The sequence below is a fragment of the Prionailurus bengalensis genome, chromosome B4 (assembly GCF_016509475.1).
Source record: "Prionailurus bengalensis isolate Pbe53 chromosome B4, Fcat_Pben_1.1_paternal_pri, whole genome shotgun sequence".
NCBI lineage: Eukaryota > Metazoa > Chordata > Mammalia > Carnivora > Felidae > Prionailurus > Prionailurus bengalensis.
In genome coordinates, this window is record NC_057358.1 from 30,845,053 (window position 1) to 31,951,992 (window position 1,106,940).

The window sequence follows — 1,106,940 nt, forward strand, 5'->3', positions numbered from 1 at the left end:
AGGTGCTTGTGAAGTGAGCATCTCTCCCCTCCGTAAGCTGAAGTGTGATCATTTCTCTGTTCACCTCATTTGCATTATCTAATGAAAAATGCACTATGTTGCACTATATTTGAAACTACGAATTTATTAGGCCATTGCAATAAAAAGTCAGACCCGGTCTGGATGTCTTCAGCTCTATGCATGTTGAATGAAACAGTATAACATACACCTTATTTAAAGATGTTGATGTAATGCTTTATCTACTTACAAAAGTCCATGCATTTATTCAATAAACAAACACTACGAAGATAAGGTAAAGACCTTACACTTCAGGAGAAAGAGATAAACTTGGAGTAGAATGGAGGGCCAAACATGCTCTAAGACAAATGGATGGAACCTCAGGAGAGAGATTGATTTTATCTTGGGCCAGAGGATGGATGGACTCTCAGTATATTTAATGTAAAAAGTTGGAAAGATAATCTAAACAGGTTGACTCTATGAATGTCATTCCTTCCTTATTCAAACATGAAAGCTTTCAAATGATGATATCTATAGTAGAGATACAAATATGTTTTCCCCCTATAATTGAAAGTATGTTTGGAAAACTCAAGTGATGAGTTACACTGAAAAATCATTTTTCCAAAATAGAAAAGGAGATCTTACTTTGTGCAGATGCATTACATGGGACAGACTTCCTATCTGCATAGTGCTCGCCTTTTCTAACGTAAGTTACATGCTGCAGGTGAGCTGATGACACTTTCCCCTTTTCTCTTTTGAGGATGAAAATGGCAGCTGTACCTAGCACAAGGCATTTCCATCTGTATGCATTAAACTAAGCCAATTTAATTTTTAGGATAATAGGACTTTCCAAGCCTTCAAAGCTAAAGAAGAGGGATAAAGACCATCTTAGGCTCACTGAGATTCTGGAAGTGATTTTTCTCTCTTATGTGAACTATTAAGGTAATGGAAACTATCAATATCACTGTATTTACTCCATAAGATCCTGTCTTGTAATTGCATCTGAATGCATATTATAAGAAAGGAATAATAAAAAGTAAAGTGGGATGATCTGTCAGTGTTGGAGCTAAAGAAAACACACACTTCACTGCAGACTGGGCTTCTGTGTGGAGGGTTGTGAATGTCAGAACATATCAAAGGGATCAGGAGCAGTCAGCAAATCCAACATGTTGAGAATGTGGGAAGTTGTTCTGTGTTTCCTATGGAAAGGCACAAGCAGAATCAATCAAATTGGGCTTTAATTAGGACACGAGTCAATCAGGAGACTAAATTCTAAGGCTAATTCTAGCACTGTCCAAAACAAAAACACCAAAAAAAAAAGCTCAATTAGACATTGTCTTCTGGTCCTCAGCTAAAACTAAAGCATCTGCCTAATTAGAAAAAGACATCATTCATCCAACACAAATTAGGAGATTCGTCCATGAAGGTTGCATGCAAAATTATGTGAGGATGGGTAAGAATTTCTATGACTCTCAAGAACATGTTTACAGAATTATACAGCCTTTGATGAAATTCTCATTGCATCCTGCTTGCAGGGCTGTGTGAAGGGAGTTATCCTTATCTTTAAATGAACAAATGCCAAGAATATCCCACCCCAATAGCCTCTCTCAGCAGAGCAAGAAAATGTGTAATTTTTTTGACTGAATGCACATTTAGCTTCCTTTTTCTGAGCTGATTATATTTTCAAAATTCATTTTTTATTGAATTGGTCCAGCTTAAAATTTAATTGGCTTCATATAAGACAAAAATAGGTCTTAGAACAGTTGTGCTGAATTTAAAAATGCAAAATTAGAAAAATAAAATAATATAAGCACATTTATTCAAGGGTGTGAATTCTCTCCCACATCTTACTCTACATGTATGTGGTTTGATCCAGACTTCACACCTATCGTTTTAAAGGTGTCCAGAAAATTGTTACACATGTGACCATCTTAAGCATCTTATCATTTGCTTTAGAGGCAGTAAGGTTATCTACCTTACAATTCTGCATTTTAATATGAAGAAGGCCAGTGCATACAGTCACACATTTACCAAGAAGTCATCAACTAAGAACATCTATTAAGGATCCACCTGCACATATGGCTGTATAAAGTGCTAAACAGAGTCACCTGTGTCTGAGGAAACTGAAATGTCAGTGCCTGCAAACAATATAACACACAAAGATCATATTTTGTTCACATGGAATTCAGTTTTCATGTGTAGACTAAATTTGTAATGCAATATTTTACTTTTTCTTACCAGAATATTATTCCCAGAATATCCTTAAGGGGCAAAAAGGCATGTAATATCCAGACTCGTCCTTTTTTTTTCAGCTCAAATTGCACTCTTATATTAAGATCCTAATAGAATGACTATGTGAGCAATTATGTCTCTAGTTACCTATGATGGGTTGGTTAAAGCTCTTGTACTCCTTAATTATGAAAGATCTGTCCTTATTTGAGAGGAAGTCACGATACTTCATGTGAATCACACCCTCAACCTAGAGAGGGGCCCATCAGGTGAAAGGTCATGGGAATGACTCAATCCCTGACACAAAGAAAAATGGTAAAAATGGCCCACCCATGAAATCTTCCTACCTTGGGGTGCCTGGGTGGCTCAGTTGGTTAAGCATCCAACTCTTGGTTTTGGCTCAGGTCATGATTTCATGGGTTCGAGCCCTGCATCAGGCTATGTGCTGACAGTGTGAAGCCTGGGATTTTCTCTCTCCCTTTCCCTCTCTGACCTCCCCTGCTCACTCTGTCTCTGTCTCTCTCAAAATAAATACATAAACTTAAATTTAAAAAAAATCCCTCCTGCCTCTTTCCCAATTTCCCTTATAGAATGCAGCCATAAGCCCTTGAGATACTTGGAAGGGAAAATATTCTTTCTCCAATATTTCTGTGAAAGATTGTTACAGGGCAAGAAATAGCTGCCCTTGTAGGCACCCCTGGCAGAGAATTTGGTGTAGGCCAACTTCACATGGAGAAGTTGTGACATCCTTCTTCACTCCTCATCTCCAAGTGTCTTTCTTGCTCTAAGCACCTCTCTTTTCTTAGATTCTAAAGTATACCTCAAATCCCCTCCCTCAGCATGGTCTAAAATCTAGAATGCGATTCAAGCATTCCAACCATCTTTATCCCTTCCAGAATAAGCCTCAATAGAATTTCTCACCTTTTTCATTGTCAAAATTTCCAGTGTTTGCTCCTTTGCCAAAAAAATGCCGTAATGCTTGTATTCTGCCCATTCTTTTTTGTTTGTGAGACATTGAACATCCACACTGAATCAGCAGTGTTGACATGTTGATAAAGCCAATCAAAGCTATATTCCACCTGCGACTAACTGCCCCACCCTCTGCTACTGTTCAGCAGCACAGGATTTGAGCTGCTTTTTATCTAGAGATGTCCAGTGATAGGACAAGTGGAGGCATCCCACAGATAGTCCATCCAGGGTTCAGCTTTGTGTCCTCAATAACCCTGAAGAACAGGGTCTACAGTAAATAGCTACAGGAAATGTTCAATTGGTATGGATAGTAAAATTGAACAAACAGAAGGAGATGCATCATGACAAAAAATAATGTGCATATCTCAAGAGGGCACCTGATCTATCTCTATTTCTGTAGCTTCAATACTAGCCAACATCCATCTTGAGTGAGTCAGTTGCTTAAAATAGAAAATGCCTAATTAAATATGCACTAACCTATCCACTTTGCTTTACATTTTCATCCTTCTCCCCTTCTCCTACATCAAAAAATCCCAACACTGTTGCTCATGATTCTAGAACCTTCTTCCCCTCACTCTACCCCTGCTCCTTCAGCAATGCATCCACCCTCACCAACCATGGACCTTGTCAGAGACAGCTAAAGGCAACAGTTGTATTCCATCTGCTGAATATACAAGAAATGTTCTAAAGAACATTAAAAGGCATTGGCTAGCTGAATATATGTGAGAACAGTTGGGAAAGTTGTATATGAAATATAGCAGGGAAGCAGTTTGGAGAGGCTGAACCTAGAAAGGTTCTCTGGTGAGAACCAGAACAAGTAGACATGTATTAGCTCAACCAGTTTCAGAAGGCAGTCTAAGCAAATGAAGAAGATTGGGGGTAAGAACCATGATTAAAATTTTGTTCAAAGTAGTCTTTGCAGGCTGGTGGTAAATAGGAATGATAATTTAAGTACCATTTGGGAAATGTGATATGAACATGAGTGAAGACAGTTTTAAATGATGACAATTTTCACCTCACTAGTTTAAGTGGCAGATATTTCTTTCCTGGAAATCGTATTTTTATGTCTATTCCTAGTTCCTGGTATCTGATTAAGAGCAATGAAATCAACCAATCTTAAATTGTGCTAAGTACTGTTTAGCACTATGTTGCTGTGCAATTTATTATCTGGGTCCTCTTTACCACACTGGTGACAGAAATGCAGCTTGCTTTGCTGTTACCATTGTAGTCTAGTCCATTTTGATAAAGGATAGAGCCTGTAATTAACTCCAAAAAAGGAATGAAATTCATGTTTTTATGGTAAAATAAATGCCTTTTTATCTTTTAAGCCAAAAAGACTCTTTCCCAAAAACCTTTTAATTTCATTCAACTCTGAAAAATTATCCCATTTCCTTGTTCTCACTGGAAGATGGTATTTTTATTTAAAAGCTAATGTAGGCACTTTGATATCTCAACCCAAGTCTCTATATCCTGTGTCCCAGCAAGCGCTACAGTGCAGTTGTGATGGTTACAAGGCAGCTCTTCATCTCTTCCCCATCTACTACATGACTCGTCAGCTCCTCCAAACAGCCCATTCTCAGCAAAATTCAAGGATACCAGGAAGATCCCACAGACTAAAATTTCATTCACTATAGAATGTGAGTTGAAGGGAACCAAAGTGTCATTAAAATCCCCGTAAAGGAGTAAACCCTATCTACTGATATTTACTTTGTGGTAGAAAATGTTCCTTGAAATCAATCAAAAAACAACAGTAACTATTTGATGATGCCTGAACTAAATGGAAACATCATTGGCTCTACTTAAATTTTGTAATTATCTCAAATCTCTCTGGACAAATTAATTTTAATTTGTGTGTGTGTGTGTGTGTGTGTGTGTACAACTATAGATTTCACAAAGCACCTGATGAAAAAAGAATGGCATGAAAAGCATCATGAAGCCAAAGAATACTAGAAACTTCTTAAAAATTTTGAAGTTCCTGGACTAGACAATGTGCTCAAATTTTCCCCTTTCCTTTTTTTTTTTTTTAATTTTTTTTCAACGTTTTATTTATTTTTGGGACAGAGAGAGACAGAGCATGAACGGGGAAGGGGCAGAGAGAGAGGGAGACACAGGATCGGAAACAGGCTCCAGGCTCCCAGCCATCAGCCCAGAGCCCGACGCGGGGCTCGAACTCACAGACCGCGAGATCGTGACCTGGCTGAAGTCGGACGCTTAACCGACTGCGCCACCCAGGCGCCCCCCCGTTACTTTTTAAACAAAATGCCACTCTGTCCGCATAATACCCAGTTCCCTTATTTCTCCAGCTCTCACACAATCACCTCATACTTAGCAGAATACAACTTCAATATGAACTAGAGCAAAATAAGATGCAGATCATTCTGGCTCTCTCTAAAGATTGCCACAAGCACAGGACTTTAGGGTCAATGCCTGGCCAAGAGGGAGGGGTCTTCTCAGGTTCAGACATCAGGACACAGCGGGTGGCCCTGCTGCCTCTCTGGCCACTACAATCCCTGTGAAATAGAGTTATCCTGGAGAATGACAGATTAGCAGCCCTAGAGGCTACAGCCCAATGCTGCCTCCAACAGACAGCGGGGACCACGCAGAGGTAAAGGAAGCCACAGCACCTAATCTGTGACCCAGAGAAGCTACTCTAGGGAAAAGGAGCAGCCACATTTCAATTGGGTCAATATTTGGTCTTTGTTTTCAAAGGTGCTCTCAGGCTACAACAGTCTTAATTCATCTTTACTTTTGTGTGGGCTTTGGTGGAATAAAATGTGAAGCCATTTCCTGCAAACTGGCTTAAAATGATAGGCAATTTCAGACCATCTCAGCTGGCATCAGTTGAATAAACATTTCCCTCATAAGAAACTTTTGCCTTCCTATTCCATGTCATGAGTTGTGTTCATTTTAGAATTGAATCCCTTTTAAGGAATACACTATCTGTCTTAGGATCCATTTACCCTGACAGAAAAATGACAAAAATGTCAGTAAAAGTGTGTTATCCTTCTCCAATCATGTTTTTGGGTCTCTTAAGTATGAAGGGTTCTGATAGCTGATACATAATAATGATTATTTATAAGGAGAACAGAATCTGGCCCCTGGGTCCAAGTAACATATACAAAATTAGATGACCTTATCAACTATTTGCATCTAGAATCAACAGTTCTCCCAATTGGGCCTCCTTCCCAGTCTGGTTACCTGGTCTGCTAATTGACACTGTCAACATTACCATCCCCTTGTTAATATCCTGCCTTCAATATATAAGATGAAACAAGGTGCTCTTTTTTAATTCTTACTGCTCTAAGGCAATCCATGCACTTGTATTTTGACTAAAAATGTCCTCCAAAACACTTATCTAAAGAATCTTCTTCTCACTTAGACACTAATATGTTAAGAAACAAAAAGTCAAATCTTCGCATCAAATATTTATCTGAGTTAAACTCCGTGAATCACTGAGGCATGACACTATGCGTTATTCATTGATTGCATGCAACTTGGGAAGGGTCTAAATGACACAAAGACAAATTGTTAGTGTTATTTGGGAGAAAGAAAAGTGATACACACCTAAATGTCTAGAACATAAAAAATACCTGACAAAGTGTTCCTTTGTATCCCGATTTTTGTCCTAATTTTACCTAAGTAAAGTTGATTTACTGAGTAAAGAACAAAGCAGTTCACCACTTTCCTCCCCCACAAGGGATACACAAGCACAGGGACAATTACTTTGGTTTTCAAGTTTTGTACATTTTGGCAAATGGATCACAGAAAACCCTTATTTATTCCATTTCCATTATCTAGTTAGCTAGTGCTGGGTCCCTTTAGGAAAGGAAGTATTGAGAAAAGTCATAGAAAATGAGCACTGCCAGGGAGGACATTTGGCCATCTGCCTATTAAATTACATTGCAGAAAGAAATGAAAGAAAGAAAGAAGAAAGAAAGAAAGAAAGAAAGAAAGAAAGAAAGAATAAAGAGAGAAGGAAAACATGTCCAATATTTTTGCCATAAGCATCTTTGTATAGACATCTTTATTGCAAGCATTTTTGCCACAGACATTTTCACTGCATAGCTAATTGGCCATTTTGCCAATCAATGGAAGATTAAAATAATAATAACTGGTTGTCTGTTCCATTTGATAGTTTGGTTTCATCAAACTGATTGACAGTTTGGTTCTATTTCTCCACTGACGAGGTATACCCCATTTGTATATTATATAAACTCTAGCCCTCACCATAGTCTATACAGTGGCTCAGACATTTGAACCCACATTTCCCACAGAACTTTGGAAAGTCTATCAATGAACATGCCACAATACTCCAAGGCCAAACAGCGTAAAAAAGGCTTTTACAGCACAATACAAAGCTCAGTTACAAATCTGCATCTCCATATTTGGGAACTGATGGGAGGTATCTTCATTAATGAAGAAAGAAATTTTAGGGAAAAAATAAAAAGTGCAATGCCAGATGAGGAGACAAATCTGCAACCATAAAAAATAAAGTATAATACTATAATGAGAGACTTTGAGTGCTCATGTACAATCTACAAAATAAAATCAATTATTTGCAGTTTTGCCATGAATTTACACTACACATTTTGAATGTATTTAAATATTTCACAATAAATTCTTATTATTCATTTTTCACATTTCATTATGTCCTTTTTAATGAATGTCTCTCTTATTTTTCATGATTTTACCTTTTACAGTAAAATTGCCTTACGGCCAATTAGTTATGCAGCAAAAATATATGCCACAAAAATGCTTGTGGCACAGATGCTTATGGTAAAACTCCCTAGAACCGAAATAAACACCTTTGAATGAAATAAGCCACTTCCAGTATGTCAGACAAACATAATGCATTTTGTTCACACCTTTTCTTATAACAAGTTTCTTTCAAAGGTAAGGTATATTTTTACACGAGCAATTCTTTTTAAGATCAGTAAATGCTGAGTTAAAAAAAATCTGCAAAGTACCTAATTCACATATGGACATTTTAGGAGGGGATGGAGTTGGTTAGACTCAGAAGACATTCAGCATTTTCTAAATGCATACCAGTTCATCACTTCCCTCAGGAGGAAAGGTGAAAGCTGGCTTGCATTTTCCCTTGCTGTAAACATCGGTGTATTCATTTTCTGAACATAAAATAATAATGATTTATAATAGCATCCCCTCCTGGTGTAGAATCTATTGGCTAGAATCATGTTACTAATGGAATTTAAGCTATTTTCACTTATTATTCATAGTAATACTCAAGTTCAGCTCCAGGCAAAATTGTTAAGTAGGCAAAACTTATCTTTGGTGACTTCCTCTTCAGTAGAAATTTCCCCTGGTGAAGAGAGCTAGACCCATACTTACTAAGGAGTTTATAGCTAATACAGCAAAATATTCAGTATTACCTCTTCTGGGAATATTTGCACACTAATAAGGGATTTTTAACATTCCAGGAAAAAAGTGACTGTAAATTTAAGATTTTAGGTCCTAATGGCCAGCCAGAGAAGAAGTATTTGGTCCAAAAGAGCTCTGTGTAGCACTCTTCATTGTCTAACATGCTTTCCTGTCAATATGGAGGCTGACTTTTGTAAAAACAGCAAAGCACTCAATTTTAAGCATAAATCTAGCTATTACTTATAAGTATATATTATTTCGATTCAACATTGTAGAATAGCACTTTGCAAAATGTTATAGAATCTGGTTATGAATGTGCATTCCTGTTCTCTATGCTTTCTCAAAATACAGAAAGCAAGACGCTTAACACATTTTGTTCTTTGTTTATCTTAAAGGAAATTTCCATTAACTAAGGAAGAGAAAAAAAGCAATCTCACTAGTCTCTTACTTACCTTATCTACAGATGTCTCATTGATGAGAAAGAACAATACAATTTCCATGGGTCTGATGAACAAGTCAGACTCTCCATTTTCAGAATCATGCCTGGAGAAAAAAAAAGCATTAGAATGGAATGAATTTGGGACTAAAAACAAGAGTTCCAAGTTCTACTTGTGGAACTCCCACCATGAGATCTTGAGCAAATCACACCTTCCTGGGCTTTGGGTTTTCATCTAGATGAAGGACTAGATTTCAAAAATTCCTACCAGGACTAAAAAGCATCTTAAATTTAAGAACACCACAATAGACAAACACAAATAAGAATCCATTTGAAACCTCAACTTGGAGTTACAAAATATGACTTTAAATATTTGACTTACTGAGTCTAGATGACTCAGTTGGTTAAGTGTCCAACTCTTTTTTATTATTATTTATTATTATTATTTATTTTTGAGAGAGAGAGAGAGTGCAAGCAGAAGAGGGGCAGAGAGAATGGGAGACACAGAATCCAAAGCAGGCTCCAGGCTCTGAGCAGTCAGCACAGAACCCGACGTGGAGCTTGAACTCACAAACCTCAAGATCATGACCTGAGCCAACGTCAGATGCTCAACTGACTTAGCCACCCAGGTGCCCAAGCATCCAACTCTTGATCTCAGCTCAGGTCATGATCTCACAGTTTGTGAGATCAAGCCCCTAGTCCAGCTCTACGCTGACAGTGCAGAGCTTGCTTGGGATTCTTTCTCTCTCCCTCTCCCCCTCCCACAGTCGTTCTCTCCCTCTCCCTCTCCCTCTCCCTCTCCCTCTCCCTCTCCCTCTCCCTCTCCCTCTCCCTCTCCTTCTCCCTCCCTCTCTCTCTCTCCCTCTCAAAATAAATAAATAAACTTTAAAAAATAACAAGTATTTGAATTACATAGAATAATGAATGACATCCTATTTCCTCTTCCACAACTTCACACTTGCACCTATTACATACAGCCTTCCTATTATGATTCATTAAGAAGGAAAAAATCTTTCTTCCTGATTTCGTGAAAGGCCCATTTTAAATGTAATTCAGGTCAAAGTTTTCTTTTCTGTGTTGGGTGAAATTACGTAACTAACTCAGAAACAGGATTACAGAATGGGTAAGATAATAGCATTTCCAATAATTAATGAGTCTGGTTGTCTTGGTCTATGCAATAAACATTTCATACAGATCTGTATTTATTCTGTAGTCAAATATAGGCCAAAATGAGACAGAGGCTGAATAACAATTTTGATTTGTACATCATAGTGGGGGGAAAGCCCTGCCAATAGCACTGCTTAGCCTTGTTTCTATGAATTGCTTAATAACACTTAAGTGGCTTTTGAGAAATCGGATTTTCCCCACTTCTCCTCGGGCAGGAACCAGAAACAGGAAAAGCTCTAAATACAGTTAACAGAACACTTTCCTCCAGACAATTTCCTGAAGCTGAATACAGATCATAGGCCAGGTTGGTTCCTTTATTTTAATTTAACATCATCTTCAGATGAACACTTTTTAATAAGACTACTGTTTGAGTCTCTGATTTAAGTAGTGACTATTGATTGACTAGTTAGAACTTCCGTGTGCTATGAATTGTTCTCTAGAGGTGATGAAATGAGGAAATCAATGTTCTTATTTGTGTTTATAGTCAGTCTACAGAGTGAATTGGATCTTCAAAGGATATTTTAGAATGCCATTAGTTAAGGAATAAGGTTTTTTAAAAGCTAATCATATCAAGGCAAATGTTTCTTAAAATATTCCTAAATGTTCTGAAATCGGTGATGAATGTGAAGAGAGTCAGCCTTCAACCTGTTAAATATAACTTTCTTTAAAACAGGAATTGTCGTATTGGTCATTGTTTCCTTGCTACCAAACATTTGCAAAGCAAAAGCCATCTGATGAGTAAAAGCATGGGCTTGGAGTCATATAGACTGGCTTAGCCCTCTCTGTGTGATCTTGGGCAGGTGGCTTAGTTTATCTAAATATTAGTTCCTTTTTTTTAGAGAGTGGAATAATAATAGTTCTTCTTCCTAGGATTGTAAGGAGGATTAGATAAGGTAATGTACAACATGATGTCTGGCTTACAAAAGGTAGCATCATAAATGTTGGATTACTACTGCGACTACCTCCACGACTATTAGTAGCACATAGGAGGTAGATAATAAATGTGGATGAAGTGAACTTTGGAAACAAGTTTACAGACGTCTGCTTCTCCCTGGCCTGTCCCTGGTGTCTCTTCCATGTCCCATCCTCACCACCACTACTCCACCTTCAATCATTTGGAAGTCGGTAGTCCAAGCCAAGCCATTGTCTCTTGCATTTGATATGTTCCTCCAACTGGATTCACCTGAGCCTTTCTTTATACTCGTCCCATGAAACTAACTCTTGTCAGCTGACCTCATTTCTGTGGTCCATGACCATCAATTCCCTGGATTTAAACCCTACTTTGATGTGAATTCCTTTTGTGTTTAAATCCTAATCATGCTCAGCTTTAATCCTCTGTAGGCTCATTCTGTCTATAGTGGCTAAATCTTGGGACGCACTTCTACCTTTGATCTTCTAGTTCACAATCATCCATTCTCTTCCTCCAACACAGCCAGTGACAACTCCTCAGTTCTTCAACATTCTTAACCCTAGCAATATTTGTTCACACTCCACTATCCAGATTGGGACCACATCAGTACTCTGAAACACTCCCATTTCTACAAGTGTCCAACTATGAAATCCTATGCCTTCCTGTCCTTTAAAGTGAGGTAAAGAGTTCTTTACTCATGAACACTTGTATCTAGACTTCTCCCTTTTCTTTCTGGCCATATGGTCCTTCTATCCTCCCTTACCTCCTTCTCTTCTTCCCTCCCCAATCATTTCAGTGAATTTCTTTGCAGAATCTTCAGCTCACTTGTTTACTTGTCCATCTTCTCACATTGTGAATTTCTAACTTTAGGTAAACCCCCATAGCCCTGCTTTTTATATTTTGATCAGAGGCATCCACTGAGTGAATCCCTGAAAACATATATGATTTCCCTTTATTTGATACTCTGCTTTTCTTGGAAGTGTTTTTATTTATCTTTAATTTATTTCTTATCACCATTCCCAAAGTTGTCATTTATGTCTTTAAACCCTACCTTCGTCCTGACTTTCATAGGAATACTTGAACCTCTCCTTAACATACATACACACGCATGCACACATGCACACACATTTCTTTAATGCTTATTTCAAAAGAAGTATCTCTTCTTCTTTGCAAAACCAACCCATCTCTCATGTCCCTAAGCAATTCTTTCTGCTTGTTGTTGATTCTATGTAAATTCATTATTTCTTTCCCTTTCTATAATTTTTTTCTTGCCAAAATCAGTTTCCTTACTCTTTGCAAAGTATGCTCAAATCTGCCCATTACATAACTTTTCTCTACTTTTTAAATTTTGTTAATGTTTATTTTAGAGGGAGAGAGACAGAGTACAAGCAGGGGAGGGGCAGACAGACGCACACACACAGAATCCCAAGCAGACTGCAGGCTTCAAACTTTCAGCACAGAGACCGACTCAGGGCTCGAACTCATGAACCATGAGATCATGACCTGAGCTGAAGTTAGACACTTAACCAACTGAGCCACCCAGGCACCCCTATATAACTTTTCAAAAGTTTAAAACATTATCTCCTCTTTTGACTACTCTATTTATCTGCCATCATCTCTACCTTTCTAACAAGAGAAGTCTACATCTACCAATCACTCATTCTTCTACTCTTCCTAAAACTGCCTACACCTTCTGTTCCAGAATCATCTTCCATCTCAGAGATAATGAGCCATGAGTTCTCCAATTTCCAATTCCCATCCCCTTGATTTCTCTACAGCATTTGAAAATATATATCGTTCCCCTTGCTCCCACAGTGCTTCTTTTTTCTCCACATTCTTCTCTGTCTACACTTAGATGATTTCTATTTCTTGGCATTCTCCAAAAATTTTATTCTTGCTCCTCTTATTTCTCTTATTCTTTCTTTTGGCCATTTTATCTACTTCCACCACACCTTTGAGGGTACTGAATATATGCCTCAAGCTCACACCCAAGCTCCTGATCATAAGGCATATCCACCTGGGTGTCCCAAAACCTCCTTATTTACAACAAATCAAAGAGCTTTATTCATATATCTATTTGGGAAAGCTGATAAGAAAGCCCAGATGTTTCTCCTTTGGTGCTGGTGAGTTCAAATTACATGCAAAAATCCTTTCAATGGTCTTACCCCTTAATCACCATAAAAACTTCAAGTCAGGTTCACACGTTCTTGGGAACTGCCTTGTTCTCCCTCATAAAGCTTCATTATGTGAGTAATTAAATTCCTTATACCTCTTGGTGTGTGTGTGTGTGTGTGTGTGTGCGCGCGCGTGCGTGCATGTGGCATCATCAGTCTCGACATCAAAACCAAATTTTGGGGGGCACCTGGGTGGTCTAGTCACTTGAGCATCTGACTCTTGATTTCAGCTCAGGTTATGATGCCACGATTGTGGGATCAAGTCCCATGTCAGGCTCCATGCTGAGCATGGAGACTGCTTAAGATTCTCTCTCTCTCCCTCTGCCCTGCCCTCCCTACTTGTGTGCTCTCTCTCTCTCTCTCTCTCTCTCTCTCTGTCTCAAATAAAAAAATAAATAAATGGAGCGAAGATCCATCCTGGTTCTGCAGAGATGTCATGACATTTACTTTATTAACTTTCTATGTCTTATTACAAATGTCTAATTATTCTGCCACCCCCAAGTATTGCCTCATTAAATTCGTCCAACATTCACCATGAAGCTCAGATACATGTTCTTCTCACTTAGAATATTTCATTTTTGTTTGTTGCCTCCCAAGTAAAATTTTTGATCAAGAATTCAAAACCTCCCATGACTGAATCTCAACCAAAATATATATATTTTCTATTCTCCTTAAGGTACTATAAAATTCTACTAAATGGTACCATCTACCTTTCCTCAATAATCCGTGCATTTTCTACAGCTGGCACCTTGTTTTCATTCTATCCTGAAGATTAGATTGTCCTCATCCCTTTGCTTCCTGTCCAAATCCTAACTGAATAGATTAGCTAGGATATTTTTGGTTGCAAGAGATATGGACTCTGTCTCAGAATGGCAAAATGACAACATAATTTATTGGCTCAGATAATTTTAAAAATCCAGGAATATTTCAGGCTTTGGGTGAGGCTTGATGCAGAGGCTCATACAACATCCTCAGGATCCAGTTTTGTCCCTCCAACTCCAAGTTCTGTAATAAATCTAGCCCTATGACTTCACAATACTCAGACCAGGGAGAAAGTGGAAGGTCTTTTCCCAAAGTTCCTGAAAAGCTCTTGAATTCATTCTGATTGGATCATCATAGGTGACTTGTTAACCCTGGAACCAATAAGAGCTAAAAGGAAGAAAAGTATTGAATAGCTCTAGCTGGGGTTACATGTTCCATCTGTGGAACAGGAGGCAGAAGGCCACCCAGACCACAGGCACCAAGAGTGGCACCACAAGTGTGCCAGACCACAGGGACCAAAGGCTGGATTCCTCCAAGAATCTATAGATGTTACAGGAAGAAAGGGAAATGGGTGCTGGGAAGGAAAACAATAAATGTCCACTAGATTATCTGTCCAGACCCAGCTCACACGAGGGGAAAAAAAATTCCAACTATGTATGGTGATGGATATTAACTAGACTTATTGTGGTGATTAGTTTGCAAAATATGCCCATATTAAATTGTTATGTTGTACACCTGAAACTAATATAATGTTATATGTCAATTATACCTCAATAAAAAAAGACATGGCTCAAATTTCACTTCCTTAATGTATAATTCAACCATCAACATTGAAAATAATTTCTTTCTCTTCTAAACTCCTATCATATTCTTGTATCTACCTTTTTGATAATATCTGATAACACTGTGCTTTGTACATGACATTTCTGCAAACTCCAAGGGCAGAGATCTTTGTACTTGCCACTCTGTGCCCATTATAAATAGCAGGTGTTTCATAAATGTTTATTAAAAGATAAAGCTCCCCAATGAAAGTATTGGAATCAATAATTTTCATTAATAGTGGTTATTCCATATTATTTTTTATAATTTTACTAGTTATTCAACTTTGCAATTAGTCACTCCCTCTGAGAAAAAAATAAATAATCACCTGCAAAAGCTTGAAAGGTTTGACTAAAGTGCAGGTGAGCTTATAATATTCTCACCTAAGGGTATATATCAAACTAGAAGTGGTTTTCTTTCTCTTTTTCTCACTGTATTCTCCAAAGGAAAATGGAGTCATTTTAATGGACATACTCATAAGCAAAGGCATACTGCTATAGGCCTACAAATAATAGTAACTGCAAATATACCCTTAAAAACCTCTTGGACATCTTCTGATCTTAGCCAAGTGAAAGCAGCAGAATGTTAATGAGAAACTACCTGCATAGTACTTCTGGTAGGCAAAATTTCTTCCTGGGAACAAAATCTCTTCCACACTCCAAACTCTACTGAGTGTAGGGCAGACCAGGGAGAGAAGCTGAAAGAGATGGCTTCAAGGGAAGACAGAGGGAGCACCAGGGAACTGAGGCTGGACGTGCTATCTCCCAACTGACTGCTGTTCCTCTTTCCATCGTGAGCAGTCATGTCCCAAAAGGTTGGTTGGGTGAGCAAGAGCCATGGTGGGAAAGAACGCAGAATGTGTGGAAGAGAAATGACCAAAGGAAACAAGTTTGTGTAACTAAAGGTTATCTTCTTTAATTACTGTTACAATTAAAAGTATAAAACATGACAAATTAAATTATGAAATGTCCAAAAGATCTAAAAAATCATTGGTGTATCTCCCCCACAAAGCTAAAATAGCCACTAAACTTTTATTTTTCTCTGTAAAATAAACATCATTACTATACTCATTAATAGGATAGTGGCTGGTTTTAGCTCTTGAGGTAAATATTTAATCACAAAGGTGTATTTTCCATTCCATCTTGCCTTATAGTTGATCAGAGTAACACCACTTAAAAGTGTGTTTAAATTCCTCATGTGACCATTAACACACTCTAACACATTTTCTAATTTTCATTACAAATTATCACAAACACTTTAAGTGGGTTTTCTTCCCAACTGGAAACTCTATGCATGATATTTTAAGGTCCTTCCCTTATATCAACTAGCCTAGGAGCTAGCTGTAAACAATGTGAACAAGAAACAGACTCACCAAAATCTTTAAAAAGTTACTATTTCGGTTAACAACCTGCGTTCCCCTCCTTTACCACAACAGACCCTCCAGGTCTCTGATGACATTTGTTATTCTTTGAATTACTGGGAGTGTGAGGTAGCATTCTGTTAATATTCTTTATTAACTATTTTGAGGTTATACATGTTATCAGTTTAAATGACTAAATGAGTTCCAGCGAGGAGAGAAGAGAATAAGACTTTTATGGGCCGTTTTGTGGTGTTCTTTGTTTTTAATTATTTATAAGGCTAGTAAAATATATGTTCAATCTTGTGATCTCAATCAGAAATACAAGTGTCCTCTCATTGCTGCATGCCATTACTTCTTAGTTCAGTGAGCTTTACAGAATTTCATTCCATTTAAAATAATCTTATCTTACAAGTAAAAGTGACAGCTCTGAGTGAAAGAAAGACATTTCCTTGAGTAGAAGCAGTAATTATTTCCATTTTTCATTAAAGTAACCCATTCTGTAACAAGGATCAGAGGAAATAACTTAAATTATAAAATAAAATTGCCATTACAGTAGAAATGAGCTAATAGAAGGAAACATATAAACAAGATGAATACACTTGAAAATTAAAAAACAAACAACAATAAACATAAATAACAAACAGTTTGCATTTCTAAAATACCTTGTATCTAGAAACCCTAGATATTCAAGATTCTAAGATTCAAAAGGAAATGAACAAATATTTATAATACATGGGAAGAATGGCAAAAGAAGATAGTATTCCCTCCAATCTTCCACAAAGGGAAATAGAATCAAAAAGGAAAACAAAAATTCAAGGAGTTTTTTCTGTTGTGCTCTTCAAACTTTAACATTCTTCTGAGAAGTGAGTTTTCTTTGAAGATATTTTTCTCTCAGTGGGTTTTCTATACTCCAAGAGCTCCCTTGGATTGAAGAGTAAGATAGGCTGGGTGTGGGGGCCAAAATGGTAATGTGTGTGTATTTTGGAAGGAATACACTCTTTTCTCACTCTGATTCATTTTTCTTCCTGCTACGGTGTTTCTGAGAGGAGGTCAAAGGCGGAATGGGGAGGCAGGAAGTAAAATCCCTCCAGTCTAGCTACGGACACCTCCCATGAGTGACTTCAACCCATGCCAAGCTCATCTGAAAACGGAGAGGAGACCTGGAAACTAGAGCATTGCCTGGCTGTGCCAGGTGGTAGCTCTATAATAACTCAGTCTCCCCATGGCATTTTATCCCCATAGGCCATGACATACCTTTATTACCAGAATAAATTGTGGCTGTACTTTTTCCCACAAAGTAGAAACTCCGGAAATATCTGAATCCCAGGTTAATTTTATTTAAAAAAAAAAAAATAGGAATCTGTTTTAAAAAAAATCTCAAAATCCTCATTCAGGATTATGGAAATTTTATCTGTTCTTCTGGGTATACACACTTCCTAGGGGAAAAAAATGTTAAAGAAAACAGTTCTCCAAACAAAAATGAATGCTGATTTTGAGCATTCGACCATATGTGGCAAGTGCTGTCACATCACAAAGCACTGCCTCTGCCTGTAAGGATAGAGCTGAAATGCCCTGTCAGGCACCAATTCAGACTTGAGGGTCATATTTCTCACATGCGAACTTGGAAAAGTCACTTAACTTCTCTAGGCTTTAAGTTCCTCATCTATGAAATGGAATTAAATTAGATAATGTAGCCTGGCACATAGTCAGTGCTCACAACTGTTCTATATTAATTATTAATCCTAGCCAGCAATCATTAAGAAGAACGGAGGAACACAGGAATTAAGGTTAAAAACTTAATGAAAGAAAAAAGAAAAATGGAGGAAAGAGGGGACATATTAGTAATAAAGAAGCAAGTCTCTCTAGAAACAATTTTAAACTCACAACAAATTTAAATTGTATAATGAGTAGTTGATCTTCCTTAGCTCAAAAGGAACTGAATGTAACACTTCTAACTGCAGTATCAAGTACAGGGGGCATGATAGATAACAGGCATAGGCTCAAATGCTTTTTTAATTTTTTAATGTTTATTTACTTTTGAGAGAGAGAGAGGCAGAGAGAGAGAGAGGGAGACACAGAATCTGAAGCAGGCTCCAGGCTCCGCACTGTCAGTACAGAGCCCAAGGCGGGGCTTGAACTCACAAATGGTGAGATCTGAGACCTGAGCCAAAGTCCGATACTTAACCTACTGAACCACCCAGGCACCCCAAATGCTTTTTTTATTCTCATTATGAATTCCTCCAGATTCTCATTAACTAATAGAAAAGGCAATCTACAGAATGGAAGATAATATTTGCAAATCATATATCTGATAAGTAGTTACTATCCAAAATGTATAAAGAAGTCACACAACTCAATTTCCAAAAAAGATGATATAGAAAATCCAATTAAAAAATGGCAGAGGACATTTGCAACAACATGGATGCAACTAGGGTGTATTGTGCTAAGCAAAATAAGTCAGTCAAAGAAAGACAAATCTCATATGATTTCACTCATATGTGGAATTCAAGAAACAAAACAGATGAACATAGGGAAAGGGAAGCAAAAATAAGATTAAAACAGAGAGGGAGGCAAACCATAAGAGACTCTTAAATACAGAGAAAAAACTGAGGGCTGCTGGTGTGGTGTTAGGTGGGGGATGGGCTAAATGGTGATGGGCATTAAGAAAGGCACTTGTTTGGATGAGCACTGGGTGTTATATGTAAGTGATGAATTACTAAATTCTATTCCTGAAATCATTATTTCACTATATGTTAACTGACTGGGATTTAATTTTTTTTTCTAAAAAGATAGATTTTAAAAAATGGCAGAGGAACTACATAAACATTTTTTCAAAGAAGACACGCAAACAATCAGCCGGAACATGAAAAGATGCTTACCATCACTAACCATCAGGAAAAAGCAAATCAAAACCACAATAACAGATCACCTGTTAGAACGGCTATCAAAAAAAGATAAGAGGTAACAAGTGTTGGTGAGGATATGGATAAAAGGGAATCTCATGCACTGTTGGTGAGAATGTAATTGGCAAAGCCTTATGGAAAGTGGTATGGAGGTTGTCCAAAAAATTAAAAAATAGAACTACCATATATTCCAGCAATCCACTTTCTGGGTATGTATCCAAAGAGAATGAAAACAGTATCTCAAAGAGATATCTGCACTCCCATGTTTATTGCAGTATTATTTATAATGGCCAAGATATGGAGACTACTTAAGTGTCTACCAACAGATGAATGAATAAAGAAGATATGATATAAAGAAGATATGATTTCATACATACACACACACACACACATATATATATATATATATATATCACAAATATAATGGGATATTATTGAGCGATTCAAAAATAAAAAAGAAATCCTGCCACTTAACAACAACATGAATGGACCTTGAGGGCATTATGTGAAATAAGTCAGACAAAGAAAGATAAATACTGTATGATATAACTTAGAATGTAAAAAAGACAAACTCACAGAGAGTCAACTGGTGATTACCAGGGGCTGGGGAGTTGGGGAGGAGTGGGGAGATGTCAGCCCAAGAGTACAAACTTCCAGTTATAAGATGAATAAATCCTGGGGATCTAATGTACAGTGTGGTGATTATAGTTAATAATAATAATACTGTAAGTCAGACAGAGAAAGATAAATACCATATGGTTTCACTTGCATATGGAACCTAAAAAAACAAAACAAAACAAATGAACTAACAAACAAAGCAGAAACAGATCCATGAATACAGAGAACAAACTGATGGTTGCCAGAGGGGAGGGAGTGGGAAGATGGGCAAAATGGGAAAGGGGAGTGGGAAATACAGACTTCCAGTTATGAAAAGGCAAGGCACCGGGAATATAGTCAATGGTATTGTAATAGTGTCGTATGATGATGGGGTGCCTGGGTGGCTCAGTTGGTTAAGTGTCCGACTTTGGCTCAGGTCATGATCTTACAGTTTGTGAGTTTGAGCCCCGTGTCAGGCTCTGTGCTGACAGCTCAGAGCCTGAAGCCTGTTTCAGATTCTGTGTCTCCCTCTCACTCTGTCCCTGCCCTGCTCACTCTCTGTCAAAATAAATAAACATTAAAAAATAAAAATTAAAAAAATAGTGTTGTATGATTACAGATGGAGGCTACACTCATGAGCATAGCATAGAGTACTCCAATCACTGTATTATACACCTGAAACTAATGTAACATTGTGTGTCAATGGTGCTTCAATAAAAAATACTGTATTGTCCACTTGAAAATTGAGTAGATCTTAAATGATGTCACCACACAAAAGAAATGGCAATTATGTGATATGTGGGTGTTAGATAATGCTATGGTGGTAATCATTTTACAATATATATCAAACCAACATGTACACCTTAAACTTACACAGTGTTATGTGTCAATTATATCTCAATAGAACAGGGCAGAAGGAACCCTGTGAGTCAATCCCCTAGATTCCCCTATTGCCTATGGAAGGCTGTGGTTAGAAGGGACATTACCTCTTCTGCCAAGGGAGGGTACCCAAAGAGAAACCCAAAGAAAAGCCTGAGGATTGTAGGAATTCCAACTCATCTCTCTTATACATCTCTGCAGCCTTGGGCATGTCACTTCATTTTTTTAAGCAAGGCTCTGTTTCATCATCTATTAAATGGTGATTTTAGCAGGCTCTACTTCATTGGTTATTTCAAAAAGTAATGTAAACTCTAATGCTTGGCAAATAGTGGGCTTTCAATAAATATTAGCTGTTATTTAGTAATATTGCTTCTCTCCTAAATTAGAAAATCTAGACAGACTAAAAAAATATTTTTTCCTAATAAGGTCACTTCAAGGATGCTGCTCTTGGCCCCAAGCCTCCCCATTCCTGGACCTACCACAGCACAAGCCCTATACCAGAGTGGCTACGTTTCACACTACTTTCTTTTTAATGTTTATTTATTTTTGAGAGAGAGAGAGAGAGAAAGTGCAAGCAGGGGAGGGGCAGAGAGAGAAGGAGACAAAAAATCCAAAGCAGGCTCCAGGCTCTGATCTGTCAGCACAGAGACTTGAACCCATGAACCATGAGATCATGACCTGAACTGAAGTCTGACTCTTAACCAAGTGAGCCACCCAGGTGCCCCAGACACTTTCAAGTGAGACATCACTTGCCTTGTCTGAAATTTGAACAAGGAGTGAGCTCCTGGCCTTTGGTTATAAAACAGTACTCACCCTGTTCATTTTAGTACACCTTGACCCTTCCCACAAATCCTTTCCCTCTCTGGCTTGCATGCTAACAAGGATGTCCCACTGTGTGGCAATACCTAGAGCCACCATGACTTCAAAGTGAGGAGGAAAGCATTGTAGCTTGAAGCTGTGTTATCTTTTAGCAGATGACTAGAGTCCAGAGGCAATAATCATTTCAAACTAGCCAGGAGAGGGAGAGCAAGAGAACTATAATAACGTAGTCAGGTAGCGGTTTCTACCTTATCAGCCCCAGCAGATGTAAACATGCGCTGACAATGCCACACCAGAGGGTAGGATAAACGTGGAATTAGAAAATAACCACCTTCAGGAGATAGTGGGCTTCCAAATTCGATATGCAATTGTAATATAGATAACATGGAAAAACAGATAATAAATACAGCTTTTAATTCAAACATGACCTTCAAAGAGCTTTTCCCTTAGAAACACAAATGAAAGGCCCCGAACCTTTGAAAGAGCAGATCCAAACAATAAGTATCCTCCCTAGTCCCCCCCACCACAACCTCAACCCCCGATGCAGGGCACATGGTAGACCACTTTTCTCAATAATGGCCTCGCAGCGTGCTTTTATCACATTTTATCACATATTCTAAAGTTCTTTATCACATTGGAAAGATATGCTTCCTTTACCACATTTTATCTCATTCCAAAGGTATCTTATCAATATTCACTGGGCGAGCCTGCAAGAATTTCTAAATGACAGCACAGACCAGTATATGATAAAACGGGAACATTGCTGTCACCCTGATGAGCTGGTGAGATACACAGAATGTGGCCAGCCAGAAACATCGGCTGGGCTTGAATGAAGTGTCAGGATCATCTGTAACGTGGCAGGGGATGATGCATCACTGAGCCCAGAGACCCTCCCAAAGACGAAGAGGACCAAGCAGTACAAGGTCAGAATGGTCAAAGTCCCTGTAGGAGTGGCTTCTAATGGCAGCCAGTGTGTGCTACCCACTCTCCTTGAGAGGTGAATGAGCCTCCACATTGACGGTTTCTCTCCTAATGCCATATTTTATGGGTGCCAGAGCATTTTATTTGAGCTGAACTACAGAGTGCGGGCCTCTCAAGGATCATGTGGGTTCTTCCCACTATGACATTGAAACATAAACTGTTTCTGCTCCCTAACAGTTTGTAAATCACATAGAAAATCCTTCCATAGAAGTCCCTTCAGTGTCCTTGATGTCTCAATCACTCCCTCTTCTCTGCCCCATCTCTGGTTTCCATTCTGGGATTGAGCATTTGTGTCTTCTGTAGAAATCTCTCCATGGGATAAGAGGGGTAAATATGTAGCTTGCTTTCTCGAACAGGCGTTCAAAAATTCAACCGCTTTACTAATTTCCAACAGCACTGTCAAACATAATTTTTAAACAAAATCATATGCATGATCTGGTTAAGAAGGACTGTTACACAAAGGACTTAAATTCCAGAAAATGTAACAAGATACACATTCTCATTTCTGAAGTTAAGACCTAAAAAGAATTCTGTGATTAATAGAAAACCATAAACTCGATCTGTAAAAAGTAATAAGAATTTGAGAGTAATAATGAATATATTAATTGATAGAAATGCAGATAAAGTGATACTGTTTGGAAAACTTCCTAATCTGATCTGTCAAGTGCTTGTAGACCAGGTGCAAAACCAGCCAAAATGTTGTAATGTTACAGATGACCTAGAAGGCAGGTCACTGACCCCAATAGACACCAGGATCCCTTTTGCTGGACAGAGGAATAGCAATTCACAACCAATTGAGCGGAAATTATTTCCTCTCTGGGGCAGTTGAACTAGCATAACAAAATCACGAATGCCATGACTGGGTTAGCTTAGATGTTTCAAAAACAATGCTAATGATGTCAGGGTTGCAGGGTCAAACCCCATATGGGCTCATTGTCTTTGGGGAAGGAGAAATGATGTTCCATGGCCAGGGTGGCTTCAGGAGCAAATGTCTCTGTTCAAATGGGGACCTAACACCAGGACTTCACCAAACTCATCAGGACTTCTAGAAAGGCAAGCAGTTCAAAGGACAATGTCTCTCTTCCTAATCATGCCCACTAAGTATGATCCCTGAAACAAAGGCACAGGCTGTGACAGAGTCTTATCAAAAAGAATACAAAAGGACAGGGCAATGATATGTTTTTACCTTATATTATCAAAGAAATCAGAGGGAAGAAAATTGAAAAATCAGGGCCAGAAGCCTGATTGCTTTAGGAAAAGGGTCTCCCAAAAATAAACATCTGATAGAATGATCACTAATGATCCCTAAGAGGAGAACAAGAACAATTTTAAAAGGCCAGTGTGGTCACACAATTTGCTCCGAAGAAAGGAAAGTCTCTCACAGGTGCTTCCGACATTCAGTGAAACTCACTATGAGGGGCCCATAACTGAACTCCAAAACCTTAACACAGTCTCCCCATTCCACCATTGAATTGCACAACCACTTTGCAAGATAAAGCAATTTTAAGAAACATGGCCCTTTCTTTTTGGATATGATGCATTCTAAGTATAAAGCACAATTGCCATTCAACATATGACTGGACATAATGAATAAGCACAAAATTGTAAAGTAACTTACTTATCCTATTTTTCAGTTCTTTCTCTGCATCATTACTAATTAAAGATTAACTACCACTTCTAAATAGAAGTTTGGTGAGTCAGCTCCCGGAAAACAAATTATTTCAACAGCAGCAACATCAAAGAGCTGACAGTTTAGAATCACCACCAGTTCAGAATTCAACTCTTTTCTATAAATATGTTTAGACCATGCTTTCCTGCCAGGCTGCTGAATGTGCCAAAAACAATCCTTAATTCTATTTAAAAAAATGAGAATATGGAAAGGGACGTGTTGGCTGCCCAGGCATTAAAAATGGCTATGTTGGATTCTGAACGCTAGCTTTCCTCCAATACAACATTTACCAGCAAAAGGCCATTCTTAAAAATGTGAGATAGAACTGATGGGGATGTCAGAAAACAAGCAATGGATATAAGGGAACAGAATAAGATTTGATAGCGAAGCATGAGAAATCTGTTAAGTATGTCTGTGAAAAAGTCAATAATTCAAACCTCAGTTTCCCTAAAGGATTACCCCTATCTTCAGACCTACAAATAAATTCTCTGATATTTTGCATAGCCTTGATGATCAAGATGTACTATGGGAAACAACACAAGCCCTCTCTCAGTCCTGGGCCATCTGATGGTACTCCAATCAGAAACTGGTTGGGGGAACACTACTTCCAAATTAAAGAGACCTTCAAGACATAGGCCCAGAAAGCAAAGCCAACAGAGAAATTCAGACACATACCTTTATAAATCAAAACTATAATTTGATGAATATTCTTCAGATTGTTTTCCTTGATAACATAATTCTAACTCTAATGAGGAGAGAAAAGGTCAACAGCCAAAAAGATAGTGCTGACATGTCAGAGGCTCCAAATAATCAACCTAAAAACAAACAAAAAAACAGCCTAGGTTTAATAAGGAAAATGAGAAATGTACTTAAGCTTTTCCTGTTTTATTGTAAACTGAACAATTCACTCTCTTGGCATCTTACTGACTGTCTGCTAGATACCTGGACAGAGTGAGGCTTTCTACAAAGGACTCAAGCCAGGAAACTTTACTCTATGCATGCTGACCCATCTTGTCCATCAAGCCCTTCTGACTCATTGTGTCCCTGCCATCTGACTTCTGCCTCAGCTTTACTCCAGTCCCTTCTAGGAATGTGTGATTGTTGACCTGATGTTCAGGGAAGACAGATAAGGAGCAGAAGAGTTGATTCTGGGTCTGGCATCCTACACAATGAAGTCTCCTAATAATCTTCAAGTCTTTTTCCTGACCAGCCCAGCCCAAAGTCACTGCTCTCTTCCTTCCTTCCCACCAGCTCTTATCTCTAACATTCACTTGTACCCTAACTGGTAGACTAAGCTGGCTGCTTATGTAAATGTATCATTCTTTTAGTGTGGACAGTAAACTAGTTGACACAGGTACCATTAAAATGCGAAAACATAAGTGATTAATGTCACTCTCCCAACTCCACCCAGAACAATACCTTGTATAGTAAAGAATCAACAAATATCTGCTAACTAAATATATATATGTAAGGCATTTTGTTAGATAGGCAAAACTTCATTACTCAACTACAAAGTCAGGTATTGAAATTAGTTGATCTTTAAATTCCTTTTGAACTTTAATTGTCTATGATTCTTGTTCATTAATTTGCAATCAAATTTATACTAAGGTTTATCTTTGCACAATATATAAGAAAAAAGATTTAGCTGGGGTGCCTGGGTGACTTAGTCAGTTAAGTATCCAACTCTGGATGTAAGGGCTCAGGTCATGATCTCACAGAGATCAAGCCCCATGCCAGGGTCTGTGCTAACAGCGCGGAGCCTTCTTGGAAATCTCTCTCTCTCCCTCTCTCCCTGCCCCTACTCTCCCCCCTACCAAAAAACAAACAAATAAACTTTAAATAAAAAAAGAAAAAAGTATTTACTGATGAACTAATAGAGTCTAACAAACAACACTTGGAGACAATAGTTAAGCGAAAGTTTTTGGTTTTGGTTTTGTACTTCAGGTCCATCTGTTTGGTTCAAATTGATAAGTTCATTATAAATCCTTCTTACTCACTTTAACAACTGTTGCCTATGATGCTTTAAAACAATAAAACTATATTTATTAAAAATATAACCTATGGCTCCGTGTCTGGATTCCTGAAATGGATTTTACCCCACCTAATTAGTGGCAAAGTCAAGCTTCAGTCACTGATTCATTTCCCCAAGCCCTACAGCATTTAAAAAATACTAGAAGGGGGAAATATCCAAACCATCTCACTAAATTGGTTATTCAAGTTGCCATTTTTTTATCTGCAAAATCTAATTGTTTATTCATAGCCAATTTAATAAGTACCAACTAAGAGGCTATTACTTTTTTAGGCATTGTACTACACACTAGAGTCAAGAAAAATTTGTGTCTAGATAACAATTCAGGAAAGGTAGGCTGAATTATGCAAGCAGCTATGATTCAGTGTCCACATGATACAGAAGACTAGAATGCTCTCCTGGCATCAGGAAAATCTCGTGAAAGAGAAGCTATCCCAGGTGAAGTCAGAAGAAATAGAAGCAAGTAGTAAGAAGTGATAGTTTTGTCAAGGCATACTTTCTAGGCAGTAGGAACTTGTCATATAACACTGAGGAGGTAAGAAAGAATATGTTGTTAGAGCAACAGTTTTAAGTTTTAAGCTGACCTGGAGTACAAGGGTATAGAGAGGGGAGAAGTGAAGTAAAAAAAAAAAAAAGAAAGAAAGAAAGAAACCAACACACCAGAGAGATGAGCAGTCATAAGATCATGCCAAGATCTTGTAAGCTATATACTTTACCTTCTGGGTAATGGAAAAACCCACCAAAATAAATGATGAAAATGGTATAAAGTTATAGTGTGGAGAATAAATGGAAGGTGGTCAAGACTTGGCACAAGGAGAAAAGTTAGGGCACGAGAGGTTGGTATTCTGGGCCAGAACAGTTCTGGAAATAGAGAGAAGTGGTTGGACTTCCCAGATATTGAAGAAACATATACAGAGTCAGTGATTGGTTGAATAGGGGGTTAGCAGGTGGAGAAGTGGAGGATGATGGTCAGGGTTCTAACTTAGGTAATGGATATATAGCAGCAGTCAATGAATGAGAAGAAAGAAGGTGGTGGTTTTGTGGGGGCATGAAGAGGATGAGTAGAAAGGGCAAGAAGATAATATACTGAGCTTTCATGTTGTTGAGTTTGATATACCTGTGGAACAACCATTTGGAGAGGTCCAGCAATTGGCCATGTGCTTGTGAAAACCAGACAAGAGCTCAGACTTAGAGGTTGGATGTCACTGGTGGATAGAAACAGAAACCTCAGAGGAGGAGAGAACAGAGACAAAAACCTACTTAAACAATAATATTTAGTAATGATTGGAAAAAGAGGAAGTCAGAAAGAGGACTGAGTGGGAAGAGTTTGAGAAGTAGAATGAAAACCAAGTGAGTACAGTCCCATAAAAGCAAATGAAGAGAATATTTCAAGGAGAAAACTATTGATAGTGCCAAGTACTACTGATAAATGAAGATTAAAATATTACCATTGGGGTTTTTTTAATTTGTTTTAAGTTTATTTACTTATTTTGAGAGAGACAGAGAGAGAGAGACAGAGAGAGAGAGAGAGAGAGAATGAGTGAGGGAGGGAGGGAGGGCAGAGAAAGGGAGAGAGAATTACAAGCAGGCTCCACACTGTCAGTGCAGAGCCTGATGCAGCACTTGTGTGACCTGAGCCAAGCTCATGAGTCAGACACTCAACTGACTGAGCCACCGAGGGGCCTCAGGACCATTAAAGGACAAAGAGATCATTGACAGCCTGGCTGAGAACAATTTAGCAGAATGATGGTTGAAGGTCAAGTTGTAGAGACCTCCAGACCTCTCTGCAGTGCTATAAGCAGCCAACCATGGTTGCCCCCACTAATTTCCATTAGTATCTGGGTTCTGGCATTCTGCTAGCTTCCTTATTCCATCCCAGATGGATCATTTCTTCAATCCTTTTGCTTCTGCTCACATCCACTGAGCATGAGCACCCTGCAAACTCCAGCTCCAGACTGCTCTGCTCCTCGGCACCCCCCCACCCCGTTCCTCTCTTTTCCTCAACCTCAGTCAGGAATGCTATCTTCATACCTCTATGGCTTCCATGGTTCAAACCTTAGCTCCTATAGCTACCTCCCAAGTCTCTGGATCTCCTTCCCTCCCTTCCTCCCCTTCAACTCCCTCCCTCTCTGTCTCTGGCAGAGACCTCTGTGCCTCACACCACAACCACAGTTATCTGTGTCCTTTGCTTCTGTACTTTCATCAACTGAAAGCATCTTAAACTCAAGATAACCCAACTGAACTCCTTCTTCACTGGCCTCCTCCTCCTCCCCACCCCTCAGATTCTCTATTCTCCCATTTCCCCATTTCAAAACAGGGAAATAATTTTTCACTTCTTTCTGGTCCATGCATGCAATTTTTTGAGAAATCACATCTACCTTATTTTCCCAATTTTACTAACATCTTTCCCTCCTTCCATTATATATCTGCCATTCTAGTTCAGGCCGTTCTTATCCTTTCCAATAGTAAAACAGGTTTCTAATTAGTCTTTTTACATTCTGCCTCTTGAATATGCTATACATTTTGGTCTAAGGTTCAACTCCAATCATGTTTATCCTGCTTAGAAACTTAATGTCTCCCCATTGCCTGGTGAATTAAGTATACACTTTTCTGATGTGCCTTCAGAGCCCTCCATAACTTGACATTTTATATCCTACCTTTCCATGTACTGTTCTGCTACCTTCTCTGTAAGTTCCAAGCCATGAGACTACTCACCCTTCAGCAAATTAAACCCACATTTCTCACCTGGCTTCTGTCATCTTGCTCCTCTCTGGAAATCCTTCCTTTCCATGAGGCCCATCTCCAATGTTATCCCCACCCACCGTGAACTCCTTTTTAACAATACCCCAAAAGATTCCCCCATCAAAAAAAAAAATCCTCACAGTATTTTTATTGTACATTTCTTGTGGTACTCACTGCTTCTATTTTAATTACAACAATTTGTATCTTGAAATTATCACCCTCTACTCAACCCCAAATCCCTATAGGTCAAATCTACGTCTGCTAACCTGGCAGGTTTGGTGGGAAGTAATTGTCTGTTGGCAGTAATAAATGGGATTCCATTCCATATGGGTAAGCATTTGTTAATAAGAGTTAATTTTTCCTTTTCTAGTGGGCATCTAGAACAGAGGTCCCAAATTGGCAGCTGGAGGCTGAATCTGGCCCACAGATGTGTTTTGTTGAATCTGCAGTTATTTTTTTAATTGAGTCAACATTTTTAAATGGAATATTTTATATAAAATGCCAGATTTCCAGCTTCTCTGAAAGTAGAGTATTCTGGCAACAGTGAGCCCATGTTCACTTCTGACAGTAAGCAACTGAAACTGGGGCCTACCTGCTCCCCTTAGATCCATGTGTACTGCTCACTTCATTTCACTCCCCAGCTCTCCCTGATCCAGCCTCTTCATTGGTGTTTCTATTGTGTCCCATGAAAGCATCTGAGATTGCAACCCCTGGTCTAGAGTCCTTGCATGGGCAATCTGTACACCCTATGTTGAACCATGTTTCTAGTTTAGGATTGTTTCTGGAATCAAATTTGAGGGGTAAATGAATAGAATCACGGCATTCATTTTCCCTTCGGTGACAGCCCCCATCCTTGTCTGTACCCTATAATGCTCTCGGGTTTCCAGCTGGAAAACTCTTCTGTGTAATGTGCTATGCTCTTTTCTCATCAAAATGTACCTGCTTTCTAATGCAAGCTGGATGATTAACATGTGTTCCAATGTTAATGAATTAATAATGATATTTCCTGCATGAGTATAAGTATGACAAATCTGTGTCAAGAAAGATGTGCTACACACACGCGCGCACACACACACACACACACACACACCATGGCAGACATCACAAATCACAGTTCCCTTTCCAGCTATTCCAGACATGTCCTCAGAAATTATCTCAGTACAGCACTTTAGGAAGCTGCCACCAATGGCTTAGAGCTTGCACTAAAGCAGGCACCCTGCATCCTTCACATATATCACATCTTTACTCACACAGCAGGAATGAGTGGTGGACAGAAGAGGTATCATCATTTTCATTTTGGAGATTAAAAAAAAACTGATTCCAAGAAATCTGTTGCTTGTTCAACATGAAGTAAGATAAAGGTATTTGAGATAAATTTAAAATCCTGCCCTAGGAGGATTTTTCAAAATCAGTTCCCCTACAGGAAAGGAGAAGAATGACATCATCTCACCAGGAAAAAATTTAGAGCTTTTAGTTGATTTTAACTCGAAAGGAATAAAATCATGATGTGGCTCCCCAAAATTTCGTGCAAACTTAGACACTCATATAGCAAAAGCAGTGATGTTTCTGCCCTTTCAATATTCTTAGAGCACCTGTGGTGACCACTGTAAATATCCTGGTTGCTTTTAACAGAAATAAATACATTGGAGACAGACAACAGGGCATGAGAAGAAAGGCTGAGGGGATTGGGGGTGTCTCAGGAAAGAGAAGAAGCAGTAATCACATAAAAGATACATGAAAGTTGACCTGGACTCAATAAAAGAAGGACATGAAAATGAATACTGTTGCTCACTTTGTGATCCTAGTTATTAGAAATATTCAAAGTTTTAGGAAAATTTCATACACTGGGTACATAGCCTTAAGATTCCTTTCATTGCTAGCATTCTGGGCTTCCATGTAAGGGTCACTTAGCTAGGAAGGGCTGAAGCCAAATTTGCTGATTCTTGGTCTGGCACACTTTCGTCCATACTATAAGACTTCTCAGATAATATATTTGCATTTTAACAAAGAACATCAATGCCTCAGAGCAAAGGAATGTGTATGTGGTGAATTTGAACAACATGACAAGCCAGAGCAATACAATTTCTGCTCCTTTATTTTACAGGGTAAGTTATCCTTAGTCCTCATATCATACCTCACATCTTTGTGTCTTAACCTATACATAAGCTCAATCCTGCCAACAAAACTATAAAATGCCAGGATATTTGCCTTCCAAAGAACTCACAAAGTTTCAGGGTAAATTTAGCCACTAACTGTAATCCTTGGGTGCCTGGTCCTTGGCTTTGTGTCAATAAATAATCCACATTGGGGGGTTTTGGCCTACCTTTGTGGTGTCTGGGTTTGTAGGAGTAAATCCACAGACTAGGGGGGGCTGTGCCAGGGTGGGAGTGAACCCCATAACAGAAAGTTATTACAGTGAATGGGGCCTGTGGACAGAGAAGCAAGACCAGGGCTCTCCCCAGATGGACAGGCCTAGATCTGAAAAGAGCTGAGCCAGAGGGCAAGCAAAAGAGCACATCACTGGAAGCACCAATGAGAGTACAGTGTTATTTGCTTCTTTTACTACAATTTGTTGTGGTTGGACTTTTACTGAGATATAACTGACATATAACATTGTTTTACACAACATAATGATTTGATACACATATATACTGCCAAAAAATTACTGCAATTAATTAACATCCATCTCAGTGGTTACATTTTTTTTTCTTGGGATGACAACTTCTCAGATCTACTGTTACCAACTTTCAAATACATAATACTGTATTGTTAATTATAGTCACCATTACCTCCCCAGAGCTTACTTACCTTAAACTGGAAATTTGTAGCTTTTAACTACTGCTACCCATTTCCCCCACCCTACCCCACACACATCTCTGGAAACCACCAATCTGTTCTTTGTTTCTATGAGCTTGTTTTTTGTTTTTTTATTCCACATGTTAGTAAGATCATACAGAACTCATCTTTTTCTGACTTATTTCATTTAGCATCATGTCCTCAAGGTCCATCCATGCTATCACAAATGACAGGGTTTCCTTCCTTTTAAGGCTGAATTATTTCTAATATATATATATATATATATATAACATATGTATATATATAACATATGTATATATATAACATATGTATATATATATAACATATGTTATATATATATAATATATATATATATAATATATATATATATATATAACATTTTCTTTACCCATTCATCCTTCAGTGGATAATTAGGTTGCTTCCAAGGCTTGGCTATAGTAAATAATGCTGCAATGAACATGGTGGTACAGATTCTTTTCCAGACAGAGATTTCATTTCCTTCAGATATACATCCAGAAATGGAACTGCTGGATCATATGGTTATTCTCCTTCTAATTTTTTGAGGACCCTCCATACTGTTTTCCACAGGGGCTGCACCAGTTTATATTCCCACCAATAGTGTACAGGGTTCCCTTTTCTCCACGTCCTCGCCAACACTTGATATTTCTTGTCCTTTTGATGACAGCTGTTCTAACACGTGTGAGGCAATATCTCACTGTGGTTTTGGTCTGCCTTGCCCTGATAAACAGTGTTGTTGATCACCTTTTCATGTACCTGTTGGCCATCTGTATGTCTGTGCCTTTGGAAAATGTCTATTCAGATCATTGGCCATTTTTTAATTAGATTATTTGGGGATTTTTGCTATTGTGTTGCATAAGTTCTTTATATATTTTGGATATATATCCTTTATCAAAATATTTTCTCCCATTATGTAGGTTGCCTTTCCATTGTGTTGATAATTTCCTTTGCTGTCCAGATTTTTAGGTTGCTATAGTCTCACTTGTTTATTTTTGACTTATTGCTTTTCCTTTTCAGTGTCAAACCAAAAAATCATTGCCAAACCATTTTCAAGTTTCCTCTACAATTTTTGTGGCTTTTATGGTGTTATATACAAGCTTTATGTTCATTTTGAGTTGATTTTTGTGCATGGTGTAAAATAAGGGTCCAGATTCATTTTTTGGTATGTGACTGCTGGTTTTCCCAGTACAGTTTACTGAAGAAATTATTTTTTCCCATTGTACATTCTTGGCCCCTTTGTCATAAACCAATCAACCATATATACATGGGTTTACTTCTGGGGTCTTTATTCTGTTCCATTGATCTGTGTGTCTGTTTTTATGCCAATACTATAGCTTTGCAATATAGTTTGAAATCAAGAAGTGTGATGCCTCCATCTTTCTTCTTTTTCAAAAATTCTTTGGCTATTTTTATAGTACCAGAAAAATTTGGAATTCTTTTCTACATCTGTGAAAAATGCCATTGGAATTTTGATAGGTTTGGTTTGAAATTGTACATCACTTTGGGTAGTATAAACATTTTAAAATATTATTTCGATCCATTAGTACAAAAAATCTTTCCATTTACTTCTGTTTTCTTCAGTTTCTTCCATCAATAGCTTATGGTTCTCAGTGTACAAATCTTTTACCTCCTTGGTTAAATTTATTCTCAGTTATGTTATTATTTTTGATGAATTGTGAATGGGATTATTTTCTTAATTTCTTTTTGTGATAGTTGATTTTTAGTGCATAAAAATCAACTGATTCTTCTATGTTGATTTTGTATCCTCCTGCAACTTAATTGAATTTGTTTTTTAGTTCTAACACTTTTGGTAGAAACTTTAGGGTTTTCTTCATATAATACTATGTCACCTGCAAATAGAGACAGTTTTGCTTTTTCTAATTCAAATTGGATGCCTTTTATTCCTTTTTCTTGTGTAATTGCTCTGACAAGGACTTCCAATATTATATTGAATATAATCATTGAGAATGTTTCTGATATTAAAAAAACTTTCAGCTTTTCAGTAATATCTATATTAGCTGTGGGCTTATCATATATATGACCTTTATTATGTTGAGGTATCGTCTCTCTATAGCCAATTTGTTGAGAGTATTTATCATGAAAGGATGTTGAATTTTGTCAAATGCTTTTTTTGCACATTTTAAAATGATCATATGATTTTATTCTTCATTTTGTTGATGTAGTGTATCATATTGATTTGTGGATGCTACACCATCCTTGTATCCTTCAAGTAAAACCCACTTGATCATGGTGTACAATCTTTTTAATGTATCATTGAATTCAGCTTACTAATATTTGATTGAGGATTTTTACATCTATGTTTCTGAAGGTATTGGCCTATAATTTTCTTTCCTTGTAGTTTTCCTGTCTGCTTTTGGTATCAGGGTAATGCTGGCCTTATAAAATGAGTTTTGAAATATTCCCTCCTCTTCTACTTTTTGGAAGAGTTTAAGGAAAATTGGTATTAATTCTTTAAATGTTTAGTCCTGGAATTTTCTTTGTTGGTAAAGTTTTGATTACCAATCCAATCTCCTTACAAGTAGTTGGTCTGTTACAGATTTTCTTTTTCTTTATGATTTGGTCTTTGTAAGTTGTTCATTTCTAGAAATTATCCATTTCTTCTAGGTTCCAATTTTTGACATATAATTAATTGTTCATAGTAATTTCTTAGATTTTTTTGTATATGTGTGGTATTAGTTATAACATCTTCTCTTTCATATCTAATTTTATTTATTTGACTCATCTCTATTTTTCTTGGTAAGTCTACCTACAGGACTGTATATTTTGTTTATCTTTTCAAAAAATCAGTTTTTAATTTCATTGATCTTTTCTGTTAGCTTTTTAGTCTCTACTTCATTTATTTTCACTGTGATCTTTGTCATTTCCTTCCTTCTACTAACTCTGGGCTTAATTTGTTTCTCTATTTTCTAGTTCCTTGAGGTATGAAGTTGTTTATTTTAACTCTTTCTTTTTTTTAATGTGGTACTTATTGCTATGAACTTCCCTTGTGGAACTGCTCTTGCTGAATCCCATAAGTTTCAGTATGTTGTATTTTCATCTTCATTTGTCTTGTTATTTTTTTTCTCTTTTGATTCTCATTTGACCCAATGGTTATTATGGGCATGCTGTTTATTCTCTACATATTTGTGAATTTCCAGTTTTTTCTTGTAATCTATTTCTAATTTTATACCTTTGTAGTCAGAAAGATCCTTTATATGATTTCAATCTTCTTAAATTTATTAAGAGCTGTTTTGTGGCCTAACGTGATCTATCTGGAGAATGTTCACATGTACTTCAGAAGAATGTGTATTCTGCAGCAGTTGGATAGAATGTTCTGTAAATGTCTGGTAAGTCCATTTAAGCCCAATGTTTCCTTATTTATTTTCTGTCTGGATGATCTATTGTTGAAAGTAGGGTGTTGAAGTCACCTACTGTTATTGCATTGCTCTCTATTTCTCCCTTTGGGTCTGCTTATACTTGTTTTATATATTTAGGTGGTCCTATGTTAGGTGCTTAAATATTCACAAAAGTTATGACCCATTTATTATTATATAATGACCTGGCCCTCTTTGTCTCTTTATTACAGTCTTCATCTTAAAGTATATTTTATCTGATATAAGTATAGCTACTACCCTGTTTTCTTTTGGTTTCCATTTGTATGGAATATCCTTTTCCATACCTACATTTTCTGTGTGTATCCTTGCATCTGAAAGTGAGTCTGTTATATACATTTCTGTCGTACATAACAAGCTGTATTTCTTTTACTTTTATGATTCTCTCCTTGGCTTAAACTTTAATTTAAGTTTAATTATATTGTGTCTCAGTTTGGATTTCTGGATTCATCTTTTTAAAATTATTTTTTATTGAAGTAAAATTAACATAGTGTTATATTAGTTTCAGATGTACAATATAATGATTCAACAATTCTATACATTCCTCAGTGCTCATCAATATAAGTGTACTCTTAATCCCCTTTATCTATTTCATCCACCTCCTCCCCAGTCACCTTCCCTCTGGCAATAACCAGTTTGTTCTCTGGCAACCACCATTTTATTCTCTGTATTTAAGCATTTGTTTTTTTGTTTGTTTCTTTTTTTTCTGTTTGTTTTGACTCTTAAATTCCACGTACAAGTGAATTCATATGGTATGGTACTTGCCTTTCTCTAACTGATTTATTTCACTTAGTATTATATGTTCTAGGCCCATTCATATTGTTGCAAATGACAAGATTTTATTCTTTTTTCTGGCTGAGTAATATTGCATTGTATGTATATACCACATTTTCTTTATCCATTCAACTATCAGTGGACACTTGGGTTACTCCATATTTTGGCTGTTGTAAATAGAGATGCAATAAATATGGGGAGGCATATAGCTTTTCAAATTAGTGCTTTCATTTCCTTTGGGATGCTCAGTAGTAGAACTACTGGATCATATGGTAATTCTATTTTTTAATTTTTTGAGGAATCTCCATACTTTTTTCCACAGTGGCTGCACCAATTTGCATTCCCAATAGTGTACAAGGGTTCCTTTTTCTCCACATCCTAGCCAACATTTGTTACTTTTCTTGTTTTGATTTTAGCCATTCTGACAGGTGTAAAATGTTATCTCATTGTGGTGTGATTTGCATTTCCCTGATGATTAGTGATATTGCCTCTTTGCCATGTGTATGTATTCTTTTTAAAAAAAAATGTCTACTCATGTCCTCTGCCCACTTTTTAATAGAGTTATTTGAGATTTGGTGGACTTTTTTTGGTATTGAGTTGTATAAATTCTTTATATATTTTGAACATCATCCCCTTATTGGATATATCATTTGCAAATATCTTCTCCTAGTCAATAGATTGTCTTTTTGTTTTGTTGATAGTTTATTTTGCTGTGCAAAAGCTTTTTATTTTGGTATATTCCCAATAGTATAATTTTACTTTTGTTTTTCTTGCCAGAGGAGACATATCTAAAAAATATTTCTAGAGCCAATGTCAAAGATTGCTGCCTGTGTTTTCTTCTAGGAGTTTTATGGTTTCAGGTCTCACATTTGAGTCTTTAATCCATTTTGAGTTTATTTTCATGTATGGTGTAATAAAGTGGTCCAGTTTTTTTTCTTTTTCTTTTTTCTTTTTCTTTTTCTTTTTTTTTTTTTGCATGTGACTGTCTGGTTTTCCTAGCATGATTTATTGTAGAAATTGTCTTCTCCCCACTGTATATTCTTGCCTCCTTTGTCATAAATTAATTAAACATCTATGCGTGTGTTTATTTCTGGGGTTTCTATTCTGTTCTATTAATCTATGGGTCTATTTTTATGCCAGTCTCATACTATTTTGATTACTACAACTTTGTAGTATATTTTGAAATCTAAAATTATGATACCTCCACTTTTGTTTTTCTTTCTAAAGATTGCTTTGGCTATTTAGGTTGTTTTGTGGTTCCATACAAATTTTAGGATTATTTGTTCTAATTCTGTGAAAAATGTTGTTGATATTTTAATGGGGGTTGCATTAAATCCCCATTGCTTTGGTAGTGTGAACATTTTAACAATGTTGGGTCTTTCAGTCTATGAGCATGGAATATCCTTACATTTATTTGTGCCATCTTCAATTTCTTTTATCAACATTTTAGGTTTGGAGTACAGGTGTTTCACCTCCTTGGTTAAATTTATTCCTAGGTATATATTATTTTTGGTGCAATTGTAAATAGATTATTTTCTTAATTTCTCTTACTGTCACTTCATTATTAATGTATAGTAATGTAACAGATTTATGTATATTAATTTTATATCCTGCAACTTTACTGAATTCATTTATCAGTTCTAGTAGTTTTTTGGTGGAATCATTAGGATTTTCTAAATATAGTATCACATCACCTGCAAATAGTGAAAGTTTTACTACTTCCTTACCAATTTGGATGCCTTTTGTTTCTTCTTCTTCTTTTTTTTTTTTTAATCTGATTGCTCTGGCTTGAACTTCCAGTACTATGTTGAATAAGAGTGGTGAGTATGTATATCCTTGTCTTCTTCCTGATCTTAGAAGAAAAGTTTTCAGTTTTTTACCAGTGAGTGTGATGTTAGCTATGGGTTTTTTGTATATGGCCTTTATTGTATTGAGGTATAATTCCCTCTAAATCTTCTTGTTGAGAGTTTTTACCATGAATAGATGTTGTACTTTGTCAAATGCTTTTTCTGCATCTAATGGGATGATTCTATTATTTTTATCCTTTCTCTTGTTAATGGGATGTATCACATTCATTGATTTGCCAATATTGAACTACACTTGCACCCTGAAATGCATCCCACTTGATCATGGTAAATGACTTTTAAAAATGTGTTGTTATATTCAGTTTGCTGGCATTTTGTTGAGGATTTTTGCATCAATGTTTATCAGAGATACTGATCGGCAGTTTTCTTTTTCTTTTTCTTTTCCTTTTTCTTCCTCTTTTTGTAGTGTATCTGTTTTTTCTATCAGAGCAATGCTGGCCTTGTACAATAAATTTAGAAGCTTTACTCCCTCTTCTATTTTCTGTAATATTTTGAGAAGAATGAGTATAAATTCTTCTTTAAGTATTTATGTACTTCTTTGTATTTATGTACTTATTGCCATTTTTTTTACTTGTTTTATAGTTGCATATATAGTCCTCTCTATTCCTTTCTTCTTCTCTTGCTCTCTTCCCTTTCATGAAGTCATCTCATTTGGAACCCTCTGGGATCCCTGGGTCTGGATGTGTGCTTCCCCAGGCTCACTGTTATTTTTTTAAATAACCTTTCTGTCCTTTTCTCTCTCTTTTCTCCTTCTGGATGCCTATAATGCAAATATTGGTCCACTTGCTGGTGCCCCATAAGTTCCTTAGGCTATCTTCACTTTTTTCATTCCTTTTTCTTTTTTGCCTCTGACTGGAAAAATTCTATGGCCCTGTCTTCAAGTTCATTGATCCTTTCTTCCATTTCATCCAGGCTGATGTGGAACTACTCCATTGAATTTCACATTTCAGTTATTATATTTTTCAGCTCTGTTATTTCTGTTTGATACTCTTTTTTGTTTTCTATCTCTTTATTAAAATTCTCACTTTGTTAATGCATTGTTTTCCTGACATCAGTAAGCACCTTTATGATCATTATCAGGTAAATCACCTATCTCCATTTCATTAAGATCTGTTTCTGTAGTTTTATCTTATTCTTTTGTTTGGAACATATTCTTCTTTTTCTTTGACTCATCTCCTGAGATAAACCTTATTGTTCATTCCATCTCTAGCTCTTGGTTGTCGCTCACATTTTTTGTGATTATCCAAGCTCTCTTCTTTGTTGTTCCTAGTAGTTGAAGGTATGTCAAAATATGGCAGTGTCCCAAAGGAGAGAATCCCTATCAGCACTTGGATGTAAGCTGATTAGAAAATAGACCCACAGGCAGTAGCATTTAAAATATGTAATTATGCTTCTTTCAGGTAAGACTGGGAGATTGGTGTTCTGTCTGTTCCCTCTGCATTATGTCCTGATGGGGAATGGTATTAGCCAGTAAGGAACTTTTTCTTTATTACAGTCCTGTGGGGGCCCATGAATTGAATACAAGCTCCACTGGGTACCAGAGCCATGTAATCAAGGGCTGTGTCACTTGGATGACAGCCACAAAAGCCAAGGCACAAAATGTGTGCACAAGCTCCTTGCCGGGAGATACCAGCTACCTGAAGCAGGGAAAAGGGAAAACATGGAGATGGCTCTCCCTGGCCTCCTTGGTCTTTCAGGAGGATCACTAGATGTGTACTTAAAATAGTATCCTAACACTTAGGACACAGATTTTAAGTTATACTAATAGGCATCATTCAGAGAAAGACTGAGAGATGGGCATTTCTTTCTGCTCCCTCCGCACTGCACCCTGGAAAGACATCCATGGCAAGAACTTGCAAACCTGTTAAGAACTATTTCTTTGTTTGCTATAGTCTGGTGGATTTCCTGAGTGCAAAGCTTTCACATCTAGGTGCATCTTAAAACTCTTGCTTAAACACTCACTAGATGTTGTGTTCAAACCCTTCTTTTTTTAGGGAAAAGTTGGGAATTAGGAGTTTGCTTCAGACTGTATGCCACTGTGTCAAGAATGGGGTTTATGGTGAGAGTTGTATTTCAGCTTTTTCTACCCATTTCAAAGTGTTTTTTTCTCATTCAGTTGATGTGCAGGAATCACTTAGCTAGTTTCTGGATTTCTTTCAGAGAAAATTGTTCCATATATAGCTACAGATTTGGTGTGTCCATGGGAAGATGGGAGTTCAGGAGCCTGCTGTTTCCATCTTGGATCAGAGCTCACAGGCACATTTTAGAAACCATGGTCCCAAAGGCATTTTAATATCTTAGAGGAATAGAATTACTCCATTAAAAATATGTTGTCTGAGTTGCCTGTGGCAGTCCTATGCTATCTTTGTACTGCTTGGTCCTTCCTCACAGCCAAGGTACATGATGGTACATAAATGATGAAGCTGGGGCCTGGGAAGGCTCAGAAGGGCCCTAGAGATAAACTATTATGCAGCTTGCACCTGCAGCCTAAAAGGACACTCCAAGAAATCAGACAGTAAATAATGTAACATGTCACTCAGGAAGACCCCACAGAAAATGACACTTCACAAAAACAAGATAACTAACTGTAGCCCAAAATAAGCATAACCAGGGACTATAGAAAAGAAGCTTTAGTGAAGCAAGACAGCAAAGGAGGAACCATTAATGGGATATTATTGCTTTTGTATTAACATTGGGAATGGAGTTAGGGGATGGTCAAATGTATAGAGTTTTCTGAAATAAGATATGGCAGGCAGACCTGACAGTCATCCTGAGGAATCAACACTGGTCTGCATATGGAGGCAAAGTTCTGAGTCAACCAGGAGGTTTGGGTGTGCTTCCTGTGGGGTCAGAAGCCAAACCCATAGCAATTGTAGTCCAAAGTTTAAAGGGAGGAGTTAGAGAATATGTCTGCCAGGATTGGAAAGAATGTGACAGCTCAAGGACAATTCTGACCTATCATAATGGAAACCATCTCTCAGATTCAAGGACCTTCTTCACAAATTCCTAGTCACAAAATATGTTGTCTAAGTTCTCTAGAACTTAATTTGAAAACGAGCAATTACTTTTTACCTTTCCAGAACTGAGATGTAATAAGTACATCATGGCTAGTATATATGCACATGTTCACATGGGTCCCCATGCATGTGAATGAACATACACACACACACACACACACACACACACATACACACACACACACACACATTCACATCAATACCTTTTTACTTCCTGGTATTCTAAACCAAAATATGGCTCAACTCCATAGCTTGACAGAAACGCAAAGAGGGGAAATTAGAAAAGATATTCCCACATATCATAATCTGGCAATACTAATCTTACTCCAGTCTACCTTTCTAGTGGAGTCTAAGCCTCACCTTCTGATACATTTTCAAAAGTGGTAAAAAGCACACATCCCCAGAAAGCAGATACTTCTTTGTTTCTTATGTGGCCATGTCCTACAAAGAACCATATGCAAGGGGTTGCCTATTCATGTCTTTTAATGATTCTGGTGAGATACCAAGTATCATACAATCAGTGCAGAGATAGCAGGTTTTCTGGTCTGTGTTCTAAGATGTGCTGCATCCCTTTAGCATTTTATGCTTAATCCACGGAAGAAAACGGGTTAATGGCATCTACTTTCACTTAAATATTAAGCAAATAACTTTGTCCAAAAGCAAACTATAACTGAAAAATAAAAGAAAAAAAGTTTGCTTGTAAAAAAATTTAAAAATAGTGATTAATGGACATACTTAACAGGGTATTGCCTACATTCATCTCTGTCATAAGTTGCCTTGATAGCTTTTGGAGACTTTATCTGTGTTAATTTTGAAAGAGATTATCATGAGAAGTATGTTTTGAGACGTCACCTTTCATTTCTTAGGACTGGGTGGTAAGCTCTCTAGGAGTGTAGCCTGAAGCTTAATGAAGATGCCACCTCTGTGTCACTGCAGCCCAGAGGATTGGAAAACATTGCTTTCTCTTCTCTGAGCAGAAAATGCCACTGTTTCTTCCAGTGCCACATTCAGGAGCAAGATCAATATCTAAGAGTCAGGCTTGGGTAGTAACTCCATATTAAATGCTTGACTGAATAGGGATCTTTCTAATCAGCTACAGTAGATTAAAAATCCCCTTCTAAGGATACATAGAAAAACAGAACTGGGTCTCAAACAATCCATACACTGTCTAAAGAAGGGACATGAGGTCAGCTCTGAGTAATCTGGTTGGATTAGCTGGCATGACCCTAGAACCCTAGAACTCTAATGAAGCTCTGTCATACTTTGGAGAACTGCTATGAGTGACAGAGAACTTAGGTTTAGAAGCTTGTAATCTTGATTTTCTTTCTGAGTGTCTTCTAAAGTAATGCAGATTTTTGTATACCACTATTCAACTTATCTAATAGAAGAAGTAATCTTGTGGACCAAAATGTTCAACTGAGATGCATGGGCCCACTACAACCTATAAGAAATTATAGGAAACAAGATACAATTTTAAAGAAAGTTCCAGAAAGAAAAGGAAAGGACCCAGCGTGTCCAATACCCTCCTGATGCTTGGCATCGATGTTTGCTTCCATTGTGCTCTTTGGTTGATGGAACCAACCAAAGTTTCTACTGGAACTTCCAGTAGGCCTATCCACACACGTCTATCACCACACTTACAGTCACCATGCTCTTCAGACCAAATCCCTGAGTCATCATCTAAGATGGCTTTGTTAGAAGCAGAGATGGATCCTTTCCCTAAATGGGACATTTAGGAAGTGGTAGCATTTTGCATCCAAACAGCAAATAGCTATTATACAAATCTTGATTCAACATGAACATCACAGTTATCTTTTCCCTATTGGTTCATAGATTCAGGCATGTAATGACATTTTACCAACTATTGACCCAATCCCCTGACGGAAAGGCATGGTCATGTGTTGCCTACTACAAGTCAAGTGCACTGATGAGCACTATGACAGAACTAAGGTTTTTGTGACTTTACCTATGATAGAACTGGGACTCCAATGGGGATACATAACTTATATAGTGCCCCAGGGCAAGTAAATGTCTGAACTAGGGTTCAATTCTGGGTCTGCATGATTGCAAAGTTCATGCTCTTTCCACGTAATACTCATTGCCAACTGGTTCACTCTAAGTTCACTCTGAATGGAGAAAAGGCTAGGAAAAGAGAATGGAGAAGAGGAAGGAAGATCAGGAAGACCTGAGACTGAACAAGCAAACAATGTTCAAGACGGAAGTTAGGGAACTTAAGACAAGAAATCCAGAATCCAAACAAAGATTGTCAGGGACTGTTGAGCAGAGTGGGTCATGGAAAAAACATGGCAGACAAAGTGTCAGAATCCCTGCCCCAGGGCAGGATTAGTTGGTAACTGGACACACAGCACAAGGGAGAGACATAACCCTGATGCCGAGACAACAGACTGCCCCTGAGACCAGATGCTTTCATTCTCTTCTCACCTTGGTCACACCAATCCTCAGTAAGTCTGGCCTAAAGCCCTACAGGTGAGAAAAATGGGAAACAGCTGACAGGCTAGTGCGTGAAGGAGCAGGGAGCAGACCCTCTTCTCTGGCAAAGCCATTCCCCTGACAGGTGGCAAGAGAAGAGCCTGTTCCCAATCAAACTGAGTTGGATGGAAATAGCTAAGATGAAAAACAAACTCGATGCCATCCCTTCAAAATCTCCACATGCGGCGGGAAGCTGCTGCTGAGCTGGACCTTGGTGGGAGAGAAGGAAACCTTCCCAGTTGAAAACTGACACATAAATACCCATGGCCAGCTCCCTACAGGTAGGAGAGTCCTAGATCCAGATGAAATCCTGGCTCATAGAATAGTTATGATAATGATAGCAGCAACATTTATTGGAAACTCCTTATGGCCATACACTTGGCACACATGTCTTTATTTTGGGCCCCCAACAATGCTAGGGTCTCCCCATTTTACAGGTGAGGACCCAGTGGTCCTCAATGGTTAAGTGATTCACCCATTATAAGGAGAAGCACATACTCCTGTAGAAGAAAGTCCCAACGTGTGACTAGAATATCAAATTCCAAAGCCTATGCCCTTCCAACTGCAGCCTATGATGGTATTCTTCCCTAACCAAACAGCAAAACCTGGGGTGCAGAGCAAGAGGGGCACAGACCCTATGAGTGCCACCTATCTACTCACTGAGAAGCCTCCCCTCCACCACACACACAATTTTTATATCGAACTTTACAAGATTTCCAAATCTTTTTATTTTTTTTTAAGTTTATTTAATCATTTTGAAAGAGAGAGCAGGGGAGGAACAGAGAGAGAAAGAATCCCAAGCAGGCTCTGCACTGTCAGCTCAGAGTCCCTCACAGGGCTCAAATTTACTAACTGTGAGATCATGACCTGAGCTGAAATCAAGAGTCAGATGCTTAAACAACTGAGCCACCCAGGCATTCCTTCTTTTTATTTTTAAAGTGACCATATACATCCCTGTCCTCCCAAAAGATATATTCTAAAACAAATTTAACTGGAAACACAATTTTTAAACAAGAATATAAGATAGTTCCTTCACACTCCCCTTAAGGGATAGATTGCTTAATAATCTTTTCTCAGAATTTAAGATTTTTAAAAATGGAAATGGTTTTTAACTTCAAAAAATAACACATCCATTTGTTTTTATTTAAACAATGTATTTACAGTTACTAGATCCAAATTTTTGAACCAATATTTCTCCATTATTCTAGCTGAATTCCATAATAGTTATGGAATAGTTATGGGCAAATTTTACAGAAATATTCCCAGCTAACACATTTAATCCCCTGATTTGGGGCTAGGAATTGTGGGATCCACCAGTCAAAATATAAGTTACTTCTGTGCCAGAAAAAAAATTAAAAGACATTTCCCCATACCATTAACCAGAATGTAGACTATTTAGTACATTGGCCTTTCAACAGAACAAGAATTAGAAAGCTTCACATGAAAAAATAAATGTATTTCACTAGTTTATCTAAAAAGCTCTATTTTCAATTTTAAGTACACTGTATCTTTCAAAAATCTGTTTTATTGAAGTTGCTTTAAGGGTATGTACACATTAGTTGGTCATTCTTATCAGTAATTTTACTACCAACACCAGTAAGACTCTTCAAAGAAACTCCCAGAGACTTTTGTGCCTAAAAGAGCTTCATTTACTCAATTGAACTGTCTTTGTTCCCAAATTCTCTTCCAAATAAGCACAGAAGCTGAAAACAACATCAGAAAAATATCCTGGAAAAATGGTTCACAACATTCTAATGGGTTACAGATGGGTTGGGAACCTTCCTGCCACTTTTATTGTTTGCTAGCTTCCTTTCTTCTGTCCGGAGTTTTATTGCTTGCTTTCCTTGTTAGCCCCCTTGATGCTTGAATTAACCCACTGAATCTTTCCACACCAGTGGGCAGGACCAACAACCCTTTGCCCTCCAGCTGACTGAGAAGGTCCTCAGGCTTTGGATTGTATTTCCACAATCTGGAACAGAGGATATTTATATTAGTCAGGCCGAGAGAGGTGGTTAGAAAGTATATTTCTGTAAAGATATTAAACTTACTTTAACAAAAAAATATTTTTTTTAAGTCTCCACAGTTAGAATAATGTCCTTGGAGACCAGGGAAGCTTATCCAGATCAGCTTTATTAGGTCGAATATCAATCAGTAAAGCTCAGGCTGCCAGAGGATTATTATGTTAGGAAAGTAAGTCAGCATGTTAATGGTTCTGCCTGTTAGCAGTGTTAACTGGTTCACAAGACTGAGAAGGATTATTATCTGACACTTGTGTATCCTTGCTGAATTTGGAATGCGACAGCTCAAATCCAACCTAAATTAACTACGTCAGGTGTCGTGGACTTGGAAATAAAAATTGATGAACCCAAACAAAAGAAGACAAGATGGAGTTTGGGAAGTATACTGGATCAGGAATCAGAAAACTTGGATTCAGTCTCAGTGGCCACCTCCAGGTCTGCAGGAGGCACCTACATTGTGTTTGCCCAGCCTTCATCCCAGTTTCTACCAGGAAATGCTCATCTTTACCATTCCACCAAGTGCTTCTGGTGGGGCTGTTGATGAGATGCTTGCTGTGTGTGACACAAGCCACCAGAGTTCTGCCCTAGGATGTCTTACTTTGAACTAAGTGACCGTGGCTCTCTGTCCTATGCAGCAGGATCTGGGAGCCACCATTGGTCCTAATTCATCCACATGCAAGCAGCAGTACGGTAGGAGGAAAATAGGGTGCTGATGCACCGAGAGCTACAGATGAGAATCAGAAAATCCAAAAACTGTCCAGCTCCAGGTCCATCGTTCTGAGACCTCAATCTAAAGTTGCTCGTCCCATAGTTTGAGTTCATGAGCCACTACATTTCTCTCACACCTGAGCCTACTTGATGTGGGTTTCTCTCACTTGAAATTAAAAAAAAAAAATGACTGATGGACAGGAATGCTATGAATTAATCTCTCTGGGCCTCAGCATCTTTGAAAAATTTTAAAAGCACTATATTGCTGGGGATGTAGGTTTCTCTGTTGTAAAAAGGACCTGAAATAAAAGTTTCTTGCTCACAGATAAAACTTCAAAGCTTGGCTTGCCACTCTGCTCTGTGCATTTGTCAGGCGCTCAGTCTCTTTCTCTCCAAGGGTGCCTACCAAGGAAATTATTGCACAACCAGGGCAGGGATTTGTTGCTGTTTCTTCTTGGCAGGATTTGATCATAGTAAGGGACTGATGACCATGTGTGTTTCTCATTCTTCCCTCTTGTGAATGGGAGTTCTTACTGTCATTAATTTACACTCACTATCACTATATGATAAGTGTAAGGAAGAAACAGATGACTTGTCTTTACTATGTAAAGAAACCTCATTTAGATGTGATGGAGATGACTACACCCCCCCCCCCCAGAGATCTTAGACTTTGAGCTGGGTGCAGGGACTCAATGGTACATTGGGATGGTCTCTCATGCACAAGGGCTGGGTGTGGTCTATGAGGGACAAAATATGCATGTGAATATTTGAGCAGCCAAAATGTATATGTTGATAGAAATGGCTAATAATTCCCAAATATTTCCTTATTAAGAGAATATCCAGTTTTTATCTGGGTGGACCATTGCAAAATAAATAGTGCATATCCCTGGCTCCTTGCATCTAGGATGCCATGTGATCAAGTTCTGGTTAATGGGATACAGCAGAAGTGACATGCTCACCTCTGGATCATGCTCCAAAAGAGAGAAGCATGCCTTACTCTCCCTCTTATCCTCACTCCTGATAGCAGATATTCTGACGGGTGGTAAACCATCTTGGACAGTGTAGATGCTAGCAACCCTTTATGGACAGTGAGCAATTAAAACAGGAGGATCCTGGGCTCCCAATACAGTAAATCTGCCATATCAGACATGGACTGATATGAGAAATACTTCTGTCTTGTTTAAGCCACTTTCCATTGGTCTCTGTGAAGGCAACTAGATGTTATTTCCTAATATCACAAGTACCATGTAAATACATATCCAAGTAGGTACTCATTTCAACTTGAAGTTTCTAAAAGCCAAGGACTGGGGCCAATTTCCAATGTGAATAGGAAACTGTGATGCATGCTGGAGGCAAAATTTTGAGGGTAAAGATGGGTAACAATGCTTTTGTCTGTCCTTCCTTAGTTCCTTGGGGCAGCCATGCACTTGTCTTCTTCTTGGAAACAACCCCTTCCCAGGATCCCCCTCAGTCTTGCCATGCATGAAAGGCACTTGTTGCCTTGGTCTCACTGAGGCCAAGCAAAATTTGAAGTAAGCCTTCTCCCATAGAATCAGATCACTAAGGACATAGGTGTGCTGCTGGTACACAGCAAACTGATAGGGCCTCTGCACCACTGTGACAGAAATAAGCCAGGGGGTAGTCCTAGGAGTAGGACTGATCTTCATGTCCCTACACCCCCTGTCCTACCCCATAGTCCCATTGTTCAGCAACTAAAGGATTAGCACCTAACTCACTTGGTTAGCAACCCTGACTCACAGGGTTACCAGGATCCTGCTTCAAGGATAAATCTAGTGTCAGTTCTGATTTATTGGGCCCCAGGTACATAAAGAACTAATTACTTTGAATCATCTTTGCCTCTATGCCTATATTTTTCCATCCACCTGCATGATCAGGCCATTCAAATGAGTTTCCACAACTGAGTGTCTGCTTAGTTCCCCTGTCTGTTATTCCTTATTCCCACTGGAATTGGAGCTCTGTCTTCAAGCCCATGTCCTGATACCCTGCCACATTCTTGAAAATTTCCTTCCTCTTTGGGACTAGATGGGTCTTACCATGAATGGAAGAGACTATTAATACCATTTCCCTTCCTTCCACTTTGACTCCTATGGCCAAGCATAACTCACCATATGAGAGCCCATTCACAGACACCTACCTAACAACACTTGGGGATGTTACATAGATTGTATTTGAAAGCCTTGGTATCAGGAGACTTGGCTTCAAATCCTAGTTCCAACACTTAAAGTAATGAATGTGGCCCTGGAAAAATTTATCTAAGTTTCAGTACCCTTATCCTCAAAATGAAAAGTGTATTGCTTATTTCATAAGCTTGTAATTAAGAATTGAATGCTACATAGTAAGCACTCGAGAAATGGTAGTTGATCTGTGTACCACCATATCTGTGCTCTTCATCCACCAGGATATTACTCTTCAGCCATCAAGCTGTCTCTCAGCAGTCAGCCTTCACAGGTGAAATATTCTCCTTGATCCATCTGGTCCATCCTTATCATACCTGACAGTTTTGCCAACCCCCAGATAAGTGTGCTCAATCCCACCAAAAGCATGATGAACTTGTTTATTGTAGGTCCTCAGCACATGTTTATGGAATCAATGAATGAGTGAGAACATGAATTAAATATGGTGCCAATATCTATTGTTTTCTAAATACATGTGAAATATTTACTATAAGCAAAGACCTGCTCCAATTGTTGTGGGGAGTACATGAAGTTGGGTACCCCCAAGGCATTCATCATCCTCTGTCCCTCAGTGTCATCGTCAGGAAGGATAGGATGAGTCAGTTGACATATCCTCTCTTCATCCTCCACACTCCCATCAACATCCTAGAAGTCACAGGAAGAGAACCACTACAAAGGACATTCATACCTGCTTCTGAGTTCCTAGGATTAACCCATCTCTTATGCTCTGGTGGCCTCTGTGGTAGACATGAGTCAGTCAGAGCAATCTGTGCTCCCTCTCTACAGAGGGACTACCTCACTCCCTGCACTCATGGAGGCCTGCCCCACTGAGGGGCCAGTCAGCAGGGAAGAAGGAGGTAAAAAGAATATGAGTGCCACCATGAGTTCCCCTGCAGGGAAGGAATTTCCAGGCTCTGGCACAAAATCTAAGAGCAGCTGCTCCTGCCCTGGGAACAGCGCTGGCCTCTGGTAGAGATAGAACTGAGAAAATATCAGAAGGGGAACATTCCCTGCTTTTGGACTTACAAATATGCCACCTGTTCCATGAACTGGGACAGGTCCCATTCCATCACCTCAGAGCCTCACCCCTCAGCACAGCCCTAGAATTTAGAACAAAGAAAAATGTTTATTTGGCTTTGCTCCAATGATTTTCTCAACCTTGCCTTGAGGATCTGTATGCATAGATAAAAACCATCTCTTTCCCTTTGTTCTCCATTCTCAAGTGTAAGTATCAAGTTCTGAAGACTATTTACATCATTTTGGAAAGGGGTGGTAACCAAAGTAAAGTTGTGAAAGGCTGGAGTAACCAAGGAAAAGAAAGCAATGTGATGAAAGAGTGAATATTGAGATAAATAGAAGCATTAATCCTGAAAGAACCGGTTGATGGTCTTACATAACAAGCAAAACACAGGCCAAAGACACCCTGTCGGGCCTATGGTTCCAAGAACCCTTCTTCCTGTAGACCTACAGATGACTGAACTTGGATCTGAGTACATCATGGAAAAGTCAGAAATGCTATCAAAATATTCCACAATGATTTTCCTCCTCAGTGGCTACAAGTACAAGCAGTATCCATGGAGAGGCTCCAACCCATCAGGACTGTGGCTGCTAGTTCAGAATTTCCCTGTGGATGTTCTCTCCCCTCTTCTTGCTCACACAGCCTCCAGCCACTGGGTTTGCTCCAGGCAGAGCCATGTTCAGCAGACTGTGTCCAGCAACTTGGCCCTCCAATTTGGCCTAGAGGGCAAGCATGTCTGGTGGGAAGATAGGAGATTAGTTGTGGCTAAGGAATCAAGGCTTCCCTAGAGCTCTGTCCACCTTAGGCCCAGACCTGCATTTCAGTATATTCTATAAGTCAACTGAGTGATAAAACAGAAGAAGGGACAGCCATGATTTGGGCACTTAACTTTATTCATTGTAATAATCGATTAATTGCTGTTGCATATTAGCCTTTTTCTCTGCACCAGTTACATTGATTTTTTAAGGATAAAGATCATGTCCTAGTCATGGTGACTTTCTGCACAGTGTTGACCAGAGTGGCAGCTATGTGTTCGAATATGAGTTTGAAGGTGGACACACAGATTTTGAGTCTCTCTTTTCAGTCTAGTTCACCATCCTAATTGTCCTTTATGTATGGAAATATGACTTCCATTTGTGGCAAAGGAGCATGAAAGATTGCCAAAATTTTCCCTGCTGCAGAGCTTCTCTCTGGCCAAAAATGACTCAATCAGGTCTTAAGCAAAAGACCTGGAACGTCTGTCACTTCTAGGGGCATCATGCCAAGCACAGGATGTAAAAAGCTTGCTTCTTATTCTTGCTGCCCATTTCTTATTCTGCAAAACATAAATCTCCTTTCCACTCTCAGATGACCTTCCTCTCAGAAGCACAAAGGCACTAGCTCACTTTGGGCTCAGCTTTGCCAATAGTCACAGATTTCTGCACCATGGTGTCTCCTCTCTTTCCCTGGAGAGCATCCCAAACTTCCTCTCACCTTGGAATATTTTGGGCACTGGGAACCGGATAGGGATGACAAAAGGAAGGACTCAAAGTAGCTGAGCTTCCTACTTTCCCTTCTTCCTTGCTACCACTTAACTTTTCTTTGGCACAGTAAAAGTAGAACCTAGGGTAATCATGGCAGTATCTAGCACATAGAAGATGTTCTATAAATGGCTACTGAACTATTTGGCACAAAAACACAAACTGGGATTGATTTTCAAGCATTACTGAAAGACTGTTAGGAAACTACCTTCCTTATAGGATACCTCCTGGAATCATGTTAAGTCAGTAATCATCAAAGAATTATTTTCCTATTAGTTCAGTTAAACTCAGAAAACATCCATTGAGTGACCACCATGTACAAATCTCTGTGCCAAGCATAAGACCAGGATGAGAAGGATGCAGTGTTCACCCTCACAGAGCACAACTCTATTAAAAAGATGTGTTGAGACCCACTGCCATGATTCTCCACAGAAGTGGGGTTGGTGGATGCAGGCAGGGCAAAGTTGATTTAAAAAGTGATGTTTTCCTGAGCTTTGAGTGAGGCTAAAGATTTTCTTAACTCTTGGATGTGTGCACGGTGTGGCTAGGGGTGTTGGGGTGGAGATTGGTGGGGGCTGAGTAGGGTAAGTGAGGGTAAGAAAGAACCAGTGCTCCCAGCAGAGGAATACCATGAGAAAAGGTATGGAGGGTGGAGACACATGGACTTCAGTGGATGGTGAGGAGAGGCCAAAAGCGCTGAAATGATGCTATGGTTTGAACAGTAAAGGGCACCGCACTCTGCACTTGGGAGACATCCTGGAGGCCCCTAACTGATTTTACATTGGAAATGACCTGATTACAACTGTGTTACAGAAAAACTAACCCTAGCAGAGGAGTCTATTTCCCCTGTTAATGAACTACAAGAGACTGAGTATCTACTCTCACCTCCAATGCCAATGTATAGGCATAAAAATGGCATTGTGACAAAGAAAAAGTGCCTAGAAATGTGCCTATGTAAAGGTGTGTGAACTGTCCTGGCTGAAGAGGCCCCTTAGCCATGTATGGGGGTGTAAACAGTGTCTCTTTCCCTTTTTTTGCCCAGCTAGATGTCCAGAGCCCCACATCTTTCACTTAAACATGTTCAGGGACATTTTAGGTAAGCACTCCACCTGGGGTGAATCAACCTGGAAGACACTGGGGAGGGGGGCACAAGCCAGACCTCCATCAGCTGAGCAGCTGTGGGAGGGCAGGCGGCTGGGGCTTGTTCCAGGTGAGGCTGGGTCATGAGTGCACTGCTTGCGCTGATGTCTGCTTGCTCTCTTCTGCTCGTGGGCCCTCCAGCCCTTCATCCATCCATTGCCTCTCAGGGCACAGACATGTGTCCTTATGCAGGAGGCTGAGGGAGAGAGGGACGAGATGGAGACCTTGCTCTTTCTCATGAGGTTCTCACACAATTTTACCTAGGTCACCTCCTTGCTTTGCTCATTAAAAGAAAAACAATCCAAACAAAGGTTTATTTTTCTCTGCTTTCCTCTTTTATTTCCCCTTCAAGAGCCCCTGGTCACAGAATAATCCAACAGCCTCAATGAGGGACAGGCCAAAGTAGAAAAAAGAAAGCTAGAGAAAAAATGTTTCATTGTTTCATATCTCAGAAATATTATCCTATAGCAAAGGGATTCTTTTAATGTTGTTGGGTTTTATTAATATATTCACTATATGCATGAAATGCGAAATCCTTGAAATGCATCAAATACCTTCCAATATGCTTATAAACTTAACCCAAGTTACCAGAGCATAGGTATTTATAGACCAGTAGATACTAGTAAATCCATGTGAATCTTAATTAATACAGTTACATTTTCACACAGACAAAACTTCAGAGTGCTTATTACAATCATTCAACCAGCTGGCTGGTCCCTCCTCAACGACATCACTACTCTGAATAATTGTACATATAAAATATTTTAGCAAATCATTAAAAAAAAAAGATCTTGAGATACAGATAAAATTCACTTCATCCCTCACCTGTAAATCCTAATCCAGACTAAGTATATTCACATCTTTTAAATAGTCTCTTTAGGCCCTTTAAGCTTTCTAATCTCTTCTTTCAAAAATTTACTCAGTTCTGAAAAATGTTTCTCCTGGCATAATACCTGGTCCTATGATTCTTGCCCTGGACTTCTACCAACTCTGGAGGCCCCACCTCTGGAAACCATATCCCTAAGGAGCCAAATCTGTTGGTAAAGTCTCTGGGATGCCGTAATACTGTTCTCGCACCATATTTCACCTCCTGAAAAAATGCCAGAAGGTTTTATTTCTGTTCTGCTAAATGACATGGTTCAAAATGTTTGAACAGGATCACCCTAAGTGTGGTCTACCCAGGAACCTACCTCCGACAGTGACACAAATGCATTCACAGCATGACAGAGGTTGGGTTTTTTGTTTTTGTTTTTGTTTTTGTTTTTGCCTTTCGATAGATCATTTTTAGATAGACTTTGGATCCTCTCCAGGTTCAGAAGAAACTTTTTTCAGGAGTAAGTGGGAGATAGTGAAGTCATCTATTGAAGATTTTTGCCCTGGCTTTATTTTTCTAAAATGAATACATATATTTTAAAAACTTCTTCTGCCTGGTCACCCAATCCAGGCTTTTTTTCTGATGATTAGAGGAGAATGGTCTGAGAAAGACACTTTTGACTTGGTCTCTTTTCATTAATTGAAATTAAAGAATGCTGTATGTCTTGCCATTTTTTAGTATGCTTGATTTTCATCTTACACTGGTCTTTCCAAAATGATACATAAGTGTAGTTATTCACATGGTATGGTGACAGGTAAGAAAGCCCATATTCACTTAAAAACATTTATGCACAAGTAAGTGCTTGTGTGTGTGTGTGTGTGTGAGAGAGAGAGAGAGAGAGAGAGAGGGAAATTTTTTTTTTTGCCTAAAAGCCCATAATTAATGAATCACTCACTTGAAATTAAAAAATGTATATTCTTGACTGTGAAAGAAAAACTTTCAAAGTATACTTCTAATAGGCTTAACTGATAAGGTTATTTTTTTCTACAAATATCAGAATCCCCTGGGATGGTCTTTAATACTACAGCTTTGGGGCCCTACCCCAGGCCTACAAAAGCAGAGTCTCTGATGGAAAAGGCCAAGGATCTGGGCTTTTAACAAACACTCTAAGTATTTTTAAGAACCCTAAAGCCTGAGAGGCATTAAGATTAAATATTAAGAATAGCTATTATTATCCTAGTCTATGTAATCTCTCCATACACACACATACACACACAAAAAAAAATCCTGGGGTCTCCCAAGACTTACTCTTTATGTGGACTTGCATTCAAAAAACAGTCTGATTCCAGAATCCACAAAAATATTTTACAACAGACATCATGACGATGGCAGGGTGTGAGCCTCACAGAATAATTTATACCAAAAATATTCCCAACTATCCTCTTTAGGAATCTCTCACGCTCCTCCAATTTTTCTACTCTCAAAAAATATATGTATCTGTTAAAAATCTTTCCCTCTCATGCACTGAAAAACAAAAGTTACAAGAGAAATCTCTGGGTAGTTGAAGACATGTGAATATGAACTATGTATAGCTCATATGTTATTACAGAATTATTAGTTTAGTTAAGTGTGATAATAGTGTGATTGAGCAAGTGATGTCTGTAGTCTTAGGAGATATATTTAGGGGTGAGGCACCATGGCATCTTCAACTTACTTTAAAATGGTTCAGAAAAGAAAAAGCATATATCTGTGTATCTGTGTATATATGCACACACACACACACACACATATATATACACACATACACATGTGAGTATACATAAATATGCACGTGTGTATGACTGAAAGCAAATGTGGCTAAATGCTAATGATTGGTTAATCCAAGGTAGTTATATTATCTTCTATTTTGTAGATTTTAGAATTTTCAAAATAAAAAGTTGGGGGAAAAAATCTCCTTCTGTTTTTCTTGCTGTGCTGTCCCGCCTCCGACACCCCATCACACACACTGCCCACCTTCCACCTGGAAGTGACTACCACTTCCATGACCACATCAAACCACACAGTCCGAGGGCACCATACATTTCAGGCTTCCCTCACAAGCTGTGGAAGCAACTGGAAGGATATTTGTCTGCTCTCACTCTGATTGTTTTCAAGAAATTCCAGCGTATAAGATTCTCCACCTACAAAAGCCCATGCTTTTGGTATGCTTATCATTTAGTTTCCAACTAACAGCTAAGTGAAAAATTCCAGAGTGCATAGGAGTCCTAAGGGCATGGAGAACTAAAATCCTGCACATAGTCCAGGATACTATTGGATCTGATTGCATTTTTAGATGGCTGTGTAGAGGGCGCATTGGTATCTCTGGTCTAGACTGGCCATAAGAATTCTCAAGAACAAATATCTTTCATTTACCACAAAACCTACTCATCACTGAAATCCTTTCTCTCCCAACAACTGTTCTCCAGTACATTCTTAGCATGATATGACTAAGTATAACTGTCTTTGAAAGGCCAGAGAGGCAGTTTAACAGTGTTCTAGAAGGCATCCTGTCATTTACACCTGCCAATTGCTGCACTTTAGAGATCTCAGGAACGACAGGCCCAGAGCCCTCAAAATCAAGGGGGAAAGTGAGACATCGCATCCAGCAGCCATTCTGGAGTAGTACATTACAGACAAAATTCTAGCTAGAATTTTGTGGAGTTTTTTGGAGCTAAGCCAAACCTCATCAGCAATACCGTGATAAATGTCACTATAGTTAAATGCACTCTGATTATGTGTGTGATACCAGAAAGCAGCACCTCAATGTAGAACCTCACAGGAGGGGTTGGGTTGGGGGAAGGGGGGCTAAGAGGGCTGCAGTTTGCACTTTGCACTGGGGGGTGAACTAGATGACAAGAAGCAAGAATTAAAATGAGACATAAAAACTAAAAGAGATGCTGCACCTGGGAGAACAGACACTGCCCTGAGCCCTCCCGCCAGCAGCATTTCCGGATTCCTTGTGAGGAGGAGTTTAGAAATAAACACCAGAAACTACTGGCAGCATGAAAAACTGCCCCCCAAAGATATCCAAGTCCTAATTCCCAGAGTCTGTGAATATTACTTTTTACAGCTAAAGAGGCTTTGAAGGTGTGACCAATCAAGGATCCTGAGATGGGAGGATTACCCTGGATTATCTTGGTGGGCCCTAAATGTTATCACAAGGCTCCTTATAAGAGAAAGGCAAGAAGATCAAAAGAGAGAGGAGGCTCATGTGATGATAGTAGCAGAGATTGGAGTGTTGCAGCCACAAGCCAAGGCTAAGGAATATCCGCAGCCTCTAGAAGCTGCAAGTGGCCGGGAACAAATTCTCCTCTGGAGCCTCCTGAAGGGACCAGCCCTACTCATGCCTTGATTTTAGATCTCTGACCTCCAAAACTATAAGAGAATAAATTTGTGTTGTCATTAAATCTGTGGTTCATTTGTCACAGTGGCATCAAGAAACTAGTGTATTAGTCCTACACATGTTTACTCTGTGTGGTTAGCTAATGGTGGCTAAATAGCAAACTGCAGCTCTCATGTCACAGTGTAGGCCAGCATTTCCCATAAACTCCCCACACAGTGTCTTCATAAAATTTTGCCTTAATAAATTCTATCAAGAATTGGTATAGACTATAGAGCTCTCTCTGGGAGAGAGGTGTAGGCTCTCCCCACTATCGCAACCAAGGCAGCTCCAGCAGCAGGAGGAAAGAGCTCTGTCAGGGCTCCCTTCTGTAGGGGTCACCATTGTGACTTCCTTTCCCGGCTCCCACCTGACCCCACCGCTGAGGACATCATGGGATACTGGAACTGGGGATGGGTGGGGACTTAGGGTTGTTTAACAACTGGCCTTAACAAGCCAGTGAGAGACAGTCCATCTAATAGAAATGGAACAGACACACGTGCATTTGAATCGTAGTTTCACAGGGACTGACTATAAATTCTGAGCTTCTTTTTTATCTGAAAATCAAAAATAATACTTCTTTCTGACTAGCTTTCTTGTGCGGATGAAATCATATTATGGAAAGGCCCTGGCATGGTAGCTCTTTGGAATGTTGTTATTAATAACAGGTGATGACTTCTTTGCGCTCATACAGACTGTTACTGCCAGGAAGAGGGCTGCTTCTCATGTCCCTCACCTAACACAAAACCATTTCAGGGGGCCCAGGCTGCTTTGGACTACTTTGGAGCAGCTAGGTGTATCACCTCCCATCAGTTTCTCTGGCTACCCTCAACTGCTGCCTGGACAGCCCTCAGTCAGCCCTGAGTCAATGTTTGCTCAGCACCAGCTGTGTAACACAGGAGGACAATTCAGGCTGGGCTAGGGGATGGAGGCACTTGGATGAGCCAAACAATGCTCTGTCCTCAAGGAAATTATAGAGTGTCTGGATAAGAACAGAAGTGACATTTACGGTGTAGAGTGACTGGAGAGCCATAAGAGGGGCAGCACAAGGTACCATGACCAGTTCATGGAGAGATGAAAAGCTTCAAGAGGGCTGTGGTTTATGTGGGCCCTGGAGTTGGGCAGGACTGTGACAGATGATAGAGAGACAATGAAGAAAAGGGAACATCTGGGGCCCACTTAGACAATGGCAAGCAGTCTGCCATGGGTGGCACTTAGGATAGTAGACATGCTTATACCCACCCTACTCCAAATACAAATGTCATTCCTCAGTCAAGAGAGTCCTGCTTTATTCTTGGTGGTCAATGCAGCGCACTGAGAAGGGCAGAGTGCTTAAACCAATGCTCAGCTGCTCCTCTAGATTGAGCCAACAGGTAAATGTGGGGCTGATTTTCACTCTTAGGGGAGGAACAGCCTTATCTCCTTCTCTTAAACAATTGTAGAGCCAGCAGGTGCCCACTAGCATGAGGAAAGCCCACAAGAGACACGTGTGGCTGGAAGAAGTCATCCGCAGGAATGCCTTGATGTAGAGTTCTACAGAGGGGCTATGCCAATTTCTGGGGCAAACCTAGACTCTTGTTTCCCAATTCTGGGAATTAGAGAGGTCTGCTGACATGGACTAGTGTCTTTTGGCTATCATCTGAGACAAGAACAGAAGCTACAGATGCCAACAGGAAGTTTACAAGAGGGAAGCATACCGGTAACTAAAGCTTAGTCAAGGGCCTGAGGGTCCTGGGAGATGACTGGTCCCAGCAAGGCAGGAGCCTAATGAAGGCAGGAGCCTTTCAACTTAAGAGGCTAGCACAGTGCGCTGTTTCAGAAAAAATGCCTGCGGGTGTAAGTATGAACTAAAGGGGCAGTAATCTTGGAGCCAACTCAATATGGGATATACCACTGAGGCATAATCAGGGATCCAGACTGGGAGGCCTCCCCCAAGCTCTACCAACAGAAGAGGAGCATCCACCAGACAGTGCAGGACCATTCTTCTGGATGGAAACAACTTTCTCCTGAGCAGGAAAGAGGCTGTACTAGCTTAGTTAGAAAAAAGGAAAGAGTGTTTATTACATTAGTATGTGTTGGTCAGAAGGGTGTTCAAATACAATTTCAGCACACCACTATTTACATGCAGACCTGTATCAATGAGATCACATTCACATGCTAAATTCCTAGCAAGTGTTCAGCATGGAGGGTGGGAGCCACCCAGGTTCTGGGATGCTTTTTGATGAGGACATTGATGAGCAAGTTCTTGTTAAACATCTTAAAAGTCTTTTCTAGAACAGGTTCTATGTAGATTATATTAAATTCATAAGTGAAATCCTTGTCAATTTGTCTCATTTATATTCAATCCTGATAAAGGTCCCTCTTCTCCACAGCTTCCTGTCATATTTTTTAATCAGATAATTTAACATCAAACTACACTGGTGTGGAAGAAAGCAGATGAATATAAGGGAGACTGGGCTAATTTCAGTTGGTCTTCTGAAGTTCAAAACAGGGCACTGGATGGAGCATCTGGGAGTCTCAAATTCACCGAGATCAATAACTGTACTTTCTCACTAGCCCTTCTTATCTCCAATCTGTCTCCCCAACTGAACCACTTAGTGTGATCACAGAGTGAAGGATGGCTTCCCGGACCCTTCAAGTAAGGTCCTTGTGGGACTTCTACTGTGAGCATTGTTGTCAGAAGGAACTTCAGGGGAAGCAGTGGCAATGACCCGGGGCTGCTGACATAGGGGGCTCTGTCTCCCCATTTTGCCAGGGAGACACAAGGACAAACAGCTGTTCTGGCCATGTCTGTGTATATGTAAATATCGATATACTCACTCTGAACTCTGAGAGAGCAGTCGGGCCATCTGCCACAAATTCATCGTGTGTCTCAACTGTATAGTCAGGGTCGCAGATGGAGATGGAGTAAGCACCGGGCATCTTTACCCCAGTCTCAAGCATGCAGACAATCCCAGAGCTGAATTTTCGAGCCTTTGAGGTTTTCTCATCACACTACTACAATAAATGGCACAATTCAAATGAAATGTTGTGTTACTGTTCCATTGTTGTAAATGGGGTGAGGAAGTGCCAAAGTGTTATTAACAAGACAAGGTTGAAAATGCCCAGACAATAGGACATCCAGACACTCTTTCCCTCTCTTGTCCAAAGCTGTTCTCTGAACACAACCACTAACTCTCCCTCTCAGATCCAAATCAACAGCCCATTGAAAAGATTCAGAACTCAAAGACAAAAGTGAAGAGCCAAGTATAGTCCCAAAGAAATCCTATTATGCCTCCTCCTGCTCTCCCTCCCTCCCCCACCTCAAAGCTTTGCTGTCTTAGCTCGTCTGTCTTTCCCTGGATTCTCAGCACTGCTGCCTCGTTTCCATAGAATCACAGAAACCAAAGCTAAAGACTTTGCATGATTTTTTCTTTTACACAAACCCCAAAGGGCAAAATGTTACCAAGCTCATACTCTTAGATCTACAACAGACTTTCCTGAGGAAGTTGGAGCTGAGCACAGAGTCACATGTGATTATTGAGTCCTGTCATACATATTGGAAAAAGGCATCAAGGTTGGCAGGTATAAGATGGCCATGATAATGTTTTCTCCTTCCAAAGGAGCTTTCATGCCTCTATTCAGTTCTCATTTTCTGCTCAGGATAAGAAACCTCATGTTCATGTACATTTCTGAGCACTCTCATGATATACTCTATCTATTACTAATACATAGAGCATACTCCAAGCAAAGAAGCATTCAGAGAGATGGATGGGGCAGAAGCCAGGGAAGTAGGCAAAGTGCATGAAACTTTGCCCTGTCTGTTCCACAAGGTGACCTTGGAAGGGGACTCCAAGTACAGTTCCTAGACACATGCAAGCAAGCAGAAAGCCAAATGTTCAGAAAATGATGATACATCAGAGCACCTGCCTTGGAGCATTGGCCTCCTGTGACCCAGTTATAGGCCTTACCTTCCTTTCCCCAGACCAAAAAGCATCTACTTCTTGTGCCATTATTTTGGGGTCTGCTTTGATTGGCTTTACGGTATTAGAAGAGACCTTGGTTGCATTTGAACACCTTTAATACCTTAACAATAAGAGAATTGCTTAATGATATAAATGTAGGGCACTGAAAGCTGGCCAGTGTGAGAAATATTTAAAAACCCAAAATAATTATGGTAGATGACCATCAACTGCCTGGTGCATTCTTGTGCTTATTCGTAAGCAATAGAGAAATATTAAATTGATTTTCTCTATGTCTTCCCATTACATTATTTATCTTTCAGAGATAGGAATGACAAGTCTTTAGGAGGTGCATCAACTACGTAGAAGATAGCAATAAGAAATTGTCCCCAGACCCTTCCATCTATCAGTCTAGCCATGTGTGTATGTCACATGGCTAAAGACAAGTCCTTCCTGCTGGACCAGCTCACTAGGGCAGCTTGGCCCACTGATCCTGTCCACCAACAGGGAGCAGGTTTACACACGAAGAAGGAACACTTATCATGAGCTGTCCAGTTTCAAAACTAGGAGTTTGCTTTTCACACCCGTCCAAAAATCACGATCAGACCATATTGATCACTTCTCTAAGGATCTCTTCAAGTGATTCTCTAGATACACTTGACTGAGCTGGATTTAATTTAAGCACTTTGCTATCTACAGATCCTATCAACTTAGTTTTGTGAAAATTATGACATTAAGGACCAGCTTCCCTAAGGAGTTTTGAGTGCTGATGTTTCTGATGTCTTGAATTTCCCCAGCTCGAGGAAGGATTTGGGTAAGTCTGCCCCTCCTTTTGAGGTGAACCCTGCATTGCTGTCACCTTCCTCATCATGCCATATTGCCACCCAGATTTCTCTTCTTGACAAGCCTGAGACTACATACCCAACATTAACATATTCCATTCAAGTAGGAAAAGCAACTCCCCTGTCTACAGAGAGAAAGAAATAAAGCGATTTGAAGGAGCCATACACCTTTCCTACTGTTGTTTTTTTTTTAAATCATCTTTGACACCTCTGGAGAAGGTCATTGTAGCTAACATCTGCTGGCCTGATTCTTTGATTCGTTGACAGTGGGGCAGAGTGGGAATTACAGGTGTGCAGAGAAGATATATTTTCAACCCCTTTATTTTCCTGAAACTATTTGCTCTTATCATGTGAATGGAATTTTAAAAATGATATCTAAAGCACAGCAGGAAAATAATGTAAATCTAGTGCTGGGAAATTCTTCCCTCCAGGTACCATTCAAAAGCCACGCTCATCTCAGCGAAGTTCCGGGGGTTAGGGACAGTTGAGAAGGCACTTGCTCTGCCTTGTCTGATGACAGCAAGGAGAGAGAAGAGAGTGTGTGGGAATGAGCACTGAGACCATGAGCTCTGAGCATGGAGCTGTGAGTCAGCCCTGGAGCCACCCACTGAAAACAAGCATTCAGCCTTGTTGAGATGATATCTGGAGGTGTGTGTAGGTGGATCTTGTGTTTCAGATGCTTTCAGAGTATTTTGTCATGTCATTTGTTCCATTAAGAATTGCTTAAAAGAAAAAAATAATCCAGGAAGCTAACGTCAACAACTAAGAGGATTTTGTTAATACCCTTCCTTCCATTTCAAGTGGCAGTGCCTACATCAACACTTACCATACATCAGTAATGCTTTTGAAAGGAATTATGCAAAAACAACCGTCAAAGTTCCTATTATTTAGGAAGCTTTTTCAAACATCTACTTTGATTTCACACTTCCGAACACAAGTAGCCATGACCATATTTTGAAGTGGAAGCCCTGTTCTGACATGGATGAATAATATTGCCATGAAACAAGAAGCTGGTATGCAACAAAGCACAAATGGGACCTGGGAAAGTGACTTCTGTAAGAGGCTGTTTTCACTCTAATATAATATGTAATGTGGGGCAAGCCTGGATGACTCTATAACCCACCCAAAAGGGATGTAAAGCTCTTAAGTACCGATAGGGGCTGAAAGTTCCCTTAGGGATGGGATGGCTGTAGTAAGACACAGAAAACACCAGAGGTGAAAATGAGGTTGCATCAAATGGTAGTCTTTTGGATGACACTTACACTTTTATTTTTGTCTTTTTTCTCACCAAAAACTATAGCGTTATAGTCTTTCCACACTGCATCAGCAGAAGGCATTGAAGGGTGTGAGTTTTGTTTGTTGGATCTGAGAAGTGAAGACCAGAGAATAGTAACAAGCAATAAAAATGCAACTGATGAACAAGGTGAAGCTGGGAAAGGAAATCTTTGCTCCTGATGGTCATCTCAGAAAAAATGCAGAGGGTGTTCCTCCACTAGTACAAAAACAAGAGCACCCTACTGTAGGTCTGTTGTGGTTTCTGTCTCATCCTAGGGATGGGTTTGAAACTAATCATTGGGGCTGATTTAAACTAATTGGGACAATCTTTCAAACTAAAGAATGATTTGTATTCCAAATCATAAAAACCTGGTATGGTCTTTCCCATCTCTTCCTTTTACTTAGCTATCAGTCGTAGAGTTATCAGATGAAGCAGAGCAAGGGATGGAAAGAAAGAACCACAGTGGCCCAACATGGGTTGAGGAAGCCAAATAAATAAATAAATAAATAAAAACAAAAACAAAAACAAAAACAAAACAAAACAAAAGCCAAGGAGAGAATATCTACATATAAGAGTTGCCTGCAAGTGATGTCGGAGTTCAAGCAGACCAGGAGGTCATCCACATGAGGGTGGGGGAAGGGGCAGCAACAGTGGTCCAGCTCAGGGGATTAGAGCCCTAGTGGGGTAAGGGGTACCCATGTGAGGATAGCATCAGTGGATCTCACAAAGAGATTGATCAAGTAAGCAAATGTGTTAAGGACAATAAGATTCAGGTTTTTCACTGCCTGAGAAGGGAGTTACAAATAAGGAAAGAGAGGAAACTAGAGTGAACCCCATGGTATTGGATTGGAATTAGAGGTATTGATATTGGGGTTTTCAGAAATTATGAATACATAAATACATGTAAAGACATGGATGTAGCTATAGAGGTAAATATGTGTATATACATATATGTATTTTTATATATGTATGTGTGTGTAGCTATATGCACACATATATATTCTATCTTTGTCCATGGAGAGAGCAACATTTCAAGAGCAATAAGTACACCTAGAACCCAGATATTGGCTTCTAAATACTCTTCTCCACTAAAAATAACCAGAGTTCCTTGGAGAAATAGGTAATCCCATGGCGGGGGAAGGGAAAGTAATAATGACTCAGGAAAATCTAATTATGCCAGAAAAGAAGGAAGTGTTCAAATAATGACTGGGGACATGATAAAGTGTAACAGAAACCAGTTTGAAAATCCAGGAAAATTAGAGAATGAAAGTAAATAATGTTAGTAATAGATCATAAGCCAATCAATAAATAAAAACATGAATCCATATTGATACAAAGAGGCATCAATTGGAAGTTTATAGAATAACAAGGTATTCACATAGTTTCAAATTGTTGTCTTCAAAATACTAATTACAAAGAGTAAAGGAACAAGTTTGGTGTGGAGAAGACTGGCAGACACCATGATCAAATATCTAAATGAATCATATCATTAATGGGACAATCTGAAGTTGTGTAACTCCTGGTAGGGTGCATTGAGAAGAATACAGCATCACCTTTGATATTTCTAACAAAAATGCATGACCAAAATCTAATTATGAGGACATATCAGACAAACCCAAACTGAGGGGCATTCTACATTATACTAGGCTGTCATCCTCAAAAATGTCAAGATCTTAGTGGGTGATAGGCATTGAGGAGGGGACCTGTTGGGATGAGGACTGGGTGCTGTATGGAAACCAATTTGACAATAAATTTCATATTTAAAAAACAAACAAACAAACAAACAAAATGTCAAGATCTTGAATATCAAGCAAAGACTGAGAAACTGAGACTGAGAGATTAATGTGGCATGACAATTAAATGCAGTATATGATTTTGGGTTGGATCCTTTTGCTATACAGGCCATTACTGGGACAATAGATGAAACTGGAATGAGGTCGGAGGATTAGATTGTAGAAATGTATTGTTGTTAATATATTAATTTTGATGGTTGCATTGTGGTTTTATAGGAGAATGTCCTTTGTTTGTAGGAAACACACGCTAAAATATTCAGAAATGATGGAGTATTAAGTTGGTATATCTATCTCAAATAGTTCCAGAAAAATAAAATACTGCATTTGCAAATTTTCTCTAAGTTTGACATTCTTTCAAAAAAATGTTCAAGAATCTTTCAGGGAAAATAAATTCTACAAAGATTTTTGCATAAATTAATAAAGCAGTGGGGGCTTTCTGAATAGTAATTCTAAGCTTTACAACAAGTATAACAGAATTATCTAAAGAATTTTTCAAAGCATCTACATACACACACAAATACCACATGCACACACACACACAAGGAATCATTCAAATTTAGTCACTGATCCTAGATGAGTGAGCACTAGTAAGAAGACACTGATGCCAAACCAAAGAACTGGCCTGTGGTTATATGTCCACTATTGTGACACAAAAAAAGAGTTCAAAAGACCTTTTGAGTTAATGAAGAAAAGCAATGACTATCTTCCTGTTGATATGATACCCAGATTAGTACATGAGAATGATAACCTCTTTTGTAATTTACATGGTTAATTCTCAAAGTTTAGGTCAGCAAGTATCAGGTGCTTAATAAATGACAGAATAGACATTACTATATGCCAGAAGCTGTTGTCCCAAATATGTACAACATAGCAAGGCATATATTAATGGAAATATAATTACCCTCTAAGTGATAATAACCTATCCACCCAAGGCTCAGTGAGGCTGAGACTCTTGCTCAATGTCACACAGCTAGGAATATTGTTAGTGCTTTCTCTTCCCAACCCTGGATAGAAGCCAGATTGCCCTCCTTCTCTGGTACCTTTCACTCAGTTCGACAAGCCCTACTCCCTAGGTAGAAAAGACATAGAGAAAAAACATAGAGGGATTCTCAGTGTGCCATCAGTTAAAAAGAAATCCTTTCTCCCATCAGAAAACTTTTGAATTGAGTAAAGTCACTTCAGTGTCAAGACACATTGCTGTTACTCCAACCTGGGAAAGAGACTGAGAGTATGGGTCTACCCTTCCCTGCAAATGGAATCACACAACAGCTCTGGGTGGGAAGCTGAGTTCTGTCTGCTTCCCAGCCTAGAAGAAGAGGGAAGAGACACACTTGTCCCCACTGCCCATTCTGGATTACTCTGCTTTCCCTCTAACTCCTGCCATCAGTCCCAGTCATTGCTCAAGCTCAGAGTAAACGTGATTGGACAGATTTTGAAGACCTTACTCTCACCTGGCTTCTTTATCCAAGCAATTCTAAAGCCTCAACACATCAGGTCTTTCTATAGCATCTGTAGCTAGGTTACATCATTTGCAATTTTATGAGATGTACTTACATTAGCTATCAGCAAATTTCCAAAGGAAAACCCCAATTGCTGTTATTTAAAAGAAGTCTGTAAACTGGATACAACTGGATTTCAGCCCATATCCTCAGGTCCCGATTTGATAGACACTTTCCCTTAACAAACTAGTAATTCTTGGATCTGCTCAGGTTTTAGAGGATCCCATCAAGTAAACAGGGGAAAGAAGTGTTGGGGCTTTGTAGGCGATGTGAAATTGGAAGAAGTGCAAAAGGTTAAGTGATGCCAAATGGGCTCAGTTTCAGTGGTTACCTCCCAGAAATGAATGGTCCGATTCATACATTCAACAAATATGAATCAAGAATCTGCTACATATCAACACTGGTCTTGCTTCTGGTCTTGCATACACAGAGAAGAACATGACAAGCAAAATCTCTGTCTTATGGAGAATCAATTGTTCAGTCATTCACTCAACGAAATGGTTATTAGCTCATACAATATTCCAAACACTGGGCTAACATAGTTTGCTTACTTCTGGCTCTCTCATCTGTAGTTCCATCCAGCTGCGTAGCTTTTGAGGCTGTGTTTGTCACCCAGGATCACCTCCTCTTGTGTGATATGGCAACAGTACAGCAATAGTACAGAAGTCAGGAGTTGACAATTTTGATTTCTAGCTCGAAGAAAAGCACAGTGATACCAGATGCCAGAATCATGTAAAGCTTTCGAGGATTTCTTTCATGAAGAGCAACTACAGAGGAGTTGTACAGGGTCACTTATGAAAATCAGGCAGTCTCATTTACTCTATATGGATACTAGCATCACCTAAATGTAAAGCTTCTAACGCTCTGGTAAGCAAAGCTAAGATTGGACTCCCTTCTGCAGTTTGAATAGAGTGAAACCCACCACCAGCTGGTTCCCATGGCCAATTAACTGGCCAGCCTGTATCCTGTCTGGGTGCAGTGAGGCAGCTCTCAATGAATTCCACTATTTTTATGGCAAAGGCAAACTTCTAGAGTTGTCTGTGATTTATTTCAGACCTTCTTTATGATGGGAAAGTAAAGCCTCCCTATTTGTACAAGCTACTGCGTGTTTACAGAGGGATTCTAAACATACTGCCAACTGGATAGCATGGGGTTGGCCTAGTTTCGAAGAGAATCTTAATTAGTAACACCAGCAAAAATCCCATTTGGACCAAAATTTCATGTTCCAAAAGTTTTCATCTCAATTCCCCTAAGGCTTATGGATGACTATTTCTGGAACGATCTAGTGAAGAGAAAGAGAATCCAAAACCATATATTTATCTCATTATATCAAAGTAAAAAATTCAGGCAACTCCAAATTCACAAGTTGTAGCATGAGAATGAATTCATATAATCACTGTGGAACCCAAAGAGCTTTGGGTTTCTTTGAGAGGTCCTTCTACCTTAGGAAAGAGTTTACCAAGAACTTCTGTCTACTTCCTGGAGACTCCACGGGATCATTTCTCCAGACCCGCCTGAAGAAAGGCATCTTCAGTTAGAACAACTTATCTGCTCTCTAGGTCAGCATTTCTCAAACATTAACGTACATCTGAAATATCAGGATGTCCTGTTAAATTTCACATTTTGATTTAGGAGGCCTGGGATGAAGCCTGAAAACCTACATGCATAAGAAACCCCCAGATTATGCTGATGGTTCTGGTTCATGGACCACGATTTGAGTAGCAAAGTTCTTAGTTAATGACTATGAGTGTGAAAACTTGGTACCACTTCACTCAGAAGTAAACTAAGGTGGAGCATGCAGTGCTAGAGAGCACAGTGATTAGACTGAGCAGACTGGAGGAAGAATGTACCCTGGCTCCTGAAACACTTAGCCTATCTATGGCTTCTCCCAGCCTCTCATGAGAGATGTCTACCAACAACATGCCACCTACTCCCCAGCAGTATCACTTCCAACATCTTTTCCCCACACCCATCTAGGGCTGCTTAAACCTATGATGCTGAAAAATAGGGGATCCCATGTGTGACTTAGCTTTACCAGTTAGAGTCTTACTTTAGGGATTTTCCTCAAAAAATCAAACAAAAAATCAGCAAACTTGCTGACTTGTCTCACTCTTCATTGAACTGATCTGCTTTGAAGAAGGGACCTGTTCTATTTAGCAGGGCCTGTATGAAGAGTCCTCACCTAAGACTTGAGGCTGTTGGTATCTGTGGCTTGAAGATTTCCAGTACCTTTTCTGTTCCCTACATGTCACTGACTTGCAGGTTGTTGATTGGGCAGCCTTGCAAGTGGCAGATCTGACTTTGTACATGAAGGAATTGCTCTTCATCTTCACCCCTCATTCTCCTCCACATATAACTATTTACCTAACTAAAAGATGAAGCTCTTCAAGTAAATGTTTTCTTTTTTTTTATTTTTTAACGTTTATTTATTTTTGAGACAGAGAGAGACAGAGCATGAACAGGGGAGGGGCAGAGAGAGAGGGAGACACAGAATCGGAAGCAGGCTCCAGGCTCTGAGCCATCAGCCCAGAGCCCGACGCGGGGCTCGAACTCATGGACTGCGGGATCATGACCTGAGCTGAAGTCGGACGCTTAACTGACTGAGCCACCCAGGTGCCCCTAAATGTGTTTTCTTAAAGGAAGCAAGGATTAAAACAAAAATAAAACGATGGATCTAGGGGAAAAAAAGAAAAGAAAATAAAATTAAATAAGAGCAACCATTCATTAGTGTGTTCAATGAAGTCAAATGTAAAACTACTGACTGATTTTGGTTTGGGGTTCTGCTTCCATAGGGGAGTCATGATGCATTTTGCTTTACTCATATTGCTGGGCACCAAGGAGATAATTCCAGTTGTGAGGACATGAATCTGCTGTGCAGCTATGAACACCTAATTGCATTGCCAATTGAGATGACTCCTCTTAGGATGTTTCAGAGATGTATATTCTTTAACTTTTTTTTAATGTTTGTATTTATTTTTGAGACAGAGAGAGATAGAGCTTGAGCAGGGGAGGGGCAGAGAGAGAGGGAGACAGAGAAACTGAAGCAGGCTCCAGGCTCTGATCTGTCAGCACAGAATCCGACGCAGGTCTCGAACCCACGAACCATGAGATCATGACCTGAGCCAAAGTCTGATGCTCAACTGACTGAGGCACCCAGGCACCCCCAGAGATGTGTATATTCAAAATTAGTTTTTCCTGTGTGTGAAAGCCTGATATATAGAAAGAATACAGATCCATGTTCACTGGGAAATATTCTGAGCTATAGACCTTGCGACTCAAAGTGTAGTTTGGGGATCAGCAACAGTGTTATCATCTGAGAGCTTGGTAAAAAAATCAGTATGTCTGGCCTACTCTTACACCTACTGAATCAGAATCTTCATGTTAACAAGTTCTCCACGTGAGTGGCAAATGCATTCATCTTTGCAAAACAATGCTATAGAGTTTCAGTGTTTACATAACATGATGTTTGGGCAACTCTCATTTGAGGCAAATTTGCTTGCTCAAGGAAGCAATTCTGGAACTGCAAATGAATGGGCCGCATAGCTTGCAATGCCAGCCCACAATCTCCAATGTGGGAAATAAGACCCAGATGCCCCTTTCAGATAGATTCTTCTAAAGAAAATGAAAGTTTTGTTTTTATTGGCATAGAAATTCTAAATTATCTTTTAAAAGACTTTCTATGTTATGGAGCAACAAAGTGTAAAAAAGTTTATCTTTCACATAACTGCCTCTTGTCTTAGTGCAATAGTCTTCTTCTCCTGCTGACCATTCCTGAAGCACTTCTTATATTGGTCATTTCCCTGCTCCAAACTATGAAAATAGAAGTGCATTCCTATTTTGAAGAATGATAACGCAGGTTATTTGGACCAATAATTCTGCTGCAAACAACTAAAATGTGCTAAAATTTACTAAAATAAACTGTATTCTTAATGATATGATAAGATAGAAATCTGCAGGCCAAAGAGGCAGGTAAAGACAGAAGAACTTTTTCCTGGAAAGCATTTGCCAAACTGGGCAGATAATTTTTATTTTGATATTTTGTGATAAAGGAGAACACAAATCATAGTTCAGACTTTACAAAAGGTATGGTGACCCCCAAATGGTGGTGGCCAAAAGAGGTATTACCTTAGGGTAAGAGTGAACCAGAAGTAAACAAAACCTAAATATTTTCATCCAGGTTCATACTACCTCAAGCTTTACCCTTGGTTTAAATGTCATACTGGTAATGCCTCAGGGCACTTTGCTGAAGCAAACACAAGCTCTTTATGGAGGAAAATACCATCATGGTAGACCTCAAATGATTCAAAAAAATAATTTTCATGGGCAATGACTAGTACTCAGTCAGAGATAACCTGGCAAACAGGAAAGCAAGACACCATAAGCAGGGACCAAGAGAATCAAGAGACTTCAGATATTGGGATAATCAGAACATACTTATCAAAAGAATGTTAATTATATTTTAAAAAATAAAATAGAAAATGTTATCTAGAATGTGGCACAGGAAAACAAAAATATGGAGAAAAGGACAGAAGTAAGGTTAAGATGCATAGAAAACAGACATAATATCTGATATCCATTGTATTTCGTATTTCAAAAGGGTAAAACAAAGAGAAGGGGGAAGAATGAATATTAGAAGAAATAATAACTGAAAAGTTTCCAGAATAATAAAAGATGCCAAATTATCAATTTAAGAACAGTAGATCCCAAGTAGAGTAAATAAAAAGACTCACATCTGCATACATCACAGTAAAACTTCAGAAAAATTAAAGGCAAAGAGAACATCTGAAAACAAATAAAAAATGAAAAGGATGCAGTTAGATTGACAGCTGACTTCTCAAAAGTAACATTAAAAGCGGAAAGCCAATGGAAAATATGTTCATATACTAAAGAAAATTATGTTAATGTAGAATTCTGTAGCCAGTGCAACAATCTTCCAGACATGCAGGTAAAATAAAAATGAGTAACTTGTCACCAGCATACCTTCATTAAAGGACATCCTAAAGCAGTACTTCTCAAGTTTTCTGTGGCAAAAGACCAGGTTTTTTATTTTGTATCTTTTTAAATGTCCAATCTGTCATAGACTTGGTCCTTTGGTTTATACCTTGTTCAACAAGTCCAGTACAATAATCACATACTTGGATATTGCAGCAATATCAAATCACTATACAAGTTTTAGATTTTCACTTTCTGTACTTGTCTTGTGGTGGACTGGTAACTGACAGTTTGCAGACTGGCAACCATTCTGTGGACCACACTTTCAGTAGTATAATTTTAAAGAATGAGCTGTAGGCAGCAGAAAGAAAATGTTCCCATATGGGGTTGTCTGAAATACAAGAAAGAATAAAGAGCCAGGAAAATGATCTGGTTGAGGACACACTAGTAAGAAATCTGAATGTCAAGTTTTACATGGGAACAATTTTACATCTCCTTTTAAGTTAAATGAAACTGAGCTGAGGGGGCTCTTTAAAGCAGTTTTCAACCCTGCTTTTCCTGTATGACAGGAAAGAGTGAATCCCATTGCAAAGAGAAAGGGGTGGGGTGACTTCTTCCTCTTGTTAAAATCAAATACATTATATAATCATGCACGATCTCTTAAGTCATTACATTTTCCCAATGATATAGGTAACTGTGAAAAACCACTTGAGAAAATTACCCCAGAAAAGCCTACTAAAACAAACTTTAAAATCAACTATATTGTCTCTCTTATATTGTCATGAATAGCAAGCTCAACTAAACTGTGGCTACAGTGTTTTCAGGTAGAGATCCAGTTGGGACATGGCTAGATCAGGAGAAAAGCTTCTTTTTTGATTGCTTTCATAAATAATAATGTCAACATGTAAAGGAAACATTTATAACTCAAGTCTAGTATACTTTAAAATACCTAGAATTTAAAAATAAGATTCCTGGGGTGCCTGAGTGGTTCAGTTGGTTAAGTGTCCGACTTCAGCTCAGGTCATGATTTCATGGTTCATGGGTTCCAGCCCCACATTGGGCTCTGTGTTGACAGCTCAGAGCCTGGAGCCTCTTTCGGATTCTGTGTCTTACTTTCTCTCTCTGCCCCTTTCTCACTCACACCCTGTCTCTGTCTCTCAAAAATGAATTTGATTCATTAAAAAAATTTAAGGGGTGCCTGGGTGGCTCAGTTAAGCATCCGACTTCAGCTCAGGTCATGATCTCATGACTCATGAGTTTGAGCCCTGTGTCTAGCTCTTTGCTGACAGCTCAGAAACCAGAGCCTGCTTCAGATTCTGTGTTTCCCTCTCTGCCCCTCCCCTGCTCCGACACTGTTTCTCTCTCTTTTCTCTCTCTCTCAAAGATAAAATAAACATTAAAAATGTTTTTTAATTAAAAAATAAAACATTTCCACTGTTGACTACTGAGGAGTTTTTTACTTCCAAATAAATCAGAAATTGCATTCCACTATTTCATGTCTTTTATATGAGTATCAAAAAATATATATTTGAATCTCATTTTTTCTTTTCCCTATCTCAACTAGTTAATTTATTTCTTCTTTTTATCCTCATACACCACTCCTACTTCCCTACCACTCCACACTGAAAGCCTTTCAGTTGTATTTCATGAGTATATAATCTTATAAAATGTGTAGTCTTACAAAATTCATATTGTTTTGTCACAGGTATTTTTATTATATGCAAATAGTGTTGTTACGCATTTCAAAAATCTGGATGCCTCCTTATTTAATTGACTCATAGATCCACAAAAGTTAAGTTGACCTTTGAAATCAAATCCATCCTTCCTCCCAGGATGCCCTTGCCCTTACATCCTCCATATGAAAGACAGGATGGATGTCCAGCATGGCTCACTCTTGAGTAATGAGGATTTCCACCTTGTAAGGGGGCCAATTTCATGGTGATGGTCAAATCCATTAAAGGTGTCTTCCTTCTGGGCTAACATGTCAACCTAAAAGCCGTCCATCATATGGACTCTGAAAGAGGACCCACTACAACACTGTAACACAGTGGCTATATCACCAGGTCATCATTCTGACATCTAGTTTTCCATGCTGAGACGTAGGAATTGGGTTTTTAAAGACCTACTGTGTGACTTATCTTTATTAGCTTTATTTCCCTCATGTCATTTCCAATTCAGAAACCTTCCTCAATTCCTCTGTTTCTGCTATGCTACAGTGCCATTTCTATCCTGGCCCCTTACACACAATCCCTTTCTCTCACACCTCCCTTATGCATACCTGCTGCTAGACTCAGGCACTCTCTTCCATGTGTCACATGTTCACTTTGCTTGTTCCTGCCATCACAGCTTTGTTCACACTGCTTGTTTCTCCTGACACCTTTTTTTCCCCTTTCCTCCAAGACTCAGGGCAACTTCCATTTCCCCTCTGAAGTGTTAGAAACACACTGAGGGAATAAAAAATCCATGGAGAAAAGCAGGTGAAAAAAAAATAGCTCCAATATAAGAAGCCTAATGTAGTATGTGCCCATGACTGCTCTGTATTGGAAGTGACAGACTTAAGCTATAAAAAAATGTAATATTAAACTACCAAGTAGCTCATAGAATCTACGTTCACAACTAGAGAACATGATTTGGCAAATGAACTGGAGGGTAGAGAGTGGGAGAAAGAGCCAAAATGGCATCATTGGATGCCACCATCACCACCATATCCCTGCCACTGGTAGGTACTCAGCACCATTGCTGGCTCCCAAGTGAGACTGGTGCCATTGGACTTCTTCCATAGATACTTTTTCAACTGTTAGTCTCTTTTTAACTCACTTCCTGAAAGTTCAGGATCCAGGCAAGAGCGTCTGATTCCCAGGCCTGGGTCTTCTACCTATACCCCATTTGTCAGGAAGTGGGGAGAGGGAATAAATGGTCTTTGGAAATCTCCTAGTTAGAAATGAGGTTCTACCTCCCACCAAACTTCACACAGTTGGACTCTAGGCAGCCAGAAACTAAATGTTCACAACGGCAGTTAGAAAATTAACTTATTCTTTTTGAGGTGGGTCCACATTTCCCAGCCCAATGTATAATACACATTTGGGGGAACTTGGGAAAACAATCTCAAATAGGATTCGTGGTTATAGAGGGAAAGCCAAAGATCTGCAGCTTCTTGAAAATATCTTAATTCCCTCAAAAAGAAACTTAAAATATTTACTGTTTGATGATTATAAACAAGAAGTATCAGCAGCTATGTGAGAACAGGGACTGTAGTTACTACTTCTCTTATTTTATTGATATCAGATCAGAGTGGAGCAGATTGACTTTCAAGTCAATCACACAGAAGTTTCCATTGCAAAGATGGTTTCTTATTTTTCTAGCTCAACCTACATGAACATCTATTATCATTTCAGACCTTTTGCATGATCCTCTCTGGGAACCTAAGTAGTTAAGACCCACTTGGTTTCTAGTGAAGTTCTCAAGGCCCTCCTTGAACAAAACCAAATGTCACTCTTGGGAGAACACCCAGAAATACCTCCTGCCACTGTTTACATAGTCTGGTGTTAGTAAGGTGTAAGATGCCCAGGGATCTATCTTGGTCAAATGGCTGGGGGGTGGGGGGTAGCCCAATGAGCTGCTATTGGAGGGGTCATTTATGAGGAACTGGACTGTGGAACTAGTTCTTCCCACTGCACTGCAGCAGGCTCCAGGGGATGCATTATCGGCTGGAGAAGGAAGGAAAGCAAACTGGCACAGGGTCCACAGGGTTATACCAAGAGAGCACAGGGGGTTCTCCAACCAGTGGTCAGCCTCAGTCTCAACAGGTGAGAAGAGTAAGATGTTGCTGAGAGTGCTGTGTGCTTAACCAGAACCAAACTCCCTGTTTCCCTGGTATCAGCATGCCCACCCTAGTCGGTGCAAACATGTGCCCAGGTGAGGGTCTATACGGTCTCACCACTCTTGCGGTTAGAAGTGAGCAAAGGAAATATAAACGGAGACCACTCCATAGGATCTCTGTGAGAGCCCCCCTAGAGCTGCTTGTCCTTTCCTTTTTTGTTTAGAATATAGACATAATGGTTAGAGTTCCTGCAGCCATCTTTTAAAGCTGAAGATCTGAGTCATCCTAAAGTAAGCCACAGAAAGACTGAAGGAGCTTGAGTTTCAATGACTTGAAACCCACCACAGGAGTCCTGGACTGCTTACCTTCAAACTGGTTTGTTTGTTTTATGTAAGTGAATGAGTACTTAATTTTATTATGTCATGTATTTAGGTCTCCGTTAGTCTGACAATCCTCATTCATACTGTGAACAGAAAAAAAGCAGGGGACAAGAGAAAGTCAGAAGCCCAAGCAGGGCAGCAGTTGCAAATGGCAAGAGAAGGTTAGTAAGAAGCAGGGCTTTAGCCATTACCCTGTGTGAAATGGGAGGCTCTCCCCCCAGGGTCCCAGGGAACTGGGCTGCCAGTCATGTCACCCAGATGCAACTTAATCTAAGGAGCTAAACAACATCCAGTTTCCAGAATTTGTATACACAATGGGAACTTAGTTCCAGGAACAAATAAAAGCACAGTTATCAGGACCAGATGCGGCCCACAGTTAAAGCTGCATGAGTAGCAAAAGGGATTTGATGCCAAGTTCTTAAACCCCTCCCGTCTCGAGTCAGAACTGGTCCAGAGACCAGAGTGAGGGCCAGCGTGAGGGCAGATGACAAGTGGCTTCACCCACGATGAGGCCCAGAGATCATTCGTTTCAGGCTTGGTTAATTCAGGGAAGTAAGTCACCAAGGACTGAGGTCCTTCATGCCCAGCTCAGTGGCACTCCACCTCAGCCTGGTCCCCATGGCCCCAAAATGGCTGCCGCAGTTTGTAGCATTATATTTGTATTAGTGTTTTTCTCTTTGACTTCCTCTTGTATCTAATTTGGCCAGAATTAGGTCATATGAGCTGGCTGCAGGCAAGAATGCCAAAATAAATATTTGCCATTTTTTGAGCCTTTTGTGAGAAGTGGCTTCTGCCAGCAAAGGAGGGGTTGGAAATCGATGTTGAGTAGATAAGCAATTGTATCATCATGAGGAGAGTAGCACTGCTCTAGAAAAAAGGAATAGCTGTAATTTGAAGCCTGAAAAACTATCCAGACACCTATGTCATGAGATTTGCCAATATGTTTTAAAAAGATGGGATAGAAAGAATCTGGTGTTTTCCTTTCCTAATCTTGAAGGAATCGTCAGTCAAGGTGCACTCCGCTATTGTCAGCCAAGGGGTGGCCATGTAATCTTAGCACTTAGAAGTGACTTCAGGTGTTACAAGTCACTCAGAAAATCTTCCATCAGCCCCCCCACATCCCCCCTCCACAAAATACCCCGAACATGTGCTTGCCATTGTACATTCTGACCATATAACCCCCATAAGTCTCTCATACATAGAAATTCTGGATCTGCCATTTACAGCAATGGAACAAATTTATCTCTCCTAATGTTTGAATCTCAAACAAATAATTAAAATGTAGCAAATGGTTGAAGCTACTACGTTCAGATTTAGGTGTCTTTTAGGTACCCTAGCACATGTTCTTCTGGATCCTTGGTTATTCAGACATTTTTTTAAAGATATATGAGTCACTCAATATCATTTTAATTAACTCCTTTTCAGATTAAGGTCAGCAGAGTTGCTATTGCTTGTAGTAAAGAACCTTGACTGTCACAGATGGAATACCACCTGCTAGCCAGGCAACAGAGAGGGGATATAACCCTCACTTTAAAAAACAAAAAAAACAAACAAAAAAAAACAACTCTAGTTCTAACCACTAAAAGATTTTTAAAAGCCAACTTTCGAACTATTTTCATGTTATTCAAGCCACTCTTTTCACACAACAATCAGCCCACCAAGGTGAGAAACAAAACATCTGGTCTCGAACTAATCGACATCTTAAACTTGACTATGCTTATATCTGATTTCTTAGCAAATAGGTACGCACCCAATCTTGCAGCCCACTATACCCGTGTGCTAGAAAATTGCCTGGCAAACAATGCATGAACCTCCTTCTGTCTCTAAAGTAAAAGAACACATTAATTTTATCAGGGCATTCAGAGCCAAGATTATTTGTTCGCTTCTCTCCCCTCCCCTTAGAGATTTGGCCAAACAATGACTCTGGGTTGTGAAAAACAAAACAGAGAGCAATTACTGTTAGGAATATTAAACTTTAATCTTAGCTTTTTAAATGACACTAAAGTCCTTTCTCCAAAGAGATCTTCAATCAGGTACTTGTTCTATTACAAAAGGAACCAAGGATGCCTCTGTTAAGCAGGGATTATGAGATAAGGCCCACAAAAGACAGCCAGCCCTATTGAGGTAACAATATTTCATTACCCTGCATCAAACTAATGCCCCATTATAATGATCTGATCATTAGGATAGTGGCTCATTCAGACTAATAGCCCACAGAATATCAGTCTATATATAAAACAAAGCCAAGTTCGGTTACAGGCATAGATAGCACACTGCAGGGCCATGTCACAGCTATAAGGAGGGAATCTGGCATTTGCAATCACAAATCAATGCCTCAGCACCTTGTGAGGAAAATCTGGAAAGGCACTTGCGTATTATGACATGCTTGTTTTGAGAAATGGTCTGATTGTCACTTGGGCACGGTGCTATCCCCCCGACATCTGCATGGTCTATTATCATACTAGAGACACTCAACCCAGTATTCAATTAAAAGAGGGTCTCTTAGCAACCAAAACAATATTATTGTGCAGCCGAAGGAAAAGCATCAGATTAGCAGAAAATCCAGATTTCAAGTTCTGAATCAGGACTTCTCTTCCTGCCAAACATGGGTTCTGCCCTTGATGCAAAGAGATCTCCAACATTCCACATGGGGCTTTCCTCCCTGGCCACAGCATGGCTGGTATTCTTCAGTGGGTGGGTGCTGGTGCAGTGCCAGCACCAATACTGGAAAACAGCCCAAGGCCCACAAGTGGCCAGATGGCCAGTGTAGTGGTGTAAGTGACCCAGAAGTCACTGTCCCAGAAAGACCTGCAGTGCACTCACTGTCACAGAGAAATCTTCAAGGTTCAGATTGTCCCAGCACAATCCCAGGCCTCCTTGTACTGTCTATTTCTGTAGGCACACCCAGCCCCTTGTGCTTCTCGACACCATGTTAGTGGATGTAACATGATGTCCTCAGAGTTCTGCTCTTTCCACAACTTGAATCCCTCCCCCAGGGAGCTGACATCCATCCTTATCCCAACGGAAACTTGCTGGGACTGAATTGGAATGACTGTCTGGAAGGAGGGACTTGGCCCAGTGTAATTCTTCTGCATGAGAGTCTGCAGGGGCTCTGAGTGGGCTCTGGGTGTAGGGAAATGATGGAAAGGACTCCTCGTGTCCTTGTCTCCACCTGCCACTCTAAACTCAAGGGTAGGGGACAAAATAGCACAAAGGCACTCCCAGATCCTTCCCTGAGCACTAAGTTTGGTGAGACATCACCCATCACATGTTTTCAGAACAACCTATGCTTATTTTTGTTATTTCTTGCTGTGGTAGCACCAACCACATCTTTGGGTATTGAAAATGCCCAGAATCTGTGCTTTGTGAGAATAAAAACTTTCCTTAGTCACAGTCTATCCCCTCTGTGTTATACAATGCCTGGCAAGGAAAAAAAGGAAAAAAATTAATTCACTTCATCCAGGGCTCAGTAAGGTTGTGTTGAAAGGGACACAGTGGTGTTCTCACCCTCTAAGAGCTTGCAACCTAGGAGAAAGTGGGTTGTGCCTGAGTACAGAAGTGGGGACTCAGGCACCCACCATGGGGGGCCAGAGATGCCAAGGCCAAGGAAGAAAGGGCTTGGCCAAGACCCTGAGCTGTTGTTTACATGTACTCACAAGTTGAGGAAAGAAAGCAGTGCCTCCAAAAGAGGGAAAAATAAAGTGTGCTTCTTTCTTCCCTCCAGAAGAGCCCTGTAAACACTGATTGCTTAAATATTCACTCCTGACATTTTATGTCTTTCTCTCTAAGATGCCTTTGAAAACGTCGACTCAAACTAAATTAACAAATGAGGAAATTGGCCATTCCCCTTGGCAGGGGGCAGAACAGTACAGGGAGCTCAGGCCTCTGGCTCTCTGACTCTGCTCTTCTCCTGCTCAAACTTGGGCTCACCCTGGGGCTGTTGCAACATGGCTGGTGCAATTCCAGGTTTCATGCCAGACAGGGAGGGTAGACTGAATTGTGTCCCCCAGACTCACATGTTGACTCCCTAGCTCCTAATACTTCAGAATGCCACTGGATTTGGATATATGTCTCTACAGAGGTACTTAAGGCAAAACAAAGTCATTAGGGTTGGCCCTAACCAGACTAGTGTCCATATAAGTTGAGACTGGGACACAGACACAGAAAGCAGACCATGTAAGAACACAGAAGAACATGGCCAATGACAAGCCAAGGAGAGAGGTCTCCTCCTGCTGACACCTTGACCTTGGAATTCTGGCCTCCAGAATTGTGAGAAATAAATTTCTGTTGTTTAGGCCAGTCTGGTACTTTGTTATGGCAGTCCTAGCAAACCAATACACATGGCTGCATCCAGAAACACAAAGGGCACACTCTCTCTTCCTTGAAATTCTACCCCCAACAGACTTTGCTGCATGTCTCGTTGGCCAGGATCAAGTCTCAGACCCTGTCCTGGTCAATTTGACAAGACAAATAGGATTGCCATCACCAGATTACAATGCTCAACTGAGATGGAATAGATGCAGGAATGTAAACCCCCAGGGTCACTGCACAGCCCCAGGAAGAACAATTCTCTCTCTGCTTCTCTGTCCTTTACCACTTATACATAGGAAATAGCAGGATAGAAAGACTCCAAATGTGGGGAATATACCATAGTACTACTTATTATGGCTGAGTGTATTTCCTTTTTAAGTTCTTAAAGTCTATTTGATTTGTGTAGCAACCAACAATTATTTACCTTTTGTAATCAAATCTGATTTATAAAGAAAGATACTGCCTCTACAAAAAAAAAAAAAAGAGTCACTCAACATTTGTCCTTTGAGATCACATGGCAAAACATTCTTTGTCATCTGTTAAGTAAAGATCACCTGGGCTGTTCGCAGTGTCTTGAACATACTTGGTACTTAATAGTTGAATGAATATTCCTGGTTACTTTAAGCACCTTGGTTTTATGAGAAAAAGGAAGACTTGAATGAAAATCTGGGCAATGTTTGGGAACCAAACAGAGCCAACCAAAGCTAACCAACAGAATGAAATATTCAATTTTATTCCTCAGCAATAACTATATCCAGAATTTGGTTTGTCCCTCTGCCCAGAGGTGACTATATAGTTTCTTTGCAAACGGGTTGGGAATTTTGTAAATTTGAGGGAAGACATCAGTTATGTTGTCCTGCTATCACCACATACATCAATGCTAGAGTTATCTACCCCAGAGCCTGCCTCACCTATAACACTCACTAAAAGGAAGTCCATAAGGAACCACCTTTTAAGTAATACATCCCTTCTCCACAGCCCCATTATATGGTATTATCAGTAGACAACAAATCCACAGGCAAGCCAATATCTCTGCTGGTAAATTATGTCCACCTTGGATGTGCTAATCAGATTTTTTGAGGGAGAAATATGAACTTTTAAGCTGAATCAAGTTAGCAGCAAGAACAGTATCTGAAAGGACATGAAGAGACTGCTCCCAGAACAGCAGATTCATTGAAAGGGTGAAAGGAGCTGGGAGGTAGAGTTGGGCTCATGGCAAGCCTAGTTCTGAAGACGCAGGAACCAGAAGGTTCAGATCAGGTGGACAACATGGTGGCCCCGTTCCAAAATCAGCTCCAAATGCCATACTCTGACAAAAATGTTGCTGCTGCTTACACTATTATGGGAAACCTTCAGGGATTTTTCTTTAGGGCAGTATGTTCTTTTGGGTATCCCCAAATGTGCCATGTTTTTCTCTTGGTAATGGATTTACCTTTACCCCAGAGTTATATACAGCCAAGTTTTATGCATGTCGTTTGTGAATCAACTGGCTAGAGAAAATGATTATGTCCCTGAGCTTCAGTTTTCAGATCTGTGGAATAGGAGTGTGGACACAGATCACCAAGGTCTATTCAAGTGCTAACATTCTGTCACCATGATTTTCACCAATATTTTCTTTTTCTCCCTATGTCTAGACATGAAGAAATCCAAGAAAATCTTCCAGGAGGATGTGATCCTTTAAAATGCAGATATTGGGAAACTTGATGGAAAACACAAAATTTAGAAATCACAGCTACTCCCAGCAATATCAGCCAGATTATTTTCTTCCTCTGCTTCCCTGCCCCACCCCTGAGCTTCTGGTCTTGATCCAGCGTCGCAGGCCACTCTTCTCTCGTGTCCTTGGCTCTCTTCTGGGCATGAGATGGTTGGAATTACTTTCCTCAACATCTCCAACATGGGCTGTGGGACAACATGCCAGATTTCAAAAGGACATCTCACCACGGGAATGTGTGATTACAAACATAAACTTTCAATTTTCCGATTTCCTCTGTTAGGATATTTCCCATAAACCTAATCCCATGAGTACAAATACAAACTCACAAATTGAACCAAAATTCTCCTGAAGAAGGAAGCCAGGGAACTATGGAGAAAATAACAAAGAGAATGGTGGCTGTGCAAAAAGAAAGCAGAATACTGCTCTTGGTTCAGTGCTTGGAAAACTCATGCCCAGTTCCTTGGCAAATCAGACCTCAGTATTTTCTGAACAGACACATCTGGCATGCCTGTGTTTTCTTCCTAATCTTCTTTGGTGTTGGCTGCTCCTGTCGTTCGGGTCCAAGGCTGAGGGTGGGGATTAGACATAACAATCTCCCCTGTTTTGGAGGCATGTTGTGGGGCACACATTTGCTCTCTCAATCACCACATTTTCAAATGCCTATAGAAATGTCAAGAAAAACGAGGTTAAAAAGGTCTCAGAAGTAAAGGCTGGTCAAAGGGAAATAGCAGGAGTTCTTTATTTCCCTGTCTGCTTTGCTGGGCCACTGGAGTATAATTATGCAGTCGGATGCAGGACAAAGCAAGGTGGGTGGCTGGCCAGCTTAAAGAGGAAAATGTATGCAAGGCAGGCTTTGGGACATGATGTGAGCTGTTTTCTGTAATCCTCCTCACTGACAGATGCATACATTTGGGAAGGATTTGGTCTTGCAAGGTAGATAGAATTGAAACCTCTCATGAGGAAAAATGATAAAGGAGCGGTGTCTATAGCTCACCAGCTTTTCTAAGAAGAGCCGTTTAAAAAAGCACCAGCCTGGCCTCCATATTATGTGATTGCATGGCCGCCAGTGGGCTCAGCGAAGCTTCCCAGCATGAGCCATCAAGGCTACTCTTGCTCTTACCATGCCCACGCTGAGCTGGTGGCCTGGTGACTGGGCAGAGGTGGCAGTCGGGGGCTTCTGTGACTGACTGCTCCGCTCAGCTCTCAAGACCTTGGGGTCCCTTACACTCAATGGCAGACAAAATACATATACCTTTTATGAGGATGTAGAAGAAATGGAACTCCCCTACCCTGCTGGTAGGGATGTAAAATGGTTAAATCACTTTGTAAACAGTATGTCAGTTTTTTAAAAAGCTAAACACACACTTACCATAAGATCCAGCCTTCCCATCCACAGGTATTTAACCAAGAGAAAAGAAAGCTACTTCCATGCCAAGATTTGTACATGAATGTTCACAGCAGGTCTCTTTATAATAGCCCAAACCTGGAAACATCCCAAATTTCCATAAACAGGGGAATAAACAAATGGTAAATCCATACAGTGGAATAGCACTCAGCCAAAAAAGGGAATGAACCATTCATATATACAACAATACGGATGAATCTCAAAATAATGATGCTGAGTGAAAGAAGCCAGACCAAAAAAAAAAGAAAGCATGCTATATAATTTCACTTATGTAAATTATAGAAAATGCAAACTCATTCATAATTAAAAGAAAGTATATCAGTGGTTGCCTGGGGATGGAGTGGATGGCAGGAGGGCATTACCAAAGGGTGTGAGGAAACTTTGGGGATGATGATCTTTCTTGTGATGGTGATTTCACAGATGTATACACATGACAAAACATATCAGTTATATCCTTTAAATATGTGCAATTTATCGTACATCAATTATGCCTCAAAAAAGCCATTTTAAAAACATACATGTCCTTTACACTTTTCTGCAATCACCTCTGTTTTTTTTAATGTTTATTTATTTTTGAGAAAGAGAGAGAAACAGAGTGCAAATGGGGGAGGGGCAGAGAGAGAAGAAGACACAGAACTTGAAGCAGGCTCCAGGATCTGAGCTGTCAGCACAGAGCCTGACGTGGGGCTCGGACTCTCCAACTGTGAAATCATGACCTGAGCCAAAGTCGGTTGCTTAACCAACTGAGCCACCCAGGCGCCCTATCCTGTTTATCTTTTAAGATACAACTTAAGCAACCATCAGCTTCTCCTTTCTTGGCCACTGCCACACACAATCGGTCTAGGCCAACTCTGTGTTCCTTGTTGCTCTACAGTAACACTCATTAGGGCATTTTTAAAAAGGATTGATTAGCTTGTGTGGTATTAAATGTCAGGGCTCCATCTTTCACATTTGTGTCCTTGGCACCTACCATGATACCAAGCACATAGATATTCAGTGACTGTTGAATAATGAATAAATAAAAGAATTTAAAATATTTACCGTGCATCTTCTAAAACACTAAATACCAAAGTTGGGATATAATACAGGCTTATCATTCAATAAAGAATGGATGGATGGATGGATGGATGGAGATGCACTGGCATGACAATCCCTGAGCCTATAGCATCTGAAGCTGTATTTCCCCATAACCTGGAGTTAGCCCCTTCTGACATCTCCCCTTAAAACCTTCTCAGTAGATGTAATGTCCCAGGTAAGCATCCCAGATTCCTTACTTTCTCCATATCAGGCATCAGTAGATCCAGTCCACTCCAGAGCTTTGTTTCAATCTCTCTTGTGACACCAAGACTTTTTCCAGGACTTTCCAAATCAATACGTCACCTGGAGAGTGTTCTACTTTGTCATGGTGCTAAGTGGGGGAAATGGAATAAATTATTCCAGTCGGATGCCTTCTTTTCTTCCTAATAAACCCCAATTTCCCAAATTATAATTAAAAGGAAAATATTAGAGCACAAACAGAATTAGAACATTGAATTGCTGTATTTGGTGGAGTTTCTTCTCTAAATCCACATCAATAGGCAATTTAACAATAGGAGAAATCTCAATGGGAGTTCAACAGATGAAATTAACACAGCACACAGCTCTGGACTAAAATATTTCTTTGCCCATGTAATTGCTTGCAGCCACCCTTGTGTAAAAGCCCCCATCAGATTACAGGATTTGTTGTATGTAAATTTAAGACTAAATGGCTGGTAGCACCTTTCAGCTCTGCGATGCTGGAAATGAGTTTTTTAATAGGAAATTAGATTAGTAATATTTTAGTCAACAAAAATGTGGAAAAATTCTGCATAAAGATGAGAAAATCATTCATGCAAGGAGACTTTTAGAATCAAGAGTGAACAATTGTTGAAATTTGTGAATGGTTACTCACAAAAGGATTCCTCTGCACTTCTTCTGGCCAAAGTCCAGGGCAGAAAAAAAAATGATTTTCTTCATACCTTTATCACCAGATTCCAGTACAATTAGTGTTCTGGATAATGGCAGGATAGTCCCTTCCTCCACAGCTCCCTACAGTTTGCCTATAACCTGGGAACTTAAATCAGCTGCAGGGCAAATAGAGTGCCTTCTGCATCTGAATGTATGGGATATGGGCAGGGATGCATCCTAGAAACATTAGCATGTGGCCCCTGGAAGGCTGAGTGGGGACACAAAGTGGGAAGGGTGATAGGGGGAGGGAAGTGGAATCTGTGTGTCTGGTCTCCTTGCTCCAGCAAATGTACCTGGCTGGGAATGGACCTGGTTCTTAGAACCAGGTCCAGGCAGGCCTTACCTCTGGTTCTAGGCCAGCAGTAAAGGAAATTTGACACCAGGGTCTCTCTCACCCCAGGAAAAGTGGACTTGGAAATTTAGTACAGAGCCTGCAATCCCAGTGAGGAGGACAAAACCAAGGCGGAGAGAATCATACTTAAGGGCCAGGCACAGAAGCCCCAAGTGCCATGTTAAGGAGGAAGACCAGAGGTTTCTTTTTTGGAGACAATGCCTAGAAAGATCACTTGAGCAGGGGAAAATCTATGTTTTTTGGAGTATGAAACTCATACAATTAAAGGAGCTCTCTTTATAAAAGAATAGAAAATTATGAATGTCCCACTGGGCACAAGGTCTTGGAAGGGGCCTTGCAAGAGAGCACCCCTGGAGCTTAAGCTTCATGAGTTCTCCTGTTAATCTGCCTCCGCCCACAATACATACATGCAAAAAGCGGGAGAAACTGTTTATGAGTCTGTGACCCATGGCTGGGGAGAAAACTACAGCAAGAGATTGGTTGTTTTTCTTCACTGAGGTTGGGTAATGTGGAGTGAGTGTGCAGAGCACTGGTGTTGGGGTCTGGTCCCAGACGAGGAACATTAAACTAGCTGGAAGTAGCCTGTCCAGCCCTCCTCCACTGGAAGCAGGGAACACATGGTGTGTGTCCTGCCAATAGGCACAGGCCTGAAAAATGCTGTGACCCTCTCTTCAAAATGGCATTTCAGAGAGCTTCTTAGAGGAAGCATGACAGCAGAGGACTAGGTCGAATCAAAGGGCCAGAGGAGCCTGAAGAAGGGGTTTTTGGTCTCCCCTGCTTCAACTGTGCAACTCTAAGGACCAAAATAGAATATTGCTGCACGTGATGTGCTTCTATAAATTCAGACTTCCTAGCTACTTTCCAGAATTTCTGATAGTGGAAAATAGCCTTAGAATTCCCACCTTCCCAAACATAAGCACCTACTAGGGACCAAGCATGATGAGACATGCACTACAAACATATAGATTGGCATGTCACTCAGGTAATGTTTTTTTAAATTTGTTAATGTTTATTTATTATTGACAGAGAGAGAGAGAGAGAGAGAGAGAGAGAGACAGAGCATGAGTGGGGGAGGGGCAGAAACAGGGAGACACAGAATCTGAAACAGGCTCCAGGCTCTGTCAGCACAGAGACCAACATGGGATTCGAACTCACAGACAGCGAGATCATGACCTGAGCCGAAGTTGGATGCTCAACCAACTGAGCCACCAGGCACCCCCAGGTAATGTTTTTTAAATTGTGTAATTCACTTGAAGGGAATAATGCTTCAGGAACCTAATGGCAGGTCAGATTTCAACCACAGGAGAAACCACATTTGAAAGGGGTCCATAATTTAAATAGTGCTCCATAACAAATTACTCCCCAAACGGTATTTGCTCTCATAGTTTCTGTGAGTCAGGAATCTAGGTGAGACTTCACTGGGCTCTCTGTTTCAGGCTCTCTCAAGGCTTCAGCCATGATGTCAGCTGAGCTGGGATATCATCTGAGAGCTCATCTGGGGAAGACCTCTCCCTCACACTGTCGCTGGCAGCATTCAGCTCCTCACATGCTGGATAGAAAAGGCCCTTGGTTCCTTGACAAATGGGCCTCTCAATACGGTAGCTTGTCTTCTCAGAGGGAACATTCAAGGAGAGCCGAAGAGAAAGTGCCAGCGTGATGGAAGCCACAGTCTCTGATAACTGAATTGTGGAGTAGACAACCCATCACTTTTGCTGTAATTTATTCATTAGAAACAGGTAGGTGGGGATCATGGGATGCCATTATAGAAGTAGCCTAGAACAGGTCTCTTTCCTAAGTTGAACACTTCTTCCCTTTCAAACTGCATCTTAAGAGAGGAAGAAAGTGGTCCCTGGCTGCCTGGGGACTGCTCTAGTGAGGTTCTTCTCTGCCCTGATGCACCAGCTGCTCTGAAGGACAGTGCGTGGCCTGGGCTGGGAACTGCCTATGGATAAGCCACTGAACCTCTCCTAGTGAATCTTCCTCTGTGATAGGAAGATAAGATATGCCTTGCAGAAACTTATGAGGAACAAATGAGTTGGCATCTACATAATGCCTGATCAGTAACTAGTATTCAATCATTTTATTTCCCTTACACATGTTTTAAGGTATTTCTTGTCCCTCTGACAGAAAACATCACCCATCCTGTCCTCTACCCTAAAACTGTTCTGGGCTCCCTCCTGTGGCTACCTCCCTCACCTTGGAACCCACACCACTTTCCACCTATTCCACACATCTCAACTTTGGAGTTCAATCAATTAACACTCTAATGGAATATGGTCTTTTATTTTGGGCAAATAATGTTCCTTAATGCTTTCATGTTGAAAATGACATCTCCTCCTAAACAGTTGGCTGTTTGAAGGTAGGAACTGTGCCCAAGATATTTTGTTGTTTTTTTAATGTTTGGCACAGAATTCAGTCCATGATGCCTGCCCAATTGCTGAACTGACTTATCCCTCAATCAGAATGAAATTGATCCTATCATGTTGACTTTCTGCACTGCTGTTAGGTGAGGAATTATCCCATTGACAAGCTGACAGGTCCCCAAAGAGTCTGGACTTGCTTTAAGTTAATCAATGAATCAAGAACATTTCAGGGAAACCACCATAAAGAAAGGCCCTTAGGGGGATACAAAAACACACAAATACAGTCTTGGCCTCCAGGAAGCCAAGAGACCAATGAGAGCAATAAGATGCCAGCACACAAAATCATTACCAAGAATGAAGAATTAAGCATAAGAAGTGCTCAATGGAATATGTAACTGAAGAGCTCTGTGTGGAGAGAAATCATGAGCCTAGAGCAGCTGGAAGGAATTTTATATCAGGAGATGGAAACTGAGTTGGACTTTGAAAGGTGAGTAGGATTCAAGAAGGAGAATGGCTGATGGTGAGGGGTGGTGGTGGGAGATCTTCTGGTCCAGAGTGACATAGACCCAAAAGTCAGGAATGCAGGATGTGATGATAGGAGGTAAAGTTTAGAGGTGGGATATAATGAGAGAGAAGTCTGGAAAGATAAGTCTGGGTCATAGCTTCAAAGCCAGACTAAGAAAGTTGGACATCTTTTCATAGACCATGAGGATCTGCGAGCTCCTTGAACTGCAGAATGGCTTGATAATGTTGGCCCTGAAGAAGGATGGCTGGCTTCAAGTTACTGGAAACTATTCAGATGGCTCTGAATAGTCTAGAAAGTCACCCCTTGGTCAAACTGGTCCTGACCACCAGGGACTATTAGGGCTCAGAATGTTTGTGTTCCTCAGTGCTTGTGTGTCTGCCTAAGTTGGACACTGTTTACTCACAGTTGGGCATTACTTCTACATGCTGGTCTATTTTCATGCAGGGAGCCCTTCTTGTTGCAAAAGAAACAAAACAAAAACAAAAGCAAGAAGGAGTCATTTGAGAATTCTTGCAACATCTGTGCAAGCTGGGTAATGGACAAATATTCTCTTACCTGGGACCATAGCCTCACTGAGCTGCAGAATCAGGAAAATTAAAGAATGAGTAGATTTAATAGGTTTTTTTAGTGTGTCCCCCAGATAGTACCCAATTGTTCCCCATAGTATAAAATTAAATTACTCTGAAACACTACTACTTCCCAAGAAACCAGATAATCTTAATAATTTAAGAAACTTAAAGAGAATAATAAGCTTCAAAAAACAAATTATGATTTTATAGTTATTTATGAAACTACCATACAAACATGTGGGGAAATCCCTTAGAAGCATAACAAACCCAAAAAATGAGTCAAAGTAAATATTCTGAATGCATTCATCTAATCCTCAGAAAGCAACAGTGCTATCAGTCATCAGCAGGCCCGGCCAGATGAGCAAGCTCTTCTGGGAACAACAGTGGTGGTTTCTGCTCATAGAGTAAAAGTCAAATCCTTAATCCTGGAAAGATTATTGGGAACAGGGTCCCAGCCAGTGCAGGCACTCTGAGTGCATGATAAATTGGAGACAAAAGCTTCCAACAGTAAGTTTGTGTAAAAGTCTTCTGCTGGAGAAAAGGAGGAAACAGGAAAGAAGGACCAGTGGATGGGGGATGAAGAGCATAGAAATGATCTCTTCAGGATATAGTTTTCTGAACATCCATGTAAAATCCCTTTTGAGCCCCTTGGATAGAAGTGACGACCATAGGAAAAACCTAAGGAGATAATTTCACAAAGGAATAATCTGTGAAGAATAAAAACTAACATTTGGGGGGCACTTACTATGTTCTAAGCATGGAAATAAGCCATTGCCTTACAAGTTAATCCTTTAAGCAACCCTGTGAGGTAGATACTCTTACTGTCCTTATTTCACAGAGAAGGATACTAAAGTTTGGAGGGATTAAAGTCCAAGATCACCTAGTACTAAGTGGCAAAGCTGGGATTCAAACCCAGATCACCTAACTCAAGTCCAGTCTCTTTGACATTGCAGTAAATTGTATCACAAGCAAGGCTAAGAACAATTCCACTCAGATCAGGGCAATCAGAGGGGAACAGTGAGCCTCAGTGGGTCATTGAGGGCTCCAGAAAACCAGATCTTGGGCACAAGCATTGGTGAATTCACAGAGGGCAGTAGCAGCAGAGGCAGTGGCTCCCTGGGTAACAGACAGGAGCAAGGCAGGCTAAATGCAGACCTTGAGAGAGCAGAGGGTCACAGAGATCCTGGGGCTGGGAGCCCTCAACATTAGATGGCAGGGGAAGAGACTGTGCAGGGAGGTGACAGAACGATAGAAGAGAAGAGGGTCCAGGACAGATCCTGGAGGAATACCACTATATCAGGGATGAACAAAGGGATCCCAAAATCAAAACTGAGAAGGAAGGGGGTCAAAATTCCACCAACCCAATTCTATTAAAACATGTTGAATTTCATTTAGGGATAACTCTCAAATACAGTCACTGAAGTTCAGGATTTTATTTATTAATTAATTAATTTATTTATTTATTTTTGAGAGAAAGAGAGAGAGAGAGAGAGAGAATCCCAAACAGGTGCCAAGCTCAGTGCATAGCTCAACATGGGGCTCGATGCCCTGACCCTGGGATCATGACCTAAGCCGAAATCAAGAGTCGAGCAACCAACTGAGCCAGCCAGGCTCCCCAGGAGTATTTGTCTTTTTAAGTTTCTCTTTAGAGTCATACCAATATCTCTTTTCTTATAACTTCCTCTCCTGCTCTATTATTGTTTACAGAAAATACTACATAATTGCTTTAATTGAAAAAAGGAAAATTAAAAAGTCACTACAGGAAGAACATTTTTAAAATTCTTTTATTTATTTATTTTTAAACGTTTATTTATTTTTTGAGACAGAGAGAGACAGAGCATGAACAGGGGAGGGGCAGAGAGAGGGAGACACAGAATCTGAAACAGGCTCCAGGCTCTGAGCTGTCAGCACAGAGCCCGATGTGGGGCTTGAACTCACGGACCGTGAGATCATGACCTGGGCTGAAGTCGGACCCATAACCGACCAAGCCACCCAGGCGCCCCCTAAAATTCCTTTAAATAAAGTTTCATACAAAGCATTCACTCAACAAACATTGAGTGCCTACTACAAGAAAAAAGCCAGGAGCAGCCAGGTTAATTTCATGGTCAATTAATTTCCCAAAGTCAACCTATCAGAAGTGATGGATGTAGTGCCCTTGGGTGCCATCTGGGGACAGCAGAGTGTCATCCCAGCCTGGGGTTCATTTGGAGAAAGGCAATCTGAGCTGTTGGGTCAAACCAAAAGATAATGGAGCATGGGTCACCAAAGAAGGACCTGCTCAGGGTAGAAGTAAAGCCAAAGCCAGAAACAAGCCTAGAATACATACGAGGATTAAGCAAATCCTGATGTTAACTGGATGAAAAGAACAATATGGAGATCAAGGCATCAGAATCATGTCTTGGAGCTAGCCTAAGATCAAGAATACAGGATGCTATAATGGGGTATCAAAGGGCTCCAACTATCTTTAAGACAATGGCCCAAAGTATCTGCATTTGAATGGACCTGAGTCTGCTGTGGCATGTGGATGAATCACTTTATAAAGTGTTCCAACATGCCTTTGGGAATTTCACTTTCAGATTCACCAAAATGGGATTTAACATGTGTGTCCCTAAAACCCCTAGTATTCGTGGGGTTTTTTTTCCCAGCTGATGGTCTCATTTTCACAGTAAAAGCCACAGATCTTAGTAAAAAAAAAAACAAAAACAACAACAAAAAAGTTTATTTAAAAAAATGGGCAAAGAGAAGATGCATGATGATTAAGTCGGACTAAAGGATACAGCATCTGAAAGGACAAAAACAAACAAAAAACCAGTAATGGATCCATTAAAGTTACACTGTGGCAACAACCAGAATGTGGATTCTGGCAACAGATACTCCTTAATGTAGAGATTTCTTTAATGTAGGCTATTTAGCATGCTAACAACCTTAGGCCTTTGTTCTCCTTTGTAAGAAACTTTTAATCAGAGAGGGAGTAGCATTTCTGACCATTCAAGTATGATCAATATATCCACCTGTGCCAAGAGGCCATCTGCCAAAGCCAGCATTTTTGCCAGTCTCTCCAAGACTCGAGTGGAAATTTGGCACTCCTGACCAGAACATGACTTTTTGACGGTCTCCTAATGGCCATTATTAAATAGTAATCATATGGCTCTAGACTCCTAGGCTTCTGGTTATCTCAAGATTCAAAGGGCTGCATAAGGGCCAGGTGCCCGTTCTTTGTCCCATCTCCATTTTTCTCCCAAGAATGAGCTGGGAAACTTATACCCCAAATGTCCATTGTGTTACACAAGTTCTCTATATCTCTGGCTCACTCTCTATTTGAACTCTAGTGAAAACCAGTCATCATGTGGACACATGTTAAAAAAGTTGTGATTTGAGGCATAAATGGGAGGAGAGAGACCCTGGGCTGATCTTTGCCCTGTAGAGAACATCTGTAGCCTACAGGTATCTCCAATGTTCCTTCTTCACTACAGTGTGACTCTTTAGCCTAGAAATCAATCACAGCTAAGTGAGAGCTCTTATTTCTGAGATTTGTAAAAGCTGAACTTTTAAACAATTCTTTTTCTGATTAAACTTTAAAATCTTTCAATAAAGGCCACTCAGAAAAGATCAAGCCAAGAGTTCATCATAGCAAGGGAACTTTCACTTATTCTAGCTACTGAACCAGTGATTAAGAAAAGGAATTTCCAGGGGCAGCTGGATGGCTCAGTCAGTTGAGCATCAGACTTTGGCTCAGGTCATGATCTCACAGTTCATGGGTCCGAACCCTGCATCAGGCTCTGTGCTTGACAGCTTGGAGCCTGCTTCAGATTCTCTCTCTCTCTCTCTCTCTCTCTGCCTCTCCCCCACTTGTGCTCTGTCTCTCAAAAATAAATAAATGTTAACAAAATTTTTTTAAGTAAAGGGGTTTCTGAACCAACATGAGGATTTAGAAACTTTGGGCTCCTCCTTTTTGCACTTAGCTTTTTTCAGAAAAGGGAAACAAGAACCTCTTCCAAACCTCTCCAACACATACTAAGTTGCAGGTAGTTTATTACTTTCTGCAGTCTAGGTCGCTGGTCAATTACAACAAATTCCCACTGACCAAGGGGGTTTGGAGAGCAGCCAGACTAATTTTGATCAGTTATGCTTACCCATAGAGCATGGAATGGTTACCAGTTAGGAAGAGAGAGTTTTTTCCTAGACAGGAGCCAATCTAAATATTGGCTTTAAATTGGCAATAACTTGGGGGTGGGGAGGAGCAGCCATTTCAGATACAGAGTAGACTATTTGCTACTCCCAATCTGTAGGTAAGGAAACTCAAAATTTTGTCAAAAGTCACCCAGTTGGAGATGGTTTTAGAGCACATCTTCTTTCTCTGGGGCTTCTTGCAACATACCACAAAACAATAAGACTTTATGAAAAGAGAATGGTGAAATGTGACGCTTTTTATCATTCTATATCAACATTTCCAACTTCAGTTATTACTCTTAATAGTAAGCAATATCAGAGAAAACATCTTCACTTCTTAGAACTTTCATGATCTGCACAGTGTTTTATTGAGAAAAAATGAACCAGATAGTACCCCTCTGTCTTGCCATTCAGTCTCAACTATGTTCTAAGACACATGAACTGGGTAGGAAGATATCCCAGGCAAGAGGAGGTTAGATCAACACAAAGTCTAGTGAATGATAGAATGCAGATGGTTCTGGAAATCATCATGAATGGAGAGTTAACCTCAGATCTGCAACCCTAAAGGTGAGCATCTAGGATTCTCTACCAGTTCCCCAGTGTAGTTGACTGAGGGCCCTTGCTCCAGTCCCCTTGAAATCCACCCATGTCTCTGTAACAAGACCATGCTTTCCATGAGCTTCTCCCAGTCAACAGTGCAGAATAGACACTAAGAAGACTTGTTCTGGGTCTCTTCTGATGGGTGACTTTGGCACAAAGACTCCCCATGGGCCTCATCAAACATTCCCAGAACTTCATGTAGTCTATGGCCTTTCTTTCTCCCCTCTCTTCCTCACAGCATTGCATCATGGTCTGATGTCTCTCTCAAGTTCCCTTGGCTCCCTCCCCATCACCTCCCACCAGCATCCCCCTCCAATTCATCTATTGTACATCCAAGCTCATCTTGATGTCTGCCCCTCAGAGACCCAGACTAAGGCACACACTAATCCACCGAAAGAGGATCATGTCAATACACCAAAGACAAAGTACATAAATGTCATCACCACCACCAAATATTTTGAGCAGGTCATTCATTAATCTCAAGACAAACCAAGTTGCCCTCCAAGAAATTCAGTTGCATTTCTTTGGGTTTCTGCAATATCTGATACTGTACAGCCTTCCATCTTTTAGTTAATCTTTCTATCCATCCACCTGCATATGTTGTGCCGTTAATTTTCCTGAGATGTTGCTCTTATCCTACCTCTTCCCTGCTTGTTCTTCATGATGGCTTCCCCAGACATCCTCAAATCCATCCACTGGGAGCATTCCTCATGAGTCAAAAGTGACCCTGGTGTCCTGGTGTGAAGACCATGACTTCTTTCCTTCAATGGGAGTCAAGAGGAGGCATAGGCTCAGAGTATGTCATAGCTTCCCCAGATCTCTTCACATCCATTTATAGGGGCTAAGAGAGGGCCACAGACACCTTCCCATCTATACCCCAAGTCATGGCTTTGCCACCACAATGGTCCATTTTTGCTGTTTATGGCAGTCATTGCAAGAGGCCCTAGATTCCCAGGGCACCACTCACCCCACACATTCTAATCCCCAGAAAACTCTGTACATCTGCTATTTTGTTCTCAGTTCCACCTTTTTCATTTTAGACACCATCCCCAGTGCTTCAGGAATTCACTGAATGCAAAATCTGCATTCTCAACCTCTGCTCTGAATCCCAACTATCTGGGGCCCGGCTTCCCTACAGCCAGCACAAGAAGAAGCAGTTCACCTCATGCACCTCGCAGTCCTGGATTTAGAGCAAGAGTAGGCCTCTTCTGGGGTGCCTTGGTGGCTCAGATTCTTGATTTTGGCTCAGGTCATGTTCTCATGGTTAGTGATATGGAGCCCTGTGTTGGACTCTATGCTGACAGCAAGAGGTTGCTTGGGATTCTCTCTTTCCCCCTCTCTCTCTCTGCTCCTCCCCTACTGACAGTCTCTCCTCTCTCTCTCTCTCTTTCTCTCTCTCTATTTCAAAATAAATAAATAAACATTAAAAAATAAGTGTAGGCCTCTTCCTTTACTCCCATTACACTGCAAGCCTGCATTTTCTCCTCAAAACTCATGTCTTTGGACTCCACCTCCAACCCAATCACTCTACATAGGTCTTATCGCATCCTGCCTCACTGCCACTTTCACTGGTGCTGCTCCTGCCATCCTTTGTGTTGATGTCAGTATTCACAGTGATAACATCTGTGCTTCTCTGTGCCTTACACACCAGTCTTCCAGTTATCACTCATGTACCTTAACCACTCTCTCTAGGATTCTTCACTACCAACAACTTCAGCCCGGCCTCCATCTGTCTCTACAAGACTCAGCACCCCTGCTTTCCAGCCTTTGCACAAGTGAGACCTTGTGAGGCCTGCCATTACCCCCAATCAGTATGGCGACCAGCCCCACCCTCTACATACATACCTGCTCATCATATGCGGCTCATTTCCCCTCGACCATGCATCACTTTTCTTACACTCTTAACATTTACTTATTGAGTCGGTTGTTTATTGTCTGTCTCCTCTCACCGCCCACCCCACTCCCCTAACATACACTCAAACGTAAGCCAGATGAGGGCAGAGGTTTTTATCTAATGTATCCCAAGCTCCATAAACGGTGCCTGACACACTCAACAAGTGTGTGGTGAATTAATGAGTGAATGCTCAAGAGTCTACCATTTCCCCGCTATGGGCCCCTGGTGTCTACACCTCTCTGCAGCTGGATCCACCCTGCTTCGTCCAGCTCAGGTGCCCATGCCTGTCTCCACAGAGCTGCTCACACAGGCTAAGCCCCACTTCTGCAAGTTGCACATGGTGGTTTTTCTTACACAAGTCCTCCTCCCTCCTCTCCCCTCCTCAATGCCACCCTTTCATGGAAACATAAGCCCATTACCCACCTCCCCCCTGAGTCACCCTGACTCACCTCAAGCCAGGTGACCTTCCCTGTTTTGACCTTAAATGTCCTCCCACAGTCGTGGAGAAGGCCCGGGTGCCCTGGGGGTTCAATAAACACTTGCTGACTGACTATTGCCATCACATGTGACCAACTCCAAAGCCAAAGAGTGAAAAGACAAAAGCTAACTACAAAGTTTTGAAAATTTTTTTAAATTTAAGAATAATTTTTAAATAAAGTGATTATCTTTATTTCAATGGAGACACAGAAAAAGAAGTAAACACAAATCCTGGTCCAAACACTCAGTGAAAACTCTTATTAATATCGGGCGTATTGGTTCCCTTCCTTCACATGTACACATATGCACACACTTGTGCATACATACATGCAGATGTGTGCAGTCAGGCTGGGGCACAACCTCACGTCCCACTTTCTTTTATTGAGCATTATGTTTTCATCTTATTTCTGTGTTGGTGAAATGTATTTAGAAGTATTGGAGAAACTGATAACATAGCGCCACATTTTATACCATAATTTACTTAGCTTTTTCCCTATTTTTACATGGTTAAGTCCCATTTTCCTTTTATAAACAATGTTTGTTTTTCTAAAAAAAAAATCTCTGTCCACTTTTTGGGCTGTTTCATTAGCTAGATTCTAATTCATGCCTAATCTAGCTAGCTAGATTCTAGAAAATGAAACCTCAATGTCACAGGGGATGAAGTTTCCAGGTTCTTGATATATTGTCAAATTCTCATTCAGCCTTCAGAACCCTTCAGGTCTCAGCTTACAAGTCACTGTCCCAACCTTTTGCTGTCCTCAGCTTAAACTACCTACCCTGCCCCCACCTCTTGCTCCCAGCAAATTTGTTTTGAGAGCTCTTGTCACAGTTTAACATACTACATTTATTAGTGTGTTTATTTAATTAACGTTGGCTTCTGCCTTTGAACTGCAGTTTTTATAAGAACATCAATGTCTTGTTAGTTCACCAGTGAACACACAGTGACACACATTGGTATACATTCACCTCTGAATGAGTGAATGAATGCGTGAATACATGTATCGTCAAGACTCAGGTGCACATGGCGTGAAGCAAGTTTGGGGATTTGGACTGCAGAGAAGCGGGAAGATACAGCATTGCCCTCAGGCAAGGGGGCCCATAATGTTCCTTGCAAGACTCTTCCCTCTCAGCATCTGAGAAGTAGGTGATAATTAGAATTGAATGTCTACCACCCCTCAGACCTCAGCTTTGCTTCCCTTTTTCTTCAGACCTCAGCAGCAGCCAAAGACTTCTAGGATTCCCTTATTATGTAGTCTGAAGTCCCTAAAGAGCTTTGCCCAGTGTCCACCTGCTTCTTGTCCTAATCAACATGCCCAGCCTTTTCAGAGGCGGTTGGTTTTTGTTCACACAGCACATATTTTGGGCTTGGAAATGGGATAGGTGTCTCACTCCTTACCGACACTTCCAGGTCATGATTCCTCCTTTCTCCATAACCTCCCACCCCACCCCCAACACACACACACTTCTTTGAAGCTGTTAATTAGATATAATATGTGTTATTTCACTCTTGGTGATGGTTTTCTATCAATCTCCATTCTGTGAAGATTTTAGCACCGGAATTGCTGTCTCACAACCATATGTATTGTTGTTGCTGATTTCAACACCCACGAAGAAGATCCTACTAACATATTGGTCTCTCTGTTCCTTGACTGCCTCACCTCCACTGATCTCGTCTTCTGCCTCACAGTCACACCTATCAGTAGTCCCTCCAAAACTCTCCTCAAAGTGCCCACTCACTGCTGACTCCAATTCCCCAGCTCCAACCATTCCTTGACCGGAATCCATTGACCAACATTGTTTTGTGTCCTTACCTGACTCCTGTCCTCACTTTTCTCCTTGTCCAGCTCTGATCACGACTGTGGAAACTCTCTTGCTTCTCTCTTAGCCACCCTCCCCTGACAGAACACTAAGCCTGGCCCCCTTACCGTGCCGTAAGTGTACCAGGCACTCTGCTGCCTCAGGAGTTTGCACTTGCGGTTCCTTCTGGGCATGCTCTTCCTTCAAACAGCCACGTGGCTCCCTCACCTCCTCAGATCCCTGCTCAACTGAGATCCCTGTCTGCTTGAAGTAGCAGCCCCCTCACTCCCTTTTCATTTTCCATCCCACAATCCTCCTTTACTTTCTTCCTGCCAAGTTTCACGCTCTGTTATATAGCTATTCCCCACTAGAACGCAACTGTAACATTTACTGGCGTATTCTCAGCATCTAGCACAGCACTTGGCGGACTACGGGAGCTATAAATGAATGAATGAATATGAGATAATTATCTTTCCTAAACTGACTCCACATTCTACATTGCACATTTCAGGCCATATAAAGTGGCATCTTCCTTAAAAATCAATATTGGGCTCTTCATGGCCTTACAATTACCTTGAACGAATCACACAAACAGGATATCCGAGATTTTCAATTAATCCAGAGGGAACACCTAAAAGGACTGAAGATAGGCAGCAGAAGATACTAGCATAGTATATGAAGTAGCCAATCAGAGATAAGAAATCCCTGATGAGCCATCCCCTACAGAATGGAGAGAACATTTCCTGGCTTACGGGAAGGAGAGCCGGAGCCAAGGGAAGTGCCTCATTCAGCTGGATTAGTTATTGGAAACTCGTTTCCTTAGGCCAGCCAGTTCTTCCAGACACTGAGTCTGTGGCTGTCTGTGTCTCTTCTCTAGGGGCAGGGGATCAGAGGAGAGGGGACTGGAGCATTGGCCACTGGCTCCTGCCTCACAACACAACTGTTCATTTAAAGGAGCAAGGAACTGCGGATAGACAGGGCCCTCTCAGGGGAACCCCAGGGAGCGCCCCCGGCAGCACTGGGCCTGGGATGCTGCACAAAATGCCTGCTGCTCTGAAACATCTCAGTGGCTGCCAGTGTTTCTCTCTGAGATGCTGAACTGTGTTTGATTAGGATCTTGATTGAAATAAGCCACTCGTTTCCTTGGGAATGTTTCAGAGCTAAAAGTTTCTTTCCATGCATAATTAATATTCTACCTCTTTGAAGATAAATTTTATCTATCCAACTCTATAAATGGATCATTTCCCCCTGGCTATTACTATGTCGTCTCCTTAACAAAAATAAGATAAAATACAAAGAATAATGATATGTAAAGAAAAAAAAAATCATCACTAAAAATGATTTACATTTTTATTCCCAATGCGAAAGCTTAAGAATGTTTTTAATGCATGTCCAGCTTGAAACCCACTGCACATGTCTTACAACATTTCGTAACAGGCTTTTCCCATCTGTGCTGAAAACAGCTGATGATTTAATGCAAATTGTTATTGTTTCACAATCTCCCAGTGATCTTTTCTATTTTGTTTCAGGATTTGGGGTCTCTTTTGCATCTGCTTCAGAAATGCGGCTGCTAGGATTGGCTTTTTGTCATGGCCACTCTGTGCTCCACTATATCCTCTTTTCTTCCTATTTCAGATACTAATTTTATCATTTTTTGAAATTTCGCTGTCTTCAATTTCATGTGACTTCTTTTCTTTTCTGAACGTTAAAACCTGGCTTAGTTAGGAATGAATACCTTCTGGTCTAAGAGATTTAAATAGTGAAGCAGAGGACCCAAAGCATGGAACAGTGGTTATCAACAAGGGAACCAGTGGGGTCTGCAAATCCACATGGAAGCCTGGCATGATCTATTTCAGTAAATATTTGAAATTTAAAACACACTGGCCCTACAATGTGAATAAACCATTTTGTTTATGTCATGTAATGTATATATTTACAATATGTGATATATGCATATGGAATTTTCAAGTATATGTAAATGGCATGGTGGTTACCAAATTTATTTTCAAGACATTACTACCTTCATCACTCTTTATACATTATATGGTGTTTCTTTTCCCAATCAATGAGTTATCATTAAGTAAGGACCTTAAAATTGTTAAAAACAAACAAAAAAACCTCTACTTTTGATACTTTACACCGCAAAGGTGGGCTGCTGTCAGAACAATGGGTTTTATGTTCTGATGGAGCTCCTCACCAACTGGCAAGCCACGAACTCTGGGAGTCTCAGTTTCCTCATGTGTAGAACTGGGCTCTCATTTCTCTAACCTGCTTCACGGGGTTTGGAGACTCAGAGAAGATGAGAAAGTTGTGCAAAATTGTAAAGTGCTACATGAACAAATCAAGCAAAGTGGAAGCCAGGGGTGGCCTGTGTACTCTCATTGCAGGTTCAGATTTTGTGGAATCTGAATCTGTAGAATCTGGTTGCCTGAACTAGAGTGGGAGCTCCTTGGGCTCAGATGGGAGTCAAGCCAAGCAGATAAAAGGAAGGAAAGTTTGGAAATGGAGTTGAAGGTTGGGGCACGTGTAGGACAAATTCACTCTGAGGCTTCACAAGGCAAGTTCAAAGGTTTGCATTACTCAAAAATACCCCCATTCATTGGCGAGCCCTAATCTGACCTGTCTCTGGGTTGTTACGTTAATGTCTTCACCCATTTCATCCCAACATAAACAGCGGTGATAGTATGTTGCCACTGACAACTAGAGCTAAATAAAAGCAAGTCAGATATGAACTGAACCCTGAAACCAGATCATTAGCCAAGGTCACGACTGGTTTAGAAATTTGTGTTGTTTTCCTTCCTGTCACTTGCCAGCAATATATGGCACTTTTCCCCCTTGTAGTTTGCAGTCGGCTGGGCCCTGAGCCATGGAGACTGTTTTTAATGGCAAAATCTTCAAAGTTGTACTTAAAATATTTGCATCATAAAATCCTTCATGGGAGCCAAACTTCAGCTTCGGGAGGAGCCTCCTAGCAAGTGGCAAACTTGCCTTCAGAGACCGGAGAAGGGCTCCTGCCACCAGCACCACCTTCCAGCCGTTGATCTGCTGGGGCCGACGACACCCCGGGAATAGAGTCGGAGCATCATGAGACATCCACAGTGTCTGGGAACAAACTCCAAATGGCTTTTCTAAGCCAACAACAGTGTGAGGTGACTCAGCAGTTAGTTGAGCAATTCAGAAAAACGTGTTTTTCACACATTTAATTGATCCTGTGAGCAAATAAGCGCTGAGGATGAAAGATGAGTAATTGTTCAGTCTCGCCGTGGGAGGGCTCTATCCTCGTTTCTTATACTTTCCTCCTGTGTCCAGTACGGAATGGATCTTCCTGGGGAGTGACAGGCCAATGCACATATTATTTGCTTTAAAAAATTAAAAATCAGAAAATAAAAACTTATCATTTACATCTGAATTCAGAAAGGAAGAAAAAAAAATCTTGTCTTCAGCAAAGGATGCCTGATCTTATAGGACTCATAATGGAAGCCTTTCAAAATGAAATTCTATAATATGGGGTTTAGCCTACAGAAATGAGACGTATGAACACAGGACACCCATGTATTTTTTACTTTGCTGAATGGGATATGAAAACTCGAGGAAGAGGAAGAACAGGGGATGAGCACTGGCTGGGAAGATGGTGAATTTTGGAGAAAGGCACCCATCTAATGGGAAATAAGTCCCTTCCACATGGAGTTCAATGACACTCTCCCCCCTTCCCCATGAGATTTAAGGTAAAATATCAGTTTCTTGTTAAAAAAAAAAAAAAGCTTATGCTCAAAATTATAACCCTCATCCTCCACACATTAAAAAAAAAATAAATTTAATTCAACCAGCATTGTGATCTAATGATTACTCAGAGCTGAAGGTGGCTTTCCATTATAGCATCTCCGTCACTCTCACTTTCTGACCTGTGAACGTTCTTATTAGCTGCCTTATTAAGATGATATCCTGTGTCTGAAGTAAGAAAAGAGGATTATCTCCTTACCTGACATGTCGCCAGTGGAGTAATCTTTGTTAAAAAGAAAAGGAAAGGAAAGAAAAGAAAAGGAGAGGAGAGGAGAGGAGAGAAAAAAGAAGAAGAAAAGAAGAAAGAACTGAGTTACATAGACATTTACATTTTTGGCACACTATATGATCCACAGAAGACATCCATAATGGGATATACTTAGAGGTAGTTAGATGAACCTTAGTGACTTATTCTTCCAGGACGAGCAAACAAAACCAGAAGCAAAGTACTATCTGCTTCATCTTAGGTTGATTTCAACTGGGGCAAGACCTGGTGTCAAGGACTCATAGGATGAAATAAAGAACACATTAAACTAACCAGAAAAATATAGAATTGCATACGCGTTTTACATGTGCTACATATGCCCATTACACTCACATGCAAACACGTGTACTTTCTAATAAAAACTATTGGAGAAAGGAGGGAAGTTTGGAAGATGGTGGCCCTATTTGGGTTAATCACCAGCAATGATGTGGACAGAAAAGCCTTGTCCCTTCCCTCTGGCCTTGTTTTCAGACTCATGTGGGAACAGGATCACAAAAGCACACTGCTGGCCAAGTGGTCAGCTCTGTTCACTTGTTTGCTGCCCTTCTTCAAAATGGGTTTGCAGTTAAATCAATTGCCCCCACTCAAAGAAACAGAAAATTCATTTGGTTTATGGTCCTTTATTGGCTACATTTGACTTCTGTGGCAGAAGTGAGAAGCCAAGGTGCCACTTTCCTTCCTATTAGTGGGACAGCCCTATCAGCCATGGGATGCTTTGACTTCTGAACTGTCTTTGGTCTAACCAGCCACAGGGAGAAGAGATGGGTGATAGCGTTTAACTTACATATGATACAGAGGTCTTATATCATATTATCTTATAAACTAATTATAAGTATTTATAAGACTTTATATAACCTTGATGGACTGAGTGGTGATAATGTAACCGTGGGACCATCTTTACTGAGGGACAACAGAGTCACTCCACTCCCATCCTCATCTGAGTGTGGGCCTTGGTGGTGCCACTGACCCCCTTTTGTGACTTGGGACTACCCCCCTCCCCCCAAGGCCATAGAGCCCAGTGCCCATGCTGACTACCCTTGGCCTGGCTCTTGCTGTAGATACGCTCTTCCCGTGATCCTGCCGGGTCTTTTGGAATTGCTCTGGAGCCAGAGGTCAGCCATTTGGACAAGACTGCTCTGTAGAGCATGTCCCCCTTCTGTGCTGATTCATATCTAGTTCTACTTCTCTCAGTGTAGCTCAAATTGTCAGTTTTAATCTACAAATCCCTTTGTGATTGGGGTCCCTGAACATACAATATTACCTCTCCTGCTCCACTTCTCACTGTCCGTTGAGATAAACAACCTGTGAGTTTTGGCATTTGCAATGGGCCTCCTGGTCAGTGAGAAAATTAACAAATCTGTCCATCTTCTCTTTTCTACTTCTCCACACCTCGCATGCATATAAGAACCAAAGACGTGCCATTTTCTTGGCTTGCTACACACCTCTCGTAACTAATCCTGAGGTGACAGAATTGGATTTAGTGACAGGCCGAAGGCTGCTATGACAACCAGCTGATGCAGGCACCCCCACACAGAGGGAATTTGCAACAGGTCTGTGCAAAGCTTGCCCTTTGTGGGAGGCGGGGGGGGGGGGTGGTGTGCACAGGGATATTTGTGCGCAAGACGCATCTAGGGTAGATCTAGTGCCCTTTATGCCTTCAAAGTACCATATACATATTAATGAATCTAAAAAATATAGCAAAGCCTTATTGTGTAATTTGGAAATAAGAACTGGTTGGTATTGAAAGTGGAAAAGAATCTGGACTTTTCTCTGGGCTCATGGTACGCAAGGCTAGGGCTCCCTCAAAATGTTTGGCTTGCTGAAATGATCCAGAGGGAGCAAAGGAAAATAATGGGAATATTATGTAGCTTTCTGAATAATTTTTCTTTTATTTAGCTCTAGAGTATTGGCTCCTTCAATTCCAAATTCCCCAGGCTTCTTTTGGCAGCCTGGGCCTTCCAGTAAACTCATTAAGCAGGTCCTTTTCTCTTTCTTGTCCCCTCCTCAGGTGTTCAAGTAAGCAGTCAATCATGCACTTCCATCTCTGCACACAGATATAAGGAAACTTTCAACTTTTTCTAAATACGAAAAAAGAAATCACATCTGCTAATATACTTTAAAAAAATAAATGAACAACCCAAAACCCAGCTAGGAGTTTCCACAGGAGCACTAGAGATACCACAAAGAACAGGAAGAAATATGCCTTTTATTAGAAGTCTCATATGTACAGGGAAAGCTGTTTCTCACAGCTCAAGGAAGGCTGTAAGAAAAAGCTACTGTCATCCAAGGTCACTGTGCTTACATTGGTAACACCATTTAAACATTGCCACACATTATGAACACATAGAACCATTACACAGAAATGCAAAAGAGACACAGGTACGTGTGGACACTTCACATATTTTCTAAAAACAAGTGGACACAAAAATACAATGTGCCAGTAAAAAAAAAAAAAGGCATATCGGTACATGTCTTTTTTTGTTTGTTTTCTCTTTTTTTGTTAATACATGGTGTGCTGAGCTTTCATCTCAAGCTTTCTTCACATCGGGATTTGCAGGCACTTTAGCAACCCAGCCATGGTTCACAACACATGACGTTCAGACGGACAGCTGAAAACACAGGAGCAATCGAAGTCCTTGTGACCCCCACACACATTACAATATTGACATGAGAGCAATCTTTTGTTACCACTGTTTGGTGATATAACAGCTTTTCCCTTATCTGTCTTCGTTTTGTGGCAGAATTATCTAGTAGCATGGATGGCATCACCAGGCAGAGATACAGCATCTGGGTGTGCTAAACAAACGTGATTTCCAACTGACTTTAAAAACTGTAGCAAGCCGATGAGTTTTTAGAATCCCAAAACGACCGTCTGATTTATCTTTGTCTCACTCTATGCCCTTCCTGCCAACCTGTCAAACGAAAACTAATTAAAATAATTACTGGGATGTTGTGGGCCAGAAGCTCATCCTGGGAGAATTCTTTTCTTAGCTACCACCTCCCACGTCATGATATGCACAGGGCCGGTGGGCGGGCTCCATTCTTCCCCGACCAGAAGTCACTCCCTGTCCCTCGTCCCCCACACAGAGCTGCGCTGACTCAACACACGTGTCAGGAACATGACCAAACAAGTGTATTTATAAACACAGACTACAATGATCGCTTTATTGGTAATGTCGAGTTATAAGGCAGTTGCAAAAGGACCCCCATGATAACCAGACAGTGTTGGATATGGCTTAGCTTCTTTACTAGGATGAAGGAACTTTCCTGTTGCAAGGAGCTGGGAGAGAACAGGGAAAACCACACTGATTACAAAGTACCATAAATGACTGCTGTGAAGTACCATAAAGCCCCAATTTCTGGTGTATGTCACCCACTTTGATCCACCAGAGATTGGGATGTCGCCTCACATCAAAGAAAACCGAAAGGGGAGAAGGAGGGATCAATATCACCTTCAACTTCAAGGTAATTTGTCACAAGTTGCAGGGGGGTGTAACATAAAGCCACGGACATCTCATGGGGGAGGTGAACATTCCTGGTACTCCAGAGAGGTGCAGAGCATGTGAATGCCTCGAACAGATGATTGTCAGATGGTGGGAAATCCTTCCATGAAATAGACACTTGAGACATACTGGCAAAGACATTAAGGCCTTCCATTTCTTCGCCCATACTGCTTAAAGGCACTGATACCAACAAACAGAAAAATTCCATAGTACCATCAAGGTTTTAAAAAAACTCCCAAAATACAAGTCTTCATAAGAAAATGTCCTTTATTGCATGACATGAAGCCTCCACTCTTCTCCTGTTCAGGAATAGAAGGGTTTCCCTTTCTCAGGAGTCTGGAGTCTGTTCAGCCTAGCGACCTGAGAAGGGGAGGGGGGCACGTCCTGCCGGAAGGGCCCCTTGGGAGGGGTGTAAGTGGGGTCCTGGACTTTCTTGTATGAGTCATAGTTGTTGAGCCCTTCGGGAGGAGGAGGCTGCTTCTTCATCTGTTGCTCTTTCCGCCTCTGTTCCTGGCGAAGGAGCTCCTGGGTCTCCAGCATCACCCTGGCGTTGAAGCCGTGCCCGCCCAGATAGCCGTTCCTGGAGCCCTGGTAGCTGGAGTATCTGGGGTTCTCCTTGGCACTCTGGAAGCCTTCCCCAGGGGGGTAGTTCTGCTCCCAGGAATCCTGGGACACAGAGCTGGCGTTTTTCCTGCTTTGCCTAGAAAAGCAAATCCCAAAGGTTAGTGTGAGGCTTGGGAGAAGGGGAGAGAGAGAAAGGAAAGGGAGAAAGGAGGTGGGGGAGGGGGGAAGTGGAAAATGCATTTGAACCTCTCAGCCAGTAGTGCTGCACTGCAATCATGTGTCAGCCACAGTGATGCGGGCTGGAGGATTAACACAGGACTGTCCTCAGCAAACAATGGCTAAACAGGAGAGAGCACTGAGGGCTTGGGTGGCTATCGAAAAGTAAGGGTCCTCCTTCTGTGTCTCCGTAGGCACTATTGATCCTACATAGGGTAACAGTACCTCCTGCAATTTAGACACACTGGCAAGACTCCGTACAGGGGTATTAGTGATCTGGCAGCTTCTACCCCAGCAGGAATTGCTTGTTTTAGAATGTTGCAATTCAATCCTAAACAAGCAAAACAAATATTTTACACAGCTGCCACCATAATGCCCGAGACACTAGCTAATAGGAAGTACATGTAATGGATTACAATATGAGTTCAGTTATGAAAGATTTAAGTCTAGACTCCTATATGATTAAAAATGCAACAGGCAGTCCCTTAAAGTCCTGGCTTTCAAGATGTATATGTCAGCAACCGACACTCTCCAGCATATATGCTCATCAGGCCTGTAGAACCTGGGAAGTCTGTAAAGTAAGCACTATTTTCCTACACACCATACCCTCCCTGAAGGCAGGGATAACCTACTTAACTCCCATTCTGTCACTCCAGGATAGGGAAATAAATCAGAGCCATATAGAAATTTCTAAGTCTTATCACTTCTGCAATAAAGTTGCACATCATTTCAGGAAACATTATTGTTTTGAAACATCTTTAATTTACTATCAAGTCTCTAGATGCTTTTATGAATTTACAATAAGATTGGCTATGATAAAGTAAAACAATTTGTGCCAGAAAGGAAGACATGTCCTAATTTTTCGCCTTAAAAATGGAAGAGAGGAAGAGAGAATTGAGTAATAAAACAAAATATATTGCTCCATTTATCAATAAGAAAATCATTTGGCGACAGTATGTATTGCTCAGGCTTTCACATCAACACACACAACATGACAGGATGTTCAGAAAGACTCTGAAGGGAAAATGCGATCTATGCAGACACTGGGGCTCCCACAGGAATGAAGCATTTGCATTTTTGAACATTAAGAAGTGCCATCAGTATGGTTTGGGATGAAATCTCCCCATTTTCCACATGGCCTAAAATGTAGTTGGGGGTGTCCAGCATCATCTCTGGATATGACTGTGATTAACTGAACAGTGTCCAGTACCTTTATCTGGTTCTCTTTTAATGGGAATCAGACCATTCGTACAATGAGCCCAGGCAAGAATCCTTAGATTTGATGGAATAGTTTATTTGCCTAAAGCACTGATTATCTTCACTTAAAAAGTCATAAATTAATCTGCCCAGGGACATGAATGATGGAAAGTGCCAGCACGAAACCAGGGATTTGACATTAATCATGAAACTTTAATTAAAACAACGAACTTGTTACTGATGTTACAGCAACAAAAGTGGAATTCCTTCATGGGTTAGTAATCAATTTAAAGATAACCAGAAGTAGGCCACAGAAATTTCACCTCTTTTTCATCCTTAGCCTACTGAGATCCACTAACCCTCTCCAGCCCCCAACCCCCAACTCTATAAAGCCCAAGGCTTCGCTCTATGGCTCTCATGCACCGTAAGCTGAGTTTTGAATCATTTCAGGAAGACAGAGTCTTTTTTTATTTAAACACATCAAGAAGTCACTAAAGGTTTGTTAGGGACAGAAATTATGATGATGTGAAAGAAGAATTTCTTGTAGCTAAAATTTTCTTCAAACTAAGCTGTCTAGAGGGAAGAAAGAAGACCTCACTGAGGGTTGAAGTAAGATATGTGGGGAAAGAACATATACATAGATACAGGTACACAAACACATATATACACATGTTTCCGTGGTAAGTGTGGTATCAACAAGCTCTCAATTAAGGAGAGGACAAGAAATGATCAGATCATAGAGAAACTCGAGAAAATAGCAGACAATGAAAGTTTTCTACATGATGCTTAGGTTCAGGTAGACAGAGATTCCAATCCTGTCTGCCACTTGCTGGCTGTGTGACCCCAGGAGGGTTATACTGTTTGGGCCCAAGTTGTCTCACCTGTGAAACAGGCCAGATATCTAACCTCATAGGATACAGGGAAAAATAAGTGAAATAACACATGTAAAATGCTTAGAAAAGTGTGTCACACAGTAAATGGCTGACTAATGGGTGTTGGAAGAGTAGTTTGAAGGCAAAGTCACTTTGTCATCAAAGATTAGCCTCTGGGTTTTGGGAGACATCTTTGTGACCAACGGAAAACAATAAACAAAATATTAGCTTTCCAGGGCGCCTGGGAGGCTCAGCCATTAAGTGTCCGGCTTCAGCTCAGGTCATGATCTTGTGGTTCGTGGGTTCGAGCCCCATGTGAGGCTCTGTGCTGACAGCTCAGAGCCTGGAGCCTGCTTCGGGTTCTGTGTCTCCCTCTGTCTCTGCCCCTCCCCTGCTCATGTTCTGTCTCTCTCTCAAAAATAAATATTAAAAAATTTTAAATAAAAATTAAAAAAAAATATTAGCTTTCCACCCTTTGTGAGAAGGATTGGTAGAAATCAAGAAGCAGGGAGAGGCACCAAAGAATAACTGAAGAAGCTTCTCTAAGTGAAGACAACTCCACTTTCTGAGAGACTGGAAAGAAGCTTTTTACTGTCCCATGATTGCTTAGTCAAAGGCCACAAATAACAATAGCAGCAATCTCTGTTCACTGAATTTCTTTATAACCAACACACAGGTATGTCTGGTCCTAGAATGAGCCTACTAGAGTTTTCTGAATCCACTCAGGGCAAATGCCCTGGTTTGGCAATAGCTATCACTTAATGATTGTAACTGCTTCCAATATGGCTTGAAGACCACCATCATGTAGACCATCATCTTACACCAAAGACCCAATGCCTCAGGAAAGCAAGTTAGTCTCTAAGGTGAGGAGGACACAGAAGGATGAAGAAAGATATAAATACCAAGGCTGACAAGTTGACAAGCAGCTGAGAGACATAATAAATGGGCCTGGTGGGGAGACCATGTCTGGGTGCGGAAGACAGAGGGGAAGTGAGGTTTACACAGAGAAGTCTACCACCAACAGACGGAAAGCCATGGAGAAGGAAAGATGAAGAGCAAATAGAGAGTCAGCAGGAGAAGAAAAAATACATATATTTCATAAAGGATCTTCAGTAAGTCTTTCTATCAGTGACTATAACTGAACATGCTTCTACTCAGTTTTAGAGTTGCCTTTTGAACACTAAGACAGTAATCTAGAAATTTTAAAAGAATTAAAGAAAAGAGAGTAAAGAAGAAAAAAGAATAAGTAGTTTAGGAATAAAAAAAAAATTAAAAAGGAACCCTATTCTGACCGAATATTAAGTGTGGGTCCTCTCAGGTCTCCTTTCCTCCCGAACTAGTGATACGACTTGACTAGCATCCCCTACCGACATTTCAAAATGTAATTTGAATTCCGTCTATAAGTTGGTTATTCACAGTGAGAATTTACACACCACTTCGGCTTGTATACGTCCCTTCAGTTCAGACCCCTTTCTCTAGTGCTACTGGTACAAAGTCTTGACCATTTGTTTTATTTTACGCTCCACTTTTCAAGAGAACTTCTGTTGTGTGTGAAGTCTTTTTGGTATTGAATGCCATACCAACTTGTTTAGACAAAACTCTGCTGTCAACATCTGAAAAGCAGAGGTCAAGCGTCTTTGAAGAATATCACGTCAGAAATCTGGTTTTGACTCATGCCCATGTAGGTTCTTGCTATCTCCCTCTGAGCTCCTCTTTGGTCTTGTTACCTTCCTCCGGATCTCCGCACACAGCCTTTGTCAAGTGGTGCCTAAGCTGGGTGTGGCTGAGCATTCCTAAATCTTCCCACAAATATACACTCCCATCCAGAAACTGTTCTCTAAAGGCAGAGAACAGGCTGTAGGGACCTCCCAGACCTCTTGCCTGAAACAACTTTTTCATCGTGGGATTTCTGCTTTTGTCATATCAACACAGAATAAAATGCCTAGTAGTAATAAGAGGGCTATGCTGAACCCAGAGGGAGTTTTTATTATTTAGGGAAACACTCCAGATGGCAGCAGTACCAGCAGCAGCAACCTTCCCTTCCATGAATTAGATCCTTCTACCAGGTGCTTCAGAAGGGAGAAGGGGAGTGAGGAAGGGCAGCCTAGAGGAGGAGGTGGAAAAGACAGCGGAGCATCAGTTTGGAATATGGAGCTACCTGGGAACACGACCAGGAGAAAGCCAGTGATCCCTCTTTGCCCTCTTCCCCAGGACTGGGACCCTGGCGGTTCTTCTCATGCCAGGCTGTGTACACTTCTGGGCCCTCATCCACCATCTCTCCCACTTCCCTTCCTCAGCCCTGTGCATTTCTCACCTCACTCCACCTCTTACATGTGCTTTCTGATATTTCTCCTCCATTTCTTATACTCTCAAACACAACTAAAATTTATGAAGTCAAACAATTTGCCAATCAAATAAGATCACAGCCCCTGCATAGGCAATGCCATTCGCATAGGCCGTGATGTGCTACTGACCGTCAGGTATGTCAATCCATCGACCTGATCACACTCATCCATCTGATGGAAAGCAAGCCAAACAGGCAGGGTGGAGGGATTTTATACAGAAGAACCTTTATGTATAATCCTGGAATGTTTCACATTTGATGCATGGGGTGGTTCATACAGCGGCCTTCTTCCATATGCTAAGGGAAGTAGAGCGCAGAGAGGAACTTTGCACCTATACCCACTGACATTCCAGACTTGGGAACCAAAACCCTCGGTAGCAATGAGCCTTATGAAATCAGGGTTTAGGGAACAGGCAGGTGTGGGTTTGAATTCTGGCAGAAATTATGGACCAGCTGTGGGACCTTGGGGGAAGTTACTTAATTTCTCTGAGCTGCTTCCTTGTAAGACAACGTGTTCAAGGTCCTGTCCAGACCTAAATTTCAGTGACTCTTACCCAGAGTGGGCTAAATAAATAGTTATTCTCCTATGTGAAAGAAAAAAAGCAATTCTCTTATTTAAAAGAAAAAAATAATTTAGTTTTCAAAGGAGATAGAGCTTTCTAGATGAAAAAAGAACAACTGAATGAACAATACTACAATACTAGTAAACTACCATTAGGAGAATGACGCTACTCATCCTGGTAGATTTTCATTCACACCCTCATTCCCTTGTCTGATCCACGTCAATGTAGCCAAGTCCCTCGCTGTTATTATAGGGATTATTTAACATTTACAGGGACTCATCCTTATTAAAAATTAGAAGCAAATCAAGACCACTTTTGTATAGGTCAGTCAAGTTTACACAGAGAAACATTGCCTCCACACTGCTCTGCTCAAAATCAAAGCAATCTACTTGATACAAACATGGTAAGTGGATTTTTTCCACCAAAATGTTTTTGTCACCTGGTTTTGAAATAGAACAAATGCCTGTAAGAATTGTGATTATAGGAGTGAATCATAGGAAGTTTGGGAAGATGAGTATTTTTAAATAGGTACTTTTATTCTTCACTGTGCACGGAGGAAATACTCAGATGGGAAAAGGGCTATCATTTCAGGGTATTAGGGCTCGGTCACCTGAATGCTCTCCAGGCCTTTGGCAGAGAACCCGTGGGGCTGAGGTACCTCCTTGGGGGGAGCCCGGCAGATACCAACCCCCCCCCCCCCCCCGGCCCGGGCTAGTCTGCTCATGAGGTGGGCATCCCTGGGACTCTGAGGATCCGCACTGAACAAGTGTAAGGATGGCGGGAGAGCAAGAGAGATCCTAACTGGGCACAGACCGTGGAGCACCGCCCCGCCCCGTTTCACGGAGCTCTAGGTTTACACAGCATCAGACACTCTAGTCACCCCACCAGCCAGGCAAAATAAGCGTTAGCTTTCCATTTTTCAGATGAAGAACCCGTCCGGTCCGCGGCCACCTGGGAAGTAGCAGAACCAGTACCAGAGCCCGGGTATGACCCCTCAGCCCAATGCTCCTATGGCAGATCATCTCGCTCGCGGTTAGGGAGCTTGGGGGTGACAATGCCGGCATCTTCTGCCACACTTTTCTTTCTTCCGGGGGGCCTCTTTCCAGGGGTCAGATGGGGGGCAGGCTGAGCAGCGCCCTCTGCCTGCCGGCTCCCGCAGGACGAGCGCGTGGAGGAGGGGCTTCCCGCGGGGCCGGGCTGGGACTTACCGGGGCAGGGAGCTGTACTGGCGCTGGGCCTGCTGGAACCCCTCGCGCTCCTCCTGCCTCTGGCGCTGCATCTGCACCTCCACCGACACCGAGTGCCTGCCGCTCTGCGCCGCCGCTCTGGAGTTGGGCTGAAGGGCAAAAATGCGACACGCTTAGCGAGAGAGGCAGTCTGGCTATCATGTGGCCGGTGGGCCTCATTCCGATTCTTAAGGATTGACCTAGAAACATGTTACAGATGTGGTGAGTTTTTAAAAAGCCAACTGCGGTTTTCCCAAGTGTGAGAAAAGAGGTTATCTATTTGCTTTTATGAGTCCCAAATACTCAAGCATCTTAAATTTTGATTATGGCTTCAGAATGGTCTGAAATTGAGAGGCCAACTTTTCTTTCTCTTTTATTTAATGTTTATTTTTGAGGGAGAGAGAGAGAGAGCGAGCACAGGGGAGGGGTAGAGAGAGAAGTAAGGGACAGAGGATCAGAAGCAGGCTCTGTGCTGAGAGCCGTGAGCCCGATGTGGGGGCTCAAACTCACCAGAAGATCATGACCTCAGCTGAAATCAGACCCTTAAGACTGAGCCACCCAGGTGCCCTGAGGGGTCAACTTTTCCAGTCTTCCTGATGGTTTGGTAAATACCAACATTAGACACCAGTTTGCATCCCCTGTATATCCAGCAAGTACAGGGGAGCAAGGCTCCTCAGGAGAGCATAAGATGCCAATGTCAAAAATAAATAAGTAAATAAATTTTGCTACAATAATTCACAGAAGTGGGAAAGTCCATGGGTGTGCACTTGCAAGTTGGCTGTGTTGGTGAATTTTCTCAGCGGTTACCTATTTTAGGCTAGCAGTAGGGCTACAATAGAACTCATTCCCCTTCTCCTAAAGGGTGATGGCTAAATTCTGAATGGAGATTCGTTGACACTAGGCACCGTTCGCCATGTATAGGTCTCCTCCAACCCAGGGGTGGCAGTCAAATGGAAACACTCATCAAAAGAATAAACCCTAACAGCTAACAGCTAACAGCTAACAGCTCCTTGAATTGGTTATGAGACAATACATTTTCCCTTACTTATTAGGAAATGGCATTTTTACCTAGGTTAATTATACCCTATAGAGAAATTTCTACTCCTTCTGGCTAAATACTTTGGTCAGCAGGTCATCCACTGATTGCTGCCTCTCAGCAAACTCAGATATTTGGTTGTGTATATTGTGCCATGCAGATCAAGCCCCTGTGGATGCTTCAGCTTCTCACTGACAGTTTTTAGCTTACCTTCTAGATCTGCCCTTTGAAAATGAAAGTTGGTCTGCTCAAAATAGACAACGATGCCTCTAACTCTACAAAACACCAAACAGTGGTTTATCATAGCATCAGTGACATTCACTAAGTAATCCTTTTTGGCACTTGCTAACCTCTGCTCCCCTTTGTGTGACGCAACATTGTGCAATAGGCATATTCTGAATGAAGAATGCCTCTTAAAAACAAGATATTGATTTTCTCTCGTAGACACCAATGGCAGACTTTGACTTGATAATAGTTTCCTAAAATAACAGTCTTTGCTTTCATTTGGAGAGTTGTAAGGTAGCATGTGGGCTTGTTACTTAAGGAGTGGCTCCTGTGGTTGGCTTTTGTGTGAACAGAAAGAAAGCATCATCTATTGTTCTCTTTCTGCCTGGCCAGCATTATCTTATTTGTGGGTAAGCAATAATAAGGATTATATGGGGCAAAAATTTCAAAGCATATGGGCATAGTCAGTGGGCATATTAAAAATATCCCGATACAAAAATAATGTGTGAAGAGATTAGGCTTTACAATACCCCAGTCTCTACTAGTGGATGTTTATAACCACACTCACTGGAACAAATGTGTGTTCTGAGACCCGCTCCACAACACCGTTCAAATAACACATCAGTGGTGCCTTGAGCGAGGAAAACACTTTGCCGAGTGAGTTCTGCTTATGTAAACAAAGCGTCAACCAATTGTTCATCAACTACATTAAAGAAGACAGACATTTTCTTCCATTACACTTGATGAGGCTGGCCAAAAAGAAAACTGAGCGGCTCTATTGTTCAGGGTGAGGCTTGGGAAGCTTGAGAGAAGCCACTGGACAGAGGGAAAGCAAAGCAAGAAAATACTACACCATTTTCTTTCCACCCTCAAAAAGAACCACGTTTCCCTTTCCTTTTCACTCAGTATAAGCTATATACATGTGTCAAGCAGTCTTGAGAGATCTGGCATTCTGCAGCAGGATTTAGTAACGGGCTTCTTAAGCTCATGCTGTTCTGTGACACACTGCTTGTGGAGATGTGAAAAGAAAATGCAAGGTCTTGTAGACATTTCAGGTGTATTTTTAAGTTGTTTCTCCCAGAGGCCTGAAAATTTGATTCTGACAGAAAAAAAAAAAAGTTGAAAGGCTTTTGTTTCCTCAACTGTGTGTTTTCTGACACTGTGCACCTCAAACCTTATCCATGGCAAGGACCCAGTTGGATCTTGATGAACTCCAATAATAAAATTATCATCACACAGGATCTGAAAACTTAACATGAGTGAATGAGTTTGGTATTGGCAAACTGACATATTTCATACTAGTCTGCCCACTACGATGACTTTTATTCCATTTATTTTTTCAAAGCATGCAGAAGGGTAGGTTCTTAAGAAGAATTCCCCTTATCTTTAAGATGAAATGTTACTGAGCCACAGATCTCAAGGAAGATTGTATACATGACCAGCCTAGAGCAACACTGACGTAAGTTTATCCTGTCAAGTTTTATACTTGGCCCGAATCAAAAATAACCTGATTCATGACTTCAATGATGATCTCATAAAAATGTAAATTGTGGGAGCAGTATTATAATCGACAATCCTGACTTTTAAATATAGTGGTTTCCATCTCTATGGCAGAAATAGAATAATGTGTCTGGAGTCCAAAATAATAAAAATAAAGAAATGAAGAAAGGTAATTTGTAACCCCAGGGAGAAGTTCATGTTTTCAAAAAGAACAGCATTAACAGCTACAACCACAAAGTAACATATATACAGGGAAACACACAGGTAAATTATAATTGTAATAATTCTGGAGATCAAAGGGTGCCTGGGTGCCCAGTCAGTTAAGCGTCTGACTTCAGTTCAGGTCATGATCTCACAGTGTGTGAGTTCGAGCCCTGCGTCAGACTCTGTGCTGACAGCCCAGAGCCTGGAGCCTGCTTCAGGTGCTGTGTCTCCCTCTCTCTGTCCCTCCCCCATTTGCATTTTGTCTTTCTCTCTCAAAAATAAATAAACATTAAAAAAATTTTTTTTAATATTAATTCTGGATATCTGCCAGGCAATAATAACTCTGTTTTCAGAATACAAATCTCAGATGACCTGGCTTTGTTTATAATGAAATTTGTGACAAGCAATGACCTTTTAAGTAAAAAAATTGCCAAGGCTGGCAGGGCCATAATAATGTAGAGGTAGTAAATAGAAATAACTACATGGTTATCTGTTACACAGTACACTGGAGGACCATGATATGTAAATTTCTTCATGGCTTATGTTTAAAGCCACAAGCGAAAACTATACATGTTGCTTTTATAAATGAGCTGCAAAGTATTGGTCTCTATCATGATTATGGAGACACAGTATTTATACAATACAAAAAATTATATAAAGTTTGGGAAAGCTACACAATTTGGCTATCACTTATTAGTGTAAAACAAAATATCAAAAATCACTGGTGAAAACATAGTGTTTGCACCAGATTTCATTAACTAAACATTTTTCTCAGTTAAATAAAATCATTCTTATTTTTCCAAAATAAGAATATAAAACAAAACTGTTAAGACTAAAGAAAGAACAAAAAAAACTATACAGCATACAAAGTGTCAGTACCATTTAGAGCCAGGAATATTGGAAGACTTTTAGAGCTTAATCTATGAGTGCATGTGTCACTTATGAAATAAAATTCATTTCTCTTTTATTAGCATTTATAGAAAATAATTTTTAATTACTCTAATTTTTCTTCACATAGTGTGTAAGCATATGTGTGTGTGCACCTGTATATCTTCACATATACACACATATATGTACTATTCTTACAAATGATACTTTTGAGTGAGTTTTCTATTCAAAATGAATAAAATTTTCAAATTTTCACCTATGTTCAAGGGCACATATGGAAAACAAAAATAAGATACAAGTTCAACTGCTTCAGAGGAAAAGTGATGATAAAGATAATGATGGTGACAATAACTAAAGGACACACATCCACCTGAGATTTGGAATTCCTATGTTGGCAATTCAAACTTGCTGTAACCCTAATATAAATTCCACATTCTGATAAAATGGTAATTTAAAGATTTGGTAGAGGGTAGGAAGACTTTTATGCCATTGAATCATGTAAAAAGCATAAACTGTTCACTCTGTTTAGAAGTGGCAACTGCTGGGGCGCCTGGGTGGCTCAGTCAGTTCAGCGTCTGACTCTTGGTTTTGGCTCAGGTCATGACCTCACAGTTCACGGATAGAGCCCCGATCTGGGCTCTACGCTAACAGCATGGAGCCTGCTTGGGATTCGCTCTCTCCCTCTCTCAAAATAAATAAATAAACTTAAAAAAAAAAGTGGCAACCACTAAGCTTGGTAATTATTCTGTATAGTAGATTCATTTACAACTTTTAATCAAAACAAAATTAACTTTTGTCTATACATCCTGCCTTCACAGCCTTCCACCTCTATCCCATCACACAAGATACTGTTACAACTATTGATCGAACTCTTGTGGGTTCTGAATGTTGAAAAGCCTAATTGCTACTAATGATGTGAGTAATGCTTGAAAAATCTGCAGAGCAAACCAGTTTCCCTCATAAAATTTTCATAAATACATGTTTGTTTTTTACACACCGTTTGTCTTTCTCTCGTCTTTGCCAACCAGTGTTTGGATCTACTTTTCCCCCTCCTTAAACAGCAGGTATACTGAAAATTGCAGCTCTAAAAATAAGCCAGCCTTCTAGTGTCCCATGCTAATGATGACCAAAGGCAACTTCATTCATTTCTACTACCTGAGGTCTCTGCCGGTAGCATGGCCCATGGGTCATGGAGCCTTCAGCTGGGAGATGGGTCATTGGAGCTAGAAGAAAGGGGTCTACTTTGCAGCAGCACAGAGGCTTTTGCCATGAGTAAAGGGTCCCTGTTTCCTTGCAGGAATGGCTTTCTCCAGGTTGATTTCCAAGGGAGGTGATTTCCACCCAGTTTGAACTGCAAAGCTATCAACCGAGAAGGCATTTTTTGAGTAAAGGCATGGAGCCCCACTATAAGGAAATTACAGGAGATATCCTTGAAGTCTTAGGAGAGATGAAAACAAAAGGATAAGCATCATTTTCTCAAACTTCCCAGGTACAGGGAAGGCAATCCAGGGGTTCAGGGTGGCTGTGTACTACAGACTGGCTCTCTAATTAAAGCAGACAAAACCCTAAAAAAGGGAAGAGGAGCCATTAAAAGTCCCAGACAGAAAAATGGAAAAAAGGACAGACCTTTTTTTTTGTTGTTTAAAGACAGACAGCTGGGAAGAAAGCTTGGGGGAGAAGAGGGTATTCACATCGCAGAGGATCAATTTTCCATCTGAAGGACTAAACTACTTTGAGTCACTACCAACCCGGGATGGAAAGGATTTAGCAATATAGCTATTAAAGGCTCCATTATCCCATCTATCAACCGCCTCAGCCAGCAAGTCTCCTTGTGGGCAACACTCAGGTATCTACAAAGTTTTAACAGCATACTGTACTTATGTCTGCAGCGTGCAATTTAATTCTTTTAAAAGCAACACTAAGTTCTGTCCATATCTGAGCTCTGTGATAATAACCCTAACCTCAGCTATTGTTCCATTATCTTAAGAAAGATTTAAAGCAACTTGCTGCTTTATTTATGCTGCACCTGGAATTACATGGTGAAGAAGTTGCTTTTTCTCCCCTCCTCCTCCTCCTCCTCCTCCTGTTCCTCCTCCTCCTCCTTCTCCCCCTCCTCCTCCTCCTTGTCATCGTCGTCCTCCTCCTCCTCTTCTTAACCAACTTGGGAGAGAATGCACTTCAGTTATGGAGCTAAGGGAATTTCCTGGGCCTCTGCTCATCTAAAGACCCTTTGTGCCACAAATCAGCTCCCTCAGGCCCAAACATTATTTTGAACAAAAACCCAGGAACAGGTGCATTCCACACTGCTAGGGTTTAGGGAGAACATTTTGAAAATGGATGAACTGAAAAGGGCTACTTGGATGAATTTTGTGCAGCATCCCTCTCTGTATGTAAAGTAATTGGCTCGGATCTTCTATATGATACATCTGGTCACACTTTGTGTGTGGCATTTCCAACAAGCATGACAACTTCAACTAATATGGAGTAAGAGGGACACACAGCTTGAAGACAAATATCTGGTTCCTTACAACTAAAATGATTGCAAACCATTCCAATGGGTGAGATCATAGTCTCATCCTTTCCAAACAGACTGACCTTTTAAGGTCAGAATACACACAGAAAAAGAAAAAAAAAAAAAACTAAGATACTCAAAGCTCATTTTGTAAAACAGATAATAAAAACCATAGACTCAGCTACATTTTGAGGCTCTTATTGAGGCAGACAAAACCTTATTAAGGCAACAAGGAGAATTGGTATGAAAGTTAATACACTAAGTAGAATTATAGTCACTTCAAGCTCATTTATATGATCAGTAGAAAGGAGAAAAAACAGCAAGAGCCCAATTGTTTGAAAATTAAAAAAAAAAAGAAGAAAGAAAAAGAAAAGGTCAACTTCTGACCCACAATTTAGGAAATTATTCCATTCCTAAAGTAATCAGCCTGTCATCCAAATAATTCCCTGCTCACTCATTACAGGAAATGATAATACAAGCCAAGTGCTCAGTCTAAAGTTGCTATGGCATTTTGATATACAACAATTTGGCCTATGACCTTTTGTAGGTGAGTTTCTGGATGTATAAGATTTTCTCAAACATTTTCCTAACATGATTGTTCATATTAAGTAGCTGGCATGGGAATGTATGCCAACATATTCACCACTCCCATTAGGAAAAAAAAATCATATAAGGGGACCAAAATGGATATCAAATCATTTCTACATCTCCCAATGAACAATATCTACAGCTAAGAAGTAAGAAATGCTCATTTAGTCTCAAACTTGGACATTTCACATGTAGATACAATGTCACCAGCCAGAAAAAAATCCCATCAATCTTAGTTCCCAAATATATGTTTCTCTCTTTCTCAAAGTTATGTATTTAAAATATATTCCAAATTTAACGAGGTGTTCTTTCCTTTCCTTTCCTTTCCTTTCCTTTCCTTTCCTTTTCTTTCTCTCTATATGGAATGCTTCATGAATTTACATGCATCCTTGTGCAGGAGCCATGTTACTCTTCTTTGTATCCCTCCAATTTTAGGATATGTGCTCCCAAAGCAAGCACTGAGGTCTTCTTTCAGGCCTTTCCTAACCACCCACAATTTATTTGGGCATGGTTCCTCTGTGTTTAATACTCCATGTATACCTGTATCATAAACTGTACAAAATATTCTTTTCTGTTGTATCAGCTCGACTGTAGGGCTCTAAGGATATTCTTTCTTCCCCATCTTTGTTCTCTAGCACCAGACACACTGACTGAACATAGTCCATACACCCAATACATCTGATCAATTAAATAACTAACTACACAGCAATGCTGCAAATATGCTGGTTTGAAATCCACATTCCCAGGCAAAGTCAGGTGGCATTCCACTGCTCCTCATGGTATGGTATGGAGACTGAGAAAACCCCTGCAGGGCCTTGCAGGCTAGAACTCTGTGTTTGAGAACCATTTTCATATATACTTGCTTTTCTCCTTCTGGTAGCCACTGTACTGTTTCCTCTTTTCAGCCTTTCTGTGCAAAAATACATTGCTAGGGATGTTTACCACACATCAAAAAAGAATCCTGCTTCAAGTCAATCAACATGATATATCATATCAATAAGAAAAAGGATAAAAAACATATGATCATTTCAATAGATACAGAAAAAGCATCTGATGAAGTACAACACCCATTCATGATAAAAAACCCTCAACAAAGTAGGTTTAGAGGGAACATACCCTAATATAATAAAGACATTCTATGAACAACCCACAGCAAACATCATATTCAATGGGGGAAAACTGACACCTTTTCCCCTAAGGTCAGGAACAAGACAAGGATGGCCATTTTTATTCAGCATAGTACTAGAAGTCCTAGCTACAACAATCAGACAACAAAAAGAAATGAAAGCATCCCAGTTGGTAAGTTAGAAATACAACTTTCACTACTTTCAGATGACATGATACTATGTATGGAAAACCCAAGATTCTCTCCCTCTGTCCCTCCCTACTCACCCTCTCATGCACACTCTCTCTTTCTCTCTCTCAAGAAAAAAACAAAAGAAAGAAAAAGAAAAAAAGAGAAGAAAAAAGAAAATCCAATAGACCCTTCCCAAAAGCTATGAGAACTGATAAATGAATTCAGTAAAGTCACAGTATACAAAATCAATGTATAGAAATATGCTGCATTTCTAAACACTAATAATGAAGTCACAGAAAGAGAAATTAAGAATACAATCCCATTTGCAATTGCACCAAAAACAATACCTAGGAATAAACTTAATTAACCAAACAGGTAAAAGACCCGTACTCCAAAACTATAAAACCTTGATAAAAGAAATTGACGATAATACAAAGAAATGGAAAGACATTCCATGCTCATGGATTGGAAGAACAAATATTGTTAAAATGTCCATACTACCCAAAGCAATCTACACATTTAATGCAAACCCTGTCAAAATACCAATAACATTTTTCATAGAATGAGAACAAATAATCCTTAAATTTGTATGGAACCACAAAAGATCCTGAATGGTCAAAACAAGCTTGAAAAAGAAAAGTACAACTGGAGGTATTACAATTCCAGACATCAACTTATATTATAAAACTGTAGTAATCAAAACAGTATGGTATTGGCACAGAAATAGACACATAGAAATGTAACAGAATAGAAAACCTGGATGTAAATCCACAATTATATGATCAATTAATCTTCAATGAAGCAGTAAAGAATATCCAATGGGGAAAAAGACAGTCTCTTCAACAAATGGTGTTGGGTAAACTGGACAGCAACATGCAGGAGAATGAAACTGGACCATTTTCTTTCACCATACACAAAAATAAACTCAAAAGGGATTAAAGACCTAAATGTGAAAACTGAAACCATAAAAATCATAGAAGAGAGCTCAAGCAGTAATTTCTCTGATATTGGTCATAGCAACATTTTTCTAGATATGTGTCCTGAGGCTAGGGAAATAAAAGCAAAAATAAACTACCGGAACTATAAAAACTATTTTATCAAAATAAAAAGTTTCTGCACAGCAAAGGAATCAACAAAACTAAAAGGCAATCTACAGAATGGGAGAAGATATTTGCAAATGATATATCTGATAAAGGGTTAGAATCTAAAATATAAAAAGAACTGATGCAATTCAACATCCCAAAACCAAATAATCCATTTAAAAAATGGGCAGAAGACATGAACATTTGGCCAAAGAAGACATCCAGATGGCCAACAGACACATGAAAAGATGCTCAACATCACTTATCATCAGGAAAAATGAAAATCAAAACTCAGACCTGTCAGAATGGCTAAAATCAACAACACAAGAAACAAGTGTTGGCAAGGATGTGGAGAGAAAGGAACCTTGTTACTGTCGGTGGGAATGCAAACTGGTACAGCCACTGTGGAAAATAATATGGAGATTCCTCAAAAAGTTAAAAATAGAACCACCTTACGATCCAGTAATCACATTACTGGGTATTTACCCAAAAAATACAAAAACACTAATTCAAAGGGATACATGCACCCCAATGTATCTATTGCAGCATTATTTACAATAGCCATATAATGGAAGCAGTCTAAGTGTCTATCAACTGATGAATGGATAAAGATGTGGTATATATATAATGGAATATTACTCAGCCATAAAAAGGAATGAAATCTTGCCATTTGCAACAACATGGATAGAGCTAGAGAGTACAATGCTAAGCAAAACAAGTCAGAGAAAGATAAATGCCATATGATTTCATTCCTATGTGGAATTTAAGAAGCATAACAGTTTAAAAAACATAACAAATGAGCAAAGGGGAAAAAAGAGACAAACTAAGAAACAGACTCTTAACTACAGAGAACATCCTGATGGTTACCAGAGAGGAGGTAGGTGAGGAGATGGGTGAAATAGGTGATAGGGATTAGGAGGGCACTTATTGTGATGAGCACTTGGTGTTGTATGAAAGTGTTGAATCTCTGTCTTGTACACCTGAAACTAATATAACACTGTTTGTTAACTATACTGGATTTAAAATAAAAAACTTAATTAAAAAAAAAAAAGAATCCTGCTTTAGGAAAGCTGGTAGGAAGAGATTAAGTCAATTATGGCAAACAGTATAAGTAGATTAACATAATTCTGTCATGTTGTTACATGGGGATGACTCAATTTACTTGATCATCTAAAAATAAATGTTTTAGGGGCACGTGGGTGGCTCAGTCGGTTGCGTGTCCGACTTCGGCTCAGGTCATGATCTCATGGCTTGTGAGTTCCAGCCTCGCGTTGGGCTCTGTGTTGACAGCTCAGAGCCTGGAGCCTCTTCAGATTCTATGTCTTTTTCTCTCTCTCTCTGCGCCTCCCCTGCTCACACTCTGTCTCTGTCTCTCTCTCTCTCTCTCTCTCTCAAAAATAAACATTAAAAAATTTTTTTAACTAAATAAATAAAAATAAAAATAAATGTTTTAGAAAAACAATACCTTTAATAGTAATGTTGTTGCAGAAACACAATTAGAGATTTTTTAAGGTATTATATCTGCTGAAGTTCTTATATAACCTCTGAAAGTTAGGCTAGGATCGACTTCATGGGGAGTTTTTACTCTTGGATGGTGGTTTCATATGGCCAGTTGGCTGCTCTAGGCTCCTCCTTCCTCACCTGAACAGAGGCAAAGTCCCTCAAACTAGTACTGCTTTTCCCATTTTTCCATCTTCTCCTTTCTCAAAATTATCTTCCACAGACCCCAATTTGGTCACTAAGCCCCTTAATCAAAACGTTTATAGGTTTCTGCCCTTGTATAGAGTATATTGAGGGTGTTGGATTTTAGGAGTAAAAAGGACCTCAGAGATGATTTAACTCTAGATCACTGCTTCTCAAAGTAACATGCTTCAGAATCACCCCTCCAGGGCTTGTTAAAATACAGATTCCTGGGCCTCACCCAGATCCAGGAGGTCTGAAGGGAGCTCCAGGTGATGCTGATGGTGCTGGTCTGTGGACCACACTCGGAGAAGCTCTACTTGTATTGCTTTACCTGACACATTCAGCTTTCTCTTAAATTTTCATTATAACAAAGGGTTTAATAACTGACACTCAACCATCTACTCTAAGTCTCTTGGTTTAACATAGAAGAAAACAGTCCTGAAGAGCTAGGTTGCCTGGCCAGTGGGCCAGTGTTCTGTCCTCATACCATCTTTCTTCAGCCTTCCAATCTAGCGTTGAAGGCTCCGACTACATTTCTACCTTTATCTCTCCTTCCCTACAATATAACTGACCTCTCAGTTCTGTGGCAGTTGGGTCCATACCCTTTCCAAAATAAATCAGGATTTTTTTTTTTTTTAACTGTAAGCCTTTTCTAACACTACTCTTCCTTCTAACCTACCTTCCCATATACCTAATGTAATTATAATCCCAACATTTTGAACTGAACTCATTGACTCTTTGGACCTTAATCTCTATTCTCTCAGGAACTCACATGGATGGCATATCTTTGACCTCAAATCATCATGAACTGTCCCACCTCCAAGATCCAGGAGTCCAAAAAATATATTGTTTTGACCACAGCCCCTAGGCTTTCGAACCCCTAGAGTACTGACCCTTCTTGCATCCTCCCAGGCAATTAGGATATACGTCCCTGAGCTGTACTCACCATCCTACCCAGAGTGGGTGATGCTCCACCTGCCTCTTCCCCAGGCCTCCAGAGTACCTTCCTTGACTTTCTGCCATGTCTGACTCGTTAATCCCCATTGCAGAAGTAATAAAAAAATTATTTTTCTATTCCCTCTAAGCATTTTTAGCTATGGTCACATTACCATGTTGATCACTAATACTCTCAGCTAGAATTTCCTATCTCAAGTAGCCTGTATGTTCATGTCTAATTGAGTCTCCCTCAAGTTTCCAAAGATATTCTTCAAAATTCCCATCATCGGGGGCACCTGGGTGGCTCAGTCGATTAAGTGTCTGACTTTGGCTCAGGTCCCGATCTTGCAGTTTGTGGGTTTGAGCCCCATGTTGGGCTCTGTGCTGACAGCTCAGAGCCTAGAGATTCTGTGTCTCCCTCTCTGCTACCTTGCTCATGCTCTGTCTCTCTCTCTCAAAAGTAAATAAACAATATTTTTTTTTAAATTCCCATCATTTCTAACACCCCCAAACCTACCCCAATGCCTCTCATTCTCAGCAGTGCCATCATCTCCAAGACAAAACACAAGAACAGAGAGAGCACAAGTCTGGGGCTGGACTGGGGAGGATTAGCAAGCCACACTGTGGAATTTGGACTCTCTCTCTTGGGCATTGAGAAGCCATTCAGAGTTCTGTTTTAGAAAAATCACTCTGGGGAGCCTGGGTGGCTCAGTCGGTTAAGCATCTGACTTTGGCTCAGGTCACAATCTTACATTTTGTGAATTCAAGTCCCATGTCGGGCTCTGTGCTGACAGCTGAGAGCCTGGAGCCTGCTTTGGATTCTGTGTCTCCCTCTGTCTGCCCTTCCCCTGATCTCTCTCTCTCTCTCTTAAAAATGAATAAACTCCAAAAAAAAAAATCACTCTGATGGCTGTGAGGAGGATAAACTAGAACAGGGATATGGGCAGATAAATAAGAGGGATTCAACAAATACACAAAGGGGATAAGGGAGAATAAAGAATCAAGAATTGCTTAATACTGTACTTTGTGTATAGTAGATACACAATAGACATGTGTTGAACTAATTTATTCTGGCTCCAATTCTGAGGAAAATGTATATAGAAAAATATTTACTAAACTTTAAAAAAAAAGTGCATAGCTGAGAGCAAGAATCCTTTTGCTATGTCTTGTCATAAGGCGAATAAAACTGATTATGCAATGGACAGATGGTGCAATAAGATATAAAATGAAATTAGCAATGATGCAACCCAGATGGAAATGAGGGAAAGGTCAATATGTTAAAGGTCAAAGGAATTTGGCTCCATCTTGTCTTGTTTCATAAAGGGCTAAGGTCACAGCTTGGGGGCTCTTACTGCAGGGAAGTTGTCAGACTATTCGCTGTGCTGAAGAACCAAATACTCACCCAGGGTTGTTCAAAGCTATAGGTACGTCGCCGATCTTCTACATCTTCATCCTGCTTTGCTTGCTGAAATTCTTGCCGTAGACGTTGTATCCGATCATGGTTGCTAGGAGTTGATCTGTTGCTAAAAGAGAGAAGGGGCAAGAATGAACACCCTTCAGAGATACAATCTGTGAATGGCAGTTGCTAGGGAAAAAAAATGGCAGCTTGGTGTGAGAGGACACTGTTTAAGAGGAAGTGAATTTATAAAACAATATTTGGGCATTTAAAAGAAGTTTTCATTTTGTTCTTATGATTAAGACTTACTGAAGTTATTTCAGGCAGATATTCAAGAGGGCAAGCGGTATTTTTAGACATTCCTTTTTTATGCGGTATTTTAAAAGCCTCATTTCCTTTCTGTAATCTGACAAGGTGTTGGCAGCCAATTTTTTTTGGAAAGGACATTGTATTACAAATCAGAAATACCAGGGCCCTGTCCTAGCTCCTCCACCTTCTTAGACGAAGGCACTTAATTTGAGTTGTGGGATTTTTTCATACATATGAAGTGGACATAATAATCACTTTTTCTCTGAGTATCATACTTGCAACAATCAAGTAAGGTGACAGCATACACTGTAGCCTTACAAATGTGCAGTATTGTTTTCGTAATGCCATGATACAAAGTTCCTATTTAGGAGTTATCAAAGGTCTGTACACAAAATGCAGTTTCTTACAGCATAAATGAAAAGCATTTTAAAAATAACTTTGAATGGTAGTTGGATTTCATCAGTTATTTAATAGTAATGTTGCCGTTTTTTTTTTTTTTTTTTAAAGTAGGCTCTGCCCCCAGCATGGAGCCCAATGCCAGGCTTGAACTCATGACCTTGAGACCAAGAACTGAGCTGATATTAAGAGTCAGATGCTTAACCGACTGAGCCACCCAGGTGCCCCTGCCTTCTTCTTCTTCTTCTTCTTTTTTTTTTTTAATAGTGTTAATTTGTTTTATCCTCACCAAAAGCTTGTAAGACAGGTACAGATGGTAGTATTTCTCTCTCTTCCACACACACGTGCGCGCACATACACATGTAGAAACTGACATCCAAAGAAAATAAGTGACTTGTTTGAAGTCTCTCAGCTGACCAATGGGGAGGCGAGGCTGGAATCCAGATTATTCTGGTGTCCAGTCCAGCCCCCATTTCACTATGCCATGTTGTATCACTTAGTAAAACATATATCAGACTCCAAAGCCCCTGCTTTATAAAATCATACAGACTTTAAACACAGTATTTTGCAAGAGTTGTAGAGATGGCCAAAATCAATCTTAAATCTCATGGCACTTTTGGTCTATGTTACTCCCTGAGGACTAAGGCGTATCCTATCAGGGGATTTATTCAAGCGTATTAGGCACATGCTGTCTCCCCAAGAAAACATCAGACTCCTTGAGGACAAGAATCAAGCCTTATATTTATCATATATACCCTCCAAATTGCTAGCAGAATGGGGAGCTGTAAGCTATTAGAAGACCAAGTCTCTTCATTGAAAACATGTTGCCCTGGTTATTTGGTGTGAATCTGAATTTTTCTGGCTGCCCACCCTCCTGGGTAATGTAATTTGAGAGATGTAGCTTGTAAAGAGAAAGTCTGTCATAGTAGAGTATATAAAAATCTCAAATTCATATATGTCTTGACATAATTCTATGCCTTTTGAAGAATTCCAAAGACTTAAAAATCGCAAATTGAAAATATTTGCATATAGAACCACAATATTAATGTCTTCCAAGAATATGGGAGAATCATTTAAACTATGGGGTAGATCCCTATCACCTTTATGTTTCTATTAATTTCATTAGAGCTTCTGGAACATCCTGTCAATACTTTCAATTTGATTATTTTCCCAGTCAATAAAAGCTTGCCTTCCCTTTGTTCTTCCGACAAATATTTTGAACTGATTGCCCTAAGAACATTAAAGGTTAATGGGCCTATAAAATGTGCTACTTGGCATGATGCTTCAGTCTACATTTGTATACAGCTTAAAAGTGCCCTCCATACTCTTAAGCAGGTTGTTACTGGCTTTTACTTTTTTTTTTTTACTTTAAAAAATTTTTTGTTTATTTATTTTTGAGACAGAGAGAAACAGAGCATGAGTGGGGGAGGAACAGAGAGAGAGGGAGACACAGAATCTGAAGCAGGCTCCAGGCTTTGAGCTGTCAGCACAGATCCCGATGCAGGGCTTGAACCCACAAACCATGAGATCATGACCTGAGCCGAAGTTGGATGCTTAACCAACTGAGCCACTCAGGCCCCCCAAGGTTGTTAATTGGCTTTTAAAAAACATATATGGCAGCTTATAGTTTTGAACACAATGATTTTCAATAAAGGCTTCTCAATGTTAACACTCAATCTCTGGAACTCCTTGCTTTCCATGTGAAACAGTGGTAGTATAGGCATGAAGACAGTTCATAAGACAGGAAAGTAAGTGAGCATTCATTAACCTCATTGCCATTTCTCCAACTGTGCCTTTTTTGTTCCTGGAATACTTCTTCATAGCTTCTAATAGAAGGATTATAGGAGGCTTGACTGAAGAAATATTTTATAGATCTAACCAGAAATATTTCCTATTATTTTCATGTACCATTGTGAATTTTAACCCTATAATTATTAAGTTCATGAAGTCCAAGCCATTGATGAAAATTGATGTCCTACTATTTGTAGTTAATTGAAAGTGCAAATCTCCCAACAAGGGAAGTTGACCCAGTGTCCTTAATTCTAAATTCTGGTGACCTTGATGTTTTTCACAGTATAAGCCAAGTTCTGGAAGTCACTTTTGCCCTTATTTCAAATCTCAGCAGCTGGTGATACACTGCTTCACTCTCTTTTCTTTTGCTTCCTTTCTTCCTCTGCTCTAGAGAATGGCAACCAACTTGCCTAAGACTAGCAAAGCCACTCTAAGGGCTGAAATTGAAAAACAGGCTGCAATGGTTTTCATGATTGATGATGACTTCCAAAGACTGGGAGACCATCAAGCATCCTTGGGGGACACCAGTTGGCAGTCTGAAGGTGAAATCCTGGCTTCAAGAATGAAACCATTGCAACTGCTCACTCTGTTTCTCAGGCCAGTCTACAACAGGCCAATAATTCACATTTGGACTTCTAAAGTTCTTGGTTAGCTCTTCTGCCAAGACAGCCAAAGGAAATTTTAAATATTCATTAGCATTAGTGGCTAATCCCTACACATCCCAATCAACTTATATTTAGGTTCGTTGCCAACTTCCAGTTGCTCATTATTTTTGTGTGTGTGATGAATATAATAAAGATACCATGAATCGATCAGATGAGTGAGAGAGACAATTCAACTTAATGACAAGCCACTAAATCATAATTTCTACAGAAAGGAGGGATGAAGAGAGGAATTATAGAGATGCTTTATTTTTTATAAAGAATCCACACAGACAGACATAAGACAATTTAAGTCTAACACTAATTCAGCCTTCCCTTGCACATTGTTTTTTTAGTTTTACTCCAGCTGGAATTTTCTTTTATACTTTTATGTGTGTGTGTGTGTGTTGTGTGTGTGTGTGTGTGTGTGTGTGTGTGTTTATATAAATTTTACACTAAGTGCAGAGGGTTTGTTTTGGTTCAGTGATATCTGGGATTCTTTCTGACAGCACTGGCTCACACACTACAGAGATTCCTAATCCGGCATGCACAGTGCAGCCCTGAATGATATGGAACTCAAATCTTTCTCATCCATAATTACCATGGTGATTGTACCCTCTCCTGGTAGAGGTAGATCACACAGAGGACTAGGCTCTGCAGCCTTCAGAATGGACCACTGCAATGTGCTTTGCAAAAGTAGCTGAGCATACCAGTTCATGCTAACTGCAGCAAGGATCCTATTTGCAGGTAAGGGCCAAATCCTGTCCTGCACCTGTGCTCCACAGGCCATGCTATCCAACCATCTCCTTAGGTACAGTGAATGAGAAGAGAAACGTCAACAGTAGTGCTCGTGTATACATAGTATGTGTATGAGACTCATCCAGAGTGCTTGTTTAAACCTGCTGATCGACTGAGACTCACCTAGAGAGATTCTGATTCAGGCAGTCTTGTTCAGGTCCTGGGCATCAGTATATTTTTAAAAGCACTGCAGGTGGTATACAGACAGTACTTTGAAAACAATTCAGCCTGCAAACTTCATGGCTGGGACAAATTCCAATGCCTATGGGGCAGTTAACTAAAGAGTGAACGAAACTTGATGGCTGTGGCAGTACCCACGTACATTCTGTAACAAATGGGAGTAATATGCTAGGTCTAGAAAGGGAGACCCTTACTCGGTCCCAGTAGATTGCTTTCCTGAAGGGATGTGAGCCTGGTGTTGCCTTCTAATTTTTTTTTTTTTTAAACAGAAGTCAGAACTATAGTTTTCTCCCCTGCTGCCCAAATTTTTAATGTTGGCTTACTTTATTTTTTTGGTCCTATGTGAGACAAAACAAAAACCAAATACCAAACAGGTCTGTGGCCAGCTAACTTCCAACTTCTATTTTGTATTCTGTAGATGTTGCCTGTTTTATATGTTGCTTTTCTAGGCTACTTACTTCCACTGCACCAAGATAAGGCCAGTGATCCCCTAGTAACAGGCCAAAGAAACAACTATTTTTTAAAAAAGACAACTCAGCCTTGTCCATATAGTCCTGCCTCTCCTAAATTGTTTGCTCCTTCGGATCTAAGCCTGGGTATATTGCCCTACAGGCTTGAATTCTGACCTATCTTTCCAGATGAGCATATGCTGAAAGAGAAGAGTTTGTGATGTGACTGATTAATTCTTTATGGACTAAAAATACCTTAACATTTGCATTTTTAATTATGCAAAAGGAATCTGGAAAACTGGAACAGAGGCCATAGCTTGAAGAGCCAGAATTCAATAGTAGGGATAACCAGGAGGTACCATCTTGGTATACACTATCTTTTCTGCACAAAGAAGAAAAACATGAAAGGGAAAGGAAAAGGTAGACAGAAGGGAGAGAACGAACTGAGCCAGCCTTTCCATGGTGCCCAGAAGGGAGAAATGATTAAGATCTCTAGTATAAGAAAAGAGAGGAAGGTAAATTCACTCATATCTTTCTTCCTGTAATATCCTCTCGTTTCCTTTCCATCTTCTGATTCTTCCAGCAAACACTGTTTCAGAGTGTTTATAACTTACCTCCACATGTGTTTCTCTTTCTTAAGCTCATGCCTTCATCACAATCATTTAACACATATATATTCTGTATGTCACGTCCCTGTGGCAGGGTAAGCGGATCTGCAAATGTTTGTAATGGACAGACTTCAAAGTGGCCCCATGATCTCCGCCTCCAGGTATTTGCATCTTTGTCCAACGCCCTCCCCGCCCCATACCTGGCCCCCACCACTGAGTGTGGGCAGGGCCTGTGACTTGCTTCTATCCAGTGAACTGTGGCAAAGGTCAAGGAATGGATATGATTACATTTGTGTGATTATATAAGAATGTAGTGTCCATCTTGCAAGTCCTTATCTCTCTTTTCTGGCTTTGAAGAAGAGAGCCGCCCTGAATCCTACAGCTGTAAAGAACAGAATACTGTCAACAACTCCAGGAGCAGGGAAGCAAATGCTTCCCTAGTGGAGCCCTCCAGTGAGAACCCAGCCTGGCTCACCCTTTGATTGCACCTGGATGAGACCCTGAGCACAGGATTCAGCTGAGCCATTGCTGGATCATAGAAACTGATCCATAGGATCTGATATAATAAGCTGTTTAGCCTGTGTTAACTTGTTATGCATCAATTGAACTAATACCCATTGATGTTGGCTTTGGCCATGTGTCTTGATTTGGTCCACAGGATGTTAGCGGATGTGATGCAAATGGGGGTTTGAAATGTGATTGCACAGTGGGTCTGCTTTCTTGTGTTCCACTGCAACAAAAGACAACAGAAAGATAACTCTAAACCTCCTTCCCTTAAACACACACATGCACACCCCCCCCCACCACTATCATATCACCTTAGACAATGTTGGGGGAGGGAGGTTGTACATACTTATTAAATGAAATAAAGTAGCCTAGAAGCACAAAGACCTATGCCCTACCCACTGTTGCAAAAACATGTTGGTTAGAAGAGCAGAATATAAGAGAGGAATCATATTTTATGAATGAGCTTTACCACTACCATTTATATGGTTAGTCACTCCAAAGTTCTAGCCTCTGAGAAAAATTGCAGAAAGTAAATACTATTGCAGAAGATGTCCCTGAAAGATGGTTACTGCCAGATCTTAACACATGAAACCAATCAAATGTGCTTTGCACTGAGCACCAGTATATAGCCAAGAATGCTCCAATAGAAATCTACCCAATTGCTTAGAGTGACTCCTTAGGTCAATCTCCCCATCACTTCACTCAAAATGCCCGTTCTGGCTCTGTGATCTCCAAAAATTAGTCCTCATGAAACCCAAAGCAGCAATGTGGGTGTTTTCTTAGGGTCTGGTGAAAATAGACCTGCCAACCAGGTCATTTGGTAAAACTGAACTCAAGGGCTCACTCCTTGTTTCTCTTCCTGGTAGAGATTGGTGACCTGCCAGGATCTGACGCGACTTATGAGGAGATATTCCTGGTTCAAAACTGGCTTTACTTAGTCTACCCAGAGTTCAGGACTTAGCACATGTCCCTCATATCCCCCATTTACTAAAGAACAGGCACGCAAGGTAAAGATTTTGTTAACCATATCAGCTTATATCCTCAGCCTTTTCATTTTTGCTACATACCTCTCAGCCATAGCAATTTACTTTTTGGCCTAAGTACAAAATTCTATCCCAAATGCTACTGAATTTCACACCTGCACTTGGCATCCAATTACCAGAAATGCAGAAGGACATTATTCTTTTCCCAATTAAAAAAAAAAAAAGAGTTAATTTCCAAATTCTATCTGAGATCCTGGATATCATGCAACTCCACACTCGCAGCTTATTCCCGTTGAGGTATTTCCAGCACTCCCTCAGGTGTCACATGCGTACACCAGAGGGGGACCCTAGAGCTTTGCTGCTTAAGGAACTCCCTGCTTAAGGAACTATTTCTTCTCCACCTGCTAGCGCTTCAATGTCCTACCGTCTCCCAGACTCTGGGATTTTGCAATCAAGACGTCTGAAACATCAGTATGGTCTGCATCCCAGCACACTTAGGAAGGAGAAGATAGTAAGTTAAAGCTTCCAGGACACCGCTTATTACAAGTAGAGACCATGTTTTCCTGAACTCTGGCTCTTCTGAGCCTTTGATGATGTCTTTAGATAACTCAACCTTCACAGGATGTCCCTATGTTTTGGTCCACTTATTTCAGGGAAATGTATCTCTTTTTTGATTTCCTTGGTAGGTCCACAAACAAAAAGACTAAAGATCTACTACATTGTATAAACAACCCTTCAAGTTTAGCATTACTTTTCAAAATATTTTCACTAGAGAAAAATTAAAGCACCTTTCCCTTCTTTGTCCAATTCCTTATTCTCCTTGCATCCCTAGAAAAGGGCAGACTTTTCGTCCCTTTATTCATATCAACGGCAAGTCTACAATTCAGCTATTTCATGGATGTCACTTGAAACAGACACCAGGGCTGGAGAAGGCAAAAAGTGACACTGGAGAAAACATATGTAGGGCAGAACTGTCACATAGTTTTAGAAACAGGCAGCCAGCAATGACCACAAGCGTCTCAGATCATTAAGCAATGTCTTACTGTGATGTCATGCACGGATGTACAGAGTTGTAATCCTTTCAAAACAGACAGATTGTCAGCATGATAAAGTGGATACAAACAAGTTCCTGAACAGTGTTGGGGGGAGAAATGTCACTGAACGAGAAAGGGATGGTAGCACGACTACTAGGGGCTGGTGTCATTTAGAGACTACAGGTACACCACATTCTTCTCCCTTAGTGATTTCTCTCTACTGATTAGCAATTCCATAAACTATTCCTGATCTTGTAATCGCCAGACAAATAGTTATAATCTACAGATGTCAGAACTGAGTTCTTAATTGCTGTAAATTAGTGAGCAAACACAGGTTTCTCATTAAACCCATTACACCCCGTATGTTAAAATGGAAAACTTGTCATGTGTTTTCTTTCTTGGCACTCAAATCAGGAGCATTCTTCGTAAAACCCTAGGTGCAGAGAAGCAGAGTGATATTGCCAGGGAGTGTGTGGCAGGATCCTGTTCCTGAAGGTGTATTTATTCCTGGGGTAAAAACCTTCCAATGGCAATGGCTTTGTTGACTCAGTTTTAATGATGAGCTACATTGCACCTCTATCTTTGTTTTCTTAAGATGGAGTAAAGTGGTGTCACCCCTCCGTGAAGGCTTTTGCTTTTCTAGGAGGAACCTAGAGTGCTTCCTCCCACAGCACTTGGGTTTGCCTCCTGTTACTTGTGCAGGGAAAAAGCACAAATTGATAGATTAAAAGGGATGGGAGGAAGGAGCAGACCGAAATACTGTGAAAAAGCATAGCTGAATTTTCATATTAGGTAAGCATTAGTCTTCTGGCTAAGAAGACTAGGGCTTTCTACTCTGGCTCTCTCTCTCAGACTGGAAGATTTATGAGAAATGGGGGAAAGGCTGGGAGGGTTAAACCAAGAAATGTATCAATTACTAAACTACAAATAAAAATAGCTCCTCTGCACAAGCTTCATTAAGTTTTATCAGCAAGTATCTTGGGGTTTTACACTCAAACCACAGGTCATAAATTCACAGTAAATCCCCCATATGTTCACCAAACACCTGAATTCAATTTCTCTTCTGGTTGTGAAGCAGGAATATGGTGCCCCAATTAATTATGCATGCAAAGTTAGTTTCTAACAAGGGGAGATTTTTTTTTTCAATGCTGATGGGTATTTATAACATCTGAAATTTTGGGATAGAGGTTTCTTCAATCTTAGCAATTTTATACTGGCACATAGGTATAAATTCTCTTCTGGGTTTGAACAGTGAAGAAATAAAGTTGGTAAACACTTTGTTATAATGTTTGCAGTTTTCTATAGATAATCTCAGACATTTGTGAGATGTGACGATGATCTTAATATTTACTTTAAGGTTTTTAGATAAATGTCGCTGCGGGTATGTACAAATCACTATGAATTATAGAGAAAGTCTAAAGTGAGGCTAACAGGCTATATTTATATGTGTCTATACGTACATGTGAAATTAGCTACTTAGGAAATATCATGTCATTTTCAGTTTATTTTCACAGTTTTGCTCATCATCTGTAATATGGAAAGAATTATGAGAAACTTATGCAAATCCCAAAGGCACTCACTTTCCTCAGCTGATAAAATTCATTTTCAGATTTTGACACCCATGATTTGTTGTCCATTTCACACCAATTTCAGTGTAATAAATCATAACAAATTAAAAACATACAGCTATGTTCTCTGGGTTAAAAAGGTAGTCACCAAAGCTGTTAAGACAGCATTTGCTTCTGATGTGATGAGTCACACAGAGGGTCACCTCTCTGCATCAGAAAGACTCAAGCCTGGATCTCACCCTGGGTCCCAGTGTGGTCATTTGGTAACAGGGCTATCATTTTATAAGCAGCAAAATCTCAGGAATGTACCCCTCGCCCCATTTTATTACTATCATCACTCTTCCTTATTAGCCTGTCACTGGTCTCAGGCAGGAGTGAGAAAAATTTAGCTTTACTCTTTCGAGGGGAGTTCCTCCAGCTACAAAGAACACACACGTGCACAGACATACATAATATCAGGACCCAACAATAAATACACAGAAAAAGACATTCTATTGTGAGGCCGAGGTCATGTTTCCTGACTAGTAAATTTCACAGAAATAATCCAAGCTGTTTTCTACCCCAAAAGATTGCAAAATCTATTGCAGTCACACCTTCAGTGAGGCATTTGCTTAAAACTTGGCACAAAGTAATACTATTTCACAGGCTTTAAAAGACTACCAAAGAAAAACTAATTATCAAAGTTTTCGTTTCAGAAATCACGTTCTCATAAAACTTCCCAACAAATGAACTTTGAGTATCATGAGCCCAAATGTTAGAGCCTAATACCCCAGAGATGGTTGGAGAAGCCAGACTAAACCTCCCGAGGCCCCTAGAGGAGAGTGGGCGAGGGCAGTGGAGAGCAGTGAGTCTTCCTCATTCCCTAGTAAGCTACTCTACGTGCCTTGAAAGGAATAAATGTTTTCCAGGTAAACTCATGAATTTAAACACATTCTTGAAAATCAAATGTTATTGCCTATAAGAAAACACATATGTCATTTCTCTGCACAATGCAAGACGCTGTTGTAATTTGGGGCTAATGCCCCAAGTGTACTTACTTTTCGTAGATCGTGTGATTTTCAGAAACTGTCTAATAAACGGCAAGGACATATATAAGGTATTCTAATAGGTTAGAGAGTTGAAGGAAGTTTATGGATCAGCTATTCTTTCAATAAAACCACTGGGGATATAAAGGTTAGCCAGTTGTGACCCACAGCTGAAGCCTGTGCTTCTAACTAAAATATACATTTGTGTGTCTGAATAAAGAGCAAAGGAATTCAACATTATAAGTGAAAATTCTGGAGAATGAAAAGAAGAATGAAAATCAGAAGTACATTATGAAAATTTGAAATAAAACAGCAATGGAAATTCAATTACAAAACCTGATGGGTTTTGATGACAAAATAAAACAATTATCATGTTCCTTTTCATATTAGAGAGGTTTTATCATACAAGCATAGAAACTAATTATAGAACCATTATTTTAATTCTTTAATCATGAAATGATTACATAGAATTCAAGGATAACATTCCTTTGGTTTTTGCATTCTCTGTCTTTAATGACAGCATAATTGCAAAATCCTATACGAAACTAAGCTATGTTTTTTTTTTCGAAGATAAAAATTCCAATGCAATACAGTGCTTAATGCTCAAGTCAATTCTAAATTATGGATAAATTCTATATGGCTTTCCTGAAATGATTTAAAATGGAAAATAATGTAATAGGAGATATAGTGCCTGTGATTTCGTGACTGGCTAACTCTGAAAGGTTTTTGAAAACTAGAATAAAAGCAGAAACATATACTTACTGGTTTTCTAAAAAAACAGACATTGAATGTGCCCAAATGAAGAGTTTATACATATCATTGATTTTAAAACATTTTTAAAGATCATTGGAATACTTCTACTGACTGATAGTTTTTTTACATCTATTTATGTTCTTAATTAACATCATAATTATTAGCTAATTATTTTCTAGGTTTTTATTAAATTCACGATTTGGCCATGTCCCAACTTACAAATAATTTATCTGGATAAAGGAAATAAATGAGATGGAAACATCAATCAGTTTGACTTCCCATTTCATGTTTAGTTAAACTGTTATGAGAAACACAAAAAGTGTGACCATATTGATTTGGAATTATTGACAAATTCCGAAAATTGCTTGCGTCATTGTTTTGTAAATTACACTTTTTCAAAGTAAAACTTGCATATACATAGTTGATGTTTTTAAACACTAAAAGTCTTAAAAGATTCTTCTGCTTCCTCACCTCTTGTCCCTCTGTCTACCCAGTCCCAAGATAAACACTTTTAAAGCTTTTCACTGTTTTCTACAATAATCCTTTTTAATTCAACCTGAGATACTCAGCCCAGATCAATCATAATTCCTGGTTTGTGATACAGTTTGCTGATGATTCTTGCATGGATCACTTTCTTCCATACAGTTAGTGATTTTTAATACTGTACTCAATATTATTAAAAGTAAATTACACAAAAAGTTTTATTCCACAAAACAAAAGCTAGGGATTTAACAAACTCTCATATCTAACTAAATACCTCTGGTATTTCACTACATATTTATTTTTTTTAATTATTTTAAATGTTTATTTATTTTGAGAGAAAGAGAGAGAGAGAGAGAGAGAGAGAGAGAGAGAGGAGGAGTGGGGAAGACAGAGGGAGAGACAGAGAATCCCAAGCAGGCTCCATGCTGCCAGCACAGAGCCCAATGTGGGGCTTGAACCCACAACCTGTGAGATCAGGACCAGAGCCACAATCAAGAGTCAGACACTTAACCAACTGAGCCACCCAGGTGCGCTGCTGTTTTTTTTTAATTTAAATTCAAGTGGTTTACCATATACTTAATAATAGTTTCAGGAATAGCATTTAGTGATTCATCACTCACATATAACATCCAGTGTTCATCCCAACAAGTGCCCTCCTTAATGCGCGTCACCCATTTAGCCCATCCTCCCACCCAACACCCCTCCAGCACCCTCAGTTTGTTCTCTGTATTTAAGAGTCTCTGATGGTTTGCCTCCCCCCCTCTTTTTTTTAATCTTATTTTTTTCCCATCCCCTATGTTCATCTGTTGTGTTTCTTAAATTTTACATATGAGTGAAATCATATATTTGTCTTTCTCTGGCTGGCTTATTTTGCTTAGCATAATACTCTCTAGTTCCATCCACGTTGTTGCAAATGGCAAGATTTCATTTTTCTTTTTGATCACTGAGCAATATTCCATTGTGTGTGTGTGTGTGTGTGTGTGTGTGTGTATTCATTCATCAGTTGATGGATATTCACTACATATTTCTGAACAATTTTAAACATTATCTGTTGACTTCCTGTGAAGGTAGAGAAAGCATTTGCTTGCTTGCACACTGCAATCCCAATGTTATCTCCCACATCCTCCTGAGTAATAGCACAGCTTTTAAATAAAATTTTTGTATTAACACTATTTATATAAATATTGTTCATTACTGATTCAAATGGAGCACTATGATTATATTTCCTTTCTTCTATGACATTCTTGGTTTTTCTTTTGCTTCATTTTCTTAGAGCCTAATTTTTTCCACCCTTGATAGTCAAGCAGTTTTAAGTTCACAGCAAAACTGAGAGGAAGGTATAGAGATTTCCCATAGATGACCTGCCCCCACACGTGTGTAGCCTCCCCCATGATGAACATCCCCCACTAATGTGGTACACTGGTTACAACTCATGAACCTACATTGATACAACATTATTTCTCAAAGTCCATAGTTTACATTAGGGTCTGATCTTGTTGCTGTGTATTCTATGGGTTTGGACAAATGTATAATCACATCTATTTATCATTATAGTAACATACAGAGTATTTTCTCCATCCTAAAATCCTCTGTGCTCTGCCTATTCATCCCTTCCTCTCCCACCTGGCCTGGAAACTACTGATCTTTTTACTGTCTCCATAGTTTTGCCTTTTCTAGAATGTCACATAATAGGAATCACATAGTAGAAACCTTTCCAGGTTGGTTTCTTTCATTTAGTAATATATATTTAAGTTTCCTCCTGTCTTTTCATGGTTTGACGACTCATTTATTTTTAGCTCTAAATACTATTCCATTGTGTGGATATAACACAGTTTATATCCATTCACTTACTGAAGGACATCTTGACTGCTTCCAAATTTGGGTAGTTATGAATAAAACTGCTATAAGCATTTGTATGCAGGGTTTTGTGCTGACATAAATTTTTAGCTCTTTGGGGTAAATACAAAGGAGCACAAGCGCTAGATTTATAAGTTGTGTTTAGTTTTGTAAGAAATTTACAAATTTCTGTCTTCATTTTTGCATTCCCACCAGCAATGATTGAGTTCCTGTTGCTGCACATCCTCACCAGCATTTGATGTTGTCAGATTTTGGTCATCCTCCTAGGTACGTAGTAGCATCACACGGGTGTTTTAGTTGGCGTTTCCCTGATGACACGTGATGTGAAGCATCTTTTCACACGCTTACCTGCCATCTGTGTACCTTTTCTAGTGAGGTAACTCTTAAAGGCTTTGGTCCATTTGTAAAATTGGGTTGTTGGTTTTCTTATTGTTGAGTTTTAAGAGCTCTTCGTATATTTGGGATGAAAGTCTTTTATTAGATATGTCGTTTGCTAATATCCTCTCCCTCTTTATAGCCTCTTAATACAAATTTCCACATAATCAAACCTATCATAGTTTATCCATTCCAATTTTTTTCCTGGAGCCCTTCAACTCAAGTGTTCCATCCATGCTCCAATCTGCACTGGCTCTCTAGTTTTCTACACAGTGGAAGTTCTGGCACCTCCCTTCATCATCATCCTGGGATTTGTTAGAGGATACATTCTGTAGCTCTCTAAAAGAAGATGTATTGGAAGCAAAAAACAAAACAAACAAACAAAAACCAAAAACATGTATTTTTACATGCTTAAACTATCACCACTTATTGACAGTTTGGTTAGATATAGAATTGCAGTTTCGAAACATTACCCTTCAATGTTTGAAGGTGTGGCTTCATGGTCCTTCTAGGTTCCAATGTCGCTGTTGAGAAATCTAACATTCTGATTCCCAACTCTTTATTGCATATGTTTTAAAAGGATCATCTCTTTATTTCTGTTATTCTGAAACTTCACAATGCTGCTTCCTTTTAAAATGGATTTTTCAGGGCACTAGTTAATTCTTCAACTTAGAATCTTAAGTTCTCCAGTTCTGGAAAACTTTCTTCTGTTATTTTTCTGATAATATCTCCATCATTATACCTCTTTTCTCTTTCTAGAAAACATATTAGTTATATGCTGGACCTCCCAGAATGAAATTTTGATTTTTTTTCTCTCTTTCCCACTATATTAGTTTTTTCTTATGTCTCCTGTTCCCCAATAAACCTTAGAATTATTTCTGTTATTCTTTTAGAATTTATACATATAAATTACTTTTTTAGACTATTTACATATTAACACATTACATTTATATATTTTATATACAGTAATATATATGTAAATATGCATATATATGTGTGTATGTATATACTTTAAAAATATTTCTATATATATTAACTTGAAGACTAAATTTTTAAAGCATTGGGTTTGTAATCTACAAAGCTCCAAATGTAGAGCAAATCTTATTTTTATGATTTAGCCAATTCCTCCAAACTTTTCTTCCCCAAACACATGTGCTGGCATTATACACCAAGTAGTTTTCCTTTCTTTGACATGTAATGAAATTCACAGTTTGACTTTAGATGTTTACTATACAAGTTTACTCCCACTGCTCAAAGTGGTGATTATGATTTATAATTTTTAATCCTCTGTTTCAATATTTGCTGGCCTCTACTCTTAATTCTCCTGCCAAATACTGACCAGCTGCCACTTGAATCTCTTAAAAATTATCCCACTGGTGCTCATGGTAGAATGTTTCATGACTTTTCGCACAGTGCGGTCCTCACCATAGCTACTGAAGCATAATTTGAGAATATAGGCTGAGGCTCCAGCCATCCCCACCACACACAGAGCTGATGCCATTTTCTAAGACAGAGCATAGTTCTATAGCTAATGCGTGTGAATTAATATAAGCAAACTGAACCTAGTATAAGATCCTGGAGAATCACAGTCTTAGAAGAACCAACTGATGTTCTGATTAACTAAGAGTTTGCCAAAGGTCTTTTTTGTGCGTTTGTTTTAATCCTTGAGTTTGAATATCCTTCTAGAAAGCACTAAAGTGTCTTCCATTTTGGAGAAAAGGAATAATGGATACTACTTAAGTTTTTTAGGGAGTTTTAAGATTCTCATGACCTTTAGTTCTCATTATTGAGTATTTGACTAGAAAAAGGAAACAACTAAGCTGAATCTTATTCCATCAACTACAGGATAATACTCAAAAGCTCTTTTGTTTTCTCGCTGATTTTTTTTTTTTCCCTACAAACTCCCATAGCAGCACTTTGTAGGCATCTACCTCTTTCTCTTAAGAGTGTAACTTGCAGGGGTGCCTGCATGGCTCAGTGGTTTGGGTATCTGTCTTTGGCCCAGGTCATGATTTTGCTGGTCCCAGGTTCTAGGCCCACATTAGGCTCTGTGTTGACAGCTCAGAGCCTGGAGCCTGTTTCGGATTCTGTGTCTCCCTCTTTCTCTCTCTCTCTCTCTCTCTCTCTCTCTCTCTCTCTCTGCTCCTCCCCCACTCACACTCTACCTCTCTCTCTCTCAAGGATGAATAAACGTTAAAAAAAATTTTAAAAAAAAGTGTAACTTGCAAACACATTGGCTAATTGTGGATCTGTCTGGTAGACTTCTAGTTAATTGAGACTTTTTGTATCATATTGCTTACACATGATTTTAAAATTATACTGCAGCGGCAACAAATGAGAAGATCTTTATTTATTTTGGGGCATAGGATTTACAGAAGAGTTTCCCTTCTCTAGTTTGACTTTTTCTCTATTTGAGGCATTTTCACATAAAAATGTGAAAAAAATCAATAATACTGACTTCCAGATACAAGCTGTTTAAAATATGAATTTAAAAACCCTTTGACCTTTGTAAGTTGATTCATACAGTCAAATTTTCACTTCTTTCTATCTAAAATGTTGTTCAAATACTTTGACACTTCACTTTTAAAATTTTTATTTTTATTCTTTTATTCAAGTATGTATTACATACCATGTTATAGTAGTTTCAGGTATATAATATAATAAGCTTCAATTTTTAATGCTTCTCTTTAATTTTTATATATAATTTTATATAATATATAATATATATATAATATATATATAATTTTATATAAATTTTAAAATTTTATATTAATTCAAGGTAGTTAGCATACAGTGTAATATTAATTTTAGGTGTACAATATAGTGATTCAACACTTCCATACATCACCTGGTGCTCATCACAAGTGCCCTCCTTAATCCCCATCACCTATTTCACCCTCCCCATCAGTTCTCTATAGTTAAGAGTTTCTTAGGTTGCCTCTCCCTCTCTCTTCTCTTTTTTTTCCTTTGCTCATTTGTCTTGTTTCTTAAATTCCACATATGAGTGAAATCATATGGTATTTGTCTTTCTCAGACTGACTTATTTTGCTTAGCATAATACACTCTACCTCCATCATTCTTTTTTATGATTTTCATTCTTTTTTATGACTGAAAAATATTCCATTATATATTGAATTTGTAATCTACAAAGCCATATATATATATGGCATATATATATATATGGCTTTGTAGATTACATATATATACATATATATATATGGCTGCTTCTATAATTTGACTATTGTAAATGCTACTATAAACATCAGGATGCAGATATCCCTTTGAATTATTATTTTGTATTCTTTGGGTAAATACCTAGTAGTGTAACTGGTAGATCATAGGGTAGTTCTATTTTTAACTTATTGAGAAACCTCCATACTGTTTTCCACAGTGGTTGCACCAGTTTGCATTCCCATCAACAGTGCAAGAGGGTTCCTCTTTCTCCACATGCTTGCCAGCATCTGTTGTTTCTTGTGTTGCTCATTTTAGCCATTCTGACAGGTGTGAGGTGATATCTTATTGTAGTTTTGATTTGCATTTCTGAATAAGTGATGATGAGCATATTTTCATGTGTCCGCTACCTATCTGGATGCCTTCTTCAGAAACATGTCTGTTCATGTCTTCTGCCCATTTTTTAATTGGATTATTCATATTTTGGGTGTTGAGTTTTATAACTTCTTTATATATTTTGGACACTAATCAGATATGTCATTTGCAAATATCTGCTCCTATTCCATAGGTCCCTTCGTAGTTTTGTTGACTGCTGTGCAGAAGCTTTTCATTTTGATGTAATCTCAATAGTTTATTTTTGCTTTAATTTCCCTTGCTTTAGGAAACCTATTTAGAAAAAAGTTGCTATGGCTGATGTCAGAGAAATTCCTGACTGTGCTTTTTTCATTGTTTCAGGTCTCACATTTAGGTCTTTAATCTCTTTTGAGTTTATTTTTGTGTATGGTGGAAGAGAATGGTCATGTTTCATTCTTTTGTATGCTGCTGTTCAGTTTACTCAACACCATTTGTTGAAGAGACTATCTTTTTCCCATTGGATATTCTTTCCTGCTTTGTTGAAGATTAACCACATAATTATGGGTTCATGTCTGGGTTTTCTATTCTGTTCCATTGATCTATGTGTCTATTTTTATGCCAGTACCATACCGTTTTGATCACTAAAGCTTTGTAATATAACTTGGAGTCTGGAATTGTAATGCTTCCTGCTTTGCTTTTCTTTGTCAAGGTTGTTTTGTCTATTTGGGGTCTCTTGTGGTTCCATAAAAATTTTAGGATTATTTGTTCTAGTTCTGTGAAAAATGCTGTTGGCATTTTGATAGTGATTGCACTAAATGTGTTGACAGCTTTGGGTAGTATAGATGGTTTAATATTTAATAGTATTTGTTAGAACAACAAATAAAGTCTAAAGCCAACAGAAGGAAGGAAATAATAAAGATTAGAGCAGAAATAAATGATATAGAAACTTAAAAAAAAGAACAGATCAATGAAACCAGGAGCTAGTTCTTTGGAAAAAAATAATAAAATTAATAAACCTGTAGCAAGACTTATCAGAAAGAAAAGGGAAAGGACCCCAATAAATAAAATCACAAGTGAGAGAGAAGAAATAACAACAAATACCACAGAAATACAAACACCTGTAAGAGATTGTTATGAAAAACTGTATGGCAACAAATTGGACAACCTGGAAGAAATGGATATGTTCCTAAAAATATATAAACTACCAAAACTGAAATAAGAAGAAATGGAAAACTTGAACAGACCAATAACCACAAAGAAATTGAAACAGTAATCAAAAACCTCCCAGCAAACAGAAGTCCAGGGACAGATGGCTTTACAGGCAAATTCTACCAAACATTTAAAGAACAGTTAACATTTATTCTTCCCAAACTATTACAAAAAAACAGAAAAGGAAGGAAAACTTCCAAATTCATTCTATGAGGTCAGCATTACCCTGATACCAAAACTGGATAGACACCACACAAAAAAAGAGAAATACAGGCCAATATCTCTGATGAATATAGACACAAAAATCTTCAACAAAACACAAGCAAACTGAATCCAACAATACATTAAAAAAAATCATTTACCATGATCAAGTGGGATTTATTCCTGTGTTGCGGGGGGGGGGGGTTCGATATCTGCAAATTAATCAACATGATACATCACATTAACAAGAGAAAGGATAAAAACCACAGGATCATTTCAATAGAAGCAGAAACAACATTTGACAAAGTACAACATCCATTCATGATAAAAACCCTCAAGAAAGTAGTTTTAGAGGGAACATCCCTCAACACATTAAAGGCCATATATGAAAAACTCACAGCCAAGATCGTCCTCGATGGGCAAACGCTGAGAACAAGATGAGGATGTCCACCCTCACCACTATTACTCAGCACAGTACTAAGAGTCCTAGCCACAGCAACCAGACACAAAAAGAAACAAAGGCCATTCGAATTGGTAAGGAAAAGGTAACACTTTCACTCTATGCAGATGAGATTATACTACTCATAGAAAGCCTGAAAGACTGCAACAAAAAACTGCTAGAACTGATAAATGAATTCAGTAAAGTCACAGGATATAAAATCAATGTGCAGAAATCGGTGACATTTCTATACACCAATAACAAAGCAGCAGAAAGACAAATTAAGGAATCAGTCCCATTTAGAATTGCACCAAAAATAATAAGATACCCAGGAATAAACCTAACCAAAGAGGTGAAAGATCTGTACTCTCAAAACTATAAAACACTGATGAAAGAAACTGAAGATGACCCAAAGAAATGGAAAGACAGTCCATGCTCATGGACTAGAAGGACACTTTACTAACTTAAATAACTTTGTTGGGGAAAATAACTCAATTTAACATGATTACAGATTATAATAAAGATTTATTTTTCTTCAACAAACATAGGATTTTTGATCTTTCAATTACTATCAAAGTGCTGGGAAATAGATAGAGTAACTGCCTAGCCAGGGTGCTACTGAATCATGAGCAGAAGGGGTAAAGGTCACAGGAATTCAGGTGCACATATCAAAACTAGCTTTGATGCCTGAACGCTCACCAAGGCAGGGGTAGTGCCAGCTTATACCTGAGAAAAGAGGAGAAAGGAATGGAACAAAGCATCTGTTAAAACTCAGTATGATCCTTTACCAGCAGATTGCAACACTGTCTTTCCTGTATTTTTACGTTCAACTGATGTCCAAATACTAGTGTGCAGGGAAGCTAAGCCAAGACCAAATAGAACTAATTATGTGTGCAGCAGCAACAGAAGCCCAGAAGGAATCTAGTCAGAGATAGACATGGACACTGATTTAGATCTAGACACAGGCAGAGATGTAGATATAAATATCAGCAATAACATAGATATTTATACCATAGAAGCAGTTCTGGATATTTTCTGGAGTTGTGCAAAAAAAAAAAAAGAAAAAAAAAAAAAGAAAAAAAAAGATTTAGGAAATATATACAGACATCCCCCGACTTATGATGGTTTGACTTTAATGATTTTTTCTTTTGTTTTTACTTTATGATGGTGTGAAAATGATAAGCATTCAGTAGAAACTGTATTTTGAATTTTGAATGTAGATCTTTTCTCAGGCTAACAATATGTAGTGCGATGGTCCCTTGAGATGCTGGGCAGTGACAGGGAATGCAGTTCCCAGCCAGCCACGTGATCACGAGGACAAACAATGGAGAACGGCCATCATGCGCCCTTACACCATTCTGTTTTTCACCTTTAGTACAGTATTCAATGAACTGCACAGGATATTCAGCACTTTATTATAAAATAGGCTTTCTGTTGGGTGATTTTGCCCAACTACACACTAATGTAAATGTTCTGAGCACAGTTAAGGTAGGCTGGGTGAAGTCTGAGGTTTGGTAAGTTAGGTGTATTAAATACATTTTTGACTTACAATATTTTGAACTTAAAATAGGTTTATCTGGACATAGTTCCACTGTAAGTAAAGGAAGATCTGTACTGAAATATTACCCGTGTGTGTCACAAGCCAATTATCTGACATGAAGGTATATTGAGACTCAGAAGTCACAGGCCTCAGTAGATATCATTTTGTTTTGTCTTTTCTCATATTGTAATGTCTCTACAGACTGGCACAGATATTGTTTCATTTTGATATCATAATAGTGTCTCCATGGATTTTGGCTGACATTTTGTTTTGACATTATGCTACAATAGACCTCCATTGACATTTCATTTTGTCACTGCAACATTGTTTCTATAGGTTCCTGCTACATTATTTTGTTTTGACATCAAAAATGTCATCTCCACAGTCTTGGCATGACATTATCTAGAGAACTTTATGAAGAAGTATGGAATCTATGGAATAGATGGATAAAATGCAGAACATCTAATGACCTTGAAAGTGTATTTGATTAACACAAATCTACATGAAACAATGCAAATTTGCCAAATTATTTCCATAAAGTCAGTAAGGTTTCTTATAACATGGATTCAATTAAGGTGTTAATTTTCCATTTTTCCAATAAAACGAAACCATACAATTCCTTTTTATGTCAAAACTCTCAGAGAAGTAATCCTCTACACTTTTGTTGGCAGAATCAAGATTTTTTAATTAATATGGTCTGGGTTTGTGTGTGTGTGTGTGTGTGTGTGTGTGTTGTAAAAGGAACTAAAATATAAGAAATATGTATGAAGTATATTTCATTGAATTCAGTATTCATTGATGGTGACACATTTGACAAATCTCTAAGAAAGGAAGAAAATGCTGCCAATTAAACTGGCCTTGGTTGTAAGAAATATCTTGATATTAAAGATTTTAAATTGGGAAAAATTGTGTGTCTTACAATTGACAAAAAATGGTAGTACTATGGAATTTGATAATATCAATTTACCAAAATGGCAATAAAAATAATTGATGATAGTTTGAATATTCTTAAAAACCATGAACCTTGAACTGGTTTGGCAGTTTTAGGTATAAATTGTTGGTGACTTTCCCGAGAGAAATCTGAAACAGAATTGTTCCTTTATGTCTTCCCTTTCCTTTGGGGGTTTACAAAATTCTTTATGAACATTTTACTATTCATAATAAGACCAAGAATATTGATCAGAAAGCTAAATACCTATAGGTTATATTAAATTCCCAGGAAAACATTTTTATAAAAAATAAAAAGTTCAGAAGTCTGTATGACAAATGGTTATAATGCGAACATTTATGTTTTTGGCAACCCTATATTTGCAAACATTATTCAATTTGTTATGCAATTTCTATTTTAGAAAGTATATATGTAAGATATTACTACTAACATATAATTCCAGAGAAGGTATTATATAGACTCTCTCCTGTATTTCCATTTATCACACAGTTGATCATAATAAGAACACTCGTGAATCTTACATAAACCATTTGAAAATGGTCATTTTGTTACACAATTTCCCTTATACAAGTATGTAAGTTGAAAATGACTTGGAAGTTAGTGAAAACATTTCTCCAGATGAACATATATTTTCTTTAGTTACAGAGTAAGGACTTATGTTATACTTTTTGCCTTGGCTACAGGAACCTCTGAGGTAATGTTCAAGTATAATTACTCAAACCAATTTCCTAGTATACCTTTTATCTTTTTGTGTCCTTTTAAACTTTGACAGCTACTTTTACAAACTGCTTCAAACAATTTTTGGAAATTAGATGGTTGTAACTCCTACATGAATAAACTTTATGTCCTAGAGGGTCACAATGACCACTCTACTAAGTATGGAATATAAAGCTTAGGATTCCTTCCTTCCTTCCTTCCTTCCTTCCTTCCTTCCTTCCTTCCTTCCTTCCTTCCTTCCTTTTTACAGAGAGGAAAAGAGAGAGAGAGAATCTTAAACAGGCTCTACACTTAAGCATGGAGCTTGGCTCCACCTTAAACAAGGTGGGTCTCGATCTCATGACCCGAGCCAAAATCAAGAATAGGACATTCAACTGACTGAGCCACCCAGGCACCACCATACTTCTCTATTTTGAGTAGTTACTTCTGATTCTTCTAATAGAAATAATAATATTTATGTCATGTGTATGTAAATAGTATGAGATCTGGCATAAGAAAGCCTCTAACCCAGTGCTGAGCACAGAATAGACACTTCATCAACTCTGAATACAATGAATTAAAATGATACCTCTACAGAGACACAGAATAGGTTGTTACAAATCCATGCCTGCAGTTCAGGAGAGAAGTGAAATTGAAGATATAGCTTCAGTGGTCATCAACATATATACAGGCATAATCTAGGTTGTGGAGTGGATCAGATCACATGGAGCAAGCATATAGAAGAAGAGGGATGAGACTCTGTGATAAATCCAACCAATACCCTTACAAAAGAACTGTTCTTACTTTTCACGGTGGTTATACAATAGCAATAGAGAAGCAAAAAAGAAGACTGGGTTGCTTATGATGTGGGGATCCCACGGGATATAAAAATGTGCTGTTTGAGAACGGGCTATGCTGCTAAAGGCTCACTGCAGGGAATCCCTTCGAGGTCCCAACACAAACTTCTCTGCTCCCTCCAGGCTGGGCCTCAGGCTTGTGATACCTGGGCTGCTGGCAGGCAGCATCTCTTTTACTGGTGACAGAGTCTTTCCTGAGGGGCTGTTGATCTGATTCCTTTCATGAACTCTAAGGTTTCGCTAATTGAAAAAACTTTAAAGAAAATTAAAATTTTAAATGAACTAAATATGACAGCTGTGATGGAACATTGTCATGATTACCCTAAGTCTAACACTCGAAGATTAACCTTCCCATTTTCCTGATGTTAGATTAATATTGTGACTGAATATGTTCCTTATCCCACCTGTAGTTTGGCTAACTGTTCTCACGAAAAGAATAGAAGAGACAGTACAGGGTGTGTCCCTCTCTGGACCAAGACTTGTGCTCACTTTTATAGTATTTTTATAGATGAGCTACTTAGTGTATGTGGTTTCTAAGTCCCAATGGATATTAGAATGAAAGAGAGATTTTTTTTAAAGCTGATTGGACATCTTCAATTAATTTAATAGCAACATCAAAAAACTTTGAGGAGCTTTACTTTTTGTTCTTGTAACTTAGAACCATGATTCTCTGCAGGATCTTAGAAGTACTTAAAATATTAGCAAAGGTTTCACCAATAATACAAGTCTGATTAATGACAAAATGGGGCACAAAAAGACAACAAGCTTTTGAATTTTTCAGAGAAATAACGGGATTTATTAGTAACTGGGACTGCAGACTATGTTTGGAATATCAAGATGTTTGGCCTTGCTTTGAAGAGATGCCTGCCATTTTGTAACATTTTAAATAAAATTCTTATTCCAAAAACATGAATAGCAAAATTTCCGGCTAAGGCTTCAGTTTGACTTACACATTTACTATCCTTTTTGAATGGTCCTGGGGTGGGGGACTGAAATCCTACTCAAATCCATGAACCAACTTCAGACTAAGACACACTGTTCACATCTTGCCAAGTCATAACTGACAGTATAGTGAGTTGAAAAACTTAAACTTTAAAAAATGCAGGCATTCTCTACTTTTCACCACAATGTGAAACCACAATATAAAGTGGATCACATTTTCCCATAGGAGCAATATTATAATTGGAGGTTATGTTTCTGACCAAGGAGCTGGCTCAAGATGACTTCATGATATAGCAACAATGGAGCACATAAACAAAGACATAATAACTCTAAATCTTTATAGTAATGTTGGTAGTAAAAGTAGACTGCTAGTACTATAAGTTTAAATATAGTCTATGTGCAACTTATACAAGATTCTTCACAACATATATATAGTACGAAGAAGTTTTTAGAAATTGCCATGAAAAGAACATGCCAACTAAACATCATAATACTTTTGCTTTCTTTTCTTTTAAACTTAAAATGGCTTTGTGGAAAACTACGACCAGATTTTTCTGAAGAGAAAGAGGCCCATCTTCTAGTTAAACCCTTTAATTTTACCCTGGAGACCCAACATGCATTTTACTAGACTTTTCACAGGATGGTCCTTTTACTTTGAAAAAAATTCCCTGTAGCTAGCAGACTTTCAAAAAAAAAAAAAAAAAATCATCCCATCAACTTTAGAACTATTCCGAAATGCTGGAGCCAGGACACCACAGATTGTTTAATTATGTGTTTGAGGGTGTGTTGATCTCCATCATGGCATTTAATATTTTATTCAAATGCCATTTTAAAAAAATGCTGGCTTTAAAAAAGGAATATTTAATCATTCCCCAGATAATTGATAGAACTGGCATAGAACAATATCCAATCTGTACTTGGACTATTTGCCCTTCTGTCTTCCAGCTCAGACGTGGCTAGGGAAAGCACTGAATGGAAGGTTAAAGGCAAAGAAAAGGAAAATTTAAGAGTTAACTACACAGTATGGAAGGAATGACTGGCCACTCAAAATCTCATGCTATAGACAATACTCAGTGATCACAAGGGTCATTGCTTTTAGAATTAACGAACATTCAAATTATAAAGCAGCTTTGAAATCATTGAGACCAACTCCTCCACTTTATTGATGAGGAAACTGAGGCCCGGGGGAGTAAATGACAGGTAACAAGCTAGAATGACAGACCTAGGAGAATGTAGATATGTGGATATTTAACCCAGAGCCATTCCAGGCTAGCTCATGTTTTAACATTCTATTGCTCAAATCTTCTGATACAAAGACATTGGGGGGAAAGCTTTCTAATCTGTACCACACTTGAATTAAGAGATCTCTCTCTCCTTCTCTCTCTCTCTCTAACACATACATGTATATATAATAAACTTTCAGTTCATAATATGAATATAAAGTAACATGATACTTTTTCATATTTATTCCACATGGGATCAGTCAATTGATGTGTTTAATGTATACCATTTCTAAAAGAGTACCATATTTGCTGTATAATAAACACAGAAATAAGAAGAAAACTAGCATTTGGCAATGTAATTCAAACCTTCTAAAGTAAGTCAAATTTATACAAATCCTTTGTCTAAGATGTATTTTTGTTGGTAATCAGTTCAGCTCAAAGTTTTGCAGAAAAGAAAAATTAAATATTAATCAAAGTCCAGAGAATTTTAAGTGTCTATTCCATTATCTTAAATGCAACACTAGACAAACCACCAAAGCAAATCTCCTTCCCCCCTTATCTTTCAACATAAATAAGCTTTTTAGTCTTTTCCCTGATGGTATAACTCATAGCAAATGATGACACTATTTACAGTATCTGCTTTAAAAGGGCATAGCTTCTATTCCTATTTCAATTAAAGCCATTGTGCAATTATGCTTTCAAGAAACAATTAACAGAGGAAGAAATCATTTCCCTCACTCTAACCTTTTTAGAGTTGGGTGGTGAGTACCCTTTCTTACCACTAGTGGCTTTGAAGCAAGTATTTAATGTTAAGGTTCACTTCCTTGGATGTAAATTTTGGTTTTAGTTGACACTAAAAAGAAACATCAATTTATTAGGAGATAAAACTTGTTCTCTAGTAATGGAGCAGCTGCGTACATAAATTTATTGCAGTTTAATGTTCTCACACATAAAGCAATTAGAGTTTTCTGACAGACAGACTTGCCACAGAAATGACAGTGTAGACTGTGGTGGGGACGGTCTGCAGGATGGGAAACTATAACAGGAGTCTGTGATGACAAACTCTCTGTGGAAACATAAGATATTAATATGCTTTGGGCAAATTCAAGTGAAAGTTTCTCCTCGGTGAGTGAGTGAGAAGAGATGCTGCAAATCTTGTAGCCATGGTGAATCCCCTCAGCACCCACACACTGTGGCTTTCCTGACAAGGGGCTCACGGAACTATGCCTGGAATGAAGGCTGCATGGATTCTGAGCCAACGGATGGAACAGACAATCCAAGCTGGCATCACCTCATCAGGAAGGCACCACCATGGACAGGGGAGCATTAAGGTTACTTCCAAGTGCTGAACATCTGGGCCACACCTGTATTGTAAGAAACTAAAGCACATTTGCTCAAGAGTCTGTGCACCTCAGACGGCGTCCCCATCTTTCATTTTTAATGTGCGAGAGACAGGGTGGCAGAAGTGGTGGGGACATCCTCCTGGCATCCCAACTACACACACAACACCCTGCCTGCCAGTGTAGTGGCTACCCTCAGGTGTTGGTCCTCACTGGTTCTGGTTGAGAATGAGTCTTCCCAGTTACTATGGGAAGATTAGTTAAGACTTAAAACCACTATAATATACTTCTGTAATTTGTAGTTTTTAGTGACAGTTACCATGGTTATTTATGAAGCACCTATTAAATGCCAGGTAATATGCAAATTGTTGAGAATATGTAGATGTGGAAAACTATTCCTAAATTCAACAGTCAGCTAATGTAATAATAGATAAAGTCTTAAGGGAAAGTAAATTTGTGTGCGTATGAAGATAAGAGAAGGTAGGGACCAACTCTGAAGGGAAAGTGGAGGCCTAGGCCAGATGCATTTCCAAAATCCCTGCATTTGGGCTGGGCTTGGAGTGAGGAATCAGTGTGGGCTGTGCTGAGATATCAGACCACACGAAGGGGAGGCAGCAAGTGGTTCGGGGTCCTGGTCTGGATGGAGCTGCTGTGGTGTCCAATCAAACATGACAGACTGAACTCCTACATGAGGCCAGATCGCTTCTAAACCCCCTCTAAAATGACAACAAAGAAATGAAAGTCTTACAACCACAAGGCTAAAAGAGGATGACAATAGAGGAGGCCACAATAAATAAGATTTTAGAATCTTAAGCACCTGACTCTTGATTTTGGCTCAGGTTATGATCTCATGGTTCGTCAGTTTGAGCCCTGGTCGGGTTCTGCGCTGACAGGACGGAGGCTGCATGGGTTTCTCTCTCTCCCCCACTCTCTCTGCCCCTCCCCTGCTCACGTGCTTTCCCTCTCAAAAATAATAAACATTAAAAAAAAAATAAAAATGTGTGTGCATACACATAGGTATGTGTATACTTATAGTTATGTTTTGGACTCCCATGGCAGCAGCAAAGAGCCAAAGAAAGGAGTCCTGTGGAGTCATGGCAGCCACTGGTGGACAAACAGGTCCTCTGGGAATTGAACATCTACATGCTGACCATCCTATTCAGAATTACAAAGCAGATGCAACACTGTTCATCCAAGGCGATTGTTTTACAAAAGCAGGACAACAAAATACAGCCATTCAGCACAGTCTAAAAAGGGTTGCAGCTCACACCTCTGACCTGCTTCCCACTCTGATAACTGTGCCCATGACCGAGATGCAATAAACAGGCAAGAAACTAAATGATTACATTTCATATTTTATAGAGCAGCCACAAGTCTTCAATTCTGCTGAAAATCCACAATTTCAAATATTCTCGTCCACAAACAGACTGCATGTGGTCAAGCTAGATGTCCCAGCTTGTAAGTGGGAACTAACGGTCAAAAGGGGGTAAGGGGTTAAAAGGAAAGGGCTTCTTTGTAAGTGCTCCTTCAAGAAAACTCAGATGTGATGGCTGAGAGTTGCCAGTCAAGGTTCTGCGTGAGGAGGTCCTGCTCCTGGCCCCCACACAAGTCCCCAGCAGGAGCTGGCTGCTTCTAGCCTGTGAGGAACAACCTCCCGGAAGCCCCACTGGGCTCCAGCTCACCCAGCTGCCATTTCGATGCTCTTCTCATTAGACCAAACCACCACCCAGGCACTTACTAAATTCCTTGTATCTTGGGTTTACATGAATGGGAAGAACAGCTTCTGCACATTTAATCTTCTTACTATAAATACTTAAGTGAAGAAAAAAGGTGACAATGAAGGCTCATCCCACTCAATTTATTCCTGTTAGCATTCTTTCAGCGAAAAAAAAAAGGAGGAAAAAAAAGCAGCCCTTGAGTCCTTGAGTATGAATGTAACATGAAAAAAACCTGTGCTGAATCATGAACATGATTATTATATGAAAAGACTCAAACTGAATTTTAAAATCTCATTTTATAGCTACTTATAAATCCTGTGAATGGTTGTGCATTGATCTTCAGTGAACTTTACACAAGAACATACATTATCAAGGGCAGAGATTTTCAACTTGGTGGGGAAGATGAGGGTGACGTGGGGCAGAAAATTCTGGTTTGGACAAGGCAAGGTCCCAAGAATGAAAATACCCCTTTTCTGCCTGCGTAAGATGCATCTACTCCCACCAGCCCTCTGTGCTGTCTTATACTCATGCTACGTTGCAGGTGCCTGTGCACTGGACCGGTCTCTCTCGAAAGACACAACAAGCTTTTCAAGGGGAGGGACGTCATCATATTCATCTTTGTGTCCTTAGCCCTGATCCCAATGCCAGTCAAGTAAATACTCAACGAATTTGTTGAACGAATGAGGGCCTCTGATCTATGTTTTCCAGGGATGAAAATAGATCCCATTTTCCTTAATTATCTTTTACAAGTAGTTATAGTCTGTGTGTGCAACACAGAACATTATGAGCACATATACAGCATTTCCCCCTGTAAAACCAACCAGAAAGGATTCCTTCCACTCAAATCTGCAGATTTCACAATAAAACTATTTCCATCATATATTTCCAAGATTTCCAAACTTGTGGCTCATACTTAAAGATTTTAGACCATAAAATGGCTTCTATGTAGGATTTTTCATGGTTCTGATACCCATAAAAGGATGACATAAAACATGACGAAGCAAGTGTAGTGCTATCATGGAAATAGGCATTGGAAAATTAGAAAAAGAATTCTATTTATTGTGCTAACTATAATTCTAACCCAGTATTATTCAGACTTTGAACACAACCCACAGTATTTTACATAGCAACCAGTGAAAATGTACATAAATATATATATGTATAAATATACATATATATAACTAGAGATTATGAAAAAAAATTTCTGTATCTAGTATACTCTGACATTATCTATTCTACCTCACTCTCTTTAAAAATTGTTGATGTCAACCTACTAAGATGATTTCATAACCTGACAATGGGAGGTGACTCATGGCTTAAACCTAAAAGTTGTCCATCTCTCATTTCTTTTCAAGAAAGAAATTGTGGAATGATTCAAAGGCAAAATGGAATCATTAAGACCCAAAGGTAGACAATAACTTTCATGGGAGAAGCTAAAGACCCTAGAATCTTATGGATAATCTCTCTTGGGTTTCTTCTCTCTCTGGCTTCTCCACTCCTGTGGATCTCTTAGACAGCTTCCAATCTCTTCTATGTCATACTGCCCACATGCTTAAGAACAGGCAAGATGCAGGTGGGGCCCAGGAGAAACAGAAAAGTAGCCTCTGCTCAGGCCTGACTCTGGTCAGTCCAGGTTTCATTCTGAAAGGCAAAAGGAAGCCTAGAAACTCTCCTGAGATCCTGTCCTATGTGCCACAGTGAACTTAAAATGAAACCAGGTCCCAAACCTTGGCTAATAATACTGTGTATGTGCTATGTGTCCCTGTGAATATCCCTCTACAACACTGTTCAACAGAACTTTCTGTCATGATGGAAGTATTCTACATTGGTGCTGTACAGTATGGTTACCACTAGCTACATGTATCTATTGAGCACTTGATTTGGCTAATTCAACAGAGGAACTGAATTTTTTATTTCAATTAATTACTTGAAATTTAAAGAGTCAATTTCAGCTGGTGGCTTTTATATTGGATGGTGTAGCCCTTGAACCTATTAAAGATGTGTAGAGTTGGTGAGGTTGAAAGACTTATGGGGAGGTAAGAATTTGGAGATACTGATTATGATCGTATCATTCCATCTGATACTTCCAAAATTCAGGATGGAATTGTGGCCTTTGGCATTCTCAAATCTTGAAAGAGAAACAAGAGTATATGGAACCAAACAACCATAGAGTTTCAAGTGTGGGATTCTGTCACTGGTAATAAGCAATCCCTTCCAACTAGACCCATGGGAATAGGTGCTATACAAACAGCTGCATGTTCTTTGAGGGGTAGGAGAGGCAAGAATCTAGTTCATTGTATGGTTTTAGAAAGACCCAAGTTTAGATTCTTCTCTGTCACTGGCTGGAGGACCTGGAGCAAGTTACAAATGTTCTTTTTAGTCTCTACAGCTGGTGATGGGCTGTTCTGAGTAGTAATAACTTGGTGTAAGGGAAGCACTCAGTGCCATGGTTGAGGGTAGGTGATTGGCTATTCAGTGTATCCAATAGTGTATGCACACAGGCATATATGCAAATAACCCTCACTCTAGGATAACTACCAATTAGATTACATAGGTAGAAACAAGGCTTCTACATCTGTGTAACTTCTAGAAAAGGGTAGGGTAATCTGAAACTTGTGGGAGATAGGATAATAAATCCACACTGTGAGTAAATTGTCAAACCTCCAATCTGGCTGGCCAAAATCCGAAGGTCTCTGAGGTACCTTATCCATTAGTTACCCACAACAAAAACAGCTAATACAGCTATTTAGCTCCTTCCATACACTAGACACTCTCCTATGCACCTAATCCTCATAGTTCTAGAAAGTGAGTACTATCATGCCCATTTATTAGATAAGTGAGGAGAGAAAAGGAAAGATTAAGTAACTTGTCCAAGATCAACAGCTACTAGGTAGCAGGACTGGGATTAAAATGGAGTACACACTTGTAATCAGTATACAATGCTGCTTTCACGTGAGGAGTGGGTTCTCTACGGACTATAGTCAGTCATCTTAACATACTCACCCTGGAATTGTATTTAACATAAGATAGCATATTAATAGCATCAAGGATACAAGAGTAGGAGTGAAAAATCATAGATGGCTACATGAAGTCTTATAAAAACAAAGTAAAATAGTTTAACAACCTGAAGTTATTTGATACAAGTGCAATCAGTTCTTTACATCTTAATAACCCAGCGAAATAATCAATACAAATAGATGACCTAGAACCATCAAGTAAGGTTTAATTATCATTTGAATACATTGCTGAAGAAGTTAAGGAATCATTAAATATACTTTAAAAGACTCCCCATTAAATACTAAAGATAGCGTAGAAAAATATTTCAGTTTTTAAAAGTAGCAAGCTTTGATTATTTGGAGGATTCACTATATTCAATGCATGATATAGTACTGCAAATTAACAAGACTTCAATCAACAAAAAAATTGATCTCTGTGTTCTCTAAGTGCTTATACTGAAAAAAGTGTGTACAGCTTGCTGCAATCAGTAGGCACCGACACAACAGTCTTCAAGAGAACTGCAGTTTCAACATTGCTGTTGGGTACATTTTTAAAAATGTGCTAAAATAATGGGCAATTGAGGCATTCTGAAATTAGATCTAACAAGGTGAGTAATTGCTGTGCAAGTCACACTACATTTTGCAGACTGTGTTCTCACACTGCACAAGATGCAGAGATTGCCTTTAAAAGGTATAATCTTTTGTAATCGTTTTGTGGTGTTCAAAGCAATTGCTTTCCAGTGGTAAAAGAACACAAGAGAACAATGGTGCATACCCCCAGACTTCTTGCTGACATGTAAACTCTGACCGTTCACACTCTGCCATTATTGACCAGCTGGACCAAAGGATGATATAGCCATTAACTTACTACAAAACTCGTCAGAAAAGGAGTAAAATGCGTTTGGGACCTGTTTCTAGTACAGAGGCCCAAGTGAGGGAGCATGTGGAGGACGACTTAATCATCCAGGTGAGGTTCATTTTTGGGCCAGTGCAAACTAAGGAGAAACATCATAACAGAGAGAATTGGTTAGCATGAATTGAGAAGTAATAATCGAAATTCAATGCCAAGAGGGTAAGGAATGGATCCATTCAAACTTTTCTGTAGTGTACAGTGAGTGAAAGGCACTGTGCTACCCTGATGGGGATAAAAAGATGAATAAGACATGGCCCCTAGAGAAAGAAAGATACGAGATTTTATATATATATATAAATATGTGCTGATGATTAACTAGCATTGTATTATGTGCTAGGAAGAAGAATGAGGTGTACCTGGATTGAGTTAAGTTTGCAACACTCACCTGAATTCTGACTTCGTGAAATAAGTTGTAGTGATTAGTAAGGAAATTCCAAGAAAAGTTGACAGAGAGGCTAGAAGGACCCCACAAGTAACAGAAGTGCCCTCTGATGAGTGTTGAAAGCCAGTCACATACTACTGGCAGGACTGTGAGAATTCAGACTCATCCCCCAAATCTGGGGTGAGCTGCCCAGTTAGGGGCCACGACCACATGGGAGTCTGAAACCCCATCATTTCAGAGCTGGAAACATTTCCCAAAACAAGCAGGTAGAGTTCTAAGGAAATGAGGGGGACAGAAAAATAAGAACTGCCTAAGACTCCATTAGTATAAGTTAATTGAAATGCTTTTGTGATTATTGGGTGATTTCATGTGACTTCAGAAACAAATGATTTGTCACCCACTAGACTCAAGATGGTGGGGATTTAAGCCCAACAGCCCAAACTGCGTGGGACTCAGAGCAGATGCACCTGGAGGGCCAAGCCCTTATCTTGGAGGTTAAGTCTGGGGAGAAGACTGTGTTCATGGACACTCTATGGACTGGAATAGGAAATACCTGCAAAATTCAGGATTACTCTATTAAAAATAGAGTAATCCATGCTAGTGGAATCAGTAAGATTTCTTGGGTAAGAAAGCATGTGTACAGGATCTTAAAAGAGAAGAAGACCTTGGAAAGGTCAGAAAGGGCATGAGACCAAAGATAACACAGGCAAGATGCTGTGGATAGATTTTTTTTTTTAAAGGAAGGTCAGTTTGGCTGGGACACAAGATTCCCAACTGAAGAAGAGTGAGACAAGAGTAGGAGACAAAACTAAAAAAGACATGGGGCCCAAATAATTTACAGTGGGATGGAGAACCGCTAGCAATCTTTTTCTATAAATGGCCAAATAGCAAATATTTTCAGCTTTCTGAGTCAAACAGCCTGTGTCAACTATTCAACTATACTTCTGTCGTGCAAGAGCGCCACACACAAAGGCTAAACAGATGGTGGGGAAGTATCTGGGTCTGTGGGCCATGGCTTGCAGACCTCTGTGTTACAGGACTTCAGAAAGCTGTGATCTGCACATGTACTGCTTGGGCTGCCAACCATGCATGCGCTGCAGTGAGCCCCCACCCCCACCCCTGCAACCCCACCCCTGCCACTGGGATGGGGATCCAGTGGATAACAGTAACTCTCTGTAATCGCTTCTTGTTACTCTCATACCAAATGGTTCCAAAAACAATACAGGATGGAAAGTAATAATAAGCAAAGTAATTAAACGGGAGTATTATTCTATTTGTTACTTTATGTTAGTATTTTTTTTTAATACTTAAAAAGTGAACCTGTACTGAGAAGTGATTAATGAAAGCACCACAGACTTTGGTCAACTTGAGGAAGGCAATGAAGAGCAAATCACTCATACAGCCTCTGCCTAAAGCAGAGACATAAACAGCTTTTTACTCAAACAAAGAGCAACCAAATAATGAAGAAAAGGATGGATGGCCATAAAAAAATTCCTTCCATTTCTGACTAAGTGGTGGCAGATTAGAGGAAAAGTTTCTGTTTGTCTCAAATGTGGACTTTTTTCACTGAGTTGTTAGTAGTATTAAACACGTGGAAGCATGATCAGTTTACTTTTCCAAGGGGCAAGTGCATACAACCTCTGCCTGTGAGTGCCAGGATTCCTGTGATCTCCAGGAATGAACACAAAATGGGTAACTCCATGTCATCCAATACCATTGGAATACACTTCTAACAACCTGTACTCTATCTGAATATTCTAAAGCTTTTAATGAATAGCCCTTGTTGAATTATTCTCACCAGAATATAAGACAATGCAATACAACAGAATCAAGGTCAGAAGTAGAGGTCTGAATGAACTATAGACTTTTTTTTCTTTAATACTTTGAGAAACATTTAAGCAAATTCCAATGACAACTTCTGCAGATGTGTTTTACAGCCACGGCTGAAGACAACCTGTATTTTTACTGTATGCAAACAATCTAACACTAACATGTAAAAGTAGTTTTTCTGTTTTCAAAATTCATAAAGTATGACTTTAATGTCCCTCCTGGTTGGACAGAGATGTCACAGATACACACACAGTACTTTATTTCCACAGTTTTTTGGTATGGGTTAAAAAAAAGCAAGTAGACTGCTCCTGGATAGGAAGAACAAATATTGTTAAAATGTCGATACTACCCAAAGCAATCTACATATTCAATGCAATCCCTATCAAAATAACACCAGCATTCTTCACAGAGCTAGAACAAATACTCCTAAAATTTGTATGGAACCAGAAAAGACCCTTAATAGCCAAAGCAATCTTGAAAAAGAAAACCAAAGCAGAAAGCATCACAATCCCAGACTTCAAGCTACACTACAAAGCTGTAATCATCAAGACAGTATGGTACTGGCACAAGAACAGACACTCAGATCAATGGAACAGAATAGAGAACCCAGAAGTAGACCTACAAATGTATGGTCACCTAATCTTTGACAAAGCAGGAAAGAATATCCAATGGAATAAAGACAGTCTCTTCAGCAGGTGGTGCTGGGAAAACTGGATAGCGACATGCTATCCAGAATGAACCTGGATCACACCATACACAAAAATAAACTCAAAATGGATGAAAGACCTCAATGTAAGACAGGAAGCCATCAAAATCCTGGAGGAGCAAGCTGGCAAAAACCTCTTTGATCTTGCCTGCAGCAACTTCCTACTCAACACGTCTCCAAAGGCAAGTGAAACAAAAGCAAAAATGAACTACTGGGACCTCATCAAAATAAAAAGCTTCTGCACAGCAAAGGAAACAATCAGCAAAACTAAAAGGCAACTGACAGAATGGGAGAAGATGACATATCTTCTTGCAAATGACATATCAGATAAAGGGTTAGTATCCAAAATCTATAAAGAACTTATTAAACTCAACACCAAAAAACAAATAATCCAGTGAAGAAATGGGCAAAGACATGAATAGACACTTCTCAAAGGAAGACATCCAGATGGCCAACCAACACAAGAAAAAATGCTCAACATTACTCATAATCAGGGAAATACAAATCAAAACCACAATGAGATACCACCTGACACCTGTCAGAATGGCTAACATTAACAACTCAGGCAACAACAGATGTTGGTGAGGATGTGAAGAAAGAGGATCTCTTTTGTATTGTTGGTGGCAATGCAAGCTGGTGCAGCCACTCTGGAAAACAGTATGGAGGTTCCTCAAAAAACTAAAAATAGAACTACCCTACAACCCAGCAATTGCACTACTAGGCATTTATCCACAGGATACAGGTGTGCTGTTTCGAAGGGACACATGCACCCCCAAGTTTATAGCAGCACTATCAGCAATAGCCAAAGTATGGAAAGAGCCCAAATGTCCACTGATGGATGAATGGATAAAGAAAATGTGGTATATATATATACAATGGAGTATTACTCAGCACTCAAAAAGAATGAAATCTTGCCATTTGCAACTACATGGATGGAACTGGAGGGTATTATGCTAAGTGAAATGAGTCAGTCAGAGAAAGACAAAACTCATATGACTTCACTCATATGAGGATTTTAAGAGACAAAACAGATGAACATAAGGGAAGGGAAACAAAAATAATGCAAAAACAGGGAGGGGGACAAAACAGAAGAGACTCATAAATATGGAGAACAAAGTGAGGGTTGCTGAAGGGGTTGTGGGAGGGGGGATGGGCTAAACGAGTAAGGTGCATTAAGGAATCTACTCCTGAAATCATTGTTTCACTATATGCTAACTAATTTGGATGTAAATTTTAAAAAATAAAAAATAAAATTAAAAAAAAAACAGACAGACGGATTGAATTCACCCATTGTGAAGTTATCAAGTCACTAGCTGGAAAGTTTTCAAGAAACTGCTGACCCTTGACTTCAACCAACTGGATGTATGTTAGTTAAAACAGATAACTTTTTTTTTCTTTAAAGATTCACCACAGCTCATTGGTATCCCATCCTACAGTTCTTCAAGTTCTTTCCGAACACAGACAAAAGAATCACCTTTAATTTAAACTCATTTCCCCTGATTTTGGCCTTCATAAGAGTAGGAGAAAACTAGTCAGACTCATCCTCATAACACCCTTGTGTTTCTGAGAATAAGAACAAGGTCTTCACCCAGTTTTCTTTTTTATAAGCAGAGTAAATCTCTGTTCTGTCACTTTTACATGGAGCCTCTCTCCCATCTCTCCGGTGCTGCCCGTTAAGCTTGCCAGCTCTTCCCCTTTTGCTATGCAGACACCAAATTTTACTTTGGCCTTCCTTTATACTTCCAGCATGCCAGAACATCTTTACATTAAAATCAGCAAAATTAGAAATGTTAAAAGCCAGATTCATGTGTTCACTGAAATCTTACTGAACAGCTCACATTTTATAAAATGCTGTGTGGGGGACAAACTTTATCAAGGCCCAAGAGGAAGAACTGTTGTGGCTGGTAACCCTGTCTTTGTGTCTGTGATTTCACAGTCTCCTCCTCCCACCTGCCAACACACCTCCCTCTCTACCTTTGCTCATTCTGGATGAGTAATTAGGACTTCACTGCCTGAGTTACTTCCCTCTTGTATCATTCAATGCCTCCTTCATTGCTGGTTGATTTATCTCAGCATAATGACCTTTCCTTGACCTTCCTATTCAACTGAGTCATAAATACCAAGTTCCATTTCTACTCTTCTATACCCAACATCGCACGAGGGTCACTGACACTCCACTCTCACTTATACCGTCTTCTTAACATCCAGAATTTGGCTTCAGTGGCTCCCACTGCAATCTCAAATGATTTTCTAAAAGTTTAATGCTATGAGTGGCTTCTTTTTGGTCTTCATATTTCTTGCAAACATCAACCCTGTCAATTCTCTTTCTCTTGGCTAAAATGTGAATTCTCTACATCTTGGGGAGAAAACCCCAAATTATGACTCATCTGTCATCTCTGCAGCCATCCATAGACTGGTCCATCCTGTGATAATTTTCATGCAGGGGAATCTACCTCTCCAGCTCTGACTGCTCTTAAAAATCACATCCATTAACCTAATTGCCTGATGGGTATCTCACCTGGATATGCTGACAACAGTTTCAACCTGTTAAATATAAAAAGGAAATCTTTCTCCCCAAGCCTTCCCTACTTCTATTATCTAGATTGGTAAATGCTCTCACTTTGTCTTTAAAAATCAGCCACTTTTCTCTTTCTTTCCCTAATCCTTCCCTTAAATTCAATGAGCTGGACTCAGTGGCATGTAAATAGGAGTAAGGGATTTTACTTTATTGCTGATAAAATATTAGCTTTGAAAACACTTGTTCTATTGGATAACATTAATTGGAAAACAAAATTAAATTTAGTAATAAAGCTTAGTGTGTGCCAAAGCATGGACTGTGCTCTTTCTTAAGAAGTATTGATGAATGTTAATTCTTTCCCTGAGTCTCAAGATAAAATTCCATTTTGAACTGGCAGATGGAAACATCAGATATTTCACTTGCATTAAAAAGAGCTCAGTAAGCCTTCAGGACTCCAAGCCCATGGCTGGGACAGAAGAGAGGCCACTTACAAAACACTATGCAAACCCTTTCCTCACCCCCACAATACACAATCTCTAATTCTCCCCGAAACACTTCTCTTTTAAAAACACAAAGTAAAAATAAATCTTAAAGATCTTGGTAACCTGTGTTTTTCTCCATCTCTAGTTAAGGAAAGGTGGCTGGTATGATGCAATATCAACATTCTGCATATTCCATCTGAAATGATACACTCTGTCTGGGTCACTATTTGCAAAACAAAACTATCAAGATAGTTAAGAGAGTGATTTGTGAGAATAAAAAAGCATGACCAATTTGTCTGGGCATTAATGATGTAAACCTGGTGTACCACGAAAGATTTATACCCACTGCAGTGCGGGTTCAGTTTCTTCACTGTCTTTAAATCTGTTGCCAGCAGGCCTGTGTCTGTGTGTCTGTGTGAGAAGATAGGGGACAGGTAAACTTGGCTGCCGAAATCTCCCACTTATCCATAATGGCCAATTATATATTGTTTACTGATAATTATTTGTATATCTTACTTCCAAAATGTCTATCATAAAGTATCCTTAGCTCAAAATTATACCGAACAACTCAGGGTCATTATGAACATAACCACCATTGCTCGAGTCCGCCAGCATTCACGTTCTGGTGTGTGATGGGTTACGATGCTGGGCTGCATGGTGTGCCACACACAATTAGGCTCTCAGAAATGCCTTTTCATTATAACAGTCTATGTGAGGAACACTACTGATTTTCATGAAAAGGTGCTCCATAAATGACAAGACTTTTTCATTCTCGAAAGAAATACCAAAAAACAAAAACAAAAACAAAACAAAAAACCTCAAGAAATTACTCCTATGGTTTGTAGAAAATGGAAAAAAGTAATATTCAGGTAAATGGAAAGAAGTACATCTTCTGAGATGAAAAAAAAATTAGAAAGCAAGCAGAACTGACTAAACTACAAAAATGTCTTAAGGGCAATTTTTCCTTGATATATTCTAAACTTATTCTACCAACTTCAAATAGAATAACTTGTTTATACTTAAACAGGTCTCCAGTCATGGAAGACCTGTCATAAGACCTATTAATTTCTAATTTGTTTTCTAATCTGATCATTTTTATAGCTACTTATTTGTGTCCTTTGGTACAATAATAGACTCTTGGTACTAATTGAAATATCCACTGACCCTGTGTCCTAAAATCACGTAGCACCATTAACAGAAAGGGCTGCCCTTTGGCCTTTACCCCTCCCAGGGGTGCAAGAGTGTTATGTTGAAACATGGATCTTTTGAGCAAAGGTCATGCCACTAGTAATGGCTTGATGTGGGGTTTTTCTTTTCTTCTTTTTTTTCCTTAATGAAAAGGCCGGGTATCTGACAGCACTGTAACATGTAAGCTATCTTCATTTTATAGCTTTGGTGTCAGTTACCAAAATAGAGTTCTGAGATGTATAGCTTACATATTGAATAAAAGATGTCCCCTCCAATGAAAAATGTTAATAATTTAATACATGATGCACTAAGTTCTGGAAATATTTAGCAATATTTTTGTATTTGTCATGGGAGTTTAGTAGGCAATTGTCTTGCTGTGAACTTTGATTTAAAATGGGGTGGTTATTTATTTTTTTTCTGCAAAATTATGTCAGTATAAAACATGTCATATTGAACTCTAATTTTAAAATGAGTTTCTGACTTGGGTTTTTTTTTCTTTAATCCAGAGAGCTGAGAGTATGTTTTTGGGTTATGCCAACATATCTTGCCAAAGCGTGGTTTTGATGTTAAATATTCAAGCCCACACATAGCTATGTGGTTCCACTTAGCCAAACACTTCCTAGGACATCAGGGGAAATCTCCAGGACAGGCATACAATTTGGTAAGTCATCACAAGGGTGATGTGCTTTACTCTGATTATCCTGACAGGCTCTTCCCTGCACAGGGGTCCCTGGCTCTGAAAAGAGCATCTCAAATCAACAGCTGTGTCCTGATGTTTTGCCACCCTGTGTTCATAAAACGTGATGTTTGGTAACATATTTCAAACACAGTTTGCTTTTGTCTTTTCAACACCCAAACTCCCACTTCTGAATCTTCTTTCATCCAAGAATTCCTAACTAGTTTGAGGGCATTTATTATGCCATACAAAATCCTTTCACGGTAATTCTGGGTGTTACTGTTATCCTAATTATCTGTAATACCGACAAATCCACTTTCTATATTGGATTGCACCATGGAAATGCACTTCACAGAACATGCTTTAATGCTACCTAGAAATGTCCACTGCCTTGTTGATGAATAAAAGACTCTGAAATGTATATATGCTGCGGAATCTTCTCTCTTCTGCATTGTGCTTTTCACATTAAATTTTGGTGCGGAGCTTCTCTTTCTAAAATGCCTCTGCTGTCTACAGACTTTTTCCTATGAGTCAGAATTAAGTTCACCAGCTACATGTTCTGATCAATTTCAGGCAAACTGGGGTGAGGTACGTCAAAGAAAAGAGTAGCTGCTGAAAATTCTGTTTCTACATATGAGGCACTGCAGACAATGCAAAGAAGAGTCGTGCAATCTTTGCTTTCAAGAAGCTTACAACTGCGGGGGAAGACCAAATGCAGAACAGAGTGCAGGAATAAGTTTGGTTTCCCATGATGTTCACAGAAGGACACAGAACACAGCATGGGCGAAGACCCAGAGGAGAGCGGAAGGTGACAAAGGAAGCTGAATACTCTGGTGATAAACTCAGGAGTTGAAAGTTCAAGTTTTATTTTTACTCACAAATATAATGAGAAACTTTTGGAAACCCTAAGGAGATGATACATGATCCAAGGGATGGATAGAGAACACTTTGAGGTGGCCAGCTGTTCCCCCTCTCTACTGGGGACCAAATGGAGGAAAATGGGCATTTTGGGATTTAGATTAGAGCAAAAGAATACATTTCTGACAGCGAGACTTATTAAACAAATAATGGAATAGGTTACAGAAGGAAACTGTGAAAATGTCATCTGTGAAAGTCTTTAAAACTGGGATGTGTTTTCAACAAGCTAAAGAATGGAGTGAGGTATGGAGCATACCGGTCTAATGGAAACCACACAGCATTACCTTCCAATGACTGAACAAAGCCCCTTTGGAGACATCTGCTTGGGATTCTTTTTCTAGTCATGATGGCCACAGTGAGCCACCATATTCCTTGACACAGCCTCCTCAAACCACTGTGGGTTTGTGCCAGGTGGCCAGTGGAGAGGAGCCCCAACTATACTCAGAGAAGCAAGGTTTGGCTTCCACATGAATCGACAACACTAGATTCATTTGCAGAATGCTTAACAAATTCAGTCCACAAGCTCAGATTTTAAGTTGGGCATCACTAGAAGGTATTTAGCATGTAAGAGCTGGTTTCAGGCACTGCTTGAGTTCCAGGTTTATACATTCAACAACTTTACTGAGTATTTCCTTTGCCATAGGTGGTGGGCCTAGTGGTACAGAAGGCATAGTCCCTGCCCTGGGGAAGACAGGCACAGAAACAGTTAATTATACACCAGAAACACAAATGTTAGGATAGGGGTAAGCCCAGGATATGTGGGAAGCACAGATGGTGGCTGCCGCCAGAGACAGAGGGCAAGGGAAGGCTCACAGAATAACGTCGGGGGATCCTGGAAGGAAAGAGTCAGGGAGCTGATGACAGAGGAGGAAAGCTTTCTTTCTAGAAAAAGGGCATGGCATGTTTGAAGGCATTACATGCCACAACAAAAGATGATCATGTGAATGCCTACAGCAATGGGGAAGCTGGCAAAATCACCATCTTGGCTAGCATTTGCTTTCCCTTCTGGCACCAAGGTTGCTTTTTAAAATATTTAAGTAAGACCTTCAGCCTTGATTAGAGCATCTGTCATATGAATATGTATTTACTGGTTCCCAGGAATAATGTGTTAGACATGGAATTCAAATGCCCTTTCGTTTATCAATGGCCATTAAAGAACCATAATCAAGCCAAGTCCTCTTACCTAAACAAACTCACTACACATAGGGACAGAGGTCTAAATAGAAAACATGATTCATTTGATCATTGTTTTTTCTCACCATAAACCCTCACTCTTTACTCATGACATATATTCTCATGTGTACACATACAAAAAAGGTGTCACAATGAATAGGAGTCAATGAGGCTCGAAGGCAAGCTTTACCAAGAGGCAAAAAGAAGCTTAATGAATTTTCAAGATTCTCTGGTTATACATCACCTCAAACTATAATACTTGAAGCAGAGGTTGCTTTTTTTAATCCTGTCACCCACGGAGGCTTTCCCAGCAACCACGGGCAGCACTTTGTCCTCTTATCCTTTGTCAGTGTCACTAAGAGGTTGGCTAACACTAAATATGGACAAAGTCTGCAGGGGTCATAACCCAGATATCTCACAAATGCAACTGGAAGAAGAAAGGGAGAGAAATGTTAAGGTATGGTTAGTAAAAATATGGATTCTGTCTATGCTGTGTGACATACACATGTCCCTGTTTTTTTGCAGCATGTGAGACCACACAGTCACCACCCTTTACTCCTGCCAAAGATGTGTAAAACAGAAGCTGTCTACTCCTGGAATCTGCACAGATCCTCTTCCAGCTTGAGTGCTGAACCCAAACCCTGACTTCTCTGGGGTCTTTCTAATGCCTTCTTTCCATTTCTCTTTTCCCCATCTCTCTACCCATATGAAGGATTTACTAAAAGACTGAGATTTTTTGGACAGGCAATTGCTGTTCTAACACAACCTTCTCAAGGGTTAAGTGTAAATGAATCAGAAACATGTGGCTTAAATTTCCCACAAAATTGAATTCATATGGACTTAGATATAAAAGGGAAAATGGGTGTCTTTCAAAGCATGGTTTGAGTTTTGAAAGACTCCAAGTGCTGGGAAAATAGTTTAGGTATTCACTTAACTTAGAGCTATGGCCAGGATCATTCATCCATAATACTACAGAACTTTGTTCTATCAAGTAATGTGTCACACTCAGAGAAAATTACGTATAGAGCAATTAAACACCCATGTTCACAATTTTGTAACGAGCTCCAACAGAATTAGATGAGAATGGAACACTAAATGCTTAGTAAGAATAACTGAGGAAAGTGACGATTGAATGTGCATGTGTGTTATTTGGGGATCTTGTGAAAATGCAGATTCTGGTTCAGCAGGTCTTAGGCATGGCCTGAAACTCTGCACTTACAACAAGCTCCCAGGTGATGCCCGTGCTGCAGGTCCATAGACCACATTTGAGTAGCAAGGACTTGGGTCACCCATGCTGCGTGTCACCGTTTACCACATAAGTCATTTTGCACTATATTACATATCTCCAGGCTTCCAGAGATTCCTATTTTTTGGTGAAAAATAAATAAATATTCAAGCAAAATTACGTAAATGGGAATTAAAACATGCTGCTAAAAAGGTATAGATAATTGCTGTGAAATTTACATAACAATATCCACTGATTAGAAGTAATGAGTAATGTATTCATTATTACACACGAACAATGAGAAAACAAACACGAAACAGTAAATATTCATCATTACCAGCTCTGCTACTACTTTATATCCTATTCCAACTGGGAATCCTTTCATAAAATCTTCCAAGTCACTTCAGACATCAGAGATACAGCCTGTTTTGAATTCAAGCACTTTTTTGTTTACCACATGACTAATTAGTAAGGAATCATCTAGCCCTTTTGCATGCATTAATCTTGCACATATGGATGCCTTATTTTCACAAGGAGATTTTAATCTCTGTGAGGGTGTGGCCTTTTTCCTTTCTGAACACCCCAGAGTCCCTCAACATGCTTTCTTAGTGGATTATGGAACAAACTGCATGCCCTTTATAGGTAGAGAGTACTAGCAAACTTCAGCTTAAACTGTTTCAAGGCTGATCGCCATACCCATCTCCACAATGTTGGAATTCATGCTGTTCATGTTGTAATAAATCCAGTTCCATTTGTCAACTGGAGGTAGGGGTTGAAGGCAGGGGATGGATGTTGGAGGTGGGTAAGGAAACATCCGATGTTCTGAGAAAACATTCAATACTCATCCACAAAGTTTGATGAAAAATTTGTAACTTCTTTCCTCCCCCAGGGGTTGAATGAGCCCATTTTTCATATATGCAGCATTACAGGAAACTTGTTAAGATGAAGAATGTTATCATTTTCCTCTTGGGTAAACTTAGCAGAAAAGCAGCTTACTTTTACGTATACCACACACACACCACCACAATGGAAAAGCTAAGAAAAGTGTTTATCAAACCCTCCAACTTCCAAACCATTATTGTCCCTCTCCTAGCAGGAAGGCATATATTTAACTGCTTCTCTAAGGGCAAGGTCATTCCCAGGTTCTGGAAAAGCCACTCATACACCCTGCCACTAAAGGAGCCACTGGGTCACTGTTCTTCATTCTCCACATTAGAGCACCTGGGCTCCGAATATAGGAAGGTCTTGGTCACAGCAGAGGAAGAAGGGCAACAAGTTGGCATGGCCCAAAGAATCCTAGCTATCAACTCTCATCCCTGCACTGAGTTCTTCTGCAGCTAAAGCCCCAAGGCCATAAGCCCCCATCATGAAGGCAGCAGCACAGAGATTCTGCTGACCCTCTCTGGCCAGAACAGGAAGCATTTCCTCCAATCAACACATTACATATGGTTGGTTCTGGAAGCAATGTCATATGTGGCATTGGCTGGGTGGGTGGACCATTAGATCTCCATATCAGGTATGTCACCAAGCGTAATGAAGGTCTCCAGGAGAATGGAGGCCAGCTTACACAGGCCCAAATAGAAATAAACTTGTGCTATCTACTCAAGAAGGATACCTCGAAATGAATTTTTTGAAAGAGATGGCTGTCATAAATTCCTCCTTCAAATATTAGGTAAACAGCAAGTGCATGCACAGCACATGCTAGGTTAAGTTTGGGGAGAGTGTTATTTTTTTTTTTCTTATTTTTTAACCAAAGGAAATTTGCAATCATGATGGGAAGACAACACATACACATATAAGCAGTTAAACAGCTTTACAGAGCCAAGAATATTAATACAAGACATGTTATGAAATTACATTTCATAATTATAAGAAAGAAGAGCTTGAGCTGTGTCCTGAAGGTCGAGAAAAATGTGTAAAGAAAGGGGAGAGGAATAGGAGTCCAGACTGGCGATGTGTAGTTACGAAACCCTGAGGCTCAGGACACAGGGAGTCAACCCATCTGGCTGGTATGAAATGGACAACATCAGGTGGAGATTTAGGTGATGGTTCAAGTAAAAATATTATCATATGAAAGAATTTGGATACCATTTGGTAGGTGGCTGTTTTTCAAATGATGTTTCTCAGAATCCTAAGATTCTACAAACATGACTCGATATTCTCAATGATTAATTGTAAGAACATATAAATGTAATACTTCTGACCTTAAAACGAAATGTTTCCTAATAAAGTAAAATTGTTTTGATTAGTCTTATATACTAAAAGTCTGTGTACAACTTTATTGAGAAAAAAGGAATGACCTTGATAATAGACAGCTACCTTTTCAGTTATCACAGAAATGAATGGCACTAGTTAATTTGAAGCATTTTATTTATAATGCAAATTCACCTCAAGATTAATTTAAAATTCATCGTATTTAGAAAATAATACAAATGCTTAAAATGTAATGCTGGAGTTCCCAGTATCTATAATGGTAAAGTTACTAGCAATATCATTATTAAACGTATCAATCTGGCGTCATTGCCTTAGCTGATGAGGACTAACTGATCAGAGCATGTGTTGTTAATGGGAATTAACAGCACATTGTCAAAAAGAATTGCTTGCTTCCCCCCACCATGCATCCTTGTATATACAAAATCCACATTAACTTCATGGAGAGCTAAGCATCAAGCAGGGCTGGCAGATGATGGGCTTTGGTCCTTGATGACTCTAAAGAAAGATATTAAATTCAGTTTTGCAGCTCATTCAGAAAATTGCCCTAATAACTTGGAAAAGCCCCGTTGATGCTTTCTGCTGGTGGGGGGCGGGGGGGGGGGGGTCTGTGGGCCCCCGCGCATGCGTGCATGTAAGCGGATGTGCGTTGTGTCTGAACCAAAAGAAACCATGCCAGCCATAAAGGAAATTAAAAACAAACTTAAATATGCTTCCATATGCCAGTGCAGGGGCCTCCAGAGACTTGATCATAAACTTGCACATTTAAATTGTCTACATGAATTTTTGATTCAAAAAGTGCACTAAGCAATTTTATCAGCACAATCACATAAAATAAAATATATTTTCACTTGGGGAAAAATATTCCTCAGGCAAGAAATGGGATTTTTTATTTAGACATCCAAGTATCAATTTATAATAAATGAATGCTCTGGATTTTAAAAAGCCTAATAAAGCTACTACTTTCCCTTGTATTAGAAGGTAATATAGAGTGAATAATACAGGAGATACAAGAAAAGGAATTTAAAACAATCAATTTTATGGGATGATTGAGAATTTTAAAGTAAAATTATATTAACAATTTAAGTGTTAAATCCCCATGTGTCAATTCATTTAAATCCCCTTATATTGTTAAACAGAAAACATGTGTTTAAGCTACTCTATTCCTCATACTTACACTGTTCTCTTCCTCTCACTCCATTAAGATAATTTTCAAATAGTGACTTCAGTTACTGAGCATCCTTCATACACTAGTGGAGAACAGTCCACAAATACATAGTATGTGATTCAAATATTTAACAAATATGTCTCTCTGAAACTTTATTTCATCTTTTTGGACAAAAGTGATCTATTTGGCAGGATTTTAAACCAAGGTGTCATTATAAAAAAGGAGGCTCTTCCCATGCTCCTAAAATGACTAGGTCTTACGTGCATATGGACTTCAGTGGCTGCCACTTCCCTTCCTTGATTTATTAGAGCCAGGAAAATAAAAAGAGTTAAATCGATTTCATTTTAATTCCAATTAAAAAATGCACGAGGCAATCAAATGGCAGCCACAGACTTCTATGCCAAGAGGATGCAAAAATAGAGACATAAAGTATTACTAATATGTAATGTTATTAAGAAAAAGTTTAGTGAGCGTAAATAACATGGGGGAAGGGCAGAAAAGCATTGGCGATTAAGTTCATAAAAGTGCTTGTTAGCAGGAAGTCCACTTGTTTATTGAGAGACAGCCTCAATTAGCTGATTGTGGAAGTGGATAATTTGTTTATTGTTTCCACTTTGAGGAAAGGTTTTCTTACGTATTTCCAACCAAAATAATGGGCCCAGTGGTGTTGTGTTTTGTCTCTGGGGCAACTCTTGCCACCTGTACCCGTCACTGCAGCCCCCACCCCCACCTCCTCTCAGGCTTGCCAATCAGTCTCTCTAACACACTGGGAAAAGCCTTGGAAGGGGGCTGGACTTCTGGGGTAAGGGACTTAGGTGTCGCAGAGGCTGGTGCAATCAGATCCGGAAATGACTACAATTAAAAGACAAAACCAAAAAAAAAAAAGGCGGGGGGAGGTGGTAAGCCCTGATAGAGGGATGAAAGTCAGCCAATCATAAAACCCTACATGACAAAGGAACTGAATTCACAGGGCTTTCCCAGGTTACAAGATTGTCAGTGGAAAGAGATTTGCAATTGTGCACAATCAAGGTTGTTTTTTGCTGTCAAAACCCCGTCCTAGTTGGATTGGCCTTGAAACATGCCCATGCCACTCTTAGCTCTTATTATCAAGGTCCTCATCTTAAAATCCAAGGTTAGTATATATAGGTGTGCTGAAGACAATAAAGTAGCAAAAGGACTTATAGTATTTAAAAAAAAAACAAAAACACAACAAATATTTAAAATTGCCCTCAGCAGAGCAGAGGTTGAAGGATGCAGCAGGAGATAACAGCAGCGATGTGCACTGTCTGACCCTGGACCTAGTCCACTCCCCCCACCTCCCCAGGCAGCCCTGTGCTGTTATTCTTTAGGGGGGGTGGGGAGCATACTTGGTCTCAACCTCCTTTAGAGCTGGGCTTTTCATTCATGATCTGATGGAATAAGAAAAAAGAGAAGACAAATACCGCAAATCAACTTGACAAGTATTCATCAACCAGATTTCAAAATGTTGAAGAAAGGAAACCTCTATCTTAGACAAAATAATTTAAAAAAAAAAAAAAGAAGAATAAGAAGAAGAAAGAAGAAGCCATCCTTCATTCTCTTGCGTTTGGTCTGCTCACTGGGTTGCCAGCTTTCAAGCCTGACCCTTCCCTGATATCCACTTATTGTCCCCAGACCTCAGCCCACTGGGCAATTAGAACACAAGAACTGCTTTCCAACTGCCTGGATTTAGTCGAATGCATGATCAAGGAGTTCCCTTGAAAGGGCGGTAAGCCTGCACCAGTCTCGGTAACATCACAGACGCTTTAAAGATCCTGCGACATCGCCCTTGCAGTTAACAGAGCGACACCAGAAAGAGGGAGTTCTTGCTTCCTTGGCCCTCGCCCCTCAATCTGCTGCACGCCACATTTCTTTCCCTGGTGGGAATTTCTAGCCTTCAGCCATTTTACTTTCTTCAAGTGCTTCCGACCTCATCAAGTTATTTACATGAGTTACTATCCTTGGTCCTGGGATGAACTATAATTAAAAAACATAACCTAAACCATACACACCAATGACTGAGAAGCTACTTTCTACTGGCTCTGCAATACAAAATAACATAAATAAATTTTTTATGCTTGACAAAAGTGACCTAATTAGAACAATCCATTTTTGGCTGCAAATCTCTGTAAATTGCGCGTTTACCGAGACAAGGAGATAAAAGATGCACTGCAAATAAGCCAAGCCTTCTCTCATAAAGTAACTATAGGAAAGTTGGTTTCTTTTATTCATAAATCCAAGTTCAGCAAATGGAAATCCTAAGAATTCAGTAGCAAAAGGGGAGATTAAGTCAAGGCGTTCCAGGGAACAATCAGCTCAGTCAATGGGCCACAGCATACTTTCCACCAGACCACAAGGACATGAGTGCCAACATTTTTTTTTCTTTTTAACAAGATAATGAATTTTAATCTCTTTGTGAAAAAACAAAATCCATGAGAGATAGCATGCTTCATAAGTACTGACCTTCCCTGTGAGAATTCCTCCTAAGGAAAAACAGGAATTAAAACAAACCTCACGAGGGCACCTGGGTGTCTCGGTCAGTTTAGCATCTGACTTCAGCCCAGGTCATGGTCTCACAGTCCATGAGTTCAAGCCCCACATCGGGCTCTCTGTTGTCAATGCAGAGCCCACTTCAGATCCTGTCCCCCTCTCTCTGCCCCTCCCCCACTTGCACACTAATGCGTGCGTGCATTCTCTCAAAAATAAACAAACAAAAAAATCCACACATACACACACTCAGAAAGAAAAAAACAAAACCTCACATCTCCTCCTTAATGGTTTCTACTGACTTATCTGCAATCACAGTGTAAAATGGATTGGTCTACACTCATCATGAAATGTTAAACCTTGAAGCACAGGGGTTGGGGTTTACAAAGAGACGGACATTAGCCAAACCGAAAAAGAACACTTTGTGGTACAATGAAGGGAAAACCGGTTTGGTGATAATGGATATAGTAATTTTAACTTTCCATGCTTTGTACAGCAGTCCACGGATACAGTGCTTTTGAAATTTTAACAAGAACCGACTACATTATTGCAACTATTCTACTAATGATGGAATGGAGGGTCACAAAAGACAAATGATTTGGTGAGGATGTAAAAGGCAAGAGGCACTGGGGTCAGACAGCCAGGCAAATACAGAGGCCCTGCCCGCAAGGCCTCACCTCCCCAGGAACTAAAGACGAGAGAAAGCAAGGAAAAACACGAGAGAAAGCAAGGGAAAACACCAAGAAGAGGAGAAAAGAGGTTGCTATTTCTTCCAGCCTTCTAACACAGAAATAACACATAGGAAACTCATTTTCAGAAAGTATGCATGCACACACCACATAGTTTAGGGACTGTATTTTTAAATTTACTGCAGGTCACAGAGGCCCTAAGTAGAGGTATCTATAAATAGCATGGAGATCTGGAAGGATAGCCCTCTGGTGGAACATTCTAGCTGTGTGACTACTGCTGTTTCACAAAATATGTGTGGATATGCTGCCATTCTTCAACTTGAGAAAGCAAAGCCTCTGAACGCGGAAGGCAAGGGGCAGAGAGAGTGGTTTCTATCACTGTGGTAACATGAGAAACCAGAGTGTTTCAGTGGAGGAAACACAAAGCTTCATATAAATCAACTCAAAATGTAAACATACCACTTAAATATTAATCAAGGTAATTATAGAAAAACAATCCAGAAAATCTCTGTAACAATCCAAGATAAATAAATGTCCCCAGACTGAAATGAAATTCAGAACTCATTTGTTCCTCACATAACTTGACTTTCTTCACTAACTCCTACCAAATACCATATGCTTGGCTACAGCAGTCCTAAATGAAATTATCCTGTAGCTGTTATCAAATTCTAACCCAGCAAACCTACACAAAACCCATATTCAAGTTTATGAAAGGGGAAGACTAAGTCCAAGGCAAAAAAGCAATGAAAGCAATCACAACATCCCTCAAACAGAACCACAATTATATTTGTAATAGTCTGTTTCTCAACTGCTTCCTTTAGGAATGTGTAAAAGAAGAACAGGCACACGTGCAGGTGAAACGGCACATTTTAGCCAGACTGTGCTTAAAACTCCTTCATAATACAGAATGCCACTAACATAGGCAGGTAATCAGGAAGGGTAGTTCTCAGCATTTACAGGGAGTAGAGTCTCTCTTGGGTGTTTGAGATGCAATTTTGTTGAGGGAGCGTGGTCAGTGTGGGCTCTCACAAGAGGAGAAAGTTGAGTTCTAAACAACAAAAAGTACATTATATGGTGCTTTGTGGAAACAGAAGGGCAGAAGAAACAGCAAATGCAAAGGCCCTGAGGCAACAACAAATGTGCATATGGAACAAAAGAAAAGTCTCTGTGGCAGAAGCATCATTAGCAAGGGGAAGACTGTCCAGCTCAGTGCTTGATAGTCCACTCTGTATACTCAAGATTACCAGCTTCCTTTCTTCTCCTGAACTCTTTAAAATTGGAGGAAGGGGGTCTAGGCTAAATTATCCAAGATTATCACCTAGGCTCTAATATATTTTTGGTCACCAGGGAGGCAACTAACACAGGAATGTACTTGCTGTGTAACCTGGGCCAGCCACTTCACCTCTCTGAGCTTCTATGTCGCATGAGGTAATTACTACCATCTTGATTGGATTATTGTGCTATTATATTGTGTATATATACATACATATACACACACATACACATACACACCTGGCACACAACTGGTGTACAAAATTACTCCTGACACAATATAAATACTCCTGGCTTTTACCAGTCTGTTTCAAGACTTTCTCTAGTGGATTTTGTTTTAACAGGTCATTAACTTCTTGAGACACTTCAAGCTAAAGCAGTAGGACCAATGACAAGAGCGACCAATTATAAACACTGATCAGTCAGCTCTGAAGTCTTAACTCAGTGGGAAGCCATGATCCAATTAACAAACATTTGGTTTGTCTATCGCTGTTCGAAAATATGCATCTGTACAATGTCCATTTAATAAGTTAAAAACATTGGTCTGCTAAAATTCAGACACAGATCCAGACTGAGCGCCTCACCATATCCCCACCTCTTCTTCATGCAGAAGAAATACCTTGCTGTCAAAAGGTCAACACAACCAAAGACTATCACCTTAATTTGTCCTTGTTTGTCAGTATGTATCCAGTAGATAAATACAAACTTTTCTACCATTTACAGATTTTCTTTCCATTATTGCCTCAGAAATCAGGTAACACCAGAAGTCGAGGGCTCTTAACAGCAACAGGTAACAAGTCATGTTTTGGAACCTGCTGACATCTGGTTACAAGCGATTGCTCTAACTTCATAACTCAGGAAGTTCCTACAGGAAACACGGTGTTTGACCTCTATGCAAATGACTCTGGGTACTTTCAGAACTCAGGATTGACATTGCATTTGAAAGCCTCAAATAGAGGCACAGGCTCCAAATTTTAAAACTAGGATTCTTCCAAAGGCAGGTTAAGGAGAGAAAAGTTGCACAGCTGGAAACAAGATTCATCCTTAGAAATCGCCCCAACTTATCACATTAGGGTCAACTCAGTGTGTCAGATAAGAATTTGGTGAATTTACTTCAGCTAACACTACTCTCCTTCTGAGTACACATGGCTGGTGAAAAGCCAGATGTTTTCAATCTGTAAAGCTTAACACTACCGCACAGCAAAACCAGCTGGCAACAGCCTGGAAAAAAGTGTGTGTCTTGCTGGGAGAAATCCCAGCTCTGGAGTGTTTGATCTTTCACACACACCAGAGCTCTCCCCTTCCTGAGTCCACTCCTATGTTGCTGTCCTGACAGCCAGCTCCTGCAAGGATGTTGGGAGCAATAGCATCATCTCATTCTTTTTCTAGAGCTCAAAACTACTTGAAAAATATATACACATTTTTACCCCAAATAATATTCTCCCTCTATACTAGTTAACTGGAAGGTAACATAAAAATGATTTAACCACCTGCACCGAAATCATTTCATTTCATCTGAGTTACACCTTAGTAGAGACACGTGTGTGAACAGAGAATACTTGGCAATAATGCACATTCCACTAATTCTTATAAGTTGGAAAGAGCTAGATTGAAGGTGGCATTTGCACTAATCTATAAAGGGCATAAGCACAAATGATCTGCATTTTCTGAAAATCTCGTACAGTGGGAATCTATTCTAGGAAACAAGTGTTCTAACCAATTCCTAGCACTTCCAAAGTACCCATCTGTTCCAGGTGATACAGGCCAGAAGATCACAAGCACATTTTGTCTACTCAGGACATGCATTTGAGTGTCACCAACAAGCAGCACTTTGGCTAGCTTCAAACTACACTTCTAACGAAGGAAGGAAGGAAGGAAGGAAGGAAGGAAGGAAGGAAGGGAAAACTGCCACATTTCTTTTAAAAAAAAAAAGGTTAAAATTTGAACTTTTCATAATTTCCAACAGGCCTTCTAAGAGGCCACAATTAATGAAATTTAACTATATACATCAATGGGTTATTTTATGACACATCATTACTATCTTCTATGCATAGTGTGTCTTTCTCATAAGAAATTCAAGTACATAATGTTTATTGGCAAATTACATCCAAATTGCAGAAACATTCCCATGATCCTAACATTTATGTCAAATAAGCAAACTGGGGAAATGAAAATATTTACATGCCATGGAGAGAATAAAGAAAATAGCACTGAGCCGCTAGACCATGAACAGGCAGTTGTTTTTCTCTTATACAAGTCCTCAGGGATAATCCCAATATCTAACAGGGAACAAAAATTCAAAAACATGTGCTTATCAAATAAAGTAGTGATTGAGTGAATCAATCAGTCAACCAATCAATCAATGAATCTTTGAATTGACTATTCGAACAGCTACACGAGTACTGACTTCCAGTATGTTCCAGCTGCTGCATGTGCTCATCTACTGGGCACAGGTGAACTGAGCCCTGATCTTTCCTCTGGGCTCTCAAAGTACAAGCAGAGCTCTGAAATGAAGAGAGCACAGCAGGAGGCAAAGCTGTCACAGAGCCCGCTTCACCACAAATGCCTGGAATCACAGGAGAGAAACAAAACTGTTGTTGATAGACCTCCATCCCCGGTCATAATATCCAGGTTTATTTCCCACACACAGGCTGATCAACATTCTACCTTTGTTGTTCTTTCTCATAAAAATTCCACTCCACCTCCTCGGCTCCCAAGCCCGCAGTGTTCTCTAACTTGCATATCCACTCTGGCAAGAATCACTGGCCCTCCTTCATGATTAGTTACCGATGGCACCCCCTGGCTCACGGGGGGGCTTAGAGAATTAATTAATGTTTGCAAAGTGCTTGTAGATCCACAAGCCAAGGGGTATTATATAAATGCAAATTATTAGCATTATTCTGTTCTCCAAAGGGGCAGACTGCCCAGAGCACTTATTCATGCCTTATAAGAAAACCAAAGTCTCCTTAACTAGGTCTTCTTACGTTAAAGGGACTGTCGATTTACAACCCCAGATCACCATGTCTGCATATCAGCCTGTGTTCCAGACCCTGAGGCTGTGGGTTGTTTTTTTTGTGTGTTTTTTTTTTTTCTTTCAAGGAGCTATTTTTGGACCCTTGGTTCTTCTGCTCAAAGCCTGCAAAAGAGATCAGAACCTATCATTAAAACAAATCTCACCTCCAGAAAGGAGTTTCACATCTCACTTTCTCATCTTTGGAAGAAGATAAGACAGAGGTCTTGACTTTTTAGAAAGTTCACTGTGTCCCTTGGTGGGACCCCAGAGGCCCCGGCTGAACACCACTTTGAGTGATTACATTCTGCTCACCTCAGGGTCTCCTGCTGCTCCAACCTCATGTAGTATTTATTGCTGCTTCCTGCCCTTGAATGTTTTGCAGTCTTCCCCTGTTCTGTTTAAACAAATGCTGTGTTTCACCTGTCATAGCCCTATCCTTGGGAATGAACGGGAACAGGACATTCGACACCATGGCTATCACTTCTAGGGTCTAGAATCCTGGTTTATTTTGTTAAATGGAGATTGGATGAGCTATTAGTATATCACATTTACACATGTAGCTTCTGCCTTTATCTCTGTTATTTTCACTTTAAACCTGGGAAAACAGTTGGAGGTTATGTAAGCATTACCCTGGGTCCTAATCTGCAAATATCTTTGGCAACTTTTATTGGTCTTTGAGAATTCCATTCCTTTGTACTAAAGACCATGGTCTTTCATATCACGTCATTAGTATTACACAATATTAGGAGCAAAGCTGTCAAAGACATCTCCAAACACATTTAGAGGAAGGAGAAATGGCTTTAAATTAGCTTTCCTGTATATTAAATATGGAAACAAAAACAAAACACAAAAGGAAAAGAAAGAACAAATAATTTCAAGTAATTCCTTCATTTTCTGGATGTTTACTGAACTAGTACATGCAATACAGACATGGCATTGATTTTCAGGATATTTTTTACCTTTCACATTTCTGCTCTAGGACATAACTTTGGTAGGAAGGGGATAGGGTGAGCAAGGACTACAACCTACTCAGGGCTTCATCTCAGAACCAGAACAGCTACAGGGAACACAGACAAGCCCTGAGCAGGCAGCAGGTAAGGAGGAATAATAGAACTGAAAAGTAAAACGACACCTTACATATTATATTACATGTATACCTATGTGCATATCCATAGATATCATGTAATAGTTTTCCAGTTTAGAAAGTGCTTTAATATCTCATTTAATGCTCACAGAAACCCCATGAGTGAAGTATTGTACTCCTTTTACAGATAGGAAAACTTTGCCCCAAGGAGCTGAGTGACTGCCTAAGAGCGCACAGCCAGTCAAGGTGCATATCCCAGGGAGCTGCCAAGAACTGGAGAAGGGTTAGCCTGCACACACTAACTCCAAGGATGGGCAAGGTGTGAGAAAAGAGAGAGAAGAAACGCAGGAGGAGTGTGCTGGACGAAGGTTCAAGTATAGATGACACAACTTTCATAGAAACCATCCAGCTTCTAGAGTGCCCCAATCAGAAAGGTCTCCAAACACTGGGACTTGCCATGTACAAGTTGACTATGAGCTGGGAGTCCCATAACTGTTGTGACCTTCAGCCACACCTCACTGTTGTAAGGTCCCCTGGACTCTGACAGCTGCTCTGAGAGTCCTTTTGAAAGAAGTCATCACAGAGACCATGGCTGACCTCAGATTTTATGCCTCAGTTTCCCTCTCATCAGCCTAGAATGAGCTTGTGCTCCCAGAGAGCATTGAGTGAAGCAGTGGAGGAGGGTATAAACAGAGACCGCCTTGAGGGTCCTTGTAGATCCGCCAATCTGTGACCCATCAACCTCTCCTTCCTCTTTGCTGGAAGACCTCGCCACCCCCCTTCTCACCCTTAGCCCTTCTGGGGCCAGTGCCTTCCCTGCTGTGTTCCCACGTCTGATGTCTCACCTCTCTACTCCAACCCTTCCCAACGGGGCTGCGACTGTCTGTGGACAGAGGCAAGGCTTCATTTTTCTTGGTCTTCCCCGTAGTGCTAATTCTAAGCCAGACATTCCAAGAATGTCTCAACTAGCTCCTGAAAAAAAAAAACAAACAAACACAAACCATGTCCTTTTCAAACTCATCTTTCCTCTCTCCCACTGTTTAATTGATAGTGTGAACTCTATTCAATGCTCAAGAACATTACCTTCTGGAGACAGGACACTGAAAAGGCTGATAACAACGAGTTGGCGTTTCAGTTTGTTGGTGTGGGAAGTCTTAGGCCCAGGCTTTGGGTGTTCTGTGAGTGGAGGCGGTTGAAGAGCTGGCCTGGAAAAAGCTGCTGAACGCCTTAACGTTTTGCCATTTGGATGTGCTACAACAACAGCAAGAGGCACCACATTGGGCAAGAAGCGTAACACAACATCTCAATGTTAGTTGAAGGGCTTCTACGATGACAATTCAGGGAACTGTCGTTTAAAATTCCCATCTGTTAGAATCATGTCTTAAAGTCCCAGGCCAAGGCCCACACATTCCTGTACCCTCCACAAGTACAACAAAAACAGATGCTTGGAAGCTCCACTGGGGAACAAAGGCAAGGCTCATTCCTGGTGCTGATTATTTTCTTCTGCATCTCTTCTCACAGAAAAAAAATATCAAACCACAACATTCATCAGGACATTGCCTGAAAGGGCAAAACAACAAATCCCAGGTTGGAAAGCCTTAGCATAGGGAAGCCACAAAGCATCTCCAAAAACTGCAACAATTGGGGGAGTACTATAAGCCTTGCCTCTGAAATGCTTCACACCTTTATGTCCTTTCAACGATTCTGGTGTCCCCATGTTTGCAGGGGAAATTGACTCACGACATTCACTATCTGCTATAGCAAACTGCTTTCCAACTGAATGGTAATTGACAGTATGTTCCTTCTCTTTCCAGGGCAATGCTAACTATACTCTCCAAAGTAAAGCCATATGCTTTGTTTTTAAGGTATTTAAATCACTTTAAATCAACTTAGCCAATCAAAGATGAACCATATATTATCTTTGTACCATGGTAATGAACAACTTCCTGTCACCCTTGCCAGAATGGGAAAGCCTGTTACCTGGGTAAATTCGGCTAAGAAAGGAATACAGAGCTGAAGATAATTAAAGTGCTTTAGACCAGTCGCCAATTGATTTTCCTCTTGTAAAGGTAGCTCAATTGAAATGTTCAGAATAAATCATGTGTTAGAATTATCTTCTGAAGTAAGAGCTGAGAGCATATTGATTAATAATTATTTGCACTAACAGACTCAACTAAGGCAATATCATCAATTACCTTAAAAATTGGCTCAGATCAATCACAATGGAATCATCTGAGTTTGAAGATTCATTGTCTTCTGCTTAGTATTTTTAAAGAAATCAACAGAGAGGCAGGACTCCTGAATGGAGTCCTAAGCAAACACTGCTAGCCTGTTTAGAATGATTTGTGATTATTCTGAATATCATATTGACCTAGACCTTTTAACTGAGTAATGAGTCTCCCACGCTTCCACTGAGTAGGAGGTCTCCATGGTAAACAAATGTTTTCCACATATGAAACAGGATAGATGTGTACAGTGCAAGAAATGTACTGCTGATGATAAAACACAAAGTGGGTCAGAAAGTAATGATCCGGGAGGCCAACGAGCCAGTGATGTGCACACATCCAAGTTTTACCTCCAGATCCACGCCCAATATATGCCCATTTACTGAATGACACCTACAGAGCAGAAATAAGAGCACCAAGAAGTACCTTCAACCTAGTACATTCATGCAACTGAATGTGATTTGAATAACGGCACCACTCCAAAAGTGTTTAAACACAATCGGGCTTACTCAATCTTACTGGCTAGTTTTTGGCAATAATGTCCAGTTCCCACTCCCTGACTCCCCAGAAATGCTCCACTCTGCTGCCAACACAGGGACTCCAAAGTCCCAATGTGACCTGCCACTCGTCCCCTCACACCCTTCCTGGCACAGCACTAACTTCTGTAGTCCCTGTCAAGCGCCTCTGCCTGACTGATGACCCTGGTGCTCAAAGTGTGGTCTGTAGACTCCTGGGGGTCTCCAAGATCCTCTCAAAGGGTCCACAAGGTCAGAACTACTTTATAATGATACTAAGACGTTATTTCCCTTCTTCACTGGATTAACATTTGCATGGATGGTACGCAGTGGGCAAGGGAGCTGATAAAACAGCTGGAAGTTTGGCACCAGTCAAGGCAGTAGCACCAATAATCCTGGTGGTCATTGTATTCTTCCCCTCGAAGCACTTGAAGGGAGATAAATGCAGGTTTCACTTGGGCATACCCTTGATGAAGCAGTAAATATTAATTTTAGTAAATCTTGCCCCTGAGTACATATCTTTTTTTTTAATGTTTATTTTATTTTTGAGAGAGGGAGAGAGAGAGCAAGCACGAGCAGGGGAGGGGAAGAGAGAGAGGGAGATGCAAAATCTGGAGTAGGCCCCAGGCTCTGAGCTGTCAGCACAGAGCCTGACATGGGGCTCGAACTCACAAAACGTGAGATAGTGACCTAAGCCGAAGTCGAACGCATAACTGACTGAGCCACCCAGGCACCTCTGAATCTTTCTAATGTTTTGTCAGGAGAAACCAAGTACACAGAAAGCTGTTGTGTTATACACCAAAGTATGTTGTCTGACTCAAGGAAAAGCACGTGTGTGACTGAACTGTGAGCCGAACTAGTCATTTCTTTTCACAGAGTACCATTTTGACTTAAAAAGAACAACTGACAAAAACCTGTTACTCAGACTGAGGTACTTAAAAGGCATTTTGAATAGCAGAACAAAAAGTTTATCCCTGTAAGTTTTAGTTTTCACATCACAATGGCATGTAAGAAACTATCACTTTTCAAGTTTGGATGTAGGAAACACAATCAAGGTGGACTGTCTTCATAGGCTTTAAACAAAACAACCCAATGAACCACATCAAATACAGAAGCAGTTATGAGAATCCAGCTGTCCTCTCTCAATGAGCCAGACATCAAGAGCTTTCTAAAAATGCAAGATGATGATCTTCTCGCTTTTTTTAATGTTGAAGAATAGTTATTTTATATAAACATGTATCATTTATAGTAGCATGTAATAGGTTTATTTCTGTTGATTTTTAAAGGTCTTAGTAAGTAATTTTTAAATCCCTCAATTTAAATTTCAAATACAGTAAATATCAATAGGTATTTACCCACAAAATAAACAAAAAGCTCTTTGAGGCCCTCAATAATTTTTCAGAGTGTAAAGGGATCCTGAGACCAGAGAGCTTGAGAATCACTGATCTGGTCTTATCCCTGGGCACCTTCTCAGCCAGTGCAATTCCTGCCCTCAGGAGCTCACAGCCTAATACTGAGGCATGCCAGGGAACAACAATTTACAATGCTGTTTGATGAATGCTGTAACCAGAGGCCCTACATGCAAGCAAAGAGAGCATGACAAATTCAGGCCTGGAGGAGGGAGAGGAGAGGCCCCGCACCCCCACCCCACCCCACCCCACCGAGGAGCAGGAGGCAGGGGAGGAGGCTCCCAGGCAGACACAGAGGATGCCGGTGGGCAAGGAGCATTTCAGGCAGAGAGACAGCAGAAGCAATGGCATACACATAGGCATGGCTCCTCACAAGCCCTATAGTGCAGCCAGCCTGAGCAGAGACTGTGGGCAGAAGAGAGTGAAATGGCTGGCAGGGCAAGTAGAGTCCAGACCATTCCAGATCAACAAAGTTGATGATGGGCCACCAGAAAAGCCTTTAATCAGGGATGTGAGAGAGGTGTCAGGTTTCAAGCAAAAAAAAGTTTTGTCAATGATGTAAAAAAGAAAGGAGTGAAGAGGCACGTGATGACGAGAGGCAGGAGAGCAGGTAGGAGGCTACCATAATAAGTTCAGGTGAAAAATAAAGCTTTATCTGGGGCACTAGTGATTTGTTAGCAGATGGGGGCAGGTCATAGCATCATTACCCAGTAGAGACCTAGAATTGGGAAGGAGCCTGTCTGGAGGAAAGTTTTCGAATTGAATTGGGGTGCGCTGATGGTGCTGAAACATGGGACCTCCAGGAAAAATACTAAGTGGGCAGCTAGGTATATTCCGTGTGGAGGATACGGCCATCACCACACCAATCACTGGCTGAGATTGCCACTTAAAGTACCAAGGAATCAGAGAGACAGAGGAAGAAGGGCTCCAGCAGACAGGAAGGTATAATCCAAGGTCAACACAGAAAACATCCCCTGGCCCAAGGAAGACACAACTATGACTCTTTAGATTGAACTTGAACCAACTTGTTGGAGATTCAAAAACAGACCAGCCAGAAGATGATTTCCAATTCACAATATCAGTGGCTCAGTATGTGGTCCAGGCTCAGTGGCAGTGATGAGCATGGGGACTGAGGCACAAGGGGAAGAGAGGGTAAATGCAGATAGGCACTGATTTGGAAGGATTTCTGCCCCTGCTTGAAAGAGACAGCCAACCTTCCAAATGAACGACAGTATCAGCTTCGCCTCCTGGTTCCTATGTCAGACGCAGACAGAGGAATTTTGGATGAGAGGACCCAAGACTGAGAGAGTTTTATATATTAAATGTGATCAAAACTGTTTCCTAACAATGAACTAATTTTATATCTGAAGCCAGGAAACAGATACTCTGGGCTAAAACATGGATGCGTTTGAAATCTGAGGACTTGGTCTAAGCACACAATCTGGTGGAAAGTAAGAGTTCTTACCATGTGAATGGGACTTAGCAGAACGCTTCAAACTCAAGCATTCAAAATCTAGCACAAACTACTTTCCTGTCTGTTTTTCCATCTGCCCTTTAGGTTGTTGCATCTGGGGCAGGAACAGCGCTACTCTTACAAGATAGTTTATGTCTTCTCAACACAGATCTTCAACTTTTCAATAATTTCATTGCTGCTTTATGCTTTGCAAAGAGTTCTTCCATTTATTTAAACCAAAGGCTTTTTTTAAGGTTTTTTATTTATTTTGAGAGAGAGAGAGAGAGAGAGAGAGAGAGAGAGAGAGAGAGAGAATATCCCAAGTGGGGATTCTGTGCTGACAGCACTGAGGCCAACATGGAGCTCACTGTCATGAACCGCGAGATCATGACCTGAGCTGAAATCAAGAGTCGGAGGCTTAACTGACAGAGCCACTCGGGCTCCCCTAAACTAATTCCTTTCTTCTGTCCCAGGCAGGACTGGAAGATGCCTGAAACTGCCAAAAGAATCAAGAATGTGTCCACCTGAGTGGGGTAACCGCATGGCAGGGGGTTGTTGATGGAGTGCACCTGCATCCTTCCCATCTTGCACAGAAAATCTTCGGATCCAGGAAGCACTAGCTGGCTCTTGTCTGTGTGTCTCAAGGCTTTCGATGAAGCCATTACACGGAAGTACCACAGGGGCTCCATGTGAATGGGACAGAAACAGCCACATCACTACCATCCTCATTCTCAAATGATGACCACCCCTGCCTCTCCATCTGGGTTAGAGGCATTAAAACTAGAACATATTGTTGTAGAATTTGAACTTTTAGGTTAAACTCAGTTTTAAAATATAACTGAGCCAGCGTGAGCCCCTAAAACTGATTTTTGAAGGAAATGGGAATACCGCTAAGGACAAGCCTTCCCTGAAACATACAAAACACCTTTTGAATTAAACAAGTAATTCTTTCCACTGAAGTATCTAATTTGAATTTAAACATTTCTTTACATGCTACCTTAATTAGATGCACGTTTCTCCCAGCATCTTAATTTTATGCATTTTACACTTCTAAGCAGTTTGCTAGTGAGGATTGCTTATTTGCATTCATTTACATACAATTTGCAAGAAATGTTGAAAAACCTAGAAAGGGAGAGATTGTAAATTCATGGATTTTTTTCCCTAAATAAAAATGTCAATTCTATGAGGAAACAAACAGTGCATTTTTTCCTTGCTTACCTAAAGTGCTTTCAAGACTACTTTTAATATTTGTACACACAAAGAGATCCATTTAATGAATACTGGAGTAGGAAGATTTTCCCCTGCAAGTTAATAACAATGATGAAAAAGGCTCCAAACTTCTAATCGCCTTCTTAATAAGAACATGAAACATTCTCAAGCAGATGATGCCTCCTGAAAAATATTATTTGCAAAGTGCATCTTCTCATACAATAAGGACATATTTTATCAATTCTACTTTAAAGATTCATCCAATTTAAAAACTATTTCTTTTAGCAGTGGGTAGTTTATTCTGTATGACATTCACTCTAGTTAATTGGATTTTCCCCACATCCCTCTCCCCTCTTGAGCTTGAATTTATATTCACAATAATTCTGCCTTCCTTACAGAAGTGCTAACCGAAGCTAGAGGACCAGTTTGGGACACTCTTTGTGTCAGAAAATTTAGTTGGTTATTTTTTTGGAGATGGAAGTTCTTGATACTTTCCTGGGTTGCAATGCCTTGTATTTCTACTAACATCACAAAATATGGGGTGCTCCTCTCCTTGTGATCTTGAACATGAGCCTAAACAGGGCTCTGGGAATAGATCTCCTACAGCAGCCATTTCTGCAAGAACAGTAGAGGGAGCAAAATGGTGGAAAACGCTTAAAATATAAGTGCTTTCAACATTAAAATTTTATCTCCCTGATTTCTTTGGAACATGATCGGGAGCTCCCCCACCCAAGCTTCATAAATAACTACTGCACTTACAGAAGGCTCTCCCCTTTGCATATTGAAAGTAATTTTAGGTTACTGATCTTCGCTTCATGAAAGAAAGCCGCCTGTCCAAAATAAGACATGCCTAGGCAAAATTAGAGTTTTGACATTCTTCAAGTTGTAAAATAATGTTATCTGGCAGATGGAGTTTATCCTTGAAAAACAGTGGAAAGGCTAGGCATAGAAGTTGCCTCTCTGAAGCAGTAAGGGAGGCAAGGGGCAATCCTGGGAGGTGCAAGTTCCATCAGACTCCAGGAGCTTCCTGTGTGGGCTCTGGCTGGTCACGTGACTTCCCCGTGCCTCCGTCCTGATGTAAAACCAAGATCGCGCAGAAAAAGCAAAAACAGATGCTGCACTTGAGACGATCTCTCTAAAGTAAACAAATTAGGGAATTTATACATCAACTGTGGTCTCTGGAAATCAGAGAGAACTGAGTTTCCTAAAATAATTCAAGAAATCACGATGAATACCCTATAACATGCGAAAGCTATTTTTTTTTAAGCAAACACTTTTCTCCCTCCATTCTCAAGCCACTGTGAGGTGGATGATGGAGGACACACTGTGGATTGAGGATGATATGTATCTAAATTAGCACCTGTAGTCCCTGAAGAGTACCAGTGGGACTGTAGCACAAGAAACACTATTTTTATCTAAATGCTTAGGAAAAGTCTGTCTTTGTAAACTCCACTTTTATAGCAGGAGTGATTACATATATTAGAGAAAGGTCTGGTGAACTTATCCATTAAGTTATAATTCAACATATGCTTATTTACAAAACAGATTTGCTACTTTTGCTGTAGCAGAATAGAATAATTGAATAATGAAATGATCCTCCATCCTAATATTGTAACACCCTAAATTGTCTTCAAATATCTCTAGATGTGCCAAAACGATTTCTCTATGCTAACAGGAGACTCCAAATTGCTTTATGGTACAAATAATATGCCAAACAGTGTTTTAAGGAAAAAACAGGTTGATAATTAATCCAACAGAAGAGCTGCAAAAAGGTTGAACACAATTGATCCAATGTTTGTGGTTTCTACTTTAAATTTTCATCTTATTTAATCCCAATCTTAAAATAAACTTGATTTTTTTTTATGTGCCCATTTTTATTTAGTCTTAGACAAATAAGATCCTCAGCACTGACGGTGGACTTTCTTTATCCCACTGAGCAAGGTGTCTGGCTCTTTTCCGTTCAAGCCCTGTCTGGCACTTGGAACAGACATTCTGTGACTATAATGTATATAGTAAGCAGTGCACAGAATGCTTGCTATGAATACACACACACACACACATTAAGATACAAAGTGAGTATTAACTGACAGTACATGGTGACATGCTAGGTGCTTGTCAGAGAAAAATTCTTTAAAAGAGACAAATGATAAGCATAGACTTCAAAAGCAAACATTTATAGTGTGTTTATGTGTTGGGACAGGAGACACATTTACCATTCTCAAGAAATTAGCTCCATTTAGGAGACAGGATATATTTATATAACTAAGAATATCAGACATCATATGTTACATAAAAAATGAGAAGGGACAGAAGGTTCCATAAGAAGCAACACTTAGAAATGTATTTAGAGTCATGTAGATGGGCGCAAACACCCCAAACGGAATTTGAGGAAGAGGTGTGTGATGTCAGCAAGTGGAAGAGGGGGGGGCTCTATGTATGCACACAAACGAATACATATTTGCATCACCCACGAGCAGAAAGCTTGCCACTCATTAGCTACAAAATCTTGGGCATGCTCATTCACCATCTCTTTAAACCTTAGTTTCCTGATTTATGAAATGTGGATAATAATAGTAACTCACTGTGAAAGAGAAATGTAAAAACCGACGGAATGCACGCAAAGCGCTTACGTGGTGGCTTGGTGCATAGACTATGCTTTCAAGAAATATGAGCTATAATAGAGCTGATTTACATTAAACTTACCTCACCCCCTCTTAGCCCAATTATTCATTCTTATGTCATTTAATTTGTTCTCATAATGACTTTTCTCATCCCTTTAATCAGTTTTGTTGCTGGCCTGGGAGGCCCCTTGTCTACACTTTCTAGAAATAAGTGACCCAGACGGAGTTCAGCATTGAAGTGCTCCATGGGGTTACAGACTATACAGTGACTCCATCTCAGCTTTGTGACATAATGCTGTATCTAGAGTGCATTGAATTGTGCTAGTCTCTACCCCCTCAAATCTAATCTAGGAGCATCGTAATTGGGAGTCACTTTTACAATCACCTTTATTCTTACTATTTCTGCATCTCCGTATATTGTGTCCTAGCTCTTGTGTTTTTGATGACTTTGGATAAAATACAGGATGGTCCTAACTCCCACCTTATGTTGAACAATGTATGAAATACATAGACTTTCCAGGGAAGCTTTGAACTCATTCTGTCACATGACTTTCATGATAGTGGCATTTCTTGTTACTTACTTTTGACCTGTAGTATCTTTTAAGTTAATACTTTGTAATACTTAAGTTAAATACTTCATACTCTTCCTGTTCTGATTGCTAATGAAGATAAGAGGAAGACCAGAGCTAAAGCCAATTATCTGTGTAACATCCTATGAAGTGCCTCCGTCAGCTAAGTCTTTTGTTTTTGATGTTACCATGTAATGTGAGCTCTGTTCATCCACCTTATGAAATGGCTTCTTGTATCTGGAAACAGGTAGACATTACACTTTATGACCTTGTGCTTTCCCAACTGCACTCCCTAGATGAGAAAATATTCAGCTCCGAACTAAGTTAAATTAATTTGAATAGTGCAGTACTTTCAAACAATGTATTCTATTCCAAATTTAAAGTGTGTGTATATGTATAGGGCATGCATCCACAAACACACACACACACACACCCCTACCTAGCTCATATCTTGAACAATTTTTTGCAGTAACCAAATACTATGTATATATTCTTAGGAAAAACACTTGCTTGTTTTTAAGATTCAGTTGGCTTCTGAGTATTCACAGATGGTCTGAATGTTGTAATTACTCAGTCTGAGGGACTGATTGGCCCAGGGCTGGAATGAACCCTCAGCTTCCTGGTTTTTGTCCCACTGGCACTCAGTTCAGACTGAACTTTTAGGACGATACATTGTTTTCCTCTAAGAAAAAAATAGAGACCACCTGTCTGCCTCCACCAAACAAATAAAAACCACAATAACAACAACAACAAAACCAACCTCCAAGTTCCTGGTGTGTACATACTCCTTTGTGGAACCTTCAACAATGCAAAAATCATTAGTTTGTGTTTAATTACTTTAGGATATCAAAGTTGCTCTTGCCTTCACTCTTATTCACACCAGATACTTACTGAGTGAATACCAAATCCAGGACTCCAGGTTAACACATCAAGGTACTTTTTTTTTTTTAATATAAATCATCTAGTTGTCTCCTTGAATTCTCCCCCGTAGTTTACTGTGCAACCCTACCTCCTACCACGAAGAATATGAATCTGTTATTATGTAATGAGATGGATGAGACATGATCTTGGACCTTGATGTCTACATCATACCTCTTCACAGCATACCTCTTCACAATGACGGCAGCAAGTTTTTAGAAGATGATGCAGTAATTAAAATTGTGAAAAAATTCTATAAGCATAATTACTGACCAAATTAAATTTTTCTCAATGTGTTTTTTTTTTATTTTTGAAAGAAAGAGTGCAAGTGGGAAAGGGGTAGAGGGAGAGGGGGCAGAAGATCCAAAGCAGGTTCCGTGCTGATAGCAGCAAGCCCAATGTGGGGCTCGAACACACAAACCATGAGATCATGACCTGAGCTGAAGTCGAATGCTGAGCCACCCAGGCATCCCCAAATTAAAATTTTAGATCACTTTATTTCTTCATTATCAAAGAACGCTAATAAATTCAGATGATAAACAGAAGATAAAAATCACTGGTAATCCTGACAATCATGATTTTAATGTTTTGGTCTTTTGTTCTTATAGTCAATATTTAGTGAAAGATTTATCATATTTCAGTAAGTTTTACCAATTTACCAATTTTTAACTAAAATTAATTTGAAATCTAGAAGAACAACCATTTGAAATCACTGGTGGGCATGTGCATATACACAGGAATATCCGGAGATCTGTCCTGGAGGGATCTTGATAGACCATGGTATCATCTTTATTTTTCTTTATGCTTTTCTACGATTTTGAGTGTTTATAATGAACACAATCCCCTTTATTATTTTTAAAAAAAGAACTATTCTGTTTTTTGTGGAAAATTTTCACTGGCTGTTATTTTGTTTTATGACAGTCAACTGAACAACAAATACACCCTGATACTCCTTTATAGATTACAAAATTGTCAAAAGCAGTTAATTCCCTCAAAAGGTGTCACAAAGTAGGCAATTACAAAGGGAAAGCAAAATTGCCAGATTAAACCCAGACCAAGGATTTATTTGGGCAGTGACCTGATAGCTACGAACTCACCCTAATATGTGTGTCACCCTACTCCACGCGCAGAGGGGCTCCCTTAATAAAGACTGACCTGCAGAAGCCACAGACAAGCCACACACAGAACTGGAGAGAGAAGCACTGCGTGAGGACCAACAGGTAATAACAAGTGCTCTGAGCAGGTGGTCCCCTGTGGCTGGTTAGCGCAGGCAGAGCTGAGTTAACAAAGCCAAAGTCATGGTTTCAAGCGGGTGACCAGGGAGCTTTGCTTGGCTCCAAGGCCATTGAGGGCAGTCCTAACTTCAGTTACCTGTCAGCAAGGGTGGGTCTGTTGTCTTGAGGAAATACGAATAATAACATGAACAGAAGAAAGCATTCACAGTTTTCAAAATTCACCTTTGGACCAGGTGTATAGAACAACAGCACCTTCCTTCTTCCTTTTTTTCATTTTTATTTTTTTAAGTTTTATATATTTGTTTTGAGAGAGAGCATAAGCAGGGGAGGGGAAGAGAGAGGGAGAGAATCCCAGGCAGGCTCTGCACTGTCTGCACAGAGCCTGATGTGGGGCTCGAACTCACAAAACGTGAGATCAGGACCTGAGCTGAAATCAGGAGTCAGATGCTTAACCGACTGAGCCACCCAGGCACCCCCTCCTCCTACTTTTGAACACAGAAGATGCAACCGTTCTCTTCAGAGTGACTAATCAGAACGGGTGAATCAACTGGGCCCAAAGAAGGGCGTGAGCTTTTCATTACAACCTCCTAGTACCAAAGACTATTCTTCAAGTGCGAGGAGCAATCGCATAGCCCAACAAAAAGTCGAATATTATATCCATGAAAAAATGGTCCAGTGATGCCAGGAGATTACGTGTATATCCTGAATTGCGCTGAGGCAAGGAAGTAATCAAGACAGCCAATGGTAAGTAAAGGCCTGCTCAAAAAAAGCAGAATTGTATATATAAATTATCCTTGAGGCTATGATCATGTAGATCTTTGTTATGAATGGTGATGATAATGGTAACTAATTGATCTCTAGCTACGTTATCAGCTTATATTCCTTGTCTCACTTAGTACCCCAAGCCCATGAGACAGGGAGAACCACGACTCTTTTTCACAGCTTAGAGAGGTTAAAGACCTGGCCTAACGCCACCCAGACAGTTAGAGCCCCTGTGAGTGCTGGCTTCCAGATCCTCCTAACAACAAAAAGGAAATCATACATTTCCTGTAGACAGTTAATACATTTAGGGATGCGTGGTATTTGCTGATGTGGAGAAGAGGTTAGAGGAAGCTGGCTGCTGCCCTGTGGAATGCTTTTTTTTTTTTAAGTTTTTATTTATTTATTTTGAGAGAGAGAGAGAGAGAGAGAGAGAGACAGAGAGAGAGCATAAGCAAGTGGAGAGGGGCAGAGACAGAGAGGGGGAGAAAGAATCCCAAGCAGGCTCCGCATTTTCAGCACAGAGCCCAACATGGGGCTCGAACTCACGAACCATGAGATCATGAACTGAGCCGAGATCAAGAGTCAGCTGCTCAACTGACTGGGCCACCCAGGCACCCCCACCCCATGGAACTTCTGCCAGAAACTGAGGGAGTTAAAACCTCACAAGAGTGAAGAAATGGGTCAGGAAATGGATTTGTGGCAACACATGGGATCTATCTGCTTATTTGTTCATCTCTGGTTGAGGAGTCTTAGTCTGTATCAGAAAAAGGAAACTGTTAACAGCCTTCCATCACAGGGCTTAGTACTTATTGTCCGAGAAGGTATCAGTCGCCCATCAGGTATCAGGTGCTGGTCCAACTGCTCGGCTTGATGTATAATAAGGAACCAGGGCTAGCTGGGCACTGAACATCAAGAGATACCAAGTAGTGACAACAGGAAGAAGGGGACAAAGCATTGGTCACCAGGCCGCTGGCTCTTCCCACACTAGGCCTACTGCCACGTCATGGAACAAAAGCTCACATGCAGACACCAGGGCTCCAATAGCAGATGGTTTTTCAGCTGGCTGCCGTGGTCAACACAAGCATGTAGATGAGTGTGGCTGTCCCTGCACCCGCCTCTGCTATTTCATAAACAGGGTAGACGTGCAACAAACTCTTTGGCAGCTTCTTGGCAAATCTCCCCTTTCCCTCCCTCCAGGACACGTGTGGGTGCCTGTGTGTGCATGCGAACACACACACACACACCTGCCACATCATCTTTATAAATGGTATCTGCTCACAGGGAGGCAGCCTGGAATGGGAACGGGGCAAGATTTGAAGACAGAGTCCTGTCTCTGTCCTCATGTACTATGCAATCATTCCAAGTCTCTCATTTCTCATCTGTCAAAGAAGGATGTCCACTCATCTACTCTGACGGGGCTCCTGGGATGAAGTAAAGGAACCTGTGTTACATACAGCGAGCAGTGTTTGGCACACAGTACACTAAAAGAAAGCAATTCACTAATATTATTGTTAGTAGCTGCTCCTCAGGAAATGCTGATAAATCAGATCTTATTTCCACTGTGAGAACCTTCTTAAAAGAAAACAGGTATTCTCTCATTTAAAAAAAATTTTTTTTCAATGTTTATTTATTTTTGGGACAGAGAGAGACAGAGCATGAGTGGGGGAGGGGCAGAGAGAGAGGGAGACACAGAATCAGAAGCAGGCTCCAGGCACTGAGCCATCAGCCCAGAGCCTGACGCAGGGCTCGAACTCACGGACCGCGAGATCGTGACCAGGCTGAAGTCGGATGCTTAACCGACTGCGCCGCCCAGGCACCCCTCTCTCATTTTTTAAAAATAACACTTTATAACAGAGGAAGATCCTTATCTCAGCATACATACAAGTTGACTTAAATAAATTAGTAGAAAATCAAAGAGAAATTAAAATTGAGTTTTTGGAGGCTCTGAATGTTAAAATTCATAGTTATATACGCCAAAAAATGTCAATTATATTGTTAAAAAAATGAAATGAGTGTTGATACATGAAGAGATTAAACAAAAAAGAAAAGGAAAAAATTAAAATGAATTAAAAATAAAAGTAAGAGAAATTTAAAAAATAATTTAAAAAGCAAATGAATTTAATAATTTTAGAAGTAAAATGCATTTTACTACAGCAAGAATGAATTTAAAAATAAAATGACCTGATTTTTAAAGAATGAAATTTAATATATTTAAGAGACTCATGTAAGCATCCCATCAGGATACAGAGCTCTCGATACCCTAAAAATCAAATGAGGAGACATGGGGTCTCATCTAGCAACTGAGTGCTGAGTGCTTACTTCTGCTGATAACTGCCCTGGGTGCCAGAGAGACAAAGTTGAACGACAGGATCCCTACCCCAGAACATCGCTCTGTTTAGAGAGAAGGATCAGAGAGCTTCTAAAATATTTTAAAGACTTTTCAAGCATGTTCGGTACACATCCTCTTTTCATCTGACAGTGAGAGGTGTGAAGAACTTACTAAGATTGAGATCCACTCTTTGGAAGAAGAAAACATCATTTCTTGCCCAAAAATCATAGAGTAGAAGTGAGGATGAAAATAGAGGTACAGAGAAGTTAAGTGACTTCACACAGCAGATCCAGAACCAGGGCCATGGCCCGTGACCCAAACCACTTCCCAATGTATCTGCAAACACAGTAAGATAAACCTCCTCTTCCTTGTATTTCAAGTGATGCTTTTGCATATTGCGGCATTCATCAAATTTCATTGTAGAATCCATTCTTTTTATGAGTTTATACTCAACTTAATAGGAGAAGAAAAAAAGAAAAATAGGTCTAAACATGTTTAATATGTCTCCTGGTAATAGTTAAGGCACAATACATGGATCTTTTTCTCCTATTGTTATTCACACACGAGAGACAAGTGGCTTAGATCCAGAAAAAAATAAGATTAGCAAATCCACTCAGTGACAATGGCCACCTGATCTGGCAGTAATTGAGAATGCCTGGCATTCTGAGGGTCCAGAGTTTGTATCCACTGAGGTCTGCATTTGAATACAACCCAGTGGGCATGGCTCCCTTTCTCTAGTGTCACCTTCCCCACCACCCAGGCCCTGCTGCCAGCTTCAGTTCCAGTGACACATCTCCAGTTTCTCCCTCTGCCTGTGCCAAGACACCATGGCAGTTTAATGTCTAAGGTCATTTTTGGGATGGGTATAATGCAAAAGAGGGCTCTGTTTCTTTCTGCCTCTACCAAGAGATAGAATGACAGAACCCTCCAATGTGAAGCAAGTGTTCCCAGAGTCAGAGAAATCACTGCCCCCAATCCACTCACTTGAGTTCTGCTGATATATCAGTGACTGGGTTTGCTATAGTATAAAATATAATCAAGTTATTAAATAGGGATGGCGTGAAAGTGCTGTGCTCATATGCAAGAGAAGTTTGGGAGATAGCTGATCTATTTTGAAGAATGCTTTGAAAGAGTTCAAGATTTCTCTCATGTTCTAATTAAAAGTCAGTGGCAGCTCGATTACAGTTGGAATATTCATGAATTGAAGTTCTATTCCATCCCTTGATTAGAGCTCTCTTTATAGTAAATGTATTGACTAAGCCTAGATCTCACTTGGGAAATGGAAGGTTGATGCTATTGATAGTATTGATTTCAATGATGGATGAAAGTTAGAAGAGAAATCTGAATTAATTTTCCAATTACCTTTTTTAATGTGGACATTGCCAGAATATGATTTTTCTTCATAAGTAGAACAACTGTTTGTTTAGCAAACTTTGGATTTGCTTCTCTTATATCTAATTACAAGCTCATTAATTTTTATGATCATATTAAAGAACTCCAATAAAACTTTCAGTGACTCAAGGGAAAGGTAGCTTTAGACAGTCAGCCATAATGAAGCAAAACAATTGTACTGCCATCATTAGGACAAATGTAAGGCATAATTTGAGTCTGGGGACAATAATCTGCCAAAAAAAATTAAAATAACACACTGTAAATGTTTGCATCATAAGCACATTTCGTCAACAGCAACCTCAGGGCTCCAGTGAAATCAGTTTGATGTGTTATGTATTTAACAATGGAAAAAGTCTTTGATTTTGTATTTCTCAACTAGGAGACATCTGATGCTGGAGTTATTGGAACTTTCAGGTGAAAATCAGCAGGAGCTGAGATCTTGAATACCTGCTTATTGAACTTGCCTGATCTGACTATATTGAGTCTGTTATACTGATATCTGAACTTGAGTTTAAAAATACTCTTGTGCTGACCTAATCTCTAATAAAATGCTATATTTGGCCAAGTTTAATGAGCAAAAAATTTTCAATGTATTAGTAAAGAAATTAAATATTCAAATACTTTTGTAGTGTTTAAAAGTGTAAATCCATGAACTATAATCACACATGACTCTTATGAGGTATCAGACACAAAGACAAGGACACAGGCTTGGATTTTGGAGAAGGATGCCAAGCCCTGAGGAACTGAGGCGAGAGGGCAGGAAAAGAGGGCACGGTGATAGAAAAGGTAAAAGTGGGGGCAAGAATGGAAACAGAGACCAGGTCCTCAAGAAATGCAAAGACTCACCTCCTGATACTGTTCCTCAGGGCTCCTCACTTTTTCAACCTCATCTGGGGCCCAGGAAATGCAACAGATCCCAAGGATTCTCTGGCTTGTTTCTGCTGTGGCTGTCTCGACTGGGAGGAAGCAGCACACTGTGGTGTGTACTGTGTATAGAGTCCCCTCCACCCCCTGGGGCTAGGTATCTGAGGGCTGCTGTCACCAAACCCCACTGGGTCATGGCTGAGGACCAATGTGAAGGTGGGGGTAGGCAGGGAGGGAGGAATGGAGGTGAAAAATCCTTTGCTCGGGTATACAACCTGATAGTCAATCACATACATATTTCACTGGACTCTTACTTCATTCTCGCGAAGACAGAAGGAGGGTTGGAGGGTCCAGAAGCAGGTGTGAGAGGAGGCTGCTGGGTGACAAGGAGCAAGCACTCTGCCAGATACAATGGCTCAGAGACAGCAAGTGAAAAGAACAGGGCTGGACAGGAGACCCATCACTGCTGGCTACTAATGCCAGATCTGTAGTACCTTGGGGTAGGAAACGAGACTTAAAGATCTCAGGTGTCACTGGTCACCATGACAATGTTCCAGCAAACCCAGCACTGTCAGAAAATAGGAAATGGTTACCTTTGCCTTGGGTGAGCCCCAAATGGCCCCCTTATGCCTTTCCTTGTGCTACTGAGATTTGTCAAGCTCCTACTGGATCCAGGCTTTGTCCTGTTTGTATGCTTCTGGAGGAAGTTCTCTTGAAAGTAGTCAGAAAAAATAGTGGTACCACCCTATAATTCAAAAGGCTCAATAGCGGACTCTACAAGGTTTCATCAACCAACAGGCACCCAGGTGCCACTTCCTTTGTGCCCAGCATGAAGCCATCATCTGTCATGGTGTGTGCATGACTGCAGGTATGTTAGTCCGTGTATTTGGTGAGTCTGGGGCAGGTAATGCCTCCCTGTTTGTAATTTAATCAGATAAACAAGACTTATTAACCTTATACCCGCAATTTGCTCCAAAAATATATTTCCTCTTTATATTATACAGAGACTCATGATTCATTAAGATTCAGTCTTCTGATTATCTCCCATTCAAATGGCTGTTTTGCAACTCTTGGGTTAAAAAAAAAGTAATAAATAAAAATAAGCACAGCAGCCATGGTTTTCAGTAACAGCCTTACACTAAGTGCTGGAGGATATAGCTGATGTCCCGCAAGCTAATTTAATGTAAACAAATCAGCGTGGAGCAGAAGTGAAACCCCAGCCCTGGGGTTCCTGGTAAAAGCATTTCCAAGGTGGGTGAAGAACAACTGCCCTCTGCCCCCAGAGGTAGTGTCAGAGGTCACTGCTTCTGGGACACCATGGATTGAGTTTCACTTACTCAGGGCAACGCTGCTTACATAAATAATGCCTGCAGTCGCTGAAGGGTTAAACGCACATACCACCTTCCTTCAACCAAGAAAAGATGATTTTCCCTTTTTTTTGTAACAAGTCCCCCAAAATATGCACTAATAAAGACACAGTAAACCTAATGGGAATTCTCAATTGCTATTTATCAAAAGTGTTTCTTTCATTTTAAATTTCTTAATCCCAACTTGAAATAAAAATAACCAGTATAATTCTAGTTCTTAAGGTGATTTAAATTCCCTTCAGAGTGGACACGGAAGCATTATTAGTAAACTCTGAATGGCTGATGTAAAAAGAAAAAAGTGTGCCTCCTGTCCTTTTTCAGAAAGTAAAAATTTTATGTCAAAAGAGGCCATGGTCTAACTTTGTATAAGAGAGGAAAAAGTAATGAGCTCTCTCTGGACAAAATATGCCTAGGATTCTCATGGAAAGAACATACTTCTCCAATTTTTCAATGCTTAAATATTCTCTATGGTGTAAAACAATTCTAAGTACTTTTGCTAATTAATGAGCTGCTTTTAGCTATAAGTCAGCAGAACTGCATTTTTTAGAGACACATAGCCATGAACATAAAATTTACCTTTTTTCTTACATGTATCATCTTTTTAAGAATTCAGTCGCCATCATGGACACAAGTCAAATCAGGAATAATGAGCCGTTCTCTAAAGTGCAAATAATAGCATTCATTAAAGAAGTATTTTAGCAAAGAAAAGTAACTGACAATAATGATGACGTATAAGTGAAGATTGCCTGCAGGTGGCCCCAATGTGGGAGGCTGAGCTGAATTACAGAGGTTTTGCATATGACTGTTCAGTTGTTCAAGATGAGAACAGTAATATTAGTGAGTTCTCATAAAAATAATGCTAACGATATCCCTCTGTCCTCTACCTTCAAATCCTTGCCAACACCACTGGGGTGTGCCAGGCCTTTAAATTCATTTTTAACAAGACTGTTTACTAATATACCACACCTAGTGACACAGGCACATTGAGAGAGGATTTCTCGGGAGTCTCATTTTGCACAGGGTGAAAGATAACGGATAAGGCAGGAAAGAGTCATAGCAAGGGTGGCAACAGGAATGCGTGGTGCATGGCAGGCCTGTTCCCTAGTACTCCTCCCTCAGGGCAACAGAGCAGTGAGCAGGAGCAGTGAGCCCATCTCCAGCAATCAGACCTTTACTGCCTCGATGCGTCAACAGCATCCACCTTAGAGCTTCACATACAAACCCCAAGGAGCCAAAGGCCACCAGAATGCCAGGCTGCTCTGTAGCTACCAGCGGGGTTCAGGACACGCTCTCTGGGCGCCTTTCAGATGCTGACAGACATAGGTTTTGATATCTTAAAATTGTAGGGGCGCCTGGGTGGCTCAGTTGGCTGAGTGTCTGACTTTGGCTCAGGTCATGATCTCACAGTTCATGGGTTTGAGCCCCGCATCAGGCTCTGTGCTGACAGCGCAGAGCCTGCTTGGAATTTTCTCTTTCTCCTTCCCTGTCTGCTCTTCCCCTGCTTGTGCTCTCTCTCTCACTCTCTCAAATCTAAATAAATAATTAAAAAATTGTAAAGGGATTCTGTAATTTTTTTAATGAACAGTGACGGTTTGAAACCTCTGTAAAAAACAGACCCTTTAGCACTTCTCCAAGAACTTAAATGTCTCAAGTTCCTTAAACTTTCAGAAATATGAATATTTTGACCAAAGGACAAAATTAATACTATTTGAGGATAACCACTTTAATGCACACTAAATTTTCATATATTTTGACTCCCCCCCCCAAAAAAAAGGTAAAACAAAGGAAACCTTAATTCTGTCATTTAAAATGAACTAGAAGAGGGGGATAATGACTTCAAATGTTCTTTCCACATCAGTAACCTAAGAATCCCTGATTCTTTTAAATTTCATTTCTCGGGTCAAGAGATGAACAGCATATGAATGTCCTGGTTGTTTTAATGAAAAACAAACTTCAGTTCGTAGGAAACATCTTCTCATCAAGAAGTCTAGCAGAATATTGGTTGGGCGATTATTTGTCAGGATTCAATATTACTTCTCTCAATGTCATGCTATTAAACGTTCCAGAAATGAAGGAGGGGTAGAAGTCACATGGAAGCATGATCAGTGCCAGTGTTAGAACTTGGGCAAGGAAGCGTTCTGAGCAGCAAAGCATAGCTGATTCTGTCCTTTGTGAAATAATATTAATATTAATGTTAAATACTAACAGGGAGGAGCTGCCCTGGGAGTAAAAATTTAACACCTTCTATAAACAGGGAAAATATTTCTCAACTCCATTTTCTTAACTAGGAACAAAGATGCTGGAGTCCGAGAGACATGGGTTCCAATGGGTTCAAATGCTAACTCCACTGCTTGGTAGCTCCACTGCTTGGCTAAGCCATTTCTCTAGGTCTGTAAACATGCTGTGTACTGCAAAGTGTTTTTGTTGTTTGTTGTTGTTGTTGTTGTTGTTTATAGTGTCCACTTTACAAGGATGCTGTGAAATCTGAGGGAATGTATACAAATTCTTGCAAGAGAAAGCACTTAATAAATGTTAGTTGTCATAATTAGTTATCATTAACATTATCATTTTAATCACAGAGTTGTGGTAATGATAAAACTGTATGGGGTAAGACGTTTATAGACAGAAATCCAAAACAGGTAACCAGTTTATCATTTGTGCGTAACCTTCACCCTCAGTTGCCAAAAATCCTACTTAGCGCAGATTAGATTCACTGACTTTTTAACACGTATCTTTCTAAAAGTATCCACATATTGCAAGGATAGGAAGAATTTTTTTAGAAGTTATGTCAAATTGTGAACATTCGCATGATATTGTCTTGGTGTGATATGTGCAAGGCCAGGACTGAGGATTTCCCAACACATAACATAAGAAACTATCTTGCATATCTCCTCTGTTACCACGATCAATGTAAATATGAGTTGCGTGCGCATCCGTCCATATGCGTACATGTTGTGCATACGTGTGTTCATGTTGTGGGTGGGAAAGAGAGGAGAAACTGGAGGAATAGCAGTAGAGTTGACCCTTAAATAATGTGGGGTTAGGGTGCTGACCCCTGTGTGGTTGAAAAATCCATGTATAACTTTTGATTCCCCCAAATCTTAACTACTACTAGCCTACTATTGACCAGAAGCCTTACTGATAACATAAACAATTAACACACATTTTGGGTGTTGTATGTAGGATATACTGTATTCTTAAAGTAATCTAGAGAAAATAAAATGTAATTAAGAGAATCATAAGGAAAATACAGTTATAGTCCTGTACTGCACCCCAAAAAATCCACATGCAAGTGGATCCACACAGTTCAAACCATGTTGTTCAAGGGTCAGCTGTATTCAGGTTTTATTTCTTTCCTCTGTTCATCAAGGCTGTGGTTTAATCTCTCAGTGATATGTTAACATAAATCAGAACTGTTCTCTCATGTGTGGATTGCCCCATATATGTTGCATGTAAATGTTGGATAAGAATTTGATGAGACCAGTGGAGATGGAAAGATTTCTTGTAGGATACCATCCCTGCATTGAAGCCTATGACTTCTGTAGCATCTGGAACAGCTCAAGTTGTTACAGCTTTTCTATATACAAGGAAGAAAGATATACCCATTGGTAGCAAACAAATAATTTATCATTCTCTCTGGACTGACATAATAGATATTAATTATCACAAACCTGCTACCTGAGAAGATGCTGTTACTGTGAAACAGGAGTGACCTCACCTCTGCATCCTACCTCATTGCCATTACAGCCACAGCCTGGATTCATTTCCCGGGACATGCAGTGGGCTGGGATGATCTCAACCATCTGATTCCTAAGAAAACTACAATTCAGCCCACAATACTATTCAGAAACAGACAATTGCTTTTTGGCCTAATTTTTCAATATAGTGTGACAGTATGGGGTATGGTGCCAATCCCTGCTGTGATCTGGCTCCCCCCAAATTTTAGGAGGTGACAATGTACTGTTCCCTACTTGCTATACCAAGGTCTTTACATGTGTTATCTCGTTTAATCATGCCTACTTCACCCGGTTGTCATGAGAACTGAGAATGCATACGCAGCCCTTCAGCCTTTGACCTATGACTGGCACATTATAAATACTGATAAATGTTCATTCTCTTCCCTTGACCCTTAATTCTTACACTTCTGTGAGGTCAGTGTAATTGCCCCCAACCAATAGATATGGAAACATGTTGAGGGCCCTAAAGACAGGAAGTGGCTGAGTAAAGCTGTAGGCCCAGTCTGGCCCATCTGACCCCAAAGTGTGGGCAGGCCCTTTCCTCTCTACCAAGACACCTTCTACAAAGTAGGTGTTTCCTCTTTAAGTTCAGAGTCATGATATCGGGAAATGACTGTACACTTAGAAATGCTCAGAATCTGGGGAGGGCGTGTAAGCAGACAGGAGAGAGGACAATGGCAAAGCCAAAAAAAAGAGGCAGAAATAAGAAAAAAAGAGCAGGGAACATTGCATTTCCTCCTTTCCATCAATGGGAAAGGCCACTTTGTGTTATATCATGTAGCATGTTATATATTTAGAATTTATAAAAAAAATTCTTTTTTGCTCCTATGTATTTTTGGCCTATATTTTGCTCCCATGCATATTTCTGCCCATTCTACTTAAGTGTGCTCAAATCACTATCACCTAGCTTAATTTATGATGCTATCTGTTGAGCCATACTGGGAAATCAGACAATCGTAATTAGTATTCCTTCCCCATACTTTTATTTCCCTACATTCCTACAACTTCACTAATATATATTAAAAGTATCTCAATAAACTCATGCCAGGATTTGAAGTCCTGTTAACCTTGGCCCATTCTTCTGGATCTTGTGGCTGTCAACACCTCCCTAAGCCGCCGCCTTCTGTCTTTTCCATTGTTTTAGCCTGATCCCTGGTGGCAGTCTCTTTTAGCCCAAATTGGCATCATGATTTTGTTTTCTGTTTTCTTTTTTCCAGCTTTGTTTCCATCATTTAGAAGTGAGAATACTCTGCTTGGCTATGAGGACTACAACGATATTCAGAAATGAACCTCACTTAGGGAAATAACTCCCAATGTAAAACCATAAAATGTTAAAACCATAAGGCAGACAAGGCCAAGACATGCCTTGTATGTCCTTTAGCCCCTCATGCAATAGGGGACGGTGGAAAGTCGGTGGGAGAGTTTACAGGGGGTGCCAGGGAGAGGCTGCAGCCGTGGGGTGACAGCGCTACGTTCACAGTAAGAGTTTAAGATGCCTGGATACAATCCTTTAGCTAATGGGCTAAGAAAGGCTGTTCATGAATCAAGAGTGACACCATACGGAGGATGGACTGGAGAGAGGAGAAACTGGTGACTAAAACCAACTAAGAAGCTCTTAGCAGAGTCCAGGAGAGAGGTCTTCAACAACACTCCCACCAAACGGCAGGTTCACAAGAATCCTGAAAGCCCTGTCGTTCCTCTTCTATTCCACCCTTAATTAAATTAACCTAAAACTTCAATCAATGGCTCCTCTTATGCTCTTCACTCCACTGTAGGCCCTTACAATCTGTCCCATTCCCCTACCAAGTCTTCTATCAGACGAAGTCAACCTTTATTTTGTCCTCACTCCCTACATTCTACCCAGACACAGAAAACTTACTGGCCTAACTTGATTCAAGTCAATGATTAAATAAGTGTTTACTGAGGATTCTAAGTATATGGTCTCCTGTTTGGTTAGGTTCTGTGGGGGATATGAAGAGGTCCTCAAAGGATTCACCATCCTGGAGTAGAGATAAGATGGGTATGTAAATAAAAGAGATGAGGACAAGGTACCAGCCCTTGGGTAGCTCACAGGGTGAGAGGTGAAGCAGCCAGTTCAACCCCACATTTTCGGACTCTTTCATTTGACAATGACAAACCACCGACTTTCTTCTGTTACACATTTTTCAGCTTATTTTGACTTTTTACAGGGTAACTTTTCATGCTGATTTTTACATATAGACTTTTTTGATTAAGTAGAGTGCCTTAATTTATATCTCTTTGGGGTCTACAAGTTGGGAGCAGGTGGGTGTTTATGATTTCAGAGAATCATACTAAAGTCACTGGCATTATCAATGTGGCTACACATGCAATTCCTATGAAAACGGTTGGTAATTCTTCCTTCCACATCATAGTGACAAGGTAAATTGACCACAAAGACCTCTACAGCATCACACAATGTGAGTTGGGGGTACCTGTTCTGTGCACACAGGAGAGAATGGCTCATGAGCCTCCTCCCATCAGCCCTCCTCCTTGTTGCCACCACCACCATGTAAATGGGAAAAAATGTTTATATTTTGTCTGTCATATAATGAATGCCTAAAAGTACCCTCCCTATATGGAGGGCCTTTCACGAGTCTTTCTTAGGATAAGTCTAATATCAGAAAGTGGTATTTTGAAGGTAATTGGGACCTTCATATGATCAGGACTTTTCAATTAAAAGAAGACTATGACATGAGTCTTCAGCATTTCAAACAGTCTAGGCAACTCCCCAAACCTAAAATGATCAGGCCTGGTTTCCTTTAAGTATCAGGCCCAGTCAGGAAGTTAACCCACTCGCTTTGCTAACAGATGTCATATTAGCATTAATTGTAATGGCCCATTTTACTTATTAGGTCCCTCTCGCCTATTGGCATTCCAGGCACCTTGCATAAATCCTGCAATAAAGCCAATTAAAATCCCATTAAAAGATAAAACCTAAAACTATGCCAATAAATGCTAAATACATTTTAAATACATTCATTTTGTATCACTCTTGGAATATATAAAATGGAAAAGTACGGTGTAAATGTTGCAAAGCCTTATTGAGGACAGTACCAATCTCAGGAGGTCAACCTGGAAAATACAATTAAATTAGTAAAATGTGCCCTGACTTGTCACATTTCCAAGTCTGGTTTTCATCAGCGCTGTATTTAAGGGATTTCCTAAGTTTTATATGAAACTCTGTTTCTACCTGTAATAAAGTAAGGAAGATATTTCTGAGATAAATGTGTATTGAAAAATACATAAAATGCCATGATAGGCAAGCTGAAATGTCACTTTCAAAAATGTATCCTTTTATCCAATTCATACCACATAGGTCTTAGCAGAGAGCATAGAACTTGCTTTCTGAATATTTCTTATAGGAATAGGGAGTTACATTTCACATATGAAACAACTTGTATGAACAGATGTAAAGAGCTGATCCATCAAGAATTTTTTAAGATTTCCACCTCCATGGCTTAAAAAACATCTTTCTGTTACTCTCTACAGAAGTATGTAAACGTAGGCTCAACTTGCATCCTTTCTGTAATGTTTGAAGTAAAGTAAGAGGTAAGAACCTTCTAAGAAAAGTGATACCTCCTTTAACTAAGAAGAAAGAAAAGAAAAACAAATTATATTCTAACTGTAAATAAGTGCTTAGTAAAGACATGGGGGGGGGGAGAGAAGGCGAGTCACATATTTTAAAATAATACCTGAAATACTTGTATCCAAGAACAAAATAATTATCATTGGGTGATGACATTTGTGTTTTCCACTGTGCTTTTCTGTATTCTCCATGCTTTTTGCATTATAGATGTAATATTTAGCATTAGGAAAGTAAGTACTCTCTAAAAACATACGAGTGGGTATTAGAAATACAAGAAGGCAGTTGACTAAATCTATTCAGTTGGTCCCAGAAAAAAAGAAAACAAAATATTCGCATCAGATGGCTGACATTTATTTCTTACATTAACTACATTCTCTCATTTGGGCACAGCTGATGGTCTAAGATGGCTCCATACCATTGTTGACGTCCTGCCACCCAGTTCAATACCTTGATGTAAATATTTAAGAAACACACATGAAATTGAGTAAGTGGGTTACACTGCTTTAACAATAAGCATTCATAATGCTATTTGTACTACTACCTGCAGAGAATAACACTGGATGATCTCTTTGGAAATTTTATAAATGGAACACTGTCAAATTTATAAGCAACATTTTAGACAGCAAATATGTTGCTTGGATTTTAGCAGTCTTAAACACTGCAAGCAGCTTAACCTTATCTCCCAGTGCCACTGCCTTCCTGGAGTAATTGATGCTTGGAGTCCCCAATTTCACATAAACCAGGCCACTGTGTTATTGTATACAGCAATCTGACTGCTGGCAGAGACAGGAAACTGCACTGAACCCAGATCAATAGACATGTCAACAGTAAGCTGCTTAATCTAATTCAGCCTATCTCATCTCAGGGCACAGAGTTTGCAATTTTGCTGTTGGGTCCCTCTGGCAGGAAATGGTTTGGAAAGTTTAGTCTTACGAAGTTTAAGTGATATGCTTATCCTTCAGACTCTTGAATGTTTATTCAGCAGAATAGCTGTTTTAAATGTTTCATAAATGGCAGTAATGTAAACAAGGCACCTCTGACTTCCCTCACATGTGAAAACTATAATGGTGATTTCTTTGACTATGGACATAGAGATTAACACTACAGCCAATTACACTTTAGAGGAAATTGCTTTGGTTCACATGTTCTGGGTTAATGTCTTCCTTAAAGTCTATCCCCACCTTAACCGCTGGCATTTTTCTGAGAAAAAGAAACTATTTGTTTTGAATAAATACTTGTTTCTTCTTTAACTATATATTGGGCAAATGGCTTCTTTAGTTATGATTACCCATCAAAGCATCATTCTTGTTCCTTAGACTCGTGTGGGTGATCAGGAATTATTTCCAGCATGGAAGATCAGAGTCTGAAATCCAGGAATTCTGGTCCTCCTTCAGACATCACCCTCGAGGGCTGGCATAAGCCACCTCACTGCTGTCCCCTCCCTGGGCGCTCGCTGGCTCTCTCCAGGAAGGCAGAGCTAGATACTACTGTCATCACTTGGAAGACAGTGAGTGCTAAGTACTTGATACTGCCTGTAGCACTGGTTCATGCTGTCCTTGATTTATCAAAATAAGAAGGGCACAGATAGTTTTCCACACTCGTAAAAAGACTCCATTTGTATAAGACCAATACTTCTGTAAACCTTTGGAAATAACAATTTATTACCACTGTCATCCTTAAAGTGACTTTTGTAATAGGTGATATAATCCTACCTTATGGAAGGAGAGGGCAGGGAGTGTGGGATGGAGAAGGAAGGCATGGAGGGCAGGGAGAAGGGTAGAGGGCATGGTGGATGGGGATGAGGAGGACAGGGAGGATTAGGGATGCAGAAGGAGAAAGATGATGGGGATGAGAAAAAATGAATTTGTTTTCTAATCAGTGGCATCTGAGAATAACACATCATAAAGATATTTTAAGATTAGGTCTCTGCTTTTGGATCTTGTACTTAACTAAACTAACCCAACATTTTCTAAGGCCAGACAGTGAGGAAGCCATGCCAAATATGGGCTGAAAGGGAAGCTCACAGAAGATGTGAAGCATTCAAGAAATTTCCAACCAAAAGACATGAGAGTTCAATTGGAAGAAATCAAGTCAATGCTGGTGGCAGTACTAAGAGCCCTGAAAAGTAACAATTCATGATGCTTATGAGATTCAGTAACAGTGCAGTGAGGGCCCAACATTTGGAATGCCTTCTTCAGGGGGGAGACAAGGTGGACAAGGGGACATGTGAACAAGCTAGTTCCCAAATTCTAGTCTCCTGAGGCCTTATGTGAAGCTAACACACAAGACCACATATCAGGGTAACACATGCTAGTCCATCAAGGACAAAATAACTTATTAAATACTAGACACTGATGTTGAACAATTTGCTTCATTGGTAGGTGCCTGAATTTCAGCACTGTAAGACAATTTTTATCAAAATTTCATTTGTTAAACCTCACTTTTTATTAATCTAAAAGAAAATGGTGACAAGCTAGGATTCGTAATGATGAACTTTTCTGCCTTACAGAAAGCATTCAGAGTAACACCCCCCCAAAACAGACATTAGAAATATCAACAGCAAAAATATAAAAGAGTTATAATATAAAAGTTATTTTCAGTGAAGCCCATCACAATCTGAAGTGATTCTCTCTCCAATCAAGAGTATTTTGGTAGGGGGGCACCTGGGTGGCTCAGTCAGATAAGCATCCAATTCGTGATTTCAGCTAGGGTCATGATCCCAGGGTCGTGGGATGGAGTCCCACATCACACTGTGCTGACAGTGCAGAGCCTGCTTGGGGTTCTCTCTCTCCCTCTCTCTCTGCCCCTTCCCCTGCTCCCCGCCCCCCTCTTTCTCTCTCTCAAAATAAATAAACATTAAAAAAGAGTACTCTGATAGGAAAATTTGTAAAGCAAGTATCAAAATTCTCTCTTCATGTAGTGAGTACTGAAAGCCCTGACAACAGAGAAGACAGAAGCTAATGTTGCTCTGTGTGTGCATGTGGCACTCATACTTACCTGGCCGGGAAGTGCTGTTCTTATTTCTAACAGATAAGCAAACAGTCCCAGAGGCTAAACAGTTTGCTCAAGGCTGCATGGCTAGTGAGCAGCAGACCCAGGATTTTTATTCTGAAGCTTTTTTCATAATTTCTTTATTCTTATCTCATACAGATGCCCAGGCTGCGCACTGCATAAGCATGCCATACTAAGTGGGCGCCATTTGCATCACAGACAATGTCAATGTGCAACTGTGGTGACGATTTTATGGCAGGTGACAATAAGTATGCTGTTTTAGTAAAATGCCACACAGAGAGGAAATAATGATTCTGGAGGAAGGGGTGTCTTTTCTAGCAGGTGCAAAAAGGGGTCCTGGAGGCCCTGACTGTAGGGATATCTAGTCGAGAAGGTGAAAGAACAGAACTGGACCAGATAACACACCAGAAAGCTTTGGCTGTCTGCCCAAGTTCTTGCTGCACTTCAGCTCTTCGGACTCCCAAGCCCATCAGCAAACACTGAAGAAGCAGTTCGTATTACGGCAGTAGGAAATGGCAGAGGTGGGCCAAAAAAAGTAGCTATAGCATTCACAGACCTAAAGAAGGAGGCCAAGCCCACTTTAAATGTTCACGTAAAAAATCAAAATCCACTGGGGGCACCTGGGTGGCTCAGTCGGCGAAGCATCTGACTTCAGCTCAGGTCATGATCTCACGGTTCGTGGGTTTGAGCCCCGCATTGGGCTCTGTGCTGACAGCTCAGAGCCTGGAGCCTGCGTTGGATTCTGTCTCTCCCTCTGTGTCCCTCTGCTGCTCGTACTCTGTCTCTCTCTCTCCCTCTCTCAAAAAATAAACATTAAAAAAAAATTTTTAAAGCAAAATACACTGAAGGTTTAGGAATTATTAGTTCCCCTTTTCAGTTGGGTCTGCCCATTTAAAACAGTAAGGTCAAAATGAAAGGATCTAGTAACCTTTCTTCTGGATTTCTAGATAATCTCAGCCTCTTTTGTTCTTCAAGGTTAATCATACAAGGCAATGCTAGGAGGCTTATCTCCCAACTGTGGGGAAGGCAAGGCAGGAGGAAGTGTTGTACAATACTTCCTGAGAAACTGAGAAATAATATAATGACAAATCCTATTATACCAGAAAAATAAGAATTCTAGGGAAAAAAAACTGGTTCCATTTATTTATGGTACATATTCTTAATTAAAGAGGAGAAAGAACCCTGAAGAAATATGCCGTTAGCTCTTTCACTTTAGCTGGAACATGCATCCCCCCTAATTATGAAACAAAGCGCACCTTTATGCACCTGGTGATTTTCTGTGCCACAGTGTAGTGTAATGTACAAGGGGGATTGTTTTAATAGGGCTGGTAATGAGATCTGGGTGGAAAGTCTCTCTGTTAATTTAGCAGTCCTCCTGAGATGTTAGAATTCTAGTTTGCAGGTGTTTTAAAGTTCCTCACCAAGCATGACCCCAGCCTGCCCCCTACTTTTGACATCAGGTGTTAAATATCACCTGAAAATCTCTTCCTCAATTTTTCCTCCTCAAAAATCACTTCTACGTCTTCTTGCCTCTTTGACAGCTGAGTTTCTTTTGATTTGCCCAGTACTATCTAAAATGTTATTAAATTAATAACTTGATGCTGTAATAATCCATAAACCTTGAAAACAAGGCTCTACAGACTTTAAACCTGTCCCATCAAAGGCATCTCAAATAGCCAGAATCGCGTCAAGCAGCTGCTGTCACTTCTTGACCTTTTTGTTTAAGGAATACATCAGTCCCTGTAAGCATACTTAAATAAATGACTTGCAAATTAAAAGAAACATTTTTATGATTCACTGCAGTAGCTTGCTTTTTGGGATACAAGGTTAAAAGTGAACAGTAAACCTTTTAAGGTTATTGAAACTAAATTATTAACGCTGTGTTTCACCTTCCTTTTGTCCTCTTTATGGCGCTCTCCCTGATTACTCACTGCGACTCCACTCCTACAAGTTGTAAATCAAGTGAAAAATCTTTAAAGCACAAAAACAGCTGATTAAAATGTTCAGCCACAGGGGAACTACAGAGATGATGGGGAGGGACACACTGCACTTTTTTTTTTTTAAATATGAAGCTTCTGATAGCTTTTGAAGAAATACGTTGTGAAAAATGCGCACTTTCATGTCCAGAAGTGAGCGAAAGGGACAGTCCCGCTTTTGAAATCCATTTGCAACCTTCAAAATAATGAGTACGTTCTTCCACTTGGATTGCACCTGGTACCTCACACCAGCGTGCCTTTCACCTGCATGGTTTGATGCTCAAACGTGAACTGCCTCTAATGGGGCTGGTGACTCGTGGCAGACGAAGGGATTCTCTTCATCCTCTGATTAGGGATGACTGACAAAGCTCTGAAACCAGAATACGGGTGGGGTGGGAGAGTTGTAATGTAACTGAGGAATGCCGAACTCCATTCTACCTATGTGGGGCCTCGATCTCCTCAGTTGTAAAATGGATTGATGACACTTTCTTCTCAGGTCATAGTTGTGAATATTATTTGCACCTCCCATCACACACTCAATAAAATATTCATCGGGTAACTAATGCTTTCCACGTCTTATAAACAGTTTGGATTTGTTAAGTGTATTCTGATGAATACAGCAAGTCCAATCCTGTCCTAGGCACTTAGCACATCACATCTGGGATTCCAGGAGGTAGCTCCCAGCAGGGAGAAATGGAGTGGAGTGAAAGCAGGGCCAGGGGGCACCTGGGTGGCTCAGTCAGTTAAGCATCTGACTGTTGATTTTGGCTCAGGTCGTGATCTCAAGCCTTCTTGGGATTCTCTGTCTCCCTTTCTCTCTGCCCCTCCCCTTCTTGTGCACTCTCTCCCTCTCTCTCTCAAAATGTGCTCTCAAAATACGTAAAAAGTAAACATAAAAAGAAAGAAAGAAAGAAAGAAAGAAAGAAAGAAAGAAAGAAAGAAAGAAAGAAAGAAAGAAAGAAAAAAGAAAAAGAAAGCAAGGCCAGACTTTGGGGGACAGACCACAGGACTCCACGTGGTCTGACTGAAGGGGCATGTGGATTCCCTTAGTATCCTTCCTTCCTGAAATGCTGTGTAAAACATCTACCATGAGCAGGGCCAAGCTCCTGGTGCAGCCTGGGCAGAGGGCTCTGCTGTCACTGTCCTGAAATCCTTACTAATTTATCTGAACTTGTGTTGTAGAAGTGGAGTCTGATGGGACCACGGAGTGTGAGGAGCAGAGATCCTGCAACGCACATGTGCTGTGTGGTTTCTCTGCACCCCATCAGCCCTTACCATTCTCGATGGGTGGTAGGCCTGTGACATGTGGGAGTCCAGCCGAGGTTGTACCACCCCAAGGGGCTGCTCTTCCCAGAACCTGCTTTGGATGCAGAAGGAAGGCAGTGGTGTTCCGAGAAACAGAAATGAGCAAGGAGCCCTATCATATCCTTTCTGACTTGTGTTCATTTCCATAATTAGCCAAACACACTGTAAAGGATGGCACAGACGGAAAGGGAAAGATGGAGTGACCTTTCACTCCTTCCTTACTTGACAGTAAGTCAAGGGTAGAGAATGAGTGGAGTGTGGGCTTATCAAGAAGAGAGTATCATCAGTTGAGTTAGTTTTGTGTGACGTTTCACTACTTGGTTGACAAGGCAGTACGTATGCATGTATGAGCTATGAAGCACAAATTAGGTCATTTCAGTGATTCGGCATGCAAGTTAAATGCTTTTGCATTTGTATTTAAAAGTGGCATTAATCCCAACAATGTGAATGCGCTTAGGACTACTGAGCTTAAAAATGGTTAAGATTGGCAAATTTTATGTTACGTGGATTTTACCATAACAAAGAGAATGGCATTGCATGCTACAAAGATGAACGGTAAAATCCATGCTGATAATTTAAAACTTCAATGTTTCTCTACTTAGAACAACATTCCATAGTGAATTAAAAACCTCATGACAGGCCAGAAAAGAAACTGTAAAAGAAAAGAAAAAGCTTTCTATTTTTATACCTTTAACAGCACTTTTTTCTTGCATTTTAAACAAAGGACATAGAGTTTTCATTTTGCACTGGGCCTCACAAAGTACGTAGCTCAAATTGAGCATGAGTCAGTGATCTGAGTGGAAGTCTTTGTCCCCGGCGTGACCTAGGCAAACTGAGGCTTGCCCAGGAAGGACCAGGAGCTGCCCTTCTTGCTGAATGCGGCAGAAATAGAGCACACAGCCCCTCCTCCAGGAGACTGACAACACTGGGCTCCGACAGGGGAGACACCGTAAAGATTTGGAACCCTCTATATATGCTAGTGCTCTGGCAATAAATGTGATAACAGAAGCAACAGCCACAGCAGCAGCTTTCTGGCATAACTAGGATAATAATATATTGAGAGAGGGAGAGATCCATCTGGTGGTGGTGAAGGGAGAGAGTTGTTCCTTACCTTCCCGAAAGCTATCCCAGGTCTGCAAGCATCTGGGGTGTCCAGAAGGAGCTTGCCAGAGGCCCAGGATGGACAGCATTTGAGCTCTGGGGACAGAAGCCACCAGCAAGGCCCTTACCTAACTTTTAACCCTGAAGAGAGCTCTTCTGCTCACACAAGCATTCAGAATCCATTGCCTCAGTCTACTGCTCCAGTGTCTCAGCTGCACCGCTCCTTCTGGACTCCAAATCACACAGGATAAATCCAAGAAAGTGAAATAAGACACCTAGCCCTCCAAAGCACGTGCTACCCTGGACAGCTCCCATTTAGGATGCTCTCCACTCCCATCCTCTGTGGTCCTGCTAGGCTCTCCTCTCCCCTATCTGACCAACAGCTCTCTGCTATTCAGATGCTGAAAGCCTTTTGGGGGGGTCTACCATGTGCCTAGAATTACTGACCTTTGTCTACATCATCTCACTGGGAACTCCTAACCATCCCCCATAGTGTATGTTATAGGTCTCCTGTTTTAGATGAGAAGCAGGTTCCCAAAGATTGGGGAGTGCATGTGACGTCGAAGAGAAGCAAGGGGCAGAGTAGCACATGCACCCACACCTGCAGACCACACTCCCATCATCTCACAGTTCTCCTGGGTCATGAGGAAACACCCAGGCACATCTGCACTATGAAACACTATAAAACAACTGGCTCAGACTCTATACCAGCAGCACCGTCAAAAGAAATAAAAAGAGGGTGAGGAGAGAAAGAATATTTTTTTTATTTCAAAAAAAAATTTTTAGCGTTTGACTTTATTTTTTTGAGACACAAAGAGAGACAGAGCATGAGCAGGGGAGGGGCAGAGAGAGAGGGAGACACAGAATCCGAAGCAGGCTCCAGGCTCCGAGCTGTCAGCACAGAGCCCGACGCGGGGCTCGAACCCATGAATGTGGGATCATGACCGGAGCTGAAGTTGGACGCTCAACCAACTGAGCCACCCAGGCACCTCAAGAAGGAATATTTTAGATGACAAGAAACTGAAAAACACATTGCAATGATATGCATAAAACTTAACTGTATCTTGGATCCCAAACTATACTAGTTGGGGGAACTTGAATATGGATTATATATTCTATATTATTGAATCAATATTAATTTATTGGGAGTTATTTTTTTTTAATTTTTTAATGTTTATTTACTTTTGAGGGAGAGGGAGACAGACAAAGTGTGAGCAGGGGAGGAGCAGAGAAAGGGAGACACAGAATCTGAAGCAGGCTCTGAGCTGTCAGCACAGAGCCTGATGTGGGGCTCGAACTCACAAACTGTGAGATCATGACCTAAGCCGAAGTCAGATGCTCAACTGACTGAGCCACCCATGCGCCCAATTTATTGGGAGTTAGTTTTTTAAAAAATGGACCAGAGGAGGAGAAGGCTTAAGGGGGAAAGATGAATGGAATGGGAGACAAATCTGACTGTATCTGTAATGTTATTTGTCTAATAAGAAATGTAAAGCATACATACAAAAAACTCAAAGCAAAGAACACTATATGAGGCACATAAAGCTATGGAGAGATCATACAGGCTTAACATGATCAATTTCAAGTCAGCACAGAAGTAGTTAAAAACATTAACAACGACAGCCATTTATTAGCTTATTATGCACTAGGCTCAGATCTACACAACTCCTCCATATTCTTTAGTTAGCCTTTAAACCTCTCTGCGACAGATGTGAACCCCATTTCCACAAAACAGGAAATTGGGGCTCAGAGATGCCATGTAACATGCACAAGGACACACAGCCCAAGATTCCAACCCAGGACTTTATGGCTCCAAATCCCAGCCTCATCGTTATTCTAAACTGCATATTTTAAAGTAGATGAAAGGTGAGGAAATAAAGGTGGATATTAAAGAGCTTGTTCTGAAACCTTGAGAATATACTTGATCCCTACAGTTTGATAGGATCAAACCTCTGAGTCGGTCAGCCTCAGGAGGGAGAAGTCTCATTCTGAGAGCCTATGCCAAATCCTAGGATCATTACTGCCCTTATATTCCTGTCTCGAGACAACAAACCTTAAGAGATTGATAAAAGCTTTTCATAAGACATAGTTAAGAAGATCAGTATCCAAATACATTGCTCACTGAATCCTGCTTAAGTTGACAATATGGAAAGATTATTTCTCAGCTGGATTTGGGAAAATCTCACAAGATTTTGCAGAGGCACATGGGGAATTGGAGCAATATTACCAGTATTTCTTCTTCTTTCATCAATGTTTTAAACACATTGAAAACTCCCCTTGGGGGAAGAACCAGGCTCTGTGTGTGTGTGTGTGTGTGTGTGTGTGTGTGTATCTTCCACAGGACACAGGGCAAAGAGCATAATACATACTGAATCCTCAATAAATATCTGTGGAGAAAATCATTAGAATCTCTCTCACCTGATTATAAAGAAATATAAACAATCTCTTATTGCAGAAAATTGAGGATAAATCCCTGAGGCACTGGCTGTGTGGTCACCTTGTGAGTAGAAACACTGTGCTTCAAGGTGCCACAACAGGAAGTATAAAGGACAGGGAGACGGAAGCGGGTGCATCTTTGCAATCAGTAGGGACGATGAAAGCCCTCAGCAGAACAGAGAGCAGAAGGACTGTGAGTAAATAATAGAGATGGAACCGGCCGTGCGTCTGCTGTCATCTGACGGTTTCCAGGTTTTCATAGATATGCTATTTCATTAGGGCTGTAGCAGTTATCCATCACCCTGTTCAAGCCCCATCAAATCACTGTCCCTTTGCATGTGTCTATCTCCAAAAGCTACAAAGCAGCCCTGTAGAAATCTGGGTACTGTCAGCTAGAATGATTTATTCCTTTTCCTGAACAAGCTGGTTCCCTGGACTCTTTTCACGGTGGTTGTTATTTCAAATGCTAGCGGGTTTAAAATTTGGAAAGACACACACACACACACACACACACACACACACACAAATGGAGAGGAAGAGGGAGATTTTCAAGTTTCGCAGAAGGGGATATTTAATTAAATTCAACCCAAAATATTTTAGGTTCTACTATGTTTCGAGCACTGAGGATAAAGAGATAAAGAAGCTCATATTCTGGTGAGGGAGACGAACATAAGTAGATCATGACAGTAGAGGGTTCTACGTTCAACACTAGACAGAAGAACAAAGAGATAGGGAAGGAACAAGTTCTATCAGAGTGGAGAAGTGAGAACACAGAAAACATCACAAAAAACCTTAAGTATCCAAGACAGGTTCCATAGGAGGAATGGAACTTTGTCATGCAATCTTAAGTATTTTGACTTAATTATTATCTAGGACATCCATGTGTACACGAGGTGACTTCAGCTCCTTACTCCTCACACCATACACAAAAATCATCTCAAAATGGACCACATACCTGAATGTAAAAGCTAAAACTGAAACTTTTGGAAGAAAGTTTCCTAGAAGAAAACATAAGAAGAAACCTTCATGGCCTTGGGTGGAGGAAAGAGGTCTTAGATATGACACATAAGTATAATCGTACAAAGAAAAACTGATAAATTGGATTCATCAAAATTGAGGGCTTTTGTACTTCAAAAGACATCATTAAGGAAACTGACAAGTATCCACCAATGGAGGTAAGGTAAAGAAAATGTGGTGTGTGTGTATACACACACACAACAAATTTATTCAATCATAAGAAAGAAGGAAATCCTGTCATTTGTGACAGCATGGATGGCCTTGGAGGGCATTATACTCAATGAAGTAAGTCAGAAAGAGAAAGACAAGTACCATGTGATCTCGCTTATATATTGAATCTAAAAAACAAACAAACAAAAACCTGAACTCATAGATACAGAGAACAGATGGGTGGTGGCCAGAGGTGGGGGCGGGGGGATTGGCAAAGTGAGTGAAGGTGGTCAAAAGGTACAAACTTCCAGTTATATAAATAAGTCAGAGGGATGTAATGTACAGCATGATGACTATACTGTGTGATAATTTTGAAATTTGCTAAAAGAGTAAATCTTAGAAATCCTCATCACAAGAACAAAAGTGTAACTGTGTGAGGTGATGGACACTACTAAATATGTTGCGGTGATCATTCTGCAACAGATACATAAACTGTTATACTGTATACCTGGAATTAATAAAATGTTATATGTCAATTATATCCCAATTTAAAAAAAATGCTAATTGTAGACTGTAGGGGGGGATATTTGGGTATTAAAAAAAAAAAAGAAAAGGGGCGCCTCGGTGGCTCAGTCAGGTAAGTGTCCGACTTCAGCTCAGGTCATGATCTCACAATTCGTGAGCCCGTGTCAGGCTCTGTGCTGACACCTCAGAGCTGGGAGCCTGCTTTGGATTCTGTATCTCCCTCTCTCTCTCTGCTCCTCCCCCACTGGTGCTCTGTCTCTTTCTCTCAAAGATAAACATTAAAAGTTTTTTCTAAAAGAAAAAATTGACAAGCCATAGATAGAATGGGAAAACTATTGGTAAATCACATCTCTCTTAAATGATTTATATCAAGAATACATAAAGGACTCTTAACAACTAAATAATAAAAAGCGGGGGCGCCTGGGTGGCTCAGTTGGTTAAGCATCCATCCAACTCTTAATTTCGACTCAGATCATGATCTCACAGTCATGAGACTGAGTACCACATTGAGCTCCATGCAGAGTGGAGCCTGCTTAGGACTCTCTCTCTCTCCCTCTCCCTCTCTGCCCCTCCTCTGCTTTCTTGCTCTCTCTCTCTCTCTCTCAATAAATAAATATTTTTTGAAAAAATAATAAGAAACCAAGTCAACCATTCTTATTAAATCAGAGTCAAAATTTATGAATAGTTTACCAAAAAAAGGTACACAAATGGCTAATAAACAAAGGTGTTCAACATCTTTAGTCACTAGGAAAATGCAAATAATTAAAGTCATAATAAGATAGTATTTCACACCCATTAGGATGACTATAATTAAAAAAAAAAAGACAATAACAACTGTTGATGAGGATATGAATACATTGGAACTCTCCTATACTGCTGGTGGGAATGTAAAATGGTACAATCATTTTGAACAATGGTGTGGTAGTTTCTTATCAAGTTAAACATAAACTTACTTTGCAACCCAATAATCCCACTCCTGGGTATGTGCCCAAGATAAATGTGATGTGTCCACATAAAAACTTCCATGAAAAAATTCATAAGAGCATTATTCACAATAGCCCCGCACTGGAAAGATCCAAATATCCATCTGCTGGTGAAACAAAATGTGGTCTATCCACACAGTGAAATATTATGGAGGAATAAAAAGAAGGAATTATTGATATATGCTACAATACGGATAAACCCAAAAACATTCTGCTAAGTTAAAGAAGCCGAATGCAAAGAGATACATATTTATTTTATAGTTCTATTTGCATGAAATTTGACATAAATTTGTCCAGAAAGAGCAAATTTAAAAAGACAGAAAGCAGGTAAATGTCTGCTGGAGTTACAGGGTGAGAACAGGAACAAGGAATCTTTAGGGGATGCTGGAGATGTTCTAAAACTAGATTACCGTGATGGCTGCACAACTCTATAAATTTACTAAAAATAATTCAATTGTACAATTAAAACAAGTGAATTTTATGGGGTGTAAGTTATCCTTCAATAAAACTGTTAAAATTACTGGTTAGGATGAAGATAGGAAAAGGCAAAGATTTTTAGAGAGCTTAACAGTGGAATAGTCTGGTGTGTGCTAAATATTTTTAAATAAATGAGTACAAAACAAAAGAATGAGTAAACACCACGTCCCTGATTTATGCCAATACTGTCCATTATGTGAAACTCTTTTCACCTTTTCCTCTGTTATCCTCATGGGCTTTTGCACCTAGAGGGTAAATATGGGATTATTTTGAATTCCCTCTTCTGTTTTTCTTTTCTACATTCACCTTACCCTGTCTGGGATTGCTTGTTTTTCTTTTTATATCCAAACTACCCAAGTCTCCTGGTGTCTGATTCTCTTGAACCAGATAAGACGAAGGGGTCTACCAGCTGTGTTTCCTAACCACCTTTGTCAGCCACAAAACCTCCAGACCCCTGTACCCTCTGGTCTGTTGCCTCAACCCTCAAACAGCTACTCCGATCCCAGTGAGTGGGCACCCAACGTTCAGCCTCTCACATCAGCTACAAGACTCTTTCCATTAGGCATGCCTCCGCTTCTCACTGGAGCTGTTTGTGTCTGTTCCTCCAAATATGGCTTCACACTATTCTTTTTAAACACATCCCATGACTAGTAAGCTTAAGTATAAGGCCCCTTAATGGTATTATTTTGCTCTTACTAATATATCCCTTTGTTATTCTTCTCTAGTTGGGGTGTGTGTGTGTGTGTGTGTGTGTGTGTGTGTGTGTGTGTACGCACATGTGCATGTGTGTGTCTGCAACCATATTAAAAACTCTAGATCACAAACAATGTCCTGCCCCATCTTTCTTATGCTCTTAACATACCTAACTCAACTTTGTGTTATTTTTGTTGTTGAGCAATAAACAAATAACCAAAGGAAGGAAGGAATGGGGTACTATTGCAATAAGAAATATTTCTCTTATTGGAAAATCGTTGGTCACCTACAAAAAGTTTAAGCAGGAACTACTCAATCACTACTCATTACTCATCATGTGGCTCTCATGTTCATTCCTACTCACATTTGGGCAGTCTGAAAAGACCACAGCTTTAGTTCAGATTTATGCCTTTGGCCAGCTATGAGGCAAGATAGAAAACTCAAATGCATTAATGGGAAATATGAATAACCTTTCTTTGGCAGGCTCTGGGTAGGCCCTGAGCTGAGGAAACAACTTGGCCTTTTGGCACTATTTAATACATTGAGCAACCACAAATCAAAGACTGTAACCAATGAGGAAACACATACAATAGAACATAAACCAACCCAGCCACAGAAACCAGGAGAGCCTCAACCTGTCCGTTTCCTGAACTAAGAGAAATACATGAGGTGCAATCCAGTACAGACCACAGCACCGCCCGGTACCAGAAGTGCTGTATACCTGCTCCATCTTGCCCTCTGTCTCCACCCCAGACTTGCTCTATAAAGACAGACTTCTTTCAAATTCGTGTTGGTTAAGCGAGGCCTTCTGTTTACGTTTATCAAGGACAATAGTAAACAGACACTTTGATATAGCTAAGATCAAGGTATTCACTTAGGGAAGAACAGATCGGAAACCCTCCATGTCTAGCAATTCCCTCTGGGCACTTGAATACAGACCTGGAACATCTGTATCTCCTCCAAATGATGCTCTTTTAGTCAATTTCATACTGGAGATGTCTTGTCCTATTTTGGCCTTTTACGTTTCAATGCAAACCAGCCACCTGGAAAATAAGAACCCTATCTTCTGTTCTCCTTAAAATGACAAGTTTAGAAAGCAGAAGGGCAAGTGTGCAAGCAAAAACTTAAAGAACAAAACAAAACACATACACACCAACTCTTGCAAGGTTGCTTGCTCCTCATTCTTAGGTTACTCTAGCTATACCCAAAAGGAGATGCTCGTTCCTGCCATGAAAATCTGTCAAAGTTTGCCAAACTAGATTTAGAAATCCATATACATACATACACACAACAACATTTCTTGAAGTGAAATTACAAACTTTACTCTTACAGGAAAAAAAAATATGTTACATGAGTTTTTTCCCTTTCATTTGACATATGTTTTAGCATTATGATCCTAAAAGACAAAAAAAAAAAGTATTTATTCAGGAACTATTTGTTATGAAGAATCAGCTTTTGGTTGCTGAACTTTATTATTTCCAGAAGTCACACCAGCTGGAAATGTGTTAGTTACCTCTGAAGGTCATAAAATTTCAATCAATTTTAGAATGTCAGGGCTGTCTGCAGCATATTCCAAAACTCAACATTCAAAGTGGCAGTTGCGGCTTAAAGATGATCATCTTTCAGGTCCATCACTGACTTACACAATTTTCACAGGGCGGAGATACACAGAAAACTTGTCTATATCAAGTGCCTCCTCTGGAAAGTCTCCACCACTCTCTCTAAACAGCCGCCCATTGTTCTTTGACATGGACAGACTTTGCTTTAAATCTTCATTTTTTTTTTTTGAGCCTCTCTTGCTTGTTAATGCCCTGACCTTGGCATCTGTGCTCAAACGACAGCTAATGTGATCTGCTCCAACAATGCTGACTATTGGCAAGGAACATAAGCATGCTCAGTGATGTCATTAAACTCATTAGGGATATATTTGACATTTTGGCCCAAGAGAACATACTTATTAAACACAACCTTAGTGAACAGCAGTGTGGCCTGTTGATAAGTAAAGTAAGACAATGCATGTTTTGTCTTGCTATAAAAATAGCACTTTGACCAAGAAATAGGATTTCTGCTCTTGTCTCTCTAATTATGGTAGCAAAGCAAACTAAAAGGTAACTTATGTAAGGACAGATGATAATCTGAAATTCCCAGTGTTATGTTAGACATTTTACAGAATCTAATAAAGGTCCCAATATTAATCAATCATTTAGCAAGCAATCCCTTTTCCAATCCTGACCCAAGAGCAGAAGCAGATGTTACTGTTGCTGAGACAATATTACTTGAGAAAATGCCTTATATGTATACAAAGCAACATCTCAATTATGATTTGAGCATAGATGGGATATTTATGGACTGATAAAGCTCAAGATGTTGGCTTCCAGCAACTCCAATCCACTGCAGTTTTATCACCCTATCTATTTGGTGAAGATGGCTTGACCGGGACATGACAGACAGGAAGGACAGCTGGAAAAGGTGCCAGGAACACTGCTAAGCTTTGGCACCAGAGAGGAGACCTACAAAGCTTAGGAAACCTGCTAAAATGCAGCATTGTAGGCCTCGCCTTTTGGCACTAAAGAAAGGCAAGTCTTTGATTAGATCCTAAAAGAACAAATATTTCCTGAGATTTTTTTCAAACAAGATTACTTTCAGACATGCGAGTAGAGTCTTCCTCATTTACTGAGCTGTGTGACTTGAGGAGGTTGATGATGAAAATCACAGAGTAATGGATGCCGTGCAATGTAAACAACTACTTGTTCCTCAAATTATAATGTTGAGAAAGCAACGTGGAAGAATGGTTGGGATCTTTGTCTCATGGCAAGTATAGAATAAATGCTAGGAACAAACACTCTCCAAACTCTAATACATTAGCGTCAAGTAGGAATAAGCATTTTTTGCCCAGCTCTGCTTTGGGCCCTGAGCTGAGGAGATAATTTGGTCTTTCTGTCCCCTCAGGAGACTCTCTGTTATGATGGAGTGTGCTTGCCTTCTGTAAACTCTTCCGTCTTCTACTCCATCAGGTATGTAGCCAAATGTCTTCATGTGGCTAAATCCACAGTCATCACTCTGTCCACATCTTCCTCCTCTCAAAACACCACTGAAAACAGCTGACCACTCCCTCCTTCCTGTCTCAGTTTACACTATTACACTCTCTCAACTTCCCTTCTACTATTCTTTCTATCCTGTGTTAGTTTCCTTTGCTCTCTCCCACTCCTGACTGATGTCTCAGCACTGGAGAATCCCCAGGGCTCAGAATAGACTTTCTCTCTCTTTATCCTCTTCCTACATGGTACATCCATTTCCATAGTCTTAAAAACCATCTGAAAGTTGATGATTCCCACATTTGTGTCTCTTCTGACCACCATACTCACATATCCAATGGTTTATTTGACATCCCACACTTCACATGCTCTAAATTCAACACTTCCATTTCTCCCCACACCTGCCCCTTCTTGATCTATCTACCTCAATAAGTGGTGCCACCCTACACTAAGTTGTTCAAGTCAGAAGCTTGGGAGTTCATCTTGACTTCCTACTCAGAGAAATCAACCCACAACAGCAAGTCTTCTTGGTTCCAGCTCCAAAATCTCTCTCAAATCCATTCATTTGCCATCCTACTACCTATTCCAAGCCCCCATTTGTTTCATCCCCTGACCAGTGCAACAGGTTTCCTGCACCTGTTACTGCCCATGGTGCAGGGCGTTAATCCACTGTCTCTGCTCCACAGCCACCTTTTTATCCTTGGCTGTGTGTTGTCAGAGCTGCTTTCTGCACTTAGTGTCTCTAGATACTTCCGTTGTCTTTTTCCTTTTCTAACCACTGCATAACCAAGCCTCTTTACTAAATCCCACCTGTTTGAAATACCCAATATAGTTTGTATTCCTGGATGACATACCCACCTTATAATCCATTTTCCACATAGCAGCCATCAGGATATTTTAAAATTATAAAATAGACTATGCTCACAATCTAAAAAACACTATAATGACTCCCCCACAGCGCTTTGAATAAAACTTATCTTGTAAGCTTTGCCTAGGTAGGTTTGATTTCCACATACCTCTTTGATATCATCCCATACCACACTGGCTTCCTTCCAGCTTCTGAAAAAGGATGAACTCTTCCCTGCCTTTCATTTTGTTCATGTAGCTCCGCCTGCTAGTCCCATGTCTGACTTCTTTGTGTCCTTCAGGATTCAGCCCAAATGGCATTTTCTCAAGAAATCTCTTTCCTCCTGAAGTATTTTAGCACCCTAAGTCCCTATCACAATTTATAGTTGAATATGTATGCAGTATGCATTATACAATTATATGATATATATACATATATATGTGTGTGTGTGTGTGTGTGTGTGTATTTAGTTAATTCCAACCCCCATGATTTTTTTATTTTTTTTTATTTAAAAAAAAATTTTTTTTCAATGTTTATTTATTTTTGGGACAGAGAGAGACAGAGCACGAATTGGGGAGGGGCAGAGAGAGAGGGAGACACAGAATCGGAAACAGGCTCCAGGCTCTGAGCCATCAGCCCAGAGCCTGACGCGGGGCTCGAACTCAAGGACCGCGAGATCATGACCTGGCTGAAGTCGGACGCTTAACCGACTGCACCACCCAGGCGCCCCAACCCCCATGATTATAAAAGGCAGGGACTTTGTTGAACTCACCAATGTGTACCCAGCACCATAATCTCAATATATATTTTGTTCAATGAACAATGAATGTAAAAGTAAATGAATGACCAGCATTCCTACTATGTTTCTATAAATGAATGATTTCCAAATACCACAAATAATTTAAAAATCAGAAATATCTCTATTTTTTATAAAGAATGATTTGCAAAATAAATTAATAACATACACACACTTTAGGGAGAAAACCACTTAAAACATACTAGTCCATGGTGGATTCTTCAGAAACACTGCTTTATTTACTCACTGATGTACTATATGTAAATTTTTCTTATTTACCAAAGGATTTTCTCCAAGGAACTCCATGAATCTGAAAGTAATTAAATTACTATTAATTTTTTTTTAAGATTCTATAATTTAGACCACTAATTTAGTTTGGTCTTTTTCCTACTTAATGTGAATTTATTGAGTTTTGCTGAATTTTCTGCATTCATTTTTTTAAAAGATTATTATGTTATAGAAATATAAAAATTCCTTGAATTCCATTGGTTGAAATATCACGAGTTTTTCTAATAGTATCAAGTCTAGTGTTTGGTGCAACAGGGAAGAAGCAGACAAGAGAGCCACAAAGACAGCCCAATGCTGCACTAAGCATGAAGATGACTTGGGTTAGAGTCAGCTCAAGGGCGGGGAAGATTCTAGGCATTCTTCCATAGTCTCCCACTTTGACTTTGGAAAAAACCTTATTCAAACTGTTTGCTTTTGTCATGTTGTCTCCTACTCACAGATATTTTTGTGATGGATATTTATATATTGGGTATTTGCATAATATTACTTACACCTGGTCACTATTCGTGGATAATATGCTTTTTTCCAATTCATCTATGTGTTTATAAAATGCCACATTAACCACCACTGCTGTTTAGTTACTGAGTTCTAATGATTGATATAAACAAACAAATGTGCGTGTGTGTGTGTGGATGTGACTGGCATGAAAGCAGATTGTGCCGAGTTCTGACTAATGATATTCGCCTGTGATCTTATTGGTCTAAATCTGAGTCAGTGATGCATATTTACCAGAGTGACGGTCACCATCACTGCTTTTACATTTACATGTCTTTGATATTTTACATAGTATTAAATGATTTTGATTTGTTTTAAGAAAACGTCTGACAATATCCATTTCAATGCATTTTCCAGCTGAAATGCTTCCAAACACAATATTTCCCTCTAAAAGTATTCAACCATGTAAAAACATTCATATACTTTTATAGGTGTTTATATTAGTGGAGACTTGATACCAAGAATATCCTGCACAACTGAAGGTTGCTAGTAGGACAATGTCAACTATTTCATAGTTGGTGAAATAGTAAATGCTAGAATCTTGGAGATTATGCCCAATCCAACCATCTACTGAAGTATGAGGCCAGTTTTAGGGTGTGTGACGGCTATGATAGGAATAATCTATAGTTCATGATGTAGGGAAACAGGGTGAGAGACACAGACTGGAAGGTTAATGACTAAGTTCCACAATCTAACACCTACTGTCCAGTGACACAATATCCATCAAAGAAAACCGTATCGAGCAATAGATACTATACTTATTTTAGCACCCACTTTGCCTCCCTACCTCTAACCCCTCTTCAGTTTCCAGGGATGGCTGATCAGTATAGTTTTAATGTCACTTTTACTAGAGTTTTCCCTCAATTATAATAAAGAACTGGTCATACTAAAAATAATGACATTTTCCTATAATGACTATATTCTAGATAATTAAAAGATTAATTATTAAAAATATTCTCTCACCTCTAGTAAAGTAGACGCCTTTTTTGTGTGTGTGTTGGTTGTTTTTTTCTGTTTTGCATTATGTAAAAATTGTCTCAAACTTTGACTGCCTTTGGAACACTAGCTCATAGGAAAAAGTGGTTCTAAGACCCGTGGTGATGCTCAAAGACTGAAAATGTTAACAAATACCAAAATTTCTGAACCAAGGTAAAATATTCAAAAGTTTTAGTGGGATTCTAGAAGGAATGATGTGGGACAGACTTTCACTATTCCTTTAGCACCGATCAAATCTATTCTCCAACAGGTCTGAATGATTTCCATTATGCAAACATGTTATTGGCACATGTCTGTGGCTCTTTTCAGCAAGGCGGTTATAGGGGCGGGCTGAGAATTAGGAGTCTTCAAGCACTGGGAAACTTGAACAATAATTTAGCTCCTGGAAAACAGTATTGCCAGTATTTATCATAGCTGATGTTAAAATAATGTAGAATTAAATGTTCTACGAAAAGAATTTTTAAATTCCTATTAAGAACAGAGAAGCTGTAGCTGACAGATGTTGAGGTCAAGCCACGCAGCCTTTTACAGCTAATACAAAACCTATTACAGCACTCAGTACATAGTGTTGGTTGTCAGAACGAGCATGTGTCTTTAAACTCTTAACCACAGATTAGAGGCTTGCTTCCTGAGGGTTTTTAGTTTCTTTAAACAGATGGTCCAAAGTGAAGATGAAGGAAGCTGTTTTGATCCATTGTGTAGGTACAGAATGTTATCTTTGTTTTGTTTAAGCATTACACTACCTAGAGTTAAATAATTGGGTGACAATTCTCAGCTTTACTTTGAAGTTAGAGCACATGTGGACGGAATGTTTGGTAATTTTCTTAGCGTATTTGCATAAATGTTTACTCTCCTGCAAATATGAATGTAAATACAACTATTCTCAGTGCTTATGTAGTTATTTAAGGGATCGGCATACTTCTATACACATTGTTTATTTATATACTTTTTCAAATAACTGTGATCTTTTATAGAAAAGAGAAAAGCTGCTGTTTTGCAAAGTTTAAAGATAGGACAGTGCCTTATTCAAGTTTCCATACAAGATCTCAAACAGCTTTCAAAAGGTATAAAGTAAATCCTCCTGATACATCTTTTGATCTTACAATGAACACATGAATGTGAATTTAACTCTGGATTTTTGATATTATGAGCATGTGCATATGACATTATTCTGATATACATTACAATCTGAAATTACATTGCTAAGATAAGGCTCAAAGTAGTCCTTCTCCATGAACATAGGATTAGGAATAAAGAACACTGTCTTTCTAAGCTTAGCATTTGAATGCAGTATTTGATATGCCTCTCCTAGCTTGGCTTCACAGGGGTAAATGGTGTTTCATCAGCCCAAATGATTGGGAAGATGGTTCATGAATTTAGTTTATGAATACTGACACATCTCAACCCACAAATAGGGATGTAACACTGCATCAAAATGGAACTAAAAGAGGAAAAAGAATACAGCAGCCAATGAAAAAATCTAGATGAGTTGAACAAAGGCACTTAATTTAATAATGAAAACCACTCCAACGCACAGCGTACTGTACTATACCTCTAGCCATTTAATTATTAAAATAAGTGCATATTCAGATGTTTCCCAAAGATGCTTTCTTTCTCTTTCAGATTCAAAAGAACGTCTTTCTAATCCAATACAATTCTTTTCACTCTGCATTTCAGCAGCTGTCTTTCCTGATTTCTAATCAAAGCTGATGATAACTGGCTTTGGCAACAGACTGTAGTATCCCAAATGAGTAATTAAAGCTATAAATGTGCTCACTTCTTCCTCAAAACCCAGGGTGCATTTCATAGCCTAACAGATTCAGGCTCAACAAGGCTCTCCTGGTTTTTAAATTCGGTCGGGATCTTTAGTGCATTAATAAAGGAAAGGCCGAGGTTTTGTGTGAGAATTTTTCAATAGCCAGTTCCACTTAGACAATACAAATGTCAGTAGCATGAACAAACTCCTTCGGTCTGCAATATCTCCCACACATATGGGCCCAGGAGGAAGAAGCTGGCAGCCAATAATAGGCTTATACTAAGAAAGAGAAATATGGAAAAAAAGAGGATATGGCATTTTAAAGAAAAACATAAGAAAATATTTTCAAAATTAGAGAAAACTCTTAAATTATGCAGAACAGAACATTTTAAATCTCTACCTGAGAAACAGTGGTCAAGGGAAGAGATATATTCACTCTGAAATGGACTCTACCTTGAAAGGATATATTCATTTCTAACCTACCTCATCCCCTATAAGAAATATGAACTCATAAAGTGGAGAAAAAAGTAACAGACAGATACACTGGGTCAATGTAAAGCCTAAACGGCATTTTCTTTCCAGCTCTTAATAAGTGCATGTTACAACCATGAAAAAATGTAGGTTTTTAAATATATGTAATTCAGAAGATAAATTTGACATATCTTAAAAGGGGAAGAGACCTTCATCAGAAACAGAGATGGGTATTTTTTTTTAAATCCAAAATACCACAAACTGTTCCACATTTCTAAATGTTTTTACTTATATGCTTAACTGAATGAAAGGGAAGACTCAAAATAAGAAAGGTTTACTTTAAATTAAATCGAACCACTTTTTATTGAAGGTCATATGCACTCTTAAAGTACCCTGGTAAACTACTCAACTCTGAGAACAATTTCTTCATCTCATACCACCCTGAGGCCAGCAGCCCAATGAGCCCTGAAAGGGGATAAAAAATACGAGAATCTAGAAGAGTAAAGCTAGCCACAAAGAAGGAGCACTCTGCTCCTGGGCTTCTTTTTGAAACAGCCGGCTGGAACATCAACCTTTAGCAGAAGGTCAGATCGAAGAGGTGGGAGAGGCCAAGGATGAGATGGGCTAAGGGAAATAGAAGCAACTTTTACTTTCAGGTGGAAACTCCTAAACCACCTTTAATAAAACCAAAAAGTTCTTAATTTGGGATTTGTCTTAAATAGAAATGCCCTACCATCTGCTGGTACTATTATTTTAAAATAGAGAAAATGTGCATTTTTAGAGTTTAAAAATGTTGTATTGATAAAATACAATTACTTTTGTAATTTGCAAAAAATAGCAGTAAGAGAGAGCATAGTGCATTTTAAGTTGTTGAAAGATCCTGGGATGGATAAATATAAGCAGCAGCTAATAATCATTGAGTCCTTACTATATACAGGTGCTCTTTTTGGTTCTTTATGTGCATTATCTCAATTAATTTTGTGACACTATTTAAGGCAATATTACTGTTCCCTTTTACAGATGAGAAAACTGAGGATCACGCTGTGAACCCCAAATTGGTCTGACCAAGATAAATACATAAAATGAAATATTGTAGCCATTTAAAAAAAATACTTTTGTAAGAGAATATTTATTGGCATGGAACGATGTTTGTGACATAGTAAGTAAAAAGGCAGGTTATTGAAGTCATGTATAATATGATTCTATTTTTAGCTCTGAATAAGTACACATTTGTAAATATCGACCTGTGTGTGTGCCCCTAAGAATATACTCTAAAATGTTAACAATTATTATTTTGGGGTGAGATCTTTTCCTTTTTTGCGTTTTCTAAGCTTTATACAAAAAAGTATTACTTTAATATTAAAATAATTTTAAGATTTAGTGAAAGGAAGGCTACTATTAATGTAGTTAATTCATTGGTAAGAGTTTCCAGAAGCTCTTCAACACATATTAAAGAAGAACTTTTTCAATGTTTTTTATTTATTTTTGGGACAGAGAGAGACAGAGCATGAATGGGGGAGGGGCAGAGAGAGAGGGAGACACAGAATCGGAAACAGGCTCCAGGCTCCGAGCCATCAGCCCAGAGCCTGACGCGGGGCTCGAACTCACGGACCGCGAGATCGTGACGTGGCTGAAGTCGGACGCTTAACCGACTGCGCCACCCAGGCGCCCCTTTTAAAGAACTTTTAGAAGGCATGCAAGAAGGGTTAAAAGCAAAATCTTTGATAAGTATTTATTTATTTATTTATTTATTTATTTAGATAGTGTGAGTAGGGGAGGGGCAGAGAGAGAGAGGGAGAGAGAAGGAAATCCCAAGCAGGCTCTGCACTGTCAGCATGGAGCCTGATGCAGGGCTTCAATCTATGAACCATGAGATCATGACCTGAGCCGTAACAGAGTCAGATGCTTAACTGACGGAGCCACCCAGGCGCCCCTGATAAAGAGGTTTTTAAATACAGCTGAGGCAAGGTAGGATTTTTGAATTTGGTGAAAAGGAGGTACGTACTTTAAAAACCTGGAACAGAAAGCACAATAAGGAGAGGACTCATTCTTGCTCCTGGTAAGGACCTTCTCTTGGTGGCACACCTCATAGTCAGATAACTGCCAGCCAGCATGATTTTCTGAGAGTACGTAAGAGTACTCACCATGCAAGGGGAGGGAAGCCCACACTCTACATACATACATGCATACATACATGCATACCTATAAACACATAAACATCCATTCATTCATGTATTAATGTAAATATACATAAACATATATGTATGTTATGTATATTACGTATGTACATGCATAAAACAAGAATCAGCTAGCACCCACTGCAGCCAGCCACCACACGGGCAGACAGGACAGGTAGACAGGACAGATGGGGTCTCTGAGCTTATAGAGCTATATTCAGGAGGGCAGAATTAGAAATAATAAAACACATAAATGAATAGGGCAAAATGAGATAGGGATATATGTATGCAAGCATTAAAGAAGGGTCACAGGCTAGGGAGGGACTGGGGGGTGGGGCAGCCTGAGGCTTTCGACTGGGCACACGAAAAGACCACTCTGAAGAGTAAGCCTGTCTCATGTCAAGGTCCAGGGCAGGGCATGCAGCAAACGAAATGCCAGGTGCATGGGAATGAGCTTGGGAATACTCTCCTTGGCCAGTGTGGCTGGATGAAGGGAGTGCTGGGGAGCAGCAGCCCAGGGCAGTGGTGTCCCTGGCCGCAGTGAGTTCTGCCAGGCAGGCCTCAGGAGAAACAGAGCAGAGCATCCAAAGTGCACAGAAGTGAAAAGGCGAGGCTGCATCAACAACAGCAGAAATAAAGAAAAGAATAAAAGAGGAGTGGAAAGCAGCACCAAAGTAGATGAGGACCAAAGAAGCAGGCAAACGGAGTGAGTGCTTAATGCAGAACAGGGTCAACGTGTCTCAGTCATAATTGCAATGAAGAGATATTAGGATGTCTAATAAGACTCTGCAACAGTCACACAGCTCAGCCACAACCACTGGGGCCAGTGGAGTGATAAGGGCGACATGGAATTCAGGGATAAGGGCGAAATGGACCTCCATGTCTGGCCAAAAGCATCCTTACCAACCTCTAAATAAGACAGGATGGTCAACAGTGCAATTGCGCTGGCACTGTCTCCTCACAGATAGCTGTAACTACCTAATGTAACTGTGAAATCAACGGGTTATAACTATACAGTACTTATTGAGCTATTATTAAAAACAAATCTTTTTTCACTTGAAGTCCAATTAGATCCTTACCTGGGTATTGCCTATAACAGAAATATCTAAGTCCAGGAATATCCACAAAACCACCAGTACAGTAAGGTGTACTCTACTTTTCAAAGTTGTTGCATCTTCGAATTAATGCATTTCCTCAACATCACTCTAGCGGTCACAGAAGAAGTCACAGGACAGGGGTAATTATAACAGTATGAGACACACAGGTAGACCTTTATATCTTTAAGTATGCTTTCACAAATAGACTTTATTTCATCAGTATAGCTTCCTTTTTGCAACTGGCAGACAAAGTGTGATTCTGTCTGTTTTATAAATTTGTAAAAGACTACTGATAATCAGGTGACTCACACCGCGCAGAACACCTATGTGAGGGCAGTGGTTTCTGGACTCCACATCGGGTGTTTCTGCCACAGGAAAGATAATGATAGGCAGCAACCACCTTCGTCTACACCCCCATCCCTCAGCTCCCACTTCCGTAAAAGAAGAGGCTGTTACACCAGGTCCTCCCAGCTCTACAATGGTAGAAACCTATGATTCTAAATAAGTATTTTTTAACATAAAATTTAATGAAAACCGGTATTTCATCACCAACAAAAGCAACATTACAGCTGTCAAGCCATTACTACCCCTCGACGTTGGAAACTGAGAAATGATTACCACTTTAAGGACCTTGTTGAAAAGTGAGCACATTAAAAATAATTTACAGAACCAATTCTCTGTTTGCAGCCACAGTTTAAGAAACAAGAAAATGTATTTGCATTTCTATCTTGTTAATTCCCGTGTTACGCTGGTGTTACTAATAACATAAAATATTTAAAATTTGTGTTACACACAGAGCCAATTATAATTATCTAGTGAGAAAACAATTTTATATGGGAATCTAAAAATAATCTATTTTACCACTGCAACAGATCACACACATTATGAAATAAATTCTATTGCCAATTAATGTTACTGTGGTTCATCCACTGACAGTCCAAGTTTGAAATGCTCTCATCCCAGCTGATGCCCACATTCACAACACATTACTCAGAAAACACTGGATAGATACAAAACTGTTATTATGCATATGCAACATATATTAAGTATGTTGCTCAATAGGTCATGTTCAGGGATTATCTCATTTTATTTACTCCATAGTTTGGCCAGTAGTTGATATAGATTAAATTCCATCTAAAATTAAGCCCAAGATTTTATAATGTGCTAAAACTAAATGCTTCTTTACATAATTGTAACTCTCATTGAATTTTTAAAAGGGTTGATTTATTATATTTTTGTCATAGTTTTTAAAAAACTTTTTAGTGTTTACTTATTTTTGAGACAGAGAAAGAGAGAGAGAGAGAGAGGAGTGGGGGAGGAGCAGAGAGAGATTCACATTCAGAATGTGAAGCAGGCCCCAGGCTCTGAGCTGTCGGCACAGAGCCCAACATGGGGCTCGAACTCTCGAACCATGAGATCATGACCTGAGTTGAAGTCAGACACTTAACCGACTGAGCCACCCAGGCGTCCCTATTTCTGTCATATTTTTTACCTACACCACAATTAAGTATATCTGTAATACTGCAAGCAGGCATTATGCCAAATGTTTTATCTATCTTATCTCATTTATCCTACACATATCTACAAGTTAGTGATCATTACTATTTATCTGTATACAGTTACTTCACTATACAGATGAAGGAATAGAGGTAGTTTCCCAAATTCGCAGTGTTTAACTTTGAGAGAAACTTATGTCAGTATATAGTCCTTCTTTGTGGCTGACCAGTTAAATTGATAAACGTGCTAGTAAGTTTAATATTGTTTCTCCTGCACCTGGACTTTAATATTGGAATACAGGAACAGGACACTCCTTCAGACAATGTTTAATTACCAGCGCCTTGCTTAGAATTTGAAACTAATTGGAATAGGACTTTGTTTAGTGTAAACAGACATCTCAAAAGACGCTGATTAAGGAATAATGTGTTTCTTACTCAGGAAACATTTAAAGGAAATCAGCAAAATGCTGTGCCTAGTTAAAGGTAGGGCCCAGTAGTGCCTGAATATCTGCACAGGAAGAAACACAGACAAGAGTAGAGATATTGAAGGGTCCTAAAATAACCTGTACTGTTTGTTTCCTTGGGATGCCTCGCCTTGAATCCAGCATCATCAGCAGAAGGATATATCACGGTCACTGACTTAAGAAATGTATCGAGAAAAAAGATTTGCATATATTATAAAATACACATATGCACACCTCTTTATCAATAGTGAATTAGAGTTATTTTGTCCTCGCAAAAAAAAATGTATAATAATGGATTTGTAAGGTGATTTATTCTATTCCATCATTGATATGTTACTGCAAAGTAATATATAACTAACTTGTATAAATTAAATCATCTTTACATGCCATAAGTCACATGCCATATAATCACCTCAAATCAAATCATTCAATAACTTTAAGACAAATTTTTTTCATTTATTCATCCTACATACCCACATTTAAATTCTCCAAAAATGTGCAAAAGCATTTGCAGGGTATAAGAGTGAATAAGGCCCTTATCCTTATCTTCTTATAGGAGAAGTCACCCACAGACAGAGTGATCACAACATCCCTATGCATGAGCGGGCTTTCTATCTGCAGTGTGAGTCCTAAAAGCAGCTCTCAGGGAATGCCTTAATGATTTCCCACCATCACTAAAGAAGACATCCAGAACATGAGAAAAAATGGAAATCATGAAAAGGGTAGAGGGGATACAGATAGCTTCTGACACTACTATATAAACACTTAAGGACATCTTAGTAGGCAAGAAAATTGTTTTGAATCCAAGGAAAAGGAGAGGTTCATTCTAACTAGATGTACTGAATTTGCAGAGGAGATGGCATCTAGAGAATTCGGGTTTTAACAATGGGAATAAAGAGAGCTGTATGCATCAGTTTCAGACTGTTTATTTTTTTAAGCTTATGTGACGGAGAATATGACAGAGAAATGCTAGACATATTCTGGGATAGCAAAGAGCCTAGTATGATTAGAGTTTTAACAAGGACAAACACATAAGATTAAGACTGTGGTGGTTCACCAGGAGGAGAATGCCACTCTAGAAAGTTTGGACTTGATTCTGCAGTGAGTCTTTTTGAGCAGGGGCAATGCCACCCAAATTAGACTTTAGGAAGGTGACAGGACACGACTGTGTAAGACAGATCACAGATCATTGAGAGGGGCGTGGAAATGTAAGTGCTGCTACTTCACTATACCAGACAACGGATAATATATCCCTGAGTAAGGAGAATGAAATAAGTGGGGACGAATTGGTTAGACAGACAGTACAGAAACAGAATCAATAAAACCTCATCACTAGATATGGGGATGAAGGAAAGGGGTGGGGAAGAGCACAGGAGATACGGAGGATGATGGTAAAAACAGCAGAGAAAGAGGGAACACCGTGGTGACTATGGTTTTGATGACACAGATGATACTAGATCTGTTAACTGTTGAGTTTGTGCTACTGTCAGGATACGCAGAGAGGCATGTAGGAAGTAGGGCTGGTACTCAGAAATAGATCAACTCCACTTCCAATGACCTTGGGAATCCACTACATAAAAGTGACAGCTGAAGGCATGATAGGAAGAAAACTGGATCAGACAGTAGGTACTTGAGAATTACAACATGTTGGGGATAAAAGAACCACCCCCAAAGGGGGTGGTCAACAACAAAGACATGAATTAGAGCATATGAGACAAAGGAAGAGCGTCCTGTTAAATCCAATGTGAACACCTTTCCAAGATGGTGTGGAGGAGTGGTCATCAATGCTAAATATTTCAGAAAGAACAAGTAGGAGAAAGACTACACTATGGTCTCCAGGTTTGGCAATTTGGTCATTTGCAAAGAGTCTTAATCAAGTGGGACTGAAGCCAACTGTGAGTGGTCTAGAAGTAGGACTGACATGAGTAGAATAAAAATACTCTCGGAAGAAAAATTTTTTAAATATGTTTTAAGAATTTCTTGGGGCTCCTGGGTGGCTCAGTTGGTTAAGTGTCAAACTTCTGCTCAGGTCTTAATCTCATGGTTCATGAGTTCAAGTCCCACATTGGCTCTTGCGCTGACAGCTCAGAGCCTGGAGCTTACTTCAGATTCTGTGTCTCTCTCTCTCCTTGCCCCTGTCCCGCTGTCTCTCTCTCTCAAAAATAAATAAAACACTAAAAAATTAAAAGAAAAGAATTTCCATTTCTGGGGGTGCCTGGGTAGCTCAGTTGGTTGTGTCTGACTTTTGATTTCGGCTCAGATCATGATCTCAGGGTTCATGAGTTCGAGCCCCACATCAGGCTCTGTGCTGACAGTGTGGAGTTTGCTTGGGATATTCTCTCTCTCTCTCTCTTTTCTCTCTGCCCCTCCCTACCCCTCTCTCTTTCTCTCAAAATAAATGCATAAACAAAAAAAAAAAGAATTTCCATCTCTGGAAATAAGAGTATAAGTGCTGTAGAGTTACCTTCTTATTTTAAGCAACTGGAAACAACTATTTTCAGAAACTGGGGATCACAAAGACTAGAACTAGAACTAGAACTGTTTCTAAGAAAAGGAAACAAGTGAGGTGAGCCCTACCCAGCCTCTCTGTCTGGCAGCCATTCCCACACTACAGTGCAGGGAGAGGGAAACAAATTGTACCGTAGTCACACAGACAGAATATTGAATTGGGGGAGGCTAAGGTGGTCAGAATTTGTGGGACAGATTTTCTGAGAAGAGAGATCTATGCCGAGAAAGAGCTGCAGAAATCTGCTTGAGAACACCAAACTGTGCATGTGTCAGGTAAAACCCACAAGCCCAGACAGGAACAACTTCTGTGAAAAAAATAATTCCCAGTAAGATAAACAATTTTGAGCTCGCTCTCTCTTTTTTTAATGTGTTTTGTTGTTGTTGTTGTTGTTGTTTACGTTGAGAGAGCATGAGTGGGGAAGGAGTGGGGGGTTGGGGGGGGGGGGAGAAGAGAGAATCCCAAGCAGTCTTCATGCTCAGCATGGAGCCCAACGCAGGGCTTGCTCCCACGACCATGAGATTATGACCTGAGCTGAAATCAAGCATCAGATGCTTAACCAACGGAGCCATCTAGGCACTCTTTGGGTATTGGGAGAGTTTTCTCCAGCTGAAGGAAGAGACCTCATGGCATACCTTGGCTGAACACACTGAGTAGTCAGTCAAGAAGGGCCACATCTTGGAAATCAGGCTAAATTAGGCCTCAGCAAGAAGGCTACTTTGGACACAGCCTAAAAGAGATTTTAAAGCAACCTAAAAACAAGAAACAATCAGCAAGTAATTTAACTGCCTGCCAGGAAAGATCCAACACTCTTAAAAAATAGAACAAATCCAGCCCTCAACATAATAAAATTCAACATGTCTAACATCTGATTAAAAATAATTATTAGACATAAAAGGAGGAAAAGGTGACTTACGACCAGGAGAATAATCAGTCAATAGAAACAGACCCAGAATATATAGTGATGGTGGAGTTAGAGGAAAAAAGGGCTTTTCAGAAGCTAATTTAAATATAATGCGTATGCTCAAGGACATAAAGGAAAGCACAAACACTATGAGGAGAAAAATGAAAGATGGAAATCTTTTGATGGTACCAAGGAAGCTAGGGATACAATGAATACCTAAGAATGGATTAGGTGAGAAGACCATCTGATACTGTTATTTCATTGCTGTACACAGGAATTAGTGGTATCATGACTCAGAATGATTTGTACACTGAGCCTTTTATACAAATGAGAAAAGCACAAAGCCATCCTATTTAAAACATTATGTTACTGCTGAGTATGATTCAACTCCCCCGTTTTACGTTCTTCAAGGGTTAGAAGACCATTCAAAGCCTGTAACCATGTATCCACAATCAACTGATTTAGGGTAGTTTTATAACATTTTTAGGCACCCCTCAACCACACAGAATACATTCTTTTCTAGACCATTTCACATACTCATTGCCTACAGTGCTTTGATGCAACAAATTTCCAGTGACTGGTGAATGATAATCTGCACTCTATCTTTTAAGAAGGGTGTTTATATCACTAAGAGCTTGGAAAATGGATCAGTTCAAAATAAAACATTTTGCTAACAACTTTCATGGTTCACTGGCAGAGAAAAGAAGGCTTATTAGCTTGGCACTCTAGATATGGCCTTGTCCATATGGTAAAAACATACCAGATTTTTAAAAAGTCAATCAAACCATTCTGGTCTAGCTATTAAAATAAACAGCATGGTCAATAAAACTGGTTGTGTTATTTAAATCCGTCTGTTATTCTCCCAAAAGACTAGGAGAGCACTACCATCAGAGATTGGATCTGTATTTCTCTTTTAGCCCCAATAGCTTCTAACACGGATCATGATGCTTGGTTATGAAGAACATATTTTCTAAATATAAAAACCGGGACACAGCTGACATATGGTCTAACAATGGGACAAAAAATTTAAAATACAGATGAATTTAACGAGGCCCACAGAGGTTAAATAACTTGCCAAACATCCGAGTAAGTGGCAGAGCCAAGACCTGAATCTAGAGCCACACGGGTCTCCTACATCACCCCGCTGCACTTGCTCATGCCTGCTTTCACATGTTGAACAAAGGCTGAAAAGCAGGACAGGCAGGCTGAGAAGATCACGAAGATAAAGTCCAGTAAAGAGACACTGTACATTCTATCTTCAAGCTTCATCCCAGAATCTTGAACAGTCTCATACGCAAAGAATAGAATTCTTGAAATACACATCCTCACACCAAGCAAGTCATGTTAACGTTAATATGTAAGGATAAAAAGTATTTGATGGAAAGAGTTATCAACAAACATTCCAAAGGTAAGCAAAGGGTAAGGAAGAGCTCTGGGTAAACAAGGATTAATAATTTTTCATGGGGGCTAAAATCTCCTAATACATACGCATTCTTTTAATTAATTCTCCATAAGTAGATATTTAAAGATCAATTGGTAGCTCATTAATTTTTTACAAATATTTCTGGAAAAAAATCAATCTGGGACACAAGGAAAGTCAGCATTAAGTTTTCTGGGAAATATTAAAAAGGGAATGTCCCAATCCAATGAAAATATTTATAATTCTGTACACATACACATTTTACCAAATTTTTAAGTGCACAAGTTTTTATTTCTTAACATTTAGCAATTTTTGCTCAGTATGCAAACTGTTACAGATCGTGAAAGTTAATAATATGTACTTTACACAAAATTGCTTATTGTTGCTATAGAAGACAAACATACTATTTCATAATTAATCTGAAAAAAATGAAAGTACCTATCCATCTACTTATTTTTTTTCATTGCTAGCATTAGCTTGTCAGAATCTGTTTGTGCTAGGCATGTTTCAATGTTTTAGGTTAGTTACTTCCAAAAAACCTAGGACCTATCTATGCATTTAAGAAGAGGTACTGGGAATTTGGGGTTTTAAGAGGTTCCAATCAGATTCCCATGCTCTGTGTGAGCTGTGTCTAACTGTGATCAGTCACATACAGTCAATGAACAATTTAAGAAGAAAGAAGGGCTCTTTTCTGCACATGTATCATATTCACATGAGGGCCCATCTCTTAGTTTCACTGTATCAGAGCACTGCTCCCTAGGTGGCAGCACAGAAGCCTGGGACAGTGCCACTACCTGAAGACATAAGCACACTGAGCATCTGAGGACAAGTGCAAGTCTGCCTCTAAAGCAACCAGAGAAATGTTTTGAAAATAAGGTATATGCACAGATCGTGATCTCATCTGCTGAGTATGCCACACACAGGATTCTTTGTTCTTTCAAATTGATGGCATAGTCTAAGAATGTGTCCAAATTATTTACTTCCTGACTTTTGCATATGATAAATCAGTCCTTGGTCTCAGAACATAACAGAAACAGAAGAGAAAATTTGCACGTTATTATCAGCTGTTCAAATGATGAAAGAAAACTGTCTAAAAACATGTGTGTTCACATGCGTGCACGTGAGTGTGTGCACGTATGGCACTCCACAGCCTAGAACTCTTAGCTTTAAGTACAGTTAAAAAAAAAAAAGTGGGAACAATTAGCAGCCTTGTGAAGAATGTTGGAAACATCTTAACAGTGTCTCAGAGATGAAAGAGTATAATACAGAATGAGAAAAAGAGGGAAAGTTAAATTATGTCTGCAGTCATAATGAATCAAAGCCCAGAAGGAGGTCTGCAAATCAGCGGGTTCTAATGAAATATTAAGGTAAGTGATTATTGATGAAAAATGAATAAGCCTTTTTGATTTCGGCAACCTTTAAATCACACCTAGCTAATTAAAACAACTCAAACGCATTCATTTATTCCTTGATGGGCATTTAGCTATCCTTGGATATAATGAGACCTCATTTTGTGAGGTATGTGTGTAGCTAATCCCAGGTAAATGGACAAAATGTGCCAGAAAAAAACATATCATAAAGGAAAAAATCTATCCCCTTCTCATATCTGATTGATCGTTTCCAAGCTGGGAATAAAAAAAATAAATAAATCACAAGGGACATTTCCTGTTTACCATAAATAAAACATCAGTAATATTCTCTACTACATATTTATTAACACTGAACCTTATTTTAATTAATTATCATATAATGAATACAAGACATTTATAATACTAATATTATGCAATTACACGGTAGTTTTTATTTAAATGTATCACAGAGCTATTTAAAATGGCCTTATCATGCCACCCCACATTCTAGGAAGAAAACAGTAAGTAGCCTCCGCAAAGGGAGGGGGATAGAATCACCCATGGGGTGCATCACAAGCTATAGGAGAATCTGACTCCAGCCCCAGGCCTGTGCCGTCTTCATTCATGTTCTCAAATACCATAACCCTCGTTTACTTTAGTCTCCTGCTTTGGAAATGAATTTGTAGCTATTCAAGTTAAACACTGCACCACATTAGTGTAGATTAAGTTGCTTCCTAATTACAGAAATCAATCAAATGTCCGCAGCAATACACATTTCAGCACCAGCGTGTAATGCAAAAAGCTGCAGACATCAATGGTACCATCAGAATAAAAAGTTGAGAAGCCTACAATAAATTTTTACGCACAAAAGACGCTTAAAAAATACAGAAGCATCATATATCATGCTCACACAAAACAATTTGTGCAGCAAACTTTTTAGCTTCTAAATGTCCTTAGAAATCAAGAATAGATGATGACGGTGCTGGCCGGTAGTGGCAGTAGCATAATAATGATGATGTTGATGACAGTAATAATAACTGCAACACGTACTTACTGGACTTTTTCTCTGCGCAGGCAGTGTTCAAAGTGCCTCGCATGTAGTCATTCATTTAATCCTCACACACATATACAGAAAAACCCCAGTGGGGTAAGTGCTATAATCATCCCCATTTTACAGGTGCAAAAAGGGAGGCACAGAAGGTTAACTGGCAGAGCTGGTGGGAGAACTTGACCTGGCCTGAACCATACCTAGATCGTATCTACCTTAGTGTATCATACTGCATAGTATCGTATCACATCACCTCTCTCTCTCAAAATTATGTAAGCTGTAGCAAACCTGTCAGAATTATGGATCTAGCATAAGCAAAGTGACTTTAACAATTAAAATGTTTAACTACATTGTCCCAAAAGAAATTCCACACTTCTTTCCTAAAGCAGGCCCTCTCGACTCGGCATACAGTTTACAGTTTTCCTTCTCATTCGCCACGTCCCACAAAGTGCCTCTGCTGTGCTGATGAGGAGTGTGGTTTTATTCATTCATTCATTCAGAGTATTTGAATGGCTGTGTGCCAGGCCTTGGAGTACAGCCATGCACAAAATAGACAAAGAATCCCACCTGAAAGCAGAATGTCATGCTAGTTGTTAGAGATGGATGACAAACAGCATTTTTAGCGTATGCCTATGCCCTATCATAACATCATAAGCACTAGTAAGAAAAATAAAGCAGAAAAGGTAATTAGGAAGTACAGGCAAGGAGGGGAGAGCGTGGCAATTTTAAATTATTTGTATTTCCTCATATTAGCCACTTTAGTCGCTGCTGGTGGCACTGCCTGCTCCCAGCGCCCAGCCACAGCTGCTGCGGGGACAGAGCCAGGACCCCTCGGACGCAGCTGAGCCCCTCACAGGTGAGTGCTCCTGAGTGTGGCATTCCACACAGAAGCACCTGTGACTCACTGCAGCGCCTCCGATGCCCCAGAATTTGCCTGGAATGGTAAACCAACTTGTTGTCAACAGGCCTGGCTTCCTTGCCCTGACTAAATGTCTTCCCAGATGTCTGGTTGGTAGTAAAAGTTCAAGCACGAAGGCCACGTGGGAAAACTCACCCTGGTGGCCATATGTGAGCATGGAGAGTCCAGGAAGCACTCAAAAAAAAAACATCAGCCCATGAGAAAGGGTAACGCCTGGGGTCCTGTGTGCCTGTCATTTCACTTGTAAACGTTTTCAAGAATGTGCTAGATGTAAAAGTGGGGACGTGATGCTCTTATGCAATTGCTGTAAAGGATGTCCCGGTAAAAACCCAGAGTACCTGCCCTTCAGCCAGCACATCATTTCAGTTATGAGTGAGACTGTAAACCCCTCGGTCAGCAGGAATAACACTACGCCTCCATCCAGTTTGCCCTAATCTAGTATAAAAACTGAAGATCTTATGGAAAGACCAAGGGAACTCAAAGATGTGCTAATCTTTTAATTTTTTTTAACATTTATTTATTATTGAGAGACAGAAAGAGACAGAGCATGAGCAGGGGAGGGGCCGAGAGATGGGGAGACACAGAATCCGAAGCAGGCTCCAAGCTCTGAGCTGTCAGCACAGAGCCCGACACGGGGCTCGAACTCACAAACCGCAAGATCATAACCTGAGCTGAAGTCGGACGCTTAACCGACGGAGCCACCCAGGCCCCCCAAAAATGTGCTAATCTTTAAAAGAAACAAGGGTAGCACATTTTGGGATCATCTATTTCAAGGATGGGTTACTGGGACTTTCCCAGATGCAAATAAAATTCCTTAAAAATAATATCAGAAGGAAAATATTGACTAAATCATGACTTCACGAGATCTGCCAGTGTTTCTGAACTGGTCTAGCAAGGTACTCCAGGTCTAGTAGGTGCTCAGCAGATACTGCAAGGGACTAATGATCCCATCTGGACTAATGGTCCAGAAAAGTCTAAAAGCCTGGCGATATTGCAAACCACAAGCCAGTCACAGTCAAGAATGGCCAAAACAAGAATTTTAGATTCCTCAAATGTTTAAAGAGATACTATATGAAAGGCATATTCTCGCAAATCTACTTTGGATCCATAAGGTGAGTATCACCAACCACAGCTCCCACTCATCGCACCTGAATCCTGGACCCAAGCGCAAAGAAACAACTAGGTGACAACCTAACAGGGGCAGAGCTTAACTTTGTTATCCTGTAAGGCCTTAAGGCCCTACCTAATTGAAGGTTCATGACACCAAGGGCATGCTTTACTTGCTGAAATCTATAAACATTTCCAAAGAATCAAACCAGAGAGAAAAGCCACAACAATTCTGCCAGTGGCTTTTTAAAAATGTTTATTTATTTTGAGAGACAGAGACAGAGAGAGACAGAGAACGAGTGCAGGGATGGGGCAGAGAGAGAGAGAGAGAGAGAGAGAGAGAGAGAGAGAGAATCCCAAGCAGGCTCCATGCTGTCAGCACAGAGTGCAATGTGGGGCTCGATCTCACAAACCAAGAGATCATGACCTGAGCTGAAATCAAGAGTCGGTCGCTTAACCAACTGAGACACCCAGGTGCCCCTGCCAGGGGCTTTTAGGGGCAGAAGGTATTAAAGAGTTTACACAGTAAATGTTGACCATATTTATTATTTACCAGGAGTATATATATAAATTCAGCACCTTAACTACACTGTCAGTCAAAACTATATATATACACACATATATATGTATGTGTGTGTGTATATATGTGTGTGTGTGTGTGTATACACACACACACATATATTTTAAATATATATATTATTTATCAAAATCTTACAAAATTTTCTATTCATTTACTTTTATATTTTTATTTACCTTTATATTTTTATGTAGAATATACAGGCTCTGACCCACTTAGAATGCAGCACAAGCACACCACCTCTTAGAAGCCCCTCCTTCCCTTAATTTAGTCTATCTCCTCAGCATCCCATTTAATTCATAGCACTCTATGTGCAACATATTGTGTGCAGTCTGTCAGGTAACACCGAAAGGGAGGAACCTGGGAGGTAAATTACAAATGTCTGTATCCCAAACATTTCCACAATTCTCAGCACCCAGGGGAGTCCAGAAACTGCTGGGGAGGGGCATGAACAGCCACAGAAGTGTAAGATGAATATGGACAAAATCTTTGGGCTTGTTCAAAGAGTTCAAGCCCTTGAATATTTCACAAGGCTTAAACATACAAACAAAAGGAAAAAAGGAAATGGAAGAAAAAGAGAATAATTAGAAATAAGTATTTATCCTCAGCTTTAGTTTCTGTTAAAAATAGGGTGATTTTTAAAAGTTATGCTAATGCAGCTTGCAAAACCCAAAACAAAACTCTTCGGTACCAGAATTATAATTATACAGAATTTAAGTCATTTTAGTGGATCCTCCCTTCCCCCACAGGCCACATGAGGACTTTGTGAAATTTAGAGAAAACCCTCATTCCTCAAGTCGCTGACGGCCAACTGCCAGAAAATCACCATAATTGTCCACGTCCATAATCACTACTTTGATGGTACTTCTAGGAATTGCATAGTCCCTAATTCGTACAACTGATACCCTGCGTCTCACAGTACCCCCTAATTCTACTTGCATTTCTCCCATCCCCTCCTCAATCATGTTTAAGAACTCTAAGTGACATTAGACTTAAAACATTAGACTTTAGATTTGGAGTGAAAATTTTACTTTACCATTTCTCTGCCTAAGTGCCTGATGCAGATCCAATTTATTACATAACCTTCCAAAGACTAAGCAACTATTGCTATTCAAACTTTGTACCTGGTATTAAATGACCTATTAAGTAGCAAAGCAGAGACCAGAAAAGAGAGGCAAAAGATAACTGTTATTTGGTTGTTATGCAGATTTATTTGGGAGGAACCGTATTCCAGTCATGATAATCAGTAAGTTCTGGAATGACAAACTTTTCCTTTTAAATCACATTTTTCTTCATGAAAGACAAAAATATACTTTTATGTTTTTAAATATATTTCAAGGACACCTGGGTAGTTCAGGCAGCTAAGCATCCAAATCTTGACTTAAGCTCAGGTCATGATCTCACAGTTCCTGAGTTCAAACCCTGCATCACGCTTCACACTGTCAGTGCAGAGCCTGCTTGGGATTCTCACTCTCCTCTCTCTGCCCCTGACTCTTAAAATAAATAAACTTACATTAATTAATTAATTTAAAATTCCAGAATTATATGAAGCCAACATGAAACTATAGCAGTATTTTTTGTTGATGGGTGGTTTACAATTATGTTGGATACCACTATTAATAACCTTTGAAAATCTATAAAGGTATTTGAAGGGAGTTTAGAATAATCATTTTCTATTCTGATTGTGTTTAAATCAGCAAATGAATCTCATCTAAACAAAATTTAGGCAAATTTGATTTATTTGATTTTAGAATTTAAAAACTCCATGGTAAAGTTTACCTAAAACGGTTAGTCCTTCATCTGAGTTGTTGGATGTGCTTTAAAGTTCAAAGTATGGTATCTTTGAACACACTCTTTAATTCAGACTTCATCCTATTTCCTCTATTCGGACTGACATTACTCGTCACTTCTTTTTTTTTTTTTTTTTTTATGAAATTTATTGAAAAATTGGTTTCCATACAACACCCAGTGCTCATCCCAAAAGGTGCCCTCCTCAATACCCATCATCCACCCTCTCCTCCCTCCCACCCCCCATCAACCCTCAGTTTGTTCTCAGTTTTTAACAGTCTCTTATGCTTTGGCTCTCTCCCATTCTAACCTCTTTTTTTTTTTTTCCCTTCCCCTCCCCCATGGGTTCCTGTTAAGTTTCTCGGGATCCACATAAGAGTGAAACCATATGGTATCTGTCTTTCTCTGTATGGCTTATTTCACTTAGCATCACACTCTCCAGTTCCATCCACGTTGCTACAAAAGGCCATATTTCATTTTTTTCTCATTGCCACGTAATATTCCATTGTGTATATAAACCACAATTTCTTTATCCATTCATCAGTTGATGGACATTTAGGCTCTTTCCATAATTTGGCTATTGTTGAGAGTGCTGCTATGAACATTGGGGTACAAGTGGCCCTATGCATCAGTACCCCTGTATCCCTTGGATAAATTCCTAGCAGTGCTATTGCTGGGTCATAGGGTAGGTCTATTTTTAATTTTCTGAGGAACCTCCACACTGCTTTCCAGAGCGGCTGCACCAATTTGCATTCCCACCAACAGTGCAAGAGGGTTCCCGTTTCTCCACATCCTCTCCAGCATCTATAGTCTCCTGATTTGTTCATTTTGGCCACTCTGACTGGCGTGAGGTGATACCTGAGTGTGGTTTTGATTTGTATTTCCCTGATAAGGAGCGACACTGAACATCTTTTCATGTGCCTGTTGGCCATCCGGATGTCTTCTTTAGAGAAGTGTCTATTCATGTTTTCTGCCCATTTCTTCACTGGATTATTTGTTTTTCGGGTGTGGAGTTTGGTGAGCTCTTTATAGATTTTGGATAATAGCCCTTTGTCCGATACGTCATTTGCGAATATCTTTTCCCATTCCGTTGGTTGCCTTTTAGTTTTGTTGGTTGTTTCCTTTGCTGTGCAGAAGCTTTTTATCTTCATAAGGTCCCAGTAATTCACTTTTGCTTTTAATTCCCTTGCCTTTGGGGATGTGTCGAGTAAGAGATTGCTACGGCTGAGGTCAGAGAGGTCTTTTCCTGCTTTCTCCTCTAAGGTTTTGATGGTTTCCTGTCTCACATTTAGGTCCTTTATGCATTTTGAGTTTATTTTTGTGAATGATGTGAGAAAGTGGTCTAGTTTCAACCTTCTGCATGTTGCTGTCCAGTTCTCCCAGCACCATTTGTTAAAGAGGCTGTCTTTTTTCCATTGGATGTTCTTTCCTGCTTTGTCAAAGATGAGTTGGCCATACGTTTGTGGGTCTAGTTCTGGGGTTTCTATTCTATTCCATTGGTCTATGTGTCTGTTTTTGTGCCATACTCATCACTTCTAAGTCACTACATTTTAGTCTGAATTCATGCACACCCAGGAAGTCCTCCAGACTCTTGAAGGTAGTATTCATTTCATTTAGATAACCTGAGTTTTTGTTACGAGCTGGGTTCAGTGGCCTGCTGGTGTTTCCTTTGCCCCACGTGCAGTTGGGCACCAACCTGGGAAGGTTAACATCACCTGAGGCTGGGCTAAGCAAACCTCTCTAAAGGGTAACCAAGAATTTCAGTTAAAACAAGGGTAAGAAAATTCAGGCTAAGGTTAGTTTTTTGCCCAATGATATCTGTTCAACTTTTAAAATTATAGCAAATTTTTAAAAAGCTAAACTGAAAATCACCCACCATCCTGAGACGTCACCAAAAGGAATTACGAACGAGACAATTACCAAAGTATTTTCTTTTGAGAACAAAAGTTTTCAAAGCTCTGGATTCCTAAGGATTCAATCATGTAACCCCTGTACAGTCTATTAGGTAGGACTAATAATAAAAGACATACACTGATACAGAAAATTTAGTTTTAAAAATATTTGTATTACAGAAATGTATATAATATACACTCATTCATTGATTCATTCATTCTATGAACATTTATTGAGTCCTTTGTATGCAGTTTCAAATACATATTCAAGTAATTACTACACATTCATAGACCATATGAATTATCTACTTATTTTCTGTTCTGTAACAATACAGTAAGTTTAGAATTTCCACATTTCCATATATTCATCTATGTTAGTGGAAGACACTAAGGATTTCCCAAACACTTCCTTGGGTGGAAAATACAACCAACACATTTTTTTTTTTTTTAGGTTTTATTTATATAAGTAACTTTTACACCCAATGTGGGGCTCAAGCTCACAACTCTGAGATCGAGTCACATGCTCTTCTCACTGAGCCAGTCAAGCACCCCCAACAAACATATTTTTCAATCAACTCCTGCTGCTGCCTAAATTACACAAAATCAACCAATGAAGAACTAATGGAAAGAGAGGAATGAAGCAGCAAATAGAGACTAATCAAACACTTATCCATGTTGAGAGCTGGGGGTGCCTGAGGAAAAGCTCTAGAACATCTGGGAAGTTAATTTAAAAATGGCTTTTGGATTCAGGCCTTGATAAAGTCTTCCAAAAAGTTGAAAATGCATCTCACAACAGGGCTCCACATAAATCCTCATGAATTTGTATTAATAGTTGACTGATATTCCATCACTGTTCAGGAGCAAGAAAGAAAATAATACCAATCTAAGACCACTCTACACCAGTTAAGATTGGTACTTGAATCCATGGGTTTGGACTGTCTACAGGACAGAAGAGCCAGGTGGTTGGGACAAAATAAAAGATGAGTTATCATGCCAAGTTGCATTTAAAGCAGGATTTGGAGCTTCTGTTAGAAGGCTAAAATCAAATGAAATACCAAACAGCTCAAGCAGATTTTGACCACAGTGTGGCTAGCTCGTCATCAAAGACACAAAAGTTCAGTGCCTTGTGAAGGGAAAGACATTAAAACAAAAGCAAACACACTGTGCTGGAAGATTATTTGTTCGATAACTACCAAGGTCTAACATAGTTTTCCCTTATCCTCATATTTCTGCAGAATATTTAAACTTTCTCTAAGGCTAAAATAAATATATAAATAAACAACCCCCATTACACATTACTTCTACAAACAAATTGTGGTTTCAGGCAATGTTAATCAACAAAAAGAATTAAACAAGAAGTCTTTAAAATTAGCCATGACCTTATTTATGGCTTCATTAGTTTCAAGATTTCATTTGTTGGGTTGTTTATGTCACCTCAGCCTTTAATTTAATTGCTGCATCTCTAACTATATTAGAATAGCTTAATGAATGGTGATTGCTTGTTTTTACCCACCAAAATTTAACATTTGCAGAACATAGAACAACCAAAGAACCATTTAATTCACCCATGTATTTCATGAAGTTAGGTTTATACTTTTAGCAGATCTTCTGTTAGAAAAGTCAGATGTGAACGAGTATGACACAGTCTGATGTAATTAGGAATGAGGCTGAAATGGGAGGTCTTAGAGGTCCATAGACACCATGCCAAGGGCTCAGATGCATCATGGGGACAATGAACAGCAATAAAATAATTTTAACCAAGGGAATGAGATGTCAGCTCTTTATTTTACATAGAAAACTCCAGGTATTGGGAAAAGCAGGGATTTGAGGAGAATAAGACTGGAGTGGAAGCAGGGAGATGAGTTAGCAGACTCAGAGAAAAGATGTGGAATTATTTAGAATGTAAAATTGGTAGGCCTTGGTCACTGAATGGGGGGAAGGGCAAGGAAGCTGGCTGCAAAAGAATGGTTTATGTGTTGAGGAAATATATGGATGGTGATGATATTCTTTGAGATTAGGCCCATGAAACTAGAAGAGGTGAATTTGGTTTTGGATAGGTTGGGTTTAGGTGTTTGAGAGACACAGGAAGATCTGCTCCTAGCTGGTAGTTAGCTCCAAGGATCTGGGGCTTAAAGGAGAGGACTGGGCTAGTGCAGATTACCCATCACCAGTCCCATGCAGTAGTTAAAACTCTATCCCAAAGAACCACATAGGGAATAGCAGTGGTCCAGAGCTATTTCCATTAGCAGGCAAGGAGAAGAGAATCTTAAGATAAAAAGAGAAAGGGAGGCAAACCATTAAGAGACTCTTAAATATAGAGAACAAACTGAGGGTGCTGGAGAGGTGTTGTGTGGGGGGGATGGGCTAATAAGGAGGGCACTTGTTGGGACAGGCACTAGGTATTATATGTAAGTGATAAATCACTAAATTCTACTCCTAAAATCATTATTACACTATACATTAACTAACTTGGGTTAAAATAAAATTAAAAAAAAAATAAAGATATTCTGTCTTCTTGAACACAGACAGTAATGTCTCTTACATTGGCTGTAGCAATGTTATTCTAGACATGTCTCCTGAGGCAAGGGAAATAAAAGCAAAAATAAACTATTGGGACTATATCAAGATAAAAAGCTTCTGCACAGTGAAGAAAACAATCAAAAAAACTAAAAGACAACCCATAGAATGGGAGATGATATTTGCAAATGACATCCGATAAAGGGTTGGTACCTAAAATATATAAAGAACTTTTACAACTCAATACCCCAAAAATAATCTGATTAAAAATGGGCAGAATATATGAACAGACATTTCCCCAAAGAAGATATCATGATGGCCAACAGATGAGAAGATGCTCATCATCACTCATCACCAGGGAAATTCAAATCAAAACTACAATGAGATATCACCTCACACCAGTCAGAAAGGCCAAAATCAACAACACAAGAAACAACACAAGATGTGGAGAAAGGGGAACCCTCTTACACTGTTGGTGGGAATGCAAACTGGTACAGCTACTCTAGAAAACTGTAAGGAGGTTCTTCAAAAAGTTAAAAATAGAACTACCCTACGATCCAGTAATTGCACTACTGAGTATTTACCTTCAAAATACAGAAACGTTAATTCAAAAGGATATATGCACCCCTAAGTTTATTACAGCATTATTTACAATAACCAGATTTTTAAAGCAGTCCAAATGCCCAATAGATGAATGGATAAAGAAGATGTGATATAATATACAAAATGGAATATTATTCAGCCATAAAAAAGAATGAAAGCTTGCCATTTGCAATGACATGGATGTAGCTACAGTGTGTAATGCTGAGCTAAATAAGTCAGTCAGAGAAAGACAAATACCATGTGATTTCACTCATATGTGGAATTTAAGAAAAAAAAATACACAAAGGATAAAAGAGACAAAACCAAGAAACAGACTCTTAAGTACAGAGAATATACTGATGGTTACCAGCAAGGAGATGGGTGGGGGATGGGTGAAACAGCTGATGGGGATTAAGAGTACACTTATCATGATGAGCACCATGTAATGTACAGAATTGTTGAATCAGTATATTGTACACCTGAAACTAATATAACACTGTGTTAACTACACTGGAATTAAAATTAAAGGCTAAAAAAAAAAAAGAAAAAAAAAAAGAAAAAGAAAGGAAGGAAGTCAGAAAGGAAGAAAAAAGCCAGAGAGGAAGTAGGAAGCAAGAGGTAGTAGTACGATACACAGAAACTCAGAGGACAGAGTTCCAGGAATGCCACCGAGTGATCCCAGGTGGAAAGAAGAGGAGTGTTTATTGGCTCTAGGAGGCCATTAGGAAACTATAATTATATTGTAGTTCTGGAGGTCAGAAGTCCGAATGAGATGGGTTTCACTGGGCTAAAATCAAGGTGTCAGCAGTGTTATGTTCCTTTTGGAGTCTCTAGGGGAGACTGTTTCTTGCCTTTTCTAGCTCCTAGAATCCACTTGCTTTCCTTGTCTGGTGGCCCCTTCCTGTCTTCAAAGCCAGTAGCACAGCATCTTCAGATCTCTCTGACTCTCCTGCCCCCTCCTTTCACTTATAAAAACTCTTATGATTCTATTGAGCCCATTGGGATAATCTGGAAAAATCTCCCCACTTTATGATCCTTAACTCAATCAGATCTGCAATGTTCTTTTTGCTGTACAGAGCAACACATTCAGAGGTTCCAGGAATTAGGGCATAGGCATCATGGAGGGGGAGGGTAGACTGCAGTGTCTACCACATGAAATGCAGGTGGTAAAGAAATGTGGGAAGGAAGACACAGCCATCTATATCAAATCTAGATTAATCTTTCAAGAAGTTTGGATTAGAAGTGAAGAGGAAAAATAGGGCAGAAAATAGCTAGAGGGTAAAAAATGATTTTTTTTTAACAGCATGATAAAGATATCTGCATGTTAACCCACTGTGTGGGAGAGTGAGCGGAGAGGCACAGGCTGAAGAAGGGGCTGAGGAGGACTGATGGAGCAGGCTCCTTGCAGCGTAGGGTTGGGGCTGGAAGAAGGAGGTGACCTACAACAAGCAGGGAGAGAGAAGGAGCCTGGGCTTGGATGCAGGTATATGGTAGTTTTGGACAGGAGAGGCATGTTGAAGGGAACAACAAAGTTTGGGACATTTCCTGAGGTGAATGGAGCTGGCCAAGGTCAGAAATGGATAGCTTAAGGGCCCTGAGAAGGGGCCACGGTAGAGCACATTAATTAGCAATGGCACCAACATGCAAAACTCATGATGACAGGAAGATTTACCACCTTTGAGCACTGCTTTCTCACATTTTAAGAAAAGCAAAGGTGAATAATACAAAGCAAATGTAAGTAAATAAAGTGGTATTGACTTTCTGAAGAGCAAATACAACTTTGTTATGTGACCCAACATTTTAAAAAGAGCATGTGTTTAATAACTACCTATATCTAAGAAAATTCATTTTGTTCTATGTTTGTCAGACTTCCCTTTTGACACAACTGGATTTCAGTTTTAATGGGGGAAAAAAAACAAGTTCACAAAGGTCTTTTCTTTTAAAATCCACATTTTCTTTTTAGTGGTAAAATGCATGCAAAAAGCATATGATTATGGTATTTATGTTTCCATTAAGGTGTCCTGAACAAGCTGGGGGAGTCTAGCCTGCTATTTCCCTGCTATTTAGATTTACAGCGGCACAGTACCTATTTTATTTCAATTATACTTGAGGACAATGCTCTCTTGGTGGCAAATGATTGCATGGTGACAGTCAGCAAATGCCCATTAGAGCTGCCTTTCTGTGGAGTTTTAACTACAGATTCCGGCATCTGGATATAAAAGTATGAATTGCCTGGTGTCCTCAAGTAAATAAAAATACTATTGACCAGCATTTCATCATTTCTTTATTAGAATTCAAAGCATACTAAACTTTTAAGTGGGAGTTGTTGAACTCCCATGAAACTTTTGGTAAGTGTCAAGAAACTCTGATTAAAGTTTATGAATATCACACCTGTAAGTTGACCTTTTAAATAAAATGACTATTGGGGCGCCTGGGTGGCGCAGTCGGTTAAGCGTCCGACTTCAGCCAGGTCATGATCTCGCGGTCCGTGAGTTCGAGCCCCGCGTCAGGCTCTGGGCTGATGGCTCGGAGCCTGGAGCCTGTTTCCGACTCTGTGCCTCCCTCTCTCTCTGCCCCTCCCCCATTCATGCTCTGTCTCTCTCTGTCCCAAAAATAAATAAAAAACGTTGAAAAAAATTAACAAAAACAAAACAAAACAAAACAAAACAAAAGAAATGACTATTTAACCAAAGGTTAACAGTGGACATAAATGATTGCCAAGATAAAGTGGTGCCCATGGGGTGCGTCGGTGGCTCAGTCAGTTAAGCATCCAACTCTTGCTCTTGGCTTGCGTCATGATCTCAGGGTCTTGAGATCCCTGCTTGGGATTTTCTCTCTCCTTCTCTCTCTGCCCCTTCCCTGCTCATGTGTACACACACACACACACGCACGCTCTCCCTCAAAATAAATAAATAAACATTTTTTAAAAAATCTGTGCCCACTACAGAAATTATAAATTAGTTCACAGCTTTACTGTTAATAGACCTTAATATACTAACTTATATTAGAGTTCCAATTTCGTTTTATTTGTTTGTTTTCATTAGCTCAAGAAAAGTGCTTTCCAGGGGCGCCTGGGTGGCTCAGTCAGTTGAGCATCCAACTTCAACTCAGGTCATGATCTCGCAGTTTGTGAGTCCGAGACCCATGTCGGGCTCTGTGCTGACAGCTCAGAGCCTGGAGCCTGCTTCAAGTTCTGTGTGTGTGTGTGTCTCTCTCTCTGCCCCTCCCCTGCTCACACTGTGTCTCTCTCTCTCAAAAATAAATAAACATAAAAAAAAAAAAAAAAAGAATAGTGCTTTCCAAAGGGTGAATGGACTAACGGTTGCTTTACAGTCAACTGAGGTGCTTGTTGAAAATCTGGGTTCTTAGCCCTCAACCAGACCTACTGACCCCAAATATCTATGAAGGGAGGGCCACAAAACTGCATTTGTGAGAAGCATTCCAGGTTCTTTGTATACATGCTGAAATGTGAAAACTCACTGTTCTAGAATGCAGTCTGTGACAGTTCTTAAGATCATGATTCCTGCCTGTCTGCCTTGCCTGAAGATACCTTAGTGTAAGTAGAAATGCTAACATTTTAGACAAGGTTTTAGAAATTCAAGCCTCCACATCTCCATGGAGCTTTGCAAGCTTGGAATCAGCAAGAATTTCATGAAAGTAGAACACAAAGAACTTCAAAGAATTCCAGGAAAGCGCAAAATGAAGTCCTTCAAACTGTCAAAGGGCTGAAATCAGTTGAGAGATCACATTCTTACAGGACTATCCCCTGACTTACTCTCAAATAAGACATTTTACAGTACCCAGCACTTATAAGTACTTACATTGAAGAAGGACTCATTCAGCAATGGCTTATACTGAACCCAGGAAGTCCTAATTTAAGGAGAAACTGTTCATGATGTGATGTATGGTGAATACTTAGAGACCAAGCTACTCAATGACTAAAGTGGTATAAGCAGAGGTACGTGCACACACTTTTGCATGTATGTTACGTATAAGGAATAAAACCTAGGTCAATTCATTTCAGTGTCATTCTTTGCTTGTTCCTGCAACCAGGAGGGGATGCTGTGCTTTCCTGAGGAAACGCCCATTTCCTAAAAGCAACAGCAACATTAAACATTTAAATAGGGCTTACAGTGGAGTAGGCATAGTGCTAAGTGCTTTATATGCATTAACAGACTTAGTCCTCCATAAGCCTGGTAAAGTAAGTGTCATTATTATCCCCACTTTACAGATGAGGAAAATGAAGCATAGAGTTTATACAGCTGATGGTAGATGAACCAGAACCAAACTTGGGCAGTGTGCCCCATAGTTCAGGCTCTTATATGTTACATTCTTCCACCTCCTACTCTATAGTAGGATTGTTGATAGAGGTTAGGAGTTGCCAGGAGATAATGGTGTATCAGAGTGAAGAAGGATGTCTGCCAGCAGACATTTGATTGATAAAGTTTATTTAAGTAGAGGCTAAATAAAATGAAAAGTAGAAGAGCTAATTGAGCATCAGTGGAAACTTTTGCCCACTACTTATTTTCACAAAGTACTGTGGAAATGAATTGACCAGGGGATAGTTCTCCAATAGATAGCCTTGATCTAAGGGTGATCATTCCCTTTGGGCTCTTGTGTGTAACTTACTAGACTCAGAATGCTATTTGGCTCCATGAAACAGAACCTTGACGGAGGGTGACTTAAATGAGGGGCTTAGTTATACAGGTGACAAAGAGGGTGGGCATGCTAGGACTAGAACAATGTTTCAAGGGGCCAGGTTGCATCTCTCTTCCTCCACATGGCCATCATCCTCAAGAGTGTTAGATAAACCCCACTTTGGAGCGTTCATTCAAGTTCTAGGCAGAAAGAAGGGAAAATGGCAAAGGGAAAAAGCTGAGTTGACTCCACTTTTTTCCAAAAAAAACAAACAAACAAACAAAACAAAACCAAAAAACTGCTTTATAGAAAGTTCCAGCTTAGATCCACTTCGAACTCATTTGCCAGAATGTCACATGATCACCTTTCACTGCAAAGGAGCCTGGGAAATTGAATTCTTATCTGGGCACACTGCCAGCCTGAACAAAATTGGGATTCTATTAAGTAAAGAGGAGGGGAAGAATAGGTATTGGTGAGGCAGGTAGAATGTCTTCCACAGTGGAGAGAAATGTATCAGAAAGCACTGGATCGGACTCTCAAGTACTCTAGCCAGCTGAAGATACAATGACCAACAGGAAATACAATCTTGCCAAACAAATAAAGCATCATGAATCATTTACATGGCTAAATCTTTGAGGCCCCTGGTTAGGATAAAATGTAACTACACCACTGTTTTTGTGATTTTAAGCCTTGTTATTCATATAAAACAGAAGGGAGGGGTTGGCTTCTCTTTAGCAGCAATCCAATATGAAAAGGGCATTAATAAAAAGGCATTTATAAAAAGTAGTAAAAATGACACTGTAACCAACACATATAGTCAGATGATAGTTCATGTGTGAATCAAATTAAACAAGCATAGAAATATTTCCAGATGTAGTATGAAGGTACCTTGTAAAAGAAGCATTTTATAAATAATATGTGGAAATTGAAAAAATATCCTATTTTGTCATCAAATTCACAGCATTTAATGAATTATCCCTGGCTATTTCCATGCAGAACTATCAGATCCACATTTCTGACTATAAGATCAAAACAAAATGATTAAGCAATGAAACTCAGAATACTGCTTTCTTACTGAACAATCAAAATCCCAGAAATACATGCAGGCTACACTTCAGATTGTCGACTGACTACTATACTCCCACAAAATCCAAAAATTTGGAATAGTAAAGTTGCACCGGTTCACCAATTGGATATTTTGGTGAAATCCAGTGAACTGATGGGAGTTTCTTTATTGGCTATATTCTTTGTACAGGAAATACACTCTGAAGAGTTTCAAGTTTTATGATTTCATTCAAATGATTATTTTTAAATTAATATAATCATTTCTAGATCGTCTTATAAGTGTATTATTTCACTGTCTGGATTTAAGTCAACAAACATGAAGGCACCAAGAGATGGTTTTTTCACTGTCTCAAATTACTGATACTTAAAAGAAGGTTGGACTTCAGGCGTAATTGATTCAATGATGCACCATACAGGCCAAAGGTAGCTGGGTACACACATGCATAAGAACTGCAGAAATTTTGCTGAGAAAAGAGACAGGGGAATGGAGTGAGCCCTGGGCTTGTGGGGGTAGACAAGCAAACCCAAATGAACCTGCCATGGAGCAGCCACGACCGTATTAATGATTTGTGCAAGAGTTTAGATTTTAAAACACATTATTGGCCACATTAAATTAATGTTGTTCATTTGAATGTAATGGTTTTGCTGTTTTGTTTGTATTTAATTTGTAAAGATGTTTGGTTTTATAGTTGTATAATGGCTGTAAACAGAAGGAGTTTAGTCCTATTTTATTTTTATACATATTTAAGTAACATTATAATCAAAACTATTTAATTCTGTACTGCAGAATGAAGAGATTGTCCTTTAAAAAGAGTCTCTATACTACTCAAGTCTGGGAAACACTTTTAAACCACTTTATTTCTGACAGAAAAAGACAATGGAGGTGATACCATTATTTCCAAGCCAAATTCATATTCTGTGACTGGTTGGTAAAGATGTACTTTACAGGTGCAGTAAGTCCCAAGTTCTTGTATTACTAATATAATTTCATAATGGTGTTTGATGGACATCTTGTCCTCTGCAAAAATAAGAATTGCAGAAAACTAAAAAGTTTCTGTGATCCTTTTTAAAGAAAAAAATAAGTATATCTCTCCTGAGTTGGCAGTGCCTTAGAAATCCTCTAGTCCAATAACCATTTGGGGGCACAGATGCAGAGAACTTAAGGTCCCCAGTGGTACACAGCTGTCAAGGTCATGCATGAGTGAGGCCGAAAGGGGCTTTTGAATATAGTGATATCTATGATGTGATTTCTGAACTGCTCACTGTCTGGTCTGACTCATCCCCAAGACAAAGCGTCCTCTGAAATGTTTTGCCAAGAGGCTTTTTGTTTTTGTTTTTTTTTTTCAACGTTTATTTATTTTTGGGACAGAGAGAGACAGAGCATGAATGGCGGAGGGGCAGAGAGAGGGAGACACAGAATCGGAAACAGCCTCCAGGCTCTGAGCCGTCAGTCCAGAGCCCGACGCGGGGCTCGAACTCACGGACCGCGAGATCGTGACCTGGCTGAAGTCGGACGCTTAACCGACTGCACCACCCAGGCGCCCCTGTTTTTGTTTTTTAAGTTTATTTAGTTATTTTGAGAGAGAAAGTGAGAACGTGTGTATCAGTGGGGAAGGCGCAGAGAGAAAGGGAGAGAGAGAATCCTAAGCAGGTTCTATGCTGTCAGCATGAAGCCCTATGCAGGGCTCAAACTCATGAATCTTGAGATCATGACCTGAGCAGAAAACAAGAGTTGGACACTTAACCAAATGAGCCACCCAGGTGTCCCCCAGTGGCTTTTTGATGGAAATTAGTGAGAAGGCTGAGTTTTAGTGTGGGGTCAGCACGGTGCAGAGCCGAGACCACAGGCAGGGATGCTGAAGCACAGTAGCAAATGGTGCTCTGAGCACATAAGCCCTTTTGAAAATTTGCAGACATCTTCAGGGGAGATTTAGACTCTTGCAGGGCACTGGGTTTTAGACTGGGGTTTAAACAATCGCTTCCGGCCCTCAGGGACTGGAGAGATCCCTCCTGACTCCCATCTTCCATGGCAGGTGGGATTCCAAAGCCATGTGAACAAACCACTATAAGAACATCCCCTACTTTACCAGATTTTTAAACTAGATGCAGAAGCTGTTGGGAATGATTCATATTTTTATCAATGATCAATACAACATTAATTTTCTTTCAGTTCTTTCAAAAGTTACCAATAAGCAATGCCAGTGTTTCTGCTGCTCTTTCTCCCAAGAAAACACACTCGATGGGACATTCATGGCCTTCAAGTGTGATCTGACCTTCTACACACAGCTTTTACAAGTACAGCAAAAAACAAGTAAGAAATTTCTTAAGAAAATGTTACTGTTACTGATAATGAACTTATTCTTTGAGTCTTGACACATCAATGCTAGTTAACAAGCACTTTGAATCTTCAAAGTGACCACACCAATGTGGTTTAAATAAACCATAATCTTCTATGTTAACTTATATTACTTACTCATCAGGGTCAACATCAAATAGATTTTCATAAAACAATGAAGAAAACCTAAAATCCAGCCAAAAGAAAGAAAGAGAGAGAAGAGAGAAAGAAAGAAAGAAAGAAAGAAAGAAAGAAAGAAAGAAAGAAAGAAAGAAAAACAAAAATAATCTGACTAGATAGAGTTTTACCTTAACGTCTGCTTCCCCTTTTGCTACTCTTTAAAATGCTTCCTTCTGGGTTTGCCGGAAGCTTACCTGTTATGTTTGCAAACCTCTATTAAAAATAGCTGGAAGTAAATAACTAAAACATAGGCTGCTTGCAAAATGTAGCAGCAAGATAACATGTGTGTGCTACAGATGAAATAATTCCAACTCCTCTGCAGTTTTGCAGAGGTCTATAAAGTGCAGTACCAGAGACCAGCGGCACAGCATCGGACCAGAAAACTTTGTAGAAATGCAAATTTTAGGCACTACTCCATTCCAGGTCTACTGAATCAAAAGTCTGGGGAAGGGTTAAGCAATCTGTGTTTGAAGAAGCCCTCCAGGTAATTCTGATGCAGGCTAACTCTTGAGAACCACACCTTTTAAGTGAAACCTATTTTGAATGTTCAGAGCCTAGCTCCCCTGGAAAGCAATGATTATAAGAAACTATTATAATGCATGATGAGATTAGCTATTGTTTATAACAATAACAGGCATATGTTTCAGTTAAAAATGAATGATAATTATTTTCTTCATGAACTAAACTTTATAAGGTGTTTGACTATATAAATGAAGAGACAGAAAAATAGGTTTTTTAAATGTTTCAGAATTTGAAATAATATATAGCCATTAATAAAAATATAGTCAGTTAAATTCTGAAATAAATATGTAGCCATTAATTGAGAGTCAACATTTCATTCCTTTGTGCTATACTAATATACATAATCACACCCATGGTCTGCGGCTATTAACAAGCAATTTGAAGACTGACTATATTAAACATCTCATTCACTAATTCTTTCATAATAGAAAATCATGTTACCAAAAAAAAAAATAGGTCCTTTAAATCATAAGTCAAACAAATCACGGCATTCTCCATCTGTTTAATTACCATAACTAGAGGTGCTGTTAGCAACAAAAGGAAATTCAGAATTACAAAGTAAAGGTTAGTTCTCCAGTCTGAGACCATTTTAAGAACAAGATGAAATATGTTGGAATCATTAGAAAAGCTGTCAAAACCTCTGCTCCTCTTTCCATTAGGCTTTGATTTGTGTAAACTCAATACTTTTAGACACAACGGCTTTCTAAAGGCCATTAATAAAAGGCAGCCGTGGTTTGAGAATTGATGAACAATCTACTCCCTTGTCAAAAACTATATAAAAGTTGATTTGGAAGCAATACCTTGATTGCTCCTGCAGCCTACCTGTCCACAGACGAAGGTTTGGAATTCCGTGGCTTCTTCACTTGGGCATACAGAGTATCCATCATATGCCCTTCTCTTGGGCTCTGGGGTCTGGTGTTGAGAGCCACTGAGCCTTCGTAGGAAGACATTCCCCCATACAGCAACTCATCAGTACAACCCAATGTCCGATGAAAATCTTGGATTTCAGCATAGTCACGCTCTCGAGCTTGTCGCTCTCTAAATTCGCGAGTTTTGGCTTGAATCCTGTAAAATTAGAACCAAGTTGAAACAAGAGAAACTATGTCTTTTCTAAGAACTGTATATACAGAAATATTCATCAAAATAGGTCATAAAATATATTTTATTTCATGCAGCTATAAGAAGATTGATGGTATAAACAATGTTACATACATTTTGGATTGTCAAGGTAACGTCATGCATGCTCTGAAATAATCACTTCAGATAGCTTTTGTTCACGTCAGTAAGGCATAGTCATGGTTTACAACTTCATTTAAATTGTCACTTATTAATTAGTTTAAGAAATTCGCCAGTAACAGATAGTTTTTAGGCACCCATTTGGGTCTTACTCATGAATTTTTTTAAGGCAAGAAGTGATTTTTCTTAAAGTTACACACTCACAAACATGCTGTATATTTATATATTTATGTGTGAGTGCATAATGTATACATCTTACTCATTATAAATATACCATACACATTCAACATATTACAAAGCCTAAACATAATCCACACCCATAATTTCTCTATTAATGGCAAAAGAAGATCTGTTTAACAACACCAGCTTTGATTTTATGTGATGTATATACAGAATTGGCAAATCCTGAGATTAAGGACAAGAAGGCATGCATCCAATCAAATTCTAAAATAAATCTTGAGTGTGTTATAACTAAGAAACAGATCATAAATAACCACTTTTACTGAAGATTGTTTAAATATTTCCTAAGATTTTATTGAGCTACTTGGTAGAAAGGCCTTTTCAACCTATAATATACTGATATAATTTATATCCTAGGTTGATTTCAGCTATCTAAAAATAATTAAACTATTTTCAATAGAATTTTAATGATTTTTGTTGGGAAAAGCATTTCTATTAAATATTTACAAATTTAAATGTATACTTAAAAGTGAAGTTTTATTTATATAAAGTAATATTTTAGACTGTGCTTAACATTTCATGACAAAATTATTTGTTTTTATCATATCTGATGTAGACCACTGCTAGCATAAATGACATAAATATATATACAAAATAATACAGAAAAGATACAAAAGCCACAGAAAGCATAAAAAATTAAAAAAACAAACAATGGACCAATATCCTTCATGAATATAGAATTAAAAATCCTTTGCAAAATATTACCAAGTAGAATTTAGCACTATGTAAAAAAGATTATATAACATGACCAAGTGATGTTTATTGTAGTAATTCAAGGCTGGTCCAACACTCAAAAACCAATCAGTGTAATCCAACCTATTAACAGGCTAAAGAAGAAAATCACATGATCATATGAATTGATGCAGAAAAAGCATCTGAAAAAATTCAATACCCAACATGACACAAGCTCTAAAAAAACTAGTAATAGAGCATAACTAACTTCCTAAACTTGATAAAGAGCATCTACAAAAAACCTATTAGTAACATCATACATTATACATCATGGAGAAAAACTGAATCTTTTTTTTATTTTAAATATTTTATAATGTTTCTTTTTTTGAGAGAGAGAGACAGAACATGAGTGGGGGAGGGGTAGAGAGATAGAGGGAGACCCAGAATCCGAAGCAGGCTCCAGGCTCTGAGCTGTCAGCACAGAGCCCAACGCAGGACTAGAACCCATGAACCATGAGACCATGACCTGAGCCCAAATCAGATTCTTAACCAACTGAGCCTCATCCCGGAGCCCCGAAAACTGAATCTTAAGATGAGGAAAAGGGTAGGGATGTCTGCTCCCCCATAGTGCTGGAAATTCTAGACAGTGCAATCAGCCTAGAAAAAGAAATGGGTGGTACACAGATTGGGAAAAAAGAAATAAAACAATTCTTATTTGTGGATGACGTAATGATATATTTGCAGGTCTACATACACAGAAAACCCCAAGAAATCTCAAAGTTTCCTAGAACTAAAGATCGAGTTCAGCAAAGTAACAAGATACATCATTAATACACAAAAATCCATTGTATTTCTATATGCTGTCAATGAACATGGATGCTGAAATTAAGAATATGATGTCATTTACAAGCACTAAAAAATGGAATATATACATAAATATACAGATACACAGATAAACTAAAGGTTGGTTTATAGATATGTATAAACATATATAGATAAATCTAACAAAACATGCATACAACTTGTATGCTAAAAACTATACAATGTTGATGAAAAAAATCAAAGAAAATCTAAAACATGGAGAGATTTACTGTGATCATGAATCAAAGACTCAACATAGTAAAGAAGTCAATTCTCTCCAAGTTGAAATCCAGGCTTAATATAATTCCTATAAAAACCCCAGGAAGATTCTTGCAGATATAGACAAGATTATTTTCAAATTTATATAGAAAGAAAAAGGATAGAGTAGCTAAACAATTGTAAAAAAAAAAAAAAAAGAATAATAAACTGGGAAAAATCACACTTCCTGATTTTGAGATGGAATATAGCCATGGTAATCAAGACTGTGTGGTATCTGTGGAGGGACAGATACACAGATCAGAGGAACAGAATAAAGAATCCAGAAATAGCCAAGTATGGCCAACTGATTTCTTTTACTTGTGCAAAGTCAATTCAATAGAATAAAGCATTCTTTTCAATAAATAGTGCTGGAACAATTAAATATTCCTATGCAAAAACAAAAACAAAACAAAACAAAAAACAAAGCACCCTGAATTTAAACATCGTACGTTATACAAAATAACCCAAAATGGATTACAAATTTAAATGTAAAAATGTAATACTATAATACTTTAGAAGAAAATCGTTAGGACCTAACACTTGCAGATAATTCTTAGAAATACCAAAAGCATCATCCATAAAAGAAAAGACAAATAAATTCAACGTCACCAAAACTAAAAGCATTTCCTCTCTGAAAGGCTCTAATAGGACAATGAAAAGACAAGTACAGACCAAGAGAAAATATTTGTAAACCACATATTTGACAAAGAAGTCATGTCCAGAATATATAGGGAATACCTAACACTCAACAATGAGAACAACAAGCCAATTAGAAGAGCAAAAGACAAGAAGCAATTTATTTCTCTGAAAAGTATATGCTGATAACAAATAAGCAGATAAAAATGTTCAACAACAGCAGCCATTAGGGAAATGCAAATTAAGACCAAAATGAGCTACCACTACACACCTATCAGATCAGCTAAAAAAGTGAGAATATCAAATGCTAGCAAGGATGCAAGGAAACTGCATCTAACATACATTACTGGTGGAAATGTAAAATGGTACCATCAACTGGAAAACAGTCTCGCAGTTTCTCACACAACTAGACATACACTTACCATTCCATTCAGCAATTGCACTTCTGGGCATTTATCCCAAAGAAATAGAAACTTAAGTCCATGCAAAGACCTGTACACAATTGTTCATAGACACTTTGTTTCTTATATTCGAAAACAGGAAATAACCAAAATATGCAACAATAAGTGAATGGTCAAGCGAACCAAAGTATATCCTTATCAAAGAGTACCACACAGCAATACAAATGAACAGACTATTAATATACACAGCAACTGGAATCAATCTCAGGGGCATTATTAAACTATGTGGGCAAAAAAAGTCAATCTCAAAGGTCACATGTTATAAGAATTCATTTATATAGCATTCTCAAAATGACAAAATTATAGACATGGTGAACAGAACACAATGGGGTGATGGTGATCACGGTGGGGTTTAGCAACGGTGAGAGCAGGGGGGTGGGTGTGACCATAAAATATTAGTACGAGGAAGATCTTTGCAATGGAAAAATTGTTTCTTAATTGCATTGGTGGTTACATGAACCACACATGTGATTACATGACACAGAACTATGTATACACATGGCACCAATGCCAGTTTCCTGGTTTAGATATTGTACTATAGGCATGTATGATGTAACAGTTTAGGGAAACTGGATAAAGGCTACACAAGACTTCTTTGTACCGTCTTTGCAACTTCCTGTCAATCAAAAATTAATCCAAAATAAAAAGTTTTTAAAAACCCAGAAAGTTGTCACACAGCATTGCAAGCAAAATTTGCATTTTTCTCCCTTGTTTTCTTCTTACGTCAAGGCTATCACCATTATGCCAGTCTTGTTTATCTGAATTTTGGAACTGCTAGGTCATTTTTTTCTAATTTCTTTTATTTCCCGGCTATGAAATGGAAGTACTTAAATTCACCTAGCTTAGTGCTCCTCAACAGGGGTCCAGTGATATTTGAGAAAGGATAATTTGTTATTGTGCACAACTTCTTGCACAACTGCTTATGCATGTCATCAAGCAGTGTCCTCAGACATGGAGGCAAGCAAAAACGCTTCACATTTTCCCAAAACCTCCCTAGAAGGACCTTATTTCATGAGGTGAAAACCAATAACTTAATTTATAAGAGACTACTGAAAAGTTAAATTTTTTTTAATCAGGAAGGGTCCTAGATTCTAATCAATAAAAGTCCCACAGACATAATACCCATAAGAGAAATAGTAAGTCAAATTCTAATGTCAAATTTAGCTAAATTTATACTAGAATTCTTATTATAGTCTAGTCTACTTATTCATTTAGGAGTGATTATAACAGTCAAGGATGTTATTATAAAGGCTGATTACTACTAAATATTAGATATTCATGATGAAAAGTTCATATAAGTTCAGAGATAATTTTATTCTTTGCATCATACTGTCTTTTTGACTCTGTATTCAGGCAGGAAAAACTACAGAAGAGAGAAATTATTTCTTTCTTCAACTCAATGGGATATTATTTGAAGCTCATTTATGGTCACTTATCTGACAATCCACTTTACTACTATATGTGATACCATCAGACAATCACCTAACTACAGATAATATCCAGGGTGACTGGGCATTCACATAAGTCTTGAAGTTTGGGAAACTGTAGAAATTTGTAGGGCTACCATAGATATAAAGCCAAACTCTCCAAATTTTAGGAGAACCCCCTAAAATCAAAGACAGTAATGGATTGGTTTATAAATGAGTGGACCCTATGGTAGCTGAACTTCAGTCCACCGAAAGTGAAGAAAATCCAGCTTACTTATGTTAGAAAATGCAGCCCTGTTAAGAGAAGAAGCCACCAGAAAAAGAGAATGTGAACATTCTCTTCTCACGGGAAGCACAAAACCTAAATAATCTCCCCAAACTTCTTGCACAATTGTTTCAATATATTATTGATGGGCCCTGGAATTGAATGCTCTTTTGTTCCAAATTACACAGAAACTAATCTTCATTTTGGGACTCAATTTCTATCAAGTCAATTGCTCAGAAGTGCTCAACAGTAGCATGCGGTACTATTCATAAAGCCCAGTCCCATTTGCTTTCTTTTACCCAAATTTGTACATTATTACTAGTTGCCACTAATCATTGAATCCAATAAACACGGTCACGTCTATAGCACCGTCTAAAGGCATTAATTTTTGTCTAAGCTCCAATAACATATGAACTTATTATTTTTATTGTTTATCTTGTCGTCACCAATGAATTTATCCCCAAGCCACAAAAGCTGTTTGCATCCCTCCTTTCTTCCCTGGCGGCTCACACTTGTGACGGAAACCTCAGAATGAAACTGCAGCATACCTGTGGCTCAGGAAGTGGGGCTAGTGCCGCAGCAGGCTAAAGAATCTGGTTACCAGCTTGGACTAATGTGCATTTTCAAGTTCATTCTAGGAATCATTGCTAATGAAGCCTGCTGCTGTGCAAATGGCACTGAAAAGTAGATTTTTAAAACCAGGAACACACTATGGTTTGTGAATTGTAGTGACAATTCACAGTCAATTTAACAAAGTTAAATTCACAGTCAAATTAACAAATGATTTTCTTTATTATATACTCTTATACTTGAAGGTCTTGTTTATTGTAAAGTGAGAAATGGGACTTTGGAACGCAACCATGTTATATTTACATATGATATATTTTCATTGTTTCTGGACAGATTTATATTAGAAAAGAAATATTTGGATCAGGGGAGAAAATATCCTTGGCATCTTAATGAAAATAATATAGTTTCTTAAGGAAACTTAAAAAAAAAAAAAGACAGTGATTATACTGCAGTTCAGCCTTTAATAGTTCCAGATGGTCAGTGCTATGAAAGGACACCTCTTCTATTCTTTTATCATGACCCTCAGGTCACAAATTATCTCTAAGATGTGAGAGCCATTCGTTTTTCTGAACAGTCAGGTTGTTGTTTAGCATTGTCCCTCCTATTTATCTTGGGCCAAACTTCAGCAATGACAGAAGTAACTGATTAGCCCAAAACTTAGCCAAAGAAATAAATGTCTATTGCTGTAAGTGTTTCAGATAGTCCTTCATAGTTATACAAGAGAACTATTCTGAGAGCAGACAGCCGTAGTGACTGATGTTGATGGGCAACATCATCGTGCACTATTTTCCTGCTCTTGAAATATAAACAAAAACAAAACTTTTAAAACTTTGTAAGACTTTTAACAAGTGAAGAATTTATCATATCAGTCTGTTATGTTCGAACATAAATATTCTCACCCTTTTGGTAAAAAAAAAAAAAAAAAAGAAAAGTATCTTCCACTATGATAATGAAATTGCCTTGAACCTGCGTAGAAAACAATACACAAAATAATGTAATATACTAAATAAAGTAATAAGGTTAATTTCTTTCCTGCTGTCACTAAATTCATGCTAACAGTCTCTCTTCAGCTTGACATCAATTAATGATTTTAATTCTAGACTCTTGTCACAGTGTTCACCACCTTTTTCTCTAATTAAAATGGATGATGCATGATGAAGACACACAAGACTTCTGTTCTTGTAACATTTCTATTCATTAGGATTTTTTGCTTTTACAATAAATGGCTTTTAGCACTAATTGCAGTAGAGTAAGATGAAAATAACTGTTTTATGACTATTAAGTATGGCCTTCATATATACAGAAAAGGTACAGGCATGAGAATCACTACCGAGTGACCAACTCCTCAGGATGGAAATCAGTGGTCTACTTAAATCCTAAATACGTCACCTCCAATGTAACAAAACTTTGATACATGGAACAACCATGGTGCATTTTTTAGAACACTCCAAGAAATAGAAATTGACCTTTAATAATGTTAATAAAAATGCTGTAAATGTCTACAGAAGATAAAATATACTAATATTAGTTTCCCAAAAAACATTAAAATGAATGTTGCATTGCTACATATCAGATAGTTGTTAAGTATCTTCAAAACAATGTTTAAAACCTTGCAATCAACTCTTTTGGGAAACATTTTATCCCCAACTTATTGGCCTGCCATCCAGAAGCCTCATTCTGGGAACAAAGATCTTTTCCTCACAGTATTTCCTCTCTCTGAAAACCAGTATTACAGACATTCATCAAATAAAACCTAAATGCATGGCAGAATGAAATTTAAACTACAATATAACTGGAAGGAATGGTTCAGTTTAATAGTAGCTTGTGGTCAACTGAATGAATGCTGTATTTGCCCTTTAAAACACCTCATCAGATGGAAGACTTCAGAAATACTGTGGCTCAACTCCTCAATCCATCAGGCAACCCTGCTACATAAATCCCACAACTGGCTCCTCCCAGTACAGGAGCTTCCAATTTGGCATCAATGCCAAACTCCGAAGAGAGGGACAATATTCCACTATATTTCTTACTTTGAAAACAGTCATCATTTTAAGTGGGATTTTATCTCTTGGTAATATTGAGGTAAAAGATAATTGAGACGAAAAGACTTCCATATTCTAAATGGGTCCTGAAAAAAAAATTCATGACTAGGACCAACTGTTTTGAAGGTACATTTCCTGTTCAAGGGAAAATGGCAAGTTGTACAAATCCACAGTGGAATCGTACAATAGGTGGGGACAAGGTAAGCTTCATCCCTTAATACTAAAAGTGAAACGTATCAGTTTTAAAATATTAAATGGTGGTTCGCCTGGGTGACTCAGTTGGTTGAGCATCCAACTCTTGGTTTTGGCTCACAGTCATGGGATTGAGCGCCACATCCAGCTTTGTGGTGACAGCAGAGCCTGCTTTAGATTCTCTCTCTCTCTCCCCCTCTGCCCCTCTCCCCTGCTCATGCTCTCTCTCTAAAATAAACATATATATGTATATATGAATATAAGTGCATATTTGAATATATAAGTGCATATTTGAATATATACATATATACATACACACACATATATATGTATATACATATGGCTAAAAGTTGAAAAAGAGATAAAAAAAAAAAGCATTCATAGAGATACCACAAATGACTAACACAAAACCACAGAATCTAAGGAGTTAGAAGAACACCTCCTTCCTATGAGCCCCTGTGCCTACATATGGGTGTAGAATTTCTCCACTTTGCTAAATACCTAAGTTCTTAAGAACTAGATCTAGACTCCAAATTACCATCTCTGGAGAGTGTTCATTATTAACTCTAGCCTGTCAACCTATTACCTTCCCAAAGCTCTGCAGTTAGCTATTTTCGCATTGGGTGTATTGCCGTATATCAATTTTGTAATGTTAACAGACTTCAATCTTTTCTCCCTCTTAACAAAGGTAAGGGATCCCTGAGAGAAGGAAGAACAACATAATACAAAATTTAGACCATCATATGGTATGTGTAACATATTGTGAAATGACAAAAACTTCTCCTTTATGCTGACTAACACTAGAATAATTTTTCACAAACCAAAACACACACAGTCTTACAGATATTCATCCACTCACATTATGTTCTGACTTTATGAGTAACGAAGCACCTACAGTTATTTCCAACTCAAACAGATGCTGCAATGCCAAATACATCTAAGACGGTTCTCATCAAATACAAAACTGCCTTTTCCTACTCCAGTTATGTTCTCTCAACAAAATCCATTCCAAACACACACATGCACGCACACACACACATACACATGCTCAATATTGGTCTAACTAGTGAACTTCCACATAGTTAATAGACTGTTTAAAATTTTTGTTCACCTGCAACAATAAATTTTTCTAAAAAATGTCTGATGAAACTAATGTCAGTGATTAGAGGTGATTTTTCTGAAGGACTGAAGAGGTCAGAGAAAATATGGAAAATTCTGCTACAGAATAGAAAAATGTAGATTTTCTAAGAGGTTACTTTTTAAAAGTTAAGCTTTGTTCGAATGACAATATGTGATCTAAATGCAAAGATTATCCAGGTTACCTGGGTTCTACGGTCAGAATTCAGGGAGCCTGAATACTAAGTTTGAAGCCAAAATGAGGAAAAATTTCTCTTCTCTTTCAGATACACAGGGAATACACCTATTACTGCTTTATTGATTGTTTCTCCTGTAATTTCACAAACTTTTCATCCATGCACTTTAAACACACTTTACTACTACATTATAATATTTTTAAATGTTAGCTTAAATGTTAACTTCTGCATCTTTTGAAAAGGATCTTACCAACTAAGAAACACCACAAAAAAAGTTTCTATCAAAATTTCAAGTAATTACACAAAGCAGATATTGGAAACAACTGGTAAAACCGAAAAAAGAAATGCCAGTGAATGGGAACCATATGCAGAAATGCCACACAAAGTTGCAAAATGATGCACCGAGAACTGGGTGTAGCACGTGCAGCACATACAGTTTAATGGCCCCAGTACTGGAAACACGAGCTTTTAAGAAGGATTATCTCTTTGAATAATGGAACATTTCTAGCCATACATTTCCTTAGCAGATTTATAAATATCCTTCACATACTGGGAGAATTTCATAAGAAATTCACTTAACTTTTTCATGTCTCCACTAGAATCATTCAGTCCCCTTTAAAATACTTCCAAGAACAACTTACTACATAGATACAGATAAGAATATCAGAACAGGTATCCCTTGCTGAGTAATACAAAATGCAAGCCAGTTAGCATCATATATATAATAGAATGAATAACATATGAAGCAAATATTTCAGAGTTGAGGAATCTGGCCAGATAGTACAGAGATTTCATCTTTCAGACCTTTTTCCTTCTTTCTGTCCTTCCTTCCCATCCATCCATCTGTTCATACAGACTTGACCTTGTTCCAGAAAAAAATTTAACATGGTTTTCTAAGAATGTACAAAAATGCAAAATAAATCAAAATGAAAATAGATTTAGCTTTTTGAAAGTATGCATGTGTGGAAATACATATTTTATAGGAAATAAATTGGAAAGGCATAGTCTAGTATGTTAACAGTGATGTTATTACAGATAAATTTTTATTTTCCGGGCTTAAATTTATGTTTTTTCTTTCAAATTGTGAATAGATTTAGAATTAGAATACATTAGATTTAGACCTTAAAAAGGTACATGTTTTAAACAGGTAAAAACATGAGGGGAAGAAAACAATGGAAAATGAAAGACAGAACAGAAATAAGATGCGTAAGTAGACAAAACAGAAGCCATGAAATATAGACAGATCACCAACAGTGGTTCTACATTTGCTCATGATTCTGGGAAACAATCAACCTTGAGTTCCACAGTCAGTTAGATGAATGAGCTGGATATGGCTGACCCAGGAGCCAATGGTCTTTGCCAGTATTTCCCAAGTGACTGAATTCTGAGATGTTAGTATTCCACAGAAAACAAAAAGTGAAGGGGGATGTTCTGTGAATAAATGAGTTAGGAAATGATGAATCTCTATTCATATCTTGGTAACTCACAAGGTACATTAACATAATTAGAGTTTTGAGATATAATGGAGTAAAGAAATATGCATCAATTGGCTTAACCAAGTGTTTCTCAAAGAGATTTGCATTGTGGAACCCTTTTTCTACTGCTAAACGTTTGGGAAACTCCCACACTACACTGTTCAATATCAACCTTTAAAGCCTAAGGGGAGGTACCACTGGAGCAAAAATACAATAGAAAGCCAAACATTACTTCGGACACTTGGTCACCATAATGGAAGCTAAGTAAGCCTGAAGTTACACAGATCATTTAATTAAATATATTCTATTAGGAGTTTGAAGCCCAATCTTTCTGTGGTGGAAATGAGCCAACGGGGGCTTTGTCCCTAGGCACACCTGAAAGACAACCCAATAAGAGGCAGCAAGCACTGAATTCACACCTCGGCTCCAAATACCAATCACTCTGCTTCATTTCCCCAGCTAGCCCAAATGTGGCCAACAGCATCTCTGAAAGGCAAGCAACTAGGTTTAGAGCTTGGAGTCAGAAGTCAAAATAGCACATCATGGGACCAGCTAATTTTACCCTTGGCATTATCCCCAGACTCCCTGCTTCTCAGGAAGAGAGCCTACACATGCAGTCTCAAGTTGCTTGGCAGGGCAGGGCTAGTAGAGACAGAGGACAGATCTATGCTGGGCTCTTCCTATGTGAACAGCATTTATTCAAGACTCCATCTCCCAAGGATGATAGCAGGTAGAAAGGAAAGGGGAGGAAGTTAGCAAAAATGAAATCAAATGTAATCTCATACCCATGCTCAGAAGAATCTAATTTACTTTAACTATCTAAATAGATCTTAACCTGGTAGGAGAACACATTTGAAATGACATTCATTGTCTTTTCAATTGTTCCATATTTATATCTTGAGTCATATGCAGGCTTCGTGGATGTGTATGGTCAAAAAACTATTTTTTGGATTGGGACATGTCATAACTAATAACTAAAGGATGTCAGGTTTTCTATTTAAAAAAAAATTTTTTTTTACATTTATTTATTTTTGAGAGAGAGAGTGAGCTAGTGCACAAGTTGGGGAGGGGCAGAGAGAGAATGAGACGCAGAATCTGAAACAGGATCCAGGCTCTGAGCTGTCAGCACAGAGCCTGATGCGGGGCTTGAACTCCTAAACCGTGACATCATGACCTGAGCAGAAGTCAGATACTTATCCAACTGAGGCGCCCCCGGTTTTCTATTTTCATATGAAATCACCCAAAATAATTTTTGGAATTCAAATAGCTACAGTGGTAAATAATGTTAAAAGAGATGCTTCACTACTAATCCGCAATGAGTAAAGGCTATGATGAGAATATAAGCAGCGGTTTATTTGTTTTTATCTATTCCTCCACTCAAATTCTTCCCAAAGAAGTTGCAATTTGCATTCTCCAACAAAGCACCGCCAGTGCCACTGGTCAGAACAGAAAGGACATACAAAAGGTTTGCCTTATCCAAATACCAAACACTAAACGAGCCCCACTTATGTAATTCACTAAGTCTCATGCATTCACTTGCTCTATTACAAGATCCATGAGTTTAAATAAAACATACTTATAAAAACTGTTCCTGAAATACAAAGTCAGAGTATAATAGTTTCCTTAAATTATGAAGCTAATTGATTTTTTTTAATGGACCATTCACTGGTTCCTTGACCCTAAAAGATTTTTATTCTAGGCCTCCTGCACATTGTAAATTCATTATGACCAACCTAGTTCCCAGAAGTATTGCATCATTAGAGGTACAGAGATGGAGATTAAAAGCAAAACTGAAAGTGAACTGTGCCTTAGGCAAATTAATAATACAAGTGAAACCATTATGTAAAAATCATTGTTTGGCTGTAAAAATTTGACTATGCATAATAACAAGTATCTTGGAAAATGGTGATAGAATTCTGCATTGAAACACAGTAACCATCTTAAACCGGAAAAAAGAATATTTCAAATACGAACAATGGTACAGGATACATGAAGCTATCCCCTATAGTTGGCATCAAAATAGAAGAGAGGTATAATGTTTCTATTGCTCAGATTGTTCTCCCACAAATCACATATTTGCCTGTGGATAAATCTGAGTACATACATTTAGTTGGTATACGCTCTCTTCCTTTAGGGACAAGAAAGACTTTTAGGATAGAAGTTTATAGTACTGAGCAATTGAGCACCATATTATATACACTAAGGAATATTGTGTGCCTTGGCCTGACAACAGTGAGCCTATTAATAAGTTTGGGGATCCCAAAATTGAAAAGGATCAAAGAGTCCTAGAAATTAAGAAAATGGAAGGGTTTAAAACAAAACTGGAGAAGTACCAGAAGAAAGAACCTAGACTTGCATCATAAATTAAAAGTCCATACTTTTCCCCCCTTGTATATTTAATGTTCTGAAAAGCTACAAGCAGAGAATCAGAGTAACTATCTTAGCCCCAAACCTCAGATATAGGAGAAAGATGACTGGAAAAATATCCAAACATTAATCTCTTGTAAAGAAAACCATCATAGATTATTCTTTCTAGTTCTTTCATTCATTAAGCGTGAGATTGAAAGTACCCTGACTCTAGAACTGTTAGCAAGAATCTGGAATTGAAGGTGCTGGACTCTAATCTTAGTTATGGACAATATTTAGTCTTTCAGCCTTGACCCAGGCACCAAAAACTGCCTCGTACCCCAGATTATTCAGAGTACAACAGGCATATTATCTCTTGCTGCGGCACCTCTGAAAATGTGAAGTGATGATACAGAGGGGGCTCCTTATGAGTCTGCAAACTCTAATGACAAAAATGTGAGGTGGCTTTCTCATCCCCGGGGAATGACAACAAGAGAAATTCTAATCACTTATCAAAATGGGTTTCAATATCTGTTAAGGTAACTTTTCATTCATTTTACTGGTTTTCGGGTTCTTATGGAATGTCTCAACAAGAGATAACAGTCAAATTTAAGTGGAAAATTTCACAAAATATGCTAGGAAAATAGAAAGAAAGAAACAAATGTCTCATTTGAGAGAAAAACAACATAGCCCAAAAGCAACAGTCTCTTCAATTGTTGTTATAAATCAAAATATTTTAAATGAGATATCAAAATTCAAAGTTTTATTCCCAGAGAAATAGTCTTAAAAATTATAAAATACTATAAACTCATAAATGAATGAAACAGAATTGTAAATATTTCTTTGTGATTTTAAAAGTGATTATAAGTTCAGTCTTAATGTTTATTTAATTATGTTATTATGCTATTAATGTTATTTAATTTATCTAAACTATCTCCTAGGCAAAGATCTTAATTAAAACCATTTAAACTCACTTTAATGCCTCAAATAAACACATGATTTTTTCTTTGAATCTTTCTTTACATTGTATTTATTCCACAGAAACACTAAAAACCATTGGAGTACAAATTCTTCATATTAGATAAAAGAAAAAAGAGTGGAAAAGAAAAAAAGCTCTATCTGATGAGGGTTAATCAAATGACTGAAGTCTACCTCTCCTGCTCCTGCTTCATTCGTATCCTCTCCTCTTCTGATGTAAGGGAGTCCTGTATTTTTATTTTACCCGTTTTCTCAATCTTGTCATCTTTTCGATGTTTGCCAAACCTGTTGATAACAAAAAATTCTAACTTGTCAATATATACAAAATGAGTTTTCATTCTTTTGTGACAAAGACATATGTACTCAATGAAATGTGAGCTTCCTCAAAACGAGGGCCAAAAGGTCACCTGCAAATCATGATTTTTGCCCAATATTAATATTTTCAATCAATTTATTGGAATTACTTTTAATCAGAACTTTCCAGAGACAACCCTTTTGAAAATGGCCTCAATACCCATTTTTCTTTTGGCAAAACACAAATAAACAACTTCATAGTTCATCCTTATTGAACAAACAATAAATGTATAGGACTGAGTGCTGAATACTTCAAATGATAGAGGCCAAAAATCGGCATTAGAATGGGTTACTCTTAAGACTAAAGAATGGTAATCCACAATCATCTATTTAATAATCTCTCCATAAACAACTATTCTTTACTTTCATAGTCAGGTTTATTGGAAACATTCATCATAGTTTAAAAACAGACAAACAAGGCCATGTTCACAAGGTTTAAAGTACAAAGGATAATTTACACTGCTATAACACTTTGAGCTTATTAAATTGAAAGCTTTAAGGCATTCTCATCAAATACTATTCTGAAATCTGATGACAAGCAATTGGTGAATGTGGAATCTATATCTGATCAAAAACAAACATGAGGAACATACACATGATTGAAAACCAGTCCACATAAACTTTCACAGATGGCCGCTGAGCTGGGCAGCTCTGTGAAAACACAAACACCCTCTCTGGCATCCAACGTATCTCAGAAGCCTAGACTTGCTATCAATTCTTTGTCCTGTTCTGTTCCTTTTCTCTATAAAAGACCATGTTGTCTGAACACGTGCTCATACATGTACTACCTACCCTCAAATAATACTCATCTTAGTGATTTGGTCAGCAGATATTTCAAAAAAGAAACCTTTTATAGATAGTTCTTCAACTAAGCAGTCATAAATATATAAAATATGTTATTTATTTCTGAAGACAAAGTAGGAATCTGGCTTATGCTGATAATCATATCAAAAAGGAGAAGAGTTAAAAAAAAAAGGGGTAGTTGAAAACTGATATAAAAGAGAAAAAAAGCACTTCAACTAATGGCTTGGTTTGTAGCATAGGTCTTTCTTTTATTAATATAAATCTAATTTCAAATACGAATTTACAGTATATGGGAATGTACATGTGTACACAGGAACATCTCATACATTAAATAGTAACACTGTTTGCAAAGGGGTTTATAAATAAGAAAGGGACATGGGGCGCCTGTGTGGCTCAGTCAGTTGAGCCTCTGACTCTTGATTTCAGCTTAGGTCATGGTCCAAGAGTCTTGGGATCAAGCCCACGTGGGGCTCTGCACTCAGCGTGGAGCCTGCTTAGGAGTCTCTCTCTTGCTCTCCCTCTGTCCCTCTCCCCCACTTGTGCTCCCTCTCTCTGAAATAAATAAAATAAATAAATAAGGAAAGAAGAGCATTCTTTAAATGTTAAAAAAGAAAAAAGTTAAAATACCACCACCATTTCTTTAATAATTATGTATATTATTAGAGAGCATTCAAAAGTGCCTATAAAATTAACTTCTTTTTTTTTAAGTTAACTTCTATAAAGCAAATCTATCCTTAAATTATAATGGTATTTAGAAATTGGAAGATCATTGCAATTGCAAAGAGAAAAAAAAAAAATCCCTAAGAACTTGAGCCCGGAATATGACCACTTCTTGCAAGGGATAAATGTACTATGCTTTTAAAACTAATAAATATAAAGCATTAAAAATAAAAACTAAAACTTTCTCTTTCCTTTATTTCTGTCAATATATCAATAATGCCTAAGAGTAAGGCATAATGACTGACTTTATAGAATGAATTAATAAATAAATGAAAGAGTGAACATAAAAAACTGATACATCTCAGTAGGAGCCAACATCTAAAACATAATGTTCATTCATTTGACAAAAATATATTAAGCATCTACAGGGGGTTCAGGGAAGAGGACAGAGCTGGACAAATTAATTTGAGCATCATCAGCATGTAGATGGTATTTAAAGCCCCCATGAGTTCCCATCCTGAAAATTCTGCAACACTGAGGCGTCTGGAAATATAAAATGTATCAAATTCTAACATCAAGAAAAGTGCAAATTCAAATCTAAACATATGATATTTACTTATAAGAGGGATTCCTAAAGAAAAGTAAATCATTTTAACCATTTTTCAGTTCATAAATATCCTTCAAATGATGCAACATTGCCATATTGACCTGTTTTGTTTTCCTTTTTGGTTTTTTTTTTTTATCTTTGAGAGAAAGAGAGAGAGAGAGAGAGAGAGAGAGGCAGAGAATTCCAAGCAGGCTCTGCACTGTTGGCACTTGAACATGAACCATGAGATCATGACCTGAGCCAAAATCAAGAGTCAGATGCTTAACTGACTGAGCCACCCAGGCGCCCCTGTTTTGCTTTTAAAGAAGTGTTTTGGTTCACATTCTAGATTACATATATTCAAAACTGTATTTTATTTAAAAACCACTATGCCATGACACAAGATATATAATTGATCCTTGAACAACATGGATCCACTCATACCCAGATTTTCTTCTATAAATACAGTATACTACTATATTTCCTCTTTCTTATGATTTCCTTAATAACATTCTCTTTTCTCTAGCTCACTTTATGGTAAGAATACAGTAGATAGTACGTGTAATATACAAAATATGTGTTAGTACATTGTTTATCTTATTGGTAAGGCTTTTGGTCAATAGTAGACTATTAGAAGTTAAGTTTTAGGGGAGTTAAAAGTTACACGTGGATTTTCATCTGCACAGGGTATTGGTATCCCAACCTCCGTATTGTTCAAGAGTCAAATGTATATCTCTTTGTACCAAGAGGTACACTTTAATCTTATAAGAGATCACGTACATTTTCTCTTTGAGTTAATAATATAAGGAAAAATTAAGAGTGGTTGACTTTTCTATGATTTAAAGGTTTAGATATTTTTTTGGTACCAAACCTAACATTGAGTTTAATTACCTAGGTTAGATATTTATTTTTTAATGAACTTGGTGCTAGTTTGTGGAAAAAGTTTCATTTTTATATCTCTATCAAATTTCAACTTTTCTTCTAAGTATACATGATTTAAAAAAAAAAGTGAATCCTGACTCATATTTAAGAACTGCTTTTTTCTCACTTATTTGATATTAAAATATTTCCTATGCTGCCTCTGAATCACCAGAATATATTATTCTATTATTTGTAAATTTATTAAACTGTTATAGTATACTTCCTTTTTAAAAGTATAAATTCAAGATTAATATATTAAAAAGTAAAGAAACCATAGATAAAATGTTTATAGGTTTACATTTGGACACTTCCCCTAATGCATGGGGGAATAGTTAATAAATTATGTGATTTCTTTAAGGCGTACTATAAAAGCACAGCATAATACTTTATAATTGGGATAAAAATGAATCCCTCAGCTGTAATTTTTTGACAGAATAAAATAAAGGCTGTAGGTGAAAAAATATATATACCAACAACTCTAAAGTGTAAGAAGAAAAAGAAAGTAGCTCCACACTCATTCATTCATTGCCAATACATTGTAGTGTTCTCTTAATTTATCAGTTTAATTCTTCCTGCAAAGAGGGGTGAAGTCACTGAAAAATTTGAGCTATACATGTATTCTCAAAGTCAGTTTCACAACTAAAATCAGTAATTAACCTATGAAAACAACTATTCCATAGCAAGCTGCTTAAAACTTGGAAGACATCAATTACATTTATTTTATTATCTTTTATAAGCCACAGATGAATTTCAAATGGGTCACTTTCCAAAGAACAGCAAAGCTGAAAAAAATATTGTACTTGGTATGTCCAGGGAGCAAACCCATTCTCAGCAAAGAATCGGTTTTAGGAACTGCCTTCTGACTAACCACCACACATGCTCAAACAGAAAACTCTACTATCCAATGGGTGTGACCCTGGAACAGAAAGTCATCATGGACCCCAGCACCTGGGGAAAAATTTGCTAGTCATATCTTAGGGTATATTAACATAGAAGAATGACTTTAAATTTTTTTTTTCAACGTTTATTTATTTTTGGGACAGAGAGAGACAGAGCATGAACGGGGGAGGGGCAGAGAGAGAGGGAGACACAGAATCGGAAACAGGCTCCAGGCTCCGAGCCATCAGCCCAGAGCCTGACTCGGGGCTCGAACTCACGGACCGCGAGATCGTGACCTGGCTGAAGTCGGACGCTTAACCGACTGCGCCACCCAGGCGCCCCAAGAATGACTTTAAAAAAAATAAGAGACAAAAATAAAAATATAAAGCTTGAGAGAAAAAGTTGATAGAGAAAAATGTCACAGGTCCTTGCTATATGAAGAAAGTACAAAAATGCCACCAAGCCACTAAAGACTCCTTCACAGAAAGATACAGTGGATGAGCCCTGTCTTATCAGAGTAGAATTGATTGTAACATTTCTTAAACATATGGCTTTCTTCATAAAGAATACAGCAGTGTTTTCATTCAGCTAAAGTAATCTCCAAGTAATCTGCTAAATGGGTTTTACTATGACGCGTTACAAATGAGATCATTGCTTTCTGCCAGATCGGCCACATATATTACTATAGTAAAGAATAATGGGCAAAACATGCACTTGTTGATGAACGGGAAAAGAAAAAAAAAATCAGAGGATTGTAACAAAATTCTCTTCTTTTCATATAGAAAGAACTGTCGTTAAAATTTTACTGTAAGAGTTTCATGCTACTAAACCATCATTTCAGTTTTTAATAAATTAACCCAATTCTGTCTGCAGTATAAATAACATTGAACTATCTTACTGTATTTTATACTGCTAATAAAATTAGAGATCCTCAGAAAAAATTATGCTGAGTGATATCATGCACAGCATCCTGCTATAAATAAAATAAAAAATATAATTGGATTTGTAATGAAATGGAGTTTCCTAATATCGTATTTGAAAACATGATACAGTAGAAGTCTTAAAAATCTTCTGCCTTACTTAAAAATAGATGAACACAATAACCAGCACCAATTATCTCGTAAGCTTTGCGGAATAATTTTTGAAATAAGATTTTCTTCAAAAAAAAATCACTGAAATGTCACCTAGAAATCTGGTATTTCTCACAGCTAATTACCAAGGTCTTTCCATCTAAAGAGGGCTTTGCTATAATACTTGCCTTACTATTTACCCTAACAAGCATGTAGGTTACGTGATACTGCTTGCCTGGGAGAGTGTTGAAATAGATCAAATACAAATTTAGTGTCAGTGACTAGAAGCCACCCATCCTCCCTGAACATCTGACTTCAAGACTAGAATGGTCAACATGGTCATCTAACTCATTTTGCCCCTCATTTCTAAATATTTGCACCATCACATGATTCAATCACTTCCTTTCTCCGGTAACTCATTATTAATATAGGAGTTGTTTCTGGAGGACACAGCCATTGTGCTATCCTGTCTTTGACCACTGTGATGATGCTGCCATTTACCCTAAAGATCCTTGAGAGATACCAGCTGTGCCATGAGTCGGATTCAAGATTCTGGGCAGCAAAATCGAATACCCTATACTGTGTTATTCCTCTATTCCAAACTCTCGGCAATGCCTCAGGAACATACCATTCACTCAAGTCAAAGCAAAATAATGAGCTGTTAACACTATTCCTCTATAGTCTTTTGTGTCATACTTTTCCTAAATGGTTTTTGATCCAAGTTTCTCTAGAAAATCTTTTCAATTGATTCTGGTTCAATCTTTTTTCACATTCTTGGTATTAGCATTGACTTCTCTCAACTCATCACTCTGGTTTCTAACACAATTATGAACTTATTTCTGCCTTAAAGCCTTAAACTCTTCTAAATTTTAGTTGAAAAAAAAACCTGGTCATATATCTTTGTAGACTGTTTTATTGCAACAATAAGATTCCATACACACTGAAGGAATATGTACACGTTTCTGCAAAATCAAAGCTGAAAGATGGTCACCCATTCAATGTCTGTATTTGACTAACAAGGAAACTGAGGTCCAAGAGGTATGCAGAGCTGCCCAAAGTCACACTGCAAACTAGGAGAAGAGTTCAGGTCACCTCATTGCTAGTTTAGGAGATTTCAGTGGGCCTGTGCTTGGATACATCTAGAGAAACTGAAATTCTCAGACCTACAAATTTCACTTTGTGTAAATCCTAAGTGAGACATATAATTGAACACCTGTTGAATGCTCTTTTGATTACTTAATTACATTTCACTAGATTTTATTGAATTTTTATTACGTACTTTATCTCATTGATTTTCACAACCAGCATGTGAGGTAGGTGTTATCATCCTCCTCTTTAGGGGAAACCTCAGGGGAATTTAATGATTTCACAGGCCATATAGCAAGTAAGTAGCAAAGCCAGACTTCAGACCTAAGACTCTTCTTACCACACCCAGCCACCTCAAAAACTTGAGGAGCCAAAGACAGTCAGTTACCCTTATGCTTTTATACTTACAGCAGCTGGTTAAAACATCTTTGTTGAAATAAATAAGATAAATCTTGCATTTCCTGCAGCAATGAGGTCCAAAGGACATTGTTCCCAAATGGAACTTGTCTATGAAGACCAGGAATCTGGGGCAAGGTCAAGAACTGATCTCAACCATTGGAAAGGATCATAAAAACTACCCACATACCCAGGACACTGCCAATATTTCTAAATGCAATGATACTCCTTAAGCCAAAATTGTCTGTACTGACATATGCAAATACGGCCAGGCAACAGCAGAAACATGTCAAACTGTCCAAACCCAATCAGAGGGTAAAACAGCAAGAATTCGCTGCATGCATTTATCTTTTATAATAACGTGGCTCATAGTTTCTGGCCCTATTTTTTTGTGCCTCAGCCTCCATTTCATAAATAAGAAAAAAACAAGTCACTTCTAATATGTCCTTCCCATACAGGATCTTACATATTTTAGTGACATTTTAAGAAATCGCTACCATGATAGCATACTGATTTGCTCAGCAGTAGATTGTGGCAATGCTGGATGAATCAGGGAAGAGAAGGCTGATTATGAAAAGCAGAAAGCTCCTATTTAGGCAAAAAACATCTTGGTAATCAACAATGATGAGAAGGGAGGCTTAGAAAGGGTACATGACAACTTGATAGTGCTTTTATAAAATGGGATGCAGTTTTAACTTGGCGGAGTTTAGCAGGGGTTCTCTTTAAAAGGAAATTCACAAACTTGACAACCATTATTTGATTGTGTACAGTTTTCATCAGTGCTAGTCTGATTAGATTTAATAAACTAAATTTGGGTTGCCTGACATCCAGAAAAAATAAGTAACTTTTTTTTTTTTTAAAGAAAATATAGCTTCTACTTAACCAAGCTAGAACAGCCTTTAGACATGCAGTATACCCTTAATGGACAAGACACCCTTTTCAGGACTTCCATTAAGTGTCCTTATAAGTGCACTCTTCCCCTGGTGTAGCCTGCGTTATCTAATCAAGGATGCACTGATATATCTAGTAACCCGACACTTCAGGAGTCCTGGAAGGATATGGAACAAGAAAATATTAAAATGACAATGAAGAAATTGAACCCAGCATATTATCAATTTTAATTTTACATGAATCATTCTAAATTCCAAATATCTTACAAATAAACCCCCCCCCCCCCCACACACACACTACCATAGAATCTAAATGGAAAGACTTAAGGAAAAAAAAAAAAAAACAAGCAAACACAGTAATCCTTCAAAACACAAGATAAATACATAAATGACTCTGAAATAATATTTATAACCTATACTTAGAGCCATTCAAGTAAAATGACAGAAGATGAGTGGAAGTATATCTTAATTATAACGTTAAAGCTTTTTAGGCATCAGCTAGTTCATGGACTGCATGACATATTTTCTGTAGCAAATAAATTCCCTTTGTAAAGAGGGGTCAAATAGTAATTACTGTTCCTTCCATACAAAATTTTTATAAGGCTTGATACACCTTATTTTTTTCAACATATACCCACATAGGTAATCAAACCACACAAATCCCATAACACCAAACATGGAGATGCAAATAATATGCAAAGTGTATTTTTTGTTTCCCCCTTAACTACAACTTTATAATAAATTATACATATATAATTTATATATATATATATATATATATATCACATCTAAAATAAACATACACATACCTAAACATAGTAACAACAACACATGATTCTGATTTTTCTAAATGCTTAATTTGGCATCGAAATCAGCCATGTCCACTTATAATGATTTTGAGAGGGCCTTTCACACAACTACTTCTCTAGATCCTTTCTTTACTACTATACTCCTAATTCTTGCACTGTTCATTTTAATGCATTATTGTTTCATAATACAATACTCCAAATTGCAAATTACATTTGGCTCAAGAAGTGATTATGAAAAATACTATCACTGCTGCCTTTGCTCGAATAACTCTGATAATAATGAGAGATTGATTGAGCTCTAAGCAGCCCAAGTGATGAGAAGGGTCAATTTGAACATTTCTATTAAGCTTCTTTTGTTAAACTCAACACTTTGCCAGGTCAGAGGCAAATAATCATACCCTACATCTGGTTACCATGGTTTTCCTTTTCCTAAAGCGTCAGAACAATTTAGCAAGTGGTACTGCCCCAAAGGCAGTCCCCATAAGAAATGCTAATAAGACCTAAGTCAAAAAACACATCTATTCAAAAGGATACTTGAAAAAAGAAAAAGCACAGGGTAGAAAGATATTTTACTATCCACCTTTTTTTCTATTAGGACAAAGAATCAGTTGCATTTAGTAACAAAGATAATCATAATAATTTCTGTTGTCATCTGCCTATCTGATACTCAAATTGCATCCAGGTTGCAAACACTTATGTGGCAATGCAAACACATGCACAATTTAAGAATATCTCTTTTGAGTTGGAAATATTCACCCTCAATTAAATATGCATTGCAATTCAAATTCAAAGTTCTAACTACTGATAGGAGATATTTAGCTACAGGTACAGCTGAAACACTCTCAAATATGTTCTATGCTTCTACATTTACAGAGCAGATGAAAGTGACACAAACAGAAAATATGGTCATTGAAGTTTGGGGGAGGGGAGGGGAACAGACCTTTGGTATAGCTCCTGGAAACTTTGAAAGATTAAAACTTCCCCAAAGATCTCATTATCTGTAAAGTTAAGGTGTCAGTCAGCACTTTTTTCTGTTGATGATAGGGAACAATTTCTGTTGATTCAATATCTTAGAGAATGCTCTCTACAGAGTAAATTAAGAGGCGCAGACATTCATTTTTTATCTTTTGCATATTCAGATTTAATATTAGGGAGCCGACACATTTTATAAGGCCCAATAGAAACTCTGCAGGGTGCAAGCTGGAGGCCATGCCTAATTCTTGGAGCAGAAAAGAGCCAGCGGATTCCCACAGGCCTCCAAGCCAAAACCCACTCTACCTGAGTCACACCATCCTCTTAAGGAACATAGGACTAAAGGTCACATATTTGGGTAAACTCAGTGTTCCTGCAGCACACCTGGGTCCTGACGAGTATAGCACATACAGAAGATGACCGTGTGACACCACAAAATGGCAACAGCTCTTCTCAGGAAAGGTTCTTAACTCTTCCGTGCTGTGACTCACTCCCCCAGGATGCACAGCGCTGCCTATTATTTATGACTCAACGGTAGTTCAGAGCGCAGCTGGTAACTAGGATCTAAAATCTTGGGACAGTTTCGGGGACAGAGTGACAAGGGCTTAGAACAAGGAGACATGTTTAGCGTCTCATCTCCAATCAGCCCAGCCTCCATGGGAAGGGGAACATGAAATTTGACAAATGGCAAACCACCACATTTTTCCTTATTTGACTAAATAGTTCAACAAGCGTTTAAATATAGAACTTGTTGATCTGTGCACTGGCCTGGAATTCCTCTCATCCCAGCTTATTTCCATCTCCTAAGAGCTGTCTCGTCTGCACTGCCTGCTGTGTGGTCTGAGGCTCCACGCACTCACTGGAGAGTGCAAGCCAAAATGTGGAGGTCCGTAAGAGTGTGCCCTGTTTGTCCAATAAACCGTCCTGGAACCAGAGCCAATACCACGGATATCAGTTTAAATTCTCAAGTCTCCCCAGTTACGTCTGCTTTTACAGGATATCATTATGCTGCTTTTCCTTGGCTGAGGTTTGAAACTGTCTGCCCTAAACTAGTGTGTATAATCATGGGGTATTAGCAAATCTCACTTTGTTGAGGATAGTATATAATATAAATAGATCTATTTCTACCCCCAAAGGATAGAAATAACCTATACATCTTTTTTTAGCAAAGCCACTCAGAATACCTATCTAGAAGCTAATAAACTAATGCAGGAATAATTAATCTAAGGGAAGAGAAGCCCATGAGAAAAGAACTTAATGAATAACATGAGCTGACAGACGTACAACATCTTAAAATTCCAAAAAGGGGGCGCCTGGGTGGTGCAGTCGGTTAAGCATCCGACTTCAGCCAGGTCACGATCTCGCGGTCCGTGAGTTCGAGCCCCGCGTCGGGCTCTGGGCTGATGGCTCAGAGCCTGGAGCCTGTTTCCGATTCTGTGTCTCCCTCTTTCTCTGCCCCTCCCCCGTTCATGCTCTGTCTCTCTCTGTCCCAAAAATAAATAAAAAACATTGGAAAAAAAAATTAAAATTCCAAAAAGGTTTCCACACAAATTCTTTCATTTAGTTCTTAGAGGAACATGAGAAGGAAATGTGTGAGGAGGAACCTGAGGCTGACGGGTTAAGTGTCAGAGGTGTTAGAACTGGGTTGGGAAGAGACAGCTTCAAATCTACATCCCCAATTCTTTCTATCACAGAATACTTGTCTCCCTCTTAGACTGACCTCAGCCTCTTTGAACGTCTCTTAGGTTGTTTATGTTATTTTATATGTTGGCAGTTCACAAAGTAAAATCTGTATTTATTACACTGAAATCATATTAAAAATAAATTTTAAGAAGGATCACTCACTATGTAAGCATCTTCAATGGTGAAACACCACGTGCGTTGTAAAATACGTGAAAGTTTTCAATGTAATTTTAACCCTTAAGCATCCACTAAGACACTGGGGCAGTGTTCCTCCATACAGAGTAACAACTGAAATAAGCTGCCGACGGGGGATCCAAGGACAACCGAGCATAAGATACTAAAGCATTTGGGTAGCTTATCTGAAGATCAACAATGCAAACACATGTCACAGAGCAGTCAGTGTGGATAGGGACACAGTTTTTTCAACTGTGGCATAATTGAAATTTTGGCCCAGACAATCCTATGTAGAGGTGAGGTGGGGGTGGCAGGCTCTCTTTGGCATCATAGTATGTTCAGGAGCATCCATGGCCTGTACCCACAACATGCCAGTGGCACTCCTCCCTGCTGGTGACAACCCAGTGAGTCATCAGACACTGCCAAAAGTCCCCTCTGGAGCAAAACCCTGGGGGTTGAGAACCACTGGGCTAGGGTTTAAGATAAACAACTAAGTTCAATGCAACAGCTTCATTATTTACAAAGAATAAGAAGAGGGCTCAAAGGACAGTAAAATGTATGTTGGTCCTCACCCAAGAATGCCCCATTTATTTAAGGACTACTTCCTAAATACTGAAGAAGGAAGTCTCTTTCTACTGAGATGGTTAAGATTGAAGGCAAATGACCATCTAAGTCCCAGAAAATAAGATCTAGCATGCTGTAACCCAAGAATACATTTGGGGAATGTATCCATAAAAACGGCACCAAAGTCAGTATAATCAACATTAGTACACTGATTAAGAGCTTGTACTCCAAAATCAGAAAGATGTAGTTATCTGAAGTGTTACAATTGGCACTGTTAAATAATAAAAATATTATCTCTAAAAAAATAGTAGTAGCAAAGATTAAACACAATCATGTTTTTAAACTCTTGGCAGAAATCATCCCTCAATATAATAGATACGATTTTCTAACAAAAATACCCATACACTCATTCCTTCCTCCATTTCTAGGTAGCTCCTCTAGGCTAAGTTGGTAAGACCATGACCATTTCAAGTGGTAGATATAATAAGGTTTTCTAGTATTTGTGGTCCACTTCCTGTCTTTTTGGCTAAGCCAAAATGATCTGGCCAGTAGTGGCTGGTCTCGGCCAACACAGTAGAATGAGGGTGAACAGCAGCCCAGTGCTATAAAGCAGCTCCAATTTCAGAGGCCTGAGGCCACCTGTCTTCAGAAACAATGACTCATAGAGGTTTCCCAGGAGCAGACTCACCATAGCAGGTGCTGCCTTTCCAATATCCATCCTCCTTTCCCTCCTTAGAAGTAGAACCCTGGTTTGGCAGGGAGAGGAAATGCGCCTAGTTGACATAAAATTACTTTCCCTTGGTTCCTTTGAGAATAGGAACAGAAGACAGAAGACAGCAGTTAAGAGTGTAAACATTTGCAGCCAGATTTCTGGGTCAAAAATCCCAGCTTTTCCTCTTCCTGGCTATGTGGCGTACACAGTCACATGACTCATTCCGCTTGGACAACACACTTAACCTCTTTGAGCCTCAATTTCCTCCTTAGTAAAATGCAACCATCCTCACAGGTTTATATTGAGAATGAAAGGAATTATACATTCGCTCTGTACTGGCACACATAGGCTCTCAATAAATACTATTTTATTATCATTGTTATTGATAAATTGTGGCCATAGAAATTGATATGGGACTTCAAGAATGATTGGTAGAAAGGGGGCTGACTCCACTGAAAGTTCCCCTTTCCCTTTCCTGCCTCTTTTGCTTAGAATTCTGATAAGATGGCTAGAGTTTTAACCATGAAGTGACAACAAAGGTAGAAATACATGTTTAAGACAGTTGTGTTCATAGTGGCATTATTCACAAAAAAAGCCAAAAGATAGACTCAAACTAAATGTCTATTGATGGATGAATGGATAAACAAAATGTGAGCTACATGTACAGCGAGATAGTGTTCAGCCTTGAAAAGGGAATTCTGACACTTAACAACAACATGGATGAACCTTGAGGACATGATGCTAAGTGAAATAAGCCAGTGACAAAAAGATAAATAATGTATGATTCCGCTTATATGAAGTATCTAGGAGAGTCAAATTCAGAGGAACAGAAAGCAGAATGGTAGTTGTTATGGGTCAGGGAGGGGAAATGGGTTTGGCATTTAAAGGATACAGTTAAGGTTGTGTGAGATGAAGAGGGTTCTGGGGTGGACAGTAGTGATAGCTGCACAGCAATGTGAATGTGGTTAATGGCCCTTAAACAGCACACTGGAAGATGGTTAAGGTGGTAAATATCATGACTATTTTACCACAGTTAAAAAAAAAATGAAAAACATAGTAAAGATGACTGAAGGGAGGCAGGACTTTGCTGACCTTCTGAAGCCACCATGCAAGCCTTGGACTGCCAATCTCCAGACTTGTTTTAGAGACAAATGAGCCCTATCTCGTTTAAACGACAGTTACTTGGGCCTGTGCTACAACCAAAACAATATTTTACAGATAAAATCATGGAGATAAGAAGGCAAGAAGAGTATTTCATACATTTGGCTTTCCAAACAGAGAAAAGGAAAATATATTATTTGCAGCATCTCTGTAAATGATCCCATCTTCACATCCATACTTCACTATTCAGCCCCCCAGGTCCCAGCAACTAATTTACTCTGAAAGACGTCACCCTCAAAGTCCATCCACGGTGGCCAACAGCCTTTCAAGAACAGAACTAATTGAGACAACTGAAAATAACCACCCAAATGAAGCCTCTTCTCTTCAGGCCAACACTGCTACTCCCGCTGAAAGACTTTTAGTACGAAAATGAGAAGAAAACAACATTCCATGAGTCGGAAATGATTTGCATTTTCTCCTCATTGTTTCTGATGCTATTTGGGTATTCTACAGTTGGTGACTAGAGACGCCTTCATATACTCTCTTTTATTTTGGCTGTTAATAAGGGTTTTCTCTCTAAATTAGACAGCTGCCCATCAGCTGCATGTAGACACAACAGCAGAGGACACTTCTAAATGAAAAGGCATTTTCCCATTGTTGACCAGACTACCTGAAAATAGTAGGAGTATTCTGCTTTAGTGAATTACATAGTTGCCATTGCACGAGAAAAATATTGTTCAAAGAAATTTTGCCAGACTAAATAGATAGGGGTCTACTCTAAGAGTAAAATCATAAAATCGTTACAGTAAAGGTAATAAGACCCATATAGACAAAACTATATTTAAATATGGGACCTTTCCAAAAAAGAGTTCCATAGGGAAAATGTTACATACATTTTTCTCTATTTGTTCATTAAAATTGATAAGGCAGATCTAAAATCTTAGGAGTAACCTATTTAAAGATCGTAATGGTATCTATGACCAAACAATAGCTAACTAGCTTCATTTTCTACTTTTTAAAAGATAATACTTGGTTTATAATATTTTATTATTGAAAATATAAAAGATATCAAAATTGTGTCACAGCAGGAAATACATCTAATTATCTACTTTCATGGGAAATATATTTCTAGCAAGAAATCTAGTTGAAATGATTTTGAACGCAACAATGACTATAAAGTGCATAATACATAGAATGATTGATGATATTGAATAAGCCTGTAAAAAATAATAAAAAGGTTTTAAAAATGATGCAGATAGGCAGAGCACAGCGAGGAACTCTTCAGAGAAGGCAACAAACTAAAAATAATGGGCACACGCTCAATATATCAATTTCAATAGTTTACATAAAGCATTAATAGTTTGAATGTATCCACAACTTTATATCCCTTTGGATAGAACATAGAAGATGAACAGTGTTGCCTTGAAACACAAGATATCTGTAAATTGCAGTTTATTCAAGGTTTTTTTTTTTAAGCTACAGGAATGGAGGCACTTATGAATCTCGAGAAAATTGGTTCTGAGAAACACGGTCTGAAAATGTATGCAAGTATAGACTGAGGACTCCTACTTAAATGGTTACATGGTTAAATGTCACAATTTAAAAAAAGGCTTTAGGGGCGTCTGGGTGGCGCAGTCGGTTAAGCGTCCGACTTCAGCCAGGTCACGATCTCGCGGTCCGTGAGTTCGAGCCCCGCGTCAGGCTCTGGGCTGATGGCTCAGAGCCTGGAGCCTGTTTCCGATTCTGTGTCTCCCTCTCTCTCTGCCCCTCCCCCGTTCATGCTCTGTCTCTCTCTGTCCCAAAAATGGATAAACGTTGAAAAAAAAAAAATTAAAAAAAAAAAAAATAAAAAAAAATTAAAAAAGGCTTTAAAGAAAAGTAATTTTAAAGCTGGCATTTTAAGGAAGCAAGCTATTTATCTGACCCAAGTACTTTTTTGGTTTTGTAAACATGAGAGAAAATTGGAAGTAAGGTATTATCATAATTTAGAGCAGCTGATGTCATCGGGATCACACCTACTCTGGTCATATGCTCAGCAGTGACATACCTGCCAACACATAGGGGAAAAGATAAAGCAGAGAAGGAATGAGAAATCCTCTCACCACTGAAGGAAGTGATCCCATAGTCAACAAAACCAATCATTAAATTTGCTTCTCTTCCAAGTTATATTTTGGTAACAATTTACTTAAAAAAATTAATCCTTCATATTCTAATTTATGTAATTCTTTGTGAAAATCTGCAATTGGTATTAATGTGTCACTTAAAAGGTTATTGCTAGAAAATGTAGACATCTGGCAGGTTTTTTGTGTGTAGAGAGTGTTGGAAAAAAAGAGCTTGCTTCTTAAAACAGGAAATAATATATGATATCCTTAACTTAGAACAAGAATTATGTCAAGAGATTCTGTCTGTACCGGCATCACACAGAAACACTAAAGTATACGATGTAAAATAGGTAACCATTCAAAATTGGTCCAGTGACATCTACTGATGCTAGTAATTCCTTTGCAGCCAAGGCCACAAGTCCTAGTGACTCCTCAGCAGAAACACTGTTGATCACATCCTTCTAATTAATAAAAGACACTCTTGTCTTGGCTTTAATGAGCATAATCTTCTGGTTTCCTTCTATCTGCAGCAGATAGATGCACCAAAAGCTTCCACCACCCCACTCCCCGCCCTAAGCTGCCCCCAATATTTGAAGGGTCCTCAGAGCTCTGGCCTTCCCTGCTCCTCCTTCCCTGCACCCACACATCCCAGACAGCCCTTCCATGAATACTACCATGGTTTCAAATGTCACCTTCTTTGTCTTGGACTTCAAATCTCTACAGCCCCTCTCCCTCAGCTGCTCACCAGCGACCCCTACTGGGTGTGTCACAGACAAGTGCAAGTCAGAGTCCCTGTGTCCCATTTTCTCCAAATACCATGTTCCTCCAGGGTTTTCTAGTCAGTGTAGCACTATCAATCCAGTTCATCAGGCCAAAACTGTAGGAATTATTTCTTAATGTTTTTTCTCTCTCATTTTTTACATCACCAGGACCTCTAGATTCCTCCTGAGAAACACATATCATATCTCTGTCCCCAAGGCCACCACCATGGCTGGTCATCATTTTTCTAACAGCTGCCCAGTGGAGTTCCTGGCACACTCTGTGGGCCTGCTCTTTAGTCCACACACTGCTGTTGAAGCCATCTTTAAATTTTCCAAAAAATGTAAATTTATCAAGCCATTCTCTTCAATGGCTTCTCTTTGTTCTTAACATCAGGTACAAACTATACCATGAGTCCATTATGAGCGGCCACCTGCCTCCCTAACAGCTCCTCCCCCCCATCTTCTCCCCACCCAACCTCAGCCCAGCCTTGCAAACCTACAGCATTTCTGCCACCTAAATAGTATTTTTCAACTGGGCATTGCAACCCATTGAGAACGTAAAATTGATTTGGTAGGACTCACCTGGCATTTTCAAAAAAAGTGAATTACAGAATAATAATAGTAACATCAAGAGTAGCTAACATTTACATAGTGCTTTCTTTCTTTGTATGAGGAGGAGTTCTAAGGTGCTTTGTACATATCACTAATTCACTTTAGCTTCAAAACAATGGTGTGAGGCAGGTACCACTCTTATCCATACTTTACAACTGAGAAAAGTAAAGCACAAAGAGGTTAGTTAACTTGCTCCAAACACAAGGCTGGTGAGTGTACAGCTGGGATTTGGACCCAGGTGATCTAACTTCAGAGTCCAGGCTCTTAACCACCACCCGCTGTTGCCTGCCAGCGATGCGCATCACAGCACACTACACAGAGGAAGGGCAAGTATTAAAGGGTTTGTCTCAGTTGCTTGTGTGTGTGCGTCCTCTGGGTTGCAAGGTAAAATAGGTTTCTTACTGAGGATCATGTCAAGATCCCGAGTCCCACTGATACAAAGTGCTCCTTTCCCCCAAAACCCCCTTGAAAAAGAGAACTCAAAACACCTTTTGGATTTCGTTATAATGCCATCTTCTGGAGGGAGATATTCTGACTCCTAGTCTGGGCTGGGCACACTCACCCAAAGTCCCCCCTCCACAAGGGCCACCGTGGTGCTGCCTCATCTTCTCAGTTACACCCAAATCCCTGGCACCCAGGATGGTGCCCAGCATACAGCAGGCCTCCAGTGAACACTTGTCAAATGTATAAATGAATGGCTTTACTTCAAAATTACTAAGAAATCACGTATACTCCATAACCAGCCTTGAAAAAACTCCACTTGCTCACCACTAGAAACGATTTTGCCAGGTGAGCAGTGAAACCCTCAGAAGTTACCTCACTCCCCTGGTTATTCTTTGCGTAAGGCATGTGGGTGCATGTTTTCCTGGGCTTGCCTCAGAGCACATACTACCACAGCTGGCAGGGTGAGAGAAGTGGGGACCGGATATGGTGGGAGAAGGAAGCGGTTCCCTGGAGCAGTGATCAGGGCCAGGAGCCCACACCTGGCCCACCTCAGGAAACCAGCCCTTCCTGTCAGGAGCACCCATGCAGGACATGCACAGCGTCAGGCTACACTTCACAGGCTGCAGACATCCTTGGTTCCAGATCTGTGCCTCTCACCTGCCAATTTGCAGAGGAACAGTGAAAGTTCGTCTTTAATAGGATACTTATCATTAAGTGCTGAATATGATTCCCCATCAGGAGATTTACTGCTCATTTGCAAATACACTTACCTGAATGTTGGGATGCATCAAACCAAATTTATTTTCAGGTAATCACCTTTCCCCCAGTGTGGCTAGGACAACTCAGGCATATAGTACACAACATTCTATGTCAATGATTATCAGTCTTTTGCCACTATGCTCTAAGCATCTGGCTGTTGCTATGTTCTAGAAAGGTCACCAAAGGAAAATGTCCATCCTGTTAGAATACCTTTCTACAGTGGGTCCAAAGTTTACTTTCTTAAAACTTGCAGAATCGACCTAAGATTAAATTGATGCTATCATTTCCTCAAAAAAAAAAAAAAATTAACACTATACCCTAAAAAGAAATACAAGAAAGAAAAGAAAAGAAAACTGAAATTCTAGTAAACCTGGGATGCTTTCCTAATGACTAAAGTAGTTATAAAAGCAGGGATTAGATAAAAGATTATTTTTCTACAAGCAGCAGTGGAAATGTGCCAAGGCCAGGTATGAGGATCAAGATAGACACAATGCAGGTGCCTGAGAGGCAGGCAGCCCCAAGCCTGACTTGTCTCTCAAGAGGAAGGTCCCTAAAGGCTGAGCCATGGTCTCTGGCACATCCAAGGATCTGGCAAGTTTGCTGATCCAGGTGGCACTGACGGGGCATGGGAGAAAGTGACAGAAAGAAAGTACAACACATCAGAAGATTCGCAGAGGAAATGAAGACTGTGAAAACATTCTGAGAAAAAGAATGGCCTCATGATTATTTTAACAAGGATAAAAGGAAAGAAACAGCAGCAGTAGAGCAAGATCTGAGATACAAGAAGGTATACAGTAAGAGGAAAATGAGGGAAAAAACAGTAAAGGACTTAAAGCATTTATAGGACTATATGGCCATCTTGAAAGAAGAGAGCAGGGACAAAGCTAACCTTTTTTTTTTTTTTTTTAACTCATCACTAATATTCAGGATACAATATAGACAGGTTTGAGGGTCAGGTGTGGGGGAAGAAATGTGGCAACAAGTAATTTTTAAATTAACAGTAAAATTCCTAAGTCCTTAAGAATTATTTTGGGAGAGAAAGGACCATAGACAGAGGATGCTAAGAAATCAAATAGGAACAAAAATTAAAAGTCATGCTTAAAGGATACTAACTTCCACATTTCCCAGCTAGCAACAGGAATCTCTATTTTTTCATGACTACCATAGCAATGCCACTTCACATGATTAACCTCATAGCAATCTTGGCTCTCATACAGGGCTTTAGGGCAGTAGAACACATTGGAAGAGACTAAGAAGGGTGAGGTGGTCCAGCAGAGTGGGTAGGAACATGGCCCTAGGGGTGGACCAATGTTCAAATTTAGTGTTGCTCTACCTTGGCCATCAGTACCTCCCTGAACCTTTGTGTTCAGTTTATCCATAAAATGGAACTAAAAAGAGCACCTACCCTACAGGGATATTAATGAAGATTAAATGGGTCATAGAAATAATGTTCTTAGCAGACTGTCCACCAATATCAACATTCTATGAATGCTAAGTGCTAGCCAGAGTACTGGTGAAAGTACAACACATGAGGAATGCCTTTTCTCTTTAGGGAAGTCCTAATGACCAGCATGTTACCCAACAAAATCAGAAACATGTGCCAAGAGGAGATAAAGGGTAACTCTCTTAAGAGTTAGAAACAGAAGAGTAGAAACAGAGAAACCTTTATACAAAAAGTAGGGATATTACGTGGTTAGCGTCAGTTCAGTTCAAAGTCCCTGTTCCTTTGGACAGAGAATTGTAAACTTGTTCTTTTATTTACTTTTTTTTTAAGGACTGAAATTGTTATGTAAACCAGAGAGAGAGAGCATTTTCACACAGAAGAGATGTAAGTTATAATATAAATATTCAAGGTGGTATTGAAGGAGAAACTAATGAGGTACAGTTGGCCCCACCCCCAAACTACACTTCAAGTAAGACTCAGGAACATCTCAGGCCCCTGGAGCGGCTGGGCCCTCAGTGCTCAGCTAAGGGTCCTCTCTCTAGGGCAGGTAGGGAAAAGAGAAAACTCCAGAGTGCCATCTATGGGTGGTGGCACCTGCAGGTGACAAGGCCTGTAAACCGATGTGGGCGTGGTCTTCAGAAGGGAGAGGGCCTTTCATCAGCTCATTCTCTGCAGCTGTTGCTTGGGAAGCTGGTGAAGAGGAAAGCGAGGGTTCTGACTTCTGTAAGGGACAGAATCTTACAGCATCTCCTGAGCTTGACATTGTAAGGTTTAGGAAGGCATTAATAGAGCAAGTTTAGCATTTGCTCCTTGCTTGCTTGCATCTGTGACCCCTCCACTATACAACCCAAAGCCTGAAGGTTGGGGACTCTTGGCATGAAGGATTTAATTTGGAAATCGTATCTTTTTTAAAGTCTGATGTAACAGATAATACTTAAATCATTGATAGCTACTAAGAGCAGGGAAAATGGTAACTTGAACAATAAACCAAAGGACATGATGTAGAGCGTGAAAAGGCCTGCTCTCTGGGGACTGTTTGCTCAGTTACAGGCAGGCTTCAGAAGTGACATCATCTTCCAAAGATGGGAGCAAACACCAGCACTGCCCTGGTGTGACCGCTTGTCAGAAATTGCAGAATTACTCCAGGTAGAAATTCCTCACATATACTGTCACCACTTACATTAGGAACTTTATTTATTAATTCATTCGGCAAACACATCTGAGTCTGGATTTCACCAGAAGCAGATCCTGAGACAAGGATTCGGGGCAGTGGGATAAGGGAATGGTAGGGGGAGGGAGGAAAAGCAGCCCAAAAAGAGTGTTCTCAAGCCAGTTACAACTGTGGCCCAGGAAGCTCAAGCCTGAAGCAAACCCTGGGAGCAGGTTGGGAGGGGCTGCTTGGCCTTCCCACCTGGACCGTGCACAGGAATCTCTAAGGCTGTTGGGCTGCAGATTCTGATGGCAAGAGGTCTGGGCTGGGCCTAGGATTCTGCATTTCCAACAGGTTCCCAGGCCCTGCTGCGCTCCAGGTCTGAGGACCACACGGCCTGCACATTATAACCGTATGGGCCACAGGGACAGGAGTGCTTTCACAGTGGCTTCGTGGGTCATTGGTTGATGGCTGCTCTGAGGCAGTGTTACTGCAAGGGCTTTTCTGGCGGTCCTGCACAAAGAAGAGCTTCCTTGCATGGCCTGAGAGGTCTCAGGCATAGAAGCAGAGCTGGGCTGGAGGCTGGAGGAAGTGCTGAGGGCATACGGGCCACCTGGCATCTGTTGCACTAACTGTGCACCAGGCTGTCTGCTTGGGACATAGAGAAAAAGGGTTCCCAATCCTTGATGGCTGTCAACCAATGATTAAACCAAGTGTGACACATCAGGTATTAGGTGGTGGTAAGTGCAAAGGAAAAAAGTAATGCCAAAAAGTGGGAAAGGAAGTGTCGTGGTGGGAGGGAGTGATGTTTGTAAGGTTGGCCCATCCCCCCGAAAGCTGACCTTCGTCAACCTGTGGGTATCTGAGAACAGATTGTTTTGGGTAGAGAGATGAGCAAGGACAAAGACTCGAGTGGACCTGGCAGTGGAGGGAAGAGAGGCCAGTGCAGCTGGAGGAATCTTAGCAAAGGCAAGAGGAGAAGGAAAGAGTTCAGAGAGGCTGAGGGTGGAAGGCAAGTCCTAGAGGGCCCAAAGGTGACTCTAAAGATTTTGACCTTTCCTCTGTATGACGTGGAAGGCTGCTGGGGGATGAGCAGAGGAAGGCAAGGACGTGACTTCTCTCTGCAGTATTGAGAATGTATCATAAAGAAGCAAGGGGGAAGCAGGAAACGTGTTGGGGGGTGGGGAATGCAGGAGGCAGAGGATGTGGGTACTGAAAAATACCGGGGTTTTATAGAAATTATAGGCCAAAAGGGCTTTTGCTTTTGTACATCAAAACTGGATGTGGAATGTAAGGAAAACCTAAGAGTCAAGGATTACTTGAAGGTTTTGGACCTAACCAAGTGAAAAAACACAGCTGCTATTATCTGAGAGGGGAAGACTGAGAGGAACAGTTCCAGACACTATTTGGACTGAGTTGGGATCATGTCAAGTGTCGACGGTCAAGTAAGCACATGAAGAAGATGTAAGACCCATAAATCTAGAGTTCAAAGAAGATGCCCAGACAGGAAATGTGAATCTGGGCGTCATCTGCCCATAGACTGTATTTAGAGTCCAGAGGCTCTGTTTCTTAAGCATATAAAAACTCTGTGTTAATGAAAAGAGAAAAAGAGAATAGAGATAAGACCTGAGTTTGGGGGCACTCCAATATCTGGAGGGCAGAGCATGGCACAGGACTGGCAGAGGGGATGGAACTAGAGTGGGCAGAAAGGAAGGCAGAGAGCCCAGCAAGGGTGAGCTCAAAGAAGAGCAACAGTCAATGTGCCAAGTGCTGTGGGCAGACCAAGGTGAGGTGACAATGCACAGGGAAGACTCACCAATGAGGAGGCCCTTGGTGACATACAAGAGAAAGGCTGTGGAGCCAAGGGGGATGAGGCTTCACCAAAGGGAGTTTAAGGCAGAACAGGAAAATGGAGACAACAAATACAAACTTATCAAAGGGTTTGTTATGATGCATCAGAGAGAAATGAGGTAGTAGTTGAAAGAGTAGGGAGGTTAAGGTGGACTTTCCTCTAAGATGGAGGAAATAACAGCAGAGTGTGGGACAAAGTGAATGATCCAGTAGAGAAGGGTAATCCTTGATGATGCCGGAGAGGGAGGGTGTTGCCAGAGCAATGTGCCAGAATGAGCAAGAGAGGATCGGAACGGCTCTACGGGTATTGGCCTTAGCTTAAAGCACATCCATTCTAAAAAGCAAAGAAGTAGAAAGGTTAACAGGACACATGGCTATTTGACTATGATATGAAATTTAATCCAACTTCAGTCTTTTGTTTCTGAATTGGCTATTATTAAACAGGTCACAGGAAAGCCATCTAACATTCAATTATGTAAGAGGTCACTTCCCCAGTGAATTCGTTAAAAGAGTATTTGAAAGAGTGAAACAATTATCTTTATATGATAATTTGTGGCTTGACAAAAATATATTTAGGAATACCAGGCACTTGGACCCATTATATTTAATGTGACAGATATAGAACCTCTAATGGTAAACAAATAAAAACATTCAGAAAGAATATTTCCAATATATGTTGCAGTAAATGTCATTAGCCTGGCCTGTCTTCCAGTACATTTTTCAATGGTGTGATAGTTTTTATTTACCCTGTGTTATTAGAGAGCGAATAGTCACTAGCCTTCAATTTTCACATCAATTGCAGAGAAAAAGATTCCATTTTCTACACCGTCTGGAATTGAAATTGACTTAGCATCTCAGAACTGTCAAAAATTTCTTTTACGAAAAGGTTTGCTTTACGGAGACTATAAAGTAGGTGTCATCCTTGACACTCGTGTTCTATATTCATGCCACAGGTCTGTGGAAAAGAAGCGTTAAAGAACATCAGAAAAGGTCTCAGAAAGGCCTCGCCGTCATGCTTGGTGCCTCCTCTGGCTTCCTCGCAGTCAACTGCAGTGCTGTCGATGTCAGAGGTTCTCTATTTAAAACTGCTAACAAGAAAGAGAAGAATTCTAGAAGAATATGAGATCAGCTACCCTAGAACTTGTCTCTGCTAACAGGTCCATCTGACACTTATTTTCCTGTGTTAAAAATGGGAATCTCTGTTTCCATTCAAATGAGAAGCATACATTAAGTCCTTGGGATTTACAAATTCGAAACTTATTCCGAGGAATCCCCCCAGCATGTATACTCATACAACGGGGCTGGTCTCTGTCCTGCTAACAAACAGGAAAACAAGTAAAATTATGCAAACTCTATCTTTTTGAGTTCTTTTTTTTTTCTTTCTATTACAAAGTCCTGTGCCTGCATTTCATAAAGATGGGCAGACTTTTCCGCAGGTGCATTTTAACTGCATTCCCTAAATCGCCAGCAGTTTATACAGAATGCCATTTAATTTTACCAATGTGAAACTCGTCGCATTAATCCGCAGGGCAATTAGGCCTGAGCCATAAAAATCTACGAGTCTCGATATTTCCGACATGAACAAATAAACACTGTTATGGGTGTCTCCTTTCTGTAGTACAGGTGAGGGCTTTTGCCTGGAGGGTCTCGGGGTGAGGCCGGACTGCAGCTGCTACCAAGTCTGAGCACAGTTCTGTCCTCACAGGCACACACCCCAACTCTCAACACCCTTTATTAAATGGTTCTGTTTCTTCATCACATTTATTTTTAAGTAGGATACAATTCCAACATTCGCAGAGAATAAAGCTAACTAGGTGGAGTCTTATCTGCAATTTTGAAGATGTGAAGAATGGAGAGATTGTCAGTTAAGGCTTCTTATAAGCAGAAAACTTCATTCTAAAGTATGGACAGTCTCAGATCAACCTGCACGTTGACAGAGCTGTGATTACATCACTTGGTCAGGCAGACTCTTGCCAGAAACATTTTTATAAAGGAGTGTGTGCTCTCAACTCCCTGTGGTCTCAGCAAATCTCAGAATTACTATTTGCCAAAGTATCTCTACTTTTCCCCGGGAAGGACTTGCTGGTTCAGCCACCCCCAAGCACAGATAAGGGAAGCACAGATATTGTCCTAACCCCCATTGTTTATTTAAACCCTGTAACCCACGAAGGGACTAAAAAGTACCTTGCAAACTGGCCAATTTGGTCATCAACTGATGGGTGACAATCCCAACCCACACACCTCACTACCCTCGGACTGCTAACCCACCACCTGCATGTGTCCTTAGCCACCGTGTTGTTTAAGAAATCAAACTAGTACATTACATCATCTCGAAGCAGATTCCAACATCTGATTGGTGTGTGCTGATGATTTCTGAATACGCCAGCAGCTAGACTATGGTTTTCCGCTATGAAAAGGGGCTAATACAAATGATAGGAAAAAACACTCTCTGCCTTTTCAAGCAGTAATTTAAACCCCCAAGCTCGAAATCAAGATGAAAAAGTTCCAAATTGATTAATATGGAAATTACTAAACCATCAAAACTGCTGATGTCGTAAACAAAATTTGTCAACAGCCACTAAGAATTCATTAAAAGTAAATTTATTGTTTGCTTTAAAAATCAACTGTGCAATATGTGCTTCTCAAAGACCTTTTTGAATCTGGTTTGTTGTTCATCTCTTCTCAGGCTTCAGTTTGGCAAGGCTAAATGAGAAACACGGTATAGACAACACAGTTAGTAAGTACAGGTAAGGGAAGTAACAACAATTCCTGTTTGTTATTCTCCCAAAGCCTAAAGAATGTAATCCAAACTACAACATTAAGTTTTAAAATCTGATCATGTTCTTTGTGTTCGGAAAACTACCATATTCTAAAAGGGGAAAGAGAGCAGTGTATCTGATTTCAACCAAACAAGGTTTCAAACTAAATTACCGATTTCCTCTAACAGAACTGAATAAAACAATGCTGCAGGGACACAGGTAATCATTTTAAACGTAATTGGAGGATTCAATTTTAATGGTAATATTGCAACATTACTTTGGCTTTAGCCTTCCATAGTGATAGGTTCTCAGCTCTCACATATGGACAAAAGCACAAAATAAATCTAAGCGGTACAGAGTAAGGTCAAGTCTAAGGACCTTTAGTTTTAGCGTACACACAATTCCACGACACTCAAAAGATAACAAGTCTAATCTTTCAGGCAAAGCAATATCAAATCGTACTTGAGGGCTGGAAAAAAGGGCAACACATAGTTTTTCATACTTACTATCTGAGAATATTGTCCTAATATGCGGTTTTATTATCTTGTGGATTATTTCCATTTAAAGATGGAAACTAAGGTGGCTTTCCTTTAAAAATGAACACATTTAAAATATTACATAATAGATCTCGCCCCTTCTAAAGGACAGAGTTGGTTCCTTCCCTCTTTACTGACTATTTCATAGAATTGCAGAATTCTCAAAAATATCTTGGAATAAATATTCACTTTGAATAGCCAAGTATCTGAGAATCAAACATAAACAAAGAGTCAAAATGCCGGACCCTCCCTCTGCTCTGTACTTTGCACAATGATTACATTGACAAGTCATGTTTACCTATTTTAGTAAGCACACTCAGGTTTCTTAGATACAAAGCCATTTTAATTAAGGCAACAGGAGGTCCTTATGTGCAAAAGAAGATGCAGCATATATAAAGAGAATCATACAAACATAAAACACTTTACATTTGTTATGCAAATTCACATAGATTTGAATTTGCGATTTAAAACTTACATTAAGACAGCTTTTGCACTCCATATAGTCCATAATTTAGAAACAGAAGATTGATTTATATGATTCATAACGTTCTTTACTAGAGCTGTTTATCAATAATTAAACCATCTTTGGAACCACCATTCAGTGTGTGAAAACCATGACATCTGTTTATCCCGATAAAAGTACTTATTCAATGTGCATGGTTTCCTCTGGTGCCGTTTTAAAAATAGGGTCCATATTTTTGGCCCTCATCAAATTTGACCTCAAATCACAGACAATTTATAGGGATAGGCATAGAGTATGTGTGTTTGCAGGGACCATGGAGGGAGATGGTTGGGAGAAGAGCCCATGAGCCTGTTTTTGAAGGAAAACATATTATTACTTTTTCAAGCAACTAAAGAGAAAAAGTTTATATGCCTAGAAAGATAGACTCCCAGTATCTAATGTCCCTGCCCCTTAGCTCTTTCTTTGTTATCTGAACCAAAAAAACAGAAACAAAATCATAACAATAAACACACAAATGCACACGCACATCTCTGCTTTGTACTTCAGACCTACAGTGGGCAGCCACACTTGAAAGTCCTTACAAACTCTTCTAAGAAATGTATATGCACATACACATTTTGCTTAAGCTATTTAAAAGCAATACTGCAAAGGAAATCACACGCTATTTCCTTAAGAGAACAAAAAGAAAGGAAGAGACTAATTTAAAATCCGGACTATATTCCCCTATGTTATTTTAAAAAAGAAAATTCTATGTAAGAATCAACCTGAGAATGTATTAGTCTCAAAAGGATTCAATAAGTATGGAAGGTAGTTACAAAATATTTTGAAAAATCTAACAATCCTTTATGAGTCTTCTCTAATTATTAGAACATAAAATAATGGTATGAAGGAAGGATTAAGAGCCAATTGTCAATCAGACAAAAAGCTTATTTTATGTTTAATAAATTATTCTCAGAGCATTTTGAAGAAGTGTTTGGCAAGCTTCAGCCACTTCCCCAAGGATGGAAGCAATGGTTTGCAACCAAATGGAAGACAGCCATGTTCGAGGAAACCAGACATGATACTGAGACTCTGCTTGAGATATATTCAATTCTTCACTTGGTGGTGTGTTGATCTCCTAGGAGAAGTAACTCTGTTTTGTGGAACTCGTACATTTCCATGGTATGGCTGATTTTAAACTGGCAACACAATGTTGTAAAGGTGGAGCTGGGGAAAGCTGTTTATGCACCAGCATAAAGTGTTAGCACCATGACAGTGCAAAAGGGGTAGATAACCTTGAAAGCAGAGATCATGATAAAATGTGATAACATAATTAGGAAGTGGTGAATTCTGAGTATTGCTTTTGATTTTTATGAAACTTATTTAATTTTTATAATGGCTGTGTTTGGCAAAATTTCTAAACATTGAGCCACTGGTTCTCACAAGCCAACATGGGTGGATTCTAGCAAACCATTGATTCTACGTTCCCAGAAAGGTATGAATATAGTGATTTTCTTTAATAGCTACTCTTAAACACTGGGAGAATACAAGCTTATTTTTTAGTAAAACAAAAAAACAAATTAAACAAACAAAAAAAACCTTTAGCTCCTGTACCTAACCAGAGAAGTTGGTTTTTGAAAATATGCAGGCCTTTGAAATTACAAATGGGTCAACTTCTTAATCACAAAGCTGGCTCTCACTACAGGTTGCAGGTATAATGTACAGAATTTGATCTAGAGAAAACATCATATAGTATTTTACAGAACTTTTAGCAAAAAGGTGGCTGTTGGGTTACTAGTCAAGATCTCTTTGAAACATACATGTCCCCAGGCCCTCACACTCTCCACTCCTCTGGCCGCAAAAGGAAAACATCTACCAAATGGCCTCTCTTATTCTGGAGTTGTAAGTTATGGAAAAAAATAATTTGTAATGAAATAATTTATAACATATTTTATAAAAACAAACCAGAAATTTTCTTATTTTTTATTCCACAAGAAGAACAGATCACTAGGTCTACCTAAGAACTGTTGGCTGATGAAGGAAAACTAACAAGCCGTTGGCTTTCAGTGAGACTTCAGGAGGGCACTTGGATGAGACTGCACTTCTTGTTGAATGTGTAAGTCTCGGGGAGATACCCTCCCCTTTTGTATTCTCTCATTTAAAGAAGGCAGTAACATATATTCCTTAAATTTTAAAGGATGGGCAATGGTCTTCTGTCTGTGCATTAGGTAGGGGCCAGCTTCGGAGCCGTCAGTTTGCATATACAAAAGGAAACACTCCCTGGCTAACATAGAAACTGAAATAAAGTGGTAGTTAGAGCAATTTCATTCTGTAAGTATTCTTGGACATGGAATATAATGAAGAAAGATGATCTGACTGAAAACACATTCAGGAGTAGTATATAAACAAGAAAAACTCTAATGTAAAACTATGAGAACCCCAGTGTCCTGAAGCATCGGAGATGGAAATCTCATTGTATTTAGATTAAAGCTAATGTGGCTAACAGCCCAGGCTTTGTGTTACCTACCTCTATAGTTACTTCTTTCAGGCACTCGATTTAATCAGACGTGTACAGAGCACATCTGTTGTGTGGTGTGGCCTGCAGGCTGTGCCCTGAGTCCTCAACTTTGCAGGCTTGACATATCTTTAACTCCTTGAGTTATTGAGGTCAACCTCAGGATCATAAATCAAGAAATTCCATGAAAATAAAAATTCTCGTTCCCATTTTGCAATTAAAAAAAGTTAAAAGGAAGGGATTCCTAATACAGGGTAACTGCTTTTTGAAGAGTCAAGTGGCTCTGCTGTATGTTTTCAATTTCAAACCATCATCTTGATATGTTTAGGGGCTTAATTTATGGAACAATCAAGCAATCTTTATATTTAACATTAAATGCCTGAATATTATAAATCACCTTAGATGAACATTTATGGGAGAGTTTCAGTACAACTTCTGAACAACTTGTCACTTTTACTGTGTAACAATGATTTGTAAAAAAACGATATGCTAAGTAATCCCAGAGTATAATTTAGGGACACAAAAACAACTGTCAGGAAACAGCCAGAGACTACATTTAATGAAATCTTTACAGACTGAAGTAATAAGTATTAAATTAATCAACACAGCTTAATTGAAGCTCTATTTGCAACATTTTTTATTAGACTTGTTATTAATGAACCTTTAAATGCTACCACTAACTTGAGTTCTATGTTAAATTTAAATAATGAACCATTGTTCACACACACAAAAGAACAAACACTGCTTTAATAGCCCTTTGTCTCCATGGGGCTTTTACTCTTCTGCATAGCTAAAATGAAGACTTGTCCTTTCTTCCTTTCAACAGTTATTTACATGGTTGGCAAGATCTCATCTTTAAGGCTGCTAAAATGGTCTGAAATAACTAAAGCAAAATTCTGTACAAATTACAAGTATAATAGCGAAGACTGAAAATGAGAAAAGATTTGTGGTGGACTTCAGAGATAATGTTTGCAAGTCTGTGCTTCTCAAATTTAGTATTAACCTCACACTCACGTATGTTTAGCGACCATCTGTTTTGGGTTGTTGAAGACTTACCTGAACATGTCTCCCAAGCCCTTCAGCATGCCCTTCTTGGCTTTCATTTTGTCTTTATCCTTGTCTCTATCTTTCTTCTTCTCTTTTCCAGCTTTATCTTTTCTCCTATCCATCTTATCGCCTTTCTCTTGGTTTCCATTCATGTGTCTCTCCAAAGAATGCGAAGGCTGATCACTGGCAGTGGATACAGACTCTCTCCCTGATCTTGAACTTTCTTCTGTGTCTTCTTCCACTTGGAAGAGAAACAAACAAACACACAAACAAGGATAAGGAATACAGTGAACCAAAAGAACAAAGAGAAGGAAGCTAAAATACATGGGAAGATATTGCTTTCCCACATTTTCTACTGCTGTACAGCCTGCTATCAACCTGGACTGCAATGCTGTTTACTTTTTTTTTTTTCACTTTTTATTTATTTATTTATTTATTTTTTAAAATTTTTTTTCAACGTTTTTTTTTTTTAATTTATTTTTGGGACAGAGAGAGACAGAGCATGAACGGGGGAGGGGCAGAGAGAGAGGGAGACACAGAATCAGAAACAGGCTCCAGGCTCTGAGCCATCAGCCCAGAGCCCGACGCGGGGCTCGAACCCACGGACCGCGAGATCGTGACCTGGCTGAAGTCGGACGCCACCCAGGCGCCCCTCACTTTTTATTTATTGAAATAATCTCTACACCCAACTCACAGGCTCGAACTCACTACCCCCAAGATCAAGTGTCACATGCTCTTCCAGCTGAGCCAGCCAGGCGCCCTTATGCTATTGGCTTGTGAGGAGAATGAGAACAGAACATGTGATGTGGATGATTACCATGCACAGGGTATTCCTATGTGAAGATCATGTGCCAACAGAAAGAGAGAAGCCGCTTCTGGCCAGATGCTGATTCACTTGGGGTAACCTCCTCCTTGATACGCAGCATGCAAGCTGGAGGGATTAGTAGGCCCTTGTCACACAGCATAGACCCCTCTGGGTCCTGTGGGCTGGATTTGCAAAATGCAAAGAAAACAAGCAGTTCCTCAAGTGCTTCCTTTCCTCATGGGGACAGATAAGGTAGATCTAATCTGGCCCCTCATTAATTTGTGAAACTGTGCCATTCACTAGTAAGCACACCAATTTCAGCACAAAGACTTCTTTCTTCAGGCTCCCAAATATGTCCGTTTGTGATTTCTGAACAGAGAAGACTGATCTTTACAGTTTCTGGAGCTTCTCCTTATATTGTCATCAAATAAGGTCAACATCATAAGCAAATGCAATTATATCTTCTAATCCTAAATAACTCTTCATGTCCATCTACAAAGGTGGGTAAAGTCAGGAAAATGTGTAAATCAATAGCCTCACACTCCCCTGAAGTTTGCAGATACAAAATTTACTTAGTGATAATAATATTCCATTCTTTGAACCAGCACTTAATAAGCGTATGGTCCAAGGGAACTTCAATACCCCAAACTTTTTTTTTTTAATTTATTTTAAGAAGGCTCCATGCCCAACATGGGGCTTGAACTCATGACCCTGATATTGAGAGTCACATCCTGTACTGACTGAGCCAGCCAGGCATCCTGCTACCCTAAACCTTTTAATTTGAAAGAATGACAAGAAAACAAGAGTAGGTTTCCACCTAGCAAAAGAATTTTGAGAATTTCTCTGTTAAAAAACAATAAATGTATATACTAACAGCCACTATCATAAATCTTTTCTGAGATTGGTTGCCTAAGATTTTCTTCCAAATATCATAACAATGATTGGGGATTCAGATTGCCCCTTGACTTCTGAGGTCATTTTATTCTCGTACATCAACAAATAAAACGTGAATCAACGTTTTTGAGCTTCTTCTAACACAGAACCAAATAGAACAGTTAAGCCTCTCTCAATATTTCACAAAGAACTGACCTCTAAGACAAGTAAATGTATCTTCAAGTGAAATTCACGAAGTCTAGCTTCTCCACCACAAAGGGACAATTCAGTTAGTAATAGACAATATGAAAGTATAATAAGACCAGTTAAAACAAACTCAGTATTCTGCTATTAAACCATCACAAATCTGAGAAGTGACTATCAATAATGGCATGACCACTGCAAAGTAATAAAGTTTTTTTTTTTTTTAAATGCCAGAGCTACTTAGGATAATACCAAAAAAAAAAAAAAAAGTGTCCAATTCCTTTTGTTAACACATTTAGTTAGCCATGAGCCAGCAGGGGCACATGGGTGGTACAGTGGGTTAAACGCTGACTTTGGCTCAGGTCATGATCTCGTAGTTGGTGAGTTCAAGCTCTGTGTCAGGCTCTGTGCTGACAGCTCAGAACCTGGAGCCTGCTTCAGATTCTGTGTCTCCTCTCTCTCCCTGCCCCTCTCCTGCTCGTGTTCTGTCTCTCTCTCAAAAATAAATATAAACATAAAAAAATTTAGAAAAAAAACAAAAAAACATGAGCCAACATATTTCTCATCCCAGCAGGTCATGCCTTAGTACAGCTAAAGAATAAAAGCATCACCATGTCTAAATCCGGAAGGTACTTTGGAGGTCATTTAGACCAACATCTTCCATTTCTTGCTGAGGAAACAGAAAGGTTTGGGACTAGCACAATCCCACTCTGGGGCTCTTCCTAGTCTCATGTCCCATACAGTTGTACTTCAGCAAGACTTTCATGCATTTCTTTCATCAGCTCTGTTTGTGATTGCTCAATTCCATGCTTCATACAACACATGTCGAGGTCATCTATCACGCACTCACTACACAGTCTGTCCAGAAGATAATTCCAGCAGTCAGCATTGTATTTCAGAAACCTATTGTCAATCCTGTGTATTCATTTAATGCTGTGACTTGTGGCTCATGTTGATGAAATCAATCAAGAACCTAGATCAAACGTACACAAACTCTAGGACTGATTAGCAACCATGAAACTGATTTTAGAAAGGTCTGCCTCCTTCTGCACTGGGTTATCTGAATTGTGAACCATTCTCCTGCTCCAAAGGACATTGGTAAATTTTTTTTTATTTGCTTTTCTTCCTGTTGGTTATTTAATATATAAATGGGAGTGGTACAGATTTGATAAAGGATGCCAATTACAACTTTCAGATGGGCATTGCTAGTTAATGCTTTACAGTATTTCAGTATGCTCTATTTACAGTATGCTTTCAGTAGCCTTACAAATAAATGCTGAGTTAAGGCTGTAATTGTTTTGGTCTACACAGAGCAGGGAAAGAATATCCTGGTCAATTAGCCCAATGACTTGCTGATTATATGCAGCCTTTCCAAATGTGACTCTCCCAAGAGAATATAAATATAACTTTAGCAGGCTTAAAGCATCTTGTCACACACCCTTACACTTGGCTCTGTTGTACCTGATTGCCAACTGCTGTTTCAACCCTTTGGGAAACAGGTGTAGCCTTAACTTTGAGATAATCGTCCAAACCATTATAAAACAATTCTCCGAAGTTCTCAGGAACTATAAAACCCAAGTTTATTGGTATACTCAACAAAGATAAATGGGTGCTAGTGAATTTTCTAAAATTCCTAACATCCAAAACTCCTTTTATGCACACTTGCATAACTCTTTGTACAAACTTTTATTATTGTACTTCCCATCTGACATGATTACAAGTCTGCCTCTCATTCTCTAACTTCTAAAATGAGGACTGCCTGGCAGAGAGCAGCTGCTCATAAGAGGTGGTTCAGATGAAAGACTACCAGTAAACCTGGCTCATGACTTTATCCCAACTGAAGTTTTCTCCAGTCTCTGGGTATCACTGTTCTTCGAGTTGCAGAACAATACCTATTTTCCTCCGATCAAGCCTGACAAAACTAGCCACACCCCAACTACGGCAATGTCGGGAAGGCCCACTAGACTTGGTTTTGCTCTAATCAGTTTGTACTATTTTTCATGTGATTACTGTTAGTGCTATACGGATTGTCTAATGGATTTTATAACCCTCTACAATATCTGAAACTATAAACAAAAAATGAGCTCAATAAATGTAAATGACTTAGTCTTCCACAGCAACCATTATCATAAATCATGAATGGAAGTATCAGTAGTGGTTCTGCTAGTTTTCTGCCTAATAGTTTTGGCAGAAGTACAAGGGCATATGTCGGCTCTTGGCTCGGTAATAGAATAAAGGCAGTGCCTTCACAACTGACTATATGCTGAAGTCATATTGGTTGCCAATTCTTTTCATAGGCACAATAATTTTCTGGTGTATGCAATACCACTTATTTTCTAAATTGGGTGAAACAGAGAAAATTAGTATTAAATTATTTATTAACTTCGGGTTTTGTAACCTCATTTTATAAAATCAAAAATCCTAATTCAGTTTCCTGCCCCAAGCAAGTGGACTGTTTTAAAATGATACTTGCACATTTGAGAATTCTTTATGCTTATTCTGAACATTCTAATTTAGATAATACATTATCACAGAAACTCTTCTGGGGGTGTACTGATTTAACTAATCCCTTTGAATGCCAACTAATTAAAAATATTTAGCAATATGTGGCTTCATATGTACAAACATAAGATGTTCTTTTAGAGTATCGTAGTATATATGCTTCGAACTCTAAAATTATTTGATAGAAAAAAATAAGTATCTCTCACTTTGCCCTATACCTATGCAGAATTATGGTGATTATCCAAAGCTTAAATAAATTGGTTAGGCATCTTTAATTTTTTAAACTATGTATATTCAAGATCACAGATATACTGATCGGGTTATTTTTTAAATTTTTGCAGCCAATGTTTGTACATTTAGTAATATTACCTTTATAATAAAGTACATAAAATATTTTTATTCCCTTAAACTTAAAGGAAACCACAAAAAAATTCATATAAATATTTTTTTAAGTAAGAAAAGTACTGATAATATATTAGGAGTAAGTGGCTTGATCTATTGTGTTCCTACACTAAATTACAATGCAAGAACTAATTATAAACTTATATTTAGATAATCTATTTTAAATGCTGTGTTTTACATTTTTTTCTCTTAAATTGTGCTCATCTTTAAAGATTATTTGATTTCATTTTGCAGATAGCCTACACAAGGGAAGATGATTATCTTCTTCCAAACAAATAGAAATTTCTATTTTTATAACATTTCTGTCTATTTTATCCTGCTCCATACACTGAAGTGTGCCACGTGATTATTTATAAAGGTAGATACTGTTAGGTTTTTCCTTTAAGAAGGTATAATGTGAAGATGCTTATGTCTCTTTAATGCAGCATAGTCATTCTGCAATTAAAACACACCTAATTACCATGTTTTCAACAGATGCAAATGCAGCTCAATTAAAATTCTAGTCCATGTTACAAATTAAGCTACTTAATTCTGCAAGGTATCATGTTAGGACTGGGTCACCAAGAAGTTTGGAAAAGATTGGGCACTTATATGTTAATGATTATGGAGAAAATGACTTTAGGTTTCAATTGAAACTCAAAGTTCTGCAGCTCATGCCATAAATAAACACTTCTATCTAGTTATCACAAACATTTTACTGTCAAAAATTGACTCTAAATTACATGGTCATGAGAGTCTTTTCTCCCCCATTGAGAAGCAATGCTACTGTTGATACTGTAATGATCTCTGTGGGTTGCTTATCCACAATACATTCCCCCTTTCTCTTTCCTAATAGAACTCTGATCGTGTTCAGGAATGCAATCTAGCTCCAAGGGGTTAACTCAGTAATATACCAACCTATGGGTGCCTGCTGCTTGATTTAATGGACCAGTGTTACTAGTCCAAGAATGGCCCCATCAGCCATGTTTGGGGAGATGGCTCACTCCCCTCTGTTGGATATGGACAGGAAAGTAAAAGGTCTCTGGGCCTTGCAATTACCCTCTGGATAAGCTGAGTTGTGGATATTGCAGCCAAAAGGGCAGGAAGATGTTGGATCTTTGCTAATACCACTGGGCTATGAAATCAGTAGTCCCTAAAGCTGCCCAACTCCAGAGCTCAGCAATGAAGACAGTGCATTTCCTCATGGTTAGAGCTGGTCTGCGTTGGATTTTCTACTAAATGCAGCTGAAAGCATCCTAACAGGTACATTGTGTAAATCAAACTTTAGAGCAGCTGTGGAATATCTACAGTCTATCACAAGTGTAAGAGTTAGCAGTTAATGTAGAGCTGGGTAGCTGTGACAACTTTGCTAGAATTAAATGATTTGTTCAGACTTCCTACTAGAGACAAATAAATTGTTCAATAGATAGAAACAGAGAAATACAAAATGAAAATGATAATATTACTTCTTAATCATCAGTAAATAAGTTCTTTCCTCTGAGGGCACAGCTCAAAGAAGCATCATTAAGTATTTGTTGAGTGAATGACAGAATGATTGAACAAACAGCCAATCACATGAAAAACTATACTGCTCTCCATTTAAGAAGGACTACTGTAGGTATTAGAAATACCTAATGATAGGATCACATACTCTTAATTTAAAATTTATTTTAGAAGACAAAAAATTAAATGGAATTATTGCACACAGTATGACTAAGTCTTCAGAATCTATCTTCTTAAAACTTAAAATGAGTAAGTTACAATAAGACATTAGTAATTGGAAAATTTCACTGGACTTAGCAAATCCACTGACCCCTACCAACTTCGATGGATTAATCTTAGGTAACAAAACAAAAGCAAATGTAATAAAAATAAATTGAGGACTGTCAGACTCCCAGGCACTGCAAAGTCCTACACAGGATTCAAGAACTTTGGGGATATAAATATTATTTCTGTTTCTTATTTAAGTTGAATATTTTGACTTTGGAAGGGAAGAAAGATGTGGAAAATGAACAGCTAGTGATACAGATGGTGTCGAATAACAGGATCTGCTTTTCTGGACTCTGACTTTTAACATTAGAATGATGAGCTCTTGGCAATGGAAAAACTTAGCTTTTTCAGAATGTTTAAAAAAAAAACTGGCATGAAGAATGAAACATGAAGAATTAAGAAGCTTTTATACTCAAAAGTGGGGTGGGAATAATAACTGACATGATGAAGAACCAAGAATATGACCGTGAAGACAGATGAAGGAATCATGTGACATTCAGAAGTGGTATCAGAGAAGTGCTTTCAGCAACTGGGGGACAATTCAAATAGTAAATAGATGATTCCAAAAGTGCTCTATTCTATATGTATATTCATTTCATTAAACAAACAAACAAACAAAAACAGCTCTGTTTATGTTGGAGTGAGGAGTGGGTAGAAGGGTAAAAACCATTAAGATCGCTCTTCCAAAGAATTTAAGACTTATACTAAAAACCATTCTTTGCTTCTACTTTATATTCTAAACTTCTCTTTAATCATCCCTCCAAATGAAACAGGTAAAATGCTCCTGAAGATACTGGTAGAATGTCACCTCCATTATCCTTCCCTTCCCGAGAGAATGCTACAGAACAAGTACAATGAGGGTCGTACCCTCAATTTTCTGAACCTTGCACATTTCCTTTTGGCATCTAATTGATTTTTACATTCAAATGATGGTCCACAGTGGATATTGCTTCCTCTCCATGGGGACAATGTACAGTGAAGCTCCAGGCTTTCCTTTCAAAAGACCGAATGGATTGGCTACACAACCAAAATGGCAGCACTCACAATTCTGTTGGAACTTCCACTAAAAATTTTATTTTTAATCAAGGAGTGAGCTTTGTGTCAACTGTATATTTTAACAATACATAGAAAATTATTTACAGTGTCAAAGAAAGAGATTCCAGGTCACTGCTCTGACTCTTAAGTGTGTGTGTGTGTGTGTGTGTGTGTGTGACAAAATACAAAATAAATAACACAACAATGTACAAATGTGATAAAGTAGTAAATGGCTAACAATGCTCTATTTTGCTATTTATTGAGAAATCAAAATGACTGTCCCCCAAAAGCCAGTGTTCTTAACTACCAACCAATCCATATTGGGGAATCCACAAAAACTTCTTGATGCTAAAAAAATGCTTTACAGTAAAAAGTCTCAGAGACATTCTGTAAAATCAGGGCTTTAGAAAGTCAAGGGAAGACTAGATTGCTTGGGAAACAGTTTCCTGAAGAAGTAAGATAGTCTAATGTACACATTTGAAGGCAGGGGCAAAGTCAAGGATAGTAAGAAGATACACTTCGTGGAGAGTGCATGGTCTGGACAAGAATGAGCATGGAAGCTTGAAGTACTCGGAGAATAAGAATGTGATTACAGAGTTTACTCAGCAAATCTAGAGACAGCATGACCAATTAGAAGATCCTAACAATAATTTCAGATATTAAATAATGAGATTTCAGTTAGATTGAACAGACGGAGTGAAATTAGTAGATTTCATGGGGAAAAATTAAGAAAGCTTGGTAATGGAGTGATTACACAGTATGATGATGATTCTAAGTTTCAGAGCCTGGAAGTGCTAATGAGAAAAAAATCACATCATCACCATCCATCTTTCTGTGTGAAATGCTAAGCGTGTAAACGCATTTTCTTACTTTTCTCTGGCATTGCCAAGCATCATTACTCACCTGGATTATTTCATTACTGACATATAACTGATTTTCTTGCCACTGACACTGCTACTTACCATCCCATCCCTGATAACCATCCTCTATCCTACAACCCCAGCACTCCTACTCTTAGTTGAAATTCTTCAAATGTTCTTTAAGGTCCTTAGTATAAAATGCAAATAATTTAAACAAGGTTGTGATCTGTTTTCCATTTTCATCCTAAATCTCATTCCTCATTATGCTGCCACCTGCACTATATACATCAACCTTAATCCAACTATGGCAATCCAGGAAAGGTCACTGCTCATGATGTTTCATATACTCCTTATGCATTGCAGGTGTAGACCACTTAAGCAATGGCAGTTATCTCTACCAATACCTTGTCTGGGAAGCCGTCTCCCCCCTACCTACCTATCTGCTCTAATTCCACGTAGGCTAAGTGGGGAGCCCAACTTTTGATGCCATGGTAACCTGTGCGTTACAATGACCCTTAACCACATTACTTCTTAAGTATTGGTTTATCCACTGGGTTGGACTACCCTGTGCCCCGCAGGACCTTATAGCCTAAAAATCAGATTTTAGCTGCCACAACTCATTGACACACATTTAAATACTTTAAAGTAGTTTCAGTGTGAGGGGCTTTCCCATTTGGAAGTTTAACCTTCTAGAAAAATCACAGGACTATGAATCAGGAAGTATGTACTCTATGATTCAGTTTCCCAAGTATGCTCTTGGTCAACTATTTAAATACTTTTTCCTTATCAAAAAAGTGTTTGAAATGAGGATTCTATAATTCAAACACTTCCTATGTGACTTTTCATTGAACTTTTAGCTTAAGTTAATTTTCCCCTATGGAAAGAAATGTGAGGAATAGCTTTGGCTACTTCACATGCTTACAGCCATACTGCATTGAGAAACTTCCTAAAATTAATAAAAGCTCCTTCTCTTCAATTGCAGGTGATATTTAAGTATATAAATTGGCTTAAAGGCTGGGACAGGCTATTCCTGTTCCTAGCATTTCAGAACAAAAATTTTTAGAGATCAGCATCCAATTGTATATATTAATCAAATAGGAAATCTTTTACAAAGTACTCTTTGAAACCCATATCCTGAATTTTGTCACAGATTTTCTATTTTCTAATGGGTTTTGCTTAAGATAAAATTAGGCCTAGTTTGCATATTTTGCTCAAATAACTAGTGATGAAAGTGGCTAGCCGTGTGTGGAATGCTGATGGTAGAAAATTGAAGATATCAAATGCAACATATTGTTTTATAACTAATAAGCAAAAAAAAATTACCCTAGAATCTCTCATCTTAGCTGATTTACTACCATAAATTTACCTTCTTCAAATCTCCTATGGCTAACCTAAGTTATGTATATTTTAGAGCAATGTCCTTTTTTATCTCCTGAGAAGAGTGCTATAAGAAAAGTGGGCGAGCTACTCAAAAGCAATTTGTCTACCATGGCTTGTCTGTTCAAGGCATGTAGTTTTCACGTTTAAAATTACAAACTGCATCTATCTTAAAATCAATAGGTACAATTAATAAGACAGTATTTGATTTCATTGTGTTTCACTTCCTGACCCCAACAAAAAGCTGTTACTGTACTGATAGGAAGACTTACAATTTGGCAACTTTTAACAGGAAAAAAAAAGGGGGACCATATATTTTTCAAAAAGAAAACAAAGCAATGTTATTGCATGTATTTTCTTGGTAGCAACAGAAACTGATTTATTATGGGGGATGCAGAAGCCACTTGCTGAGATCCAGGCAGGGTATGTAATTTGCATAGAAAAGGGAGCAGATTGTAGATGCCCTGACCTGTCAAGCACAGGTAGGGCCTTGGAGATAATGGGTCCCAGAATACAAAGCTCCATCTCGATCCAGACAGACACACACAACATGGTAAGGCCAGATGGATTAAATGAGAGACAAAAACGCTGGCTTCTGCCATCTCCACAGGAAGAACGTAAGTGTTACAGAAGATGACAGATACCAGATACCACATGGAGGCCGCCCCAGTCTCTTGGCCCCCATTGTTGTGCCCATGCCATGATTTCGACACTGCTGAGAAGAGGCAAGCCTGTTCTGAGCCATAAAATATATTCACCAGGGAGATGCTCAACCCAACTGACAAGAACAACCAACCATGCCTATGCCTAAGCATCTTACTTGTGAAGAAGAAAAGGGATAACTTGGGGTAGATAATAGGAGACTGGGGCAGTGCTTTAATCCAACTATGGCAACCCAGGAGCCGTCTGTCCTGACCACGGGCCTTGGCCCACAGCCTTCCAACAGCAGCCCACCCTCCATCTCCACACATCTCAGGCACACCAATAGAGTAACAAAGGGACTGTCTGTCAGGTCAGTGGTCCTCTTTTCAGAGCAATGTTCCATAGTGAAAGGGCATGTTCATCTCCCCCGGTGGCTGTGATGGAGTCATACCACAGCACAAGAAAGCACCCTCTGCTAGAATCCCACGGAGCACAGACAATGGCGGGATACTAGACTCCCTGGCAATGAGGGACAGCGCGCTCAACAGCAAGGATGTGGAGGACAACCAGAAACAAGAAGGTGGATCCTGGGAAGCCATAAGGACAGGAAGTATGCAGACCAGGCTTTGAGAATCCAGAAGCCAGACTCTGAAAAGGACGGTGTTTAGGGAAACAAAGGAAGAGTTAACTGAGCTAGTCTTTCTCACAACTGGAGCCATAGAACACCTTTTCATATCCAGTCATATGTAAAGGTGCCTAATGATCACCAGCAGTAACACCAGACCTGAGGGACTTTTTTTTAGACTTTGCTTAGGCATCAAAGGTCTAGTACATGCAGGCTCAGTGTGGAAAACAAACAGGAATGATGAAATGACACCACCATCCATCTTACTGCATACTGAAAGTCTCTCCCCCCTTCTCTCCACATGCACACAATGGTGCTAGCTAAGCAGGAGCTCACTTATTGATGTCACGAATATTCAGAGTCCTGTGATTTGCCAGACCCTGTGCTTAGTTACACAGGAATAAAACAGTCATGGTGATGTCATCTTTTGTGGACCCTATAGAAGGTGAGAGAGCCTAGCAGGCAGGAGTTAGATAGGTAAGTGAACAGGTACACAAAATCATGGAATGTTACAACTAGAAAGGACCTCAGAAACCATCTAAATCATCTGAACCAGAGATTTTCAAGGCTTTTCTAAAAACATTGCAAACTACCCTTTTCTAATATTAACATTTACAGAGAACCACAATGTAATAAAAGTGACTTTAAAAACCCACAAGAGTTGAGGCAACAGAGTGGGGACAGCAGGGTAAAGGGTAAAGCCGGTGGCTCTGCAGAGTCCCTGCTACTTAGCCTCCCCCTGACTTCTGGACCCCTCCAAAACCACAGAGCCTCCCCTCCTGACCAGGCGTCACAATGCACAGTTTGAAAAATCCATGACCCCATTGTCCAAAACTTCAGTTTTACAACGAGGAACTTAATGCTCAAGCCTTTTGGGTAGTTTGACCAGAATCCCAAATTCATCAGAAAAATGTGGACAAGGACTCAAGTGGCCTGAATTCCAGTTCAGTGCCTGCTGTAACTCACTGCCAGGGTCTCAACAGCTCACATTGCAAAAGTTTGAAATGTACAACAGCTGCCTTTTTTTTCTTTTCTGGTTTTTGTTGTTGTTGTTGTTGTTGTTGTTGTTGTTGTTGTTGTTGTTTTTTGGTATCCAGATTTCAACAGACCGGTCTGGGGGAAAAATTCTAAAATCAGGACTTTTGGAAAACACAGCACTCTGGTTGTAGGTACACACATTCACAAGACTCTTTCTCTTGTCCAGAACTTCAGCTTTGGTTTATAAAACATAATTTGTCTATTTGCTGAATGAAAAGTTGTAACATAATGTAGTTAAATCAGTTATTTCAAATTAGAAAAGGAAACTAAATTTTATATAGGGACAAATTTAGATCCCTATCTACACTGGTGAGAAACTCTGAAGGCTGTCCCCATTACAATTAAAAACATGTCTTATATTGAGATATATTCCATCTCCTGATGCATTTGAAATGAGTGTTATATATGAGAAAATTACATTTTATGAGGGAATTTAAACATTTTAACCAGAACAAGGAAAAAGTTCAAAACCATCATATATTGTAGAAGCTTAAAAAAAACATTGAAGGTTCAAAGTACTATATCTCTTATTAAATACACCCCCAGGACACACTGAGGCACGATGCTACCATAGGAGGGCTGCACAAATGATATTGGTTAGGATGGAAAGGAACCACAGAGACAGTGGGGAAAAACTTAAAAGGGTGGAAAGCTCGTAGGACTCAGGATCTTGGAGCCCAGACTTGGCAGCAAAAATAGGAAATATGTTCTTCATCTGGCAAGAATAGGCTGTATACATTTGAAATCACTGACTGGATGGAGTGAAAAAACTCCATCCAGATTCAGATGAGGAATTAGGTAAAGGGTCGGAAAGGCGCAGTGGGGTATAGCCGTCCTCTCCCCGAGTTTTGCTTGGCGTGCTACATCATGGCCACAGTATCCATCTTTCCAAACACACTATATGTGCAATAGGCAAAAACTACCTAATTTTGCTTTAAACCTCCTCAGAATGTGGGGCACCTGGGTAGCTCAGTCGGTTAAGTGTCTGACTTCAGCTCAGGTCATGATCTCATGTTTCGTGGCTTTAAGCACCACGTTGGGCTCTGTGCTGACAGCTCAGAGACTGGAGCCTGCTTCGGATTCTGTGTCTCCCTCTCTCTCTGCCCCTCTCCCACTTGGGCTCTTTCTCTCAAAAATAAATAAATATTTAAAAAATATATAAATCTCTTCTGAATATGATTTTTATTTAAAAATCATTTTCTTCCCCACCACAATCTTCCTTAGGCATTTGTGACAGAAGCAGTTCACCCAACAGTTAAATTTCAAGTAAATTACAATCCACTTAAATTATCTCTGGTTTCTGCTTGAACTTTTGTTCAGTGGTATCTCTAACTTTTCTAACAATGGATAGATGCATAGAGTCATGTTTGAAGTTAAAGACCAAAAGTATAAAGTAGTAATTATGAACAATGTACACTAACCAACAGTTTTTACCATTAGGATTCTTAAGTCTTTTCCCTTTTAAGTAAATATACTACTAAAGATATTTTCCTGATTTTTAAAACGAACAGTTATTTTTATGCCATGAATGTTTAATTATAAAGATAGCTCCCTGAAACGTGTTAATATAAATGCTACTTTTTTCTCAATATTCTATGGAAAACATACTGCTCATTTATATTAGCCTTTGACTTTCAACAATCTTGCCTTAAAATATTTTGCAATTTTTAAATACACACATATACAAATATCTTGCCAGCTCAGATCAAGGAAAGCAAGAGTAATTCATAAAAAAGAATAGGTTTTCAAAATCATAGATTATTACATATATTTGCTGGAGAGATCACATTATAGCAGTGGTTTTCAAACATTTTGGTCTTAGGGTAGCTTTAAACTCCTAAAAATTATTAAGGACTCAAAATAATTTTTATGTGGATTATCTGTAACAGTATTTACTGATCTAAGACTGAGAAGATTTAAAAATATTAGTTACTTTATAAAAAACAAAATTAAAGGTTAACAGAAATTATGTTTTCATAAAACAAGGACTGTATTTTCCAAAGACAATGAGTGAAAACAATGGCACTGTTTTACATTTTAGCAAGTGTCTTTGCTATCTGGCTGAAAGACAGATTCTTCTATCTGTTCTGCATTCAATCTATTGCAATATCTAAAGACTTGTCTCTAGAAAACCCAAGGTGTACTTGTGAGAGAATAAGGGTAAAAAGATAAATGACATCCTATTATTATTATTATTATTATTATTATTATTATTATTATTTAGTCCTCATTGATCCCTCTGGTACTTGGAGGGGAACCCTAGAGCATACTTGAAGAATTGCTGCTCTGTAGAGCTGTTTGTAACTGCTATTCTTTCAGAAATTATAAACTTACACGTCTCCATGCCTTCATCATCATCATCTACTGCAGGTTTATCATAAGACTTGTCAATGGCAGCTCTGAAGCTCTCATTGCATCCCCTTCCTCTGATTATTCGTGGCCGTGGGCGGTGGAAAGGAATATCCCCATTCAAAGTCACCTCAGCGACTGCTGTCTGCAGACTCTCTAGTGAGCTTGACTTCTTCAGACCCAGGGACGGTCCTACATCTCTGCTGGGGGAACCTTGGAGGTTTACAAAAATTAAAACGTTAGTTAGAATTAATGGTAAAAAGAAAGAAAGAAAGAAAGAAAGAAAGAAAGAAAGAAAGAAAGAAAGAAAGAAAGAAAGAAAGAAAGAAAGAAAAGAAAGAAAAGAAAGAAGAAAAAAAAAGAATTGGAGGTGAAACTGATATCCCTGAATATCTACAGATTGCGGAAAACATCAGGGACATAAATAAATTATTCACTCAGTGAGTTCTAAGGTGTGGATGGAAATGTTATAAAAATAAAGGAATGGTAAAAAAAAATAATAAAGGAATGGTAACTAATTTTAATTTTTCCCAACTATATATTAAATTTGGTTTATCTTCTCTATCTTCTTAGGAAAAACTCTAAGTTATTAGTCTCCATGTTTAGCTCAAGAGATAAAATTTTGGTCAAATCATTTGCTCCAAGTATGTAAATAATCTAAAAGAAGCAGAATAACCCAGAGCTCACTTGATGAGAACGCTAAGGTAAGCAACCAACAGTAAGCTCTATAACTTAACAAATCATTTTTTGATAGTTTAAGATTATTTACAGTAGAAATTAAACTTTCATCTCAGTGAAATCTCTTCTGCATCGTACTGCACGTTCACACAACTCATTAGGTAGAAAGAGCACAAAAGACCACATGTCACCAATATAATTAGGGCACCCTGGCAACAGGCAGGAACCTGAAACTGGGAAATATTAATGTTCTATTGGAGAGAATGATGGAAGATTTGAATAGAAACAAATTACATAAGGGCTCTCACTAGAGAGAAGTATAGGAGAGACCACGGAGCGGAATACAAGTCCATACATCTACAGGCTTGGGAACGATATCTGCTTGTGAAACAAGCAATGATCAAAAGGAAGAAGAGTTCACAATTAAGAAGAAAATTTCACTAGACTGGCAGGGGAGGACTCAGGGAATTAACAAGTTGGCTCTGTTTCTTGAGGATATAGGGCAGGAAGGCCTGAGAGAATACCAGCAGTACCAAGCTTTAAAAGGCAATCAAAATGGATTTCTTTAAGCAAGAAAGACAGCCTCATCCATCACTGCCTGACCTAGCACTCAAAGGCAGATGAAGTTGGCCTCTCGATGACTGAAATACCAGCTTGGTACCACTGCCTGGGCAACCCAGGTTTTAGAATTAGCTCGTCACTTAGACTGTTAAAAAGACAGGTACAAAAAATGAGAAGGTAGGAGAGAGCAGGTAGTTTCTCTCTACATGGGGTCATCAAGCACATATGTTCATCAATAATTAAGGAGTAGCCTGGACATGTTATCACGTACAAGGCAAATAATTATGACACGGGCTTTGCATGGCTCAGAGTACAAAACAGAATAAAAGATAAACTGAGAGTCAAAACAAGAATTATCTTTTAAAGATTCATTTACATCTTGCACCTAATTTTCGCAATGGGGTAGCAGTTGTTAACTTAGAATAAATATGTCAAAAATGTAACATAGGCAGAAAGGCAGACAGACGATTCTAATGAAGAAGTAATATTCCATCAATTATTGTGCTTGGAAGAAAAAGATGATTTATTGAACTTTCTCAGTGCAGGATCGTATATATTTGATTATTTTATGACAAAAATTCACATGAATTGTTTCTTCCCAGGATGATCAATCTTACTTTTTCTCTTGATAGGCACTATAATTTTTGACAAGTTCATGTTCTACTACCCTAAAAGTCATGTCACAAGAAGGAAAATGAATTTGGTTCCAGAACTAAACAAAGAGTAAGAAATCAAGGAGTCAAACAGAATAGGAAAAGATCACTTGTGGGCAGGGACGTTTACTTTATACTTTCAAGAATTGCCACTAGGAAAATCTTTCTCCAAATAAAGCATATATATCAATTTTCATAACTACCAGTTGTATTTGAGTTCTATAAACTCTGAGAAGGCAAATATTTGACACTTTATTGGGAGCATATAGGACATTTGTATGTACATATGTATGTGTATTCATATCTATCTATCTATATTTTTCCAATAAAGATTTCATGCTTCATGTAAAGATTTTCATAAAAACATCATTTTTTTCTTCACAAAACGTTAGCTGTACTCAAAGCACTAAACATTTTAATAATGAATTTCAGAAATCGCACGAGTATTTACTACAATAAATGTATATCTATATATAATGCATATAAATATTTATGTATGTATATATAAATACATATATATATATAAGTGTATGTATGCATTAAAATACATAAACAAAAGCAAATCTGGTAAAAAAATGATGAAACTATAAATAAACAATAGATATTCTTTCTGTAAGCATAATTTAGGACTTACCTATCTACTCTTCTCTCTGAAATTTTAACACTGTATTATAACATGTTCGTGATGATGTGTATTGTGTAGACAGGAAATCAATGAATTATTGCATTTACATTAATGTATGGCTGAAAATCTTCATAGTAAAAAGTTATACAAAAAGTCAAAATTTGTAATGTGTGAATCTACGAGGAATCAGCAAACCATGGGCCAAATCCAGAGAATCCATTTGTTTGCATGTATTCTGTGGCTGTTTTCATGTCACATCTGAACTAAGTAATTGCTACAGAGACTGGTCTGCAAGGCCTACATTATTCACCATCCAGTCCTTTACAGAAAGAGCTTGCTGACTTTTTATCTGTAATAAGGATATCAAATATTTAAGTATGATATTTGTCAAAGAAACTTTAATGAAAGTTTTATTAAATAATACCTTAAGATCCCTGAATGAGGGCTACCGAGACCCCTGACATTATAAACTTAGCACTTTATTAGTGGTGAAAATTAAAGATGTCTTTATATAAAGTATGGGCTAAAAATTAGTTTTATCTACACACACACGCACACACACATGTCTTTTAATTGTAAAATAATATTCTAAAGCTCTTTATAAATCTTTTGGGTCATTAGGATACTTTGGTTATTTTTTATATTCAAGGATTAAACTGTTAGAAACCCATGGGGCATCTGGGTGCCTCAGTCAGTTAAGTGTCCAACTTCAGCTCAGGTCATGATCTCATGGTTTGTGAGTTCGAACCCCACAACGGGCTCTGTGCTAACAGCTCAGAGCCTGGAGCCTGCTTCGGATTCTGTGTCTTCCTCTCTCTCTGCCCCTCCCCCACTTGTACTCTGTCTCTCTCTGCCTATCAAAAATACATAAAATGTAAAAAAGTAAAAAATTTAAACTGTTAGAAACCCAATTCTCTTCTTATTCTTGTTCTCTCTTTTCTTTCATGAAGAAAATCCTCCCCTCCTCCTGCCCCAAATATCATAACAGATCCTTAAATCCAGAAATAGAGGGGAAAATCATAATCATACTATTTTCCCTAGGCCTATTTTTCTATTCCTACCTAATACCCCACTTGCCAAAAAAAAAAAAAGTAGAGGATGTCTTGCAAGGGCGAAGGGAAATGGAATTCAATTTTCATTATGAAAGGCTTATGGCTAGACAGATGATCTATGCTAAAATACCACTGTGACTCTACCAAAAACCTTTGGACTAAACTGTAAAATCATGATCATCTTAGCAGTTCAAGTGAAGTGAAGAAAGAAAAATAACTGAAAATCTGTTCACTGTCTAATACTGCAGGGTGGAAAAGATCCTTGTTAGATATTTTATTCATGTAGATTTAAAACCGATAAACTAAAAGGTACTTTGGTGTCTATGCAATAATTTTTTGTCACAAGCTTTTCCAGTTTACTTTGGTAAGATAGATTGTACACAGTGGGGGGCGGGGGAGAAAAAAAGAAAAAGCTCTTTTTATCTAGGATCTAACATTTTAAAACACAATAAAAACACAAGATTCAATTAGATTATAAAATCTGCCTTCTCTCCATGAACATTATTTTACGTTTTCAGTTAAACTCTGGATATCATTATTTTTTTTTTAATTGCAATAATGGTCTTTTCCTTTTAGTGGAATTTAGCTAAATAAATAATTTCCTGACTGTACCTGACTGGCGTAGCATATAAAGTCATGTTCTTTAACCTGAGCAGTGTGAGTTGGTTTTTATGAACATTAATTTGGACAGGGCTTACTTCTTTAAAAGTATTGAATGTTATTAACTCCAAAACTAATTACTCATTTGCATATATGAACTATCAAATAGTTTTTCTTTAGCCCTGTTTCAGAGTTTGAGTGAATTTTATGTTTGATCAGAGAAATAACTACATAATAAGGGCTGAGGCTATAGTTAATTGCCTTCCACTATAGTTAATCCTATGATTTATTGGATGTAATTTTCACAATCTATCTTTTTACTCTACAGAACATGAAAACTTCAACCATGTCCACAATAATCTTTACACATGTATATAGATACATATTTTTTAAGGCTAAAATTAATTACTACTGCAGGTCAAAAAGGTGAATTGAAGCTAATTAGTGCTAAGTGATATGACTACATCATACTGGATCTAGAATAATTAAAACACTATTCCAAACTTATAACAATAAATCATAAATGTGCCATTGTACAAAATACATTACTTTAATTATACATGAAGACTTTCCTGTGATTATTTTCATAATATAACATAAAAAGTAAAATCTAATATAATGAAAAACCCAGTTCAATATAATCCATTGATTCTACACAATGGCAGCATTTTAAACTTCATTATTATTATTTTTTAATGCTTATTTATTTCTGAGACAGGCAGAGAGAGAGAGAGAGAGAGAGAGAGCATGAGCATGGGAGGGGCAGAAAGAGAGGGAGACACAGAATCCAAAGCAGGCTCCAGGCTCTGAACTGTCAGCACAGAGCCTGATGTGGGGCTTGAACTCAAAAACCATGAGATCATGACCTGAGCCAAAGTTGGAGGCCAAACCGACTGAGCCACCCAGACACCCCTAGGCAGCATTTTAGAAGAAGCTCTAATGAGTTAAAAAAACAAAAACAAAAACAAAACAAAACAAAACAAAAAAACCTTTGAAATAGGTTCACGTCAAGATAAGGAAACTTATGCATTACATAGTCTAACTCAATGTCAGACAACTACAAGCCAATTCTTGCATCTGAAGAAAAACTGAGGTTTTCTGAACAATGAAAGACAGCAATATTGGATTCTGTCATAGAGTGAAAAATATTTATATTTCTGCTATTATCCTTCAAATCAAAATCACCAGTTTGAGAACCACTGTTTGGATATCAAGCTAGATACCTAGTAAATGACTTAGACACTTAAGAGTTTACTAGAAGAGATACTGTTTTTAGGATTTTGATTTTTATTTAATTGCAACAAAACATTCCTATACAAATATAATTAAAATCTAGGTTGTTTTAGCATTTTTGAAACACTAAATTATATTTCCATTTAGTAGGTACCACCCTGATAAATTCCTTCTAACAGGAAATTTTTCTTTTCTCGTACAATGTGATTTCCTAAAAATGAAAACATCCGTGCAAGACTGGAATATTTATGTTTACATGCAATATGATTGGCAGCTCTATAATTATCATCAGCTCCTTGGACCACAGTTTCTATGGCAACAGTCTAACTGTCCATTCTTACCTGCTTTCTGGTCATCCACTGTATTGAGTTTAGTCTCGTCAGCTACTGTTAAAAGGTAAATGTATACTGGTTAGCACAGTTAGTCCCCTAAGCCCAACATGCTTCAACCATTCCCGGATCTTTCCAGTTAGGTGATCATTCTTAGGTAATATTTCATGCAAATAATATGAAACATCAAGCAAACATTCATAATCAAAAAAAGGGGGGGAAAGCAGTGTCTCCATGCAAAATGCCAGTCATTTCACAGACACGTGTGTTATTTATAAGTTAGCATATCATAATTAGCCAAGGCAATGCATCGCCAAATTTTTGTTTTATGCATGTGATAAATTAATGCTTTTAGTCTTGAAGTACAAACAGCCACCAGAGAACAGCATAAATAAGTTTCAGCTGATTAACAAAGGTTTTTAAAATCATTTGATCGGTTTATAGATATAATTAATTACTTTACTTTTTTGTTTGCTTTTTGGTGGATTTGGATTTAAAAAGAGACACTACCTGATTGGTGTTTGATTGAACAACTATGGTTATTTTCCTCCTCTCATTTGCTTCCAAACACTTTCTACAATAAATATTCTCCCAAATTATTACTTCAATTAAATGCCTTAATTATCAACACAGAAGAGTTTCTATTAAATAAACCTTAAAGAATAGCAACGAAATGAAGTATATCATGAAGTAACCAAATTCTAGACATGGATTGAGATAATGGTTTCTCTCCAAAACTTCTCCTTCTAGTTCAAGAATCCCACAGCCAACCAAATACGATTTCAAAAAGTTGGTTTTAAACATCCAAAATGTTAAAACACTTCATCTTCCAAATAAAGATGCATGAACATAGCATGATATGCATGTGTTTGTTTCTTTGATCATCAGGAAAACATATATTTTAACATATTGCACATTATGTAAACATGCCACTTATGAGAAACATGGTTATCACAAACTCAGAGAAAAACTAATTTTTGCCAAATTGCCACATTTCACATTTATTTTTTCTATTGCTTAAAGTAAACAGACATGTGTTTGGGACTATCAATTTTAATCCGAAAGCATCTAAACCTTATTTAGATAAAGATTCATGGAGATTGTACTCACTACCTAAATCCATGCTTTTTGATTTTCGCGTTTTAACGAAATCCAATTGACTGGCATCTGAAAATTGCTTTGTGCGTTTTTCTGACATACTCTGGCGTCCAAATCCTTCTCGTTGAAAAGCAAGAACTGGATCAACATCTGGACTCAAAGAGCTGGTATGAAGAGAAAGAGAAACATAAAAATATTTACTAAAAAATAGGACATCCAACTTTAGGAAAGATCATATATGCCCACATATGAAAGTTATGTATATGCATATTCCCCAGAAATGCTGAAACAAAAATATAGTCCATCAAAAAAACAACAACGAAACAACTGTGGCTGAATAGGAGGTGATGGGAAAATACAAAATTAATTTAAGTGTAAAGTCATTCTTTCTCCATGTGAGTTCTCTCCTCCCTTATTTCCCTCAGTTTCTTCACTCTGTTCCCTAATACATCATTATTTCTAAGTGACTATCAAAAATAAGCCTGGTATATTTTAGAAAATGGAAGGATTGAATATCTGAGGAAAATTTTCATATAGGAATACAAATATTGACAGCACACAAGGGGCTCTATGAATTGTAATCAAATAGAAGTTGTAAAATGAGTATGTCTTTAATCTTGGATGTCAGAAACATACAAAAAAACACCTTTGTGGCAGGTAGTTTCATGAGAATGTAGTTTCTCAGCGATATTTATTCAATGGAGAAGAAACGAACACAGCAAATCTTTATGAGAACCTATTCTAAGGTGTTGTGCTAGGTACCAAAGTCAGGAAAGGAAAAGAAGAAAAAGGTCTCTGTTATCTACAAGTTCCTAACAAAAATACTACAACAGAAGGACCGAGCCAATGCTGTGGATGCACAGATGGGAGAATAAACAGTACTGGAGGGACACAGGAGACCAGATGACATTCGATTTGGGTGACACCAACACAGAAGTCCAAGCAGACATGAGGAGGCACACAGCAAACCATTGGTAACAGGACACAGTTGGAAGTGGAAAGGGATGACACAGCATCACTCCTATTCGTAAAATATCTGTGAACACTTTAAAAAGGACCACAAGGGGGGCATGTGGGTGGCTCGTCAATTAAGCATACAACTTCGGCTTCAGTCATGATCTTGCAGTTCGTGAGTTCAAGCCCCTCGTGGGGCTCTGTGCTGACAGCTCAAGAGCCTGGAGCCTGCTTTGGATTCTATGTCTCCCTCTCTCTCTGTCCCTCTCCAGCTCATGTTGTCTCTGTCTCTCAAAAAATGAATACATGTTAAAAAAAATTTTTTTTTAAGCACTTCTAGGTGTTCTGACCAGAGTTCATACAATAAAAATGGTTTTTCTCTGTGCTGGGCACACTAAGTCAATCGCTCTTTTGTGTCAGCACCCTGCCACCTTCCTTACCTGGCCAGGTAGGAGAAAATCCTTCCACAGCTAACTAAACATACTAAGAAGGTCAGTGGCCGCTGCCACCATGCCAACAGAGTTTATGACAGCCTTCCTTATGTTTCTGATGGAAGCAAATTTCTCTCGCTTTTATGGCCGTAGAGAATTACCATCCACACAGGTAAAGGAAGAGTGATCTGGTTTGGATATATATCAAAAATGTAGCTGCAGTTTACTGTGCATGAAATGATAGTTGGCTCTTAGAGAAGAGCTAAATCCAAAATTGTGAAAAGAAAGACATCAAGGAAAATGCTTTGCTGTCAGGTTAAGTGACCTGAAATGTTTTGAGCCTACTGTATTAATAATGCTCAATAAAGAGAATAGCAGCCTTACCCACCTTAAGAGGCCAATAAGGGAATTCAAGGACATTATGTAAAAGCCCTTTGTAAACTGCAAACCACTATACAAGGTAAGTGATTATCACCCCACAAAGACTTTCTATCTCAAATTATCAATATAATACAAATTATAACAGAGATGGGGTCCTTAAAAACACTCAAGGATTCTGAACAGCCTTTCCCAATCTTTTCCACCAAGTACAGAGTAGGACCCCTAGGATGACACAAGATAGGTGCCCCTTACTCAGAATTTAAGGAAGCACTTTCAGGCTCAGGCAAGTAGAGGGTCAACACCTGACAGTAACTCCTTCCCTACATTTTGTATCCTGGTCACTTGGCTTGTCTCACCCTAGTCCTGGCCCAGGTATTGAGAAATGAGAAGATGTATCCCACAGGCCCTGAGAGTTCACCAAGAACAGTTTTATTTTGTAAAAGACTATGTTATATCCTAATAAATGTTTTCTTCTTTGTACTATACACTTAATCTTTTCACTTTTAATATACCATATTTTTTCTGTAAAACTTTGAATAAATTTGGTGTACTAAGAAAAAGGGTCATGTTTATCTTGAAGCCTTCAGTGCCCCTCCAACATATCACTATGATTACATACTGTGTATACTTATATGTGTGCATGCATGTAGGTATTTATAGCTATAGCATACATTATATATATAATTACACATTGCTCATATTTCTTAAATTGATGTATGCTTATATATTATGCTCTTGTAGTAGTAGTCAGGTACTACTATGCTTACTATAGTTTGCTTATAATTTCCAGAGCACATATACCCCAATTAAAAAATACAGTCCTAGGGGTGCGTGGGTCGCTCAGTTGGTTGAGTGTCTGACTTTGGCTCAGCTCAGGATCTCACAGTTCATGGGTTGGAGCCCTGGGTCAGGCTCTGGCTGACAGTTCAGAGCCTGGAGCCTGCTTCGGATTCTCTGTCTCCCTCTCTCTCTGCCCCACCCCCTCCTACTCTCTCTCAAAAATAAATAGACATTTTAGGGGCGCCTGGGTGGCGCAGTCGGTTAAGCGTCCGACTTCAGCCAGGTCACGATCTTGCGGTCCGCGAGTTCGAGCCCCGCGTCGGGCTCTGGGCTGATGGCTCAGAGCCTGGAGCATGTTTCCGATTCTTTGTCTCCCTCTCTCTCTGCCCCTCCCCCGTTCATGCTCTGTCTCTCTCTGTCCCAAAAATAAATAAACGTTGAAAAAAAAATTTAAAAAATAGACATTTTGAAAAGTTAAAAAAAAAAACAGTAAAAATAAAATGCTAAAAAAAGGAAAAATATAGTTCTAGAAGTAAAAATTAAAAACCCATAGAAGAACAATGATGCAATTTTGCAAGAGTAAACTCTATATTATCTATTTTCAATAAGAATAATTATTTCATATGTTGAAAGCTGATCTTTTCAATATTCTGCTCATGAAATACATATTTAATAGAAATTATTGGTAAAAGCTTGTTCAAAGAAATACAAATTGTTGGTGCTAATGTTACCTAAATACCACACATCGGCATATTTTTTAAACTAATGCCATATCCTTGGAATGATGTTATCACTAAGATTAGAATTGCCGGTTTACCTTGTTTCTCCTTAAAAACACTATTAATGTTCCCTGAAACAATTAATGGAGTGAAAAAAGTATATTCTATGTTAACAAATTAAAAGTTTAGCCATTTTACATATTTAGCCTTCCACAATTGTGCAGTGAACTGTAAACATACACAATTTAAAATGTCAAATGAGTATGTGTGTTAATAAGTCTTAAAATAACTAAATATTTTTAAACCATGACATAATTAATTCTTCCCTATCAATATACCCATTAAACTAATTTTAGACACAATAAACAGTACACTAGAGTATTTAACAAGTTAAATTGCAAAACTGACAGCTGATTCTTTAAAGAATGTAACCATACCCTGACCCCCCAACATTATTAAAATTCCAGTTATTAATCCTGTCTTATTGCCCTTTTGTTTTCATAACATTTTCATCAAGGATTAGGGAGATATTGTCAGGCTGGAAAAGCTTACATTTTCTGCTGTGATTCAGAACAGCTGCCATTCTTGTTTGGATAACCCTTCATTCATATTCCTTTCCTTGCTCCACTTTCCCCACAGCAAAATTGCACAAGTCCTTACCATTTTATGGATGCCCTTAGAGAAATTAATGCCACAATCTATTCCTGCTAGTTACTTATTTATTTTCACCAATACAGTGCTTTCTAAGGCCCCAAACAGATCTATTCCTATGGCCACCTCCACAATTCTCATCATGGTGGAGATTCAAAGGCTTTGTCCCTAAATTGAATACTGCAAATATCTAATCCTTACTTTCCCTGTTGTTGCTTTCACTTTCAGAAACAGATACAAACTGCAGCAGTATGTGGAACAGCATCTGTGGATTTCAAATGGAATTTGACTTTATATTGTATTTTCCCCCTCTACATTGAACCAAAAACCTCATTCAAAAACAAGCTAATATCATGCAGGCTTGAGTGTCGCTCTATTTCTACATCTTGTGTTTTCAATAAAAGACAGAAAGAAAGAAAGAAAGAAAGAAAGAAAGAAAGAAAGAAAGAAACAAACAAGACAAGACAAGACAAGACAAGACAAAGATGGACTCTTCAAGGATCCAAATAACAGGTGGGACTATTCCAAGAGAACATCTGCAGAATTCACAGGTGAGTGTGCTGGATGCTTGTGTGGTTTTGTAAGGAGCAGAGAGGAGGGCTGGGGAGAGGGTAACTTTGCTAAGATCACCACTATAATTGTTAACACAAATCAACGCCGGGCCCCCACAATCCTCCTATCTGATAACCGATGTGGCCACAAGTTCGGGTAAGAACAGAAAACAGCAACGGGTAAGTGGTAAAGGATTTAAATATCATTTTGCTGATGTATTCATGGAACACCCCAGAGAAAGGGCAATAAGAAAATTCTGGTATAACACTTCACATGGCTTTGTTAATTATCACTACAACCTCACAAGGTCATCTCTAGAAGGGACTTGCCTTTTGGCTTCTGGATGTGTATAATTACTAGGCATGCAGATTGTGGCACACATCCACATTCACGTGCCACACATTGGCTCAACAATATCAAATGCTTTATTATGTTTTGGAAGATACAGGAGAAAGAAACAGCATTAGGCTGCCCCAAAAGTCATAATGTTAAAAGCAAGCAGGAAGCATTTTAAATGGCAGGGTGACAGCACTATAAAAAGAAAACCTTTAAAAAGCTTCTTCCCACTCCCCGAACATAGCAGCTATTAATTTGGCCAAAGTCATCTAATTGTTATAAACTTTCAGTCACCTCAGAGATCTGCTTGAACTGATTTAATAAATAATAATCATCAAATTAAAACAGATCTAAAATAATTAACAATGAGACTTAAGTGAGTAGGTTTTTTTTTCTTTTTTGGTTAGTGGTAATTTTGTTGTAGTTTTGGCTGAATTATTAAGTACAGCCCTGTAAATGCTAAAACAATGGGGCAAGATTACAGAGTTGGTGGGAATCTTTTATTAAAAGAGTGATTATTAAGAGTATTAAAATCATGAAAATAGGACACTGCCATAAAAAAAATTGATTAACTGCACTTAATGATAGACCATTTAAACATAAAATGAAGGTGATTGCAATTAACTCATGTTTTCCAACCCCGGCACGTGATCTTACCAGTCTGCTGAATCACTGATTGTAGCCTTAGCCCATGCGCCAGCGTCTGTGGTCACAAACCCCACGTCATCATGGGAGCTGGAAGATGACTGGTCAGAGAGATGTGGAGGAAGCACTGGCAACCTGTCATCTTCTATAATGACAGTGTCATCTTGGGGCATGTTCACTGTGGGGGACAGCTGGTATTTACCTGCCCAGTGGAAAAAAAAGTAAGAGAAATTCTAGATATCCATCTAGATATCCATTATGTGTATTCATGTTAATACTTTACAACACTAGAAAAACTCTACATTTCCAAACATCTGCTCAACCTGGTGGAACAACATAGAATGAAGGAAATTTATTTTTCATAAATAAATGTCCAGCGGAGGCCTCAAGTCCGCTCCCTCCTCTGACATGGCAGCTATGTAGCTCTCGGCACAGTATTCAATTTTGCTGGTTTCAAGTTTCCTAACGCCAAAGATGATCTCCAGAATGTCTTCTAATGTGAAAATGCTACACAGATTCTAAGTTGCAAAAGTCCTTTGAAAAATTTTACCAGGAAATTTATAGGGAAGCCCTGCAGACTTACATCAATCATTCACCCATTCATTCACTGGGACATACCACATAGCAAGTGTGTAAGAAAGACTTAAATCTCGGCCCCCAAACAGCTCACATCCTAGAGAAAGAGACAGACATACAAAAACTGATAAGTGATTGGTGCTGTGAAGGATGTGCTCAAAGTACTATGGCATTCACTTGTGCTGTAATTGCCTGGGTAGCTGAAGGCAGAGAATGCTGGGGATCTTAACAAAAGTTAACATCACAGTCGGGCTTTGAATGATGAATATGATCTTTTCTGCTAGGAGAAATGAGGACATTGATTTTAGACATCGGCAACTACATCATTAAATTCATGATGGAGAAAAGCTCACAGTGCATTCTGGTGACACTTCAAAGATGAGTACATGCAGAATCAAGACCTTGTGGGGAGATGGCAAGAGTGATCTCGAAAAGATTAAGATCTAACTGCCTAGGGGCGCCTGGGTGGCTCAGTCGGTTGAGCAGCCGACTTTGGCTCAGGTCATGATCTCGCAGTCCGTGAGTTTGAGCCCCACGTTGGGCTCTGTGCTGACAGCTCAGAGCCTGGAGCCTGTTTCAGATTCTGTGTCTCCCTCTCTCTGACCCTCCCCTGTTCATGCTCTGTCTCTTTCTGTCTCAAAAATAATTAAACGTTAAAAAAAAAAAATTAAAAAAAAAAAAAAAGATCTAACTGCCCAAATTTTCAGGCCGAGCCTGTACATTTTCATTTATTCAATTTGGATATAGCATTCTTGGTAAAGAAAGACTCTCTACTGTCTACGGTGATCAGTTTCTTTCAGGAAAATCTGCTCAGGTGCATGGGTCAGCATGACAGATGTTTATATTTCTTGGGACAAAATTATGATTCAAGTCGTGAGTGAATCCTTAAAGATAAAGCTGGGGTCCAAATGATGCCATCTTCCTCCCGAAAGCACCCATACTTCTTCTGGCTTCCTCCTCAAAAACTGTGCCATAATTTTGAATAAGAACTCATTGTGCAAGTCTTGGGTCCAAGTGGATATGTCATGAGAGGCCATACTCACAGAAACAAACAACACAATATGATGCAGGCCCACTGGCCTGGCTCTCTCAACAAAGCAAGAATTGACAATTTCCCTGTCACTTTACAGCAGGAGGGGAAAACTCTCATTTTAAGTCCAATATCCCAATCTGGTAAGCCAGCTTTACTGGCTCCTACCCAAATAAAATGGATTGCTGTATTTTCCCTTCTATAAGCACCATTTTATACTTTACATGGAGCCCACTTCGGATTCCGGGTCTCCCTCTCTCTGCTCTTCCCCTGTTCACTCTCTCTCTCTCTCTCTCTCTCTCTCTCAAAAATAAAAATAAACACTTTAAAAAATTAAAAAAACATAAAATAGCACAACAGCAACATGTGGAGAGTTTTTAACATTTTAACATCAGTCTTAAGATCTAATTTTTAAGATAAACACTCATAAGAATGTACAAATGATGATTTTTTTTGTTTTCACATTATTTTGGCAATTATGGGATGGCATATATAGGCTTGAAGGATTTTAAAGATATATATCATTCTAGACCTTTAACAAAGGAAAAATTTTAGGTTGATACATATCTTTCCAGGACAACCCATAGAAGAAGACGTGTTAGAAATTTCAAGTGTATTCATCATCTAGCACCAACTACTTTATTATAGAAATACTATATGCTCACTGAAATATCAACACAGCTTTTTATCAAGGAAAACACTCAGTTTTGATTTGACATGTGTTCGTTTTGAGAAACTGTGAAAACTAGCAACTTTTTATGAATGCTCATGATTACAAAGCAAATCAAATTTAATACTTCATTGTTTTCCTCTCCTGAATTCAAATCACTCATTTACTACTTGAGTTTTTGGACTTTAGTACAGAAAGACAGAAATCTGTCCAAAAAATTATCATTCACAAATAAGGTTGGACATTCTAGTACTATTACCAAAAGAAATATGTCCTCCTCAAGACATACTTTTTTTGCCCAAAAAGTGTACAGAATGACAAAACCAGTTATGCCTGACAGCTCACCACTGACAAGGCACGTGTCACAGCATTAAATGCCAAGTCCTCACAAAGGCAAAATTTAATGAAAGGAAAAATCACGATGTAATTACAGTGCACTCGTTTTTAAAAACAAAAACTAAAACTCCTGGGTTTACACAATATATTCTGAGAGACAGCCTAATAAGCAATATGGAACACTGAATGGCTCTTCATATGACAATCCTTTTTTATAATATGCTGTTTTGAGTAGAAATATTGTACCGTAAGTGATCCAAAATTTTAGGCATAAATGGCAAGAAACTTTCCTAATAGTAAGTAAACAATTTAGCTTTTTTCTCTCACCCACGATTCTGGGGGCTAATATTTCAAAGATTTGAGAATTCACATTTTTCATCAATTTCCCACTTCTTAACATGCTTGCCAGGAATTGCGGTTTCTGAACCTGGAGGCAGGAATATACAGGGAGTAATGGACAACTCAATTATCAAACTACATGTTTAACAAACTCCACCTAAGCAATACCTCTTAATGATGTGTGCTGGTACAGGGCACATCATCAACGTGAAACCTTCCAAGGGTGACTTGAGAAGCCTGTGATCTGTTTTTAGATGGATAAATATTCCTCCTTCCTCAACTAGTTAACCAACAAACTATAAACTAAAATTTAAACCAGTCAATATCTTAAAGAGGAGTGAAACAATGAGATACAGATGATTGGTCACTAAACGTTTATTCATTGGTACATTTACATAGAAGGCAACACCATTAATGACACTAGAAACAGATGAAAAGTTTTCCAGTGATTTGACTCACAATAAAAATGACATTAATGTTCCATTTTTCTGTGTTGAATTTCTAACATGATAAAAACATGCTGAACAAAAGTATTATTTAAACTCACCACAAATCTATGAATATAAAAACTACTGAGATTAAATTCTAACATGAATACACCAGATTTGGGGTTGCTTTAAAAAGAAAATTTGGGGAAAAAAAATTAAGGTTCCATGTCCCCAAATGTCAACTTGTGATGTATTTGGGCGAGAGTGTTGGTTAAATTAACCATGCCTCTTATTGTTTTGTGATTATTAGATTAAGATAGTCCAGCAATTTGTAAAAAAAAAAAATTTAAGGCTTTTGTAAAAAAGAAATCGTAGGTAGGATCTCCAGAGATTTCTTTTCAATGAATATCCGTGATAGTGGCAAGTAGGTCCTTACAGAAGACATTTGGAGAAATCTCGCCTTGGTGACAACTCTGGTTGATTAGACCACAAGCTAGGAGGACCGATGAAGGTTGAAGTAGTGTGGGACTCGGGACTCAGAAAAAAACACATCCTAACTGATTTAGAAACACAGAAACCTTGTGGCTTCAGACTTGTCACTTAATTTCTCTGATCCCTAATTCCTCTGAACAGAAGATAATTCAGTTGGAGTAGATACCTAAGGTTATTTTCAAAGGTGAGGTTTTGATTTTTAGATCACTTTGTTTGCCAGAATAGAACAGATTCTGGAGGCTGCCTAATGTCTTTTGCTTAAAGATGTAGATATTTATAAATTGATGTTAATAAAGAATGGATGTCACTAATAGTTATTGTGTGGTCTCAGTATTCCCCAGAGAGGTCTACTTTTAGAAACAGGAAATAACCAAAAACAACATAAAACAAAAAATCACCATGGGATCTTGTGACTTTGTTCCTTTATCTGTTAAGTGGGAAAGTGTGGCTGATGACCCCTGACATCCTTCCAAGTCTAACATCTCTTCCTATTTTGATCTATTTTTTTAAAGCTTCCCTCCTGAGATGTGTTCCCACAGAAATGAGTTAGAAAGCCGCAAAGCTCCTTTTTGGTCTAGAGTCTCACATGATGAATTTTCACAGGTGAAAACTCACCCTGTTTGCATAAAATTAGTCATTTCTTAAAGTAATAAGCTGGAATTTCAATACAAAGCTCTAGTTGAATCATAGCAGATCATGAAGTAAATACCACCATGTCCACAAGTGTGTATGTAGGAGTTATTCTAAACATACAAAAGACAACCTGTAACCACACAAGAGCTACCTGAGAAACTTCCATGTACCTAGGTAATGTGCAAATCAATACATACTAGCGCGAATGATTTAGCCTAATAGAATTTAATGCTCTAGTATCTTATATTTGGTACCTTGTTTTGGCATTTTCTTGTCAGCTAACATCTTTTCCATGATTTCTAATTTTAGCAAACTATTTGTTTCTTAGGGTCGCTGATATTGGAATAGGGAACGATGAAGACTGAGAAATTCTCAAATTTGCAAAACTCAAGACATGGGATCGGGTTACGCATATACATTTCTCAGGGTAAAACTATACAGGATCCCTAGTTTCCAGTTTAATGTGTAAAAGCTAGCTTAAGAAAATATCGAAATCATTCAACATTAACTTGGCCTATCATCAGAGGGTAAAGAGTCTGCCACCCCCACTCCCAAAGGGCATGCACAGTACATCACAGCACATAGCTGGGAGGGAAGTGCTGCCCAGGGGAAAGCATCTGGAGTCTGAAAAGTCCATTCCATTTCTAGCAGGGGGAGGGGAAAACAACAGTAATACGAACTGAAGTGGACTAATGAAGCCACAGCTAACAAAATCAGGGCAAACAGACTATGAAGAAAATGACGGAATCCTTAACCCATATAGACAACATTTCAAAAGGTCACTAGGTGAATTTTGGGGTTTTTTGGTTTTTTAGTTTTAGTTTTTCGCCTTCCTCTGAAGCATCAGGGATTGGAGGCAGGACGCAGGTTACAGGAACTGGTGGACCAATGGTCTGATTCAGTATGGCAAGTCCTATGTTCCTATAATAAAGGGGAAATTACAGCGTATCACTTTGTATGCACACAGATCCAGGGACACATGCACTCTCTTTCTCTCTCAAGGGTCTGAATTTTCATCAGTGAAAAAAAGTATTTAACAAAGATAAAGTTTTACACCAAAACCAAGAAAGTATGGAAAATTCAACAGCAGTGAAAAGAGTGATCATTAATAAGCAAAGATTAATGTGGTAAACTATGTACAATGTGTGTCACCGAACAGGTGTAGAGTGGTTTTTAGTATCCTTCCTCTACTTCCATTTATGCCAACCTGGCAAAAGGAAAAATATTGACAAAGTAAAAGCAGAAGGCTGGCAGGTCTAAGTTCTATGTGCAACAGAATAAGAAATTGAGAATTTATCAATTTTTCCAAACTAGAAAGCTAGAAAGTCCAAAGGAAGAACAGAAAATTCTATTAGCCTTGTTTATGTGTTTTTCCTGTCTTGCCCAGAAGAGAGTTCTGTGTATGCAGAGACTGTGTCTTTCTCATTTTTGTATCTAGAGCAAAAGTATACACACAAATGTCTTGTCAATAGCAGGCTTTCCAGAAACGTCCACTGATGAATGAAATAAATTCTTGCTCCAATGAGGCTTCATAATGGAAACCTGATTTGTATTAAATCTTCATTAAATGTATCAAAATGGAGTTAAATTTAGGGTTTTACTTGGGAGCCTTGTGACACATACCAGCGATAAAAGTGTTTTATGTCAGGTGCTATTTTAATCAAAACATTTTCGTAGGTTTTAAATTTGAGAACTCTCACAAGTTAATCCCAAGATGAGCAACTCAGTAAATCCAACCACTCCTGTGGCAAAGCAAGTCTTTATTAACTGGATCTGTTAGTAGAAAGCTGAACCGCTGCAGAGCAAGCGCTAATGACCTCATTACCCACTGGGGCCGTGCAGACAGCACGGTGTCGCATCTAAACAAAGGATGCAAAAAACTAGCTTCCAGATTTTAAAATGAGGGCTTTGAAAAAGTAGAGATGCAATTAAAAAATGGTAACATCCTATTAAGCACATACCAAATAAATGCGAATATTTCATATACATGCAAATGTGTAGATATGTATTTGTTCCTCTCCCTCTAAACAGTGCTGGTGTGGGAAGAGATTCAACTTTTGAATTCTTCTTGCCCCACACTACTACATTTTGATTTTTTCCTAAAACCTGGCTTCACTTCTTATTTCAAACAAGCTAAAAATATCTTGATCACTGAAAATATTACCATGTGACTCCTTTCTTTTCTTTTTCACCCCACACGTTACAGGATCTAAAATTCACTTAACAAAATCAATGTATTGATTTACTCTCTTCACATTAACACTTCCTGGATGATTATAATGAACCTACTCTTTTTCCTCTTGAAAACATGGGCCTCCTTTACATTAATATTACATTAATAACCTCCCAGTGAACCAGGAAAGCATAAAAATAAGTTGTGATAAACAGAATTTTACCTGACTCACCCATTATCCTACTGAGTGCAGCATTTCTCGTGGGTGATTCATCGAGCCCCTCAATCCCACTGTAGAGGGAATGGGAGATTCTTCGTTCTCGATCATCCAATACTGTTTCAATGGGCAGCTCAGGTCCAGAGGGGCTCCCAGGTGACTTCAGCTATAGAGAAAAGGGGGCAAGGGAAAATCAGTACTGGAGGCCCATTAGCAGCATGGGGGAATTATAACAACTTGCCCAAGGCCTGTATCCAACTGGGTACCAAATGAACTAGAACTTTTCACCCTGTACCAAAATAATTTGTGATGACAGCTCTGCCTAATGACCAACTTTCCGTGCCACTTTACACTGTGCCTCCCATGAAGTTCTGTCAGACTGCAGCCATTGGAGGAAAAATATGTATATTAAAAGCTTTTTTTTATAACTTATTTTGCTGCTTATTTTTTCAATTTGACTGTTAGTATTGGTTGAAGTCAATTTAAGTTATGGTTTAATTCAGAATTCTTTATGAGATGTTGCTCTGCACAAAGGATGCTTTATCAGAATGGAAGCTGGAACTCAGCTACATGATTTAGACCTATGGTAGGTAAATACACCTAACAATTAGCACACATCTCTGCGTGTGCTGCAAGAATTACTGCCTACTCTACAAGACCTCAACACCACTTGTGAGCTTGGGTGTCTTGAACAATTCAATGAGCCTATATTTCTTTGGCTAGAAATTCGGGAAAAAAATCATTCTATTCTCTTACTATAATCTTAAATATAAGGTAGTAAGTAACTGAAAAAAAAAACACTTTAACAGCAGACAAACAATATAGAAGTAGGGATCGAATATTCTAATGAAGCAAAGATGTGTATGTCACAAACACAGACAATCTACTAAGCAAAGAATATAGGTCAGTTTTTATCACCACGAATGAAAACAGTATGTGGCATTCTTTAAAACAGCTGTGCCTCCAAGTCAGATTCTTCACAAAAATATTATGAATAAGGAACCTATGTTCATAAGGCCTTGAAACAAATCTACTTCGAGGAAGAACAAAGCACACTTAACTGCAGTCGTCCAAATGTGGGCTCTGGGGTTAACCCCGTGGACTAATATCGCGTGACGCTTGGTGTTGGCTTGCAGCCAGAGACAAAGAGGGCTTGGCGGGAGGGTTCTGGGGGGAGCACCACAACACGGCAAAGTGGGAGAGAGTTTGCACATTCCAAACAGATGAAACCACAGCCGTTGCGGTTCCTTCATCTGAACAAATTATTATTTCTGTTAGAAGCTATCATCTGTTTAATATAAATGAGATATTTAATGAAGTTCCGAATTGTAGACTTATCTCTCCCAGTTTGATAAGCACTGGGGAGATTTAATGCATTGAAGGGTCAACACAATTACAATTGGAGGCACGTCAAACTGCAGGAGCATAATCAACTCGCAGCGCTAGTGAATTAGACTCAATAAGGTTTAAATTGTGAAATGAGGATTTGTTTTATTAGTTTCTTTTTTTTTTTAAATTGCAGATTACAACTGACAGCTTTACAGAAAAGTAAATTAAGTATTCAAGGTCTCTGATGTAAAAAAACAAAAGAACATTTTCTGAAAGAATACTGTGCTTAAATTCCAAGGTACTTTGGGAGGTAAAAACAAAAACAAAAGCCGATACCCTATGCCTTTAAGAACAAGTATGTTTGAAAATTTTAAATGAGCACATATATTAAAGAGACTTGCTATACAAGTCTCTCTACAAGACCTGATTGCTGTATAATTTATTTGATCATAAGACAAACAACATATCCTCACATTTGCTTAACAGATGCATTTCATTGAACCATACAACTGCAATCTTCTAGATGGTAAAATCCTTGTACAGCTATTCATGAGAAATCCCTAAATAATCTAAGAGGCTATTTTAGAATTTTAGGAAATCAAATAAAAATTCCATTTAGAAAATAGCACATGCAGGCTTTCTAGAAAAAAAAAAAAAAACCAGTAAGGTGCCTGTTCAGAAAGAACCTCACACTTGAACATTTCATGGGAAAGAGTCTTCATGTCCCCTACCTCCCTAACCATGTCTAATTTACATCTAAAAAGACACATTTAAATGAAGACATCAATAGCCTACTACATAAATATTTAACAGAGGATACAATGCCTTTTAATTTCTTTAAAAAAAAAAAAGCCTGATTGGGGAGCACAGTTTTGTTTTAAATCTTCTGATGATTTTGTTGTTGTTGTGCGAAAGCCAGTTTAAGAACGAGAAACATGCCACTGTGGCACTATGGCAGCACAGACAGGCAGGGCCGCCTTCAGTCCTGAAGAATGGCCCAGAATGGCCTACAATCTGGGCCTCTCCCAGGCCCTGCAAGTCTCCTTACGTAAAAACCTTATCCAAATTAAACTTGGATAAGTTTAGAAGAAGAAAGGCAAATAAAAGATCTGCAATTTTCACTTCGTAACTTGTTCAAAGTGCAAAAATGTTCTTCAGTCCAACTTCAGTGCCGAGTAGGGGTAGTTGTGCTGGACCCCCCTCAGCTCCATCTCTAGAAACACAGGAAAGCCTTTCCACCCCTTAAAGAAAAATTAGTTATTGGTTGTAGTAAGATAACTCATATTGGGTAGGAGTGGATATGGATACAGTCATTCTCTAACGTAATACAGACATGTCTATCACAGGTCAAAAAACAGTTTACACTCCCTGTCCCGGACATTTGTTTCACTTTGTGGTCATCGTCCTCACAAAATAAAAAGCTAAGTGAATAATAAAGATTCATGTGAATCAATATTTATCATAACTTCATTTACAAGGGTATAAAATTAGGAATTACCCCAATACTGAAAAACAATGTAAATGTAATACTCTCTTAGATAAGATACCCAAACAATGATATATTGCTTTTATAATCAGAAAATACAAATGCTATTTAATAACAAAGAAACTGGATATTGTCCAATGAATATGCTTTTCATTATATACTTGGACTACCTTTCTGAGGAATAGTTAAAATCCTGGCTTCTTTTAAAAAGCTAATATAATTTCTGTGGGGGTTAGTAAATTCTCACGTTCATGTAGGTAATCATTAACGGGTCAAATGAGGTCTTTCACATAAACAAAATGTATCCCACCATCTTGACTATAAGCCTTGAAAACCTGGCATAGATATGGCCCTAATCTTCTACATCAAACTTAAGACTGAGTTCTAGTTAACAATCTGCATACTCTTATTATTCGATATTTCAGTATTTATGGGCTTATTCTATTTTATCCCCAACGCCTGGCACAGAGCAGGTACTGGGCAAATAACTGGGCGAATAAATTCATTTCCAAGTAAACGACTCAGATTTTCCTCAAAATGGTTTGGAGATTTATACATGTGAGGCCATGTGGAAGCAAGCCTAAAGCTGAGGGCACAGTACAATGTTGAAATACAGCAATTGAGCCTACATTACAATTCTGTGTTGTGGAAAGTACTAACATCTGAAGGACAGGTAAACACAAACAATGAATAAAAGGGCAGGCTTGGGTTTTGGAGAAGAGTGGCCAGTTTAGGCTCTGCTATCAATCAGGACAGCATTTCAGCTCCTCTGTACCCTGCTCTGCCGCGTGGGCAACAGCAAGGATCAGAGCGGTAATGTAAGTTCCCCCAAGTCATTCTGCCTGTAAGCAGCACACCCAGAATGTAAGGGAAGGTCTGATGCTAAAGCCCATGCTTTATTGTATGTTGCCTCTTAACACAACCGGAATACAAAGTGCCTGAACAACACAATCACAATCAATTAGGCCCACTCACATGCATAAGATGAATGGGCACCCTGCTTCTAAATTACTTTGCCACTACCTTGGCCTTGCAGCCATTAAGCAAATCGTTTGACCTTTCTGCATTTATTTCTTAATATATAAAGTGAAGAGAGCCATAAATGATACCTTAGGCCCCTTCCTATTTTAATATGGCTTTCTAATTCTAAGAGGATTAAACGTACAGAGAGAACTCATTTTAAAGTAGTCCTTGATGACTAGATCCTTCAGCCTGAGGTATAAGACAAAGCTCACCTGGTCCCATTCTCAACAAGTACTAAGGCAAGGCTTTGTATGAAATCACGTCTAACACCGATATAATGAGATGACTGTAAGCTATGTTAGACTGCAGTAATTTCTAAAATATTAATTTCCTTGGGACATCTACAATCAGCATAATTCTCACACACAGGTTACTTTCAATCCTCAAGGGATGATGTCAGGTATTTACTCCCATATCTCCTTCTAGGTCCTCAACAAATGTGTCCTTTGTGATGATACCCAGTGTTTCTGCCTCTTGCTTTATGTATTTTTTTTTTTCCAGTGGAAAGAATGTCAGGACTTACAAAATTTGTCTACAAAAAAGTCAATCCATCAATCAGGAGCACAAAACAAGGGAAAGCCATTTTTCTCTTTTTTCCTAAAGAAACAATTATTGCTTATGAGATGTTTTAAATGTACTTAAGTAAGAACATTAGATCCAAGGAAAGCAAAGGAAATTCAGAATCACTGCCAAAATATTAATTTGGTTACCATGCCTGATGTTTTCTTTTTTTTTTATTTAGAACTTCAGTCTTTAATATTAACTAAGTTATCTCTTCTTTTTTTCTATTCTATTCTATTCTATTCTATTCTATTCTATTCTATTCTAATTTTAGACACAGAGAGAGAGTATGAGCAGGAGAGGGGCAGAGGCAGGGGGAAAATCTCAAGCAGCCTCTACTTTTCAGTGTGGAGTCCAATGCAGGGCTTGATGACCTGAGCTGAAATCAAGTCAGATGCTCAAGCAGCTGAGCCCCCAGACACCCCTGTTAGCTCTTCTCAAAACACAAGACTCTCCAGGATTATTTCCCTTATCATTCAGTTCATGCTTAGGTGTCTGCTCTGGGTTGTACCTCAATGATGGAGAGAGAGAAACATGACAGATGGACAACATCTTGGACATCTCAGAATTTACAGGCCTCATGAAAGAAAACCAAAAAGGAAACTATGACAGCGTAAATGCTGCTAGGTGGAGGCAAGTACTCGCACCCCGGAAACACCCCGGTGAGAGAAACTACAATCTAAAGGCTGCCTTTGTGAGGACAAGGAGCAGAATGGGCTCATGGGGAAAACTTGGAGGTGAGAAAGTATCATGTGTCTAAGAAAGTGCAAGGAGTGCTGAGTAGCTCAAGCAGACTGCACAGGAAGTTTCCACATGTCCCAGTGGGCTGTGTGATGGAGACCGGCATCTGTCCTGGACAGGCTGAAAACGTCCCGAAGGGATATCAGATGAAAGGGACATGAGCAATTTGTTTTGCGAAAAAACCTGCCTTACTGCAGTGTGGAGAATGGACCAAGGAAGAAATCCCTGTAGAGGCTTTGGCACTGACCCCAGCAAGACCATGGGCCTAGAGTGGGGCAATAGCAGAGCGGCTGCAGAAGAGTGGGTCGAGGAGAGAGAGGTTCTGGAAACAGAGGCGATAGAGACAGGAAAGGCATTTGAGAGGTGAAGAGTGATCCCCCTTCTCCATCTTCTACAACTGAAAGAGCAGTGGTGTGGTTTATAGGGTGGGGGGAGGCAAGACAGGATAGAGGAAGCCAGCAGCGTTGGGGGCTGGTGAATGAGGTGCCTGAGTGACAAACCAGCAAGTATCTCCATGGGCAGTTAGACAGAGGGATCTGGAATTGGAACAGAATTCTGAGCTGGGGACAGGGTTATGGGAACCATAATAGCATCACTGGTACCTGAAGATGTCCCAGGGAGCATGTGTGGAATAAGAAACAGCCCAGGGAAAGCTTTGAGAAGTACTAACAATAAAAGAACAGGCAGAAATAAATGAACCTCAAAGGAGAGAGAAGAGCCAGAGGGAAGGAGGAGAAAAATGGGGAGAGCAGGTTAAGAAAAGATCCAAGATGGGTGGTGTTCCAAGATTCCTGAAAGGCTGAGCAAAAGAGACTGAGAAATCTCTTCCCAAGAACATCTCCAAGTGTGCTGTTCAGTGAAATTCAGGCGAAGATGATACCTAGAGTGGAGAGTTGACAAAAAATGTTTGAATAAAAATATTAAGATAATATATGACACTTCCTTCATACAAGAAAAGGGCAAGGAAAGAGGTAACAATGTACAATTTTCTTTTGCAAATTCTCATCTTCTCTGGCTTGAAATTAAGTATGCAAACCCTTGATTTAAATATGAGTTGGTAAAATATAATTTTGTGATGTTGTCAAAGACCGGACTCTGTGGCTGACTAATAGACCCAGAAGGACAGAACTCAAAGCACATTATTTTGGCTTGAGGTTCATTCATGACAAGATACCATATGCTTATATCAATATTTACTGTAACACAATTTACACATATTCTCTTGTAATTCAGAGAGATGTTTTTCCAAAGGTAATATATAAGTACAACATCAGCAAAATCATGTCTTATGCCTTATGGGAAGCTGAACTGAGCTCTTCTGTCTTCATATAATTCTTTAGTTAAATCCTGTCAGTACAAAAGTCTTCTCGGTAGTATTACAAAGAAAGCACAGCACTCATGATAAGATTTTTTTTGATATAATTGTTTTATAAGCTTATACCCTCCTAAGAAATAGTAATAACCAGCAATGTATGAAAATGATACCATAAGGAATATTGAATATTAAAGTCTATTACTATCTATTGCAGCTGTTCCCTTACTTAAATCATTTCATTCACATAAATTCATATGCAGAAGTGAATAAGACACAGAAATATTTCAGTGGGATTCCAATTTCATGTGTTTTACAGGACAACAGGGAATAAAATCAGTGCTTTTATCAAAACATTTTCAGGCTGGTACAGGTTTGCTCTGCTACTGCTTGGGGAACAACGAGGAACCATCTGAATCAGGGAAAAGCATGTCCAGATTCAGAATGCTGGTCTTCAGTGATATTCATATGTTTTCAGTGTCCCTAGAACTCTAATCCAATGTTTATCTGTCAGGGAAAACTTTGAGAAGGTGTTACAAATTCTAATTTATTTTAAGAGGGACTGAGAATATGATATATTCTGCAGCAGAATTTAAGTTCTAGGAGAGAAGGCGCATGGTCTGTTTTTAATCACTGCCATATGCCAGCGATCTAACACACTTCCTGTATATAGTAGATTAGTAGATGCTCAATAAACGTCTGCCGGAGAATACTGTCCTGTGAATGTGAAGTCCTTCAGGTTTAGAAAAAGACCTAATAAAGAGCAGTATACTTGTGAACTTACTGTGGAGACTTTTCATTTAGCACTTCAAAGGATCTGCATTTTATTTTTTTAATGTCTATTTATTTATTTTGAGACAGAGAGAGAGAGAGAGAGAGAGAGAGAAGAGGAGAGACAGAGAGAGAGGGAGTTCAAACCCACAAACCATGCTATCATGATCTGAGCGAAATCCAGAGTCGAACACTTAACCAGCTGAGCCACCCAGGTGCCCCTATAGGACTTATATTTAAAAAATCATTTAAGGGGCGCCTGGATGGCTCAGTCGGTTAAGCGTCCGACTTCAGCTCAGGTCACGATCTTGCGGTCCGTGAGTTCGAGCCCTGCGTCGGGCTCTGGGCTGATGGCTCAGAGCCTGGAGCCTGTTTCCGATTCTGTGTCTCCCTCTCTCTCTGCCCCTCCCCCGTTCATGCTCTGTCTCTCTCTGTCTCAAAAATAAATAAATGTTAAAAAAAAAATTTTAAAAATCATTTAATAATTTTTGAGACAAAATAATAAATTTTGGCATCAAATACAAACTCTACGTCTCAGGAAAACCATTCCAGTAGGCTACTCTGAGGGATTAGCATTTATATTTATATTACAAAAGTGAATTTTTATCTTATGAAAGTGAATTTTAAGTTAAGGTTCAGTGTTCCCTTGTTACGGAAATTAACTCTTTATTGTTAACAAATTCTCCATTTGAAAAATAAAAACAATAAAGAAATAATAGTCAATAACCTTTCCAAAACTGGTCACCTCAACACTGAGTACTCAACTTTCATTGCAAAATAGGAATATATTACAGGATGGCATGAGTGGTCAAGCAATCTGAATAGTTCCACTTTATACATATAACATAGACTTTAAAATTAAGAAAAACACTTAAACCATTTAGATATAATTTTCAGTTTATATGATTTCCTAGGCACTTCCTTTTAGTTGATTTAAAAATGTAGGAAGTTGGCATGGCGCCTGGGTGGCTCAGTCGGTTAAGCATCAGACTTCAGCTCAGGTCATGATCTCACTATTTGTGGGTTCGAAAATCCCCTCATCAGGCTCTGTGCTGACAGCTCGGAGCCTGGAGCCTGCTTCAGATTCTGTGTCTCCCCCCCAGCCCCCCACTTGTCTCTCTCTCTCTAAAATAAAGAGACATTAAAAAAAATTATTTTTTAACGTGGGGAGTTGAGCATTGATTAAAAACAAAAACAAACTCTACTTTTTTTTAACAAGCTTCGCTCTATAAATTCGCAGCTCCCACCTATTTCCTATGGATGGCACATAAATTATAACAGAACTATAAACTTTTTTTAGGTTTAATATAATCACATAAATATATAATTCCTGTTAAATTGTCAAATGCCCCATTATGCAAGAAAGTATGTTTCTGCTTAGCAAGTTTTTACAATTTGGGAAAACATGATCATAACCTTCAAGAGAGGATATTCTTCCTACTCGTTCCTAACTACATACCTGCTACATGTATTCAGAGCCAGCCATGGCACTGTGCAATAGATATCACTGAAAAAGCATGCAGTCAAGGGGAAAATATTCAACCCTTTAGTAAAGGAGAAAGGAGACACAGGAGAATAGGAGGGGAGACTTACATTTTTGACAAGGTCACAAGAGAAACAGACTCTCCCCTTTCAGGGGCTTTGAAATAAGCATCCCACTTTGATAAATCAAATGAACAAGCCATTATTTCATTGTTTCTCTCTCCTAGGAACAACACTACTGAACAGAAGAGAAACTGTTCGCTCCCAACAGGAAGGTGTGGCCATTTTCAAAAAGAGAACCAACTGAAGGTGATTTTAAGATCCCAGTGTTATTTGTTGAGCTGGAGATAGAAATACTAGTGCACACTTAGGGATATTTTGATCACATATTTAAGAGAACAAATCATAGTCCACAGACAATGCAATAAAGAGAGCAAAGATAATTTATAGTGTTTTGAAGCAAAGTCCCAGAACCTGCCATTCTTTGTCCAATATTGGGACAAAAACTTAGTCTTATTACAATTTCAAATGCTAGAGTCTTCTTTTCATTTTTTATACTTTACCTCATTGCACTTGCTTATTCGCCTTGCAACAATGAGCTGGATCATTCCTCGCTTGTTCCCTTCAGTGGACATAGACCTTCGGAGGGTTTCCATGGCATCTTGATTTGTCTTGCCCAACAGGGATTCTCCATTCACTGCTATCAGTTGATCATTCACCCGAAGCCTTCCATCCTGGGAAGAAAACAGGTAGAAATAAGTGCTATTAAATACACTGTTATAAAAGAAGTTGCTTTCTCTTTAGTAAATAAATAAATAAATAAATAAATAAATAAATAAATACAAGGGGGATAAAAAGAGGCTTTAATCCTAATGGATTATGCCCAATTGAACACGAGCACAATAATGTCTAAGCAGCCACTGCAGCCTGTGTCTATTTCAATCATTTATACATTTGTAAACCAAGTCATTATCATAATCTGTTTACCAAAATAGCATACTAATTTAAAGGACACAAAGTGATTACTTTCTTGCTTCCAGAGACACCCATAGAGGTTATTTACAACCCAAGACAAGAAAAAGCTCAAGGCTGTTACACAATTGCAGAGAGGTGCCCCCTTAACAAATAGCCAGGAAACTTTCTCCAGACTGGGGAATAGTCTAGGTGATCCATAGTCAGGGAAGAAGAAGATGAGCTTTACTGCAGGGCAGCTCTGTGCCAGAACCTCCGCTAAGTCTTTGCACAGATTATCTTCTTTCAACTATAAGGGCTACGGGTTGTAAATTCTGTGAGACCAAAAATGGGGACTTGAAGCTATGATTTCATCCCCAAATGAGAGACCACCAAGATTTCTATTAGTTTGATCATGCATGGGCTACTATGAAGAAAACAAAAGACACTTGGTAAGTGTTACAGGGTATCTGAATATGTTGCTCCAAAACACACCATTTTGGCATAAGGACTATTTTGAGCTGAAGGCAACTGAAAAATGGCAGATGGAGAAGGAGCTCTCTGTTCTTCCCTTCTCTGGCTAAGTGCAGGGCATGGAGTTCCTCTTAGGAAGATGTCTCCTTTCCTCTCTCAAACCAGTAAAAAAATGACCCTCATCACGAGAGACACAGAGAGCACTGAGATTAGTCAGCCTACAAAACAGACCGTACAAAATAAACCTTATCTTCCACTAGTTTCTGCCATATATTTACCGTCCTACAATTTGCCACCCCAAAGCCCCAACCCCCTTTTCCTCGTCCAATCACTGCTCCACAATTCATTGCCCTTTGCTAAAATGGTATCTAGTTTCTGAGTCTAACCACTTCTTTAGGTTTCTCTTTTCTGTAGAACCCCTGTATGTGGAAAATTTTAAATATTAACATCAATAAAATTTGTGAACATGTTCTGTTCATCTGTCTTTTGCCAGTTGAATTCACAGGCCATAGATAAAGAACACAAGAGGGTAGAGGAACAAGTAATCCGCCCCCACACTGTGTATATGTTTCCAAGATAGGAATAGGGTTGTACTTAAATATTTTTGTTAATGCGCATAAGCTGGGTAAAGTTAACATTTGCTTACTTTAGATGCTGCTCCTCCATTAATAATGGACTTGACGAAGATTCCCAAATCTGCATGGTTCTCTTTGGACCGGTTACCTTTGACACTGACACCAAGACCCGCTGATCCTGAATCATTAAGTGGAACTTCAAACGTCAGAAATTCCCTGGTGCCATCAGGTGTGAGAACAATATCCTCATCTTCTGCTTTCTAGTAGGAAACAAAATTGCACAGCGCGTTATATTCCAATGTTCCTTTCTCATAGCTATTTTTAAAAACTGCTAATGAGCAGTCTGTAATCCTCACACACAGTATTTCCACCAAAGTTCCGTGACAAGATCCATGATAACTGCATCTGCACCCCCTCCAGATGATTCCTGGAACCAGCTGTTAATATTTTCATGTGGCACTTGTTTCAATATTGAAACAAACTCAAACCAGATTCTGAGAAAAGTAGGGAAAAATACAGCTGAAGACTGAAGACATTAGACTCCTAGAATTTGGGATCTTTTTTTTTTTTTTTTTTGGTCTGTTTATATATCCTAAACCACAAAAGTAAAACAGTTAACAGCAGGAATCAAAATAAATAAATACAACTCATTTGTCTTTTTATTCACCAGGAATTTCTGATGTTATTAACAGTTTAATGTTCACTAATGGTATATCATTTTATTCGCAAATAATAAGTTGTGATGGTACAAAGTCAGCAGAAAAAGGTATTCATTTTCAGAGAGCCACTAGAGAGCTTTAACCTTCAATATCCGTGAGATAGAAACAACATTAGAGAAAAGCTTTCCACAATACCGTACCATACATAATACAGCTGGGGGATAATATCCAAGCAATCCAGCTTAATTAATTAGTTGCATATGCAAGCCTTGATTTCATAACTGTAGTCATCACTGAATAAGAAGACTGTTTCAGAACACAACACATTGAAGACACACCGACTCCTGCCCATTTCCCTAAAGCAGCAAGAAGAAACGAAAGCTGAGAGTATAACCTGATGAGCCGCAGACAGACAGCATGTTCGGTCATCAAAATACTTGTACACACCAGGGACGGAGCAGTCTGTCTTCTGACTTCTCCCAAGTAATCCCACCCATGACCAAGACTTTAACCTCTTATATCTCTACACTGCTCATCTTCAAGGCGGTAAGGACAGAATTCTTTTTCAAAGTTACTATTTCCAACCACATAACAGCTATGTGGCACAGAGCCTTCAAATCACAACAAAATGCCTCAGCTAGTCCTAAAACACATTCTTGCTCTTCTTTTTCTAATTTTGAAATATTTCTCCACCATGCACCTAGTCACTCAAACTGGAATGATCAAATTATAGTTGAAAACTGGTTAAACATCTAATGGTACATAATTAGGCTAGACTATCTAATGAATCCTTTAAAGTGTGCTTTTAAAAATGGCTCAGTCACACGTGTGAAAGTAACCTATTAGAGAGCAATGGGAGTAGACTTCAACTTTTTTTCTGGGTCCCCAAATTTTTTTTAATTTTTCTAATAACAATCAAAATTAACAATAAATTTTTTTAATTTGGAGATTTAACATCTCCACCAGATGTAATACTCTTTGTAAGTATAGCATTTATCGATAAAAGATTATTTTTTAGATTAGCATAATCCAAATGATATGTTTTTTTAAATCTCCAAATCCATAATAATGTGATTTGTAAAGTAACATTTCTAACTTAACTAATATCCAGTGTTAGCATTTTATAGTAAGGCATTCTTTGTGCCATCTTTGCAAAAGACAACCTCATAGTTGCCAGGACAAGGTATGTTTCAAAAAAATAAAATAAAATTACTAATATGTTAAAAACAGGAAAACTATAAAAAATGCAAAATAAAAACAACTTGAAAAGATACGGGCCATTGCTATGTTTACTATATACAAAGAAAATACATTTCAGTGTCAAAGTCAAAATCAAACCTAAGCCTGCTCATTATAAAATTGTTCATATTTAAACTATTTCCAGAGAATAATCAAATAAAACCAATGTATTGGGGAGAAAAAATATATCAAATACTCATATCAAAATATTGATGTCATAGCACATATTTACCATGTTAATACTATTCCTACTAATACTAATACTATATATCTATTTTGCTTTATAAACTTTGTATTCAGATGGTTCAAAACAACTAAAAAGTACTAAGAAATGACTTTGTGTGAATTCATACAGCTATCTCAATATAAAATCTGTTATAAAAACAATGTATAAATAAATGTTGATGTCTGAAATACAAAATAGTATCAAAACACACCATAGCCTCCTTCAGAATTACTTCAAATTCAGAAGTATTTAAAGGCAAAACATACTTTCTGAATCAGAACCAGTATTTATATTCCTGGAAAAGTTGCATTTAAAAAGACCTAAAAACCAAAGATAGTCCTTAGCTGGGCACATTTAGGTCTGATCATTGAGTACATCTGTTTGCCTCAAATCTGGAAGGTTCTTAATTGTCATTTACTGATTTAGATCTTCAGTTTGGCTTTTTAATGTTTACTGATTTTTACATTTCCATAATGTTTTACTAAGGCTTAAAATTCTCATTTATTTTTCTACTTGAAAAATCAAGATAAGGAGCTGACTGAATATATGAAGAAAAATTTTAATCAAGGTGGAATCATTTCCTGACATGCCCTACTCTGAACCTGTCTTAAAGGAGACTATTTTCTCCACGGGAAAGTTTCATTTATTATGAAAACTGCAGGATGGGAATAATATTCTTTTTCAGCTTTCTTATCAAGTGTTAAGTCATTATTATCATTAAAACATTTAAGTGAGAGATTGTACTTTCCTTTGATATTTCATTATTAATCCATTTGGCTCTTGACATAAGACTGAAATTAATGCCAGCGTTTAGAACTTAATTTTCTGGCAGCAAAATGTTTTAAAAAAATTTTGCTCTTCAAAAACCATTTTAAATGCCACTATATTATAGAGAACTTTTTTTAAAGAAGTTTTCTAATATGGAGATCTCTTCATTCTGATACAAAGGAGAAACTAATTTTCTATCACCTTGATTGTTTCCATCCAGATTCAACTGTTTCTTGAGTCAAATTCTTTCAACAAAACACAATAAATGTGTTTCCTTTAATTTGCCTCTCAAGCCATTTGTACGTGACCATGTCACTCAAGCTCATACGTCCCTCACGTACACACGTATGAACACCCCGAGTGTTATTTTGCATTAATGCAACCTATCATTTTTTCCTTTACCTAGTACTCAAACTGGCATTATGGCTTAGCATATTAGAAGTAAGAAGCCTGCTGGATGGGCACTATGAAAGCTATTTGCTTTCCCACTATCCTCAGAATAGCAGAAATACTTATATCTGAAGGGAGATAGAAAAATAGCCACAAGTGTGCAGCGCCAAGGCCCAGACAGGTTCCCTTCTTCCCCAGAAAATAGTCCCAATAGCTGTGGAAACAGCTGGCTCACAGGTCCCTTTGATCCTGGTTAATCTGAAAAAATTGGTAGATCTATAAGAGAAGAAATAAAAGTTGATTATCTTTAAGTAGTTGAAAAATAATCATGAGCAGAGTCATCTCTGGGCTTCAGTATATTAAGATATTAGTAAGAGAGCACAAAATATTATGAAAAAGGGCAAAAGAAATAGGATATATACGCATGTCATATGGGACCATAAAATTACAGATGTGAGTCCAATAGCTGATTGCAGGCTCTGAAATAAATGACTCAACATTCTACCATTTGTGAAATAAAAGGAGATAAATATAAATATATAAAATCTGCCTTCAATGCCTGCTAATATATTGGTCATTGGCCCCAGTTCCTGATACAGAGCTCCAAAAACCCTTGTAATTCCTGGTAAGAGTGTTTGACACAGAACTCCTAAATCCCATGGGATTTTCTGGATGTTAGGGATATCTTTTCTAATGAGGTGACACTTGGTGGGTTCCTTGGTGGCTCCTGAATGGACTCTTATCACCAGAAGTCATGATTAGAGGTTTGGAACTTTAGTCCAAGCCCATTCTCCAAAGAGGGAGAGGGGCTGAAAATGGAGTTAATAATTGATGAGGCATCCATAAAAATCCCAAAAGTATGGGGTTTGGAGAGCTTCCAGGGTGATAAACACATCCATGTACCAGAACGGGGGCACACCCCAACTCCAAAGGAATAGCTCTTGAGCTTGAGGACTTCCAGACTTCACCCTGTATATCTCTTCATTTGGCTTTCCATGTGTGCCCTTTAAAATATTCTGAGTGGGAGCCAGTCTTGTGGGCTGAGTCCTTAACTTGTGAGGTCTAACACTAATTCCAGAGGGTATCAGAAGTACATGGTGTGGAAAACTCACACATTGAGTGTGAGCAGAACGGCAAGGTGTTTTGCTGCTCATTTTTCCACTATAATTAATTGACTTCTCACTCCCTTTTCCATGGAGTTAGTATCATTATTACACAAAACTGATGAAGTACAAACAAAAAGATGAACACTGCCACATCAAATAAGAGAGATGTGAACAAGGAATACATTAAAGAAAGATAAGTGGACCAAAATAATCACCATCATCATCATCATCGTCTACTTGCAACAAAGCTTATCAAACTGCTGAAAAAAATTTGTTTTAAGTAATGAATCTAAGAATGCAGAAGGTATGGTGAAATGGGCACTTTCTTGCACTACTGGTGAAATATAAAAGGTTACAGACATTTATAGAAGTCAATTTGACAATGCTTATCAAAAGCCTCTACATTTTGTTTTATCATTTAACCCAGAAATAGTACTTTAGTAATATGTCCTAAAAAAACTACTAGAGGTCAGGAACAAAGATTTAACTGTTCAGATGTCCACTGCTTTAATAGGACAGCTAAAAATTAAAAACAACCTTTACATATGATATTAATTAGATTACCACTATTCAGCTATTAACGGGTCTTTAGAAAGTGTCCCATTTGGGGGAAGAGAAAAACATTTATGACTAAGAAATTGGGTTTTATCCTGTGAGCTTTCTTCTAATACTTCACCCAGTATAAGTCTTGATATCCTATTTTAATAAATTCTTTAATGTCTGTCTTCTCAGTAAAAGCATTATTTTACTGAGGAATATATCACTGTGTCCTTCTGCTTAGGACATAATATTCACTACCTACATGATATGTGCCAAGGACATGATATATATTAGCTACATCAGTAAAGAAGAAAATCATTTTAAAAAGTACACATCAAAATGGTGGCACTGAAGTCACATAATTGCAGGTGATTTTTCCCCTCTACGCTGACTGAATTTCATACTATCCACTATACACTACTTTTTGTACTATAAAAATCCCACTATGTGCCATTTCTTTAATTTCTCTTGCTCTTCAAAACCCAGTGTGGGAAGGAAAGGATAGGAGGATGGTTATACATGTTGGGCAGGAGCTGGTGCCCAGAGGGGAAATCTTATGGTAGCTCTCACAAAACCATTATGCAGTAATGCAGAACATCATACTCTCAAGCTAACAAAAGGCTTACAAAAGATTACATTTATTCAATACAAACAGCTTAAATAATATGCAGTTATCACACATAGGAAGAACGAGTTCTTGTTTTCAATATAAAGAGGAGGATTTTTTTAAAAAGAGAAGTTATCTTGGTTTCATTTAGTTATTGCACAAAAGAATAGCCCTCCAAAGTTTCTTTAAGTTATACATTTCAATTTATCCCATATGTGTGATGAATGTTTATACACAGTATCTGTGCTGATATGTTAAGGTTAATTATTCTTATTAGCAAAGTCAAAATGTCACATCTGGCCTTACTGTACTCTATTCCAAATCAAATGGTAGACGTAAAATAAGTAAAATCTAAAGAACTGATTTGCTTGATTATATAAATACTGATAACAAAATGTTTTTTTTTTCAGGGGGAATTAGAAAGTATTTTGGTTTTTTGTTTGTTTGTTTGTTTTTAATATATGAAGTTTATTGTCAAATTGGTTTCCATACAACACCCAGTGCTCATCCCAAAAGGTGCCCTCCTCAATACCCTAACAAAATGTTTTTACAGTTATTAATCTATAATGTCAAGTCATAAAAATCCTTATCAAATTAAAAAATTCCACACAAATCCAAATTGAGGCACATTCTCAAAGTAACTTGTTCTTCAAAACTGAAACGATAAACTGAAGAAGTAAGTGTTCCACAGTAAGGAAGACAAGAGACATGACAACTAAATTCCACACATGGTCCTGAATTGGAAACTAGAGCAGAATTTGATTCATATGAATTCATTCATTCATTCATTCATTCATCTCTGCTTGCAATAGAGAACATTAATTGGGGCAAGTGGTACTACAATACTGTCAAATCAATGTTAGTTTCATGATTTTGGTAACTCTATTGTGGTTACATAAGAAAATGTCCTTGTTATTAGGATAGACACAGTGAAATATTTACAGATAAAGGGGAATTACATCTACAACTTATTCTCAGTTCAGAAAAAAAACATATATAGTGGGAAGAAAAGGAGAAAAAAGTAGACAGAAGGGGAGTGGAGAATGAAAGATAATTATGTATCAAATGTGGTTAAATAATAACAATTGGGGAATGTGGTGAAGGGTATACTGGAAGTCTCTGTACTATTTTTGAAAGTCTAACATTTCAGAATAAAAATTATATGTAATAACTAATCCAGAATAGTTTTGCTATACCTAAAACACTTTTCATTTTAAAATAGATATTTCTACCAATATAAAAAAATAACCTAAGAGTTCAACAGCAAAGAAATCATATAATAAATTTAAAAAATATTAATTTTATTACTATCCACAAAGGAGGATAATAAAAAAACAACTAAGATAGATTTCTCAGGGAAAGCACACCAAACACTAAGGAACCCCCATCTTACTGTAGTAATAGTAAGCAATTTCAAATGAATTCCTTAAAGTTAACACAGAGATTGACTGTACAAAATCATTATGATATCTGTAATATCATGAAAACATTATTCTATCCCAACTTTGGAGAAACATAGTTTTAAAATAAGTTTGAATTAGGGCGCCTGGCTGACTCAGCTGGAAGAGCCCGAGACTCTTGGTCTCAGGGTCGTTAAGTTCAAGCCCCATGTTGGATAAAGAGATTACTAGAAAAAAATAAATTAAAAAAAAAAAGTTTGATCCATTTAATTCAAGCTTTTTCCTTTGAATTATAAGTTTAAAATAAGTTTGAGCATTTAATAGTATAAGATGTTATAAAATGTTTTGTGACAATAGCAATATTTGCTGCTCAAAACCAAACAATTAAGGTCAACATATGATTAGTATATGATAGTATAATTCTCCATCAAAAAACTCAGAAAAGAAAGTTTTTGCATACTTTTATGTGTTCTCTAAAGTATCAAAATTAATTTACATTATAGGCCTGCAGAAGTGCTCGATGTCGAGTTTAACACAATGAATTTGTATAAAAATATTGATGGAGATGTAATGAACCAAAATCCTCTCCCTCCTTATGCTTCCTCTTTGCTTTGTCTGACTTAAGTTTTTTTTTTCTTTCCAGCTTTTTTGAGATATAATTAATATATAACATTGTGAAAGTTTATGGTGTACGATGGGTTGAGTTGATATACTGACATTGAAAAATGATTACCATATTGAAAAATCATTAGCTAACACCTCCACCCATCACATACTTATATATTCTTTTTGTGGTAAGAACAGTTACGGTCTATTCTCTTTGCAACTTTCAAAGTATATAATTATTATACTACTTACTATAATCATTATTCTGTACATTAGATCCCCAGAACTACTTCATCTTATAAGTGGAAGCTTATACTCTTTAACCACATCTCCTGGTTCCTGCCATCACCCAGGCTCTGGTAAACATTCTAGTCTGTTTCTATGAGTTTGGCTGTTTTAGATTCCACCTATAAATGATATATAATATTTGCTTCTGTGACTTCTTTCTTGTACTATAATGCCCTCAAGGTCCATCTGTGCTGTTGCAAATGGCAGGATGTCCTTCTTTCTCGCGGCTAAATAACATTCCATTGTGTGTGTGTGTGTGTGTGTGTGTGTGTGTGTGTGTGTGTATTACATCTTCTTTTTCTATTAATCTATTGATGAACACTTAGGTTATTTCCATATCTTGGCTATTGTAAAAAAAAGTTACAACGAATAGGGGAGTGCAGGGATCTCTTTGGGATCCTGATTTCAATTTCTTTGCATATATACTCAAAAGTGGGATTGCTAGATCATACAGTTCTATTTTTAATGTTATGAGAAACCTCAATACTATTTTCCATTGTAGTTGCACCAGTATACATCCCCCATCAACAGTGCACAGGGTTCCCTTTTCCCACATTCTCCTGACACTTGTCATTTTGCTTGTCATTTTGAAGATAGTCACTCTAACAGTTGTGAGGTTATTCTTGTGCTTTTGATTTGCATTTCCCTGATGATCAATGATGCTCAGTTAAAGGCCAAACAAAATAGAAACATAGTACTTTTTTATGGATCTCTTGGTCATTTGTATGTCTTCCCTGGAAAAACTTCTACTCAGTTCCTCTGCCTATTTTTAAATCAGACTGTTTGGATTTTTTGCTATGGGGTTGTATGAGTTCTTCATATATCTTGGATATTGACCCCTTATCAGATGGATGATTTGCCAACATGTTCTCCCATTCTATAGGTAGTCTTTTCATTCTGTTGATTTCCTTTGCTGTGCAGAAACTTTTTAATTTGACATAGTTGCTATTGTTTATTTTTGCTTTTGGTGTCAAATCCAAAAAATCAGCAGCAAGTCCAACTTCAAGTTGCTACCCACCCTATCTTCTCGGAGTTTCATGGTTTCATAAATCCACTTAAATCTTTAATCCATTTGTGTTGAAATTTGTGTATGGTGTAAAATGCAACTGTAGTTTCATTCTTTTGCATGTGGGCATCAAGTTTTCTCAACACAACTATCATTTCCCCATTATATATTCTTGGGTCCCTTATCATAATTAAATTGGCCATATATAGATAGGGTTATTTCTGGGCTCTTTATGCTGTTTCATTGAGCCTGTATATCTCTTTTTATGCCAATACTTTACTGTTTTGATTACTGTAGCTTTGTAATATAGTTTGAACTCAGGCAGTTCAAACTATATTGATAGTTTATGATCAATACTTTATTGATACTTACTATCAAGTAAATAAGCTTCTCAGAGGCAGTGTAATGACTCTAATTTAGCTGTTCTCTCTTAACATTACTTTAGCTGCCAGGGGTCTTTAATAGTTCAGTGTGAATTTTAGTATTGTTTTTCCATGTCTGAGAAAAAAAACGTCACTGGGATTTTGATAGGGATTGCATTAAATCTGTAGATCACTTTGGGTGATCTACAATATGGACATTTTCACAATATTAATCCTTTAAATCCATGAGCACTGAGGACATTTCCATTTATTTGTGTCACCGTCAACTTCTTTCACCAATGTCTTACAGTTTTCAGTGTTTGGATTTTTCACCTCCCTGGTTAAATTTATTCCTAAGTATTTCATTTTTTTGATGCTATTGAAAATGGGATTGTTCTCTTAATTTCTTCTACGGTTTTCTCATTTTACAGTGGGGTCATTATGGTAGCATTTACTTGATCTACTATAACCATTAGTTAAATGAACCTATTAATGATGATGCTTATTATCTAGCTCATTAAATCTCTAAATCAAGACTAAATCTTCTGAAGGTAGCCTATCAAGATGCCTCCTGATCTTCAGGGAGGTTCTCAAAGACTCCCCAATGTTTCCCTGCAGTTTCCACAGAGAGAACCCATTAACTCTTTTGGAATGCATTTTGAATTCATGACATTAGGCATGGACTATATCTTATCTTTAATGTCTAGTATCATCTCTAAACCATATTATTCTAAAGTCCTACTCTTATCTAATAGCCTTGAATCTGTTTAACATAAAATTATATTTTGGGGGTACCAGGGTGGCTCAGTCAGTTAAGCGTCTGACTTAGGCTCAGGTCATGATCTCAGAGTTCATGAGTTGGAGCCCTGTATTGGGCTCTGTGCTGACAGCTCAGAGTCTGGAGCCTGCTTCAGATTCTGTGTCTCCCTCTGTCTCTGCCCCTCCCCCACTTGCACTCTCTCTCAAAAATAAACATTAAAAAAATTATATTTTGACATGGATCTTACTCAAGAGTTCTTGGGGGCTCAGTAAGCAAGTTTGCATTAGTCCTATTTGAAGCCAATGAAGAAACTGACACTTTGGTAAGTTAAGGCCTTCTAGCCAGCAGGTAAATCCAATAACTCATTGTGATGTTAATTTTATATGTCAGCTTATAGGGTGTTTTTGAATGAGATTCATATTTAAATTAGATAAAACACAAGCCTCCACAATGTGGGTGGAGCCCATTCAATCAGTTAAAGGTCAACCAAAACTCACAGGCCTTCCTGAGCCAAGAGATTGTCCAGGAGACTGACATCAGAAGTCATCTGCACCAGTGGCTCTCCAGGGTCTGCAATCCGCTGACTGAAACACTGCAGATTTGGACTTGGTGGCCCTGACAATCACACTAGATAATCCATTATGCTAAAATCTCTTCCTAAACACAGACGTATCCTATTAGTTCCATTTCTCTGGAGAACCACCGTGACTTAGTACACCCAAATACTGTCTTGTCCAACCAGGACATCCACATAAGAGTGCTTTCTATCAAGTAAATAAACTTCTCAGAGACAAAGGAGTATGTTCAGGGCACAGAGCAAGTGACACTGAGCCTCTGTTAAATATTTTGGCATTTTGTTCAATCCTGAATGGGTAACTTGAAGCTGAAGTTTCTAATCTTAAAAAAGGACTTCAACTATTTCCATTTTGACCTCAATCTGTACTTTCTAATAGATTAAGTTCTTGTTTTCAGCTTATCTCTTAACTGAGGCAAAAGACACAGTGGGCAAATCATGTCCTCATGGGAACCAAAACTAGCCCCTCAGGCAATAAGGACTCCCCTGAGCCAGCAAGACCCAAGTGTGACTGACCCCAAGACAATGATCAACTCGACATTCACTGCCCACCTGTATGTGTTAGAGACAGTTAGTTAGGTTCTAACAGAAGAACTGGAGGCCAAGAAAAAGGAAGTCAAGGCCAGCTACTGAAAAAGTCAGTTGCCTGTCCTGGCAACAATCCAAAACAAAACCACAAGAAGCTGGATCAAACCAGATAGGCCCAAGATAGCTGACAAAGTAGGCCAGAAACCCCTGACCAAATAAGGAAGAGAAGGCTCAAAACCTGCTTCTGAGAAATCCCCACCCCAAGTAGTGAATATTCCACACCTTCAATATAAGATAGAAACCCAACCCCCAGGGCACTCTCACATCTTGAGAGGATACTTTCACTTTTTTTAGATTTTTTTTTCAAGTTAATTTATTTGAGAGACAGAGAGAAAGAGAGCCCAAGTGGGGGGAGGAACAGAGAGACAGGGCGAGACAGAGAAACCTAAGCAGGCTCCACACTGTAACCACAGAGCCTGATGCAGGGCTCAGACTCACAAACCAGGAGATAATGACCTGAGTCAAAACCAAGAGTTGGATGCTTAACCGACTGAGCCACCCAGGCACCCCAGAGTATACTCTCACTTTAATAAACATTCCTGCTTATGTCTCTCGTATGCTCTATTGTTTCTGTCCTGGAATTCTTTCTCGTGACAAGACCAAGAGCCTTTGGTGGGACAGGCTGGGTTGAGGCCTCAGGGCCTGTGGTCTCTCCAGTTCACCCAGCAACACTTGTACCTACCGACCTTTGCTCCACATTTTCCTTATATAAACCTAGAAGTATATTCAGCACTTTGGAGACAATCTTTGAGATATTAGCCTACTGTCTTCCTGGTGTTGGCCTCACTGAAATAAAACCCTCTCTTGTTTCACCTCCAGCCGTCTCTCTGCCTCTGGATTTTGTCAGGAGCAAGCGTCTGAACCTGGTGTATTTGGGACCCAAGAGCTACATGTTCTAGTACCATTGCACCCTGGCTACAATCTGCTGGTCTCATTAATTAAGATGATATTTAGAAGACAATCTGCTGCTCTCATTAATTAAGATGATATTTAGAAGACGTACAGAAAACTTATATCTCATCAACTCAAGAGGTCTAGTAGTCACTGAACTTACTCAACATACCTTAATGACATATTTTCAATTTCTCAGACTACATCAGTTATGGGTCATTGTAATAATCAACGAACAAACGATTAATTGAGTTTTAGGACCTATCTATTCTCGAGGTGTGTACAATTACATAAAAGTTTAAATAACAAATATCAGAGAATTTCAAGACTTGAATGAATTTAATGACTTGCCCTCAAAAGGTGCAAAGAGAAGCAGAGGCCCAGGAAGTCAATTTTTTTTAAGTTATAAATGTAACATGAAGCCTTTAAAAACCCAAAATGGTATTATATTATATACATAGTAAGAGCAGGAACAAAGGCACAGATGTGAGAGGACACATTAAAAACAAAACAAATAAACAACAACAACAAAACACCAAGAAACGGAAAAGAAAATATTTAGAAAAAAAACTGGGATTTCTGACTCAGTTCAGAAAACCCTCATTAGAAAAAATTTCCATTGTAATCAGAAATCAGAACCACATACATATGCATATAACTTCTTTTGTTAGTGATTGGATTGTCATTTGCTGGGCAAATTTTCTCCTGAACACACAAGGCTAGTGGGTGAGAAGTGGAATGAAATGGACCTTGGAATTCTCAGTGGAATACTCCATTGAAAGCCCATGTCACTTCTTCCCTTTAGTGATTGAAAAGGTCAAGACTAATCATCAATTTCCCCACCAGGACTACCTAAATGTTTTCAGAGAATATGTCTATCTTTACAGCTTACAGCAAGATTTTGTCTCACACTGTCCTAGACCTTAACAGGTGGTGATTATGGGCAATGCCCCCAACTCCCCCCTGCCCCAACACACTAGAAAATCCTCATATAACTTTTGATTCCCCAAAAACTTCACCAATAGCTTACTGATGACCAGAAGCCTTACCGATAACAGAAACGGTCGATTAACACCTATTTTGTGATATGTATTATACACCGTATTCTTACAATAAAGTAAACTAGAGAAAAGAAAATACTATTAAATAAATCATAAGGAAGAAAAAATACGTTTACAGTACTGCACCATATTTATAAAAAAAAAAAAATCCACATATACATGGACCCACGCCGTTCAAACCCTCATTCAAGGGTTAACTGAACTTTATGTGTGAAATCATTCTGTTTTGCTAAAAGCTCTGTAAGAAGATTCTAACAATAAAGGGGTGGTTATTTACCGATGGTCACATTGCAAAATACTTCCCCTGTTTGGCATTTACCTTTTCACTATTTCATGGTATGGTTACTGCTATACAAAAGTTACACACACGCACACACGCCCGCGCACGCGTGTGCGCGCGCGCACACACACACACACACACACACACATAAACACACAAATAAATCTATTTATCTAATGACATTTTGGTTTTGCCCTGCTTGGACAAACATTCAGTACCCAAAGTTAACAGAGATTTTTCACATACTTTTAAATGATTTTTAATATTGTTTAAGGTTTAATTTCATAACCAACTGGGATTTACTTTGGTGTATGGTGAGAAAAAAAATGTAACTTTTTAAAGTGAATAGCCAATTTTTTAAAGCATGAAATAAACCATAGTTTACCACTATTTTGAAATACCACCTTTAACATATACATCAGGTCTGTTTCTATTTTGCTAATGTGTTCAAATGTTCTCTTTGTCTATTCCTGTAACAAATATCATGCTATCTTAAGAATTTTAGCTCTACAGTACATTTTGCCGTCATTATTGCCTATGAAATAGTACAGATCACACTTGTGCCCAGTTGAAATTCTTTAAAATCAATCTGTCCAATTTCCCCTACCCTTTCCACCTACTCCCACCATATTCATACACAAATACCATTGTGATTTTGATTAGTTATCACTGACCAACTGATTTTATGAATAAAAAACTATGACTATAAATTTTCTATCACTCATATTTCTGAATGTGTAATATTTTCAAGGTTGTTTACTGATTTTCCTCCAAGGTCTGACTTGTTAACAATGATTGTGATTATAGAATATTTTAAAATAACATTTTGTTTATTAGATTCAAAGTTATCTGTTTATGAGTATGTAAAGAGAAACCAAACCTGTTAACTATGTTATTCAAATTCTTCACACTCTTATTTTTTTTTCTACCTAATATGACAGTTTTGAAAAATACACACTAGCATCATCCACTGGAGATATGGTTTTGTTAAATTTTCTTTGTACTTAGAAGAATTTGGGAATGATACGCTTTTATGCCATGTTGTTTGATGTATAAAGCATCATGACTGTTAGAATTTCTACTGGATGTTATGTGTCAATATAAAACATCCTATCTTTTTACCCCATGCCGTGCAACCACACTAAAAACCATACTTTCAGAGACTGAAAAGGCTGATATGGCAATCCCTACTTTCATTACATTAGCATTGCCTGCTAGAACTCAACTTACTCCTTTATTTCCAGGTCGTATTAAGATTTGTCTCTTTAACAGAATAGAACTAGGTTTGCATTTTAATCTAAGCTGTGAGTGGTTACTTTTATTAAGAGAAATTACCTGTTATAATATGCTACATTAACTTATAAGTAAAATACTTGTAATGGCTATAAGTTAATATGACAACTAATATGTTTAGCCTAATTACAGATGTATCACTTTATTTTTTCTGTTTATGATACTTTTATTGTGCTTTCAGCCCTCCCTATTTTTTCTGTGCCTGAATCAAGTCTTCTTTTTTATTTATGTTTTTACTTTGTAGCCACTGAAAATATAACATGTCACAACTCATGAAGACTTTTATATGTATGTCAAACTACTACACTTACCAAATTTTGGTCCCTCTTATTGTGAAGGTGAACAGCAAACTATTCTAATGTCTCTCTCTGTTCTAACCCTGTTTACCCAAAGGAAATCATGAAACATTATCCATCTAGGGTATTAACAATAAGTCACCTTAAGATGAGACCAGTTGGGAATTTAATGAATCTATGTAGTAATCTATTGTGAGTGAGGAAGAGGGAGGACAAGTAACTTCATATTTAATTAGTCAGAAGTTAGTTCCATTTATCTCTTCAACATCTCTGCATCCTGCAAAAGACAAAGCTCTTACCGTTTCTTTTGGAATCTGCATCTGGCTTGGCTCTGCATTCTAGAAGAATTGAAGAAAAATATAAATACAGACTGACCGAAGCCATCTTCAACACACAGGGACACAAAGCTTGACTCTACAGGAAATTTTGCTGGTTCTTAAATTCCACAAAATATAAGGCGGGTGATTATATTATGGCTGATGTATTACTGTCTTCCAAACTTTCACTGATGTGATTATATTATCTTATATGTATGTGTGTGTGTATGTGTGTGTGTGTGTGCATGTGATACAGTTATATTATCTTGTGTGTGTGTGTGCGTGTGTGTTAAGACATTTTCCTAGATGTAAATTCTGACTCCCTCACTCACAGTATATCATGAATTTATTATTTGGAAGAAAACAAATCTCACCAGACTGCCTCTCTATTCGTGGCACTGTTTCTAATTCTGTTTTTTGCATTTCCCAACTACGTCAAAGTTATGAGGTATATTTTAATTTGATAGCTAGACCAGATAATAACAGTCTGAACCACAAGTATTATATGATAAATACTACACCGGTTACAAATGTGATGTGTTTCATATATTATAGAGTTGCTTTAATTAGATAGATATTTAAAAGGTTGATTTATTTTTTAAAAAAGGCACATATTGATAAAAGTATTTTGTTTTAGACACAGAATTTAAACACAGACACCCCAAACAGAGGAAAAGAGTTTTGTTAATTGGATTCAAAGATCATTTTAAATGCAATCCCCCACTTTAAGTTTTTCAGAATTATATTCTTTGAAATCTTAAAAAGCAGCTGCAACATGAATAATAGACTGACGGCCTACTGGCTCACTCCTTAATGAAAAGCTCACAAGCAATAAATTAAATAACCAAGAGAAAAAAAAAAAATAAGCAGCAGAAGGGGAAAACAGAAGCCTGGAAGATCAAAATTGGACAAGAAGAACCTGAATAACCTTAAGCTGGCTGCCTGTTGGCACTAAGTCTGAGAAGGGCCCGCTGAAGAGTGGTGTTTGAGCTTTGGCAATCTGATGATGCTAACTATTACACAGGCTAAGATGTACCGAGGAAGAATTAAAGCTTCAGCAAATCACAGCTAAAGCCTAGTATTTTTTTTAAGTGCTCATTTACAATTTAATAGAGACATCTCCAGATTTAGGATCAGGTGGCATTTTAAGCACAAAATTGGATAACAGTGGGGGGAAAATGGAAAACTGAATTTAAATTCAGAAATAATGCATTCAACATTTTAAAATAGAAATAAAGACATTTTTATAATTTTCAAAATCTACTTAAAACACAAGTGTTCAGTTTTCAGCCCTATCACAATCTGAAATTCCATGAAATCACAGTAAATTTGGGTAACCTGGGGATGTAGTATTCCTACACTGAAATATATCTGGCTTATGATAAAAAGAAAGTTTTAATAACCCAGACACATCCATACTTGAAATATTAGCATAAGAGACTTAAGGCTCTTATGCCATAAGAGACAGGGCATATTTGGGAACTGGGCCCCCTTAAACCTTGACACTCCAATAGATACAGATTAATTGTTGCAGACAGCCTAAGAACTAACTGAAAGAGATGTCAAATGTTCTAATATGGCCCAACTCAAATCTGTTTTGAAATATTTAAAATACCACTTGTCCCAGAAATAAAACAATTTTCTTACCACATCAAAAGATAAAAGTGATTCCTCCAATTATGTTGTTTTTACACAATAAATGAAACCTGGCACTTTTTGCAGAAAAACATTCAAACTATGTCAGTTTAGTATACATATTTCATTCACACCAATACTATGTAAATACCTCTTGAATTTAGACATATTGATACACATATAAAAAATGAAATAAATAGCAAACAAATGCCTTTTTGTTTCTGTGTCATTCCAAATAAGGTCTATATTAGTAATTGATGGCCATGGGACTCAGTGCCACTCAGGACTCCTTACTTTCAACAATAATACTTTAAGGTACTCTTTTCATACAATAGTAAGCAAGAAGCTTTATTTGGTTTAGCTAAATGCATTATGAAATCTGAAATATGAAAATTTGTCATATGTAGTGGAGAAGATGGCACGTTTTCAACACCAGCCTTTGAAGTGACAGTTATGAAATAATCAACATCTCTGTATTCAATCAGTCCATCTGAAAGCGTTCAGAAATAAACATGTGCTGTCCTAGAAAATATCCATGTAATTTGATTTTTAAAGACCCCTACATTCAAAATTGTGAATGTCTATTTCCAAAACTAAAAAGAATATAAGAAAAAAATGCTTATATTCAGTTAGGGCTGAAAGATATATAAAACATATACACTACTTGGAAAATGTCTTAGTAAACATGGGCCATCAGGTGGCTAGCCCAGATCCCTGGCTCATGTTCATCAGAAATCATTCATCTGCTCTAAATTTACACACCAGTTCCCTTGGGTGGAAGGCATCTTCTTGGCGAAAGACCAGAAGGCTCACGGTCCCTTCCATCTTGGTGCTTCTCAACAGGGAAACAACTTCCTCTTGGGATTTGCCTGCTAAATCAACTCCATTTACCTAAAACAAATAAAAAGTTTTCAGCTGCAATCCTATGCAAACGTAAGACAGAAGAAAAGACACACATCGTAGAACCAATCATGTCTATGATGGAGCACAATTCATTTCATGGTAAATTCTTCCATGATCTGCTAGCCACCAGGCTGTTGTGGTTAACAAAGAAATATAAACTAGGTATCTAGAAGTGAGCCAGGAAGCAGTAAATCTCTTAGTGCTCTTTAATAAACCAAAAGCCACAGCTACCAGAGCACTAACACGTAACAAGCAATAAACAAGCACTATATCCAAATTATCATGTTAACACAAAACTTACTGGCTTTGAACTGAGATATCTCGATGGCCTTGTGTATCATAGATTTTCTTATAAGAAAATAACAAGGTTATAGGGGATAGTAAAACCACACTAAAATTTTTTGGTATAACTTTCAATGAAATTTTACTGAAAACTATGAAGATAACTTTTTATCCCTAAAGGCAAGCATTAAGGAAGAATGCAGAATGATAATAACATTTTTGAAGGGGTAGCAATAGTTTGAGGTAGCAATACTTCAATATTTTTCAATGGTTTAAGAGAATTCTACCAAAACAAAGAGATTTAAAATAGCCAATTCCTGAGGAATCTCATCATTTTGATCTTTAAGAAGTGTAACATTATCAGATAGCAGTATACACTTAAAAGAAATAAAAGTGAAAATTTCTTTTAAAAACTATTCAGTATTCACTTTAGACAAAAATAAAATTTTGTCAAAGGCAACAAAGTATATTATTTAAATTGTAATATCAAAATATCCTTGTAGTTAAAATATGTTTTGGAATCTTTCCCTCTCCACCAAACACAATCTACCACCACTCAATGTATGCTAGTAAGTGAATGCGTGAAAGATTTAAGAATAATAGGTTTAAAGAAAGGAAAAATTTCCAGGTAATAAAAAAATTACTGATTTGATACTATTTTTTTTAAGATATGCGTTCCAATTTCCAGATGCTCAGAAAAACTGCTCAAAAGATTGTTGATATTGTATAGCTACAAGTACAAATCGTGGAAAGTTAGGCTTAAAATGTTTGAAAATGCAGTTTCAAAGAAAGCTGACAGCTACAGAAAATAAAACCTAACTCTAAAGAAATACAGGTTGGAGGTTCTTCCCAATGTTCAAAAATAGAAATACTGCCTTTGTGATGTGTTGAGAGTAAAGCAATTATGTGAGCAAAGAAAGCAAGCAAGAAAGCGAAGGAAGGGAAGGAAGGGAAGGAAGGGAAAGAAGGGAAAGAAGGGAAGGAAGGGAAGGAAGGGAAGGAAGGGAAGGAAGGGAAGGAAGGGAAGGAAGGGAAGGGAAGGGAAGGGAAGGGAAGGGAAGGGAAGGGAAGGGAAGGGAAGGGAAGGGAAGGGAAGGAAGGGAGGAAGGAAGGAAGGAAGGAAGGAAGGAAGGAAGGAAGGAAGGAAGGAAGGAAGTGGGGCTGGTGCAGGACACACATTTTTGACACTCAGAGGCAAAGATGACTAGATTCAAGTCCTGTGTGAGCTTCCTACTAATTAAAAAAAGCTACAAATGCAAATTTGGACTAATACTACTCAGTTTACGCCCCAAGGACAAGTGGTCCTTTCTGGAAACAACACTCTAAATATAATTCATACCCAGACTTTTCCTTTTATTTAGATTGTATCAGTGCCCCTTTAAAAAATGGTGTCACATGAACAATACGACCAGGAAAGAAGTAAGATTTAAGAAATCTAGGCCCAAAATGTGGACATAGAAAAATCTGAAAGGCAATCCTTTGCTCAATTACTTTTCAAGAAACCTCAATCTGCAGAATTCGAAACTACATATGAAGTTATGAGTAAAGAAGAAAAGGTAATGCAATAAAAATGTCCTCTTAACATTAGCGTTTGAATACTAGTTAAAATTAGGAAACACAATATATGCTGCTAAGAATACAGACTAAGTTCTCGGAAGAAAACACTAAGAAAAATGACTAGTAAGATTTTTTCAACCTTTCTTCCTTTTATTTCTATATATACAAATGATCACACACACAGAAATTTCTATGTATGTTTACGTATGTCTAAGATGGTCTCAAAGACCGATGAACTGAAACTCCTGAGGTACAGAAGAGGAAATTCTGAAAAACTATTTTCTTTCTGACATTTGATTTTATGTCTCAATTCATTCTCCATGCTGCCATTTCAAAATTTCCACTCATCAAGACACACTGTTTTCATTTATTACATTTGTCTGTGTTCTGATTACAAACTAGATATCATTTCTATATTACCAGACATAAATTTAAAGCCATCTAGAAATATAACCTAACAGACACTGTACTTACATAATGACAAATGTTATCTCATAAACCAAATGTCTGAGTAACTAAAAATTTATGAGCAAATTCAATGAAAAGATATTTCTCATCAAATAACATAGAAAAAAGTAGAAGTAAAGCAGAAATTCACTGTTTCATGATGCGTACTTCTGTTAAAATATAGAATTTATTTTCATATTTATGAAAATGTGACAAATGAACTGACCCTTAAAAATGGAACTTTTTGGGGCGCCTGGGTGGCGCAGTCGGTTAAGCGTCCGACTTCAGCCAGGTCACGATCTCGCGGTCTGTGAGTTCAAGCCCCGCGTTGGGCTCTGGGCTGATGGCTCAGAGCCTGGAGCCTGTTTCCAATTCTGTGTCTCCCTCTCTCTCTGCCCCTCCCCTGTTCATGCTCTGTCTCTCTCTGTCCCAAAAATAAATAAAACGTTGAAAAAAAAAAATTAAAAAAAAAAAAAATGGAACTTTTTAACACTCGCAGCACTTTTGACTTTTAGAAGGTCACTCACCTCTATAAGTCTATCTCCTGCCTTGAGTCTGCCGTCCTGGATGGCGGCCCCCCTGGGGAGGATGTTTTTCACATAAATTGGAGCTGAGCCACCTATTGTTACATCTCGGGAAGTGATGCTGAATCCCAAACCTTCTGTACCTAAACATATAACAACAACAAAAGAAATAAAATGAGATACCTTGAATTTCACAGGTGTATGGCACATAAAGGATTTGTTATTCTCTACCTAAACTTGACATTTTGTAGTGTTCACAGGGGCCTACATTGCTTTTAATACCATAAAGATTTTAATAGCTTTTTCAAAGTAGACTAAATTATGGAAGCTTTAAATGGTTTATACTTCAAAATTCTTTAATCTAAGAAGAAATGTGAATCTAGTCCAAGGTAAATGAAAGGTAATATACAAATACCACAGCTAAACATTTTAAACTGGCCTGAATGTTTCGTGTGAAATAAATTTAACTCTCCATGTGGAAAAAAATTCTGACACAATCCACAGTACCCCCAAAATCAATCATTATTGTGCAATACTGGTATCCAGATTTAAAGGGTAGGAGATGAAGCAAGGAAAGAGAAAATGATCAGGAGATGGAAAAGAAATAGGGAAAAGAGAAGTTTTACTAGATACAGATATCAGAACCTCCCAAAACTGTAATTACAACAATTTACTGACAGGACCTACATTTGTTCACCTAAATCTCACCCTACACATTCTCGATCAATTAATCAGTAAAATTTTTAAAATAAAATACAAAGGCAAATTATCCAGTGAAGACCCCATCTCTGATCATAGTTAGCAAGTCTACAGATCATCATATTATGTGTAAAAGTACTGAGGGGTGCCTGATGGCTCAGTCAGTTGTGTGTCTGACTTCGGCTCAGGTCATGCTCTCACGGCTCGTGAGTTCGAGCTCCGCACTGGGCTCTGTGCTTACAGCTCAGAGCCTGGAGACTGCTTCAGATTCTGTGTCTCTCTCTCTGCCCCTCCCCAGCTCATGCTTTGTCTCTCTCAAAAATAAATGAACTTTAAAAAATAAAATAAAATAAAATAAAATAAAATAAAATAAAATAAAATAAAATAAAATAAAATAAAATAAAATAAAATAAAATAAAATAAAAAGTACTGAAATTAACAAGGCCTTTATAAATTACTGCAACATTCCGTAGAATTTAAATTCTAGGTTCTTCAAGCAGCTTTCTTGATAGGCACTCATAAGGGCAATGCAGTGCAGAAAAAGGGTTATAGTTACTAGAATCAACAGAAAACAAGCCAAAATGAGCCAAGAAAAAATGTAAAGACTACAACAAATTTCTAATGAATCACACAATTTTTATAACACTTCTAATAATGATTAATTTCTACCTGAGCTTTTTAAATGTTTTATTAATGTTTATTCATTTTTTTGAGAGCAAGCGAGCAAGCGAGTTGGGGAGGAGCAGAGAGGGAGGGAGACACAGAATCCAAAGCAGGCTCCAGGCTCTGAGCTGTCAGCACAGAGCCCGATGTGGGACTCAAACTCATTAACCGCAAGATCATGACCTGAGCTGAAGTCAGACACTTAACCGACTAAGCCACCCAGGCGCCCCTTTAATTTTTTTTTAATGTTTATTCATTTTTTTGTTTGAGAGATAGACAGAGAACAAACAGGGGAGGGGCAGAGAGAGAGGGAGACATAGAATCCAAAGCAGGCTCCAGGCTCCAAGCTGTTAGCACAGAGCCTGATGCAGGGCTCGAACCAACAAACCGTGAGATCATGACCTGAGCCAAAGTCAGATGCGTAACCGAGCCACCCAGGCACCAAAACCAGAACTTTTTAAAGTTAGTCTGGGAGCACCCGGGTGGCTTAGTCAGTTAAGTGCCCAACTCTTGATTTTAGCTCAGGTCATGATCTCATTATTCCTGAGATGGAGCCTCACGTTGGGCTTTTCCCTGACAGTGTGGATCCTGCTTGGAATTGTCTCTCTCTCCCTGCCCCTTTCCTACTTGCACTTGCTGGCACACACTCTCTCTCTGTCTCAAAATAAATAAGGAAATATATTAAAACATTAAAAAATAAAAAGTTACTTTTTAGGATATTGGTTTCCATTTCAGTCAAAATGGTACTAGGAGAAATACTGCTCATGTGGGAAGAATAAAGAGCTACATAAAGGTGAATAATCTGCAGAAGAATACACTAACTTGGTGCAACACTCAATACGGAACCATAAGCAAGAGTATAAATCTGTAAGTAAATGATTTGAGTTAGTAACTGTGAATGAAAATGTGGCTTAAAGAAGAAACAAAGCTGAAATGAAGGGGAAAAAATTACATTCTGTTGTTATACCTGTAACAAAACCTACCCTACATGTTTTCAAGTTCTTATAAAACATTCATTTACATCAAGTCTGAAATCACTTTAACAATGTGCCTGGACTGTTAATTTTTGAGTCTTACGTGCTGAAGACTTGAATGGCATCTTGTCTATATGAAATTTTCCTAATTATTCTTCTGGGATGTTTCCATATGTCTCTGGCTTTCATGAAACTCTAATGACTTGCAATAACATTTATTAAGAAAGAATTCTAAATTATTCTCCTTTCGCAATATTAATTTGTATGAACTACAAAGACTGACTGTTACATGAACCTCAATACTATTAAAATATCAGCAATAACCCCTAAATCTGTAAGCTAAAAGTCCAGGCAATGACCTTTAAAAGAAAGATAAATAGATATCAATTTTCATTTAGCAAAGCCAACAAAACATTTTGCACTGACTGAAACAGATTACTGACCTTCTCCTCTGACTTTATTAAAAAGCTAATTTCTACAAAAGAGCAGGGTACTTGAGAATGGCAAAATGGCAATAAATATTAAGAAATCATAATTATGGAAGCAAGTACATAAAGGGCTATCCTATTTTGTCATGTTATATGACAGGGTTCCTAAATTATGCCAAAGAATCATTAAAATGAAGGCCTGTCTTTTTAGTAAATAGAATTGAACTCAGTTTATGAAGAACTATCATTCAAAGCATGTCAGTTCACCTTGAACTGAGTTTAAAATTTAACAGCGACACACCCTAAGTTTTTGATGGACTTCATCAAAAATGTTAAATGTAACAATCCTAATTGGTAAAAATCTTAGCAGCTGGCTACAATGAAAGCATGTTCAATTCTCATACAATCATTATTTTTAAAATATGTATTCAGCATTAATGGAAGAGAATCAGCTTTCTTCACTCTCATTTATCATAAACGTAATTTATTTTTCAAATAAAATTATTTCTAACTATTGACAGTTGGTATTTCTAACTATTGTCACAGTTGGTTTCAGCCTTTTGTCATACATTCTCACAGTAAATTAAAATGAAGATAGAGCCATGAGGCTCTATATCATTTAGAATCCTCAAAGTCAGAAAAACGTTTCAAAGAAAACCATTGTTTCCATTTTTCTAATCTTGATGATTGAGTGCAGTCTTTCTCCATTAGCTGTGTCAATGTAATCATATCTTTTTAAATGCTATTAAAATAAAACTGTTAATTTTTGTGTTCAAAGGAATGCTTCTTTTAGTGGCAAATAAAATTTCACTTTATCTAAAAGTTCATATTGTTTCATAAGTTGTTAATATACAATTGTGTGAAAAACTGTAATTAACTAAACGAATATGCCTGTCAGTGTACAAGGGCAATGGTATTTATAAACTGATATCTTTATGACAAGAGCCAAGTAAAATATTTTCCCTTTGTTGAGAGATCCCAGGCAGAATTTTATCTTTTATACAATTCCATTTGTGTTTCTTAACCTGTTTTTGCTTAAAAAACAGGGCCTGTCATTTGAGTAGAGGAAAAGTAAGACAGGATCTGATATTTATCTCATTCAGGAATTAACAAAGCTAAACGGGGTTTATGCGGATATAACTCTGCATTTGTAAGAGGTTTCAAAGTGGAGTAAAGCTGTCAATTCCTGATCATGTCAACCAGGTATCTGGAGCTTAAAAGTCAGTAACCAGAAATAAGGAGTTTGTGGTTCACATAAAGTTCAATGAAAGAATATGATTAGAAAGGAAACAGGAATCTCAGAGTTTACAACCTTGTAAACCCTGCTCCAATTGGAAAGAAGAATGGTCTAAATGTCAGGATATGGAAAATGTTCTAGTAAGAATCTGCTGCCAACAGCCATGTGACTTAAGGAAATCACTCAATATCTCTTGGATTCATTTCCATCCGACTGTAGGAGTTGGTTGAGCTCACAAAAAGAAAAATATTCTTTATGACATCATTTTGAAAGACATGATTTAAAAATACATCAAAATGTCCAGCTAAAACGAATGATTAACAGCAAAAGTGTACCTTGGTGCCTCAAGGGGACAGTGTTTGGAAATCAGAAAATCAAGCCTACTAGTCAGCTCTGAGTGTTTGAGAAGAACAAAATGGAAAAGTATGCTTCCTATATAAAAAGATGCATAGACTATGGAATGGATACTTAAATAAATTAATAGATGTAAGATGTATGTAATAAAGAGTTGGCAAGGCTCATTAAAATTTCCCTTGTCACCCTAAGAAAGGGAAGTAGTTCAATATTCTGGAAAAGTAGGAGACAAGGAGCCAATGGAACTACCTGCTTGGTGAACCTACTTTCTACCACGAACTGCTACAGCTCCAAACCAATCAATCACTTGCCCTTGCCAAAATGATCGGGTTGAAATGGAGGAGCTCTAAAGTCTTCTTTGAGAGCTGTATCTGAATATCGAAGGGGGTCATCTAAACAGGCAATTCCTCGTTATTGTTTTGGGTTTAATAGTAATATCCTCAAAGCAATTACCTCTGTTACCAAAAAGTTTTACTGCTACCTTCTTCACACAAGCTTACTTTTAAGACTTTATTCTCTGAACGTTGTATGTTAATTCTGAAATACCAAAATGAACCTCAAAAGCATAAGAAATACAATTTTAAATATTTTTAAGTCATTATATCAGTTCTTTCACAGAATAATGGGTTGATTTTAAAAATAAATTCCATAAAACAAAACAAGGAGGTTCATACCTTTCTTCAGCTGGATGTTAAGCCTCTTGCCTATTTTTTTGGTGTTGTAACCACTGCTTACATTGGTACTAAATACATTTTGGGTTGCCGGAGCTGGAGCTGAGGGCGGTTTTCCGGAGGGGTGTGTGCTCTGAGGTAGTAGTCTGGGATGAGGGTCTATCTGCTCGGGCGGGTGGTTCAGTCGGGGTGTTCTCTGCAGGGCCTGAAGGCCTGCACTGTTCGCACTCCTGTTCTCGATATACTGGCTGTCCGGACTAAAGCGGCTTGAATAGTAATTGTTCTTCTCACTTTGGGATAGTTGTTCATACTGCTCTTTATTTGCTGCAGGAACCACATGGAACCAAATGATGGGGGTACGCATAGCTTGGCGAAACATATGTTGTGCTCTGGGTTTGAGAAAGAATGGAAAATTAGCAAAAGGAGACTGGCAGACTAGGAGATATTATGAGCTTAATTAAGTACACTAATTAAGCAACAAGAACTGATAGACTTCGTTGAAACTGAAAAACAAAATTCTAATATCCCATTTATCAATCAAGTTTGTAAGCTCTGATAAAAGAATAGCTGTTTCTCCAAATATAAATTTCTCATTCTCAAACTAAAAATGACACAACTGTCTACAACTGCAGATAAAGTACTATAATCTCAATCACAAATCATTAAATAATAATTTTAAGCACAACAGAGGTGTTATACTTGCGATAGGAATAGAAATTAAATAGAATGTTGTCTCTACGATGTTATCCAATACATTTAAAAAATAAATCAAAGGGGATGACTTGAGTTTTTGAAGAAATGAATATACTTATAAATACACTTAGAAAACTATAGGGAGCAACTATCCATTATCAGCAAAATTAATTCAACTCTGTGTATGCAAAGATCTCAAGAACACCGATGTGACTCAAAATATGAAAAGTTTTGGTCCCAGTGCAGTTCTGTCACCAGCCTGAGAAACTGCTCCAACTCTCACTGGTTCCCGACTCAGAACATACACCACGTCCTTCTGATTTCTGCTCACTCCTGCCTTGTTTTTTATAAGACCTGGACAACTGTCATCTTTTTAATTGAACGAGGACTTGAATCAGGATAAAGAAAATCTGAGTGGACCACACTGTGCTCACAGGAGCTCTCTCCGCTTATCCATACGCAGAGTCACGATGTGCAACAAAGTTGGAAATGTGAGTTAAAGGATAATAAAAACTAGCACACTGGCAAATTTTCCAAAAGGTGAGGAAGTAGAAAAATTGTGAAGTCAAAATCGGACCCACATTATTTTAAGAAGCACTCTATCAGTCAGAGGGCATTTTGAAATACAGTCTAATAGTAGTAATTACCTGGAGTTTGATTAAATTTTTAAAAGCTAGATAACGGCAGAAAATACTTCTCTCCAGGATAAGGACAGAGGCACAGACGTGGCTAGAAGTGTTTCAATGCGCTACACTGTCTCGTGCCGAAAGCACGAAAGAACAGAATAGCCGGCATACACTTACTGTTCAAATCTTCTATTTCGAAGGTCGCCATCATTAATCCTGACAATGCAATCATTCTCATGAAAAAGGTTTTCTTGTTCAGCTTTACCACCTTTCTCCAATCGTTTTACTAATAACCCCAGGGTTCTGGAACATTAAGAATGCAAATCATTACACATGTAATATTTCTACTATGCACAATGCCCTACTGCTTTAATGCTGGTACTATATTTACAAAGACTTCCTGATAAAGGAGTGCATTAAATCGTTATTAATACATTTGAAAATAACACCAACACAAAAAGCACAACGGTATAAATGATGTGTAGAAATGGATCCTTTCAATAAACGTAAGAAATTGTTTCCGGCTTGTCAGGATTATGTTTCCGAAACAAACCGTGTACTTCTCTCCACGCTTAGAAATGCTTCAAACAGAGCTCGCCTGATGGTTCAGTGGATATCGCAGTATGGAACATAGATGAGCGTGTATTTGTGAATAGCTTTGGCTATTTCGGTTTTCTGTTTGAAGCCAGCCGGTACACTGCGGATGGCAAAGCCCATCTATCTCTCTGTGAAAGCGCAGGTAACGAAGAAAGGTGAACCTCACCACATTGTGCATTTGTGAAGAAAAATAGGAAAGTTTCTGTTCTTGGCATCTGAATCTGATAGTTCCTAATATTCTGAATTTCAAAATCTTGTTAGGTCTCCCAAATGCAACTAATTTGTTGCCACTATTTCCATTTGAAAACAAATAGGACAAAGCCAGTGGCAGCTCAAATAACATCAGTCACCTCTTAACATGGGCTCAAATGGCAGGTTGAAAGAAAAGCCTGAATGGACTTAAAAGTTCTTCAAAGAGACCAATAGGGAGATAAAAAAGCAAAAATTATTAGTGTCACTTGGTCTAGAGCACTAATTTCTTGACTGACGGGAAGGACAGTCTAGATACCCTGGGACAAGAGGCAAACATTATATGGCAGAGTACAAGGAACATGAATCTTCACCTACTTCTGGTGCTGTGACTGACTTGATAGTTCACATAAATTATATATGATAATCATGTTAAAATTTTTATGAATCTTTGCCTGTCCAAAGCTTGGGTCTTCTTTCATAATCCTAATATTTAGAGATAATATCCATAGAGATACTAGAATTTAGAATCCTGCCAAAATTAAAGTTGAAGACACCACAGTTTTTAATAGCCTATATATATTCTATTGGAAGATATAGATCTTTTTGCTGTGTCCTACACAAGCTTTCCAGGGAAAAAGCCAAATAGATAGCTTCCTCTTTTAAATGTTCACAGTAATTGTTGTTTGTTCTGTGGCCATTTATCTCGCTCCCCTACAATTGTTACTTATATATATACCCTATCTATCCTACTGGTACATTGTAAGCTACTGGAAGATAGACAAGATGGGATTCATTCAGCAAGGCACACTCAAGCACCTAGCTGGTAGCAAGATCATTAATGAAGGAAAACTGAATGAGTTGAGCTGATACAAACAAGTCTCATGTTTCTAACAAACTTTTTGCAAAATAGAATACAATCAAAGGGAAACTTAGGTTCAGATTCTTTTTTTTCACGAAAATGTCATTTACACCAAATATATGATTGAACTGAAATAAACTGACTTAAAAACAAAAGTCCTTTTTCACTTGTTACTTTGCAGCTTAAACTTGTTTCTTTCATGAATATTTATTGAATCATACTTTAACTTCATTTTAATTTTTATTATTAAGTATATTACAGCATGTTTTACTATGGTCAAGTCTACTAACATGCAAAAATAATCAGAGGAGATAATATTTAAATTGTATTTTTCTTAATTTTTTGTAACATTCATTTATTTCTGAAAGAAAGAGAGAAAGAGACAGAGCATGAACAGGAGAGGGGCAGTGAGAGAGGGAGGCACTTCGAATCTGAAGCAGGCTCCAGGCTCTGAGCTGTCAGCACAGAGCCTGATGGGGGGCTCGAACTCACGAACCAGAGTAGGATGCTTAACTGACTAAGCCACCCAGGTACCCCAGAAGAGATAATATTTAAATTGCCTTCTGTAATTTTAACATTTGATGATTAGTACCTACTAGTGTAAGAGTCTAAAAAAATCTTAGTGACTGATAAAAACATTATTACACAGGTAATTTTTGGTTACTTACTACCATATACTGTAATTAAACAAATACAAAAATTCTCTCGGCTCAAAGGTGAGAACAAAGTATACTGACATAGCCGTACAAGCACTTAACTGTCTGAGTCCTATGTGGAAGGAAGAGATTCCACAATATGCCACCAATAATTAGGTTATGTTAAAATGTCATCATGCCCATGATCTGTCTCCCCATACTTCCCTATTGTCTTAGTGTGTTTCTACGTGCAATTGACTAAGGCATTCCATGCAATTGATTGAGGTATTCTATGACAACACATTATTATTATTAAGATGTATCTATTATTCTGTTGAATGAGAGAAAATAATTTGAGAAATCAAATTAAATCAGTCATTGGTAGTATGAGAAGTAGAAAACATTTTGGCCACTTTACCATCAAAGCAACCATGTAAAAGGACAGCTTGAAGGAAAAGATGACTCAGCCACCACAGCCAATCATAACATAACCAGATATGTGGTGCCACACCTGTTGCTAAATCTCTCTATAGACCAAGAAAGCTATTCCACAGTGCATGCATTCAGTGTGCAGTAAGAGTATGCCCTACCAAGCATCACTCCAATTAGTTAATTAGTTTTTAATCGGTGAAATCATGAATGATTTTTCAATATGGTTACAATACTCCTGTAATCAAAAGTGACTAATAATTATTAGGTTCTTATGTACTCTGAAATATGTTATATATTCTAAATAGCCCACATATTTTTAAAGAAATATCTATACACATATATAGACAGATTATGTTTAATGAAAATTGTTCAGCAGTTAACTATTATTGATGATTTGTTTAAATTTACAAATTTACCCCAGATAGATCCTTTCAGTATTTATGACAGTTTAAAATAACACAACTTGGAAATCTGTAATTTAATTCTACAAGTGGCATCACTATTTTTCACAATAGGTCTATGGATTTGTATTCATCTAAATACTCATTTTTCTTTTATAATCTACTCCCCACCCCACCCCCCAGCCGGGAATCACTCTAGAATAATAATTCAAAGTAAAAAAGCATGACATGCTTCATTTATTGAATGGCTTGTCTTTCTAAGTCCGCATATACAGCCTAATTCATCAGTAATCCTAATATACAGTAGAAAATGTTATAAATCATAAATAAATACACCATCACATTTACATGGAATATAAACAGAAGTTTATTAAAAGAGGCTTTTACAATCCAGTTATTAAAATAGCCACAAAAATCTCAGAATCCTTTTCCTCGGCACTCAGGATTAGGATACTGATGAGGGCGGGGGTGGGGGGGCAGGGAGGATGAATTTCACCCTGAGTAACACAGCAAGTGATCAGGGAATCAATGGAACAGACTGAATTAAGGAGAAGTTAGTAGCCTGCTGATTTCTAAGTACTTGACCACACTATTAGAATCATTCTCTCCAAAAGAATGGATTAATTTAAAACTAAAGTGGTACAATCTGCAAAATTATCTCATTTGCTTCACTAGGTGAAAATGATTACAAAAGGAATGGGAATGAACTATCAAAAAAAAAAAAAACTTCACAAGAAAATTGAACTGATACCATAACAGCAAGACTGAGAATGAAAAGTACCCTCTGAAGGGAAATCATGGGTAAGTGATAACACTGTCATATTCCTGAAACACATGAGAGCAAGCACGGAGATTTCCATACCTCCCACTTTCAATTTAAAGCCATCTCAAACTGTATAATTAAAAACACATGTTAGGTATATATTTTGCAAATTCAACCAGCAGCCAGTATTTGTTCTGAAGTGATGAAGAACTGACTGCCTATGGTGTTGTGGTTCCTTTAACACTTTTTAGAGAAAATACTCGAAGCTAACAAAATTCCGAGCATTTTGGTATGTCAGTGTGCTAGGACAGAGAATAGTTCTTCTTCTAGGAAGTCAGTACCAGAATTCTTTATTGGGGACAACCATTTTCCAGAAGTCACCTTGCACAAGAAAAAAAAAAAAATACATACATATATATATGAAGAAGAAGAGGGAAGAGAGGCAGCCAGGTGAGCTCTACTTGGAGGGATCAGCCCAGGAGCAGAATTGCCTAGGTGGGTTTTGCTGACAGACACAGAAGAAGAGACATGGTGGATGGATGAATGTGGCAGGCAGACTTATGAAGGCGTGTCTGTAGGGTTTAGGGGGACAGAAGCAGAGACTCCTGCACCTCGTGTGCAAATCTAATGTAAACCCTACTTGGCACATATGCTCTCTGAGCACATAGATTTTTTTTTCCTGATAAATCTGAAACATCTCTAGGCCTCCCCCCTTTTCCACTGTTTCCTATATATTTTTTTTTAATTTGGGGGAAAAAAACACTATGTCCACTATGTACGAAACTCACTTCTGAATAACTTCCCTCCAATAAAAATATGCAAATACACAACTATTTCTTTAAGCCTATCCTCATGGCTCTTGAGCAATGTTTCTTACCATAAAGGGGGAGCAATGCAAAGAAGAATACAGAAAGCAAAGCCATTGAAATGCAGCATGATTTGGGATGTATAATTAGAAATTTAACTGCTTAGATTATATTAAGGATTGCACCACTACATTTTCACAAGGTTCATTAGCCTAATTATGCACTTAATTAAAACAAACTCAGTCATACATGTTAACATTTTCAATTCTAAGTATAAATTACAACCAATGATAAAACTGAAAATAAGTAACAAAGGTTTTATTGACATCTAAATTGGCTAAGCAAGTCTGAGTTTTGCTTTGATAATGTAAACTCCCACAACTGCCACCCAGTTGTATGGTCATGATCATAATTCATCTTAACAAAAGCTGACACAGTATAAACACCACAACCATACTGAAGGCAGAGTGGGAGTATGCAGAATGGGATTCCATCAATAAGACTCTCTCAGTTCACTGAACACTAAACATGAGGGGCCAGAAATTATCTACATTTGATCCCTGAGAACCACAGCCATCTTCATAGCAGATACAAACAGAAGAAAGTTCAGAGAAGTTCCAAGTTTAAAAAACAAAATCTTTGCTTTTTAAATCTCTAATAGGTAAATAAAAATAGAGAAGTCTTTCAGCTTAGGGCAGAAATGACAAGCATCATACTTCTATATTTAAAGAAGCAAGATTTATCGAAATGTAAACTATACTTTTCTACCTAAAACAAAGGTATTATTGTAATCCTTTATTAGAACAAATAAGCCTACAGCTAAGAAAGCACAATTAAAAACTTTCAGATAAAAGCTACAGATTCAGTTCATGAAGTTACATTGTGTTTTCTCAGAAGTAATGAAAATTGAATACTCAAAGTTCAAGAGCATATTTCTTTGAAAAGTGATAATTTCAAAATTCTACCATGATCTGAAATATACACACCTTGCATAAAGCTTTCCTGACCTGAACTAGGTTCCATGAAATTCAAATTGGCTCTATTTCTTCATTAACATATATACACCCAATGAACTAAACTAGTATGTACAGTTGACCTATGAACAACGTGGAGTTAGGGGTGCTGATCCGCAGCACAGTAAAAAAATCTGCACATAAATTTGATTTTCCAAATGCATAACTACTAACAACCTACTACTGACCAAAGCCTTGCTGATAACCTAAGTCAATTAGCACATATTTTGCATGTTATATGTACCGTATACTATATTCTTAAAGTAAGCTAGAGAAAAGAATGTTAACAAGAAAATCATAAGAAAGACAAAAAACATTTACATACTGCACTGTACTTATAGCGGAAACAAATCCATAAATAAATGGACCTGTACAGTTCAAACCTGTGTTGCTCAAGGGTCAACTGTTTTGCAAATCTTGAATATATGACAGCAGTAATTCTCATCTTGGATTCAAAACAGAAGAAAAAAATGATCATTTTCTACTATTTCATACACTAATCAGCACCTATCTAAACAAACAGAATAATCAGCAATATGGAGGAAATTCTAACGCACATGACAGGAAGATCAAAGGAAGATAAAATATCATTTTTATTAGCTGTCACTGCCAAGTACTCTGCTAAATGTACTTTACATATATGGTGTAATTTGCATATATTTTCCTATTTAAGCCATACAAAGTCACTGGAGTGTCCATCCCTCAGATGTAAAGACTGACGCTAAACAAAGCTAACTTGCTCCCTTGCTAAAAGACAGAGCTGAATTCTGTCCCAGTATCTCTGGCCTTAAAAGTTGAACAGTTCCGAACAACTCCTCTGCCAAAAACATAAAGATAACATGTGGTCAAGTTAGTCACTGATTGACAGAAAGGTAACACAGCATTCCTAACTAGAAATTCTGAAAAAGAAACAAACTTCTTGTTTTTGATGTATTATAAAGCAAAAAGTCCAGGGGAAAAAGTCATGAAGAAAAACTTTAATGCAGTAATTGAAAGGACAGTATAGCCCCTTCACCTGATACTGTAAATATTAAATTGAAGATAAATGGTTGAAAAAAATTCATCTATAAAAAGTGAATGATTAATAAGGCAATGCCAGCAGTAGCCATTTGCAGAAAGCTAGAAACATACAGAGACGCACACAGACACACATACTCTTCCTCCTTCCCTTCCTGTCTTACCAAGGAAGGGCTGCTTTTCCAAAACTAGATTTTTCCTTTAAGTCTCAGGATTGACAATCAAATAAATGAAGAAGAGTCCTGTGAGTACTTGTTACTAATTGGAAGATGTTAAATGAGTTTGTTTTTTTAATTTGCTGCCTTCTGGGAATTCCTGAGAATTAGGGGTGTGTGTTGGTAGTTAATAACATAGAGTTACAATAGAAAGACTTTCTTATCTACCAGTAAGAGGCAATGAAATTTTGGGCTCTTGTCTCCCTCTCCAAATATTATGAATAGGAAACAGAGGAGAAGGAGTTTTAGATATGAAAAATATTAGAATCGAAACTCCATCATGGGGCACCTGGGTGGCTCAGTAGGATAAAAGTCTGACTCTTGGTTTCAGTTCAAGTATCATGAGTTCGAGGCCCCACATCAGGATCTGAGCTGACAGCACTGAGTCTGCTTCGGATTCTCTCTCTCCCTCTCTCTCTGCCCCTATCCCACTTCTGTGAGTGCACGCGCACATGTTTGTTCTCTCTCTGTCTCTCTCAAAATAAATAAATTAAAAAAAAAGAAAGAAAGAAAAGAAAGAAAGAAAATGAAATAAAGAAAAGAAAGAAAAGAAAGAAAACAAAAGAAAGAAAGAAAAAGAAAAGAAAAAGAAAAAGAAAAGAAAAAGAAAAAGAAAAGAGAAAGAGAAAGAGAAAGAGAAAGAGAAAGAGAAAGAGAAAGAGAAAGAGAAAGAGAAAGAGAAACTCCATGATGGCGGGCATTTTTATCAAATTATGGCCCACAAGCCAACATTAAGACTAAGCCTGCCACCTGTTTTTGTAAATGCGGCTTTAGTGGAACATAGCCACACTCATTTAGTTATATATTGCCTATGGTTGCTTTCATGCTACAATGACAGAATCGAATGCTTGCAGTGGAAACTCAGGTGACCCACAATGCAAAAACATTGAATATCTGACCCTGTAAAGGTTTTGCCAAGCCTTGATCTTCCCTCCACCTAGAAACAAGAACACTGCCTGGTAGATACCAGATCTTTAAAAAAAAAAAAAAAAAAAAAAAAAAAAAGGCGTGGGGGGCGGGGGGGGGAGAATCCAACAACTTCCTTGACAAAATAAGCACAACCATATAACTACTATTTGCAAAAGAAAAGGTACTGTGATAGAACACTCCAAAGACCACTGGCTTAATAATAACCAAGAATGTATATAAATGGGAAATATCCATTACAGAAAAGACCCAGAAAAACATACTGCATTTTATCAAAAACAATATGCTTTGCCACACTTGTTTCCACAAGGGAAATGTTGTAGAATTTCCACTCTAAGTTAAACTGTAGAGTCCAAGTAAAAGAATAATTTTTTTTTAAAATACAATCCTATTTCTTAAAAACCTTTAACAATGTCTCCATTATTTTTAGTGAATGAAGTCTCATAGGTCACTCATAAAGTGCTTTCTAACAATCCCTCCAGTGCTATCTTATAATACATTCTGTTTCAAATCCTTTACTCGTTAGTTCTTACCAAATCGTGCACATGTGTATGTAGCATCTTCCTTTCATATATTCTCTCCTTGGGAAAGAATATCTTTCCAGAATGTCACTAGAATAACTCCTATATTTTCTTCAAAGAACCGAGCAAGCTCCATTGCTTCACTGAAGGTTGACGACAGCATTCAATATTTCCATACTTCTGCTAAATCCCTATGGCACTTGTGCATATAGCTCTTTTGAAAATGTAGCATGGATTTTTTAATAAACACATTTTTCAGTTGGAATTTTAAGTCCCTTAAAACCAAATTTAAATCTTATAATTTCATAAACCCAACTTCTATAGTATATAATTTTTTTATCTTGCTTCTTAAATACCTAGCATTATCAGCCTCAGAAAAGCTCATTAACAACAATCAAGCCAGAATATTTCTCTATATCTACTATAGCAATGCCATAGCTAATATGGATAGTCACAGGTTCATACACACTTTTACTGTGTAAGCATTACTGAGTAATACCTATGGGTTAAGACCTAGGAATATAAAATATATAAAACACAGTTTTCTGCCAAAGGAAATGACAATTATTTGGCATAACCTTCATGAAAATAGTAGCATGTGTGATTTAAATAAGAAAGTTATGTTTGACTTTTAAGTCAGGAGGAAATCAAATTATATGTGTGAAGTTAAAATTGATTTCAAGGTAATGAAACTGTGTAAAAGAGCTCTGGATGGGAATCAGTTTATTTTATTTTTGAATAATTTACAAGATGATGACTAAAGTAAAACAGTATAACAGGGAAGGAAACAATCAACAAAACTCAGAGGCAAACTATGGACTGGGAAAAGATATTTGCAAACGACATACGATATAGGTTTAGTATCCAAAATCTATAAAGAACTGATCAAATTCAACCCTCAAAATATGAATAATCCAATTAAAAAGGTCAGAAGACATGAATAGATATTTTTCCAAAGAAGACATGCAGATGGCCAACAGACACATGAAAAGATGCTCAACATCGCTCATCATCAGGGAAATACAAATCAAAACTACAAAGAGGTATCACCTCACACCTGTCAGAACAGCTAAAATCAATGACACAAGAAACAACAGGTGTTGGCAAGCATGTGGAGAAAGGAGAACCTTCTTGCACTGTTGGTGGAAATGCAAACTGGTGCAGTCACTCTGGAAAACAATATGGAGGTTCCTCAGAAAGTTAAAAATAGAACTACCCTACTATCCAGAAATTGCACTTCTTAGTATTTACCCAAGGAATAAAAAAAATATGAATTCAAAAAGATACATGCATCCAATAGTTGTAGCAGCATTATCTACAATAGCCAAATAATGCAAACAGCCTAAGTGTCCACTGACTGATGAATGCATAAAGAAGATGTGGTTTATATGTACAATGAAAATGTTACTTAGCTATAAAAAAGGATCAAATCTTGCCATTTGTAATGATATGGATGGAGACAGAGGGTATTATTCTAAGCAAAATAAGTCACAGAAAGACAAATACCATGTGATTTCACTCATATGTGTAATTTAAGAAACAAATGAGCAAAGAGAAAAGAAGAAGAAGAAGAAGAAGAGGAGGAGGAGGAGGAAGAGGAGGAGGAGGAGGAGAGAGAAAGACAAGCCAAGAAACAGACTCTTAACTATAGAGAAAAAACTGATGGTTACCAGAGAGAAGGTGGGTGGGGAATGGGTTAAATAGGTGATGTGGATTTAGGAGTGCACTTGTGATGAGCACCAGGTGATGTATGGAAGTACTGAATCACTATATTATATACCTAAAACTAATATTAAACTGTAAACTGGAATTAAAAAAATAAATTTTAAAGAAAAAAGAAAAACAGAATCAAGGGGAAGATAAAACTGTCATTTCCATGCATCTATTTGTGTCTCTATCTAGGTACTGAGGAAGTGGTTAGGGGATGAGAAGCCATAAGCCAAGTGTCACTGATGCCTCCAATCAAAAAACACCTTCCAGTTTTGCTCTAGAAAATAGTAGGCCTAGCAAGATCCTTATTCAAAAAACTTCATTACGCCTCAGGCCATAATAATACTTAAGTGGCTATAAAAATTTCTCTAACATTGACTTCACATTTTTTCCTGAATTATATTTTTACTTGAGATGTCCTGCGTTGTGTGTTTTCTCTTTATGATATATAATTCACATCCTGCATTATTTCTTAGACTTTTTGGCTTTGAAATCTAAATCAGAAGGCAATACTGACAGATATGGGTCACTTTTACAAAAAGAAGTATTCAGGAAGTGTTCTTCAATTAGCTGTATCTTCAAAATTGAGAAGGCTCAAATAAGACTGGAATTTTGTACAAGTGAAGTTATTCTTGGAAATTTCAACTTACATTCCATGAGTATGTATTCTTTTATTCCCACTAGATACATGTGCAATTTCTTCACAAGTTCCACTTAATTTCTTCCTTTCTGCTATACTACATTGCTTAATTTGCCCTTTCAGCCACCATGGAGCTGATGTAGCTTCCTTTATAAGCTGTCATCACATTTGAAATCATCTTCTGCAACAAGCCAGCTTCAGTTACCTAATTCAGACAATTCCTCTTCTATCAATTCATGGAGTACCTATCATATATCAACATTTATCACATAATTACAATTGTGTGATTTGGGGCCATCACTCCATCTTGGTTGCAGATCCCTAGAGAAAGACTATGTCCTGTTCATCTTTGTGTCCTAGCACCTAACTCAGGAATTATCACACGGTAAAACCTTCGGAAGGTTTCTGATTGAATGAGAAGAATCTAAGTGTAAGCATTTCAGAGAACAAGGACCATGGGTGTCTTTGCCTCCTCAAGATTGATTTCTATGATTTTGAGCAGCCTGCCTGCATTTTCTCTCCCAATGAAAACCTAAATCTGAAGAACCATTACTATCAAGTCAATGAGTAAGCTTAAAAAAGCAACATTAAGTACAGAGAAAAGAACAAATAATTCTTTGTTCTTTATTGTTTCCCAATATCAAAACTGGTAATGTCTAAAAAGAGTTTACAATTGTAGAATCTGATTTTCTTAATCTCTTTGTCCCTTATATAAGAAAGTTGCACAAGACAGTCTTTGTTAAATGCCAAATCAACCGAGATTAAAAATGACTCAGGGGGGGCGTCTGGGGGGTGCAGTTGGTTAAGCAGCTGACTTTGGCTCAGGTCATCATCTCACAGCTCATAAGTTCGAGCATCACATCAAGCTCTGTGCTGACAGCTCATAGCCTGGAGCCTGCTTAAGATTCTGTGTCTTCCTCTCTCTCTCTCTCTCTCTGCCCCTCCCCCATCTCTCTCTCTCTCTCTCTCTCTCTCTCTCTCTCTCTTTCTCTAATAAAAAAATAACATTTAAAAAATGTTAAAAATGACTCAGCTATAAAACAACTTTTAGTTCTGCAAAGGGATACTTGTCTACTTGAATGTGTTCTGTATCTCTAAACACCATGGTAACCAGTGGATTTTGTGAAATTGCTTCCATTGAATTAATCTATACTATATTTACTTATCTATCTTGTTTTCCTTTTGCTCTAGGCTTTTCATCTATTTATTTTATCCTAATATCCTTTCACATTAAGGGAGGAAATGTGTAATAAATTACAGAAAATGGCATGTTTATAATTGAAATACTGGTTAAGTCTCATTTAAATGGGAGGGCAGGAAGCGGTTCAAGAAGACAGCATAGGAAGATCCCGAACTCACCTTCTTCCACAGATACCACACATGTACAGCTACACATGGAAGAGTTCTCTCAGAAAAGGACCTCAGAACCAGCTGAAGAGCTACTCCACAAGAAAGGACAAAAAGACCACACAGAGACATACTCTTGCCAAAACCCCCAACACAGTGACCCACAATTGGGAAAAAACTCAAAACACAAAATAGAAATAAAAACATACATACATAAATCAGGACAAACCTACACACACACACACACACACGCACACACACACACACACACACACACACACACACAGCTTCTTCCTGAGGAGCAAGGGATTTGTGTTCGATGCTAGGTACCAAAACCCTCAGCGTCTAAAGCAGAGTGAGGAACCCCCAATATCTGGCTTTGAAAGCCACAGGAATTACATTAAGGAGAACCACAGGGCTATCAAGAACAAAGATTTTCTGATTAAAGGGCTCACATGTAGGACCCAGGTCACAAAACAGGAGTTTCAAAAAAGTCTAGACCACAGGTGAAAGAACTTTACTTGTTAAACTTAAAGTATCTACCAGAGGGGCAGAAGTCTGCTGGTATTCTCTCTAGGGACAGAATACTAGTGGATACCATTTTTATAAACTACTTCTACATTGCTAATGCCAGTATTGGCAGGTGCCATTTTTGTACCTCACTCTAACCAACTAACAGCTGTGGGAGAGCAACACCCCCTCCCCACTGGCCAGCACATCTAGGCACAGCAGATGAGCAGACTCATGCCTTCTACCCCTGGACCCTGCCATAGTTGAACAGGCATGTGTTGTGTCCCTTGCACACCAGACTTGGGTGGGGTGGGAGGGTTGGGGTTCTGGACTCCATAGAACTGAAAGTATTGGACAGACAGCTCAAAAGACAACCAAGAATAAGGGTAAGGTTAAATGTTAAGGTTCATCTCCTATACAGAGTCATTCACAAGCACAGGGAGATATAACTGTTTTACATAATACATAAAAACAAATACAGAGAATGAAGCAAAATGAGGAAACAGAGGAACATGTTCTAGATGAAAGAACAAGATAAAATCCAAGACAAAAACCTTAATGAAACAGAGGTAAGTAATTTATCTGAGAAAAAGTTCATAAAATGCTAAAGTCAGAAGAAAAATAGATCAACAGACTGAGAATTTCAACAAAGAGACAGAAAAATAAAAGCAAATACCAAACACACTTCACAGAGCTAAAGAATACAATAACTGCTCTGAAAAATTCACTAGATGGGATCAAAAGGAGGTTAGACAATACGGAAAAATGTATCTGTGATCTCGAAGTCAAGGTAGTGGAAATCACCCAAACACAAACAGAACTTCAAAAAGATAAACAAAAAGTTTAAATGAGAATAGATTCAAGGATCTGTGGGAAAATATCAAACATGCTACATTCATAATATGAGTCCCAGAAAAAGAAAGAAAGAAAGAAAGAAAGAAAGAAAGAAAGAAAGAAAGAAAGAAAGAGGCAGAAACTTATTTGAAGAAACAACGGCTAAAAACTTCCCTAACCTAGAGAAGGAAAAAGACATCCAGGTCCAGGAAGCACAGAAAGTCCCAAACTACAGGACACAGAAAGACACACTAAAACACACTGTAATTATCAAATGTCAAAAGTTAAAGAGAGAATTTTAAAAGCAGCAAGAGAAAAATAACTAGGGAAACTGCAGATGACTACCAGATGACTTTTCAACAGAAACTCTGCAAGACAGAAGGAAGTGGCATGATATACTCAAAGTGTTGGGAAAAAACAAAAGCAACTTCCAACCAAGAATACTCTACCCAGCAAGGTTACTCCGAACTGAAGGAGACAAAGTTCGAGACAAGCAAAGGCTAATAAGGTAATTCATCACCACAAAACTGGCAATACAAAAGAATTGATAAACAGACTTCTTTAACCTCTGAACAAAAGGCCATAACTAGAAGTAAGAAAATATATGAAAGAAAAAATATCACGCTGATAAAGCAAATATAGAGTAAGGTAGTAGATTAACCACTTATGAGGCTAGTATGAAAACAAAGTAGTAAAATCAACTGTAACTGCAATAATTAGATAAGGGATACACAAAATAAAAAGCTGTAAAATACAATATCAAAAACATACAACACTGGGGATGGGTAGTAAAAATACAGTGCATTTGGAATGCCATCTAACTTAAATCACTATCAAAATAAATTGCTACACATACACACACACATACACATACACACACACTCATATATGAATATCATGGTAACCATTAAACAAAATCTTAAAATACGCACAAAAAAATGAGAATATCTAAACATAAAACTAAAAGAAAGTCATCAAACCACAAAGAAAGACAGCAAGCAGGAACAGAGAACTATAAACACAACCAGAAAAAAAAACTAAACAAAATGGCAATAAGTACATATCTATCAATAATTACCTTAAATGTAAATACTAAATCCTTCAATAAAAAGACATAGGGTGGCTAAATGGATAAAAAGAACAAGACCCAGGGGCGCCTAGGTGGCTGTCAGTTAAGCATCTGACTTCAGCTCTGGTTATGATTTCACAGTTTGTGAATTCAGGCCCCGCATCAGGCTCTGTGCTGACAGCTCAGAGCCTGAGCCTACTTCGAATTCTGTGTCTCCCTCTCTCTCTTCCCCTCTCCCACGTGCGCTCTGTGTCTCTCTCAAAAATAAACATTAAGAAAACAAGAGGAAGATGGCAGCACAGGAGGATGCTGGGCTCACCGCGTCCTGCTGATCACTTAGATTCCACCCACACCTTCCTAAATAACCCAGAAAACCGCCAGAAGACAAGCAGAATGGATTATCTGGAGGCAAGCGCAGATGAGAGGCCCACGGAAGAGGGTAGGAAGGGCGGAGAGGCAGTGCGCGCTACACGGACTGGGGACTGGCGTGAGGGAGCCAGGGCGGAGGGGCAGCCTGCCAGACAAGCAAAGCTCCCCCCCACCCCCAAGTCTGGCTTGCTAAAGCAGAGGGGCTGGACAGAGTGTGTTCTGACAGCAAGCTGGACATAAATCTGGAAGGTTATAAGGTAACAGCTCTGCTCAGAGAGCAGGAGGGCTGGAGGACAAGGGGAGGGAGAGTTGTTGAGCCCCGGACGACAGAGCTCAGCTTGGCGGGGAACAAAGGCTCTCGCCACTGCCATCTCCCTCGCCCATCCCCCAGGTAAAATCCCAAAGGGAACAAGTTCCTGTCAGGGAACTTGCTTGCACCGTGCAAACACCCACACCTGTGCTTCTGCGGATCCATCCCTCCGGCGGCAGGTCTGACTCCCTCCTGGTGCCGCAGGGCCCCTCCCAAAGCAGATCTCTGAAGGAAAAGCAAGCTGAGCCTGCCCCTCCCGCCCCTGTGCACCTTGCCGATCCACCCCAGCTAATACACCAGATCCCCAGCACCACAAGCCTGGCAGTGTGCAAGTAGCCCAGATGAGCCACACCACCCCACAGTGAATTCCGCCCCTAGGAGAGGGGAAGAGAAGGTACACACCAGTCTGACTGTGGCCCCAGTGGTGGACTGGGAGCAGACATTAGGTCTGACTGCAGCCCCCACCCCCCCCACGTCAGTTATTCAAAACAGCACACGGGAAGTGCCCTGCAGTTGCACAACACTCCAGGGACTATCCAAAATGACGAAACGGAAGAATTCCCCTCAAAAGAAACTCTAGGAAATAGCGAAAGCTAACGAACTGATCAAAAACGATTTAAACAATATAAAAGAAAGTGAATTTAGAATAATAGTCATAAAATTAATCGCTGGGCTTGAAAACAGTATAGAGGACAACAGAGAATCTATTGCTACAGAGATCAAGGGAATAAGGAACAGCCAGGAGGAACTAAAAATGCTATTAATGAGCTGCAAAATAAAATGGAGGCGACCACAGCTCGGATTGAAGAAGGCAGAGGAGAGAATAGGTGAACTAGAAGATAAAATTATGGAAAAAGAAGAAGCTGAGAAAAAGAGAGATTAAAAAATCCAGGAGTATGAGGGGAAAATTAGAGAAACAAGTGATGCGCTAAAAAGAAATAATCCACATAATTGGTATTCCAGAGGAGGAAGAGAGAGGGAAACGTGCTGAAAGTGTACTTGAAGAAATAATAGCTGAGAACTTCCCTGATCTGGGGAAGGAAAAAGGCATTGAAATCCAAGAGGCACAGAGAACTCCCTTCAGACGTAACTTGAATCGATCTTCTGCACGACATATAGTGAAACTGGCAAAATACAAGGATAAAGAGAAAATTCTGAAAGCAGCTAGGGATAAACATGCTCTAACATATAAGGGAGACCGATAAGACTCGTGAAAGATCTCTCTACTGAAACTTGGCAGGCCAGAAAGGAATGGCAGGAAATATTCAATGTGATCAACAGAAAAAATATGCAGCTGAGAATCCTTTATCCAGCAAATCTGTCATTTAGAATAGAAGGAGAGATAAAGGTCTTCCCAAACAAACAAAAACTGAAGGAATTCATCACCACTAAACCAGCCCTACAAGAGATCCTAAGGGGGATCCTGTGAGACAAACTACCAGAGACATCGCTACAAGCATGAAACCTACAGTTATCACAATGACTCTAAACCCATATCTTTCTATAATAACACTGAATGTAAATGGACTAAATGCGCCAACAAAAAGACATAGGGTATCAGAATGGATAAAACAACAAGACCCATCTATTTGCTATCTACAAGAGACTCATTTTAGACCTGAGGACACCTTCAGATTGAAAGTGAGGGGATGGAGAACTATCTATCATGCTACTGGAAGTCAAAAAAACAGCTGGAGTAGCCATACTTACATCAGACAAATGAGACTTTAAATTAAAGGCTGTAATAAGATATGAAGAAGGGCATTATATAATAATTACAGGCTCTATCCATCAGGAAGACCTAACAATTATAAATGTCTATGCGCCGAATACGGGAGCCCCCAAATATATAAAACAATTACTCACAAACATAGCAACCTTATTGATAAGAATGTGGTAATTGCAGGGGACGTTAATACTCCGCTTACAACAATGGATAAATCATCTAGACACATGGTAAATAAAAAAACAAGGGCCCTGGTTGCTACACTGGATCAGATGGACTTGACAGATATATTTAGAACTCTGCATCCCAAAGCAACAGAATATACTTTCTTCTTGAGTGCACATGGAACATTCTCCAAGATAGATCATATACTGGGTCACAAAACAGCCCTTCATAAGTATACAAGAATTGAGATCATACCATGCATACTTTCAGACCACAATACTATGAAACTTGAAATCAACCACAGGAAAAAGTCTGGAAAACCTCCAAAAGCATGGAGGTTAAAGAACACCCTACTAAAGAATGAATGGGTCAACCAGCAATTAGAGAAGAAATTAAAAAATATATGGAAACAAACGAAAATGAAAATGAAACAAACGAAAATGAAAATACAACAATCCAAATGCTTTGGGATGCAGCGAAGGCAGTACTAAGAGGAAAATACATTGCAATCCAGGCCTATCTCCAGAAACAAGAAAAATCCCAAATACAAAATCTAACAGCACACCTAAAGGAAATAGAAGCAGAACAGCAAAGACATCCTAAACCCAGCAGCAGAAGAGAAATAATAAAGATCAGAGCAGAAATAAACTATATAGAATCTAAAAAAACTGTAGAGCAGATCAATGAAACCAAGAGTCGGTTTTTTGAAAAAATAAACAAAATTGATAAACCTCTAGCCAGGCTTCTCAAAAAGAAAAGGGAGCGGACCCAAACAGATAAAATCATGAATGAAAATGGAATTATTACAACCAATCCCTCAGAAATACAAGCAATTATCAGGGAATACTATGAAAACTTATATGCCAACAAACTGGGCAACCTGGAAGAAATGGACAAATTCCTAAACACCCACACACTTGCAAAACTCAATCAGAAGGAAATAGAAAGCTTGAATAGACCCATAACCAGCAAAGAAATTGAATCAGTTATGAAAAATCTCCCAACAAATAAGAGTCCAGGACCAGATGGCTTCCCTGGGTAATTCTACCAAACATTTAAAGCAGAGATAATACCTATCCTTCTCAAGCTATTCCAAAAAATAGAAAGGGAAGGAAAACTTCCAGACACATTCTATGAAGCCAGTATTACTTTGATTCCTAAACTAGAGATCCAGTAAAAAAAGAGAACTACAGGCCAATATCCCTGATGAATATGGATGCAAAAATTCTCAATAAGATACTAGCAAATCGAATTCAACAGCTTATAAAAAGAATTATTCACCATGATCAAGTGGGATTCATTCCTGGGATGCAGGGCTGGTTCAACATTCGCAAATCAATCAACACGATATATCACATTAATAAAAGAAAAGATAAGAATCATAAGATCCTGTCAATCGATGCAGAAAAAGCATTTGACAAAATTCAGCATTCTTAATAAAAACCCTCGAGAAAGTTGGGATAGAAGGAACATACTTAAACATCATAAAAGCCATTTATGAAAAGCCCACAGCTAACATCATCCTCAATGGGGAAAAACTGAGAGCTTTTTCCCTGAGATCAGGAACACGACAGGGATGTCCACTCATACCGCTGTTGTTTAACATAGCGTTGGAAGTTCTAGCGTCAGCAGACAACAAAAGGAAATCAAAGGCATCAAAATTGGCAAAGATGAAGTTAAGCTTTTACTTTTTGCAGATGACATGATATTATACATGGAAAATCTGACAGATTCCACCCAAAGTCTGCTAGAACTGATACATAAATTCAGCAAAGTTGCAGGATACAAAGTCAATGTACAGAAATCAGTTGCATTCTTATACACTAATAATGAAGCAACAGAAAGACAAATAAAGAAACTGATCCCATTCACAACTGCACCAGAATCATCAAATACCTAGGAATAAATCTAACCAAAGATGTAAAAGATCTGTATGCTGAAAACTATAGAAAGCTTATGAAGGAAATTGAAGAAGACATAAAGAAATGGAAAAACATTATGTGCTCATGGGTTGGAAAAATAAATATTGTCGAAATGTCAATACTACCCAAAGGTATCTACACATTCCATGAAATCCCAATCAAAACTGCACCAGCATTCTTCTCGAAGCTAGAACAAGCAATCCTAAAATTCGTACAGAACCACAAAAAAGCCCGAATAGCCAAAGGAATTTTGAAGAAGACCAAAGCAGGAGGCATCACAATCCCAGACTTTAGCCTCTACTACAAAGCTGTAATCATCAAGACAGCATGGTATTGGCACAAAACAGACACACAGACCAGTGGAATAGAATAGAAACCCCAGAACTAGACCCACAAACGTATGGCCAACTCATCTTTGACAAAGCAGGAAAGAACATCCAATGGAAAAAAGACAGTCTCTTTAACAAATGGTGCTGGGAGAACTGGACAGCAACATGCAGAAGGTTGAAACTAGACCACTTTCTCACACCATTCACAAAAATAAACTCAAAATGGATAAAGGACCTGAATGTGAGACAGGAAACCTTCAAAACCCTAGAGGAGAAAGCAGGAAAAGACTTCTCTGACCTCAGCCACAGCAATTTCTTACTTGACACATCCCCAAAGGCAAAGGAATTAAAAGCAAAAATGAACTATTGGTACCTCATGAAGACAAAAAGCTTTTGCACAGCAAAGGACACAATCAACAAAACTAAAAGGCAACCAACGGAATGGGAAAAGATATTCGCAAATGACGTATCAGACAAAGGGCTAGTATTCAAAACCTATAAAGAGCTTACCAAACTCCACACCTGAAAAACAAATAATCCAGTGAAGAAACACGCAAAAAACATGAATAGACCCTTCTCTAAAGAAGACATCTGGATGGCCAATAGGCACATGAAAAGATGCTCAACGTCACTCCTCATCAGGGAAATACAAATCAACACCACACTCAAATATCACCACATGCCAGTCAGAGTGGCCAAAATGAACAAATCAGGAGACTATAGATGCTGGAGAGTATGTGGAGAAACGGGAACCCTCTTGCACTGTTGGTGGGAATGCAAACTGGTGCAGCCGCTCAGGAAAACAGTGTGGAGGTTCCTCAAAAAATTAAAAATAGACCTACCCTATGACCCAGCAGTAGCACTGCAAGGAATTTACCCAAGGGATACAGGAGTACTGATGCACAGGGGCACTTGTACCCCAATGTTTAGAGCAGCACTCTCAACAATAGCCACATTACGGAAAGAGCCTAAATGTCCATCAACTGATGAATGGATAAAGAAATTGTGGCTTATATACACAATGGAGTACTACATGGCAATGAGAAAGAATGAAATATGGCCGTTTGTAGCAACGTGGATGGAACTGGAGAGTGTGATGCTAAGTGAAATAAGCCATGCAGAGAAAGACAGATACCATATGTTTTCACTCCTTTGTGGATCCTGAGAAACTTAACAGAAACCCATGGGGGAGGGGAAGGAAAAAGAGGTTAGAGTGGGAAAGAGCCAAAGCATAAGAGACTGAGAACAAACTGAGGGTTGATGGGGGGTGAGAGGGAGGGGAGGGTGGGTGATGGGTATTGAAGAGGGCATCTTTTGGGATGAGCACTGGGTGTTGTATGGAAACAAATTTGACAATAAATTTCATATATTAAAAAAAAAAAAGAAAAGAAAACAAACTGAGGGTTGTTTGGGGGGTGGGCTAAATGGGCGAGGGCATTAAGGAGGGCATTTTTTTGGGATGAGCACTGGCTGTTATATCTAAGTGATGAATCACTAAGTTCTATTCCTGCAATCATTATTACACTATATGCTAACTAACTTGGATGTAAATTTTAAAAAATAAAAATTAAGATAAAATAAAAGAAAGAATGCAAAAAAAAATAAAAAAAAAAAACGTTAAAAAAAATTTTTTTTAAATCCTATTAAGCATCTTATCCAACCACAACAGTATGAAAGCAGAAATCACCTTCAAGAAACAACTGGAAAAAAACAAAACACATAGAGACCACACAACAGGCTACTAAACAACCAATGGATTAACAATAACAACAAAAGAAGCAGCCAAAACCAAAATACCTGGAAACAAATAAAAATGAAAACACAACACTCTAGTCTATATTACCCAAAGCAACCTACAGATTCACTGCAATCCCTATCAAAATTTCAATGGCATTTTTTACAGAATTAAAATGAACAATCCTAAAATTCTTTTAGAAGCACACAAGAACCCAAATAGCCAAAGCAATATTAAGAAAGAAGAACAAAGCTAGAGGCATAATGCTCCCTGATTTCAAACTATACTACAAAGCTATTGTGATCAGAACATTTGTCTGGCACAAAACAGACACACAGATCAAGAAAACAAAACAGAGAGGTCAAAAATACATACATATTTACATGATCAATTAATTTATGAGAAAGGAGGCAAGAATATACAACAGGGAAAGGACAGTCTCTTTAACAAATGGCATGGGAAAACTGGATAGCTACATGCAAATGAATGAAACTGGACTGCATCTTAAGGCATATGCAAAATAACTTAAAATGGATTAAAGATTTGAACATAAGATCTAACGCCATAAAAATCCAAGGAGAAAACATAGGTGATAACCACCTTGACATTGGTCTTAGTGATATTTTTTGGATTTGACTCCAAGGCAAGAACAACAAAAGCAAAAATAAACAAATGAGAGTATAGCAAATGAACAGGTTTTTGCAAGTGAAGGAAATTGTCAACAAAATGAAAACGTACTGTGCTAAATAGGAGAGAATACTTGAAATTCATATTTTAAAAAAACAGCTAATATCCAATATGTATATAGAACTCACGCAACTCCAAGGCAAAAAAATTAAAAATGGGCAGAAGATCTGAGTAGACATTTTTTCTATAGCCAAAAGGCACATGAAAACATGCTCAACATCACTAATTATCAGGGAAATGCAAATTAAAACCACAATAAGATCATTTCACACCTTCCAGACTGACTAACCCCACCCCACACACATACACACACAAACACAAACACACAAAATACCAAGTATTGGTGAGGATGTGGAGAAAAGGAAACCTTCATTCACTGTTGGTAGGAATTAGTGCTACCACTATGGAAAACAGTACAGAGGTTTCTCAAGAAATTAAAAAAAGAACTACTGTACAATTCAGCAATTCCACTTCTGTGTATTTATCCAAAGAAAACAAAAAAAACTAACTGGAAAAGATATATGTACCCCTATGTTCATTGCAGCTTAATTTACAATAGTCAAGATATGGAAGCAACTTAAGTGTCCATCTATAGCTAAAGGGATAAATATGTGGTATGGGTATACAATGGAATACTACTCAGCCATTAAATAGAAGAAAAACTTGCCATTTGTGACAACATGGATGGAGCTTCCAGGTACTATGCTAAGTGAAATGAGTCAGACAAATACCCTATGATTTCACTTACATGTAGAATCTAAAACGCAAAACAGATGAACAAACAAAACAAAGCAAAACCCGACTCACAGATAAAGACCGATGGTTGCAAGAAGAGAGTGAGTTTTGGGGGTGGATAAAATGGGTGAAGGGCATCTAGAAGAACAGACTTCCAATTATAAAATACATAAGTCATGGGAATATAAGTCATGGGGAATACAGACAATATTATTTATTAACTTTGGTGACATGGTAACTAGACTTATCATGGTGATCATTTCAGAATGTATATAAATGTCAAATCACTACATTGAACTCCTGAAACTAACATCAATTATACTTCAATAACAACAAAAAATGAAATACTGCTTCAAAGCTGGTATATACACAATTAAGTCCCATTTGTGAAAAGTTACATCCCACAGGAAGGTAAAGGTACACTAATATCAGGAAGCTATAATCCACACAGTTTACCTTATCTTTTTTCTTTCTACTCGTAAAATAAGTGAAAAAAGATTTAACTTTTGAGATCATTTAAAATTGTATTCTTTAAAGGAAATAAAGGCAAAGTCCATTTTGAAAAAGAACTGTGTTTAAACGAAAGTGCCTTAAAGAAATTTCAATGCTTCTCTAGAGTTTAAAAATAAACAAAGAGAAGGAGGAAAAAAGAGAAAGCAGTCAGAACCCTGTGAATATAACACCACCTCAAAATTCAAGGTGAAGTTCACAGCTTGTTATATAACACTAACTGTCAAGCCTCTTACTCCAGCAGAGTTCTTGGTAAATCAGTTTCAGCTTCCAGACATTCCATAAAGCCTGTGCTCTACCAACGAGATGAAATCTGGAGTCACCACAATTAGGACAGTGGTACAATACTCAATCAACAAACTTAAGTAAATAATTGAATCACACACTTATCACTGACATTCCATCTGTTTTTTACACCATGCTCCATGCTTGCAATTCCCTGGCAACAGTGAACTACAGATGTGAACTACATCTCAAGTCACTGGTCTAAGGCCATCTGCCAGCTTTCCCCTTTCTTGTCCCAGTGTAAAGGAAGTTAAAAAATAAATAAATATAATCATAACAATAAAAGAAAGAATGAGAAGCCAAGTAGTTCATAAATAGATTTCACCAGGTAATTACTGGATGGGATTTAGGAGAGTGTGTAAGTAAACTTCAAGCACTTAACAGTTAACAGCTCCAGGGCAAGGATGCAATGCCCGTCACTTGTTAACAGAGGCCCATCATCCTTAGTTGCAGTATCAATTCACAATTTAATAAACATATTAAAATAAAAATTTAATAAACCCAAGGATAGTTTTTTTCACAGAAAAAAAGGCAGAAGAAAAGAAACTCATACAACATTTGAAGTTTTTAAAGATACACATTCTATAAATTAATGAAGTCATTAGCTGTACAAAATTTGACATTTGAGTGTGCAGAGATTGAAAAAAGAAGGAGCCACAAGTCGCATGGTAGGAAATACATCTCTAGCTTATTTAACTTTCACAAATTTCAAACATAATCATAAAAATCTTTCAAGATTAAAGAACTAAATAAACATAAAAATGAATTTAACATGAATCATTCCCTAAGTTACCCAGATAATTTTTATTGGATAAATTTCTCCAGAAAACTGCTTTAAGCTCTCCCTTAATTTTGGAAATTCAGCTCGAGTTCTGACTCTAAAGTGTTTCACCAATGTACAGCAAAGTACAATGTTTGCAGGGATGTGTGATGACCAATAAAATTATTAGAATAATTTAAATGCTTGATTTCTTCATCAGCCTGAGTGCTTTCCATGATTATGATGTATACGTATGAAGTAGTGAGTGCCCCCAAATGAAAATGTTCCTATTAAGCATATGCTAAATCAACACCACTCTATATCTGAGCATGAATGAAGATAAAACACTCAACATTATGATTCAATTAAAAACCTCCAAGATACGTTACCTGCCGCCTCGAGCACTGAAAGGCACTACATGGATTCCCAGAGGCCCTCCATCGTTGGGGACTTGTACGAGCTTTACCATATCACTGTGAGACAATGATGAATGAGGGAGCATGAACATGTACTGTAAACAAACCAAAACCAAAACAAAACAAAACAAAAAAACTGCTACAACACAGACACACAACAACAAAAGAGAACAAAACGAAAATCCCACCAAGCACACACACATACATGTACACATTCTGGAATAGAAGCATGGTGATGAAAGCGACATTAAACACTACATACCTGAACACTAGCCTGATGGCATGCAGAGAGAGCAATCAGCAGAAATAACTACATTAAAATGACACAGAACCATTTCTCTCAGACCACACACTGTTCTATGTGTAATACAAGTACACATTTTGTAAGTCAGAACTCTAGATTTCCACGAAAATTTTTCCATCGCAGTATTTATTTCAAGGACAATATAGATTAAATGAGTAAATGTGTTTTGGCTGCAGAGCACATTAAAATTTACAAAGTGCTCCTGCATATGTCACATTATTGCTCCTTCCAATAACTCAATGAGGTAAAAGCTTTTGCTTCTGTAGGTGACAGTCCACATATGATCCAGCCATCTTTACATCCCACTGTTCCACCACAATTCAGTCACCATTTCCTACTTCTCTAAGTGTAACTGCAATGCAGGGTATGAAACTCCTTTCTCAAAGCCAACAGGTACCTGCTAAAAATCAAATAATTTGGGGGCGCCTGGGTGGCTCAGTCAGTTGGGCGACCAACTTCAGCTCAGGTCATGATCTCACGGTTTGTGAGTTTGAGCCCCGCATCAGGCTGTGTGCTGACAGCTCAGAGCCTGGAGCCTGCTTCGGATTCTGTGTCCCCTTCTCTCTCTGCCCTTCCCCAACTTGTGCTCTGTCTCGCTATGTCTCTCAAAAAATAAATAAATGTAAAAAAAATTTTTTTCTAATAAAAATCAAATAATTTTCATAAGTGTTTGTAATTGAGCTTTAAAGTCATGAAGAGATATAGAAGTAACATGAAGTTACTTCTATTACATAACTAAAGTACTTTACTATTAATATAATAAGCCAGAGTTTAATGAAAACTGGTTTAACTTAAAGAATGTAAATTTTCTAAACCTTTTATGAGATTTCACTTCCTTTATAGATTTTTCCGTGTGTGTGTGTGTGTGCGCGTGTATGTGTAGTGCACAGAAATCTAAGTAGGTCTTATCTGACAATTTCTGAAACTAGTATTTCAGTTAAATATCTAGTTGAAGCAATGTGGACAACTATAAAGGAAATGCTAATTCTTCAATTATATTACGTAAATAAAAAATAAAGTTATGCTACATACTACTAATGTCCTGACTATATAATATAAAGACTAAAGAAAATTAAAGATAGTGATATCAAACAAATCAAAACAAAATTGAGAATACACGCATATATTTAATCACATACACTAATTAGGAAAAAATTAGAATCTTGCCATACTGCCAAAATATTTACTAATGTAATACTATTCAAGTGAATTTTTAATTTTTTTATATTTTCATAGAATTTCACATCTTAGATACTTAATATCATTTGAACATCTATTTAATGATTAGCTTGTCAATTGAGAATATAACTTATAAATTTATTTTATTCCACATTCTTTCTTAAAAGAACTAGGACATGGCAAGTCTTCTCAAATGTAACGGAGACTGCTGGTTGCTATCTGTCTAAACATAACCTGGTTCTCGAAACTATTACTCTCACTGACAGCAGTTTTTTGAGAGCCTTCCTTTGAAATACCAAGAAAAGACAGAGTTAAGAGTTTAAATGTTGATATCTAGGCCCTTTCAACTTTTACCCAAAGTCAAAAAAAAAATTTCAGAATGACTGCCCTCCCTGGTCTAAACTACCAAGGGAAGAAGTCCTAAGAACACCTTCCATTTAAACATGCCAATATTTAAGACAATTGTAAAGCTGAAATAATATAGTAAAGTTTTTCTTCTTCCTTTTATACCTAAAACCATGTTCAAGGTCCCTAACCTATGATTCGAATTTTTCAACAAACAGAGATTTCAACAAATCTCTCAAGAGACATTCGATTTTTCCAAATCAAAAAAATATATACTAACATGACTAATGCTTACATGATCCAACTGGTTTTTCAAGTAAAGTAGATCTACACATTTTGTTTTTAATTTAGCAAAGTTGAGGAATGAACAAATGACCAAAACAATGACATACAAAGCAATTTGAAAACAGTTACAGTGCTGTTAAGATGACATTGTCAATCAAATACTATTTTATATTATAATTTAATAGTATTTGCCAAGGCATGAAACTCAGGACAGAACATGTGAATTTCCATGCTATACTTCTTACATTAGATAATTAACTCAATAGATGAAAGATGCTCTTTGGAAAACAAACCAATGCAACGCATGGTTTTAACTAAGCACAAACATTCCGCATGCCATATGCTTTTGGAATACTTGCTGCTATCAGTGATGCTACATGTATATTACAAATTCAGTTAAAAATATCAGTAACTTACTCCAGAGAAAAGCTGGGTATATTCTCCAAACCGGTATCAGCATGTCCAACAGGTTCAACACGACTGTTGTCTTCTTCTGTCCCATCCTCATCCTAGAGACACACAGCACAAATAGAAGCACACTCTGTGTTACATTTACTTCCATAATGTGAAAGGAAATTGGATAAAACTGGAGTTTGATAGGCATTATGATCATGTTAACTGGGTCCTTCCTCCAGAGAGGATGACCTTTAATGATAAGATGGGTAGATGTATATGAAAAGCTGTATTTTAAAGTAAGTTTCCTGAGTTAGCATACCCCAGGAAGTGGGCAAGACACAACTATAATAAGAAAAGAACTTCTACTTATGTGACTTTTTTAACATTTTTATTTCACTTTTTGGTGTATGTTTTTGGAAGTAATTATACATTACTACAATGTTATATTAATAAATAAATGTATAGGATACAGGTAATACGTTTAACATTTTTACTAATCCAAACAGTTGAAACCATTAAAAACCTTAACAACTACCAAACGCTTCAAAGGTCCCCAGTTCCTACTAAACCAGATTTGTCAAAATGAGCATGCAGTATGTACAACCCTAGACTCAAATCCTTCATCCTCTGAAATTTCATATAAACTTACCCTAGGCCAAATGTCTGATTATGTACTTCTGTTATGAAGTACTAAGCCTAGAAAAAGGTACAAACAGCAAAATAATCAACCACCACTTTTGTTCTTCCTTTTAAAATGAAATATTATGTAAAAGTTATGGTCCCACATGTTTTAGAAATTGGGTAAGTATGCAATACTACAAAACACGAATGTGGAATAAATGTGATGGCTCATAAAATAAATGAACTGCCACTCATGGATATGCTTACTTTATACCTTGGCCATTGTCTTTCAATTAAAGAGTTCACTAACAGTAGAGTTGGCTTTTCAGGATCATTTGAATAATGGTAAACATGCCTGACTGATATCAGTGGTCTTATTAATCAAATTAGTAAGACTTGGAATCTCTAATCATAGTCACTAAGAGGCTGAGTGTGCTTTACCTTGGATCCACAGTGCCTGGTATCCAGTAGATACCTTAAATATTTTGCTAATAAAAACAAAATCATCCTTAGAAATCTCTGGGGTATTAAGTTTCAAAACACAAAATAATAAAATGTATTTAATCCGTTTCTTGGAAGTTTATACATATAACTTATATATACATGTAATTTGTTAGTCTATCCTTTCTTCTACATATAAATTTGATAACAGTGATTTTCTATGTGAATGTATTAAACCACCTATATAGGAGTCCACCATTAAAGATAAATTTTATATTTTCAACCGTGTACTTGAGAGACTCATAGAAATTTAAATGCCATCAACAAAGACACCAATTGACAAAATGATAAGCCAAGGCCCTAGGTTCCACACACTGTTAAACAATATGTTAAATTCTTCAAGCACTATTAAGGCAACGCAGAGCAGTTGGTAAGACCCAATTGACATTTCCTCTGAGAATCTGCCAAAATAAGAAGCTGGATGCACCGAATTTTTCTGTAAGTTGTGGATAGGTTCCATGTGTCCTCAGTGGTGGTGCACTGCATGAAACCAAAGTAGTTGAAGATTGATGATCCTATGTTTTAAGAGGCTCTAATACACACTTCTTAGTCATCTCTTAAGCACAAGCACACAATACATTACAAAGGTTAACCAGCATCTTGAACCTGCCTACAAACCACACTTGACATGTAAACAAGAACTCCTACAAGTATGCTTTTCCATTGGCAATGAGGATAGGGAGGAGAATAAAGTGTTTATAAATTAGATGGAAAACATAAAAATAATCTTTCAAGTTAAAAACATTTTGTTTCAGGATCCATTAATAATTTACACACTATGAAATGCCACCATAATGTATAACCAGTGAAACACCTAGGTTGTACTATGAAACAGCCACATAAATGAAATGCCCCGAACTACAGTGATAAAACAGTAGCTGATAATTTACACATTCATTGTTCCCATAGTGGCCATTATCGGGCCCCCACGAGCATGTAGAATATTATTTCATGCAGCTGCATATGGTGTTCAGTTTAGATCACAACACTCACTGCCCTGAGGCTGAGCTGCTATTGCTGTGGGAACCACAACTTAAAATTTCCCAGCTTCGGGATGTGTAAATATCAGTTCCTGTATTGCTTTATTTTGTTGTTTTGTACTTCTAAAAAGCTGTGATTGAACATAGTTGCTTTTAGCATGAGTTATTTACTGAATTCCATTACACATAGAAAATGAAACTATTATTTATCCCAAATCAATATTAAAGGCCTAAAATAATAATTCAAACTACACAATGTTAAAAAATTTCCAGGTGAGAAAATATATTTCTTATCCTTTCCCTTCTCTCCATTTTATAGTAGAATGTAGCGGTTAAGAGCCAGGTTTCAAGAATCAAACAGATTTGGGTGTGAGTACTCATTTGCCAATTTTATATCCTTAGGCAATTCACATACACCTTTTGTATTTCTATGTCTTCTTCTGTAAAACAGAAACAATAAAAACATCTTCTTCTTAGGACTATTGAGAGGGATAAGAGAATCCATAAAATAGCCATAACATGGCGCCTAACACATAGTAATTGCCCAATAAATGTTAGCTGTTATTGAAAAGAGAAATAAATAATAAATGACATAAAACATACCTCAAATAAATGATTCAAGGCAGTGTTACACAACTATAATTTAAGAGTATATATTCATCTATTCATACCTTATACCTTACAATACAAGTTAATATTAAACAGACTACCTACTCAAATAGAAAATGTATCATCCACATTTTAGAAACGTTCATAAAACCTGACATTTGTTGTGCTTTGCTATATACAAAGTACCTTCATTATAAAAGGTCTTTGAAATGAGAAAACATATGGAAAATATAAACAACTAAATGCAGTACACAATCAAATAAATGTCATGAGGAGGAAAGCATTATGGGTTAGGTTGAGGAAATTTGCAGAGGAAAAAAACTAGATGTCAAGAACTGTGAAGAGTCTATGGTTTTGCCCTACTTGAAAGATCCTAACTTAGCCTGCATAGCTTCATGGATGCTAGCAGAAAAAATGAGACCCCTGGGTCAGAGACAGAGGGCAGTTCATTACAGCAGTAGTCAGAGTATCATCCTTCTATGCACTGGTTTCTCCAGTTGAAATTCTCACAAAGTGATGAGAAGAGAACCGAGGAACACTGGCACACACAGAAGGAACCTGAGCTTAGGGGACCCAAATACCTTACACAGGCAGTAATCATGTCTGCCCATTGCTCTGGAAGAGGACACTATACCTATCTACCAAGACCATCTGCGGTATAGACATCCTTAAAGGGAAAATCCCGGACAAAGGCCTCTCTCTGCTCTCAAGATATTCAAAAATGGAGGAGAACAATGGACAACACAATTTAAGCACTGCCAAATGGTAGCATTTGTATGATTGCTAGCAAACCAAAAGTAGAAATATCATTAACAGATGCTCTATGATAATAATGCCTTCTTTTACAAATTTTTCTCATGTTTATTTATTTTTAAAGAGAGAGTGAGTGAGCGAGGGAGGAGTGGAGAGAGAGAGGGAGAGACACACAAGCAGGCTCTGTACTGGGGCTCGACATCAGGAACCATAAGATCATGACCTGAGCTGAGATCAAGTGTCAGACGTTTAAACCAACTGACCCACCGAGACACCCCAACAATGCCTTTATAAAGTAACGTGAAATTCTACTCTATAATAAAGTCACACCTTTCACACTAAAAGAAAAAAATTTTTCAGTGAATTCTGTGTTCAACCAAACAACTAAAGAAAAATCAAGAATGAAATTTGAAACAAATGCAAAGTCTTTACTTCCGATGGACCCTTTCATAGGAAGCTATTTTTGGATGTGCACCAGAAAAATCCAAGAAATTCAATAAAGCAGTGGACAGAACTCAAGGAAAGCCCCAGCATAAGGTAAAAAGACAGCCCAGAGAAGCAGAAGCCAATTGTGATTAGAGCAAAAGGAGAGAGAAGTCTGGAAAGTCAATCTGCATGAAAAAAAATAAATTAATAATTGGTCTGATGTTTTTGAACATTTGGAGAATATTTTGACAGACCTGATGGAGAATGTGGGGGGAATTTTTCAGAAATATACAGATAAAATAAATTTTGAAAAGGTCAAAGCAGTGGACTCCAGGAACAACAAAGGAAAATGTGTAGGAAAGAATATTCCATCAGAGTACCTACTTACTTATGCAGTGAGCCACAAGTTACTATATAACGTGAGGCTTGCTATTACTTTAACTTAGATGATAGGGAGAAAATGGGGACATGGAAAGTAAAAGTGGCATAAAAGGAAAAACCATCTTCCACAGTGACAAGTCAACAGATGTTAATAACTGGTAACCAGGAAAAAGCAACATAAATATTTTATTTAGAAATATGGGAGTAAATACCTGAAAAAAAATATCTGCATGAAATAGTCCCTCTGAGGAGACAGACTGGGAAAATCAGGAGGAGCAGAATAGAGAGTACTCCTTTTTTCATTAGAAACCTTCCAGTATTGTTTATATATTTTTATTCTGACTACATATTTGAAATGCCCAAAGGACCTAAGGCAGGAAACCCAACGTTCCAGCAAGGCAGCATTCTGCTTTCATCTTTGGGAGCAGTAGACCGCACGGCTATCCAGGGGCTATTCTTGTGGGTCCCCGGTCCACAGCTCAGGTGCAGGAAAGGACACACATCAGAGGATGGCAAGCATCACCCTGACTTAAAAGCCTCACACCTCAAAAAAGCTGGTACCTCAAAACAACACTATGCGCAGAGCGGCTTGTCACATATTTATAGTTTTTTGAGTCCATGTGCAATTTATTAATCAGAGGTGACTTTTACCATAAAAAGATAGTTGATGGAAGCCTTTAGCAGGTTTTCAGAAAAAAATAGCCCCAAGCCCTTAAAGTTTAAATTCTCATGCAGAAGAAGGGAAAGATTTTGTTAACCTTTTACCTACCATATTGTATTGACTAAGCAATTTTTTTAAAAGATGGAGGAGCTCTAGTCAAAGGAGAGAAAAGAATAAGAGAAAATGAATACTTGATAAGCTTGGCTGAGGAGAAAGAGTTTTAGCCCAGGTTTGAAATGTGTATTAGGGAAGTGAGGGATACAGACATATGAATTTATTTGTTCCCTGCTTCTAGGAAAAATTAATTATCTTACTCTCTTCCATACTATGAATGATATTAAGGCCAAGCCTCACTTGAAAAAGCTTCAATACAACCAATGGACGACACATTCTGAAATCACAAGCACTCCCATGTGTTTAAGAATACTAAATTTGGCTAAACTAATGATCTTTTTAATTTCAAATATTATCTAGTTGTATTTCTTCCTTCTTGAGTATTAAATATCTTCTCCATAGTCACAGATTTAATGTGTGTGTGTGTGTGTGTGTGTGTATTTTCTCCAAAAACTCAAGTAGATATCATTGCAAAGAAGTAAAGGATTTGTAATTGGAACACTTAAAAATTGAATGGTGCATCCACTGACCACCACATAAAGAGCAGAAATTTTGTAACTGGTTTGCTTATAAAGCAAGGAAATGAAAAGTACACTTTCTTCTTTACAATAACATGATAAAACTTTATCTAGAAACCAATCACCTATATGTCTATATTTAAAGTCTAAGTTACAAGGAATTAAAGATTTTGAATACATATGCCTACAATTTTAAAAAATAAGGTATCATTTTTAAAACATCTTATTAAAAGAACTAAAGTTATTTTGCCTCCTTAAATTTCCTGCACACCTATCTTTGATCTTTATATTTATGAAGCACAAAAGGAAATGAAAGTTCTGATGTTATCTTGTTAAACAAATTTACAATATTTTTCAAGTGTTTTTATTATTCTTAACAGTAAAATAATTTAATGGGCTCAATTATATTGCTACAAAAATGCTCAACTAAACAGTCTTTTTCACACTTCTTCGAGTGTCTCTAAGACTTTTCAAACTTAATGAGAGTCTTGTTAACTACTAATGAGCTACAGCACCCAAAAAATATTTACTTGGATGTTCACAGCATGAATTAAATCACTTTTTTGGGGGATCACATTTGGCAAAAAATAATTCCAAGGAGAATCTCTTTCCATGTCCCCTAAGTATCGCAAATACAATTCCAGAAGGCTTTTGTGTTAATGTTGCCACACTTGATTAATTGGTCAAATCACCAGGGAAAAGTAATTTCCCATCACATGTGGAAAACAATTGAAAACATCTGGGGGAGGGGGACTTCTCAACTGAAAATGATAAAGCTATGGCAACCTCCTAAACAAATAAAATCAGGAAATGGGTAATATAATTTTACTTCATGATCATTATATTCCACTTGAGTAAAAACATTTATGAAAAAAGCTAATTCAAATCCTTTAAGAATAGACAATGCTAGATAATAAGACCTTTTAAAATAAAAATATTTTTCTTGTACTTAGAGGGACATTAATAACCGTTCTACTTTCAAATGTAATACAGTTCATTATAACATAAACTGTACTCCACAGAACCCAGAACTCAACACCAAATAACCGTGGGCTATATTAGGAATTACTCAGTACCTGTGATGTTAAATATTAAATGTGAGCTTCATCCCCTCAACAGGATTCCAAACATTCTCATCTCAAGTTAATACTGATCAAATGTAATGGCAAACATAGTATTTAACACAGCCCATGAAATTTTCATTTACCACAGAAATGAAACATTTCCTGTCTTGGAACATACACAACATGACTCCACACAACCCAAGGCAAGAGAAGAGTCTGTAAAAGAAGAACAGATGGTGCTGATTTATGAAAGCTATCTCACCACAGACAACAACAAAAAGTATGTATCTCTGCACCTGTTACATGCAAAGTGGAATCTCAAAATGAAGTTCCAAAATGGAAGTCTGCTTCCTGTAGATTGTTAGAATTTCAGGGCATGGAGGAATCCTATTGGAAGACATCTGGTCCAATATCCAATCACATACTGGAATCTCTTCCTTCACTTTATTCTTCCTTTTTTCCTGTGCCCCCATGATAAGGAAGCCCTTATCTATTACTCCTAAGCATCACTGAATTCAATAACTAATCCCACCTAGCATCACCTGACACACTCCTATCCATGTTTATCCCAAACAGATGACCACTCAAGTATATGTCACCACTTCAGCAATACGGAAGCCACCGCACTATTTATAGTTCCCCCACCACACACTAATGGCCAAGCAGCCCATTATGTGATAAGATTTTAATCAGCCTAATCAATCTGATTTCAAATGGAGCCTGCTTACCAGAATAACACAATTTGTTTTCTTTTAAACATTCCTGAAAAAATACTCTAATTTATGAATTGTTGAAACATAAGGACTTTGTAATCTGACCATCTTGCCTTTCTAACAATAACATTCTAGTCCTTATTGAGGTGACTTTTTTTAAATGTTTTATTTTGGAGGTGCCTGGGTGGCTCAGTTGGTTAAGCATCCAACTCTTTCAGCTCAGCTCATGATCTCACAGTTCATGAGTTCAAGCTCTGCATCAGGCTCTGCACTGCCAGAGCTTGGGATTCTCTCCCTCACTCCCTCTCTCTCTGCCCACTCCTCTCAAAATACATAAATAAACTTTAAAAAAATAAAATGTTTTATTTTGGAAGTAAGTAATACCTGGGTAAATAAAAAAGACTTATCTTACTCATTGGCTATTAAAATACCATATTTTTAAAAAATATAACTATTTTCATTCAAAAAATTTTCTCTTTGGCTTAAAAATGATTTCCAAATTAATATCTGATTAAGATAGGAACTGAAATAATTTCAAAATAAACTTTTGCTAGTGATGAATGCAAATCACTTCTTGAAGAGGCAAAAAATACATTTTATAATGTATAATAAAAAATAAAAATGATAATTGCTAATACATATCGAGGACCTATGATGTGCCCATTAGTAAAGAATCTACTTCTTTAGTCTTCAGTACAACCTCAGTTTAATCCTCAACATTGCCTTTAAGCATATTTCAATAAATAAAATATAAGGGATTTTTACAAATTATGTACAAAAACTTTTTTCCAAACATAAGCAAGCAACATGCCCACATAGTAAGTCCCCAATGACATGTACACAGTGCAGTTTGGATAACAGACCTGTGTTGCTGACATGCAAACTATTTGCTAATAAGATTCACTAAACACTGTACACGAGAGCACATCTAGAGATATACTGGACACACCCAGCACATGCAGAGCTACAATGAACCACTGACCTGGGAAGGAGACCTGCCTCTGCCATGTCCTTATTGATGTCACCAAGCCCTGCTTTCCTAATCTGAATAAAGGAAATAACTTGGTCTGTCTCAGAAACTGCGATGGCTCACAGAAATCACTACATGCAAAGTACCTTACATATAAAAATAACATTTTTAGAGAAAAAAGAATGAATTTTACTAAACATCTAAAACACAATACAATCCACATATACACTCTTTCATTTAATCTTCACACCAAGGTAGGAATTTTCATTACGAGGAAATTAGGCCTAGAATAGATTTCAGATTTCCCTGCAGTGGGTGAGCTAAGATTTTGAAAATGAGATCTGTGATTCTTGAGTTTTGTCAAGGTTTTTCAATATATTTTACTCAAGGAAGAGTGACCTAAAACTCTTAAGTAATGCATGTGATCCTAGCCAACTAACTAGTTAGTGTCAGGGCCAGGATCTGTGAAAACAAAAAATATAATAAAATTTATGTGGCAAAACAAATATTAAAATCTGAACATTTAATAAATGAACTTTCATACAGAGTGACAATTACTATTAAAATTGGGGGGGGGGTCCATTTTAGGAGAAACATAGAAATAATGAACATCAGGAAATGTTACCAGTGGTTATATTTAGGTGGCAAGAGTATAAATGATTTTAATGGTGTCTTTATAGCATTAAGTATTTTTACCACAAGCATAAAATCTTCTTAAAATAATGAAAGGCTATTTTTACTATTTTTTTAACCTTACAGTACTTTTATACATTAATTTTTATTACATAATATCACTATATTAGAATTTCTCTGAAAGTGACTTTGCAAAGAATCAAGTGCCTAAAAAGAAAATAGGACAACATAGGACAGTACAACGATGGGATTACTCATTGGTATTGATATATATTATATTTAATCAGTCTTAGAAATCAAGCAGAGAGATTTTTTTAAATCAATGTTTGGGTGTAGTATTCCAAACGGCAGAAGAGATTAAGATGAGAAAAAGACTTATTAAGATGCTGTATAAAATAAGTGAGATAATGAGAAGAAATTTCAATAAATCAGAATCAAAAAAAGAATGGAGGTAAGAGTGAAGAAGAGACACATCAAAACAAGTTCATCACTGGGCTCTGTGGTCCACAAGTACTTAAAAGGGTTTTCAATAAGGACAAAGATATAGATATATATATATATATATATATATATATATATATATATATATATATATTTTACCCTGCTTTATATATATATACCCTGCTATATATATATAGTATATATACTATATAGTATATATACTATATATATATATATATATATATATATATATATATATATATACTACCCTGCTTTTCTAGGTGATAAATACATATTTCACCATTATTAATTTTGAAGGGCTTATTAAGAAAACATATAGTAGTCCCCAAAGTTCTACACCTCATTATTTTAAGTTGTTAATAAGTAAGTAAAGAGTAACACATGGGTCCTATAACAAATCCACTCATGTAAACATGTATCAGAATGTGTACTGGTTTATTACTTTCCAATGCAATATTATAATTTCTCAAATGAAATGTAGTCATTAACTTACTTGAAACCAATAAATGGTTTCAATAAAGGAAGTAGCTTTAAAAAAATATTTTAACCCAATTTTCTAGTTGAATTCAATGAAACAAAAAATTGTTGGTAGATTTCCTAGGGATCAAGCAATTGTATTCTTGTAAACAAAATGAAATCAAGTATATGTTTGATACAGGTACATAGTGATGATTAGTTTGAATGCTCAATTTTAAATAATGGTTCAAAAGTTTATAATATTAGAAATTTACAATAACAACACTAATTAGGTATCCACTGTTGCATTGTCTCTAATACCCAGAATGTGATACAAATGCCAAACAAAAATTAAGATATTAAACAAATACACTAATTTAAAGTATGAAACACATATTATAATTGGTATGGCACCTTAGACAAGTGGTTAAAAACATGGATTCTGCATGATTCTGACAAATGTACCTTCTTTATATCTCAGATTACTCATTTATAGGTTGGGAAGAGTAATACTGTCCATTGAGTTTCTATGAGAATCATAGGAGTTAATTAATGTAAAATACTTGGAATACTGTCCCGCTATGTAGGTGTTTGCAACCTCCTTCTACATAAGTAAAGCTAAATGTTGATTTATAAAATATCTTTTGGTTTTAAAAATAAGTCTGTCTTCTATCTTATACAAAAGTTTGGTTAAAATCATCAAAGTATGGCATGCTCTCCAAGAACACAATGTATTGATACAAGAGGAGGTCTCTCTTTTCCACCTTACATTTGGTATTTCCTTCCAGTTTTTTGAAACCATATAGGTTTTGTTTACATAATCAAGTAAAACATATAAATGTTTTAATTGATGTATTTTATTTCAAATTGTACAGAACACATTTTTAAATGATTTAATATTTCATCAATTCACTTATCATGGTATACTTTTCAACTCTGGTAATTATAGATTTAAATTTTTATGTTTATTCATTTTTGAGAGACAGAGACAGAGAGAGACAGAGCATGTTTGGAGAAGGAGCAGAGAAAGAGAGGGAGACGCAGAATTCGAAGCAGGCTCCAGGCTCCAAACTGTTGGCACAGAGCCCAATGCGGGACTCGAACTCACAAATGACAAGATCATGACCTGAACCGAAATCAGTAGCTCAACTACCTGAGCCACCCAGGAGCCCCTAGATTTTAATATTTAGGATTATGTTTTTTGAAAGGAGTCTAAAACAGAATGCTTCAAATGACATGATCATTTTAAAAAGCTTAGTGCTAAATTATTTTCTGAAAGGACCAAACCAACTGATATTTTTACCAGCCTCATATTAAACTATACATTTCACAACTTTTTTTGTCTGTACTAGAAGACAATTGTCCACCAGATTCTTGCATATTTGCATGTCCTGAGAACACAGTATCTCCCTCCCAAGGGAGGTAACATAACCTCTCCTATAACATAACCCACAGAGCCTGCAGGCCTCATATCTGGGCCACTGATGACACTTCCATGGGCTTGGAGACTGAACCAAATATGCTGATGCCTGTGCTGCTGGCTGTACTGAGAGTAAAGAAATCTTTCATCTCTGACCCTGGAGTCTCATGTCCTCCATCAGCATCCATGAAACTGTGGCAAGCTAACTAGTTAGTTTAGAGGATAAAATTTTAGAGCCTTCTCGGTTCTTGACTGGCTACCCTAATACACGTGCACACACGCACGCGTGCGCGTGCATACATACACACACACATGCACACAGCCACCCCTTAGGTAATCCAATCAACAAGAAGCCTGGTCATTCTAGTTTGAATTTAAGATTACTACTGAGACTGAATATTTTACCACGTTTGTGGTGCTACATACGCTCTTTGTAGGTTTTCTATTCATTTATTTATCAGGACCTTGTGCTTTCTATGAATTTTAACAAAACCTTTATAGACTAGTAATATTACTCCTTTAAATGTCATATAGATTACCAATGTATGGAGCATGCTCACTTTGTATAAAATGAAGGTGCTGATAAAAAGGAACAGTACTTTATAAGAGCAATTTTCTCCTTTGTTTTCCTTCTGCCTTTAATAAGGACCCTTTCCTCACTTCCTATCACCTTTCCTTTCACCCATGTCCCCACAAATACCACTCTCTGCTCTAAGGTACAACCTTTAGAAATATTTCCAACCTAAAATGGTCTAGAGGAAAGAACTATTTAGAAGCGGTGACTGCCTAGAATGTCCATTTCAACACACTCATTACTAAAATTTCGTGAATCAGAGAAATGAATTAAATGCTCAGAGATCATTTCATTAGATTTAATAACCATATCATTTGCTTTTGATTACACAATTTGATCCAATTATGTCAGTACTTTTGGTTTCCTCAGGTTGTTCCCTTGGGATATAATTAAATCCGGAATTCATGATTTGCAAATGGACTAAAAAACTTCAGCTCATTTTGTATGAAAGACGGTCTTATCAATGTTTACCAGAAAGATACGCTTTCAGAAAAAAGAAACTCATCACAATTTTTAGCATAAAATGATTGAATAAATGATATTTAGGACAAATAAAAATATAAAATACAACAGATACTAGTTACTTTCAGTTACAAAAATAAAAGGTTTGAAGTATTTATTTAGGTCATACTCAGGGATAGAAACTGTTTTACTCTTGAAATATTTACTTCTGAAATTTCTGGTAAAAGAGCACCAAAGAGGATTATTTGTTTTCCAAGTAATACACCAGGTTGTTCAGACTACTAGGAATAGGAACTTTCCCTCTTGAAAAGAGATTATTAGTAGAAAATTGACTTTGTAACTAATAACAGACCACAATGAATTTTAAAACATTAGACAATAAGTATGTTTTTAAAAAGCCACAACACCTATCCATTTAATACCATGACTCTAGATGGTAGGCCTGTTTATGCCTGTGAACACTGTGCAGTATCTTTAGATAAAAGGAGAGGGAAGTACATTCAGAAAACTTTCACACTTTTTCTGTAAAGTCAGCTCAGCCTTTGTTATTCAGATTAACTTTTCAAGGGTCAGAGCTACCTTTTTTCCCCTTATTCCAGAAATCTTCTGAATACCAAATACTATTTCCCATTCAAAACCCTGAATCTGTCATTAGGCAATTGCTAAAATAAGTCTCAAAGCTCTCTCACCCTGATTCTTCTTTCTCTCTGTAATCCCCACTTGCCTGATTCAGATGTCTGTATCAGCAGGTTCCATTTCTCAGGCTCTGGTCAACTCTTGGGCATAAAATGTGAAACTCACTCCTCATTTGGCCACACCACTTTGTCTCTGTTCTCTATCATTGTGGAAATCACTTTTACATATGAGAACTCTTTGTAAAAATGGAATTGCATGGAGTTTGGGGGATTCATAAATATTCTTTAGGGTAGGAAGTCAGTAGTAATACAATTCCATCTTCTTAAAAGAATCATTAAACTATGAGAAAAATTGTGGCATTAGTAATAACGTTGCCAAGGTCAAAGTTGTTGAATCAAACATATTTGACTAGGTCAAAGACACATGCACTTCCAGACATTTTTCTGACAGTTTAAAGAAATGCCATCAAGATACAAATTATATTTTTAAAATAAGAGCACATATATTGTACTCCACAAGCCTAATGAGGGTCTTGCTATGGTGCAGGTGTCTTCTCAATGCACTTAAAATTCTATGACACCTTTAATAAAACACCCCCAAAGAACACTCAGCCCTGTCTTGTGTCTCTGATAGGATGGAAAAATTTAAACCAGTTTTAAATCACATCCTCAAGCAAAATCCTGAGATATCTCTCAAAGCAAGCCACTAAGAAAGCACTGGGAAATTGTAACCTGACAAGACCTACCCCAATATCCTTCTAGCAAATCTTCCAGGAACTCATGGAGAGAGGGGTGGGCATCCTGGCAAAAGACCCACACATGTGGACATCTACATGGGATAATCAGAAATTTGACGACTCAGGTTACAGAAAAAAATCAACGCAATGACAGACTACCAAAGCAGTATTTTGGAGGGATAACCACAAACTTCCAGCAATTGGTGTGAAAATGTGATAGAACCAGAAGTGCACTGATAAATGTCTAACAAGTGGCTTGAAAACAAAAGACCCAGTTTGTATTCTTTGCCAACACCTGTGATACAAATACCCCACCCCACCAGCAGATTTCAAGCTACTAACATAGTGTCATTGAACAGAGCTGGGAAGACATCCCCACCATCAGGTAGCAGCCAGCTCTGGAAGTGATTACTAAAGTACTTGAGTACTACTAGAAAGAAAGGAGAGTTCTTAGGAGATTAGTAAAGAAAATTAGTAATATAAAGTATCAACACTCCTTTTGACTTAATCATACTTGGCCAGATTACTGCTTAATTTTGTTTTAGATCCTAACAGGGATATTCATATATCAGATGTTTAAATCTTATATGAACCAACCAACAAATGAATTACTATCAACCAATGAATTTATAGCAACAATAAACCACTCTAACAGCAAAGGATCATTCTTATCTAAAATCAAACACGACTTACATAAAAAGCCAGTGATGAGGGGATTAGACACTATAGGGCATCTGGTCACTTTTGCAGCACCTCGATGAGACCTGAGAGAGGGGCCCCCTTGGGTGGTTCATGACGCTGGGGTGTAGAGCACAGGCTGCACTTCACCCCAACTATCTGCCTCAACAAGGCACTCACCTAAATGCAAGGCCCTCGAGCATAACATTTCTTTTTAGTGTTTAATAATTACACCTGTTAAGAGCATACATTCTGAACAAAACATTTGATTTTATCTTATCGATATTTTAGTTAAATACTGAAAAACTACCTCAGAGGATAAACATGAGTAGAAAGAGAGAAAACATGTATCAAGAGTGGTAACATTAAATATCTTCATGAATGTGCCAGGGACTATATATATATGTGCTGTTTCTGTTCTACAACTAGAGAATTCCAGCTCAAACTGGTTAAGTAACCCACCTTTTGTCAAACAGCTGTCAATTCACAGAAACAAGTGTGTACAAATAAATCTACCATAGTCAGGGCACCTGGGTGGCTCAGTAGGTTGAGCATCCAAATCCTGATACTGGTTCAGGTCATGATCTTGTAATTTGTGAGGTTAAGCCCCACATCAGGCTTTGCACTGACAGTGTGGAGCCTGTTTGGAATTCTCTCTCTCTCTGTCCCTCCCCTGCTCTCGCTCTCTCTCTCTCTCTCTCAAAATGAATAAACATTTAAAAAATAAACTAAATAAAATAATAAAATAAAATAAAATAAAAATAGAATAAATCTACCATAGTCAAAAGGAGAGCATCCTGAGGGCAGGACAGGTTATCTGTAAAGAATACAAACACACCCATTACCAGCATCACAAGGTGTAAATATGAAATGGAGTTTGCCTGGTGAAGATCTCACAGGGAGGGAAGGAGCAGAGAACCCGCAATCACCCAGCTCTTGTCATGTCACAATCAGATGTGCACCACTGAAAGGGGTCCAGGAGAGTAGTCCCACCCCCACGACTCCTTGCACATTTCTAAGGTGGGCTGGGAAAGAGGCTGCACAGAACATCATGAATAATGATCAGTAAGGGCTTCCTGGTCAAAATGAGCCAGGTCAGAAGGCAGTTGGCACAAATGAGCAGTTCTTCCAGTGAGCAAACTCAGAAATTTATTAAGCATGAATCCACAGTCAGGTTTTCCTCAGGCATCTCTGTGCTCACACCTAACTCAGTCCTGGACTCCAGTGTTCTAAACTTGAAGCTTGGTTCTCCTGGAATATACTGGACTACTAACAAAAGCAACCTATGACAACATGAGTTTGAAACCATGGCCAGAACCGGCAGATATTAACATCAACATCCATTTTCTGGAGACAGGATGCAGAAGGTGAGAATATAAACAAATGGAAGAAGCTAGCGATGAAACAGCACCCGAGTTCTGTGACCTTATATTTCTTAAGTAGAGATCATATTTTGGGACTGTGAAATATTTTTTACCTCATGAACTGAAATGACCTCATTTGGGTAAGAATAAATTCACTTAGCAGTATTAAAGAAAATGTAAAGAACCTGCATTACATACAATTTTCTTTTCTTAAAAAACAAAACATTATTTTGAAATTTTTCAAGCCTACAAAAAACTGAATAAACATATTCAACACAATGTACCTTTCATCTAAATTCACTAATTACTAACATTTGTCTTCTCTCTCATATATGTTTTATTTTTGAACTACTAAGTTGCCATAGATATTCTTAAAGTCGACTTGAACATAATGAATTATTTTCAAATAGAAAACAGAATCCAGTTATCTAAATTTATTTTGAATTGGGAGAAATTTTTGTAAGGAACTGATAGAAGCATATGTATGTCTTACTAGTTTTCAATTACCAACAGCATTTATTCTGTTTAGCTTTTCTGATGTTCGCAAAAAAACAAAAAGGAGAGGATTACATTAAAATTGCAGAAGACTAGAAATTCAGGACTGGAGATTCCACAGGTATTTTTCAATATAGTAGAACTAAAATACCCTTGAATTAAGACTACAAAGTGATTTTATAAAAGTCTCCACATGAAGAAATGACCAATATCCAACCTAGAAGGGATAAGGTTTGGATTTCAGAGTATGTGAAAAGTAGCAAGGCAAGCCTAAAATCAAATGTAAAATAATATATAACTTTTGTTTAGTAAAAGAAACTTCTTGAAGTTTTTCTTAATTAAGTCTATAAAAGTAAATCAATTTCATAACTGTACATTTTCAAATATTTGGATGTACTGTTTCTATTAAAAAAAAAAGTGTAATTCTACCTGCCAGACTGCTGAATGATGAACTTTGAGATTTAATAAGTAAATTTTCTAGAGTTTTATCATGAAACTCTTCAAGACAGTAAAGTGCCACGGGTGGTGCTTATTATATGTTTATATATTTATTATATATTTACTTTGGACATTACCTGCATTCCCAATGGGAGCGTGAAGTAACTGTTGTTCTACTATACTTAATTTTTTCTATTATATGTGGGAGCAAATAAATTAAAGGTGAATTTAAATATCAATCATTACCGTTCCTTAGAACACTACTTTAATCTGTTTTAGAAATCTTTGATTTTCTAGTCCTCATGGAGTAACTACCTTTAAATCATTGCACTTGACACAAAGATGTTTATCTGGTCATGTTCTGTTTTCTGAAGGCAAGTGATTGCAAGCTTGTCCCAAGAGTGCATTAAACTTTTTAATAAAGACACTATGCATTTATAAAAATAAATATACAATATAAAAATAAATGGATTAGTCTTAAATGTCAAAATATAATTTTAAATTAATACACTAATTTTAAATCAAATAAATTTAAAGAAGATGTTGGATATTGAGGGAAGAATGGGATAGAGGTAATGCAAAGAAACATTATTTAATGCAAAGGAAATCAACCCACCTTAGTTTTGGGGTATATGTGTCTCTTTAGCAATTTTTTTAAAAAATGGCAGTGTTTCCCCATCATTAAGTCTTCTCATAAATGATTAAACTAGTGCTAAAGTACACAGAATAAAATATGAAAATCCCACTTCACCCTTACAGTTTTATTCCAAGTCACCTCTTTAGAATTAACCATTGCATGCAATTTGGGGAAAAAATCCCTTTAACTCACTTTTTATTTATTTATTTTTTTTTATTTTTTTATTTTTTTTATTTTTTTTATTTTTGGGACAGAGAGAGACAGAGCATGAACGGGGGAGGGGCAGAGAGAGAGGGAGACACAGAATCGGAAACAGGCTCCAGGCTCTGAGCCATCAGCCCAGAGCCCGACGCGGGGCTCGAACTCCCGGACCGCGAGATCGTGACCTGGCCGAAGTCGGACGCTCAACCGACTGCGCCACCCAGGCGCCCCTTAACTCACTTTTTATATACATATAATCTTTATATGAAATGAAACATATATATTCTATGAAACTTGTTATTTTCACTTAACAGTATGTCTCAAAAATCTTCCAGTATCTATACAGATATTTTTATCAATTGTTTCAATGGCTGTAGAGTATTCCATAGTACAAATATAAAATAATTAATATAGCCACTCCTCCATTAATGGACAACGATAGCTTGTTTCCAGTATTTTACTACTGTAACAATTAGCACTTAATGTGCAAACATTTCTTTGGGTAATATTCCCATTAGCAAAATTCTGAAATCAAAGACAGATACTGTCAAATTCACTTTCAGAAAGGCCTCATTTCCATCTGTAGTACATGAGTCATCTACCAGGCCACATCATTGCAAACACTTGATATGACAAGTAATTTTATATTTGTTAAACTTTAGCCAAAAAAAATATCAATATCTTGATTTGCAGTCCCATAGTTCCTAGTGAAGGTGACTATCTATTTATAAAAAGACAACTACTCTTTCATTTTCTTTGAAAATGAATAAAATAATTTTAATAAAAAGGGCTTAATTAAATGAATACACTAGAGTGAAGAACTCTTACTCCTACGCATTTTATTAAATGATGTACTCGGATCAATAGCACTCAAAGTTTTAACAACCAGTTCATGTGTGCAAGCAGATGGTCAAAACAAGAGTGTACGAACATTAAGAGAATGAAAGAGATGATCAAATGGCTCGTGATCATGAGTCCAGAACTCAGTGAACCTCAACTATATGTTTGCATCTGCATATGTGCCCCTGTTATTTTTATTTGCTATACAGCATCATGGCCACATATCTGACAAAGAACATGTATCTTTTCTTTGACCAGGAGATGGTCATTGTGTAGCACAGTTAGTAACATATTGTACATTGCATGGGTATAATAATTCTTGTGGAACTGAGTCAAGACATATCACAATCACACATTCAGAGAAAGAAGATATGCATTACACCAGGTAATTTAAAATGTGTATTCATAACATTTAATCTAGTATTAACTCCTACCATTTGGCCTGTTATCTCAAATGAGGACCCAAAAATATAGGTCTCAAAAATATATACAATGTTAGAATAATGTTAACACTGGACATGAATTTTGTTATTCTTCAATCTGTAATTTTAAAATACAAAACACAATTTTTCTTTTCAAAATGACCCTAAAGTTTAAAATGAACTATTATTAGTTCTCTATATTATCAGTTTCTATGAATAATATCTGAAAACCTAGTATCCATCCTATTTTTTTAGTTGAGATACAGTTCACATATAGCATTATATTAGTTTCAGGAGTACAACATAATGATTCAGTATTTGTATATATTGTGAAATGCTCACCACAATAAGTCTAGTTAACATCCATTATAACACATACTTACAATCTTTTTCTTATGAGAACTTTTAGGATCTACTCTCTTGGCAACTTTCAAATATACTACACAGTATTATTAACTACACTTGCCATGCTGTACATTGCATCCCCATGTTTTATTTATTTTATAACTGGAAATATATACCTTTTGACCACTTTTACTCTGACAACTAACACACTGTTCTTTGTATCTAGCAGTTTGGTTTTTTGTTTGGTTTTGGTTTTAGATTCCACATATAAGTGAGATCATCATATAGCATTTTTCTTTCCCTGTTGGACTTGTTTCATGTAGTATAATGCCCTCAAGGTCCATCCATGTCTTCACACATGGAAAGATTTCCTTATTTTTTATGGCTGGATAATATTCCATTGTATACGCCCACACACGTGCATGTGTGCGCATGCCTATGCCTGCACGTGCGCGCGCACACACACACACACAATCTTCTTTATCAATTCATCCAGTGATGAACACTTAGGATGCTTCCACATCTTGGCTGTTGTAAAGAATGCTGCAACGAACATGGGAGTGCAGATATCTTTTCAAATTACTGTTTTCCTTTCCATGAGGTTTTAAACTTAATTTATGAGTATATGAATCTCTACCCCTTGGGGTAGCCAGTGGGTGGTCTGATGAAGTGAGAACTTGAAAAAAACAATGAACCCTTTTCCTACGAGTAACTTCATAAAATAAGATATGTTCCTTATGAATTCAGGGAACTCTCATCCATCTATACACTTATTTATTCAATGACTAAATGCCTATGATGTCCCAGGCACTGTCCTAGGCGTATGGGACATGAGTGAACAAAACACAATATTTGTTTCATCCTGGAACTTAATTTTAATAGGCAGGACCAAAAATGTACAATAAATGTAATAAGTAAGTAACTTACATGTATGTGAGAAAAGGCTACAAAAAACCAAAGTAAAGTAAGGGGAGCTGGGGACAGAGACGTGGGAAACGCAGGTGGGGCAGTTAGTTGTAATTGTAGATGGAGGTGAAGGAAGAGCTCAGTGAAAGGACGGGAATCCGACAAAGACCACAGGAACCTCCTCTCCAAGGACAGTTAAGGAAGGAGTGTCTGGGGAAAGAACATTCTAGGCAGAGGACGGGAGCAAAGACCCAAACAGAATCTGTACATTCAAGAAACAGACCTTACAGACTTCCCAAAACATATCCAGGGACACATACCCCAATCCTGGGAATCTCCTAACCCATGGAGACTCTATCTTTGTCTATGCAGTTCTAGTAAACTAAACAATGGTATGGATTTTAGACAGAGAGACCTAGATTTGGATGCAGATTTTTATACTTGTTTTGTGACCTTTACTAAGTCATAGGACTTTTAAGACTCCTGTCTCTCATCTAGAAAATGGGGACAATAATGCTAAACTCTACCTCATAGATTCTATATAAGGACAGTGCATATAAACAGCTCAGCACTGGGGTTCTAATGTGTGGCATAGTGATCAGAGTCAACACCACTATATTATAAACTTCAAAGTTGCTAAGAAATTAGACCTTAATTGTTCCCACCACAAAAAAAGAAATTATTAATTATGTGACATAGAAGAGGTATTATTTAACACTATGATGTTAATCATATTGCAAAAAATAAGTATTTCATGTTAATACCTTGTATTCTTAAATGTACAGTGTTATATGTCAATTATGACTCAATAAAAAATAAAACAAATAAGCTCCTACGTTAAAAAAAATTCAACAGAGTAAAATTCAAAAATTATCCTAACTAAATACAACACACACACACACACACACACACACACACACACACACACACGGATAGAACAGAACAGAACAGAACAGAAAATAAAATAAAAGAGAAGAAAAGAAAAGTCAGCCCATATTTTTATTACTAAAATTGTTTTTATGAGAACTGGAGTATCAAGAAGTTAAATTATGGAAAAATTACTGAGGTTTTCCAAGGCACCTTAAAAATCACGAGGATTTTTTTTTTTTAATTCACAGAATTGTTACTATACTTCAAATATTAACAACCTGGCAAATTTATAACCACACGGGAGATTGAAAAGAAACCATGAAATTGGTCCAATTTTTATCTTTTTATTTGTAGGAAGTCCCTAAGCAATATTATTCCAGCAAAAAGCAGGTCACCACAGACTGAAGGTTAATCTTTAAATTCTCTTTTATTTTGAAGCTCACATATTTCTATATCTACGAATGTTATATAGCATAAGATATAATGCTTTATACATTACACGTTAGCAGAAAAAGAATAGGTGAAAAAAGTGAAAAATTGATGATAAACCATTCCATCATCCCATTATATAGAGCAAGGCATGTATAAGGTGAAAAATAAAATCACAACCCATAGAAAATATGATATTTTCTAACAAACAAGCATCTAAAAAGTTCCTTGGTATGAACAGGGATGTTAATAGAATCCCTTGGGAAAACAATCGAGCCCAATGTTATTTAATATATTTATAGCATATCTGTGAGAAGAAATAGACAATAAGATATATTCCAGTAACACAAAACCATTTAGGTCAGTAGAAACCAGAAGGGTCTGAAAGACTCCAGAAGGAACTAATCAAATATGAAGGATGATGAAATCTGGCTTATTAATGCAAGGTGATCTTGATTCTCTTTAACTCTACATTTTGAGTAAACAGCCCCATTAAAGGAGCAATGTCTTCTTCCCCTCAGCAAGCAACTAGGCAACAATCCCTCCTTTCATTTAAAAACAAAACAAAACAAAACAAAACTCCTCCCTCCTATTTCTCTTCCCATTCCATGTTTTATACCTCCCATTAATTCCTCAACCTCCTAGAAACCTGGTGCATGTCCCTCCATTCTCCAAAATGTAATGAGCCACTTTTAATGTCTCATTCATAGAAAATCATATCTTGACTATTACCAAGACCAACGGGTTCCTCCTCCCAGCTTCTATCAGAGTTCTTCTGGCTACCTCTACTGCAACAGCCTGGGTTGAGGACATTATTTCTTATCCTCCTAATGCAGCTATCTCTTCCCAACCAGTTACTTGAGTGGTTAAAGAAACATGTATTCTGAAGTGATGTAACAGACTCCACCCCTTTTCTTCATGACCAATATTGTTTTCTCCTATTACATATTCGGATACTTACACAATCTGGACTTAAATTCTAATATCCAACTGTCTTCACATGAACACTAATCCCTCAACACACCACTCACCAACAAAAATCACCTCTATTTTCATGTTGCCTTAACCTTGTTCTACCAGGTTACTGCTATAGTCCTTCAAGACCCAAAGTGAATACTGTTTATCCAAAGCAGTCCCAGTGTTTTGGGGTAGAGTCCCTGAACACCTGCCAAGCTGTCACATCCACGGCAGTGTTCACATAATGCCTCTCACCCACCTCTGTTACTTCATTACAGGCACAATGAGTGCAGTCCTCTTTTGACGTCATGGAGTATAAGGTATCTGAGAGGAGGAGTGGATTATTTTAGTCCATACTGAGCACGGATGCCTATAATCAATACTATAGAAATATTTAACTAAATAAAAACAGAAGGGAAGTTTTAGTTTTACATTTCCAAATGTAGAACAGACTGGCTATGGAACCAAAACTTAATGGTAAATATACATGTTGTTCAAATGAATGTTCCTCTTTGCAAATGTGCCTGACTCACAGTATAAGAATGGAGGAGGCTGTGATTAATTTCTAGTTAAGAGACTAGTCACATCATGAAAGGGAAGAGAATGACAGTGATGCAAGCCATGTAGAGGTTTGGCGGCGGGGGGGCGGGGGGGGGGAGGTTGGAAGCTGTATGGAATACAAAGGAAGAAACAAACATCCCATATTGGCATGTGGAAGCAAGGGACAGCTGGATAGAAAGTCAGAATATCCTGTGGCAACCAGAGATAGCAGTGAAAGAGAAGACAGGTAGACCAGGTCCTGCAAGGTGAGCAACTATCAAAAATATGGATTTAGGCAATACAATCATTGCATGATATACTTCCATGTCTGGTCCAACCTTTAAGACAGGAAGCCTAATTGAAGAACCTCTCCCAGCTCCCCCTGACTTCAGTTATTATGAAATTTTTAAGCCAGTGTGATTGCAGGACTGTTTTTATGAATGGGCCTAGTAAGATTAGAGACAATGCAAAGAGTCCAAAGTCACCAACTCTCCTTGTCCACTTACAAACACCTATGATTGCTTCATTGTTAAAAATACATAGAATTCTACAGGTTGTTTATATTTCTAAAAGTTTTGTTTGGAAATGAAGGACAGAAATGCACAAATTTATTATTCAAAATAAAGATGAAAGTGGTGTTGCCCTTCACTGTTGGGAAGGAAAAAGGATACCTTCACATAGAAGCATCAGGTAGAAAGCTCCAGAGCCAGCCAATAGGACAAAAGTACCAAGCAAGAGTACGGGCCAGGGGCTCCAGTGATTCAAACCACAAAGGCAGGTGGGGGGTGGAGACAGAAAGAACAAAGACTGTTTTTTTTCTACATTGTAAACACACAAACACACACACACACACACTAAAAGTAACTATGGAAAAATCAATGAAAATTTGCTAGCAATGCAAAATGTCACACCACAGTAGGAAAAAATGGCAGCCCATGATAAAAATGGTTAAGAAAAAGAATGTACAGTAAGTTACTTCTTTAGAAGTCAAAGGATATAGGGGTGCCTGGGTGGCTCAGTCAGTTGGGCGACCAACTTCGGCTCAGGTCATGATCTCACAGCTGGTGAGTTTGAGCCCCGAATCGGGCTCTGTGCCGACAGGTCAGAGCCTGGAGTCTGCTTCAGATGCTGTGTCTCCCTCTCTCTGTCCCTCTCCTGCTTGCACTCTGTCTCTTCTCTCTCTCTCTCTCTCTCTCTCTCTCTCTCTCTCTTGCACTCTGTCTCTTCTCTCTCTCTCTCTCTCTCTCTTGCACTCTGTCTCTTCTCTCTCTCTCTCTCTCTCTCTCAAAAATAAACATTAAAAAAACAAATATAAAAACAATTTTAGAAATCAAAGGATACATATGGAAGTTTTATTTTAAAATAGTCTAAAAAAGATACAGGTTTAGTTTCTAGCATCAGACTAAAATGCTTGAAAAATGTAGCTTAATTTGTAAAGGTTCTAAATAAATTTGAAATATAAAATACAAAAATTAATGCCCTTATATTTAAGAGCCAAAAGTAGTTACAGCATAGAACCTGAAAAAGACTATTAGTTTGAATGAGGAGAAGAAAAAAAAATAGCAAAATCCTAGAAGCTGGGTGATGAAACTTTTGTATAACATAAGTGCTGGCTAAAATATCCATAAATTGAGGTAACTAGAATATACTCATGAATTGAGCCTCTAGTTATATTCACTTTAAGTTCTTTGAATTTAAATAAAAGATCAACCTACATGAGAAACATCATAGCCACAAGTAAATAACAATATATACAAGTAAGTAAAAGATCTGTTTTACCTACAAAAGAGAAGCTTAGCCATAATGCTAGTACTTCTTCATAAGATATTGAGAAACACCTTATTTGAAGTGTTTATAGTTCTACTACAATCAGAAAGATATGCTGATGTATATCTTGGCTCTTGGCTAAATTTTTGCATCATAGGACTTTAACCACATATACAATTATATGAAAAGCATAACCACCTAATACAGGTGGAAAATACAAGGAGAATACTGATTATATACTTTAAAATGTTTCAAATACAAAAAGCATAATCTAAAATTTTTTACAATAGAAAAGACTGTTGTATGTAACTTACTTATTATTCTATCCTACAAGGCCTTATATTTAAAAATAAGAAGCCAGTTGAGTTCCTAAGGATAGAACATGACTATTGAAAATTTATAGCAATCAGTAGGACAGGGTGAGTGGCAGAGAATAACAACAAACTTTAAGTTTTGATTAGCACGTTATATAATTAAAATAATATTTACTGAATATTGAGCTAAATTATTTTACTAAAGTCCACAAGATAGGTTCTTTTGTCTACCTTTTTACAAATAAGAAAATTAAAACAGGAAGGAATCAAAGTGACATGACCAAGATCACACAGCTAAGGGTAATAGAAATCTAACTTTTTCTGGGTCAAGAGCATAAGCTGTTAACCACTATGGTGTGGTCATCGAAGTTTCTGATCAACTGTACTAACTAAGAAAGAGGTAAACCCCCTAATTGCCCACATAAGGAAATGGCAGCTCAGAGAGGTCAGGCTAATAAATCCCTCAAGGTGTGAATCGATTCTAAGCTTTCTGATTGTGGGCATACAATACCATTCACTCATAGGGTTCTACACACAGAGGGAGCCCCAGACTATCTTGCACTCAAAAGTAATGAAAATAAAATCTAAATCATGTGATAAAAATGGATTGGTATTTTGTGGAAAGACCATTAACTGAAAACCTCAAAATTTTATCACACTCCCTTTTTCCCAGAGATACTTTTTCAATATTACTTTCCAAAAAGTGGCCATTTCAATCTAGGTTCTGCTACTCCTAGAAACTAAAGATTAAGAAGCTTAGTCAATTTTCCACTGAAGTATGAACGATGGGGCGCCTGGGTGGCGCAGTTGGTTAAGCGTCCAACTTCAGCCAGGTCACGATCTCGCGGTCCGTGAGTTCGAGCCCCGCGTCAGGCTCTGGGCTGATGGCTCGGAGCCTGGAGCCTGTTTCTGATTCTGTGTCTCCCTCTCTCTCTGCCCCTCCCCCGTTCATGCTCTGTCTCTCTCTGTCCCAAAAATAAATAAACGTTGAAAAAAATAATAATAATAAAAAAAAAGAAGTATGAACGAGGATCCAGTTTTGGTCTACTTGACTAATATTTCTGATTCAACCATTCCATTTCCAACCACAGCTATGTCTTACAGCAAGCATCCAGTGCACACATGATTAGAGATTTATTAAGTAATTAATAACACAATATTGACTCAAAAAGTTGAGGAACATCTGATCAAAAGGAATAGAATATTTATGTAAAGGGAAGGAGCAGTAGTCCGTCCAATAGAGTACAGGATATGCATGAGATCATGGTAGGAGATGAGGCCTAAAAAAGTTAAATTAGATTTTGGGTTACAGAGTACATAGAATACCAAGCTAATGAGTTTAAATTTAAAATAGAGTGCAGTAGGGAGCTTCTTCATGCTTTTAAACTTTGGGGGTGATGCAATATAAGTGGTGGTTTGAAAGCTAATCCAAATAGGAATATGCAGAATTGACTAAGGAAGAAACAGATGGTAGAGAGAAACAAATATTACATCAGTCCGGTCAGAAGGAATACGCCTGGGATGAGAACAGGTGCTAAAAAAGTAGAAAGATATGCATATATGCAAGAATAAAGGTAGAATATGTCATTGCTGGCAACAGATAAAACATAAAGGAAAAGAGGGAAAAAAAGTTTGAAACATGGGAGACTCATGGCAAAATTAAAAGAAATGAGAAAGTCATAGACAATTATAGAATTTTCTGGTTTAGGAAATACTTGGGAATTAACTACTTACAACTTCAAATAGGGTGAAGGTCATTCTGGCATACAGGGGCTGTGATGTATTGCACAGCTAGATGGAGAGTCAGCTCCAGAGAAAGGAGTTTCAACTCACATTGTGCTTTAGACTAAAGACCACTTCCCCTCTTCTTGGGAAGAAGTGGGACAGTAGTTCAAAGACATCCAGGACAGAAGCAATCAGCTGGCATTTGTAGGTAAGCATAAGGCTGGAGGGACAGGAACAGACACTAAATGTTCACACCAAGAAAGAGCACATGAAATGTCACCTAGAGAAATGACCTGTGTACATTCAGGCAGAGCAAAAGACAGACATTTTTCTGTAAATACTGCCAGTGAGGTTAGAAACAGAACGTCAGAGAAGCCAAGGGGGAAGTCTTCTAGGGATACAATAGATTCAAAGTGCTAGTTCAGCCACTAACAGCAGGAGAAAAATTGCACAGGTACCTTAAGAAAACATTCTCACCATCAATAAAAATTCCTTGCATATTTTACCATTTCCAACATATGTAAGAAAATGAGACACAGGATTCATATTTTTATAATCCACAACAAAATTAAGTTAATTAAATAATAACGTATATACTAACACAGCTTACTTCCTGGTCAAAAGAGAACTTTTTAAAATTCAAATAGTCATTATACTGAGGCATAGAAAATACATCAAATCCCTGCCTAAGCCATCCATGTGCAGCATTAGACGACTAAATTAGCAAAAAGTTTAACACACAGCTCAATGGAAAAATCTCTTTAAAATAACAAACATATTATTTTTATTTGAATGGAGACCTATTTTTCTTGGCCAACCTACAAAAATATGTTTCTCTTTCTCAAAGTTCAGGACATTAATGCCAAAGTCTCAGCCAAAGGTTTATAAAAGTATTAGTGAATTGGGTCTGTTTATGATTAAAATACAAAGTTCTCAGGAAAATTAGTCCCTCCAGGGACTTAAGATATGAGTAAGTCCAAAAGCCTAGATTTCTGCTGATATAATCTAACATTCTTTGCCCTCCCCTCAAACTTTCTCCAATTTAATCTGGAAGAGGCTCTTGAAAAGTAAAACATTCAATATGTGAGGAAAGATATACTATCTACGAAATTAGATATTCTTTATCAAAATGCTTGCTATAAAAACGTTTTAAGAGAAGAACATTTTTAGATACACAAATCACAGGCAGTTAGCCTGCTTACAATTACAAATGTATTCCATAAAAGTATGGTACACTTAGATGTAAATGTGACAGATATCTAATGCCACCCGAAGTTTGGTGACACTTCCCTGAGAAATAAAGGAAGCCCTGAGACAGAGATATGGGCCTTCCTCTCATTAAAGGGAAAGAACACCACAATTAAAAGGAAGCCTGGAAGTGCTCCAGTGGAAAAGGAGTAAGAAACTACTACACGCACTTTACTTCGGTTTGGGCAGAGGCATGTGTGTGTGGACAAGGTGATGGTTGCAGGACGCAGATGTCAGGAAAAGTCTCCTGAGCTGAGAGCCACCCAAGCTGACAGCAGAAGAACAGGACTTAGGACGAGAAAAGGGAAGAGTCGGCCAGCTTGTTCACGGGGCCTGTGATGTGATGCTCAAGAGAGGAGTCTGGATGCCAGAGCGAGTTCAGGAGAGAGACAGCAAGCAGCTCAGCAGGTCGGGGGAGGAAGGTCAGGAAGAGCCAACCATGAGAAAAACACCAGCATCAAAACTAACGTTTACTGGGTGTTTATGATGTGTTAGGGACCATTTTCAAAGTTTTACATGAATTGTCTCATCTAATCCTCATGATCCCCTGAAATATGTCTTAGAAAGTTATGAAACCTGATCTGAAGCTTAGAAACCTCAGGAATTTGCTCAGCATAACACATACTATGAAATTCCAACCCAGGTCACTTTGACTTTGAACAGCTAGCTGTTAACCACTTCAACCCTCACTGATGCTGAGGATGGTCAAAGCCCTGAAGGGTATTAATCTGGGTCTTTATCTCACATCACTCTGATGCTGTTGCAGGGACCCACGAGAGAGAGGATGGCAGCCTGAACATGGGAAGGAGAAAGGGGTGGAGTGCAATGAATAGGCTTTTGAGAGACATTTAGAAAGAGAATCTCCAGGACAGGAGGTCCAGTGACAAGGAATAGCAAAAGTGAGGAATGATACTCAAAATATCAAGGTTGGTCAATGATACAAGCAACAGGATCCTAGGCTATATTTTCCCTTTAATGAAAATAGGCTCAAGGTAACATAATAATCAGCACATTCATATGGCAACACATGCTCATATTTACACAAGACTTTTCTTGGAGAGACTTAGATTCTGTATCAATTTTTGACAACTATAGCATTTAATAAATCAGAACTTTATCTATGTTTAAGATATAGAAAAACTGACATAAAGTATCCCAAACCATGCATCATGGAACGGTAAAAGGCCTTTTGAATAGGGACATACATTCCATCTTTCTAAGCACTTACATGTAGCTTCACAAATATCACCATGGTATCTGTAATTAATATAATATTTATTTTTACTGTGTGTGTGTACACCCATTTCTAGCCTACATATTGATGCTATGAATAAAAAATTTAAGACAGAAATCACTGCATTTATAGCTATCTCTGATACTTTCACTTGCAACTTCAGATGTCAACACCTTACTATCTTAACTTTCTGAATACCAGGGAGAGAGAAATTTGGAAACAACAAGAATAATCTAAACCAGTTGCTTTGCAGAGTAAACTAATCAGTACATCCAGAGATAGTTCTGATCAACCAGGACTTCATGAACACTCATCTAAGCCCTTAAATGGTGGAACGATGAAAGAGAGAAAGGATGCCTGGTCCTAACAAGTGACAAAAGAATAAGGATTTAAATTGTCAATAATCTTTCATGTAATGAGAAAGGGTATAAATGACACACTATATCTGTTGGCCAAAATTCTCAAACCCTCACACAGACCAATTCTGCCAAAATAAATCTTTTATCTCAAGAAGATGAGCCTTCAGTGAATTCCAGCAATCAAGGACAACACAGCATATTAAGTTTGGGAAGGAGCTGAAATCTTTTAAAACAGAGTTTTATCTTAATATACATAGTGTAAGGCATAATGGAAAAAATGTTAACATAGAAATAAGTTACAACAGCACTTCACCTTGGGGTACGTTAAAGGGAGAAAACACTATTGATTCCAATCTTACAGAATTTGCATGTACAAGTTAGTATTCGTAATCGATCATAAAACTTGCACCTTTCAAGAAGCATTTAGTGAGCCACCCATTTAAAAAATACTTGTCCTTTCCTGTCCCATCAATGAACTCATTTGCATTCTAGCAAATTACACAAATAAGAACAATTATAGAGTAGTTCTTAAATAAGAGAAGAGAGGGGAGAGGAAGTAAACATGGGGAGATAGTGAGGGGAGAGTATATGGTAAAACTAATTCATAATAGAAAAGCATATATTAAATATCTAAGATCTAAAATATGAAAAGAGGGGCGCCTGGGTGGCTCAGTTGGTTAAGTGTCTGATTCTTGATTTTGGCTCAAGTCATGATCTCACAGTTTGTGAGATGAAGCCCCACATCAGGCTCTGGGCTGACAGCATGGAGGCTGCTTGGGATTCTCTCTCCGTCTGTCTCTGTCCCTTCCCTGTGCTCATGAGCACTCGTGCTCGCTCACTCTCTCTCTCTCTCTCTCTCTCTCTCAAAATAAATAAAGATTTTAAAAACCTTCATTTAAAAAAATAAGATATGAAAAGAATGCACAAGTTATATCAACAGTGACAAAATCCTTCAGAAAATCTAATTTATGTGAATCTTATGATTTAACATTAACAAAAATGTTATTTAGAAGCTTCTGAGAGAACTGAAGAAAAACATTTTAAAATTTAGTTATCAATTTTCCTATAAGATTATTGCAGCAAATTTATTAATATGTTATACTCAACATATTACAAATACATATACAACAATGTAATTACAAATACATATACAACAATGACAAATAATTTTAATAAACATTTATCACTTAAAATGTATTTTTGTAGGTTTTGAACATTTCCCTATATCCAAAGTCTGAGAGTACTCACTCAACCCCCAAAAAACTGGGGGAGGGGGAATGTTAGGGGGAGAAAAAAGTTATAGAAATTAAAGTTAAGTAAGGAAGTAAACTTTGACCAGAAAGAAGAGAGCAGCTGAGACATTGCTGGTTAATTTACTTCTGAGCAAATTGTAAATGTGTGGACTCAATTCTCTAAAAGAGCAACCAGAATTCCATCCACTCCCAAACTTTTCCTTTTCATTAGAGAAGAGAGAGAATTGAATGGACTGGCTCCCTGACAGGAGAGGAAGCCCTTTTTCAGCTCTATGCTGGCCAACCGTGTCAACAGCCTTCTGCTTTAGAGAATGTGTTAAGGGAACTATTTAAAAGCATGTCTAGGGGCGCCTGGGTGGCACAGTCGGTTAAGCGTCCGACTTCAGCCAGGTCACGATCTCGCGGTCCGGGAGTTCGAGCCCCACGTCGGGCTCTGGGCTGATGGCTCAGAGCCTGGAGCCTGTTTCCGATTCTGTGTCTCCCTCTCTCTCTGCTCCTCCCCCGTTCATGCTCTGTCTCTCTCTGTCCCAAAAATAAATAAACGTTGAAAAAAAAAATTTTTTTTAAATAAAAGCATGTCTAGTCACTTTAAGAGATATCACAGAACATCATGTTGCAATGTGAAGTGACAGAATGAACAGGGATCTCTTGGGCATTCATTACTGGTAGGAGTGTAACTTGGCCCAACATCTACTGAGGTCAGTTTGGAAATAGCCATCAAAATTACAAACGCATATACTCTTGTATAAATGCACAAATGTGTTATTTCATCTTTGGCATCTACCCAAGTGATACTCAATGCAAAATGGCTTATATACAAAGATTTTCCACTACAGTATTGTTTGTAACAGCAAAGACAGTAAACAATCTACATGCTCATCAGCAATGGCCCATCTATACAAAGGAAGATTATTAAACTGTTTCAAATATAGACACTTTTAATGTTCTAGTATGGAAAGACTGCCAACCCATATTAAGCAAAAAAGATCAAAGCACAGAGCACCTGGGTAGCTCAGTAGGCTAAGCATATGACTCTTGGTTTCAAATCAGGTCATAATCTCATGGCTTTATAGGTTTGAGTCCTGCATCTGGCTCTGTGCCGACAGCGCAAAGCCTGCTTGGGCTTCTCTCTCTCCCTCTCTCTCTCTGCCCCTCCCCAACTTATGCTGTCTCTGTCTCTCTCAAAATAAATAAACTTTAAAAAACTAAAGCACAGAATGTGGTAGATAGTGTTTATATAAATATGTGAAAGGAGAATAAATTTTCACATTTTCTTACAAAAGAATGGTACCACTTGAAAGGATCCACGAGAAACTAGTAACAGTGGTTATACCGCAGAGGAGCACTAGGGACTGGAAAGCACTATTTTGTGTATCCACAGGAAACGTCTGAATCTAGAACTATGAATATAGGACTTTTGCAAAAATCAAATAAGTAACATTTTCTAAAAAGGAAGAAGGAAAAAAAAATCATGTTACCAAATTCATCCCCATACAGTCCATTGAGTTACACTGTCTTCCAAAGTAACAGGGAAGACCCTCTAATTCTAAATGCTCATCTCATTTAGATATCTAATGAGCCCTGAGGATAGGAATGAGCAAGGACAGCTATCACCATCAACTTAAAACCAATTAAATTCTCTACAAGCCTGTGTAGGGTTGTCTTCCTATCAGGATGAAGTCCTTTAACTAAAAAACTTTTTGTGTAATTCCATCAGAAACAAAGGATATTTCTTCTGTCTTTGAAACTAATTTCTAAAATTCAATTTCATTTCAAATATCTAATTCTATCCAATGTTCATTAAAAGAGAAGTTTTAGTATGAGAAGTGAATGAGAAAAATAATATCAAAAAGCTACAGACTAGGTACAAGAGGCTAATGGTAGATCAGAATTTATCATATCCATATTTTATATACATGTGAGAAAAAAACTCCATTTTTCCTAGAATAAGTAAATTTATCTCTAAAAGAAAATCAAGTTTTGCCAGCTAGGGGTCCTAGAATAATGGTATAACTCACATTCATTCTAATGAAAATGAAAAACCTCGAACTCTCTAAAAAAAATTTGAAAGAGCAAAAAAAAAACAGCTCTCAAACAAATGAAATAAACACATTCAGAAGAGAATATTAACTTATTACTTTCAACTCAACTGCTTATAAACTATTAAATATAATCAAATGGTTTGTTCAAATATTGTTTTCCTAATTAAGTGGAAAATTTGTCACTTCAGTTATGAACACAAAGAGTAATTTAATATTTTCTGATAATTCGATATTTTTGGAACTAATAGAATTGACGGCTATGTCAGGCCCATAACAGCATTCTGGGAGGCCTTTTCTTTCCTGTGTCTCACTAAGGCTCACTGAAGGCACGGTGGCTCTTACCCTCTACTACCACCACCTCGTCTAGAGAGCCTTAAGACACTCAGGTGTCTACCCAGGGCTGCTGTACTCAAATCTAATTCAGCAGAAATCATTAAGACACAGACAGCCTGTTGGTAACAGCCTGATAGTGCTCACCTTTTACCACTTAAATCCATGTTCAATTACAAGACATTCTCAGAGAAAGATCAGAAGTGATTAAATAAATTGGGGATAAGGAAGGCTGTGCTCTCCATCATATTATCAAGTTCTCTGAAGTAGGAACATTGCTTGACTGAGCTTCAAACTTCACCCCCCCCCCCCATTTCTTAGTCCTTCAGTCTGAAAGAATTTTCTAGTCTTTTTGCCATGGGTCGATGCTAAGTGACAAGCAATGATGAAATCAAACAATGACTCAAAAATCTGACTGTTCTTATAAGGTTTACATATGTATATGTCTTAATATTTAGCAGGTTTTCTTCAATTTACTTATAATCTGCAATTTTTAGCTCATAATTAATGAAAATCACAATACTGTATCAAATGACATTATCAAACCTAGACCACCTAACAACGAATCTATCCATAATACAGGGTATCAGAAAAGGTAAGGCCATTATAAACTTTTTATTTGCAATTTATTGCAACACTTATTCACCCAAATGTGCATTAAGGCTTACTAAGAGCTCCAAACAAAAGTAAACAAGACAATGCCTGTGCCATTTTGGTGCATGGAAACAGTCATAAACATTCTAAAGAATAGTGAGAGAGAAAACAATAATGAAGGCAGCAGGCATGTCACTCTCTTTCAAAGATGGGGACTAGGGTGACCTGACACATGAAAGATGAGAAGGAACCAAATCTGTGAATTAGGAGGGCCAGTAAGCCAGAGGTGACAGCAAGCCAGAGAGGCCTGTGGGGAAGAGGCGTGTGAACTGAGCATATATTTGCTAATGGGAAAGATGAAGCACAGTCATGACTGCATAAAGAGGAGTTGAATAAAATAGCAAAGTCCTAAGACTGAGAAGAGACAACAGACAGAGGACAGGTGAAAACGGGCAGCCTTTGAGAGGCCTGGGAACCTCCTCCCAGGCACGAGGAGGGAGATTTCTAAAAGGTAGTGGGGATGTGAGTAATACTGCTTCTATTTTCCCAGGGGCATGTGACACTAAATCATAGGAGGGCCGGTTAATGAATTACTTCAGAGAATTAAAGAGATGACCAAAGGTAGGAAGAGACATTATGCTTCTGCAAAGGGTTTAACTTGATTCCAATTGATATTGACTTTGCAATTTTATCTTACAATCTAGAACTATGGTATTTGTACAAAAAGAAAAATTCCTCAGTTTTCCAATCTTATGAAGTTTGATTTATCAAAAATAAAAATATTTCAAAAGCTGTATGTTTTTAATGTGATGAAACCCAAAAGGCCACCCTAAACCCCCCTCCCATACAATCAGGGGTATGTTGTGAAAACGTGTTTCTTTTCAGTGCTTTAATTTCCTTAGAATTTGTTGGATATTAAAGAAAACTCACAACAGTCTTCTTTCAGCCACAAAGCAGAGGAAAAAATGGATCACAGGTACACAGACCCAAAGAAAATACTATGGGGCACATATTACCAGACCTCAGTGGGGGGACTAAGAACATAAAACCATTGGGCAAAATGGTTTAGCACTTAAAATAGCAATTTTTCAGGACCATCTCAGAACCATTCTGAAGGACTGATTAAAGAAAAAAAAAATCCCTACCTAGATCATAACAGTCCAAAATTAAACACGGCTTATGAGTGATGCCATTTGTATAGGCAGGCTTTAGGAAACAGGTAGTGAAAACAACATACTGTAAACTGAAAATGTTAACGTAATTTCTTAACCAGTATTTTTGAAAGAATAGAAGTTCCACTGTTCACTGAACACAGAAATAAAGACCAAATTTTCAAAAGCAAATGACATACAGATTTGTGGGAATAAAGTGCATCAGAGTATAAAGCATGCATTCTTTCCATCGTCATACTGAATCACATAGCTCACAACAAAATTCTTTCAGACCACCTGTGATGAAAACATGAAAAGGCACCTGAGTGTCATAGCTAAAAATGAAAATGTATCTTTATCCAGAGTGCATGCTCTAAACATCTGGTCCTGGCAGCTGTATTCACAGGCAAGAAAATCATCAGCTACCAGCAGATTCCCCATGAAGGTTAATCCACCTACCACCAAAGATGTTTCACTGGGTAGAATTTCTGTCTCACTTCCCTGCTGCTTGAAGGCTTTTAGCTCCATAGGCCAAACAAGCAATAAATAGGGCCTGGCATAAAGGGACAGGAGAATTGATGAGGACCCTCTAAACTGCACAACACATTCCAAAAGCCAGTGAGTCAAACAGTGCCTTCCTGACTCCATTCACACGACAGAGGGACGGAGATGCTTAGCAAGTGGCCAAGCAGAAGCCCTTGTAAGACACTTAGCATTCTTAAATGGTATTCTTGGATTTAATTGTATTTAAACCACACGTGCTTGCCAAAAGCAAAAGGGAATAAAAAAAATGGACACAGACACAGAGATTAGCGCTAATGTCATTTTTGTGTCAGATTATGTTCTTCCGAAAAGAACCAGAGATGATTTAAAAAGATTAAATTTTATTTTCATTCTGATAAGATGCCATAGAAGCAAGAATTCAGTTCTAAAAGGCTGATGGGAGCATTAGAAATACACGAGGGACGAAAATGAACCAGCCCACCATACCAAAGGGCACTTCCAATATGCAAGGAGAAAATGCAAGGAAAAAATGGTCACTCCATACTAGAGAGAATTATTGAGGTGTAACCAGTAAGTCTATTCTTACCTAAAATAAAGATGGGGGAAAGTAACATCTAACAAGTGCCTACGATACACCAGAAACTGGATCTCCATTTTACATGTTCCATGTCACTTAGTCTTCATACACAGAGCCAGTTATCTGCCAAATGGGTACCATTTTCTCCATTTTGCACACATTGAAAATGAAGTTTGCTGAGATCATACAACCTAAGGCCACACCACTGGTAAGTTATGGGTCAGACAAGAGGACCCACTCACGGGAGGGGCAGGTTTCCTGTCCTGAATACATGCTCTGCAAGCTCATGGTGTCTTTTTGCCACTAAATATATCTAAAGGTAAAATGCTACTTATCACTTGGACAAGAAAAGAGCATCCAAAGTGGTCCCGATTGTGGGTGACAAGGCTCCTCAGGAAATTAATGTGTCCTTCTCAGAAGAATGTCTATCAGGGTCCCTGTGCTCTAGTCCTGTTCTTCTACTCGATAATTCCTATTCACAGTTCTTTGATAATAAAGCTAGACATTATGAAGGGCTGATGGAAAATAAAACATCACATACATGCAGGATGCTTCCATCATGTTTTAAAACACAAATAATTTTAAGATATGTATTATAATAAACAGCTTATTATTAAAGCACAACAAAATCTTTTGGCATTAATATAGCCAGGTGACATGAAAACTTTTTTCCAAGGTTGTTTTGGTTTTATTTTTAACATTATTGTGAATATGACAGGTTTCTGCTATAAGGAAAATTTCTGGCATTTTATAATGAAACTTTAATTTTAAAGCAATCTTGATGTTTTTAGTTTCTACATTTGCTGTTGTTGAGGTAAACACAATTATGCTTCTGCCCAAGTTCTGCAGAAGTTTGTCAATTAGGAAATAATATAAATAAATTCCCTTCCTTTTAATAAAGAACTATAGAATTTTAGAATTTGAAGGCAGAGGGCTTTGATTATCTTTATCCAGATAACCCTAGCAGTCACTTGGTTTCTCAGTGTTTATGGGCTAAAGAATTAAATAAACACACACACACACACACACACACACACACACACACACACACACACACTCCAGGACCTGGGTTCTAGGCAGCACCAGAACCTAACCTTAGGTCCCATGAGGAGGCAGATGCCAGGAGACCCTGCATGTGCCCCCATTAGAATTTCTAGAGCTCTTCCATGTTTTAACAAGATGACCCCGTGGCCAGTTCACTGACTGGTTTGCAGCTGTTGTAATCAGATTTCAAAGGAAGCCATCTCCGAATTTTGTAAAAAAAAAAAAAAAAAAAAAAAAAAAGGATGATCATTTCACATTTGGAAACTGACTACTTATGTCATCTGGATGGTTCTAAGGTGTCAGTGAAATGAGTTTGTTTGTTTGTTTCCATTTAGAAAAGGCTATTAAGCACTTGGAAAAGGATCTTCCCTTATGCAGGCAAATCAGAGGAAAAACTAACTTCGATGAGAGGTATGGAAGCAGGACCCACAACCTGATCATCCCAGACACCCATCATCTTATCACTCCAAGGTAACATAAACAACACCTAGTACCACAATTACTTATTGACAAGCTTACTCATTTTTTTTAAACCACCCACTCTTGTGTAAAATCTGGATAAGCTTAAAATGTTTCTTCACTACTGTATGTCCACTCACATGCAAAATAGGCTCGAAGTTTTAAAATTTATTATTGGCCTAGATCTTCAAAAATTTGGCCTTAATCATAAATTATAATAAAAAGCAAAAATGAAACACGTTCCTAGAAACTTACCTTTTCCATGACTTGCAAATGCATTCATTCTGTATCATGTGAATAGTTATAAAGAGCAAATTTTTTCAAAAGTTTAAAAAGTATCAGAATAAGCAATGCTGAACTATTCTTTTTTAAAAATAAGACAAAAGGAATTTCTTCTCAAGCATTATTTTATTTAAATATGTTTTCTATTTAGAAGTGCCAGGCTGGCTCAGTAGAACATGTGACTCTTGACCTCAGGGTCATGAGTTCATGCCCTACATTGGATACCAAACTTACTCAATTAAAAAAATAAATAAAATTTAAAAATAGGAAAAAATATGTTTTCTATTTAACATTCAGATATTTTCTATTTCTCATATCTAGGACTCAACTCAGACCAATGTAAAAACAGACACCATCCCTACATGAGTCACCTTCGTGTCAGAAGGAATAAATATCAAAAGTCAGGGATGTTCTGTTCCTCATGAAAAAACCTGAAATGAAAGCATCATGGCTGTAGATGGTGACAAAAGTGCATAATATGAGAAGAAAAGGCACTGTCAGTTTTCCTTAAACTGATGGCTTTGAGATTCTGAGACAACACGGAAGGATGGGGACAGGGAGACCAGGGTACAAAGGAGAAGGTGGAGCACAGTCATTGTCACACGTGAACTATGTCATCACCAAGCATTTAAGGTAGTTTTCCTCACAGTTTGCCTCCTCTGGTATAATATGCCAATTAGACAAAGTTTTTGCTTGATGGAAAAAACCCTAAAACACGGACTTTTCTCTAAAGGTCAGGGCAGCCATTCCCTTACAACAGAGCTTAAGTGGCGGCTGGAATGTGCCTTGCACCTCCTTGCTATTTCTGTTAATTGGCTTCAGGCCTGTTCACCAAGTCAGGGTAGTGAAAATGGCAGGCTCCCAATTAGGTTAAATTTCCCTTAGGTCCCTCTACTTTCAGGCCTTAAATTCTTCCAATAACGTATTGTAAAGTTCCTGCCTCCTCTTTTGTGGAATTTATTAGTTGCAATAAACTGTAGGGATAGAAGAACAAAGTCAGCTTATGATCTATTATCTGCCAATATTAAAATATACTTACAAAGAGTCAAGGAAATGGTAATGATTAAAAGGAATTCAGATTCTTCAAGCATAGCCAAACATCAAAACTAAGGCTTTTGTTGATTTTTTTGTTGTTGTTCCTTGGGTCTCAGAGTCAAAATTTCAGAAGCATGAAAAGTTTTTTCAAGGCAATACAACAACAACCCATTTAGTGTTGAAATCCTTTGTGCCTCTTCTGAGATTTCAGAAAAAGTAAGTCCCAAGATTCTATAAGAAAATGATGCTCTTTGAAAGATACATAGTCTGAGATACACCTTCTGAGAGGAACCTGATTCAAGTACAGGCTATTCTCAATTAGTCACTGAAAAGCAGGACTTGTTTCTGGAAATCATGCTAAGCTTGACTCCAGGTGCTTCCTGGTGCAGAGTTCTAATAAGATGCACACCCTACCTTTGATTATATGAGTGTAACTTACAAATATTCTAAGAGAGTGAAAGATTCAATATCCCTTTATATAGGATCAATCTCACAAAAAGAAAGACACAGCTTCCAGAGGTGCCTACTAGCTCAGCATTTTAAAACACTCCCTTGTGCTTTTCATGTCTACAGTTTATTCCCACTGGCAAAACGGACGTGGTCATAATTGCCTTCAAAAAGCAGAGATAATGAGAGATGAGCAATCTAGGAGGAAATAGAGCAAAAACAAAACCACTGAAGGCATATAAAATCTAGAACTCTGTTCACCTCTCAGTCCAGATGGCATAATTCATGGTAGATATTTCCACCCCGGTGATCCCAAACGGTAAAGGCAGGGGGTTGATTTGTGTGTTTTACCATATAAAACATTCTTTTATCTGTGTAATGCTTGTCTGTTATTATATTTTTAATGGCAAAAACTAAGGAGAAAACAAGCCACAGAAGAGACATCAGGCCATTAAAGTCAGACGACTCATGTGGAACTGTTAAAAAAATAAATTCACAATTAAGTGAGACTATCTGGACTAGATTTACAGTGTGTCCAGCATAACCTATTAGTCCTCTCCTGCCCACACAATAGTACTTACTTTTAAGAAAACTTTTAATATGCATTTTGTGTTGTCTTTGCTGTTCTTATCCAGTTAAAATAGATTTCAGTCTAATTAATTTTGCTGCTGATGTAAAATGGCCAAATTTAGTGAATGGATCATCATTTTTTAAATGTAAGCCAAGGAAGATGATGTTTTCAGGCTCAGGCATCAATTAGCTAATATCATTTACGTTAAACTACATAGACTAAGGAAGTACTCAATTTTTAAAAAACCTGCTTATTGTGGAAAAACTGCTTCAAGTAACTTCAACAGAAGAAAATCAAGCCTTGGTCTTTCGAGAAAAAAACTCTGTGGCTCCTCAATGCAACTATTTTGCGTAAAAAGAAACTATTTTATACCAAAATTACAAAGAAAAGCTATACTACTTCCTTAAAAACAGGTCTACAACCACAATGGTAAAAGTTACATTATTAGAATATAATTAAATATATCATACTTTAGAAACTCTGGACTGCCATTTTTTTCTCCTAATCCTGTAATAAAAATAGTCATATTTAGCACATTTAGCTAACTATATGTCCTTTCTTGCTTTAATGGGACCCTGACTATATTCAGTGATCAGCAACTGCGTTTCAGGAAGACAAACCACCATACCCACACCCCCAGCTCCAGATCAAGCTCACCTAGTCTAAACCAACAACTCCCTTCAATTTAGAAATAGACAAGCAATTCATACAAGGCTAGACAACAAAACATGAAAGGTATCTGTTTGGGTGGGGGGAGGGGCTTGTGGGAAAGGTGTATTTGCTTTCAAAAAGAGCCATGCAGAATAAAAAGGAACTGTTCCTCTTCTTCCGTGCAAGCATGTGCTGGCTGAGGCTCTACAGGAAAGGACACACTGGAGCAGACAGCCAAGGAGGCACTGTGTAGTGCTCCCAGAAAATGGAGAATCTGGATCCCCAATGAGGTTCCCCTGAATCCCCAACTGGCCTTTCCTCCAGATTTCTTATTAAATGAAAAATGAGTATCTTCTTCTTATACAATCGAGACTTTCTGTTCTTGGCAGCCAATTTTTTTCTCTACCAAGTGTATTAACACCCAGTGTTTATGGCTACCAAGCAGATATGATTCTAACCCCTTGGCAGGTATAACATCAGTGGATATAGCAGGTTCTAGGATTAAACCCATTCAATAAATGAGTATACCAGGTCATTTATGGTAAATAGCTGGTAACCAGAGAGTCTGATTCCAGGCCCAGGCTAAACTATCTAATTCTTTAAAATATTTACTTCAAAGAGAAAATGTAATAATGACAACAATGAGTTTAAAATCTGTTTAAGAGGGGCGCCTGGGTGGCGCAGTCGGTTAAGCGTCCGACTTCAGCCAGGTCACGATCTCGCGGTCCGTGAGTTCGAGCCCCGCGTCGGGCTCTGGGCTGATGGCTCGGAGCCTGGAGCCTGTTTCCGATTCTGTGTCTCCCTCTCTCTCTGCCCCTCCCCCGTTCATGCTCTGTCTCTCTCTGTCCCAAAAATAAATAAATGTTGAAAAAAAAATTAAAAAAAAAAAATCTGTTTAAGAAAAGAATGTTTTTCCTAAGTAGAGCTTCCGTGGTTTTTTAATTATTTAAAATTATTTCCATCACACAATGCTTATATTCTAACATTTACGGTATGATAAAAATCAGCACGTTTGAGATACCATCCATTGTTTCAAAGGCAAACTGGACTTTTGTACTATTTCATATTCAAACACACCGCCCCACACACAAAATTATTTTAGGAGGCTTAAAACATACACTAAGATGAATTAAATAAAACATTACAGATTTCTTTCCAATGTCATCATTAATCTAAATTGAAAAACAGCTATTCCAATATCTAGGCAACAGAATTATTAACAATTTTAGAAATTATTGAAACAAAACATTCTCTGAGCACTCACCTAGTCTTCCATCTATATGAACTTTTTAGAGAAAATAAGTGACAAAGTAACGAAATAAGTATGTTTTTGTTTTGTTGTTATTTTTCAAGTAGCTTCCACACCTAGCATGGAGACCAATGTGGGGCTTGAATTCATGACCCTGAGACCAAGACCTGAGCTGATCAAGAGTCGAATGCTTAACCAACTGAGACACCCAGGCACCACAGTTAGTGTGTTCTTAACATAAAAAATTATTAAAACTACAAGGAAAACACTAGGATTTCCAAGAAAACACTTATGACTAACAATAAAGAATTAAGACTTTATACAACAACACTATAAAATTTATGTTTTATACTTCAAAACTTACCGAATAAATTCTCAGTCTTCATATGAAGTGTCTTAACAGTGATTGTTTATTGCCAGGATAGGAATCAGTTATTATATTGAGTGGTAAACAATTCTGATTTCAGGAACTATAGATGGCTATACTGTGGAGTAAACTGAGCAACTCTAAAACCTTACAAACCTAAAATAGTTTATTGATATTTATGAAAGGGTCAAGTCCCTGAACCTTACAAAATAATCTAAATTCTGAAATGCCACTATAGCATATTTCTCTTCTAAAGTGAAGTCAGGTAAAACAGAACATTTTAATTTGCCTCCTCAGGTCCTTTGACTTATTGCCTATCAAATAAACAGAAGAACCTATAAGTGGTCTTGAAAGTCAACTCATAAACTGTACTGTTCACTGCCAAATGTCTGTGTCTCAACAACATAACAAACTCTGAAATCAGGATACTCCAGAATCTATGGCAAATATTTGTAACCACTTATGAGAAATCTTTGACTGGGGACCACCACAGAAATAGTCTACAATTATGTTAGACAAACTCTGACATACAGCCTGGAATTTAACTAAAGTTTATTAGAACAATTTACCTTTAATCATCATTGTGATGCAGGGAAACATCTTTTGGAGTATGGGCCAGAAGTTAGGTCTATGACACACATAGAAGGATTAATTTATGTTACCTGTTCTTGCTTCTCCAGCCACTTGTCCACCATTGGGTGACTGGCACTCAGAGATGACCGAGCATTGTCTCTCTGAAATTGGTGTGACCAGTTACTAGTATCCCGTGGAAGGCTTCTGTAGTTTTCATCTTTCTATTCAAAAAGAAACAAAAAGGTGTCTTGTAAAAAACCAGACCTTGCAAATTAATGATGTACTTGGGTTTTTCAAAAGTAGCAGAAAACTGATTCTGCATATTTAAAATATTTTTTCTGAGTCTATACAAAATAGTTGACTGAGGACATTTCACTCAGATTAGACCTCATGAATATAGTCATATGTCTAGGATGAGGGAGTCTAATGACTATAGCAGGGAAGGAAGCCACACACATATGCACACAATAAACAAAACAATAGACCTTGTACTCCCTCCCAAATCAATCTCCCCAGGCCAACCAATTACATGCACCAGAAAATGAAAAGTATTTCTCTCGAAGATTCTTATGATCTCTCAATCATGGAATTTTCCTTTTGTCTTCTTTCTAATCTTACAATAATATTGGGAGATACTATCTATAATTCACCAAAAATGTTTAAAATAAGAAAGACTAATGAATTTGCTCCTTATTTAGATCCTTGTAGTTGTGTGACTTTGGGCACAAGACTTAAGATTCTCTGGACTCTTCTGTTACCTACTTCGCAAGCTAGTTGTAAGCATTAATTTAAATATAAAGAAAACAATTTATCTCAATACATGGTACATAATAGATACATAATAGTTTACCCTAACATGCATATGGCAAGTGAGGTCTTTACATAAAAACCTAGTTAGTTGATAAATATTTAATAGTCCCAAAGCAACCAAATGCTGTTTAATTTTTGTTCTTTGAAACAATAACTTATAACAATTTGCTTTGGCTTTTGGACTGCAAAACTTAATTTCAATGTTCTAAAAAGAAATGAGAAGGCAAGGATAAGTCAGATAAGTCAAACTTTTAGTTCAACGATTAAATCTAAATATCTCCTACAAGAACAAATTTAAATCTTAACCTCACTTTGACCTACTTACAGCAGTATCCCACTTTACGAGAAGTACCAAAATATCCTCCTTAATAACTTTGCTAAGGGTAATATGGCTGTATACATTATACACATGACTGATTCTTATCCTTCATTACTTAAGCCCTATGAGCAGTGAATCCATAGAAACAAAAAAGTGTAATACAATAGGTTGGCATTGTATAGACCTTAGCCAGAGACCAAGACGGTGTTCTCTGCTCCTTCATAAATTCCATCAGAGAACAAAGCTTAAAAATGAATTGATGGTGTTGGACCTATGCCAATACTACGGCATACGAAAAATCTTTTTAAACCTATAAATATTAACCAGTATAAACTTCAGTATGAAACTTTATAAGTCTTTCTTATTAATTAACCTACAAAAAATAAACTAAAAACTTGATAGCATTGAACATTAAGGGCAACTAATTTTTACTAGAAAAACTGTACAGGTCTGGTTACAGCAGTTCAAGAAAGTGGTAATGGAGCATAGAACTGCAAGCAAACGCGCGCGCGCACACACACACACACACACACACACACACACACACACAGAATGCTGCGAGATTAGGATCTTGCTCCGCCGCCAGGAATTAGGGACTCACCCTATTTACAGGAACATGGAAATGGTAAAATAAGTGGAGGACACAGACAAAATCTAAAGAAAAGAAAAAAGCAACTAAAGAAACCAAAGCTCACTGTATCTCCAAATACTAAGATCCCTGCCTTAAAACTTGGGCATGATAGTTTCAGAACAAAGCAAAATTATCTGACTTATAAGAAATTCAAGTAAGTCAGAGAGGGTAAATTTACCAATGACAGAATCGTAGATGTCCGCAAAGTGAAGAAGGATTAAGAGTCTGGAGAAACACAAATAAAATTTTGATATCAAGGATCTTGGGGCTGCTACCATAGACTAAAGACCTGGCTTCTCTATTCATTTTCCACCATTAGAGATGATTATTACACCAACCCTTTACTTTGAAAATGAATAATTAAATAGAAAGCGTTAAAAATCTATTCTGCCTTTTCAGTAGGAACTATATTTCGGAGAAAGCAACAGTGCCAGTCGATGAGGGGAAGCTTGTCATTTCAGAAGAATGCCAAATAATGGAAACCGAATAATGAATACAATTAGAAAAATCACCGCATTCAGCCTCTAATGAAATAAGTTATTAATCAATGGATGCTAAAACCTGTTAGGTGAAGAGTTGATAGTGAGCTGCAAGTTTGCATAGTGACAAAATACCACTTGCAAAGGGAAAAATAGATCTTTAAAATGAAGAGACCGGATGATGCAAAATCCTCACTTTTTTGGTGTCCAGAAGCCTGTGTGTGACTGGGAACTTCCTTTTGATTCCTTTTGAATCTGCATCATTATTCTTCTTTACTGAAATGGCCCTTATTGACTCTACCTATGGTCTGCTTACAACTCCCTCCTTAGCCCAGCTCAAAAAGTGCCTAATTTCTAAACGTCCCTCCCGACAACTTCTAGGCATGGGTCACCAACACTAAACTTTTTCCTGAATTCATGATCTAAATTTCCAATAGACCATCCCAAAGATGCCTCCAAATCAATAGATCCAAAATGAAACTCGCTTCCTCTCTTGATTCTGGCACTCTTCTGAAAAATATTCATCATGCTCTTCACCTCTTTCGATTTGTCTCTCATCTGAAATGAGTACAGCAGCCTTGTAACTGGAGGCTGGTCCCAGCCTTAGCCTCTCCAACAATGTTCTCTACACTTCCCACAGAGGATGTTTCTAAAATGTGTGTTGCAACACATCACACACGGACAGACACTACAGGTAGACCAGAGGAACTTTCACACAATCACACTTGCTGTGCCACAGGCCTCCTCACCTTCACTTATGATCTTTCTGAACCTAGCTTCCCATAACATTTCTTCTGTGAAATTATCAGTGTTTAACACCCAATGCAACTGCTACTTTCTCTAAGAAGCATTCCCTGACTCTCTCTCAATAGAACTCATAATGTCATGCTTTTTGTTACCACTACATTCTAATTTTACTTCTAATTATAGTTCTAACTTATAATTTAGTTAATTTTTAGAATTGTTATTTCCACTATTACAGTGAAACCTAGACAGAAGATCACCATTCACCTTTAAACTCAAGCACTTAGCTCAGTAGCCTGTACCAACATGGAAGGCTTTTTCTTGGATATTTGTTGTATGTCCTATTTTCACATGGTTCAGAATCCCAGACTTTTCAAAGAACATGTCTACAAGTTGTTTTAGAAACTGATAAGGGCATGCTTTCAAAAGGCATCATTTTCACTGAAATATAATAATTGTACTTTTAGGTTTACACTACAAGATATATACCACTGTTATAGGTCTATTTCAATTTAATGTCACACCTACAATATACAATATCTGTGGATAATATGATTACTTCCAACTGCATCTAAAAAGCAGTGTGACATTTCTCCTTTTACATCAATTATGACATGTAATTCATATAGCAGGCCACCACAAGGTAATCTTATTAAGGGAGATAAGGGCTAAAGATTAAAAAAAGAAAAATCTGTCCTTTTGAACTCCATCTGAAAAATTCCACAGTTTTATATTCATAAAATCAACTTTGAGTAGTTAATGGATAAGAAAAACAAACTTGATACTAACCTCTCATAATAAAAAAGTTTTTCTAATTCAATATTGTTATGGTAATGTCAATAATGAATTCAGACATTAATTTGTAATGTATGAAAAAGTCCAGTTGAAGTAACCTTAGTCATGATCAAGAAACTGAAGAGTTTTTAAAATATATTAATCACTATGTAATATATATTTTACTTTGTTGATAGTATCATGCAGGTACTACCAGCATTTCACACATGTTCTCCTCACAATCCAGAACTTTGGATCCGGTTCATACAAAGATTATAGTCCTACAAAGTTGTGATTCTGTATTTACAATGTGATTGTGCTAGTAAACATCATAACACACAATATAATTTCTCCTTAACGATATATGCTTGGATATTCATGATTTCCATTGAAATGTACACAGTGCATACTATTTTCAGCTTAAAAACACTTATTTCAGTGTAAATGATTTTAAAAACCTGGTAGCCTGAACTATGTCTATGCAAGATTATCTATATGCTTCATGGATCAGACTCTAGTCAGTTACAAAAAAGTCAACATTTTCAAGTTAAGTGTATTTGTAAAATCTACATTTTCCAACCTAAAGGGAAAACCAAACCAACAAAATTTTTGCCATTAATATTTTTGCAACAAGTTAGAGCTGTATTTATAAAAACTTGGAGAATGTGACTTTAAATCTATTTCATTCTATGATCAAATTAGTGCCTCAAAAAAAAAAAATTAATGCCTCCATTCCATACATTGGTGAACTTCAAAGCAAAAAACAGAAATCCTTCTCTTCAGACTTACAAAAATCTATCAGTAGGACCAACATACAAAATCCTAACGATTATTAAATTTGCTAATGACAAGAAATAACCTATTATAGTAAAGCCACTACTACCTTATCTAAAATTTTTACAAGAAAAATACCATAAGGAATTACTCTCCCTTTTAATTACAATTTTAATCCTCCACTTATGAGGCTGTCCCAAACAGCCTCTCAGCTTTGCTTTCCCTCTTGCCAGAAAAAAACAGATGTTCCTACTGTGATCAGGGATTTTCCTTATCATCTAAATGTACTGCCATATCATCAGGTGTCAAAAAGCCACCCAGGCTGAGAAATGCATATTAATTTGTTACTCCCTGGTAGCAGTACCCTGGTTATGCAGTAAATCTCTTCCAGGGCAGAGAAAGTAACTGTCCTCTCTCCCCCAGCACCCCTCCCCAAGCCAATTACAATTCAATAAAGAGAAACCACACAGGACCACCCAATGCCTTGGGGGTAGAAGCTTATTCCTGGCATACTAAGCTCCAACTCCAAGGCTTTATCTCTCAGAAACAGCCACTTAGCTGATGGTCAGATTCCTTGGCAAGCCTACATCCCATGTTGCAGAAATATGGGAATATTTCATGAACATTATAGAAGGAACAGATATTTCTATGTTAGCAAAAGAAACCCAACTACAGTTCCACTTTGTTTCAATGAAAAAACTCCAAATACCTTTTTAAAAATCATTAGGAATTGTGTCATATATTGACATACCAAACACTCAATGCATATAAATTTCTTTTTTGTACCTTCTATGCATCCTATGGATTCAAACAGTCCCATGCAGTTTTCAGATTTTAAATTTACAATTATTTTTCAAATCTGTAATTCTGGTCAAAGAGAATTCCATTTTCTGCTTTATCATTTTCCCAAGAAATGATACACACACACACACACACACACACACACACACACACACATAAAAGAAACCATTTTCAGGATGTCTAACCTGAAATTATGAGACAAGTGAAATTAGTAATTATGACAGGATTTTTTAATTACATGAAGCTTGCTAAAATCATCAGTAATCATATTGTTGATTCAATGTGGCAGACCCATTCTCAGTCTCTGGGGAGAGTTTACCTTGTGTGCCTCCTGATGGCTACACCAGAGCATAACGTTGGAAGCAATGCCAAGGCTAAAGCATAGCAGAAGATAACAACCATAAAATGGTCTATAAATAGGATTTTTTTCAATGTACTTTTCTGACCTTCAAATCATTCTCTAGATAATAAATGAGAAAGAGAGAAAAGAGACAGAGAGATGTGGGGATGGGAATAAATTGACTCACACAAAAATTTACAGATTCAATAACCAACCTGTAGATGAAGGCAGAAAATTTGGCAGTCCCTATCAATTTAAACCAACTACATGCCTGTGGAAAAAATTTTTTTAAATAAAGAACATAAGATTTTATTCCAAACACAGTATTATCACCACTTACCCTAGACACATGGCTATTTTGAAGTGTAATGAACTGAAAAGGCATTATTTGAAATCCATGGTGACCAATATCCTACACGGAATGCCCCAATGTAGTTGAACTGAAGTCAAGCAATTCATCCCCTATTAGCTAAACCCATATTACCTCTAATTCCTGTATATATAAATAAGCATAAATACTGGTACATAGATACATCCTACTTCCCTTTTGGATAATTGCTTACTTCCACATTCATAATCATTAATGATAGCAGTGGAAGAGAACAAAAAAAAAAAGAGTATGTGTTTATAAACTTGCTCCTATTCCAAACAGAACTATGATAAGACAAAGAAGAAATTCAAACATCCATACATTTTTTGTCAAAATAAAATTCTATTAGTAGACTACATATCGTTACTGATAGTATCATTACTGACACTAATTTACAAAAGTGTGGTACAATGTGTGACAAGAAACATTGGATTATACTACAACTTTTAAAAATTTAAAAATGAAAAGATCAAAATGTAGAGATTTTGAATGCCAAAACATTTATTAGAGCATCTCTGTGTCTCCAATTTCATTAAGTAATATATCTTTTATCTTAAATCTCTAATTTTCTTTCTACGCTGAGTTAAATTTTGAACAGGAATTAGTAACAAAAATTGAAAATAATTTATCCAAGCAGATTTTCTTTTTATTAATGTACAAAATCAAATTTCCTATAATATACATCAAATTTTATTAGTTTTCTTTGAAATGTTAAAGGTACATCTTAAAACTCATTCTGACTTGAAAAATCTGAACTATAATTTATATCTTTTTCAGGATTTCTGACACATAGCTTCCAGATCATAGAATTACATTTAGATCAGTAGGACACTCAAAAATCCTCAATATGCTAGGGAAAAAAATTTATGTTTGGAACTCAATATAGAAAATACACATTTGAAAATTACAATTAATTTGCAAATAAGTTTCCTGTCACATAGTAAATCCTTCAGGTTGATAGGTTGACAAGACCACAGGTATGACGTTTTAGTTTTATTTCACAACCTGCAAATGGCCAGTGCCTTATTAACAGTCTTAATATCAGATAAGAAAAATAGCCCCCAGAACATGGATCTGCATTAGGCTATGGATCTGATATGAAAATGGGTTGGCCAAATATGTCAAAGAGATGCAGGTTTTACAGCAGCCATGATGTCTCCAGGGGTGACCATGAGAGCACAGATTGCTCTTAAGCCACCAGATCTGTTCATGAAGCCGACAAGGAAATCTAAGAGGAAAAAGATCAGCAAAACTCAGCCTCTTACAGCCTGTTTATTTGAACCAATTTCTTCAATTGTTTTTATTTTAATCTATTTCCACAGTTCAGAATGCTATGAAAAACTTTAGATACAGAATCTGAAACCTGGAAGGAAAACGCAGAGAAGATCCAGCTTAACCTCTTACTATCTAGTAAAAGCAGACAGAAGTTGAGAGGAGTTACAACAAATGCTTGGTGGAGATGAGGAGGACTAACCAGTTCCCTTGGTTATACCTACCCACTTTGCTGCCCAATTTCTGAGTAATGAGACTTCCAACCTTCATTCTTGATCTAACCGGGAACTGTAGTTTGCCTGGGTAATGATGGTAACTTCTGATATCTAGCCATTCCTACACAAGGATCCCATCCAAACAGAAAAGCAGCTACTGAGTTCTTGTATATAAACTAGGGGCAAAACCATTATATAATCTTGAATCACAACTTATATATACATGGGAGATGGTCGACTCATTGATAAATACTGCATAGTCTTAGGAATAATCAAGAGTAAAATGTTTGCTTTAAAATGGTTTTAAATTAAAATGATCTCTTTCCAGGTATAACTGGGATTATCTCCTTTATATGATGAAAACATCTGTAAAAGCACAAGGAGAAGGTAGCCTAAGAGGATAGTTTAACTTTTTTCAAATATGAAAACATTATCTCCATATGAATTCTGAGGAACTAAAGAACAGAACTAAAAAGGGAAGCAGTAATAACAGGAGTTCCTATTTCATTTCGTGCACAACACTTCCTAAAAACCAACACAGCCACCTAATTGCCATACGGCCACAAGCATTCCACAATCAGCAAGTATAAGGAATAGAGAAAACAAGAGCACCATTTTTTACACTGTTCTTTCAACAAAGGCAAGTGGATGAGAACAAAATAAAATATAAATATTACAGATCAGGTAACATTTTGAAGAGCCTGGCTCATTTTCCAAAACTACAATAAAAATGAAGAGCAACAGTTGACTAATGCTGTTTGACTCTGAAAAACAAATTTAAATCCAAAACAATTTTAAAACATTTTAGGAAGTGCTACATATTTTTTTATTTTGACAGCAAAAAATACCTATTCAGATTTCATTTTCTTTCAAAGACATGTAACTTTAAACACTTATATCGCCAAACTAAAATTATAAATAACAATAGCATTTTGCATCAGGATCAATTTGTACAATACTAAGAGAAGAAGGGAGCAGATGCCAGGGTATGAAGGAGAGAGAGTAAAATACTTACAGTAGTTGTCCAATTCTAAAATATCTACAGTCTTACACATTATCTAAATGTGTGATATAAATCTTTTATATTTACCTAAGTGATTTTCACCTTAATTTCAAAGAAATAACTAAAATTTGAAAATCGAGATACTTGCACCATATATAACTAGTCTACCAATGTAAATATTAGTACTTCTTATATTATCATAACTTCAATGAACTGGGTAGGTTAGCCGAACAAGTGAGTAAATTTCTGTGCAAGTCCCTAGGTGTAGTCGACAATCTTTCCTAAAGTTTTCCCTTAATTGTGAAATTGTCTCCTCAGGTAAATCATCTCCACAGAGACATTTTTGAAAATGTAGAAAAACTAGTTTCACTTATCATAATCCCATCCTACTTAGGTTTCTTATACAATAATAATGACTTTTCTGGAGAATCATCTCCTCATGAAAAGCATTTAGCATAAAGAAATTGATAGCTCAAACTTCTAAACAATTAAGTCCTTCTGTCCAACTCCCATCAGTGAAAAAGCATGTTCTCTAAGCCAGATATTAATTGTCAATCAAACTATTTTTGTCTCCAAAGTATAACTGCAAATCATAACTTTAGAAAATGTGAGGGGCACCTGAGTGGCTCAGTTGGTTAAGTGTCCAACTTTGGCTCAGGTCATGATCTTGTGGTTTTTGGGTTCGAGCCCATGTTGGGCTCTGTGTGGACAGCTCAGAGCCTGGAACCTGCTTCAGATTCTGTGTCTCCCTTTCTCTCTGCCCCCCCACCCCCGCTCGTGCTTTGTCAGTCTATCAGTCTGTCTGTCTGTCTCTCAAAACCAGATGGACATTTAAAAAAAAATCAAAAAAAAAGAAAATGTGATTCTGTGAAATTTTAGAGTAATTCCTGTTGAAACTCCCCTCCTTTGCCTCCCCCAAAAACCTTAATCTCAATAACGTGACAACAAAACAGTGGTTGCAATAGGATGTCTCAATAAAACTTTAAGGACAAAGTGGGAGTATCCAGCCATGAGAATGCAGCATGTTTAAAACTGGTAAGTGCTTCTCAAATTCAGAATTGTCATGGGGAAGGGTAGCAACCATCAATCAGTACTTAATAAAATCAATTGATAAATTTTTATTATAACTCATTTCCAAAGAGGAAAAATACATTTCAGGGAATGACCAGGTGTGCCTGAGGGCTCATGGAAACCTGTGGCTGAATCCTAGTTCTGCACATTCCAATCACCTGCGCATTAACTTTCATCTATGATTTGCAGCAGAAACTGTGGGTGATGCAATTCACCTTGTAAAGCTGGGTTTTAAAAAACTTGGAAAAAATTTAGATTTACTGAAAAGTTGCAAAAAAAAGTACACACAGTTCCTATGTACTCTTCATGCAACTTCCGCCAATGTTAACAATTTACATAACCTTGATATACTTGTCCAAACTAAGAAATCAACATTGATACAATAATATTAACTAAACTATAGATATATCTGCAATCCATCCACTTTTTTGTCACTAATGTCCTTATTTCCTGCCAGGATCCCAAAGTATATTACAAATCCTCATATCTCCTTAATCTCCTCTAATCTGAGACAGTATTTCAGTCTTCCCTAGTTATTTATGACCACAATACTCTTGAAAAATACTGGTCAGGTACCTCATAGAATATTCCTCAGTTTTGGTTTTTCTGAAGATTTCTTAGGATTGCACTGGAGTTATGAGTTTTGGGGAAAACTCCACTGAGATGATGTGCCCATCCCATCATACCATTTCAAGGGTTTATGGTATCATCATGACTTATCATTAGTGATGTTAACCTTGATCACTTGGTTAAGATGAATCTGCCACTTCTGCACTCTAAAGTTAGTATTTTCCACATATTCAATCCCCTCTTCTTTGGAAACAAATATTATCCTCCAGAGCAGAGGAGTTAAGGGGCGCCTGGTTGGCTCACTCGGTTGAACATCTGACTTCAGCTCAGGTCATGATCTCACAGTTCATGGGTTTGAGCCCCATGTCAGGCTCTGTGCTGACAGCTCAGAGCCTGGAGCCTGCTTCAGATTCTGTGTCTCCTTCTCTCTCTGCCCCTTCCCACTCACATTTTCTCTTTCTCTCTCTCTCTCCCTCTCTCTCTCTCTCTCTCCCTCCCTCCCTCCCTCCCTCCAAAATAAACTTTAAAAAAAAATTTTTTTAATTTTTTTTAAACATTTATTTATCTTTGAGACAGAGAGAGATAGAGCATGAACGGGGAAGGGTCAGAGAGAGAGGGAGACACAGAATCTGAAACAGGCTGCAGGCTCTGAGCTGTCAGCACAGAGCCCGACGCAGGGCTCGAACTCACGGACCGTGAGATCATGACCTGAGCCGAAGTCGGCCGCCTAACCAACTGAGCCACCCAGGCGCCCCTAAAAAAAATTTTTTTAAATGAGCAGGGGAGTTAAGCTTTCTGGAGAGGGAGTATTACACATATTATTTAGAATTCTTCTGTAAGAAACTTTGTCCCTTTTGTCCCATTTACTTTTCATTTAATCATGTATTAGTATCAGTATAGTCTTATGTATATTTATTTTGGTCTCTGGATTATAATCCAACTATATTATTTACTTTGCTGTCATTTAGCTGTTTTGAGCAATGCACAATAAAATGTCAAGAAGAGGGCTGCATATATAAATTCTCAGTAACAACAATAGTAATATCAATCATAAGGATTACAGAAAATAAACACACAAAATTCCTCAAAAAAAGTGACACAAATGGAGATCAGTTAATAGAATCAGATTATCAGTAGAGATATTAATGAAGCTAGCATATTTTTACTTAAGACGAAGATGTTAAGATATAATGTAAACTTATAGGTTTTAAAAAATTATGCCAGCCATAATAAGAAACACATGCTCATTATTCTTATATTCATGTATGCATTGCATAATAGATCTAGAGGAGATAAAAATGAAAAGGTTATTAAGAAATATTTTACAGTTTAAAATACTCAGCTAAATGAACATTGGGGAATGTATAAAATCTATAAATACGTTGGGATGTGGGTGGCATACTTGTCAAAATCATGGGATTTGAAACTGGAAAATCTAGGTTCACATCACAACTTTATCACTGAACAGTTGGTTTAACTATTAGGTGAGCTATTTAAACTCTTAAAGGTTTTGGGGTGCCTGGGTGGCTCAGTCAGTTGGGTGTCTGACTTCGGCTCAGGTCATGATCTCACGGTCCGTGAGTTCGAGCCTCGCGTCGGGCTCTGTGCTGACAGCTCGGAGCCTGGAGCCTATTTCGGATTCTGTGTCTCCCTCTCTCACTGACCCTCCCCTGCTCACGCTCTGTCTCCTTCTGTCTCAAAAATAAATAAATGTTAAAAAAAATTAAATAAACTCTTAAAGGTTTTATCTCTTCATCAGTAAAATGGGAACACCAATAATACTTACATGTTAGAGAGGGGGATAATAGGATATAATGTGACCCATCAAGCACAGTGTCTGGCAAGAAGCAAGTACTCAAAATACCTTGGCCATCATTATGTGTAAAGATCAAAAACCTCAAAAATAGATATAGGTTAGAGATGGGAAAGATGGAAACCACTTCTACCTCCACACTGTGAAAACCTTTGCCTGAAATGCATTTCTCCAAAGGAAGGCCAGAACGCATGCCCCGAGAACACATGCAAATTAAAGCCAAAGTTGCTGAAGCAGCTAGAAGGCAAGCAGCAGGTGCCCAGTCCTGGGCACTCCAATCTTACACTTTTCTTGTTAACAACAGGACATGAAGTGACTGCATCCAACTTTGTGACTTGAAGGAACTAGGTTTGTAAGCTGAAGTATCAAAAATTAAGAATTGAAACCAAGTTAAAAAGATGAATAAGGTAGAGGCGTCTGGGTGGCTCAGTCTGTTAAATGCCTGACTTTGACTGAGGTCATGATCTCAGGGTTGGTGAGTTCAAGCCCCACATCATGCTCTCTGCTATCTGTCTGGAGCCCACTTTGGATCATCTGTCTCTGTCACCCTTTCTCTGCCCCTCCCCTGCTGGCTCTCACCTTCTCTCTCTCAAAAATAAACATTTAAAAAATTATAAGAAGGATGAAATAAGGCCAAAAAACTTTTAAGTATATAAAAGTCACGCAAATTTTTGTTCAATATAAAATGCAATTTCCTAGTCCTCTCCCCCAACTCAAGAAAAACAAGAGTAATATACTCATTTCCCTCTCTACTCTATGTAACTTTGAGGGTGTTTAATAAGGATGGGGACATTACTTTGGTTTATATTTCTGAAGTGGTTTGTGAACTCTAAAAATACCACAGTCAGGCTCAAAATTTTTCTCAGTGGCACCTTAGATTTGTATAACTTTGAATACAAATTATAATTTACAAAGCAAGTGAAGACAGATTATATCCCTAAATGTGACACAGAAATAGATGAGACTAGGTTATTAACAACTCCGACTAGGGGAGCTTGGCAGTTAAAGCTGGCCTACTGTAGAAATGATTATAATCATCACTTACTAAAAGCACACAACTGTACTGTAGTCAGATGAAGATCTTTTAATTTGCAAAACAGAAAGGTGAAATATATAGTTTCAGAGGCCTTTAACAGGAAATACAAATGTTGCAGCAAAATAGTCTAACAACTAAGTCTCAGCTGGATCCCCCTTGAAGCTAATGCCCCAGAAAATTAAACACAGCTATAGGTCGCTCACAGAGGAAACATGTGGTTTCAAGGAATGATTTTAGCTCATCCTTTGAGGTTTTTAGATGATTATTATAACTAGCTACCATCTATGGTTGGATCATAAATACCAAAAGATAGATAACGTTTTTCAATAGCCAACAGGTCAAGTGTACTAGCCTGAAAATAAAATAGTATATTCGAATTTACCAATATGATTGGCCTTACCCATTAGAAAGAATAAAGGAGAGGCAGAGACCAAGAAGCCAAATGGTTGAAAAGGGGATGAGAAAGCACACAAATAGGTCAATGTAGACTATGACTCTATAAAGAATGAATGAATGAACGACCGGGAAGCAGCTATGGTAGACTACCATGAAATAGGAGTCAATGTTAATTGCTAATATACTGTCAGCCTGGCAATTACCAAAGTTTTCTGACTGAATAAAACAAGGAGTAGGCATTTTCTGAAGATTCCTTGTGACTGAATTAGCATTGGTGACTTCACACGATACTGGGAATTTGGTGTCCTGGCTCTATGTATTCAAATGCACTTTACTAAGATTGGGGGTAGGGGGACATTATACCAAGGAACAATAGACAGGTACATTATTGTATCATAGCTTCTATTTAGAAAAAATATTTCCTATTCTAGTTTGCCAATGACAGGACAGGATCCACTATCTCAATAGGTTCTTATAATACTTTTATTTAAAACTCTACAAAACTCATTTTAATTGATTTTCATTTGAAAATGATAAATTTGAGCAATCTAAGTGTGAGATTCTATTCTGCCATGATAGAAAAATGAGCCTAAAAAGAAGACATCTCAAAAACCATAATACTCTTATTTACCCTATCTTAACAGGCAAATAAAGACACTTTTCCTTTTCAGCTAGACTCAAGTTCTTAAAAAAAAAAAAAAAAAAAAAAAAAGACTGTGCTCTAAAACCAGCAAAGCAGCTTTAAATAAACACACAAATCTCCTGACATGGACAAAGGCACCCATGGCTATAAGTGTGTTTTGCCTTCTGAAGTTCACAGGTGATTATGAGGTGCAGCCAAATGGGAATTATTAAGCTATACACTAAGACAGTAAGTTCCAGAACTCAGGAACAGTACCCCCTTGCTTCTTTGTTTTTATATTCTCCCTCATTCCATAGCTCATCCCATCTAGGACTTCTCACAGTGCTTTATAAAACACAACTACTTGACACTTTACTAGTCATGAACTAATGAGAAATGAATATCAGTAGCTTTAAAAATACTCATTTCCTTGGTCAAATAAGCCTACTTCAGGAATCTGTTCTAAGAAAATCATCAGAGATGTTAACATAAATTAATATATAAGGATCTTTTCTGAAGGGTACTTCTAAAGGCTACTTATTAGAGAAAACAAACAAACAAACAAACAAAACCTGGCAAAGTATAAAAGTCAAGCAGTAGGAAAATCACCAAAGAAAATGAATAAACACCAACAACAAGAAAAAAAATCAGTATATAAAAGAACATTATGCAAGCTATCTATATTTATGAGACATGGGAAAATGCTCTCAATATAAGAAGAATTAGGGGAAAAGGCAGGAAATTAAACTATACTCATTGGATGATTCCCCACTGGTAATAAGGACAGCCACCAGCTATATGGAGCTATGCTCCAGAGTTCCAAGTTAATACACTGAACTGTCAATATTACTCATCTACACAATTCCAAATTACTTACTTGCTTCTTTATATTTTTCATTACTTTATAAATGCAAAGAGAAAGTAGTAGTATTATAAGAAAAACACTGTTTTGGGAATCTTAAAATATACTAAAAAAATGTTTATGTATATATTTTTCTAAAGCTAGAGGAAAGAAGATCCTATAACTCTTCTCATGGAACAGAAAGGGAGGTGACAAAGACATAATTAAGACAGCAACTCTTCCAAGAGTTTGTACATATCAGGAGGATGGGAAACATAACAAACATGCCAAGCAACTAAATCAAACAAATAAACCCAGGGTGTCAGAAGCATTCCAAGGTCTCTTTTAAAGAGAACTCTTAAAAATAATACAAATTTAAAAGATACTGATGCTAATATAATGTGTTCTCTTATCACTTTCTTCCCCTTTCCCTAATAGGTAAGAACGTCTCATGGAACTAGCTAAGATATGCTTTTTTATGCTACCTTTGTTTTTATCTACTTATACAAATTTTATTTGGTTGGAGGTGGGGGGAAGGAGCAGATCACTTAGAAAAGTAACGGCTCTCAGTATTTGGGGCAAAGGAATAATTGCTTAAAACCAATACACAATGAAATAATGCATAGACTTTATCCTTGAACTTCATGGTAGGCTGATTCTGATAAGTGCCTCATTACATTGTTCTTGATGGAATGAATCAAATGCTCTCCACATACTAGTTAGACTTTATTTGCAGGGACAATGACTTAATAAGGGTGACCAGAGAGGTGGCAAAGTGATTTAAGTATTCACACTGATTGAAATACTCTTTCCCAAGATGAAATATTAAGCACGTGTAAAATCTCAAATGAAAATACATCTTGTAGCAATATACTTTCCATATTAATTATGAGTAAAATGTTCTCTAAAAGAGTTGAAAAAGGCAGTCAGCCACAAAATGTTGGGAAACAGGAATGAGACAATGTTCCCAAGAACTTTTTTAAAAGCCAAGACTCTCTTTTCTTTTATATCTTATTTCCAAATCAAAGTATGAGGAATTTTAAGAGATCTAAAAGCCCATAGAATCTTTGTCCTCTCCAAGCTCTCACCTGGTTGAGGTCTCTACAACACCAAAATCTGTCTTCCCTGGCCTCTAAACTTTATAGTGGAATGACTACTTTAACTGGGAAGACTTCACCTCCCATCTTGGTTTTGAATCCATAGGAGCGAGTTCAGCATCATTCTAACATACCAGAATGAAACTGCCTACTTCAGAAATAAGAGATTTCAACTGATTGGTGACATTATTGTAAAATTGTTTGTTTTACTTACCAAATTGGAAGAATAGAAGTCACTTAGCTCTGTAGATGAGTTATACAAGTATATCAACTTATTTTAGCCATTAGAGATCAATGGATCACAAGACTATGAATCGTCAACTCTTTTACTTCCATGCATTTACACAGAAAACCTAACTACCACATACTCGTAAAGATTTATCATATCTTGAAATTGCCCAGCAATAGATGAGCTCTCATAGCCTCAAGAGAAAGAAATCAAGTTAATACTTATCAGCAAGTATGCTTTCTTCCAAGTATCCTTTCTGAATACTGAAAATACAGAAAGTCATTTTACAACTGAAAAGAAGATAGCATTTAGTCCGATGTACACATACAAGAAAGAAAGAAAGAAAGAAAGAAAGAAAGAAAGAAAGAAAGAAAGAAAGAAAGAAAGAAAGAAAGAAAGAAAGAAAGAAAATCTCTCAGATTATAATTCAAATAGCTCAAAATTGACAGCAAGTTTAGAAAATGGATGCTTGAAAAGTAAAACGAATGATAATTCAAAGGACAAATTCATTACACATTATCCTTTATGTGTGTTGAATGTGAATATTATTTCCTCTAAAGATATGTATGTAGGGGCACCCGGTCTGACTCTTGATTTTGGCTCAGGTCATGATCTCCCAGTTCATGAGTTCAAGCCCTGCATCATACCCTGTGCTGACAGCATGGAGCCTGCTTGGGATTCTCTTTCTCCCCTCTCTCTCTGCCCCTTCCCTGCTTGCATATTCTCTCTCTCTCTCTTAAAATAAATAAACTTATGTATGTAAATCAAGGTCTTTCCTATGAGAAACTGTGGGCATTGGCTACATTAAATGCTGCCCCATACAGAAAAAAACTTGTTGAAGGGCACCTGGGTGGCTCAGTCAGCTAAGTGTCTCACTCTTGATTTTGGCTCAAGTCATGCTCTCACAGTTCATGACTTTGAGCCCCGCATCGGGCTCCACGCTGACAGTGCAGAGCCTGCTTGGGATCCTCTTTCACTGCCCTTCCCCTGTTCATGCTCTCTTTCTCTCTCAAAATAAATAAACTTAAAAAAAAGAAAAAAAAAGGTTGTTGAGTAAATAACCATTTTTAAAACAAAAGTGCATTCAAGTTTCTCTCACAACACTTATATTTATAATGTGAAAAAAATGGAAATAGTATAAATATCTAACAGTAAGAGAATTATAAATTATAGTATATTCTAGAGTGAGATATACTGCAGCCATTAAAAATATTTTCCAATAAAATTCACACCAGGGAAAATCACTATGATATGAAAAAAATATATAAATAATACGAATGCAAATATGTAGACATAGTATGACTCCAACTCTGTGGGGGTATATATATGTGTGTGAGATTATGTGTACATGCATATGGTGTGTATTCATTAATATCTTCATACTGGTTGTTGCTGAGTTTGTTCTATTGTATTAGAGTTCCAAATGTTTGACAATGATAGATATAGGTTATTTAAAACAAAAAGTCAGTGAGGTTACTAATTGGCAGTGCGCATCACAATCCTCTCGCAGCATGCGGCCGAGACCAGAAGGCTAAGGTCCATTTCTTAAACCTCCCCTGCAGATAAGGATCTGGACACAGACAGCATTCTGCACATTTGGAAACAATAGCCTGAAATGTTAATGATGCTTATGAAACAGGCTGAATTTTCCTGGGCTGCTGCTGGTGGCAAGCCTGGGTATGGAGATAGATGATGGAGTTTTCTGAGGCATTTCTGGGTTCACTTCCAAGCTTCACAAGTGACAAGAGACAAGGTGAGCACACCCAGAGACAGGGTGCTAGCATCTATAGGCAGATGCAGGGGGCAGGATTCCAGGTTCCTGCCCCGCAGCCTCTGCTTCTTTCCTGGGCAGATGCACCGTACTGCATCGTTCAGATGGTTCTCAATGATTTTCTGAGAAAGCACTTCTCAGTATTAAGTCCTCTCATGTTAAAATAGCTACTGTGGGGGGCGCCTGGGTGGCTCAGTTGGTTGAGCATCTGAGTTCGGCTCAGATCATGATCTCACAGCTCGTGAGTTCGAGCCCCGCGTCGGGCTCTGTGCTGACAGCTCGGAGCCTGGAGCCTGCTTCGGATTCTATGTCTTCTCTCTCTGCCCCTCCCTGACTCATGCTGTCTCTCTCTGTCTCTCAAAAATAAACAAACATTAAAACAAATAATAAAAAATAAATAAAATAAAATAGCTACTGTGGTTCTGTTTTCCGCAAGTGAAGCTGACTCACATAGCTAACATGCTGAAGGAGTTAAAAAGAAAACCCTGTACCTCAATGACTTTTGACCCACTATCTTTTTTTTTTTTTAATGCTTATTTATTTTTGAGAGAGAGACAGAGAATGAGTGGGAGAGGGACAGAGAAAGAGGGGGACACAGAATTTGAAGCAGGATCCAGGCTCTGAGCTGTCAGCACATAGCCTGATGCGGGGCTCAAACTCACAAACCAGGAGATCATGACCTAAACCAAAGTCTGATGCTTAACCAACTGAGGCACCCAGGCGTGCCTGACCCACTAGCCTTAAACAATGGGAAAACCTTTTTAGTAAGTAATGAATTTTTTTTAATTGCCAACTTGACTTGTTTATATACTTGTAAATATCCATGTAAATTAAGTCTATTTTGAACACAAATTAAATGTCATGAGGCATTTTCATAAATTGGATTCTGCTTCTTCGGACGGTCTACTTCATGATAAAGCATTCTAAAATTTCAAGCTAATCTCAATGACAAGATACTCCAATTTGATTCCTCATCAAATACATAATAAAATATTTCAGAAGAGTAAGCCTAACAGTTAAACGCCTATTCCAAAACATTAGCGACCACAGTACACTGTGTTTTCCCGGTAGATTCTTCTCAGTTAAGGTACTCTAGGTACTCTAAGTATTTTTCCCTCTAAATGAACTACTACAAAGAAGAGTTTGTAAAAATGCAACACCAAGTTAAAAAAATTTAAAACAGGTATTTTCACATAGATGCAAAGGATAAATCAAGCAAATCATAAGCTATATGCATTTTAATATTAATATGTAATTAGTATAGTTCCACATTTCTCAATATACATGATGCTCAATTGCTATCTGCATTGAAAAAAAATATTCATTCATTCATTCAACAGACATTTACTGACACTCAACAGTTTCAGGAGTGAAAATGACAAACAGTGCTTAAAGCTCATCGAGTAAAAAGTTAGAGGTAAAACAGAATAGGATGTTAAGAGTTCTATAGGAATATATGATGAAGAGCATTAAGAAACAAATTGAAAAAAACAGAATAAACTAAAATAAAGTTTATTTTTTAGACTAAATAAATTAGATCACAGACTGAAATAAATTAGGTCAAAGAAGAAAATGTTATTAAGACCAGACAGTACACTTCCATTCTGTAGGAAGATAAAATTATCAATGGAGCAGTTAGAATAAATGACTGTGGAGTCCACTTTCATCCTTAAAAATCCATAATGTTATAATTTCTTTAATGCACCTCATGAATCAATACGAATATCTGCTTATACATGTGTAAAATATCTTTGTAAGGACATGCAAAAAGGTAAGAGGACTGCCCCTGAAGAAAAACAGGATGACTAGTTTTTCTTCAAAAAACACAAAGGACAAACACATTGCATGTCAGAAGTTTTCATTTTTAATCATAAATATATTATCTATTCAAAAAAACGGATACATATATAAATGTATAAATAGCATGAAATTTCTCAGAAACTGCAAGGGCAACATAAAACAGCAAGTTATCTCGACTTTGACGGAGAAGTTGATAAGTACACACACAAAGGGCCATAGTGAAGATGTGCTAGAAGCAAAGGATCCAGTCAACAGTTGACATTCATCATTGATACTAATACAAAATAGAAATGGTTACCTTCCTGTCACAGGTTTTAGGGCTAGCAGCTGTGTTTTGCTTAAGGAAGCCAGCTGTTGTTGACCAGCGTGTGGGGTTTTTCCGCGAAGGCTCTTCAGAAGAAAAATTATTATCACTAATGGAAGTTGAAAGGCCAATTAAAGCTGGGTCACTGCTTCGTCGGACATGAAGAGGCATATCTATAAATACAAAAAAGCATTATATTTTTAAAAAAGATAACTAATGTCTGAAAACTGCATGTTAGGATAAAGGTAGGGAAATCCAAAAAATTAAAGACTAGAGTAACACTTTTAAGGTGACAGTGGGTCAGCATTCTAAATAGAGACTCCATTAGCTCCTTTAAAGCACTTTTCAGCAAAAGAAAAGGACTACGTATGAGATAACCTGCTCTGGAGTAAGACTGCCCAGGCTCCTAATTGCACTTCACCAAGTTGTGGTTCTGCGCAAGTTGCCTGACTACTGTCTGCCTCTAGTCCCTTCCTATGTGAATGGCCATAGAATAGAAACTTTGAGGGTATCTTGAGGTCTAAATGAGATAAATTCTTAAAACAGTACCAAATATTTTTAAGTAAAATATCATACATATTCTAAAAGATAAATAACAATGTATCCATGGAACAAATTTCATCTCACTTTTAATCATATCTGGATTAAAGATACACAACCTAAACTGTTTGGCTTGTCCATTAAAGAATTCTGTTAAGTAAGATAATTATTTTCTTCAAGGAAGTACTACCAGAAAATATAGAACATAAACATATTCCTTATCCTTAAATGGAAGTCTTGAAAGCAATTGCTAATACACAGTTAGTGTCTGCAATATACTCGCATACACAATTACATGAAAGACAGTGTTTTAGCAATTGTATTCACATAAAAGAGAAGTCTGTTTGCAACTGTTATAACACAATCATTAACAAGCTCAGGCTAATGTTTGTATCAGTAGCACTGAGCACATCTTAGCAGATACAATCACTGGTACAGCAGAGAAGGAACAAGTCTGTAACACTGGGAATGAGAATCAAAAACTCCACTCATCAACTGAGCAAAATCGCTCAAAAACATAATAAATATAAGACAAAAAATTCAGCTTAATTATGTGAGAGATCATCTGTTTTCAAAAACTAGAATGCAAGGTAAATATTTATAGAAAGTCTCTAATGAAACCGCTTTAATGGTGGTGTAAACTCAGCATTTACTCTATGAAAACCATTTTGGGAACACGGATACATTGATCAATGGTGTGGATACATAGATCCTAGACAATACTCAACTAAACACAGACTATTTATACACATTGAAGGTGATATTCAAACCACTGTCAATCCAATAGTCTCAAAGATGTTAAAGCAAATTAGAAATGATCAGAGAAAACAGAAGCGTATCAATCGTTTAACACTGCTTTTAACATATGTTTCTACATCATGAGGATTTGATAATAATAGAGCCTGAGGAACATCACCAGAAAAAAAATATGCTGAACATTTAACATTGTTAATTGTTATCTTAATTTGCTGGGAGTAACACATGAAAATTATTAGAGAAAAATGATTTCTAATTTTTAAGTGTAAGTAAAAGCATGTGACAGCCCTTAACTACTTACATTGCACCCAAAAATAAAACACACTAAGAACTATATAGTCATTTTCAAAACAGGTTCACAAAAATATACATCTAAAAATCTATGTGTTAACACTACAATGTTTTTACTATAAACAAAACTTCCCTCCCAAATAACAAGATTGTTCCCATCAAATCAAAAATGTAAGCAGAAAAGCAAAATAAGGAGGGGGAAGAAAAAAATAGCTCTGGAAAATAATACTGCTTCTTGGATATGAGTTCTGTTGCATTCCAATTATAGGGGTGTTATTAATCTAGCTGTTAAGGAACTCTGCACACCTCAATTTCTATGTGTGTGTATGCATGCATGTGTGCATTGTGTGTGTAAGTCTAAAGGAAGCACTACTCACAAGAGATGGTCTTTAAAAAACAGTACAGAAGTAACGATCAAAAGTTCTATCCACAATAAAACAATCACATAAAAAGTATATTTCAACCCCAAAATAAATCAAGAACTATATAGTGTCTCTGAATTTGCTTAGACAAAATAAAACAGCTTACTATACCTGCTTTTGAAAATATTTCCCAGAAAAAAAATAAATTGCATATAGGATGCAGATAAAGAGGACCATCATCTTCTGATGGGACATGATCACTGTGTTAATCTGTTAGTCTGAAACAGGTAAAAATAACTAGCCTTTTACCTCTGGTATCTACAACTCTTGAAATTATAGATGTGGGGGGAAAGGGAAACTAGAGAGGAGGTAGGTGACAGTGGGGACTGCAGACCCTATGGGCTGTCCCTTCTGGGTAGATGCCAGGGCACTGGACCAGGGCAGCATTTACATAATTGCAGGGTGAGGGACGACCCAGGAGATGCACTATTTAGCAGCCCTTCCTGTCAGTTCTTTGCACATTAAACTTTGTCTTCATTTTAGTGATATCCATAAAAGGAAATAATAGATAGGATAGTATGGGTCTTTCACTTGTACTACCTAGTAACCAAGTACCCTTATGCAATTTCAAGGCTCCATCTTTTCATTTCTGCCCACTGTCACAGTCAGGAAGGTGTCCTAGGCTTGAGTACTGGGCTAATGAGAAAAGAACAGAACTCAATTTAAAAAGTAAACAATGTGTACGTAATAAAAAAAAATGCCAAGTAGTATCCTGATCATCTTGAAATCAAGGTTTTCCTACAGTTCGATGGGTTGAAAGAACAGAACCATCATAGTGCATGCCAGCAGCATCACTAGGTCCAAACGCAAAGACCACATGCACACGGTGGTGGTCTACACTCATGCTGCCTGTGATTAGACTCAGCAACACACCGCTGTCTCTCACACTGATGTGGTAAGTTTGTATTTGCATTAGTTTATAATTTCTTCTTGGTTTTATGGTTGCATGAAAATTATGGGCATTTTTATACAGTTTATACACACACACACACACACACACACACACACACACACTTAAGTAACCTTATATTAGAACCACTGACTTAACTTGCAACGATGTGAATTTTTTTTTAATAAGTTTCTACATTAGTCACAACGGAGAAACATGTGACTCACTTTACAGATGAGTAAGCTGAGGCTCAGCAAGACGACATGAGGAGCTCAGGAACTATTTCCTGGCCAGACCTTCAGGCGCCCTGGTCAGTGCTGAATCACCGTCCAAATCACGAAATTAGTTCTATTAATCAGCAATTCACTGGAAAACAAATTCCATTTCCAGCTACTTAGAGATACATGTTAGTCTCAATTTAGTACAAGGGAAAAGTTTTGTTGTTTTCTAAGTAGAATTATATACATTGAGAAGTCATACACTGATTTTAACTAATACCATCATTTGATTTCAGAAAGTTAAAGAAATACTACGTTAGTTATACATAGAGATTGAAACAGCAGCCATCCCAATTTCAGACATGTTAAAGAAAGAAAAGCTTACTGGTTAAGTAGAAGTAGTACAATGGTAAGATGTTTTTAAATTTTTTTTAGGTGGTTATTTCTGAGAGAGACAGAGACACCAAGCTGGGGAGGGGCAGACAGAGACAGAGACACAGAATCTGAAGCAGGCTCTGAGTTGTCAGCACAGAGCCTGACACGGGGCCTGAACTCACGAACCGTGAGATCATGACCTGAGGTGAAGTCAGACGCTTAACCAACTGAGCCACCCAGGCACCCCCAATGTGTAAGATGTTTAAGTATGCCCCAAAGGAGACCAGCCTAGACCAATGTTCTCCAAATTTTGATCTCACGACACTTTGACTTGAAAAATTACTGAGGACCCCAAAGAGCTTTTGTTTGTATGGGTTATAGCTAGGGATGTTTACCATATTAGAAGTGGAAATGAAAACAATTTAAATATTTATTCCTTAGTTCATTTTTAACTTAATAATAAACCCATTATACGTTAACATTAACAACAGAATTTTAGAAAATTCTATTTTACAAAACAAAGCATATTTAGTGAGAGAGTAGCATTGTTTTACATTTTGCTTGAGAGATGACATCTGGATTCTCATCCTTGCTTCTGATTTCAATGTGCTGCAACATGTCAAGTATATGAAGAAAAAAAGAATACCACAAATATTTAGCTGGAATACCATTTTAATAATCTTTCCAGAACTATAGATACTCTTCTTTGATACCACACCAAAACTTGACAAATGACATTTCTCAAAGGTTAGCTGCAATATGGAATGTAAACTTCTTATTCTTTGCACAGTAAAATCTACTTGTCTTATACTTTGAATGGATCTTTTACTGATGAGAAAATTCTGTAACATTAGCTATTTGGAATGTATTGTTGGCTTATACCACTCTTAGAAATGTTGATATATTTCTGCATATCAGAAAATCACGTATGTGAATATTACTACCAATTCATGAGAAAAGTCATTAAGTGTTGGGAAGCTATCATATTCATGGCAGAATATATGTTTTCCAATATCTAATTTTCAGTAGAAGGCTTACATGTTTTCTTTGGCAATAAATACTGTTCGTTATTTGCCACGTAATGCAGGCTCACTTCATTCATTTTCTAGAAACTGCCAGATACCAAAGTCTAAGAACCAGTTTTCCGTCTTTTTTTTTTTTTTAACGTTTATTTATTTTTGAGACAGAGAGAGACAGAGCATGAATGGGGGAGGGTCAGAGAGAGAGGGAGACACAGAATCCGAAACAGGCTCCAGGCTCCGAGCTGTCAGCACAGAGCCCGATGCGGGGCTCGAACTCACGGACAGAGAGATCACGACCTGAGCCGAGGTCAGCCGCTCAACCGACTGAGCCACCCAGGCGCCCCCCGTCTTTTTTTTTTTAAAAAACAAAACAAAACAAAAAAGCAAAAGAAAAAAAAAGACAGACAAGTGGTGTTTCATTAAAAAATGGTTACCTCAGCTTATAAATGCAAACCATCACATACAAGTTTTTCTCAACATAACCACGAATCTTCAATGCATAGAAGTACTTTATGCCTACCTACCACTTTAACAACATATTAAATTGTGTACTCAAAAGTCATTATTTAATCAGAACAATCATTTTTGCTGCTTCATTAAGGGCAGCAGATGGAAATCCCTTTGTTTCTTAAAGTGTGAGCATATTGGGTGGAGAATACATTTGGTGCCACCATCCGGCATTTTACCCATCAGTGCCTGAGCACCATGGTGCAGACTATCAACCCAGTGAAAAACACAAAATATATTTTGGTAATACTATGAAAAATAGTCTTGCCCTAACAACCTCGTAGAAATGATCTTAGTGGCTCCCAAGGATGCACAAACCTCACATTAAGGACCGCTGGCCTAGACTGGTGGCCATTGGGCATGTCGGTCCCTTGTCCAGGCCTTGGTCTCCTAACCTTTACAACCAGACCTTGCACTAATGGGATAAGAAATTTCTTAATGACAAAAACAGATGTCATTCCAAATATGTTCATATACTACACTAGTGATCACCTACCAAATCTCATCCTAATAGAACTTATAACAATTTATAAAAAATGAACTAGAAAAAAAACTTTTCCAAAGCAGTATCTATAGCCATTATCAAGTGTCTCTAAATGGGTTAAAGTATTACAAGCAACAGAGGAGAATGAAAATACATGAACTGTAGGTAATGGGGTAGAAGTAGCCACAAATGGCATGTGGTCTTTTGCCAAGTTGAACCTGATTACAAAGGAGATCACTAGAGGGGCGCCTGGGTGGCTCAGGTCACAATATCACGGTCGTGAGATCGAGCCCCGCGTTGGGCTCTGCACTGAGCGTAGAGCCTAGTTGGGATTCTCTCTCTGCCCCTCTCCTGCTCGTGTGCACATGTGCATGCTTTCTCTCTCTCTCAAAATAAACATAAAAAAAATAAATTAAAAAAATAAAGATCACTATAAACACTTGGCCTTATCAACAAAATGACTCACAAAACACAACTACCTGGTTCATCTGACAGGCTTCCCATCTTTCATGGTTCTGATAAAACATATTATACAAAGAATGCAATTTTGTCATGGTCTCAGAGGAACAGAATATGAATACAGCCTTTTCCTCTATGGTTTGCCCATGGCCTATCTCAGCAATTTCTGTTCTTTACAGTAATTAGAAATAATAGAAGCTTCTTGTTTAAGGTAATTTGGTCATTATTATTACAATTCCTCATCCTCAATTTTAGGAAAATCAATGCATTTAAAAACATGATAATAAACTTTCTCTTCCCATAATCTTCTGATTTATTTAATATATAGATTTTCTAAGTATATCCTCTGAAATATTAAAAAGAAAATTCAAAGATGAGGATCTTCAATAATTAAGCTGCTGGAGGGAGCACACAGGGACTGGTGCGATGTCACTGGGTCCAGGATGATCGTGGAGGCTGTTTGATGTGTGCATTCCTTTGAAGAGTGGCTAAAACAGCAATCAACCGTCATCACAAGATTTCAAATTCTCTGTGCCACTAATGTACTGTAAATATTGATTTGCCTTTCTACGTAAGGTGCCTTTTAAATAAGTGGAAACTGGCAAATCTAATAATGAGTTAGAGCAAATACTAAAAGGGCAGACATATACATTTTTAACTGTTAACTATAAAGCCCCTACTTCTAATCAACTTTCTCTTCCTTCTCTTCTTTCATTCTCCCAGTGATTTCTAAATTCTTTAACCACTCAAATCAGTGAATAAACCTTTTCCAAGAAGACAGGAATAAGCCGTTGAGGTAGTTAATCATATCTAAAAATAATATGCAGTTACATACGTTCTATTAGAATTTATGATGCAAACAGCATAATTACTCTTCATGTGAAATGAAGACCATCTCCCCAATCTTCAGGGCAATTACACATTTTCTAAAAACACATCTCACAGTGAGAAGTACCACGTTATTAACACATGCCATGGGGATAAAAAACCCATCATCAATATTGCAAAATTGACCTTCCAATATATGCTGCCCTTTGTATAAAGGTGCTTCTCATGTTTCAGCGACTGAGGAAAAATCCTTGAAGAAATGTGTGGAGTGCAAGGCACAAAATAAGCTCTAAAAAACAGTGAATAACTCAGAAGGATATAAAATGAGTCTTATCACCTGTTATTAACTATATCTATATCTATATCTATAAAGAATAAATAAATAATATTCTAGTTGGAAGGTGCCCTAGAAATAAACTGAAACATCACATTCACAGATGAGTTCACTGAGGCCCAGAGAGGTAGTTTAAGGGCTGGGTCAAAGGCTACCCTGCTCCTCAGTGACCCAGCTGTACCTAGAATACTTGTTAATTGACTCCCTGCTCTGTGCAATCTGGACAGGACCACACTGCTCTCCTGGGAGAACTGAGGCATATCAAATCCACAATATGCTTCTACTTCACTAGAGAGAACAGGTGATTTGGGGGAAAGGTTCAGTTTAAAACACATTTCTCATAGATAACGGAATATTTGCAATGGTTCCACTGAATCATAGGACACATAAAAGAAGGGAAAAGAAAGTCAATGTCATATAAACATTCTCAAAGAAAAACCAAGAATGTTTCTGAAGCATGTTAAATTTGTAATTTTGGAATTCTCATTCAGAAACTGAGGATATAAACACCCTGACCAAAACTCTCCAAATACTCACATGAGTACAAGTGGGGAGATGTGAATAAGACAGGTGGGCTGTATTAATGTTAATATTGGTATGATATAATACTACAGTTTTTCAAAATCTTGCCATTGAGGGAAACACCAAAAGAATCTCTCTGTATTACTTCTTACAACTGCATGGGATTCTGCAATTACCCCAATTTAAAAAATAATCATAAAATAAAAAAGCCTTCCCAAGAGTTAAGCAGAAAATCCCAGGTGAGATGTCTCAATGTCAAGGCCCACATTAATCAGGACTTAAGGAATCTTTCCAACACTATTTCCCATAATACTCTTCTCAGGACCCAGTACTCAGCTGCCATACACATCACATGTACCCTGTCGACCCTCCACACCGATGTCTCCTCCAACACACTCCACAGTGCAATAACTCCATCCCTCACCGGCTCCAATAACTTACACTGGCCAGCAACTGCCCTCCATCCACCCACATGGCCCACTGTACAGTGTCCTAACTCCTCAAATCCATCAGATCCAGTGTTAGTATCCCAGCAGCAAATAGTTGGCTGATTCAGAAAGGGGTGATTGAGAAAAATCTAAGGAAGAACTGCTTACAAATATATGGCAGAATTAAGGAAAAACAGCAAGAGATGAAGTATCCATTACACTTTTACCACACCAAGGCAGGGGAGATGTGGCTTTCACTGCAAGGGTGGACACAGCTCCCAGCAAACCACAGCCAGGCAGGGAAGGAGTGAGGCCCATCTATCCTTCCTACGCTCCATCAGTGCCCAGCTGGTGCATCTGCCCCTGGCCCCCACCAACCCAAGCACGAACGGGAAAGCACAGAGTCTGACTGCTACTAGAGAGGCTGGTCCTTACCGCATGAGGCAAAGTGGACCTAAGGAACACAGACTATGTAGCTCGGGATTCTACTAGTTCCTATGCCCCTTTCTCCCACCGCAGTTTGTTTCCACTGCTATCGTGTCAGCCAGCCATTAACTCAGAGGACAAGTATTCACCCTATTCATGGTAACTGCCCACTCTCCCACCCTCCCTGCCCCCCAACGCACACATGAGCGGGCGCGCGCGCGCACGCGCGCGCACACACACACACACACACACACACACAAAGTAGAAACTAAAAATGTTTTAAAGTTGGTTAACATATATCAGTCAGGAATAAAAAATTTCCCAATTGTTAAAGATGCAATTCAGGGGTTCCTTACTTGTCTCTGAGGGTGGAAAAGAGTGGTGATGGTATGTGAGAAAAACAGGCTTCAGAGGTTAAAAAAAAAAAAACAAAACACAAAACCTTTCACTTTTATCTTTCTGTATCCTGGAGGAGAGAGAAGGGCCTGGCTGGAGGGTGTTATGTAAATAACCAGCTGCTTACAAAAATATGCACTGGCTACTGATCCTGTATATAAAAACTCAGTGTCCCCAAATCCTTTGCTAAGACAGTGACATCTCAGGGAAAATAGTTCTGCCAGAATCCTGAGCACCTGCCAAGAGCCCATCAGGGAGTGTTCAGGCCAGCCCAAAGAGCAGCGAAAGCAAAACTCCACAAAGGTGGTCTTTTCCCTTTTATCTAATTTTGGTGTCCCTTTTTTGTTTTGCTATGGCAGGTAAATGTCTGGCTTACTTCAATCAACAAACATGTGTGAACATTTGTTAGACACTACTATTCTAGAGATTTTAAAAACTAATGACTATACAGCCAAGGGTTTTTTGAAAGTCATTTATTGTGGAAAAATCATTCCAAGTGAATCCTACTCTCTGAACATTCAAAAGGGAACAAACAGTCTAACAGACCACCCCCTGCCCAGTGATAAAAACCCACTAGTAAGAGGAAGAAAGTAAAGGGAAGAAGAGTGATACATACAACAAGGTGCCCTGATGAAAATAACCACAGGTGGGGAGCAAACTGTTTGAACAACTGGCACCTTTCTTTGGGAGAAATTTTTGGCTTGTTTTTGTACTTTCAGAAAAATACCTCAATGAGCAATGAGGGGACTGGAGTTGAGACCATCAGAATGAACTAAAAAGAAACAATGAGAGAAAGAAAAAGAAAGACAGAGAGCAAGGGCATGGACCCAGGAGCACGCAAGCAGGCAAGAGCTAGCTAAGCTATGTTCCTTCAAACATGAACAAAATATCTAGAGATGATAAAGAACACAGGTGGGAGGTTACTACATTATGGTTATAGATAATGTTCTCCCTCACACGATGTGGCCAGTGGTACATGTGTCATCTGTCTATTTCCATACATCCAATGGCCCCAACTAGAGGGTAAGATCCATGAAGGATCTTGATAAGATAAGGCTGCTTCATCGCTCCCTTTTTCTTTAACCCACTGTTATTAAGCTTCCTCCCCACACGTCCACTAAAATAGCTTTTGACATAGAACACCATAAACCTTGTCTTCGTTAATAGAGATTTTTGCGCACCGCCTCTCCAGGGGGGCTCCTGGTGAGCAGCAGGGACCTGGTCTCTGCCCCTAGAGTCTGCAGTGCCGTGGGGAAGGCAAATTATCTGGCCCTTTAGAGTGGGATGGTGGGTGCTTCAGGAGAAGAATAGAACACTACCAAAACACCTCAGAGGGGCACCTTTTTGAAGAACATCAGGAGAGAAGGGACAGCTACATTTTCCTTACTGTCCTTTTAAACTCTCTTTGTGCCTCCTCTCTTGGAAAGCCTCTGACCGATTCTTCATGACTGAGGCACTCCTCTTATGGGCTGCCTGTTCCTGTCATTGCATTTGCCACGCTGTCATCGTAAGTTTTAGGGTCTGCATCCCCACTAGCACACAGCTCCTAGAGAACAATACTGCACTTTCACCGTCACAATCCCTTAACACACATTTGCTGACTCAACAAAGGAATGAATGACTAAGACATCAAAACTGAAGTTTTGGGTTTGTCTAGTTTTGGAGTGGTTTGGGAGCAGTGATGGGGGTGTTTGGCAAGTGGGATAAAGAGGAAAAAAGACACACAGTCAAAGCCTGCAGAGGCGAAGGCCAGACACCTAAATTGTAGAGAATTAAAAGGACTGCAAAAAAGGCAGCACAGCTGAAATACAGAGTTAAAGATGTGACATGGGAAAGATAAAGCAAGGGAGGTACCCCTAAAGGCACCAGCATAGGGACCTGTAAGTCAGAGACTCTTCAACTTTAACGTGCATACAACAAAACAGGGGATGTTGTGAAGATGATCTGTAGGTCTTAGTTCATGGAAGACTTCAAATTCTGCATTTCTGATGTCCCAGTGACATCCATGCTGCTGGTTTGACTGCACACTTTAAGAATCTAAGGAGCAGGGCTATGCTATGCAAAACGTTTCTTTAGCTGTGCTAAGAAAATCTGGACTTCATAAACCATGGGTTCACATAATTTATCAGTTTGATTTATTCTTTCCCTCCAGTCTTGCTGGTGCCTCTCCAGTTTGTCCTCTAGAAAACACCCATCACACCTTTCCTAAGCACAAACCAAATGTCATGACTTGGAATTACTGGTCTGGTGGGGTCACAGTACCATTGGAGTCAGTCCTGGCATTTACCCCTGATCTGAGCAACACTTCTCAAGCCTCACACGCAGATCCAGCTGCAAGACAGTGACTAACGAGAAGGCCACAGACTTCTCCAGGGCCTCCTCTACACCCACTCCACCCCTCTGCACCCTCCAAGGTCAGCCTTGAAGGCACCTCCTTCTCTAAAATCCAAAAAATCCTACAGCGTAAGTGATGTCAGGCTTTATGTTAATTTCATTGATAACTAGTACTTTCTTACCTGTCTTCCTCATTAATTTTAGAGATTCCATCCATATTTCCCAGTCCAGCAAAAGGCACTTAGGAAATCTTTGTTGAAGTGTTATTGTATCTCTATCCTTTTCACTTTGATTGTCTTAAGTATTATAGAGGCAATCTTTTTGGCAAAGAAGAAACAAATACCGGATGGCCAGAGAAGACCAAATTAAAACAAAAAATGAATTTTTGCTCAAAAAGTTCAAAGAATTGCTCTTTCACATTATGGTTAAAAACTCTGTAGCTAGAATCCCAACAACATTTTACTTTTCTTTTTTTTTTTTTTACTATTAACTTTGCACTATTATCCTTCATGAGCATTTATTCCCATATAAGAATATGCAAGTACAAGCAAATCTAAATTAGGTCTTCACATATAATTTTATATGTATAACTATATCAAATCCCTCACAGCACTTTCATTTTACCAATCCAGCTCAACAATCATGTAATTAAATTTTGAAATTATCAACTACATCTGACAAGTAATTCATCTTTCAAAAATGGATGTTGATTATTGATTGCATTGAAGATCATCTCTAAATGCCCTTCTCCTTGGACATTTGTCTTCTGTTATTTTATTAAGGACTCAAGTACCTCAAAAGCTGTCAAGTTAACTTTTGATAAGCATTATTCTCCCTTTCCTTTATTATTATAACCTTTATCCCATAATACTATGTAAAAGTGTCATATTTTCCCTCCACAAGGAACTGGAGATTCAATAATTTCATTAGCCTATTTTGTGTTATGGAAGGATCTACTTTCAAAGTCCCCTTACTTTACTACATTTTTATACTTATTTCACTAGCACATCGACCATCACCAACTACTTCACAAAGGCAATCCTTTACTTAACTCTCAGAGTCTCTAAGCTTTATTTTGGTCATAGATAGGCTTTTAATCTTGAACTTGAATCTTGATGGTATTAAAAACTGTATATGTATAGACCAAAAGTCATTCATTCAAGACAACTATCTCTTGAGCACCCACTAAGTGCTAGACATGTAGTTTCCTTTGTTTCTGGCACCAAATAACTCCTCAAGGATTTGACATTTAGTGGTAACAGAAGAGCAATGGTTAAACAAGTACAGATGACGTCACAAGGTGATCAGCATTATGAAGACAAATGAAACTGAGCAAAGGATCAGGAGCTGCTAGAAGTTGAAGAAATGCTATTTGATACTGGGGAGTATGACAGAAGCACTTCAAAAGCATTCAAATAGCTCATTATCCACTTTTCTGTCTTGACTGTTCCAGTTTCAAATTAATTCCTTACCACAAAGCCTTGTACATACTGGCTATTAATAAAGCCATTTGGCACCAACTGGTTGCTCCAAGGCGGCAATAAGACTTCATGGTTCTGGAACATATGGCTACATGTCTGTTTCTATTACCTTCAAAGTGCAGAGATCTTTCATAGCTAATCTAATCCATTCATTCTTGTCCTTAAGGAAAGACTAATATAAAAATAAATACATCCTGATCATTTATAATAAACCAATTAAGTTCATAACTACTAACATATATTAAGCATTTACTAGGGGTCATGCATGTGCTAAAAAACTTAACATATTAATTGATCATACCTCAGAACAAGGCTACAAAATGAGTTATATTATTATTCCCATTTTTTTTGGTATGGAAATTGGTGTTGCAGGGGTTAAGACATCCTGGCTAAAGTTAACCTATCAATAAGTGGTAGAGACAAAATCCAAGCCTACTCAATAGTTGGGCCACAGAGAACACACTCCTCTCCAATAAGCGTGAAATCCTAGAACACCAAAAACTTAAAGACAAGGGCTCTGACTTACCTCCAATTTTCTCACCAGTATCTACCTTCGTGGTCATCTCACCTTGGGCCAGCAGTAAATGCGTATGAACTGAACTCACTCACACTGAACCTCAGAGCTGAGAGGAGAGTCACTGGCAAGTAGTAGCCAATGACTCATCAAATGCTGGGGTCTTGGCAATCGTTCTCCACAGGTGAAAATAAAGGTCATAAATGAATTTAAGAATGAGACAAGTTCCCTTTCACTAAGACTTTCATTTAAGAGCTCTTTCCTATCTATGCCCCTCCTATATTTGACTACAACAAAAGGTCAGAAAACGGTCAGTACTAAAAAATCTCCCCATGAGGCACCTGGGTGGCTCAGTCAGTTAAGCATCCGACTTTGGCTCAGGTCATAACCTCACGGTTCATGGGTTCGAGCCCTGTGTCAGGCTCTGTGCTGACAGCTCAGAGCCTGGAGCCTGGTTCAGATTCTGTGTCTCCTTCTCTCTCTGTCCTTCTGCTGCTCACATTCTGTCTCTCTCAAAAAAAAAAAATAAAATAAAAATAAAAATAAAAAATAAAATAAAATAAAATAAAATAAAATAAAATAAAATAAAATAAAATAATAAAATAAAATAAAATAAAATAAAATATTAAAAAATAAAAGATCTCCCCTTCTTCACCTCACATTATGCATATGCTCTTTGAGTTATATCAATGGTTCTAATTCTGCACTGGTCATTAAAAGAATCTGGGAATGATGCTGGTTTCCAGATCACCCCCCCTCCCCCCACCGCCCGCAATACTGAAAATTACATCAAGGATAAGGCCCAGGGACTTTTACAAGCTCTCTAGGCAATTGTGACACACAGCCAAGATTGGGAACCATTGCTCTAGCTAGACTAGAAAAGCACTGCATATCAATCCTAAGACAGCTTGTTAAAAATATAGATTTTTGATTCAGCAGATCCAGGGTGTGGCCCAGGATTCCGCATTCCATCAAGTTCCCAGATGATGCTTTGGAGTAGCAAAGCCCCTATCTGTGGCATCCAATACAGGGGCCATGAACCACACTGGTTAAATTCAGTCCCTCAGTTATGGCTGCCTCATTTCAAAGATTCAGCCACTACATGGGGTTAGTGGCTACCACAGTGTAAAAACACAAATATATCTGAATTTTTTCAAGTATTAAACAATTCTGTAGGACACCGAATTTAGCTACATAAAAATACAATTAATCACTAATTTTACACTCTCCATTTTATTAATTTTTAATCACTAAAAAAGAATAAGATCTGAGGCAATTCTACTGCTTCTTTTTAATTTTAACTTCTTTTTAACTTCAATGTTATATACAGAGAATAATTTTTCAACTTATCAGACATAGAGCAAATAATGTATATTTTCTAAGATCTCATTGGATTTTTAATGTAATATTTTCATGTTTATGTTTGCACATTTTAGGAATCATGATATATGTCCATGACTCCCCAAAGAAGTAAATAAATATTTACATGAGAATTTTTTATTGAAATGCTATATTTGGAACTAACTCACTGTGGCAATTCAAATCCTACTGCAAATGCATACACAAAACAGAAAATTCCAATAATAATCAAGGGGAAAAATCCTCTACTTATTATTTTAAGAAAACCAAACAATTGCTTGGCTGCTTTTTAATTGAGGATATAAAGCACTTTAATATAGATAAAAGACTTCTAATAGTTATTCCACTTTTACAAATATACAGCCAAGAACTTTACCCATAACTCTGACAGCGTTGACAACCAAGCAAACAAAATTCTACCCAATAGTAGTTTCCTAGGCAACAAGCACAGACACAGGCCAGTGGGGGGAAAATGAAAGCAAGAAACGGCACTGCAGCATTTCCAGTAGGCTTGAAAAATACATTTTAATTGTCAAAATGTCACAAAGACAACAATATTGAAAATCATTTCATTGAAAGTGACTCAGAGCAGAATGCCATTTTCATTACAGCAAACGAGGTGTGGAAAACTAGAAAAATTAGATTCCCTTCCTTTGCTCTGAATTAAGTAGGGATGGTAATCAATCTTGTTTGATTTTACAAAATTTATCTGCATTAGTACAGATTCTAATGTGTGTCCTTAGTTTTCTCTGGAAATGTGACCATACACTGACTGAACATACAAGAGTCCCCACGGGATTGGCGGGGACAGGGGGACAGCAGGGTAAAGTGTATCCTTGGGCCACTGCTATTAGGAAGCTCATCCAGGCATAGGTTTTTATTCAAACAGTAAACCATACATTTCAAAACACAGGTTAAAACAGCACTGGGCTCCCCATCTTCTCCCTTGGCTTTAGTTTCCTCATCTGTAACAAGAAGGACATGGATTCTATCCTAAAAATCTGCTTGACCCTAACAGCTTTTGATTTTTAGAAATAAAACAGAAAGGCTATACTGTCTAGAAACAGTGCTTGTAAAATGAATGCTCTTTCCTGGGCCATTTTAAAGCTTTTTCTTTAGGGGACCTAGAGTCTGACAGTTAACCTTTAGAAAACAATATTGGAGAAGTCCTAATCCATGGCTATTACAATGTGTAAGTTTTACATCATCTTTTGCAACCATGATGACATAGCACAGCTCTCTATGTCAGGAACACTTACTTGGCTTAACAGAAATGTGTTGGTTGCCCTTAATCTGCACCTTCATACAGTGTGTTACCACAATCTTGTGAAATAGTCTATATTTTCTCCAAAATTGTCTTTTCAAAGGCTTAGTCAATTTAGAAACTTAGGTCGGATTGATCAAGTAATTCAGACAAAACTACCAATTTAGTAGCTTCAGTAGCAAACATCACTGAAATGTTTTTCTGATAACTTACCTCTCAATGATTGGTAAATAAAAGGAATAAACAGCAAAATGGGCTTCCAAGAAAGAATACATTCATCACTTTTTTCTCTATCTTCTCTATCAAACAAAGCAAGATTAATATAAGTTATTTCCCAGAGGCAGTCATCTGCCATTGAACTCCAGCAGATCCATGTTAATGTTTTCATGAATCAGGGGCTCTACTGGAGTGGCCTTAGGTATCTGGATATACTCGCATGGTCCCTCTTTTTCTTATACACTTGTTCTCATATAAAAGCTATTACAACGCAAGCATGCAAGTTATAACAGAATACCTTGATAATTCAAAAGTAAAATGAACTCCAAGAAAGAGCAAGCAGCACCTAGGTTGGTAAGTACATTCTTGTGAAATTAATTTCAGTTCACTTCTATTTGCTTTCCTTTTTGCTTTTTATCTTACCTCTCTTACTGTTTACTATTGACAACACTGGACACCAACAGGCTTCCACAGAAGTAAGGTCTTCCATGCATGATGTGAAATCAGCTCAAAGAAATTTAGCTTGTGCGTGAATGGGGTAGGGGCAGAACGAGAGGGAAAGAGAAAGAGAGAAAATCTTTAGCAGGCTCCAGACTCAGTGTGGAGCCCAAGGTGGCTTGATCTCACGACCCTGGGATCATGACCTGACCCGAAATCAAGAGCGGAGGCTCAACCAATTGAGCCACCAGGTGCCCCTAGCTCAAGGAAAATTTAAACAACATGGCCATTAAAAGAAAATAGGAAAGGCAAATCCTAAGAGAATCTCATGTAGATGGACTAAAATTGTGTACAGCTGGCAGGAGTCTGACAAAACTTGTGTTTGGTCGGGAGGGTTCATAAGGAAGGAAATATTAAAGACTGTTCTTATTTCCCTTTTCACATTAGCTGCCAAGAAGTAAACCCAAATGTTCTGTGGACCTGAATACTATGTGATAGATGGTACACACAGTTAACATTTCTTTTTCCTTTGTCTTGGTTTTCAACTTCAACTTATATTTTCTTTTTGCACAACTCTCTTATTTTTTTTTCTGATTACTGCTTTTGTTGTTATTTTAGAGATCAACATAAACCCATATTTACTAGATAATACAGTATATATGTTACAATACTGGATCTACACAGTATCAACTACATATTTACACAAAAGAGAGTAAGCTTTAAAGTACCCAAATTAACAGGATACATACAAATGATTTATCTTCACATGTCTAGGACTTGAGTGTTAAAAAGTGTATGTGAAAGAAATTAATTAATTGGGATTTATTTATTCTAGGCATGTCTTCCAATTATGTATCACGCATGCACTTCATAACAGGCCTGGGACAGAACACTGCTCTTCCTTTATGGGGAGGTGGAGAGGAGCGTAACATCAAATTTTTCAAACCTTTGAAACCTCCCATTTCAAAAAATCTCACATACTCTTGAAGAAAATTATGGGTAAAAATTACCATGACCTAAGTGGAGGATCTTTACAAGTATTAAATGATGATTTGACAAACCACATTCTTTTTGTACCTGCATTTCTAAAAGGAGAAAACAGAAATTCCTTTTGAAAAGAAATAGTATCCAGCATCTTTAAAAATTAATCATAGATTCACTAAGAACACACTGCCTATCAGAAGGCTGGCTCTATCTCAAAACACATTTACTGAATTAAAATACCAAAAATACACATTAAATATTTTTATACGACAGCTAAATCACTGGAAAAGACCAAACAGAAAAAGAATGCCTCCTTTACTTCTCATCTGGTTAAAATTTGAAATGCTGATGTGTACCACTGGGGACACATGATGCTGAGTGCATTGCCAGGTCTGCTGCGGAATGCCCCAGAAAGGATAACCATCAAAGAGGGTCTAGGAAGACAGAAAGTCACAGCTCATGTTTATCTTTACCTTTTCACACATAGACAGACATAGATAGGATATGAAAATAAATGCCAAGAATGATATGAAAATAAAAAGCCAAGGAAGGAACACCTGAGTGGCTTAGTCGGTTAAGTGTGTGACTTTGGCTCAGGTCATGATCTTGCGGTTCTTGAGTTCGAGCCCTGGCAGGCTCTGTGCTGACAGCTCAGAGCCTGGAGCCTCCTTCCGATTCTGTGTCTCCTCTCTCTCTCTCTGCCTCTCCCTTGTTTGCACTCTCTCTCAAAATAAATAAACATGAAATAAAAATTAACCAAAAAAAAAAAAAAAGCTGAGAGGGAGGTTATACATGTTTTTAATACAGTCTTGGTCAGAATCTGAATATTCTCTTACCCCATTTACCCAATCCACTCAGTGGCTAAATACAGGTAATCAAGAGATCCATCTGCCTTTTACGTTCTCTCTCCTTCCTCCGCTGACCTACGTGAAAATGCTCCTCACCCCACAACTACAATTGTCTTCAGTGACCACCTGTCATGCTCACCTTATTCTCCTGTTTGTAAAAAGTGTGACTTGTCTGTGCTTGACACAAAGGATTTATAGAGGTTCATACCATCTCATCAGAAAAGATTATTTTAAATTTTTGAGAGTCGGTTGTTAGAGCCATTATTAAAAGTTAAATTATATAAACTTACAATTAAGTAAATTATATTAAAAACAAAGAAGACAAATTCCCAAGACACTTCACCTCCCAAATATTTTACATTTTATCATCTACCTATGCTCCTGACGCACGTACTGCACCTGCGTAGTGGAAATGCGCTATAATGCTGTGCTACAGAGCATCTCTCATGGACTCGGCATGCAGCAACATGACATGACTAAGAGTATTTGCACCAGGGAAATGGACAAACGCCACAAAGCCACATCTGTTTTTGGTCTTCAGAGATTCAGTTGTGAAACATTTACCAGCACACCAGCGGTATAACCAGACAAGCTCCCCAGGCCCCTGGACTCACCGAAAGTACGAGGCACGACAGGTCCAAACAGCAAACATACGGAATCAGGAAAGACCTATCAGAGAAACTGTTACTTCAGCAGCGTTGTGAAGGAGAAGCTGAGGTTAGCCAGCTGGGCAACAAGGACAGAGAAGAAGCTTTACCACACCAGGAGAAAACAGGGTGCTTAGAGTTCAGCAGGCCTGTTCCCAAACAAGAAACTCCAAGGGAGCTAGTTACAGGGTCAAAAGAGATAAGGTTGAAAAGTCAGACACAAAACACCTCTCACAAACCTTAACAAAACACACTAACATTCTGAACTGTGTTAAAAAGTATCGAGAAGCTTTTGAAAGTTTTAAAGGCATTGGGGCAGAAGAGAGAGATGTGGATCTTTCAGCAAGCTGAATGGACAGAAAGGCTGCCCAAGAGAGAATGCAGACAGGTCACCCAGGAGACAGGTCTCATAGCTCCACTCTTTCCTGACAGTATAGCACAGTTAGCAAAAACTGTGTGAGCATGCAGCACAAGAGTGGTTTTATTTATGTACCATTTAAATGCATGCTCAACTCCACTAACATAAACATTATCACACACATACAAGAAATGATAACTTTTAAATTATGAGATAATAAACTCAAAGTGTACACAAAGCTCTAATATTATTTCCACACTTCCATGATTATACATCCTGCTTCAGACACGAAGTGATGCCAACCTTGTTAGATGAAATGTAGAATGTAAGATCACTAGGATGTAGTGGAGACCATGGGAGCCACAGCCATATACCACTCTCAGGGATGAGCAAGTTTACACTAAGACACACGAGGCTAGGGAAAACCTCTCCAAAACTCAGCAACCCAGGCCATGATCAAATTTCCTCAAACCATGCCTACTAAAGACATCGCAACAGTTTGGCACAATTTTCTTGCCACACCATTTTATCAGGGACAAATATAAATGTTAAGCTCATTAACTGAGATGTCGTTTCTTCTTCACTACTTGAACAAAAAAACTAAGCAAGCAAACAAAATCTTAAAACACTGGCTACCAGTCATTATAAAAATGTCCTACAAATACCAGCACAGTGGTAGGTCTGTGTTCTGGCATCCCACTGAAAGCCAAGCAGAACCACCCATCAATGATTCTGACACCTGCCAAGTGAGACCTCATCAAGTGCACAGCCATAAGTGCCCAAGGGAACATTAGTCTTACACTTACTAAAATGTTCATCACAATCCCAATAAAGGAAAATTGGAATTGGCATGGAGAATGCATGTTGATTGCTTAGTGCCCTTAAAAAGATTCATCTCTCTCCAGTTGTGGAATGAATGAGTCACAAGGATAAAAGGCACAGCATAGGGAATATAGTCAATGCTATAGTAATACTGTTGTATGGTGACAGATCGTAGCTACACTTGTGGTGAGCACAGCAAAATGTATACACTTTACCAATCACTGTTAGGCACCTGAAACTAATGTAACATTGTGTACCAACATTGTGTAACACTGTGTACAATACTTCAATTAAAAAAAAAAAAAAAAGGAAGCAGCAACATACGCAAAAATTAAAAACCTCAGGGAGGGGGACTTAGAGGAAGGTGGTCAAAAGTCCCCAACTTCCAATGATAACATAAATAAGTACGAGGCATGTAATGTAGGACGCAATGACTATTGCTAACTGCTATGTGATATACAGGAAGGTTTGCAAGAGAGTAAATTCTAATAGTTTTCATCACAGGAGGGAATTTTTCCTTTTTCCTTTTCTTCTTTCTTTAACTTTTATTACACTTATATGAAAAAATGAATGTTAGCTAAACCTATTGCAGTAACCGTTCTGTTACCTACGTAAACAAAACACCACATCATACGTCTTAAACTTACACAGTGACGTGTGTCAATTATTTCTCAACAAATCTGGAGAGAAAAAAATCAAAAGGAAAAAATCTGAACTCTCAACTAATCACTACACTTTCAGACATCACTTTGAATACTGAAATTAGACCAGGATGCTCTTGATTTTAACTTACTTTTAAGCTTACCAAAATAAAAGGAATATACATACACAGTGATTTCTGAATACCCTTTCCTATTAACAAGACAAGAATGCTTACGTAAGGGGCACCTGGGTGGCTCAGTCGGTTGAGCATCTCTTGATTTTGACTCAGGTCACGATCTCATGAACCGTAAGATTAAGCCCCACTTTGGGCTCTGTGCTGACAGTGTAGAGCCTGCTTGGGATTCTCAGTCTCCCTCTCTCTCTCTGCCCCTCCCCTGCTCATACACTCTCTCTTTCTCTCTCTCAAAATAGACATTTTTTTAAACTTTCTAAAAAAAGAATTTCTTAAAGAAATGACTGGTTCCAGGTATGGGGCAGAAAGTATGTAAGATGAATACACTGCCATTGCAGAAAGCAAGCATGCTCTTATCAAAAGCATTCAGGGGCCAATCTAAATAACTGTCACTATTACAAATATGGCAATAGGAGCACCAGTAAGAACATTAATGCAATAGACTGAAACAATAACTATGTTAATGTTCATAAGTTTTTAATGACACATTTTTTTCAAGAGGGAAGAAAAAGGAAAGAGAGGGGCGACAGAGTGTCTCAGTCTGTTAAATATCCTACTCTTTATTTTGGTTCAGGTCATGATCCTGCATTTCGTGAGATGGAGCCCTAAGTCAGGCTCTATGCTGACAGTGTGAAGCCTGCTTGGGATTCTCTCTCCCTCTCTCTCTGCCCCTTCCTTGCTCATGCTCTCTAGGAAAGAAAGCAGAAAAGAGGAAAGAGGAAAAAGAGGAAAAAGAGGAAAGAGGAAAAAGAGGAAAAAGAGGAAAAAGAGGAAAGATGAAAGGAAAGGAAAGGAAAGGAAGAAAAAGAAAGGAAGGAAGAAAGAAAGGGGAGAGGGAGGGGAAAGAAAGAAAAGAGAAAGGGAGGAAGGGAGGTAGGAAGGGGAGAAAGAGAGAAAGAGGGAAGGAAGGAAGGAAGGAAGGAAGGAAGGAAGGAAGGAAGGAAGGAAGGAAGGAGAAACCAGGAGGATTTTAGCCAAGAAAACAAACTCATTATTCTACAAACTGATAAAGAAAGAAATGGAATTAAGCATTTTGTCTCTCTTCCCTGTGCAAAAGCTACCACAGGGTAACAAACTCAATGACAACACAAAAGTTCTCTTTATAGGAATATTTTAGCTAATAAGTGGAAGACAATTAGAATATCAACATGTTGCAAACATACAAAAAAAAAAAAAAGGCCATCCAAACAAAAATCACCAATGCTGCTAATACTGCAAAATGAGAAACCACCAGACTTTATGCATCTCCTGATAGAACCATATAACAGGACCTAGAGATACCACTGTTGGAAAATCAAAACCAGAATCAAATCAAGACTTTGTACCTAATACGGGGGACACAGGAACACAGTTGATACCACAGGAATGGATTCAGCAAAGTCCAGACAGAGAAAAACCACAGGAAGAAAAACAATTAATTTCAATAAATAAATCATTTTGTGTGTGTGTGTGTGTGTGTGTGTGTGTGTGTGTGTGTGAAATTCAATGTGTAAATTTTCTTTGGATACTGATTTAAACAAGCCAAATATGAAACCACATTAATGAAACAGAGTAATTTTAATAATATTACATAGCATTAAGAAAATACTATCATTTCTAAAACAGTATGGGATTATGCAAAAAGTTTGCATCTTTTAGAAATATATACTGAAGCATTTTCAGAACAAAATATTGTGTAAGGTATGGGATTTCCTTTGAAATCATCCCATTTGATATACTAAACATGAAGCAAGATCGGGCATAAATTGATCCCTGTTAGACTGAGAGGTGAGGATGTATGTCATTATACTGCTCTCTTTAGTCTTATATATGTTTCAAATCTTCTGTAATAAAAAAATTAGCAAAAGAGAAATCATCTTGCAACATAGAAAACTATAAAGACAAGCGAGAAATACGCAATGTAACAATACTGAACAATAGCCTTTTTTCCCACCTAGGGTTAATTTTTTTTAAAAAAGGAAAGCTGACTAAAGTTGCATATTCATTGTAATGATTTCCATGATATTTACTCTGCTACAGCTGAATGAATCTCTTTACAAGAGACTGTGCTGACTTCAGAGAACATTCATTTGGAAAAGGCTCTGTTTCACTGAAAAGACTTCCTAAGTCAATCCCCCTAAAATGCTGTTTCGCAAAATTTAAACAACTTTTAAGATGCAACAAGAAATTACTTCAATTATTTTAACAACACGATTAGTGGGTCTACATGTGGCCTAAACCTCATTTAAATTAGGTGCGTCTTAACTCTGAAAATGCAAGTAACAAACACTACTGTAATCAGATTTCTGACACTTTTCAGAAAAATAAAGCACATTTGAGCATAATCCAGTTACAGAGACAAAAGGACTGTACCACACCCACACATACTTAGATCTTGTCAGGGAACAGTGGAGTGATACATGGGAACTAATGATGAAGAAAGGTGAAAAATATTCTCATGTTTTTAAACTATGTTACCAGAAGATCCTCAAAGAGACAGTATTTACCAATAAGATTAGCAGAGGAGTAGACAAAATTTTCAAATGTGAGGAGCATAAAAATTAGAAGCTTGCAACCCATAGGAATTAAAAGGAAATTATAAAAAGCAGTGAGACGTACACAGAGAGACATCACTATTTACGAGCTTCATCAGATTAAGAATTTTAGAAGTCTCTGTGTGTGTCATGTGTGTGGCGTGTATTTATTTCAAGGACAGATTGTATGAGAAATAAATCAAGAAGGAAAAACTAGGTTAAAAAAAACTAGGAAATAAAACATTTCATTTATTAGAAAAAACACTGAATTAATCATATAGAAAAAAAGTCCCATTAGATAAACAATATCTTGATCTTATATAGTATTCTTTAATGTTAGCATTATATCCTTTAATATAAATATTTACTTTTTCAAGTAAAAAAAAAAGCCTACATAAAAACTCAGGTTTAAGTCAATAAAAAGGAGTAATACTTGTGAATATACAAAAATAAAGGCAAAGAATCACTGCAACACACACACACACACACACACACCCCTTTTCCAGACACTTTTAGTACACCACTGTAATGGCAGTCCCGACTCTTGCATAAGATTACACACCTCGACATTTTCCATTACCTATGATGGTGAAGCATCATTTACTGTACATAAGTAAAGCAGAAACAAGGTCTGTAATACTCAAGCTCTAGAGGATAAAGCTATGCTGTGGTTGTTCCTGAATTTGTTAAGTTCAAAAATGTTATTTTTATTTTTTTCTCTCTCTCTATATATATACTCTGTCTTTAAAATTGGTAAGGGAGGGAGGGCATCTGGGTGGTTCAGTCAGTTAAGCATCTTGCTCAGGTCATGATCTCAGGGTTTGTGAGACTGAGCCCTGCATCAGGCTCCACACTGACAGCACGGAGCCTGTTTGAGAGTCTCTCTCTCTCTGCCTCTCTCTCTGCCCCTCCCCTGCTCGCATTCTCCCTCTCAAAATAAATAAATAAACTTAAAAGAAAATAAAGTTGGTAAGGGAAAATAACCACAACTATAAAATGGTCTATAGCTAGCCCAAATGTCTCCCCTGAAGCAAACAAGGCTTGTACTTCACAAAAACCTTGATCTTCACAAAAATGCAGCAATTTAGTTGGCCTTCATACTAAAGGAAGTGAATAAAGATGGATGATGTAACTACAAAGCAGAGAGCAATCATTTTAGCTGTGTTTTCAGTAGACATTTCTTCTAATTAAGGATCTCAATTTCTACTCTAACAGAGCACTGGCCACTAATCATGCATACCCAATTGAGGATATAGATGTAGGAGATTATTTGTGATGTTTCCATATAAATTTACAATCTTGGGGAATGTACAAAAATTAAAAAATATATAAAATTATATTCAATAGAAAATATTATAAAACACTTCTTCAGCATAAAAAAACATTTCTCATTTCTATTAAAGGAATGCTAGCACCACTGTGAATAAAATTAAAAGACCAAGGATACATTTGGACTTGGATCTGTAGAAATTATATTCAAAGATATGAAAAGTCTTTCATCACGTTAGATTATTTAGAACTTGTGTTGAATAGACTGTCCACCCCTCCAAACCATCTGTGACCAAGTCCATGATTTATGTCCTCCCTCGTGACGCCATTGCCGGTCTCATGGGACTGAAAGGAAATGGGAGTATATTTCTTGAATGCAAAACATGGTGCCAGTTGCTGCATAGGGATGGAAATAAAGATATGATTCTTTGCCTTATCACAATTTACAAGCTAGAGAGGTACACAGTAGCCACAAAATAAGCAAAATATAAAGAAACAAAAAACAGAACAGGGTGGTAGGTTTAAGAAAACTTAGTTCTTTATAAGATTGGTAAATGCCCAAGAATCTACTTCTTTATGATCAAAATACGAAAACAAGGTGAAGTAATACAAAAAAAGGGGGGGGGGGGCTTTAGGTGAATGTGCTTAAGAACAATCATTAGAACTAGTCTTCAGTCACTTTAAAGCCTCTGTTCACAACAGAATTATTAGCAACTTCTAAAATGGCTCAAGAATGGAACCTGATATGGAGGTTAAAGAATGAAAATTACATCTGATAGTTACAAGTACCATCAATGTCTGTAATAATCCTCAAAGTCATTCTTCAGATCCTTTCAGGAAGGTCTAGAACATAGCTAAAATAAACATCTACATAACTTTTGAGACTTAAAAAAAAAAATAAAACATAAGAAAGGGAAGAGGGAGAGCCTCAGCAGGTAAGGGAGAGTACGTGTAAGACAAGGACATTGCCCACAGTCTCCAGTATTCACAAATTGTACATTTCTAATCGAAATTTCACACTTACAGCATGTCAATAATTTTATGAAAGATTATTTTAATTATACAAAAGACATATTAAGCAAATTTGTTACTACAGATTATTTTTATCAAGCAAACAGAAGTACATAACATTGGCTAGAGTTATTATTTTTATAAATATTGCTCCATTTGGCTTAACCAAATAAAAAATGGCCTCAAAAATACTTCTAATGAGGTGGTTGCCCCACGGTTCATTATTTTCCTTCCCTATGTACTTAAAGCAAAATGCCATCCCATGAATATTTTTAGGTCAGACGCTCATTGTTCAGAGAATAACCTGATCAGGAAAGATAATGCTTTCATACTGAAACCAACAGAAGTAGTATTTTTTTTCACACTACTCTACAATATTTAAGTATATGCATATTGTGGTAGGCAGAATAATGGCCCCGAAAGATGTCCACATCCTAATCTTATTACCTTACATGGCAAAAGTGCCTTTGTCTGTGTAACAAAGGTCAAGGCTTTGACATGAGGAGATTATCATGCATTATCCAAGGGAGCCTAATGTAATACATAGGTCCTTAAAAATGGAAGAGAAGCGGGGCGCCTGGGTGGCATAGTCGGTTAAGCGTCCGACTTCAGCCAGGTCACGATCTCGCGGTCCGTGAGTTCGAGCCCCGCGTCAGGCTCTGGGCTGATGGCTCAGAGCCTGGAGCCTGTTTCCGATGCTGTGTCTCCCTCTCTCTCTGCCCCTCCCCTGTTCATGCTCTGTCTCTCTCTGTCCCAAAAATAAATAAACGTTGAAAAAAAAAATTAAAAAAAAAAAATGGAAGAGAAGGGCAGAAGAAAAGAGAGGGAGATCTGACTGTAGAAGAAGTCAAAGAGATACAAGGTTATTGATGCTGAAGATGGCATAAGGGGCCACGAGCCAAGGAAAGCAGGCAGCCTTCAGATGCTGGAAAAATTCAAGAAAATGGATTCTCCCCTAGACCTTCCGAAGAGAGCACAGCCCGCCAACCCCTGGGTTTTCATTCAGTGAGATCCACATAGCACCCTAACTTTCAGTACTGTAATGAAGTTTGTGTTGTGTTAAACCACTAAGTTTGTGGGAATTTGTTGTAGCAGGAATAGAAAACAAATCCATATGTATAAACAGTCACATACATATACACAGAATTACAAACACACTGCTCTTCAAACATGGGGGAGACAGATTATGTATTGATTCCATTTAAGCCAGTATTCCAGAGATGGCAAATTTTAGATGAGGAAGAGAAATGAAGAAGGTGGACTGGTAACGTTTGTGCCTGGAGCAGAGACACAGACAGCAGGCCCATACATACCCCTGGCCACCTGGCTCTCCCTTTCCCCCTTGGAATAGATGCATGATCTCTCCAGCTTTCACTATACATCACAGACCTGTATTCAGAATTCAGTGCAGTTTTCTCCTAGGATTCTTCATTCACCAGCGACGTTGTTTATGCCTCCTATTCCCAACCCCCTTATTCTGGTTACAAGAGAATGGCTATTATCAAATCTTAGTGTGTACTCATATTACTTATGCAAGCTGATCACCAGCTGGTTTTTGTTGTACTAAGCCATAAATCTTTGGGCTGTAACATCCCTGCCAAGCAATGGAATACTCTTTTCCAACTCATTAACACAAGTTCTATATTTAAAATAAATACTTCTCAAGCTGCTTAAATAACAAATTAACTAATGGATCAGGCATGGCACAAACCACATTTTAATTAAATTGATGATAGGTTGAGTAAACCTAGCAGTACTCTTTTGAAATACCCTTTGGTTACTGCTTTTTCCATCTTATGGTTGTTCTGAGGCTTCCTAGAACTGATCCTATGGCAATTTTCATCTTTAAACACAGAGATCATCTTTGTAAAATGATTTATTTTCGCGAAGTTACTCTTGCACTCCTTCCATACATAAGTTCACTATCAGCTATGTACACACATACATATACTCATACAGACGTACATGTATTTTTTTCTAACTACTACCAGGGTACCATTCTATGAACCAGAAGATGCTGCTGTATAATGTGTTGGGAACACAACTGCAGCACAGGCCACAAGCTGGTGTAATTTTCCCATTTATCCTTTACTCTGTAAGAAAGAGCTGAAAATAGTGGTTGCTCTACACACAGGATAGACAGAAAATGTAGGCTACAGAAAATGTTCTGCAACTTTTGGAAAGGACATAAATAAAAAGGCGATCCATGCCGGGAACACACAGTGGGACAGTCTTTAAGGCGAAGCAAGGTCAACAGCTTGGACTTGTGAGACAAGAAGGAGAAATCCTAGGTGAGGGAATGGAAGCATAATCCCCTTTATGGAGTTATGAAAATTCTAAATTTGTTTACATGCACTCAAGTACGAATATGAGGGAAATAATTAAAGGAAGCATCAAACATAAGACATGGAAAGAGCTGAATAAAAAAGATCTCTTTGAGAGAAGGCATTATCAGTCCTTTCTCAAATGTGTTCCTCGAGCACAAATATGCCCACATGCACTTACACATCATGAGTCATACTACGTGCACACACTGTAACAACCAGATTCTTTATGAAGGAGAAAACCTATTTGCTAAAATGTAGGGAATGAACCGATACATGAAAAGTAATATACTATTAATTTATAAATCAATATAAGTGAATATAGTAAATACAAAATAGCATCAGGAATTAATACACTGATTTACACTTAATTCTTTTTTCTTTAAAACTTGGCCCTCCACATGTACCCCAATGTTTATAAAGCTGCGCTTTCGACAATGGCCAAATCATGGAGAGATCCAAAATGTCCATTGACTGACGAATGGATAAAGAAGATGTGGTTTATATATACAATGGAATACTACTTGGCAATGAGAAAGAATGAAAACATGCCATCTGCAGCAATGGGGGTGGAACTGGAGGGTATTATGCTGAGTGAAATAAGTCAGTCAGAGAAAGACAGATATCATATGTTTTCACTCATATGTGGATCTTGAGAAACTTAACAGAAGACCATGGGGGAAGGGAGGGGGTAAAATAGATACAAACAGAGAGGGAGGGAGGCAAACCACAAAAGACTCTTAAATACAGAGAACACACTGAGGGTGAACGGAGTGAGGGGGAGGGGAAAAATGGGTGATGGACATTGAGGAGGGCACTCATTGGGATGAGCACTGGGTGTTGTATGTATGCCAATTTGACAATAAATTATTTTTTTTAAAAAAAAGGGTCCCTCATAAAGACTACAGCCTGTGTATTCCAAGAACAAATCAGAAGGGGTTAAAATACCAAGCACCTTGTGTCTTTTGTGTGGCTTCCTTGCAGTCCTTCACTATGTGGGACTGACAAAATGATTCGGAGATATGAAGCCCATCTCCAGCTGGGTACAGAAGCAAACACAACTGGGATGCAAAGCCATTTCTGACACTAAAAGCAATGAAAAAATAAATAAGCAAACAGTCTGAAGAAGCAAATAAGAGATCTATATCAAGTGCAGCAAGAAGAGAAGGATTTTATCTGCCAGGCTTTCATGGTGACAAAAATCACCCACAATATGGGTCTCTCTGTGGCATGTGCTAATAGAAAAAAGAACGTATGTATCTGGTTAGAATGGGAAAAAGAAAAAGAAACCTTGCTTACAACCTAATCTTGCAGTACGATATGTTCATAAAATTATTTTCTCTGTGCATTACTACCTCTAATTGCCATTTGGAAATGGGCTTCCTTGCTTTGACTTAAAATGTACCTTCTTAATATATCCATAGCTACATTACCTTTACAAGTTTTCCAGTGTCAGTAACTATTTCTGCAGCTTATAAACAGACCATATAATTGGGTAGGTAAGGTATATTCCAATACAAAAGCAATGATACAAGACCTCGGGGTCAAGTACAAGATACTAGCCAAAGACAAAAAGAAGGGAGAAGGGAAGAAGTATTCAGGCAGTGGGGACGAAGTGTTTGGGGGGGGCGGGGGGGGCGGGAAGTAAGAAGTGTTCTTCTCTCAGATTTCAGCAGGTTTTTGACAGATACAGAGAGTTTCATGCACAAGGGGTCCAGTTCCACAGAGTTTGGGTCTAATTTCAAAGGCAATTTCTGGTGGAGCCTATAACTCACCCCCTCCTAAAGTGCCACACGTAAAGGTGTGGAGGTCCTGCCTAGGCACAACTGTGGGCCCCCCACAGGCAAAGCTTCTCAGATGAAAACACTGTCCAAGGATCACCTGCTAACTGTAGGCTAAAAGTCCTACTGATGACATGGGGCAGAGAATTTCTAAAAAATAATACTTCTCTGCCTAATGGACTAACAGTCATTAAGTGTAAAATATTATATTCCATATGTGTTGAGATTTGCCAAAAATTAACCACACAGATGTGGTTAAATAATGTAAGGAGCAAATGTTTACTCTGCTTAAAGATAACCCAGAAATACTGATGCCTGATAGGAAGCACAAAGATGCTGTGACTCTAAGTGAGGTGTTGGAGATGCCACAAAGAAACCAACAAAGGGATCTTGAGGGAACAGTAAGGGTTCATACATTTTTGGCAGTAACTCGGCTTGTCTTGAACATGAAGCTCCAGCAATGGCTATGCCATAAGCACAGACGATGTTAGTTTACATAGACTAAGGTTCCCAATGGTAAAAATAGGGGAGGTGGGCCTGGATGTTCTCTAGGGGACTGCTACAATTCTATAAAGGTATGAAAATCTTTTTCAAATGTCCCTTACACAATATACAGTAATATACTGGCAGTCTCAATGGAGGAGAAGCCATGCACATGTCTAAATGTTCACATGCTCAATGGAAGGTAAGGATTCTTTTGTAAAGTAAGCAGATAATAAATAACACAGTACATTGAAAAGACTACAAAGTTACTTTGGAGTGTCACAACATAAAGACCACAGATGAAATGTTTCAGTCCAATGAAGCAAGTGATCACTTATCTTTTATTAGTGTATTTTAAAACCTACTATTACTTGTGTTCTGATGTGTGGAAAATGTATTTTGTTCCTTTTTTATGAGTGACGCATTTCACAAGTTTGAAAATAATTTCACAACCAAAATCACCATATGTTGATTGCTGGTTATTTAATTGGAAAATTGACGGATAAAAATAGGCACCTTTGTGATACCAAATATCAATGAAAAAAAAAAGATTTTATTTATGGTATTTAAATGTAGTCCTCTGGAACAAACAAGCAGGTTTGCAGACAGTATGCCTGCTGCTGAACTGCTGTCGCCTGACAGCCCATCTTATCTGCCAAATTGCTCATTAGGTTTGGCAATTTTCACCTGCGCCTCCAGTTTATATTTCAGCAGGGAATAAACATCAGCCTGCTTCTACCATCTTCCAACACCCCTCAGTAGCACAGTCCCCACCCAGCTGCAGTCCTCCAAACACCCACCTTGTGTACACACCATTATTTTCAAAATGTCAATTTGGCTTCCAGCTCTGGAAGCTAGCTTACCTTAAATAAAGCAAAAATAGGAGAGAGAATATGTAAAATAAGCCCCACATTACAATACAAAGTGGGCTAATAATTCACTTCCTTTTTTAATACCAAAAAAGAACACATAAACAATCTGAATTTAATTTTAAAAATGTTCATTTCAGGGACTGCTTCTGAGTGTGGCACAGGTGACAAGAAAGCAGTGAAGTGGATTCTTCTTCCAGTTGGTCCTGACCCATCCAACCTTTATTATAGGTCTGAAAGGAGAATACTCCAATTTATAAATAAACAATAGAGGTAACGTGGCAACCAGAACAAAGAGGGAGCTGAGAGTACTACCCAGCTCTCTGTCTGTGCCTGCTTCCACTGATCCCTTCCAATGAGCACTCTGACATTCAGAGGCAGATCAATACACAAAAAATACAAAAGAGATACTTTGTGGGCAAAAAGCAACAAAGATATCAAACAAAATGTCTGAAACCCCATAAAACAACTTCTGATGGAATACTGTTTTTCGTTTTGCAGAAGTAAAATATTCACCACCAACCCTGCAATTAGCTAGAAAATTACAATAATTACAGCAATTTTGTATCCCATCTCCAATCCAATTAATAGATATATGACCTTGTCAACATGTAATAATCAGATTGCATCTACAACAAAACTGGATGAGTTTTATATGCTGAATAGAACTTGCACAGTAAGAAGGTAATTATTTGAAATACCGAGAATACCATTTGTATGCCATGCTCCACTTCACAAGTTAAAAGGAAATACAATAGGAATATTATTTCTATTTTTCAATATATATTTAAATCAAATCCGGAAAATAGTATTCTAATACCAGTTCATGTTAAGAGAATAGATTTCTAAAGCAAAGATCTTGGCTCTCTTGGCAAGGCAAAATCAATGTGCATATGCTTGGGCAAGAAAAAAAGTGAGATCAAGAAAGAAAAGGAAATAGGTGCTAATTTCAGGACACAATCCTTCTGTAATAATTATCAACATTTCTTTAAGTTCTAAAAGTTAGGAAACTAGTAAAATCTTAGTAATTAATCAAACAGCACTATTTAAATAAAATTTTGCCAGTAATGGATAAAAACTAACTGTAAAATTGACACAGCTTAGGGCACTTTCACAACATTTCTATAGCAATACCATTTCCAGAAATTTTACAGTTATTAGGGCATGGGCCAGTTCCAAAGGAACCTTGAATCTTCAGTCTGAATTTTCCAGAGTTAATACAAAAAATTTAGCATTCTGGGGTGAAAAGGAACCTGGCATGATTCTAAGATCGGACTTCCCTGGAACATCTGACCTCCACAAAAAGTCTTCAAGAATTAGAGAAGAGAAGAGAAGAGAAGAGAAGAGAAGAGAAGAGAAGAGAAGAGAAGAGAAGAGAAGAGAAGAGAAGAGAAGAGAAGAGAAGAGAAGAGAAGAGAAGAGAAGAGAAGAGGGAAAAGAAATTACTAGACTTGAACTCAATTATTTATTTGCACAGGAAATGTGTGCCCCTAAACACATTAGGTCTAAGCCTGGATTTGTCAACACTGACAATAGATACAGTTAAACATGTATCACGGAATTGTGAGGTTAACAGAAAACAGTCCCAATCTGACTGTGTATTGAATAGAGGCATTGTGACCTAGTAAAGAATATATGTCCTATAGAGGTTCCTGGATGGCTCAGTTGGCGGAGCACGTGACTTTTGATCTCAGGGTTCTGATTTCAAGCCCAACATTGGATAATAGAGATTAGAGATTACTTAAAAATCTTTACACACACACACACACACACACACACACACACACACACACACACTTAGGGTCTATAACTTCTCAACCCTTTTAAACATCCATAAGGTCTGCACTCAAGAGACAACATTATCATCATCACTACCATACACTCTTCTGTTATCTAGTGCTTATCATGTGCCCTGCACTGTATTAGGACTTTAAAGACCTGATTTACTACTCACATCAATCCTGAGGCCACTACTTGCAGATTAAGGAATTGAGACTGAGAGATTACTAATCTTGCCCAAATGTTCAAACTGCTGGGACATTGCCTGTAGTCTTTTTAAACCATGAATCTACTACTCTGTACTACTGCTTAGAAAGGAGTTTTTGCATAGGAAGTTCACGTTAAGGATAAAGTAAAACAGACTGCCTCCCCCTCAAATTTACCAAAAGTCTGGTTGGAAAAAAAAAAAAAAAAACAAGACCACTTATGCAGGGTCTGGTATTTGGTTATCTCTAAATCGAAGTATGCTTTTGCCTGAGAGGATGCAAACGTCATCCCAGAAGTACAAGTACACCAAAAGCTCCAGGGACTTGATGTCAAGATCTTCAAATTCCATTTGCATCTTTCCCTAAAATGGCTTATTGTCCTTAAAACAAAGGTTCAAGGTGAAATGCTGGCTCTTCCTACCCATTCTCCCTTGTCAACAGCCCTAAGGGCTGATATATCCAGGATGCCTGAGGCCCAGGACTCACAGGACTTTTAGAGGCCCAAATGTTTTAATTTCTTCTGAAGTCAGAAGGAAAACCAAATGAACTTTTAGAATTAAAGTTCTTAAGTTTTTCTCACATCATATGAAAATACTTGGAGACCATGAAAATTATTAAATTTTACATGACAGAAAAAACAAAATATTGAAATATTTAAAGTTATATGAAATATAAAGTTTATTATTGATATTATCACGGTGAGAAGTGTCCACGAAAGCAAAGCAGCAAGTCTAGGAAAGTCATAATGATTCTCTGAACAGTTTTTCTACTTCACAGGATTAAAAAACATGCACACATGCACACACATTTAAAAAATAACAAAATAAAAAAATGTGTGTCACTTATCCTGAATCTTACAATTGACGAGATATATATACCACTGCACACAGAAACTTCCAGGATGCTAAACAAAGGTACGTTCTGATACAGTGGCCTTGATGTTGAGAAAGTAAGTGACTCAGGGTAGCAAATCCTTCTGCCACTCAACTAATTTCTAGTTCATTCCTTTCCAAAAAAAATGAAAGGAAGAAATGAACCAGTTGTCTTTCCACTGATACATCAAAAAAATAAGTTTTGATGAATAATTACTAATTGATGTTTGGTGCTTAATCTGGGAGACGTAGAAGAACGGGTAACAGTGCCTTAGCAAACTCTATTTATGCCCTTCCACTCACTTCTGTGAACAAGACTTCTCAGATAACAATTTCCTATTCTAGAAAAATTTAATATTTTTCAACAAGTGTACTAATTGGGTATACTATGCATTTATAATAAAAATAACTTCTATAATCTATGAGATGACAAATACCCATTTGTCCAGACTATATGTAAAACTGAAAATCTACGGGTGCCTGGGTGGCTCAGTCAGTTGAGCATCTGACTCTTGATTTAGGTTCAAGTCATGATCTCATAGTTCATGGGTTCAAGCCCCACATTGGGCTCTGTGCCAGCAGTGAGGAATCTGCTTGGGATTCTCTCTGCCCCTCCCCTGCCCTTGAGTGCACGCACTCTCTCCCTCTCTCTGTCTCTCTCTTTCTCTTGCTCTCTCTCCCTCCCTCCCTCAAAAATAATAAAGTTAAAAACAATGAAAATCTACCCTACAGTCTGCAGAAACCAGCCTTACAAGCCATTCTACTACCTAGAGTAACGAGTCCAGGAAATTAGACTACGATCTGCAGCAACCAGTTCAGGAAGCTGAGCAATAATCCGTGTAACAGCCCAAAATAACCAGGACTTCATCAGTAACTGACAGCTTCCCTAATTCTTGACTCTGCTTTCAACTTAAGAACCACCAGAGGAAGCCAAGTATGTCCTCTTAATCAATCACATAGGGTACTCTGCTTCTGGGTAGCTCCCTTACAGATTCTCTGTGCCAACAGCTTCCAGTCAGGGCACATCTAGACCCTCCCCTTTGTTTTACTATAAAGCTTCCTCACTTCCCTGCCTGTCTTGGAGCCCCAGACACAAGTGATGGTGGGGGAGTCTCTTGCCACAGCAGGCTCTAAATAGTTTGTTCTTATTTCGATGTTCTCATTTATTTCCACAATAACCAAAATATTTTATACATTGCATATTTATGCTATGTTGATCACTATGTAGCAATAACAATCAGTATATCTGCATTGTATGAAAAATTTAAGAGTTAAAATTTGGATATATTTTCTTAGTTTCAGAGAAATTTGAAAAGATGACTAACCAAAGATATTCAAGCCTAAAAATATATTGGGTTAAAATTCAGAGTTACATTAAATGAAACAAAGCTGAAGAAAAACTGAAATTAAGTAAACTGTGAAACTGTTAAATAAGAGCACTATGCATGTGTTTCCTTGAAAAAAGTACACACATGTTTATTAAGAATAATTATAAACACATATGAAAACAGAACAGTATACTGAATCCCCATATAGCCACTCAGCTACCCATTCCTCACTTACCCAGCCTGTTTATTTTGAAGCAAATTCCAGATATATCATTTCCAACAACCTGACTCAGTATGTATTACAAAAAGATAAAGACTTTTTGGAAAATAATTTCAACAACATAGCACATGTAAAAGGAAATAAATACTTTCTTAATATCAAATACTCAATCAGTGCTCAACTCACCAATTAGCCTATGACTGGTATTCGTTTGTTGTACTGTTTCATTTAAATCAGGCATTAAACAAGATTCATACATTATGATTGGATGTTGTATCTCTTAGGTGTCTATTAATCTGTGTTCCTTTCTCCATCTCTTTCCCCTACCTTGCACTTGACCTATTGAAGTACCTGGGTCACTGGACTTCTATAATTTCCCACAGTCTTGACTTGACTGATTGCATCCCTATGGTGTTGCCATGCTTCCAGGTGTCTGGTATTTTCTAGAAAATTGGCAGTTAGATCTAGATGTTTGATCGGATTGAAATTTAATTTCTTTTGTCAAGACCACTTCATAGTATTATATTCTTCCATCAGGAGGCACATGATACTTAGTCCACTCTCCTTAATTTATTATCTTTTTTATATTAGCAAGTAATTGATGATAAGTACATAGATTCATTATTTCATCAGGAATGGCAAATTAGTAATATTCTAATTCTATTATTACTTTGTCACTTATTGGCTATGATACTTCTATACAAAGAAACTTCCCTTTCATCTACTACTTAGTTACCCAATAATACTATTCATACAGGAAAGAGAGGAGAGATACCTAATTCTTTAATTCTTTTATCAGTTTCCCAAATAATAAGTTGATCCATTAGTATCCTTCACCTTGCTTGTTTACTTATTTTTTTAATCTTTTAATGTTTATTTATTTTTGAAAGAGAGAGAGACAGAGCACAAGCAGGGGAGGGGCAGAGAGGGAGGGAGACACAGAATCCCAAGCAACTCCAGGCTCTGTGCTGTCAGCACAGAGCCCGATGTGGAGCTGAAACCCATGGACTGCAAGATCATGACCTGAACCGAAGTCACATACTTATCTGACTGAGCCACCCAGGCACCCCATCCTAGCTTATTTACTTATCGTCATTATGAATTCAAGAATACATTGCTATTTACTAACCTTATTAATGTTCTAATAGTCTCTCCTGTGCCAGTAGGAACTTCCATATGACTCCTGGGCCCTGCTGACACAACTCTAGTAATCTTTCATAGCTTCGTTATTTTCTTATGTGGCAGGATGATCCAGAATCATCTCCTACATTTCCTCCCTGAACCAGAATTCAGCCATTTCTCCATGAATTTCCAAAAGGACAGTTCTGGTCCTTTTGAATGGAAAATGCAATTCCCAAAGTACAGTCTAGATATCAGGGAATGTTCAGTTATTGGGCTGGGGCATTAATTCTAGACATATTCAGTAAATGCATATAGAATCTTCCCTTCCTTCCTTCCTTTTTTATTTTTATTTATTTTTGTATGTGTGTGAAATGAAACATACCATAGATTCATTATATGTCCTATTCAAATTGAGAATCATGGGGTTTTTATGTATTCTACTCTAAGTTGTATCTGTATTCCTTTTCCTCTATACTCTGAATCCTGAATCCTCAATGGCACAAGAAATAGAATTAGAATATTATTATAATTCTTCATTTCCTCCATCTCATAATATCCACCCAACAATCTAAGACTAATGGTACCAATGTTACCAACAACAAACTGTTGCAAGGTTCGTTTGTTTCATGCTTTTTTTTTTCCATCTTCCCTTGGTGGTACAAATTACTAATATTTATAGTTACCTGAAATAGTTACTCTTGGATGACTGAGCAACCAACTGGACATATAATTTATGTTTACTTATGTCAAATGATTTTTAAGAATTACTATTAAACTATTAATAGTATTAAAACTTGATTATTAACTACATAAAATATAACATGCTTTGAATGCAAACTATACAAAACAAGAGGTTTTAAGTCAGCCTTGCTTCTACTCCATTTCGTTCATCTTATTCTCTCCATTCCCTGCAGGTACCTATTCTTCATGGTTATCCTTTTTTTACTTTATTTCTTCAACCTAAGAAGATTTTTATATAGTCTTTCACTATGTGGTCTATTTTATTTACTTTTTCATTTTTTAAAGCACATTTTTTGGAATTAAAAAAACTTATTTTAGTGTTAATATTTATATTTGCACTGTTTGTGTAATACTGCCCATAATTCCCCCTATTGATTACCTTCTATGAGGAATATCATTATTAGCTAGTCATCACTTTTTGTCCTTCAGTTTAAGGGTATTATTCAGAACACTGTTCAATATACTAGGCTCAAGAAAATTTTTATCAAGTGTTAGTTTTAATTTCTCTTAGATAACTGCTATTTTGACCATAAAGACGATGATTCATTAATTCAGGGTTTCTCTACCTCAGCACTATTGACATTTTGGGCAGGATAGTTGATGTGAGGAACTGTACTATGCCTTGTAGGATGTTTGGCAACATCCTTGGCCTTAATCAGATGCTCATAGTATACCCCATCTTTACCAGTTGTGACAACCAAAAATATCTCCATATATTTTCAATTATCCCTTGTGGGAAAATATCACTCATACCTGAGAACCACTAATTTAACTAACTCAAGGTTCTTGCTTTATATGTATTACAAGGACAAACTAGTGTCAACTTATAAAAAAGCATAAAAAGACCTGAATATGAGAATTCTGTGTATTAAATCCACCTAAGCTTTATCTTAATTCGCAAACTTAATGTTCCCTGTTTTACTCAGAAAAAAAGAAAATTGTATACATCAATTCTTCATGCAAAGAAGTAGAGGAATGAATTCATTCATAGTAAAACTTGGAAAACATATAGAGTTATCACTTTCTTTCTCTAAGTTTAAGTATTAGGAGTTTATTTATCTGAAATCTTATATTAACCATGCACTTAATTAGATTTGATTATTCCCCAATTCCACAAATTTCTATATATCACTAGATTCTTTATTTCCATATTTGTAAATCAGGAAGACCACTAAACATAAATTCCTTGTTGACAAGGATGAGGCCTTATTAACTCAACTCTGGACTCATTACCTATCACAATGCCTGGCCCATCATAGTCCAACTCTTGTACTATGTTTGAGTGAGTGGTATTAATACAGTATGACCAATCATCTTAATAGACAGGGGATTCGTATATAATGGGTAACTTTTACATAGTCACTAAACCTTGTGTTTAGTAGATGGTGACCAAACACTTGCCCAGGGGCTGCCCAAACCATAAAATCTAAATAAACTTAGCATATAAAATTCAGAACTGAAAAGTAATATTTACATATTCTCCCACTGATGGCTATAAGACATTTCAAATGGTTCAAATAAAAGTTCCTTTTCTCAATAAAGACAAGGTAAAAGAGAGATTTTGTGTTGAAAACAGCATTTAAATTTTAACACAACAGGACCAGCCAAATGTGGGTGGTGGTGGTTAAGAAATGTTGCTGAGTGAAGAACAGTCAAAAGACAAAACTTGATGGAAAGTATGCCATTCAAATTCTTCTTAACATAAAGACAGCATTTACCTTTCCTCCAACACTTTTTTAAGGAGCAGCTACATTGGAGGCATATCCGGCTTTATAAAACACATGAATAAAAAACTACAACAACAACATAAGAAAAAGCTCTATATTTAATTATGTATATTAGGGTGCAATTATTCACATAAAGACACTATTTTCCAAATATCAGGCACCTGAATACCTATAGTATTATTTAATTAAAAATTTACTTTAAAGTTTACTTAGTTTGAGAGAGAGACAGTGTATGCGTGCATGAGCAAGGGAGGAGCAAAGAGAGAGGGAGACAGAATCCCAAGCAGGCTCAGCACTGACAGCCTTAAAATTTACTTTAAATCACATTTGGGCAATCTACTTTTTGTAAATGGATTTAGGGGCACCTGGGTGGCTCAATCGGTTAAGTGTCTGACTGTTGATTTCTGCTCAGGTCATGATCTCATGGTTCGTGAGATCGAGGCCCATATAGGGCTCTGCACTGACAGCGTGGAGCCTGCTTGGGATTCTCTCTCTGCCCCTCCCTCCCTCACTCGCAGTCTCTCTCTAAATAAATAAATAAACATTAAAAAATATAATAAGTAAGTTTATTCCAAGCAATCACTAAAAACATGGACTTAATGAGCTGCTATACAACAGAAAAAGTAACTGGTGTACCACTTACATATTGCCTTGCATACCATGCCATGCATGGCACATACCTCACATTTTGAGGAATGTTGCCTGAAGTAAATCCAACGAGGTTTTTAAAATAGCATATTCATGTAGTAATCAAACGTTACTTCCACAAAATTAGTTTAAAAATATGTTTATACATGCATACAAACCTAAATTTTATAAGAATAAACCATATATTCTAAATACTATCTAACTATATTCTATTTAGGATTCTGTGTATTATTATAGAGATATTATAGTATAATATATATATAATTATAATTATATATAATATATAATTATAATATATAATATATAATAAAATATAAAATATATAATATAATATTATATTTTATTACCTATTATACACGAAGATGTACTAAAGACTATTGGCAAAATCACACAGCACTTGAAAAACTGCAATGTTTCTACATAAATATGACTAAAAGACAACAATTTTTAACTTATAAATTTATTGAAATGGACCTTCTTAACAACTGCTCAATTGTAAGATTAGATAATTACAAACACTGAATTTATTTTTAGCAAAAGTTCTTCACTTTTCTGAGTAAATCTGTAGGAATGGCAGACAGAATTATTCAGGCAAATATTCTAGAACTTGAGTACTCTATGACCCCAGATTCCTAATATAAACTCAAGAAGCCCTGTATTTTCCTTCCTGCGGAATGTATTCTAACAGCCACTCTTCCAAATCTCTGAAGATAACTCTATCCCTGCGGTCACTTCATCACCTGCTCTTTAGATAGAGTTCAAGTAATGGCTGTATCCAAGTTGATTATCAATCAGAGATGCTATGCTCTGATTCACTGTGAGGCCTTTGACTATTTCCTATTTGATCTAACATTCAGAAGAAATACACGGAAAGAAAAATTCAGGTAATATAACTTTACAGTTATCCTTACTTACCTTGGGTGAGCGATTAAAAGTCTACCAGTCTAAAGTAAAATAAGCCTAATATATTAATGTGTGAAGAATCTTGACTACCTCTCCAGCAAAAGACATTTGCCCAGGTCCTAAACTTAATCAGTTTTGATAAAAACAGATAATGAACTCCATTCACAGGAGCATGGCTGGATAACAAGAGTTGGCATCCCTGCAAATTACGATGAAACATGCAGAGAAGAAAGAGCCTTCACTTACTTGCACGAAGGACTGAAGGTGTCACTTCAATCTCGCTTGTCGCTTGGTAAGGCTGAAAGGCGGAGACACTGCTGGTGCCCAGCTCACTGCCAAATACCTCTGGACTCTGGGTGCCCGTGGAGCTGGCACTGGTGCCGTCACCTCCATGATGTGGATCTTGCTCATCAAACACTGCCACCAGCTAGAAATGGAAGGTAAATTTGCATTTATAAACAAAGGCATTTATAATTGCTACCAAAAACTTATACCACATTGGACATAAATCGATAGAGGAGAAATACTGCTATCTAAGCACCCAGAAATGTTATATCTTAGGAAGCCAAACTTCAAAGAAACAGTCTTTCCCTGAGTTTTGATGGTTTACTTTTTTATTTCTCAGTTGTGCATTTCAAATCCAAAACTCTAAGGATGAAAAATAATAAAATGGTTTTATATCACAGAATGCTAAAGGAAATAGGGTCGATTTAAATCTTTTTGTAAATGATATACTAAGAGGAAAAGAAAATGGATTTTATATGTAATGCATATGTATGATATATAGTACTGTATATACAGCAAAAGGTAGAAGGTACCTTTCACTCAGTAGGAAAGAGTATTAAAAATTATACATGTGTCTGCCCATTTGTGCATAAGAAATATAGGAAGGATAAAAGACAGTTATCGCCCAGAAGTTACTAAGAACAGGGTTGAAAGAAAGAAAATAGGAACAATGAAGGAGGTAGGAGAGAAAAGAATTAAGTAATTTTAGAAAACTATTTTCACTGCTTAATCTAAGGTTAGAGAAAAAAGCTTTCACATAAATTTGTTTCTCACAAGTGCATGGCTTACAAATTCTCACACTATTAGACACACACACACACGAGTAATGAATAAGAAAGAAAAATATTTTGAATAATGAAAGTCAAAATTCTCACTGTCAGAAACAGAAATTACAAATAAGAAAATAAATTCTGTGATGTTACATTGAAATTACAGGCATCAATATAAATATGTGGTTTTGTAAGCGGGCAGGTAGACTGACAAGATAGGGATGCATGAATGTTAATGCATGTGTGGTTCTTAGCCCTGCCCACTGAGAGGTCCTAGAAGTGATCACACCCAGTGTGAAGGAACACAAGTGCCTGAATCTTGGCCTCTGATACCATTTTCCAATAAATGAACAAGGGCTCCCTAGAAAAATAGCTGATTCCAGGGTTGGGGCAGAGAAAATGATAGATGCGCCTGGAACACCTTGGCAATGCTAAAAAGTAAAGCAGTACTCAAAAGTGAAGGAGGCACATCAAAGGGAATCAGGTGAGGGATGTCTGGGTGGCTCAGTCAGTTAAACGTCTGACTCTTGGTTTTGGCTCAGGTCTAAATCTCATGATTCTGTGCATTTGAGACCCGCACTGGCCTCTGTGCTGACAGCATGAAGCCTGCCTGGGATTCTCTTTCTCTCTCCCTCTCTCTCTGCCCCTCCCTCGTTGACACACTCTCTCTCAAAACAAATAAACGTAAAAAAAGAAAGGGACGGTGTCTGGGTGGCTCAGTAGATTGAGTGTTCAACTTCGGCTCAAGTCGTGATCTCAGAGTTCATGAGTTCGAGCCCCACATCGGGCTCTGTGCTGACAGCTCAGAGCCTGGAACCTGCTTAGGTTTCTGTGTCCCCCACTCTCTCTGCCCCTCCCCCACTCACGCTCTGTCTCTCTGACTCTAAGAAATAAAAAAACATAGTTTAAAAAAAAAAAAAATCAGGTGCCAACCAGAAAGAAGTCCCAATGGCCAAAGCTGAGACAACCTGTAAACAACTAAATAATAATACAGTTAGATTGTAGCCCCAAAATAAACTAAATATGTGTGAATCCATGATGATATAAGTAAATCTTTGAAGAAATCATTAATGGTGGAAAATAGACAGCTCTTCCACACCATAGCATTGCAATTAATAGTTATAGAAGAAATGATGGAAATAGAAGAAATCACCAAGCAATCTCCACAGCAATAGTTGTTGCAGGCGAGATCACCAATGGAAGCTAAAACTACTAGGTGAGAATATGATGAGAAACAGGATATTTGCAGATCTCAAAGTATCTCCCCACAAAATACTTTTTAATTAAAAAGAGAAAAATAGTATCTTTGCAGGGGAGAAACTTGCAGAAACCACTTTACCAAGGTTAACATCACCAGTAATAAGTCATATCACCCTCTGATAAAATGCAGAGAAGGATATAAAATTACTTCTGTGTGATTCCTGCTGAAAATGTGTATCTTTGATCTAATCATCAGAAAACATCAGATATATCCAACTCAAGGGGCCTTGTATAAAATAACTCTTTAAAAATATTAAAGTCATGAAAGTCAACGAAAAGCTTATGAAATTGTGGAAGTTGGAAGAGACAGAGCAGTGTGCAGTCCTTGTCTGGATCCTGGGCTACAAAAAGGACATTAGTAGAAAAGAGACAAGAGGTGCATGGATGGCTCAGTCGGTTGAGTGTCCTACTTCAGCTCAGGTCATGATCTCAAGGTTTGTGAGTTTGAGCCCCTCAATGGGCTTGCTGCTGTCAGCATGGAGTCTGCTTTGGATCTTCTGTCCCCCTCCCCCTCTCTCTCTGCCCCTCCCCTGTTTGTGCTCTCTCTCTCTCTCTCTCAAAAATAAAAAAACATTTTAAAAAAAAGTCATACATGTATAAATCATACATTTATAAATCATACATTTATAAAATCATACATTTATAAAAAAAAAGACAAAATTCAGATGAGGGCTACAGACAGTATTGACTCAATGTTACTAGTTTCCTACCTTTGGTAATTGTCCTACAGTTATGTCCACTATTACATTAGAGGCGAATGAAGGGTATGTGGAAACAGTCTATACTATTTTTGCAATTTTTCTCAAATATAAAATTATTTCAAAACTACAGTATACAGCATTACAAAGTACCATGAAAATTAAAATTCAATCTATTTCTTTTTATCACGAAACAGTGGCAGTCCTTGAAAATCTCAGAGTAATGAAGATCTAAAGACCAGTCGTACCTTGTTGGTCATTCACACTGCAATTCTATGCTTGCAAACTAACCTCGGCTTCCAAGGAAAGTGGAACCATGACTGACCCCCAAAATCCCCACTCCTTCTACCTCCAATTCAAGCTTTTCCAATGTGAATAGTCCTATCAGTTAAAGGACAGTAAGAGGAATTTACAGACCATGGTAAATACTTAATCATTCCAATCTTTATTTCTGAGAGACTATTGTCATTTTGAGCAAATGCTATTTCCATGAACATTTATATACCATCAATTAATTCATAAGACAAAAAAAGAAAACCTAAGGTCACAGAGACATGTAAACAAACATGAAGCTCAGAACCCTGCTGTGGCATCATATGTAATTAGCTGATTAAACAACGTGGAGGGAGGTTAAGTGGTAAGAAGAAATTAAAGTAGGACAAATAGTTGGACCACTCAACCTTACAATAAGCAATATAAATGGGAAAAGAAATCCTTAGCAGTTAAAAAAATGGAAAGGTGTTTGTATGTATACACTGAAGTTTCCATATACAGAAATAAAATCAGCCTATTTATCTGACACTGACTGGCAAGAATCTCCCAGGATTAGTAATACACACATTCTACTAGATCAGGGGTCAGTAAACTATTGAAACATCTAGATAGTAAATATTTTTGGAGCTGTGCAATCCATGCAGCCTCCCTCACAACTATTCTACTTTGCCTTTGTAGCATAAAAACAGCCACTGGCAATACATAAATAAATGAGCATGGTTTAAATAAAATAGGTTTAAATAAAACTTTGTTTACAAAGCAGGTCGTGGACCAAATTTGGCCCACAGGCTATAATTTGATAACCCTGCACTAGAATGCTCATCCATCCAGTAACATCCAATTTATAATTTTGAACTTGCAAAATAAAGCTAAAAGTCAAGGTACCTCAGTAACCCTGATAAACTAATGATATCCATTTTAAGCTCTTCACTGAGATTCTGAATTTTCATCCTTGATTTTAATATCATAAGACTTCTCACAAGGTGTGTGGCTTAATATGCATTTTGAAGATATTAAGCTCTGACATTTGGTGTTTAATTGGAAGCAAATGAAATTCAAGTTTTGTTATTAACTTTTTACAATGGTGTGTTCTCTGAAGAATCAAGTCCTTTCTGCAAACTGAAAATGGAGATTGCAAATTACAAAGAACGAGTCTTTAAATGCCACACATGGAAGAACTTATACATGTATATTAGTTTCAATAATTATCTCCCGCATTTTTAGAAAACACAAGTATTATGAAATCTGGACTGTGTCACGAACAAATGCTGTTTGAATTTCAGTGGCAGAATCACAGTTGGTGATTTGCAATATGCCAATAACATACAATTTCCACAGCTTTCTTTTAAACCAAAATTTAAGTGCCAGGTGCGGATATGAAGTAATTTTGTGTTAAATTGGGAAGGGTATATAATTTTAGAAAATCTACTCTGCAAGAATGCATACAGTAGCAGAGCAAAAGAAAACGAGACCTTCACAAAACATCACATATTAAAAATCTCTATCATGCCCTTCAAAAAATTAAGGAAATGTCTGCTTTTAAATTTGTGAAACATGACTCATACCCATATTTTAACAGATGGAAGCTTTGCTGCTGTCCATGAAGTAGATCAGTTTTGAAAGTTCATTTTTACTTTCAATAGTTATGGCTTAATCTTTCTTCTGATCCATTCATCAGTCAAGACTCCATAAAAACAGACATGCTGAATTTAGGGTAACACCCACACTTCAGTATAAACCCACAGACAAATAAACTCCAAACTTGGCCATACATTCCTCACCTACCTCAGGACAAATCATTTTAACTCAGAAACATTAGAATCCTCCAAACTGTTTTTAAAACTGCACAGGCAAATACTTATAAACCCCCTTTAATGTTAAGGTACAATCATGTGCTGAGAGCCCAGAACTGCATGTAACAAAGAGGCTAAGAGCACAGGATTCAGAATCAAAGAGACTTCCATTCCAAACTAGCTCTGATCTTACTTTGTCGGTGGGTGTTGGTAAATCCGCTGGCCTCAACTATCTCTAAGCCTTATGGTCCTCATATTGAAAAAGAGAATGGTGGTTGTGGTAGACAGAATAATGCCCCTTGTTGCCCATGCCCCAAACCCAAGAACCAGTGGATGTTAACCTTCCATGGCAAAAGGGACTTTAAAATATGATTCAGGGGCACCTGGGTGGCTCTGTCGGTTAAGCATTCAAGTCTTGATTTCAGCTCAGGTCATGTTCTCCTGGATTGAGGTCACATCTGGTCCATGCTAACAGCACGAAGCCTGCCTGGGATTCTCTCTCTCTCTTTCTCTCTCTCTCTCTCTCTTTCTGCCCCTCTGTCAATTGCTCTCTCATTCTCTCAAAGTAAATAAAGAGAATAAAATATGATTCAGATGAAGGACCTTAAACTGGAGAGATTATCCTGGATTATCCTGAGAAGGGGGTAATCACACAAATCTAGTAAAGTAGAAAAACTTTCCCAACTGTGGTCAGAGAGAGATGTGACAATGGTTAGATAGACGCTACACTGCTGGCTTTTAAAATGAAGAAAGGGGGGCGCCTGGGTGGCTCAGTCAGTTAAGCGGCCAACTTCGGCTCAGGTCATGATCTCACGATCCATGAGTTCGAGCCCCCGTGTCGGGCTCTGTGCTGACAGTTCAGAGCCTGGAGCCTGTTTCAGATTCTGTGTCTCCCTCTCTCTGACCCTCCCATGATCATGCTCTGTCTCTCTCGGTCTCAAAAAGAAATAAACGTTAAAAAAAAATTTTTTTTTTTTTTTTAATGAAGAAAGGAAGCCATAAGCCATAAGCAAGAAGCCTCTGGAAAGCAAAAAAATGGATTCTCTCCTAGGACCTCTGGAAAGGATCAGAGCTCTGCTCACACCTTGATTTTAGCCCAGTGAGACCCATGTCAGACTTCTACCCTACAGAACTGTGAGTTGGTCAATTTGTGATGTTTTAAGCCACGAGTTTCTAGTAATTTGTCACAGCAGCAATAGGAAATTAGTACAGTGCCCTTGCCTATCCTCCTAGATGTGTAACGACAAATAAAGAGATAAGGTATATCCACTGTCAGAACACAAGCACACATTCACCACTAGCTATTATTAAGTTACACTGTGTTGGTTGATAAATACATACTTTTGTAAATTTGAGGATCATTTTTTTTAATTTTTTTAATGTTTATTTATTTTTTAGAGAGAGAGAGAATGCTCATGCAAGTGGGGGAGGGGCAGAGAGAGAGGGAGACACAGAATCCAAAGCAGGCTCCAGGCTCTGAGCTGTCAGCACAAAGCCCAACGCAGGGCCCAAACTCATGAACCACGAGATCATGACCTGAGCCGAAGTTGGACACTTGACCGACTGAGCCACCCAGGCGCCCCACTCTGTGTAGAACTTTCTCTTCTTTGGGGTACCTGGTTAGCTCAGTCGGTTAAACCTCTGACTTGGGCTCAGGTCATGATCTCACAGTTCGTGAGTTTAAGCCCCACATCAGGCTCTGTGCTAACAGCTCAGAGCCAGGAGCCTGCTTCGGATTCTGTGTCTTCCTCTCTCTGCCCCTCCCATGATCATGCTCTGTCTGTCTCTCTCTCTCTCTCTCTCAAAAACAAATAAACATTTAAAAAAAATAAAAAATAAAAAATAAATAAATAAAAGTTTTCTTCTTTTTTTTAATTTTTTTAATCTTTCTTTATTTTTGAGAGAGAGACAGAGTGTGAGCAGGGGAGGGGCAGAGAGAGAGGGAGACACAGATTTCAAAAAAGGCTCCAGGCCCTGAGCTGTCAGCACAGAGCCCGACATGGGGCCCGAACCCATGATCCATGAGATCATGACCTGAGCCGGAGTTGGATGCTTAACCAACTGAGCCACCCAGGCGCCCCTGAGGATCAGTTTCAAGAGTCACTGAAGACTGAGGCAAAGCTCTACCACACACCAACAATAAGAGGAGGGAAAACACCCACACATACCAAAAAAACAAAAACCAAAAACAAGCAAACAAAAAACAAGAAAAGGAAAGGAGAATCCTTGCTAGAACAATTCAATATCACAACATCACAATAACCATACAATGCATTTCTTTGCAGGTGCCCTACATCCTCCCCTCAACTTCTCACACAAAAATGGGGCCGCTTTTAGACTTCATTCCACAGAAAAGAAACCTGCGATTCAGAGAGATTAATATGACCAGAATTTAACTATAAATAAGTACAGAATGAATCTGAGAACTGGAAATAAAATCTATCCAACTTCAAAGATCCTTTTTTTCTCACAAACCTCCTGCCCCTGGAACATATAACATATTGACAGCACACCCACTGGGAAGCTGCAGACTAGAATCATGTGAGTCTTTGAATAGGATTCTGTTCATTCTTGATTCACCAAAGGTAATAACCCAACTTACCAAATTAACATAATTTTGATACCACTACCTAAAACTGTCTGAACATATCTGAGGGAAAGCAAGATAATTTTAAACCATTCCATGCTGGTGATATCATCACTCAGTTTTAATCAGACAAGGTTTTTTAAAAGAATCCAAAGATCTTACAGATTCTGTCTTCCTACAGGAAAATGGCAGGTGACTTAAGTCAAGTAGCTGTCTACGTGAGGTCTCAAAACCCTCTAAGTTCAGACCCCACACAGCCTCAGAAGCCATTTCACTGCCACAACCTTTGAATTATCTCTCCTTCTGCCTCTGTTGATTTCTTTCACATACAGGCTGAACATACCCAGAGGAAGTTGATTGTGATGGGTCTCACTAACATCCTTTGTATACTCAACATTAATACAACAATACAATAATACACCAAACTATTTGGCTTTGAAATAAAGACTTGTAATTCCTCAGAAAGGCATCACATTTTTAGCCCTGGAGAAAATCCAAAGCATGTGGGAAAATACTAAAACCACAATGAACTTGAAGATGTCTATAAGACTCTCTCTTCACCTATGGAACATGAGTGGCTTCAGTGAGTAAGCCAGACTCCATGGAATCCTTTGGTTTATAGTATCAAAACAAAATCAGCTGGGGACGTGGGTGGCCCACTCAGTTAAGCATCAGACTCTTGATTTCAGCTCAGGTCATGACTTGATTTCGGCTCAGGTCATGATCTCACTACTATGAGATAGAACCCTGCATGAGGTCTGCACAGGGCGTGGAGCCTGCTTAAGATTCTCTCTCTCCCTCTCCCTCTGCCCCTCCCTTGCTCTTTCTCTCCTTCCCTCAAAAAAAAAAAAAAAATCAGCAAGAAACACAAAAGAGGAAATGCACTTGACTGTGCCTCTGGTGGGGAATTATCCACGTTTCCCACATTTTTCAATATTTTTCCTGACACAGTACTTTGGTGATGATGATGATGATGCCCCAAAATAATGAGGTAACACATAACTCTGAGCAATGGCAGGGAGGTTTCATGGGCAAATCTGGCTAAAATAATAAATGTAACAGAAAGAAAATGCAGTGCAAATGTGAGAGCTATAGCACAATGCAGATTTCTAAAAATTAATAATAAAAATCAAGTGATTAAAGACACATGTATTTTCTGACTGAAGTAATAGTGTTTCAAAATATACAATTCTAAGCTCCTATATTCCAAAAACGACTTTTCTTTCCTGCAGGTCAACCTGTGAATTTCTATAATTAGGATGACACATATCAATAGTTCCAATTTCCCCACCCCCTTTAACTCAGGCATGTACTTTTTTAAAACATGGTAAAAATAGATCAAGTACTTGGGTTCCTGAATTCCCCTTTATCCATGCCTTTAAAAATGAAACAAATAAACAAAAACCTTCATTTACAGTTGTTTCCCATAAAGCACATTTAATAACCTATAGCACATATATAAAAGAAAAACAGATACTAGCATGAGTATACAGATTAGCACTGTATGTAATCTACACATTAGAAGGTAATCTACTTAGATAAATATTTAATAGTGCTGTTTTAAACAATGTATCACGTAGAGGAGGGCAACACATTCCCATTGCTACCTGAACAATCAAGAAGACCAACACCATCACACACCCCTACCTGTCCGCGCTGAAAGGTTACCTGTCCCACAAGAGCTTATAGCATCCTTTAAGAAAGTCACAGATACCTAAAAAGGCACTATGCTTCATCTGGAAATCTCAGTGAAACATTCAGCTATGATACTCGCCAGCTTACATTTCAGAGCTGGGATTTAATTCTGCTGTCCCTCAGGATGATACACTCTATCACCCACTGAGCCTTCAGAGTAATTAGATTCCCAATTTAAGAGTAATGTTCAACTAATAGCCTTGAGTATGTCAACCACAAACCACAATGAAAATATGCAAATACTGTAGCCATAAGCTCTTGCCACTTGTCAGATATAATGTAAACCCCTCTCTCCCTCCCATCCCCATCACCAAGTGCCACTGCTCTGTTTGTACCCGTCCATGAAGTTACAACTACATTACACTACTGTTTAAGTGTTAATAAAAAGTAAGATTGCACAGTAAGATAGAAGAAAATAACTCTGAAATTGGTTAATCACATGTAGATAGGTTGACTCCAAACTGGAGGAGGTGGCATTTGTTGTGACTTTACCATGAACACATGCAGCTTTCGCTCAAAGAGATGATGGTGGGTAAAACTGGGAAAGAAGCCATATGAACCTCAGAATTAAATGTAATGATGTAATAACTAATTATTATGTAGGCATGAAGGAAAAACTATTAAATCAATTTGTAAACTTTCTCATGACTGAACTTACTTTAATGACATAGAGACAATACTAAATCCTTAGTCATTCTCTGAGCCTTACTTGCTATCATGGTTCATTAAAAGCTCATTTAAACAGAGCTACTGTTTTACTGGTTGAGTAAGCAGAACAATAGTAAAAGAATATATTTGAGCCAATGATGTTTTATAATAGTAGTAATACAAACTATACCAATGAAAACTAACTCACTGCAGGATAATCTCAAGCTAGCCACTGCAAAACTTTAAATGTTATATTCGCAAGATTAATTCCGTGCCTCATCAGCATTTCAAGAATTAAGTATATTTTATCTGATGGAAAAAAAAAAAAAAAAGACCTACAGCTTTGAAAGGAATGCTAAAATGACATGTGCATGCTGAAAGCTAGCCACTTTTCTTCTGGCTAAGCTAAGAATGGCAAAGAGCCAGGGGTCCTTGCCCCACACGACACCATGAGAAGAGACCTCAAATCCACCCAAACTTCCAGCTCCACAGCTTGAGATTTTAGAGGCAGCTCATCTATTGAGCCTTCCCCACAGTGCCCCTCTCCCAGTCTTCCAACCTATATGGAAAGTAAGATGTGGAAATAAGATTCAACAACAAGGTGTTTTAATCTGTACACAATTTAATGCTTAACTACTAATATGTGTTACATATTGATTCAAAAATAGCTATTCAGGAATAATACTCAGGAACAGCTGCATTAATGAACAGGAAATGACAGACTTCCTCAAGAGTAATGTCTACTATGAATGCCATGATCTGGGATGTGGGGATCTAAATTTTAAAAAATAAAGGTTTTATTAAACAAAGTCAAACATGGAGGAAATGTGGCATAAAGGAGACAAGCCAAAACCATACACACTCTTGCTCTGAACTGTAATCAAAAGATACATTACCATAAGCCACAGCACCAATCGTGATGTTATTTGAGCTTTAATGAGAAAATGATACGTCCAATCCTGGTCCCACAAAGATGTCCCATTGCCTCCTTCACTCCCAAGTCTATTGTGGGGAATAAGCTTAGGAATTCCCTGAACTTGCACAGATGGGTTAACAAGGCATAAAGAATTAGAAAGCCACAGGATGAACACACCCAAGTTTGGGTAAACAAGATTAGGTAAACAGGGCAAAGGCCTCCAGGTATAGGAATAGGAAATCTCAGGATGAAAACATCTAAGATTAGGTAAACAAGATTTAAGGGCTGAAGCACCTTCCAATTTAGTACAATAGTAGAGAGCTGCTTTCACTAGAAGGAAAGACAAAAAACAGGTAAACAGGGCTATAGACAGGAGCAGGGCAAAGTTGCCCAGAGCTGAGCTAATCAGCAAAAGAAAGGTGCCTTGTTGACCCTGAGGTAGCACACTCGGGTCTTTCTTGTCCCCTAGACCAGTTTAGGTAAACAAAGGTGGGACCTCATGTCTGCTGTAAACAACCTTCCACCCAGCACCAGAATTGTGTTTTGTATTGACCCAAAACCCCAACACCGCATATCTTCAAAACCCCCTTTCCCCCACGGCCATGAGTTAATCTTCAAGGTTTCATTGTCTCTTTGTGCATGTCCATCATGCTTGTAAGCCTTCTGATCCTAATAAAAACAGAGCAAGGACCCTAATTGGGGCTCTTGTCTCCTCCCGGACATTAGCCTCTCTTGCATTTCAATCCTGCCTCTTCTCTCTTGCTGGACAAGAGAGAACTCCAAACCCAGAGTCTATGACAGTCTATGTCACCATCCTCAACTCCCCCCCAATTCCTGACCCAGACGCCTAATGGATAAGAAGCTGCCGATGTGATTCCTCGGCCCAGAAACACAGCACCATAATTCTACTGGGTAGGATCACAGAGTCTTAAAAAGTAAGAGCTTATGCCCTACTCTCTTGTGCATCTGTATTTCTGCCTCCATTTGGTGAGTCCACCAAAGCACAGTTGGGCCCTTTGGTTATGAAGGTGCCTTTTAGTTGTACCTCCTCAGCCAGCCAGGTACATTAAGCCAGGGCCTATTCCGCTGACCTGAAAACCTTGTCTCAATGTGCCCAAACCACTCCCAGCTCCTCCTTCCACCATACAACTAACAAAATACAAATGTTTACATTAGAGAAAAGGAGTAGTCCTGTGGAAGCCTCCAGTTGTTACTGCATTCTCCTAGCAACTCGCACCATACAGCTCTGTGCTGGAGTTTGTACCAGGTACTTTCTGGCACACAGGAGCAATCAGCCAAAGTCAGTCTTCATCAAGTAACACCATCTCACAGAACTTACACAATCACATCCTTTCCCTAATCAACCCATCACTGATTCTATTGTTGAACATATGACAAATGACTCATCACTAAATTTTTTTGCCAGTCAAATCTTGTGAACTATATATAACACTTCATTATTATTATTATTATTTTTTTTGGCAATCAGTAGTGGAAACTTCCCATCCTAAAATAGAAATTTGAAGGATCACTTCCTCAGTTCTAAATTTTGCAAATCATGTTTAAAATTAAAAGTACAAGAAAAGAAAATTTGGCTGTGGCTCCAGTCAAGTGACGCAGAAAACATCTCAACACAGTTTTCCACCTGGAGAAGGTGCAACAGAGGCAGGTAAGTCATCCTCTCTGGCATTTAAAGACAAGATAATGTTCCTACTCAAATAACCGGCCTTGTTTCCAAGGCAACTTGCCATTTGTATAGGGAACTCATGGGGGGGGGGGGGGGGTGGTCAGTAATCCCTTACCTGCTGACTTCACAATTTGAAGGAGACCCCCACTGATGTCTCAGCTTCCATCTAAGAGCATCATCAGAAAAAAGCGACTCTAACTGAAGTAAAGGAAGAAAGGAATTCAGATGATTCTATTAAGACTTTGGGGAGCTGGGGATCTAGGGAGAAAAACAGTGCCCTAGGAAAAGCAAGCTAGAAGAAATGGGAGTTGCTGTTTAACAGTGATTTATTTTCCAGTGAAGGTGCATAAAATCCCACTACTTCTTTTCCCTCAAAGTTCTGAATGAAAGTTCAGTTTACACTGATACATAATAAGAAGTCACTATTCATTCTGACAACCACAAGCGAATATTAGCAAAAGATCAAAGTTCAATAAATTTGTTTTGTAAAATATAACGTTAATGTTACATTACAAAATGCCTTTCAGTTTAATTTGCATGCAAAAAGGATAAGTGTGATTTTTAAATATCCACCCAGAGGCAGAGATGAAAAACTTCAAACATTTTCTGACTCCTTTTTGCTACACTCATTATTTCAATACCTTCTACAAAGGAGAGATAAAGGTGTCCTTGACATTAGCCTAAATTATCTTCAGTATGCAACACAATGCTGATTAAATTAGGCTCATTTTAATGAGTTGGTTTTAATAAACCCACTGGCAGGTTTATTCAAAAAGTAACTAAATAATGAAACTCTTTATAACAACTCTTCATTAGTATAACCTGTTTCAGCAATTTTTTTTAAGTGAACACAGAATAAATACTAATTGTATGTCAATCCCTTCTCCCTCAGATTTGACAGACAAAAGAAACAGCAAGTTAGACATTTTCCAAATTCACACAGAAGTTTAATACTGAAACTTAATGCAAATCCTTTGAAATCTAGTACCATCTGGCAGATGTAGGTAGTCAAGGCCAAAGAGCTTGGAAACCTTCGTTTTTGTGGAAAACCTATTCTGAGGAATGCCAAAGCCTCTGCTTTCCTTTCGCTTACTGCTCACACACAGAAAACGACACCATCCGTGCCCCGGAACAGTGGAAGTGGAGTCCTGTTTAAGCTGTTGTTTGCAGTGCTCTCCACTCGCTTCATTACCATAAGGCTGTGAATTTTGAATTGGCTCCCCAAAATTAGTAAGGCTCAGAGAGGTGATTCACCAGTTGTATGATCCTGGGGAGATCCTTTTTTATTTTTATTTTTTGTTTATTTATTTTGAGAGAGAGAGAGAGCACACACATGAGTGTACATGTGCACATGCTGGTGAGGGGCAGAGAGAAAGAGACAGTGAGAGAGAGAGACAGAGAGAGAGAGAGAGAGAGACAGAGAGAGAGAGAATCTCAAGGAGGCTCCACCCTGTCAGCACAGAGCCCCACGCAGGGCTCCATCCCACAAACTGTGAGATAATGACCTGAGCCTAAATCAAGAGGGGCATTTAACCAACTGAGCCACCCAGGAGCCTGGACCTTGGGCAGTGTGAACATTCTGGGTCTCAGCACTGATAGGGTTGTTACATACCCTATTTAATTCTGACAAACTGCACAGAACAGTTTGCAAATAGCAAGTACTCAAGACATGTTACGTATTATTATTATTTGAGAGAGTTTCAAGAGACTGAGGCTATCAAGAGGAAATGAAGGGCACTGGGATGAAGTTAAACCACATGAACTGTACCCTGAAAACTGTGGGGCATCCTTACATGCACACCAGTTTAATTTGCATTCATTCTGCAGGTTTCAAGGACTATGAAGAAAGGACGAGAAGGTAAACAAAGCTCCTTGGTCCGACAATGAAGAAGTCATGACGAGTAGACTAACAGAAAGGTGGTGGAGTGACAAGAGAAATAAAAAGTATAATTATTAAAATGCAGAATTGAGGGGCGTCTGGGTGGCTCAGTCCGTTAAGTGTCCGACTTCGGCTCAGATCATGATCTCACAGACTGTGGGTTTGAGCCCAGCATCGGGCTCTCTGCTGACAGCTCAGAGCCTGGACCCTGCTTCAGATTCTGTGTCTCCCTCTCTGCCCCTCCCCTGCTCATGCTCTCTCTCTGTCTCTCAAAAATAATAAATAAAAACGTTAAAAAAAATTTTTTTTAATGCAGAATTGAGACTTACTTAAAATGATTTGATACATGCTGGGGCTGGTACTATGAAAGAGGGGATCAATCTGAAATATTTAGGTTTGTGGCTTGGGTGACTGGACAGAGAGCAAGGACAAGGACAAAGAAGTCTGGGATGAAAAGTGATGCATTCACTTAGAGGTGAAACTATCCTAGCTCCAGTATCCACTTCCCAGAAGACAAATGGAAACGGGAGTCTGTGGTGCCAAGGGGAGTTCTTGGCTAAAAAAATATAAATGGGCAATGCCAGCACGTAGTGGTAGCTGACACCATGAGTTTAGTTAAGGATCCCAATCTGAACATGGAGCATGTGCAGAAGTCAGGACCAAAGCCTGAATAAAGCTGAGACTGCAGGTTTCTCTTCCCTCCCTCCAATTCCACCTTTGAAGAAATCTGGGAAGACCAAAAAAAAGAAAAAAGAAAGTAAACTAAAGGCAACAAGCTTTCACAGAAACTGGGAGGCTAAAAGCATGATGAAGTAGGAACCAGTAGTAGCTAAATATTATCAAGGAGGTATATTAAAATATTCTCAGGAAGGTTAGATCAATACATATTTTCAACGTGGGACCTAAAGTTATTTCACACCAATACAAAAAAATAATTTCAATAATAGGAGATATTTTAAAATATGAAGAAACTTAAGTTTTAGTCCACTGATGAGGTGAATAGACAATCAAATATTTGTTCAAATAACACTGAGCAGATTAATTCATCTTTACAACAATAAGCTTAACAAATGAGGATTCTGTAACCAGTTCTTGAGTTTCTTGTGAAAGGGTCAATTTCATTAATCTTTTGCTCTTGCCTAAAAGGTGCCCCAATAAACACATGTTGAACTCATATCACTTATTCTATATATTTTGCAATCCCTCTGAAAAGTGTAGGCATGTTACTACAAGTAGCTAGTGTATTACAAGCCCTCTGGGCATCATCACCTAACCTCACACTTTTGCTTATATCCAGAAAGTCAAGCTCTTTTCACAGCCTACAAAAAGAGAGAGAGATTGTGGCTTGTACATTAGTTCAAGGAATACCAATTCCCCATGCCAGAGTCCTCCTACTTTTCAATCCTCTATGATCCAGATGTAATTGTTCTGTGAAGCCAAATGTATGTTTGAAAGAGGCTGAGCCTAGAATTTCAGGAAACAGTAGATTAATGCAAAATAAGAGCCAACTCCTGTTGTTATAACCCCTGACCCCTCTGGTCTCTGGTCTCTACCTGTCTTATGGTACCATTTCTGATAAAGAACTTTGCACCTGCTTAGAAGGCTACCATTCATCACCTGTTTCATTTACACTTATTCTTTCATACCCTGTTGCCTAGTATGTGCCAAGAATTGTGTGGCACACAAAGCCATGAATCTTCTCCACAGAAAAAAATGCATAGAGGCACTGAAGTCTGGATATAGTTTCAGCAGATTCACAAACCCCTGCTTTAAGATAATAAAAGAGACTATTAAAAACATATTTTCTGATATTCAATTAAATAGCAACACACATTTCTTAAATTCTATTACATCACTCTGACACCACAAAGTTACATATTAGCAGAGTATAAATCTCTTCTAACTATTCTCAAATTCTCTTTATTTTTACCTTGCAGTATTCCAGTTTGTTTTTCTGCTCTGTCTTCCCATTTTGCTATATAAGTGTTCAAAGTTAAAACGTAGAAACAAGGAATCCCTTTACATCGATTAGAAGAAAAATAAGAGTCATAACACAAAATTCCTGGGTATTAAAAAATGTGATTATGATAATAGCAGCAGCAATAGCAATGGAGTGATATTAATGGCAGTAGCTACCATTTGTTACCACTACTGTGTTTAGACCTATTACCCATTATTTTATTTAATCCTCAAAATACACACAGTACTACTATCATATCCACTTAATACCCAGGGAAACTGGAAACCCACAGGGTTAAGTTCTACCACCACTTCTAATGGTAGAACTGCCCAAGTGTACTTGAAGCCAATGGCTTTACCTGGAATCACTACATGACACTGTCCACCATACAACTTCCACCATGGCCAAGAACCAGAGGGCCCAAGGATGGCCACATCAAGGAAAAGGAGAGCCACAAGTCTTCATGTAAAGGGAGACCTAAAAGATAAGTGCCAAGAGACACAATCTGTGTCACTTTTCGCATAAACTCGGCCTTCCCTAAACATTTACATCTAACAATAACAAAATAGCCATCTGCAATGCTACCTTTCAGTACAAATGCTCAGTTTCAGAAGGCACTCAGCAGGCTGCCATGAGATAGTAAACACCCCAATTTCCATGAGGAACTGCATTACAATTTCAACCACACCACACAAGTTAGCTTTTAGGAGATATTCTTAGACAGCAACAACTTGCCAGTGTTAGGAGGTGTCGAAATACAGAAGGGATCTGAATGCTGAGAGCCTACAGAAAGAAGTCAGTGCAGGTGAACTGGCATAAAAGAGCTGAGGGACAGAACAAGGTTCTGAGGGACAGAACAAGGACAAGTGGGCTTTTTCAAATGAAGGGTGGCAGAAGAAAGCTAAGATGACAGCATCTGAAGTCTGCAAGATGTTGGCTCAAATCCAAGCTCTACCACTAACTAGCTGGGTGGCACCGGGCCAGTTACCTCTCTACGCCTCAGTTTCTCTTCACCCAGAAAATGGAGGTGATAGTAATGCCAACTTTTGTGAAGCTGTGATAAAACTCGTGAGGCTCTTATGAGCATACCTGACTAAGCCTGTAGGTGTAAATGCTGAGCAAGAGAACAGGCCCAAAGCCAGTGAGCACAAGAGCCAGTGGTGGCTGATGTTGCCGTCTTCATTGGAAGCCTCATGTTCTGTTTATTCTGAAGACTAAATGTATTACTGGGCAGGATACTCAGGGCTTAAAATAATATTAAGTTCAGCAAAAATACCACTTAGCAATTTAGAAAAACTCTATGTGACTAACTAGCTGCTTTAAATACATTCCTACATTTCTTCTCCGTAGGTCTTGGAGAAGTCTAATGGTATAGAAGAAACAGGTAAAGATGGGTAAGATTACAGCTTGTAACACAGAAACAAGACACAAAAAGTGCTAAGGGCTGGGAACTGGACCAAGGGGCTTATCAGAGAATGCTATCTCTGTGCACGCCAAACCCAGAGCCTGTGGGACACAGAGCACTGGCTACTTCCTGTAACAGGGCTACAGAAAAGGCTCTGAGACAGTCCATACAATGGAAGGAGTTTCTTCCGGTGTCTTATGTGACTAAGGACAGCAACAGATATTAAAAAGGAGCAGTGTTAAAGAAAAACAATTTTAAAAACTAATATCCAATTTGCGGTATCCTGAAAATATATTTAGGTTTTAAAAAGCCAAATCTGAGCACACTTAACTCAAAATGCTCAATAGTTTGTTGGTATTGGCACAAAAACATTTTTCATTCACAGATACTAAACCTGCTGGGCAATTACCCTAACCAGTTTTAGGTACATGAATTACATCAGTGTTTTGTTGGTGTTTAAAAACAATATGACAGTGAAAGTATAGGGCATTCTGTAGACAAAAGGACAATGAAATGTTCCAAAAATACTCCATCCCAGGTTCTTCAAAACGAATTCACTATGGTGACAGTTACACCATTCAGTTCAATCCCCAAGTTAAAACCTACATTTCCATAAATTGGAGCCAATAAATAGATCTTCAGGATAGCATAAAAACATTTAAAATATTCAGGGAGTTTTCACTGCTCTCCTCAAATACAGAAGTATATATTAAAAAGTATTTAAATCACTGAGTGTTATGTCTTCAAATCTACAGAGACTCAAAAATTTACAAAACAAGAAAATCTGGAGAAAAGCTAAGGCTACATTAATAATCACCCCCACAATCTAGGGAAGGAGTAAGGAAGTGGAACAGTACTTCTTCTCTATACCAATATGTCTCAAATACCATCAACCTATGAAGGAGTCATGAGGAATAAGGAATTAGCTCATTAGATCATTAAGCATTCAATATTCTAAAGATATTATTAGAAAAACTATTGCGAGACATTATAAGGAAATATAGCACGGATCCATTATTTCCCGTTGACCATCACATTTCCTTGTTTAAGGTCCTGAAAAGCTCCCATAATCTTTTGGAAGAGTGTCTGCACCAGAATACCAACCACCACTGGGGAATCCTAAATTCCAGATTCCACTGTTCATGACTGAACCTCTGCAGTGACACTCTGGTACCTCTGGGAGGGCACCGTGGTCTCAGAACATCACCCTGCTCTCCTCTGAGGAAGTCAACATAGTCAATACCTTGGACAGGAGACAGTAGATTTAAAACATAATATGAATAACCAAAGGAATGAAAGAAAATGTAAAAAGTAATAACAGTACCAGAAGAGCTACCATAGGAAACTGTAAGCCAAGACAAGACGACACTGGGTATTCACAGACTGGAGAACAGACCAATCTAGACTGTGAGCACTGTAGGGTCCATCTCTGAAATCATAGAACATGCTGAAAAAGTCTTAATGACCCATACGCTAGAAACTGCTCAAACAATAAAAATCACTCTCACACAAAAGACACCCCACAGACCACATACTACTGAAGAGGCATAAGAGCAAATGCACAAGAGGCTATTGCTGAGACATTTAAAAACAGGTCTTACATTTCTACACACTAACCTAAAAGAGAGGGAAATAGAGGCTCAAAAACTGGTCAAATTAGTGTTTATTTTAAAACACAAATCTAATTAGACAATTAACAACAAAGTTGTCAGAAATAAAAACAGACTTCAAGTAAACAAATAATTAATAGGCTGTTGTTTTTTCTATGGAAAAAGAACATCATATATAAAATGCCATCACCTAAAAACTGACCTGATTCAGTCCTGTCAGACAGTGAAATACACTTAGGCAAGTGGTAATTTATGAGGGGAAAAAAGTCACTTCACAAACTGTGACATGTTTCCAAGTGTAATAAATGAACAAAATGGAATATTGCACAAGATTGAAATCTTTAATACTATTCATGCAGAAAGGCTGAAATTAACTTCTATATAATATTGTTAAAGTATAAGTTAAATTCACTCAGTAGTTTTCCCTCATAAAAAGGTAATATTAATGGAAAAATCCCTGAAATTAGTGATTCAGAGATCCTGGTGTCAAATATTCCCAGTGGAACCTTAAAAACTGTTAAGAGAGTCAGGAAATCTGCGTGTCCAGCATGTGCGTGCACTCTGGGAAGACTGGCTCAATGCCTCCCGTTCCCTAAATGGCTTCATTTCCGGATGCTAGCACTAGCTGAAGTCCCTCAGATATATGCTCACTGATAAAAAAAAAAAAAAAGACACAAGATGCAAGAGGTGCGCAAAGAAATTGGTGATGACTGACTGATAAGAGTACACGTGAAGTACTGGAAAGAAAAGAAGGTTTGCAAAGACACAAACATCAATATCCAAAGTCCTGTGTGGACATGCATTTCTACTGCTGGAAATCGCTATTCAGAGGTAGCTGTCAGTTTCATTCCATTTCCTGGGGTATGAGCTCATAGGGCTGGACTTGAAAACTTGTGGCCTCTGTACCATCATTGCATGGCAGGCTACAGCAAGCACAGAGTAAAAAGAGCAGCAATAGAAGGCTGTGCAGAAAAGGGAAGAATCAGGATCTGCTGGGATGAAACACCGGGAGAGGTGGGGCCAAAAAGCTGGGTGGGAAGAATGAAGCACAGGATGAGTCTGTAAGGGGGGAGGGAGTCACAAGGCAAGAGGCTTCTGGAAGAAAGAAGAGCCACCACACAAATGCAGGAGCCATGTGACTCTCCTGTAGGGCAGTCATGATCCCAGTAGGATAACATGCTGAGTTTATTCTCTTTCATATGGAGAAAGCAAACACACAGGCTCTTGCAGACATGAAATAATAAATCTTGATTTGCAAACAAGTAATACAGCCTCACAATGCCTTTTCCACAATTCCAAAATCAAATGGCTCCAGAAACAAACCTTTTCTTCATAAGTTAGTAAGAAAGTACATTTGCCGGCAAAAGCTAACCTGAACTGATGTAAAATTGTGTATAATATGTATTTACGTAAATAGGTGAATACTCACATGTCTAAATCAGATTCTAAAATCAGAAAAAACTCTGGTTTCTAATGCCTGGCCATAGGGATTTCAGGCAAGGTATTGTGGTATTCTCAGTGCTGTGCTGGAGTGGTTCTGGCTCTCAAGAACTGATTGTTAAGTTTTCAGGACTTCCGTGAGTACACTGCCAGCAGAGTCATTATTAAATATTAAATTGTACAAATTTACAATGATATGAACTAAATTAAAGTAAAATGTAGCAAATACTTAAGACTCATCATCACTTAATTACTCTCTTTTACCTCATGTATGGTCTAAAAGTTATTTATGTCCACTGCTTCTGTACAGGAGAAACACTCTAGAATGGTATATGACTGTGTTTCCCAACTCCACACTCAGTGACATCACACTGGCTTCCTGAACTAGGCCATGGCAGAGTACTTACATCACAGAAATTGCCGAACACTACATTAACAGTGGGTTGTTAAGCATTTGCAAATCCACCAGTGCTGGAGGCTCTCTTGAAACTATGAAGACAAAGATGAATTCATGACTACCTTGAGAATCTTACATTTAGAAATGTATAATAGATCAATAGAGGCCAAAATTTGGGAGCCAGAGTCCATGAAGCAGAAGTTTTAAGAACCACAGCACCCCCTCCCTGCTGTTTGGTTTGCCATTAGGTGACAAGCCCTATAGGCAGGCTTCTTCATGCTGGTCTTCTACCCCAGTCCCAGTGTATTAAATTAGAAGTTAAGCTCCCAACCTCTAGCATGCACTCGAGCAGGGATTTTGTCCATTTTATTCAATGCTACATCCCAAGGGCCTAGCCCAGTGCCTCGTACACAGTAGGTACAGAGTAAATATTTATTGAAGGAAGGAAGGAATTTTCCAAAGCACCATGTGGTTCAAGACGCACTGTATTTCAGTCCCATAAGGTAAGAGAAATTGCCAGTCAAAGAGACCATCTGTTAAACCTCTTCTAGTATGAGAATTTACTGGGGGGGGGGGGGGGGGGGGGGGGGGTAGGTAAGGAGGATGAGTACTCCATTATACTCATAAAGACAGAAGTATATAATATTTCCTTTACTTTCTGGTTTAAATAAGTTTTTGATTGAGTCTGAAATCTATTACTTGCAATATTATTTCTATGAAAAAATAACAACGTTCCAAATAGTTTATTTTAAAATGAAGTGTTAGAACACAAACCCATTCCTACGTTGGAGACATCAACCCTGTATTTACAGTCACCATAGCAACTTTTTCATCAAGCTCTCAGAGTCTTAATTTTACATAGAGGTAAAATCTTTAAAAAAAAAAAAAACACACAAAACAAGACACCAAAAAACCAAAAACACTACCATTCAAAACAATTAAATAATCAAAAAATCCATAAATACATATTCAAAATAATATAGAAAATGCAGAAGCTGATTTTCAGAAGATAATATTTCTTTTCAATCTTAACACATTATTTATAAGGCACTTGGAAGATTTCATATTTATTGCAAAAGAAACCTTCATCCTGCACATAACTGCAGTATAATTGATATTTCACACATGGTATTTGCATAAGAAATACAAATGCAAAGAGAAGGGAAGGATTTCCAACACTTAAGCACCTAACATTATAAGTGCTTCCTGGACAGAAATGAAAATTTAAATCTCTCGAATCTGTAGTATGAGACTCAGAAAGACTTCCACCCCAAGATCCAAGCTATATTCCTAAAGGGATAACAAAATTGTCTTGTTCTCTGAATCCTCTTCAGATGAATTCTAAAATTACAGGAAACTTTCAATTTGAGCCTTATACAAACAGCTATAACCCAAGTTGGCACAACCCTGTCATGCAGTCAGCATAACGTTTGTCTCCTGAACAAAGGCGGCCATAAGTTTAGACCACACCACTGAGTATCTATGTTGCATGTCAGCTGCCACATAACTGGGACGAGGGCCAGTAGGCAGTTCTGGTGCCTCGACCCCAGCTATTTTTCAGAATCATCGCTACATATAACATGCAGTGGAAGCCTGTCTAAACAACCTCAACCTTAGTGTGCCTCACTTGAAGAAAACCCACATAAATGAAAACAGCAAATCTTTATCCCACCTATAGTTTTAAGTGACTACTAAGTGCCATAGGGACATAATCCACCCAGAAAAATGTCCTTACTATGTTTTTAAAACAAAATGGTACAGGGGTGCCTGGGTGGCTCAGTTGGTTAAGCGTCCAACTTTGGCTCAGATCATGACCTCATGGTTTGTGAGTTCAAGCCCCACGTCAGGCTCTGTGCTGACAGCTCAGAGCCTGGAGCCTGCTTCAGATTCTGTCTGTCTGTCTGTCTCTCTCTCTCTCTCTCTCTCTCTGCCCCTCCCCTGCTTGCAGTCTGTCTTGAAAATAAACATTAAAAAAAATTGTTTCTTAAATCTTACAACATAAGATGATAAGTGAGGAGGGGAAGACCAGGAAGAAAAAAATAAAGAAGGAAAAAGACCAAACCAGGAAAACACGAGCAGAAACTGCTATTCACCATGCATGCTTTTCAAACCACAAAGCAACACGGAGTTTTCTTATTGGATGCTGCTAAGCGTGCCACCTGCAACCTGTTCGCAGACAGAGGCCTTAACAGGAAACGTCAGACTGGTGAAGGACAGGGCACAGACAAGCTGCTATTTGTTTTTCACACTGCTGAGGAAGAGAGACCACACAATAGAACAACAAACTGTAAAGTTCTAAGTTAAGGATTTTGTTAAAAAAATTTTTTTAAATCACAGATTGATAAATGTTAGTCATTATATTTAAGAGAATCGTAATTACATTCAAACCAAAAGTTGCTTGCTGTCACTAATGAGATCTCAGAGCATGCGAATTATTTCAGAAGCAGCGGCTAGTATCCTAGGATGCATTCTTTTTCATCATGTGCATTAAGCAGAAATTTTATCAGAAGGCCAATTAATAGTCAATGTAATAGCTTTGTGGAACGAGTACTAAATTAAGTGTGTCAACACCATGTATTTGGTGCCTGCCCCTGTCTCACACTCATCAAGAAAATTACATGAGTGACGCTCCATTCCCAGAGATGATTCCCGGATCACTGGCAACTCACAACAATACTGGGTTGACAATTCCAGTTGTTTTAAACATCTGGCAGAAATAATGCCATTAAAAGCTTAGTTCCTGCAGATCTTTCACGAGTAAGCTAACACAGAAATTAACTAAAACTCTCAGCCTAACATTATTTAAAATTATGTATTTTAAAATTCCAAAAATATACATACATACATAAAATTCTGAAAACAAATCCATTCTCAAATGAACTTGATCCATTATAAACACATACAGAGAGTCCACATCAAAGGAAAACAACTTTTATTAAGTAGCTTTCATTAAAATTAAGCCAATATTATATGCATATACTAAAATGTTATCAAACTCCTCAAAAATCTAGATCACTCTAGCCCTAAAATAACTAGTTAATTCCAGCATTAAATTTCTGTAATAATCCAAAGCAAATAAAATTTGACTAGAGAAATGGGACTAGGTGATAATAAGTTTTTCCCAGAAATGATCTAAATGTTGTCCATGCAGGTGGTTAAAAAGAAAGGGTTATATAAATTTCCTGGTTCCAAATAACACCTGCCCTTATAGTACCCTAACCCAGAGGTTCTCAAAGTGTGGTCCCTACCACTAGCATCATCTCCTGGGAATTTGTTAGAAATACAAATACTCAGGCACCTCCTCAAACCTAAGATGTCAGAAACTCTGGGGCTGAGGCCTAGAAATCTGTGTTCCTGCAAACTTTCCAGGCAATTCTAACACAAACTCAGGTTTGAGAAACACTGCCCTAACATCCTAGAGACAGTAAGATGAGACCAAAGGACAAGAGCAGAGACTAACTGGAGTGTTTAATAACACATATTGTACTAAGCAACACCCATGATTTAGCTCATTTACTCTTATAATAATTTTATGATATAAAATTATTCTCACTTACAGTGGAACAACACTGGCTTGCTGACATTAAGTAACTAAACCAAAACTCTGAGAGGCAACGTAAAGCCAAAGTTTACTGTTAATCACTAATACTTGCCCATAGGCAAGGAGTATTTCTCTCCCTCTCTGCCCTCAGACTAGTGAGTTCACCCACTCAATAAATTACGTAAGATTTTAGGAAATGAATAGGTTCTGTTCATTTCAGTCTTCTATCACATGTGCTTCAAAACCACACATGTGTTGATGCCATTCCACTCCTCAAAAACTAGGCAGGGCATTCACTTCAGATGGCCATTTGGTTTCTCTTTCATCAGTTCAAATTTGTATTTAATGGCTTCACTAAAGAATAACTTACACATAGCCCACCTCACCATCCTTGCAATTTGATCACTTCTTCCTGAATCCAGGCAAAGGGTCCATAGCTGGTCCATCCCTAAGCAAAACCAATTTCCCCCATCTAAAGGGACTAGTCGGGGAGACAGAACATAACAGGCACTCTGGGAGTACAGCCTCTACCCCACACCCTCTCAGACCTCTGGGAATGAGCAATGTGAAGGCCCAAACACCACTGCTGGCACTTGTCGACACAGAAAAACACACGGACAAGACGTCAGTAAGGATCTATCCACATGGATGTTAAAAGGCAAAATATTTATAATGGGTCTATTAGAAAGCTGGCAAAATACTCTTAACTGTATACAGTAGGAGACATGTTAAATCACTGTACATCCACTGCATTTAAAACCTATATAACTATTAAAATACATATCAATAGGCATGGAAAGAAAACCAAACAATATACACCAGAATATTAACATATTCTATTAAATATTTAATATTGCAGAATTACAGGGGATATATTTTCTATTTTATGCTCTTTTGTTTTTCACCTCCTTACAATATTAGCGAGTTTGTAATGCAGAAATATATTATGATACATTTAAATTACAAATTAATACAATATGTATACGTTCTGTCTTTTTAGAAGCTAGAAAATTATCAGCATATATGTTAATATTAAAGTAATAATGAAAAGCAATCTTAAAGTTTGAAGTTAACAATTTATATTAACAGCCAACATGTGGCACGTTTTAATGAAACTCACTCTTACGAAACCCTGAATATATTAGATGAATACATTTTTGTACAAAGAGGAAAATTAAATACTTTGCAGATTATAGCAATTACCAATAGCCATCTCATCAACAAGTTTCAGGGTTCCACTGGGAATAAATACATAGCTTTTATTTTCACTAGAATTAACTGAGCTGCTTTCCTCTTCTTTCATATTGTTTTAGATATTTAATTTATTCTTGCTGTTCAACATAATGAATGAATAATACATTAGAATTTAAGACCATCCTAGAAGGACCCCTGACAGCCAGATAAAACATGGTTATTACTGTCAGAACACAAATGAAATAATCTGAAAAGACAAAGAATTATTAGCCCACTGTCTAGTTTTCAAACACACAAAAGAAACAGTTTTTTTTTCTTTTAAACTTACTCTAAAAAGTTATTTTAACTCAATTTAGTTATTCAGTATTTGATAAATTTCCTAGTCTAGAATGGCTAATGAAACTTTGAAACCATCATGCAAATTTATGCAATAGGTGACATTATTGAACAGTTCATCAAAAAGTTAGGGGGATATTCCCATTGTCCACCCATTCAATTCAATGAACATAAGCAATTTCTAGTAATTTACAAGAGGAAATATATTTAGAAACAAGACTACTTAATCTGCTTAGTTTCTGTATTTTCATACAACCATTTAAAAATAGAACAGTGGGGATTTCAAAGTCAGAGATACACAGCATTTTTTACCATACATTTTAAGCATAAACAACATAAATAATCTGCCAGAATCACGCCACATCATTTTCCCCCTTGGGAAGATTATAAATGTTACACATACCATATGTATTAAATAATTATGACTGGAGATAATCACAGCACACATAAAACGTATGCATCACTGCCAAGAATTTGTCTAGAGATTTATTACATTGAGACATACAGCTTTTAAACTCTGTAAGGAAATCACATGTTTAGCTCTTAATATCCCACAGAAATGATAACCAAGATTGGGGGAGGGGACAGTACGCACTTGGGTGAGTCTGCAATCACACGGGTATGACTGAGAACTTTCTTCTTACAGCATAATCTGACATCTGTTGCTCAAGTGGAGGCTCAAATTAATGATGAGAAAAAAAACACACTGTGTAGACAGGAAAAAAACATATTGCAGGCAATGACTATGCTTAAAAATGGCTAATTAACCAGTAAATTTTGACCATCAGTTCTAGTAACTACTGAAAAATTAGCCTACATTAAATAAAAAATTTCCCATGACTTCATAAATGTTGTACTTCTATGGGTTCTAAAGCTAATGACATGGTGACAGACAAGTTATAGAAAAGGGTTGCCGTCCTCAGGCAACTCAATTTCTATTGATCAAGCACACAGTCCTTCCATTTGATGTTTAGGTTATATCAGGTAACCAGCCTATAGTTTAAAAACTTATTTGAAAAAGCAGTAACATTTATGAACCTTCAATACTCAATGTTTGTAAGTCAAAACTCTAACTCTGTTTTTATAACTCATTTTCTACAGAAGTCTGTCCTCTATTTAAAGTAGCATGAAATTCATTACAAAGATAGAACGATACATGATGGGATGAGTTTTGTTGTTGGTGTTGGTGTTGTTGTGTTAAGGTGGTTTTCTGCATTACGTCGAAAGCTAGCCAAACCTTGAAATCCACTGATGCAATTTTGCCTTTTCATTACATTGGCTGCTATTTTAGCAACAAAATATTTATACCTCCTAAAATACATTGAACTTCAGCACTTGTTAGAGTTGTATTTAGAAGGTTTTATTATTTTTTTGTAATTGTCATCCTAGTATCCTCAAACAGGAATACATTTCATTGAAATACTATAGACAGAAATTTTATTTAAAAAGGTGAAATCACGGGGTACCTGGGTGGCTCAGTTGGTTGGGCGTCCAACTTTGGCTCAGGTCATGATTTCACAGTTCATGAGTTTGAGTCCCACGTAGGGCTCTTTGCCTGGAGCCTGCTTCGGATTTTGCACCGCCCCCCCCCCCCCCACCTCTCAAAAATAAATAAACATTTAAAAAAATGTTTTTTAAGTGAAATCACTATGCATTCATCTTTTGATGGATAATGTTCTTTCACTCACTCCTTCTATTGGAAAGGTAGCCTGCAGTACTCTGACCTCTCTAGAAGAAGGTTCTAGTGACAAAGACTAGACAGAACAAGTATCTGAGCCAGTCAACACTTCTGCTTCCTCTGGGTGACCATGCCCAGACAGTTCAACAAGTAGATACCATCTCACAAAGAAGAGTGCACTCTGTCAACAAAAATCACACTATCTTCAATCAATGTTGCCAAGGATCTAGTAATAAGGCAAGAACTTTTGCTGGACCCTCTCACAGTTAAGCCAACTTAGTGAAAAGAAAATCCCACAAGCTCTGTGAAATCAGCCATTGTTCATTTGTTGATTCCTTAAAAAGGCAGTTGAAGTACCTGTCTGTGCTATGGCTGGATGCACTGACATACACTGAGGAAGACACAGTCCCTGTGTGTCACCATACAATATGCAGATCATTGCAGAGACTCTCTGTCTCTAATGTATTGGAACTTATACCACATATAGAAACTGAATCTTTCCCTTACATTATGGTGAAACATAAAAAATCTCAAGGAAATCATGTCCACAGAGGCTTAAAGAAAAAAAATGTCCCTTCTCAGGGCCTATATATTTTAAAATCACTCCATATTTGGAGATAATTAGCATTTTTTTCCAATGCAGAAAAAAAGAAATATTTGTTGTGTTCTTTTAACTATAATTATTTAAAAATAAAACGGCAGGAGTAAGAAAAATTAAATTTTTTCACCTCAAAAACAGAATGTTTTTCATCAAATAATCCATTCATTTTTACCTAGTCACTACTCTTACAATGTTTCTGGACAACTGCAATCTAAAACATCATAAGGACAATGTATTGTATTACATAGGCCCTTCACTTTAGAACAAGAGCTCTACTCATGTATGTCAACTTAATGCCATGAGTACTAGAGAGATTCTCTCACCATTATTGAGCTCTCCAGAGCCCCAGCTATAAAAATATGTTAGAATTGAATATCTTCTTCAAAATGCATGCAAAAAAGACTGGCCCTAAATCAACTGAAGATATATTAAAAAAAAAAAAAAAGTCCCATACAAATTATGTTAGCACACATTGAAATTTCATAGCCCAGTATTTATAGCCAAGCCAAATCACAGAAATTTGCATAAATAGACCTCAAATGAGGGTGAGAAATGTTCACATTCTGATGTACACAGCTGACCAGTTTGGTTTCTCTGGGAAGCAAGGTAGGATGACATGGCCACCACCAACAACAGCCGACCCTGGGAACTGTTTTTAACTAACTTAGCAACCAAACAATCAAAATATCTTAAAAGTGACACATATCCTACACAAATAACAGTTTTCTAATCCACTGAGTACATTCACTTACTCAAATATACACAGGTAACAGAATCTAACAGTTTGCTTTAGTATGAAAGAGGCCGGGACTTCTGCCCCTACATCTAGCTCTAGGCTTAAGGTATATCAAGAGAGCTGAGAAATTTGAACCAGTTACATCTACACACTAAAAATACTAGGGGCGCCATTTTAAGCAAAATACTAGGGGCACCAGGGTGGCTCAGTCGGTTAAGCATGTGACTCTTGATTTAGGCTCAGGCCATGATCTCATGGTTTTGTGAATTCAAGCCCCATGTCGGGCTCTGCACAGCTGGCAGTGTGGAGCCTGCTTGGGATTCTCTCCCTCTGCCCCTCCCACACTCATGCTGAGTCTGCCTCTCTTAAGCAGGGAGAGGAGGGAGGGAGGGAAATATTAAGGAGGAGTACTAGAAGTAAGGCCCAGTGAAGTGTGAGTCCCCAGCCACCCAGCTCTGGACCAAGACCCAGACACCAAGCAAGGATCAGTCAAGGCAGGAGGAGCCATAACAGTTCAGGTGGGCACAGAAACTTCTCCACAAATAAGCAAATATTATACCTTTGGTTTTGGTCACATAAGGATGATAGGCATCAGAAACATCAGCCATAAATGGGGAGAGAGGCCAAACCAGTCTGTTCCCAAAGGCCTTTCCAAGGCAAAGGAAGGACACCACAGGCAGAAGGAACTGTGACTTCACCAGGATTGTTTGATGCATTTGGGAGAGACAAAAATCTCTTAGAACAGCAGAGCAGCAATGTTATTTTATTGTCACCCCAAACTTTGCTCTTTTTTTCTTTTCTTTGGCCGTGCTACAAAAAAGAACTGCTCATTGAGACCTGAGGTAAGAGAAAGACACCATATAACTGTGCATATTCAAAATTGTGTCTTGGGCAACAGTGTCTCTAAAAATACCTATAATCACACTTTGGACTCAGTGCTTCACAAAATAAATTAAAAAAAAATTCTCAAGCAAATTATCATTTAAATCTTAGTATTCAGGAATCAAATATTACATTCAACTGACTTTAAGCTTTAAGGAGCTTTAGGAAATGGACTGAGAAAGCACTTAAAATGTCAAGATAACTATCATTAGAATATAACAGTAAAACCTGCTGAAACTTTATATCAATGATCCCTTGAAAGGACTCTTTGCCCTCAGATAAAGCAGCAAACACTCAAACATGCTATAAAACAACGCTACATGATACAACAAAACAAATGCACTATGTGACTGTTCTTTAAAACAGACTGACATACACGCTGGGTGATATTCTGGTGAGAAATGAAGACAAGGGTGGGAAATCATGATGAATCAACCTTTCAGCTCTTATCTGCAGCCAGGTTCAGAGCCGGGAAATGACCAACCACATGCTACACTGGTTGCCAGACAGGGTTCCTGGGTTCAAGCCACCAAAGGGGCATATGGACGGGAAGCTCCCAGGTCTCCTCTCCAGTCCACTGAATCCGAGTTCCCAGAGTGGGACTCCAAAGGAGCCATACAAAAAAATGGCCTGGGGCTGTGATTCCCAGACAGGTTTTACAGTCGGAGAAAATAAGGCCTTTGAAGGTCTTTGAACAACAACAGAATAATTGCAAAAAATGGTATATTGAATAAATGAGCAGTCTCCGATGAACTACAAAGAGGTAAAGAAAGATAAACGGGTGAATGTAAAGGAGGTCTGGCTCAGTGGAACACGCTCAATGTGCCCAATGCAGGTTTTCTATGGAACATTCTAATGACAGCAAATTACCATGAAAGAAAATTTGGGAAGAAAAAAAAGCACAGAACAATAAGCAAGAGACAGAAAAGCTTATATTAATCAAGTATCTGTGTTTTGGAAGAGAAGTCTTGTTTTTGTTTTTGTTTTGAGTTAACCCCACTGGACCAAATGAACTGTAGCACATAAACAGGCAATGTTTTGTTCCAAAGAGGAGTAAGACCCTCACCATAACATTTACAATACTACAAAAGACTATCAAATTCTGGAAGGCAGACCCAGTGGCTGGCATCCTGAGGCTCTGGTGAGGTAAATACTAAAACTGCCTACCGCTGTTTTATGTATTTTACTGCGAGACTATTGATGCATTTAAGGCACAAATGCCAGCCATTCCAGGCCAAGATACAGAAACTTAGTGTGGATGTGCTTTACGGTAATGCTGATTCCAACATTTACCAACCGTCAGCTATTCTAGTGCCAATTAGCACCTTAAAAATCATGTGTAAATATTTGAAAAACATGTTAGCAATTAAAGGGAGGAAATATTCCACATTAAAATCAGGAAGAGGTTTTAGGTTAAATACTAAAAGGTAACTGCATTCTCAGAAAACCCAAGTTTCGCAACACAACACAAAATGCTATGAGCACTCTCAACCAAAAATACAACATGTAGATCCTATTTAAAACTCAGTAAATGCCAATTATTATTTACTGCTTCCAAAGCTAATAGGTCCTCTAATTGAACATAAGAGGTTTTAAACTTTGTGCGTCATTAACTTATACTCCATGTTAGTAATAAAGTGTTAACAAATGCTCTCAGTGAACTAAGAATGTGAACAATTCTGAACAAATACAGCCTAGGATCTTTCCTTGCCCTAACTTTTTGCCTTTTCTAAACAATAGGAAAAGGTAGAGTGTCCAGTTTGACTTAAAGTCAAGCTTCTAAAAAGAAGAACATAAATTTCTCATAATGTAAAGACTTCACATTTTAAGCAGAATACTAACAGTTCAAAAAGAATCTTAATATAAACTGAAAGAAACTTAATATACCAAGTTACAGTTAAAGCCAATGACAATAGCTCTTCATTAGGAATCAGAATCTCACACTATTAGGGCCATCTTTTAAATTATTGAGCCTTAAAACTGAAACAGAGGCTATTAATAGCAGGAATTGATATATTCTTATTAAAGCCATACCAACTATTCAGAATGAGAAAAGTAAGCAAAAGCATTCATTCATGGGGAAAGTCTAGGAAACTAATAGTAAGATACTTAGATGGCATTGAGTAAAGGATTTGACAATATATTAATTGGCGGAAAATGGATAGTCTTTTGAGAACAGTTACTGGAACATTGCCTTTCAAGACATGGACGATGTGGTCTCAATCCGTTCAAACAGAACAGTGCCACTGTTCTATTTAAAGAAAATATTGTGAAGTTTTAGTTCTATTTTAAAATTCAATTAGAAAACAAAATCTTGTACTTTGCATGTATGGGAAAATGATCTCCCAGGAAAATTTTAAATCAGAAATAACTAAGAAACAAAGAAAACTTTAGGATCACAGAATAAGAAATACTTCAATTTTTGCTTTAACTATTAGAAAGCCTTGAACAGGGGCGCCTGGGTGGCTCAGTCGGTTGAGTGTCTGACTTCGGCTCAGGTCATGATCTCACAGTTCATGACTTCGAGCCCCATGTCAGGCTCTGTGCTGACAGTTCGGAGCCTGGAGCCTGCTTCAAATTCTATGTCTCCCTCTCTCTCTGCCCATCCCTTGCTTGCACTCGGTCTCTATCTCTCTCAAAAATAAATAAACATTAAAAAAAATTTTTTTAAAAAGAAAGCCTTGAACAAAGGAAGTGAATTACGTAACCTCCATGCCTGAATGTGTATCTTACTATCCTTACTTTTCCTAATGCTCTTACTATGTTTTAGTCTTTTATAATCATAAGGCATCTTTATAAGGCCAATTCATCCAAGTTCAGGTGCCATCCCATTCCCTGAGGAATACTCATCTGCACACCTACCTACATACCACCCATCCAAAGGGGCAGGCCCTTGGCAGACATAGGTTTTCCTCATGACTGTTTCACGACCCCCAGCCACTGCCAGGATATCATCGTTGCCACCGCCCTGCACCATACCCTTCTAGCCGCAACTGATGACATCAGGGTGGGACCTTTGATCTAAACTGGCACAACTGCATTATCTCTCTAGAGATAATGCAAGTGGGACTGAGAGACTGCAGGAGGCTAGAACTATGATACTGAAAAATTAGTGATGTGAGGTCGACAAATTAGAAACATGGAAATGGGGCAAAGAATGCTGCTCTCAGGAAGGAAGAATGAAGAAGAATTCCAGAAGCAAGCAAGAAATCAGGGACCCAGAGAGGTACTTTTGTGGTTCCTAATATAACACCTTTTTAGTTCTTGTTCCCATTGATTTCCTATGCTAGTGAGGTATGAAGAACAATTTCATTCTTTTCTTCTTAAGCTAACTTGATTTCACTATTGTCATGTGGAACATCAAGAAACTAAACTGAATATACTCTAACATCCTACATGCGACAAAGATTTAACATATACAACTGTGCTACCACACTTCAATTCCTTGGCTTACGATAATTTAGATGAACAAAATTATAGGGTTTGTGTGTTTTCTGTCCATATCTGTTCCAATCATGAGCTTCAAGGGTTATTGACTAACCCTCCCCATACACTCTTTTCCTTCCAACTAGCCCACTGTCTTTACGGTGTGAAGTTCAACTTCTTAAATATCTACAAAAGGATACTGCTGGCTCCCAGATTGTCTCTATTCCATACAAAATCTCTCTAGACACACAGATACACCTGATCACATCCCACCACCAAGCATGGAAGGTCAAGGAAGGTATAGCGTTGGTTTGATTTTCTCTCTTAGCCACTTGCACAGCAATGACCAATGCATGCAGCAGTTCCACCTGGACAGAGGAATATCCATCACCAAACAATAGTAACTCTATGGTCTCCTTTTCTCCACCCTTTCCAAAGTGTTCTTATTAGAACGTGTTTTTATCAGAGTGGATTGGGGCAGAAAAACAAGTTAGAATCTACTAAGTTACTTGAAAAAGAGGGATTATGTTTTGTTCAGATTTGTAGCCTCAGTGCCCAAAACATCATATAGGGTGTAGTACACACATAGAAAATAATTAGCAACCAGAATTACCAGAAAATATAAAAGGTATGATGAAAGTATTACTATTATCTTGCCAGGACTGTTTTACAATTAAAGATGAAAATGACTGTGGTGTTACTCACTGTATATAATAGATATAGATAAACCAAGACCTTTCAAACGTGCATCCTTTATAAGATGCTCAACATTTCTTAGCTCTACTTAATTTTGCATGTGGATTGCACATCTCCTTGCTCAAAATTATTAAGTAAATCATTATATCTCTCATTGCTATATCCCAAATCCCTCTGTCATTGCAGAGGCTCATTAATACTTGCCCATTTCAAAACCAATCTGAGTGATGCTGTCACAAACTTTTTGGTAGCCATTGGTCTTAATAAAAATTCTGCTTCATTGTATTCGCCATATGAATTATAAGCAAGAACCATGTAGTAAACTCTCAAAATTGCATTGTTCTTTAGAACAACTGAGAAAATAGTTATTGTTCCTACTAACTCATTTCCTTGGGAATGGGTTCTATCTCCTTTCTGACAGTCCCCTTGACTCTGTAACACTACACTGCAAGGGGGTAAAGCTGACCTACTACAAAGAAAGGGTCTGCCTCTCCATTACACAATGCTCTCCCCCCCAAAATGTGAAAGACTATCTTTTATTCCAATTAGACTGAACTGATGATTAATTACATAAAGCCAGGCTCCTTCTAAACCCACACAGTTGCTATTTCCTCTGCCTGGGATAAAATCCTCCCTTAGAATTAAAAGCCTGCCTCTCTCTCTCTCTCTCTCTCTCTCTCTCTCTCTCTCTCTCTGTCTCATATTCTTGTACCCCTATGCCAAATCTCTCCCTCTTTTTAATTCCTCTGTCCTTCTTCATGTCTTTTTAGTGTCGGTACCATATTCTGCCTTCTGTTTCAATTACTCATACACATCTTACTAGAGCTCAGTTTGATTGAATTGATTTTATTGGAAAAGTAGTATCTTTCATTGATCCAAGATAAAAAGACTTGTAGGCTAGCTAATACAAACTTGTTACTGTTTCAATAACCATTCCTTGGGTGGAATGCCTTGACCAATGACTTGTAACAGCTAATACCTGGAATCACTCACGCATTTTTAGGCAAGGGTTACAAACTCCAGAGAATTACCCGGGCACATTTCTTAAGTCCAATTTTACTTTAAACTGTAAGCTTCTAGAGCTTCCACAAGACTGTCTAAAAGGAAAGTGAAACACTGAGATGTGAATTCTGCCCGAGTTGCATTCGTCATCAGTTAGAAGAACAGACATATCAATCAAAGAGAAAACCCAATTGCTACCTTTTTAACATCCCAGCAAATCAAGATTCCTTAAGTGAATACCAGTCGTCAACGCCACAATTTCCTCTACAAATGATCATTCCGAAGTTTAATAAATGGAGTTACTCACCCAACAGAAAGACACACAATAACTGATGAAAAGGATCACTCCCAGGACAGCAATGAAATCTGACCTTCCTTACTCGATGAGAATAGAAGTGACTATAACAACAAAAATGCACTTCAGAGGCTTCTTCAGCTCCCACTTGTCAAAGTGAAGAAGAGCACAATAGATGTCGTTTTAAATGATCCTGGGAGCGGAACTCAGATTGTTTATGTTATATGGAACCAGGCATTTAACATGAGTCTGTGAAGAGAGAAGTTTTCTTTCTTAACAAAATATCTTTTATTAAGTAAAGGATTCTGCAAATTTGAATTAGAAGCTGACATTTGTCGTGTGCCTTAATTATCAGCATCATAAAAACCAGTTCATTCTACCAAACACAGTGTCAGAGTCATTCAAAATACTGGTAAACGTCTGGCTTCCCAAGAAAAATTACTTAAGACCTAACATAGGAAAAACCATAGCTAATCATGACTCCTGAAAAAAGAATCAGAGCCTAGAAACAGCATTTGGGGAGACTCTCCTGGACTGTAGAACACAGATTTTATCATGCTCGGAATATGTTTTCCAGTAGGCTCTGTACTGGGGTATTGGTACATATGATATTTCTCAAACCCAGAGCATCCACTTTTCAAGAGTAGGCCATTCAGAGAAAGTTAGATGCCACAAAAACTTGTCAAAAAGCAAATATTTTATATATGTTCTCATTCTAATGCTTAAAGAGTTTTACAGGTTATATTGTTTTATTTGTTTTTGTTTTGAGTTTAAGGGGTTGTTATGTGCTTAGGACTTGATTAATGAAAAAAGGGCATAAGCCTAGTATAGACAATGTCACACAAAACTAAAACCATCTACTAATGAAACTATGTCTGTTTTTTGGTTTCCTCTATGTTATATACATCTTCACAATTTTACTTTGATAACGAATGCAATTCCTCTGTTTGAGAAAGTTGGTGTCAACAGATGCAAGATCTTTATTTTAAAATTTTCAGGAGGGTGCCTGGGTGGCTCATTTGGTTAAGCATCCGACTTTGGCTCAGGTCATGATCTTGTGATTTGTGAGTTCGAGCCCTGCGTCAGGCTCTGTGCTGACAGCTCAGAACCTGGAGCCTGCTTCAAATTCTGTGTCTCTCCCTCTCTCTGCCTCCCCCATGCCTATGCTCTGTCTCTGACTCTCAATAATAAATAAACGTTAAAAAAAAGTTTTCAGTGAGACAGAAGCCTTCAAGAAGGACCTACATCCTAAAATCTGGTTGAGGAGAGGGAGCATTAAGGGAACAACAGAAAGCACAACATGTCCACTAACTTCATATTAAGGCTTTTTCTTTTGAGATGATGGTGCTAAATTATGATCACGTTTTCATGAGTTGCAAGGAGAGCTAAGGGAATTAACTGTCAGCACTTCATTTTGATCTGTTGAGGTATTTGGAACTAATACAGCATTTTCATGCCAAAATAACAGAATTCTAGATCAAATTAGTCTCTGTCCTTTCCCTCTGGGCATGTACTCAGGTGAGGGCTCCCTCAAACCACTGTGTGGGCTAAGATTTTAAAGCAAAAAAAGTCTTAGTGTAATTTTCCTGTAAACAGTAAAAACAGGTTTTCCAGTAAAAACAGGTGTCACTGCCACTCAGCACCAAGTGTGCAGCAGTTGAGGGAACCGGGGCTGGCGGGGGGGGGGGGGGGGGGGGGGCAGGGGAATACTATCTTGGTTACTCCAAATGTCTGGTGCAAACTACACCCTTTCAGAAATACCCAGGGTGGTGAGGTAAAGAGGAATGATAGCAGAAAATCCCCTTTACCACCATCCCAAATATTATGTGGTAGGAATAAATTACTCCAGCTTTACACTGTCTTCACCATGGCAGTCACAGAGGTGAAATGCTAGGGATCCTACCTTGCTGAGGGTTGACCAATTGCTTTGCATTTGTCCTTGAATCCCAAACCAGTATTTCATGTGTGGTGCACACTGCAGAAGCCATGCTAAAATGTCATTTTGCTCACCAGACATTCTAGTCATCAGTGAAGTGCATTTAAGACCATCAATTGGCAGTCTTAATACAGACATTAAGGGCCCCACACACCTTCCCCATGGCATCAGAAGCACCAAACTCACACAGATGTTTACTCTGCAGGTCTATTCTGTTTTCTGTCTTCCAAGTCTCTTGTCAGAAATTCTATGGGAGGATTACCATTTTAATTTTTTAAAAATCTATCATTCCCATAAACGTTAATAGCACTTTTTAAAAACTTATGTTTATTTATTTTGAGAAAGACAGAGAGAGCATGGGGAGGGGCAGAGAGAGAGGAGAAAGAATCCCAAGCAGGCTCCGCACCGTCGTCAATGCGGAGCCTGACGCAGGGCTCAAACCTAGGAACCGTGAGATCATGACCTGAGCCAAAGTCAAGGGTCAGATGCTTAACTGATTGAGCCACCCAGGCGCCCCAAGACCACTTTTTTAAATCAAGCAGAACATAAATAATTTCAAACAAATGAATCATCGCCTTCTAGAGGAAGAAGAGGCGCAAAGAGGAATATGGTCTTTTAAGCTACTTAATGATTTTTATTTAATTTTTAAAAAGTCCATCTTTCCATGAACACCAGTTAATTCTATCCTATACTAACTGTGACACTACAACCATTCATCCTTCTAAATACAACCGTATTTTGTACCACCATCCTCCCAGTTACCCAGTCTAAAAGCTTAGTAACATATGAAGTTTAGACAAAAATGAACTTTTGGGGTTTTTATCATCTTGAAAATTAGAGTTTAAACATTTGTTTTAGAAGGAGTTGATAGAGTCACAGGGCTAAACGAAAGTATTTATATATTACTGCACAGGATATTATGAAGCATCTCACAAATTCTATATCCAACTTATATTTAACAAAAGTTAATTCACTGTGAAAAATTTTGCTAATATGAGAATACAAAACACTATGTTTTAGGTATAGAATCTGTACCTAAAATTCATACCTGTCATACAGTAAGTCAGTGTTACAATAAAGATTAAGAACATCATCTAATATCTTGGTGCCTGGTGGGAATAAGAAATTGCATGTTATAATGGAAAGAGCTTAAGTTTTGGAGGATCACAAATCTGTCAGCAATTACTGGTTCTATCACCTTGGACTACTGACCTTTTCCATTCATGAAATGAAGTTAATGATTTCTACTTCAAAGGGTTTTTTTTTTTTTTGAGGAGAAATTATATATATCAATTAATTCATACTCTTGTAGGTAAATTATATATACCGAATACCCAAATAAAAGGCTTTTTATTCATACATAACTAAATGCTATTTTCTATTTAAAAACATAAATGCTACAACAGAAAATGTCCCTTAACTCAATATCTTTTCCATATTTCATCGTCACTACCAGAACCTCAATTTTTTTCAGGGAACTATTTTTCTCTGCCTGGCTATGTGACATTGTAATTTCATTTCATTTTCAGGATTGGCTTAAGAAAGGGCAAGAAACTCAATTATAGCCCACAAGTCATCAGGTGAAGTCTTCTGTGGGCTTGGGGAGTAGGTTTCCAACTCACGAAGCTGGAATGTGTAGGAAAGAAAGGCTGTAATTCCGTTGTGACTCTGAGAGCAAGCCCACATGCTGAGAATGACAAAAGGAATCTGGTCCTTGAGAACACTACCGAATTACCTAATAAAACCCCACCCCTCATTCTGGAATATGTAATAATGCAAAGTATACATTCTCTGTCGTTTGAAGTGAATTTTCTATTATGCATATATATTGATTGAGTAGACATATTTTGTAAGAATATGAAAGCACGTTTTATTATTACAGTCTATAATTGTAAGTTATCAATATAATTTTCATATATTTATGGAATAAAAATAACCAACACTTTTCAAATGCTTACTATAATTCATTTCTTACAACAAACTTCTGAGGTAGAGACCTCTCTTATCCCCATTTTAGAGATAGGTTAACTGAGGTCCAGAAACACCAAGTAACATGTCCACACACATAAAACTATTAACAGGAAGCCAAGACTAAGCTCTGGCAAACTGGCTCTCAAGCCCACTCTCATAATGTTAAGCAATACGGTCTATCAAATAAATAACTCTAAAATAAATTTAGACCATTAGTAATATTAATTGTTGGCCAGAAACCTAAGATAATTTATTGTCCAATTATATCCAATTATGGGAGCTAGTTTAATTATATCAAGACAGTTCTTCATCTGGTCACTACTAAAGACCATATGGCCAGATAAAAGACATAATAATAAAAAAAAATCATATTTTTCTTAACTCAGTAAACAGCTTGCTCTTTAACAACTTTATGTTTTAGATCATTCTTAAAATCTCCGTTTTTAAAGAATGACTTCGATGGATAGTATGCCTGGGAACCTCTGCTTTAGGTAATTATCTATATGGCATTCAAAGGAGGGGACGGAGGCCCTTCAAGATCACATGAAAGCTTACAACAAAGGCTCATCGCTGGGGGTGGGGCTGGGGAAGAAAAGCAGATAACAATCTCCAAAAAGGGTAGGATTCAAATTGTCATGATTACATTTTCATAATTTGTCCTATTTTCTAAACAGTAAAAACAAAAACAAAATGTCATGATTCTTACCAAAGAAAAATTCAGTACTGATTTTCAATGATTAAACATAGTCCAATTAACTGACAATTGATACTCCAACTCCATACAGTCCACTGATCCAGGGGTCACCCCAAGGAGAAAGCAGGGAGCAGGAAGGGGGTTCTTCTTAGGACACAGGATCCAAGGCTCAGTCAACAGCCCTTGCAAGGGGAGGGGTGGAGGGCAACAGATGGGGGGTAGGGGTAGGGAGGGTGTAGGAATAATGCCCAGCCCTATCAACACCATAGCACATAATGAAATTTTCTATCTTGCAAAATGTTTTGAACTTTTTCTTCCCAGAGACTAAAAGAGCACATGTATTTCTGAAAGTGATATGAACACAAAGCACCTCTGTGCACCATTTCTACACAGTTCATTAAAAGCATCTGCAGGGGCACCTGAGTGGCTCAGTCGGTTAAGTGTCCAACTTCGGCTCAGGTCATGATCTCGCACTCCATGAGTTCAAGCCCCGCGTCGGGCTCTGTGCTGACAGCTCAGAGCCTGGAGCCTGTTTCAGATTCTGTGTCTCCCTCTCTCTCTGACCCTCCCCCATTCATACTCTGTCTCTCTCTGTCTCAAAAATAAATAAACGTTAAGAAAAAAAAAATTGAAAGCAAAACGTATTGAAAAAAAAAAAGCATCTGCAAAGTGGGGCACCTGGGTGGCTCAGTGGGTTAAGCGTCCCACTTCAGCTCAGGTCATGACCTCACGGTTTGTGAGTTCAAGCCCCACATTGGGCTGTGTGCTGACAGCTCGCAGCCTGGAGCCTGCTTCGGATTCTGTGTCTCCTTCTCTCTCTGACCCTCCCCAACTTGTGCTGTTTCTCTGTGTCTCTCAAAAAAATAAATAAATGTAAAAAAAATTTTTTTTTTTGAAAAAAATAGAAATATAAAAAAAAAAGCATCTGCAAAGAGGAAAAACATGTATCCTTTCAGAGGCTTAATCCTACAGCAAAACACAAATTCTGACTAACTCCAAAAACAGATCAAAATCCTTAAAAAGTAGGTCATGGTCATGACTTGGCCCTTTCTGACTGGCAAGTGCAAAGACATCCTAGGGGTAAGGGGTCAGGGGGTAGAGACTCAGAGGTGTGACGAATAAAATGTATGGTACATATATTACTCAGGGAATGTAATGAGAACATCTGACAAAAAGTTGTGGAGAAAGTGGTATAAAAATGATCATAATGCAGAATTCACCTGTGTTATCAAAACAGGAAAAAGCAGGTTTTAAATGAATTGCATATTTCCCTTTTCTAAATGCATCTTTGTTTTTACACTGGAAAAAATCTCCTAAAAGTTCCATAGTAGTTCGTTTATAGTATCCTATCTAGATACTACCTGAACAAATTAATCCAAGCATTTCTACAGTTGTCACTATCTGTTCCTGCAGCAGGCCAAACAAAGCACAAGATGCTGATCTGATTGCTGTTAAGGCCAATATTTCTGTAAGACAAGAACATATCTTTAAATGTTATTATTAAAACTCTTTTTCAAATGTACTATTTTATGGGATAAAAATAAATAAAATATTTCTAAAACTGTTCAGATACTTACAGGATTTTTTAAAATGTATTTTAGGATACAATTTAACTTTTCCTACTATTAATAATCACTTCCTCTATAAAGACTTGGAAATAAAGAACAGTATTAACTAGTTCAGAATGATCCCTACACAGGAAACTAATAACAGCACAATAGCTGTTAGTATAGTACATCGCTCAAAGAAAACATGAGGTTAACCCGATCTTGTGGAGCTGGAGAGGACTGCTAGGTAATATGCAGGAGAGGAAAAAAGTATCAATAAAGTGTAAGTATCAACATCTGTAACGTTTCTGCTACACTGTGTACTGAATTACTATGTGTCCTGAAAATGAAATACTCATCTACTAATGTTTTAATAAAAACTATATCAATATAGACAAACACTATTTTAAAAATAATGATAAAGAAAATGGGAGATGGGTATTAAGGAGGGCATTTGTTGTGATGAGCACTGGCTGTTGTATGTGACCATGAATCACTAAATTGTACACCTGAAACTAATATGACACTATGTTACCCAACTAGAATTTAAATAAAAACTTGACACATAAAAATATATATTTAATTAAATAATGATAAAGAATTGAGACTTTTAAATTAAAATATTAAATAACGCTGTGTATATATTATAGATAGACATATAAATATGAATGTTTGCTTGGGTGTACATGTTTTATCGCTATTACAAAATTTTAAATCACGAAGTCATTTCTGAAATACTTTAAAATGTTGAGAAAACAGTGTCCTTTGGCAGCATTTTCTTCCTACACTGATATGCCTTGACATTAAACAAGTGGTCTGGTCAGAATTTCAAATATTCAGAGGTTAAATTTATCCATACAGCACTTCTCACAAATCGTTAATTAACACAAGTACAGAGAGATGGAAACATTAGTTATGCACTTTGACAATTTAATCTGATTTAAAATTTTCCAGTGGCCTTTAAAGTAGTACTAGCATTATTCATTCAAACAATAAGAGTAAAATAGGAAGACCAGAAACCAGCAGTTACAGCTGGACACTAAGCTATCAATATTTTACCAAGAAGCCTTGTACAATAGACTTGACATTACCATTTCCAGATTTATGCTCTAGCCATCTGTCCTCAGGATTGTGTGATGTGTGTGACTGTTGTAGTCTCTAGCTGGCAAGCATGATTAGTTTACTAAAGACACATGTTACAGAGTTCTATATTCAACAAAATATAATGGAGTTCTGTCCAATGGAGAATTACTGATAGCTGGTTGAGGAGGGAAACCAACTGTTTTCCATCCGCTTTGCATTTTTCTTTCTGTGGGGTAATCAAATACGCCTGCTCTCTCACCTCTCCCTTCCACACTCCATCTGTGACCACCCTGAGCAAAACTCAGGTCAGTTATCTATGGTTCCTAGAGAACAGAGGAGTTTTCATAGACAGTACCTGTCTTCAAGAAAATCACCAGGCAGGACAAAATCCACCCTTCAGAAGTTAGTATTACAAATGTGAATAATGTTCTCCACCATGATGATCACACTTTTATATTCAACCAGTCTTAATGTTCCCATTACTGGCAAATGAGACAGCCTTTGAAGAGGCTTTAATTCATTATGATTTTAAACACTTTTGTTATGAATCAAAACCTTATTCATTTGAGAGTGTCTGTGCAATAAAGAAGAAATTTGGTCTCTCCGATAATTACAACCAAAAAACCACAAATCTTATTTAAAGGATTTTAAAGAAGTAAAAGATAAAAATAAAAGGTTTTTTTTTAAACTTTAGAGATTATTTCATAAATAACAAAACTCTGAGGTCTGAGAATAAGACCATTATAACAATTAACACTTTAATAGCAGTCTCAAAAGTAAGGGTGGCAGGGCCAGGGGCTGACTCACTCTGTTCTCAGACTCAGCAATTTGCAAGTTAAAGAACACAGGAGCCAGACAGGAGAGCTAAACTGGATCTCCAGAACTTGCTCTCCGTCTGACTTCAGGCAAATTAACCTCTCTGAACTTCAATTCCCTCAGCTGTTAAAAGGATGCACTCAAATGTCAATTGCCCAATTCCCTTTCCTAACTTTTCTTGTCTAATAGTAGTGAATATAAAATGAGTCAACTGACATAGACTTAATTACATCTGCAGTGTGTATTATTACCTCCAAATAAAAATGTTAATAAAGCATCCAAAAAAAAACCTTAGTGTGATTAATAATTAATAGGTGTTAATATTCAAACCTAAACTCACCACACTATTCCAAAGTTCTCTTCATACTACCTAAAATACATATATAAGACTTTCTAATGCCAGATAAACAGTATTTTATAAGTAATATATAAGGAATAACTACATTTTCCTTCAAAAAAAATCATTTGCAGAATTCTCCTAAGCAAAGACAGTAACACAATATTAGCCAAATGCAAAATAAGAAAAACTTTATTGCATGAAGGTTTTAAACCTTCATAGAGAAACTAGAGAAATGCAAAACTGGTCTATATAAAAACAGGGGTTTGGGGAGGAGTTGATCTCATTACCACAAGAAAATTTACAGAAGACATTTAATTTGGCTTTCATTTTTAAGTATTTTTAAATTATGAGGGAAAAAATGACTCAAAATAAATTTGCAATACTTAAATAAAATACCTTTATAGTGAGTTATTTTTAAAAGATCAACACAAGATCACTAAATGCTACCAAAACTTTTGAAAAACCTGCTATCAGAAAAAAAAATGTGAAACTAAGGTCATCCACAGCTGTTTAAATGAGGATTAACCTACCATTGGTTAAACAAGCCTTTCCTTCCTACTCGAAAACTAGTAACAATAGGTGAGATTATAAATATTTTCCACATCATTACTAAAGAGCTTGCTAAAACAAAAATAGTAATAGGTGATGTCAATGCTACAAATAGACTTTTTACTTCCCTCAAGCAGGAACAAATAGGCTCATATTAAATTTTCTAAAAACAGGAAAACAAAATAAAATGCATGAATCTAATCCTGTTATAATTAAAGAATTCTCAGTTTTGAATTCCAAAAGCTGCTCACTTTCCCAGTTATAGCCAAAATAGTCAAAACTATATTAAAATGTCTACCTGTTTGAGTTATTTCATAAACACAGTGCCGCAAACTGTGCCGGGTCACAACACTGCTTAGCAATGTTCTTCTTCTTCTCAGTGGTGAGGACGGGATACAAAGAAAGATTCAGGAAAATTTAAGATAGGACCCTCTGTTTCTGTTTCTATTCAAAACACCCAACAGCTGGTTAAGTCCTAGATTGTGAGGGGGCATAGAAATTTATCCTTACAGCTAGATAAATGTGAATTAAAATTGGCACTCCTCTTTAGATATGCAAGTGTTCAAATCTGGGAATCCAATGATGGGTAACAACGCAAAAATAGGTTTTTAACTTTTTATCCTAATGCCTCAATGGTGTAAAGCTCAGCCTGTCACATGAGGCGTGGGAGTTGTGGTTTGCTCCTCACCAGATCAGACTCAAGTTTAAATGCTTCGGTAATATTGATGTCCTTAAAAATTACTGAAAACTCCATGGAACTTTTGTTTGTATGCGTTATCTCCATCAATATTGCCCATTTTAGAAATTAACACCTAGAAAATTTTAGAACAAAACTCACAAACACACTGAGAGCAATGATGCCAAGACACCCTTGTTAGCTTCTGGAAAAATGCACTGCACGCTCTAGAGAGAACACGGGTGGAAACACAAATAACGCATTATTATTATGAAAAGAGTTGTGACCCAAAGCACCTTTAAGACAGTTCTGAGGACCCCACATGTGCCCAGACCACACTAAGAACCACAGTGCCTTGTTGCCATAAAGCCACATAAAATCACCCTCCTGCACAGCATAGACTGATGAAGCATCTATAGTCCTACGAATAGGAAACTTTAAAAAATAATAATAATAATATTTTAATTGATTAAAAATTTGGCAAAGATTTATTGAGAATATTACATTTCTTCTTGAGTAGCTAGAAGGATAATAATGATTAATATAGGTGATGATATTAACAGATTAATGATGGTGATGATATGAATAGCGAACATTTATATTGCACTTAGTACAGGCCAAACATTGTTCCAAGTCTTTTATGTATATAATTCATTTGGTCTTTACAACCCTTTGAGGTAGCATTAAGCACTGTAAATCAGTTACCATAAAACAAACAGTCACAAGGCTTCCTCTTCAGCATGAGGTAGCAACACTAGCAATAATTTCAAATGACAAAAGCAAAATTCTTATATATTTAGGAAATAAAGCAAACTACACACCAAAGAATAATAAACCAAAAGAACAGATGGAATTGAAACTTTTGTTGAAGAAAGTAGTGATTGATTCAATTAAGAATGCTAATGTCCCTAGTATAATTGAGCCATCAATTCAACTTTTTGGAACACTGGGTTGTGAAATTACTCTCTTGTTTAACGTAGGAATTCAGCTCTGGACCGATTTGATGCGCATCATTTACACAAGGTTAGCTATTTAGGTAAACAACAATATTTGTTTTGGGTTTTTTTAGTTACCTAATAGGAAAAATAAGAGTCCAGGTTGAGTGAGGGAATGCAAACAAATATCACTATGTTCTATCCAGTAGGAAATTATTTGTCCTTGCATTAACCCAAGCAAACATGAATTTATACAAAGAAAAAACAATTCTCAAACTGTGATAAATATAAATATATGGAACTCTGAATTACTAGAGCAAACAGCTATTAACTCTAAATGCATTCCATAAATTTTGACACCTTGAAAATATTAGATTCTCTAAGAAAAAGATTCATTTTAATAATAAAACTAATTGATACAGGGATTCTTCAAAGAAAGAATGTGATTTCAAAAATTTACAAAACAGTAAAATGGATTATTAGGTAGTAAATGAATTAATCTCAAACTGATTAGCATCAAATCTCATTGCGATTTTGTTACCCTCCTGTTTGTTATCTGTTATGCAAGACCTTAAGAAATTGTTGTCTTTCTTTAGAGAGAGAGAGAGAAAGAGAGAGAGAGAGAATCTAACTACTAGTTGTTGTATTAATAGTAAGTGATAGGGGCACCTGGGTGGCTCAGTCGGTTGAGTACCCAATTCTTAATGTTGGCTCAGGTCCTGATCTCGCAGTTGTGGAATCGAGCCCCAGGCTGGGTGGGCTGCACATAGAATGTAGAACCCGCTTGGGATTCTCTCTCTCCCTTTGTCTCTGCCCCTCCACCGCGTGCGCGTGCGCTCTCTCTCTCTTTCTCTCTCTCAAAATAAATAAGTACACTTTTTTTTTTAAGTGATAGTGAATTTGTTAATGATGCAATTGATGCAATGTAATATTTATTTGGGTGGAAGAATTTTTTAAATAATAGTTTACCTTATAACCTACCTATATCCCAAAGAAGTCACTTAAAGTTTTCTACCTTATTTAACATGTTTTGTAAGGGCACATCATATCATATACTGGTATTAAGATTTCAGAGGTTTAAAGTAGCCCTTATAGTTAAAATCAGGAATTTCAAGGATCTGTTATAGCTGTGGCTTGGAAGGAATTCACAAAGTCAGGCTCCACGTAGTTTCTGAATTGTATTTGTTTCATGCATACACTTTTCCTAAAATGTCATCAGGGAGTATAACTTTAAACAACGAGTTCTTCAGGAGGAGCTATGTCACCTCCTGAGGAGGCTATGACATCATGAAGGCATTTGCTTTCCAGGTAGGTCACGCTTGAAATTTATATTATGGAATGATATTTTTATTATAAGTTACTTCCTTTGTACTTAACTTATATTTTGATAGGTCACCAATTAGCCTATAATATGCATCCTATACATGTTAACATTACAGATTAATATAATATATAAGAATTTTTGGACTTAATTTTTCTATTATTTATTACATTTATAATTAAGTTCTATTCTCTGCGAAGTTGATCTCATGATACCAAAAAGATAAGTCACAAAATATTTATTATTAAAGGGGGATATTGGGTCTAAGGATTAAAAAACTACTATTCTAAATACTAAAAAGTATGTATTCTTAAAGATCTCAATTATGTCAAACCTTCCTAGATTCCTCCCTCAAATTCACTGTTACATTAATAGACACACTGTTCTTCAAGATCGTGACCTGATCATCATCAGATCAAGATGTCTGTCCATGATTCCTATGTGTCCTCTGGGTCCTTGAGAACACAATACAGCATGATCCACTACAGAGGAGACAGAAAGTCCTCTCAGCATTTTCCAAAAATCAAACACTCATTCATGCAAAATTCAACATTATATAACCCAAAATAGGGATCTACCCTAGTGAAAAAATAGGGTACTGTGGCTGTAAGCTCATTAAAATAGCCTTTCAGACTTTGTTTCCTCAAATGAGAAGTGAGAGAGTTAAGCCCAATTAGCTACAAGACTTTTCATGACTCCATGGATAAAGTATCTGTGCCAGTGCTACCTTTAGACAGGGAATAAGAGAACCAAGACTTGGATGCTCCCTCTTCCTTTCCATAAGGACAAATATTCTCTTAAGACAGAAACGTGATAAACCTACAGGACTGCTATGAATTCTGGAATAAAACATTTTCAAAGATTGCCAGCAACCAAGAGCCAAGTCCCTAGACAACCCATTCAGAGCCATCAGCCATTTGGGTACCACTGACACTAATAATTTTATCCAGAACAGTTTCTACAAGACTCCTTATATATGAACATGTTCATAAAATAAAAAAAAGATAACTTCAATGTGTTTTAAAAGAAACAAAATTCTGGGGCGCCTGGGTGGTTCATTCAGTTAAACATTCAACTTCGCCTCAGGTCATGATCTCAGGGTTTGTGAGTTCCAGCCCTGCATCCGGCTCTATGCTGACAGCTCGGAGCCTGGAGCCTGCTTCTGATTCTGTCTCCCTCTCTCTCTGCTCCTCCCCCTGCTCACACGCTGTCTCTCTCTCTCAAAAATACACAAAGATTTTTAAAAAAATTTTTTTAAAGAAACAAAATTCTGAGAATGCACAACTTTTTAACAAATCATATTCCACATCCCAGAGTATTTGTTATGAGATCTTGTATATACTCTCCAACAGACTTTAAACTCTTAGAACATAGTAAAGCAATAGACTTTTTCTTGTTCCCTTAAAATCGGCTTTAATGAAAAGCTTTGTTACACAGAGATGTGATTTTGGATTCCATCTTCTACTCTTATACACAAAGGGCAGACTCCATGTAATTTTGTGCAATCTGAAACCCCAGACTCAAGAACTCATAACTTAAGACCTCCTAACTTAAAGGAGTAATGCTGGGGCGCCTGGGTGGCTCAGTTGGTTGAACGTCCGACTTCAGTCAGGTCATGATCTCACAGCTCATGGGTTCAAGCCCCACATCTGGCTCTGTGTTGACAGCTCAGACCCTGGAACCTCTTTGGATTCTGTGCCTCTCTTTCTCTCTGTCCCTCCCTGCTTGTGCTCTGTCTCTGTCTCTCAAAAATGAATAAATGTAAAAAAAAAAAAATTTTAAAGGAGCAATGCTTTTCAATCATGGCTGAGCATCATGGCACTTGTAAAAATTCAGGTCTCTGGGTCATTCCCAGTAGGTTCTGAATCAGTATAGGCCTAGGAAAGCTGAGGTGGCTTCCTTTTCACTAAATCAGAATCTGTAAAGAGCAAACGAGGGAATGAGCGTTGCTTTTTCAAGCTCTGCAGTTGATTTTCACGTGTCATCTTGAAAAAGAACCAGTACTAAAGATGTTTGACAAGAGTAAAAGGTAAGGTCTCCCCCTCAATCTTGATCCATTAATCTCAACTGATAATTAATAAAATATATTATAGCAAAAGACATTACACATACACAAGCTGGCTTAAGTGCTATCAAGGACCAGAGCTACAGATCCCAAGCAAAAGGTACTGCTTCTTGCCTGTGGCCTCTCTTCCTTACCCCAGTTCTACCCATTCTTACCTCAGGGAGGTATTTTGTTTGTTTGCCTGTCTAGCTTTCTCTCACCAGCAGTGTTCTCGTTTGTTTCAGCTTTTAAGAACTCATAACAGTTAAATCAGAGTATCTCTAAAAATGAATTCAAGTCAGATGAAATCATCCATGGACACACATTGCATTCACTACATTTTAGGGCAAGACATTTTTGAAGACAGCTATCTGACAAGAAGCTGGGTGGGTGGCGGGGGGGGGGGGGGGGGGGAGAACAGACAAAAGCGTCTTTTGGACCATATAAAATAGGAGGTGACCAGATGGTGCTGATTTCCATTTTACCCCTCTATCTATCCCCAACTTCGTGTCTCCCCCTGACTGCACTAATCAGAACTCTATTGAAGGAGATGGCTGTATGCATTTATTGGAAACCAAAGAAATCACTACAGAAACAGTCTCCAAAACCCCAAGATAATCCTGTAAGCTGACCAGTGTCAAGATCTGAATACTAAAACATACAAATCCAAAATTAGATACCTCTATGATAATTTTAGTTACAGTGGAATGTGTTAGTATATAGTTTCTCTGTATCTAATACATAAAAATGAAAGGAAATCTAGTTTTCAACATCATACTCCCACTAAAACAACCTGCAATCAATTAATGTTGTCAGCAGCAAAACTCAATTTTCTCCCCTGCGTGTGGAGGTGAACGTACAGAACAGATTGATAATCCCCGTTGCGAGTGTGGCTAAGTGTTCCTAAGCAACCTTGCTCCATCATCTTCTCTGACAAAAACAAGGGAAAGAGTTTGAACTGCAGGCTGATGGAGCTCTGAATACTAATGACGAGGCAAGGAGGAATGCTTCATTACTGACTTTGGAGAGAAAAACAGAAGCAGTTTCTAGTTGTAAATAAATTCTAATTAAACTTAGTGCGCAGCTCATGCAGCTGAACCCACGCCTGCAGAGGAAGTTCCTTCAGTGACTGGCCATTCATTCATGTGAGCTGGGCTCATTAATACACCTGTATTTTAGTTTAGCAAATGATCACTCTTTTATAAGATGAGTATCATTACTTATCTTCCCTGCCTGTAAAACAAGAATGAGAAGTAATTTTTCCCAATAAAAACTCCATAGAACTACCAGAAAAATTACATATATTTTTAAAGTTTTTTAAATCAGAGTGTTATGCTGTTCAGGGATATAAATCATTTATTTATCGTGTCAATTGACACCAGAAAAAACTTTTTTGTTAAGTTTATTTATTTATTTTGAGAGTGGGGGAGGGGCAGAGAGACAAGGAGAGAATCCCAAGCAGGCTTACGCTTGTCAGTGCGTAGCCCAACATGTGACTTGAACTCACCAACTGTGAGGTCATGACCTGAGTTGAAATCAAGAGTCAGGCACTTAACCGACCGAGCCACTCAGGCACCCCAGAATAAACTTTTTGAAAAATTTAACACTACTTCAGAATACTCCAACTATTGTGCAATAAAAAAAATCACAGAAATTCTTGAAAAAAATTTTTAAACTAAAAAGCTTTTAAATAATCATATTCTGGGCACACCAAAACAAATTCTATTGAGAGGAATTTGACAGATTTTTTGTAATAGTCAAGCTATGAAATATTCCCAGTATTGGTAAATCTTTATTTCTTATTTAAAAATTCTAAAGGGCACCTGTGTATCTCCATTGGGTAAGCCTCCAACTCTTGGTTTCAACTCAGGTCATGATCCCAGGGTCGTGGGATCGAGCCCCATGTTGGGCTCTGAGCTACACATGGAGCCTGCTTGGGATCTCTCTTTCCCCTCTCCCTCTCTCTCCCTCTGCACCTCTCCCCCACCGGCTTGCATGTGCACATATGCACTCTGTCTCCTCCCCTCCCCCTCCCGTTTCCTGGCTTGTGTGTATTCTCTCTCTTTCTCAATAAGTTAAATATAAAGAGTCTTAAAACATGCCATTTGTCTTAAATCAAATGAGAAGGTATTCCCATGGCAAAGAACAATAAAATCACCAAAGAATACGTTTTAATAAACAAGAGCAACTAAACTTTCCCAAGTGCTATGCTTGTCATTCAGATCCATGATCACATTCTGACCCGACAACTCCAAGATGAGTTCTATTAGCCCCTTTAACATATAAAGTAACCAAGACTCTGGGGCTCACGTATCAAATACTTGGTGGAGCCAGGATTCAAACCCAGATTCCTGTGTACACAGCCTGTGTCTTTACCCACTCACACTCAACATTTCCAACTTTTCAAATGCATTCAGTCCCTGAGGTAACATACATACCTTACATTCTAAGAGTATTGGTATGTACTGAATTACATACACTAATCAGACTTTATATGGACACAATTTTTATTTTCTGATTTTTCATTATCACTTTAGGCTGAATTTATACTATTCATAGGGAGAGGTACTGAGGTAGAAGGAAAGGGGAAAATGTGCTAAGCATATACAATTTCAAGAGAGATGACTAAGCAAGAAAGCAAATTATTAAACCACTTTAGTAACATCCCTTTCAGTAAGCCCTGACACCCCTGAGCACCCTCTCAGAAAAGCATGAGTCAAACTAGCTGTGGTGTCCCAGGAGGCTGCAGACCACTTGGCCTTCCCACAACCTACCCTGGATGGCCCTGGTCTCCTCACCTGTGAAACAGGTGTTCTGCTTCACAGTTTTTGTAAAGATTAAATGAAAAAAAAAAAAAAAAAAAAAAAAAAAAAAAAAACAGGTAAAGAGGCTAATTAACTGCCAGACAGTAGGCACTAAATTGTAGTTACCATTTTCACTAAAGTAGTTCATTTTAAATTTCCTAGTCACACATTCTTGATAAAATCTCAAACAATGCTTCAATATGTTTACTAAAAATTATAAAATGAAATTTCTTTTTAAAAAGTTGTCTCTAGGGGCACCTGGATGGCTCAGTTGGTTAAGCATCTGACTCTTGGTCTTGGCTCTGGTCATGATCTCACGGTTCCTGAGATAGAGCCCACATTGGGTTCTGTGCTGACAACATGGAGCCTGCTTCGGATTCCTCTCACTCACTCTCTCTCGCGCGTGCGCGCAAATATTAATAAACTTTAAAAATAAAATAAAAAGTTGTATCTATTCGTCTTCCTTTTTCTAACCCTGGCTATTATCCTTAAAGACTATTTGAGAAAACCCAGAATCTGTCATTCTTAAATCTTTAAGCTTGAAGTCATGGTCAAGCGTGGGCACACATTTATACCATAGTTCAAAAAGTAAACAAAGATTACATTAGTAAAGTCACTTACAGATACAATGTGTTCAGGACACTTTCCATAACTTCAGAACAATGACAGCTGCAATAAAATGATATACATACAGGGGTGCCTGGGTAGTTCAGTTGGTTGTGTTCGACTCTTGATTTCAGCTCAGGTCATGACCTTGCAGTTCGTGGGATCGAGCCCCACGTTGGGCTCTGTGTTGACAGCATGTGGAGCCTGTTTGGGATATTCTCTCTCTCTCTCTCTCTCTCTCCCTCCCTCCCTCCCTCCCTCCCTCCCTCATGCTCTCTCTCACTCTCAAAATTAATAAACCTCAAGACATGATACACATACTATTTGAATATTAATAAAATTGAATGTTATCGAGGAGATTGATATGATTATTTTCTGACCCATAAGGTAACTCCTCTACCTTTTCTTTTCTGACTCACATGATCTAACACATTTATCATTTAATTTCTGAAAGAAAATATACAACATGGTTAGAGTGTAAAAGTACATTTTTCTGTTTCAGCTTTTTCCCCCACAGAATCTAGGTATCATGTTAAAAATTAGCTTATGTACTTGAACTCCTAATATATCCTTAGTATCAAATATTTCTTGATTTAGATTCCTTTTAAAAAGCTAATAATCATTGCATTTCTTAAATATGATATCCTTAAATATACATTAACATTTATGTGGGATTCTTGGGGAAATATGTTCTAGAATTTTTTCTAGCTTATTTTTTTTAAAAAGCCATTGCACAGAGGCTTAGAATTTCAGAAATAGAAGAAAACAGTATTTTAACTCAACCTCTTATTTTAAATGGAAAGATACTGGAGGACTGATAAGACACATCAATTTGTCTGATTTTACACATTGTACTTGATAATAGGAAATCTAGAATGAAGACCCAGGTCTTTGAGAAAACAGGACTTGCTCTCTCCTGATGAAGAGCCGAACCTGATAAAAGCAGATTGTGGGAACGAACCAGACATGCTAGTGGTAAGAGGCAGTGGTGGAAAGGAGGGATTTTGCTGGTTATGGATGAGAAATAGAATCTCGCAATAACATTATGGGCAATCCCTCAAGTTAAAAACTACTATTTAGCATTCCTGACAACCGAAACAAGCACGGGTTGATTCATTGGCTATGTAGAAGGCACTCTTTGTAACACAGCAAGCTGTTTTCACATTAGCTCTACAACTAAAGGAATATAAAGAATAAAATGCTGATATTAACTATTTAAAAATTTACACCAACAACCAAGGAATTCCCCAGTAGAAATATAAAGACTTGCTAGAAGTTTCATTATGTGAATTTACTGCCAATTCAGTTGTCTTAAAAGTTGTGCTATAAAACATATTGTCCTTTGCTGTTCCAGATCACATTCAAAAGAAATAATAACTTTCCTAAGAGTGTTTCTGGAATTTTCTTCTATTCTCTAAAGCCAAATCTTAGGCTCTTAAAAAAAAAAAAAAAAATGGTGAGCTGGCATTTTTCCCATTGTTCTCCAGGCAATTTTTAGTTCCATTAAAGAATAAAGCGGGAAAAATCGCATATGCTATGCTAGCATCAAGTTGCTTACATTTCCTCCTGAAGACTGGAAATAATGTGGAAGTCAGAAGCAGTACAGAAAGCTAGTGTTAGGGTACTGGTTAGAACATGACTTGTGAGAACAACTATACTCTTCAATATCCTCTTTTATCCATTTGTTTAAATAATGTGATTGTTCTATACATGAAGAGTAGTCAGTCACAAAATCTTAATCATTATAAACCAACTGATACTGCCCAAAACAAAGGAACTGATTGCACTGAAGCATCCTCACTGCTAACCTGTCGTGTTATACACGTCTGTGACTGAGACGTGCTTACACCAACATCCGTTCTCCTCTCCCTCCTCCCTAAGGAAACCCTGATTTTTAGCTGAGCGGTCATGCACTTGCCTTGCAACAAGCTGTTTTCACATTAGCCCTACAACTAGAACATGATACAAGCAAGAAAGCTATGTGGCACTTCACAAAACCATCCTAAAAGGAAAACCAGGTGTCCTTTTTCTTCCTTACTTTCTGCTGTCTGGAATGTGAACCTGATGGCTGATGCTCAGGCAGCCCCCTTGGACCATCAGGCCATGTGCTAAGGATGACACCAAAGTGAGGCAGGTATTTGGTTCTCTGACACTGGTTCTCATACATACCAGCACTGGACTGCTGGCTGCTCGATTTCTTTTACGTAAGAGAGCAATAAACTTTTAGCCTGTTTAAACGTCATCTTAGTAAGGTGAAAGATTTACCAAAAAATATTTATAACAAGAGATTTTGGGTTTTCCCTTAATGTTATTCAATTTAAATCAAGTTTTGGCATATGCCGGTAAAACAACAAAACTAAGAATAAAATACAAAGTTGTCCTTGTGAAAGAGATATCCAAAGTATTCTATTCTCAAAAGTTAGACAGTCAAGAAAGCTGCTACTCTAAGTGACAGAACTGGAGACACACACGCCCCCTGCTTTCATTGTTATCTGGGGGTTTTGTTCTGTTTTCAGCCTTTTGAAAAATGGGATTGCTACTCAAATCATTTCATGAGGAGCTTTTATTATTTAGAATCCTTGTTACTTCTTTTCCTCTGAGTTCCTGAATGTTCCACCGAACAATTAACCAGCCAAACCTTCTAAATTGAGGCAACAGAGCTCAATCAATCTGCTCTTAGAGTTACGAAATAAACCTTAAAAAGCATAATTAGGAAACCTTCTCTTCCAGAGGTCATGCAGAGATGAAATATGAGAATATATGTGAATCCACTTTGTAAACACTAAAGTACAATACAAAAGATATTAGTGTTGATTCTCTGTTAAAATAATCAAGAAGGGAAAAGAACATTTTCCCTACTAGGAGAATGTACTTTGCAATTTCTCATCACTTTAATTTTCCAAAAGCTTCTATAAAATTAATGTTTTTTTTAAATCCATGTAAATTAGGGGCTAATTTTAATTCCTTCATCTCCACTTCTTTAATTCATATCAATAACACAACCATTTCCAGATCTTTTATTTGAGCCTTTAATATACATAAATCATACAGTATGACAAATTCTTAGTATCATTCAGGTCCTAAAACCTATGCTTGATAAACAACTTTAAAGACATGAAGGTGCCTGGCATGCTCACTCATTTTTTAAATTATTTTTCAAATTATTAGTTCTGCTTGGTCCAAAGTAAACATTCATTCGTGGATGTGAGGCTCTTTAAGTCAAAAAGTAACCCATCATTTCTTTAGAGACTTGAAATTGTACCCTCCTCTTTGCTCCTGTAGACACAATATCCCTGACTGCTTCCTAAAATGAAGAATGAAGTGACATCTCAGAATACTCCAATGAAAAGTTTTTTCCAGTGTAGGGGAAGAGCTCTGTGCTTAGAACAAAGACCCATGGGTTTCAATTCCATCTCAGACACTTACTATCTTGAACACATTTGATAAGACATTGCAACTTCTCTAAGCTTAAGCCTAAAGGTGTAAAATAGAGACAGCATCTATGTACGTGCATTCAGATGCTAGTTCTTTGGCCCCACTTCATCTCTTCTCAGCATCTGTGTTCAGTACTTAAGAAAGAGAGCTACATAGTGCCGAATCAAAAAGTTGAATATCCTAAAACTTCACATGAAAACAAATGCCATCTAGCTCAACAAATTTTCATGTGTGTCTCTACAATGTAAGTCTAATTTTTCTTTATTTTCTGTTTATTTTCTCCTTCATTTTGCAGTACAAGTTCTTGGTTTGCTCAGTCACAATGCCATCTAATGACAGGTAGCTAACTAAGCTGACAAAATATATAATAGTATTCCGAGATTACTACTTCATTTTTTATCATATACACTAAAAAACTTAGGTCAATTGCACTTCAAGATCATATCTAATTCACGTAACAGTCAATGCTTGGGATTGTCATTCTACCACCTATCTCCTAATATAGTCCTCTGGTCACTAGGTTTTTCCCCCTATTAATCCCACAGATTTGATGAATTCTTTCCAGATACATTAGAAAGCTTTGTGCAAAGTAGTCCATTTCACCTTTTGCTTTTATACTAAACTTGCATGTTTGACGTTAGAGCTTCATTTGCACGAGCACTCATAAACAAACAAAAAAAAAGATACCTGATTCTCTATTATCTGTAGATTTCATTAATATACTGCTTAGCTAATTCTTCCAAATCATTAACAAATATATACACATTATCTTGAGATTCTCTTCAATTTGATATGTTTTCAATAATCATTACCTCTCTGGACAGTTTAATAAACATTTACAATTTCTTTACCCAATTCAGTTAATTTGGTATGTGAGAATTCCAAAAAATTGCTTTCTCAAAATCATGATATTTAACATCTATAGTCTTGTTTTTAATCAAGTAATTCTATAAAGCTATCAAGGAAGGCAATCAGGTTTTTGTATGATGGTTACTACTTTAAAGTCTTTGTTTCCATTATCTTATAGATATTTACACATCCTTGATAATGTTATTTCATCAGTCTATTAGGAATTGAAATTAAACGAACTGGATGCTAATTTTTCTTTTTAAAACAATCTACTAAATTTCCCCTGATAATTCTTTATTATTTCTAGTACTAAAACACACCATTTTTCCTAATATTTCTTTTTTTGACAAAACTCTGAAAGCTGATAGACTACAGATAGCACCAACTCTGTGGGAAGTTAAGAGAAGATGACCATGGCGTATGGGTATGATTTCAGATCACTGACCACACATACCTCCTATCATTCACATTGTTCTGCCTTCATTGCTTACAGCCCTGAAGGTTTTTGCCCTTTGTAAAATCCCACAACATTATATAATTTTTTATAAGGTGTTTAACAGTGAAAACAGTTTGTTGTTTGTATGAAATGAGGGGAGGGTTGCTTGCTTTTGTTCATTTAAGCCTAAACTAACTCTAGGAGATGGATGGATGACCATACAGGCACACGCACATGCACACGCACACACATACAACCACACACACACCTGAGTCCCTCTAAAGAAAGGAACTGAATGGCTTGGAGACAGTGGTGTTACTTACAACTTTTAAATTTTGAGATGTGTTAATATATCACTTATTTAAAAATTCCAAACTGAGAATATCAGAATTTTAAAGCACACACACACACACACACACACCTTTCCTAAAATCCCATGATATTCAAATATTCATGAGAGGAAAATAGATTATTACTATCAAGTAACAATTACTACTTGAATACAGATTCATTTTCAGCCCCAACTGAAGGATACAGAAATAGGACACCTGGAAATGAAAATATGAGAAATAAGGTAGATGGAACCAAGAATATAAAAGAAATAATGACCCTATGGAAACCTGATCATTTTCTTTGAAATAATTACTTGATTAAAGGAACTCAGTATCAAGGATTTGGAAAAGCACCAAGAGGCAATCTAGTAGGATGAGTAGGAATAGACCTCAGACCATTTTCATCATACCTCAAATTTCTCCTTGGGCTAATCTTAAATGAAAACCATTTCCTTGGCTTCCAGAATTATATGCCTCCCAGTTCCCCTAAGGTAAGAGAAGGGAGGGAGGAAAGAAGCAGGAAAACAGGGAAACAAGCCCAAAGATGTATGACTCAGCACATCAGTGTGCATGTTTTCTATACAGAAGAAATTGACAAATCCATGTGGTATGTTTAACCCAAGCATTTTAAAATCCATGTCTGTATTATTATGATAATGATCTTCACTTCAGAAAAATGAAATCAATTTTGCTTCCAGAGTTAAATACTACCATTAAAAAGCAAGCACAGTGTTATCTCAAGGACAAGAAGAATCATCATCATTTGGCAGAGGAATTCATGTGTCACAGCCTAGATTCCTTTAAAACTTTCCAAAGGAAGGACAAGTTATATATAATAACCACTGTGGTGTTGCTGGTAATATTCTCTTTTATACACAAAGATAATTAGAGTGACAGGACCAACTTGCTTTATTTATAGCTCCTGCATGCTAATACTTCCCCATGTTCTGAGAGGAAGCTTTGTGCAAACACTGTGTAAAACCATGATTAGTTAGAAGTATAAGGATTTTATCACTGGCCCATAAAAGTAATCATTTTACAAATGAGTGTGAATAAGTACCCTGAGATTATTTCCATTAGAACTCTGACACCAGCTCAGGACTGGCTCTATGGGCTTGCCACTGGTATATCCCAACCTGTTCTGTGCTCCACTGTGTAGTAAAAATTCTTAATCATTTTTGAGCAAGAGCCCCATATTTTCATTCTGCACTAGGACCTGCAAATCGTGCAGCCATCCTGGTCCCCTTCTGCAAGTGTAGTGTGAGGTCAGAAGCATCAGTACAACCTGGAGAACTTGTTGGATGCTGGTGCCAGGCTCCATGCAAAACTTATTGAATTGAAATATGTATTTCAACAAGATCCCTATGATATTAATATGCATGTTAGAGTCAGAGGAATACTGCTCTATTGCAAGTAATCCTATATTAAAGTACAAAGAATTTCAAAATTTCCATGCTATGCAGGGTACATGACAAATGGTTCAAAAATACTGTGAGCTTAAATAGTAACTATTGAAGTATTTTGTTTTACAGAAATCAATATAAGAAGTTTGGTCTATCCTTCCTTTAAATTTATTTAATAAGACTTTTAAATCACTTAAAAAAAAAGGCAGTACTGTTACAGGTTATTTGTTTTCCCCACCAAATTCATTATGTTGAAGTCTTAACTTCTAGGACTTCTGAATATGATGTATTTGGAGGAGGGCATCTTAAAGAGGAAATTAAGTTAACATAGGTTGTTAGGATGAACCCTAATCTTCTATTACTGGTGTCCTTTTAAGAAGAGGAGACTGGGACACAGAGACCCACAGAGGGAAGACCGTGTGAAGACAAGACGGCCATGTACAAGCCAGGGAGAGAGGCCTCAGAGGCAACAACTCTACCAACACCTTGATCTTAGACTTCCAGTCTCCAGAACTGTGAGGAAGTAGACATCTGTGGTTTATGTCACCTGGTCTGTGGAACTTTATTGTAGCCACCCTAGCAAACAGATACAAGTACATTTCAAAAAGAGCCAAAGCAAATCAAAATATAGTTTCTTTCTCTTTCTGGCAATATCTATGAACTTTTTGGCAATTTTCAATTCACAATTCCATTAAGGGGGAAATTGTATCAAGTATGTTTTTTTAAAATTCTCCAACTGGCCTGACATCAGAATCCCCAAATGATTCCATGCACAGGAGTAATATGTCAGTACAGCAACATAGATTATTTCCTCATAATTCCTATGGTAAGCACCTAGGAAAGACACAGGAAAATGACACGAAGTCATCTTAAGGTGGCCCAATACTAACATCTATTTCCACTATTTAGACAAATCGTAAACATCACTCAACCAGAATAACTTCATTCACTTACAAAATGTATTCATCAACTTATGAAATTTCATACACTACTTTTCCATGAAAAGCCAACTGCCATTCTCACTCTGGGTTGTATTAACACAGATATAATTATAGCTTATATGAAAAACAATCTCAGCAGAACACCATTCTCAAGTCTTCTGTTAATCTCTTCCCTCTCACTGCAGATGGGCAGTGGGTAACATTAGCCAGAGGGGTTCATATGCTCATGGCAACTGGGACTACTCATCAACCATTTTCCAAATCTAATTTACAATTAGTGCTAAAGGAGGAACAAGGCTCAGAACGTCCACTCAAAGAGTCCTAGAAATTGTAAGAAATCAAATGTGTTTGTTTTTGTATCTATTTTTGTTTTAGAATACATGAGGTGCTGCCTGGGTGACTTCTCTGTTTCCCCCTAGTTTCCAATTTTCTCCTTGGGGAACAGCGGAAAGAAAAGACACAATCATTTATTTGAAAATTATGATCATGAATAACCCATTATGACTATATTTTCATTGACTCATAGTATAATTGTTACTTATAATTTTAACATTGACGGGGAGGCATGTTGTAGCTGGAAACTTCTGTTAGCCAAAAAAGAGGTCGTCATCAAGAACACCACTACGCATCCGTGTCCAACAAGGATCAAGTTTAGACTTTTCCTGGTTTGCAGAGAAAAATCATTCCTAAAATGGTTCCTGAAAGGAGAAACTGTAAATGGGAATGTCCACAGAGGACAATGGGAATTGTCCACAGGGAATGTATCCCATCCGGTCTCCTACAGAAATCCAGTCTCTGTAAAATGTACTTGAGCTAATCTTTAAACCCTATGTCTAGGAGTAACTGGATTAGGGCAAGACACTTCAGGCAGAGTACCCAGGTGTCTAAAAGCAACTCTTTCTCTCATTACTGTCCTCATTTATTAAATCTCCCCCATTCCTCCCTCCCTCTGCTGCTGACCTCACAGACACCCGAAACTACTGCTACTGGCCCAGAGATTGGTGTGTATGGCAAGATAGCTGCAAAACAGGGACAGGAAGGAGAAAATAGCCCACACACTATTCTCATGTCCTGACCCAGGGGCCCCCTGGTCGTCATGAGGACGAGCTGGCTCGTCATGAGGACGAGCTGGTCTCCAAGCCCCTTACCACACTCCACTTCTTTCATCCACCTCCAGTAATGAAATACCCATTTTTGAGCCTGGACCTTCTTTCAAAGAATAAATAAATCTTACTTTATCTCCATATGTGCCCAAAGGCTCCCTATTACCTAACATTCAGCAAAAGTTTATGATTAATAAATGTGATCTTTCTGGGGTTTTTTTAAAATTAAATATAAATGGGATGAATGAAGTAGGGGAAGGAGACACAGAAAATGAAGTGTAAATGTCTTCATTCACTCTCTCATCCAACCAACATTTGAGTATCTACCATATGTCAAACACCATTCTATACACAGGGGATGTCACAGTGAGCCAAATAAAGATGTTACTCGCATGAGCTCACATGACACTAATAACTTGGTATCAGTAAAGTAAGAACTTAAGAAGGATAAAGTGATAGATAATTACTTGTTGATCAGGAAAGATGTCTCTGAGTGTCAAGACTGAAGTCAAGCCCCAAGACAAGGAGGAGCCCATGGTTCTAAAGTTGAGGAAATAGAATTCTTAGCAGCAAGACAAGCTAGAGCAAAGTCCTACTCTAGAAACAAACTTGGTAGGCTCAAAGAGCTAAAAGAAATCCCCTGTGGCTAAGGTGTAGGTGAGTAAGGTAATATAAGGAAGTTTGGGCCAGGGTTAGGAATTTCTCAACTCAGTGTGGCCAAGCTTAAAATCTGAATGTGTCTGCTTCAAGGACAAGACAATATAGTCACAATTACAAGAAACTGTACTCTATGTTACAGTGGGCACAAGATGAAGTGGATGGTAACAGGACCAGAAACACTGTGCCAAGGGAAAGATTAGCAATGACCTGGGACACACAGGGACAAGATACCCAATATACTCCAGTTAGCAACATCATAATTAAGTTATTCACTCCCAGATTCCAAACTTTCTCTTTCTAGCTTTTAGTCCTTTTAGTACAGACCCAACCTTTAGGAACCCCAGACTATCCACCAAGTTAAGAAGAAAAACTCTTATCCTCAATTCAAGGCTCTTCATGACAACCCAACTTATTCTTCCAGATTCATAAGGCCCAGTGAAGCATTGTACACTCACTCTTTGTTCATACTAGCTGGAATATGCCTGTATTCTATTACCTTGAATAGAACTGCCGTGACAAATTCCATGACAACAAGAGGTGAACCCTCCCTACTCTAAATCACCTGGGACATCAATTTTATCTCGCTGGATGGCAACTAAGACAAGGATAAAAGTTACAACATGGATTGAGTAACTAATGTATCCCTTTGACCAAAATGTAATACTAGGATGCATTCTGTTCCATTAGCTTTCTATTAAAATGTTCCACAGAACATTCAATAGAGCCTCTATGCAAGTCTACCATGTTCTAGGCAACACATATGTAATCATATTTAACTCTCTCAACTCAATGACAGAAGTATAAAAATACATATTTTGCAAATAATGAACTAAGTCTCAAGAGATGAAGCTGGCCCAAAGTAACACAAAAAAGACAGTGTCAGAATCAGATTTCCCTAGGATCTTGGGACACTGCTTCTTCCTTCTTCCCATTTCCATTATACTCATTCAATAAATGGCAACTGAATACTTACCCCGAGGCTAGAAACTGCCCTGCTCCTACAGATGCAAAGGTGAATAAAATGAAAAACAAATGGAAGTTGCATCCTACTGTAACTTTTTGAAAGAAATGGGGAGTGAGAAAGATGTAGATTATGTTATTAATGTGGATTTGAGGCAAAATGCTATGGGGTAGAGAGTAGGGGTTAGAAGATAATAAAAGAGCAGTAAAAGAGGAAAATGATAGATGGCAAAAGGAATGTGTGCATGACAGAGGTTCATAGCCTAAGTAATCAAATTAGAATAAATTCTGAACTTGCTGGAAAATAAAATTAGGTGCATATATACATACATATGCATATATACACATATGTGCATATATATTTAAAGATTTTTAAAAATTCAATAAATAGTTCTTAATCGATCACTACCTTTTATAGGATATGTAAAACAAGAAATGTTACAATGACAGACACAAATAAACCATACTGATATTCACCATAGCATTAATACATACTGTTATGATACAGAATGTGTATCATTTATAATCACATCTTTAGATTAACTAGTATGTGCACACACACACACACCTTCCGGCACTGGAACCTATAAATCACTGAATACCTCAGAGCTATTAGAAAACATTAATTCAATTCCTCAAGCTAAATTACATTTCACAATTTCCATCAATGGACTTGAATAGAACCTTGAGATGATTAATGTTTTATCAGCGATTACCCAGACAGGGGAACAGAGAGCCTGCCATTTCGAATTTAGAATGTTAGTTCAGTACCACTGACGAAGTAAAGACCCGAGCTATCATTTGTAAGAGCATTATTATTTAAATTTAGTAAAAACTTGAAAAAGTTTAACTTATTTAGGAATTCACTTCTGTCATCTAAGACTTGATACTATTTTTTTGCTAGAAGCCAAGAGACAGATTTTAAGAAGCCTTAGAAATCTCAGGGCTAAAAAAGATGGATAATTCTTCTATGATCTGAGCTCCAGAAAGGAATATTGGAGCACGGTTTTACAAGCTTCTGCTACTCAGGTGTTTGAAGCTAAACCATTCTTCATGGATTTACATTTATTATAGCCTACAATTATGACTCATGTCTCTTCCCCAAGCACTCAGACTATACCTTCCTTTTCCACCTCACAGAGAGCAAAGAAAAGGTTTATTGCTTTAATAGTCAATCGTGTGCCCTAAGGACAATACAGAGCACAGAGACATGTTCTGTTAGTAAAGACTTTCTGTTCAATCAAAACATGCTATTTGAAGGCGCTAATATGTGTGTAATCAATTTGTAAAAACAATGTCTTTGAAATGACCCACACTCAATTTAATGACTATTACATTTAAACTCCAGCTTCCAACTATTTCCAACTTCTAGAAAGCCTTAATAATATTGTATGCAGTCACTTCGGTTATACAAAAATGAACTTAGATGGGCTTCTCCAAGATTTGTCTAAACTCCGTGACCCATTTACACAATTATACATATCACTATAGCCTGTATTGAATAAAGTTCTTCACTCTTAGACTTTGCAAGAGACCAGAAAAACTCAAGATTGCAGACTAAGTAATCTCAGGCATGATAAAGATAAGATTAGCCTCTCCAAGAAGTCCTTCTGAAGGCATATGAGGACAGTAAAAGGACAATGGGCTTTAAAACAAGTCAGATCTAGGCTTTTATCCTAATACTGGCACTTCAGATATGGGGCATCTTGGTAAGGGGACTCTCTAGGTTTTAGTTTCTTTATAACTGAACCAGTGTGGGCTGTCTGCCTTTAAAGTGAGCAGTGTTTAAAACACCTAGGGCAGAGTTTTGCAAATAGTGGACACATAGTAAAGGATACTCTCATTATTAATTTGCATCAAAAACACTAAACTTGAGGTTGGAGTTCTACAGTTCAGGATATATAAAGAATTTCTGAGGCTTAAAAATATTCTTAGGCTTAAAATATTCCCAGGGCACCTGGGTGGCTCAGTCAGTTAAGTGTCCAACTTTGGCTCAGGTCATGACCTCCCATTTCACAAGTCTGAGCCCCATGTGGGGCTCTGTCATGACATCTCGGAGCCTGGAGCCTGCTTCAGCTTCTGTGTCTCCCTCTGTCTCTACTCCCTTGCGCTCACGTGTGCACGTGCACACACACACACACACACACACACACACACACACTCTCTCTCTCTCTCTCTCTCTCTCTCTCAAAATAATAAATAAATAAGTGAATATTTCTTTAAAAAATCAAAATATTCCTTAAAAATAGCAGGATGTCAGACGCAGACCACAGTTTGTGAAATTCTATTTTCATTCTTTTGTTCTAGCTTTAAAGAAAGCAAAACAGCCACTGATTAAATTTTAAAGTCATTCTTGAGGGATGGGGGAGAGGGTAAGAGATTTATTTTTCCCTCAGCATGGCAAAGATTAATAAGTTGAAAATACTAAATAGTATACTACAATACAAATTTCTATTGCAAAATATTGGCATAAATATTTACTAAATGTTCATTCAGAGTTTTAAAGGAATCTTTTGGAAACCTAAAAATAAAAGATATTTTGCTTGAAACTAGATGTTTAAAATCTACTACAAAGTACTACAAAATATGACTACATTCCATAAAATACCCCACAAAGCACGATGTCTCCAGTTTGGTTAAATTTCAAGTTGATTTCACTACATTTTCTTATTTACATTCATGTGTATGCAGTGGCATTCCAAATACCAATTACAGTGATGTTTTTCAGTCTTATCAATCTAAACTATTTCAAGAAAGGAGGGTGGTTGATACTAATAACTTAACACCTTTTAGGACAAAAAATAGTTTATGTATGCTGTAGTATATAATAAATTGATCTTTTCCAGTGAAATGAACACAAAATAGAATTTCATTTTTCACTTAGTTATCTCAATTAGAGAGTTCATTATTTAGGTTAAAATATTCTGTCTCATTTTGTGCATCAGAATTATCTTGGTTTTCTTTTTCCTTCTCTTGTTCAAATGTCAAATAAATGATAAGGATAAAAACTTTATTTTATCCTTATGTTAAATACTAATTCTTTCCATAAAAAACAAAATTTTGTTTCAATTATTGCTTTTGTTCCCAATGTCTAAGACACGTTAAATACTATGGAGTCACTATAGATGAGATGATGTGCTCTGCACATCAGAGCAGATAACCTCAAGGCACTCAAATTTGCAAGCAACATTCATCTAACCCTAGTTCTTACCCCTTTTTTGAAAAATGTGCTTATTTGAACATTGCTGCATAAGAACTTTCCTTCTCTTACATATGCACAAATTTACAAAGCCCTGTAGAAAATGTGAACTCACACCACAGATGCCTAACCCAATTCCAGTTAGGAAAATAACAGAGGAAAGGGGAAGGTAAGAGCACGTGCATCCCTTAGTGCAGCAATCTCAAAGAGCAGCAGAGGCTTGCACTGGCAATTTTTAAAATATTATCTCAATCTTAAATCTAGAGAGAGATTGCTAAAGAGAGTAGGGACTTAACTAGCTTTAAGCACATAAATAAGAAAACGCTCCCAGCTGTAGAGTTTTAAATATAGAGAGGGTAAATTTTACACCCCAGAGCCAAAGAAATTCTAAGGATGTGGTTTTTCAGAGAAATACTGAAAACCCCAAAAGTCTCTAGGTTCCTAACAGAAAGGTCAAGGAAAAAGTCCTGGGTTGTTAAGCTGGAGGAAGGAATAAGTTAGTAGCTGTTAGGCATTCCAGATTGTACTAGAATAAGAACAGTTGAGAAGGATTTGCTCTTCTCAGCAGCACTGCACATGTGGTCATAGCAGAACAGGGCAGCAAAGGCTGCTACAAGAACCCGAGGTCCTCAGAGGTATTGCAAATGGACCTCCTCCTCTTTGTTTAGAACTTCTTAATCATCTTTTGGTTTTGCTTATATTTATATAACATATACTTCTGCTATATATTATATAATGTAACATCATATATTTGTACGCTATTTTTTTTTTTTGGTCCAAAATTATCCCAAAGTTTTACTGGGACAAACAACTTGTTTAGAAAAACAATTTGCACTATACTGTGACTCAAAACATTGCTTCTGAGGGAAAATAAGAAATCTCATTTTTTTTTTTCAACGTTTATTTATTTTTGGGACAGAGAGAGACAGAGCATGAAGGGGGGAGGGGCAGAGAGAGAGGGAGACACAGAATCGGAAACAGGCTCCAGGCTCCGAGCCATCAGCCCAGAGCCTGACGCGGGGCTCGAACTCACAGACCGTGAGATCGTGACCTGGCTGAAGTCGGACGCTTAACCGACTGCACCACCCAGGTGCCCCGAAATCTCATTTTTTGTGTGTGGGGAAGATACAGTTGTGGTAAGCTGCGGTACAGGTACACATGTGGAGAACAGAGAAGGATAAAATGAAGTCTCTGGGCATCGGGACCAGGAAAGGCACTTTCACCAGTCACCCTGGCCCCTTTTTGATTCTCTGGTGAGCCAAGGTGGGGAATCACTGTCTACGTAGGCATGAAAGCTTCATGCCTTCGTACCTTCAGTAAGCAATTAATCTTAAATAATTGCTCTTGAATGAACACGTGATTCCAATTTTTGCCATTTGGGGGTCAATTACTATTTGTTTAGTTATGATTCTAAAGCAGTGACTCTCTTACAGACCCTACACCCATCTAAGAACCTATCAAACCATAACCCATGAACTCCAAAATCACTTTTTTCAGCTTCAAAGACCTTTATCTACTTTAACAACGAACTTAGAAGTAACAACTATTACCCATAAATGTCTGTCTACAAGAGTTGAAAAGAAATCCTTAGCTAAGAACTGCAAGATGTATTTAATTATGCACATATTTATATCATCCACTCAAAACATTGAAAAAGAGAATAACTTCTAGTATGTTCTGAAGAGCAAGAAGGAAATCTCGGAAATTCCTGCAGAAAGAAGGTGAGCCTTAATAAATAATGCCTATTGAAAGGAAGAACACAAAAATACAATTATGAAAAGACACATGACAAATATAGGTAAATTGGAATTTTAAATACAAATCAAATACATGAACATGAAATTGGCACCAGATATCAGATTGAAAATAAACTTTCAGCTGTATTACAAGGAACTGTCCACCTTGGAATAATATGTTTTAGTATTTGAAAGTAAAAACAGAACATTAAATTCATGTAACATTGTAAGTTTCTAAATCATTTTCTTGATAATATGAGAGTTGAAAAAATTAAGTAAGGATAGAAAGAATGTTCATATGTGAGGTTCTTTTTCCAAAGTATGTATTAAACTGAACTGTTATCAGGCATGTTTCAGTCTACAACAGGACTTCAAGAGTAAACCCCAGCACCCCAATACATTTGGAAAGAAAAAAAAACACAAACAAACCAGGGCGGAGATCTCAAGCCATCAGTAAGCCCTGGGGTTACCAAGAGTAAAGAATTATGAACAACTTCCAATATAGGCCACAATGCTGTTGCCATGGTGAGCTAAAATTGCAAATCTGAACACTCCCCAGTGTGCCCAACATGAAGGGCCTAAGATCCTCAGACAGCTTAGAAGGCAGGTTTTCAGGATCCAGACGCAGCCCCACTGCTCCAGCCAGCCCATCTACATCCAGAACCGCACACTGACTCCAAGAGTTAGTGACACAGGGGCACCTGGGTGGCTCAGTCAGTCGAGGAAGCTGACTCTTGATTTCGGCTCATGTCATAGTTTTCATGAGTTTGGGTCCCTCGTGGGGCTCTGTGCTGACAGTGTGGAGCCTGCTTGGGATTCTCTCTCTCCTCCCCTCTCTGTCTGTGCCCCCCCTCTCAAAATGAAAATATAATAATAATAATAATAATAATAATAATAATAATAATAAATTTAAAAAGCTTTAAAAAAAAAAACAAAGGAGTTACTATCACAAAACCATGTCACAGCCTCTGCCAGTGTAAAATACTACTCCCTCCACCAGGAAGATCCTTGCCCCTCCTTCTGTGGCAAAACTGAGTCAACATTCAGGGGTCAAGTTCAAAGTCTTCCTCATGCACCTGGCTGCCTTGGTGGGTACAGCATGTGACTCTGGATCTCAGGATTGTGAGTTTGAGCCCCACATTATGTGTTCAGATTACTTAAAAAAAATAATAAAAATAAAAAAGTCTTCCTCATTCACCATCATCCTCTCTCTCTCTTGCTTCCACATGCTCCCAAACAAAGTAAGTCCCAGACACAACAGGATTAAATATTCCTTTACTGTTACCATCACTATGCTCTGTGAGCATGACTCCATCCTAATTCCTAGCATAAGTATGGCTTAGAATGATCACAGCTATAACCTAATTCCCCACTAAATGCTAAAACTCTGTCTTAGTCTCCACTATATACCCAGGTCTGAATATAGTGTCTGACACATTAGGAGTAAACAAATGATAGCTAATTTCATTCAGGCCAGACCTGATTCCATGGCTCACTCCATGATCCAAACTTCCAGTTATCACTCAGCTTCTATTACTTATTAACTCATCATAGACATAAGTCAATATAATGTATATTAACAGTTCACTTGCACTCAGTGGCAGGTTATGCCAGAACAGTCATTTATAACTGTCAAATATAAACTGCCAGGCTGGTACTGAAAACCCTAACTCCCACCAAATCTCAAGAGATACCTCATACTAGGAATACTGTTGTCTTCAAGTATTTATATAAACCAAGTCTACTTAAAATTAAACTTGGACAATAGCTTTATGACCCTCTTCAAATTAATGTCAAGAACAAACAGCCAATGACTGAAGGGCACAGAATATTTACTGAATGCACAGTTGAACCACAGTACTAGGCACTGTGCAGAGATCATCTAATTTTACATCAATAATTTTAATAATCTTATGCAATATTACTTTTCTAATTTTCAGGTCCTGAAATTAATATCACAAACAGTAAGGCCAGAACTCAAGCTGAGGTCTGCAAGATTTCAAAGTCCATTCTCTTTCCACTATTACATGTTCGTGAAAACACATTAAACCGTGTTTTAACTTTATTACAGTGTGATAAACTTTTTTCAAAGGTCTTCATGGAACTTCCTTAATCTGATAAATGGTATCTACAAAAAAACCTAATTTTTAATGGGAAACTAGACACTTTCCCCAGGATTCATGGGCAGAACAACGTCAGTGTGTTCAACATTGTGCTGAGGTTCTAATGAGTGGAAGAAAACATGAACAAGAAATAAAAGGTGTAAGGATTGGAAAGAAAGAGTAAAACTAATATTTACAGAAAAATACGTGTAATGTTTAAAATGAAAAAAACAGTATCAAGTTTATGTTATCGTAAGTTATCAAAATATATCCACTGGTAGACATGTATAAGAATGTTCACAGGAGATGTATTCAGAATAGTGAGAACTGGGCTCAGGTGAGGATGAGGAAGATGGTCTGCCCCAGGTACAGGCAATTAGGAGTAGATACAAGAGAATTTTAAAACAATTTGGTGGGGGGGGGGGGGGTGCTGAGTGGCTCAGTTGGCTAAACATCCAACTCTTGATTTTGGCTCAGGTCATGATCTTACAGTTTGTGAAACTGAGTCCTGCATCAGGCCGTATGCTGACAGCATGGAGCCTCTTGGGATATTCCCTCTCTGCCCCTCCCCTCCTCTGATCACGCTATTTCTCTCTTTAAAAATAAACACTTAAAAAAATTTTTTTTAAGTTGGCTCCATGCCCAACATGGAGCTTGAGCTCACGACCCTGAGATTAAGAGTCACACACTCGGAGCACCTGGGTAGCTCAGTCAGTTTAGCATCCGACTCTTGATTTCAGCTCAGGTCATGATCTCACAGTTCATGAGCTTGAGCCCCGCATCAGGCTCTGTGCTGACAGTGCAGCCTGTGTGGGATTCTGTCTCTCCCTCTCTCTCCCTCTCCCTCTCCCTCTCTCTCTCTCTTTCTCTGCCCATCCCTGCTCACTCTCTCTCAAAAATAAACAAACATTTAAAAAAATAAAAATAAAGTTGCACACTCTACTGACTGAACCAGACAGCACCCCAAAACAATTTCTTTTTCAAAAACACTAAAAGTTGGGCTCCTTTTTAATGTCACCAGTTATGAGCAATTTCAAACCATATCAATGATAAAACCTGTCCCAAAGAATCCTTTTATTGGTCAAAATTCTAAATAATTGTTACAGTTACTATTAAGGTATTTTTCTTATTCAAATTAGTATATATTTTTTGCTTATGCCTTAGTAAACACTGTTTTTCACCTGGAGGTTAATTCAGAGAGTTCCAGTTACAGAGGTGGCCCACATCCTCCCGTGGCTCACCTCCACACACACTCTATAAGTTCCTCACAGTGTGAAATCATTCAAGCTTGCACCAGGCACACTGTGTTTCTCCAGTCCCTCTGGCATTACATGGATTTGAATTTTTAAAATGATGGCAGAGTTGTTGGAAGAGTAAAGAATTATGGCCTAAGTTATTTCAGTTCTGTCATTCTATGTGGGCCCTTGGACTTTTCCTTGGTGATTAACATTTTCCAACTGTGGGGACAGCATTTGAAACTTGCTAGAATGATTCCTAAAGAAACAAAGACATTCTTGGAACTTATGAAATGGGTTTTTTATGATGCTCTGCCAAACTTATATCTATGTTCAAGTCTCTTCCTAAATACTTACTTATATAGAGGTCGTTGTTTTATGTGAAGGAAAATTTTCAAAACTAAAGTTATGGAAAAGAAGTGCTCCTTGTTGAACCACATACAAAGACAGATTAACAAATCTGTGCTGTCTACCGCACATGAATATAGAACATAAATTCTGACAAAGTAATTGATCAAATGGGAGAAGACCCAAGGACAGTAACGGCGATGATGTTGTTCCTCATTTGCTGTGACTGAACAATACAGTCTTCGCTTTCCAGGAAAAAACTGAAATGTAACTAAAAACTACTCATCCATTTCTTTTTCTTGTAGTGTAGTCTTTTTAATTGACATGATTAAACACTGGAAATTCACGAAAGGAAAACTTTCACTGCATTTCTTTTCCGCCAGTTATTATTATGTGTTTCATGTCATAAATATTAATGAAAATTATTTGGTTGTATAGTAAGGAGGTATAAAAACGGCCTGTGCTGGAGTCAGATACTGTAGGCACACCACTGGTTTGAAGTAACAACCCCAACATGGAAATAATCCAAATGTCAAAAAAAGTGGCATAATCATAAAGAATGCGACACAAAAGCAGTTGCTGCTGTACCCAACAACCTGTATAAACCTTACAGACATAATAATGAGCAACTGCCGTCAGAAACAGGAACATGCAAAACATATTATTCCATTTCTGTGAAGTTCAAGAACAAGAAAAAAACAATCCACAGTGATGAATCAGAACACTGGGCAGAGGTATTATTCTATACCTGGGCACAGGAAATATTCTGTATCTTAACTGGGGGGGGGGGGCAGTTGCATGGGTTTATTACATAAAAACTGTTCAATCTTTCAGCATACGTACACTCGATTTTTTAAAGATCTTCCCTACTGTCCACATATGCCTACAATTAACAAAAGAAACACTGAGGTTCAAAAATGTAAAACATGTATCCAAGATCATTAGTACTTGAAAAAATTTAGATACAGTTAAAAGGAGTTGACAACAATAGTGCTGTGGTTTTTAAATTTCAAAATATTGTACCCTTTAATGTGACAGATAGCTTGGTAGAGAGAGGTTAATGCAAACAGAGTTAAGCAGTTAAATACCAGAGCAGCAAATGGCTATCAAAATTAAGTAGTTAGGGGCACCTGAGTGGCCTAGTCGGTTGAGCATCCGACTTTGGCTCAGGTCATGATCTCATGGTTCGTGGGTTCAGGCCCCGCGTCAGGCTCTGTGCTACCAGCTCAGAGCCTGGAGCCTGCTTCAGATTTGTGTCTCCCTCTCTCTCTACCCCTCCCCTGCTCACATTCCGTCTCTCTCTCTCTCTCTCTCAAAAATAAATGATCACTTAAAAAAAACATTTTTAATTAAGCAGAGTTATATAGGACTTGAGAGAGTATATCAGAAAAATAAATGTTGTGTTTTGAAAATTATTCTTTGTTGGCAGCTTGACAAAGTGTCCCAGAGTGAAGCCTTGGGACAATGGTGCCTTGGTGGGCTGCAAGTTCAAATTAGAAAGGACCACCTATCTAGAATTTTGCAGCTCTGGTGTTAATAAAGTTGCTGCCTTGTCTCCCTTAAGAGCTCATCTTTGTCCGTGATGGCACTGTGCCCTTGGCAGAGAAAACCCGACACATTCCACGAGCCCCAGGGGTTAGTACTCTTTGCCCAATGACAAATCTGCAAAGATTGTCCCTTCTGCCTAGTTCCCTCCAAAATAATGCAAAGAGGAATACAAACAATAAAGGAACACATTGAAAAGTGGATACTCAGTTCGGGAAGGGGCATTTTCCCCGGTGTTTAGGGAAAGGATCTCCCCAGTCTATCAGAGTTCAGAACTCAGAACAGAGTCACAATTATCAAAGCAATCAGCAAAGAGGAAGAATTCCAACAACTCATTTATTTGCCAAAGACTTCATGACCAGAAGCCATGTGAGGCCATAATATACATCCCAGCAGAGAAGGTAGAGAAGGGGAAGGAGGATGAGATGCAAATAGGAAAACATAAAATATACATGCAGCAGTCATGGGGAAAAGAGAGAGGTGGACAGATGCTAAGCTGGTTTAGGCCATTGCTCTGAGTTCAATGAAAGGCAACGACCAAAGGCATGCTCCACAGAGAAAACTGTCCAAGTGCCCTTGTCCCCTTCAACACCCAAATCCTGGAAGAGTGTGGTAACAGTGAAAGGTATCTTTAGTCCAGGACACTTCCAAGAACAAGAAGTTCAAAAACTGTCTCATTTCCCCCCCACAAAAATGCTACCTTGAAGTCTTACCAAAGGGGCTGATTCCCTCATTTCACACAAAAAAAGGGCCCCAAGAGCAAAGGACAAATGCCCAAATGAAAGGCACCTGTGGGGGTTATGAATCTGTAACCACTCAATCAATAAATGCAAGTAATTTCTTGTCAGTCTTGCCAGTTTTCAGAGGAGATTATATATGGAGAGGCATGTGGGTGGGCATCTAAAGGTACATGTTGGGGTGGGAAGGGAAGACGATAAGGAGCATGGGTCCTCAGACCCTGGCAGAGGAACCAAGAGAAAGGAGGAGCAGGACAAAGATGAGGCTGGAGTAGAAAACATGCCTGAGACAATTTCCTTCATCGAGGTAGCAGGCTGTGGAGCAGGATTTCCCAGCATTTCTTTTGGCTAACTGGTTTTTCATGGGCCTAAGGGGTAAAGAAGCTACATTTCTATAAATGTTAACATTATCAATAGGACAGCCCTGACACAGCTGGGACATGTAAGGAGTCGTCCAGATTCGTAGATAGATGTGTTATTTTTGTGGCAAAAGACAAACTTGAAAAATGTACTTCGGCACAAATCTTAATCTTTGGGGGCCAATCTAAGTTCCTCAAAAGGCAGTACCAAGTTTTCTCCATTAAACAGAATTTGAGACTGACAGACCTTTGCCCTATCCCACCCACAAAGCCATTACTCCAGATACATTAAAATCATAAAAAAAAAAAAAACCTCCATCATTTTTCAGATAAATTCACAACACATGCAATCCCAATTTGCAAACAACCCTCTAGGGTACACACAAATGTGCTAAAAACCACAACGCTTCATAGCTGTATCAGAAATAATAGATGAGAGCGTTCCCAAGATGAGGCTTAAGTGATGGGTTTTGTGCCAACAATAGGAATTCTTAATGTGTAACAGCTAGAAGAACAGTTGAATAATTGAGTAACTTCCTGGGATATTGAGAGAGAAAAAAAAGTATAAATGGAAAATAAACAGATTAAAAGAAAGGATACTCCGTGTGGCACACAAATTATAATAATTATACAAATTCTGAATGGCATTTACCCTAGGTGATACCTGTTTCTACAATCCTTTTTCTATTCCAAATGTGTTGAGAACAGGGAGGAAGATAAGTTCATCTTTTGGCACCTATCAGACATTTCTGTTTGTGTCCTTTGGTACCCCTGGGAGCTCATTCTCCAGTCCGTGGGAGGGCCGGGGGTTAACCAGCAAGGAAAAATCCAATTCAGAGACTTAGAACGGACAAAAGCTAGGTCAGTCCTGCCCTGCTCTGCTCTCCACTATTAGAACCAAGAGAGCACTGGGAGAGCAAGAGCAAGGCAGGCTTCATGAGAGAAACCCACTTGTGCATTAGCACAGAGCCTCACACTTGACTGAATCTCAGTTGTTAATGTCTTGAGATTCTTAATCCTTTTTTTTTTTTTTTTAACAAAGTGCCCTGCACATTCATTTTGTACTGTGCCTCGCAAATTATGCAGCCAGTCCTGAGTAAGAGTCTGGTTTGTTCTTAGGTGCTTCCTTGTATTAGAGGCTACTATCCAGATTCTTCCCTCCACTAATGTGCTGTGTAGGTTAGATTGAGTCTCTGTTCAGAAAAGAGAGGACAGGGGGAGGAAGGGGAGGGAGAGGAAGGGGGGAAGGGGAGGGGAGGGGAGGGGAGGGGAGGGCAGTAACTGTCCAAAAACTGGCTGGACATAGCAGGAACAGGACACTCTGCAAACAACTAAATCTTTATGCAGACAGTATTAACAGAAATCTACCCTTAGAGGACAGCTAGGAATATCCCCAAATAAGCCAAAGGGTCACATACAGACTTGTATTAATCATCAAAGGGAAAAAAGCATGTCTGTACAAAGATAAATATGAGGAAAACTCTAAGGAACTATTATGCTCATGGTTGAACTACATTCATTCACTAAAGAATATTTATGGAGTTCCTAGAACACACTAGACATGTTAGAAATTGCTTTGTTATGTGACAGTGTTGGTAGTGGTGGCATTTTTTTTTTGTTTCAGTCCATAATCTGTATTCATTCTGAGTAAAATAAAATTGCTAAACACTGTATATGATTGACTGTGGGTTTTATAAAATGTGGTACCCAACAGAACAATTAAAAAAATACTCACAGCTTTTGATTACTGAAACTATATACAAGGCTTACTTGTATGGCAAGTTCAGTTGACTAAGGTGTGTGTGTGTGTGTGTGTGTGTGTGTGTGTGTGTGTGTGTGTGTGTGTGTGTTGAGAGCAAACTTGGAAATTTTCAATTCTTCCATGATTTTAGTAAGTAAGCAGCACCCACAGAAATATATTCAGGCAATGACAGAAATGTCAATGGCTTTCTTTTTTTTTTTTTTTTTTTTTTGAGAGAGAGAGAGCACACATAAGTGGGAGCGGAGCGGGTGGACGGTGGGCGGGGAGTGGGGTGGAGGGACCAGAGGATCTGAAGCAGGCTCCGTGCTGAGGGCAGACAGCCTGATGCGGGGCTCAAACTCAACAAAGGCTGACACTTAACCAACCGACTGTGCCACCCAGGCGTCTCTTTTCTTTTTCTTTTTCCTTTTTTTTTTTTTAAAAAAAAGGTCTCAATGCTAAAAACATTCCAGTCCCTGAACAACTTGAGAGAGTTGAAAATAGTCTATTTTCATGATGCTTGCCAAACTCGGTCTTAAAATGGAAGAAAATCGTGCATCTAGAATTAGGCAAAATAAAGACCAGTTTATTCTTACATTCATTAATGCTTAAATGCCTGCAGAAAGTAAAATTCTGAGGTTGCTGGGAAAATTAATAATAGCTTTCAGAGGTATTCAGTATTTGCTAGTTACTTATAAAACACAAGGTAATACAAACATAAGTGTTTTCCATCCCAGTGGTGCACATGATAGCAGACATTTTGGTTACGTAACTTTGTCTAACAGCTGAGTTACTTCACAGTAGATGACTGTAGTCTTCAAACTAAAAAATGGAAACAAAAGAAGCTAGTAAAAATGTGAAAAGTTTCTGGAAATACAAAACATTTTACAGAAAGCACAACTCTTACAGAGACATTATCTAACCCAAGCATTAACTGAACCAAACCAAAAGGCAGAGCAGATTAAATATAAAGACCACAGTACAGAAAGGGGCACGGAGCCCTCAAGCATGGAGGAAAGCTAGGGAAACCAGCATGAGGGAGTAATTTTAGGTTTTACTAATGCCTTTTCAATTTAATTTCAAACATGGCCAGAAAAATTAACTTGGCAAATCACAAAATTAATACCATTTTGCAAATTCCTTCTTTATAAACTTCTAATAGGGCAAGTCAGAATAAAATTATAGGCAATCCAGAGAAAAATCTGGATCTTGGGCCGACCACAAGAATTCTGCCACTCCTGAGGTCCTAAGGTCCAACACACTTTCATCATGAAACTGTGGGGGGAGGGGGCTAAAAATTGATAAATTCATTTTAATCCATGTGCATGAAGATGGAATATAGATTTAAAGCCTGAAATTTAGAATATAGAGTCTCAAATATAGTATGCATCTACAGAGTGTATAAGCTGTACCTAAACATAGGTATAAGCTAGAAATGTGTTTATAATTATACATATATACCCAAATATTTCAAAGCTACGTTTAAAATGCATTAAAAATACAAAAATTGAAAACAATGTAACATTAAAAAGTCCTTTTTCAAATATACCCCCAAATCCTGAAATAAATACACATTCTTCCTATCAGGCAGAGAAAAATTATCCCTTAGGAAGAAGACAACCGTGATTTTACAACAAACCAAAAAACAAGCCTGAGACAATGAAATGTTTAAGAAAACAGCTTTCAGCACTTTATGCCCTTCTTCCAAATGATCATTATGGATCCAGAACAATGACAACAGCGAAAGAGGTATGCGTGGTCCTACCTCAACTTTTTAGTAACTGTTTCCCTTGCGCCAGCCATGGGACACTCTTATGATTAATTTCCTTATTGGGAAACGTGGGGCAAGCATTCCTACCCCAAAGGGCAGTAGAGACGTTTAATGAGATAATAGATGCAGAAAGCTTTTTAATTCCAGTGTCCCGTACTGGATATGAGGAATGGAAACAGTTATTGCTAATCATCAGAGCAACGCAGCAAGAATTCCATTCTAATTCTGGGAGAAATAAGAGTAACTAAGGTTTGCCTGTGAAATGACCAAACAATGGTGAGCTGGAGGACAGCTGAAGGGGAGATGATAAAAGTACTTGGCCAGCCAATCAAATAAACTACACTAATTTATCTTAAATAAAAATTAAATTAAGCTTTTAAGGTAAGGTACAAATTCTCCAAACAGCTATATAAAACCTAAGCCCACACAGGTGACCATAAATCAACCAAGGCTACTTACTGTACAAATATTAATAAATATGTATGTATACTCCAAGTCCAAAACACAAAATAATCTTTTTTTCTAAATTTAAAGACATGCTCAGATCCAACCCACAACTGCTCAATCACTGCAAGCATTTTAAATATATAATATATATGTAAATATATATTATAAAATTTTGCACTTTTATAAAAAAGTATAAAAGCATAGGAGAGTGAACAATACACAGGAAAGCAAAAGTGCATCCTGATTAATGTGTGTGCACACATGTGTACTACTGATCCCCTGCTTTCTTTCTGATTCAGCTCTTAGTTCTCCCCTTTCTTGGGTCTAATTTGTGAAATAAAACCTTATTCTCATTAAAAAGCAGTCCCAAAATTTTTATGGCTTGAAATTTGAGTTCAACAACATCTGTACGATTACAAAGTATATCTTGTAGTAACAGAGCAACGAATCACAAATACATACCAGTAGCACAATGTTAAAATCATTAAGTTTTATTTCATTACAATCCACTTTCTGAAATGCACGTGGGCCAGCATACAATTAATCATAATTATTCAACCCACAGTGTAGCACCACACAGCATCAAGAGGATTAGCAAACGTGTGGCCTTACTTTTTCTGTCTGTTGTAAGACAGAAAGAAAATTCAGACAATATGGCACCACAGGAAAAGGGCAAACAGATTCATTTCCTGTAGAATAAAGGAAAGGTTTAAAAAACAGTTTTCTGTCCAATAGTCTATGGACTCAGCTTTCAAGTTTCTGAGTTTATGGAGTAAGCCATTTCAGGTCAATGTGCAAAAACCATTTTGCATCTTCTTTTAAAGCTCTGTTAAGTTTTATTTTAAATTTGCTTTTTAAAATTATGTAGCATCAGAAGCTGTGGGTTTATAATGTCAGGCAGACCCGCTCATGAACCAATTCATACAAGTTACTAAAACTACGGCAATCACCAAAAACATACTGCAAGGCCATCCTTACAGGAAAAGTTTATAAACACAGAAACATGAAGACACGCACACTCACACACACATACTCGTACGTGTGTATTTGCAAGCCGGATCTAGGTCTCAAAGGCAAATAGCTAAATTAGGAGAAGGGAAAAAAAACAAAAAACATTTGTCCTCCTTTAAAAATTGTTTCTTCTTGGAAACAGTGCTACTGATATTTTTAAGTCAACCAACATAAAAGTCATTTGAGTCTGTGACCTCTCTCCTTTTGCTCCACTGCCTGGGACAGAAGGACTAATTCTCTCCCAGGAAGGGGCAGGAACCTCTGGGAAATTATTTCAGAACCAGCTCTAAAGAAGAGTTAATAAGAGCTGAATCTCTGGAGATTGCAAATTTGAGAATATCAAGAAGTTCTCGGTGAGTAGTCAGAAGACTGAGAGAAAAAGAAATAAAAAAGTGTAAAGTTCAAAGAAAATCAGGGTGAGACAAAAAAAAAAAGAAAGAAAAGTATATAGTTCAAATGTAACAAAGAATGATAGAGTTTATTAACAAATTATCTAAATGTCTCACAAATATTTAAAACATTTTTAATTCTGGTTGATATTTTCACTTAACTTTTTAAAAAGGAAACTGTTTTAAGTATATTTCAATTTGTCTATAAATAAACTAGTAATATGGCCTGTAAGACCAAATTTTTCCCAAACTGAAAAAGCACAAAACACAGAGTGGCGGGAATAGTTTTCACAAGATGGGTTTTGTAAATTTAAATTCACAAAACTGACAGCCACCTTCAAAGATTAAAGGACTATATTCCAGGGACTCAGAGAGCCTGCAGAGATCAAAATTATATCTTTAAATTATTATTTTTAAGCAGTTTAACTTCTTAGTTTAGATGCAATCGTGAGGGATAAAATGTACAAGAAACATGATTTAGTTTAAAATTTTTGGGGGGCGCCCGGGTGGCTCAGTCAGTTGGGCGACTGAGTTTGGCTCAGGTCATGATCTCAGAGTTTGTGAGTTCGAGCCCTGCGTCGGGCTCTGTGCTGACAGCTCGGAGCCTGGAGCCTGCTTTGGATTCTGCATCTCCCGCCTCTCTCTAACCCTCCCCTGCTCACAGTCTGTGTCTCTCTGTCTCTCAATAATAAATAAATATTTAAAAATTTTAAACATTTTTTAATAAGAAAACATTTTAGGGGCACCTGGCTGCCTCAGTCAGTAGAGCATACAACTCTTGATCACAGGGTCATGAGTTCAAGCTCCACGTGTAGCTCAGAGTTTTACTGAAAATTTAAAAATAATAATTAAAAATAAATAAAAAAGGAAAACATTGTAAAGTATTAACTATGCCCTCTCTATAAATATTGGTACTCAGCTATATTTTTTGGTGCAAAAATTATATTATTACAACAGAGGACCCTCAAAATTATGACCTTGCTAAAACGTAACCCTGGAGCAATCAATCATCAATCAACTCCTCTTGTACCTCTTAAAATTCAGGCTTCCTAATCTTTATTTTAAAATGTTATGCAGTTAGCACACAATTTTATTTGTTTGGTAAGGGCTCAATGATGTTCCACTAATAATGACCTATAAACAAAGAACAGAATAAAATCCAAAGCCGTTTAACCTACAAACTCCCAACATTACAGAATGCACAAATGTCCAAGTTCTTTAGAAATCCTTAGTTTGTCTGAAAATTCAGTGAGTCCTTTAAAACCCAAAATTTTCCACCTCACTTAAAATAGCTTTTCACAACTCTTGGTGACATGAAGTGACATCTTGCACCAGTGAAGCTGGCATGTGAGAACACTTCCGTAACAGTGACAAAGTAGTCACAATTCATGTAGAAACGGGAAAGTGACATCACAGAAAAGGAAGAACAGTGCTCTGGTAAATGCCTGTGAATCTATTTTAAAAGAAAATGGACCCAGGAAAGAACAGACCCAAAATGAACTAAATGTATGTTTAAATCAGCAAATAGATGAGCCATTTCAAAACAGATGACATTTCAAAACTTCAAATGTCTTTTTAGGTATGGTATGTCCATGACTGGTTATTTCCAGTTGGATCTCCGAAATATTAAACACTCCATGCCTAAGATCACATCATTTTTCACCTACTCCACATTTCTGTCTGGCAGAGGCGTTCACTTTCAAACCCACTTAAGCCATGCACACCTCACCCTCCATATTCAATCACATGTTTCACACCTCACTGCTAGGCTAATATTGCAGACCAACCACAATATGGCTCCAGCCTCCTTTCTGGAGGCTGCTACTTGCTACCACTCTCCCAAAGTCTGCTATTGCCTCCCAGAATGCCTCACCAGTCCTGTAACCCAGTTCTTCCTACTCCACACCCCTCACTGCCTGTCTACAAACACTTTAGGATCTGGCTCAACTCCAACCCTTCCTGGGTTTTGCTGTTCTGTTCAGCTACAAAGAAGATGCTGGCACCTACAATGTTTAATGGCACTCAAATACTCATTGAATGAATGAATAAATGAATGAACGGTTTAAGTATTCTGAATTTCATTATCTATTTATAGTCTGTTATTTTCTTAATTTTATTTTTTAATTTATATTTTACCACCACAGTGGGATTGGGAATACCCAAGCATATGTAGGTATCTCAACTGTTTAAAAAAAAGAGGTGGGTTGCCTGGGTGACTCAGTGGTTATGCTTCCGACTTCAGCTCAGGTCATGATCTTGTGGTTCGTGGGTTTGAGCCCCACGTCAGGCTCTGTGCTGACAGCTTGGAGTCTGGGGCCTGCTTCGGATTCTCTGTCTCCCCCTTTCTCTGACCCTCCCCTGGTCATGCTCTGTCTGCCAGTCTTTCAGTCTGTCTCCCCCTCTCTCTCTCAAAAATAAATAAACATTAAAAAAAAATTTGTAAAGAGAGGCAACAGGCCCAAAATGGAGTCACTTGTACTAAGACCACATCACCAAACCAGGACTTAATATCTTACTTAATTACAGTTTCTCTCGTCTGAATGGGATACTGCCCAATTCATGAATCATTGAATAAAGCCAATAAGATATTTAAAATTTATTCAGTTGAATTTTTTTAAGTTTATTTATTTATTTTGAAAGAGAGAGAGAGAGCACATGGGAGAGGGGCAGAGAGAGAATCTCAAGCAGGCTCCACGCCATCAGTGCAGAGCCTGACACAGGGCTCAAACCCACAAACCCCAAGATCATGACCTGAGCTGAAATCAAGAGTCAGACGCTTAACTGACTGAGCCACCCAGGTGTCCCTACTCAGTTGAATTTTGCTTTTGTTCTCTTAATCATGTTCACATTCCTGAATCTCCCCCCACTACACATCGCCCTGTGACTCACACATTGTTACAGGAACAGTAGATGTTTATTTAATGGAGTCTCAGAATCTAAATAGCATTTCAAATCATCTGGTTTAACTACCCATTGAAAATCTTAGAGTGCCCTCTACGATATTCACCACGCCCTCTACTTGAACTCCCTCCCTCCCCTGGCTTGCTCCAGTAATCTTTGACAGCTCTGACTGTAGGAAGCTCTTCCTGACACAGAATCTTTGCCTCTTCCTTGCCACCGTACTGCACAAGCTTATCTCTGCTTCTGCATGACAGAATGAACTCCTGGGTTTATCCCTTCATCTATTCATTCAGCAAATACTTCCTGAATGCCTCCTTACAACTGTCTGTATGCCAGGCACCAGGAATCTTCCGTACACACACACAGCCACTGTTACCACCTCGGCAACCACTACCATGGTCCTTGCTCGCATGGGATTACAAAGCAGAAAATATGGACGCTGTTCAGCAAACTACCGACGAAATACATCCCCGGTTCATCAACCACTGGCACACAGTATGATCCTACCCTCCTTCAATCATCTCGGCTTCTTACTCTCAAATGCCACCAATTTATTAACAAAAAAAAATTTTTTTCCAAGAAATCACTGCCTGCATCCCTAATAACCAAGATATGACTCTTACTCCATCAGCAACCCAAGCAGCTAAACTCATGCTCATGATGTCAGATTCCATTCATATTTTCATGCTTCTTTCCCATTTACTTTATTCTGAATTCCCTGTCACTGGAAAGCAAGAGGTTTTGGAGAACAGAAGTTCCTGCTCCTCCCTCCTCCATTCAGCCTGAACCAGGAGAACCCACTGGACAGACAAAACCTTTCATAGATCCTCCATACATAAACTAAAATCAATATTAGCATAAATGTATCATTACATTCCAGAATATATGTCATTTCTTATTAAAAAAAAAAACTGAAGAAAACAGTGAGGATTAAAACAGTTAAGTCGAAATTGGGATGGAGCATTATACCAACCTCGAAACCAATTTGTTTCTGCATTTCTATTCTGCTTACACATTATCAGCTTAAAACTCTCACAGATAAACAGATGAAAGCTCACTTTACAATTTCAGGACACTCTTTAATTAAAGCAATTCAAAAGCTTGAGAGAGAAGTGAGAAATTTCTGATTCAAAGTTGAATCACTAACAATGAACCAGCTCTCATTCCTTACTAAAACACACACACACACACACACACACACACTCTCTCTCTCTCTCTCTCTCTCTCTCTCTCTCTCTCTCTCACCATATTGCCAAGTATCACACAACTGAATCACCTGAAACATTTCTGACATTAAGTGAGCCTGGGGGACAGGTGCTACCACAGGACAGGGAATGGTACACATTCGCTGGAGAAAGCCAAGGCACAATCTCAGCCTTCCCTCAGCAATGATGCATTCAGAAAAACCTTTGAACAGAAACCTTCTAAGGTTTGCACAGAAAGATCTAACCCAGCAGGTCACTTCCAGCATGGAACACTGGGGCATGCATATCCGTGTACTCATTGGAAGTTAAGAACACCCTCGGAAACTCCCACGACAGAACCCAAACCCCTGGGTTCACAGGATGATCTGAAACAAGTAGCACCTTTACCTTCACACCCTTTCACAGGTCTCATTACATTGGTTTTTCATTTAAATACTGTACTTTCTAAAGAGGCACACATAATGGGTCTCTATACTCTAGAAGTCTTTATGGCGGGCTATTCTGAGCTGGACAAATGTAATCATATTATTCACAGATTAAAAAAAAATTAATGTCAGGTTTTTCTATTAACCCTACCCCAGTACCAAAATTGAATAAAGATTGTGTACCTAAATACACTCTCATTTAAAATGCATCCAGAGGGTGCCAGGGTGGCTGAGTCAGTTAAGCGACCGACTTCAGCTCAGGTCATGATCTTGTGGTTTGTGGGTTTGAGCCCCCTGTCAGGCTCTGTGCTGACAGCCTGGAACCTGGAGCCTGCTTCAGATTCTTGTCTCCCTCTCTCTCTGGCCCTCCTCTGCTTGCTATCTCTGTCTCTCTCTCAAAAATAAACATTAAAATAAAATTTTTTTTTTCAATTAAAACAAAATAAAATGCATGCTGAAGGGTGTCTGGGTGGCTCAGTTGGTTAAGAGTCCAACTTCAGCTCAGGTCATGATCTCGCAGTTCCAGAGTTCGAGACCCGCATCGGGCTCTGCTGACAGCTCAGAGCCTGGAGCCTGCTTTGGATTCTGTGTGTGTGTGTGTGTGTGTGTGTGTGTGTGTGTGTGTGTGTGTCTTTCTCTCTCTTTCTGCCTCTCCCTGCCTTGTGCTCTTTCTCAGTCCCTCAAAAATGAATAAATGTTAAACAAAACTTTTTTAACAAAATAAAACAAAATGTATGCTGATAGGGGCACCTGGGTGGCTCAATCTGTTGAGCATCCAGCTTCAGCTCAGGTCATGATCTCATGGTTCATGAGTTCCAGCCCTGCTGCAGGCTCTCTGCTGTCAGTGGAGAGCCTGCTTCGGATCTCCTCTCTCTCCCCCTCTCCTTGCCCCTCCCCCGGTCACTCTCACTCTCTGACTCTCTCTCTCTCAAAAATAAATTAATTAATTGGGAATGCAAGGTGGTGCAGCCACTCTGGAAAACAGTATGGAGGTTCCTCAGAAAACTAAAAATAGAACTACCTTACAACCCAGCAATTGCACTACTAGGCATTTATCCAAGGGATACAGGTGTGCTGTTTTGAAGGGACAAATGCACCCCCATGTTTATAGCAGCACTATTAGCAATAGCCAAAGTATGGAAAAAAGCCCAAATGTCCATCAATGGGTGAATGGATAAAGAAGATGTGTGTGTGTGTGTGTGTATACATACACAATGGAGTATTACTCGACAATCAAAAAGAATGAAATCTTGCCATTTACAACTACGTGGATGGAACTGGAAGGTATTATGCTAAGTGAAACTAGTCAGTCAGAGAAAGACAAAAATCATATGACTTCACTCATATGAGGACTTTAAGAGACAAAACAGATGACCATAATGGAAGGGAAACAAAAATAATATAAAAACAGGGAGGGGGACAAAACATAAGAAACTCATAAATATAGAGAACAAACAGAGGGTTATTGGAGGGAGTGTGGGAGGGGGGATGGGCTAAATGGGTAAGGGGCACTAAGGAATCTATTCCCGAAATCATTGTTGCACTATATGCTAACTAATTTGGATGTAAATTTTTTAAAAAAAAATTAAAAAAATAAAATTAATTAATTAAAAAATAATTTAAAAAATAAAATGCAGGCTGATACAATAAGTATCCATCCCATAGCGCTCAGGTTTACCTAACATTCTGTGCCCATTGAAGAAAAAGAGTTCTCAACACACCTCAAGCATTAATTTGCTCATTATTTTTCATACATTGCTTCAAACTCACTAGAAGAGTCAGATACTCCTAAATGTGGCCACTTCTCTACTTGTTTTCAACTACAGAATCTTACCTAACCCAAATCAAGCCTGTATTACAGAGGACCACATTCCTTGCTGAAAGCAAAGCATAGAAATTCTCTAAACAAGGCAGCATTATACATCTATTAGAAACAGATATAAAGAAAAATACACTATGGAAGTTAATTTGGAAAACACTCAAACAGAAATCCAAGATACCCATTTACTCTGAAGAACTTCATTTTTTCTGATTTATACATTTTGTAAAACTTGTATATAAATATAAATTTTGGATTTGCAGATCAACAGTGTTTTAAATTAAAACCCAGAGCTCCAGATACCATGAATTAACATATAAAAAGGGTAGCAAATAAGAAAATTATACGTTTGGGGCACCTGGGTGGCTCAGTCGGTTGAGCGTCTGACTTCGGCTCAGGTCATGATCTCACGGTCCGTGAGTTCGAGCCCCGCGTCAGGCTCTGTGCTGACAGCTCAGAGCCTGGAGCCTGCTTCAGATTCTGTGTCTCCCTCTCTCTCTGACCCTTCCCCGTTCATGCTCTGTCTCTCTCTGTCTCAAAAATAAATAAACATTAAAAAAAAAAAGAAGAAAATTTTACATTTGAAGGGAAATTTCTGAAATATGTTTGAAATTTCTGAAATAATTCTACATTATAACTTTCACCTAGAAACCTAGCCATTTCAATTTGTTTTTAAAGATGAATTGGAGAATATCCATTACAAGGAACATTTTTTTTCTCCTTGTATGGTAGAGAAGAAAAAGTCACATCAGAGATAAAAATGAGTTTGTATCTGTAAGCAAACTATTAATTACAATCAGCCCCATCGGCCTACATAAAAACACTGAATAAATGACGGTTACGCGAATATACTGGATAAACTTCAGTCAGTTGGTTTTAGTTTGTTTTACAAAAACAAGAAGCTTTTGGAAAAGAAGATTGTTTTGCTAGAACAGAATGCGTGACAGGACTTGTACTGTGTGGTTGTGCTTGTTTTGGTTTGGTTTTTGTTTTCTTAGCACACAGGACATTTTCATATTAATATCACGTCTCATAGTCCTCCTGAGATGATCGCTGGTGAAGAGTGTGAACCCTGCTTTTTCAGGAGCTGCTTCATTGATTTTTATCTATTTTTCCCCCTGACAAACGGACAGTGGTGTTGCCCGTCTTCAGCCCTCCAGCTGTGTGCAAGAGGCTGCGGAGTCTGCCGGTCACATGAGAAGCACCAATGCTCCCGGCCCCTGAAGGCAGACTAAGTAAAGTGATGACACAGGAAAACTCTCCCCCAAGAGTGCTCTACAAAGACACACATGAGCATATGGAAATAGAAGCTGGGCTTCGACAGCCTGAGAGTGAAAACCGATACTTGCACGCAGCTGTGTTGTTAACACACGCAGTAGAAGCCGCAGAACACCACCCAAGGCTGTTCCCACAAGTGAAGGAACTGCATTTCACCACCGTCTGACAACATCTATTTATAGCAGACCTGATTTCTCCAGACACGTGATTATTTATGCACATTAGATATGCATTATTTAACAGTGCTACGAAACCGAAACAGGACTCTTCCATGCATGTTTTAATAGGCTATCAAACTTTTCCCCCCAGATAATTATGTTCTGTTTTAAATAACTTAAGCCTTCAACTTTAATCAAAAACAAGGCATTTGAATTTAAAAACTCTGGGACAAGAGTGCTTTACCATCTTAAGGAAACAGGTGGTTGAAAGGGGAACTAGAGGACTATGCTTCCCACAGTTGACCCAAAGGAGCCAGAAGACATTTTTTTTTTCAGTTTATTTATTTATTTTGAAAGACAGCACAAGTGGAGGAGGGGAAGAGAGAGAGAGAGAAGGAGAGAGAATCTCAAGCAGGCTCCATGCTGCCAGCACAGAGCCTGACGTGGGGCTTGAAGTCATGAAACCACAAGATCATGACCTGAGCTGAAATCAAGAGTCAGATGGACACTTAACCAACTGAGCCACCAAGGCACCCCCAGAAGACATTTCAAGTGGACACAATTCAGCAATCCATTCTTCACCCCCCAACTCTAGGCCAGCCTCCTCCACACAGGTCTGTGGCACAAGCTTGGCCCACACTCACCCATCCTTCTCGCACTGGCGACCACACACTGTCTGGCCCACAGAAGCTGCATACAACCGTGCGCCCACTGCCATTTGTGCACTACCTTCTGTCAGTGTCTTACACCAGCGCCCAGGGCCCACCATCGTGCAGTGACAAATTATCTCAAGACTGCCTTTATCCTCCACTATAATGTGTGTACCCCCATTGGTATAGGCAGGAAAATGTATGAAGAAAGGTAAAAGACCCTTTCAGTTGGAAAAGTAGCCTTTGGAACAGAAGCCACAGCTTTTATATAATAAGAATCATATTTTGACCCCTGCCCCACAATTGTGAGGCAACAAGAACTGTTTGAAAAGGAACCTGGGTAGAAACCACAAAGAAGAGCATCTGTGGTGACTAAGGGCAGAGTCTCCTCAGACAGACTTATTTCTGCTCAAAGCCACAAAATGGGAATAAACAGCCCCACTTTGTATACTGAAAACAGAAAAAGAGTAAGCCATGTCACCCCAGGCCAGGTGAGACTTCTGGGGTGCCACAGGTGCAGCCAGAGGCCAACACAGTCAGCCAGACCCACACTGCGATAGTGGGCGCTGTGCCCAGAAGGGAGCACCCTCCCCCTCCCCACCCCAGAGGGAGACCCAGGATACCCAGAAGGACAGGTCTTCATTACAGCTCCCCTCTGGGGCTGTCTGCAGACAGGAGGAGGATGGTCAACAGGCTGGAAAGCTGACACCCCACCCTGTGCAGGCCCCGCTAGGAAGCAGGCTCCCAGAGAGACCTCATGACAGCAGCTGCTCACCTTGCTCCATTGCACAAGGTGAGGGGCCACCAAGGCACCCCATTCTCTAGGACACCACACCCCACTACAGTGCAGAACTGGGCCTCCCACCTGATATTACCTCAAATGCAACCCAGGCAGAGGCTCAGGACACACTGTGGGGGGATGTCAGCTTCTCGGGGCTCAGGCCAGGGGTGTGGGTCATCAGCCTTCAATGAACATGTATCAACAGCTCTCAGCTCTGGGCTGCAGAGCCATACAGGAGCTATGAAGGGTGACCTCTTATGGAGTCCACAGCCCTTTTGCCATGCTCAGCCATTACGATTCCATGGAGACTTTACTACCTATTTCTGAATTTGGGGAGTGATTCATATGTGTCTGATATTTTACCATTCTCATGAAGGCTCCTGGTATTTCTTACGAGTAGGGCAAGTGGGAATTATTTTTCTCACATAACAAGATTAGGTCACTGGAGATCAGGAAAGAGCCTACACAACATATTTACCAAGCACCAACTACATACCTGGCACACTTCTTGGTGCAAGCCTTGCTTACTAGTAAAACACAAGTCTGTACCCTTTCCAGGTACAGATCCACAGCCAAGTGCCTGGGCTCACCATCTGGCAGAAGATTCACACACCTATGGCTTTGGTCTCATACCCAAGCCGACATGATGTATCTGGAGAAATCCACATTTAGTTAAATCTCATTAATGAGACCTGAATGGGAGGCTAAGTTAACTTCAAATTTTGAAAACAATGAAATTGAGGAGATTCCAAGTAAAATTAAAAATCAACCTTACCAGGGCCATATCTTAATTTGGGGTAAGTTCTTAAGCCTAAAACAGAACAGATGACTAAGATCTTGTCTATTCAATACTATCTTTCAAAATCTCTTCAAAGTGTCCAGCAGTGGGACAGATTGCTTTTGGTTTGGTTGCCTACAACATGCCTGTGTTGAAGGGTCATAATAGACCACTCCCTCCTCCCCAAAGAAAAGGAATAAGGATGTATAAATATTGGAACTACATTCAATGCAGCAAGATGCACACTGGGGCAGCCTGAAGGAGCTGGGACTCACAAAAGCAGACTCACAGCTCCACTAAATGCTCATTTTCAGATGTGTTCACTGAGTGAAATGGCAGGTGCACTGACAGCCCCTTTAAAATAACTTTCTCTTTGTGTGTTGCTTCCTTTCTCTCTCTTCCTCCTCTCTCTGTGAGGGGAAGTGTTCTCTCTGTCTGTTTATCCATCTCTAATTCTCATGCTCTCTCTCTCTTTGCGGGAATAAAACTTTCCTTGGTAATCTCTCTTTCTAAGGAGGATAAAGGAAGGAAACAGAAACAAAGAAAACACACAAAACAATTGGACATTATTCCATGATTCACTCATAACTCTACATTTTGGCAGTGCACAGTCTCAGAAACCACTCACAGAACATGCATTACATACGTTACAACTGAAATGTATTAAAGGGGCGCCTGGGTGGTGCAGTCGGTTAAACGTACTTCGACTCAGGTCATCATATCATGGCTCGTGAGTTCAAGCCCCACATTGGGCTCTGTGCTGACCTGCTTCAGATTCTGTGTCTCCCTCTCTCTGCTCCTCCCCCACTTGTGCTCCATCTCTCTCTCTCTCTCTGTCTCTGTCTCTCTCTGTCTCTCTCTCTCTAATAAATAAACATTAAAAAAAGGTTTTTTAATGTAAAATTAAGAAGAAAATGTTTACTGGTCTGAGGGCCTTAAGACATATTTGGATACAAACATTTGAAAATTACCAAGGAAATGACAAACACATGAGAAGAACACAGCCACGACCCTCACATCTAACGTATGCAGATGTCCTATAATTTCAGGACAAGTTTGTTTCAATAGTTCCTTCTTTCTCACTCCATCTAAAAATATAAGTGACAAAAAGTATATATCCAAAAAAGCCGATGTCACAACTAATATAATCAACACTTACACCCATTTATGAAGCCTAAACTATCATGTGCAAGACTTCCTAGGCTCAGATAATGACATGGTACCTGACCTTGGCCATAATATTTTATAAGACTTCATTTTTTAAGCCAAGCATCCTTCTGAATTATATTGATCTGAGATGCCCATCTATTATGTATTGAATTGTGTCTCTCCAAAAAAGACATTCAAGTCCCAGACCCCAGTACCTCAGAAAGTGACCTTATCTGGAGATAGAACCTAAGTTAAAATGAGGTCGCTAAAGTTGGCCCTAATCTAACATAACTGGTATCCTCATAAGGAGGGAAAATTTGAACACGCAAACTGAGGGGAGAGGGCATGAAGGGGGAACACCCTGTGTCATTGGAAGACTGGACAGACACAACTCAAGCCAAGGAACACCTGGGGCTCCCAGAAGCTGGTCAGAGGCGAGGAATAATCCTTCCCCAGAGTCTTCAGAGGGAAGTTGGCCATGCTGACACTGATTTCGGATTCCTGGCCTCCAGAACTGCGAGATGATAAATTTTTGTTGTCTTAAGTCATCCAGTTCTTGGTCTTTTGTTACAGCATCCCAACAAAACTATCCGACCATCCAGAAGCACTTTGACTAAAACAGGTTTTCAAGTTTCATATGGGAAATGAGACAACTGATTTCAGGAGGAAATGAGGGGCACAAGTAGGCACACACAGGTTGCTGGGTCAGGCTTTCAAAACAATCTGAAGCTATCAACATACACACTAGCTGGCTCTCTGTGGCAGGGGTGAGGGGGGGCCTGCCTTCTGATCTGAAGCCCACACAGAAAGGGGTGCAGTTCACATGCTCTGCCCTCATCCGCCCAACTCTCCTGGGACCTGCATAGCCAAGATTCAGGTACTAATTCTTAATGAACATGGGGTCTTCATCCATGCTATTTGGTTACATTTTCCAAAGCCTGGCAACTTTTTCCCCAATCCTTCCCCTTTCCTATGGAGAGGTACTGCACAGAAGCTTACACAGCATTTGCTTTTACTAATGACGTGACAGAAAGATACATCCGATGCTCTAAACTCAAGCTAATCTTCTGATGCATCTTTACTCCAGGGTGTACAAGTAGCCCAGGCAGCAGAGACCAGTGGTTTTGTTTCTATATTAAGTAAAACCTGGGTGGGACACCTTTAATATGTTAATTCATTCAACATCTATCGAATACCCATTATGATTTGGGGCAGGGGTCGGCAAACTTGTCTTGTAAAAGGCCAGACAGTAGGTTTCTTAGGTTTTGTGAACCATGCAGCCTCTGCCACACTACTGGACAATAGCCACTGCTATGGCTGTGAAGGGCACGGACAGACAGTACATACGGGGATGGGAGTGGCTGTGTTCCAACAAAAGCCAGATATGGCACAAGGGCCGTAGTTTGTCAAGTCGACTTAGATGTTGGGGGTACAAGCAGATCTGCCCTTAGGAGGCTCTATCTAGCCTGAGATACAGGGACTGACAAGCAAAGGGCTTTGACAGTCATGCTACCCAACACTAATGGGCATCATCGATGAGAGAGAAGGGGCCACACCTGTGTCCTTACCATATAATTTTGGTAAGGGGGACAGTAGAAAAATTGGAGGCCAATCAAAAGGAAAAACAAAACGGAAAGGAGAGGGGATAAAATGAAGAGCTAGAACGAAAAAATGCTTCACAGATGGAAGGGGGTCACGGGATAGCATTCAGTGTCACAGGTAACACTAATATTATTTGCCTGTATATTTCAAATATGCTTTTTAAAAATCCCCATGAAGAGTTAAGTGACCTACAAATGGGTAAAAGAATAGGACTTTAAACCCTCTCCCAAAAAGGGAAAAACAGCGTGTTAAATCCCTCCTTCACCACAATCCCTACCAGCCATCGAACATGGCGGAGTTATGAGGTGAGAGTAATGTACTTGATTGGCGCTGTAATGAAAAGTCCCCAGGCAGAAACACACATTCCCCATACCCGTGCACTGCGGACATCTATTTTAACAAGGCTGTGTGTGATTTACTGCCCCTGATTCTCATATTAAACATTTTCAATATCTTTTAGCAGTTTGATAAAACCTGTTAAAATTAAATTCCAACCACAATGCACTCATCCACACCTTAGGAAGCAAAGGTTATACTAATGTGACCTCTCTTTATAGCCCTTGCCAAAAAAAAAAAAGAGGAAATCTTTTAGACTACATGTACCAAAGTAGTAATATGAAAGCACAAAGGGGGATTTCCTCCTTAATTTACACACACACACACACACACACACACACACACACACACACACTAAGGTCAATGAACACAGATTTGGGAATCCTCTCCATTGCTCAGAACATCTACTTACTGCAACCCCAGAAAGAAAATCACCTCTAATCTGCTACAGAAAAATGTCACAGAGAGGCCCTCAGCTGGACACATTTCATACACAGATTGATCAAAATTAATATTGCATTGCATTATTTGAGATCCATTAAAAAGAGACCACCCAGTAGCTCAAATGTTTGAGATAAAACACCTCATATGGTTGTCATAACCTTCTGTCTAGTGACTTATTTAAAACTACAAGTACCAAAATATTTAAGACACTTGGCTTTCGTTAGGAGATTTTAAATATTTTTTGAAAAACTTGTTTTCCTGAGGTCCACAGTCCCAAGTATGTATTCACCAAATACTACAGACTGAGGATATTTAGATGTCGATATGTAGATACTTAGGTAAATACCTAATGCATGAGAGAATTAAAAACAGATCCACGCAAGAGCGTCCACTTGGCCAGCCTCACTTGGTTTCTATGCCCCACGTAAATGAGCAACTGCTGCTGAGGTTCCCCAAGTGCACAGCCCATCAGACTGGAAGAGGGTGGGAAGGAGGGAGGGAGGGGATGAGGCAGGAGAGCTACAATGGCAGACACAGCAATGATAATCCAGGATTTTAGAAATTAAAATGATTTCAACTCTCTGTGGGCCCCGAGCTTAGTCAGCATGGAACTGGTTCCCTGAGCACCAAAACTAGAAAAACAGATTTCCTTCTGCCATGCTCTAGACCTTGATTGATTCCATGGAGGGTTATGCCACAGTCACAGCACCCTGCCCAATGCCTGGGCCCTGGCTGCAACAAGGCACAGCTCTCAGATCCAGTTCCCAACCTCCAACCACATGGCCAACCACAGCCACGAGCCTAGGCCTGAGCATCCCAGTCCACACTCTGCCTCCCTCTGTATGGACACACTACAAGGAGCAAACAAAGATCCTGACTTTTCAATATTCTAATATTCCAGTATTCCAATAACTGGCTGAAACGATCTGTGAGACAAAATGTCTTTGTGATCAACTTTCTAAATGTACCACTCAGCCTCACCCCTGCTGCCCTCCAATCACCAATCCAGCACTTTTCTTCTAAATTTCACCTGTGTGGCCTGAAAGGCAAATGATGTCAAGGCAAGTATATGGATCAGGCTATGGTGAGTGACAAGGGACAACGGCAGAGAAAATATTCTGGGGACAAGCAGTCAGCCTGACCCTTAGGAGGGGACAGCGGGATGAGGGGGTTGGAGAGCTCCGTTTTCTATCATGCAGAGTCAGTGAGGGACTGACATCATTTGTCCACCCACAGCTTGCCTGGGGAACGGACACTGACAGCATCATACGAATGGCCAAACAGGCAGAGACCACATGCTGCTGTTTGGGCTCCATGTGACACACAGCTGGTATACATCTGGGAATACTGGGCACTTCTACTTAAAATTTTTTTAATGTTTATTTATTATTGAGAGAGAAAGACAGAGTGTGAGTGGGGGAGGGGCAGAGAGAAAGGGAGACACAGAATCCGAAGCAGGTTCCAGGCTCCGAGCTGTCAGCACAGAGCCCAACGCAGGGCTCGAACTCACGAACTGTGAGATCATTACCTGAGCCAAAGTTGGATGTTCAACTGACTGAGCCACCCAGGTGACTGGGCACTTCTATTTAAACATCAGCATGAGAGACTTAAACATTCACGATGCTATCAGTTAAAACAACAACAAAAACAAAAAACAAAAAATAACCCAGTAAGACCTCAGCAACTGGTTCCTTGCTGACTTTACCTATCCCATATCCTGGTCTCCTCCTGTCCCCGCTCACCTGTGCCCAGCCTCAAATCCCACAATCATGCCACAGGGGCGAGTGCACACTGTACACCAGTTAGGAGACTGACGGGGCACTTGCCCCCAAGTGCTCACGGCTGACCCAGAAAGAGGAAACTAACTTCAGTTTCAAGGGGCTCATACAAGACATACCAGAGAACAAAATTAAAAGGGGGAAGGGTATAAATAGTCTGACACAGATAATTGTAGATAAATGCTGCCAACACTAGCTGCTCTGGCATGGACACCAGGTGGATAAAACTCAGAAATGCTGCTTTTTAGACAAATTAAAAATGGGTTGGCTAAAAATGTATGTTTTCAAAATGAGAATCTTAAGCAGTTAAAAGCTAATTATACTGATTACACACAAATACAAATTGTTGGGAGCACATAGTTCTAGAAAACAGACCTAGCAAGCTATAACGTCGTAGAAACATTTAGAATATTGACACTAACTCAAATATAAGGAGCCAGGGGCATTTGGGTGGCTCACTCGGGTGAGCAGCCAACTCTTGGTTTCAGCTCAGGTCATGATCTCGTGGTTCATGAATCCAGCCCCACATTGGGCTCTGCACTGACATCATGGAGCCTGCTTGGGATTCTCTCCCTCTCCCTCTCTTTCTGTTTCTGTTCCTCTCCTGCGCGCAGATGCGCGTGCTATAGATAGATAGATAGATAGATAGATAGATAGATAGATAAGATATATACATAGAGGGGGGCAGGGGAAGGGAGGGAGCCAATTATAATTTTTGCAAATTTTCTAATGCATTGTTTGAGTGCCTTTTTGCTTCCTATACCATCCCAATTGTGAATAGATGCCTGTGGCCAATAGAGGCTTTAGGGAAGGCAACTCAAAGCAGCAGGGTGGATGTCTAAGAGGGGAGCCTGAGTTGGTGGCCAAATAACTGGGCTGTGCTCTGATGCTCAGAAGTCTGGAGTTGGAGGTTCCAGCTTTAGGATTCTGAATAAAAGGTTATTACTGTATACCTGGGGCACCCGGCTGGCTCAGTCAGTGAAGCACGCAATCTTGGGGTCATGAGCCTGAGCTCCACGTTGGGTGTTGAGATTACTTAAAAAAATTAATAGAAAATAAAGTTACTACTGTAGATCCTCATCCCCAATTCCAAATTGAATTGCATTTGCCTCTCTCGTTCCAGCTCAAGTTCTGTGGCCTCCCCTTTTCTCATTAGAAAGGTAATTGGTAACACACATAGGCAACTGAAAGCCAGAAAACGTTATAAGGGGATGATGTTAGCAAATGAAACTCTTTCCCTAATGGAAACAGGACTGGGAGAGCACTGAAAAGAGGAAGTAGCATGGGAAGAACCACAGGAATACATCCAAAGCATCTTTTCTTGTGACCAAGAAAATAGGGGAGTTGTAAGAAATTATCCCCTAATTACTAAGGAACTGTTAACAGATGAAGTCAATCTATATTTGCTGATGCAGAAACATATCCAAGATATATTGGCAGAATATTATGTATAGCAGGAAACCATTTGTGTGTGTGGGTGTGTTTAAAATGCTCATATATGTACAGAAAAACTCTGGAAGAATGCAAGCAAAAAAAAAAAAAAAGATATTGTGTTTTCCCTCCAGGGGAAGAAAAGGGTGTGGTATTCAAGGCATTTTTATTTATTTTTCCACTTTACACATGTGTCTACTTTCCTTTTCCAGGAGTATGTACTACTTTTCTGATTTAAAAAAAAAAAAAGGAACAGAAAGATTTGAGAGTAGGGCAGGTGCAAGGTTTTTCAGAACTGTTCCATCTAATAAGAAGAAACAAAAACATGGCTAAAAGTCTCTTCACATGCACAATAACTAACTGAAAACAAAAGCATCTCCAAATGAAACATGGAGACAGTGTCATTGTTTGCAGAGACCCTAAAGTTGGTGCTTTCAAATACATTTTGGATTGAATGAAAGCTGCAAAAATACCATTTCAGGATTGGGAGCCTTTTCAATTTGTTGGGTGATTTCTCGTTAAGATTGAAGCTGTAGGCCTGGGAACAAAAGCCATCAAAAAGTAAGGAGGGGACATCCTGAATATGAATGAGGTGAGGGCAAAGCTGGCCTTGCTGAAGGCAGCAGTATGCGCCCAGGAGCACAAAGGTGCTTTAACGTCTAACGCCCAGCTTGAAGAATGGGTCCCTCCTCTGGGGCCCAAGTCATAACTCCTAATTGGAGCACCAGAGCACACTCAGAAACTTCCACAATGTCCCTATTGAAAACACGGCTCCAAACACAAGAGGGAGAACTGAGGCCCATGGAAGGGAAGGGATTTGCTACAGCCTGAGTGTCACAGACTAGATAAAGGTTTCTCCCCACTGGATGCTTGCTCTCCACCACACTGCTTATACTCTGTGTTAAGTACACAATGTGAAAGGCATGGAATTTCAAGTTGTGATAGCCAGAAAGTATTAGTCTATTTTTGCTGAGGGCAGCTCCGGGCTACCTTTCTGGGCAAGAGGCACTGGCAGGACTGATGAGGCTAGGGAACCTAGGCCACACAGTGGACACTTGAGTCCTGACTCCTCCTTTGCCAACATGGGAAAGTTTCTAAACTTTTCTGTATGGCCTGAGTGACCTCAGGGTGAACTGAGGACAACAGCTATAAGGAGGCCCAACTCAAGGGAGTTGTCAAAGGCCTAAGCGAGACACTTAGAACATGACCTGGGTCAGAGTCAAGACTCAAAAGTAGAGTGCCTATCATCTGAACACATCAGTTGAGTCTGCTGCTGATTCCTTGAGGTCAACTAGCATGAAACAGAAAATACTCTCTTAATTCTTACTTTTTTCTATTATCTTCAGGGATGATGTAGAAAAGGACACAAACAAGTGAGCACCTGCTGCTATGTACCACATACTCTGCTGCACCTTCACAAATCAACAGAACAATCTTCACATGAGCCCCATGGGTGGCTCTTCTACAGACTAGTAGATGAAACCCGGAGGGTTCTGGAACTACCCAAGGTCACATCAGCGATGGCATGGCAAGCCCAGGCCTGATGGGTACAGAGCCTGTACGCTCCCCACCAGATTGCATTCTAACAGTGTGTGTTTGCTTCAAATGATGAGGAGAATGACTTTTCTCAATTTACTGTTCTCAAAACACACACACACACACACGCACACACTGTCTGCCTCTCTCCCTCTCTGTCTCTTGGTCTCTCTCTAATTCTCTCTCCGACAGTTGTTCTTATTCTGCCTGAAGGAAAAACTTATGCCTTTGCATGTGCTGAAGGCCTTCGTCAGTTGAAGCCAAAGCAACAATGAGCCCTAAGTCCCAGGACATCGGCACACACACTCTCCCATCCTCTCCAGCAAGACTTGGCATCTCCACACTTGTTTACCCTACTCTGCCCTCATCTCTACATCACTTAGTTGTCCCAGTCCATGTTGGCCTGCACACCATGCCACATGAGTGCCACCTTGTCCACCAGGGCCTGTGGCCAGCACCTCCTTTCTTGCTGACCCTCCATGGGGATACCCTTCCTCTGACACTTACACACCACCAGCTCCTTGCCTGACCTCACCATCCAGCTCGTGAGAAGCTCTGAAAGCAGAAGACAAATAACTGAGATGGTTTCTGCCAGGAAGAAGGGAAAAGAAAACTCAAACAGGACCTCAAGTAATTTCACCAAGAGTCAGACTAATAGTGATGCTGAAGATAATATGCCAGTTCCCATCAAGCCTGATGCTGTCAACCAGTTAGGAGAATAAATTAATTTCTTTCAAAACGGGCTATGTTTGTGCGTTAATTTGCCTGCATGCTGGAGTAGAGAATTAGCACATAAAGGAAACAAAGGTAGGGCGGGGTGGCAGGGCTGGTTTGGAAGGTCCTGATTGCTGTGACAGAGGAGCAGGAAGATCGGTGCCAGAATGTCAGTGCATGGTTTGGGAAAAATATGTTAAACAGGAAAACTAAGGAGGGTGGAAGAATTCTGCAGTTGCTCACACTGTACAAATCTATCAGACAAATGTCTGTCAAGCCTTATCACATTCAAATCCCTAAGTTACGCAATAAAAAGTTGAAAAAAGGCACGAAGCCCAAAAGAAAGGAATCTAAAATCGAGATGGCAGTCTAAGACACAAGTAACACAAATGATATAAAAACAAATCTAATACTATAAATGACACTCCTTTGCACGAATATAATAGCTAAATGCTCTGATTTTGTGTCTGCTTTATTTGCAGAAATCAGTAAGGTAAACCTGTTAATGAGGACTCAATCAGGTACTATGAGCACAGTTTCTTGTAAGATGGATAAAGTAATCAATATGCCTTTATTTGCAAGTAGTTTTCATTCTATTCAAAACAAAGATGAAGCCAGAGAGCAAGCTTTTTTCGAACTATTATTTTTATGCCTCAAAACTATTCAGGGAATTTTTACAAAGCTTGCTATCAAAGGCCTGACACTGAATTTGAAGGTTCTACAATGAGGCATCCATTAACATTATAGCTCACCCCATCCACAAGTGTTAGTCTTATACAAGTGATCGAGTGTAGCAGGCCTTGCCGTGGAGACCAATCACCAGGACTCCAGAATTTCCCGGATCGTGTATTTGAATTCACTACAATGCTTTGTCACTGGGGGTTTCTGTGTTCAGTAATAATGTGCTTTGTTCTCACAAGTGCCCCTCGCACCTGCCAACTGAAAAGAAAGCCGCAGAGACGTTTGCTGGAGAGTGTGCAGTCGTGCTGCCCTCTAGTGGATGCTGTTGGCACAGTATTTCTAAAGAAGGACCGGTCCGATAAAGCTGGTAGAACGGTACAGGAAATAGAGAAAAAGCCTGACCCAACATGGATAAAAGAAAAATGGATACAGAAGCTAACCTCAGAAAATACACAGTGATCTCCCTTAAAAATTCAATGGTATTTTATGGGCATCAAATAATCAAGTTTGCAGCCATGAAATGTACTCGAACTCAGAAATGTATAGATACATTCCTTTAAAATTTTACATACTAAAAAACTTATACAAAAGTGTGTCTGTATCTATACACGTACATATATACACAACACACACACATACATTTACCACACCCTGCCAATCATATACTAAAGAAAAGTGGGGCAATTCGAAGTCCACAGAATATAATGGCTGTGTTAGTCTGGTAGACAAAGAATACAGAAAGATAATTCAAATGCTGTGGGAAGAAGGGAAGGTGGAGAGTAGACTTAACTAGGCTGTGTGATTCTCCATTTCAGTATAATCATTTGCCAGGATTCAGAGTAGGAAAAGAAATAATTAAAATGTAACAACAATTATAATCTCAACAGGAAGTCGTGAAGCCACCAGTAAAAAGAGGGGCTTTCTTTTTTGCTATATATTAAAATCACACCAAAAATTAAATTTGATTCAATTCATAGTAAGATTTCCTTTATAAAAGTCAAATCAAAGGGGGGGAGGGGCAAAGTGAGAATCAAGCCACATTTTAGTAATCATCCCCATAATATGTTAAACTAATCTAAGTAACTAACTGTAAAATATTCAGTACATCTAGGTAGCAGGAAACTGTTATATCTTCTGAGATACCTTAAAAATGTTATTATGACACCTATAATAATTTTCATGACAACATTCTAAAATAAAATCTAACTATTTTCACGTCGCACTCAGACCTATTTCCTCTGGGAAGCACTGCGGGATCAGCTGCCAGCAAGAACATTCAATCACAAACTGGCAGTGCCCTCTGCTGGAAAGTCTGTGAATCACACTCTAAATACGAAAGTCTTTACTTTCATTTCTGGGTTATTTTGAAATAAAAATATCACAAAACAGCTCAACTATTTAATCTTAGAATAGTCAAAGCACTTTAAACACTTATACTTTCATGGGTGTGCTTTGATTCAGAAATCAGTTATAAATTGAGTTCAATCATCCACAAACATCTTTGTCTTTGTTAGTATTTATGATTTATAGTTCGCCCTCTAGGGAAAATTAAATTAAATTCTTTCACAATTCGTCGAAGAGAAATATAAAATATGAAATATGCCTATGCGAGGTTATATCAAAGAATATTTCTTACTAGGCCTAAAGTTCTCTTGCCATTAGCATAATACTTAAAATTTCCTCCAGTTTCAAATGCATTGTAATCTTTGAAAACAAGATACGATTAGGCATGAAAGTAGACAGGTAAAAATGATACAAAATCTCGTCTTGAAAAAGTGTGCATGGGAAAACACGGTGTATATTATGACCACTGCTCCTTTTAGTACACACAGGAAAATACAAGAAAAAAAGAGAACACATCCTTTTAAAAACAGGACTGAAGCAGGCTCTGCAGCAGCCCTCCCATCGGTGCAGTGGAGGGAAGCAGAGTGGGAGCCAGACCTCAGCTCTACCATGGAGTAGGCAAGGGGTCTGGAGCCTCGACTTCCAACCAGCCAACCTAGCAAGGTTCTGATGAGAATCCACATTAAGTACAGTGCCTAGCGCAACCACTCGACAAACACTAGATTTTACATGAACACACACACAGAGAAGACAGACGTTCCCTCCTCTTCCCTCCCAAAACCGTGCAAGGTTCTATAGCAAGGGCAGAAGTAAACCCCATCTCCTTGGATTGCCATCTCCTCCCTCTCACTCAGTTTAGGAAAGGCCACGGAAGGCCACACAATCAGCACTGAGGATGCCCCAAGAAGCAAAGCAGCACCCTTGCACCATCTCGATCACGGTCCTTTGGAAGATGTCAATACTCTGTGAAGCTAGAACTTAACATCACCTTTGAAAAGGCATTTTTACCTATCCAAATTTTAAATTTACACTCCCTTTGACCTAGCAATCCCACTGCCAGTCAGTATTCTCTGCAATATATTCAAACATATCACTGAAGTGTTGTTAATTATAGAAAAGAGGGAGGAAGGAGGAAACAGAAATTGTGATATATTAATAAACAAGGAATACTTTGGGACCATCAAAAAGAATAGAATGTGTCTAACATGTACTTTTCAAGAAAGAGATCCAAATGACACATTATATTTAAAAAGGAAAACTGTAGGGGCGCCTGGGTAGTTCAGTCAGTTCAGCGTCCAACTTCAGCTCAGGTCATGGTTCATGGGTTCAAGCCCTGCATCAGGCTCTGTGCTGACAGCCTGGAGCCTGCTTCAGATTCTGTCTACCTAGCTCTCTGCCCCTGCCCCATTCATGCTCTGTCTCTCTCTCTCAAAAATAAATAAACATTAAAAAAAATTTTTTTTAAGGAAAACTACATTAGACTATATAGGTTGTAGGCTTATCTGTACATTTAAAATCTCTGGAGGTATCTTCCCAGATAACCCCCCAGAAAAATTGTTATTCATGATTAATTCTGGGGAAATATGGGTAGAGATTATACGGTACCTCTAGTTTCATCCTTTCAGTATTCTGTGAGCTAAGGCTTCCTTACAACGAGTATACTATATTTTATAATTAAATGAACTCCAATATTGAATTCTTACTTATGTTAAACACACATCTGAGGCCAATGAGGAAACCACAGAGGCCAGAGCTGCAAAGCAATTCAATCAACTGGGTCTTTCTGCAGGCACCTGCCAGCACTTGGAAAACAGGAAGAAATCCTGAAAAGCCTGTCTGAGGGGTTGGTTTTGGCCTATTTGGCTTCTTCGGCAAGAAGTCATGGTCCTGGGCTCACTTCTGCAAAGGTGGAATCTAAGAGTATTTGAGTTCTGAGTCATGGGGCTTCTGGGCTATCCTTAGAGGTTATATCCTGGAGACACTGGTAACAGTGAAGGAAGACACCGGAGGGCTTCATTTAGAACGGGTCCCTGCCCTCTCCCCTGCCTCCCCACACACACACCCTATGCTCCGAAGGGCCCTGGGCCTGGCAAGTTCATGGGCACATGGCCAGGAGGAGCTGGGCAACCACCCCCCACACAGCTCTTCCCCTCTGGGTCTTCCCCTCATCTGGGAAATGTGCTCACTAGTTGGTACTAGGTGTCTCATGAGAACAGCTCAGCAGCTGATTGCTGACCGCGATAGTCAGCAACATAACGTTACCTGTATGTTCATGGTTTGTCAAGAAGGGAGAGAAGGAAGGAGACATGCCCCTGGAATGCTTCAAGGGGAAGAGAAGACGCACTGAGGTCACACTTCCAGCTGCCCCTGAGTGGACACCTCCAAGAGCAACAGCTTCAAGCTGTCAAGCATATAATTTCTTTCTTTTTTGAGAGAGAGTGAGTGAGCAGGGGAGGGAGGGACAGAGTGAGAAAGTGAAAATATTAAGTAGGCTCCACTCTCAGTGTGGAGCCTGATGCAGGGCTCAATCTCACGGCCCTGAGATCATGACCTGAGCAGAAATGAACTGAGCCACCCAGGCTCAGTTACATTTACATGTCCTGTCAAGTGTGTGCGTGTGTGTGTGTGTGTGTGTGTGTGTGTGTGTGTACACATATACATGCTCTAATAGCATGACTTCAGCTCTATAACGGCAAGATTCAGTTGTGCAATGATCACAGTGTGAACTCTGTTATGGCAAGTATCCTTTGCACTGGTGTTTGCTTAGTTGCATATATAGATGTTAACAGCTCAAAGCAATTAGTCAAAAAAAAAGAAATAAAAGACATCCTAATTGGAAAGGAAAAAACTATCTCTTTTTAAAGATAAAATTTTATATATAGAAAGCCCTAAAGACTACACACACACACACACACACACCCCAGAATAAACAAATTCAGTAAAGTTGCAGAATACAAAATCAACATACAAAAATTAGTTGTGTTTCTATACACTAACAACAAACTATATGGAAAAAAATAAAGATAACAATCTCATTTACAGTGGCATAACAAAATAAAATAAAATACTTAGGAATAAACTTAACCAAAGAGGTGAAAGATCTGTACACTAAAAACTATAAGACACTGATGAAAGAAATTGATGACAACAAAATAACTTGGAAGATATCCCATGTTCACGGATCAGAAGAATCAATATTTTTTTACATGCCCATTGTACCAAACCTCATCTATAGAGTCAATGCAATCCCTACCAAAATTCCAATGATGTTTTTTCACAGAAACAGAAAAAAACAATCCTAAAATTCATATGGAACCACACACACACACACACACACCAGAATAGGCAAGTAATCTTGAGAAAGAACAAAGCTGGAGGAATCACATATCCTGATTCAAACTATACTACAAAGCAATAGTAATCAAAACACTATGATACCAGCATAAAAACAGACACACAGAAAAATGAAATAAAACTGAAAGCCCAGAAATAAACCCCCATGTACACAGTCAACTAATATTTGACAAGCGGGCCAAGAATACTGAACGAGGCAAGAATAGTCTCTTCAATAAATGGTGCTGGGAAAACTGGATATTCATATGCAAAAGAATGAAACTTGACCCTTATCTTACACCATTCACCAAAATTAACTTGTAATAGACTTAAGACTTAAATGTAAGGCCTGAAACCATAAAAATCCTAGAAGAAAACATAAGGGAAAAGCTCTTTGATACTGATCTTGGCAATGATTTTTTGGATATAATACTATAAGCACAAGCAACAAGATACAATATCAACAAGTGGGACTATATCAAACTAAAATTCTTCTGCACAGCTAAACACATAATCAACAAAATGAAAATGCAACCTACAGAATTTGAGAAAATATTTACAAACCATATATATGATAAGGAATATCAAACACACATAAAGAATTCCTACAATCAAAGCAACAATGCCTAAACATTTTTCCAAAAAAGATATAACAAATGGTCAACAGGTTATATTAAAAGGTGCTCAACAACAGTAATCATCAGGAAAATGCAAATCAAAACCATAGTGAGATATCACCACACACCTGTCAGAATGGCTATCATCAAACGCACAAGAAATAACAAATGCTGGCAAGAATGTGGAGAAAAGGGAACCCTTATGCCCCACTGATGAGAATGTAAACTGGTGCAGTCATTACAAAAAACAATATGGAGGTACCTCAAAAAATTAAAAATTGAACTACCAAATAATCCAACATTCCCATTCTTGGATATCTATCCAAAGGAAATAAAATCACTATCTCAAAGAGATCACTGCAGTCCCATTCCAGCATTATTCACAACAGCCAAGATATGGAAACAACCTGATTGTCCATTAACAGATGAATAAAGAAAATATGGTATACATGTGCAATGAAATGTTAGTCAACCATGTGAAAGGAAATCCTGCCATTTACAAAAACATAGATAAACCTTGAGAATATACTAAATGAAGTCAGAGAAAGATGCATACTGTATGACCTCACCTATACGTGGGAATCTAAAAAAGCAAAACTCATTGAAACAGGTAGCTGATTGGTGGTTCTCAGGGGCTACAGAGTGGGGGCAATGGGTGAAGGTAGCCAAAGAGTAAAAACTTCCAGTTATAAGATGAATATGTTCTGGGGACCTAATATACAGCATGAGGACTACAGTTAACAACGCCATATTGAATATTTGACAGTTGGTAAGTGTGGAGATCTTAAATGTTCTCACCACACACACATTTTAAAAAAGTTACTCTGTGAGGTGATGGATATGTTAACTAACCTTAGTGTAATTATTACACAGTATGTAAGTATATCAAATCATCATGCTGTACACCTTAAACTCACACAATGTTATATGTCAATTATATCTCAATACAGCTGAAAACAAAGAGTTCAAGGGACATCTGTACAGTGAGTGCATAAGATAGTCTATGCACACAATAGTTCTACAGAGTCTAACTCTGTGAAAATGCCCATCACTAACTGAAATACAAATAAGTAAAATGGGCAAAAAAGCCTTCTCTCCTTGTGTTAGTTTGTGCTTTGACATTTATAAATATGGTACCCCCTCATTTTCCTTAATTTAGGGCTGCACACTTTGTTTTCATTTTATTTGTTTTTGAGAGAGAGAGAGCAAGCAGGGGAGAGAGAGAGAATCTCAAGCAGGCTCTACACTCAGCACGGAGTCTGACACAGGGCTTGATTCCATGACACTGGGATCATGACCTGAGCTGAAATCAAGAGTCAGATGCTTACCTGACTGCAGGCCTACCCGTTTTAAAAGAACGTCATTTCTCATGTAAATGTAAAACAGAATTATAAAACACAAAAAAGTGTAAGACTCCACAAAGATGAGAAACATACATGATGTGTGTGTGTGTGTGTGTGTGTGTGTGCGCGCGCGCCAGATTTTTGTTCTATTTACTGCCTGCGTAATTTTTTTAGGCTGCAAGACACTGCAAAGCTGTCCATAGTGACTGGATTTTGAACTCTGTGACAAACAAAATTCAAAACCATTTCTCTGTGCCTTTGGGGGCTTCCAGAGTCAAAGCTGCCAGCTACGCAGCCTAGTGCCTAAGACGTCAGCCCAGGAGAGACACCTGCCCTGCAGCCGGAAACTGCTAAAACATGCGGAAAGACCCAAAGGGCACAAAGTCTTTGCCCAGCTCAGTGGGAGCTTTCCAAGCCTAATATTTTAAAACTGCTTCACACAAGCGGCGGCTGAGTCCCGAGGGCCTTGTGCGCTACGACAATTTTCTGATTGCTATGACATGAGTGTGGGACTATCTGCTGGCACCGGCTGACACGGCCACGGGCAGCTGAAGAAGTAAGTCATCTTCACGGGTCCAGGCGCACGGAGTGCTTCACATCACCAGAGCCCTCGGAATCCTGGAATTCTTCCTGGCAGCTTATTTCCAGAACAAAACTACAGAATAAGGATAAAAGATGTACCCCTTGACAATCTGACCACACTTCCCGAAGGAGGATGTTTCGGGGGCACAAAACCCCCATGCAGCGTGCGGCCACATGACATCTTCCCTGACAGGGATCAGACGTTCATTTAGGGTGTGGAGATCCACTAGTACAACGGCATTCTCGGTGACAAGGAAACTGGATTTCAATTTCTTACATAGTTTATGAATTTTAAGAAATTCATTTGCTGAATAAGTGAGGGTAAAAATACACGCTGTGAATGAGTAAAATAAAATACGTGTCCTTGCGGTGCTGGGATACTCACCTAATTTTCTAAGAGCGGCATCTGTTAGGATCAGACCAGCAGGGAGTCTGGTTCAAAGAAAAGGGCACTAAATGAAGAGCCAAAATAACAGGATTCTAGACTCAATGCTGCTACTAAGAGCAACTAGGGATTTTTTGTAGGTGTGTGTTTTCACTGGGACATAAAGAAAGCGAGTGTCTGAAAGTAGAAATAGTGGCCCTGGTAACGGGCCTGCCTTGGGCTCCTGGTCTCTGTCCGCAGAGCTCAGAGGAGCCTCTGCCCAGCCCCACGGCATCACCATGAGCCCAGCACCACTCAGCTCTCTCTGCCAGCCAGCTTCCTCAGCCCCTGCAAGGCACCCAGGAATGGGGGGGGTGGGGAGCAAGACAACCAGTTGGAGTCCCCGTGTTCCCCGAGGGCCTGATGCCAAGGCCCAGCTCCGCCTCTGGAGCTCCAGCCACAAACCTTGCCCCATGACCTCTGCCAGATGGCTTTGAAGGTGATCCAACAGTCCCTTTATCTGTACATACTGAGGGGGTGGGGACAGCTGGCAGGCCTGGCGCTGCCTCTCTGCACTGAGCACAGCCTGAGCGTCCCAGCCCTGTAAACACTGGATCAATGAATGCATAGAAACTTCCCTAAGAAATGACAAAGAAAAGATGGGGAAGGTTACCAGCTAACAGGTTTGTTGAGCAAACTACAAAAATGTATTACTTACATTTGACATGTTCTAATTCATTCCTGTTATATTGTTAGGATACATTTTGCTATTAAGAATAAAACTGTAGGCTAAAATCTTGAAATGGAAAAGATAATCTCTTTAATTGGTTAGCCTTCTGGAAGATCTCTAGGATAATCCCAACACCCTGATAAAAGTATACAGTATAGCAACTAAGTCATAACACCCCAAAACACAGTAACGGGAAAACAAAGAATTTTTCATGAAAGAAGCAAGAATATGGTTATAACTTCTAAATCTTTACAGCCAAAGATAAATTATGTTTTTCTTAAATAACTACCATCAAAAACCTGTCATTTTTGTTCTTAGATTAGTACAGATGAGTGACTATAAGTAGCCAAACTTTTTCTTTTTCGGTAATCATAATTAAGTCCAGGTACATGAACAACAGATTCTCCTCCTTTGCAAATAGTTTAAAAAATAATGTACTTTTTTATTGAAATTTGCCCTAAAGCTTTCTCTGCTGTCCAAATAATTTCCCAACTGCATTTCAAATTAAAGTTTTCATCTCTCTCCCCTAGGGTGTTCTGCATTACAACATATTTTAATATGTTTAAATGAAAGCACCATTATAAAGTGTTATTTCCCATTGAAAATGGTCATTAATATCACTTCATACCTCAGAGAGCATAATAGTAATCTGGCAATAAAACAAAGTAGGATCATCATCCACTAATAACCTGAGAGGGAAGTCCTGCTAAGATTTTATGTTTACCACAGAATATTCTTCACATAAGCACACTCTGGTCATTACTTGAATGGGAATATTTCCTGTGCCCCATCTCTAATTCAACAATTGCATGTTCTTTTATATAATTACTGTCCCCCTCTCCAAAGTTCCACACACCTGTCAGGGTCCTCTTTGACATCAGAGCCATATGTTTTCCACTTAGGTATTCAGTTTTTTTGGAAATGTGCAAATATTTGTTTTTATTTCAGCAAAGAGCTTTATTAATTACTCATTCACCTTGTTCAGCAGCACACACTTTAAGAAAAGGAAGAGAGGCTAAGTTGCTATAAATAAAGAAAGCTTTTTACATGTGGAACCTTGGGTTGTCTATACCCAACCTGAATCTTTTTTTTTTTTAAGTAGGCTCCACTCCCAACATGGGACTCGAACTCACGACCCTGAGATGAAGAGTCACGTGCTCTACCGCCTGAACCAGCCAGCCGCACCAACCCGAATCATATTCTGAACAATCCATTACTCATCCCTTCCTGTGTATACCCTCACATTCTCCACTACTAATTGTGAGCAACAGCCCAAGCATAAACTCCTAAGGGCAGGGGCTCTGTCTTCACTCAGTGCCACACCCCAGCATCAGTCAGAGCGCTTTGGAAGTATTCGATATACATTTACAGGGGTGCCTGGGGGGGGTTCAGTTGGTTAAATGAGAGACTCTTGATTTCGGCTCAGGTCCTGATCTAGCGGTTTGCGAGCTTGAGCCCAAGAGTTGGGCTCTGTGCTGACAGTGCAAAGCCTGCTTGGGATTCATTCCCCCTCCCTCCCTCCCTCCCTCCCTCCCTCCCTCTCTCTCTCTCTCTCTCTCTCTCTCTCTCTCTCTCTCTCTCTCTCTCTCTCTCTCCCCCCCCTCCCCCACTCATGCTGTGTCTCTCCCTCTCTCAAAATAAATAAACTTAAAAAATACATGCACAAGGGGCGCCTGGGTGGCTCAGTCGGTTAAGTGTCCGACTTTGGCTCAGGTGATGATCTCACGGTTTGTAAGTTCGAGCCCCGCGTCAGGCTCTGTGCAGACAGCTCAGAGTCTGGAACCTGCTTCAGATTCTGTGTCTCCCTCTCTCTCTGCCCACCACCCCCCCCCCCCCACATTCTGTCTTTCTCCTTCAAAAATAAATACACATTTAAAAAATGTTTTTAAAAATACACACACACACACACACACACACACACACACACACACACTTACAGATGGAAGAGTAAATGAATTAAGTAAAGAAGGCCACTTCAAAGTTTCTGCCAGGCAAAACTTTCACAAGGTCAGCAGTCCTATCCATACTATTCCACAGATTTCACGTTGTTTTGTACTCTTAAACATAAACAGTATCAGGGCAGTAAACACAGAAACCTTAAAGATGTCAGATTCTCTTCAAGCTCACAGGAATAGATCGATGCCCAATAGAAAACCCAAAAGATCTGAAAAGTCCTCTTTTCTTGACACAGCATACTAGACTGACTTGGAGCATTAATTTCCTGGTTACTTTTCAGCCAAAACGCAAGCAAGCACCACACGGTTGTGGTTGCTAGCACCTCTGAGGGAAATCCTAGGGTGTGTCAACTCTTGAAAATGTTCAATCAAGAAATGATAAACACATTTGGACACCTAGCTTTGTGCATTCTGGAACTGGCAGCCAGGGGTGAGGCATGTAAGTGCTGCTTCAGGGGCTCCAACTGAAACGCCAATGAACAGGGTCAGAGGACAGGGCCATGAGACATCCAGTGTTCCAGTACTCCTCTCTGTGCACAGAAGATGTACCAATTCCAGATAGAAACCCAACATGCAAATCACATTTAAAATACTCACGAATACAGAAAAACTTTCTTCATCCTAATTTTGCCATGTGGCATGCACATGGATCTGAGGGCTGCATTTGATTTTTATAAACAGACCAAAACTGCATGTAATGCTATACCATCTTAAAACACACATGTGAACCCAAGATTAAAAACCTATAAAGCCAAGCTGAACTGCAGAGCGACTGTAATAAATGCAACAAAGTTAAGTCCGCTTCAAAGGAATTCATAAAAGGAACTCCAAAAACTTTCATGAATGTTTTATAGTTTATTTTTAATATTGATGTATTTCATCTTAAAACAAATGCCAAGAGCTGTTGTGAACACTCCTCTTTTCATGTTGGTGATGCTGTGAGGAGCCTTTGAAAAGACCAAGAACACCGTGTGGTACTGTGAGATCTAAAGAATACTAGGCAAGCCGAGAAATATACATCCCCACAAGTGATAGTCTTAAAAGGGACCAGCTATCTCAGACGGCTGCTGACCACTTCTACATGGGCTGAGATTCCTGCCTCCCTTTGGGAAATGGTCAGAATAAACTTACTGCAGTCACTGACAAATGAGTCCCCCAGAATAGGAAACCAGGATCACCAGTTTTAAATCTGGCTGCGGAGCTATGTTCGCTAAGCAGTAAACAGACCAAGGTCAGCAGCTTCCTGACCCTCAGGGTTTACCGTTCCCAACCAGTAGCATCTGATAGAAAACTGCACAAGGAGTGTGCAAAGGCATCACGTGAGCTTTTGTGTTTGCACATAAGTTGTAAAGCCCAGAAGACCAAATGTATCTTGTGGGTGATGAGTTCAAGTGCAAGGGAAGCTGAGTGTCTGGGCAGGGAGGGAACCCTAGAGATGAAATGGAATTTTTTTTTAAGTTGCTGAAATATCAGAGAAAGCCTAGCAAACACTAAGAGTCTTTATTTAGGGTTTGCTGTTAGAGACTGTCTTCATAGTCATTTCACTCATTAACATAGGTGTTACCAGCACTCAGGTCAGAAAGCACAAAGGAACACTAAAAAGAAAAAGTAAAAATTGGCACACTTGATCACACCTTGTCTATTCAACCTTATGTTGGCCAAGTAACCTGGGTCACACGCAGTGAGTGTGTGAGGAACTGTCTCTATCAGTGTGCAAGGAGCCATGGATACCAATAACACATGCCTGGCATAACTTGCACAAAAATGAGATTTTTGCTCTAAATGACAAAAATCAATATAGTGAAAGACTTCCCATGTATTTTGCTGGTCTGAGTAGAGAATGGCACACACTTTGTCTCAACATCAGAATCTTTCCCTTATATACTGAGCATAACATACTCTTGATCCTTCTAAAAGGGCATGTTACCAGCTACTCTCTGTTCCAAGAACTTCCTCTCACAAAACAGTCCCCCCACCCCCCCAACACACATCAGGAACTGCACAGACAGAAGTAGCCTGCACATACAGACAAAAAGGCCTACACGAGGAACCAGAGAACTTCCTTCACTGCCCTGGAGCCAGGCGTCAGACACAGAGGTGCCTCGCCAAGCTGAGGATGGGGCACATCCTGAGACTCCATCCTGCCTGAGCCTTGAGCTCCCCTCAGGGATAGCCTTCAAGGAACCCTGGAGAACACTTCAGGTACGGCTGATGGAACAGTCCCTTCTTGAGCATGGGTCCTTTCTACAAAGCCTACATACGAGCTGGAATACCTCCAACTCCCCCGATTCTGAGGCTGGCACAACACTGAGATCACCCTCTGGCAGAGACATGTGAAAGGATGAAGCCAACAGCTGTATCTTCTAAAGCCAAGTGATCTCCCATGACAGAGACTATAAACACTGCTGCGGGGTCACTAAAGGCAAAGCCAGGGAGGTTGATTCCATGAGCAATTTTAATACTGTATGCTTGTAAGAGACATGGATCTTAGTAAATGTGTATTATATTAATTACTTTAGACCCTTTCATTCTGGAAAAAACAAGATGGAGGCCTGGGGAGCACCCAGAACACAGTGGGCTGACCAGTCACTTATCTCCCGAACACAATTTAGATTTCAGCACACCCAATCTTACTCCTGGCAAACTTTACACTTCAAAGCGTAATCACTTGATTAATGGCTGGCCCCTACATAGAAGTTCTATGGAGCGGATGCAGTATCTATTCTTGCTTGACAAATAATCCCCTGGTCTATGTACCTCACCCATGCCAGCAGCATTTTTTTCCTCTAGGTTCTCACTGAGTTCCCAAGCAAGCTGGCTGTAATTTGTGTGGACACATGCATGATTTAGGACACACAGGCCACTTTGCTAGTCCACCACTAGCCATCAAGGAGCACGTCAGCATACGTCAATGATCTGGGCTGATGGCTAAGAAGAGTGAAATGGTGGCCCAAGGAGCTTTTATGTCTTTTTTTTTTTTTTAATCCTGTTTCCTTAGGGGATTTGAGGAAAAGATCTCTCCTCACTTTCCTCCAAAGCCAAGCACTGGATCCCAGAAAACAGGGAATGCACCCAGTTTAAAAAGTCCTGCTGAGGGGCGCCTGGGTGGCGCAGTCGGTTAAGCGTCCGACTTCAGCCAGGTCACGATCTCGGGGTCTGTGAGTTCGAGCCCCACGTCAGGCTCTGGGCTGATGGCTCGGAGCCTGGAGCCTGTTTCCGATTCTGTGTCTCCCTCTCTCTCTGCCCCTCCCCCGTTCATGCTCTGTCTCTCTCTGTCCCAAAATTAAATAAAAATGTTGAAGAAAAAAAAAATTTTTTTTTAAAGTCCTGCTGAATTACCACAAGGATGTTAAGACCAGAGGTGAAGACCTGACAGAAATACCAAGACTCCAAAATGGCCCAAATCCTTCAAGTTGTAGATAAAAGCAGAGACATGGAAGGAGCTAGTAGACAACCTGGCATAATGTCCCCACACTTACAGGGGGGTGTTGTGTCGTGGAAAGATTATATCTCACTTGACTAGCACAGAGATGTACCCCTCTCACCGAGCCTATGGCTTCACTGGGAGATCCCACTGGAAAAGACATATGTAAATTCTAGAGAATGAAACATTTTCATGTCCAAGGCAACTATGCAGATTCTTTAGTTGTAACTGGAAGCTTCTGGATAAAGTAAACAACCATGTGAGTGGGCTCTACTTTGGCTTGTTACATAGAGATTTGTATTTCAAATAAAAAGTCAGTAACTAAACCAAATGGCATGAAGAGCTAGGGGGAACATTAAAACAGAGGTGCTCATTTAATTGACAAACCTTACAGCTCTGAAGCTGGACAGGGCATGGCAAAAAGCAAAAGCAAAAACAAAACACACATTTAAGAGGGGAAAAAATGTGTTAGCCTCGTCACTTTTATATAAGCACTCATAATCAGAAAAATTATATTTGGGGTTAAATTACAAGGACTGCATTCTTAGGAGGAAACAAATTATGTTCAAACATTAAAAGGGAGACAATATTTGGAAGTTAGAACCACTTAAGCAAAAAAGCCTCAGTTTCTGATCCCACTTGGTGGTCTCCTGGTCAGCACAGACAGATCCCACTGGCCCTTTCCTTCCCACATTCCCTAACAGCGTTTCCTCAGTCCCCTAAAGAAATATGTTAATCATGTTTAAGACCTGACAAATCATATCTTTTCATCTTTTCCCCTGTTTTGACAAACTTTCCTTCCTCTGGGGGGAAAAAAATGCTCCCACAAAGGAACATAAAAATAGCATGTGTGACCTGAGACCATGAACCGAAGTTTGGGAGGACTGAGGAAGACATTCAGACCAACAGCACACCACTTTGTAAAATGGATATGAAGGCTAAATTTCTGACCTTTACAATCCCAGAGGACCTTGAGATACCCCTCATTGTGTCCACAGGGGTGCCTGGTCTGCGAAGGAAGAGTCTGCTCTCTATGACGTACCGCTTGGAGACACAGGGCAGAAAGAAGCGAAGAAAGGCATTTATGCCTCTGTATACTCAATTACGGTAGAATTCTTATAAATTGCTTCATGTTAACACAGAGGAATGAGTTAACAGAACAATTCACACCTTGTCATTATTAATTGCTCTAATATTAAACTGACAACCTTTATAAAAATATGAATGTGATGACATGGCTCTAATAGGGATTATGTGAAGATAAACACATTTGGTGCCAGTAAAATTGTGAAAAACAGTTCAAAGAAGAATCATAAAGATAAACTTCACTAGTGGCTTCTGGAAAAGGATATGCAAATCCAAAAAACACTGTCAATGATAATAGTAACATGTACAAGGTGCTATCATCCACCACGCACTGTCTTCACCCTCACAACAACCCCCTTCTGATATGGATACTGTTACCGCCACTCTGCACTTGTACTGAAAAGCTCATCAACTTGCCCAAAGTCACACAGCCAATATGGAGCCGGGCTGATTTTGAAACCAAGCCATTTGAATCCAGACTGTGCTCTAGAATCCAAGATGCACAGCCTTCCTTTCTATGGGAAAATACCTGTGACCCTCAATGGAAAAGGAAATGTGCCACGGATGAAAAACAAAAACGGAGCTCCATGGTTCCACAAGAACCCTATATTGCTAAATCATATCAAAATGCAAACCAATCCAATCACAAAACCTGTTTACTTCTTCTTTCTCCATTTCTCTAATCTTATTCACCTTACTAGCACATGGTACTCCAAAACTCAACTCTGATGTCTGGCTTCCAAGATCTTCCATTTTATGCCTGTCCCCAGGCTATTCTCTAACCCAGATACTCTGCTGTTACAAGGATAAAATGCACATCTCCACATCTATGCTTTCCTTCATGCTGATGTGCAAAACATGTGCTGACCCTCACCTCCTTTCTAAAATCACAATCTGTCTCTGATTGCTTATGACGGTATCCATTTCCCTCCTACTACACAGCAACTGCCTTATAGTGAGAATCATAAAATTAAGTGATTAAAAATTACTTTGTATTCTTTCCTATTATGAAACTAACAGAAGAGAACATGACAAATGTTTTTTTCTGAGCCCAACACTCTAACCAGCATTGTTGAGAACATTTGCAATTCAAACCTGTTGTTAAGAACACAGCCAATTGTCTTATACAAACAAGGGATTTTTTGTGTGCTTTAACACACTCACTCTGCAGTCTTACCTGTGTTATACTGTTCAAAAGAAAAGTAAATTCAGCCTCTTATCAACCCATTACAAATTCCTAAAACATGGAATTTGAATTGTACATAACATAAAGACTTTATATAAATCTCTGTTCTAGAGCCACCTGCTTAACTTTTTCACACTGCACAGTGTTTGTCATAAATATTTCTAACATAATAGTTCACATCAATTTCTTTGTGTGTTTTATCTGTAAAAGACAATAGGCATTGCCCTAGAGTGGAGCAGGGGTCATGTGCAGGATATCACCAAAAAATCTGCAAAAGAGAGCAGAATGCATAACAAATAAGGGAATGAGAACTCGGAAGAATATAGTCCTTCTCACTTTTTAAAGATAGTAATGAAGCTGCATTACATGTTATTCTACCAAAAGCCCCGGGAAGGACAATACAGGGAGTAGACACAAGGGGGAGCCAGTGAGTCCATCATAAAGCTAACTGGAGACTAGGAAATTTGCTTTAAAAACCAAAATGTTCACTGAACAGAAACTTTAAATTCTATGAAGATAAACCACAAGAACAGGAATGAGCAAAGATTAACAAGAGAAGCAGTAAAAGAGAGGAGTAAAGAGTAAGAGATACACAGATTCCCTATGCTCCTCAGAGGTGAATTCAAATACCAAAAGGGTTTTTTTCATGTAATCTTCAACATGAGCTCAAAAACAAACATTCAGAATGATGGCTTGAAAACAGCTCTCTCACACAGTAATAAAATGTCAAAAATGTTCATGACATATACATTGGAACTTGAACAAAAAATTAAAAACAAGAGTATTTTCTTTAAAATTCCCTTCCTTTGTCAGAATTATTTACCACCTCATATGCCACAAGAAATATTTTTTCTTTTAACCTTCAAAAAAATTTTTAAAAACCATGTGGAACACATTTCTGTTGAATATTTTCTTGAGGTTCCAGATAACTGACCTTAATTCCGGGGACTGTTCTATGATAAATATATTGTCAGTAAAGATTTAAATATTGGTACTAAAGATGTAATTATAGATGCTCAAGTTTTCATACTATTGAAGCACATTAATTAAAACTTGGCACAGTTGAAGGAAATCAGGGAACAAATGAAAAGAGAGATGACGTGTATTTCATATTGAGTATAGTGTAATTATTACCTCTTTTTGATAAAGATGTTCCAGAGAAGGCACTAGGGCTGTGCCTGTAATCACTTTAATCATCATTCAATACAAAAGAACCAATCCGTCAAAATCCAAGGGGATTTGCTTATTGTTATGCTTTTAGAAAACTCACCAGGTATTTCCAAATGCTTCCTAATGACAATAATTAAACATCTGGTAATGGTGACCTACTTGTGGCTGCTGAACTTCCTTGGATACTCTTTGCCATTAATTATGTACATGCTGGGAACTGAGAGAGAATTTACATTATGAATAATAACTCAAGACCACAGGAGAAGTCAGAAACCGACAGGAGCAACTCCCTGCTGTCCTGACTGCTATCTGTATTAAGGCCTTGTTAGCGCTTTCGGATTTGGGAACAGATGCTACATAAAAATTGCAAAAGCACCAAGCTAAGGCATGCACTCAAGCTGGATGTAAACATGTTGTGAGGAAACAGCCTTTTATTAAACATTCAAAACTGTGCCCAAGGTGGAGAATAGCCAAGCTGTCACATTTCTACATTTCACTCTGTAAGGAATTATGTTCTGATGCAAACTTTGACCCTAAACTTTTGCAAATGATGACCAGGTCTTTTAGATCTTTGGCAACAGCGCAAGTAAGAAATGCCAGAGCAAGAAACTACACGCTTTTTAAAGCAACATGTCCTCGTTCCTTAAATGTAGGGGTAAAGAGAAAGGGAGAGAAAGACAGTAATAATTAAGACAAAGAGGTTTGTGGCAGTTTGAAATTCATTTCATAATAGAACTTTTGTCCTAATAGAACTTTTGTCCAGAATAATTAACAAATAAGCCATTTACATCTCATTAAAATCGGCTGACATCTATTATTCTAATTACATCAGCATCTTTCCCAAAAGCCACAAGACTTCAGTAACAGACATATCATGGCTGCCTCCTACTTTGAGCTTCATTTAGCTCTTCTGGAGATCAATAAAGAAAGTGGCATCATTCCGTTCTTTTAAATAGATTGTTTAGGTTTTACACCTTTTAGTAAATATGTGAAAATACACACTAGAACCAACTAATCAATAACTAGATATTAGTTAAAATTAGAGTATTCCTTAGAATAAATTTACGAAAATTATTTTATCATTTAATTTAGTGAATCCTGAATATCATTTAGTACACAAAGTACAGTGAGGATCCAGGAAGGCAAACAGAAATCATGACAGAGAATTTAATATAAGGAATCAGGCAAATAGGCAAACCGCAGGAGGCACCTACACCGTGAAGCTGGAGGGCCAAGAGAGGAGAGCAGGGTAAGCAGGACCTAGAAGGTTGGGGAGGGGTCCTCAGAGGAGAGGTGCTACACACGGGCTGGGATGTGGGGAGCTCATCAGAAGTACCCCATGGAGCTGGGGCACTGCCCCTAAAGAGGGCACTACCAGGCTCTGCTGGTCCCCTCAGTGCTCGCGGGAGGGGCTGAGCAGAGCGGGTACCGGGACCTCTGAGAAGGGAGTGCTCAGGCTGGTGTCTACATCTCCTAGCAGGCCTGATGAAGCTGCTGTGAGGGCTGCCAGAACAAGAGCTGAAACCCCATGACCAGTGCTGGGCAGTGCTGACAGAACAGCAAGCAAACCAGAAAAACAACCAATGCCGCCCACCCAACAGTGCTTACTGATACGGAGCAACTGACAAGGCCAAGTGCAGAGCAGAGCGGAAGGAGCAGAGTCAGACTTGAGAAATATAACAGCTTAAACCTGGCATGTTAGCAAGGTGCCTCGATCTCCTCTTCCATGGGACGGAGAAAACACCAGAACCCGTTCACAGGGCAGGTATCGTCCAGGTTGTTACAAGGCACAAGGCATTTATAATTGTGCCTGGCAGAAAATAAGCACTCAAGTTATACATGATATTATTCTCCAAGAATTTATTTAATTTCTACAACTTTATTGGTTAGAATTTATCCACAAGATACACTTCAATAGTAAATATTAGTGCAATACAAGAGCACACATAAGCATCAGCTTGGTCTACACTCTAAGGAACCTCGGGAATCCTAAAAAGTAGACAGATGTTAAAGAGTGAGGAGTCAGGAGACCTGTACCCCACAGAAGGCTCTGTCTCCTAAGCAAATCAACCAATGCCATCTGGGCCTGTGTTTCTTCCATCAAAAGAGGGAGCCAGATAAAAATTATTTCTGCAGTTCCCTCCAGTATTTAAATTTTTTACAATTATAAAAACTCTTTTAAGTTTAATCTCAAATGTAAAACTAATTTCTAAAAGTCCTTGATTTTAATTAAGGTTTATCAGAGGACAGAAATTTGGATGAACCAGACACGACATCTACATAAATGCCTACATGATTTTTCTCTAAACACGGACAGTTAAAGCTTAGACTAAAATTTTAGAACATAAAGTACATTTTAAACATGGGCTTACACAGATGTAAAATACTATGCACAAGGCTTCCTACTACACCGCAGCCTGGTTTACGGGGGCGCTCCTGCGGAGGTGTACAGGGCGGGCCTGCATGGCCACACGCAGCAACCCCAAATGTACAGCTGAAGTGCATAGCTAAAGTGGGCAAAATGAAGATGCATGTGAAAATAGAGTGCATCCGTCATTCCCTCGCTGAGTTAAGGACACACCAATGAACATAATGACAGAGATCCTCAGGGTTATAAAGTAGAGGGCCAGCAACCATAGGCATCCCTTGACTGACACTGCCAACACCAGACCCAATCAGTATGAAGTACGATGGCAATTCTTGTTCAGCAAGAATGCAGAGAGCTAAGCCACTCAACAGAAGCTATGCTCGGATATTTCCAGACTGGAAAATTAGTTTAAAACATGACAGAGAAGTATTATGTTCTATTATATTTTTAAAGCATTTCTTTATGTTGTTGTGTCCAAATTTGCCCCTCGTATTTGATGCTGGCACTGAAGAATGGAATCTGTTGATCTAATGAACTGGCAATTTAAATAAATGTAACTTTTAAAATTGAATTGACAATAGATATTCTTTCACACATTACATCACCTGCCAAAAGTCACCTTTCACAGGTAGCAGAAGGGCTACGATTATGATTGACTGAACTGGTAGAAATAACAGGCCTGTGTATAACAAAGATGTTTTCATCTTTTTACATAACATAGTCCTGAAGGACTATCTTGAAAGATACTGGAAACCTCAAGTGAACACCCTACTTCTTAACTGAAGCTATAGTTACTCTACGTGAGAAACAAGAGACCAAAAGACACATTTCATAAACCCAACATGCTGACAAAGCTAATTCATCTGGAACTAATGGAGGCACAGTTTATTCTGAAGTAAAACCTACTTTCAAATATCCTAAAACAAATGCACAAATAAAGCAACTTGGGACAGAATACATTGAAAATGTCAACATTTTTTATCGAAAAATCTGATGAAGGTCCTGTATTTTTTCCTAAAACTGCTGATAATTGAGGGAAGGAAAATGAACTGGCTCAACCACCACTGAGGAGAAAAGTCATGGTAGAGAAAAGTGGGGTAACCTATTTTCTCTGGGGGTTAGAAACAGGAAGTACATTATTAACGCATAATCCCTGCAGAGAATAACGGGGAAAGAAAAGACAAGGAACACGATCTATTTCTTTATCTCCATCCAGAACGGGGCCCAGATTGTGGTGCACAGGCCTTCCTCGAGGTTCAGTAACTGAGAACGAAGCCATCTAGGATGACAGTTTCCACAGCTCAGACACACGGCTCAACCACTCCATCAAGGGAGGGGCTCTCATGACAGTGAAAGGTGACAACATAGACACGAGGCTTTGACCTTCAGATACACACTCCAGAGTGGAAGGTGGAGTATTTTCTGCAATTGGAGGTGCCTGAGGGTCCTAAACATGGAGCAGTACAAAGAGAGAGGCATACGTGATCCTTGCAGTCCTGCTTGTGAGGTCCCCATCCCCTGGGGAGAGTCAGATTCCATCCCTTTGCCCACAGCGTGTGTCAGTGTGCCCAGGCTGCTGTGGGCGGAGCACCACCTCCCTCGCTGTACTAGGGACACATCTGACAGGCAAATGAGGTTTCTACTTTGTCTGTGCTCAGACAGCCCCTCAGCTGACATCTCCGAGTGGCAGAAAGGAACCGCTGGCCCTCTTTCTCTCCACTATCAGTTTTCCTCATTCTCAAAATGCTCCCTCTACTTCCAAACACCTGGTTGTGGTGGGCAAATACCGATCCAACAAACAGGCACCCTGAACACAGGGCATCAGCTCCCAATTTATGAGCTGCCCACCACACTTGAGAAGCTCCAGGTGTGTGGGACATTTTTAAGAACTTGCATCATTTTTCTACTTATACACAAAACTTCTCATTTCCCATCTTTCCAAAAAGAATTCTTTCAATATATTTAGTTATGTCAATGTCTGTATCAATAGTAAATGCAATGAAAACTTTTTTCATAGCCAAATTAGTGGTTATTAGAGTCTGTCATTCCAGACAAAGCCATGAAGACATACATCCCAAACAAGTCTTTCTGCGCAAAACATTGAATACCTTTTTCTAAATCACTGCTGAGTTTTTAAGCACACACTGACCTACTCTTCTGTGATGCCTTACAAAGAATTTGCAGACAGTACAGAACTTCTTCATGAATTATACAGTTTATGTGCATGATATGTAGATATATACGGGTGGAGACAGAGACAGACAGACAGAATGTCCAAAAGAGAAAATGGGCACCTTTCAAGAAAGCCATCCTACTGCAGAGGGAGCCACATAAATAAAACCACAATTACCAGGAAAAAGAGATTTTTTTAAGTAAAAAGAAAATATTTCATAAAAAGAAAACCTGGAAATGTTTCCTGTACTTAATATAATTATGAAAGATTTCTAGAATGTATTTATCAAAATTAAGTATACCAAGTCAAATGAACCAGAGGACAATACACTAAAGAACAAATTCTCAGGGCGCCTGGGTGGCTCAGTCGGTTGAGCGTCCGGCTTCGGCTCACGTCATGATCTCACAGTCTGTGGGTTCAGGCCCCACATTGGGTTCTGTGCTGATGGCTCAGAGCCTGGAGCCTGCTTCAGATTCTGTGTCTCCCTCTCTCTCTGCTCCTCCCCCGCTCATGCTCTGTCTCTCTCTCTCCTTCAAAAATAAATGAAAACATTTTTTAAAAAATTTTTAAAGAAGAAATTCTCATGAACCACATAATTTATTTATCGCTGAATAAAAAACCCACCCTCAAAAAAAAAAGAATTATGTACAGAAGGTACATTACTAAGGCGTTAATGGTTTTTAAACTCTCATATGTGTATTCATGCAATATATACCACTGACTCCAGTTACTGTAGATTCCTAATACGACACCAAGTGTCTAATAATATCTATTTCTCTATGCTATTTGTCAAAACTCAAAAGTTAGTTCAGTATTACTATTAGACTCTAGATGGCACTATAGGAATAAGTCAACAAGACTGAATCCACTAATAGACACGAATGGCTTGTTCTACTACTGTCCACTGGAGGGTGCCTCTCCTTTTGTACTTCTGCCTCTGGGCTTGCTCACCCTTCCCTCATCCTTCAAGGCAGGAAGCCATGGGGGGGGAGGGCGGTTGGAGAACAAGACATGACACAAAATATGGAATTGATGGTTCCAAAAACTAAAGATGAAAGTTCTGAATCAGACCTCACTTGAACCAAATTTGAAGCCAGACTTTGATTTGGATACCAAACTCTCCACCCTCAATAATAACCAATATATTCCAGGTCTTTCAGAAACTTTCTAAACTTAATTATAAATAGCTAGTCCTTAATATGATTATTGACACAGACTGAGAAATTGGTTTGGAAATTTAAGAACAAAACCTAAACATTAAAATGAACACATATCAAGGGTAAACCAGGCTGGCAGAAGCAATCTTCCTGTTAAATTAATACTAATAGGACAGAAACAAGAATTCCATTTCTAAGAAAGAGTGACTATGCTCCAAGTATCACTGCAGAGTTTCATAAAACACATTTATCAACAGCCAAAGTACCACCACTATGGAGGCTAGTGGTAGACCAATGGTGCCTCACTCTGCAATGGCACTCACTATGGCTACTTCAAAAGCAGTACAATAATTTGAAGATACCTTGTTGTCATCTGATTCATTGTTGAGCCATGAAAACATTATGCAAAAACAAAAAAAAAAAGACAGAAATTCTTAGTTGACACTCTTTGTCATTAAAAAATGCAAAGTGATTTAAGAACCATTAAAGGACTCATATATACATGGCATGGGGCAGACCTAGGGTATTCATCTTTCCAGTCCAGGCCAACTGGACAAACTCAAAGACTGACAGCCCAACCTCCAGCCTCAGTGGACATGGTCTCGATAAATGAAACAGAATGTCAGCTACCGTAGCTGATGTTCATTCTTAAATTCCATAGGAAATACTAATTATATTGTGATGATTTTGTTAAAACTCATACATCATAATAAGCTTTATTCTCATTTGTGGGGCCTGAAAGAAAAAAAAAAACCTCCTGTTTTAATGTTCTAAGTCATCTAAAAGGGAGTGAGAAGCAGAGATTTTCTGAAAACCAAGGAAAGAAGGAGGTGCAGAACATTAACACTGCCACATCTTCTTCTTTATCCTTTAATTTCCTGGACGGATTGATGATGGATACAGATTTTCCTCAGGCAGCCTGGGATGGCTATGGTGGAAAGATGTGTCAAAGAGTAATTGCTACTTGTCCATAGAGCAAAAGCAATAACACAGCTGAGCAAGATAGAAGTGTTTAAGTCCTCAGCTATAAGTGCAAGTGAAAACAATGAAGGCTGGAGGATAGAAACCACATCTCAGGCAAACTTCTTGGCCATATCAAGAAAGTTCAGTTTCTACCAACATAAAAACACCCTGTAATGGGTGTAACGGGATTTTGTAGGTGCTCTCTACCTGATACGACCTGCTCAGCGTAGGTAACTGTTCCACGGCCAACACATTCCTGCTACATTCCAGGGAAGACATGAACTAGAAAGTATCCTTCACAGTTCACATCTCTCTGAGTAACCACAAAACCATAGAAGAGCAAAGAGAGAGAGAAAAAGAGGAAATTCTCTTCCTCCAAACCTGGCTTTACAGAATTTTCATCACTGTGGCTAACACAGTATAGAACTTCTGTCCATTTCATTCATTCATTCAACAAACACTGAGTGCTTCCTATGGGTCAGGCAGCCTGTCCTAGCTGTCACAGACACAGTAGTGGACACAGCAGATAAACCAGTGGAACAAAAAAAGGCAGAGAAAAAAACACGTGCATCTATTAACAAAACTGCATGGTAAGAACAAAAAGGTGATGACTGATTTGGAATTAATGAAAAGAAATAGGATCTTTGGCAAGAGACCTGTTTTCCCATATTTTGATGATTTGAATATTCAAAGCATCAGCATCAAAATGTGAGTTTTTAAAAATATTTTACTTGAGGTACGTGAACTTTTCAGATGGTCTTCAAAATACAGGTACAAAAACATGTTCCAAAGTTATTTATTAAAAAATTGGCAGGGCGCCTGAGTGGCTCAGTCAGTTACGCATCCAATTTTGATGGATGGTCATGATCTCACAGCTTGTGAGTTCAAGCCCCACATCAGGCTCTGTGCTGACAGTTCAGAGCCTGGATCCTACTTCAGATTCTGTGTCTCCCCTTCTCTGCCCCCCCTCCCCCACCACTCACACTCTGTCTCTCTCTCAAAAAATAAATAATAAAACTTTTTTCAAAAAAATTTTGGCTTTTGGGCACCTGGGTGACTCAGTCAGTTAAGCATCAGACTTTGCTCAGGTCATGAACTCATGGTTTGAGAGTTTGAGCCCCACAGAACTAAAGCACAGAGCCCACTTGGGATCCTCTCTCGCTCTCCAGCTCTCTCTCTTCTCTAAGAATAAAACATTTTTATTTTTTTTTAAGTTTATTTATTTTGAAAGGGACAGAGACAGCATGAGTGGGGGAGGGACAGTGAGAAAGAAGGAAAAAGAGAGGATCCCAAGCTGGCTCCTTACTGTCAGCGCAGAGCCTGATGCGGAGCTCAATCTCACGAACTGTGAGATCATGACCTGAACGGAAGAGTTGGACGCTTAACCGACTGAGCCACCCAGGCGCCCCAAATAAAACATTTTTTTAAAAAGTTTTTTAAAAATTTGCCTTTCAATCCTATGAGGAAAATAAAATTCTATGAAGAATTAAAATGTATACTATATGACAAAGCTACTTATATATCCTACCAAAAGATTATACTAAAAGGCTATCCAAAGTTAGACAACTAAAGAATAACTGTTTTGTGTCATGCTTTGTGTTGGGGGCTAAAAGATTCCTTTTTTCACTGTTTTTTTTTAAGTATAACTGACATACAATATTACATTAGTTTCAGGTGTACAGTGTATTGATTTGAAATTCTATACATTCCACTATGCTCACCATGGTAATAAGCACAGTCGCCATCTGTCACCATACAACATTATTACAATATTATTGACTATATTCCCTATGCTGTACTTTTCATCTCCAAGACTTATTTATGTTACAGCTGGTAGTTTGTAAGAGAGTTAAGTAGTAACCAGGTTAGAAATTTTGATCTTGATTTTTAAGTTCTGAACCAAAGAAAGGTAGCTTACCATGCTGTTATTGCTGATAAAGGCTATCTTTGGCATGAGAATCTGGACAGCAGTTATTGGCTACACTCCCATCTCCTACCTACCTCGCTAGCTACAGAGGCTCCTTCAGAGCATGGTGGATACCTTCACAAAGACTAACACATAAAGACCAGCCAACATAAGCATGCTGGCTCTCCAAACTGCCAGCCACTCACGGTCTCTGAGTCACTGTGCTTCTACTCCTACTGGAGTGACCTCGTATAATATGCTCAATTGCCATTGAGTTCTATTCTCTTCATAAGTCCCTTCACTTTTCCAGAATCTAAGTTTCTCCACCTGGCAATGTTCAGTGGTTCAGGTCAGACTCACCTGGGGAACTCTGCAGGAGAGCTCCCAGAAGTGGAGATTCTGATTCAGCAAGTCCTGAGGGGTGAGGGGGCGGGGAGATGGAGGCCGCATGTGTGTTTTACAGTGTAAGTATCTTGTTCATCCCATGGTGAAGAAGTCCTCAATTAAATGACATCAAAATCAAATCAAACTGTAAAAATTCTGAGGCCAACTCAACAGCACCTGATCCAAGAGGAACTTTGTTGCTTGTTTTGTTGAAGCTTTCAACTTTGCTTTTAAGAGATAGCCAAATGCACTGAAGGAATGGAGATCATTAGCAATCTAAAGTTTTGTGTAACTGGGCCTCACAGAAAATACACAAATGCATTTTGTCTCATTTTTCATATGGTTACTTTAACAATATTAAAGCTTACAAAAGTGAGACCAGAACGACTCATCAAATAACAGGCACCTGGCTGGATGAATTGAGTGCACCTGTCAATGGCTACTCTTTCAGAAGCTACTGACACCCGAGTAAGAATCACCATCTTCAAATCAAAAGCAGTAAGTGTTTAGGCTGCATCACATGTAAGACAGTTGTTACTGGGTGGGTCTATATATATTATTTCAGTTACAAAGTCATAGGTTCAATCAAAGGGAAAAATGCATGCTATAGAATAGGTTACAGATTTTTGCTTTTAAGAAGTAGTGTTAAGTCAAGGAGCTCAAATGTATAAATAGATATTTGAATAATGTAAAAATGCCAATTTCAGTAAAGAAAAATAAGTACAACGTAATACACACAAGTCAAACTTTCAACTAAAAGAGAATGATTTAAAAACCTATGGCATGCCTGAGTGGCTCAGCGGGTTAAGTGTATGACTCTTGATTTCAGCTCAGGTCATGATTTCATGGCTCATAAGTTGGAGCCTCGATGGGACCCACAGTGACTTGGGATTCTCTCTCGCTCTCCCTCTCGCTCTCTCGCTCGTGCTCTCTCTCTCTCACTCTCTCTCTCTCTCTGCCCCTCCCCCCCAACACCGAACGTGTGCATTCTCTCTCAAATAATCTTAAAGAAACCTACTTCCTCAAGTAATACACTTGTGTCTTCTGCAATGTTCAAACAATTAAAAAAGTTTTAAGTTGCTTGGTGCTTGATATTTTAAATATAATGGGGAAAAATTAATTTTTTACCATATATGTCATAATAATATGTATTTCCAAACTCCATATTAACATTAAAATCAAGAAAAGTAAAAACGCTTAGGGACTGATGTTACCATATAATGCTGCAAGATATATTTAAACATGGGGCTTGGTAGAAATTGAAAAGGGTAAAATGCTTGCCAAAATATGATTATATGTATTTCCAAATCAAAAAGAATTGATTGTTTAAGCATGAAGTCAATTTTTCCAATCATTATAAAGATCGGCATTAGCCACACAAGCTATAACTGCTGTAAGAATCCAGAAGTTGCATTCCTAAGGGGAAAGAGAAGTAGGTCATAAATTTCAAAAACACGTTTTATGGTTTTAGAGATACAACTCTAAAATCGACATATTGCTGGAAAAAAATCCTGGGTTTAGTTACATATGGCTTTTATTCAAAAGGTTAACCACTCTCCTTTTCACCACTTACACTATTATTTATACATACTTTTTTCCCCTCTTTCTCACCCACTCTTATGATCAAGAACAAAACTGAAGATTTTTAAAGCACAAATCAACATAAATTACAGTGCACTTAATTCACAACCGAAAACGATAAACAAAAAATTTACCACCAGCTGAGCACCCCCTCTAACCAAGCAGCTCCATGCTCCCATGTGGCATACACACAATCTTCTTTTCTGATTTTACAGACAGTTCCTCACTGTGATCGTGTATAACCACTAGGACATAATATACATTATATTCCCTCACTGATCAATTGCATCGTATCTGCTCTGTTTTAATCCACTCCCTGTGGAAGAACTGTTGCCTTTCAAAATATATATACTGATCCTCCAACTACCTAAGTTTTTTTATTCAAAATGAGAAATGTTTCACACTGGTCCTTCCAAAATTTGGTAGCCGATGCCTGTCTTGGTCAGTATTATGATGTGGTGAGATGACCATCTGAAGTAAGGGATATAGAGAAAGGATAAAGCTACAGACCCCGGCCTCACTTGATTCTTTCTAGAAAACTGTATTTAACAGTCTTTTTTTAAAATACCTTTAAGATAACAAATTCCATCACAGGAACTCATCACCTTCGTGTATTTCACCTACATGCACTTCACTTCCCTGTAATATTTAGGTCTTAGATGCTCTGAATTACTCTATTTTTAAACCCACAATTATCGCAGCAGCCTACTTTAAACCTGGCTGTCATTTCAGAACAAATTCTCTTATTAAAGAAATGTCAATGGAGAATTGACATTGGAGAACTACAATTAACACCTAATGGCCGACACAACGTGCCCCCCCCCAAAAAAAAAAAAACTAAGGAGAGCCTGCTTCCATGCAAATCAGAAATTTCTCAAACTAGGATACTATGTTTTGAGAAGAAAATTTATCTGACCTCAGATAATCTGAGGGTAGCAAATAATTAACGTTTGTATTTTTTAAACTACTATTTTGAGTACTATGATCAGCACATTTTCACCTAATTACATGGGGTAAAGCTAAAGTTAATATTTAAAAAGTTACAGGCTACTCTTGAAAATATGAATTTAAGCTTAGGAATTTCACATTAATTGAGGTGGGAAAACGCAAGAATAAACAACTTTTGTAACATAAGAGTAATAACAGATCAAATTCCATAATATTTTAATATCTACACAACAATGTCCCAGAACTTATCAAGAACACATTTCCTTCCATAGGGTTAGGGGGATGGGCAAAATGGGTGAAGGGGAATGACAGATAATAGGCTCTCATTTATGGAGTAAGTCACGGAAATGAAAGGTACGGCACAGGGAATGTAGTCAGTGATACTGTAATAGTGTTGTATGGTGACAGGCGTACCTGGGTGGCTCAGTCGGTTAAGTGGCCAACTTTGGCTCAGGTCATGATCTCGCTGTTCATGAGTTCGGGTCCTGTGTCGGGCTCTGTGCTGACAGCTCTGTGCTGACATCCTCTGCTTAGGATTCTGTGTCTCCCTCTCTCGCTGCCTCTCTCTCTACCTCTCTCTCTCTCTCTCTCGAATAAACATTAAAAAATAGTATTGTATGGTGACAGGTGGTAGCCACACTTGTGGTGAGAATGGAATAAAGAACAGAGCTGCTAAATCACTATGCTGTACACCTGAAAATAATGTAACATTGTGTGTCAACTATACCTCGATTAAAAAAACAAAACACATTTCTCCTTTACATCTGGATGGCATTAGTAGCCAAAACTATTTTTCCAGCTATGATTAGGAAACTATGCTGATAAGGAAGGGGGAAAAAAACAACTCTTCCAAGTTGTCCATACACACTCAATCACTCTCTCTCAAAAGAACAACCTGTATTATAACCACTTTATAAAAAAGGAGAAGTGTTATATATTCCCAAGTTGTTAAATACTCAAGCAGTTTTCTACTGGCATTTAACAAGAACATATGTTTTGATGTTTTATGACCAACAGTGTCGTAGTTAGAATTATACCAGACGTATTTGCATCTTCTCATGGAAAAGAAGGGCCACATCTATAATGAAGAGAATAGGGGTGCCTGGGTGGCTCAGTCAGTTAAGCGTCCGACTTTGGCTCAGGTCATGATCTCGCAGTCTGTGAGTTCGAGCCCTGCATCGGGCTCTGTGCTGACAGCTCCAAGCCTCAAGCTTGCTTTGGATTCTGTGTCTCCCTCTCTCTCTGCCCCTTCCCCACTCATGCTCTGTCTCTCTGTCAAAAATAAATAAACATTATAATGAAGAGAATAACTAGCATAAAAACACAACTGTGTGTGTACAGAGCTAGACTCCAATTAACTAACATTCTTCCACATGTGGCTCTTAACAGAACATGGAAAATTATAAGAGAAAACATGTTAGTACGTTATCTTCACACACACACACACACACACACACACACTACGTAGTACAAATTATAGAATGTTTAATAGAAACCCCACCAAATTTCTTTTGTTTACCTGGGGATAATTATCAAGGGGGTTCAAAATAACTACCTTTAGGCCCTAAAGTATCAAGACAGCATTATTTTGAATTCTGTGTATTTTACTTATAAAGGAAAGGCTTTTTGATAAACTGTAAACTGTATATCTAACTTAAGCTTTCTTTTTGAATTTCAAAAAGTCATCTAACTTTGAGTTAGTTTTTCCACCATTAAGCAACTTTGTCAGAATGCATCATTCTGCTGACTTCTACATCTAGATTGTAATTCTCTATAAAATCAAGATCTAGAAGGCAGCATACACAGATCGATAGATAAATAATCACACATTAGTGTTGAAGTAAATGAGTAATCCACACACTGACTCATGCACACAACCTGATGCATGAATTTCTGCCATTTACTTCAAAAACCAAGTTGTGTTTTTCCTGGGGCAGATTTTTCAATCATACATGCTTTAAAGTCAAATCCCTTGCCTTTTAAGCCCAGATAAGTGTCCAACATATGGCATTTCAGCTTCTCTTAGCTTTCTTTTCCATTTAATACGTGATCTCAATTCTCCTCACAACTCTCAGAGTATATAACCCCACCCCTCAAAAAATATACAAAACAATGATTCTGAAGCTTATATTTTCCACAGAAACCTTTGCTCAAGCAAAGTGACATACAAAACTGAAATTGTATATGGCTGCTTAAATGTCACACACTGACATCTACAAAAGAAATGTTCTAAGAAGGAGATGTATCTTGCTTGAGGGGGAAAAAAAAGTGTCTTTCTTTTTCATTAGTGTCACGTACTGTCACACACAAAATGACCCAGACGCTTTGTGCAGAAGGTCTAAGCAAGCTCTTCATCTACACAGCCAATGCCCCCATGCACCCTCCAAAAGACTGCATGTCATCTTTAAGATGAACAAGTAATATCATTTTACCAGACAGGGTGGAACTTAATCATTAAAAGCATGTTTACGAGAGCAAAACACCATGACTACTATTACTACCTCTGGAACTACAAGCAATTAGAAGCAGTTTAGGGCAGGAAGTTAGAAATGCTCAGCAAAATTTAATTAAACAAATTGGATTTTGGCAGAGAACTACACCCTGCTTCTACAAACAGTGCCATGGAATCCTTAATGACAATTCAAGGCACTCATACTGAAATTCTCAAGTATCGAATGCCAACACATAGGCCTCCACCCTCAAGTTCAAGCAGAGTTTTAAATTCGATGCTTCTTCAAGAGGGAAGAGAAAGGATTTTGCCAACTGAATCAGTACCTTTAATTTCCTCATTCCTTTCTGGTATTATTTTCTGTACACTCTACATAGAAGATCTAATTTCTTAAAAACAGGTTTTACTCTGTGTTCTTAACACAAACTATATTGATCTGAACATAAACAATGTCACACTGAAATGGTTCAGGATTGTTCAGAATTCTTAACCAACAAACATCTATTATGGCTGTGATTTCTGCTGGAGGAAATACATTAGAGATTTGGAATGTCCCAGGACTTGATTTCTTTCTGATATGTCAGTATTCTCCATAACAATAAAGAAAAGCAGAGTAAAAGATGAAACTAAAAGTACTTAAGATTTAGCAGATATTTGAGGAACAAAGTGTAGAATGGATGATATAAAACAATGTCCAGTATCCACTTCTATAAACCCTTGAGAGATGTTCCAAAATACCATCATTCATAAACTCACCAGATAAATATTGGGCTACATTTGAGCTATTAGAATGAATTAGTTCTGAGCATTTAACTGTAATGCTGAAAACACAATTATTCAACCCAGAGCGACATGGATATCATTTAATGGAGCTCAAAAAGAAACATTCTACCAAAAGACCACTGGGGGGCACACAACCCACGGCACTTGTCCAAATATAAAGGAAAAAAAATATCATATTTTATGTGATTCCTTACACATTTTATGTGTAATTTTTTACCACTTGTTGCTGATAATTGAAAAATAGCCTCAAAAACAATAACATTTAAAAAGGAATCTTTTCATGTCTAATACTTTCAAAAGACACATAATGCATTATCTGGACAACCTAAAGTTATATACTCAGCACAAAAATAGTAAAACAAAACATCAAGAAAGCACACAGAGTCTGTTCCCATCATTTATATTTCCATTCAGTAGCCTCAAAATATTTTTTAGGAAAAATAAATTTACTTCCAAACAGTCTTCTGGGACACTATTTCTATGAAATTATATAAACATTAAATCACTTTTACTCTAATATTTTGTTTATGCACAAAAGACAACTAATCCTTTCAGTGAGATGTTAGGTAACATGCATGTCCTCCTAAAACCATATTTTGGTAGAAGATTTCATTTTGGTAATCAGAATCTTCTGATAACATTACAACTTTGTGCTGTAACACCCAACAAGTAATTTGAACCCATGTAATAGATCAATAAACATACACACAAATAATAAACACCACAAACAGATTGATGGCACAGAAAACAGCAATATGAGTTTATAGCTATAAAAGAATGTTCAAAGTAATCAAGGAAATTTTTCAAAAGAATATTAAGGAATAAACACAAGGAATGTTACTTTCAACTCCACAGAAGATTTAAAAGGACCAGAAATCTCTATACCAACCTGCCTTTTGCTGATTTCTGAAGTAGCTCTTTTGAGGTTCAAAGACCTTGAAAACCTCAGTGCCTTCAGTGAATCCTTCCGAGAGGTACCAGAAAAAGAGTAATAGCTCTTCGCGTGTTTCCTCTTCAATTTGTCCGCCATCTCAATCCATTAAGAAGGCAAACTCCACAGTGACGTAGATTCCAAAACTAACTACAGAATAAAATGATCCCCAAATACATAGCCCCCAAAATCCAAATATAGGACCTGTGTTTTATTTACTCAGTCCTCTAGAAAGGGTAAGAAATTGAAAATAAGTGGACAATATAGGCCAGAATCCTTTCCACATATGTGACCCTCAATGGAGGCACAAACTTTGCATATGGCAGCATTGATTCCTGGTTCACCAGGGAGTCCAGAGACAGCTTCCACCACACCAAATGAAAACAACCTTCACCAGTTAAACAGGCCAGGGATAGTGTGTCAGGAGTAAAACAGGGTGTAGCAACTCATCTTGGAGTCAGCAGGGTGTGAGTAAACACACCAGGTTCAAAAGAAGTCTCCTTAACTCATTCCTTGCCAAAACAGACAGAAGGCTACAGGATACTATCAAATCACAACTCCTACTTCAAAACAGGAGCCCTCTTAGCACAACTATTTTTCAATCTCCTTGAACATCCTCTTTTTCCAATGAAGGAGAAATGAAGTTATCAAGTCTCACATATCCAACTTTTTTGGAGTGCCTCAGTGGCTCAGTCAGTTGGGTGTCCAACTCTTGATTTCCACTCAGGTCATGATCTCACAGTTCTTGAGATCAAGCCCTGCATTGGGCTCTGTGCTGGCAACATGGAGCCTGCTTGGGATTCCCTCTCTCCCTCTCTGCTCCTCCCCTGCTCTCACTCTGTAACTAAATAAATAAATAATTTTTAAAAATATATAGGACAAAATATTCACAGGAAAAATGAATTAGGAGTCTGGAATACCTCTCCTCTGTCCCAGAAAGGAGAGAAAAAGTGTTTTTATGTCCCTTCAAAAGACAACAAGAGCATCTTTCCCTCACTTTATCTCAGGTCTAACAGAGGTGAGGCTGAGTGTGAGAAGAGATCATGAAAATAAGATACACAAGAAAATGGAGAACTGGGCTTCCAGTGAGTACTGAACACTATGAATATTTGCAACACAATTAATACTTGTATCACTATTAATACTAGAGTGTCACAAAACTCAATGCATTAGGACACACACAAGCCTAATCCAATGATTGACAACTTAGTACATTCAACGCAATATTTTTTTTTAGTTAAATTTTTTTTTTTAACATTTATTTATTTTTGAGACAGAGAGAGACAGAGCATAAACGGGGGAGGCTCAGAGAGAGGGAGACACAGAATCCGAAGCAGGCTCCAGGCTCTGAGCCGTCAGCACAGAGCCCGACGCGGGGCTCGAACTCACGGACCGCGAGATCATGACCTGAGCCAAAGTCGGCCGCTTAACCGACTGAGCCACCCAGGCGCCCCTCAACGCAATATTTTTTAATTTAACTAATAATATTAAGAGTTTCCTGTATTTTTAATAAGAAGCATACATTATTTTTAAAAATATATAGGGGCGCCTGGGTGGCGCAGTCGGTTAAGCGTCCGACATCAGCCAGGTCACGATCTCGCGGTCCGTGAGTTCGAGCCCCGCGTCGGGCTCTGGGCTGATAGCTCAGAGCCTGGAGCCTGTTTCCATTCTGTGTCTCCCTCTCTCTCTGGCCCTCGCCCGTTCATGCTCTGTCTCTCTCTGTCCCCAAAAATAAATAAACGTTGAAAAAAAAAAAATAAAAAAAAAAAATAAATAAAAATATATACATACCAAATATTAAAGGAACTACATGACCGAACATTAGCCTGTACCAGAATATCTCAGCGATAAATAATGCAAATACAGGAATTTTAATGGTGAAATTAAAATTCACCATATTCAAATCACAATACTGGGGGCGCCTGGGTGGCTCAGCTGGTTAAGCGTCTGACTCTCGGTCTCAGCTTAGGTCATGATCTCATGGTTTCATGAGTTTGAGCCCCACATTGGGCTCTGTGCTGACAGTGTGGAGCCTGCTTGGGATTCATTCATTCATTCATTCATTCATTCTCTCTCTCTCTCTCTCTCTTTGTGTGTCTCTCCCTCCCTCCCTCCCTCTCTCTCTGCCTCTCCCCTACTCATGCTGTCTCTGTATCTCTCAAAATAAATAAACTTAAAAACTAAAAATTAAAAAAAATAAAGGCAACAATATTTAACAAAGACATATATTGCAGTGCTGTTGGAAGTGTCATCCCAGTCTCCAGTGAAAAACAGAAATAGAGTATGCTTTTGGAAACTCTTAAACAATTTGAGAGAATTATTTTATATCTGTTAACTCTGAAAATAGATAAAAGCAAGCAAAACACAAGCCAATTCTTTCTTATAATTAATTTCCATTGCATTTTACATTGTATTGGTCCACCACAGAATGAAAAACAAAACAAATCTAGTCCTTCACCAAAGCAGTTTGAGGAGCAGAGATCTATTGTGTTAACAGGTAGGAGGGAGACTATCGGAACTTAAGAGAGGGAAAATCAGAACCAGCACTAGGGATTCAGAAAGCATTTCTGGTCTGGAGACTGACCTGAACATCCCTCCCACCTTAACTGCCTGAATATTCCCACCTACATATGAACTATTTCCTGCTGTGAAAGTACTTGGAATTATTTTAATTTATCCTAGAAAAAAAGATACAACCAAATTATAGAAAACTTTTAGCTGAAAAGTATTTTGTTAGCATTAAAATCTCTTCCTGTTTTACAATGGATCCCTGAAGGTAACCATTCTGTATTCATTTCAGTATCTCAAATTCTGTCTGGAATGGAAGAGATGCTCAATAAACATATCTGGACTAAATTAAAGAAAATGATGCTGTTACAGAAAACATTAAATGCAGCTTTGTTTTAGTCTCGAGTTCCTACAACAGAAATCTCTACAATTCTTGCTAATAACAAAATGCCTGAGAACAGTCATCATTTGACTGTCCCCGTAAAAAGAAGTGGTTGTTGGGGTGCCTGGCTGGCTCAGTCGGTTAAGCATCTGACTCTTGATTTCTGCTCAGACCATGATCTCACTTTCTGAGTTTGAGCCCCACATCCAGTCCCCCAACAGGGACTCTGCACTGACTCACTCACTCTCTCTCTCTCTGCCCCTCTTCTGCTCACACTTTCTCTCTCAAAATAAACATTTTAAAAAGTGTTGTTATCAATTTTTCGTAAGTAAACAAGTCAAGTAATATATGAGACATTCCAATGCAAGGAATATCAGAATTCTGAAATACAGGATAGAGATTCTAGAATCCCCTCACTCCAGGTAAATTTCTGATTTTATACTATGTGCTTTTATTGTATTAACTAAGCTCTTCCTGGGGTGGCAGTCAAGTGAATGCCATCCAACAATAATGGTTGGTTATGAAACTCACAAATTTCTAGTGGCTTTTGGAGTGTGATTTTCTGTACCTATATTAGAAATAATGCTACCGGGGCGCCTGGGTGGCGCAGTCGGTTAAGCGTCCGACTTCAGCCAGGTCACGATCTCGCGGTCCCGGAGTTCGAGCCCCGCGTCAGGCTCTGGGCTGATGGCTCAGAGCCTGGAGCCTGTTTCCAATTCTGTGTCTCCCTCTCTCTCTGCCCCTCCCCCGTTCATGCTCTGTCTCTCTCTGTCCCAAAAATAAATAAACGTTGAAAAAAAAAAATTTTTTTTAAAAAGAAATAATGCTACCACTATCTTGTGTCTGAGAAGCAATCTCTCTGCACTGTCTCTTTATAACCGTTGACACTCAGTTGTCTTTCTCAAAAACAACCTAAATCTAATTTTATCTTATTTTCATTCAATGGTGTTGATTCAGGAGAACTTGAGTTCCTTTTCCACTTTTATATTAATTTTCCAGTTAAAATTTGTTAGTATTTTCCATCATAATCAAGGCAAGTGTTAACTCATGGGTGTGTACCACAGGAAAAAAAACCAACAAAGATTATGAGGTTAGAATTATTGCAAATTTTTGCAACCTGGAAATGCTATTTGTCACATGCCTTTGAACTCCATCCATTCTATACAGTGGTGATTTCCAAATTCTTATCTCCAACTCTGATCTTTCCCTTGAGCTTCGAACCTACACATCCAATCACCTACTGGACAGCTCTATTTGGAAATCTCAAAGGCACTGCAAAATCAGTTAAATGTCCCAACATGAAGGAGACTTGACTGCTCCCAATCCTGTATCCTCATTCCACTCCTAAGTCTTCTACTTCTTCTATTTAAATGAACCTCCCCCAGTAAGTGGAACCTCCATACCCCTTACCCCACTTGCTCTAGTTACAACTCTAAAAGTCACCCTTAATACTTTGTTTGCTTTCATTCCTCACAGCCTGAAATCCTAGAAATTCTAACTCCAAACCTATCTCAACTCCATTCATATTTCCCCAACTCTATTTGAGGTTCAGCCACCATCATCTCTTCACTGGATGCCAGTCTTCTCACTGGTCTTTCTCCCCTTTCTTGCCCACCCACAACGCAGTCTTCCCAAAGTAATCTACAAATATATATCTAAATATATTACTCCACAGTTTGACAGTTCAAAGGCTTTTTCTTACTTTTAGTATCAAGTCTCGAATTGCTTAACATAGCTTTAATATCCTCCCTTTGTCTCTAACTCCACCTATTTTCCCTCTCCCAATTGCCCCCTGCATCCAAGCCACACTAATTCCCTCTGGATCCATGAACACCTCAACCTTTTTCCAGTTCAGGCTGCTGCACATGCTGCTCCTTCTGCCTAGAGTCCTCTGCCTGTAGCTGTTCTCATCGATTGAAATCCAGCCCACCTGACTCCTCCTGAGGGCTGGCTTTACCAACCAGGTTAAAGAACCACTCCCACCTCACCTATTCTCTATCACACCCGAAACTCACTCCCCTTAGTCTATTTCCTCATTACAAGGAGAGCTCTGCAAGATCAGAGACCCCTCCCCCATATATCCTCAGCACATCCAGCTGTTTGTCAAATATATTAGGGACTGAAAGGTATTTATTGAATAAATGTAAGAAAGATAAAATGAACGAATCAGTGAATCTGTAAGATCTTCTTAACCTTTGCTCAAACAAAAGTTATCATGGTAGTTTGATATATGAACAAGGGGCATCAATACACATGAATTGTGGTACAATTATACATGACACTAAGCTCTTGACATTTTAATAAAATTTCACATAAGAAGGCTTAGTAATCTAACATAATTAAAATATAGTTAAAATCCACATATTTACTAGCCAAACTAACTTCTTTCTCAAACATCAACTGAGAATTAAAAATGTTTACTATTTGGAAACAAGCAGCAGCCCAAAGAAGTGAAAGAAATCTTTAAGTATAGGAAACATATTTGGTCTTCCCAGTTTAAAAGTGGCACGGGACCATATCTATCTTGCAGCCTTTATATGAGATGTAACCATATCCCACTATAGTGTGTACTATAGTGAGGCTGAATTATGTTTAATTTTCTTATTTACGCCTGGGTGGCTCAGGTGGTTAAGCGTCCAACTTTGGCTCAGGTCCTGATCTCATGGATCATGGGTTCGAGTTCTGCATCAGGCTCTGTGCTGACAGCTCAGAGCCTGGAACCTGCTTCAGATTCTCATTCTCACTCCTTCATTCTCTCTCTCTCTCGCTATCTCTCTCTCCCCCCCGCCCCCCACTCATGCTCTGTGTCTCTCTGTCTCTTTGCCTCTCTCTCTCAAAAAAGTAAATAAACATTTAAAAAATTTAAACTAAAAACAAAAATTCACCCATTTCTCACTGCCCTCCTTGTACCCATCAATCTATTCTCTATGTCTGTAAGTTCAGGGTAGGGAGATGGTCTCTATTTTAGATTCCACATATAATAGAGATCATATGGTATTTGCCTTTTCCTTATCTATTTTACTTAGCAGAATGCCTTTGAGGCCCACCTATATTGTCACAAATGGCAAGATTTCATTTCTTTATTCATTCATCCATCAGTGGACAGTTAGGTTGTTTCCACGTCTTGGCTACTGTAAATAATGCTGCAATGAACATGCCAAATATATGTTTTTGAATTAGTGTTTTTGCTTTCTTCAGATAAATGCCCAGAAGTAAAATGGCTGAATCATATGGTAGTTCTATTTTTAATTTTTTGAGGAAGCCTCATATGTTTTCCATAGTGCACCAATTTACATGCCCACAATGAGTGCACGGGGGTTCCCTTTTCTCCACATCCTCACCAACACTGTTATTTCTTATCTTTTTTTATAATTGTCCTTCTAACAAGTGTGAAGGGACATCTTATCATGGCTTTGTATTTCCCTGATGATTAATAAGACTGAGCATCTTTTCATATATCTGTTGGCCATCTTCTATCTTTTTTGGAAAAAAGTCAATTTAGGGCTTCTGCCACTTTTTTAATTAGATTGTTTCAGGGGGTTTTTGTTTTTGCTGCTGAGTTGTATGAGTTCTTTATTTTGGATATTAGACTTATCACATATATGATTTGCAATTATTTTCTCACATTTGGTAGGTTGCCTTTTCATTTTGTTCATGGTTTCCTTTACTATGCAGAAGCTTTTTAGCTTGAAATAGCTCCAAAATATTTTTAGATTTATTAGTAGATTTATTCTGGAATTATACAAGGATCTAAGAGTACAAAGCCCTGCCAATTTTCTTCTTCCCCCAATATAAAATCCAGGAGGAAAACAAATCTGGTACTTTTTATATAATCTGTATCCTTATGAATACTTGTGTGAATGAATAAATGAATGGATGATCTTCTGTATCATATATAATTACTTCTTTGAAATTATTCAGATAATATTAATGAAAAAGAAGAAACTAAGCTATCCATCGTCCTTTTTTTCCTTTGTGTGATAATGTTTTATTACATACACAAAAAGTTGAATTTTACATATTTCACTCAAGATACAAAAGGGAAATTTTAAATAAATATTTTTAAAGACACAAATTGCTATAAATCACTTTTGGTAGCATTTATTCTGGAGTGCTTGTTTTGAGATGTGCTATTTTTCTGGAGAATTGTCACTGTCGACCAGGTAATAGTTTAAAACTGAAAATAAGGTCTGCCTCCCCACCCTCTACCCCCACAGCCGTATTGAGATATAGTTAACATACAACATCGTACAAGTTTGAGGTGTAGAACGTGTTGATTTGATACACCTATCTATTGCAAAATGATTACTACCTTAGTGTTAGCTAATACCTGCATCACATCACATAATTAACATTTCTTCTTTGTGGTAAGAATGTTTAAGATCTATTCTTAGCAACTTTTAGCATTTAATACAGTATTATTAACTATAATCACTATGCCGTACATTAGATTCATCTTAAATTTGTACCCTTTAACAGACATCACCTCTTTTCTCCCAGCTCCAAGACTCTGGTAACCACAATTCTAGGCTCTGTTTCTGTGAGTTCAGCTTTTTAAAATTCCATATGTAAGTGAGATCACATAGCATGTGTCTTTCTCTGACTTATTTCACTTAACATAATGCCCTCAAAGAGTTCCATTCATGTTATCGTAAATGGCAAGGTACCCTTCTTTTTTATGGCTGAATAATATTCCACACATAGAGAGATGTGAGATCTTCCATATCCATTCATCTGTTGATGTACACTTAGGCTGCTTCCATACCTTAGCTATTGTGAATAACACTGCAATGAACATGGGAGTGGAGCTACCTCCATGAGACAATGACTTCCTTTAGATATATACCCACAAGTGGGATTGCTGGATCATATGGTAGTCTATTTTTAGACTATTGTTTTCCATAGTGGCAGTGCCAGTTCACTTTCCCACCAACAGTGCATGAGGGTTCTCTTTTTTTCTACATCCTCACCAACACTTGTTATCTCTGCTCTTTTGATGATAGTCATTCTAACAGGTATGAGGTGATAGCTTATTGTGATTTTATCTGGCATTTCCCTGATGATTAGTGATGTTGAGCAACTCTTCATCTTATATCTGGTTGGCCACTTGTAAGAGTTCTTTAGAAAAATGTCTATTTAGTTCTTCTGCCCATTTTTTAATTTGGATTTTTTGTGTTTTTGCTATTGAATGCTATGAGTTCTTTATACATTTAGGATGTTAACCCCTTATCAAATATATTTTTTGCAAGCATTTTCTCCCACTCCATTGGTTACTTTTTCACTTTTTTTGATGGTTTCCTTTGATGAGCAGAAGCTTTTTTACTTGATGTAGTCCTACTTGCTTATTTTTGCTTTTGTTGACTCTGCTTTTGATGTCAAGTCTATTTGTGTTTTGTTTTGTTTTTTAACAATGCAGTCCTTGTTGGCTTTCAAACACTAAAAATTGAAACTGGGATCTTCACTGTTTTTCTGTTCAGAAAAATATGCATATTGATAGTATCCTGGAAATCCTCGAATGCCAAGGATTCGGAAAATAAATAATGTATTTCTTCCAACAACCATTACTGAGTACATATTACCAACCTCTTTTCAAATTGATAGAAATGTTAAATTAAAAAAGGGCAAATGAATATAAGTATGATAGAAATTTTTTACAAAAAATATCTAAGATAGTGTGACTTGTTTTTAAATCATTAGAAACTAGTACTAAAAGAATGAATGCTAACTAAATTTAACGATGGTGGTGGTAGTGATGTGACAAACAATGATGATGACAATTACCACTTACTGGGGCCTTATTTTGCCGAAGAGCACTGAAACCTTAACACAAATTCCCAGATTTAAACTTAAATCTGGTACACAACCTTATAGGTAGGTACAATTATTACCCACTATTTAGAGATGAGAAAACTGACATTAGAGAGATTAAGTAATTTGCTGAAGCTCATAAAGTAAAAAAAGTCATGGAGCCGGGATTCAAACACAGGCAGTGTGGCTTCTTACCCACCAAACAATATGTCCATCTTTGATGAAGTAACATAAAAACAAAGTGCACCAAACCAAGGAACCAAGCCTGGCCTACAACTAATATGATAACTGAAAGAGTGTGAGACTCTTTCCCCTACTTTTTCTGACTCTGGGTGCCCCTACTCAAGCAAAGTCTTGGCTGCTTTCCCTAGGAAAGCTCATGACCAGCCAATAGTGTGCAGGCTGTCCCCAACTTCAAAACTAATGCTTACGAAGAGCCTTTCCAATAGAGTGCTCATGCAGAAGGCTGAGCCCCCTTCTCTGTTCCTTCTACAAGCACTCCATATCACCACCACCTCTGCTACACCTGGCCCTGCACTCCCCAACCCATCCACCCACAAATCAATGAGCTGTGGGCAAACCAGTACCCATAAAATATTTAATTGTTGGGAAACAATCTCTCTGAATTAATTAATTAGCATTTGGTGCTCTACTCCACATTTAATTTAAATGTTTTCTTCTTTAAAGCCTAACTAAAATAACTCCATTTAGGAGGAAATTAATCAAGTCATCTAGTTAATGAAGTCTATTTATACAAATCACTTCAATTCCAAGTTACCAAACTCTTTAAATCAGTCCTTCCCTATGCCAATTCACATTAAAGTTTAAAAAGATGATCCTATTCTAAATCATATTTAGCAATGCCTAATGCTTCCTTGGAATAGGAAGACACATATTGGAATTAGGAAGACACAGAATTAAGGAGACATGACAAAACAGAACATCAGAAAACCCCCAGTTAATCACATACTCCACTCTCAGTGATAACTACTGATACTTTTCAGTGTGTCCCTTCAAGCTTTTCCTGACACACATAATTATTTCTACTAAAATTAGATGGTATTTCATATGTTGGCTTGGCCTGATTGTCGACAAATTTGTATCTGATTCATGAATTTATCTGCACTTCAATTCCAAACACCAACCCATCTCCAAAGCACTCAAAGTCACTAAATCAAGTCTGAATCCCTCATCTCCCACCCTGTCCCAAAGCTGGCCTCCTTGCAACATTCCCTGCCTTGCTGAATAGCCCACCTCCAGGCTTTACCGAGTCAATCACTCTCAGATCCACCTCGTCCCCACCATCTGCACCTGGTCCAGCCTCCATCAATCCAACACCTACTACGGCAAAATGTGCTAACTGGTAACCCTGCATCCACTCGGCCTCCCGTCCACACATCCTCATATTGCAGCCAGGGAGACACTTCTCAAACGTAAATCTGATCACCTAACACCCGATTTTCATTCACCTGCTCTTCAGATTCAGCTTGATCGTATTTTTTAGGCAAGTCTTGCTTCACCCTGACTTGGTTGGGGTACTTTATTCCACCTTCCACTGGCACCTTTCCTTTTCTTCAGACCATTATTTGTTGGTAACTCTACACTTCATTTCTGAGATTAATTCCAACTCTCACAATACACCATGAGGCCCCAGAAAGGAAGAACCACGTTTATTTTTGTTTCACACTACATAACACTGAGCATGATGCCTGGCACATAATAGGTGCTCAGTAAATTGGTTAGACTAACTAAAATTAGGACTAATAGTGTTTTTATCTTTCAAAGGAAATTATTACATGTGCTACATTATCATGATGATGATGAGATCCCAGTTCACAAAAATTCCCACACGTTTAGTAATAAGTAAAGGAATGTATTCGTAGACCAAGTCTCCAGCAAGAAATTAACTGGGGAAGGGGAGGGGAGGATGAAAAGAAAGTTATCCTAGGAACTCCTCAGCCCACTCCTATCTCCAGGACATGGACATTCTAAAAATAACTGACCTCATGCTGAAATTTAGTGTTTTGGTCTTGACAACAAAGGAATTAAAATCTCAAAACTTTCTCTTATCAGACACTTGTTTGGCTATGATTTAAATAAGGAGAAAAATCAAGTCTTTAAAGAAATTAAAATTAGATTTGTTGTAATTATGAGCTGTGAGCTCTCACTGTAATTTAAGCAGCAAGCCATTTCTTCACAGAGCAAAGTTTATTAATGCTTTAAAAACTCACTTTGGTATCACCAGATAAATTCATTTTAACAGTTCTTATTCCAGATCCAAAAATATGTTCTCTATTCTCATCTGAAGACTGTACAGACTGTGACTGCCTTCAGTATAAAAACAACAGACTGCTTCTCTCCACATTATCAATAACGAGGGCACAGAATGTATAAACGCCCTTTTTAAAGTACAAATGGGGGCGCCTGGGTGGCGCAGTCGGTTAAGCGTCCGACTTCAGCCAGGTCACGATCTCGCGGTCCGTGGGTTTGAGCCCCGCGTCAGGCTCTGGACTGATGGCTCGGAGCCTGGAGCCTGTTTCCGATTCTGTGTCTCCCTCTCTCTCTGCCCCTCCCCCGTTCATGCTCTGTCTCTCTCTGTCCCAAAAATAAAAAATAAACGTTGAAAAAAAAAAATTTAAAGTACAAATGTACATGTTTCCCACAGATAACCAGGATACGCTTGTACCATCACCTCATTGGACACTGATTTTTTTTATGGCTTGATGCCAAAACAAGTAAAATAATGATTTACACATAGTTAACAAAAAATAACACCTAAAACAGTAGAAAATAATGCACTTTTAAAATTAAAGCATGTTCCTGGAGCACCTGGGTGGTTCAGTTGGTTAAGTGTCCAACTTTGGCTCAGGTCATGGTTTCACGGTTCATGGGTTCGAGCCCCACACTGGGCTCTGTGCCGACATCTCAGAGCCTGGAGCCTGTTTCAGATTCTGTGTCTCCCTCTCTCTCTCTCTCCCCTCCCCTACTCATGCTCGCTCGCACTCTCTCTCTCTCTCTCAAAAATAAACATTAAAAAATAATTAATTAATTAATTAAAGCATGTTCCTTACCTGAAAGTTGTGCCATGCATATATTTCAAAAGCAAGATTTACTACAACACGTTTTGGCAATACTAACAGAAAATATCTAACGGGGCAGTAATATTATGAACATAAGAGCCACAAAAATGACATCAGTTTATAAGTTAGAAGCTATCTATCAATGAGGAGAATAATGAAAATGTGTATATGTGCCTCTGTACTAGCTTTATTCTACATGCAGAAATTAATGCTTGCCCATGATTCCAATAAATTTTTCAAGTCTCCTTTTCTCAACATGCTGAGACACTAGCCAGACTGCCCCCCAGAAAATACTGGGTTCTTCCCAACCAGCAGCAGTCCCCACAACAATCCTCCGTAGTGTCTGGCACCCAGTGTCCACTGCTCGAGCTTGTACAAACTTTCAGAAAGAGTTTAAATTGCTATTCCATTCAACCCTTCCTCCACAAAGAGCAAGGAACAGATAATGGAAGATATTTCCCAAGGTCAGAACCAAAATAGCACACACATGACATCATTCTTGATCAAAACAAAATGACACCCAAGTGTGACAAAGAAAATGCCTGCTACCACATCTTATGTCACCTTCAGCACCAAAATACAAAAAGGAAGACAGTGACGTGTAGAAGAAAAAGACACTCTTCCTGCTGCTCACGCACACAAAAGTGCCCTTCTCCCCAACTCTAAGCCCTTCACCAGTCTGCCTGAAATCTGTTAACGTTCTCACAGTTAGTCTCAAGCAACTGCCATGCAAAGGGAAGTGAATACAAAACATTTTTATTCTGTAATCTATTTGGAAATTTCAAGTTTTACTGTAGTACATGGAGGAGTGACAGGAGGGACCTAGACCAATTTGAGGAGAACTGCGAGAAGGTTCACTAAAATAATAAATAACGAAGACCACACTGGAAGGAAATTCAGACAACAAATGGCTTGGCACTTGGGAAAGCTCATATAGACAAATGCATTACAGCTGTTCTAATAGGTGCTCTAGATAATATAAAAACCATTTCAGGTTTTCATTCTTTGGCAAAATGTCAGTTGAGAAAACAGAGAATTAGATACTAAGAGTAAATAAAACACCATGACAGCATACACACTCTGATTCTCTGTTCCCTTTTACTGGGAAGCAGCAATGCAGAGAAGTGATAAACAAATCAGGGCATATTTACACGCCCAAAGTTGATCTAGAATATTGTAGGTCTTTGGGGCGTCTGGGTGGCGCAGTCGGTTAAGCGTCCGACTTCAGCCAGGTCACGATCTCGCGGTCCCGGAGTTCGAGCCCCGCGTCAGGCTCTGGGCTGATGGCTCAGAGCCTGGAGCCTGTTTCCGATTCTGTGTCTCCCTCTCTCTCTGCCCCTCCCCAGTTCGTGCTCTGTCTCTCTCTGTCCCAAAAATAAATAAACGTTGAAAAAAAAATTTTTTTTTAAAAAGAATATTGTAGGTCTTAGAAAATCAAACCTACTCCAAGAAGCCAAAACAACCCATGCAGATACCATTTTGAATAAACTTGGGTAAAATCCTAGTCACTGGAACCATAGAGGCACTAAAAGAAAACTTCTTCAGTGCTGTGCATTAAACTCTAATAATTAAAGGATAATGAGCAAAATCAGGTACTAATTAGGTACTTCAATTTCTTTTGCTATCATTTGAATTATTGCCTCTTAATCTAGTATCCCTCTATAAAAAATAATTTTTCATAATTTCACAAACTCACAGAGAGCAGGTATATCATTTACACTTTTGAAAGAAACTTCCCCATTACAGAGACTGATGGCACGGCCACTGAAGCACAGTCTCAAAGTTGAGTGAGCCTGAATACCATCTGGAGGGTTTATAAAACACAGATGCCCAAGCCTGGCTACCAAAGATCCTGCCTGCCTAGGCTAGGTATCTGCATTTTAAATATGCACCAGCACATTTTCATTAAGCAGAACACTTTTAGGGGAATTTTATTGTTTAAAAGAACTGCAATGCCTGTTTTAACCTAAAAGCAAAACAGGTGTCAAAATCCTTACTCAGAGTAGCTGCCAAAAATAGTTGAAAACACTCCAGGATGATTAAATCAGAGTCAAATTTCAGAGCCATGGAAAGGAGCCATACAACTGACTACATGCAACCCTTCGATCTGAATAATGCATCTGACAATACCATAAATGTAAGTGCTGAGATTCTGGATTATTAATTATATTTTTTATAGTTACAACTTCAAATGGGTCCTTTAAGAAGCTCATTCTTAAGGGCATCTCATGGTTTGTGAGTTCAAGCCCCGTGTCAGGCTCTGTGCTGACAGCTCAGAGCTTGGAGCCTGCTTTGGATTCTGTGTCTCCCTCTCTCTGCCCCACCCCCACTTGCACTCAAAAATGAAAACGTTAAAAAATATAAAACATTCTTCTTTAGGTTAAAGGATCTTTTAACTTGAATAGGAAATGCAATAAAAGATTCTAGAAAAATGTAGATTTGGGGGCGCCTGGTGGCTCAGTGGGTTGAGCATCTGACTTTGGCTCAGGTCATGATCTCACAGTTCGAGCCCTGTGTCAGGCTCTGTACTGACAACTCGGAGCCTGGAGCCTACTTCAGATTCTGTCTCTATCTCTCTCCCCCTCTCTGTCTCTGTCTCTCTCTCACTCTCTCTCTCTCTCAAAAATAAGTCAATAAACTTAAAAAATGTAGATTTGTCATCATCAAATTCACATAATATAAATATAAAAATTAAACACAGTTTATTAAGTATCCTCTGATTTTAATATGCAACTATTTTAGAAGATCATTCAGTTTGTCTCTTCTTCCATTCTTTTGTGTGACCTAATAGTTAATTGTGTTGAAAGAAGAGTATTATTTTCCATTCCTGAGTAACAAATTACCCCAAAGACCTAAACAACAGTATCAACCACCTTAACCTAAGTGATTCCTATAGAACACTCACTCCAACTGCAGAACACACTTTTCAAGGACACACGGATCATCCACCAAAATGCCACATACTAACCCTACGATAATAGCACATTTCAAAAGATTTTTTTTTAATCATACTGCTGAATATCTACATCTCAATACTCTACCTATTCAAAATGGGAATACTGTGGAGAAGGCATTTGCTGGTTAAGGTGCCGGGAAGAAGGGTGAGAAACTGTAATCTGTCATAAAGCATGACTGCAGGTGCTGAGCGTACATGAGTCTACTGAGCTCGGTGTTCTCAGGAGCACTGACACAGCCCCCTTCCCACTGACACAGCCCCCTTCCCACTCATACAACAAGCCAAAGTCCACGGAGGGTTACTCCAAGCAACACGCCAGAGCGAGGCACACCACAGAAGCATCTTATAAACTAATTTTTATTCACTCCATTCAAATGCCTAAAGTCAAAGCATGAAGCAGGTTCTGCCTCAAGTTGGTATCATCCTAAGTCTGTACACAATCAAAAAGGAAACACAGGAGGATAAATACAGGGGTTCTTAGAACGCAAGAATGCCAAAGACAAAAGTACGCAGATGACCACCTCAGCTTTCTCCACAGTAACTAACTAACCAAAACAAGTACCATACCAGAGTCCATAAATTCGTAACATGAAATACCATGTGCAGCTATGTTGGCATAGCCATGGTTAATGGGCATGGAAATATATTTATAATCAACTCAAAGAGAAAAGGCAGGCTACTATGCAATCCTTTTTATTTAAAAGAAAAAGAGCTGTGTCTGTATCTAAACAAAAAGAAGAGTCAGGATGCAAAGCACTCAAATAACAACAGGGATGAGCTTTGAGCAGCAATGGGATCACAAGTGATTACTTCCTTCTTTATAGGTTCCTTTTCTTCACAAAAAGCTATATGATTTTTATATCAAGGAAGGAAGGAAGGAAGGAAGGAAGGAAGGAAGGAAGGAAGGAAGGAAGGAAGGAAGAAATGGGGACAAGGAAAATATTGAAAGATTAATACAACCTAGTACATCTCTTTGTAATATTGTGGCTGGCCAAGGGCACCTATTTGAATTCTTTATAAACCTTGACCGTTGCTTTAAGCTTTGAAGTGGAACCACATAATAAATTGACTATAATTTAAGTCTCTAGATAAGTGTACTGCAGGAAAAGGATTTGAGAGTCACCTTATCCCTGGCTCACTGAAAAGCCCAAAACAGAGAAATGACACCAAGAGAAATAGCAGCAAATCATAAATGGGCAGAAAGTTCTGCATTTTTGACACAGTGTGTTCCTGGACCACAGGAGCTACAGGGACAAATCCTGCAATGGCAGGTGCTAGTAAATCAAATATCCTTGAATTTGCACACCATTTGATACATGAAATTTTTCATCTTCCTTAAGATTTCAAGAAAAAATAGAAGACATCCACCAATTCCGAACCAGGCACTATGCTGTGAGAAAGGAGGAGTAGAGAAGACATGATAGCTGCATTTAGCCAGCTCCCAGCGAAGTCCTCCAAGAGGGAGGATGAGGCAAAGGGTCAATGGGGGGGGGGGGGGGGGGCCCAAGGGGGAGGGGAGGAAAAAGGAGGGGGAGAGAGAGAGAGAGAAGAAGAAGAAGGAGGAGGAGGAGGAGGAGGAGGAGGAAGGGAGAGAAAGGGAGGGTAAGAGAGGAAGGAGGAAAAAGAAGGGGAGGAAGAGGGCAGGCAGAGGGAAGAAGGGAGAGAAATCTGTCCAGGAAAAACCAGAGAGAGTACTAGATAACTTTGCCAGCTTCCAACCCCATGATGATACATTCTATGTGCAGCTGGCAGCCCTTCCCTAAAGTGTGGCCAAAGGCTGCTCAAGCCCTGTCACCTCGTGACTTCTACGTGCAGAGCCAAATACCCTGTCACAAATTCTTAAAATACTGAATGTTACTTCTTTTCCTCCTCCTCCTCCTCCTCCTCATTCCCTCAAAGAGCACAGACAAAAGGATGGGTGCAAGGAGGACACTAAAGTGCCACGTTCACAATGCCAAAGTCACATACTACGCTGAGGATGGCATTGCGGTGTGAAAGCCCACCAAGAGCAACACTGAGGAAAGTATGGCTTTCTGAAAGCAGAGCACACACCGGGAGGAGGCCTGGGATGCACCTGCCCCCTCTGCAGCCAGTGTGCTGCACAGGCCAGCTTTTTGGGATAGGTCAGCACTCGGATAGGACTCAGAGACCTTGCGTTATCACACCCTGAAATGGACCTCCGTTGTCAAGAAAGATGTCAGGTTTGGTTAAAACAAAAGGAAAAAACTGGCACAGGAACTTCTTAAAGATACTTCTATTTAAAAAGCTACAATTTTAAAATTCCAAGACATAGTAAGCCTAATAATGTCCAGGGGTCAAGAAAAGCATTACACCCTAGAGTTCAGGGTAACGAAGTCTCACAATATCATGAGTGGCCCTAAGGTTCTTTAAAGTATGTGTCTCAACAGGAAAGGAAGTACTCCCATCTACCCGCTCCCTCTCCAATCTTCACTAAATGCATCCAGAGTGCCTTCCCTGGATGTGAACTCACTCTGTCTTTATCATCTGCTACATCACAGAGGGTGTCATCAAGGTCTAGTATTCCTCCATCTCCATGTTCAAGTCTGTGCACCTGTATCCAGTAGTTTGGATCCTGTAGAGAAGAACAGAAACACCAAATACAGCAAGTTAGCATCACCAAAGGAAATGCAACAAGCTAAACTGTGATAATTTCTTGCCCATAAAAGGGAATCAACAATATTGCAATTGATTGAAAATTCAGGTAGTCTCCTGTCTCTGCTGTTGTCAATTTCTCTTTTATGATGGACTTAAGCAAATTCTTTCCTTTGGCTGAGCTGCTGAGACATTGTTATAACAGGAACTACAGAAACTAGCACAAGTCATTGCATAAAAAATATTGGTTTCTTAAAGTATACTCGGTTTCCCATTGTCCACCACAAAATAATTTTTAATCCTCTCAATCCAATCCACACAGATATTCTAATAAGCAAGCAACATCTATCACATGCCTGAAAAACTCATGTCACAGCCTATCTGGGGGAAAAAAAGGAGGTTGCTCAAAGTAAGCCCTACAAACAGGTGTAAATATATTAATACAGAATAATGCTGACAATGCCATTAGTGAGCAAAGCAAGCTCAGAACAATGTGTGTGATTGGAGTCTATTTTTATAAAAACAAAGCTAGATACAACTGTATACATACATATAAAAATATCCCCAAAAATACACACCAAAATGTTCAGTGGTTATATCTAGGGAGTGGGATTGGGAGAAAAGGAAGATAGAGGACTCCATTTTAAATTTTGCACACTTCTTCATTGGGTGTGTGCACACCTGAATATGTATACACACACATATAAACACACACATATGCAAACACACAAACATACATATCCATACACATGATAATATAAAACCATACTTTAAAATAATACTTGAGGGGCACCTGGGTGGCTCAGTTGGTTAAGCACCAGACTTCAGCTCATGTCATGATCTCACTGTTTGTGGGTCCAAGTCCCACATTGGGCTCTATGCTGACAGAATAGAGCCTGGAGCCTGTTTCAGATTCTGTCTCCCTCTCTCTCTCTGCCCCTCCCCAGGGTTCCTGAACCACAGCCTACATCGACTGACTCACACCTTGAGGCCAAGGAATTCATATCCATAGGAAGCCATCCAAGAGAATGTCTAACACCTAAGGATCACTAAAACAAACACTTCTAAAAAATATGGAATTGTCAATCCTTGTCACTTTTTCACCAGCACAGAAAGCAGCTCAGACCCTAATTCTCAGTTATTAAACATTACCATAAAAACTACTAGTGCAAATAGCCTATAGTTACTCTGCACCCTCATTTGTCTGGATTTCTTTCAAAGGAGTCAGTACTCAAATTGGTTGTTCATCTAGAACACAGAGAGACTAAATTTGTAAAACACACAGCACACATCTCTCCCTCCTCTCTCTCTCTCTCTCTCTCTCTCTCTCGCTAACACACACACACACACACACACACACACACACACACACACACTGTGGCATCCAGCTTCATTCTTGAGCCTTACTCTGCATGATTCCCTGACTACAATGTCCTCCAGAGAGTCCTTAGGGACACCTGTTGCTATGAATCCAGTAGTGCTCCAAAATGTGTCATTTCTACATTTGTTGAGCCATCAAAGAAAAAAGTCCCAAAACAAACTATATCCCTACTCTTCCTTACCAAATGGCATTAACCCTCCAAGGGAAACTAGGAATAATCAATATCCTGCAGGTGAATAAAGAAAGCTATACCTTAACCATCATTCCATAGCCACTTAGAACAGGGCCATCCTGCCTTCCTCTTCCCAAGGAAGCTGTAGGATGACCTAATCAATTTAAATATCAACATTCATTTCTAAAAAACTTTCATACACAAAGAAGCAGACTGACCTCCAAAATGTGACTTATAAAACCTGCTCTTTAAGCTTCCCAATCCTCCACACTCGCTCTATATAAGGTCATAATCTACAGCCTTTCCAGAATATTTTTAGCTACTCCTTTGAAATAAGTTCCCTCCTAGCAATTTCTCAACCTCTTAACTTTTGTATTTTAGAACTTGCTGTGGTCCAGCCTTTCTCCATCAGTTAGTTCCCCTTTCACAGCCTGTATTAAGTCCTGCATCACTGTCTCCCTGCCCCCCATGGAGGCCTCCACTCCTCGGAGCCCCACCTTATTGTTCAGGCTAACCCTTCTGACCCATCACGACACCCCAGTCATCATCTTCTCCTAGAGCCTTTCCTGACCAGAAAGCCCCCAAGACAGGTTAGAAGTCTATCTCTAGCCTCACCATTAATGTTTCTGAAAACCATAGCAGTATGGAAAATAGTCCTCAGTGTAAACGCTGAGACTTTAAAAGCTGTTAATATATCTTATACAAACTAAAATAATAGTACAAAACCTTCTACTGACCCTACTTTACCCTCCAGTCACTCTACCAATTCTCTGATTCTCTTTACAGTGTAAGTTTTTTAAGATTTGATGTCTAAGATTCTTCTTCTCTCATAATCCTGTTCCAGTGAAGCTTACTCCCCACCACACTCCCAAAAATATCCATCAAGGTTACCAACTGCCTCCATGTTGCTTAATGCAATGGTCCATTCTTGAGACTCATTGTCCTTGGTCTATCAGCAGAATGTCATACCACTAATTATTCCCTCCCCCTTCAAATACTCTATAAACCTGGCTTATAATCTTTCAACTATCTGATCAAGGCTTGTCTAATTTTGAGATCCAGCTTTGTCTCCTGCCTCCAGAAGGGTCCTGATTCAATGGTCAGCTATGCCAAGCAGCCATGACAACACCATGTCAAAACACTTATCAGGCCAGCATTTATTAAATGCCACTCCATAATACATGAATAGAAACTATCTGGAGAGAAAACACTGAGTAGGAAATCAGCACTAATCCCAACAGAGCATACTATACAAAAAAAAAAAAAAATCAGATCTAAGCAGGGCACATAAAAACGACCTCTTCCCACAAGAGTATAAAATACAGGAAGGATATGTTTGCCACTGAGAAATACAATTCCCTGCAACAGTAGTCTCTCAGGAGATTTTAACTGGCTTTCATCAACACAATCCTCTATCAATAAACAGAGGATTTGCTGTGTTTTCAACAGAATAGTGAAGAACCCATAGGGAAAACTTTTCTTAAAAAGAGCATATTTGTTGACCCTACTTTGGTAGTTTACACTAAAAAGTTTGAAATATTAATAGCAGAAATCATTGTTGTCCCAGCTACAGAAACTTAGAAATGTAACTGAACAAAGAGTTGTGATAAGACACTTAAAAATACCCATAAACACTAATTCTACAATAAATATACCTGTCATTAGGTTAAAAAGCAAACATGACACAACACTCAATTAAAATAAGAAGAATCTATCTCACTCAGGGTGTGTATTTTAAAAATAACCAAAGATTTAAACACTAACAACAATATTACCATGACAACCAAAGATCCATTACACATGAGCAAGAAACGAGGAATGAAGTTCATCTATCAAGTGGATGAGCAAATGCCCTGGCCAGGCAAGGCTCCCCAGGCAAGGCTCTGTGGGGCCAACCACAGAGAAGAAATCTGGGGACAAAACCACATGAAGAACCACTGCTTCTCACCCAGACTGAGAACAGGGGCAGAGACCTGGCCTAAGTCTGGAAGGAAAGAAGTGGAGGGAACATGTCTAAGACGGGCTGAGAATGAAAGCACAGGCATAATTTGATAAAATGCCCATTGCAATGGATGCTGGTGCCCACTGTATTCCAGGACACAGTAAGAGAAAACAGTACCAGGAAAGTTCTAATGAAACACAGGCTCCATAAAGAAATCTCTCTAGCCCTGTAGAGAGAGCATCATCACATTGTGCCAAAGAGCCATGGGCTTCTGTGAGTTATGACCTGGTGGAATACACACCTGCTGCCTGTTTCTCACCCATACAAGTCTCAAGAAAAGTATCTGCAATTAGCAACAGCAATACCCTACTCTTGCAATAACTGTGAAAATGGTGATGGTCTGTATCCTGTCATGTTTTCAAATGAGAATATATATATGTACATATAAGACCATGAAAAGATAACGGAAAAATTATGTTGACTTAAAAATTAATTACTTACTATTTGCAAAGCACTGGATCAGGGCAAAGCAACAATTGTTGCTGTCAGAAATTAAAACTTATCAGGTAAGACATAAACAAGTTAAAAAGAGGTAGACCATGTGTCATAAGAAAAAGAGACATAAAAATGCATTGAGTTCAGAGGAAGGCAAGATTAATTTTGCTTGGAAAGATTCAGGAAAGGTTTACAATGAGCAGGCTGGAGGAAGGAAGAACATGAACTCATTCTCAGCAGAAGGACAGGTAGGAAGAGGGCGGGGGGGGGGGGGCAAGTGTGGGCAGCAGAGTTTATTCATTACATTGTGAACATAAAATTGGCTCCACAACAAAAATGGCAGGTAAAAACCTCCTGTCAAAGAGACGTATTCTGCCTCCATCCTGAAAGCCCACTGAAACTGCAGTACATATATATTCATCAAGGTATAGCCCCACAAAAAAACAAAGAGAACAGAGGGAGACCAGGGAACACAAGTGCCGGAGGCAGGCCCGAGAAAGCGAGCCCCAAGCTGACCATGTGGAAACCAGGCAGCAGTGTGACTTCCTCGGTAGGGCCCTACAGGGCTCTGGAACTGGGGAAACCAAGTGTCTCAGGAGACAGGAATGAAAATGGGTGGAAATATACCAGGATCAGCCTAAAGTCTCTTTCAGAATCAAAGTCCCAGTTTTCCCTCCTGACTCCACACAGCACCGTGACGGCCCCAGCAGCATCCTGGAGACTTCCTCTCCAGAGAGGGTACGATGAGGGGTGTGAACTGGGGGACCGAGGCAGAGCACCTGCAGAGGTACTTGAAAATGGGAGGAGATGAGTGAACATATACATACTGAATGCTAAGAAATCCAGCTCTCTGCTTCCACTTTTTCCCAGAATGCTGGCAGCTGGGTTTAGGCCACCTAGACAAAAGGCTGGAAGATCTCTCCCTGGGCATCTGACCACCTGAAGACAAAAGACCAGGTGACCCTCCTGTGCAGCTCCAGCTTTCAAGCCCTTGCCCATACCCTGTGGTCTCTGTTATAGTCAGCACTTCTTACTCAGCCAATAACAGAGGTACAGACCCTGAGGAAAAAAGCTCGAAGGATGGAATATAGGCCAAACAAATAGAAAACACACATTGAGAAAAACAGGTTATATAAAAAGAAGATGGTCACAAAAAATCCAACATTGATACCCTAAGAGTTCATGTTACATCCAGGTGGCAAAGGAAGACAAAAAGGGAGGGAAAGAGGAAAGGAAAGAAATTGAGGAAAACAAAACAAAACGCTCCTAGAAAAGTTGAAACCACTGCAAGTAGAAAGTCATTAGAAGAGCTGAGAAGAGTTGAAGAAATCTCCCCAAAAAGTAATGGAAAAAAGAAGATTATAAAAATGGGTAATAAAATAGAAGACGAGTCAAGTCAAGCAGCTGAATAAAAGAAGTTCTAGAAAAAGAGAACTGAGAAAACAGAAAAACAACAGAAAACCATTCAAGTTAGTTCCCCAGGATGACAAGAGTTTCCATTTTTAAAAGGCCCTTAGAGAACCCAACACAAATTATGAAATCAGGCATACAACAAGGCATATGAGAACAGAACAAAAAAGACAAACAGAAGATAAAACAAAAAACGTCCAGAAAGTAAAATACAAGTACCACAATGAATGGGTAAGGAATTAAAACAAGTTTGGCCTTCTCAAGAGCAACACAGGAATCCAGAGGACAGTGGTGTTAATACTGTCTTCAAAATTCCTAAGAGAAATGGTCCCCAACCAAAAATACTACACCTCATCCAACAACGACCAGTAAAGTGGAAAGGTAGAAAAAAATTTTTTTAGAAATGCAACTTCTCCAAAAATTACTCTCTCTGCACCTTTCTCAGGAAAGTACTGGAAGATGTGTTCCACGGAAATAAACCATGAATGAGGATGGCATAGCATATGAAAATAGGAGACAAAACACAGAAGAGAACTCCCAGGATAATGGTGAGGCTGATCCAGGATGTCAGCTGGGCACCGGGTGTGGAAGGTAACCAGTCCACATGGGAGCAGCCCAGAAGCTCCAAATGAAAGGTCTTCAAGACGAAGCTGAAAGAGTATTCACTGTAAATACTAAGATGTTACTTTATTTAAAAAAAAATTTTTTTAATGTTTATTTATTTTTGAGACAATGTGAGAGACAGAGTGCAATCAGCGGAGGGGCAGACAGAGGGAGACACAGAATCTGAAGCAGGCTCCAGACTCTTGAGCTGTCAGCCCAGAGCCTGACGTGGGGCTCAAACTCACCGTGAGATCATGACCTGAGCCCAAGTCGGATGCTTAACTGACTGAGCCACTCGGGCACCCCCCAAGATGTTACTTTAACAACTGGCCAACCTGGAATAGAACTGGTTGTAAATTTATAGAAGACCAAACAAAGGAAAAAGCATTGTTTATTTCAAGAGAAACACAAAAGTTGTAAGGAAAATGTCATCAATGTATCTCTCATACACAGTTCAGCTCTGAGAAGCTTTTAATAATGACAATAACGTGAACATCAAATATTTAATCAAATTTATAACTAATTTCAAGGGAAGGAGGTCTAAAAAGTGTGTGTGTGTGTGTGTGTGTGTGTGTGTGAGAGAGAGAGAGAGAGAGAGAGAGAGAGAGAGAGAGAGAGAGAGAAAGAGATCTCAGACAGAAACACAGCCAAGTAATGGCTGTGACAGAATGGAAGCAAAGCACACGTGGAGCAGTGAAACAGGGTTAAACCTTTCATGTTATGTCAGAAGATGACAACAACAAAAAAAGAAGTAACATAAGAAGTCTACACAGAAATATGGAGGTAATATCGAAAGAATCAAGTGCAGGAGTTGGAAAAGTCCACCTCTCAGGGAGCAGGTGCTACTCTTTTCCTAAAAATCCTAGCAGTACTCTCTGACTATGCACATCCAATATGTTAGGAAATGAAAACACTGGAGAGAAACAGTTTGAAAAATTCCTGAAAATAACAGGGCACACAACCTGAAGTGGGCATTCATCACTCCTATCAGATAGTTAGCTGGGCAAGACAAATGCAGTAAATGACATAACAAACAGAAAACATTTCATTTTTGAAGTCAATAGAAGACTACAAGCAATAGAAATTCTAGATTCCCCTGATAAGTATCTAATTTACTTAAACCCAAAATATTTTAATATTTATTTATTTTTGAGAGAGAAAGGGTGTGAGCTGGGGAGGTGCAGAAAGAGAGGGGGACAGAGGATCCAAAGCAGGGTCCCTACTGACAGCAAAGAGCCCAGTGTGGGGTTCAAACTCACGAACCATGAGACATGAACCAAAGTCAGATGCTCAACCGACTGAGCCACCCAGATGCCCCCAAAACAAAACATTTTTAAAAACTGTTCTATAGTTCTTAAAAAAAAAAAAATGGAGGCGCCTGGGTGGCTCAGTCAGTTGGGCATCCAACTCTTGATTTCGGCTCATGATCTCCCAGTTCATGGGATCAAGCTCTGCATCAGGCCCTGCACTGACAGTGCAGAGCCTGCTTGGGACTCCCTCTCTGTTCCTCTACTGCTCACTCGCTCTCTCTCTCAAAATAAATAAACATTTTTAAAAATGAGTCATCGGTATTTCAAAATAGTCATGATACATGCAGTTTTGACTTTACCTACCTTAGCTCCATTTCAAAAATGCTTAACCTTCCATATAAATTCAAACCATAGGACCCATTTTCAATTTTGTTATAATAACACTGTTGACATTAAACAGATTTTTTCTGTAGAAAACACAGATGGTCAGAAATCATAGCTGATGCTGAACAATAAAACAGCGACCTCTATCACAATGAGGGATTATCTACTATTTAATGGCAAGTGCATTCCTCTGCCTCCCACTTTTCCATCCAAACCACACCCCACACCCATATCACCAACCTCACCTCCACAACATAACACAGAGCAAACCACAAACTTGATGCCTTCCTTGAAGAATGACTGGCTTCATTTAATATGTCAATCAAAAAAGAAAACAGCAGCATGAAACCAAAGGTGAATTCCAACCTCATGGAAAGAACTTTCTGGCATTTTGTTTGATGAGAATACATAATCTGTCAGAGAGTCACACATTAGCCTAGAAATGTGGGAAATTGGCCCATTATTGACCTCTACTTCTGACACAACTTCCACAGCAACACAGAGGTCACTTTAATCATGGCTGCTGCCCCAGTCCCTGCACCCCTCCATAGAAACAGAGGAAGTGTGGAAGGTAGCGGGGACTGTCTTGGGACAGAGCCAGGGCCAGAATGAGAACCACAGTAAACACCAGCTATATTTGCATTATGTTCCACAATTTTAAAAATGTACTCGTGCATTACCCAATGTGGTAAGAGGGTTTACAATCTTCGCTTTCAATGAGAAAATTGAGACACAGAGGGAATAAGCTAATAAAAGGTCACAATTAATAAATGCTGTTGGCCAGGACTCCAGCCTAAGTCTGCTAATTCATGTCCCTGCCCTTCTCACACCCACATGGATGCTTCTCAAACAAAAGCTGTCTTCTTGGTACAGCCCCTCCTCCCAATCTCTTTGTATTTTGCACACTGTAGAGGTATGAAACATATTTCTTTCAATAAAAACTTTTCTACTGTTAAAAAAGTTTGAAAAACCACTCACCTTAATATTACATTACATGTTCTTTCTAATCTCATCCATGATTTAAAGCAGTGGTTCTCAAAGTAAAAGTCCATTCCAGCATTATCACCTGGGAACTAGTCAGAAATGCTAATGTTCGGGCCCCCTTCGGCCCTACTAAATCAAAATTTCTCAAGGCAGGCCCAGCAACCGAGGCAGGCCCACGAGTCCTCCACGTGACCCAAAAGCACAAATTCTGAGAACACAAAATTTGTGATTTAGAATTGGGGGTAGCATAGGGGCTGAAATACTTCGAATTTCTTCTACATGATTACATATCACGTTTTGCTCATAAATTCATGGGTTTAAGCTTTTGCCCACACTTCTTAAATCAAACAGATATTAGTTACTACATCTTAAAAGTGGTTACCCACACACACACAGTTCCTGTGATAACCATATAGACGAATTTCTTCCCTTCGTCTCTTGTTCCCAATAATTACCTCCCAACTCATCTCACTGCTTCTAGACTCCTATCTTTTTAGTCCTGCCCTGCATCTAGCTACCCTATCTTTCTTCACAAAATACCCATTTCCTCATGTCCCTGTTCTGTGACAGCAGTCATTTGTAGTGACTCATCACATTCTGAAAGGTTAAAATCCAACATCTCTGTCCAAGCACAACTCTCCCCAAGCCTGTGTTTCCTGGCTTCCCTTGGCTCCAGTCTCTATCCTTCAGTCCTCCGTGCTGCCTCACCACATCCAGGTCTTCAACTGTTGTACTCACTGAGAAACCCCAAGCACCAGGAAAAGTGCCTGAGACAGAATAGATGTTCAGGAAATATCGGTTTTGTGAATTAATCCTTGTCTTTGTTCACTCTATTCCACACATCTGGAACACTTTCACCCCCTCAGCTCCAAATATGCAAATTGTATATACCTTCCCAAATCTAGGTCAAAAACCACCTCCGCTGTGAAATGCACTCCAACCTCCAAGTATTTATCTAGACCATATATTTGTCACTGTTTACCTCTAGATAAGTTCCCTGAAGGCAGCAACCATCACCTTTTTTTTTTTAGCATAGAACAGAAAACAATGTACCCTGTTGTATAAATAATCTGTAAAAAATAAAAGTAATAACCCCATTAGATAAAAATTACACAAGAGTTTCTCAGAGAATACAGTCAACAAACACAGGCCTGTGCTCTCCTAACTGCCATGGGCATGCTGCGCCATGTCGGGATCAACAGCCACCATTCACACCTTATCTTCTGACTCCCAGAGCTGGCTCAGGAAAGGCTGGATGGTTGTTCTAGCTGATATCCCAGACAACATCTCAGATGTGGGGAAAGAAGACATCCAGGTACTTTTCCCCTGCAGTAAAAACGAGCCCAAATTCCAGCATAAACACCTTCATCCTCACCCACACAGGTGAGTTTCCAGCATCCCTGGCCTGAAATGCCAAGCAGAAGTGAGCTGAAGCCTGGATAAGCCTGCCTATAATGTAGGGAAAGGAGGGCAAGCCGAAAGCTCACCTCTGTTCAACTTGGCCAACCAAGTTCTCACCTCTCTAGTCCTGGTGAATGTAAGAACACGCAAGGCCACGGTGGGGTGGGAGTGCTGTTACCTGTTGAACTGGAAGTCAGTGAACCAAAGGCTTTTCTAAAGGGCAGGGAAATGTGAACTATTGTAAATGCAATAGATCCCAGCCTAAGTCCCTAAAAGACAACACAGCTCTATAGGATATTTGCCCTGGGACTGAACACCTCCATTTACAAGCCCTGCAACCATGAATGCTATGAAAGCAGACACCTGGCCCTTGGCCCGCCTCTAGATCCACTCCATTCCTCCACCCTTACTCTCCAAAGGGCAGGTGAGGGGCCACCAGGTACTGAGCACTTCCTGTGTGCCAGTCATTCACAAGCCTGTGAGGTCAATGTTTTCAGCTCCATTTGTAGATGAGAGGTCTAAAGGACTACACAGGAAACTTGTTTAAGACCATCACACATGTAACTAAAGTTGCAGGGGAAAGGAAGCTCAGATATCACTCAAACTTCTAAAGTCCTGCTTTGCCCTTTTTGACACATTTGTCTCATGCAGGAATATCAAACAGGCTTGTGAGGGGTACAAATTTGGAAGGAGAAAAACAGACCAAGATAAAGTCTTCTTTTCTTTCTTTTTTTCTTAGAATGGAAAAAATGATGAAAAATATATCACCCACCAATTAATACACTCGACTAACTTCAGTATGAGGAAGTAGTGCTTCATACCACGTTATCTACCAAAAACATACAGATTTAAGATGCGCTTCATTCCAGTCATGCACCAGGCGATGCTGGATTAAAAACTGTAGGAAAAAAAAAAAAAAACAATCCATACACATTAAAATAGGGCCTAGGATACCTCAAGGTAGAGACCCACCGTGTGGCCACAGTGGCCCTGAACACATGTGCCGTTAAGACAATAACTACAATATTGTGTGAGATCTTTTAAAGATAATGAAAATGTTAATTTTTTTAATGCTTACAAAAGAAGTAACCAACCTAAAAAATCCTTAAGGTTACTCACCCAGCCCAACACAAGAAAAACCTACCCTCGCATATTTACTCTCCAACCAGCAAACAAGAGAGGCTGACTCAGACCAGAAAGAATTCCTCTGACCTGGAAAGAAAACCTCACTGCAATATGATAACTCTAAATAGCTCAGAATTCTAAAACAAACCAACAAAAACTTGACCCCAAAGCAGCTCTCAACTACCCCCTCATATTACTTAATCCAAAAACCACTTCCCAATTTTTCTTAAACTATCTCAAATCACTTTAAGGTACACGACTAATTCCTCACACCTGGCAGCACGAAACACGACTGAATCAGAAGAAATATTCCTAAACACACAGGAGAGGAGACCACAAGGAGTGAATTTTGACAGAGGGCTTGCACCTACCTCCAATCTCCTTCGGGGGCCTGGCAAACAGTTATCCAGCTGTACCCTGGGACCCCTATACTCAAGGCCAGCACACCCCACACTGCGTGGGGTCTGGGTCAGAGTTGCACAGCACCACAACATCCCAACACAAGTATGACCCCAAGGCCATGGACACCAGACCACAGTGCTCAGAGTGGGGATCAGACCACAGTCACTCAGGAGGGTGGAGGGGCCTGTTCCCAATGTCTCCTCAGGACTACTGATGCCAGAGGTGGGGCTTCCTTCTCCTCCCAGAATACTCCTATCATCAGTCAAAGGAGGCATCTATGATGATATCTTCAAAAGATTTGCCCAAGACAGTGCTCCTGAGTCTTATTGCCATGAGCAGCCCTGCAGACAGGAATGTGTGTCAGCTTTTGGAAAAGATTTTCAGCAGGGAAGGGAGCAATATAGACAAAGGATGTTTACACACATGCGCACACGCACACACAAACACCAAGCTATAAGCTAGTCAGTCCATGGGATCTCCTCGTCACTCAAACTTGTTATAGCTTGTTTGTACCCTCCTGGAAAGCCATCTCTATCTCTTCATTTGTGAAACCCTTACTCAACTTTCAATCCCTGGCTAATCTCTCTTTGCAATGTCAGTCCTTAATCTCACTTCATCTTTTGCCCCTATCTCTCCACAGTACTCACAACAATGTCTTGAAGATGTGCATGTTATATAATTTATCACTGTACTGAATCTGTGGACATTATCCATTCATTCAAATATTTATGGAGCATCTATGATATGGCAGGCCCTGAACTAGGTATAAGAGCTACAGTAGTAAAGTTCCCTATCCTCTTAGGATCTATAGTCTAGCATAGGAAACAACAGAGACTCTCTCTTAAACACAATCCTCACACCCAAGAACATTCAGTGATATATATTACTGGTTATCTCAAACCAAAGATCAATTTGTATTCCATTATTAACATATTTGTTTAAAAATTTTTTGGCACTTAGATTTTTCCTGGAAATCCCTAATGTGACTCAAGACTTTATGTGGCCCATCTGGTCAATTTCAAATACATTTGAAATGGGGGAGTTTTTAAATAACGGCTCCAAGATACCTTATGAAATATATGTAAAGATTATAGTAATGCCGTACGATTTCTTCATTCCTTAAATGCACAATTAGTTCTCTGTCCTTATACAGTTTATAAAGTTTTCCCTTATAAGGTATTTGAAATTTAGGTACCTGTGCCTCCAATTTGTTCCTTCTAAAAAATTATGGTACATGTGATACATACCATCTAAGGAAAAAAAAATTAAGCAGCACAATCCGAGCACTAAATTAGAAAACAGCAAGCACAAATATATTACTACCCCTGTGCTTTCCCTTTCCATAGTTTCAGTTACCAGCCACCAACCACAATCCAAAAAGAGATGATCCTCCTGATGTACTGTCAGAAGGTTAGGATTAGCCTAATGCTACATCACAGTGCCTACATCATTTACCTCCCTTCATCTCGACACACACGTTCTCACCTCACATCATCACAAGAAGGGCGAGGACGGTACAATAAGATATTTGAGAAAAAGGGAGGCCACATCCACATAATTTTTAGCACAGAATATTTTTATACTTGTTCTATTCTATTATTGGTTATTGCTATTAACTACTATCCCTAGCTTACAAATTAAACTTTATCAGAAGTATGCCTGGACAGGAAAAAACCTAGTGTGTCCAGGGTGTGGTGCTGTCTGAGGGTCCAGGCATCTCCTGGAGGAGGCCTTGGATCCTGCCCCTCGAGGAGAAGTGGGGAGTGTCATCCAGCTAATCTGTACTATCACTATTCTGTAGCATACTTGAAAGTAGAGTTTCTGATAAAAATCCTGCAAGGAAGCAAAGAAGCAAATTAGTTCTAAGGAAGCTCAGGCAAAATATAATTACACAAGTAGTAATTAAAGTGTGAAATGGACTACCTCAAACAATGAGAGTTGTTAAGTGTAAACTTATCCGACTGGGGTGAGGGGAAGAAAAAACAGGAACAAAGCCAGTTTGTGAAACTTTAAAGATGCACAGATAGAGTGGCCGCAACAAGGAACCAGGACTTTGATGACAAAGGCATCTAGTGGGCACATATCCTGTCTATCAGTGGCCACAAAGAAGGGCAATAAAATGGCTCTACGAGCTAAGTGGCCTGACATCGCACAAGTCATTTCCTCCTTGTGGGCACCCGAGGCCTTGTGTGTAAAAATGAAAGGACGAATCATCCCTGAGGTTCATGTGTTGCTCAACCTGTCTGTAATGCTGTATCAGGAAAATTCAACACACCCAGGCAGGTTTCCTTTCCTTAGTGGAAAGGAGACAACCATTCCCATGACCACCATAACCTGGTCTTGAAAACTCATTAAATTAAAACCACCTAATCTTCCCTATGACATTCTCCATCAAACATATGTTTATAAAACATATGTCCCTGCAGTAGCAGAGTATGAAGCTCTATAGACCCCATCCCCCTGAAACAGCTTCCCAAAGTGGAGAGCCCAGGGACAGCGTGGGAACCAGAGCTCCGCAGGTAGCAGAGCCACGACCCCATGCAGACTGCTGGAAGGGTCCTGCCAGCAGGACTTGTCAGGGATATGAGAGAACATCCACATGGAGGCCTCTAATGATGGAAATCATTTCTGCACTCACTACACACTTGAACAACTGAAGACAGCAAGATGGCATGTCACAAACTACCAGTCATTTAAGAACTTAACACTCTGTCTGAAAATGGTTGTATTTTAGAATAAAGGGGGGTCAGCCAAGTCTGTGAAAATGCCCCTGTTCTCCAAGACTTTCATGTCAATTTGGGGAGGCAAGTCATAGGTACATGTAAAGTTCACTGACAATACCCAATTATCAACATTAAATGCCATCCAAGTTGTACAGGAATTACAAAAATTCAGAAAACCCTGAAGACAAAGAACACTTCATGAAGGAATTATTTCATTACAATTGGGGTAAATCTTAGGACAAAGGCAGGAAAGCCAAAACACACATGGCATGTTTGAACAACAGGGGATGAAGCCTGGACATGACACTGATGTTCAGCACTTGTCTTTTTACTTTATTCATTCTTTTCCTCCAGGGCAGTGAAATGCTGAGCTGAGCTGGCCACACAACATCCCTGCCAGGGCTGGGCCACAGCAGAGACTTTCAGACCTGCACAGAGATCGCTAGCTCGAGGCCCAACCTTAATGGCATCTCAAGTGCCGTGTACTAAACAACTATTAAAACAAAGTAATATGGGGGCACCTGGGTGGCTCAGTTGTGATCTCGCAGTTCGTGAGTTGGAGCCCCACATAAGGCTCGGTGCTGTCAGCGCAGAGCCTGCTTTGGATCCTCTGTCCCCATCTCTCTCTGCCTCTCCCCGACTCACTCTCTCAAAAATAAAAATAAACATTAAAAAAAAAAAAACAACAAGGTAATATGTCACCAACAGAAGCAGCAAATGTGAACTTACAATTTGAGATTTGAAGAGAAAAATGTAGTCTAAAAGACCCCAATCAAATTTTTTTAATTCTAAAATTTTAAGGATTATGTGATTATCTTGGAACTATATTCTCCCCCAACCTTTTTTTTTTTTTTTCCCTCAAGTTAAATACTTTCTGGATAAAATTCTCATTTCTCACATTTGTTTAAATGTTCCTTAAAACATTCCCTCCAACTACTGGAGCAGATCTTCCTGTTTATCAAAAGACTAAAATAAATAGCAGGTCAACAAGACCAGACAAGGAAAACATAAAACTCGTTTGACAGCTGAAGCCACCACTGTGTTCATATTAACACAAGAGAAACAACCCACCCTTTTGGTTAGCCCTGTTCAATGTCATGCAGTAATCAAGCCCTTCTTACCTTCTCACCACTAAGACATTTCAGGCCAATCTGAAATTTAGACAAAGAATCTAACATCAAGTTCAATCACAGCTGAGTAATGAATATTACATATATGATTTAATTACCATAAATTTAGCACATCCATTTTATGTGAAATATAATACCAGAGCCCATATTTACTGAAACTTTGTGATGCCAAAAGAAAAGCAAAGCCCATATGGTCTAAGTGAGTATTTGTTTTAATGCAAAGCCTCCGGTTTCATTCTTGTTTGGGTCTGTCCCACAGTCACCTGACATTCCTGCAAAAACTTACCTCTGTTTTGGATGGACGTGCAAACAAGGGCTGACACCCAAATTTCACCAAATTTCAGTTCACGGTGCAAGGTGTCTTAGAAAACAACTTCTCCCTCAAATAAATAAATATAGTGTGGGTCATGGACACTTTTTTTTTCTTACTTTGGATAAAAAAAAATTGCCTTGGAGATAATACCTTTTCGTACTATGTCAAGAATTCTTCTCAACTCATCTGAAATAAAACTATACAAGTATACACCACGAGTCACAGAAATGTTGTGAATTATTTAGTAAGGTGAAATCTATCATAATTTAAATAACTTGCCCTTAAAGACTGACACTCTCATTTAATGAGAAGCCACAATGTTATGAAGTAAAAGAAAACACTTTTCAGACTAATTAGAGGGCATTTATTAAAATTCTATAAAACCCTGTATGACATAATACCAGAAAGGGAAAATAAACATTTCAAGATGGACAACTGCTTTATTCTAAATTTACACCAAATAGTTTAAGTACCCTTGAAAAAGTTTACTAAGTGAATACAATATTGAAGCAAAATTGTACATAAATCTTAAGCAATGTCACACCCTTTACAAAGACCAACGGCAACCGAAAGAAATCAATTCCAAAGTTAAGGAGATTGCACTGTAAAAATAACAGAATTCTAATCTTCAAATTAAGTTATTTTCCTATATCTCCATGCTGTCTTTGAAAATAGTCAAATGACTAGAATCAAGTATAAAGTAAACCATGTGAGAAAAATAATAGAGGCTAATACCGCAGGAATGCTTAAACGGCATACCACATCTGCCAGGACAGGGAGTGAGGACAGTTAAGGAATCTGACCCGTTTCTCCCATCCCCATTGCAGCTGGCAGGCCCATACCCCTGTGAACACTGTGAGCTGGACTGAAGAGGAGACTGTGAGGAGGGACCTGTCCCAGAGAGTGCCCGGTGCCCACAGTGATGGGCTCAGTGAGCAGGGTGCTCAACTACTCCCAGGGACACCAGGGGAGCAAGACATTGCCGTTCCACACTTCAGATCACAAGCACTGCAGCAGAGGCAACTCCTGAAGTTGTCAGATTCCAAGCTTTTACCAAATTAAAGAAGACAGTGAGAGATCTCAAAAGGAGGATGATTCAGTATCAGATGGAAGGAAGATATAAATAAAGCATTAAATGTCACTGCTAATCTGAGTTATACCAAAAAATGTATATTTGGGTTATACCAATACTTCCAATCAAGCACATACTAAATTGCAAATATAGAAATTCTAACACTAGAAAAACATCAGCTTTATTATTTTCTAGATAGCAATAAGTAAGATCTCAGCCACCACCACCCTGTCATCCAGTCTTGCCCTTTCCACTGGATGTCATCTGTACAGAAAACAAATTACAGTTTACCTACTCTCAGTTTTAATATAAATTAGCTCAGTGCTTTTGCACAGGGTCGGTCACTGTAAGCTACACTCATAGGAAACCTCCATGGAAGTGTTATGACTAATAAGGACTGAAGAATAGGCCTGGCTGCTTAATATCAGATGGAAGCAGGTTAACTTAGATTTAATATTCAACACAGTGCCCCCTGAGATCATTCCATCTCCCTCCTCACATCAGGGCACACAGTGGGCCTCACACTTCCTGTGCAAACTTACCGCACAAGTTTCTCACCCAAGCTCTCAACAGTGCTTAAGACCTCAGTCTCAAAACCTTTCAACTTTATATTGCTTGCCTCCATATTTAGGATATCACAAAGCATTTTTAAAACCCCCTTCCAAAACAGATAATTGTCTTTACAAAGCATGGCTAAGAGCAGTGTGTTAATATTCCCATTTGCCAAATGCACATATTGACTTGAAGAGGTAGGGGATGCCCTTGATTCACATGTATCCAGTAAAACCTTAAGGGGAAAAGCAATCAATTATAGCTGAAACACACACACGCATGCACACACGCACAGACATACACACTCCAGCAAAGTCATTATGCCTATTCTGGGGGATAGGTACCTTAATGTCATTGTACCTTAATGAATCGCCAAATTTTAAAGTCAGTGTCTGTCACAGATAAGATGGTGAACTCCATCAACTTAGATGACTGTATATTTCAAGCAATCTTTCAAAAAACAAAAGGTATCAGGTATTAATCAGATCACAGTAATTAATCTTGGGTTTACTACATCAGAAAACTTTTTAAACTTCCTATTTCCCACAGCTAGTTCCCCACTTGGGAGGGGGGGGACTCAACTACCTCATAAATTTTGCATTATCATAGCACACTGTGTTTTAAAATATGCTCAAGTATCGATCACAGTGATGCAGCAGAGGCAACAAAGGCCCTTGAGTTTGGCAGCTCAGCAGGGACGCAGAACAGGGACCAGCTTCCTCCACAGGGGCTGTCTTACATTCTAGGCCCCACAGCAAAGGGGTGCCCAGCTGGAAGCCAGGCTTTAGAGTTTCTCTGACTCTCAAGTTCACCCTTCCCACTTCTGTACTTACACAGTGATGGTCTGTGACTACTATTAAAACCCAAAGCCACCAGCAGAGAGCACTCTATGAGCACAGAGGTTCCCTATTCTCCGTGGAAGGAAACAGTCCATCCCATCAAGGCAAAATGCATCTTAATTGAAACTTCACAGTCAGCGTGGGGACAGTTTAATCAGAAATTAGAACAAACTCACGTTCATGAGAAAATACGCAGGCAATTTGAGAATGTTGCAAAACTAATGCTATGTTGCTTAAAATATTCCTCTCTATAAAACAATCTGGGGTGGGGGTGGGGGGACACAATACAGTATAATTGGAAGCTGCATCATGATCTCTGGCTTTCTCCATGCAATTAAAATGGCTTCCAAATCATACCCATTTTTAGAAGCTTGTGCAAGCATCCACTCTCTTGTAATGGTGAGCACAGTATTGTTGTTTATTCCCCTTCATTTCTCCTTCATGACTAGTTTTCTTCCAAAAGCTCACATATTTCTATATTTGCTAGTAAAATAGTTCTATTTGTTAGCAAATCTCTAAGTTTGCCAGTAAGAAAAAAAAAATTAAAATATAATGAACTGACCTGTTCCTGATCTCAAAAAAATATTTGAAATAATTTTATTATCGCCGCAATAAACATAGCACATAGGACCACAGGACATACTAGTAAAAATATTAAATTGGCCATAAATCAGAAAGCTGACCAGACTTGAGATATTTTTGTTTTTCTCTTCACTGCCATGCTATTGATCCTGAAGACAAAATACCAAAAGGTGGGTGGTAAGGGTGGGGAGAGCTCTGGGGATATGTCAGCCTTGCCGTGAGCAATGGTAGCAGAGGTTTCCATGAGAACTCCCACACATCACACAGTCTGCTGAATGCCATAATCCAAGGGACAAAGATGGGCAGTAGAGCAAATGCCCAAGCTGTAGAAATGCCAACACCATTAAAATCATTTTCTTGAGGTATAATGGCTTGTTAATCATAAATATGAAGGAAACACAAGCCCATTCAGCAAAAAGCAAGAAACTCGGAGCTGAGGAGAACCTAACCCCACCGGAGCAAATTACTTAACCTCTCTCTGCCTTAGTTTCTTCAGTGGAGAAATCTGAGTCACAAGAGAACCCAAGTCATAGAGAAGTTAAAAGGATTACAGGAGTCAAAACCTTCTAAGCAATTAAAATAGCTCAAGACATTTAGTCATTGCCCAATATTAGTTACTATTATTATTAGCCAGAATTTTCACAAAAAAAAAAAAAAAATCCCTTCCTCAACCATGCAGGTTAATATTGCACACTGTAAAATCTACCCTTTTAGGGGCATAAATATCTAGTGTCAATCTATCTCAAAAGGGAATGGGGGTAAACACCAGTGGCTCTCAATCCTGATTCATCAGTAAAAAAGCTGGACAGCTTTACTTACTAGCTACCACCCACCCACCCTAACCCAGAACCAGAACAACCAATTGAGAAATCAAAGCGACACTAATGTGCAACCAGCATTGGGAACACCATCATTTCACACCAGGATTATAATTCAGTATCAAGTTACTGCAAATGGGCAAATTCTCCAGCATAGCTCAAACATAATTTGCTTGATGTGGACTGATTCTGCTATGTTGAGTGAGTATGCTTGTGGTTATAAAAAATAATAATAATAAAATAAAAAATCCTTTGTTCTCAGCCATGCAGCATCTAAATGCACTATGTGAGCATAAATTTCTCTGGATGGAAATTTGGTCAAAGTTTTTCCCAGCTGTAAGTGTCAGTATAGATAATAAATTAGCACCTCACGGATTTCTGCCTAAAAATATAAATATCAAATGTCTCTGAGCCAGATGTAGTATAACTTCCTAAAACTTCCTATAGCTCTCAGCTATCACTATTTTTATACTTAGGAGTTAGTGGCTTCCTAAAACAAAAGCTTTTCTCTCTCATATGTATAGGAAAGGGTAGCATTATGTCTTTACACTCCCCTCCCCGAGCACAGACCTAAGAGGGGCTTCTACAACCACACAGTGTCTCAGAGCCCTCAGTGGCAGGCAGCTGTCCACTAGTTTCTGCAGACTCAGTGGGAATCACCCCTAGTCCCTGCTTTGCCAATAACTAGCTATGTGAGCTCAGACAAGTAAAAGCTCTGGTCATTTCACCATCTGTAATAATAAAGGGGATCTAAGGGTCCCGCCACCCTTCACTTTATACTATCCTTTGAGCCCACAAAAACCAGACCATCCATTCCCACTTCTTATTCCAAGAAGTCAAGTTTTAAATACTTCGGCACACAAGTCCCAGGCTCACATGCCTACGGGAAATGAGAGAGTAAATGAAAGGGGCGGGATGGGTGGGTTCCTGCAGAGTGGAGAGCAAAAACCACATCTAAAGGAGCAGCTGCTCCAGGCATGCAAGAGTGTGAGCTCACTCCTGCCTGGAAGCTCCAGGTCTTGGGAAAAGCTGCACGCTCTGATGTTTTATGTGGCATCTTCTCATTTGCTCAGGCTGGTTATGATGGACAATATCTGTCTGTTGTCCAAACTACCTCTCTCTGCAGGCAGGGTAAGCCACACGGGACCTGAAGCAGGTCCTTCCTCCCAGATGGCTTAAGCCTCAAAGCTCAAAGAGCTACCACCTTGTACTTTATAAAGAGGAGGAAATTTACTTAACCAGAGCAAATCTGAACAAAGCAATAATCTATAACTATACAAGTTTCTAAACATGATGATTCATGGGCACTTTGAAGCTTTTCAGATTTTCTTTCTGTCCCTGATCTTTCCTTTCTCCATTCCAGGTCCTACACACTGCTGCCAGAATAAAATTCTTCCAGCCCTGTTATTAAACACTCTCTTGTTTGAGAATTAAAAGCAAATTTCCCTATTGTGTATGACAAAAGTATTCAACCCAGCCCCCCACGCACATGCCACTCCATCCATTCCCTCCACCCTCTTCACTACCATTTATTGGACACAGCCTGTGGGCGCCTGACATCTAATAAGAGATGTTCAGCAATGTTAACACAGACAACACAAGATTCTTGCAATGCATTCTGGATCAAAGATCAAGTTTACTAAATCTATTTTATTAGATTCTAAGTGTTTAGGTCTGTATGATGAATCTGTAAGGGAGCAATACAGAACAAAAGCCCTTCATTCTCCATTATCCTTGGTCTAGTTAAAAATCTACCATAATAAAAGTTTTTAGAAAAACTTCAGGTCTCAAATAATTAACAAAATTATTAAATACATTCACATATGCTCTAGGAAACCTATGCATTAAAACACAACAAATAAAATTTCTAAAAGACTCTGACACTGAGTAAGTGTCATTTCTGAATGTTTTCACAGATTAGAAAAAGCCACATTTAGTAGCCAACTGGCCCCCAATCTTAAGTATTTCCGCAGATAATAACAGCATAGAGCACTTCACAAATAAAAGTAGCAAAATTATCTTCAAACCTGAAACATAACCTAAAAGGTAAGTATTAAAAGAAGGAAAATATGCACCTAAAGATGCCTCTCCACTTTAACATACAATGTTATATTAGTTTCAGGTGTACAGTATATTGATTGAACACTTCCATACAGCAGCTGGTGCTCATCACAAGTGTACTCCTTAATCCCCATCACCTATTTCACCCATCTTCCCATCCCCCTCCCCTCTGGAAACCATCAGTTTGTTCTCTATACTTAAGAGTCTGTTTCTTGATGTCTTTTTGTTTTCCTTTGCTCATTTGTTTTGTTTCTTAAATTCCACATACAAGTGAAATCATAGGGGATTTCTCTCTCTCTGACTTAAGTTGCTTACCATTATACTCTCTAGCTCCATCCACGTCCTTGCAAATGGCAAGACTTTATTCTTTTTCATGGTTGAGTAATATTCTGTTGTACATATACACTTCATCTTTATCCATTTATCAACCGATAGACACTTGGACTGTTTCCCTAATTTGGCTATTGTACCTAATGCTGCTACAAACATAGGAGTACATGTGTCCCTTTGAATTAGTGATTTTTGTCTTGTTTGGGTAAATTCAAACATAATAATCCTGGATTAGAGGGTAGCTCTATTTTTCAATTTTTGAGGAACCTCCCTACTGTTTTCCAGAATGGCTGCACCAGTTTTCATTCCCACCAACAGTGCACAAGGGTCCCTTTTTCTCCACATGCTCTCCTACTTGTTATTTCTTGTTTTGTTGATTTTAGCCATTCTGACAGGTGTGAGGTGATATCTCATTAGAGCTTTAATTTGTATTTCCCTGATAGTGATGAACATCTTTTCATGTGTCTGTTGGCCATCTGGATGTCTTCTTGGGAGAAATGTCTGTTCATGTTTTCTGTCCTTTAATTGGATTATTTGTTTTGGGGGTGAGTTTTATAAATTCTGTATATATTTTGGATACTAACCCTCATCAGATATGCCATTTGCAAATGTCTTCTCCCATTCCATAGATTGCCTTTTAGTTCTGTTGATTGTTTCCTTTGCTGTGCAGAACCTTTTTATTCTGATCTAGTCCCAACAGCTTATTTTTGCTTTTGTTTCCCCTGACTCAGGAGACATCTAGAAAAAAAAAGTTGCTATGGTCAATAACAAAAAAAATTACTGCTTGTATTCTCTTCTAGGATTTTTATGGTTTCAGGTTGCACACTAGGTCTTTAATCCATTTTTAAAATGGATTTTTTATGTACGATGTAAGGAAGTGGTCCAGTTTCATTCTTTCCACGTTGCTGTCCAGTTTTCCCAACACCATTTGGTGAAGAGAATTTCTTTCCATTGGATATTCTTTCCTGGTTTGTCGAAGATTAATTAACCATATAGTTGTGGGTTTATTTCTGGGTTTTCTATTCTGTTACATTGATCTATGTGCCTATTTTTGTGCCAAGTACCATACTGCTTATATTACCACAGTTTTGTAACATAACTTGAAGTCTGGAATTGTGATGCCTCCAGCTTTGTTTTTCTTTTCCAAGATTGGCTTATTGAGGTCTTTTGTGGTTCCATACAAACTTTAGCATTGTTTGTTCTAGTTCTTGAAAAATGCTGTTGGTATTTTGATAGGGATTGCATTAAATCTGTAGACTGCATTGGGTAGTATAGACATTTTCACACTATTCTTCCAATACATAAGCAAGGAATGTCTTTCCATTTCTTTGTGTACACCAATTTTTTTCATCAGTGTTTTATAGTGTTCAGAGTACAGGTCTGTCACCTCTTTGGTTAGGTTTATTCCCAGGTATCTTGTGGTGTTTTGAGCAACTGTAAATGGGATTGTTCTCTTAATTTCTCTTTCTGCTGCCTCATTATCAGTATATAGAAATGTGACAGATTTCTGCACATTGAATTTATATCCTGTGACTTTACTGAATTCATTTATCAGTTCTAGTAGTTTTTTGGTAGAATTTTTTAGGATTTTCTACATATGGTATCAGGTCATCTGCAAATAGTGAATGTTTTACTTCTTCCTTACAATCTATTTTCCTTTTATTTCTTTTTGTTGCTAAACTGCTGTGACTAGTACTTCCAGTACTATGCTGAATAAAAGTGGTAAGTGGACATCTTTGTCTTGTTTCTGACCTCAGTGGAAAAGCTCTCAGTTTTTCCCCATTAAGGATGATGTTAGCTGCGGGTTTTTCAAATATGAACTATATTATGTTGAGGCATATTCCCTCTAAACCTACTTTATTGAGGGTTTTTTTTATTCATGAATGGATGTTGTACATTTTCAAATGCTTAATCTGTGTCTACTCAAATGATTATACGGTTCTTATCCTTTCTCTTTATCAGTGTGATGTATCATGTTAATTGATTTGCAAATACTGACCACCTTGCAACACAGGAAAAAATCCCATTTGATCATGGTGAAGGATTTTTTTAATGTATTGTTGGATTCAGTTTGCTGTATTTTGTTGAGGATTTTTGCACCTATGTTCATGAGAGATGTTGGCCTGTAGTTAGTTCTCTTTTTTAGTGGTGTCTTTATCTGGTTTTGATATTAGGCTAATGCTGGCCTCACAGAATGAATTTGGAAGTATTCCTTCCTCTTATTTTTTGGAATGGTTTGAGAAGACTAGGTATGAACTCTTCTTCTGGACTTGGCCTTTTAATTTTTGGGAGTTTTTTGAATACTGACTCAATTTTTTTATGGTTAATGGTCTGCTCAAGCTTCCTATTCTTCTAGGTTATCCAATTTGTTAGCATATACTATTCTCTTATAACTGTTAGAATTTCTGTGGTGTTGACTGTTATTTCTCCTTTCTCATTTGTGACTTTCAGTCCTTTCTCCTTTTTTAATTGCTAAGTATGACTAGAGATTTATGAATTTCATGGATTTTTTTCAAAGATCCAGCTCCTGGTTTCGTTGATCTGTTCTATTGGGTTTTAGTTTCCAAATCATCTATTTCTGCTTTAATCTTTATTTCCTTCCTTCTGCTGGTTTGCATTTTGTTTGTTCTTTTTCTAGTTCTATTTGGTGTAGGTTAGGTTGTTTGGAATTTTTCTTGCTTCTTGGAGCACCTGAGTGGATGAGTTGATTAAGAGTCTGACTTTGGCTCAGGTATGATTTTACAGTTCATGAGCTGGGATCCTGCATCAGGCTCTGGGCTGACAGCTCAGAGCCTAGAATCTGCTTTGGATTCTAGGTCTCCCTCTCTCTCTGTCCCTCCCCTGCTCACATTCTGTCTCTGTCTCAAAAATAAACATTACAAAAAAAAAATGTCTTGCTTCTTGAGGTAGGCTTGTATTGCTATAAACTTTCCTCTTAGAACTGCTCTTCCTGTGTCCCAAAGGTTTTGGACCATGTGTTTTCATTTTCATTTGTTTCCATGTACTTTTTTATTTCTTCTTTGATTTCCTAGTTGACCCATACATTCCTTAGTAGCATCTTAACTAACCTCCATATATGTCTGGTCTTTTCAGATTTTTTCTTGTGGTTGACTTCTAGTTTCATACCATTGTGGTCAGAAAAGATGCATGGTATGACTTCAACCATCTTGAATTTGTTGAGGATTGTTTTGTAGGCTAATATGTGATCTATTCTGGAGAAAATTCTGTGTGCACTTAAAAAACAATGTATATTGTGCTGTTTTAGGATGGAATGTTTTTAATATATGTTAAATCCATCTCTTCCACTGTATCATTCCAAGCCATTGTTTCTGTTGATTTTCTGTTTAGATGATCTTTCCATTGATGTACTTGGGGTGTTAAAGTCCTTGCTATTATTGTATTATTATCAATTAGCTCCTTTATGTTTATTAACTGTTTGGTATATTCTGGTGCTTCAATGTTAGGTGCATAAATATTTACAATTGTTATATTTTCTTGTTGAATTATCCCTTTGTTATAATACAATGTCCTTCTTGTCTCATTCCCATCTTTGTTTTACAGTCCACTTTGTCTGACAGAAGCATTGCTACTTTGGCTTTCTTCTGACATTGCATGATGGATGTTTCTCCATCCCCTCACTTTCAAGAAGTAGATGTCTTATCTAAAATGAGTCTCTTATAGGCAGCTTATAGATGGGTCTTGTTTTTTTTATCCATTCTGTCACACCATGTCTACTGATTAGAGCAGCTAGTCCATTTACACTCAAAGTAATTCTTGATAGATATGTATTTATTGTCATTTTATTATTTGTTTAGTGGTTGTTTCTGAAGATTTTCTCTGATCCTTTCCTGTTTTTCTCCCTTTCATGGTTTCCTGATTTTCCTTACTGATAAGATTTGTATTTCTTTCTCTTTATTCTTTGTATATTTATTAGTGGTTTTGATATATGCTTACCATTAGGTTTATGTACAACCCCTTCTGCATATAATAGTCCATATTAAGTTGATGATCACTTAAGTTTGAACCCAGTCTTTACTCCTCTCCTCCCCATGTTTTAAGCACATGTTGTCTTAATGGAAATTGTTTTATTTTGTGAGTTCCTTGACTGATTTTTTACAGATATATCCATTTTTACTGCTTCTGTTTTTCCTACCATCATATTATCACTTTTGGTCTCTCCTTTCCACTCAAAAAAGTCTTGTTTAATATTTCTTGCAGGGCTAGTGTAATAGTCATGAGCTCCTTTAGTTTTTGTTTATCTGACAAACTCTTTTTATCTCTCCTTCTATTCTGAATGATAGCCTTGCTGGTGAGAGAATTCTTAGCTGCAAGTTTTTTCCCCTTTAGCACGTTGAATAGATCATGCCAGTCTCTTCTGACTTGTAAAGTTTCTGCTGAAAAATCCCGTTAGACTTTTGGGGTTTCCTTTGTATGCTACTATCTTCTTTTCTCTTGCTGCTTTTAATTTTTTTTACTTTATTTTGCCACTATATTTTGCCAGCTTAATTATAATATGTCCTGGTGTGGATATGCTTTTGTTGATTTTGTTGGGGGTCCTCTGTGGCACCTGGATCTGGATATCTGTTTCCTTCCCCAGATTAGGGAAGTTTTCAGCTATTATGTCTTTAAATAAATTCTCTGGTCTTTCCCATCTTGCAAGATGGCGGGCGAAAAAGCTGAGAAGCCGGATGCTAAGGAGAAGAAACCTGAAGCCAAGAAGGCTGATGCTGGTGGCAAGGTTAAGAAGGCTAACCTCAAGGCTAAAACGCCAAAGAAGGGGAAGCCCCACTGCAGCCGAAACCCGGTCCCAGTCAGAGGAATTGGCAGATACTCCCGATAGGCTATGTATTCGAGAAAGGCCATGTACAAGAGGAAGTATTCAGCAGCTAAATCCAGGATTGAGAAGAAAAAGGAGAAGGTTCTTGCTACTGTCACAAAACCAGTTGGTGGTGACAAGAATGGTGGTACCCGAGTGGTTAAACTTCGCAAAATGCCTAGGTATTATCCTACTGAAGATGTGCCTCGGAAGCTGTTGAGCCACGGCAAAAAACCTTTTAGTCAGCATGTGTGGAAACTGCGAGCTAGCATCACTCCTGGGACCATTTTGATCATCCTCACTGGGCGCCACAGAGGCAAGAGAGTGGTTTTCCTGAAGCAACTGAGCAGTGGCTTGCTACTTGTGACTGGACCTCTGTCCCTTAATCGAGTTCCTCTGCGTAGAACACACCAGAAATTTGTCATTGCCACCTCCACCAAAATTGATATCAGCAATGTGAAAATCCCCAAACACCTCACTGATGCTTACTTTAAGAAGAAGAAGCTGCGTAAGCCCAGACACCAGGAAGGTGAGATCTTCGACACGGAGAAAGAGAAATACGAGATTACAGAGCAGCGCAAGGTCGATCAGAAAGCTGTGGACTCGCAAATTCTGCCAAAAATCAAAGCCATTCCTCAGCTTCAGGGCTACCTCCGCTCTGTGTTTGCCCTCACGAATGGCGTTTACCCTCACAAATTGGTGTTCTAAATTTCTTACAAAGAACCTAATTAAATAACAGAAAATAAATAAATAAATAAATAAATAAATAATAAATTCTCTGCCCCTTTTCTTCTCTTCTTGGACTCCTATATTACAAATGTATGTTATTATGTTTGATGGAGTCACTGAGTTCCCTAAGTCTACTCTTGTTTTGCATAATTCTTTTTTCTCTCTTTTGCTCAGCTTGATTACTTTGTATTACTCTGTCCTCTAGGTCATTAATTTGTTCCTCTGCTTCTTCCAGCCTGCTGTTCATTCCATCAAGTGTTTCTCATTTCACTTATTGAGCCCTTTATCTCTGCTATGTTATTCTTTACCTCTGTGTTAAGGGTCCCACTCACATCTTCCATGCTTTTCTCAAATTCAGTGTGTATTCTTATGATCACTGCCTTAAATACTCCATCAGGCATATTACTTATATCTGTTTTGCTTACATCTCTGGTATGGCCTTTTCCTGTTCTTTCATTTCAGATAAATTTCTCAGTCTTTTCATTTTGTCTAAGTCTCTGTGTCTGTTTTTGTGAGTTAGGAAAGTCAACTACATCTCCTTATGAAGAAGAGGTCCTACAATGCCCTGCTGTGTAGTGTCCCCTGTTCCCCTGGGCCTGGCATTTACAGCAGTGTCTCCAGTATGTCCTGCATGTGCTCTGCTGTTTTGTTCTGGCTGCCTTATCCTTCAGGCCAGTCCTTTGCAGAGGATCTCTTTACCTGTTGTGAGGGCAGTGTTTGGTCCCTGGCCTGAAGGTGGTACATTTTAACTAGATGTGCTCTGGTCTGCTTGTGAAATGAGACCTCTTGCCACTGCTACCAGACTGAGGCTCTGCAAAAGTGTCAAGTGGGGTGATGCAGTATGAACTGGGGTTTGGGCCAGTCTTCTGGAGGAGGGGTCCCACTGCACTGGGACAGAGGCAAGTGAGACTGGAAGGGTTGTTCCACCAGAGCGCAGGGGGTAGGGGAGCAAGGTTTGGCGTAAGCAAGTTAGTGAATGTCAGTGCTACGCTGGTTCCCACAGATGGCCCTGCATTTATGCTGAGGGGCAGGAGAAGGAAATGGCACCAGCTAGTTCCTTTGTTCTCAGAGAGGTCTCTCCATGAATGCTGCTTCTCTGGGACATGCTCCAAAATGAGCAAATAACCTCCCTACTGTGCACCCTATGCACTCTTCAGATCACCGCTTCCATGCTATATATCCACAGGTTATTTGTCTGCCTTTTTTCCAAGAGTAGTGTAATGCCCTCCAGGCTCTATCCCAGCCTAGCCCACTGACCTTTAAAACTCCAGGCTTTAAATTAGGCCCACTGGTTGCCAGAAGTCACAAAAATCAGCCCATCACACTTTCCAAGCCAGTTGCTATACAGATTCATTTTCCGTGCATACTCCCCTGTGTGCTAATCTGTCTTTTGCCTTTCACAACCATGGCTCCCTCCCCACTGCAGTGACCACAATCAGTTTCTTTCTCAAACTCTGTCTCTGCACTTCCTACCTTCTTTAATGTAGCCTCTTCTCCACCTTTAGTTGTGGAGTTTGTTCTGCCAGTCTTCAAGTCAATTTCTAGAGTATTTAGGATGATTTCATAGTTATCTAGTTGTATTTGTAGGATGAGACAAGCCTCCAGTCCACCTACTCCATCACCATCTTCCAACTGAAAACTGGGGCCTCTCCACTTTAAAATGATTCACTTTCATTTTTGCTAATGCTTAACTAACGAGTTAACAGTACATGTGTCACACTGTTGCCTATTTTTAAGTACTCCTCAATCATATGATGTCACTGTAGGCTACAGTAACATATCTTTACTGCCAAGTAAAATACAATCACTCATATACTTACCCTTTCTTTTTTTACTACCTAGAAGCAGTAAAGATTCCAAGTTTTTAAGGTACATTAATGCTTAAAATAGTTTGTCTTATTTAGTATAATATTCTGGATTTTCACATTAGGCAAATCATCAAATAATCTACATATATAAAACCTTAAAATGGGATTTATAATCCTTATAATATTATGAATAAAAAACCCTTATGAGAATTTAAAGTATTCACATGTAAAATGGAAGCTAAACATCTTCAAATAGTATAATTTGATTTAATACAGAAGAATCTGCTACAAAAAGCAAATCTGACAATTGTATGTACAAAATAATTCCCACTTATTAAAAATACACTAGGGAAGGGGCACCTGGGTGGCTCAGTCACCTAAGCATCGGACTTTGGCTCAGGTCATAAACTCACAGTTCGTGAATTCAAGTCCCACCTCAGGCAAGCAGAGCCCTGCTTCAGGTGAGCCCCAACTCCCTGCCTCCCTCCCTCTCTCTCTCTCTCTCTCTCTCTCTCTCTGCCTCTCATGGGATTTGCACTCTCTCTCTGTCCCTCGCTCACTTGAGCCCTCTGGAGGAGGGGGGGGACACTATGGGAGTTACACACAATAAATTAACTTCATTATGCAATGAATCGTCTCCTCAAGGAAACTAAAAGTAATGTGACAGCAGCCCAAGTAGATCACTGTGCTTTGCTCCTGGCTGTTATGTACTCATCTGTGTTCCATCCCCAGGGAGAGATTAAATTTAGAAGGATGGGGGAAAAGAAGAAAAGATGTTCTGATAAAACCCACATTCAACATTCCCCCTTGCCTCCCTTTTGTCAAAATCAGGAGCTTTTCCATGTGTTTTAGAGAATTTGAATAGGTTTTCTAATCTGAGTCAGAAATAAAGAGCAATTCATAAAGAATTTTTAGTGTGTTTCTTAAAATGCTCGATAAAATAATTTCTCAGGGCTATCTCCTGACCTAAGTGTTGTCATTCATGAAGCATCTTATAAAGAAAAACCATGGTTTATCTTATGAGATGTGCAATACTTAGACACCTGTCAGCTCTAATCTCTTAGTTCATCTTTCAGAAATTTTGTACTCCTAGACAAATAAATGCACAGATGCAGGAATGCCAAACTGTTGAAAGTGAGAATTTCTGAGCCTGGAAATTACATTAACCTATGTCCAAAAAAAAAAAAAAAAAAAAAAGAAAGAAAAAAAAAAAGAAAGAAAGAAAGAAAAGAAAATTTTAAGTTAGCAAGTTTTCAAAAAAATATGGTAAATATTTCAAAACATTCAACTACTTAATAAATCAATGGATGACATCCATATTCTACCTGACTCACTCCAGCTAAAAAATTCTAAGTTAAGACAGAAAAGGCTCAAGGCATCACATTTTCATATTTAACAGGAAAATCGTCATTCCACAAAAGAGTCTTTCACCCACTTATGAAATTATCATCCTTAAAATATGTATACATATTACATAAAAGACCTACTGCTAAAAAAAGAAATTTCAGTAAGACAAATCATATTTCTATTATTTTTTGAGTTGCCAAAAAAATGAAAGTGATTTTGTAATTTGAGGAAGGAGCCACTTAAGTAATCTGCCTTCAATAGACTAAAATTGCCTCCTATTTCATTACAGCTTTGCAGTCAATCAAACATGGGAGGGATCTCCCAGACCCCCTCCCATACAAAATACTCCAGCAAAGTCACTGTGAACACATCAGCCTGCATTACTCCCACATCTCAGCCTCAAGTGAGGTGCCATTTCATTCTTACTCCAATTTGTCTTTCCTTTTCTGGCTAGAATAAGAAACAAAAAGGGGTTCAAGTACACATGGAAAACTCACTCTGATAACTATAAGCTGAGTCATAAAGGAAATCTCAATAAATTTCAAAGAACTGAAATAATACAGCCATATGTTCCCTAGCCACAAAATTAAATTATAAATCAATAATAAACATATTTGGAAAATCTCCAAATGGCTGGACATTAGAAAATTAAGGAGTATACTTCTAAATAACTCATGGGTAAAATAACTCACAAGGGAAATTAGAAATTATTTTAACTGGGGCACCTGGGTGGCTCAGTCAGTTAAGCGTCTGACTATGAGTTTCAGCTCAGGTGATGATCTCATGGTTTGTGAGTTCGAACCCATATCAGGATCTGTGCTGACAGTGCGGAGCCTGCTTGGTATTCTTTCTCTCCCTCTGTCTCTGCCCCTCCCCTGGCTCACTCTCTCTGTCTCTTTCTCAAAAATAAAAAAATAAACATTTAAAAAAATATTTTAACTGCATAATAATAAAAATTAAACATATCACAATCTGTTAATTGAGGCTAAAACTCTGATGGGGAATTTATAGCCCTAAATGCTTACATTACAAAATTTAAAAAGGCTTAGAAACAATTATCTAAGTTTCTGCCTTAAGAAGCCTGAAAAAAGACAAGCAAAATAAACCAAAGAAAGAAGAAAGGGAATAAAGTGCGAAATCAATGAACTAGAAAATGGACAAATATAGAATATGAAACAAGCCAAAACTTAGATCCTTGAAAATCAATAGAGCTGATAAATCCCTAGCAATATCAATCAAGGATAAAGAGAAATCACAAATTATAATACCAGGAATGAAACAAGGATATCACTACAAATCATACAGATATTAAAAGGATAATAATGGAATATTATGAGCAACTTTATACTGATAAATTTGACAAGATGAAATGGCCAATTCCTGGAAAGACGCTAATTAACAAAACTAATGCAAGAAGATTTAGAATTGAATAACCCTATATCTGTTTTTTAAATATAGATTCAAAATTTAAAAAAAGAAAACTCCAAGTTAGGAAGGCTTCATTGTTGAATTCTCTTATAAACACTTAAGGAAGAATTAATGCCAATTTGATATAAACTCTTTCAAGAACTAGGAGGGAACATTTCTCAACTCATTTTGAAAGGCCAGCATACACCTATTTAAAAATCATGGTTTCTTGTGTTTTTTTAATGTTTATTTTATATTGAGAGAGACACACAGACAGACAGACAGACAATGTGCTGCGTGCGTGAGCAGGGGAGAGACAGAGAGAGAGGGTTAAAGAGAATCCTCCAACTCTTGATCTCAGCTCAGGTCATGATCTTGTGGTTCATTAATTTGAGCCCCGCCATCAGTAAATCTGCCCTTACAGTGCTTGATTTTACCAACTGTGAGAGAAGATCATGACCCCAGCCAAAATCAAGAGTTCTACTCCTAACCAACTGAGCCACCCAGGTATTCCAATAATCAGGTTCAAAAATCAGATAAACGGGGCACCTGGGTAGTTCACTCAGCTGAGAACGTCCAACTCTTGATTTTGGCCCAGGTCATGATCCTAGGGTCATGGGACCAGGCCCTGCATGGGGCTCCCACAATGAGCATGGAGCCTGCTTGAGATTCTCTCCCTCTCCCTCCCTTCCTCTCTCTCTCTTTTACGCCCCCTCCCCCACTTGTGTGCTCTGTAAAATAAATGAAAATAAAACCAGATGAAGACATTAAAATATACATATTATCTCCCTCATAAACACACAGAAATTTTTTTTAAGTTTTATTTATTTTGAGAGAGAGAGAAACAGAGAGAGTGTGCACAGAGGAGGGGCAGAGAGACAGGGTGAGAGAATCCCAAGCAGGATCTGCACCATTAGCGCAGAGCCTGATGTGGGGCTCAAACTCAAACAAACCATGAGATCATGACCTAAGTCGAGATCAAGAGTTGGACACTTAACTACTGACTGCACCACCCAGGCACCCCAGACATAGAACTTTTTAACAGAATATTAGCAAATTACATCTAGCAATATATAAAAAGGAGCAGTCAGGGACACCATGGCATTCTGTCCACTGCCACATTTAAAAGCCTCTCCCTCTCTCTTCCCAAAATCCAAATCTTTTGTTTTTTAAAGGATAAATGAACTGAGTCTGGAAATTAAATGAATTGATGTGTTTCCAGATTGAAAACTTCACTAACATTATATTGTACTCTACAGTTACAAATTTGCATAATGCAGGACTATTTTTGGATAATAATCCAAAGTCAAGAGCAGAAAAGTTTAGAAAAATAAGATGAAGTCAAGAGCAATATTCAAAATGCACTCCATGAGGTTTCCAGATTGGCTGTGAGGAATCTGGCAGTGTAAGCAAGGAGGGAATGCCCTTCTCTGATTACTGTAATCACTCCTGATTCATAGGACATATGTCCCATCCGAGTCGATGCCTCAAATCATAGATAGCACTAAACCCTATATATGCTATGTTTTTTCCTATACATGCATATATCTATGTTAAAGTTTAACTTATAAATTAGGCACAGTAAGAAACTAAAAATAATAATAAAATGGAGCAAATATAACAATGCACTGTAATACAAGTTATGTGAATGTGTCTCTCTCTCAAAATATCTTACTGTATTCACCCTTTGTCTTGTGATGATGCGAAATGATAAAATGCCCCCGTGATGAGATGAAGTCAGGTGAATGCCAGAGGCACTGTGACGTAGCTATTAAGCTACTAATGACCTTCTGACAATGCATTAGGAGGAGGATCATATGCTTCCAAACTGCAGTTGACCATGAGTAACTGAAACCATGCATGGAAAGCGAAACCAGGGATAAGGGGGGACCACTGTGCATACATTTAAGAAGAGAACCACAACTGTATCTATTACCAGGGAGAAATTTCTTTTGTGGTTCTCAAAGAGGATGCCGTGTTAAACACAGTAAACTGTGTCCTCAAAATCCTTTAATAAATCCAGCACTGAGTCTCATATATACACTTATTTTAACATTTCCCAATTAAAGAGAAATGCTAATGCCAAAAGCAGTGGGGGAGGGGAAACAGCTATAATTTGATCTGGTTACACAGCCCTATTACTGTAAACTACAAGACTCTGTTCCCCAAACTTAAGAATTTTGCAGCCATGAATTTCCATAGGCAGGGACTCTGTATTATAAAGATACTTGCATCTCCAAGAATGTATACATGATTAAGTGGTCATTATAAACATCTATAGAATGTGCTTTGAGCTATTTCTTTTAACTTTTTTCTCTCTGCTTTGTCATGGCCTTCTGATTTAAAAAAAAAAATGTAAATTTTTTTTTAAATTGTTTTAAAAATGTTAAAAAAATATAAAATTATGACCATCTTCTTTCAGGAATTCTTCTGTCAAGCAAGTCTGAATTTTATGTTTTATGCACAGAAAATGTATTCTTATATTCTTATTCCCCAGTTACCTGATAAATTTCACTGTTCTTACCTGGAAAGCTGTTCTTTCACATAGTCTTTTACCTTAGACTTTTACACTCACCCTTTATACTAATTGCTGACATTGATAGTTGTAAAAGTTACACTTAGGTGCTAGTGCTGTCTAGATATCACAGTACCTGAACTACTGCACCAAGTTTATTCAGAAGCAACATAAAAGCCTATAGATATATGTTCTATGAAATTAATGTCCTTCATAAACCACTTTTTAAGCCATACAGAATATAAAACAATTATTTGCCATTAAAATCACAGAACCTTAAGTGAATACAAAGACGTTGGAGGTGGTAAATAACAACAGAAAAGTTAAGGATCAAGATCAAATAACAACTGCCTAGCAATAGCTAACCCTGCCATCTCCTAACTACTAGTTCAGTATTCTTCAGCATGCCACTGTTTTGCCAAAATCTTTATTTTTAACTTAAACCACAGGGAAAGTAAATACTGTAATGAATCTGCAAATATTTATAAGAGGGGAGGCAAAGAAGTAAACCTACTATAAATCCAATGAGACAAGTATCATGGGAAATAATCCCGTGGCTCGCTTTTCTCAGCTTCTCAGAAGTGATAGATTAAAAATAAAAGGAAGGAAAAAAATGTGCAAGACTAAATCTCAAAAACAGCTTTTTGCAAAATTAATCATAGCTATTACTCTTTCCTTGAAAACTAGACAGCAGGGTATTTTCCCTGTCTCTAATTCTAAAAGACCCCACAACAGAGCTACTAGACGAAAACAGTATTCTGTGCCACCACTGAGATCTGCAAGCTTATGAAAATGTTAAACCACAGAATAGTCACAAACTACGTTAAGTATATAATCAAGCCTGCAAAAGAGTTCACATTTTCCTTCTCAAGGAAATATAAAAGCTGTAAAAGAGAGGACATTCTATGGTTGAAGGTCTGCACAACCTTGTTCTCCCCTTATGTCAGTACAGAATGTCTTTGAAGGCTCTTTTGGAGTATCTTGATTTTATCTTTAAAATGCATATAGGGGCGCCTGGGTGGCTCAGTCGGTTAAGCCTCCGACTTCGGCTCAGGTCACGATCTCGCGGTCCGTGGGTTCGAGCCCCACGTCGGGCTCTGTGCTGACAGCTCAGAGCCTGGAGCCTGTTTCGGATTCTGTGTCTCCCTCTTTCTCTGACCCTCCCCGTTCATGCTCTCTCTCTGTCTCAAAAATAAATAAATGTTAAAAAAAAATTTTTTTTTAAATAAAATGAAATAAAAATAAAATAAAATGCATATAAAATTTACCACTCACTACATAATATCTGTATTTGTCCTAATAAAATAAGCCTGAGCCTTCCAATAAATGGGCAACCATCCCTGACAAAACCATACCTTTCCCCCTCGCCCCACAGTGCTCATAGCCAGTGTGAGACAGGCCACCAGGGCCAGTACAACAGCCCAAGGTACCTGAGGGAGAACCATCCATCTTTCAGCACCAGCCAGACAAAAGATTGCAAGGAGGAGTCCTCTGGGAAGACCCTGGTCTAGGGTCTCTTCCCCAGTTCCCATCCATTCTTTGGCACTCCCTCTCCCCTGCCCTCTGGAGGAAATAAGGTAACACTTCAAGAAAGGAGTTAACTGGGAACAATCAATGAAACACAGTTTCTCAGGAAAAACACAGGTGCTGGGCAATACATCTCTATCAACTACAAACATAAAAGGCTCACTATTACAATGAAACATTTGCTTCCCTCTTAGACTTTATATCAAAGTTCAAAAATAACACCATTAATCATGCACAAAGCATGACTAACCAAGTCATTGCTAACCAGTCATTTCCTGATTGCATATGGAAGGTGAACTCCTCCAGAATCACTGCCGGCAACTAACTAGTAGTATCAGAAATCCCATTTAATCACCCTCCAAAGGGTTCTTTCTCTTCAAGATAAAATTTTAGAACAAGAAAAATTTTCTTTAGTACTAGTTGTCTAAGATTTTAATGCAAACATACTTATTTCCATGTATTCAGCTTAAAAAAAAAAAAAAAGACCAAAAAACTAGTGAGAAGCAAGATCATAGTTTTTATCAGCTCTCTGTTCCGGTAAGCAGATTCAAACTGAATAGAAATGATCTTTCTCAAAATCCCTACTATCACACTAACTACAATCAACAAAAAGAGTAAATTATGTTTCTGTAAAGGTAAAATTAAAGTTGTTTTCCACTTAACTTCCCATTGACTAAATGAATCCCATAAATCGCAAACCATCACTTATTCAGAAAAAAATAGTATAGAGAGTATGTAAGCAAACCATGTGCTCTTAAAAATCATAAAGAATGAATTGCAAAGTATATACTAATCTCAATTTATAATTTAGGAAGTTTATTTCTTGGTGCAAAAAATAATTCCCTTTAAAAACTTTTATCATAATGCAACAGTACTATCCAACCCAAAAAAGTAAATACATGACATGTCAACAAAGTACTTCACAAAAGCACTCAGATAATATGCTTTTGCATTTAAAGAGCAAATTCCCATCAGTGAAGATTTGCCCTGAATGTACACAGAAATATATGGGCACTTTAGGCTAACAAACATATGAAAAGATACTCAACATCACTCATCATCAGGGAAATACAAATCAAAACTACAATCAGAAAATACCTCACATCTGTTGGAATGGCTAAAATTAACAACACAGGAAACAACAGATGTTGGTGAGGATGTGGAGAAACAAGAACCCTCCTACATTACTGGTGGGAATGCAAATTGGTGCAGCCACCCTAGAAAACATTATGGAGGTTCCTCAAAAAGTTAAAACTAGAACTACGCTACAACCCAGCAATCACATTAGTAGGTACTTGCCCAAAGGATACAAAACTACTGATTTGCAGGGTCACCTGCACCCCATTGTTTATGGCAGCATTATCAACAATAGCCAAATTATGGAAAGAACCCAAATCCCAAATGTCAACTGACTGATGAATGGGTAAAGAAGATGTGGTCTATATATACAATAAAATATTACTCAGCCATATAAAAGAATAAAATCTTGCCATTTGCAACAATGTGGATGGAGCTAGAGTATACTATGTGATGCAAAATAAGTCAGTGAGAGAACAAATACCATATGATTTCACTCATATGTGGAGTTTAAGAAACAAAACAGATGAACATGTGGTGGGGGCAGGAGGGAAGTCAACCATGAGAGAGGTTTTTAACTATAGAGAACAAACTGAGGGTTCCTGGAAGGAGGTGTCGGCAGGGGATGGGCTATTAAGGAGGGCATTTGTTGTGATGAGCACTGGGTATTATATGTAAGTGATGAATCACTAAATTCTACTCCTGAAACGAACGAACAAAAGAGAGAGAGAGAAAAAAAGAGAGAGAAAGGGAGACAGGGAGGGAGGAAAAAAGGAAGGAAGGAAGATATATATGGGCACTTTAAAAACAAAACAGACACAGGGGCACCTGGGTGGCTCAGTCGGTTGGGCGTCCAACTTTGGCTCAGGTCATGATCTCACCATCTGTGAGTTCGAGCTCCGTGTTGGGCTCGGTGTTGACAGCTCTGAACCTAGAGCCTGCTTTGGATTCTGTGTGTCTCTCTCTGTCCCTCCCCTACGCGTGCTCTCTCTCAAAAATTAAAAGCATTAAAAAAATTAAAAACAAAACAAAACAGACACAAAACAAAAACTTTAGAAATTGGCTCTCCACCTGGGGGGCAGGGGTGAGGCAGGGAAGAATTTAGATAGCTTCCTCCCCAACATAAAATCAATTCCAGATTAACCCAAGATTAGATTCTAAATGTTTTGCTTTATTATTTTTTAAGCATGAAATTTTAAAATATAGAATATATTTGCAGTTAGGACGAGTAAGGTCTTTTTAGCAAGACTCTAGATATAAAACCACAAAGCCAGAAACCTAAAAATTTCTATAGTGTATGGAATGGTATATACCATTAAAAAAAGTTAAATAACAGAAAAAAGACAAAGTATATTTTCAATATGTATCACAAAAAGTTATATTATAAAGGGCTCAAAAGAAAACCCAAAATTAAAAGGGATAAAAATAGAAAATTCTGAAGAAAAGATATAAACTAAGAGAAATTAAAATAATGATGACATACCTATTTTTTACTCTCAAAATTTTTAAAATCAATAGATAATTTGGTATTCACAAGAGGCAGAACATATAAGTTATCTTTTTTAGTGCAATTTGTCAATATCTAAAAGATAAGATGTGTACTTCTTTTGCTCAAAGCAACTCATTTATATTCTGTAGGAAAAATTCCCACACAAAGAATGGATCTGTAAAGATAGTGTAGCAACAGTTATTTATAACAATATTAGAGAAAATATTAATCACTATGTTTAAAGAAACATTTACAGGGTGCCTAGGTGGTTCAGTCAGTTAAGCGTCCAGTTAAGCTCAGGTCATGATCCCATGTTTGTGGGTTTGAGCCTTGCATGGGGCTCTCTGCTAACAGCTCAGAGCCTGAATTCTGCTTCAGATTCTCTGTCTCCCTCCCTCTCTCTCCCCCTCCCCCACTCATGTTCTGTCTCTCTGTCTCAAAAATAAAACACACACACACACACACACACACACACACACACACACAAAAGAAATGATTACATAAGTTATGGTTCCTCCATACTGTGAGATACTATGAGCTTTGCAGTGATGATTGAGTCCCAATGTAACCAACAACAATCTTAAGTCTCTGCCTTACCTCCCCCACTCCTCCTCCTCCTCAAATGATCTGTTCCAACTTGACCAATCCTCTTGCCAGCCCCCAAATTTGGCTTATACTTCAAGCATTCCATCTCCCTGATTTAATCATCAATGTCTATCAAATTCTACCTAACCTTATCAAATAAGCTTCAAAGATTTTGCCTAATAAAGTACACATATGCAATTATTTATTCAGAAAGATTCTCACCAGATCCTTTATAATAGGGAAAAAAAAGAATCCAATTTTTTTAAGTTTATTTATTTATTATGATAGAGAAAGAGAGTGCAGGAGGGGGCAGAGGGAGGGAGGGAGGGAGGGAGAATCCCAAGCAGGCTCTGCACTGTCAGCATAGAGCCCAATGAAGGGCTCCAACTAAGGAACTGTGAGATCATGACCTGAGCACAAACCAAGAGTCAGACCCTTAACCAACTGGGCCACCCAGGCCCCCAACAATCCAATTTTGTTTACTCATTTCAAAGTAAGTGGCAAATGTCAATATACTTTGCCTAATCACTTCAGCAAGGCAATACATGTAGTATAACCCTGATTTTTAAGTAAAATATTTTTTATATGGTGTTTATATAAATATACATGTTATTTATATATTTTATGTGCCATTTCTGTAGTAAACATTTTTCTAGGAGTGATAAAATTATAATTTTTTTCTTACGTGTGTTTTTCCCCAAATATTTTACACAAGCAACTTTTTAAAAATCATACCCAAAATGAATGTTTGAAAGGAGCAAAGTCCTAAAGAATAAATAATCCAAGAATTGCTTTCATTTTCTTTTCCTCTCTTCCCTTAAAACAGTACATTGTGCAAAGAAAATGCAGTATTTGCAACTGAATACATATCCATTCATGGTTTTGACCCATCCGTTAAAGCTTTCCCTTTCTTTTGCTTAAAACTGAAAACAGAACAAGACAAAAAATAGCCTGTGCTGATGGTATTATCTAATTATTATGCTAAATTCTTCAATAATATTAAACCTTTGAACAAAAATTCATTGTTAAGTTAGACACACTGAATCTCATTTATTTATTCCAGCTTTCCCTTGACTACCTGCAAGCGGAGAGTTGCAGAATGTAGTCATCTCTCCAGGGCCTCATACTACCACCGCATTCTTTATTACAAAGAAAGTGCCTGAGGCCCAGTGTTTTCAAACACTATATAAATTATATATATATATATATTTATTTTTTTACAACAAAACCCTGCATTACACACATACACAAACAAACAAACAAAAAAACCCTATCAAACAGTCTTACTACTTGTGCACACAAATATTTTTAATTGTTATTTAATGCTAGTTTTATCCACTAATGAAACACATTCCATTTACTTTGGAACAGTTTTCTCCCACTATTGTATTATGAAACTATGCAAACACAAAAAGTTGAAAGAATTATACTACGAACACCTGTCCACCCTTACATTCTACAATTAACCGTTTGCCACGTTTGCTAGATCACAAACCTATCCATCCATCCATCCCTCTACTCACCTACACTTCCATCTTACTTTGTGATGCATTTTAATGTAAGTTGCAGACACCAGTACACCTTTCTCCAGTCACTTCCGCATGCATATCAATAACTAGAGATCAACATTTGAAATACTTTTTATTTCAAGCATGTTTTCTTCCTTTTAGTAAGGCCATAACAGGAGTTAAAATTTTATGTAGAAAGAAAAGTCCCTGGGGCCCATAACAGCCCCCTCCACTGAGAGGATGCACTCTCCATGGGGAAAACCAAAATAGACTGCAGGTTTAGAGATCTAGAGCCAACCATGCACACTTAAGGGATGCTCCCCAGAGACCAGTTTAGCCCTGGCCTCCCATCCAGCGACATCAAGCTGCTGGCAAGCAATCAGTCCTCTGGAACCCCGCCAAGGCATGGCATATGAAGAAGTTAGATGGACCAGACATAGCTCAGAGCTCGCTGAAATCATGCCCATGATAGGCATGTACTTTCTGACACTGTAATTCTCTGTGCATTTCTTCTCAAATATTTTATTGCCTTCTAAAATGAAGGCACCCTCTCTACAGCATTTAATAAATACAAAGCATTGTTTTAATTCACATATGTGGTATAAGACCTAAAACTAAGACCCAAAATTATGTGCTGCCTTGACATCTGGAAAACCAGGAAAGTCTCAGATGGCCTAACTGCAAGCTCCCCTCCTCAGTCTGATTGCACGGTCAAAGTCCCCTACCCAAACAACCTTCCTGACCACAGGACCAAGCACAGGTCCTACTTATCTCTAAGGAGCAGGCTTCAGTTCCCAGCCACCCCACAGAACAATTCTCACAAGCTACTCATATCCTCTTGTGGGAACCAGAGGTCACCCTACCCTCTTGATACTGCAAAGTCTGTCCCCCACAGCCCCTGCTAGTTTAGTCTGTTCCCAAGCACAACCCCCTGACTGACATGAAGCATTCTCCTTCATGGGCTGGCAGTATATGTGATATACAGTTGCACATAATAAACTGTCATCAAGCATATCTGTCTAATGTCAGGTGTCACGAGTTTGGTCATCCCCGTAACCCTAGGGCAGGAATCCCTCCCCTCACCAATGGAAGGGAAGAGGAAATGATTAAAACAAAATATTCATTTTTAATGAATGCATCCTGGGATGCATTTAATGATGACTGGGAAGAAAGACAACTATTATAATTTCAACAAAACATCAAATTTTTAAAAGTTATAAAAATAGAAAATTAGGATGTAATAGTAAATGGATACCAAATTTTGGCCTTTATGGAAACAAACATATATCGCTGGTATCCAAAACTCAGCGTGGCTAAATGCAGCTCTCTACAATCCCTCCAAACCCGCTCCTCCCTAGACTTCCCTAATCTCAGTGACAGACACCACCATCCACACAACTAAGCCTGTAAGCCAACTGCATGAGACAGTGTTTTCTATTCACTTCCATAGCCCCAACACCTAAAATGGGGAGTACGTGCTTTATGAATGTTTGTGGAGAGGTGCCTGGGGGGCTCAGTCGGTTGAGCTTCTGACTGCATCTAAGTTCAGGTCATGATGGCATGGTTCCTGAGATCAAGCCCCACGTCAGACTCTTCACTGACAGCACAGAGCCTGCTTGATATTTGTGCCTGCTCTCTCTTGCGCACGTGCGCTCTCTTGCGCGCTCTCTCTCTCTCTCTCTCTCTCTATATATATATATATATATACACATACACATATATATTTGTAGAATGATGGGTGACTGAACAGGAAAATTGTTTCCTCTGAAAGCCTTACCTTTCATGCGCCCCTACGTACTTATAACATGTGCTTGGTTAAACTCAATTTATAGTTGATTTTTCTCACTGATAGAGTGCTAAAAGAAGATGGAAATGAATTGCTTAAATAAGTAATTCTGCACTATTCTCTATATTCGTTAAAAAGTGACAACTACAGACAAGAAAGTTTAAGGATTATTTTGAATTGTAAATAGGTTACTTTAGACATTACAGGAGGTTGGAATCAACAAGACTTGTATTTCCCTCCCCTTTGAAGCCATTGAGACTGTCCACTATACCAACTGAGAACATCAAGATCAAGATCTAGTCACGGAAATGTGGCTGGTGAAAGACACAGAAAGAAGCAGGGGTGCATGGTGTTGATCTGATCCCAAGAATTCATTCTACACTGTGTTTATTTTATGTAGGTGATTGAGCTAACAGTTGTTAGGTCAAAGATATCTCACTCATACAATCTGCCTTTCACTTTATAACAGAAGCCAAAGTTTATTCTGTGATTATGTGAACAGGCAAAGAGGATTTCCTATTTCCATGCTCACAATAGTCAAAAGCAGAAAGCTCTTCTCAAGGTACTTCATTCCATTTGCCTTCAAGGACTGTCAAACCTTCAACCCTGGCCCCACCAGGGACTGAAAAGATGTTTGTCACAAACATCACTGAATAGCACTTACACCAAGGCCAGAGAAGTGAAAGTCATATCCTCTTCCTCAACAAGCTTATATGTGGACAGGCAAAATCATAGCAAGGCAGCCTGGATACACACTTAAGCAAATAGGGAGTCTGGGACAGGCTGCAGGGTGGTTCACAGCACAGTGACCCAGGCAGAGCATTTGCAATACAGGATGCACCTTGGCCAGGAGGAAGGCAAAATCAGATGTGGATGACTTGTTAAAGAAGCTGAGACTCTGAACATTATCCTAAAGCCTAAACGTACAACGTTCTCAAATATTTTCTATTTTATTCTTTTGAATGTCAGATTTAACACATTAAGAAACACAACCCCCCTTCATAAGCATGGACACGTGCACAGGCATGCACACATGCACGCACACACATGCGCACACACACACACACACACACACACACAGGACTAGTCATCCTACATGACACACATCTATAATTTTAAGGAAAATACTTTTATTAGATAGCTAGAAGGAATGATTAGGCTTTTACAAGTACCATTGGTCCTGGGAAAGCTGGTACTAGACCCATCTGGTCATACAAGTACAATCCCATCTTTAATCAGCTCCATGGCACATCGAAACTATGTATTCAAAACCTCATTAAAATGGAAGGAAGACTATTGCCACTTCTTACAAAGTACTGCTAATTTTATTTGTATATACAAAGCATTTAAAGAACACATTACTACAAAACATGAAACCAGAACAAGTACAAATGGGGATATTCAGTAAATGGTTATGATTGATACGTCTGAATGAAATATTTACAAATGGAAGGAGACACTACAGCTAGCAGAAGGTCACTCTCCCTTCCATCCCCTTAAAATTACCAATCACTGATACATACATAAGTTTATATTAGAATACAGTGGACCACTAAATGTAACATAATACCCTGGATTGGATCCTGAAATAAAAAGAGAAGATTAGTGGGAAAGCTGGTGAAAACCAAATTAAGTCTGGAGTTTAGGTAAGAAAAAATACCGTTGTTGGTTTCTTACTTTGGCAAATGAACCATGGTAAGATGTTAGCAAGGAGGAATGGGTAAGGGGTATAAAGGAACCCTTATCTTTGCAACTTGCCAATAAAATCTAAAACTGTTTCAAAACTAAACGTTTATTTTTAAAATGCAGTTAATAGTGGACCAAAGGCTGTTCAAGAAAAGAGAAAGTAATGAACCATTTCAAGTACTGCTGAGGGATCTAATAAGATAAGTGTCCAATGGCCTTATGTTAATTAAATGCTGAAATCCCATAGGTGCTGTGAGAGAGGGGATGGGAGGCTGTAAAAGGCCTCAGAAGCTCTGTCCCAGAACTCCAGTTTCTGTAACAACCTCTCCTCCTGTGCTTACAAGGATCACCTTCCACTATTACCAATCACCAAGTCTAACTGCAGCGATGTTCCAGAAGTTTCTAGAGTGAATCAGAAGATCCTGACAGCTTTTCCTGAACTTAGGAATGCATCCTAAATTACTTATTTTACTGGTACTAGGATGTTTAATAAAGTGAGAGCAGAAAACCAAGTCTACTATACATTGTTCTTTTTATATATATGTTGTTCTCTTAACTTGAATCCTATAACCAAACACAAATTCTACACATATAAGATCTCTATACATATAATGGAAGATATTTATAAGACCCTTAGTGGGAAATATTAGAAATTAGGAAATGATAAGTCACATAAGACCTCAGAATGAGCAAATGGCAAGCAATTGAAGAACAGGGGGCATTGACCACCACCAGGGCTCACACTCCCACACACTGGCACTGCGCGCACACTCAGAGAAGCTAGAGGGAGGGAGGAAAAAAGTCAGATGACTTGAGCTAAAGAGAGAGAGAACACAAAGATGGCAGCTAGGGAGAGCAGCCCCCTCCCCCTGCCCATCCAAAGAGGTGAAAGGAAGGAAATATGAAACCGCTGCCAGAGGAAAGAGAGGCCCACTGCCTCTTCCAAGATTACCACCAGTGCAAGTCAGGGCTGGGAGGCAGATGCATCATATGGGGAAAAGCTCCAAGCAGAGTGGCAGGAGAGGACTGTAAGAGCTCTCCTAGATCCTAAGATAGCAGTTAATTCAAGGAGACACCGATGCTCTGAATGCAAAATGATAAAAAATGTATCAGTGGATCTGGTCTCCCTGTAAACAAATTTACCATTGGGGCTCAGCTTCTTTCATGACCCAAGAATCTCAAAGTCACCAGCTCCTTTTGAATCATCAGCACTAGACAACTTCCTTTGTCAATTATAACAAAATGGAGATTTCTCATTGTTCCTGACACAACTGTAAAAAGTGTGTTCAGAGCTGAATTGTTCTCTCGGCCCGCCCCCTTCCCTCCTACTCCCTCCACCTGTCATCTCCCCAGGTCTCCTCCACTCTCATGTCAATCTGTACTGAAGCTTCAAAATGTCCCCCTCACCAGCCTCTTTTATACTGTAAGAACAACAAAGGATGTTCCCTCCCCTCTCTCCTAATGATTCAAAGCCTGAATCTTTATTCTGAGCCAAAAAATAATAATAAATTGACATCTTCTTTTTTTTAGATCCAGACTTCACAGAATGAGAAAATCAATTAAATCAACCAATTATACGAAATATAATAGGTAAACGTTACTTTAAAATATTTAAAATACGAAACTTGACTTTTGAAGTCACATTTCTCTAGAAACATCACTATGTCAATAATCTGGTGGGCACATACTACTGTAGATGTCTCCAATCGCAGACTCTTGAGTTCAATTTTTAATAAAATACAAGGAAGTACAAATGAAAAGAACTTATTTACACAAACTTTTTTTCCAAAAAATGAATAAATATATGCCTTAATGAACTGGCCTTTTTACAGATGGGCAGAACAGACTAATGGCCTACTCAATACCATATCTCCAAACAATAAAATGTCAAACTTAGAAATAAAGTTACTGCTGTTTTCATAGGGCAGATATTAACTTTTATTTTAAGAGGAACCTTTTCATGAACAAAAAGAATAGCTAATTCCCATCTGTGTCATTTTTTGGACACCAAAAATTCTCATAGCTTTGAATGGCCCCAAACATGCCTCCAAATCTGTGCAGAAGTGACAGTCCCTGTTCAGATGAGTACAGCCATCTGCAAACAGCCCAGAAACTAAGCAGAACCAACTGTCAGCACAGAAACTCTTCCCACGCTGGTCAGTGCCATCATGGTACTCATGACCCTGGGGTGAAAGAGTCTTGGATCATATTATCCCGTATCATGTTGGAAATCAGTATGCTATACATTTCGTTAAGAAGTCTCTTAGTTTCATAGAAGCCAATGAAACACATACAATACAGGGAAGCTAACAAAAGTTGACTAAAATGCTTTAATCCAAAAAATAATGACTGTTTTTTTGTCTTAAAACTCAGAAGACACTTCTTAAGAAGTCTAAATCATTAGAAATATAAAAGCTGGAGTGCATGGGTGGCTCAGTCGGTTAAGTGTTTGATTCTCGATTTTGGCTCAAGTCATGATCTCAGGGTCCGTGAGTTCAAGCCCCATGTTGGGCTCTGCACTGACAGTGTGGAGCCTGATTAGGATATTCTCTCTCTCACGCTCGCTCTCTCTCTCTCTCTCTCTCTCTCTCTCTCTCTGCCCCTCCCCTACTCATGCTCTCTCTCAAAAAAAAGTAAGCTTAAATAAAAGAAATATAAAAGTTTACAAAATTTATGAAAGCACATAACACTATGGCAATTTCCTAACAATCCGGTTCAGTGACAATACTTAGTAGCAATAAAACATTTCCACCACACCATCCAGCACAAGAACTGCCTTTTTAGTTTTCAAGAGGTTCTTACCTCCATTGTCTCAACCTCCCCTTAACAACCTGGGGAGGAAGAAAATGCACATGATCCCCAGTGTCATGGATGTGCAGAGTGAGGAACCACAAGATTAGCTGTACCTACCACCACACTAGATCTCCTATTCCCAGCTCTTGGCTTGACTGTCCCTAAACAACATCACCTCCATCCATGTGTGGTCTTCATCTCATAAATCCTACAGCCCAAATTCTTTACTCCTTTTCGGTTTCCTTGTCCTTACAATGTCTTGGCAGGTTATGAGTACACTGTATCACAAGATCAAGGGTCATTACCCTGACCTGAAAATCACAGAGAAGTTCATAGATGATCTGCTGAACCACTTCCCACCAGACCACACCTCTCCCTCACTGTGTGAACAGTGAACATGATGGAGCACAGGGAACATCCAGGCCTGTAACACTCACCACCAAGGAGTGACATTGGTGAGAACAGAGTGCATTCCTTACTCCCTTTCAATTTTTAAAAAATATGTATTTTTAAAACCAATTTTTTTTTTTTGGCAAGAAGAAAGCAAACAATACAGGCAGGTCTCCCTGTGTCCATAGTAAAGAGTCTATAACCAACAACAGGGAATGGCAACTTGCAACCACCAGAGACTGTGGACCACGCAGTCCTGCCACAGGCTCTTCACTGAAAGCTAAAGCTTTGGAGTCACACAGTCTCAGACTCCAAGCCCCTCTCAGCCACTTATTATATCACCAAGTGGAAACGTCCCCTTGTATGAAATGAAGATATCACCGAATTCAATGGGCCATAAATTCACATGCTGACAGCCTAATGCATTGGACTTAGTAGATATTCAGTTAAATTTTATTATCTTCTCTTCATTGTTATTTTTCGATCATATCCTTCTCCCAGCCAGAAAGCCACTGGGAACTTCTGAGTTCCATGGCCACATGCACAGAAGGGAGCCAGTCCTGGCAGAATCCTATAGCAGGCCACAATGTGCCTCTACTGCAGTCCTCACAAAAGGCAACAGTTTTCTAGGGAAACAGACACCACAACTTGTTGATAGCTCTAGTCCTCTTGGCTGCACTGCTCAGACCAATGACCCATCACAACTTTGTCATCTTGGAAGAGACAGTGGTGACACAACTCCAGACAGGCCTCCCTGAGAGCCCTGATGAACATACAACTGGATGTCGGATAAATCTACCCCAACAGGACCCCAACTCAATCAGCACCTGCCACACACGGGGACACACCTCACACTGGCCTGTCAAAACAGATAGAAATCTACACTAAATTTCAGATCTTGAACTCTCAGGCCAACTCATGCAGAGCACAGAACCACAGAGACCAGTAGCCAATTCCCCCCCTATCTAAATCTCCTCTCTCTGAACCACACAGACATCCCAACTAGTCTTGACAGATTTTACATTCACCACTGACTGACATAAATGAGTATCTGAAGTTGAAGTGACTTGTTCCATTTCACATGAAGATTCAACCTGCATATCAGCTGTCAAAAATCAATGCCAAGGTCGGAGGAGGGAAGAGGAAAACAGAGCTGATCTGACAGTGCTGGTAAGACACGTGAATGTGTGTGATTACCCTGCACCCTGCTAGGGGCATGGTGGGCCCTCCCACTGCTGCCCTTTCCCTGCCATATATAGCCGCGCCAAGCATCTGGCACAGACACCCGCAGCGCTCACGGCCGCCTGTAAAATTGCTCAGAGTAAAAGCATGTCTCTGCTAGTCAGAGAGATCCCCAGATACTCCGAGCCTGTGGAAGAAGCAACAAACAGCCAGGCCTGGGCCAGTCCAGAAATCTCAGCTGCTCAGACTAGTCAACACGAGCCCCACTCTTGCATCTCACTCTGGTCCAATGGCTCTCTGTGCTGTCGCTTAGAAATAATAATAAACGCAGTGCAGTAATTTTACAGTTAAAAGGCAACTGGCCAGACAGCTCTATTTCTCCTAACATAACTCATGTTAAGGGGAGATTTGCATATTCCCTGCAAATCTAGTAACATTTACTATGAGAAATCCTAGTTTTTAAACATGCTCACTAGTAAGAGGAATTCACTAACAAGGACAGTTCATTAAGCATCTCAAAAGTAATAGAGATTTTTAAAAGTTACCCTAACATTGGGCTGTTTATAATTACCTACCAGGATTGGAAGAGTAACAGGCTTCTTTCACCCTGAGAGAAGACACTGGTGGCTCCATCACAGCCTGCCCTACAGCTGCTCTGTTTTTATGTCGGGTTGTTACAGCTGCTATTGCCCAGCCGGTAAGCTGGCACGAACAGGCAGCTGCTTACCAGCAAATCATTGGGATCTCTTGATTAAACCTTCAAATTGCTTCGCTTTGATAACCACTTTTAAGGACAAATGACAACGAATTATAGTCTTTCCAGGCAATGATCAGAACAAGGCTGGGTTGGGGATGAGGCAAGGGGTAGCTGCCTCTGAGGCAAAATTTAAAGGGGTGCCAAAATCTCACTAGTCATGACAAGTGTTTTAATGTGACATTTTTTTAAATCAAAGTTAACACCCCAAATCCATGATAAACACAATGTCAACATTTAAAAAAAAAAGAGGATCACTTAAAGGTTCTGACTCATAAGAGGGGAATTTAGAAAACTGTTCACCAAGAGTTCATCATAATCACAGGTCGCCCTGCTCCCCTCCAGGGATCAGAAGAGAGTCAGTCGGCTTCAGGGAAATAAGTGTAACCCGCCAGGAGACCCAGCCACTTCCCAGAGCTTGCCTCTTCGCAGCAACCTTCTGCTAAGGGCTACTGCCCCCCTCAATCCTCCACTCCAGACAATGAGAGACTAGACAGCAGGAAGAAGCTGAGAGAAGCTGAGGTGGGAAGGACCCTTCCTGTCCTCCCAGAGGCACCCAGTGTCTGTCCTGATCCCAGAAGATTAACAATAACCACAAGACCAAACTTGTCATTACACAAATGAGAAAAAAATGGGACTAAACTTCAAAAATGAATACATACATGCACTCTGGGCCCATCAATTATTAGTGTAAAGGTCTCTGAGTCCCACCCAGGGCAGTAAGTGCACCCACCAATCCTGGGATGAAATGTGTCATCCAAGGGGACTCAGCAATCATGGACACGCCTTCTACTTCCACGTCTTCAAAAATTTTTAATAGGGGCGCCTGGGTGGCGCAGTCGGTTAAGCGTCCGACTTCAGCCAGGTCACGATCTCACGGTCCGTGAGTTCGAGCCCCGCGTCAGGCTCTGGGCTGATGGCTCAGAGCCTGGAGCCTGTTTCCGATTCTGTGTCTCCCTCTCTCTCTGCCCCTCCCCCGTTCATGCTCTGTCTCTCTCTGTCCCAAAAATAAATAAATGTTGAAAAAAAAATTTTTTTTTTAATTTTAATATGTAATTGTGAGACAGTTATTAACCTTTAAATTTTTCTATATAAAAAGCTCTCATTTATCTTTCCATGATTATTATTCTTCAAAAATAAAAACCAGAGGAGTAACAAATTGGTAGTCTCTAATATAATAGAATTTCCAACAGATTTGCCCTGATTTAGTAGGAACAGCCTTGGGAATTTATATATGCCACTTCATAAAATTTAACTTTTTTCAAATATACTAATATTTTAACCCACCGGAAGTCATGCTTAACCATCATTCCATATTATACTTTCAGTTCGAAAACTAGAGAACTAAAACCTCACATCTTTTTAAAAGGCAGATCAAAGTTTTACATTATGTCTAAAGTCAGTCTAACAGTTTGCAAACATCAGAGATTTAGCACAAAAACCCACAAATGTTCTCTATCCCAAAATGACCATAAAGTGACCAAAACATTTTTCTTCAAGTACCAAAGTTTCTCCCTTTCTGTTTCCCATTATAAGAAATAACTATAAAATGCATTTTTAGGGGAGTTTTTTAAATCACTTTGGAGTTAGCAATTGATATGCACATTTTACAAAGATTTGCAAGTTCCAACACAGAAGTCTTTGCTAAAGTTGTCTTTTATAGCACAGGCTGAATGATCATGTGTGGTCTATAATTCCTCTAATAAGCTCCCATAAATGTTACCTTTAGCATGCAGTATCTTATTTGAGGAGACAAGTAATAGAACCTTGAGTTTTCAGATGAGAGAGAACTCCCAGGCTCCTCCCCCCTCAATGCTAGTGATCCCCATGGAAACGTGCTTGCCAATAAGTGGTCCCATCACAACAGCCCAGAGACATGAATTCCTGCCACCTAGCCAAGAACTCCAGAGTCACACATTTTTAAGTTGAATCCTGCCTCTCTCACCTAAAGCCTCTGTGAGATTGTGCAAATTACTTGACCTCACCAGGCCTCATTTTATTCTTCTATCAAAATGAGGATAACACTGCCTACCATAATAGAATCAATGGATAATAAAAATGCATACAAAGTCCCTAAACTGTGATAAAATTAGACAATAAATACCTGTGTTCATCTCCTAACAACTTATCAAAAGTCTGTCCATTAAAGGTACTTCTCTAAGCAGCTCTGTGCTAATAATTCACACAGAAATGCTGTTATAGGCACATGCACGTGAGTATTTTACAAACACTAAAAGATTAAGGATTCTAAAAGCCACCCTGTACCAAATTAACCAAATTAATAAACTTCATGTTAAAACATATAATTCCTTTAATAGTTTCTTCTGACTGAGAAGGAATACTGAAGCGAGGCTTCTTTTTTCTCTGGCACAGATAAAATAATCTTCCACGTAATTGCTATCGGTGAACTTAGTGACCTTGCGTTTTGCAAAGGAAATAGCACAGGAGCCTCTAAGAATAACTCTATTATCTAAAACATTTTCTGAATACTATTTTTAAAATTGACAAAATTACTGACAACGTAACTTGCCTTTAAAACCATGGAAGTCAACTGTCTCAAATTTAAATTGGTTTCTAAAACTTTTGCAAATATGCCCAAAAGTAGCCCAACATTTTAGCCAGCTTTATATAAACTAGTGAAAAATAATTATAAACATCTCCAATAAAAACTGCAAACTTCACTGACTTAACTATTTAAAAAGTATGAAAAAAACTCAGAAAAACAGTTATCTAGGTGCCCAAATTTCCTTTCTATGTTAAGTTTTAGGTCTCCAGGATTCTCCCCTGAAAAACAGGAATTTATTTACTTCTATTAATGAGTCAATGGAAATTAACTTATGAAACATTAATAAGTTTCTGTGACATTTTTACTAAATGGGAACCATATCCTCCATCTGATAAAAGGAGAATAATCCTTAGTTTTCACTAGTATCATAAAGGTCAAAAATCTATTCATCGGAAATCAATGTTTCCATTGTTTACATTCTGACTAGTTTGCTATGTTTTGTTTGTTTGTTTTTTCCTTAGCTTTAAAAAAAAAAAAAACAAAACAGGAAAACAGAGTTAACAGAGAACAGAGAGAACTCCAGAGAAAGGCACTATCTCTGGGTGCCAATCTCTTTCCCACCTGGACATTTTTCTTAAGGATCTATCACTAGTCCAAAGCTTGCAGGGTTTTGTATTTTAATAAGGGAGGCATTTCCTCCTTTAAAAGAAAAAAAAAAAAAAAAAAAAAATCTAAACATTGGTATGAAGGCACAGTCAGATCTTCTAGCAGTAACTTTCACTGCCACCTATATCACTCAACTAATCATGAAAACATTCCTATGATTATTCCTGCTTGCTAAGATTCTCACTGAGCTTTCAGGGGTCTTCCATGATACCTGGCCAACTCCCTCAAACTGAGTCCCAGAGAGATGGCATCGTGGTAAAGAGTCTGGGGCTCAAACAGGTGGCCTTGGCTCTTCTCAGAACACCTTCTTTCCCAGACCCAAAGCAGCTATTTTCATCATATGTCCATCACACCAGCCTTTCCCCACAGAAACTCACTTAACCAAAGGTTCCATGACCAACAATGACTGAAAAGCCACCTGGAAAGATGTTGAAACATGTTCATAATACAGCATGTGAAAGAACATGAGTTACAAAAATAGCTTTTATAGGATGGTTCTGCAGCAGACATAGCAATTAACTGCCTCAACTTTTATTCCGAAATCCCTCCATCCCTTGCTATCTTCGCCTACGGTGACTGGAAAAGCTAACATCTCATATGCACAGTTTCAAAATCCCGTGAAGCTGGGTGTGGCCATGTGATACAGTTCTCTAACCTAACCTGGATTTGGTAGAAGAGCGGGGGAGGAGGGCAGAAACGGATGTAGGGGTACCCCCTTGACAATGCATTTTCCTGTCCTGCACATCATGGAAAACAGAATATATGAGAGAGGTGCCTAAGCCAGCCAGCCACACAAAAGTTGCAATCCACATCTCAGCCACCAGAACCCCTCCATACTGCACATATTTGACACTCTGCTCTCTGCCACAGCTGTACGCTGTCCTCAAAAATTCCCTCCCTCCTCTGCATATACTCTATACCTCAATCAGAACAGACCTGCCCTGCACCCTGCTTATAATAGTTCACTTGTGTAAAACTCTTCCATCTTCAAGTAGCAGCCTCTCTTTTCCTCCCCCTCTACCAGAAAACCTAGCTCAACTCCACAACACTAGGCAAAACCACAGTGATCAGGGACTTTGTTCATCCCTTAATATATACCTGAGCACCTGCTCTGGGCCAGGCACTATTCCAGGTACAGGGAGTGCAGCAGTGAAGGTAGACCAAGTAGACTTCTTCTAAATCCTATGACAGTTTGTGCCTCTATGACACACTGCTAACAGGCAGCCTTTACTGCACTAATCACTATGAGTCTTTTCCACAAGCATTTACAGAGAATCCCCAATGTCACAGGCACATGATGAAAGAATGTTATCTCCCTTGTCTTCATCACATCTGCCAGATAGAACACTGGGCCTGATATACAAATGATTATTGAACACTCACTGAGGAGCACCTGAGTGGTTGAGGGTCCAACTCTTGATTTCAGCTCAGGTCAGGATCTCATGGTCATGAGATCAAGCCCTGCATCAGGCTCCACACTGGGATGGAGCCTGCTTAAGATTCTCTCTCTCTCTCTCTCTCTCTCTCTCTCTCTCTCTCTCACTCTCACTCTCACTCTTGCTCTCGCACTCTCCTGCTCATCTCATTACTCTCTCAAGAAAGAAAGAAAGAAAGAAAGAAAGAAAGAAAGAAAGAAAGAAAGAAAGAAAGAAAGAAAGAAAAAGAAAACGGAATTAAAAAAAAAACCTAATTGAATCAACACATAACACCACAGTATTACAGGCAGCCCCTCAACCTGGACTTTAATTTTCTTCCATTAAATTTCCCCAGGACTTATCCTCACAAACTCTAGTCCTATTCTCTTATTCTCCCCATGTACTTTTGTTTTTAATTTATTTTCTCTCTATCTGTTTCCAAAATTAGAACAGTTACATGTTTTTTGTGGTAGACCTTGATATCCTTATTCCAAAAACATTATTATGTAGTCTAGCATTCAATTAGCTGGATTCTAATTAACACCACTATTATTTAACATTTTTCTGGAAGTGCCAGCCAGTGCAACTAAGCAGACAAGTATTTGCCATAAATACAGAAAGGAGACAAAATTATCATTATTTGCATTTGATAAAATTGCATAGCTGGCAAACCCGAGAGAATAACTTGAATTATCATGAAACTTAAGATAATTCATGAAGGCATTAAAAATTAATTTAATATAATAAATTAAATAAAATAATTATTTTCCTACATATAAAGTATAGCCAGTTTAAAAACAATGAGAAAAACCTAACAATAGCAATCAAAAAAGGAAACGCTTAATGAATGTGTTGAACTTACATGATCATGATGTTTAAACTTTAAAATTCAAAAATGAAGACGTAAGTAAAAGGGAAGCTGCTTATATCCTTGAATATTTTTCCCCCTTGGTTAGAATTCACTATTTTAAAGATGTCAATTCCCCCATTTATAATTACAATGCATTCCCAATTAAAATATTAACAGGATTACTATTTGTTTTGCTTTTGTGAAATGGGTCAGCTTTGGAAAAATGAGTCTGAACTTATAATTTTAAAAAATAAACATGGAAAATTAAGGAAACTTACAAAAGCAAAAAGCAATGTGGAGATGCCTTATCAGGTTTAAAAACAGTTTGGGACTAAGAAAAGAATAAAAAAATAAATGAAATAATACATAGAACAGAGAAAGAGTCAAACATACCTTCATCTATGGAACATATGACATTTCAATCAAAAGCAAAAAGAAATGATTTTTAAAAGAAAAATGGTCTAGTAATTCCATTTTACAGAGCTATAGTCATACTTGTAGTATCACCAAAATTGGAATTCTCTCTCAATCTCTCTCTCTCTCTCTCTCTCTCTCTCTCTCTCTCTCTCTCTCTCTCACACACACACACACACACACACACACACACACACACACACACCCTACCTAAAAGCCTAGAAGGAATGCGATGCAGAAGACAATTACCATGTTTACACTTGGAGGAGAGGAGGTAGGGGCAGGAGCCTTTATGTCCTCTCTGTACTGATTAAGGTGTCTAAATGTTTATAATTTCTATGTCACTTTGGATTATTCTTGAGAGTGACATAAGAATCATTTTTCTTATTTACAATCATTGTACTGTAGATTAGAGGTGGGAGTCACATACAGAAGCATGGGCTTTGTCATCAGACACAAACAGGCTCAAAACCCATCGTTTCCATGCACTGTTGACCTGATCTTGGAGAAGCTGTTTATCTTCCATAAGTCCATCCCTTCATGTGCAACATGAGGACGATACCTTCACAGAGTTGTTATAAGTATTAACTGCAAGAAAAATACTCGGCTTCATACCTGGCACATAATCTCCTAATAAATGGAAGTGGTTGCTGTGCTGATGCCTACAGTTAAAATAGCAATACCACCCCGATTTCACGTGTATAAGACATGAAGATAAAGTTGGTTACACATCTGAGACACATGATTCTCCTAATTTGTTAATCTAATACTTTTCCCAGTACACTGCATTTTAGTCATATTTTCTTAGAGAATGACAATGTATTTTTGTGGAAAATTTTTCTGTAGGACAAGAGAAATCCAACTTGTAAGGTGTCTGTAAACTCTAAAGTACTAGTGGGAATGAGCTTACCAGGAGAGAACAACTCAATCTCCTAATCACAGTTAGCAGACTCATATGATAAAGGCCATCTCCCTTCCAGCCCAAGTTCAACTAAGACCACTCGAAAATAACTGATTCAAGTCAGCGTGTTGTCCACATTCCCAGTTTGGCAGTAAGCATGGGGTATAACATAAATGAACCCTGTATTTAATTTTTTTTATTTTTCTTTTATCTATTTTTTTTTTTAAGGTAGACAGAGTGTGAGCAGGGGAGGGGCAGAGGGAGAGGGAGACGCAGAATCTGAAGCAGGCTCCAGGCTCTGAGCTGTCAGCGCAGATACCGATGCAGGGCTCAAACCCATGAACCACGAGATCATGACCTGAGCCAAAGTCAGATGCTTAACTGACTGGGCCACCTAGGTGCCCCTAAATGAGCCCTTTATATTATGTATGTGGTAGGCTTTTAGGAAAAGTCATTTATTTGCCCCTGAAACCATAGCAAAAGCTAATAAACTCTTTCAAATACACACATTAACTTAAAATTAATATATATGTACATACACAAACACATGCATGTATGTGTGTATGTGTATATATATATCTGAAGCTAAGGCAGAGCTGACTGACAGAAAGACCAGTTCTGGCAACTGAGAGTGTGTTGTGTGATCCAGTGTAATCACCTACAACAAATACCTCAGTGCAGTGGAATCTCTTTACAAAAGAGTAAACAAAACGCAAGAGTCAGACCATGCATACAATGACTTACAACGGACAGCTGCCCTTAATCAGAAGGGAGATGTCACTATCTGTCACACAACTTAAACTACAGAGACTGGCATTCAGTAATTGTCAAAAGACAGTGGTTACTCTCTCCATTTGCAGAGAGCCAGAGGCTGTCTGAGAACACCTCAGCTAAAAGCTTCTGTTTTAAGGAAGCCCGTCTTTACACTACACCAAAACAGTAACAAGGATTGGTCTCAAAGTCAGAGTGGAAATTCTTTCTTCTTCTACCACTACCCATTTTTGCAAATGGTCCACTGTGGGAGGTTTCTGAATGGAAGACAGCCAGAGCAGCATGCAAGCCCCTCCTTGACACACTGGGCCAGCCCACTGGGGTCTCCAACACCGGGGTTCATCCTCAGGACCAGCCCTCACAGAATCCAGCCGGCCTCCAGTAGCCACAGCCATGTGTGCAAACGAAGCTTCTCCTCTTCACACACACCCAACTGAGGAGTTGAACCGGATGATACACTATCCACAACCCAAGGGCACTTGGACTAACAAATGGAAAAACAAACTAAGAGCCCAGGACACCCTTGGAGAAGCTGGCAGCCAAGCTCCAGGCAAACCTCAAAGAATAGTTGAATTGGTGCCAACCTTGAACCCACGGGGTGCCACATCAGACTGAACACACCAATTAATTTTACCTTTAAAATCCTCCAATATAAAACCAGATGACCACAAGTAGAGCATTGGAATATAGCCATTTAAAATGTCAAAGTCAAAGACCTAAGTCTAAGATCTTACCACATGGAGTGGTAAGTAACATAGAAAGTAACTCCATTAAATAATACAATTATTACTAACTCTGGTTAAATAATGCAATTTTTTTTTAATATTTGTTTTGAAAGAGAGAGAAACACAGAGTACAAGTAGGGGAGAGGCAGAAAGAGAGAGAGACCCAGAATCTGAAGCAGGCTCCAGGCTCCGAGCTGTCAGCACAGAGGCCAACCTGGGGCTCAAACTCACAAATGGCGAGATCACGACCAAAGTTGGAGCTTAACCAACTTAACCACCAGGCGCCCCTAAATAATACAATTTTATATGTTACCACTGTGTGTCAAAATACCAAATGTGATAAAAGCTATTTGCAATAGTTGTAATAGGATACCAGTCAGAGCATGATGAATTTTTAGCAGACGACTGGAAGTTTTAGATCAAGATGGAAAGGCTAAAAAGAAATTTTTTAATTCTCATTAAGTGGTAGTAAGTTTCCTTCTCCTCCCTTCTCCCTTAAACTTAACCCAAATGAATGATATTTATACACCAGTTATTTCACACCATAAAATGCAAGCTTTCTTGAATATGGTTAAAACATTCTTTTAGAGCATATGGATTTCCCTGAATGGGCATTTTTAGTTTCCAACCTACAAAATCTTCTGCTTATCACTGTGATCTGGGCTGAATTACTTGGTGGAACCCTTCATCCAAACACAAGACTACTGAACCCATCCCTCCTCAATGTCCCTACTTGTTTCCCACAACTACTGTCTTAGACTTGTTCCCAATACTCCTGACACCTACCTGAGAGGAGACAATGCCCTACCAGTGTATGGGAGACAGTCGTGGGCACTCTGGGCATTCAAATGCTTGATTAATAAACTATAAGAGGACATTTGCTCCAAATCTTTGTCTATATCTAGACCAGCAAATCTAGCACCAACAGAAGCAGAGAATCACAGGAGAGCATGCTGTGGAAAAGCAAGACCACAAAAGGGATCTCAAAGTGGAGAAAGAAGGGGCTGGTGGGGGGGGGGGGGGTGCGGGGAGGGAGGGCAGAGTACAAGGGAGAAAAAACAAACTTTAAAAGAAGCAGATATTTCTAATCTAGGATACATTAGAAAATATCTGAAAATAGGAGTGCTTAGGTTTATTGCATCTTAACAAAACAAAAATGGTCACATTTATAATGAAAACCTTCAAAGGGGGCTTCCTCTGAATAACACAGTGTAAGGGGTTTTTATGATACTGTGGTAAAAAACAAAAAATAGTTGTTGTAGGAATGACAACAAATAGGTTTTTGTTTTGTTTTTGTTTTTGTTTTTTAACGTTGCTGGATCATCAATTTATTGAGAAATAACAAGCATCTGTTCGGAGCACTAATGAAAACTCTTCCAAGGTATAATGGCTATTTCTACAACCCCTGCCTTAGATGACATATCTTCTATCTTGTTCTTTACCTCCAAAAATAATCCAAATTCCCTAAAAGCAAGGACCATATTTTATATTTACCTATTTTCTATGCATCCACATGGCTACACATGACATACTCAAATACTTTTTTGTAATAAAGCATATTTTGTTGCAATGAATCTGTCCTTTTCATACTATTTATACCCTTGTTAAAAGTCACTGATTTCAAAATCAGGCAAACTTTCTTTTTTCATTTCCTGCTAACATCTATAAAGTCTGGACTTCTCTGAACAAATGACACAAGCTAAACTTAAGCCATGCCAACTTCAGGGGCGCCTGGGTGGCTGAGTCGGCTAAGCAAGCATCCAACTTCAGCTCAGGTCATGATCTCACAGTTCATGGTTTTAAGCCCCACATCAGGCTCTGTGCTGACAGCTCAGAGCCTGGAGCCTGCTTGGGATTGTGTGTCTCCAGCTGTCTCTGCCCCTTGCCCGCCACCCCCTCACTCTCAAAAACAAACAAACAAGAAAACAAAAAGCATGCTAACTTCCAAAAGTCAGACTGTTAGCTTATAGACAGTCTCCTTTCTTAAACTACACACAAACATCTTCTCACAAATATTCATAGAAATAACCCACTTCCTTTTAATAAATGACATCTATGAGGAGCTAAGAGCAGGAAGACACACTTTAAATAAGCCCCAGATGTCAACAGTGATGAGAACGTGGGTCATGCTTATTAGCAAACACCCCTGCCACTAACTGCAAAGATGCAGGACCACGTGCAAGAAATCCCCCAAACTCTGGAACAAATGAAGGATTTCCATCAAGGACCTTTCAATCAAGGTCCTTAAAACAAGCATAGTGGGCCAAAAGCAAAAGGTTTCAGAGGCAAAGGAGGGAATGACAGCTTCAATAATAACTGCTGGGCCTTTCCTGCACCCGACACAGGAAATCCTCCATTCAAGAGCCATAATTGGGAAATTGGGACTCAGTGCCACTGCAACCTAGACCTGCATCTTTGGTGATGACAGATAACCTAAAATGACCGCTGAGGTCAGCATCTGTGAATATTTCTCAGCAATTTTCTAAACAAATGATTCCCAAGTATAGTCTCTCCCCAAGAATAAGAATAGTCTTATCCCCAATGTGGATAAGAATTGGCATTAAAATGAAAATGGAGATGAAGGATGAGAAAAAACAAACATCCCACCCTAAACATGTACAGCATGCTTTTTTCCATCTTTTCCTTTCTGTCCTGGTCAACTAATTACAGAACTGAAAAAATGGTGACAACACATAAAGGGATCAGATAGTCATTAATCTCAAGACTTGAGACTGGCTGTGTTCAACTGCCTCAAAGAGAATGGCGGGAATTATACTCACTGGCTCCTCTTGCTCTATCTAGTCCTGGGGACTGACAGCTTCCCACATTCAAGGAGATGGTCAAGGTCAGTCATCAGGGCTCAGAGAGGTACACCTCACTCACAATAAGTAAAACCAGCAGAGGGACAAGGCTCCTAACCTGGACTAACAGCCCTGTATGCATAGACAATACTCCTCACTCTACTTATCGCCCCCACTCAACACCACCAAAATCACTTTTTTTTAAAAATGTGTATTTATTTTGAAAGAGAATGAGTGTGCACACACGTACAACTGGGGGAGGGGCAGAGACAGGACAGACAGAATCCCAAGCAGTGTCCACAGTGTCAGCGTAGAGCCCAACACAAGGCTCAAACTCATGAACTGTGAGATCATGACCTGAACCAAAATCAAGAGTCGAATGCTTAACCAACTGAGCCACCCAGGCATCCCAATTTCTTTTTTTTTTAATTTTTTTTTAACGTTTATTTATTTTTGAGACAGGGATTGACAGAGTATGAATGGGGGAAGGTCAGAGAGAGAGGGAGACACAGAATCTGAAACAGGCTCCAGGCTCTGAGCTGTCAGCACAGAGCCTGACGTGGGGCTCAAACTCACAGACTGCAAGATCATGACCTGAGCTGAAGTCGGATGCTTAACCAACTGAGCCACCCAGGTGCCCAGGAGCCCCAATTTCTTTAATATTTATGAAGGAAAATATCTCTTTGACTCTTTTAGTAGGTATAATTTCTTTTTTTTTTTTTTCTTTTGGACCAAAGCCATTTTTTAAGTCCGTGATGTCATTTTAAATCCTTTACTTTTAAGCTTGCATTTGTATTAAAACTCCCTCACTTCTAAAATACATATTTCCATGGCACAAAAACAGACACATAGACCAATGGAATAGAATAGAAACCCCAGAACTAGACCCACAAACGTATGGCCAACTCATCTTTGACAAAGCAGGAAAGAACATCCAATGGAAAAAAGACAGCCTCTTTAACAAATGGTGCTGGGAGAACTGGACAGCAACATGCAGAAGGTTGAAACTAGACCACTTTCTCACACCATTCACAAAAATAAACTCAAAATGGATAAAGGACCTAAATGTGAGACAGGAAACCATCAAAACCTTAGAGGAGAAAGCAGGAAAAGACCTCTCTGACCTCAGCCGTAGCAATCTCTTACTCGACACATCCCCAAAGGCAAGGGAATTAAAAGCAAAAGTGAATTACTGGGACCTTATGAAGATAAAAAGCTTCTGCACAGCAAAGGAAACAACCAACAAAACTAAAAGGCAACCAACGGAATGGGAAAAGATATTCGCAAATGACATATCGGACAAAGGGCTAGTATCCAAAATCTATAAAGAGCTCACCAAACTCCACACCCGAAAAACAAATAACCCAGTGAAGAAATGGGCAGAAAACATGAATAGACACTTCTCTAAAGAAGACATCCGGATGGCCAACAGGCACATGAAAAGATGTTCAGCGTCGCTCCTTATCAGGGAAATACAAATCAAAACCACACTCAGGTATCACCTCACGCCAGTCAGAGTGGCCAAAATGAACAAATCAGGAGACTATAGATGCTGGAGAGGATGTGGAGAAACGGGAACCCTCTTGCACTGTTGGTGGGAATGCAAATTGGTGCAGCCGCTCTGGAAAGCAGTGTGGAGGTTCCTCAGAAAATTAAAAATAGACCTACCCTATGACCCAGCAATAGCACTGCTAGGAATTTATCCAAGGGATACAGGAGTACTGATGCATAGGGCCACTTGTACCCCAATGTTCATAGCAGCACTCTCAACAATAGCCAAATTATGGAAAGAGCCTAAAGGTCCATCAACTGATGAATGGATAAAGAAATTGTGGTTTATATACACAATGGAATATTACGTGGCAATGAGAAAAAATGAAATATGGCCTTTTGTAGCAACGTGGATGGAACTGGAGAGTGTGATGCTAAGTGAAATAAGCCATACAGAGAAAGACAGATACCATATGGTTTCACTCTTATGTGGGTCCTGAGAAACTTAACAGGAACCCATGGGGGAGGGGAGGGAAAAAAAAAAAAAGAGGTTAGAATGGGAGAGAGCCAAAGCATAAGAGACTGTTAAAAACTGAGAACAAACTGAGGGTTGATGGGGGGTGGGAGGGAGGAGAGGGTGGGTGATGGGTATTGAGGAGGGCACCTTTTGGGACGAGCACTGGGTGTTGTATGGAAACCAATTTGTCAATAATTTTCATAAGTAAATAAATAAATAAATAATCATTAATAAATAAATAAATAAATAAATAAATAAAATAAAATAAAATAAAATAAAATAAAATACATATTTCCAGGATATCCACATGATCAATTCAAATACAGTAATCACAGTAACAACTGAAAAAAAATTAAAGTCTGCACCCTCACCTAACACAGTATCTAGTTTATGAAACTCACAAAAACAGTGAACTCAAGCTCAGCTTGGAAATGTCTGCATTACAGTTTTAAAATCTATCACATGGGGGCGCCTGGGTGGCTCAGTCGGTTAAGCATCTGACTCTGGCTCAGGTCATCATCTCGCGGTCCGTGAGTTCGAGCCCCGCGTCGGGCTCTGTGCTGACCGCTCAGAGCCTGGAGCCTGTTTCAGATTCTGTATCTCCCTCTCTCTGACCCTCCCCCATTCATGGTCTGTCTCTCTCTGTCTCAAAAATAAATAAACGTTAAAAAAAAAATTAAAATCAATCACACAAATTTTTCTGAGTGCCGACCAATGACCCCACCCTAAGCTAGATGTTACGGTACAACCCGCCCTTCATCTATCTACATGTCTCCTCATCCACTCACTGAGACTCTGAAATGATCTCTAAGAAAACAGTATCTCCTGAAAACCACTACAAATTCCACCCCCCAGACAAATCAGGACCATGCCCAAGATCCTCATCCCCAGTTAACCTTTTAAGGGACACATTTTTCTGACCACTGTTGTAAAATGCCAAATAAATGATGACTCATTTTGCCCTTCCATTGGAAAAACTTCACTGTCGGTGCTTCATGATGTTGTTCTAAAATACTCCCTTTGAAGATAAAGCTGCCTACTGAGACATAAAAATTTTAGGCATGAAATTTAATTTCCTAAACCAATCTCCTTATAGGCAACTCAGTTATGAGCCCACTTTTGACCTTTACTTCTAAACTGCATCTCTCCTGGGCCACCTGGGTGGCTCAGTCGGTTAAGCATCAGACTTTGGCTCAGGGCATGAGATCGCAGTTCGTGGGTTCAAGCCCTGCGTCAGGCTCTGTGCTGACACCTGGGAGCCTGGAGCCTGCTTCGGATTCTGTGTCTCCCTCTCCCTCTGCCCCTCCCCTGTTCACGCTCTGACTCTGTCTTTCAATAATAAATAAGTGTTTAAAAAAATTAGACTGCATCTCTCCTGACCCCCTTCATAAGCACTGTTTTTCTATTGACTAATACCTACCTAAACTATGAAATGCTAGAAAACGTTATAATTATCTACATGGGCCACTTTAACAAAACCTCACACCATCAGGTCTCAGCATGGACATGGGTAAAGCTCAGCTTGGAAACGTCTGCAAAACAGTTTTAAAATCAATCACACCAATTTTTCTGAGTGCCAACCAATTACCCCACCCTAAGCTAGATGTTATTTCATGCATTTTTATTAACCTTCAGCAAATCTCTTTAAGAAAAGTGGTACTCTCCCCCATCTTACAGGGCAGAAAGCCCAGGCTCAGAGAGATGAAGTAATTTTTCCAAGTAATGCAACTAGAAAGTGGCACGGCATCATTCCGAACCCTCTCCACCACACTGTACTACATGTCATGATGAATTGCAGGTGAGTAGCTTTGAAATAAAAGACATTAGGGGGGGCGCCTGGGTGGCGCAGTCAGTTAAGTGTCCGACTTCAGCCAGGTCACGATCTCGCGGTCTGTGGGTTCGAGCCCCGCGTCGGGCTCCGGGCTGATGGCTCAGAGCCTGGAGCCTGTTTCGGATTCTGTGTCTCCCTCTCTCTCTGACCCTCCCCCGTTCATGCTCTGTCTCTCTCTGTCCCAAAAATAAAAATTAAAAAAAATAAAATAAAATAAATTAAAAAAAGACATTAGGGGAGCCAAGTGACACCGTCATTGTTTCACCTGCCATTTTATTTTTCCTCTATCATGTCATTCTCTCTACAGAACTACACCTAATGATGAATCATGTTCTAGCTGTGGCAGTCAAGCACCATGAACCTTCAATAATCCTGGGAGCATTGAGTTTGGATTAATTTCACTGTTACTCATTCACAGAAGGAAAAAAATCCCTAAGAACAGCTTCTACCTACAATGCAAGAACTGGAGAGTCCAGTCCTACCCCCTAGAAGGGCACACCTTGAACCTTGGTAACTGTAAGCTGGTGCTGGGTGATAAAGAAGACTTAACAATGCTGGAAATCCCCTACTGTATAAATTGTAATGGGTGTGATCGAAACAGCTAAATAGTCATGATAGAAGGTTGTGTCAGACAGAACAAGTTATGCAAACAAAGGATAAACAGAAGATGATTTTTGATAGTTACTGCTGCCCAAGAGGAGCTGAAAGGGGGGGAAAAAAGGAAAGAAAAGCTACGGAATCATAGGCACTGGAGATAAATGAAAACTACAATAAATGAGGAGGAAATACTACTGCTTCCATTAATCAAAACTCAATACAGAAAATAGAAATAATTTAATGACCACTGAATATTAAAAATTTAACCATTATTTTTTCATACGAAACCAAAGAAATATACTTGGCAAAGGATTTTAGTCACATTTTTTTTTAATTTTTTTTAAAGTTTATTTATTTTTGAGAGACAGAGAGAGACAGAGCATGGAAGGAGCAGGGAAGGGGCAGAGAGAGGGAGACACAGAATCGGAAGCAGGCTCCAGTCTCCACACTGTCAGCAGAGAGTCAGACGTGGGGCTCAAACCCACAAACCATGAGATCATCACTTGAGCCGAAGTCGCACACTTAACCAACTGAGCCACCCAGGCACCCCCTTTAGTCACACTTTTTAATCTCTAAACTTAGGACATAACTGGTCTATCACCTTCAAAGAAACACTATGTATAAATTTAATCAATAAATGTTTAGTGTCGACTGGACACAATGTACTGCAGAACTGTTTCACAAGCTGCCCTGCTTAAAAATATCATATCACTGGTTAGAATTGTCCAGGTTATTTCCACAAGCAATTGTCATCTGTCAGCATCTCTGCAAAAAGGGAAAATAAACTTCTAGAAAATTCTGCCTCAAACATTCCATTTAAGGATGATACACTTAGCAATCAAACATTCCAATTGAAAGCAAGTGAAAACCATGCAAGGAAAAATTATCAGTATAAAAAAAGAACTGAGAGAGTTGACTTAGGGGCAGACAATTAACACTCCTTACCCAAGACTAAAGCAAAACTCTTCAGAGCAAACAACATGTTAAGCACAAGAATGTCAACATGTTAAGCATAATAATGTTGAGGTAAGAACTAATATTAAAGAGGATTATGGCATGAAGGTGCAGCCACAGTGGCAATTCACAAGTCACTTATACATATAAGAAATAAAAGAGAGGGGCACCTGGGTGGCTCAGTCAGTTAAACATCTGACCTTGGCTCGGGTCATGACCTCACCATCCATGGATTCAAGCCACTCATCAGGTTCTGTGCTGACAGGTCGGAGCCTAAAGCCCATTTCGGATTCTGTGTCTCCCTCTCTCTCTGCCCCTCCCCCACTCACTCTCTGCCAAAAATAAATAACATGTTAAAAAAAAAGAAATAAAAGAGAGAATAGTCTTATGATTTAATGTTCTAATGTAGTGAGAAGCTCTGCATTAACCACTGAGCTTTCTGCTTTCTCTCTACTTGAAAGATCAGCTCAGAACATTGATGAATTAAAAAAATACTTCATTTTCCTTAAGTGAGAATTCTTTATTCAGTTTCACAAACATAACTTTACCCAGCAAAATCTTGTTCACTGCCATGAGGTATTCAGGATTCAACTGGTTTACTGTAATTGCAAGTTTTAGCAAACTATATAAGTTAACTGAATGTGCTAGGCAGCCTTTAAAATGCCCCCCATGATCTCCATCTTCTGGTTTTAAGGCCCCTGTGTAATCCCCTCCCCTCATCTACTTCTAATGAATATTATATAGCAAAAGTGATGAGATGTCACTTCCAAATTGGGTTAAAGAAAGTATAAGGTTTCTGTTTTGGGGGCTCAGTGGCTCTCTCAGATTATGGTGAGGAACGGAGGCCTTCTGCCAACAGCCACATACGTGAATTTGAAAGCAGATTCTCCAGCCCCACATGAGCCTTCAGATGACTGCAAATTCATGAGAGTGAACCAGAGACACCCAGCCAAGGCACACCTGAACTCCTGGCCCACGAAAACTGTGGGTTAAGAAGTGCCTGGGCTTATGAGCCAGCAAGTTTTGGAATAGCTCCTATTATGTAATAGATAAATTACATAAATTAGATAAACAATATACTTATTTTTACGTAATAGTTTGTCACAGAAGATATAACATTATTTGGGCATAAGGTTCAACCAAAAAAGACACAGGGGCATGTGGGTGGCTCAGTAGGTTAAGTGTCCTACTCTTGATTTCGGCTCAGGTCACGATCTCACAGTTTGTGAGACTATACCCCACGTAGGGCTCTGCACTGACAGCATGGAACCTCTTTTGGACTCTCTCCCCCCTCTCCGGCCCCTCCCAACTCTCGCACACATGCATGCTCTCTCTTGCTCTCTCTCAGAACAAATATGTTTAAAATAAAAAAAAATAATAATAAATAAATAAATAAGACACAAATGCATTCAACTACCTAGTCTGAAAACAAAAAGAACCCAAATTTGGACTTATTATTTTTCAAACAAATAAACAAAAACAAAACAAAAAAAAATCCCATACATATTCTGGTATCTAGGGTAGTTTAAAACCAAGCAATTTGCAGTTATTATTTTTCTACTCTTAAAAATGATCAGTGAAACATTTTAGAAATATAGCCAAATTATAAAATCCTAGGAGATTTCTGAGGTAAATAATGGCACAGTTCATCTACTAATTCACATGAAAAGATTCCAGCATTCTTCCCATGACACTTAAATGAGGATATTTCCCTGGAGAATCAATGTTAAGCAAAGACAAATGCCTTCCTTCTATGATATCTTTGTAGGATTTTATGTTCGGCCGTGCACTGTTCTTCTCCAAAGAAAGGGCTATTGCTTTCTATTTAAGAAAAAGATGAGTCCTAAAGGAACCAAGTGCTACCACCAAAAGAACTATGTTTGTCATGATAAAGGAACCAGGGAGGAAGATGTCTCAAGGACGGCATTTGAAAAAGTGCTTTCACACATATAAGAAGCTTGATATATGCTGCTTGAGAACTCATGAAATGCATTCACATAACATATACATGTATATGTACACACTCCACAAAAGAGGATTCAGTTTTACTTAACAAGGCTATTTTGAGGGTGTCTGGTGGTTCAGTCAGTTGAGCGTCCAACTTGGCTCAGGTCATTATCTCACGGTTTGTGAGTTTGAGCCCCACATAGGGCTTGCTGCTGTCAGTGCGGAGCCAGCTCCAAATCCTCTCCTCTCTCTCTGTCCCTTCCCCAAAGTGCTCCCTCTCTCTCTCAAAAATAAGCATTTAAATTAAAAAAAAAAAATTTTTTAAAGAAAGGCTATTTTGACGTCTTAATTTAGACTCCTACTTTAATGACACTGAAACAAGTTTATCTTCAAAAATGAATATAATAAAAATAGAAACCTCAAATTTTGCTTCCAACCCTGATAGTTATCAGTTCAGCCCTCTAACAGACTCAGGGGTCAAAACCCTATAACAATTAGCAAATGATTTCACTAAACATTTTGCAATTGTCTAAAGTTTCTTTCTATCTATATGAGGTTAAATACTCAAAAAAAAAAAACCCTCTTAGGTTTCACAAAATAACTTTGATATATTAGAGACTGGCAGCAGGAAAAAATGATTTTGTTGCTGGTGAGGAAACCCTAGCTATTCATCCTGGGACTGTCAGGGCTCAACACTCACAGAGAAGAAAGCCAAAAAGAGGACTTCTAGAGCTCTTACATCTACTAAGTAGCAAATCTGCCAGCTACCACTCAAAGCACTCAATCTGTTTCCTTGCAAAAAACACCATACATCTAGGGTATGTTATGTTTTCAAGAAAAGGAAAACACTGCTCATCAAATTGATATTATCATATTGGTTCAAACCAACACTCTACACACTGAGAATTTTCTCTCCAACATGGAGAGAACTAAAGAACAGATTCCATCATGAGGTGTGTGTCCCCCATCTTGGTAGTTGGAGGGGTGGTACTACTCTCTGGGAGGCACTTTGGAAATTTTGTGTGCACAGTGGTTGCAGGGTACTACTATCACTTAGTGGTAGAGGTCAAGGAATACTAGACAACCTGCAACGTGTGGACAGTCTCCCATAAAATAATAACTTGTCTTCAACTTCTGAGGTCTGAAGATCCCACCAGACACTCAAGTAAGTAACCAGTTGTTTATAAATTTCCACGCCTTGAGCTTAAATCTGTTTTACACACAAGCACAAAGTATTTTTGTCCAGTTTTAACAGCACTCACTGTTTCAGGAATGAAGTTACCATGCAAATTGAGGGAAAACTGCCTAGAGCTTTCTAAGAGCTGGTCACCATTTTGGAAAAGCCTATGACTACAGCAGTGCTGTTTGTGATACTGAGTGGCCAATGTCCACACACGTTCATCAGTTGGCCATTGCATTCCTTGTGACCACTGGGGAAGGCTCGGTGAAGGAACAAGGGCACTCTCTGGGCTATTAATGTGACTTCCTGTGAATCTATCATTATTTCAAAATTAAAAGTAAAAAGTAAAAAGAGAGATGTTGAGCCATATAGGGTTGAGATCCATCACTCCAAACCCATCTGCTATAAGATAGGGCACTCCATCCACTCCACTCCACCAAGGCCAAAAGCAATCTTCACCTCATTTAAAGCCCATTCCTAACCCATCTGCTACAAATGAGGAAATGGAAACCTAATGCTGTGTCTAGCCAAAGGCCAATGATATATTCAGGAGATAAGACATGGGTACTCCAACCCACGTCTCCTAGTTCCCAACTCAATGCTTATGCTAGAACAGACTGTGTGCTTCTCTGCCACCATATTTACTGTGTGGAATGACTCCCAAACTCTAGTTTTCAGGTACAGCTTTTTTTTTTTCAAAGTTTAAATAAAGTCCATTGACTTTATCCCCTTCTGACACATATTTACAAATTTTTTTTAAAAATGCAAACAGAGTAATCTCCCTGGATTTTCACTTTCAGTTCATGCAGCTATCACCAATTGGCTGTGGTTCCCAACCCTTTCCAATCCATTTTCTCCAACACAATGAGGCTACTCCTATCTGCCTTCTTGAGGACTGAGAAGCATCACCATCCTATACTCTGGGAAGCCCTGGGCTACCCCAGGCCTTGGTTATATATCATCACAGGTTTAGAATTCTCCAGAGATCTAATAGAAATTTCTTTATCAATAGGGGTCTGTCCACAAGACCTTCAGGAGAATGAACCTAGGATTCCTTTGAAACTTCTGAAGGAATATCACCTAAACCTGGGTTGCTCAGTAAAGACAAGATCTCCTCATTTATAATCACTTGACACGTTACAGCCAGCCCATCTACTTTAGCTGGTGAATGCAATCTCCATGAATGAAAAACAATGATCGGAAAAAATAGTTTAAAATAAAAACTTTGTAACGGTCCTTATCTTTGAGTGATGCATAGAGAAGAATTTATGGAAAGAAATGATAAATTTTCTGGGATTTACTCTGAAATAGTCTGGCAAGGGCAGGGGGAGGTGGGGAAGGTAGTTGCAAATAAAATAAGATGGGCATTGATATGGATACCTGAGGGCTCATTACTCTCTACTTACATTCAAAAATGTCCATAATGAAAAGTTACCCCCCCCACACACACACACACACAAATAGCTTGAGGCATGCTGAGCACAGGATGGAAAGAAGTAAATGGTGGGAGCTGCAAGAAAGGGAGTGACTTGCCCTGCCCCCACTCAGTGTTGCTGCTCAGTGCTGGCTCCATGCCACATTTTTCTGAGATAGGACACTTCTGGATGAGCACCTTGCTGTCTTGAAATTTTATTATATTGAGTGCCCACTGCACTCAATCGAGGCACTATCGGATAAAAATGAATTTATTGTCATAAATACACTACACTGGCAGTAACACCCTTCCCCTTCCAATCAAGTTGAAGAGTCTGAGAGGGTGAGATGAGCATTCACCATTCTTAGTACACCGCGGCATGAAAAACACCTATTTTCCAATTCTTAGAATGACCCATTCTCCCCATGTTTGGTATCATACAGGCAAAAAGCAGTACCTAGAATTGAGAAAAGAAACGTATCTGCCCAAAGACAGTACGGTTCAATTTCAACACATTGGTTTTCTAATACCTTTATTAAACATCTCTATCCCACATGTATGTATGTATGTATGTATGTGTGTGTGTATATATGATATATATATATATCATATATCCATATATGTATATATGTCCAGTATATATATGTCAAATATATATATATATATATATATATATATATATATATATATATATATATTTGAGGGTAGAGGCTCAAACCTAAGCAAGATGTCCAAAAACCTGCACTTTCAAGCTAAAGCTGTGCCTAGACATCACACGCCTCCCAGAAAACAGCTAGCTCAAGTAACACCACAGAAGGAGAAGCAAAGCCGAATCAGGTGGACCACCATAGGTTTCCGCAGAGCACTTCCTATTAAGATCTGGCACTTCTTCCAGCCTTTGTTCTTTGTACTTGGGCAGTGAGAGCCCTTATATCCCAGATGATGATGATACATTAACATCTCTGTAGTGGTTAGGAGCGGGAGGCATTCTCCGCACTTCTCATCTATCCTCACTCAATCCTAAAAGTAAGTACTATTATTACACACCCTCCCCCACTCCCATTTTACAAATGAGGAAATGGAAGCACAACAATGCTAAGTCATTTGCCTAATAGTTACACTGGTCTTAAGCGACAGAACTGAGTTTCAAACTCAGGCAAGCTCACAGGCAGTCCATGCTTTAACCATGGACACCACCACTCAACAGTCTAAAGAATGCAACTATATTTAACTGAAATTACAGCTTTCAGTACTATAATCAATAGGTCATGTTAACTGTTTTTATTAATGAATCACTGATTACCTAGGCAATCAAGACATTGTAATTGTATTGGAATAAGCATGTGGGTTAACCAATATTGAGTTATTCACATTTTATTAGCAACATTTTATCAGACTTCTTTGTAAGAATCTATGTAGCCCCTTAGTAAGGGAAAATCATCCAAAGCTGAAACAAGCAGGTCAGACGTATTTGCCAAGGGAAACACTTCAAGGTACAGGAGCAGATTAAAATGCTCTGATTCAACAGAGACATCTGTTCTGCCATAAGCGACCATCTGCTTCATATCCCAGACAGCAAAACATTTCAATAGGAAGTGTCAAATCTGACTCCTAATCAGGAAACAATTATCTGCATTTGCTACTGGCCCCAAAGCTGATTTAAAACTCCTGAGGCAAAAGTTAATGGGGAAACCACAGTACAGGTACATCTTCTAATGAGACTAGATACTGGCCAAGATTCCTACCAGCTCTAACATTTTAAGTATTTAACTGACCAACAAAATATACAACTTAAGATGTCAGATGAGAGATGTAGAAAAAATTTTCAGAGGAAAAAATGGAGTATGGGGACAAAGACATTTGAGTGAAAGACTCAGTGGCCTCAGAGTAAGGAGTTGGGGCCTGGAGCTGTGGGTGAGCCAAACGTCCCTGACCCGAAGGGTCACAGACAACTGCCCACACCATTACAAGGTATTTTTAGGATAACTAAAATGACTTTCTGAGGTTGACAAAGTGAGCACTAGAGCTGGTTAGGATGTTAGGTAAGGTTTTATGGAGGACTTAGGCAAAAAACTGAGTTGCATCCTAAAGTCTCAACATTTCCTCAGACCAAGACTGCAGGTGAAAGGAAGCCTTCCTGGAAAGGAGCAGCGGCTCACCAACGCAGGTGGGGGCACCTGGGGTGTGAGGAAGCGGAACTCCGTGCAGACAGTCTGGGAAAGCAGCTTAGGGTGAATCGGATGGAGGGATGAATGTCTGCACTTGTTTCCAAGGCAATAGAAAGCCTCTGGAGGTCATTCAGTGAACATATATTCAGCACCCATTATGGGCTGGAGCCCAGGGATTTAGTGTGAACTAGAAAAACCGAGGGCTTGTATTCACAGAGCTTGGATTCTACGGAACAAGACAGAATCAAAGATGTAAGATAATTTCAGTTGGTAGGAAGTGCATTAAAAAAAGTAAAAAGAGGGACGGACAGGCTGAGTGCTACCTTAGCTAGCACAGCAGATGGCTAATGCCCCACTTTGCTTCTCTGAAAGGTGCTTTCTGGGCACAGGGAAGAGAGGAAGAAATGCTGCTCTGGAGGCAGAAGGGATACCAACAGGCTCCAGAGCAGGTGCGCAGCCTGAGAAGACTTAGCTCTGTGTCTTTATGATTCAACCTCATTAAATGAGCTACTAAGAGGCTACTTCAATAATGGCTTCATGTTGGGGCACCTGGGGGGGCTCAGTCAGTTAAGTGGCTGACTTCAGCCCAGGTCATGATCTCACAGTTCGAGAGTTCAAGCCCCGTGTCAGAGCCCAGAGCCTGCTTCGGATTCTGTGTCTCCCTCCCTCTCATGCTCTGTCTCTCCCTCAAAAATAAATAAACATTTTAATAAATAATGGCTTCTTGTTAATACAAGGAGAAGAAGCATTTTGAAAAATGGCATCAAGCTGTCTTTGGGGTTTTGGTTGACAAAATGTTCCAATCCTGTTGCTGTTGAAATCCAAAACACTGCTCAATACAAGGTCAGCAGGGGACACCCTCCCTCAGGAAAAGTTTCAGAAAGCAGAGGGCAGCACGATACTTTTTTTTTTTTTAATTTTTTTTTTTTTTAATGTGTGCTTATCTTTGAGGTAGAGAGAGACAGAGCATGAGCTCTGGGGAGGGGCAGAGAGAGAGGGAGACACAGAATCCGAAGCAGCTTCCAGGCTCTGAGCTGTTAGCATAGAGACTGACTCGGGGCTCATACACATGAACCGTGAGATCATGACCTGAGCCTAAGATGGCACTCAACCGACTGAGACACCCAGGCACCCCACAATATATTTTTAAAAACAGGAAATGATCATACTTAGTGTGACTTCCAAATTCCTGAGAAGGAGAAAAAAAAAATGAAAATACAAAATGTTATCCAATCTCCCCATAAGAAGCATGAATTTTTCCTTCTTTTAATTTTTCATCAACTTAGCCTCTTTATGCTGTGGGTTCCATCACTTAACTGCACATATGTGCTCTAAGGACCTTCTGAGGTCCGAGTTTCCCATATATAGCCCTAGCACTGTTACTCTGAGAGTATCATAGACAGAATGAAAAAGAGAATGGAGACCTGACTTGGCCCTGGCCCACTTTTTCTCTCTGAAATGGAACGGTGGAGCCAATGACTGGGTCCCTGGCTCCCAGCCCTGGCTGAAGCCCTACACACATGCCACCACCTGCTGAGCATAATCAGGGTGTGGCTCCACCCCAGGCACAGTGACAGAGCTCTGATGGGTGCGATTACCCTAGGTATAAACAGGTAAATATCTAGTTCCCAGAACCTGAATTCTAGTTCTTTGCCAATCTCAGTGCACACGCTTTACTGCTCAACACATGTAGGAATACTCATATTCATCACCTCCCTTGCAAGGTTTCCATCAACAAATCCCCTTGACTTCTGCCTCCTGCCAAAGCTGAATGAATTCCCTCACCCACCATATCTCAACCTCACATTGATGTCACTGTCCATAAATCTTCCTCTCCATATAACCACACCTCTGGCCCACATTCTGCTCCACATTCATGCTTTGCAGCTACCTGCATAGGTGTGGAGGGCACAGTGGAATCTCAGGACTTCAGTACGCTGGACTTCCATTGTCACCACATACCACAGCTCTCAGACCATCACTCTGACCAAATGTGTCACCCCTATACCAAGTTGTCCCTTAAAACACTGCCTTCAACTGGTTTCACCAAAAGCCTCTGGAAACCAAATGCCAGATTTAGCATCAACAAAGAATGCAGTCAGCCCCACATTCATCTGCCTGCCCCCTATGCTCACGTTCACAGCCTCCATTCTGTAGGAGCCTCTCTCTTTAAAATGGTGAACAAGAGGGGCACCTGGGTGGCTCAGCCAGTTAAGTATCCAACCTCGGCTCAGGTCATGATCTCAAAGTTCATGAGTTAGAGCCCCGTGTCGGGCTCTGTGCCAACAGCTCAGAGCCTGGAGCCTGCTTTGGATTCTGTGTCTCCCTCTCTCTCTCTGCCCCTCCCCCACTCACACTCTGTCTCTCTCTCTCTCAAAAATAAATAAACATTAAAAAAAACTTTTTTTTTAATTTCTTCAACAACTTTTCAGTTAGACTCTGCCTCAACCATGGACACATTCTTATAATTATTATGAGTTCTGCATTTGGGTATCTGCTATGATTTCAACAGAAGCTGCTGGGTCCAGCACATGACTAATCTTTATCATGTACCTTCAAATGTCTGGTGCACTGGATACTCTAGGAGTGCTTTCAAATAATCTATCTGAAGGCTTTTTTGCAAGTATTAATGCATGAAAATAAATAGGCCATCAGACCCCCTTTCCATAGTCCTCTGCCATTTTCTGGGTGATGTGGGTTACTTTACAGCTCTAAGCCTCACATTTCTAATCTGTAAAATGGGACAGGGGTACAACAACAGTATCCACCTCCTTCAAAGGTTGGCTGTTCTGCCATATAAAACAGTAATCACAACAGTTTTCATTTTACTCCCCAAAGCCCACCCCAACTTCACTATCCACTCATTTGACATCTGTTGAGCACATACACAGTGGGGTGCAAGATGAACAGGAAGTTGGCTCTCAAGGAGTTTAGGGTCTAAAAGAATGTACATGGGTAAAAATATGTATAACATGTTATAGTACAAGCACACTGGAGATGCTATGGGACCACTAGAGAATAGCAGGGCTGGGTGAATGATGGCGGGGGAGGGAAAGGGGCTCTTAGAAAGGGTCGGTTAAGTCAAAAAAGACTTCCTAACCAAGCGATCATGGAAACTAATGGGCAAGAGAGCAATAACAGAATACAGAATTGATCTCTTCTCCATTAACTATTTCAACTCTAAAAGAATTACACAAATGAACTGGCCTCAATTTTTCTCAGTTCTCTCATTTTAAAAACAGAACAGTACTTTTAGCACTTTGCATACCAAGAAAAAAATCAACCAAAATGCTCCAAGTATTCAAAGGTCTTAAAAAAAAAAAAAATAGGTTATACACCAGAATAGTCATTAAACTTGACAGATTGATTACTGACAATTTTAAAGAATTACACTGAACAAATATCTTTAGTGTAAATTTTTTCTTTGCATAAAACCACATCTAGTGTTCTTAAGTTATACACTTTTATGAAATTCACACACACACCCATAACCATTTCATACTTATGAGAATGATAATTTCCTTTAATGTGCCTTCTAATTAACTTGGTAGATGCTAGCTTGAGCAGTCACAATTGCTATCATTTATGTTCAAAGAGTACTAGTTTTGCCCCAGTACATCCACTTCTAGATTGACAACATCCATTTGTGTCTGAAATTGGTTATGAGCCCTAAGTGCCTCTCTACCTAAACCTCCAGCTGCTGAGTTTCTGAGGCTCTTTTCCTAAATGACATTAATTCAGGAGGGGGGGGGGGGGGGAATCCCCTGCTTTAGTCCACCCCTACCACCAAAGCCAGCTTTATCTTGTTAAAATACAGCCCCTGTCACTTAATTCCCATGCTCAATAATGTCAATGGTTCCCAGTTACTTCCTAAATTAAGCATCAGCTGATGGTACTATATTCAAGACCCTCTATTACATGATCCAGTCACTTTCCAGCCTTATCTTCTACTCGTACCTATATTATCCAGCCAAATCTTTCCTTCACCTCAAACACAAGCCATCCCTTCATTTCTGTGGTTCGCCTTGGTATCCCAGCCAACACGCCCACACATCTGTGCTTCTATTAAGATCTGTTCAGTGCCGTCTCCCTCCAAAGCTTTCCCTGGTTGTGACCAACCAATGATCATCTCTCATGCCTTCAAACTTCAAAAGTACTATCTCTGATTAAAAGTATCATTTCCTGATATTCAAAGTACTATATTCCTGAACTAATGTTATACCTTTAGTCTTTAGCTAGTTCATAAACACCTTGAGGCACAGCTTTGAAATCTGACTTATCCCATCAACCCCTACTAAATACCCTGCACACAGAGGTAATCTGGATTTGATAAAGTAACTTTCACCCCCAACTTTTCATTATAGTGGCCCTGAGTGTCATGAGGAACAGTCTGTAGGTAAAAGAGAGCCATGGGTATTTTTGAACAGGTGAATCATGTGATTGCAGCTGCATTTTCAGACGATCAAGGTGGCTACCAGAGTGGAAAGCATCAGACCTAGAGTCAAAACTCACTTGCTATTTGGGGCACCTGGGTGCCTCAGTCCATTAAGCCTCCGACTTCAGCTCAGGTCATGATCTTGCTATCCATGAGTTCAAACCCCCACATCGGGCTCTGTGCTGACAGCTGAGAGCCTGGAGCCTGCTTCAGATTCTCTGTCTCCTTCTCTCTACACTTCCCCTGCTCTCTTTCTCTCTCTCAAAAATAAACATTAAAAAAAAAACTTTTTTTAAACTGAATAAGCATGTAACTTTGGACACACGGCTCACACACACCCCGCATCCCATACCCCCACCCTCTACCACAGGAACCTTATCTAGAATTTTTGCTCTGAGAATAAACTTGAGAGGGCAAATAAATCATCTCTCAAGTTCCAGTTCCAATCTCCGGTTGGTGACTGTCTGCGAAGATACAAGGTTACACAGAGACTCCAGGCAGAGATTATGCTGTCAATCCTCAGTATCCACCACAGACCTGGAAAGCTGGGTAGCAACATGAGGGCTTGCATTTGCCATCCCCAGACCCTATGATCTTTAAGGTCTAGTATCATTGGATTTGGGGAGGTTTTATGATATTCTTCTGGGAACTCAAACCCTAAAGGTTTATGATGTTATTCTGGAATAAAGTTGGCATGCACCTCTGGGAGATGAGAAAGGAGGGAAGAGGGAAGGAAGAGAGAAGAGAAATGGAAGGAAAGGAGAAAGGTATGAAGGGGACGGAAGGGATGTAAAGGGGAAGTAACAAAGGAAGTGAAGGGAGGGACGGAAAGGGAACACTGGAAGTGAGGAGAACCAGCTATTGAAATTTGTCATTTTACATATCTGATAAAGGGTTAGTATCCACAATCTATAAAGAACTTACCAAACTCAACACCCAAAAAGCAAATAATCCAGTGAAGAAATGGGCAGAAGACATGAATATACACTTTTCCAAAGAAGACATCCAGATGGCCAACAGACACATGAAAAGATGCTCAACATCACTCATCACCAGGGAAAAACAAACCAAAACCACGCTGAGATACCACCTCACACTGGTCAGAGTGGCTAAAATTAACAACTCAGGAAACAACAGATGCAGGCGAGGATGTGGAGAAACGGGAACCCTCTTGCACTGTTGGTGGGAATGCAAACTGGTGCAGCCACTCTGGAAAACAGTGTGGAGGTTCCTCAGAAAATTAAAAATAGAACTACCCCACAACCCAGCAATAGCTCTACTAGGAATTTATCCAGAAATACAGGAGTGCTGATGCACAGGGGACATGTGCCCCAATGTTTATAGCAGCTCTTTCAACAACAGCCAAATTATGGAAAGAGCCTAAATATCCATCCACTGATGAATGGATAAAGAAGATGTGGTTTATATATACAATGGAATACTACTTGGCAATGAGAACAAATGAAATCTTGCCATTTGCAGCAACATGGATGGAACTGGAAGGTATTATGCTGAGTGAAATAAGTCAGTCAGAGAAAGACAAATATCATATGTTTTCACTCATGTGTGGAAGTTGAGAAACTTAACAGAAGACTATGGGGGAAGGGATGGGGGGAAAAATAGTTACAGAGAGGGAGGGAGGCAAACCATAAGAGACTCTTAAATACACAGAACAAACTGAGGGTTGATGGGAGGGTAGGGGAGAGGGGAAAATGGGTGATGAACACCGAGGAGGGCACTTGTTGGGATGAGCACTGGGTGTTGTATGTAAGCGATGAACCACAGGAATCCACCCCAAAAACCAAGAGCACACTTTACACACTGTATGTCAGCCAGTTTGACAATAAATTATATTTTTTAAAATAATAATATAAATAAATAAATAAATAAATAAATAAAATTTGTCATTTTAAAATATGTAAGCATTTGTGATTTTAATCAGTAAACTAAGCAAAAGTAAATTCATAATATGTTTACAAGTTTATGTTCCCTTGATCAAATGTTCTGACCCTTTCAAAGCAAACATGAATTAGAAGTGCAGATGCTGTGGGCGCCTGGGTGGCTCAGTCGGTTAAGCATCCAACTGCAGCTCAGGTCATGATCTCACAGTCTGTGAGTTCGAGCCCCACGTCAGGCTCCGTGCTGACAGCTCAGAGCCTGGAGCCTGTTTCAGATTCTGTGTCTCCCTCTCTCTCTGACGCTCCCCCATTCATGATCTGTCTTGGTCTTAAAAATAAATAAACGTTAATTTTTTTTTTTTTTTTTTTTTTTTTTTTTTAAGAAGTGCAGATGCTGAAGCCATTCCCAAGGCAATTGTAACACAGGGGTAGACCTGGCACAGCTCAGCTCACCCTAGTTTTTCGACTTGACATCGCTCAGCCTCCTGGGTTCATTTCAGAGGGAAAGAGCAATCATCACACCCACAGACAGGATTGCAGTGAGTTTAAGGGGGTACCGTGTAACACAGTCCCTGGCACATAGGGCGTGCACAATTAACGTGTGCTACTACTGCAATCACCATTATGAAGATCATGACTGTGCAATCAGGGTATTTCTGTCCACGTGTTGGTGACACAAGACAATTTTTTAAAACAAAAAATATGCAAGACTGAGAAAGAAAAATAATGTCAGCTAGTCCTAGCCATGTAAGTCTTACAAACAATCGCTGGCTTTTCTTTGGTGTCTGGTTTCGATGCCAGCCAAGGAGCAGCTTTCACTCCCTCTTTTCAATTTTGTGGTGTATCTTATGAAGCAACAGGTACTTAGGCAAAGACACACACATGTCCAGGCTGGCGTATTTAAAAGAACTGATCTGATAGAAATGAACACCCTGTCCTTTTACGTGGAAACAAAGGAATTTTTCCCCAGAGTGAGCTCATACTCTGTTTAATGGAGCTTCACAGAAATACAGCAAATTAAAAATGACACTCTTACCTAACGGCCCATGGGATAAGCCTACGAAGGTCAGTCACACCTGCAAACATCTTCAGGTCAGCCCTTGGCAGTTTGTTAGGAAGGCATGAATCTCTTCCCAAGGAGGAAATACCCAGAAAGTTCTTCGGTCTCAAAGGCAGGACTGCCTACTTTCAACCTGACTAGCAAAGTTCAAGGATGTGCATTTAAGGGTTTGTGCTTTTTCTAACAACTCCATGATGCCTGGGTCAGTTCTACAGCAGAAGTACATTAAAGCCCAAGTTCAACTCACATTGGATTATAATGCCTGCAACAAGATAGACACTCAAGCCTATTTGAGTTTAATTAATAGACTAAGTGAATACAGTTGGATACAAACAGGATCAAATGATCTATCAGGTTTGCAGCCCATCCTCACAAGGCAGCCAGTCTCTCTGGAACCCTCCGTGTTGGGGCAACATTTCCCACATTTGCTATTGAAGCAGTTGCTAAAGCAGCTGGCAGGCAGTCTGGCCAATCAGCAGCTGTCAGTGCTAACAGAACCAGGGTGCAAGGAGTATCTTCACTGCATTAAACAGTTGGCTCCACATGTATACATATGGTTTGGTTGTTGCCACTAAGAATGGATGACACTAATAACTTGAGTGTGTAACTCTTCACAATAGCCAGAATTTCATGTTTGAATGAAGGAAATTACAGTAAAGTTGCCAAAAATTGAATTGTTCCTTGATTCAATTACACTAAAAATGTAAATGAAAAATAATTCAAGTGTTTATTTTACCAGAACTTAAAAACGTTTAATATTTGGAAGATGGACCCACAACTGCACATGTCAAAGACACAGTTCAAATTTGGCATACTTATTTTTTTAATATTTATTTATTTTTGAGAGAGAGAGAGAAAGAGAGAGAGAGAGCAAGCAGGGGTGGGGCAGGGAGAGAGGGAAACGGGAGACAGAATCCCAAGCAGGCTCCACGCTGTCAGCACAGAGCCTGTCTCAGGTCAGGGCTCAATCTCACAAACCATGAGATCACGACCTGAGCCAAGATCAAGAGTTGGACACTTAACAGACCCAGGCCCCCCATATACATTTTAAGAACTCTTAATAAAAAGCAGAAATCAATTTAATTAGGTCAGCCTTTTTAAGGCACACTACCAATAAATTAAAAGTATATAAAGTACCTTAAATATAAATGACAAAGCAATATTTAAAATATTTCCAAAAAACTCAAGGAACTCAGTGAAAATGGATGTGGAAAGCTGGACTAATTTTAAGGCTTTCTTGACTTCTTTTTAAAATCAATTTCTCTGTATTTCCCTTCCTTTATTTAAAATGCCTATTTATAGATAGTTCTCTAAAGAGATGTAATCAGGAGCCAACCTCTCAAACAAAGAAAAATTCATTCTGTAGCCATGATTACTTTCTTAAGCAGCTACAATCACTTTGCTTCAAATCATTTGGCACCAAAATATGACAGATACACACTGACATTTTAAAATTCACTAATCTAATTCCAGTATTTTTACAGGATATTTCATTCCTGTGAACTATCTTATTCTATTTGAAATAAAAGAAACTATTTGAAGCTAATAAAATAGACCCTAATTTTTTCCTTGGGTCTACTCTGAATTGCAGCTTGCCAAGAATCATTTGGAAACATACTGTCTTTTGCAGCTATTATGAAGCAATGCTGGTTTCTTAAATTCTGGAAAGCATAACTATGCAAATGTCAAGTTTATTTTCATAGGTAAAACTTTCCTAAGTGTTCATATTTCTATAGTGCAAGCTCAAAAAAGTGGGGAAGGTATTCTTTTTGATGTTTCAGCAATAAGGACAGCACAGAACAAACAAAATCTGCCTTCACAGCAATATTAAAATAACACTAAAAACCTGGAGCAATGATGTTCCTTTCAACCACCAAAAAGTGAATTTTCAAAGTGTGTAATTTAAGTAGAAGCAAACTTTCTGCAGAGCTTTACTGCTCCCGATCACTGAAGGTCCAGTGGCATCAGCATCACCTGGGAACCTGTTTGAAATGGAGACTCCCAGTCCCCACCCCAGATCTGCTGAATTAAAATCTGCATTTTGATAAGATTCTGCAGTATACACATTAAAGCTTAAGAAGAAAAGCTCTAGAAAAGTATGGCATTAAAAAGTTTTTAAAAATCTTTAAATGAAATGTCAACTGAGAAGTAGTAACTCATGAAAGTAGGCCTCCACGTGTGGCAGGAATAAAACCCCCTAAGTCTATATTACCTATATTATCCAGTTGACAAAACTTGCACACCAAAAATAAGGATTTACAGGGCCTAAAATTATCCTCAGACTCCAAGTCAGGGCTGTCCTCAAAAAATAACACACGTAATTATCACAAAAGTGGATTATCATAACATCAAGTTTAAGGGAACCTGCAGGCTAATTTTGTGGTTTATAGATAAGCAAATTGATATGCAAGGTTACAGAAATGATTGCTGACATGAAATCGAATTATTGAATGATTCTTTCTCTCTCTCTCAGCCTCAACTCTATATGGCATCTTTGCCTCCTTCCTCCCACATCATATCAGAAGAAGCACCCATGTGTCTTGCATTAGCCCTTTCTAGTATTCCCACTGGCCTCTTCCTACATATTCTCACTACTTCCTTCACTACCTAATGTAACAACACTTACCATAGGTCTTCTGCCTACTCCCTCTCCATAGGAAATCCATCCAACAGGTCCCTGCCAGCACAGTCTGCCTAAAATATCTTCAGGAATCTCACCCCTCCAAACCTTCACTAAAATAAAGAACCCATATGATTCACAGCAAATGGCAATCTGATTACAAAATGGGCAGAGGATCTAAATAGACATTTTTTCCAAAGATGACATACAGATGGACACAGGTTTATGAAAAGTTACCCAACATCACTAATCATAGGGAAATGCAAATCCAAACCACAGAGATACCACCTCACACTTGTTAGAATGGCTATTATCAAAAAGATACGAAATAACAAATGTTAGTGAGGATGTAGAGAAAAGGGAACCCTCATACACTTTGGGTGGGAATGTAAATTGGTGCAGACACTACGGAAAACCATTTGGAGATTCCTCAAAAAATTAAAAATAGAACTACCCTATGATTCACCCATTTCACCGGAATTCCCCCAGGTTCATTGCAGCGTTATTTACAGCAGCCAAGACATGGGAATAACCTGAGTGTCCACTGATGGATGAACGGATAAAGAAAATGAGGTGCATATACAAAATAGAACATTACTCAGCCATTTAAAAAGGAAAAAAAATGCTGCCTTTTGTGATAACATGGGTGGACCTTGAGGACGTTACTCTAAGCAAGATAAATCAGACATAAAAAGATACTGTATGATCTCACTTATATGTGGAAAGAAAGAAAGAAAGAAAGAAAGAAAGAAAGAAAGAACGAAAGAAAGAAAGAAAGAAAACGAACTTCTAAGAAACAGAACGGATTGGTGATTGCCATGGCAGAAATTGGGGTGTAGGCAAATGGGTGGAAGGTGGTCACAAGGTACAAACTTCCAGTTATAATGAGGTCCTGGAGATGTAACATTCAGCAGGCTGACTACAGCTAGTAATGCTATAGGGTATATTTGAAAGTTGCTAAGAAAATAGATCTTAAAAGTTCTCATCACAAGGAAAAAATTGTAACCATGTGGGATGAATGTTAACTAGACTTACCATGGTGATCATTTCGTAATATACACAAATACACAAATACCGAATCATGATGTTGTATACCTGAAACTAATTTTATATGGCAATTACATCTCAATTAAAATAACGAAAAACTTCACTGGATCCCCTCTTCTTAGAGAATACAGGAGAAATTTCCAAGTCTGTATGTGAGATCTGCCACATGCTTCCCTACTCTACCTTCCAAGACCACTGACAATTGCCCCCTGTTGCCTCTGGTCTGCAAGCTGAGGCTCACCCCACCTTACAGATTCCAACTGCTCAGACTTGTCTCCTGACCTGAAATTCACTCAAATACTGCCTTATCTTCAGGGCCAAGTCCCACTTCCTCCATGAAGCCAAAGCTACAGAGCTGTGTCCTTTTTCTTAAGTTTGTTTGTTTGTTTGTTTGTTTGTTTGTTTGTTTGTTTTAAGGAGGGGAGGAAGGGGCAGAAAGAGAAAGAGAGAGAAAATTCCAAGCTGTCAGCACAAAGCCCAATGCAGGGTTTGAACCCACGAACCATGAGATCATGGCTTGAACCAAAGTCGGATGTTTAACCAACTGAGCCACCCAGGAGCTCCAGAGAGTGTGTGTCCTAAAATAGTCCTGAGAGAATTTACTTTCATGGACATTCACTTCACCCTCTTCTCTGGTACTGTTAAAGAGCTACCATAAGATCCATCAGGGTAATGACTATATCTTAAATCCTTTTAAAAGATAAGCCCACTAGGGGATCAATAAATATACTGGGCAGTATAAGTAATGACTGGTTAAGCCTGCAAAAAAATTAATTTCTTCTAAATTGATAACAGGACCCTACCTAGTCAGTAAAGATTGGTAAACTGCTTCTTTTCTAGAAAGGAAAAAGAGAATCGCTCATTGAGTTTTTAATATCAAATGTTATATTCATAAAAGTAGTGTGTCCCTCACTAATTTTTAAACCTTAGGTTGTACAATACACCAATTACTGCATTCTAGAAGCCGAGCTTGCCTTATTCTCTAAAATACACTAGAGCCAGCACACCATGTATCTCTGAGCACCTCTCAAAGTGCCAGATACCTAAGTGCTCAACAAATACTTGCTGAATCAACAGATGGGGGTTTCCCGTTTTCATTTACCAGGCAAAGAGACTACAGTAAGTAAAAAACCAAATGAGCAAAATAAAAAAAGGAAAGCTGAAGAAATGTGGGGAAAGAATCTACCCTAAGCAGGACTCAGCTCCTCATTCCTTCTTCTCCCCCTCTCCCAAAAAGTAAATTTCACTAAGTGATGAGATCCTTTAGTAGATGTCAATTTAAATGTCACTACACCGTGAATGACCAGTATGCCTGCTGTCACAAGTAACCCTTGCACTAAAATACATGCATCAAACACAAACAGAAATGCAGAAAATGCTCTACTAATGCTTTGTACATACACTGGTTCCTAACTAAAGAAAAACAAAAACAAACACAGCTATCAAAAGCTTCCATATAGTTTTATCAAAGTCACACTTTCTCTACCAAATCATTTTAACTCTCTTCTAGAATAAGGAAAATATGTACAAATAAAAAATGTAAGTGGGAGGGGCACCTGGGTGGCTCAGTCGGTTGAGCGGCTGACTTTGGCTCAGGTCATGATCTCGCAGTCCGTGAGTTTGAGCCCCACGTCGGGCTCTGTGCTGACAGCTCGGAGCCTGGAGCCTGTTTTGGATTCTGTGTCTCCCTCTCTCTGACCCTCCCCCATTCATGCTCTGTCTCTGTCTCAAAAATAAATAAACGTTAAAAAAAAAAATGTAAGTGGGAGGTCACTAGTGTATGGAGTAAATATGCCCCTTTATTAGCTAAAATCCACCTGTATTGCATAAATAAGCATTTCTGCCAATGTCAACCTTCATCCATAAATGTGTGATCTTAATATTTAATGAGATTGGTATCTTTGAGAAATGTGTACTATAGAAAAAGGGAGTAAATACTGTATATTCCCTAAAAGCACGAGCCATTGATATGTCAATTACAAATACTTTTTCACATGTTGATATCAACTGACAATATCAAAAGCAGGACAGTACCTTTGCAGAAAAAGTAAATAAAAATGATCCAAAGCCTTAAAATAAAGAGTAAGAGTCAAAAACATCTGATGATCCAAAGACTTACTCTAAAACACTTAGGGGAAAATGTCTATTTCTACATGGTTCCATAGCTTATATTCTCATTAGAGTAAGCAAGCTGCAATAAATACCTTTGCAAATACAGACACACTCAGCAGATGGAATTTGGGCTTTAAAATGTGACCTTAACATGTTCATTTAACGACCAAAATTACTTCTCATTCATACCAAGGCACCTAGGAAAGCCATAACCATTTACACAGCAAACGAACTACTCACAGAACTAGGCGGCACACCAAAAGAGGCTGACACATTACCTTGGATTAAGAATAAAGTCATGCCAGCATCTCATTTTCATCCTACCATAGCCTTATATAATTCTTTAATGTTCTCTTTACCTTGATGGAGATTTTAATTATAAACAAAACAAAAAATAGAAAATACACTTCTAAACCCTCCACCCCTCAACAAATAATATTTGGGCATTACCTTAGCTATAGCATGTTTAACACTGTTGCAATTATAGTGTTCATTTAACTTTGTACCTTTTCTCACTTAACCTCGCCTAGCATAACCTTTTATCACGTTGTTATACAGTTGTTAAATCCATTTAATGGCTACATATTATTTCTTCTAAAAGATAAGGTGTGGCTTATATACCATTTGCCTATTACTGGACCTTTGAAGTTACTCTGTTTTCGGATTTTAAATAATGCTGGCAAATATCCTCACCCATAATTTCAATTTCCAAGGGATAAACAATATCCCAGAGGACAGTATTCCAGAGGACTGGTTGAAAGTGTATGAACACGTTTGTAGATCTTGATAATCCTTCCTAATTGCTTTCCGAAAGAGATGTACACTTTTGCACAGCACCAGCAGTGTCCAAATGCAACAGATCGCTGTGCCTTCACAGCATCACGTGTATTAACATTTTTTGTTTTTCCGATTAAAAAAAAAAAAAAAGGGTAACATTTTAATTTGGTGGTCTTTGAATATGAGGCTTATTCAATGTTTTTCCATGGCTTTTTACTGGTTAATTCCCTCCTTTGTGAAATGCCCATTTGGGTCCTTTGGCCAAGCATCCACTGGGCTCTTAACGTTCTTCTCATTAGTTTGATGGAATAAAAGTGCCCCATAAGTGCCTTGCATTTTCAATTAGAAGCTTTCATATTAGAAGAAGAATAATAGAGACTTAATTTCATCACTGATCAGTTGGGTAAATGTTCAGAAGTAAACAACATGTTTCTACTCCCAAGGACTCCCACTTCTAGGAAATAAAATGTGCTTTAAACCAGTGGCTCTTTATTTAACACAGCTCACATCTCTCAACTGCTATTATTTTCTAATAGAAAACAAACTCAGTGACAAAAAAAAGAACTGTCACTGTATAAACAAATTAATGAAAAATATACAGCTACTTAAAAATGGGTCATGGGTGATTCATATTTGAATATCAAAGCTTACCTGGCATAAGTTCCCATTATTAGAAAATTACAACCCCCAAATACTACCATTAGAGTTTGCTACTTCCTGTGCATAAAGTGCATCACTACACCCTGGAGATCTGCCCAAAGAATTCACAACAAACTGCATGGAGTCACCTTTCATGAAAGGCCTGGCTTCTAAAATCAAGCCAAGAGTAAGACAAAATTATCCTTGAAAATCATTTAAATAGACCATTTAAACAGAACAGCACAGTGCTTTTCTGAGTACTGCTTTCTCAGGAAGCCCAATACTGCCAGTTTTTCCTGTCATGTTAGAACAGATTGCTGTTTCTTTAGTTGAAATCCAGAAAAAAAATGGGTCTGGCTTATATTTAAGGAAATATTGAATGAAGAAAAAAAATCTAATTATTTTTAAGCAACACTTATAGTTAAATTAGCGTAAGTTAAATGCACATGATAGAATGCCACTGTAAAGTGATAATTATGAAACCAAATGAATTTATAATTTAGAAGCAAAACAAAAGCAGCAATTGAAAACCATGACCAACTCAAGACCACACTGAAATAATACTGATAAAACAGCCTTCTCAAAATTTACTTAAATTAAAACTATGTGCACATTGTCACTGTTTTGCAACCTTGCCAAGTACTAGAGTACATCCAGACTTAAGAATACTGAACTCATGGGAATGCAAACTGGTGCAGCCACTCTGGAAAACAGTGTGGAGGTTCCACCAAAAATTAAAAATAGATCTACCCTATGGCCCAGGAATGGCACTGCTAGGAATTTACCCAAGAGATACAGGAGTGCTGATGCATAGGGGCACTTGTACCCCCATGTTTACAGCAGCATTTTCAACAATAGCCAAATTATGGAAAGAGCCTAAATGTCCATCAACTGATGAATGGATAAAGAAGTTGTGGTTTATATATACAATGGAATAGTACTTGGCAATGAGAAAGAATGAAATCTGGCCTTTTGTAGCAACATGGATGGAACTGGAGAGTGTTATGCTAAGTGAAATAAGCCAGTCAGAGAAAGACAGATACTATACGTTTTCACTCATAAGTGAATCCTGAGAAACTCAACGGAAGACCAGGAGGGAGGAGAAGGGGGGGGGGGGGTGGGGAGGAGTTACAGAGAGGGAAGGAGGCAAATCATAACAGACTCTTAAATACTGAGAATAAACTGAGGGTTGATGGGGGGTGGGGGGGAGGGGAGGGTGGGTGATGGGCATTGAGGAGGGCACCTGTTGAGATGAGCACTGGGTGTTGTATGGAAACCAATTTGACAATAAAGTTCATATTTTTAAAAAAACAGAATACTGAACTCAAATCTCACACAACTTTTTATTTACAGATACAAATTTCAAGTAACTCTTGAAAACAAATTGTAAATAACTCAACATTTTATTTAGATTTTTAAAAATGAAAGTATAGTTGTATGAAATGGAAGAACCCAAGAGAGGTTCTGCATTGACATTTAAGGCCTGTTGGTAACTATGCTTTGAAAATCACTGCTTTGAAGACAAAGGCCAACCAGAAAAGGGAAATGTAATTTGAGGGAAAAGTGATGGAATTTTTTAAACTCCAAAATCTTTTAATTCTGGAAAGTTGTACAATACAGAAAGAAATAGCATAGTACCCAGTAATTCAAGGTTAATGTGACAGAGAAGCTGCTCAAAATACAGCAGTTCTCTAGCTTCTCTGTGCCATTAGACCAAGACCAACCATCAAAAAGAACAAATGTCTTTGTAAGACCAAGACTGGACAGGGAAGCGGAAAGCAAGGATGCCAACTAAAGTTACTCTATGTTCAAAAACTATATTGCAAGAGGGGGTGCCTGGGTGGCTCAGTCGGTTAAGCCTCCGACTCTGGCTCAAGTCATGATCTCACAGTTCATGAGTTCGAGTCCCATGTCAGATTCTGTGCTGACAGCTCACAGCCTGAAGCCTGCTTCAAATTCTGGGTCTCCCTCTAACTGCCCTTCCCTCACTCTCTCTCTCTCTCTCTCTCTCTCTCTCAAAAATAGACACTGGAAAAAAATGTATTACAAGAGGACATGCTTTATGTACTTGTGGGAGCATGAAATTTGGGTACCAATAAGAGGGAAGCAAAACGGACAAAGCACTGCCATTAGAGTTTGCCCCTTACTGTCCAGAGAAACCAAAGACACATACATTACTTTGTTAACCACAAATTTGTACAGAATCAAGTTGTAAGGGGAAACCTCTAGGTATCATTCTAAAATTTTAAAAGCGTAAGAATTCTTGACTTGCCTCTGAAGAAGCAATAAAAAAAGCTCTCATCCTCAATTTCATTCTTCTTGATTAATAATACTTTACTTTTTCACAAAATATAGGCTCATTGGAGAAATTTTGGAAAAGTATGAATAAAATCAAATTCATCCATAATTCTGTCCAAAAAAGAAGTAGGCAGTCAAGTAATAAAGAACCGTGGAAGCAAGTGAGAACACAATTTTGAAACTAATAATAACAAGACAAGGGAATGATAAACACAGCAGACACCATCTCTAGACTGCAGAGAACTAATTTTGAGAAGTCTGAAAAATATTTATTACACTCTTAAAAGAGATTGCTGCTTTTGTGGCCCAGGAGACACTAAAATATGACAATCTGAGAAAGACAAGACAGCATCACCCAAAGCAATTAATCTAACTGGGTAGCTCAGTTTTTAAAACAATATATCTAAAACTTGGAGAGGTAGGCACATGGCCAAGGAGGAAACAAAAAATGTATGAACCACAAAGAACTTTGTCAGGAAGATAAACCTCAGAATTAGCTGAAGCACATGAGCATTTTTTTTTTATTAGTAAGTAAAGGAAAGTGAGGTTCTAAGCTATATTTGGAAGAAGGAAAAGATAAACTGCAGTGTGGAGAATAGAGGCTATTATTAACCAATCATATTTTCTCTTGGTCTTTCATAACAGAAGAACTTGAAACTAGAAAAGGAATAACAGTGTGAACAGAAAATTAGTAGCCTCTCTGTCCCTCAAAAAAAAAACTTAAGGAGAAAATTTCCAAGGCATTTTAGTGATCTTGTGTCATTCCCCTACTTTAGAGCCTTCAAAGACTCCCCACTGCTCATGAAAGCAGGGACAAATTGCTCTGCTTGACAATAAGACCCTCCTCCAAGCTGCTCCCTCCACCCCTGGGGTCTCCTCCAAATCCCCCTCCAACATCAACCTCTCTGGATGGTTTCTTCCTCAACTCCAGGCTGGAAAAAGTTAAGAAGGCCTTCCCTGTGTCCCCATGACATATTGTACATGTGTCCCCTATATCATTTTCCACATTTACTGTGATTGTTTCCCCATGGACTGGGGCTGGAGGTATATTCACATCACTAGCAGCAGGAACACAGTAGGAGATGTTCATTTGTTAATCAACTAATGATGATTCCCTGAGGAATAATCATGCGACTAGACAAGAGATCAGAAAATCAAGAGGAGCAGTGAACTGCCTCTCACAAGGATGTGCGAGACCTCTAGCATGCTACCACCACATGCGTGGCTCCAAGTTAGAGCTTTATTCTCCAACATCCCTCAGAGGTAAGCAGTACCAGGCCTTTAAAAAAGAAAAGAGGGGCGCCTGGGTGGCTCAGTCGGTTGAGCGTCCAACTTCGGCTCAGGTCATGATCTCGCTGTCCGTGAGTTCGAGCCCCGCGTCGGGCTCTGTGCTGACAGCTCAGAGCCTGGAGCCTGTTTCGGATTCTGTGTCTCCCTCTCTCTCTGACCCTCCCCCATTCATGCTCTCTGTCTCAAAAATAAATAAACATTAAAAAATATATAAAAGAAAAAAGAAAAGAGGAAGAGGAAGGGGAGGGGAGGAGGAGGGAAGGAATAAAATTGCCACTCAGTGCCTGAGTAACTTGACTGAGGTCCCACAGGTGCCAAACCCCATGTCCATAAGCCTCCAAAATTTATTCCAGAAGCAGATTCTAGTGAACTCTGTGAGCATTAGCAATGAGTGAGGACACTGTCCCCAACCTAGGATCATTAGGGCCAGGTTCATGAAACTAGCCTCCTCTTTTGTACAATATGGTTGCCAAATGTCACAAAGTACTTTTTTACAATTTCCCAAGTTACTATGACCATATCAAGTGGTGACATTGAATGAATCATAAGTATACTTGGGCATTCAACCAGGTCAAAACCGTATGTACAAACAAGAACTAGCAACTTTTTAACTTGGAGATCAAAGTACCTTTTCATTACTGAATCCAGAGCTGAAACAAAACTCACTAAACTCAAAGCTAGCACGTATGGCTTTGGGCAATACATTTAAGCTTGGGGATATCAAGGTGTTCACCTGTAAATGGGCAAGGGAGTGGGGAGGTGGCCAGGTAATCTCTAGGTCTGCTTCTCCTCTGTTTAATTTTAAAACCCTTGAGGGGCGCCCGGGTAGCACAGTCGGTTAAGCGTCCGACTTCAGCCAGGTCACGATCTCGCGGTCCGTGAGTTCGAGCCCCGCGTCGGGCTCTGGGCTGATGGCTCAGAGCCTGGAGCCTGTTTCCGATTCTGTGTCTCCCTCTCTCTCTGCCCCTCCCCCGTTCATGCTCTGTCTCTCTCTGTCCCAAAAATAAATAAACGTTGAAAAAAAAATTTTTTTTTAAATAAAAAAAATTAAAAAAAAAACCCTTGAGCCAAGGACAGACATAAGACAACAGCTGGTTCAAATCCACTTGTCTGCCAAGTTGTCAGCAGTAACACTGTGTCGCCCCAATCTCATCATGGGTCCTTGGCTTCGAGAACTGGTGGTAATCATGACGGAAAGGGGAGAGACTAGATCTGTATTGCCAAGTGGCAAACCACATGAATTAGCAAGGGTATAAATGAAGCAAATAACAGGCCAACACAGCATTTTCCAATAAGAACTGTTGACTCCTATAACTGGCTGCTTTAAATGGTACTCAGAGCATCAGCACAAGCATTATCTCCCAGCAAAGTCACGGTGGAGAAAATATATCTACACTGTTCACAAGATCTACGTAATTAGAAGCAACCTCTTAGGTTCCTTACTACTCTAAATTCTATTTTATGAACTATATGGGGAGTTGTATGGATGCTGAACCAATATAAATGACAAATTAAATTTTTAATGAAGAGTTTGTTCTTTTTTAAAAGACCTAATCTGATTTTCCTCTTTTTCTTTTCTTCTTCTTCATCTTTTTTTGAAAGCCCATCTCCAGGGGCACCTGGGTGGCTCAGTCAGTTAAGGTCAGATTCCTGGTTTTGGCTCGGGTCATAATCTCATGCTTTATGAGTTCAAGCACCACATGGGGCTCCATGCTGATGGTGCAGAGCCAGCTTGGGATTCTCTCCCTCTCCCTCTCTCCCCCACTCTCTGCCCCTCCCCTGCTTGTTCGTTCTCTCTCTCTCTCTCTCTCAAAATAAATAAAGTTAAAAACATTTTAAAAACCTATCTCCATTTCATCAAGTTTCCTCAAAATGAGGTAAACCAGTATATTTGTTCACAGAGGATAGCCAAACAACAGCTAAGTGACAAAGTTGTCAGATTCTGACTTAGAAAAACCTAGCATCCTATAGCATACACAGCATATGTAATCAATCAACATTACTATGTGTAAAGTTACAGTTACCATCCAAATAACATAAAGCAACTCTGCAGAAAACAGTTTCTCAACTTGCTACTAGGAAGTCACTGGATTAACAACTTCTATGAAGTGAGGCACAGACAGTTCAAGCAGATGACACTCATTTGCTATAAAATTTCAATTATGTCTAAGATAAAACTGCAACTACTTTCCCAATGAGATTCATGAATTAAAAAAGAAAAACAACATGGCTCTCTCACTATTGGCACTTTCAGGAAGATACTCCCATTTCAGAGAAATTCCCAAACACAGGCAAATTCTTGTGTGGTTTTCTTGGGTCCCTGTCTTCTTTGATCCCTTCTAGCTGAGGATCCAGATGCTCAGAAATGAACAGTGACATTAATGACACTGAGCGACATGTGAAATTAACATTCCCCTACTTCTCTCTGTCATCTTCTTGCCACAACAGATGCCTTATGCCTGTTGGTGACCCCCATTGAAACACTGGGAAGTTCATTTTAATTCTATATCTTTTATGTGAATGGTTTTAAATTTGTTTTAATGTTTCTTCATTTTGAGAGGCAGAGCATGCGGGGGGGTGGGGGGGGCAGGAAGGGGGAGGGGAGAGGGGCAGAGAAAGAGGGGAACACAGAATCCCAAGCAGGCTCCAGGCTCTGAGCTGTCAGCACAGGGCCCAATGCAGGGCTCGAACTCACAAGCTGTGAGATCATGACCTGAGCTGAAGTAGAATGTTTAACCCACTGAACCACCCAGGTGCCCCTTATGTGAATGGTTTTAAAGTTTTCAATACATATTTATAAAATATTTATTTTGCCCTTGACCTAACCTAACCTCAAAAACCGATCACCAAATCTTCACCTGGCTCTCTATTTCTTCGCCCAAAACCTTTTCAAAAATAGAAGTGTGGGTACAATTTGTTAGGTACTTTGTGAGTATTCTCTGTAAGTCCAAGTATTAGTTTATGATAGAACTCTTGGGGATTTAGCTCAATAGCTTGCTTAAAACATTTTGGGAACAATGTAGACTATAAAATAACAATGTACGCAATAAGGTGCATAAGCACTTCCCTCACACTATTAATAAATTTTTATGGCAATTTTTTCTGGGGATAAACATCTAATTATTACAAGCCTGTAATCAGAAATATGTCGTATGAGTCCTATCCTAAGGAATTATTTCTTGGAGGTTATCGAGAATCACAATAGGAGGAAATCCTGCTCTGCTGTTAAAACTCTACTGGGATTCATTAATAAAATCATTGCTAAGTACAAATTTAGTCGTCTTTGGTCTCATGCCTATTTTATCCCCAGGGACAACACTACGCCCCTTCTATTCTCCTGTCACAGTTTTTACAGAAGCCGTATTTTGTAAAATAAAAAGGGGGAGAGCTGCAGTTCAAAATTGCTATTATTTTTCTGTACTGTTTCTCTGAGTAAAACAAGACTTCTAAACTAACAAAGAACAATAATCAGTGCAGATGCAAGATACAATACACCGTAATAAGGAACTACTGAACACTAACATTCACAAGGCCACACATAAAAAGGAGCTGAAATTCAATGTTAAGGCTAAATTGCAAGATAATATTTCACACAGCTGTGAGCGGAACATAAAAGCAACTTGAGATTTCCTATATTTGAAGAGATGTCCTTCCGCCACTTGTTTACTTTGTACTTTTCTAGAACTTGGGGCACCCTCCAGCCCACGCTTCTCAGTTCCAGCTCATCATCCAAGTAAAGGTCTGCACCTCTGGGGCATCCCTCCCCACGAGCCCTGTGGGAGTGCTCCCATCTGAGCCCCCACAGAGAGGCTCACAGGAGCATTAATCTGGAATCTGGATGACCCCAAGCATTTCTTAGGGCCTACAACAGCTGCAGATGCCGCTAGCCGGGCAGGAGAGACACCCTCTGCAGAAGGCAGCTGTGGGACTCTCCTCACCCCTCTGACCAGGACGGCAGTCCCTGGATGAGCTGTGGTGCTTGGCCAGGGGAAATGGTATTTCCTGTCTGTTCTTCAGTCACTTCCCATTCTTATTTATTGGTTTCTAGTGGTTTCCACAGTCGGGGAAAAAAAGGGCAGAATCAAGAGGACCGCCAGATTTTGGCTTTCTTTCACAGCTTGCCCTTGATTCAAAAGGGCAGTTAACAAGAGAAAACTTCCAAAACCAAGAGTCTGACCTCACAAAAGGTTAGTATGATTTTATAATACAATGTTAAAACCAGGTTGGATCTGATTCTCTAAATATCCCATGCCTTTTCCTATAAGACTTTTAACTACAATTATTTATTCTTGAGTAAAAAAGGGCTTCTGGGAAGAAAAGTTGGGGGAGGGGAGTAGAACAGAAATTGACATTTCAACTGTACAGTGTTCAGCACTATAATCTAAACAGAGTGTAAAAGATACAAAATATCACCACTGACTGAGTCTAAACAGTTCTATGGAGTAAAAAAAGCAACACGAACTAATGAGAGAACCCTGAGCTGTACTAGATAATCCAGAACTGAACTATATGGATTGAGCAATCACACAGTTAACTGTAGGTTCTGAACTTTTTAGGAAAAAAAAAAAAAAAAACTATATAATTAATGGAATTTTCTCTTCACAGTGCTTAAGCATTCTAAAAGGTGACACCTAATCTGGCACCTATTGAGAAATTATGACACAGTTGCTATAACTTTTAGATATTTTTAACTTGTGAAGAGATCAGAGTAAGGGAATATACCTTAACTCACTGCTACCACATAATGTTCCTTCAAATATCATCCTAGCTAGCTTCTGGATCCAACTACATCTAAACAAAAGAAGGCACCAACAAATTATGGAGGCCTGATTTAACGACAGAATGTAACCCAAACACATTTGATCAAGCAGTGTGAGATGCCCTTGTACTCATTAAAGATTTGGAGAAGCTGGAGGAGAGCAGAGACAGCACCCAGTCTCCTCCACTGAGTGCTGGAGTCAAATTCTAGAAAGGCTGCCCATGGAACCCTGAGGGAGGACCACAATACCCCCACGGGGAACCAGGCGTGCTCAATCAACCCCGGAACACACAGAAGAATCTTCAGTGAGAATCCCTCCATGTTTCATAATCTCAAATGTTAGGATTAGCTCTACGCCTGTTCTGTTTAAATAACCACAATTTTCAGTATGACATGGAAACATTTGAAGAGTTGACCACTCCACTTCTGGCTGATCTGAAGACAAGCAATGCCAGGAATCGCTTCCCTTACACGTGTTCTGTTGCCACACTCACCCAAAACTTGATGAAGTTTCATTCATTTTCCCCCTATATGCCAACTTTATTCCAAGAAGGACTTTACGTGAGCATTTAAACCTCATTTAGTTTAAAACATTTTTAGGAATACCCTCTTTGTCAGTGTGATAAAACTTGAGATTTGGTTGAATCAAGTTGAATTTATTTTAATCCAAGGGACAGCAGGTAAAAAGCATTAATTTGGGAGTTTAACGTTGAATGATAGAAATACCAGGTAGAAGTTTTATTTTCTAAATATTCGCTTCAAAATGCATTTAAACTTTTAAATATTTCTCACTTTAATTTTAATTTGGATAATTGCCTCAGGATGTGGGTGTTATTATTTAAGATTATAGCAAGTCCTTTAGCACATTTAAAATAAAAGCAAGAGATGATGCAGTCTGAATTTATCACAAAAATACACCCAATCACATTATTAAAAAAACTTTAAAAACAAAAAGGAGGAGCCACCATATTCTATCACTCTAAAATAAGCATTATTATTGGCTTAGTATGTTTCCAAATCACTTAATGCATTCTTTTAACTATTTGAAAGCATACTATATATACAAAATGTGAATCCTGGGGCACCTGGATGGCTCAGTAGGTTAAGCATCAGACTTCAGTGTGGGTCATGATCTCACAGTTAGTGAGTTCAAGCTCCCTATCAGGCTCTGTGCTGACAGCTCAGAGCCTGGAGCCTGCTTCGGATTCTGTGCCTCCCTCGCTCTGCTCCTCCTCTGCTTGCTCATTCTCTCACGCTCTCTCTCTCCCTCTCCCTCTCTCTCTCTCTCGCTCGTATGTGTGCACATGCATGCACTCTCTCTCAAAAATCAATAAATGTTAAAAAAAATCGTTAAAATGTGCATATTCTTAAGTTTATTTATATATCTTGAGAGAGAGAGAAAGCAGGGGAGGGGCAGAGAGAGAGAGAAAGAGAATCCAAAGCTGGCTTTGTATCAGCAGCATGGAGCCCGACATGGGGCTCCAACTCACCAACTGTGAAATCATGATCTGAGCCGAAATCAAGAGTCAGATGCTTAACCAACTGAGCCACCCAGGAGCCCCTACAAAATGTGCATCTTACAAGTTATGTAGGAAGATGCCAGTTTTATAACCATCATTCGAATATTTAAAGTATTCTAAAAAGTTAATAATAGTCATCTAAGTCATATTAAACAGCAACACGTAAAATTGAAGAAAGAAAATTCTAGCCCCTTGTGAGATGGTACGAGAAAAAGGACCCACATGTTTTAGGATGTTTTAGCCTGCCTAATGAAGATCTGGATATTAACAAAAGGGTGAGTCTAAGTGGAGATAAGCTTTCTCCTGGTATTTGCAAGTAAACTTTTTAAAACACTTTCTTCCCTTTCCTATTCCAGTCTCTTCTATATAATCTTGTGGAACTTTGGGAAAGTGTCTTAAACTCTCCCACACTGCACTGTCAAGTGTGGACACCACTCTTTGTGGGCATGAAAACACTCTTACGTGCATCACAATAATAATGTGACTAGTATTCGTCTCAATCGTCACCTCTAAATGCCCTCTTTGAAAAGTTAGTAGCAGAAATCTAATCACCAACTAAGTTCCCTCACTGCCTCCAAACTGCTGGAAATGGTTAAACTGGATATTGGAAATTTATTTAATTTATAGGAATAAATATTAAACTTCCTCATTTGAGACAGAAAGTTCTAAGGACTTTTGTGGGGAAAATAATTGCTAATGCCTGGTAGGAATACTGTTACTCTTTCAGTCCACATAGTGAAGCTATGGGACGAGATGTTAAGTTTCATTTTTACTGACACAAATGAAAAATTATCTTATCCTTTTAAAAATGAATGGTTCTTAGGGATTCTGGGTGGCTTGGTCAGTTAAATGTCCGGCTCTTGACTTCAGCTCAGGTCATGCTCTCACAGTTCATGAGTTTGAGCCCCACATCAGGCTCTGCACTGACAGCACAGAGCCTGCTTGGAAGTCTCTCTTTTGCCCCCCGCCCCCCACCCCTCTTCTGCTCAAGTGCTCTGTTTCTCTCTCTCTCAAAATAAATAAATAAACTTAAAAAAAAATTTTTTTTAATGAATGGTTCTTCAAATCTCCAATGACCTCAATCACCAAAAACTTGCACAAGTATCACATAATTATGCTTTTGAAACCCCAGAAATCTAAATTCATGATTTCAAGTTTTGTCCTTATTTCCTTAATTTTGCACTTTGAAACCCATACCCTGTAGAAGGTTAGGATAACCCAAATGACTGTCAACTATTTTGTGTTCTGGTCAAAGCTCTGACCCATAATCATTGACTAAAAGACCAAATGACGGCATAACATTCAATGCCGGAGTAGCCCAAATGAACAAACAATACCCTCAATGGATATGAAAATATCTCTTCCAGAAGCATGGGCCTTATAAGGGAAATGGCAAGTGGTCTATTAGGAAATGGCAGAAGTCCTCTGACATTCTGAAAGGCATTGTAAATACCACTGCCACCTGAGAAGACTGACCAACAATTTTATGAATGGCAATTGAAAGTAACTAGTCAGAGGCATCTCATTACTTCTGGGGATTAGAAAGGAATGGAGAGGCCTGCCAGTGTATGACTAGGAACAGCATATGAGATCCACACGCTGATCCAATTAATGTGTCTATTTAAATAACATGCTCTAAAGATCCACTTAAAATTGATCCATTTCTGATGCTTACTGCTTATTTCAGACATTTTTAAAACTTAAAACTGAGTTTGATGACTATATTTCTTCTCCAATATGTGTGTACAGCTCTGTTTTTAGAAGGCAGAAAATGTCATGTGGATGACAAAGAAAAAGCAACTAGGATGCATCAGCAGTTGAGGTGGAGCAGACACCAAAAACTGGTACACAGCTGCAACGCCTTTACGAAGTTCTCTGAAACAATTAGCCTCAAAATTGTCAAGTAACTGAAAAACCTCTAGGTCTTTTATATCTGTTCTCAATCCTTGGGAGCCGTCACAAAAATCCCAGTAAATCTGTTACGTACCTCAAGAATACAAGGTGAAACCCAGTCCATATGAATAGTACCAAACAAGTACAAACTAACCCAAATATAATAGATAACAAGGACAAATTCCTCCCATATACTGGGGACAGTGCCACAGACACAAAAGGACAAGATAATGATTCCAAAATGGCAGAATCTTAACAAAAGACAGGTGTTGTTCAGACAACCAGATGAAGTTATTTGCCTCAGTCAGAAAGTGAGTGGCCACACAGATGTGGCATGGAAACTGCTAAGAGTAGATGCATTTTACACCTGGTCTGAACAAGGTTTGGGAGCATGCTACATAAACGTAATGCCGTTACTTAGCATTTTTGTGTCTCGTTAAAGATGAAAAGAATCCCTGAAGACCAAAAAGGCAAAGGAAATGTATGTCTTTTTTTTTTTTTTTTTTTGAGAGGGAGGGGAGGGGCAGAGAGAGAGGATCCGAAGCAGGCTCTGTGCTGAGAGCGGCAAGCCCAGTGTGGGGCTGGAACTCACAAACCACGAGATCATGACCTGAGCCGAAGTCAGAGGCTCAACCAACTGAGCCACCCAGGTGCCCCAGAAATGTATGTCTTAAAGCGGACAGAAGATAGACTTCATAGCCATAATCCAGTCAATTAGCAGCAAAGTTGTGAAAAATGTCATCCCATAGCCAAAACACACAGCAAACAGGCACCTGACATACACTGACAAAGCACCAACAGGCCAGTCTCATCCCCGTGTCTGGAAAGACAGAAGTGGGCCATGTGGATACATGGGAAATTATCTAGACACTAGCAAACCTCTGAATTCCTCTCTGCATAACATTCTCAGGAAAGGGGTTTTGAGCTATTTTATACACTGGGTTTTGAGCTATTTTATACAGAATCCCATCCAAAGAAGCACTTTGTGTCTCCCTGAAAGTACAGAACACATTGATGTAGTTACCTTTTATCTCCCACTTCATCACTCTGCTCCATTAACATGGAAGGATCTAGACGCTGGACATAAGATCACCCACCACCGCCACCACCATGGCACCAGCTGCCTACTTTGGGCCAAACTCTAGGTCAGGCCCTTTACATATGTACCGCTCATTTAACCTTCAAAGAGAAGATACAGGAATGACAGCCTGGCTAACAGATGATCAAAATGCGGCTGGAGCCCTCATTCCTGGCCCCAGGGACTCACAGCTACGACACTGTCATCAACTGACCCACAAGGCATCCCCAGCAGAGGCAGGAAGCAACTTCGACGCCAGCCAGGTGTATGCTGGTGGAACTTTTCTGGAAAGCAAACTGGCAAAATATATAAACTGAGAGCCTTTAACATGTCCATGACTTCCCACCCAATAATTATACACTTAAATATCCAAACTGTGGACCACATCTTAAGCACTGAGATTACTATGATATTTTTATATGGTAAAAAATATGGAAGCATATTTCCAATAGGCAAATAATTAAATATGTATATATCTGTAAAACAAAATACTATACAGTCTTTGAGTGTATAGTGACAGTTTTTAAGGACATGGGAAAATGCGCATATATCAAGTAAAATAAGTAGGAACAATTGTATATGAATCTTCACTTCCACTGTTTAAAAAAGTACCTGTGTTTATACAAACACAGACCAAAAAAAAAAAAAAAAAGAATGAAAATACTAACATTTTAGATTACTCTGGATGGTGACATTATGGGTGAGACTGTCTTCTATAAAATCATCTATGCATCCCAAACTTTCTATGTGTTTTATTGTAAACGATTAATGCTTAACATTTTTCAAGAAAACATTCATCAGGCTCACCCAAACCAGTGCCTCCTGTGCTCTGCGTGCTGACTCATGAACTACAGAGAGAGTTCATCTGCAGGAGCAGATTGTCTGAAACACTGTGCAGCTTTGGGTTGGGATAAAACTTGTCATATTCTTGGTTAATTATTGATGAATGGAAAGTTGCCTCATTTCTTAAAGACTTATGTGCTTTCAAAGGCAACAGCAACAACAAGCCTGTAATCTGGTGTGAGCAAGCAGTTTCTAGACTGTAATAGGATTACTTGTGGTGTTCTCATTCAAAGGATAAAATCCAATAAATTGTAGAATGTATTTGTTTAAATAAAACACTTGCATATTGTCTTCCACTTCCTCCACCAGCACTAATTTACCAATCAGTCAGATCCCCAAGGAGGCTTGCAACAGTAATGATGCTGATGCATAAACAACCGGGAGGGAGCGGGGGAGGAAAATTATTTTGCTGGCAATAGCACAGAGAAGCCATGACAGATTAGCTGAAAGTGACAGAAAAAAGAAATGTAGAGCGTTTGCCCTCCACCATAATAAGGGGGGACGGGGGGGAGGCAAGATCTTCATCGCCCTGATCTACCCCCTACCCCACTGGAGCACTCCTCTCCTAGTCACTACTGCTGAAGAACGAGCATTCGTGCAATACAGTGGTTGTAAGAGAAATGAGAGAAGAAAAGAAAAAGGGGGAGAACATTAGAAAATGAGAAAAGAAATGAGAAAAGAAAAGGGGGAGGGGGGAAATAAAGAGTATCCTCTTTAAAATGAACCAGGAAAATTCAAGTTACAGCTGAGTCAATACAAAAAAAAAATTAAAAAATAAAAAAAGATGAAAAGTTTTTCCTAAATATTCCAGCAATGAAAACCAATATAAATAGATTTTTTTTAAAGATTTACTGACCCACATAAAAACTGACTGCATGTCTTTAATTCATGGATTTATATAAGAAAATAATTTATTATTTGAAAGACATCCTATGACTATAGAATAAACCCCAAGGCTTCTCCTGGACAACTCTGAAAAATTCCTTCCATCCCAGCCTCCCACATGCACTCACATGCATGGATGTGGTGTATGGATGCACACGGACACATACTCAGATGACCCACACATGGACACAAACCACACAGACACACACACACTTTGCTGATAATGTCAGAGCAATAGAAAACATAAAATAATCCCACTGGAAGAAACAAACACAAGGGAGAGACTAACTCTATTTTAAAGTGCTTCTTCCTCTATTCAGTAGGGCAATATAAAATACAATTCTTTTCAGGGCGCCTGGGTGGCTCAGTGGGTTGAGCGTCTCACTCTTGATTTCAGCTCAGGTCATGATCTCACGGTTCATGAGACCCAGCCCCGCACTGGGCTCTGCGCTGAGTGTGGAGCCTGCTTGGACATGGCCTTGTTATAATGTTCTATGCCACTCAGAGAGGCACAGAAGTCTGTACCTGTCACCACAGAGCAAGAGCTCTGCAAAAGGCCACCAGCCAGTTCAGACCACCTGAAGCTAAGTCTGGGCGGCCCTGACAGTCACAAGCAGAAGCAGCTGGCCTGAGTCTACATGACCCGAGCTGAGCATCCCTCAATGCTCACTGTGCCGCTGGCAACCGCCAAACCAAGGCTTGCAAAGCTGCCAGCCCACTGCCAGTGCAACACCCTGTCAGCAGTGACAGTGCCACAGCAGCCCTAGCCCTGCCCTCTGCAGGCAGCACATCAGCACGTCAGCCTGGGCTGGCACTTCTCAGGAAGTTGTGGTCTAAGCCAATGCTGCACTCTTGATTTAAAGGCCAAATTCTTCAAAAGAACTGCTTCCACCTGCTTGGGAGGAGATGAGAACAAGGGACCTGGTGAGGTGGGAAAGCGGGAGACAGGCCAGTGCCACTTCACACCACTCAGTGAGTCCCCAGGGCGCTTCCTCCGTGAAGGGCCTGGGAACTCAAAGATGCCATCCTTGGGCTGCATGTGGGCGTCCTCTTGTGCTTCCTGCTTTGACAGCTTCATGGGACTTCACCTGAACTCTCCAGACGCCTCCAGGATGGATGGGTCAGTCCCTGCAGAAGGTGCATTCGCCCCACACACTCTGCACGGATCTCTGCCTTTGCCTGACGCTAGGGGTGGAAAGATCCGTGACGACAGAACACAGTCCAAAGGGTCTTCCCAATTCTGAGACAAAAAGTGAGTAGTGACAGCGTTGCAAATACCCAGTTCAGGCTGCCACTTCACTTTCCTCACTCAGCTCAAACACGTTTTCGTTAATACAGCTGCACCTGTTCTGCCATTATCTACGTTCCACAGACGCCACTGCTCAGAGTACAGCTAATGCAAAGAAACACACCTTAATATTCATTCAGACCTAACTATGAAAGACAAAAAAAAAAAAAAAAAAACCTTCTGGCCCCACACAGCCAAAGGAGGATTTCTTAATCAACTACCGCATTAGTCATAGTTGCCCTGCAGTTGTCAAGGACCCAGTTTTTCCACAAAGGATAGATTTCACCCTCTTTTATCCATTTTATGGACAAGTCGTCCACCACCTGGAACTTGCACATCCACCATAATCTTTATGGTGACATGTGAGCACAGTAAACCCACCATGTCAAGCCACAGTTGTCAGCAGCGTAAGGCAGAGAACACTATGGATTTTTCATTGGAGACAGGCAGCTAGAATGAGCACCACACTCAGAAGCATTTAAGAAATCCCTCCTGATGGTATCAGCTTACTTTCTCTTAAAAGTTCATCCACTTTTAATTATTTACAAGTAATAAAACATGTAATAACACAGTCGAAATTATTGGGGAACATCCTTTCAAAAAGCATGTGTTAACGTAATGATTCCTTGTATCCCTTTTAACTTGATTTATCTAACTTTGAATCTCTCTGGACTGTGGGTGGGGAGTCAGGGAAGGCACCACTGGGCCGTGCCTAGGGCTGTGGACCAGTGTGGCCCCAAGCAATGGCATGTGGTGCCTAGAGGGAAAGAAGCCCAGGGCCAGGCAGACAGCCCTGAATGCCACCTGGGGAGTGTGGGAGTACTGTAATGGGAAGCCTCCTAAGCATTGGGAAGCAGCAATGGGAAGCCTCCTAAGCATTCTGAGCAAAAGAGCATAGCTCTGGCAGCTGTGAAGAAAGAATGGAAGGACCAAGGTGAGACGGAAAACAAGGGAGAGACTCCCAGGCCAGCGGACATGTACACAGTCAAAGGAATTGGGAAACTCTGCACAACTTTGGGGAAACAGGGGCGTCAGCTCCATCACTATGGGGCAGACCGAAGAGGGGTGCAGGGAGATAAAAGAGAAGCCAGGCTGGGGTCTGTTTTCAGGCTGACAAATTTGAATTTTACTTAAAAAGCCATGCAGAACCCATGGACTTCTCTGTACTAGAGAGTGCCATGAGGTTTACCCTGGTGGAAATACACAGGGTAGGTCATTTCACATGGGGCAGATGTTCATGAACCAGGAGCTAGCCATAACAAATTCTGGCTGAAGTGCCTAATGCACACCGATTTTATGTAAAGTGTCTCATTTTAAGCAAAACTGAATGAATGTAAACAATACCACATTTAGAGCATTACAATGGAGTTGCCTTTTACTCAGAGTTTAGGCTCTAAGTGGCAGGGATGGAACAAACTTGACATACAATTAAATTATCCTTAAAAACGCCATTTAATCACCCATAAGCACAAGGAGGTGCTCCCACGGCTGGTGTGGGGGCGGGGAAAGGGACGGATACCACAGGGTTTCACTAAGGGGGCAGCGCTGTAACTGCCTTCACCTTTTCCACTGTCTGTTTTTGCTGAGCGTGTAGGATTTGATCCATTAAAGGGAAACATGCCTGTGATGCAATATTCATAAGCTTTTACCAAAACAAATAAGCAAAACACATTAGAAAGATAACCAGCACTCCTTTAAACATGGCACTTCTGGGGTGCCTGAGTGGCTCAGTCAGTTAAGCATACAACTTCAGCTCAGGCCATGATCTCACAGTCATGGGTTCGAGCTCATGAGACAGCTCATGGGTTCGAGCCCCACATCGGCCTCTGTGCTGACAGCTCGTAGCCTGGAGCCTGCTTCAGATTCTGTGTCTCCCTCTCTGCCCCTCCCTGCTCGTGATCTCTCTCAAAAACAAATGTTAAAAAAAAAAAAAAAAATTACACATGGCACTTCTTTGTCAAATGGTATATAATTTAAAATATTACTGACAGACAAAAGTCAATCTCCACCATTTTCCAGAATCATATCTAAGGAAGATAAATTCATAATCAAGTTCTAACCAGTACATGGATTATTAGAAGAGTTCCCTCTGAACACTACTCCCTAGCAGGCTGATGAAACTACTTCATTTCCTCATCTGTACATGAACTTGAGGGGTACTCTGGCTTATTTACCTCAGAGGACATTCCAATAAAGGAATCACAAGTGGCACAAACACTTTGAACTTCTTAGAGATGATGCCACATAAATGTAAGGTGTTATTACCATTATCTCTCTCTACTGTAGAGCCTGGGAAAGGTGTCAGATCTTTGAACTCATGAATGATGAACATAAACTACTTCTTAGGTTTGTCAGCTTCAAAAGTTCAGGATATACAGTTTATGACCAGCACCCAGGCCAAGAATAGGACAATTTTAAAACATAACACAAAACAATTTTTAAAAAAAAACCTAAATGTTTACTGTTACATGCAACACACACACACACACACACACACACACACACACACCACACACACGGACGCACGACACTCATACCGCAGAACAAAGATGGCCACAACCCACACTAAGAGCTGACCTCCTTGCATTAATAAGTGAAGTGGACATCCCCTCCCCTGGAATCCAGGCCACTTAATGACTGGTTTGGCATGCAGAAGAGAGGCGTTAATGATTCTGTGCTGGCTTCCAGGCCTAGGACTTAAGAGAATGGCAGTGTCCTCTTCGTCTTAGGACACTCTCCTTACGAGCTCTGAACCACAGCCTGAGAAGTCCAACTACCGCAAGACCTCCATGCTAGAGACACTATGTACAGGTGCTCTTGTTGTTTTCTTTTTTTGTTTATTTATTTGAGAGACAGCAGGTGACTGTGAGTGGGGGAAGGGCAGAGAGAGAGAATCTCAACAAGGCTCCGCACTTACTGCCACTGCAGAGCCCAACACGAGGGTCAACCCCACAACCCGTGAGATCATGACCTGAGCAGAAATCAAGAACTAGACAACCGACTGAGCCACCCAGACACCCTTGTTTTCTTCTTTTTTCTTTTTTCCATATACTGTTTAATAACACGCCATAGAATATACATAGGGCAATGCTGGCTTCGATGAGTATTAAAGTGGCCTTTATATCAAAACAAGGGCTGAAGGGCATGGGAGGTAAACTTGGGAAAGGGAGGCCTCATACTTTTTTAGACTGAGATAGAAAATTTGCCTACAGCAATTTACAAAACCAAAGGGCACACAAATCCCTCCCTCAGAGTAACAAACACTCAAACGCATACAATGTTCCTAGGAGCGTGTGCACAGTCTTCGGAGGGGTTGGGGGACCATCCCTCATTATACCCTGCCTCTGCTGCTGTGCCCAGTCCCAGCTGAGCCCAGGCTTCCAGCCAACCCCACCGAGTACCACACCTGTGAATGAAGCCATCTAGGACCCTCTGGACCAAGTCATCTGCCAGCTGAATAGCCCCACGTAACCCCAAATGGAGAAGAATCACCCCACTGAGCTCCACTGAATCCAAATTTTTAACCCACAAAATCATGAAACATAATTAAATAGTTGTTGATTTATGCCATTAAGTTTTGGGTAGTTGGTTATGCAATAATACCTAAAAAGACATTAATTTTCAAAAAACATTTTTACTAATCAATTTACGGTTAGGTGCTATTTGATACTGCTGAATAACATAAAAAATTCTTACATGGGCATTGCTCTCAGGGCTACACAATTCAGTGCTAGGAAGTTCTTGTAGTATATATGAAGGCAATGTTTTAAATATTACAAAGAACTGCACTCTGCAACTCTGAAGCACTTTTGAGGAAATTACTTCCTGTTGTAATCACTTCTCAGCAGTTATGCCACAAACGCTGTATGCACAGTGCTAGGTTCTCAGCTTGCTAAATGCACAGCACCTCAGGGGCACAGAGGAAGACCTGCAATGGCCTCCAGAGGGTGGCTATGTGAGCCCAACCTGACAGCTCAAGCAGTCCAAAGGATGGCTGGCAAGTTCTGCGTGAAGAATGACAGCTTGGGAGACATCACAATTCTGGACTTCAAATTATACTACAAAGCTGTAATGATCCAGACAGTATGGCACTGGCACAAAAACAGACACATAGATCAATGGAACAGAATAGAAAACCCAGAAATAAACCCACAGTTATATAGCCAACTAATCTTCAACAAAGCAGGAAAGAATATCTAATGGGAAAAAGGCAGTCACTTCAACAAATGGTGTTGGGAAAACTGGACAGCAACTTGCAAAAGAATGAAACCGGACCACTTTCTTACTCCATACACAAAAATGAACTCACGATGGATTAAAGACCTAAATGTGACACCTGAAACATATGGTTTAATGAAATCCTAGAAGAGAACACAGGCAATAACTTCTCTGACATCAGCTGTAGCAACTTCTTTCTAGACATGGCTCCTGAAGCAAGGAAAACAAGCAAAAATAAACTGCTGGGACTACATCAAAATAAAAAGGTTCTGCACAGCGAAACAAACAACAAAACAGAATGGGAGAATGACATATTTGCAAATGACATATCTGATAAAAGGTTAGTATCCAAAACATATAAAGAACTTATACAACTCAACATCCAAAAAACAAAGAATTCAATTAAAAATGGGAAGAAGGGATGAACAGACATTTCCCCAGAGGCATTCAGATGGCCAACAGACACCTGAAAAGATGCTCCACATCACTCATCATCAGGGAAATGCAAATTAGAACTACAATGAGCTATCACCTCATATCTGTCAGAATGGCCAAAATCAACAACACATGAAACAGCAGGTATTGACAAGGATGTGGAGAAATAGGAACCCTCTCGCACTGTTGGTGGGAATGCAAACTGGCGCAGCCACTCTGGAAAACAAGACAGAGTTTCCTTAAAAAGTTAAAAACAGAAATACCTTATGATCCAGCAATCTCACTACTGGGTATTTATGCAAAGAATACAAGAACACTCATTCAAAGGAATACATACACCCCTATGTTTACAGCAGCATTGTTTACAATAACCAGTATGGAAGCAGCCCAAATTCATGGATTGATGAATGAATAAAGAAGATGTGGTCTATACATACCATGAAATATTATTCAACCATAAAAAAGAATGAAATCTTGCCATTTGCAACCATGTGGATGGAGCTAAAGAGGATAATGATAAGTGAAACAAGGCTGGTCAGAGAACGACAAATACCATAAAATTTCATTCATATGTGGAATTTAAAAGACAAAACAAACAAGCAAAGGGAAAAAAATAAGAGACAGAAAGACAAATCAAGAAACAGACTCTTAATTATAAAGAACAAATTGATGGTTACCAGAGAGGAGGGGGGTGGGACGGGTGAGTGAAATAGATGATGCAGACTATGCAGACTAAGGAATGCACTTGTGATGAGCACCAGGTGATATATGGAAGTGCTGAATCACTATATTGTACATCTGAAACTAATATAACACTGTATGTCAAGTAAATGGAATTAAAATTAAAACTTAAAAAAGGTTTGGTCACCTGTTCACTTTTCCCTACTTCTAGTAATATGCAAAATGTTTAAAAACATAGGATATAAGGAGCCATGTTGACAAAAAATAACAATGCCATGTTGAAGATAACAAAACTGATCCATGGGCAAGCAAAGCCTCTGACCCACATTCAAGATGATGAGGCCTCAGACCAGAAGCACATATTTGCCAGCATCAGCCAGGCCACCTTGGCATTCTGGTTATGGGGGTAGGAATGGGTCAATGAAAATATTCCAAGAAGCAGAGTACAAAAGTGTGTAAAAGGAATCAACTACTGGCTTTGAAAGTGTGCCTGTGGGCACTATTTACTCTTTCTCGTGGAAATGCGACATCCTAAAATGCAAGGACATCAATTTGTCATAGTGCAGTAATTCACAGTACAGGCCTTGTGGTCAGAGGGGTCTGCCTAAGAAGGCCAAGCCATCATGCATCAGATGTGCAACCTTCTGCAACCTTCTTACCTCTTTAGCCTGAGTGTCGGCACCTATAAACTTGGGATTGCATCAATCCTCCCCCAAACCATTCTACTGGATTAACATATACACACACAAAGCACTGAGCCTAGCATTTAGGGCCTGATACACAAAATGCCCCATAAGTGCTAACCATTACTGTTGACAATAATGGTATTACTACCACTATTTCCTGATACCACTTGTTTCCTGATTTCCTCCTACCCCTCTGAAACTCCTCAATGAATTGGGGCTGAGAAAACACGATGGGTATCACAGTTAAAGGTATTTTCTCAACAACTCCTCAACCAGATAGGCAGGTAAATAGTGCCTCCAATACAGCATGTCTTGTGCAAGAGCTTTCGATCATCAGTGCTGACCTAAAAAGCTTAATAGCATCAAAAGCAAAGACTAAGCTCAAAATACCACTCCCCTGCATCTAGAAAGCAGGGTAGTAAAAGCAGCCCAGGATGCAAAGCTCTTCTGCCTCAGCCTAAAGGTCTGAAGTACACCGTCCACCTACCAACACAGACTAAGAGCTATCTCAAACTTCCCAAGATAGTAAGTCAAATGTTCTTACAAAAGAAAAAAAAAAAAAAAAGAAAGATAAATACGTGAGATGAGGGAAGCGCTAACTCAATGTATTAAGTCAATGGAAGCTCTTCACGGTGTGTATTAAATCATTACATGGTACACTTTAAATGTAATTACATTTTTTTGTCAATTATACCTCAGTAAAGCTGGAAGAAAAAAAAAAAAATACTCCAGAGTTAGTTTCTCTACAGTTTTGTTATAAAACAGGAAAGTTATTCTGGAAAGTTTTTGAAAGCATTATTCATCACTTTCACTAGCAAAGCACAGAAACAAAGGAAATTGTGAAGGGAAGAGAGATGTATAAATTGCAATTTCCGGTGCTGCTACATCTCTTTTTCGTGTCCTGCATGAAACAAAAACTCAGAATTTCAAGGGCCCTCATGTGAAACAATGTTTATAAACAAATACTGGAAGGGATCAAAGCCAAAATATGAACGTTGCACAATGAGATAAAGTTTTATTATTTTAATCACTACCTAGCAACTTCCCTAAACACATATGGAGAGACGGAGGAAGCATTATTTTAATAAGATGTTTAAGGTCCTCAAACAGAGAAAAATAACTTTCAACATTGTGATGTGGAAAACAGAAATGAGAGGAGGTGGTCCTCTTGAATACAAAGAGCATTGTTGGTAACCTGGCAAGTCTGACACAATAATACTGCCATGCCCAGAACCTAAGCAAGTCTTCAAGGCACCACTCCCTATTTAGTATGATAAATAGGTCAGCTTTTGGGTGAAGTCTTCAGGTGATTGGTACTGGGTGCCTTTAGCTGAACTAAAGCATTAAAAGTTGCATCAATCTGTCAATCCTTATAACTACCTACCTAAGCAGAAGACATTCTGTGTTCATTTATTGCTGATCTAGTTCCTTAAAATCACCTTCTTAAGATCCAGAGAAGAGTAAAGAAGTAGTAATGGGTGCATGAATTACAGAGAACTGTGTAATAAAGGATTAGAGAGGTCACAAAAAAGTCTACTTTACCACTTTATTTTATAACTCAGATCATCTCTTTGAGCTCCAAGGTATTGTCAGATCTACTGCTAGTTAATAAATGCTAGAGTTCTTCAAAACGTGTCTGCATTTATAAGTATAAATATTACTTATAGTTTTATTCTTTCCAGGGTTCAAAAGACATTTTTAAATGGAAAATGTATAACCAATGTCTTTTAAAAATGAGCACAAATTTCACATAATTTCCTTGGATTCAGCAGTATGGCAGCCACAAATTGAGAAAGTAACAAGGTCTAATAGTAAAAATGAGAAAGTAAAAAGCCAACCAGGCTAAGAAAGTTGGACAAACACATTTCTCCTTGATCTGTAAGAGAATCAGCTTTAACACTAGATGATCAGAACATTTGTTCTCGATTTCCAACTGATTCACTAATAGATACTAATACTGGAATTGCTATAGTACTTTTACAAGAAAAAAAAGTGACCCTTTAACAAATTATCCTGGAAAATGACACCTGGCACCACAAATCAAATGAAAATCAATCACTTTGTAAATCAGCCATTAAAATTGTGCCTAATCTATGTTTAAAACCTGAAGAAAAAGAATAAGAGCTAGCTAATATTGGCTAAGAGTCTGTTACATGAGAAGTAGTATTTACATTAAGTCACTTAATGTTCATTACTGCCACCAAAAGATAGCATTCCCAAACTACAGATGGGAAAACTGAGGCTCACAGACCTTGTGGGACTTGCCAAAGTTCAAAACTACTGGAACCCAAAACCAAAACCTGGAAAAGCTATTCCACAATGGACATCTTGGAAAAATCTAAATCAGTGTCACTGGGATTTCATTTCTTAAATCGCAGAAGAATGTTTCCATGATTTTTTAGGGAGAACAGTTTCACCACAAATTCAAGTTCCCACATTCAGCGCGGTTCTAATGAGGATGGGAAAAAACAATTTAGAAGACCTGATTCAAGTGAGCCTTAATCACTGGCAACCATTCCCAGCAAAAATGAAAGAACAGTTCAGCTAATACCTACTCCATTTTACCCCTACAAGGTTTTTTGGGTTTTTTGTTTGGTTGGTTGGTTGGTTTTGTTTTTTTTTTTTTTACATTCTCTCCTTGAACCCTAACAACCTCATGAAGTAGGTGGCACTACAAGCCAAAGATCCTGGGCTCACACAGGTTACCCTTCTTACTCTTAGATACACAAATGATGTACTTGCTCTTCTGAATCCTGGTCCAGAATGTGTCACTCTCATGTGCCTGCCTCCTAGGACAAAAAGAAACATCCATAACCAAACTTTCTACCTTCGGTCAATTGCGTTTTTATAAACATTTGTGTTTTAAAAAGGGGTCATAAAATACAAAAGATAAAATTGACCGCACCACAGAAAGTTCGGGGTTTTATTAGCTCTCCAAGTTTCCTTGAAAAAAAATACATTCCTGAGAGTATGTGCCTTCAAAATTTTAAATATACGCATTTCATGGTTCTCACTTACAAATGCTGAAATACCAGGGGCGCCTGGGTGGTGCAGTCGGTTAAGCGTCCGACTTCAGCCAGGTCACGATCTCGCGGTCCGGGAGTTCGAGCCCCGCGTCGGGCTCTGGGCTGATGGCTCAGAGCCTGGAGCCTGTTTCCGATTCTGTGTCTCCCTCTCTCTCTGCCCCTCCCCCGTTCATGCTCTGTCTCTCTCTGTCCCAAAAATAAATAAATGTTGAAAAAAAATTTAAAAAAAAAAACAAATGCTGAAATGCCACCATCTGCCAGATGTAGTTGTTTAAACAGCTGTCAATCCAAGAGGTGCACTTTCACTAATAGATCCTCTTGATTTGTCTGAAAGGTTTTTTCCAGATCTCTGACAAAGCGGTAAACGTACCAAATCCTGCATTCAACTTTAATGGATTCAGTGATTAGTCATATCCTGTGTGGTGGTACATCAGGAACCAATATCCTGTACATTTTACCTCCCTCTTCTGCAGGTGCTACTGGCTATAATAAGAGAAATTTCAGTTGGAGTATAACCCTGCTGGGCAGAAACCCAGCTAACTATTATTCACATATGACTTTGCACACTAGGTTTCAGAATTATAAATTATGCATCTTAAATGCCTTTGTGATAGAAGAAAGTTTGTTCCCTGAAAGATAGTTTATTTTTTAATTCTAGATGTAATGTTCAACTTAGAAAATTAGAACACAGGCATAATAAAAAATTTTTCCAATATTTTCTTAAAAGAAACAGAAAAAACCCAGTCTCCTGTCAACCACTTACACAAAAATGGCACCATTTTCGTCTTTTTAATCTGTTAATACAACATATTTTCAGTATTTAGTAATTTTAGGTTTTTGAGATATGCAGCAAATTATTTTCTGAAGTGTCAGAGAAGGAAACATTGATTTTTATTGTAGGCTATCTTAAACAGGCCTTTTCAAAAATATAAATCCTATAATATAGATTAGTTTTCTAATCTAAAGGGATGTGACACAAATAACAAGAAAAACCATACACCAGAAAAAAAATAAATCTGAGTTCCAAAATATTAAGTCATACAGAATCTGAATTTTAAAAAACATCAAAAGTGGGAAAAATAATATTGACCTGGCTGTCATGTCTAAAACCACTTACATTTATATTGCCATAAAAATAACAACTTCATGAACACAAACATGTATGCATATGAATACACATATCCTACATTTAATATTAGGTAATATCATATAGTTATACTTCGCAAAAGGAATAGTGTTATTAAGTCACTTCTGAGCATGTAACTTATCCTAAAAGACACTTATCTTGAGATGGTAAGGAATTCTGAAGGATACTCCAGGCAAAATATATCGTAACTTCCAACAGCATGTGTTTGACCTAGGGTCAAGCCCCATCGTTTCAAAGTTACAGAAGCAAAGTATTTTCACAGAAAGGGTGGGTGGAGTAAGAGATTCTGCACCCTGTCTGCTCCTCTGAAGAGCCACTGCACATCACTCATATCCCACGGTTCCACGAGCACCGTATCAAACAATACAGACTCGATACGACGGTCTCTAGCTCAGGGGACTGGCAGCAGGAGCCCAGCCAGAATATCTCAATACGGGAAGATGAAGACGGGAAAACAGAGCCTCACAAAGCTTGTGAGATTCGCTAAAGCTCAAAATGTCTGAGCACCAAAACCAAAAACTGGAAAGGCTTTTCACTATGGACACCTTTGGAACCTCATGAGCAGCCTTCACTCAACAAAGGCAGCTGGTGAGCTAGGCAGGAAGGAATCTCTGGCTGAGGGAGAACAGGTGAACAGTCAGGGGCCCCTTTAAGGAGGGAGAGAGGGTAACAGAAAGAGCCCAGGGGACCTAGAGGCTCAGCAGTCAAGAACTTACCAGACAGCAACAGGACAGAGTGGGTAGGCCCAAGAACACAGGCCTCACACACCATAAGGGAAACTCCTCAAAATAGCCAGTGTTCACTTGAGGTTTCTGAGCACCTCTGACACAGAAATCCATGTTTTACAAGGACTCACAGAACTATAAAACACCTAAAAACTGAGCTGTGTTCATAGTGACTTATGTAGTCTATATTTTAACATCTTTACTGAGATGGAATCACAAACCATAAAATTCACCCATTTAAACTGTACAACTTAAAGGTTTTTAGTATATTCACAGAATCATATGATCATCACCAGTATCTAAATTTAGAATTTTCATTACCCCCAAAACAGACCCATTAGCAGTCACTCTCCATTACGCCCAACCCCCAGCCCTAGACAACCACTACTCCACTGTCTCTATGTACAGCCGTGCCTATCCGGGTCATTTTGTATATACAGAATCATACGACATGTGGGCTCTTGTGACCGGTTTCCTTTCACACAGCATAACGTTTTCAAGGTTCATCCATGTCGCAGCATATGTCAGTATTTCATTCTTTTTTATGGCTGAATAATATTCTAATGTATAGAATATTTTGTATAGAATAATGTATAGAAAACCGTAGTTTGTTCAGTTGACGGACACTGGGATTATTTCCGTTTGGGGGCTGTTATGAATAATGCAATGAACACTCACATACATGATTTTTGTGTGGACATGTGATTTTATTTCCATCGCACACATATTTTATAGTCTAGTTTTAAGAGAAAAAAATTAAATAATTGACATTTCAAGTCATTTGGCTATGGAGCTTCAAACTTTGTTTCTAAGCTCCAATATCAGTTGATAGAGGAGAAAAAAATAAGCAATAGTAATATTTAATGGCATAAATCACCTAAAGATGGCAAGCCAGACATAAGACACAGAGCTATGAAAAAAAAGTGATTTATACATACTTCTTCCAAACAAAATTTTAAATGACTAGAAGACAAATATATATATACACATATACATGTACATATATACCAGCTTTATAGTATGTTCACAGAACTCTGCATTTCTTTTCATAAAGCTTTTTCCATTTTCCATATAAGACAGAAAAGACACCAAAAACAGGTAAAATCATATAAATTTACTGATTCCCCTACCTCTACTGCCACTGACCTTGGTCCAAGCTAGGAGTGTTGTATGAGTGGCCAAGGAGGAGGAAAGCACAGTGTGCAGACCTAACCAACCATCTTACCATGAGGAAAAGGAACTGTGGAAATCACCTACCTGGACCAGTTTTACACATTTCTTCCCATCTTTGAAAAAATACAGAGGTCTCCAAACACCTCCTGGGTAATCAACATCACTAAGCTGCATCCAACTCTACAGGGAGGTAAAAACCTCCCAGGGCAAATGGAGGACCCGCCTACAGGTTAGTGGTACAAGTGAGACTTGAAATATAATCTCTGTGACCAACGCATCCGGGGTTCACCATGAGCCAAGAAGCACTTCACATCAGCCAGACTCTCTCTGTGAATCTCAGATCCTAAACATTTCTATTTACTGCTGGCACCTACCCAAGGATCCAACTGACAGAATTAGAGGCGCCAGACCCAACATAGGTATGTTTCAGGGCCAGATTCCCACACTGCTCTGGCCACCTGCCTTGAACCAGACCCAACGCAAACCCTATGACTATCCCTCTGCTTGATCTGAAAACAGACTGGCCTCCTTCAAAAGAGCTGACACAAAAGAATAACTTCCAGGTACTCCAAATCACACTAAATCTTAGCTTCAATTATAATGTTTGTACCAATATGCCAAACACACCAAACCCTAGAGTGCTGGTCATAGTCTTCCAAGAAAAAGTATATTTTTTGTGTAAGAATGTGTGATGTGTTTATTCTCCACTTTTTATTTACTCCAACTGTAAGATTACTATGCAGAAGACGTTGCTTATTCAAGTAAGACTGAGGCAGGGCCACAGCCCCCAAGCATTCCACCCGGGGTTGGGGGGGAGGGGGCGGCAGAGCTCAGTTCTGTTCCATAGATAAGCACACTAAGTAGAAGTATGAGGTGGAGAACCTCAAACAGCTTGGGAGGCAGGGCCAGCCTCCCAAAGATGGGTCATCTGAGCTGAAGCTCAATAAATGAACAGACGCAGAGGGAGCAAGCATCCCAGACAGAAGAAACAGAAAACACCAGAGCAAAGGCAGGAAAGTGCAAGCAAGCCCAAATGGGTGGGGTATGGGATGGGGAAGTCTGGTGAGGGAGAGTCTGGAGGCAGGAGTCCCGAAAGGGGCAGGCTGGAGGCAGGAGGGGTCCCGCAAGGGATAGGCTGTGCTGAGGTGGCAGGACCTGGCCTCTAGGGAAAGCAGGTGCGGAGGCCCTTACACAGAAGAGTACAATGAGATTTGCATTTTAGAAAGATCAGCCTTTCAGATACACTGCATTTCTTTTTCACCTTTGAGAAGGTAGAAAATTTTAATAAAATAGTAACATTTACTTCATTTCACTATGTTTATGCTTGCTTCTATTATCATTCACACTCTGCAACAATATAACTGTTTTCCTAAAAGTTTCAATAAGCTTGTAAATGTGTCAACAGTTATATATGTATTTGCAGGAAAATCTCACAGCAACTGTTAAGATTTTTCATCAAAACCATGAGTTGTATGGTTTCAGTAGTCAACAGTTCCCTGCCCCACCCCTGCCAAATAGAGAAGAGCACATTTTCAAAAGTGTCTGTAAACTCATATTTGTTTTTTTAATAACAAAATGATTCTAATTACTAGGTTTCCCTGCCTCAGTGACAGAAGCAGTGGCCCCAAAGGCCAGAGGCCACAGAATAAAGCCAATCACACACACACACACACGCACACACACACACACACACACACACTGCTCTTCTGACTGCAGTACTGTTTAGGCAAATATTAACACTTTTACCTAATCTTTAATTGAATTACCACTGCCTTCTTAAGAGGAAAAAAACCAAACAGGAATAATAGGATACTTGGGAAAGCTTCCCAGGAAGTAAAGCTGGTGAGTGAAACATTAGTGATTCAGATCCAGCCCTGAAGAGTTTCATATTCATCATCTGTCCAGCACTCACATCAACCCTGCAAGGGAGTAGCCCACTTTAGTCATGAGCAAAATAAAGTTCTGTAGGGTTCATTTGCTCAAGGTTAAATGGTAATAAAAAATAGTCATAACAATAATAAATAAACCTATGTCTCTAAACCCAAACCAAAGCTCCTACCACCCCCAAGAGAGGAGGACTATGGGGGAAGCAGTGAGTTAAGGGGTTCCTGCAATTCCCCTCCCTCACTTTACCCTTCTTCCTCTGTTACTCAGCACTCAGCTAGCAGCATTTAGACTGAAGGCAGATCCCATCCAAAGAGCTATTCCAGACATCCTCCCAGAGGACCACTAGTCCCTATTACTACCCTGCCCAAATAACCTAGTCCTTCCTGTACCATCAAACTGGGTAACATCCCACTGGTCATGCCCTGGCATTCAGAGTTTTCCTCCTGATCCTGACCCACCATCTTGCATGAATGCTCCACAAGAGCCAAACTAGCCCTGAAAGCCTGACTCACCTGGGATCACACAGTTTCCCTTCATACCATCCCCTCCTTTCCACCTCTCAGAAACGCAGCAGATGCTCTCCAGATTCTCATGCCTGGACCCCACGGCAGACCTTGAGAACCAAAACATCTTAGCCAGGCAGGTGCTTTTTGAGATTACTCTAGTACCCAACTAGGAAGCACTTGCCCTACAGTAAGGCTAGCTGTCCCACTCACTAAGCCCAATACCAACCCTAGTGACCAAATGGGACCCCCCCCAACCCAATGCCATAATAACCACTCATGTCTCTAAAATCAATTACTGTCTCTAACACCCTGTTGTTAATTAATGCTACCACCTACTATTATTGTTTTATGTACCCATCTTGTCTCCTAGATTATGTTCTTCTTGAGTGCAAGGATTTTGTCTTATAGTTCTCCATAGAACATAACATTTTGTACACAGCAGCCCTTCAAATACTAACATTTTTTTTTTTAATGTTTATTTATATTTGAGAGAGAGAGGAAGAGACACAGCATGAGCAGGGGAGGGGCAGAGAGAGAGGGAGACACAGAATCTGAAGCAGGCTCCAGGCTCTGAGCTGTCAGCACAGAGCCCGACAGGGGGCTTGAACTCACAAACCATGAGATCATGACCTGAGCTCAAGTCAGATGCTTAACTGCCACCCAGGTACCCCTAAAATACTAACATTTTTTAAGCAAGCATGAAGACTTTCTCCTAACCAGATTTAGGATGTACAGCAGGAAAAATGGGAAGCCTCGGGGCCAACCTTGATTCACTCAAAATTAAGGAGTGGCCAGCAAAGAAAACTCCAGAAACCAAGGGCACCACACTAACAAGTCACTGCAGTTGGTGCTCTGTACCCTGTGTCCATCAGGATTCAGGGATGAGTCAGGCTGCAGGCACGAGAAGAACAAACAGACACATACACAGCAGCCAGTCCTCCAATTCCAAGCACTCAAGAAGAGTGCCTGCAAGAGAATTCTCAGTGTCTAGCAGAACACCCTCCTTAGACAGGGTCAGGATGAGGATGGGAAGACGGAGATGGAAAAGCCAAAGCATCTTCACTCGTCAGCGATCATAAGCAGAAAAAATTTTTTCACTAGAGGAAAAAAAAAAATGCTATGACTAAGTGTAAGCCTTCAAATATCTGCTTATTGAGGACATTTCTGGTATTAAGTCACACCACTCCACTGCCCAGAAAAATTGATTTGTTTAACCTGAAAACAGCTCAAATATAATGCCAAATATAATAGCCCCACCACACTACAAAACGCTTATAGCAGAGAAAGCTTTGGTGACTTGGGACCTTTATTCTCCCTTTTCCATTCTTTTTTGGGGGGGGGGGGGCAGACTTAGTTGATTTTTATTCAAAGCCACAGGATCTTTCCACATTTTCCACCAGACAGGGGTCTGTCATGCCACATGTCACCTAGCAACTCAAAACACCTCTCCACAACTACCCAGCTACCCAATTCTTCATACAAAATTTATCTTATCCTATTAAACAATAAGGGATAAAGAAGAGATAAGAAGATAAAATTTACAGCAAGTCTTAATATGTTTGCTTCATAATCACCTTAAATAAAATGGGAGAAATGAGAAGAAAGACTGAAGTTTAATCTTAACCATTACCTAGCAATTTCAGAAGAAAAAACACAAATGAACCTAGAAGACACTCAGACTCTTGGAACATCTGAGAGTCAACAGTCTTGTGATTCAATGATTAAACTTTGTGTACTACAAAGCCCATCTTTAAATTCACCCACTGAACAGTGGATTGCACTGAAAGAGCCTTTAAATAATTTTAGAATGCCCTGAGTCATCTCTGACTCCTCCCTCTCGTTCATATCCAACTCCAGTGCTACCACCACCCTCTGAGAATCATCCTCCCTTCCTTCTCCACCTGGTGATCTCACACTTACCCTCTAAAAACTTAGCTCACATGTCCCTTCTCTTAAGGATGCCTTCCCAGACTCTCATAAGGGAACTGCACTCCCTTTTCCATGGTCCCAGGTCACTATGGAACAACTACCACTAATATTTAAAAACACTAGTCCAAATATATTACCAAGGCTCCTCAGTTACATCTACCCAACATCCCAGATGCTCCTCTCCTCACCGCCCAATCATGTGCCCGGACACACCACTGGTCTCCTTCACTGGAAGGACCATGGAGCCTCTTGTCCTAGACTCTCACATTCCAATTTCCACAAAGCAGCCAATGGGCCCCCTACATGTCCAGCACCCAGAACAATACCCTGGACACAGTAAATGTTTAAGAATTTCTGTGGGAAGGAATGAATGATTCAATCAACCAAATAACTACATTTGTATCTCCCAAACAGCCTTTTTTAACCAAAGTCCATTGTGTGCATAACGAAACAGAACTCATTTTAAGCATGTAAAACAAGTGAAATGAAAGGAAACGTCCCTCACCTCTCCCTATTCAGTAACTCAGGCACACCACAGATTATGTATTATTGTATTTCTCTTTCCGTTCACAGCTTATTTTGGTTTCCGAAGTACATATACAATCTGATTATTGATTTAGAACATTTATATCATAAACTGCCATTCATAAACAGTCTTTTTAAATGCTAAATGTAGATGTGGAGAGCATGTTTCTTTCCCCTTGTCAGCAATGTAAGATAAACGGATGCCAATTTCCACTAATTTTATTTGATTTTCAATAACAGTTCAACCAAGTGTAAGGAACGTTTTAGAGCAGTTAAATAAAGTCAACACCTTCCACCATTGTGTCAGGTTCCTAAATGACCCCAAGATTATCTTGAAAAGGCCAAATTCATGCTATTCTTTCCAATATATACTAAAAATCAAACAATAGCGTAAAAAAAGTTTTCTCCCCTTAAGTTCAGAGAGAACTGAAGGATGCTGCCCCCAGCACCCTGTATACACCCAGACTGGCAAAGCCACCGTGTACGGCCTCAACGCCCACAGAAGCTAGGGCTACTCCACTACCGGGAACAAATGAGAAAATGCTTAAGTGACCTTGCTGTCTCCACAAAACGTTACTCTACAGCAAAGGAGATATCCTCAGGTGCTTGACAGAAACTTCGGAGGTGTAGGCTGTTGTCAAACACAGACAGCCGATAAAACAATTTAACAAAATGCCTTTTCACTTCTGACACATTGTAGAGGAACGCAGTTGAGTGGAGACAATGTTATCACTCCACGAAGAAAAAGGGAAATCTACTCCACTCCTAAATCAGACCCTGGCTCCGCAGCCCCGGCACCATATGGAACTAGTTCCAGATACGTAAACGCTGAGGTCCTCGCAGGAAAACTTTTAATGCAGTGACTGACTGCAGGGTTGTGCGTTTTCAAGGAGCGCTGCACGCCAGCCTCTCCTGCACCGGGATTCCGTGCCCCGCTAACGTCCGCGAGCCGGCGGAAGCGGGGGTACCCCTGGGGGCAGCCTTCCCGACCGCGAGCCGGCGACTGTCCCCCAGCAGCCGGCCGTGCCCGCGGGCGGCTCCGAGGACAGGGCTGGGCGCTCCGGCTCGTTCCCCCGCCCGGGCGAAGGGAGAGTTGGAGCACAAATGCGGCCGCTCTCCGCCGTGTGTGGAATATTTAAACTCTGCTCCAACCTAAAAAGTTCCCTTTCCCCAGCCTCCGCCACGGGGCCTGGGAGCTGGGAGAGGCCTGAGGCTGGATTTCAACCGCCCGCAACCGCGGCCGGGAGAGAGGCGTCCGGCCAGGCTTCGCCCGCGCCCCCCGGAGGGCTGGGCTCGGGCTCCGCTCCCAGGGCAGGCTCCGGAGGGGAGCCGGTGGCCGGAGCCCCGAGGGAGAGGAGGGAGGCGCTCGGCCCGGGAGGGGCCGTGGCGTCCGGCGCGCTCACCCGGGGCTGCGCCCGCCCCGCCGGCCCGGCCCGCGCCCACAACTTTGCCGCCCGCGGCCCCGGGGCGGGGGGCGCCCGCGAGGCCCGGCCCGGCCCGGCCGCCGCACTTTCCCTTTCCCCGCCTCCCATCCGTCTCCCTCCTCCCCTTTCCAGGAAGCGCCATATTGATCCCGGCGCCTTCCCCCTCCTCCTCTTCCTCCTCCCTCTCGTCCTCCCTCCCCCCTTCTCCCGCCCCCACCTCCCGCGCCCCTCGCGCCCCCCAGCCCCTCACCTTGGCGATGGCCTTCCGGTAGCGGGTCACCGCTTGCTGGATGAGGCTGAAAACTTTCATGTGGCCGTCGCCGCACGGCACGACCACCCGGGTCCTCCCGAAGCACACGGTCACTTTCATGCCGCCGCCGCCGCCGTCGCGGGCCGGCCCGCGCCCCTCGCTGACCGCGGCCGGAGCGGCCCCGGGCCGGGGCGGCTGGACGCTGGGCGCGGCGGGGCCGCTGCACGGGCGCGCGGGAGGCTAGGGGCGCGGGCAAGCGGCGGCGCCGGGGGGCCGCTCGGCTCGCATGCCCGGCCCGGCCCGGCCGCCCTCGCCTGGCCCGGGGCTCGCCTCACCTCTCCCCGCTGCAGCGCCCGCAGCCTCCGGCCACCTGTTCGGCGTCTCGGCGCGCTCGGCGGCGGCGGCCCGGGGCTGTGTGGCGCTCGCGCTCACTCGGGGCCGCTGGGGGAGGGAACGGCGGCGAGGGGAGGGGAGGAGGAGGAGCAGGGCCGGGCACACAACACCGCGCACATGCGGCAGGGGGAGGCGCGGCCCGATCCCCGCGCGGGGCGGAGCGCACGGCCGCAGCCCCACGCCCCCGCCGCCTCCCTCCTCGGGGCGCGGGCTGCCGCGGGACCCCGACCGCACTGCCCGCCCCTGCAGGCGGCCCTGCGCCTGGTCCGGCCCTGTCCCCGCGCCGCCGCGGAGGTGGGAGCCCGGAGCGCCCCTCCCCCCGCCCAGCCGACCCCCGCGCCTGGGCACGACGTCCCCCACCCGCGCCCCTCAAGCGCCCCAGCGCGCTGCGGGGCTGCGCTCGCCTCGCTGAGCCCCTCCTCGAGGGCGCCCGCTCCACACACCCCCCCCCCCACCGAGGTCTCTCCGGAACCCACCCCCTTTCTTTGTCACTTTTAATCCCCTTCCTCCGGCTAAGGGATTCAGGAGAAATCGTTTCTAGAGAAAACACTTTACTCTTGGCGCCGCGGACTCAACGCGCGGAGACGCTTAGGGAGGGGCCGTCCCCACGTTCCCCCAGGAGGACAGGGACCGGGCTGGGCCGGGGTGTTCCAGCCCAGGTTTCTCCTCCCGCGGGGGCCCTCGCGCGCGGACGTACCCCTCCGGCCCGCAGCTTGGCAGGGTTTATGCACTGGCTCGCTTGTTCGGCTTCAAGGCCGGGCGGAGGTTGTTATGCGTTAAAAGCAAAAATTAATCGGCTGCTCTGGGGAGAGGTTGGTGAGGCTTTGACTCGACCCAGCCTTTCTTCGGAGGCCACACTATTTACCTTGAAGTTTCCGGTGACCCCGTGATGACCCACCCGCTTCGACACGTAGACCTTAAACATCCGCAATTCAGATAATTTTATTTCTTAAAATTCTGCAACATACCCAATCCTCACGCAGATTCATGAACAATAAATATATTCCGAATGCCTTGGGGCAAAGCTGTGGAAGGGGATCCCCACGATGCGCCGGTGCTTAAAGCGGGAGCTTAAATCCCAGGAAAAGAAAGCGACTCCGTAATGTGTTACATGCATGCGGGACGTGAGACATTTTAAAACAAAGTGGACCGAGTCAATAAAAGTCATTGGCGCTTGTCTCTGTCTTAGTTATGAGCTATGATTCCTTAACAACTATGTGTCCTTGTGTTTAAAGAATGGCAAATGTCAGCAAAGAGTCGTTGTTTGCCCATCTTTCCCAAACCATACTAACTTCATTTTTGCCCGTTGTACCTAGCATATGTGAAAGCAATTAACAGCTCCCTTGAACTCGAGTAGAACTTCCTGCATTTGGATCAGAAAGAGCAGGTGATCGTCCATCCCTCCCATTCCATCTCCAGTTTTAAAATAAGGAAACAAAGAAATCATCTACTTTCCAGAATCCCAGCAGCTTCCACTGCTCCACACTGCCCCAAGTATAGTTTGTCATAAAAAAACGTTGTACATCCACTCATCTACAGCCCTTGACCAACATATCCAACCATCAGTCCTAGCAAACCAGTGCAATAAGTAGGCGCTGTGTGTCATCATCACCGTCTTGCAGCAGGATATTGACTGAGTGTTGAAGTTGCTCGCCCAAGGCCACAGAGAAATCTTGAGGCCGGCCCAGAAATAGAGTCCAGGTTTCCTTATACACATTCATGGGAAAGGCTCATTACACTATCTGGCTGCAACGTTCCATATTTCTACCCACTAATTAAGTTTGTGATGGTTTGTGACTATCATAACATCTCATGCAGAGGTGTTCTTGCTTCTTGTACTAATAGTTGGATCCACAACAATTACCCATAATTGTAGATGTTGTTTCTGTTTTAATGCATTGGGGAGGGAGGGATATATTAGTTTAGAGGGGGGGCTTCCTCAAAATAATTCTGATTGCAAAGTAAGTTGAAGAATAGCCAGAGCACATCGGACACAAGTCTCTAGATTCAGATCCTGACTCCACCATTTACTAGTGCCTTAGACCTGGCACTCAATCTCTCTCTAGCCTCAGTTTTATCAGCTGAAAAGTGGGTTGGTGACCTCCATCTGATCAATTATAAGGATTAAATAAAATAAAGCATTGACACTTAGTACATGCTACCACATGAGAATGTGTAGTATAGTCCAGTTGCCATAACATAGGTGAAAAGTAACAAAGTCAGGACAGGATAGCAAATGATGATATTGGGGAAAGGAAGAACAGGGGCAGAAGAAGCCCAGGACTCAGAGAAATTACTGGACTGCTCATAGAGCAGCTCAGTGATTGGACCAGGGCTCCTGACTCCCAGGCCTACAGGTTCATTTTAATTGGATTCCACGTGCAGTTAGAGAAGATCTTCTGTGTGGAAAGTACTGGCTAAGTATTACAGAATTATAAAAGTGAGTAAGAAAAAGATAATATAGAGGTTAAGATAAGACAGCTATTGCAAGAACTGTAATTGAAGATGTTAAACACTATGTGCCAACAAAGTGTTAATGGTAGTCCTGGGATGGGAGGTCTACCTTCATGAAAGAGGCATCAGAATATACGCGTAAAACTTTATTCACATCAATTTTTTCTGTTATTCAATAGTTAAGATTTAGACAATTTTTCAAAAATATGATCCATAGGATTAATAATTAAAATGTTTATTCAACTAACCAGATAAAGCCTTAAAGTTTTATTTAAATCTACCTAGTTTTTTGTAGATATTGTGATTCCCTTTATTTAATAATTGATGAAAAACTAATGCTGTGTTATTTTTGGACACCAGAATCTTGGGTATCTTGAGTCAAATTCATAAAATTGCATCACCAAATAATGAATCTACTCACACCAATGTGCTTACCTAACATCTAACCATGAAGATACTTTGGGGCCAGGCTTCCTTCCCATCTAAAGTGTTCAGCTTGACCATATTGCTTCTGGCCTGAGGAGGCATAAAAGCAAGCCCAGTCCTAATGAGAAGCAAAATCATCAAAGTCAAGGGTGGGATGTTACACAAATATTTTCTAGTGTGTTTACTCTCTTAAATTCAGCATATTTCAGGTAAAAAAAAAATTATAACCCTTATCTTATTTGTACTCCTTTACAGTTGATTGGTTCAATTGGTTTTAAAAACCTCAGAGAATTCTGAGAATTAATTGGGATCCATCTGGGCTTTGTGCCTATCTGCAAATGAAAATGAGCAGGGCTGACCACCTGGACTATAATCTCACCATAACCAGCAGCCTGCACATGCACCGTGAAATAGATACGCACACCACCTGTGTAGGAACAGTATCCTATTACCCAGCATCTTACCCTTAGAAAGTGAATAATTAGGAATTAACATGATATTTACAAGAGTTTTTAAAATTCAGTCATACACTGAAATTGAGGTTATCTCCGGGATATTTCACACACATATTGAGTGCCTACTCATAGGTAGTATACTTCAGATGATGCTAACAATTTTGTATGCCTAGCCTCACACAGTTCAGTCAAAGAGAAGTGGATCAGTATTCACCAAATAACTATTGCCCACCTATTTTGATACCAAGCACCGCACTGTACGCTGGATATGTAAGTTCATCCCTCAAAAGGTGTTCAGTCTGGTAAGGGTTTCAGATGTGAACAGGCAGCCACTAACGTATGGGGCTGTGGTGTTACCCATGGGAAGTGTTCACTCCCTCCGGGAGGAAGGAGAGAGAGGTAGAAGCAGGCCACCTAGAGTAAAGCAGTCAAGAGAAACATAAAGTGAACTCCATTTGTAACTTTAAAATCTTCAAGGAGCAGCAGATGAAATTAGTTTTAATGATATATTTTTATTTAACCCAATAACACTAAATATTACTCTTTCAACATGTAATCGACTTTGTAAAAATACTAATGATATTTTTAATACACTTTTTCTTATGAATTCCTCATGACCCCATGAGTAGTTTCTAGTATATCTCAATTTGAACCACCCTCCGTTTTTATTCACTCATGTATGACTCATTCATCAAACACTGACTAATACGTATGCATCCAATCTCACGAGAACTCAATGGCTACATGTGGCTCATGGCTACCATATTGGACAGCACAGCTCTGGAGGATGGGATTGCTGATGGCTGGAAGCCACATGCACAGTCAAGGAACTTACAAATGGAGTGAGCTCTTTGAGGGCAGATCCTGTATATTCACAGCACTTCCCCAGAATTGCTCTGGGAGGGGGAAAAAACAACTTCTTGACATAGATATGATTCACATAATAGTATAACTGTGTTTAAGAAAAACTGCAAAGTTTGGGGGAAATAAGAACTGTGTTTAGGCTCAGTAGAGCCTCCCTGTTGTGCAACATAAACATACGTCTAGTAACAGTGGTTTTTCTAGTGAAACATGAGCTCATATGAATTGTATGGGTGAGAGAAATGGCCAACGAAAGGGGAAAAAACAAGAAAGGAAAAAGAAAAAGAGAGGAGAGGAACCTTAATGATCCTCTAACCTGCTGAAAGCAGTCATCAGACATGAAAAGTACAGGGAGTGGCTTGGTTCACAACAGAAGTAAATTGTACAGGACAGGGTGGGCCCTGCCAGGCTTCCGCAGGCCATCTCCTTTTCCCCCCCGCATCCAACGCTGTGTCCTCACCCCAGAGGCTAGTATAATCCAAATGGCTCCAAATGGCACCTGACTCACCAGCTTGTGATTACAGGACAGGGTAGTATTTACTTTTATGCCCTGACCACACATATCCAAGTCATCACCTTCAAAATATTGCAGGGTCGCCTTCAACCAATCCATCAGCTCCTGTCACTACATTCTTGCTCTCCTATTCCAGTTTCCAGAGACAACAGTGTCAGCACTGCACTGTCGATACAGCCCATCTTGAAAAAGCTAGAGTCCAGGCTGAGGTCACCACTTCTAGATGCCCCTGGTGTCACCCAGCCTCAGAGATTCAGAAAAGGCCAAACTTCAGAGACCCAGAAGTGGCTGGGTTCCCTGCCATCCTTTTGACCCTTGTCATGATCCACCACCCAGAGGCCAGGTCCCCAGTCAAATGTCTCTCTCCTTCCCAGGCTCCAACACCAAAGAACAAGGGAGCTTGTTGATGAAGTCCATGAAGACGAACCCACCAGGGCACAGAGCAGGGTAGAGGCTGGTGCAACTGGTGGTATCAAAACTCAACTCCAGTAAAGACCAATCTGTAGAAAGATCGAGCAAAGCAGTCTAAGCCACTTACTTTCTGGTGGTCCAATTTGACACCAGGCAGGATTCAGAGCATCCAGTGGTGTGGAGAGGGGTTTCCATGAGATGCTTTATAAACACCAGTCCTTTCAGCTGCATCTTTGAAAGCAAAGTTCAGGGTCAATGTCTAGAATACTGACCTTCTAAGTTGCTAGGGAAACCAGAGGTACATGTAGTGAGATTGCTGCTGTTTGTGGAATTTCAGAGTCTGAATCAGGATTCTCTGTTGGGTAAGAGACCATTCTGCCTTCTCTCCAGTGTGGGCATTGTTCTACCAGGAACATAAAGTACTGAACATCTTTGTTTGTTTGTTTGTTTGTTTGTTTGCTTGTTTTTACTCAAAAAGACTTGGGGAAAATGAGGTACAAATAGGGGCAGATTGAGGGAATGATTTTAAACATTTCTTAAGAAGTAGAATTCTCACTCAGAGGACAGTTAATGTTTGACAACTAAAGGAAAAGGGATGAAATGAATTAATAAAAAGCCTCACACCAGTGCTTGGATAAATCTCAGCCTGAGAGACTTCTGCTAATGTGATATGCACCAGCTTTTAAAGACTATTTAACAAATGTGGCTAAGCAGTTTCATTCAGTAAAGAGAAAAAGAACAGAAAACGCATTGAGATTGATAATTGGAACAACATGCTTTTTCTTGACGCTGTCAAGATCAAATGGCTGAAATTCTGAAATCCTGAAAGAACGAGGATGAGTAAAGGAAAAGCTCCAACTGGAGACACTGTGGTAAAAATGAAGCAAACCAACAAACCATGTAAGGCCTTCTCAGAGTGTGTACAGGGCCAGGGTTACCTGGGTTACCAACCTGAGACCCTTTCAGGGCCCCACTTCCCCACCATGCCCTGTCTCCAGAAGGAGGAAAGTCCTCTTCCCCTAGAGCCAGACCTGCTCATGTCAAAAGGAGGTGAGCAGAGGTGAGGCTGCTTTCCAATGAAGCCCAGTGCCTAGGGCCCCTGGCATTCTGTGCAATAATTCAGATATGCTGGACCAGTGTGTGTCCAGCCTTGCTGATCCTCTGTACCTGCTTTTGAATGGCTGACTCATCCTTCCCTCCTCTGTCAAGTTCAGTCTGTTAAGCTAGGAGTTCGATTTCAAAAGCTCTCTCTGGTGCTTTGGAATTTCATCTATTCAGTATCTAAGCAAAGGCTACAAGCTTGTTTCAGCTGGGGAGGCTCCTTGGGTGAGCATGACACAGCGGGCCCCCACCTTGGACCCACAGGTCATGGAAGCAAAACACTTTTTCCAGACGAAACAACAGACTCCCTGCCCTCATCCAGTCCTTCTCTCAAGTGGGTGCTCTTTTGAGCCAGCCATGTCATTTTCCCCTCCAAGTCCCAAAGTGCTCTCTGTCTTTTTCAGAAACAAAACCAAAGTGCTTACAATAGTTTATAAAGGTCTACATGGCCCACCCTCCCTCTCCAGACCTTTTCTACTATTTTCCCTGTTCACTCCACCCCAGGGGCCCTGGTCTCACTGCTGATACTTAAACAGGCCAGTGGTCTCCTGCCTCAGGGCCTCTGCACTTGCTCTTCCTTCAGCTTACAATTCTCTTCATCCCCATATCTGCTTGGCTTCCTCCCTCACTTCCCTCAGGCCTCTGTCCAATGTCACTGTTGCATTTCCTGACCACCTAACATAGAGCAACAGCAGTACCTTTTCCCTGACCCTCTCTGTACGCCTTCGCTTCATTTTGAATCAGCATCCTGGTCAATTCTTATCATCAATTAAGTTTAGAAAGTACTGACTTCGTTGTCATAAAAAATGAAAGAAGAGTCAGCATGCACTGAAGCAGTCAGAACTGAACTGACTAGGGCCTTCAACAACGGAGGAGGAGTGGAGACATTTGCATGGCAGACATTCCATGCTGTTCTTGCACCTCCATGCTGGCTGCTTGCTGTTTCCTCTACTTAGAATACTCATGTCTGACTGAAAATTCCAGTTAATTCTCCAACATTGCCTTCTTCTTGAAGCTGTCATCAAAATCCCTTGGAAGGACACTTCTCCCACTTCTGGGCTCCCATTAGATTTGCATATAATTCTATCATTCATTCAGCTAGTGTCTATTGACTGTCTACTAGGTGCCAGGTGCTACTCTAAGCTGTGGGAATATCGCCATGAGCAAACAGAATACAAATCCCTCCCCTTACTCAGCTTATATTTCAGTACCTCAAACTATACTCTTAGAATGAGTGTTAGTTTACAGCAGTGGTTCTCCAAGTGTGGTTCCCTGGACAGCAGCATCACCACTGCCCAGGAACTTGCTTGAAATGCAGACTTCTAGGTGCCACCTCAGACCCACTGAATCAGAAACTCTGGGCATAGCACCCAGCCATCTTTATTTTTTAAAGCCCTCCTAATGATTCTGATGCATGCTAACATTTGAAAACTATTAGTTAATAGGTCTGTCTCCCAGTTACACCCAGGCCTTCCAAGGTATTCGAGTATCCTACTCACCATTAGCCTCTAGAAACTCACAGAGAAAATGTATTTAATTAATGTGTTGAATAAATGATACAAGTGATGACTAAATTTACAGTCATCCTTAGAGGATATGGGACCCAGCATACTGGAGAACGAACTCAAAATAAATTATATGCCCCCCCTCAGTTTTATGTTATAGAAATCAAGTTAAAACTAATGTCACAAATCATCTGATGCAAAGTATTTCAAAAGCTTCAAAATGAATACTGAATGCAACCTAAGAGGTGGCTGTGGGAGTGGAGTGTGGACCTCCTTGCCATGGACACACAAGAGGCTGTTATGATCTGTGTGTGCATGTATCTGTGCATGTATGTGCATGTGTATGCACATGCATGTGTGTGTGCATGTGTGTGGACATGCATATGTACACAACCTCCCTTTGCTGCCCTGGGTCTCACTCAGCCCAGCGAAGTGTGGAGCCTTCTTCCCCACATCCCAAGGCTGGTTCCCTTTGAGGCAATTCAGGCAGGGTGGTCTCACTGAGCAAGAGCAGGAGGCAGGATGGCCCAAGCCCTTTTGTGAAGCAGTGATAACCAGACGGGCCTTGTGGAAGTGGAGGATTTTTGGAGGTGAGTGGCTGGTGGTAAAGAACAAAGGCATTTGGGGGATCCACTAAAGGTATGCCTTTCGTGCAAAAATTTCACATTTGTTCAGTAGCCAGTGAGGAATCTTGGAAAGGCTGTACAAGGGTGGGCTAGTGAAAGTGTCTGGTGGGGTAAGGACTGGGATCCTCTGAGATCGCCTCCCAGCCTCACTATCAGGCCAAAATGGTAACAAGAGGTGATTTGGGGGGCTCCTCCCTCCCCCACAGCTAGAATTTAGGATAGCACACCCAGCCCAAATGGAAAGTATCTCCCTCCCAGGACTGCACCACCATCAGCTGCATGGGCCTCTGGCTCATTCTGCTGCCCTCCTATGTGTGACCATTGTGGTCACCGCCTCCTGGGTGTGTCCACAATGTGTCCACTGTACCACTTCAGCTCACTCTGCCTGTGCCTCGCTGGGACATCCTGATGCCTCCGAAGCCCTGGCAGGAGCCCATAGTTTGCTCATACCCCTCACTTGCCACAGCTAGAGGCTGGGATGGCCATGTTTTTTCCTAGGCCCCTCGGAAAACTTGCCCTGGGCCTAAAGCTGGCCAGAACAGAAAATAGGTGGGGCTATGTAGGCTGTAGCACTTAAACTAGCTCATTTCCCTCAATGTCTGTACCTCACCAGCCCTGGAATGACACTCACGCTCCCTCTTTTCTTCTGCACTCTCTCAGCATAAGTGGATCACAGCCCTGGGTCCTGCTGCCTGAGCCATCCGCTTCCCTCTCCTGACAGTTAGCATCCCTTTACTCACTTCTGCACAACCAGACATCACATGCTCCAAAAGTGAACTTGTAGATCTTGAGGATTTTGCAGGAAAAAATGTTTATTTACTCACTCATCTTTTATTGGGAGATTAGTATTTTGCCAAGCATGATGCTAAATAATGATTATAAAAAGGTAAGATATAATCTCTGCCCTCAAGGATGTCCTCTCCTTGGGAAAGAGGGGACTGGAGAATGATGTGAATAGGCCTTACAACACAATGTGCAGCTTACCATGAGAACACAAAGGCTAGAGACCTCTGTGGTCAGATGTGGTCAGACAAAGCTTCCAGAAAAGGATAATTTTAAAAATGGACGATTGGCAGGGAGCCACTTAAAAAATGACATGTTGCCAAGTGGGGAGGGTCGAATCCATTGAAATGGCTTGTGGATGGATCTGTGAGTTCCCCTAGGAGAGAAGTAAAAAGACCCAGTGTGGAATAAAATGAGAAGGAAAAATCAAAGCCAGCTGAAGTTTGGGACAGCGATGTTGGAGAAAGATAGGGTCATTAGTGGGTGTGGAATTCAGCAAGAATATGAGCCTGAAGGTGGGGGAAAAGATGAGGTGTCAAATACATAGAGATTCCAATGTTCAGAGAGGAAAATGGAATATAGTTCAACAGACTGTTGTCACTGCAGGCTGTATCATGTCGTGTCCACTAGAGCACCAGGTACAGTCCAGTGGGAGGGGACCAGGAGAATATTTTTGACAATGAAATATACTTGAAGTACAGCACTCGGTGTTGTGAAACGGGAAGAATATGGGACTTAACACTAAGAGATTTGAATTTGAGCCTTTCCTTTACCAGCCCTGTTGTTAGCCAAGCTAAGTAACCAACAATTATGACACTCTGTTTCTACATCTGCACAATGTAAATAATTCAAATGCATAACTCCAGGGTTGCAGTAACAATCAAATGAGATCATTAAAATGAAAATGCTTTGTGAAATGTAATGCATTCTACAAATGTTAGCTATGATGATTGCCATTTCATTTTTCAGCTTGCTCTCTTTCTCACCAATAATATTTTAGTCATGGAGATGATTTTCCCCCTGATATTTTAGATGGGCACATTTATCATAGTGGCTTTTCTGATTACAAAAGTAACCATGCTTTGCTTACATAATTTGAACACAATGGAAATAGATAAGGGAAAAAGTGAGCAGTTCCCTGGTCCCACCCCCAGAGATAACCAGAGTGGGCACCTCCTCTTTTGGGATGGCTCACCTTGTTTATGAAACTACTCTTTCCACAAAGCACAACAAAGAAATGTAAGACAAGCCACCGTATTTTTGTTTCCCTCTGTCCCTTTAAAGTTTATTCAGGGGTAAATTTTCCTCTGCCACTGGCTGAGAGGTTGGCAGGCTCATTTTCTTACCCAGTTTTTAGGGCCCGGCCTGTCATGCAATCACAAAGTGTAGGATCCGTGGGAAATTAGGCATCCAGGCAAGATTTTATTCATCCATCCAGCCTTTGTTCCACGGAAAGACTTTTCTCTTCCTGAAGACGGTGGGTCTGGTTTTCTTTTTCTAGTTTCCTCTTCCTTACTTGCTCGCTTGGCAAAGTCAAAGGTTTGGGAAGAGAGGCAAAAGAGATGTACCTCCTTCCTTGGCTGCTGACTAGGGCTCTCTGAGCAAAGGCTTAGAGCCAACACCTTCTCTCCAGGGTGTTTCTGAAACATCTTGGAAGGTCCCTGCTGGGCCCTCAGGCCTAGGTGATGTTTCCTTCTTCAACTGGCTGGAGCCCACTTCACCCTGCAGGTGTTTGAAGATCCACTCTTCACTCAGGAAGCCCCGGCCCTCCCTGGCACTCCTTTTGGACTCTAAATGGCTTAAGTGGCTGCAGGCTGGCTCCCTCTCCCTCTTAGCCCAAGGGTCTGTGAGAAAAATCACACACATTCCCTGTCCATGAACCTGAATCAATGGGAGCACAGCCTCCACTTTCTCTGCCCTGCCGCAGCCTCATTAGCTTTCTCAGGTACAAACTGGGCACCAATCCTTAGGGTCCCCTAACTCAGAGAACACAAACCTGAGTGTCTTTGGATGTCCGTCCCCTTGGGGCTTCAGATGAAGGATGGAGCACTTCCCCCACTCCTGGCCTTCAGTAGCAGAATCCTTCAAATAAATTTCCTCACAAAGCCTTCTTTATCTCCACTTGCTTATATTCCCAAAATGACAAAGAGGATCCCAGCACCTGTTTTCAGCACTGACCCTGAAAATTCATTCAAGGCAGCCCGTGTCACACTCCATTTGGTACCTGATGTCTACCATACCTGGATGATTCAGTTGAGACTTCAGTTGCAATGCCCCCATTCATGTATGAATATATATGGAAAGACAACTTTTAACCAAAATGTTATCATATAGGGGATATAGTTTTGCAACTTTTTCATGTCAGTACAAATACCTCCACCTCATTCTCATAGATTATTATCGTCTAGATAGCCTATGGCCTATAAATGTAAATAAATTCCTTGGTGGTTTAAGACAATGCTTCTGATAGAGAATGGTCATCTAAGCTAGGTTTAGGCTTGGGCGGGGCAATGGGTGGTGATTAGGGGCCTGGGCTGGGCTGGGCTGCAGTGGGTGGGTAGAGTGGCGGGTGGTAAGTGGTGGTGATGGAGGTCACAGGTAGCAAGACAACATTCCCTGAAGGGCTGTCTTTAGAGGAGCTGCTCCACACAACTACACCCAGTCCGGGGAGTGCACTGAGAATTTAACTTATGGAATGGCGACTGAAGGTGCAATCCTCCTACCTTTTCCCAGGTCCTAGATCCATATCATCATTGTTCGATTGTGCAAATGCATCTTAAAAAAACACTTTTATCCTCTAGGCCTTGCCAGTCTCCCTTTCTTTCCCTCCACAATGCTTGGGTTGGGGGAAAGACAAGGTAGATAGGGAATGCTCATAATTGGGGTTGATGTTGAAGCAGGAGGAAGGATGTTACTCAGGAGAAATGGGGAATATCAAGAAATCTGAATGGGGTGAAGTGGGAAAGGAAGCAAGAGCAAATACTTTAAATCATTCTAATTCTTGCCTCTCTTTCCTTTTCTTCCTCTGCCCCACTACCTCCAACAGGGATAGGTGAAAGTTTTTATCTTAGCTCCAAAATTACAGAGCTTAGAGAAGCAAGCAAACAAAAACTTTACCACTCACGAAGCACCACGCACGACCATGATCACATCTCCTGCATCATGTTCATGTCTCTGTCACCATGCAGCTCATCGAGGGTGTTAGTCATTAACTGATTGTCAGAGGTTGCAAATATCCAATGCGCATGTGCAGAATGAAGGTGCAATCTCTTGAATGGGTGGGTTTTCATGGAAATGATGCTGGAGAACAGCTCTCATCTCAGGCAGAGCTGTTCACCAGGAGGATCAGACAGTGTCAGACTTTTGAGATTGAAGAGGGAATCTGCAAGGTGATGCAAGACAGGTGCTTCAGAAAAGAAAGATTTCAACGTCAAAGGATTAAGAAAGGCACTCAGGAAAGCTGATAACCCTAGAGGTGTGTTTTTGTAAAACAGTTCTTTGTCTAATCAGACTGTAAAATCAGCCACGAAGCAAAGCATTCTGTATTATACAATTGTGTCAACAAAGTTCACTCCCACCCCACGTAAACAATTCATACATTCTTGGCTTATTCTAAGACTTGGTCCATATTATCACATGATATAAGCTAAACCTTCTTTTTTTTTTTTTAAGTTTATTTATTTATCTTTGAAAGAGACATAGAGAGAGTGCATAAGCAGGGGAGGGGCAGGGAGAGAGGGGGACAGAGGATCCAAAGCAGGCCCCAAGCTGTCAGCACAGGGCCTGACACGGGGCTCAAACCCACAAATTGCGAGATCATGACCTGAGGCGAAGTTGGACACTTAACCGACTGAGCCACCCAGTCACCCCTAAATCGAAACCTTCTTAATACAAATTAAGAACTGGAAGGGGAGTTCACATCATCTAGTTTCACTTTTCCATACAAATTCCAAACATTTAAAAATTTACTTAATGTGAAATTTTGTTCCGCATTGGAAATGGATTTCATTTAAGTAGCTCTTTATGCTCAGAGAATGAGGGCCTCTTATATGGCATATGTGCACAAAGAATAGCATATTTTCAACCTTCAGGAATTGATCATCCCCCAGGTTGGTGTTAAAAATGGAAGGAAGCCTTTTTCAATCAGGGGTCCAATCTAATAAAATTCTCATTCCCTCGAGCTTTTGATGACCTAGATACGAGGAAGCTCAGTAAGAGTCTTAGCTTTCCACAAACACTTTCCTTCAACCCAGAAGCAGTTCCACTCCTGAACATCTTTTCTGCACACCAAGCTCCAAGAGAATTATAAAGGAAATGTAAAGTAGTAAGAAAAAAAAAATACAATTCTTGTTCTCAAGCAGATTGTGATACAAACTTGAACATTTACTTGTGAACTCCAAATAAAGAGCCTTCAGAAAATATAAACAACCTAAACATAGCTTGCTAGAACTTGTCCTGAGCAGAAACTTATTCCTACAGGACATTTTGTTTTCAGGCAATGGCTGGTATGTGAAAACAACACTTGCACTGGCACGGGTAACCATTTTAGTTGTGGGAGACAAAATGTAATAACTTCAAAAGGGAAAAAACCAGGTCGCCTCTAAACAAAACAGTGTGACAGCTTCCCAGTATCTTGGCAACCATCATAAACAGCTAAGCCAGGGCATTCTATGGTAGGCACTTAGGGCCTGTGGGATTTCAGGGACACACAGGACAGAGGGGCACTGGGAGGTGGGGCTTCCCAAACCTGAGTCTGGACATCACCACGCACTTTGCCATCAAATGGTCTGGATCTGGATCTTAGATCTCTCACCTTTCATCATGAATGAATGAAACTCTTTGAGCCTCAACTTCCTCATTTTTAGAAATGTATAAAAAACAATACATTTTTCTTTTTTTAAATTTTTTTAACATTTTATTTGTTTATTTATTATTGAAAGACAGAGAGAGACAGAGCATGAGCATGGGAGGGGAGGAGAGAGGAGGGGATACAGAATCTGAAGCAGGCTCCAGGGTCTGAGCTGTCAGCACAGAGCCCGGGCATGGGACTCAAACTAACAAACCATGAGATCATGACCTGAGCTGAAGTCAGATGCTCAACCAACTGAGCCACCCAGGTGCCCCAAAAAACAATACATTTTTCATCTGGGGGTTGTCCGAGTGATAAACTAAATATAGCAGTCGAGTACCTGATTTACAGAAAGTGCTCAATAAAAATAGTTCTCTTACCATTGTCATTATCATTATTAGGAGTATTTATTTTATAGTCCAGAGTTATGGAATAACTTTGATATTTTTTCAAATTGAACTTTTAGTAAACTGAATTTACTAAATTGAATCTTCGTATTGTCTTGATAATAACTCAAATTCTATGTTTCTTTTCTCCTCTTGTCTTAAGAACTTTGATCCCCAAACTGCATATCATATTTTCCTTTCTATTAAATCCTTCCCATTAACATACAAACAAGTTCCAGAATTTCATATCTTGAACATAAAGCAAAAACAAGACCCAAACACTTTCCCCATGTGCCTACAGAAAGTGATCCCTCCAGAAAATGCTTCTGTTCCTTTGCTTCTCCTTATAGCATGACTTTGTAAAGGACTGGTTTGGTCCTGACATCTTCACTCTCCCTTCTCATTTTCCCATAAACCTTCTCAAATCATATGCCTGTCTCCACAATTTCACCCGAATTCTTCTTGTCAAGATACATGTAACTTCCTTGTTTCCAAACCCAGTGGTTTCTTTTTTTTTCTTTTTCCCACTTGATCCTTCAGTAGGTTCCTTCATACCGTTTCTTCCTCTTGAAGCATTTATCTTGGCTTCCATTATATCACACACTTTGATCTTTCTCCTAACTTTCTGGGGGCTCCTTTTCTGCCACCTCGGTTGGACATCTCAAAACTGAAGAGTCACTAAGTTTTGGAGGACCATAAAGATCTATCCCAACATCTTCTCGATCTCCCCTGACTACCCAGATAATCCCATCAGCTCCAGGACTTTGACTCTGATAGATAGATATAAAGGTAGATAGAAGGAAGGGGATAGTTATCTGGTCCTGACATTTCCTCGGATTCTCCGACTCCTATTCCTGTTTACAAGACATTGCCTTCTAGATTCAGAAAAGGCACCTGAAATCTAAACCCTGGATGCCCCACCCCAACCTCATCCCAAATCTGTTCCTTAACCAGGCTTCTGGATTTCAGCACAACAGTGGCATCACTATCTGCCCTGTTGCTCAAGCCATAAACCCTGAAATCACCCTGATCCCTCGCTTCCCATCACACTTAGAGTCTGTGGAATCCACTCCTCGTAATTACCCTGACTCTACCCTGTTCACTGTGAGTGCCACCATGCCCAGATTATTATCATGCCCACGACCTACTATCAGTCTGCCTGTTTCCACTCACCCTCCCCACCCTGCCCCCCTCCATCCCCCACACAGAAGCCAGATGATCTTTTTAAAAATACGAATCACATTGTGCCAATCCTTTTTTAAACACCTAAATGACTTTCCACCACACTTAGAATAAAAGCCTCATTGGATCCTATGAGACCCTTTATGATCTGGACACTGCCTACCACTGCCCCACATTTATCACCCACCACACCCCAACAGCACTGGCCTCTCTTCTGTTCCTCTGCTCTGCCTTGGGCCTCTGCTTTTCTATTTCCTCCATCCAGAATCTTGATTTTTCTCAAATGCTGGGTCCTCAGGCAGGGCTTCCCTGACTGCCCAGTCAAAGGGAACCCCATTACTCTCTATCCCATAACCTCTGTAGAGTATTTGCATTGCATGTACATATAACTACTTGATATTTTCCTGTTCATTGTCTCCTCTCACCAGAATGAGGGCCTCACAGGGAATGTCTTATTCACCGTCCCCAGTGGCCAGCACAGACACAGCATTTGATAACTTTTGTGGATGAAAATGTCATCTATCGGACACCTGTATACAGATACAATCATTAGCAGTATCAGCTGTAGATTTTTTTTAAATGTTCATTTATTTTTGAGACAGAGAAAAAAAGAAAGGGAGAGAATGGGAGAGAGAGAGGGGCAGAGAGGGAGGACAGGGGATCTGAAGTGGGGGACAGAGGATCTGAAGCAGGCTCTGCGCTGACAGCAGATGCGGGGCTGGAACTCACGAACCACGAGATCACAACCTGAGCCAAAGTGGGACATTTAACTGACTGAGTCACCCAGGTACCCCTCTGCTGTAGGATTTTGATCCTATACTTCTTTTAGGAATGGAAATAGGGATGTTGGTAGTGACATGTTCTTTTTGTTTAAAGGGAAATTCCACCAAAAAAACCCTAAGTAATTTTTCTGACTTTATTCATTTTGAGAGAGAGAGAGAGAGAATACATGAGTGGGACAGGGGCAGAGAGAGAGAGAGAGAGAGAGAGAGAGAGAATCCCAAGCAGGCTCCATGCTGTTGGCTTGGAGGCTGATGTGGGTCCCAAACTCACGAACCATGAAATCATGACCTGAGCCAAAAGCAAGAGTTGGATGCTTAACCAACTGAGCCACTCAGGTGCCTTAAAGTAATTTTAATATATATGTCCCTCTCTCTCTCCTCCTCAGGGTTTATACAATATTTCAAGGCAAAATTAAATAAGCACAAAAAAAATGAATAACACAGGAGTTTACTCTTTTAGATGATCCTTGTTAGTGTTTCCAGAACTCCCTTCTCCAGGTATGGTCTGCACTCTTCTAGTGCATGTGACCAACCAGCATCCGTTGAGCCGTCCTGGGTGCCAGATGCTTACCTATGGAGAAGATGCAGATGAATGGTAATCTGCCTGCCTTCAAAGAGCTCTCCAGGGAACAGGAAGAACAGAAACAGAGTGTTCCAATCAAAAGTGCTCCTTGTAACCCTAGAAACAGGGAGAGGGTAACTTTGAAGTCCCAGGCACGGATACCTAGTCCTGTCTACACAGTTCAAGATGGGCTTTCTGGAGCTGGTACAAGTGAGCCATGAACTGGGAGAGGGGGGTGAGCCAGGAGCAGCCAGGCCAAGGGACAGCAGGAGCAATGCCAGACCCTTGAGACTTTAAGTACATAGCAGGTGCATGAATAGAACTCCACAAATAACAGAAAACAACAACTCAAACTAGTTGTATTAGTTTGATAAGGTTGCCATAATAAAGTACCACAGGCTGGGTGGCTTAAACAACAGAAAGGTATTTACTGTCAATTCTAGAAGCTAGAGATCTGAGATCAAGTTGTGGGCAGAGTGGGGTTTTCCAGAGACTCCCTCTCCTTGGCCTAAATATGGCTGGCTTCTACCGGTGTCTTCACATGGTCTTTTCTCTGTACTGGGTTTATCTAATTCTCCTCTTCGTATAGAACACCAGTCAGTGTTAACTAGGGTCTACCCTAATTACCTTGTTTTAACTTAATTACATCTTGAAAGAGGTACAGTCACATTTGGAGATACTGGGGTTTAGGACATCAAAATATGAATATGGTGAAGGGGTGCAAAATTTAGTCCATAACACTAGAAAACAAAGAAGGAAATTTTATTATAGAGGGACCAGGATGTCACACAAGAAGAATGCAGCTGAGCATATGAAGAATGTCTCTCTCCATCCCCCCTCAGTCTTCCATCTCTGCTTCTCTCTCCTTTATGTAACATTTTAAGAAGAATAATAACCATATATGTACCTGTGCCCTAAGAAATGGATACTTCTTAAAAAATTCTGTTTTTCTTTTTTAATGTTTATTTATTTAAGAGATGGAGAGAGAGTGTGTACACACAAGAGGGGGAGAGCCAGAGAGGGAGAGAATCCCAAGCAGGCTCCACACTCAGTACAGAGAACACAGGGCTTGATCTCATGACTATGAGATCATGACCTGAGCCAAAATCAAGATGCTTAACCTACTGAGCCACCCAGGTGCCCCAGAACACTCTGTTTTAAGCAAGCCCCTTCCTGATGGCTTCCACTCCTTCTCTTGCTTAGATTTCATGTCAACTACAATTTTTCCCTTTTTTCCCCTTTACTTTACTCTCTAAGTACATATCCCTACCTACAGCAATATATTTAGTTTTGCCTATTTTATACTTCATAGAAATGAAATTGTATAGTGTATAGTATATGACATGTTTTCTTCATTGAATCCTATGTTATTAAGAGTCAAGCATGTTTAGGGACACCTGGATGGCTCAGTCAGTTAAGTGTCCAACTCTTGGTTTCAGCTGGGGTCATAATCTCACTGTTGGTGATTTCGAGTCTCAAGTGGGGCTCCACGCTGACAGTGTGGAGCCTGCTTGGGATTCTCTCTCTCCTGCATATTCTCTTTGTCTCTCTCTCAAAATAAATAAATAAATAAACTTTAAAAAAAGATTCAAGTGTATTTATGAATGTTGCCATAGTTTATTTTCATGCTGTGTAATATGTATGACCAACTAACCATTGTATTAGGTGTGGCCATTTGGGTTGTTTCCAGTATTATGCTGTTATGAACTTGACTGCTATCAAAAAAAAAGACTGCTATGGATTTCTTGTATAAGTCTCCTGGAGTACATGTGCTAGAAATACTCTGGGACATATTTATTAGGGGTAGAGTTTCCTAAAAAAAATTTCTTAATGTTTTTTTATTCCCAAGAGAGAGGGAGGGAGAGACAGAGAGACAGAGAGACAGAGAGACAGAGACAGACTGCAAGCAAGGGAGGGGCAGAAAGAGAGGAACACACAGAATCATAAGCAGGCTCCAGGCTCCTGTCAGCACAGAGCTCATTGCAGGGCTTGAACCCACTAACCCGAAATCATGGCCTAAGCCGAAGTTGGACACTTAACTGATTGAGCCACCCAGGCACCACCTAGGGGAAGAATTTCTTATTTGTAGGTTCTACACACGTTGACCTCATTAGTCACTGAAATTATTTTCCAAAGTGGAAGTTTCTATTTTTCTACATTCTTTCCAAGACTTAGTATTGTCAGACTTTTTAAATTTTTGGTGAGTGTGAAATAGAACCCACTGGTGGTTTTAATTTTCCTTGCCCTGATTGCTAAATGAGATTGTACACCTTTTCATCTATTTATGGGCCATTTGTGTTTCTATTTCTGTGTAGTATCTTTTCATGCCTTTGCCCACTTTCTATTTTCTATTGGGTTGTATTGGGCTGTTTGCCTTTTTCCTATTGGTTCACTTAATTAATTTATATAGTATTTTGTCAATGATATGTGTTGTAAATGTCTTCTCAGTTTTTTACTTGTCTTTTTTACCCTCCTAAGTTGTCTTTTGATGAACATTTTTATTTTTAATATATTTGAATTTATTATCATTTTCCTTTATAGTTTGTGCTTTTGAGTCTAGTATTGAAAGTCTATACATACCTCTAATTTTTTAATTTTTTTAATGCTTATTTATTTTTGAGAGAGAGAAAGAGACAGACAGACAGGAGGGGCTCAAACTCACGAACCTCGAGATCATGACCTGAGCTGAAGTCAGACACTTAACCGACTGAGCTACCTAGGTGCCCTTAAAGTCTACACATACCTTAAATTCCTAAATATATTCTATTTGTCTTGTAAATTTTTTCAATTTTGCCTTTTGAAGTCTTTAATTCAGGGGCACCTGAGTGGCTCAGTCAGTTAAGCGTCTGACTTCCACTCAGATAATGATCTCACAGCTAATGAGTTTGAGCCCCACATTGGGCTCTGTGCTGACAGCTTGGAGCCCAGAGCCTGCTTCAGATTCTGTGTGTCCCTCTCACTCCCCCCTCACCTGCTTGTGCTCTGTCTGTCTCTCTCAAAAATAAATAATATTTTTTTTAATGTGAAGTCTTTAATTCATTTAGAATAGATTTTTAATGTGTGAGGAAGCAATTCAGCTTGATTTTTTTTTTCCTTCTGTATGGATAGAAAGTTGGTTCAATAGCACTTTTGAGTTTTCCATTCTTTTTTCACTGATCTGCTCAATCATTAACAGAGTTTCCATATTTGCATTAATCTCTTCCTGGGTTTTCTTTCTCTTCCCTTGGTCTGTCTAACCTTGTGCCAATACTGATGGTATTTATTACCATGCCTTTGTAATAAGTCTTGATATAATAAACCAAGACACTTTTTCAGCAGTCTCTTGACCACTCTTTGCCCTTTGCACTTCTTCATACATTTTAGGATCATTTTCTCAATTTCTAGGCAGGGAGGGATGGGGACCTAGATTTAAAATGAATTGGTCTGAAGCCCAGGACTATATTGTCAATTAATCTTTGATAAAGGAGGAAAGAATATTCAATGGGAAAAAGACAGTCTCTTCAACAAATGGTGTTGGGAAAACTGGGCAGCAACATGAAAAAGAATGAAACTGGATCACTTTCTTATACCATACACAAAAATAAACTCACAATGGATTAAAGACCTAAATGTGACACCTGAAACCTTAAAAATCCTAAAAGAGAGCATAGGCAATAATTTGTCTGACATTGGCCATAGCAACATTTTTCTAGATGTGTCTCCTGAGGCAAGGGAAACAAAAGCAAAAATAAACTATTGGATTTATATCAAAATAAAAAGCTTCTTCACAGAGAAGGAAATAATTAGCAAAACCAAAAGACAACCTATGGAATGAGAGAAGATATTTGCAAATGATATATCTAATAAAGCATCAGGATCCAAAGTATATAAAGAACTTATATAACTCAACATCAAAAAGGCAAATAATATAATTAAAAATGGACAGAAGACATGAACAGACATTTCTCCAAAGAGAATATACAAATGGCCAGTAGACATATGGAAAGATGCTCAACATCACTCATCATCAGGGAAATTCAAATAAAAACTATAATGAGATATCATCTTACACCTGTTGGAATGGCTAAAATCAACAACACAAGAAACAAGTGTTGACAAAGATGTGGAAAAAAAGAACATTCTTACATTGTCAGTGGGAACACAGGTGCAACCACTGTGGAAAACAGTATGGAGGTTCCTCAAAACATTAAAAATAGAACTACCATAAAATCTGTAATTGCACTATTAGATATTTACCCAAAGAATACAAAAACACTAATTCAAAAAGATATATGTACCCCCTTGTTTATTGCAGCATTATTTATAATAGTCAAATTATAGAAGCAGTCCAAGTGTCCATCAATTGATGAATGGATAAAGAAGAAGTGATATGTATACACAATGGAATATTACTCTGCCATAAAAAGAATGAAACCTTGCCAATTGCAACAGCATGGATGTATCTAGAGAGTATAATGCTAAGCAAAATTAGAGAAAGAGAAATACCATATGATTTCACTCTTTTGTGGAATTTAAGAAACAAAACAAATGAACAAAGAAAAAAGATACAAACCAAAAAATAAAGTCTTTTAGTTTAGAGAACAAACTGGTGGTTACTGAAGGGGAGAAGGGTAGAGAAATAGGTGAAATAGGTGAAGGGGATTAAGAGTACACTTATCATGATGAGCACTGAGTAATGTATACAATTCTTGAATCACTATGTTGTACACCTGAAACTAATATAACACTGTATGTTAACTATACTGTGATTAAAATTTTTTAAATAAACATTAAAACAAAAAAAATTAATGGTCTGTATAGGAACAACTGATACTGAATCTTGCCATCTATAAACACAATACATCTTTCCACTTATTTAGAACTTCTTTAATGTCAATACACAAAGTCTTAAAATGTTTTCATAAAAAGCTTACTTATTTTGGAAGATTTCTCTCTTGTTCCTTTATACTTTTGCTACTACTATAAATGGCATATTTTTCAAAATTATATTTTCTAACTACTTCTGATGTATAAAAATGCAATTGACATTTGTGCATTGATTTTGTATTCAGCAACCTAGCCAAATTCTCCTATTGATTTTCATAATTTTTCTATAGATTATTTTGGGTTTTCTATGTTGACAACTGTATCATCAATAAATAATAAGAGGTGTATTTTTTTTCTTTCTAATCTTCATGTGGGGGACATAGACAAAAATACTTGGAGTTATAATCAGAAAACCTTGAGATTTGTTGGGTTTAAAGGATGAGAGAAAGGGAAGAATCAAGGATATTTCCTTTCCCAGATTCTATATATAATGGTAGATGGTGTCTCTATCTTCAAGACTACATAAAGAAAAACACTTTAAATGAAATAAAAACAAATTATATACACAGACCAGTCAGATTTTGTTTTAACCAGTATAGAATTATGAACTTGTATGAAATGGAGTCAATGTTCTTAGCTTTTACCATCACCAGCTTTTGTGAACAATATTGATGGTGTCAACGCTCTATATTATGTGATTGCACAGTACAACATCTATAAAATGTAACCATGCCAATTATTCCAGAATCTTTGGAAAATAAATATATTATCATCACCATACTACCCACAGGTCTCCCTTTAAAACTTTACTGAATCACTCGTGATATAGTAAAAATGTTTGTAGGAGCACCTGTGTGGCTCAGTCAGTTAAGCGTCTGACCTCAGCTCAGGTCATGATCTCGCAGTTTGTGAGTTTGAGCCCCATTTTGGGCTCTGTGCTGACAGCTTGGAACCTGGGGCCTGCTTCGGATTCTGTGTCTCCCTCTCTCTCTGCCCCTCCCCTGCTCATGTTCTGTCTCTCTCTGTCTTTCAAAAATAAATAAATGTTAAAAATAAAAAAAACGCTTGTAATTTATTCACTGTTGATATTATACATACTTGGAGGTATTTAATTTAATTTAATTTAATTTAATTTTTTTAAGGTTTATTCACTTTTCAGAGACAGAGAGAGACAGAGCATGAGGGGGAAGGGGCAGAGAGAGAAGGAGACACAGAATCCAAAGCAGGCTCCAGGCTCTGAGCTGTCAGCACAGAGCCCAAAGTGGGGCTCGAACTCACAGACTATGAGATCATGACCTGAGCTGGAGTCAGATGCTTAACCAACTGAGCCACCCAGGTGCCCCATGAAGGTATTTAATTTTCAACGGTCAAAAATTACCCTCCGAGGGGGCACCGGGGTGGCTCAGTCGGTTGAGTGTCTGACTTCGGCTCAGGTCATGATCTCACAGTTTGTGAGTTCAAGCCCCGTGTTGGGCTCTGTGCTGACAGCTTGGAGCCTGGAGCCTGCTTTGGATTCTGTCTCCATCTCTCTCTGCTCCTCTCATGCTCTCTCTCTCTCTCTCTCTCTCTGTCTCTAAAAAAACAAAAACAAAAACAAAAACACAAAAAAACATTAAAAACATTTTTTAAAAATTATCCTCCAAGAAAAGGTGAAAGATTAATGGGGGTCAGGGAAAGGGAGCCAATCTTAGATTAGTGAATATATGTTTTTGGGAGGGAGGGGGGACTGTCCTTGGGAGGATTCTAGGGATGTGGAGGGGAAGAGTTCTCAGCAGTTATTTGGAAATTTCCTTAGAACAGAGCATGATTTCTCTAGTTAATTGGGGAAATGAAGAAGAGGAACATCTAAAAAATTAAAGGTGTGGAGATCTGAAGTAGAAAATTTGAGGTTTGGGCCACCTGACTGGCTCAGTCAGTGGATTATGTGACTCTTGATCCCAGGGTCACCCACGTTGGGTGTGGAGATTACTTAAACATAATATAAAAGAAAAAAAACAAAACAAAAGAAAAAGAAAATCTGAGCTCTGCCTGCCTTTGATATCCTTAGGCCAATCAAAGGAACATAAATAAATCAAAAATCAATACTTTCTGTTTTTAAGAGCAACAAAAAACCTTGACAGAACTAAAACTTTTAAAAATTATCTGGTAAGAAAATAGGTTCTTGGTTTTTTTCAAAATATGTACATTTACAAAGAATCTATCACAATTGCAAAAAGAAAATTGCTAAAGAAGCTCCTATGAAAGTTAGACAAATATTCAACCAAGATCACTGTTCGAAAAACTAAAGTAATTGATCTGCTTTCTCTTGGGAGAGATCTTTCTAAACAGGTTTGCAGGACAGTGATGGGTCTTGGGATATGACAATCTCATGGTATAGCTTTCCGTACATTAAAATAAGAGTCAGATTTCACATATGCCTTGTCTGAGAACCCTAGTCAAATGGAGCAGTTGTCCAAAAGAAAAGAGGCTTCATCTCATTCCATAAGGATCGTTTCCACTAACGCAGCTAAATTTGAGATAGACACAAATTATACAGCCATAGTTTCCCATGTTAATCATAAAACATTTTCCAATAGGAAAAATAACATTTTTAAAAGAATGTAATTGTAACTTTGGTTTTCTGCTAATATAATTCAGTAATAAGTTAGCAAATACGCAATTTCTGAATTACCTGATAGGTTGTATGGGATGATTATTAAGGTCTCTTTAAGAGCGTATGGCTCTAAAACTATGAACTTTTCGTAAGGAATTGGTGTAACTTATAAAAATCACTACTAATAAAGGCCTCTGTTTAGTGCTATGTCCTTCTTCACTTGTGCTACTGAATTATAGTCTGAAGACCCCCACCCAGACAAAAAGAAGATGGTCACGCACTCAGCAAAATTTCACCACCTCCTCTTCCCATCCCGTTCCTAAATAAAAAAGGACTGACCAATCTGTGCAAATGGTGATAGGTGGAGCGTGATTTTCATTACCTGGAAGGGCCCAAGGGTTAGGAGATGACAGGAAATCAGATGGAAAAGGTGGGTGGTAAAGCTTCATCACATAGGGAGCTTTAATGCTGTAAATCAATGTGTTCAAAACTGAACCAAAAAAATCACTGAAGCAAACCCAACAGAATACAGTGGTGTAACAGAACTTACCCTTGATTTTCCTTTGCCTGAGCAAGAAAACTTAAACATATCCAATTTAAAAGGAGTCTTAAGAAAAAAAGGATAGCTCACCACAGGCTGCAATTTGTAGCTACCTAACATGTTTTTATCTCTTTAGTGGTAAGTCTGTGCCTCTCTAAACACAGTATCATTTACATATATCTGATTACTTTAAAGAGATAAAATTGCCCTGGAGAATTAGGAAGGCTACATAAAAATTAAAGATTAAAAACTTATATTTATTATTTCATGGCCTGGGTAATTCTGCATCATATTACTTACTCCTAAAAAAATTATTTTTATACTGTGCCACAGGAAAAAAAGGGGTATAAATACATTTTACTTTAAAAATCATAATAGCACTGTGCACTGGGGTCAGGGGGGCGTTGGGAATGGGGAGCAAGGTGGGGGCATGGAGGGGGTTGCCTGTATGGGGTCAGCGGCGGTCCAGCAGAGATGGCACTCAAGCAAGGGTGTAGAAGCGAGAGGTGACACCGCGACCATGCTGGGGACACGTGTGGGACACTGTCCCCTATCTATTCTGAGCACCCAGGTGCCTATGATAAATGACATATCCATCAACCCACAGTCTTCAGACTCTGCCATTTGAAACCAATGGAAGATCTATGCTAGTAACCAAATGAGACCTGATGAAAAGGAAGGAGGAGATCCAATATGGTGGAGAAGTATGGGGACCTGAAATTCCCTTGTCCCTCAAACACAGAAATATTGAGGCCAAAGGGCTTTGAATTCCAAAAGCCCGGGCTGCAGAGTGACAGAGATATCTCCAGGGACCCACGGGGACAACCTGGCACGCCATAGGTGCTGATTGCAAACTGGGAGAGATAAAACCGGCAGCGTAGGCACAGATGGGAGGGACCCCCTTCTTCAGAGAGACAAAAGGAGAAGAAAGAGAGGATGGGGAAAGCATAGGACTGTATATGGACAAAAGAAAAACCACGGACGGGGACAGACAAAGATCCAGTCTCTAACTGCAGGGCTTCCCCTGGACTGGGTCTGGCTGCCCAGTTCACGCACCTGGGGAGGAGGGGAGCCAGGCCCAGTCTCTGAAACTACTTCAGAGACACAGTCCGCAGCGGGAGAAAGCAATCCCCTCCCTGGAGTGCTGTAGGAAGAAGGTATATAACCATTCAAAGGACAAAGAATCTGAACCAGGGTGCTCAGAGGGGGACCCTTTAAGACATTGGGGTTTAAATCACAGCCGAGCGCCAGGGAGGTGCGGGTGTTGGAGGAGAGGGACAAACTACCTTGTTCACACCCACGACACTGTGAGGACAGCCTGAACAGAGTGGTTTGGGACACCTGGTCCGTGGAGGAAAGACTGTAGTGTCACCATTTTTCTCCCCATCACCACCAAGGTGGGGCTTCAGGGAATGGAGAGCAGGCGGGACCTACCTACACCAAACCACGCCCCTCTGCGCCTGGTAACTGGAGCAGGATTGACACTGACCAACCAGACAGCCCCTCCCCCAGACCAGTGCTGCCACCGGTTCCAAGGCACACAGGGGTTTTGCATTTCCTGATTTAATTCTTGGCAATTCTTACTATATATGTATATTTTTTCTTCGTTTTCTCCTTATTTCTTCCTTCCCCTAGTCTGTTTATTCTGGTTGTTGGTTTTGTTTAAACAGACATATATAATCTATTATCTTTATACCTGTTCTATATCTCCTTTTTTATTTTCTTCTCTCTCTGGATCAAGCCATAGAGTTTCTCGGCCTACTCAGTTTTCTTTTCTTTTCTTTTCTTTTCTTTTTTTTCTTTTCTTTTCTTTTCCCCCACCCTGTTGTTTTGTTGTAGCTGGTGTTTTGGGGTTTTTTTTTGTTTTTTGTTTTGTTTTGGTTTTGGGTTTTTTTCGGTTTTTGGTTTTGGTTTGTTTGTTTCTTGTTTGTTTTTTTCTTTTCCAGGGCTACTTCAATGAACAAATCAAAGCACACCTGGTGGAGGGTCCAAAACATCACTACAAGTAGGGAGATAAAGCAACCAAAGTTGCAACAACAGAAAGTAAGTAACATGCTGCAAAAAACACCTCCTGAAGGGTCAGGCCCTGGACAGTGTATGACCCCTCTTAATATAGGAGTCCTCACAGGTCCAGGGCACATAACAAGCTTTTAAAACACATAAGGGACAGAAAACTAGCCAAAATGATGAAATGGAAGAATTCTCCTCAAAAGAAATTCCAGGAAGAAATGACAGCTAGAGAATTGCTGAAAACAGATATAAACAATATAACTGAGCAAGAATTTAGAATAATAGTTACAAGATTCATCACTGGGCTTGAAAAAGCATAGAAGAAAGCAGAGAATTTATTGCTGCAGAGATCAAGGAACTAAAAAATAGTCATGATGAATTAAAGACTGCTGTAAATGAGGTGTAAAATAAACTAGAGACAGTGACAGTGAGGACTGAAGAGGCAGACGGGAAATAAGTAAAATAGAAGATAAAATTATGGAAAGAGATGAAGCCAAGAAAAAGAGAGATAAAAAAATTCTAGACTACAAGGGGAGAATTGGAGAAGTAAGTGATTCAGTGAAACATAATAATATCTGTATCATAGGAGTTCCAGAAGAAGAGAGAGAGAAAGGGGCAGAAGGTGTACTTGAACAAATCAAGCTGAGAACTTCCCCAATCTGGGGAAGGAATGGTCATCCAAATCCAGGAGGCACAGAGAACTCCCTTCAGACATAACTTGAATCTATCTTCTGCATGACATATCATAGTAAAACTGGCAAAACACAAAGATAAAGAGAAATATGAAAGCAGCTAGGGACAAATGAGCCTTAACCTAAAAGGGAAGACACATAAGGGTAGTAGCAGACCTATCTACTGAAACTTGGCAGGCCAGAAGGGGAGTGGCAGGAAATATTCAATGTGCTGAACAGGAAAAAATATGCAGCCAAGAATCCTTTATGCAGCAAGGCTGTCATTCAGAATAGAAGGAGAAATAAAGGCTTTCCCAGACAAACAAAAACCGAAGGAATTCATCACCACTAAACCAGCCCTACAAGAGATCCTAAGGGGAACACTGAGTGTTGCAAAGACCACAAAGGACCTGAGGCATCACTACAAGCATGAAACCTACAGATAACACAATGACTCTAAATCCAGATCTTTCAATAATAACACTGAATGTGCATGGACTAAATGCTCCTATCAAAAGATATAGCATATCAGAATGGTTAAAAAAACAAGACCCATCTATTTTTTGTCTGCAAGAGACCCATTTTTTTAAATATGAAATTTATTGTCAAATTGATTTCCATACAAAGTGCTCATCCCAACAGGTGCCCTCCTCAGTATCCCTCACCCACCCTCCCCTCCCTCCCACCCCCCATCAACCCTCAGTTTGCTCTCCGAAGAGACCCATTTTAGACCTGAGGACACCTTTAGGTTGAAAGTGAGGGGATGGAGAACCATCTATCATGCTACTGGAAGTCAAAAGAAAGCTAGAGTAGCCACACTTATATCAGACAAACTAGATTTTAAACTAAAGCTTGTAACAAGAGATGAGGGAGGGCATTATATCATAATTATGGGGTCTATCCATTAAGAAGAGCTAACAATTATAAAGGTTTATGAACCCAATTTGATAGCACCCAAATATATAAAACAAGTAATCACAAACATAAGCAATCTTATTGGTAAGAATGTGGTAAGCAGGCGACTTTAATACTCCACTTACACCAATGGACATATAATCTAGGCAGCAAATCAACAGAGAAACAATGGCCCTGAATGATACACTGGACCAGATGGACCTGACAAATATATACAGAACTTTTCATCCAAAGGCAGCAGAATACATGTTCTTCTCAAGTACACAAGGAACCTTCTCCAAGATAGATCACATACTGGGTCACAAAGTAGCCCTTAAGAAATATAAAATAATTGAGATCATACCATGCACATTTTCAGATCAAATGTTATGAAACTTGAAATCAACCACAGGGAAAAGTTTGGAAATCCTCCAAATGCATGGAGGTTAAAGAGCGTCATACTAAAGAATGAATGAGTCAACCAGGCAATTAAAGAAGAAATTTAAAAATATATGGAAACAAATTAAAATGAAAACACCACAGTCCAAACCCTTTGGGATGCAGCAAAGGCAGTCCTAAAAAGGAAAATACATTGCAATCCAGGCTCATCTCAAGGAACAAGAAAAATCCCAAATACAAAATCTAACAGCACATCTAAAGGAACTAGAAGCAGAACAACAAAGAAACCCCAAAGCCAGCAGAAGAAGAGAAACAATAAAGACCAGAGCAGGAATAAACAATACGGAATTTAAAAAAAAACAAAAAACAGTTGATCAATGAAACTAAGGGTTGGTTTTTTTAAAAAATAAACAAAATTGATAAACCCCTAAACAGACCTCTCAAAAAGAAAAGAGAGAGCACCCAAATAGATAAAATCACAAGTGAAGCTGGACTTATCACAACCAATCCTTCAGAAATACAAACAATTATCAGAATACTATGAAAAATCATATGCCAACAAACTGGACAACCTGGAAGAAATGGACAAATTCCCAGACACCCACATACTAACAAAACTCAAAAGAGAAGAAATAGAAAATTTGAACAGACCTATAACTAGTATAGAAATTGAATCACTTCTCAAAAATCTCCCAACAAATAAGAGTCCTGGGCTTGCTGGCTTTCCAGAAGAATTCTAACAGGTATTTCAAGCAGAGTTAATACCTATTCTCAAGCTGTTCCAAAAAGTAGAAATGGAAAGAAACCATCGAACTCATTCTAAGAAGTCAGCATTACCTTAATTCCCAAACAAGACAGAGACCCCATGAAAAAGGACAATTACAGGCCAATATCCCTGATGAACATAGAGGCACAAATTCTCAACAAGATATTAGCAAATCGAATTCAACAGTATATCCAAAGAATTATTCACCATGATCAAGTGAGATTCATTCCTGGGCTGCAGTGCTGGTTCAATACGCACAAATCAATCAATGTGATACATAACATTAATAAAAGAAAGGATAAGAACCATATGATCCTGTCAATAGATGTGAAAAAAGCATTTAACAAAATACAGCATCCTTTCTTTATAAAAACCTTCAAGAAAGTCGGGATAGAAGGAACATACCTAAACATCATAAAAGCCATATACGAAAAGCCCACAGCTAATATCATCCTCAATGGGGAGAAACTGAGAGCTTTCACCCTGAGATCAGGAACATGACAGGGATGTCCACTCTCATAACTGTTGTTTAACATAGTGTTGGAAGTCCTAGCCTCAGCAGACAACAGAATGAAATAAAAGGCATCCAAATTGGCAAAGAAGAAGTCAAACTTTCACTTTTCGCAGACGACATGATACTCTACATGGAAAACCCAAAAGACTCCACCAAAAGGCTGCTAGAACTGATACATGAATTCAGCAACGTTGCAGGATACAAAATCAATGTACAGAAACCTGTTGCATTTCTATTCACAAATAATGAAGCAACAGAGAGAAATCAAGAGACTGATCCCATTTACAATTGCACCAAGAACCATAAAATACCTAGGAACAGACTTAACCAAAGATCTGTAAAAGATCTGTATGAAGAAAACTATAGAAAACTTATAAAGGAAATTGAAGAAGATACAAAGAAATGGAAAAAAAATTCCATGCTCATGGATTGGAAGAACAAATATTGTTAAAATGTCAATACTATCCAAAGCAATCTACACATTAAATGCAATCCCAATCAAAATTGCACCAGCATTCTTCTCAAAGCTATAACAAACAATCCTAAAATGTGAATGGAACCACAAAAGACCTTGAATAGCCAAAGTAATATTGAAAAAGAAAACCAGCTCAGGAGGCACACAATCCCAGACTTTAGCCTCTACTACAAAGCTGTATTAATCAAGACAGTATGGTATTAGCACAAAAACAGACACATAGACCAATGAAATAGTATAGAGACCTGGAATTGGACCCACAAATGTATGGCCAACTAATCTCTGACAAAGCAGGAAAGAGTATCCTATGGGGGGAAAAAAAACCAGTCTCTTTAGCAAATGGTGCTGGGAGAATTGGACAGCAACATGCAGAAGAATGAAACTTACACCATACACAAAAATAAACTCAAAATGGATGAAAGACTTAAATGTGAGACAGGAAACAATCAAAACTCTAGAGGAGAAAGCAAACAACAACCTCTTTGACCTCAGCCACAGCAATTTCTTGCTTGACACATCTCCAAAGGTAAAGAATTAAAAGCAAAAATGAACTATTGGGACCTCATCAAGATAAAAAGCTTCTGCACTGCAAAGGAAACAATCAACAAAACTAAAAGGCAATTGATGGAATGGGAAAAGATATTTGCAAATGACATATCGGATAAAGGGTTAGTATCCAAAATCTATGAAGAACTTACCAAACTCAACACCTGAGAAACAAATAATCCAATGAAGAAATGGGCAGAAGACATGAATAGATACTTTTCCAAAGAAGCCATCCAGATGGCCAACAGACACATAAAAAGATGCTCAACGTCACTCCTCATCAGGGAAAAACAAATCAAAACCACACTGAGATACCACCTCACACTGGTCAGAGTGGCTAAAATTAACAACTCAGGAAACAACAGATGCTGGCGAGGATGTGGAGAAGTGGGAACCCTCATGCATTGTTGGTGGGAATGCAAACTGGTGCAGCCGCTCGGAAAACAGTGTGGGGGTTCCTCAAAAAATTAAAAATAGAACTACCCTATGACCCAGCTATAGCTCTACTATGAATTTATCCAGAGGATACAGGAATGCTGATTCATAGGGGCACATGTACCCTAATGTTTATAGAAGGACTTTCAACAATAGCCAAATTATGGGAAGAGCCTAAATGTCCATCAACTGATGAATGGATAAAGAAGATGTGGTTTATGTATACAATGGAATAGTACTTGGCAATGAGAAAGAATGAAATCCTGCCATTTGCAGCAATGTGGATGGAACTGGGAGGTATTATGCTAAGTGAAATAAGTCAGTCAGATATCATATGTTTTCACTCATATGTGGAACTTGATAAACTTAACAGAAGACCATGGGGGAAGGGGAGAGGGGGAAATAGTTACAAACAGAGAGGGAGGGAGGCAAACCATAAGAGACTCTTAAATACACAGAACAAACTGAGGGTTGATGGGAGGCTGGGGGAGAGGGCAAAATGGGTGATGAGCATTGAGGAGGGCACTTGGGATGAGCACTAGATGTTGTATGTAAGCAATGAACCATGCAAATCTACCCCCAAAACCAAGAGCATACTGTACACACTGAATGTTAGCCAATTTGACAGTAATTATTTTAAAAAATGAAAACAAATAAAAATCATAAAAGCTTAATGTTGTCTCTTAAAAGAAAATAGAAATTTAGGATTTTCTTTAAGATAATGTTTCATTCTCCAGTCTTAATTTTTTTCTACATCTAAACATATTCAAAGCCTTTTGGCATAAAACAATAAAAATATTGAATAAAAGGGGTGTCTAGGTGCCTCAGTCCGTTAAGGGTCCGACTCCTGATTTCGGCTCAGGTCATGATCTCATAATTCGTGTAGTGCACAAGCCTGCTTGGGATTCTCTCTCTCCCTCTCTCTCTCTGTCCCTCCCTGGCTCACACTCTCTCCCAAAATAAATAAACGTTAAAAAAAAAAAAAACTCAGAACATTGAATAATGCATATATGCTTTAAAAAAAAAACAAAACAAGAGTTGTCTTTTGCGTGTGAAGATGTCTTTGATATAAAATAGGCTGACCTGTTAGAAGAGCATTATAGGAAAGTAAGTGCAGAGAGATTGAGGAAAAAGTAACAGTGAAAATATGAAGCTCGAAGACCAATTGTATTATCACGGAAGAGTGACAGTGTGGAGAGGTGGATTTGGAGTCAGACTCCCTGGGTTTGATTCTGCCTGTGCCATGATCTTGCACAAGTTAATTAACTTCTTTGGGACTCTGTTGGCTCATCTGTAAAATAATATATAAGGAATAGTAATAAATGCTTACATCACAGGATTGGGAATAAGATGAAACGAATCAGTAAGGCCCTTAGAATATTGCCTGCCCAAATGAAAGCATATGGCTGTTCATCCACTCATTCATTCATTCACCAAACATTTAATGAGCATGTACTACATGTTGGGCACTACTCTAGGTACTGTAAAGACTTCAGTGAACAGAATAGATGAAAATCCCTGCCCTCATGAAGCTTACATTCAAGTGAGGCCCAGACAAACCCTGATACACTTTGAAGATAGAGAGTTCAGTAAGGGTTAGCTATGATGATAATAAAAGTAATCACAGAGTTTTGTACTGACTGAGCTTATGGAGCATGATAAAGCATCTGAATTTAACTGAAGAAACATTCTGTTCCCTGTCCCCGCGGTGAACTGAACACACATCAGGAGCAGGTGAAGGTGGCTTGTATCTGAAATGCAGGAAAGCCCGCCACCCTGGGTTTGTGGAATGTTCTCAGGGCTCAGATCAGCCGTGCTCCCGGTTTTTCAAAACAAGACTGCCTGTTCAATTTCTGCTCCCTTGTGTCATTGTGTCATCCCCGGGCTCTTTCCGCTTCGTTACTTCAGATTACATCCAGGCACTTGACTATGTTTTTGTGTTTGGTTGTTTTTCTGCTGCTTCCTGGATTTCTGTCAGCAATCCAGTTTTACAAATCGCTTGGCTGAGATCTGTATTTGTCGTCTTCCTTTGAAACTGTGATTCACAGTGTACACCCTTTAACAGAATCCTCTCAGCCCGCGAGACTAAAAAGCTTGTTTCAAAAACAAATTGCAGAGCAGGCTGCCTCCGCAGGGCTTTCACGCAGCACGCTCAAATGGTCAGATATAATTAAGACAGCACATTCAAGATCTCTATTTTTTAAATTAGCCAAAATGTTTTTAGATGCTGATCAGATGGTGATGTCACTTCACACCTCCAGGGTGCTGGAGACAACTCCCGTCAGCTGAGAAAACAAACTTCAGATTAAAGAAGTTGTTGGCCATCTTCAAAGTAGCCTTAGAATTTGTGTATGACATATTCAAATTGGACTTTTTTGATTCAATATGCAAAAAGTGATGATCACAATAGGCTTATAGGATCCTTGGTTCATAAACTTTTAATTCAGGACAGAACCTGGGGACATCTCTTCTTGTCCCATTCTTCCATGTGTAAGATGGACCAATAACAGTATTTACCTCTTGGTTCAATTTTGGGGGGATAAACGAACACTTATTGCCACACCTGGAGCCGAGTAAATGTACAACGGAGTTGGCTATTATTGTTATTTATCACATACCCTGTGCTCTTTGCTCTTGCCTGAGGGGATGATAGGGTTACAATAACAAAGCACTGTGTCCATGACTCTGACCTCTGGCAGAGTTGTAAGAACCTCCACATTTTGTAGATTATTCTCCAGGGTTCAGAGTCCCCCAGGAGTTTCACGGATCTGTTTGAGAAGTGAACCCTCTTGACTGCTAGAGAGGAGACATCATGTTCCTCCCTCTGGCCCCTGAAGCCATCTTGGATGACTGATAAGTCTGAAAACGCTCTGACAAGGCCCACACAACCCAACCCATCCACCCTGTCCTGAGACCACCTTGTTCTAGGGAGTGTCCTAGGGAGACATGTGCGAAACAGGCCTTTCATGTTTCCACCTGTTCTACTCAGTGAGCCAGCACAAGTGCCTGGGGGATGTGGTCCGGCTGTCGAGAGCACATCCTCTCCTGCCAGGGGCCCTTTTCCCTCCAATGAGTTATTTGCCTAGGATTCCTCCATCACTCAAACAAATGGACCCTCATGGATCTGCTCAACTGCTCCTCTGAAATCTGGGAATAATTCACATTTTCAAACTGAGATTACTTCTCGATATTCAGGGAAGGCAGCAACAGAAGTGAAGAGCAAGGTGGACATGGGTCCCAGACTTAGCTTGGCCATGTACAGTCATATAAACATGGGCAGCTCCTTCACCGCCCTGGTTCCCCCTCTCTGAATTGGGGGTGGTTATATCCCCATTGCAGGTCTGTGGGAAAGATTGAACGCACTATCCCATGTGAAAGGGTTAGCTCCATGCCAATCGCTGTTTGCAGCAGTTCCGGGCTCCTCGCTTGGATCCCTGCTTCCAACAGATTGTCCAACTCCAACCAGATTTTCCTAGAGCACTATCCTCGGCAAAACTGTTTCTCGTTCATCACCCTCATCCAACATCGCAGGACCCTGCCATTCCTAGTCCAGAAACACCTCCAGATTCTATCTATCCTTCCTCTCCATCTCCGCTACTAGTCTTCCTTCAGACCTTAACAGGGAGCCCCAGAAGCACTGCCACAGCATCCTAACTCAACCTGAATTCCTGACCTGGCCCCTTTCCTTCCTAAACGTACTCCACACCACAAAGGTGCAAAGACAGTCTACCAGTTCACCCTCACTTGCAGGAAATGGCAAAACTCAACACCTTGGAAAGACATAAAACGCACTTCACGATCCCCAAATCTGCATGTCTCTGCCCCCAAAGCTCCTTGTTTACATGTATCTGCATTGTCCTAAGCCCTTTATTTTTATTTTTTTTTAAGTTCATTTATTTTTATTGAAAGAGAGAAAGAGAGAGAGAGAGGAGGGGAGGGCCAGAGAGAGAGGAAGAGAGAGGGAACCCCAAGCAGGCTCTGCACTGTCAGCACACAACCCGATGTAGAGCTTGAGCCCACTGAACATGAGATCATGACCTGAGCCAAAGTCAGAGGCTTAACCGACTGAGCCACTCAAGTGCCCCTGTCCAATGCCCTTTAAAAGAATCTTGCTGGTGGGGTGCCTGGGTGGCTCAGTCAGTTAAGCCTCTGACTTCGGCTCAGGTCATGATTTCATGGTTTGTGAGTTCGAGCCCCACGTTGGACTCTGTGCTGACAGCTCAGAGCCTGGAGCCTGCTTCAGATTCTGTACCTCGTTCTCTCTCTGTCCCTCCCCTACTTGTGCTCTGTCTCTCAAAAATAAATAAATGTAAAGAATCTTGCTGGCTCCTGCAAGCATCTCCCCTCTGTTTCACCATCCCTTCTGGATGCACAGAGTTTATGCCATGACCTCTCACTCAGGTGAGTTGTTTCATAAGCTTCTGAGACCTGATCCTTGGTGGTTCCTTTGGAAATGAGTTAGTAGCCTCCCTCTGGGTCTGAGCACCAGGGGTGGAAGTAATCACTACTCTCACCTTCTACTCATCCCTGAAGAGTATGTCTGGACAGGTGGGCCTACCCAGCTGAAAAGAAAGGACACCATGCCCTGGTCATCCCAAGATTACCACAAGATCATGACCTGAGCTGAAGTTGGATGCTTAACCAACTGAGTCACCCAGGCGCCCCCACAGCACCATATTTGGATGTTCCTACAATAGTTCCTACATATAGTTATATGATGGATGGATAAATGAATGAAAGCTGGAGTTCTATGTTCCCCTTTTGGATAAGTCATAGTTTCAAGACCTAGTATTCAGGGTAAGTAGAAAATAGTTCTTTTCCAAAGGTAAATTCCCAAGGATGTGAAAAAATTTTTCAGATAAATCTCATACTGATAGCCTGAACTTGAGAAAGTTTTCTTACTTTTCTATTTGGTTTTGTGCATGGGGAGCAGGTCCTTGGGCATCTGACAAGAAGGACCGGCTATTACAGCTTGGAAGGTCACTGTATAATGTGAATCTACACCTCTGGGCCAACTCAATAAAATGCAGAGATTCCTGCTATTTTAGAATTTTAGTGAAACAAACTGAGGCCTTGAGAACAAATCTCAGGTGGGTGGGAGCATCTAGACGGTTCAGTGAATTAAGCCTCCGACTTTGGCTCAGGTCATGATCTCACCCATCGTGAGTTGGAGCCCCACACTGGGCTTGCTGCTGACAGCACAGAGTCTGCTTCGGATCCTCTGTTCCCCTCTCTCTGTCTGCCTCTCCCCCACTTGCTTGCTCTGTCTCTCTTTCTCTCTCTCTCTGTCTCTCAAAAATAAATAAACATTAAAAAAACCCACAAATCTCTGGGGAAATGGAGAATAATTTCTAGCTGTGGCCCTTCCTCAACAAAGTACATAACACACTGCAGAGAAAGAGATTTAAAAAAAATTTTTAATGTTTATTTTTGATAGACAGAACACAAGGGGCAGGGGGAAGAGAAGAGAGAGGAAGACACAGAATCTGAAGCAGGCTCCAGGCTGTCAGCACACAGCCCAATGCAGGGCTAGAACCCGCAGACCATGAGATCATGACTTGAGCTGAAGTCCGTCACTCAACCGACTGAGCCACCCAGACACCCCTCAGAGAAAGAGGTTTTAAACTTGTCAAATAAATGATATAATAGGTTAATGTTATTTTTTTAAATGCTTACTAGAAGACAAGCACTGAAAGTGCTTTATTATATGAATTAACTCATGAACTCAGGACAGTCATGATATATGACTTAAATTCTATTATTAACCCCACCTACAGGGGAGCAAACTGAGGTGTTTGGTGCAGCATTTGATTCCAGTCTGATTCTTAGGGGCCTGGCCCTTAACCTTATACAAACAAACAAACAAACAAACAAATAAACACAACAACAAAGAGAGGGAACCATTCTTTATGAGAGAACATTTGAAGACATTTAAAATCAGTCTTAATATTGACCACAGCATCAGTCTTTGCTTTGTTTTTATTTACTTTATTTTAATTCCAGTAGAATTAACACACAGTGCTATATTTTTGTATCACTTTTTTCCAAATAGTTTAGATCTTTGGCCCTAGAGTCTGTGGACCTTAAAGCCTCCTGAAACGGACTCCACCTGCCACACACACTGGGAGACAGCATGAGTGCAGGCACAAGGTATCCTAAGACCTGAGGGATGTCCTCCCAGGAACCATAGCAACACAAGCCCATCGGTCAGCAGGATGGAGTGGGAGAGGAAAACCGTAGCCAGCATTTCCAAATTCATCTGTCCAAGGACCACTCTGGGCACTTCCTGGTTCATGATGGAGGGTCTGGACAGACCAGACCCCAGAGTGCCTGCTGCCCAAACCCTATGAAGTTCACCTCATTGCCTCTGTGCATTTCTCTATATTCAGTTCCTTCAGGGAGAAAAAATTTTTACCTGCTTCTTTGATTCATACCTACTGATCTTCACAAAAAAGAAGAGTCCGTAACTTATAAAAAGAAAAAAGGGAACCATTCCTTTGATTCAGTTCAGTAGACTCAGGGGTGGGCTTCCCCATCACCTCGCTGGGAGTCTCACTGGGGAGAAGAAAGACACAAAACTCCAGTGGCCACCAAAGTAGATGAGGGGCCATCGGTGCTATTGGGTACAGAAGCTGGAACAATGTTAATGGCAGGATATTCTAGTTTATCTTAAATGCCATGTATTTATCACTATCTAAATACCATGTGTTTAGGGTCTCAGAAAATCCAATTTGCCTGTTGGATTAAAAAAACAAATAGGACACAAGGACGTGAAAGACTTCAGAAGCAGACCTCTTATCCAATTTTCAAAATAAAAAGCACCACACTTGACTTGTGGAGGGCAGACATGACTCCGAGCTGCCTCTGAAAGCAGCCAGCTTCTCACGGGTGTGGCAGGGCTTGCCTTCTGTGCTTACATGTCCTGAGAGGCACCAGCCTGCTCCCTGAAACCCAAAGCCACACAATGTCAACACACTACTCCTGTGTCAATATTTGCTCCGGAGAAAATGTCTGAAATGCCTCTACAACCAATTTTCTAGCAGGCGGTAAGATGAAAAGGAGAATTAATGCACATATTAAAAGATTTCTTATAAGAGCCTATCCATCGCTGTGCTGCCTTCATCGAAACACTTAATGGCTTTTTCCTGCCTCCCTCTCCCTCCTGTGATCCTCCCACCCAGCTTTGCTAATAAAAAGCATTGTAAGTCTTCAGCTCTGCTGGCAAGGAGAATTAAATCGCTATTTGCCACCTGGTGTTGTCTTACTTAACATATTTCCAAATTGCTCTTAAATCTCCCTTTGGAATTCTGAGTATAAATACTAAAAAGAAGGAAAGGGAGTTAGAAGAGAGGATAGAAAAGGGAGCTAATTTGCATAATTTGTTAGCTTGTTTTGTAACGGGCTCTAGTCTTTTTTTTTCCTCTTTGCTTTTATCTCCTACTCATCTCACTCAGTTTCTCTTAACATTCATCTTTTCCACTCCTTTTCAATCTCCACAATTTTGTTCAAAGAAGAAACACATGTTTTCCTCCTGACAAAATCATGCTTCAGAATGGGATGGACTGAATATTTCTAATTGATTTTGATTCCGGAAGCTCTGAGATCCTGCCCACAGTAACTCTTTTACAAATTTCAGGGTTCCTTTTCTCCTTTTCACTCATTTATTCAGCAAATATTTGTTGGAAATGTATTCTTACCAGATGCTGTGCTCTTTTCTTTTCCCACCTCTTTCTCACTTACTTTCTTTTTAGTTCACTTATCAAAATTGCCAAGGGTGAGTAAAGTAATAAAATTCAAGAACTCCCTCAACAGAGCAAAAGTCCATTCTTTGCAACTCTCTTCCCTCTGCCTCTTTGGGTACTAAAATCAGGAGTTATAATGAGCAAAAAGTCCTACAAGACTTATCAAACTACAAATTCTTAATTTCTATTAAAATGAGTTACTTTTTAGTGGCAGGACAGAGTCATCCTCAACGATTATTTAAAGTGATGTTTGCATTCTAAAGGGAGTTTCTATTTGCTCTCAGAGGCCCCGTGGAACTGCATTTCATTCATTATAATAGCAACTTCCTGAACCTTCAATGAACAACAAGGAAAAAAAAATCGGTTGACAAACCAATAACTATTGCAGAATCCATTTTAGGGCCCCTTGGGGAATTTATTACCAGAGAAAAATGATAGTAGGACCCACAGATGGAAAACAAACCACAATAAAGTGCCACACTTCACTGATGGATCACCTAGTCATGGGAATGAACCCAGCCATGGATATACACCAGGGAAGTAAACTACAGTTACTTCTTCTGAATGAAGAACTGGACAGACTTCAGGTTGGGAAGGAACATTTTGGGCATGTTTGGGCTTATCCTGTGAAAGAGAGGTGTAAGATGTTCAGAATTCAGATTATTCAACTCAGAGGGAGAAGGTCTGCGTTAGCTGAGAATTAAGTGCAACATCATTTCTGTACTTCTCAGGCAAATTGGTATCCCTCTAACTAAAGATGATCTGGAGAGAAGAGGCCGGAGTTTTCCTGCTTGTGAAAAGCCAGAGAAAAGGCCTTGGTGTTGAGAAACTAATAGATGCTTGGGGGCATTTGAGGCTTGTAGTAAGGAGCAGGGAAATGTTAAAAATGTAATTAACATCTGTATTCTAAGTAGCAGCAAGTACAGGTTAGAACAGATGGTTTCAGGAACCATAAAAATAGCCTGAGATAGTCTGTAGGTGGAAGAAAGAGCTTTCATACAGGGGAGTGAAAAGATACTATAGTAAATAGTTCATTAGCATTTTCTTTTCTCTTAACCTTTGCTATAACTGGGTAGTTTGGACATTAATAAGAAGGTGACTCATGTATTGTTATCTAAATGAATAATTTCTTTGAGAAAATGTACTTGTAAATGTAATGAGTGACATATCTGTGCCTCTCCATTCTCTACATCCAGAAGTAAGTCTAATCTCTGTCAGAAACTATTCATAAAACAGCCCAGCTCCCTGTCCAGAAGCTACATATTGTATAGACTATCTCACAGGACCATTGTGCCACATGAAGTCTTTCACTGTGAAAATCTCACCATACAAAACTGGCAGTTGGTAAAATTGAGAACAGGGATCAGCTCATACATAAAAACCAATTCAAAACGTGTCAGCAAAAATACAACAGGAAAGGGCCCATGCAGTTACGTAAAACAGTTATGCCAAACCTAGTAGAACCACTTGCTTTCAAAAGACTAAATTAGGAACAGCAAAGAATTCACTGATTCTGTGGACCTTAAAAAAAGCTGAATGTTGGGGCACCTGGATGGCTCAGTGGGTTGATAATCTGGCTCTTGGTTTCTGCTCAGGTCATGATCTCACAATTCGTGAGTTCAATCCCAACATCAGGCTCTGCACTGACAATGTGGAGCCTGCTTGGATACTCTCTCTCTCTCTCTCTCTCTCTCTCTCTCTGCCCCTCCCCTTCTTTCTTTCTCTCTCTCAAAATAAATAAACTTAAAAAAAGTTAAATGTTATCTGCTTCAGAAGCACCTTGAATTTTGTAGAGAGAGGAATAGAGAAAGGGCAGAGTGCTGAGAGGAAATATTAATTCAGATCTGCTCTTGTTTTTCTACTTCATAAAGTGGATTTTTCCTCATAAAGGAGGATTTTTGAGTTTGCAGTGAGACAGAATGACATTTCAAATAACAAAACCAAAACCAAAACGAACAAAAAACTTTTTACCGTTTAAGACAGTTATCTAAGTATGTTCAGCCCTCATTTCAAGTTAAATGTCTAAAGTTGGTTATTTTCCTGTATCAGCATAGATCTTGTCCCAAATGCTTTCTGTCACCATATTCTTTATTTATTGACAATGAAGTTTATAAATACAGGTAATGATAAGGGAAAACTTAACGAATTTGATAACTAGGAGATTTTTGTCTAGAAAATTCCCTAGCATTTTAGCAACTAATGTGCAATTAAGTTAGAGCAAATTCCCAAACTATATATTGCCATCACTGGGATTTGATCCATTTCTTAACCTGCTAAGACATCTGACAACGTACAGATGTTATTTTATTTTTACCTTTGATTATTCTACAAGTTTTTATTTTTTATTCTTATTTTTATTATTATTTTATCTTACAAGGTTTTTTTGTTCTTTGTTTTTGTTTTTGAATTTTTAAATCTTTTTAATATTTATTCATTTTTGAAAGAGAGAGAGAGAGAGAGAGAGAGAGAAACAAAGTGTGAGTGGGGGAGGGGCAGAGAGAGAGGGAGACACAAAATCCTAAACAGGTTCCAGGTTCTGAGCTGTCAGCACAGAGCCCAAAGCTTGAACCCACAATCTGTGAGATCATGACCTGAGCCCAAGGCAGCTGTTCAGTAGACTGAGCCATCCAGGCGCCACTATTTGTGTGTGTGTGTGTGTGTGTGTGTGTGTGTGTGTGTGTGTGTGTTTTAACTAGGCTCCATACTGAGCCTGAAATCATGACCCTGAGATGGAGACCTGAGATGAGACCCAGAGTCAAGCACTTTAACCAACTGAGCCAGCCAGGAGCCCCTATTCTACACGTTTTTAAATTTGATTTGCAATGTGATCATGGTAGCAACAGGCAGATGTTAGTTTGGTGTTTGATAGGGGAAAAAATTTCAACTGTAATTAGCAAGTGGTACTTCTTTACCAAGTAATACTGAAAATTTGAAAGAGTCAAAAAACCCAATATAGTATTTATTATCCCTGATACCACTATCTGTTTTTGTAGTTTTTGAAGAGCCTTCAGAAGAGCTGACACTATTTCTTGAAGTATGACAAGGTGTTTGGAGACTGAAAGCAAGATAGAAAGACTCTAGTGGCCAGTGTAGCGTAAGCAGACGCACAATCATTGGGACAGACCCTTGAAAGACACTCCTCTCTCTCTGTTGGGGGCACGGGTCTCCTGGGGTGTCCAGTAGCCCCACAAGAGGAAGGAACAATGTTACAACATGAAAAAAGAAATTGGGTTTTGGAGACTTTATGTGATTTGGTCAAGGTCAAAAATTATCAAGCAATGAAGTGGGATTGGAGAGGGGAACTCAGTGCCCAGCCCTCTCCAAAACCCCACCTCACATGGTGGGGGTTGTGGGTGACTGTCTTTTCTCAGAGGTTGCTTGTGTGCCACATAAGCAAAAACAATAATGAAAGAATATGAAGAGGGGAAAACAAAACTGAAAAGGAAAAAAGATTGTTGTTTTTTTCCTGTCCCAAACCTTTTAAAGCCTCGTAAGTTTTAGGGTAGCTTGACCCTATCATTTTCTATTCTTTGGGGGAAAGGGAAAATGGACTCAGTTTGGTTTGCATCAGGAAATGAGTTTTGTTTTATCTGGATTGTCAAAATGTCCTGATTCTATTCAAGGAACATGCTGAGGTGAAATATAAGGAGTTTCAGAAATTTGATAAAATTTAGTGATATGTGACCAGTTTAATAATTTGTAGAATTATGGTTACCCACACTCAGGGTTGTGGATGGTTTTATGGCCATGCATTACAGTCTGTAGATTTCTTTATTCTGTTTTTAGATATTTAAAAAAATAAGGACACGAAGCACAACAATATATAATGAATGCAGTACAGGAAACAGACCCAAGATGAGGTTGTGTATTCATTATTAGGGGGGAAAAAAGCATTCCTATTACCAAGAACTGTAAGAGAATACAGCAAAACTATTTGGGCAGGAGCAGTGCTAGACCAATAGCTAAGGATATTTAAAACTACTGAGAACAACATGGCAGGTGGTGTCCTGAGGGATGTGGTCCTGGGAAGACAGCAGTGTTGACGGATAACATTAAACGCTTTCCAGCTCTACCCTCTACCACAGTGTTACATAAACTCCACTAATGTAGCAGATGCCATAATTTAGGTTGCCTATTTAGGTCAATGACTTTTTTAAATGCCTGTTTCAAATTTGAACAACTTTTAACAAGTACAACTTTCAGAGAGAAGGTGGAGAATATTTTTGTTTCCTTTTCACATCAAAGCAAATGCATATGTAATGCTAATGAAATCCAAAAAGTGAGAGAGCCAGAGGCTGGGACACTGGGTGTCCCAGAAGTGGGACACTGGGAAGCATATCCATATTCCAGCATATCCTGGAAAGCAGGAGCATTGCAGAGGAGTAGGGTCTATGAACTCAAGAAGGAGAGCCAATGTGCCAAAACAACAGTGGCACATACTGAGCATTCCATACATAGTTGTTGAATGAATAAATGATTGAATCAATACATGAATAATGGCACATAATGGAAATGTATTCCTTATATCATGATCACGCTGTAGAGATTAAAATAAAGAGAGGATTATAGGAGTAAAAGTGAGCTTCAGTATTATATTATATATATATTATATTATATACTTCACAAATATATATATATTATATAATATACTTCACAAAGCATATGTAATATGCAATATTATATATATATATAATTTATGTATGTATTTTTAAACGCAACAAACTGAACAAAGGATTACATCAACAAAGAGGAGGATAATGTTTATATTAGGAAGACTAAGTATTTTTTTTTTAATTTTTTTTAACGTTTATTTATTTTTGAGACAGAGAGAGACAGAGCATGAATGGGGGAGGGTCAGAGAGAGGGAGACACAGAATCTGAAACAGGCTCCAGGTTCTGAGCTGTCAGCACAGAGCCTGATGCGGGACTCGAACTCACAGACCGCGAGATCATGACCTGAGCCTAAGTCGGCCGCTTAACCGACTGAGCCACCCAGGCGCCCCAAGACTAAGTATCTTTTAAAAGCAAATATTTCCTAAAGAAATTATAATATGGTAAAATAGAATAATAAAAAAGCACATGTGTTCTGCTAAGAGCCCATATTAAAATAGGCTAAAATGCAAAATGACTTTGGGGAGAAACTAAGCCTTTGAGCAGAGATGGGTAAAGCCAACCAGCAACGTTCCTATTTGGCCAGTCCCTCAGAATGCCCATCCCTGGAGGATAGGGCAGCCCCAGCCGAGAAGGACAAAACAGGTATGTGTTTATATAGACAGCCTTGGACAACATTGGCAAATCATAGTAAGAGCCTTTACATAGCTAGCAATTTATGGTTTGAAAAGAACCGTATACAGTGCTTCTCTATATGGTTCTTTGCAAATGTATACCTTTCAAATGAAGAATCGTATACAGCATTTCTTTTGATCCTCAAAGAGATCCTGTGAGGTCTACAAGTATAAAAAACTGGCCTTCGGAGCAAAGACTTGACTTGGGTCACCAGCCATCATCAACCACCAACCTGTGCCATCAGCCTGCACCCCCTGGCTCCCAACTCTGTGCTTTGCCCAAGATTCCTTCCCTCCCTTCCCACAGAAAGATTGCCTTTCCCCAGAGCATCCAGGGCTCTGGGCTTTTGCTCCCCTCCCCTGCCTTGCTAATACTATACACAGTCATTTGCTGGGCACGTTCTTCCACTTCCAGGGACTTTGCTGAGGCCCACAGGTACTATTAGTATCACCACCGACAGATGAGGACACTGAGGTTCAGAGAGATGAAGTAACGTGTTTAGAGTCACTTAGCCAGTAAGCGGCAGAAGTAAGGGACACTGCATGGGCTTGCTTTACTTTGGCAACACCAGACCTCTTCTCTCCCATTACCTGTCTTCCTTCATTCTTTCTGTTAGTATTTATTGAGCAACTTCTATTGTTCTAGGCACTATAGATACAGCACAGCATAAAATACTATCCTTGCTGTCATGGAGCTCACATTCTGATGGGGGAGTGGGGAAGAGATGAAACAAATGAAATACATAATAGGTGATAGATGCTGAGAAGAAAACCAAAGCATGATAAGGGCACAGAGAGTCATGGCCAGGGGTGTTATGAGGAGGGTGGTCTGAGAAGGCCTTAGTGAGGATGATATTCCAGCAGACATTTGGTTAAATGAGGGAGGAGGTCATGCAACCACCCAAGGAAGGCAGTTCAGGCAGAGGTCTCTAGATGCAAAAACCTTGAGGGTGTTCTGGAAACATCAGGGGCGGCCATGAGGTTGAAGCCTGAGGAGGGGGATGGAAGAGAATGGCAGGAGGAGGTCAAAGAGATAACCAGGAATCTGGTCATGTATGGCCCTATCAGCTAGATAAAGATTCCCTCCACCCCAAGAGGTGCAGGGGAGTTTTGAACAGAGGGGGTTGTCACCTAGCCTGGTGGCCAGGCTCTCTGGTGGCCAGGCTGAAAATAAATTGCAGGTGGACAACTGCCATTACAGATAGGAGGCCACTGAAAACTTCAGGGCAGGGAGCCAGTGGGCAGTGGGGGAGTGATAACTGGAGGGAGGGTTGTTTCCTTGCAAACTAGAGACAACAGTACTTCTACTGGATTGGGTGTGGGTGTGCAAAGAGGAGAGGTCAAGGAGGTCTTGGCCTGAGCATTCAGCTCAACCTTAGCTGCGCATTAGGTCACCTGGTAGAGATTTAGAAATCTGATGTCTAGACCGCACCAAGTACCAAAACTGACTAGGAACTCTGAGGTGAGAGAAGGTGCCAAATTTTTAAAGCTCTCTGGGAGATTCCAATGTGCAACCATGGATGATAACCACTAAAGATGGAGATGCCATAAACTGAGATGGGGAAGCCTGGAAAGGAGAAGCTGGCTTCTTTCCATTTTCTCAGGGACCCTGGTCCTGGTTGCAAAGCTGATGAATACACCTATTATTAGTATGGTAATGACCATTAACTTGTTAACATGTCAGTGCGCTTGGGAAAGCTGCAACTCAGCTTTTTCAGACAGTGCTTTCGTCTAAAGTAACTACTGATTCTTAAAGCTGCAAGTCATTTGATCCTCATTTGATCCATCTCTCATAGAGTCGCACTCATGACATTGTATTATATTTACTGGAATTCAGGACCCATCCCCCCTACTTGTCTATAGGTGCCAGAGGTTCCATGGATGCATTCGGCGAATGGATGAAGGACTCCGGGTCATGTGTATTGGTAACCCCTTGGGATCAGTTAGCCTGAGAAAGGGGTTCTCAAACGTTCCTCCTAAGGAGGAGACAGGTGTAGGCACACACTCAGGGGAATTGTGGGAGTGCTGAAGGACTCTAATTTGTACCTGCTCTGGGGTAGGCAATGGATAACCAATCCAGGTTCAAATTACAGCACATGCCTGGTCAGAAAGGAATACATTTTAACAAGGGAAGAAAATATATATTATGAGCAGAACCAGAAGCAGGATATGGCAGTAGAAATTATATGAAGACAGAATTAAAGTCAGCACAAAGAATTTTCTATTAAAGTCTAGCCAAATGTTTGTACACTACCAGTTGCTAGATAACAGCTAGGGATATTGTAGGAAGGTTCCTACTTTGGTTGGAAATAGGGGGACCCAGGGCTCTCCATTTGCCTAAACTGAAGTGGGTGCCAGAATGCAGGGAACTGGGGAAGTCCCAAGCTGGTTTGTCACCTGGGCTGGAAAGTTGAACCAAAGATTTGTACTTAACTAGGTGCTCAATAAATATCTGTCAAGTGAATCAAATTTTATGATTCTAGGAATTTTTTCCATTTGTAATTAGTAAATAAATTTGTTGGGTTTTTATTTGTGGGGAAGGCTTATATTAAGAATTATTTAGTTTAAAGGGGAGTCTGGGTTGCTCAGTTGATTGTCTGACTTCAGCTCAGGTCATGATCTTCGAGGCCCATGGGGCTCACTGCTGTCAGTGCAGAGCCCAGTTCTAATCTTCTGTCCCCCTCTCTCTCTGCACCTCCTCCGCTCTTGCTATCTCTCAAAATATAAATAAATAAAACTTTAAAACAAAAAGAATTATTTAGTTTAAAGTAATAGAACCCATCCAGGTAAAATGGAGCTCATGGGAAGGTTATAAAGGACTCGCACAAATTAAAAGTCAGAAAATCAGGCAGGCCTTAGGGGGGGTGGGACAGGGAAGTGGAAAACTATTTGGAAATAAGGTCAAAGTCACTCCCTCTCCACCTCCCTCCTCCTCTTTTTTCTGCTGCTCTGCCTTTTTAACCCCTTCACTTACACTGGGCTCACCATGGCCTCACCCAAAAGAGTCTAAGCCCTAAATTAGCATAACCTGTCTGTTTTGACCATCACAGCAAATTAGCTCAGGCCCTCCATTCCACATTCCTGAGAAGCAGTAGCTGATTGGCCCAGGTGTATCAGGGGCAAGATCCTGCTGTGTGTTGTGCTATCCCTTCAAGGACTGTGGAAGTTTCTCTAAGTTTAGAACAATGGTTACCTCTGGTGGGAAGGGAAGGAGGGTGGGGTACACAGGTGGCTTCAACTACTCCAGTTTGTGTGTATTTCTTAAACTCCATGCTGGGTTTCCTGGTGTTTGTTATATTATTATTTTTAATGTTTATTTATTTTGAGAGGGAGAGAGAGCAAGCAAGCCAGCATGGGGTGGGGAGAGAGAGAGGAGAGAATGAATCCTAAGCAGGCTCCTTGCTGCCAGAACAGAACCCGATGCAGGGCTCAAGCCCATGAACCTCGAGATCACGACCTGAGCCAAAATCAAGAGCCGGCCGCTCAGCTGACTGAGCCACCCAGGCACCCCAGGTATGTAATGTTTTAATACCATTTTGAATGTCTGAAAACTTTCCTCAAAGTTTCCAAATAAAAAGAAGGGGCTCTTCTTTAAATAAAAAAGAAGAAATGCATAAAACTGCACGGATATAAACGCATACATTATCTACCAATGGTCAGCTCTTAATAAGATTATTAGGTAATTTTCTGTTAATCCTTTGGTTCTCAAATTCTTGCCTTGTTAACTGATAGACACGGCTTTATTCAGGAGCTGGTGATTCATTCATTCATTCATTCATTCATTCAACAAATGTAGGTTGAATGCCAACCATAAGCCAGGGGTGGTGGGAATGCCTGGGTTTACAGAAAAAAAAAAAAGAGGGCCTGATTCTGAAACAGGGAGACAGATACAGCTAGGCAATGCTTAGAATGCAATTCTATTGTTTTTAAATCTGAAATGAACTTCTATTTGTAAGTTTCCCACAGTTACTATATAGGAAAATTCCAGTTATTCAGGAGACAATTGTCTTTGCTTTAGCAAGAATCACGTGAGTGGTCCTTCTTGGTAATGGAAAGGCAAGGAAATCAGAAAGCACTTGTGTGGGTATGCCAGACAGAGCTGCTTTTCCTAATTCTGCTAGGCATGCTGGGGAGGTGGGCAAATTCGAGTGGGGGACATAGAACTTCCTGGGAGGAAAGGGAGGGACAACTTGGCTGTGGGTACTGTGTTTTAGAAAGTTTCAGATTTTTTTTTTAAGTTTATTCATTCATTTTGAGAGGAAGAGAGAGAGTCAGGGAGGGGCAGAGTGAGAGGGAAAGAGAATCCCAAGCAGGCTCTGTCAGCACAGAGCCCTACACAGGGCTCGAACTCACGAACTGTGTGAGATCGTGACCTGAGCCTAAATCAACAGTCGGACTCTTAACCGGCTGAGCCACCCAGGCGCCCCTAGAAACTTTCAGACTGAGGTGCCTTCAAGAGAGCCGCCGGTAGAAAGAACATCAGTATCAGGGTATGAGGGGTGTCTTAGGTCTCCCTCCAGAAAGACACTGAGGATTCATCAGTAAGTGGTTTCCTGAGCAGGCAGCGCCAGGGGAGAGGGGGAGCAAGGACTGACTGTTGGGGAGTGGGGAGGGATATGCTTCCAGGCAGTGTTCCCAGAGGGTAACTTCAGGGGGATCCCACAGGCAACTCTGTAGTGTAACCTGCCTACCCTCTGAAGTGGGAGGGAGGGATCCTAATGGATCTCAGCAGAACCCTATCATTAAATGCCACAAAAGAGTAATGCTGGCCAGTGAGCAGGGTGTGGTGCTGGGGCTTGTGTGGTCACAGGGTGGGTAGGCAGTTGGGGTCTAGGAGCTAATCTCGTCCCAGCCCGAGGCTAGGCCAAGGAGCCAGGCTGGACATGCCCATTCTGACACACTGAACCCGAGAGTGTAGTCTGGACCCACAATGTGAACTGAAGGCAGTGGACATTGATCTACCACAGTGTGCAGGTCAGTTTATTTCTTCCTTTCCCCCTTCTTTCTTTTTTTAAAAATGTTTGTTTATGAGAGAGAGAGAGTGCTTGTTGGGGAAGAGCAGAAAGAGAGGAGGACAGAGGATCTGAAGCAGGCTCTGTGCTGCAGCAGAGAGTCCGATGGGGGGCTTGAACTCACAAATCATGAGCTCACGACCTGAGCCGAAGTCAAAGTCGGAAGCTCAACCAACTGAGCCACCCAGGTGCCCCTACAGGGTCAGTTTCTAACAACGGGAAGCAGCAACAGCTAAACAACAGAGTGAACTACAAAAGTAATCAGAAGCTCCAGATTATTCTTGTCAAGGTATTTGGGATCAGGACTAGCCTCCTCAACCTGAAGATCCCTGAGGTTATTGGACAATTTGATGGGGGAAGAGCCTCACCACAACCCCAGGCAGGGAATAAGCTTCCTGGAAGTCTGGCAAGTAGAAACTAGAACCAGTGCTGACATGAAGGATGAGGCACCGTGACTTCATTTTCACCCAAGCTGGTGAAGCAGGTCGTACCAGTTACACACCGAAATAGGGAAATAATTTCTCATTATGATAAGTGCTATGGCTATAAAACGCAGGTTAAGATGAGAGAGAATAATGGGAAGTTATGGTTGGACTTGGAAAAGAGGGGGTCAGAAGCCTCTCTAAAATGTGGTATTTCAACAAAGCCTGAAGGAACCAGTAGTGTGTGTTGGAGGGGGAGCTGGTAGAGGAGAACCTTTACAATGAAAAGGTGTGTGCAAAAGGCCATTTACTCTACCTGGGAATCCAAAATAAAGTATGACCCTGTAATAGTAAGTGAGGCGAAAATGGCTCCAATGAGGCTCAAAAGAATGGCTGGGGCCAGGCCACAAAGAACCCTATGAACAATAGCAAGGTTTGTGTTTTTTGTTTTTGGTCTCCCTGCCCCCGCCCCCCCCCCCCCCCCCCCCCCCCCGCCAAAGGATCATGATCATCCATCCATTGAAGGAATTATAGCAGAGAACTGACCTAATAAAACCTACCTTTAAAAAAATTGCTCAGGCTGTTGTGTGAATAAGACCATCATTCAAAGATCAGATTACTTGGATTCAAAACCCAGTTCTGCCACCTACTAACTGTATGATGAGGGCTGAACCACTTAACTTCTCTACACCTTGGTTTTATCAACTCCAAAATGCAAATAAAAACGGTACCCATTTTATTGGGTTATTATGAGGATCGAAAGACATAACATTTTATAAGCATTTTCACACATAGTAATCCTGGCACATAGTAAACACCCCATAAATGGTGGCCGATTTATGTTTTTTTATTGTGCTATTGTTATTACTGTTTTCAGTAGGAGGAGAAGGCTATTGGAGTCTTAGGAGAAAAATAGCAACCCTATCTTTCCCTTCTGAGTTTGGAACCAATTGAGAAATAAGACACAGAAGGTAACAGAGGGGTATCTATTGTATCTTACTGATACTTACTGTGTACCTACCATATGTATCTCTTACTGATAGTGACAATGAACACAAGCAGAGGAAAGCTTGTATTCTAGCATGGGTAACGGTAATGAGACATGGGAGCAGAAATAAATAAATGCTTAAATCGGTAAGTTATGTTGTGCTTGAGAAGGTATCTCTCTTATTACTCATATTGAGAAAAGGTGCCTTTGATCAGCAGTCAGACCACCGTCCTCCTGCTTCCCCCTAATGAGACAGATTTACACATCTAATGAGAATACTGAGAGACCACAGCCTCTCCCTACCCCATCATTTCAGGGCTTTGGCTTCCCCTATAGCTTTCCATATAGAAGATAGAAGACCTAAGCTGGTCATCTTTCTTAAATCAACTGTAATGAAATGCACCCATTTAAAGTATGCGGAAAGATGAAGAAGAGGGTTTTGTTGTTTTTTTTTAAGATTTTATTTTTTAGTAACCTCTACACTCCATGTGAGGCTCAAACTTACAACACTGAGATCAAGAGTCGCACATTCTACTGAGTCAGCCAGGTGCCCCACAGATAGATGAGTTTTGACAAATTTCTACATCTGTGTATCCATCACCACCACAATCAAGATATGGAATACTTCCATTACTCAAAAAAGTTTCCTGAAACCACTTCGCAGAACCCCCAAAATACACCCAGACATATAATTTCTTATAAATGTAATTTATAATTTCTTATAAATTATTTCTTATAAATGTATAAGACCTATAATTTCTTATAATTTATTTATAAGAAATAAATTTTTCTTATAAATGTAACCATATCATATGTACTCTGCATCTTGCTGCTTTTAAAAAATTTTTTTAATGTTTATTTATTTTTGAGAGAGAGAGAGCACGCGTGCATATGTGAGCAGGGGAAGGAAAGAGAGAGGGAGACAGAGGATCTGAAGCGGGCTCCACCCTGACAGCAGAGATCCTGATGCGGGGCTCAAACTTACCACTAGGTGATGACCTGAGCCAAAGTCACGCTTAACGGACTGAGCCACCCAGGCACCCCAGGATCTTGCTGCTTTTGCTCAGCATATTTTTGAGACTAACCTAAGTAGTTTTTTGTATCTATTGCTGAGGAGTATTACATTGTATGGATATACCACAATTTGTGTATCCATTCATCAGCTCAGGTTTGGGCTATTTGGGAATTGCTTCCAGGTTTGGGCTATTATGAATGAAGCTGCTGAGGCTATTTGTGTAAAAGTCTCTGTGAGCATAAGTTTTTATTTTTCTTGGGTAAGTGCCTAGGACTAGAATTTCTGGGTTATATAATGAGTATATTCTTAACTTCATATGAATTTGTGAGCTTTTTCCCAAAGTGACCATACCATATTTACATTGCCTCCAGCAGTGTGTGAGAGTTCCTGTGTCTGCATGCCCATCAACATTAGATTTGGTCAGTCCTTTTAATTTTAGCCCTTCTGGTGGGTGTGTAGGTCTATTTAATTGTGGTTTAATTTACTTCTCTGATGACCAATGATATTGAGAATCTTTTCATGTACTTATTGACCATTCCTATGCTTTTTTTTTTTTTTTTTTTTTTTTGGTAAAGCGTCAGTTCAAATATTTGCCCATTTTAAAATAAGGCTTTCCCCTCTTCTCATTATTAACGTGTATGAATCTTTTACATGCCCTGGAAACTCATTCTTTGTCAGCTATATGGATTGTAAATATTTTCTCCTCTCTATACACTGCCATTCATTTTTTTTTTTTTTTAATTTTTTTTTTTCAACGTTTATTTATTTTTGGGACAGAGAGAGACAGAGCATGAACGGGGGAGGGGCAGAGAGAGAGGGAGACACAGAATGGGAAACAGGCTCCAGGCTCTGAGCCATCGGCCCAGAGCCCGATGCGGGGCTCGAACTCACGGACCGCGAGATCGTGCCCTGGCTGAAGTCGGACGCTTAACCGACTGCGCCACCCAGGCGCCCCAGCCATTCATTTTTAAATAAATTTTTAAGGAAAGATATTTTTTAATATTAATGAAATACACTTTATCAATTCTTTTCTTTTGTATTATTTGCACAAAATACTATTCCTATCTAAGGAATTTTATGTACCCCAGCTAAGCATGGATTTTCTTCTAGAAGTTTATTTATTTATTTTTAATTATTTTTAACTTTGTTTATTTATTTTAAGAGAGAGCATGAGTGAGATAGGGGAAGAGAGAGAGGGAGAGAGAACTCTAAGCAGGCTCTGCACTATCAGTGCAGAGCCCAAGGTGGGACTCGAATTCATGAACTCTGAGATTACGACCTGAGTCGAGATCATAATTATTGTCAATGAAGTAAAAGAAACAGGCTTTCAACAAATGATAATCTCAGCAAACAGAAAATCTCACCAGAGATATAGATACATTAAAACACACACACACAAACACACACACAACTAAATGGAAATTCTAGAACAAAAAAAAATGTAATTTCTGAAATAAAAATTTCATAGGTAGACATAGCAAAGACTAAATGACATGCAAGATAGGTCAATACAAATTATCCAAAATGAAGAACAGAGAAAACAAAATTTTAAAACATTTAAACACTTAATTCAAGGTAAGTGAAGGACCAGGTAAGTGATATCCAACGGTCCAGTGTTTGTATAATTGGAACACCAAAAGAAGAAAAGAGAGGGGGCACCTGGCTGCCTCAGTCATTAGAGCATGTGACTCTTGATCTCAGGGTCATGAGTTCAAACCCCATGTTGGGTGTGGAGGTTACTTAAAAAGAAAGAAAGAAAAGAAAAAAAGAAAGAAAGAAAGAAAGAAAGAAAGAAAGAAAGAAAGAAAGAAGAAAGAAAGAGAGAAAATGGGCAGAAAAAAAAAGATTTGAAGAAACAAATGCCCAAATTTTCCTAAATTTGATTAAACATATAACTTTCCAGATAGAAAATGATAAACAACCACCACACAGAATAAACACAAAGAAGTCCCTGAGGTGCATCCAAGTCAATATGTCGAAAGCCAAAAATAAAGAGTATTTTGCAAGCAGCAAGAGAAAAACAACATATTACATACCAGAGAATAGCAATCCCATTTCCACTGACTTCTTATCAGAAACCATGGAGGCCAGGAGAAAATGGAAGAACATTTTTACAGTGCTGAAGACAAATTTTGTCAACCAAGAATTTTATACTCAGTGAAAATATCTTTTAAGAACACAGATGAGATGAACAATTTCCAGATAAAGTAAAATAAAGATGACCCATCACCATAGGACCTGGGCTATGAGAAATGCTAAAAGAAGTTTTTAGACTGAAGAGAAATGAAATGAAGCTGCAATCTTCAAAACAGAATGAAGAGCAGTGGAAATGTTAATTACTGGTTAATACTGGGCTATATACAAAAGCTGGGATTCCAAAATCAGACAAAATCATTAAAAGAAAACTACAGACTAATATCCTTCATGAATAATGACAGAAATCTTCTCTTTTTTTAACATCTATTTATTTTTGAGAGAGAGAAACAGAGAGGAAGAGGCATGAGTGGGGGAGGGGCAAAGAGAGGTGGGGACAGAGGATCCAAAGTGACCAGCAACAAGCCTGATGCAGGGCTCAAACTCACTAATCATGAGATAATGACCTGAGCCAAAATCAAGAGTAGGACATTTAACCGACTTGAGTTAAACGTCATACCCTGCTTGGAGTTCACATTTGATTAATACCCCAAAAATTAGTCAATATAAGTGATCATTTTAATAGAATAGAGGATAAAACCACATTACCATTTTGGAAGAGGCAGATAAAGCATTTGATTCACCAAATCTAATTTCCTATTCAGCAAATCAGTAATAGAAAGAAACTTACTCCAACCTGACTAAGGTCCTCTGTGGCAAACACTCAACAGTGAAACGTTTATGGAAAGCTTAATGATTTCTACCTAAGATTGGGAACAAGGCAAGGATGTTCATTCTTACCACTTCTGCATTATATTGAAGATCCTAACTAGTGCAATAAGTTACAAAAAAGAAAGGAAAGGTATAGAGATTAAAAAGAAAAAAACCTCTAAGAAATCTATAAAAAAATCAACTATATTAATAAGTGAATTTATCAAGATTGTACGATATAAGGTCACTTTTCAAAAATCAATTGTATTACTATTGATTGGCAATGAATAATTAGAACACCAAACCTTTTTAATTAAGTTTTTTATTTTAATGCTAGTGTAATTAACATAGTGTTATATTAGTTTTGGGTGTACAATATAGTGATTCAACACGTCTATACATTACTCAGGGCTCATCATGATAAGTGTATTCTTTAATTCCCATCACCTATTTCACCCATCTCCCACCCACCTCCCCTCTGGTAATCATCAGTTTGTTCTCTATAGTTAAGAGTCTGTTTTTTTGGTTTGTCTCTTTATTTTTTCTTTGTTCATTTGTTTTGTTTCTCAAATTCCACCTACAAGTGAAATCATATGGTATTTGTCTTTCTTTGACTGACTTATTTCACTTAGCACTGTGCTCTCTAACTCTATCCCTGTTGTTGCAAATGGCAAGATTTCATTCCTTTTTATGGCCAAATAATATTCCATTGTGTGTGTGTGTGTGTGTGTGTGTGTGTGTGTGTGTGTGTGTATATATATATATATATATATATGTATATATATATATATATATATATATATATATATATATATATATACACACCCCATCTTCTTTATCCATTCATCAATTGAGGGACACTTGGGCTGCTTCTATATTTTGGCTATTGTAAATAATGCTGCAGTAACATAGGGGTGCATGTATCCCTTTGAATTAGTGTTTTTGAATTTTTTTGTTAAATTGTTTGAATTTTTTGTTTTGTTTTGTTTTGTTTGTTTTGTTTTTGTTTGTTTCTAATAGTAGAACAACAAATCTTTTTTTTAAATTTTTTTAATGTTTATTTATTCTTGACAGAGAGAGTGTGTGTGTGAGCAGGGGAGGGTCAGAGAGAGAGAGGGAGACACAGAATCTGAAGTAGCCTCCAGGCTCTGAGCTGTCAGCTCGTAGCCTGATGCTGGGCTCGAACTCAATAACTATGAGATCATTACCTAAGCTGAAGTCAGATGCTTAACTGACTGCACCACCCAGGCGCCCCAAACACTAAATCTTTATAGCTATAAAATAACATCAGAAACAAGAATAAAATTAAAGAAATGTATAAAAGACATGTATATTGAAAACTTCAAAACATAGCAAAGGGAAATTACTGCAGAGCTACATAAATGGAGAGGTATGACATGTTCATATATTGGAAAATTCAATATTATTACAATGTTAATCCTCCCTAAATTGATTTGTAAATTAAGTGCCATCCCATTTGGAATCCTAATATACTTTTTTGAAGAAATTGACAAGGTGATTTTAAAATTCATATGGAAATGCAAAGGATAAGAACAGCCAAAACAATTTTGAAAAAGAAAAACGTGGGATGAGCACTGGGTGTTGTATGGAACCCAATCTGACAATAAATTTCATATTTAAAAAAATAAAATAAAAAATGAAATGTACATCTATTTGACTTTTATCCTGGTTTGCAATATTTGCTAAAATAAAAGTGGCTCTGATTCTCAAAAAAAAAAAAAAAAGAAAAAAGAAAAGAAAAAAGAAAAACAAGGTTAGAGAACTTGTACTGAGGCAATACTTTTTAGATTTCTCAGTGTTCTTGTACAGTCCAAACCTCCTGAACAACAGAAATAGATGTGCTATAAAGATTGAGAATATTGACTCTTATCCCCACAGTTGTGGGTGTTGAACCTGACAGATTTGTCTCCTTCACGATAGAGCCATCTGCTCCTATTCAAAGAGTAATGAAACTCTTTATTGCTTCTGAAGCTGGATATCCACATTCTGAAGTAAGGAACCCTTCCTTCCTCCCCCAAACAGGGAGAAGATAAGTTCTCTCTTTCTCTCTCTCCCTCTAAGGGGAAAAAGAGGAATGGATATTCGTGCTTCTACATAGGTTGCAGAAATTCTCAATTTTGGGGGGCCTTTCCTGTGGTGCAACCTTACTGTCTGTGTTGGACACATCTGGCTGTCCTCACATCATCTGTGAAAGTGATACTATGGCCACTATTAAATAGTGAGTAAATAAAGGTACAGTCATTATCTATATATCTGTGTATCTATCTACCTAAACTATATTTATAAATATAAAGCTTTGAATGTAAGGTAGCATCTCAGACTTACAGTTTCTGGCTTAACACTATCTGCTTTCAAGACTTAGTATAGAGCTAAGTAATCAAGATAGTGTAGTATTGCAGTAAAGATAGTCATTTAGATAAATGAACCCACATCCCTATAGTCAATTTATTTATTTATTTTTTGTTTTAAATGTTTATTTATTTTTGAGAGAGAGAGAGAGAGAGAGAGATACAGAGCATAAGTGGGGGAAGAGCAGAGAGAGAGAGGGAGACAGAATCTGAAGCAGACTCCAGGCTCTAAGCTGTTAGCACGGGGCTCAAACCCATGAACTGCAAGATTATGACCTAAGTCAAAGTTGGACTCTTAACCAACTGAGCCATCCAGGCACTCCTATTTTTTGTTTTAATCAATAGGCTTCATTTTTAAGACCACTTTTGGGTTTACAAAAGATTTATTGCAAAGTACAGAGAATTTCCACAAACTCCTTCTCCCCCCAACACATGGTTTCCCCTCTTATTTACATCTTGGACTAGTGTGATACATTTGTTACAATTGATAAACTAGTATTGATACATTATCATTAACTGAAGTCCATAGTTTACATTAGGGTTCATCTTTATGTTCTATATTTTATGGGTTTTAGCAAATATATTGTACATATACATTTCATAGTAATACAGAAAAGCTTCACTGCCCCCCAAATCCCTGGTGCTGACCTATTTGTGCCTCTCTCCCTTCCCCTTGGAACCTACCAGTCTTTTTCCTGTCTCCATAGTTTTTGCCCTTTCCAGAATATCATCTAGTTGGAATCACACAGTATGTAGCCTTTTCAGATTGGCTTCTATCTTTTAGTAACTTTCCTCCATGTCTTTTCATGGTTCCATAGCCCATTTATTTTTAGCACTAAATAATACTCCATTTTTTCCAGATGGACTGCAGTATATACATTCACCCACTGAAGGACATCTTGATTGCTTCCATGTTTTTGCAATTGTGAATAAAGCTGCTATAAATATCTATGTGTAGGTTTTTGTGTGAACCTAAGTTTCCATCCCTTTTGGGTAAATACAAAGGTGCGTGATTGCTGCCTTCTAGAGTAAAAGTATGTTGTTTTAGAAACTGCCAAACTGTCTTCCAGGCACGGTACCATTTTGCATTCCTATCAGCAATGAATGAGAGTTCCTGTTATTTCACATCCTTGCCAGCATTTGGTGTTGTCAGTGTTTTGGATTTTGTCCATTCTAGTGGGTGTGTGGTGATATATCATTGTTGTTATAATTTACAATTCCCTAGATACATATCATGTCAAGCGTTTTTTCATATGCTTGTTTGCCATCCTTACATCTTCTTTGGTGAGGTGTCTGTTCAGACTTTTTGAATCATTTAAATTAGGTTATGTGCTTTCTTATCTAAGTGTTTGTGTGTTTTGGATACTGTTCCCCTGTGATCTGTGTTTTGCAAATATTTTCTCCCAGAGTGTGGCTTGTTTTTTCATTCTCTTAATAGTGTATTTCACAAAACAGATGTTTTTAATTTTAATGAGGTCCAAGTTAATAATTTTTTCTTCCAGGTGTTGTGCTTTTGGTGTTAAATCTTAAACAGTCATGACTAAATCCAAGGTCATCTAAGATTTTCTCCTAAGTTATCTTTTAGGAATTTTAGAGTTTTGTGTTTTAAATTTGGTCTATAATCCATTTTTTATTTAATTTTTGTGAGGGGTGTAAACTCTCCACATGGAAGGCTGGAATTGGGTATCTTCCTTCCTCCAGGTTGATTAGGCTCTGGTAAAAATAATTTCCATTGAAGGAGGATCTTGTTTTTTGTTTTGTTTTGTTTTTTTTTGTTGTTGTTGTTTTAAAGATTAAAAGTATTTTATTTTATGTATTATTATTATTTCAATATATAATTTATTGTCAAATTGGCTAACATACAGTGTGTACAGTGTGCTCTTGGCTTTGGGGGTAGATTCCCTTGGTTCATTGCTTACATACAACACCCAGTGCTCATCCCAACAAGTGCCCCCCACCATGCTCTTCACCCATTTCTCCCCTTTCCAGCCCTCCCCCCATCAATACTCAGTTTTTTCTCTGTATTTAAGAGTCTCTTATGCTTTGCCTCCCTCTCTGTTTGAAACTATTTTTTCCCTTTCCCTTCCCCCATGGTCTTCTGTTAAGTTTCTCAACTTCCACACATAAGTGAAAACATATGATATCTGTCTTTCTCTGACTGACTTATTTCAATTAGCATACTACCGCCCAGTTCCATCCACGTTGTTGCAAATGGCAGGATTTCATTCTTTCTCATTGCCAAGTAGTATTCCATTGTATATATAAACCACATCTTCTTTATCCATTCATCACTTGATGGACATTTGGGCTCTTTCCATAATTTGGCTATTGTGGAAGGCACTGCTATAAACGTTGGGGTACATGTGCCCCTATGAATCAGCACTCATGTATTCTTTGGATAAATTCATAGTAGCTCTATTGCTGGGTCATAGGGTCATTCTATTTTTAATTTTTTTGAGGAAACTCTACACTGTTTCCCAGAGTGGCTGCACCAGTTTGCATTCCCACCAACAATTCATGAGGTTTCCCACTTCTCCACATCCTTGCCAGCATCTATTGTTTCCTGAGTTGTTAATTTTAGCCACTCTGACCAGTGTGAGGTGATATCTCAGTGTAGTTTTGATTTGTTCTTCCCTGATGAGGAGTAACGAGCATTTTTTCATGTGTCTGTTGGCCATCTGGATGTCTTCTTTGGAAAAGTGTCTATTCATTTCTTCTGCCCATTTCTTTACTGGATTATTTGTTTTCAGGTGTTGAGTTTGGACAGTTCTTTATAGATTTTGGATACTAACCCTTTATGTGATATCTCATTTGCAAATAATTTCTCCCATCCTGTCGGTTGCCTTCTAGTTTTGTTGATTGTTTCCTTTGCAGTGCAGAAGCTTTTTATCTTGATGAGGTCCCAATAGTTCATTTTTGTTTCTATTTCCCTTTCCTTCAGAGGGAGACATGTTGAGCAAGAAATTGCTGTGGCTGAGGTCAAAGAGGTTTTTGCCTGTTTTCTCTTCTAGGGTTTTGATGGCTTCCTGTCTTATGTTTAGATATTTCATCCATTTTGAGTTTATTTTTGTAAGATAGTGGTCCAGTTTCATTCTTCTGCATGTTGCTGTCCAGTTCTCCCAACACCATTTGCTAAAGAGACTTTTTTTTTCATTGGATACTCTTTCCTGCTTTGTCAAAGATTAGTTTGTCATACATTTGTGGGTCCAATTCCGAGTTCTCTATTCTATTCTATTGGTCTATGTGTCTGTTCTTGTGCCAGTACCATACTGTCCTGATGATTATAGCTTTGTAGTAGAGGCTAAAGTCTGGGATTGTGATGCCTCCCTCATTGGTTTTCTTTTTCAACATAACTTTGGCTATTTAGGGTCTTTTGTGGTTCCATACAAATTTTAGGATTGTTTGTTCAAGCTTTGAGAAGAATGCCAGTATAATTTTGATAGAGATTGAATTGAATGTGTAGATTGCTTTGTGTAGTGTTGACATTTTAACATTATTTGTTCTTCCAATCCATGAGTATGGAATGTTTTTCCACTTCTTTGTGTCTTCTTCAATTTCCTTCATAAGTTTTCTGTAGTTTTCAGCATACAGATCTTTTACATCTTTGGTTGTTTTTATTCCTTGGTATTTTATGGTTCTTAGTGCAATTGTAAATGGGATCAATTTCTCAATTTCTCTTTCTGTTGCTTCATTATTTGTGTATAGAAATGCAACCAATTTCTGTACATTGATTTGTATCCTGCAACTTTGTTGAATTCATATATCAGCTTTTTGGTGGAGTTTTTCTGGTTTTCCATGTAGTGTATCATGTCATCTGTGAAAAGTGAAAGTTTGACTTCTTTGCCGATTTGGATGCCTTTTATTTCATTTTGTGGTCTGATTGCTGAGGCTAGGACTTCCAACACTATGTTAAACAACAGTGGTGAGAGTGGACATCCCTGCCGTGTTCCTGATCTCAGGGGGAAAGCTCTCAGTTTTTCTCTTTTGAGGATATTAGCTGTGGGCTTTTCATATATGGCTTTTATGATGTTAAGGTATGTTCCTTCTATCCCTACATTCTTGAGGCTTTTTATTAAGACAGGGTGCTGTATTTTGTCAAATGCTTTTTCTGCATCTATTGACAGAATCATATGGTTCTTATCCTTTCTCTTATTAATGTGATGTATCACATTGATTGATTTGTGCGTATTGAGCCAGCCCTGCAGCCCGGGAATGAATCCCACTTGATCATGGTGAATAATTCTTTTGATATACTGTTGAATTCGATTTGCTAGTATCTTGTTGAGAATTTTTGAATTCATGTTCATCAGGGATATTGGCCTGTAATTCTCATTTCATGGGGTCTCTGTCTGGTTTGGGAATTAAGGTAATTCTGGCTTCATAGAATGAATTCAGAAGCTTTCCTTTCATTTGTATTTTTTGGAACAGCTTGAGAAGGATAGGTATTATCTCTGCTTTAAATGTCTGGTAAAATTTCCCTGGGAAGCCATCTGGCCCAGTACTCTTATTTGCTGGGAGATTTTTGATTACTCATTCAATTTGTTTGCTGGTTATTGGTCTGTTCAAATTTTCTATTTCTTCCCATTTGAGTTTTGTTAGTGTGTGGGTGTCTGGGAATTTGTCCATTTCTTCCAGGTTGTCCAGTTTGTTGGCATATAATTTTTCATAGTATTCTGATAATTGTTTGTATTTCTGAGGGATTAGTTGTAATAACTCCATTTTCATTCATGATTTTATCTATTTGGGTGCTCTCTCTTTTCTTTTTGAGAAATCTGGGTAAGGGGTTATCAATTTTGCTTATTTTTTCAAAAAACCAACTCTTAGATTCGTTGATATGTTCTACTGCTTTTTTGGATTCTATTATGTTTATTTCTGCTCTAATCTTCACTATTTCTCTCCTTCTGCTGGTTTTGGGGATTTGTTTGTTGTCTGTTTCTAGTTCCTTTAGGTGTGCTGTTAGATTTTGTATGTGGGGTTTTTCTTGTTTCTTGAGATAGATCTGGATTGCAATGTATTTTCCTCTTAGGACTGCCTTTGCTACATCCCAAAGGGTTTGGACTGCATGTTTTAATTTTCATTTGTTTCCATATATTTTTTAATTTCTTCTTTAATTGCCTGGTTGATTCATTCATCCTTTAGTAGGATGTTCTTTAACCTCCATGCATTTGTAGGCTTTCCAATTTTTTTCTTGTGGTTGATTTCAAGTTTCATAGCATTGTGATCAGAAAATATGCATGGTATGATCTCATTTCTTTTATATATATTGAGGGCTGCTTTGTGACCCAGTATGTGATCTATCTTGGAGAATGTTCCATGTGCACTCAAGAAGACTGTGTATTCTGCTGCTTTTGGATGAAAAGTTCTATATATATCTGTCAAGTTCTTCTGGTCCAGTGTATCATTCAAGGCCATTGTTTCTTTACTGATTTTTTGCCTAGATGATCTGTCCATTGTTGTAAGTGGAGTATTAAAGTCCCCTGCAATTACAGTATTCTTATCAAGAAGACTGCTTATGTTTGTGATTAATGGATTTATCTATTTTGGTTCGTTCAAGTGGGGAGCATAAACATTTACGATTGTTAGCTCTTCTTCATGGATAGACCCTGTAATTATTATATAATGCCCTTCTTCATCTCTTGTTACAGCTTTTAGTTTAAAGTCTAGTTTGTCTGATATAAGTGTGGCTACTCTAGCTTTCTTTTGACTTCTAGTAGCATGATAGATGGTTCTCCATCCTCTCACTTTCCATCTGAAGGTGTCCTCAGGTCTAAAATGGGTCTCTTGTAGGCAGCATATCTTGTTTTTTTCTTTCTTTCTTTCTTTTTTTATCCATTCTGATATGCTATGTCTTTTGATAGGATCATTTAGTCCATTTATATTCAGAGTTATTACTGGAAGGTATGGATTTAGTGTCATTGTGTTTTCTTCAGGTTTCATGCTTGTAGTGGGGTCTCTGTTTTGTAGTCTTTGCAGCATTCTACTCACAGAGTCCCCCTTAGGATCTTTTGTCAGGCTGGTTTAGTGGTCATGAACCACTGGTCAAAAACCAGTTTTTGTTTGTCTGGGAAAGCCTTTATTTCTCCTTTTATTCTGAATTACAGCCTTGCTGGATAAAGGATTCTTGGCTGCATATTTTTTTCTATTCAGCACATTGAATATTTCCTGCCACTCCCTTCTGGCCTCCAAGTTCCAGTGGATAGGTCTGCTACTACCCTTATGTGTCCACCCTTGTAGGTTAAGGCCCATTTGCCCCTAGCTGCTTTCAGAATTCTCTCTTTATCTTTGTATTTTGCCAGTTTCGCTATGATATGCTATGTAGAAGATCTATTCTTGTTAGATCTGAAGGGAGTTCTCTGTGACTCCTGGATTTGGATGTCCATTTCCTTCCCCAGATTAGGGAAGTTCTCAGCTATGATTTGTTCAAGTAAACCTTCTGCCCCTTTCTCTCTCTCTTCTTCATCCAGAACCTCTATGATACGGATATTTTTATGTTTCACTGAATCACTTAGTTCTCTAATTCTCCCCTCATGGTCTAGTGTTTTCTTATCTCTCTTTTTCTTGACTTCATCATTTTCCATAATTTTATCTTCTATTTCATTTATTCTCCCCTCTATTTTCTCCATTCACTATCACTACATCTCGTTTATTTTGCATCTCAATTACAACATTTCTTAATTCGTTGTGGCTATTTCTTAATTCCTTGATTTCTGTGGCAAGTGATTCTCTGCTGTCTTCTATGCTTTTTTCAAGCCCAGTGATTAATATTATGACTATTATTCTAAATTATTGTTCTGTTATATTGTTTATGTCTGTGTTGAGCAGTTCTCTAGCTGTCAATTCTTCCTGGAGTTTCTTTTGAGGAGAATTCTTCCATTTTGTCATATTGGCTAGTTTTCTGTCCCTTATATAGTTTTCTGTTTTAATAGCTTGTTATGAGTCCTGCACCTGCAAGCACTACTATATTAAGAAGGGTCATACACTGTCCATGGCCTGGCCATTCAGGATATGTTTTTGGAGTATGTTTTGTGCTCTCTGTTGCAACTTTGGTTGCTTTATCTCCCTACTTGTAGTGATGTTTTGGACCCTCCACCATGTGTGCTTTTATTTGTTCATTGAAGTATCCCTGGAATTTTTTTTTAAAAAGGGGAGTTGGTCATGGAAGACACCATATCCCACACAAAGAGAGAAATGACAGGGGTGGGGGAAAGGAAAATAACAAAAATTGACCAGGCAGAGAATCAGAGAACCTATATGGCTTAGTACAGACAGTGAGAGAGGAAAATAAAGAAGAAGGAGATACAGAAGAGGTGCAAAAAGAATAGATTAAAAATGCCTGCTTAAACAAATCAACAACCAGAATAACCAGACTAGAGAAGGAAGAAAATAATAGGAAAAATAGGAAGACAAAAAAATATATATGGATATAATAAGAATTGGCCTAGAATCAAATCAGAGAATGCAGAACCACTGAACTGATATCTGACAGTGCATTGGAACCAGTGGCTGCACTTGTCTGAAGGAAGGACTGTCTGGTTGGTCACTGTCAGTCTACCAGGTGCTGAGGGGCATGGTTTGGTCTAGGCGGGTCCTGCCTCCACTGTGCCAGCTGTCCATTCCCTGAAACCCCACCTTGTTGGTGATGGGGAGAAAAATGGCAACACCCCAGTCTCTCCTCCCCCAACCAGTGTCCCAAACCACTCTGTTCAAGCTGTCTTCACAGTTTGTGCTGGTGCTAGCAGCATGGTTTTTTTTTTCACTCCACAGTCTCCCAGACACTCGGCTGGGATTCAAATCCCGATGTCTTAAAGGGTCCCTCTCCTCGTACCCCAGTTCTGGGGTAATGTCACTCCACCCACCAGCCAGCTGACAAAGAGCCTCTGGCTGGGTCTTTTGTTCTTGGAATAGTTATTTGCCTTCTTCCCATACCACTCAAGGGAGAGGATTGATCTCTATGACTGCGCCTGGGAGCTAGCTACCTGAGAGCTAGCTACCTAGCCAGGGGCTAGCTCCCCTCCTCCCAGGCACAGGAATAAGGCAGAAAAAGCCCCGTAGTTAGAAATTGATTCTTTCTCTATTTTTTCTGTTCCCTGATCTGTGTTATTTTCTCTCATCCAAATACAATCCTATGCTTCTCCAGCCTCTCTTTCTCTTCCTTTTGTTTCTCCGCAGAAGGGGATCCCTCCCTTCTGTTCCTACACTGCCTGTTTTATACCTCCCAGTTCTCAATCACACATCTATGGCCTGTCACTTTGTCCCCAGGGGCCCCTGGAGATGTTTCTGTCACTCTGTAGCCTGGATTCCTGGAATTCCAAGTCTTCTGGCCTCAATACTGCTGTGTTTGAGGGATAAGGGAACTTCGGGTCCCCCTACTTCTCTGCCATGTTGACTCCTCTCCCCCAGGAGGGTCTTGTTGAGAAGAACAAAATGCTCTAGGCATATTTCTAAAAGGAAATGATTCAGGCTTTCAGGGTACTGTGACCTGTTAAGAAGGACATTTGGTGGGCTAGGAAGCATCTGCTGTCCTTTGTATTATGCAGCATGAATGATTTTCTACACCTTTAGCAGGCAGCTTACTGTGTTAGCACTGGGGCTGGGGAATGGGGCCAGGGATCCTGTAGTTCCTGGTATTTCTACTACGGCTTGTTGAGGTAGTTGTAAAATCAGCATATTCCTAGGAGTACCTCGTCTAAATCATGACTGCCTAGTTCTCAGTTCATACTTGACTATCCAGTATTTCAGGGATTTCTCCCCCTTTGCGATGAACCTGCTTGAGTACATGCTTTGAGCACAGGTCTTGGTGCCAAGAGTTATTGGTTAACCCACAGCCCTCTCCCTACCTGCACCTGAATGGAGTGTGTCCCATGGGCCTGACAGGGAACCCAGCAGACAGAACGAGCAGTCACTACCCTTTGGAAGAAACCTCCTCAGGCAGGGTTCCTGTCCCAGGAGGACTTGCTCCTCTATGGTTTGAATTCAGCTGTAAGGGAGTGCTGTCTTCCCAGACTTTCACCTCCTGCCAGGCTTGCATGTGGACAAGTATGAATGTCCAAATACTCACCACCAAAGGATGTTTAGATATGTCAGCTGGTTTGTGCTTAAGTTATTCTGTTCACCTTTCCTCTCACCAGGGCTGTGGGCTCTCAGGCAGCACACAGGCAAAGAGTTACTTCTGTTAAAAGTAGGGAAGGATGGGAGAGCCATGTGACTCAATCAGTTGAGTGTCCCACTTTGGCTTAGGTCATGATCTTGTGGTTCGTGAATTCAAGCCTGCATAAGGCTCTGTGCTGACAGCTCAGAGCCTGGAGCCTGCTTCAGATTCTGTGTCTCCCCCATTTCTGCCCCTCCCCCATTCATGCTCTGTCTCTGTCTCTGTTTATCTCTCTCTCTCAAAAATAAATAAACATTTTTTTTTTTTTTTTTAAGTAGGGAAGGTTGGAGGTGGGAGCAAGAATGCGGTTTCAGGGAAAATTTTCAGGGGAAAAAATCAGGTTTGTATACAGAAGCAAGTTAGAAAGCAAAGAATTGGGAGCTTTTCATTATAAATAACATTATGAAGAATTGACAGCAACCTCTCCTAGATCCCAGATATACCAGGATTAGAGGAGAGAAGGTACACTTAAATCACTCCGGCCAGGACACAGAATGAAAGCCAGCTTGCAGAGGGCAAGCTCAGACCTGCACAGGCTTTCCCTGGCTTTCCCTTTTACTGGCAGGTTATAGTAGGCTCTGCCACTTTGAGTAGAAGAAATAAGACATGCAAATTAGAAAAACAAGAGATCATTCTAGAATATCAATATCAAAATCTGGGCTAGACATACATTGGAGATATAGTCTGATCAGAACATGTAAGGTTGTGGCAGGAAACAAATTCCACTTTTAAAACAGCAGGACAGTGCCTTTATTTCTGAGTACTTTGATGGCTCCACCATCTTAACAACAAAATCCAAAGACACTTTAGGATTGGTGGATATGTATCTTAAGCCCTACCATTTTCAACTCATCAACAAACTTGAGATAAAGAAATGTTCACCCAAGTTTAAGCCATAAGAGCAAAGATGAATAAAATTGACTTCATTCCACTGGAATGTCCCAAGTTCAATTCACAAACACAGGGGACACCTGGTTTAAGATAAACTTTGTCCCCAGGAGACACATTCATGGAGAGTCTTGGCAACCTTAGCTGGTGTTAGGGTTCCACGCTCTGATGGGCTTTGGAGCCTCCCCTGTGACACTGGCGTGATGGCAAAAGCTCCACACCACAACTTGGTCAAGTGCATGAGGCATGTTGATGAGGAGGAGGTTCATATCAGACAAACAACACAGTATAACTAGTGGCCCAGGGGCTCATGTCCCTGGGGCTGAACCAGGCATCTCAGCATGTTCCTTGTAAGATGTGTGAAATAACAGGGATAGAGACACCCACACTTTCTGTGGAAGTGGAACAGTTAGAGTTCACTGAGCCCATCTTAACAAGGACAGAAATCCTTCCAAAGCAATGTGGAGAAATGTCAACCAGTGTAGCACACACCACTGCTTGGCCAGCCCCCACTACTCGCTGTTTCTTCTTTGCCAAGAGAGTCCTAATTTTGTCATGGTGTCCACATATCTGCTCTGTGACTTGTGGATAAAGTTCATTGTTTTAAGCCAACCCTAATGGTTCTCTTCCCTGTGGCAGTGATTTATCCAGTAGTGTCCCTGTGCCCATTTCTGGCCACATGTGCATTAAGGGGAGGTCTTCTAGGGGAGGAGGAAGGAATTCTAAGGAAATGCTTTGTTTCTAAAAAGGGTGATGAGTGAAGGAGCAATCATTTTCTTCTACCCATGTTGCCATATCTGGATGTGAGGCTGGGACTTACAGCCATTATCTTGTGGACATGAGATGAACTAGCCAGAATTCACACTGAAATTGGAAGAGTAGAAAGATGGAAAGAATGGGGTCCCCTGAGGACAGTGTTGAGCCACTCTCACAGCCACCCTCCTCTAAACCTCTTGTTATGATGAGTAATATATTCCCTAATTATTTTAGACAGTGAAGTTAGGGTTTTCTGTTACTTGTATCCAAAAACATTCTAAACTGATAAGAAAGAAAGGAAGAAAAAAGAAAGGAAGAAAAGAAGGGAAAAATCAAGGAAGGAAGAACAGAAGGCTGGGTTCCTAAGCAGAAATGCTTGTTGCACCTTAGGTAATGGTCCAGACTATTTAAGGCAAATATTTCAGTCCAGTAATATAGGAAGTAGAAACCCGGTACCAACCTCACTAAACTTGCACACCTAACTCAGAAGTACATCTCCCTGTTTTTATTTTTTTTTCTTTTTAATTAATTAATTTTTAAAATTTAAATCCAAGTTAGTTAACATTTAGTGTAATGATGATTTCAGGAATAGAATTTAGTGATTCATCACTTACATATAATATCCTTTATTCATCCCAACGAGTGCCCTCCTTAATGCCCATCGCCCATTTAGCCCATCCCCCCACCCAACACTCCTCTAGCAACCCTCAGTTTGTTCTCTGTATTTAAGGATCTCTTTTTGTCTCCTTCTATGTTTTTATGTTATTTTTCCTTCCCTTCCCCTATGTTCATATGTTTTGTTTCTTAAATTCCACATATGAATGAAATCATACGATCTTTATCTTTCTCTGACTTATTTCGCTTAATATAATACACTCTAATTCAATCTACATTGTTGCAAATGGCAGTTTCATTCTTTTTGATTACCATAATGTTCCATTGTATTTATACACCACATCTTCTTTATCATTCATCAGTCAATGGACATTTGAGGTCTTTCCATACTTTGGCTATTGTCAATAGTGCTGCTGTAATCATTGGGGTGCATGTGTCCCTTTGAATCAACATTCTGTATCCTTTCGATAAACACCTAGTAGTGCAATTGCTGGGTCTTAGGATAGTTCTATTTTTAATTTTTTGAGGAATCTCCCTACTTTTCCAGAGTGACTGCACCAGTTTGCATTCCCAACAGCAGTACAAAAGTGTTCCTCTTTCTCCATCCTCGCCAACATCTGTCATTGCCTGAGTTGTTAATTTTAGCCATTCTGACAGGTGTGAGGTGGTGTCTCATTGTGGTTTTGATTTGTATTTCCTACTGATGATGAATGATGTTGAACATCGTTTCATGTGTCTGTTAGCCATCTGGACGTCTTCTTTGGGAAAGTGTCTATTCATGTCTTTTGCCCATTTCTTCACTGGATTATTTGTTTTTTGGGTGTTGAGTTTGACAAATTCTTTATAGATTTTGTATACTAACCCTTTATCTGATATGTCATTTGCAACTATCTTCTCCCATTCCATCAGTTGCCTTTTAGTTTTGCAGATTGTTTCCTTTGCTGTACAGAAGCTTTTTATTTGAATGAGGTCCCAATAGTTCACTTTTGCTTTTATTTCCCTTTCCTTCAGAGACATGGTGAGCAAGAAATTGCTGAGGCTGAGGTCAAAGAGGTTGTTGCCTGTTTTCGCCTCTAGGGTTTTGATGGCTTCCCGTCTTATGTTTAGGTTTTTCAACCATTTTGAATTTATTTTTGTGTAAGGTGTAAGAAAGCAGTCCAGGTTCATTCTTCAGCATTTCTCTGTCCAGTTTCCCCAACACCATTTGCTGAAGAAACTGCCTTTTTTTCCATTGGATATGCTTTCCTGCTTTATTAAAGATTATTTGGCCATACATTTGTGGATCCATTTCTGGGTTCTCTATTCTGTTCCATTGATCTGAGTGTCTGTTTTTGTGCCAGTACCATACAGTCTTGATTAAAGCTTTGTAATATAGCTCTGAGGCCTGGAATTATGACGCCTCCAGCTTTGGTTTTCTTTTTCAAGATTGCTTTGGCTATTCAGGGTCTTTTCTGGTTCCATACAAATTTTAGGATTGTTTGTTCTATGCTGGTGTTATTTTGATAAGGATCGCATTGACTGTGTATCTTGCTTTGGGTAGTATTGACATTTTAACAATATTTGTTCTTCCAATTCATAAGCATAGCATGTTTTTCCATTTCTTTGTGTCTTCTTCAATTTCTTTCATGAGCTTTCTATAGCTTTTAGTGTATAGATCTTTCACCTCTTTGGTTGTTTTTACTCCTGGGTATTTTATGGGTTTTGGTGCAATTTTAAATTGGATCGATTCCTTGATTTCTCTTTCTGCTGCTTAATTATTGGTGTATAGAAATGTAACTGATAGAAGTACATCTCCTATAGGAACCAGTGTAAATTAATATAAATGAAATTTTTATATTCCCAGAAGATTTTGCTTCTAAATGAATCAGTAGTTGTTCATTGGCCAAATAGTCTGCACATAGCCTGTGGGGAAATATCAAAGGAGATCAAGAATTATTCTCTCTGAAAAACATCAAGAAGCCTCAACCCGTTTCCTTGTAAGAATCAAGGAATCTGAGGTTTATAGTAACCTTGAAGTTCATTTAAGCATTATCTCTCTATTTCTTAGATTATAAAACCCAGGCAGGAAAACTGTTTTAAAATCTCACAGGCCCAGAGAAATGGAAGGCACCTTGAAAGTTACCCCCCAATCCAACTTCCCATGTGAAGTTGGATGATCCTGCAAGTTTACCTATCCCACATCCCAGGTCTTCTGCCTGCCAACCCTGTGTTGTTGTTCACTCTGTTCACTGGAAAGAAAAAACAAAAACAAAAACAAAAACGTAAAAGCAAGTCTGTATCAAAAAGACACTTTCACAGACCTCCCTACTACATTTTGGACACATTCAGATCTATGTCATTTGAAACAAAGTCACTAATCACGTGTATTAGATGTGAATTGCATTTGCTAATTCAGGTATATAAGAAATTTAACACTTTTTCATTTCTCCCCCTATATTTGAATAGATTACTTGATTAGAGAAATATAATTTCTGATAGGAGCCCCACCTTCATCTTGTATCATCAAGCATTCTCCAGGCTTTGAATCCCTTCGGAGGACTTGCAGCCCCAAAGGCTAAGTTTGAAACTCTGAAGCGGGGCTTTACTGAAACACTTTGAGGGTCTGGTAGGGCCCATTGACCCCCTTCTCAGAAGATGTCTGTAAGTGTAAAACCAAAATGCATACATAGGATTAAAAAATAAGACAAATATATAGAAATATATTTGTCAAAATATTTTAGTTGTTACATAATGCTTCTTTTTAACCCATTAAGTAATCAGATCTAGCAAATGAGTCTAATGACTACCATAATTTCCAATGAGTGTAAATGATAATTAGAGATGTCTGCAACTACTGTCTTGTGATACAAAAACATCTGTGATCTCTATTAGTAACGAAGTCATAGATCTTGTCATTACTTCTGTGGTTTGTTGCAACACTCATAATTGAAGGAAATGTCAAATTTCAGTTAGAAGCTATTGAAAATACAGATATGATATTTCTCCCATCCAATTTCATGCAATTTTTTAATTCTGTCCACAGAACCCTCCAACTAGTCCATCGTCCCCAGTTTAAGAAAATGTGAGTCTAGGGGCACCTGGGTGGCTTAGTCAGTTGAGCGTCCAGCTCTTGATCTTGGCTCAGGTCATATCTCATGGTTCATGAGATCGAGCCCCATATCAGGGGCTCTCTCCCCTCTCTCTTGGGATTCTCTCTCTCCCTCTCTCTCTCCACCCCTCCCCCACTTTTGCTCACTCTCCCTCTCTTAAAATAAATAAATAAACTTAAAATATTAAAAAAATGAGAATGTGAATCTAAAGACTTTTCTCCACCTCTCTGCTGTGTCATCTTTGCCCAAAGCCATGACAGTAGCTGACCAGCTGGGGAAAAACCTAAGAATCAAAGGAAGCTCCCCAAACAAAATTTTGCCCTACTTCAACTGGGAGCATAGCCTAAGCAGCTCACTGGCTGCTGAGCACACACTCAGTATCCCAAAGTGGGGAGGCTCTTCCTCTTCCCTCCTGTTACCAGTGTTAGCAAATCTGCTAATGGACTTTGGGTTCAATGAGATGAATTGGCCACATACATTGACCTCTTTTCCCTTCAGAATAATATATATATTATAACATATATATAATATATTATATAATATATATTATATATCACATATATTATATATATAATATAAATATTATATATATTATATTATATATATAAAACCACAAGGACAAAGATTTTGGTAAAGGAGACATCAGCAGAGAAAAGATTTGAACGTGTTTTTGACAGCTAATGGAGGAATGGTAGATAATTGAGCAGAATGAAAGAAGACAAATGGGATTAGCAGCTTGCTTTGCAGAGGGGATACTAGAAGAGAGCTCCCATTCTTTCCACTAGACCCCTGAAAGGCTCCAAACCTGAAGACAAAGAGGTGGAGTTCATGCCTCCACCCCCAGAAATCAGAGGTCTGCCCCATCCTCCACCAATGCTCCACTGTCACCTCCCCAAATGTCAAGAGAGCAGAAATTTATTCTTTGGAGGAGATAATTAGAAAGGAAACAGGGGGTGAGCCTTGGGTTTGAACATAGGCATAGGAAGTGTAATTCTTCAATTGAGGTCCTTCTTTCCTAATCTGCTTCCAAAATTCCAGAACCATGCCCTCTGGCCCCTGGAAAGGAAGAAGGGAGAGAAATTACAGGATTCTTCTGATGAACTGAACATGCTGACATTTAGGGGTATCTCCAATGAAAGGCCATCTGTTCGTCCGACAGAAAAGCTCCTGATTTGACAAGCTTCCTTAGCAGAGAGCTTCTAAAGAACTTTTTGAGTGTCTCACTCTCAGATATGAATGCACAGGCAAGGAGCATGATACTATTTGAGGAAAAGCTCCAACACAAGTTTTGCAAGGACTCAAATTTACCTCCCTTACATTCTTTCTCAAGAATGAAGGATTTTCCCCTCCAAATCAAGATCATAGATGAAGAACAACCTTCAACCCAGGAAATGAGATTCAACATAAGAAAGCAGTAAGCAGGAAAGGTAATTCTATAATGACAGCCTTGCCCAGGCCAGTATTGATTGCAACAGGAGAGTGAAGGGCTCTGGAAGGAAGATTTCCTCTGGGCTCAGGGTGGGGAGGGCAGGAGGAATGGAATTGAAGGTTTAACTGGTTTCTTTGACCATGTGGAAAATAGTACTGAGATGTTTATTACATGTTAGATAAAGCTTGTGGATCAAATTAGGGTGAAGTTTGTCAAAAGCAAAACAAAACAAAACAGTCAAAAAGTGATTATTTCAGGAAAGATGGAAAACTTGTGTAAGAAAAAAAAAAGCGCAGTTACAGCAGCACACCATATGGTTCAGCAACAAACGGTATTTGAAAGGTCCTAATCATACCAACGCGATGAATATAGCTTCTCTTAAGATACAAATGCGTGGGAGAGAGGACAAGCAAGGGGTGTTCTATTAGAATACTCAGCTACTAGAATCAGCAGTCAACAGAAAACGTTCTCACCTGATGAATTAGAACATAGCAGAGTGAGTACACTGTTGAGAAACACGAAGGTAAATAGGAGAAAGAGCTAGAACTGACTTCTGAAGTGCTGAGCTCTGGGGCGGAGGCTGGCTGGCAGTGACACCGCCAGCCTAAGCGCCTGTGCCCCTGTGCCCAGGTCAGGGAGGGTGGTGACTGTGGGGCGCTGTGGCCACAGGAGCGGGGTAGCTCTGTCCGCCACAGCATTTAGACAGTTCACAAGGAATCTTAGAAGTGAGTGGAAGGAGAAGAGGAAATAAAACGGAGGTGAGCATAGGATGGGAGGGGCCAGAGAGGGAGAAAGGCAGGAAGGCACTGAAGACAAGGGGCAATGAAAATGGAAAATAATGTTTATAGACATTAAATGTATTATGGCTTTACTCTAAAAGGACAACAGGTGCATTTACAAGTCTGTTTCCCTTACAGTGATAATAAGAACCAGCAACTCTCCCTCTATAGGAACGTGACCTAGGATCCCTTCCAGTAGGGTCAAGTGCAGGTTGAAAAATCAGGCAAACTGCTGAATGAGGAGAAAACCGGCTGGGAGTCATGGGTGACATCAGGTGCAGACCGGGCTCTCACAGTCGCTGGTTGTTGGAGCCTGGCCACCCTCTGGGTGTGAGGAGGAATGGGTGTCAGGAATGGGAACACACATGTGTCAGCAGACACGGGTGGGGCGTCCAGTCTGGTTCCAAGTGGGCAGGGGCTGTCAGAGGCCACCATGCCCAGACTGGACTACCTGTTCTGGAAATCAGCTCTCCCCAGCTTTCTCTCGAGCCCCCCTGACTCCTAAGAAAGAGCCTTACATTATAAAACCCATCATATTGGAGAGAAGAAGGTAAAAGTACAGTCAACAAAATCAAATAGTCCTAAGACGATACATACTTGGCCTTGGAAGGTATCTTTTATTTCTGTAATGGTCTGCTTAATAAAATATTTGTATTTCCTCAGGAAGCAGGTGATTGGCTCAAAAGTTAAATTTCCTGTTTCCCATAGAGTAGATTTTTTTTAAATAATAATTTTTTTTAAAAAAAAGGTAGATCAGGCCAGGATTTGAAAATATTTGTTCCTGGAAAACTACCATATATTTCTCTTCCTTGTTGAGGTTGTCAGCATTTCACATAGTTTGTCCTCTCTTCTCAGGGGTAGCGTCCTCTGAGGCATTGTTGACTGCCCGTGGAAATATGAAGCAATATGACAGTAAAAACAGTAGCAGCCATTCATATTCTGTATAATATTCATCATATCAAGGTGATCCTGCAAGTTAGATGTTAGTTTCTACTGAACAAACTGAAGCTCCAAGGAACCGCGCGACTCTCTCAAACTCACCGAGGCAATAACCAGCCTCACCCTGAGCAGTATCTCTTTCCCAGGGAGCCTGTGAGGATATTCAGGTGGAGAGGAAACTGTGCCAATCACCAAATTCAAAACAGGCTTATTGTTTGTTTTTCTTCTAGCATCAGGAAAGAGAACTAACCAGAACTCTCAGTTCTCCTTTCCAAATCTGTTCTCTGAATGGGTTTGTTCAAACATCAGGGCCTGAAATAGATCTTCTGATAAGTAGCAGCACCATGAGCAAGTGTGTGGTGGGGGAGTGGTACCTGGCCTTATAAAATCATGCTTTTCTGTTCCAGGAACGTGACATGTATCATGTCATTCCATCAGGGTAGGCATTATAATGTTCATTTCATAAATAAGGAAACAAGAAAGTTAATTCACTTCCCTAAGCTCACAGAGCTATGAGCAACGGAACCTAGATGTGGAGCCATGTCCATGGCTGTGTGAAGCGAGTCCGAGGGTGGGGCTTTTGCATTTAGCTCGTGTGCACGTGAATGTGTGTATTTTCTGATTTTATGGCTTGAGAAACAGTGTTGTGTCCAGTCAGAATATCCTCTCTGTGAGAGGAGGGAAGATTGAAGAAAGGTGGGATGACAAGGCAAGAGACCAAATTCTCCACATCAAATCTCAGCCCCAACATGGACAGTCCCAGCACCTACCACCTGAGACCGCAACTCATCAGGCAGATGCTGCTGGAAACCAGGCAGCTCTAACCAGGCTCAGAAAAACAAAACAACAACAACAACAAAAAACGCTCCTCCCCAGCCCCCCAGTGGGGAGATGGCTGCCCCTACCCCCACTTCATTAGCTCACTTTGTAACAAATGAATCAGAGTTTCAGATGAAGCTCCTATAAAATCCTGGGCCACTTAGTGACTGCAAATTGCTAACAGATGTCTCTTTGGTTAGACTACAGTCACATTCCTGCCAACAATAAAAATGAGAGGTTAGAGAACAGATCATTTTATTATCACATAAGGAAAACCAGCCAATTGAGTGTTCATGTTTTTCAAGTATATGCGACATGGATTTTGAAATCTCCTGGCAAAGGGACTGTATGTTTATAGCTAAAGAAGGCCTTGGCTATTAGAGGCAAATCCTGTGCATCTGAATTTTATTCATTTGAAAACAGAGTAAACTAGAGTGTGTTACAGCTGCATCGATACACATTAGGACAGGGGAGTTTTCTTCTACATTTTATTTAGGGTACCTGAGTGGCTCAGTGGGTTAAGCGTCTGACTCTCGATTTTGTCTCAGGTCATGATTTCATGGTTCATGGGTTCGAGCTCCGTGTTGGGCTCTTTGCCTTAGCACAGAGCCCAATTGGGATTCTCTCTCTCTACTCCTCTCTCTGCCCCTCGTCAGCTCGTGTTCTCTCTCTCAAAATAAATAAATAAACAAACTTTAAAAAATATTTAAATATGTTATAGGCCATTCCAACATATTTTATTGCTAAAATTTTGTCAGAGCCTAAACCATTTCCTTATTTGTTCTTATTCTATAATGATATACAATAAATTACAGGATTTCAGCTAAAAAGATTTCAGCCTACATACATAGGCTATAATTTTTCCTTTTGTGGATAATGGGTAGAACTTTACATTGCATATTTTTACTCATCAGGCTTTCAGTGTGGTTATCATAAGATTTCTATTTAAAGAACACTTATTAGCCTGGTTAAACACTCCTAAAAGTGTCAACTGTCAATAACCTTTAAAATTAATCAGCTGGGGGCGCCTGGGTGGCACAGTCGGTTAAGCGTCCGACTTCAGCCAGGTCACGATCTCGCGGTCTGTGAGTTCGAGCCCCGCGTCAGGCTCTGGGCTGATGGCTCAGAGCCTGGAGCCTGTTTCCGATTCTGTGTCTCCCTCTCTCTCTGCCCCTCCCCCGTTCATGCTCTGTCTCTCTCTGTCCCAAAAATAAATAAACGTTGAAAAAAAAATTAAAAAAAAAAATAAAATTAATCAGCTGACTTTGATTAGGGGTCAGCTTAATTTAGCGATTAGTCTGACCATATTGTCTTTTATTATATAAGAAAAGTTTGTCATAAATAACATTCCTCTGTATAATTATTTTTGCCAAGAGCAGTAAATACAAAAATCAAAAACCATACATTTCCTGATTCAGCTCCAAACATGGGGATGGCAGCTAAAAATGTCTCAACTTGTAATGAAATTCAGATCCTCAATGTTCATCATTAAACCTGAAGAAAAAGATAAACATTGCAATTTCAAGAATTCCAATGGAGTTATACTTTCTTTGTGCTGTTCAAATGTACATATTTGCTAGCTCCTTTGTAGTAAGTAGGAGGCTATGAAGCTCATAGGAAAAAAAAATGACCATATTTCCAACTAGCTAGTACCAGAAACCAGAGGGCCTAAAACCCTTGTTTTTGTTTGGTTGTACATGGCTGTGAGCCACAGAAGATTGCAGAGTGGCCTGGGCCTGCCACACATAAATTCTGCCCCCTATGCCTTTTTAACCCCGAGGCTTTGAGTGTTTGGATGTCCCTCTGCATTTAATCATGCAAATGAAGAGTCTCGGACCTGGACGTCTTGGATGAAGAGGTTTTCTAGACTAAGCCGAGTACACCACAGTCCATTCCTCCCACGCGTGCCACACGCCATCCCCTCCTCAGAGGGATGCCTCGCAGTGACCCAAGCAAAGAGCAGGGACCTAAAATCAATCAATTAGCCAATCAGTCAGTCAGTCAGTCTGTGTTTACCAAGCATCTGCCAAGTGCCCCACACTTGCTCTCTAAATACCATCTCTGGAGATATAAGATGAGTGAGCACAAAGGAAGGTCTATAGCATCACCACAAAACAAAAACAGGATTTGCTGACTTAGGGCCAACAGCCTAATTTAAAAATAACACAGAATAGCGCAATGTGAGGAAGACATTCTGGGAAAGGTCTGATGTTCAGAGGAGAAGAATGAGTGGGCACAGCGTGGCAAGAGCAGCCACATCCTGGCATCAGTGGAGTGGGGGTCGGTAGTGCTCCCCCTGCACCAGGCAGCCCCACAGCTGCCCGGCCTCGCAGTTCTCCCCTCACCAGCAGAGCCCAGGCCCCACACTGCAGGCCAGCCCCAGCCAGAAAGTACTAGGGGAGCTCTGCCCCATGCCACAAAGCAGAAGGATCCACAGGATAGCTAGATGGGAATGATCTGGGAATGGAGAAGGGAGTGGAGAACAAAGGCAAATGAAGTGTAAAAAAACTAAATTTCCTTATAACCTGCAGACCACTGACAAATACTAGAAGCAGGCACAGTATGACATTTCCCCAGGAATGCCCAATTGTCTTAATGTTAATGCTTTGCTAGAGGAAAAAACCAGTGGTTAAGGGATAGAGATCACAGTCTTACAGGATAAGAGTTTCTATCAGTTTGCAATTGTCTTAATGATTTACAAGGAAAAAGCAATCTTATCAATAGCCAAACTTCTGGAAACCTATAGATTCAATTTCTTGGAACCCTGACATCACCCTCCCCTCCATAGGATAGAAAATCTATAATCAGTCACCCGTCACAACCCCATTGCAGCTCTTTCTGCCCACAGGTTCCTGTCCCCGTGCTTTAATAACACCACCTTTGTGCACAAAGACATCTCAAGAATTCCTTCTGGGCTGTTGGCTCCAAACCCCAACATTTCAAACCACATCAGTGAACCATAGCAAACAGGCTTTGCAACTATTAGCTTCTAGGAAAGGTGACAGTTGAGAAAAGTATCTTGAGGTTTGAACTTCCAAAATTTTATTTCAACTACTAACTCAGGCTGTTTGGCTGACATTTAATTAACTCCTCAGATTAAACTCATTGGGGCAGTGTTCAGGCACTGTCATTGCTGATGACAGACAGAACTTGGACTTTTAGCTTATTAGTGCAACCTCATTCTGATGGCTGACCACCTGGCCTCATATGAGAGGGTTTGGCTTGTGGGATCATTTGGAAGAGTGAAAGGGACAATTTATTGCCCTTGTTGATTAAAAATTATCATTTCATAGTCTTATCCCAATGTTTTTTCACATTAGCCTCCATATGCCCAATCTACTTCTGCATAATAAAGAAATGCACATGGAAAATATTACCTGAACTCTTAAAAACTCAGTACTGTTTATCATTTTATGTAGATGATCAGGTTTCTTCAAGCACCTCTTAAACAGAGTCATAGAGAAGATAATGTAACATCTAAAGAAATAGCACTAAAATTTTCTGGAAAGTCATCTTAATGATGTCTACTTGCCCCTTTTTGCCAAACTCAAAATTTGTTTTACTTTTCCTGTCACAGAGTATGTAGGAAAAATCTCCTCTATGTTCTAAAAGTGTATTCTTGCCCTGCCTGCCCTGAACCCTTTAAGATGCAAATGCCTCTCTGTATCCAGAGGAAGGCAGATCTCACAGACAAGCACTTCTTGAAGAAGTCAAAAAATGAGTCATTTTTACACATCCTTTTCTATTCCAAAAACTAGTTATTCATGGAAACAGGATATAGCTGGTTCTTAGGGAACAAAAACATATCAGCATGGAAAACCATTTAGTAAAATATGGAAAATAATGGAAACAAAAATTGATCCCCAAGTAATTTACATCTAAAGCAATAGTAAAACCAAAAACAAACCTTCAGAATTTGGAGGGGGTGCTCTTTTTATAAGCTCTGCACAAAAAAGAAAGGTGGGTACTGGATGGTAAGTTTGTTTCTATATCAATGTTTGACCACCTCACAAGGAGAGAAAGATCTGGAAGGAGTATCCTTTAAAGAAAATAGTAATCCAGAAGATAATAAAGCAAATTACTCTCTACTCTAATTGAATACCTGGATTCCTACATACAATGTAATATACTCTCAGATTCTTTTTTTTTTAATTAGGTTTATTTATTTATTTTGAGAGAAAGAGAGAGTGAGAGAGCAGGGAAGGGGCAGAGAGAGAAAGGGAGAGACAGAATCCGAAGCAGGCTCCATGCTGTCAGCACAGAGCCCCATGCGGGGCTCGAACCCACAAACTGTGAGATCACGACCCGAGCCAAAACCAAGAGTCAGATGCTTGACTGACTGAGCCACCCAGGTGCCCTTACTCTCAGATTCTTAAAAGCAGGACTTGAAAACTCTAGCTTATAAACCTTTTGCCAATTCTTTCCTTCTGTCGCCCAGGTGAAACAGCAGCATTTGACGGCAAAAAGAGGTACTACCTGGAAACCACCCTGTCTCCATAACAAGTGGCATTTTTGTTAAATTCATTTTCCATTTTTACTCAAATCGGAATTCTTTTAAGCTTGTTCCAGTTCTGGTCAGGCCCTGAAATTGTTAGTCAAAATCAATTTGTTGAGCAGAATTATGTGTTCTGAGTTTTGATACTATAATACAAGAAAGAAAATAAGGACAGGATGAATGTTTTTAGTCTCAGGATCTGAATTTATTCGTCCCACGTCAGATGTGTCTAAAGATTGCCTCTGAGTGGCACAGTGTGGATGTTTCTGCATGTGTTTAATTTCTTGATTTCACTAACAGCTTGGATTTTTTAATAGTGCTTCTGACTCATTCACATGTGGTTGCCTGATATGTGCCCACACACCATTTGCTCACAAATATGTCAAAGACCTAATACACCAAGAGCCTTGTCCTGAAAAACCTGGGCCTAGATTACCAGGAAGCCATTCTGGCCATTTTAATATCTAGAAGCTTCCTCATCTCTAGGCTCTATGTTTCAGTATCACGTGTGAACATGGAATCCTCCCTTATGAACATGCAAGGAGCATGTTTGTCTGGTGAACTCTGAGATAATGTTAGGGATTTTTTTTTTCTTTCTGAGTGCTCGGATTAATAATCCTAGGGAGGATTATTCCAAAGTCTTCTTATCCCCCAAAGACAGCCTTTTTTATTTTAATAGATTTTATTTTTTATATTTAAAACTTTTTTTTAAGTTTACTGATTTATTTTGAGAGAGAGAGAGAGAGCACAAACTGGGGAGGGGCAGAGAAGGAGAGACAGAATCCCAAGTAGGTTCCATAGCATCAGCACAGAGCCCAATGCAGGGCTCAGACTGACAGACTGAGATCATGACCTGAGCTGAGATCAAGAGTCAGACACTTAACCGACTGCACCACCCAGATACCCCAATAGATTTTATTTTTTAGAGCAGTTTTATGTTCATAGCCAGATGATCAGAAAGTACAGAAATTTCCCATTTACCCCTGTTTCCCACACATACAGCCTCCCTGCAAACAACATCCCCTCCAGAGTGCTACATTGTTACAGTCAATGCATGAATGTTGACATCTCATTGTCACCCAAAGTCCATAGCTTATATTTGTGTTCACTCTTGACATTCTATATCTATGTGCTTTGACAAATGTATGGTGACAGATATCTACCACTGCAGTGTCATATAGGGTAGTTTCACTGACCTAACAACCCTCTCTCCCCCTAACCCTTGGCAACCACTGATCGTTCCAGTGTTTTCATAGTCTTGCCTTTTCTAGAATGTCACATGATTGGAATCATACAGTGTGCAGCTTTTAGATCAACTTATTTCACTTAATAATATGCACTTAACTTTCCTCCATGTCTTTTCATGGCTTGATAGCTCATTTCTTTTTAGCTCTGAATATTATTCCATTGTCTGGATTACAATTTATTTATCCATTCACCTATCAAAGGACAAGTTGATTGCTTCCAAGTGTTGGCAATTATGAATAAAGCTGCTATAAACATCCACGTACAGGTTTTTGTGTGGACACCGGTTTTCAATTCATTTGGATAAATATCAAGGAGTGCAATTGTTGGATTGTATGGTAAGAGCATATTTAGTTTTGTAAGAAGCTGCTAAGCTGTCTTCCAAAGTGGCTGATCCATTCTGTATTCCCACCAACAATGAATGAGACTTCCTGTTATTCCACATCCTCCTCAGCATTTAGTATTGTCAGTGTTTTGAATTTTAGCCATTCTAATAGATACGTTAGTGATATCTCATCATTGTTTTAATTTGCTATTCCCTAGTGACATAAACTGTTCAACATCTTTTCACATGCTTACTTGCCATCTGTATATCTTCTTTGGTGAGGTGTCTGTTTGGGTTTTTTGCCCATTTTTTAACAATAGAGTCTTTTGAAATCCAGTTCTTACCCTAGTAGATCATAGGTGCTAGAGAAAAGCAAAGCACGGGGAGGTTACATATGGGGGCTCTGGAGGCAGACTGCCTGGATCTGAGTCCCAGATCTGCCCCTGTCCAGCTGTGTACTTTGGGCAAGTTACATTGCCTACCTGTGCCTCCATTTACTTATCTGAAAAATGGGAATAATATTGGTAGCAATTACCTCATACGTTGTTGTGAGAATTACAGACATCAGTGTCATTTACTTAGAATAGTGCCAGGCACACAGTGTGCACTCACTGAGCATTTGTGTCCCTCACAAACAGACAAAGGAAGACATTGCCCAGGATCTGCTCCATCAATGACATCAATCTCCTCAAGATTCACCAGTCATAAGTGTTTATCAGTTAAAAGCATTCTTCTAGGTTGCAAATTTTAACCATCTTATCTCCATTTGATAACTGAGGGAAAACAATGAGCCCAGGTGGGACAGCCAATGAGTGGCAGCATGGGGGTGGGGAGGGGGTGGGTGAGGGAGTTGGGGGGTCCTGACCTCAGGACTAGCTACCAAGTCTAGATTCCTAATCACTTCCAAGCTCCCTTAAGCTTTTCTTTTCTTTTCTTTTCTTTTTTTTTAAGTTTTTGTTGTTAATGTTTATTTATTATTGAGAGACAAAGAGAGACAGAGCATGAGTATGGGAGGGGCAGAGAGAGGGGGAGACACAGAATCTGAGGCAGGCTCCAGGCTCTGAGCTGTCAGCACAGAGCTTGACGTGGGGCCTGGACCCACAAACCTTGAGGTCATGACCTGAGCCGAAGTTGGACGCCTAACCGACTGAGCCACCAAGGCACCCCAAAGCCCCCATTAAGCTTTTAACTAAAAAAATTTATCTATTGATAATGACATCTATTAGGTCAACTATGTGAGACTGCTGATGTTTGACCATTTTTTGCCTTAAATTTTGTCCGGTTTACCCTAGTAGTGAAAAGGTTCATCATTTAGACTATGATGCACAAAGAGGACACCTGACAGCTAGACCCCCATGGGACTCAGGGCAGGGCGGGGTGGGGAGAAGACCAATACTGTTCACTTCCCTGCTTTGCAAAGCAGCCACTGTAGGCCCACCCAGCTAAACACTGCATGGGGTGGGGCTCAGCCATTCGGAACTCAGGAAGACAAATTTCCTTACTATCTGAAAAACTATGATTACTGTGCTTTCAAAACTAACTCTGAGAGCAAGAACCATCTTATTAGATATCCTATAAATAGTATTTGGCTCATTGTGAAAGCTTAATAGATATTTTAGAATTAGAAGAAAAGTCATAATAAGTCCCTTGTTTCTGAAAACAGAAGCGCTCTCTGGCTCTTGCTGGTCCCTACTGCCCAGCTCTGATGGGTTCTGAAATGCTCAGATGCAAACGGTGCCCACCGGCTGCCAGAGCAACGGGCAGGAGCCCTCTCATGTCAGGCTCTCTGCATTGGCCAGCCTGGGGCTCTCTTCTACTTTTCTCCAGGGAATTAATAAGAAAGTCCCACCACCTTCTTAAAGGAAGCCACTTTACTTCTAACTTGGGTAAGAATAGCTGGAAACTCTGGCATATTATTATATCATGTCAACAACACCATTTCAATCCTGTGATTGGAAAAGTAGGTGCTTGGGTATTGGCTGAGTCTCCCAACTGGCTACTGCAGCAAGACAAGTGTATCAAACATAGTTTCTGCATTTGGGGGCCCAAGAATCTACTCAGTGAGACATTAGACCGCACAGGGGCGGTTAGAGAAGAGTGCGCTTGTCACTCCTGAGTGTCACATTGCATGGCCAGATGATAAATTCAGAGGCGATCAGAGAACTCTCTTCCAGAGGAATGGATTGCAGCTGGAACAGGGAGAGTAGGATCTGGAAGGTGGCTGGGAGAGGGGCACGAGGATAACGTGAGGAAGGAGGTGGAGGAGGGAAGGAAGGGTCATGTTGGGGAGGAGGGGCATTTGAGGGAGACTGGGGACTCATGCCCATGCAGGCAGAGAGCCTCCAAGTCCTCCAGGCTCAGAAGGCCACCTGCCGTTTGCACTGATGGACAGGTGTCAGAGCCCACCTCCTGGGACCTCATAACAACCGTCTCAGGTACGTGTTGTCGCCATTACGGGTGAGGACACTGAGCTGCATTACTCATCCACAATCACACAGCAGGGAAGAGGCAGAGTCTGGACACAAACCCAGGTGCAAATCCCATGTTCTTCGCCTTAGCGTCCTGCTTAAAGAGGCTGCCGGCCCCTCTTCCCTGCATGTAATCCGCTCACAGTGGTAATAACAGCTCATGTGTATTGACTATTTCATCTGAATGTACACTCTTACGTAATGGTCCCATGTCTGTGACTTCGATGTGACTTACGCATTAGACTTTCTCTTTCCAAAGACAATACCAAATTATGGGAAGGTGACATTAAAAGCGTAATGCCCTGACAGTCAGCCACTGCTGAGAAAAAGCCAACCTGGTCCTGGGTAGCCATGGTGGAAAGGCAGTCAGGGCAAGGGGATCAGCACCAGAGAAGAGTGGAATGAAATGTTCATATGATACAATGATTATTAGAGGAAGGACGCTTCCCACATTCCTGGACTTGAGCCATGCTTCAATTAGCAGAGTTTTTACAGGAGCCACAGAAGCGTATTAACCTTGTGACCGAAGGACTCGCTCAGAAGTGGGTTCTTTCTCCACACTCCCTGCCTCTGTGGGCGACTGGTTTCATCCCTTAATACCCGTCATGAAATGAAATATGTAAAACAGTAACCAAATCACTGACACCAGATGTGATGCCAAATGCTCGGAATTACCCAAACAGCTGAATCGGGGCAGACAGCCACACTTTTCCAGCTTCCGGCCCTGGAAAATGACCCTGTGGGGGTCTCTGCGGGGGCTGCAGCTGCGGCCAGCACCTGACAGCCCTGCTGGGGGAGCCCTGCCTTTCTGGGCCTGCCAGCTTGGAGGCTATCTGGGATGGTGACCCCCGGAGGCTCCCTTTCAGCTGCTCCCCTCTTGTGTCATCAGTTGTTCTCTGGGGTTTATCGCCTCCTGATAGGACTTCACAGCTGCTCCAGGAAAGAGCGCTCCCCCCCCCCTTACACTTTCTTCTCATTCCATTTTCCTGAGAAGGCCGATTCACCCCCTAATCATTGCATAATCAGTCTTATCAAGATAACTAATGAATTTAAGAGTCGAAGAAGTCCCGGTAGATGTTACTAAGTGCCGACTGCTCAGAAATACAGCTGTGTCTTCTGTGCATCCTCCCTCATTTTCCATCACACCGAAAATATGACGGAGCAGGGGCTTTGTTCGGCTCTGCGCAGCTGCCTCTCACGCCGCACATCAAAGGAGGTGCAATTCCACTGCGTCTCCCAGGCCCGCGGTAAGTGGCATGTGAGGGGGTTTGATGGAACAGTCTGAGTAAGTACTTGCATCTAATGAGATTCATTCTTCATTTGTTCCCACGCGCTGCAAGGTTTGGCATCTGACAGAATTATAATGCCATAACGCTCCATTTTAATAACGGCCAATGGCAGCTGGCACCCCCATTCACAGCCCCAACTTTGCGATAATGCTATGCAATTCGCATGTATGTATTCCCTCCTTGAAGATGGGAGCATCATAGTTGGCTTGTGCTTGTCTGACTTAAACATAAGGAAGGTAGTAACAAGGGCCCAGTTTGCAGGATCTGTTACCTTTTACTACTTCCCAGGTCCTGAGACCCCAAGGTTTTATAAAAGCCCACTGAACCTCACGGGAGCCTGATCTCCAGATGTGGTTCCTAATGCTGCATAAACAGGCTCCTTAGACTTGCATCACAAGCCCTTTGGAATAAAATCAGACCACAGCAGGATGATTACAGGTAGAAAAAAACAACACAATAATTCACTCTTTTATTTATTCAATAAACAAATGCAGACAATAAACAATAAAGATGGCGATGTGTAGAATGTCTGAAGGCAGTAAAAATCGTGAAGAGAAATAAGTTTGGATAAGGCATAGAGAATGTTGGACTGAGGTAGAGTTTGCTGTTTTCTGTTATTTGGCCAGAACGCCTGACTAAAAGGGTGACATCGAGGACTGTCCTCCAGGACAAGGAGAGTCACGCTAGTAGCAGCAGGAAGAGTGTTCAGGACACACACAAGGATCCTAAGACAGGAAGATGCTTGGCATGTTTAGGGAAGAACAAAGAGGCCATGTGGGTGGAGTTATGTGAGAAAAGGTGAGACTGAGGGGATGAGGCCAAAGAGAGAAGAGGGACCACATAAGAGATGGTAGCCAGGGTGAGGATGTGGGCTATTGCCTGAGCTGCTTGACAGACCAATAGGGTGTTAAGCAGAGGAGAGGAAGGCCATGGTCACATCTTCACAGGCTCACCCTATTGCCATGTCTCGAAGAGACTGCTGCAGGCCAGGGCAGAAGCAGGGAGACCAGTCTGGAGGGTAGCTGGCGCCGCCATCACAAGACACCCTAATCCGGAAGGCTCAAAAACAGAAATTTATTTTCTTACAGCTCTATAGGCGAGAAGTCCAAGATCAAGGTGTTGGCAGGTTTGCTTTCTTAAGCCTCTTATTGGTTTGCAGATGTCCACCTTCTCACCGTGTCCTCACATGGCCTTTCTTCTGTGCTCACAACTCTGGTATCTCTTACAAGGACAGCAGTCTGACTGTATTAGAGTCTCACACTTAATGACTTCATTTAACCTTAATTTAACCTTTTCTTTAAAAGCCCTTTATCCAAAGATAGTCACATTGGGGGTTAGGGCTTTGACAAATTAGTTTTGGAAAGATACAATTTAGTCCATCACAGGAAGTGACTGAAATAATGCCAACAAAAGATGCCCATGCTTAGACTGCGGTCACACTAGTGGAGAAGAAGCTGGATTCGGGCTCTTTTTCTGAAGATTGAATTAGACAGAACCATATTTGCACCAGTTTTCATGAGCATCAAGAGTGAGTGGAAGGAAGACAATAAATTATAAACACTGGAAAGAAGATAAAGAATTAGGGGGATGATTTTGAACTCCTCTGGTTTTTAGCTTCTTGGAATAAGGCAGTCATTTTTGAAACTGGAAAGTATTATTAAAAAAATAAAGATATGTTAGTTTTTTATTGAAGTATAACATGCCTTCTGTGAAGCACACAGATCTTAAATGTACAGCGCGATGAATTTTTCCAAAGGCACCCACTCACGTAAACACTGCCCAGATCTAGACGCAGAACATTTCTGGTAAACCAGAAATTCCCTCATGCACTCTCCCAATCAACAACTTACCTGGGGATAACCACTATTCTGATTCTAACACCATGGATTAGCTTTACCTGTTTTTGAACTTCATACAAATGGAATCAAAAAGTGTGTATTTTTTGTATATATTAATCCTTTCACTCAAGATTATGTGCATGAGGTCCATCTGTATTGTTGCACACTGCCAAAGTTCACTCATTTTCACTGCTGGGTTAGTATTCCAATGTATAAGTGTGCCACAGTTTACTTATCTAGTCTACTCCAGATGGAGATTTGAGTTGTTTTCATTTTTTAACCATTATAAATATAAATATAGTTGCAATAAACATTCCTATATATATCTTTTTTGGGGCATATGAACTCGGTAGGAAAAATATCTTTTTTCAGCAAATAAGAAATTGTTCTCTCTCTCATTTAAAATTAGTCCCCTTTCCTTTTTCTGTATAAGATCTTGTTTAACACACACAAAAAGCACTTAACATCACCTCAAGCATGATCGTGTTCAGAGATTCACTGGATCTACTTCATCCCTGCTCAAAAGAGCCCATTCTTAAGTTTTCAGGTATTGTGCAGACTGCTAAATGCACACGTTATTTAAAGTTAATTTATATAAACTTGAATTCATTCCAAAAAAAAAAAAATGAAAGGGAAGGAACATTTCCAAATTTATTCTATGAGGACAGCATTGTCCTGATATGTAAGTCAAGCACTCTACAAAAAAAGAAGACTACAGACCAATATTCCTGATGAATATAGATGCAAAAATCCTCAACAAAATGCTAGCAAACAGAATTCAATAGCACCTTAAAAGAATTATACATAATGACCAAGTAGAATTTATGCCTGGAATATAAGAATGGCCAACATATAAAAATCAATTAATGTAATATACCACATTAACAGAATGAAGGGAAAAACTATGTGATTGTCTATATTGAGGCCAAACAAGGCTTTGATAAAATTCAACACCATTTCATGATAAAAACTCTCAAAAAAAAAAAAAAACCCCTACCTCAACATCATGAAGGCAATTTATAAAAAACCCATAGCAAACATACTTCATAGTGGAAAACCAAAAACATTTCCTGTAAGATCAAGAACATAGATGACCATTTTCATCAGTTATATTCAACAGTGCTGAAAGTCATAACCAGAGCAATTAGGCAAGAAAAAGAAATAAAAACATCCAATTGGAAAAAAAGAAGTAAAATGATCATCTGTCTACAGATGACATGATCTTACATTTAGAAAACCCTAAAGATTCCATACATACACATACACATACACACACACATGCAGACATACACACACTCGTTGGAACTAGTAAAATCAGTTGTGTTTCTGTACACTAACAATGAATAATCCAAAAAGGAAATTAAGAAAACAATTCCTTTTCCAGTGGCATCAAACTCCTTTGCTGAAGGAAATTTAAAAAGACACAAATGGATGAAAAGACATCTTTTGTTCATGGATTGGAAAACTTAATATTGTTAAAATGCCAATACTACCTGAAGTGATCTACAGATTTGATATAAAAATCCCAACGCCTTTTTTTCTTGCAGAAATAGCAATATTCAACCTAAAATTTAAATTCAGGGAATCTCAAATAGCCAAAACAATCTTGAAAAAGAAAAACAAACTTGGAGGTCTCACACTTCCGGATTTCAAAACTTATTACAAAGCTACAGTAATTAAAACAGTGTAGTACTGGCATAAAGATAGACATATAGACCAATAGAATAAAATAGCCCAGAAATACACCACTGCAAATATGTCCAACGACTTTTGATAAGGGTGCCGAGACTGTTTAATGGGAAAAGAACAATCTTTTCAAGAAGTGCCATTGGGAAAAGTGGATATCCACGTGTAAAAGAATGAGGTTGGACACTTACCTTATGCCGTATACAAATATTAACTCAAAATGGATCCAAGACCTAAAACTATAAAACGCTTAGAAAACACACTTAAGGGGAAACACTTCATGACAATGAATGTGGCAATGATTTCTTGGATATAACTCCAGAACCACAGGAAACAAAAGTAAAAATAGAGAAATCGTACTACATCAAAATTTAAACCTGTGCTTCGAGGCACACAATCACCAGCGTGAAAAGTCAGCCTATGGAATGGGAGAAAGTATTTGCAAATCATGTATCTAAGATTAATATCCAGAGTATATAAAGAATCCTTCAACTCAGCAACAAATCCCCAAATAGGGATGCCTGGGTGGCTTAGTCAGTTAAGTGTCTGACTTTGGCTCATGTCATGATCTCATGGTTTGTGGGTTCGAGCCCTGTGTCAGACTTTGTGCTGACAGCTTGCTCAGAGCCTGGGGCCTGCTTCGGATTCTGTGTCTCCCTTTCTCTCTGCCCCTCCCCCACTCACACTCTGTCTCTCTGTCTCTCTGTCTCTGTCTCTCTCTCTCAAAAATAAACATTTAAAAAATTCCCCAAATAACCCAAATAAAAAATACAAAGGATTTAAATAGACATTTCTCTAAAGATGATATACAAACAACCAATAAGCACATGAGAAGATACTCAACATCACTAAAGATTAGGGAATTATAAATCAAAACCACAATGAGATTTTACCTCACACCTGTTAGGATGTCTATGATCCAAAATATCAGAAAATAATGAGTTCTGGAGAGGATATGGAGATTGAAACCCTTGTACACTGTCGGTAAGAATGGCTGCTATGGAAAACAGTATGAAAATTCCAGAAAAAAATTAAAAATAGAATTACTATAGGGGGTACTGGGTGGCTCTGTCTGTTGAGCATCTGACTCTTGATTTTGGGTCAGGTCATGATTCCAGAGTCGTAGGATAGAACCCTGTGTAGAGCTCTGTGCTTTGCATGGATCCCTCTGCTTGTATGCTCAATCTTTGTAAAAAAAAAAAAAAAAGAAAGAAAAAAAAAAAGAAAGAAAAGAAAAAGAAAGAAAAAAATACTATTAGATCCAGAAATTCCACTTCTGAGTGTCTAAAATAATTTCAAGGGTCTTGAAAAGATATGTTATAGTCATGGTAATAGCAGTATTATTCACAATAGCCAAAAGGTGGAAGCAACCCAAATGTCCACCTATAGATGAATGGATAAATAAAATGTAACATGTACATATGATGGAATATTATTCCTTAAAAAGGAAGGAAATCCTGCCACCTGCTACAACATGGATAAACCTTGAGGACATTATGCCAGTTGAAATAAGCCAGTCACAAAAAAACAAATACTGTGTGATTCCACTTATATGAGGTATCTAGATTAATCAAACTCAGAAACACAAGATCTTCTTCTTACTAAAATGTAAGCTTCACAAAGGCAAGAACATTCTCTCCTTGGTTCACAGTCTTATCCCCAGTGCCTAGAAATTGCGGGGCACTCAGCAAATAGACAGTCAATAAGCACTCAGTAATAATTGTCCTATGAACAAATGAAATTTCAAGTTCATGAACTCACTCTCCACTGAGCATACACTCTGCTGGTGTATGAATGCCTGTATGCTTTCATGTCTGAACACAGCACACATGCTGATTGTACTGTACATAGCACATGCTGATGAGATGAGAATCAGCCTGCTAGGAACTACTCAGAGAGGGCCTGACCAGTCCTCATAAACCCAAGTGGGAGCCAACTGGAGAAAGGCACTGAGCTGGGCAGGCTGAGAGACACCATTTTCCGCAGGAAAAGCCTCATTGGAGAACTTTTTAAAAAACAATTCTTGAGGAAAGAATACAGGAATTTTTTAAATTAATCATTGTCCTTTGGGTACCATGTGTCAAAGCCAAGATTCTTCCCCATTTGTTTTCCTGTGTGTGGTTTCAGATCAGCAGAGCAAGGTCATTGTTGTCACTCAAGAAACTGCCATTGGCCAAAAGAACCATCTCTTCTTTTTCTTGCTATTGACCCCACTGATAATACACTCTGCTGGTGTGCAAAAGCCAAATAATATTGACGCTATTTATTTCCTCACTTGGGGGAATCCAACACCTAGACACAATGAGCGTGAACAGTTTCTGAAAATATGGCAGGCACCATACAATTAAACTTCATATACAAATTGTAAAGGGGACAAAGTGTTGGATATCTAAATGTCTTTATAGGAGATTAAACGGAAAACCAGTATCTTATTATAGTAGCTGAAAACAGCCCCTGGGTTTTATTAGGCAGAGTCATAATGTTCTAGAACTTGAGCCAAAGCAGTTGTACATAAGCCAACACTGTTTATCTGCCTTCAGTACACAGAATTTATTTCCTTCAAACTGAAGAATATCAGGATGGAGATGACGCTTTTAGCAGCAAACAGATGAGCAGCTGGACTCTACTCAAACCAAACTACAACCAATAGGATCTTTTAAACGGTGAGTCACAGCATGGTAACAATGGCCTTTCTAGGAATTTGCCAGTCCTGTGCTTTAGATTTTAGAGATCTGAGGCAAAATTAAGCAAGAAAATTATCCTTAGGAAGCTCCACAACCACCATGAGGTCTTTCTGTGTGTCTCCCCGTAACCCCCCAACAACTAATTTGTCTCCTTATTTCAGCCCTTCACATAGAAACATTATGCTTTCCCCACTAGCCATCAGTGTGTTTTTCCTGCTCCCTTCCCCACTTTTCCAGGTGACAGCTAGAGAATATCATCTTGGAATCTGAACTAACAAGAGCTGCCTGTTTAATATTACCCTCCTGTGACCACACGTTGGTGTTTTCAAGGCACCTACTCCAGAGTCACTAAGAAACCCCAGAGAAGGATCTTTAATGGAATTCCCCACACTTGATGGGGGTGTGGAGGTAGGTGGGCTTTAGATCCACTGAAACCCAGAAAGCCGCCTCGTCCCACAGTGTTGAACAGCCGGGCAGCTTTCTTCTGATTAAGCCTGCAAGGCTAGATGAAGGGGCAGAGAGACCTGGAGAAGGGGAGAGGGTACTTGCCTTTCAGTTTTCTGCTGGGATTCATTTGACACAGTCTAACTAGCCCAAAAAGGCATTTGCTATTCCAGTAGCTCCTCAGAGCAGACCAGATGAAGATGAGGCTGCCTCTTCTAAATACTTGGTCAGCCATTACTGTGTGGGAGGTAGACAGCTAGACGGCCGTGTCTGGGAGGACGGTAATTTCACCCAAATACATTCTCTGAGCAATTTCCAAGTGCAATAGGTTTGCAACCTCTCCTTTTTAAATGTATGCATTGTAGGCACAAAATTGTGGTAGCCCTGCTTCTCAAATTTCTTGATCAATAGGCTGACAATGGACCAGTGCTACTGATGTGGATTGTTAGCATGGGCAGGGCACAAAGCTGGTTCGACCTTGACTAATAGTAGCTGTTTTTCAGTTCCATATAGATAAGGCAGCAGAGGGAAGTTTTGACCATTTTCCCTCTTTGGCCCAAACAGACACTGCTCGTGGGGTGATCGTTTAATTTCTGAGCAGCCTGCAGCAGCAAGGTGAATTCTAACATCCAGTGATGTTCACAGACAACTCCATCCCTGAGATCATCCTTCCTTTGGCCTCTGCTGAAGCTCCTGTACCAGGGACACAGACCAGAACTTTTATACATACTTCAAAATGCATGGAAACCAGGCATAATGATGCATCCATTGTAGGAACATCCACCTGAAGAATAAAGTAGATCTTCTACCCTCATTGTATAGTTGAGGAAATGGAGACAGGCAGAGAAAACAATGGTGCAGATGACAATGATGATGAACAGTGAGAATTTCTTAGGGGAGAGGTGACTACCAGCCATGGATGTCCTACTAAAATAGGCTCTACTTCTGCCCCAACACCTCAGAGGGTAGCTCTGCTCCGAGCCACCTTCCTGAACATGCAAACCTTATTTATTTATCAATTTTTTATCAACTTTCAAAGTCTTCATTAGCTGTCATATTCTTGTCTTTAGACGCTGTCTTTTGTTCTTCATTTCCTGCCCTGTAGGGTCAGGCCAGCACAAGCTCCTGGGACCCAGATCAGGACAAAGCCCAGGACACTGATAACTCCCTGGTGAGAAAACAGTTATTGCAGAGGTAGATAAAATTATGAGTTTTCTCATTTGTGGTCCTGAAGTACTTATTTTGCTCAACTCCTTTAAAAATGGAAGAGAAAAAGCCTCTCAGAGAGCCATACTTTGAGAGGAAGAATAACCTTCACTCTAATGGACCCATTGCTTACATGAATGTGAGTGTCCTCCCTGGTAATGACATTGGCCCTTCCCCTCTAGCGCTGAGCTCCCTATTTAGCTGGGGCCATCTCTTCCTTTAGTTTTAGTTCAACTTTAAAGTGAAGGTATTAGTTTAGATAAATGATGTAAGCTTTTGTAAATTCAGCTTTGCAACAATCCACATGATTCGTATATTCCTGTACACAGAAGCGCTTAGTACCACAGCCAGGGCATAAAAAGTGAGCATGTCCTTAAAAGATCTGTGTCCAAGAGGCACACAGATTAGTTATAATGATCCAAGAAGGGTTTTTATTGTTGTTGGGAGGTTTGGTTTTTTAAATGCTTTTTGTGAAACTTTTTTTTTTTACTGAACACTATAAGAAATATTTTAGCTATAAAGGGAAACCTAGAAATAACAAGAAAGGTGTTCCAGGTAGGTAATCTTGATGTAACATAATCATAGTGATACTGTGAGTCTACTTTCATTCTGTAGTTATCTGGATTAAGAAGGGTGATTGGGACAAGAGACCAACCGTTTAGAGATAAGTGTGAATCTGTCATTTCAGGGGAATGTGTTTCTGAAATAGTGGACCACCACATATTGGTCAATTACATTTAGTTTTTCTAACAAAACTGACTTTAGAGTCCCATGCCCTCTATTCAGACAAATCAGCTTATTTGGAGAGCCTTGGGGTGAAGCAGAAATCACATTAGTAAGCATTTATTCTCTTATTCATTCAGCACATTTTGAGTCCCTGTAATGTGCCAGGATATAGAAGTGAACAAAGCACACAGAGTAATCAGGGGCACAGATAATTTAAAAGTTACATAAATCAGTTAGAATTGCAAAATGTGATAAGGGCTATCAAGAAAAAGCAAAAGGTATGTTGAGAGATTATATGGGGATCGGATATGGGGAGTAGCAGAGGAGTTAGGGATAGTTCTCTGACATTTAAGTTGAAATTTGAGGGATTAGAAACAGCTGGCCAGGCAAAGCGTATAAAGAAGAGAGCCCCAGGCATAGGGAACAAGCATGTGCAAAGACCCTAAGGTGTGTTGAGGAACCAGGAGGAGGCTGGTATGGCTTGAGCATGGTTAAGCCAAGGAAAGTGGCTAAGGGAGAGGCCGCGTACACAGCAAGAGAGCACATTCGGTCCCTGAGATACTAGTGAAGGATTTGTTGTTTCATTTCTGATGTCATGGGGATCTCTTAAGGTTTTAAGGGGTGGGGCATGCTTAGATCTGCTTTCTAAGTCATTTCTCTGGTTTCTTTGTGGATGAGAGTGGATGGGATGCGGTTGGGAAGAGACACCAGGTGAGATGAGACACTGAGTTAGGATGCTAATGCAATAGTCCAGGGAAAAAATAGTTTCTTGGACTCCACAGAGGCAGTGGAAACAGAGGGTGATTGACTGGAGTAACATGGATTTTGGAAGTGGAATCAGTAGGACTCGCTAATGAACTGGCTAAGAGGGAGAGGAAAGTGTTAAGAACAGCTCCTTCTCCTATGTCATGAGAGATGGGGAGGAGATTGCAGGGTGAGGGAGAGACAAGGAGCAGAATGTGAGACATGCTAACCTTGAAATGTCTATGAGATATCCAGGTAGAGATTGAAGGAGGCAGCTGGCTGTGTGAGCCTGGAGCTCAAAGAAGAGGTCTGGGGACATACATTTGGGCCTTGATAGCACGCTGATGGCATTTAAAGCTGAGGAAGCAGATAAATTCACTGGGGGGTGAGAGTACAGTGAGGACAGCAGATGGCCTGGGACTGTGCTGTGAGCAGAGGTTGTCAACAATCAGACAAGAAGGAATGGGCAGAGACTGCTGCCTCAGATGTGTAAGGGCAAGGGAGGGAGAAGCCAGCAAGGAGGGGACACCTCCACCGAGTGGCACTGAGGAGTCATTCAAGCGTCCATTCCATTGAGCCATGTGGTGGTCCCCGGTAACCAGTCTGGGCAGTCTGTAGTGTGGCTGGTGTCGTGAGGTGCCCTAGAGGGCAGGAGGAAATGGAGACATTTGTTTGTAAAGAGGAGAAGGAGGGAGAGTCTTTAACGGATGGGAGATAAGACAGCATGCTTGCAATGTTGAGGGACTTCTCAAGGATGCACTTAAGTCTGGGATGGGGGTTTGGCTTGTCTGGAAAAGCCTGGTCTAATCCGAGCCCCGTCAGTACTGTGATGTGTGATTTCCCGCAAGTGGGCTGGAATCTGGTTAAAGCACCTCCGTGCTAGGGTTTAGTGCTGTGGAAGGTGCTCTGGTCACTAAGGTCATGGCCTCAAATTTGACTTTTGCTTCCCCTCACTCGCTGCCCTGGCAGCTGCCAGACTCTGTCAATTCCATTTGCAATGTGTCTCCTTTCTCTAGTCTCTGCTGTCATCTGTGCTGAGGTGACAAAAGTGGAAAATGGGAACTTAACAAGAAACTGTTGGAATATCTGTTTGAAGACAAAGAGAGATTCTAAACTATATTCTTGAAATCTTAAGAAGAAAATCTGAATTTACTTCCATCCAAACTTCTTTTGCTTTAAGTGAATTAACTATTAGATCTTTCCCCTTGAGCTGTATGTCCGTTTCTTATTCTGCCTTCTCTTTAACAACAATATTAAAAGTGGTTCCAGAACAGAGGTGGTTCTGTGACTGAGGCTTATGATGGCCATTTCGTTCTCATTAGAACTGGCCAGCTGACTGTATGTAGACGGCTTCCAGAAAAAGGTGCAGGAGCACCCTCCTAGCTTTCTGGGGTGTGCACAGAAGCAAACAGCTACTGAGGCCAAAACTGACCTCTCATTTCAACTATGTGGATTAGCCATAAGTGAAACATTTTGGAGGGTAGAGGAGACTTCTCTTAAAACATGTAGATGGAAATAAGTGTTTTAATAAACTATTAGGTTGAACAGACTAGTTTCTGTTACTAAGGACATGGTCCTTAAACTTTCAAAATGTTCTGCTATGGAAGCATCTACTTCTTCTAGCCTAGACAAAGGCCTGACCATGAACTACACGAGTCTGTGGAAGGATGTGAACAAATGCAGGGAGGTCAGGGCAGGGGCAGCCAGAGCCTCCAGAGGTCACTCTGGGTGGGGAGGGGACACACTCCAAGCATTTAGGGACAGGGGCAGCTGCACTGGGACTCTAAATTTGTGATCTAGAGGAGCACTTTCAAAGATTTAGCTGTATGCTATTTTTCATTTTCAGAGCTTTGGAAACATACTGGGAATTTACAAAAAAACAGACAAGACCCTAGGCTATAAGTGATACCACACAGGGCATTCATTCCTAATGGCCTCCCTGATGCTTCGGGACTTGTCCTGGATAACGCATTAAGCATGACTTATTGCACTACCATTCATGCCCTGAAGTCGTCTTTAAAATGTAATCCAAGAGATAATTTTTCATGTAACTTAAAACATTACTTGTTTAAGCAATAAACACTTTATCAAGAGATAGGTATTAGAGTAGATAGCAATAACAACATCATCAAGAAATATGAAAAGCCTTCTTCAGCAGCTTGAGCTGGCACATGCTTAATTAGGGACGTGAGTGATGGTGACCCTATGCATGATGAATACTGGGTAGAACTGGTAACAGTAGTTATAATAGCATGCCATGATTTAATCATTTCTTCTCTCTTCATGAAAAAGGTTTAAATTAGTTAATTTTAGGGGTGCCTGGGTGACTCAGTCAGTTAAGCATCCAACTTCAGCTCAAGTCACGATCTCACGGCTTGTGAGTTCGAGCCCCACATTGGGCTCTGTGCTGACAGTGCAGAGCCTGGAGCCCACTTTGAGTTTTGTGTCTCCCTCTCTCTCTGCCCCTCCCTCACTCACACTCTGTCTCTCTCTCTTTCTCTCTCTCTCTCTCAAAAATAAATAAACATAAAAAAAATTTTAAATAAAAAATTTTGTTAATTTTAAAGGTAGTATTATATTTATCTGTATTTGTGTCTGTGTGTGTAGATAAGTAGGTAGATAAGTAGATGAAAGTAAATCTATTTTATTTATTTATTTATTTATTTATTTATTTATTTTGAGAGCAAGAAGGGGGGGAGGGGCAGAGACAGAGGGAGAGAGAAAATCCCAAGCAGTCTCTGCATGGTCAGCAAAGAGCCCAACACAAGCCTTGATCCCATGAACTTTGAGATCATGACCTGAGCCACAGTCAGACACTTAACTAACTGAGACACCCACATCTCACAGTAAATGTAATTTTTCAAAAAGTACTCTCACTTCCTGGGCTGTTCTTGGTTACTATAACAAACAGATTAGGAAAATTTTTCTTTGAGAAAAAAATGTAAATTCTAAATCCACATGAAAGAGCATAAAGCTTAATTCATTGTAGATAAGATTTAAGTATATATATAAATATATATATACTTTTATTAACTATTAACTATATTTTATTAACTATTTTATCATATATATGTATATATATACGCATATATATACGTATATATACATATGCATATATATGGATGTATATATACATATATATGTATATATATACATATATATGTATATATATGTATATATATGTATATATATATATAAGTATAAATATATGTGTATATATATATAAGTATATATATGTGTGTGTGTGTATATATATATATATATACTTTTATTAACTATGGTTACTTTGGGGAATGAATATGAGGGAGAAGGCTTCATGTTTTTCTTCACATGCTTCTTCATATATTCCTTTATATATACTTCTATAGTTTGATTTTTTTGCCCCAACCAGGTATTTGAAAATGGCATTGCATATTTTGAAATAAAAATGGTATTTTGGGAATGATATTGTATATTTCTCTCATAAACTCTGGTCATATAATATAGGAGTGCAAGACAGAACAAGTGAAGAGAACTAAGACAAAAAAGAGAAAATATATGGGGCGCCTGGGTGCCTCAGTCAGCTAGGCATCCGACTCTTGGTTTCCACTTCAGTCATGATCTTACAGTTCATGGGTTTGAGCCCCACATCAGGCTCTGCATTGAGGAGCCTGCTTGGGACTCTCTCTCCCTGTCTCTGCCTCTCCCCCATTCACACTTGCCCTCTCTCTCACTCTCTCTCTCAAAATAAATAAAAAAGAGAGAGAAAATATAAAGTAAAAATAAGATTAAGAGTAGGTTGTTTGGACAACTTCAGAGAACAACTTTTTAAGCATCTTAAACTATTTAGAAATATGTTACAAATTGTCCTTGACAATTATTTAGGGCTAATTTCTACAGAACCATTTCTAGGCTACTTAAATTTCAGTCATTTTGCGCTAAAAGAAGGTCTAAAAAATTGTAAGCCATATTGTTCTTTTGCTTAAATTCAGCTGAAGAAAGATGTGGGACTAGAGCTGCTGGAGCCATCTTGCTGCCATCCCAAGTTTGAGAATGAAGCCAACATGGCTTCATCCTTTGCTGACGTCACTGGAGACCATGCATCAACTCAGGATGGACTTCCATAACTGAAGTCAGTTACCACCATTCCCCTTTTCTGTGTGCTTAAGAGTTTAGCTGTCCCACTGACAAAACCAAAATACCTTGAATTGTTGACTCTCAGATGAATAGTTGTGGATTATTTTTATTACACTTTCAGTATTCCTTAAAGTTAAAATGTACAGACATGCTCTGAGCACTGCTCCTCTTCTCCCCTCCTGCGCTCTCACCTTGAGTCATCTCCCACCACCTCCAGCTATCAGTGCATTCGACCCCATTCTCTTCCTTCTCGGACATGGACAAGGAGCGTGAGGATAGCAAGCTCAACCCCTGTTGCTGATGTCCAGGGCCATGAAGAAAAGATGGTAAATACTTTATACTCAAGTCTTCCCTACCTGTGCCCAGAGCAGGTATTACTAACAAATCATAACTTTCTTCTTCATTGAACCTAAAAATTCTTAATTAGTGCTCCAAGAAGCCATTCCCAATGAATCACAGGAAATACAGAAAAATGCCTTCACTTGATTCCCACTGCATGGTGCCCACGACACTGAATCCTCCACTTAGTGCCTTACCCTTGTGACTGGACCTAAGGCCTTGACTGTAATGCACTCCACCTACTAGCTCCAACCTTCCATTTCTCAAGAGGAGTTTTCTGGACTTGACTTCTGGAACATAGTAGCCCACTCCCTTCCCTGCCCTGGGAAACCTTATTCTCGTGTTGCACTTCCCCGCAGAGGAGCAATGTGACTAGGGCTGTGTGGTGTGGCAGCCGCTGGGGGTTTTGCTCAGTCTCTGTGCATTCCTGCTTCGTGCTAGTGCACCTTCCTTACTGGAAGCTAGAACCAGAAAGGACACTTCTCAAGCTCCCTAGCAGTTAGGGTTTTAGATGAGATTTAGGTTCTGCTAATTAGATGCACCCATGCAAGACTTGAATTAAGAATGGAGCTACACGGCTACACGGGGGTAGAGGCAGGACACAAGGCTGGTATGCGTGGTAGTCCAGCCAGGCAGTTCTGGTGCCAGCTGCTCCAGAGGCCTCCCCGTTCTGCAGGTGGCTTCCTGTTGTGGCAGGACCAATGGCTGGGATTAGCTGGAATGGCCTTGGGAGCTAGAAGCATAGTGCAGAATCTGTTTCTTCCAGCCTCAGAATTCTTCTGATAGCCATCTAATACTATTATCTAATACTATTAATGTATTAATAGTATTAGAAATACTATTAATGTATTAATAGTATTAGAAATACTATTAATACTAATAATATTAATAAATAATAATAATATTAATAAGGGTAATAAATCCCTTCTGCTTTACCCCCGACTGAACATGACGCACTGTGGAAAGGAAATATGGTAAGCCTTCAGCAGCCATTAGCCAGAAGATACATTTCATATAGGAGAATACAGAAGGCTATTTAAATAACTTATTTTGATTACTACAAATAAATAATTATTTCTTTTAAAAATGGGAGAATTTATTTGTAGCATAGGAAGAAAAAATATGATAATTTTAAACTTAGTCACAGGAATACCTGCTACACTTACTGAATATTTCTGTTGAAATTTTTTTCTCACTATGTTCGTATCAAAATATGACCATCACCACCCACCCAAATCTTAGGCAGAAGATGCTAAAAGACACACTAGACAATGTTCTTAACTCCATAAGAAAACTTCAGCATAATAAATATCCATGGTAAGAAGGCAGTACCGCAGATAAGTTTAGTGAAGAGAGATGTTTTTCTCCTGATAAAAATAAAAAGAAGATAGAAAGGGGAAACGGAGTAATTTTACAGTGGAATAACCTGATAAACACTAATTACCCCGAGCCATATGATCAAAGGTTAACATTAGCACTGGTAATTTATATCAAAAGGGTGTACCCTTGATATGATGTGATCAGAACTGCACTTCACCTTCTTCCCAAACCCCATAACCCCAGTTTAATCACAAGAAAACCAACAGACAAATACCAATAAAGGGGCATTCTACAAAACACCAGACCAATACTCTTCAAAACTGTCAAGATCATGAAAAACAAGGAAAGTCTGAGAAACTGTCGTAGCCAGAGAAGCCTAGGATGACATGACAGTTAATATCAGTGGTATCTGGATGGGATCCTGGAACAGACAACAGACATTATTTTAAAAATAATAAAAAATGTTTAAAGGGAATCTGGGCGCCTGGGTGGCTCAGTCATTAAGCATCTGACTTCGGCTAAGGTCATGATCTCATGGTTTGTGAGTTTGAGTCCCACATCGAGTGGTCTTGTGCCTACATAGGGTGAGCTCAAGCCCTGCTTCAGGTAAAACATGAGCCCTGCTTCAGGTGAGTACCCCTTCTCTCTCTCTCTCTCTCTCTCTCTCTCTCTCCAAAAAAATAAATAAATAAACTAAAAATAAGGGAACCTGAATGCAGTGTGGACTTTAGCTAATAATTATGTATCAATGTTGGCTCATCATTTGTGAAAAAAATCTCATACTAATGTAAGATGTTAATAATAGAGGAAACTAGGCATAGGGTACCCAGAACTTTATGCTCTATCCTTGCAACAATCTGCAAATCTAAAACTTTCTGAATAAAAAGTTTATTGAGAAGAAAATGAGATTTGTAGCTATTGTCATAAAAGAAAACTTACCAAAAAGGCCAGAATAAGCCAGTGCCTGGATATTCAAACTCTGAGCAACTTGCTATTATCTTCATTGAATTTTTATAACAAAAGCAAGCTTGAAGATGCCTTGAAAACATCAAGTGAGTTAAAAAGCAAAAGAGCAGGGGTGCCTGGGTGGCTCAGTCAGTTAAGCATCCAACTCTTGATCTTAGCTCAGGTCTTGATTTCAGTGTTGTGAGTTCACACCCCATGTGAGGCTCTGCGCTAGGTGTGAGGCCTACTTTAAAAAAATTTCATTGCTCACTAATTCTGAATGCACAATTTACTTAGTGATGATGGCACGTTTCAGTGTACCTTTTGTCTATATTGATACCTACCAATAATGTTTCTTTATTTCAATTACTGTCACTAGGTTTTAAGTGGAAATGTGTACACACACACACACACACACACTAATTTTAATGGATGACATAGCTACATTGTCTCTGGTATCACTTGTGTGTATGCGTGTGCAATAGGAACTGGAAGGAACATAGAAAGATTTTTCTTACGGACATCTTTTACAAACTTGGCTTAGAAAATAACCCTCATACTACAATGAGGCCCATGCAGATGTGATATGTCCTTGTGTGGAACGCATGCATATGTTCTGGGATCTACATCTTACTAGATGACTATAAAATAACGGAATTTTTATCATCCCAATCTCTGTCCAACTCACTAAGCTTGCACTGGCTGAGATCAAGTCAATGCTTATAGTATTGCATGCCATGAAATTAGTAAGTTTGATTTTATTTTTAACCCACCTGGGAAAGGTAAAATATCTTGAAACTTAAAAACTCCAGTCGGTAAAAGCAGAATGGAGAGACAGCTGGTACTCTTTCCAGAAACTTTACTTGAAAAAATGCACTTAAAGCCCAGGTCAGCCTGCAGCTGTTGGGCCAACCCTGCTTGAAATAGGACTGACCAGAATAAAAAACACGAATATCTACTCAGAATAGGAGAGGAAGAGAGAGTAGGCAAGGAGAAGGAACAGCTATTTATATAATCTTCCACGTAGCACAGTGTGTGAGCATGATAGGTATCCCATCCCACAAGAAATGCGAAGCAGGCACCCTTTATACATTAGGTAACAGGCTTACAGAGGTTGACAGGAACCAGCAGCTCATAGAATCAAACCTAGGTCCATCTGAGTCTACAGCCTCTGAAACTGAAAACCAGGACCATTCTTGCTGTGTTGGCACTCAGTGTGAATGCTTGGTAACTACTGTTTGATGAGAAAGATTCCTGCACCTGTTGAAAAGGTATTTTTTCAGGGCGCCTGGGTAGCTCAGTCAGGTAAGTGTCCAACTCTTGATTTCAGCTCAGGTCACGATCTCAAGGTTCGTGGATTTGAGGCCCGAGTCAGGCTCTATGCTGAGCCTGCTTGGGATTCTCTCTCTCTCCCTTTGCTCTCTGCCCGTCCCCAACTCATGCTCTTTCTCTCTCTCAAAATAAATAAATACACTTAAAAATTTTTTACAAATAAAAAGGTATTTTTTGTAATCAAAGGCTTTGGGGGATCTAAACAGAGGCCTGCATTTCCGTCTTTGCAGCGGCCCCTGTCCTAAAAGTCATGCCCAGAAGTCTATAGTGGGGCCTTCTGGTAAGCTGAACAACATTGAACTGTAAAGTTCTTCTCCCTGAGTTTTATTCCAAGGCGGCAAGCAAGATGTCATTCATAATTAGCTCCCAGATAATTGCACAATGTCTGTGTGTACCTTACAAACCTGGTCTCAAGCCATGTAGATACGTGCAGAATGAAGAGTCTTGACGTGATGGGATCTGCCACTGCCTGCAGGACTACTGCCACCCCAAAGGGGATGATTAAAGATAACTGGATGGGCCAAACCAGAGTTTTGTTTGGTGATCACATGTGGACATAGCCCTCAGAAAGCTAGAGCTTAAAGATCTTAAAAAGCCTGGACATTTACATGTGAAACAATGTTGATTTGTTTTAAATGTTTGCAATAGATGTACAGATAGAGCATAGCAGATTTTATTGTGTTTTTGGAAGAGAACATGGATGTGAACTATGACTACATAAAATTAAAACAAAAGCCCAGAGAGGAGAAAAGGTAGGGTAGAGAGAGGCAGAAGAAAGCCCTGTGGCTTCTTATGAAGCCCTTCTATGCTATTGGAATATTTAAAAAAAAGGTTTTTTTTTAATGTTTATTTATTTTTGAGAGAGACAGAGACAGAGTGTGAGTGGGGCAGGGGCAGATAGAAAGCGAGACAGAATCCAAAGCAGGCTCCAGGCTCTGAGCAAGCTGTCAGCACAGACCCCGACTCAGGGCTCAAACTCACAAACCGCGAGATCATGACCTGAACTGAAGTTGGACGCTTCACCAACTGAGCCACCCCGGCGCCCCTATGCTGTTGGAATATTTTAAACCAAATGCATATACTATTGTGGCAAATTTAAGTAATATATTAAAGACATGAAACAAGTCATTTATATCCACCCAGAGTCCCATAGCAAGCGACAGGAAGAAACCTGGGCCTTCAGAGTCTGGTGATTGTGTCTCCAAACTTCCCCTAGGTGTGAAATGCTTTCTGCTTCTCGCAGACAGATGCTGTGTAAACACTCATTATGTGTTTCTCTTACTCCCTTTCACTGAAGGTTGAAGTTGCCAGTTACTTTCCAGCCTGTTTCAGAAAGTTTAAAAAAATAAATACAAGAGCACCCCATTTGAGGGGGTGAACTGGTGTTAGTCCTCATAGTCAAGGGCTGGCAGAAGCCAAGCTCGGGGCCATCTCTAATCGAGAATGTGGGAGGCACTGTGATTTGTTACACGGGGCATATTGGACTTTCTGGCCTTAGAGGAAGAAGCTGTAGGGGTTAATTCCTGCCCTGAAACAAGTAGGTGCAGGCCCAGGCTGGACAAGTGGAGAATGCTCCTTGCTAAGGGTCAGGCAGCTCGCCAAAGGTCACGCTCCTCCCCACTCTTGTCAGAAAGAATATTTTTCGTGACCTTATACAATTTTAAATCTGCTTCGTAGAAGGTTTTTCCTGGAAGGGGGGATTCTGGAACAAGAAATGTCAGTGGTCTCTGCAGGAGATATCAGAACTTGGTGTTCCAGTAACAGTTCTTGGCTACAGCCATGAGCTGTCAGGCGTCCTGGGGTCCCGAGTGGGGCCGCCAGAAAGATGAAGTGGCCCTGAAGCCAGGCTGCTTGCGACAGGCATCCTGGGAAAGTGCTCTCAGCAGGCTGAGGGCGGTACCAGGGAGGACATCGAAACTGCTGTTTTTCTGGGTAACTTTCTTCTTTTCTTTACAGGCAAGACCCAGGGAGACCACTGAGACTGTTAGAGAAGCCCACATATTGTTTTTCCAAGGGGTATTCCAACCCCAGAAGAATAGAAACTTTCCCTGTGCCAAAGGAAGCCTTTCCAGGTACCAGCTGGGAGGTTAAAAGGCTGCGTTTTTTTCCAAGTGAAATAAATACCCCAACAAACTTGTCTTTAAAAGTATCTTTTAATACTTGCAACCTTTGGTATGAAAAATACTGTTACAATGTAATTTTCCCTTAGGGTTTGTATACTCAGAATGCAAGACTGTTTTTTCCTTACAGGATTTGCCCACAATGAAGAGCGTGCATGCACTGTAAGGTGGCCCTGCGGCTCTGACTGCAGGATCCAGCCAGTCCTGGGCCTAATTAGTCGCGGGGCTAATTACCTTTAAAGTAAAAATCTTTCTTTAAAGACAGTTATATAGGTACACTTGCGTGGCTCAGTCAGTTAAGCATCCGACTCTTGGTTTCAGCTCAGGTCATGATCTCACAGTTCGTGAGCCCAAGCCCTGCGTCAGGCTCTGCACTGACAGCATGGAGCCTACTTGGGATTCTCTCTTTCCCTCTCTCTCTCTGCCCCTCCTCTGCTCATGCACACACATACTCTCTCTCTCAAAATAAAGAAATAAACTTTAAAGACAGTTACATAAACCAATATTAAAGACTGCTTTATTTCAAAAGATTGAGCTTCCTGGAAAGAAATGTAAAGAATCATGCATTTATTCATTTATTCAATGAATATTTTATGGGGCAGCAACCCATGGCAGGCCTATTCTCAGGCTGGCAGAGTAATGAGCAGCACAGACAACAATTTCTATTGTCCTGAAATTGTGTTCTCACATTCTCGTGGCAGAAGACAGACAATAAACAAGCAAACAAGCAAACTGTATATGCTGTTAGATGATCACAGTGCTATGAAGAAAATAAAGCAGGAAAAGGGACAGGGTGTGTGTGGGGGTGGGGAGGCTGCCATTCTAAATATGGTGGTCAGGGAGAGCCTCACTGAGAGGATGACCTGGACGTCTTGGGAAGGAGAGGGGTGTGTGTAAATCCATGTACTAGGGTGAGGGAAGATGGCGTCAGACAGGGGAAGGGGGGGAGCTTGTGATGTGGTGAGGAGGGGAACATGGACGTTGTATAGGGCCTGTGGGCCATCTTAAAAGATGATGGCTTTTCTCTGAGCAAGAGAAGGAGCCAAAGGTGCTCTAGCAGAGAAATGACACTCTGTTTTAGCATTAAAAGCATTGCTCTGGCTGCTGTTTTCAGAATAGACTGGAGGTGTGGGTGAGGGTGGGGGTGGTACAATCCAAAGCTGGGAGATCAGCTGAGAGGTTATTGCAATAATCCAGTGGCCTGAGTCATGTTGGTGATTAGTAGGTGAAGTCTGGAGGAGAGAAGCAGAGCAGTAACTGAAGGGGCTTGTGGGCCAAAGACAAATTCTCTTCGGGGGTGGGGGGGGTGGGGGGAGTGGGGGGGGGGGACATTCTACATTGCATTTATATGCTGAAGAGATCGAGGAACGGTGATGAAAACTTAACCATTGTTCATTCCCTCACTGGCTGACTACTGATTAAGCCTTCCAGTCTTCATTTAAAGACAGAAGTCGTTCTCTCCTTTCACCTATCATACTGGGCTTGCTCCAAGCCTCCTTTGCAACTAAAGCGCCCATCCTGGTTATAACTTTCCCCATGTGTCCTGCCACTTCTGAATGATGGCCAGCTAATCTTCAGGGAGTGCTGCCTGCCAGGCTCTACCTCTACTGATTGATTTAATGCTCAGAACAACCCTATGAAAATGGTAACACTACTGTCCTAAATTGTAGGTGCAGAAGCTGAGAATCGAGTTTAGGTAACCATCTAAATTTGTGCAAAAGGAGCTGGGGTTTGGCCCTAGGAGGTAGTTTCTGAAATTCATGGTTTTAACTTTTACTGACTCAGGGAGAAGAAACGGGCTTTGTTTTTCAGACCTTTCTCCAAATGCTATTGGCTTCTGCCCCTTATTAGAGCATCCTATTTTCTCCCCAAAGTAGCTCCACACCAGCCTTATGTGCCCTATGACTGTTGTCCATTCGGAAGTGTCCTTGTCACTTATCCTTTTTGAGGAAAGAGACCTAAATCACATCCACGTGACCTCTTTCCACTGCCCTCTCGTTGCTAGGTTGTGTGAATGAGTAATATCGCATTCAGTTCTTCCCTTGGGATCCAGTGACATCTACATCTTGCTTTGGATACAAAATAGCCAGGTACAGAAATCTCACAAAATGCCAGAAAATGTACCCATTAAGGGCCATTCTGTCCTTCAGGGAAAGGCATTTTCAAACACAGCAGCAGGCAACTTGAAAGGCACTTCCTGTCTGATTGACTTCAGAGGCACTTCAGCCAGACGCAGACTTGGCCCCGAACACAGGCGGACTGCGCATCTTCCCGGAGGCCTATCCTTTCCCTATCCCTCAAGGAGGCTCTGACGCCACCACACATGGCAACTGGGGCACAGCGGCAGGTATCATCAGTCAGCATCAGGCAAACGGGATTCCAGAAGAGGGGGCCTGCTGGAAATGTGACCCATCATTTCACTGTCTCTGACTCAATTCCTCTTCCTTTACCATTACTCCCACCTTTTGTTCTTTGTGCTGTTCTCTCTCCCTCAGGGGTCCCAGGTGACAAATCATGAAATGTCTTCTGGCATTGATTCAGACACCATTCAGCCCTCTCCACTGAGCAAGATTTCATTCACTGTCAGTTAGCAAGGACGCCTCTTCCCTCCTGTCTCGTACCAGAATAGAATGAAAAACCACGGGTTAGGCCAACGTGGTCCGTAGACCATCCACCTTGGCATTACCCAGGATGACTCCTGATCCCATCCCAGGGGTCCTACTCCAGGCTGACAGAAGCAGAATGGAAAGGGAAAAGGATCAGACACTCAATTCTAAAAAGCTCCCTGAGTGATTCTGATACACACAGAAGACTGAGGACCAGTCACCTAGGATATGCCTAAAGAGAAGTAAAAGAAAGGGGACCATTCTAAGAGTTCTCCTGTCTCCAGGTCCAGAGGAGAGGGAAGCTAGGGAAGTCGAGCACCTAAGAAGGAAAGCTAATGGGGAGATGCCTGGTTCTTCCTTCTGAGTCCTGCACTGTCCTGTTCCCAAATCCCAGGTGAATGCGCTCTAAGGGAGTGTGAAACATGTGCATTTTCACTCCAGACCCAAGGTGGTTTAAACATTCAGCTCACTGAGGAGTCTTGGGCCACATACATGGTTTTATATGGTTAGAGAGAGAGAGAGAGACCATATACAATATATATTGACAGAGAGAGAGACCCATTTATCGAATGTTTATCATATTACATTATCTCCAGTGTTTTGCCTATATTTTCTCTATTTTCACCCAAGCTCTGCAGTTTCACCATTTCCATTTTACACAGAGGGGAGTGGAAGCTCAGAGGTTGAGTAACAAGGTCAAGATCATACATTAATGAGTAGAGAAGCTGAGGGTGGAGGCTGGTTTCTCTCATTCCAAGCCTGCGTTAGTTCCATACTTGGTGCTGCCTCCCTAAATCCAGATTCACTCAAGGCTAAATGTGGGCATTGGCAAGTGTGAATGCATTCATTTCCATTCATTTCCGAGGGAGCCACGCATAACGACAGTATTTGTTTTAACCAGCCATCACATTCTCTCCCCAGTGGGAACCCTCACTTGGAAATGCAAATTAAGATTTAAAAGCTACTTACTGAATAAAAGACAGAACAAAAGAAATCTGATATCCTTAAAGGATATCCTTATCAGGTGGACAAACTGGGAAACAGCAGGCTCCGTGTGGGGACGCCTGTCCCTGCCCTGCTGGAGGACAAGAACCACCATTCTGACGCATCCGGCAGTCAGCGGAGAACCTTTATCCTGATGGCTTCTCCCTTGTGACCACATTTTCACAGTAGTGATTCAGTTTCCCTTGTCCTGTTACAGTTTAAACAAGTTACAACTCATGGCTTATTTGGCATTGGGTACCAGGCAGTTTTAGTTGCCTGCTGCTTAAAGGAATCTAGGGAGCCTCCTTGCACATCCCCAGACAATAGAGGGGAAGCATTTTCTGTGGGAAATGGTAAGTTGTAAATCTCATTTGCAGTAAATGCATCCAAGTAAATCTCAACGACATTGGACCTTGCTTGGCGAGCTCCCATAGCCAATGGGCAATCTAATTTCCTTCAGTCTGTGATGGCCACTGTTCACCACTAACAGCCATTGTTTTTGGTTTAGGTTTTTGGTTCACTTTAATGATAGTGTGTGCTCATATTATATTCGACAGTATAAGAGGGTGTTTTAGAAAAGAAACTCTCCTCCCACCTGACCTCCTGACCTCTGACCCACCGTTGACTCTTCCCAGGGCAGTGGGTTTTTTTCCACTGTTGATGCATATTTAAATTGAAAGTAACAATGTGTATTTCAGGGGCTCCTGGGTGGCTCAGTCAACTGAGCTTCGGACTTTGGCTCAGGTCATGATCTCACAGTTTGTGAGTTTGGGCCTTGCGTCGGGCTCTGTGCTGACAGCTCAGAGCCTGGAGCCTGCTTCGGATTCTGTGTCTCCCTCTCTCTCTGCCCCTCCCCCGCTCATGCTCTTCTCTCTCTGTCTCAAAAGTAAATAAACATTAAAAAATTTTTTAGAAAAAAATGTGTTTCAAAAAACAAATTATATTGTGTGTCTAGATTACCATAGACATTTACTAAATGCTAATCCATTTCTTTGTCAGCCAGCTCTTGGCCTCTGCACCATTTGTGAAAGGCCGCCAGTAACTTGGAGAGGAGGCAAAACTCAGATCCATTGGACTTCCTGCAAGTAGATCTGACAAAAAACTTGGTATAGGAAGAAACTGAATTAATGGACAAAATTGTGATTTTCTTTTTTTTTTTTTTTTTTTTTTTCTTTTTTAAATTTTTTTTTCAACATTTATTTATTTTTGGGACAGAGAGAGACAGAGCATGAACGGGGGAGGGGCAGAGAGAGGGAGACACAGAATGGGAAACAGGCTCCAGGCTCCGAGCCATCAGCCCAGAGCCTGACACGGGGCTCGAACTCACGGGCCGCGAGATCGTGACCTGGCTGAAGTCGGACGCCTAACCGACTGCGCCACCCAGGCGCCCCAAAAATTGTGATTTTAGATTAAGTTAGGATATTAGGAACTAAAATTGCATTGTTTGTTATAAAATTATTAGCACATGTAGCTATTTAAATTAAAATTATTAAACATTTAATAAAATTAAATGTAATTAAATGTGCAGTTCCTTGGTTACCTGAGCTTCGTTTCAAGTGCTCACTAGCCACATGTGGCTCATGGCTACTACCTTGGACAGATCAGATCTAGCATATTTTCATCATTGCAGAAGGCTCTGTTAGCACTGTTGTAGATAGCCCAGAAGCTTTGCCCTTACTAGTCTCCCATAGGGATGGCTCAGGAACCATTCTGTGCTTCTTACAGGCTGATGATTCTCCACAATCTGCTTCTCCCCCAGGTGCCAAGCCTAGTTTCCCCTGCCTACAACATTCATTCCATCCATTCCCACCCACACTCTTTGCCCAACTAACTCCAGCAAGGTCTCAACTTAGAGGAGTTATTTCCTCCAAGAAAATATCCCTCACACCTAAAAGTCTAGATTATGGCTGCTCTTTTTGGTGTCCTCATGGCACCATCTGCCCTGTAATTTCCCCCTCTCACAGCATCATATCACTATGTATTATTAATATCTGCTTGTTTGTCTGTATCTCTCACCGATCCATTCACTTATTTGCTTAATGAACACTTACTACTTTAAAAATGTTTATTTATTTATTTTGAGAAAGAGAGAGCGAGTATGAGTGGGTAGGGGCAGAGAGAGCAGGAGAGAGAGAATCCCAAATAGGTTCCCCACTGTCAGCACAGAGCCCGACACAGGGCTCAGTCTCACAAACCGTGAGATCATGACCTGAGCTAAAATCAAGAGTCAGCCGCTCAAAACAACTGAGCCACCCAGGTGCCCTGACGAACACTTATTTATTAAGTACCAGACACTGGGCCAGGCACTGGGAATTCTCCAGTGACAGGCATAGCCTTTGTCTCACAGAGCAACTGTACTGTGTGAGGCATGAGTCACAGTTTATTCTAATTTAGGTGCTTAGCACACAGTAGGGGGCTCAGTATGTATTTGCTGATAGGATGAATGGAAAGTTCTTCAGGAATGTGCTGTTCCATCTGGTGGGGGCTGGGACACAGATAATGTGCATAGGTTTTGAAATCATCAAAACCTATGATTACTGTAGCAAGTTGAATAGTGGTACCCCCCAAAATTCATGTCCACCACAACCTCAGAATGTGCCTTATTTGGAAATAAGGTCTTTGCAGATGCAATTAGCTAAGAGATGGGCCCTGAATCCAATGAGTGATGTCTTTCTAAGAAGAGGAGAAGACACATGGAGAAGACCACATGAAGATGGAAACAGATTGGAGTGATGCATCTACAAGGCAAGGAGTGCCAAAGATTTCCCTGGAGCCACAAGAGCTGGATGGAAGATGCAAAGAAAGATCCTCTTGCAGAGCCTTCAGAGAGAGCACAGCCTATCAATGACTTGATTTTGGACTTCTAGCCCCCAGAACTGTGAGAAAATACATTTCTCTTGTTTTAAGCCACCAATTTCCGATAATTTGTTATGGGAGCCCGAGGGAACTACTACAGCCACCAAATGTATCTTCATGGTTGTCTCCATACTATGGGATGGTATGCCCCTGTTAAGAAGAACGACATGGATCAAAATATTTTGCCAGGAACACTCTCCTGATACAGTGCTTTTGTTTTTGTTTTGCGTATGTAAGATATAGTCCTATCTATGTAAGAAAAGGATAGCATTGTATGTTTAACGTGTACTGTGTGTGCACTCACACTTAACAGACAGGAAGATCTCCGGAAAGATATCGCAAACTTTCAATAGTGCTTAGCTATGAAAAGTGGAAGTGAAGAGCAAAGGATATAAAATGGAGGGAGTTCACTTTTTACTCCATATACTTCGGCATTATTTTGATTTTTTGAAAGCAATAATCTTGTATTAGTGTTGTGATTTTTTTACACCATAAAAACAGCGAAAAGCATTTTGATTAGCAGACAGTCACAGTTCATCTCACCTGTACAGCAGCTCATTCTTACCGGGCCTGTGTCTGTCTCACCCACTCTATTGGCCAGGAATGTGGCCAGGGGAAAAAAGCTTGGAACCACTGACAGAACACATTTCCCTTTTTGTTTGAAACAATTTGGTTATCTGTGTGTGTGTCAGGGGAGGAACAGGACAAATACAAGATGACTAACGCACCCCATCCGTCCTGCAACCTGACCAGATCCTACCAGGACTCAAGACCTGAAGGGGCTCTTGGGCCAAGGGCTTACTGGGTGCTGTCTGGTGACTTTGCCCTGCCCAGGCTCCCCCGCTTCCACCACAGCCCTGCCCACCCACGTTTCTCCCTCGTGCTCTGCCCCTCCCTAGGCCCCGCCCCCCTAGTCTAGGCAGGTGGGCGCCAGGAACCTGGGAATAGTGCGCTTTGTCTGGGTGCTAATCCTGGCAGTGCATTTGGGGTGCACCCGTAATTCTTATCAAGACCCTCCGGGGGCAGCTGGGACAGGGGTTCCTCTGCAGACAGAGAGAGTTGCAACTCATTCTCCGGAGGAGTTAAGCAAAGATGGAAGGGAGCTTGGGCTCAGCTCGGAGTGGGGTGTCGTTTGTAAAGCATTTGATGACATGAGGCCCTACATCTCCAACCCCTTTCGCGTCCAGGGAATGCCCGACCTGCAGCAACACCCTTAGGAGATCACCTAATGCCAGGTGGGATAAGAATCCGATGACAAATGGCATCCCCCACCCCCTTCACCCGACCCTGGCACGTACAACCCCGTCACCCTTAGATCGCCCATCCTTGGGCTTGGGTGGGCACTGGGAAGCAGGAAAAGGACCTCATGAAAGAGCAACGGTGCAGGCCTGGGCTCGGCAGAGGGCAGGATCCACCGCCTGCTCTGCTGTTTCTGTTGACTTCAGAGGAGAGTATGGCCTGTGCGCCATGCTGAGCCAGAGGTGAAGACCCGGTGGATATGCCTCCCAGAAGCCTAAATGTAAGCAGGGAGAGGCAACAAGAAGACCTCTCCCTTCTATCACAAGAAGTTATACTCGCGGAGGAGCCTGTGCTTTTGGAACCAGGAGGTCCGGAGACACAGAGTTTGCCTTTTCGTTGTGAGCACTTCCAGTCTCTGTGCATTCCTGACTCCAGAGGAGAGAAACGCAGACTCTGCCTTGTGCACTGTGATCACGTAGGCTGGGGGAAAGGTTTTCCTCACCCACCGCTCCGTGTGTCTGAGTAACTGCAGGGTCCGGGCCCAAAGCTGAGCCATTCCGCATTTGGATCGGAGTCTATTGCCTGTGCCTCGTGGAAAAGCTGCAGGCCCCATCCACTCTGGAAGGAAGGCTGAGGATGAACCACTGATCCCAGAATGATGGTCAGAGCATTCATTCCTGCAGACATCCCTGTTCAGAAAGTTCGGGGAAAATCCTTCAAAAACTCTGGCACTCACCTTTGTCGAGAAGTAATTTTTTTAAAATGTGAACAGAGCTTTTTGCATTTCTCTGGTAAGTGATTGCTGTCCTAAAGCAGTCATTCTCTTGAACTGAGCCTTCTTACCTCAGAGTCAGGGTCAGAGCAAGGAGGTCCTCCTCAGAGAATGTAGGAAGGCTGGCACAGGGAGCCCACAATGGCTGCTTCCAGGCCTTTTGGTCTTTGGCATATGTACTCGTCCCCTTCCCTCACCTAACTGGACACTGAGGGGCGTCTAAAGGATCACTGAACTCAATACAGTTGTATGTAGCACATATGAGTGTCAAGCATGTCATCAATGAGCTGGTGCCGTAATATGCATTTTTATGTTTCCAACTCTGTCATTCTTTAATATATGTCCATACTATTTCTCCCCTTTTAGGTTGTAGTTAAATAAGTGAACAGTCAAGGTGTTCTTCTCCCAGGGGCGCCTGGGTGGCTCAGCCGGCTAAGCATCTGACTTCGGCTCAGGTCATCGTCTCACCGTTGGTGGGGTCAAGCCCTGCATCGAGCTCTGTGCTGACACCTCAGAGCCTGGAGCCTGCTTTGGATTCTGTGTGTGTCTCTCTCAGTGTCCCTCCCTAATTCATGCTCTCTCTGTCTCTCTGTCTCTCTGTCTCTCGTTCTCAAAAATAAACATTAAATAATAATAATAATAATAAAAGACGTTCCTCTCCAAGTTGGAAGTCATCACAAACTTCAATAACAATCTCTCCATGCCCCAATTAACTTCAGATTGCCACAGGAAGAAAGATATTTTGGAGCGAGCTGGCCCTCTTCAGTCCCTTCAAACTGCATAAGACTACATGCGTGGTCTACTCATGAGACCGGCCTCACTTGCAAACCTGGAAAAGCACATACAGCTTTTCCCATGTTAGAAAAAATATTTTAATTTACCATCACACTGAAATTGTTTTTAAAGATTTAAAAGGTAAGGATGGTGATAATTAAAGGTGCTAAAAAGGAAAAGAGAAAAGCCTAACGAGCTCTCCATAAATGCATCTATAAGACAACAGATTCAGCCAAGAGACTTAACACTAGTCTGCAGTGTGTCTGAACCACAGCCCATGTGGGGAGTGGCTGGGGCCTTCATCCTTGCAGCCATATTATGTTGTTCCATTAGGTAAACTGAGGCATCGCACTGATGCCTCCAACATATATTCACCAAGTGCCAACCATGGACCAGGGACTATTCTAGAGTTTAAGGAAGCATCAGTGAACAGAAAAAAGACCCCTGCCATCAAGGAACATACATGACAGCAAAGGGAGAAAAGAAACAATAACTATAATAAACAGGCAAATTGTAAAGTATGCTAAAGGTGATAAAGGTTATAGGAAGAGGAGGAGAGTGGGATAGGGGAGATCTGGCACTGTTTCTTTTTTTTTTTTAATTTTTTTAAGGTTTATTTATTTTTGAGACAGAGAGAGACAGGGCATGAATGGGGGAGGGGCAGAGAGAGAGGGAGACACAGAATCGGAAGCAGGCTCCAGGCTCTGAGCCATCAGCCCACAGCCCGACGCGGGGCTCGAACTCAGGGACCGGGAGATCGTGACCTGAGCTGAAGTCGGACGCTTAACCGACTGAGCCACCCAGGCGCCCCTGGCACTGTTTCAAGGAGAAGGTTTATGGGCACAGGGTTGCCATCTTCAATGGGAATAGTCAGAACAGGCTTCACTGAGACGGTAGATTTAGGTGAACACTTGAAGGGGTTGAAGGAACCAGCTGAGTGAATAACCTGGAATGACCAGAGCCAAGTGTGCCCAGATTTGAGGACAATGGAGGTCCCTTTGGCTGGAGCAGAGTGACAGAGGGGAGTGTGGAGAAGGGATGGAGCAAGAGGCAAGGTACATGCAGTGTGTGGGCACGGGGGCCATTGTAGGACCTTGGCTTTTACTCTCTGAGTGAGGTGCGGCCATGGCAGGGCTTGGAGCAGGACAACGATACTATCTGACTCATGCTCTGAGAGGAACACTCTGGCTGTGTGGACAATAGACTTAAAGAGGACCAGCCCAGGGGCAGGCTGACCAGAGAGGCAGACAATGCACGAATCCAGTGCCCCACTCCAGAGTGACGGGGGAAACGGTGAGCTGTGGTAAGATTCTGGATATGTTCTGAGGGGTGAGTCAAAAGCACTGCCTGGTGGATTTGGATACAGAAGGTGAGATAAAGACAGGGGTCAAGAATGATTCCAAAGTTTTTAACCTGAGCTAGTGGAAGAATAGTGTTGCCATCCATTTAGGTTAACCATAGTGTCAGAAATTATCCATGTAGCATTGTCTATATTCTTTGGTAACAAAAGGCTGCAAGCTTCCTAGGGATGCTTGTAAACTGAATTTGTCTGAATCATAAAACAGTATATACCGTATGAACCAATACCACATGCTTGTAGCCAATTGCCAGGACCTAGGAAGAAAAATTGAAATGTAAAGACTATTCCTGACTCTTGAAAGTATATACTAAAGAATGCATAGTACATGATTTTTGAGGAAGTAATTTCCAGAAATTTTCTTTCTACCTAAACCTGGTCATAGAAGCTACTCAAGAGATTAAAAAAAAAATTGCATTAGGAACATTCTTCAGTGTTTGAAGCTACATATAAACAGTGACAACAATCTGCATCTTTTAATCTGATTTTTAAAATGTAACCCATTTCCCAAATGAAAATAGACACTTGCCTTTTATGACAAATGCAGAAGATGAAGTACACTCCAGAGCCCAGTTTTTCCCTTTTGTAATTGTCTGTCAGTGTGAATACAGAATGATAGTAATTTTCTATAATGTAGAGTATACCCTGAGGAATGGCGATTCTTTTTTTATTCAGATCTAACTACACATGGAAAACACTGAAATAAGTTAAAAACATTCAGCCAGAGATGGTCAATTTAAGGAGGAAATAAAGGATATAAAGATTATTCTGAAATAATAATCTTTTCTATTTTAAATTTTTTTAATTCTATTTTTTCAGAGTAAAATATAAAATAACACAACACTCAGTCCCTGAGTTGGTAAAGTGAATCCTAATGTACTTATGTAACTTTAGCTGTCATTCCTCAAAATACAAATAAACTACACCAAACTCTAGGAGCATATGTGGCTTTAGGTGTTGGTTAAGTACAGCTGATATGATTGTCAAAATTATTAATTTGTCTAATAGTCTTCACCTGTGGGTTGGGAAACTGTATTCAGTACAATTGTACATAGTGCGGGTGAATGTCAGACCTGTAGTTACATGGACTATTGATGTAAAATGCATTTTTATATTTCTGATTCTCTTTCTTTAAACATGCAATATACCCTTTGGACTAGACTTTGGGAGACAAATACCCAAACCCTCATTAATTCTGTGTTTCACTCACTTTTCTGGTTGGTCTTATCTGCCCTTGGCCAGGTGCTCAGTCAATTCTTGTGCTCCTGTGAGGACCCCGGGGTCATTCTGTCCCCTGGGAATCACAGCTACACATAGACCGCCCCTTCAGTCCTCTGGTAGGAGTGGACACGGTGGTCCCAGAGCTGAGAAGAGTGAAACCAGGGGCAAGAAGAGGAAATGAAGCTGTGCTTGATTAAGCAGAAGTCTTTCCTGAAACTCGTCAAGTTGTGTCTCCATTACATATACTGTTTCTCTCTTTTTGAGTACCTGGTTGGCTCAGTCAGTTAAGTGTCCAACTCTTGATCTCACCTCAAGAATGATCTTGATCTCAGGGTTGTGAATTCAAGCCCTGGGTTGGGCTCCATGCTGGGTGTGGAGCCTGCTTAAGAAAACAAAAACAAAAAACCCACAAATGTTTCTCTCAGTTTTTGTCTTGTATTTACTGTCTTTAAAACCAAGTTTCCTCTCCATCTCCCATTTCCATGTTATTGTCTTAAAATAAATATCAACCTATTGTGGGTGCAGATACCCCACGGGAGTAGACCTGGTTTCTGTGAACACAACTCAGTTCTAGGGACTTCCTGGAGTGCTCCAGGCTGGTGGGCGTGTGAGCTTTGGAAGAAACAGACCCAGATTTCAATCTGGGCCTTGCTGCTCACAAGCTTCAGTACTAACTTGAACTCCCATTTCCTCATTTGCAAAATAGGAAAAAGAATACCCGCCCCTCTTGGCTGCAAGGGGTAACTGAGGTATTTGCCACCACATGATACCCATCCTTAGTAGTAGATTGTTGCCTTACAGGGTCGCTTGGAGGACTGAATAATTAATAATTGCTAAGCATTTTGTAAAGTCCTGTAGCAGCTTCATATTATCAATTTATTTGGACTGCTGGGAAGCACTTGCAGTGGAAGAACCTAGAAAAGGTAAATTTCTCTCTCAATCCCCAAGTGCCTTGGACTCCCAGGAAACCACTCCTACCCCTGAACGCAGGTCATTAACCAGCACAGTCAGCAGTGAGGGGAGCAGCTCTGGGGACAGTGGCCTGGGAAGTGGGTTCGTTTGCCTTCCCACCTCTTGCTCTGAGGCTTGGTGTCTTGATCTAGAATTTAAAAAATGGCAGAAGTCACTGCGGTGGATTCCAAGGAGTGTGGGGTGCTCCTCGTGTCTTCAAGTAAAGACCCAGAGCAGCTACTCAGAAGAGCTGACCTCGCTGAGCTGGCCTCTGGTCCCAGGCACTGACTCAAGTCCCACCCACCATCTCCTCTGGGGATCCAGAGAAGACTCCTTGCGCCCAGGCCTCCCCAAGACCCCGGGGAACACTGACAGAGGAAACATTTCCAGATGACCAGAAATTTGATGGCATTGGCAGACACAGTCCTTGACAAAGACATAATTATATGGGGCTTAATGACTTCCCTTTCTCATTGTAAAACAAAAATGGTAATCATCCAAATTGACATTGTTGGCCAGGGAAAGTACTGGATGAGGGCTCCTTTCTCTGGCCCTGGCCAACTGCTCACTGCTCTAGGATTTCAAGCTACAGAGGAGCTCAGCCCAGTGGGAAAGCCAGCCTGGGGCTGTGTCCCCTTCCTTCTTCTCATTGCTCTGTCTGCCTGGCCCAGACTGTGCTCCTGCACTCCAGGCCTGAGCTACCAGCCTCTTTCCTGACGTCACCTCTGCCAGCTGCTGACAGACTGAAATTTCACAGGTGAGCTAGTACATAGCAGTGGCTTTGTGCCGAAGGAAGACCGTGACTCTAGGTCTACCTCTAGTGCAATGTTGAGTCTAGAACAGTCATCTTTTGTATTAATTTACACGTTTAGCCACTAACCCGGTAATCAAAAAGTGCCCTCAAAGCCACAAAGCGTTACCCAAATATAAAGTGGTATTTTGATTGCTGTAGCAGCCTGTTGGAGTTAGATGAGTTCTGTCTGCTGGATTTCTCAATCTCTTTCCCTTCGAAAAGTGTGTGCTTTTAGAGAATGCAGGGTGTGAGCTTATTTTTTAAGTGCAGGAATTTCAAATCATTTTATTTTTAGTATTTCACAATAGCACTTGAAATAGATACCTGGGGGTGTCCTAAAGCTGGGGCTGGATTTAACCACCTGGAAAGTAGCATAACTAAGGCTGGGTCCAGGCAGACTTGAAAATCTTGTTTGAATTTTTGTTCATACTCTCTCCATAAGTTAGCTGTGTTGTCACTCTCCTGTTTTTTTTGTTTTTGTTTTTGTTTTTGTTTGTTTTTTGTTTTTTGTTTTTTGTTTTTTTGCTTTGGGGGCCTGAACAAGAGAGGGATGGGTAGGAATAAGGGAAAAGGACACAGGGGATTTGATACACATATCTCCCCTTCAGTCAGGGCCTCTGGGAACATGGCTTTTTCTGATCTATTCTCAGCTTTGCAAACAGGACCCTGCTTTCTCCTTTCCCTTTGAGCTGTGTAGAGGTACCCATGAGTGCAGTGCTTCTTTATTTGTTCTAAGAATTGCCCAGGAGAGCCTGGGTGGCTCAGTCAGTTAAGCATCCAACTTTGGCTCAGGTCATAATCTCACAGTTCATGGGTTTGAGACTTATGCCTGGAGTCTGCTTCGGATTCTGTGTCTCCCTCTGTTTCTGCCTCTCCCCTGCTCATGCTCTGTCTCTGTCTCTCTCAAAAATAAATAAACATAGGGGCACTTGGATGGCTCAGTCAGTTAAGCCTCCGACTTCGGCTCAGGTTATGAGCTCACTGTTTGTGAGTTTGAGCCCCGTGTCGGGCTCTGTGCTGCCAGCTCAGAACCTGGAGCCTGCTTCAGATTCCGTGTCTTCCTCTCTCTCTGCCCCTCCCCTGCTCTCTCTCTCTCTTTCTCAAAAGTAAATAAACATTAAAAAATAAAAAATAAATAAAATAAACATGAAAGAAATTAAAAAAAAAAAAGAATTGCCCAACTCCCCAGGAAAGTCTGAATCCACAACCCATCCACAGTGAGTCATCAACCACCAAGATGTGCAGGATCCAGGGAGCGAGGAAGATATCTGCTTATGTGTAGGTCTCATGTCAGCATGCTTCTTTTTAGCTCTTTCTCTCTTAAAAAAAAAAAAAAAAAGGTCTCTTTTTTTGATGTCAGGTATGGGTCACACTGGGCACTGCTTGGTCAGTCTTCATTCCTGCAAGTCCCTCTCCTCAGTGCTGCCTGACTTTCCAGGGCAGTATTGTGAAGGGTACGGCTCAGCTTCCCAGCCTCGTTCCCTGGATGGTGGGTGATGGCGGGAAGCAGGGAGCCCACATCTCTCCAGAGCTTCTCTTGCTGTGTGCGTTCCGGGAGTCCAGGTCTGCCTGACCAAGCCGAGCTCCCAATATCTGGTGTCTGGGCTCCTGGCTGCACCAGGGTACCCCTCTGTGCTGGGTCCGAGGCCATGGGGCAAAGAGGCACTCTCCCTCTGTCTCCTCCCAGCCTTTTTCTTTCTTCACTAAGTGGCTCTCATCATTTGCAACAATGTTTTCGCGAAGGAAACAGGTTTCCTCAATGTTTCATCTGTGTCCAGAAGTGCACTTCAACAGATAAAACACAATGGGCATCAATGACAAACTTGCCAACAATTCAATTTGTGAATAAAAGAGTAACTATGTGAGGTGATAGAGAGTAATTAAATATATTATGATGATCATTTCACAACACAGTAAAACCTTGGATCGCGAGTAACTCGTTTTACGAGTGTTCTGCAAGCCCAGCAAACATTTCTAATAAGTTCTAACTTCATAAATGAGTGATGTCTTGTAATACAAGTATTACGTGACACCGAATGTCACATGATCACAACTGAGCCAATGGTTCTTGAAATTCCCTTTGCTACACAAGGGCTTTTGGATTTTATATGTTTCTGGAACAGATTATACTCGCAAACCAAAGTTTTACTTATATACAAATATCAAATCATTATGTTGTACACCAAAAATGAATATGATGTTATATGTCAATTATATCTCATTAAAACTGCAAGAAAACCCACCTTAACAAAGCGTGAAGTTGCTTCAGGAGGTCCTCCCTTGCCCTGTAGATTTCATCAAAAGCATTCCTGCAACTTCCCCTGACTTCTCCTCTATGTTCCAGTCTGGGATCCAACTGGTATGGAAGCCAGACCTGTGAGGAGACCTGAGGCTGCCCATGGCCGGTTACCTCCCGTGTGTCCATTTCCATAGGTCTCAGAACTTTCTTCCCACTCCAATTCTGTTCCCTTGCACTGAGGGCCTCACACATCACAGAGGTTCCCGCACCATTGTGTTTGGCTGAACTTTAGCATTAGGCTGGTTGTAGTTTTGTTTAGCTCCAGCTGCTATAACTATGCACCTTAACGTGCAACTTCTTCCTTCGTCCGTGGACACCTATCCCTGGCAAGACTCAGCCAGCTATCTGACTAAAGACACAGTGCAATTACAGATGACTGCTTCTAGGATCATCAAGCTTCAAAAGGATCGTAAGGGGGTGCAGGGAAGCAGGAATGTCGGGAGTCTGGGCTTCTAACAAGACTCTGGGGAAGAAGGTATTGGCTTTCCAAATGCCCTCCTTTCTGAAGCAAAGACATAGTCATTGCCTACCCTTGACTTAACTGTAGCCAGCAAGATGGCTACTTCCAGCCCCTTAAAATAAAGGAGCAAGATAAAACCCAGACCTTCAGATAATTTCCCACCTACCTCACCTGAAAATGCCAGCTCATCCTATTAAACAAAAGTACTTGACAATGACAGAAGTTCTCTATTTAAAGATCACAAAGCCCCCTTTTACTTTTAATTCATTTTATCTTCATCGAAGTAATTTGTATACTCAGCTTCAAAACCAAAAATTTGTTTTAACAGTTCCACGTCATGTAAAGCTGCCTCTCTCGGGCTGTTCAAGCCTTTATGGCTCCCAGTACCCTTCAGGCACGTGTGAGGTGGGTTCTGCCTGGCACCTGAGTGTCCCCACACCTTTGATTTGGAACTGAGCAAGTGGGGAAGGAGACAGGGTGCAGGGCTGCATTTTGTTGGTCAGGTTGTGGCAAGGAGGCTGGACCCGCTGCTGACAGCTGGGGCAGTGGCATCAAGGTGGCCGCCACTGGTCACGGGAGAGGCCATGGCTCCCTCAGTGGCTGGTTCTGTAGTCCAGTTCTGGGAACCACTGTAGGAACATGGCCTAGAGTCTCCCTCTTCAGACCTCCCCATGACCCTTGGAGCTCTAGCTCTTCCTTAATAAATTGCTGTCTTCTTATGGAAAAAAGCTAGAGTAGATTTGGTTGTCTCAACTAAGAATCCCAACAATAAAGGATTCCGGGTTTACAGTGAAAACCAGCAGCCCCTCCCCATTTGAACTGATGCTTCTGGTACATGTTAACTTTAGAGCCAAGGTTTTTACAGGATCTTGAGACCTTAACACAACCACCTATTCCTATCGTCCCTTTTGCTCTCCAAATATATTTATACATTTATATGTTAATATACATATGTTTATGCATTAACAGTCTATTTTATATTAACTATGTAAATGTTTACTATTTTTTTAATGTTTATTTATTTTTGAGAGAGAGAGACAGAGCGTGAGCAGGGGAGGGGCAGAGAGAGAGGCAGACACAGAATCTGAAGCAGACTCCAGGCTCTGAGCTGTCGGCACAGGGCCCAATGTGGGGCTCGAACTCATGGACTGTGAGATCATGACCTGAGCTGAAGTCAGATGCTCAACCCACTGAGCCACCCAGGCGCCCCAATGTTTACTATTGAGTTGTGTACTGTATGTTTTCTTTCTCATAGAACTTTTATTTCCTAATTGTTTTTAAGTTGCTTAGTTTTTTAAGAAAAAAGGAATGAAAGAAGAAAGAGAAATCTATTGTTCTTCTTTTCAACACCCCAACACCCCAACAGATCCAGCAATGCCTGCCCGGGATGAGGATGTTTACACAATTTGCCCAAGATGCCACAAAGAACAGAGAGCAAAGGTGCAATGAGAACACAGTTTCAGTGTTCGGAAGTGGCTTGCCACCCTCTGTGTAAGCATATTTTTAAAATACACCCAAATAAGTCATAAGGTAAGCAGTCATACAAGAGACAAATTCCAGAACTGAATTTTGTTCAAACAAGATGATGGCAACCAAATTAATACCAGGCTCTTTTTTTTTTAATTTTTTTTTTCAACGTTTATTTATTTTTGGGACAGAGGGAGACAGAGCATGAACGGGGGAGGGGCAGAGAGAGAGGGGGACACAGAATCGGAAACAGGCTCCAGGCTCTGAGCCATCAGCCCAGAGCCTGACGCGGGGCTCGAACTCACGGACCACGAGATCGTGACCTGGCTGAAGTCGGATGCCCAACCGACTGCGCCACCCAGGCGCCCCAATACCAGGCTCTTTTTAAAATCTTTTAAATGTTTATTCTTTTTGGAGGGGGGGGGGTGGGGGAGGAGGGGCAGAGAGAGAGGGAGACAGAGGATTTGAAGTGGGCCCTGTGCTCACAGCAGAAGCCTGAGGCAGGGCTAGAACTTATGAGCTGTGAAATTATGACCTGAGCCAAAGTCAGAAGCTTGACCAACTGAGCCACCCAGGTGCCTCTGGTTAACACCAGACTCTCAACGTCCATTGACTCATGATGGTACTTTCAACTATTCTCAAAAATGTTGAAGAATTATAAAAGTCAATAACATGGAGAATGTGGTTTTGCTGAGCCCCCCTTTCTTTGATTTTCTTTTACGCTTCAAATCTTTATTTTTATTGATTGATTGATTTTAATATTTTATTGCTTCTTAAAAAATTACCAAGGGAAGAAATTGGCCCTGTATCAAAGTCAAATAAGACAGGAGCAACTAAAGTAAAAATGTTTTCTTAACTCCCGACCATCATCACCTTCCCCACAAAAGAGTGTGCTCCCTTCGAGATCTTCTTAAGTGGTAAGATGCATGGCAGGTGATCACCTGGCCAGAAGGCAAGAGAGCATGCTTGTGAAGCATTAAGCCCTGAAGTGAGAGAAACCTGAGTTCAAAGTCTTGCTCTGCCATCGAGTAGCTGAGTGACCTTGGGCAAGCTCCTTGGGCTCAGAGCTCTGACCATCCCGTCTCCAGCACATAGGTGATTGTGATGTCTATCTCATAGAGTCACCTGAGTGCATCTCACCACACCATAAACCCAGGACTTTGGGACTCCCAGAAACCTTGCTCTGCTGACCACTCAGCAACCAAAATTCAGCCTGCTCTTCTCATTCCAGCTCTCGTGAAGGGATTATAACTTTTAATTTGTGTATACTCAAATTAGTTTTTAAAAGAGCAGTAGCAGAGCACCTGGGTGGCTCAGTTTGTGGAGCACCCTAGATTTCGGCTCAGGTCATACCAGGGTTGTGGGATCCAGCCCTGTGTCAGGCTCTATGCTAAGCATAGAGCCTGCTTAAGATTCTCTCTCTCTCTCTCTCTCTCTCTCTCTCCCATGCTCAATCACATTCCCTCTGTCTCTCTCTAAAAAGCAAATAAATAAAAATAAGTGAACAAATAAAAAACATGAGGGGTGCCTGGATGTCTCAGTCATTTGAGTGTCTGACTTTGGGTCAGGTCATGATCTCACGATTTGTGAGTTCGAGCTCCACCTCAGGCTCTATGCTGATAGTTAAGAGCCTGGAACCTGCTTTGGAGTCTGTGTGTGTGTCTCTCTCTGCCCCTCCCCTGCTCATGCTCTCTCTCTCTCTCTCTCTCTCTCTCAAAAATAAATAAACACTGAAAAAAACATAAAAAACACTAGTAGCTTCATAGAAAATAGTCCTAAGAAAGCCAAATCCTATGTATCAGTAGTGGAAGTTAAAAAAAAATCAGAAAGTGATGGTACTTAACCATGAAAATCAAAATTTTGAGTAAACTAAGGAGTAGAGTTTTAGCTACGATGTCGCCTTGGCACAAGGGTGTGCACATTCTGCTCTATAAACAGAAAAATAAACACAGACGGCAATTTGTGGAACTCTTCTCAGCAAAGGCTCTAAGTAGTATAAGAATTGCACATGTGAGAAATATTACTGAAAATTAGAACTCTAATTAACTTGCAGGGTGAGGATAGTCACAGAAACCATGTGAAACCAGATGGAAATATGCATAGCCAGGAATCGCAACAAACACTTCCTTAGCCAAAACTTTCATGGGTTACAAAAGTCTCCAAAAATATCCTTCAAAAATCCTTTCCTGATGACTGAGGAAATTGCCAGAGAAATAGGAAATCCTTGAGAAGTTGGACAGATGGTTGTGCGGAGGTCCGGAAGAAGTGAGGACAGCTGATGTGAGTGTCAGGATGGCTGCCCAGTGACACACAGGGACGCCTGAGGTACAGCTCTGATGTTTTAACGTCTGCCCCAAACCACCCTCAGTGCCCGCTTCTCAGCCTTTTCTCAGCCTGTGGTGCGGTGGTGTTCCCTCTCACATCCTACCTCAAGTGCCCAGAACTTGTTTCTGCCAGCCTTTTTCTGTGCTTATTCTTGGAAAAGGATATGACTTATGTGCACCAGTGTGGACAAGTCTTTCACTTGCTCTCTAACGAAACCTAAACTGCGGTCACAATTACAAAGGCTTATAGAAGTCCAGATTTTTGTGTAAGCTTTTCCTATTTTTATTTGTTAGCAACCCACCAGTTTCCTTTTTTTAAGTTTATTTATTTTGAGAGAGAGAAAGCACGTGCGAGTCTGGGAGGAGCAGAGAGAGGGAGAGAGAGAATCCCAATCTGCTCTCAGTGCAGAGCCTGACTTGGGCTTAATATCACAAATCATGAGATCATAACCTGAGCCGAAATCAAGAGTTGGACGCTTAACTGACTGAGCCACCCAGGCACCCCACACCCCACCAACTTCTGTTAAAATACATGTCCACGGACAGCATTTGGCTGACAGGACACAGAGAAGGCCATGTGCAGATGGAAGATTTCAGTGATATGTCTGTAAACCAAGGAACACCAAAGATTAGCCAGCAAACCACCATAAGTCCAGGAAAGGCAAGGAAGGATTCCTCCCCACAGGTTTCAGAAGGAGCACAACCCTGGTGACACCTGGGATTTTGGCTTCCATCTTCTAGGACTGTGAGACAATAAATCTTCTAGGACTGTGAGACAATAAATCAACTGTGAGACAGCAGTGCTAGCAAACCAACATAGATTTTGGTATTTTATGTCCTCTGAAGCATAATGTTAGACATAGCTAAGACACAGGGGGGTATCTTTGCACCCCATGTTGGTGACCACCAGCTGATAAGATGGCCCTACTCAAATGGCCTCTCAATGAAAGGGAGCACAGGGCTGTGTCAAAGCAGAAGTCACAATTGTGCAGAAAGTCACTGATCAAGCATGGGTCTCTGGGAGCCAGTAGGGCATTTGGCATCATGAAGTGACTCAGAAGTAAGTTTGATTTCTATGTGCTGAGAGAACATGGTTCTCTCCAAGGACTCTGGTCCAGACTCTACCACGGATTCACTTAATGGACCCAAATGACACTGTAGGAAGTGTACCTCCATTGCCATCTGCCCCAGACAGTTCAAGCCCACCAGAGATGGTGTTGGGTGGAATTCAACCCACCCATGGAATTCAACATGCCTTCAGAATTCACTCCCACCTTCAGATAACGGTCTCAATGAAAGCAACTGGCTTCATGGAAATAGGGTTTCTGGACAGACAGCATTTTCACCAAATGCAACTCTGAGTTGGATCCAGGTAGATTCACCTTAAAAGGACAGGACAAATCTGGCGAGAGCCTGAGTCAAAGGGCCTAGAGGCAAAGCGGATTCTCAGGGCTGCCCTCCATCAGGCTGAACTATTCCTCAAAGTGGACACAGAAGACACTCATAGGGGAAACATGGGTCTGTTGCTGAAGAGTGAGGAAGGCAACCCAGAGGAGCTGTATGGGATGGTGATGAGGTCCAGGCACAGTGGGAGCCTCCAGAATGACGTGGTCTAAGGCAGGAACCAGGAGAGCGGATATTATTCTGAAACTGGTATGCAGGACAGGGTGCTCAAGAAAGAGGTGTGACAAAGCAAGCATGTGGTGTCTTGTCCCTTTTAGGTTCTGATCTTGTGGCCCAGGAGTGAAGGCCTGGTTTAAAGACAGAGGACCAGGACCAGGTCAGAGGTAAAGAGAAGTGGGCCCCTTGTCTCCTCTCTACAGCGAAGGAGGATTCTCTCTGTGTCCTTCACAGGCCAGAATGCCAGAGAAAATACAGAACACCCGGTTAAACCTGAGCTTTAGATCAATGCTGAATAATTTTCAGTGTAAGTATGCATTTGCATGGGATGTATTTATACCAAAGATGTATTCATTGTTTATCTGTAATTTTGATTGAATTGTGTCTTGTATTTGTATTTGCCAAGTCTGGTAACCCTATCCCAGGCAACAAAGAAAATACCTCCTGTAGCATCATACGTGTCATCAGTACTCAATAAATATCCACATCCAGGAGGAAAAATCCACAGGGCTGCAGAGAAAAGCAGGACTATTTGAACAGGCAGAAACATGGTAAATTAAGCTCCTCTTCCTGCCTCAAACAGCTTGAAGGTCATGGTGATGACAGCACTTTAGAAACTCAACCCAAACAGTCCTTCCTTTTTCCAAACCAATTCCTAGTAAGTTGCAGGAGATTTCAACGTCTTTTATGATTACTAACCAAAGACACCATCTTGAACATAGCTTGCAATGCCAGGAACGTGGTTTGGGTCCAGGCCCAGTGCAGTTTTTCCCAGAGCTATTATAAGGAAGTAGTCATGAAACAAAATGAATCTGCTATGGTTGAAAACTGTAGTGCTGACCCAAAATATTTCTAATGTGTGGAACTAGCTGGCAGGCTGAAAGCTTGAGAAAACAAAAAGAGCTGTTGGCTGCTTTGAAATGCCCAGATCCTCAAAGTGTGGCTTTTCCTTCATGCTATTAGCTGGGTTCCAACTGGCAGAGGGCCAGGTTAGGCATTTCCAGTGGGGGATGTGCTGGCAGACACAGGGATTGGCCTTGACAGCTTCATTTGGAGGACGGGAAGGGGTGAGCAGACAGAAAGACGGGACAGGTGGGATGAAATGGCCACAGCCTGTCCTTGCCTGGGTGTGGCCTTCAGAAGCTTCACTGTGTGGTCCACATACCCAAGCCTTTTACTCCCTGCAACAACTCTGTGACATCGGCATGTTTTTTTCCATTTTCCAGATGGGGAAAGTGAGGTTTCCTAAGTCATCTGGTGGGTTAGAATTCAAGCTCAGCTGCTTCCAATTTACACTGTATGTATGTATGTATGTATGTATTTATTTATTTATTTATTGCATAGATAATACACTCACATGGTTCAAAATTCAAAATGCACTTAGGGATAGAGTGAAAAGTCTGTATCCCTGGGTCCCAGGCCCTTAGCTCCCCTCCAAGGAGATGATTGGTATTGTCCATTTCTTCCATGTCCTCCTAGAGAGGTTTTAGAAATATATGTCTTTTGCTTTTCTTTTTTTAGACAGATGGTAGTTTACTATACACACTATTCTATTCTGACTGAAACCAAGGTCTTTCAGTCCCCATGTAGTGATCTTGCTAAAAACAAAACAAAAATAATGATTTCACATTAAAAAATATACTACATTTAATAAACTAAAGATAAATGGAAAGAATAAAATATCAACTCCCAGAGGCTGCTGCTAACAGTTGGGTAGCTTACTGCAGGCTTTCACAGCTGTTGCACCACAATGCTCACCTCTTTGGACAGAATCAGGGACAGGAGGATAATGGGAAGAAGAAGAGAAGAAGAAACAGGAATACATAACTTGTCCAGAGTGTGTGAGAGCAGCAGGGGCCAGGAGAAGTCAGTCTAGAAAGGATGTGAACATTTATTCATCTCTTTGAGGAATGTTTTTCCTTTTTGAGTCCCAAGTACCTGCTCTGTGGGAACACAGATCCTATAATAAAACAGACAGCAAGGGGAAAACAAATCAACACCATTTCAATGCCATGTGATAAGTGTTAAAACATTTCCCAGGAAGCCTGGGAAGCTGAGGAAGCCATAGGATAGGGTGGATGTCAGAGCTGGCTCCCCAGGACAGACACACCTGAGCTGAACCTTGACCCACCACCTGTAGGGTCAAGCCAGGTGATGAGCTAAGGAGGCACACTCATGGAGAAATGGATTGCAAAACTAGAGATTGCAACAGGAATGGCAAGAGACTGGAAGGGACAGGTGTGGAATATGAAAAGAATTTTGGCTTTATCTTCAGCATAACACGAAGCTCTTGAAAGTCTCAAGGCAGGAAATTGACAAAATTGGATTTGCACTCTGACAAAGGCCAAGTCTGGCTGTTGGTCAGGAAATACATTAACAGTGGACATAGTGGAGGGGAGTTTGGAAACTAGAAAACTAGTTAGGGCACTCTGGCACAAACCCAGGTGAGAGAAGACAGTGGCATGAACAAAGACTGTGGTGACCCTCAGGAAGGAGAGACTTGGGTGGACATTAAAGAGGTTATAGATGTAGATTTGGTGACTGATTGGGGATAAAATGGCTCCCAGACTGAGACTTGGGCATTTCTTGACTCAAAATTCTGCTCTGGCTCAACATTTTTCCACAAAAATGTTTAGGCTTCTGAGCTTGGCATGCAGACCCACAATGACATCATTTCAACCTTCCTTTGTAATTCTCTCTCTTTCTCTCTCTCTCTCTCTGTCTCTCTCAACTTGTACTTGAGCCATAGTGGAATGCTGGTGATTCCCCAAGCATGCCCTCCCTTTGCCCAACATGTGTGTCCTTCTCCACTCATCTGGACTTCCTGAAGCCCCTCTCATCCTTCAGGCCCAGGTCAATGCCACTGCCTCCAAAAAGCCTTACCAGACCTGCCCTTCCCTTCCTCCCTCTACTCAGTTGGAACTAATCTCCCCCTCTAGGCTCCAGTAACACTTTGCTTCTGCTGAAGCAAGCACTGTCCATCTGCTGAAACACTCACCACAGTCTACATTGCAGTTTTTGCAGAAGTATCTTCTTTGCACTACAAAGTTAAAGGCTTCTTGAAGGTAGGGAACACAATCCTCTTGGAAGCTCAAGGAATTATTGAATTGAAATGAACACTCACTGGGGAAGTTCAGAGTCAAGATTTGTGAAATAAAGGACAGGGGCACCTGGGTGGCTCAGTCAGTTAAGTGTCTGACTCTTGGTTTTCACTCAGGTCATGATCTCACAGTTCATGAGTTTGAGCCCCATGTCAGGCTCTGCACTGTGCAGAGCCTTCTTGGGATTCTGTCTCCCTCTCTCTACCCCTCCCCTACTTACATGTGTGTGCTCTCTCTGTCTCAAAAATAAATAAACATTTAAAAAAAAAAAGAGTAAATGCATTCTATATAAGAAACCTAGCTAGAGAGTTTTGGAATCTTCCATGCATGTTACTTGGCAATCTCCAGAGCACCCCTGGCTGGAGCCCCTCACTCTGTGTGTGGTATCCTGGGCAGTGAGAAGGGTAGGAGAGAAAAGGAGGGGAGTGATTAGGAGAGAACTTGAGAGAAAGAAGCAAAGGGCAAGAAGTGGCTTCAGTTCAGTTTGAAGTAGTTCAGTAGTGGAGAAGAGGAATTAAGACCACCAAAAGAACTACCAACTCTTTACTCACTTATTCACTCACTCAAGCACTTAGTGAAGGATAGGAATCAAAGGAGACACAGACAATACCCTTAAGGAGTTTACTGTCAACTGTGTGGAAACAGAGAAACCCACATATCTGTAATACAAATGCCATAATAAAGGTGGAAAAGGCCATTGCAGGATTTCCAGTCAAGAGCTTTTAACTCAGATGGAAGAGATCAGGGAACATGGCATTGTGGTTGAGTTTTGAAGAATGAGCAAACTTTTTTTTTTAATGTTTATTTTTGAGAGAGAGAGAGAGAGAGAGAGAGAGAGCATGAGCATGAGCAGGGGAGGGGCAGAGAAAGAGGGAGACCCAGAATTTGAAGCAGGCTCCAGGCTCTGAGCTGTCAGCACAGAGCCAGACTCATGAACTGTAAGATCATGACCTGAACTGAAGTTGGACGCTCAACTGACTGAGCCACCCAGGTGCCCCAAGAATGAGCAAACTTTTGATCACAACAGGCTGGAAGGATAGTATGATGAGAGCAGAATGGAGGAGACTGGTAAGGAGGCCATAGCAGCAATCTCTGAAAGAAGTTACAGCATTAAGGCAGTAGGAGTAGACACACGGGGACAGAGAACTTGTTCAGGAAACCTTCAGCTTTTTCTGAACCAAGGCATCCAAACAATACTCAAGAGAGATGGTAGAAATGGGCCCCAAGCGTCATAAGAGGAGGATTTTGTAGTGTCCAATACACTGTAGAGATGTTCTGCAAGTAGCACATCATACATGTCAAGTGTGGGTGGCTCAGGGGTTGGAAAATTCCAGCACAGAATCCCCGTCTCTCTTCTCCTCTCCTGGAGTTTTCAGTGCACGTGAGGTGGGTCCACCCTCATATACCAGCTGCCTCTGAGGTAGCCACTGTTCTGTTCCCTCTCAGACTCAGAGACAGGACAGGGCAGAGGCTGAAACACACCCGAACTCCCAGCCCTGTGAAACCTGCCCCTGAGCTTAGTCCCCTGGCACACGTCCCCAAGGCCGTGTTAATACCAGCCATGTTGAGGAGGTATCACTTGTCTGATTTCTGAGCAACCTGAGGCCCTGAGATTTTAGGTTAGCTGCTCGGGGCCTCACAGCTTACAGGAAGTAAAGGTCAATTTTGAACTCAGTGTCAAGTCTCATAACATAGTTGATACTCTTTCCACATGTCCTGCACCTTCTGATCAGATGAGGGGAGGCAAACAGGGGGAGTGGAAGAGCAGCAATTCCACAGCCAGTCAGTTCTCATGGTTGTCACACGTTTTGGTCACCTTGTGCAAATTACTCACCTTTTCTAAACCTCAGTCCACACGCTTGTGAAAAAGGGATAATGACAACCACCTCAAAGGGTTGTTTTGAAAATTACATTATTTTTTTAAATGTTTATTTATTTTTGAGAAAGGGAGAGAGAGACAGACAGACAGGGCATGAGCAGGTGAGGGGCCAAAGCGGGGTACAGAGGATCCAAAGCAGGCTCTGTGTTGACAGCAGAGAGCCCAATGCAGAGCTTGAACTCACAAACCACAAGATCATGACCTGAGCTGAAGTCAGATGCTCAACCAACTGAACCGCCCAGGCACCTCACATTATTTGTTAAATACAGGGGGGAAAATACAGGTACCCTATCACAGATCCTGGCACATAGTAGACACTCAGTTCAATTTTGCTTACTCCCCCTTGCTTTTCTGCTTCAGATATCCTCAGTGCCTCCTTTGAGAAAGAGCATGGGAGAATAAAGGTAGGGAGAATATCCACTCCCTAGCACTCTGGGTAGTATGTCCCAGAGGCCAGTCCCAGAGGCCAGAGAATCCTGAAATTCTGGATTAGAGCTCATTCACAGGTGAAGAGATGAGAACGCAGGAAAGAGCAAGGTTGTTGCTAAGTGTCACATTACCAGTCAAGGCAGAGTGAGACCATGCATCAATAAAACGACTGTGATCACTGAGCCTCTGCCATGTGATGGGACCTTTGAAACTCTGGCCATGCAGGGTGGTCCCAACAGATGAGGCACTTGCCCTAAAGGAGCTCACGTTTCAGCAGGGAGACTAAACTACAAGCAAATAACTGCTGAGATGAGGAACCCTGGGAGAGAAGGGGACTCCCATCAACAGGGTGACTTGAAGACTCAGAAATGAGAACGGATCCCAAGCACAGAACAGACGAGAAAAGGAACACCCTTTTTACTGCAAGAAAGAGAAGGACTAGAGGAAGTGTTACAGCTAGGACTGGAGGTTTGGGGCCTGGGTACTCAGGGCGCCTCCAGCTGATGGCTTCTCTGTGTGGAGTGTTGACTTTTCTCCAGCTCAGGGTAGGCTCCTCCTGGTTACTTTGGTTGTTACTTGAGCACATTCATCCATGCTGCTACACATTGTTGTAGTTCATCACTGATTGCTTTCAATGAATACAACTTTCATTGCATTTCTTACATGAATATGCCACCATTTACTTATTACATTTGGGTTCTTTCTAGTCTTGGGCAATTTCAAATAATGCTATGTGCATCCATACACACCTTTTTCATTTCTATGAGCATATCTGGGGGGAGGGTATATATCTAGGAGTAGGATTGCTGAGTCACAGAGTATGAGTATTTTCACTTTTAGGAGACAGTGCCATAGTTTCCCAATGTGATTGTTGCAATTTACTCCCACCAGTAATGCATAACATTTTCATCCTGGAATGGTCAGTTCCTAAAATTTTTGCCATTCTTGTGAGTGAGTAGTGGTCTATCATTGTGATTTAAATTTCTATTTCCCTAATTACTAATGAGGTTGAGTGTCATCTCAAATGTTTATTGACCATCTGGATTTCTGTTTTTGTAAAGTTCACTCTCTTGCCAATTTATTGTTGGGTTATCTGCCCTTATTGATTTCAGTACTTCTTTCAATATTCTAGATTTAAGCTCCTTTGTCAGATGCCAGGATCTTCTCCCAGTCTGTGGCTAGCCTTTTGTACTCTCCTCATAGTGTCTTTTCATGAACAGAAGTTCTTAATTTCCATATTTTATTTCAATATTTTCAATATTGAAAATTCAAATATTTCAATATTTAGTTCAATATTTTATTTTATTTTTATTTATTTTTTAAATGTTTATTTATTTTAGAGAGAGAGAGAGACAGAGTGAGAGCGGGGGAGGGTCAGAGAGGGGGAGACACACAATCTGAAACAACTCCAAGCTCTGAGCTGTCAGCACAGAGCCTGATGCAGAGCTTGAACCCACAAAGGGTGAGATCACGACCTGGGCCCAAGTCAGATGCTAAACTGACTGAGCCACCCAGGTGCCCCCACAAATGTATCAACATTTTAAAAGAGTTTTAGTGTTAAGGCAAAGTCATGAAGATATTCTTCTATATTTTATTCTAAAAGTTTCATTGCTTGGTCTTTCACATTTAGTCTACATTCTGTCTGGGATTGACTTTTATGTTTAGTATGAGGTGAGAGTTGAGTTTCATTTTTTCCTTGTGGATGACCATTTGCTCTGGGATCATTTATTTAAAAGTGAATCTTTTTCCCACTGCTTTGCAGTGACACTTTCGTCAAAACCAATGTTTGTGTATATTCTAGGGCCTGCTTCTGGGATCTGTATTCTATTCTCTTGCTAAATAAATTTACTGCATTGACTTAATGTATAATTTTATAATAAGAGCAAACCTTCCAATCATAACTTTTCTTCAAGGTAGAGGGTTGATTATTGTTGGTCCTTTGTATTTCTATATCAGTTTTAATCACCAGATTGAGAAAAAAAATCTGTTGAGATGGAATCACATTCAATCTACATATCGATTTAGGGAGATGTAATATCTTCACAGTAACTGACTACCAATTCATTTATATGGCATATCTCTCCATTTATTTAACTCTTTTTAGTTTCTTATAATATTATTTTGTAGTTTCTATATAGAGATCTTACATATGTTTTGTAGGATTTGTTTTTAGGTAGTTTATCATTTTTATGCCTTTATAAATGATACTCTTAAATTTTATTTTTCAACCATTTGGGGTTCAATTTTTGAACACTGACTTTGCATTCAGTAACTTATCAGTTCTAGTAATTTATAAATTCTCTTTGATTTTCTAAGTACATAATGTTGCCTTCAAAAATGATACTTTGACCCTCTTTGCAGTTCTTATACTTCTGATTTCTTTTTCTTGATTTCCTGCACTGGCCAAGAAATGTCATATAGAAATGGTGGGAACAAGTATCTTTGTCTTGTTCCTAACATCAAAGGGAAAGCTTTCAATTCTTTACCATTAAGTCTTTCATTTTCCTGAAGATTTTCTACGTTTGGGTGTGGGTTTATTGGTTACTTATCCTGTTTATACTTTTTTGGTCTTCTAAAAACCGCGGCTTGATATCTTTTGTTAGTTTTGGAAATTATTCAGCCAACCCCCTTAAAACATTGTTTCTGCTCCATTTTTCTCCTTTATTTATGAGATTCCAATTAAGCCAAAATTTAGTCCAGCACTAATAGAACCTGCTACAACAATGGGATTGTTCTAGATTTGTGCTAGAGCTATTGAGCATTTGAAATGTCGCTAGTATGATAGAGGAACTGAATTTTAAATTTTCGTTTAGTTGTAATTCATTTAAATTTAACAAGCCACATGTGGCGAGTGGCTATCACATTGAGCAGTATATAGTTAGAACTCTCCAACTCTGTCATAAATATCTCTTACCCTCTGTATATTCCATCTTTCTGATCTGTCTTCCAGTTCCCTAATTCTCTCTCTAGTTGTGCCTAATGAATTATTACACTCATCTCTTTTCTTAACTTTGGATATTTTGTTTTTTAATTATAAAATTTCTTCTTGTTTCTTACTCTGGTTATTGAATTATTATCACTCAGCTCCAAATTTACCCTGTTGGACTACTCCATGAAAATGGATCTTTCTCTTTAAGTATTTTCTTTCTCATGCCAATTGGCACCAATGTTTTCTTAGTAGAGTGTGCTGAAGAGACATTCAAAGAAAAGGTTTTTGCTTCCTGGTTCCAGTGTACTAGGCTAAGCAGGCTCTGACAGAGCACATGGCTTTTCCAGTGCAAAGATCCTGCAGTGAGTGTAGCTTCCCCAGCAGATGGCTCCAGCAGAGTGTCTAGTTCTCTCCATCCTGATAGTTTTGTAGTAGAGCATCTCTAGCGGGACACTTCCTTGTAGACGGCTTTCCCCAGCACCCTACAGGGCAGATTTCTGGCAACTTTCAGAGGGTGTAATTCTAATGAGTTCCACTAATGTAGCACCACGGAGATTTCTGTATCCATTGATACAATCCTTTTTAAAATATGCAGTGTCATTTTTTATAGTCTATTCCTAGTGTCTGTTGTTTGTGCTGATTCTTGTTTATGTGCCTCATCCCCTCATTATGTTTGATTTTGTGTTGGTCATACAACACAATTAGCTATAGAAGTTGTGTTGTGACAAAGCATAGAAGTTACTCTCCTCCAGGCGTGTTTTGCTTAACCTTCTGCCAGGGTCTTAAACATACTAACAATCCAAAATTACCTCAATACAATATCAATTGATGTTTTCTGGACAATCCAGAGGACCTGAGAGCAGGCTACAGGTAATATCATGGTTCCTCTATATTTTCCTTTACTTTCAGGGTGCAGCCCTTGCAGGCTTAGTGCTGAGCACAGGGAGTTACATGAGGTCCTCACCACTGGCCACCTGTTGAGTCTAATGTTTGTTCCTTCTAGCCCCACAGTGCTCTTTGGCTACCCAGTCACCTCTTCTGGGCCAGCAAATATCTTCTAGGCAAAAGCAGTCCCAAATGCTGGAACTTAATTCTCTGGATTCCTATCTCAACCTAGATCTTATCCTTCTAACTCTCCACTATCTTTTTAATTTGTTAATTCTTTTAGGAAGATTTTTAAAAAACTTAAAAAAAAAGTTGTCTAACTTTTTTTGCTGGCTTCAACAAGAAGATTGGGATATTAGGTAGTTCAGCTCAGAATCAACAGTAGGAGAGAGTCATTATTTATTCTTTACTGAAAACAAAGTCTTATGTACCATGAGCCATCTGTTGGCTTAGTTCGTACTCTGGAGCATCAGTTCACCCAGGAAGCTGTCTTTGAACACCCATATTCACCTTCTATAATAAGCTGTACATTTTTAATTATCTATTTAATCCTATTAGACTGTTAGTTACTTGAAGGCAAGAGCTGTTTCATATTTATTCTTCGTATCCTTGGTGTTCATGGACAGCTTGCACATGGGAGGTGTTCAATAAATGTTACATGAGTGAAGGAATGATTAATAATGGCTTTGTTCTGATTTCTTAAATTTTTGACGTTTCCTCCAAAACGCTGATCTTATCCTTGGGAGCAAGAGTTCAATCTATTCTTCAAAAACTGAATTTTAAAGAAGACTTTAGAAACTTGCTCAGGCTTGCTGTAGACGCCTTTCTTCCTCTTTCTCAGAGAGCTAATCTCTGCTTCACTGAGGGCTTTTCTCTCCAGGTGTTCATGTTTCAGCAAGTCAGGAGGCAAATGATTAGACATGAACTTGGCATCAAAAAGAAGTCAGCCTGGGATCACAAAGTGGATTTTTTTTTAAATGCTGTAATTTTCTTTAAAGTATTTTGGGAAGGATAATAGGTAAATGTGTGTTGTGTGTGAGGGGGGTTTTGGTTAAGATGCACTTAAGCGGAAGTCAGTTTCTTTAATCAAGAACTTGCTCTTCAAGAGTGGTCAGCTAATGAGGCACCTGGGTGGCTCAGTTGGCTAAGCATCTGACTTCAGCTCACGTCATGGTCTCACGGTTGGTGAGTTGAAGCTTTGCATTGAGCTCTGTGCTGACAGCTCAGATCCTGGAGCCTGCTTTGGATTCTGTGTCTCCCTCTCTCTCTGCCCCTCCCCTGCTCACACTCTATCTTTCTCTGTCTCTCAAAATTGAATAAACATTAAAGAAAAATTTTTTAATAAAATTAAAAATAAGAGTGGTCAGCTGACATTTAATTGAATAGCCACACAGCAGAGTCAGTTACTATAAAAACTTCACCATATGTTTATATTCTCTGGATTCTTTCTCCTTACATATATAGATATATGTACTTTGATCAATAGGAGAGTCTTTTTACTAGAAAAGTGAATGTTATAAACAGGTTTTCATTTGAAAATTAGTGGCTTTCTACACATTATGATGGGGATGCCCTGTTGGCTTAGTCAGTAGACCATGTGATTCTTGATCTTGGGGTCGTGAATTCAACTTTCATGTTAGTGTAGAGCTTACTTTAGAAAAAATAATAATAATAAAAGAAACAATAAGATGGATGTCAGAAATGGGCTGTTCCCCCACAAAGAAACCATCAAGCCCAGTTTGTTTTACAGGCAAGTCTACCTGTTTGAGGAATAGATCATTCTAATTTATAAAGACTTTTTTAGAGAATGAAGAGGAAAGATTACTCCCCAACTCATTTCATGGGACTTCAATTAAAAAAAACAAAACAGGGGCGCCTGGGTGGCGCAGTCGGTTAAGCGTCCGACTTCAGCCAGGTCACGATCTCGCGGTCCGTGAGTTCGAGCCCCGCGTCAGGCTCTGGGCTGATGGCTCAGAGCCTGGAGCCTGTTTCCGATTCTGTGTCTCCCTCTCTCTCTGCTCCTCCCCCGTTCATGCTCTGTCTCTCTCTGTCCCAAAAATAAACGTTGAAAAAAAAAATTAAAAAAAAAACAAACAAAAAAAAAAAAAAAACATTAGGGGGTTGCCTGGGTGGCTCAGCATATTAAGCATCTGACTTCAGCTCAGGTCATGATCTCATGGTTCACGGGTTTGAGCCCCACATCGGGCTCTGTGCTGACAGTTCAGCCTGGAGCCTGCTACTCCCTGACCTCTCTCTCTGCCCCACCCCTACGCACTCTGTGTTTCTCTCTCAAAAATAAACAAACATTAAAAAAAAATAGTCTCCTTTAAAGTCAGGAAGGAGACAAAGACGCCCACAATCTCCAGGCCCATTTAACATGTCCCAGCCAGCACAATAAAGAAAGTCAAGTCATAAGTATTAAAAGGGGGTTAAATTATAATATTTAATGATGATATTATTGTCTCATAGAAAACTAAAAGGAATTTAAAAAAAAGAAAACTAAAAGGAATTGACAAATTACTATATATAAAAAGGAGAGAGTTTGGCAAGGTGATGGATATCAACGTATAAACAGCAGTACCATTTTATTCACTGGCAATGTCCAATTGGAAAATTGAACTTTTATTTCTGTATTTCTGTATTTATTTCTGTATTTCTGTATTTTATTTATTTATTTATTTATTTATTTATTTATTTATATTTTGGAGACACAGAGAGCCCGCATGATCAGGGGAAAGGGGCAAGGGAGAGAGAGAGAAAGAGAGTAAGGAAAGAGAGGAAGATAGAGAGAGGGAGAGAGAATCTTAAGCAGGATCCATGCTCAGCACAGAGTCTGACATGGGTTTCATCCCAGGACCTTGGGATCATGACTTAAGCCAAATCAAGAGTCAGATGCTCAACCAACTGAGTTACCCAGGCACCCTGAAAATTGTGCTTTTAAAAAGACACTGTATAATAGTAACAAAAACCTAGAAAAAATCTAATAAAAGATATGCAAGCACCATACAAAGTAAATTGTACAACTTTATTGAAAGCCTTTTAGAAAGACCCAAGTAAGGAGAATGTATTATGTTTATGGGCAGGAAAGTTTAACCTAAAATTGTCACAATTCACATAATGACCTATAGATTTAATGCAACTGTCATCAAAATCCACAACAGAGAAGCGCCTGAGTGGTTCAGTCAGTTAAGCATCTGGCTCTTGATTTTAGCTCAGGTCACAATCTCACAGTTCATGAGTTCAAGCCTTGCATTAGGCTCCATGATGACAGTTCAGGCTTCTTGGGATTCTCTCTCTCCTTTCTTTGCCCTTCCTCTGCTTGCACTAAATAAATAAATAAATTTATTTATTTATTTTTTAAAAAACCTACAACAGAGTTTCTGTATTTTTTTAAAATATGACAAACATATGAGGAGAGCAAATGTATATTCTAGCATGTGTAAGGAAGAGCAAAGAATATCCATGACCCTTCTGAAAAAGAAGAGTAGAGACATTAGCTCTGTGAGATATAAAGATTTATGAGAAAGCTCTGGTAATTAAGATAAGTATGCCATTGGCACAGAGACAAAGTGACCAATGGAATGAAATAGAGAGCCCAGAAACAGATCTATACATATGAGGAACATTAATATATGACCAAGGAGATCATGACAAATCCTTGGGAAAAAGAAAAACTACTCAATGACAAAAGATAGGTTATCTAAATAAATTTTTAAAAAAGGAACATGGATCTCTGCTGTAAAAATATATCCTGAATAGATTAAGAACGTGGATGTCAATAGGAAAAAATTTAACATTTAGAAGAAAGCATAGGGGACTTTTTCTAACTTCAGAGTAAAAGATCATTTTAAAATAAGACCTACTCTACAAAATACTTGACCAGTACTCCTTACAACTGTCAGGGCACAAGAAGCAAAGAAAGACTGAAAAACTGTCCCATACCAGAGACTAAGGAGACATGACAACTAAATGCATTATAGTTTCCTGCATAAGATCCTGGAAGAGAAAAAGGGCATTAATGGGAAAACTGGTAAAATCCATATAAAGTCTGGAGCTTGGTTAATAGTAACTTCCCAGTCTTGGTTTCTCCACGTTAACAAGGAACCATGACCACGTAACATAATTGTAAAGAAAGTGGACACTGGTGAAGGGTATACAGGGACTTGCTACTCACCATGAGTGGCTACTGAAACTCCTCTGTAAATCTAAAATTATCCCAAAAGAAAAATTCTATTTTAAAAATAAATAAGACCCAAGAATCTCTAATGATAAAATATTGATTAACTTGACATTGATAAATAATAACTTTTTTCATCCAAAATACTTCAAATCGCTCATTGATAGCTGTTTGTAACTCATGTATTGTAAAACACTGGGTATCTGGGGATTAATTATATTATACTTTAGACTTCTATGTGTTTGAAATTTTCCATAATAAAAAATAAGATCACAATTACAAAAAAAACAATGGGGCACCTAGGTGGCTCAGTTGGTTGAGCATCTGACTTTGGCTCAGGTCATGATCTCGTGGTTCATGGGTTCAAGCCCCTTATTGGGCTCTGTGCTGACAGCTCAGAGCCTGGAGCTTGCCACGGATTCTGTGTCTCCCTCTCCCTCTGCTCCTCCCCTACTTGAGCTCTGTATCTCTCTCTCTCTCTCTCTCTCTCTCTCAAAAATAAGTAAACATTAAAAAAAATTTAAAAACACTGGAGGAGGCAAGATGGCGGCTTAGGAGGACGCTGGGCTCACCGCACGTCCTGCTGATCACTTAGATTCCATCTACACCTGCCTAAATAACCCAGAAAACCGCCAGAGGATTAGCAGAATGGAGTCGCCGGAGCCAAACGCAGACGAGAGGCCCACGGAAGAGGGTAGGAAGGGCGGCGAGGCGGTGCGCGCTCCACAGACTGGCGGGAGGGAGCCAGGGCGGAGGGGAGGCTCGCCGGCCAAGCAGAGCCCCCGAGTCTGGCTTGCAAAAGCGGAGGGGCCTGACGGACTGTGTTCCCACAACAAGCGCGACTTAGCGTCTGGGAGGTCATAAGTTAACAGCTCTGCTCAGAAAGCGGGAAGGCTGGAGGACAAAGGGAGGGAGAGCTGCTGAGCCCCCTGACAACAGAGCTCAGTTTGGTGGGGAACAAAGGCGCTCGCCAGCGCCATCTCCCCCGCCCATCCCCCAGCCAAAATCCCAAAGAGAACCAGTTCCTGCCAGGGAACTTGCTCGCTCTGCGCAAACACCCAACTCTGCGCTTCGGCGGAGCCAAACCTCCGGCAGCAGATCTGACTCCCTCCCGCTGCCACAGGGCCCCTCCTGAAGTGGATCACCTAAGGAGAAGCGATCTAAGCCTGCCCCTCCTGCCCCCGTGCACCTTGCCTACCCACCCCAGCTAATACGCCAGATCCCCAGCATCACAAGCCTGGCAGGGTGCAAGTAGCCCAGACGAGCCACACCACCCCACAGTGAATCCCGCCCCTAGGAGAGGAGAAGAGAAGGCACACACCAGTCTGACTGTGGCCCCAGCGGTGGGCTGGGGGCAGACATCAGGTCTGACTGCGGCCCCGCCCACCAACTCCAGTTATACACCACAGCACAGGGGAAGTGCCCTGCAGGTCCTCACCACACCAGGGACTATCCAAAATGACCAAGCGGAAGAATTCCCCTCAGAAGAATCTCCAGGAAATAACAACAGCTAATGAGCTGATCAAAAAGGATTTAAATAATATAACAGAAAGTGAATTTAGAATAATAGTCATAAAATTAATCGCTGGGCTTGAAAACAGTATACAGGACAGCAGAGAATCTCTTGCTACAGAGATCAAGGGACTAAGGAACAGTCACGAGGAGCTGAAAAACGCTTTAAACGAAATGCATAACAAAATGGAAACCACCACAGCTCGGCTTGAAGAGGCAGAGGAGAGAATAGGTGAACTAGAAGATAAAGTTATGGAAAAAGAGGAAGCTGAGAAAAAGAGAGATAAAAAAATCCAGGAGTATGAGGGGAAAATTAGAGAACTAAGTGATACACTAAAAAGAAATAATATACGCATAATTGGTATCCCAGAGGAGGAAGAGAGAGGGAAAGGTGCTGAAGGGGTACTTGAAGAAATCATAGCTGAGAACTTCCCTGAACTGGGGAAGGAAAAAGGCATTGAAATCCAAGAGGCACAGAGAACTCCCTTCAGACGTAACTTGAATCGATCTTCTGCACGACATATCATAGTGAAACTGGCAAAATACAAGGATAAAGAGAAAATTCTGAAAGCAGCAAGGGGTAAACGTGCCCTCACATATAAAGGGAGACCTATAAGACTCGTGACTGATCTCTCTTTTGAAACTTGGCAGGCCAGAAAGAATTGGCACGAGATTTTCAGGGTGCTAGACAGAAAAAATATGCAGCCAAGAATCCTTTATCCAGCAAGTCTGTCATTTAGAATAGAAGGAGAGATAAAGGTCTTCCCAAACAAACAAAAACTGAAGGAATTTGTCACCACTAAACCAGCCCTACAAGAGATCCTAAGGGGGACCCTGTGAGACAAAGTCCCAGAGACATCACTACAAGCATAAAACATACAGACATCACAATGACTCTAAACCCGTATCTTTCTATAATAACACTGAATGTAAATGGATTAAATGCGCCAACCAAAAGACATAGGGTATCAGAATGGATAAAAAAACAAGACCCATCTATTTGCTGTCTACAAGAGACTCATTTTAGACCTGAGGACACCTTTAGATTGAGAGTGAGGGGATGGAGAACTATTTATCATGCGACTGGAAGCCAAAAGAAAGCTGGAGTAGCCATACTTATATCAGACAAACTAGACTTTAAATTAAAGGCTGTAACAAGAGATGAAGAAGGACATTATATAATAGTTACAGGGTCTATCCATCAGGAAGAGCTAACAATTATAAATGTCTATGTGCCGAATACCGGAGCCCCCAAATATATAAAACAATTACTCATAAACATAAGCAACCTTATTGATAAGAATGTGGTAATTGCAGGGGACTTTAACACCCCACTTACAGAAATGGATAGATCATCTAGACACACGGTCAATAAAGAAACAAGGGCCCTGAATGAGACATTGGATCAGATGGACTTGACAGATATATTTAGAACTCTGCATCCCAAAGCAACAGAATATACTTTCTTCTCGAGTGCACATGGAACATTCTCCAAGATAGATCATATACTGGGTCACAAAACAGCCCTTCATAAGTTTACAAGAATTGAAATTATACCATGCTTACTTTCAGACCACAATGCTATGAAGCTTGAAATCAACCACAGAAAAAAGTCTGGAAAACCTCCAAAAGCATGGAGGTTAAAGAACACCCTACTAACGAATGAGTGGGTCAACCAGGCAATTAGAGAAGAAATTAAAAAATATATGGAAACAAACGAAAATGAAAATACAACAATCCAAACGCTTTGGGACGCAGCAAAGGCAGTCCTGAGAGGAAAATACATTGCAATCCAGGCCTATCTCAAGAAACAAGAAAAATCCCAAATACAAAATCTAACAGCACACCTAAAGGAACTAGAAGCAGAACAGCAAAGGCAGCCTAAACCCAGCAGAAGAAGAGAAATAATAAAGATCAGAGCAGAAATAAACAATATAGAATCTAAAAAAACTGTAGAGCAGATCAACGAAACCAAGAGTTGGTTTTTTGAAAAAATAAACAAAATTGACAAACCTCTAGCCAGGCTTCTCAAAAAGAAAAGGGAGATGACCCAAATAGATAAAATCATGAATGAAAATGGAATTATTACAACCAATCCCTCAGAGATACAAACAATTATCAGGGAATACTATGAAAAATTATATGCCAACAAATTGGACAACCTGGAAGAAATGGACAAATTCCTGAACACCCACACTCTTCCAAAACTCAATCAGGAGGAAATAGAAAGCTTGAACAGACCCATAACCAGCGAAGAAATTGAATCGGTTATCAAAAATCTCCCAACAAATAAGAGTCCAGGACCAGATGGCTTCCCAGGGGAGTTCTACCAGACGTTTAAAGCAGAGATAATACCTATCCTTCTCAAGCTATTCCAAGAAATAGAAAGGGAAGGAAAACTTCCAGACTCATTCTATGAAGCCAGTATTACTTTGATTCCTAAACCAGACAGAGACCCAGTAAAAAAAGAGAACTACAGGCCAATATCCCTGATGAATATGGATGCAAAAATTCTCAATAAGATACTAGCAAATCGAATTCAACGGCATATAAAAAGAATTATTCACCATGATCAAGTGGGATTCATTCCTGGGATGCAGGGCTGGTTCAACATTCGCAAATCAATCAACGTGATACATCACATTAACAAAAAAAAAAGAGAAGAACCATATGATCCTGTCAATCGATGCAGAAAAGGCCTTTGACAAAATCCAGCACCCTTTCTTAATAAAAACCCTTGAGAAAGTCGGGATAGAAGGAACATACTTAAAGATCATAAAAGCCATTTATGAAAAGCCCACAGCTAACATCATCCTCAACGGGGAAAAACTGAGAGCTTTTTCCCTGAGATCAGGAACACGACAAGGATGCCCACTCTCACCGCTGCTGTTTAACATAGTGCTGGAAGTTCTAGCATCAGCAATCAGACAACAAAAGGAAATCAAAGGCATCAAAATTGGCAAAGATGAAGTCAAGCTTTCGCTTTTTGCAGATGACATGATATTATACATGGAAAATCCGATAGACTCCACCAAAAGTCTGCTAGAACTGATACAGGAATTCAGCAAAGTTGCAGGATACAAAATCAATGTACAGAAATCAGTTGCATTCTTATACACTAACAATGAAGCAACAGAAAGACAAATAAAGAAACTGATCCCATTCACAATTGCACCAAGAAGCATAAAATACCTAGGAATAAATCTAACCAAAGATGTAAAGGATCTGTATGCTGAAAACTATAGAAAGCTTATGAAGGAAATTGAAGAAGATTTAAAGAAATGGAAAGACATTCCCTGCTCATGGATTGGAAAAATAAATATTGTCAAAATGTCAATACTACCCAAAGCTATCTACACATTCAATGCAATCCCAATCAAAATTGCACCAGCATTCTTCTCGAAACTAGAACAAGCAATCCTAAAATTCATATGGAACCACAAAAGGCCCCGAATAGCCAAAGGAATTTTGAAGAAGAAGACCAAAGCAGGAGGCATCACAATCCCAGACTTTAGCCTCTACTACAAAGCTGTCATCATCAAGACAGCATGGTATTGGCACAAAAACAGACACATAGACCAATGGAATAGAATAGAAACCCCAGAACTAGACCCACAAACGTATGGCCAACTCATCTTTGACAAAGCAGGAAAGAACATCCAATGGAAAAAAGACAGTCTCTTTAACAAATGGTGCTGGGAGAACTGGACAGCAACATGCAGAAGGTTGAAACTAGACCACTTTCTCACACCATTCACAAAAATAAACTCAAAATGGATAAAGGACCTAAATGTGAGACAGGAAACCATCAAAACCTTAGAGGAGAAAGCAGGAAAAGACCTCTCTGACCTCAGCCGTAGCAATCTCTTACTCGACACATCCCCAAAGGCAAGGGAATTAAAAGCAAAAGTGAATTACTGGGACCTTATGAAGATAAAAAGCTTCTGCACAGCAAAGGAAACAACCAACAAAACTAAAAGGCAACCAACGGAATGGGAAAAGATATTTGCAAATGACATATCGGACAAAGGGCTAGTATCCAAAATCTATAAAGAGCTCACCAAACTCCACACCCGAAAAACAAATAACCCAGTGAAGAAATGGGCAGAAAACATGAATAGACACTTCTCTAAAGAAGACATCCGGATGGCCAACAGGCACATGAAAAGATGTTCAGCGTCGCTCCTTATCAGGGAAATACAAATCAAAACCACACTCAGGTATCACCTCACGCCAGTCAGAGTGGCCAAAATGAACAAATCAGGAGACTATAGATGCTGGAGAGGATGTGGAGAAACGGGAACCCTCTTGCACTGTTGGTGGGAATGCAAATTGGTGCAGCCGCTCTGGAAAGCAGTGTGGAGGTTCCTCAGAAAATTAAAAATAGACCTACCCTATGACCCAGCAATAGCACTGCTAGGAATTTATCCAAGGGATACAGGAGCACTGATGCATAGGGCCACTTGTACCCCAATGTTCATAGCAGCACTCTCAACAATAGCCAAATTATGGAAAGAGCCTAAATGTCCATCAACTGATGAATGGATAAAGAAATTGTGGTTTATATACACAATGGAATATTACGTGGCAATGAGAAAAAATGAAATATGGCCTTTTGTAGCAACGTGGATGGAACTGGAGAGTGTGATGCTAAGTGAAATAAGCCATACAGAGAAAGACAGATACCATATGGTTTCACTCTTATGTGGATCCTGAGAAACTTAACAGGAACCCATGGGGGAGGGGAAGGAAAAAAAAAAAAGAGGTTAGAATGGGAGAGAGCCAAAGCATAAGAGACTGTTAAAAACTGAGAACAAACTGAGGGTTGATGGGGGGTGGGAGGGAGGAGAGGGTGGGTGATGGGTATTGAGGAGGGCACCTTTTGGGATGAGCACTGGGTGTTGTATGGAAACCAATTTGCCAATAAATTTCATAAAAAAAATAAATAAATAAAATAAAAATAAAAATTAAAAATAAATAAATAAATAAATAAAATAAAAAATAAATAAATAAATAAATCTTTCCTCAAAAAAAAATTTAAAAACATAATTCTTAAAAAAATTTTAAATAAAAAAAATAAAAAACAAAAAAGATCCCCTAACAAAAGTGAAAAGACAAATGACAAACTAGAAGAAGATATTTGCAGTACATATTACTGACAAAATATTACTACCAAATATACATAAAGATCTCCTAAAAACCAATAAGTAAGAAAATACAACCCCATAGAAAATAGGCAAAGGGTAAGAACAGGCATTTCAGAGAACAGGAAACACGTGGGGGCCAGTTATGAACGAGGAGCTGCCATCCCTACTACATGCCCAGGAAGACATTTTAAATTCTTGGGAGAAAGAATTTCCTTGTCAAAACCAATTTCCTAGCCCTGATTTCTAAAAGAGGTCACTGTCGTGAGACCATTTCCTGACCATATTAAAATATAAATATCTGTTCAAGATGGGAAATTTGAGTATAGCTTCCTAGACCAGGCTACCTGGAAGGGGGTGGCTTTGCTGGCAGAGGTTCCCATGCTACACTGACCTGTGACCAAGGAGACAGTCCTGAGGGCAGCAACCTCCACAAAGCTGGTCTTGGTTCCCATGGCTTCCAGGACTCTGCAGCGTGATGCCCGAGAACACTCCACGGCAGCGTCTGCTGTTATCCCCTGCCCGGGAGCCTGTCTCCTTACACCAGATTTCTCAATAGAAGGATGGTCCCAGGATGACCAAACTGCAGATTTCCTCTCATCCACGATCCGGGTCCAAGACATCTCTTGGACCACACTTAAGGAACGTGTATTCAACTGGTTGTTGAAAAACCACCCCAAGCCAAATTATTTCCTAAAATTAAATCAAAGTGCATCCTAGATCTGCCAGCTTGTGTATTCCACACATTAGGAAGGTGCCTGCATGATGATTCTGAATCATTTATGGATCTGTTGACTCAGCTCTTTCTTTACAGCTGTGTCTTGAAGTAACTCCATTTGGGCATATCAGACTCGGCTTTAACATTGGCTTTCTCTTTGTTCTTTTCAAAATATAATTGGAAACCTCTAAGCCAACATGAGAATTTGAGTCCCAGTGTGATGAATAGGGAAAAAAAAAATCAGATCTTCTCTTTATATAAGTGGCTGGTTCTAGGGCTGAACTCAGAAAGTACAGATAAGCTTGAAATATCTTGTCCCAGAAAATGAGGGACTGCTCTAAAAGTGATGAGAACGTGTCAAAAAGACACAGAGACCCGTTTGAAGGAATTCATCCTGGCCGAATTTGGGACAATTTGAACATCAAAATAATGATAGTAATGAATTATGATCCTTTGAATATAATAGGAAACTACAAGTCCATGCAGATACAAGTAAGGGAATATATAAAAGTTTATATATATATAAGGGAATATATAAAAGTTTAGTGAGAAACAGGATATTTACATAGTTTCATGGTTTTCAATTCCAAAGGGAAAGGAGTCACCTTACAGTCTGCCTCTGTCAGCTCTGGCTGCTATAACAAAATGCCTAAACCAGGTGACTTATAAACAACAGAAATTCATTTGTCACAATTCTGGAGGCTGGAGGTCCAAGATCGGGGTGCCAATATAGTCGGGTTCTGATGAGAACCCTCTTCTGGGTTGCAGACTTAAGACTTCTCGTTGTATCCTCACATAGTGGAGAGCAGAGAGATAAAGTTTCTTGTGACTCTCATGAAGGCACCAATCCCATTCATGAGGGCTCCACATTCATGACCTCATTTAATCCTAATTACCTCCCAAAGGCCCCACTTCCTAATACCAGCACACTGGAGGAGGTAGGGTTCAACATAAATTTGGGGAGCACACAAATATTCAATCTGTAACACCATGTTAGTGTAGTGATCAAAGGCAACATCACCTGTTAACAAATCAAAACCTTGTGCCACCTGATGGAATGGCATGAAGAAAACATGGCATCACTTGTGCAATATTCCAGCCAAAGATGCATAGTAACCAAAGATACATCAGATAAACCCAGATTGAAGAATATTTAATAATGGAATAACTGGCCTGATAATGCTCAAAAGTGTTGAGGTCTTAAAAGTCAAGGAAAGACAGGGACGCCTGGGTGGCTCAGTTGGCTTAGTGTCTGACTCTTGGTTTTGGCTCAGGTTATGATCTCACGGTTTTGTGAGTTTAAGCCCTGCATCGGGCTCCATGCTGATAGTGTGGAGCCTGCTTGGGATTCTCTGTCTCCCTTTCTCTCTGCCCCTTTTCCAATCACACTGTCTCTGTCTCTCTCAAAATAAATAAATAAACTTGGGGCACCTGGATGGTTCTTTCCTGGTCCATGAGTTCCAGTCCTGCGTTGGGCTCTGTGCTGACAGCTCAGAGCCTGGAACCTGCTTCAGGTTCTGTGTCTCCCTCTCTCTCTACCCCTCCCCACTCACGCTTCGTCTCTCTCTCTCTCTTTCTCTCTCAAAAATAATAAACATTTATAAATAAATAAATAAATATACTTTAAACAAATCAAGGACTGAAGAAACTATTTCAAATTGAAACAGTCCATAAAAACATGGCAGCTAAATGCCCCAGGTGATATTGACCTGGATCTTTTTGTTATAAAGGACATAACTGGAGCAATGGTTCAATTCTTAAATGGAGTTTGATGATTGGGTGGTAGTACCATGTAATGTTAATTTCCTGATTTCCAGGGGTTTATTGAGGTTATGTAGGGAAGTGTCCTCATTCATAGGAAACACATGCTGAAGTATTTACAGGTAATGGGGCATCAAGTCAGCAATATGCTTTCAAATTATCCAGAAAAAAAGGTTTTTTGTACTGTATTCAACTTCCCTCTAAATTTGAGATTGCTTTAAATAAATGAAAAAGATGGGTATCTGGGTGGCTCAGTTGGTTAAGCATTGGACTCTTGATCTTGGCTCAGTCATGATCTCATGGTTCGTGAGATCAAGCCCTGCATCAGACCTTGCACTGACAGCACAGAGCCTGCTTGGGATTCTCTCTCTCCTTCTCTCTCTGCACCCACTCAAAATAAATAAATATACTTAAAAAAAAATAAATGAGAAAGAAAGGAAGAAAGGTCACAATGCTCCACCACTGTGACGTGGGAAAAGGAACAAAAGGACAAAAATGTCCACATATCACGCTTAGCATGTAATTTGTAATTGCCATGTTTTGCCTCACATTTAAGCCAAGTTGTGACATTAGCTAAAGGGACCGTTGGGGGTCATTCTCCTGTTACCCTATTCATCTTCCCGTAGTTACCACTGGAGTAAAAGCAAAGAGGTAATGGCTTCAGATGACTGACAGATGAAAATGGAGGAAGAAATGTTCCTAACTCCTGGGACCTCACCAGGGAAATGATGGGACTTACATAAGTACTCCCTGTGGCAAGGGTTAGGGGTCAGTAGGCTTGGACTGAGGCCACTGGGGGTGGGGGAGGTTTCCTAAGCCTTTGCTGGTGGGGCTGCTGGCTCCACGGAGACTCAGCTGTCCACTAGAATGGCACTTCCCTTCACGTCCCAGTGGCTTCTGTAGAATCTGGCAGTTCCTGAACAGCAGGAAAGAGGGGGGGAAGAATTATCAGCTGAGATCTGCACCATCTCCCCTCTTCCATCACCTGCCTTTGCAAACAAGGGTTGGAGAGCTGAGTGAAGCAACAGATTGACCAGATGAGAACCTGATGCTGGGCCAAGAGAGGCCCTCTGCTGAGGCCCATCCCAAGTGATATGCCATCCTGGTGAAACTCATTTCTTGAAACTTCCTTTATTCGAGGTAGGGAAATTGGGTGTTTTTCAAAAAGTGCCCAGACATCTAGGAACCTTACCTGAGTGCACACAGTTTTCTTCTCTTGCTAAAGGGAAGAAGATGGGAGAAGAGGTGTGTTCAGACTCTTGAGTCCCTGAAAACACAGACTACACCAAATATTGTCCTTAAGGTCAATTTCATCCTTATTGGAAACTGCACAAACTGCTCTGGTGTTACTGAGCCCAAGACCACAGTCCCTTTCAGAAGTCAGGCCTTATACCTTGGCATGGATCCAAAGTTTGAATCAATCACAGGCACTGAGGAAAGCTGCAAGAAATAAACTGAGCAGATATGCTATGCATTAGGCGGAGTCTGCATCCAGAGTCTTTACCTGCAAGGAATCAAGCCTAGCAGTGGATGAAAGTTTGATGAGTAATAGGATATTTGACATAGACTCAGAGTATATCCCCACAAATTGCTTCTTAATTACAACGGGAAAAATAATAACTACAGTGGAGAAGTCTGGAAGACCCCACCTTAGTGTGAGTCTAATCATGAGGAAACATTAAACAAGCCCCAATTGAGGAAGTTAATGCCCTGAATTAAAGCCTGACTATGATGGAATGAGCTGGCTCTAGTCCTAGTCTGGGTGAGGCAGACCCTGCAACGTGGGCATCTCAGTCAAGGTTGTTAGAGAGGACTTAGAGGATTGGGGTCCTGATAGGGTGGTTTGGAGGAGGGCTTAAGAAAGCAGGGCTTTGCTTTGGATTGGATACTGTCAAGAAGCAGGACTAAGTTATAACTGGGCATCTTAGTAATCTCTATGAGGAGGTCAGGCTAAAGCTGTAATTGGTGAGGCAGCAGTCACTCATATTGGCCATAGAGGGTAGTACTTGGTGTTTGTGATTTTGGCAATGGTCATGTTTTGTCTGTGTTCAGACATGATTATAGAGTGGTTTTGTTTTTGTCATAATCCAGCATGGTCAGAGTGGCCTCGGTGCTGTTGGTATTCTGTGAGCCTGTTGGTATCCCACAGGAGAACACCAAGACTTTCTTGTGAGTGCCCAGCCGGCTCAGAACAACCCCAGGGACTGATAGTAGACACTCAGAGCCTGGTTATCAGGGGCTACTTTTTCCTCCTTTTCAGAGACAATCCACAAAACCGACTCCTACCTTAAAAGTAAAGTCATGAAAGACAAAGAAATATTGAGATGCCTTTCCAGATTGAAATAAACTAAACAGAAATGATAGTACATGATCTGGGCTTTGATTCTGGGTGAGAAAAGTATGGAATTTAAATGTGGATTTTTTTCATTAGATAGTAGTGGTATGTAAATGTTGGATTTTCTGCTTCTTATTATTGTTCCATTCTTATAAAAAAGAATACACTGAAGTATTTAGGGACAAAAGGGGTTAATGTCAGCAACTTATTCTCAATCTGTTCAGGAAGAAAAAATGTTTACATAGAATAAATAATAAATCAAATTGGGGAAAATGTATATAATTCATGTATCTGAGAAAAGGGTGTAACAGTGTTCTTAGTACTATTCTTACAACACTTTTGCCATGTTTAAAATTATAAGAAAATGAAACTCACCAAAAAAAGGTAAACCATGAATAAATGATCATTTTTTTCTTAATTTTCTTCCCTCAAAGAGCAGCTAGATCTAACTCAACAGTTAGAGCCCCAGAGTCTTTACTTGCTTGAAATGTGGAGGATTTGGGGTGATGGTTTCTCTACTGGGTACAGAGAAGAGAACAGAGTTGGAAACTTTGATCAAGTTTCCACATCACTTTGCTGTTTGTCAGCTTGGTAATTCAGCCAGAAGTGGGACTTTAATCATTGTGTGGGTCCACAAAGATCACATAGACCATATTCTTTTTTTTTAAGTAAACACAAAAAAAGAGGACTGGAGTAATTAAAGTTTGTTCGTTAACAGGCTTCATAGAAGTGTGAGAACAAAGTGAGATGATGTTTCTGAAAGAGTTTTGAAAAGAATATAGGACCATGAAAGTGTAAGATATTATCCATAATAGACACACACTTTTTGATTAGTTTTTGTTTTGATTTTTGTTCTTAGCTCAGATGAATTTGGTATAATTACCCTCAAGTTATTTTTTATTTTTGCTTTTTATTCTTCAATAATGAAGGCATGTAAGGTTATATTTTTTCTTTGGAATAAAGTTTTGACTGTATCCTATTTTTTTGGCACAAAGTGTTCTAGAATCTTTAGTTTTGATTTTTATTTATTTTTGAGGATGTTTTCCTTTGTTTTTAAATATACATAGTAAGATTCACTCTTTTTCATGTACAGTTCTACCCATTTTAAGAACTGTCATCTAACAACCACCACAATGGAGGTACAGAACGGTTTCATTATACTACTTCCTCCCCCCAGATAGTTCCTTTATGTTGCTACTTGTAATCAAACCCTCCACCAAGTTTTAACTCCTGGCAATCACTGATCACATAGACCATGTTCTTTCTTTTTTTTTTTTTATAATGACTGATCTGTTCTCCATCCCTATAGCTTTGCTTTTTCCAGAATGTCATACAAATGGAATCATAAAGCATGTGATCTTTGAGTCTGGCTTCTTTCACCTAACATAATACATTCAAGATTCATCCACATTGCTGTTTGTATCAATAGTTTATTTATTTGTATTGCTAAGTAGTATTCCATTGCATGGATGTACCCTAGTTTGTTTATCCATTCAGTAGTTGATGGACATTTGGGTTGTTTCCAGGGTTTTGCAATTATTAATAAAGCAGCCATAGGGGCCCCTGGGTGGCTTAGTCGGTTAAGCATCCAACTTAAGCTCAGGTCATGATTTCATGGCGTATGAGTTGGAGTCCCACGTCAGGCTCTGAGCTGGTGGCTCAGAGCCTAGAGTCTGCTTCAGATTCTGTCTCTCTCTTGCTTTGCCTCTCCCCCGCTCATGCTCTGTCTCTGTCTCTGTCTCTCTCAAGAATAAACATTAAAAAAAAAATTTTTAAATAGCTATAAATATTCCCATAGAGGTTTCTTTGTGAACATAGGCTTTAATTTCACTTATGTGGGTCATATGTTAAGTATGTGTTCAACTTTATTTATTTATTTATTTTTTTAATGTTTATTTATTTTTGAGACAGAGAGAGACAGAGCATGAATGGGGGAGGGTCAAAGAGAGAGACACACAGAATCTGAAACAGGCTCCAGGCTCTGAGCTGGCAGCACAGAGCCCGACGCGGGGCTCGAACTCACGGACCATGAGATCATGACCTGAGCCGAAGTCGGACGCTTAACCGACTGAGCCACCTAGGCGCCCCTAGTATGTGTTCAACTTTATAAGAAACTGCCAAAAAGTTTTCCATAGTGTCCATGCTATTTTGTTTCCACCAGCAATGTATGAGAGTTGCAGTGGCAATGCATCCTCCCCAGGACTTAGTATTATTTTATTACTGTGATGGAAAGTGTTTCTTAATTTCCAAGTTTTTAAGATGACTTTAGTCATCTTTGTATTATCTATTTTTATTATCTACTATGTATCTAATTGAATTGCTATGATTAGAACATAACCCGTAAAATTTCCATTAAAAATCTTTCTTATTTGAATATAGTTGGCACACAATGTTACATTAGTTTCAGATACACAACATAATGATTTGAGACAGTTATACATTCTGCTCTGCTTGATGCAAGTGTAGCTACCATCTGTCACCATACAATGCTATTAAAAGTTCCATATATTTATTACCCAGGGGTTACAGGAGTACTGATGCATAGGGGCACTTGTACCCCAATGTTTATAGCAGCACTCTCAACAATAGCCAAATTATGGAAAGAGCCTAAATGTCCATCAACTGATGAATGGATAAAGAAATTGTGGTTTATATACACAATGGAGTACTACGTGGCAATGAGAAAGAATGAAATATGGCCCTTTGTAGCAACGTGGATGGAACTGGAGAGTGTGATGCTAAGTGAATTAAGCCATACAGAGAAAGACAGATACCATATGTGTTCACTCTTATGTGGATCCTGAGAAACTTAACAGAAACCCATGGGGGAGGGGAAGGAAAAAAAAAAAGAGGTTAGAGTGGGAGAAAGCCAAAGCATAAAAGACTCTTAAAAACTGAGAACAAACTGAGGGTTGATGGGGGGTGGGAGGGTGGGGAGGGTGGGTGATGGGTATTGAGGAGGGCACCTTTTGGGATGAGCAATGGGTGTATACAACCAAATTAGGAACCAATTTGACAATAAATTTCATATATTGAAAAAATAAATAAAAGTTCCAAATTGGGAACCAATTTGACAATAAATTTCATATATTGAAAAAATAAATAAAAGTTCCATATATTTAGTTACAATTTTCTGTTATTAATATTTCTCATATGTATTTAATTTTTCATTGAGATATACTTCCTGTACCATAAAATTATTGATATATAATTCTCATACCATAAAGTATTCAATTAATGGTTTTTAATATATTTACAATGTTGTGCAACTACCACTTCTACCTATGAAGATTTTTTATTTCTCAAAAAAAATCTCCAAAACCATTAGCAATCATCACATTCCTCCTTTGCCTAGCCCATGATAAACTAGTCATCTTTCTGTCTCTATGGATATGTCTATTTTTAACATTTCACATAAACAGAATCATAATGTGTTGTTTTTTTTTTTTTTTGTGACTGTCTTCTTTCACTTAACATAATGTTTTCAAGGTTTATCCATGTGGTAGCACATGTTAGAATTTCATTCTTTCGTGTGGCTGAATAATATTCTATTCTCTGGAATACTACCTTTTATTTATCCATTCTTCAGTTAATGGATATTTGGATTATTGTCTCTTTTTTAGGGTATTAATTCATAATACTGCTGCTATGAACATTTGTGTGCAAGTTCTTCCATGCATATAAGCTTTCAATTCTCTTGGGTATATACCCAGGAGGGAATTGTTGGATCACATGGTAATTCCATCTTTAAATTATTGAGGAACTGGTAAATTTTCCAGAGCAGCTGCACCATTTTACATTTCCACAAGCAAAAGGCTCCCATCTCTCCACATTGTCCCTAACACTTGTTATGGCAGCCATCCTAGTGGGTAGAGGTGATATCTCATCTCACTGATTTGCATTTACCTACCAACAAATGATATTGGGCATCTTATTCATGTATTTATTGACTATCTGTATATTTTCTTTGGAGAAATGTCTGTTCAAATATGGTGCCCTTTTTAAAATTGGTCTTCTTATTTTTTTCCTTTTTGGGGGGGGTCTTCTTATTATTGAGTTGTAAGAGTTCTTTATATATATTTTTGATAGTAGACCCTTATCAGATATATGATTCACAAATATTTTCTATCATTCTGTAATGTAACTCTATACTTTTTAAAATTAAGTTTTTAATTGTAATTCTAGTATTATTAACATAATGCTGTATTAATTTCAGGTGTACAATATAGTGTTTCAACAAGTCTATACATTACTCAGTGCTCATCATGATAAGTGTACATTTTAATCCTTATCACCTATTTCACCCATCCTCCACCTACCTCCCTTTTGGTAGCCATCAGTTTGTTCTCTATAGTTAAGGGTGTATTTCTTGTTTTGTCTTTCTCTGGTTTTTTTCCTTTGTTCATTTGTTTTTTCTTATATTCCACATATGAGTGATACCATATGGTAGTTGTCTTCTTCTGACTTATTTTGCCTAGCATTATACTCAGTACCTCCATTCATATTGTTGTAAATGGCAAGATTTCATTCTTTTTTGAGTGAACAATATTCTATTGTATATATACCACTTCTTTTTTTTATATACCACCTGTTTTTTTATCCATTCATCTATTGATGGACTCTTGGGCTGCTTCCATAATTTGGCTACTGTAAATAATTCTGCAATCATCATGGGGCACATATATCCCTTTGAATTAGTGTTTTTGTATTTGGGGGGTAAATATCCAGTAGTGCAATTACTGGATCATATGATAGTTCTATTTTTAAGTTTTTGAGAAACTTCAAAACTGTTTTCCACAGGGGTTGCACCAGTTTGTATTCCCACCAACTGTGCACAAAGGTTCCTTTTCCTCCACATCCTCACCGAAGCTTGTCATTTCATGTGTGTGTGTGTGTGTGTGTGTGTGTGTGTGTGTGTTTAGCTATTCTGACAGTTGTGTGGTGATATTTCATTGTGGTTCTGATTTGAATGATGAGTGATGTTGAACATCTTTTCATGTATCTGTTAGCCATCTGGATGTCTTCTTTGAAGAAAAGTCTGTTCATGTCTTCTGCTCATTTCTTAATTGTATAATTTGTTTTTAGGGTGTTAAGTTGTATAATTTCTTTATATATTTTGGATACTAACCCTTTATTGGATATGTCATTTGCAAATGTCATCTCCCATTCAGTAGGTTACCTTTCAGTTTTGTTGATTGTTTCCTTTGCTGTCCTTCAGCTTTGTGGAAGCTTTTTATTTCAGTGTAGTCCCAACAGTTTATTTTTGCTTTTATTTCCCTTGCCTCAGGAAGCATATCTAGAAAAACATTGCTACCACTAATGTCAGAGAAATTATTGTCTATGCTATTTTCTAGGATTTTTATGGTTTCAGGTCCCACAATTAGGTCTTTAATCCATTTTGAGTTTATCTTTATATATAATGAAAGAAAGTGTGGTCCAGTTTCATTCTTGCTATCCAGTTTTCCCTACACCAATTATTGAAGAGACTTTTTCCCATTGTATATTCCTTCCTCCTTTGCCAAAGATTAATCGACCATATAATTATGAGCTTATTTCTGGATTTTCTATTCTGTTCTCTTGATCTATGTATCTACACTTATGCCAGTACCATAAAAATAGATTACTATTGTTTTGATTACTACAGCTTTGTAATAAAACTTGAAGTCTGGAGTTGTGATACCTCCAATTTTGTTTTTGTTTTTCAAGACTGCTTTGGCTATTTGGGGTCTTTTGTGGTTCCATACAAATTTTAGGATTATTTGTTCTAGTTCTATGAAAAATGTTATTGGTATTTTGATAGGGATTGCATTAAATCTGTAGATTGCTTTGTGACATATAAACATTTTTAAAACTTTGTTCTTCCAATCCATTGGCATGGTTTTCCATTTCTTGGTGTTGTCTTCAATTTCTCATCAATGTTTCATCGTTTTCAGATTACAGATAATACACTCCTTTGGTTAAGTTTATTCTTACATATATTTTTTTGGTGCAACTGTAAATGAGATTGTTTTCTTAATTTCACTTTCTGCTGCTTCATTATTAGTGTATAGGAATGCAACAGATTTCTCTACATTGATTTTTGTATCCTGCGACTTTACTGAATTCATTGATTAGTTCTAGTAGTTTTTTGGTGGAGTCTTTAGGGCTTTTGATATATAGTATTTTTTTTTTTTAAACAAGAGACACATTTTATTTATTTATTTATTTATTTATTTATTTATTTATTTTCAACGTTTATTTATTTTTTGGGACAGAGAGAGACAGAGCATGAATGGGGGAAGGGCAGAGAGAGAGGGAGACACAGAATCAGAAACAGGCTCCAGGCTCCAAGCCATCAGCCCAGAGCCCGACGCGGGGCTCGAACTCACGGACTGCGAGATCGTGACCTGGCTGAAGTCGGACGCTTAACCGACTGCGCCACCCAGGCGCCCCTGATATATAGTATTATGTTATCTACAAATAGTGAAAATTTTACTCCTTCTTTACCAATTTGTACGCCTTTTATTTCTTTTTGTTGTCTGACTGCTGTGGATAGAACTTCCAGTACTATGCTGGATAACAGTGGTAAGAGTGGACATCCTTGTCTTGCTCCTAACCCTAAGGGAAAAGCTGTCAGTTTTTTCCCCATTAAGTATGATGTTGACTGTGGGTTTTTCATCTAAGGCCTTTGTTTGTTGAGGTGTGTTCCCTCTAATCCTACTTTGTTCAGGGTTTTTATCATGAGCGGATATTGTACTTTGTCAGATGCTTTTTCTGCATCAACTGAAATAATCATATGGTTCTTATCTTTTCTCTTGTTAATAAGATGTATCACATTGATTCATTTGTGAATATTGAACCACCCTTGCATTCCAGAAATAAATCCCACTTGATTGTGGTGAACAATTTCTTTTAATGTATGATTGGATATGGTATGTTAGCATTTTGTTGAGGATTTTTGCATCCATGTTCATCATAGATATTGGCTTGTGATCATCACAGATATTTATCTGTGATGTCTTTTCTGGTTTTGGTATCAGAGTGATACTGGCCTCATAGAAGACTTTGGAATTTTTCTTTCTCTTCTATTTTTTGGAATACATTGAAAAGAATAAGTATTTTTTTCTTTAAAATGTTTGCTAGAGGAGTACTTGAATGGCTCAGTCAGTTGAGTGTTTGACTCTTGATTTTGGCTCAGGTCATGATCTCATTGTTCATAACATGGAGTCCCATGTCAGGACTGTCTCTCCCTTTCTCTCTGCCCTTCCCCCACTCAGGCTTTTTCTCTTAAAATAAATAAACATTTTAAAAAATAAACGTTTGGTAGAATTCACTTGTTAAGTTGTCTGGTCCTGGACTTTTGTGTTTTGGGAGTTTATTGATTACGGATTCAATTTCTTTACTGGCTAGGTCTGCTCAAATTTTCTATTTCTTTCTACTTCAGTTTTGGTAGGTTATATGTTTCTAGGAATTTATCCATTTCTTCTAGGTTGTTCAATTTGTTGGCATATAATTTTTCATAATATTCTCTTAAAATTCTCTTTTTTTCTGTGGTGTTGTTATTCTCTTTCATTAGTGATTTTGTTTATTTGGCCTTTCCCTCTCCCCCCTGCCCTTTTTCTTTTCTTTCTTTCTTTCTTTCTTTCTTTCTTTCTTTCTTTCTCTGTCTCTTTCATCTTTCTTCCTTTCTTCCTTTCTTTCTTCCTTCTTTTCTCCCTCCCTCCCTCTCTCTCTCTCCCTTTCTTTCTTTCTTTCTTTCTTTCTTTCTTTCTGGTAAGTCCAGGTAGAGGTTGATCTTTCCAAAGAACCAGCTCCTGGCTTCATTGAACTTATCTATTGTTTTCTTTTGTTTTTAGTTCCTATATCATTTATTTCTGCTCTAATATTTATTATTTCATTCCTTGTGCTAGCTTGGGGTTTTGTTTGTGGTTCTTTTTCTAGCTCCTTTAGGTGTAAGATTAGGTTCTTTATTTGAGATTTTTTTTGCTTCTTGAGGTAGGCCTGTATTGTATAAACTTTCCTCTTAGAACCACTTTTCCTGCATCCCTAAGATCTTGGATTATTGTGTTTTTATTGTCATTTGCCTCCATGCAGTTTATTTATTCTTTAATTTCTTGATTGACCTGTTCTTTAGTATCATGTTATCTAATGTCCACGTATTTGTGTTCTTTCCAGATTTCTTGTGGCTGATCTCTAGTTTCATACCAGAGTTGTCAGAAAACATGCATGGTAAGACTTCGATCTTCTTGAATTTGCTGAGGCTTGTTTTGTGGCCTAATATGTGATCTATCAGGAGAATGTTCCATGTACTTTGAAAAGAATGTGTATTTTGCTGTTTTAGGTTGAAATGTACTGAATATATCTATTAAATCCATCTGGTCCAGTATGTCATTCATAGATACTGTTTCCTTATTGATTTTCTGTTTGGGTCACCTGTCCACTGGGGTAAGCTGGGTTTTAAAGTGCCCTATTTTTATTGTGTTACTATCAATTAGTTCTTTTTTTTTTAATGTTTATTTATTTTTGAGACAGAGAGAGACAGAACATGAATGGGGGAAGAGCAGAGAGAGAGAGAGGGAGACACAGAATCTGAAGCAGGCTCCAGGCTCTGAGCTGTCAGCACAGAGCGGACGTGGGGCTCGAACTCATGGACCACGAGATCGTGACCTGAGCTGAAGTCGGACGTTTAACCAACTGAGCCACCCAGGCGCCCCTCAATTAGTTCTTTTATGTTTATTATTAACTGTTTTATGTATATGGGTGTTCCCATGTCAGGTATATAAATATTTACAATTGTTATATCTTTTTGTCGGACTGTCCCCTTTATTATTATATAATGTCCTTCTTTGTCTCTTGCTGTAGTCTTTGTTTTAAAGTTCATTTTATCCAATATAAGTATTGCTACTCTGGCTTTCTTTTGACATTCATTTGTGTGATAAGTGTTTCTCCATCCTCTCATTTCAATTTGCAGGTGTCTTTAGGTATGAAATGAGTTTCTTGTAGGCAACATATAGACGGGTCTTGTTTTTTTGTTTTTTATTAAAACCCATTCTGTCACCTTGTCTTTTGATTGGAGTGTTTAGTCCATCTACATTCAAAGTAATTATTGATATGTATTTTATTGTTATTTGTTTTGTGGTTGTTTTTGTAGTTTTTCTCTGATCCTTTATTTTCTTGCCTCTTTCATGGTTTACTGGCTTTCTTTAGTGATATACTTGGATTCCTTTCTTTTTATTCTTTGCATATTTATTACTGGTTTTTGATTTGTGGTTACCATTTGGTTTGTATAGAACATCTTCTGTATATAGCAGTCTACATTAAGTTAATGGTCATATAAGTTTGAACCCATTCTTTACTCCACTGCCACTCCCCAACGTTTTAGGTATATTGTGTCATGTTTTACATCTTTTATTTTATGAATCCCTTGACTTTTTTACAAAAATATTTATTTTTACAGTTTCTGTGTTTTTTTTTCCTTTCCATACTCACATTTATGGTCTTTCCTTTCCACTCAAGGAGTCCCCTTTAATATTTCTTGTAGGGCTGGTTTAGTGGTCATGAACTCCTTTAGATTTTGTTTGGGATACTCTTTTATCTCTTCTATTCTGAATGATAGCCTTGCTGGATAGTATTTTTGGCTGCAGATTTTTCCCTTTCAGTACTTTGAATATATCATGCCACTGTCTTGTGGACAGCAAGTTTCTGTTTAAAAAATTGCTGATAGCCTTATGGGGTTTCTCTGTTCTCTTTTCAATTGCTGCTTTTATTTTTTTTATCACTAATTTTTCCAAATTAATTAATATATGTTTTGGTGGGACCTCCTTGGTTTGATTTTTTGGGGGATCTCTGTGCCCCTTAGACCTGGATATCTGTTTCCTTCACTCAGTAGAGAAGTTTTTCAGCTATTATTTCTTCAAATAAATTTTCTGCTCCCTTTTCTCTCCCTTCTTATTCTAGGATCCCTATCATGTGAGTGTTGTTATGCTTGATGGAGTCACTGAGTTCCTTAAGTCTATTCTCATTTTCATAATTCTTTCTCTCATTTGCTAAGTTTGATTAATTTTCATTCCTGTCTTCCAGGTTATTCTTTTCTCTGTTTCCTCTAACCTATTTATTCTATCAAGTGTATTTTTAATTTCATTTATTGTGTCCTTCATATCTGATTGGTTCCTTTTTATTTCTTTGTTAAGGATATCACTGATGTTTCCTACTATTTCTCAAGTCCAGTGAGTATCTTTATGATCGTCACTTTCAATTCTTTATCATGCATATTACCTATATCCATTTTTGCTTAGGTCTCTTGCTATAGTTTGGTATTGTTCTTTCATTTGGAACATATGCCTCTGTCTCATTTTGTCTAACTCTCTGTGTCTTTTTCTCTGTGTTAGAAATGTTAGCTACGTCTCCAGCTCATGAATGTCCTTATGCAGAAGAGGTCCTGTAGTGCCCTGCAGTGTCCCCTGTTCCCCAGGAGCTGGCACTTCGGGAAGTGTCTCTTATGTGTGTTTCATGTGCCCTGCTGTTGAGTCCTGGCTGCTTTTTCCTTCAGTCCATTCATCTTCAGAGCCTCTTTTTGCCTGTCCCTGACCAGGGTGGGGGTGGGGGGGTCATTTTAACAAGCTGTTCACTGGTCTGCTTGCTAAATGAGACCTGGTGCTGTTGCCACTGGAATGGAGGCCCCACAAAATTGCAGGTTAGGAATCCCATTGTTGGCAAAGTTTGCACCAGTCTTCTAAGGGAAGGGCCCCACAGTGACAGGACTGAGGCAAGTGTGACTAGGAAGGGTGAATCCAATGAAATGTAAGGGGGCAGAGCTTGGTAAAAGCAAGTTTAGTAGCAAGTGTGGATATTGTGCTGGTTTCTGCATGTGGTTGTGTGTTTATGCTGGGGAGTAGAGGAGGGAAATGGCACCGGTCAGCAACTTTGTTCCTAGAGGGGTCTTCTCATGATCTCTGCCTCTCCAGGACACACTCTGAGATGTGTAAATTACTCTCCCTCCACTATGGCCCAGGTATTTTGTTTGTTTTTCAAATTGCTGCTTCTACACTGTATCTCTACTGCTCTTTGTTGTAGTGTCTCTTCAAGGGCAGAACTTCATGTCCTAATGCCCTTGGGGCTCTCCTAGAGCAAGTCCATCAACTTTTAAAATTCCAGGCTTTGAGTCCCACTAATTGTAAGAGCTCACAAAATTCAGCCCTTCTTGCTATCAAAGCCAAATGTTATGGGGATTCATCTTCCTTGTGAAGGCTTCCCAGTATGACAGTCTGTTTCTTGCCCTTCACTGCGACCCTCTCTTCCTCCTGACCACAGATGGCCACGGTCCATTTTGCCCCAAAACAACATCTCTGCCCTTCCTACCTTCTTCTATGTGGCCTTTTCTCTACCTTTAGTTGTGGAGGTTGTTCTGCCAGTCTTTGGGCCAGTTTTGGGGTTATTTACACCGATGTGAGTGGTATCTAGTTGCATCCATGGGATGAGGTGAGCTTAGGGTCTTCCTACTCCACCATCTTCCTTAATTACATCTTTTATCAACTCTATACTCTCCTGATGGTGTCCATTGACAGAAAAAAAGTTTTAAATTTTGTTGAGATCCAATTTATTTTTTCATTGGTTGCTTATACTTTAAAAATATTTTTTTATAGTTTATTTATTTATTTTGAGAGAGAGAGAGAGAGTGAGCATGAGTAGGGGAGAGGCAGAAGACAGAATCCCAACCAGGCTCCACTTTGTCAGCATGGAGCACAATGTGGGGCCTGAACTCACAAACCATGAGATCATGGCCTGAGCTGAAGTCAGACACTTAACTGACTGAGCCACTCAAGTGCTCCTTTTGGTTGCTTATGCTTTTGGTGTCCTATCTAAAAAAAACTAAACCAAATTGTTGCTTAATCCAAGATCATAAAAATTTACACGTTTTTCTTAAGAGTTTTATATTTTAAGTTCATACATTTAGGTCTTTCATCCATTTTGAGTTAATTTTGTATATCGTATGAGGTAGGAGACCAAATTCATTCATCTGTATATGGATATCCAGTTCTCCTAACACTGCTTGTTTGGAAGACTATTATTTCCCTGTTGAAGAATCTTGGCACCCTTGTCAAAAATCAATTGATCATAAAATGTAAGAGTTTCTCTGGTCTAATTTTCCATTCCACTAGTGGTTACCATCCTACACCTAATACAGATAAACAAATATTTACTACTATATATAAAAACGAAAACACAGTACAAACTACTTCCTTCCACCGAGGCGTTCCTTTCCCTCACTAATAAGATGAAAACTTGAGAATGCTTTAAGTACCCTATTGCCCCTTGACCCAGATCGGACCCAGTGGGCCATGGCTCTGATCAGATGGTTTGGTGCTTCTAGTTTCCAGCTATTATCAGAGTTTTGCTTATAGAATTGTTTCTGTTTCAAGATCCTTATTTAGCATTTTTGTGATCCATTCCTAGTCACTCTATCATCTTACTGTATATTGCACTACACACACACACACACACACACACACACCAGTTGTCATGATAACATGACAAAATGCTGCCACTCTGGTTGGAGGGACAAAACTTCACGTCCCCAAATAGTAAAAACTCATCCTAATACTAGAATGTCTACATTTCTTACAAAGAATGCCCCTATTTGCCAGAACTCAAACCACCAGAGGAAGGTAAAGATCTCTAGGAGAGCACTGTGGGAAATGTTTGTATCCCCAATCCTTGCTTCCTCCCAGTGTCCCTGCCTTTTCCTAATAGTCTCCTGGGCTGATCCTCCCACTTCCAGAACCATTCAGATTGTCTCCTTCCAAACGGAGCTCAAGATTTGTGACCTTACTCCCTCAAGGCAGATAGAAAGGTGGCTTGCTGGGTTCAACTGGTGGAAAAGCAGAGACACTCCGAAATGTGGGAGCCCTTCCAAAAAACCAGTTTGCACAATAAACAGGAACTTGCACTTCTTAAATACAGAGGAGTCTCTAATAGAGAAAGTTTAGACACTCAGGTAAGGTGTTTTTGGTCAGAAATTTTTCCAGACTCCTCAATTCATAGTGGCATAGACACCTTTAACCCTGCTTCAGTTCTAGAAAAGCACAGTTTTGGTTGCTCAAGCAGTTTCAGCCTGGTGTCAAGAAAAAAATGCCCTCAGTCCTCTTCTGAGGAAGAAAAACCAAACAACAAAACAAACAAAACACGTAGCTTTTGCTCTCATGTAAGCAATCCCTCTAGAGATTTTAGAGGTTCCTTGCATTTGGCTCACAAAGGGAAAACCCAGACCATTTATACTCTAACCTGGAGAACTGGAAGTGTCTCCTGGGGTATTTCTGCTGCACATGAAAGACAAAGCTATTTCATTTAAGCCAAAAACATAAGGAAGGGGATTTTTCAGTGTGAGAGGTTTAACTATTTGATTAAGGCCAACCTAACTCTATGCATTAACTCTGGGAACTACCATCTCCAGGTCCCCAGTACATACACTCAACTGTCTGTCCTCCTTGTTCGGAATCAGAGTATAAGAGAAATAATTTTCCTTGGTAGTCTTGTTAGAATGTGTCAGGCCAGCTTGATTATCACCCCCGTATCTTGCAGTCTCTCCAAGACTATACCTCTTTTGCAGGTATAGTCCCATTCCAGCCTCCAGACCAAATCCCTGCAGAAGAGGTATATAGTCCAGACTGCTAGTTCAGGGTTGTCTGGTGTCCATTTCTGATGAGTGAACTTCTTCCTATCTCTGAGACCTTTAGGCTCCACTTGGGTTAACTGAGGTTTTGCCTTGCTTCTTGTACTTAGACCTCTGTTATGAAAATGCTGGGCCTTGGCTTGCACATTCCAGGCTCTAGAGCTGGGCCCTGACATCTGCTAACTCCTTTGCTGATGCAGCTTCTTTGTCCACATGAATCAGTGTCCCTTGCCTCTAGTCATGCTGATATGCTTATCTGCAGCCTGCTTCTTGATACATAAACCTGCTAATCTGCTGGATTACTGTCGTCCCTGATGCAACCCATCTGCCAGATTCCAAATATGCTCTGAACACACAGCCAACAAGTAGGATGTGAAAGAGATGAGTAAAGAAAACTCCAAGGTTTGGCCTGAGAAACCAGGAGTTGCCATCAACGGAGATGGGCAAGCTATATGTAGAACATGTCTGAGGTTGCTGGAGGAAGAATAGAAGTTGTTTTGGATACGTTAACATAGAGATATTCATTATCAATCCAGCTATGGAGATGGAATTGGTCATTGGACATACACCTCTGGAATGTGGGAGAGAGGCCTGGACTGGATATTACTATTTTGGATGTCATTGGTATGTATAGAGCATTTAAGCCATTGCACTGGGTGAGATCACTAAAAGGTTGATGTAGACAGAAAAAGTCTAAAAACTGAAGCAAGAGACACTCTTACATTAGAGATTGAGGAGGAGAGGAAGAATCAACAAAGAAGGCTGCTTCCTGGAAAACTGCCTTTTTTTCAGCAAATAATTAGTAAACATAACTATAGATGCATGCTAGGATCTAACCAGAGTTTTTCCTCTTTGTGAGTTCTTTTTACAGTGTGTGCCTAACTTTACATGCAAATAGGATGCTACATACTCAGCATTGGCCAAGGCCTTTTTGTGTAGTTCTGACCATGGACTTGGGTTTGCTCCAAGTCTTCCTCATTTTCTCCTGGTTTATGTGGGATCAGTAATATGCATTTTCATGAAGATGTAGCAGAGGCAGAAGTGAAGACATGTCCAGAGAGCAGTGCAGTTTATAGGCTCACATCAGATGGAATACAAGGTTTAAGAACAACCTTCTATCCAAATATGCTAACCAATCATACCTGTGGGTGAGCATTTGGCTTTTTGTGTATGTATTCTTTATCTGGTAAATGGTGATTCTTTGGGAAATATTTTCTCTTTTTAAGGAAAAATTGGAAAATTTCGTGTTTAGTTGGCTTTTATATGGAAGTGTAATCTCCTAATTAAAACGTAAACTATTTAAAATATTAAAAGCCCCCCCAAAATTTTTAAACAAACCCATTTATTTATTTTTTTTTTTTAATTTTTTTTTTCAACGTTTTTTATTTATTTTTGGGACAGAGAGAGACAGAGCATGAACGGGGGAGGGGCAGAGAGAAAGGGAGACACAGAATCGGAAACAGGCTCCAGGCTCCGAGCCATCAGCCCAGAGCCCGACGCGGGGCTCGAACTCACGGACCGCGAGATCGTGACCTGGCTGAAGTCGGACGCTTAACCGACTGCGCCACCCAGGCGCCCCTAAACAAACCCATTTAAAAAACATATAAAAGGAACTGTATTAATTTTCTTGGGCAGCCATAACCAAGCACCATAAACTTGGTGGCTTAAAACAACAAAATATATTCTCTCACAATTATGGAGGCTAGAAGTCCAAAACCAAGGTGTTGGTGCTCTGCCTCTTCCCTGTTTCTGGTGGTTCCCGGCCATCCCTGGTGTTCTTGGCTTCTTGCTGCACTATTCCAATCTCTGTCTTCACATGGCCTTCTCTCCTGTGTGTGTCCAAATTTCCATTTTCTTAGAAGGACACCAGTCACTGTATTAGGGCCCACACGAACCTAGTATGACCTCATCTTAACTTGATTACAACTGCAAAGACCCTATTGCCAAATAAGGTCACATTCACAGATTCTGGGTGGATATGAATTGGGGGAAGGGGACACTTTCCAACCCAGTAGAGTAAGAGTGAACTTATTCCATATGTAACTAAATACAAGTTATTGTATCATTGTCATAAAAATAACACATGCACGCCCATCCCAAAACAAAGAAGCTAACAAAGTAAACACTTACAGAAGAGGACTTGCCCTAATTCTGAGTTATCACACCTCAGTGTGTGCCTTAGTGTATTTTCAGAAACCATAGCACTCTACTACTGTGTTCCACTGGGTCCCAGGAGATTCCTTAGTTTGCCACTTGCTTGCCCTTTTATGAGTCATCCATGCTGGGTTTGACAGTCTACTAGGGACAAAAATGAGTAAGGTAGCTGTCTGGTTCTTCCCTTCTTTTCTCTCTGCTTCACAGAGAATCCCAGATCAGTTGCCTCCAGCATTTCCACTTGGTCTCAGAGCTTTGGATCTAATCAGAATGGATTTAAATTACTGGGCCAGCAGTGAGCCTGCCTGATTTTTCCAGAGCCAGGTTTGACCTCCTAACTGGGCAATCTCCTAAGGAATGCAAACCGGCTCCCTCCATTCAGACCTGGGTCAATGTCAGTGAAAGCATAAAAAAGAAAGCAAAAAAGTTGGGGTGTTGGGCTATGGACACTTCCTTACTCTGAGTACCACTCTTTCCTGTACTGTGGAGCAGTGGACAGGGCAGTCCCAACCCGGGTCAAGCACATAACTTACAAGTGGAGAGTGACTTCTTATACCACATATTTCCAATTTACCACATGGCTGAAGATCTTCACCTTGGCTGTCAAAACTTAGAAATAATTATTTTAAAACACACAATCTAAACAAGGCATCTCAGATGTTTACCTCATAGCATAGCACTGATTTGAATTTTGTCGCTCCAGCACGTTTAGTGTTCAACTAAAACAGCTTTGTTTTTTCTATTCAGCATTCAACTTTTCCTTTAAGGTCAGAGTACGTCTGCTGCATCAGTGGCCTCCTTGGGCCAAATGTTAGGTACAATGTATTCGCTAAGCCAGTCAATTCCTACTAAAAGTAGATCTTTGCTTACATCTGTACCTTCTTCCCTAGGAGACAAACTAATAGGTAAAAATGCACTCACTTTAAAAGTTGGGGCCCGGGGCGCCTGGGTGGCGCAGTCGGTTAAGCGTCCGACTTCAGCCAGGTCACGATCTCGCGGCCCGTGAGTTTGAGCCCCGCGTCAGGCTCTGGGCTGATGGCTCGGAGCCTGGAGCCTGTTTCCGATTCTGTGTCTCCCTCTCTCTCTGCCCCTCCCCCGTTCATGCTCTGTCTCTCTCTGTCCCAAAAATAAATAAATGTTGAAAAAAAAAATTAAAAAAAAAAAAAAGTTGGGGCTCTCAGCAGATGACTGAGTGCTGTGCTAGGGGTAGTCTCACGAGCTACCTAACCCAGGCTGCTTATAAAGGTCATAGAAAGTTCTTCAAGGAAAGTATCAATCTGGCCAACCCCCTAACTTTACCTGCTCCCAGGATTGCTAACTTCAACACAAGCTATAATTCTTCGACTACTGTAACTATAAATAGTAAGCTACTAACAATGGAGAAAAAGAAAACAATAATAAATAAAAATAGAAAAGCCCTTTATGTTCTTTTCCACAAGTTGGTTCCCAAAAGTTCCTTCTTTTTTGCTGAAAAATGATATAGTTAAGCTTGTCAGAAGAATACAACACAGATAGATCTCTCCCTCAAGGGGAGTGTGTAACCAGTAGCTGACAAAGATTTCTGAATATAAGAAATAATCATATGGCAGATTAACTTTTGGCTCAATTTCTCTACTTCAATGTGTCCTTGCCTCAAAGTGGGATAACAAAGACCACCCACTTAAGCACAGAAAGACAAATCTTAGAATGTGTATAAACGACTATTCTCATGCTTTTCCATTCTTGTTTTTGTGATTCAAAATGTAATACATTTGTGTGGTAATAAATGTTTCTCTTTGATCACATTTAACCTGGACATTGTTAATTCATGGCACAGAGTCAAAGAAATGAGAATGGATCAAAAAGCCTCTAGGTAATAGTTTCTAAGATTCAGGAGAGGAGCACCTACGCAGTAGTTTCAGACCTGTATAGCCAACGTCCTGTTACATTAGGTTATCTCAAAAGCACATCAGATGCAAGGTGTTATAACCAAGCTCATTATGTTCCTCTTCGTCTTCCAAAGTTCTCCTAACTCACTGAATCAATAGGCCATCTTTGACTCACCCCTTTCCTCCCTCATTCACCCCATCCCAACCCATTAAGATGTGTTATTTTATCTACTTTATCACTCTGGAGATGGCCGCTGTCACCACCGTAACTGCTCACCTCACCAGTCTCCTAAGTATCCACACTATTTGCCATCAGCCCTCTAGAGTCTATTCTTCACATTAATGCAGGTTACCCGTTTTCCGCTGAAATGTGCAAACAGGATTTTGAAATAGTTTGCAAACACCAAAGAACAAATTGAAGTATGTACACTACAAAGCATAATGAAATGAATATTCATACATCTACCACCCAAGGAAAAAAAAAATATATATATGCACAAATGTAACTCCCCTGTGTAAAATCCACATCATTCATTCAGAGATGTTTTGATTCTTAGGTTGTAGCTGGTGCTTCTTACTTCAGGCTCTTTGCTGTTACTGGTTAGAATATGCTCTGTCTCATTTCCTGCCCTTCTCACCTCTCTTATGCAACCCTTCTCAAAGTACCCAAGGCTTTCCTTCATAAGCATGTACACTTGAAATGGTGTACTTATGACTGATTGTTACAAGTCTAAAAGTTCCATGTTGGCACAGACTATATCTTTTTTGCTTATCACTTCAGCAGTTGTACTCACATAATACCCTGGCACCAGTAAATGTTTGTTAGATGATGAAAAGGTGAATTGGCTGAACTATGGATGGAGAGCAGGGGAAGGAAAAATCCTTAGAATTTCCTGTGTCGTATAGTCACTACATATAAAAATGACTTCTCCCCATCAATGAATCCTACCTTTAATGAAGTCTAGCCCTTAAGGTTGTATGTCTCACATAAGGATTGCCTCACTTAATTGCTTCAGCTTTAGATTGCTTCATGAACTTCAACCAGTGGACCTCTCCATATTTTTCTACTCATTTAGCTACAGTCTATGTACAACTGCCCTTAGGCCTAGTATTTTAAAAGTTCATATATTTACTTTGACCTTGCTCAACTAAGAATGTGTACTAGGAACCAAAGATTAAGAGCTCAATAAATTATCCACTGCTACTATAACTCAAAAAATTTTAACCGAACACAGGTTTGCATTAAGTATATGTATATTAAGGATATATATATACACTCGAAATAGATATTCTATAGCTGTACATGTGAAGGTAAAATATTAAATTCATAAGTACCTTCCGCCATGAATCAGCTATGAGCAAAGTTGCTTAACATGTATATTTAGATCTCAAATATCTTAAGAAACTGAAATATGAAGTGTTTAAAAAAAGTTTTTTTAATGTTTATTTATTTTTGAGTGGGGGAGGGCAGAGAAAGAGAGACACAGAATCCAAAGCAGGCTCCAGGCTCTGAGCTGTCAGCACAGAGCCTGACGTGGGGCTCAAACTTGTGAGATCATGCCCTGAGCTGAAGTCAGACACTCAACTGACTGAGCCACCCAGGCATCCCAAATATGAAGTGTTTATTCTCACAAATCACCTAGAAACAAATTTTTGCTCTGAAAAGTCAGGAAAAAACTATTCTTTACGTATAAAATGAAGTTACTTCTATCTTACAGGCTATTTTATATATATATATAGAGAGAGAGAGAGAAAGAGAAAGAGAGAGACTGTATTTATTAAGTCCACAATTTTGACTAGGATTTAAATTCTGGTTCTGCGGTCCCTGACAATGACTCCTGGAAAACTCTTCATTTGGTTTCCTCTTCTATGAGAGAGGAGCATTGCCTGGTTAACAGGATTATCGGAAGGTCAAACAAAATAACATATGAAGAAGCACCAGTCACAGTCTGTACTCAATAAAAGTTAAAAAAATTAACAGAACTTTATAGCATTGTAGCATATACAGGTTATAAAATCCTATAAAGGTAGTACGTTATAAATAAAGCAAAGCACAAACCCCAGAGTATATCTTTGTTTATATTAAAGCAAACGGTCATAAAATCTTAGACTAAACCCCTAGAATAAAACTACAGCAGCAATTAAAATAATCTGGTTTCAAAGAGAAGGACAGAACGTGAACAAAAGCAGCATGCTGTCTGGCTTGAAAATGTATCACTGACTCACACACTAACTACCTCAGTATTAATAATAATTTTTTAAGAACTTCTGAAAGTTTTGCTCACATTATTTTTGTTTTCCAAGATAAAGCACAGAGAACCCTTTCCTCTCCTTCCGCTTCTTCCCCTTTTGTAGCTTTGACCTCCTTTGCCCACAAGCACTAGGTGCCGTACACAGGGCCTGTCAGGTTAGTGCTCTGGGCTGTGCGCTAGGCTCGTAATGATTTCAAGTGCCTGACCTAACTTGACAAGACTGCAGCCTTCCCTTCATTCTCCTCAGCAGAAGGTCTGTGCTAGAATTCATTCTGAATGCTGCTCCCTCTTGGATGGTGACTTGGTTAAGTGTATCTGGCCTCTTCCTCCTCATGCGTGAGTATATCTTTAATGTTTCCTTTCTGGTAAAATGAGAAAAAGATGTGAAGAAAACTCTTGGCAGTCACTTCTGTAGACCTCAGCACAAGTATTTTGTCCATTTTTCAATATAATATATTTTCTTGACAATTTAGATACCAAGACTTAATTTAACATTTATAAATATTTAAGAAAAAAGGAGTCAATTTGGAAACTTTATCAACAAGTTATCAAAACAAGGTTTGTTTTTTGACAGTGAATGTACAATATTGTATGGTTTGCCATTACTTCCTCTCTAGAAAGAAAGGTAAATGAGAGATACAGTTTATAAGTAAGTCGTTATAAGCTTAGATTTTTCCAACACTTAAAGAGACATGAGTCAGAAAAAGTGCAATCGAACAAACCAACTGCAGAAGCCATTTTTGCAACAAGACCACATATTAGATGATATTAAGTAATTATTTGTTAGGTGTAATAATGTCATTAAAGTTGTGTTTTTGTTGTTTTTAAAAAAGATCTTATCTGTCAGAGATACAAACTAAAGTACTGTAAGTAAAATGATTCACATGGGATATCCTTTAAAATATTCCAGCTTATAGATGGGTAATAAATATAATAGACTGGAGTAGTCTAATACTGCTGTTAACATATATAATAAACAAAATAGTGGAATTTCATGTCTATAATAAGTGGCATCCGGTGTAATGCACCATACAGACAAAAAAAAAGGTATTTAGGTTACGCATTGCTAAGCACACCTATGACTTATGAGAGTGAATTTAGTATCAAAATGTATAGGGGTGTAAGGGTAATACACAGGTAAGAGAATGGAAGGAATACACTGGTATCACAGGATCTCCTATAACTCAGAGAAAGGTATAAGGAGAGGTAAGACAGCTGGGTATTTGTCTACATTAGAATTAATGTATTATGAAAATAAAAGACAACTTCTGGATGAGAAACACTTTCTATCCAGACTTGAGGCCACCACATATTCTCCTCATCCTTTATTTCTGCGGTGTAAGCATATCACCAGAAACTCTTGATAGAATTAAATCCTCAACATTCAAAATGCTCATATCCAATGTAGTTCCAGTCCATAAAAATAAAACATTCTTTATGTTGAATGCATTTTTATGCATTCAAGAACAATAATCTAGACATTTTTCATGTAGGACTTAAGTAGGAGTAAAAAGCGAGTTAAACCATTCAGATAAAAATGCAACTAAAGCTTCATTAGCTGCTTTGATGACTCATGAACATTTATATTTATACTATTATGTGTGATGCTCCATCCACATAAAAAAGGCATTCTATTTCTTTATTTTTTTATTTGACAAGCAGCAATATCATGTTTGTCATTTTAATGTAGATACAATTATTAGGTTATCTGTCATATTACAATATTTAAGTTTTTTATTTTATGTCCTTTAAGATACATTAAAAAAAAAAAAAACACATCAACTGCAAACGTGAAGGGGAGAAAAAGCATGGTACCCAACCAAATTTCCACATTTCAGCAATACTTCACTCATTCTTTTAATAAAGTTTTAAGAAATGTCATAATGACATGAGCTTGAAATATCTCTAGGCATTTTCTCTGACGCTCATGACGTGGCACTGGTGATGTTGTAAACAGCAGAAAAACAGGGGCTGCCAAATGACCAAATTATGGAGGCACAGGCCTGCTTTTTCCCACAGGAACACACCAAATGGTGATGGCAATGATCTTCTCACACCCACACTAGAGGAGAGCGACATCACGCTACGTAACTGTATTCATCTGCTGACGCTTGGCTGCGTTCGATGTACTGTTTGTCTATCAGAACTTCAATACACTTCTTAATCATGCTGATACTAGGATTAAACCTAGCTCTTGACTGGCTAATCACCTGTTGGAGAGAGACATTGATGTGTCAAACTACTGCTAATCAGTCAGTTATAAATCATTACTAACTAATCGGCTATGACGTGCTTCCAATGCATTGAGTGAGGTTCCATCAAATAGACCTAATCCATATGGGAAAAGTATGCTTAAAGTAATTATGAATTATATTAATTAAACTGAATAAAATCATCCTAAATTCATGGGTATGATACATCAAACAAGTGAATGCCATGAACAGTATTAAACTGTTTTAGCTCAGAGGGCATTACACAAGGAGAGAGGGAACAATTTAAAGCAATTTTGATGACAAAAAATTTTTATGCAAAATAGGGGAAAAGCCTAATGTTTATGTTGTGAAGGAATTAAAATGCAAAACACAGATATAGCAAAATCTAATAATTTTCACACATAACAAAATTAAACTATACACTAATCTATCTAAATACACGTACACATGCTCCAACTTCCATTTCACCCTTGCCAAACTTTCAAGTCCTTGCTGAACTAACACTTTCTCTAGAAACCTTCCCCCCAAATCCTCTAAGTCAATGCTTCCGTGTACATTCTCACAGTACTGTATCTCTTTCTCAGTGCATGTTAATGGAATTTTATATTTTTTGCTTGCATACTACTTCAGTCATGTATTTCTTCCCTATTAGACGGTCAGGAACCATATCTTGTGTTGCTCTGCACCGCATCCCTAATGACGTGCATAACACTCTATCACATGGTAGACACTCCTATATTTATGGAATGAATGAATACTTGATACAGTCAATTTCCTTCAATAACTGGACAGGAGGCTCAATATACTGGTGAACTTAGCTCTCTAAATCTAAGCCAAGGGAAATCTGAACTTAATACTGAAATTGTAAGTGAGTACTGTTCTCATTAAGTAATGAGACATTTCTTTATGCTATTTGGGAATCATATTATTTCTGTATCATGTTTACAAAGAAACATTCCTAATCCATACATTGATAATACCCTTTGCCCCAAAAAGCCTTGAGGACTTCCCTGCCTTTTACCTCTTGAATAAGGGCATTATGCCGAAGTACTTTTCGTGCTTTCATGATACGAACTATAGCAGCTTGGAGATACATTTTCCGGTCCTCATCTACAGCACTTCTAGTCTGCTCCATTTCCTGTTTCACAGAGGGGAAAAAAGAGCAAATGAGACACTAGTCACTGAACCTTTCATAATTCATTCTATCAATGAGTTTAAATAAATTTCCAATCAATACTGAGCATCAAATTATGTAGTTAACATGTGCCCATTACCACATAACCATTACCAAAGGAATATCTACAGTGAGTTATTTATAATTTCTTGGGTTAAAGTTGGAAGGTTATTAAAAAAATTAACACTACTGTAAAATGTATTTAATGTAAATAAGCAATAAAGGAGAATTTAAATGATTGTCAGATTTTCAATAATTTTCAAATTTCTGTCCTGTCGTGGAGTACAGACTATATACCACATATATGCTTTTAGATGCTTTAGTAACTGTGCATACTGGATCAGGCCTCAAGGAGAAGAGCTGTGAAAGATTCTATTCGGCTCAAGCGGAGAAGCAGGGAAGGATGGGCCACAAAGGGCCTATCTCCACACAGCTCAAGGAAACACAGTAGAGTGAGGCATAGAAGCAGGCAATGCCACAATAGGGCTCTCATAACAGCTTTTAAAAGACAAAATACAACCCACATATTATAAATTATTATTCAACAGCCTAGAGAAAAATGAGATCTCAAACATTTTTGTGTTGAAATTTAGTCATAATTAACTAACATCTGTCTCCCATGGGGGAATAAGTTCTTGGAGAGGGCCTGACATCCTATCTTTTAACTGGACATGGGGCAGGATGTAAAGTTAGAAACATTTTCAACTTCTCTTTGAAAGAAACGTGTTATAAAGCTTTTCTTTATTTTACAAATGAAAAATGTGAGAGATTATATCACTAGTCAAGGTAGGAATTTTTGTGAAGAATGCAAAGCAATGCTCCACATTTTGTCTAAAAGCAAATGTGACAATACTACAATACCCTTTTCCTTAAATACCCATTATATTACTATTTTTATAATCTAAGATACTGGCAGTGGGTTTGTTTGTTTGTAAGGTTAGTAAATGCAGAGACTAAACCAGAAAAAAAATGCATCACATTATTACTTTTGATGTGCAAAGTTTTGCATTCTCTCAGTTACACTTGTGAAGTCCAATGCTTAAATATTTCCAAGAGAAACAACATTAAAAAGCACTTACCTGTGGGGTGTCTTTCTGCATCGATGTAGTAATTTTAAATTTTGTTCTTTTACTGCTAAAGTTCATATTTAATGAAAATGAAGATTCTGCATCAATGTCTTCCTATAATTAAAAATAATTCATTCATATTTATCAAAATTAAAATCATTAAATAGGAGTTGCTGCAAATAATATGCCTTAAAATGAAATGGCCAAGCAAAGAAGACTCAACTCTCATCATTTTACATTACAAAGATTATTTAAGAGAAAAGTAACTGTCTTCTGTCAAAGAAAGCAAAAAACAATTCTTTTCTAGTTTTACACTTGAATTTTAATCTGTTTAACATTTAGAAATAAGCTATTTTATGGCCCAACTATTATGTATATTACCACTAGATAAAGGGTCAAAGCTCATTGGCTTAAACAGAATTTAACATTTTAATTTTTATGACCTACTGTCACCCCATTTTGAAAAAGTGAGCAACCAATGGTCTTGTGCTGCAGTAACAAAATATCGATGATAAATAACTGGACTACAGAAGCAACTGGTTTCCCGTGGCACACGTGACTCTGGCGTGGTTCTGATGAAGTTTACCCTCCAATTCATGTTTTATTCACTCTGCCAGAAGCAAGTGGCCTTTTCTCAAGTGAAAGTTGTCAAACCAATTTTTATAATCACAACTTCTCTATCAGGCTTAAGAAAGCCACTCATGTCCTATAGTGAGTTTTCTCCATCAGCAGGATCAAAAAGCACTTGGCAAATGAACCATCTTCAATAATAACCTAAGAAGTTCTCCTAAGGAATGGCATTCATAATTAAAATTTAATGTGCGAATAAGCAATCTGTATTTATTTTGAACACTCCTGGGCAGCAAAAATAATACATTTTAGAAAATTATACAACTTCTTAAGCACTTAATTTAGCTAAAAATTTATACTTAAAATTTTAAGTTTTAAGTTTAAAAATTCATGCTTAAATTATAACTAATTGCATTAATTAAAATCTTAATATTAAGAATTTAATATTTTGCTAAGATTCTGAAGTCAGAAAAATTAATCATTTCTCAGTATTAAGAAAAGCTTTATTTGACTTTCAGAATACATGCTATTTAAAGCTGCTCAATCATAGGCTACAAAATATCATCGGATTAAATGAACTAATGAGAGAAACTGTAGGCTATTAAGTTCACCAAAACAAAAATGAAACACAATTTGTGAGAATTTTTTCTTATAGGCACAATTTGAAATAGGACACTTAACTCATATCTGCTTTTTAAACACGATTTAAGTGTCTAAAATATACTGTAATGACAACAAAAACTTGTTATCAGGAAAAAAAGCTATAAAGAAAAGAAGTAGATTACTGGCTTGCTCTTCTTGTGACAGATATCACAAATATATGGTGGTTATTAGTTGAGTCCTGGAATGAGGGAACAGGAGAGTGAGAGCATTTGGGATGGTTACACAAACTAAATATGCACACAAATAAACATCAATAGATGGTCATTTCCTATTACAGAATCATGTAATTAAATATCAGCTAAACACATGGAAAAAAAACAAACAGAAAGATTTACAATATGCTACTGTTTTTAACCTCAACTAACCAGTATCTACTCAGTGGCAATTCTTACACAATTTTCAGGAAACTGTCACAGTTTGTCACAGGACAAATAAAATCAAACTGTAAAGGGCACACAGTCACCAACTTCTCTGTGACTGCACAAGCTCACAGCTGTAAGCAGTGATGCAGCTGGCTCTGCACTGAAGTGTGCTCCAAAGTACAAAGGACATCGCCAATTATAACCTTACTTGAAAAACTGCAAACATCTCATGAAAAAGCTGTAATGTTTATAATGCTTAAATTCCCCATACCTTTTCTGAATCATGGTTAATCATTTTCACATCAAGTAATGATTTGATTGTTTTTGTCAGTTCCTTTTCATTCATTTGAGTGCTGTCTTGAAGCTCTTTATAGCTGACAGTTTCACTGTTGTTAAAGGCAAGAAGAACTGCCATTTGGTATGTTGTAACCATGGCTACATATGGTTTGCCCAAATAGTTCATTTTAACTTCACCTACAATTAAAACAAAATTGTGACAATAAACTGATCATCAAAGAAACATTTCAAAATTACTTGAGTAATTGTTTATTTCAGCTACTTTCTCCTGAAAGAATGAGCCAAGGACTTATTAAATTGTTATAAAGCCATTCTTGCCAGCAATGTAATCATTTTGTTTGTTTGGGGGGTGGAGGGAGGGCTGTTAGTTTTGAGTAGGCAGTATAAATCACAATTAAACTAAAATACCTCTACCAGTAGGTAACAATGTCTCTAAAAGTTAATAGGAAAGCTAAGACTTAAGCATGAAAAAAAGCAGTAAGAGGAGGTGAGGGTAGGAGGAGAAATGGACAAAAGGAGAGAATGACAGCCTGCTACCAGTAACTGCCTCAGGGGTGTCTATCTGGCAAGGTTCAAGCACACAGGGAGGTCTACAAGCACACGGGAGATGCTTCTCCTGTGGCTCTAACCTGCAGTTTCTGCCAAAATTTAACAATGCTATTTTGTCTCATAAACAAACATTTTTCTTCTCAGTAACTTTCTAGGGGCAAACAAATGGGAGAAGAGACAAAAAGATACATTATTTTGATGAAATAGTTGATAGAATAAACAAGTTCTAGATACTACACTACTCTGGAAAGCTATAAAGGATACAGCGGGTTTAGGCTCACTGAAGTTCTGCAACACCCCAGGGAGGCAGTGCACTGAAAAGTTTATAATAAACTGTATGACAAACATGTATGCACTCTATAACATGTAAAGTTAACGCAGGTCAACCAACAATTTCCTTTAGGACATAAAGCATAAAGCTGTGGTTTAGTGGCTGTATTTCTCTCTGTCTCTTACACACCCTGAATTATTCGACTATTAATGGATTATAAACTAAACCATTACAAGATCTGGTTTTAAAGCTCTACATTATACTCAAGGAGGCTATATTTCACATGAACTTACCCCAAGAGGCTACATTCTCCCTGTGAGTGGTAATTAGGATCTCTGATCAAGATGTTGTGCTTATTTATTCATTATGTAATTAAAAAATTTAAAGGATATCAAGTCAATTCTGCCACTGATTATCATGCAGATGCCTATTCCAATTTTTATTGTGCTTCAACCTATTTCAAAAATAACTGTTATTCAGATATTTAGAAACACCTAAAGAAAAATATGCCTTATCTCTGAATTTTCATGAAAGGAGGGCTTAACAGAGTTTAAGTAAAAAGTTAACATTAGGAGTGTCCTGCCAACAATCAGTACCAAAAATACTTTAAGGACTCTCACCTCAACATTTAAGTTTGGGAAATATGGTGAGAAGCAAGATATCACATAAACTGTACATAATTTGTATATGACTGTTTCAATCATATGTCAGAAACAAGTACGAAGTAATGCATCAAACATGCAGATGATGAAGTGGGACCTCAGGCGACACTTTATGGATGCTATAACACGCTGCCATGGGTTTGGACACAGAATGCATCTCCTGCCACACCAAGCAGTCTTTCATCACCACCAGAACCCAAGGAACATTAAGAGACAATGCAAGGAAAGGGTCAATGTAAATAAAGGGTCAATGTAGCATTTATTATTAAGTTCATTCTGCAACATTTAATAAGAGGAAAACTAGTTTTGTAATACTTTTTTTTTTTTCCCCTGCTATTTTTTAGTTGTCAGCTTTAGGGGCACATGGGCCTCTTGCCACCTTTTCAGTACCACTGAAAAGTACCACAGTACTCATTAGCTCACAGAAGAAAAAAAAAATGGGAAAAGCATAGAGGGAATATGTGGGGCAGGGTAGGAAATCCCAAATTTGGACGATTCATTTAATTACTGCCATAAACAGAAACAGAAGATACAAACGAGGTCATTTTACCTACAGAACAGGCTGGCAAACTTGATGAAACTTCAAACTAGAACAAAACATTCTGATATGCACATACTTTGAAAAAATAAGCCAACCATAACTCAAGAGGTATTTACAACTACAGGAAGTTAACGAGTGGGCAGAACTCTCTTAATAGTTTCATCCAAGTTACTTTCCCATTACCTGTCGGCTCCTTAGTCTCTAAGGGAAAGCTTTTCTTTACAGAAGAATGTCAGCTACTAAATGCTGAATGAGTGATAGAGTATCGCCAATTTGCAATCAGTAATGAAATAACTGATTCAAGCCATGATCATCCGTGGGTGCCAAAACCATTAGATAGAGCTGTTCCTGAAAAAGGGTATTCATATGGGACCTAGGTATCTCCCCTCAGATCACCTGTTAATTGAAAAGGGAAAAGAGTATCTTTACAATGAAGCTATCTGGTGGTCACCACCTTAACCAGGTGTCCAACATTAGAGTCTCTAATAGTGGGATAACCTGATATTATATGCCTTCTGGTGCATTATGAAGTATATAGAGCTGCCTAAGAAGTATTCTTGCCGACAATATAATTTGAATAGAATCAAACTTTTGAACCTAATTTCAGAAATACTAATTTACAGAAAGTATAGGGAATAGAAAACAAATCAAATACATCAAAATAATGTGACAAATCCAAAACACTGTCTGGTCTTTTCAAAAAAGTATATCAAGAGGGCTAAAGGGGGTTAAGGAAGAGGTGGTAGGGAAAGGAGGTAGGAAGACACAATAACCAAATGCAATCAGTGACCTCTGATTACATTAAAACAGGCATTAAGGTCTCTTTGGGGACAACCAAGGAAATCTAAATATGGACTGGACATTAGGTAATATTAAAATCCCTCACAATTTTAACTGTCAAAGTATTTGAAATCAATAATGAAAGAGAATTCAGTCAAGGATAGGATCATTACCTTTTAAGGTATGTGCAATATGGTGGGATTTTGATTTTGGCAAATTTGCCAGATTAGATTTTGGCAAATAATCAATACTTATATGACTTATAGTTCATTAATTGCTTATATAATCTAATTATATGTATTATTTATGTATTATCTACATAGCTATGTATTAACCAATGAAGTGTTACTTCCCTTGAATTTATTTCTCAACTTATCTCTCAGCAGCTGACTTGGGATTCCTATAAAATCTTGATGTGCCATAAATAAAATTTATTTATATCCAGTGTAAGTTTCTAGGTTCTGTATTTGTCATTTCTTCATCCAGTTGTTCTCTCAGAATAATTCTACCCAATGTCCTAGTCATAAATCCAATGAAATTTTTATCTTTCTCTCATTCAGTATCTCTGTCACACCTGATAGCATAGATTGCTTACTTCTTAAAATTCTTACCTCTGTTGGTAATATGCTCTCAACATTCTTCTTTGCCTATCTTGGCTAAGTCCTATTCATCCTTGAAAACCAAGTTTAGATGTTATTTACTCAGAAGGTTTCCTTCACCAGGAGCTATTTGCTACCACCAATCTATGGGAAACTAAAACCCTGGGCTCACCTATTACAACATTCAAAACATTTACCATAATTATTTACTTGTCTATCCTCCCATTAGATGTGAGCTTTTTGAGGGCTGAGGCTCTGTATTTTATCTGTACTTGGCATACAGAAGTACTTGGGACAAAGATGTTCTCTGGGTTATAAATGAATTTTTCAAAGTGAAAGATGAAGGAATAGGCTCAGAGAAGTTAAGTAATTTGCTCAAGGTTATAGACTTAATAGGCTAATAACCTGACATCTCCTGATTCTAAGTTTCTCCAAACATCACTTTATACCCCATCTCCAACCATTTGTAAAGACTCTTGGATTACAATACAAATAATACCTGGAATAATGTACAAATGGATTAGGAAAGAGTAATTTTGATTATATGTAAAGGTATGAGTAATAGGGGTTCTCAAGAAACAAAACTCTTAGTCTAGAATGAGAGCCAATGTTTTAAAGGAGCCCTGGAACCTTATGACAAATGTGGGAACCACAGAACAAGCATCTTAATGACAGATGGTGTTTGACGACTTTTGCTAATGAGTAAATGAATAAATGAGAAACAAAACCAAAATAAAATTTTACCCAATAGTTTCACTGATAGATCACAGGTATTTTCAGTGCTTTCAGTGATTCAAAACAAAAACGAATTTACTAGGTTAACAATATCTTTTCCAAGGAATAAACTATTTGACTCTAATGAAGACACATATACACAACATTGAAACAAGACAAAAACAAACAAATGAGTTCCAAAAATCTGGTTATCATGGACCAGCTTTGGAATTCTGTATGTTCAAAAACAGAAAAGGAATGTTGTTCTCTTTCCTATCTAGGTGTCATCAGTAACAGTTTTCAGGTCAAATTCCAAGAGCAAAAACTATGTCGTTTTTTTTTCTTTATTTCTATGACAATTAAGTTGCTGAACACCAAAAAAGTGAGCCCCTCATTAAAATACTTTAGGAGGTTGATTACTGCTGAGGTAATGAGAAAAAAAAGAGAGTTTAAACTCCCCAAGACAGATATTCATGGATATCAAAAATAAATTAAATTCAAGTACATTAAGATATATTAGTTCTTTTAGTTATCTAAAACACTGGTTGAGCATGTTTTTTCTTAAAACCCATTATATTTACTAAATGAGAATAGAAAAAATTCTTAACAGACGTAAAATTAAAGGTCAAGTACAAATTGACCACTTATTAAATATCATTTCTGGGGCGCCTGGGTGGCTCAGTCAGTTAAGCATCTGACTTCAGCTCAGGTCATGATCTCGTGGTTTGTGAGTTTTGAGTCCTGCTTCGGGCTCTGTGCTGACAGCTTGGAGCCTGGAGCCTGCTTCGGATTCTGTGTCTCCCTCTCTCTCTGCCCCTCCCCTACTCACGCTCAGCCTCTCTCAAAAATAACTAACGTTAAAAAAATTTTTTTTAATCATTTATTTCACAAACTGCTGAAAAAATGTAAATGTCCAACTTGTTCAATAAAGTTAAACTTGTGTAAGTATGTTTTATCGTGTACTGATTATGTACTAATATGTATTACTAACAATGAGACATCATATTCCAAATCTAAATTAGTCAAATAAATGGTAAGAGAAATTTTTCTTAAGTGAGTGAATAGAATTTCCTCATAAAGGTTATGGCACCTGATTGATCAAATTTTCTTATACCATTTCTAAGAGATACACCCTTAACAGAGATACCTTTTCCTTCTTATAGAAAGAGAAAGTTGACTCAATGAACTTTTCAAAGCAGAGCTTTAGCAAAAGTAGAGAAATTTTTGAGTGTTTGCTTTGGCTAACATCTTCAGGCAACTCAGAGCGACTGCACACAGTCTACAGTCATTCAGTTATGAATCCTACTGTCAAATAAGTGGACCCCACTGTTCCAGAAAGAAGCAAAGGACCAGATTCTGACTTAACTTTTCTAAAACTGAAAACTACTGGAAATTAGTTGGGACACTCTGGAAAAAGTATTTACTATTGCAGTTCACTATAGCACCAAAAAGAAAAATCCAATGCTTGGATCTCCTTATGATCCTATAATGTTTAATGAAATTTCTGAGGACATTTGACATATTTAGAGAAAATAGGTTTTTTTTAAGAGTATCTGACCTGTCAAGTCTTGGTTTCTAAATAAAATTTCTACTGTCTATATAAAGTGGTTTGTTACAGAAATGTAAGAAACCATTATAAAATTCAGATATTTTCTTACCAAGCAGTAATAAAAACAGCATAATTTTATACTTATACTATTAAAAAGTGCTGCACTTGAACTTCATTATTAGTTGCTTTAATGATAACCAGCAAGGCAAATAGAGGAAGAGAGGTTAAAAACTATCATTAGAAAAAAATAAAACAAAAAAAACACAAAACTATCATTAAGCTGTAAGAAATCTCTTCCATTAAATTATTAACATAATTATATCAGGTAAATTTCACTACACTAGATATAATTAAATGCATTTTACCTGTACAGAGATAATGTAACCATGTAAGTTTCCTTCCACTAAAATGCTGGCTGTAAAATAATTCAAACTGTAGAAAAAGAAAAAAATCAAGTTAATTTCAGCTACTATAACATAACTACCTAGCTATTACTACATTGGAAAAGTAAAAAAAATGTTCATGTTAGAAAAGACATTATAACCCATCTGGTATACTTACTCATTGTATAGATGAGAAAACATATCCATGGCAAGTCCCTGACCAAGATCTTACAATTATTAGTCCAGCTCTTTTCACTTACAACTTTGTCCAGGATTCTCTCCACTAAACCACAGCCCTGTACAGTTGACTATTTGTATAAATTCAGAAATGACATAGTCAATGATTCATTTTGAGTTTGTAATGATAGCCATTTGGACTTTACAAATACAAACTACAGACCAAAAACATCATCATATATTTCCAATATGAAAATGGAAATCATACCTTCATTTCTAATCTCCTATTTGCCAACATATATACCCTTGCTAAAGTGACAGGTTGATTAATATTTCTGTGGTTACCTATAAGGTGACATCTACAATTTAACTTTACATCCAGTCAAACACGAATACAAACAAAGTTTCAAGGTACTCATCTTTGTATCTTCTTTTGTTGATATTATTATAAAAAAAATTAACATTCTATTATTGTAGCTTTGAAAATTAAAAAACATCTTCCTTGAACTGAATGTATAATTGTAGGACATCAATCCAAAAAGTACCTTTTAAAGAGCCAGTACATAATTTATAGTGAGAAAACAATGCTGAAATGTAAAAAAAACAAACCTCAATTTCATTATAACACTAAAAAATAAACGCATCATGTCACAATTCAGAATTATGGACATACTTTCAGCCATGATGTGCCACAGGTAATAGTTACACCTAAAGCTTTTATCTGTATATCAGACTTAACCTTTTTTATTCCCAAAACAAAGTTTCAATAAAGCAATCACCAATGTTTGACCTGCCAGCTGCATACTTTCACTCTTTACAGCAGAAGTTTATAGCTGTCAGCCAAGAGAATTAGTGAATTCTTTTCAGCAGTTTATTCCAAGTTTGCCTGGTCCTGGGAAGCTAAAACTTGTTCAGCACGCTTTCCCTCCAATAGCATGATAAATAGGAAATGCCTGGCACCTAAAATACTTAAGATTTTCTGCTTGGTTCTAATCTAGACAAAGAGAAAAGTCAAAATAATGTCATCAAAGAATCCTAGAAGCGGGCTTCGACTAATCATCTCCAGGGGTGTCAATAAATTCAATTACTACTACATAACTCATAATTTTATGATGAATAATTTACAATGAATTTGTGGACAAAAGCAAAATAAAACATTTTGAAATCAAGAAAATCAAACTTTAAAATGCTCTTTATAAATTATTTAAGTGCAAAACTAGCTCCAGGATGTATATTCCAAGCTCTGAAGGCACATGCCTTGCCTCTTTATACTCCTATCAGTCAAGTTTTATTGATAATGATATAGATACATCAACAGAAAACATTCTTTTACCTTAAATTTAAAATCTGATTATAAAGATTTTCATTTCTGTAAATCATCAAGAAAAGTCTCAGTTCCAAATGGAAATATTATAATATTCATCTGGTATTCAAAGATAAAAGCTAAAAACTTTGCTTCATTATATCATTACACAATTATGTTACCAAAGTTTAGTAGTAAAAAATATGTGTTGCCTCAACTTCTAATTTTAAAATAAGTAACAGGCTAGGACAGCATCTTTTAAATGCCGTTTGAGGGTATTAATTAGAACTCAAGAGGCCTTAAAAATGAGTAATTCCTATTCACTTCTAATAGAGAGCTGAATTAATACAGATTATATTTCTTCAGTATTATTCAGATTTCTGGACCACGTACAAAGGAAATATAACAAGATTTAATGGTCTAATATGCAAAAATAAATTATTTTTTATTGTTTTAGTTTTTTAACGTTTATTTATTTTTGAGACAGAGAGAGAGCATGAACAGGGGAGGGTCAGAGAGAGAGGGAGACACAGAATCTGAAACAGACTCCAGGCTCTGAGAAGTCAGCACAGAGCCCAACGCGGGGCTTGAACTCACGGATCGCGAGATCATGACCTGAGCCGAAGTCGGACGCTTAACCGACTGAGCCACCCAGGTGCCCCCAAAATAAATTATTTTTAATTAAAGTTTAATTTCTATAGTTTTAAGATTAACATGTGTAAAATGAAAGTAAATTTTTTGTAAAATAACTACATATTTTAAGATGTAAAATATAGAAAAGATCACTAAGGCAAGATGAATTATTTACATGTAAAAATGTACACTGTTAAGTACACAGATGGATTTTCATTCCTATGTAACTGAACCCTTGGATTTACTAGGAAAAAAATAGGAGGACAAACTCCCTCTACTGGTAATTAGCGAAAATCCAAATGGAGAGGACAATATTCTTGGAATCATAAATAGTCAGAAAAAAAAACCCCGCTGTTTATAAGTGAGGAAAGTGAAACCTGATAAAAGTTATACATTAATAAAGGCTGAAGGGTTGAAAAAACCTGATGTTGGAAAATGATTATTTCAAGAGGAGAGAAAAAAAAACAACATAAAGTTAAAAGGAAACTATTTGTGGCAGCACCTGTTCTCTGCCTTAATTGTGATTCAAAAACTTGGGCCCTTAAGAAGTAAGTTTTAATACTGTCAAAGATGAGAGGTTAATTTTCTTCCACTTGCCAGATCACAAATACATCAAAATGCCTTACCTGGCTACCCAACCCCTACTCCTAGCTTGCATCTATCCTTTTTGAAAAATCTGTACTAACCTGGGCTCATACTATGCCCACCCAAATGAATGCTTTTCTTCATGTAGTTTCTAAGATGGTCGTGCCACCATGCCTTTCTAAGGAAGATGCAAGAAGTCCCTAAGTTCAACTCCTATTTTGAAAGCCTACCTTATGCCTAGTATCTTGAAATCTACCTGGTTGGTTACACTACTCTAACTCTGCTATTACCATTACTACTATAACTGTTACTTCTTCTATATTAGCTACCATTTATTGAGTACTTATTATACACCAGGCTAAGTGCTTTACATGATCTCATTTTATCTTTGTATCAGCACTCTGAGGTAGTCCTCTTATCAGTTAAAATATTAGAAAGTTATGTGCCCAAAGTCACAGAGCATACATAGTAAATAGCAGGATAGGAATATAAAATAAAAAACTATGATTCCAAAGCCTGTACTGTTATTTTATTTATAATGCTTATTTTGAAAGAAACAAAAACATACTTACTTTAAAACATGACTCAAAATATCCATTACATATATCTCTAGGGAATAGTGTAATGAAATACCATTTTCATTTTTAACTTCATAACGTATGCATAACCCACTGGTTCATGAACAACCTCAAGTTAGTGTCCAAATAAGGGACTATAAACAATAATGAAGATTTCTCTAGAAAAAAATGCTACCCAAACTTCTAATCAGTCAAGAAATAAGAAACCTCTTTTGGTGAGTTAGTAAATCAAAAAGGGTTAGTTGCAAGAGAAATGAAAACATGTCCACTAAAAAACTTGTACACGAATGTTCACAGCAGCATTATGCATATATTAAAAAGGCGGAAACCACCCAAATGTCCATCAACTGATGAATGGACACATATGTGGTACATCCATACAAGAGAATATTATTTGGCAATAAAAAGGAACTAACTACTGATACATGTTATAACATGGGATGAACCTTGACATTATGCTGAGTGAATGAAATCAGTCACAAATGATATGACTCTGTATGAGATGTCCAGAATAGGCAAATCTATAGAGAAAGAAAGTAGACTGCTTTGGGATGAGTGGAGTGGTGAAGGGAGTTAAGGAAAAATGAGGAATGACTACAAATGGGTAGGGGGTTTTGGAGGGGCGATTTTGGGGTAATAAAAATGTTTTAAAATGGATTGTGTGATGGTTGCACAACTGTGAATATACTAAAAACCACTGAAATTGTACATGTTAAATGGGTGAATTGTATAGTGCTATGGTTTGAACATCTGTGTCCCTCCCAAATTCCTATGCTAAAATCCTAATGCCCAATGTGATGGTATTAGGAGATGAGGCCTCTGGGAGGTGCTTGGATCATAAGTATGGAACCCTCAGGAACAGGATTAGTGCTAATAGAAGAGAGACCTCACAGAGCTCCTTAGCGCCTTCTACCATGTGAGGACACAAGAAGTCTGTGGCCTGAACATGGCCCTCACCCAATCACGCCAGCACCCTGTTCTTAGGTTTCCAGCGTCCAGAACTGTGAGAAATAAATTTCTGTTGTTTATAAGCCACCCAGGCTGTGGTCTTTTGTTAGTTAGAGCAGCCTGAACAGGCTAAGACATATGTTATATGAATTATAGCTCAATAAAGCTGTAAAGATACAGTCTCTACAGTCTTTTTAAAAGCTTTTTGGTAAGCATTGTAAGGTTTATTTACAGTTGCACTTAAAGCATTTTTTCTAGGTTATTTCACATTCCATATATTTACCTAAATCACAGTCCAGAAATAAAAATAACTATCACAGGGGATAAATGTGGAGGCTCAAAAATGGCTCCAAAACTGGATGAAAAATTAGAAAATGATCATTTTAAGTATTGTGTTCTAAGCTGTCTTCTAATACCAAAATTTCTGTAACTTAAAACTGCTTAAGAGCAGATAACAGATTTAATAAAAATGAGACACACTTGACAAAGAACTGGATGACACACTTAGCATTTTAGTTTTTTTTTTTTTAGTTTATTTACCTTGAGAGAGCAAGAGAGAGACAGAGAGACAGAGAAAATGAGAAGAGGAGGGGCAGAAAGAGAGGGAGAGAGAGAATTCCAATCAGGCTCTGTGCTGTTAGTGCAGAGCCTGACATGGGGCTCAGTCTCACTAACCTTGAGATCATGACCTAAGCCAAAATTAAGAGTCTGACTTGGCCACCCTGGCAACCCCTTAGCATTTAGCCAACTTAGTATTTAACTGACTGAGCAACCAAGGCACTGCCTTGGCATTTTAGTTTTAATATTAGGAACCACAATAATTTACATTTTTCCTACAAGGCAGACTAACTATAATTTGTGAATATACTTTTATATCACATGGGCCCTCAAGGCTTTGTAAAAATATTTAAATATAACGTGAAGACAATTATTAAAATTTCTTTGGTCTTCTAATATATTTTTCTGCAAACTTACCATCTGTACACTTTTTTCCAATTCCTGGGGAATTGCAAATGTAGATGAAGGAGCCTGAGTAAGAGGCCATGCACCAGCCTACAAGGAAAAAAGTTAAACAAATAAATATCTAACTTAAAAGTAAATATTTTTAAAATGATTTAAGCAACTAAAGCCCCCTTTTTTTTTTATCTCCCTTAAAATGTTGATAAAGCCCATCAACATTTCTATCATGACATATTTCATTCCAAATCAATATAACATGTAACTTTAGAAGATAGCATCCACTGACTGAAAGAAATGTAATCAGGCATCCATTATTAATCCTTTGTATCAGAGTTTTTGAAATGGTTAGTCATACCTGTAGAACATATATTTGAAAACTAATTCCCAAATCTATTACTGTGTCTTGATTTTTGATAAAATTGTTGAACTTATTGTTGAGATCAGCACTGACACTCATATCTGTATACATCCGATGAAGCTTGCTGGTAAACTCATAACCACAGGCTTGCTGTAAAAGAAACAGTTTTTAAAAATAAAAATAAAAAACCACATTGATTATTAAAAGAATGTGATAGATCTACAGTCAAACATCCTGCTTGTATATTTACACCAGAGACCTATATTATTCATAATCTAAAGCAGCTATTCAAAACAAAACCTTTCAAAAAAATTTTTCTGTTTAAATGCAGAATAAATGAGAACACATATTTATGAAACAATAAATTTCCCTTTAAAACACTTTTCTATAAATTCATATATCCTATTTCAACACTAAAAAATGTCCACTATATGTAAGACACCTTTTAAGGTTTATATATAGTATCAAACACACATGAAAGATGACTGGGAATATTTGAGCCAGTAGTCAATTTAAAAAGGAGGGTATTTAGACATATTTTTAATGCCATCTATTGAAATCTACCTCTTTGAAATTATTTAAAACTCTGTCATCACCAGGTCAGAAAATTTGGATCTCTAGTCTTGGGATACAAAACGCTTTGTGTTAACATCATTTTTAAAATTTAAAAAGTTATTGATATATTTAAAAAGGACCACATATTATTTTCTGTGTCTACTATATAGGAAAATGATCAACTACTGAATAACGCAGGATAAGAACCAGCTACTACTTATCTCATCAGTCCATAAGCTAAAATGATGTAGAAATATTTACAAAGGAAAAATAAAATTCAACTGTACTCCAAAACTTGTACTTAAAAGAATAATTTCGGTGTATTCATTTATAAGTAATACAAGTCTTTTGTAAAATTAACACTGTTTATATCTTGTGGATAATTTTATATCAATATATAGACAGGGATTTTGTCCTTTCAATGCATAATTTGCATATCCCACCACACAAATATACATCCTACATTTTAACCAATTACCTATTGATGAAAGATTTCGTTACTACATATAATGCTGCAAATAAATATATTTATGTGCTAGTGGAATAATTTTTAGGACATTATTAGATCACAGGCTTAAATTACCTTTAATTTATTGATCATGGCTTCTTCAGAATCCATAGACATAGATAACCCGTGAATTAAACGCTTCGCCAGCATTCTTGCGTAGAACTACATTAAAAAATTTTTTTAAAGGTTACTTCCTTTCTGATGATTTAAAGTTCAAAACTAAATCAAAGCAGACTGAAACACAAATATAACTTCCTTATTTATAACTTACCTTTTGAAAAACATCTTTATCATCGATATACTTGAAAACAGTGATGAAGCTCGTGAGTTTGTCTTCTACTTCATTCTCAGTCATCCCCTTCGCTGACTTCTTTAGTAAGTTGTCACAGTACTTGGCAAGCTGAAGTAGAAGTTGACAGTAAGTTTTAGAAAGGGCCCTTCTGTACATATCATGCCTCAAAGGAGGCAAGGTGGCAAAAATACAAAATAAGATCAATGGACAGGGTCTCTGGCATCCTAAAGCTTTTATTTTAAAAACATGAACATGACCTTAAAATATAGGTCTTAAGGTAAAAACCAAAACAACAACAAAAACAAAAACACGTAGAAACAACCCAAAAATCTAATCAACATGTAGTGACCAATAAAGCACTGATACAAATAATTAAGTTTCAAAAGAACACCTAGATGAGTTTTGAGAGGCTCTGTAATTTATTATGTTAAATAAGTACTTTTCTTTTAGGCTATCAAAAACTTACCATCAATTTTTTTTAGAGTTCAGATAAAAAAAATCCCTAATGCAAATTATTTCAAAGCAAACGTATTTTAAACCCCAAACGTAAAATGGAATATTTTCTCCTTCAGTTATTCCTTAAAAACAAAAAAGGCTTCAGCATATGGCCAATTGCATTCCTTAAATAAATGCCAAATTATACACAATGTATATAATCACTTTTATTTTTAATAATTTAATTTCATCTATTTTTCTGAAAGAGACTACAAAAGCAAATTAATTTGATGTTCTCCTCAGTTTTCTTTTTCTAATACTGATTTTCCGTAAGATTATTTTTAAGCAATCATCAAACTTACCAGTTCAGGTGCTTTGCAAACAGACTTGGGTTCTCTGTAATTTACAACTGATGTAAGGGCCTACATAAGAAAACAGACCAATAATTAGTCCCCAGGAATAGGGGAAAAGTGCAGATGGTTCAACAGAGAATGTTATTATCTGTAAATCCAAAAATTAGTGCCTCACACAAAACACGGCATTCTGATGGTAGTGTTCTTGTTTTCATATTTAACACAGGGTAAATTTCTCTAACTCTATTCCTCATGGTAACTACATAAAAATTATATATATTGTTCCTACTGAAAATATTCTCTATAACTCATTATTGCTATTTGAACACAGATAAAATAAGACCACATTTTAAAAAATCTTACAATAGCTATGTAAGCAAATTTTCCTTTAAGGTATACTAAAATCCAGAAGTTTCTAAAACGTATTTATTTTTCTTTCAAATATCATTGTTATTTCAAATATTTCAAATATAGTAGCCTAAGTATTATATTTAAAGGAAAAATCACTACTAAAGAATATTAAAATTACACATGCATTTTTGAAGATACTAGTTTATTAAAAATTTCCCCTATATTGCATACTCATGGGAAATTCAATTCCCATATAATTCAAACATTTGATTTAACCACTCAGTTATTAATCTAAAAGTTTTATTTTGGGGCGCCTGGGTGGCTCTGTCGGTTGAGCGTCTGACTTTGGCTCAGGTCATGATCTTGCAGTCCATGAGTTCAAGCCCCGCAATGGGCTTGTTGCTGTCACCTGTCAGTGCAAAACCCTCTTTGGATCCTCTGTTCCCTCCTCTCTCTGCCCCTCCCCTGTTTGTTCTTTTTCTCTCAAAAAATAAATAAAAAACATTAAAAAAGAAAAAGAAAAAAAGAAAAGTTATATTTCAATTTTGACTTTGTCTAGATTAGAAGTCATACACATAATCAGTTAGAAGCTCAAATTCTGAAACTGTCTAAAGAATAGTGATTAAATAGAATTATATATACAGATTAAAAAGTTACCTTATCCAATGCACTCATAAAGTGTTGATCACCATTTAAAACAGTGTTGATCAGTTGAACAAATTTACCATGTACTTCCAAAACTGACTCCACAAATAGTGTTGGCATCTACAAATATGAAATACAAAGTACAAAATCACATTTTAAGAAGGATAAAATTAGGCTCACTAAAAGAATTGCTTCATTACGTGTAAAGTTTTTCCCAAGCAAATTAATGTTATATACACATTATATATCTAGTATCTAGATATCTAGATAACTAGATATCTAGATACATATCTACATATAGACCCTCAAAAATGTTTTTAACTAAGATGGCTTTAAAAATCTAAACCTTTGGGGGCGCCTGGGTGGCGCAGTCGGTTAAGCGTCCGACTTCAGCCAGGTCACGATCTCACGGTCCGTGAGTTCGAGCCCCGCGTCGGGCTCTGGGCTGATGGCTTGGAGCCTGGAGCCTGTTTCCGATTCTGTGTCTCCCTCTCTCTCTGCCCCTCCCCCGTTCATGCTCTGTCTCTCTCTGTCCCAAAAATAAATAAACGTTGAAAAAAAAAAATTAAAAATCTAAACCTTTGGTATGGAAATTAGCTTGTCATTCAACATCATTGAAATGCAGGACTCTAGTTCTTCTGCCAGAAAAAACCGACTAAAAACACTTCTGTGTTGGAATACCGTATCTTAAGGGTAACAAGATACAGCCTCTCAACTACCAGGCCTATCACTTTCATAGAGGATTATATAAACAAAAACTGCCTTCAAAGCTACTGAAGGCTGAGAGGGAAAGGAGAGTTAAAAAGCCAGAATCTGTGAAAACAGAGACCCCTGGAACTAAGCAGTACAATTCCCTACATCTCAGAGGGAAGAAGTATCTAGCAGTGCAAAAGTGAGTTTTTGATCTTAATGGAGGGAACTATGTCAGCTAAAATTATTTGGGTCTACTACAAATGTATTCTCTTACACTTCCACCCCCTTGTCCTTGACACCAATCTCTGCCTCTTTGCCTAGTACCATTTAACACCCAGAATCTAAAAAATATAGATTAATAAACCTAGGCTTTACAAAAATGGAAAACTTATTAGTGTGGCAAAACCATTACTGTGGCAGGATATAAAAATCACTGGAGTGATGAGCATTTAATAAATGCTCCTAAACAATGATATCCATATAGAGATTACTGCAAATGAAGAGCCAAAAGCTCTACTTCAGGAAGAGAAAGAAGTAACATTTCATGTCATGTCTATCTTATTTGTCAAGCCATCACTAGTGATAACAAAGGCGGTGATCCAAAAAGATTTGATGATACGAACACATATTGAGAAGAAAGACACCTTGTTGTAAACAGTCATTTGACTGACAAGGAACTCTTCAGAAAGATGGGTGTTAGGAACATGAGGATACTGCTGGATATTCTGGGTAGTAAGCATATATTTAGGGAAGATTGCTTTAATTTAAATTTGCTTCCTGGACTACCAAATTCAGAGCATTTATAAAGAAAGCAAATTGTAATTTGCCTATACTGCCTTTGATAGATACCATTACTACTATAACTATTAATGCCAGTTACATAGAAACACAATCATTTACAAACAGCAAACATATTTTTCTGTGAGAAGTTAATTAACAATTGCTAAATGAACACATCAGTATAACTAAGAAGCCTATCTCATTCAATGACTTTCTAATAATATGGTAATTCCAAAATAAGGACAACAAACTATAGGTTTAAAACATATTTTAATAAATATGTTTCATTTGTTATCATGGTAGGACTCTTCTGCCATTGTTTAAAATAGTGAAGTCAAAAGAAAAACTCCATGATATTCTGATTAAGAGAAAAACATCCCAGCTCCTTATATAACTCACATTTTCCTGAGTAAGATTACTGGTTGCTCTAAGGCCCTCATCATGGATATGATTTTGCAGCTCCTGAATCATATGAGGTAAACCAGTGGACACAGCACGAAGTAAGACATACATATTTGCCATGTCTGAAGAGAAAAAGAAAATTTGATCATTAAATTTCCAAAGAGTTCAAATAATATTTTAATGCAATAGGTAATATATGGTTCAAAATGCAGAGTTACAAGAGAATGCAGAGAAAGTCCCCCACACCCATCTCCAACCATCCAGTCCTCCTTTCCCACAGGAAAGGAATACTGTAGTTAATACCTTTTCAAAGATGTTTCGTGCACAAATACATATAGTCTTTCCTCTGCATCTTTTTACACAAAAAGTGTAGCCCGTTTTATGTATTATTTGCAATTGTATAACACACTATTTTAACTTAAGAGATCTTTTTATATTATTACACAGTGTATTTCACATATTTTATAACTGCATAGCACCACATTATATGGCTATATTACAAATTCTTACAAATTTATGAAAATTTGGTTGTTTCCAATCTCTTGCTATTACAACATTACAATTACTAAACCTGTATATTAGCAAGCATATCTGTAGTATAAATCCCTGGAAGTGGGATTGTTATGTCAAAGCTTCATCCTCTAAACAGATCCTTATAACACAGCTCCCAACAGCAGGAAGTTCCCTTGCCAACAATGTGTTATCAAATGTTTTGATCTTTCCCACTGAGAGGTGAAAATGATGTCTCCGTGCAGTATTTTTAAACTTTTTATTGAAATATAACACACGCATAAAAAGTGTGCAAACATGTATCTAAATGAATTGTCATAAGTGAACACATAAACACCCACGTGACCACCCTGGGTAAGAAGCAGACATTTCCTACACCTACAAGTTTCCTGCACGCCTCCTCCCAATCACTACTCCTCTTGCTCTTCCTCAAAGGCAATCACTGTCATGACTACCCACAGATTAGTTTTGCTTGTTTTGATTTATAAAAATGGAATCATACAATTCCTTCATGTTTGGTTACTTTGCTTCAACATATTTATAAGGTTGATCTACATTTTGTATGGTAGCTGTAATCTGTCCATTTTCACTCTATAATATTTCACTGTATGAATATACTGTACTTCATCTATTCTGTTATTGAACATTTGAACTGTTTATGGTTTGGGGCTGATACAAATAACACTGCAACGAACATTCTTGTACCTTTTTGTATGTTTTTGCACACAGTTTGGGCAGGGGATTATGTATCTGGGAGACAATGTCAGTGTTTCAAAGTAGTTGCATCAATTTATATTCTGAGTCTAGTGTATAACAAGCTCTCTGTACTCCACATATTTCCTAATGCTTATTATATTCAATCTTTTAAATTTTATATCAAAATGTGACTACTGATATCAGTGTGGTTAATTTGTATTCCCCTATTTTAATAAGATTGAGGGCCTTTGTATATGTTTACTGGCTACTTGGATACCCTCTACTCTGCAGTACCTGTTCAAATTTCTTGACCATTTTATACTTTAGACATAAACCTTTTTCAGTCATTGCAAATATATTACCCTATGATTGTCTTTTGATACTTTTAATGGTCTTTTAATGACCCAACGTTTTTAATTTTAATGCAGTCCACTAGATCAATCTTTCCTTTGTGGTTAGTGCTTTTTGTGTCTTATTTAAAATTATCTTTCCCTACCTCAAGGTCATGAAGTTATTCTCCTACATTATCTTCTCACAGTGTTACTGTTTTACATTTAGGTCAAAAGCCTACAATGTATTGACTGATTCTGGACATGCTGTCTGAGGTACAGATCAAATTTTACTTTTTTCCCCAAGTGATTATCCAATGGACTCAGCACTATGTGTTAAAAAGACTGTATCTTTCACCCATTGCTTTACAGTGTTACTTTGGTCATAAATCAAGTGTCTATTGTATGTATGCATGGGTTTTTTCTATGCTATTTTATTCTATTGGTCTATCTCTCTACCCTTACACCAATGCCTCGATGTCTTAATTACTGTAGTTTTATCATAAATCATGCTATCCTGCAGTCTTCCCATTATGGTCTTTAAGACTGTTTTGACTTTTCTCAGTCTAGGAGTTTAACTTTCAGAATTAAAACAAACAAACAAAAATCAAACCACTTCAGTTTTGAGTGTATTCTCCTGATCTATAAATCAATGTTGCTTTCAACAGTGTTTAGTTTTTTGGGGCGCCTGGGTTTGTTAAGCGTCCGACTTCGGCTCAGGTCATAATCTCACAATTCATGGGTTCCAGTCCCACAGTGGGCTCTGTGCTGACAGCTCAGAGCCTGGAGCCTGCTTTGGGTTCTGTGTCTCCCTCTCTCTCTGCCCCTCCCCCCACCTCTCTCTCATGCACATGCACGCGCACGCGCGCGCGCACACACACACACACACACACACACACTTTCTCTCTCTCTCTCAAAAAAACATTAAAAAAAACCAATGTTTAGTTTTTTGTGTAAGTCTGGCACATATCTTGTTATGTTTACTCCCTGCTAGTGAAAATTTTTAGTGCTATTTTGTCTTTTAAAAAAAAAATCCCATTTTTTACTGCTTATTACTAGCATTTCATTGCATCTTTATTTTATATTTTCTTCTATTTTGAGTGAGATTAAGCATCTCCGTGTATTTAAAATCTATTCACGTTTCCTCTTCATCTTCTTTGCTTTTTTTCCTGTTTATGAGAAACTCTTAATGTATTAAGGAAATTAGCCCTTGTGATACACAAAAATGTGCAAACACATTTTCCTAGTTTTACTTTTGACTTAGGAATATACTTTGAACATATACTTTTCCAAAACAGTCTTTCAACGTAGATTATTAAAAATCTGTAAAAAGGCACATCGAATATCTTAGAGACTATTCCTAAAAATACTTGAAATCTAAGGAAGTTTGAAGATGATGTAAAAAGTGGGTTTATAATTTAATAGCTATTCATAGTTACTGTTTCATATCACTTACCATTTTTTTTCTCTTGTCGGATGATATTATGACATTCTGCATGTAAGAACTGTAAGTGGTCTGCTACCATTCGTTGCTGACATTCATGAATCACTTTAGTATATGAACTTGGATGCAAGTATTTTCGACATCGAATTTCTTCATCTTTTAATCTACCTAGAACCTTTAGAAATATATTCTTATAGTCATGACCTACTATGAGGAAAAACCTGTTATCAGTAAGTAACTTAGGTAGCCTCAATTTAATGGCTCAATTAAATATGGCCAGGTAACAAATAAGGATTATATAACCAATGTAAGTCCACATTCCATAAATGATTTCAATTTTTTATTTAGGCTACTAGCTATCACCTACATTTCACCAAAATCTTATGAATAAGAACTAATAAAGTTAAGTGGTCTACATTTTGTCTTCATTTTAAAGGCAAGTTAATATGCAACAGGAAAAGTGGGTAAAAATTATTAAAAAATAAAACAGGTGGTTACTTTATGAATATTTAACTATCAAACTAAAAAATAATTTACATCAACTGGATCAAGTAGATTAATCTAATTATTTTATATTGGTTCCTCTTATAAAATGTAAGTGTAAACAGTATGTACATTAATTATCACATTAAAGATTTCATTAAAATTTCTGACAGTCAAATATAGTCTTAGTTAAATATGTCAATCAAGATCTTTAGTAAAGCTTATCCTATATAAGAAACATTGGGCTACAAACAATATACTGATTAATATTAATAAGAACCAGCTAATAAAGATAATAGCTAGAGAATCTGGCTAATTTCTACCTCAAAACAAAACTGCATTTGCAATAAAAATCATGCTAGCATAGTATAGACTTTGAAAATACCCTGCAATGCAAAGCTATATAACTAGAGTTTTTGAACTTAACAGGTCCCAGAGAACCATGTATAGTTAAGCCTTTAGGGAGTACTACTGATTTGTCTGGGCATAATTAGATAATACTGGGGGGAGGGAGTGCCTGGTGGCTCAGTTGGTTAAGCATCCAAGTCTTGGTTTCAGCTCAAGTCATGATTTCATGGTTTAGAGACTGAGTCACGCTGATAGCATGCAGCCTGCTTGGGATTTACTCTCTCCTTCTCCCTCTGCCCCTCCCCTGCTCACACTCTCTCCCTCTCTCTTAAAGTAAACAAACAAAACTTAAAAAAAAAAAGAAGCTAATACTGGGATGAAAGGTGATGTTGAGAGGGGAAATAAGACATCATTCCTGGATATCTCTCAGATACCTTTTGATGAAAATGAGGTAAAGATGGAAGAGAGATTCATGGTCCTATCTTTGCCACCCTGTGGAACCAGGAGTTCAGGGCAGACACAGAAACCAAAGGTAGCCAAAAAAGTATCCAGACTAAAAGATGATGGGGCATCTGGGTGGCTCTGCTGGTTAAGCGTCGACTCTTGATTTCAGCTCAAGTGATCTCATGCTTGTGAGATCAAGCTGCACATAGGGCTCCAGGCTCTGTGCTGGGCATGGAGCCTGCTTAAGATCCTCTTTCTTCCTCTTCCTCTGCCCCTCCCTGCTCATTCATGTGCATATGTGTGAACTGTCTCTCTCTCTCAAAAAAAAAAAAAATAATAATAATAATAATAGCTTATAAGATGTTTATAGCACATATTTAATCAACGAAGACAGTCATTTTGGTCAGTAAGTTTTTCTTTCAAAACAAAAATATCCCTTAAAAGGATTATGCCTAGTAATCATTATAGTGCACTGTAAGTGACTTTAGTGTTTATGGGTTAACTAAATGCAACAGGAATTAGAGTCTGGAGGTGAGGAAGGATGAGTAAAGGAAAAAAAAAAATAATGACAATCGGGAGAAGGGTACGTATCAAGAGGAAGGTAGACAAGAGTGGAGTATCTCCATGCAAGGCTTCAAATAGTTACAAAATCACTTATAGCTGGGGAGAAAAGGCCAAAACTACAGGTAAAATACAGAAAGAGAAGTAGGACGGCTACATTAGTCTGTAAATTAAATGAACTACTTTTATATATGCTATTTCCCAAACATAATTTCCAAAGGCCATCCTTTTTACAGTTTGGGATATAATTTACTTATTGTATGATTTACCCATTTAAAATATAATTCAATTGTTTGGGTGTATTACATTATTAGTGTTTTCAAAATTGTGGTAAAATATATATAACATAAAATATGTCACTTTAACCACTTTTTGACTGTGTTCAGTGGCATTAATTACATTCACAGTGTTGTGCAACTATTTCTAAAACTTTTTCACCACACCGAACAAAAACTCTTTAACCATTAAACAATAACTCTCTATTCTCTCCTCCTCCCAGTAACATCTCAACAACTTTCTGTCTCCATTAATTTATCTATTCTAGATATCCCACATTCTAGACAGTGTATGGTTCTACATAAGTGAAAATACAGTATTTTTGCCAAGGGCCTCCTTGTAAACCAAATGTAACAAGGAGTGTACGTATCACTGATATTCTGTGCATACTTTTCAGGATTGGACCTAGAACCCTTAACAAGAGTCTAAGATGCAAAAAGGGCTTGGAGCTAAGAATCACTGACTTAATGTAACCTCTTAATAGATGGAGAAAAATGTCCCAGAGGCTTACTCAAGGTGCCAGAGCTAGTGACAACAGCAGGAAGAGAATAAAAGAGCTCAGACTTCTAGACCTGGGCTTTGTGGAATATATAATGTATCAGTAAGTACTGATATTTCTTAACCTGTCATCTATGGAGGCCAGTCTATAATTATTCCACTTATAATACGTTATTTTTCTTGGCTAAACAAACTAACAGATATCATCCTATAATAAAGTGCTTGAAATTCAGTACAGCAAATGAAAAAACCTGGCTAAAAATTTAATACATCTTATATGATGGCTGACTTTATAACTATTCCTTTACCAAGAAAATACACATACAGTTTTAAATATGGTAATCAATAAATGTTGGTTTAAGGATTAATTAAAGTTTCTTCTGGAGCTTTTACTCAGTCTTCCAAAAGTTGAACAGACCCAAAGAGTAACCTATCCAAATATCTAGAATTATTATATTTTTCCTTATTTTCACTTCCATTTTAAAGAAGAAAAGATAAAAACCCACATACCTCGCTTCTATGTTTATCCTATGCCTTAAACTTATCTACTAAGCGTAAATATAGTTTATCCTTTAGCCAAGACTGTGAATATTAATTTTAAAGGCAAGCAAATCAAGCAATCAGGATTTATCAAAAAGCATCAACCATGATGAAAATTGGATAGCACTTTTTCTCATGGAAAATGCCACAGCAAGAACAATGATTTATCAATAGGAATTGCACATTAATTATAACCCAGAGTAATGATCAAACAAATAAAAGCTTTTTCCACTTTCTTAATTAAGAAAACAAATGTTAAATAAAACCATGCCTGACATATAAGAGATGATGCATTTAACATAATATGCTCTTTCTTACCTTTTCCATATACTGTGAGCAGTTTGATTCTTGTAATAAATTTGAAGCTTCTTGTTTGTAATATTCTCCTGTTTCAGTCAGAAAGGGAGACTCAAAGATTTCCTGATAAAACTAAATAAATCAATTAAAATTTAATTAAAAAATTAGAACAAGTAATTTAAAAAATTAAAGGTCTGATTATGTTTTTAAAGGAGGCTTTTTACCTTTAAGGGGAATTTTTTCTTATACTGTTCAACATGAACAAAGGAGTTAATAACCCCATGGATTACTTTCTGGTTTGGGTCTTCTCCACCACGATCACTAAAACAAGGTATAACAAAAAATATTGAGAATACAATTATCTATGGAAAAATAGCAAAGAATGCCAAAATATGGCTGTTAATATTCTATTGGTCTAATCAATTTATAAAGCATTTTAAAGGTCAATGCATGCTTGATGCTTAAAAATAATTTTTTTCATATCATAGCTGAATTAATATTTATGATAGTTAATGTAGTCATTAGATGTCATTTCAATAAATGAGAAAAGTGTTAATTGTAAACACTACATTGATACTCGGATGATACTACTTTCATTTTAGAGCAGACATGAGGCCATCAATTCAAGACTTTTAATACTGATGGTTAAAAATATTTGAACTTGACTTGCCACAAACTGTTACTAGAGGATTTGGTCAGAATTCAGTCTGGACCATTACAAGTATGCCATTACAGTACACATAAACTCTATATATTATTACTCCCTGAAGGGACTAATAGGTGCTATTCTCTAAGAGATCTGCCACTGAGTTGCTTCCCATGCAAACACAAAGGTTTTTGGAAATTTTAGACATTTAGTGAGATATGTTTCAGTATTTCTATATCCCTTTACAGCTGCAAAGGAATCTAAAATCACCTCAATTATTCATGTGACATTTGGTAAGTTCCTACTTAGCCAAGGCACTATTTGTGATGCAAGTTTTATTTATCAAAAAGTTGTTTTTAATGTTCATTTATTTTTGAGAGAGAGAGAGACAGAGCATGAGCAGGGGTAGGGCAGAGAGAGAGGGAAACACAGAATCTGAAGCAGGCTCCAGGCTCTGAGCTGTCAGCACAGAGCCCGACGCGGGGCTCGAACTCATGAACCGCGAGATCACGCCCTGAGCTGAAGTTGGACACTCAAGCAACTGAGCCACCCAGGCGCCCCTAAGATGCAAGTTTTAAACATGGTAACAAGTGTAGGTGAATGTCAGGCTTTCTAATTACAGAAAGAGAAAATGAAATAGAAAAAAATAGTTTGCCTAAAGCCACAGACCAACAGTCTGGCCCAAAGTTGGGAGTTTCTGACTCCAGTACTAATGCTCAAATCAAACCATTATGCGGTCAAAGGTTTACCTTCCTCCTGGCAATCTTTCACCTCACTTTAAAATGTCTTTTTTTTTCCTCTGAGTTAATATTTATTTTACAGAGAGAACAACAGAAAATACATGATCACCATTCCATCATAAAAATATCTTGTTCTTTACAGTAGTATAAAAAGACTTTCTAACATTTTTGAAAAGTGTTGAGGCAATGATGTTTACATATTAGTGTCCCTCCCTGCCTCTGCATCTCTCTAATACTCTTTCATTCTTTCTTTAATTATCTGGATAGTCTGGGGGAAGGTTTTTGTACTTGAACAAATATAGGTATAATAATTCTGTCAGTTATAAAATCTCAGATACAAAATCTACATTTTGATATTACTAACAAAAGCAATGAGTTCCTATAATGTCACATATACTGCTCTGCTCACCTTCTAGCAGTTCCTTCCTAAATCCAAATTAAATCTGGTGAAATAATGATCTAACCTATCTCATCTATTTGGAACACACCAGATTTTTTTTCTTTTAACTTTGCCTAGGGCCAAATAAAAATCAGTCAAGAATGAGAAACGTCTGAATTTTTGGAAAATTAGACTACTAAAATTCTTTTCATGACCAAAGTCTATTCTCCCTGCTCAGCACCAGGAAAACTTCCACTCCTGATATTCTCGGCACTCTTGCCATTTGTTTCTGATCCCAAAAGGCCCAGGTAAGCTGGAATTGGGTAACACACTGTCTAGAAGAAACACAGATATTCCCAGTGCTTAATAACTAAGCTGTCCTCCCTAAAAAGGTAACAGTTGAATTCAGAAACTCTTAGGCATAATTATTCAATCTTTAAGATCACCACACACTTTTATAACCATACAAAACATTATAAATATACAGTATTTCTATTAGGCTGACAGATAATGAAAATAAACTGAAATGATACCAAGTTAGTAATACACAAAAGCACTGACTAAATTGGTCATCTGAATAAACTCTAGTTTTCATCTAAGAACCTGGTCCCAAGAGATAAACCCTGAGAAAAGAAATGAATTTTTAGAAATATTGCTAATTATTTTATCTTAACAGGACTGTGTGGCAAATGCCTACAAAAGTCATAATGAAATTACCAACATAATGAAACCAATCAGCTGAGATGATAGGTACCAAAAGGAATATTTAGCATAGACCTTAAGACCAGGATTTTAGAGTCAGGCTGCCTGGGTTTGAGTTCTGGCTGCATTAATATGTCACCTTGGGCAGGCACTTCTTAACCTCTTGGTACTCACTCAGATCTCCTCTTCTGTAAAGTGGGGATAATAAAAGTACCTACACCTCATGGCTGTGAGGATGTGGTAAAGATTAAGCATAATGCTAGAAAGCATGTAACACAGTGCTTGGTATAGGAATAAACAATTAATAAATACCACCTATTATTTTAAGTACTGATAGGAACAAAATGGAAGCATTTTTAATATATTAGAGAAGAGAATAAAGAGACCAAAAAAGCACTGATTGTCATTTTAAAATCAAAGCTTTTAAAGCCTATGAAATGAGCTTTTAACTCAAACAGCAGACCAAATTTGTGACAGTCATCAAAAGTTAGGCTGGAACTCTCAAAAGTCTTGATACTGATATATGACAAGGGGTACATTAATCTCTTAGTGAAACCTTCCCTTTACCCGTATGTTTAAATGAAAGTAGCGTTCCAGCAAACTAAATGCAGTCCCCTGTCCCTACTGTAAATCTGGGAAATGACAGGAAGGTTAATTTTTAGTACCCCATTGTTGGTGGTAGCCCTTGGACTTAAAGAAATTGAAAAAAGATGGAAAGAAGACAGGACAGTGTGGGAAAATAAAACTATATGCAAAAATGCACAAGAGAATGAAATGCTACAAGGAGAGGATGGGAAGGGAGTAGAGGAAGACAGGCAAAGAAGTGTCAGACACCGAAAGCTGGACAGCACAGAAAGTTGATAAAACCATCCAGGACATGAGGAGCAAGAGTCAGTCTCTGAAGCAAGACGAGTCGCAGCTCTGTGTGTGTGACCCTCTGGGGCGGTAAGCGGGGCATGAGAGGCAGCGGAGCTCAAGAAGGGAAACCGCTGCAACCAGAAGACTTGCTGCGGCCCTCACCTGAGAACACCTTCTAGTTTCCCCTATTCCCACCCGAGAAAGGCAATGGGAAATCGAGGAAATGTTTTACCTTCAGACTGGCAAGATTTCCTAACAGCAAGTATTGCTGAATGGCAGAGAAACAGGCATTCTCACATTCTGCTTGTGGAAGAACAAGCGCATCAGAGGGCAAACTGGCAAAATTCTAAATGCATGTACTCTATGGCTCCAAACAAACATCTGCATTCATGCACGATAAAAAGCGAGAGTTGGATTAGTGGGTAAACTGGAAACAACCTAATATACACCATGAGAAGGGTTTAATAAAATGAGGTAGGACCATATTAAATAAATACTAAGTAACAGTTTAAAAAGAATGTGGTATATACTAACAGAAAAATTATCAAGATATATAATTGAATAAAAAAAGTTAGTAAGTATGTACATCATTTATGATTTTAAAAAGTTAGAAAAAATCACATAAAAAAGAAAACAATCTCTGTATTGTACTTATTTCTGTATGTAAACATAAAAAGACCTAGGAAAAGGTTTGCAAAGACACTTAAGCAAATAATAACAGGGATTATTACCTCTGGGAAGAGAAAGCCTAAGAAAAGGATCTGGAACATTCAAAGTTTTTCAAGAATGTATGTACCACTTGTGTATTAAAACTAAGTTTTTCATTGAGTAGCTAATTACATGGTCCAGGGAAGAAAATGTACAAGGTGAGTCTGGCACATCCTGACACACTAGGTAACAAGAAAGGTTGCAAGGATGACTAGGATCTTCTCAAAAAGACCATGGTGCCACCTAACCAAATGCAAGCAATTTAAACTTTAGTAAAACACCACAATGAATAGAAACAAATCAAATGTATTTAGGTCTATAAGATCATCATAATATACTGGGGAATAAGGCTAATTGGTCACTTTCTGAGGATAACAACAACCCAACTCATTATCTTGACAAATGGGTAAAGAACAAACTAAGCAGTTATTTTACCCTTCCTATATGAACTTCACCATTGGGTAACCAAATAGTAGACGAAGGGAAGCATGTCTTTATAAAATTACTGCTTCCAGGTAGGAGTTAAAACAAAATGATAGAAATAGAGTGACAGTTTTATAAACCTCATTAAACAAAAGATGTCAGTATTCAGCATCAGTGGTTGCTTATATCCAAAACAAGTGAAAAAACAGACATTATGAAAGAACAAAGTATCTATAGTTTCATCCGAGGGAACCAAGGAGTCTGCCAATTTGCAGGAAATAAAGAGGACAAAGGAACATTTTTTGGATGGACAAAACTAAACTCTTACAGAGTCTAGGAATATACACGTGGGTGATAAAATCATAAGAAATAGAAGAAAGGAACTACCTTACAAGTCAGCATAAAGGTAACTTTTGCATAAAGGAAGGGATGGGACACATACAAAGGTTTCAGGGGAGGCTGGCATGGTTCTATTTCTTGACTTGGGTGGTAATAACAAGAATATTCACTTTATAATAATTCATTAGGCTGTACAATTGTGTTGTGCAGTTTTCTGTATCTTTTAATTTACATTTAAAAAGTTAAATAACGCACACACAGCAAAATCCCCCCAAATACAAAAGAAAACTGATATAACAATATTAATATGTGCCAGAATAAAGAAAAAGAGCACAAGATATATGATGTTACAACAATAAAAATAATTAACCATGAAGATAATAATCCTGATATCTACTCAACTAACAAACAGAGATTCAAAATGTATGAAACAAAAACTATTAATTGCAAGGAAAAAAGTCAATAAATCTAAAACTGAGCTGGGAAATTTTAAAATACATTTTTCAGAAACTCTGAGATTCAAAAGAATAAAGACTGAGTTAGATTTTTGTCTTTATCTAAGACTGTATTTTTCCCTCAATGAAGTCTCCAGGGTCTAAACAACTAATAAATAAAAATGACAAACACATGGATGCATCAGAGAAAGCATACATCAGCCATACCAGGCTATGTTACAAAGTATTCCAAATTCAAAGAGGAGAATTTCAGTTCAATTTTTGCTTTTGTTCACAGAGTACTCAACACTAAAAAGTTAACTACAGAATTACTGGGGAAAAGCAATGCAACTCTGAATCCTTCTAACATTAAAAACTCAGGGTTTTCAATGGTATCCTTAAGTATCTAAGAAATTCCTTTTATACGCATTTAAAAATATATCTATTTCCTTTTTATAATTTCATATATCCAATTTTAACTTTAAGTAAAACTAAAGTCCTTGCAGAAAATTTATTTCACAATATTTATTTTCCATATTTATGCTTGCCTCTTTATATATTACTGAAAATATTCAAATTCTTATACTATAACATTTGGATCCATGAAGTTACACTATTTTATTTATTAAAATTATAAACAACTTTAGGTTGTTACTGCACTGAAAGTCCCAGTTGGCAATTCTACTATATTAAAATGAAAGATAGATAAATTACCATATGAACAAAATTACTTCTATCTTTCTAAGTGAAGTAAATACTGAAAAATATGCAATATACAATCTATGGTTACATCATGTGTTTTCTTCCTTATATATATATATATGAAGGAGCACCTTTACTTAAAAATTCTACAACCTACATTCCACTTTTAAACCCAATATTTCTCTGAAACACTTTTCTTCAAAATGAATGAAACTGTGATTATTCCTATAGTGTTTACATAGCTCAAGAGAAGCCATCTTTATAAGAATACAATTAAGCTGAAAGAGTTCAGTCCCAATTTATATCTTAAAAGCAGATGATGCATGATCTTTAAGCCATCAGCTCCTCCTTTTCTCCTTTTACATCATTTTACATTGCTGTCTTTTCTGTCTGTCCTTTTAAACCTTCTTCTTGTCTTTCCTGCAGAGATCCCACTTCACCCAACTGAAAAGTCATGAAATTCTAACTATAGTTTACTAAGTATTTCAGCATTCATGCTCCGTAAGAATCCTCACTTAGTGGAACATACTGATTTCACAAGGAAAAATCTTCCATTAGTCTGACAGGTAACTTTACTTCTTCAAACGCTGAGATGGGCCTCAATTTTCTGAAATTTTCAAAGAAGTTACCTCAGGACTAGAAATATTATGATCTATATATTTTTCTTATAATATGGGAAATGTAAGACAATTGCATGTGAGATCACATACAAAAATTCCTAGGCTCATGTGTGGTGGTAGGGCATAAAATATACCTAATACACATAACCAAACTTACATTAAGAAGTAATCTTTTCTTTAAAGATAGCAACCAAATTAATTCTTTTACTGATGAGTATAATACTACACAGCTGAAAGGGGGGAAAAAGTGTATTATTCTGCTTTAAAAAAAATTATAATCATTATAAAATTAACTGAGGTAGAGATTATCTAACCCAAATTGTAGGAAAGAGCAATCACATTAGTATCAGATAACTACCTATGTGGCAGAAGCAAGCATTTTTAGCTAAAGGACAGTGTTAAAAATCATAGGGCCAAAAAAAAAAAAAGAAATGTAGACAGCTGCTGGAACACAGTTTCAAAGTACCAGTATCTGGTATGGTGAATATCTAAGAGCAAACATGCTACTAAGTATTTAAGAATTAGGAAAGACATGTTTTTATCTTTTATCATTGTGATAAAAATAATCTTTCAGACTACATTAAATAATTTTAGTATTAAGTAAGACCCATCTACAGAAGAAGGAAACGAGTTCTATCTGTCAAGGATCGCTGGTTCGTTAGCATTCTCTACTCTGAAGTTTTTTAACGTATAATCTTCTCTTTACTTCTGTGCATTGTTTTCAAACTATGTTTCCTAGTGCTCTCAGCAATTTACCAGTCTCTTGTCAAAGTCTCTTGTGTTATTGTCATCCTGTTTATGACAGTTGCTTTCTTATTTAAATCTAATTAGACCTCATATAAAACCATATACTGGAAAACAGAAATTTCAAGTTGAAAGGGGCCTCCAAAGGTCAGCTGATACAACCTTCCCTATTTCACAGGAATCCAATGAGGTAATTTATTCAGGAAACAGAATTATAAAAGAAATTGGAATGCCCTGATTTCCAATCTGTCTGTTGTTCATACAAATTATTTAGAGAGGGTTGCTTAAAATTTAAAAGGAGGTGGGGGGAGGGGCAAGAATCTAGACCTAAGGAATCAAGGAAGATTAAGACTATGTAGGCTGAGAATCATTTTTCTGAAAACATCTATAAATACTTTCTCAAGAGTTTGGGAAGTAAAAAAGCATAACCCCCAAGGATGAAAAAAAAAAAAAACAACTGATCCAACCAAAAGGCGTTTCAACCTGTTAAATCCATTACAGATTTGAAGAATAACAGATAATGTTAACTGAATTCATAAGAAGTGTTAAAAGGTTAAGCTGTCTTGACAAGCTTTACATAAGAACCTGTTTAATGAAAAATACCTACACAAACTGGATTGCTTTAAGGAGTTATTATAAAAAGTTTTCACTTGGATATTAATTTTACTGAATACTTATTGTACCTTATTATGCCTCAGGGAGTATAGTAAATACTTTACATAAAGCATCTCATTTCATCTCAACAACAGCAATATAAAATGGGTATTGTTAACACTCTCTTTTAATAACTTGATTTAGACAAAATTCTTTTGGCATCAAGGGAAAAATAGCTGGCAGCTAAATCACAGAAGTGTGTAAAAATATTCCCTAGGGAACAAGTTACTCCACTCTGGTATTTTAAAAACTTGTAATTTTCAATCAATTTTCACTTTATTTTACTTCTTACTCCTAATCGCTCTTTTTAAAAAGTAAATTTCATCATCTGCAGTAGGAAGTATGGGCAGTAATTCAACTATTTCTTATGCTTTTAAAAATTATTAATGGAGCTCTAACACAGGTCTACAATAAGCTAGGTAAATTATTAATGTCTTTATTTTCTTTAACTAAGATTACCAGATACGAAACAATGCTTAAATATCAGGAATTCTACATACTGTCTTACATTAGGAACCCTTCCTCAACCTCCACACTATATAATCATATCTCAGCTGAACGAATACACAGATTCCTGTAAAAAAAACCAAAACTTTGGTTAGATTTTAAAGTGTCCCTCTCACCAAAGATTCTATATACATTTCAGTCCAATCTAAAAACAGTCTTGTCTCCCAGAAGGAGGAAAGAAAAGAAAAATAAGAATGGGATAATAAAAGAGAAAGAAAGATACAACAGGGAAGATCAACTGAGACAAAACTGATTCTTTGAAAAAAAAATCCAACAAAATACACAAATCTCTAGTAAAAGTCCTCAAGAAAAGATACATGCAAGCAATATTATGAGTGAAGACATCACTCCAGATGGGAATTAAAAGGAAAATAAAATACCAAGTGACTAAAGTTAGTATCACAAGTAAAAAAAAGAAAGTGTTGTTGATATACTCTACTCTTTGATATTATATGATGAGAAGGGCATATATATCACCATGTGGAATTCCTCCTCCAAACCCATAATCTCAATCTGACCCAACATCACAGAAATCAAAGTTGACAGACATACTACAAAATACCTGATCACTAATTTTTAAAAAAAAGTGTCAATTCATGAGAGACAATGGAAGACTAAAAATATCTCCACCAAGTAGAAGAGACCAAGAGAGACATGACAGCTAAATACAATGTTGTGATTTAGACTGGATCCTGGAGCAGAATCAGTGAAAAACTGAGAAAGTACAAATACAATCTGTAGTTAACAGTTTTATACTAACGTTCATAAATATACCATGGGTTGTGAGATGGTAATATTAGGAAAAGAGGAGTATACAGGAACTTTCTGTATTGGCTTTGCAACTCTTCTATAAATTTAAAGTTCTTTCAAATAACAACTTTTTAAAGTAAATACTGTCAACAACTACTTCCAAAAATTCTGAAAAAATAACTCACAACGGACTCAGAAGAAATAAATATCTGACTACTGAAAAAACTACAGGCAGTGTAAAAAATTCTGAGACAACTGTTTTGGGATCCAGCACTCAGATTTGGCAAAAGCTGGAGATTGGAAAGATGGCAGAGTAGGAGGATAGTGAGCTCACCTCATCTCATGGACACACCAAGTCAACAACTACATCTACACAATTCTGAAAATAATCTGAAGACTGGCAGAACAAATCTTCCACAACTAGTTGTAGAGGAAGCCACATCAAAAAAAAGTGTGAGAAGGGGTGCCTGGGCAGCTCAGTTGGTGAAGCTTCTGACCTCAGCTCAGATCATGTTCTGGGTTGATGGGCTCGAGCTCTACATCGGGCTCTCTGCTGTCAGCTCAGACCCTGCTTTGGATCCTCTGTCTCCCTCTCTCTCTGCTCCTCCCCCTTTCTCACTCTCTGTCTCTCAAAATAAATAAATAAAAACATTTAAAAAAAAAAAAGATGCGAGAGACAGAAATGCAGTCAGGAACCAAACCCTAAGCAACTAACCACAAGTGGGAGGGATATCACAAACAAGAAGGTGTGAGGGGATTAGACCCTACACCACGGACCTCCAGCCCTGGGGACCCACACTGATAAGATGAGTCCCCATAATGTATGGCTTTGAAAATCATCTGGCTTAATTTCAGGAGCATTAAAAACCAGCAGAGCTTAACGCCCGGAGGCCTGGAGGGCAATAGGAAACCAAGTCCTTGCCCTTAAAGAACCAGCACACTAAATAACTTGGCAGAGACACAGCATAGAAATAGCAGTTTGGGGGTGCCTGGATGGCTCAGTTGGTTAAGCATCCGACCTCAGCTCAAGTCATGACCTCATGGCTCATGAGTTCAAGCTCTGTGTCGTGCTCTGTGGTGATAGCTCAGAGCCTGGAGCCTGCTTCCGATTCTGTGTCTCCTTCTCTCTCTACCCCTCTCCCACCTGCACTGTCTCTCTCTCAAAAATAAACAAACATTAAAAAAAAAAAAAACAGTTTGAAGGTGCTTGGGGTATATGTGAAGATTTACTGACTAATCTTAGAATATGTTGACGGGGCAGGGATCTGCAGGAGACTTCTCCAGGAGCTAAAGTGTTGGTGGGTGCCATTTCTCTTCTACTCCCTGATCTATATAATTGGACACAGTTCTAACACTCTCCCATCTACACTGCTACCACAGCTGGTCCTCACCACCCCAGTGTTCTCCTACTGACCTGCTCCACCCAAGAAACCCATCTCAGCAGACATCCTTCCAAAGTGGCTCTTGCCCTGTCACAATACCATACACTAGCTCATCCGCAGTTCCGGCAGCCAGGCCTCTTAGCTGGCTGCACATGGAGCAAGCCCTTGTTCTTCAGTATGCTAACAGTGGTGGCAGAGACTAACTGCAGACAGCTAGGGTGAGTGCTGGCCCCAAATACCAGTTAGCCCAGGCAGTTAACAGCTGGGCCTCTCAACAGTGTGGGGAACAAATCCTGTCCAGTGTCCCAACAGCAGGCAAAGTAGGTTACTGTAGACAGTTGGGCTGAAGGCCAGTCCCATCTACCACCATGTCCACAGCAACTGTGGCTCAGCCACAACAGGAAGGCCCATGCAGCTTACACAGGGGACACCAATGGAGCACCTGGTTTTGCTGACGAGGGGGGATTGTGCTGCAGGGCAATACAGGACTTCTTCTACACAAGTCTACTACTTTCAAGACCAAGCGACACAGCTAACCTACTATATACAGAAACAGAGAGATTTAGACAAAATAAGAAGGCAGAGGAATATGCCTCAAATGAAAGAACAAGACAAAATAACAGAAAAAGAGCTAAATAAAATGAAATATTTCTCATAAAGAGTTCAAAGTAATGGTCATTATGATACCTGACTTGAGAGAAGAGTGGATTAATTCAGTGAGAACTGCAACAAAGACACAAAATATTAAAAAGAGTTGAAGAACACAATTAGCTGAAATAAAAAATGTACTAGAGGGAGTCAACAGCAGATGAGAAAATGCAGGAATGGATCAGTGATCTGGAAGACAGGGTAATGGAAAGCAATCAAGCTGAACAGCAAAGACAAGACAAAACAAAACAAACCTAAAAAAGAGAGAGAGAGAGAGAGAGAAAGAGAGAGAGAAAGAAAAAAAAAGAATAAAAAATAAGAATAGGTAAGAATAGGTAAGAATAGGTTAAAAGAACTCTGCAACATCATCAAGAGTAATAATTTCTGTATGACAGGGATCCCAGAAAAAGAAGGAAGAAGAGGTTGGAGAATTTATTTAAAGAAACAATAGCTGAAAATTTCCCTAATCTGAGAAAGAAAACAAACATTCAGGTCCAGGAAGTATAGACAACTCTTAACAAGACAAACCCAAGGATGCCCACACCAAGACACGTAATAACTAAAATGGCAAAAGTAATGACAAAGAGAGAATTTTAAAAGCAGCAAGAGAAAACAGTTATATACAAGGGAAATACTATAAGACTATCAGCTGATTTTTCAGCAGAAACTTTGCAGGCCAGAAGAAAGTGGTACAAGATGTTCAAAGTACTGACAGGAAAAAAACCTACAACCAAGAATACTCTACCTGACAAGGTTATCATTCAGAATTGAAGGAGAGACAAAGAGATTCCCTAGACAAACAGAAGTTAAAACTTATCACCAGTAACCCAGCCTTACAAGAAATGTTTAAAGGGAGTTCATTAAGTGGAAAGAAAATAAAGGTATTTAATTTCACATCAATTTAAAAGCAATTATATCTGCAAAAATCAGTCAAGAGATAAATTTAAAAGATGTAAAATATGCTATCATATAAGTGAAATGTGGAGGGAAGGAGTAGAAATTTAATGATTTCACAATGTATTCAAAATTGAGCAACCATCAACTTAATATAGCCTGCTATACACATAAGATATATATGACCCCAATGGTAACCAGAAATCAAACACCTATAGTAGAGACACAAAAAATAAAGAGGACAGAATCTAAGCATAACACTAAAGCAAGCCATCAAACCACAAGGGAAGAGAGTGAGAAAAGAAGAACAGAAAAGAACTACAAAAATAATCAGAAAACAAACAAAATAATATTTAATAAGTACATACTTATCAGTAATTACTTTAAATATTTATGGACTAAATACTCCAATCAAAAGATGTAGGGTAACTAAATGGATAAAAAACCAAGACCCATCTATATGCTGCCTACAAGACTCACTTCAGATCTAAAGACACATCATACAGAGTAAAAGTGAAGGGATGGAAAAAAACATTCTATGCAAATGGAAGTGAAAAAAAAAGGCTGGAATATAAATACATATATCAGACACAATAGACTTTAAAACAAAGACTGTAGCAAGAGACAAAGAAAATCAGTATATAATGATAAAGGGATCCATCCAACAGGAGAACAGAACAAGTGTAAATATCTATGCATCCAACATATGAGCACCTAAATATAGAAAGCAAATATTAACACACATAATAGGAGAAATTGACAGTAATACATTAATAGTAAGGAACTTTAACACTCCACTTATATCAGTTGTTAGATCATCCAAACAGAAAATCAATAAAGAAACAATGGCTTTGAACAACCCCTTAGACCAGATAGATGGACCTAACAAGATACATATAGAACATTCCATCCACAAACAGCAGAATACATATTCTTTTCACATGCATATAGAACATTCTCCGGGACTGATCACATGTTAAGCCACAAAACAAGTGTCAATGAATTTAAGAAGACTGAAATCATATCAAGCATCTTTACCAACCACATTAGTATGAAACTAGAAATCAATTACAAGGAAAAAAACACTAGGAAAAAACACAAATACATGGAGGCTAAACAACATGCTACTAAACAATCAATGGGTCAACAAATAAATCAAAGAGGAACTCAAAAAATTCATGGAGACAAATGAAAATAATAGTCCAAAATCTTTGGGACACAGCAAAGCAGTTCTGAGAGAGACGTATACGTTCATACAAGCCTATCTCAAGAAACAAGAAAAATATCAAATAATCAAACCTTACACCGAAAGCAACTAGAAAAATATGAACAAACTAAGCCTAATGTTAGTAGAAGGAAGAAAATAATAAAAATTAGAGGGGCGCCTGGGTGGCTCAGTTGGTTGGGTATTTGACTTTTGTTTTCGGTTCAGGTCATGATCTCATGGTTTGTGAGTTGGAGCCCCACACTGGGCTCTGTGCTGACAGTGCAGAGCCTGCTTAGAGTTCTCTTTCTACCTCTCTCACTGCCCCTCTCCTGCTTGCTCATGCTCTCTCTCTCTGTCTCAAAATAAATAATTTAAACAAAAAGAAAATAATAAAGATTAGAGCAGAAATAACTGGAGACTAAAGAAAAAACAAGAAAACACCAATGAAATCAAAAGCTGGTTCTTTGAAATATGAACACAACTGATAAACATTTAGCCAGACTCATACAAAAAAAAAAGGGGGGGGGTGCTCAAATAAATAAAATCAGAAATGAAGGAGGAGAGATAACAACCCATACCAGAGAAATACAAAGAATAAGAAACTACCACTAACAATTACATGCCAATAAACTAGACAACCTAGAAGAAATGGATACATTTCTAGAAACATACAATCTCCTAAACGGAATCAGGAAGAAATAGAAAATTTGACCAGACCAATTACTAGTAATGATAATGAATTGGTAATCGAAAAACTCCCAACAAACAAAAAATCCAGGACCAGATGGCTTCCCAGGCAAATTCTACCAAACATTTAAAGAAGACTTAACAATGATCCTTCTCATACTATTCCAAGAAATAGAAGAGGAGGGAACACTCCAAATTCATTCTACAAAGTCAGCATTACCCTGACATCAAACCAAGACAATCACTAAAAAACAAAACAAAAACAAAAAGAACAAAACAAAAACTACAGTCTAATATCCCTGATTAACACAGATGCAAATATCCTCAACAAAGTATTAGCAAACCACATTCAACAATGCATTAAAAGGACCATTCAACACAATCAAGTAGGATTTATTCCAGAGATGCAAGAGTGGTTCAGTATTCATGAATCAATCGATGTGATACCTTACATTAACAAGAGGAAGGATAAAAACTATATGATCATCATAACAGATAGAGAAAAAGCATCTGACAAAATACAACATCCATTCATGATAAAAGCTCCCGACAGGGGCAACTGAGTGGCTCAGTAGGTTAAGTGTCAGACTCTTTGATTTCAGCTCAGGTCATGATCTCACAGTTCGTAGGTTCTAGCCCCACATTGGGCTCTGTGCTGACAGCATGGAGCCTGCTTGGGATTCTCTCTCTCTCCCCTCTCTGCCCCTCCTCTGCTGTCTCTCTCTCTCAAAAATAAATTAATAAACATTTAGTAATAAAAAAACAAAAAACCCGACAAAGTGATTTAGAGAAAACATACCTCAGTATAATAAAGGCCATATATGAAAAACCCACAGCTAACATCATATTCATTGGTGAAAACCTGAAAGCTTTTCTTCTAAGATCAGGAACAAGATAAAAATGTCCACTCTTACAACTTTCATTCAACATAGCACTGAAGTCCTAGCTGCAGCAATCAAACAAGAAAAAGAAATAAAAGGCATCCCAATTGGTAAGAAAGAAGTAAAATTGTCACTATTTGCAGATTAGGAACAAGACAAAAATGTCTACTTTCACAACTTTCATTCAACATAGCACTGGAAATCCTAGCTGCAGCAATCACACACAAAAAAGAAATAAAAGGCATCCAGATTGGTAAGAAAGAAGTAAAACTGTCACTATTTGCAGATGATATGATACTATATACAGAAACTAAAAATCCCACCAAAAAACTATTAGAATAAATGAATTTAGTAGGCTTGCAGGATATAAAATTAATATACAGAAATGTGTTTTATATACACTAATAACACAGAAAGAAATTTAAATTTTTTTTTGAAGTTTCTTTTTGACAGAGAAAGACAGAATGCGAGAGAGGGGGTGGGGGGTGCAGAGACAAAGAGAGGGAAATACAAAATCTGAAGCAAGCTCCAGGCTCTGAGCTGTCAGCACTGACCCCAACAACCCTGACGCGGGGCTCAAACTCATGGACCGTGAGATCATGACCTGAGCAGAAGTCGGACGCTTATTTAACCAACTGAGCCAACCAGGCGCCCCAAGAAATTTTTTAAAATTTCTACTTGTAACTATACCAAAAAGTATAAGATGTCTAGAAATAAATTAACCAAGGAAGTGAAAAACCTATACTCTGAAAACTGTAAGATATTGATGAAAAGAACTGAAAATGACATAAACAATGTTCATGGATTGAATAAATCACTACTGTTAAAATGTCCATACTACCCAAAAGGAATCTACCAATTCAATGCAATCACTACCAAAATACCAATAGCAGTTTTCACAGAACTAGAATAAGTAATCCTAAAATTTGTATGGAACCACAAAAAACCTCGAATAGTCAGAGCGATCTTGAGAAAGAACAAAGCTGGAGGTATCACAAACCCAGATTTCAAGATATACTACAAAGCTGTAGTAATCCAAATAGTATGGTACAAAAACAGCCATATAGGGCAATAGAACACAATAGAGAGCCCATGCTTCTATGGTCAATTTATCTATGACAAAGGAGGCTAGAATATACAATGGGGAAAAGATGGTGTCTTCAATAAATGGTGTTGGGAAAACTGGACAGCTACATGCAAATAAATGAAACTGGGACCAGTTTCTTTTACCATACACAAGAATAAAATCAAAATGGCTTAAAGACCTAAATGTGAGAGGCACCTGGATGGCTCAGTTGGCTAAGCATCTGACTTTTTGGCTCAGGTCATGATCTCACAGTTCATGAGTCTGAGCCCTACGTCAGGCTCTGTGCTGCCAGCTCAGAACCTGGAGCCTGCTTTGGATTCTGTATCTCCCTCTCTCTCTGTCTCCCACTCGTCCTCTGTCTCTCTGTCTCAAATATAAAATAAACATTTAAAAATTTCTTAAAAAAAAAAAGACTTAAATATGAGACCTGAAATGATGAAACTCCTAAAAGAAAACACAGGTGGTATCACTGTTAACAATATATTTATGGATATGTATCCTCAGGCAAGGGAAACAAAAGCAGTAAGAAACTATTGGGACAACACCAAAATAAAAAGCTTTTGCACAGCAAAGGAGACCATCAACAAAACAAAAAGGCAACCCAGTGAATGGGAGAAGTATTTATAAATGATGTATCCAAGAAAGGATGATATCTAGAATACATCAAGAACTTCTACAACTCAACACCAAAAAACCCAAAAAATCCAATTAAAAAACAGGCAGAGGATTTGAATAGACATTTTTTCCAAAGAAGATGTACAAATGGCCAACAGACACATGAAGAGATTCTCAAGTCACCAATCATCAGGAAAATGAAAATCAAAACCACAATGAGATATCACCTCACATGAGTCAGAATGGTTAGTATCAAAAAGACAAGAAATAGCAAGTATTAGTGAAGATATGGAGAAAAGGGAATCCCCATGCACTATTGGTGGTAATGTAAATTGGTACAACCACTGTGGAAAACAGTATGGATGTTCCTCAAAAAGTTAAAAATAGAAATATCATATAATCCAGTAATTCTACTAGTGAGTATTTACTCAAAGAAAATGAAAACACACATTCAAAAAGATATGGGCACCCCTATGTATATATAACATTATTTGCAGTAGCCAAAATATGGAAGCAACCCAAATAGCTACTGATAGATGAATGGATAAAGAAGATATGGTGTATATATACAGTGGAATATTACTCAGACATAAAAAAAAAAATGAGATCTTGCCATTTGTGAGAACATGAATGGACTTAAAGGGTATTATGCTAAATGAAATAAGTCAGACAGAAAAAGACAAATGCCACGTGATTTCATTTATAGGTAAAATCTGTAAAACAAAACAAGTAACAACAAAAAATTCAGACTCTTAAATACAGAGAACAAACTGGTGGATGTCAGAGGGGAGGTGAATAGGGGAGATAGGCAAAATAGGTGGGGGAGTAAGAGACATAAACTTCCAGTTATAAAATAAATAAGTCACGGAGATGGAAAGTACAGCATAAGGAATACAGTCAATGATAATGTAATAATGTATGGTTACAGATGGTAACCACATTTAATTGTGATGAGCACCGAGTAATGTACAGAATTGTCAAATAACTATTTTGTACATCGGAAACTAACATGTCAGCTATACTTCAAAATAAAATAAAGGCAAAAGGTTATTTTGTGAATGTGCAAAAAAAAAAAAAAATTCTTCTTACAAAGAAACCCTAGACGCAGATGGTTTTGCAGGGAGTTTTACTAAACACTGAAAAATTTTACAGAAACTCTTCTACTCCAAAGAAAAAGATGGAATAGTTCCTAATTCAACCTATAAGAATGAGCCTAATACCAAACCCAGACAAAGACATTATGAGAAAGAATAATTATAGGCCCATTCCACTCATGGATATAGATTCAAAATTCTAAACAAAGTATTAGCAAATCAAATGCAGCCATGTTATAAAATTATTACAGACAACAACCAACCTGGGTTTTATTCTAGTTATATGAGGATAGTTTAATATTAGAAAATTCATAAATGTAACACCACACTAAAAGATTAATAGAAAAAAAACTTTATCTCTCAATAGAATCAGAAGTCATTTTATACAATCCAACACCAAATTCAAATTAACTTCATCATTCTGATTAAGAGTATCTAAAAAAAGCTAAAGGAAGCATCATTTTAAATAGGGAAATGTTACATATGTAACCTTTAAAATCAGGGGTGAGACAAAGATGCTCATTATCCATCACTCCTCTTCAACACTGCTGTGGAGGTCCTAGCCAATGAGGTGTTGTGTGTGTGCACAGGCTAGTGCACGTGTGCGCATGTGCAAATACACACACACACACACACACACACACACACAAGGGAAGCAAAACTATCATTTACAGATTATGACAGCTGACATAGAAAGCACAACAATGAGCACAAATTATTAGAAATGACTTTTTTTTTGGGAAAAGAAGCTACAAATGACAGAAGTTAACACGGAGGCTAAATGTTAAGATTTATATATTAAAGAGCCTGTTGTATTTCGATATACTAGCAGAAAACAAATAGAAGGCATAATTACACAGAACAAATTTTTTCTAACAGTATCAGAAAATACCAAGTATCCTGAAATAAATCAAACAAAGGAGTGAAGAACCTTTATAGATATACTTATAAAAACTTAGGAGACATTAAAGAAGGCATTAAAAATAGCAGATATGTTCATGAATAGGAAGATTTAATACAGTAAAGATGTAAATTCCCTCCAAATGAACTTATATATTCAATTGAATTTCAATCCTACAAAAAATTTATTCTAGGCAACTTATAATCACCTTTACAAAATATGACCAGGATCTGAGCGAAAAAAAAAGTAAAGGGGGGCACCTGGGTGGCTCAGTCAGTTAAATGTCTGACTTCAGCTCAGGTCATGATCTCAGTTTGTGAGTTCGAGCCCCACACTGGGCTCTGTGCTGCCAGCTCAGAGCCTGGAACCTGCTTCAGATTCTGTGTCTCCCTCTCTCTCTCCCCCTCCCTGCTCACACTCTGTCTCTCTCTCTCAATAATAAATAAACGTTAAAATAAATAAATAAATAAATAAATAAATAAATAATAAACGTTAAAAAAATTAAAAAAAAAAAAGTAAAGGGCCTTATGAAAAAGTAAAGGGCCAAATAACAGCAAGAACACTTCTAGCTTATGGAGGGCAAGTCTGTCTGACCAGATATCAAGACTTATTATGCTATAATAATGAACAGAGTTGAGATATGGGCCAAAGATAGACAAACAAATGGAACAGAGCCCTGATATGGAACCACACTTGTAGGAAAACTTTGGTATCTAACAGAGGTATGATGTCAGAACAGAAAGTAGGAAGAATTAAAAAAAAAAAAAAAGGAGCAGGGAGCCTTGGTGGCTCAGTCAGTTAAGCGTTGAACTCCTGGTTTTGGTTCAGGTCCTGATCTCACGGTTTATGAGACCAAGCCCAAGCTCAGGCAGCACACAGCCTGTTTGGGATTTTCTTTCTCCTTCTTTCTCTGCCCCTCCCCTGCTCATGCTCTCTCTCTCTTTCTCTCAAAATAAATAAACTTAAAAAAAAGGAGCTATAAAGTTAAAATTTTTTTCTCATTTGTCACTTAAACTCGTCTTTGTTTCTGATTATGCAACAGAAAGGATACTAAAGTCATGATTGTTTTGCTGCTGAATTATAATGTCAGAATAAATAAAAACTTTTCCAATTCAACAAACATTAAACATAGAGACTTATTTCAGATTGCAATCTGCCAAATGATTCTCTTAGGGAAAAAGAAATCTGCCATATAAATGCTAAGGCAGCAATTCTGATCCTAGGAATCCATAAACCTTCTAAAACGTACATAAAGTTTTGTGTGCATATGCATATTGAGTATTTTTACGTGGGGAGGCTCTAAAGCTTTCATCATCTTCCTAAAGGAATATAAAGTTTCCACAAAAAATAAATATAACCACTGTACTTAAATAAACAAATATTTAAGTACAATCAAACTATTCTCAGTAGTTACTTATGAAGAGAAGAAAGTTACAGCTAAAAGGAAGAAAACAGGGATATTCACATATTATGTGCCATTTAAACTTAAAAATTTTTTTTTAATTTTGAAATAATTACAGATTCACAGGAAGCTGCAAACATAACAGAAAGCAGTCCTGGGGCGCCTGGGTGGCGCAGTCGGTTAAGCGTCCGACTTCAGCCAGGTCACGATCTCGCGGTCCGTGAGTTCGAGCCCCGCGTCGGGCTCTGGGCTGATGGCTCAGAGCCTGGAGCCTGTTTCTGATTCTGTGTCTCCCTCTCTCTTCCCCTCCCCCGTTCATGCTCTGTCTCTCTCTGTCCCAAAAATAAATAAACGTTGGAAAAAAAAAAAAAAAAGCAGTCCTGGACATGTTCACCCAATTTTCTCCAATGGTAACATCTTACGTAACTATGGCATAATGTCAAAATCAGGAAATCAACATTGATACAACCTATAGACCTTATTCAGAATTTGCCAGCTTTAACACATAATCATTTGTGTATATTTGTATTTATGTAATTCTAAGAAATTTTATCACATACCTAGATTCATGTTACTACCACCATATTCAAAATATACATCTACTGTATCACCATAAAGCAACTCCTTCATACTTATAGCCTCATACCAACCACTAATCTATTCTAATTTCTAAGAATATATTATTAGGGGGCGCCTGGGTGGCACAGTCGGTTAAGCATCCGACTTCAGCCAGGTCACGATCTCGCGGTCCGTGAGTTCGAGCCCCGCGTCGGGCTCTGGGCTGATGGCTCAGAGCCTGGAGCCTGTTTCCGATTCTGTGTCTCCCTCTCTCTCTGCCCCTTCCCGGTTCATGCTCTGTCTCTCTCTGTCCCAAAAATAAATAAAAACGTTGAAAAAAAAAAAAAAAGAATATATTATTAGGTATTCGTAATACTTCTGTAAATTCCCCCCAATGCATGTACATATGTGTGTGTAATACTGTATGTAATATTTATACGTATGTAGATATATACATATGCACATCCATATAAACAAATGTACACACAATCTTAAATGCATAGAGAATTTTTTCAGAAAATACTTTAAATCCTTAATAGTGATTTGCTTTAAATAACAGTATTGAAGGTATTAGGGGAAAAATGAAGGCCTTCTAATTTTTTTTTAACTTTCTATATATTTTTAATTGTGTACAATCAACATATTTTATAATTTTTTTGTAGAGCAATACTTTTAAATATCCCTTGTTTAAACTTTTCACTGGCCAGATTTAAGAAACCATTAGTTCACGGTAATTTTTTTTTTTAATGTTTATTTTTGAGACAGAGAGAGACAGAGCATGAACGGGGGAGGGTCAGAGAGAGAGGGAGACAGAATCTGAAACAGGCTCCAGTCTCTGAGCTGTCAGCACAGAGCCCTACGTGGGGCTCGAACTCACGGACCGCGAGATCATGACCTGAGCCGAAGTCGGATGCTTAACCGACTGAGCCACCCAGGCACCCCTATTCTTTAGACACTTGTAGAAAATTCCTAGGAACGCAGGGTGATTACAGGAAAGGAAACTAAATAAGCCGATAGGAAATCAAATTTGTAATATGCTCTGCTAAACTGTAAGTTTAGTGGAGCTCTTTCCAAAAAGAAGTTGTAGGTACATATAATAAAATACCTCTCTGTTAGCCTTAAATCCTAATTCTCATTCTGCCATGTACTAGTTATGTGACCTGAGTAAGGTGATTGCCTTCGCAAGCCTCATTTTCCCCATTTGTAAATGAGTCTATGATAATATTCACCTTCACATCCTGTTCAGACAAGTTTATCAATGGGGAAATACTTAACACAGCCACTTGTCCATGTAACGGAAGTTATGATATCTGGCCATATTATTTCAAACAACAATGGGTAAAGCAACATAGTGGAAACAATACTAAACAATACTAACAATACTAAAGCAACATAGTAGAAAGACCCAAATTGGAAGTTTCTAGGCATGGACTCTCTTTCCTTAGCTATATCAAATTCAAGAGTTCGTTTCTCTCTATTGAAAGTTCAATTTATTTACTTATAAATAAAACTGCCACCTTAAGATCATACAAAGTACTATGTGTGAAAATACTAGAATACTGAAAGCACTATAAAACTCAAATGTATATAAAAGCTAAAATATTGGAACTGGGAATGAAAGAAATATTCTGTGAATTAAAAAGACAGGCTTAATGGATATAGAGTTGGTAAGTTGGAGATAGGAGCTGAAGAGAAAAAAAAAAAAAAGAAAATAGGGGCTAGAGTCAAATTAGTCTTCTTAGAGTGCCACCACTGATGTCTTCATTTGTAAAATGGAAACGGAAATAGTACCAACATTCCAGCGTGGTGAGGATTAATGGGATAATGCCAGTAAAGCTTTTAGAACACTTCTTGGCACATAGCTCCCATATTTATTATTTGTTGTCGTTACTATTTACTGATTTATTATTTATTATTTTAGAGAGCAAGAGAGGGCGCAAGCAGGGGAGATGACCAGAAAGAGAGAGAGAATCCTAAGCAGGCTCCATGCTCACTACAGAGCCTGATGCAGGGCTTGATCCCATGACCCTGGGCTCATGACCTGAGCCAAAATCAAGAGTCAGACACTCAATCAACTGAGCCACCCACGTGCCCCATTATTGTTATTATTATTATGCCTTAGCTTACTTAGCTGCAAAAGGTGGGATAACACCGACCTAATAGAGTACACATGAAAAATAAATGAGGTATTAGTAGGGCATGTCAAGTAATACTTTAATGGAAGCTGATTATAACAACAAAACTAAGAACAGTTGGCCTAATATCTCTAACCAAATAATCTATGCATCTTTTCCAGAATATCATATACTTGCATTATTTTTCTTATACAGTTAGAAAATTTCTTAAAATCTTCCATCAAATTCATTTTTAACAAGCTAACAATCACACTTAAGAAAATTTACTAGGTTGGGACAAACATATTAAAAGAGACATTTCAAAAAACTAACATTCATAAAATTTTAACAATATTTTCAATAAACTTTCAATGTAAAATAACTGAATTCCAAGTTAAGAAAAAAGTTAATATTTAATAGAAAAATAAACTATGTTAGAACCTATAAATATTGTTGGGAGTATTCTTTTAATTATAGTTTAGTAGAGAAAAGAGAAGAAAAAAATTGTTCCACCCTACTGCTTTAGTATTGCCTTTTCTCTCCTCACTACCTTTAGAAAAAATGGAATAATTAAAAGGGAAGCGACAGGTTTTTAAAACCAAGTTATTAATTGCTACCATCTACTTTCTACTTAGCATTAACAATAAATTTTAAAATATTCCATTACCCTTTTTCGTGGCTTTATGTTTTTCTTTAGTTTTTTGTTTTTAAGTCCCTTATTTCCCAGTAGGAGCTCACAGAAAGAACAATGCTTTCCTTTTTTTTCCCCTCACATAAAAAACTCCATATTTGGGTATTCTTTAGAGAAAGCATTTTCAGATGGAGTGGCCGTTATCACGTTGCAATTCACTGGTCTAGATAATTCCTACAATATCAGTTCCAATAACCTGATATTTATTATATACACATCTGTATGAGTGACTTTTAGTGCTTTAGGTTCCCCAAAGCTGAAGCCTAGTAAGAATCTTTTAGGCCAGAACGGATGCAAGGACGTTCTATTCTGGACTCCACGGGAAAACTTACTTTGTCTCCAATTCTATTCACAAAGCAATTAGGTAAAGTCCAAAACACTGGGTCCTGAGTAAAATGAGAAGCCATTTTCCCATAAACCAACCTCACATTAATAGGCAAGTTACTGATTTAACACTGGGGCTAAGAAGTAACCAACTACCTAGAAAAATCTGTTTTCTTGAATAGGAAGGTTACCCTCATCAGGATTTAAACTGACAGAACATGTTCAAACAATTCAGCACTGCCCTGGAAAATCCAAGAGGGTACCAGGCTTGCAACAACAAATGATAGGTCACTTCCTTCAGGGATTTATTTATTTTTAAGTATATTGGACCAAAGACCTGCCAAAAAAAATTATGAAACAATTTAAAACATTGCCATTTAGACGGAAAATGAGGCTCATTTAAGTAACACATGGCCTATGTCTAGTCAACACCCATGCAACGGTACACTATTTGAAACCATTTCAAACAGCATATTAGAATTGACTCAAGAAGATAAGTATCAGTACTCACTTTTTTATTTCTCGGAGCAACATTCGGATAAGGATGGTCTGAAGTGGTTCAACCATCAATTTCCTCCACATATCCAATGCTAGCTGCCAGGAAAAATAAAAATTATCAAGGCTGAACTACCTTTTTTTTTCAATGTTTATTTATTTTTTTTGGGACAGAGAGAGACAGAGCATGAACAGGGGAGGGGCAGAGAGAGAGGGAGACACAGAATCAGAAACAGGCTCCAGGCTCTGAGCCATCAGCCCAGAGCCTGACGCGGGGCTCGAACTCACGGACTGCGAGATCCTGACCTGGCTGAAGTCGGACGCTTAACCCACTGCGCCACCCAGGCGCCCCGAGGCTGAACTACTTTTAACATTTGTTAAAATGTTAAAAGACTCTTCAAAGCAAAAATACTCTTTCAAGTATTTATAACCAAAATTTCAAAATTCAAATGAAAACTGAATATACATAAAAAATAAATTTCTAAGTTATTTATTTATTTTTTTGAAAGAGAACGCACGCAAAAAGGAGGGCAAGCAGGATAGGGGCAGAGGAAGAGGGAAAAAGAATCCTAAGCAGACCCCACACTCAGCACGGAGCCTGAGGCGGGGCTTAATTCCACAACCTAGAGAACCTGACCTCAGCCAAAATCAAGAGTTCGATGCTTAACCAACTGAGCCACCCAGGCGCCGCTAAATTTCTAATTTAAAATGAAAATGACTACCACATCAGACTTGTACAAGAAACAGAATTAAGGTTTTATCATTAACTGAAAGTCTTAAAGACATAATTGATTAGATTTTTATGAAATAGAATTTATTGAATGTTAAATGCCCAGTATTATGGAAAGGCTGAGACTCATAGAAATAAAGGAATTATGTTAAAGTGATTTAGCTGTTGGCTGATTTTTGAAATTACAAAACCTCGCATACAAACATAAAACGAAGGTCAACTAAAAGAATAATAAAATAAAACATTCCTGTACTCACCACCCAGTTTAAGAAACACAACTTCCACATTACCATTGTACCACATATCCTCCTACTTTCCCCTCAAAGGTTACAACCACCCTGAAATTTGTGTTAAATCATTCCCTTGCTTTATAGTTCTACCAAATGTCTACATGTCCCTATAATATTTTTCTTGTCTTAAGTCCAGTATAGTCAACACACAGTGTTCTATTAGTTTCAGGTGTACAATATAATGATTCAACAATTCTATACATTACCCAGTACTCATCAAGATAAGTGTACTCAATCTCCTTCACCTATTTCACCCAGCCCCCACCCACATCCTCTCTGGTAACCAGTTCTCTGTAGTTAGGAATCTGTTTCTTGGCTTCTTTTTTCTTTCCCCATTTGTTTTGTTTCTTAAATTTCACTTATGAGTGAAATCATATGGTATTTTTCTTTGTCTTATTTAACATTATACCCTCTAGATCCATCCATGTTGTTGCAAATGACAAGATTTCATTTTTTATGGCTGAGTAGTATTCCATCGTGTGTGTGTGTGTGTGTGTGTGTGTGTGTGTGTGTGTACGTACGTACCAATTCTTAACCATTCATCTATATCAGTGGACACTAGGGCTATTTCCATAATTAGGCTACTGTAAATAATGCTGCATATACATAGGGGTGCATAGATCTTTTTGAATCTGTGTTTTCATTTTCTTTGGATAAATACCCAGCAGTGGAATTACTGGATCATATTTCTATTTTTAATTTTTTGAGGAATTAAGATTAAATTAAAAATGTTTAATTTTAACCACTGTTTTCCGCAGTGGTTGCACCAATTTACATTCCCACCAACAGTGCTTGGGAATTCCCTTTTCTCTACATGCTCACCAACATTCACTCTATCTTGTCTTTTTGATACTAGCCATTCTGACTGGTGTAAGGTGATTTCTCATTGTGGTTTTGATTTTTTCATTTCCCTGATAGTGATTTGAGAATCTCTTCACGTGGCTGTTGGCCATTTGTATGTCTTCTTTGGAAAAAGGTCTATTCAGGTCCTCTGTCCATTTTTTAATTGAATTGTTTGTTTTTTTCGGTACTAAGTTGTATAAGTTCTTTATGTATTCTGGATATTAACCCTTATTATATATGTTATTTGCAAATATTTTCTCCCATTCACTAGGTTGGCTTTTTGTTTTGTTGATGGTCTCCTTTGCTGTGCAAAACCTTTTTATTTTGGTATAGTCCCAATAGTTTCTTACTGCTTTTGTTTCCCTTGCCTGAAGGAAACATCCACAAATATGTTGCTAAGGCCGCTGTCCAAGATTTTACTGCCTGTTTTTTCTTTTATGAATGTTATGGTTTCAGGTCTCACATTTAGATCTTTAACTCACTTCGAGTTTATTTTTGTGTATGGTGTAAGAAAGTGGTTGTTTCATTCATTTGCATATAGCTGTCCAGTTTTCACAACACTATTTACTGAAAAGACTCTTTTCTCCACTGTATATTCCAGCCTCCTTTGTCATAGATTAATTGACCACAAGTGTGGATTTGTATGCATGGGCTTTTTATCCTATTCCATTGATCTATGTGTATTTATGTGTCAGTACCATACTGTTTTGATTACTACAGCTTTGCAATATAGTTTGAAATTAGGAATTGTGATACAGTTTTGTTCTTATTCAAGATTGCTTTGGCTATTTGAGGTCTTCTGTGGTTCCATACAAATTTTAGGATTATCAGTTCTAGTTCTGTGAAAAGTGTTATTGATATTTTGTTAGGGATTACAGTCAATCTGTAGATTGTTTTGGTAACTCCTTGGTTTTTTGTTTTTTGTTACATTTCTTTATTTTTGAAAGACAGAGAGAGACACAGCACGAGCAGGGGAGGGACAGAAAAAGAAAGAGACACAGAATCCAAAGCAGGCTCCAGGCTCTGAGTTGTCAGTACAGAGCCTGACGCAGGCCTCAAACCCACAAACCATGAGATCATGACCTAAGCCGAAGTCAGTATATTTAACCGACTGAGCCACTCAGGTGCTCTTAACTCCTTTTGGTTTTAACTGGCATCTTCTTGAGCGAGGCTGGGCATCTTTTTATATTTTTATTGTATGTCTTAGTTTTTTTTCTGTGAAATGCCCATTCATCTCTTTTGCCCATTATTCTATTAATATTTATCTTGTTTTCAATAAAAACTAGGAGTTCTTAAATACTGTAGAAATTAATCCCTTGACATATATACTGCAATTTGTCACAGTTTTGTGACTTAACTTTTGAGTTCTTTTAAAAGTGTTTAGTAAAAATACATTATATTTTAATGTCTCCATTTTATCAATCTTTTCCTTTATTGTTTGTATTTTTCATGTCTTTTAAGAACTTCCCTAGCCTAATGTCAGGGATATGTGTGCTCTTATATTGCCTTCTAAAAGTTTTCAAGTTTTGCCTTCCACATTTAAATTCCAATACATTTTTCCCATAGAGAGTACAAATTATTTCAGTATCAAAAATTGACTGCTCCTCTGTTTCCAACTTAATTGCATCTATACAGCTATTAGTCTGGTTTTAGCCTCTATTCTGTTTCCCTGGGGTAACTTTATTCTGATCAATTGGTAATTCCATTTCAAATAAGTAAAAGCATCTGCCTTCCCAGAAGGAACATTCTTCAAGTTTCCCCTTATTTTTATATTTTTAAATAGCACCAACAGGGAAAAAAGAAAGTGATACAAAAGAAAATGTGATCTTATAGCTGTGGTGGGAGAGAAAACTAAAGCCTTTTGAAAGCAAGCTGGTGGTGCTATCAAAATTCAGGATGCTTTGACTTCCAGGTACCAACTCTACAACAATTTCTGCTCATGTACAAAGAGATATATACTTAAATGTTAACTCCCTGAGTGTGAGGTTTGTGTCTATTTTGTTCACTACTGAATTCCGAGCATATAGAAAAGTGCCTGGCACACAAAGGGGTTTAAAAAATACTTAATAAATGAACAAATGAACAATGATATTCACAGTGGTATTTTCAACAAGAACTGTAAACTAAGGAGAATAGTCTAATAAATGATAAATAAATTATTTTATATCCCTATTATAGAATACTGAGCTCTCACAAAAATAAACTTATATGAAAAGAACACCTCACGCGGATAGAACTAGAGGGTATTATGCTAAGCGAAATTAGACAAAGACAAATATCATATGACTTCACTCATATGAGGACTTTAAGATACAAAACAGATGAACATAAGGGAAGGGAAACAAAAATAATATAAAAACAGGGAGGGGGGCAAAAACATAAGAAACTCATAAATATGCAGAACAAACAGAGGGTTACTGGAGGGGGGATGGGCTAAATGAGTTAGGGACATTAAGGAATCTACTCCTGAAATCATTGTTGCACTATATGCTAACTAACTTGGATGTAAATTAAAAAAATAAATGAACAACAACAAAAAAGAACACTTAGACACATTAACCAAAAAACAAAACAAAACAAGCAAGAAATACAAGTTCCAAGATATATGGTGTGATATCATTATGGTATATATGCTATGATTCCATTAACATTTAAAATTAAATTGTATGTATAAATATTTACATGCAAATGTGCAGGTAAAATTCAGGAAAGACAAAAACCAAATGGTTTATGGTGATTTCCTCTGGGAGGAGTGAGCTTGACAACGCTGGTGATAAGGGACCATCATTAAAATATTCTTATAACCTTACTAACTAAAGCAACTACTGTTAAGATTTTGTTATTTCCCACTAATCCATTACTCTGCATCCTTTTTCCCCCTGCAGTTTTATTCCTATTAAACATACAATGTGTCCACATTTTTTCATAAAATATTTTCCCCTTTATTAAGTTTCTATGAAGTATTTTCTATTACTAATTCATCTCTTTGCCTTTATAACAAAATCATATTGTATATATTCTTCTATGTATGATTTTTTACTATTGGATATTGGACATCTGGATTGTCTACCCATTAGTCACCCTTACTAACAATGATTACAAGGAATACTCTTAAACAGTTAAACTTTTTTTTCCATATTTATCATTTTCACAGTGCAGATTACTAGACATGGGATTACCTAATTAACAAATATTAAACATTTTAAAGTCTACTGACAGACGATGACAAATTTCTTTCTAAAAGGATTATTCTAGTAAAACTTTCCTCATGCTGCATCTTAGCTGTTTATTTCTTTTATTAACACCCATCACAATTTAACATTAATTTCTGTACTTATTTGGCACTGCTTCCCCATGAGGACAGGGAACTTCTGTCTGTTTACCATTGTATCCCCAGTGTCTGGTTAGTCAACAAATACGTAGTACGTGAAATAAACAAACATTGTACTAGAGTATTTCTTTTACAATGAATATATGCTTTATGTAACTTCCCACATTTAAATTTGCACTGTGCCTCAAGAATCTGAATGAATTACTTGACCTGCACACTTAATTGTTTCACTCTGGATTTAATTACTTTTTAAAGTTAAAATAAATTTGTCATGGGACACCTGGATAGCTCAGTCGATTGAACGTCTGACTCTTGATATGGGTGCAGGTCATGATACCAGGGTTGTAAAATAAGGCCCCACATCAGGCTCTGTGCTGAGTGTGGAGCCTGCTTAAGGTTTTCTTTCTTTCTTTCTTTCTTTCTTTCTTTCTTTCTTTCTTTCTTTCTTTCTTTCTTTCTTCCTTCCTTCCTTCCTTCCTTCCTTCCTTCCTTCCTTCCTTCTCTCTTTCTTCTTTCTTTCTTTCTTTCTTTCTTTCTTTCTTTCTTTCTTTCTTCCTTCCTTCCTTCCTTCCTTTCTTCCTTCCTTTCCTCCCTCCTTCCCTTTCTTTCTTTCTCTCTCTCTCTCCTATCTCTTTCTCTCTCTCCCTCCCTCCCTCTCTCTTCCTTCCTCCCTCTCTCTCTCCCCTTCCCTCTCCCCCCCCTCTCTGCCCCTCTGCCACCCGCGCATGCACACACATGCTGCCTCTCTCTCAAAATAAACTTAAAAAATAATTTCTTATATCCATAAATCTGTATTTCCTCTCAAGTCCACGACCTTTCCACTTTTTTAACTGCAAGAGTCTCAACATTTTTAAAATGCATTTTATGAGCTTTTTACATAGTGGAACTATTAACCTTGTCATTTATTCATCCATCATTAATTTAATTATTAAAATAATACTAATCACATCTCTTCTGTTCTCATCTATGTGAAGATTCTTAGGAAATCACTGCAGTGTTTTATTAACATTTAGGATGTCTCAAATCTTGACAATTTTGGGGGTGCCTGGGTGGCTCAGTCAGTTAAGTGTCTGACTCTTGATTTCAGTCTAAGTTGTGATCTCCTGGTTCATGGGTTTGAGCCCCATGTCAAGCTCTGCACTGACAGCACAGAGCCTGCTGTGAGAGCTTTCGGATTCTCTCTCTTCCTCTCTCTCTGCCCCTCCCTTGCTTGTTCTCTCTCAAAAATAAATAAACTTAAAAAAAAATTTTCGACAATTTTAAGGTAGTCAACACAGTGTCCTTGAAAAAAGGACAGTGAATGAAATTACCTCAATATATATATAAAAACACTCCTATGCTTGCCAGTCATTTAAAGAATTTCCTACCTCTCCTATTTCCATAAGTGGTTCATTCATATCTACACCACCGTAGCCATACTGAAGGTCAGCTTCTGTCAATTTATTCTTTTTAATAAACTGGGTGTTGAGATACCTGAAAAACAAATATAATATTATTATTAAAGTAAGTAGGAAAACAAATAACTGTTAAAATCAGTAGTAAAACAAATAACTTGCAACTTTAAAACAATAATTTTGGGTTATAAATCAACTATAAAATAGTTTGGTAATATATCAAATTAATTATGCAGAAATTAGAAATATAATTAAAAAGGAACAAAAGTATTAGCCAAACTTTCTCTGCAAGGCCTTAAGAGCCAAAATATATGACCTCTAGAGTGGGGGAAAAAACCCTATCACCCCAGTTTCACTTTAAAAAAACTCAAGGGTAGGGGCACCTGGTGGCTCAGTCAGTTAAGCGTCTGACTTTGGCTCATGCCATGATCTCGCAGTTCGTGAGCTCAAGCCCCACATCGAGCCCCACATCGAGCCCTGGAGCCTGCTTCAAATTCTGTGACTCCCTCTTTCTCTCTGCCCCTCCCCTGCTCACGTGCGCAGTCTCTCTCTCTCTCTCTCTCTCTCTCTCTCTCTCTCTCTCTCTCTCAAAAATAAACATTAAAAAAAATTTTTTATTAACTCAAGGATTTGGTCTAAAACTTTTCAGTACTCATATAGCCCAATAACTCCTCCCCAAGGGGCTTCTATAATCCTTCTACCATCTAATTAACTCATTCCCAGATTCTCTTGGTAAGTTCACTTTGTAAAGAACTAAACAAAAAAAAATGCTTAAAAAATAAAAATCCAGGTAGTCATTCAACTTATATTTCATCACCAGGAAAAGATGTAATTAAACAACAACAAAAAGAGATCATGATCAGTAGACAGAAAATGAAATAGACTGTTACAGACAGTAGAAAGTATGGGCAAAACTGACAAAGGTAAAATCACTTTGTCTACCCAGGACAATCGCTTTATAATGTTTCAACATATTCTAAGACAAGTAACTAAGAATTACTGAAATGAATAGAGTTCTTTAAAGTAAATAAAATATGTAGAAAGGGCTCAAAACATTCTAGTACTGGGGTACCTGGGTGGTTCAGTCGGTTGAGCATCCGACTTAGGCTCAGGTCATGATCTCACAGCTCGTGAGTTCGAGCCCTGCGTCAGTCTCTGTGCTGACAGCTCGGAGCCTGGAGCCTGCTTCGGATTCTGTGTTTCCCTCTCTCTGCCCCTAACCCACTCGCATTCTGCCTCTCTCTCAAAAATAAATAAATATTTAAAAAAATTTTAAAAAGAAACATTCTAGTACTCACTTTTCACAATCCTAGATTTCACTATAATGCCTTTGATACATATATTTTTAACATTTATTTATTTTTGAGAGATAGTTACAGCACAAGCAGGGAAGGGACAGAGAGACAGGGAGACACAGAATCTGAAACAGGCTCCAGGCTCTGAGCTGTCAGCACAGAGCCCGAGGTAGGGCCCAAACACACAAATCGCGAGATAAAGACTTGAGCCAAAGTTGGACTCAACCAACTGAGCCACCCAAGCGCCCCTCACTACAATGCCTTTAATGCTTACTTACCACCTGAAAGGTTCTGTCATGTGTATATAGTTAAAGACATATAAATACTTAGGCAATAACCACAAAATCTTTATTTAAACGCACACTTTCTAATGTTCGTTGCATCAAAATGAAAAGTCCACTTTACATGTGCAGACAACTAAAACTGAAAACAAAGGCAACAAAAATTTCAACTGTGTTATTTTACCACCAACTCTAGGAGATGATGCAAACTACAGTTCTTGAAAGTACAACTCCAAAGCTGTATAGACACAACCATGTACACAAGTTGCACTCCCACACTAATTTCAAGCCTCTAGACTCCAAGGCTTAAAACCTTGGTACTCTGTTTGATATTTTAGTCTCCTCTACCCATATGTACAATGTCCTAATATATTTTTCCTGCAAAATGTCATTTCATCCTTCCTTCTATTCTCACTACGATCCTCATAATTTTATGCTGGGTTTTCAACCATGCCTTCCAATTGAAGAAAGGGAAATAGGACTGACAGAGACAGAAGTAAGAGATAGAGAAAGAATGGCTTTTTTTTTTTTTTTTTTTTTTTACCTGAAATAGAAGATTTGGGATATCTGGCCTGAAATGAAGATATATAAATTGGAGAGATATTTTAACCTCTGGCCTCTGTCATTCAGGTGTCAGCTCAAACACATTTCTCTCAGGCCTGACCTGATCCCAATCCAAATGAACTTTAATTCGCCACTTCACTCCCACTGAAGTGACTATACACAACTGTTTTATATTCTTCATGGTACTCACTACTGTGTGAAATAATCCAATTCTGTTATTTGTTTACTTGCTTTGTACATCTGTCACCTCTCTAGATTATAACAACCACAAAGCAAGGACCTGGCTCTCACACACAGCATCCAGAACCAGGGGCAGGTAAATATGAAGTCCTCAAAAAATATTTCCTTGATGAATTACTGAATAAATAAATGGATAACATTCCAGACAACAGGAATAACAAAAGCTAATATTAGAACACAAACTTGGAAAAGCAGCCTGGAGCCGGATCATAAAAGCCATGAATGCCAGGAAATACAAGTAATTACTAACATTTATAGAGCTTATGTTACATGTCAGGCATACCCCTAAGCATTTTATACAGCTGAATACTATCAGATACATACATGTGGTACTATTATGATCCTCCTTTTATGTAAGAAAATTGCAGCTTAGAGAGCTTAAGGAACTTGCCAACAGTCAATGTGCTAGTAAGTGGAAGAGCTGGCACAGAAACTCTTGAGTTCTCCCTTTCTCATTCAACAAATATTGACTGAGTGTGAACTCTATGTCAGGTACAATGCCAGGCACTAGGGACAGAAAGATGAAAAACAAAAATGTGGTCTTTCCACACAGAGTTTACACATCTGGGAGAATATACAAATATGAACAAATACAATATTTCAACTGTGACACATGTTCCCTGAGTGGACGGACTTAATTGCCATATCTTTACCATTTCTATGTGCCTTCCTATACGAATCCTTTGCTCCCAACCAGTTTCTTTTTTGGTCTGTGGTACCACCACAGCGATCCCAGTAAAAGATTAGAAACACTTCTCTCTCATCCTTCCATTCTACTCTTTTAATCAGCCAGTCCTCATCTCCTCCTAAACTATTCATTATTCTCTCCCATTACTTTCCTTCTCTCTTCCAATGTCTCTTGTTAATTCTCTGCTTGGATCATGTGCAACACTCTCATGACTGGTCTCTTTTTTCTGTTTTGCCATCTCCAATTCATCTAAAAATTCCACTTTCAGGATGTCACTAACCCATTCAGAATCCTAAGTAGCTCCCTTATACCTATAGAGTAAACTTCCTAGCATAGTGGTTTGTTAACTCTGAAGAACTAGCTGCTAGACCTGCAGAAGTCTGGAATCACTAATCTGTTTCAACGATCTGTATGTATATTCTTGAGCCAGTATACTGGTTTAGTGGAGCTTTATGTTTCCATTCTGACAGGACAAGTCACTGTTCTCTTTACCTCATGGAATAAAACTTTAACTTCCATTAATTGTAGCTTTCTCATTCCAGATTTCTACTCAATGTTAAATTTAAGCTTGACAAGACAAGCTTTTAAAATAATTTAAAGACGTAACTTAAAATGTAAATAGTGTAAGTTTTCATTTTGATATGCATACCTTTTTTTTAAGTTTATTTATTTTGAGAGAGAGAGAGAGAACAAGCATACACAAGCAGGGGAGGGGCAGAAAGACAGGAAGAGAGAGAATCCCAAGCAGGCTCCACACTGCCAGCCATGGTCCAAACCCATGAACTGAACCCATGAATCATGAGATCATGACCTGAGCTGAAATCAAGACCTGGACTTTTAGCTTAAAAGACTGAGCCACCCAGGCACCCCGACATGATACAATTCTTAACTTAATATTTTACAGTCAATTTTATTAATGACACATTTGTTTTTAAAGACATATGTTCTAAGAAATTATAAAAGAAAATAGGTCCCAATAATTTCTTAAAGGCAATACCTGATTGTTCTTCTCATGTATGATGCAATAGTTTTTATAACTTTTATGTTTTTATAATTTACTTTACCTACAAAGTGTTTAATAAGTATCCTTCACTTTTCTGGAGTATTAGCACTGACACAATTAAAAATAGTACTTGCCAATAATGAACAGCCTAAAGTAACTTTGAAGCCTCAGAGAAACCAAGCATTTCAATCTATCATAGGAAATTGCATTACAAAAATTGTTCTCATGCTAATACCTACTGGATTTCAAAAGTCGTTAATACTCCAAGGGCCAGCAGGGTCTAAAGAGCTATGTAGTACTGGGAAAGGCAGGCAGGAGTATCAGCATTTTCCTTATAGTCAGAATCCTTAAATTACCTATATTAATGCATATCCATCTTAGAAATCAATCAGGATAAACAAGAGGGTAGAAATTACTTCATAAAAATATTTAAAAACACTTTTGAAACAAAATTGAATTCTTCTTTTATATTTCTCTACAAATATATCCTTACAGACTATGATTAAAAATGATAGCTAGCCTGGATAACCTCACTACCCTACAATTAAAAACTATCATTAAGCAGTTTTCATGTAATTACTGCCAACTATATCCTCTATATAAAGGATCTTACCACCTATTCTACCAATATAATTAAATAAATGATGTTCAGCCACATGATGCCAGCATCACAGAGGTCAAATACAATTCTCTGTATGTGAATCCCATTAGCCATTAGTTCTAAGTCTTTGCTATAGATAGTGGAAAGTTACTACATGATTTTAGAGAGTGATCAAATTTGCATGTTAAAAAAATATGAGTTTAGTAAATACGATAAATTAGCAATCAAAGGTTGGAAGACTGGTTATAGGGACTTTACCATTAATAGTCCAGGTGAGAAATGATAAAAAAGCTTGAACTATAATAGCAATGCAAAGGAAATAATGAATTTAAGAGACATTTGGAGGATGTGACCAATAGAGATCAGGGAGAAAGGACAACCCTAAGTGAAGAAAGGGTAACTGAGACTTTCGGCATTTATGCCTGGATGTACAGTATTACTACCAATTAAAAATAGTAATACTGGGGACAGTATACTGGGGACAGTATATAAAAGATTACATGCTCAGTTTTGAAATCTGCAATAGTACAATGTACCCACAGAATAACCTGGAGGTATAGGCGGGTTAGGTAAAAATACTCCTCTGAAACCTAAGACCACCTGGGATATACAAATATTTTGGTGGTTAATAATATGTAAGTTGTAGCTAAAACCAGAAGTAATTGAGATCATCCTAGAAAGAATGCAAAGTATAAGACAAAAGATGAGAAAAAAATCTACCTAAATGACTAAAAGAGTGAATCTAGGATGAGACGAAGGTAGAATGAAGAAGTTGAATGGGTTTAATGTGACCAATCTGGGTTGGTATTAGCAAAAATTTTTTTCCACTGAATGACCTTGAGCAAAGTCATTTAACCTCTCTGAATCTAGTCTCTTCAGCTGCAAATTTGGCAATATCAACTACCTCACATGGTTTATATACACACACATTTGTGTATATACAATATATATTTAATAAAAGTTCACTAATATTACCAATTTTTTATTATTATCATTAATTTAAATTACCAAATTAATTAATTTTGGTAAACAGAGATGCAGATATAGGAGAACCTAGAAATCTAAGAAAAAATAGAAAAACAACTTAAATCTTTACCACAATGTCTCGGCTCAAGAGGTATCCCACTGCACACAGCATACTGCACTGGCATATAGTCTTAAATACTCTCTCATGTTATCTGTATACCAGTGGCCCAAGCTTCTCAGCAATAGCAAAGGATGCATGTGCTCTCACTTTCATCCTCAAAATTCCTGTAATTCTCCTAATTTAGCTAGGGAATTCTTAAAGTTCTATTTATGCCTATCTCACTTTGGTGGATGAGGAAAAAAAAAAAAACATGAAATGTCAAGATGTTTAATGTATGGCAAACACTGTTTATAAAAGCCAAAGCCACAGTAAATCTTGTGCCTGTCAGCAATTGCTGGCTTCTGATTTTATTACACTTGGCTCTTCTAAGAAGATATAAAAGCTAATGGCTGTTGAAATAAGTTCCAGTTTCTAACAGAAGCAACTTACAGTGAGTAAACTCCAGTGTTGTTATAAAAACCTACAGGAATATGAACCAGTGACAAAGGACAAACACGCCAAGCAAGAGAACCAAGCCCTGGCCTCAGTGTGCTACTCCAGCAATGCAGAGTGTAACTGTACAGATGATGTTTTGAGAATCAGCTTCACTCCTCGGCTTCTCCCCAATGAAAAACTAAGGCAGGGGTCCATCTCAGCCCATGCCACAATGCAGATGCCAAAATTATCACTGCCTCATCAGAGGCCACAACAATTTCAAGAGCAGACACCCTAATTCCAAGGGTGAAAGGCCTAGGTTACTTAACGCCACTATTCCTTATTTATCCAACATTCTTCAGTAAATAGGTCTCTGCTTCATGTACCCAGAAATTTATTTCCATCATCTAGGTGAATAGGTTAGAGAGGATCAGTGTGGACTACCATAGGAACATGCAGGAATGACAGTTAACACAAAGCATCTACGCAGGAAACTAGGTAGAGCAAGGACGAGGGAAGTTCAGAGAGGAGAATGTGGAAAAATACATCAGGATTACTCATTCAGAGGGGCGCCTAGGTGGTTCAGTCGGTTAAGTGTCTGAATTCAGTTCAGGTCATGATCTCACAGTTTCTGAGTTCCAGCCCTGGGTCAGGTTCTGTGCTGACAGCTTGGAGCCTAGAGCCTGCATATGATTCTGTCTCCTTCTCTCTCTCTGCCCCTTCAGTGCTCGCACTCTCTCTCTCAAAAATAAATAAACATTAAAAAAAAAAAAAAAAAGAATTAGTTCTAGAAAAGACTGGCTTCTAGAAAAGCCATCTACATAGATATGACAGCATCAAGAAAGACAAAAATGTGAGAGACCATAGGGCATTAACACACTGTAGGTAATTCAATATGCCTATAGGATAGGGTAGAACTTCAAGAGAAAAACTGCTGAGTGCTTTGACAAGGAAGTGTTTCCACAAAAACATAAAATACTGAATCCTAGAGTCCAAAAAGAGCATACTGGCAGGGAACACAGGCTTGGATTTACTCTGCTAAGCTTCATCCAAGCTGAAGTTCCACTTTGGAACTCTTGTCAAGATTTAGCACACAGAACTACAGAATTAAATACAGTTTTAGTTTTCAGAGAATAACTTTCCACACACTGCCTGGCTCCCATATTCCTCCATGACCCAGACTACATTTTCTCCACAGCAGACACAGTCCATATAGCAGGGAACACTTTAGCTCTGTTTATTTCTATGGGTAAGAGGTGATTCAAAAACCAAAAACCAAAACTCCTTCAATTACTGAATGCAGGCAATACTATTTATAGATTGTCAAGAGTTTCAAGGCATACTTACCTATACAAGCAGTCCATATAGTCTGCACCTTTGCTATACTCCTCCCAATACCTATGATACATAACAAGTACTTGCTCTTCAGACTCCAGAACTCTCTATATAAAGAAGAAATATACTTTTACTTGGAAAGCACTAATTATTTTCATTTGTAAGGTATGAAATTTATCAAAAATTAATGTTCTAAAATGACATAATTCTATTGTAAATTACATTTACAAATTACATTCTAATTTAACTACTTTTAAGAACACTGAAATGACCACAAAAAAATATGCCTTAGATATGAAAATAAAGCATCCATACTAAAGAGTAAACTGTTTCACTCTCTAAAAGGACAAAATGTAATGGTGTGAAGTTGTCTTCGGGCTAGAATATTTTATTAAGATCAGTTTATTTTTTTAATTTTTTATTTAAAAATTTTTTTTTTATGTTTATTTATTTTTGACAGAGAGAGAGAGCATGAGGGGCAGAGAGAGAGGGGGAGACAGAGCATGCATAAGGGGCAGAGAGAGAGGGAGACACAGAATCAGAAGCAGGCTCCAGGCTCTGAGCTGTCAGCACAGAGCCCGACACGGGGCTCAAACTCACAGACTGCGAGATCATGACTTGAGCCAAAGTCAGACGCTCAACAGACTGAGCCACCCAGGCGCCCCTAAGATCAGTTTAAAGTAGGATGTAATTCTACTGCCATGTATCTGTGTACTTCCTCAAATCCCTCACTTTTGATCATCCTGCTAGTTACATAAGTATATTATCACTCTGAATTATTCACTTATGTAAATAAGACTATTTATGAAAATTAACACCTTTTCTATATTCCCCAAATAGGCTGTTTTATATTTACTTAGTAGAAATCTATTATTTTTTGAAAAATGAAAATGAAACATTTAGTGTGAGGTCTAATTTTTAAAATAAATCTATTCTAACAGTAAAACTACACTGAAATGATGTTCAAAAGATCTTAGGTTCTTTTATCTCAGTTCTTTTATTAACTGTCCATATGACTTTAAGTAAGTCGACCTCAATTTCCATCTAATTATTTCTCTGATAAAATGCTATGCTTTTAAACTTGGGATTTTAATAATTAAGGCTCAAGAGACAGAAATAACCTATAAATAGTATTTTTTGCCTATCATATTAATTAATTAAAAATAGCAACTGCTATTAATAATGCTAGAGAAAAGAGCACCCATAGGAACTGATACTGCTGGGTGAATAAATATAAGAACAATTTGTTACTGTAGGTCAAAACAATAAAAAATGTTCATGACCTATGACTCAATAATTCTATGTCTAGGAATTCATCCTATAAAAAACTCAGCTGCACAAAAATAATTTAGCTACAAGGATATTCACAGAAGCACTGTTTATAAAAACAAATTACACAAATTGGAAATAATCCATATGCCCAGCAGTATGAGAATATTTAAACAAATCACAGTACCTCCACACAATGAAAACTTTTACATCATTGCCAGGATTATAAAAGTTCATTTAATGACAAGAAAGAGACTTACATTATTATTAAAATCGAAAAGCAGATTATAGCTAAGCGAAATTAGAGAAAGACAAATACATATGACTTCACTTGTATGAGGACTTTTAAGATACAAAACAGATGAACATAAGACAAGAAAAGCAAAAATAATATAAAAACAGACAGGGGGACAAAACATACGAGACTCTTAAATACAGAGAACAAACAGGGTTGCTGGAGGTGTTGTGGGAGGGGACATGGGCTAAATGGGTAAGGGGCACTAAGGAATCTACTCCTGAAATCACTGTTGTGAATCTACTCCTGAAATCATATGTTAACTACCTTGGATGTAAATTAAAAACTAAATAAATTATTAGGAAAAAACCTGTATATGATTCAGTTTTCTAATAAAAAAATAAAGCAAAAGTATGCAAAAGACAAATATCAAGTTATATATATGTATATATATTAATATATGCCAAAATAGATGTAGTTAATTCTGGAGGCATGAGTGATGTTTGGGTGATGATTTTCCTGTTTTTGCTTACCAGAATGTTCTAAATTATCTAAAACAGCAATGTAATGCTTTAGTAATTTAAAAAGTTCCCTCCCCCAACAAATCAAATTTTCTTCTCACAGGTAAAACTGCTTCTAATCTGTTGATTATGTTAATAATTTACTTTGTCATCAATAAATTAGCCAACTTCTTTTTTGTCACAGAATCTGAGAAAACATATGGTGCATAATTATATAAGTAATCTAAACTTTCCTAAAACTATTTCACAGTATCATTTTTAAATGCAATTATACCACTAATTTCGAAGTTTTTTTCGAACTTAATTTCGAAGTTTTTTTTAATGTTTATTTATTTATTTTGAGAGAGAAAGCAGGGGAGGGGCAGAGAGAGAGGGAGAGAGAATCCCAAGGAAGCTCTGTGCTGACAGCCCCATTCAGGGCTCGATCCCATGAACAGTGAGATCATGACCTGGGCCGAAACCAAGAGTCGGATGCTTAAACAACTGAGCCACCCAGGTGCCCCTCCTAGCTTTAATAATTGTACCACTGCTATGCAAGACGTTAACCTTAAGAAAACTGGTAAAAAGGATACATGAATTCTGTATTATTTTTGCAACTTTTCTGTAAGTCTGAAAAGTATTTCAAAATAAAACATTTAAAGAAATGCAAACTATGCTAATATATAAAAGTACAAAATTGATAAATGGCTCACACAGGTAACAATCATGGTATAACCAAAGTTCACTAGATTATCATAGCAGAACTTCAAAACTTCACATACTAAACATTTTAAGAATAATTTAAAGTATGTTATTAAAATTGCTTTTATCAACTAACAAATGTACATATTAGAACACTAAAATGTATCTGCCATATATAATAAAAAGTAGCGCATTACCTTTAAAGGTTTTAAGGGAAACATCAATCAATTATGCTCTGGGGTTATCACCACTTTAAAACATAACTGCACCTAGCCACGCCCAAGGTCAGACACCTTATTATATAGTGTTATCTCCATTTTAAAGATAAAGAAATGGGGCACCTAGGTGTTCCAGTTAGTTAAGCATCAAACTCTTGATATTGGCTCAGGTCATGATCTCATGGTTTGTGAGATTGAGCTCTGAGTTGGGGTCTACGCTGACAGCTTGGAGCTGCTTAGGATTCTCTATCTCTGTCCCTCCCCCTGCTCACATGCTCTCTCTCCCTCTCTCTCTCAAAATAAACTTTAAAGAGAAAAAGAACAAAGACATTTCAATCCACAAGGTAGATTAAGTGAGTTGCCCATGGTCACATGGCTAATAAAAGGTAAAGTCCAGTTTATAGCCCCAACATGGAAATTCTTTTGTTCATACAAAGATCAAATCTGTGATATTGCCCTTGTACATATGACATTACTAACTAAAGTAACTGGTCACAAGGACAGTCTCTATCATGCTTTTTAATTTATCATTTCCCTTTTTAGTTTTAGGCTTTTGTAAGACTTTATGTAGGATATGAAGAGGCAGCTAAGAGGTTGAAAATAATAGAGATTTACCAAGAGCTGGGAAGAATAAGAGAAAATTTGGTTCTAGTAAACACCATCCAGAGGACATAGAAGCAAATTTTAAAGTTGAGCAAACCTTGATTTGAAACCCCACTCTTTCAGTTACTAATTATACAATCTTGAATAACTAAACCTGATATCCTTTGGAGAATCTAACAACGTAATGCTTAACTCATAGATCTTAAATATATATAATCAGAAAAATGTTATTTAGGAAACAAAGAAAATAACCTTAATCTAATATAAATTCTGCACTGGAAAACAGTAAACTAGTCAAGTGACTACCCAGCTACAAACATATTTATATCATGTATGTATCACTCCTTACCTTGTGCAAATGCCGTACGTGATTTTCCAAAAAAATCTTAGTTTCTGTATAAAGTCTTTCTCCAAGGGGTTCAGGATAGGCCACACATAAAGCATAGATATCTCTAGTTAAGTTGTTAAGGTTTGCATATTCATTAGAGATATTATTTTAAAACAAAAGATTTAACTCAAGTTTGCCATTAAAAAGTGAAATATTTCAAGCAATTTAGGATTCTACAGATATAGAAAGAGTAAAATACATAGCCATGCTTACTTTAAAAAGCACTGAGTTATTCATTTACTCATTCGACAAATATTTCTTGAGAATTATTAGACAGCATTGTAAGGAAAATGGTTCTTCTCTAAGAGGTTAAAATTCAGAGTGGGTTCTGGGAAATCAAGTTACCCAGAAACCTACAAAATAAAGTTTATGTAAGAATGGACATAAGCATAATATCAACAAAAGGCTATAGAATATCATAAGAAGTAGATATGTATAAGCAATTCTGAGAAACAAAAGTTACAAAAATTACTAATGTGACACATTTTCCTACATCATAGTACTCATCAAAATACACTGCAACCGATACACTATCCTTCAGCATTTATTCCATTAGAAGAATTGTAATATGAATAGTAATATCAATTAATCAATTAAGTTTTTGAATACCAACTAAGTACCCTGCTAGGTATCACAAATGGTAGATATATACTGTAGCAGAGTTTGTAATCTGAGACAGAGGAAATGGGATCTGAATGAGACTTTAGCTCTACTAGCCAGTGATCTTGACCAAGTCTCTTAACCTTTCTACATTGTCATTTCCTCATCTCTAAGGTAAGGGTAACAAACCGTCTCTTGATATCTCTTAAAGAATCTTTGTAAAAACCAAATAAACTCATCAATGTTAACATGCTTCATAAACTGCATTACTGACCAGATGTTTAAGATAAAGAACACATGAAGCAATCTGGGAACAGCCTAACTGGAGATGCAGATAAAAACTGAAAATAAGGTTAATTATTTGGGATGGAGTCAATTATTTAATATGCTTTTCTTATAAGTACAATTAATATACTTAAAATAAGGATCAGGAAATATGGCAAAATAAAAATTTGTACTTAAAAATATAGAGGTAGAGGGGCACCTGGCTGTGACTCTTGATCTCAGGGTTGTGAGTTCAAGCCCCACATTGTGTGGGGCTTAAAAAAAATTTCCATTATTAAAAAATACAGAGGTAGGATGCAGGTTCTTCCTCTTCTATAGCCCCATAACATTTTACATATTCTTCTTCTACAGAATTCATTTTTATATAATAGAAATTATTTATATCTTTTCCATCCACACTAGCCTGTTCTTAATTATCTCTGTATTCCCAGCCTCAAGGCACAATTCCTGGCACATTATAGGCATTTATTAAACACTTGGTGATGGAAGGAAGAAAGGGAATCAGTATCACATGCTCTGCCTATTTACCTAGTAGCCTTACTCCAGAAAGAATAAGCAGCCCTCTCCACATGAGGTCACTGACAGGTAGACTTTGGTCAGACTTTCCCAGGTTCGTTCTAAATCCTTTTATTTTTAATTACAATTAGTAATTGATAAAATATTTTCATGTATATATGTACATATTTCTTCGGTATACTATTATACTAAACATAAACAAAAAATGTTTACAGCAAAAAAGAGAAGCAAAAATATCCATATAGTGCAATACTGCTGCGCCAGATTTTTTTGTAGAAAAAAGTACAGTATGAAACTATTACAATTTTATTTTTTATTTTTGTTTTAATGTTTATTTATTTTTTTTTCAACATTTATTTATTTTTTTTGGGGACAGAGAGAGACAGAGCATGAACGGGGGAGGAGCAGAGAGAGAGGGAGACACAGAATCGGAAACAGGCTCCAGGCTCTGAGCCATCAGCCCAGAGCCTGACGCGGGGCTCGAACTCACGGACCGCGAGATCGTGACCTGGCTGAAGTCGGACGCTTAACCGACTGCACCACCCAGGCGCCCCATGTTTATTTATTTTTGAGAGAGAAGGGACAGAGTGTGAGCAGGCAGCACAGAGCCCCACGTGGGGCTTGAACTCATGAACCATGAGATCATGACCTGAGCTAAAGTCAACACTTAACCAACTCAGCCACCCAGGCACCCCTTACGATTATTTTAAATCAACTTAGATACAATGAAAATTTAAAAAATAGAAGATTAAATATAATAGCATAAAAGAACTACTTACCAACAGCAACATAAATATATTAACCTATATTACAAAAAAAGTAGAAATTTTAACATGCATCACCTAAGAAAGAATTTAGAAATTTATTTCTATAGAAATTTATTTCTATATAAATATAGAAATTTGTATCTAAATTTGTAAAAACTTAGAAATTTTACAGAAAACTGATAATAGTGTGGGGAGAGAAGAAGAAGAAAGGTATAAATACAGAAGAAAGCTTCCCTAAAATAATGTATTAGATGAGCTCCTGGATCCAGCTTGGAGCCCTCTAGGTTTGTTATAAATTCCGTGGGGAAAAAAAGAAGTCCTAGTTCACTACATAATTTAAATCTCTAATAGTTTTGTGGTTTTTTACCATAGAGATTTATATTCAATCTCAATTAGTTATCTCAATCTTACCCTAGTAAAATCAGATATAAAAGTGTTGTCAGAATTAAACATATTAGAAGTGAGGAGAGGGGCACCTGGGCGGCTCAGTCAGTTAAGTGTCTGACTTCAGCTCAGGTCATGATCTCATGGTTTGTGGGTTTGAGCCCCACATGGGGCTCTGTGCTGACAGCTTGGAGCTTGGAGCCTGGAGCCTGGAGCCTGCTTTGGGTTCTGTGCCTCCCTCTCTCTGCCCCTCCCCCACTTGTGCTCTGTCTCTATGTCTCTCAAAAATAAATAAATGTAAAAAAAAAAATTAAAAAAAAAAAAAAAGTGAGGAGAGTGGTTACCTCTAGTGACTGAGGGGGTAAGAAAGGGTGCTCTGGGATGCTAGGAGTGTTCTATTTATTGGGTCCATGGGTATGTTTATGTTATGAAAATTCACCTGTACATTAATGAGTCAAATTTAAATTTAAATTTTTAAAAAAGACTAAATTTAGCCAGGATCCAGATCAACAATTCTTTTAGCAGAGATATGGTATATTTAAGATCTTTTAAGTTCTGAATACCTACTTCAAGAAATTTCATCCATATTTGCTCTCTTCTTCCTGAAGCCATATATACACTTAATTCTAGAATACACAACTTACTTGATACTGAAAAATTAACATGATTCAATACCTTAATTTCAGCATGATATGCTAATTATGTGCCCAAATGGTTTCTATCACCAAAATTAGTATCTCAATTTATCCACCACATGTACATGTAAACAAAATTGATTAAAATGACTTTCCACTTAGGGTAAAAGGATCTGTGCAGGGCAGGAAATACATGGAAACTATTTCAACCCATATACAGGACTTATATACTGTTTGACATCTTCAGTGAGAATGTACTTTTGCATTTTTCTTTTTTTTTTTTTAATGGTATCTCTGTGCTTTTTGGGTTTGTACTTTTTTTTAATTTTTAAATGTTTATTTATTTTTAAGAGAGAAAGACAGAGCTTGAGTGATGGAGGGGCAGAGAGAGGGAGACACAGAATCTGAAGCAGGCTCCAGGCTCCAAGCTGTCACCACAGAGCCCAATGTGGGGCTCAAACCCACAAACCACAAGATCATGACCTGAGCTGAAGTTGGATGCTTAACTGACTGAGCCACCCAGGTAATCCCTACTCTTGTATTTCTTTTTAATGGCGTCCACCTTGATAAATCTTTTAATTGGTTATCTCATCATAGTTTGGGGTCTCAGTTAACCACTGTATCATGTCACTTAACTGTCTAAAATATATTCCTAAATGTTATTTTTCTCTAACCTACTGAAATGTCTAACCACCCTGAAAATGTTTAGGCCTTAGGAAGAGCACCCAACTCTCTACCATTCAATTGTGATTTCGTTATAGACAAGGCACTTTTAAAAGACAAAAAAATGGGAAATAACTGGAGGTCAGATTTAAACATTGTCATTTCCAAAGTTCTTTTCCTCAAGTTACTCTTTAGTAACTCAGGATATAAAAATCCCTCTATTATGAATTTTCCAGTTATAAATTCACACAGTCAAAAAACAAAACTGTAGGGGTGCCTGGGTGACTCGGTCAGTTAAGTATCTGACTCCTTTTTTTTTTTTTTTTTTTTAATCTTTGAGAGAAAGATTGAGAGAGAGAGAGAGAGAGAGAGAGAGAGAGAGAAACAAGAGTGGGGAAGGGCAGAGATAGACAGGGAGACAGAGAATCCCAAGCAGGCTCCATGCTGTCAGTGAGAGCCGGACTTGGGGCTTGAACCCACCAACTGCAAGATTCCAACCTGAGCCCAAATCAAGAGTCAGTCGGCTTCTGACTCTTGATACTGCCTCAGGTCGTGATTTCACAGGTAAGATCAAGCCCTGGGAAGGTCTCTGCACTGACCATGCAGCCTGCCTGGGATTCTCTCTCCCTCTCTCTCAGCCCCTCCCCAGTTCAAATGTGTGCATATGCGTGCGCATACTCTCTCTCAAATAAATAAACATTAATTTTTTTTTTAAAAAAAAAGCACACAACTGTTCCAGAGGAAAAGTTCTGAACCCTGCTACAACCAAAAGACAGTGCTGACCAGCAGCAAAACTATTTTAGTTCATTTTCTCTATTAAAAGGTGCTTCCTACGCTTGGGTTTAATTTTGAATTTTAACACTATTAATTCTGTTGTGCCGTGGGTCAAAAACAATGAGTTCTACAATGGGAATGAAAGTAAAGATCATCCAAAGCAGCAAGACACACACCATCAACCATTTTCTAAGAAAGAAGGAACACTGTATTATTACTTTTGGGGTCTTGACACTGGGCTGCAAAATCCACCTTCCTTTCCTCTGCCTCTCCTTCCCCTCAACTATCACTATCCCTGTCTTGTCTTTTTCTGTCTGGGCTCTTGCCTCCGCTTCCCCCGCCCCACGGCCCTCATCCTGTGTGTCCTGGTCTGCTGAGGGCCACTGCAGGTGACTCTCATGAGAGACAAGAAAAAGAGGGGCACCTGGCTAGCTCATTCGGTGGACCATGCAACTCTTGATCTTGGGGTTGTGAGTTCAAGCCCTATGTTGGGTATAGAGATTACTTAAAAATAAAATCTTTAAAAAAAAAAATGAAATGACAGAACACCTGGGTGGCTTAGTTGGTTATGCATCCTACTCTTGGTTTCGGTTCAGGTCATGATCTCACAGTTCACGGGTTTGAGCCCAGCTACTAGCATGGAGCCTGCTTGGGAATTTTCTCTCCTACTCTCTCTGCCCAACCCCTGTTCACTCTGTCTCTGTCTCAAAATAAACAAACATAAAAAAAAAAATTAAAAAGAAAGAAGAAAAAGGGAAAAAAGTGAAGACAGAAAACCAAACCCTGGTGAAAAAAACAGTTACAGAGAGGGAGGGAGGCAAACCATAAGTGACTCTTAAATACAGAGAACAAACTGAGGGTTGATGGGGGGGCAGGGAGTGAGGGAGAGGGGAAAACAGGTGATGGGCACTGAGGAGGACACTTGCTGGGATGAGCACTGGGTGTTGCATGTAAGCGATGAATCATGGGAATCTACCCCCAAAACCAAAAGCACACTGTATACACTCTGTTAGCCAACTTGACAATAAATTATATTTTAAAAAAAGAAAAGAAAAAAAGAAAACCAAGCCCAAGGAAGAGAAGTACAATGGGTTCTCATTATGAAGATATAGCTTGCAGATTTGTACAGATGTGCTTTTAAGTTATTTATACTACATATAATAGGAAACATACTTTAAACAGTGCTGGTTTAGTTTTTTTTTTTAAAAAAAAAAAAGGTAGGGGCGCCTGGGTGGCGCAGTCGGTTAAGCGGCCGACTTCAGCCAGGTCACGATCTCACGGACCATGAGTTCGAGCCCCGCGTCAGGCTCTGGGCTGATGGCTCAGAGCCTGGAGCCTGTTTCCGATTCTGTGTCTCCCTCTCTCTCTGCCCCTCCCCCGTTCATGCTTTGTCTCTCTCTGTCCCAAAAATAAATAAACGTTGAAAAAACAAAAAAAAAAAAATTAAAAAAAAAAAAAAAAAAAAAAGGTAAAGATGATCTGAAAATTGAAAATGGTACAATGACCAAAACAGTAGCGGCAATAAAAGATAAAGATCTTCTTTATTGACGTTTCTGAAGAAGAAGAAAAAACACACAACATGTAAAAGATGCAGTATCTATGAAATCATCTACTAGCAAGCATGGATATAAAATTATTGGTTAAATGGAAAAATTTTAAGTGTAACTACAGAATCACAATAACTGAATTAGTCTGATTTAATTTGGAATAGAGTGAAAACGTTACTGATGCTTCAAGCAGAGACAACTACAGATAAAACCTTTTCCAATCTGTACAATCTAAGAATGATGGGCTACTAAGTGCCAAGGTTAGTAAGAAGTTCTCCTAAAATTTTTGTCAGGATCTTCAAGGATGGAGACGACCTACTTCAATATTTTTCAATGTAGTCAAACCCAGTCTGTGTTGGAAAACATGCCTGACAGAATATATATTAGAGGGGGCGCTTGACTGGCTCAGTCAGTTAAGCATCCGACTTCGGCTCAGGTCATGATCTCATGGTTCGTGAGTTTGAGCCCCACATCAGGCTCTGTGATGACAGCTCACAGCCTAGAGCCTGCTTCAGGTTCTGTGTCTCCCTCTCTCTCTGCCTTTCCCTGGTTGTGCGCTCTCTCTCTCAAAAATGAATATTAAAAAATTTTTTTAAAAAAGAAAATAAGGGGACTTGAGCATTTTACCTCCGCATTCTATCCTACAGTATCAGTAAAGCATCTTATCACATCAGTAAGCCACAACATTCTCAACTGTAAAATGGGGCTAGTAATGCATATTTCACAATGTCACTGGTAACAAACTAATTCCATACATATACATGTTGAAAGAAAAAATTACGACACACAAAAAAAATGTACCACAGTATGATTCCATTTATATATATAAAGTTCCAAACACAGAAATAACCAATAATTGTTAGGGCTGTATATATAAGCAGTTATACTATTAACAAACAACAACAACAAGGAAACAACAGTTGCAAAACTCAGAATAGTAGTTACTTCCAAGGTAAAGGAGTGGAATCGTGAACTGAGACAGACCTGTAAGTAGTGGGGAGAACTGGATTCTGGCAGTGTTCTAGTTCTTAACCTGTGCAGTTATTATGCAGGTGTTTGCTTTATAATTATCTGTTCAATCCCACATGTACATCTTAGGAATTTTTTAACATATGTACCAGTTAACCCTTGAACAACATGCGAGTGAGGCCCACCAAGCTACTCAGAAAAAAAAAAAACACGTATAAATTTTCATTTCCCCAAAACTAAGCTAATACCCCACTGTTGACTTTGCCTCAAGCGAAACATAAACAGTTGGTTAACACATATACTGTATTTTATATGTATTAGATACTGTATTCTTACATAAAGTAAGCTAAAGAAAAGACAATCTTACTAAAATTGCCAAGAAGAGAAAATACATTTACAATACTATTCTGTATTTATTTAAAAAAAGAAATTTATAAGTGGATACAGAGTCCAAACTTGTGCTCTTCAAGGGTCAACTGCTTCAGATTCTGTGTCTCCCTCTCTCTGCCCCTCCCCCGCTCATTCTCTCTCTCTCTCTCTCTCTCTCTCTCTCTCTCAAAAAAATAAACATTAAAAAAAATTTTTTTTTTAATCACGTACTATCACACACAGTGATAACACAATTTGGGGGAGGCTTTCCATTTTCAAAAGATTAAAGTTTTACAGCCTCTAAAATTCATACCTAAGAAATCTGAGGGTCAGAAGTCACCTTATATTCTTAAGCAAAAATAATAGGGAAAAGGTGAGAATTTTACTTCAAAACAATTAGTAACACAGTCCTTTATTTTCCAAAATAAAATTTAAAGTAAGAAATTCCATTCTTAACTTTACCATTTCTGCAGCTTTCTGTAAAGGGAGGAGAAGAAAATTCACACACAGGTCAAGAATAACTGGATGAATCACACAATATAACATCTTAGAAATAATAATGACTGGACGGGCACTTTCCAGAGAAGTTGGGTATTTCTAAGACCAACTCCTTTCTCTGTTCATTATTTTAGTTGAAATAGCCCTAAAACTACCTATGTACTCATCTAATGAAACCTCATTAACACCCAAGTGGCCTTTAACACTTGTTCCATTTTATTAAGATCCTACGCAAAAAAGAAAAAAAAAAGATTCCTACCCAAAACCAATCCATGATGTTCTACGAAAAAATTAATTCAATAATAAGTTCTTCAAAGGCAGAATCTATATCAATTATCCTCTAGATACACTGGCAAGCATAGGAATTAGATGCTGAAAATCTCATATTCAAGTCTGTGCTCATTCAATTACTACCTGCATGAGTCTGGGCAAGTCCTTTAATCTCTGAATATCAATTTCCTCATCTGTTACATAAAGACAATAATTATATCCGCCCCACAATCTGACAGTCTTGTTTGAGGTACCAAGTAATATAAAAACATCTTTGCAAACTATGAAAGCTCCCAGGAACATTACCATCATTTTATTTATCTTAGTGCCTAGAACATAGGTAGCCTAACAAATGTTTCTTACTAACGACTACAACTGTAATGAAAGAAATGGTTTGCTACTGGTCTAAAAGAACTTCGCTGTTCTTGTATCAATATTCAGCTTAATATAAAAACTGAGTTAGGTACTGAGAACAAGTTGAATCACTGTTATAAAATCCAAGCTTTTCTAAAGAATGTATGCCTACATAGAGAGGGTAGCCACCCCTTAGACCCAGAAGACGGCTAGAGAGGGCAGCATAGAGTTTGAGAACTCTGAACCTCCACACACATTCTGGTTAATACCTTCACATTTCAATTTCCTTTTCTGGGGAAAGAATCTGGTTTTTATAGTATCCACCCAGTCGTCAAGGCCTCCTTCAGGGCCCTGGGTTACTGCCATGCCATTTGGACCCAGAGACAACCAGATCTCAACCCGATCCCTTTTCTTTACCCTGAGACATGACATGTGTGGGGTTTCCTATGGTAAAAGACTGAAGCAGTTCAGGAGTCTGACAGTAAATATGTTCCAAAGTACGTATGTTGCCCCCATGCTCACCCAGCCTTGGGCCCTGGAAGACACTGCGTACAGTTGGTGAGACTGCCATCCACAGCTTTGCTCCAGATACCTGTGGCCAAGGGTTCCTAGAGACCCCTTTAACCTTCCAAATACCAAGAAGCTGCAGTATTTTAATATTTTAGAGTTTTTTCTTGGTGCCAGAGTTTATACCCCAAGTGCTGGGGTAGAATAGTAATTTTATATATATTTGTAAGTAATATATATTATGTATATATTTTAAAAAAGAAAAAAGATAGCTGTCATGTAGCAATGCAGGACATCAGGGTTCAGATTGTTCTAGGGAAACCACAAATTTGTATTTTCATATAAAACTGCTAATTCATAAATGTAAACAAACCAATTAAGAAACATATTTCTAACTGTCAAGTCATTAAACTTGCCATTCACTACCTAGAACACTCTTCTCCCAGGTATCTGTATGACTTGCTCCCTCACTTTAGTCTAGTTCAAATATCACTATCCTCAGAGAGGCCTTCCAAGACTATCCCATCTAAAAGAGCTGCCATACTCTAATCATTCTCCATGGCCTTACCCTGCTTGATTTTTCTCCACAATATTTATTACTACCTGTTAGTAGAAGCACTGGCATTAGATTATTTTAATACCTGTTTATTGTCTGTTTCCCTTAGTAGAGTGAAGGGAAAGTGGTTTGTGTTTTACAACTGTGTTCCCAAAGTCTCAAGCATACCTGCCATATATATAAGTGCTCAATAAGTATTTGTTAAATGAAATGTTATCAGATTGCTGACTGCCACATACAGGTGATGAACTTAGAAATGTAAACAATACATTTGAAAGTAGTCACAAAAGCATAAACCTGTTCTCACTTTTCAACAAGTTTGTCAATTTTAGGACATTTATCAACGTTCACTGATACAGTTATTGATACAATATCACTATCAATACAAGAATATTTATCAATGCCACTAAAGGATACGAGAAGCGATCGTTCCATGTTGCTCTTTCAACGTATTCCAACATGACAACAGCTTTGATTGTCGTTAAAAGTTTGTTCCATGTCTCATCAAAATCTACTACTCTTGGTTTCAAAGACATTGTGCAAGTTTAGTGTTGAAATCTGTTAATTAAAAACAATAGTAATGTTAGCATGAATTCTACAGACAAGTTAATTGTTTTCAAAGCATCGCATAATTCAAGAGCATGATAGACAAAAGGGATGAGAACCTAGCACACAGTAAAAAGACAATAAACACTGGCTACTATCTTTTCATGACTACCCAGATGAGGAATTACATAGAGTATTTACATTCATTACAAACTCTGGGAAAGGGAAAGCTTTTACTACAAACTGTTTATGACCAAGAATGTTGTTCCAAAGATTTAGAAGCCTCACTTAATGTGTTAAGGAAAAAAAGGCCGGACTGTATTAGCCACAACGCCAACTCCTCATGAGAAACTCATCATGAGAAATATGCAAGAGACACTTAATAAAAAGGTTTTGGCTCCAAATCCTCGTATGTGCTTCTTAAACTGGGGAACGAGGTAGTATGTGGGGGAATATGAGAAGACACAAGAAAGTAAAAGGGTTTATTTTCCCAGAGCACTAGTTTAGGCAAAAGATTAGGGGAGGAAATTTACATTTCTATCAAAACAAATGAATTGTAGAGTAGAATGCAAAATTTACATGAACTTAAAGATTTTTTAAAAAATGTATGGATTTCAAAGACTAGCAGGGCCGCAGTAGAGAGCTGAGGCTCCATCTTAGACTCTCGGGGTATCCAGTCCCATTCTCCTAATGAAAGCACAGCTCTAGCATGGAACCTCTGGTTCAGGTGACCCTGACCTGCCTGGCAGCAAGCTAAAAGATTCCTTTTGCCTAACAGACAAGCTATACTCTACAAGTTAGCTGGTTTCTATAACAGAAGGATCCTAAGGTTAGCTGGCTCAAGTACTAGATTCCAAACGCTTCTCAGTATCACATCAGAAAAACAGAATTAAAAGAGACCTCTTTTAAAGTTAAATTTAATTGCTGAAGGGAATACTTTTCTGACACGTGTTTTAACACACTCCCCAAAGTTTTCCATTATGACTGGAACTGTGAACACCAAGCTAGTCTGTAGGCAAGGGCCAACTAAGGAGGAAACCCTTTCTCTTATCTCCCACTGTAGGAGTAGGAAATCAATGGGGAGGAGGGGAAGAAGCATAAAGAAAAGGAAGAGAAGACAAGGGGAGGAAAGTAGGTACACAACCGGAGATGGCCCTAAGCCCTTCTTACACTTGTTCTGAGAAGAATCCAAGGAGTCCAAGAGACTTCGAGGAAGAGAAAGAAAGGGAATCAGAAAGAAACCAAACAAAATTCAAGAGGATATGTCACACTGAATCAACATACCAAAGACTAACCACTGGGCTTTATTTAAACTTCTGGTACTAACCAGAATGGATAAGCAGTAATCTGTGAGAGTGAGAGGGAGGGAGTGTGTGTGTGTGTGTGTGTGTGTGTGTGTGTGTGCGCGTGCGCACGCGCGCGTGCTCGTGCGTGTGTGCTGGGAAGGGGTAGGGGAGAAATGGGAGGGCGGGGAGAACCTAAATCTCTAGCTTTACATCAGGGAATTAACCTTAACTCCTTGCCACTCTTATTTACCACATCCTATCCGACTGTGTTCCTGAATATTTCTTAAATCCATCCATTCCTGTGTAACCCTATAAATGCTCTGGGATCAGAGCCTTACCAACTCTAGTTTGTATTAAAATTTCATTCACCAAATAAATAATAACTTAATATTTATATGGTACTTACTATGAGCCAAGCACTACTCCAAGTGCTTTACATAAACTCATTCAATTCTCCGAATCATCTGATTAGGTAGGTCCAACTCTTTCCTCCATTTTCCAGATAAGAAAAGTGAGTCAGGGTGATTAAGGCTAAGAAACCCACTTAAGGTCACAGCACTACTTAATGGTGGCATCAGGAGGATTCAGACCTGTGTTGGATCCCATGCTCTTAACTGCTATATGCAACTATACTGCCTAACTAGCATCTTTGGTGAATAAATACTTGCCAGGTACCATTCTAGCCTCTGAGTATATACAGTGGTCAATAAATAAAATTCATGACCTTCAGGGCACCTGGGTGGCTCAGTTGAGTTGGGCGTCTGACTTAGGCTCAGGTCATGATTTCATGGTCTGTGCTGACAGCTCAGATGTGGAGCCTGCTTCAGATTCTGTGTCTCCCTCTCTCTCTGCCCCATCCCCACTTGCGCACGCACATGCGCATGTGCTCTCTCTCACAAAAATAAACATAAAAAAAATTTAAATTCATGACCTTCAAGGTCAGAATCTCAGAACTGACACTCAAAGACAAATTACCTACCTAAACCAAAAAGTTGACGTTACTCTTGTACTTACAGCCGCTTGATGTCTCCCACTATAGATAGCACTAAGTTTAAGCTCGTTGACAACATGATTCTATGATTTGACCTTAGACTAAAGCCTCTCTCCAGGTTCCTCTTCTCATGGGACTCCCTTCCTTAACATCACAACCCAGTAATTTCTCTCTGCTTAGAGGTCACTGAACACAACAGGCTGATTCATATAACCAGCCTTTACATTTTGTTTTCTATACCTAAAATTCTTTTTCTTCCTCCCTCTTTCTACCCATTCACCTAACTCCTACTGATACTATATAGCCTTGGTTCAGTATATCTGCCTTTAAAAAACTTTCTTGGGCCCATTTAAACCAGGTTAGGTGCCCTATCTTACGTATTACATGAGAATTCTATGCTTATTTCTATTAGAGTATTAACCAACCTGAACTGTAATTATCTGAGTATTTCCTGAGGGTAGGGCCTATTTTCCAACTGTATTATCAAAAAGTTGTCAATGTTCCCTTCATAACAGTTTTCTCCCCTTATAAAAATGGGACATACTATCCACTGCTTGTAAATTATTTTAATGGTTGCATAGATTGCCTTTTAGCTTCATTCAAGTTTTGATTCAAATGAATCATAGTGCCATTGACTTCTCTTCTGAGGCCAACAGATTTATGGTAAAGTGGGATCATGTGCAGTGATAATCCATACTTAGACAGAGGTCAAGGTGAAAAAAACACCAGCCTAGTGAAACATACTAGAAATTAATGAACCAATAGCTGAAAGTATGCTAAAACTGTCTACTAAATTCTCTGCTTGTGCAATAGAAAGCTCACATAACTAAAAAAAATCTAAGTTCTTTTGTTTTATCTGAATTGCTTACATGATAATTTATTCATTAAGAATTTATGTAAGAATACTATAGAGCAAATAAAGAAACAGGGCCACAATCACTGCACTATTCTCCTACATCTTCCAAGCTGTCTGGTAACTCATAAAAACAAGAGTCTTCTTCATCCCTGTGCTCTACTAGGGACCACACCAAGGTCCTATGCCTGACAGCCTGCCAGGACCATTTCCATCCCCACTCAGATTATGTCCCACTGAGTATCCACAAAGTTCAAGTGTCACATTACCACTTTAGCTTTCTTCTGAGTTCCACTCATGCAATGTTAGGATTTGCAACACTTAGGCAGTACATAGGTACCATGCCTAAGGCCCAGGAGTATTATGAGCCCTAAAAACAAATCACAGGCTCCAAATAAAAAAACAAAAAATACAAAAAAAATTCATGTGTCATTTTATTTCCAAATAACATCATCAGTATTAATTATAGTATCTGTAAACTTTTCATTGCATTTGAAAACAACTTATAGACTAGATTTTCTCAGAGAACCACTTCTTAATATGTATTATCAATAGTAAATTTGGGGCACCTGGGTGGCTCAGTCGGTTAAGCGGCCAACTTCAGCTCAGGTCATGATCTCGCGATCCGTGAGTTCGAGCCCCGCGTCAGGCTCTGTGCTGACAGCTCAGAGCCTGGAGCCTGTTTCAGATTCTGTGTCTCCCTCTCTCTAACCCTCCCCCGTTCATGCTCTGTCTCTCTCTGTCTCAAAAATAAATAAATGTTAAAAAAAATTTAAAAAAAATAGTATATTAAATAATTCAAAAATTATTTACATAATTATAGTTATATGATCCAGAAATTCCACTCCTACATATATATCCAAAAGAAAACATGGCCACACAAAAACCTGTACACATATGTTCACAGCAACATTATTCATAAAGGCAGAAATTCATAATTATTCATAACTCAAATATCTATCAATAAACGGATAAAATACATTATATACATAAAATGGATCATTCTTCCTCAATACAAGAAAAAGAAGTATTGATAGATGTTACAAAATGGATTAACCTCAAAACCATTATACTAAGAGAATGAAGTTGGTCATAAAGGCAGTCTTCAGAATGCCTTCTATGCTATATATGTTATATATTCAAGCATTACTAACCTTCAACCTGCAAGTCAGCAAATCCAGATTGTAGGAAACTACTGGATAATCAGATTTCTTCAATAAACTATGCACACAGGTAAGAGAGAAGAGAAAAAGAGAGAGGAAGAGATATATGGAGGGAGAATTTAACTAAGACTAAAAAGCACATTAATCAATCACAGTATGAATGACTTTGTTTGGGTGCAGATTTGAGGTCTTTTACATTAAATTATGATACCCCTGGAAACTTAGACAATGAGGGGATATCTGATGACCTTAAAAAATTAATCTTTATAGTCTTTATAATGATAATTTTTTTAATGAAAGTCCTTATCTATTAGGGTCATATTCCAAAATATGTATGAATGTAATGAAATTCTGAGATATGCTTCAAAATTAATAGCTTGCTTATGAATTAATAATTGTTGAGAATGAGTGACAAGTACCTGAGGGTTTATTTTACTATTTTTTTGGTATATATTTGCAATTTTCCAAAGGAAAAAGGTAAAAATCCTCCTCCTCAACAGCATTAATAGTTTCATAAACATGGGGTAGGGGAGCACATAAAAGAAATAAGAATACTTAAAAAAGAAAAAAAAGATATTAATCTAAGTGGTCCAACATGCAATCAGTATATATCTAAGAAAATCAGAATGAGAGGCAATCATCAGAGAAAAAAATATCCTAGAATGAAGAACATGAGTTTTCCATCTAAAAAAGATCAACACAATACCCAGAATATTTAGTTTTAAAAATAAACAAGAGGCACCTCTCTTTGACATATTAAAAGACTGGGGATGAAGAAAAGATTCCAAAAGTTTTCAGAAAAGAAGAACAGGTTACAACAAACCCTAAGTTGGAAAGTCTTTAGATTTATTGATAGCAACGCTGGAAGCTGGAAAGTAATATAAAGCAATGTTTTCAAAATTCTCAGGGAAAATAAACTAACCACCTAGGATTCTCTATCAAGAGTGATATCAATTTACTTCCCATCCAGTCTCTTTTTGTAGGAAAATAAAAAATATATTCTATCAGGAGGAAATGAAACAAACAAAAAAAAGACTTGGGATCCCAGAAAGAGAGGGATCTAACAAAGGAGAAAGGAACAGGAATTTTTCAGAATAGCACCTATGCAGATTTTAAAAACAATCTGCCCAGGGGCACCTAGGTGACTCAGTTGGTTAAGCCTCCCACTTTGGCTCAGGTCATGGTTCATGAATTCGAGCCCCATGTCAGGCTCTGTGCTGACAGCTCAGAGCCTGGAGCCTGCTTTGGATTCTGTGTCTCCCTCTCTCTTTCCCTCTCTCTCAAAAATAAATGAACATTAAAAAAAATTTTTTTAATAAAAAAATAAAAACAATCTGTCCAGATAGACACAGAAGAATAAAGGGCTCCAGGAGTGTTATCCCCAAGAAAAGGAGAAGCAGGAACTAATAGACTATCTCAGGTGTCAAACAAACTTTTCTTGTAAAAAAAGTAGAAAGTAAATATTGTAGACTTTGAGAACCATTCAGTCTCTGTTACAACTACTCAATTCTGCCACTGCAGCACAAAAGCAGCCACAGAAAACAAGTAAATGAATGAGCATGTTTGTAAGCCAATAAAACTTTACTTATGAAAAACAGGGAGAGGGAAAGATTTGGCTCCTGGGCCATATTTAGCCTGGGCCCTTCCCTCCACACCCTCACTCTCATTGGGTGCTATGTTTGGACACAGAAAGAAGCTGGCAGCTCTGGTGGAGAATTTGGGGGCAATTTAGGTGCATTACATTAAAACGTAAACAAAGGATTAAGTAAAGACTTCCTAGTTAGGACACAAAAAGCCTGAATCATATCAACGATGTAGTGTTGTAGGACACAAAATCAGTGTATAAAAATCTGTTGCATTGGGGCACCTGGTGGCTCAGTCAGTTGAGCAGTCAACTCTTGATTTCAGCTCGAGTCTTGATACCAGGGTCGTGGGATTGAGCCCCACACTGGGCTCTGCACTGAGCATGGAGCCTGATTAAGATTCTCTCTCTCCCTCTGTCCCTCTCTCCCCAGCTCATGTGCCCTCTTTAAAATTAAAAAAAAAAAAAAAAAAGTTTTATTTCTATACACTAATAACTATCAGAAATAGAAATGAAGAAAACAATCCCATTTACAATTGCACCAAAAAAAAAAAAATATTTCGGAGTAAATTTAATCAGAGGTGGAAGACCTGTACACTAAAAACCATAAGACACTGAAGGAAAAACTAAAGAAAACAAATGAAAAGGTATTCCATGCTAAAGACACTCCATGTTAAAATGTCCATACTATCTAATGCAATCTACCAAGTCGATGCAATCCCTATTAAAATTCCAATGGCATTTTTTTCCCACAGAAATAGAAAAAACAATGCTAAGATATTATGGAACAAAACAATAACACAAACTCACATATACAGAGAACAGACTGGTGGCTGCCAAACATGGGGAGTGAAGGGTGAGCAAAATGGGTGAAGGTGGTCAAAAGGTATAAACTTCCAGTATTAAAATAAACAAGTCCTGGGGATATGATGTAGAACATGAAGACCACAGTTAATAATACCATGTTACATATCTGAAAGTTGTTAAGAGAGTAAATCTTAAAAGTTTTCATCACAACAAAAAAATGTTTTATAACTATGTATGATAACTGATGTTAAATAGATATACTGTGGTGATCATCTGGCAATATATACAAATATTGAATCATTATGTTGTAAACCTGAAACTAATATGTTATACGGCAATTATACCTCAACAGAAAAAAAAAAAATGAATGAAAAGAAAACGAAAAGCTGCAGCCTGGGAGAAAATATTTTAAGACATACCTGGCATAGGACAGATACACACACACATACACACACACACACACACACACACACGCACGACTAGTATCCAGAACTCTCAAAGAAGTCTATGTAAAGAACTCTCAAACTCAATTAATAAGAACACATACAATCTAATTAACAAATAGCGAAAAGACCCAAAGAGTTCAGAAATACTGATGGCAAATGAGAACATAAAAGAAATTCAACATCATTAGTCATTAGAAAACTGCATATTAAAACCTCAACAAGATACCACTATACACCTATTGGAATGGGTCAAAAAACCTGACAGAATCAAATGCTGATGAGGATGTGGAGCAACAGAAACTCTCATTTGTGCAAGTGGAAATTTAACATGAAATAACCACTAGGCAGCTTCTCTTAAACATGTATCTTTTCATTTGACCTAGTAATCCCATTCCTGAGTATTAGAAATAAAGGTAGACATTTATAAAAAAGCCCAAACACAAATTTTTAGAGCACTTTAATTCATAACTGCCCCAAACTGGAACAACCCAAATGTCCATCAACTGGTGAAAGAAAAAACAAAATGTGGTGCATCCACACTGTGGTATACTATTCAGCAAAAAATGGAACAAATTACTGATATATGGATGAGAACAGATGATTGATTCTCAAAAGCATTAGCTAAGCCAAAGAAGAGATTCATTAGACTACCTATTGTAGGATTCACTTTACATGACATTCTGGGAAAGGCAAAAATAGACATACATCAGATCACTGATGTCAAAGGCTCAGTAAAGACTACAAAAGAGCAATAGGAAACTTTTGGGGTGATATTAACTATGATGGTAGTTACATGACCATATAAAATTATCAAAATTCAAAGAATTTTTTAGGGTAAATTTTTCTAGGTGTAAATTACACTTCCATAAACTTGACCCCTCAAACTCAAGATGTCCATTCTTCTGCAATATTCCACATCTCAGTAAATGACATCCTCATTCAGTGAATTCATCAAGCCAGAAATTTTATTAGTCATTCTTGATTTCTCTCTTACTGTTCTTTACAAATCAATCCAATCAATAAGTTATTCCAACTCTATCTTCTAACCACTCTTGAATTCATCCGCTTCTTCCCATTCCCACTGGTAACACCTTAATCCAAACCACCACCTCTTACCTGGCTACTGCCATAGTTTCCTAAGTGACCTGCCTATATCCTTTTTTGATGCCTTGGTACATATCACATATCATGGCCAATGTAAGCTTTCTAAAATGCAAATCTTGGGGCACCTGGGTGGCTCAGTCGGTTGAGCGTCCGACTTCGGCTCAGGTCATGATCTCGCGGTCTGTGAGTTCGAGCCCTGCATCAGGCTCTGTGCTGACAGCTCAGAGCCTGGAGCCTGTTTCGGATTCTGTGTCTCCCTCTCTCTCCGACCCTCCCCCGTTCATGCTCTGTCTCTCTCTGTCTCAAATATAAATAAACGTTAAAAAAATTTTTTTTTAATTAAAAAAAAAATAAAATGCAAATCTTATCATTTCATACCCTCTGCTTAAAATTCTTCAAAGACTCTAACTTAAAATCTTTAGTATGTATCAAATATTTTACTGTTTAACAAAAAATAAAACTCTGTGCTGTCTTAATTTGATACTCTGACATCCTTCCCAGAAAATTTGGTAAATATTTTACTAATATTCTGAAAACAAAAATTTTTTAATCAGTTACCAGTTCTAAGAGAATAGCTAGGCAACCTAAGATAAAGAGAATAAAGAAATAATCAGGAAAATCACATAGATAGGCTATCTAGATTTCTGACAGAACTGTTCTAAAATCTCAAATTTTAAGTTTTTCTCCTTACTACACATACCTCACTCCTCAGAACACTAAAAGGTGACCTGTCACTAGCCTTTCCTTTCTCCTGAGAATCTTAACTTTCCAGTAAGTTTTAGGTTTCTGAGGCTGAAAGAGAGCTCCAAAAGAACATGTTACTGCCCAAACTATGATGTGGTAACATAGCCTGACAAAATTCCTATCCCTAAAAATGTTTTAAAAACAAATTTACTAATAATAACAGAAATTTAAAAAAAGATATAACTTTGCCAAGATCAGATGGATTTTAATTTGAATCAATATTGTTCTTCACTTAGACATTTTTCGTATAAAGAACTAATTTGGATAATTACATTTCAGCAGGTAAAGCAGTTAACAGAATCTCAAAACATTGAATTTTAAGTATAGAACTGAGGTTGGTACATAACTGGATAAATATTTTATTTGAAGTATAAACTATTTTAGTAAAATGTATAACCATGTTTAACATCTTGATGAAGGTGACTGTAGCTTAACTATTGATAAATGCTTTAGTGTGCCACATTTCAGCTGACTTCCAAAAGTAGGATTCATCAATAATGTAAATAGCTAAACACTTAATATTATGGTTCTCTTTTTAGTAAAAAACAAAACTACCAAATGATGACTTTTTATTTCAGTATTGAAATACAGACAAAAATTTGACTATTCCAAAAATTACCAATAAGATATAATACTGGGGCCTAAATTAATTTCAGTTAAGTCAATATACCATATAATTTTTTTTTGGTAAGCTTTACGCTCAGTGTAGAACCCAATGTGGGGCTTGAACTCACAACGTATCAACACATGAGCTCAGATCAAGAGTCAGATTCTTAACCAACTGAGGCACCCAGACGTTCCCATAATTTGTTTTTAAGTTTTTAATGTTTATTTTTGAGAGAGAGACAGAGAGAGACAGAGCAAGAATGGGGGAGGGGCAGAGAGATGGAGACACAGAACCCAAAGCAGGTTACAGGCTCTGAACTCTCAGCACAGAGCCCAATGAGGGGCACGAACCCACTAACAGTGAGATCATGACCTGAGCTGAAGTCAAAAGCTTAACAGACTGAGACACCCTCGCGTCCCCATAATTAGTTTTTTAAATGACATTTAGCGGGCTTACAGCAGGTTATATTTGAATTAATATAATTAGAATAGAACTAATTATAATTAATATAAATTGAAAGAAAATACTTTAAAGCCTAATACAGAGCATTATTAACTTTGGAATATTTTCCATTTCCATAAGAAATGCTACCTCTACTACACACTGACTAAAAACACTACTGTTGTTTCATTTAAAAATAAGCTCCAAGATTCATCTAAACAATTTCTTCTTACTCTATTCAAATGAGAGAGCCATTAGATAGAGTGAAGAGATATCTTTATTGTTTGGAGACATGCCGTACAATGCTTTTTGTTGCAATAAGATTTGATCCACAGAGCTCTAAGTACTCTACAACAGTCATTTCTGTATGTTCAAAAAAAAAAAAAAAAAAAAAAAAGGAGGAGGAAGTGGGGGAAAAATAATAAAGAGAAATACAGTAGTCTCTCATCAATCTTGGTTGGCAAAATGTAGACTGTAGGAAGAAAACCCATAAGTCTCAAATAAAAAAAAAAAAAAGGAGGAGGACAGTGGGGAGAAAGGGATATATTTATGCTATAATAAATAAGTTATAGAAGGCAAGTGCTTCCAAAGTAAATCCACCTGACCAGAATTAAAGACCCTTCTTTCCTCAATGAACTTGAAATTCTCCCGCAAGTCAGTATAGACTGTACTTTTTTTCAAGTTTTCACATCGCTCTTATCAGCATGAAGTTTAATGTCCTTTTTACTTGCTTTCTCACTTTTTTCTTTTCTTAATAATTTAGGCAAGGACTTTAAGACATCAACCAGCCTTAAAAGAAAAAACAAAAACATTCTCATATACCTATCTCAAATGAGTTACAGAATGTGAATCTAACTCCCTCATGGGTAGGCAAGCTCAAACTGGCATGCATACTAGACAAAGCCATTACCAGCCAGCCTTTTCACAAATAATTGCAACATCCAGAGCACAATTTTTCCTAGGCCTGATCTCCTACCCAAACATTGAAAAGGATTACCCTAATCACCCTGTCTTTACACTACCCAAAGACTTGCAGTATTTGTTATCCTATTCTTTTGAAAGATAAATCATATCTATTTTAAAATATTGGACTTAAGTTTTTTTCACAAATACAAGGATTAATAGTAATTTGCTTTAGCCGAGTTTTTTGTTTGTTATGGGTTACATGACTTTTATGGAGGAGGGGAATCACATTCTGAACAGTTGCTACTGGTTTATTATTGGCTGTACTAAAATTCAGAGTCCTTGCTTCACCTTCCAATTCTCTCCAACTTCATTTATCACTATTTCTCAACTGGTCCTTTTTTCCAGACAAATTAATGTACTTGCAAGCTCCTGTATATTAATTCCCACTTAAGTTCTGGCACAGCTATAGAAGACACAGACATGGGAGAATAAGAAAAAAGTGATACAGGGGCGCTTGGGTGTCTCAGTTGAGCATCCACCTCTTAATTTAGGCTTAGGTCATGATCTCACAGTTCATGAGATGGGCTATAAGCGCAGAGTCTGCTTGGGAGTCTCTCTCTCTCCTCTCTCTCTCCTCTCTCTCTGCCCCTCCCCCCTCGAAAATAAATAAACTTAAAACAAAAAAAGAAAGAAAAGGTGATACAGCTATGGCAGATACACATCAGCTTTGCTGACCACCACCTCCTGTTTAAAATCCCCAACACAGCTTGAACAACACAACCTCTTACCATCCCATTCTTTCACTTAAGTGTCCCTTAAGGTAAAAGAATAAAGACAATCCAACATAGCAAGTTGTAAAAATAAATGACACCATAATGACACCAATTTTCCCATAGGGAGACACTAAGCAGGATGTACTTTGCCCATTCTTCACCACCATCGTAACACCTAACTACAGGGTTGTTAATAACAATAATAATAGCAAACCTTTATTGACTGCATATGTTCCAGAAACGATGCTGTATACATTTTATACATTATCTAATTCCTCAGAATAACCCAAAATGGCTATTATTAGAAACTACAGTTGGCTCAGAGCAAGTGGATGGATGATAGTTAAGCCTTCTACAAGAAGGCAAGTAGCACCTAAAAAGTCAAATGCCTCAGTGGTGGAGGAAGTTTCTGCTAGATGTCAAAACATAAGAGGGGCTCCTGGGTGGCTCAGTTGGTACAGCATATGACTCTTGATCTCAGGGTTGACTCTTGTGGGTTGAGCCCCACACTGAGAGTAGAGTTTACTTTAAAAAACAAACAAAACATGAGAAAGAAAGAAGGAAAGGAAGGAAGGAAAATACTAGACTCAAAAATGAAAGGGTGTGGGGGTGCCTGGGTGGCTCAGTCAGTTAAGCAGCCGAGTTTTGATTTTGGCTCAGGTCATGATCTCATGGTTCGTGAGATCGAGTCCCATGTCAGAGCCTGCTTGAGACTTTGTCACTGTTTCTCTCCCTCTCTCGGAAAAATAAACAAACATCTAAAAAAAAAAAAAAAAATTAAAGGGTGTCAATCAAGAAACTATTCTGTCAATGGCAATGTGATCCTAGACTAGTTACTATTTCATTTTTTCCATCCGCACAACATAAAAACAGTATAGGGGCACTTGGGTGGCTGAGTCAATTAAGCATCTGACTTTGGCTCAGGTCATGCTCTTGCAGTTCATGAGTCCGAGACCCGCATCAGGCTCTGTGCTGACAGCTCAGAGCCTGAAGCCTGCTTCGGATTCTGCATCTCCCTGGCTGTCTGCCTCTCCCCCACTCATATTCTCTCTCTCTCTCTCTCTCTCTCTCTCTCTCTCTCTCTCTCAAAAATAAACAAACATTAAAAAACTTTTTAAATAACATAAAAACAGTATAACAAGGCAATATTTATAAATACATTTCAAGTTTGCTGGACAATGCTAAGTTCAGGTAGTATTATTTTTTACTCTTTTCTGTAATTTAAATTTTCCATCCATGCTTTTGAATCTAATGAAGACCAAAACTGTATCACTGCTGAGATCTTTATGCCTTTACTCTTTCTCATACTTTATTCCCAAACTATCAATTAAAGACTTTCTTTCATTCTACTTTTCTCATAAGCAGTTCATTTTAATGTTTACAGGTTTCAGATAGGAAAAAATACAATTCCTTTCATCATAATGCCAATTTCCATAATCCTCAATTATCTTCTTCATAACTGCTTTTTTTAGCCCTCTAAAATTTAACTTCCAAGCTCTAGTCAAAGTTTGGAGATCTCTAAGTGCCAACATAAAGCCATCTACAGAAAATCCGTACAAAATACCCTGTCCTTACTTACATTATATGCAAAACTTAACTCAAGATGGAAGAAAAACAGGGGCGCCTGGGTGGCTCAGTCAGTTAAGCGTCTGACTTCAGCTGAGGTCATGGTCTCCCGGTCCGTGAGTTCAAGCCCTGTGTCAGGCTCTGTGCTGACAGCTCGGAGCCTGGAACCTGCTTCAGATTCTGTGTCTCCCTCTCTCTCTGCCCTTCCCCCATTCATGCTCTGTCTCTCTCTCTCTCCCTCAAAAATAATTAAAAGCATTAAAAAAATTTTTTTAAAGATGAAAGACATATACTTAAAAGATGAATATAAAATATATAAAATATAATAGATATAATATATAATAAATATAATAAATATAAATTAATATTTAATATTTAAAATATAAAATAAAATATAAAAATATAAAAACAAAAAACTCAGGAGTAGGGGTGTCTGGGTGGCTCAGTCAGTTAAGCATCCAACTTTGGCTCAGGTCATGATCTCATGGTCTGTGGGTTCAAGCCCCACATCGGGCTCTGTGCTGACAGCTCGGAGCCTGGAGCCTGCTTCGGATTCTGTGTCTCCCTCTCTCTCTGCCCCTACCCCGCTCATGCTCTGTCTCTCTCTCTCTCAAAAATAAAAAAACATTTAAAAATTTTATTTTTAAAAAATCCATACTTAACAAAAACAAAAACTCAGGAGTGCCTGGGTGGCTCAGTCAGTTAAGCGTCAGATTCCTGATTTGGGCTCAGGTCATGACCTCACGGTCACATACAAGCCTTGTGTCAGGCACCAAGCATGGAGCCTGCCTAAGATTCTCTCTCCTTCTGCCTCTCTCTTGCTCACTACCTCTCTCAAAAAACAAAAACACACAAAAAAACAAAAACTCATAGAAGAACACACAGGGGAAAAGCTTTGTGACACTGGATTTAGCAATGATTTCTCGTATATGATGCCAAAAACACAAACAAAACATAAACTGGTCCTCATCAAAATTTAACTTTATGCACCAGAGGACACTATCAAGAGAGTGAAAAGAATCCACAAAATGAGAAAAAATATCTACATCTTATATGTCTGATAAGAGATTAACATCCAGAGTATATAAAAGAACACCTTAACAACAACAAATTTTTTTTTTTTTATTTAAAAAAAAATTTTTTTTTTTAACGTTTATTTATTTTTGGGACAGAGAGAGACAGAGCATGAACAGGGGAGGGGCAGAGAGAGAGGGAGACACAGAATCGGAAACAGGCTCCGGGCTCTGAGCCATCAGCCCAGAGCCCGACGCGGGGCTCGAACTCACGGACCGCGAGATCGTGACCTGGCTGAAGTCGGCCGCTTAACCGACTGCGCCAACAACAAATTTTTAAAAGGGCACAGAACCTGGATGTTTCTCCAAACATACACAAATGCCCAACAAGCACATGAAAAGATGTTCAACATCACAAGTCACTAGGGAAATGTAAATCCAAAGTACAGTAAGATACCACTTCACATGATGTCTATTATCACAACAAGAAAACAAGCCAAAAATGAAAAATAACTAATGTTGGAAAGGATGTGGAGAAATTGGAATCCTTGTGCAATACTGGTAGGAATGTAAAATGGTGCAGCCACCATGGAAAACATTTAAACAGCTCCTCAAAAACCTAAATACAGAATTACCATACAAGAGCATCAACTGCTCTTCCAGGTACACATCCAAAGGAACTGAATAGTAGGCAATGGAAAAGATACTCGTGTTATAACATTTACTGCAGCATTATTCGCAATAGCCAAATGGTGGACAGAACTCAAGTGCCCATTAACAGAAGAATAGATAAGTAATTGCAATACACATGAAAGAAGTATTATTCATTCATTAAAAAGGAGTAAATTCTGATACATGTTACAACATGGATGAACCCCCAAACAGTATGTCAAGTCAGATAAGCCAGATGCAAAAGAATAAATACTGTATGATCCTCCTCTCATAAGGTACCAAAAGAGGCACATTCATAAGACAAAAAGTAGACTAGAGGTTACCAGGTGCTGGCAGGGGAGGGAATGGGAAGCTATTGCTCAATGGTTGCAGTTTCTATTTGGGATAATGAAAAAGTTTTGGAAATACATAGTGGTGATGGTTGTGAAGACATTGTGAGTAAAATTATTGTTAGCGAACTAACTACACACTAAAAATGGTTAAAATGGGAAATTTTGGTACGTGTGTTTTACCACAATAAAAAAATACAAAAGCAGGTACTGTCCTTTTCATTTATTTGTTTTGAGAGCCAGAGGGAAAGAGCATGCTGTGAGCAAGGGATGGGTGGAGAGAGGGAGAGAGAGAATCCCAAGCAGGTCCTGTGCTATCAGTGTACAGCATGACGTGGGGCTCGATCCCACAAACCACGATCATGACCTGAGCCAAAATCAAGAGTTGGACATTAACCAACTGACCCACCCAGGTGCCCCCCTAAAAAAGATGCTGTCCTTATAAATGCTTAAAATCCAGATCATATGGACAACAAAGTTCTGATGCAAAAGAAAGTATCTGAATCTCAGTGCAAAGTGATCTCCAAAAAATTTTAAATGTAATCAAGACAATATTTAGAAGTTCTAATACTTGGAATACTTCTAATATTTAGAAGACAAAGTGTCATTATTTTTGGTTCATATAGACTTCTACCAAATAAAAGAAATACTCTGACAGATAGTTTAACATGTTTCTTCAGGCTCAGGACTATTTGTGGATCTTTTTCTTGTCACATCCATTATTTTGGTAACTTCATACTACTTATGTGATTATTAGGACTGTAAGAAAAGTATGCTCTATTTCTCAATGTCAGAAAATAGTTATAAAAAAGGGGGATGGCTAACAAAAACTCTACAGTGTCTACCTGGAATCAGTTATCAGTATGAACTCATGGTTTTTAATACAACATACATGCACACATACAAATAAAAAGGTACAGAAATAAACATGGATGTTTGTGCACACATGGATTAATGTGTATACATAAATATATTTCTAGCTCTGCTGGGAGGGCCTAGGAGCAATGACACCTCAGCAGTAATAAGCACACATAGCATCCAGATCTTGGTTTCTAAGTATCATTCTCCAGTAGAAGGAACCAGAGCTCCTTGGAGAAGTGATTGATTCTAGGGCTGCAGCAGAGAAATATAAGATGAACCTGGAAAATTTTTGGTGCCAGAAAAGTAGTGCTTTCTTAAAAAAAAGAGAATGGAAGTATGTCAAAAAGACAAAGAGCCAACCTGAAGGCCACAGCTGGAACAATCTGAGCAACAAAATAATGACAGCATTAGATTATAAACCACAGAATAAAATAAGTATCTATGACTTAGTACAGATATAAACAAATTACTAAATAAAGAGAAGGGGCAGTTCTTCTTTACAGAAGAATTCCAATTAATAAATGTAGAAGGGGGACACATAGGTGGCTCAGTTGGTTGAGCATCTAACTCTTTTGATTTCGGTTCAGGTCATGATCCCAGGGTCATAGGATTGAGCCCCATGTCGGGCTCCATGCTGAGCATGGAACCTGTTTAAGGTTCTCTCTCTGTGTCCCTCTACCCCTCTCCCTATTTGTGCACTCTCTCCCACTCTCTAAAATTTAAAAAAAAAAAAAAAAGGAGGGGGGATCAAGCTGGAAACAAAAATTTAAAAATAAATGTAGAAAGGAAAACAAAATTTTAAAATAAATTTTAAATTTTTGAAAACAAAAATTTAAAAATAAATACAGAAGGCAAACAAAGAAATATAGAAGGAAATGAGAAAAATAAAATCACCATCAGGCAAACACCACTATGATAATTGCTTCAGGAAAGATCTACCAAGAATACTGAAATGACTGAGCAAAAGTTTGAGAACAGGGATATCTGCACATTTTCAAAGAATCTCCCAAAGATATCTTATAATTACAAAAGGAAAAATAGTGACTCTACAAGGAGAGAAATATGACAGACACGACTTCAACCATATAAGAATTAACATCATCTCAAATAGGATATACTGACATCCTGTACTCTGTGATGTGCAGGACTCAACATTACTTCTATAGTATCTTTGCCAAACACGCATAACTTCAATAAATCAAGGAAATATCAGACAAACGCAAACTGAGAGACAATTCTACAAGATAAATGGCCACACTCATCACAAGTGTGAAAGTCATGAAAGTTGAGAAAAGATCATATCATATGAGACTAGGGAAACACAACAACTAAATGCAATGTATGATTCTGAATTGAATTATGAAACAGAAAAAGGATACTATTGGAAAAACTAGTGAAATTCAAATAGGGTCTGTAGTTAGTAGTATTGTACCAATGTTGATTTCCTGGCTTTAATCACTGTGCTCTAGTTGCATAAGTTATTAACATTAGGGAAAGCTGGATAAAGGGCACCTGGGCGAAGGGTATATGTTTCAAAATTTAACAAAAAAAAATTTTTAAGTATTCTATGCATGTTCTCCTTCAACTGAATTAAAACAAAGTTGAGAAATTCAAGAAGTATTTACACAGCATAAATCCAACATTTCATTATTAGAAAAGCAACCTACATTGAAACAAGACTTAAGGTATTAATAGATACTTATTATGTATTTACAGATGCCAGAGATGTTGCCTTCAAGAAACTTACAGCTGGTAAGAGAAACAATGATAACTGTCAACCTCAATAATCAAAAAACTCTGACACAAGACACAATCAGGTTATAATCCCATGATTAAATAACAATTAGTCACATCATTCATAAAGTATATAAATGAAAATCATTTAGATAACTAAAACCTTGAAATAGGACATTAACACCTACACATTTACAGAATTTAAGTTAGCTTAACACACTCACTACATATATTTCACATGGTAGTCTTATACCTACTAATTAGTGTCTAATACTTCAAAAAGGACCATTAAATATTTTCCATCAAAGATTATATTTCTCCAACGCAGAAATAAGTTGGCTTACTTTAATCTCTAGCAAAAAGAATACAAGAGAATAGCAAAAATAACCACAAAAATAGAACTGAACTAAGTTTTTAAATCAAGAAAAATCTCAGAAAAAAAAAACAGGTAAATTTAAAATTTATATAGCAAGTAGCTAAAGACAGCTAACAGGAAATCAAAATGTCAACCAATATATAAAGTGTTATACATTCAATAAAAAATATTCCATCTCCCCAACTCCACATAAGTCAATCAACAGAGTTCAATCATACCACAAAAGGTGTAACAGATGCAATATCATGATCTTAACACTACTCATTGTCTCAAAACTTTTAAGAATCAAAAGAACTGCAGTGTTCTCCAATAAGCCTTCCTAAACAAAAAGTAACAGAATGACTCTACATATTCTTTTTTAATTTTTTTTAACGTTTATTTATTTTTGAGACAGAAAGAGACAGAGCATGAATGGGGAAGAGGCAGAGAGAGAGAGAGAGAGAGAGAGAGACACACACACACAGAATCTGAAGCAGGTCCAGGCTCTGAGCTGTCAGCACAGAGCCTGATGCGGGGCTCGAACTCACAGACCGTGAGATCATGACCTGAGCCAAAGTCGGATGCTTAACCGACTGAGCCACCCAGGCGCCCCAACTCTACATATTCTTAAAGATAGTAATACAAGGTTTACACTAACATCTGCAATGTAATAGAAACATTACTACTAAGATTCAAACCCAGGCAAAGAGCCAGATTGCTCTGAACAGATATTGTGATTAACTGATTACTGAAAGGATTCACTCATACATCTTAAACATCAGTAACTTGTTATAATCTCCTAACATTCCAAATCTCTGCCTCTTTTTCCTAGACTTAACAATAGCCAGTCAAAAGTCTTCACAATATTAAGATTCCAGGGCTGATCCTGTCATTAATTTACTTGAATTTAATTGACAGTATATACAGGAAAACACTGCTCCCAATCACAGATATTTTCCAGCCAATAAAGAGAACAGGAAGATAAAGTGAACACAAAAGAAACAGCAAACTTTTATAAAAAGTCTCACAAAAAGTAACAGCTCTTTAAACAACTTCACATCTGTAGGTCCAAAACTCAGAGAGCAGGGACCAACTTACAAAATGTTGCAGTATTCCAGAGCCTTCTAAAATTCTTTCTACATTTTTTCCTTAGGTGGTCTCATCCTGTTTCATTAACTTTTAAATACTATTTAATACTCTAAAAAATACAAGGTGTCAAAGCAAGTGAAGTATGCTAACATTTTGGCAAAGTGGGGAGAGGGATATATATATATTTGCCTATATGTTCATAAAATATATCTTTGGAAAAATATGTAAGAAAACACGAACCCTGTTTGGCTCCAAAAAAACTGGGTGATGATGGGAGACAAGAAATAGGAAAAAATTTCTCTAAACCCCACCAAACATTTTCTGAATCATATGAATGTAGTTTCTTTTCAAAACATAAACAAACCAACCAGTAAGTGCTGATAACTCCCCATCTCTTTCTCTCCCCACTAGAATTGAAGTCCTGTGAAGACAGCGATTTTTGTCTATTTTTGCACTACTATATCCCCACTGCCAGGACCATAGCTGGTGCCTGAAAAACATTTGTTGAATGAATGACTTCTTAACCTCTCCACTAAATTCCAGATTTGTATATCCAAATCTGGATATACAGATGTTCTCACCTTCACTTGAACATCTAACAGGTCTTACTTAACATGTCCAATCCAACTTTATCCATATGTTTCCCTCACCACCTTCTCATCTCAATACATGGCATCACCAGCCTCCAGCTGAAGCCCAAAACCCAGGAGTCACTGCTGATCCAAGCAACTACACTCTCATGCAAGCCACAAGTTCAATCAATACATTTAGCTCCAAAATATACCTCAAAAATCTTTTGTAACTTGTCTCTAACACGCCAGTCACTATTCTATTCAAATCTACCACAGCCTTCTCTCGGTCTCTCTGCTTCTCTTCTCCTTTTATTCAATCTCCTCCTCCAGTTATATTGCAAATCACTTCCATCTTGACAAAAATTCCAACAGCTTTTCAATGTACTTTAAGAATAAAGGCCAAACTCCTTTGCACAATAAGACCTCACAAGATCTGGCCCCTGGCTATGACCTAACCTCTTATTCTCCACTAGGGTCCACCTTCACTGAGCTTCTTTCAGTTTGCTGACCCCAAGCTTGATATCATCTCTGAGAATTTCCACGTGCTGTTCCCTCAGATAGGAATACTCTCCCCTCAGACTTCCAAAGGCTAAATCCTTCTGACTTTTCAGTTATCAGGTCAAAGGTCCCCTAAGACCGGTTTTTTTCCTGACTACAGCATCTCAGTCTTAATACCACAACTCCCTATTTCCTTCATAGTACTTAATGATTCTCTGAAATTATTTTTATTCCTTATGTATTATGTCTCTCTCTCCCACACCAGAATCGAAGCTCCAGGAGGGCAGAAACTCCACTTCTTGCTTACTGCTCTATCCCCTAATGCCTGTGATAATGCTTGACATACAAACGAAATACTTAATATTTAAGTGAAAAGGCAAAACCGGCTCTAAAGAAGGTCCACAACATTTAATTTAATGACTAGACTGTTGAGGATTAAAGACATGGATAAACCATCTTAATAGTCATAAAACACTGAAAATCACCAGAGGATGGAGACTGAAGTAAGATTATTTCAGATGCATCTGAACATTCAAATACATAGAAAAGGTATTTTTCACACACTATGTGCATGCACACTGCAGAAATGTTCCCCCAAGTTATAAACAGCATCTGAAAAGAAAAAAGGATAACTCAAAACACTGTACATCTGTTATTTCATCTGGGACTCTTTTGGAAGGGCCTTCCAAACACTGTATTTGGGCAAAAGAGGCAAAGGATAACCAATTTGTTCATTTGTCTGTCTTAGGAATGTGAGATTCTAAAGGGTAGGGTATTGCCCTTTGAGTGTTTTTAAATTTCTAGTAGGTAGTCAGTAGTCAATCAGAACAAAGTGATTATTTCTCATATTTTGCTTTGTACATTTGGAACAGACCTAGTTCAAAGATTTTTATACTGTCAAGTCAAAACACCTACAGTGAATGTTAATAGTTTATATCTTATCTCCAAAACTTTAACTTCTACGGTATTGCCCATCAACTGGTAATAGTAATATCCGAGAGAAAGGAGATGATTTAACAATAATAACAGTCTGCAATTTAGAGATATTTTATTTACATGAACGTATCTCTGGGGTTGTAGGTAATGGTCCAGGCTCCCTAGTGTGTAAATGCTCTGAGGAGTCTAAGAATCTTATTTCACCAGACCCTAACTGTAGAGACAGGTCTGGCGTGCACATAGGATACTCCTCCCCACAGCTATCAATCTTCGCTGTCTGCGGAAACAAAAGTGAAAATACTCGTGGTAAGGATATAAGAGACTGATGCCCACCCCCCACACCCCCAAACACAGAGTTGTGTACCCGTGTGAGCTCGTAAACAAGCAGAAGAGTACACGCACTCTCACCTTCCCTCCTTCGGAAGAAAATGGGGCCGAGGGAGGGGCGGCCAAGGCCGGGTAGGGGAGGCCCGGGATCCAGTCCAGGGGGTGGCCGGGCTTAGGGGTCAGCGCTCCGGGGAGCCGGGGTCCCTTACAGGACACCATCTTCCCTAGCCGCCCCCCTTTCATCCCTTTCCCCTCCCCCCTCCCCGCCCCCAACTCCTTTCCTCCGCCCCATCCCCGCCACCCATTAACCGGGAAGCGAAGTTTCCCGGCGCCTGCAGCCCGGCTCCCCGACCCTCAGCGGGGTTACCTTCTGCAGAAGCGGGACAAGGGACAGGGGACAAGGGGAGGGGGAGACACCCCGAAGGAGTGAAGGACGAAGCCCCCGGCGAGGAAGGTGGGCGGCGGCGGCGGCGGCGGCTGTCAGCTCGCGTTCCCCTGCTCACAGCGCTGCCATTACTGTGCGCCGAGGCCGCCTCCCCGGCCGGCCGCCGCCACCGGCCCAGGAGACACGGGGGGTGGGAGCGAAGCCCGGGGAGACCGCGCGCCGGACGCTCACCTGCCACTGCGCGCAAACACAGCAAAGCTCAAGGCCGCCACCGCTCCAGGACGGGACAGGGGCGGCGGGGAGAGGGGAAAAGGGAGTAGGAGGGGCTGGTTACGGGATCCGTAAAACAACCGTCCTCCTGATCGCCCGGTTTTTCCCCCCGACACACACGCTTCGATCTCCTTCTTTCGCTACCTCCAATTCCCCCCTCAGAAAGCAATGGTAGAGTCCGCGTTACGGCAAGCGCAGAGAGCCTGGTTTAGTGCAATTGCGAAAGGCCACGGAAATCGGCATTCAAAGTGACTCCTTGCGGTACTCCCTGCGAATGAGGCAGTCGTAGTTGGCTGAGCACAAGAGACTCGACCCACCAAGTTTGGGCACTACTAGTCACAATACTACTAGTCAGGTATTTTCAACAGAAGTATTTTCCAGACCTATGTGAATATTCTGATACCCCCACAATGGGGGATCTTTTCAAATGATCAAAAATGTATTAGCAAAACTACCTTCCCTTCTGACATACTCCTTTAGCAGGTTTTGTCTATAGCCAAATTCTGAAACCTTTTCCCTTCCAACGCTCTTTCTTAAAACTATCTGTGCCAATCCTTTAAGGCCCATTAAAAAATCCTGTTTGCTTCCTTGTCCAGGATATCAATTCTCTGCTGTTCTCACATAAACCCATCTTTTGCTGGTAAAATAATTGGCAGATTGATTTGTGAGGTAAACAGAGTTTGAAGACTTTCCTGATGAGACTTTGGTGCTGTTAATAAATGTGACTTTTTGATATTGTGAGATAAGATATGTCAACGTATGAAAGATCTACATGACACAGTGAACCAATATTTTCCAAATGTCCGACGCAGGACATAACAAAATCATGCATAGGTAAAGGATACATTCAAAGTTCCAAGTAGACCAATGGAGATAGTTAAATATATGTATGTGTGTGTTTGTGTGTACACATACATAAAAACAAGGTACAAAAGATTCCTTAATATGATTTCAGATTCTTCATTGCAAATAACCTCTAAGAAATTACCACTTGTCAACGTTTCTATAGCCTCAGAGAAGAATATTCACACTTAACTGAAAAGACCATTAAATTCTCCTCCTAGAGCCTTCTATTTTCTTCATATACTTGAATCATAGAGAACACTTTTATTAAGCCAGATATTAAAGAGATATGCGGGGGCGCCTGGGTGGCTCAGTCAGTTAAGCGTCCAACTTCAGCTCAGGTCATGATTTCATGGTTCATGGGTTTGAGCCCTTTGTCAGGCTCTATGCTGACAGCTCGGAGCCTGGAGCCTGCTTCAGATTCTGTGTCTCCCTCTCTCTCTGCCCCTCCCCTCCCCTTCTCTCTCTCTCTCTCTCTCTCTCTCTCTCTCTCTCTCTGTCCCTCTCTCTCTCTCTCTCTCTCTCTCAAAAATAAACATTACAATTGTTTTCTTTTTAATTTTTTTTAACGTTTTTATTTATTTTTGGGACAGAGAGAGACAGAGCGTGAACGGGGGAGGGTCAGAGAGAAAGAGGGAGACACAGAATCTGAAACAGGCTCCAGGCTCTAAGCTGTCAGCACAGAACCTGGCCCGGGGCTTGAACTCAGGAACCGCGAGATCATGACCTGAGCCGAAGTCCGACGCTTAACCGACTGAGCCACCCAGGCTCCCCACAATTGTTTTTAACAAAATAAAAAAATAAAGAGATATGCAAAAATGTAAAACCATGCCATTCTTCTAATTTTTATTTTGGAAAATATAGTTATTATTCATAAAAATATGTGATGTATGTAGAAATGTGTAGGCATTTATTACTTTTTAATAATTAGGGTTTTTAAATTTCCCTTGTTAATTCTAACATAGTAACTATTGCTGGATATAAACCACATAAACATAAGCTCTTTGAGATCCTCAATAATTTTTAAGAGTGTGAAGAGGTGCAGAGACCAAAAAGTTGAGAACCAGTGCCCTAAGTTATGAACTGCCCCTGCTCTTGCCACTTTCCTTTTAAACCCTAGGTGGAAGTGAATTAGCATGAAGGGTGACAGACATGAATCACTATCATTGTAACACCCCCTATTTCTAAATTCCAGAAACCTCTTATCCCTTCATAGCTTATCCAACCTATATAATAGGGAAGTTACGTTTTGAAAAAAAGTATAGCATCCAAGCCTTTTAATATTAAATTGACATTACTTCTTCATTCCAGAAAAAAAGATATTGTTTCTGGCCAACACTTCAACCCACTACTTCAAGCAATGTTGGTCTTTACCCTCAAACCTAACCTCAAACCTTAGTTCATCTATGAATCCTTTCTTCGTTTTAATTTTTAGAAGAAATTACATATATTACTTTAAAAATGTGTTTTCAGGGCACCTGTACGGGTCAGTCACTTGAGCATCTGACTCTTGATTTCAGCTCAGGTCATGACCCCTGGGTTGTGGGACGGAGCTAAGGGTGGGGCTTGCTTAAGATTCTCTCTCCCCTGCTCACCCTGTCTCTGAATAAATAAATAAATAAATACTTAAATTAAAAATATTAAAAAATTTAAAAATGTGTTTTGGCCTACATAATATTTATTGAATTCTTTTATTTGTTTCTTGATTTCTAAAGTATACATGTGTTTTTGTAAAAAAAAAAAAAAGCAGAGAGAGAGAGAAAAAAACTCTACCTATATTGCAGAAAAAGATGACCATGTTTAAATTGATAAATATTTCTCAAAATTTTTTCCATGAATATAATTAAATACATTTATGCAAATCAGATCCTGTTATAGATATGCTCTTTAGTAGTCAGTTATTTACATTTCAAAATCTTTATGATTTTGGTCTGAGACCATTAAATAATTCTTAGGCACAGTAATTTATAAATTAGTATTTAAAGAAGAAAACTAATGAAAAATATTTTATGTAGAATATCCTAATATGTCATTATATAAATCAGTAAAAAAAAAGTGTGTCTATTTCATTTCCCACTTGTGAATATACATAATCTTCTCTTTAAAAATTTTCCAAGTTCATTTCCTAATCTCCTTGTACCTACTATCTGAGGAGCCCAACCAGAATCATCTTCTGCCTTTATAAGCTTCCTTTACACACATGAAACCCAAAAAACCCTTATTTTTCCTGGACATTTGTGATTTCAAACAATTTGTCTCATTTTTACATTCTGTATACTAAATCTGACTCATCTGTCCTTGAATCTTCACTGGGAATTTGCATTTCCTGGTTATATAGTTTTTAAATGTTTTTCCACCTTTTGTTTCTAGTAAACAAAAAAATGAGATATTGAGGGCGCCTGGGTCGCTCAGTTGGTTGAGTGTCCAACTCTGAATTTCCGCTCAGATCATGATCTCACAGTTCATGGGATGGAGCCCCATATTGGGCTCTGCAGTGACAATGGGGGCTGCTTGGGATTCTCTCTCTCCCTTTCTCTCTCTCTCTGCCCCTTCCCCACTTGCTCTCTTTTTCTCTCTCTCAAAATAAATAAAACTTTAAAAAAGAGAGATATTGAAGAACAGTTTTCATGTTTGGAGTAGCTGATTAAGAAGCTGCTTTGTGCTTATAAAAGTGCAAGGCTGCTCTTTGGGAAAATATCTGACTATAGGACAGGGGCAGAAAATACACAAGATGAGCCTGGAGCATCTTGTAGTGTAAGAAGGTAAGGAAGTCCTCAAAAATAAAAACATCCATATTGATTGGAGTATGTATGAGGGCACAAGAGCCAAGTGAAAGAATTTCCAATGGCCATAACTAGAACAATTTGGGAAAGAAAATAAAGTATTAGTGAATTATAGCCCAAAGTATAAAATAAATAACCATGGATTCATACTAATATAAATAAATGATAGAATAAAGTAATAAATGGGGGAGAAGAAACAATCTTATCTCCTGTAGGAGAATTCCAAATAAATTATGTAGATACTCCACCTAAAGGAAGGGGAGCATCGGGGCTCCTGGGTTAAGTGTCCATGATCTTGCAGTTCATCAGTTCGAGCCCTGCATCAGGCTCTGTGCTGACAACTCAAAGCCTGGAGCCTGCTTCAGATTCTGTGTCTCCCTCTCTCTCTGTTCCTCCCCCACTCACACTGTCTCTCTCTCTTTCTCTCTCTCTCTCTCTCTCTCTCAAAAAAAATTAATAAACATAAAAAAAATGGAAGGGGAGCATGACTCCCCATCTTGGGGGTGTGCACCATAAAAGTGACTTGCTTCCAAAAAATAAAAAGAGTAACTTTACAGTGGAGCAATATCACATAGCCAGATGATTAAAGTCAACATTAACAAGATAACTCATTGTTGATAATATGTTCCCTTGAAGTGATGTGATGAGAATGGCACTTGACCTCTGTGATCTTCCTCCCCAAAACACACAATTCCAATCTAATCATGAGAAAAACATGAGACAAATTTCATTAGAGGGGCATTCTGTAAGATACCTGAGAAGTACTCTTCAAAATTGTTAAGGTTATCAAAAACAAGATAGGTCTGAGAAATTGTCAGCCAAGGGTAGACATGACTAGTGAATGTAATGTGCATTCTGGATAGGATCCTTGAACAGAAAAATACATAAGGGAAAATCTAAGGAACCTAGAATCATATGGATTTTAGTTAATTATTGTGTATCAGAATAGGTCCATTAATTTTAACAAACATACCTACTAATAATGTAAGATGTTAACAGGGAAAACGGGCTGTGGAGAAGAGGGTATACAGGAATTCTTTCTCCATTATCTGCTCAATTTCTGTTTAATATGAAATAATTTTTTAAAAGTCTATCAATGAAAAAAACTCATACAACTGTACACTTAAAAAAAGAAAAAGTACAAGGTTTCTAATCAGAAAAGCTAGGAGCCTATGAGATTTTTCTGTATGCAAAGTAGAACCAGATGAACAGGTTATATCTCTGCCTCTCCTAGACAATTCTGGTTGAAAGCTATTTAAAGAGGGGAAAAAAAGGTATTCTCTTTCAAAAAAAAAAAAAAAAGGAGGGGTGCCTGGGTGGCTCAGTGGGTTTGTGAGTTAGGACTTTGGGCTCAAAGCTTGGAGCCTACTTTGGATTCTTTGTCTCCCTCTCTCTCTGCCTCTCCCCTTCTCACACTCTGTCTCTCTCTCTCTCTCAAAAATATATAAACATTAAAAATTTTTTTATTAAAAAAAAGCCTGTAAATCCTTTATATTTCTTTGTAGTCACATTCAGATAGGTAATTTAACAAGACCAAAGACCAAAACTGTGTTGAAAGACAGCTCATTTTAAAGAATATAACTTTCACGATTTAAGATAGTACATTTAGAAGGTAATTTCTAGGAATTGGAAAGAGAGAGTGAATCTGAGTAATGGATTACAATTAGTAAGATGTGATATGTGAATGAAGGAGAGGTGACATTTTCCTCAATGGTTAGATCGTATGAAAATATATGTGTCACTAAGCGTAGAACAAGAATCATGATCCACCCAGATAAATGCAATGGGGAAGTTGGGAGAACTTGTAACATAACAAAAATAAGTAATATAGGCCATCCTTTTTAAGGAGAAAGGGACAAAGCAGAGCAAATCAAATGTGGCAAATCTGGAAGCAAACTAATTTACAGAAAGGGTAAATGGGCTAAAAGACACTCTTTGGACAAAGGAAGGTGGTCAGTCAACAGTGTTAACTTGTGCCGAGTGGGTCCTAAATGCTTAAGCATGCTTAACATCAATGTTGTATAGGAACTATACAAGAATATGCAACCAGATTTCTAAAATAGAGTATTAAGTCAAAGCAAGGTTAAGAGCCTTAGCTGGGCATCAATGCCTTTTCCAATAAGTAGCCATACATGAGTCAAGTAAGCAAACACACACACCATCATTAACCTACAGTTTACTTGGCTAGATTTCTGTGGGAAACAAATAAGACTACCATTATACTAAGAATTGCACAATAGCTTACTATTTAATAAAAACATGCTATGAAAACAATTCATGTATCACACCAACCTAAAAAAAGTTACCAACTACTTCCTTCCAAAAAGATGTACTTTGCTGGTAAAAAAAGATAAAACAAAGTGAAACACTTACAATATATAGTCTTGGAAATCAGTGTATGTGTAAATTTGGTATATCTTTTAACCTACACTATTTGTGACAAGGATTCACTGTATAGCCTAGATCCTCATCACATTTCCTCTAAGACTGTTCAGGAAAGACTGGAAGTGTGGCCTCTTTGCCCTGTTTGACAATTTGTTTTCCGATCTTATTTATTTTTATCTTAAATTATCATACAGTAAAACTGACTGGGGGAGGGGTGTACAGTTCTATCAATTTTAACACCCGTGTAGATTTGTGTAGCCACCACAGAATTGGAACTCAGAAGAGTTCTGTCACCCTCAGCAAGCTATTTCATGCTATTCCTTGATATCGCTTTGTTTTCTTTCCATGTCATCCTGGGTTCTCATCCAAGTTCTTTCTCATTTAAGTTTTTCTCTCATCTTCTCTGATTTCTGACCAATTGATCCTAGCAAAGAATATGGGAAAAGACAATGACTGTTATTTGTGGATGGGTATCTGGTAGTAAAAAGAAAGAGGAAGAGGAAATAGGAGAGGAAGCCCTCTGGGTAGTGGAAAAGCAGGAAATGTATTCAGAACACAGTTTCCAGTCTTCCATCTGGATAAGTCTCATTACCAAGGAAGTCTCTGCTTCCTCACCTATGAAAGTAAGGAGTTGGGAGCGCTTACATTTATGTAAGAAACACAGCCCAGCACCTGGAAGTCAAGATGTTCTACAGGATTACGATGAAAAAATTCTTTTACAATTTTAACAGTTAATATGTAATTTTATTCTAATTCAGATGCTGTCTTATCTAGATTCTATTTTCTAAAATAGAAACCACAAACTGTGTAAAAATTTGAAGATAAACAGAAAATTTAAAGATTATGTCTACTAGCTTAATGCTTCTTACTAAGACAATTATTTTTTTACCGTTAGTGATAGAACATTTAAGTCCAGGTTGCAGAAGAATACTAGGTTAGAAGAGTCCCAATTCCACATTTTACAATTCTATTACAGGCTTTACTTATGTGCAGGAAAAGAATATATAAGTTGAATCAATGAATGAGGAGCAATATTGACACTGACCTCCCTATCATCACCACCCCTCTCTACACTATGAAATGTGAATGTGCCTCTGAGATAAAAGGGTGGCATCAATGTCACCACATGCTTATAACTTGTGACTGTCAGTCATCACTAAGTGTACTCCTTCCTGTTGAGACCTGATGCTAATCTAGAGTCCTTCTCAACACAATGACTGTGGCCAGGGAGCCATTAACAATCGACCAAGGTCAGCATGAGAGTTGAAATGCAATTGCTCTTCTTGATGTATTTGTTTTGTGATCCAAGTATATATAATTGATTGATTCCATTATAAGTTCAAAGCAATAATAATGTATGAATCACTGTAAAGAATGAAGCACCTAACAATACATGTTTACTGTTTGGATCAGTCAGGACTCTTTCAATCGTAAATGGCAGAAACAAATTCAAGCACAAAAGAAAAGTATTGGTTCACATTTAAAAAATTTTTTTTAATGTTTATTTTTGAAGGAGAGAGAGACAGAGTGTGAGTGGAGGAGGGGCAGAGAGAGAGGAAGACAGAATCCAGAAGGAGGCTCCAGGCTCTGAGCTGTCAGCACAGAGCCCGATGCGGGGCTCAAACCCACAAACCGCGAGATCATAACTTGAGCCAAAGTCGGACACTTAACCGACTGAGCCACCCAGGTGCCCCAGTATTGGTTCACATTAACTAGGAAGTCCAGAGAGCTAGCTGGCACAGGTAGATGCCCTAAAGTAGTACTTTTCAAATTTAAATGTCCAAACAAATGCCTAGAGATCTTGTTAAAATACAGATCAGATTCATAGATCTGGGAAGGGCCTGATATTCTGTTTCCGACAAGCTCCTTACTGACGTTGATGCTACTGGTCCACAACCACACTTTGAGTAGTAAGCTCAGGAAAAGGTGCTGAGAAAGTCACTGAGAGAGTGAATCTTAGAAGTTCTCATCAGAAGAAAAAAAAGAAAAAAGAAAAAACATTTTTGTAACCATGTATGATGATGGATAATACACTTGCTGAGGTGTTCGTTTCATAAAGTATACAAATATCAAATCATTGTTGTAACCTGAAACTAATAAAATGTTATATGTCAATTATACCTCAAAAAATGCAACCAAAATAAGTGAAGAGAAAAGGTGTTAGGCAACCATCATATATGCAATATATTGCTCTCAAAGAGTTTTCAATCTAGTCACTGTTTTTAACATATATGGACACCATCTAAGTTGGCAAAATATAATAGAATATACTCTTTGCATTTTCATATCCACTGCTACACTTCAAATCTGCACTGATTATAGCATTCAAAGATATTCCAGTTGGTCTCATTTACTGGGTACTATGAGGAAAATAAAAAAGGAGCATCTAATCCAGTCTCAGAGATCAGAGATACAGACTCATTCAGCACCCATTCAATTCTCTTCTCCTTTGCCTCCCTCTACATAGAGCAAACACTTCCTTGCAGCTAGGGATAACCATGTGACACATTTCTGGCCAATGAGGAGGTAGGCAAAAGTCCCAGGGGAAAAATTATCTTTCCTGAGTAAAAAAAAAAAAAAAAAAAAAGTCTCACAAGAGGCTTTTGTTCTTTGCCCTTTGTCTCTCATTATTTTCTTCCTGCCTGAACTTGGGCACAATGTTTGTAGATGCAGCAACCCATCCAGTGATTTTAAGGACAAAGGACATACCCTGAGGATGGCAAGGCAGAAAAAAGAATCCCCAGTCCTTATAAATATCTTTAAGCCACTGTTCCATCCCTATATTTGTTATTTTGTGAGACAAATAAACCCATTACATCTTTAAGCCACTGATGATTTTATTTTACTCCTAGCTAAATGCATTTCTAAACAATACAGATGCATTCCTTTTGGAAAGATATATAATCTGAAAGCTAAAAGTTAAATACTAGATATTAACCAATCAAAGGAAGAACAATATGCTATTTGTGTTTAAATTCATATTCAATTATTAAACTTGAAGTCAATAGCTGAGTTTGTCAGAAGGCTTTAAGCTCCACTAACAAATCTTTGTTTATAAATCAAGTATACTCTGTATTAAAATTTTAAAAATACCTGCCTTCACTTCTTCTTGTTATTAATGCTCACTTTATAATTTTGATGGATTAAACTTCTTTCCCAAACATATACAAGCTTTATTAAGTAATTTCTCTTAAACTTTTTAAACCATCATCACAAAGTCAACATATAAAAATTGTTCAAGCATTTCACACACTAAACAAAGCGATGTCAACTTTACTGCAGTAATGACAAATCTTCCTTAGGACATAAATACTTTTACAAACCTATTCTAAACATACCAGCTTACTAATCAGATCCTTACCATCATGTTCTTTTAAATATGTCAAATTAAAACTATATTCCATCAGTCTCAAACTTTTTAAAGTACAAAAATAACATAGACAAGGTACACAATTACCATAAAGCTTATTCTTTTTTTTTTTTTATGTTTATTTATTTATTTATTTTGAGAGAGAGAAAGAGCAAGCAGGGGAGGTGCTAAGAGAGAGGGAGAGAGAGAATCCCAAGTTGACAGCATGGAGCCTGATGCTGGGCTCAATTCTGTGAACTGGGAGACCATGGCTTGAGCTGAAATCAAGAGTCGGATGCTTAATTGACTGACCCGCCCAGGCGCCCCAATAAAGCTTATTCTTAAACCAAGCAATGAAGTATTAATACCATGGGCTTAATTTACCTTTTCTACATGTCTGTTTATTTCTACCTCTTCCCAGGCCTGCAAAGTCACGTTCTCAACATAGAAGAACAGAAATATTCTCAGACTTGCTGAAGTCACCCCATATGCAATTCAGAACTGGGCACAGGGGGAGGGTTGAATTGTAGTCAGGACTCTGGACTGGGACATGGGTTCAGAATGCTACTTCCAGCATGATTGTTTTATTTTGCAGTAACACACTAGCCCTTCCTGCTGTCATCACTGACCTGCTTTGGTAACAAGGGTTCCCACCCAAATCCCTGGCTTTCAATTAGGATTTAGAGTAAGTTTGAATTTTGTATAACTTTAATGTGTCCTCTGGGTATACCTTAAGTTTCAATCTTACCCATTTTCTTACTTTGGTTTGCTATATAATTTCATGTGGCCTGATTGAGATAAATTAGATTAACATTCTTATCTGAATTACAACCAGTACCTGCATTGCCTGATTTACACTGAAGAGACACTGTGGCTTCTTTGTATGTTCCCTAGAGATCTCATCAACCATCATTTTACAGCTATTTTGTTGATAATCCCCCTCTTATTAATGAGCTACACTATTACTCTTCAATTTTAAAGCTGCACTTCTAAAGTAAAACTTAACATAATAATTTGTATTGTTCTTTTATAATAAGCACAAAGCAGCAAAACTAATACTAATACTAAACAGCAAAAACAAGGTGAATAACAAGATTTAATGTGAATATATCCTAATAGAGCCACTTTTTGTGTGTGGAATTTTACAACTACCATTTTGGTGCATTGTTTTTTGTTTTAGGGTTTTTTGTGGGAAAGGATTGTATTTACCTGCTTATTCATTTAGTTTATTTTTCTAGTTTTATTGACATATAATTGACATACAACATTGTGCGAGTGTAAGGTGTACAATGTAATGATTTGATATATATGTATATTGTGAAATGTTTCCCATAGTAAGGTTAGTTAACACATCATTCATCTAACATAATTATCATTTTGGTTTTGTTGTTGTTATGGTGAGAACATTAAAGCTCTACTCTCATAGAAACTTTCAAGTATACAATACAGTATTGTTAACAATAGTTACCATGCCATATAATAAATCCCTAGAATTTACTCATTTTACACCTCAAAGTTCGTTCTCTTTGACCAACGTCTCCCCATTTCCCCCATCATTCAGCTACTGACAGCCAATCATTCTACACTATGTTTCTAGGAGGCCAATGTTTTTAGATTTCACATATAACTGAGATCATACAATATTTGTCTTTAACTAAGGCTATTTCACTTAGCATAATGCCCCCAAGGTCCATCCATGTTGTCACGATAGGAGGATTTACTTCTTTCTCATGGCTTAATAATATCCTATTGCATATATGTACCATATTTTATTTATCTATTCATCCACTCATCAACACTTAGGTTGTTTCCATGTCTTGGGTATTGTGAATAATGTTGCAATGAACACGGGGGTACAGATATCTGTTTAAGATAGTGATATTATTTCCTTCAGATATATAATCAGAGCTGAGATTGCTGAATCATATGGCAGTTTTAATTTTTAAAACTTACTTTTAATTTTTTGAAGAACCTCCATACTCTTTTCCATAGTGGCTCTTCCAGTTTACGTTCCCACTAACAGTGCACCAGGATTCCCTTTTCTTTAACTTCTTGCCAGCATTTGCTATCTCTTTCTGATAATAGTCATTCTAATAAAGTGTGAGGTGATATTTCACTGTGGTTTTGACTTGTATTTCCCTAATGATTTGTGATGTGAAGCACCTTTTTATGTATTTATTGGCTATTTTGAATGTCGTCTTTGGAAAAAAATGTCTGTTCAAGTGCTCTGCCCATTTTGTATTTGTATTTTTTTTTTTGCTATTGAGTTTTAGAAATTCTTTATACATTTTGAATGTTAACCCTTTATCAAATAAATGATCTGCAAATATTTTCTCCCATTTCACAGGTTGCCTATTCATTTTGCTTATTGCTATGCAGACCCACTCAGTTTGATATAGTCCCACTTGTTTATTTTTGTTTTATTGTTTATGCTTTTGGTGTCATAGCCAAAAAAATTATTGCCAAGACTGATATCAGAAGCTTATCATTTATGTTTTCTTCCAGAAGTTTAGTTTCCACTTTTAAATTAAGTTCTTAATCCATTTTGAGTTAATTTTGTGAGTGGTGTAAGACAGAGGTCCAATTTCATTCTTTTGCATGTGGATATCCAGTTTTCCCAGCACCACTTATTAAAGAAATTCTCTTTTTTCCTACTGAGGATTCTTGGTCCCCTTATCAAATATTAATTGGCAGTATATGCATGGGTTTATTTCTGGGATCTTGATTCTGTTCCATTGGTCTCTGTGTCTGCTTTTATGCCAGTACTACGCTGTTCTGATTACTATCACTTTGTAATGTATTTTGGAATCCAGAAGTCTGATGCCCCCAGCTTTCTTTCTCAAGAATGCTTCGGTTATTCATAGTATTTTGTGATTCCATATAGATTTTAGGATTGTTTTTTCTATTTTTGAAAAAAATGCCATTGGAATTTTGATAGGAATTTCATCAGATTTGTAGATGGCTTTGAGAATTATGGACATTTTAATAATATTAATTCTTGTGATCAATAAACATGGAACCCTTTTCCATTTATGTGTCAATGTCTTTCAGAAATGTCTTATAGTTTGAAGTGTATAGATCTCTCCTTCTGTGGTTAGATTTATTATTCCCAAGTATTTGGTATTTTAAAAAAAATTTTTAATGTTTATTTATTTTTAAGAGAGAGACAGAATGCGAGTTGGGGAGGGGCAGAGAAAGGGGGAGACACAGAATCCGAAGCAGGCTCCACTGTCAGTACAGAGCATGACATGGGGCTCGAACTAGTGAACTGTGAGATCATAACCTGAGCTGAAGTTGGATGCTTAATCAACTGAGTCACCCAGGTGCCCTAGTTATTTGGTATTTTTTATGATATTTTTAAAGGGATGGGTTTCTTTTTTTTTTCTTTTTTTTTTTCAGGTAATTCATTCCTAATGTATAAAAATGCAACTGATTTTTGTATGTTGGTTTTGTATCTGAAACTTTGCTGAATTCATTTATTAAATCTAACAGTATTTTGGTGTAGTTGCTTGAAGATTTTGTATATATGTATCATACCATCAGCTAACAGGGACAACTGTACTGCTTCCTTTCTGATTTGGATGCCTTTTTTTCTTCTTCTTGCCTAATTGCTCTGGTTAGGACCTCTATTACTATGTTGAAAAAGACTGGTGAGAGTGGACACCCCTGTCTTGTTTCTGATCCTTAAAGAGAAAGCTTTCAAACTTTCACGATTTAGTATGATGGTTAGCTGTGGCTTTGTGATATATGGCCTTTATTAAGTTGAAGTGCATTCCTCTATATCCAATTTGTTGAGTGTTTTTATCACCAATGCATGTTAAATTCTGTTCAATGCTTTTTTCTGCATTTATTGAGATGGTCATATGGCTTTTATTTTTCTATTAATATGGTATATCACATGTATTGATTTGCATATGTGGAACCATCTTTCCCTCCTCATAATAAATCCCATTGGATTATGGTGTACTGTTGAATTCGGTTTGCTAGTATTTTGTTGAGGATTTTTGCCTATACATTCATCTGGGAAGTTGGCCTGTAATTTTCTTTTCTTGCAGTGTCCTTGTGTGGCTTTAGTATCAGAGTAATTCTGGCCTCATAAAATGAGTTTGAAAGTATTCCCTTCTCTTCAATTTTTTTGGAAGAGCTTGAGAAGAATTGGTATTTTTTGAAGTTTATTTATTTATTTTGAGAGAGAGAGAGAGCACGAGAGAGCATGAGCAGAGGAAGGGCAGAGCAATAGAGGGAGAGAAAGAATCCCAAGCAGGCTCCATGCTGTCAGCAGGGAGCCCAAAGTAAGGCTCCATCCTGCAAACCGTGAGATCATGACCTGAGCTACAATCAAGAGTTGCACACTTAACCATCTGAGCTACCCAGGTGCCCCGGGAAGAATTGGTATTAACTCTTCGTAAAGTCTTTGGTATCATTTATTTACCCATCAAGCCATCTGGTCCTGGGGTTTTCTTTTTTGGGAGGATATTGGTTACTAAATCAGTATCAACAACAATATTGGTCTGCTCTGATTTTCTATTTTTTAATGATTCAGCCTTGGTAGCTGTAGGTGTCTGTATAGTGGCAAGAGCCAGTTGGATATACAAATTTAGTTGGTGGGAACCAGGGCAAGCAACAAGAACCAGGGCCAACTGTGGGGTACACTGGTGGCTGTAGGGGTGCTGGCTGTCAACATGCACTACCATGGCTTATGGGTCCTGCCAAAGGTGCAAGGCAATGGAGTTGGAAGTTAGTCTGGACTCATGCAGGTATATAACTAGACAGGCTAGCTAGCTGCAGGTGAGCCTCACTGTACAGGCCAGTGGCAGGAGGCAGGGCCAGATCTGTACCCACATGAAGCTGCAGGAGCCTAGGCTATGTGCATGCACTCCTGTGGTGCCATGGTCTCTCCACAGGTGCATGGCAGTGGAGGCCTGTGACGTGGGTTGAAGCAGGAGCATACAGGCACACAGCAGGGATGGGATAGCTGCAGGTGACCCTAGTAGTGCCAGCCAGTAATAGGAGATGGGGCTGAATCTAGGCCCACAAACAGCTGTGAGAGTCTTGGCTGTGAGCATGTACTTCCCTGGCTGCAAGATCTTGCCATGTGCTTTCACACATCAGTGGAGGCCAGTGACAGACATCAGGCCGCTGGCATGTAGGTGTACACCTAAAGGGGCTATCCTTGACTGTACACACATTGGTGGAGGACAGCTGTCAGGGTCTAGGTTGGCATCCTGCATTTGTTGGCCGTAAAGGCCTGGACTTCAGCAGGCACAGGGAAGGGGGTAGTGTGGGTGGAGGAGAAGATGTTTATGAAGCCAGAAGAGACTCAGGCACCTGGCATCTGGGAATGGGAATACCTATGGGGTGACAACTGGTAAAATCTGGAGGATGCCTGTGACAGCTGTGCTGGTCACTGGTTTCTTCAGTGGTGAAACCTGCTAGAGTACTCTGTAGTACTGGTCACTGGGAACCAAGGTCAATCCCAATGAGAGACTGACATTGGTAGTTCCTGTTTTTATTCTGTGTTCCTAGCCATCTCTGTAAGTCTCAACTTTGCCTGTCTCTGAGTGGGATAAAACCAAAGCAGGTCCTTTATGGGGTGGGGTGGGGTGGGGAGTGCTTGAAAGGCTGGGAAGCTGATTACTCACTCTGCTCTCCCTTCCCCAGTGAAGGGAACTATTTCTAGCTTGGGAGTTCCTATTTGGCACTGAGTAATGCCCATTTGGAAAATGGAATGATGCAGGAAAAATGAAGATGTTTTCCTTCCCCTTTTGTGCAGTAATTCTCCAGTTCTTTGTTCCACAGTGTTTCTGGAGTTTTTAAATGGACTCCACATCTCTCCCAGAGCTGTTTTTGGTCATGGATAGCTATTTAATTTTTTATCTTTATAGGGAGACAGAGGCTAGGGTCTCCTACACTACCATGTTGATCTGGAACATTGCTTTTAATGCTTTTACTTTAGAGTATCTTTATGCATTCATAGCTTTTTATAGATTAAAATTATTCCAATAAAGTATAATTATAATTCTTTGAGTGCTCAACTTATTACAGTTTGGCCAGGGAGATCTTATTTGTTCCTATGTCTGTTCACTGGTACTCCGGAATTTTGATTCTGGCAACAAGATGCTCTGTGCCCGTTTAAAAATTCCCTGTATGGAGATAAGAAATCAAGAAACTTTACAAGGAATACCGGTTCCCTATAGTAGTGACTAGTATTAGAGACTAAAATTTGAGTATTAGGGATATATGTTAGATTATTCTAGTTAAACACTGGACCCAGAGTAACACCACAGCAAAGGCAATTCAGTAACAAAACTAGAAACACAGAATTTCTTATGTGAGAAATACTATGCAGCTGTTAAAAACAATAAGATCAAAGATTCTTCATGAAGCACATATTCTCAGGAACTAAATAGACCTTCTTTCTCCTGCATTTCCAACCCCAGCCTATTTCCTTCTCCCACACGAAATAGTTCCTGGGATCAAAAGCAGCTGGGGGAGGTGTTGGTCTTTATTGGGAGTGATGACTCATGTGAGGAGATCAGAACTCCATGGTGAATACCAATATTAGTATGCTAAAAAAGGGCTACTCTTTTAGTAGATTTTTTATCTCCCTGCCCCCCCCGGCTCTGAGGCTAGAAGAACACAGGGGAAATGGGGAAGAGAACAGTTCCCGGCAAGAAAATGCTAGCCTGCCTGAACACTGTAACAGGCTAGCATTTATTCATCTTTCACCTCCTATAGCCTTTCTGCTCATTAATATACCTTGATAAGCAGATCTGAAGTTCAATGATAAAATAAGAAAAGGAATAGTCATTCTATAGCTCCCAAAGGGAGAAAGGCCAGGCAGGACAAGGAGTTCTAATAATGATTAAACTGAAGTGCTGGAAAAGACAGATAAAAATCTGAATATAAAAAAAAAAATGAACAAACAAAAGTACTTAAAGGGATTCAAGTACAACACTTAAAAATAATTTTTCAATTAAAAAGTTCAGCAGACCAGTTGAACAAGTGGTACTGAAGTGACTGGACACCTACAGGCAAAAAAAAAAAAAAAAGAAGAATTTCAATATAAGTCTCATACCTTATATAAATATTAACTCAGGGGTCCCTGGGTGGCTCAATCAGTTAAGCATCTGACTTTAGCTCAGGTCATGATCTTGCATTAATGGGTTCAAGCCTCGCATCAGGCTCTGTGCTGACAACTCAGAGCCTGGAGCCTGCTTCAGATCCTGTGTCTCCCTCTCTCTATGCCCTTCCCCTGCTCATGCGCTGCCTCTCTGTGTCTCTAAAAAATGAATGAACGTTAAAAAAAAATTTTTTAAAAAACTCAAAACTGAATAACAGACTTTAAACTATTGAACTTTTAGAAAGAAACAAAGGAGAAAGTCTTCAAGATGTAGGGCTAGTCACAGAGTTCCTAGACTTGACAATGAAAACATGTCCTATGAAAGGAAACAATTGATAAATGGGTTTTATCAAAGTTAAAAACATTCTGCATAAGATTCTGTGAAGAGGATGAAAAGACAAGCTACAGGGTGGGATCTTGTATGCCATATACCTGACAAGGGGTTTACTACGGTCTGAATATTTGTATCCTCCCAAAATTCATATGTCGAAATCCTAACTAACCTCAGAAGATGGTATTAGTAAGTGGGATTATTGGGAGGTAATTAAGTCATGAAGTTTCCATCATCATGATAGGGATTAGTTCCTTATAAAAAAAGGCTCCATGGAGGTCCCTAACCCCTTCCACCGTGTAAAGATACAATGAGAAGTCTACAACAGAGCAGGGGGCCTTCATTTAAATATGCTGGCACCCTGAGCTCAGACTTCCAGTCTCTAGAACTGTGAAAGATAAATTTCTCTTATTTATAAGATACCCAGTATGTGGTACTTTGTTATTGCAGCCCGAATGTACTAAACCAGTGCTCACACCTGGAATATAGAAAGAATTCTCAAAACTCAATAGAAAACCAAAAATTCTAAAATAGAAAATAGACAAAATATGAAGGGACATGTCATTGAATAGGATATACATATGAAAAATAAACACACTAAACAATGTTCAACCTCATTAGCTCTCAAGAAAATGCAAATTAAAACCACAATGCACTATCACTATATGTCTTTTAGAATGACTAAAATAAAAAATAGTGATAATACCAACTGCTGGTGAGAATGCAAAAAAACTTGATCAATTATTCATACATTACTGATTGGAATACAAAATGGAATCAGTCACTCTGGAAAACAATGGAGGTTTTTTTTTTTTATGTGAGAATGCAAAAAAACTTGATCAATTATTCATACATTACTGATTAGAATACAAAATGTTATCAGTCACTCTGGAAAACTTTGGAGGTTTCTTTAAAAAACAAACACCTATGTGGTTCAGTGGGTTAAATGTCAGACTCTTGATTTTGGCTCAGGTCATGATCTCACAGTTTGTGAGTTTGAGCCCCACATCAGGCTCTGTGTTGACAGTGCAGACCCTGCTTGGGATTCTCTGTCTCCCTCTCTCTCTCTGTTCTTACCCCACTCATGCTCTGTCCCTCTTTCTCTCTCTCCCTCTCTCTCTCTCTCAAAAATAAATAAATAAACATTTAAAAAACTGAACATACAACTACTCTGCAACCTAGCAATTTCACTTGTCAGCATTTACATTAGGGAAATGAAGACTTAAATTCACACAAGAAGCTGTATATAAATGTTCAAAGAAGATTTATTTGTAATAGCTCCAAATTGGAAATAACCCAGATTTCCTTCAGTGGGTGACTGGGTTATATGACTTGAAAAATAGAATGAAAAGAAAAATAGGAGGAGCAGAGGGCAGAAGGAAGAAAAGGATATGAGAGAATGAACTTACTCTATGGACCTCATTTTGTTCGGGTAAAAGGGCAATCCTTCTTGGGTGAAATAGTGCATCTTACTGGATGAAATAATATGTATGTAAAACAATAGCAAGAAAAAAACTTATACAATGATAAAAGGTACAACTTTGTATATATAATATTTATATTACACATAAAGCACAAATAATCAATATGTAAGGAAAGATAAATATAAATACAACATATATACAGCTTTTAGATTTGGATATATATACTGAATAAAAATAAGTAGATACAAAGTTAAGTAATTTAAGGAGGCCCATATGGTAAAATAACACTTGAGCTATATCTATACCAACAATCAGACCAAACCTAATGAAATTGGTCTCATTTTGTGATAAACACTATTTTTTTCTTTTAAGATTGTTTTGATCACAAGATGAAGATTATAGGGAAAAATTTTGTTTCAAAGGAAAATCAGGCACATCTTGTTTATAGCACATCTTTCTTGCTTATCTGTTTTTTGGGGGAATCTGCTTTTCATTGTCTTTGAATATTTTATACTCTCCAATTTGTAAATAACTTATAGCAACTGAAATACTTCTTGCACCATAAACATGCAATTGATTTCACTCTTCCCTCTCTTCCTTACATCAATAGAAAAAACCATTTCACAAGTCTCAACAAGTACAAAAAGTTTGAAATCATATCCTGCTTCTTTTTCAACCACACTGCTATCAACCACAAGAAAAAAATCTGGAAAGACCACAAACACATGGAGGTTAAATAACATGTTACTAAATAATAAACGGATCAACCAAGAAATCAAAGAGGAAATAAAAAATACATGTAGAAATACAAAAATGAAGATGCAATGGTCCCAAATTTATAGGATGTAGCAAAAGCCATTCTAAGAGGGAAGATTATAGCCATGCAGACCTACCTCAAGAAGCAAGAAAAATCTCAAATAAACAACCTAATCTTACACCTAAAGGAGTTATAAAAAGAAAAAAAAAGCCCAAAACCAGTAGAAGGAAGAAAATAAAGATTAGAGCAGAAATAAATGAATTAGAAACTAACAAACAATAGAATAAATCAATGAAACCAGGAGCTGATTCTTTGAAAAGATCAACAAAATTGGTAAAACCTTTAGACATACTTACCAGAAAGAAAGAAAGAAAGAAAGAAAGAAAGAAAGAAAGAAGAAAAGAGAGGACTCAAATAAAATCAGAAATTAAAGAGGAGAAATAATAATCAACACCAGAGAAATACAAAGGAGTGTAAGAGAAGTATCATGAAAAATTATATGCCAACAAATTGGACAACCTAAAAGAAATGGATAAATTCCTAGAAACATATAATCTCCCCAAACAGGGAAGAAATAGGAAGAAACAGAAATTAGGAAGAAATAGAAAATTTGAACAGACCAATTAATAGCAATGAAATAGAATTAAGAATCAAAACCTCCCAATAAACAAAAGTCCAGGACCAGTTGGCTTCACAGGTGAATTCTACCAAACATTTAAAGAAGAGTTAATACCTATACTTCTCAAACTATTCCAAAAAATAGAAGAGGGAAAGCTTCCAAATTCATTCTATGAGGTCAGCATTACTCTGCTACCAAATGAGATAAAGACACTATGAAAAAAAATAGCTACAGGCCAATATCTCTGATGAACATAGATCCACAAATCATCAAGTATTAGCAAACAGAATCCAACAATATATTCAAAAATTCAGTCACCATAATCAAGTGAGATTCATTCCCAGGATGCAAGGATGGCTCAATAGTCACAAACCAATCATTGTGATACATCACATCAACAAAAGAAAGGATAAAAATCATATGATCATTTTGGAGCTCCTGGGTGTCTCAGTTCGTTAAGCATACAACTCTCTTGATTTTGGCTCAGGTCATGATCTCATGGTTTGTGAGATTGAGCCTCGCATTGGGCTCTGCACTGACAGTATAGAGCCTGCTTGGGATTCTCTCTTTCTCTCTCTCTCTGCACCTCCCCCACTCATGCTCTTTCTTTCTCTTAAAATAAATTTGAAAAACGTAAAAAATTTCTTTAAAAATCCTATGATCATTTCAATAGATGCAGAAAAAGCATCTGACAAAGTACACCAATTAATGATAAAACCTTCAACAAAATAGGTTTAGAAGAATCCTACCTCAATGCAATAAAAGTCATATATAAAAAACCCACAGTTAACATCATACCCAATGGTGAAAAAATGAGAGCTTTTCCTCTAAGGTCAGGAACAAAACAAAGGTGTCCACTCTCACCACTTTTATTCAACATGGTACTGGAAGTCTTAGACAAAGAAATTGGATAAGAAAAATAAATAAAAAGCACCCAGGTTGGTAAGGAAGAAGTTAAATTATCATTATTTGCAGATGACATGATACCATATTTAGAAAACCCTAAAGATTCCACCAAAAAACTACTAGAACTAATACAAACTCAGTAAAGTTGCAGGATACAAAATCAATATACAGAAGCCTGTGGCATTTCTATATACTAATAATGAAACAGCAGAAAGGGAAATTAAGAAAACAATCCCATTTAAAATTACACCAAAAACAATAAAATACCTGAGAATAAACTTAACCAAGGGGGTAAAAGACCTATACTCTGAAATCTATAAAACATTGATGAAAGAAATTGAAGATATTCAATGCTCGTAATTGGATGAATTAATAATTATTTTTTTAGGTATTTAATTTTATTTTTTTAGGTAAGCTCAATGCTCAACATGGGGCTTCAACTCACACCCCTGAGATCAGGAGTTGCATGCTCTACTGACTGAGCCAGCCGGGTGACCCAGAAGAATAATATTCTTAAAATTTCCATACTACCCAAAACAAATTTACAGATTTAATGCAATCTCTATCAAAATACCAATAGCAGTTTTTACAGAAATAGAGAAATAATCCTAAATCTTATATGGAACAACAACAAAAAAAAAACCTTGAATAGTCAAAGCAATCTTGAGAAAGAACAAAGATGGAGATATCACAATCCGAGATTTCAAACTATACTACAAAGCTATAGTAATCAAAACAGCATGGTTCTGGCACAAAAATAGACACATAGATCAATAGAACAGAATAAAGAGCCCAGAAATGAGCCCACACTCACATGGTCAATTAATCTACAACATAGGAAGCAAGAACATACACTAGGCAAAAAGAGAATCTCTTTAATAAATGGTTTTGGGAAGGGGCGCCTGAGTGGCTCAGTCAGCTAAGCATCTGACTCTTGATTTCGGCTCAGGTCATGATATCTGAGGATTTGTGGATCCCTCGTGGGATTCGTGGGATTTAGCCCTGCATCGGGCTCTGTACTAACAGTGTGGAGACTGCTTGGAATTCTCTCTCTCCATTTTTTCTCTGCCCCTCCCCGTTCATGCTCTCTCTCTCAAAATAAATAAAACATTAAAAAAATAAATGGCTTGGGGAAAACTTTACAGATATCAGCAAAAAAATAAAACTGGATCACTTTCATACACCATTAACAAAACCAAAATAGATTAAGGACCTAAGGGGCGCTTGGGTGGCTCAGTTGGTTAAGCATCTGACTTCAGCTCAGGACATGATCTTGCATTCCTGGGTTCAAGCCCCACATCGGGCTCTGTGCTGACAGCTCAGAGCCTGGAGCCCGCTTTGGATTCTGTATCTCCCTCTCTCTGCCCCTCCGCTGCTTGCATTTTGTCTCTGTCTCTCAAAAAATAAAATAAAATGTTAAAATATTTTTTTAAAAAGAACTTAAATGTGAGATTTTAAGCCATTAAACTCCTAAAAAGAAAACATAGTCTTCTTTGAACATCAGTGTTAGCAATATTTTTTTGGATCTGTCTCCTTAGATAAGGGCAACAAAAGCAAAAATAAACACTTGGGGCTATATCAAACTAAAAAGCTTTTGCCCAGCAAAGTAAACCAAGAACAGAAAGAAAAGCCATGAAGATATTACTGAATGCAGGAAGATATTTGCAAATTATATATCTGATGAGAGGTTAATACCCAAAATATATAAAGAATTCATACAACTCAATACCAAAAACAATGCCAAATAATCCAGTTTAAAAAATTGGGCAGATGACTTGAATTGACATTTTGCCAAAGATGATATACAGATGGCCAACAGACACATGAACAGATGCTCAACATCACTAATCACCAGGGAAGTGCACACCAAAGGCACAACGACGTATCACCTCACACAAGTCAGAATCGCTAGTATCAAAAAGCCAAGAAATAACAATTGGCAAGGATGAAGAGAAAGGGAAACCTCATGCACTGTTGGTTGGGATTGTAAACTGGTGCAGCCACTATGGAACACAGTATGGAGATTCCTCAAAAACTTGAAAATAAATATATCATATGATCCAGCAATTCCACTTCTGAGAATTTATACAAAGAAAACAAAAACACTAATTCTAAAAGCTATATGCATCCCTATGTTCATTGCGACACTATTTACAATAAGCAAGATATGGAAGCAACATAAGTGTTCATCAATAGATGAATCAATAAAAAAAATGTGGTACATATATATGGAATGGAATGTTACTCAGCCATAAAAAGAATGAAACCTTGCCATTTACAACAACATGGATGCACCTATATGGTAAGTGAAATAACACAGAGAAAGGCAAATATCATGATTTCATTTATATATGGAATCTAAAAAATGGAACAAACAAAACAGAAACAGACCCATAAACAAAGAACAAACCAGTAGTTTCCAGAGGGGAGGTGTGTGGAGGGATGGGTGAAACAGGTGAGGGGGATTAAAAGCTAAAAATTGATAGTCATAAAATAAATAAGTCACAGGGTTGTAAAGTACAGCATAGGGAATATGATCAATAATATTGCAATAACTTTGTATGGTGACAAATGGTAAGTAGAGTTATCACGGTGCCCATTTCATCATATATATAAATATCAAATCACTATATTGTACATGTGAAACTAATGTAATATTGTATGCCAACTATACTTCAATTTTAAAAAATTAACAAAATAAAAAATAAAGAAGTGAAGAAGACACAAAAAAATGGAAAGATATTCTCTGTTCATGGATTGAAAGAATCAATATTTATTGTTAAATGTCCATACTACCAAAAGCAATCTACAGATTCAATAAAATTCCTATCAGAATTCCAATGGAAGTTTTCATAGAAATAGGAAAGACGATCCTAAAATCCATATGGAAACATATGAGGTCCCAAATGGCCAAAGAAATCTTGAGAAAGAAAAAAGCTGGAGGTATCACACTTCTTGATTTCTAACTATTTTACAAAGGTGTGGTAATCAAACAGTATGGTACTAGCATTAAAACACACAGAGATCAGTGGAAGACTATAGAGAGCCCATGCACATATGGTCAACTAATCTTCAACAAGGACACAAAGAATACAAAATGGGGAAAGGATTGTCTCTTAAATAAGTGGCACTGGGAAAACTGGATATCCACATGCAAAAGAATGAAATTGGACTCATATCTTATACCATACATGAAAATCAATCCAAAATGGATTAAATATTTAAACCACAAAACTTTTTGAAGAAAACATTAGGGGAAAAAATCATTGACATTGGTCTTGGCAATGATTTTTTTGGATATAATACCAAAAGCACATGAAGCAAAAGCAAAAATAAACGAGTGACAGTACATCACACTAAAAAGCTTCTGCAAATCAAAGGAAACAATTGACAAAATGAAAAAGCAACCTATAAAATGTGAGACAATATTTTCAAACCATATATATGATAAGGGGTAATAACCAATATATATAAGGAACTTTTACAACTCAATAGCCCCCCAAAAAATCCAATTTAAAAATGGTCAAAGAACTTGAACAGCCATTTTTCCAAAGAAGACATACAAATGGCCAAAAAGTACATGAAAAGTGCTCAACATCACTAGTTATCAGGGAAATGCATATCAAAACCACGATGAGATATCACTTCACACCTGTTAGGATGCACATTACCAAAAAATCAGAAAATATCAAGCATTGGTGAAGATGTGGAGGAAAGGAAACCCTAGCATACTGTTGGTGGGAATGTAAATTGGAATAGCCACTAAGGAAAACAGTATGGACCTCAAAAAATAAACAATAGAGCTACCATATGATGTAGAAATCCCACTTCTGGATATTTATACAAATGAACTGAAATCAGGATTTTGAAGAGATACTTGCACCCCCAAGTTCACTACAGCATTATTCACAACAGGCAAGATATGGAAACAACCTAAATGTCCATTGATGGATGAATGGGTAAAGAAAGTGTTTTATATACATACAATGGAATATTATTCAGACTTTAAAAAGAAAGAAATCCTGACATTTGTGACAACATGATGGACTTGGAGGACAACATGCTAAGTGAAAGAAGTCAGAAAACAGTAAGATCTCACTTACAGTATGTGGAATCTAAACACTTATAGTATGTGGAATCTAAAATAGTCAAACTTGGGGTGCCCAGCTGGCTCAGCCGGAACAGTGTGAGACTCTTGATCTCAGGGTCGTGAGCTCAACTCCCATGTTGGGTGTAGAGTTTACTTAAATAAATAAAACTTAAAATAAAATAAAATACGGGGCGCCTGGGTGGCTCAGTTGGTTGAGCATTCAACGCTTGATCTCAGCTCAGGTCTTGATCTCATGGTTGTGAGTTCAAGCCCTGTGTTGGGCTTCATGCTAGGCATGAAACCTACTTTTAAAAAAGTAAATAAAATAAAATAAAATAAAATAAAATAAAATAAAATACCCAAACTCATAATAAAATAGTCAAGCAGAGGCAAGAATGGTGATTTTCAAGGTCAGGGGGTAGGGAAAATGAGGAGGTGAAGGTCAAAAGGCCCATAGTTTCATTCTGTTAGGTAAATAAGTTCTGGAGATCTGCTATTCTGCATAGTTCCTTTAACTAACAATACTGCATTGTATACTTAAATTTTGCTAAAAGGGTACATCTTATGTGAAGTGTTCTTAAAATGATCACCATTATCTATGTCATCATATCATAAAGGGAAAGTAAGGAAATTTGGGGAGGTAAGGGAAATGTTTACAACTTTGATGGTGGTGATAGTTTCATGAGTGTATTAATCCCAAAGTAGAGTTGAGTACATTAAACATGTGCAGGTTTTTACATGTCAGCCTCAATAAAGGGGCTTAAAAAAAAAAAGGAAGATAAATAGCAACAATTTTAAAGTCTTTGACATGTGGTGTTCCTACATGAAAGGCATGATTTTTACTTTTTTTAAAATCATATTTCAATACAGGAATACAAAATAACTGAACTAAATTTAGCATTTAAACACAGAACTTTATATATATTGGATGCCCTAGACTATTTACAAGAACTGATGTTACTTTTAAAAAAAAATGTTTTTAATGTTTATTTAATTTTGAGAGAGAGACAGCACATGAACAGGGGAAGGGCAGAGAGAGAGGGAGACACAGGATCTGAAGCAGGCTCCAGGCTCTGAGCTATCAGCACAGAGCCCAATGCAGGGCTCAAACCCACGAACCATGAGATCATGACCTGAGCCAAAGTCAGATACCCAACCAACTGAGCCACTCAGGTACCCCAAAACTGGTGTTACTTGACAGAGGAACATTTAGAATGTTTTTAAAAGTAGAATTAAAAAAATTATAGGTCATTATTCTCTGATCATAATTTCCTCAAAATGACTTTCATTTAAAAAATTTGTTAAACTTATTTTCACCGTAACTACCAGAATTGTAATTTCTCACCCAAACTATAATTACTCATACCCATTTAGTTTATCCATAAATGAAAAATAATTACGCTTAAGTTTCTAGGTTGTTGATGGTGATCCTAGTGCCATTCACAGAGCTAGAGGATATGAGGAGCCCATACTTCATGATCTCATCTGTGGGTAATCAACCATGCATAGCACAGGTAATATACAATAGGGAAAATACAGTCTCTCTTTTATATGAGGTTTATTTATTTATTTATTTATTTTGAGAGAGAGAACAAGTGTGGGAGGGGCAGAGAGAGGGAGAGAATCCTAAGCAGGTTCCATGCTGTCAGTGTGGAACCTGGTGTGGGGCTTGATCTCACAAAAAAGGTGAGATCATGACCTGAGTGTAAATCAAGAGTTGGAGGTTCAGGGGCGCCTGGGTGGCTCAGTCGGCTAAGCGTCCGACTTCGGCTCAGGTCATGATCTCACAGTTCGTGGGTTTGAGCCCCGCATCGGGCTCTGTGCTGACAGCTCAGAGCCTGGAGCCTGTTTCAGATTCTGTGTCTCCCTCTCTCTCTGACCCTCCCCCGTTCATGCTCTATCTCTCTCTGTCTCAAAAATAAATAAACGTTAAAAAAAAAATTAAAAAAAAAAAAGAGTTGGAGGTTCAACCAACTAAGCCACCCAGTGGTCCCTATAGTCTCTGTTTTTAAAGTTTTGATTTAAATTCCAGTTAGTTAACATACAGTGGAATATTAGTTTCAAGTGTACAACATACCAATTCAACACTTCCACAAACACCCAGTGCTCATCAAAGCAAGTGCACTCCTTAATCCACATCACCTATTTTACCCATATTCCCATCCACCTCCCCTCTAGTAACCATCAGTTTGTTCTCTGGAGTTAAGAGTCTATTTCTTGGAAATGAAGTAGAGGTTCATATACCATCAAGCTAATAAAGGGGAATTCTTTGGGTTAACAGATTTGTGAGGGTGGGGGGAGGTATTGCTGGGCTGTATGTGCATGGAAGAACATGATGTTGGCAGAGAAAAGACTGCTCATAACCTTAGCAGTCAGTTAGCCACCAACACTCTGATCCCACAGTTTCTAGCTAGGTACTTGAGCAGTATCTCAACAGCAATCTTTTACTTCCAGGTTTAGACATCTTCTGGGCTTGGGAGACCTGCCTAGGTCATTTTGCTGATAGGGAGGGTATCACAAATATTAAATATTCTTCTATAGCTTCCTGTGACTATTAACTCCAGCCCTACCCTCTTTAACTCTTTTCTCCTAATTTTTTCCCCATTTTCCTGCTAAAATTCCTGATCACCCTCTGGGAAATCAAACCCAAATCACTAGTACCTTTTCATTCCATTCAGGAAAATGTTCCCTTCCAACTTAACTCCAATTCCTACCCCCTAAAAATGGGCGGGAGAACTCCCAAAGCAGGAAAGGAAAATAAGAAGCCATGCCAATTTTTTTTCAGTGTTAAATTTCCACACCCTGCTACAAAGAACACAAGAAGTATGAGTTAATATATAAAGAAAAGTATGAGTTCATGTTGTCCGATTTTGTCCTTCAATCTCTGAGATAGGCAGGACAAGTGTTATTATCCCATTTTACAGAAGAGAAAATTGAGGTCTAGAAAGACTAAAAGACATAATTTCATCGGAGATGAGAACTTTGTCTGTGAGAATAATAAGCAGAATTTAAAAATCTCTATTTCACCATTCTCAAAGCCCATTGCTGGGTCACTATTTTTCTTTCTTTCTTTCTTTCTTTCTTTCTTTCTTTCTTTCTTTCTTTCTTTCTTTCTTTTTTAATGTTTATTTATTTATTTGAGAGAGAGAGTGCAAGCAGGGGAGGAGCAGAGAGAAAGAGAGAGAGAGAATCCCAAGTAGGCTCCATGTGCCCAGCACAGAGCCTGATGCAGGGCTCTATCTCACGACTGAGAGATCATGACCTGAGCCTATATCGAGAGTCTGAGGCTTAACCAATGGAGCCACCTAGATGCCCCAAGGGTCACTATTTCAATATCAAGAAGAGCATTTTAGAATGACTAATTGAGCATGTAATTTGACTTTTTTTTTTCTAGTAAAGATGATAGGTATTAAGCCATCAACAGACATTCATTTACCTCATCTCTTTTGGCACAGTGGCATACAATTGTGGGACAGTCAGTGGCTACAGAACCAGTTGCTTCCACCACAGAACTGACTGGTATAAATGAAGATCAAATTTTGACCTCATTAGTAGCATAAACTAGCCATACATGAAAAACTGTTTTAATATTATCAGATTAATTTAATCAATGTCACTTATTTGATTTTTAGGGTAAATAATTATCCCTGCTATTCTGCAAGTTAGAATGAAGAGCTGAGTAATGAAAGTGCCAACACAATAGATTCGTGCCTATTAATTTCCAAGTGTAGAACCTCTGAGACCAAGATTTCAACCCCTCTCAGGTAATGGCATGCTGGATCTTCTTACAGCCCGGTCACCACTCACACAAACACTCCTGTTTCCTCTGAATCAACTCCTACTTCTCCTATAATACTCCAACTCCAAACCAATCTTTTGCACAATTCAGTCTACTCCAGTGACAAAAACATAATGGGAAGATGTGCCAGATAAGCCCAGAATGAGAGCAGCTGCTTTTGATATTGGTAGTAGCACAGCTTGTGCTCAGTTCATTGCTCTAATTCTGGCACACCAGAGGGGAATGGTTTATAATTAAAGGGAGTAGTAATAACAGACCACAAGAAACAGGAGATCCAATTGTAGCTCTAACATCACACAAGTCACTTAAATGTCTGTGAGTCAGTAATAAGAAACTTGAATTAGGTGATCTTCAATGTTAGTTCCAGCCCAAACTGTTGAAATTCCATAAAAACTAAACTAAATAATGGAAAGGGAAAGAAAAAAATCAGTATGAAAAGCTAATATTTTTTCATTGCTTAATATGTTGGGTCTTTGTAAATGACCTAAGCCAGAAACCAATGAGATTTCCGGATATTCCACCCCAAATCTACTTGCTGCATAATGTTTATTTCAATGTATGATTTTCTCCAGCCTGATTAGACTAATATTGTTCTCATATACTGCCCCTTACTCATCCTTCCCCAGATGTATTTAAAGTTTCACAATGAGATGAAACTTCACCAAATCAAGGACTTGAGGGCTCCTCTTTAAGAAAAAGAATATAAAGTTACAAATAAAAAATATTAGGGCCACAGAGTGCCTGGGTGGCTCAGTCAGTTAAGTGTCCGACTTTGGCTCAGGTCATGATCTTGCAGTTTGTGAGTTCAAGCCCCCCATCGGGCTCTGTGCTGACAGCTCGGAGCCTGGAGCCTGCTTCAGATTCTGTGTCTCCCTCTCTCTCTGCCCTTCCCCTGCTCAGGCTCTCTCTCTCTCTCTCAAAAATAAATAAACATTAAAAATAAAAGTAAATTTTAAAAAATATTAGGGCCGCAAGAAGGACCTTGAAAGGAAATTTAACCTTCACTAGATTTATGGTAAACCACTTCAGTCTCCAACATTTAGAAGAGTTTAAATACAGCCCATTAGTTGCAAGAAAAGAATGGTACTATGATACACACATACACATTTACACACACACATACCCCAAGGATGCACAAATCCAGAAGATGGCGCCAGATGCTTCTTTACTTTTTTTTTTTTTTTTTTTTTTTTTTTTAAGTAAACTACTGCCAACGTGGGCTCAAACTCAGGATCCCTAGATCAAGAGTCACATACTTTACTGAGCCAGCCAGGCACCCCTATTTTTTTACTTTTCCCATTGAGTTTCACCCCTTGATTTTCTGGTCTCCTTCCCTTTTCTCTCCTCCCTCTTCACTTCCTCAGTGTTTTCTACTCCTGTTTATTCTGGCTGCCTAGAACCTTGGTGTGGCAGAGGAAGGGAGATTGCAGGCCCTCTTTTCTGGTTTTTGTGTTAAAGATAGGTGAAATTTTAGGAAAGCATAGTAGTGTGCAAATACTAGGCATTCAATAAATCAATGTCAAATTAATTCAATTTATAGGTCAACACAGAATCAAGATTCTTAAAGGTACATTCAGGCTCCAGAAATGGGTTAAAACAAATAGCGTGACATTTAGGAAAGATTAAATGTGATGCCCTGGATTTAGGTTCAAAATAATTAAATAATTACACACAATAAAGAGAGTACAATTAATGTTAGTCACAAGCTTTATTTTTTTCCTCTTTTTTTAAAAGTTTATTTATTTTGAGAGAGAGAGAGCAAGAGCGTGTGCACTTGCATGGAGGGGGGCATCTTACCCTCCATGAGGTAGAGGGAGAATCCCAAGAGAATCCAACATGGGAGGTGGAGGTTGTGCTTGATTTCACAAATTCTTGAGCCAAAATCAAGAGTCTGGACACTGAACAGACTAAACAAGCCACCTAGGAGCCCTAATCACAAGCTTTAAAAGAAAGCCACAAACCTGGCTCCTGAAAAAGGTAGTCTCCTTAAAAAAAAAAAAAATCTGTGAAAATGTAAACAACATCAACAAACGCTATAAACACCATAAGAAAAAAACTTCACACACAAAAAAATGAGATGTTGGCATGGGACAATGTATTTTATATGTAGACAGCTATGAAAGATGAGAAAAGTATATCCTCAAGAATATTGAAATAAAGGATTAATGGGCTAGAGGGATGCAGGCTAAATCAAAATGTGTAGATCTACTGTTACCATTATAACTCCTCTGGGCAATAAAGAAAAAAGATAAATTACGTCTGCATTGCCCTTACCTGGTTTTGAAAGAAGAGTGATTTTAATCTAAAAAGAGATTATAGGCAATATGTTTGAAAGCAGGGTGAAGGCCAAAACTTTAGAGACAAGGTAGGTTACTTCAAGCACTTCCCATAATTGCCAATAAACAGATACGCATAAAGTCTAGTGCATAAGTGTTACCTCTGGAGACAATTAGGGACACAAAGATGGGAAAGAGTTGTATCTTCACTGCAAACCCTTCAGTGTCACTGAATTTTGTACCAAGGTTATGTATTATCTATTAATAAAACAAGTACAAGACCTTGTTTCTACTCTTAATAAGTTTGTTGCTCAGAGATTACCTCTGCTTTAGAATTTGTCATAGTTCATTGTAATTTCTTTAGAGGAATTGAGGAATTCATGAGATTTATGTGTTTGGAAAAGAACATGCTAACCTCAGAGTGGAGAACAGATTAATTAAAGGGAGGCCAAAATGGATGCAGGCTGACCAGGAAAGAGACTATTGCATTTGCCTAAGTGAGAACTGACAGTAGTTTAGAATGGGATCATGGTGGGAAAGACAGGGAAAAATGGAAGGTTTGGGAGATATTTTGATGGCTTTGATATCGGAATTGAGGGAGAAGAAAGTTATCGAGGAAGAATCTTAGTTTCCAGATTTGTGAACATATTAGTTATCTGTTGCTGGGCAGCAAATTATCCCCAAACACAATAGCTTAAAAGAATATTTATTTTCCACAGATTCTGTAGGTTAGGAATTTCAGGGTTGCTCATGAGGTTTCAGTCAAGATATTGGCCTGGGCTGCAGTCATCTGAAAGATTGACTGTAGTTGGAGGATCCAAGTTCACTCGCATTGCTGCTGGTGGAAAACATCACCTTCTCAGTGACTGTTGGGAGGAGGCCTCAGTTCCATGTCGTCTGTATGGACCTCTACAAAGGACTGCCTGAGTCTCCTCATAACATGTTAGCTGTCACATAGGAATTCAGTGTTCACTGAACTAATGTTAAAAAATAGGGGTGCATGGGTAGCTCAGCTGGTTAAGCATCCAACTCTTTATCTCAGCTCAGATCTTGATCTCATGGTCATGAGTTCAAGCCCTGTGTTGGGCTCTGCACTGGACGTGAAGCCTACTTAAAAAAACAAACACAAAAAAACCTCAGAAACTAAACATTTCAACAAGAATTATACATTTATGTACCCATCCTTTCATTCATTTATTCACTGTATCATTATTGCCTATTCTGTGCCATGCAATGTTCTAGGTGTTGGGCACAGCATTCACAGAGTCCTGGCCTCAATTAATTTACATTCTAACAAGAAGGGACAGATAAAAACTAGGTAAACAAATGAAAAAGATAATTTAATCTAGTAATTAATACTCTAAAGAAAATTAAACATAGTAGTGGAATAAGGTGATAGGGGTGATAACTAAGGCAATTGGGAAAGGCCTCTTTGACGGGGTGACATCTGAGCTTAATTGGCAAGAAGTGGCCAGTCACAAAATAATATGCAGAACGTGATTTCAGACAGAGGGAACAGCAAGTGAAAAAAGCCTGAAGAATGGATGAGTTTGGTATGTTTGTGGAATAGAAAGACGGCCACTATGATCAGAGCATAGTGAACACATAAGAGAGCATTACAGCATGAACTGAAAAGGAAGACAAATACCAGATCTTCTAGGAAGAAGAGCTTATAAACTATGGTAAGAAGTTTAGGTGTCATTTTTTAAATTTCTTCTAATATTTATTTATTTTTGAGAGACAGAGAAAGAGAGAGAGAGAGAGAGAGAGAGAAGACACAGAATGGGAAGCAGGCTCCAGGCTCCAAAATGTCAGTGCAGATCCTGATGTGAGGCTTGAACTCACAAACTGTGAAATCATGACCTGATCCAAAGTCTGATGCTTAACCAACTGAGCCACTCAGGTGCCCCATTTTAGATGTCATTTTAACCACATGGGAAGTCATTGGGAGTTTTTTTGTTTTGTTTTTTTAATTTTTTTTTTAACATTTATTCATTTTTCAGAGACAGAGACAGAGCGAGAGGGGGCGGGACAGAGAGGGAGACACAGAATCCGAAGAAGGCTTCAGGCTCTGAGCTAACGGCACAGAGCCCAATGCAGGGCTCGAACCCACGAACTGTGAGATCATGTCCTGAGCTGAAGTGGGACACTCAACTGACTGAGCCACCCAGGCGCGCCGTCACTGGGAGTTTTTAAGCATGGGCAATCTAATCCAGTGATCTGGTTTACCATTACCATATTTTAAAAATCCACTGGTGTTTTCTAGGGCTGCCACACAAAAATACAACAGGTTGGGTTGGCTTAAACAACAGAAATTTATTTCCCCACAGTTCCAGAAATTAGAATTCAAGATCACAGTATTAGCAGTGTTGGTTTCCTCTGAGGGCCAGAAGAGAAGGGTCTGTTCCAGGTCTCTCTCCTTGGCTTGCAGAGAGCTTCCTGCTTCTTCATGTGTTCATTCCTCTGTGCATACACCCTCTCTCTCACACACCCTATCTCTTCCTCTTCTTGTAAGAACACCAGTCGAATTGGATTAAGGCCTCACCTTAATAGCCTCATTTTAATTTAAAGACCTTATCTCCAAATATGATTACATATTTGAGGGTTGGGACTTCAACATATGAATTTGAGGGGGACACAATTCAGTCCATAATAGAGGGCAAAATGAAAACAAAGGGGCACATGGATGGCTCAGGTTAGGTGACCAGCTCTTGATTTCAGCTCAGGTCATGATCTCATGATTTGCGGGTTTGAGCCTGGTGTCAGGCTCAGAGCTGACAGTGTGGAGCCTGCTTGGAATGCTCTCTTCCTCTCTCTCTGCCACACTCCCCCACCCCACCCCCCCCCACCCCACCCCCGTCTCCAAATAAATGAATACACTTAAAAAAAAAGAAAGAATGGAAACATAGAGACCAGTTGGGATGCTACTGAAGTGTTGTAGCTAAAGATGCTAGTGGTTTGGATTAGGGTTTTTAGCATAGGAAATAGTGAGGAACGGTTGGATGTTAGAAGTAGCATGAATGAGTTTGCTACCTCTAAGTGAGAGAAAGAAAGGACTCAGGGATTATTATCAAGTTTTTGGCCTGAGCAACTGGGTTGCCATTTGCTGAGACTGAGATGACCAGGATGGGACAAGTCTGCAGAGAAAACAAGAATCAAGAATTCTATTTTGAACATGTTACATCTGAAATACCTATTAGGCATTCAAATAGAGATGTTAAATAGAAAGTTACACATGTGTGTCTGAAGACCAGGGACAGATATACATTAATTCATTTGGGAATCATCAGTGTTTCAGGTATCATACTACTCAACAAAACTTTTCTTGTTGCCTGATTCAATTTCTGCAGAGTACAAACTTCCAGTCTCTTGTCTAGAAATTGAGACTGGAGTCAGAGAGGACTGGTTCACTCAAATGCACAAGGATCTCTGTGTGAAGAGGAATCCAAAAGTGTACCTGATGCCTCTATAAATTCTCAACTGAATCCTACTTTCAGCCCCCATATTATGACATACCTGGTACCTACTTGTCATGAACCTCTTTGAAGTTCCTCACAGTGAATCAAATTGCTTCTCAGTGGTATCCCCTTCTGTAGCTTCTATCTACTATTAGCTATCATTCTTCCATATATTCAATCTTACAAAAATTTGCAGAAATCTCATCTGCTAGATCTCTGCTTTTAGCCAAGATGGAGAGACTAGAATTGTATTTATCCTCCTGCCTAAAACAAGAAACTCAGACAAAACACATAAAACAGCAGTTTTCAGACAATGGATAACAGGCAGTGCAGGACTGTGATCCCTGAGGGAAGGGGGAACAAATGGTGAGCCCTACATTGAACCAGTTTACTTACTGCCTGGAGGCAGTTTCCAGGCTGCAGCACAGATGAGGAGAACCCAGACAAAGCCTGGATCTTTGGCTGAGTTGAAGAGATAGATATGAGAGTTCAGGGAGGCTAAAGTCCCCAGAATTTGCAGGACAGAGTAGTTCAGAGGACAGAGCTCTGTAGGGACAGGTTGAGACCTGAAGGACACTGGCTGAATTTTGAGCTGTGCGTGCAGGAAAAGAATGTAACTGGGTTCAAGGAAATGACCTATGTAAAATAGTAGACAAAATTAATTCCTAGACCCTACACAGGGCTGGGAATAAATTATTTGTGATCCCATAAGACACAGTGGAAGGACCTTGCATTATACAGGGAAGTCAGATAGAATTCTCAACAGATTATTGCCTTAATTATGGGATTAAATCATCCAAGACTAAAGGCTGCTCTTCACCTAACTGACTAATCTTAATTTCAAAAGGATCTGATTTCAAGTACTTACCTATACACTATTTAAAGAAATTCAACAAAACCTAGTAACAAACAATGCAAAATTCACAATGTCTATCATTTGATTAAAAATTATGAAGCATGCAGGGACGCCTGGGTGGCTCAGTCGGTTAAGCGTCTGACTTCGGCTCAGGTCACGACCTCACAGTTTGTGGGTTCGAGCTCCACGAACCCCTGTGTCGGGCTCTGTGCTGACAGCTCAGAGCCTGGAGCCTGCTTCAGATTGTGTCTTTCTCTCTCTCTGCCTCTCCCCACTTGTGCTCTATCTCTCTCCCTCTTAAAAATAAAAAAAAAATTTTTTAATATTTTAAAAAATTATGAAGCATGCAAAGAAACAAGAAAATATCCATAATCAGGAGAAAAATAGAAAAATCAATCAATAGAAACAAATCTAGAAATAACAGATATAATGGATCTAGCAGACAAACTATTTAAAACAGATTTTACAGATACATGTGAATATATATACAGATACATATTCACAAAGGTAAAGGGAAACATGACCATGATGAAGAGAGAAAGAAAAATATTTTTTAAAAGCCCAGGTAGAACTTCTTCAAATGAAAATAGGCCTGAAATAATAAAAATACATTGTATAGGATTAAAAGCAGACCAGATATTGAAGAAGAAAAGATCAGTGAATTTGAAGAAAGAGCAAATAGAAACTATCCAAAATGAAGCACAAAGAGAAAACAAAATGAAGAAAGCATCAGTTACCTGTGGGATACTATGAAATGGTCTATATGTGTGTAATTGGAGTCTAGAAACATGGAGGTGGCAAAAAAAGTTTTGAAGAAATAATAGCTAAAATATTTTCCAAATTTGATGAAAACTAAACAGATCCAAGAAGTTCAAAGAACCACAAACAGAATAAAGAAAAACATTATAAGGCACATCAATAATACATTATATAGAAAAAACAGAATTAAAACATAATTCTCATCAGAAACAATGAAAGTGAGAAAAATATGGAGAGGTATCTTTAAAGCATTGAAAAAAAAATCAATATAGAACTCCTTATCCAGCAAAAACATCTTTCAAAACTGAAGTCATAATAAAGACTTTTTCAGAAAAATAAAAGCTAAGAGAATTTGTCACCAACACAAACAGGACTTTTTAAAAATATAAACCCATAAGGGAAAGGAGAAAACAAAAAAGAAATTAGGAAATACCTTGAACTTAATGAAAATGAAAATGTAATGTGTAAAACTTTGTAAGATGCCGCTGAAGCAGTACTTAGAGGAAAATTTGTGACATTAATGCTTTCACTACAAAACAAGAAAAGTCTCAAACCAATGAATGATTCAAGTTTCCACCTTAAGGAATAGAAAAAGAGGGCAAATTATACCCAAAGTAAGCAGAAGAAAAAAATAATAAAAGAGCAAAAATTAATGAAGTAGAAAACAAAAACAGAGAGACGTCAATGAATCCAAATACCATTTCTTTGTAAAGGGCAATAAAATTGATAAAGAAAAAAAGAGGGAAAAGGAAAATACAAAAATTACGAATATTAGGCTTGAAAGAGAGAACATCACTACAAATCCTACAGACATTAAAGGATAATATGAGAATACTGTGAACAATTTTGTGCTAATAAATTTGACAACTTAGATGAAAGAGAAATTCTTTACAAAGTACAAACTACCAAAATTTACTCAAGAAGAAACAGATAACCTGAAAATACATATATCTACTTTTTTTATAGTCTTTATTTATTCCAGGTTTATTGAAATATAATTGACACATAACATTGTGTAAAGTTTAAGGTGTACAATGTGACTGTTTGATAGAGGAATGTATTACAAAATGGTATACCACAATAAGGTTAGTTAATACATCTATCACTTCAGTTACCTTTATGTGTGTGTGTGTGTGTGTGTGTGTGTGTGTGTGTGTGTGTGTGTGTATGTGTGTGTTAAGAACTTTTAAGATCCCCTTTTAGAAACTTCCAAGTATGCAATAAAACATTGTTAACTGTAATTCCCATATTGTATATTAAATCCCCAGAACATAGTCATCTTATACCTGGAAGTTTGTACCCTTTGACCATCATACCACCCATTTCCCCTACCCCCCAAGCCCCTGGCAACCACCAGTTTACCCGCTGTTTCTATTCTGATGGTCTTTAATTTCACAATAATGTGTCTGGGTGTGACTTCTCCTCTTCTTGTTTAGCACTCTTCAAGCCCTTTCAATCTGAAACTATTCTTTTTTAATATAATATAGGAATATGACTTGTAAGAATTCTAAAACACTATGTCAAGTGTTTAGTATGTGCACTACTCAGTAAATTTAAGTGCTATTATTTGTCTAAGTGTTATGATTGGCCAAATAAATGAATATTTGGCATTTCTTTCAATACCGCTAGCTCTAGTAGAATAATGACATTGTCTTCTTTATTACTCAAAGGCTGGCTAACATAATACACTGTGTGTCTTCTATTGCCATCTCTATGCTAACAACTCACAAATATGTATCTTCAGCCAATCTCTCTTTTTCTTTTTACCTCCATACTGGTATATCAAATTGTCTACTTTGACATTTGCCTATTCATAAGCATTTTAAATCAACATGTCCAAAAATGAGTTATACTTACTGTCGAACATGATGCTCCTATAAGTTTCCCCTACTTGATGTAACTTCAAACCCATCAAAAACCTAGAAATTTTCCTTAGATTTACATCTAGCTTTATTTCTCCAATCCATCAGTCATAAAAGTGATTTTGGTAAGTCCATTTATCTGCATTTCCAATGACACCATTGAAAGACAAGTCACCTTGAACTGACACCATACTTACTAGAATTCTAAATGTTTCCCACCTCCAATACATCCCTCCAATTCATTCTCCCAGTGCTTCTCAAACTTGAGTGAACATAAGAATCATCTGAGGAGTTAAAAAAAAATATTAGTTTCTGGCATTCATGCACAGATATTATACCTCAATTAGTCTTAAGCAAGGCCAGGTATCTGTATATTTTAAAGTTACCCAGAGTTGACTTTCAGTTTGTTTTGGGGATATAGAGAGCTGGAAGGAGCATTTCTCTCATCACTGCAATAGAAAAGAGGCAAACTGGGGTGCCTGGGTGGCTCAGTTGGTTAAGTGTCAGACTTAAGCTCAGATCATGATCTCGTGGTTCATGAGTTCAAACCCTGGGTCAGACTCTGTGCTGACAGCTTAGAGCCTGGAGCCTGCTTTGGAATCTGTGTCTCCCTCTCTCTCTGCCCCTCCCCTGCTTGTGCTCTGTTTCTCTCTCTCTCAAAAATATATAAACATTAAAAAAAATTTTTTAATTAAAAAAAAAAAAGGAAATCAGGTAAACTAACCTCAAATGCCCAACTATATTTGAAGCTGTCAGACAGCTGAGGTCACAGAGCAACCAACTGGCCCAAAATCTAAGGAAATACAAATGTCTGCAGAAAGAGAAGATATATCAGCAATAACATACTGGGATGGACACAACCAGACACTGGTAAGATAAGTTCAGCTAAAATAATTGAGAAATTCATGAAGGCTGAATGTGAGCTGTCAGCACAATATGAAAATCATAGTGGCTGCAGAAATGGACCGTGTCTACACCTTCTTATGGGCTCTTTCTCCACAAACCTTACCAGCACTTATAAGAAAGATTGGAAAGAGCCCTAATAAAGTGTCCAGTGGTGTGCAATCTAGAAGAGGACAGCTCATTCTGTGATTCTTCACTATGGAATGAAAGTCTTAATCTTTCATTAAAATGAAGAGCAACACATACTATTGTACCCAGGGTGCTGAGGAAAAGTAATTTCAGCAGGGAAGGAACAGGGGGAAAAATCCCACTCTTGGTGGAGAGACAGGAGAATTGAGAAGAACACAGCCTCAGAGATCTAGGGATCCATAGATTCTGCTTGAAAACTAAGGCTTAATCAGAAAAAGAGAGAGAGTATGATCAAACCACTTCTCTCTCCCCCTCCCATCACTGTTCCCCTCCAAGTTAACAAATTTGGAATAAAAAATAACATCAAAATACTGCTGGGTGAATGACTGCAGATGTATAAGAGTATGCAAAGAGATCTCTGAGACATATAACAAAGCAAGACCTAAAGCTCAGGGTTGAACAGACATTACTCTGGGAACCCAACCCAGCCCTAAACACAAAATCTAGCTACAGAAATTTTAAAATTAAACTCAGCTCAAGCCCTATCTAGATTAACCTCCTGCCTCCCCTCCAACTAAAGGCCTAGGAGGAGGAAAGGTACCCATTTCCAGGCATAGAAATTATTCTACTGCCCAACACAAGAAGTCCGGTCTTCAACCAAATATTACATGTCATACAAAAAGGCAAAGAAAACACATTCCTGAGAGACAAAGCAATCATCAGAACCAGATTTAGATATGACACATATATTGGAGCTATCTGACAGTGAATTTAAATAACTATGATTAACATTTAAAGGTTCTGATGGAAACGGTGGACAACATGCAATATCATATGGGCAATTTTAGCAAGAAAGAATCAAAAGGAAAATGTTAGAACAAAAAGCACAGTAACAGACATGAAGAATGTTTCAATATGCTCATTAGTGGACTTGACATAGCTGAGAAAAGAATCAGTGAACCTGAAGATAATCAATAGAAAGTACCCAAACTAAAACACCAAGAGAAATAAAAGTAAAATATAACAGGGAAGAAAAATCCAAGGGCTGTGAGATATCAAGCAGTCTAGCATCTGCATAATTCAAACCCCAGAAAAAGAAGAGAATATGGCAGCAGAAGAAATATTCAAGCAAAGGACAGTTAAGAATTTTCCAAAATTAATGGTAGACACCAAACCAAAGATCCATGAAACTGAGAGGACACTAATCAAGATGAATTAAAACACACATACACACACCACCACCACCACTACCAGTGGTATATCATATGCAAATTGTTAAAAACAGAAGACAAAGATAACATCTTGAAGGCAACCACAGGGGAGAGGAGGGAATGACATGAAGACATGAATTACGGCAGACTTCTTGTTAGTAACCAGGCAAGCCAGAGGACAATGGAGTAGCATCTTTAAAATACTGGGGGGGTTGGGGGGGGGAACCTATCAACCTAGAAATCTATGCCTAGCAAAAATATCTTTCAAAAATGAAGCAGAATTTAAGACTTCTTTAGACAAAGAAAACAAACAAAAAAACAGAGATTCCATTGCCATCAGATCTATTCCACAAGAAATGCTAAAAGAAGTTCTTCAAGAGGATAAATTATGATAATGGATTAAAACTTGGATGTACACAGGGGCACCTGGGTGGCTCAGTCGGTTAAATGTCCAACTTCAACTCAGGTCATGATCTCATGGTTTGTGAGTTTGAGCCCCTCATCAGGCTCTGTGCTGACAGCTCAGAGCCTGAAGCCTGCTTCAGATTCTGTGTCTCCCTCTCTCTCTGCCCCTCCTCCACTTACACTCTGTTTCTTTGTCTCTCAAAAGTAAACATTAAAAATATTTTTTTGAAAAACTTAGATGTACACAAAGAAATAAAGAATGATGGATATGGATAAATGCAGATAAAATATTTTTTATTTTAATTGCTCTAAAAGATAACTGTTAAAGTAAAAACACTGCAAAGTCTTGTATATTTAGAGCATATGTAAAAGCAAAATATATGACAACAATAGCACAATGAATGGAAGGGAGGAATTGGGAATATACTGTTGCAAGGACCTTACGTTATATGTGAAGTGGTATATTACTAGAGGATTATATTAATTCTGTGTAGACCATAGGCGTGAAAGAAAAAATTTACAGAAATATGTGACCATGAATTCCACAACTGCATTTCATTTTATGTATTTTATTTATTCTGGGATTTCTGGAAAATTCTCAACAATAATTCCTCCACCTTCCCTTAGCTTTTTTTTTTTTTTCAATTGGGAGATTTTCATTAGGAAAAATATTTATACTTCTACCTTTCATATATTTCCTGTTTTGTTTTCCACTTCATAATTCCTTCCTTGATCTGACCATCCAGTTCATGAAATAACTCTGGAACTATACTGTTCTGCTCTTCAACCCAATCGAACTCACAAATGTTTGTGCATTGTGTTTCCAAAATTCTTCCTTCTTTCTCTGAAGCTTTTTATGAAGCTTATTTTAAATGTTTACTTATTTGTTTTTGCGAGAGAGAGAGAGAGGAAAGAGAGAATCCCAAGTTGGCTCGGTGCTATTAGTGTAGAGCCTGACAGGGGGCTCAAACTCATGAAACTGTGAGATCATGACCAGAGCTAAAATCAAAAGTTGGACACTTAAATGACTGAGCCACCCAGTCACCCCGAAGTTTATTTTAAATTCTTTTCCACTTTGATCCATTAGTTTGACTTCCTCTGATACAAGTAGTTTCTATAATCATTTTACTTTAATTGGTTATATTGCTCCTTATATGTTTCAGAAGCTTTCCCCCTCTGTTTATATTTACTCTTTGGGATCATCAGCTGCCTTGGCTAGTAATGCCTATCCAAAGGAAAGGAAGAAAAGCCTAAATATTGGTTCATGCTTCTCCAGAAGAGGTTAGGACTGGGGAAATGGTGTCTCTAGGGTAGTGATCTGGCTCAAGCATTCACTGTTTTCTCCACTTTGGGCATCAATCACCTACCCTCCAGGGTATCTGACAATCCCTCTCCACCAGTCACTGCTACTGGTGGGAGAGTAGAGGTGCAGGCCAGCCAATCCATACTCATTGTGCTCTGCTCCTGTCTCATAGGCCACACTTCCAAATGTCTTTGGCAGTTATTGTTTTTTCTACCTACCCCTTAAAAGTTGCTATTTTCTAAAGCTCCTTGCACATTCCTATTTTCCGTAACACTGGGCAGGTTTACATTTTTATTGCCTTTACACTGTGCCTGCACAAAATAACATTCAGTGTTTGTTAAACAATTTTCTAATTGAAAAAGCCAAAGGACCTTTCTAACCACATCTTTCTTCTTGGAGGAGCTAAGTACTCTCAGCTTCAGAGTACTTGTTTTTAATAGTTCAGTTATTTATCTTAAAAAGGAGTTAAACTGCTAAACAAAACTTAAATGCAGAATAATTGTAAAGTTCCTCCCAACTCTATATTTCTGTGGGTCCACATTTGTACTGTAGAGTTGCTTGAACCATATACTTTTGCCATGTTTAGTCTCTGATGGATGTCAGCTTAACATTGAGAGGATTCATCGTTAATTTTTAGCTCTCGGTGAAAGTCACTGTGGCTAGCCTTCTACACAAATATTTTCGTATTCACATCTAGATTTACTAGAAATCTTCAAGGAGGGTTTTTCTTCTGGAATGCTTTTCCTTACACTAAATTGCTTTTCTGAACCATTCTGAAGTGATTCTGTTGATTCTTTTTATTAACATCCGTTTTTTACTATTAACTTTTCAGAACATTACAAAAAAGACTTTGGCTTCTGATTTCTTATTCATAACCTAGTTAGCCAGATATAAAGAAAATAAAGAAAGAAAGAAAACTGACCAGTAAAAGCTGAAATTATTATCCTTCTTGAAGAAAACATATGAAAAAATCTTTGCTTTCTAGGAGAAGATTTCTTATGTATGATACCAAAGGCTTGATCCATAAGATAACAAATTGATAGACTGCATTTCAGCAGTTAAAAACCTCCTCAAAAGGCTTTAGTAGGGTAATAAACAAGCTGAGAAAGGGAGAAAATACTTGCAGAATGTATATAGAATAAGGCCATTTATCAGACTGTGTAAATAATTCCCAAAATTCAATAATAAAGTAAAAAAAAATTTTGTTAGTGAGCAAAAATACTTCACCAAAGAAGATATAAAGAGGGAAAATAAGCACATAAAAATGCTCAACTCAACATCTTTAGACATTTGGGAAATGCAAATAAAAATAACAGCAAGATATCTCTGCATACCCATAGAATGGCTAATTGCAAAATAATTAGAAATATGTTTTTGGTTTCTGCCCCTGGGTTCCTGACAGAGCTCCTAAAACTCTTGTAATTTGCATAGTGATAGGGATGTTAGGAGCATCTTTTGTTTTAACATTTGGTCTTTGGTCTTGGTTCCTGACATAGGGCTCCTACCTCTTTTGGATTTCCTGAGTGATAGGAGCATCTTTTGTTCTAATGTTGCAACTCTTGGTGGCCTCCTGGATAGCTTCAGGATGGAGGCTGGTTATCAGAAAAGACCAGGCCATGATTAGAATCGTGGAACTTTTAGAACCACCCCCCTTCTCTGGGGGCTAGAGATTGCCTATCTTATGCAGCCTCCATAAAAATCTCTAAACTGGGGCGCCTGGGTGGCTCAGTCGGTTAAGCGTCCGACTTCGGCTCAGGTCACGATCTCACGGTCCGTGAGTTCGAGCCCCGCGTCGGGCTCTGGGCTGATGGCTCGGAGCCTGGAGCCTGCTTCCGATTCTGTGTCTCCCTCTCTCTCTGCCCCTCCCCCGTTCATGCTCTGTCTCTCTCTGTCTCAAAAATAAATAAACATTAAAAAAAAAATCTCTAAACTATTTCTGAGAGCTTCCAGGTTAGTGAACATATCCATGTACCAGGACGGTGGCACACCCCAACTCCAAGGGACAGAAGCTTCTGTGCTTGGGATCCTTCCAGATCTATGTATCTTTTCATCTGGTTGTTCATTTGTATCCTTCATAATAAACATAAGTTAAAAAAAAAACAAACCTGGCCATCTGTAGAGACCGCATGAATCTTCAAACTATTATATTCAGAAAGTTTCTTTTTATCTCTATGTGAATGTTTCCAAATTCTTCATACTAACAACTCAGATTCAGAAATCTCAAGTGAATCTATACACAGTCTTAGAAATCAATGCTAAATTATCAGTTGTCATGCCTGGATGTGGGTGACTGGGTTTCCCAACCATGAAAATAGTTTCTATTACAAAAAAATGTTACATTTCATTTTAGGAAAATGATATCCACATGATGGCACTATAACCTACAAAATAAGAGGTTGTCAATTTATGAAGACTAAGAACTTGGTAAATTCTAGAGTACTTGCTATTGATGAAGCATGCTTAAAAATAAGGCATTTTATATACAGATAATATGGATATCATTTCCCTTATATTTTATAGAGACATACTGGCTAATACTTAATTTCCAGTGCATTTTTCACATGGCTCATTTAATAACAGCATCTTAGTTCTGACCTTATAGAAAACAGTTATTAAACATTTTTAGCATATGGCACTGAACTAGATAGGTCAAACGAAACCAAACGAAAAGGTATTTAGAAGCCTGTTGTGAGCATTCAACTGTTTTGGAAGCTACTTAATGCATTTCCCATAATGTCATGTCTTCCCATAGGTTATTTTAAAGGCTAATCTAGGAATAGGGACAAAGCCATCATGAAGTTATATTCTGGCAGGGGAGATAGGCTTTAACTACATGTTGACATTATTAATTACAATTATAGTAAACACTACAAAGGAGATGTCTAAGTAAAATAAAAACATATAAATGGTTAAAGGGTTTTAATCCAGTTTGCCAAATAAAAGGAAGCTTCACTGAAGAAGAGATCATGAATGAGGCAAGCTCTGAAGGATGATTAGAAATTAAAGAGATAAGGGGCACCAGGGTGCCTCAGTCAGTTAAGGTCTGACTTCGGCTCAGGTCATGAACTCGCGGTTTGTGAGTTTGAGCCCCATGTCGGGCTCTGTGCTGACAGCTCAGAGCCTGGAGCCTGCTTCAGATTCTGTGTCTCCCTCTCTCTCTGCCCCTCCCCAGCTTGCACTCTGTCTCTCTGTCTCTCTCTCAAAAATAAACATTAAAAAAATATTTTAAAAAAATTAAAGAGGTAAAAGAAAGGGAAAAGCATTATAATCACAGGGAACCGCATGTGCAAAAGGACTGAGGCAGCATATATCAGTAACTGAGAACATTAACAAAAAGCCATCCCATCTTGATTGATCTATACAAATCAGGATTTAGTTCAAATGTTTTATTATCAATTCATTGATCTCTAAATGTGAACACTGTATCCAACTTACGGATGAACTATATTTTAAGTTTGATAGAAAATTAGCTGTTTAGAAGGAAACATACTTTTCCATGGCAAAAATAGTATAAATAATAGTACTATGAAGCCTATCTAAGCCACACTGTAATTACAATGGACTGTTCTCCTTGAATAAAGTATGTTCCCCATATATATTTCTCAATGCCTTAAATAAACAATAGTTCTGCATTATAAATAATTAACAATAGAAGAAAGATAAAGTAGAAGTAATTTTAGAATGTATATTGTATGCTGAAGATAGAGAATAATTTAATTAGAAAAACCTTTAGGTGATCAATGGAGGCTTCTGGAAGTTCTAAACAGAACCTCTATGCACATTAAAGAGTTCTTTACAGACTGAGGGCATTGACTCCTTTTTAGCCTAATTTTACTTTAAAACTTGAAACTTTCTTTTCCTTGGTATAGTTGTATTACTAGCTCTACTTTTTTTTGCCCAAACAGCATGATTAAATGTGTTCTAGTTCCTAAATGAAATAGAATCAGAGAAAGTAAGAAGAAAGGGTTTTTTCCCCTCCTTTAGCAATTGAGCAGGAGTTCAAAAGAGGAAAGGAGAAACTAAAGGGTGAGCGTGTGAACATGGGGGAGTGGGCACAGGTGTGGCTGTCTTAGAGGAAGCCACCACATCCCAGTGACAAAAGGAGAGTTTTGCAGCCTATAGTGAACCTGAGTTACATGAGCACTTAAAGGCACCAAGAAAGGGAGTATGGCAGATGTTAAAAAAATCTCTTCAATGAAGAAAGTAATAGAAGGAAGGTAGATCAGAAACCCCCTTCCTCTGTCACAGGTAGTGAGGTCAGCCAGGGATATTTAATAGCATCCTGTGACTTGTCAAAGATAAAGCTGGACACTAGTGAAAGTGGTAAAGACAGGTTTTTAATCATATCTCTACTATTGCAATAGAGAGAAGAGTCCAGCATGAACTCAACTTGGATTTGTAGAGAGGCGATTGGGTGCTTTAAAGGGAGGAGGGGGGAATAGGGAGGGGGAAGAATGGAGCTCAACAGAGTCTGGGAAGTGATCAGTTACAAAAAGTGACAAGGCAGAGTTGAGCCATTTAGATTTGTTAACTGGTACTTATGGAATCTCTTACCCTCCCACAGAGATTGGGAGACAGGGGTCCTTTCTTTAGGTGTTGGCAAGAGAACAAGCTATAATTTCTTTTGACAGCTTTGAGTTTTCTTCGACAAGCAATTCAAACGGGGCTAGAGTCATTCTAGGGCTGACACCTTGAGCTGTTAGAAACTATGTTTGCTTGTGTTTTGTTCAAGTCTTTAGAAGTCAAGGATGAGGTTAGAAGTCAAGAAAAGGGCTCAGAGTAGCCTGTGTAAAGTTTGGTTAAGGAGAGACTATTTGTCAGGCTAAAGTGCAGTGTACAATTGGTTATTCCTCTGGATACCATTTTCACATGTTGTAAGTTCAAAATGTAACTACTGTACATGTCTTAAGGATTAAACTTTACTAGATGATTTCTAAATGTTTCTACCACGTCTTCTACCATACTATGAATATGATATAAACTGACTATATAAATAATGATAGCGAATAGCTACTGAGCTTTGTACTATATTAAAGCCTTTATATTTATTATTGATTCTTCACAAATGCCTTATGGGATCAGTATCATGATTCCTCTTCTACAGCTAAGGAAAAGTAGGCTTGAGAGTGGGGCTAAAATTTTTGACATAATTTTGGCAAAAATTGTGGCACAGAGCCCTTTTCCAATATGAGATGTATTGGTAATAACAATCTCTCTGTTCTTTTTTTTTTTTTTTTTTTTTTAAATTTTTTTCAATGTTTATTTATTTTTGGGACAGAGAGAGACAGAGCATGAACGGGGGAGGGGCAGAGAGAGAGGGAGACACAGAATCGGAAACAGGCTCCAGGCTCCGAGCCATCAGCCCAGAGCCCGACGCGGGGCTCGAACTCACGGACCACGAGATCGTGACCTGGCTGAAGTCGGACACTTAACCGACTGCGCCACCCAGGCGCCCCAACAATCTCTCTGTTCTTAATGCCTGGCCTCTCCCATGCTCTAGTTCTTAAAGGCTTGAAGAGGGCTGTGTGTGTATGTACATATATATGTATATATACATGTATGTATATGTACATATGTGTATGTATATACACATGTATATATGTATATATATGTGTGTGTGTGTATATATGTATATATATAAACAGTCTCTACCCTGTTACTTTTCCTCTCTTATTCTTTCTTTCCACCCCTAAACCTTTTTGCTGATAACCTGATTTATTTTCCAGAACAGTGACCCCAAGTCATAGCACTGACACCTTCTATTCCTGTTAGCCTAGTCTTTTTTTCCCTTCCTTTTGATCTGATCAGTAGCCCATTTCACCATCTGAATTGATCCTGATGTTTTTTTTACTCAGTTCTTGCTGGCTCTTGATATCTGTTTTTAATTTGGCTTACTTGATTTCTCCTTTTTCTGACAACCATGCACACATCTGAGTTTCAATAGCTGCCATTTCAATGTCATGGAATTTAGTCTTCAGAATTTAGTCCTGATGAAACAGTTGTTGAAATGAGCCCTCTTTGTCATGGGAGATGCTGTTTTATTTCAATCCAGTAACTCTCTAATCCTCTCGTAACATGGGGCTCAATTCTTTAAAAAAATTTTTTTTTTTTCAACTTTTATTTATTTTTGGGACAGAGAGAGACAGAGCATGAATGGGGGAGGGGCAGTGAGAGAGGGAGACACAGAATCGGAAACAGGCTCCAGGCTCCGAGCCATCAGCCCAGAGCCCGACGCGGGGCTCGAACTCACGGACCGCGAGATCGTGACCTGGCTGAAGTCGGACGCTTAACCGACTGCGCCACCCAGGCGCCCCGGGGCTCAATTCTTTTAAAGGATTTTACATTGGATTTAATTCTGAGACCAGTTTCAAATTTCTTTTCAATAATTAAAATAATTAATAAAGTACTCAGCAGTTCATATGCTCTATGAGTCATCATTCATGTCTCTGCCATGCTGGTGTTCTTCTGGCATCTCATTTACATACTTAAAAATAGAAAAAAGAAACACTAATTACTATCATTTTTATATCAAAAATATTTGGAGAACTAATTCTATCAAATTCTGCAGTTTCCAAGGTTGAACAGTGGTCAGTCTTAGACAAGCTTCTTAGTTTTCCAGTCCTTATGGTTCTCTCTGACATTAGCTATAGTGTGATTCTATGTGAAAAAAATAAATCTTGGTAGGCAACTGAATTTTTGGTCAATAAAAACATGTAGAAAACATTTGAAAGTAGATTTTCATGATTTAAAAAATGATACGTGACAGTTTAATGACTGCAAATAATCTCCTAGTTTTAAAGAATTCAGTGGCCTGAGTTTGTATTATAATACTCATCCTTTTACCATGGTTCTAAGTATTCTGCTGAGTTCACAGCCAGTAGATATTGAATGTTTAAGTTTATAATCCTCAAAAAAAAAAAAAAAAGAACACACCCCCACATATAAAAGGATATTTCCTATGCTGGAAGTAGGACTGTTAACTTTCTTGTAGCAGGAAACATTTCTTCCCAAACAGCAAATTGGAGACATCATAAATCGAGTGCATATTACATTGACTTCTTTTCCTTTTCTCAAATTTTTAAACTGGACACACTATATTTGTTAGAGTCTCAAATCCTAAAGCTTGAATAGAAAGGGCCTGTGTAAATACCTTTCAAGTGAATCCATTTTCTAATTCTCTCCACGGTAAATTAATAAACAAAAAAGGAGGGTAGCCATTTAAACAATGCAAAATTCTGAGATCTTGTGGTATAGTAGTAGTAGCACAGGGTTAAAAGTCACAAATCCTGGATTCTAGTCTCGATATTACTATTGGTTAGCCAAAGCAAGTATTGTAACTACTCAGCCTCCACTTCCTAATTTAGTATCCTTAAATTTTATTTATTTATCGGGGTGCCTGGGTGGCTCAGTTGGTTAAACGTCTGACCAGCTTAGGTCATGATCTCATGGTTCATGAGTTCAAGCCTCGCGTGGGGCTCTGTGCTGACAGTCAGCTCAGGGCATGGAGCCTGCTTTAGATTCTGTGTCTCCCTCTCTCTCTGCCCCTCCCCTGCTCACACTCTGTTACTTTCTAATCCTCAAAAATAAATAAACATTTAAAATTTATTTTTATTTATTTTTAGAGACACAGAGTGAGTGGGAGCAGGGGAGGGGCGGAGAGAAGCAGACAATCTGAAGCAGCCTCTGCACTGTCAGCATCAGCACAGAGGCCAACACAGGTCTGGAACTCATGAAACCGCGAGACCATGACTGAAGCGGAAATCAAGAGCTGGATGCTTAACCGACTGAGCCACCCAGGTGCCCCTCCACTTTCTAATTTATAAAACAAAGGGGTGGATTTAGAGCTTAGATTCCACACAAGTCAATGAAGGAACTTGCACAATAAGGTATTAATTATAACTCACATTTATTCAGTGCTTACTTTGGGCCAAGCACAAAATTCTATATACTTACATGAATTAATCTTCACAACAACCTATGAGTCAGGTACTAATACTATCTCCATTTCATAGGCGAGGAAATGGAAGCACAGAGCAGTTTAGGAACTTGCCCAACATTTGCACAGCTAGTAAAGTATCAAAATTGGAATTTTAACTCAGAATTCTGGCCCCTGTTTCCTGACAACAATCATTTATCGCAAGCAAAGAGGAGACATTTTATTTCTAAGAAGATCAGTAAAGGAGATAGTATGTAAGCTAGGTCTTAAAGTATGCAGAAGATTTTAACCGGCAGATATAGAGAATTGAGGAGAAAATGGAGTGAATAAAGCCCAAAAAGATTGGAAAATATAAGGTAATTATACGGAACAGTAAGTAGTAAGGTTTGGCTAAAATGCTGCCAGGATTTAATCTTGCAGCACACTAGACTTGTCTGGAAATCTTAAAAGAAGTGGATTTATGGGTTCTTTTTTTGGGGATTCTGACTCAGTAAGTCAACAGGTAGGGCCTATGGCCTAGGAACATCTTTTCAACAAGTTTTTCACATGACTCTGATGTGCAGCAAGGGATAAGAAGCAGTGTGGTATAAAACACAAAGGACTAACATGGAATAGGCCTGTATACCTAAGTTGGACTCAGATCATCAAGGGCTTTATGCCAAACTAAGATATTTGGACTCAGCCAGTAAGATCTCACTGACTTTTTTGCTTTAATTAAAATTTTATATTTTTAGAATATGTAATGCATGCATGTAGGAGAAAATTCAAGAGGCCAACAAAAGGAACTCAATCTGCTTTCCACCTTGGACTCCTTAAGTCCCAGTCCCTCTTAATCATTCAGGATTTTTAAGAAAAGAAATCACAAGAGCCATGTATTGGGAAAATGAACCAGATAGAAATATTTAAGAAGAACTATATTGGAGGCAAGGATGACCTCAGTCACACTGGTCATAGTGGGAATGAGAAGGAAAGGATGGATGCAAATTTCTACACATGAAAGCAATAGGATTGGCGTTAGCATAGGACCTAGAACATAGCAGGCTCTTTAAATTATAAACTAAATGGATCCTCAATGATATGAGTATACAATGACCAAAATGACTCCATGATTTAAAGGCAGGATGACCGGGAACTGAAAAGTGCTGCTACATTGTTGAAATAAAAACAATGTTCAAGAATGGAAAGGGAAGATGATACAGTTTTGAATCTATTGAGTTAGAAATGATCATAGGCCATGTAAGTGAAACTTCTATCAGATAGATGGAAATATGATTTGGTGCTAGGAAGAGAAGCTGGGAGCTTGGGGTATAACTTTGAGAATTTCCTTTCCAACAGAAATGGGAATGATGAAATAAGGAGGACGATGTAGAAGAAAATGATCAAAGGCAGAAAATTCAGAACTATCTGCATTTAGAGAAACAAAGGTGAGTGAAGCCAAGAGAGTCAAATGTCATGGAAATTCAGAGGTGAGGGGAGACCTTAAGAAGGTAGTATTAATTAGGAAAAGAGGTCAAGGAGGATGAAAAATGTAAAAAAAAGTTTCAGATTCTCTAATCAGAAAGAAGGGGGAAAGAGGGCAAAAATCAAACAGCCAGGAAATAAGAAATGAGTAGGTGGTAAGGAAGTGAAAATAGCAAGTGCTTTCTGATAGCGAGAGGATTGGCAAGAGCTGGAACAACAACCATCTGGGCAAAAAAATGTTATGTGAACGTGTACCCTAGAGCTAGAAACTCTGTAGCCTTCCTTCTGGGAAAAGCAGTGTCAACAGTTTTCAAGTAGAGGCTAGATATGAACACATTTCAGGGAGAGGAGAAGGAGCTAAGAGGAAGAGAGAGAATAAAGGTACAATATGGGAAAGAAAAGACACCTATTTTGGAGTGGTGTGGTGGCTCAGTCAGTTGAGCATCCAACTCTTGATTTCAGCTCAGGTCATGATCCCATGGTTGTTGGATCAAGCTCTGTGCTGAGCTTGGAGCCTGCTTAATATTCTCTCTCTCTCCCTATGCCCCATCACTGCCTCTCTCTCTCTAAAATAAAAAAATAAAAAACAAAACAGTAAACATCAAAAAAATGACACCTATCTTACAACTGTATTTGGAAGGAGGTGTTCCTCCTGACTCACAAAGGGAGGGATAATTTAAGAGATTTTCAGGGGAAGAGGTAGTATTTGGGTGTGACTGACAGCCCGTACTTTCTCAGGAAAGTAGGTGCTCTAGTTGTTTCTCCTCAACAGAGAATTAAATATTGCCTAGGTGAGGAACCCAAAAATCTAGACACTAGACCAATAAAAATGGCTAGTTTTTTTTTTTATTGAGCACACACTTTATGGTAGATACTTTATTTAATCTTTGTAACAATGCAAAGAAGTAGGTACTATTATTCTTCCTGTTTTAAAACTTATGTCTTCATAACCTGCTCTTTTTTATCCCTGATATCCCATTAAAATTTTTTCTATCTTTATCTTATGTAAAAAACAAAACAAAACAAAAACAATCAGCTATTGGCATTTCTAATGAAATGTTTGAATTATTTGAAAGGGATACCCCTGAGAGGCAGGTGATTTGTCTCAGAGCTCAAGCTTCTTTTAGAATCCTTCACTTTGGGTAGGCAGAATGATGCTCCCACTCCCCACAGATGTCTACATTGTAATCACTGTTAACCTATGAACATGTCAGATTACATGGCAAAGGGAAATTAAAGTTACAGGTAGAACTAAGCTGTATTACAGATAGAATTAAGCAGCTGATCAGCTGATTTTGATACGGGAAGATTATCCTAGATCATCAGGGTGGGCCCAGTGGTTCTACCAAGGAGAACTGGGACGCAAGAGAATCAGAGAGATGGCAGCATGAGAAAGAACCAGTTGTTGCTGGCTTTGAAGGTGGAGAAAAGGAGTCATGACCCAGGGAATGTGGGTGGTCTCTAGAAGATGAAAAATGCAAGGACATGGACTCTTCCCTGGAGCCCACAACCCTTGATTTTAGCTCATTGAGATGTTTATTTGTTTTTTCTCAGCAACTTTTCTAAAAAAAATTTTTTTTAATTTATTTATTTTTGAGACAGAGAGAGACAGAGCATGAACGGGAGAGGGTCAGAGAGAGAGGGAGACACAGAATCTGAAACAGGCTCCAGGCTCTGAGCAGTCAGCACAGAGCCCGACGCAGGGCTGGAACTGACATACCGTGAGATCATGACCTGAGCCGAAGTCGGATGCTTAACCGACTGAGCCACCCAGGCGCCCCTCTCAGCAACTTTTCAAGTGGTATCCTTGACACTGGCTTTGTGCATGACACATTCCTGAGTACTATAGGACTGTTAGGTAATAAATGTGTTGTTTTAAGTAAGTTTGTGGTAATTTCAAATAGCAGCACTAGGAAATTGCATGTACCTTCCCCGCTGCTATGTCATGCCCTCTCTTTTCAGATCTCAGGTACTCTCCTGTTCTCAAAAGCAGGTACTCTCAAGAAGGATTTGACATTTACATCTTAGTGTATGTTGCTTTACCACTAATTCTTACATTTAAGCCCTTTATTCATTTTATTGAGAGACAGACAGTGTGAGTGGAGGAGGATCACAGGGGGAGTCAGACACAAAATCCAAAGCATGCTCCATGCACTGAGCTATCAGCACAGAGCTGGATGCGGGGATGTGGGGCTTGAACTCAAGAGCCTATGAGATCATGACCTGAGCTGAAGTCAGAGGCTTAAGGGATTGAGCCACCCAGGCACCCCCATTTTAAGCCCTTTAGAATGTGTACTTTGTTAAAGAAATTTAGGAACAAACAAGTAGGTGGAGAACAATGTTCTGGGAAAGAATGATCACAATTTACCCTCAATCACTTGTAGCTAAAAATCCATTCATCTTACACTGGTCAACCTTGACCACAATGAATGGTATGATTTTGAGGATTTGGTAATCCTTTTTTATTTTCTTCCCTTCTAATGACCCTCCCCCGAGCTAAAATGAGTTGTATTATGGATGCATAAATATTCGGTGCCAGCCTTGTCTAACTACAGACTTGGTTGTTTTGTAAATTTAATTTGTAAACTCGCTAGTGTTCCTTAAGAAATTACTATTTATCAGGCGGTGCTGGGCTTTATCTACTATACTGCAAGGAGGAACTTCAGAATTCTGCTTATGTCAATAGGAGGAAGTGAACTTACCAGGTTTTCCTCTTATTTCTGTTAGTATGCATTACAGCTGAAAGTAGTTCAGGTTGGCCAAAAACTGGCAGTGAAGACAGTTCAGAATTTTCTCCCACTCTACGGGGATTCTAATATTTCACAAAGCTTCCCTTTTCTACCTGCTCTACGTTGACAGATTTTTTTTTTTTTCTCAGCAACTTTTCAAGTGGTGTCCTTGACACTGGCTTTGGGCATGACACATTCCTGAGTACTATAAAGTTGGGTGGTAATCATTGTTTGAATTCGTTTTTCCTTAATGTAAAGAGACTTATCTATAGGCTACAAAGCCTCCATTTCTG

At 38.8% G+C, this 1,106,940-nt stretch overlaps 2 protein-coding genes, 1 non-coding gene and 1 pseudogene across 26 annotated transcripts; 1 reads left to right on the forward strand and 3 right to left on the reverse strand.

The window, feature by feature from the left end:
• Positions 1–102,903: 102,903 nt before the first annotated feature.
• Positions 102,904–777,122, reverse strand: PARD3 (par-3 family cell polarity regulator). Of its 21 annotated transcripts, none has more exons than XM_043563579.1 (25): positions 776,912–777,095; positions 655,220–655,321; positions 506,047–506,227; positions 465,002–465,180; positions 445,015–445,146; positions 402,359–402,450; positions 399,802–399,885; positions 375,569–375,694; positions 374,076–374,461; positions 369,050–369,189; positions 366,096–366,224; positions 363,681–363,719; positions 348,513–348,701; positions 347,005–347,175; positions 337,752–337,902; positions 330,855–331,044; positions 325,496–325,557; positions 324,308–324,352; positions 318,550–318,777; positions 304,113–304,344; positions 274,195–274,305; positions 259,871–260,113; positions 124,556–124,676; positions 111,185–111,312; positions 102,904–104,920 (listed from the first exon to the last, which is right to left on the reverse strand). In XM_043563579.1, exons 1-25 carry the CDS (start codon positions 777,029–777,031, stop codon positions 104,524–104,526), a joined length of 3,978 nt encoding a protein of 1,325 aa, XP_043419514.1. In that variant the 5' UTR covers positions 777,032–777,095; the 3' UTR covers positions 102,904–104,523. The 21 variants fall into 21 exon arrangements, with proteins under 21 accessions (XP_043419514.1, XP_043419505.1, XP_043419504.1 ...); XM_043563570.1 differs by having other exon boundaries at positions 325,409–325,557; XM_043563569.1 differs by having other exon boundaries at positions 325,406–325,557.
• LOC122474129 lies at positions 118,509–118,614 on the reverse strand. The gene has a single exon (XR_006294820.1). It is a non-coding gene; the product is annotated as a U6 spliceosomal RNA (small nuclear RNA).
• LOC122473273 lies at positions 681,951–682,866 on the forward strand (annotated as a pseudogene).
• A 172,225-nt stretch (positions 777,123–949,347) lies between the features above and the next one.
• Positions 949,348–1,053,120, reverse strand: CUL2 (cullin 2). 4 transcript variants are annotated; one of them, XM_043563520.1, is made up of 22 exons: positions 1,052,663–1,052,848; positions 1,052,089–1,052,245; positions 1,030,512–1,030,652; positions 1,020,362–1,020,464; positions 1,016,498–1,016,592; positions 1,008,951–1,009,056; positions 1,002,406–1,002,488; positions 978,428–978,524; positions 978,225–978,335; positions 974,769–974,931; positions 971,775–971,899; positions 969,915–970,022; positions 968,916–968,975; positions 968,098–968,226; positions 967,902–967,988; positions 966,761–966,913; positions 966,421–966,498; positions 961,204–961,270; positions 955,148–955,350; positions 953,294–953,395; positions 952,062–952,178; positions 949,348–951,037 (listed from the first exon to the last, which is right to left on the reverse strand). In XM_043563520.1, the coding sequence occupies exons 3-22, from the start codon at positions 1,030,628–1,030,630 to the stop codon at positions 950,906–950,908; spliced, it is 2,238 nt and encodes a 745-aa protein (XP_043419455.1). In that variant the 5' UTR covers positions 1,030,631–1,030,652; positions 1,052,089–1,052,245; positions 1,052,663–1,052,848; the 3' UTR covers positions 949,348–950,905. The 4 variants fall into 4 exon arrangements, with proteins under 4 accessions (XP_043419455.1, XP_043419453.1, XP_043419456.1 ...); XM_043563518.1 differs by lacking the exon at positions 1,052,089–1,052,245 and adding an exon at positions 1,051,518–1,051,644 and having other exon boundaries at positions 1,052,663–1,052,839; XM_043563521.1 differs by lacking the exons at positions 1,052,089–1,052,245; positions 1,052,663–1,052,848 and adding an exon at positions 1,052,912–1,053,120.
• Positions 1,053,121–1,106,940: the final 53,820 nt, after the last annotated feature.

Excerpts from the sequence above, each read along its gene's own strand:
- PARD3 (XM_043563567.1), bottom strand. The coding sequence starts at position 777,031 with ATGAAAGTGACCGTGTGCTTCGGGAGGACCCGGGTGGTCGTGCCGTGC. Across the intron at positions 363,720-366,095 it reads CCTTCCACCCAAGGGAACTG|AATGCAGAGCCAAGCCAGAT; the intron begins GTGTGTAAATTT and ends CAATTCTTCTAG. Across the intron at positions 324,353-325,405 it reads AAAAAGCATGGATTTAGGTA|TAGCTGACGAGACTAAACTC; the intron begins GTGAGTACAATC and ends ACCTTTTAACAG.
- CUL2 (XM_043563521.1), bottom strand. The coding sequence starts at position 1,030,630 with ATGTCTTTGAAACCAAGAGTAGTAGATTTTGATGAGACATGGAACAAA. Across the intron at positions 966,914-967,901 it reads CCATGATCAATAAATTAAAG|CAAGCCTGTGGTTATGAGTT; the intron begins GTAATTTAAGCC and ends TTTCTTTTACAG. Across the intron at positions 961,271-966,420 it reads TGGAAAAAAGTGTACAGATG|TTTGAATTATTTTACAGCCA; the intron begins GTAAGTTTGCAG and ends CTTTTTCTACAG.